This window comes from Ceratotherium simum, chromosome 7, assembly GCF_057802395.1.
Source record: "Ceratotherium simum simum isolate JZ-2026a chromosome 7, ASM5780239v1, whole genome shotgun sequence".
NCBI lineage: Eukaryota > Metazoa > Chordata > Mammalia > Perissodactyla > Rhinocerotidae > Ceratotherium > Ceratotherium simum.
Window position 1 is genome coordinate 83,326,547 of NC_141906.1, and position 1,153,433 is coordinate 84,479,979.

General features: G+C 41.5%; 1 protein-coding gene, 4 long non-coding RNA genes and 1 pseudogene across 8 annotated transcripts; 3 read left to right on the forward strand and 3 right to left on the reverse strand.

The window, feature by feature from the left end:
- Positions 1–69,515: 69,515 nt before the first annotated feature.
- On the reverse strand, positions 69,516–566,773 carry OPCML (opioid binding protein/cell adhesion molecule like). 2 transcript variants are annotated; one of them, XM_004438487.3, is made up of 7 exons: positions 566,100–566,773; positions 295,148–295,380; positions 171,423–171,548; positions 91,117–91,254; positions 90,583–90,703; positions 89,948–90,099; positions 69,516–74,982 (listed from the first exon to the last, which is right to left on the reverse strand). In XM_004438487.3, the coding sequence occupies exons 1-7, from the start codon at positions 566,264–566,266 to the stop codon at positions 74,882–74,884; spliced, it is 1,038 nt and encodes a 345-aa protein (XP_004438544.1). In that variant the 5' UTR covers positions 566,267–566,773; the 3' UTR covers positions 69,516–74,881. The 2 variants fall into 2 exon arrangements, with proteins under 2 accessions (XP_004438544.1, XP_087290067.1); XM_087433941.1 differs by lacking the exon at positions 566,100–566,773 and adding an exon at positions 531,624–531,724.
- Positions 189,738–265,631, forward strand: LOC147916730 (uncharacterized). 2 transcript variants are annotated; one of them, XR_015552765.1, is made up of 5 exons: positions 189,738–189,869; positions 232,195–232,279; positions 243,250–243,321; positions 251,877–252,001; positions 265,108–265,631. It is a non-coding gene; the product is annotated as an uncharacterized LOC147916730 (long non-coding RNA). The 2 variants fall into 2 exon arrangements; XR_015552764.1 differs by lacking the exon at positions 265,108–265,631 and adding an exon at positions 260,929–261,318.
- LOC101387834 (small ribosomal subunit protein eS25 pseudogene) lies at positions 261,341–261,856 on the reverse strand (annotated as a pseudogene).
- Positions 298,032–304,967, forward strand: LOC147916731 (uncharacterized). 2 transcript variants are annotated; one of them, XR_015552813.1, is made up of 3 exons: positions 298,032–298,182; positions 302,464–302,579; positions 304,727–304,967. It is a non-coding gene; the product is annotated as an uncharacterized LOC147916731 (long non-coding RNA). The 2 variants fall into 2 exon arrangements; XR_015552814.1 differs by lacking the exon at positions 298,032–298,182 and adding an exon at positions 298,195–298,452.
- Positions 566,774–839,555: 272,782 nt separating the features above from the next.
- On the forward strand, positions 839,556–844,546 carry LOC147916732 (uncharacterized). Its single transcript, XR_015552815.1, has 4 exons — positions 839,556–839,641; positions 840,893–841,024; positions 841,221–841,316; positions 844,305–844,546. It is a non-coding gene; the product is annotated as an uncharacterized LOC147916732 (long non-coding RNA).
- Positions 844,547–884,565: 40,019 nt separating this feature from the next.
- Positions 884,566–1,138,000, reverse strand: LOC147916733 (uncharacterized). Its single transcript, XR_015552816.1, has 3 exons — positions 1,137,602–1,138,000; positions 887,226–887,280; positions 884,566–885,452 (listed from the first exon to the last, which is right to left on the reverse strand). It is a non-coding gene; the product is annotated as an uncharacterized LOC147916733 (long non-coding RNA).
- Positions 1,138,001–1,153,433: the final 15,433 nt, after the last annotated feature.

Sequence of the window (1,153,433 nt, forward strand, 5' to 3'; positions counted from 1 at the left end):
TCCCCTCATAACCTGGGCTAAGTGTCGAGTCCAGTTAGGGAAAGGCTTTTACGTGTAATTATTTCCAGGAGGCAGCATAGTGCAGCTATCACAAAAAAAAACAAAACAAAAAAAACAAAAACAAAAAACCCTCAAAGCATTGTGGGTTGGTGTTGAATAATCCCAAATCCCATCAAGCAGTGTTTGGGAGACTCTCTTCCCTCCATGCCTGCTCCACAAACCTTGCCTCAAACCACAAATTAAGAGAAAAGGTAGATTTTAATACAAAATAGTATTCAAATAATTCTAACTTGTTCTGATTAATTCTGGAAATTAAATAAGTAGCTGAAGATTCACTGAGAGGCAGAAATGAGGTCAGAGCCAAAACACTCAGGAATCACTGAACTTGTGTCCTCAGGGGTCAATGGCACCTGAGAGTAGGAAATATGCAGAAAGGAGTTGTTCCATTTCCAGCTGCTACTAGCAAAATTGAGAAAACATTGTTGATTTCATATTTGTGCCCTTCTGACCTTCCACCCCCACCGCCAGGTGCCAGATATCCCAACTCCTTCCCAGCAGCATGGTCTGGAACATTGTGGCCAAGCCTCACAGATTTTGGCTGCATTGGTATCATTCCACCCTTATGTCCCAGAATAACTAAAGGCAAGAAGCTTTGGGTCTCCTTAGAATGAAAGTGGGTGGGTTGAGATTTATTAGCTCTCCCATGCCTCAATTTCTTCAGACACTAACCAGAGGATTTGGGCACAGATCATGGTTCACTAGAATACAGTGGGCAAAACATGTAATTTCTGTATTGCTAAACTTGAGCCCAGAACACCTCTGAATAAAATGTACCAAGGCATCCTCAAAGTGACACTTCCTAGACTTTACTGGGACAAGAGGACGTAGTGGCACATTACCCTATTTGAATCAGAGCTTTCTCTTTCACATTTACTAAGCATACTTTAGGTCAGTCCATCATCAACCTTCCAGGAGTAACTGGTGGGTCGCGGCCAACTTTGTAAAGTGGCATTATGAGGAAGGCTTCACTTTACCAATTTGCCAACTCACTTGTCCTTCTTGTCTTGAGCTTCTTTTGAGCTCTGATTATTCAAGAGCATGTCTCTTGTAGAACCAGCTTCGCCATGACTGATGGCTTCAACAGATAGGAGAACTCCCTGTCCTGCCACAAGAGGGGTTTCCTCTTATCTCCTGCTTACTGTACCACATACCTCCAGTCTGCTGAATTTCAGTCTTTAAAGAGAGCATCCAGGTGCCCACGAGAAAGGGCCTTCAACCAGATTTAGAGTTCAATTCAGGAGGACATGGCTTTGATAGGAGCTCATAGGGACAACTCTCAAGCCTGTGTCTTCTCAGGAAACAGGAGCTTGGCAAGAGTGTTCATTAGAGTGAGTAAAGAAAGGTATCCCGAATAGTGCCTGCAGTTATTTTTCTTGGTACAGCTACTGATGGAAGACCATTACTACAGGCTGGCCTGGATTTCAAATGTACTGGACTCCCTGAGACTCAAGTCACTGTCCAACTCTAGGACTCATTCACTACCTTAACTTTAGGATGTTCCTTGAGGGAACAATGATTTAGGTTTGGCAGATTTTATCCCATAATAGACTCTCACGTGTGTAGGGTGGATAGGGGGTATTTTCAAACCCTAACCACTCCAAACATTCCTGTAGACTCCCAATCATCTTTCAATAGAATATCTGCTACTTTCTAGCCATGCAGATGTGCAATGGCTCTCAAGTTCCTGTAGTTAAACCTTTCCCCATCAATCCTTCTATACAGTGGGTTCAGATGTATAACTTGAAGCCTTGTGAGTACTTGCCCAAGGACTGCCTTCTGATGAGTGGGTCCTGCAAAGCTGGAGCTATATTCACAGTCCATGATCCACAAATGTTCGTTTTTGTTGCTGTGGATGGTGATGATGGTGATGATGAATGACAGTTATTGTTCTTCAAGCTGGAGATAAGTTAGCAAATGAATTAACAGTAAAATCTGATTGAGAATTAGCACATTTCATTGGACTGACCCCATCTTTATCTTATACCTCTGAACCGTGAGTTTAGAAGGTAAGACAGTCACACTGATCAGTCACAGGAATGTCCCTTTAATATGTGGATTTGCTTGATAAAAAAATATAAAATCTGGCATCAGCAAACATCCATGATTTTTATTCTCACAGTGGGAAAAATTTGAGGCACTTCTCATTAGAGGAGAAAACTCTATTCAAAAGAAGAGATGTGGCAGTGTAGATGGTCCCTGCTCATGAAGAGCCTACATACCATTGTGCTACTACAGGCCAAATGCGTCTGCAAGTGACAGTTGTTTACGCTTCTTCAGATAGGCAAAAGAATTGAAATTAGTGGTATCTGAGAGAGGAACTAAATAATACCTCTTTCTAGCATTTTTTTTAAGATTTTAAACCAAATTCCAGAAGTAATTTGGTTCAGAACTTGCTCATTGGGATTTGATTGTATAGTAGTGTCTCCTTTGTCATCCCATAACTGCTCAATCAGGCCATTCTAAAGCATCTCTCTGCTTTTAATTCAAACACTTTTTCCATGAGTGTCCAACTCTGTCTTCCTCCAAGGCAATAAATGCAAATTAAATATCCTTATGATTTGTGAGTAACGAGATCTCTGACTCTGTGCATCTTCATTCTCATTTCCCTGTCTCCCACAACTCCATATCTCTCCCATCATATCCAAATCATGTGACTAGAACAATATGGCTTTCTGTAGAAAAGATTCCCTAATTCCTGTGCTCAAGATCACTTCTTGCAGGTTATGTTGGATGCATTTTGGTGCATCATCTTTTATGAAGGAGGCTTGGTTTGGCTTTAGTTTTTTGAGTGTTAATTTTATGCCCATGCAAGCCTCCACATAACTGACATCTGCTTCTGGAGTATTGTGAAAGTATGTGAGTTTATTTCTATACTTTAGGGATCATTAGCATTATTTGAAAATGAATTATTCCTCTGCCAGAATATCTATTTGATTAGAACTTCCTAGAAATATCAGTTGGCTATGGCCATAGCAATTTCACGGTTTCTAGTGAATCTGATTTTGGAATTTCTTAGTATCAATGCAGTATTTTGGATACAGAACTGAATTGCTAATCAGTAGAACTAGGTTCTAGTCCAGATTCTATTACTAGCTAGTTGGGTTCCCTTTATTTATCATTTATACAAGATGTTATGATGGAAGACTGTTAATATTTTTTGATCTTAAAATTCAATAATCAGGTAATTTCAGATTTTATAAGATTTCTGCAAGAAAAATTTAGGAAAGCTACATTTTTGATAAATTATAATTGAAGGTATGATTCTGGGCAAGTTCTACAGCCAATGCATTTGTCTTGGTTTCCAGAATGGCTCATAAGGACAGAAAACACATAATCACAGCTGCCATTTCTGCAGGTTTTTGAAGTGACTCCTTAAGGACAACTTAAGGGATGGATGCTCCAGCACTTGGAAAGGAGTGTTGTCTAATAAAAGACAGTGGCTTTTTCTGGAATGGGAAATGATGTTAGCCCCAAGCTGCTGTTCAGTTTTGCTCTCTGTATGACACAAGTAAAACAAGAGAAAATAAACTGCCACACATCTTAAAGTCTAGGGAAGTATAAGATATTGGAACTAGGCAAAATTCTCAGAAATCTCACTAGGAGTATATGTGTGTATATGTGTGTGCGCGCACACGTGAGTGTGTGTGCACGTATGGTATTTACTGTAATTACTTAATTCTTCAAAACAGATGACACTTGTTATTCCCAATTCATCTTTAAAATAACAGGAGACAGTAATGAAAAGAAGGGTCTCCAGATAAGGTTTTTAATGATCATATCACTTATCATCCTCATAAGCATTCTGCTTGAGGGCCCAGAAATGTTTGTGCATGTCTCATTTGACATGTTTGTGTATTGTTGGTTCCATTCTAAGTTCACCAAGTCCTCCTCACCTTTCTTCCTGCCCCCTAGACTCTGTGCTTCATTTTGAACTCTTCTGTGAAGAGCACGAGGATGTAAGAGGCAGTAGGCAGAGCTCAGACTGAGTTTGGCATTTGAAGGTGTGTGAGCCCTGGTCCCTTCCCCCCACCATTTGTGCCTGGCCACTCTCTTAAGCTTCAGTTTCTTCTTAAGCAGCACTTGCAGAGCTGATGGAAGGATCAGATGGAGCCATCAAGCCACCAGTCCCGCACTCTGTAAACTCTAAACGCCATATAGCACTCATGTGGGTGAGGGGGGTCCTTGTCTTACCTTGGAAAGGTGAAAGAGAAAGAGGAGTAAAAGGAAAATAAATGCTTTATCAAGTCATCAATTCAAGCCAGCACCATGTCATTCTTTTCACTCATGTCCACAATTGTTCTCATTCGTGTTGACCACTTGGAAAGGAAGACAGACAGGAAGTAAGATGTGGAGCAATAGATACTGTTTGTTAAATACAAAATTCTTCTCTTAAAGTGTCCATCTTAGAGTTTAACAAGCAATAAAAATGAAAATAAAATGATAAAATAGAGAAGAAATGCGAAAAGATAAGACATAATCTGTATGTGTGAGGGGGTCTATGGACACATACATCCCATGCGTTCCATAGTGCTGAGAGTAAGTTCCTAGAGAGCAGGGGCAAGGCCTTGCCTCCTTACTCACTGGTCACTGTGAGCACCATTCCTAGGCATGCTCTTGGCAAAATACAATCAGATTTCACATATTAAAAGAAGTATGTGCATTGTATGCCAATTTCTGCTCATTTTTTTGAGGAATGGGTATAGGTAGAGTAGAGAGGATGTGAAACCAGCAGCCAAAGGATGCATTCCAGCCCAAACACAGCTTCAGATTTGCTGTGGGATCTGCACAGGTCATTGCGCCTTCCAGGGCCTCAATTTCCCAATTGGTAAAATTAATGTTGACAAGCTAGTCTCAGAAGGCCTCCCAAGGTGTGAAATCCTCCTTCTGCATTCTTCTATAGTTTACATCTATTTCTCGAAATAAGAAAATTCCACATTTGAAACCAAGGCAAAGCCTTTGGCCTTGTGGAGACATATAAGAGGTATCTCTATTTACACTCAACTAGGAAGGGACCTATTTTTTCTGGCATGTCATAAAGATTGAATAGCCTCCCATTCTCAAACCTTTGGACGTTCGGCTACTCTTTGAGAATCTGAAGAAAAATCCAGACACTCTCTCAAGATAAGAAATCCAACCAAGTACAAATGCACAAAATGCTCTAGATAGTTTCAGATGGTTTGTGGGCTATTTCAAACTCACCAGTGAGCTGCATGTTAAAACATCCTACTGCAAAGTTTCATCCTGGATTTTTGTTATAGGCTGCTTACATTTCTCAAATACACTTGATAAGAATTATGTCCTACATGCTGTGATTTTTAACTAAATAAACAAAAAGCAGAGCACCCTCTGGAATCACCCAGGGAATCTCATATGGATTAGAGCCCATCATTTAGGAATCAAACACATAATGATCCAACTACACAAGCTCTTTGCCCCCAAACTCTTTTTTGCTGACTGATTCTTCTCAATGTATGTTCCTTTACTCTGACAATTGCACCAGTTTGGGTAAAACCAAACCTGTCTGTGATTTTATTTGTAATAACTAGTGATTCTGACTCCTCCTGTCAGCCAAACAGCTCATAGCCCACAATGAGCCAAGGAAATCACCGGTTTTATCCCATGCCTGTTAGGCCTAAGTTGGTCAGGACATTTTACTTAGTAAAGCGTAACTCAGCACACATTCCATGTGTTAGGGTTCCAGAATATTGGGATAACTCATCCTTCTCACCAACATTTTCTTCCTCATATTTAGGGTACAGGATGCCCCCCCTCCAAGGGCGAAACATTTTTTTCATCTACTAAGCATTTGATTGAGCCAACATTAGCACAGCACGTGTATAAGAGGGTCAGGCAAACCATTTGCCCAGCCCTAGTTCTGAACAAGGAAATCAATATTCGACAGTGTAATTCACTAGTCAGAAGTAATTGTCCTCTATCACAGCAGCACAAGGGCAGTAAATTCATTACAGCGTGTTTGCTGCCACTTCTTTCATGTACCTCAACACTGCTGTTTTACAAATACTTCACACACCCTGGCCTCCTGATCATTTTCACATTAATACATGTCTCTTTTCCCAGCCATGGAAAATGGAGGAATCATTCTTCCAAACATTGCATACTAGGAGCATCTATATTAATGACTCATCATTCTTTGTCTTCAAAAATATAAAAGAATAAGCAGTCAGGTAGAGTCTATGACATAGGATGATCTGAGCTCCAGAACAGTGGGAATAAAATTGGAATTTATGAGCAGAAGCATAGGCTGTTTTCATTAATAAACATAGCAGTGTTGAGGCACGTCTTTGAACTATCAATGAGAAAGTCTTTCTGACTAAATAACCCACTAACCTAGCTCACCCGTGTCTTCTGTAGTAGTGTTTTTTCTATACATTTCTCTTTATCTCCTTTCTCTCCCCCATTCCCTTCCTTCAGTGCAGCCTACCTTTGCACTAATAACTGAAGAAACAAGCTATCTAAGAAGAAACAATTTGGAAAAAAAATATTCCGTTCCACAAAGTTGTTCCAATACCCCTTTGTTTACACCAGGCATTCAGAAAGTAACATGATGGCTTTAAGAAAATAAATGTGATCTGGTTGGGCTACATCTGGGCACATGCATTAGTAATAGCTTGAGTTACATATACAGTGCCATGATCAGCCCAGATCATTGTCAAGAGCTTAGTTGACATCTGAGGCAGTTCTGTACTACAAGTTGCATCAATAGATCCTAGCCACTTGGTTAACTTTAGTCAGGAAAGGTGCTTGGACTCAGGCACATTTATTCAGCTTTTTTTTTTTTTTTTTTTTTAAAGATTTTATTTATTCATTTTTTCCCCCCAAAGCCCCAGTAGATAGTTGTATGCCGTAGGTTCACATCCTTCTAGTTACTGTACGCGGGACTCGGCCTCGGGTTGGACGGAGATGTGGTGCCTCGGGGCGCGCCCGGGATCCGAACCCGGGCCGCCAGGATCAGAGCGCGCGCACTTAACCGCTAAGCCACGGAGCCGGCCCTATTCAGCTTTGACCATCTAGTGAATAACCCAGATTAGCCATAATAACAGAATAGTTACCAAAGAACTCCCAGGTTCCATTACTTCAAAAGTTCTTTGAGGAGTGATATCAGCAACATGGCTGATAAGACATCCTTGTCATATCCCTCGCCTCAACAACAACAATTTGGCATCCATCCATGGAAAAAAGTTGCTTTGTAGGAGATGTGGGATCCAACACTTTATGTCAAGGGGCCAGGAGGAGTGTTGACCACCTGTGCATTGGGTAATAGGCATACAGACCTCGATCCCGGCTGTGGATCCTGCAGGGGCCCATGACCCAGCTTCAGCCCCTCAGCCACATTCCAGGAGCCCCTGGAGAATACTGTCTTAAACAATCAACCATGAACTTGAGAGTCTTTGTGTGAGTACAGGTTTCCAGCAAAGAATTTCCAACACAGCATTAGAGTTAAAAATATTTGAGTTTGGATGCCTTGGAGGGGGTAAAAGAAGCAGTCTGACTTTACCTGTATAATCTTTCCCCCAAGCTAGCACAACTCAGTGCCAAGGGAGACCTTCTGAGCCCATGATTTCTTCCAGAGGGGAAAGTAAGAGTATGTGAGTGAGCATTCAGCTTCCCCCAATGTGTGGAACATTGCCAAAGAGGCCCAGTTATCTCCTGCTCCACCCAGAGTACTAAGTTGTGAGCTGCATGACTGGAGAGGCTGGGATAGTGGCAGATAGGACTCTAGGAGAGCATTAAAAAGGACATGGATCCTACTAACTAGTTGCAGGCTCCATAAAGAAGCCTTCCCTTGAGCTGCTGGCGAATCCTCACCCACAGATCCCCCAACTGGCCCACAGCCATCCCCAGCATTCCATGTGCCTCACCCACACATCCACATGTCCTGTGGCCAGTTCTCTGTGTATGCTCCTAACGTTGGCAAGAGTGAACTTTGGTAGATGGCTAGTGAGCATGTGGAGAAATCTGGCCCAAGCTAGGAGAAAGCTCTTTTTAAGGGTCAGGGAGAGACCACAAACTTGAGATTTAGCATCACCCTTGAGAAAGCAACAGGGAGGTGTCAGCACTTGGCCTGATGCATTGCAGAATTGAGAGAAAGCAATCAAGCCTAAGAATACCACCATAGGAAAGAGCAAGAAGCATGGAGCAGGCATATCCACAGATTGTCTGCAAAAGCCTCAGAATCCCTAGCAGAGCTGACAGAAGGTATTTCTTTCCCAAAGTGAGTTATTAAAGAATAGAGGATATGACTGCTACTGTAAATGTGAAGATACAATGCAAAATATCAAGGAAGAAGAAAAATCAAGAAAACATGACACCATCAAAGAATTACAATAATGTTCCAGTAACCTACCCCAAAGACATGGAGATCTGCAATTTACCTGATAAAGAATTCAAAATAGAGGCCGGCCTGGTGGCGCAAGCAGTTAAGTGCGCGTGCTCCGGGTACGGCCCGGGGTTCACCAGTTCGGATCCCGGGCGTGCACCAATGCACTGCTTGGCGAGCCATGCTGTGGTGGCATCCCATATAAAGAGGAGGAAGGTGGGCATGGATGTTAGCACAGGGCCAGTCTTCCTCAGCAAAAAAAGAGGAGGATTGGCAGATGTTAGCACAGGGCTGATCTTCATCACAAAAAAAAAAAAATTCAAAATAGCTATTTTAAGAACGTTTAATGAGCTACAAGAAAGCACAGAAAGACAAGTCAACAAAATCAGGAAAACAATACACAAACAAAATGAGAAGTTTAACAAAAAGCTAGAAATCATAAAAAAGAAGCAAAGAGAAATTCTGGAGCTGAAGAATACAATGAATTAAATAAAAAAAACATGCAGTAGAGACCATAAACATCAGAATGAATCAAACAGAAGGAAGAATCTGTGAATTAGAAGATAGGGTCTTTGAAATTATTCATTTGGGGGGGGGGTGAAGAATTACACCATCAAAAGAAGAAATCTGCAAATTATTGGAGTCCCAGAAGGAGAAGAAAGAGAGAAGGGAACAGAAAGATTATTTAAAGAAATAATGGTGGAGAACTCCCCAAATCTGGTGAGAGATAATGATATCCAAGTTCGTGAAGCTCACAGTTCACCAAAGAAACTCAACTTAAAGAGATTTTCTCCAAAACACATTATAATAAAATTTTCAAAAATCAAAGACAAAGAGAGAATCTTAAAAGCAGCAAGAAATAAAAAGCTTGTAACTTACAAGGGAACTCCAATAAGGCTATAGAGGAATGTCTCAGCAGAACTCTTATAGACTAGGAGAGAGGGGGATGATATATTCAAAGTGCTAAAAGAAAAAAACTGCAACCAGGAATACTCTATCTGGCAAAATTGTCCTTCAGAAATGAAGGAAAGATAAAGACTTTCCAAGACAAACAAAAGCTGAGGGAGCCAATCACCACTAGACCTGTCTTACAAGAAATACTGAAAGGAGTTCACGAAGCTGAAATGAAAAGACAATAATTATTAACATGAAAACATATAAAAATATACAAAACACTAGTAAAAGTAAGTAAATAGTCAAGTTCAGAATACTCTAATACTGTAATATGGTGCTGTGTTAACCACTTAACTCTAGTATAAAGTTAAAGGACAAAAGTATTAAAAAATCACTATAGTAAAATAATATGTTTATGAATATGCAATATAAAAAGAGGTGAATTGTGACAACAAAAATATAAAAGGGAGGAGTAAAAGAGTAGAGTTTTTGTATGTGATCAAAATTAAGTTGTTAGCATAAAATAAACTGTTATAGCTATAAGATATTTTATGTAAGCCTCATGGTAAACACAAAGCAAAAACCTCTAGTAGATACCAAAAGATAAAGAGAAGGGAATAAAAGCATACCACTATGGAAAATCATCAATTTACAAAAGAAGGCAGCAAGAGAAGGAGAAGGAAATAAGGAAAGTGTAAAACAACCAGAAAACAATTAATAAGATGGCATTAGTAACCCCTTACCTATCAATAATTACTCCTAATGTAAAAGGATTATATTCTTAAAATCAAAGGCATAGAGTGACTGAATAGATAAAAAAACAAGATCCAGTTATATGCTGCTTACAAGAGACTCACTTCAGCTTTAAGGACACACATAGGCTCAAAGTGAAGAGATGGGAAAAGATATTCCATGCAAATGGAAACCAAAAAGGAGTAGAAGTAGCCATACATATATCAGACAAAATAGACTTTAAGCCAAAAACTGTAACAAGAGGCAAAGACGGTCATTATATAATAATAAAGGGATCAATTTATCAAGAGAATAAAACAATCTTAAATATATATGCACTCAATATCAGAGCACCCAAATATATTAAGCAAATACTAACAGATCTAAAGGGAGAAATAGAAAACAACTCAATAATAGTAGGGGACTTCAATACCACACTTTCTACAATGGATAGCTTATCCAGGCAGAAAATCAACAATGAAACTTTGGACTTGAAGTATACTTTAGATGAAATGGACCTAACAGACATGTACAGAACATTCCATCGAACACAAAAGAAAATACATTCTTCTCAAGTGCCCATGGAACATTCTCCTGGATAGGTCATAGGGTAGGTCACAAAATAAGTCTTAGCAAATTTAAGAAGATTTAAATCATATCAAGTATCTTTTCTGACCACAATAATATGAAGCTAGAAATCAATTTACAGGAGAAAAGCTAGAAAATCCACAAATATGTGAAAATTAAACAACACACTCCTGAACAACAAATGGGTCAAAGATGAAATCAAAAGAGAAATTAAAAAATATCTTGAAGCAAATGAAAATGGAAACACAGCATACCAAAACTTATGGGACACAACAAAAGCAGACCTAAGAAGGAAGTTTATAATGATAAATTCCTACATTAAGAAAAAAGACAGATCTCAAAACAAAAAAAAACCAATCTAACTTTACACTTCAAGGAACTAGAAAAAGGAGAACAAACTAAGAGCAAAGTTAGCATAAGGAAGGAAATAATAAAGATCAGAGAGGAAATAAATGATATAAAGGCCAAAAAAGCAATTAAAAAAAATCAATGAAACTAAGAGCTGGTTTTTTGAAAAGATAAATATAATTGACAAACCTTCATCTAATCTAACTAAGGAAAACAGAGAGATGACTCAAATAAATAAAATCAAAAATGAAAAAGGAGACATTACAATGGATATTCCAGAAATATAAAACCTCATAAGAGACTACTATGAACAATTAAACATCAATAAAATGGCTAATAAAAGAAATAGATAAAATCCTAGGAACATACAACCTACCAATATTGAATCATGAAGAAATAGAAAATCTGAATAGATGAATGACAAGTAAGGAGATTGAATCAGTAATCAAAAACCTTCCAACAAAGAAGATCGCAAGACCAGATGGTTTCCCTGGTGAATTCTACCAAACAGTTAAAGAAGAATTAATGACAGTCTTTCTCAAACACTTCCAAAAAATTGAAGAGAAAGGAAAACTCCCCAAATCATTTTATGAGGCCAATATTACTCAGATACCAAAGTCAGATAAGGATGCTACAAGAAAGAAAACTATAGTCCAATATTTCTGATAAATATAGATGCAAATATTCTCAATAAAATATTAGCAAATCGAATTCAATAGTACATTAAAAGGATCATACATCACGATCCAGTGGGATTAATCCCTGAGATGCAAGGATGTTTCAACATATACAAATCAATAAATATGACATACCACAAAGTAAAATGAAAGATGAAAATCATATGATCACCTCAATAGAGGCAAAAAAAAAATTGATAAAATAGAGCATCCTTTCATGATAAAAACTCTCAACAAATTGGGTATAGAAGGAATGTACCTCAACATAATAAAAACCATATATGAGAAACCCACATCATAGTCAATGGTCAAAAGTTGAAAGCTTTTCCTCTAAGATCATGAGCAAGACATGGGTGCCCACTCTCACCACTGCTATTCAACATAGTACAATGTAGGCCTATGCAGAGCAATCAGGCAAGAAAATGAAATAAAACACATCCAAATTGGAAAGGAAAAAGTAAAATTGTATTTGTTTGCTTATGATATTATTTTATATAGAGAAAATCCTAAAGCCACCACCAAACAACTGTTAGAACTAATCAACAAATTCAGTAAAATTGCAGGATAAAAAGTCAACACACAGAAATCAGTTGTGTTTCTACACACTAACAACAAAATATCTGAAAAAAGAATAAAGAAAACAATCCCATTCACAATAGCATTAAAAAAAAGACAATAAGATAATTAGGAAAAAGTTTAACCAAGGAGGTGAAAGGTTTGTACACGGAAAACTATAAGACTTTGATGAAAGAAATTAAAGAAGACTAAAATAAATGGGAAGATATTCCGTATTCATGGATCAGAAGAATTAATATTGTTAAAATGTCCATATTACGCAAAGCCATCTATAGAGTCAATGAAATTTGTATCAAAATTCCAGTGACATTTTTTCACAGAAATACAAAAGGCAATCCTAAAATCTGTATGGATGCAGAAAAGACACACTAAAGCCAAAACAATCATGAGAAAGAACAAAGCTGGAGGCTTCACACTTCCTGATTTCAAACTACATTACAAAGCTATAGTAATCAAAGTAGTTTGGTACTGAGATAAAAATAGACACATAGACCATGGAATAGACTTGAGAGTCCAGAAATAAACCCTTGCATATATGGTCAACTAGTATTTGACAAGTGAGCCAATAATACTCGAGGGGGAAAAGATAGTCTCTTCAATAAATGATGCTGGGAAAACTGGATAATCACATGCAAAAGGTTGAAATTGTACCTGTATCTTACAACACTCACAAAAATTAACTCCAAATGAATTAAAGACTTGAATGTAAGACCTGAAGCCATAAAGCAGAAATAAGGTGGGACTACGTCCAAAAATTAAAAACTTGCATAGCAAAAGAAACAATCAAGAAAATTAAAACATAAACTATGAATAGGAGAAAATATTTGCAAACCATATATCTGATAAGGGATTAATATCCAAAATATATAAGGAACTCATACAAGTCAATAGCAAAAAACAAACAATTTGATTAAAAAAAACAGGCAGAAGAACTGAATAGACATTTTTCTGAAGAAGATATACAGATGGCCAACATATACATGAAAATGTGCTCCTTCTCACTAATCATGGAAATGCAAACCAAACCACAATGAGAAATTGCTTCACATCTGTAAGAATGGCTATTATCAAAAATATAAGAGAGAACAAGTGCTGGCAAGAATATGGAGGAAAGGGAATCCTTGTGCACTGTTGGTGAGAATGTAAATTGGTACAAACATTATGGAAAACAGTATGGAGTTTTCTCAAAAAATTAAAACTGGAACTACCATATGATCTAGCAATCCCACTTCTGGGTATACACCCAAAGAAATGAAATCAGTATCTCGAAGAGATACCTGCACTCCTATGTTCATTGCAGCATTATTCACAATAGCCAAGACATGGAAACAACCTAATTATCCACCTGTGGATAAATGGATAAAGAAGATGCGGTATATATATAATGGAATACTATTCAGCCATGAGAGAGAAGGAAATCCTCCCATTTATGACATCACGGATGGACCTTGAGGGCACTCTACTAAGTAAAATAAGTAAGTCAGACAAAGAAAGACAAATAGTGTACAATATCACCTATATGCAGAAAATTGAGATCAAGATGGTGGAGTAGGAATATCCTTAGCTCACCTCCTCTCATGGACACACCAAAACTACAAGTACATATAGAACAACTATCACTGAGAACAACCTGAAGACTAGCAGAACAGATTTTGCACAACTAAGGATATAAAGAAAAAGCCACATTGAGATGGGTAGGAGGGATGAGATGCAGTCTAGTCAGGCCCCCACCCATGGTGTGCTGACCCACAAGCAGGGGGGGATGTCACAACTGCAGAGGTCCTCCTGGATGACCAAGGTCCTAAGCCCCACATAGAGCTCCCAGCCCAGGGGACCTGCACCAGCAAGACAAGCCCCAATAACATCTGGCTTTGAAAACCAATGGGTACATCCAGGAGAGCTGGAGGGCTATAGGAATCCAAGACTTCACTCTCAAAGACTATGTGCACAAACTCCCTCACTCTGAGTCCCAGCACAGAGGAAACAGTCTGAAAAGTGCCTGAGTTATATGAAGGAGATTCATTGACTAATTCTAGGGTGTGTGCTGGAGGGGCAGGGATCTGTTGGAACTTTCTCCAGGGATGGAAGCACTAGTGGGTGCCATTTTTTTTGCTCTCTTTCTACCTAGCTGGCCCAGCCCTGGCAGGAGCCAGTTCTGACACTCTCCATCTACCTTACCAGAACCACTCACTATTCTTCTGCAAACCCGCCCCAGCCAACACCCCTCCAAAGTGGTTCCTGTTCTTCCCCACCCAGAGGGAAGCCTCAGCCAGCACCAGAGCCCCTCCAAAGCAGCTCTTACCCCAGGGAATCAGCCTCAAACAGAAGTGCCCCTGCAGCAAAAGCAGCCCAGGCACAACAGGAGGGCACATGCAGCCTACACAGGAGACACACCTGGAGCATTTGGTTCTGTGACCAGGGGATTGAACTACTAGCCCATAGGACAACTTCCATATATGGCCATCCCTTCAAGACCAGGAGACATAGCTGATCTACCTAATACATAGAAACAAACACAGAGAGGCAAAATGAGGAGACAAAGGAAAATGTTCCAAATGAAAGAACAAGACAAACCTCAGAAAAAGAACTAAACAAAATGGAGATAAGCAACTACCAGATAAAGAGTTCAAAATAATGGTCATAAAGATCCTCAGAAAACTTAGAAGAAGAGTAGATGAAAACACTGAGAACTTCAACAAAGAGATAGAAATTATAAAAGAACCAATCAGAGCTGAAGAATACAATAGGTAAATAAAAGTAGATTAGAGGGAATCAATAGTAGATTAGATGATGAAGAAGAACAGATAAGTGATCTGGAAGACAGAATAGTTGAAATCACTCAATTTGAACAGCAAAAAGAAAAATGAATTTAAAAAACAACAAAGATTCTTAAGGGACCTATAGGACAACATTAAACATACTAATATTCACATTACAGGGGGCTCAGAAGAAGAAAGAAAGAAAGGGACAGAAAACCTATTTGAAGAAATAATGATTGAAAACTTCCCAACCTGGCAAAGGAAATAGACATCTAAGTCCAGGACACACAGAGAGTCCCAAATAAGATGAACCCAAAGACAACCAAACCAAGACACATTACAATTAAAATATCAAAAGTTAAAGATAAAGAGAGAATCTTAAAAGCAGGAAGAGAAAAACTACTAGTTACAGATAAGGGAACTCACATAAGACTATCAGCAGATTTATCAGCAGAAACTTTTCAGGGTAGAAAAGAGTGGCATAATATATTCAAAGTGCTGAAAAGAAAAACTTACAAATAAGAATACTCTACCCAGCAATGTTATCACTCAGAATTGAAGTAGAGAATAAAGAGTTTCGCAGACAAGCAAAAGCTAAAGGAATTCATCATGACTAAACCAGCCTTACAAGTATTGAAGGGACTTCTTTAAATGGAAAAGAAAAGGCCATAACTAGAAATAAGAAAATTATGAAAGAAAAAAATCTTAATGGTAATGGCAAACATATAGTAAATGTAATGGATCAACTGTCAATAGAGCTAGTTTGAAGGTTAAAAGACATAAGTAGCAAAATCTTCTATAGCTACAATAATTAGAAAGGGATACACAAAATAAAAAGATGTAAAATATGATGTAAAAAACAAAATATGGGAAGGAGAGTAAAAACAAATTGCTTTTAGAACACACTTGAATTTAAGCAACGATCAACTTAAAATAGACTTCTATATAAATATGTTTTTATATATGAACCTCATGGTAACCACAAACCAAAAACCTATAATAGATTAAAAAAATAAATAAAGGGAAAGGAATACAAAAACAATACTAAAGTAAGTCATCAAATCACAAGGGAAGAGAGCAAGAGAAGAAGAAAGAAACAGAGAATAACTACAAAAACAACCAGAAAAAAATAACTAAATGGCAATAATTACATGCCTATCAATAATTACTTTAAATGTAAATGGTCTAAATACTCCAATCAAAAGGCATAGGATGGCTAAATGGATAAAAAAACAAGAACCATATGTACGCTGCCTGGAAGAGATTCACTTCAGATCTAAAGACACACAGACTAAAAGTAAAGAGATGGGAAAGGACATCCTATGCAAGTGGAAATAAAAAGAAAGCTGAAGTATCAATACTTATATCAGACAAAATAGATTTTAAAACAAAGATTTTAACAAGAGACAAAATAGGGCATTACATAATAATAAAGGGATCAATTCAACAAGAGGATGTAACACTTGTAAATATCTATGCATCCTACATAGGAGCACCTAAATACATAAAGCAAATATTAACAGACATAAAGGGAGGAATTGACAGTAATACAATAATAGTAGGGGACTTTAACAACACACTTACATCAATGGATAGATCATCCACACAGAAAATCGACAAGGAAACATTGGCCTTAAACAACACATTAGACCAGACAGATTTAACAGATATATAAAGAGTATTCCATCCCCAAACACCAGAATACACGTTCTTTTCAAGTGCACATGGAACATCCTCCAGGATAGATCCTATGTTAGGCCACAAAACAAGTCTCAATAAATTTAAGAAGATTGAAATCATATCAAGCATCTTTTCCAACCATAATGCTATGAAACTAGAAATCAATTATAAGAAGAAAACTGGAAAAAACACAAATATGCGGAGGCTAAATAATATGCTACTAAACAACCAATGGGTCAATGAAAAAGTCAAAGGGGAAATCAAAAAATACCTTGAGATAAATGAAAATGGAAAGACAACATTCCAAAATCTATAGAATGCAGCAATAGCAGTTCTAAGATGGAAGTTTATAGCAATAGAGGCCTACCTCAGGAAACAAAAAAAACGTCTAAAATAAACAATATAACCTTTCACCTAAAAGAAGTAGAAAGAGAAGGACAAACATGGCCTGAAGTTAGTAGAAGAAAGAAAATAATAAAGATCAGAGCACAAATAAATGAAATAGAGACTAAGAAAACAATAGAAAATATCAATGAAACTAAGATATGGTTCTTTGAAAAGATAACAAAATTAGTAAACCTTTAGCCAGACTCATCAAGAAAAAAAGAGAGAAGGCCCAAATAAATAAAATCCGAAATGAAAGAGGAGATGCTACAATTGACAACACAGAAGTAAAAAAGATCATAAGAGATTACTATGAACAATTATATGCCAACAAATTGGACAACCTAGAAGAAATGGATAAATTCCTAGAAACATACAATCTTCCAAGACTGAACTAGGAAGAAACAGAAAATCCAAACAGACCCAATTCCTAGTAATGAAATTGAATCAGTAATCAAAAAACTCCCAAGAAATGAAAGTCCAGGACCACACAGCTTCACAGGTGAATTCTACCAAATATCTAAAGAAGAGTTAATACCTATCCTTCTCAAACTATTCCATAAAAATGAAGAGAAGGGGATGCTTCCAAACTTGTTCTGTTAGGTTTGTATTACCCTGATACCAAACCAGACAAAGACACTACAATAAAAGAAAATTACAGGCCAATATTTCTGATGAACATAGATGCAAAAATCCTCAACAAAATATTAGGAAACCAAATTCAACAATACATTAAAAGGATCATGCACCATGATCAAGTGGGATTTATTCCTGAGATGCAAGGATGGTTCAGTATCTGCAAATCACTGAAGGTGATACACCACATTAACAAAATGAAGAATAAAAATCATATTATCATCTCAATAGATGCAGAAAAAGCATTTGACAAAATTTGACATCCATTTGTGACAAAAACTCTCAACAAATTGGGCATAGATGGACTATACCTCAACATAATATAGGCCATATATGACAAACCCACAGCTAATATCATACTCAATGGTGAGAAGCTGAAAGCATTTCCTCTAAGATAAGGTACAAGACAAGGTGCCCACTCTTGGCACTTTTATTCAACATAGTATTGGAAGTCCTAGCCACAGCAATCAGATAAGAAAATGAAATAAAAGGCATCCAAAATGGAAAGGAATAAGTAAAACTGTCACTGTTTGCAGATGACATGATATTATATATAGAAAACCCTAAAGACTCCACCAAAAAATATTAGAACTAATAAATAAATTCCGTAAAGTTACAGGATACAAAATTAATATACAGAAATATGTTGCATTTCTATACACTAATAACAAATAAACAGCAAGAGAAATTAAGAAAACAATCCCATTTACAATTACATCAAAAAGAATAAAACACCTAGAAATAAATTTAACCAAGGAGGGGAAAGACCTGTACTCTGAAAACTCTAAGACATTAATGAAAGTAATTGAAGATGACACAAATAAATGAAAAGATATACTGTGCTCATAGATTGGAAGAATTAATATTGTTAAAATGTCCATACTATCAAAGCAATCTAAAGATTCAATGCAATCCCCATCAAAATACCAATGACATTTTTTTACAGAAGCAGAACAAATAATCCTAAAATTTATACAGAACCACAAAAGACCCCTAGTAGCCAAAGCAATCTTGGGAAAGAAGAACATAGCTGGAGGTATCATGCTCCCTGCTTTCAAACTATAGTACAAAGCTATAACAATCAAAACTGTATCCAACTGGTACAAAAACAGACACATAGATCAATGGAACAGAACAGAGGGCCCAGAAATAAGCTCATGCCTATATGTTATTTAGTCTATGACAAAGGAAGGAAGAATATACAATGGGGAAAACACATTCTCTTCAACAAATGGTGTTGGGAAAACTGGACAGCTACACGCAAAAGAATGAAACTGGAGCCCTATCTTACACCATATACCAACATAAACTCAAAATGGATTAAAGACTTAAATATAAGACCTGAAACCATAAAACTAGAAGAAAACATAGGGAGGAAGCTCTTTGACATCGATCTTAGCAATATTTTTTGGATCTGTCTCCTCAGTCAATGCAACAAAAGGAAAAAGAGACAAATGGGACTACATCAAGCTAAAAAGCTTTTGCACAGTGAAGGAAACCATCCACAAAACAAAAAGACAACCTACTGAATGGGAGAAGATACTTGCAAATGATATATCTGATAAGGGGTTAATATTCAAAATATATAAAGAACTCATACAGCTCAATATCAAAAAAAACAAAAAATCCAATTAAAAAATGGGCAGAGGATCTCAACAGACATTTTTCCAAAGAACATACACAAATGTCCAATAGACACATGAAAAAATGCTCAATCATCAGGGAAATGCAATTTGAAACCACAATGATATATCACCTCACTCCTGTCAGAATGGCTATTATCAAAAAGACAACAAATAACAGGTGTTGGAGAGCATATGGGACAAAGGAAACATTTGTACATTGTTAGTGGTAATGTAAACTGGTGCAGCCACTATGGAAAACAGTATGAAGATTCCTCAAAAAAGTGAAAATAGAACTACCATACAATCCAGCAATTGCAGTTCTGGGTATTTAGCCAAGAAAGATGAAAACACTAATTCAAAAAGATATATGCACTCCTAAGTTTATTGCAGCATTATTTACAATAGCCAAAATATGGAAGCAACCTAAATGCCCACTGATAGATGAATGGATAAAGAAGATGTGGTCTATATATATATACATATATGCAATGGAATATTAGCCATAAAAAAGAACGAAATTTTGCTATTTGTGACAACATGGATGAACCTAGAGGGTATTATGCTAAGTGAAAAATGTCGGACAGAGAAAGACAAATACCATATGATGTCACTTATGTGTGGAATCTAAAAAACAAAACAAATAAATAAAACAAAACAGAAGCAAACTCATAAAGAACAAACCAGTGGTCACCAGAGGGGAGGGTGTTGGGGGATGGGTGAAATAAGTGAAGAGGATTAAGAGGTACAAACTTTCAATAATGAAATAAATAAGTCACAGGGATGTAATGTACAGCATAGAGAATAGTCAATATTGTAGTAACTTTGTATGGTGACGGATGGTTACTAGACTTGTCGTAGTGATCATTTCATGATGTATATAAATCTCGAATCACTATGCACTATGTTTTACACCTGAAACTAACATAACATTGCATTTCAACTATACTTCAATAAAAAAAGAAAAATATATCACATATGTGGACTATAACAAAGCTGAACTCCTAGAAACAGAGAGTAGAATGGTGGTCTCCAGGGGCTGAGGGTAGGGTAAATAGGATGTCTGTCAAAGGGTACAAACTTCCAGTTATAAATGAATAAGTTCTGGGGATCTAATGTACAGCGTGGTGACTATAGTTAACCATACTGTGTTACATACTAGAAAGTTGCTAAGAGAGTAGATCTTAAATGTTTTCACAACAAAAAAGAAATAATAATAATGTGAAGTGATGGAAGTGGTAACTAACCCTACCGTGGCAATCATTTGGTAATATACAAGTGTATCACATCAGCACATTTTACACCTTAAATTTACACAATATATATGTCAATTGTATCTCAATAAAGCTGAGGAGGTTCTTTAAGGGAAGAAGTGCGTCATATTAGACTCCAGTTTTCCAGTGGCTAGCAGTTTCCGGCATGAGAGGTACTCAACACAGGATCACTCAAGTTCTTGCTTCAACACTAATATCATATAAGGACTTTAAAACTCCCTTCTGGAACATTAGGACTCCAGACAGTTGAAAAAGGAGTCCAATAGATATTTGTTGTTGTTGCTGATATCTAAGTTTACATAAGGACTTTTTTCAGTCCAATTATTTTTTTTGATATGTCTGAATCATATTACATTCTTTCTGGTGCATTTGTTCCTAAAGGTAAACAAGGACCCTTCTAGAAATCAAAGAACTGCCACCAATGAGGAGAAGAGCAGTCGCACTTGGCATTGGATAAGGAACCACATGTATTAATTCATCCCCTATTATTCATGGAGGATCCACTGTATCCCAGATACTGTACTAGGTGCTGGGGATAAAACGGCGAGCAAAACAAAAACCATCCTGCTACTGAGATATTTCCAATCTCGTGGGTGAAAGAGTCAATAATAAAATTATCACACACACACCCCCACATGCACACACACACACATGCATACACACGGACACATACTATAAATGTGTTCTGCACAAGGTGCTATGAACACCTGTAACATGAGGAGCTATCTGGGAGCCCAGGAAGGTTTCCCAATGAGGTGAGGTTTGACTTGAGTTACGAAGGATGAGAAGGAGTTACATGTGTAGGTTAGAGGAGGGAAGAAAGGACACGGTAACCGCAGGTATGAAGGCCCTAGAGTCGGAGGCAAAATCAGCATAACGGAGAAAACCTTCATCTCCCACTTTATTCTTCCCATATACATCATTTTAACTGATTCCTATTTTTTTTCAGGTACAGGGAAACTTCATATATATAATTGAATGCAAACCAGTATAACTGCCATTTATCTTACACATAATAATACATTGGTGAACTTTTTTAAATATAAAGGATCTGTATGTTATAAGACAGACTATTCTCAAACCTGAATGCAGCACATCTGAACCACTGGGGAAGATACCTATTAAACTAGAATTTCTGGAGGAGGGCCACGGAATGTGTGTTCTAAACGAGTTCCCCAGGTGAGCTCTCAAAATGAGGAAATCCGAAACAGAACACAAGGCTCTTCCAACTCTCTTTATCTCCATAAATGGCACCACCAAACTTGGCTCAAACCAAAAACCTAGGATTTATCTTTGACTTCCTCTCCCTCACCCCCCCGTACAATCCATCAGAAAATGCTATCGTTTCCAGTGTGTCCCTCACATGTGTCCGTTCTCTCACTGTGCCCCCCACCCCAGCTCGCATTCTTGCTCCGTCTGCTCTATAGTAGCCCCCTAACAACTCCATAACAACCCCTACCTGGCCTCCCTGTTTCCTACATTCTCCACACAGCTGCTGGAGTGACATTAAAACAAACACACACACACAAATACCTGTCCTACTACAACCCATTGTAGCTTTCGACTCATTTTAATTCAATTAATCCTGACAACTCTCCTTTAGGGTACCTCTCTGGCTAATTTTCAGATCCCTGTGTTCAGACGCAGGGAGTGCTCAAGGTCACTAGAGGTGAATCTGGGATTTTAACCCAGGGAGTCTGACTCTGTAATTTGCAAACTCAGTCTGTGAGCTATACTACTTTTAATAAATATCATTTTTATTCAATTCTAAGATGCATTTTTTTTCACTTAAATATCTTTGGAGTTGCAATCAATGGTATGTCATAGTTTAGTTGTCATCATTTTTTCCTTGTGGAACATAAAATAATGGCATGCCTTACAATTGGTGGCTCTTAGAGTCTGTGAAATACAGCATTTGTTGAATGAATGGATGGTAGCAGGAGGTGAGTGCAGCTGCTCTGGGCATCTCCACTTTAGTCTTTGCATCAGGGGAACAATACACACACAACACATTGAATACTACAGAAAAAAATCAATGAAACCTATATAACTATTCTTATTACTATCAATTATTTATGGCTCCAATTAATTATATTTTAATTTATTTAACAAAAAGAACTTAAGGGTAAGTTACAATAGAGTAATCCACCCTTTGTTTAACATTTCTTGAGGACTACTAAGAATTTAGACACTCAGATATTCAAACTGCTTTTGCAAGATTTTTTTAAGGCATTAAACTCACATCATTTTCCATCATTCTAGGTGGGTTGAACTAGATGGTCCTAATTTTGGTAACCATTATTCTTCTTCTCTGTGAATGACACACTTCTAAACATAGCCCCATGTTTTCTTGTTAGAGGAAAAAAAAAATCCCACTAGGTAGATATAACACTCGCCTTCCTATTTGTTTGAATGTGTGTTGTTCATCACTTTATTTGGATGCTTTGGATGGGACATCTCGGGACTTGCAGCGTTATAATCACTGAGTGAGGAATATCTGCCTATACAATTGTACAGTAGTAATAACATTAAAAACAAAAACTTATCCTCATCTATTGTTGGCAATTTATAAAGCACTTTCATATACTCTGTCTCCTTTAATCTTATCCAGGCTCTCCATAACCACATAAGGAGAGACATGGCCGTTCACATTCTGCGTCGTCTTGATTGTATCTCTCTCTGAATACTCTCTGGGCTCTGAAATGACTACTTTGGATAGGCCCAAAGTCATGAATTATCCAAGTGGACACTGAGTCAAGAGTCTCAGCCAGTTCTAGGAGTGCTCTTCTGAGTGGTAATGAGCATGTAACTGCAGATCAGAGCTTACTACATGTGCTCCGTGGCACCTCACATACCTTTGTATGCTTAGATTCGGTTAGAGAAAATCAGCAGGGCAGGGCCTGGGCATCTGGAACACCTGAGCCTGTAGCATCTAACTGTGAATAGCTTTGTCCATTTCACGCTGTCTATTTCTCCACGCTATACACATGTTCTATGCGTGCTATGACACATAAAATGTGGGAAACACTGCAGACTTCACAGCAGATGAAACCTTCCATCTGGGCCCTGTCAATGCAGACATGCTTCATTGCACAAATTTAGGGGGGTGCCATCAGCTCTAGTCTATGTAAGGAAGGTGCCACGGAACTGTGGATGGAGATCACAGCCTGTACAGCTTTGTGCTGGGGCCCTGCATCTGTCTGCAACATAGATATTAAAACTAACTCACCATCCAAGTCTGGGCATTGCCTCTTTCCCAGAGATTCCATGCCAACCCACGGGTTTTGAATAACTTTGGGGGAATTTCTAGGAATAATCTGATGATCTCTCTCTGGGGAACTAAAACTATAAAGTAAGAATGTACTGTGCAACCCTCACTCTGCCTGCTTCTCGTCCCCTGGTGACTCAAGAGGACTTGCTCAGACCTCCCCCTCTGCTAAGATGAATTTCCTAGGAGAGATTTCCTGGTGGGCCGGACAGTGCTAAGCCCAGGACTAGCATGGCTGGAACACATCCTCTGTGGTTAACCTAGCACTGTTGAGGAAGAGCAGGTGGCTAACACCCATCGATACAATGTGGGTACTAGCCCTTTATGTTAAATGGGATTAGCAACCCAGCCATTAAACAGAGCTGTAATGCCAGAGGCTTTAAGACCCTCCAGGAGCCCACAACCTCTGGGAGTTTTTACCTTCCATTCCATTTAAATCCAAGAGGCTTTCACCCCGCTGGCAGCTCCAGAATTACTGCTGTGGCTTGGGGAGAGGCTGTTATGAAAAGCTGAGGTTGTTGCTAAGCAAAGGCAGTCTCACAGAGGCAACTGACAGAGTAAAAGCAACACCTGGTTAAACTGAAATTGACATGAGAGCTCCTCTCGGCTTTAAGCTGCTTTTGTAAGGGTTAGAGTTCCATCCGCCTAATATTGAAAAGGCAATAAGCATAGAAAATTGCAGTTCCTCCCAACATGCATTTTCCTAGCAGTGCAGGACACAGGGAGAAATAACGGCAAACCATGAGGACAAGCAAAGAGTGTGTGTGTATTGGGGTATGAGAGGGTCCTCAGCATGTCTTCACCGCCCAGGTGCCACATGTCCTTTGTTGGAGAGGGGTGCACTGTGTGGAGCAGGCAGATCCTGCACCTTGATGTCCTCTGCCGTCCTCACCCAGCAAAAGGAATCTGTGAGGAGAAATGCCTTCTTCCTGGTCAAGAGGCCTTCAGACCCCGATTGGTAAGAGGGCAAACCTCCTGATATTTAATGTTTAGGTGGTTTTGAACCAGAGGAACCCCAGGGCAGTTGGTCAGCAAGCATTGTTTTCCTTTGGGGGCCCTTACCATGGACTCAGGACTGTGCCAGGTGGTGGGAGATTCAGGGGGATCTGTTCATGGTCTTATTCTCAAGGCAGCTTCCTCACTATAGCACTGCTACACAAAACAGAGACTCATTTAAAAAGATAGCAGAGTGTGAGGACTTGCCAAATGGTGTTGCCTAGATTCTAAGGATGGCAAGTGTTCCAAGGAGATTGTAGTGGGGGGATAGCTTGAGGAGCCAGCATAAGCCATGAAGTAGGACTTGAGTAGGGGGCAGGAAGACAGGATTTGGACAGCACGAAGATAAGGCCGTCCATCCGGAAACCACATGAGGGAAACTCCAAGGTGGAAGTGAACAGAGCAATTACACATTTCTCTATGGAGAAGAGACAGTAACAGATGGCTGAGGTCCACGTATTACTCAGTGTCTGCCTTTCTCTAGTGCACATCAGCAAAATCGTAGATAAAGGACACATAGACAAATGCACTCAGCTTATTGCTGTAAAGCTTTGACTGCAAACACCCGGGTAGAACCCCTAGCTCTGGAGCTGGGTTGGCTCTCCTGCGGGTCATAGTTCTATTGTCTGTTACTTAAAGATTTGCTACCGTAAGAGAAGTTGCTTCCTATTCTCCTCCTTAGGCTGAATTTGACTCTCTTTTCTCTGCTAAAGTGGTAAGTTCCAATGGTATGAAAAATACAATGAAAACTAATATAAAGAGGAAAATGGAGAGTTATATTCTAAGACCTCGTGCTTTAATGAGAATCTAGTGCCAGGGGAGAAACAAATCCTTTACAGTTGGTATGGCAGGGATGTCAGCAGATCAAGATAGACTCCAGCCCTATAGAAGCTGGCCTGGGAAACCCCTGATCTGCCAGGCCTTAAATACTTAGTATTGAGTATCTTCCTTTTGCCCCTCCAAACCAACCTCTTTCCTTCTCCATCCTACTCTGAACCCAGGAGGGTGGATTTGACTGTCAGCCTCAGCTAAGCCTCCTTGTTGTCTAGCTACAGGCTGGATTTGACTAGTGGGGGCCCACCAGTGGGAGAACAGAAGGGAGAGGAGAGATTGGGCTATTCAATTCCTGCGTTCCTCTCTACTGGCCTGAAGTTGGCAGTGCCTGTGTTCCTCCCTAAAGGCCTCAGCTCCCATCAGTTGACTCTCTCCACAGCTATAGGTCTAACTAAATTCTCATAGCTACTCCATGACTTGACCTTTCAGGTCAAGGGATAGTAGTAGCAGCTTCCCACTGTTACTACACATGAGGAGTCTCACCATCCCTCGATGGTTTTCCTTAACCCCAAACACATCATTGTACCTGAGCCCTCCATTCATCTCTCTGCACTGCACTTTTGGGTACGCCACATGCTTCTTGCAAAACCTCTGAATGATCCATACACAGCTCGATTATGGAGAAGTCCAGGAGGCTCTAGAGGAGGTGTCCAAAAAGGGTAGGGGCATTTGGGGGACTTGCAGCAGGGACTATGTACCACCCAGTACAGAAGCATTTCCATATTTTAGGAGCCAATGTAATCATACAGGTGGGTGATGGCTGGCTGTCAGCCCCGTCCTGAGTGTTAACTGCTCGTCTCAGTTTTCAAATAAAGAAACCAAGACTCAGAGAGGTCAAATGAAGTGGCGTGTTATAATTTTCCTGTCTGCAAGGGTTTTGGGCTTCAGCTTACAAGTCCTTTTAGGATGGTGAATGCCGCATTCTATATATAAAACCATGACATATAAAGGAAACATGTAAGAAATTCTTTCAAAAGGGTCAGAACCCTGGCTGCATTTATGTTCTTTACCTGTGATTTTTTTTTCCACTGACTCAATGAATTTAGTTCTCTGCTCCCTGGGAAGAGCCTATATCATAGCAGAGACCTTGCCTAATTCTTTGTTTTGGTACAATGTCTAACATGTTTTTGGCATTTAATGAATGTCTATTAATATCACCTATCCATGGGGGGGCTCTACGCTCAATGTGATCATTTATCATTCCACATACAGACCTAAAATATAAAATAAGGGACTGACTTTTTTCCATACGAAATCATAGATCAGCTCTTGAGAGGGCTTTCAGAGGTCATGTAGCTCAGCTCCTTGTCTGCGGCCAGGACTGGGCTTGAACTGTGATAATCAGGGCAGTGTCTTCCATGGGCACCTCTGCACAGGTCGCTGGAGGGCCCTTCCCTGGCTCTAACAGCCCGATGACACGAAGATGCTCCTTCTGTCTGATCTAAATCCCTCCTGCCAGACTCTGCCTGCAACAGTGTGCACACAGTGGGGAAAGAAAACCAGTTACAGGCGAGGCAGGAGGAAACAGAAGAAAAATGAAAGCAAACCAAGTGGACAGTTATGGCAAAGGGCTGAGAGGCAGTGGGCTGCTTCCTCCACAGTGAAAACAAAAGCGTCTGCTGTTATAAGACCTTTTGGGGCAGTCATGTATTCACCCACCAAAGGGACGCATGTTGAGCATTGGTGTTTTTCAGGCACTGTATTAGGCACTGAGGATATAGGAAAGGATATGGATATGAATATGGGAATATGGATATAGGAACAGGATTTGGGAGTGAACCTTGACCATGAGGAACATTCCTTTTAAAAAGGATAACAGTTAGAAAGTCCTATGGTTTGTCATTTATTCCTTCCCATATTCAGAGAGGACCTAGTTCTAGTAGCTTGAGATATGAGCAAGACAGTTGCAAGAGGTTTACTTTTCAGCAGGAAACTGGAGTTAATCGATAACTGTTTCTGATAAATATTCAAATACTCTAGAACTGATGACATTGGGCTTTGTTAGAATTAAGTGAGTTAATATGTACATATAGAGAGCACTTTGAACAGTACCTGCCCTAAAATAAGCAATACATTAGGTCACAAAGGAAAGGTACAATGTGAATTGAGAGAAAAGCTAGGCACATAATCTGCTCTTAGGGATCAGAAAACACCTCCTGGAGGAAATGACATTTAAACAGAGATCTAAAGCATGGGTCGGGGTTAATCAGGCAAAGGTGGGATGAGGGCTGGGAGAGAGCCTTCCAGGCAGAGGAATCAACATTGTGCAGATCCCATGGAGAAAAGAGCTTGGGATGGGAAGGGCTGGCTGGGGGCGCAGATAAAGAAGAAGAGAACCATGGGGGAGGAAGCTGGATCGGTCCTCAGGGAGTGGATCGTGCAGAGCCTGCTTGCTGGGCGGGGGGTGGGCTGGCGTCCAGCCCAGACAGTGCCAGTCCCATCAGCCTCCCTGGAGCCCTGCAACCCCTCCTATTACGCATCAGCCTCCTGCGGTGCTGAGGACCACTATTTCAAAGTGGGGTCCAGTCTGGCTGAGGCCTCTCTTCATGTGCTTACTGGGGGATAGGCCCTGGAAGCTGAGGGGAATCTGCCTGGGTCAAGTCACATCTGAAAACAAAGCTATCCCAGTGGAAGGTCCCCAGTCAAATCACCCAGGGTCTTTCCTATTAAAATTTGTTTATTTCCATCACCTGGAGAATGAAGCTCCCAGACAAACAGAGAATTGAAAGAACTTGAAGTTAGGATCCCAGACTGTCACCTCCCAGATGCGAGATGGGAGGGATTCACACTGTGGGGACCAGTGCCCTGGGCTTGGAACAGTGCCTGAAGAGAAAGGAGCAGCTCAAACACCCAGTGTTAATGGGGTCTTTGTGGGGAGAGACCTGAAGCGGCTCAAACACAAGCAGCAGACGGTTTTGGGACGTGGAACCTTCCTTGCACCAGTAACGCCTTCTCAGGTCTGGGTCTGCATTCAGCCACAGAGACTGGTCTTCTCTCGGGCTAAAGCTGCCTCCCCTGTCGTCCCCACTCATGGGGATCTCACAGCCCACAAGGCCTGAGCCCACGTATCAGTGCTGCTAGGACTCCACTTCTTAGGTGACATCTGTTCCCCCCAGAAGGAACAGCACTGTGGGAGGTCAGCGTCCAGTGCCCAAAGGCTCACAAGCCAGAACCCCTGGTCCCCTGTCTGCCCAGATGGCCAACAAGCTCCGAGCAGGAGCACTTTTTTTCCATCACGAAACACAAAAGTTCTTGTTCATCCTTTCCTTAGGACAGACCGCACCACCTAACCTGCCCCGCTTTTCTAAAGGAGGCTGCGCTCAGTGGTTCCAGAGTGACCTCCCTTCTGAGAGGTTCACACAAGCACTCCTCAGGTGTCTAAGGGAGCCACTCAGTGATGCTAAGAAGACTTCTCTGAATTCGCCGATGCTGTGAAGTAGCTGGCACGATCTCAACAAAGAGGAAAAGTGTACACATATATTTCATCTCAGTAGCAGACCTTTTTCAAAAGCTTTTAAGACAATCTGGTTAAGAAGACTAGTTTTAGGAGAGGGCACTAGTTAAAGACTTCTGCTTTCAGCCCTGGTGAAGTACCAGGACTGGATTTATCCTCCTGCCTTAAGCAACTAGAAAACAAACTGAATATAGGAACCCAGATTTTAGTCATTGGATAATACAACCAAGACATCGCAGGACAGCAGTCCCTGAGAGAAGGGAAACCAATGGGTGAGGCCAGCAATTGCCCCAGCTTACTGTTCCAAGAGAGTTTCCAGGCTTTAGTGCAGGGAGCAGGGGCCCAACATTGAGCCTGGCATTCTCCTGAGCTGAGAGAGTTAGTTTAGGGAGGCTGAAGCAGCCAGAATTCACAGGGAGAGAGTTAGAGAGAAGAGAGCTGCACAGAGAAAGAGGGCATCAGGGACGTGTACAGATTTCATGGAGTCCCCCCCTGGAAACTGGCCATGTGGCTGTGTGACCATGTATGTGCATGTGAGACCCGAAGCCCAGGAAAGACCACCGGAATGGATCAGGCCGAGAAAAGGACCACACAGCATGCTGGGGTGGGAGCCATTCCTGGTCCACCAGACAGAGTGAAAAGCCCTCCTTACACAGAGCTACTTTTGCAAAAAAAAACAGCTGTTCAAAACAACAAACTTGTGTTTCCTACTTATGGAACAGTCCCACTTGGGTGTCCTGGTCAGCGTTGGGAATGGAGGCAGTGTCTATAGTCAGTAGTGAACCTGGGCTGAGGCAGGCTTTGCCATAGCTGATGGTGTTTGCCAGGGCGGCCCTCCAGCAAATCAGACAGGAAAGAGAGACTGGAGAAAGTGTACCTATTTCTCAACCACTTAGTCCTGGAAGTCACACATAGCGTGTCTTGCATTATTTGGGAAGAAATTGTCACGGTGGCCCATCTACAACGGAACTTGAAGTCTCTGCTTGGGCAGCCTCTTCATGGTATCAGCAGTCTGGGCTTCTGCTGCAGACAATAAGGAAAATCTGGCAGAGCTTGGTTTTGTTTCAACGACCGATCCTAGAAAGAAAGCTGAGGGGTAGCTGGTGGGAATTCGCATGATCGCCATCTAAAGATCAAATCAGGACTCTAAAAAACTACCCAGAACCCAAAAGTATGTTACCTATCGTGTTGATTGCCTACATGCCGTGGCAAGCTTACCGTCCTTCTCACGCAAACCTAGTTCAAGCTTCGAACCAACTCTGAAGAACTGATATGGACAGCTGACGACTCAGTTCCGTTTTTGCTCTTGAAATCATCATTATTGTTTTATCTGTAACCAGCATTTGAGGAAATAAGTGGCAAATTCTTATTTAGGTAAAGTAGTCAAAATTTAAAAAATGGCCTTTTTTCTTCTGCTCATAGTCATGGACACTGTGTCCCTGCCGTCAGTACTAAAGTGTCCAAGTTCAGGAAAAATGCGTGTTTGACCTCTCATCTGACACTCCCCTCCCTGCTCTATGGTTGCTTCTGTCTGGCAAAGCCTTCTGAGGGACGTCACTGACAAGAATGCCAGATGGCTTCATGATGACACGCAAATCACATTAAGACAGCTTCCTTGATGTAGCCGCCCCTCCAAAACTTTTTCAGTGCTGTGGATCAAAACCATAGAAATATTTAAAAAGAATTCAGTCCCATGTCCATTTTTCCTAACAGTCCTCTAAGAATAATTCTATTCCAGTAGGGCCCAAAGCCTGGTTTCAGCCACAAAGACGTGAGAGAGTCACTGCAGGTAGGTAATTTTTGTGAAAACAGAAAGTGAATACACACTGTTGTCGGCGGTCCTGGTCAGCCTACACTGGCTGTGCAGAGGTAGGGCCTGTAGCTCACCAGGCTTTTATTTGCAGGAAAGAAAAATAGGACCTGAAAAGACCTATGTGTGCCTCGGAAAAGATGGGAGACTAGTCATTGCAGGCCCCTATTTCAGCCCATGGATTCAGTCTGAGTGCCAGGAGGGAAAGCAGTCTCCCCATTTTTGTGTGTGAAACATTGTACTTGCCAAGGAATAGAATGGTGTTGTGGCTTCTCGGGGATATTTTTGTAGCCCTGAGAGGCAACGTTTGAAATGGGACTCAGCATTCTCACAGGGGGAACCAACAGCAGTAGAAACCATGTGGTGCCTCACTAGGTGGCACTGGTGTCGCCAACATCATCAAGGGAGCCATAGTAGAACCTGGGAAGTCATTGCCTTTGTGAGATATACGAGAGAAAGAAAAGAGCAGACACCCTGGAATACTTGGGCAGGGGGCCAAGGGAAGACAGGTCAGGGAGGAGGGGATGAGGACCAGCAGTTACTCAGATATGAGGAGAGGCCAGCTGTGCTCATGTCACAGAATTCATAGGATGGGAGGGTGAAGACTGGGATCATTTGGGTTATATATATATATATTTTGTGTGTGTGTGTGTGTGTGAGGAAGATCAGCCATGTGCTAACATCTGCCAATCCTCCTTTTTCTGCCGAGGAAGACTGGCCCTGGGCTAACATCCGTGCCTCATCTTCCTCCACTTTATATGGGATGCCGCCACAGCACGGCTTGCCAAGCGGTGCATCGGTGCGCGCCCCGGATCCAAACCAGCGAACCCCAGGCCGCCACAGCAGAGTGCGCGCACTTAACCACTTGTGCCACCGGGCCGGCCCCCTCATTTGGGTTATATTCTTGATGCCCTAATACAAGATTTGGGGGATTCTAGCACAGTGTCCATTTGCATCAAGGCTAATCGCTATTTTGAGAATAGAGTCAGAAGCACACTTTCCCCTAACCTGCCAAACTGCCCAGTGGCTCCACGGAGCACAGATTTACCCTCAGCAGCTGGTCCTGGTTATCTATCACATGACAGGACAAGACAAGTTGTTGGAGCTACTTGGATGTTGGAATTGGTGCCCCTGCAGGATGTCCTGTGGTAACTGGATACCTCAAACAGGGAGCAGGGCCTGTGCAATTTTTTATGAACTCTCTAAAGAGGTTAAGTATTTTGAAATTTCTCAAAAGCATCAGGTGAGGAAGAGCCTGGAAGGTGATATGTATGTCAGTGTCTAGGTAGACCCAATTTATAGAGCTACAGGAGACTTTGCTTATCCTAAAAAGGAGGCCTATGGCAGACGTACTAAGACATCAGGCTGTGTCTATACTGCACAGACACTTGTGTAGGCAATGTGGCAGGTGGTGAAGTCCGGAGTAAGGCCCCAAGAGTACCTACAATTGCAGCAGACTTTTATGAACTGCAATGACAGTACCTAGAAAAGAATTTTTAAGCTGTGACTCTACCAAGCCATTTAGATATTACAAGACTGGCAGGTCCCTGAGGCAAAGCAGGATAATAATTTAAAAAGTCTACAAGCCCCTGCACAAAAGGTCGTCTGTGACCTCAAAACTGCTAATGCCTCGGCACCTGTTGCCGAGGGCTTAACTTCTCTTAAATAGCAGCTGGTCATGCGGAGGCCGTAGGAACCTGCAGGTCATTTTCTTTACCACAAAGCAGGAGGCGGAGAAGACACTGTGCAGGTATTGAGGTCAGAGAAGCTGCTCTAGGAGGCCGTGCAGAGGCGGGCACGGGATGGAGACAGGCAAAGGGGTTCAAGGGAACCTGCGCACATTCGACACTTGTTAACCTGAGATGTCACTCTGACAGTTTGCATCTGGAGTTGAACATTCACTGTTAGTAAAGCTAACTCTGGAGGGGAAAGAGGGAGAGCCCGGGACAGAGGTTCTCAGGTAACAGGATTGGTCAGGCGCAGCAGCGACCGAAGGCCCAGCTCCTGCCTCCGGGTAGGAACTGAGGTGGATGCCAGAGCACCCTGAGGTCAGTCCATACCCTGAAGGCTTGGTGAGCGGGGCAGCCAGCCTTGTCCTGCAGGCAGACTTTCTGGGAATAGGCCCGCTGTTTTGCTTTCCTAAGAAATATGAACATGCGCAGGTCAGCTGAGGAAGCCACCCTCTCATCTTTGAGGAGGCAAGTCTGAAGAAGAGCACAGCATTCTAGCAACCAGGGATTCAGCCTCCCAGGGGGCTGTCCTTGCATCTGCTTCTGTAGCAACCAAGTCCAGAGGAGGCGCCACTCAGCTCTCAAGAAGGAATACTTCTAGAAAGCCCTAAGACTCCGAGTGCACATGCTTCTATTTTGAGTAAAGTAGTTGTATTAGTTTCCTGCCACTGCAGTAACAAATCAACACCTACATAGTGACTTAAAACAGTACAAATGTATTATTTTAATAGTTTTGGAGGCCAGAAGTCCACAATCAGTCTCACTGGGCTGAAATCCAGGTGTTGGCAAGGCTGGTTCCTTCTGGAGGGTCTGATGGGAAAATCCGTTTCCTGGCCTTTTCCAGCTTCTTGAGGATGCCTACATGCCTTTGCTTGTGGCCCCTTCCTCCATCTTCAAAGCCAGCAATGTAGCATCCTCTACTCTCTTTGACTCGCTGACTTTGCTTTCATCATCACATCACCTCTGCTTCCTTTGCTCCTTTGCCTTCTCTGACTCTGATCCTCCTGGCTCCCTCTTATAGGAACGCTTGTGATTACATTGGGCCTTCCCCAAGAATCCAGCGTAATCTCCCCATCTCAAGATCTTTAATTTAACCACACCAGCAAAGTCCCTTTGTCAAGTAAGGTAACATATTCACAAGTTCTGGGGATTAGGACATGGAAATCTTCAGGGCCTGGATGGGAGGCATTATACAGCCTATCACAGTAGACTATCTGTGGCAGAATAGAATGTTGCTGACAATACACCTGTGGTGATTCTGAAGCAAATGTCCTCCTGGAAGGATGATGATAAACCAGAAGGGCTTGAGGAAGAAGCCATTACGTTACTTGCAAGTAAAGGAGTTTGAAAACAGTTCCTTGAGAAGTGAGCTTTTTCTTCATGGATGAATGGGACCCTGGAAAGATAATGAAAATATGGACTCATCGGACAGAAGGAAGTGCCGTCGCTGCCTGTGCCAGACATCAGTGTTCAGTGTTTTATTTAGGACGGAGTTGGTAGAGCTCTGCATTGTTTTTATTATGAGGAGGCAAATTAGTATTAGGGAGCTCCTGAAGTCTAAGCATGTGGTGAGGGGCTCTTCCAGGTATGTGGGAGACAGAGGCATTGGTCTAAAACCCAAAACTATGAATGAGAGAACTGGAGCTGGAGATTGGGTCTAGGAAACCACACCCATCTGTCTAGCCATAGTTCTTTTCCAGACTCGCTCTCTTTGATTCAAAAACAGCTGTCAGCCAAGAGGGCTTAGAAAGAGCTTCTCTAGAATTGAGATCAGTGGGCAATGACTGTGGCATTCATGCCAGAAAGAGCAGTGTGGAGAAGAGCCTAGTTTAGGTGGCCTTTTTAGGAAGGCCATAACTCTGCTTTATGCCCAGAGTAACTTACAGTGATTCTCGAGTGGTGGGCAAGGAGAAGCCTTGGCTATAATCCCCTCAAAATAAGACTAGCTGTGGGAGCTTACTCAGCAGGCACCTTAGAGCCGTCAGCTCCTTCAGGCTCTATCACAACTGCTAATAGCCACCTTGCTCAAGGCCATGCCCTGCCTGAAACAGCCCACATGTGACAGTGAAGCAGGGTCTGAACATATGGCCATTTTGGATGAAAGCAGAACACCCTGAAAGGCAGTACTTTCTCCAGAGCTCCCTACCAGCTCAACCCAGGCTTTCTTGGGCCTGAATGATGGTTTGACCTCTCCTGATGCCCAATTCTGCTTCCTCTCCCTTCCTGTAACAGGTGTTGATTTCTAATAAATATCTTGCACCCAAACAGTAGACAGTTTGGTGTTATTTAAATAGAAGTCACCTTGTCTCAGAGAAGCATGAACACACTTTGTAAGACCTGAAATTGTGAGCACAGATAAACCTGAGCAAGACTCGGTGGCAAGAAAGGGCATTATCCTAGGGGAAAATAAATCCAGACATGAAATGCTTGTTCATAAGCAAGCATCCTGGGAATATCTGGTTGTTGCACTGTGTGCCATGTTTGCAAGATCCTTGGCACCAGCCACCTGGCATAGTAGTATGCTTTAAAGGAAAGCAACTGAGCAAGTACTCATGAACTAAGGAAGCAGTAACCTCGGAGAGCAAGCATTCAGCCCCACTGCAGTGATAGCAGGGATTTCACCTGGTGAAGGCCTCTTAGCAGCACAGATCAGAGTTCTTGTTCTAAGCAGTGACAATATCCTGCATCCGGAAGGAATGGCAGAATACCAGTAAGGTACTCCCGTCCTTTTTCTGCCTAGCAGTTGAGAGAACTGTGCCCTTCTCTCACTCCTCTTTTGGATGGAGTGGCTTCCTAGGGTCTTGGGTAACTCAGGAGGCTATGTGCTTTAGAGAATGAGGCACTACTTCCTATTAATGTGGGCATGAGGGTCCTTGGGTAAACGATTGGACATATCAAAGAGATCTGGATATATTTCCAACCAAAGCTGGTAGAACAGGTCATAAAGATATATAGATATTCTAATTGACACGATCACTAGTGCATAATACCAAATTAATGCTAACACTTAGAGCCTCCATTTCCCATGTGTGGAAGAGAATCATTTGATTTTCTTTCAATATAAGAGAGGCTCAAGCAATATTGGTCATGAGTATGCAGAGTCGGGTAGTGGACAGTGTGGACTTAAATTTCTTCTCCAGAAAAGAGGGTAAAACTGAGGAAGACAAACCTTCAGTTTCAGATGAATGACTCCGGAGGCTCCCTTCTCTCTCCTTCTCTTTGTCCTGACAGCAGGTGGATTACAGCAGACCATGAATCACGCCTTTCCATGGGATAACTTCAGGAGCTCAGAGGTTTCGTGCAGTCTGCTACTCTTGCTCATAGTTGTCATTAATCACTCTTACAAGGAAGATTGTCATTAGCCTGCATCACTGTGCACCTAACACAACAATAAGAAAATCATGGCGATAACTTAATATTATCTCTCCAAGGTAGGGGCTCAGGTAGTGTGTTTCCCCATGAAGTAGGGGTTTGGGGATGTTTCAGTTGAGGCTGTGCCTGTGGGAGGGACACAGAAGTTAAGAGTCTCTGCAAGAGAGTCCAGGTCAGTGCATCTCATCAGAGAAGTGAATCAAACCATCTGAAACTGAATCCATCACAACTAGGTAGGTTCCAATTACACATGGCCCACGCAAAGGTGGTGCAGACAGCAGGCTTGCTGCTCTTTCAGCTGGGAACACTGCGAGGCCTGCAGATGACAGTAAGAGAGAGGTATCAGCTCTAGGTCTCTGGGGAGATGGCTGGAGTCCTCACTTCTGTGCTTGAGGCTAGTAGCTCTCAACAGTCTGTACTAATTAGTGGTGTCACAGTCAGTTTTGAGACATGTCATAAGCAATTTGTTGTTGATAATAAAGTAGCAAATTTTGCAAATGATTTCTTTCTTTATAATTAGATTAATGTGTAACACTTCTTTGGTAGTAACCGAGAGATAGCCAAATTGAATTAGTTTGGGCAAGAAGAGGAACTTACTACAAGCTCTACATAACCATAAGAGCAAGGGTGCAGCTGGATGTCAACCTAGAACAGGAGCCCAGTGTCCCCAGGGCATGTTCATTTCACCTTTCAAATCTCCTTTTCTCTGCATGTTGGATTCATTCTCACTGCAAGACAGTCTCCTTCACATGGCGGGAGACACAGCTACAAACGGTTCACAAGCCTCACATGTCACACATTTTCCAGCAGTGCATCCTGAATCTGTGTTCCAAGTTTTAGTTTGAACATTTCTAAGGAATGTTTCCCATTGGTGTATCTTAGGTCATGCAGCCCCTGCCCAAACAATCAGCTGTGGCCAAGGTGTGTCACGTTCCTATTCACGTGACTCCAGCAGAAGTCCACACCTCCCAGAGAAGCCTGTATCACCCAGACTTGATCTCCAAATTGCTTAGATAGCCATTACTCTGGCCCAGTCTTTCACCTCTCTCCAACAACGTTCAGATTATGGTCTGGAACTTACAGTTTGTCAGTAGAAATTCCCTGCATCCTGAACGCCTTCCCTGAAAGGGATTTCCATGTTCTTCTCCTAACTGCCCTCGAAGATAGCCCCTCTCCAGTTCCTCTCTCGAATGGAGGCTATTCTCTCTCTCTCACTGTCCCCCAAAGACCTGTGAGCACGTACTCCTCGCTCTCTGCTGCTTGCTCCAAACCTCTTCTTCCTTACTTAAAATCCCAAAGCCTTTAGTATCAGGCCATTAAACTATATCTATTCCTTGTCCTTCTTTGTTCCCCTCCTCCACTGACCTACTGATCATCTCATTAAAGGTTTGAGCACTTGCTTGATTATCATCCTTTCTACCCCCATCTTCCATATCTGTGAGCACAATTCATCTAATATCCTGCTGTTATATTTGGGTTATATTTGAGTCAATGGGGATGAGAAGGGGTGCAGAGGACAAAAGAGAAAGGAAATGTAGTTAAAAAAAAAAAAGCGAGGCCTCAGCTCGGCCTTAAATTATGTATGATTGTTCTATAGGTGGTGCAGGGAAGGGGATGCCAAGGGAAGGAACAGGTGGACAGCCTCACAGGAACTAGAAACAGCCTCATCCATCTGAAAAACCGGAAGTCATTTTGATTGGCCAAGACACAGGGAAAGTGAAAGGTGCAAAGGAGTGAGAGAAAACAGTGGAGATTTAAACTTTGGAGAGCTATCTATGCTGTACTTAAAGAGTGTCACCTTTTTCCTGTTTTTATGATAAAGGACAGTTGAATAGCTTAGCACCTGTGCGAGTCTTGATCACAGCATTTTGCACATTATACAATAGTTTGCTTCTCCGACTCTCTCCTTTGACTGTGGATTCACGAGAGCAGAGACTGTCTTACTCATCTTTGTGGCTCCTTATCTAACACAGTGCTCACATAGGAGGCACTCCATGTTTACTGAATGGAAGAGTAGACTTTTGTGAGATGTCTGAAGATTTTCTGTTCATAGAATCATTTATAGAGAAAAATATAAGAAAAATGTATTCCAAGTTATAAATAATAGGCTTATAGACAAACTTCAGGAACTCAGCCAATCCACAGCCCTGGGATAAGATTTTGTGACTTTGACATTTTTTAAAATAAGAGCCATGATTAAGCTGCCCTGTGTTGAGGAGTTTTTGAACAGGGGCTTTTACGTGGCTTTATTGGTTTATAGTCTGCAAGGTGCTTTTCAGGTACATTATTTTATTAAATCCTCTCCATCAAGTTTAAGAGAGTGAGAGGTAGGTCTTGTTATCCTTAGGCAGAGATTTTAAGCCACTTGGCCAAGGTCACGCCACGAATAAGTGGTAGAGCCTGAACTTAAACTGCGATCTTTGGTTCCAAGCACAGTAAGCCTTCCACAGCTTTGCTCTGCCTCCGGATTTCAGGAGGACACCTGACATTGGAGAGACTGTGGATAACATGAGAGGTTGTTATGTGGCACGGCTATAAAAAATCCAAGGGAAAAGTCATCTGTGCTAATAAGTGTGTGAACTGCCTACAGAAACTGGCAATACTTTTATCCTTTCACTGCTCGTGCTATTGGTCAGACCCTCGTACTATGTCTGGTCTGAATCTTAGTCTTTCAAGAAATATGTGCAGTAATGTAAAAGGGATCAGTCTATTATATCTGATGTGTGAAAGAATATTATAAGGAAGATTTTGTTCACCATCTCCACAGAGGGCATAGCCTCACAGGAAATTAGCAAGTTGCAGCAATACAAATATAGTCTAGACTGAAGAAAAAACTTACTGATTGTGAGGGCTGTGAGATGCAGGGAATGTGTTTTCAAAGCAGGATATGAAATCTCTATCACTACAGATTTTAAGAATAGGAGAAATTCTGTTCAGAATGTTGAAAGTCCTGGAAGCTGAAAAATACATAAAATTAGCTCCGCTCAGTCTCCTTCAGGGGGGATGTGGCCATGAGAACCTTGGGGCTTACTCTGACCTTTTTGGTTTCATTCATCTGCCCCTCCCACCTATGTCACTGTGTAGTTTGCTTACTACAAGTGAATTTGTTTTGCTCTCTTTATTTTGTAAAACATGTGAAGTATGATCTACATTTACAAAGAAAATCTGCTGTCTGTAAGGCACCACTTGTTGGTGATACCAGAGGTGAAAACAGAAAGAAACAACCATCTGTCTCTTCCTATTTTGGTTCCTCCCCAAACTCATTACCACGTTAGAAACATCACATGACACTTTTAAAAGGGGTATTATTATTTTCACTCTTTATCAATTGCTTTATTCTGCACTCTTCCACAGATCCAAGGTAATTATATTTGTCTTATTGTTTAAAATACATACATATATGTATGCATATATGTATATTTATAGTTCTTTAATGTTTTTCTTCTCACATCATCACACTCTGTTGTTAGGATCTATGTGATAGGTTTGACACAATTTTTCCCCTCTCTCTAGCCATGCCCCCTTGAGATGCATGACTCTGAGGGACCTTCCACTTGGCTTATGGGATGTCAGCAAATGTGACACAAGCAGAGGCTTTAGAAGTGCTTGGCCCTTGGGGTGTTTGGTCTCTTGATGCTCTCTTTGAATATTATGACTATGATGTGAAGAAGCTTAGGCTGGCCTGCTGAAGGATGAGAGGCTACATGCAGAGATAAGCCATCCCACTGGAGGTACCCTTTAGTTCTACCGGCCTGCCAAGTGCCAGACATGGGCTGAGTCCATGCTAGGTTATCCAGACCCTAGTCAACTCCTCCTTTGACCTCAGTCTCATGAAAGTCCAAGAAATTAACCAAGACTAATTTAGCCTACACCAAAATAACCACCAGCTAATCCACAGAATCATGAACTAAATATGTGGTTGTTTTAAACTACTCAGCTTTTGGATGGTTTGTTACACAGCTGTAGTTAACTGATAGGGTCTGTAAACTTAGAAATGGCAGGATTTGTTTCTAATTTCTTCCCTTCTGGATTGATTTTGTTTATTTTAGGAAAAAAACAAAAAACTGAAAATACATACAGAGACTAATGTATCAAACATCCATGGACACAACACCTAGATTTTAGTGTTGTATTTGTTTCAGATCACTTGACTTAGAGACAACTACAAATAAGGTTGACCTCTCCCCAGATCCATTCTCCTTCTTACTTCCCTTTAGCAGTTACTCTCATGAACTTAGTACAGATTGCCCTTGTCCAAGCTTTCGCACTTTTATCTTAAATACATGTTTGTGTATGCATGTTTTCTTTAGATCGGGAATTATTCTTTATTCAGTGAGACTAATATATAGTAAATTATATATAAACTTTCTTCACATATGTAAACCTGAACTTGCTTTTCCATTCCCCATTAATGGACGTTTGGGGCTGCTTTCAACATTAAGAACCACATGTCTACAAAGATTCTAGTATGTATCTGTGCAGATATAAGGGAATTAGCTAGAAACAGTTACTGAATAATTAGTGTGCATGATCTTAGTTTTACTAGAAATTGCCACCTCTCCAAATAATTTAAGATTTAATCAGCAATACATGAGTTTCAACTTCCTCACACGAAACAAATACTTGATTATTTTTTCAGGCAAGGATGGGGTTGGGGATTAAAACAAACATTTTAAAAAGTCAGAAAATTATATAAAGACAACCGTGTAAAAAAAGACAAATATAATAAATATTATACTTTTAATCAGATATGAGAAAGTAGTATCTTTTTATTTGCATTTTATTGATTACTAATAAGATATAGCATTTCTTTATATATTTATTAGTTGTACAGACTTTCTTTTCTGTGCATTTTCTGTATATTTCATTTGCACATTTTTCTATTGTGCTTGTCTTTTCTTATTGCTTTTTAAAAAGTTCTTTTTAAACTTTTTTGGATATTTACCTCTAGTTTTTACAAATGTTGCAAATATTTCTTCCATCTTGGTTTTGTTTTTTACTTATGTTAGCCATACAGAAATTCACATTGTGATGGAAATTAGTGTAACTGATCTTTTTGTTTAATATTTGGACTTCTTTCTTGTTTCACTCTTTGTTTAAAAAATTATTCCCTATGTTGTGTTCATAAAATATTTACCTATATGTACTTTAATAATTTTGTAGTTTTGCATTAAATCCATGTGGAACTGAGTTTTAGTTAGAATAAGGAAGGGATCATACATTATTCCATATGGAAAGATAATTATTCTTAAATGCATTTTTTTACCATTTTCTCTCTATATATTGATTTCAAAAACCATCTCTATTAAATAATAAGACTTAAAATGCTTGGCTCTGGTTCTAGGTTTTCTATTCTGCTCTATTGATTTTTTTTTTATTTTTCTAGCATCAATATAATATTCTTTTAATTACTATAACTTTAAAGTAAGTTTTGATAAGTAGTAATATAAGTCTCCCCTATTTGTTCTTATTTTGTAGAACTGCCTTGGCCATTCCTATTAATTTACTGTTTTATTTTAGACATAATCTTTTAAGCCCCACAAAAAAGTCCTTTGAGATTATGATTAGAATTTTATTGCATATGAAGAATAAATTGGAAGAATTATATATTTATAATATTGAATTTTCATATCAGAACAATGGCTATCTCTCTATTTATTTAGGTCTTCTTGATACTCTTCTTGAGTTTTGTATTTCTTTCCACAATAGTTTCGCACATCTTTTGTTAGAACATTCCAAAGGACCTTTTATAATTTTTGTCATTATTGCAAATAAGATTTTTCTTTTCTGTTACATTTTCTCTTTGATTATATCTGGGAAGTTCTTTAATATACTCAGATTATATCCAGCAATTCTACTGTAGTTTTTATGTTTATAGATTATTTTAGATTTTAAATAAATCAAAAAGAATATCCTCTCCTCCTTTTCAGTTCTAAAACACCTTTTCTTCTTCTTCCTTGTCTTGTTTTTTCAGGGCCTCTGGTAAAATGCCTAATACTCATTCATATCTCAAATATTTATTGAGAACCTACCATATGACAGAACCTATTTAGATGCTTGCAAAACACAGGATACAAAACAGAGAAACATTTCTCCCCTCATGTAGCCCACATTCTAACAGAATACAAAGTGAAAAAATATATATGTAGCATGTTAAACAATTGTTAAGTCCTGTAAGAAAAACATAAAGCAAGATTAGAGGGTTTAGGCTACCGAGGGTGTGGGATGCAGTTTTAAATGGGATTACCAGGGTAAGCCTTAATGAGGTAATATTTGAGGAAAAACTTGAAGGAGGTAAAGGAATTCACCTTGCAAATGTCTGGGTGAAGAGCATTTCAGGTAGAGGGAAATTCTCGCACAAGGGGAATTCTCAAAACACTGGAGAAGGTGAGAAATATGAAGTGATCAAATTCTGGGTTTTCTGTTGGATTCGATGTGATTTTTAAGAGAAAGCAAGCTCTCAAGAAAGATTCTAAGGTTTGTGGCCTAAGCAACCAGAAAGATAAATGTTCTCTCAACTAGGAAGAGAAAGACCGAGGTTAAGCAGGTTGAAGGGGAAAAGATCAAGAGTCTAACTTCAGACATGGGAAGCTTGAGATGTGTATTAGACATCCAAGTAGAGATGGTGACATGGCAATTTGATATTCAATCTGAAGGTCATAAGAGAGCTCTGGCTGGAGGTATAAATTTAAGGACACTGACAAATAGAAAGTATTTAAAGTCAGGAGACTAGATGAAATCATTAAGACTGAGGAGTGAGCCCTGGCGCCCTCCAAAATTAAGAGATTCTAGAGAAGATGATGAACCAGGAAAGGTGAGAGAGAAAGAATAGCCAGTTATAAGGAAAACTGAGACTGTGGCCTCCTGAAAACTAAATGAAGAATGTGGAGCAAAGAGGAGCGAGTAAGCAATGGTGCAGATGGCTCAAGTAAGATGGATCTAAGGATTAGCCATTGACTGGAGTAATGTGGAGGTCATCAGTGACTTGATAAGTTCATTTTTAACAGAATGATGGGACAAAACCCTCTTTGAGAGATTTGAAGAGAGAAATCTGACACAGTGAGTATAGATAACTCTTTTGAGTTTTGTAGTAAAGGAGAACAGAAAACTGAGGCTACTGGCATGAGAGAAACCAAGACACAGAGAAGAATGGAGAAATAGCATGTTTACATGCTGATGGAAAATATCCAACAGCAAAACAAAAAAGTGATATGGGAGACAAAGAAGATAATTGTAGAAGTGATGTCCCTGAATACTTACTCAAGGGAATTCCCTTACAAAAGGGAATGAGATGGAGTATATAGCTGGAGAGATTGGTTTAGATAGATCTAATGAAGTATCTCTAATCAAGTTATGGACAAGTCCTATTTTACTCTGTTAAGAGCTTGTTTTAATCACAACTGATCATTAAATTACATCATATTATTCTCAAAGACCTATATAGATGATCATAGTCTTTTCCTACTTTTATTAATGTGTGGTATGTTACTAGCTTATCTCATGATGAACATCTTTGCATACCGCCTGATCGTGATGAATTTTTATGCAATATTATTTTCAGTATTTTAAGAATATTGCTTCTATGTTTATAAATTACATAAGCTTATAATTTTTATATGGTCGTTGTTCAGTTTTGATCAAGTTGTACAAATGCCTAAAATGAGTTGGGTAGTTTTGCCTCAAAAATTTATTCTCTAAAACAATTTTATAAGACAGGAATTATCGGGGCTGGCTAGGTGACATAATGGTTAAGTTTGCGTGCTCTGCTTCAGTGACCCAGGGGTTCAAATCCCCAGCGTGGACCGATGCACTGCTCAACAAGCCATGCTGTTGTGGCTTCCCACATGCAAAATGGAGGAAGATGGGCACAGATGTTACCTCTGGGCCAGTCTTCCTCACCAAAAAAAAAAAAAAAAAAAAGATAAGAATTATCTTTTTCTTTCTCGAGGATTTGGTGAAATCTGTAAAACTATCTAGAACTGATGCCTTTCTAGGGAGAAGATTTAGACTAATTACTTCATTCCTTCACGATTGTTAGTATATTCATATTTTCTACTTCTTTTGGAGTAAATTTTGTGATTTTATATATATATACATATATTTCATATATTTTTTAATGGTAGGAACAAAGTTGTTCATACTATTGTCTTAAATGTACCTGTAATTATGTCACCTTTTCCCATCATCATTGTCTTGGAAGATGTCTATTTGCATATAATGTTTTAAAAATTCATGATATATATAGATATAGATATATGCAAGAAAACATAAGTCATAAGTGACTTTTCTAATTCCAATAAAACCTATATACTTGAGTTTAATTCTAAAAAGATCTTTGAAGGCTTACTCAGTGGGCATACATTACGAGGTTTATGAGTAAATTCATCTTTCTATAACAAATACTAAATGAGTAAATACAATTTCCCACAACCAACAACTAAAACAAGCATTGTACTAATCATAACCTTGAAGCTAAGAGTTATATTTTATGGGGTAAATATAAATTATTTTGATTATAATCTCTTAGGAAAATTTCCTGTAAATAAATTAGCTAAGCAAACAATTTTATGGCAAAATATAGGTAAAAAAAATAGGTACAATTTTTTAAAAAACTTTATACCACCTGACTAAAAAGCACTTGGATGTACAAACCCTCTACTTGAAATTCTCATTATTTAACCTTTAAAAGAGTAACCTATGATTTGTTCTAATTTTAACCAAGGCTGAATCAATGTATTAGGGGCTTATAATTTTCTATTTCCACTTATCTCTTTTTCTTGAAGTTTTGCTGTAAGTTTTTTATTGTGTTATTATAATACATAGAATTAGCTTTTGGTTTTGTTGAAAATCTCTATAGACTCATTTAGTTTTTTTCTGTATCAATCATTTTTACTTTCATTTTTATTATTTCCTTGATTCACTTTATGGTTTATTTTTCTTGTCTAGATTTGTGATTGAATGTATAACTCATTAATGAGTAACTCAAGTTTCAGATTTTCTTGTTTTTTAATTTGTGCCTTTAAAGCTATAATGCTGCATTTAAAGCTATAAAATTCCCTCCAATTACTACTTTAACTGCAACCTGCAATTTGGATATATAGAGCTTTCTTTGTCATTCACGTCTAGATATTTTATAAGCCTATTGTGATTTCTTCTTTAATTCCTGAGTTACTTAGAAATATGTTTTTCAGTTGCCAAATGTGTGGGGAGAGGTCATTGACACTGTATTTTTGTTGATAATATTGTACTGTGGTCAAGGAACTCAGTCTGTATGATATCTTTTCTTTTGTATTTGTGATAAATGTACAAATACAGATATAAACCTTTATATAATGGTGGCCTGCTGTAACATGATTTCAACTCTAAAAAAAATTAGATCTTTGCTTCTGCCCTCTGCCTAGGTGTTTACTTACCAGAGTCTTTCCTTAGAGTTGTGGAGGGGAAATGAGGGGGAATGCAGGGGGATGGGGGGTGTGCCCCAGGTCTCAGAATTCTCCCTGACCAATCTCTCTCAATCAGACCAATGAAATGGGTGACAACAAACCTGGAGAACCTTGGAATCACTGTTGCTATCCTAAACATCTCTGCTAGGCACATGATCCAGTGTTGTTTCTATGGATATTTCAGGCAGAGCTGACAGCTGTCATCAAGCGGCTCAGAAATGAAGCTGGGACATAGTTGGATTTGGATTGGGCAGCAGGACCCCTGGGCCTCCTAGTAAGTCCTGTCTTTCCAATTCCCTTTCTTCTCTCCTTAGGGCTACTCCACATAGAGTTTTTCCTTGTAGACAATTCAAGAAGTCCCATGTGTTGAGCCAATTCATTTGTTAAGTGATAGGCTGAATCTTTCTCCTGCCTCATTGTAAACTGGAAGCCAGCTTAGAAAAGCATTATTTGCATTGCATTGCATCTCTACTTGTTTCACTTTCCTTTACCTCGCCCTCACAAGACCTGGGTTTGCACCACTTAAGTAGAAAGTCAACATTTTAATGCTTAATTCAAGCTCTGTTGCCTGGGAATCCCAGGCTAAGGCAATTGATATTACAAGTGAAATCTGGAAAGCATATCCTTAAAATTGTTTTTGAGTTAGATTATCTACCTGTCTGGAAGCAATATAGATTTTATTGCTGGTGTTACTGGGATGAAAATAAACTCTGGTATGGAGTAGCATCACAATTGATCTAAGCTGTCACTGGTGGCTAATTGGGATAAAGGTAGTTAGAAGGCAAAGCATTGGAAGAGCAAGTTGCAAGGTCAATCAGTATGGGGACCTTCAACACTACAGGGTTGTGAAGTAGGTGGATGATTGTGGTGCTACTACAGACTTTGAAAAAATTACAGGCCTGAGGACAGCTATCTGCCAACGTAGTACGCCGCAAAACTAGAGGGCCTCTCTGGTAGTTTTAAAGGAGACGCTTATGTTCTGCATCTCACAGTAACCTAAGTCGAAAATCAGACTCCGAATCTGAATATTAGATAACGGAGGTGTAAATAAGTCTAAATATGCAGCCAGAGAAGTCTTCTGCTATCAATGTCAGTGTCCTGAGAGTGAAAGTTGGAATCTAGAGACAGGGGATGGGGTCATTTGTGTGCATGAACTAAAAATATTGAACTCACAAGATTTCCTGAACATTCTTGGCAGGAAAATTCCCAAGAGAAAACCCCTCCCTTCTGTCGTGACGGAAACATGTCCTCCTTTTACTGGGAGACCATGTGACAATCTCACCTAAAGAACGCTTCACAAGATGACTTTACTCTCCACAAGATAATCAGAAGCAAATCCAAGCACAGATTAAGGAGATGGGGAAATGTTCTTTTCTTTAGGAAGATGTAGTCTACATACCAAAAAAATTTCAGGACCTGGCAATATATGTAGCAGGAACTTGGGGAACACACATGGAAGTGGATCTTGGAGGCATTAGAACAAGGTTGGGATGAACTATACAGCTGGATATGGAGAACTCACTAACCTGGGCTACTCTCCCACAATTCAGGAGTCAATATTTTGGCAAGAACTTCTGGACTAATCCTAAAATAATTAGCTGGAATGGCTTCTTGAAACCTGGACTCAAGAATGGTCTTCACTAAAGTAAGTGATGTGTCAGTTTTGAAGAAAGGATAAGAAGACTTGGGGAGATGGAATGTTAGAGTGAATTTATTGTACATGACCTTGGATCCTACCATCTGACTACAATCTCCAGGAGGGTCCAGAAGACACATACATCACTAGGGCAGGAATGAATGCATTGGAGATGGGCATTCTTGAGAAGCTGAGTAATAGCTAACTTCTGAAGGCTATGGTAGATTGTGGGTGTTGCTACCTTTGAAAAGGCCTTTTTCATATCAATATCAATAATGGGATCATGAAATGACAGAAGCCACATGGCAGCACACAACCCTCATAATCAAGGTGAATATGCTGCAGTAGGCAGTAAGGCTGTCTTATGCACAAGAATACATGGTGATAGCTAATAGATTGTGGTGTTTTTAAGGGCAGGACAGAAGACTAGGGTATTACTCAGTTTATATAATCAGGAAAAAAAAATAAAAACATAGAGAGATGGCAAGTAGCATTGATGTTAACTGACACAATAGTAAATCACAACCCCTCACCTACTTGTCAGATCTAAGCTAGTTCACAGAATCAAAACCAATTTATTGAAGAAGAGGGCATGTCCCCGTTAGGAATTGCCCTGATACTCCACTATAAATATTTGCAATAAATATTTCTCTGATCCTGTCCCAAAAAGAATTTAAGAAAAGGCCATACTATGCAGTAGGGAAATAGATATTTTCTATAATTGTTAGCTATTGAGTCTAAACTTATGTCATGAAATGAAAAACACCAATAGGGACCCAATAATTAGAGTGAGGGATTGTGGAAATCTGTTGATAAATAGATTTTAGCCTGAGATTATCTCAATTGTGGTTTCACTGAGTCAGCAGATTCACCCTGTGGTTATTTCCCTGGATCCCAAACTGTGTAATTGGGATAAATATTTTTAGCATCTACCAGAACCTTTGTTTGGTTTCCTGATCCACAGAAATTATGGTAGGTACTGATAAGTGGAAACTTCTGAAATGGCTTCTCCATCATTCTTCCTCTCCCATTGCCAAGAAGAAATACTGTCTTCTTTAAGGAAATGTATATATTCACATTGCAACTAAAGACATAAAAAGAAGCAAGGTGATAATCTCTTTCATATCTCTTTAATTTATCAGTCTGATCTTAAAAAATGGATTGTGGCAGATGGTTGTGCAATACAAAATAACTGAAGATGGTATTCTAAATCACAGCTGTTGTTTTAAATATCATCTTTACTGAGAATTAATACAATTTCTGCCACTTGATATGTGGCTTAGAATTTGGAAAATGCTATTGTCTGTTGTCTTAATTTCTAGTAATTAAAAGGATTAAAAGTAGTTTGCCTTTACATGGCAAGGAAAGCAGTATACCCTAATGCCCTGTTTTAGGACATGTTACGTAGTATGCTCTCCATCACAATGTAGTCAGTTCACAGAGACTTTCGTTGTCTTGACATTCACTGGAACATCAAGGTGCTGAGCAGGGAGTCACATGTAGAACCCCGGAGAAATGCTTCTCATACTAACCGTAGCAGTCAGTTTAAAAAGTTTTTGTTGTGTTCTAATTTCCGATCACGCATAAACCAATACTTTTGTAAAACACAGAGCCAAAAGCTTGGATGTTGTGGAAATGTCAAAATGGTGTATCAAACTGTCTAATCACTCTCACTTTCTGTACTTATTAAGTTTTCTTTTGGACTGGTGAATTTATCTTCTCGACTTATCTTTTGGACTGGTAATAAATAGTTCATAGACCAGCAGCACTTTGAGGATCATAGTGTGAGTAGCACTGCTCTAAATGCCTGAGAGGAGAGAGATATATATTAGTATGTATATAAATATATACCATCTATATGTTTTTATTTATTTATTTGTCTATTTATATATGTATAGGTATGTTTGTATATGTATGTGTATACACACACAAACACACCAACCATAGACTAAGAAAGAACTTTAAAAAATTAAGTTCTTTATGGCATATCAATAAAGATTTTAGTTTTCCTGTGGTCTGGGGTATGCAGTGACATTGTAAAGTACAACTTTCTGTACCTCCTTCAAGTAAACAAGAGGCACAGCACCTGGTTTTTCTCTTCAGATTTTGGAGGTAAAATATACTTCATTTGGGAATACTGCTTCAGAGTATTTATCGAGTCATCCATAGACAGCCATAAAAGGGTTTTCAGTAGGATCAGGCTGCAGTACACGCTGTTTCTCCCCTTGGGCCATGTAACTCAGGTGCTAGAAGACCTGTGGTGGATAAGGACACCATATGCAATTTTTGCCCAACTCCAATAGAAGTCACAAAGAAGACGTCTAAGGTTCTGGTGCAAAGCTGTGACTTCTCTATCAAAGAACTACTTTCCACTTGAAAAATAGTTTCTAGTGAGATACTTGGGGCTTAGTATAGACTGAGCACCTGACCATAGAAAACCAGAAGACTGTCACCTGCAATGACAGAGGAACAAGAGGGCAAGCTCAAACACAGAGGCACATCTCAAGCTCTGCATGAGTTACACCTCCTAACATTCCATTCAGCAAGGAAAGTCACAAACTTAACCTAAAGCCAAGGGGCAGGAAAGTACATTCTGTCTACTCTAAGGTCAAAGATAGTCACACGACCAAGTCAAACATCAACGGAATTGGGATGTATACTCCTCCTATGGAGGTAGATGGGAGAGTGAATATTTTTGAACAATAACATAACCTATCATACCTACTAAATTATAAAGTTGGGCAGGCTGATCAGAAATACATCATAGAATGAAGTAGTACATTTGGGAGCAGCTCAAACAGATCCAGGAAGCATAAATATGTTATACAAACAGATGTTATCATATTTGGTGTCCTACCTCCATTTCCTCAAACCACACGTATAACCTCATTGTGATGTGAGAAGGTTCCTGTGATCAACTGACAGAAGAAGAAAGGAATTCAACCTTATTCCAAGATGTGTCAGTACAAAAGGGTAGCACTATCAGGAAATGACCTACTGCCTCATGATCCTGAAGGCATGACAAACAGTAGTAAAAGGAAATCCTTTTGGGATAAAGATAATCATCCATTTTGTAGAGAGCGAGAGGTGGCCAAAAGAAAAATATAGGCTGATTTTTGAAAAAATGACTTATCTGATTCATCAGAAGCCTGAAAGGAATAAGACTAGAAGAACACAGATAAGGAGATCTGGGGAAGAATTATGTGGGTGGACCTCTGAGAGTGAAACAAAGTGTGGAGATCCTTTCATCTCATATCAATGCCCAGTAGAGAGCATACATTGTAGAGAACCTGTTCAATAACCAGGTGGGAAGAGTGATTTCTCCAGTGGATGTCAGACAGCCTCTTTCCTCATCTACCCTGATCCATGGCCAGCGGGCTTTGGCAGAAGAGATGGAGGCTATGAATGGATCCAACAATCTAAGTTTGCCTTCACCAAGGCCTAGCTAATGCCTCTGACAGCAAAAGAAACGGACATGTGACACTACTTCTTGGAGTACCTACGAGCCATCTGGCAGAGATTGAGTCCGTTGAACTGTTTCCACAGTTAAGGAGCATAGGTTTGCCTTTATTAGAATAAATATAAATATGTACCTGTGCCTCCACCATCACCACCATTCAAAGCTTAGAGAACACCTCATCCAGAGACGTGCTATTATACAACAGTGCTTCACATCAAAGGGCACATTTAACAGCAGAGGAGGTTTGACAACAGTCTCATGATTATAGGGCTCGCTGCTCTTATCTATCCTATCACCCAGAAGTAGCCAGCCTGAAAGAATAGTGGAATAGCTGCCCATTGAAGTCTCAGCTAAGGTACCAGGAGTATGGCTTCTGTCCTCCAGGATTTGGCATGTGTGTTAAGTCAACCACCAATATATGGTCCTGTATCTGCAATAGCTAGAATACATGGGTTCAGGAAATAAGGTTGCAAATGGGAATGGCTCCTCTCACTATCACGCCCAATGGCTCAGTTGCAGACTCTCTGCTTTCTGTCTGCTCAACCTTGAGTCATGCTGAGGTAGAAGTCCTGGTTCACAGGGTATAGAGGACACTGCCAGGGGATATATTAAATGTTCCACTGAACTAGAAGTTGCAGCTGTCACCTTGTTATTTGGGCTTCTCATGTGAGTGCATAAACAGGCAAAAAAGGAGTTAATGTAACTGGTGGGGTTAATAGGTCTTGTTGTCCATGAGGAGCTAGAATTGGTACTACATGATAAGTGTAAATGAACATAGATACTTCCCTGGAGGGTCTCTTAGAACTCCCATACTCGATAATAAGTGTCAATTATTATAGCAAACACAACCCGAAAGGTATAGGGAAACTAATGGCTTAGATACCTGTGGGATCAAAGTCTGGATCACCCTACCTGACATGTAACCCTGACCGGCCTAATTGCTTTCCTACAGTGAGGGAAATCTAGAATTGCTGGCAGAGGAGGGAGACGATGGACACCAATTGCAGGCTTGGGACCAGCTATCAGCTATCGTAATGGGTACTGTTCTTTTATCATTAACCCTCTTTGCCTAAGTGTTTCAGGAGCTCACAACTGGCTATAATCTTAAAGGAGATTTTGTAAGCCATTGGACTTGTGACCCAACTCCCTGCCCTTTGGGGAAATCACGAAGGTGTCATTTTCTCACAACACATAGACGCCTGCATGCACACACAATAGAGGTTCTATACTGTAGGGAGCAAGATGAATATAATGAGTAGGTACACTTCCTGCCTCCTACCAAGCCCTGCTCCTTAGCCACTGCCACACAGCTTTTTTGCTTGGAGTTTATAGCTTCTCATAATGCTTCCAAAATTTGATGAAACACCACACTGCATGATGTAGGATCTCATATTCCAAGTGGCCATCAAAGGAGTCGGGTATGCCACCCAGAAGTACAGGAGACTTTACACTGTTCAGAACACTTCAAGTAATAGAAAGCAGGAGAGGGAATGCTGCTGCGAAAATAAATTCCCCTCTTTCCTCTGTCCCATGGACTATTCCAAGGCATAGTTTTCCACATACACTAGAGAAGACTCATGTGTTAAGCAGTAGTAACTGCTAAGCAACCTGCTTTGTCTCTTCCCTGCGGGGATCACTGTGAAGCAGTAGCTAGTGCGGTAAAGCATCGTGCTGTTTTACTTTTTAAGTGTCTTATAGTTGTACTTCACTTTCACCTCATCTTTGCCATCCTGGGTCTGCGCTATCCAAATGAAGCATCAGCACTTCCTATTTTCTAAGAAATCTTAACTAAGAAATGAGCCTTCCTCTGTACACATGCATCCTAACCTTTCTCCTCTCCTAAACAATAAGTTGCCCCTATTTCTATTTGAAGGCAACCCTCCTCGCACAGGAAAATCCATCTCCTATTTGCCCACTTAGGCCTAAGTCTTTGACTTGTAACGACTTCCATTGTCTCTTGCATTGTCTTTCTCCCCCTGTCCTAGATCATTCCCATCAGACCACAAACATGCCAGTATTTCCCATCTTTAAAAATCTGTCCCTTGTCCTCACCTTTTCCTCCAGCTGTTACTTATTCCTCAGATATCTTTTATAGCAAAACTCCTTTAAGTAACTCTATGGTCTCTACTTCCTCTTCATTTATTATTTCTTTGACATATGCTAGGATTTTGTCCTCACTACTCCACTCACTAAAATTTCACATCAATGTCCTTCCCCTCAAAAAAGAATTTTCCCTCCAAATGTATCAGTCAAGTCTCAATCTTAACCTTTTTACACCTTTTGGTAGCATTTGATCGAGTTGGTCACTGCCTCTTTGCAGCACATTTTTCCTTGGGTTTCCAGGATGCCGCCTCTCCTTCCCCTTCCTACCTCAGTGGCAGCTCTTTCTCCTTCTCCCTTACTTGATTATGCTCTTGTTCCTCATCTTTACTTGTTAGGTTTCAGACCTCTTCTCTTCTCCACCTATAATTTCTTCCTAGGAGATTTTTTCCAGCTCTGGCTTTAAATCCCATCAGTATCCTGATGACTGCCAAATTGGTGTCTCCAGCCCTAGCTTCTCCCCTAAACTCTAGACTCGTATATTCAGCTACTTAACACCTGGATGTCTGAGAGAAACCTCAAGTGTATCATGTGTGCACGTGTACACACACAGACACGCCATTCCTCTTCCGTCCAGTACAGTGCACCACCCTTCTTCCAGTTGTTCAGAAAGGAAACTTAGGCAGCACTCTTGGTTACCCTTTCTCTGTCATACTCTACTATCAACACATCAGCACATTCTCATAGCACTCTCTTAAAAATAAACCCTAGATCCAAATGCTTCTTGTAATCTCCCCTGATGGCACTTATGAGAAACCACCAAAATGTCTAGCAGGATGACTGCAATAGTTTTGCAACAGGACTTCCTTCCTTCTCCCTTATACTCTGCTCTTCGCACAGCAACTGGGAATGTTACTTTTAAAATGTAAATCAGATCATGTTATTCTTAATTCACAAGCTTCCAGTGATTTCCCTACCCACTTAAGGTAAAAAAAGTAAAAAAGTTTTATTAAGCTTACGAAGTCCTACACAGCCAGGCCTCTGGCTACCTCTGTGATTTCATCTGCTGACTCTCTCTCTTCTTACTCACCCAGATCTAGCTTGACTTCTTTGCTATTTCTCCAACACCAAAGCATGTGCTTACCCCAGGACCTTAGCAGCTTGTATTTCAGCTGTCCAGAATGCTCTTTTCTAAGATCTTTATGTCTTGCTCCTTCACAACATTCACATCTCTACTCATTCTATCTCCTTTAGGCTATTTTATACTTCCTCATGGCACTTATCACGGGCAACTTATTACATATTTACTTGAATATTTTCTGTCTTTCCCACTAGAAAATGAAGTCCACAAGGGTTGGGCTAATACTTCATTCATCATTGAATCCCAATAGTTAAAGGAGTACTCGGCTCATAGTTGGTATTCAGTAAGTATCTGTTCAATGAATAGATGACTAAACGAAATGACTTAACAGTTCTGTACCATTAATACACACACATACATTCATATTCAGACTTGTTTATTTATTTAAACCACTTATTCTTTTTTTGTGTGATTATATTGTCTTCTCACTTCAGGAATTTTAGGTTTATCCCAATTGTTGTATTTTTTACTTTAAATATTGTAAGTTTGGATTTCCACATATATTTTAACGTTTTGGATTATGAGGTCAGTTTTCCAGACAATTTCTTCTGTGGGGGTTCTGTGTGTTCTGTGGACTATGGAAGCATCCATAAGAGGTGGTTTCCTAGTTGCCTCTGTCAAATTGTTACTAATTTTGCAGTTCCAGACCAATTTTATTTAATACAAACACTGTGGGTCTTACATCTTAGTGTAGTTCAAACTCGGCCCTCTGCTTTCTTGCAGTTGAATCATTCCCGCCCCCCTAACCCTCACCTCCACCCCCACCGCCGGGGGTCTAGACAGAGTATTTCTTCCTACTTTCTTCAGGCCAGGAAGTGAATTTTTTTCTAAGTTGCCACATTTTCCAGGCTCCTAGATTTATGCAGGAAGCATATTTCAGCTGCCCTACACACACACGGCTGGCAACTGATATCCACCCCACATAGACATCAAGGCCCCAATGGTATATGTCCTGCCCATTTTTCTTCACAGATTCTATGACCTCAGCATCTTCTTTCCACCATATGTTCCATCTTTCCTCTGGAAAGTGGAGTTAGTCCCTTTTTGATTTCCCAGCTTGGCTATGTGTTTGATTTCTCTTAAAAATATTGTATGTTGTGTTTTTACATGTTTAAAGTGGAAAGTAGCTTCCCATAATAGTTTAGTATAGTCTGGACTGGAGATTTCTTACTTGATTTAAAAATACCTTGGACGACATCATAGGCTCAGAGGTTCACAATGATGGTAGTAGTGGTGGTATTGGTGTGGTGTGTCATGTGAGAATGTGGTGAGACTCTAAAGAGGCAATTACTATTGAGAAACATGTCCAACTGTCTGAAAAGAAGTAATAGATGGTGTATTCCTTCCCTGTGGTTGCTATACCAAGTTATCACAAACTCAGCCTTTTAAAACAACACATATTTATTCTCCTACAATTCTGGAGTCCAGAAGTCAGAGATCAGTATCCCAGCTCCTTCCAGAGGCTCTGGGTGAGAATCCGTTCCTTGCCTCTTTCAGCTTCTGGTGGATGTCAGTATTCCTCGGCTTGTAGTTGCATCGCTCCAACCTTCAAGGCCAGAATCTTCAAATTTCTCTCTGCTCTGTCTTCATATCACCTTCTCTGTGTGTCAAATATTCCTCTGCCTCTCTCCTATAACAATATACGTGATGGCATTTAGGGCCCACTGGATAATCCAGGATAATCTCCCCATCTCAAGATCCTTAACTACTTAATCATATCTGTAAAGGCCCTACCCGCTTTTTTTTTTTGGTAATAAAGGTATTCACAGATTGTAGGGATTGGACTGTGGATACCTTTTAGGGGACCATTTTTCAGCCTACTACAGATGGTGATGATAATTACAAACAAGAAAAGTTGTCCCTCTTCTCTCAGCATCCTAAAGGAACAGGTCCAGAGAGAGAAGTAGAAATGATAGAAAGCATGTAAGCCAAGACCAGGAGAACTGATTTATATAGAGGAAGCAGAATTGAAAATGCACACCAGAGAGATGATAGTGTTTAGATTATTCTGTTCCATGAGGAATTCTAGGGAGAAGATTGAGTACAAGGAAGATGATGGAGCTGCCTTTGATACCCCCAATTCTCCATAGCTCAAATGACTTTTAGGCAATCACATTTGCTTTGGAATTAAAATAGTTCAGGATAGTACGGATGGCTAATGGAATGAAACTGTAAACTTGTGTCATGCTCTCCTTCTTCCGTGATTCCAAAAGCATGAAGAGCACATGGATCCTGAGGATTGCGCTCAGGCAGAGATCAATACATTCCTTTCCAGTTCCTTGGGGTCAACCAAAGGTCAACAAAAACCTCTCAAAATAAGTTGAAGCATTTTCTGCAGGAAGAGTATGTATCCTAAATTTTGGGAGAGAGGAGGGGAAGACGGTAGCATACAGGGGTCACATAAAAAGAAGGGTGGAGTTGCACAAAGTTCATAAACTAAAAAGTTCATTCGGGTAAAAAATACATTATTAGAGGTTACTTAAGTCAAGTTCGAGTCTAACTGAGTGTTGTTTTCTCTTCAAAATTAAGCACAAGAGTGCTCCCTGAAGAAAAAGAGGTCAAAGACAGAAATTTTTCCACAAATGCATTAAAGTTTCTTGAGATTTAGTATAAAGCAAGCAAGCTACCTTTTAGATATGAGGATCCAAACAATTGATCTACTTTCTTCCGGTGCTGGGAAAAGTAGTGGAGAATCGGGTGGTCTAGGACTTTAACCCAAATAGTGACGGAAGGCCCCACACTCCCACCTCAACATGGTCTCGGAGCACATTCCGCCCTTACAGAGTCACACAGTTAGCAGAGCTCATCTTTCTAAAATGCAGACAAGCCCTGAAAGAGCAAATGCTGGTCATTTACAGACCCAGCATGAGGATCTTCTCTAAACTAACTCCGGTGCCTTTTCTGTGCTCCAGTTCTCAGGACTGAAGTGAAAACTCTTGATTGGAGTGTGTGTGAGGAGTTTAGAAGAAAACTGGGGGCAAGTTGAAATGTGGGGTACCCCTAAGAAGGGAAAATCCAAGGAGATGCTAGCGCTATGAGCTGTGGTTAGAAGGGAAGGGAAACTAACAAGCATTTCTTTTCAGTGAGGAGCCAAGCATATCACCACAAGTATCTCACTGAAGTGTTCTCAACAGCCCTGAGGGTGGGAGGACTGTCTCCCTTCACTGATAGAAGAGAGCACCTCAACAACACGGCACAGAGGCGGGGCAAGAAGGCCAGCCCTGGTGTCTTTGTCTTACTTCCATTGTCAGGAGCATTCTGGGGGCGGCCAGGGGTGGGGAAAACAACAGAAGAGTGTATGTCCGCATGTTCCTTACCTGCATCTCAATTGCCTCAGATCTGGGGAAAAGAAGTAGGAAAAATTCTCGTTCCTGCTCTTGCTCCCTCTTCAAGGGGAGATAAGCCCCCTAGTGTGTTCTCCTAGCCTCCTGACCTCTGCACTGTCACTTTCCATTTAACTGGCCCTGTTCCAGTCGCCCAGCGCTGGCTTCTTGAGAGCAGGAGCCATGTCTTCTGTAGGGCACTTATCCAGTGCCCGGCACGGGGCTGTCTATAAATAAATGGCGCAGGAACCACATGCTCTCTCCAGTGCAGAGTGAGGGGTAGTTCCCACATGACTTGGATCTGAGGGACAGTTATAAAGTGCCCTCTGTGCTCAGGCACCATGTCAGGCACCCACAAATAATTTGTGTTCCTTAATCTCAAACAAGCCTATGGCACAGCTATGATCATTGTTAATACCACCGATAAGGAAACTGAGGCTCAGAGAGGGAAAAGGACTTGCCTGAGGTTACATGGCAATGGACAGTGTTAGGATTTGAGCACGTCTTGTGGCTTCAAGTTCAGGGGGCTTCCCCCACATCAGACTTACTGACTGCCCCTCCGTGGACACAGCCCTCTCTCAGGACCAACGGGAGAAAAAGTGACCTTTGCGCAAAGGGAACTTAAAATAAAAGAAGATAAAGAGAAAAACCTGGGTATCCTTTAAAAAGCAGCATATTCGTTGTAAAGGGAAAGGGCCAACTGACCAACACGCTGGGGAGACACAGGGATCAGGAGTGATCCCGGGTAAGTGGGGTTAATCAGAGAAGGCCAGGCTTCCTAAAGGAGGTGACATTTGAGCCAGCACAGCCAGCAGGTCTGCAATGCAGAACTGGCTCACCGAACAGCAGGCTCTGCTCACTTGGAAGTGGGTGTAATTAAGTCCTTCCCCAGCAGCTGCAGAGCAGGAGGTTGCTGGGCTGCCGCTGGTGTATTGCTAGTGCCCCCCTGTGCACAAAGGAAGAACTGAGCAGTTTACGGGACACCGGGGGTGGCACTGCAGCCACCTGTGCCCTTTGCCAGCAGCCTGCACTTCAGTACTTCCCCAAACCCAAATTGTGAAATAGCTCCTTCAGTCTGAGTAACAAATAACTAAGCAATTCTTCCAGTCCGCTTCCTGCCCTTCTCACCTCCCCCAGCAGCGAGAGCCTCTGGCCCTGGATACACACTTCCATGGATGTGTGTAGCATGAGCTGGAGAACTCCTCCAGGGGAGAAATAGGGTCTCTACTCTGCTGCCAGGGCTCTGTGCATGGGCAGCCTGGTCCAGGTGAAAGAGCCCCAGGCTGGGAGGCAGAAAGTGTGGGCTTGAGATGTCAGTATTTTGCCTAACTTTGTTTTACTGGGCAATGTTTCGTCTGGATCTCAGTTTCTTCATCTGTAATATAAGTACTGAATCATATTGGAGTTGATGTGGGTGTCAAATGCTCATTGCCCCCTCCCGGGCCCTTTCTGGGCTCTGCAGGACAGTGGCATTGCCAACCTCCTCTCCCCCCACTGCTCCTCTTTCTCTGCTTTCCCTTGGAATCAGTCATAATGAATTTGGATGATGTAATGGGTTAGACAGTTTACTTAGAAGAGAAAATGAAGGAGACGTTTCCTCAGGTTCCTCTGGCTGCAGCCTTTGGATCCCTATAAGAATATTGAGCTCCTATCCAGAAGTGAGTGGCACTTCTGTTCATAGTTTAATTCAGTTGACATATATGTGTTTATTTAGTCACTATTATGTGCCAAGTGAAGTACTGCCCCACCCCCCAGGCAAACTAGTAATCTGGAGAAGCTCCCCACTTGCATCTTAGTGACTATAATATAGAATTATATCTTTGCTATGCTTACATCTCGGTAAAATTACCTATGTATGAGGACAAGAATTGGAGAGAAATAGAGGATAAAAAGTATAAGACAAGAGTTCATTTGATAGGGTGTTGGGAAGGTGGCAATGGACAGCTTTATTGTTACAATCTTGTCTATGCAGACACACACATGGACCATCACAAGTAAAGACAGGAGGAGGATAATGGACACAGGTACCATAACACTGGGGGCCCCACAGAGTCCCTTTCATGATGGCATCTGGAAAGTCTTGGTACAGATAGGGTTTCAATATCAACATTAAAGGAGGAAGATAGTACACCCAGTGAAGCAGGCCATGGAATAATACAATTAATAAGTAGATTCATTCATTCAGTCAGTCATTTATGACTGCAGATATACAGATAACACACAGTCCACGCCCTGGAGGAAAACACTGGTAGAATAAACAGGAAAAAGTCAAGAAATGTTCTTTATCAGTTGGACACAAACCCAAGAGAAGTGTTTTCTTAATTAGCAATTAATGACACCTTTCCATCTTCACTGATCACTGTTTATAAGCAATCTGTCAGTTGTAAGAATATTATTATTATTAAGATTATCGTTTACTCTGTGTCTGTAGGGCTTTCTGGGAGAAGTGGGAGGGAGAAAGAAAGTGAGCACAAGGCAGGGAGGAACGCATTGTAAATGGAGGTCTGGATTGGGATTACAGCAACTGGAAAACAAAGCTCTAAAAGAGAGCGGTGAAAACTTGAAAGAAATCCTTAACGTATGAATTAATCCTGAACTCACCCACAACACCAGCAGCTCCCTCCACCTCCATCACCATGGCCATCTAAGTAAGGATGGTGGGTCTTGCCATCTACCTTCCTTTCTGGCAGCAGCATAAACTGAGTGCTTGCCCCTCTGTGCCCTCGCACTGTGCTGACACCAGGCAGTTTTACCCAGCAGGCCAGACGCACGTGAAATCTCTTGGCAGCCTTTTGTTTCTGATTGTGTTACAGAGGCAAAGCCAACGCTGGGTGAAGGAGCCAGGGTTGGGTAGCTGGTTACCTGGAAAGCTGGGGATTCAGGCAGTCCCTCTCCTTGCCATCTGGTTAATTGCTGGGGCACCCTGGAGAGAGACAGATCCCAACCTTTGTCTGCATTACCAACCCTTGACACCAACGGAAAGTTCACAGAAGGAGCACACCACACTGGACAGACGAGAGTCTATTGACTCTCACCGAGGAGGACGGCCATTTGCTGGCTAGTTATATTCTGCCTCAGGGGCAGGTCTTCAAGAACTGGGCGCTGCTAGATGAGCTCTGGAGGTCCTGGCCTGCTCCATTGTTGGCTTCCTATTGGCTGACAAATGATTTGGTTCATCAAAAAAACAAAAAAGTCCAAACTTCTCCCCATCACCACCATTACCACCAAAATTTTCACTCTTCAAAGAACTCTAGGCTTAAGTTCATATGAATAAAATAATTCCCTTTGCTCTCGCCTCCCCACCCCACTTTATATAACATTAATTACTCCTATGAAAAAAGTATGTCTTAAGAAACACCACGGGGAGCTCATGAATTTTTTTATGTGGGTTTTCAAAACAAGCTGCCATCTTTAATATCCTTTTCTCGAGCTCAACCCAAAAGCAAAGTTTCTGTAACTAAAATGAACGACGAAATTTAGTGCAAAAGAATTTGGCAAAAGTCAGACTTTTTTCTTTAAAGAACGTATTGAGTCTAAAATAAAACAAAAAACCAGCCTCTGCAGGACAAAGTACATCAGACAATGACCTGCATATTTCTATTCATTGTACTTTTTAAAAGATTATATCTCCCCATTAAAATCGAGACGAAGTAAATGGATGTGGGACAGGGATGGGGGCACTGAAGGGTTAAACCCCTTTCTCTTCCTCAAAAGTAAGCTTGGGGATGTGAGAAGAACCCTGGTCAATAGACAGATATATTGACTTGTTATTATTTAAAGTTGTTTAACCAGGTAGAGATAAACGAAAGCTTTCAGCAGCTGAACTATCACACAAATCACAATTAAGGTGGCATATGTGTTTGGAAGACGTAAAATCAATTCCCGCGAAGATAATGTTTTAGTCTCTATTTGAACTTGAAAACAGAAGTAAATTTTCAGCAGCAACAGCTGGGCTTGTTCCATCCAGGAGGCTCTCCATTAACAGTACAAGAAGGGCCTTTATTATCTCTTCTAATGGTTTTCCTCTATGGTTTTGTCTTCATCAAAAAAGCCAAATTGATTGCCGTGGTGCTGTTTACTGATGTGGCGTCGAGGACAGCAGCAGCTGGGCGTTCCCCCACCCCAGTATTTGGACCTCTCTCTCTTCTGTGCTGTTTATAGTTTATGACAACGAGAAGAGAACAATAGGCCCCTGGGGGCCACTGGTTGGACTGGGTGGGGGAGGAAGGGGGGGGTCTGGCCTCTTTCTCAGCTGTACTCCTTAGCTAAGGTAGCCTGCTCCGAGCTTGACTGGGTGGGAAAGCCCGGGTATAGGAAAGGGATGCATTTGGGCATCTAAAGTAATCTCTGTGATTTAATCAGCCTCCAAAGGTTCTCCCAGTGGATGTGACCTCTAAGGACTGTGCCTCACCATTTAACATTTAATTATATGGATTTTTGTGTGTGTATGTTGTCCTCCTAATTCTATCCTATACTCCGGGAGGCAGGGACCACATTTCATGCCACTAGACTCTTTATTGGACTTACTATGGTGCTGGCACACAGTAGATGCTCTTAAAAAGGGGGCCATGTATTTCCTTCATTAAGTAGTAGATAATAACAACAATAAACAAACACATAGGGACAGAGATTGGATTGGTGGTTACCAGAGGGGAAGGGGGGAGGGAGGAGGGTGAAAGGGATAATTCGGTACATGTGTGTGGTGATGGGTTGTAATTAGTATTTTGGTGGTGAACATGATGTAATCTATGCAGAAATAGAAGTACAATGATGTACACCTGAAACTTTTACAATGTTATAAACCAATGTTACTGCAATAAACAAAAAATTAAAAAAAAAAAGGGGGGGGGGCCATGGACACTGGGAATCCACTGGTCCAAAGGCCTAGATCTAACCCACCTCCTCATCGCATTATCCTTTTCAGTCTTGATTCAAGATGGTTCACGGGAAGTGAGGCCAGTTTAATATTCTACTCCTGTTGAGTTCTCCCCGTCCTTTAATTAAGATATGAAGGTGCAGTGTAAGCTGGATGGAAACGAGCGTGGGGCATAGGTTGCCATTTTGGGAGTCACCAGGCTTGCCTGTGAGTAAGAGGAAAAGTACATTGAGGAAGTAGAAGTTTACTTCCTCAGAGCAGGAGGTAGGGTGCAAAGACACTGGTTCTAGAGAACAGAAGCAGATCAGGAGAGGAAAGATGACCAGCAAAGGACTAGCAGCCAGGGAACCTGGACACCAATTCTCATCTGGGTGCTGACTAGTTGTGAGACTTAGGACAAGTCATTGGCCTCTGTGTTATAGACGCTTTGTCTGAAAAATATGAATGGTGAAACTCAAGCTTCTTAAAACATGAACACTTATGAAAATATAAGATTAGTATTACTGTTGAAGAGAAACAAACATGCAAGCAAAAAAACATGATTAAAAGAGACCCTGTTCTATTCAGGCCTGTTTCCTTTCAGACAAAGTAAGTAAGCAAATACCCTGGATTCTCCCTCCCCAATGTCTTTCATATCTACCTGCCTGATCCTCTCCAACCCATGACCACCTCCTACATCAGACACTCACAGTCACAAACAGGGGCTATGCAGAGCTCTCTTCCTCCCCCGTTTCCCGCCCTACTCGTGCTGACTTGGTTGAACTGGGAAGAGCATGCAGTATGGGCTCAGACAGACCTGTTTTGGATTCCCAACCCTGCTGATCTCTAGCAGTGTGATCCACCATTCCTGAGGTTGTTTTGAATCTTATATGAGTTAGTACCTGTGAAACTCCTAGCTCCACGCGTGATTTCAATAAACACATAAATGTTAGCAGCTTTTGGACCTTGCTCTGCTCTGACACACTGCTGTTGTCATGATGCATTGTGCAAAGAATGGGTCTGCTAAATAGATGTTAGTTCAGAGCCGGTCTTCCTCAGCAAAAAGAGGAGGATTAGCACCGATGTTAGCTCAGGGCTGATCTTCCTCACAAAAAAAAAGAAAAAAGAAAGAATGGGTCTGCTAAAATATAATAGTCACCTGTGGACTTCACTGCGCTAGAACAAAAAGCATATTCACAAGACAACATTCTTCACTCCCGTGGTACCTTCCACTTCTTGTCTTACTCTGCTCCTCACAAGTTGCAAGTTTCTTAAGCTAAGAATTAAGAGGAGGGAGAGGGGCAGGTTGAAGAGTGCTGAACCTGCTCATGGAACAGAGATCAGTCCAGGAAAGAGCAGGGCAGGGACAATAGAGAATTCTGTGAGTAACTCGACAAGGAATTGACATCAGAGGGGACTCATTCAAACAAGCAGACTGACTCGGGTAATGGAGTAACCGTCACACAAGGTGGAAAATATGAGACAGAGAAATCACAAACGGGGCTGTCCACACTGCCTGCACTGAGACTGAGACTCTGGGTTCATCAAGAGAAGAACTGGTGCCTTTGTATCTGAGGACCTCCGATGAGTCCCTTTACTATCCTAGCTGACTCAACCACGCGGCTACTATTCCTCTAATAAGCTAATTCCCTGGAGACCTTTACTGACGAAGAGACAGAAAGTGCAGTGATTTGGTCTTGTAACCAGAGCAACCGTCCTTGCAAAGCCACCATGCACGGAACAAGACCAAGAGCAAAAGCAACAGGCTCCATGGGTAGTGCCCAGGGATATCCTGCCTTCATCCTCAGGGACAGCCAACCCAGAAAGCACCTACACACCGTGCGGGGCCTCGGCACATCCTCTATGTGTTTGTAGTTAGTTTGCTTATGTGTACTCCAATGACTGCACAGAGCCATAGGGAAAAGGGGAGGAGGAAGTGGCTATTATTTAACACTTAGGAGCTAGACACTTTGCTAGGCACTCTGCACATTTTATTTCACGTGACCCTAACAACAAATCTGAAAATATAATATTTAAGCAGAGCCATCCCTCACACTATGTGTTCTAGACTATCACGTGTGGTAGGTGTAGGGGTGCTTTGGAAAAGGGAGAAGACAGAGCAAAGGGTGAAGAAAAGAAATTCACTTATTGTTTACCTCTCTGTGCCAAGCATCTATAGGCTGGGAGCTTGCCAGGTACTTTTTCATCACCCTCTTTTGTATGCACCTCACAGCAGTGTCATGGCATAGTTACTGACACCCCTTTGCAGATGAGTAACCTGAGGCTGTAAGAGATTATGCTATAAGCTCACAGGCACACAACTAGTAAATGGCAGAATCAGGACTTCAACTCAGTTCTTGCCTACTTGCAGACCCTGTTGCCTCACCTCAAAGAAGCATACAAACACGGCTCCAACTCACAGAGCTCTGTGCTGACACACTGATAGGGCCACCTGGACAATCACGTTGCCATGAGAAGCAGCCAGACACCATGGCTTCCTGCTGAGACTCAGCCTTCCCTAGTTTTAGGAGGGCCTCTCTGGGATCATTGTGAAAAATTTAAACAGTGCTAGAAGTATATCTATATTCTTGAGTCATTCAAATGGAATGTATTCCTCTTAGAGGTAGCTCTCTGGTGAGGTTTTGAAGCTTAAGAACCTTTCTGAAATTTGTTCACAAGCAAGTGACCGTCAAAGGACTTGCCTCACTGTAAGAAAACAGAAGAATTGTAATAAAACACTTTTAAACATCGCAGTGCCAGCTATTCCCTTATCACCCAGTAAACAATGGTTTGGCCCTTTGCATTAGACACAGGAAGGGCCAAATCCCATCTGGGTGGTGGGACAGCTGTGCCAGTTTCCCCCTTCCCCACTTAAATCTTCTGTTACTTCCTGACTGACTAATCAGAGAACTGCTGTCTACCCTTCCCTAGGAAGAAGCAATAAAAACAGTACCTTTATAAGACAAAATCAAGATACAGAGGAAATGGAGGATGAGAAATGAATTGCAGATGATCCAAGGAGCTCGAGTTCCTATAGAATTAAAGTGGGAGGCAGAGGAAGGAAATCAGGCATCCCTTGTAGATGATGATGGATATAATTAGATGAATCAGGAAATGCTGGGGGTGCTTAAACCTCTCCACCTGGAGGTTCTAAGGATGCTTGAAATGGGATTTTTCAAAAACTGGATGGAACCTCATCATCCTCCTGTTTTCAGAATCATAGAATGGTACCATCTGCCACCCAGCTGGCTAAATTGGAAACCTGAAACATTCCCCATATTTCACATTCTCTATCACTCCATGTGTCCAGTCCTTCTCATTTGATCTACCACCTAAAAATCATCCCAATTTGTCTGCTACTTCTTATTACTTCATCATTTCTCACCTGAATTATTTCAATTACCCCTAACGTGATTCTCCCTTACCAGTTTGACCAATGCCCACTAATCCTCCCTCCCGCCATTGTGATCCTTCTAAATTGCAAATCCAATCTAGCCACTCTTCTGATTAAATGCTTCAATGTCTCCCCCACCTCTTTTAGTGCAAATCCCAACATCTTAGCATTTCTTGTGAAGTTTTTAAGGATCTCACCCTTCCCTATCCCTTCCACCTTGTCTCCTGCCATGCCACCCCTACGCTCACCTCTCTTGGGGTATCTGCACTTGCAGTTTCTTGACCTTGCTGTTCTTCTCATGCCTATATGGGTTCATCAAGGATGAGCCTCTCCCTTACTCACTTGCTCCCTTCTCTCCCTTTTCCTGGCTGATTCCTTCTGCTCCTTCAAGACTCAGCTCACATCTCATCTTCTTGAAGTGTGTCTTGAGCCCTGCTCTCTGCTTAGGTGTCCTCTACTAGGCTCCCCTGGCCCTTGAACAACACTTACCATGCTATGCTGGAATTTTAAATCCTCCCCTGGACTAGGAGTTTCTTAAAGATAGACACTCTGTCTCTTGGGTTCATATCCTCAGTACTTGTCATATATCAGCTATCTAATAAATGTTTATTAGATTGAAAATTAAGTTCTACTCTCTCTATTTCTTCAACATTCCTATGAGTTTCTAACAATCTTCCCACTTTCCAAGCTTGCATCTTTGAATAATCTGACTCAGAGATTTGTCTCTCTTTTGTAAACTTCAATAAAAAATAACATACAAAATATTTTTTTTTTCATTTTTTGAAAGAAGCAAACACTGTTGAGATTATATCTTATAGAAGCTCAGGAAAGTGAGGACATTGAGGGAAGACTGAGCAAAGAATAAGAGAAAAAAACTGACGTTTATTTTGCAACTAAAATGTACCAGGTACTACATTAAACAGCCTCCCCTAGTCACACCTAATAATTCCCACAGCCAGTCTTCTGAGGTATTTATTATTATCACTGCATTAACAGAGATGAGACAGAAGTTTAGAGAGGGTAAGAAATTGGTCCAACGCGACAAAACTTGTAACTTGCGAAGTCAGAATTTAAAAATAATTTTCCCCAAACTACATCACACTATGTCTCTGAGGAGAAAATACTTGTTTGAGGACTTAAACTAAATAAAAGGAAATATGTCGTATAGGACATAGCAAATAATGGAGAAGTAAAAACTGTAAATATTCTAACTCTTGAAGTTAGAGATGCTGTTAAACACTTAAATGCAAATGAGTCAGGTATTTCATCCTAAATTCCAGAGTTTTAGGCAAGTCTTATCCGGAGAAACTCAGTTTAGAGGGAACTATTCAGCAAGTCCACACTTAATCTCTGCCTCTCGCCTTCAGGGTCTGCTATACCCAAGCTTCCACTCACTGTTTTCTCTTTCCCTCATGGGATGAAATACCTCGTCGGAAAGGCTCATGGAACTTTGAGACCCAGCGAAAGGTAATATGCTCAGTAATCCCATGTGGGAGTGAAACTTTATATTCTAACCAGATTTGACATTCTAGATGGTACATCTCCCTCTCCAGGAGATCTTGTGTCAGCTTTGTCGCCAATTGCATAGTGTGGCCCTTGGACATTTGTAGTTTTAACTCTTTTCATGGTTCTCATTCATCCAACAGATATTTATTCACTCCTCAATAAATATTTGAAAACTGAATGTGCCATGGTCCTAGCACCCCATTTATTTTTGTAGTAATATATCTCTTCACCATATCCACTGCCTAGATTAGCTGTCTACATCCCAGCTTTTCATCTCTGGGGGGAAGAAAAGTAAGCTTCCTGATCATCGCCCAATATGTGCTCCCTCTGCAGTTGTTTTCTCATATCTCTATCATAATACTTGAAATTTTATACTGTAATTTTTCTTTTTATACAGCCGCTTTCACATGTTAGCTGTGAGCTCCTTAAGGGGAGTTCCTCACTAAATCTAATGCATGAATAAATGAATAAATTGAAAAAATTTAAGAAAAAAAAGATTTCCTAATGACCAAATGAACATGTTAAAGGAAGGCAGTATCATTTGTAGCTTGAGGATTTTGGTTTTCAAAACTGATCACAGGATGTGGTACCAATTAGTCCCATTCCCTAATTTTCATCAAAATAAATAACTTATTCAACAGAAAATCAAACAGAAAAGAAAGAGCAGTTGCCAGTGAGGTCTCTCCTATCTATTTTTTCAGTCATTTGTTATGCTCATTGCATGACTGCGTTCCCAGCGTTAGAAAGTTAAACATCAACATCTGCTCGTCTGGGTGTTTCCATTCCACTCCCAATTCTCCATCTTCTTCCTATTGTAATACATCCTGATAGGAACAAGTATGCCCTTAATATATTTCCTGAAGCACTTCTCTATGTATATGTTTTTAATAGGGTATATTTTTTTGGGTGAAGATAACAAAAATGCACCCAATTGTTAGGCTGCTATACGTAAGAATAACTAGATAAAGCCTCTCTTGCAGAATGGAGAGATAACAGCAAAGATTTTCATTACTTTAGAGTGGGTTGGTAAATAGGTATGTCTGCCAAAGGCTAGCTTGAGGATGCTTGGTGGACGGATTGACAGGTGAGGAATAGATAGATGGTTTAAATAAATAGATGGGGAATAGGCATATTAGGGAGATACATGAGTGTATAGATGGAATAAGGGTCAAATAAATGGGGGAAATAATATGTGAGTGAATAGGTGAGTGGTTAGCTGATGGAGGAATAAATTGATACATTGATGATTGATGGAGCTGAGTGGCCAGATGAAGTGAAAGACTGATAAATGTCTATGCCAGCGGGAAAGCAGACAGATGGGTAAATGATGTGGTATGAACAGGATCAGGTGTGGATGAGAAGAGACTATGAAAAGGAAGAAGAAAAAAGAGAGGGGAAAAGGGGACACTAAAAGTATTAAGATGGTTAAGGGAACTGGAAATTTATTTCCTCAACAAGTCTTGATTTTACTAGGATTCTGAGGAAACTGGAAACTCGCAATCATTGGTACCTACCATTTCCCTGGTACTTTAATCTACAAGGAACATGATCTAGTCTATCAAGTTATCTGTGTTCCATCCCCTGTGGGGGAGACTAAGTCATGAAAGGTCGAAGATTAGCTCTTGTCTACCTAGGAAGCCAACAAGAAACAAACCTCATAACTCTAGCTCAGGGTCTTGGCCAGAGAAGCTAGCCGTGCTGTCAAATCAGTTGAAGAATCTTAACCCACTTTCTGCTGAATTCCCAAACCATAACCAGCCATTGGCCCAAAGCTTTATGTGGGGAAAGTCATGAAAAATCCAATAGTTGAAAGAGAAATCAAAACTGTCCAGAGAATTTTGAACTAGAATATGAGGGGTGTAAAGTCACAAATGGTACAGATAAGGAAACAAAGACTAGCAAGGTCAAGTGCCCAGTTCAAGATCACGTATCTAGTTAAAGGAAGAACTAGGAAGCATTCATTGATATATAAATGGTTGATGAGAAGCTGAGTTGTGAGAAAGACGTTAATAGCCATTCCTTCAGAAGAGAACATGTGATGAAAGTAGAGGAGTTAGAGTTTTACTGAAAGAGAAAGATGTTTTAGAACAGGCAATCAGAGGAATGGAGCTGCTTCTCCAGGTGTCTTTCTCATGCTATTATTCATATGTATACTACAGCAAAATCTAAGCTGGAGGATAATCAATCCATATACTTTTAAGAATATACGTGCATCATAGTCACCATAGCTTCTCATACTTACTATTGTCAAAGTGGTGCTTAATTCAGTGGAATCAAACCGTGGGAACTGTTAAGGAGTAGAGTGCCCAAACCGAGTAGTATCTGGTCATTATTTTTCTGAAACTTCACTTCTAATTTCATTTTAGCCTAGGTCAATAAATAATTTAGACTTTGATGCTGCAACTGCACTTTACACTATTTGTGAATGGCATAGATATTTGATATACCAGTGTAGTATGGAAAGTGCTTACACTACCTTCTATCCTGTGTGTATGTGTGTGTGCGTGTGTGTGTGAGAGAGAGAGAGAGAGAAATAAATAGGCTACTCGGTTTTCTGATTGCATCTACTCCCCAAAGCCTAAGACACACATATGGGAGAAGCATAGCCTGCTTCACTTTTCTCCATTCATGGATACTTATGAGATGTCCTAATAAACAGCCCCCCAAAAGTTACAAATTTCTTCGAACTTTATTGATACACTGCACAATCACAATCATCTCGTATTCATCCTGAATTAGAAAAGGTTACAACTACAATGTAACATGCATAAAATTCAGGTAGTATATTCACCCTTAATACAATTATCGACAAAAATCAAGTCTTCATTGATTTTTGAAGGAAAAAATAAGAAAGAAAATAAAGGAAAAAGAACTCTAGAAGGCTGACAAAGTTATACTCTTGTATCACGTGATAAATTTTTAAAGCGTTTGAACGTAGATTTAAGGATAATTGTGAGAATGGGCGCACCCATTGTCTGACACAGCTATAACGGCACCATTGATAAGTCGTAATTTTTTTTTAAATCTAGAAGACTCTGAACTTGACAGATACATTTTCGTACACCCACACATTCCTCACAACTGCACTTTACATGTCACAAAAATTTTTGAATGATTAAAAATGCTCCCTTTAACTAACACAAGGGCAGCTATCATTACTCATCATTGCTATTACTGATAGCCTTATAAATCTGCCAATAGCGTAGAATGTGGCCCCGAAAGGAGAGCAGAGGGTTCGCAGTCTTTCTTTCTCCATTCAGTGGCGTGGAACAGCTGGAACAACTGTGTGCCTTTAAAAGGGCACCATTGAAAGAAACAAGAAGGAATCTCTTTCAAAATACTGGAAATTAGGCTTAGCTAACTACTTTCAGGATGAAGACAATTGCCTCTAATTAAGTCCACTCCATATTCCTTTGGAGTCCAAGTATTCTGCACCTGAAGGCTAAATTGCACTGGTTCAGCTCTATCTTTTTGCCACGTCTTTTAATTGCATATCTATTTCTTCCTTCTTTCATTTACTTCTCTTCTCTTAAGTAAGAAATGAGGGAAATGAGACTGGCATTTTTATTTGTTTGCGTTTAGTGATCATTAGGAGTTCTCATCATGTGGTATATCTTTTAGAAAATGTTGCCTTCCTAGTTACACACCTGTGAAGTTCTACTGCAACTGTTCAAAGTTATTTGTCTTAAAATAAAAAGACAGGGAAGCTTTGAATAATAGGAGAGGAGGCAACTGGGTAAACTTTCTAGGAATAGCACTTGTGCAAGATGAAAACAAAAGATTCTCATTGTTTGAGAAAAAGAGAAAAAATAAATTTTGCCAAGAAGAAAAATTTTATGCTTCTTCCCCAAATTCCAAAGAGATTAAACTTTGCTTTTATAAATAAAACTTTGGAGGTTTTTTTAGGGGGCGGGGGGATTGGGAGAGAACTGGTTCCATGTATTACAAAGCCAGTTTTTCTCTGGTGAGGACTCCGGGTCACATTGGGAAAGATGACCCTGCCTCCATATCTCACCTCATCTTCAGCCATTCCTGCCCCCTTGCACTAACGGGGCCGATGACATCCATACACAACTGCAAAGGAGAAGACGTTCCCACTGGCACTGGAAGAACCAACAAAAACTAGAGTATTCAGTTTACAGCCACTCCTGATGCATTGACTGTGATAAACTCTCTTCGGGATCAACTGCCCACTTTGAGGTTCTCTAATCTTTTCATGAGAGAGTTCTTCCAACATAGCTAGAACTTGCTAACTTTCCCATGTTGAGAGCAAGTTGACTGGATTGATGCAGAAACAGATCCCTAAACTCACCCTTGGTTGTGCAGTTTCTTGGGTCCCAGAGCACACTTCCCACCCAGGTTTTGAGAATAACTGCCCAACCTGTGAAATGAATCATCTAGTATGAGGCATGGGTTTCAGGGGAAAGAGGCCCAAGCCTCTTTCTGAACAACACCTTACCTTTTCTTTTGAGCACAATCACAGCAGAACAACTATGCACAATGCTCTCTGCATAAAATATGTGCATGTATTGACCACCACTCCACTCTATGTCTCCCCTCTCCCAGTTAAAACAAGAATGAGAAAAACTAAACACACTTGCTTAGACTTGCAGATGACTGTATCAGGCACTTGACATTAAACTACTGAAAAACAAGCTTGGCCAGAGCCTTAACACAAGCACTTTCATTGGCATTACTTTGGTGGAAGTACATATTAACTTTGTTTTGGGAAGGGGGAGGTACAGAGTAACTACATTTCTGAATTCCTCTTGCCTAATCTCTTGATAAGCCTTATTTGGTTTCCTTCTCATGTGGAAAACCCGTGAAGAGCTATAGGTTGCTGAGAGATTGTTTATTTTTCCCTCCTTTACCCCTACTCCTACCTCACCATTGGCGCCTTGAAAAAAAATCTATCCAGCCGGACTTATCCATGTACTTTCGATATGTAAAGTTGAAAGAGCATGTGTTAAGTGTGGATATTGTCTTTAGTGAGTATTTACTGTTCTATATGGTTCAAAATTTGGGGTAATAGCTACTGTCATATGGAGGCACCCCCACCCAAATACCCCAAACAACACAGCAGCTGGAGTACATCTGTTGTGGACAAGAGTCATGTTCTTCCCCAGTGCCCAGTTTTCTTGGGTCTTATTTACTTGGTTTTCTTTATCCCAGACAGATGAGGATTGACTGTAGGATTTTTTTCCCTCTGAAATGTGGCCGGAATAGGTAACCACTAGAGGTGCTTCCTGGTATCGAGTGGAAGAGAGCAGTGCAGAGTTCTATGTGACTCTGAGACCCAGCCTCGCTGTGTCGGAAAGGTGCTGGTGATCTTCTTGGCCAAAGAAGGATGGGCCTCTTCCTCTAGAACAAGTCTTGGAGTGAAGAACATGTACAGCTTGTCCATTTCAAGCACCGTGTTCTTTAAGACCATCCTCTCCCCATAGCCTCCACATTTATTTTACTCCAAAGGAACAAATTTATTATCAGTAGAACACTCAAATGACACATTTAATTCCCATACAATATCTGACACGAACCCGGCTCCAGGTGCTGAATGTGGCGACAGATCTGAAACATTGATGTCCGACCTTTAATTCTGACTTCACGCCTGCTCACGATTGTCCCTGGAACTTGGAATCGATACACTGCTTTTGGCACATCATTCATGTTCCCAGAATCTGGCTCCTGGCAGCTCACTAGGAAATGCAGATGTCTGTTTACAGCTGGCAAATGTAATATTAATTTCACTCACACCAGCTCTAACTCTTGTGAAACTGCCTAGCTTTTTGTTTGCCAAGACAGCCTATGTTTGTATGTATGTACATTTTATATATCTATGTATATATATCTATGCATATATTTCACCGTGTATGTCACATTCATGTGGCATAAAGGACACAAACAAAGAGGCCACTTATATTGGAGGAAGATCAATTAAACATTAGACAATGGAACTCTATAAAGCTCGTATTGATTACTTTTTAGACTGTGGACCTGAAAGAATTTTCCAACTGAGGCAGGGCAGGTCTGTGAGACAGTCATTGCTGATGTTTCTTTCTCATCCTCTCAGTAGCTCAGTGCCTGCAGCACAGGGAAAGAGGGGCACTACCTGCGTGGTTTTCAATGCTGTCCTTTCAGATCACAGGCACCCTTGATGGCTGAGTCCTTCTTGTCCCAGGAGATGATGCAGAAAGGTCAGGTCAGGTCTTGTTTGTATGCTGGATCTGCTTTGAACATGGAGAGCTGAGGACATTCTTCCCCAAAGCCCCTGGAGAAGCAGCCTGTATCAGAGGAAACTGTGTGTCACTTATACTTTCCCCCTTCTGTTTTCAGTGTTGTCTTAATCAAGTGCTTGGAAATTAAGTCAGTTGCTCAAGTACCCTCAGCTCAGAAGAGCTTCCTGAAACAAATATCAGAGTTGTCAACACACCCGCCATGTAATTGGCTTCCATGAGCTCTGTACTGGATAGTTTTCAAACAGATTACACCAAAACTGGAGCAGAGAGGAGACAACAGCTGAAGTCGTCGCACTCGGACAGGTGGACTACTCTCTTCGCATTGCAGAGAGATGTGTGGTTTTTTTCTTACATTCTTATTTTTAAGAGAAGCCAGCCATGGAGCAAATCCCATAGGTTCCTGACATGCATTTTCCTGAAAGACTGAGAGAAGCATGAAGGTTGGCACCTTGGCTCTTCAAGTGTGAAAGAAACACAGTACTACTCAAGACTTTTGTGGGGCTGACCTGCTTCCCAAGAAGATGTTTGTGGAAATCGTCTCTTCCAGGAATAGTGAGTGACTGATCATTATATTGGTACTTTGGTCCATCTGTTAACAGCGTCTACTTTGGGTGGATAGGAAACCACATTCCAAAGAGTCCATGACATATTGCTTTTCTATGTTGTTGCCCGTGAGATCATTGGCTTTCACATGAGAAGTTGATATGTAATTTTGAAGATGCCAATGTCTGTTGCAGGTAGAGGAGAAATGAATACAGTGGAATAGACATAATATGATTAAAAATTAATATGGTGATGAATTGATGGTGAGTAGTGGGGAAAGAAATAGAAAAAAGTGTTAGATAATTATATTGATAGATTGATAAATAGAGTAAATAGATTGCTAGAGAGGAAGATGAGTGGGTAGATAATTAGATGGAGAGATAAATCAGACAAATGAGTAGATGGATAACCGTATGATTACTTTGATAGATAGCTTGATAAAACCTAAATAATTATCCGTCTATGAATCATTTTTTATGAGTTGGACAGCATTTTTTAAAGAGAAGTACTATCCTCCAAATGCCTCCCCTTTTTTTTGTCACTTGACATAAATTTTTAGTTTTAGGTTGTGTGCATAGCCCCAAACCTCTAATCCCTGTAGCTGGAGGAGAAAGTGAATAGGGCAGAGTAGTTAGAGAAGATGGCAAGATTATATGTGTGTGTATATATATATATATGGACATGGATATACTGAGATAAATTCTCAGAAAGAAAGGATGTGAACCATAATGTAATTAGATAATGATAAATGTGGAGGGAGGGATATGTACATTATAATCAGGAAAATGGTCCATACCTTAAAAGACACAGATAATAGGACACTTGGATATAACTCTTGCTGTGCACTACATTACAAGTCAAGTTGTGTCTTCAGGGTGTTTATCATGAGGCACATTTTTGGCCCAAATGAAGCTTATGGTTTGGAACATGGGGGGAGGGCAGGTTGGTGGTGATAGTGATGGGGAGAGCAGCAGAGGAGAGGGAAGGCCAAGGCAGCAGGAGCAGATTCCATTTGGGACACACCAATGAATGAGAATCCTACACATGGCAGAATTCTGCCCCCACCTCCCCCCAATCCCACTCATTCCAACTGGGGAAAAAAAAAATCAAATAAACAAACCAAAAAACCTAAAAAAAAAAAAAAATCAAATCAAGAAGAAGAACAGAAACCAACAAACAAAAAGAAGCCCAAATTGGTTTGCCCTCCGCAGTGTAGATTAAAGTCTGTGATATGGAGAAGCAGGCGTTGCTCAGAGGACCTATGGTTTCTTATCAAAACTTGATGAAGAAGTGGGCAAAGAGGGCCCCTGATAGCCAGAGACAAGCCAGCGCTCTAGAGGCCGAGTTTACACCATCAATGACTGCTCCAGGCCCTGTGTAGGGGAAAGAGAGACAGACTCATTAGCATGCACCCAAACGGTACCGTACTTATTCCCTGAAGAGCAAATAAACAGACATGCTTCTCTGTGAGCATTCTCCCACCTCCCACCCCTCACCGAGGAACCCTCCAAGTCTGGATAAATGGAAAGTGCCCCTTGGGAGTATTTAGAAACTCAACGAGGCAAATCACTGGGGTGCCTTGACCACTACAGCCTGCTCCCCAAGACTGGGGTTTAAAAAAATTAAAGAGGTAGAGGGAGGCAATGGCAGTCAGGTGGAACTATGGGCTGCAAAGTTAAGGCAGCAGACGCAGCTAAATGGTGCGCCAGGACCAGATGGCTGCTCGAAAAGCAGCACCTCTAATTGTGCTCTATCCTCGGAAATAGCGTCCAGGACAGACAGGGGTGACAGGGGAAAGGATAGGAGGCATGAGGGAGGAGAGAGTCAGAGTGGGAGCAGGTGGAGGGAGAGGAGAGAGCAACAGAAACATTTTGTGAGCAACAGGAGTCTAGGTGTCGATGTGGCTGACTTTTCATCTTGTGTAACTTAGTATTATGGAGGCTCTGCCCAAAGTAGCTGGGGAAGAATGAGTAATTACATTCGGGAGTTTTAAAGACTGTGCTTGGCTTTATCCCAGTAGTCAGTGGTACATCTCCAAAAGCAACAAAGAGGACTCAGTGTTCTCAGTCCAACCTGTCATCTGGGACTCGGCCTGACAGAGCTCTCCCTTTACCTCTTTCTTCTTCCCTCACTCTGGCCCTTCTACCCAGCCCCAGGGAGTCACTCACATTCCACTGTGAAATAAGACCAGAGAATCACAAGTGCTATTCCTTTCCCTTCATCCGCTGTCCTCAAGGAGATAAAGGACTGGAATTGGGATTATTGTCCTAGCCTGTCCCAAGGGCGCAGGGCGATGTATCCGTGTCTGACGCTTAGCTCTTGCTTGGGGAAGCATAGGTCTCTCTCCCTTCAGCAGTGAGCATCCGACTGTTCTGACCCCAGGGACTGTGACAGGATACCTTTCTGCCTCTGATTCACAATGCTCACAATTCTCCTACTTACTACAAGTTCATATTGACTCGATAGCTTGAGAGTCTCGCTCATATTTCTCTGCATTTTTGTTATAAAGGATCCACAAACAAGGACAGGATCCAGTCCCCAGACCAGTGCCGTGATTCCCACAGAGGCTCCATAAATATTTACGGAAAGTAGCCTGACTCTGGGGCTTCCATCAGTCCAGACACGTATCCTAAGGAATCATACTGGCCTATGGAATGTACTGAGTTGGAAAATGCCCAAGTTGAAATTCAAGGTAACTCTTTATATTGTCTTTTGCAAAAGATGAATGATTTAGATTTTTAAATGAGTTTATAAGCAAATGAGCAATGAAGATTTGTAAGATTCATGTTTCTTTGAGGTATCTTTCATTTTATATAGATTATATATATGACATATATTAAACTAGTTATATATATGTATATATGTGTGTATGTGGTGTGTGTGTGTTTTTGTTTAATTCATTATGTTGAATTTAACTTAAGAAACAATTGAAGCTCTAATAAGCTCCACTCTAGACAGACAGTGGTCTTAGCGTAGGAATCACTTTATTCCAAATTCTACCAGTAGACTTAAGCATCTCTGTGGATGTCATACTACCAGCACAAGGTTGGATATAACTAAAACAAAGAGGAGAAGAGAAGTGCATAAGGAAGGCAAAGCATAAAAGGGTGAGGGATAGAAAGACAAGCAGGCAGAAGCATAGAGAGAAATGAGTGTTTCTGATGGTGTGCAGCAGTCGCCATGTTTGGTGCTGAGCAGGCAGAAGTTAACGGCCACAGCCCAGCTTCAGCTGAATGTTCCAAACTGTGGAAACCATGAGGGTGACTTAGTAGACATAGAGGCTGCTCAGCTTGCTTAGGATGATAATGCTAACATATATGTATATTGTGCTCTCCGTGCAGCAAGCCTGATTCTAAATGCTAAACATATACTAACTCACTTAATCTTCACAAAACCCTATGAGCTATGTACCATTGGCATTCACTTTTTATAAATGGGGAAACTGGAGAATAGAGTAGTTAAGTACCTTGCCTCTGATCACACAATTTACACACCTAGAGTGGGATTAGAACTGAGCCACTCTGTCTACAGCGTCTGTGCCCTTGATTATTACAACTCTACCTCCTCTCTGTGGAAAACGATCCTTGGTGCATGTTTTCCAGGGACCACAGCATCATGTGGTGAGAGGAATAATGGCCTGAGAATCTGGAGACCCAATTTCTCTATGTGATTCTGCTGCTCCCTCACAAAGTGACATCCCCTCTCTGGCCTAGGTTCTCCTATCAGCAAAAGGAAAGGAGAGTGGGATTGATGCCCTCTAAGGCTCTTCTCCTGTTAGCATTCTGAATTATTGTATGAACGGAAACTCTACATCTGGTGCTAGAAGGGACAGCCGGTCAGAAGCCAGATGGCCTTTTCTAGTTGGTACAAAACCATCACCACTCTGGCTTTCTGCACCTCAGCATGTCATCTCGTGAGACAAGAAGATGGCACCAAAAATTTTTAGACCCTAAAGTTTCCTTTTTTTGGCCTCATTTTCTATGTAGCTTCAGGGAGTTTTATTCTTTAGCAGGGATGATGAGCTCTGCTTTATAGAATCAGACAATATGGCGATTTACCACCAAAGTACCTTTGGTCAATCATTCAATGAGAAATGGCTGAGCTATTCTAGCCAGAAAGTTAATCTAATCCACTATGATAGAGATTAAAAGTATCATTGCTTTCGTCATACAAATCCTGGACACATTTGAGATTTGGCAGCTGGGCCAAAGGCCAGTACAGGTAGGGGCCTATGGGAGGGCTCTCAGGATATGTTCAGAACAGGAAGAGAGTGGCTCACATCTGTGTACCACTCTCTCGGTTGGAGGAATGTGAGACAAAAGCCATCAGCAATGAATTGATTCTTTACCTGCATCTTTACAGTAACCCTAATTCTACTGGAAGTGAAGAAAAGAGAGCACCTGGGTTGGGTCTTTCCCATAGGGCTTCTGCTAAAGCCACTCATCTGATTAGGTAAATGCTTCTGTGTGCTTTATTATAGAAGAAGAGACGGATTGCTGCTGTTTAGCTAAGTGGTGTGGTCCCAAGATCACTCATGGCTCACTTTTGGTCCCTTAGGCTGGTAGGAGGCTCTTATAAATGTTCTCTCAATGAATCTATTACAGGAGAGAACAAGATACTGGAGGAACCCTTCACTGAGCCGGGCAGTGGTAGCACTAAAGCATGAAGCCACGTCTTCAGATGTCAGGCGAGTGTGGTTTTCCTACAGCCTAGCTTCTTCAGATAACAGCCGTGTGGACTTCTCTAGGTGTTGGGACCTGTGATAATACTAGTTTTAATTTCAATAAACAGGGTCAGAAATTCCAATGATGTTTTCACTCTTCTTTTTCCTTTCCTTTTCTTTTTTTTGGTGGAAATAGGGAGAAATGTAATTCTCATCTCAAACCTAGCATCCAGGATCTGGAAATGTGAGGTAGCTTTTTAATGATGTGTTCTACTACAGAAAACTAGCCTGAAACGCACCTGGATAAAGGACAAGGGTTTGAAGAAAAGATGGGACTGAAAGAAAGACTAAGGAGCCGTGTCCTTGGACACAGAGGTAGAAGGACATCTTTTAGGGACCTGAGGAGCAGTTTTCTCTCCCTCCGTCCCCCTTGGCCTCACTGCTGTGTCTTTGCAGCCCTAACCATCCTTGGAGTAAAGTCACTGACCACCATAAAAGTGTGACTCATCCTGGCGACTCTGCAGCCAGACCAATTCGGGTTTTAATCCTGACTCTGTGTCTTGCCAGTTGTGTGATCTCAGACGAGGTGCTCTTCAGTTTTCTCACTGAAAATAGGTGTAACAATAATGGGAGTTCACAGGGTAAAGGACGAGTGATTAGTATGGGGCCTGGCACAAAGCAGTCGTGTGGTCATGGTGCCTGCTGCTCTGGTGGTTCTGCACCCCCTACCAGCCCCTTCTTAGTTGAGGCTAATATCGGCTTATTTCAATCTTTTCCAAACATGTTGAACCTGAGGAGAGGTTTTGGTGAGTAAGAGAGTGAGGAGGTGAGAGGGGAGAGGTAGGGAGTCTGCTGCCGAGAGAGGCCAGTGGCTATGAGGCCCTAGGAGGGTGTGGGCACTGAGCAGGGCAGTGGGAGAGGTCCAAATCCCAGCTCCATGGCAGGGTCCAAGGACAAAGGATCAGTCTGCAAGGGAAACGGACGCTGCGCTAGCCCTGGGAAGCCAAGGCTGTTCACTCAGCAAGTATTTATGGGTGACCGCCGTGCACAGACTCCATTTTCAGAGAGAAAGATAGTCACAGTCTCTGCCCTCACAGAGCTTATCCTCCAATAGGATCTCAGATAGCCTCCCTCCTTGTCTAAATCAGTAAACAAACAAACAAATATTTCTTAAACCCTCTCATATTCTGAGAAGAAAGCCATTTGGAACAAATAATCCAACATCACTTTCCTCTCAGGAACATCCTGCCTGTTGGACAGTCTGAAGAGGATTGAATCAAGCATCAGAGAGAACTGAATTTGAATTCTGGTTCTGCTGCTTGCTAGCAGGATGACTTTGGGCAAGACAGTCAAGTTCTCTGAAATAGGTTTTTTTTTAATATATAAAATGTGTGTGTGGGGGGGGTAGTTTTATTTACCCTTGCAGGGTTGCTCTGACAATTAAAGATACTGTGTAACATCATTGAGTATAAGGATAAATAAATATTAGGTGAATCAGAACCAGGACAATAATTCCCGATCTCTAAAATAGCATCTTTTGTGGGGATTCTGCTTTAAATAAAGAGACCCTGTGGAATTCTAGGTCTTCAAAGATAATTGTCATACACCAGCTGAAAGCACACATGGCTCTGGCTAGCAAGCAACTGCCCTGGTCACCCCTGAAAAGCCCTGAGGTGGCCGCCAACCATAGATAAAACTTCCTAAGGAAGGCCAGTATCCTGAGGAAGTGTATTTAGAAGCCCAACTCTTTCTCTGGGCAAATGCCACATTTAAGGATTCTTTATTTGTGGTTAACAATGACTCAATTCAATTAGAATGGCTGTTACAAACACCAGGCTTCATCAAATATTTTGGGGTGATAAATTGAAAGTGAGAACATGTCATTATACCCTTTCCCCTTATTCCAGCGCCACCTCTCTCACCCTTTTCAATGCTAAAAATTAATTGCTTCCTTCATGCCTGAAGTTGAGCATTTTTGAAAATAAAAGCTTAAATGATGATCCAAAGCCGGAAAACAAACTGTAAATGACAATGACAACATCTAAATACCTTGGGGACAGATATGCAGACAAAAATAAGTTAGTCTTCAGCATACAGAAAGAAGAGATAGAGAGACAGAGAAATAATCAAGAGAGAAATTCCAGAAATGGTAATGGCATAAAGATCAGTTGGTACATGCACTCTGGGCCAGAGGGAAGATGCTGTGGCCAGACGTGAAGCTCAGCAGGGGTGAGACACTAAATAAAGAAATAGACAAACAAATAAATAAAATGAAATCCACTTTGGAGAGGCTACTTATTTGGTTAAATTAAATATACTAAACATTCGATTTTTAAAAAGCAAATCTGGTTGAGGACTTAGCATAGGATTAATCACCAGGGATGACAATCCTGGAACTAAGAGTTTGCTGCTGCTTTCAAGGGGAGGCTGATCACCCTCTGGAGGAGCAGGTGTTGAAAATTAAAGCACCCAAACTCAGCACAAAGCTCCCAGAAAAATATAGAAGCTTACTGATGAGATCCTGCCTTGTAAGAGATTTTGAAGCTTAAAAACGGAGTGTACATTACAAGCGATGAAGGTATTGAAATGTGTCACCGGTTTTCCTTTCCATGATTGCAGTGAAAATATGGCACAGTTCTTCAGCAACAGTAGACTGTATAGCTGTAATTCTACTAAAATAGCAGGTGGTAGGGTGATCACATTTAAAAAAGGAAAGAAAAGAAACTCCACAGGCAAGTTGAACTTGGTGATAACACAGTGAGATCAATGAAGCATCTGAAGTCTAAGGAGATACAGTTTTGTTCTGAAATTTGGATAGGTTTCATAAGTGTGAATATGAAATATGTGACCTTCCTAATGAGGAACCAAGATGATAATGATGTTCTTGGTGATTAAAAGAGGAGCAAGGAAATCTAATTAGAGGATGTATGCATTCCACTTGTTGGTGAAACATAAACCTATTTTCAGCAGTGTCGGCTGATGAAGGAGCATCATTTCCCTTCAAAGGGAACTTTCCTCCATTGTCTTTAATTACAGTGGAAGATATGGCACTGTGTTGTTTCACAAGGAAAATTAACCAGGCTTTGCAGTGCAAAGAAGACGGGCAGATAAAGCGGCAAGAAAGGGCAGCCATCTTTGTTTTGTTCTCTTCAACACTGACTGTTTTGTGCTTACCAAAAAGAAAGAAGCTTAAGAAATTAATATCAGAAGTTAATTCAAATCTGTCAGCTCATAACCAACCTGAAAGTGACAAAACTTTAGTCTATGCTGAATGATAAGCTCTTGTGTGTGTGCTGACATCAGCACACCCTGAATGCTCAGTGTTACAGTCTAAATGCTTAGTCTAATAGCCAGATGTCAATGATTCAGATGGAGGAGGGTGGGGGTACAAGGGAAGGACAAGGAGCCTCATCAGGAATGAAATGTGAAATGTCTGCATTTTTTTCCTAATATGTTGACATTTTGCAGGTTGGGGAAAATACAAATGATTATGCTGCTGTCATCAACCAAAAGCTATGGTATTTCTCTCTGACTCATTCCCTCCCACCTGGATTTAAATTGTGGATTTGGAAAATAAAAATCATATACATTATCAGCAGGAAATGGACAAATATGTGCAGATTTTGATGTCTCTGCAAGAAGAAATCATTTGGTGAGCGTCTTCCTAAACAGTGAATTGAAATGTTTGATATAGTCTCCCTCACAAGGAAGACCTTAGGGAAAAAAAAAGAAAGAACCAAAATTTCAAATTAGAACTTGGAAATATGGGAGTCTGGAATGCAAGGGAAAGTGTCAGAGAAATAGTGACTTCTTCTGGCTTCTCTGGAGAGAGGAGACTCCAAGTCCTTTTGGGTGTCTGGCCTTTCTTTGGTTAGTGAAGAGTTTCACACTGTTTAGAGGCTATAACTGATGCCCCCATTGACTGGAAGATATATTTATTAATTCAACAGACGTTTACTGGGCAATAACAATTGCAAGATACAGTGCTACATCCTCTAAGTGCAGAAACAAATATAAACAAAACACAAGCCTAAGGGCAAGCCAACATGAGAGCCCAAAAGATAAGTAAGCAATTCTTCAGTGGGGTTCAGAAATACTTTATGGATGGGGTACTGCTAAGTAGAACCTTAAAGGATAAATATGATTTCATCAAGCAGAGAAGAGGGCAAAAGCCTCCATCTGTGACCCCACAACACACTGGAAGAGGTAATATATGCAAGGGTTAGAAAAAAAAAGGTATTAAGGTCAGATAGACCTCTGTGCAAACCCTGGTGTTGCCATGCCTTTCTATGGTGTAATTCTGATCTATGGGAATTCATTCACATCACTTAAATTCTCTGAGCTCCAGGCTCTCCTTCTATGAAGTGGAAGTAATAACAGTACTTATCTCAAAGGGTTTTTAGCTATCTAGAGACGTATCTGGCCATCGCTTATAGCTAGTAGCTTCTTCATTCATCTAGTATGGCGCTTATACTCTATTATTCTATTGTAATTGTCTATTTACTTGTTTGTACAGGTTCAGAACTTTGTTCCTCTTTGTACCTCAATCCTAAGTCTAATTCCTGGCATATAGTAGGTACTAAATAAACATTTATTGAAGAAATCAACTAAAGGATGGGTGGATGAAAAGACGTGAGGCAGTATTGCCAAGGCTTAAATGTGTAACGGGGTCTGGTGTTCTGGGACATGGGGAAGCCTAGCATGGTAGGTGCATAGAAGGCAGTGGGGAAACTAGAGCCTATAAGGGTAGGTTGATCTCAGAGCAAGAATAGCCTTCTAAGCTTTTCTGGTAGGTAGTTTTCAGCAGGGTGTGAACAGATTCACTCTGAGTTTTGGAAGGGCCATTTTGGGCCTGCAGTTGCCAATTGGAGAGGGATTACCAGAGACGAGAAAACCGGTAAGAGAATATCATAACTGTCCAGATAAGGCACGTGCCACAGTGTGAGTGACGAGGGAATGAAGAGCCGGCAGTCCAGGGGGAGGGCTGTGACTTGCTTGCTAGGACTCATTGGCTAACAGGTGTAAGGGCTGAGGGAGAGGAAGAAGTCCAAATGGCTGTCAAGACCTTGTGAGAGTGTGTAGGTGAAAAGAAAAGGTGTACAATTGAGGGGGATAGTTGCCTAGGAGAAAAAGATTGAGTGTGAGATTCCCATGGAACATTCAGGAAGGGAGAGCGGTTTGTACTCAGAATTAAGGAAAGTGCTAGAGATACAGATTTGGGAGTTATCAGATAATTGCTCAGAGACTGTCAATCTTCAATGTGCATAAGATTCCCTTGGAGAGCTTGCTTAAAAAGCACATTCTCAGGAACCTCTCCTGGAGATTTTAATTAAATGGGTCTGGGGCAAGGCCCTGAATCTGCATTTTTAAAACACCCAAAGCAAGTGTAACGCAGGCTAAGATATTGCAGTGTAAGATGCTTGAAGACACGGAAGACCCCTCTCCTCTCACTATAATACCATCCCTAGGCAGATTTATGGGGAAGGTGGTGGAGGAGCTGGGAGCAGACTAAGACAGAAAGGTAAGAAGAAAGTCACCACCCGGTTATATCACAGAAGCCAGAAGTAGGATGTTCGGGAGCCAAAGGGAGATCTGGAACTGAGAGGAGGCTGGGTGTCAGGAGTGATACAGATGGTGGTAGACTGAGATGTGAATGGTGCTGGAGGAAGCAGGGACTGCTAATGCTGGCTCTTCCTTTCAGAGTTTTGGAGGTGAAGAGGTATGGGATGGTGCCTGGAGGGCATACTAAAGAGAATCCTCAGACTCCTTATACCCACTCCTCAGGTCTCACCTGGAGCTACCTGGGGGACAGGTGTGGTTGTTAGGACACCTTAATAAAAGAGAGGAGGGAGCAGGCAGAGGCAGGGGATGTCAGGGTGGGGCAGGGGTATAAAGGCAGGAATTTGAGTGCTTTGCCTACAGGTACCAGGGGGTGCACTGGGGGAGGGAAGTCGGCAAAGGGTGGAGGATGAGAGGAGCTGGGCGATGCTGCCTGCAGTTGAAGAAAATCTGGCTTGAAGAGCCAGCCTGATAAGTATATTTATTCTGGACGAATAGCCATTAGCAAAAGAAAATATAGCTTCTGTCCTCACAGCTTCCAGGGGCTGCTGAGATAGGCTGTTGTCATGGCTGCTCTGAGGGGGCTTAGGCTTTGCCTGAGGAAAAAATCTAGAGCCCAGATGTTGCCTTAACTGGGATATTTTGCCATTTTCATTTGCAGTGACAAGATTCCTATAAGTTGTCCCTCTTCCTGATACTTAACTCTTAATGTAACCAATTTGTGTAGCTACGATTTCACAGATAAAATGTGAGAACTCGGTTTTTCTCTCTGCAGCATCCCCCCTCCTTTCTGGCTTTGTTTGCATTCTCTGTCCCTCTCCCCCGCCAGTTCCAGTAATCCAGACGTTTATATGGCTCATTAAGCACATCACACTCTCTGCAGTGCTGGATGTAATCAAGTTCAGAATCTTCCCTCTTTGCACTCTAAGGACAGGCAGCTGGGACCTCTTGCTCAGGACTCAGTGGAGGCAAAGTGGGTTGGTAGTTGAGAGAAAGCAAGAGGCTCCTGCAAGGGGCAGAGCTGTGGCCGGCAAGTGGAGCGTGGCCTCCCCCCGCTGCACACAGGCCTGGCAAGACGTCACGGTGCCAGGGCTCCAGGCGGGCCTTCAAATGGCCACAGCCACTCAATGAAGCTTACATATACTTAGAGCAAGTTGCTTTTCAACAAAAAATCATTTTTACTGCCACCATTTCCAAGGCTATGGAGACCTATCTCTTATACTATTTTCTCACTGTTTTTCAAATTCAGAACAGAGACTAAGAAAGCTGGACGTTAGCCAGGAGTCCATCTTGTTCTGTCTTCTATTTTACAGACAACCATGGAACAGAGAGTGTCATAGTTTTTCTGTACCAGAATTGGGAGTAGAACCCAGTTTTCCTCGCTCTTAGTACTTGTCTCCTCTCTATGTTCTGCTGCCTTTTCAGCACCTGCAGTTGCCCAGGGTTAAGGAAAGTACACAGCCTAAAATGTTACTTCGAGTTGGCACTCTCCCTGCATGACCTGTCCTGTCTGTGTGGTTTTTGAAGGGGCAGAAACTGATGTGTAAGAAAGAAACATCTCATATCAACGCCAACCATGGATTCATCCTTGAGTATCACCCAGCTACCTATGTTATCTCTCACAGTTTGCCTAATCACTTCCTGTTTCAACCCAGTCACCAACTTGTTGTCTCCATAGCTTTTGTCTTATGTATTATTCTGAAATTGCTTTTATCCCATTTTCCTTTATTCTTTGCACGAAGGTAGGAGATATATGAAAGATATATTTGTGTGAGAGGCCTATTATGAGTGCCTCTTGTGATGGGTTCACAGTGCAGAGTTGAAAGGGTCTCCAAAAAACAAACTCACAGTCTTTGACAGCAAACACCAACGCATGCCTGGGAATGTGGGGTGTGTGTGTGTGCGTGTGTGTATGTGTTTGGGAAGTATGAGTATATGGGTTGTAAATGTAAAAATTGTCCCTTAAAATAATGGGTTCTGATTTAGATAGAAGAGGGGAGATATTGGTGTGGGAAATGGGTCCAAACAGGCTAATTGTTGATATGGAGTTCCATCCAGAAGGTCATCCACCAATATCCATGATGGGTTGCCAAGTATTGTGAGTTGAATTGAAATAGTAGAAAGAGCTCAGACACTGGAACCACAGTGCATAGGCTTAAATCCCAGCTCAAATACTTATAAACCAGTATGAGTTGAGTAATCTGCCTAACCTCTCAATTTCCTCCTCTGTAAAATTGGGACATAGTATTTACTTCCTAGAGTCGTTAAATGAAATAAAACATGTAGAACACTTAGTCTAGTGGCCCTGTGCATAGTAAGTGGTTGGTAATAATTAGCCGTAATTGTGGGGGCACTGAGGACTAGAAAGAACATTCACGGCCACCAGAAAGGGTTGGTCAACTGGCCAATATCACTCTGATCTTTTGTTGAAGCTATCGACACTCAAGCATAGCATAGTATCAGAGAATTAGGCTTTGTGGGGACCATGGAGGACATCTTATCCAAAATTCTTTCATTGATTAAAAAAAAACAAGGCACGCTGAGCTTGACTTTCCCTAAGCCATTCAGACAGTGAGCAGTGGAGCCTGGCCTCAAAGAGGCTCTGAGACTCGAGACCCTAGTCCATTCTGTCACATTTCATTCCTGACAGATGAACTGTCCTGTTCCTGGTATCACCAACACAACCCTCCAATCTCTGCCTATATTCATTCATTCCACAAAGTTGTCCTGACCAGCTACTGTGTGTGGATCCCTGTGCTAGGTTCTAAGGATCAAACCAGACACGCTCCCTACATTCATGGAGCAAACACGCTAAAGGGGAAGAAAGACTTTAATCAAACAAAGTAAATAAATGAAACAAAAGTAAAATTGCAACTAGAAGTGAAGTCTATAGAGATAAAGATCTGTGTGTCAGTGCTGTGTCCTCATCACTTAGAACAGCGCCTGACTCGTCGCAGGTACGGATGCATATTTGTTGAATGAATGCTAACGAATGCACTGTGTAGAGGGCAGCATTCAGAAGCACTGTATGAGAGGGTGTGTAATGGGGGAACTGATCTAATCATAGAGGTCAGGGAAGGCTTTTTTCAGGAAGGGATGCTGAAAGGTGAGTGGACACAACTGGGTAAAGCAAGGCAGAGCGGATTATGGGCGTTGGTGGTGCTGTACTAAAAGGCACAGGAGACTTTGGAGGAAACGAAAGTACAAGTCCAGGTGAGCAATAATTCTGGCAACCATATCAAGGGAAGCACTGAAAGGATGGGCTGTATCACAAAAAGTGTTGGCAAATACCGGTAGTAATCACAGTACTTCACATTTATACAACAGCTTTCAGTTTGTCATACCTCTGTGATGAACATTATCTTATCGCTAATTCACAATGACAGCCGGCAGGCCGGGAAATATTATCCCAATTTCAACTGAGTAAATTGAGGCCTGTGGTCTTTGTGTGTCGTCAAAGTCACACATCTAAACATAGTATTTATGGGTGTCTCTATATACTACGTTATTTAGTCCTCTCACCAGCCTTTTAAGGCAAGTATTAATACCCCAATAGCATACATGAGGAAAGGAAGCCTCGACAAGCTTAAGTAGCTGGCATGTGGCTTACTGAATTGGGAGATGAAACCATGTCTTTCCCAAGGACTGAATCATGCCCCCCCAAGTTCATATGTGGAAGCCCTAACCTCCCAGTGTGTATTTGGAGATGGGGCCTATTAGGAAGTAATTAAGGTTAAATGAAGTCCCTGATTTAATAGGATTCATGTCCTAATAAGAAGACACCCTCTCTCTCTCTCAGTCTCTCTCTCTCTCTCTCCACACATGGTCAGAGAAAAGGCCATATGAGGACAAAGTGGACTTCTACAAGCTGGGAAGAGAGCCTTCATCAAAAATAGGTGATAGATATTCCTGGCTTGATCTTAGACTTCTGGCCTCCAGAACTGTGAGAAAATAAATTTCTGTTGTTTAATCCCCCAGCCTTTGATATTTTGTTATGGCAGCCCTAGCAGAGTAATATCGTCTGAATAGACATTTGCTGTTGTTATCTGCTATGACACGTCTCTTTCCTTAGTTAATGGGAGAGAAGGACAATAACCTAGACCATCTAGTTGTCAGGCCTAGGTTCCTTCTATTGTCCATATCCCCTGCCACTGGCAACCCCACTAACTGAGGGGGTGGGGGCAGGGTCAGTGCAGGGCAGGACTCCAGCCCCACCTTTTCCCCTCATTTTTATCAAGACCGAGGGATGAACATCCAGACATCAAGGTGTGGGCAGAGCTAGTGGCCTGTGATTGTGCTGGATGCAGAGCTGATTCCAGGTCTGGACAATTCGCAAGTCACCACTATCTATGTGACTGAGATCCATCGCAGAAAAATCAGGCTATGAGGCTTCTGCCTCTGGAAGAAGAACGGACCACCAGCTGCTGCTTCATCTAAATGGATGAGCAAGTGTGTGAGTGAGTGTGTGCATATATGTCTCCCTCTGCTTATCCTCTGGGTACACACTCCAGCATCAGATGAAGGGGCCAATTCCGGGTCTCAGCCGCTACTTATTCATGAGCTATGTGCACTTCAGTGTTAGTTAACCTCTTTGGTCCTCTTTTTACTCATCTTTAAAATGGGGTTAATAACTTGCCTTGCACAGTACTAATATGATGCCTAGAAACAAGCTAATATTTGGTAAATGGTAGATATTATTATTATGAATAATGACCCCAAGTACTTCTATTTTAAAAGGAAGTTTTAGAATTAAATCATTAGCCCTTTTTGCCTTGGGTTAAAAGAATAAAACATTCACACTAAGATAACTTCCCCATAGAGACAATTATCTGATAATCCATTTGATCTCTGGCCTGGGTTCCTTTGTGCTGTTGTGTGCAGAAATAGCAGAATACTCATCCCTTTTAAGGCAACCAAGTTGAAGTTTACTGTTTTGGGGAAAAACCCCTTCCCTTGAAACATACAATGATATTTCATATGTGTGCGTGTGAAAGCCATCACATTCTACATGCTTTTTACCTAAACTGTGTAAACCAACCCCCGTGAAGCCTATCCACTAAGGATGACTAAATCAAGGTGGTGGAGCAGGCAAGCCTATCTTTGAAGTAGGCTTACATTCAAAAGCATAGGCATTCAGGCAGGCAGAGGAAGGAAGGAACATGCTGTACCCACCTGCCATTGCTGATGAGGGGCTTATTTCTAAGACACACACAGCACAATGCACACACAATGCAGAGAGAAAACAAAAGACATAGATCACACATTTCAGATGGTTGGTGGACAAAGTTTAGTTAATGTCAATGCTGAAAGCTTGTTCAGTGTCTGAGGTGCACACAGAAAAATGAATACCTTTTCATCCTACTCACCAGATGTTCCCTCTTAACCAAATCTCAGCAATAAACAAATACATACACACAAGAAAAATCACAACAAGCTGGAATTGGCCCGTGGTGTGAAATGTGGCACAAGGAGATGAGCACAGCAGCGTGGGAAGATTGAGTGAGAGAGAGATAAGGGCTTCCAAGGCTGCCAGTCATGGCTCTGGAGACCTCTCCATCCATGTGGGAAGGAAAGACCTTCAGAGAAGGGATTGATGTTCTAGCTGTGGACAGAGCAGTCTTCTTCACAAGGACTCAGACTACTGCTCCATTCATTCCAAGAATGAGGATATGACATGGCAATCAACATGAGAATCATGACGGCAACAGTTGGCTTTATTTAAAACTCTAAATATAACTCCCAGAATCATAGACTTTTACTGTAGAAGGTATCTTAAAATTATATCTAATTTACCCGTCAGATCTTTTGATAGTACTACAATTGAACTGTTCCGTGATTCTATCTTCTTTATGGCACACCATTCAACATGGTTCAGAATTTGGTTTACTCCTTTTGTAAGGTGCAAACCTTGCCTGTTAATACACCAGGAGATATCAATTACCTTATAAAACATTACTGTATCACATGCTAGGAAAATGACAGGGAGAAGCATTTCGTATCTAAGGGTGGTGGGCTGAGCAGTATGGATGGACACAGGCCAAACAGATCATGCTTTCCTCCCTCTTGAGTCTCTCCACCTCCCCTGAGCACACTGCACCCAGGCTTCCTGCACTCACCATACAGTGCGATGCTGGCATTGGTATTCCCAAGCTTGTTTGTGGCCACACAAGTATAATTCCCGTAATCCTTTTCTGAAACATTGAAGAAAGTCAGAGTGGATATGCGGCCTTTGTTCTCAATCCTCATGCCGTCCAGGCCGGTGGCCAGCCTGCAATAAGAGAAAGCACTACTGGTCTGGTTCTACAAATAGAGTGAAACAGCAGACAGGAGACACTAGGGGAACTCAAGTATACCATAGATAATCCTACAAGGAGGCTCTCCTCCTCACAAAGACCCTTCCTCCAACTACCCACTCCCTCTGCCTCGAACCATAAGCACCACAGCCTCTATTAGGAAGAAAACAGAAAGCATGCTCGTGCTCCAAAGGCTAAATTTTCCGGCTTCTAGTCATTGAAGACTGTCATGTCTACAACTAATTTCAGATTATGAAAGAAGGTCAATTCATTTTGCCCACTTCCCAGCTTCCTCCATATTTTTTGTTTCTGGTTCTAAAAAGAGACTGTTATAAAGGAGGCTGTAACCCATTTCGGTTTAGCCATATCTTTCCCCTTTGCTTTATCATTCGCCTTCCATATGGGGCATGATCCATCAGCTGTGCTTCAGACATACACTACTTCCATGTTCAAGTTACCTGGTGTCTTCCTTGAACCACTGGAATTCAGCCATAGGCACTGCAGAGGCTTCACAGCTCAAGATGCCCTTCTGACCAACTGAGACACCAGTGTTCTTGGCTTTTGAGATATAGGGAGGGTCTGTGGAGGAAATAATGCAGAGTGATTCCATGAAACAGAGGAAAGGCACATTCCGTCACCTGCTGTGCAAATGAATTTCTTGTGACAGCCCTCCTTCCTAAGTAAATAATCATTTATTTTAGGAAAAGAATTTCTTGCTTGAAGATATTACATTTACCCTAGCATCTTCTTCAAGCCTTCAAACTAATTCAAAGTTAACAATTGCCCGCGTTAGCTAAAAGCTCTAATAGTCATAGGAAGTCTCCAGGCACAAATGGCAACGGAGGCAGTGTGTGGGCAAAGCAATGGATAAAGTATATTCCTGTTGGAAACAGCTTGGGTCTATCAGAAAATGGCATTGCCATTGCCGGCTTGTTCCCTTAACCCCTATGCCCTCTTTTCCCCTGGAACTCCCTGACAATGGATCAACTCACAGTTTACAGTGATTTTTACTTTCCGCACGTCAGGTGCAGCAACATCATTCAAGGCGCTGCATTCATACTCCCCAGACTGGTCACGTTTGATGTCAGAGATTTCCAGGTATTCATCTTCACTCACAAAGCCCTGGCCTTCTGGGAAGAAAGAAACAGGCAGGAAACAATCAAGAAACTGTGAATCTAGGGACTGAACTGTATTCACATCTAGAGCTTGTAGGAGAAGGAATAGAAAAAAAAAAAAAAAAACGTCAAAATGGGGTTTGAACACCAAGTCAAAGATTATAGGACACCATGTTGGTCAAAAATTATAGCATTTGAAGAAAGAAATTCTCTGCTTGAGTCTTGGATCAATGTGTTTTTGTCCAAGTCACCTTAACTTTTTAGACCATTTGATGAGAAGAGGATATCCTCATCTTTCTTAAATGATTATTATGAGGATTAATTAAGAGAGTACATGTGAAATACCCCAGCACATTACTAAACTTTGATATTTTAAAGAGTATTGTCATGATCAATAATATAATAAAAAATGTAGGAATAACTTTAGGGTATGTTAGTAGGGACATCTTAATTTTTCACTATGAGGAAGTGCCTTTGTATACAGAACACAGACCACTATTTGTAGAATGAATAAGTGACTATTTGACATATTAATACAAATAGATGCAAAACAGTTGATTTGGTTTCACAGTGTCCGGCAGAAGAGAAAGAGGAGAATGAATGAATGAGGAACCACTTTGTGACTGCTGTGTAGTAGGTGCTCAGTAAACATTTGCCAACATAAAATAAATGTGCTAGCCCCAAATGAGGGATCCATGGTTGCTAGAACAGCCACATGGATTTAATGCCCATCTTTGTGGAACATTCTAGAGACTTTATTCTTAGGCACTTGTGAAGCTTGCAAGTCATGATCCAAAATATTCTGGGGCTGCAAAATTTACATTGCTTGCAGCCACCATTACATATTCTTGCAACAATCTGGCCCCTCTGCCTTATCCCTTATCCCACTCCCTGTGGTTCAGTGCAAAGAGAACAGACTCTGTCTTGAAACACAAATGTTCTGAATTCTGTCAAAGCACCAGGTTCCCATGAAAACCCCTACAACACAAAGGCCAAGGGGGAAGAACAGCTATTTGCATTTCTTATACGCCTAACGCTTCTTTTTATCTTGTGCTCCAGGCGTTCGAATGGAATTAGTTTTCAGGATGTAGAAGCATATTCTGATCCAATGGGTACTCAATCAACTAAGTCTGGGTCCACCATGGGTGTGGAGCAGGAAGGTGGGGTGTGTCTCTGGGGGGTAAGTTCACAGGCAGGGGCTAGGGAGGCAGGTGCTCTGGCATCGTGACTTTGCTCCAAGTCTAAGCCTTGGGGAGTTTCCATCCACCCTGCCCATGACCCCAGACCACTTGCTTTTCAGCTCTTTCTGCCTTCTTTGCCTGCATCTCCCCCCCCAGGTCACGCCCACCTAGGCTCTGCTATCAGTGTCTGGATGCTGGTTACCAAGACCATCCCTAGAAGGTGTTGGGGCCCAGGTAAATATTTTTCAAGGGGCTCCTCTCTATATAAACAATTAGAGTTACCCAAAATCAGCACCATTCTGGTAGCCTAATCCATGCAATTCCATGAAAGAAATCTTGCATTGGCCAGTAGGAGCAATCCATGTGCCAGGCTACTCTCCTGGAACTTGGACCTGTTGACAGGATCCCAGGACAAGCCCACAGGTGTGAGTTTTTGGGAAATCTGGTTGAACCCATGTGAGGAGCGGCTGAGGGTAGAGGTTGGAAATGTACCCTGAAGGGGAGAAATAAGGTCTACCATAGGCCTACACACTCCCAGTCTAGGATCTGAGTGTCTCTCCTGAATGGTATTGCTGGCCTAGGCTGGTCTTAGGTACCAGAGGGGAACTTAGAAAATTTTGAGAAAGACACTCGAGAGCATGGCACCTCCTGGGGCCTGGGGTAGGGCTCTCTTTCTGGGATCTCAAGGTGGTGGTGCCAATCACAGCCCTCTACCTCGACAGACATTTAATCATTCAGGCTAATACGTATCCTAATTCTTTAATGATCATTAGAGGAATATAAACATCTTCTCATATTTTTCCTTATTTCTCTTAAACTTAACAGAATCTCAGAGTTGAAGGAGAGTCTGAGATCACTTATTTCAGAAAGTCTAAAGATGATAAAAATTTCCTCACTTATTGAAATGACACTGGTTGACCAATCCAAGTATTTTTAAGGATTAAACAACAATGAAATCAAACATACCTAAATGACTTTCCAGATTCACCGTACCTTTTCTGCAACGAATAAATGTGGCAGGATCAAAAGTCTGGCTTCCCACCACAAAGACTCCATTATTCTTTCAAATGTACTACAGTGTATTTGCCACAAGTAATTAAACTCCCCTGCATTTCACCAAACAAATGAGCTACCTGCAGTGGGCCTGGCAGGAGCCTCAGGCAGGGTCACGGACCCGCTTTCCTTGGAGAGAATGAGATAGACCCATATCACGCTGCAAAGTATACACCTCACAGATGCCTTAAAGCCCCAGAGAAGACAAGTCTGTGAAGGCCAGTCAACGTAGAAGTGTTGGCCGCGCAAAGGGAAGGGATCACTTCAAAGAAGATAGCGGCCAGTGTGCTGGGACCGTGAGTGATTGTCCTCATTTGTGTGAGTAGACCAGATCCCAGGTCCTTCACAGGGGATTACTGGACAACACGGCCACCCTCTGGAATGTGCGAATTTATTTTCACTATCTTTAATGCTGTTTTTATGGGACGGTTATGTGACAGCAGAAAAAGGGGGGAAGGAAGAGAGTATTTCACCTAAAATGAGGATTGTTACGATAATATTACCTCATTAAATAATAACTTTGTCAAATTTGTACTATAAAGTAAGTGCTTCTCAGATTTTAATTTGCATATAAATTCCTCCAGAATTTTAAAAATATACAGATTCTGATTCAGCGGGTCCAGAGTGGGGCCTGGGATTCTGCATTTCTAACAAGCACCCAAGTACTCCCCTGCTGCAGGTCTGGGGCCCACACTCTGAGTAGAGAAGCTGTAAGGCCCCATCGAGTGGCATTCTGGGCTCACTCCTACTCACACACTTACAATGACCTGGTCTGTGAAGTGGCCAGTCAGTCAACAAAGGCTCCTGAGTGCTCCTCATGGTGACATCCTTGTGGAGCCTGCATCTTAAAAGCTCCCTCTCTTGGAGAACAGGGCTCAGTGGGGTACAGTGAGGCTGAGGAGCTGGAGCCTTGAAGCTAGCTTTTCCGTTGGGTCTTTATGATCTTTCTACTGAACATGTATCCTCTCAAAAATTTTCTTGGATAAGAAATGGGAAGACGATGTTGAAACTCCTCATCTCAAGCCCACTGAAGGTGATTAAGATGTTATTTTCTTTACTACTTTGAGTACTGGGTGAAATTTTTAAAGCAGAACAAATCTAAGTTGCTAAATGCCTGGAGACCTAGGAAACTGCAGGGTTTAGTGCTCTCTCTGCCCTCTCCAGCTCTGGTTGCAACGTAAAATTCTGATTCTATGCTGCAGAGAAAGGCGCAGAAGGCAAGAAATATTTTAATCCTCTTTGCTAGCTGCCAGGAAGTCAAACTGCTGACTACGAAGGCAGAGGGAGGGAAACAGGGGCAGGGCGAAACATATGAGGAGGAACAGGAAAGGAAGAAGAAGGAGGAGGAGGAAGGATGTACTGGTATGAGGAAGGAAAGAAAGGCAGAAGAGGTCCAGGCAAGATGGCCTGGGTGCCATTGGAAAGATTCTGAAGACACATTCCAAAGGAATTAATAAAAAAAAGATAGGCTACAGGACTACAATATTTTCTCTGACAAACGTATGAAAACAGCAGCTCCGAGTCTGCCCACAGTTTTGCTTTATGGTGCCACGTCCCGTAAGAAGCCAACAACCCAGAGGCGTTATCCGCCCGCCCTATGCATTCAGACCTCCCAGTATAATATGACTGGAAACAAAAGGGAGTGGATGCTGAGTCATTGGAAGAAATATATTAAAAAACGGGGGTTATTTCTTTCCACGGAGGAGTGCTTTGAAGAAGAAAAGTTCGATTTACTGTGTTAGCGAGATTAAGATCTGCAAGGATACAAATGGGGCCATTTATTGGGGGGTGGGAGGTCCCTGGGCCAGGAGCCCTCACATGCAGGACGCATGCTTGGGGATAGGGTGAGCAAGCCGCATGATTCTGTGGGCATAAGGGGGCTTCTTCTATGGGGAAGGATATTCTGACTTGACACAGTCACAGAATGCAAAGAACAAGCGGCGTCCGCAGGCAGGGCCTCCTCCGTCTGAGAAATGCGGGAGCAGACAGACAAACTGCCTCTGGGGCAGAAAGATCCCCGAAGCAGCGTTCTGTCCCCGACATCCCTTCAGTTGTTACCCTCATAGCCACCATGAGAGAAGTGTGACAAGGGCTGGGTTAGACACTGTGGGGGTGGAGATGATGCTCGACACTAGGTCCTTGATTTGGGGCAGTCTAGAGTCTCAGGAGCCCAGACTGGAGTAGGTTATATTTTTCTGTCCCTAGGTTCAATTTTTCAATTCTTAGTTATTTCTACATCCCTCAAGTAAGGCATGATGGGTCAGAAAGATTTATTAGGTCTGGAAGAGACCTAAGCATTCAGGGATGAAAAGATGAAATAGGAAATCCAGAGTAAAATCTGGAAGCTTCCTGCCCTCCTTCCTCTCCCTTCTTTCTCCTTTTACATCCTGTCCTTTCATGCCAGCTGTATCTCGGCCATTACTCTTAAGTCCAATTTTCCCTTCTTTTTCCTCAGCCAATTCTCTAGAATTATAAAGTTGGAAGTACCGTGAGGGGTCAAAGATTTCAGCCTTCCACTTTTTAGGATTATCAGCCCTGACCGAGTAGCTTCTCCTCTGTGTGAATATCCCCGGGGATGATTTCAGGGGCTAGCCTACTTCTTTGCTGGGAATAAGCCAAAAAGTCGTGCAAAAAGTCATCCTCATATTGAGGCACATCCTGCTTGTCTTCTCCCCTAGAAATGATTAAAAGCTGCCTCGTAGGTGCCCCAGCCCCACTGCCCCTCTTCATATGCCGTGGAGAGCTGCTGCTCTCTCTGGGGAGCTGCTTTGTGAGGTAAATGTCAGCACGTGTCATAGCCTGTGCCAGGAGACCCGTCAGGACCTGCCTCACCGCGGCACACGCCGGGGCAGGCACCACAAAGGAAAGGAGCGGAGGAGGGTGAGAGCAGGGAGGAGGCCATAAGAACCAAGGAGGCATCGACACAGAGAGGAAAAGGCACGGGGAAGAAGTGGCCCGAGGAAGGAGAACTCGGATGAGAAAGAAAGAAAGAGGAGGAAATGAGCAGCCAGAAGGAAGCCACTGGGAGTGGGGAGATTGTGGGCACCCTGGGGTCAATTCAGTTCTGGTAGGGTTTCTGGGAAAGCAAGGAAAGAAGTGTCCCTGCTGCTCAGCAAGAGGAGTTAGTATAGGTGATCCCTAATAATACTGAACTTGGAAAGTTGAAATCAAATGCCCAGATGATCACGTGCAGGCTTCTGACCTCTTAGGCCACAACCAGGCTTTCTGATCAATCTTGGAAAATAGTCTCTTGCCGATTCACCAAAGCTAGGTAGTCATTTAAGCCTTGAATGAAGTTAATGAATTCAAGTCATTCAAGGTAGTCATCAGGGAACCGCGACTTTACTTCTGTAAGGAGTGCACCCTGCTTAGAAAAATGTGTAGGTTGGCTGGCATGTTGTGCATTTGCTGGAAGTCGTGCCCCAGAGGTCTGGAGCCGGATAAGTCCCAGGAAAGGGGCTGTCTGAAGCAGCCCTCTCCCCACTGCTTGTGTGCCCTTGAAGTATGTAGGGCAAGGTCGATACTGTCAGAAGTTCATGTGTGGATGTGTACCCAAATCTTGTCACTCATCCATCTCTCTCTCCAGGATTCTGGCCAATAGAACATAATAACATAAAATGAGTCACAAGCAGATCAAAATATCAGCTTTACTGCTGTCAAGCTGGCCTGCAATCTGGGCTTGGCATCCAAGGCCTTGCCTTTCTACCTATGAATGGAGACATCTGGACTTGTGCAGTAAGAGTCCTTGACTTGAGTACTGAGCCACAGGCCAAAAGCTGACCTGAGAGTAAGGGCTGTATTGGATGGAGAGTCCAGGGTAAGGAGGACCCCCAGACCCAAGCAGAGGTAGATCTGGAAGGTGACAGGAATCAAGAGTGCTGTCCTCACTTCTAGGCGTAAAGAGAGCCCAGTGTATTAGAGTCAATCTAGGTCCAACGGACACCTGAGCAAATAACCTTACCAATCACCTTAGTCACCCATCGTCCATGGGGGAGACAGAGGGAGCAGGGTGGAAGAGGGGACTATTCCTCTGGGGAGTGCAGAGGAAGCTGTCTTCTGGAAACCCACAGTCTGGGAACAGAGTTTCTCCCTTCTTCCTAGAGATCTCCTGGCAGCATTTTCAATCACATATCTCCTGACACAAAGAGCCTCCTTCTTTTAAAAGATAGAAACATTAGAAACATGCTTGAGCTGGAATTGGGGTGAAGTTTCAGCACTTGGGACAGTTTGGCTTGACCTCAGTCTTGTACTGTTTGTGCTGCCTTCCTATGTGGTAGTTACCCCATTGTCTAAATTGCAAGCACACTGAGAAGGAATTACGCTTTGCACTTCATGACCTCTTTATGCATCTAGTACAGGATAAACATAAATGTTTGTTCACTCCATATCTGAAGGCTAGAGGTTTGGAAACTCTGAAGTCCCCCCCAGAACTCTTCCTCTCTACTTATTTAATCTTCTCTCTTTCTGTCAGTCTCCTCTCCATCCTCTCTGTCCTCCCCCACCCCTTGACTCTCCTTGGAACACTGCTGGCAATAAGCAACTCTGGGATCCCCCTCCTTAATTAAACCAGGCAGTGTGGACAGTAGTACATTCCATCCTTGCCTGTTCCCAACTCCCAGATATATCCCTTTGCTGCATTGGAGTTAATGAAAAGTGTGATAAACCCACTGTTTCATTTTCTCTTAATTAATACAAGCAACTGAATTGTGCTAAAGTCATTTTGGTTTGGAGACTGAGCCTCTGGGTCAATGTCTCACTTGCTGACAGTGACAGAAGCTCTTTGTCTTGGGCTCTGACAACCTTTCTCAGACTGTGGCCACCAGGACCTTCCCCAAGGGAGGGGTGGCTTGCTCCTGTCTAGGGCTACCTTGCTGGCTGCCTTCCCTGAGGCTGACAATAAGTTGGCTAATGACAAGATCAATGTGTCACCGTGAAAGTTAAGGGAGCTGCTAGTAGGGGAAAGAGTACATTAATAATGCTCCCGGTAGCTGGGGGCTCAAAGGAATCCCCTGGCAGTGGTCAGTTTCCTAAGTCTTTCCTATTTCTGATGGGACAGCTGAGGACGACACAAGAAAGGCAGGACTTGGTGACTCATCCAGTAGGACTGTCCAGAAAGATCGACTCTAATACACTGGGCTCTCTTTACCACCAGGAGGAAAGCCAAAGATGAGAAGATGTGAAGGGGTTTGTCTGGTAGGTGGGGTTAGAAGAAGGGAATGTCAAGGAACCTCTCTGCAACGAGGTCTAGAAGGAAATGCCTAGAGGTGTTGTCCCAGGTAACACATCAGAAGCACTCAAGGAGCATTTTAAAAATAGCCTCTTGTGCCCATGCTTACAGATAGATTGAATTGGCCTGGGATGGGGCCCGGCATCAGCATCATCTAAGGCCTTCCTGGGGGCTCTAACAGACAACTAGGGATGACAACCCAGGTGAGTACATTGAGGACTCCTGTGGCCTTCACTTGCAAAGTACCAGCTCCTCTTGACTCTCAGGCTTCCTCTGCTGAGAAGGCACTCCGGCCCGGGCAGCACATAAGACTCTGCACATCTCAGAGGGTGTTCAGGCCCTCTGTTGACGTCATTGGCCTCCTCGAGGGTCACACAGTCCTGATGTCAGCAGGTGAGGCCTGGAAAGGGGATCTTGCAGTGGCGTAGGTGATGACAGCCCAGGCTGAGCTGACAGTGTCTATGCCCTTTGTCAGCCCCCAATGGATAGGGATGCCCAGGTCCTCAAGCTCAGAGCACAAAGGCGAGAGTAGCTTCTTTTCAAAGCACAGATAAGACATGTGTTAACCTGGTTTCACTTATGTTCTGTTTTCTGAGATGGGTTCATCATGTGCAGGAAGAATCAGGACAAGAGATTTTTAGAATCCAGATGATACTGATGACTCAGACGGAGTGATCCTGAGTGAGTGACACAGAAAGAGCCAGGGAGCCTGCAAGAATGTGCACATACCCTTTAGATGGAAGTTCAGAGTCCACAGCAGAGAAAGAAGAGAGGTGTCGGACACAGAGGGAGACAGACAGACAGAGAGACAGAGACAGAGAGACGGATAGAATGAGTAAACAGAATGCAGGAAGCTGGGATTTCGTGTACAGGCAGACAAATGGCTAGGAATAGAAGCTTAAATCCATCTGAAGAACAGAGTAGCTTACTTGAGTTAAAAAAGTAGCTAACATTTACGTTCTAAAAAGTGTCTCAATATCAACAGAAATTAACAGTTCACACCAAAAGGGCATCAAGGTTGAAGAAAAAAATCACTACTTTAAAAAAGCAGAGCCTAAACAGCTAAGTTATTGACAAAATCTTAAGGATATTTGAAAAGTTTTTATTTATTACATGTTTTCCTTTTTTATTACTATTATTTGCACCAACAGGGTTATTTCAGTATTAACAACTAAAAAGTGAAACAAATTCTCTGCTTTAGTCTAAATAAATCGACAGCCTTAAAAAACTTTTCAATAATTAAAAAAAAAAAAAAAAAAAACCTGTTCAAGGCATTGAATGAGATGCTGCTTCTTTCATTTATATACGTTTTAAGGAAGTTTGACTTGACTTTGCCTGCGTCAACCTAAGCAGGCACGACCAGTCACCAGGCACGTTTCTCAAAGATAACAACATTTTGGAGGAATGGAAATGTCTTGTGCCACAGTGTGGTCAGTGGGTACCCAACACCAGAATGACCTGAGGGCACTTTGGAAAGTTGACATCTTGAGCCCACTGCAAACCTACAGGGTCATAATCTGTAGGGGCTAGGTGGTGTCCAAAATCTTCAAATTATTTCTAATAATAAAGAACATCAGAGTGGATGCTCTAACCCTTGCTTGCTTTTGGGGGAATTAAAACTTTACTTCCAACACCCACTGCACCTGGCTCATTTTCCATGGGGATTAATGCATTTCTATAGCAACACCAAGGATGCCTTTGTTATTTCTGTAAGTAGGGTGACCATGTAGTTAGGGTTGTCTGGGACAGTCCTAGTTGACACCTGTTTTCCCAAGATAATGATTAACAGTCACCTTCTCCTCTCAAAAGTGTGCTGTCTGGATGGTCATCTATGTGGCCACCATAATTCAGAGCATGGATAGACCTGCTGTCGCGTCCTAGTGCCTGGGCTGCTGCCAGCACCTTATTCTGCCTGTGCTTTTCAAACTTTTAAATCCAACGAGAGACAGTGGCTTGGTCCCCAAGTAGATCGTGGGTTCTCAGACGTAGAACTCTGCTGGACGAGGGTCAAGAATGACTCCACGTGCTCGGTTCTCCCAGAGCTCAAGGCCCATCAGCTCCAGTCTTGTCTGGGAGTACAGACTAGATCAGCTGCTCGGAGCCTATGCCAACTGCAGTGAGGGGATCAGCACTGCAGCTCCCAGGGTGGAAATCCTGCTGAGGCTCAAGGGATTCCGGCCCAAAGTCCTGGCAGGTCACATAGCAGACCTGCGCCTTCTGAAATGGTCTGGACAGCCCAGGACGGTCTGGACGGCAGCAGCCCCAGGGCCTTTCAAAAGAAATGCTCTTTTGAGTTAGAACACAGCCCAGTTTCTGCAGACAACGCCTGATGCAGTCTGACTCTTCTTCCTCCCTCTCTTTCTTTCCTTTTCTTTTATTCTCTCTCTTTTATCCTCTCCCCACGTTAGTTCCCAATAGCATAGCCACATGACAATGATGCTAATTATCAACATGCATTAATATTTTTGAAATACTTGTATTAGCTTCCAGGCAAAATACCCACTAAGCCAAGCGACGCACTTGGCATGCAGGCCACAACCGGAGACATTCTGCACACTTCGGGGAGCGTGAGGACCTGAGCTCTGGAGCATCACAGGGAGATAGCTTTGCTCCTGCACTCAGCTGTAGCCTGAGCACAGAGGAGAGGATTAGGAGCTGTGTGCTCAACGGGCAGTGTCTGCCCTTGGGGACCAAGAGCACCTGATATGATGTTGGGTCCCTCTGCAAACTTTCTTGTCTAGGGCTCTCTGCATCTGCACCTTGTACTATTCTAGGCAAGTCTGTCTCCCTCTTACCATCCTACTTGGACTCTTGTTAAACTGACCTCTCACCAAAGGCATCTATCATCTTGCCCTCCCTGCTTAGCCCAGTCACCACAGAGGTCACCTTCACATGACCTTCCGTGACTGTGTGCCAATAGCAGGAGTAAGTGGAGACAACCACTGAACTGAGATCTGGAGACGGGGATCTAACCCCCGTTTTGCCACTAATCTGCTATGTGATTTTGAGTACATGTTTTTATCACTCTACGCCTCAATTCTTTTTTTTCTATCAAATAAAAAGTTGCACCAGATGACCTCTAAGGTCTTTACGACCTTTCATAACTTAGCAATATGTCTATGACCAAGAATCCTAAATAATTCCTTAAGTTTTGGAATCTGATGACCATGGTGTTGATGGGCAGAGTTCCAGCCCAGGAGCTCAGGGTCGCTGACCTGTAAAGAAACATAGACAGTCCCTGCAGTCAGAGGTGCACGCTGCAGAACTGACCTGGGCCACCCTGGCTGTATCTGGGGTCTCAACAACACAAGCAGGAGAATAGAAACACCCTGCAGTTTCAAGGTGGCGCTCATCTGTCACTGTGCCGTAGCTGCCCAGTGAAGGGGAGGAAAGAAAGGTTTGACAATTATGAAGGACTGTGTGTGTCTGAGGGTAATGTCTTGTATTAATGGGGAAATTAATTCTTCCTTTCCCTTCTAAGACTCCTATTCATGCAGATTTTGACAAGTAGCTGCTCTTTTTTTCCCTCCTCTCGGTGGGTAGATTGGAATAATGTCTTACAGGTATAACTAATCATCCACTTATATGATTTGAGGCCCATTTTCGTGGGTCTGAGGGTGCACCCGAAATGCAGGGAAATGATACTTCTCTCTGCTTTCTGTCCTCCCCTGCCCTCCCTAAAAACATTTCTTCCTAGTTATGTGACTCACCGCTACTCTTTCCCAAGCACAGAACAGAGCCTGCGGGACAAGGAACGGGGCCTCCCAAAGCTCAGTGCTACACCTCAAATTCCCCTTCACCTCCACTGTCAGAACTGATCTATGGCCTCACCAGAACAGGGCCAACAAGAGCTGAGGGGCCAGGCGATGGTGAATTTTACATGTCAACTTGACTGAGCTAAGGGATGCTCAGATAGCTAGTAAATATTATTTCTGGGTATGTCTGTGAGAGTGTCTCCAGAAGAGATTGGCATTTGAATCAGTTAAGTAAAACAGATTGCTCTCGCTAATGTTGGTGGGCATCATCCAGTCCCCTGAGGACCCGAATGGAACAAAAAGGTGGAGGAAGGGAGAATTCACTGTGTCTGCTGGAGCTGGGACGTCCGTCTTCTCCTTTCCTTGGACATCAGAGCTCCTGGTTCATGGGCCTTCAGACTCTGGGACTCACATGAAAGGGCGCCCCCCACTTCCCTCAGTTCTGAGGTCTTTGGTCTTTGTCAGTCTAGGGGAGAAAAGCAAGGAGGAGTGTAAGGATGCCAGGGTTCTCCAGGGCAAGCCTGGCTTGAAGGAGCCTGGACAAAAATGGGAGGTTGGAGGAGCTGTTGTATTCCACGCCATACACGGCAAGTGCCTGGATCCTGGAGCTGGACAGGCAGTGCCTGCGGATTTCTAGGACTACCCATAGAGGGAGCTTCTGAAGAGACTGGGTCAGCGTGAATAGTGTCTGCCACCTTTGTAATGTGGCCCTGTGCTTATTCTACTTATATGCAACTCGAGAGGTTTTTTCAATGATAAAATATCGACCCTGATACTAAGTCATGGCATTAATGTAAGCAACGGTGTGGTATTTATTTTGTTCTGTATATTATACACACATGAACAGAGAGATACACATATGGTATGCATTCATAGAGAAACATTCAACAGAGAAAATAAAATGTAGAGCCATAACAATTCTAACCCCAATTCCAATGTGTAGGTATTCCCCCCGTGCTAAGCGATTCAACACCAGCTGGGTGTCCCACAATTCAACTCAATTCTGACACTATCTACCTGGAGATAGTGTCAGATCCCACAGGTTAAGGGCTCAGTCTTACAAGACTGCCTCCTACCCTCACTTCAGATGCCAATCACAAGTCCAGGTTGTCACCTGTGCTTCTGACTAATTGGCTATAGAACAGAGGTTCTCAAGACCCCTCCTTGAGTATGATTAATTTGCTAGAGTGGCTCACAGAACTCAGGGAAACATTTTACTTACTAGATTACTGGTTTATTATAAAAGGATATAACTCAGGGGGCCGCCCTGTGGCATAGTGGTTAAGTTCACGTGCTCCACTTTCGTGGCCTGGGGTTTGCAGGTTCAGATCCCAGGCATGGACCTATGTACCACTTATCAAGCCATGCTGTGGGAGGCATCCCACGTATAAAGTAGAGGAAAATGGGCATGGATGTTAGCCCAGGGCCAATCTTCTTCAGCAAAAATAGGAGGATTAGCAACAGACATTAGCTCAGGGCTAATCTTCCTCACCAAAAAAAAAAAAAAAAAAAAGGATATAACTCAGGAACAGCCAGGTGGAAGAGACAGGCAAGGTATGGGAAAGGAGCAGAGCTTCCATGCTCTCTGAGCACTCCACTCTCCCTGAATCTCCACCTGTTGACCAACCCAGAAGCTCTCTGAATCCTGTCCTTTTGGGTTTTTATGGAGGGCTCACTACTGAGGCATGATTGATTAAATCATCGGCCATTGGAAATTGAACTCAATCTCCAGACCCTCTCCCCTCCCAGGAGGTAAAGGCAGGGGAGACTGAAAGTTCCAACCCTCTAATCACATGATTGACTCCCCTGGAACCAGCTCCCATCCTTAGGTGCTTCCAAAAGTCACATCATTAACGAAACAGAAGACACATTTCCTCTCATCACAGGAAATTCCAAGGGTTTTAGGAGCTGTGTGCCAGGGACTGCATGAAGATCAAATATGTATTTCTTATTATAAATCATAATACCACAGCCATTCTCTTCAAACTTTCCTCATCATTTAGGAGATAGCACTATGCTAGGTTCACGAGAAATCTCTAACTTGCTGTGTACATTTGAGTAAGTTACTTACTTAACCACCCTGGGCCTCTTGTTTCATCACTGGGAAAAATAAAGGGGCTGGATTAGATTATTTCTAAAAAGCGTTATCTCTAACATTTGATAATCACTAGCTGGTTGATAAAATAATGTGTTCTTTCCAAACACTGATTCAAATTGTGTGTGTGTGTGTATGTGTGTGTGTGTGTGTGTACATGTAAAGAAAAATACAGCAAAATAAGGAATAAATTTCACCTACAATCTCATGAGAAGAGGCAAACATCTAAGAAAGCCCAAAGAGCCTTGAGCTTAGCAAATCAGAAGCAATTCATCTTGAGAAGAAAACAAGTGATATTTACATTATTAAATCACAATTACAAAGCCAATCAGCTGCAGAAGAGAAGGGACCATTTCCATCAATTATTACTGAACTCAACATAATTTTTCAATCACCAGCAGATTGTAAATGGGGGCTACAGCTCATCCAGGAACTCTTCTATCATAGGAGTTATTAATCAGGTATTAACTTTGTCGAATTAGCAAGGACACCGAGGAGATGGTGGGGAAGCAGAATCAGGGAGGACAGGAGGCAGCAGCCAGGTTAATTCCTGAGATGGAGGCACAGAGCACTTGAGAAGAGACCCGTGGTCAGCCACCTATGCAGCTAGTACTCCTGCTATGTTGAAGAAAACGAAGGCTCTTATGTTTTCATTCCAAAGAGTCAAAACATGAACAGGTAAAAATAAGCAAATAATGCATAATTGACTGGCTGTTGAGTTCCTGTTGCAGGAGTCCTGTGATGACCACAGTATGCACTGGGGCCTGACCATGGGGGAACGCTGGGTTTGCGTCTCACCTCTGACTGCTGACCCTGTTGGGCTCTCCACCTACATCCCTAAACATCTGGGTGCTTCAGTCTTGGTGGAAAGTGTAGACGGTCTGTCTCATCAGAACCTCATGTAGATTGGTGGAGAATGAAAAAGCACAAACAAAAGGCTTTTTGGGGGGCTCTTTTGATGTGATAGATTACAATATGGGTATCAGTAAAAAGTTCTATCAACTTAGTGACTTACCAGGTTCTCTGGCCCTCTGTTTTCTATCTTCCTCTATTGCACCACTTTCTAAAATTCCGGCCCTACTGGATTTTTATGCCATACAGAATAGGCTTCAATCCCCCTAAACCACCCTGGGTTCAGTCCTCCTCTTTGTAATATGACAGCCTGGTCTACTGAGAAACTAAAGTGTGCTTTGTTCTCAAGGCTGTAGAAGACTGGAAGGAGTGAGAGGGGTTCTCTCTTCCCATCCCCAAGAGGAGCTGGCTTTGTGAGTTCTCGATTCTGAGCTTCTTACCTCAGGATTGTTAAAGACTTTTGTGTCATGGAGTCTACAGCAGTTGCTAGGCATTCAGAAAATGATCACCAAGCAGGCTTTGTTTTAAACAAACAGGCACACAAAGAGTCTAGGCTCAGGGAGGTGGAGGTGGGCCAACCTGGAAGATGGGGTTTGAGGAGGTACCTCCCACCAGTAGCAGGTTACCTGTTCATTTCCCATGCAAGTGCCCAGTAAGTGACAGCCCTCAGACTGGGTGATAATGAAGCTGCAAGCAGAAGCACAGATCCACTTGCCCTCCCTCCCTCCCTCCCTTTCTTTGTTCCTTTGTTCAAGGAATGAATTGTTCCTACCGCAAGGACTGAGTGATCCCTAGCACTGAGGACTGACAACTAGAGACCCTTTTCTAAGCATTCTGAATACTATAGACAGGAAAGACAGTCTCCCCAAACATGACTTAGGTTGAATTTCTCACTGGCCAGGCTAGTGGGGCCTCAGCAGATTAGCCATAAATATACCAACCATTCTTAAAACTGAATTTTATGGACTGGAAATCACATGTTATTTATATGCCATCCCGCTACCCTTCCTTTCCCTCAAGTAACTCTGATTTATCCTTTGGATCTAAACTTAGATTTACTTTTTCAGGGAAGCCTGCTATACTAGATATTTGTTTTTCAACCTTGTTGCCCTTGTCTGCCCTGCTGTCTTCTCTGACTATCTGACTTATAAAGGTCACACCTACTGTTCCCTTGCCATTGGCTCCTGGTTGGGGTGGCCAATAGGAAGTGCAGCAGGTGATCAGAGGAAGGAAAGTGAGCTCAGATATGTATTTTCCAGTAGGGTCACCTCCCATGCCTGAGTCACTCCACCAAAGAACACGGCTCCTCTTGAGTCAGCCCTCTCCACACAACTCTCCCCTTCATATTCCAGTAACTGCCTGGCTTCACCCTTCTGGCCTAGGGCCTAGGGCTAGTGCTGTTATTAGCCTGGGGGCACTGCACTATCTGTATGTGTTCCCTCTTGTAAATAACTCCCTTATTAAACCTGCCTACAATTATTCAAAGTTGAATGTGCCATCTGTTTCCTGCTGGGGTCCTGACTCCTTGACCCTAAAGTCTTAGAGGTCCCTTCTCTAGGTTCCCATGGAAACTGTATTTATCATTACATTTATCATTTTAGTGCAGTAATTCTTAAACTATACAACTCTTTACCCTGCAGTGGGCATTTGACAGTGTCTGAAAACTCATTTGGTTGTCAAACCTGGGAGTTGGGAAGAGGGCGCTACTGGAATCTAGGGAGTAGAAGTCAGGGATAATGCTAAAGACCCTACATTGCACAGGACAGTCTCCCATGACAAAGAATTATCTGTCCCCAAATGTCAATAGTGCTGAGGTTGAAACCCTGCATCAGAGCGTAAATGCCTAATTGCTTCTATCTCCCACTAGAGGGAAGCTCAGTGAAACAAGGACCCTCCATCTCAGTCATGGTGGCATCCCCAGTGCCTAGTGCAATTCCTCACACATGGTAGGGCCTCACAAATAGCTGCTGAAAAATATAAAAAAAAAAATAAGTTAATTCACTAATGAAACCCAGTCCTAGTTTTCCATCATCTAACTGTGGAGTGCTAGCATAAGACTGATTGAGTCATACCTAATATAAACATAGCAAGAAATAACACAGTAAATGCATGGTGTTTAAAACCCTCCTTAGAATTTAAAGAAAATATTACATGCTATTTGGCTGGAGGAGGGTGGTGCAGAGAGATGCACTTGGGATGTAGAGCAGGCAGGCCTGGGAGCAGGCAGGCCTTGAAGCAGGCTCTGAAACATGCTCGTTCCAAAGGACAGCACTGGAACAGCATGCAAGGCAGGGAAACAGCAGGAAGGAGATGGGGAGGAGGAGAATTCTGGAAAGTATACTATAGGTTATTTTATCACTCGGACTGCTTTTCTGAGGGAAATCACTGATGGCTCTTGGTTAGTGGATTCTGGCTCCAGGGGAAAATTCTGCCCTGTTAAATGACCTCAGGGAAACTAGTCATGAACCAACAGCTATTTTCATGTTTTGCTTTCTCATCATACTTTCTCACTTTCACATGATTAGCAAGAAGAGAGTGTGCTATGTGCAAAGCGCATGATAGGCTGCACACCTGTTTTTTTTTTGGCAGGGGGTGGGAAGGGAAGGGGGTTTAAAACACTGGAACTGGCAAGCAGAAATCACTCAATGAAGATCTATTGAATTGATTCCTCCTAAGCACATTGTTTTGTACTGGACTCATTTGTATGGTCTCTAATTTTAGACTTCAAATGACTAGAGAGTCACCTTTCACTTCTGTTTCTGGCTTTCCAGACTCAGCTTCTTCCAGGCCATAACGTGCTCTGGCGAAATAACGTCTGAGTAAATCAGCGTTTGTGCCCAAGTCCTTGGAGAGGTCACCAACAGGAGAATTCATCTTCAATGTTTGATTGTGGAAGTCTGATTCGGAAGGGTGAGGACCAATGCTCAGTGAGCCAGAGGCATCCTTTTCGAGGTCAGGCTTCAGTGGACTAACATCTAATCAGGAGCCACCAAGCACCTCGTCATCCCGCTGGGCAGCCCCTCCACAGTGGGGATGCTCCACTGCCTCTTCCAGGCAGCGACAATGACAGCCCCTCACAGAGAGTCTGGGGTGAGGACAGAGCACAGATAGGAGGGAGCCAGCACTCAGGGCCTTTGGGGGATGTGGCGGCAAGGCCCACTGCAATGAAATGGGGTTTGTGGTTTTGTGTAACCAACTCTGTGGGGCCTATTGCAGAGAGGAGAGAGGGGCTGCTTTCACAGCCAGTCAAGCTGCAATATGGGAAACAGGATGGACTAACTTGTGGGAAATCCGCACCAGCACATAAATTGCTTCATGACTGCAGGGACATATAATATCTGCACACAGCCAGTATGTACACCACCTGGAAATGATGTGATTTTCAGTCTAAAATGTCAATTTATTTTTTTTTCCAGTAGGGTTTAATAATCATGCACTGACCCCAGACCGAATAAACATGTCAGGGCAGTGCCAATATAACATCTGATTCACCCTCTTCCCCTGAGACATTTGCAATTTTTGAACAAGTGTAACACCATTATAATAGAATGTATCATGTAAACTTGGATATATTACAGGTCGAACCCGTCTCCTAAAACAGCAGCGACATTCTTAAATGGCCTGATCTAAATCTTATGCTCCTAACACCAGCATCGAAAAGGAGCTTCACTGGGTTTGCTCATCTAATTTCTACTTATCGTAAACTCTTAAATTCAGCACAGGACCACAACATTCTGTTACACTGCAAATGATCACACATTTGACCATACACTCATCAGGTGGGTGCCGTGGAAATGCTGGGAAGTGAGCCTGGAGTGTCCAGTGAACTGAGATAACTTACATGCCACAGCTGGGGGTCCACTAACTCAGAGTCACCTCATTCCCAGAGGAATGTCCCCATTAAGGATAGTTTTTTCCCAGCTCTGTGCTTCTCATCTCTGGTGTTGCCCTTAAAATAACTGATATTGCTCTTATGCATAGACCTCTATGAAGGGCTTGTGGGGGGTGCTATGGAAGCAACACGGAACAGCTCCTCTCCCTGCCAGCTGGACAGCATATCCACAGCTGCACCCCTCAGCGTCAGAGCCAGGAACCCTGCACCATGACAAGATATTTCATTCAGGCCCAAAGGGAGCCTTTACCCTGTGGCTGTGCCCCTATCTTTAGATACCCAAACATGGGGAGAAGTGAGGAATCTGCCATAAGACCAAGACTCGATTGTTTCCTACAATCAATAACCACTTCTAGTAGGGCAGAAGCAAACAGGACCTGAAATCCCCTTTGCCAAAGGTTGAATCTTCAAATATGCCCTTAAGCAAGTTTCCCTTGAGATGTCACTCAAAAAAGAGAATTTATGTCCTACTCTGCCAGAGGCATCATTGTTTACATCTGTGGACCTGCCGCAATTATGAATGTCACACCTTTCATTTTCAAAAGGGTCTCAGTGTAGACAATATGTTATATGGTAACACTACTCTGAAATCATCCCAAACTCAAAAGAAGTTCTCCAGTGTGAAACACCTTAAGCCAATCAGATATTGATCGAGACAATCTTTGTACAACTCCTTTGTCAAATGAATTCATTCATTCATCCCCCGTATGAAAGGTCACCTACTATACTCACTATAACTCCTGCCCACATGGAGCTTACATTTTAGTGGGGAAAGAATAGACATCAGATGATATAACAGATCATATATGTTAGTGGTTAGTGGCTCTCAAACCCGTTGTAGCAGTAATCCTCTCTGCCAATGAAATCCTACATTGAAAATTCATCGAGTTATAAAAACTGAGCTGCTCTTTTGAGACTGTGCTGGGGGATGTGTAGGAACCCAGGACTGTAGTCCAGGGCTCCTTCTCATAGCCTTTCATTCTCTCTCTCCTTCCCTTGCTCCCTCCTTCCTTTCTCTACCTCTCACAGAGGCACCGTAGCGGTTCAGAGGAACGCCTTGGCTTTTTATGAATTGCAGTTAGGGATAAACAGGTTCCCATTGTTAAGCAGAACATAGCGCAATAGGGGAAACAATACATAAACAGATATAATATTAAACAGCCACGAAAAAATTAAGTAGTAAGTCAGAACAGAAGATGTCCAAGGCTGTGTGAATTAAACAGCTAAGAATTCTAATAATGGCTAGAAGAATTTTAAGGCAGGACAGGTCACACTAGGCTGGAAATTTTAAAATTTATTTTTAGTCAATTATGTAGGATTTGCAGGTTTTGATTGGAAGAAAATTCTGTATATGTAGTCTAACAGCCTCGAAATGCATCTTGTTCATTTCCATGTGCACTGTTGTCAGTAGCAACAGAAAATAGCTGAAAGGAATTTAGGTCTTCCCAGTTAGCCCGTAGCCACATTATTCATCCCCTTATTTGATAAATGATAAATGACTACCTGTGTTTCATGTAGAGGGTGGTAAGTGTGGAGGCCCAACTTACTTCCGTGAAAAAGCGACATAATTCACCTAAGTCATCAAGTGTGGAGGACAGAACAACAGTGAACATGCAAAGTGCTTTGAACTTGTCAGGGGAAAGTTATGAAATAAATTTGTGGTATTGTTCAACACAGTCCCAGTTAAAATTGTTTAAAGATTTGAGCAGTACTTCTTATAATACTCTTTACAATTCCCCGGTTATATCAACCCGTATTAATCATGATTGTTAGTCCACCGATGCCTGTGTTAGGCAGTAGGAATACAGACATATAAAAGATTCCTAGCTGGAGTCTTAGGGTCATAAAGATGATTACAATGTGGAGTGTGACAAGTGCCTCAAAGGAGGAAACTGAAGGGGGTGAGAGCAGGGAGGAGGCATAGAGCAGCAGGGACGGTCCCCAGGAGGAGCTGAGATGGGAGCGCAGACCCAGAGAATGAATGGGAATTAGCACAGCTGAGATGTTCAGGAGGGGCCTTCCAGGCAGATGGGGTGCCTGTTTAAGGTGCAGAGACAGGAGAGTGTCAGACTGACCTGAAAAGTACAGGAGCAGAGAAGAGGCCGGATGAGAATGGCCTTGAATACCAGCCAAAGGAACGGTCACTTCCGACAGGTAACAAGGACAATAACAAGAGGTGTGAGACACATATTCTGATCTTAAAAAGCTCACACTATAGTTGTTGAATAAGGGTACACACACACACACACACACACACACACAAATGGAACTAAATGTAAAATGATTCATTCCTTCAACATGTATTTATTGAGTGCCTACTATTTTCTAGGGATTGATTAATTACTGACAATACTGCAGTGAATGACATAAAATTCCTGTCTTCTAGTGGAGGGACAGTTAGTAAATAGATAACCAATAAATAACAAATATAACATCAGTCAGTAATAAGGACTGTGAAGAAATGTCAAAATAATAACAACAACTAAAATGGATTGCGTCATTACCATGTGGCAAGCACTTGCCGTGAGTTTTCTTGTTTCACTTTCTGTGGTGAAGGCCATGGTGTGCCCGCCCAGATTCCCTCTTCTGGACTGAAACACTCGTTTCCCTAGCTGTTGGGAGTGCTGTCTGCTGAGCCCTTTCGAGAAGTCGGGGTGATGGGCAGCCCCACCCAATATTATGCCCCTTCCCTGGGCAACGTGCACGCAGTGACCGTTGCTGCAGAAGCTGGGCCCCTGGCCTCCATCAAGGACAACTCCAAAGGCCTTCTCCGCGCTGGAGCGCCCCACAGGTTGGACCCAGACTTCTGTTACAACTGCTGTTCAGTTCAACTTCTCCAAGCCACCAGGCCCGCTTCCTTACGGGGTTGTTTCCAAGAGAACTCCCAACAAAACTCACGCTCAGTCTCAGAGATTGCTTACTAAGAAAAGTAACCAAGACACTTTTGCAGTAATTCAAGAAACTGAAGTTTAGAGCAGCTGCTTGACTAGGGCCACACAGTCAGGAAGCAGTGCCACTCCTAACCCCCACATTTTACTTCCTCCTGAGCAGGATAGACAATTACCGCTATTATTACTCAGACAAGGATGCACAACAGACAATACAGTGTTATCCAGAACTTCCTTTGGAGTGTACTTATCTCACAAGACCACTGATTCCAAAAAACATCCCAAATATCTGAAGACATTCATTCTTTGACTCAGCAAATATCGACCACCTCCTTTGTGCCAGGCACAGTTCTATGTATGAGGGCACGCAAGGAACACAGCAGACACTTAAGAGCTTAGATTCCACAGAAGAGAGCTGGTCAACAAACCAACGGGCCAGTGGTGCAGGGAAAATAAACAAAGCAGGCTGAAGAGGGTGGAGAGCTATGGGAACGGGCTATTCCATCCTGGGTGATCACAGAAAGCCCCTCTAGTAAGGTAACATATAAGCAGAGACCTAAAAGTGAGGAAATGAGATATGAGGATGTGGGGGCAGGGGCAGACAAAAGTATTTGAGTAGAAAAAAGATGAATGACATACAGCCTATGCATCAAAGAGCATGCACAACCCATAAAACAACACCTCAGAAGCCCAGTCAGACCTGACTTACACTCACATCAGACAAAAGTTGCATAAATCTTGTTATATCCCTTTCCTGGGCTAACTGCAGTGTAACACACCCTGATCAGGGGCTAGAAAAGGTGGATTCTAGTATAGACTTGCAATTTAATTATGCTTCCATCTCCCCTGCAGCAGGAGGATGAGGGTATTCCCTACCAGTTTACCTTACATGATTGTTATTAGGCTCTGATGAGCCAATAATACATAAGGAGAAAGACCTAATCTATCACCATAATACAGGAGTTCTCAAACTTTTTGGTCTCAGGACCCACTGATACTTAAAAACTTATTAAGGACCCCAAAGAACTTGCTTTATTATATCATACCTATCTATATTTACCATATAAGAAATTAAACTGAGAAAAAATTTAAAATATTTATTTAATGATTTGTTTTAAAATAAAAATAATAAACCCATTACATTTTAACATAAGTGACATATTTCTACGGAAAATAAATATTTTCCAAAATAAAAATTAGCGAGAAGAGTTTTTACATTTTGGCAAATAACTTCAATGTCTGTCTTAACAGAAGACAGTTAGATTTCCATACCTGTTTTTGCATTCAGTCTGTTGTGATAGGTTGTGGTTAAAGTATGTGAAGAAAAGGCAGCCTTACAGAGAAGTGTAGCTAGAAAACAAAGTATTTTAGTAGCCCTTTCAGATAATTACAGATTATTCAGATTTTGGTATACACCAACACACAAGTGGTAGTTTCTTAAAGTTTAATTTCAATGTGGAATCTGAAACCACATTGATAAGTGAACATTTTATACTCTGCTACTTTAAAATTCACTGTCCTATCTTTCCCTTTGAATGGCTCTTTTATCTATGCATCATTTTGGAACATTCTTGGTTATTTAGAAAACCTTCATTCTCTGCTATATGTAGATCTTCCAAATGTTGACACATTTCATTACACAAAATTAAAAAAATCACATCTGTTAGTATCACACCAATCGCATCAGAAGAGTCTTCCGGCATGGAGAACCTCGCAAGCTCTTGATAGTAAATGCAAGTTTTCCAAAATTCTAGCTTTAGCTTGAAAGTTCAAGTTCCATTTTTGGCAATAAATGCCGTCAGCTGTTTTCCTCCAAGTGACATGCTCACATAATTCATATTCAAGAAAATATCTGCCAGATAACCAAGTCTGAATAACCATAGTGAAGTTGTCAGTGGTTCTTTCAAGTAAAAATGCTCTTCTCTGAAAGAAAAAAGGGCTACTTCAGCTCGCAACTCAAACCATCCACAAGCGCTTTCTCCTTGACAAAGGGTCACGCTTTCTGCTGCACGCGTCCCTCTGCTTCACTTCACAGAGCACTGAAAAGGCGTGTATTCAAGAACTGAAGTGGAAGAACATTAATTTTTGCTGCCTCAAAGAGAACATTCTTAAGTTAAACTGCCTTTTATTTTCCTTTGACCGTGTGGTGGTGAGGACTGCACGGAGGCCAGCAGAGTTGGATGATGCTCAGTCGATTAGTGCTCAGTTTCCAGCATGGACACCCACCGTTGCTTTTGTGCCATGAGGACAAATGTCAACACACCGGAAAAAGCAAATCATGTCTTAGTCATACTGTGAAAGTCGTTTTGACCTCACAGACCCCCTGAAAGGGTCTTGGGGATCAATGAATCACGGCGTCAATGAACCATACTTGGAGAACCATTGCAAAAATAGAAACTTAGATGCACTGAAGTAGACAGGGCAGGGACTGCAGAAGGAAGACATACGTTGACTAAAGATAAATGAAATTTCAGCAGCAAAAATTGATGACGGGTATCCTGACAGCAAGAGAGAATAAGAAAAAACTATGAAAAGTAGACAGATGCACTCAAAAGCATAGCAGCTGGGGGCTATCTTTTACAGGGGCAATAACCATGCACTTCAATAGCTCCGGAGAGTTTCACTGACACTCTTCACTGTTGCATAAGCACTGTTCACAATGATGACCTTGAGTCATTAAAACAAGGTTAAAAACTATTAAATATACTATGTTTAAGAAGTCAAGGAAAGAAAAGTTTCTCTTACAAAAAATCCCTCAGTAACATTTCCATAGCAATCATTGAAATTTTAAAAATTGCTTTGGGGTTTTATTTAGATGTCTACTAGTGTGGACTAGCTCATTTCTAATGATGGATAAACAGTGCATCTCAGTAATTAAATAAAGCCCGTGAAATTAAGTAGGACTACTTCTCCCACTCTATAAACAGGCAGTAGGGCTGAGTGAGATTAATGATGGACGCAAGGACACTGAGTGAACCAAAGGAGAAACAGCATTGAGTCCGACCTAGAGTCCCACACGTGTGCCCTCCCACACCCATCTCCTGAGGCTGCCTTGCGGACTGTCCCTAGCACCTGTGAAATCAAAAACCTCAGCATCCCTGAGAACTTGAGTCCCACCCAGGAGGGCCCAGGGAATCTGGATGTTCAGGGATGTTGAACGTGACATCTGCTCATCAGTCATCCTGAGCTGAGAGCTAGCGGCACTGAAGGGGAGATGATTTATAATATCTAAATAATGCAGTCCGGTTAGCTTCCTGGCCAGAGACTCCTTGTTAGGGGTCTGAGAGAAAGTTCCTCTGCCAGGAGATGCAGGAGAACACAACTTCAAATACATTGCATCCTAACCTCTCTGGAAGGGAAGAAAGAACAGATAACAAACAAGACAATATATCTTAATTCACTGGACCCATCTCTTAGGCAAACATGTAATCCATGGTGAACTGAATTTCCACGGAGAGAGGGTTGCTGGTGACCAGGCCTGGATAATTAGGTTTTGCTGGAAAGCAGTGCTCAAGTTTGCAGCTGGAAATTACCCCTAAAGGTCAGACAGCAGGAAGCACTGAGGTAGCAAAGATGGCAAAATTCGTGGATCTGGGGGAAAGGGAGGCCATGGTTTCAACGAGACCGCAAACACCCTTCTTACCTGCTGCTGCAATGCCTGCTGGGGGAACGAGTACAGGAAGTGATTAAAGACCTTCCCCCATACCAATTATCTGGATTCATCATGTTAAAAAATATCCACTTCTCCACGTTAATGAAGCAAGAACTTTGGGACATTGACTTGGTTATCTGCATAATTGCCTCACCTTTCTCCTCACGATTTCTGTGTTAACGTAATCTGGGAGTTGTGCTCTGAAGACCTCATTACATCCTCAATTTGCATCAGTTCCTTTCCTTCTCTTCCCATTTTGTCCCCTTCACCTCTTCCCCAACACTATCACACACAAGCACTATTTTCTATCACTGGGCACAAAAATAGTATTTTAGGGTCATTGTCACATACTCAAATAAAAACACTTAGTTTTCTAATCTTTAAGCCTAGGGTTGAGGCCCAGGCAGCTCTAACAAACTCTCCAGGGCACTCGGATTCTTGCTAGTTGGTGTGCGGCCCCTGACCAGCAGCGTGGGCATCACGAGGGGGCCTCTGAGATTGCAGAATCTCAAGTCCCACCCTCCGTGTACTGAACAGCCTCTGTCACTTAACAAGACCCTGGTGGTTCTTAGGCCTGTTACACTTTGAGACGTCCTGCCCAGCTGCACTTCAAAGTTTGAGAAATGTTGAGGGTCAGGGGATCTGTATTTAGGCTCTGCTATGCCATACTGGGAAACAGCTCCTGGACCATTCAACCTTGGAGGACATTCACTTTCTCGTCTGCCAAGGGCTACGTACTTAGCTCTAGATACTTAGATACTAGATACTTAGTTCCTAAACTTGGCTGATCAAGCATTTGCAACATTTAAGTAGATTTCTAAAAATGTTGTTCTTGGGCCTCTCTCCTAGGGATTCTAATTCCATAGTTTCTGAAATGCACAGAGGCTTGGGTCCTACTGTTCTGGGCCTACTGGGCATATTTTCCAAATTCAAAGAGACCTAGACTGCATGGATCATGAAAAGCTTTGGGTTGCTCTGAAATAAATGGGCACAACTCAGCACTTGATTGTCCTGAGGGGTAACCTGTATTGTGGACCAGAAGCCACTGTCAGGACAGAATATGGAGAGAATGGTTTCCTATAGGCAAAGGTGTCAGACAAGGGTGCATTTTATCTCCCTATCTGTTTAATCTGTATGCCGAACAAATCATATGAAAAACTGGGCTAGACTCAGATGAAGGAGGAGTGAAAACTGGTGAAAGAAACACCAACTATCTAAGATATGCAGATGACACCATCTTACTGGCAGAAAGCAGCAATGACTTGAAACGACTTCTGAGGAAAGTAAAAGAAGAAAGTGGCAAAGCAGGACTGCATTTTAACATGAAGAAGACAAAAATCATGACTACAGAAGAACTACACAGCTTTAACGTAGACAATAAACATATTGAAATTGTTAAAGATTTTGTTTACCTTGATTCAGTCATCAATTTAAATGGAGACTGCAGCCAAGAAATCAAAAGAAGACTGAGACTTGGAAGGGCAGCAATAAAAGAATTAGGGCAGATAATCAAGTGTAAAGAAGTGTCATTAGAGACCAAGGCCAAGATCATCCACATCCTTGTATTTCCAATTATTATGTACGGGCGCGAAAGCTGACAGTGAACAAGGCTGACCAGGAAAAAAAAAAAATGATTCTCTTGAAATATGGTGTTGGAGGAGACCTCTACAGATACCCTGGACTGCCAGAAAGATAAACAAGTGGGTCCTAGAGCAAATTAAGCCTAAACTGTCCCTGGAGGCAAAAATGATAAAACTGAGGCTGTCCTACTACACACATGAGAAGGCAGGATTCTGTGGAAAAGACAATAATGCTGGGAAAAGTAGAAGGCTGCAGGAAAAGAGGAAAACCATTTATGAGATGGATTGACTCCATAAAGAAAGCCACAGGCATGAGTCTATAGGAGCTGAGTAGGGTTGTTGAGGACGAGACATGTGGACTTCACTCATTCATAGTTACAAGGAGTCAGAGTCAACTTGAGGGCATGTAACAACAAAGGAAGTACCTCCAACAGGGGATCCACGGAGTTTGCCTAGATGGAGATTAATTCCTTCCCTGATCAGAGATCCTGACCCCAATAAGCACCCAGGTCTGGCACCTGGAGTCTTTGTTATTAATATGCAGCAGACACATTTGGCTATTTTGGATCAGATATTGAACCAAATAAACTGAGGCAGCTAATTTTAATTATGCACGCACATATGTGTATTTTTATAGAGGCTTATTATAATGCTGTGGCTTCAAATTTGAAAAAGGAAGGAAAGGGAAAAGGTCATTGAATATCTTTTCCTTTGTGGAGGGGGTGATGGCTCCACAGAACAACAAAAAGGAAAAGATAAGGCTATGCTAGGCTGAGAAGTGTAAAACTAAAGGATAACAAAATTGAGCTGATGCAGTTTAAAGACTACTCATTACCTGGCTTGAGATATGGCACCCATTGTTGCCAGTGGTTGGAGATTATTTCTCAGCCTGCCGCTGGCTGATAACAGACTCGTCCACTGGCCTGAAGGCTCATTGTTCTGCAAGCAGAAATGGTGCCTCCGACAGCAGCAAAGTTGTTGTCAGCCGCAGCCATGTTGCTTTGGCCTTTCCTCTCCCTTCAGTGGGATTACAAAGATAAATCAAGAGTTTATATCACCTGAGAGGTGCTCTGGGGCTTCCCAATCCTCCCCCTCACACTCCCATGACCTAATTTGGATCAGGGTAATTCTGAAAATAAAATGCTGAAGTTTTCTTTTCCTTGAGAACGACGTCACATTCGTCAACTTAAAAAGACTTCCTCACAGCACAAATTGTCTGTACAACCCCTTTTGCCCCTTAATTATATTCCACATTGTTTTATTATTTAAAGGCAACATATGAGTTAAGTGTTTCTAGATATATAAAATGTTGGAGTTGGAAGTGGATTTAGAGATGTAGTTTAACGCTCTCATTTAATAGGCCGGCACACTGAAGCCCAGAACGCCATGGAGAGTATGCTCCTCAGAGACTACTGGGTGGGGAAATGAACTTTCTCCTCCCTCTCCCCAAGGCAGCACTGTGAGAAAGGGGTTTCTGGGTCAGGTGGAAAGGGAGCCAAGTACTACAAGAAGTGTGGAGATCACAGCCTCTCTTAAATCTTATTAATAATATTCTATGCAACTAAATGGGAATCAAGGGTTTGAAATTCAAAGTGCAGACTCTTCTAGGCACTGTTCAACCCGCTTCTAAAGGTAGGAGTGCTGACAGCTTCAGAACAAGTACTTGGCTTCAAGGTGCTTGCCAAGGTTGAGTAAATAAATTCCAGGAGCCGAGTGACATCTTTCTACTTTCTGATCTCCATGCTCCATGTTTTATTTTTCATAGAGTTGTGTATACTTGTGATTCCCACTGACTATGTTGCTCTTTTTAAGTGATTTCTAAAATCTGTTTACAGTAATATCTAACATCGTAACTGTGCGGTCACAGTCACAAAAAATTTATTTAAATCAGTGTTAAAAATCTTTAACATTTTTAAAAAATTGATTCTATCTGACAACCTCCTAAATATCTTAAAGTAGCGTTGATTGAGGTAGTTTCAGGTTGACGTGTCTGCCCAAACATTATTTAATTGCTCTAAATGAGCAATGAAGAGAGCACTTTGGATTATGCAATGCTCCATAAAGACTCTAAGGTGAAACAACTCTCCCTTTTCCTGGGGATTAATTTTAGGGGAAAGTCTCACATTAAATTAGGTCATTTATGGTAAATGCAAATGGATCTTGAGACTATATATAACTGCCAGAACTCTCCTGCACTCCAGAATCATGGGTCTAATTGCATACTGAGTCAGTCACATCCAGACACCCCCCAGGCACCCCAAACTCAAAGTGTCTAGAATTATACTTCTTACCTTACCTCCAATTAACCTGTCTTACATATCTTATTGAAAGTAACCACTACCCAAACCAGTTAGCAAGTCAGAATTCTGGAAATATTCTTAGACTACTGTGTTTGTCTTATTGGCATTTATTCATTAAACAAACTCATATTGAGTACCTGCTCTGTTCTTAGCTCTGTTTTAAGTGATACATCAACCAATCAGAGACATAAGACCCATGTTATTATGGAATGTATAGTCTGGTAGAGGGAGTTAGAAACAAAATAAAGAGAAAATGGCAGGAAAAAAATGTAGGAAAATGAAAATAAAATATATGATGATGAAAATGAAAAAGATGATGTATTAGAGAATAACTGGGTGCTACTTTAGATCAGAAGATCAGCGAAGTTGACCCTGAATACCAAGAAGGGTCTAACCATGTGCAGATACAGGGGAAGAACACTGCAGGCAGAGACAACAGCATATGCAAAAGTCCTGGTATGGGGAATGAGTACGACAGACCAAGACCTGAAAGAAGGCTGATGAGACTAGAGCAAGCAAACGTCATGGCAGGGTCATATGTGTGTGTGTGTGTGTGTGTGTGTGTGGTGGAGTAGTGGTTATGAGATAAGACCAGATAGGTAGTTAAGGGCGCAACTATAGAGGAGATGTTTGAATTTTACGCTAAGTGCTCTCAGGTGACATTTTAGGATTTTGAACAGGTAAGTGACGTGATCTAATTTATGTTTTTAAAAAGATAACTCCGTTGTATTGAGAAAGTATTATTGGGGAAGGGATGGAAAACCGGAAGCATGGAGACCAGGGCAGTGGGTATTTTCATTATCCGGGCAGAAAATGCTAGTGGCGAGGATAAAGTGACAGCATGAAGGATGGAAAGACAGAGATAGATTTAGGACGTATTCTGGAGATGCGGACACCAGGGCTTCCTATTAGATTGGCTATTTAAGATGAAGGAAGGTGAAGAACTAAAGAAGACCCCTGTTTTGCATATGTGCTGTGACTAGATGGACAGTCGTGCCATTCACTGAGACAGAGTAACGAGGAGAGGAGCAGTTTGGGGTCCACGGGTAATCAAGCATTCTGTTTTGGACTTAAATAAATTTAAGATATCTACTAGACATCTATCAGAGGGATGCCCACTAATAAAAGTAGTAGTAATAGTAGTACAGTCATGCATCGCTTAACAACAGGGATATGTTCTGAAAAATGCATCATTAGGCAATTTTGTCATTATGCAAACATCCTAGAGTGTACATACACAAATCTAGATGGTATAGAGAACTACACACCTAGGCTATATGGTACTAAAATTATGGGACCACTGTTGTATATGTGGTCTGTTGTTAACTGAAATGTCATTATGCAGCAACGTGACTGTTATAGAAGCAACTCACACTTTGAGTGCCACCTAAGTGTGACAATATATACTATGATTATCCTAAATGAGAAAATTGAGATTAAGTAATTTGCCCATGGTCACCCAGTTATCAAATGACAGTTTTGACACCCAGATTGTCAGGTTCCCAAGTTCATACTCTTAACCATTATACTAAACTTCTTCTAGAATTTGGGAATCATATCACAATGCTCATGTTTAAAGCCAGGAGACTGATTAAGACTATTCATAAAAAGGTATAAAGAAGAAAATTTGTCCCAGGACCTAGATCTCCGAAACACCAACTCATAACAGCTGAACAGAAAAATGAAGAACCTCAAACAGAACTGGAAAAGAACTTCTGGGAAGTTAGGAAGGAACCCATGAGAATTTGGGAGTACTAAAAGGTCAAGAAAGGAGTGATTCAAAAAGAAAGCAATGGACAACTGTCTCAAGTAAAATGAGAACTAGAAAGTGATCGATGGATTTCGTAATGCATTATTCAATACTGACCTTGATAAATGTTTTTTCGGCAGAGTGGTAAAGTACTTGAGAAAATGAAGGGGGCTGACGCCCAGAAACACAAGTTGTGGGGAGGAGGCTTTGATAGCAGGTGCAGCGCTTTATCTATGTAATGGCAGGGAGGGCAGAGTGTTTGAGTGCAGAGGCCATTTGGATGGTGCGGTCAATCTAGTTGCCTGTTCATGCGCTAATGTCCTGTTATTATTATTTATTATCTGTTGCTGCATAACCCCAAGCTTAGTGGCCTAAAGAACAATAATTTTTTATGGTTGCTCATGGTTTCTGTGCATCTGGAATTTGAGAGTGTCTTGGTTGAGTGTTTCTGGCTCAGGGGTCTTTCAGAAGGTTGTAGTCAAATGTCAGCTGGGGCTGCGGTCATCTGAAGATTTGACTGTGGCTGGAAAATCCACTTCAAAGTGGCTCACTCACATGACTGGAAATTGGTTCCTCTATATGTGGGTCTTTCCGAAGGGCTGCTTAATTGTCCTCACATCAAGAGATCAAGACAGAGCTGCAACGCCTTTTAAAACCCAGCCTTGAAAGGCTTACACCATTCCTGCTGCTATATCCTATTGGTCACACAGCCCAGCCTTATTCAAAGTGGGACAGCCATGAATACTAGGAGTTGAAGATCATTGGGGGCCATCTTGGTAGCCACTTTATCACTTGGTAGCCTTACTAACCAAACCTCAATTTTATTCATAAGAGCCATGTACTCAGCAGAAAATACTCAGCAATCCAGGCTGTCTTGCAGCTGCGGAGGTCATGTCACTGAACAGAATTCTAGGAAAGCTTGAAAGCAGGCTCAGCTGACATATACCTTTTTGGCTTTTGCCTTCACCTTCCCCCTTTTCCCTGTCTGGAACATGGACATAATGCTTGGAGGAGCAGTACCTGTATATCATGAGGGCAAAAGTTATGTGCTAAAGTCAGCTCTGGAACACCTCCCCCTTTCTAGTGAACAAATATTCCACATTCAAGACTCAGCTCAAGTGATACATCTTGCAGAACACCTGCCTGACAAAACCCTCAGCAAACAAATGTGTATTTACTCCTTCCTTCTTTTAGGCCCCTTTGCACTTGGTACAGAAATCTATTGTAACTAGTGTTAATTTTCTTTTACATTTATTCATTTGCCGTTTTACCTTCCTTTATAGACTATAAGATCTTTGAAGGCAGGACAGTTTCTTATTTGTCTTTATATCCCCAGGGCCTCACACATAGCAAGCATTCCAAAGAAATCTGTTCAATATATAAGTAGTTAATATCTGCCCAGTAGATAGGGCAGGGTTAACACAATCCACTCCTGGCGGGCTTACCCATTCCTGTAATAGCCTATGGAGGGCTCATTATGAAGGACAATGCTTTGTAATGAAGTCTTCTTGCATATCTTTGGTAATAATCATCATAGAGGGAGAAAATGAGCATCTCTCTGTAATATTTATATTTCCTAGCAGCAAAGACATTCTCTTCTATAATTCTGCCTTTAAAAGCAGCAAGGAAGCCAAGAATATACAAGTTCTCCATGGCAACTGGGTCACAGTAGCACACAGCCTGGGCCAGATAAATGGAATAAGTGGAGGTGAGCTTCCAGCCACAGAAACACACATGATTGCACTGAAGCTCACACCGAACCACCTCTGCCCACTGTGACCCAGAGCCCAACTCACCAGGGCTCCATGCATCATCACTGCAGGGGCAGTGGAGGCATGGTCCCGTGGCATCTGTCTCACTACCTCAAAGAGCTGCGTGAAGAGCTGCGTCTCAGCAAATCAATAGGCCACCCAGTCAATCAACTGTTTCCAAATACATTTTTAAAAAATGTCTCTTATGTTCTGAACATTAACCCAAGAAGGAGATTTTACCCCAAGCACAAGGGAGTTCTTTCCATGTATCCTTAGGCTCTCAGATCATTTCTCCCAACTGCAAGCTAGAGAGACTTCTCCCTTCACTCAGCTTAGAAAGGGAACCAGATTAAGCATCTGGTGAGGGGGAACAACTGTCTAATGCACAGCAATGAAAATCTCCCATTCAAATCAGTCAACCCCTCCATCAAGGACAAGAGATGCCAAACAGCAGCAGCCAAGTAAATGACCTTTGGCAAAGCCATTCCCAGGAGCAGGGTCCCCAGCAGATGCAAAGTATTCGTGAAAATTCAAGCAAAGGAGGAAAATGAACTAAAGTGCTGGAAAGAGCCCTGGGGCAACTCAGGACACAGAACACCTCTCCAGGGTACTCCCTTATGGAAAAGCCCCAACCTGTGAGGGAGGCAGCCGCACTGACCCACACAGGTTACAGAGCCATCACTATAGGAACTCCAAATGGGTCAATTGATCCAACTCCCTCCCTGTTGGCACCACTGAGGAAGATTTGATTGAGGATTCCTGTGCTTGGCACAAAATGATTGCAATGATAAGGGGACTGCATTTTGAGAGGGATGCATTTCCTGGTGGTAGAGGGGATTCTTACCCTCACTGAAGCCAAGATTCATAACCTAGAACTACATTAGGGATAACTTTGCAAATGGCTCGAAAAGCATGAAAGAGGTGGAGATTAAACCAGCCCCTTTATGTGGAGATGCCAACAGCACTATTTGCAACCCAAGCCCAATTAATTAGCAGGAGCCATCAGTGGACTCACACATGCAGGTGATTCATCCCTGGAACAAGAAGCAGGAAGGATGGGAGAGATGGATGGCTTCAGGTGAGGAAAAAGAGCCTGCTCCTGTTCCAGGGAGAGGATGACCTGCCTACATTTACCAGCGGGCAGACCAAATGTGCGGCAGCAATCATATTCATAGAATCACAATCACAGAGTCAGAAACATTACAGATGGAAAAAGATCAATTGGGTCAGGTGGCCTGCCTTCTGCCTTTGTAGCTTTGCTCCCCAGAGTAAATTCCTTGGCCCAGTTTTTATCCTGTTTATAATTTGCCATGAGAAGGCACCAGAACAGAATGCATTCTGGAACCTGTGGTCAAGGAGAGATCAAATTAAGAGGAACTGGAACTCTTCACAAAGGAGAGGAAAAAGCCCAGGGGGATATAGAAAAGCAGCAAGGTCAAACGCCAACCAGATCTCAGTGTCCCTGAGGCCAGTCCTTGTCAGTCCTTGCTTGCCCCAGATGTGCTCCATAGCAAAGACCTGCACCCTCTGACTTTGCCCAGCCCCTGTTCCTGATCAAGCCTGACTCTGTACTCAAAATCTCAGCCCCTACTAATGGGCAGAACCAGAAAGCCTTCCGCAATCACCACAACATGGCTGGTAAGCTCCAGCCTCCCTTCCTGAGCTCACTGTGGTATACGCAGCTCATATGATGGATCTTCTGTCTCAAACCTCTATTTATAGTCGTGTCCTCGCGAGTGTGGATCTCCACTGCGAACCTCAGCATGCTTTATGGGAACCAGGACACCGGCCTAACTCCTATGAGTCTCTCCTCCCAAGTCCTCAATTGTAGTTACTGCAGGTAAAATGAATAGATGTACCTGGCACAGCACCTTCGTGGCCCACCTGGTTAAGAGGAATGTGCTGTTCTGAGTATGCAGTAGCTGTCTTCCTCGGGTTCCAGCACCAGCCTGTCTCAGCCCACAGTTGCCTGCTGAGTCTCCCCCATCACCATGGTTGGAGGTACTACTCCCTGTTGCCATGCTGTTAGTTTATTTCACCAGCCCTGGACCACTGGAGCTTTCTTATTCACTTCTATAAACCTACTCCTAGGGTCCCTGCCTGAGTCACAGCAAAGCCTATAAGATAAGAGGACAGGACAGATTTTGGAGGAGTCTGCGTGAAAGGTCAGAAGGTCTTAGGGCTGGTCTAAATTCCAGAGCTCTGAGATGTTTGCTTCTCCCGCTTTTCCTATTGCATTTTACTAAGTGGTCACTGGGTTTATAGAAACAAAGATGTTACTTGGAGGGATTTTGAAATTTGTCCCACATATGTAGCTCTAAAGAGCAAATTAGAGAGACTTATTAACCTCCTGTTATGGGCTAAAGTGAGTCCCCACCCTCCCAAATTCATATGTTGATAGTCTAACCCTAGTACCTCAGAATGTGACTGTATTTGAAGATAGGGCCCTTAACGAGGTGATGAAGCTTAAATGAGGCCTGTAGGGAGCCCTAGTCCAATCCGACTAGCGCGCATAAAAGAGGAGATTAGGACACACACAGAGGCCCCTACCAGGAATGCAACAAAACAGAGAAAAGACCAGGGGAAGAGGCAGCAAGAGGATGGCCATCTGCAAGTCAAGGAGTGAGACCTCAAAGGAAACCAACTCTGCCTGCACCTTCATCTTGACTTCCAGCCTCCAGAATGGTGAGAAAGAAATGTCTGTTGTTTAAGCCCCAGCCTGCAGTGTTTAGCCATGGCAGCCTGAGCACCTCCCTTCTAGCACTGAAAACTTGGCGCCACGTGGTACTGCTCCATAGATTGTGTGAGTGTTGAACTCACGTGAAACTGCTCTATATCCCATATAGGTAAGGTATGTGCACTAATTCAAATGCTCATCATCAACAGTCAGATAGATATGCAGATCTCCCCATCTGTATAAATTCATGATAGACACATAGACAAATAGATCTGTGTGGCCCTGGGCAGGTGTCCTAACCTCTCTCAGCTTCCATTTCTCATCTGTAAAATGGGGACAATAAGAATATCTCCTTCAGTGAACGTCAACTTCTACTTGTTGTGAAGATGTGAAGAACCCTTAAAAGTCCCTGAACCTATAAGCACAAGTGATATAAATAATACACACATACTCATGCTTTTACCACATAAGTTATATCTATATGTAAACTTCAAGTCACAGAACTACACTCTTAAACCTTGAAGGGGCCTTAGGAATTACATAGCTTTTCTCTATCTTCTCAGCATTAAGGCTCTTTTAAAAGAGTATTTCCCCCATGGATCTCATTGTTTGAAATGTTTTGTCTACCAAACAAATTGCATCAGTTTTTCTTTTTCTAAAAACATTTCTTTTATTATTATTAAATGCAGGTGTCCTTTCAATCTGAGTGTTCATTATGCTTAATTGATATGATTTCAGTTCAAAACAGGTATTGACATTTTGCAGACATTGAAGAGCTTTTTAAACACTAAAAATAATTCATGGACTCTCATGCCCCCACATGGACCCCTGTGGACCCAGGTTTCCCAGGTTGAAAACCACTGATGAGGTCCAACCCCTTTGTTTTCAAATGAAGATGCTTGAGGGCCATCACACCTCCCTGAGATGGCACTTGAAGCCAAGTCTCCAGAAGCTATCTGGAGCTCTGTGACCCCCAACTTTGCTGGTGACATACCCTCCTCCCCAGGGAGCCTGCACTGATCAGGGCAGACCCACACGATGGCAGGGATCAGAGCCAAAGGGGAGCCATTCCTCTGAGCAGAGCGATGGCAGACGCTTCCTTTCCCCTCAGGCTAAATGAGGCTGTGACACACAGGGGACAAAGACTTCAGGAAGGAGTGAGGAGAATATCAGTCTAGCTGAGCTGGGAGCTGTAGGCTGGTTTTAGGGGAGGCCTTTTGGGGCTAGGCATGCCTTCTGTGTTGGATGCAACCTTGATTCTGGAAAACTAAGAAGGGCCGAGATGTGACTTAGAGACGAGGTCAGAGCTGTTCTGTGTTGTTTTAAGTGCAGGCTTAAGAGAAGGGGCTCTCTTTTAACCTCCAACATAGGAAATGGAGGCAGGGGGTCAAGCCAGAAGCAAAGCCCTTCTGGAATAAGGAGCACACATTTTTCTGGAGTATGTTTGTGTCTTTATGCTCAGGGGCCAGGTGTGGTGGGTGGGATGCAGAAAGACAAGGAGCGTGGACTGGTGTGCACTCAAGCAATCACTCACTTTGGGAAAGAGGATTCTATTGTTTTCTTTTTAATTGTGAACTCTGCTAGGATACATAAGGTAATTCACCGAGAAAATGAGGACTCTCTGAAAACATTTCTAAAATGCAAATACTGCATACAATGAAGTACACATTTATTTCTGATATAATAGAAAATAAAATTACTGAGAAATTGTTTTATTCATTTTTAAATGTACAGAGGATTTTTAAGTTAAAAAATTATAATAATGGTAGGTATTTAAAGCTGAAGAATGTTAGCTCAAAATCCAGCAAATATACAGAGTATACTCACATATATGTTAAAACATTACCTACACTACAATGAAAGACAAAGCATATGAAGTGTTACCCTCTAGTGTGTAAGAACCTTGGCTCTGGACTCAGACAGACCTAAGAGCAAACAACAATTCTGTGTCTAAACTGTGTGTTCTTCCATAAGTTACATGACTTTTCTAATTCTCAACTTTTCAACTTGTAAAATGGGTTATAATACCATTTCTAACTATAACTTAAGAAGTGATCAAATGAAATAATACAAATGAAAGGACAGAGCACAGAGGATCTGATACATAGTAAGTTCGCAATAAGTGTGAAGGATTATGGTGGTAAGGAAGAAGAGGAAGATGAGGAGAAGAAAGAAGAGAGGAGGGAAAGTGGAGAGAGAGAGATGGGGGATATACAAACTCTTCCTTAACCTATGTTCCCCAGAGTCATTTAGATCAAAGATTTTGTTGATCCAAGTAGAGAATCTAAAAGCAACGTTGAGGGAATAAAGTTCTTAAAAAAAGAAAACCAAAATATATAATTATTCATCAACCCTAAATTTATGAGTGGACTATGGTTGTATTGATTCTTCTATTCTCAATTTAATGATTTGTTAAATAATAATCAATGACTGTTGTCTTTATCATCAAAATGATACTGGAAGAGCCTAGTAAAGCTATTGATTCTGCTTGTGTTTACTCCTTAATTTCTAGGGTTAATTGGTGCTCCTCTTAATACCGATCGGCTGCCTTAAAAGTCTGACTAAGGACAGCATACACCAGTGAACACACAAAATGCCATGTTGTGATAAAGAAAATATAGTTTGGGCTAAATATAAGAGTCAGTGATGATCTTAGTTAAAAAATAAAAGGCTACCCCTCAGCTGACCATGTATCAGAAATGCGTTCTTTCACAAGGAGTTACGCAGGAAACAACATATGTGGAATTGGTTCCTAATGTCACTCTTCAGAAGAGTTGTGCAAGCTGATCCAAGAATGAGCATCTGAGGATTAATCATTTTCATTCCAAAAGATTAGAATGAACACTATCCCCTGAATCATGACAAATGGGTTACTTTGCATTTTCTGTACTTTTCATAGGCAAGTATTCATGACAATTCATGACTGAGATGTGCTCACAGATCTCACACAAAGCTGCTGTGGAAGGGAAGGGTTCCGATTGTTTTCCTTTCTTTGTTTTTATCGAGGTTAGTTTACATACAATCAAATGTACAGATCTTAAGTATTTTGTTTGATGAGTTTTGACAATTGTCAACACTCATGTAACTATCATCCCAATCAAGAAATGGAGCATTTCCTTCACACCAGAGAATTCTTTCAAGGCCTTTCCAGTCAATGTCCACTCACCTTGCTGCCTCCACCCCCTGAACCCAAGGCAAACACTGATTTGATTTGCATCACTATGAATTGGTTTTGACTGTTTAAGAACTTTATATTAATGAGATGAAACAATATGTAATCTTTTGTATCTGGCTTCTTTTGCCTAACCTATTCTTTTTCTCAGATTTAGCCATGGTGTTTCTTTTAGCTATTCCAAGTGGGTCATTTTTTTTATTGCTGGCTAGTATTCCACTGATGAATATAGCACAATTTGCATATCCATTGTATCAGTGATGGATATTTACACTATTTCCACCTATGGATATTATAAATAAAATATTCCTGTTTAAGTCTTTAGGTGAACATTTTTACTCATTTCTCTTGAATTAATACCTAGGAGTGGAATTGCTCTGTCATAGTACTGTGTTTAAGCTCCTAAGAAAGTGCCAAACAGTTTTCCAAAGTGTTCATCCTGTTTTAACTCCCAGCAATGACTCTCAATGTATGAAGGTCCCAGTTGCTCTACACCCTCACCAATACCTTGTGTTGTCAGTCTTATTTACTTTAGCCATTGAAATGTGTATCAAGGATTCCAATTGTTTTCATAGTTATAAAAGCATGGTCCTATGAAAATTAATAAACAGAAACCTCATTTAAAATGGAGTCAGGGGGCCAGAAGAAAGAACTCTCACACACGTGCCACTCAACACACACTATAGACCCCAACAGGAAGAAAGGTACCTTGCATCTCTACCAGAAAATGATACTACTTACTACACCAGCAGAAGGAAACAAAGAACTCTTCCTTGCCCAGCAACAGGTCAGCCAGTGAGAGGCTAGCATAACTCAGCCAATGAAAATCAACTATACTTAAAACACCCAGTCTCCTCCAATAGACTCTTCATTTACTTGAGCCCCTCCCAACTTCATAAAAGAACATTTCTCTCCTTTGTTTCTCCGGAATTGCCTGTAGTTCACCATATACCACATGTCCCAAGTTGCAATTCTTTGCTGTTCCAGAATCAACCTATTCTGATGATAATTAACTAGCTGTTTGTTTGTCTTAGGGCAGCAGTCCTAAAATCTTTATACTGCAGAGAAAAAGACTGCTTTCATGTATCATACAATTGCCTGAGTGGCCCCAGCACTGTGAGGATTCGGGAGAGGGCTTCCTGGACAAACCGTTGATCCACAATGGTTCCTCAACATAATAAGAATGTGTTATCAAGGTGTTCATGAAGTGAATGGATAGCAAAGGGGTCTGAGAAATAAAACTTACACTGTTAAAAAAAAAAAAAAGCATTCTGAATTTTAGAACAGATTTTTTTAAACTGCATTTTTATAGTCTTTTAGAAAATGATTCAATGCCCAAATAAGTTTAGAAAATGCTGTGTATTATTTCTTTTCTTCATGCTTACAAGGCACATTAGCCCTTTTAAACCTCAGCAAAATTCTGCAGTACTGAGCATATTTACTTCTATTCAAACCATTGTCTTCCAAATTTGTTTGTCTGGGCATCCTTTATATATATATATATATATATCATCTATCAATATCCTTTCCACAAAACATATGTTGGGAAATGTTGGTATAAAACAGTAATGGCAAGATTGAAGTCAGCTTTCCTGGTTTCAGTCATCTTAGCAATGTCTAACCAAGGGGAGCCTGTGATACAAAGATATTTTGAAGAGATTAAAATTTGGGTGACAACTTGTTTGTTTTTTTTTATTTACCACAAGCCCACTGGACAGAGGCCAAGTCTAATTCAAAGCTTATTGAATTCCATTACATATTATTGATAGTCTGAACATTAATTATTAATGGTAGTTGAATAAATGATAATGGTAATAATGATTATGATAATGCTGTATTTTCAACTTTGCCATAAACCAAAACATCTGAAAGAATTCTTGAGACAGCCTGTAAAACCCAAACACAGCTGGGCTTTCTTGTCTCCAATGGGGATTTTTCACCCCGAAACAAAAAACAGTTGCTACATAGAGAAAAACAGGTTAACTTGGGTCACTGAGAGACTATTTCTCAGCCCATGACGTATCTAGAGACAAATCCAACTGTCAGGATTTTCTACAGTATGCTTGTGGCGGTCAACATCATGGCTGCCTCTTGAGGACTCCCCAAGGTATGGTTCCCTCATTGCCTTCCAGGTCCTCCATTAGGGTGTCCTGCCAGACCTGGGTCCATCATCTGCCACAATCTCCCACTTATCCACAAGGGCATCCCCCTTTCATTAATCCGTCTGTCCCCGTAGTCATTCAACAATCATTGTTGATCGGGTCCTGGGCTAGGAAGGTGCTAGGCAACTGTGAACAATAGGTGTGGCTCCTGTCTCCATAGAGCTTACTATTTGCTGCACAGGCCATCTCATTCTTTCTTTTCTCATGATGCTTCCCTCGATAGATTCCCCCTTCCCTTCCTCTTAGTTTATGTAAGGTCTATTTTCCTTTTAAGACCCAGTTTTGGGTTTATTTCCTCCAGGAAACATTCCTTGATCATGTTACATTGCCAGATAAAGTCATAGAAATGTTTTTGACTTGGAAGAGATCTCAGAAATCTGCCAGTTCAGTGTCCTCACCTTGTAGCAAAAGACATTCAGGATCAGAGCCATTAAGGGGTGGGCCTAGGTACATTACTCATGAATGGCCGTGATCCTTATCTCAATAGACAGTAACAAGCATTACTGTTTTCTAATATGTGTTTTAGCTTAGCTTTCTCAATTAGACAACTATGCTTTGAAACTTCTATTCATGTAGATACGTTTATTTTACTCTGTTGTCTCCTCATTGCTTCCAGGAAAAAATCTAAGCTTATCAGCTTGATGTGTAGGCGTCTTACCAAAATGGCTCAAACCTACCTCTCAAGCCTCCCCTCCTGCTATATGACTCTCTGCATTTGATGGCTCAGCCACCCTGGACCTTTCCAACTATGTGCCTTTGCACGTACTCATGCTTCTCTCACTGCCAGTAAAGCCTAGGGCTTCTATACCCAGAAAATGTCTACCCTTCTTGAGAAGTCTAACTAAAATATTGCATCTTATGTGAAACATTCTCTGATCTCCTGCTACCCTATAGGGAAAAGTAGTCAAAGAACTGAGATGCAGGGATGGCTCAACATTCACAAATCAATCAATGTGATACACCACATGAAGAAAATGAAGAACAAAGAACCTTATGATCATCTCAATAGATGCAGAGAAAGCACTTGACAAGACCCAACATCTATTTATGATAAAAACTCTCAATAAAATGAGAGTAGAAGGAAAGTACCTCAACATAGTAAAGGCCACATATGACAAACCGACAGTTAACATTATACTCAATAGTGAAAAACTGAAAGCTATTCCTCTGAGAGCAGGAACAAGACAAGGATGCCTACTCTCACCACTCTTATTCAACATGGTACTGTAAGTTTTAGCCAGAGCAATTAGGAAAGAAATAGAAATAAAAGGGATCCAAACTGGAAAGAAAGAAGTAAAACTGTCACTATTTGCAGATGACATGATTCTCTATATAGAAAACCCTAAAGAATCCACCAAAAACTATTAGAAATAAACAAGTAATACAGTAAAGTTGCAGAATACAAAATCAACACACGAAAATCAGTTGCATTTCTATACATCACTAACAAACTAGCAGAAAGAGAGATCAAGAATACAATCCCATTTACAATCACAACAAAAAGGATAAAATATCTAGGAAGAAACTTAACCAAGGAGGTGAAAGACCTATACACAAAAAACTATAAAACATTATTGAAAGAAATTGAGGGGAAAAAAGGAAGAGGATTGGCAATAGATGTCAGCTCAGGGCCAGTCTTCCTCAGCAAAAAGAGGAGGATTGGCATGGATTTTAGCTCAGGGCCGATATTCCTCACCAAAAAAAAAAAAAAAAAAAAAAGAAAAGAAAAAGAAACAGGGAAGGAGAAAAACAGTGAGCAGATAGGATTCCAGTTTAGCTACCGTGGTCAGAGAAAGGCCCCCTGAGGAAGTGATACTTGAACAGAGATCTGAATGAGCTGAGGCAGTGCACCAGGTAGGTATCTGAAGGCAGAGAAACCCAGCAAAGAGAATAGCATGCAAAGACTGAGCAAGAAGCATGCTTGACAAACAGCAAGTTGACCATTATGCCTAGAAGACAGCAAATGAGGTGCGAGTATGGAAAGGAACCAAAGGAATGAGATCATGTAGGACTCTATGCCTGGTAAGGAATTTGGATTTTAAGAGATATGAAATTATTGGTGAGTTTTGAGCTGCAGAAAGACATAATCTGACTTATACTTTAAGATACTCAGTCTCCAGAGCTTTAGGTGAACAGACTGAGGGGAACAAGATGGAACTGGAAAATAGGTGAGGAAGCACTGTGGTTGTCAGGGGGAGATGGGTGGGTTGAGACACAGTGGGTAGCATGGATGCATGGGAGAGAGAGTCGAAGTTAAGAACAGATTGGATGTGGGTGGGTGTGGAGTATGAGAGAAAGAGAGTAGTCAAGGATGGGTCTGAGGTTTTTGACATGAGTTACTTGGTGAATGATGGTTACTTACTGAAATGGAGGAAACTATAAGAAGGGGTGGTTTGTGGAACAAAAACAAGACTTTTGGTTCATACAAGACAACCATGAGATACCTATTAGACATGGGAGTAGAGTCAATGGTAGAATATATAAATCCAAATTTCAGCGGAAAGGTCAGGGCTGAAGACGCAAGTGAGGAAGTCATTCGTGTATAAAGCATATTTAAAGCCATAACATCTGGTAATTTCCCCTAAGGAGTGAGTGCAGAGAGAGAGCATGGCTGAGCCCTGAGCCCTGGAGCATTTCAACATCTAAAAGATGGGGAGAGTAGGTAGATCCTGCAAAAGAAACCCAAATGGCAGTCCCGGTGAGGTAGGAGGAAAACCAAGAAAGAATTTTCCTCAGAGCACAGAAAAGAAGTTATTTTAAGTAGGGGTGGCGAAGGGTAAGACACAGTTCCTATTCTCCAGGTGCTCTCAGACTTGGCAAAAGGGTGACAGTCCAGTAGGAGAAACTTTATGGGAGAGATGAATAGAGAGTACTGTGGAATCTCAGTTCTTTTTTTGTTTTCAATTGTTTTATTGAGATTATGTTGGTTTATAACATTGTGTAATTTCAGGTGTACATTATTATATATCAGTTTCTGTATAGACCACATCATCTTCACCACCAATAGTCTAGTTTTTTCTGTCACCGTACATATCTGTCCCTTTATCCCTTGCACTCTCCCCACCCCATTGGCAACCACTAATATGTTCTCCTTATCTGTGTGCTTGTCTATCTTCCACATATGAGTGAAATCATATGGTATTTGTCTTTCTCTGTCTGACTTATTTTGCTTAGCATAATACCCTCAAGGTGCATCCGTGTTGTGGCAAATGGCATGATGTTGTCTTTTTTTATGGCTGCGTAGTATTCCGTTGTATATATATAACACATCTTCTTTATCCATTCATCCACTGATGGGCACGTGGGTTGCCTCCACATCTTAGCTATTGTTAATAATGCTGCAATGAACATAGGGGTGCATAAGGTTTTTAATTATTGATTTCATGTTCTTTGGATAAATACCTAGAGGAATAGCTGAATCATATGGTATTTCTATTTTTAATTTTTTGAGAAATCTCCATACTGTTTTCCATAGAGGCTTCACCAGTTTGCATTCCCACCAGCAGTGTATGAGAGTTACCTTTTCTCCACATCCTCTCTAACACTTATTATTTCTTGTTAATTATAGCCATTCTGATGGATATGAGGTGGTATCTCATTGTGGTTTTGATTTGCATTTCCCTAATAATTAGTGATGTTGAACATCTTTTCGTGTGCCTGTCGGCCATCTGTATATCTTCTTTGGAAAAATGTCTGTTCATATCCTCTGCCCATTTTTTGATCAGGTTGTTCATTTTTTTGTTGTTGAGTTGTATGCGTTCTTTACATATTTTGGAAAATAACCCATTGTTGGATATGTGATTTACATATATTTACTCCCAGTTGGTGGGTTGTCTTTTCATTTTGTTCACCATTTCCTTTGCTGTACAGAAGCTTTTTAGAGTGATGTAGCCCCATTTGTTTATTTTGTTTCCCTTGCTTGAGTAGACATGGTAGTTGAAAAGATACTGCTAAGACTAATGTCAAAGAGTGTACTGGCTATATTTTCTTCTAGGATTTTTATGGTTTCAAGTCTTACGTTCAAGTCTTTAATCCATTTTGAGTTAATTTTTGTGTATGGTGTGAGATAATGGTCTACATTCATTCTTTTGCACGTCTCTGTTTTCCCAACACCATTTATTGAAGAGATTTTCCTTTCTCCATTGTATGTTCTTGGCTCCTTAGTGGAATATTAGCTGTCCATCGACATGTGCTGTTATTTCCGGGCTCTCAATTGTATTCCATTGTTCTGTGTTTCTGTTTTTCTGCCAATACCATGTTGTTTTGATTACTATAGCTTTGTAGTTTATTTTGAAGTCAGGGAGTGTGATACCTCCACCTTTGTTCTTTTTTCTCAGGATTATTTGGCTATTCAGAGTCTTTTCTTGTTCCATATAAATTTTAGGATTCTTTGTTCCATTTCCGTGAAGAATGTCATTGGGATGCTGATTGGGATTGCACTGAATCTGTAGATTGCTTTAGGTAACTCATGTCAAAAACCTCAGACCCATCCTTGACTACTCTCTTTCTCTCATACTCCACACCCACCCACATCCAATCTGTTCTTAACTTCGACTCTCTCTCCCATGCATCCATGCTACCCACTGTGTCTCAACCCACCCATCTCCCCCTGACAACCACAGTGCTTCCTCACCTATTTTCCAGTTCCATCTTGTTCCCCTCAGTCTGTTCACCTAAAGCTCTGGAGACTGAGTATCTTAAAGTATAAGTCAGATTATGTCTTTCTGCAGCTCAAAACTCACCAATAATTTCATATCTCTTAAAATCCAAATTCCTTACCAGGCATAGAGTCCTACATGATCTCATTCCTTTGGTTCCTTTCCATACTCGCACCTCATTTGCTGTCTTCTAGGCATAATGGTCAACTTGCTGTTTGTCAAGCATGCTTCTTGCTCAGTCTTTGCATGCTATTCTCTTTGCTGGGTTTCTCTGCCTTCAGATACCTACCTGGTGCACTGCCTCAGCTCATTCAGATCTCTGTTCAAGTATCACTTCCTCAGGGGGCCTTTCTCTGACCACGGTAGCTAAATTGGAATCCTATCTGCTCACTGTTTTTCTCCTTCCCTGTTTCCTTTCTTTTTTTTTTTTTTGGTGAGGAATATCGGCCCTGAGCTAACATCCATGCCAATCCTCCTCTTTTTGCTGAGGAAGACCGGCTCTGAGCTAACATCTATTGCCAATCCGCCTCCTTTTTTCTCCCCAAAGCCCCAGTAGATAGTTGTATGTCATAGTTGCACATCCTTCTAGTTGCTGTATGTGGGACACGGCCTCAGCATGACGGGGCAAGCAGTGCGTTAGTGTGCGCCCGGGATCCCAACCCGGCTGGACGGCAGCGGAGTGCGCGCGCTTAACCACTAAGCCACAGGGCCACCCCTCCCTGTTTCATTTTTAATCATAGCATCAATCACTGCCTGAAACCATATATTTAATTCATTCATTCACTCATTCATCCATTTATTCAATGAATATGTGCTGAGCCCCTGTTTGAGTGAGGCAATGTTCTAGTGGCTGGGTCTACACCAACAATCAAAACACACAAACGCCCTACTCACAAGGAGTTTACATTCTTACATTAGGTGATGTAGGAGGTGAAGTCAGAGAGGTAACAGTGGCCAGGTCATGTGCCACCCTGAGGCCCATTGTAAAGATTCTGGCCTTTGCTCTGAGTGAAGAGAGGGTCATTGGAGGGCTTTCCACGGAAAGTTGGCATGATCAGACTTCTATTTTATTTATTTATTTATTTATTTATTTATTTATTTATTTATTTATTTGTGAGGAAGACTGGCTCTGAGCTAACATCTATTGCCAATCCTTCTCCTTCTTTTTTTCCCCCCCCAAAGCCCCAGTAGATAGTTGTATGTCATAGGTGCACATCCTTATAGTTGCTGTATGTGGGACGTGGCCTCAGCGTGGCCGGAGAAGTGGTGCATCGGTGCGCGCCCGGGATCCGAACCCCGGCTGCCAGTAGTGGAGCGCGCGCACTTAACTGCTAAGCCACGGGGCCGGCCCTCAGACTTCTATTTTAAAATGTTCATTTTTGTGTGGAGGGACCCAGGAATGGAAACAAGGATGACAGAAGGCCCCTGCATACCTCTAGGAGAGAGACGACAGATGCTTGCACTGAAGTGGTGGGTAAATGTAGTGAGAAGAGTTTATATTCTGGATACGGTTTGAAGGTGGAATCAGCGGGAATTGTTGATGCACTGGGAGTAGAGTGTGAGAGAAAGAGAAATCCAGGAGGACTCCGTTAGTTCTGGTCTGAAAACCCGGAAGAAGGAAGCTGTGTTTTTCTAAGATGGGGACAGTTTGAGAAAGGGCCAGGAAATCAAGTTTGATTCAGGACACGTTAAGCTTGAGAAGCCCAATTTGACTTCTAACTGGAAACATCATGGAGGCAGTTGAATGTATGATTCAGGAGTAGGGCGGGGGGAAGGTTTGGGCATCAAGAGCACATAAATAGTATGTAAAACCATGACACTGGATCTCTGTGTTGTCTTTTGGCCCCACCACGAGGGCAGGAACTGTGTTTTGTGCTGTTCTATCTCTAATTCCCAGAACAGTGCCTGGCACATAGTTGTTGCTCAATAACTATTTTGAATGAATGAATGATACTCGCCGGAGAGGCTAGCATAGTACCTAGCATACAGGTATAGGTGCTCAGTAAGTTCAATAAATACTAGATGGATGACTGACAGATTAAACATGATCCAATAAAGAATCGGATTGCCTGTTCCCAGGACAGATTTGAGAACAAAAAGCTACAAAATGTCACGTTTTCATCTCTATCTTTTTCTTTGAGGCTGCAATGAGTCTGGTGGTGGAATCTCTGCGTGATACTGGGTAGACAAGAAGTTGGACTGTGCTGGTAATTACAGTTTAGCTATAAAACCATGGGAATGATGAAAGATGCCGCGCCTGGCCGTCTGGTAGGATGGCCACCAAGATGGAGCTGGGACCAGGGAAGGGAAAGGCTCTGAAAAGCAGCAGCTCCCTCCTCCCACCCAGACAACTGAGGAGATGTTCTTCCTTATGGTCAGACAAGGCGGAAATGTGCAAACATCTCCCTAAAGGTAATTCAGTTTCTACACTGATTCCCCAGGGTGCAAGATAAATGTTCTAGAAGCATATCAATGTCTTGTCCTCTTACTATTCCCCTCTCTCTAACTTTTAATGCAAACTGCCTTCACCTTCTGCTTTCCTGTCCACGGCCCTTTACAGCTTTGGTATTTTCCTATCCTTTCCCACTCTGTCTTACTGTTTCCTTCTTCCTCTCCTTCCTAGATTCTCATTTCTTTGTTAAAAAAAAAGCCCCCAAAACAGTAAAAGGGGGGAAAAGATGCATACAGCATCCCACTGAGAGAGAACTGAAGAAAAAGAATTGCCAATTTTGAGGAGACTTTCCCTTTTTATTGCAATGTTTTGTGCCTGCCCGCATCAACTCTTTAAAGGAAACACTAACATTAATAATACATAGCTTGCTTTATTCGATTCAATTTTACCCTGATCCGACGGGCTTGCAATGCAAGGCATAGGAGCTTGTTTATCCCATGCTTCACAAATAACAGGATGATTGCTCCTACTCTGTTCCTATATGCTGCTTTTCTCATCTGCTTTGTTTTCCGGGTGCAAAACAATTTCAGCTGGTTGTGAGAGCACTGGCAGCCTCGGCTTGAGCTTCCTGAGAGCCGTGTCCCAGTTACTGCCAGCTGTGCTCCCCGCAGTGGCCCTTGGCAGCCTGCCAGACTTCTGACTTGCCAATCCACTCTACCTTCACTTGCTGTGATCACCTTGGACCCTAGGAAGTAGTGGCGCCTGTTGCCAACTTCCTTTCACGTCCAAGAAGTTGTTCTCACTCATATTTCTATAGATGCAAGAAGGAAAATGTGAGTTGCTGTGTGTTGGGTTTGTCTGCCCATACAGCCAGGAGTCACGCACACTCCCATGAGCTGCTGCTTATAGTAAAACTGTAACAATTATCTCTTTAAAAATGAACACTTTTCTCCTGCTTTCAGAAGTGTTCACGGAGTTGGGGATTTTGCAAAAGCATGAAGTAAACTTTGTTGCTTTATACAGAATAAGTTCAAGTAAAACCGGATCGTGTTTTTCCTTTTCTTTTCTCTTTGACAGCAGGGAAAAAAACAGATTTTTTCCCTCCCTATCCTATGTTCTTTCCTTTCCTGTCTCTTTCTGGATCAATGTCAGTGAAACCCTAATAATTCTCTAAGAAGCTAGTTCCGCATGAGAATGGGAGACAAAGAGCTCAACAACTCTAGTGTCTTCAGTCAGCAGAAGGGAAGAAAAAAACTCCGGCATTTTCATTTTGAGAGATTTCCACACTTTTTCTGACAAGTAATTTAAATCCACTGTCAAGGACATGACCATTCTATGAAAGGGTCCCAACTAAAGAGAAAAAAATCTTTTTTTTAAAAAAAGTACTTGTTGCAGAAAACTCCCTTCCTCTACCTCTAGACAAACACCAGACTAGGAGGTGTCCCATGGGGAAGAGAACACGATACCCTGTAACTTGCCTAGAGCCTGGGATAGTTTCTTTTAGGAGAAACAAGAGGAAGTTCTTAATTGGCTTAGGCTCAATTTCAAATAACCTGTGCTTTGAGAATGAAACTCTACAGAAAACAAATTTCTACTAAAAAGGACTTTATGTCTCAACAAGTGTGGCTACTTTTTTTTTTTTTTTCCAGCTAGAGTGTTTTTCTCAGAATCCTACATCACTGTCACCTCCTTTGAATCTCTCTCCTTTGCAGTTTATCTGGATATTCCATATTCCATTTGCATTTAGGTTATTCCAATCCACTCTATTTCTTCCATTCTATTCTATTCTGTTCCATTTCTCTCAACAAACATTTACTGAGTATGCATCCATTAGGACTCTGTTTCTGATTTTTAGGAGCTTTCAATTAATTAGTAGTGACAAGGGCAATAACATTGATATGAACGACTGTCATAAGGTGATGACAACATCAAATAGAATATTAATGTTTTAAAAGACATGTATAAAACATACTCTGGGGATTAATAGGAGGAAGTTGAAACAGCTGTGGATATGCTATACAAGGACATTAGAATACAAATTTTTGCTCAGAATTCAAACCCATAAAAGTGAAGCTTTAATCCAGGGATGCATCAAATTAGAATACGTTCACCAACTCCCTTTAGGATAGTGCAGAGTGATTTTAGCCACACACACTCACATTTCTCAAGGACACCCTCACACATAATTTTGAAATTATTTGTCCCCTTACACGGGATGAGTACTGTATAGAGTGGTTTGGAATAAGTGTTCTAAGCGATCACTCCAGCCAGGTCACACAGTCTGTGTCTCCTTTCCCTGATTCCTCTCACAGGATTCTAGTGATCCCAGACTTTGTGCCAGGTGCTGTGACAGGCACTAGAGGTAGAGTCATGAAGACATGAAGACAGCCTCTGTCCCTAAGGAATGCATGTCTTTTTAATCAAGACATATCTGAACGCTCCTCCCAGTCCTAAGCAGTGCATATCTCACTCTTCAGAGCCTCAGAGGCGTCGAAGAGGAGCCCAGGATCTCCTCTCTCTAGGGCCTGAAGTAATAGACGTGAACGTGCCTGCAGGGTGAAGGTTTGTTATAATCAGTTGTGGAAGCACTTCAAAGTATGTTGGTGATATGCATCATCTACAAAATGTGTTTTTATTTAGTGTCTCTACTTTTCTTATGTGAAACAAATAAATCTCTATTTTATAAGCAACTGCCTGGTTGTCTGTTCCTTGGAGCCAAACACATCTATGTGTTCATTTATTCATACAGAAAATGTTTATTGAATGTCTACTAGTTGCCTGGTTCTGTTCCAGATGCTAGAGATAGAGCACAGCAAAGAAAGTAGACTTAGTCTCTGCTCAACAACTTATGTCCTAGTGTGGAGTAAACTGACAGTATAAAGAAAATAAATGCTCAGAATGTGTGTGTGCGTGTGTGAGTGTGTGTGTGTGTGTGTGTGCCTGACGGAGAAAATAAAGCATGGTAAGGGGTAGGGAGTGCTGGGGAGTGATGAAGAGGTTTCTCTTTTATGAATGGTGGTCAGAGAAGGTCTCACTGATCCAGAGCTCCTCAGAGACCAGAGAGAAGCATTGGAGTGATCCATGTGTGCTTTTGGAGGAAGAACATTCCGAGCAGAGGAAAGCCCCAGTGCCCATACTCTGAAGTGGAAGCATGGTTGGTATGCTCAGGGAACAGAAAGGAGCCCTTTTTGGCTCTAGTGGAGTGAAGGGAATAATCACAGAAGACGGGGTCAGGGAGGTAACCAGGCCAGGTGACCCAGATGTTTCAGGGTATGTAAGGTCTTTAGCTTTTACTCTGTCATTCCTTGAAACAGCTACTACAGACACAGGAGAAAATTATAATATTATTCTAAAACGGGAGGCCAAATACTCTGTTCTTTTCTTTAGATTTTTTTTACAAATACCTGTGTGTTTGTAGTCAATATACATGAACAGAGCTCCCTGAAAACTTTCAGAATATGTTGACTAGGACCCACCTCTCTAATCAAATGGAAGCTGAAAATATGAACAGAAGTTCACGGCTTTAGGGAACATGAGGTGTTTGTCTAAATACGCTATCTGTTCTTATGGATTTTATTGTAACCCTCAACCCTAAACAAAGTTATAAAAAGATAGAAAAATATTTTATTTCAATAATTCCATTTCAAATTAAAAGAAAAATATGTTTTGATAACATTACTTAAACAATGTCTTAAAGTGACCTCACACTGCTTAGAGGTTCAAGGAGAAATAAACTAGGAGATTTTGAACACAGAGTTAACGGTATAACTGAAATCCTAGACATCAAGGACAAAGGCCACCAATCAGCTTATGTTCTTTCTCTTGAATCTCATAGCCCTAGCATATATCCATAGGTGTCCATATTTTTCATCCCATTTTAAATGGACTCTCACCGTGCACTCACTATATTCAAGGAACCACCAATCATGACACAAATTTTTGCCACACAGCTTCGGATTCACTATCTATTGGATTTAAGACAGAAGAGTTAGATGACTTTTACCCAGGAGTGTGTCTAAGAACAACATCTAAGGACACTGGCACCTGTCCAGATTACTTGGCTGTATTCATAGTCTATGACAGAGGTTTGAATTTTCACTTTTAGTACTTCTGGAGGGAATCTGAAGAGGGTCCTGATGTTTTAAAATGATATGTACCAAGATGCAGTGGATTGCTTTATTAGTAATGGGACACCCTGCAGATTTGAAGAGAAATGAAAATTCACATTTTGAGAAAATTTGGTTGTTACAAATCTTAAAAAAAAGAATGAAAGCCAGCAGAGGTGGGTGTATGGTACACAAATGAATTTGAATTCAAATGTGGGTACAATTCCTATGGAGATATTATTTTGGTTTTTCTGGGGTCTTAAGCAAAAGCCATGCTTTTGGAATTCTGTGTGTGCTTCCCTTGTGAGCAGTAGCACATCTTGAAATTCAGCCAGGGACTTAAGGCAGGGCTGGTCAGGAAAGGAAGGACAAGAACCAGAACTAGAGGACGCCACTATGGGCTACAAGTGGAGATGGGATGCTCCCAGGTGTAAGGGGATGAGGAACGGATCTCTCTGCCAGGCATAATGTGATCCAGGAGCAGAAGCAGCACCCAAGCAAAGAGGGGATGGGCGATCTGCAAAGGCAGAGTTGGGTTGATAGGGAGACTCAACGGTCGCCAGGACCAGGCATGGCTGCCCAAGACTATCACCCTGGCTCCTCAGGAATGCTGAGATAGAGGGCTTGTCAGAGGCCCGGGGGTCTTGCCTCGGTACTATACCATGGTTACCCTTGATAAGACTGGCACAATTTATGATGATCTCCGAGAACAAAAGTCCACCCGTTGTCTATGGAGGGGTGACCCAGCTTAAGCTGGAAACCATTCATCTCACACAGGTGAGATGAGCATAGTGATGGGACACTTCAGGTGAAGCAGAATCATTTCATGTTTCAAAGCTGAAGCTCTGGGTCTGAATCCTGTTCTGCCACCTACTGCCTGGGTGACCTTGGGCACTTGCTTTGCCCCTCTGTACCTCAGCATCCTTAACTGAAGAACGGACATGCTATAGTAACTATGCTGTAGGATTATCATGAGGATGAAGTGGGTTATTATTCCCAAGGACATGTTGGTACACAGGAATAGCTCAATCCGTTTTACGCTAACTGTAGGCAGTTAGCATCAAGGTATGCTCTGTCAAGAGGCAGCAACATTCAAACTCTAAACCAATGTTCAAGGACAGTATTCTAATTCCTGGGAAGTAGAATGGAAAGAATAAGGCAGGGTCTTAGGCTCAGGGGACCAAAAGAAGAAGGTCTATTTATCCTGTCTTGGGCTTAAAGCCATGTTTGTAGAAGCAGTGAAGATGAAGGTAATAACTTGTGGAATGTAGATCTAGAGTTGCTTAATTAATTATCTCACACATCAGTTCAAGATTGAGTCAGGACATTGACGCTAAAATAATGTCTACACAGGGGAAAACCAAGAGGTTGTTTGGGGAGTTTAGGGAACTTAAGTTTCCTCATTAGATAGTGCCTTAAAAGTAGCATCCTGTCTTGGTCTTATCACAGCCCTCTCTCCCTCACCTAAGATTGCTCAACTCCTTAAGAACTGGTATTTACCAATCTTGCCTGGTTGTTTACTAAATATACAATCCTCAGGGCTCTCTCCTGAAAAACCTGATTTGATAGATCTGAGTGGGGCCTGAAATGTGAGAGCCTACGAAGTTCCTATGATCAGGCAAGAGGATAGGCAGCCCCTGCGCTTAGCTATGGGTCCAGAGTTTGCTTCCCACACTGACCTCCAACAGGGCCCAAAGTGTTTTAAGGAGTTGACCAAGTGTTCCGTTTGTCTTGTTGCCTGGTCCCTTTACAAACTGTAAATTCACATGGTTTTCACTGGGCCTGCACTGCAACAGTGTAATTTCTTCCTTACCTTTTCCTCTGGGACCTATCATTTGCCAAATAGTCTTGATTCAGCCAAATCTCTGGGCCCTTCTAGTCCATATCTGTGCAAGAAGCTGGACAGACAGATGGACAGCCTTGCATGCCAAAAGGCACAAACTTTGGCAGAAACTATTACAATGCCACAAGGTTGTGCTAATTCCTAACATAGGCCATGCTCCATATACTGTTATCAATGGCTGATTTTCTCCATAAACATTACAATTTTAGAAACAGGTAACCTGTTTACATGAACAGAGTGGGCAAAGGAAGATACTAGGCAGATGAATTTAACTAATTCCTAGTTAATTATACTAGTATTGCCTTGGCGTTGAAGGAGGGGCAAGGAGAGAGGACTCTCATGTTTGGTTATGTCTTGGAGATATACAGATAATTTCAGAGGAGTCTGTTTCTGAGTCATGTTTCCTCAGAGCTCTAAGGAAGTGAACTCTAAAGAGGAAAAACAAAGAAAATCTAGGAGAGAGGATGTGGAATACGCCTGCACTATTAAATGATATCATAGAAGCTTATGCAGGGGAGAGGACGAATATTCAAATAAGACCAACAGACTTGCCTTCTTATTACAGTAATCTCTCCATGTTAACGTACGGTAGACCCTCTTTGCGGAACTATACAAGTGCTTTCCCAGAGCATTGCTTACCTTTACCTACTGCCCTTGGTTTAGGGGATAAGCCATAGTTTTTCTAACCCCTTAAACTACTTGCTCCTTAATAACAGTCCAACCTTCTGCATTAGCTTCCTAGGCTCCTCTCCAATCACCTTGTTGTCTTTGGTCCTTTCTTTCTCCTTCTATTCTGATCCTTTCTGGTAAATTTTCATTTTTCAGACTCTCCCTTCCTCATCCTGATCTCTTTTAAATCTTGAGGGTATTATGCTAAGTGAAATAAGTCAGACAGAGAAAGACAAATACCATACGATTTCACTCGTACGTGGAAGATAAACAAACACATAAAGAGACTAGATTAGAGATTACCAGAGGCGAATGGGGTGAGGGGAGGGCAAAAGGGATAAAGGGCACATGTGTGTGGTGACGCATAAAAAGTAGACTATAGGTGGTGAGGACCATGCAGTCTATACAGAAGCTGAAATACAATGATGTACACCTGAAATTTTCACAATGTTATAAACCAACTTGACCTCAATAAAATAATTAAAAAGAAAATCAGTAGCCTCACCCAGCCACTACCAATGTGGCTTTTCTTCTGCATGATCTTTCTGTCACAATCCCTTCTGTGTTTGCCAGTGTCTTCCTCTTTCCTGGTCCCTCTCCCTCCTGCCCCGCCCTCCTCTTGCTTCTCGGGCGCCCTTCTTGGTTGCTTTCCTCGGAGCACACGGGGCTGACAGAATGGGGACACTGAATGCACTTACAATAATGTCAGCAGCTCAGGGGAGAAAAATGAAAAGGGAAAAAATATAGAAGGTTTTAATTAGATATCCGTGCTACTGACTCACACTTAATATGCAAATTTTTAGCCCTTCCATTGTTAAGCGAAATGAGAGTTTTATTTAAATGTAAGAATGGCTGGGAGATGAAGAAGGGTAATTAAGTAGCACTGAAACGTAAACCTATGTTTCACAATGCCTGTAATAACATATAGAAGCAAAAGGGTCCTGCTCTAGGCCGGGAGTGGTGAGCCTTGGCTTGATATTACTCTTTCATGATGATGGGGGGGTGGTGGTGATTATGATGATTATGATACATTTTTATGCGTGTGGTAGACTCTGGTCCAAAAGTACTTCACTCCCCTTATCATTTGCTCCTCATAGCAATATTCCAAGGGATGTAGGGCTGATTGACTAGTTCCATTGTAAAGATGAGAACTGCAGGCTCAAAAATTGTGGTGACTTCTTCAAGGTCTCCTAACTGGTAAAAGTAGAGTCATCTGGGGCTCTTTCTCCTATTCGACACAGCCAGAATCGGGATCTCAGCACTAACGAAGCAGGTTTTATTACAGGAGTAACGTGAAGAACCTGGGCTTAAAAAAATATTTTTGTATCTCCATTGGCTGATGACATTTAATTGTAACTTTGGAGGATAAGCCTGGTGGCAGGAAAATTGCTACCTTACCTCAAAGGTTCTCCTTTGTGCCATCATTAGTGCTTTGAACTCATGTAGCACTTGAAAAACTATAATTCACAGCATTTGCTGCAATAGTAATTACCATTGCTTCTACTTCTAGGATGTATTGATCATCCACGTATTGTCAGGCAACGTGTATTTTCCTGTCTCCACTATTGCATATAGCGCTTTAATTATATGAATATAATTCTATTAGCAAATAGAATCTAACAACGCATTAAACAAACAAAATGTGTCTGAAATTAATTCTAATATAAAGCTGTGCCAGTATTATAAGTGTGAATAGTGCTAGAAATCCTAAAAAGAATGAATTAATAAAAATTAAACATTTATTTCTGATCTCTCGATAAGTGAAATATCTCTGAAAATAGAAGCCAGCGTCATACTTAATAGAAAAACCACTAAAGGCAATTATATAAAAGGAGAAATATGGCAAAGAATGCCAGTTATAATTCTTAATATTCAACACGTTTTAGGAAATTCTAGCCAATGCAATGAGACAGGAAAAGAAATAAAAGGAATACATTAAGAAGACAAAAATCATCTTTACTTAAAATTGATTAGATTTTTCTACCTCAATAACCCAAGGATTGTACATATTTTACCTTGTTTGAAAGACTGAAGGATATCTAGATGGGTTAGATATCTTTCAAAATAACCTAGTATATTAAAGATATAAAGGTCTCTTTTATCCATTCTTGTTAAGAGCAGGAAGAGATATCTGGTTCAAAACTGTATCAAAGTTTTAAAACAATTGGAAAAAATTATCAAAGTAGAAGAATCAAATGCATCTTCCCTAGCTTCTTATAAAATAACTTACAAAAATTTATAAAAAAAAATGATACTCATATTTTTAGAAAATTAAGATTGAGGAATAATCTATTTCCTAAAATTAACCAGAAATGACACTACTTATGAGGAAAATGGAGCTGGATTGAGTAAATAGAGACATTGTGAAATCACAACATAACTTATCTTTGTGAAACAAAGTTTGCAAAGGAAGCAAGAAGGGAGTATACACCCCATGACTTTCTCCTTACTCAGATAATAAGACTTCAATCAAGAGAGGACTGAGAAGCCATTAGTAATATAAGAGCTAACTCAAATGAATGGATGCATTAGTTATTTATTGCTCAATAACAGGTTACTTTAAAACTTGATGGCTTAAAACAATAAATATTTATTATCTCACACCATTCTTTAAGTCAAGAATTCAGGAACTGCTTAGCTAGGTGTTTCTGGCTCAGGGTTTTCATTAGGGTTCAGTCAAGATATTATTTGGGGCTACAGTCTTCTGAAGGCTTGAGTGGGGCTGGAGGATTCACTTCCATGGTGGCTCACTCACATGCCTGGCAAGTCAGTACTGGTTGTTGGCAGGAGGATTCAGTTTCTCACCACAAGGACTTTCGATGTCCTCGTGTCATGACAGCTGGTTTCCCTCAGAGTGAGTTGTCCAAAGAAAGGGCAAGAAAGAGGGCAAGGATGCCTTTAAGGACTTAGCCTTGATAGTCACATGCTATGACTTGGCTGTATGCTACAGTCACACAGGCCAACAGGACACAAAATGGTAGAGAACTGCACAAGGACAAGAATATTAGGAGGTGGGACTCATCGGGGGCTTTTGGGAGGCTAGCTATCATAATAGATTACCTAAGGAATCACAATGGACTTGCAATACCAATGCGGCTTCAAACCAGATTAGCAAATACGTATCTCTAAAGACTCATTTATTCAATTTCTTCAATTATGACTATGCATCGGAAATCCCAGAGGACAAGGAAAAAAAACTGCCCTTTCAATAAAGCAGAAGCGTAACAGATGGAAGGCAGCGAGAGACTGAGAAATGAACCAGGAGTTCCACATTGCAACTGATATTTCAGGACTAGAACTAAAAGGAGATTTGAACATTACATAAAGGGCAGAGAGTAGGGGGCAAGGAGGTATCAACTTACACACAGATTGTACCATTTCTGAGAATGTGTATTGAGAAAGTACTGTAGAAAAAAAGAAAAGGAAGACCACTCACAAAAACTCCAGGAAGAGTGTGCTTAAAAAATCACTTTACACAACAATGTGAATGTACTTTAAGTAACTGAACTGTACACTTAAAAATGGATAAACGGTCAGTTTTATGCTATGTATATTTTATCATAATAAAAAATTTCACTTCCAGGACCCTAATAAAAATTTTAGAAAACTATCTGGCAACCTCAAAAGAAGCAGGAAAAGATGATCTCCAAGAAAAGACTTCAGGAGACAAAGCTGAAAAAGAATGACATAAGATCCGAGAAGAAAAGTTAACAAGATGAACTAAAAAGTCCAATTAGGCAGATAAGGAGAGCAAGCAAGGGGTCCTAAAGCAACAATAACATTTTAAATCGACATCGGAAGCAAAACATGTTAGACGCAAAGCTTCCAAAAATCAAAGCAATGACATAAAGTCCAAAGCTGAGAAGCTCTCCCAGGATACACAGGAAAAGACAAATAAAAGAACTGAATGAGAGAGAGAGAGAAAGACGACTGACATAAAGGAACGAGAACAGAGAGCCAACATGTGTATAATTAAGGTTCCTCAGAACAAACTATACAGAACCAAAAATCAGATTTTTACTAGACACACACATTCTTGTGCTGAAGAAAGGCTTGTGAGTACATAAAAATGGGATCACCACACATTAGAAGAAACTGAAGAGACATCTCTACACCTCCAGGAAAGAGTTTTAAACCCAAAGATAAAAAAGGAAAATCTTCATACCTTTAGGCAGTAAATGAATTACTCATAAAATTACCAAAATCACAAAACAAGGCCTCAGAATATTCTGCTTTATCACTAAATGCCAAATACAAGGGACTAGTAACTACAGGAGTTTTGAGGACAAAGATTATGACCTTTAGATTTTATACTCAGGAAAGATGCCAATCACATTTGGTGGCAACAAAAAAATCTCTCTAGATACACAGTCCTTGAGGGATGGTGTCTATGTTGTTTATTATTGTATTTCTAGCATCTAGCACAGCTATTGTTGCAAAACAGGTTTCAATAAATATTTATCACACGAAAGAAGAAATATCCTAAGAATCAGAAAATACAGCACTCACACACCTTATTGGTAAATTCTTGAAATGTATTCCAAACAACTTAGAGATGAAACCAGTGGAAAAGCTAATGAATGGCACCTGTAGGGGATTCATGACAGGCCTAGTGGGGAACTGATTTAAAAGGATGAGGCTAAGGAATTGTTATAAATCTGAAGGTTAAGCTAAATGAAAGTACAAATGTCTCAATATATATAATCTTGGATTACAAGTTCAAAATGTGATTTTGATGAAGTCCAAGAAACACGAGCGTTAAGGTAGGAGTGAGAATGGACGGGAGGCCGCTGCAATTCTTGTCTGAAACAGGAGGGCATGAAAAAGCATTTTACTTGCAAAAAACAGCTTGAATAATTAGATTCACATAGGTTAAAAATACTTCTGAGAAACTTAAGTGTAAGTACTAGTATGAATAAAAACGTGAACTATTCATTTCAAAAAAACCAGAGGATAAAAGCAAAGAAAATGTGTTTCAAATAGCACAAGGTACAAACTTGAAGACAGAACAAAAGCAGAAAACAAAAAGATGACAAGGAACAAACATATCAGTTTTAATAACATCTGCAAGTGGGTTAAACTCCCCATTAAAAAGAAAGAGCTGCTCAGATTGTATTAAAAAAAAAACAAGAAAACAAGATATTCCCGCTCTGTTTACAAAAGATACACGTAAATCAGAATAATACAAGCATGTTTTTTTAAAGGATGGGCAAATGTATTTTTAGTATTAACAAAATCAAAGCAGGAAATACAATATTAATGTCAGATAAAGTTAAGTGCAAGATTAAAAACATCGAATTGTAAAAAAAAAAGGTCATTAATATAGACACAGGGAATAATTCATAGTGAAGATTTAATCATTTTTAAACTTTATGCATGAAATATATAAAGCAAATGCATGAAAACACTATATTAAAATGTGGTATTATCCACTTTTGGTTTCATAAAATTTCAGGAAGCAAATGATTCAATATGGCTATACACAATCTGAATAATAGAATTATCTCTCTGTGTGGATATATATGTAAAATATTTTTCCTATATTGTATATGGTACTTATGAAATATTTTTATATTACATAAAGTGTGTATAACTGGGTGTGCCTGAGTATGTATGTTTGTCTATATATATATGCCCTATTATATATATGTTGTATGTGTGTTTATATAATGCCTACTATTGTGTACTCATACATTAACATAAATATTTATAAACCTGACAGCCATGAAACATTTATCAAAATTGATCATATACAATTCCAAAATTAATTCAAGAGGTAAAAATTCTGAATCAACAACAATAACATGTTAGAAAAGATTGTCAAAGAACTACTCACAAACAAGCCTGGACCTGAATGAGTTTATAGCTGATTTTCATCAAACACTTAAGAAACATAAATTCTTTACTCTATTTAAAATGATTCAGAGTACGAAAAATGAAAAGTCTACCAATTTATTTAGCTATGGTGTTATAAACAATACTTACAGATAAGTTTCTTAAATATGTGCTAAAAAATAGACATTCCTACCTTGGGTATTAATGCAAAAACAGTAAACAAAATACCAACAAATAGAATGTTTCAATACTACAAAATATAATATTATTTATATACATATATATCAAAGGAAAAATACATATAATTATTTTTCTAATGTCAAAAAAGATAATTTGATAAAACCTATCCTTATCTGAACTAAACATTTTTATTGAAATAGAAAGAGGGATATTCTTTAATGTGACAATGGGGGCTCTCTGAAGCCAGCATCATGCCTAATAGAAAGGACTAGAAATATTTCTCTTATAAAAACGATCCCATTAACCATTATTAAATATTGCATTGGAATACCAATAATACCAATTATACTGAAACGCTTTCTGAAAATAAATTCGGAAGAAACATTTCCCAATTCATTGTTACAAGGCAAGAATTACCCTGATACCAAAAGCACAGACCAACAGCCCTCATGAACACAGATGCAAAATTGTTAACAAAATATTGGCAAATTCAATCTAGTAATACAAAAAAAGGATAGTATATCATGACCACATGAGGTTTATCCCAAGAATGCAAAGAAAGTTGGTTTAGTACTAAAAATCATTCAGTATAATTCATCATATGATCATCTCAAAAGATGCCAAACAAAACATTTGACAAAATGCAACATCCATTCACACATAATGAAAAAAAAAAAAACAAGACAAGAAAGCAAACAAATAAAAAATTCTCAGCAATTAGGAATAGACGAAAACTTCCCCAATCGGACATAGGCCATCTGTGAAAAACCTACAGATAACATTATACTTAAGGGGAAAAAATGAAATGGTTTTCTTCTAATCAAGAACAAGACAAGGAAGTCACCTGTCATCACTTATATTTAACATTATATTGGTGGAGAATTTAGCCAGTGCAATAAGGCAAGAAAAAGATATGAGGCATATTGATTGGTAAGAAGAAGTAAAACTATCTTTATTCACAGAAGATATAATCTTTTATGAAAAAATCTTAAGTGATCTCAAAAAAAATTACTAAAACTAATGAATAAATTTAGCAATGTCACAGGATGCAAAGCCAATACACAAAAGTCAATTGTATTTCTGTATATTTTCAATGAAAAATTGAAATTTTAAAAATACTCTTTACAACATTTAAAACATAAAATATTTTGGAACTATACACTGAAAGCTATAAAACATTGTTGAGAAAAATTACACAAGACCAAAATAAATGGAAGAATACATTTTATGCATTGGAAAATCAATACTGCTAAGATGTCAATTGTTCCCAAATTGATATATAATTTCAATATATTTCCAATCAAAATCTCAACCAATTTTTTTTGGTAGGTACTGTCAAATTGATTTTAAAATTATATGAAAATACAGGAGGCATAGATTGGCCGATATCTTGGAAAAGAACAAAGTTGGTAACTTACACTATCTGATTTTAAGACTTATTATAAAGCTACAGTGATCAAAATAGTATGGTATTGGCATAAAGATAGACATATACATTAACAGGAAAAAACAGAAAGTGCAGAAAGAAACCTAATTAATGGTCAATTGATTTTTGACAAAAAACCAAGGTAATTCATTAGGAAAAGAATAGTGTTTTCAACAGCTGGTGTTGTATTAACTGGATAGCCATATAGAAACAAATGAATCTCATTTTTTTGAGACCTGACCTCCCACTATGCACATAAATTAACTCATGTGGATCTTATACCTAAACAAAAAAGCTAAAGTTCTAAAACTTCTAGAAGAAAACAAGAGACAACCTTTGTAACCTTGAGTTATATCCTATTTTTTAGTTAAGACATAAAAAACCAGATCCATAAAATAAAATATTAAAAAATTGAACTTCATCAAAATTAAAAACTTTGGCTCTTTGAGAAACACCATTAGGAAAATGAGAAGGCAATGCACAGGCCGAGAGAAAGTATTCTCAGTACATATATATATGACAAAGGACTCATATCTAGAATATATTAATAACTATTACAACACAATAATTAGAAGACAAAAAAGCCAATTAAGAATAGCCAAAGACTTTAACCAACACATCACAAAAGAAGATGTACAAATGGCCAAAAGGCACATGAAAAGATTCTCAACATCATTAATCATCAGAGAAGTGCAACTTAAAATCAGAATGTGTTTTACCCTATACACCTATTAGAAGAGATAACATTTAAACGACAGAATATCGTATGTTAGCAAACGTGTAATAACTGTAATGCTTATACAGTAGTCATACAAATGTTAAATGTTACAATCACTTTGGAAAATAGTTTGGCAGTTTCTTGTAATGTTAAGTATTACAAACTTATTTTATGACTCACCAATTCCATCCCTTAGTATTTACCAAAGAGAAATGAAAATATATGCCCATGAGAAGATCTATACATACACATTCATAGTAGCTTTACTCATAATAGTCAGAAAGTAGAAAAACACAAATGTCCATCAACTGGCAAATGAGTGAACAGATATTGGTATATTCATATAATGGAATACCACTCAGCAATAAAAAGGAAAGAACTACATACAGCATCATGAATGAAGCTCGAAAGCTGAGTGAAAGAGGCCAGAAAAAGAAGAGTACATATTCTAAGATTCTATGAATTTTATGTATTCTTCTAGAATATAAGTGTGTTGTGTACATGTGTATGAAACTCTAGAAAAAATTGCAGTATATAGTAGCAGAAAACAGACCAGTATTTGTCTCAAGTTGGGGGTGGGGATAAGGTTTGGGTATGAAAATAAGGGAACTTGTTGAAATGATAATAATATGCTAATGTGCTATATTTTAATTAGGGTGGTGGTTACAAAAATGTATAAATTTGCCAAAACTCACCAGTCATGGATGGACCTTGAGGGCATTATGCTAAGTGAAAGAAGTCAGAAAGAGGAAGAAATACTGCATGATCCCATTTATATATAGAATCTAAAAAATCCAAACTCATAGAAAAAGAGATTAGATTTGTAGTTGTCAGAGGCAGCGGGATGGGGGAATTGGGTGAAGGGGGTCAAAAGGCACAAGCTTCCAGTTATAAGATAAACAAGTACTAGGGATGTAATGCACAATACGATGACTAGAGTTAATACTGCTGTATGGTGTATTTGAAAGTTGCTAAGAGAGTAAATCCTAAAAGTTCTCATTACAAGGAAAAAACTTTACTTTTGTAACTACATGAGGTGATGGATGTCAACTAAACTTATTGTGATGATCACTTTGCAATATACATACATATCAAATCATTATGCTGTACACCTTAAACTTATGCAGTACTGTATGCCAACTATATCTCAATAAAACTGGAAGGAAAAAAACTCACCAGACTACACTTAAAATGGGTGCATTTTATTTTATGTAAATATGACCACACAAAAATTGATTTTACAAAAAGCCTATGTTCTTACCTTCAATTCACTGTCTGCTTAGCAGTTCATGATTTGCTTCCAATTCACTACCCAAACCTCATCTCACATCACTTTCAGGCGGACAAAAAAATTGTGCAACAGAGTATAGATGTTTTTATGGTTCTTAGGCTTTATGTTGCCCAAGATACTGAGTGGAGCGGCAGAATAAAGAAGCAGCTAAACTGATTCACCTCAGACAGCTGAGAACCTTACTCCTGAAAGAAGAGACCGGTGACAGCTAGTTTAGGTGAGGAGGGAGAGATCTGGATCACCTCGAGTTTTCATGGGGTGAAACATAGAGAAAAGATTGGTAAAAAGCATCATCCAACTATTTTACTATCTGTTATGTAACACGTATTGGGGCTACTTTGAAAGATTTTGGTAAAGATTTAGCTTACATTAAAATACTTCTGTTTTCTCGGTGAGTATGACCCAACCTGCTTCCTTGTAATGCAATGTCCTAGTTGGACCAGCTACAAGTGGTCCAACAATTTTATTTGGAATACAACAATTTCACATTTTACGCTCTAGCAACACTAAACTGCTTATATATTTCCAATTACACCATGCTATTTCTCATTTCCATGTCTTTCATCCTACTATCCCCATTGCCTGGGATATTCCTCTTCTCCTCCATCTCACTCACATTGTTCCCTTTCCTTTGGCTAACTCACTCACATTGTTCCCTTTCCTTTAGCTAACTCTTAATCAATTTTTAAGATTCATATTAGTAGTAATCTCTTCCAGGACGCCATCCCTGATTGTCTTGTATTTCCCGGTTGGAGGTAAATGATCCTGTGGGAGATGAAGATTTGGCCACCCTGAAATCTATCTCTTTACCTTGGTTGTTTTCTCTAGGGACATTTGACCTCCCCCACTAACTGCCTAAAGAATTTGACATGGTAGCTCCTTCCTGGAACAGAGCTATCATGATGGCTGTAAAGATAACGTAGGGTAAATGTTACAATAGGAAAGGCACCAACAAGCCCCTCTTATCAGAAGTTCTGTCTCTCTGGCCACATTCTCTGGATGACCCTGCGAAGAGTTGCCAGACAATCATTTACATTTATAAGGGAAATCTCCATTTGTAAAGGTATCTCCCTCTCTGTTTGGAGAAGAGAGGGGGATGAGCTCATTTCTAGTGACTTATCAATGTGGAAGGTGAGGCCTTGGGCTGCATAATAACCTTACTCTTGTTTACTGTGCTTTAGTGGTAATCTCCTGTAACTGACTCCCCCCACCCCCAAAATCCTCCTTTGTCATTGGCTGAAAATGATATTTAAGACGAGAATTTCTGCTATTGTGTGGAGAAACGCAGTGTTCCTGCTTTCTCCCATGTATACATGTTATTAAACTTGGTATTATTTTCTCCTGCTAACCTGTCTTGTTGATTATTTGGCCAGCCAGAAGAACCTTAAGGGAAAGGGCAGAGGGAGATTCTCTCTCTTCCCCCGACAATCCTCTCTTGTGAATGCACAATATTCTAAATGTATTACTAACGCACCTACCACATTGTGCTATTTTTATATATTATTATGCCTGTCTCTCACTAAATGTGAGCTCCTTGAGGAGAATGATAATGTTATTTACTTTTCTAACCCCAGTGTCAAGCACAGTACCTGACACGGACCAGGCACTCACTGATTCTTGAATGAGTGCGTGAGTAAGTAATCGAAGAACATTGTTTCCAGCTGTAATCAATGTAACCAGTCGAGGCCTCTGTTTCTTCCTCTGTGAAATGTGTATGCTAGCCTCTATCTTTATTTATTCTTTTTATTTTATTTTTATCTTCTGTTATCTTATTTTATTTTATTTCTCTGTCTGCATTTTGACAGAAGACCTTTGTGAACGCCAAATGAGATTAAGTCAAAGTGGCAAGTCAATAAATTTCAAAGATGATCTTGGTGATAACGATGGTGACAATGATGACAATGTCATTGCAGTGTTTCACTGGATTGACACTTGTAATCAAAGCCTGCGAACAACAGGAAGTCCAGAGAACCCAGCGAGGATGGAAGCCTTGGTGGGTACCAATGATCAGAAACAGCCATGCAGGAAGTCTAGTGAGACAAAGCGTGAAGGATTAATAGGTCTTAAGAGTGGAGGCAGTGAGGTCAGGTGATTTGAGGCAGACTACCAGGAGGCAGGGATACGCAGTCCAGCCAGATGCATCAGCACAGATGCCGTCTCCTATTCTCCTTTTGGATTCTTGCTGGGAAGTGGAGGGCCTGAGCTCTCAGGAGTGTAACTCCAGCTAGAGGTGGCGCCTGAGGCTTCCAGGTACATCGCGCCTTAGGCACAACCAGAGGTGCTAGGAATATCAGGAGATTTTTAAAGGATGACTCAAAGTGTTATGGCCAAACTGCCTTTGTTGCAATTGCTTTCCTGCCCTCTGGGGCAGGAAATCCTGCTGAAAAGATATGTGGAGTGTGATGGGAAGTGTGGTGCTGAGTCTGGAGTAAGAAGGATAAGAGGAGGGTGCTGGGGAAGGGGCAACGAGTGGGCTGGGAGACAGCCTGGCCCAGGAAGTTGAAGTTCCAAACATCTTGCCGTGTGATGGCCCAGAGCTCCCTGCAGCCCCATGACGCTCTGAAGAAAAGGCTCATTTCTTCATTAGCAGTGCTGGCAGCACCCTTACTGCCCATAAGGGACACACGCTTTCACTGCAGGTCCCCAGACGTAGTTACTGCGTCCGGTCCCAATTGTGCCGGGACAAACAAGCACGGGCTCGGTGGAGCGGGAGCAGGCCCTCGAGAGGCCGAGGTGGAAGCGTTCACGACTGCAGCGGGGTGGAGAGCTGGGGGGAGGGAGCAAAGTTTGCGGGGAAAGGAAGAGAATCAGGGAAGCAGAGGATGGTGGCTCGGATTACATCAGTCACTTTACGAAACGTTTCTCTTAGGAAGCAAAATCATCCAGCGTGTCATTAAAAACAAACTCTTTCCAGCACCCCAGGGGGGTTACTTTCACCAAGAAGTGATTCTGGAGCGGGGAAACTGTTGATAGTATAAGAAAAAAATAAGGAGAATGAGGAAAAACATAAAGAAAAGGCAGAAAGGGCTTCAGTGCTTGCCTCCGTTGACTAACAAGGTGCTGCAGGCTCCCAGGAGGGAAACGGAGTGGGGGCCCTCGGGCTGTGCGTCAGGTATTCAGGAGAGATCAAATTCCCTCACCTCCTCACTCAACTCCAGCTCCTCTTTGTGTCTGAGTCAGTTGCAGCCTCCAGCTGTGAAGCCGATTCAAAGTGACAATCAACTATTTTTGCTTAATGAGATCAGTTCCTCTTGATCCTGTTTAGTCCAGTGGAGGTTCCCTCTCAGAGGCTGGAACATTTGTCAGACTGGAGGGCCCCACTCCAATTAAAATCCTCCAGGCAACTGCCTGTTTCCTTCTCCTCTCCCTCCCTCCTCTGAATCTCACATGAATAGAGACACCTAATTAAGCATGGTCACTACTTTTAAACTGAGGAGGAAAGAATTTCCTCACCCTACCACCATTTCTAGAGTCGCACCTCAGCCTCCATCATGTTGGAGCTAAGACCCAGCACAGTGAGAAGCCTAGGATGGCAGGTGCTCTGAGGAAGAAGACAGGAAGAAAAAAGCCTGCAGAGATAGGGAAGCTCAAATTGTGGTGCCACACAGACAAATTGATGAGTGTAAGATGCTAAAATCATGCGCCCAGTTTGTCCAAACTGAACCGCGTGTGTTGAGGCAAGTCGTCGCAACTCTTGGTGTGCATCCCCTTTATAAAGTTAATGAGTTTTCCAGCACAAATCACAGGTTTTCCACAAAGACATGGTTGGTCAGGAATTGATGAACACCTCCCAGATCATAGATCACCATCACCTGGAGACCTAGGCTGGTGGGAGCCTCACTATTGGTTAAAAAGTGATATAAATAAAACTTGAGCAGTAAGACTGCTATTGACAAATTGCCCCAAGGAACTCAAGGGAGGTTTGGAAGCATTTAACTGTTTCTCTCTATTTTTTTTTGTTATTGTTATGTTAAGAGATGCAATCACCAACCACCCTGAACCAATTCAAACCCCAGGACCAAAGCTATGCCTGTGCAGATGGGCAGAAAGTTGCCAAAGAGATGACCTTTGCCTCATTTTTAACGCTAAAATCTCCTCTCCAGGAGGAATTTAGCCCTTATCACCATAACCTGCAGTGTATGAGGAAGCACGTTTTCCAACTGAGCCTGCACAAGTGAATACCCAGCTCTCCCTTTTGAATATCCATTCCCCATCTGAAATAAAAGGCCCCTGCTCTCTCATGCTCGAGGAGAACCAGGACTTGGGAAATGATTCTGTGTGGTCTCCTATGTGCTGTAAGTAAACTCTACTTTTTGTGACAACTGCTTTTGGTGGAGAGTCTGATTTTAACTCACCAGGGAGCAAACCCACTTTGGTTGGGTAACAAGACTACCTGGTACCTAGTACAGCATACAATTTTTAGGGAAGGATGAACTAGGAGAGATGGTGGGGAAGAGGGAAGAAAAGCACGTTAGAAATAAGACTGTAAGCTCCTGCAACATCCTAACACAGATCAAACTTAAGTGCCTTCTCAAATAGCCTTCACTCTATATATCAAAATTCCCTCTACCATCCAGAAAGCGCTTCCTAGATCTGGGGACTAGTATAGGAAGATCCTACTGTCTTCCCTTTTCTTTTCCTCTGGCTTGCTACAGGATCAGTATAGGATTGATAGCTAAGCATGCAGTCATTCGGTAGGTACTTTCCGATGACCTTTGGAATGCAAGGCAGTGTGCTAGGTGCTAGCGAACATCACAAATTGTAAGCACAGTACCTGCTGTCAAATGGCCTAGGTATAGAGAGGGGAGAGAGATCACCTCTGGCCAGGGTGCAGCACACCTTCTCAAGAAAAGTTAGTGAATTAGGGAGTCAATTAATTAAGACAAAGCATGTTTGCTCCCAGAGTAGGGAGAGATCAACAAGAACAGAGGCTGGGTTTATGTCACTCAGTGTTATCTCAATGCCTCCATCGAGGGAGGCAAGGTTATCACACTCTGTGATTGCCTGAATGAATGCTGTGCACTCGGATTTACTAAGGTGGTGATGACCTCCCGGTGTTGATTGCTGCATAACTCAGAGCCAGAGACCATGTGTCTATCTTGGCCTGATTCTAGCTGATTTAGATGTGGAATCCTCTCAGCAACCTACCCAGAGCTTCTTCATACACTCCCAGGGTCCTCTCCAGCCCATGACAGAGACAGTGGCCTTGAAGAGTTAGCCAGGACTCCAGGCACCCACTTCCCTATCTCTTTCATATATGAAAGAGGATTTCTCAGAGGCGGTGCAGCCCCAACCACACTGTGTGGCAATGTTATGTTTACATGACTCTCCCCTAGCCCAGTCTAGGTTTAGTGCAGGGATATGCTCTATTTACCTCGGTTACATAGTGCCTTATACATCACATGGTGAATTTAATCAGATCTACTTTGGCTGTAAGTGATAGAGACCCAATTTAAAATAGCTTCAGCAAGAAAAGGTGATTTATAGGCACTTTGCCCTAGAAATGTAGAGGTTTTTAGAAAGAGATGTAAATGGCTGTGAAAAAGGAATGCAGGTGCATACAGCCGGCCCTGAAGGTCCTTTAATTCTGCTATCAAGGGTGCTCATCCAGGAAGTAAGGAGGAAACAAAATTCTCTGAGGTTCCTGCAACATCTGGCCAGATGAAGGAGCTCAGTGTCTAAATTAAAGTCTATTATCTCCAGAGGTGGCTGCAGGATGTTAGTGTGGAACCAGGCTGCTTATTATTTTCTATTGAAGCCTACGATTTTTGTTCAGCAGCAAGAGTCACTGTGGACCCACTGCTGAGGCCAATTAGATCTACAGTACTTGTAAAGCTGGTCTCAATTTTATCAGTGTCTGACTGATTTCAATAGCATAATTTGATATAGCAATTGCATAGAGAAGGCTTTACAACAGACGCGGGCAGCATTGGATGCCTTTCCAATTCTAATTTTACTTTTGAGTTAGTTGGGCTTTTCACTTGCTATGATACATGTTAATATCCATTCTTATATTATAATCTAAAAAGCATTTGGAATAGATACTATCAAATTCCATTCTCCTTTCCTCCATAAGGAGAGCGTATTATTTCTAACTCTTTTCTGGCTTATAGATGGGGAAATTGAGACAGAGGTTGAGTGATTTGGCAGATTTACATAGAGAATGAGTAAATCAGAAGTGAAATGTTCCTAGTTAAATCCAGACACATGAACATCTCACTTTCAAGCTCTCTTACTTGCAACTGTCTTTGTTCTAGCACTCTTGGAATAAAGACCAAATTCTTTAAATGGCTCTGTGTGATCTGGCCCCTGACTACCTCATCTCAGCCTGTCCTGCTTTCTACACATTCAAGACAGTTCTTTGTTTCTTGATGAGCCACACTCCCTCTCACCTCAGGGCATTTTCACAAGCTCTTCCCCCTCTCCTGGAAGGTTTCCACACAGCCCAGCCCAATACATGCACATATCCCAAGCCCTGTTAACTTCTATTCATCTTCATATGTCAGCTCAAGCATCACTATCTCAGGAAAGACTTACCTTAGACTAGCTCACAGCTCCCTGTTGCCCATCTCACAGCAGTTATCACACTTTGAAATTACATAGTCTTGATGATCTGATGAATGACTATGCCCCTGACTAGACTATAACGTCCACAAGGGCAGGAATCATGTCTTTTTTACATACCCTTGTTGCGATAGGGGCAAGCAAATATTCTTAATGCATCACACGAATGAACAAATGCAGAAGAGTTAAAAATAGAGACAGACAGCCTTATATAGACATCAGGCAGCATTTCCAATTCCTACTGTACATTTGAGTTAGCTGGGCTTTTCACTGGGTATAATACAGGTTAATATCCGTTTTTATTCATATAATCTGAAAAGCCCAGTGAAGAAGCTAGGCATTACTTCAATGCAAGCCCTAATTTCCAGCTGCCCAGTGTCTGAGATACAGTTTCTCACCTCAGTGTGAGGAGTGGGGGTAGTCATATGCATAGTCACATATCAAGAACTACCTCTCAAGACGCCACGACTGTTTGCTCTAAGGTGAGCTAGTCCACCTGGGCCCTTAGAAAGAGAACCCAGGAAATTATCACCTATTTCTTAGTGAGGACTTTCCTCCAGGTAGGAGGAGAGAGGGACACTACCAAGGCATTACGAACACATACTTTCTAGTGTTCCAGGGTTAGGTTCCCTCACTTTGGAGCCAGGGTCAGGGCTATCAGCTACATCGGAGACACAATGATGCTGGCTGCCTGCATGTCTGCCAGGACGGCTCACTCTGCCCTCCCCCTGCTCACACAAAAGAACTTCAGCCTCCCGTGGAAGAGATTCTCAGGAATTTATGACTCAATCAACTCACCCAAAAGGAGCATAAATGGGATTAGTTTTAATATTGTTAAGTTGCAAAAATACAGGCATATGTGCATGCCAAAGCGAAAATGTACAAAAGCAAAGGGGGAAACATATGGGTACCCATATGGTGAAAAGCGTATTGCTAGACCTTCATACACTTCTCATTTACAACAAGAACCCAAAGTTAGTGAACATAAATTTGCTTTGCAAAAATGTGAGAGGAACAGCTTGTTTGCCCATAACTGTTCCACTGAGCAAGATATGTATAACCTTGATTTCTCATCTCAGACACCTCTTTCTCACACTCTGGGGATTAATTAGACTCTAAACACGACTTCAGATTAGAAACAAGGATCCTGGCTGCTTTGGAGAGAGACAAAGAAGTAGTAGCATGACTAGATGATGCAGTACGTCAACTAATAGGCAACTCCTATTAGTGGCTGGAATTTGTACCTGGGATCCTGGGATGGCTTAAAACAGAAATGAGTTTGGTAGGTCTCAGCGGGTTTATTTTAACTGAAGCAGATAAACAACAGGGACCTACAGCAGACAATGGCATGAATGTGGTTTTCACTTGGAGGTTGTGCTTGTCGTAGAACAATACTGAATGGCAGCTGGAACATGCTTAGACATAGGAAGGTAAGTGTGAAGTTAGAGAGGGAAATGTAAGAGCCTGGGTGATGCTCAAAGCTAGTGAGCACCCTTGGGTGCCCCAGATAACAAGCAGAGTTTGATAAAATATATCATTTTATATTGTACCTGTGCCAGCCTCATGCCATGGGGACCATCTTTGTACAGTATAAAGAGCGCTAGACTTGAAACACAGAAAGTAGGTTCCTTTCATAGATCCACCACTTTAGTTAGCTGTGAGTCACTCGCCATTACTTGCCAGTTTCCTTACCTGTGAAAATAGGCAGAACATTCCTTTTCTGACCCATTTTAGAGAGTTGCTGTAAATTCACTTGAAATAATGCATGTGAAAATGTTTTATAAACAATAAATTCCTATATAAGCATGTTAGTGGAAATTACAGGTTCATTTTACTTATCACTCCTGTTGTTTTAACTTTTTATTTAGAAATAATTAATGATTCATAAGAAGCTGCAAAAATAGTAGAGAGAGATCCCATGTATTCATCACCAGCTCTCCCAGTGGTGGCATCTTGTATAACTAAAGAACATTATCAAAACCAGCTTATTGACATAGGCACAATGCAATTAACTACACCATGGAGCTTACTTAGGTTTCACCAGTTTTTGCATGTATTTTTTTTATACCTTTGCATATAATTCTGTGACATTTCATTATTCAAATAGATTCATATAACTACCAAAACAATCAAGATATAGAACTGTCCCATCACTGCAAAGCAACTCCCTCACGCTGCTGCTCTTTCTCCCCTGCCTCAATCTCGGGCAACTGTGGATTTGTTATGTATCTTTTAATTTTGCCATTTTGAGAATGTTATAAAAGTGGAATCATACAGTATGCAACCTTTTGAGACTGACTCTTTTCCTTTGGTACAATGCCCTAATGTCCATCAAAGTTTTTGAGTGTACTTTAAGTTCATTCCTTTTTACTGCTAAATAGCACTTCATGTTGTGGCTGTGCCATAGTTTGTTTAGCCATTCACCCATTGAAAGACATTTAGGTTATTTCTAAGTTTAGCTATTACAAATAAAACTGTTACTTCATTCCAAATTTTTAGGTGGACTAGAGAGATGCTGAATCACTAATGAATGACCCAAGATTGTCAAGGAATAAGAGACAAAGATAGAGGTAGGACTAGGCATAATAAAGGCATAATAATAAATATTAGCACTTTTCTCTCAGGGCTGCTGGGGCATTAAATGAGTTAAAACAGGTAAAGTGTAAAACAGGGCTTGACACACAATGAGCACTCATCATAATACTATCATAACCATTTTCCAAGTTAATTGTAAGCTACAAAGATTCTGAGAGGGAATTTAAATAAAAACGTGGCACAACAGCAATTTAGAAAGAACTGTTGGTCACCTTATATGTGTCCAGCACAATTACATGCCCTCCGTTCATTTTCTCTTTTGAGCCTTAAAATAATTTGATGTTATTGGCGTGAATAGTCCCATTTTGCAGTCTAAGAGAGTGAGGATGAGAGAGATGAAGTGATTTTTCTAAAGTCACTCAGATTGTTAACGGCTCAGACCAGATTTCAATCTTAGGTCTATAAGATTCTGAAGTCCATGTTCTGTCTATGAGCTAATACTACCAGCCAAAGGGAATTGACATCTACACGTAAGTGCAGGTCAGTGCTTCTTTTATTTGGAATTTCCTTTAAGACTTTCTTCTCAAACATTTCTAGCATGAAAAATAAGGGCAGTAGTGAAAACAGTCTTGGATCAGTACACTTGGTGACCTCAACATCCAGCAGAGTGAATAGAAGATGGAAAGAACTGCTCAACCAGGTCAGAACCATGGGTAATGACTTTGCCAGTATTAGCACTCTTAGCTCACATGGAATTCACTCATCTGAGCAAACTCATACATCTAGAGCAAAGCCAAACATTCTCTTCCCCAAAACACCTACCATCAGTGTCATTTATCACATTCATGAAGGCTCATGCCCTATCCTCAGAGAAGGTTCTCTCCCACCAGTAGGTTCTTATTCAGTTCTAATCAGCTTGGCTACATGAATTCTAGCTCACTACAAATTAGAAGCAAATAATCAGAAGAAACGTGGCTGCTGAAAAGGCAGGTACACTGACTTTAGGAAGAATTGACAATTAGTAGTCTAATTGGAGAGAAGGAAGGAAAAATAGAGAACCTATAAAAAACAAACATAAAAATTTAAACAGTATTTTAGAGCCATATTGCTAGTTATCCCAGTCCCCAAATGATGAGATACAGGCAATTAATATGTATGATGTTGATGTTACATTATAAAGATGAGGCTAAATGGCATTCACTGTACTCAAGGAAACAGAGGAGAACATAATACATTTTTAAAAGCTTCCATTAAAAATGACTCAAGTCAGTGCATAAAGGAGTCAGCTTCGGTTACCTGGAAAATTCACTTCTGTGAAATAACTCATTCACTTGCTCCCTGAGGTATTACTGTGTATGAGTAGATAGTAGGAGTGACTCACTCACAGGTGAATAGCTGTCATCTTAAAATCTCCATGGAAAGGAAACAAAAAAGAAGACTTTATTACTTTCCCCAAACATCTGGCCTTTACAAATATGTCACTAGAAATGGGGCCAGGTGTGTAAGCATTATGGTAGATTACTACGGCATCATCAGAGGGAAAGACAACCCTCCTTAGAACACAATAGCCTATACTGTCTCCTCTGCCATGCCCATCTTTGCAACTTTTGTTTCTACATTGTTCACGTTTTTACATTCATGAGCCTCCTAATCAATGCTGGTCCAGCCTCCCTCCTCCTGTCCTTTAGGAAGGGAAAAGAAAATCATTCCTGGAAGCCCCCTTTTTCACAATGTATTCCAAACACATTGGCCACTTGCAAATTCACTTTGCCTGCCTGTTTTGGGACCTGCCCACTCTTATCAGTGGAAAATTCTTTGAGGCAGTGGCTTGTGATTCCATCACTATCCTACTTCCCAAACTGTATGTTACTCAGTACAAATTTCTATATGTGTGAAGGCTGTTAAAAAAGTGCTATATTCTCTAGCAAATCCATATGAATACATGTTTTTTAAAAAACCCATTACCTGCTACTGAAAATAAATTAAATATAACTTTTTATATCTAAAACTAAAGAAAAAATACACGGTCAAATGCTCAGTGGTTTGCATGTCAATCGCAAAGCTCTCGAATGTATGTTTCCATAGGACTTTTCTTTGAGATGTTCACAATACTTAATAATCATGATCCTGTAAAAATCTCCACCGTTCCTCAGAAGTGAGGCAGATGTCCTCTGGGAATGCCTAGTTGCTGAGAATCCTGGCACATTTGTCAACATTGCAAAGGAAATTGAAAGTCAAGAGGTCTCCAACTGCACATCTATTCTGGAGATCAGAAATGCTGGGGAGTCTTTAGATCCACATCTGAAATCTTGATGATTTTTTCAAAACTTTCACCCTACTCTCATACAAAAGGCTTGTTTTTGGTTTGTTTGTTTTTAAGAGAAAATGAGCCAAAAAAAACAAAGTGACTTCAAAGGGGCTCCTAGGAAAGTGGCAATGATGGGAATATTTGTGCCACGGAAATTGGCAAATGCTACCAGGACTCCCCTCTCTCCCCTCCCCTCAGCCCCAATCAGTTTTAAACATTTACCAGTGGACCGTGATGTAAAACCCTTCTCTTTTCAACTAGCTATCATTTCAAGTCTATCATATTCTTGCATTTTGAGCTGTAGTTGAAACTGGCAAACAGTTAGCCATTGATGATTAAGCAGCTAGTAACTATGGGGGATCGGAATTGGTCACCTCAAAATATTTCTCTGCCAGAAAGACATGGCCCCCACCCCCACTAACTAACCAAAGAAGTTAGGGATGCGAGCCCTGCCCTTAGAACAGGCTATTACCATAGACATCTCCGTGTCTGGGTGGGTCCATGCTAAGCCCATTCTTAGTTCTGCTTACCCTTTATAAGAGACATTTACATTTGTAAAGAAAATCTCCATTTGTAAAGGTATCTTCTTCCCTGTACCAGGAAGAAGGGCTGATGGCCTTACCTACAAACTTATCAGAACAGAAGGTGAGGTCCTAAATCTGGATGATAAACTCACCCATTGTTAACTGCACTCTTCAGGCAATAGGCTGTCTGACTCCCACTAGGTTCCTATAGGTAACATCCCCCTGGAGCCGGGGTCACCATGGTGATGGGTGTTTGAGCTATTTTTTTCAGGAACTGAACCCCTTGTCCACTTCAGGCCAGATTGAGACCACCAACCCATCAACTGGGCCCACACAGACATGAATCCAATAAGTGACCTTTTGACAGCAAGAGGTTGAAACTCCACCCTCAGGGCATGCTAATGCTACCATTCTGTGAACATGTGTCCTAGAAGAGGCATGAAGCCTGACTGTGCTTGGGCAGATCATCAATCACCCCATCTTTCCTCACCTCCAATAGTTTCAGACCACCTTGGTCAGACCTACCCCATAAATATCCCTGAGTCCCTGTTTTCAGGGTAGCAGATTTGAGATTCAGTCTCCCTTTTCCACACTTGGCTGCCTAGTGATTAATAAAAGCTCTCTCTCTCTGCAATCTCCTCATCTCCGATGATTGCTTTCTGGGTGGTGGGCAAAAACTGACCTGTGAGGTAACATAGTTTTTTCCCATCATTACGTCTATTTACTTTCTTATATTTCAGAGATTCCTCGTAGTTTCTGATCCACAAAAGCTTACCATTATTATTCTCTATTGTGATAATCAATTTATTGAATCGTGAGTCTTTACCTCTTTTCTATAATTTCTAGAGATTGGTGGCATGTTCTTGGGCAGTCATTTTAAACCACAAGCATTACCACTATTCTTGATCTTTAATAACCTGCTCATTAAAACATTATTTTTTTTCTAAATGAAAGTTTGTTTATTTCTGTTGTATGGATCTCCAAATTTAAAGAATGGATTTCAAATATTGTTTTATCATTTTTGGAACATAGCTGTCCAGTGAGCTAAGTTCTCCAATGTAATCTTATTGGAATTTCAGAGGAATTGTCATTGCAATTTTTTTTCCTCATTCTTGTATGCTGAACTAACAAATAAACTGTTCTAAAAATGCTATTTTGATGTTCAAGTTTTATTGGCTGCTCTTTTAAACCTTCAAAACAACTTCCCAAAGCCTCCTCAACTCCAAGCAAGAAGGAAGAGCCTTCTAAAAATAAATACTGGTAGTCACCCTGCAGATGCAAATTTCAAACTTGCGAACTCTCTAGGTTCCAATGTTTTTCAAACTTGGGAAACAATGCTTTGAGTTTAAATGTTTAAATGTCATTGAGAGAGGGGAAAAAGACAATAGGGGAAATGAAAGACAGCAGAGTGAAGGCCAGCGCTGTGAAAAAACAAAAGCCAACTTGAAAGTAGAGCACAGCCTGGGAGATTTATGGAGAAGGGATAATTTAAATTTAGGATTGTCTGGGCTTTTTTGAGGCGAAATTGCCAACTATCATGTTATATAAAAGATTGGGAATATGGATGAATCTCCCTTATTTTAAGAGGGAAATGTTACCAAGGTACCATTATAAAGAATTGCTTCAACACTCTTTCACGACGTCAAAATGCCTTTCAAAAGATTTCTAGGCTTAGAGAACTATGATTTTAGGATCAAATAAAAGCATTCTGGGATTTCAAGCATTTATAAAGCCATCTAACTTTACCAAATACATAGAAATTGTCTGATTGTTAGACTTTTTTTGTATATAATATAAATCCAAAATTCCCTCTGACTTGAAGCAAAAATTCCCATGGGGCTTCTGTCTTTGGGAACACAAGCTATTGCTGTGTTTATATTAAAGTTGAGCGTTGTGATATCCCTTACGTGTATTTTAATATTCTTGTTAGTATTACATTATAATATTGACATTTGGAGTTTCAATATCTGAGGTCTTTATACAACGAACGTTCAGGAGATTAGCATTTCCTTTCCCTATTACAAGGCAGGGGCTGAACTAAGTACTCTCAATTTACACGGAGGAAATGAGAGAGCGAAAGCTTACATGATGCTCCTAGTAACAAATCCAGTCTCTCCTTCAGTAAGTGCTACTCACATAATTTCAAATTAGGGGGAAATTTTCAGATCATTATTTCCTACATCTCTACATGTATATTTTTCAAATTTTATTGATATTTAATTTACACACAGCAAATGCACCTATTTTTAGTGCACAGTTTGATAATTTTGACTAACTTAAACAGCAACATAACCACCACCCCACTCAAGACATAATACATCCTCATCACCCCCCTAAAATTCCCTTGTGCCCCTTTGTAGTCAAGTCTCCAAAAATCCGTACCCTGGGTAACCATTGACTTGATTTCAGTCACTATAGATTAGTTTTGCCTGTTCTAGAATTTCACATAAATGAAATTGTGGGGGATCCGAATTTGTCATCCCAAAATATGTCTCTGCTTGATTATTTTTAAGAACAAAAGACTCAGAAAGAAAGTTTGACCTTTCCCCTAACTGCCAAAAAATTTTAAAATAGAAGGCCTATCCCAGGAAGGAGCTATCACTGTAGATAACTCTAGATGTGATAGACTGGGAGGAACCTTGCTAGGCCCATTTTTATCAAAGTTCTCTCTAGGGTCACATTGTCTGTCTATAGATGGCCCAGCAAACATTTGTTTACCAAACAATTACTTTTCATTTCCATGTGAATTGCCTTCCTCCCCTCTGAAGTCTCAAACCACTACCCCAACATCCTCCTTTGTCTTTACCTGGAGATAGTATTTAAGGTGGTGGCTTCAAGCATTTTGGAGACTTACTCAGAGTATACATGCTAGACTCAGAGTCAACCATTTTGGAGAGTTTCTCGCGGGGATACATGTTAATAACCTTTGTTTGATTTTCTCTTGTTCTGTCTCATGTCAGTTTAACTCTTAGACCAGCCAGAAGAACCTAGAGGGGAGAGGAATATTCTTCCTCTTCTACAAAATCATACAGAGTGTATTTTTTTGTGTCTTGTTTCTTTTACTCAGCATAATGTTTTTGAGACACATCTATTTTGTTACATGTATCAATGGTTTATTCCTTTTAATTGCTGAGAACTTGTCCGTTTCAATACATCACAATTTATCTATTTACATTTTGATGGTTATTTGGGTTGTTTCTAGTTTGAGGCTATCATAAATGAAGCCTCTAGGAACACTTGTGTACTACGTATATTTGTGAACATATATTTTCATTTATCTTTGGTAAATATCTAGGAGTGGAATTGCTGGGGCATATGCTAAGTGTACGTCTAACTTTCAGTGCCAAGCTTTTCTGCGTAGTGCTTATACCATTTCAGAGTGCTGAAGCTAACGTATAAGAGTTTCAGTTGCTTCGCATCCTCACCAACACTTGATATTGTCAGTCTTTTCAATTTTTGTCATTCTAGTAGTTGTTTAGTAGTATCTCATTACAGTTTATTTTCATTTCTGTGATAAGGATGTTGAGCATATTTTCATGAGCTCATCTTCTATTCATGTATCTTCTTTTGTGAATTGTCTGTTCAAATTTTTTGTTCATTTCAAGGTGGGTTGTTAGAATTATGTTGTAAGAATTCCCCATATAGCCCAGAGGTAAATTCTTTATCAGATATAATTATGGCAAATATTTTCTTCCACTCTGTGGCTTTTTAAAAATTTATTCTTAATGGTGCTTTTAATTTTGATTAAATTAAGAAGCCTCTTATGGGTTGAATTATATCCCCTCCAAAAAAGATACCTTGAAGTCGTAACTCCCAGTGTTTCAGAATGTGATTTATTTGGAAACAGGGTCTTTAGTGAGGTAATCAAGTCAGATGAGGTCATTAGTGTGGGCCCTAATCCAATGAGTTTGGTATCCTTATAAAAATGGAAAATCTGACACAGAAAGATGCACACAGGAAGAAACCCATGTGAAGATGAGGCAGAGATCAGGGTGATGCATCAACAAGCCAAGAAACACTAAGGATGGCCAGCAAACACCCAGAGCTAGGGGAGATGCCTGGAACAGACTCTCCCTCACAGTCTCAGACGGAACCTACCCTGCCTATACCTTTGTTGTGAACATCTAGCCTCCAGAACTGTGAGAAAATACACTTCTGTTGTTTAAGCCATGCGGTTTGTGGTACTTTGTTTCAGCAGCCATAGAAAAATAATAAAAGCCAAATTTACCAATTATTTTTCTGGTATGGTTAGAGCTTTTTGTGTCCTAGCAAATCTTTGTCTATCTCAAGGTTACTGAGATTTATTTCTATGTTTTCCTCTAGATCTATACTCTTTTTACATCACACATAGGCATATTCCACACATTTTCCTGTCCACTAAGTTTCATGTTTGCATGTTCTAATGCCTGAGGGAGTACTTGTTTCTTGTGTAATTTCTAGAATTAATCATAGTTTCTAGTAACAGTGTAAATATATCAAGTGGCTCTGCCCATCTCTTCAAGTTTAACTTGGAGTAAGTTTTAGTTCCAAGGGGATAAGGCAATTGTCCTTTTGGTTCCCTTCTTTTTAAGTTGGAGATGATCATAACTAACGTTTTAATACCAATAATTTAGTGCCCAGCCCAGACATGCCCAGGTACACTTAACCATCTCTATCATTCTTCTACTCAAGAAGGACTCTTGATGTACTGGTCAAACTGATGTGGTTCTGGGTAAACGCCCTGAAGGCACTAAGCAAGGAGATGCTTTTTCTCCTGGATGCACAATAACACCCAAGTTTTCAAAGGACATTCTCATGTTCTAGCACTCTACTTCGAGAAAGGACAAACCACTAATGACCCATGCATCACCACCTTGAGAATTTAGTATCTTTATCGGAAGTTATTCTTATGGCACATCTGTTCTTCATAGTTGGAAAAACAAAGGTCTTCTAAGGTCATAAAAAGGACTGAGAACATACTTCAGTAAATTTTCTCTACCAATTGTTCTTTTGGAATGGAACACTCAGTGACTGATACATGTGGCCTTTGCTTTTACATCACTGTGTTACAATACAGCATTGTTTTCTGATTCCTGAAGTTCTGTTGTGAGTTAGAACCAAGTCTTCAATGTACTGATTCTGAAAACTTCCTACAGGTAATGCCTTACCCTTGACAGACAGGTGTCTCCATGTCACAGTTGGCTCTGGTCTGCCAATAGCAAGACACAGCAGTGTCACGCTGCTTCCCTCATTCACAGTGATATCTGAGGAGATGTTCATGATCTGGGGAGGAACTGTAAAAAAACATAAGAGATAAGAAATATATGAGAATGATTCTTTGCTCTCAAAATGAAGTGTTGGCCTATAAATATTCATATAGCATGTTTTTATGATGAATACTATTCTCAATGATAATTTTCAGATTGCTTGATTTGGTAAGGATGTGGCCAGTAACACAACATTTACAGTGCACACCTGATAGAAGCAGCTCTGTAGTATGTCTTGTAGCAGGAGGCAGATGTGTGTGTGGGGTGGGAAGAAAGCAGAGGAACTGAAGAGACAGGTAATAGTGCTTGTTGATTGAAAGGCAAAACCAAAGGGAAAATCCTTAATGTAGTATTCAAGAGTTCCTCTCTGTCCACACGCACATTCCTTTTAGTGGAATTGCTGGCTTATGCAGATAACCATGAGTGGCCCCATTAAGCCCTTTTTTGCAATAACTCACTCACAAAGCCAACCACACTCAGTTAGTTATCATTTCCTGAGCATTCCAGACCCTTTCAAATTCTTTGACTGTGCATAGTTGTTCCATCCTGGAATTCTTTTCTTTCACATTTCTTTATCTGAAAATTCCTGCTCATTCCTTAAAACATATCCTTTACAACTCAGTGAAATTTCCTTTGACTCACCGAATCAGTTAGTTGCTTTCTCCCCTGGACCCCACCAACAATATATTGTCCCTGCTGCTATTATTACTATAAGATTATAACACATATTTTTAATGACATAGTATCCTAGTGGCTAGGAGCAGGGTTCTGGAGCTCATCTCCTCACCTGCTGAAAGATCTGCTGAAAGGTAAATTGCGTTCACCTCTTCAAGCTTTGGTTTCCTCACCTATGAAGCACAGATGAGAGTAGCGGCTAAACTCCTTGTGTTGTGAGGTTTAAATAAAACAATGGCTTAGCAGAGTGCCTGACATACAGGAAGCCTCAATAAATGTTAGCTACTAAGTGACAACAACGATAAGGATGACAACAGCAACAATAACATCTTTCACAATAAACTGTGTCCTCTCGTGGGCTGGGTCCGTGTCCATTTACCTTTAGCATTGCAAAAGCTGACATGACCCCTGGTCTTGCTGTCTACCTTGCCCCTTTTACAGGCCTGAATCTTAATTCAATTCCAAGCTCGACATTGGAAAATTCCTAGATTCCTTCTCAACTCTCACTTCTCATCACCATTGTCCTGGTTGAGCTTCTCAGAAATTTTCACATGGATAGCTGCAAGAGCCTCCCACCGGGAGCCCCCCACCTGGTTTCTTTCCAATTCTGGATCTCTCCAACCTATCCCCTCCATGTGGCCAGAAAAGACTAATCTTTTCAGGCAATAATGTAATCAAACTATTCCCCTACCTACTCCTTTAACTCACCATGGCCCACCAGGCTTAACACAGATCCTCTTTTGCCTGACCTAAGCCTTCCGCAGTCTAACCCCCAACCCACTGACATCCTCATCTCCGGGGAGAGTCTTCACTAACACAGCACGTTGCAGACAATGGATCCTGGCTCTCCCTGAAACAAGCAGAAGCATAAGCACTTGCATGGCTTTGCTTTTCCTCGTCTTCTCTTCATTTCCTACCTGAAAAGACACAACTCATCTTTCAAGGGACTTCAAAGGTCACCTATCCTCTTGTAGTTATTCCTCACCACTCTCCAAATCCCAAAAAGAGAGTCACCCATCTCTCCTGCTGCATTTTGTCTAAACCTCCCTTGGGGATGGGACTGAGCAGGTTGTATTACAGCTGACTGTTTTATGCCTGTCTTTTCCCTAGAGAGTGAGGTGCTTGGGCACAAGGATGGAATGGCACACATCTCTATTTCCTCAGTGTCTGCACAAGGCTGAAAAGGAAACCTGCTTAATTTGTCTTTGAAAGAAAGATTCAAAGAACAGATTGAACAAATCCAAAGATTAAGGAGAAGCAAAACTTTAAGAGAGGATTTCAGATACCTTTCTTCCTAATTTTCTCTCAGATTCTCAAAATAAAAGGAAGAACAGAGAGAGGAGGCTTCAAGCCTACAGTTATGCTGATTTATTCAAACTGCCAGTTAATTACGAATTATTGATTACTGAACAGGTAGAGTACTAGTAGATTCCAAACCACCCTGAGTCAGGGGCAAAGGAGAATTATGGCTGATGCTTGATTCAGACCTCTATGCAGCCTGGAGTTTTATGCTGCTGAGAAGTTAGAGGTAAGTCTTTTCAAGGAGAAGCCATAAGTAACACGTAGAACATTTGAGTTCTTAAGGGAATGCACATTAGCAAATAAATAAAAATTACCTATCTTATAAATCTGCCATATTTTGGGTTATTTCTGCATTAGGATTTGGCCTGAAATTTCATTGCACATATTTTACCCAAAGACACACTGGGAAAAAATAGTGTACATTCAAACTACACTGTATTCTCTTGAGAAAACTGTACTACCTATTTTTTAGTATTTTCTACCTTGTTAAAAATAGTTCTGGGCTTAGAAATGTCAGTACTTTTCTCACTTTTATAAAGCAACAACTTCAGTGCACATTCCAAAATATTCTCAGAATAATGTCTGCTTTAGCTGGATACGTTAGGCCATCTGAAGTTCTCTTGCTGTAAACCCAAGAGTCTCCCTGGTGTAAGGTAGACACAACGGGGTTGGGATGGGGGTGGGGGCATGTGGGTTAGTGGACATGATTTAGTCCATTGCAGTTATGATGCCCAGAGACAGATCTCTCAACATGGCCCCAATCAGAGCCAGCAGTTCCACACATCTTATGTTTCATTGGATAATTTAAGGAGTCCTGGATTAAGAGATATTTGTGAAATACCATGGATGTTTAGCACAACCTCCTCTTTTCCCAGGCGCTCAGTCAGTGTCACCCATTTGGAGGGGGCTTCTTGGAGGAGAATTGGGAAGGTTAATGCAGACATTCCCACCAAGCCCCAGGCAGAACTGTCTGTCACCCTCTGCAAGTCTGTAGTGTTCTCTGTCATTTTCTCAAAGGAGGAAAGGTAAGTACACTTTCAAGGGTGTGGGTCGCCAGTAAGAAAGGAAGCACGGAGAATGAATTGGGAGAAAGGAAAGTTCTTTCTGTTCTCAATTATGATATCTTTATTATTAATAGGTAATATGTAATAATATGTAAATTGTTTTAAAATTGCTTGTACATGCATCATTTCATGATTTCCTCACAAATTATGAGATAAATAGAACAAATATTCTCACTATTAAAAATGAAGAAACTGAGGCATGGGGAGTGTTAAGTAAATTGGCCAAAATTACATGATTAGTAAATGATAGAATTCTTTCCATTACATTATGCTGTCTCTTTGTTTAACCTCTTATCAACGCTTCAAACACAATATTTATATTTGCATATTCTGTTTCCTCTGCCTTGAATGTCCACCCAGTGCGTCACCCCTCACAGTGCTTACCGCAATGCACAAAACCATCTCATTCCAGTCAGCTTCCCAGATACTGTATGTCACCGGCCCAGGCGTCCACCTTAGTCATCCTCATTTCTCCAGGGCCATGTGCTTGGCAAGGGAGGTACTCAGTACTTTTAATTTAATTTTAAGTCTGAACTGAACTTGGCAATAGAAGCATGACTGTCCCCTTGTCTCCATGATAACCTTTTAAAGAAAGGAGTACTTGGAAACGACTTTAAATGCTTTCACATATTTTGACAGGAGAACTTTGTTCAGTTTGCAGACACTTATCTATGGCAAATGAATCTATATATCCATATCGATATATAGGTAGATAGATATAGATATATATTGCTAGTGTTTATGAGTATACAAACACAAAAAACATATAATAATCTTACCTGAAATGCCAAAATTACTCAAAGAAAATGATAAGACCCACAAGAGTCTAACTAAAGGATTACAGACAGCACAGTATGTTTTAGTCACGTCTGCAGACACCAGGATCCCCCACTGGTAGTGCATTTATCTGGTGTCATTGATGGTGGTGGGTCACAGCAGGGCCTGCACATGACTGTGCAGACTGTCAGTGTACAACTACAAGGACTTCAAACTGTAGTCATTTCAGATAGACTGATAGATAGACAGACAGACAGATAGATAGGTAGATAGATAGATAGATGATAGAAACATAGATATAGGCCTAGATAGAATATTGTGTCTGTCTCTCTGGTATACATACATACATATATACACAGAGAGACAGACAAACAACATTTTATCAGATTGCAATCAAGTATCTTGAGAAAGAGGTAGTTTCCAAAGGTATCTGGGCTACCATAAGGTATTTACACATTCTCTCTTTACCCTCAGCATGGCCAGCTGCTCTTAAACATTCCAGCACATCTTAAACCTGGCCCTTGTTCTCCAATCTCACTGCCATTGGTTTAGTTAAGAAGCTCATCGTCTCTTGCTTGGACATTACAAAAATCTCTTCATTTCTCTACCTGCCACCACTTTATAATTCAAACCCCAGACACCTACCACAGTCACCTCTTAAATACCTTGCTTCTGCCTAACACCCCCAACACTTACCCCTTGCTAAGACTGTAAAGTCCAAACTTCTTAACAGTATTTACAAAACCATTCACAGTCTGGCCATAGCCTAACTCTCAGCCCCTTCTCTGACAAGTAGCCCCACTATCTGGGGCTACATCATTCTCTTATCTCTGTGCCTTTACACACACTATTTCTTCTGCTTGGGAAACACTTTCCCACTTCTGTGCCATATGATCCACTCATCCTTCAACACTCAATTCGGATATGAGCTCCTTTATGTTGCCTTAGTTGCCCTCTCTTCTGTTCCCAAGGCATTCTTGTTTATGTCTTTATCATACCATTTGTCTTTCAACTGAGCTATTCGGTGGAAGGGATCTGCTCTATTCATCCTTGTGTTCCTGTTATATAACAGAAACCTGCCATGTGGTGACATCCTTTCCCACAAAGGTAATATACGAATACATTGGTTTTGAAGTGGGTGTCATAACCTGTTGAGTGTTTTCTTTCCTAGAGATTTGACATTTGCCCTTTCCTCTCCCTGAAATACTCTCCACCTTATTCTCACATATGTTTCCCCCTCTGGGCTTGGTTTTAATGTTACTTCCTCAGAGAAGGCTTTGCTAATGACCTCAGTCCCCGCCACCCCATCTAATTCAGGTTTTCTTGTTACAGGCTCTCTTCAACCTTTAAATTTTTCTCAATGATTCTTATATAATTTTGTGCTTTTACATTCACTTGATGACTATTTGTTTAAAGTCCCTCTGGCCCTAAACTATAGGCTTTAGAAACCACTACGCTCCCAGTCTGTTGAACTATGCTTGGTTTTGAACATAATAGTTGATTAATAAAATTTTGTTGTCTGAATAAATGCCTACTATCCACACTGTGTTACATATTTATTGTGCATTTGTGAGAGAGCAAACCTGAGTTAGAAAAGGCTTTTCTAAAGGTGAAACATTTCTTTGTGAAAAGGTAATTGGGGATTGAAATGTGTGATTCTGGACATATCAGCGCCACTCTACAAAAAGTTGATATGGTATGGTTGAAACAGCATGTGAGAAGGCCATGTACCATAGTGCAGGTTCTGGAGTCCAGTAGACCTGTGTAACATTGGACAATTTTGGCTTAACCCTTGTGAGCCCCTGGTTCTTCATCTGTAAAATGAAGACGACAAAATTGATCTCTCTAGGTAGTTGTCAGAATTAAGTGGAAATGTATATATTACACTAGTACAATGCCCAGAAATAAGTAAGCACTAAATAAATGTTAGTTGTTATTATTCATTTTTATATATTCATTTTTGAAATTATTCATACTATTTAGAAACAATAAATGGCTTAATTTGTGCCTAATTTCTCATTTTCTAAATCTCAGTTCCTTCAACTTTGAAGCAAAGTTTGTGCTTCAAAGGGCACTATTGAGAAAGTGCAAAAGAAAACCCACAGAATGGGAGAAAATTTTAACAAATAATATACCTAGGATACTAAGGGACTAGTATCCAAACTATATAAAAATACATATAACTTAACAATAAAATACAAATAACCTAATGAAAAATCTACAAGGGATTTGAATAGACATTTCTCCAAAGAAGATACACAACTGGCCAGTATGCACGTGAAAAGAGGTTTAGCATCACTATTCATTAGGAAAATGCAAATCAAAACCACAATGAGGCCCCACTTCCCATCCATTAGGATGCCTACAATCAAGAAGACAGGTAGATGGGGCCGGCCCGGTGGTGCAAGCAGTTAAGTGCTCGCGCTCCGCTGCAGCTTCCTGAGGTTTGCCGGTTCGGATCCCGGGTGCGCACCGATGCACTGCTTGGCAAGACATGCTGTGGCGGCGTCCCATATAAAGTGGAGGAAGATGCGCACGGATGTTAGCCCAGGGGCCAGTCTTCCTCAGCAAAAAAAAGAGGAAGATTGGCAGATGTTAGGAAGATTGGCAGATGTTAGCACAAGGATGATCTTCCTCACTCACACACACACACACACAAATGACAGGTAGCAAGAGTTGGTGAGGACATGGAGAGATTAGAGGCCTCATACCTTGCTGGGGGAATGTAAAATGGTGCAGCTGCCTTAGAAGACAGTTTGGCAGTTCCTCAAAAGGTTAAAGACAGAGTTACCATAAGACTCAGCAATTCAACTCCTAGGTATATATCCAAGAAGAATAAAAACTTATACACTAATATTAATAACAGCTTTATTCACAAGAGACAAAAAGTGGCAACAACCCAAATGCCCATCAACAGCTGAATGGATAAACAAGAGGCAGTCTATAATGGAATCTTATTCATCTACAAAAAGGAATGGAGTACAGATGTATGTTCTAATATGGATGAACCTTGAAAACATTATGTTAAGTGGAAGAATCCAGATACAAAAGGCCACATATTGTATGATTTCCATTTACATGAAATGTCCAGAATAGGCAAAGCCATAAAGACAGAAAGTACATCAGTTGCCAAGGGCTGGGGAGAGGGGCAAATAGGGAGTGATTGTTCATTGATGTAGGGTTTTTTTGGGGGTGATGAGATGTTCTAGAGTTGGATAGTAGTGATTGTTGTACAACCTTGTGCATATACTAAAAGCCACTGAATAGTACGCTCTAAATGGATGAATTTTATGGTAAATGAATTATATGCCCATAAAGACGTTACTAAAAAAATCACGGCCTGTCAGCTCTTGAGAGGTAGAACTTGAAGTTCTTGCACTATGAGGAGAGAAGGCAACCCTCTACATGTGGCTTCTCAGAAAATACCGTTTTCATTTATTGGTCATTGATTGCATAATGCTGAACTTTCACCTGCTTGACTCTCCTTCTCTCATTACTTGCCCACTGTTTCCCCTTCCCTTCTCAAGACAACTCTTGCTGCCCTACCCACGTCAGCCTGTTTGACAGTGCTCTACACGCCCCACGCTCACTCATAATTCCACATTTTTACATATGCTATACCCTCCGCCCATGTGCCTTCTCCACTCATCTGCTGGTTCAAGTCCTACTCATACTTGAAAACTGATATTGAGATATACTACCCTCCCATCAGCTCTCCCCCTCTAGAGATGACTATAAGTCTGTTCTCCATGGCTACCAGTGCATAATGATGTAATATATTCATTCTAAGACATTTATTAAGTGCCTGCTATGTCCTAGGATTACCGTGAGGTAAAAGAGTAGACAGGCAAGGTCCCTGTCTCATGTAAATTATGGAGCTTAGTGTCTAGAGGAGAACACTGACCCCGATAAATAATCACAGGAATCATTGTGTGATTACCACTGTGGGTGTGCTATGAAGTAGTGCAAGGCACCACGATCGCCCGTAATAGGATGTGTCCTGGTTAGTGAGTTTGTGTGAGGGGTTTGTTCCTGGCAGAGGGATCAGCATATGCAAAGGCTCTTAGAGATAGGGATCAGGGTGAGCTTGGGTGACTGTGGCTGAAGTGAAAAGAGTAAAATCCTGCAATTGGAGGGTGGACAGGCAGAAGCCAGAACCTGCAGACTATTGGAGGAAATGCTAAGGATTTGGTCTTTTTTTCATAAGAGAAATCGGGGAGGGCATTAAAGATGATGACGATGATGATGATGAGTGTTGGCAGGACAGATTTACATTGCAAATAGGTTACTGCTGTCTGCAGTGTGGAGAATAGACTGGAGTGGAGCAAAACTGGGCATGGGGGGACTGGCTAGGAGGTTGTCCAGCAGTGAAGTGGTGGCAGCTTCCACAAGTGTGGTAGCAGGAGAGATGGGCAGAGAGAGAGAGATGTGAGAGACATTTAGGAAGTAAAACAAACAAAGCTTGAGGATCGACATGATATGGATTAAGTGTCAAAGTACTTCTCATATTGTTCTATTGTTTTCTGTGTCTCTCACCCACTAGGCTGGGGCTGGGAGGTTCTTGTCTTTGTAATCAAGGACTACTCTCTATTCATCTCAGCATCCCTAGGGCTTCTCAATGCCTGGTATCTAGCAGGTGCTCAATCAGTGTGTGAATTTAACTGAATTTAACTGTCAGTGCAAAGAGATTTTCCACAAAATACGTCTGAGAATCCAGTGGGGGCACCCTGAGAGTTGGGACTAGGCCTATTTGCATAAGGTCACATTCTAATGGTTAGGAGGCTGAGCGACATCCATGTTATTCAGTTTTATAGACTCTGAGTGTGAACTTGGACTCCCTACACATCCTGGAGTGATATGGTTTTATATTAAGCTGTATAAGATTAGACCTGCTGTACTCTGATTGATTCTTTCTTCTTGGTTCTATTTTGATGAGAGGAAGTGTTGGGAACGAGAACAAATGATTATGAATTACGGATACACGAATACATGCCAGGGATTGGGTGACATCACAAACAACTCAAGCTTTACTGAGGCTGTTTATAATGGTTGTCTTCACAGAAACTATTTATAGACTTAGACACACATTTCCTATTTTTAATTTGCACAATTCAAACAACTGACAATGATCAGAGAAATTACGTGCAGTCAGAGTCTCTCTCATCTCATTCTGCTCTTTCCAGGGCATGGAGATGCCCTCCCTCCAGGAGGTTCCTTTTGTTCCTTCCTCTCTTGACTTGCTGCCTCCCCCTGAGAGTTCTTCTCACCACACACCCTTAGAATCACAGGGTTTAATTTACATCACACAATTTCCAAGTTAGAAAAGACCTTACGGGTCACCCAGCTCTGCCTCCTCATTTTCGGTTGAGAAAACAGTTCGGTTCTAGTCCCAATTCTGTCAGGTGTTTGTTGTGTGGTGGTAGACAAGTCCTAGAACCTATGTTAACCCAAGCCTCTCCCTCACACCAGGGTCCTATGGTATTTCAGGCACTAGTTTCAGACCTTTCCCCTTCCCTACCCTCCCTCTTTAACCGTGTTGTAGCTGGCTTTGTCTTTTGTTAACGCCATCTGGGCTCCCCTTTGTTCAGTATGACCTTAAACAAGTGACTAACTGCCTCTAACCTCCATTTCCCAAACTGCAAGGCAGGGTAGTGATCGTAGGTAACTCACAGGGGCCTTGTGAGGAATAAAAGTAAATGAATATAAAAGGGTTTTATCATAGTACCTGGCACATGGTAAATGTCAATAGCTCTTTAATTCTACTTCTAGAATTATTATTTTTTTTTTTGCCAGGAACTCTCATTTTTAAGAACTTTGTTAAGTGTCAGGAGTTACCATACAAGGAATTTGCCACACATCATTTATTTCATCCTTCTGAAAACCCTAGGAGGCAGGTTTACTATTTTACTTTTAAGGATGAGGAAATACAGGTAGAAAGAAGTTAGATAAGTTACCTATTGTCACACAGCCAGAAAGAGAAGTGAGATCTGTACACAGTTCTTACTGACTAGGGAACCCAAGTTCTCAGCCACTGCAAAGCCGCAACATGATACAACCCCAGTCAGCCTGGCGCCAAAAGCCCTGTCTCTGCACCCTAGCTCACTGGCCTTTTAATTGGGACACAGTGTGGTATGTAACCGGGAATGCTTGTAGGGTTTGGAGCACAAGTGGCCCTCACTTTGATTATCTGAAAGAGCAGATAATACTAACAACACCTGCCTCACTGTGTAGGTGGTAAAACCAAATGAGATGTCACAGGTAATGTTCCAGCATCTTCTTAATCACCAGCCTCTTCTTATTTTCTGCCTCAAATTATTGGACCTCTCATTTTATTCTCCTGCGACACAGAATATCACGCAAGGAGTAAGTCTGTAAGGGGTGATCCTGACAGTGTTTACCAGGCCCTGCTCTCCAGTCTCTCCCAAGAGTAGCTGATGCCTCCAGTCTTCAGCCTCTGTCCTGCCATATTTACGCCATCCCTGGCTGGGCAGTTGGGAGTAGGATGCCCCGGCTGAGAATTAAGCTTGATGTATCGCAGGATTTCATGACCTCCACCTCCAGCGCTGCATCAATTCCTGGCCTTCCTGATTTTTCTTCACTGCCCAACAGCCTGTCAACAGGCGCTCCCGACATTACCTTTGTGTGTCCATCTCGTCTCCCTATCCCAAACGTTAAATGTCTTATTTTGAAAGGGGGGGTATGGGGAAATGGCTTCTTCCCTGACCCTTCTTCAAAGTTTGTCCTGTAACCCTGCCTAATACCCAGTCTCTGCCCAGGTCTGGAACACCCCTTTGGAAGGCCACATCAGCAGAGGGCTGGTTCACCCAACCTCTCTTAGCCTGCCTGACTTGCTCCATATGACAGCCTGGCACCTGGCGACCTGGGAGCATTGACTGGCTCCTGCCCTGCTCTGCACCATCCACACCCCACCCCAGGGCTTTCTGATGACAAGGGTTGGCTTCATGTCCCTGCTGTGCTCTGCTAACCTGAATAGCAACCTTGGAGCCTGGGTGGTATCTCAACTGAGCTGGCCGTCCCTTTGGACATGGCCTCACCCTCAGACAATCCATCAGGAATTAGTCTTGGCATTCTCCCCAATAATCTCTCTGCCTGCCCACTGAACATCCCCTCTTCTCTTCCCTTTTCTTCCCTTCCCTTGCTTTCTCTCTTTTCTCTTCTCTCCTCTCCTCTCCCCTCCTCTCCTCTCCTCTCCTATTTTCTCTTCTCCTCTTCTCTTCTCTTCTCTTCTCTCCTGTTCTCTTCTCAACCTGCTCTGTGCTGCCAAGAGGAGGTGGTTGCACCTCACCCCTGCATTCAAGATGTAGTCATTGTGTGCCCAGGCCTGAGATAGAACTGAAGAAGGAAATCCTCTGGGATCAGACACAGAAATTCTTCATCGTGAGAGGAAGGTGGGACTTGGAAAACCTTGAAGAAATGAGTACTGGTCCACGATCTTGTCCGTAGCTGAATGTTGCCGTGGGAAGGAAGAGGGTAGGACCCGTAGCCCAAGTCTCACTCTTCCCTTCAATAATTGCATGAAAATGGCAATTCCCTTATTCTCCGTGACCCACCATTTCAGTATTTTGTGACATGGAGATGACAAAACTTTCCAGAAAGGTTCTAGTTATGAATAAATGAGATCATAAAAATAAGTATACATTAAAAACGATGGATTGACATATACCTAAAATTCAGTATTCTCACTAAAGAAAATAAATCTACAATCTGGGTTCTCAGCGATTCCACTGGTTCTAAACTCAATGAGTTTTGATTCTGTTGTTTGTAGAACAGAGATTGGCTGTAGCAGTCACAGTAATGTGATCCATATCACATAGAAGCTACAACATGGAAGCTTTACATAGGCAAGCTTAACCTTATATATCCTCCTTTTTTATTCACTGCTATGCTAGATCCACAAAAGACAAGATCTCTAATGGGAAAGAACATGCTTAGATGTCTAAGTGTGAGGACGTCAGCCATTAGGCCTCAATATAATTCTTTTTTTTTTTTATTGCAGTAACATTGGTTTATAACATTGTATAAATTTCAGGTGTACATCATTGTACTTCTACTTCTGCACAGATTACATCACGTTCACCACCCAAATACTAATTACAATGCATCACCACACACATGTGCCTAATCACCCCTTTCGCCCTCCTCCCTCCCAGCGTCCCCTCTGGTAACCACCAATCCAATCTCTGTCTCTATGTGTTTGTTTGTTGTTGTTTTTATCTTCTACTTATGAGTGAGATCATACAGCATTTGACCTCCTCCCTCTGACTTATTTCGCTTAGCATAATACCTTCAATGTCCATCCATGTTGTCACAAATGGCTGGATTTCATCGTTTCTTATGGCTGAGTAGTATTCCATTGTGTATATACACCATATCTTCTTTATCCATTGGTCCCTTGATGGGCACTTAGGTTGCTTCCAAGTCTTGGCTATTGTGAATAATGCTGTGATGAACACAGGGGTGCATGTATCTTTACGCATTGGTGTTTTCATGTTCTTTCAATAAATACCCAGCAGTGGAATAGCTGGATCGTATGGTAGTTCTATCCTTGATTTTTTGAGGAATCTCCATACTGTTTTCCATAGTGGCTGCACCAGTTTTCACTCCCACCAGCAGTGTATGAGAGTTCCCTTCTCTCCACATCCTCTACAACACTTGTTGTTTCCTGTCCTGTTAATTATAGCCATTCCAACCTGTGTGAGGTGATATTTCATTGTAGTTTTGATTTGCATTTCCCTGATAGTTAATGACGTTGAACATCTTTTCATGTGCCTGTTGGCCATCTGTCTGTCTTCTTTTGAGAAATGTCTGTTCAGACCTTTTGCTCATTTTTTAATTGGGTTGTTAGCTTTTTGGTTGTTGAGATGTATGAGTTATTTATATATTCTGGAGATTAACCCCTTATCAGATATGGTTTGCAAATATCTTCTCCCAGTTGTTAGCTTGTCTGTTTGTTTTTTGATGGTTTCTTTTGCTGTGCAGAAGCTTTTTAGTTTGATGTAGTCCCATTTGTTTATTTTTTCTATTGTTTCTCTTGCCCTGTCAGACACGGTGCTTGAAAATATGTTGCTAAGACCGATGTCGAAGAATGTACTGACTATGTTTTCTTCTAGAAATTTCACGGTTTCAGGTCTTGCATTCAAGTTTTTAATCCATTTTGAGTTAATTTTTGTGTATGGTGTAAGACAACGGTCTACTTTCATTTTCTTGCATGTGGCTATCCAGTTTTCCCAACATCATTTGTTGAAGAGACTTTCCTTTCTCCATTGTAGGTTCTTGGCTCCCTTGTCGAAAATTAGCTGTCCATAGATGTGTGGGTTTATTTCTGGGTTCTCGATTCTGTTCCATTGATCTGTGTGTCTGTTCTTGTGCCAGTACTGTGCTGTTTTGGTTACTATAGCTTTGTTAGTATATATATATTTTTAAGATTTTATTTATTTATTTATTTACTTTTCCCCCAAAGCCCCAGTAGATAGTTGTATGTCATAGCTGCACATCCTTCTAGTTGCTGTATGTGGGACACCACCTCAGCATGGCCAGAGAAGCGGTGCATCGGTGCACGCCCGGAATCCAACCCCGGGCCACCAGCAGCGGAGCGCGCGCACTTAACTGCTAAGCCATGGGACCGGCCCTTTGTTAGTATATTTTAAAATCAGGTAGTGTGATACCTCCAGCTTTGTTCTTTTTTCTCAGGATTCCTTTGGCTATTCATGGTCTTTCATTGTTCCATATAAATTTTAGGACTCTGTTCTATTTCTGTGGAAAATGTTGTTGGAACTTTGATAGGGATTGCATTGAATCTATAGATTGCTTTAGGAAGCATGGACATCTTAACTATGTTAATTCTTCCAGTCCAAGAGCACAGAATATCTTTCCATTTCTTTGTGTCTTTTTCAACTTCTTTCAGCAATGCTTTATAGTTTTCAGATCTTCACCTCTTTGGTCAAGTTGATTCCTAGACATTTTATTCTTTTTGTTGAAATTGTAAATGGGATTGTATTCTTAATTTCTCTTTCTGCTACTTCATTGTTAGTGTATAAAAACGCAACTGACTTTTGTATTTTGAGTTTGTAGCCCGCAACTTTACTGTATTCATTTATTACTTCTAAAAGTTTTTTTGTGGATTCTTTAGGGTTTTCTACATATAAAATCATGTCCTCTGCAAATAGTGACAGTTTCACTTCTTCCTTTCCAATTTGGATCCCTTTTGTTTCTTTTTCTTACCTGATTACTCTGGCTAGGACTTCCAATACTATGTTAAATAGGAGTGGTGAGAGTGGGCATCCTTATCTGGATCCTGTTCTTAGAGAGATATCTTTCAGTTTTTCACCATTGAGGATGATATTAGCTGTGGTTTGTCACATATTGCCTTTATTATGTTGAGGTACTTTCCTTTTATACTCCTTTTATTCAGAGCTTTTATCATAAATGGATGTTGTATCTTGTCAAATGCTTTCTCTGCATGTATTGAGATGAGCATGTGATTTTTATTCTTCATTTTATTAATGTGGTGTATCACGTTGATTGACTTGCAGATATTCAACCATCCCTGCATCCCTGGAATAAATCCCACCTGGTCATGGTGTATAATCTCTTTAGTATATTGTGGTATGCGATTTGCTAGTGTTTTTTTGAGGATTTTTGCATCGATGTTCATCAGTGATATTGGCCTGTAATTTTCTTTTTTTTGTGTTGTCCTTGTCTGGTTTCGGTATCGGGGTAATGTTGGCTTCGTAGAATGAGTTAGGGAGTTTCCTTTCCTCTTCAATTTTTTGGAAGAGTTTGAAAAGGACAGATACTAAGTCTTTTTTGAGTGTTTGGTAGAATTCACCAGGGAAGCCGTCTGGTCCTGGACTTTTATTTTTGGGGAGGTTTTTGATTACTGTTTCAATCTCCTTACTGGTGATTGGTCTATTCGTATTCTCTATTTCTTCTTGATTCAGGTTTGGAAGCTTGTATGATTCCAAGAATTTATCCATTTCTTCCAGATTATCCAATTTGTTGGCATATAGCTTTTCATAGTATTCTCTTATAATCTTTTGTATTTCTGAGGTGTCCATTGTAATTTCTCCTCTTTCATTTCTGATTTTACTTATTTGTGCCTTCTGTCTTTTTTTCTTGGTGAGTCTAGCTACAGGTTTGTCATTTTGTTTATCTTTTCAAAGAACCAGCTCTTGGTATTATTAATTGTTTTCTATTGTTTTCTTAGTCTCTATTTCATTTATTTCTGCTCTGATTTTTATTATTTCCCTTCTTCTACTGATTTTGGGCTTTGTTCTTCTTTTACCACTTCCTTTAAGTGCACTATTAGATTGTTTATTTGATATTTTTCTTGTTTATTGAGTTAGGCCTGCATTGCTATAAATTTCCCTCTTAGAACCACTTTTGCTGTATACCATATATTCTGGCTTGTCGTATTTTCATTTTCATTTGTCTCCAGGTATTTTTTGATTTCTCCTTTGATTTCTTCATTGACCCAATCGTTGTTCAGTAGCATTTTGTTTAATCTCCACATATCTGTGGCTTTTCTGACTTTCTTCCTGTAGTTGATTTCTAGTTTCATAATGTTGTGGTCAGAAAAGATGCTTGGTATTATTTCAATCTTCTTAAATTTATGGAGACTTGTTTGGTCAGAAAAGCTTGGCATTATTTCAGTCTTCTTAAGTTTATGGAGACTTGTTTTGTGGCCTAACACATGATCAGTCCTGGAGAATGTTCCATATGCATTTGAAAAGAATGTGTATTCTTTGGTTTTTGGATGGACTGTTCTGTATATATCTACTAGGTCCATCTGTTCTAGTGTGTCATTTAAGGCCAATGCTTCCTTATTGATCTTCTGTTTGGATGATCTATCCATTGGTAAAAGTGGAGTGTTAACTTGTGTTACTGTCTATTTCTCCTTTTATGTCTGTTAATAAGTGTTTTATATATTTAGGTGCTTTCCTACATTGGGTGCATAGATATTTATGAGCGTTATATCCTCTTGTTGGATTGTTTCCTTGATCATTTTGTAGTGCCTTTCTTTGTCTCTTGTTACAATTTTTGTTTTCAGGTCTATTTTGTCTGATATGAGTATTGCTACCCCAGCTTTCTTCTTATTGCCATTTGTATGGAGTATCTTTTTCCATCCTTTCACTTTCAGTTTGTAAGTGTCTTTAGGTTTGAAGTGTGTCTCTTGTATTCAGCATATATGTGGGTCTTGTTTTTTTATCCAATCAGCCACCCTATGCCTTTTAATTTGGGCATTTAGTTCACTGACGTTTAAAGTAGCTATTGATAATTATGTACTTAGTTTGGGTTCCTTTCTCTTGTTTTTTTGTGTATTTATTATAGGTTGCTGGTTTGTGATTACCATGAGGGTCATATACGGTAACCTATGTATATAGCAATCGATATTAAGTTGATAGTCTCTTTAGTTTGACCTCTATCTGAAAGCTCTACTCTTTAACTCCTTTTCCTCCCACATTTTATGTTTTTGATATACCTAACCTCTTTTTTGTGTGTTTGTATCCATTACCTCTTATCATGGAAATAGATAATTTTTCCTATTTGTGGTCTTCTCTTTCCCCCTTAAAAAAGTCCCTTTAGCATTTCTTATAGAACTGATTTCTTGATGATAAACTCCTTTAATTTTTGCTTGTCTGGGAAACCTTTTATCTCTCCTTCCATTTTGAATGATAACCTTGCTGGATAGAATATTCTTGGCTGTAGGTTTTTTCCTTTTAGCACTTTAAATATATCATGCCTCTCTCTTCTAACCTGTAAGGTTTCTGCTGAGAAGTCAGCTGATAGCCTTATGGGGTTTCCTTTGTATGTAACTTGTTGTCTTTCTCTTGCAGCTTTTAGGATTCTCTCTTTATCTTTAATTCTGGAATTTTAATTATGACGTGTCTTGGTGTGGGCCTCTTTGGGTTTATATTATTTGGTGCTCTCTGTGCTTCCTGCACCCAGATGTCTATTTCCTTACTTAGGATAGGGAATTTTTCAGCTATTATTTCATCAAATAGATTCTCTGCCCCTTTGTCTTGCTCTTCTCCTTCTAGGACACCTATAACATGGATGCTAGTGTTCTTGATGTTGTCCAAGAGGTCCCTTAGACTATCCTCACTCTTTTTAATTCTTTTTTCTTTTATCTGTTCAGATTGGGTGATTTCTTCTAGTCTTTCTTCCAGGTCGCTGATCCGTTCTTCTGTATCCTCTGCTCTGCTTTTAAGTCCCTGTAGTGAATTTTTCACTTCCAGTATTGTATTCTTCATTTCTGATTGTTTCTTTTTTATATCTTCCATTTCTCTGTTGATGTTCTCACTGAGTTTCTTCATTCTTCTCCCAAGATCAGTGAGCATCCTTAACACTCTTTGTTTGAACTCTCTGTCAGGTAAATTGCTCATTTCTGTTTCATTTATTTCCTTTTCTGGGGTTTTGTCCTGTTCCCTTACTTGGAACATAGTCTTTTGCCTCCTCATTTTGCCTCTTTCCCTGCGCTTGTCTCTAAGTATTAGGTAGGTCAGCTATGTCTCCTGATCTTGGAGAGGTGACCTTATGTAAGTGATGCCTTATGAGGCCCGGCAGTGTTCTTCCCTCTTGTCACCAGTTCCAAGTGTTCCAGGAGTGATTCCTATGTGGGCTACATGTGTCCTTCCATTGTGGTGGGGTTGCTCTTCCCGCGGGTGCCCAGGGAGGCTGAGCTGTCCCCCTGCCTGGCTGGTTGTAATGCTCAGCTGCGTGTAGTTGTTGTGGGCCCTTCAGTCTCTTTATTGGGTGTGGGGAGCCCCAACACAGTTCACTGCAACATCTAATAGCACATTCCTGTTGCAGTTTCTCTATTAAGTGAGTAGGCCCCCAGCATGTCTGGTTGTTAGGCTCAGGGGCTTACAATTGCTATAAGCCTCCAGCCTATAAGGCTCTTTTCAGCTTTCTGAGGAATGCTGCTGGGTGGGGCTGGCCTCAGGCACAGGAGCACTCAATTTTTCAGGCTTTGGAAGGTGGGGCCAATCCCTTATGTGGGACTTGGAGAATCACAAGTCTTCCGCAGCTGACAAGCCCCATTGCCCACAGGTCCATACACATAGTCAACACAGTCCTGCCCCATGTGCATATTTCGACTCCTTGAAGTGGACCCAGTCTCTCCAAGAGAGGAGCCCCACTCACTCTGCCAATGCCCCACACTCTCCACCTGCTCCTCATGCACGCCCTGCCCCACAGAGGTGGACCCAGTGGCCAGGCTGTGGAGAATCCAGTCACCAATCTATGCAGGCACTCAAGTTGCATAAGGGCTTGTTGTTGGGTGGGGCCTGTCCCTAGGGTGAGCTGCCTGCCCCCGCTGAGCTGTATTAAATCCGTGCTCTGGTGAGTGGGGAAGACCCTGGGCTAGCAGGCCACAGGGAGAAGTCCAATGGCATCTGCCAGCATCTGTGTCAGCACGCCCACACGAGGTCACAACAATGGCTGCCACCAATGTCTCATTCCCTGGAGAAGTCTCACCTCTCACCAAGATGCACTCAGAGCCTATCAGGTGAGTCTCTTTTCACCAAAGGACTATGCACCTTTCTTTCTGGTGATTTTAGGTTGCTTTCCAAAAGGAGGGAATTTGTGTGTGGGCCCTGTAAGAGCAGGCTTTAATTTCTTTATGTCCCAGCTTTTCTGGGGGTATTCCCCAATATTGTTAGTAGCAAGCAAAGCCAGATATTATGCCACTTGTCTCGGTTTTGCTGGGTCCAAAAAATGCCTATAGAGGGAGTGCTCCCCGGCTCAGGGCCCCCACTCCTCCAGGGAAGGTTGCATAACTTTGGGCTGCTCCAGGGCAGCTGTGCAGTGTTGCGGCTTGTAAAGGTGGCATTTTTTCTCTGCAGAAGGGAATTTCTGCCTCTTCCACCTCTGTTGGGATTGTCGTTTTTTGCAGAGGTTCCTCTTATCCAGTTTTCAGTTCTCTGTCAGGGGTAATTTTTCCAAGAGTAGTTGTAAATTAGCTGTGTCCATGGGAGGAGGTGAGTTCAGAGTTCGCCTATGCCGCCATCTTGACTTCTCTCTCAGTACAACTCTTACGTGAGTCTTTCCTCAAATCTTTGAAACCTCTCTCAATTCCAACAAATCTGGAGCATCTTAAAATAAAGATTGCATCCTCATTTTCTTACATTGGGAATAGGGGCAGGGGTCTGTGACTGAATATCTCTGATAAAAACATGATAACTGAGTCTCATTTCAGCCAAAGACAAGTCTCATATTTTAGCATTTTTATTAAAGCTTTTTAAATTACTGAGTGTCTGGTATATTCAATACCAGCCTAAGTGATTTATATTAGTCTATCCCTAGATACCTCATCTAATAAATAACTTGGCAATCTCCTAACCTATAAATATCCCTTGTCCCAGCAAAAAGCAATTAAAACACGTTAGAAAAAAAATGTGGCTTCCCAGTGCTCCAGACTGCAGTGCCACTGGATGCTTCCAGTGGAATAATTCACGCCATTTACCGAGGGGTTCAGATCTCCTGTACTCACCACTCACCCACCAGGAATTTACGTTCCCATTGCCTTCAAAAACAAAACACACCCGAAACTATCTTTAAATGTTTAACATGACATAATGATGCAAGTATTTTATCATGGAAAATATTATTCCCAGCAACAAGTGTTCTATAACATTTTAGACAGCTTAGGCTGAAAATATTGTGCAAAACCTTCTAGGAAAGCAGTTGTGCCAAAAATGTTTAAAACACATTAAGTATCAAGGCAGCCACCTGAAAGGTTATTAGAGGTTCTAGTGTCACTAGCCCAGGAAATATTTCAGGTTAATAAGGTTCAACCAGCATGCCAGGTAAAAAGCCATTGATATTTATGATAGTGGCTTCAAGTTCAGTACTTTTGGCTGCAAAAGGAAGCCACTTTTCCTGAAAAACCTCTTCCCTGGCCTTCCTTGACACTCCAGGGGTGTGTGAAGGAGGAAAATCTGGGTCTTTACTTTTTACTTGTATAAATTAGTGTGCTCTACCTTGCATCCAATACACCAGCAGCCAGGTAGGAGAGAAAAAGTCACACATTCAGACATTTCTCGTTATACTCAGGGACGTTTATAGGAAAAATTGCCTTGAGTAGAAAAGGATGGCCCCAGTCCAGGTTTTATAGGGATTCTCCAAATTACAATCCCAACGAGCCCATGGCATACTCATCATAAATTTCAGAGTCTTGCAGGCTTTAAATCAACTTAATTTGATGTGTCTTCTGATAATATTTTCAATCATTTTATTAAACATTGTCTATTTTTATGGACCTCATTTCTGAGATAATGGTCACTTAAGTATTGTTGAGGGAGGGGAGCAATTGCCTTCTATAATTTCACAGGAGCCTAATATACACATTTACCAGTCCTCTCGCTCCAGGGCACATCAAGGAGGTATACAGATGTTGGGCAGTAGTCACGTCACTACACTTGAACTTTATAGGGCTGTGAAGTGGGGAGATTTAAAAAGGAAATACTTTACCCTCCCCTCCACATTGTTTCCTTTGTTATGAAGAAGAAAGAGAAATAACTAAGCTTCACTTTCATAGCCTGGTGTCAGAAGATCTGTGGAATATGGTGAGGGGTTTGATGGAGAACATTTATTTTTTTTATTTTTTATGAGCAGATCAGCCCTGTGCTAACATCTGCCAATCCTCCTCTTTTTTTTTTGCTGAGGAAGACTGGCCCTGGGCTAACATCCGTGCCCATCTTCTTCCACTTTATATGGAGGAAGCTGTGCGTCGGTGCGTGCCCGGGATCCGAACCAGCACACCCCGGACCGCCGCAGCAGAGTGCATGCACTTAACCACTTGTTCCACCGGGCCGGCCCCCATGGAGAACATTTATTTTTGCATAGAGAAATGTTCTTCCCTTTCCTAGGAAACAAGAGATATGTTACAATGGTACTTAGCGCTCCCCAGGATTCTGTGAGCTACATAGTATCCTATTTTCAAATTATTTAATGTAATCTTTTGAAATGTTAGCACATTTCCGTGAATCAAACACCAATCAAATTTAAAAAGTCTACACAGAACAGTTTGACTCCCACCTTTACCCCCTGCACCCCTTAAGCTTACCGATTCCTACAATGTATTCATATTTCATTTATCCATCCATGTTTACTAGTGCCCTATTCACAGATATGTGAGTTAATTTCCATATCAATCTTTGCTATTACAATGCACTCAAACTACCTTGTGTGTGGCATGTGTGTGTGTGTAACTCGTGAAAGCGTATGTGTGGGATAGAGCCTCAGAATGGGTATTGGTTTCAAGTGTAAACGCCTCTACAGTTTTGATGATTGTCGGTGGATTTCTTTCCATGGGGGTGTTACCATATTTCATGTCCGCTCACAATCTATGGGACTACCTGTCTCCCCAACAGTCTTGTCAGCAGCATGTACTACTAAACTATAGGAGTTTTGCCAGTACGATAAATGAGAGATGGAGTTTCTGTGTGCTTCTGATTGCATCACTTCACGCGTCTAAGGACTATTTGTGCTGTTTTCAGTGAACTGTCTCTTCATGTCCTTTGCTTAGGCTTGTTGGGCTTCCCAGTGTTCTTTTTGATAAATCATCTTTCTACGTACATCAATTAGAGTTAATTTACTGTTAGAGCTTGGCCTCTGGAGACAGAGGGCCGGGCCTGTTTCCTGGCACTACCATTTCCTGGCACTACAATTTCCTGGCTGTGTGAGTTTATCAACTTATTTGTCCATCAATTTTTTTTCCATCTGTAAAATGGGCATACAATTAGTACCTAAAAGCAGGAGTGTTGTAAGGATTAAATGAGTGGTACCTATAAACAGTGCCAGTTGAGTGCTAAGAAGTACTGATCTCAGATGCTGCTGATTCCAGTTTCCCCAGGTCTCTCTGCTGCCTCAGGGCTTGGGGTGCTGGTCTGTGCCAGCTCCAGGCAAAGAAATGGCTGGGCGGTGCCCGCTGCCGCTGCCACAGGGAGAGGAGAGATTTGACTGGGAACCAGGGGCACTTCATAAGAGTCAGGCTAATAATGAGTCTCGGCAAACAAAGACACCTGTGGACTAGCACATCTTATAAACCTGGGCACCAGACATAAAGGCCACTTTAAATATATGTTACCAGAGAAAACATCAGAGGCTTGCAGGACACAGCAAGCTGAGGAGAGGAGAAAGCACGCCTCACATACTCAGTGGGCCAGTGGGGCAGTGGGGCTCTCACTTTACTTGAGCTGAAATTGATGAAATACTTTCTTTCCTCTTTGGAAAATGCAAGAGAAGAAATACTGAAATTTAACTAGGGCTACACGACAATTAGAGGCAGAAAAGGGCAGGATGGGAGTGGCTAAGTTGATGTGGACACACAGGCATTGATCCTGTCCCTAACCATTCACCTGTCTATCAGACAAGACACAGCGGGTGGGACGAGCCAGGGCGTGAGGGGCCTGTAGCATCTCACAGAAGGGGAAAGGGAGGGGGAGGAACTCTATGCCTTGGCTGCAGGTATGTTAAGGTGGTCGGCAGAGAGGATGGCTATGATCCAAGATTCTTGGAAATGGCAAGCAGGTAATCTGGCAAAGTGAACAGGTGGGTTCCCAATCCAACCGAGAGGATAAAGTCATGCAACTTGTAGAGAAAACATAAATTTCCCTCCAAGAGTAATGATGAGGGCTTCATCAGATTTATTCTCTTAGGAAAAAGGTCAGTTTAATAACACATCACCCACTTTATTGGAAGGTGTTTTTTTTCAATCTCTAAATTAGGTATCTCCCAACTTTTTTGAAATGGAAAAGTTAAAGCCCCTATAAAAGAAAGTTTTCTGACACTACTGTCACTCTTAATGGTGACCCCATGTTTAGCTGCTGAGCATAAGAAGGACCCTCCCTCACCGGAGGTGGTGTCAAGCAATTTGTATTGATGGAAGGCAGAGGAGGAGACCCAAATTAGGTAGATGACTAATTTCCAATGGGTTTCATTTCTCCTAGGGGTGTAAAAATGAGACCTTGGGCCTGGAAGTTGCTATGGTCCTTCTCAAGGCGATAAAACTCATTACAGTTAGAGACGGCACTACCGAAAGTGCCAGAAGCAGAAACAGAGCATTTGGGAGGATTAAGGGCAAAGCAGGTCGGGGATTACAAATAGGCTGCGTGTGTGTGGTAGACTCAGAATGGTTATCCTGTTTTCTCCCTCCAACTCGGACCAAGTCTTACAACCTGCCAGGCTTGCTAGGGGTGGATATAGAGGCTGGGGGAGAGGGCAGAAGGGCACATGAAGTCAGTGGGAAAAAGTTGGAAAAGGGAGAGAGTAGGCTTGAAATGATGCAGGCTGGAAAGGAAAGTGGGTATTTTGAAGAATTGGTCTTAGCTTAGAAACAGGTACAGATTTCCTGCTCTCCCCTAAACACACACACACACACACACACACACACACACACACACACACACCTGCTCCAAAAACAAAGGAGAGTGGAAATAATGGGCACTAGGGTGGCCCTGAGTGGGCATGCTTAGGGCAGAGGTTTCACCCTCCACAAATCTTGCATTCATCTGCTCATTTTCCCCCTCAATTAAGTGGCATTTAAAAGCTAGATAAGGCAACAAATGAGTATTAATAATCATGTATCAAGTAACAATATTTACAGAATAGCAACAGAGTGGAGCAAGGCAAGGAATAGACTCTCCTCTATCCAATTCCCTTAAACTATTAAAAAATCAGGAGATCTCAAGACATCTCTTGGTTTAAGAAGGAGACCTAGCTCCCAAAGAACAAAGTGAACTACTTAAGGATTGAATCATGTAAAATTAGAAGCTAAAACCCGTTAGCAAGATTTTATCCCTTATCTGTTTTCCAGAACACATCTGTACCTATATCAATTTTCTCTATTTCTTTCATTTTATCTGTCCTTCTTCAGCCCTCTGTCTTCATATAATGGCTGGTGTAGTTGGAATGGAAACATATTACTGAATGCATGTAGACCGTATATGGGGGATAGTATCACCACCCGTAGCCCTTGACCTTGATTAATAAATGCCATACACAATAGGTGAGATTATCTAAATACAAACTCACCTTACCTCCTCAGAATAGCTGCCAGGGCAGAAGGAGACCTGAGACTAGACTATTCCATAGCAAAAGCATTTCTGAATCTGGAAGCAGGGAGAATGAGCCTGAGAGAAGGATTCGTCAGTTTCGTCCCCTGCTGCCCAAGGAGTGTCCTGAGAGGTAGACTCCACCTACCTGGTTTCTGTGGCAGAAATAATTTCTGTGATTCAGGTGGAATAACGAGATGCTATAAAACATTTGAACTGGGCACTTATGTTCTCTCTGCCTGATCCTGCCACCTTCTAATTTAGGTTTAGTGTCCCATTTAGAATTTGCATGGGAAGGCAATGGATTAACAGAGAGATTCCATGGGCTAGCCAGTGCAGCTGGTTTGGCTCATTTGCTAATCAATCAAGTGGCATTTGAGTTTCCCCCTAGTGCCTGACTGTGAGCCACCCCACACCCCCAACCCTGGGGAAATGGGTCCTTTCTCAGTGCACCACAAAATAAAGCACCTTCAGAACCAAGGGGCACAGGGGCCTCCCTAAGAAGCTGCTGTTGTGCCCCAGTGTGGCTAATCAGCCAGTCCAGGTGCACTGCAATCAGAAAACAGGGTACAGAGGGAACAAATGTCTGTACTCCCCTTAGTTCAAATTTGATTTTTCAGTGTTTCTCTCAGAGTCTGGGCCTGCTTATCTGTGTGCTCTGAGGAGTGGTGCACCCAAGTCATCTGGAGGGCTTGTGAAGACACACACTGAGGTCTGTCCCCAGTGTCTCATTCAGTAGGTCTTGGATGGGGCCTGAGTATTTCCATTTCTAATAGGTCCCCAGGTGATGTGGATGCTGGTGTTCTGGGCACAGCAGTTTGAGAAACACTGCACTAAAAAAAATGTGGAGACCCACAATGCAACTTATTAAAATTGGTTGGTAAGACACTACATGAGCCCACTCCCCCATTCATAAGAGAGACTTTGCCCTTTTGGGAGGAAATGTACATGTTCCTCCTTTATGGAGCTGATCCCTCTCTTATTCTCCAGTAACCCCCATATTTAACTGTAAGTTAGTACTGAATAGCAACTTCAATCACTTGACAGTTTTTTCAAAAAACAAGAAAGAATTTTTTAAAAAGCACCCTGAATACAATAAATAGCGCTATTGACCAAGCCATGTGTTTAATTCTGAGATATGGAGACAGACTTCAGCATTCTCAAACTTACAGACATAGCTCATGTTCCTTGTGTCTAAAACATATTTATCTACTTTTTCTCCACTTATAGGACTCCTACTCACCCTACAAAGCCTTTTTCAGGTATCACTTCCTCCCTAAAGTCTTCCTGGACCCTCTCTAACCAAAATGAATTAAACACTCTATTCTACTTCTCTACCCTGTGCTTTCTTCTACAGATGCACTTCACGCAATGATTGGACTCATGGTCCTTACCTATTTGACATCCCTGATAAATGAGAAGCATCTGCATGCCTCCCCTAATGGATGGTAACCACTCCAGGGCACTTTTTATAATCCCCAGTACCAAACACAGCATCTTCACTTAACAGAGACAGAATAATTGTTTGTTGATCTGAACTGAATGGTGGACATGGAATCATGCAGACTATAAAGTTGCTGATTTAATAGGCTTGGTTATTTGCCTTTCCCTGGAGACATCCATTTATTCCTAAGTCACTGTGGACAGAAGATTAGAAGTAAGTAGGGTAAAGAGTGTTACAAGCTGATACACTGACGAGTGACACCCCACAGGGAAGAATGCAGCAGATTCACCAGGAAAAAGAGCTCGGAAATGTGGGGCCACGGAAGGGCACACCTGGGTGGCATCTCTGTGAGGCAGAGACATATAATTAACTTCTTTTAAAATATGATGATAAATAAGCAAGATATGGTTAAATTATAATAAGGTATTCTATTTCAAGGCAGAGATGCTTATAACACTTTTAACAAAAATATAAATATAGTCTAAAATTTAAAAGAAGTTTTAATGTTTAGAAAGGAAGGTTCAGTTATCTAGAAGATTCACTCATTTGAAACATCTCATTATCTGATAATGTGGAAAGAATAATGCATTCTTGTACATTTTCCCTGAATTTCCCCATATTCTCTCCTTCCTAAAGTCTCTGCCAATCTGACTTCCCAGAGGAAAGTGCCTGGAGCAGAATTGGATCTACTGTGTTTGGTTTTGAATGCAGAATGAGAACAGGAAAGATATTAATTTGGTAACAACCATCCCCTGCCTGCCTCCATCCTCTCCTCGTATTCTTTGCTTCCTGTCATCTCTGCTCAGGCGCCCGGGGCAACAGACAGCTAGCCTATGGAAAGCAGGCCTGCAGGTGACCTTTGTGGGACGTTCTGCCCTGTTGCAGCTTCCTGGGGCCTGCAGATGTTAGAGCGAAGGAGAACACGCCGAGACCTGAAATGTATGATATTAAACTTGACGATGAAACTGCTTACCTCCCCAGCTCTGACTGACAAACATCAGCCAAATTCTGCTTTCCTTGGTTCTGAGTCCAACTGCTGTTCCTCAGCTGACAAACTGTGTTTAGAAGGTTTATCTGGTTTTACGTTGATTAAAAACTCTAGGCCAGAGCTACAAAATCTTTTGTTGGTTCCTGCTTCACCCCAAAGGCAGCAGACCCTGGCACGAGCCAGTCATTTACTTTTCGAACTGAGTCAAATCAAAGTCTCTCAGGGACAGAACAAGTTTCAGGGTTCAGAGAAACAAATGAACTATTTCCAGCAAGTTTTGCCAAAGGAGTCAGAAGCTAGCTCACTCCTGAGAACCACGGACAACTTTATACAAGAGAAGAGCAGCGAGTGGTCACAAAAGTGCTGACCTGGCTGAGGTTTGCTGAGGATAAGTGGGGTCTCTCAGTACTGCCAGGTCCAGCCCTCATGGGTTTGAGGATCTCAACGGCAGTGCGTTCTCCACTCTACCAGGCCTGACTTCACACTGAGCTTTGCAAGTCACTAGAAGTTCCAAATATCCTGAACCTTAGCTGACGAGTGTGCCTGGTAAAAAGGAGGACACCGAGGTCTCTTTCCATGTGCTCATATTACTAAATCACAGAGTTTCTCTTTGGTTGTAAATGATTTCCACTGAAAAATAAATAAAAATTAAAAAGGGGAGGAGGAATGGAGTAAAGTATTCTTTTTTAGCCTCAAACTCTATGGGTAATATAGCCCTAGAGGTGAGACTTACTGTTTCTATCCATTTGGGAGTTTTCTGTGAACTACTTGGGCTTGTAGCCAAGAACACTCTCTCTAATACAGGCCCTGCAGGGACACACTCTGTTGAGACCCTAAATGTCAACTGATCCATGGAATAATGGTAGGATCATTGAATGACATAGACCAGCATGACCCATTTGGGAGGCTAGGGGATGAACACTGGAAATATAAGGAAAAATTACGTTTGATAAATCAGCTAAACTTCTTTGAGAGAAGAACATAATTTGTCAACTAGGGGGAGTCAGCAAATTTAAATTAATTTAAATTTATCTTGAGAGGTGGTTCAACCTCCAGAAAGGCTAATAAAACTTTCACGATTGACCAGTCCGGAAGTCAGAAGAAGGGAGAAGGAGGATGAAGGTGCATAAACTTCTGAAGATAAGACAGCGGCAAGCACACCCTCCTCATCAACTTTGGTCCTGTTAGTCAGAGCTCAGGGCCCATGTAGGCACTGGTCTGAACACATAACAGTTTCTGTGATCTTCCTCACATCAACCTGTATTTGCTGTGTGCAAGGTTGCATTCAAATTGATGTAAAGTGAGATAAACAAAAGATGATCTCTTTTCAAAGAGAATATAGAGAACTTTAAAGGACTATACAAAAATATTCCTTGTTCTAATAAAAATTATAGTTATTATTAATAAGGGAACCAGAACATATTTCATTCTAAAATGGGCTGAAAATCACTTACAAGAAACACGGGTCTTACCTGATCTTTCTTCTGGAGTTACAGCCCTACACAAGTTCTTCAAAAGCACTTAGGACATTCTGGGCCTTTGCTTTGATTTATGAAACCATGACATATTCAAGCTGAAAAAGACATCAGAAATCTCCTATCTAATCTTCTCATCCAATCCTCTCACCCCACAAATGAGGAACCAGAGTCCAGAGAGAGGACACTTGCCTGTCTTAGTACGTTTAGCTGCTATAACAAAAACCACATACTGAGTGGCTTATAAACAACAAAGATCTATTTCTCACCATTCTGGAAGCTGGAAGTCCTAGAGCAAGGTGCCCGCACATCGGGTGAGGGCCCTCCTCCAGGGTGTAGACTTCTCCCTGTGTCCTCACATGGTGGGAAGGGCACGGGAGCTCTCTGGGCTCTCTGTAATAAGGGCGCTAATCCCATCCATGCCAACTCTGCCTCCATGACCTAGTTGTCTCCAAGGCCTCACCTCCTCATATCATCCCCTTTGAGGGTTAGGATTGCAACAGATGAAATTTGGGGGGACACAAACATAGCACTGCTCAAGGCCACACAAACAGGAGAGTGTGTGGAATCTCATTTTGAGCCAGCTTCTGGCAGCAGAACCAAAATGGCCTAGGAGAAGAAGAAGAGGTGCTGTGCCAATTCTTGCCGGCAAAACGGAATCCAAGTTCACACACACACCCCCCACTGCAATTACCACACGGTACGACACCCCTCTCTTCTCCATCTCTCCCACCCTCAGCTGGCTGGTATGCATTGTGACCCTTGCGGTAGTGTCACTATTACACCTCCATTTCCTCTTCAAAGCTACTCTTGACAGTCACTTCATCTGCACAAAGCACGGCAGGAGGGAAGTGTGATTGGGGCGGGACCCACACGCTCCTAGGTGGATACTCCACTCTACTTTTTCCCTTCAACTACCCTCCACCTGGAATTTTACCCACTGGAAACCCCATAAGCAGTAGAGTTCTGACTCCTCACAAAATATGTGCTTCCTTAGGCCTTAGTATTTCCCTGGCTGAGAATGAATTCGTTATTTCATATGTTAAGTTGATTTTACAGAAAAGGATAATAAAGAAAAAATCCTATTCTTACCCTACTTGACTGGATATCTATGAAAAGAATGGAAAATAAATAATAAAATAAAAAACACCATTTTTAACAGTTTTTATTGTCTTTATAACTGTGGTTATTGAATACAATGCTCAGGGGGAGTGCCAGATTAGATCTGTGGGAGACAGAAACAAATTCAGATTGTGCACACAGAGGCCATTGTTGGCATGTAGGATTCCAAGGCCTTTCCCCCTTAGTCACGGAGAGAGACAGAAGCATCACACCCCTTAGAAACAAGCTGAAGAGGTATCCATATCAACTAAGCTAAGTAAAATCAGGATTCTAGGACTCTTGGTTTCCTTTCTTCCTTCATTAGCTTGGAGAAGGAAAGAGAAAAGACTCACTATTTCCCATGAAGCCTGGTCGCAGGACGTTTTCTCCGGCTGCAGAGCGCCCTGCCCTGAGAAAGGGGATGCTTGACAGCACCCGGGGGCCTCGTACATCTCTTAGTGGACTGAAATGCCTATTTCAGTCCACGTCATTTACTGTGTCAAACATCCAGTTCAAAATTCAACTCTTCAGGGAAACCTCTCTCAGCTAACCTCGCCTGATTCAAGGCGATCCTTAAACTGTGTTTACATTCAACAAACATTCCCTGAGGCCCTCCTGTATCCTAGCACTGTGCCAGGCACTGAGGTAAGGAAAGTAAATAAGGTTCAATTCCTACATTTATTATCTCCACTCTTATCTCTCTTCTGAATTTTTTTTTTTTTTTGGTCTTTCTCTTGGGTGAAACAAATGAAAAAAGGAAAACACACACAGTGTTATTAATCCTACTATGTGCTGGGTGCAAGTAGATGAAGGAGCTTCACACAGGAGAGCCTTCCCTGCCTGTTTCTCTCTTCCCTGATACTTTTTGCCCTTATTTGATCTTTCTCCTCTCTCCCACATATTTAAACTCTATTCATCTTTTCACACCCCGCTTAAATTACCCCCTTCTCCGTGAAACCTTTATGATGATTCTGGCTCATATTTATGTCTCATTTCTCTGATATTTTTCTTTTTTTTAGTGGACATTAAGCCAGTACCATCAACAACAAGAACAACATAAAATGAGATATCTGTGAGGTATGGGTATGTTTATACGAATTATCCTATTCAATTCTCCTATTACCTCTTTTTGGAGGGTATACTTTTCTTTTACATATTAAATGCAAATACAGCTAATGACGAATAAAAAGCTAACCATAAGTGATTGCTCTAAGTCATATAGAAGTGGTGCAGCCAGAAGCTAAAGTCCTGTCTTTTGGTTCCTAATCCAGTTTTCCCGTGAGCTTGGTGGATTGTTGTCTAATTGTTGAGTGCTCTGTCTCTTCAACCAGAACCTTGATTTCTGTAGGGATAATACAGGCGAGAACAATCTTTTAGACTCTTGGTGTTTTCCCACTATGCACCCCCATCTCACATCACAGAGCCCAGCTCATGGTAGCTCAGTAACAAAAACAGAGTAAGAAAGTGGAAATGAGCAACACGAGTAAGTGCTCAATTAATACTTCCAATTGTTTGAGAATCACCAATTCAGTTTCAATCAGTGATTCATATGATGATGGCTTCCATTTAAATTTAGTTTGGGAGATGGGAGAGAGAAAGATGAGAAGCAAAAAGATAAGAGAAAAGAGAAAGAAGGGAGAAAAGGGGATCTCGAAGAAAGAAGTGAGGGGGAAAGAGAAGCAAGTGCGGGAGAGGAAAGAGAGGGAGGCGAAAGAGAAGCGTTATCATCTCCCGCTGCCAAATCCACCTCCTGCCCTAAAGGAAGCAGGTCTGCAGAAAACCAAGACAAGTGCCACAAGGTTGTGGGTAGTAATTGATGTTTTTGTGGGGCAAAAGGGAAAAGGAGGGGTTGAAGATGAAAGAAGTCAGGAGGGAAATGGAAAAGTTTTCAGGGTCACAGGATACATTTATCAGAAGCTTTTAAAGAAATGTTTAAGAGCAGCTAAGCTGTTGCTATGGAAATAGGTAAAGCTAATCCATTATCTGCAACCTGTGGATGCCACCAGCTTGCCGCGGGGGGGCATTCTGCTTTTTATTATTATTTCTTTTTCTTTTCTCTTTTCTATTTTTTCCCTCTCTAAACACATCACTGGAATTATAAGAAACAAATTAATAAAACTGAAGGAAAGAGAATTCGACTCCTTCAAAGATTATATTAACACATGAGGGAAACTTCACCCCAGGTGTCAACTCGTAAAGAGAGAGGAGATTATTTCAGGAAGATAAGAGGAAAAGAAAACAACAATATGTGAACACCTGGAGGGACAAATGCCTCTTCTTCCTGGAGCCACTCTCGTCCTCAGCTGCATCTCTGAAGTTTGCGCTAAAACCCATAGAAGGCAACAGATGCCTCCTGGTTTAAACCCAAACTGCCCCTCAATTGGAGCCATTTATGAGGCTTTGACGCTTCAGGAAAGAACCTGTGGAAGCCATTTTACAAGTATCCCTCACTTCACATAGAGGCTGTGATTTAGCTATAGGCTAAATCTAAAACAAATTTACGTAAAGCTAGTGTCATTTCCCACAAATATACGTCTGAAATATAGGTTTTAATCAACAAATGTTTTATATATGCATATCTGTGGGAAATGCTGAAGATGTTCATAATGCCAATACTACTATTATGATTTTCCCTCCCACATAGTCTTGTCTCTTCATTTCCTAGGTAATAGAAATCTCTACGGTGATCTGGGGACAGTAACTATGACTCCACACAGACAACTTTCAGAACTTGGTTATCTTTTTCCATTTGCCTATAAAGCTACGGTCTCACAGTTATATCAAATTGGCAATAATTATGAAAAATCAAAATTTAATACATCTTCTCACCCATCCCATTATCTAATCATTCATTTGTATCTCTGAAACCTGGAAGTCAACTTAGTGTCTTCTTGACTTTTTAATTCCAACAGCCACTAGGTCACTACATCTGGTAGTATTCATTGTCTAAAATGACTTGCGCTTCTCCACTCCTCTTCATCTCCACTGACACGACCCTAACTGGGGCTCTGACCATTTCTTATCTGAACTACCCCAAATACCTCCTAACTGGTTTGCCTGCCTGCCTCAAGATGCCTCTATTCCATCCTCCACATTGAGAAAGCAGTATTTCGAAAACTCAAATCTGACCTCTTGTCTCTGCTTCTAAAACTCCTTCACAGGCTTCTTGTCTCCTTCATAAACTCCTTAGGATGATGAGATTCTTTCCCCTCCATCCCCTGACTATCTCAACTGACTCATCTGCTGCTCACTCACCATGTGCCCTTGGTTCCAGGTTTGTCTGTAATCCCCATTAGATATGAGCTCTTTAGGTGGGAGTGCAAACTGGTGCAGCCACTATGGAAAACAGTATGGAGATTCCTCAAAAAAGCAAGGATAGAACTACCATATGATCCAGCTATTCCACTGTTGGGTATTTATCCAAAGAACTTGAAAACACCAATTTGCAAAGGTACATGCACCCCTGTGTTCATTGCAGCGTTATTCACAATAGCCAAGACTTGGAAGCAACCTAAGTGCCCATCAAGGGACGAATGGATAAAGAAGATGTGGTATATATACACAGGGGAATACTACTCAGCCATAAGAAACGATGAAATCCAGCCATTTGTGACAACATGGATGGACATTGAGGGTATAATGCAAAGTGAAATAAGTCAGAGGGAGAAGGTCAAATACCGTATGATTTCCTTCATTAAGTAGTAGATAATAACAACAATAAACAAACACATAGGGACAGAGATTGGATTGGTGGTTACCAGAGGGGAAGGGGGGAGGGGGGAGGGTGAAAGGGATAATTCGGTACATGTGTGTGGTGATGGGTTGTAATTAGTATTTTGGTGGTGAACATGATGTAATCTATGCAGAAATAGAAGTACAGTGATGTACACCTGAAATTTTTACAATGTTATAAACCAATAAAAAAAAAAAAAAAAGATATGAGCTCTTTAATGGCAAGAGCTGTATCCTGCTCATCTGGGTCTCTTCAGGGCCTGGGTCAGTGTCTGGAAAAACGAGCGCTCGATAAACACCTGTTGACTGCCAGTCTCGAGGATACATTACCTCACTGAGCTAATGGAAGCACCACACGGCTTGTTCTCCAACTCACCCTGAAAATCACTCAGGTTCAAGGCTTCACTGTAAAATGAATTCATGCCTTTCCTAATCAGTCCTGTGAATTTAAATTCTGAATTATAAGCTCTCTTAGAGAGAGACATAACTGCTAAACACCATGTGTAACTCAGTGGCCAGTGACAGCATGGGCACGCAGGGCCGGGGGCCGCCAAATGAAGGGACTGACATTAAAATTTAAAACAAATTATGATCCATTCTGCAGCAGATTTCGCTTTCCAATTGAAATTACCGGGCTGTGGAGCTACGAGTCTAGTGCCCATACAGCACATCCTCAGCAATTCTTTGACAGAAACGGAGGTACAAAGGGTCACACTTGGATGAGACACAACTGAAAGCCTCCACGGTTGAAGAGAATCCTTGGAGGAGTTTGGAGTAAATCTCCCCCCAGCCACGCATGAACTGAAAGCACCAACCACAGAGTCAGAGAAGAATGCGTTTGGGTGATAATACGGGCTCCTGTTTGAGAACGGATGATTAGCACTCCAAAATGAGGGCCTGGCAACACAGGTCCTTCAAAATTAAAGGACTGAAGCACTAGAAATTGACGTTTTCAAGGCAAGGTCTGTGGTTACTTAGAGCTTCCAGAGAAACGATGGATCAAGAAAACAGAGGCACATAGATCTTCTGTGAAGCACTATTTGGAAACTAGGGCTCTCAGAAAAAAAGAAAGGCTAGTGTGAAAAAAAATCAGGAGTACAACCGAGGGAAGTAATTTTGTTTGAGTTTGAGTGGCTAAAAGAGAGTGGCTGTTGACATTTTTGTGACTACAAGGAAATTCGCAGGCCAAATAAAGTACTGTCCTTCCTAACAGTCCAGAACAACTAAAAGCAAGCTCTGGTTTGAATTGAAGAATGGAATTGAAATTGATGGTAAAAACCAGGACTACATGCCCATACTCTTTATGATTTATGTATAGATACTTCCATGATTCTCCTGTCTGTTTGATGGCCCAGTGTGCTTAGGAACATAATAAGGGAGAAATAATGAGGAGATGTGAGGAGGGAAAACCACAGTCCATGAAGCAGAAACTTTTGATCTGTGAGTCCTGGCAGGAAGTTATCCAAGTAGGAGTGATTTTGTCTAAGAGACCTTTCGATTGGGGTTCTCATTTTATTATAGGGCTAATAATTTGACTCAGGCTGAGAAAATTTAAACAAACTGAGTAACAAACTGGAAACTGGCAAAGCACACATGCCATCCATGATGGCCTCAGACACTGGAAATGTCTTTCCACATACACCGAGCTCAGTAAGTGGGGATGGAGTTCAAGTGACACATTAATAGACAAGATCACCGTGTGAACCACGTTCTATGCCATATTCACTTCACGGCTTTTCACTAGTATACAGAAAGTGCCCGTCTTTCCTCCTCAGTGGCAAACTCCCCTCCTTTTGTTGGGCATGACCAATTTTTTTGATTCACTAAGATAAATGCCTACACACTTTATTACTTGAAGTCATAATACCTCTCTGAGATACATGTTATTACCCCTACCCTAAGATGAGGCTGATGTGGCCAGTCAATAGCAGATTCCAGATTTGAAGTCAGGGAGTTTCACCTCAAAATGTGTGCCTGTTAGCACTGTGTTATGCTATGAGACAACACTATGCCGTAATGCTTACAGTATAAAGAGTCCATGTTAATTTTGCAGCTGTAAGAGAGAATGAGGAGAGTGTGTGTGTGCATGTGTGCTGGGGAGGTGCCATATCATCTCCCACTGCCTTCTGGATGAGTTGTTGGCTCTTTCAAAATTGACCTTCTCATTGGGAGAAACTACTTAATGGGTGATGGGATTTACACTGGAGACATGGAAATGTTTTGGAATTAGATAGAGATAGTGGACGCACAACATTGTGAATGTATTAAATGCCACTGAATTGTTCACTTTAAAATGGTTAATTTTATATTATGTGAATTCCACTTCAACAGATTATTATTTTTTTTAATTCACCTTCTCTGAAGTACTTCCATGACTGGACTCCCTTAACCGAGGAGTCTTACTTTCAGCACCCATTCCTCCGTTCTGAAGGGAATCTGCAGAAGCCATTTTTACAAGTTTATCTTAAAGCACTGAAGTGCTACTTTCAGCTTTTGCATTATGATAAAACGTCACTGATTCAGAGTTTCTGAATAGGTAAGAACATTTTTTGGTGGAGGTGGGGGAGATGTTGCAGGATTTACCTCTAAAATACTGATCGCAACCAAAAATGCTGCCACTTCCAGAGATCAATGCCCCAGGTGGGCAGGTTTAGATGACCATACTGTGTCAACCACGACCATCTAAAGAGGGAGTTCTCAATGTCTAATTTTTGAGGAACATCAACCCACTGATTCCTTTTATGAATGAGGAAACTGAAATCAAGGGATGTGAAGCAGCTTGGCCAAAATCAGGCAGAAAGTTGGTGATGTTCCAGGAATTGAAGCCAGGCCTCCTTATTGAGCTCTTTCTGGGGCTTTCTTGACTTGACCACACTGGCTGTTGTGGCCCTTGGTTGTTAAGCAATAAAATCTCCAAGAGTCGAGATGCCCTCTTGCCCTCTTCCTCAGCTCTCTCACGAGGCAAATCTCCTCTAAGACACAGCCCTCACTGCCTTGGTACTTGTGAGTGTCCAAAGGCTGCCGAGAGCTTCTCGAAGCACAGTGGGAGTCCAGGATTTGCTTTAGTGTCACTTGTGAGAGCGGGCATGTTTTGATGATTCCTCCCAGACTGTCTGTTCTCTGCATACAGAGACTTAATCTCTAGTTTGTTCTGAATCTCTCAGGTTTTTTCTGTGCAAGAAGAGCTCAGTAAACGTTGTTCGCTGACTCACTAGTGGAGGCTGCCATTTCGGGAGCAGAGTATAAACTGATTGCACTGAGGAAGAAATCCCACTGTACCTCCCACGGTTCTCTAATGACTGTGACAGGCACTTAGAGAGTAGACTCCCTAAATGATGTGGTGTGAAAGAATTCATTTGGACACCTCCTAAGAGACATTTTCCCCTCTGTGCATGTATTTATATATTATGTACTCCATAGCGTTAAAAACCAACAAGCCCGGCAGCAATTCTGGTCTCGTGGCTTTGTGTGCTGGGTCGTGCATGCTGGGAAAGCTCAGCAGGTTCACAGTCCTGGTGACTGCACAGAGCCAGTGGGTGCGGCAGACCAAACCATGTAACTCAGAGACAGAGGACTAGGAGTGGCCTCCTGGCTCCTCCACTCCCTGTTAATAGGCTCCTGAGCATGCCACTTAATATTGTAGAACTTCCCTTTTCCCATCTGTGGAAAGGGAATAATGATAGTAAATCTCACCACGTGATCTTGTGGTGAGATTCCAAAAAGAAAAGGTAAGTGAAAGTGCCTTGAGAACTGTAAAATTCTTTTGTTATTACATATCTCCACAATCTGTTGAAACTTGTCCCATTAAATATCAGAAATGGAAAGGGTTGTTTAGGCATCTACCTGCAAAAATTCGCATATCATGAATCATGCATACTCACTCTCGTCCCCAAATGTGACCTTCTCCCAACCGTTAGCTCTCCCATGACTCCCCTAACCTTACAGGGGCTCACAGGAACCAAGATCCCCAGTGCCTGCTCACAGATTCCTGCCTTGGCTGTGTCCCTGCTCATGCTCAATCATGTATCAGGCTTGATATTGACTACTGGATAGTAGAATTCTCTGCTGCCCCCAAAACCACCTCAGCGGCCGTGATTGACATTTCCCAGTTATACAGGAAGCTCTCGTGGCATTGAACTCTCTAGATATGTAGAAAACCAGGGCGCCTTGCCTTTTTATTACTTTGATCACATTGTCTTGACATGTTTAACTACTCTGTTCCTGTATATAGTAAGCCCCCAATATTTACAAAACATGGTGCTAGGCACTGCAATGGATATAACCTATAGGGGAGAAATGCAAAGATATATGTGAATAATTTGGAGCAATAAACTAAAAAGCTTTTCTTTTTCTTTGTTTAATCCTTTAGTGAAAAACTTGGGTCCAAATTCAGACAATACCATTGTTAATGTAGAATTAATAAAACTAGAGCTGCCTAATGTAGGGTTTGATATTTCAATTAGCTGTCTTTGAGAGCACAGCATAGACAGGGAAGGTGTCTGAACACTTATCTGTTATAACCTCTATTCCCTCAGCATAGCTCTTTTCATAGGTGTTTTGTCCTGAATCACCCCAATAGTACATGAAGAGAGGCAGATAGCTAGAAAACGCTACTTGTTAATAGATTAACTCACTGGGTTAAAACGTTCCAGCATTATCACAGAGATCTAAGATACAGTCCCCTTGGAAATGTGTGAACTGTCACAAATGAGTTTATTCAATTTACATCAACTATTTTTCTTGAGGGATCATTTTGTTCCAGGGAGTCTGATAACAGGGGGTAAAACGTTGGTGAAAACGACAACCTACAAAAAGCTTACGTGCTGCTGAGCAGCACATCATGATGCATTATCATTTTCTGCTTATTGCTGTGTGAGGTGTTCTGATAGTTTGGAAACAGGTGCTATGGAAGCACAGTGGAGAAAAACCCAACCAATCTTGGAATGTCAGGGGAAGATCTCCTGGAAATAAAACCATGTCTAAGTCAAATGCAAAAATACATCGTTACTACTGCGGTGAAACTGGGTTAGCAGTGAAGGATATTGGACGAAGACAGCCTCTCAGGTAGAGAGCAGCATATGCAAGACCCAGACGAAAAGAAGAGCATGGTGCATGTGGTGATTCTATCAGGAGTTTTTTTTGGTGCTAGGAACTTCCTGGAGCAAATTTAAGCAAAAAGGAGAACTTTTAAATAGGGATATAGGTTGATACCAGAGATCCTAAAGCCAGAAATAGAGTGGCCTCAGGAATGGAGTGGGATCAGGAACGGGAGTATAGTAGGGACCCAGCAAGTCCTCTGTTTCACCATCTCTTGCCTCTGCTTCTCACTGCATCATTCTCTCTAGTGGTGAAAAAGCTTTTACCACCTCCCAGTACACACGGTGAAACATTAACACTGCCAACAGCCGCTGAACTTCCATCACCAACATTGCAAACAGCTGAAGTATGTTTTAGCTCTGATTTCAAATTCCTTGAGGAAAGAGGTCATTGGCTTAACCCATTTCAGGTGGTACCTATGGTCCACTAATCTATAATAGAGGGATAGAGTCCTATTGAACAAACATGTTTTTCCCATTGTAACCGTTACAGGGTGGGGGATCGAGGAATGATGTGTAGGGGGGATGATTTTGTTACAAAAGTAGAAAACGTTGTAAATTAGAGAGACAGCCAGCTGAGTTTCCACTACAGGGAACTACAAGTTGTTAAATATGGTTATGATTTGTATCATAAAGCTTATTACATTACTAGAGGGGGGGGCCAGATCATAAAAGCATTGAAAATTATGTTTAAAAGAATAGATCTTTACCCTTAGGGCAATGAGAAACCATTCCAGGGTGAGAGAAAGAGAGAGTTAGGTCATGTTTTGTTTTTGTGTATTTTGACCTTGGATTCAGAAGTAGATAAGATCTGATTTGTCTTTTAGAAAGATCACTCATTGTAGTTCAGAGAATCAATTGCAGGCATTAAAAAGCTTTAGTCCACGATGATAGTACTGGTAACTGAGATACTGACATTGGGCCTGGTATGGTGCATAACAATGTGTATTGTTTTATTTCGGTCATGTATGTGCAGTCCACAGGCAGAAGCATGGGCAAATGGTAGCACAATTAGGAAGCGTGGATGAGGGTAACTCAGCAGCTAATGTAACACATAGAAATGAGCCTTGGACAGAATAAAGCAGGGTCACTTCCTTTCCTCCTTCCTTGCTTAATTTCTTCCTCTCTCAATCTCTCTCTTTCATTTTGATTAGTCAGGAGAAAAAAAAAATTTTTCTATTCAGCACTGAAATGTATTGCATAGGTGCAAATGCCAAGAGATATAGATGGATATAAAAGTAACAGCATTAATCGAGTATTTCATTGACGGGAATTTACCCTAAGGAAATAATCAGTGACATGCTCAAAGTTCCTTGTACAAGGTTGTTTATTGTCATGTTATTAATAGAAGGAGAAAAAAGAAACCCTAGAAGCAACCTATATTTCCAATGTTTAAAGACTGGTTAAATGAATTATCTCCATAACACAGAATACTATACAGCTGTACAGGGTTAAATAATATCCTCCCAAAATTCATGTCTATCCCAGGACCTCAGTATATGTCCTTATGTGGAAATAGAGCCTTTTCAGATGTACTTATACTAGATTAGGGTGGGTCCTAATCCGATGACTTGGTGGCCTTATAAAAAAAGGGAAATCTGGACACAGAGACACACTCAGAAGAAAGAAGGCCATGTGAAGACAGAGCAGAGACGGAAGTGATGCAGCTGTAAGCCAAAGGATGCCCAGGATCGCCAGCAACCACCAGAAGCTCCGAAGAGGCAAGAAAAGATTCTTTCCTAGAACCTTCAGACAGAGCATGGCCCTGCCAAAGTCTAGATTTCAGACTTCCAGCCTCCAGAACTGTGAGAGAATAAATGTCTGTTGTTTAAGCCTTGATGCTGTGTCCTTGCATGGCAGAAGGGACAGGGGAGCTCTCTGGGGTCTCCTTTATAAAGGCACTAATTACTTTCCAGAGGCCCCACTTTCTAATACCATCACATGGGGAATTAGCTTTCAACGTATGAGTATTGAGGGGACACAAATATTCAGAATATAGCACAAAGATAAATAGAAAGTTTTAAAAACTACCAGAGGGAAAAATTAGATCACTTGCAAAGAAATGACACTGAGCAGATTTCTTAGCAGCAGCAGTAGACACCATAATACAATGGGCTATTGCAATGGAGGTTCAGGAAAGAATAACAGCCAATTTATAATACCTATCCAGCTTTAATACTATCCAAGAGGAAGGGTAAAATAAAATCATTTTAAACATAAAAGGAATGATAGAGTTTACCACCCAGAGACTTTGGTACTAAAGGATGTATTCAGTGAAAAAACAACAGGAAAAATAATGAATCCAGATGAAAGGAATGGGATTTAAGCAAAGATGAAAAGAGAAACCAGTAAAATATGGGCAAATCTAAATATTGATTATAATCTTAATCATAATTTTCACATTAAAAATACTTGAATCTGAACTCTTAGATAAAGGCTCAGCAAGTTACAGCCCACAGGCCAAATCTGACCTTCTTCTGTTTTCATAAATAAAGTTTTATTGAAACACAGCCACATTCATTCCTTTACCAATTGCCCATGGCTATTTTCATGCTATAAAAACAGAGCTGAGTAGTTGCAATGGAAATCGTATGGCCTTTAAAGCCTAAAATATTTGCTGCTTGGTCCTTTACAGAAAAAGTTGTGGATCCCTGCTCTAAATCACAATGCCATGGCAATATCTGAGCAGATGATGGGAGGTGATGTTTTGAAGAGAGAATGTGTATAGATATAGATATGAAAGTGTACAGAGGTCCTCATCTTTGGAAGGAGGCATGCCATGTTAATTTTCTTTAATGTTATTAAAAACTATAAATTTAACTATGCATGCATACTAAAATCTTAAAAGTAACTATTAAAATAATAGAAATAAAGTACACTTTCTTTTTTTTTTAAATTTTTTGTTTATTGCAGTAACATTGGTTTATGATATTGTATAAATTTCAGGTGTACATCATTGTACTTCTATTTCTGCATAGAATACATCATGTTCACCACCAAAATACTAATTACAACCCATCACCACACACATGTACCCAATTATCCCTTTCACCCTCCTCCCTCCCCCCTTCCCCTCTGGTAACCACCAATCCAATCTCTGTCTCTATGTGTTTGTTTATTGTTGTTATTATCTACTACTTAATGAAGGAAATCATACGGTATTTGACCTTCTCCCTCTGACTTATTTCACTTTGCATTATACCCTCAATGTCCATCCATGTTGTCACAAATGGCTGGATTTCATCGTTTCTTATGGCTGAGTAGTATTCCATTGTGTATATATACCACAGCTTCTTTATCCATTCATCCCTTGATGGGCACTTAGGTTGCTTCCAAGTCTTGGCTATTGTGAATAACGCTGCAATGAACACAGGGGTGCATGTACCTTTACAAATTGGTGTTTTCAAGTTCTTTGGATAAATACCCAACAGTGGAATAGCTGGATCATATGGTAGTTCTATCCTTGCTTTTTTGAGGAATCTCCATACTGTTTTCCATAGTGGCTGCACCAGTTTGCACTCCCACCAGCAGTGTATGAGAGTTCCCTTCTCTCTACATCCTCTCCAACACATGTTGTTTCCTGTCTTGTTAATTATAGCCATTCTGACGGGCGTGAGGTGATATCTCATTGTAGTTTTCATTTGCATTTCCCTGATAGTGATTTTGAACATCTTTTCATGTGTCTGTTGGCCATCTGTATATCTTCTTTGGAGAAATGTCTGTTCAGGTCTTTGGCCCATTTTTTAATTGGGTTGGTAGTTTTTTTGTTGTTGAGATGCATGAGTTCTTTATATATTTTGGAGATTAAGCCCTTATCAGAAGTATGGTTTGCAAATATCTTCTCCCAATTGTTAGGTTGTCTTTTCATTTTGTTGATGGTTTCCTTTGCTGTGCAGAAGCTTTTTAGTTTGATGTAGTCCCATTTGTTTATTTTTTCTATTGTTTCTCTTGCCCGGTCAGACGTGGTGTTTGAAAAGATGTTGCTAAGACCGATGTCGAAGAGCGTACTGCCTATGTTTTCTTCTAGAAGTTTCACAGTTTCAGGTCTTACATTCAAGTCTTTAATACACTTGGAGTTAATTTTTGTGTATGGTGTAAGGTAAGGGTCTACTTTCATTTTTTTGCATATGGCTATCCAGTTTTCCCAACACCATTTGTTGAAGAGACTTTCTTTTCCCCATTGTATGTTCTTGGCTCCTTTGTCAAAGATTAGCTGTTCATAGATGTGTGGGTTTATTTCTGGGCTTTCGATTCTATTCCATTGATCTGTGTGTCTGTTTTTGTGCCAGTATATGCTGTTTTGGTTACTATAGCTTTGTAGTATATTTTGAAATCAGGGAGTGTGATACCTCCAGCTTTGTTCTTTTTTCAGGATTCCTTTAGCTATTCGGGGTCTTTTGTTGTTCCATATAAATTTTAGGATTCTTTGTTCTATTTCTGTGAAAAATTGTTGTTGGAACTTTGATAGGGATTGCATTGAATCTATAGATGGCTTTAGGAAGTATGGACATCTTCACTATGTTAATTCTTCCAATCCAAGAGCATGGAATATCTTTCCATTTCTTTGTGTCTTCTTCAATTTCTTTCAGAAATGTTTTATAGTTTTTGGTGTACAGATCTTTCACCTCTTTGGTTAAGTTTATTCCTAGGTATCTTATTCTTTTTGTTGCGATTGTAAATGGGATGGTATTCTTAATTTCTCTTTCTGCTACTTCGTTGTTAGTGTACAGAAATGCAACTGATTTTTGTATGTTGATTTTGTATCCTGCAACTTTACCATATTCGTTTATTACTTCTAAAAGTTTTCTGGTGGATTCTTTAGGGTTTTCTATATATAAAATCATGTCATCTGCAAATAGTGACAGTTTCACTTCTTCCTTTCCAATTTGGATCCCTTTTATTTCTTTCTCTTGCCTGATTGCTCTGGCTAGGACTTCCAGTACTATGTTAAATAGGAGTGGTGACAGTGGGCATCCTTGTCTGGTTCCTGTTCTTAGAGGGATGGCTTTCAGTTTTTCACCATTGAGGATGATATTAGCTGTGGGTTTCTCATATATGGTCTTTATTATGTGGAGATACTTTCCTTCTATACCCATTTTATTCAGAGTTTTTATCATAAATGGATGCTGGATCTTGTCAAATGCTTTCTCTGCATCTATTGAGATGATCATGTGATTTTTATTCTTCATTTTATTAATGTGGTGTATTACGTTGATTGATTTGCGAATGTTAAACCATCCCTGCATCCCTGGAATAAATCCCACTTGATCATGGTGTATAATCTTTTTAACATATTGTTGTATGCGATTTGCTAGTATTTTGTTGAGGATTTTTGCATCGATGTTCATCAGTGATATTGGCCTGTAATTTTCTTTTTTTGTGTTGTCTTTGTCTGGTTTTGGTATCAGGGTAATGTCAGCTTCGTAGAATGAGTTAGGGAGCTTCCCCCCCTCCTCAATTTTTTGGAAGAGTTTGAGAAGGATAGGTATTAAGTCTTCTTTGAATGTTTGGTAGAATTCACCAGGGAAGCCGTCTGGTCCTGGACTTTTATTTTTGGGGAGGTTTGTGATTACTGTTTCGATCTCCTTACTGGTGATTGGTCTATTCAGATTCTCTACTTCTTCTTGATCCAGTTTTGGAAGGTTGTATGATTCTAAGAATTATCCATTTCTTCCAGATTGTCGAATTGGTTGGCATATAGCTTTTCATAGTATTCTCTTATAATCTTTTATATTTCCGAGGTGTCTGTTGTAACCTCTCCTCTTTCATTTCTGATTTTACTTATTTGTGCCTTCTAGTACACTTTCTTTAAACTTATAAATTCAAAAAAGGAGGATAAGAATTAAATTTTAAAACTTTATAAATTAGAAAGTGAGAAGAAGGAAGCAGGGAAAATAATAGTAAACAGAAAATACATAATAATACGTTTTATGGATGTGCGTGCATTTAAAAGTATTTTAAAATATACTGCAAGGGCTGAGGGGAAGGGATTGGGCATGGAGGGAGAGGTCAAAAGGGCTGTCATTATTTTTTATCGTCATCTTTTTCTATAAAATTTTGATGGCTCTTAGGAAGAGACTAAGCAAAATGTCAACCATTGTCAATTCTAGGTGGATTAAAGCTTTTGTTTTAAGATTATCTTTAATTCTATATACTTTTTAATTTCTCAAAATAAAATAATAAGACTTCAAAAAAGGATATAGAATACTGTGACTGCACTTCAGCTAGATCTGTATGCCCACACACTCACACACATATGCATAGCAGATTGGAAGCGTATATATCAAACTTTAACAGCAATAATTCCACGGCTCTAGAACATAAAACACAGCCACAGCAATGAATATCCTACAAAGAGGGAACAGATATACCGAGATTGGTAAATTATAGGTCATCATATTTCCTTTGAAAAATGGGTGATGATGTCAAGGAGCAGGACCAGCAATGAGACTTTCTCCCTAGCTGGACAACCCACAGGTCCGGTGGTGAGAGTTTATTAAACGACATCTCTGCTATTCAGATTGCAATTAGTTATGTAAGAGGCCATATTGACTGCTTAGTAAACCTGTTCTACAGTCACCCCACGATAGAATTCTATTTCTCTTTAATTCTCTTTTTTCCCTAGAGTTCTGAGTTTGAGGTTGGACCAGTGGGTCCCTATCTTAATACTTAGGAAGGGACATCCTTCAGTGAATGAACCATCTTCATGGTTATATTGTTACTAGTACAGAACAGGTGATCAAACAGGTAATGTTCCCTGAAAGTCCAACAGATTACTCTGTATATAGAAGCACATGTAAAAGATACATTGAAAAGATGAATATGTAATTTAATACTGGTATTTTACCCTGTCTTATACAAGTGGACTTTACCTAGTATCTAAGTCTTGTGCATGCATGAATGCCTCTTAAGTTTGAATTTCTGGGCTTTCAACACTGAGTTAATTGCACTGGGTTCCACATATGAATGCCCAGCCCACTTTGCTTTTACTGTGATGTCTCTCATGTTTGTTTACAAGTGCAATTAGAGAATCTTATTTTCCAAATTGAGTTTGCTGAGTTAAAAGTATAGTCTTCAACCAGTCCTTTGAGTTTGCAAATCATATTCCAAGAGAAAACAGAAAAACAAAAACTAAAAAACTCATTGTAGCAATAGCCAGAAGGAAAACAATAGCAGTAAATTCTACTAGAGGCAGAATAGGATAGTCCATATGCATCACTAAGTAAAAAATTGAAAAATACAAAAAAAAAAAAATAACTTCTGATTCATTCTTAAGTCCTAATGGTAACTGGTCTGCATTTGTGGAGCTTTGTAACAAAAAGCTTTTGTCCAAAACTTGTATTCATTTTGAGGTAGGACAGTTCCAAAGCTTTGGTAAAATATAAGCCTTCTCTGCTGAATGTAACATATTAAACAGTTCACTAGGCTTACAATGGTTCAGAATGTTAAAATAAAATTGTACCAGGAGCTCTGCCTGTCTTTGTGCCAAAGCAATACAGATGATTTTTAAATAAAGAAAACAACAGCGTTCATCTGAGCTTGCTAACACCACCCAATGACACGTGCTGCTGTACGCTGTTCTGACTATCCCAGACACCCATTAGGGAGCATTATCACATGCAACATTACATATTCAGGAACTGACAGCAGCTGATGCATGGCTGGGAAAACCAGATAGTGAAATCACACTTGGGTTTTACCCTGTGGAAATCACTCTGCAGGCGTGATTCCTGCTCCTCCCTGAATTAACAAACCCCTCACCCCCACCCCACCACACTGGAAGGAAAGAAAAAGGGCAAAATTTTAAGTAAGAAAATTATATACTTATTTCTAAAAGGATAGCAACAAACCTAAAATGCACCCTGACTTTATTTCTGCCATTTTTCTAGGGTAGATGGTAAGGATTGAATGGGGGCCTATGTTAAGCAAGCAAATCTGGTAACAAAAAGTACAAATGAGTGTCGTGGGTGCCACGAAAGTTTCCAGGTTGTCTATATGTATCGCCCCCCTTCCAATCACAAAGAGCTTCTGTGTACTTTCTACAGTGTGACAAGGACTTTGGTTTCTCCTAAGAAGAGTGCTTTCCTGATGATGATCAACTACAAACTGACATGCCTCCATGACTTAGGTTGGCTTGTCAACTCAACGGCAGGTTACAGTGTGTGTGTGTGTGTGTGTGTGTGTGGAGAGAGAGAGCTTAGGAATGGTGAGGTTAGTAACGATCATGTGTAAGTCTCAGCGTGGTGCAAGCGGCAATATAACTGGAAGTGTCTAGAAATGCCAGGCAAAACCCTCAACTGAATGCCCTTTGGAGGCCAGAGGCCTTGCTTGCCCAGGGTCTCAGAGAGAGTGCATCCTCTTATCCCCAAAGATTTCCAGGGCCTGAAGAATTCATTTGCACTCATCCCATTAAGAGCTTTTGCTCAATACAGCGGCACACGGGGATGAGCTGCTCTGAGAAAGACTGTGGAGCTCTGATAGACTGGGAGGTGCTGTAGATAGACTTGACTCTCAGCAGTCTAATGGGCCCAGCGAGGCAATAAATTTCACAGCAACTTGACACATTAATATAGAAGTACAGTCTGTTATATCAAAGGGAGATTGTCTTGGTCCTTAAGGGGAAACCAGCAATGCAAAAATGAAAAGTGTGCACTGGTGACTTGTGAAAAATGTAGTTAACACTGAGAGCTGAAGTGCAGAGCTTAACGCCTTCCCTGGTTGGAGTTCTCATCAAGGACAGACCCCGGCCCCTTCTGGAGACCAGATGTCCCATGACATACACATCTCCTGACCTGAGTCCTTAGGAATCACGCCATCTGTGCGCCCAGGGAGAAGGAGAGCCAGCACGGAAGTTCTTATGTGGTCCTGCGGGACCATGCAGGCTCTGTCTTTCTGAAGCTGTGCTTTCTGTCATGTCTTTGTCCCACCATAGCTGCTGGGAGCATATTTCTGTGACTCCGCGGAAAACAATTTAATCATTCAATAATAAGGAGATGGTTTGGTAAATTACAGAGTTTCCACATGATGAAATATGATGAATCTATTGCAATCAGCATTATAAAGTCCAAAGAGAAAGAAATATGAGAAATATTTGTGTTTAACAGTCAATGAAAATGTAGACTATAAGACTATCAGAACAGATATAAAACCATAGATTTATAGTGCTCAGGACTAGAAAGTAATATGTAAGGATGGAACTAGTTATGTTAGAAGAGATTATGTGGGTTTTTTTTTTTTTCATTTTGCAAATTCCCTTTAACCTTGTTGTAACATTATATTCTTAAGGCATATATTTTTAATAAACCATAGACAACAGGCACTAACTCAATTTATCAACACCTTTTGCCTTTCTTGCTTAGTTATTATCTAATACTAATATTTTTAGCACACACACTTAGTTTTCTCCCATAGCTACAGCCAAAGTACAGCCGGAGAGGGAAGGCACTTTATTTCTTACGCCCACGATGCAGGCCCTTTCACCATTACTTTACTTACTTCTGAGTGCCTTAAGAAATAAACCTGTTCCTTGTGTAACATAAAGTTAATTTAGCCAAATCAATATACACTGTTCTGGTAGAAGAGTTAGTTCCAGAGGGGTCCTTTCCATCATTCTGTTTTATTTTGTGTTGTTTTTGTTTCAAATAATGCTCTAAAAGACATTTAACACAGCGTAAGGTTTGATTGAGCCATACCAGCAGGGAGGAGTCCAGGGGACCCGAGACTAGCCCAGGTAGTGCTGCACGTCTTTTGGAAGAGTGCCCAGATTGACAACACACTTGGGGTGATGTATCATTTTGAGTGTCTAAAAGAAAAAGCCTTTGATGTGATACGAAGAGAGGTGACTAAGTATGACTTACCCAAATTTAGGAAAATGTTGTTCCCCATACAAAAAATTATATATTGCTTCCTATGGATCTTTGCACAGGTGAAGCAACCATCACTCATTTACATGGTTGTGGAGTTATTTATTTTACTATTTCTGATGTATGCCCATCTATATTTTAATATTAAAAATAGTCAAACTTCAACAGAACTCAACAAATGAACTGCATTCACCACACCTGTCCCCTTTATCTACACACACAGTTAGTCTAACCGAATGCAAAGGATCTAGTCAGATCATAAAGACCGCAGGCTAACCTCCCTCCTGTGCCTTGGTTTATTTGTGATTATGTATGAAGTTACATCCAACTGGATGACAATCTCCCAGAGGAAGAAAACTGTATCTCACCTACCTTGTTTACATACAGGTAACAAAAATTGTTTTGAAAAGTAAATTATTTTGCTGGCCTCTGATGGCTGGGCAGTGGGGGTGGGGCAGAAAACTGAAGCAGAGAAGAGAGGATCCGCTCCTAATCCTGCCCCCACCTCCAGGTCCCTTAAACCTGAACATGGACTTGACAAATTCCAGAGATTTCTCATGAATTATCCTAACTACAGAGAGAATCGAACTTAATCAGATTTTTCTTTTTGGACAAAAGTTTAGAGGCAACGTCTATTGGGAAAACTGAAAAATGGGGCTGCCTCTGCTTCACTGAGCTGAGACCCAGGGCTGCTCACGGCCCTGGGGATGCTCTGAAGCCCCAGCGTATTTTCTCGTGGGAAAGAGACATACCTCACAACTTGGTGTGGTGATCACTGAAACATTCCAGGTATTCTTATGCCCATGCTGAGGACCACTCTATTGCCCACCCTAGAAACATGGGTAGAGCTGTATACAGCCAACCTACACACTACAGCTGAGTGAAATAAACTGGTCTCGGGTTCAGTAGGAATAAATCACCTATACTCAGTGCCCAGACAGAGCTGTCCCAGCACAAGCAAAGTGAAAAGAAATAGCGTGACAACTATGCAAACGTGTCTGTGCATATGTGTGTGTATGTGAACGTGAGAGAGAGCACGAGAGAGAAAGAGAAATTGCATGCAAAAGCCAATGAATCCTATGTAGAACTGGGAAGGAGAATGATTTTCTCATAATTACTACTATACAACAACCTAAAAAAATGTTCACTCAATAAAATAGAAGCTTATACCAACGTAATGACGTTAAAAGGAAGATTATAGACCTAAGCAAACAAGCTGAAGACCAAACATAAGAAAATGCAGAAAATACATAAGAACTATCAAGGAATAGAATAGGTACCACAGAAAATCAAAGTTCTGGCATAGCAGACAGATTCAGCTAATCCCAGTCATGCAAACAACAGCAACAGCAAAAATACATAAAGTAGTTAGAAAGGCACTGACACATATGGGCAGTGGGCAATGATGATCTGTAGTAAAGCTAATTTGGGGTTCTGGAATATTCAACCAAGCAAGTAAAACAGAAGATGTTTTCAAAGATAAAATACAAGAAAATTTTCACCAAGATAAAGGAAGAACAGAATCTAAAAACTGAAAGATCACAGAGGGTTCCAGGAAATTTTGATATAGAGTAGTCAATACTGAGACATACTTTTCATTTAAGCTAATGAATTTTAAAGATAAAGAAGCAATTATTCAGTCATCTAGACAGCAAAGCAAATCACTGACAACAGGGAAATAATCAGACGGACCTTAGACTTTTTCCATAGCAATATTCAATGCAAAATACAGTGGGAAACGTCCTTAAAATTCTAAAAGAGCTTTATATTTGACCCAAGATTATGGCACTCAGCCTGGTTTTGGGGTTCACCAATAAAGCATCATGCAAGCGTGTTCAAACAGGAAAGAAGTTAGGGAATACAGTACCTATGAATGCTCATGTGGAGGGGAGATCCCTACCCGATAGCAAAATTTAGTGAATTAATTCATAAATCAAAATGAATAACTTGACAATGGAGAAGACATAAGAAAAAACAGACAGGTAAGGTACGGCCATTTAAAACAACTATGGAAAATCGTGGCTACAGAAGAAAATAAGGAATTTATACACCAGAATATGTAAACAAAATGTAATTAACAGATATCCAGTGGTGTTAGGAGGGAAGATGGGAGAAAATGTAAATATGGTAGTGTCCTCATCTTCATTGGAAGGAGTCAATTGATATTACCTAAATACAAAGCATATTAAAAAAAAAAACAAAAACGTAGATACAGTGAAGCCAATTTCTTTTTTTTTTTTTTTTACGCTGAGGAATATTCGCCCTGAGCTAACATCTGTTGCCAGTCTTCCTCTATTTTGTATGTGGGTTGCCACCACAGCCTGGTCATGATTGGTGTAGGTCAGCACCTGGGAACAGAATCCAGGCCACTGAAGCGGATCATGCTGAACTTAACCACTAGGCCACTGGAGCTGGCCCCGAAACCAACTTCTTGATGGTTTTCATAATCGTATCTCCCTAATGGTAAAGGATAAACTAAGAACTAGTATATTTATTTGAAGGTCAACTATTTCCTCATTTGCACTTAAATTTCTTTTTCTTTCTTTTTTGATAAATTCAAATGAGAAGTATATTAATATTTTTATTAAAAATAAAATGGTTTCAATTCTATAAAGTATAATAATCCATTAATCTATGGAGCTAGCTTTTGTTAATGTGTGCAAACTGCTCTCTGTAGACCAGGGATGACTCTACGAAATGTGGTTACAGAACTGGGATCTCTGATAACAGTGAAGATGATCAGATCCCAAAATAGTAATTGATAGATGATAGGATACCCAAATGAGAGAAGCCAGGTAACAGTGATTAATCATCCAAAAAAAATGGAAACAATTATCACAATGAGTGACAAGATTTAAGTGGCAACAGGGGGTCCAGTTTTCCAGGAGCTATGGAGATGTGGACTGAAATATGTTGTTTTTAGAGGCAAGATAGATAGATTTTACTTAATTTGTACAATCTAAAGAAATCAAGCACAGATGATTAGGTGTCTAAGGATAGTTACCATAATGAAAGTTACTATCTTTTGCCCACTTTCTGGAACTTAAACGGTTTTCAGACTCAGAACTCGGTGAAGGAAAGAAATGTGGCTTTCAGTAAGGACCCTGCAACATGCTGGCATGTATATTCAACAGCAGTTCCTTCAGTCCTTCCAGAGGCGACCTAGAGCCATTTGCTCAGACATCCAAGCATTTGGAGAAAAGTAAATTGTTGGACACAGGGTCTGAATTGACAATGATACTCAGGATCCAAATCACCATCGTGTCTGCCTCTTGGAATGGAGATGTGTGGGGACAAATCCCATGCCTCCCACTGAGTGAGTGCACTGAGTCCAAAGACCCACATTATGGCCCTTTGTCCAGTCCCCGAGTGTATAATAGGATGAACAACTGGTAGCCGGTAGAGCCCTCACACTGGTTCTTTTACCTATTAAGAGCTACCATAGTGGAAAAGGCCAAGTAGAAATCTCCGTACCTGTCCTTACCCCAAATCCAACCAAAATAGCATGTAAAAAATGGAACTGCATCCCAGGTGCTAATAAGAGATTCTCAGTTTCAGAGACTTAAAGAATATGTGAGTGTTCCCCGTCATATCCCCATGTACTTCAGAAGACTTTCCCTTACAAAAGCCAGATGGATCACGGCAGATTACAGTGGTCTGCCACAAACTTAACTAGGTAGTGACCCACATCCCAGCTGCTGTGCCAGATGTGGTATCTTTGCTGAAGCAGATTAAAACAGACTGTGGGGCTTGTTTTGTGGCCAGTGATCTAAAGAAGGCATTCTCTTCGTTTCCTATTGGAAAGGAGAATCAAAAACATTTTGTATTCTTGTGGGATGAACAATTGTATACATTTATGATTTGCCCCAGGGCTATAACTCTCCAGCCCTCTGACATACTCTGAAGGGACTTGGACTACTTGGGACTTGGATATTTTGTAGAATACCACATTCATCCAGTATATCAATGACACCATGCTTATTAGATCAGATGAGCAAGGAGTAGCAAGTATATTGGAGGCCCTGGAGCATTCACTCCATGGAGAAGGAATAAGCCCTGCAAAGACTTGGAGGCCTACAATGTCCCTGAAATTTTTAGGGTGTCGGTATTCTGGGACATGTAGGGACATCCACTCAAAAGTAAGGGGCAAATTACTGCATTTCATACCTCCCACCACTAATAAAGAAGCACAAGGCTTGAGAGCCCTCTGCACATTCTGGAAGCAGCATATTCCGCAGCTGGGCATACTGATCTGATTCATTTACTGGGTGACATGGAAGGCTACCAGCTTTGGCTGAAGCCCAGAATACGAAGGTGCTCTGCAGCAAGTCTAGGCCGTAGTGCCAGCATCCCCGATTCATGGGCCATAAGACCAACAGGCCCCACGGTATTGGAACTACCTAACATGAGGAAAGACAAAATGTGGAGCTTATGGCTTGCCTTAAGCCATAAGGTGAATCTATAGGAGAATCACCACAAACACACTTAGAGTTTTAGAAAAGGCCGTGCCATCTCCAACACAAAAGTATACACCATTCTCAAAGCAACTTCAGGAATACTATTTGTCCTAGAAGGGACAGACCATCTGCCCATTGGACATCAACTGACCATGTGGTCAGAGCTGTCCATCATAATCTAGGTTCTGCAGACACACCAAGTTATATGGCTGGGTGGCCCAACAGCAACCCATCATAAAACCAGGCATGGGCAGGGTCACACCAACAATCAGGTGGCTCAGAGTCACAAGTTATCCATCACTGTTGTAATTGTGCCTGTGCGTCAGCTCACACCAATGATGCCGAGGATGTGACCAGCTGTTGGAGGAGGACAAAGGACTTGCTTGGTTCATGGATGAATCTGAATATTCAATCCATTGATAAGGACCTTGCACAACATTGCCTTTAACCAGAGTACCCACTTTACAACAGAGGGAACGTAGCCATGGGCATAGGGCCATCGGAATCCTATCATTCTACCACATCCTCTACTTTCCCAAAGCTCCCCATTAATGGAATTGCAAATGGCTTCTTAAAATTGCAGCTGAGTATCAACTTAGTGACAATACCCTTGTAATACTGTAAGGAGAAAATTTTATGCGGTTTGTTTCTGAAAAGGTAGAATACATGGGTTACAGAAACCAAGGAGTAGAAGTAGAAGTGACCCTGCTTACCATCATCCCCAGTGAGCCACTTGGAGAATCTGTTCCTCCCATTCTTGCAACTTTAGGCGTGCAGAGGTGTAGAGGTCCTGGTTCCCAGAGGTGGAGTGCTTCCACCTGGCAATACAGGAATCTCACCATATTTTAAGCTTGCTTAAATCCCTCCACGTCACTTCAGGCTCTTCATGCCAGGAGATCAGCAAATAAGAAAATAAGTCACCATATTGACAGTGGGAATTGATTCTGATCACCAGGAAGTGATAGGGCTGCTGTTGCACCATGGGGAGATCAAGGAGACTATGCTTGGGGTTCAGTAATCCACTGGGCCATCTCTTGGTGCTCCATGTCTGATTTTAATGGTAAATGGACAGCCACAGCAGCCACAGCCTGAGAAGGTTATAGAAACCAGGGTTCAAGACCCCTTCCTAACAGTCTGGGTCACCCCCCAAGGCCAACTGTCTAGACTGACAGACATGCTGGCTGAGGTGAGGGGAATCTAGAATGGGTGTTGGTAGAGGGAAATCATGAGTATCAATTACAGCCTCATATCACTGCAGCAGTGGATGCTTAAGTCCAATCCTCTAACCCAGGAAACAAGACCACCCAAAAACCTGGAATAGCCGTCCTCACATGGATGACATCACTCTAAGATACAAGCAGATGTGAGCAGCATAAAGGGTTGCCCTGTTGCTCTGCCCAGTCCCCCTGTTTAGGGCTGATGCACCTGTCCCCTAGCTGCTAGGAATACTTACTTGGAGTACCCACTGAGGGCAGCTCAGAGCTGGGTCCCTCACTTGGAATTGCCATCAGATGTGGGACTGCCTAGCTCAAGGCTATGTCCACTCAGGAGGGAGCCCATGGTCAATGGCTAACTAATTCAGGAAAACAGAGGTCTCACCATGGATTGATCGAGGCTTCACTGGCAACCAGAGTGTGGGTCAGCTTCTCTTGCTGCCCAATACTGTCTTTACTGATGTATCTCCCAAAAGTACACCCCAGTAAACTTTCTGCACGCAACTCTGTCTCAGAGTCTGTTTCCAAGCAGCCCAATCTGAGCTAATCGGCCCAGGCTCTTGCATAACTGCAATATAAAGCTGAGACATAAACCTTCGTTATGTGAAGTCACTACAATCTGGCAGCTGTGTATTTGCATAACCTGTCTTGATTTGCCTTTTGTCCACAACGAAGAACATCTGCGGACCTTGACAGTGAATATAACCTCCAACAGTTATTCAAATTTGGTAAAATATAGTCTGAAGGATATGCAGTCCATCCACTGTTCTGCACATTCTAGATTTCAGAACCAACCAGACAAGAATGCATAGAACCCATTGTTTTACACTCCAAACTCCAGACCTTCTCTACACTTTTTATCCCCACTCCAAGACCACTTTAATAAAGGACACAATCGTATTTGCCCTCAGCTTGCATTGAGATGTAATAAAAAATGGCTAACTGAACCTCTCTATTATTTTTGCTTTCAACACATGTTTGTTTACTGTTACTTTTGTGACGCAAACTGGGCTAGACATTGGATAGTTAATCATGGTCCCTGTTCTCACGAAGAATTAAACACACACAAGCAAATGAGTGAGTGAGGAACTGGCGATTCTGATCACTGCTACGATGGAAAAAAACAGGTTGCTATTAAAAGCAACAACAAAAGAATCTAAGAGTTCTCTGACCAGCTGGTCACAGTGGGTTCTCTGAGGAGGTGACACGGAAGCGGAGGTCTGAAGGATGCGTGGGAGCCAGCCAGGCACAAACGGGCTTGTGCTGTTGGGGCCAGTGGGGCATCTTGGAGGACTTCTCTCTGTGATCCAAAGGGAAAGCTCTTAGCCCAGGAGGAGAGAACAGGGCAAAGGGTGAGAAGGACTGAAGCACAATCAGGAAAGAAAAAGGGCAAGATGAGGTGGAGATGAAACCTCTTTTTTTGGAAGAGATTTTTCTTAGGCATTTTTGCCCAGAAATATTATGCCTCTCCCAGTCCAAGGATTGGTAAACTTTTCTGTCAAGAGCTAGAGAGTAAATATTGCCGTCTTTGAGGACCACACACAGTCTCTGTTACATCTTCTTATTTTTTCAAACAACGCTATGAAAAGATAAAATGCTTCTCAGCTCCCAGACGCGGGCTGGATTTGGCCTGCCGGGCTTTGTTTGCTCACCCCTGTCCCTCCTGATGGTATGTTTCTACATAGGAGCAATGCAAATCTTTTATCAAGTCACTTTCCCTCTTTGCTTTGGCAGTCACGAAGCTCACAGCTGAGGTGTGTCTCACTTTACTAGTCATGAAGGGCTTTATAACGTTTATTTTCATGTGTAAACGGTGAATATTATTACTATCCAAACTTTATTTTTCCTTGACACAGATCACTTCATCTTTAAAAAAAGATCTAACTTATTTTATATCTTTCTGTAAGCTACTCCAAATATTTCATGGAATTAAGTGGACATAGATAAATGAATAAATGGATGAATGAATGATGCTAAGGCTAAAACAAAAGTGTCTCTGTGGAGAAAATGTCGGCACAGAACAGTGGGGAAGCAAGGAAGAGGAGCGAGCATCAGGAGCAGACTGCTGAACCTGCTACCGTTTTCATTTTGGTAATAACCACAAGGACCAGAGCATCGTTTCTCAGCACTCACGATTTACCAGGCAATGAGATAGATGCTTTACACTCATTGTCTCATTCAAGCCTCACAACAACCCCATAAGGCAGGTAGAATTCATATTTTACGGATGAAGGAAAACGGCTCAGAAAGCTTCTGCAGCACCGCGGTGGGACCGGGTTTTCCTGACTCGCAAGCGCGACTCCACACGAAGGCGGCAGAGGGCGGCTGCACGCGGCCGCATCCTGGCACACGGGACCCAGCCCCGCAGCGCAGCAGGGGGGCGACGGTGGGCGCGGCCTGGCCGCTGTCCCCGAGAGCGCCATCCTCTCCGCGCTCTGCTGGTGGCGGGTCCTGTTCTCAGAGGCCTCCCGCAGACGCAGGTTTCCTTGAAAATTTATCTGACAGCTTGCTGAGCACTAAACACACTTTTTTAAAAAGATTTTTTTAAAGTTTATAAGGCTAAGGTAATTATCTCGATGCTTTCCGTAATTCTCTGGAAAAACCAATATCTCCCAGAAATCTTTAAAAAACAACCTATTTAAACCAATTTCCCTTGGATCATAGATTGCCTGTATTTCTCCTCCCTTCTCTCTTCTCTCCTATTCAGATTCGCACAAAGCAAGATTGCTGTTCAGTAGGAATCCATCTCCTTCTGCTTGTTATCGCTGAACTGAGGTGACAGCATCTCGTGTCTGTGGCGCCATCATCATGCCCGCAGCAGCTCCAAGGGGCGCACGGGGACGCAGGCAGAGGGGCAGGCAGGGGCGCGTTGGAGAAACGCGGGTCCTGGAGCCAGGCAGGTGCTCGTAATCCCAAAGAGTGGGAGTCCAGACACGAAATCATTTTCTCTCTCTCTCTTTTGAGAAATGTATTTCATATACCAAGTGGTTCTTAAATTAAACACTGAAAAATCGGCTTCATTACTTGTAGAGTAAAAAGGACCTGCACTTTGTGCCCTCGATGTCTGACCTTTCCATCAACTTCCTTCAGCAATATTAAGCACCTGATTCTCCACGTTCTAACGAGGTTTGATGCATGGCATCTTGGTCTGATGATCTAATCACAGGATCCGAGAGCTCACCGCTCGGCATTTTAATCCTCCGCTGTGCTGAGGAATTTCCACACCACCATGAGCAAGTCAGTTCCTCTCTCTGTGTCTCAGTCTCCTCGTCTTTAAAACGGGAACAGTGACGATCATATCTCTATGGGCATCTGTGAGGATTAATTACTTTAAATATATAAGATGCTACATAACTGCTAAGTATTATTTTCTGTATTATCAGAAAAACAAAAGGAAACATTCCCGCATTTCCGAGAAATGTTAGCACGCATAGGTTTCACTAGAGACATTTACGTGTTCGTGAGTGTAGGAAGGCAGGAAGAAGATAGATGGGCAAACAGATTGATACTGTATAGTGTGGGATAAGGCTGTGCAGAATTCTGTGGCATAGCAATCAAATGTGATATACTCAGGTGGGAACAGGCGGCAAGAGGAGATGAACACTTGAAAAAATAAATGCAGAGTCTGTTTCTAGGCAAGTGTCCTTAATAGTAAAAAATGAGAGAGTAGAAATACAGAAAATGTGTGTTATATAAACAGAGTTGTTTCCAAATAGGAAGCTATATGAGGAGCAATATTAGCTAATCAAGGGAAAGTAGGAGCGGAGCCTGGGTCCACGCTTTGTCTAAGTAAGGGATATTTTCCACAGGCGGCAGGAGACAGCGGCTGCTTTCAATAGCCTGCATGCTCTCTGGGCATACAAGCACACGTGTGGAGCCATCGTGAGAGATGGAAAGCTACCCGGGCCAGGGCATTGCTGCACAGTGGGGACCCGGGGTGGGGAGATGGCGGGCAGGGGGCAGTGGGGACAGAACCCAGCCCAGGATGAGCCAGGCGGTCTGGTTGGCATCTGGAGAGAAGATGGAGAAGTGTGGGGATCCCAGTCACCCGTGACAGGAGAGAGAGAAGGAAGCACTGGCCGCCTAAATTGCTGCAATCCTTGTTACTACCCAGGCCCAGGCCATGCAGGGGCTCTGAGCAGCCTGATGTACATAAACTGGAGGCTTCCCTCAGCAGCGAGGGGCTGAATCCTCAGCGGAGTGAGCGTCCTGACAGCGAGAGACCTGCCACGCTGGCTGTACATCTCATTTTCTACCTCATGATCTCCCTGAGGTGCTTTGCTGAAACTTTCTGGACACAGCCTGGATTCTTAGACCAGAGCTCCTTCTCGATCACACAACTACCTACATTCATTTTATGGTTCTCAAAACAAAGGAGTGGTCCAGAAGGTACAAAGACCAAGGGAAAGCCCACCAAAATCACAAACCCTTTTTGACAGACCACTGGGCCAAAGACCTAGTAGTTCTGATGTACCTGGTGTACAGTAGGTACACAAAATATTTGCTCATTTATTTAATCTAATTGTTATTAACTACCTGCTCTGTTGTAGCAATAAATAGAACACAGTCTTTCCCTTCCAGGCAATAACCTGTTTGTGGAGTTCTGGAGAATGGGAGATAGACAAGGAAAACATGAAGAAATATATAAAAATGACAATAATGTTAGATAATAATGGACAATGAAGAAAGTAAAAGAGTCTGAAGGAGCATGGTGTGTCTCTCAAGGTGGGAGAGTCAGGGAAGGTCTCTAGGAAGAGACGGCAGTGGCCAGGGGCCTGTATGAAGGTCAGAGAGAACTGCATTCCAGGCAGACTGAGGAGCAAGTTCAATGGCCCTGCAGAGGGCAAGAGCTGGTTCAAGGACCAGCAAGAACACCAGTGTGGCTGGTGGGAAGCAATTGTGGAGAAGAGCAGAAGATGAAGTGGTGGAGTCCACAGGGGCATATCACTCAGTACCCTGCAGACCAGGGCATGGAGTTTGCATTTTATTTTAAATGCAATGAGACCACATTCAAGGCTTTAATCTGCAAAGTGATGCATCCTGGTTCATAATGAAAGAAGAGATCTGCTGGCGGTGTTGGGAATGGACTGTTGTGGGGCTAGGAAGAGGGGGTTGCAGAGGAAGAGAGGCCAGCCAGGAGACTGTTGGAGAGATCAAGAGAGAGAGACTTGTATGTGTAGATGTGGGAGAGAAGTGGTGAGATTTGAAATAAAGTTTAGACGTATGGCCAACAGGACCAACAATTGATTGGGTGTTGGGGTTTGGGGCTTGTGGAAGAGAATCAGGATGACTCCTAGGATTCGTTGAACAAAGAATGAATTAATTATTTAATGATTAAAATAACTAATTGATTCATTAATGTTGCTTGTCCTGGAACCATGAAAAATCAATTCTAAGAGAAAAAAATCTTTATCAGATTAAAGAAAAAAATATGACTATCATAGTAGTTAACATTTTAAGAGGATTTGCCAGTGCTAAACAGTGTGCCAAGTGTATAAATATATTGTCTCATCCGGTTTTCTCCTAACAGTAACAAAGACATTTGTATGTCACTCCACTTCTCCCAGCTTAGAGAGGTTAACAAACTGCATTAATGCCACACAAACAGTAAGGAGCATAGCAAGGATGGGTGTCCCCAACCTGTGTCCTTCACCATGATTCTATACTCTCGCTCACCCATAAGTCTACAAAACTTCTGAAGATCAAAATGGTGATATGAGTAAATGCATATTTAGCTAAGATTTAATATTTTTTACCTTTGACACAAAAAATTATGTTAAAAGAAACAAAGCATAGGGCATAAGTATTCAAGTAAATTAATGTTAAATAATATTTAGGTAACATTTTTCACTTACTGACTTGTCAAAAAATTTTTTGTAATATCATCCTCTCTTGAAACAGGCATGGGAATATTGCAACTGTCCTATGATATTGGTAATTCCTAAACTCCTTAAAATATATATGCATAAGAGAAAAGGTTGAGAATAAATATAGAAATAGTTATACTAGAGTAATGATATGATTGGGTAATAATATTTGTATATTTAAAAAATATATTGAGATATATGTTTTATAATTTAAAAATTACCATTTATATTAACTAAAACACTTACAAGAATTTTCACATCTATAAATTTCTAATTCAAAAAATTCTTTGTCAAATCATGAGTATCATATTTATTTCAGAAAATCTAATGAATACAAGATGTGGAAAAGATACCACATAGCCAGGACCAGAGATAAAAAAGCATAAGATTCCAAAGGGATGGGCTGGTTTAACTCAAGAGTTTCTGTGGGTCATGGGTGAATATCAAAGTATATTGCCAAGTCCAGAAAAGGTGTGCAAGTTGAGTTGGTTGAGTCTGGAGAAAATAATGCAGGGTGTGATCTTCGTGAGCTAACCTTCATTTTAGATGCACGTCAACATATCCTCCAGGAGGGTATTCTCTTTAGTCAGATGATGGGATCATAAAAAGAACTGCCCTTTCACTATTGTTACCATGTCATCAAAGACACCCAAGACTGGTTCTGCCACCCTGCTGTTGGACAATCTCATTACAACAAATCCCAACACAAGAAAAATAGCTCTAAGAATTTTTGAACCATTCTGCTTGTGCCTTCTGTACATATTTCAATCACAACCCTTAATACATCACTTTTACAATTGTTTGCTTCCTCCTCTAGTGAGTGAAATCCTTGAGAATGAGACCCATATCTTTGACTTCTATCAGCTACTACTGAGCATAGTGTGTGGCTCTTGTAAGGCAGAGCATAAACATTTCTTGAATGAAAGAATCAATCAAGCCATCAATCTAGTCTGATGCACTCATTTTGCAGATAACCTAAGTCCACACTGCTAGCTAATGGCAGAGCCAGGACTACATGTGATGTTTCTTGTCTCTCAGATTTCCCAACCCCTAGTTTATAGAAGCTGCTATATCTATTTCGAGATATGTATTCATAATACAAAATTAAACCAAAATTGAAAAAAATTTCCTTGAAATCATTGCGATAAATTTTGACCTGCATTGGAAAATACCATTTTCACTATATATTATCAGCGTTTTGTTCGGGGATAGCTTCTGTTTGCGGTGTGTGCTGTGGTTTGTAGGAGGGTAGGAAACAGGAGGAGGAGGTGGGGGAGGAAGGAGAAAAGGATATTGAGAACATGATCCAGGAGAGGAGGATTTTAAAAAGTAAATTAAAAAATATAGCACATTGCGCAAGTAATAATATTTCTACAAAAATGATAGTGAAATGGAACGGGGCCCAGCATCGCATAATAAATGTGTCCCTATCCTGCTGCATGAAAATCTGTGGGCAAGTTATTAACAAGCAGATGGTTCTCTCTAGCACCTGTCTGTATCACAACCCTTTTACTTTCTTTTTTTTTTTGCTGAATTGCAGGTTTCCATTAATGAAAACTGAAGATTCTGAGACCTATTTCAGCTCTGGGAGCTGCCTACAGACAAGCAAGTACAGTATTGAAAAGGTAAAGGCATCTGGGGGAGATGGGGCATGAGATTATTACATGGACTCCACAGAACCCTCTGATCCCCACAGAATTAGGACCTGTTCATCCAGAATAAAACTGAAATTTCCTTCCATGACATTTAAAGGTCTTGGAGGAAATCAACACTAGCACTTAGGATATTAAGGCTTTGAGCATCAATAGGATGGAGCAGAGGAATCAGCCACAGCATTTTGGAGCTGGCTTGCTTCTTGGGCTGTGTCTACCCTACATTATGTTGTTTATCCCAGGGAATGTTGGAGATTGGATCAGCTAAGAGCCATGGACAGCATATGCATCATTTGATTTGTCTTTGAATCAAATACTGCTTTTCCTAACAGGTACCCACCCCCTATTGCATTTGGCTACAATTTCAATGAGTAGGTACATTGTTATAATTAAGAGAAGTGGCTTTGGTATCAGTTAAATCTGGATATGGTCCTGACTCAACCACTTGGCCCTGTGACAATGAGCAAGTGATTCAACTTCCCTAAGAATGGATTTTCATATACGTAACATCAGCATAATAATATTATGCCCGAGTTGTTGTGCACATTAAATGAGAAAATGATTATAAAGTACTTATTACAGTGCCTAACACATAGTTAAATAAACAGTAAAGTTTGGGCATTTTTATTACTATTATTTAAATTATTACACATGTACAGAGTATCAATTACCAAAATGCCTAAGAGACCAGATAGTCTTGAATAGACATATGTCTACCTCTGTCTATATCTTTCTTTCTTTGTGTCTCCCCCTTCCTTCTGTTTCTTTTTTAACAAAAACTAGCAGTTTGAGATCTGCTTTACAGGTTTGTTCTTACACAACAGTTATTCTATGAAAGCAAAACATCTGGTAACTTTTGTGTTGGTGCCAGTAAGAAAGCAACCTAGAAAGAGAGGAAATGACAAAGAAGCAGAGTAAGTTTCCATACCCGTCCCCTCCTGCAGTCCTCAAGGGGCAGAGTAACAACTTCTGTGGGTCAAGGATTGTGTATGTTGTGTTTGACCCCCAAAGAGACATGTGAGCCAGGTCGTGGGACAACATATCTAACAGAGGAGGAAGGTTTCTTGCTTCTGTGATTATCAGACACATCACCCAGACTGAAGAGGGCTCCTAGTCTTTTTTTTTTTTTTTTTTTTAAAGATTTTATTTATTCATTTTTTTCCCCCCAAAGCCCCAGTAGACAGTTGTATGTCATAGGTTCACATCCTTCTAGTTGTTTAGGGCTCCTAGTCTTAAGGAAACTATCTCCTTTACTTTTAAGTGCTAAGCACCATATCTGTCTTTCCCAAAGTATGTAGAAATAGCATTTGGTTTAAAGCAAAATGAATCCAAGGGAACTGATTTCCCATTGAAATAGCTGCACCGTAAATGGACTGGGTGGCTTAAGAGGAAGCCAGAGGCTGAACTCCCACCTCCTGGGTAATAGAGCCACAGACGGTACTTTTGCTCACGCAGATGTCTCCAGCATACTCCGTTGAATCGCTTGAACTTCCGACAGCTGTATCACATCCCCTCCACGCTACCCCGCTTCTTCTCTCTGACGCAGAATTGAACTAGAATCTAAATCTAGATAAATAATCTAAATTTAATATTTATTGAGGCACCATCCTTTGGCTAAATATAGAACACAAGAAATGTCTACTCGAAATGTTTGATAATATGTAAAATCAAAGAAAGAGAAAGAACCAATATGCCATTTAGTCTGTGAAGTCTAACCTGTTATCCCTTCTATTCTTCCAGCAACTTGTCCCAGCCAGCCTAGCTTTAACAGCTTGATTTGGACTTATTATTACTATTTCTTTTCATAACATGCCATACGCAAAGATATTTAATAACAGAGGCACATTTTCTCATTGTTGAATATGAATAAAGCTGAAATAAAAGAGGATAACATCAAGGCACTTAGAAGAGACTATACTTAATCCATCTCTAAGAGCTTTCAACATGTGGCTCACATATATATCTTTGCCCTGTGATAATTCAAGGGCTCCTACTGGCTTCTTATACTTGATTCCTTCCTGCTAATAAGCCTCAGAATAGCCCCAAACTTTATCAGAACCAAGACAAAGGAAAGGAAAGATCACATTCCAATCAGGGCTTTGAGCTCCTAAAAGGTTTTGTGGCGAGTATTGATAGTGACTGTTGAAATAAATGATTAATAGCAAGGCCTGCAAAGCATGAGGTTTACATGGAGCACAGTGACAAGAGAGAAGGTGAATGCTGTTAGCAGAGTACGTGAAGCAGAGCCTGACCACAGGCAGTCATATAGAGCGGATGGTGTCACTGCTGCAGAATTGTTGAGTTTGTATATATAGGATACAATATATTTGGATAAAACATATAAGGATAAAGCAAATATAATATAAATATGCTTTACATATATGCAAATGTGTGTGTTCTATTTAACATGTTAAATATGTGCATTTTAATGTTGCAAAGTTTTCTTTTCTTTTCTTTTCTTTTTTTGTTGTGAGGCAGATTAGCCCTGAGCTAACATCTGTTGCCAATCCCCCTCTTTTTGCTCAGGAAGATTAGCCCTGCGCTAACATCCGTGCCCATCTTCCTCTACTTTATATGTGGGACGCCTGCCACAGCACGGCTGGATATGCGATGCATAGGTCCACGACCATGATCAGAACCTGTGAACCCCAGGCCGTGGAAGTGGAGCACGCGAACTTAACCACTACGCCACTGGGCTGGCCCTGCGTAGTTGTCTTTTATTCCATATATTTGGCATGAACTTATTTTTAATGTACTCAAGTCTCTACCTGGAATACCTTCTTGTTCCCTTACCACTTACTCATTTTACTTTTTCTTTCAAGACCAAGCTTAAAGGTCATATCTCCCACGAAGCTTGCTCCAACAAGTCTCACTTCATTCATGGTTTCTTTCATTCTCTCATGCAACAACTGGTTATTAAACAAATACCAGGTATGAAGCATTGTGCTAGGGGCTTGGAGATACGGAAGTGAAGAAGATCCCAGCCCAGTCTCTGCTCGTGTGGAGTGCACAGTCCAGATCTCCTCTTTCCCCACATCACTGTGTGCCAACCTCTGTTATAATACGTATCACTTTTTATCACAATTTTTAGCGTGTGTGTCTATTTCACCAACTAGACAATCAATTTCTTGATTTTGGAAATAGCTTTAAAAAAAATTATCACTGCATTCTAATCCTTGCATGCTACCTGGAACACAGCAGGCTCTCAATAAATTTGTTGAAATAGAATAAAATTTAAAAAAAGAAAGCTGAGGTATGGGAGACATGTAGAAGTTCAATATTTCTGCCCATTAAAATAATTTCCCAGCACACCATATCTATGAACATGAAATTGAATATGCAACTAATAGTCACCATGAAAACAAGTATCAACACATTTTATTTAAGAAAAAAAACTTCTCTCATTTTAGCTCTAAGCAGTGCTTAGCAAATTTCATCAACACGTTGTAATATTAATCAAGAATAAGTTGGTATGTAATGTTTGGTGTGCCAAAAAATACATTTGCACTATAATTTGTTTCTTAGAGAGGCCATGGAGAGAAGTGCAATGAGAATGGTCTGCCTCTGAATTTGATACAAATAACTCCCTGATTGATTGTCTTTTATAAATTGAAATTTGAGTCACTTAATATTCTTTCTCCCATGGTCTGGTCGATATTTGAGTGCATTTTGTAGTTTATGTTTCTTTTTTATACTAAAGCCAGCCTTTTAAAAGATTTTCTTCAGTATAACTTGCCTTATATTTGGGAGGTTGTTCTCTCTCCTTTAGCTCAGAACCAAGATTTAAGGAAGGGAGCTTTTCTATTTCTGTGATGAATTTTATTGCTAGTCAGCAGATAAAAACCCTGAGCCAAGCACAAACCAAAGGTCTCTGACCCAGAAGGAAACCCAAAGTGACAGGCTCACACTTCACTTTTCCAGACAGGCTTTGTAGGGTCCCACTCATTACCAAAATGTCAGCTTGAATGAAGCCACAAAATGCCTGCACCTAGCTGTACATAAAGGAGTCTATAGTCTTGATTTATATGTATTTTTACACAAATGAGATCATACTTTAAATATTGTTTTGCAACTTGTCCTTTTAAAACTTCACACTATTCCTATGTCTTCCTATATAACAGCACGTTGATCTACTTCATCCTTTTTCTCTGCTGCATAATATCCATAGCAATCGTGAGCCATGATATAGTCAAACATTCCCTGTTAGGTGAACATTAAGTTTATTTTCAGAGGTGTTTATGGATAATCTCAATCAATGGTTTTCAAGCTTACGTAACTAAGAATCACTTTTTATCTTCAAATGACATTTTATAGAGCTCTCGAAAATACAGAACACAATAAATAAGAGACTTCCTCTAGTCAGAGTTAAATTCAGGGAAGGAGCATATGTAGGGTCTAGACCCCACTAGCTCAGTTTTGTGGTCTCTCCCTGAACTGCTCTGCCGCACACGCACTACAGCAGCCTCTGAGGTACCGTAAACAAACCCTGGTGCTCCCACAACATTGTTTGGAAAACCTAAATGACCAGGAGGAAAAGTCTAACGATTCTCTGTTCTAAGCAATAAAGGTATCTGACCACTTGGTCCAGAGATCAGTGGAGACACTATGGGAGTGGATGTCTTTAAGCTTCCAATTTACAAACCTGAAGGTGGTGTAAATGACGACCATGACGACCTTCAGGAAATAGTCTTCCCACAGGCATAAGTGTGGAAGGACTGGAGGCCACAGCAAGTCTTCCCAGCCTCTCCACGTGGAGCGTCTGCTCTTACCATTCAAGACAATGGGTGGCTGTAGTTTATTTGGTGTGAGATGAATTGTAAGAAATTTTTTTGTTGCAACAAATTTGTCTTCCAAATTATGTTTTCCTTAGGCTAAAAATAAAGTCCATTTTCAACTCCTATGGACACCAAATGGAAAGAAGAGCCAGCAACCCTGATGTATGATGCATGACAGCAAGAAAATACTGTGGGACTAAAATCTATTTTTAATTCAAAGTGGATAATTCATAAGCTATTAAATCAGAAATTATAAGAGTAGATAAATACTCCAGTTATTGTTTTCTACAACAGAGAAATTCCTCAATATTTAAATGCATATCATACTCCGTAATTCCCAGTGACGTATCATTTTTACACTTAATAGGTACTCAGAAAATATCTGTTGAATCAAACGGTTAACTTTAATGAAATTTGTTTTTCAGTCTTCAGTATGTAATATACACACATATTAAAGGAATATGAGGGAATTAAATAATATCCAGAAAGCTGATCAAAAGAATTGATTGTGAAATGACCATTTGGGGTTAAAAATTAAAACAAAAAACTCTGTAGCATGAACAGCTGTCCATAAACTATGCGCATGTGAGTACAATCGCAAAATCGTTCCTTCTGCTTAGACGTGCCTCCTCCCTTTTCTGGACTGTTCCCTCCTCCTGGACCTCATTCCTGCCTCCTAGAGCTTTCTGTGTGCTCTCATCTGCACCCTGATGTATAGAGCTCCCCACTTTGACATTCCATCTAAGAATTCTTGACAAGGTACATCCCATAGTTTCATGACTGTACATCTCAGATTTTCAAGAATAACCCAATTTTAAAGTAATCAATCTTACTTTTCCTAACAATACACTCATTTGTCAAAACACATCTTGATTAGGAAATATGACCACTGTTTCCGTGCTACAAATTATCTCTCCCTTCTTCACTTCACCTTATATCTCCTCGAAACTACCATTCATTCCAAAAAGATAACTAAAGAATATCTGGTGAAATTAAATCTTACAAAGTGAGGAATAATCTGACCAGTAGTGATAGTTGTATTTTTAGGAAGAGGCTTATTGCAAAGCCGTGAGTCTCTAATTCCAGCAGATATGTATTGGTCCATGAACACTTTCCTAGTATCCATCTAACCACACCTTAATTGACCATGGATGTAAACAACTCACAAATTTTCTGTTTTTTAAGTTTCCTTATATTTTTTTTCCTCCAAATGAGGTGTGTAGGGGGTACACCTGTTTATAGCTACATACAAAAAGAGAAACTACAAAAGACCACAGCCTTTTGGTTGCAAACAACCGTTACATTGTGGTATATTATTGTATCAATATTTTTCTATCTTCATTAATGCTCTTAAGCATAAATATTCCATGCATTCCCTATTCCCTTCAGGCATTGTGAGTCATGTCTGCTCAGAAAGACACTGTTCTCACAGGCTGCCACTCACAGCCGTTGTGAGAGACAGACACTTGAGCATTCATTATGCCAGTGTTTACTGAATTCACAAACAGGAGACAGCTTCACAGAAACACATCTCAGCGGAGCCTCCTGCACAGATGTCAGATTTCTGTAGAAGCCCCCCAGAGGCACACACATGCCACAATGGACTATTTTTAGTCCTGATAATTAATATTGGAGGCAAAAGGGAGGAGGACGAAAATGTAGTTCCAGCAAAAAAGCAATTACCATCTATATCATATATTCTCACCTTCAGGATGTGTTATTTTCAAAGAAATAAAAAGAGAAACCTTCCCCAAACCTAAAGATTTTTATTCTACACCTCCCATGAAGTAGATATTTAATTCTTCCCCTTCAAAATTCTAGAAATAGCTTGGTCTCATAGGTTAATATATGCAGCGTGGTATACCTGTGTGGATTTTACTACTACAAAAAATATGTTTGTTTCTAAGTGCCAGAAAGCAAGAGTTTGCTTCCCTCACACATGCCGGATAATCATCAGCAGCAGTTGCTACAATAGAGACACGGCAATGCCTTCCTGCTCCTTTGTGTGGGGTCCCTAGTGTCTTGCTTTTAAGACATTTTCCCCCTGCCTTACAACTTCATTGAAATTGGTCTTGTCTGTGAAAACTCTGGCAGTGCCTGTGGATTCATCCACATCTGTTAAGTAAGGGCACTTTGGTGCCACCTAACTTAAGTCCAGTCTGTGATGAAATGTAGGACAATCTTAGTGTCCTTCAGAGTGAAGAAATGCAGTGAAAGGGTTGGTAGGAACCTTATCATGGCTAGACAGCAAGACACTTCTGCTAGCTTGTCCTAAACCCACGGTTTAACGCTGAGGTCCTGAAGGGAAGAGAGTTGCATCATGGAGAACCACCGACTATTTTGATTTCTTAATTCAATTCTCTTTTTAATGAACGTTTCTGCTCTATCTGGGATCACAATCTTTTCCTTCTTGGAATGCTGTGCTCTCCTTACTTCTATGAAATTTGTGCAAAGTTTATACTTTTTCTGAAAGCTTCTCCTCTATTCCATCACAGCCTGCTCTTTCTCTGGCTGCCACAGAAATGTTGTTGCACACAGCTCAGTGCTCTTCTTGCTAAATCTATGTGTCCAGCCTAGACTTTGCCAGGATTTACATATGTATATTCACATATCTGCCAGGTATTTGCTACGGATGTATTACAGGAATCTCAAATTCAACACATCTAAAACTGACCTTAATATCTTTCCCTCAAGCCAATCCCTTCTCCTGTGCTTGCATTTCAGTCGCTGGTGCAACAATCCCCTCAGTCACCCAAAATAGACCAGCACATGTCTTCTATGGCCCCTGGCTCTCAGGCTCCACATCAAATCTATCACCAGGCCAAGCACTTTCATCTCCAAAAGAGTTCTGGAATCCATATATCCTTCTTTATCTCCACCATCACTACTCTGGTTCAAACCCTTATGATCACTTGCCTGGACAACTACAGTAGCTTCCTAAAATGTCTCCCTGTTTCCATATTCTCCAGTACATCCTCCATCTGCCAGAGATCTTCCTAAAACACAATGAGAACTCTGTAATTTCCCAACTTAAAATTTCTCACTGGGCTGGCCCCATGGCTTAGCAGTTAAGTGCGTGCGCTCCACTACTGGTGGCCCGGGGTTCGGGTCCTGGGCGCGCACCGACGCACCGCTTGTCCGGCCATGCTGAGGTGGCGTCCCACATACAGCAACTAGCAGGATGTGCAACTACGACATACAACTATCTACTGGGGCTTTGGGGAGAAAAAGGGAAATAAAGGAGGAGGATTGGCAATAGATGTTAGCTCAGAGCTGATCTTCCTCACAAAAAAACAAACAAACAAAAGCTTTTCACTGGATTCCTATCATCTGAAGGATAAAATAAAAACTCCTTAGCATGGTGTACAACCTGGCCTCTGCTCTTCTCAACAATATCATGCATGCCAAAAGACTGTTACCCTGCCTGCTGTGCTGTATTCCAGCACACTGAACTGTTCGCAGGTGCTCTCACATGTGCTGCTTATTATCTCTTTAATCTGATCATGCCTTCTTAATTAAATCAATCACGTCTTACAGCCCAGACTTAGCAACACTTATCCTTTAAGATCCAGCTCCAGATCCATCCCTTAGAGAGTTCATCTAACACCTGTGATGCTTTGTGCTGGCTCCATCACTGAACTTGCCAGTGATATAATCCACTAGAAAGTAACCTCCCCCAGGGCAGGGACTTTATCGTGTTCACCATGGGACACCAGTGCATTTTTGTTAGTGAATGTTTCCAAATATTCGTTTGAAAAGCAAGATCCACAATGTGAAGATGAGCAAGAGCTCAGATTCATGTAGCATGTTTGCTCCTTGCCTCCATCCTCAATAGTTAAGGAAAGTCTCTAAGATTAATAAGGCAAATTGAGGAGCCTTGGTATAGGAACCAAAATATTCCCTTGCTTCTTTGCATTTATTTTCCTAGAAATGTTGGAAGAAACCTGTGCTTTTGCTTTGAGTTTTTCTCTCATTTCCCCCTATATCTGTCTGTCCACCCTTAACCCTGACAGGCCCTTGAGCTTCCCCCAAGATTCAGCCTGGGGTTCTCTGTTCTCATTTCACTCACTTCTCCTGGGTCACTTCCTTCAGCCCCATAGCTGAGCTATCACTTCCTGTGGAAGATTCCAAAATCACCAAAAGATTCCAAAATAACCAACTCCTAACTCCTGTCCTGACTACCATTCTGAACTTTGGGCTAATTTTCTAACTGGAGGCCAGGCTGCTCTCCTGAATGCTCCACTGTCAATTCAAACAAGACATTAAAACAAGATTTATCCTTACCCCTCATACCACCCCTCCTCATGACTTGCCTGTTTTATTTGATGGCACCAACATTCTAAATCACTCAGCCTTGAAAATGCAGAATCAACTTTGTCATCTTCTTCTTCTATGCCTCCCACATTTAATCAGCAACAACAGCCTTTTTAATTAATATGGATGTGGGCAAATTAATGAAGTTTTCAGATATGACAAGTAGTTTGGTTTAATTGATGTGCAAGGTATATTAAAGCATTTATGGAACGTAAGACCAAAATGCTAGCATAGAACCTGGTGCTGTGGAGCCTTAAATTCTAAGCTAAGGAACTGGGAATTCATTTAAAAGGATACTTTGAAAGTGCTGAGAATACTATTATAAGAAATGAGTTTTAGTAAAAATTAATCCAGTCTTAGCGTGTAGAAGGTTGGAATGGTGGTCATGGGGGGTGCTATTTAAAGTTAAAATACAAAGGGTCATAGCTCAGTTATACACCAGCTGTGTGACTTTGTTAGGGTACTGAGCTTCTCTGAGTTAAGTATCCTTTCTAGAAAATAAGCTTAATAAGATCTATCATAGGAACATGTTATGGGTTAGAGGTAATGCACACAAAAGCACATATAGTAGTGCCAACACATTTGAGGAACTAAATAACTTGCTGCCATGGTTTTAGGAATGACTACTACTAAGCAGGGGACTTCCTTGATTTCTTGGCTGCTCTGACCCTCAGCCTTGGCTGCAACTTAGCTCAGTCCCAAAGAATGTTGAGATTGTTCCTGGATACCCTCAGTCTCAATCAGTGCTCCACAGGGACCTGTCTGCTACCTTCCACCTAGACCACAAGCTCCCTGAGAGCACAGCACGGCTTGTTCATCTCTGTATCTACAGAGCATAATCAGCACCTAACACAGAGGAAGATCTTAATGTGTGTTGAGTGAACGAATAAGCCAAAGTCCATAGTTGGCCAGTGACTAGCTTTCTTTCAATTCTAATTAGGTTTACAGCTATTTGAGCAGCAGCGTACTTCTCCAGTTCTGTGAACAATTTTGAGTTACCCTTGGCACCTATACGCAGATATTATCTGGTACTTGGGTCCTTTTTCTTCTTCCAAGTGCTCTCAAGTACACTTTAAAGCTGTTCAAATTGGCAGGAGGAATTTCCTCTTATATCTTCAAGAAAAAAAGAATAAGAATGCTTCAGTCCTATTTACATTAAAAGTTAATGTCTTTATTTATTCATCTACTTTTATGGATCTATTGTGCCTTCCTAAATCCATCTTCAGCTCTTTGGGTTTCTCTCTGGACAGAATTGCACTTGCTCAAGCCGGATATATAGAAAGAAACGGGCAATTAGCAGCCCTATAAACTGCCTGTTAGGGAGACACTCTTCCTGCTCTGATGATGGCAGCTGTCCCAGACCTCCCGGACGGGCTCTGACTTCCCTGACCTCCACCCTGCTCTTTTTAGACCTTCACCGCCTACTTCCCCTGCATTTGTCTGAGCATCTCCTTTCACAGCATAATGACTGCCTGATTTGGCTTTGTAATTTGAGGGAGAAGTCACAGAGTCAGAGGCTTTTCCTGGAAGGGCTGATCCCAGGAGGCCTGCCATCACCACCACCCCTTCCTCTGTCTCCACATAAAGGGAAGCCACCCTAGAAGTATCATCACATGAATCTCCAAGCCTTTCCCCTTTCTCATTTCTGGATCAATTGGCTCCATCCAGGAGCCAATTAAGAGATAGTCCTGAACTTAGGAGTTAGAGAAAAAGAAGACAGAAAAATACATTGAGAACTGGAACGAAAAGAAAATTCTGCAATTGAAGTGAGGATAAATCCCTTGGACTTGGACTGGAATTGATAAGTCAATGAGCAGCGCCCTCTCTTTATTTCATTACTTCTGTTACTTTTAGAGCCGCTTTGGAGAGACAGTTTGCAGAAATTTCTTCCTCGGGGTTTCCATCTAACAGGTGTTATTTCCATAGGTAAGTGTGCTGTAACTTAGAGAAAAAGGGTAACTTTTTCACTTGTGATGCAATTTTGTTTTCAGACGGACCTGAATTTTAATTCCAATCTATCACTAATTAGGTAAGTGACTAAAGTTACCAGCAGAATGCTTGATTCACCACCAATAGATGCCCAACAAATGCTAGTTGTTATTGTTAATATCGTGCTGCTGTTGTTATTATTGTTTTGACAGTTATAACATGACAGAAGTGGAATATCTTACAAGTCAATTCAACCCCTTATCCTCTTTCATTGTTGCCAGGGAGGAGGATGTTCTCTGAGATGGTGGGGTACCTAGCTTGTAAAGGCCTGGCATCATGTGATCTGGAGGATACTTCTAGGGCTAATCTTTCTCTAGTTTGTGAGATTGTTAAAGCACAAAGTATGGAGGTCAGAATATTTCCCAATGAATTTCTCTTCCTGCAGGGTCAACACTGCCTACACAAACAGCACGAAGGATTCAATAAATACTGATTGGGCCAAATTGAATTCGGTCAGGTCCATTGTCTCTGCATCCCAGTATTCTTATGATGCTCATCATAAGGAACCCGTAATAGAAGTTCACAATTATGTACATTAATCACACAAGGAATAGAGACACATCCTTGAACCGCTTGCTTTCTGAAACTGAGGACACATTGTGCAGCAGTGAAGGACATGGATTCTAGAGTCAGACCTGGGTGCCCGCTCTGGCTCTATGATCTCATTAGTTGTGTGATCTTAGGTAACTTCTCTGATCTCTCTAAGTTCCAGTTTCCTTTTATATGAATCAACACTATTGATGGCATAACCAGAAGGATTAAATAAAGACTTATCAGAAGGGTTAAATAAATCAATTGTATATAAAGCATGGACCACAGTGCCTGGCAGGAAGCATATGTTCAAACACATTCTATCTGTTTGACTTGTATAAGCCATTGTGGATCTACACGTACTGTGAATAAGTAGCCAGCTCCTTGCATCTCCAGATCCGCATTCTGCTCAGAGACACAATGCCACATCTCTTTTTTATAATTCTGACCAGTCCAGGGATGAGGGACTGCTATTTGTATTTCCTCCTAATGTTGGAGGCTGTTCAAACCCTGCCACTGCAGCTGGTTGTCTTGATTTTAACTAAGTAAGGCTTTACGGTACTTGCTTCGTAAAGCCCGAGTAATAGAGAGGAGGTCAGTTGGTTGAACCCAGACTCTAGGAGGTTAGTTCCAGCTTTGCTGATAATGCTGGGTGATCTAGCTGGGCATCTTGTTGTTAAGGAGAATTAATAAAAAATGATTATGTCACTCTTTTCAAATATGATTTGCAGCAGAAATAATCAATGATAATAATGTCACACTAGAGCCCCTGGGGAGTCAACTACCCTTTATCAGTGGGTGGACTCCTGGAAACCAGCCCTGGAGTTTCCTGGGCCCTCCTAAGGGCTGCCTGGTGCTCAGGAGGTGTCTAGGCATTCTAAAGGAATGTGCAAGATTACTCCAGGGAGTTCCTTTGATCACTGCGGAATAACCACATCATCCTTGATTTTTCCATTATAGATCTCCATTCTGTCGTGAATGCTCATATGTCTGGAATCTTTTTATTTCTTGTCATTACAGCCTTGGCTCAAGCCCTTTATAGTTCTTTTGTAGAATATTGCAACAGGCTTCCAACTGGTCTCCCTGTCTCCTGTCTCACTGGAACACGACCCTTCTTTCACACCAGTGTGAGAGTGATTTCTTTTTATAAGCCAAGAGCTAACCCTGTGACTTCTCTGATTCAGGTTCCTCGCTGTCTCCTTGCTGCAGGCAGAATAAACTCTAACTTTTACATGAATACCATAGAAGGTAAGGGTGCCAAAGAGAACTAACACTTAGGACTGCCTACTTTGTGCCAGGAATTTAATCCAGTGATGTAACAAAGTAAGTTTTATTATTGGTCTCATGTCCACTTTAAAGAAACTGAAAATCAGAAAGGTTTGGCAACTTGTCAAGGGTCTTAGAGCAACTATTGTCTAACTTCCAAGGCCATCCTCTTTCCACCAGAGCTTCATGAACGATTCATGGCAGGCCCAGTTAACATTTCTAGCCCCATTTCTTCCTCTGTCTACCCTCCTACTCCCTATGGCAGAGCCACACCAAACAATCCACAATTACTCACCAGGATATAAATATTCAGGCCTCTAAGGCTTTGCCCAGACTGTTGTATGCCCAGCATACCTTTACTACCACCTTTATCTCATACTCCTCCTTTATGGCTCAATTCCTACTTTTCCTTTAAAGAGTCAGTCAGAATGCCACGTTATTCAGGAAATCTTCCTTTGTGTCTTGGGCATAGTTAATTGCTCCCTCTTCTGTACTAGTATATAGTAGCAATCACCCTTCCATTCATACTTCTGTGTTAATGCTGCATCATCATTGCATTTGTTTAGATGTAGCCTGCCCTCAGCTATTCAATGCCCTGGAACTGTCTGGTCCTGGCACAGTACAGGGTACATGGAAGGTGCTCAAATTTACTTTGACTGATGAGAATAAACAAAAAATAAATATCAATCCCAGAAATTATTCTTCTCCTTATACTGACGTTTGTCTGTTTCTGTTGTAACCATCACATAAAATAGTTTTTGTCCTTATGAGTTCAGATTAGGTTGAATTAACATTTTTAAAATAAATTTTACAAGGAAAATGCTATATCAGCTCCGCGTGAATCAGGCACCCATGCATGTGCATGAGAATCAGCTACTCAATATCTCAGTTTCAAATAACGCTTCTTGTACTGGCACCCAGCGGAATTATAAACTACCTTAGGTACACCAAAGAACACACCCTCAAGCCCCCTGCTCAACAATATTACACAGTGCTAGCATCAAGGAGGATTTCTTAGCTATTGCTTAAGATCAGTTAGGCAACTCTGCCAAAAGCACTGAAGAAAGAGTAAATCTTCTATACGAAACATATCTGGTTGTAACTCCCTTGCCTTGTAACCTCCTTTAACTAAAATTTTCCCCAAACAAGGTGGTAGATAAAAGGTCTGTCAGTTTGATCCTTCAGCTGCACAATTCCAGGCTTCCACTCTCCACTGATGGCATTATTTATAACAAAGCCCACTGCAAGTAAGGGGTTGAAATTATGGTAAAGTGCAGGTGTGCCTATCACGCTGTCTCAAGGGAGAGCTGACTACCAAAGAGCACTCTGGGAAAAGAAGCTCAGAGAGAGCAGCACTGCAGTGACCACCGTTGAGGACTGCCACCTGGGAATGGAGCAGGGCGAGGAGAGGCCCTGCCATCTGTGTCATTACTTGCAGCCAAAGAAACCACATCATTATCTCTGAAGGAGACACTGGCCAGACATTTCATTTGAAAACTGTCATTTTACAAATGTTTAATTACTTCTCAAATGCAAAATATGACTTCAAATTTGTGATCTGTCCTGTAAGAAGCTATCAACCTCAACCTCTTTGAGTCACTGGAAAGAAAAACACTGTACATAGAAAATTAAAGTGGTTTGATCACTTTGTATTTAAGATGATGTTTCTGTCTTCCCTATGGCTCTGTTCTTTGATCTCATTTATACCTCAGCGGAGATTTCCCAGTTAAAGGCCCACGGCAGGTGAGAGATGGCTTCTCTCTTCCTGCTACTCTCCTGCAAGAGACTCAAGATTTACTTTAGTTCCAGCTGCATAGCTAAGAAATCACCTGAAAATTAGGTTCTGATTTTAATTAGAAGAACTCCATGGTGTTTCTCTGGGCTTGTCTGAAGCCCTAGCTCATCTGTTTTCACATGTTAAGTTTGAGTCTATGATCATTTCTAATAGGGGCAGTTGCAGTTTCTAACAATGTCAGGTGTTCATTTTAATTAGACAAACATAACTGAGTAATTTTGGGCCCTAGATTTAGCCCAAGGGAGGACAGAAAAGTGAGCATGCATGCTCTGAATCTGCTGGTCTCTTCACCTGGAATGTCCCCCCATCTATTTCCCTAACCTAAATCCACTGCGATTCAGCTCAAATCCCTTCTCCACACAGCCTCCCATGATAACCTTAACTGGAAATAATCATGTCCTCCACTGAATCCCTATAGCCCTTTTTCCCAGAATGTTCTCATAACATAGATGGCTAATAACCATATGGTATTGTTGTTGCTTTTTCTTCTCTTGCCAAATAGACTTTAAGTTACTTGAGAATAAGGCTTTTTACCTTATGACAAAACATGCAGTAGGCACTTAAAATCTACATGTTATATTAATGAAAGGAAAAATTCCCTCAAAGTATTTATATTGTAATGGAGGTGTGTGCGGGGGAAGGGGAGGACTACAATTTCAAGTGGAGAATGAACAGTGTTACAAGATAAAAACCAAGTGCTCTACAGATTCAAATGAGAGTAAGACAGCAATTTAATTGGAGGAACCAGTAATGTGTCAAGGCTGGAATGACCGACTGTCTGCATTGAAGGGTTTCCCAGGATGGGAGACTTGGGTGCTAAAACTGGGAAAGTCCTGGGCAAACCTTGATGAGTTGGTCACCCAACTCAAGGTCGAGGCTTATTTACAATAGCGACGGGAGGAGGCATACCACAGGCTGTACAAAGCCAGAGAAGGATATCACAAGACTCCTTTGAGGAAGTACCAAGTAGACTAGTCTCATTGGCATAAATTACATTCAAGGGTGTAGTGGGACATAAGCCTGGAAAGGAAGACAGGGGCTTTGTAGAAAGATGTCCAGGCAAGAACTCAATACATCCATTGATCAGAAATGAGTGACATGGAAAACAGGAGCAGGGACACTGATTAACCATTTGTCGGGATTTGTCTGCAGCCTCTAATTTATTGTCCTCCAAAAGGACACCTCTGAACACCGCCACAGGTGCTGCTGTTTACCTGCTTACTGAGGAGGCCAGCGCCCCAGGTGCGAAGGCGACCCAGTGTCTGGGGGCCGGGATGGGGAAAGGAGATGTACTGCTTACGCAGAGTGAAGAGTCCGCTTTCATGGAAGCAGAAAAACTGCAGCCAGAATTTTTGACCTCAACATTGGATTATTTATTCTATCAGAAAGTTGTATAATTACTTCCTCCAAGTTTCTCTATGGCTATTAAAGGATACGGTGGCCAGCTCTTTAAATGTTAACTGATGGCAAAAGAAGCATTAATTGGATTGATTTATATTCCATCAAGACGGATTTAGGCTGCAGTTCAGGATGAACTTTTGGACATTAAATTATCTAGAAAATAAAATGTGTTGTCCACATCCAAAAATCTTTTTCTTTTGAAAAACCTTGGGGTACCAACTTTCTACATGAATTCTTTGTGCACTCCAGAATGAACTGGCACTTATTAAGTACAAGTTTGTGATATAAATAACCGATTCTAGCCAGATAAATGAACACAGCTTTCAGTCCTGTGCTCCAAGTAATGTGGCGAACTGAGCTAACCTACCTCATTTTATTTTACTCAAGCTTGACATAAGTAGCAGATTCTGAGATCTGATTTATCCTGAGAATTTCCTCAATATGCTGATTCAGTCATGCTGCGTCCATCAGAACTGGGGAGATGTTGGGGGGGAGAGTGTAACAGAGACTGGGAGTTGGGAGTTGCTAACGGGCAAGGGCAGAAGACAAACACTAGATAAGATGAGTGATATTGGGAATGAGTGGTCACAGCAAAGGCAGAGACTTCAGGAGCCAAAGCAAGTACAGCCAGAAACTAACGATCCCTAGGAAAGCTGAGGGCCTGTAGGCCATCCTGATGAGATGAAGCTAAGGAAGCACCGCCTTGCAGCCAGAGCAGACGTGTGTTTGCGTAGGGCCCAGCGCAGTCTTGGTAGATGGTTGGCTTCTTCTATCTGGTCTCCCATTCTTTGCTGTTCCTCGTGTAGGAAATTCTGCCCCTGGAGAGCCATAAATACACCAGAAGTGGCTTCTCATGGGTTTCTAGGCACAACCTCAGCTCATTCTGGACAGCCAAGAAGAAGATAGATAGAGGAAATCCCTAAGCAATGCATTTAGAAGCTTACTCCTGGATGATATCCATTTCCAAAAGGGTCATTTAAAATTAGACTGGGCAGAACTGATGAAAAGAAATTGGAGAAAAATAATCCCCTTTTCTTAGAGGCAAAGGCATGAGGTGAGCTGCTGCTCAGGGATGTTCCACTTTATGCACATCTAGGCCTCCTGAAGAGCCTCTAAGACCCGGCCAAGGGCTATTATCCTGGAGAAAAGCAAAAGACATTGTAATCCTGCTGTTTGAAAAAAAAAAAAAAGCATATTGGGTAAAACTTTGCCAGTTTACATACAAGATACATACCGTTTTACAAAAGGAGGAGCTCACTGTTCAAGAATGTAAATCAGGGCATCTTCATTGAACCTTGGATCAATTCCTGTAAACCCCAAAGACAGCTACATTTTCAGGGTGTTGCAAGAACTGCATAAACTCAAAACATGCATACAAAACAAAACAAAACAGCTAATTGATTTTATGTACCTAAGCATTCACTTTTAAGAGAACTCTCTTGGGAATCTTCTCTGCTGAACTGTTGAAACTGTTCCTAAAATTTCTAAAGAAGTCAAGGAAATAGATATTGGAATCCTGGGTGTTTGTCTTACTTCCTTGTATAACAAATCTTAGTTAGGAGTGTCTGCAAATGCTGAAAGATAAACAAAGATAAAAGCCTTTTCTGGGGCTGGAAAGGGAGTATATAATACCTTGCATTGAATTTAGAGAATAGATATTTTTCACTTCAGAAAAATAGAAATAGTTAATATTACCAAGGCATGTAGAATAGCTGGACAAAGAAAGATTCTAGGAAACCAAAGGATGGTTGTTGATGGAATTTCTGGTGGCGTGTGGTATGTGGGTATGCTTGCATGGAATGTAAGAACGGGAAGTCTCCTGAAACCTCTTCTGGGGGTGCACTGATGTGTTTGCTGTGTTCTTTTCTGTTGCTTATTTTTAGAAGTAAAGCGTGTTACCAAACACAAGTTTTCCATCTAGTATCCCATCACTAGTCAACAAAATCAACACAGTTTAACTTCAAAATAGACCTGATAAAATCGAGGTTGTATTCCATGACTGTGCCCAAGTAGAAAAAAGGCATTCAAGCCCTCCAACATGTGATCCTAAGCAACTTTCCCATTCCTTACCTCCCACTGCCCTCCTCAAAGACCCTCTGTTCAACCAGCTGAACTGATCTGCTGTGCTTCCTACACAAAGATGTGTTTTTCTATCTGCCTAACTTGCTCTCTCTGTTTCTTTCCTCTGAACACCCCTCCTCTCCCTCCGTCCTCCCATCTGATTTTCCCCAACACAAACTCCACTTCCTTGATGAAACTCAGTCATCAAAGTCATACTGTTTTTGGGTTACAAGAATTCTGAGTGACTCCTAGCCATGCTCTTCCTTTAACATCTTTTAAAACTGAAGCCTAAAGAAATTGGACTTGCTCAAGATTACATAGCAGCTGGCAGCAGTGACCTTTTCCTCTCTGGCCCTGCTGCTCCTTTGTGCTGATCTTTTCTTACGTTATATTTGTTTCTGTATTTGTCTTACTATTTTATTCGTAACTCTTGCTTTCTCACCATGAATGATATGCTTCTTTAGGACAAGGTCTACCTGAAATGTTGAATTCTGGAAAAAAATAGAGGAAGGCCTTTACACATATGAATCTATTTAATTGGGATGAATAGAGAAAAAAATCTTGCCTTCAAATTTGATCTATAAAGGTAAAATCTTCAGAATGGCATTGATAATAGGACAGGTATTTTCCAAATAAAATTTGATTAGAGATCTTAAAAGCTAGAGGTTATATCTAAGAGAAATTAGGTATATGGAAACTATTTGTTCATTTTCATAAACTGTAAAGTCCAATGATATATTGAGATTTACATTTTTATCTGTTTTAAATCTGATTACCTGAACAAGCATTTCCTAACTTTCATCACTGCACTGAGAGTTTGACAGTTGTTATTGCCAAGGGGCTGATTAGCTGGAGTGTTCAATTCAAATTAAAATATGAAAAATTTATTGCACATATGAATACTGTACATATACTTTATTTAAAGAAGAGCTAGATTCTATAAAGACTTTTAAAAATGGGGAAAAAAATCTTTGGGCTTCAAGGAGCTTACCTTTTTTTAAAATTGTGTTTATGGTGTAGGATAGAGTAGACGAGATAGGTCACAAAGAACAAATTTAAAAGAATAAGAGGACTACTAGCTTCTGCTCAGGCTCTAGGAAGATGATATTTGTGAGCTCTCAGTGGATTGTTATAGGGAAAAAGATCACCAGTTATAGAGTCCATCAGAACTTGCATGAGTCCTTGCAAGGACTCTGCCATTTTATTAATGGCAGAATCTTGGGAAATTGCTTCATCTTTCTAAGCTTTTGGTTTGCTCATCTTTAAAGTAGGGCTAATAATGGTATTGTCCTCAAAGAATTGATGTGAAGATTAAATGATGTAATACATGCAAAGTACTTACAAAGTTCATTGCAAACACTCAATAACTGTAAGCTATTATTAGTTTTAGGAACAGAGCCTATAGAAAAAATAACCTTAGGCAAAGTCTATGTTCCAGGAGCGAGAAGAAGATGAGCAGCCAAAACAAAAAAGCAAGTAGATTGTTGATGACAAACGCCACAATTGCAAGTGCTATAAAAGTGAAGTGCTGAAGAAGAAGAGTCAATGATGGCACTTAAAGAGGTAGGTGTGTTTATGGCTACCTGGTTCCTTGACACCTGGCTGGGTAGAAATAAAGAGATCACTTAGAACATTTTTTCTAGGACATTGACCAACCCAGAGTAATTCTACCTACACTCAATAAAATGTTTTGTGGTACTTACCATGTCGTTCAACTTTCATCTTTGAAGACATGACTTGCAGCATGTTTTAAAATTGGATATAAAAATATTCTTGTTAAAAGAAGGCCTTGAGCAGCAAAAGGAAACCCACCCAATCATTATACAGTTGACCAGATTTTTATAGATACACACTGGCTGTGTGGATGCACACTGGATGCACAAATTGATAAGAAAATTCATAGCTTGCACTACTGAAATATAGCTCTTGACAAAAAGTTACAGAACATGACTTTTCTTTCTGTTACCAGCCATAGTGATTTCTATTAAATATATTAAATGTAGAAGTGTGAACATAGGAGTTACAAGATCTATATTAATGTACACTAGATCAACCTGGGAAATTGGTATTCCTACAATACAAAAAAAGTGGCTTATAACCTGCCTGCCCATTGTATTCTCTTAGCTTGACAAGGCCTTGTATAGACGGAAGCACTCACGTGGATCAAAGGCCTTTGAACCTGGTAGTATAACTGCATGTTTCTATCTCCCTCACTACATTGTTAGTTACCCAAGGATAGGGCTTTTTAAAATGTCTGTATTCCTAAGCCCTTAGTCCATGCCAGACCAATGGGAGACATTCTGTCAATGTTTGCTGAGTGACTGAGCATCATCTATCCCATATCACACTCTGTCTGCTATTTCGTTTTCTTAAGAAAAACAATCCTAGTTGATATCTAACTCTACATTACTCTGCTTAGTGCCCCTTATAGAAAACTAAGGTAGAAGTTCATGCTTCTTCATGCCACTCTTCACTTTAGGCTCCCATAATATTAGCACCCAAGACCCATGCCCTTCTCCAACATCAGGTCCAATGAAGTGGGTGGGACAGAAGTAGCTGCTCCAATAAAGTGAACTCTCCTAATCTCCAAACCAGATTATAATTCCCCCAAAGCCGTGGACTACCTGAACAAGACTCAGCTGATGGCACACTATGGCAGAGCAGGCTGTCAGTCCAGATTAACCTACGAATCCTGGGAGAGCCTAACTCTAAACATTGGTATCTGACCAATCACTACAAAGCTAGATGCAGGCACGTTACATGCATGCAGTGCCTGTCTGACCTGTGTATTGCTAGCTCCTAATACTGGCCTGGAACCTAAAAGCCACTTAATAAATACCTGTGGAGATATGAGGAAATCAATCAATCAATCACTTATTTAAGAGGGAAAATGGCAGGTGGAAGTTAAATATCATAAACAATGATCCAAGCAAAGGCTAAAACCTAAGATGTCAGTCTAGAAGTAGTAACAGGTTAAAATAATAAAATTCAGCATCAAGAGACCTGGAAGCAAATGTCAGGGATGCAAATCTGCTGAACATGGGCAACTAAGGCTATGGGCTAAATTCCTTTTGAAGTTAAGGCTCAGGGGTAGTAACTATAGCTGCTGAAAGATTCAGTTTTCCAAGTCCTGAACAGCCCTATCAGCCAGGCTGACTTGATATTAACTCAGAGAAAGGCTAGCATATGAGCCCAGATATTTCTCCCACTTAAGATAGAATTAGGCATAAAATATGGAGGTGGACTGTTTTCAATAATGAGGCTTAAGAAGGACTTATCTGCTAAGATTAGAGAAAAGCAGAAATAGGAAGGAAGCAGGCACATCATTAAAGAGACTATTTTGTATATCTTGTAGACTGAGATTTTCACCCAGATAGAGTTGCAAGAAAAAATCAGCTTCAAATCCAGTTGAAAAAAAATCTGATTCTTTCTCCAGGTTTAACAACTACAGAGATAAGACACGTATAAATATATAGCATGGTCCTGACCTAGTCATCTATCTGGGTGCTGAAATGCTTGCCTAGTTAGTGCTGTGTTGATGAAGCCAGGATTACGTAAATGATATTCAAGCAGTCTCGCCAAGAAGGCAGATAGTAATTCAGTTAGATTTTGTACTAAGGTATTAGAATCTTTGAAAATTGGTTCTTTTTTTTCTTTCCTTTTTTCTTTTTAGATTGTAAAATTGGATCTTTTTTCAATTCTTTTCAGGAAAAGAAAAATACTTATGAAGCTTATTAGTGAGCAGACAGCACTTTACCTGATAAATATAAACTATCCTTGAGCCTCCTAATGTCTTCTTTACCATCTCCCAGAGGAACAGAGTGGGGTTCTTACACATTAACATAAATCTTCAGTGCTTTATCACCATGGGTCCTGAGGGGGTTGAATACACTGTCAAGAAAATTATTCAGAGATTTTTGCCTCTCCACTCACAGTTTTGTAACCTTAATTTAGCGCATCCTCACATTCCCTATTTCTTTTCTGAGAAAAGCTGGAATAAATGCAAGTCAGGATGCATTAGATGGAAAGCTTATTTGCTTGGACATACAGTCACTGTCGGGCAATGGATCCACTTCTCTAGGCCGGATTATATTCTAAGAAGAGGCTGCAGCTGCCTTGCCTTCCCAGGCCCGGTGGTGGTGTTGCCAGACTGGCTACGTGAAGTGCAAAGCTACGTGCACTGGACAATCTAGGCCCTTTCTTCTACCTAAAATGCCAGAATAATGTGCAGAATAATGTATGCCTCTTGGTATGTTTAACTTGACTCACCCAGATAATTGCTTTAATTCCACATTTCACTTTACTAACACAGATCCATTCACTGAAAGTTTTCAGAGAGGTTTGTTTAAATCTTAACTCTAAGGAAATAACAATTTTCCAAAGCATCATTCATCCACAGACAATTTAGAATAATTTTATTAAAAAAAATAATAAAAGCACTTACATCGACCCTAAAAATATGAAGATAGCAAACAGGTAACTGGGTGCACAAAATACTCATTTGCATACCCAATCATGGATTTATGGGAGCATATGCCCAATTGTGCATGCAAAGGCAGGTCTCATTTGCACTTTATTGCTTCAAACAATAGACATCTTGTATTCTGGGGGTCTATTTTCAACATGTAGCTTTATAAATTTACCATTTCAGCTTACATTTCCTGTGGTCTGAAAGCTGCTAGTTCAAGTTCAACCTCCTGGGACTTGTTTTTGTTGGGTAGATTCTAAGTGATGACTTATGTTCATAATTTTCTTACAACCTTTGTTGGCTTCCAAGGGCAGTGGGGTAGAGTGAATGGAAGAAATGCTAGGAGTTGTAAGAAAGTGCTGCTTGTCAACAGCAGAGAGTATCTTGTTTGATACAATCAATTTTGATGACAGCACAATCTGAGATCTTCCTTGAAATTGATTTTGTCAAGACAATAGATTAGTATATCTGACAGCTAGAGTTTGGTCAACAAAATTTTTATTTTTTTGTCAAATTTCTCTGCAAGGCAAGACATACATTATGAATTCTTGCTTTTATTCTTTTAAATAAAACCCTATTTTAGAAAGAAAAAATTCATGACAAAGTATATTGGAAGAAAAAAATGAGTCACTGTTCTTTCTAAATCATGTGCTTCAAAGAGAACTTTTCATATGAGCCATCAATCATTCCTGAGCCTTATCAGCATTCGACTAAAGTTTTGTTTTTGTTTTTGTTTTTTATTCCCTCAAGAACAAGGGATGTGAGAAAGTGGATTGGAAATAAATTAAGCATTCTTAGGACTTCACTAATCTATACCAGTTTTCATTTTACGACAGGGTGAGTTTTTTTATATTGAAAAATAAGCAGATCGCATGGTTTAGACAGGAGAATCTGGATTTTCACAGTGTTTACAGATGTTTAGAGGTAGGAGGGCCTGTAAATAATTACTCAATCCCAATTCCACACCCAAAGATTGATCTGAAAGACTGCTCATTACTGCAGTACTTGTGGGTAGCGTTTCTCTCTCACAGTTAAAAATTCTACTGAATCCCCAAACACAATTGCATGGGTCTTAAAACCACTGAGATCTCCGGGAAAATGTTCCTCTTTGAACATGAGCTGCTCTGCAGAGAATCTCATATAAAATTAAGAGAGTATTATATTATTAATTGCATGTAAAGCTGAGTTGGGATTTTGTGTTGCAGTCCTGAGTGTATGGTCCAGTTAATCCTCACTAAAAAGTTGGGTTATAGTGGAAAAAAGTGGTTTAATTTTCTGGAACCTGGTCTGGATATCTTTAGAGATGAGGAAGCAGGACTAAACAATCATCTAGGTCTAGATCTAATACTCTATCAATCTGTCCAATGTATGATCCCTCTCTTGAAGCAAGCAATAGGATTTGGATTTTTTTTTTTTAAGTTTGGATCTGTTTTTGTCTTACTTTATTTTAGAAATGTAATGAGAACTCAAAAACATATTAAGTTATTAGGAGCTTTATATGCAGTCTGTCGTGCAGCAATTTTTCATATTTGCAGATGTTCTTTGTGTAACTTCCACGTGTCATCAGGCTGACGTTGTTGCTCACCTACTCAGTAGCTGTTCCCACCACCAACAACAACCTTCCTTCTGTCTGACAGAGGCCGTGTTCCTCTAAAGAGGCTCAAATACCAGAAGGTCACTCTCTGCACCTTCCTGGCAGTTAGGCAGGGCGTGGGCAGGTCAGCAAATCTTCGTTAGCAGGATCTGAGGGGAAGTTCGAGGGAGACTCTGGAGAAACTTCACCTCCTTAACAAATAGACGCCTGAATGGAAATCTGCCTTTCTTTTTCCTTCTCCTAAGTATTGTTATGTCCACATGTCTGTCTGCAAATGCTACCACCGTCTTTTAACTGAGATGGTTCAAACCTGAGGACCAAACCCACGTACTGAAAAAAGACAGAAAGAGCCTGGGGTCTTGAGGCTACAATTGTAGTCCTGATTCCCACCCATCTTTGACTTCTCACAGGAGACAACACATGTCTTTATTGTTGAGATCCCTTTCAGTTAGTGTTGGGAAGGAAATGCTTCTTTACCATACTGACGTTCTGTTTATCTGAGGGAACTCTTGGCCTTTCGTAGAGCTCCCACACACAACTCTCACCACCAGGGGAGGAGGAATATCTTAGTTTACTGAGTGACCTTGGAAAGATAAAGCTGGAAATACTAGCCGTTTTCTTTCTCTTGGAAGCTGACCTTCCCACAGAGGTCCTGTGCCACCGGCCTGTCGGCCTCAAGTTTCCCGCACTTCCTGTGACTGGGGTTATGGGCATCCAATACTTAGGTTCCATATCGGAATGCCCATTTGCCTGAAGATATAAACCACATTATCTACTTTCAATTTTTATCAGAAATAAAGGTACTATTTTTATCTCTCTGTTTTCTCCTTGCCTATCTTTTAAGTTGTTCCAAACTTGGGCAGGGAAAAGAGTTGTTACGAATAGCCACCCTCAAACACCAACAGTTGGATGTTTTGTTACATGCAGTAGAAAACATTTTGTTATGTTATTTGTATGGATTTTCTGATCAGATTAGGACCACCTTTAAAGCTGAGACAAACATCATTTCCTTTCCTCCAAGCTCAGAGCTCAGCATCCAGTTCGCAGGTAATTCTGGTTGCTGATGAACTGACTTACTTGTCATGAAGGTACTTGGGATAAATTCATCATCCTGGATTTTTTTTCAATATGGTGAGAACATTATTAGTTAAATATTCAGTCGATGTATGAAAAAGGCTGAACAGTCATGTTTCTTTATATTCTCTGGTGGTGAAACTCCTCCCTGCCCATCTGAACAGTTGGAAAGAGTCCAGAGGTGAGCACCGACTCACAGGGAGGTATGCAGGTGGTCATATTTGCATAGTTTGGCTAAGTGACAACTGAGAGGTGGATATGACAGAGTAGATATATGTTTCACACACTAAGAAGAGTGATTACCTAGCTCATTGAAGGTGGAGAAACAGAAAAGGACAGAATGAAATAGATACTTTCAGGCTGAATATCACAGCATCTTTCAGGAAGAGACTTCTCTGAGGCTACATTATTTTGTCCTGGAGATAGAGTGATAAACTGAAAATAATATAGCCATAGAGAGAGAAAGACCTCAGCCTAAGTCCCAGCTCTCTTACTGAAAAGATCTGACCTTACAAAGATTAGTTTATCTTTCTTAATATCAGTGTTCTCATCTTTAATATGGAAATAGTATTACCTGCTCTTCTTATGTCACAGAGTTATGAAAGTCTAATGAGTTAATGAATGCAAAGGAACTTTTTAAATCATAAAGTATTATACAAATGTCAGAAACTGCTTTGATGGCAATTCCACAAATTTATTATCTCATCCTTGCTCCCTGTGCCCCCTTGGCAAAGCTGCTGGAATAAGGATATCAGAGGTTCCCTCAGGGGCCTAACAAGACACTGCCCAAACCTCTACATGGCACAGTCATGCCAGGACTCTCTTCTGTGTTGTTCAGTTGGACTCAGATTCCCTATCCTAGGATGCTTACAGAAGGGACTTATTCAGGGTGGAAATCATTTTAACAGCCCAGCTCAGTTCAGCATGACTGCCAGATGTTCCTTTCCAGTGATGTGCTTTGTCACCAAACTGCACACCTGAATAAAAGTTATGACTCCGTGGCCTTCTATAGGCAGAGCCTTAGTATTTCAAAGATGTCTTGGGTATTAAGAGAAAAAAAAAAGAAGTATTGATTTGACCTGTGCTCTTAACTAATACTCTATGATATATCTCACTATGCTATATTATTTATAGATATTATTTTTTTCACGCTTTTAAGTATATTTCCTCTTATTATTAGTCTGCTGATGTTTTTCTGATACTTTTGCCGTAGGATAAATTTTTTAATAAACAGAGTCAAATATGAATATCTTTTCCTTTTTAGACTAGTTTTTAGGTTTCTTGTCTTGGTTTAAAAAATATGCTTCCCAAAACTAAGGATGTATATGGTCTAGGTACACATATTCATAAATATTCTTTTGAGGTTATTTTATTCTTTTAAAATTTACGTATTTAATCTATTTTTTTAATTCATCTGATTTTTTTTTTTTTTTTTTTTTTTGCTGAGGAAAATTCGTCCTGAGCTAACATCCATTGCCAATCTTATTCTTTTTGCTTGAGGAAGATTCACCCTGAGCTAACATTCATGTCAATCTTGCTGCATTCTACATGTGGGTCACCTCCACAGCATGGGTGCTGCTGAGTGATGTAGGTCCACGCCTGGGAACTGAACCCAGGCCACTGAAGTGGAGTGTGCTCAACTTAACCACCAGATCACGGACTGGCCTCCATATGAATTTTTTTTTTTTTTGCTGAGGAAGCTTGGCTGTGAGCTAACATCCATTGCCAATCTTCTTCTTTTTGCTGAGGAAGACTGGCCCTGAGCCAACATCTGTGCCCATCTTCCTCCACTTTGTATATGGGATGCCTCCACAGAATGGCTTGACGAGCTGTGCATTGATCTGCTCCTGGGATCCGAACCTGCGAACCCCAGGCCGCCAGAGTGGAGCACGCAAACTCAACCACTACGCCACCTGGCCAGCCCCCATTACTGAATTTTTTATTGAGATAAAATTTACATTTCATAGATCTTAAGTGCACAATTCTATGAGTTTCGAAAAATTTATATACTCAGGTAACCACCATCTAAAACAAGTAAGGAATATTCCCTTAGAAAGCTCCCTCATGGCTTTCCTCCATTAGCAGTCACTGTTTTGATTTCTATCACCGTAGATTAGTTTTGGCTATTTGAGCATCATAGATATGGCATCATATAGCATATACCTATTGTGTCTGGCTTCTTTCACTTAACATAATGTTTCTGAAATTTTATGCTGTATATACCAGTAGTTCATCCTTTTTTATTTTTTGCTGAGTAGTATTTCAGTGTATGAATATGTCACACTTTGTTTATCCATTCTCCAATTAATGTATATTTCCAGTTTTTTGTTATAATAAATGAAGCTGTTATAAATATTTTTATACAAGTTTCTTTTTGGACATATGTCTTCCTTTCTCTTGGGTAAATACCAAAGAGTAGAATTGCTGGGTCATGAAGAGATGCACATTGAAGTTTATAAGAACTACAAAATGTTTTAAAAATCATTGTACTTTTTTATACTCCCATCAGCAATGTTTGAGAGTTGCAATTGTTCTACATTCTCACCAACACTTGGTATTGCCAGTCTTTTTACTGTTAGCTATCCTACTAGGTGTCTAGTGGTACATTCTTTCATTGTGAGAACCCAAACACACACACAAGTTTATATACATACATACGCACACATACCCTTTTTACTTTTCATTGTAATCTGCACATTCTCTCATATTACCAAATGTTCTTTACAAGCATAATGGCTATATATAATCTATCATTTCTTTACTAACCAGAAGAATATTTTTTTTCCAGCATAAATAACAATGTGATGAACATCTTTATACAGGCATACCTTGGAGATATTGTGGGTTGGGTTCCACACCATCCCAATAAAGTGAATAACGCAATAAAGTGAATCACAGAAATTTTTTGGTTTCCCAGTGCACACAAAAGTTATGTTTACACTATACTGTAGTCTATTAAGTGTGCAATAGCGTTGTGTCTTAAAAAAATAATGTACATACCTTAATTAAAAAATACTTTATTGCTAAAAATTACTGACCATCAGCTGAGCCTTCAGCAAGTCGTAATCTTTTTGGTGGTGGAGGGTCTTGCCTTGATGGCTGCTGACTGATCACAGTGGTGGTTGCTGAAGGTTGGGGTGGCTGTGGCAACTTCTTAAAATAAGACAAGGGTGAAGTTAGCCACATCGATTGACTCTGCCTTTCATGAAGGATTTCTCTGTAGCATGTGATGCTGTTTGACAGCACTTTATCCATAGTACAACTTCTTTCATAATTAAAGTCAATCCTCTCAAACTCTCACTGATTTATCAACTAAGTTTATGCAGTATTCTAAATCCTTTGTTGTCTTTTCAGCAATCGTCATAGCATCTTCGTCAGGAGTAGATTCCATCTCAAGAAACCACTTTCTTTGCTCATCCATAAGAAGCAACTCCTCATCTGTTAAAGTTTTATCATAAGATTGCAGCAATTCAGTCACATCACCAGGCTCCACCACTAATTCCAGTTCTCTTGCTATTTCCACCAAGTCTGCAGTTACTTCCTCTGTTGCAAGTCTTGAATGCCTCAAAATCATCCATGAGGGTTGGAATCAACTTCTTCCAAACTCCTGTTAATGTTGATACTTTGACCTCATCCCATGAATCACAAATGTTCTTAATGGCATCTAGAATGGTGAATCCTTGCCAGAAAGTTTTCAATTTACTTTGCCCAGATCCATCAGAGGAATCACTATCTATGGCAGCTATAGCCTTATGAAAGGTATTTCTTTTTTTTTTTTTTTTTGATTTAATAAAGTTTTATTTTTCAAAATGTACAGTTGGTGGGACCTGTTCATGCATCTTCACCAGCAGCTGGGGCATCTCCACCCTTGGTGTTTCTGGTGTAAATTACTTGCGCTCTGTGCTTTGAAACCAGTTTAATAAGTCCTTTACTAAGGAGCTCTTGAAGGGCTGCCCTGGCCAGGGAACCGCGAATCTTCAGTCTCTCAGAGACAACAGCTGGGGTTATAAGTTTATAGTTGGGCACTTCCTTACAGAGTTTGTCATATGTGGCTTTGTCAAACAAGACTAGGTTATTGAGTTTGTCGCGAACTTTGCCTTTGGACCGCTTCTTCTTTTTGGCCTTGCCCCCAGATTTGTTCACTGGGTCTTTGTCTTTCTTGGCCGACTTTCCGGCATCTTTCTTCTTCTTGTCGTCCTTGGGCGGCATCACGAAGCTCGGAGAGCAGCGACTACCACTGCAGCCTCGTTAAGATGTCGGACAAAAAGGAAACGCCGCTCACCACCAAGCCCAGAAACCTCCACCCCTGAAATGTATTTGTTAAATAATAAGACTTGAAAGTCATAATTACTCCCTGATCCATGGGCTGCAGAATGGATGTTGTGTTAGCAGGCATGGAAACAACACTAATCTTGTTGTACATCTCTATCAGAGCTTTTGAGTGATCAGGTGCATTGTCAATGAGCAGTAATATTTTGAAAGAGCTCTTTTTCTGAGAAGTAGGTCTCAACAGTGGGCTTAAAATATTCAGTAAACCATGTTGCAAATAGATGTGCTGTCATCCAGGCTTTGTTGTTCCATTTATAGAGCACAGGCAGAGTAGATTTAGCATAATTCTTAAGGGCCCTAGGATTTTTGGAATGGTAAATGAGCATTGGCTTCCACTTAAAGTCATCAGCTGCGTTAGCCTCTAACAAGAGAGTCAGCCTACCTTTTGAAGCTTTGAAGACGGACATTGACTTCTCCTCTCTATTTATGAAAGTCCTAGATGGCATCTTCTTCCAATATAAGGCTGTTTCATCTACATTGAAAATCTGTTGTTTAATGTAGTCACTTACATTAATGATCTTAGCTAGATCTTCTGGATGATTTGCTGCAGCTTCTACATCAGCACTTGCTGCTTCACCTTGCACTTTTATGTTATGGAGATGGCTTCTTGCCTTAAACCTCATGAACCAACCTCTGCTAGCTTCAAACTTCTTCTGCAGCTTCCTCACCTCTCTCAGCATCATAGAATTGAAGAGAGTTAGGGCCTTGCTCTGGATTAGGCTTTGGCTTAAGGCAATGTTGTGGCTGGTTTTATCTTCTATCCAGACCATTAAAACTTTCTCCATATCAGCAATAAGACTATTTTGCTTTCTTATCATTCATGTGTTCATTGGAGTAGCACTTTTAATTTTGTTCAAAAACTTTTACTTTGCATTCACAGCTTGGCTAATTGTTTAGCACAAGAGGCTTAGCTTTTGGCCTCTCTTGGCTTTCGACATGCCTTCCTCAAGCTTAATCATTTCTAGCTGTTGATCTAAAGTGAGAGACGTGATTCTACCTTTCACTTGAACACTTAGAGGCCACTGTAGGGTTATTAATTGTCCTAATTTCCATATTGTTGTGTCTTAGGGAATAAGGAGGCCTGAGGAGAGGGAGAGAGTCGGGCTAGTCAGTGGAGTAGTCAGGACACACACAACATTTATCGATTAAGTTCACCATCTTATACGGGTGCAGCTTGTGGTGCCCCAAAACAATTACAACAGCAACACTGGAGATCGCTGATCAAAGATCACCATAACAAATATAATAATAATGAAATAGTTTGAAATATTATGAGAATTACCAAAATGTGACATAGAGACACAAAGTGAGCAAAGGCTATTGGACAAATGGTGCCAATAGACTTGCTCAATGCAGGGTTGCCACAAACCTTCAATTTATAAAAAAGGAAGTATCTGCAAAGCACAATATAGTGAAGTACAATAAAACAAGGAACACCTGTACATTGACATTTGGTTTTTAGTTATTTCTTTAGCTAAAATTAACATGTGTGTCATCCCTGGCTTAAGGGATAACAATGTTTTAAAGACTGAGTGTATATTGCAAAATGCCTTCTAAAATAATTTACACCCCACCAATAATGCATGACAGTGACCTTTTCACCACAACTTTCCCACTACTGAGTGTTCTATTTTTTAAAATGCCAATATAATAATTGAAAAATGGCATTTTAGTGCATAATATCTTTATAAGTGAATCAGATTATTTTTGTGAACATACTTGTGTTAATAATTTTTATATGCCTTTGAAATATCTATTCTTGTTTTTTAGCTATGTGTCTTTTATTTTCTTTAAATCAATTATTATTACCTATTTATAGAATAATGATATTAGCCCTTTGCTTGACATATTTGCAATCAATAAATTTTCCCAGTTTTCTTAACTCTTTGATTTTGTTTTAAATAGAACAACTTTCCACAAAGCGAGTATGATAAAGTGTCATAAGCTGAAGAAGATGATGAGCTCAATGCTGCACCTTGGGCCAAAAAAGAAAAAGCAAAATAAAGCAAAAAATCATTTTTAGGTGTTTCTGACATTTTAAAAGAGAATTTTATTAGTGTAATAAAAAAGTGTGGTTATGTAGCAGTGTCCTGTTACTAATTTAACCAGGTATCTGGGATTTGTTTTGATCAGGAATGGTAAAATATGGAAATGACTGTCTTGAAGGAAGAAGTTTATTATTACAGATCGCTAGAGACAGAGTGCACAGCAGTGTTGTCTGGTACTTGGCCCTGGGGTGATTAGGGCAGGTGGAGAGTGGTCCTAGGTATGAGAACTCCATACAGGAAGTCTCCAGATAGGAAGTTGTTGTAGGTGTGGTCACTAGACTGGCTGGCTTGCATATGAAAGCCACGCTTGCTTGCTTGCTTGCAAACTGTTTACTGTCTGCAGGAACTGGCTAATCCTGGGAGGGGCAGTCCCTCCAGGGTCAGCAAGGCCCCAGAGGTCAAAGCATCAGAATACAGAAAATAGAGTTAATATGTATGTTAACAGAAACACCCTTCTCAAATTTCTTTATGTTGCAAAATAGAATTTGAAAAATATCCCTTTTCACACAGTTTCCAAATATTACAATCATACTTTTCTTCTAACCTTGTTCAAACAATCTTCCGTTCAGTCATTTTTCCCTTTGGAATATATCCATATTTTTCTCTCCTTCGCCTTCTCTGCTCATCTCTCTTTCACCTTCTCATGACTTACGTCATAATTACTGCAATGTCCTCCCACGAGACCTTGACTCCTGTATTTTCTCCTCTCCCAGCTCTTTGGCATGTCTGGGACAGGCTAATCTTTAAACAATGCAGTTCTCAGGCCACTGATCTGCTTGCAAATCTCTAAATGGCCCTCTATTTTCTTTCATATCAAGTCAAAGTCTCCAACCTAGATTAAAATATTCTTTCTCTGTAATTCTCTTTTTCTTAATTATCATCATCTTTCCAAATACTACCCATTATGGTATTTAAGGCCCGATGCAAGCTCCGTCTCCATTTCAAAGCACTATCTTATTCTTATGAAACTTCTCCTCCCACAGAGTTATAAAAATTAACTCTGATTGGGTTTGCTCTAATATTGTTTATTTGAAATACATCGGCCTTCTCTTCAAATTGGGTGCTCTTTGGGGGAAAGTGTTGCATTTTGCATCTACCATGAGGCTAATACGATACTTCATCACTACTGCAATTTTGCATTCTGTTCTCTCTACAGAAAATGTCATTCCTAGGACTTATCCAGATGGAAATCACCTGTCTATCTTCTGAAACTCAGCTCAGTCAAGACTTCCATGACCACACCAGAGAGCTATACACTCTCTCCTCTATAAAGCCATAATGTTTTCCTTGAACACAACTGTATTTCAGCATTTGATCATAGTCCTCTACTTCCCATGTCTGTCTCCACTACCACAGTGTAAACTACAGAAGGGCAGAGAACACAACTCATACACAGCCACATCTTCATAGCCCGGCAGATCGTGAGTATATGGGAGGTGCTCTATATCCGAAGCATGAATATTTAAGACCAGGAAGCCTGGATAAAACATCTACCCTCAATATCCTTGCTGTAGAGATTGCTGTAGTACTTTGGTTTGAATTATTCTTTTTTTTTTTCCTTAGAAGACACTTTACATTTTACCTACAGATTAAGTGAATCCGATTAATTCACTTGCGAGGTTCGAGTTCTTAGATAATTCATATCACCTCCATAATAATTCTTTCGATAGATATATGGTTTTTCTGGTCATTATATATCATATTTTCTGTTCTTAGTTTTTTAAAGCAATTCAATTACCATTTCTCTCTAGTCTGACACCAAAATACTCTCCTAATTGCAATAGATATATAATGAATCTGCTTATTTTTCTCTCTAGATTTACACTTCACTCTCTATTTATAGCCTTTCGGTGCTGGCAGGTGTGATGTTTCATCATTTGAATACACTGTAAAAAAGGTTGTTTTTAAAAAAGCAATATATATACATTTTTAGAATGTTCCCTTAAAAATGTTCTGTACACTAGAGATGTTTTCAGCAAAAGAATCAATGTGAAAAGTATATAATCCAAAACTCAGGTGGCTTGATTAGTAACTCTTATTTTTTATTTTTTTCTAAATCTTACACCATATAGCAGTGAACCAGTTTATTTGTATCTTAGGGGAGAGTCATTTATTTAGGCCATGTCAAGATGCCCTCAGTGGATTACTATTTCCAAGAGGAAAACCTATTCATATAGATAAGCTGATTTTTCATTTTTTACCAGTCCTTTCCCATATCTTCTGTACACTTTTTCTGCATTCATGATAAGATATGTATATTTTTAAAATCAAAATCTAGCCACGTTAATCGTATTTCTCTCCCAGCTTAAAATCCTTCTGTGGTTTCCAAGTTCCTTATCTTTGCATTTGTTCCCCACAGCATCTGACTTCTGCCCTTCTGTTCAGCTTTGTCTCCCCACACATTCCAGCCACCCGAAGCTCCTCAGTGTCTCTGGAACAGGCTGTGCTCTTCCGCAGGTCCCAGCCTGCAACGCCTCTTCTCTCGTGTCAGATGGGTGCATTCCTAATTGTCCAGAATCTGTTTAGTGTCAACTCTCTGTAAAATGTTTCCAGCTGTCCCTATAAGCAGGTGACCATTTCCTCCTTTAGCCCCATTGCACCCTGTCCATACATCTAGTATATTGCCTAAGATATGTTATCTATTAACACCTCTGTTTGTTTTATTTACAACAAAGATTATAACTCCTTGAAGAAAGGGACTGCATATGGCCTGGTGCCTACCTCATAGGAGGAACTCAATGAACGTTTCCTGAAAAAATAAATGGAGACAGATATTTAAACATATAAATAAAATACAATATATTAAGTGCTACAACAGAAGTGTACTCAATATGCATGGAGAAGATAGCTATAGCTCTAGCAGCTCTGTTAGGGGCATTTCAAAATAGCTAGGGGCTGTGAGGACCCCTAAGGACCGTGAGAGTTAGGAATTGTTTACAGGCACGGCCTTTGCCCTCCTTTACTACTCACACCACAACCACGTGCTGAGAGCTCACTGATGCTAAGCGCTGTGCGAGGGGCTGGGCATATGGAGGTAGAAGACTTTGTGCCTGATTCCAAAATCACACCAGTTCATGGTCTGATTTTGAAAACAGAATGACAAAAAGACAATTACAACACACACAAATTCTACCACAGTGGTGTATGTATGGGATGTGGCAGTACATAGGAAAGTCACCTCATTTAATCCACAAATTTAAGCAAGGCTTTCCTGAAGAGATGACATCTGATCTGACCTTCTGATCATTCTGAAGGGATGAGTAGAGGTGTTTCTGCCAAAGGCACAAGTAACTGCCATGTCTTGGAGATATGAAGATCATGGTGGTGATTTAGAGACAGTAAAATAGCATGGCGGATTTTAGAGTTGGTGGAAGAGGAAACATGTGAGCTGATAGAATCATTAAGCCCCATTCAGATGATGGATGACTTTCAAAATGCACAACTTTTCATAGCACCCTTCTGTGTACAAGCCTGCACTAGTTTTCCTGGGGTGGTCACTGTTCATATAACTTAACATGACACTAAGAGATCACACTATGACAATCTTGTGAGGCACAGACTGAAGGGAGGTGAGGCAGGAGGAAAAAGAACAGGAGGATTCGGAGAATCCAGGGAAGAAGCGATAAGAACTTATATTAAGACGGTTTTGAATAGAATGAAAAGTATTCAGGTAATTAAAAATACTAGAAAAGTGGACTTAAACACATTAGTGATGGAATTTGCAGGAATAGAGAAAGAGAGCTGTCAAAAATGATCCCCTTGTTTCAGGTTTTGTTAGCTGGCTAGGGGGTATGGTTACCAGATAAAATACAAAACACCTAGTTAAATTTGAATTTAAACATTAAGTAGTGTTGGTCAAAGGACACAAGCTTTCGCTTATAAATGAATAAGTTCTGGGGATCTAATGTACAGCATGGTGACTACAGTTAATAATACTGTATCATATACTTGAAAGTTGCCAAGAGGGTCAATCTTGTGTGCTCTCACCACAAAAAAAGAACTAGTAACCATGTAAGGTGATGGATGTGTTCATTAGCAATCATTTTACAATGTATTTGTATGTCAAATCATCACATTGCACACCTTAAATAAATACAATTTTTATTTGTCAGTTATACCTCAATAAAGCTAAAAAAATAAAAAGACAAAAAATAAATGTTGAATGGGACATATTTATACTAAAAAATGGTTTGCTGCTTATCTGAAATTCAGATTTAACTGAGTATCCTGTTGTTTTTGTTTTTGTTTTTGTTTTTCTGGCTAACTCTGGCAACCCTAATAGGGGCCATGTACAATAACAGAGAACAGAACAAGAAAGAGCAGGAGTGGGTAGGGACAATTAAGAGATTCTTTTTGGCCTGTTGAATATGAGGGGACTGAGAGGAAACTCAGGGTTTTGTGTCTAGTAGACAATTGTTTAGGAGTTTAAGAGAAACATCCAGACGGTGGAGCTCTGACTAAAACATCGCATCAGTGAGATCAGTATGGAGGTGTGTAGAGTGCATAGAGGAGGGCCGTGGATGGAATCTCAGTGAGTCCCACCAAGCAAGGTTCTACAGGAACGAGGCATCCTTGAAAGATTATGAGAAGGAGTGGGTGGAGACAGTATAGAGTGAATGATATCATAGAAACAAGAAAAGAGTATTTCTATAAGGAAAGAGTGGCAGAGAGCCTCAGACTGTATTGAGGGACAAAGTGTGAGAAGAGATATCAAGGTCAGCTACTTGGATGTTAATGATAATCATGATATGAGCCATTTCAATAAAGTGGGGATAGAAGCCAATTATACATGCTCTTTCCGCCTCCTCAATTTTCATAAACACTTGAACCTAGTTGCCAAACTCATTTGCCTGTAGAAGTTGCCTTTATATAAATCGTAAGGTTATTATTTCCATCAGAGGATAGTTTTATTAACTGATATATTAAACCCTGAAAATAAACTGTGAATAACAGTTGGAAAAATAAATTGCAAATATTTATTAAGTGCCTGCTATGATCTAGCCAAAGTAGGTGCTACAGATATGCTAAACAATGTCGAAATAATTTCTAGCTTCAGAGTTAGGAGTCTAAAGTGGATGTACCAATATATGTCAAAATGAAAAGAGTAATCTGTCCAACACAACTAATGGTCATCGAATACCAACTTTTTAGTGCACATATAAACTCTGAAATTTGTTTTGTCCCTGGTAATGAAAACTTGTGACAGATCTTTCAGTGAAAGTGAAAGCTAATCTTACATCTTTTTTTTTTCTTTTTAAGCAAAAGAGTAACCATAGAAAAGTGACTTATTTTTACTGTCACCATCTTAACGTATTCTAACCAGTCCCAGCTGTCCAGATTGACCCCGTGTGAGGAAAACCAGACCCAGGCAGACTTGGGGAAGCAGCAGCCTTGGGCTATGCCAGCCCACCCACACATTTTCAGGGTACATCAAATGATGTATGACACTCAGCCCTTCCAGATTTTCTCGTTAAAACAGTGCATATAATAAAACGAAAATAACGATGTTACACCTACTGTGTAACCACCTGTCAGTAAATTTATGAACAATTAGAAAATGAAAGTACTTTCCAGGGAGCAATTTGTAGAAGCAATAAAATGCTCATTTTTTTCAGAGATATAATAGGACAACAACTTTTCTCTTTTTTCTCCCCAAAACAGCTTTTGCAGTAATTAATCAGCTCTGTTTTGTTGTTGTTTTTAATGTTTCAGTTCTTCAAAATGCACTAGACAGGCAAACTGCGGGCGATGAAGGAGCCATTTAAAATTTCCAGGCGAAGTGAAGCTTAGAGCCCAAGCTGTCTCATGTTTCATAGGTAGCCACTTGGGCTTGTGCACGCGGTCTCCAGGGCTTACCACTCAGAAACAGACAGCGTTTTCTCTCACGGCACAAACATTAAGCCCAGGACGGCCCTTCAGAGTGTATGTGCTTTTCCCCTTTGAATTCATTAGCAAACTACCTGAGGTCTCCATCTAACATCCTCCAATAACAAAAGCTGGTGAAAATAACTCCTAAAATTTCTATAGTGCTTTACGTTGGATGAAAAGTCTTTCTTCCACATTAACCCATTTGGAAGGCTGTCCGAGTGAGCATCATCCTCAATTCACAGTTGAGGAAGTTGAGGCTCAAAGAGATAAAATGAGTTGCCTGAGTAACCGTCAGTAAGCAGAAGGCTAGGTATCCAGCCCAACTTTCTGACCTCTTTCTTCATCCCACTGCCTGAAGACCCTTCTCAACACTGATTACATCAGATTAATGCTTTCAACCTTGGTCAACAGAAGATAAGGGCACTAGAGCCTCCAAAACAAAATGTGGTACCTTGGCGAGAGAGAGAACGCTCTTACCAACACCCCACCACTCCAGCCCAGGGCCATGAAACCTCAGAAGCACTTTCCCATCTCCTAGGCCCTGGGATTCTTCTCCGTTGAGGTCCTGTGCTGGAAACGCCAGGGCCGTCCCAGCCAAAGCCTCCAGAGTGGATGGCGCCTGGCCTCCCAACCCACATCAGGCTCCGCTCCCGCTGCCGCGGGTGGAACATCAATTTTCCAGCACAGCCATGGTTTTCCTCAGAGCAATTGGTTAGCTCCTTTCCCTCTGCTATTTCACCCCTTCCTTTTCATCTTTTTTATTTTTATTTTTCATCTCAAGTCCTTCTTTTTTGTGCTTTTTGCTACTTCAGTGGCCTTTTTATAGGTTTCGTGCTTCTCTTTCCTCTTTTCATGTTCTTTTGTACGCGGCCCTCTTTCTTTGCTGTCTTTGTTTGTCCGGCCCCTCTTTCTAGGATGCCTTTCCTCTCTGTTCATTGTGATTCTCCCTGAGATGCTTCCCCTGTCACTCAGGGACTTGAATTTTGATCTTTACTGCTGGGCTAAAGCTTTGTCACCCTTCTGTGTTTTCTTTGTGAGTCAATTTTTTTTCCTCATCATTTTTCTTGGAGGAAAAAGAAAATATCTTTTAGTGGTCTACATGATCCATTTGGTGGCTTGTGTTTTGACCTGAATGTTTGTTCTTCCTTTGTTAATTCATTATTTTAATTGTAATGTCAGGACTCCAGAGGTGGAAGGAGACAATGGAGGGCCCCTTTCCCCGTAATTGAAAACAGTCCTTTCCTTGTAGTGTCTACAAATTCCACGGAGGACAAACTTATTCCATGTCTCCTAAACAATAGGTTTTAATAGACAAATCCCAAAGCTGTGGGTTTTAATATTGTTTCTCCATATGTTTTCATGGCAATTGATATTTGCTTCATAAAATCTCAAGAAAGGAGAGGTTTAGGGTGTGTGTGTCTGTGTGTGTATGTGTGTTATATGTGTGTATCATTGAGGTATACTGTAGCTTAGATACAGTAAAAGATACAGATTTAAATGTACAGATAGGTGAACTTGTATATGAGTATTCACCCATGTAACTACCACCCAGGGCAAGATAAAAAACATTCCTTCATTCCAGAAGATTCCATCATGATCTTTCCTATTTAATACTTCCACAAAAGATTGTCACTATTATGACCCTCTTAAATTTTGTATAAATGGAATACTATAATAGGTACTTTTTGGTGTGTGGCTTCTTCACTCAGCACCATATCCTTGAGATTCTTCTGTGTCGTTGTATGTATTAGTAATTTTATTTTATTGCTGTGTAGTTTTTCATTGTACTTATTCCATTTTCTTGATAGGCATTGAGTAGTTTTGAGTTTTTGGGTATTATAAATAAAGCTACTATGAACATTCTTATTCACGCTTTTAATGTGCACATACACAAATTTCTCTTGGGAAAATGCCTAGAAGTTGAATTTTGGGGAGATGAAATAGATGCATGTTTAGATTTAATTTAGAAATTATCAAGCAGTTTTCTAACACGGTTGAGCTGACTCCCAGCAGCAGTGTTTGAATGTTTCAGTTGATATCTATCTTGAAGACAGTATTGTCAGTCTTTTGAAATTTTCGCCATCCGGCCAACGTGAGAGGAAGTTAGAATTGAGAAGCTAACTACACCAAACACTCCAATCTTTCAAATGCCTTGCGTATCAGACATTTTACACTGTCTTTCAAATTCTCTTGGCCTCATTGACTCCCAAACCTTTGGCTGCTTGCTCAGCCTCCTCTGCCCCCGTGGCTGACCAGCTCCACGCACACCCTTGCAGTTCCACTCCCTGAAGCTAACCAGCAGGGCACCCAAAATCTCTGGATCCTCTGCCACTTCCAACCTCAGGTAAAATGCCATCCCTCAGGGCATGGGATCTGGCTTCCCTCGCGGTTGCTTCAGAGTCCATGCAATGCAATCCAGAAGTCTAGGAGTTCTCTCCTTGTGGAGTAAACTTACACCAAAAGAAGACAGGAAATGAGAGGAGGACGGAGTCAGGTTGGTAAGTTCCCTCTCCATTCTTCCTGACAATGTGTTTCCAGGCACAATCTTTCTCTGGAGCTGGTCTGTGGACTTCCTGCATGGCTGAGCAGAAACACCTGCCGAGTCACCAGCTATGCCTCTTCACTGCTCATTGTCGATCTGGATCCAGTAGTGATAAATTGTCACCTACTATGCTTCCCATCCTTCACTTCCTTACTTCCCTTACTTCACTCCCTTTGCTCTGGGATTTCACCCCAAAAAACAAAACGTCAGCCTTTATTATCTGCAGATCTGTTTTCTAGGGTCTCGGAACTAAGATAGATTGTTTAAAATATTTCTTAAGATATTAAATGCTCTTGATTGATATTATCAATCCATGCAATTTTTAGAGAACTGAAATGTGAGGGCATTAACTGGGATATCAGGACCAAGAGTGAGAAAAAAAGAAAAAATCTTACCTGAGAGTCTGAATGACTAAGTTCCAGTCTTGACTTTCCTACTTTTGATTTTGGTGCATTACTCTGTGGCTCTGAGACTCAGCTTCATTTCCTTTTAAAGCTCTCCAGGATGCAGTAGAAGCGTCAGAGATACTCTAGTAAGGGAACTTTCATATCAAATGTCGTATCATGTGAAATTGCTTGCCTTGTAGTTATCATTCAATATTGTTTTTCTTCCCCTTCCCTTCAAAGAAAGGCATGCTCTAGAATTAAGAAATAGTCTTCTTTTTCAATATTGCCCTGATCATCACACCATTATCACTAAGATTTAAAAAGAAGTGCTATGCTAAAGAGATTTAATGGCAAATGAATAAATAATAAAAACGTAAACTAATTATGCTGTTTGATTCAGTGGGGCATATCTTTCTCTTTGTCTTAGGCCAATTTTACCAATGTTTTCATGCTCCTTTCTTCCAAGCCATCTTCTGTGTAAGCCTGATTTCAACCGTCTCTGCTGCCCACAGCAGTCATCTGTTCATTCAGAATTTCTTAATCAAGTGCATGTTGCATGCTTGGCACCACATCTGGTACAGGAACCAAACACTGAACATAAACAGAACAGTCTCCACCCTTATGGAACTGAAGGTCCAGTGGCAGGAGATATAGTTATTATAAAATTTAAAAAATATATGTAAGAATGCAAGAAGTGCTCTGAAAAAAGATGAGAAATACTATAAAATTCTCTAATAGGCAGGTTTGGCATAGTCAGGAGGTTGAGAGAAGACTCCAAAGGAAGTGACAGTTGAGTTAAGGTCTGAAAGATAGTAGGAGTTGACTAAGTGTGTGGGGAGGGAGAACATTTAGAGAGACAGCAGCCAATGCAGAGACCCTGAGGCAGGAGGGAACAGGAGAAACAGGACCGCTGGGTGAAGAACACTGTGGGTGCCTGGAGTACAGAACCTGGAGTGGGGAGTGCCTTTACATCAGGCTGGAGAGGCAGCTATGGCTCGGAGCTCCCAGGGAGTGTAGGCCATGTGAGGGTCTTTTATAATTTTTCTAGAAGCAACGAGAAGTCACGTAAGCATCTAAACTGTGTGTGTGTGTGTGTGTGTGTGTGTGTGTGTTTGTGTTGATTAGACTCTTTTAGGAGATCATTCTGGCTGCAGGGGTAATTAGGGAGATGGTGAGTTATTGTTTCATGGGTATAGACTTTGGGAAGATGAAAAAGTTCTGGAGATTGATAGTGGTGATAGTTATACAACCTGGTGAAAGTACTTAATTCCACTGAATTTTACACTTTAAAATGGTAAAAATAATGAATTTTATTTTATCAAAATAAAACTAAAAAAATTAGGGTCTGGCTTGGTGTCATAGTGGTTAAGTTTGTGCACTCCATGTCAGCAGCCTGGGGTTCTCAGGTTCTGATCCCAGGCGCGGACCTACACACCACTTGTCAAGCCATGCTGTGGCAGGCGTCCCACATATAAAATAGAGGAAGATGGGCATGGATGTTAGCCCAGAGCCAATCTTCCTCAGCAAAAAGAGGAGGATTGGCAACAGATGTTAGCTCAGGAATAATCTTCCTCACAATATAAATAAATAAATAAACAAACAAATAAATAAATAAATAAAATTAATTAAAAGAGAAGATATGGATAAACAACTTAATAGGTTTTGCAGTAATTCAAGCTAGTGACAATGCTATCTTGTACTATATTCTTGGGTAGGTGAAGATGGAAAGAAGTGGGTTGATTCAAGACATATTTTTGAAGAATGGTGAATGAGATTTGGTATGGCAGAGACAGGCTAGCTATTCACCAAATTTATTCTTTTCTTCTTGGGCACATGGCTGGACCATATTTTCCAGTCTGTCAGGGAGTTCTAGCCAAAGGAATGGGTGATATGTATCACTTCCAAGAAGTCTCGCCTATAACAAACAAACCAACAAATAAACAAATACAAGCTCTTCCTTCCAACAACAACAAAAAAAACCCCACCTCTTTTTGTGTTCAATCTTTACTCTGCTCTTCAGTGGACCTGCTACATGTCTATGACCAGAGTTGACATTGTCAGAGCCTTTTATTCCTGAATCACTGCATAGAACCTAGTACTTTGCCTTCTCTCACCTCCCAGATAATTAGGATAGCTGAACAAGCAACACAATTTTATTGTGTTAAGCCATTAAGATCTTGAGCTGTGAGAAGCTAGAGTTACCTTACTTGGTATCTATTATATACTGACTATGTTCCCTCAAAATTCAAATATTGAAGCCCTAATACCCAGTGTGACTGTATTTGGACATAAGGCCTTTAGGAGGTAAATAAGGTTAAATAAGGTCACAAGCATAGAGTCCTAATATGATGGAACTGGTGTCCTTATAAGAAGAGGAAGGAACACCAGACATCTCTCTCTCTCCACACATGCACACAGTGAAATGGCCACATGAGGACACAGGAAGACGGCCATTTTCTGCAAGCCAAGAAGAGAGCGCTCACCAAAAACCAACCTGAAGAGCACCTTGATCTTAGACTTGCAGGTTCCAGAACTGTGAAAAAATGACCACCTAGCCTGTGGAATTTTGTTATGCAGCCCCAGCAGACTATGACAGCACCATTGGCTAAAGGGACTGAGGACAAAGAGGTATCTAGGAGGAATGTCATGTTTCTCACTCAGAGAACTAGATGCATGGTGGTGCCAATCACTGAGAGAGGGGACACTGGTGTCAGCCAGGTTTGAGTTCAATTCTGGACATGTTGACTTCGAGGTGCCCCTAGGACATCCAAGAGGAGATAGCAATCAGTGTACTTGCAAAGTAAGTAAACACTGACAGGCCATACTAAAATGTATTTTACCTGTTGCTCAGTTTAAACAATTTGCTCCTATTGTTTTATGAGTGTATGTTCTATCTCCTGTCAAGAAAGAAAACTTCCTTGGACTTTTCTCCATTCCTCCCCATAGTTCTTAACATATCATGAATACAACTGACATTCAATAAATAATTTGCTAGGTAAATTGATCTTTGAAGAAGTGATTGTTTAGTATCCAGGGGACTCAGACATACCCAGAGTATCTTAGAATATTTAGGGTAGGACTAGACTAATAGTTTTAGCCAGCCCTGGTCGTATAGTGGTTAAGATTTGGTGCTCTCACCTCCAATGCCTGGGTTCACTTCCTAGTCCGGGAACCACACCACCAGTCTGTTGGTTGTCTTACTGTGGCAGCTGCGTGTTGCTGTGATGCTGAAAGCTATGCCACCAGTATTTAAACTACCAGCAGGGTCACCCATGGTGGGCAGGTTTCAGTGGAGCTTCCAGACTAGACAGACTAGGAAGAAGGACTTGGCCACCCACTTCCAAAAAAATTTGCCATGAAAACCCAGTGAATAGCAGCAGAGCATTCCCGAGAGAGCACCAGACGGTGAGAGGATGGTGCAATGAGACTGGTCAGGGTTCCGACCTGCTCTACACAGGGTCGCTAGGAGTCGGAATCCACTCCACAGCACTAGCAACAAAAAGACTAGTAGTTCAGCCATTCACCTGTCACAAATCATTTCTCAATGTATACTTTTAATTAATAAATAAGAAAACTCCGTAATTTAATTGTGATTACTCTCTTCCTTGTCAATGTCCTGGCTTCCTATTAAAAATATAAAAATAAGGGCAAGCTTTAGAACTAAACTGGGGTTCAATTTAATCTATTCAGCAAACATTATTGAGTGCTATCATTGACACTGTACATTTTAGGTGTTCAGGTTGACACAATCAATCTCTGTCCCCTAAGGGCTTAGGATAACTGGGAGGAGGTGCGGAAATAATCCTACAAAAGACAGACTGATGGTTTACATGGTTTTATCTTCAGCATGTAGCAAAGTGCCTCATGCAGAGATGATGCTCAACAAATCCCCATTGAATATGGTTTCACATAGTAGGTATTAAGTCTTTGGTGAATTGAACAGATGAAACAATGGATGGACTACACTATAAAATCATCTGTGGAAGAATAAAAATGTATTACAAAATATATAATCCCAGGCAGGTAAATCTAGAATCTTAGAGTAGGAATGGACTTCAGAGACCATATACTTCTGCTCCATTTCTTTTTTTTGCTGTAACATCTGTGCGAGTCTTTCTCTATTTTATATGTGGATCTCCGTCACAGTGTGGCTGAGGAGTGGCATAGGTCTGCGCCTGCGATCAGAACCCGTGAACCGGGGCCGCCAAAGTGGGGCCGCCAAAGTGGAGCGCGCCAAACTTAACCATTTTGCTACGGGGCTGGCCCCGCACTCCTTTGTTTTATACAGCAAGAAACAGATCCTGGAAAGTTAATCCATGTGCCTAAGATAGCACAAGTAATGGATACCAGAGTAGTTTTCTAGATCTTTGACTCACCACACCGTGTTCTTATAACCAAGTGATTATTTTTTACAAATAGAGCACTAGATCCTTGCATGTAAAGGATACTGGCAGCATGGCCCTACCTAAGGACCCACATTAATCAGAAGAAACAAAATGGATCAGGGACCCAGTAAAGCTTTCAACACATGATGAAAGAGTAGGCTGGTGATCTGAAAACTTATTTCAGCAAAGAGATGTGTTGAATTTACTAACAGAGAACAGTTGAGGCACTGAGAAAACAGGCTGACTCAGATTACTTAGGCAGCTTGCCAGAGGGCATGCTATCAAGGTGTGAGAGGCAGAGTCCTCACTCTTCACTTAACTGTGGGCAAAGTGACATGAGGGAGATGTGGACACAGGCGAGGCAGGAGCCCAGCTGGATGACTTTGATACTTCGAGTTGTCCCACTGACACCTGGGTCCATCATTCATTACCATAAATGACACTCCTGCACTCTTCCAGGGAATAGCAATGACTGCAGCCCCTCTTACCTAGCTGTGTTCTGTGGAACCTAAAGTTCTTGAATCCAAACAGAATCCTTTCACTAAGAGCAGAACTTTGCATAATCATCAAGTTTGCAGGCCAACTAAATGTAAATGTATGCAAATGCACTGGCAAAGCTGGCCTGACCCTCAGGCCTTTCCAAAGAGACCTTCCTTGCAGCAAATAGGTGTGCAGGGCCTGCTTAGAGGGGGAGAATTAGAAAGGCAGGAGGGTTAAGGGACCAGCAGAAGAGGAAAGGGAACTGGGAACAACTTTAGAAAGCAGTAAAGTGGGGAGAAGAGATACAAGCAGAGACCTCATGGCAGTAGGCAAGAAATGACCGCACAACAAACCCCACTCAGCGAGCATGGAGATGGCTTTGTTCACAGCAGCTGTAGCCTGGGGAACGTTTACTACATGTCGGAGACAGCAAAATCACAGCGCAGCAACAGTTTCTGAGGAAAATGGGAGCATGTTCCGAATTGTATTATATCTAGAAATCATTTTCCCCTGCCTAACATCAGAGAAGTCTATAAAACCCCTCTTGCTGCAGCCACAATGGGCACTTTGTAGCAGATGTCATTGCTGCTAGAAAACTTACAAGAAGCTGTTCACACCGGCAAGTTGCCCTGTCGGTATTGCACAGACTTCTGCAGCAGCAAATGGGGATAGAAAGGACCAGACCAGGACACGCAGAGCAGATGAACTCTTGAGTGTCCTGGAGGCTGAGCACTGAAGATTTACTGAAAACCCATGGCAATTAGCGTGCCATCTCCAGCAAAAGGAAACGAGCAGGGAGGTGTGGGGTGGTAGATATCAGTGGCAGTCTTGGGCTATGCAGGATGCAAGAAAGAATTAGTAGCCCCAGAATCAGCACAAGACTAGAGACAGGCCAGGCTAGAATGGAGATAAACACTGTCTTAACCACTCTTGACCTAAGAATTCACTTACAGCCTATTGAGGAAGGAAGGCCTAGTAGTTACTGCTAGGCTCACCCGATAGCTATACCTGCATAATATAGGATTTGTAGTTTATTTTTCATGCACACACATGCTGAAATCAATTTGTTTCAGTTCCCTTCAACCAAATATTTTCACCCATCTTATCATTAAATACTTATTGATTGCTAATTCCATGCTAGACACATTTATAAGTATTTTTGAGCATCTAATCTATGTTAGGTCCTGTGCTATACATGGGAGGTAAACGTTTTTGTCTGCAGGGAGGTGAAAACTTGTCCCCATCTTCATGGTGCTTATGTTTTGGTGGGGAAATCAGTTGTGCAACTCAGTGGTTACAGCACAGTGTAACAGAGCTATAACCAGAGATGTGAGACTTGGAAGGCCTGAGCTCATGTAAGATTGCCAGCTATTTCTAAAGGGAAGCTCCTGAACTGGTCAGGCACCAGCAGGAAACTATGGGGTTGCTGGGGTTCAGGGCAGGCTGCCCCAAGATGTGCCACTCTGGTATGTGGATTATTTCAAGCTGAAGACAATAAAGGCTCAGAAGACTCTGAAAGAAACTTTGACCCTCCCCACAACTAACTGCCTACAAGGATTTAAGATAGAAGGCCTGTCCCCAGGTCAGGCCATCACCATAGATAACTCTGGGTATCGATAGACTAGGAGGGCCATTGCTAAGCCCATTCTTATCAAAGTTCTGTTTACTAGACATTTATATTTGTAAGGGAAATCTCCATTTGTAAAGATATCTCCCTCTCTGTACCAGGAAGAAGGGGGGATGACCCCATCTCTAGAAACTTATCAATGTGGATAAATCTGCATAATAACCTTACTCTTGTTTACTGTGCTTTTCTGGTAATCTCCCATAACTGACTCCTGCCACCCACAACATCTTCCTTTGTCTTTAGCTGAAGATAGTATTTAAGAGGAGAACCTCCGCCATTTTGTCGAGTTACTCACTTTCCCTGGGTTTCTCCCACGTATATATGTTATAAATCTTTGTTTGATTTTCTCTTGCTATTTGGTCTCATGTCAATTTAATTTTAAGCCCAGCCAGAAAGGACTCAGAGTGGGTAGGGGATAGTCTTCCTCCCCTACATGGTGCACCAAAATGGAAGGAGAGCCGGGTAGTCACCATAATCCTGGGCTTTCTGTGACTGGTCAGCACACTGCATTGCCTAGCAAAGGCCCCTGAAGCTGGAGACTTCTCTTGATATGTACATCTGAGACAGAACAGGGACGAGACTCTGCCCCTCACCCTTAACCTCCCAGCCCAGCTATTTTTGAAGTCAAGGTAAGCAACCTTGGAACAGCAAAACTTCCCCCGAGCAGTTGACTCAACTACCCCATGTGCACAAAGCCTTGAGATGACCACTATACAACCTTCCTGGGGTGGCGGTAGAGAGCAACACCGCCATGTTGGACTGACTGGGCAGGCGCAGGGACCACCCCTCTCCCACCCCCTCACTCCCCTATTCACCCCCCCCCACCTCTCACGCCCCATGTGAAGAAGACACCACCAGGAAGAAAGGTGCAGATGCCTCCAGAAAAGGAGAATCATGAGGCCAGTCCACTCCCTTCACCCCACAAGACTCAGGATGACTCCTTTCCAGGAGCCAGCCAGAGAGCCGCTTCTCCTGTGCTGTCTCCCTTGTGCTCCAGCATAAGCCCCAACAAAACCAGGCTTTGCTTGGGCCTCTTGTCAGTTTCTATTACACATAGAACCTAAGAGCCTAGGGTCATAGCACACCTGTCTCTGGAGCTCTTCATGAGAAGTCAAGCTCTTCATTAACGGATTAGTTCAGTGCAGTCTAGTCCCTTCCACTGAGTGGGCAGATGTGTGCACTCCCCAGGGCTCCACACCTGCCAATTCATTGTCAGCAGGTATAACCTGGACCCAGTCTGAGGGAGAGGAAAGGTGACTACAGGCCCACAGTGATGCTCAAGTGACTTTGTATTGAGATATTATCACCTCCTGATCAACTATGTTCCTTAGGGACCTATTAGCCAAACTAGGGCCAGGGCACTGCAGTAGAAATGAAGACGGAACCAAAGACTTCCAAAACCGGCGAGAACCTGTCGACTCCCAGCTCGCCCAGCTTGAGGGGAGGTACTGGTGGCACTACGTTCTCACCTCAGTCTTCTCTCCCGCCCACAGCTGCCAAACCTTCACTTCTTATGGGGCAGTGAGGCTGCAAGGGGATCTCACTTCAGGGCTGTCCCGTCTGAGGTGCCTCCGCCCCCTGCCTGGCACTTTTTCAAAGTGAGTTTCCTTTGAAAGTTGCCTGAGTGCCTGCTGGTGGCCCCCTGGTCTTTCTCAGAGCTATCCTTGGGCATCTTTTAATGGCCTGACCTTAACTGCATTTTCCTGTATGTGCCGTGGCAGCCAGCATGCAGTTTAATGAAAGACTTTCAAGCTGCTGGGCCCATTGTTCCCTGCCCACCTACATCTTATGTAGTAAAAGATTTTAAACCTTATTTTTAAGGTGATTGATTTGGTGTGTTTTCCACTTTCTTTCCTGCTGTGGGGACATTTTGCCTCTATGTGTGACAAGTTTTTTTAAAGGAACTTTGATTTTCCTGTCCCCTCACTTTCTACCCTGCTGCTGCTGCGGAACCAGGGCCTGGGAAGCTTTACTCCTCAAGTAGCTGTTTTGCGTCCTCTGATTCTATTATTAGTTGTTGGTGCTCTGGATTAGCCATGGCCGGGGCTCAGTGCTTGTCATTGAACACTCACACGGTGGGGTGCTTAAAGTGGGCACTTGGGGATGTGTGTGCTGCAGCCACAGACATTTTTTTCTTTTGAAAATGGAGCATAGACTTTTATTTTATTTTATTTTATTTTATTTTATTTTATTTTATTTTATTTTATTTTATTTTGGATGTGATAGCAGATAAGGGGAATTCATTACAAATGAAGTGATGCCATTCCGTATGTAGGTGTGTAGTAGTGGCCCCTTAAGATGTGGTCTGAGGAAGGTCTCTGAGTTTTGCACTTCTTTGCAGAAGTCACATTTATGCAAGGATGGAAGGTTTGATGACAACTCTGGTTATTTCTCTTTTGCCTCAAAGTTGTCTACTTCATATTAATTCTCTCTCAGTAAGTGCAATTATGTAATTTTTGGAGAAGTAACTCTTGGACATGAGACTATAACATTGCGACAGCAATATAAAAAGTAGTTATGAGGATAATATTTAAAAATAATAAGAATGACATAAAACTTTGAGGAGAGGGGATATCTGTGTTGAGGAGAGGGGATATCCCTCACAGACACACACCCCTTCATATTTATTCAGGAGATGGCATCATTTCTCAATGATCTTCCATCATTATCCACAAAATCAATTATAACTTATAAAAACACATGGGGCCAATGAACAGAGGGTTGATAGTTTTAAGCACTACTGAATCATTCCAGCATAACCTGTCATGCAACCTCAGAGTCATTTTTTGGAGTTAACCAAGCAGCCTAAAACAAGTAATTTTAATATCTTTCTTTGTATAGGACCTAGTACAGAGTGTAGTCCACTTAATGCACAACAGTCTTAGGAAGGAGGTAGGGCAGGCTTTATTTCCTTCAATTTACAGATGAAGACACTGAAACTTAGCCAGATTAAGTAACTCACTTAAATTAACTCTAGTTAAATTTTGCATACCTCCTACCTAGAGGCAGCCCAGTAAGTGGGTTTCTTTTCTGTGTATGTTTGAATTAAGGCTTTGGTTATCATTAATACTGCCTCTTCTGTTGTATTAACCTTGATATTATAGCACTTGGAAAATACAAGCCCAACCATCAGTTGCCAGAGATGTGATCAATGCTCACTGGTGGTGTGTAGGTGGGTGGGGAGAGGGTGGGATCCACAAGCCTTGCCTGAGCTTGCCTTTCCACAGGAGTGACTATATCAAACAGTAGCTTCCTGCCTCTTGTAGACAACATGCTGAAGGAGCTAAAGCAAAGTAGCAGGAGAGCAAGTGGAGAGCGGGCCATCCGTGGAGAGAACCATGGGGTGTCCTGGGCACCAAGGTGCAACGTGCGTTGCACTGGAGAAGACCATGTGGAGAGCCTCAGGAGCCCAGGTAGCTGAGCTCAGCCAGTGGTCTCCCGCTCCATCAAGGGAGGTGTCCTCAGTACCCTGAGCCATTGGCTGGGCTCCCTCTGTCTCCTCTTTCCCTTTCTCTTGACCACTCTCTCCCTTTCTCTGCTTCCTTCATTTTCCACTGCATCCTTCATTTGTATCTCTGTCGGGCCTCTGCAGGCATCTTCTAGTTCTTCTTCCATCTCTTTCCTTTGCCACCTTCTTCTTTTCTAAATCATCCTGGCCCCAGTTCCACTTCCCCTGCACTCTGCTTCCCGGGGCTACTTACACTCCTATCAAGAGAAACAACAGGTGTGGCTCCCCATGCCCCTTTCTTTCAACAAGCTCAATCTGACCTGCTTTAGAAAGCTTTGTACCAGGGAGAGAAGTCATGTGTGTGGGTGTTGTTATAACAAATTAAGTAGAATATCTATATCCTGAACCAAAAATTGACCGTTAACTCTATGCCTGAGGGAGACAAAATTTCTTGTCCTGGAGCAACTTGTGCTTTGGAAATGGAGAACACTCGGATGGTTATTAGATCTCAGGCCACTGCAGGGTTTTTATAAAGCACTCTCGGCTCCATTTTGATTCCTCATTTGGTGTTTTTGGGACACAGAGGACCTCTTCTGCCAACTTATAAATTCATTTAAAATTTGTGCTTTCCCTCTGAAAATTACCAATTACTAAAAGAGCCAATAATACTATAATTAATGATTATCTCTATCATAAGACAGAGCTTATTCTGTTTTGGGACTGACCTCAACTTAGGTGACATTCTGAGTGCAGTATTTCTGCAGCTCTGTTCATCACCGTGTCACACGCAGGGAACTCTCCTCTGCTTTCAACTAACAATAATCCAATAATAAAACGCCAAGTCCCGGGGGACTCGTGGCTCACTTACTTGGGGATGTTAGATCACCCAGGTAGCTGTTATGTTGTTTTTGAGGGGTAAAAAAATCTATCTGAACAGAAATTAGAAGGAATTAAGAAGATAAAAAGAGAAAAACAAGTGAGAAGAAAGAAGAATGGGAAGAGGGGGTAAAATCTCTATTCCAACAACATCTTCTTCTAAAGCTGTTTATGATAAAGAGGATTAGGTGGCTCGTATTCCACTGTATTAAATTAAATCCCGGGTCCTTTTCCTCAGACACATGCAGGCCTGAGAACATCAATCCTATCGTGACAAAATAGCCCTTGGGAAAAGGAATCCTCCTGGCAGAGTGCCATTCGGCTCTTATAAACTGTTAACCGTGGTAATGAACCAATCCAAGAGACATATTAATAATGACATGAAGAGACACATTCATTGTTGATTGTTGAGATGGAGGCACATTTATTGCCAGCTTGCCAGGAGGGAGGGCTTGGCCCAGAAATGGTGCAATTAAAAACAAATTGAATACAGGGACAAAGAATCAATAATCTAACAGAGCAACTTTTAGTTTGCAAAATACAAATATAAATTAATTGACCTGAACACAGTTTCTAACTGGTCATTAATGTCTGCTTGCTGGCCAATCAGAGCACGTCATCCATCCCATTATGTTGATTGCAGCAGGCTGGGTGCGTGCACTTCCAGATCCGCCTGCCAGGGCTGCCCACCCGAGAGTCTTCTTTGGGGGTGATTCCCAACACCACTAAAGGAAAGTGGCTGTATCAGATCCTTCCCTAGAAGTTCTAAATTATGGAATTTTTTAAAGGTTTCACTAAGAACTTCTTTATTCAATAGAAATGTTTTCGGTGCCTACAGTGTACAGTGATCTACCCTAAGCATGGAGAGACAAAGGTAATAAATCCAAGGTGGATGCTGTCTTTTGAGGTGTGGTCTACAATAATCTGTAATTTAGGACATTTTGTTATCATTTTTATGTATTGGTGACATTTAATATAAATTTGTTAAAGAGCCACCTAGATGGTCATTTCCATTCAGATTGTAATCCCTAAACTGTGCCCATATGAAAAATTATAGAGCCAATTCTGGCTCTTGCCTTCAAGAAAATTATAATCCAGGGGAGAAAAAGAGTTATACCCACCAATAGCTGAAATATGAAACGAAAAGTTACAGGTATTGTAAGGAAATGGAGGTAAAGTGGTATTGAAATTCCAAAGAAAGGCTTTGGCTTTGGGGGTTTATCAACTATAAAAGTCTGCTGTTCAATATGATAGCCACTAGTCTGTGTGGCTATTTTTAATTAAATTAATTAAGATTAAATAACACTAAAAATTCAGTTCCTCAGTCATACTAACATCTCAAGTTCTCAATAGCCACATGTGGCTAAGGGCTACCATGTTGGACAGTGGAGATATGGAACATTTCTATCATCACAGAAAGGTCTATGGGGCAGCACTGCTCTCAAAGGTAAAATGTCTACGGGACAGTGCTGTTCTAAAGGGACTGTAGAATTCGGATCTCCAGAGAAAAGAATATTCAGCTCAGATGGATTGTGTGAGAAATGGAAAACAATGTAGGACCCTGGGGGTTGGGGGGTTAGAGGACAAGTTTGGCCAAGTCGTGTGTAGGATATAAGAATGGAATAATAGAAAGTAAGAGTGGAAAAGTAGGTTTGGCCCTGAATTGTTTAGCACTTGGAATCATGATCTAAGATGTTTTGACTTTATTTTACTGTCAATAGGGAGTCATTAAAATTATGAGTAGGGAGAAGTGACATGATCAGATGTGTGCATCAGGAATATTTAGACGACAGTGTTAAAATGAGTTATAAGGAGGCAGAGACTGAGGATTGGGCAGCAATTAGGATGTGACAGTGAAAAGTCACTGGAGAGTAAGATTCTGCACTTTGATGGCAGTAGTTGTGGGAACAGAAAGAAAGAGAATGATTTTATTGGACATGACATCTGCTTTCATGGAGAAGAAAAACAGAAGAGTCAAAGCTGAAGCCAAATTTTTATACAAAGATGGTGTGTCCATGAACAGACATGTGAATTAAAAGAGGAGAAACAGGTTTTGGAGCGAAGAAGAGGAGTTCAGTGTGGGATGTGTGAAAATACCCATGGGATCCCCAAGTTGAAGAGTTCAGGAAAGAATCAGAACCAAGAGACTGGCATTAGGGAAGAAATTAAGGACAGGAAAGGTAGATTTAGGAGTCAATGATGCAGACCTGATAGTAACTCCAAGAAGGAAGTTATAATTACTAAGATAAATGAAATAGAAGGAGAGAAAAAGGTCTGAGGAGAACAGGTGTGACTGCAGAGATGTTAGAGCGGAGCCCTCTAACAGAGATAAGCTGGTAGGGAAAGCACGCGTACTGCGAGAGAACCGGGCATCAGCCTGGCCTGCTTATTTAAAAGGGATGGAATCAGGAAGAAGTTCCACACAGAGGTTAAGTGCAGGCTTCCACTATAGACTGAGCAGAGCTCAGATCACAGCTCTGCACTTATCAGCTGGTGACCTAAGGCAAGTTCCTTAGCCTCTCTGAGTCTCAGTTTCCTCATTCAAAAAATTAGGAAAATGCATCTACCTGCTGGGGTTAACTGGAGAGCAGGATTGGATTGTGTCTACAAAATGACTGCTGTGCTAGGTACTCAGTGCATGCTACCAATGCTTTACAATTATTAAAAAACAAATCCTTGACTGCTTTCCTTGTAACTATTTTACTTCACTTCTATTGCTCTTTGATTTCTCTACCTATAGAGAATTATTAGTGAGAGAATAGACAATGGCTTTTTTTTCTCTTTTTTTGTGAGGAGATCAGCCCTGTGCTAACATCTGCCAATCCTCCTCTTTTTGCTGTGGAAGACCGGCCCTGGGCTAACATCGTGCCCATCTTGCTCCACTTTATATGGGACGCCACCACAGCATGGCTTGCCAAGCAGTGCGTCGGTGCGCGCCCGGTTCCCCAACCGCAGCGGAGCGTGCGCACTTAACTCCTTGCGCCACCAGGCCGGCCCCGTCAATGGCTTTTTAATACCTTTATGAGAAACCAAATGGGACTAAGTACAAAGGATAGTTATTGTCACCAAGACACTGTGTTTGAGGTAAAACTTGCCAACTAGGGGCTCAAAAAACCAGGTTTCAGACTCTCCAAATACGTGTACACATGCTACAGACAGGAAAATATCACTACTCTGAAATATCTGAAAATGTCAGATTACTCTGATGCTAAGCTATGACTAACTAGTCTTGTGAGTAGTGAAGTTTGAAATCTTATACAGGATCCTGACTATATCAGGGTCATGAGGAAATTTAATCTATTGGGAGAATTTATGAACATTTACTAATCTATCCTTCTTCTGAAGTGTGATTGCTTCCCCTGCTCCTGTTGCTGCTCACAGCAACAGGAAAGATCTCTTTGTATTTACTTGAGCTATTGACAGACTAGACTCTTAGGAAATAAGCTGAGATCACCATGCAAATTGAGTGAAACATAACAGGCATTTTATTTTCTCTTCCATCTCTACGTCAGTGATGGTTTTGAGAATAGACTTTATGACTGTTCCGTTTATTTAATTCTATTGCAAATAAGGCAGATGACAGCTCCAGGCCCCGCCACTTCTCTTTCTGGCTACTGTATCTATCACTGAACCAGGTGCCAGGACTGGCAGCACTGTCTTGGATCATGTGGAAGAGGGTCTCTGCTTTTGCCCCAACACAAGCCTGCACACTTTCACAGCCAGGGCTCTCAAGTGGGTTTGTTGTCCTCTTGGCAGACAGGGTCAAACCGTCTTCAGCCCTGACAATGTGTTCATCCTATGTCGAATTTTGCTTTGGTTTCATTCCCCTTGGAAAATTCCAACTCTTCTTATTCCTATTAATTAAAAGATTATGTGTTACAGGAGGAATTGAGCATATATCCTCCCACTTCTAGAGGGAGGCTGAACCTATATATTTAATGTAAGGTGGGGTGGAATTCTGGAGGCCACAAAAGAAAAAGCCATGAAACCTGTGAAAACTGTGTGCATGCCTGTGTGACTGTGTGTGTGTGACTGTGTGTGAGTATGTGTGTGATGATCTTAGCTTCTAAGCAGAGCAGAACAAAGCCCCATATTTCTCCTCACAAAAATGGGAGTAGAGACTTGATAAAAGGAGAAATATTCCTTTTTACAAAATGTGCTTTGGACTGTGTTTTCACTAGCTACACAGGATGTCAGGAAAGGTGTGGTAACCTAGGAGATTTGGTGGAGGTGAACTTCAATTCTATTCCGGCTATGTGACACGCCAAATTCAGATAATAGCTGAGTAACACAGCCTGAGGGAAGGGCTAGGGCTGAGGCATGGAGATTGTGAGTGGGGCCTCATTCTAGCTCTGAGGCAGGAGAACCAGGTCAGGCATGGAGGGAGCCTGCCTGGGGACGCCTTTCTTGTGAAGGAGGACTCTGAAATACCTTCCTTTATTGGGTGCAGAGGGCATTCTGAGAGTAATAACTTCATTCCTGATTCCTTCTAAGCTGTAGTTGCCTTTGTAGTTTACCCGGTCCTTAAATTAAGAATGTTAGTATATGTAACACAGGTTGATGTGGGGTGTGGAGGTTATAAGTGTCAGAGCGAAACAGGAAGGAGGGGTCTTGCTTTTTCAACCTCTGCAACCAAAAAGGAAACCACCGCCAGTGTGGGTAAGCAGTGCACCGAGTCACCACTAAATAGTGGGCTGAGGAAGATGACCTCAAATCCTAAGGGCTCTGAAGAAAATATGGATAAGAAAGAGAATAAGAGCAAACCTTCTGATGGCACTATCTGTGGGTGAAGGTGGAAAAGACGTGGAGTTCAGAGATGTCAGGCTATACGAAACCCTCCAGAGAAATTACATTAACGGCAATAATGTTACTGTCAGTTCAACCCTTCCATTTCAAAACCAAGAAAATGAAGCCCAGAGAAGTTGTTACACCTATTTTGCACTGTGGACCCTTTGGCCTGTGTGCACATACATAGAATTTGCAGCCTAAAGACCTCTTTTCAGAATCTTATTTTCAAATGCAAAATAGATAAATAAATAATAACAATAATAATATCCATAGGATTAAGGTATGCATGTGTGTACCTAAAGAAAATCAATTATATTGAATCGTATTCTGTACCCCAGGATAAGAAGCCAGGAAGGGGGGGCCGGCCCTGTGTCTTGGTGGTTAAGTGCGCGCACTCCGCTACTGGTGGCCCCGGTTCGGATCCTGGGCGCACACCTACGCACCGCTTCTCCGGCCATGCTGAGGCCGCGTCCCACATACAGCAACTAGAAGGATGTGCAACTACGACATACAACTATCTACTGGGGCTTTGGGGGACAAAAAGGAGGAGGATTGGCAATAGATGTTAGCTCAGAGCCGGTCTTCCTCAGCAAAAAGAGGAGGATTAGCACAGATGTTAGCTCAGGGCTGATCTTCCTCACCAAAAAAAACACAAAAAACAAAACCAGAAGCCAGGAAGGGGACAACCCAAAGACACAGGCTTGGGTGTCAGGAACAGAGCTCAGGCTGGGGAGTGAGTTTTTTGATGTCCAGTCTTGTTCTTTTCCACTTTTCCACCCTGCCTCTGGGAAGAGCAAGTGTGATTATAATTTAAAATAGAGGCCGAATAAATTAAATTTACTTCAGGTTGACTGCCTGCTTTTCTTTAGGCCCACAATTACATATGTTAATTTAAATGACTGTAATATTTGGGAGAAGAGGGCAAAATAGCAGGCAAAAAAGGATGGTTACAATGGAAGCGCTGGAAATAGGTAGGAGCTTGGCAAAGTTGTAGGCTGTGGGCAGGTCTGCCTCCCTGGCCCTGCTGGAAACCTCCTTCCCGTGTCCTGCCCTGCAGCTGCCCCTGGCCCTGGCCTCAGCCTTGCCCATGCCACCCCAGCAATTGTCTCCTTAGCACCCACCCTTCTCAGTAGCACCTCAGAACTTTTGTATTTTTCTCACAAATAGTAACATTTACCTGTCCTTTTCTAACTATGAGTTAGCAATCTAGCGTGTGAACAAAATACTGAATCTAGAATAAAAACACCTGATGTTAAGCAGTGCTTTGCCACTTACCAGCTAGTGTAACGTGGCCAAATCACTTCAACTCTCTAAATCTCCATTTCTTTTCTTGGAATGTGGTGACTTTCTATTCTGTAGCCAGGGCTTTTGTGAAGAGTAATGAAAGGAGATAATGCATATAAAGTGTCTGTATTTTGATAGCTTTTCTCTAGAGACAAGTCTAGTGAAGGAAATTTAAAGCATTTAGTTAGGGCTGGCCCTGTGGCTTAGCGGTTAAGTGTGTGCTCTCTGATGCTGGCGGCCTGGGTTTGGATCCCAGGCGCACACCGACGCACCGCTTCTCCGGCCTGCGTGGCCGCGTCCCATATACGGCAACTAGAAGGCTGTGCAACTATGACATACAACTATCTACTGGGGCTTTGGGGGGAAAATAAATAAATAAATCTTTAAAGCATTTAGTTAGCTTCATCATCTTTGGGCAAGATTTTAATCTTTCTAAGCCTCAGTTTCCTTATTTGTAAAATGTGAATTTGATGTAAACTTTGTAGGGTTGGTGTGAGGATCAATGGAGACACGGTTTATACTTAATGTGCCCAATGCAGAGGTCAGCTGGCACTCAGCAGAATCTAGGACCTGACTGGTTGGTAAATCCGACTTCCCTACCTGCTAAACTTTGGGAACCAATCAGTCTCACCTGAACTGACTCCAGGCTCAAAGACCCAAAATGTTTTGCAGACACAGAAATTGCATACGCTTGTTGTGCAGTCTCAGATAGGACAAATTAACATAATTCATCATTTCTAGTCCTTTGCATAAAATTGGGCTTAGCAAGAGGAGTTCATTCCATTAAAGGAAATATCTGGCAGTAAACAGATTTCTGAATTAGCCAAGAGACAAGAGAGCAGATAGAGAATATCAACATCCAAGGAGCAAAGATCCACCAGATCTTCCCACCTATCCATCCCTGACAATGACAATAACTACTTTGACATGAGGATGTCCATATAGTTTCAGAATGCTGAAGAGTTCATGCGAGTTAGAATGACAGTTAGATCCCGGATTCTCAATGGGGCCAGAGTTTTCAGTACCTACATAGGATAAAGAGGTAACATTTAAAATGCCTATTCCTGGAGGAATGAGCTCTTAGTAAATTACTTATCTTCTCTGCCTCTCTCTCGGCCTCTCTACACCATCTATTGTAGCTTTGGCATCCCACTCCCACTGCTAATTTTCTTTCTTGAGCTTTGTCCTCAATTTCTTTTGGTATGATGCAACATCAGTAGCAGGAAAAAGTGGAGAAAAAAGAAAAGATAACTGGAAAATGCCCACGGATCTAGACTAGAGAAATAAATCTAGACATGGTTGTCAGTGGAGGTGGTGGAGCTTGCTGGAAAGACACTGATCTTGGAGTCCTTTGGCCATGGTTCAAGACCCCACTCTGCTACTCACTCACAGGGGACCCTGGTGGTCTCTTAACCTCCGTGAGCTGCAGCTATCTAATTTGCAAAGTAGAGATAATTCTCTACACTGCAGCCACCCAGGGCTTGTTGTGAGGGTCAAATGAGACAAAGATTGTGACCAGCACCATAAAGCACTAAATAAATGCGTGGAATTCATGTTATCACTGTTATAACATATCTATTAGCTTGTCACATTGAAGACCCTCATCCCCCCAGGGAAGTGCTCTCCGTGACTGTCCACTCCAAGTCATCTCGACAGTGTCTGACTCTTTCCCCACCCCATCTGCTTGAAGGGGCTTTATGATCACTGCCTTCATATGCTGTTATTTCATTTGCTGTATCAGTCTGCTCTTCTGTTCATTTTACAAACATTTGCTGAATGCCTAGTATGCCTCAGACAGTGTGCTGTGTGCGGGGGGTGGAAATAAATAAATCATCGTTCCTGCTGTTCTCCAGGAATAGTTAATCTCAGAAAACTTATCTACTCTCATGCTAGTAAACTCATGATGAATCTCAAATCTCTTTCTTCTGGTCTTGAGTTACACCTGTTCCTTAGTTCTATAATATCTGTGTAATGTTTGTGTTTCCTTTACCCTTAAACCTAGGAAGCCTAATACTTTCCTTTCCTAGTGGCACAGAATCCTAACTCCACAATTACTAGTGAGGCCATCAACATTTCCCCAAACTCAAAAATGTTGATGATATCCTTTTAATCCTTCCTCTTTTGAGGCATTAGGATTAATCTTCACAATTTCCCTCAGACAATATCTCTTGGAGGAATCTCCTCCATTTCTACAAGTAGACCTAAAGCCTGCTCTGGTCACATCTTTTGAGTGATGGAAGTAACTTATTGCCCATCCTTGTGCCTCCAGCTTCTCTCCACTACACCCCAACTCATACAGGGCTGTCAGACTGATTTTCCCACCTACCTGATAATCTGATTCCATAGTGACACTTCTCCCTTGCTCTGGATTTCCTTAACACCTAGGTATACAGTCTAGGTCACACTATTACACGCACTCACGTGGTGCCTTGAAATTATTCCCTCAGTGGCCAAGATGTACCTTGGGCATCCATAATAATGTTTTAATGAATGCACCTTCTTCTTTCAAACAGAAGGACTTGGAAATTAATTCCACCAGAAATGTGGCAAAGGCCACCTTATAAAACGGTACAGGACAGGCCCCAAGGTTAGTGACAGAGCGTCTCTAAGTCCCTCACACTGCAGGAGCAGGGAGCAACAAAGCTGGACCCCGTGGGACTGCTCTCCCTTCTGCTAACAGCACTTGGTCGGCAGAGGTGAGGAGAGTCTAACATTCTCAAATGGATACAAGATAAACAAACATCTTCTTTTTTTTAACAGACAAGTTGTAGCTCGGAAATTTTTCAGTTTTTCTCATTGCAAAATCAATACCCATCAGCAGTGTGAAATTAAAGGCAAGATTAGGCCTCAGTTTTATACATGCCTTATTGTATTCCAAAAGCCTTCTACTCAGTCAGATAAATCTTCTTTAAGAGGATTAGGAAACTTTCATTATCTTTATCTAACCTGAGCTAACACTAAGTCTGAAAAATTAATCCATAGCCTGGACAAAAGCCGATAGCTGCTGGGAAGAAGGAGGACTCTTGAGCTTCTTTCTAATTGAGAGGTGAGGTCTCTGCTTCCACCCACTGGAAATTCAACTGGTCTCCAAAGGAAGAACAAGTCACCCCACTGCTAACCAAGATAGAAGGGAACACAGCTCCCTGAGCTCCTTCTTTCAACCTCTTAGTAAATGTCAAGACCAACCTGCTAAGTGCTCCAAGAGACGGTTCTCCCCTTCCACCTCCACCCTCGCTGATCTTTTGCATCGGATTTCCCAGGCCACCTCAGATGCCCAGAGCTACAAGAATGGCTTGGCCTGAAATGTGGAAACTATGAGGAACTGACCTCTGGAATTGAAGACTCCACTGCTCTGCATCTTGTTGGTCCTCAGACTCTTTCTGACCCAAAGTGGTGAGGCCCACAGGGAGACACCGTCGGCTTCCATATCCAGCCCAAGGAATTGTTCCAAGTGCCTTATGAAGAACATTATCCCTGAAGCTCAGCATCACTATCCATTTATGGCCTGAATTGACTGATGTGCTTACACAATCTGTCTTATTTCCTGAAAAGTGATAGCTTTGTTCTGTTTGATTTTGTTTCTCTATAGTCCCTGACAGCTCTTTTTTATTTCAGTGGCGCATTTCCTGAATTTGAAGATAACTTTGCTGTCAAGGCCACAAAGGTGCCATGGAGGCATCATTTCCAATGCAGAGAATTTCAGCTGCTCCAGAACCAAGCCCAGGTGGCAGGCTGGGTAGCAAGAAGTCACAATCCCTTGTCTTCTGCACCCCTAGAAACTTTCAGCAGCCATTCCAGCTCATCTCAGATGACTGATCTCACCTAATGCCTCCACCATTCTCTGAGGAGAAGCATCAGACATGACAGTTGTCTTTATCTCCAGATGGCAGGCCCTCTTGTAGCTCCAAAGCAGTGATCATCACCAAGCCATACCCCTGGGTGGGACATGTATGGAGGATGGAACCAGCAGAGTATACAGACATCTGTTGTATTACAGGCTGATGTGGGCGTCTGAAAGCACATGGGGGTGGGAGAAGGGCTCAGAAGCTGAGCTGAGGCAAGGCTTTCAGCAATATGGCAGCACCAGGGCCTGCTGGGGAACAGAAGCTGCAGCAGACAGATCTCTGGCCCAGCACCTGCCGTTACAAATGGCCCACAGAGCTGGAGACCTGGATGCAGTGCTAGCGAAGAGCTGCTCTAGCCAAAAGAAAAGAATGGCCATCCTGAACTGTACAAGCGATTGAAGCATGAAGAGACACCAACTCCTACTCAAACTCTCCATGAAACCAACTAAAATGCGCAGGACTATATTTTTTTAGAAAGGCAGGAGTGAGGGAATACATATTAGCTATGCAAGGGTGCCATACACATTTTACAAAATGAAAAAGATCCATTGAATCTACTGGAGATGGGATCTGATGAAAGGCAATTATTAAAGACTTAATCCCACACAGGAACTCTTTCCAAGAGCTCAGTGTACGGCCCCAAGATGTCAGTGTAGGAGACTCTGCGAAAGGCCCACCCAAATCTCTCATCTGGTGGAGGAAGGATGTGTCATTGGGGGTTGGGAACTAGTCTGCTTAGCACTTCATTGCTACCATGAGTTAATACCTGACAGAAATTGCTTTACATAGCGATGGGGGTGGGGGGTTAGCTGGGGGCAGTTCAAAATAAGTTCATTTGTATTCTTGCCTTGTTTAAAATGGTTCTCAAATTCTCATAACTGCTATCTGAATGTGTCGTTAATTCTTAATATTTGATATCTGAGATTCTGAACATTTCTTTAGCACTGTTTTTTCCCTACAAAGTGAAATTCAAATGAAAAACTGTTAAATACTATGCCTGGGTTATACTGATTCAGATTTTTTAAGGGAGAATGGGAGAGGATGTTAGGAATTTCCTCCCCAACTTTTTTTAATTATATAGATTTATTTCCAACATAGACCTGGAGATACCATTTTGACTAGTATTCTTCCTAATCTCAGCTCCATTGTGGGGCTAAGAGAGAACACAGAGACTCAGAAGCAGTGCCAAAGAGGACCTGACTGAAGAGCACTCAGAACCCCTTCTGGAACATGCACAACCAGCAACTATCCAAAAACAGTCACAGTCACATGATTTCACATCAATATTATTGACCTTTTATTATGAAATAAGCCTATGAAAGAGAATTAAAAGGCACAGAGGGTAGTACCGTGTCTATTTTTTAATATATCTTCCCCCAACTCCAGAGTGCTAAGTAACTTAAGATAGCTCAACCCGCTCATGCTAAACAACTTATTAATAAGAACAGAAGGAACAGAGATAAAATTCAGAAACTTTGTGAAGGCATTGAGCATTTAATCAAAAACCCAGCAGGTGGGAAGGAATCCAGGACATACACTCAGTCTCTGGATTCTATAGAGAAAAATGGCTTTTTGTGTCTTCATACATGAGTAGAAGCAAAGACTGAGATTATGCATCCCCTCCATCATTGACAGGAACACCAACCCTGATCTTAGCTGTGACTCACCTTGCACTATGAGATGAACCCGGGAAGTTTTAGGGTGGTTGTCCGTCTGCACAGAGCAGGTGTATGGGCCCTCGTCATACACATCCACGTTCTGGATCATGATGCTGTACTGGGTTGGTGTGTTGACCAGGATGATCACACGAGGGTCTATGGACCACTTGTCATTCCCAGCATAGAGGATGGTGCTGCGGTTTAGCCAGGCCACCCGGGTGACTCGGTCATCTATGGTACACCTGGGAGTAAGGGGAAGGGGAGAGGTGAGGGGAGGGAGGAAGTGGAGGGAAGAAAGGAGTGGAGGGAGGGGAGGAGAGGAAAGGAGGAGGGGAACATTGAGGAAGGGAGGAGGGAAGAAGAAAGGGGGCAGGGAAGGAGAAAGACAGTATTGAGACATTATATTATAAACGTGGTTGTTGTATTTCAAGGAGTAATGAAACAACATAACCCAGTGCTAAAAGGAGACAATCAATTACTGATGAAACATCCTATATATAGGGTAACAGTGGTCTGAATCATCCTGAAGAACCGATCATACAAAATCATTTTCATTTGATTTGGAACATATTATGTGAATATCTTTGCTGTATATTTGCTTTCCATCTTATTTTTTCCCCTAGGCTTATAAAAATTAATTTACATTTCTTGAGCACATTTACTACCTGTGGGAGAAGTGGCCCAGGGGTCTAGGAAAGAGAAAGTGGATCAGTATTTCAAATAGGTCACAGATACTCCACAAAGCAAATACTTAACTTGTTGTTAGTAAAAATTAAACATATCTACCTCCCGACTTCCCTAGTGTTGATAATCTCCTTGTACCACTAAACTGCCTAAAGCCTGTAAACTACAATTTATAACATGGATTGCTAAAATTCACCTTAGAAAGTCAATAACTTTTATTATTATTGGGGTGGCATTGGTTTATAACATTATATACATTTCAGTTGTGCATCATTGTATTTCAGCTTCTGTATAGACTGCATTGTGTTCACCACCAAAAGTCTGATTGCCATCCATTACCACACACATGTGCCCCTTTACCCTTTTCAGCCTCCCCCCATGCCCCTTCCCTCTGGTAACCACCAATCTGTTCTCTGTATCTATGTGTTTGTTTGTTTGTTGTTGTTTTATCTTCCACATATGAGTGAAATCATACAGTATTTGTCTTTCTCTGACTTATTTTGCTTAGCACAATATGCTCAAGTTCCGTCCATGTTGTCGCAAATGACACGATTTTGTCCTTTATATGGCTGACTAGTATTCCTATATATATATATAATATATATATATATAATATGTATATATACACACCTCACATCTTCTTTATCCATTCATCCATTGATGAGCACTTAGGTTGCTTCCAAGACTTGGCTATTGTGAATAATGCTGCAATGAATGTGGGAGTGCATATATCTTCTTGAATTAGTGTTTTTGTGTTCTTTGGATAAATACCCAGAAGTGGAATAGCTGGATCATATGGTAGTTTTATTAGTAGCAGTATTTTTTTTGCAGGGAAAGATTGACCCTAAGCTAACAACTGTTGCCAATCTTCCTCCTTTTTCCCCCCCTCAAAGCCCCAGTACATAGTTGTGTATAGTTGTAAATTCTTCTGGTTCTTCTATGTGAGCTGCTGCCATAGATGGCTACTGACAGACAGGTGGTGTGGTTCCGCGCCTGGGAACAGAACCCAGGTCGCGAGAGCTGAGCATGCCAAACTAACAGCTAGGCCATCAGGGCTGGCTCTATTTTTAATTTTTTGAGGAATCTCCATACTATTTTCCATAGTGGATACACCAATTTACATTCCCACCAACAGTGTACCAGTGTTCCCTTTGTTCCTCATCTTCTCCAACATTTATTATTTCCTGTCTTTTTAATAATAGCCATTCTGACAGGCATGAGGTGATACCTCATTGTGGTTTTGATTTGCATTTCCCTGATAATTAGTGATGTTGAATATCTTTTTACATGCCGGTTGGCCATCTGTATATCTGTATATCTTCTTTGGAAAAATGTCTGTTCAAATGCTCTGTCCTTCTTTTAATCAGGCTTTTTGTTGTTGTTGTTGTTGAGTTCTATGAGTTCTTTATATATTCTGGATATTAACCCCTTATCAGATATATGATTTGCAATTATCTTCTCCCAATCAGTAGGTTGTCTTTTCATTTTGTTGGTGTTGGGAAAACTGGACAGCCATATGCAAAAGAATGAAAGTAGACCCTTATCTTACACCATACACAAAAATTAACTCAAAACAGATTAAAGACTTGAATGTAAAACCTGAAATCATGAAATTGTTAAAAGAAAACATAGGCAGTACACTCTTTGACATCGGTCTTAGTACTATCTTTTTGAATACCATGTCTCCTCAGGCATGGGAAACAAAAGGAAAAATAAACAAATGGGACTACATCAAACTAAAAAGCTTCTGCAAAGAAAGCCAACACTTTTTGAGGAAGTCGTGGCTACCTCTTGAGGTTTCAGGGGAGGAAAGGAGAAAATGGTCAGGGGTCAGGCAGAGTTCCTCCTCCCTCTTGCACTCCTCTCCCTAGCCCCCCCCCCACCCCAACCAGAGAGAACAATGTGGCTGATGTCACCTCTGTTATCACCAAGGTAAAGATGATAAAGATGATACCTCTGCCTCTCCCACGTCTCACCGACTCTTCCCAACAACTGGAGGCTGTTGACGCAAAAGGAATTTGCGTTTTGCTGTATATGACCTGCAGGCTATCAGATTTAATAAAGAAATAATTGTACGTGCTGGTCAGGAAGAAAATTTGCATATGTGCCCCAGGAACTTAGAACCTTTCAATGGAAAATTGAGAGAATGGAATCCTTTATAAATGTGGGTTTGCAATGAAGTCCATGGTAAAGGGCCCTGGGTGTGCCCACGCACTACTCAATGTTCTAGTCGGAACCTGAGTTGCAGTATCCGGGCAAATGGGAAAGTGTGATTAACAGCCATGCTGCCTCCGGATGTCCAAGCAGAGAGGGTGAGGCGCGTCTCCTGGGGAGGAGGAACGTGAATCCAGCACTTCCAGGTGAGGAGACAGGCGGAAAACACGGCCATACCTCACCAAATCTGATCGCATTTTGACTGACAGCAGAGATCCTTCTGACAGGGCCCAGGAGCCAGGAGGAACACCAAAGACACTGGCGATGGAAGAGAGAGGGCGCACATTTTGGACATGCTCTTTTCTCTTGAAACAAAGTGACCAGCCTGACATAGTCTGAGTGGTCAAGGGAACAGAATGACACTGGAGCACCAAAATGACAGCTCTGTGAAAGGGGAAAGCCTTCAGTCTGCAAAGGTACTCTCTCCATTTTGTAGGAGGAATAAAAACAGTACTAGCTTTCAATCACAGAGGTCTTTTTATGTACAGGCCCACCTGTCCTTCAGTAGGTGTGTGTGGCCATGAGGCAGGGGTGGGGTGATAATTAGGTGCTTTCAAAGTATGGCAAGAAAAGAGCTTTATAATTTCTAAAATTTAAGTTATAGTTGCAAAGGATGCATTTGTATTCTGGGGAGAATATTCACATTTTAAAATTAAAATGTCGCAATATTCATATATATATATATACACACACACACCTATATATACACACACAGATATATATTTTTTCAATGGAATTTAAATACCATAGTGATTTGATACTCATGATATTCTATTTCCAAAATTCATGAACAAGCTTTTCTTTTTTACTCATAAAATGTCATCATTCCTTTTTTAAACTTAAACTTGTGTTTCCATTATATGTCCTCTACAAGACTTTATCCTGATATAATATTTTATGCTTAAAAATCTTTTATTGATCAGCTGTCATATTTATTTGCAACTATATAGAGAGAGAAAATTTAAATTTAAATTTATTTTATGTTCTGTGACCATAAAGCTCTGAGTAATAATATTTTCTTTTAGAATGAGTTATTACTAGGATAATATTGACAAAACAACATAAATATACTAATATACTGTACATGTTGTTAAGTAATAATTAAACATAAAAAGTAAACTTTTACTGGAAATATAGCTCTTAATGAGATAGATGAGGTTTTTTAAAATTATACGGTGAATAAAGATCATTACTGCCTGAATGAAATAGAGCTCAGGATCAATTCTATTCCTATTTTTCCTTTGAGAGAAACCTAATGCACATAAGCAAAGAGATGGAAATGTAAATCTTGTATAGCAATGTCACTCAATTCTTTGAACCCCTTCCAAGATAGATGCCAAAAATCACATAATAATATAGCTTCAAAAATTATTTTAATGATCTCACAGCTGACAATTCAATTAGTTCCTCCTTCAATTTCTTTTAAAGCAATGAATTGGAAAATACCTGATTTGCAAAAGGCTTTGTAACCTAGTATTAAATTCATTCAATCTCTCTCTCGCTATCTGGACAGTATATTGCTAACATTTTACCAGGCTTTTTCAAATGACTATTCAAGATATGTTACTCTTTCACTTAGAAACATCTTGTTTAACCCAATACACTCAGATAGGTGGGGAAATTGAAATATTGTTTATTTTAACATGTCAAATCACACTGTCCTGTGTAGAAAACATCTCTTTTTATGTCTGCATCCTAATTCCAAGATAGAGATGGCACCAGCTTTGCCATGAATTTATTACTGATGAAATAATGTGCAGTGACCCTCAGTACTTCTCTGCTTTACTTTGGTGGGACTCGCCTTCAAGAGCGACCCTCTGATAATAGCTGGGTGGTGAACGTGACAAAGAAAGTGACAGAAAATTCTCTCCTGGACAATTAGTAAAGTGGGAGCAGTCAGAAAGGAGAGCCAGAATTACAATTCAATCTCAGGCACTTTCTCAGGCAGATTGATTTTAGGAAATTTGAGATCTTGAAAAGTATTACGTTAAAACTATCACTGCCCTTGTATAAGACCCCAAATTGCAGGTTGAGGGTACATACAACCAGTTCAGATTACCGTGGGGTCTGGTAGGAGCTGACTTTGAAGCACATCAATCCAAATCTACCCTCCAGGGCCAGAGCACTCTCTCAGTGCCCTGCCACACAGCCTTCGGACAGGCTCATGTACCCCTCAGGAAGATATACCCCAGACGGATGAACAGGGCCCAATTTACCTGCTCTCAAACCTGGGCCTCATGAGTGGGCATGGAGGGCAAATACAGGAGTAACTGGGTAAATCTATCTCTCCGAGTGGGGCAGAACTGGTTCACTGAGTCTGTGCAGTCCTAGGACATCACGAATGACAAACATGATAGAATGACGATATTGGTTGAGGATAGTTATATTCCTCATAATGTTTCTGTGCTTCAGAAGAAAGTGTAGTTTCAACGTTTCTTGCTATCTTCCATTACCATAGGACTCTTTTACCATCTTCTGAGCAGCAGGAAGAAGAGCTCAGGGAAGGACTTCATATGCTTAAGTGCTCTTCCAAACCTGGCTCCTTCCCTGCTGTTTATGGCTATGTTCTGGACTTTCATTAACAAGAAGCACATAGCGGAGAATTTTTGATGCCAAATAAGGGAGATCCAAGAAGAAAGTCCAGAAACATTAATGACAATTTTCTGATTTCTTGAAAACTCTTTCAGGTGTTTGAAATTCTTATATTCTAAGCTAACCCTACCTACTGGTCCTTGATAACACAGAACTCATTACAACTGTCGGGGGAAGAGGGAGAATCACCCTCTGCCCTTTCCCTTAAGGTTCTTCTGGCTGGCCAAATAATCAACAAGACAGGTTAGCAGGAGAAAATAATACCAAGTTTAATAACATGTATACCTGGGAGAAAGCAGGGACACTGCGTTTCTCCACACAATAGCAGAAATTCTCGTCTTAAATATCATTTTCAGCCAATGACAAAGGAGGATTTTGGGGGTGGGGGGAGTCAGTTACAGGAGATTACCACTAAAGCACAGTAAACAAGAGTAAGGTTTATTATGTAGCTCACCTTCCACATTGAAAAGTCACTAGAAATGAGCTCATCCCCCTCTCTTCTTCAAACAGAGAGGAAGATACCTTTACAAATGGAGATTTCCCTTATAAATGTAAATGATTGTCTGGCAACTCTTCGCAGGGTCATCCAGAGAATGTGGCCAGAGAGACAGAACTTCTGATAAGAGGGGCTTGTTGGTGCCTTTCCTATTGTAACATTTACCCTACGTTATCTTTACAGCCATCATGATAGATCTATTCCAGGAAGGAGCTACCATGTCAAATTCTTTAGGCAGTTAGTGGGGGAGGTCAAATGTCCTCAGAGAAAACAACCAAGGTAAAGAGATAGATTTCAGGGTGGCCAAATCTTGATCTCCCACACAACTCTATCACAAATAATGTCTACAATTATATAGTGCTTATTCTGTGACTACACAGTTTAAGAACTTTCCATATATCAGGTCACTCTATCCTCACAACTACCCTTTGAGGTATGCTGTACTGTGATCCACATTTCACAGATAAGGAAACAGGAAGAGGGGTTTAGGACCCTGAAATCCAGAGCTGGTATCATCAGAGAAGGGAATCTACACTTAGGCAGCCTGGTGCCAGAGGCCCTGGACTTAAGGGCTGTGGTGTTCTCCTCAAAAAGAAAGTGCCTGTGGCTCGAGAATTCAAGTAATAAGGCCAGTAAGCGTTGGCTGGAACTATTCAATCAGCTTCCCTCAAATTTATGGTTCTTATTTAATTTTCTCGTCAGAGATCAAATAGCTTAGGAGACCAGGAAGGATATTTGGAAGTGACTTGTTGCACATCCTTAAGCCGCCTCTAGGTACGTGGGAACAAAGGAGGTAGAAATAAGAATCAGGAAGAGCGAAGAGATTTTGCAGGCGAAGTTATCGTTTCCACCTCCACTGAACGTGGAACGTGTGATTAAGATGCAGGGTCATCTTGTTTATTTGTTTTCATTTTTTTTTTTTTTTTTTTCAGAGGAGGAGGTGCAGTTAGGGGAAACCCATGACTTAAAGCAATGGTTTTCAAACTTTAGTGTGCATCAGAATCACTTAGAGATCTTTTTAAAACAGGTGGCTGAGCCCCACTTCTAAGAGCTTCTGGTTCAGATAGGCTAAGAATTGCATTTCTAACGCATTCCTAGGTGAGGTCAGAGCTGCTGGGCCCCAGTGCTGCTGGTCTGGGGACTCCTTTTTGAGAACCACTGCCTTAAAGAAACCAGACAAGAGACAGATTGGAATTTAATCAAAATGATAAAATCTTCCTAAAAAGTGAAATTGGCCAGCTCTAATTTTTTTTTTGTTTGTGCTCATTACATTTGTTTTTATTTCTGTATTTTGCTTCTGAAAATTCAAAATTAAAAAGTGCCATGCTTCACACAACAGATACTTCATGAGGGTCTAATGTATACCAGAGAATGGTCCAGGAGCCGAGAATCTGGGAAATACGCAGACAAAGGTCATGTCCCTTAAAGTGATGTCCAGTGAGACAAAGAAAGCATGTACGTAGATAAATATACCAGTTTTAGGAAATTATGAGTGGTGATAAATAAAGCAGGGTGAGGAATGGAGAGTGCCATGGGGCCTGGGGACATGTTTGAGACAGAGTGGTTAGGAATGACCCCTTGTGGCCTGTATGCTAGATGTTGAAGTTTTTACAATCTTAACTCTGAACGCAATACGATATATGTCTAAAAATCAAGTCTAACTAAAGTAAATGTCACACCTCCCTTACATGCATAGATAGCTGCAGGAACATTTAGATAATCTGGTAGCTGGAGAACAAGTCTTTTAAACCAGCCTAACAAATGGTGTCTCTCCATATGGATGATATTGTAGATGCTGGTGTTCAAAGAATTGACAATTGGCATTTTGAGACACTGAAGTTAACTAGAAAATGCCTTTATATTTCCACCTTTGTTATTGGGATATAACATATCTACCATATAAAATATGTTGCATGCCTCTCTGCCTTACTGAGTAGACAATGGCAAACAGAGTTTAATCTCTAATACAAGCTCATCCTTCCAAACTCCCACTTTCTCTGTAATGCAATGTTACCATGAAGATCCTGGACTTCCTCACAGAAACGACAACACTGGATTTAATTATTCATGCACTTATGTAGTAGAGCATATATACCACATGGATAATAACCAAGTCAGTCTTCATTTTGTGTCACCAGCACCTCCCGCAGCCCACCAGGCATCTAGTAGGAAGGAGATCAATACATATTTATAACGACTAAAAGATGTAAGTCAACGTTTTTCAAACTGGCATCAAAAGAACCCACATAAGAGTATAGCTAATGATACTCTATTATATACTTGAAAGTTGCTAAGAGAGTAGATCTTAAATGTTTTCACCAGAAAAAAGAAATGCTAGGGCCGGCCCCGTGGCTTAGCGGTTAATTGTGCGCACTCCACTGCTGGCAGCCCGGGTTCGGATCCTGGGCGCGCACCAACGCACCGCTTCTCCGGCCATGCTGAGGCCGCGTCCCACATACAGCAACTAGAAGGATGTGCAGCTATGACATACAACTATGTACTGGGGCTTTGGGGGAAAAAATAAATAAATAAATAATAGTTTAAAAAAAAAAAAGAAATGCTAATTATGGAATGGGATGGAAGTGTTAGCTTATGCTATAGTGGTAATTATTTTGCCATAAATGAATGCATCAAATCAACATGTTGGACTTCTTAAATTTACACAATGTTATATGTCAATGGCATCTCAATAAAGCTGGAAAAAAGAGAACCTACATAAGGTGAAATAGATGTCCTTGGAGATATATGTATGTGTACGTCTCTCTATGAGTTATACACACACACACACACACACACACACACACACACACAGGGTCCATGGGTTCTCTACTTGTATTTTTTAATTTAGTGTTTTCATTTTCATAATACTCTGGGAAAATATAATGTATACATATGCTGGATGTGGTATGACCACAATTAGATTTATTTATTTATTTTCTTTTTTATTGAGGTACATTGGTTATAACATTATATTAATTTCAAGTGTACATCATTTTATTTTTATTTCTGCGTAGATTACATCATGTTCACCACCCAAATACTAATTAAAATCCATCACCACACACATGTGCGCATCACCCCTTTTGCCCTCCTCTCTCCCTCTTCCCCTGTGGTAACCACAAATCCAATCTCTGTATGTGTTTGTTTGTTGTTGTTTTTATCTTCTATTTATGAGTGAGATCATATGGCATTTGACTTTCTCCCTCCAACTTATTTCGCTTAGCATAAAATCCTCAAGTTCCATCCATGTTGTTGCAAATGGCAAGATTTCATCTATTTTTATGGCTGAGTAGTATTCCATTGTGTATATATACCACATCTTCTTCATCCATTCGTCCCTTGATGGGCACTTAGGTTGTTTCCAACTCTTGGCTATTGTGAATAATGCTGCAATGAACACAGGGGTGCATGTATCTTTACACTTTCATATTTTCATGGTCTTTGGATAAATAGCCAGCAGTGGAATAGCTGGATCATATGGTACTTCTATTCTTAATTTTTTGAGGAATCTCCACACTGTTTTCCACACAATTAGATTTAAATGTTCAGATTTGTGTCTATTATTACAATGATATCGAAGAGTACTTCTTTCATTGTTTCAGGCTAATGAGAAAAATACAGAAGTGGACTTACTGTGTCAATGCATTCGTGACAAGGAGAGCTGAATGATGCCAGGGTCCACTATGACAGTGAAGGTTCCCAAAAGTTGGAATGAACCAACGTGGAGGAGAACTTGGTCATCATGCGGCACATACTAAAGTCAAAAGTGATGTTCTCACGGCGGTCAGTACCATATTCACATTGCAACTTGGAAATTAATTTTAATAAAACATCATCTGTTCCATTAAATTAATGTTGTGGATTTTAATTTTAGTGGACATATATGTGTGTGATTTATAATTTTAGTTTTGGAGTCATATAAGGGTATAAGGTTAAGGCATTTACAACTATTTTTATAATTTTATGTATATAAAATTTTAAAAATAATGTTACACCAGGAATCCCTGAGAACCTGTCTCTGCCCACCCCAGCCCCATGCCTTTAAAATGGCCTTCTAGAGAGTCCTCAATCTAAGAAATGCTGATAAAGGTGATGGGGTTGAATGTTAAAGCTCAAAATGCATTTCTCTGAATTTCCTTTTTAAATTTACCCACAATATTAGTTTGTTTTTTGATTTTGTTTTGTCTTTTGCCTATTTTCATGAATTGAGAGTTAATTGAATTTCAGTTAAGAACTTCACACGTATTAAACTATATTAATAATGCCAGTTTGAAAAAAGAGAGGGAGAAGATCTTGCATTAGAGAATTCAAAGACCAAAAATAAATGAATTTTTACAAGAAAAGAGAGGAGGCAAGCCAAAATGAAATATTTTTAGATCATTACTCAAGGTATTCTAAATTGCACAAAGCTGTTCTCCTGGGAAGCTTTAACTACTCAGTTATTTCCTGAGTTACAAATACAGCCAACCCTAGAGCACCAACAAGGACCCTACGTTATGTCAGGGAAAATCTTATGATTCAGATAGTCGAAATTCAGCAAGAGTAATAACTCTGCTAGAGCTAATAGTTGCCGATAAGGTGTTAGTGGAGAATATACATGAGTGCCTCAGCAGAAGAGGAGGAGGGATTCGAGCTGCTTAGAGAGGGTCCGGTATGAAAATACTTCCATAGTGCAAGAGGCTGCCAGATACATGACATCTGCAGATTGTTCCTAATTGGAAGGTGGAGCCACACGAACAGCAGCTGGAGTGCAGACCTACATTAATACATAGTAAGAGAGCATGTGTGTGTGTGTGTGTGTGTGTGTGTGTGTAGATGGGAGAGGGGTGCTATCCAGATAAAATGAGAAAACCTATACAAATGCACGCAGGATGAGGGCCCCAGAGGAAACAGAGTATTTGAGACAAAACCAAGGAAAGTGTAGAGTATCATGATAATGGTGTCACTTGAAGCAGAAAATCAGGTGCAGGATGATGAGGTGCTGTGGTTTCAGCCATGACCGATGATATATGAGTCCATCAGAACAGTGTTCAGTGTGTCCCGAAGCAGGCAAGGAGAACTTCCCATCCCCAAAGCGCAGTGAGGCCTCTGCCTGGATACAGAGAGCAACTTCATACACCTTGCCACCCATGTGAGGTAGCCAGGCGGAAGGCAGTTCAGGACAGAGCACCTGATAGGATGAAGGAAAATGAAGGGAGCAATTCACGTGGAAAGGTGGCTCTGCAAAGAGGAGGATATTGCTCACAACCATGAAAGAGGAGTTAACCCATGTGGCTGTGGGAGGAGGGGGGAACTCCTCTTGTGTTAACAGAAGGCAAAGCACATGGTGGCTAAACATAATTATGAAAAGAAAGGGTAGGCAAAAAGGCAAGAAAAAGCTCTCTGAACAAAAGAATGAACGATTGAGCTGCTTTTTCCAGACTTCAAGTCATTGTAAATTCACAGGGCATGTTGGGAAGACAGCTTTATTAGTTTCCCAAGGAGACAGAGGCAAGGCCAAAATAAAAATAGCAACCCAAACCATCATAAGAGATAGTGCCTGCCTTCAAGATTCTTATGGTCTTAGGCGAATGATAGAATACAAGAGATAAAAGATACCCTATCACTTTCATGGACTTAATAAAAAGTGTAAATTCACCCATTCATTTAACAAATATTTATTAAGCACCTATAAGTGCCAGACACTCTCCTGGCTCCTAGTGATAAGATGTTGAGCAGAAAATCACTGTCTCTACCCTCACGGTACTGTCAGATTTATGGGAGCAATATTCAATCAACAAACCACTGGAATACCTGTATACTGCTACAAACTGGACTGAGGTGACCATTAGGACAGTCATGTATGGGAGATGGCGTGGGAAGCCCTATCAGATACATAGTCTAGAGACAGGGCTTTCTGAAGAAGTGACAATTAATCTAAGGTTGAAAACTGAGACAGAACACCCGGCACATATGTTGGTTACAGAGAGCATTTTAGATAGAGGACAGGGCAGATGTGCAGGCCCTGGGACAAAGGTTGACTCAGGTAAGGAACAGAATGGAAGGCAAAGTGGTCCAAGCATGGCAGATGGGGAAATGGGTAGATTCAAGGCTGGGGAGGTGCATATCTCTACAATGAAAAGTCTGCATTTTCTTCTAGGTGTAACGGGGAATCCCCGGATAGGTTTAAAGTGAGGCATTGCCATGATCTAAATTGTGCTTTTTAGTAGAATATGCTGGGCTTCCTTTGGAGAATGAACTATAGCAGGACAAGAGGCAGAAGGACTAGTGAAGAGATGATGACATCCATGCAGACATAAGAAAACCGTCCTGTAACGAGAGGGTCTGCAGTTTACGAAAGGAGTGGGGGGCCAGAGTGAAGGAAGGGGGTAAGGAGTGAATGCGGAGTGAAGTGTTGACGACAATATTTGTAGTCAACACTTTCAAGAATGTTGGCAGCAAAGGTGGGAAGAGAAATGGAGCCAGAAAGGGCATTGGGCTCTCCAGAGGGTTTTTGTTTGCTTGTTTTAAGATCGGAAACACTTAGGAATTCATTTATTCATTTTAAAATTATTTACTGAATACCTACTGGGTGCTCAGACTTTCCAAACTTTTATACGCCCACAAATTACCTGTGCATCTTGTTAATTAACTAGGTCTGGGTGGGAACCAAAGTTCTGCATTTCTAATGAGCTCTGTAATTATGTTGACGTGCTGGGGACCCCTCTTTGAGTAACCCAATTTTAAACACTATAGATGCAACTGTGAATAAGACAACGACCAGCTTTCTTACATTCCAGTATGTAAGTATAGACTAATGATACTGGTCTTATTGAGTGGGAGCAACTGATGATGCAGGAGAAAGGGGATAACTCGCAGAGAAAAATTACGGTGAGGGTGAAAAAGTAATGGTTCTAAAGCACATGATGGAGAGTGTTTCATCTGCTGTATCACAGGAGAAGAAAAAAATAATAGAAACACAGATAGGTTTGTGAATCTGGCTAAGGGAAAGCAAGGAGGCCATTGAGTGATAGTTTCTATTTTCTCCAAAGTAGAGGGCAAAGTTATCAGTTGAAGGTAAATGGGAGAGTAGGAGAGAGGAGAAGGTGGATGCAAGAGAAAGTGAAATAGCTGTTGCAGAAAATGAGAGTGAAATTACTGGGGAGCTATCCTAGGATTCACAGGCAGTGCTGAGGTCCCATTTGGGCCAAGGATTTATAGTGACAGTACTCTGCCAGCTTTGAGGATATCCTCCAGCACTGCTCAGCTGCTCAGCTGCAGGCAGAGAGAACGTGTTTGGTTGGGCTCATCCAGTGTTAGGGTATGCTGATGAGCAAGAGAGAAGAAGAAGTCAAGGATTAAAAGAATTGAAAAATAATTGAGTAAAAGGAGAAGTGAAGATAGGAGGGGTTGATGGATGGAGAGAACCTAGTGGGTTTGATGCACTGGAAGGCTTAATGAGGTCCCTGAGCAAATGAGCTGGAAGGAAAGAGACTGCACATGACAGAAAGTAGGAATATGTGGTGACTGTGCAATGGTGGCCCTTGTCAAAGAGGGATTAACCCAACTTCCAGGCCAGACGGATCACCTAGGTAGATCTTGACAATATTGAGAATGATGGTGGGAGTCAAGAGTTCTTTATGAGCTTTGCTGACTTATGTAAATTGAGCGTTATGCAGATAGCATATTGTGGTTCTACAGAGAGGACCTCCGCATCAGACAGACAAGGGCTCCGCTACTTAGTAACAGATGCCCTAGGACAAGCATTTTGTTTAACCTCTCAGAACCTCCATTTCTCCAAGTGCGAAGTAGGATGAACATATTTATCTCACAGCCTTATTCAATGTTATTATAAGGTGGAATGAAGTAATGCATGTACAAGAGTCAGAATTGCACCTGGCAAATAGCAAACATTCTTTAAACAGAGCCTGCCGTATTACTATTGTCAGAGGGCTCTGTTGCTTCATTTGGAAAAATATAATTCAATCTCTGTTATCAGAGAGTGTTTGTTAGTTTAACCAAGTAATACTGAATCCATTTGCTTATCATTTTCCAAGGAGTTCTGAAGATTTCTCTTTCTGTATTTTCAACTCTATAAAGAATAGAATTTGATTTAGGGTCGTCTGAGCGCAGTTTCAAGACAGATTATTCTGCTGGCTAACAGATCAGAAATAACATGAGATTTACATTTTTAGCATTACCTCGCAAGTTGATCTGGTGCTTTTCCAGTCTACCTATAGATTCTTTCACTCCTAATAAAATTTCCTTTTTTTTTTTTTAAGATTTTATTTATTTATTTTTTTCCCCCCAAAGCCCCAGCAGATAGTTGCATGTCATAGCTGCACATCCTTCTAGTTGCTGTACGTGGGACGCGGCCCCAGCATGGCCGGAGAAGCGGTGCGTCGGTGCGCGCCCGGGATCCGAACCCCGGCCGCCAGCAGCAGAGCGCACGCACTTAACCGCTAAGCCACGGGGCCGGCCCTAAAATTTCCTTTTTTTTTCTGAAAATTTCTCACTCTTCAGAAGCATTTTGTACTTGACCTACGTAGAGTTCTGCAGTAGGATTTCATTTCCCCTTAAGGTTTATTTTCTCAGCTAAAGCCACTGAGACAACTTTAACTTTGTATTTTTATCAGGCCTCCTTCACAGTATGTCGACACAGTGGTTGATGGGCTGGTTTCTAGATTGATGACCGTTGGTTGGTAAAACGCTGTATTTCTAAAAACACATAATTGAGAGATCAATCAACACAATTGTGCACACCTGAAAGAGAATTCAGTTGGCCCACAGGCTCCAATAGCTTATGCAGTGGTGTCCTTGTCTTGGGCAGCTTTACTGTATAAATAGGACAATCCTCAGTCTAGAAGAATCAGATACCCAGAACATTCCATTCTCAAGCAAATTGAGAGATTACTGAAATCAAATGCAAACTGTGTAAATGCTGAAGGGTATAAAAGCAATGGGGTAAGGGAATAGGATCACAGTTGAATGGATTACTTCAGGTCAGGAGCTTCAGAGTGATACATTCAAATCCTTTAAGAGACATTTACTACACAAATACTGCAGCACACCAAGGAAAAGCAAAAATTATTCTAAGGGCCTCACTCCCAACCTAAGGAGACACGATTAGCCGGTGAAACAGTTTTTCAGAGGCAGTGGGAAGGGTGCATCTTAGAGACAAATATGGATTTTAGCAAAGACTCTCTCCAAAGAAGATGCACTGGGTAAGCAATTGGTGGATGGTCATCTCATACTTGGAATCACCATGTGGCTTTGGAATGCTTCCTTTTTTCCACTTTCTTCCTTTGCAACTTTGTCTTGAAAGGTAGTGGTACAGCATAAGGCAAAGACATTTAAGAAGCAATGAGCCCTTTGGTAAAGAAGAAAAGTGTCTATTAGGATAAGAATGATAAATGTCTCTCCTTTCCCATTATCCAGCCCCGTATTCCTTGCCCCTCTGGTCCTTGCCAATGGTGTGGAATTCCGTGTGGAGTTGTAAAAGGCAATGAGGGCATTTGCCCTCACACCTGCCTACTTGTCACAGACAGCTGTTTCAGAAGCGGCCCTGTGGCTAGCCGGGGATGCCTTGAGAAGTCACCTAGAACAATTCACATGATTTATTTGTCGCCTGGCTCCCACTCTGCTGTTCCTGCCTCCACATCCTGAACAGCTTTAAAACTCAGCCTCCCAATTTGTTCATTATAGTTGGCAAAGAAGTGAGCAAGATGAAATTAAAATGTTTCCCAAGCACACACCATTTTAATTCCATTCAATAGATTATCCTGACATATTTACTCACTGCCTTGTCTGTCTCAGTATCATCCATGGAAAAGTATAAATTAAAATTTTAAATTAAAAGTAGAGAGTCTGGGGCGCTTGATATCTTTTTGAAGAATGGAGCAAGTCAGCCACAGGCTCCCAGCATGAGTATCATGGGAGCAAAGACTCTGGCAGCGCAGAAATTATAGCTCACGGATTTCCCTGCAAATACCTTCCCACGTAGAATGTAAGGGATCATGGAATCCCAAAGACAGGCAGAACCTCAAAGATCATTCTTCTTTCTCCTGGACTGTGCATAAACAAACACTTCCCCTTTCATGTTCTAGCAAAACATTAGAAACTGCTAAAGGACTGATTTATTTATGAAACCAAAAAAATGCTAAAAATTGATTAGCTTTTATCCTATCTACAGGATTTCTGTGTAATATACTGGTTAAGAGAATAAATATTTTAATAAGAGGTGCCTGAGTTCCTGTCACAGGTCTGTAATTTACTAAACTCCTGATCCTTTGTGAGCATCAGTTTTCTCATTAATAAAATGGAAATAATATTGAAAAAATCATAGATAGTGATGAATATTAAAGAAATAATCCTGTTAACATTATTATCACAGTTCTGAGAGCATAGTAAATGTTAATAAGTATTTGCTATTATATTTCTGTAATTACTCAAAACTAAAGATTAATGATACCCCAAACATTACAATAATTTTGACCTTCCTTTAGTGCCCATTTTCCAGTGTACACATACACCAGTTACAAAATTTGGAATATTAGGAAGGGAATCTACCTCTTTTGATCCCAACCCACAGACCACGCTGTGTCACATTAGGAAACAGAGATTGTGTGTGTTCAAGTGATCATGGCTTCGTGGCCGACTAAAAGGCCAATAAGTTTGCTTGATTCATCTTGTGTTGTCCTGAACAGACTAACATCTGAACAAAACCTTATTTGAGTTTTTAAAAATAACACCCTCGTTAAACAGACAGACGGGCAGGGCCAGATGGAGGAGGAGGGATGGGAAGTGATGCTTTCACCAGTGCTTCTCCGTTCTCACAAGCACTTCTCCTGTAGAATGTCAATTCAGCCCGTTTAAAAATATACGTTATATATTTTTAATAAACCAATCATCTTTTCCAGAATAGTGGCTTATTATATACAGATTATGCGAACTATCTTCCCTTAAAAAAATAAAATAGAAGGCAGGCAAACTTTTTCCTTGGGCCATGAGAGGCCCAGAAAGAGATGTTCCCTGGGGGCAATCAAGTCACAGGGTTAACTTTTGCAAATGTTTCCAGTTCAGGCCCAGAGAGTTGCTACTTTTAATTTGTATCACCTAGAGTTCTGGGCTGCAGGGTGCCAGTCTGAGAGGAGGAAGGTATTCTTTGCTCCCTGGACTCACTGGATTGCTCAGAGGAAACACAAAGAACAGGAAGTCTGACCTGAAGGCAGCCTGAATTTGTCCAGCCTTCTCCATTTCACTCATGCGTTGAGTGAAGGGCAGAAACACGTATGCGATAGTATTCCAACATCTGTGCAAAACTTTCAGACTGGCTGAGCTGCGGGAGCTCTCCATGGAGGAGGATCTTTTCACAGAAGCTTATTACTGAGAGGGTTTGAGAAGGTATGCTGTGAAAACCCAACTATTCATCATAATATGGGAAAGCTGAGTTTCCTTATAATGGATTTTAAATAAATAAATGGATAGAGAAAGCAAGAAGAGGGGAGAGAGGGAAGAAATGAAAAGATTAAAAAAAAGAAAAAGAGAAAGAGAGAAAGAAAGAATAAATCTTTAGATTGGTTGAAAAATGTATAATCTACTTCATACTTTTCAGCCAGTGGATGCACCTTCTTAATTGTGTTCTACTCAGGTGAATACTGAAAATAATTATGCACTTCCTGAGTACACCTTGACTACTGATTTCTGTTATTCTTTGACATTCCTTTGTAACACTCATTACCTGGCACCCAACAGATCTTCTGTTGGTGCTCTTAACACTTGACCTCACACTGTCCTTGCTATCAGCCGGTCCTAGGCCTCCCACTTTCCTTTTCCCACACGCACCTCAACTAGCTTAAGTCCTAGTTAGGCCACAAGTCTGGAGAGAAGAGTCTTCTTCCCCTCAAATTAACTGTGGGAAAGCAAGCAGAGTCTGGTTACGCTAAGCCTTAGGGGATTCCAGCAGAGAGGAGAATTACTCCCATCTGAGTTCATTATAATGAATAATAAAGAGATACTTACATCGCTTTTTGGTAAATTATTCATCTTGTACACTGAAGAATCAGGGCAGTAATACCTAAAGGAGACAACTGGTGCATCTGGGTTCCTATAAGTACTCAATGTAAAGCACTTCCAAAGACCCATCTCCTCCTCTCATTAAGGACTGAAGTAGTTGGGGATCTTGGAAAGAAGAGGCTTAAACCAGACACTTCCACGTCCCTCTTTGCTCTGTGTGTGCAGCTTCCCGTAAAGCTGAGGATGTTTATAACATATCTGCCATTATACTGCGGCTCCGAAGTCACTTGAAGCAACCTGAGGAGCTCAGCAGGACCTCCACTTTGCTTTCTGCAGCCATCCTCGGGAGGTAATTAGGACAATGAGAATTGTTTTCAAACCAATAACGCCCCTCTAGGATCTGCCACCCATCACCTTCACCATAACCCTGATCCCTCTGTAACAGGAGACTCAACTGTTCTGAAGGAGACAACATTCTTAGCCTGTTCTTCACTGCTCCCTACTAGGTTTCACTGTCACTGTTATTTTTTCACGCTTAGGATGAAACATACTGAGATGCTTTGAAAACCCTCACCAAGAGTTTACCATCATGCTGGGGGAAATGAACATGGGGAATGAGAGAGTCTGGAGCCTTAGCTTTCACTCTTTCAAGAAACACGAGATTTTGCTCTTGCTAGGCCTTCACTTGTCAAATTTTAGAAAATAAAGTCTTAATTGTCATTTGTCCTGTTGATACTTCTAATCATTCATACTTATTAACAAAAAGATTAATATTATTAATCTTAGGTGTTACGTTTTGCACAAGACACTTGACCCTATTCCCTGCTGAAAGCTGCCATCCTTCCTCACACTGGGGATGGTTGTCTACTCACCCCCTTGGCTTGCCCTTAGAAAATGTGGACAAGACTCAAAACTGAGGATCATGAACAAAACAAAACAAAACAAAACAAAACAAAACATGGGAATGGATGATGATGATGATGATGATGATGACATAGATGATGATGAAATAGTGGAGCATATAGGGAGAAATAGACCAAAGATAAATGGGGGTGGGTGGGACATCAAACATTTAAAAATGTCTATATAACTATTCTCAAATCCCAGGGAAGAAAACAAACAAAAGTACTTTGTTAGCAGCAAGAATCAAGAACCTGAGCAAGAGTCCTAGACACCCCTGATGAATAAGAGACAATATTTAGCTAATTAACTATATCCAGGATTATTAGCTCCATTCATGCTCCAATGGAGACTATGGAAAATAAGAGGAGCCCTGTTTTAAAAGGGGGGGTCCTTAGAGGATCAGGGGAAAACTTCATTCTGCTGTGGCCATTGGATATTGAGAACTATGGTTCAGACAGGAAGGAACACTTGTCACTAACCACTTAGAACTCTACAGGGAGAATTTTCCACTGATATTTTCTCACCTTGTGATGACTTGTCAAAATAGCAATCTTAAATTTTCCCGGAAGCAGAATCGGGGCCAAAAACTGAATAGTAACTGGACAGCATGAGACCAAAGGGTAGTGGCCTCTGCAATTCCGTAAAGCTTCACCCTATCCTTCCCTCCCTCCCTCCCTTCCTCCCTTCCTTCCTTCCTTTCTTCCTTCCTTCCTTTTTTCGTACCTTCCTCCTTCCCTCCCTCCCACAGCCTCCCTCCCTTCCTCTCCCTCTCTCTCCCTCCCTCTCTCTCTCTCTCTCTCCCCCTCTCTCAACCATCAGCAATTAACCCTAAGGCATTCTTTCATCTGTGCTGCCCACTTTCTACCCTCTTCCAATTGACCAGAATTATGAAAATCTATATTGTGAGCATACAGGTGGTATATGGGTGAAGAGACTTCTTCAAAGTGTTCAGATAAAGCAGACAAGCTCTGACAAAGCTAGATAACAGACCAGGCCAGGAGGTTTTCCCTTGAAGGAATCTAATTAAAAACAAAGGCAAAGTACATTACATTCTCCTCGAGGCATCGAGTTCACCTCTGAAGAAGTTTTATTGTTGTAAATCCAAAAGAGAAACCTTAGTGTCAGAGCAAAGAGGGAGAGCAGACGCAGAGATAGCTAGAGAGGGCTGTAATTTTGCTGTGGGTGGAAGGACCATCTAGGGAGTGGAAATTCAAAAGCTTCTGAAACAGGAAGCGTTTGAATTTGCAGGCAGGTAAGCCAGGCCCAACAGATGGCCTGGGAGGAAACCTGGCATCATCGTTCAAGGCTGAACTGTTTTGGCAGGGGGATAGCCCCAGCAAACAATCAGATTTATTTTGTTTTGTATTTTTTAAGTGGAAAATTGGTCGATTTGAGTTGCTGATCTCTTGACAAAAAGGAAATGTCACCCCAGATCCATGTGTACACTCCAAGAGACTCAAGGTGAAGTGTACCTTATCTTATAAAATTAAATTAATTTCAAAGACAACTTTTAGTAATTTTGAGGGGTGATAATGGCTGCTTTTTTCATTAAAGTTTATTAAATTCTTGAGATCATAATACTTCTGAGTAAAATTTTTCACTTTATATAGATGATTCTGGAAGCTTATGAAAAATAGTTTAGTAAACCAAGGAGTTCATTCTAACGTGGAATAGTTGAGGTTTTTGAAAGCCCATCTTACACTGAGTTGCAATCCGCCTCTAACGCCCACCCAGTGGTCCTAGCTCTTCCCCTTGTAACACAAATAGATTCGGTGCTTCTTCGCCATGGCAATGTTTCACAAAGATGAAGAAAATTATATTATTCACTAGAAGGTATGTCATTTTTAGGTTAAGCTTTTCCACTTAGCATATTTAGATAAGCTACTTTTCATAGGTCAGTTTCTATGTGTGGTTAAAAACAACACCCTTCGAGAAGAAAGGCCAGACTTGAAAAGTGAGTCACATTAGGAAGCAACCAGAAGTTAAAGTTAATGGTTTAATTTTTGCCATACCTAAAATTATGACAGCATGTACATGTGCTTCATGCCAAAGCTCTACTGTATGTAGCCAAAACATAAACTTAGCTTCATATATGAAAGATTTCACCCTGAGAATTTATAAAGACCTTGGAGGTACATAAACACACACACAATGTATACTTCTAATTGCACTCCCCACCCCCCAATACAATGTCTAGTTCTGTAGTTAAGTACATTTCAGATAAAAGAAATACTTGAACACTTTTATTCAACATTGCATTGAAGGTGGTAGCCAGGACAGTTATACAAGAAAGTGATATAAAAGGCATCCAGATTGGAGAAGAAGAATTAGAACTATCTCTCTACAGATGATGTAATATTGCATAAAGACAATTCTAAGGATTGCACTAAAAAACTACTAGAATCAATAAAATTCAGCCAGATTTCAGAATATAAGATGAATATAGAAAAAGCAATTGCATTTCTACACACTAGCAATAAAAAAATCTGAAAATGAAATTAAGAAAATAATTCTATTTATAATAGCACCCAAAAGAACAAAATATTTTAAACTAAATTTAACAAAAGAAGTGTAAAACTTACCCTTTAAAAACTAAAATGTTGTTAAAAGAAATTAAAGAATACCTAAATAAACAGAAAAGTATCCAATATTCATGGATTGGGAAGTTTAATATTGTTAAGATGGTAATATTCCCCAAATTGAGCTACAAATTCAATTACATTCCTATCAAAATTCCAGCTGGCTTCTTTGCAGAAATTGAAAAGCAAATCCTGAAATTCATACAGAAATGCAAGGGACCCAAAATAGCCAAACAATCTTGAAAAAAGGAGAAAAATGTTGGAGGACTCACACTTCCGAATTTCAAAACTTACCACCAGGCAGGCCCCGTGGCTTAGCGGTTAAGTGCGCGCGCTCCACTACTGGCGGCCCGGGTTCGGATCCCGGGCGCGCACTGACGCACCGCTTCTCTGGCAATGCTGAGGCCGCATCCCACATACAGCAACTAGAAGGATGTGCAACTATGACATACAACTATCTACTGGGGCTTTGGGGGAAAAAAAAGAAGGAGGATTGGCAATAGATGTTAGCTCAGAGCAGGTCTTCCTCAGCACAAAGAGGAGGATTAGCATGGATGTTAGCTCAGGGCTGATCTTGGTCACACAAAAAAAAACAAAACTTACCACCGTGCTATGGTAATCAAGAGAGTGTAGTATTGGCATAAGGATAAATATATAGGTCAATGGAATAGAACTGAGAATTCAGAAACAAACTCTCACATTTAGAGTCAATTCATTTTTGACAAGAATGCCAAGACAACTGAATGAGGAAAGAATAGTCTTTTCAACAAATGATGCTGGAACAACTGGACAGCCACATGCAACTGAATGAAGCTGGGCTTTTAACTCACACCATATACAAAAATTAACTTAAAATGGATCAAAGACCAAAATGTAAGAATTAAGGTTATAAAACTCTTAGAAGAAAACATATGTGTAAAATTTTGTGACCTTGGATTAGGCAATGGTTTCTTAGACATGACACCAAAAGCATAAAGAAAGAAAAGATAGATAAATAGGACTACATCAAAGTTAAAATCTTTTGTACTTCAAAGAACACAATCAAGAAAGTCAAAAGAAAACCCACAGAATATGAGAAAATATTTGCAAATCATATATCTGATAAGTGACTTGTTTCTAGAATACATAAAGAGGTCTTACAACTCAACAAATAGACAAACCCAATTTAAAAAATGACCTAAAGAGACAGTTCTCCAGAGAAGATATACTAACAGCCAATAGGCATGTGAAATGAAGCTAGACATCATTAGTCATTAGAGAAATGCAAATCAAAATCATAATGAGATATCACTTCATACCCAATAGTGTGGCCATCAATTTAAATAAACAAATCAGTAACAAGTGTTGGCAAAGATGTGGAGAAATTGGAACCCTCATGCATCACTGGTGGGAATGTAAAATGAGGCAGCTGCTTTGGAAAACAGTGTGGCAATTCCTCAGAAGGTTCAACAATGAGTTACCACACGACCCAGCAATTCTAGTAGGTATGTACCCAAGAGAAATGACAACATCTGTCCCCACAAAAAGCTGTACATGAACATTAATGTAGCATTATTCATCATAAAGAAAAAGTAGAAACAACCCAAATGTCCATTAAATCTAATACAATGTAATATTATTCAGTCATAAAAAAGAATGGCTGAATAATAAAAAAGAAGTACTAATACATGCTCTAACATGGATGACGGTGAAAACGTGATAAGTAAAAGAAGCCAGTGTCAAAAGATCACCTATTGTATGACTTCATTTATATGAAATGTCCATATTAGGCAAATCTATAGAGACAGAAAATAGTTTAGAGGTTGCTTAGTGTTGGGAGGGAGTGTTAGGAGGAAATAAGGAGCGGCTGCTACCAGATATGATGTTAATTTTGGGGGGTGATGAAAACGTTCTAAAATTGTTTGAATATACTAAAAAGCATTCAGGGGCACACTTTAAATGGGTGAATTGTATGGTGTGTCAACTATACCTCAATAAAGCTGTCATTTAAAAAGGTGGGTGCATGCTTAAACTATGAAGGAGAGTATTATTGAAAGAGATATCCTGATTGCTTTGTTTATTAAAGGATAATTGACATAAAATAGTATATTAGTTTCAGGTGTACAAATAGTGATTCAACATATATATACATTACAAAATGATCACCACAAGAAGTCTAGTGACCATCTGTCACCGTAAACAGTTAATACAACATTATTGACTATATTCCCTATGATGCACATTGCATCCCCATGACTTATTTATTTTACAGCTGGAAGTTTGTACCTCTTGACCCCATTGACCCATTCTGCCCACCCCACCAAACTCCCTCCCCGCTGGTGACAGTCTATTCTCTGTATCTATGAGTCTTTTTTTTGGTATTGTTTTGTTTGCTTGTTTTAGATTCTATATATATGTGAGATCACACAGTATTTGTCTTTCTCTGTCTGACTTATTTCACTTGGCATAATACTCTCAAGGTCCATCCATTTGTCAAGAATGGCAAGATTTCATTCTTTTTTTATGGCTGAGTAATATTCCATTGAATATATATATATATATATATATATATATATATATATATATATATATATATATATAATCTTCTTTATCCACTCATCTACTGATGGACACTTAGGTTGCTTCCAAGACTTGGCTGTTGTAAATAATGCTGCAATGACATAGGGGTGCGTATATCTTTTCACATTAGTGATTTTATTTTCTCTAGATAAATACCCAGAAATGGAATTGCTGGATTGTATGGTAGTTCTATTTTTATTTTTTTGAGGAACCACTATACTGTTTTCCATAGTGACTGCACCAATTTAACATTCCCACCAACAGTGCACAAGTGTTCTCTTTTCTCCACGTCTTAGCCAACACGTATGTTATTTTTTGTCTTTTTGATAACAGCCATCCTAACAGGTGTGAGGTGATATCTCATTGTGGCTTTGATTTGCATTTCTCTGATGATTGAGATGTTGAGCATCTTTTCATGTGTCTGTTGGCCATCTGTATATCTTCTTTGGAAAAATGTCTATTTAGGACCTCTGCCCATTTTTCAATCAGATTTTTTGTTTTTTTGACATTGAGTTGTATGAGTTCTTTACATATTTTGAATATTAACCCCTTATCAGACACCTGTTTTGCAAATATCTTCTCCTCACTGCTTTTTAAATTTGGTCTTTAGGTGATCAAAACCTATGATTGTGAGTGCACAAGTCTTATTTGCTATTTGTCCTAGGGAACTGTGTGGAAAAGGGGAGGAGGAGGTGGGAGGCGATATGCATCCTTAAAGAAAGATACTTTAGTAGAAACAACAGTAGAGAAAATTTTATCTCAATTTTCAATTCTTCCAATTTTTCCTTTCCTTTGTGGATTCAAAATGCTTCGTGAACCCATGTGCATTTCAGAACGTGCTCGGGTCTACCATCAGCAATTTGATATCACATGTAGCCGCGGTAAATTTGGAGTGCTGTGAACTGCTCTGTTCATCCCTTGAGCTGCATGGCAATGGCCAAGCCACCCCACAGGGCTGGGCTCCAAATGCTCTAATGACCCCAATCCAGGCTAACGCCCACCTTAGTGTGGGTCTCTCATTAACCCACATCCTCCCAGGTACCTGTATATCTTAGTAATGATCTTCTCTGGGCAATTATCAGCATCATCTAGGGTAAAGAAATGATACTAATGGGCAGGATTTCCTTCTAAATAGGAGGAGGAATCAGCCCATTGGAGAGGAGTAAAAGACGACCCCCCATGTAGGCAGCTGCTCCATTTGCCCACATAAAGACAGGCCTGATACACCTCCCTCAGGGCCAAAGAATAAACATTTCAGGTTCGGGAATCTTGAAGAGACGAGGGCGCTGGATCTAACTGCGCTCAAGCGAGATGACGCATGGAGGAGGGAGCTGAAAACAGCAGCGGCCGCGCTACCTCTGCTGTAATTGTAACGATTCTTCATTCTTAAATGCTAATTTTGAAGTTTTCCAAGGAATTATTTGACTTAGTGTCAACAATACAGATAACACTGTTGATAAGCTCTTGATATTCCAGGAGAGAGGCTGGCCAGTGTCTGTTCTGGGGGCCTGTCAGCCAGGCCCCGACTTGAATCTCTCTGGCAGTGTGTGCCTGGCTCCACTAATGATGTTGACAAGCTCCCGCGTGACGTGGAGGATTCACAGTGGAGGTGCCTGCTTCCCCTCACATGCAGCTTGCTTCCTCCCTCTCCATACCCCGTGGCCTCTGCTCTCAGGCGAGCATTGGGTGACCTTACTGACCACAGAGGATGGTTGAAGCTGCTGAGTAATCTCCCAAACTACTGGGATTCTTTCAGCCAGGAATGCCTGGCAGTCTGCGGGTCCTTCCCAAGACTGAAGGACAAGGTACCAGAAGAGAGCGAGGCTAAATGATTGTCCATCATGTTTTGATGCTAAAAGACTTGACCCAAAAGTCTCATTTTCTGCTGGTGCTTCCTACCTAAGCTGACAGAATCACTGACAAGAGACACAAAGGCCACGGGAGCTCATGTTACCCAGAGGAAGAGCCATGAGGAGAACCCCACATCTTGTTTATAGTTTATCACATATCACCTTGTTTTAAAAGATACTTTCCTCTTTTTCTGTTTAGTATTTGTACGGTAAAAAAAGAGGCCAGCCTCTTTCAAACACTTGCTCAAAGGAGCAGATCTGAGTTAAGAGAAAGCCATCAACTCCGGGATACTGATTAAGCATCTGCACGTTGAGAACGTGTGTGCAGAGCCAAGCTCTGGAGTGCAGTCGTGCTCTCAGAGCCAAAGGAGATGCTAAGGAGGGAATTAACCTTCCTCCAGAGAGCGACCAGCAAGAAAAGGGCATTTTCTGGGCCAGGACCCATGTAAAGGGTGTAAAGGATCTAAATCAGCCATAAGTAAAAGTAAAAGTTGATCTCTCCCCAATAAAATCTCCTTCCCTTTATCAACACAGCAGGTGTTAGATACTAATTTCTGTTCCAGAGACCCTAAGGAGAAGTGCACCTCTTTCACACTGTGCCGGAAGGTGCCATTCCCCTGCATGGGGGAGGCCATTTACCTCTTCCACTTTTCATTCATATCATCATCCTCACAGATTCCCCAGTATGCAGACTAGGGAGTAGAGGCAGAATAGTGTCTTCAAGGTCACTTCGAAGAGCTAAGCCTCAAGCTCATTTTTTCTGATTCTAGGTAGGGTGTTATTAATTTAATACACAACTTAGATCTAAGTAGTTCAAGGAGTTTTCATTTATATTACATTAATGCTTTAACAGGGTATGACATGACATAAGAAAAAGAAAAAAAGTTGGTAGGTATGCTATTTTCTTAGGAAAAAAAGTCTATTTGTTTTTTAAAGCTCATGATAGTCCATATCTCCCAAAATATAGCTCTCATACCAGAAAAAGTGAGTCATGTAGAGTCATAAAACCTGGTATCAGGTGCAGGTCCTGCTACTCACCAGAGGTATGACTTTGGGTAAGTTAAATAACTTCTCTGAATCTCAACTTCCTCATCTTTAAAATTGTGATGATGCCATCTTGGAGACTGTTGTGAGAACAAAATGAGGAGTTTGCAAAAGAGGGTAGTAAACCATAACTTACAAATCCAATTTGCTTATTACTATGGCCCGATACTCCTGTCATTCTCACTACATCTTTTGGAAGCAGAATGCATCATCTCTCAGAGTGATATGAAACACATTTGTGCCAATTCATGGCCCAGGCTGGCTAGCTGTCTGTGGGAAAATACAAAGCAGATCTCTGAGGAGCCTTGGGCAAGAGAGTTTGGGCAAGTCTTTCTGTGGAAGTACGGGACTATATTACACCGTATTGAAGATCCCTCTCCGCTTTAATAGTCTATGCTTCTAAGTACTACTTACAGGTACTTTATGATTTTGCCTCCCTGAGTTTTTCCTTTCTGAATGTTTGTCTTTGATTTTATCCTAGTATTAACTCTTTTTAATATTCTGTTATTATATTTCCATCAGTTTTAGTTAAATAGCAAATAATACAATGCTGTTTATCTCTATTATTAAAATCACTTTTATAAATAAATATGTGTTCAGCAGCTGTAGAATGCAGAGCAATGACCTATGAACTGAGATATAAAAATAAGGAACTTACTATACCTGTCTTTAATGAATTTATAAACCAGTAGAGGGGACCACCTATTTAATATTGACGATAATAAAAATCGTTAGCTACTGTCACTATTTAAGTGTTTAGTATGTATATGCAGACACTATGTTCAGATTCTTTATGTGTTCTCTCAACATCTATGAGACAGGCGACCTTATTCCCATTTTACAGATTAGTAAATTGAGTCTCAGAAAGGTCAGATGTGTTGCCCCAGGTCACACAGTTAGTAAGTGGTGAAGCTAGCTTGACTGTAAAACTCATACTTTTATCCCTAATTCATATTACATCTCTTGAGTTTAATATAAAGCAGAATATATTGACACATAAGAATATAAAGCCATTTCCATGGGGGACAAAGATATTAAACATAAATTAAATTTCCTTGCTGGCTTCTATGGACTTTAATTTATATATTTTTCCTACCTTAATTGAAAGAAAAAAGTTGCTAGTCCTGTTATGAAAATAAAGATTACAATTATAACCCAACGGATTCACTAATTTAACACACACTTCTTGGTGCCCTCCACGCTCTGCGCACCTCTGCGCACAGAGAAGCAGCGGTGAAAACGGGCAAACGTCTTTGCTCCCGTGGAGCTTCGCTGTTCGTATGTTTTCTCTCAAAATCCAAAGGACAAACCGACAAACGACGTTGCGGCCACTCATAGGGTGACGAATGTCACCCCAGGTTGATTTCCTTCACTTGAGTTTCTCATTTGTCTTAAAGCGATGGCAAAAAAATACAGGGTGGGTACAAGACTGGTACAACTATAAGATATTTAAGAGTCATGGTCTCCCATGCACTCACTAATAGCTCTTTTGCTAATCCATTTTAACCCAGTAAAAGATACTGAAATTATCTGCATAATAGTTGTGTTTATATAGAGCTGATTTTTAATTTTATATCAGTATCAATGCCCAAACGAGATTAAATTACCTATTATCATTGAAACTTTTAAATGAGTATTTTTGGATTAGACTTGCTCCGAAAAACACCCATAATGAGGTCTCATCTTGTCCCGCCACCCCACAACACGTAGCCTATCGAAACAGTTGAGAACCGGATTTCCCCTTTCAGTTTCTGTGGTCACTGAAATGGCTCTTAAATACTTCTGAATGGTGTCAATCTTACCTGAATTCAGCAACACATATGACATTTCTCCCTTGCGTCTTTGACAGACTTTTAAAATTAGTCAACTTTGAGAGATTTGCTTTGGTTTTCTGAGTTCTTTGAAGATGAATCAGAAAACTTCTTTATCAAATTTCAAGTCTAGGCTTTAGTTCTTTTTAACTTATATTTTCCCTGGTTCTATCATTTTTCATGACAACCCTGGTCATGACATCCTGGTTTGGAGTCACTGCTTCCTGTGGTGCAAGTTTCTCTTAGATAAGCTGCAAGAAACTATAAAGAAGACAAACGTTTCAAAATGAAATGTAGCAACCACCCACTTTGGGAAGAAAACATTGATTACATTTATGAAGGAGTTATAATTGGATTTTACTTCTCCCTTTTTTGATAGTTATTCCAGCTAGGGAGTTAACATACTCCCAACATCCTTTAGTCAGTCAGTTTGAGAAAAGGAAGGAAGATTTATTTGTAATTATCAGAAATAAACACAGTTCCTGCAAAATAAACACAAAGGAACAGAACCTGGCTTGGATCCCACCTCGTTAAAGATGCAAATTAGGAACAGATCACGGGAATGGGAAGTTTCACTAATCTCTCCTCAACAGTGTTCATCACTGCATTAGCCCTGTGTTCAAAGGCACCTGCACTGAGTAACTTAGGGTTTTATAAAAGGGATCCCAAAAGGAACAGCAACTTCCTTTGGGCCTCTATCATTGCCCTGGTTGATTTTTATTTTGAGTCATGGGCACAAGGCATGTTCACTGAATGCCTATTCCCGCCTGCTTTCATTTCATTGTCTACCTAAACTACAGAGCTGTCCATTCCTTGATTCTGGTCCATCTGTGATCTCTCTCCAAACCTTCTGGTCTATTTCCGGTTGATCAGCATCAGGCTGTCCTTCAGGCGTTGGCCCCAGGTTCCCTGAAGCAGATGTGTGCAGATCATCAATTCTGACTCAGACTGTGCAACTTGCCTTTGGGGAACACGACAATTCCAAATACAACAACACTGAAAATGAAGACAGAAATCACAATGCTTTGCATTGGAAAATGGAGTTTTTTAACAATGATCTTGTAGGTTTTCCCAGCCATGACTGGCTGAATCAATGAGGGTCTGATTGGTCCTCACCGAAAGAACTACCGAGGAAGATGAAGAATACCCTAGGGTGTATAGAGACTGACTCCATATTAACTTGCAAATGATGGGATCTGGTGGACTTCATTGAACAAATACTTCTCCACTCCTCAAACCCCTGCTCCAAATGTGAAGTTGTTCCAAAACACTGAACTCTCTATGCAAACAGTTTCAGTTTACGGCCAGTACATGAATTGTCTAGGACAAAAGTGTAGACATCTCTTACTGTTTCAATGCCTCTGCCACTCAAAACACTTCAGTAGGAGCATTTCCTGTTCCTATACTCCAGTGTCCCAAGAAGGTTCTAATCTGTCCATTTATCCTAAATTTCTAAGACTTTTTTAAAGTTTTTATTTGTGTCACTATGTATTCTGTTCTCTCCTATGGATATTTAGGATGCCCTAATCTGGACACATCACCCACAAGTCCATAAATAATGTTTCCTTCCCTCTCAAACTCCATGAGGGAAACACTCCTTCTTGAAAGAGATCAAAGTCAAAAGGCTGTGGGACCAAATATCAGACCTATAAGCAGATTTGCTGACCGCTGTAACTGGAAAACAGATACCCATCCTGATATTGGAGTTATTTTTTTAATACTGCTCAGTTGTCCCTCAAGATATTTCTGGCTAGTTGAAGCCTATATTTCAGTTTCATCAGTCACACAAATACTGTAGGTTTGTTGAGCAGAGACTGTTAACTAATCCTATTTTAAATCGGATCTACTGTAAATGTTGTAGGCACTTGATAAACACTAAGTAATAGGAAGAATAACAATTCCCTAATGACATTATTTTACTGTCTCATATGTATCGGTGGTAGGAATTTTTCCCCCTCACTATGAGACCAAATTTTCCTTGATTTAGCTCTATCCCATTAAGGCCAGTTTTGCTGTACTTAATATTATGTTGATTTGAATGTTCTACTAAAGGCTTGGACTTCTCTTTCTCTATTTAATTCTTATAAACCGCCCTGCCTTAAGCTACACGTATAGATATTTTTTTTCCTCTAGATAGCAGGATGTACCATAGCACTGATTTGCAATTGGAGATTCCTGACAGAAATCCTATGTTCTTCTGCAAAACTTAAAACACAGCCTTTCTTCAACATAAAAAAGTAAGTTTTTAAATTTCTTTCTTTTCTGTTCTTTTCTTTTTAATTTCTCAAATACTCAGGGAACTAAAAGTCGAACTCATATTTAAATCAGCTTCTCCTATCTTAATCTCACCATTTTATATCATATCATAGTGTTTTCCATTTGAAAGCACCTCTCCTGTTTGTCACAAAATCAACTTCTAAATTGAAGTACTAAGTACCAAGTATTTAGAAAGTGATTTGGTTCTTGTAATATCTCTAGTCTCATTCACATCAGCCAGTTTCTTTTGCATGCAACTGCTTCCACACTCTCTGAAAAGCAGAGGGCTAGACTTTTTTAAGTTAAATGTTTGATATAAAACAGATATTCTACTAATTTGCATTGCAAATTCAGCTCTCTGTGATTTACTGTGTAATGTGCTCTAAGAGACTTTACAAATCTAGAGATAACTTGCTGTGCCATTCATACAAAGTCACTTAGCCATTCTGGTTTTCACTTTTCCTATCTGGGAAATGATGATTCTACCACCTATTTCTTCAGCAGAAGGGAAGTTTGTGAAGGTTCCTAAAAAATGTTTAAAAATGTTGCCCTTTTGGGATAAAGAACATACATGATAATAATTATTATTGCTTTTCTGTTGAGGAATCATATGATTTTTTTCATGATTCTTGTAAAAAACCAAACTTAAAAAAAGCCTCCAGTATAGTAAAGGTACAACATAAACTTTTCTACAAAGAAAAAAAGCTGAATGGATGAGCATATGCTCCGTTCCTCATCCTCTTTGGCCGGCAATAAATGAGTAAATGACAGGAGAACAAGACCGCTGGACTGGTGGCTGTAATTTAGCCCTGACTTTGCCCTTGGGCAAAGATATGTGCTGTTGGGAAAGCAAAGAGCTTTCCTGGGCTTCAGTTATCCAATCTGAAATATCAGGGTATTAGATATGATGATCACCAGGACCTTTTGAATCAGAGGCCATAATTTAGAATTTATCTTTCTAACCTCTTTCAAGGAACAATACTATACTTAATGCAGCCTGAAAATAATGAAGGTTTCACTATTTTTGTTGGACTTGGTACTGGATAACCTTACATTAAGTAGAACCAGGCTGCATTTTCAGCAAAAGAACATATTGTCTAATAGATTTGAAATGTAAAAAGAGCTCCTTTTTCTGTATTTGGAAAGAAAGCGTTAGTAAAATGAGTTGACTGTCTTTTAAGCACCTGAGCTGTTCCACGGACTATGCAACACGTAATAAATCCTGAGACTGTTGTTTCAGTCTGTAATGTAGGTCTCCACAATTATTTCTTCAACACATTTGTAGGCCTATTTTCAGATTACACAAAGAAAGCACTAGATAAAGTCGTTTAAATTGTGAAGGGTAATTGGACTGTTACATTGGGATTTTCACTGGATTATGTAGTGAGGTTTCCTCACTTAGAATCAGACCCCTCTTTGTTTTCTCATTGATATGGAATGACGAGTTTATGAAGAGCAAAGATCGTGTGGATGATTGACAGTCCAAATTCAGCAGTTAATAGCAATAGTTTTGTTCTGAGGACTAGGGCAAAGACTCTCTGTATATTGATAAAATTGTAATTCTAGAAGCCAAACCAATCCCATTCTTACCTAGCAGTATTGGAGAGAAAACACATGTACTCTTCCTTATTCGTTGGTTCAAAAGTAGACTCAGAGTCAGGGATGCTCAGAAGAAACTTTCCTTAGTCATATTTTTAACTGAGATGGTTCAATTTCATAAAATGATATATAACAACCAGATTTTGGCGGGCAGTGAGGAGGCGTCATGAGGCTTGAAGAGCAGAACCGCACAGAATTTGAGAACACAGTCTATGGAGTTAGAACACCTGCATTCAAACTCAGCTCATCCATTTACCTGTGAGATTTTGTGCAAGTTACTGAACCGTAAAAGAATTTTTATCTCAATGGAATGGGGCAGATTACATTTGCAAAGCTAACTTTATAGAGAAGTTAAGAGAGAATTAAATTTTCAGAATACCTTCAGTTAACATTTGCAGGGAAAATAGTTATGGGAGTGTTCATATCTAATGTTGAGAGAAAATGACTTGTCCTGTGACATGTGACATATATATAAACAGAAGCAGCATTCTAAGCGTTTCATGGACCTTATATGTAACAACACTGAATCACACTTGCCCAGGGCTCAGAATATTAATCAAAATGTGGGGTTAGATTTCACTTAAGCCAGTGGTTCTCAAACTTCAGTGTGCTCTCAGAATCATTTGGAAGGCCCGTTAAAGCAAGATTGCTGGGTGCCACTTCCAGAGTTTTGGGATCAGTAGGACTGGAGTGGGGCTGGAAGACTGGCATTTCTAATAAGTTCCCAGGTAGTGCTGATGCTGCTGGTATGACAAGCATACTTTGAAGACCAGTGGTTTAGACAATGCACTGAAATCTCTCAGTGCCTGTTAGGGTAACAATATCACTACAGGAGTGTGTCAAAGGAAAGCTATGAGAGACCTCATTGCCCTCATTGCATGGAGTGATTGGCTTACTTCTTCCTCTCCAAATACCAGTGCTTGAGGCAGAGGGTGAGAAATGGAGTGGGTAGTGTACCAAGCCATTCTTTTTTCCTTCTCCTCGTTATACATGCATCTATTCAATCACTCATTCAAGTGTTATATGTGCATGGCATGTTTGTGTGTATATGTGCATGTGTGCCCATGCATGTGTGTATACCAGGCACAGTGCTAGATTCTGGGTTATAGTTTACAGGAAGAGAGACGATGGCCATGGTGTTGGGGTGATGATAGGCTAGCTTCACCTCAAGCCTTACCAGCAGGATTTTGGACTATGATGTAAAACTTAACTGGAAAGCAACTGTTAGTTTAAAGGGCAATGTCCTAAGAAATTATGAGAGCTCCATGTAGAAAAGTGCATTTGTATGGGAAATAAGCATTACAGAACCTTTAAGCGAGATGCATTCTCTCTTCAGAGCACTAATAAGATCAAACATTTACCTAGGGATCCCTGGGTGGCAGACACTGATCTACTCACATTAGTCACTTTAGCCTCACAACAACCCTATGAGGTAAAGTGCTATCAGAATCCCCATTTATATACAAAGAAACTGAGGCATAAGTAATTTTTACTTTACTGTTAAGATCATTTTATATGTTACACAGCATATACTTGGTGAAAAACATTTGAATATATGAAATATGAAACAATGAATGAATGAATGGTGGACCAGCATACATTCAATTGCAAGAAGACACTTTGCTTGCTGATAATACCTCCTGATCTTCCCTTCTCCAGCCAGCACTGTTAGTAAGCCTGCTGGGGGCCCTCTGGGGCAATTTAAGACTAGGTGAAAGTCCTTGTGGAAGATGGTCTGTTAGTTTTCACAGGATTATCCAAGTCCTTTTTGGAAGTGTGTCTACCTCTGCATTATTTCTCCTAGCAACTAAATCCATTACCTTTCCCAGCAGGATGGCCTCTAAAGTGTCACGGAGCTTACACAACACACATTTTTAAAATATAGGATAACAGTTATTGGGCGTCTTCTACACGTCTGGCGCTGGCCCGGCCATCCCAGTGATAGCACCTGGTGCACTCCCACGGGGAGTTTCAAGCACTTTGTGTGTGAGAATAAAAGCCTATACCCATCCAGTGTCATTACCAAGTCTGATGAACATCTGATTATTTTCATGATTTAAATGTTCATCTACTCAGCATGAGAAGGAAATAGAATTTGAAACCAACTCTCCTCTTTCTCCCAGAGATCTATTTTTGTTCCTGTAACCAGCCTAGGGTGCTATTTCACAGAGCGGGCCGAGGAATCTAAGCTCCAGTTGACAGTATTGACGGATTTGAGGGTGTTGATTCAGGGACATGATATGGCAAAACACTCTCCTGGTTGCAACCTAGTGTTCACAGAATCATAAGCTTGCAGAACACGTGCTTCAATCAGCTGGCTATGTAAGAATTCAATCAGCGTTAATCTAACACAATGCAGCACCTGCTCCCTGACTGATTTCTAGTGTTCTTCAATCAAAAGCAGCAGAAAAAAAAGCATCATTTATTGCAAGCAATGTTAGCAGACCTGAAAATTCAAGAACCTGACGTTCAGTAGGAAGATCAGGTTCGCTTTTTGCTCCTTTGTTTCTCACTGGGATGCTACAGAAAGAGTAAGCTCCTGTTTGAAAGGGAAGTGGGAGAAGGTTGGACATGTCCAGCAATGCATTTACTCCAAAGAAAACGAGTGCAGTAATCAGGTGCTGGTAATTAACATTCATTGCCATTCAACTCTTGCATTTATGGGATCAGCTATATTTGGTGGCTTGGCCGGTTTCCCTCTAAACTACAGCATAGAGCACAGAGGACAGATGAGATTAGTAGGCTGTATTAAAAGGGCTTGACCATGTTGCCCCCTATTCAGACTCAGACCGAGAGCCAGCTGGCCATTTTGCCAAAAAATTAATAAATCACCCACCCAAGAGAGGTGTTTTCACTGCTATAGGAAAGAAACCACAGAAACATCATCCCTCCTAAATGTTAAGCTTCCTGAAGGCAGGGACTAGTAAGTCTTGTTCACAACTTCATCCCAGATGATTAGAATAGCTCCTGGCTCAAAATGGTTGCTCCATGAATGTTTGCTGAATGAATAATCAAACAAAGCAGATACCATCAACATGTATGTGCAAAGATGCCTTCTACCACTCAAGTTCATGTCAAAATTAAAAAAAAAAAATGCCCATTGACTTTTGGATTGAAATTGACCATGAATCAACTTTTTCCATTGACTTGAAAGGTCTCCCCAAATGGAAATAATACAATTTTACTAAAGAAGACACTTACTAACAATGGAAACTGTGCTTTGTAATTCAAACCCTTAACTTGATAGTGCAATTCACCGCATTTGACTTGAGATGGAAAATCTGTGACTCTTACAAGTAATGGAGAATTTGGTATTGCCGGAGACTATGTCCTCAGTTCCCAGCTCTTTGCCCAGAAGGATTATTTTACACTAGGTTGAATTCTCCACTAATTCTCTTCAAAACAGCTGGACTATTGGATAAACTCTATCTTAATGCATACTACAAGAGCAAATAGGATAATTAAACTCTGATTTCAGACTAGGCTGACAAGGGGAGTGAGTGGGGAGACTTTGTTGAAAATAGAAGGCAGAGGGAGACAGCATAGTAGCTACCTCATAAAATCCCTCATGAGGACCAAAAAAGTATAACTTATTGTTAATATTCTGCAACTAATTTTGGTAAAATTCTATCTCAATCTATTTAGTTTACTTTGGGGAACGCCTAATCAATTCCACTGAGGCCTTAAATGATTTAAAACAAATTGTAAAAAACAACCACTTGATTTCATCAGAAACACATAGCTAGCTGAATTAGCTCCTAAACTTCTTGTGGGCAAAAGAAATAACATTCTCCAAATGAAGAACATGTATAAAAAGAAAAATTCAGCTGAAAAATGTTGAAACCATACTTCATGGGAAGTGTTATGAAGGATTCTTGCCAAATGAGAAATCTGTAAATTACCTGGGTAAGCAATCAGCTCCAGATTATATTTGCCAATTTGAGAAGATTTCACCAACAATTAAGCAAAATCAAATAACCCATTTGAGGAAGTGGAGTGGTAACAGGTCACCACCTTCTCCTACCTGTTAAGGTTTACTATAATTTGTTTTTATTTTCCTTTAGAAATTGGAATTCCATTCTCTTTTATTGGGCTAGAAATAATCAAGGGCCAGCAGGGAGGGAGCCACACACATCTGAGGAGTGGTCTCTGAGTGACTCGGTTTCAGCATGAAAATAGGAGTCATGTGAATCTGGCTGGAAATTGTTGTGAACCAATAATAAGAATATTAAACTCAAACTGCAAAAGCCAGCATGATTCATTATTCTCCTTTTTCATACCAGATTAGTTCCATAAATTAGAATGCAAACTGAACTCTCTGTAGGAAGGCCGTTACAGGCTCAGGTTTGATTTTGTCCTAGAACTTCTCCCAACTCTTACACATGTCGCCAGGAAACTCGGTGAGGTCATTTAAACTCTTTGGAGTTCAACTTTCTTCTCCTATAGAACGAGATCCCTTCCATGTCTTAAAATCAACATCTTTTTCTATAAATATTTAATGCATGCCTGCTATGTTCCAGATACTGTGCTAAGAAGATATAAAAATAAGCAACACCTGTGTGCTAGATACTGCTAGCAGCTTCCTAATATCCTTTCTCCCTTTCTGCCGTACTAAGAGAATGCCAGCGTTGCTCAAGGTGGCAATGTGCCTAGCCAAAACACTTGTCTTTCTAGACTTTCTTGCAGCCAGAGATGACCAATTTGTCCAATGAGAAGTAGATAGAAGTTGGCCAAGGAATACTGCATTTTTACTGAATTTATCTGAATTTTTACATTCCAGATATGGATGCTGCTCTCCCCTTCCTTATTTTTTCTCCCCTTCCTTTCTTATTTTTGTTCTCATTTAGAGAAAGGTTGAATTTGGAGCAGGCATCTTGAGATCAAGACACAGCAAGAATTAGAATAAAAACCAGAGACTCTAGGTGGCAAAGAGAAAAGAAAGACAATATCTGGGACATTAATGACATAAAAAAGGCTCTACTTAGCTCCACAAAGCATACCTTCAGAATCCTTTGTTGAGAAAAATCAATTCCTATTTGGTTAAGCCACAGTATTTGGATGTTGCTACTTGCAGCCAAATACAACCTCAAGTGATGCAGTGTGTCCATGCCCTGACATGCTCAGGGGATTGCAGACACATACACAAATCAATTAAAACAAAATGTGGTGAACGTTATGAAAGATATAGAGAAACAAGAGAGAGAGAGAGACAGAAAAAGAGATTGTTCTTTGGAAGCACAGCATTTAGCACTTTGCCTTTCCTTTCTGGGTATACAGCCAAGCAAGTCTTCCTGAAATATAATATGCTACATGATCAGTGAAGAATGAATACTGTTAGTCTGGTAAAGAAGAAGGGAGTAAAGATATGGTGTGGTACAAAATAAAAAAGAAAAGAGCATGATCAAAAGCATAGAGGCATGAGTAGTATTATGAAGCCACGGAATTCAAAGTGGGCCATGGATGATGGAGCCGGGAAAGGAAGGAGGTATAGCCAGTTTTGTATCTGTGGGATGCGCATCCACGGATTCAACCAACCACGGGTCGAAAGGCCTGCAATGCTTGTGCCTGCACTGAACATGTGTAGACTTTTTTCTTGTCATTATTCCCTAAACAATACAGTATTACAACGTTTTACATAGCATTTGCATTGCATTTGGTATTATAAGTAATCTATAGATAATTTAAAGTACACAGGAGGATGTGCCTAAGTCATAGGCAAATACTATGCCATTTTACATAAGGGACTTGAGCACTCCAGATTTTAGTATCCACGGGGGTCCTGGCACCAATCCCCCATAGACATCAAGGGACGAAATGACTGTAAGTGGGCTCAAAGTGGTAAGAGCTTATATAACACACTAAGAAGCATGGGCTTTATTTTCAAGGAGATAGTGAGAGGCTGAAGAGTTTTCATGAGGGGGCTGCATAACTTCGTTAGTTGAATCTAGGTTTAGTTGATACACGGGAGAAAGCACTTGGCATATCTGTGTGCAGAGTGTATTTATCTAATGACATGTAGCAAGAGGGGAATCTATTTCTTGGACAAGCTGGGAGAACCTGAACTAGGAGCTTCTGGATCAAGGTGATCTCACTAAGCACACGCATTGATTACTTCTCCCTCCTGACACCTCATTAAATGACAGTAAAGGAAAAATAAAAGGAATAATCACCTAACATCAAAGAGAATAAGAGAGGAATCATCAGCAGACCAGCAATTTCAATAAATTCCTGGAAGTATGGAGAAGATGAACACAGGAGTAGAAGTAGCCACACCTGAGAAGAGTGGTCTAGCAGATATGTGAGCTTGTCACGCAGAATTCTAGAGTGGCTTGGGACTGAAGGCAGAGGCACAGAGGGCAGGAATGAGAAACGGGGCTGGAAGCAGAGGAAGAAACTGTTCACCCACAAAGCAACTGCGCTAATTTGTTCTCCAAGCCTTTCCCTTACATCCCTACACATACAGAACGCAGGCAGCCCACTATTGACCCAGGCAAATAGAACAAATGGTTTCTCTTTAAAAACATTAAACAAGCTGCCAGGGAGTTGGACGTATTCTGGCATTTGGGAATATCTGAGACTAAAGGTCAGTTCCATATCTGTTTTAACAAATGTGCAACCTGTCAGCAAATAAGCTTAATCACACATAGCACCTAAAACTTTGGATTTCATGTGAAAAACCTAATGTGACAAGAGATCTACATTTGCAATAGCAGAGAAAACCCACAATAGTTATACTGCAGTATCAGTTTAGTTCCTCATAAACATGTATGTCCAGTTAAGTATATATGACAATTATAAAATGAAACCAGTAAAATAAAAATTTAGAAAAATGCCAAGAGAAAGAGAGCTGGCCTCAGAAGAAACAGAGAACAGACGGGAAAGGATATTTTTAAGTGCCTCTAATTTGTATTCTCAGAGATTTATGATTTAAGATACTGTACTAATAAAGTGAAAATAAGATACCATGAAAAAGTAATAATCAGGAACAAACAGTAAGCCCATGGGATTGTTATAAAGATGAATGAGTTAATATAAGTGATTTGGTTAGAACAGTTCCCGTCATATAATAAGTATGACAAAACTTACACACACACATGCACACACAGGTGTAGTCAACCCAAGAAATCCAACACTGACCCACAAAAGTTGCAGAATTAGAGAACGGAGGAAGTAGTGAAGAGGAAATCACTGAAGAAATAATAGAAGAAAAATTTTCAAAATTTTCAAATTTTTGGCTGACTACCAGGCAGGATGACTGAAAAATGACTCACACATAGATACATCATGTATGGGAAAGTTCAAAACATTGAGAATAAAGGAACATCCTGAAGGCTTCTAAGGAAAAATAAATATGTTTACCTGCTTGCCTACACAGATCCTCTACAAAGGATCAACCTCCAGGGCTGACAGCAGTTTTCTCATTTTGAATCCTGGATAAAAGAAGCTGAATGTGGCAAAACAATTTTAAAACTAAATTTCTATATGTAATGAAAGGGAAAAAATATCAGATGTATATTCAAGGACTTAGAAAATTTAACTCCCATGTGTATTTTCTGACAAAGTTACTTGAGTATGTACTGAAGCCAAATTAGGGTTACAACAATGAAAGCCTGCCTAGAATTAAATAACAATAAAAACAAAGAAAAAGGATGAGTTGGGATGAAAGCAATGGTGGGATTAAACTAGGAACTAATGGAAAGAAGTCCTAAATTAACAGCAATCTGACAGGCCTAGAGCAAGTAGTCTAAATAAAAACCAGAAGCCAGTGGGCACCCAAAAGATGCCTTTAAGAAGAATAAATGGATTCCAATATTAGAATGGAATATGTAAATACATGGAAGGCATTAAAGATACATCTTATATTGTATATATTGTGTATATATATGCATATATTTATTTACTTAGAAAGAAAAAAGAAAGTAATTTAGAAACTCCAAAATAAACAAACAAATGAGAAAAGGTAAGGTCCAAACATGGAATAAACTGAAATGTGGAATAAATGTAGCAATTGATGAAGAGTAGAAAAAGACAATCCATTTGACCTGGATGGTAAGAACATCTCAAGTCAAAAGGCCTAGAGACTGTCACACTGAAGCCGTTGAGAAGGAAAGTTACTCTACAGAAAATATCATTTACAAAATGATAATATAAATGCTCTTTATTGGCTTTAAATCTTCAGAATCAACTTAGAGAACAGATGAAGTGGCATATGGTTACAAAACAGAAGGTGAACATCAGTGAAGGTTAACTTTCATCCACAGAGGTCAGGAGATGGATGGAGTGATGGGCGCTAAAAGGACTGGTCCGGTGCTCAGAGCTCTATCTTGTAAGTGGTGAGTAAACAGATCTGATGGAAAGTTAATAGTACAGACCCAGAGACTGTTTGTTTTGCCATGTGTACATATTAGTTTGATAAAAATGAAAAAAAAAAGTTGAGCACGTTGTACACATCTGGCTAGAGTCAATCACTTGACCCCTATCTGGACTTCAAGCCTTTCTGTCACCCAGAAGAAAAGTGCATGAAAAACCAGTAGATGATAAGAATAACAGTCCCAGGACTCTCAGCTCTCTCCCCCACTACCGGGCATAGGTGCCCTTTCCCACCTTTCAGAGGGATTTTTTTTCATGCTACTTCTCGCCTTTTCTCTAGTTGTTGAAAATGATGCCTCCTGAAGAAAAGAAAAGATGTTGTACATGAGGAGGCCAGCAGAAGTCAACTTTCTGATTAAGAAGTAAAAGATGTAAATCTACTTAGAAGTGATTATGTAACAGTAAAATTCCATTATGCAAGCCCCCCTGTACCATGCCCTGGGAGCCCCCAATTTAACTGCGTAGCTTTAGCATTACTACTCCCTCTCAGAGGCCTCTGAATGAAGTGCGTAGATTTGGGGGGCCTGACCCTGGTAAACTGGCAGTGTGTCCATGCAACTGAATGAGTTCATATAATTAGGGGTTTATTTGTTTGAGTTGTACATGAATATAGCAAATTACATTATCAGATCATAGTCCTGCTTCTGATTTATTCCTTCTTTGTTCTTCAAGGCTTCGTACATCTAAGCAATTAACCTCTCAAAGAGCTGGAGAACACATAATTATCCTCATTTGTCTAAACGTCGCCAAGATGGCTGCCTTTCAATTAACCTTCTGGGGATGGAAGAAAGTTGGAGTGATATAGTGATCATTTTTAACCTTACTGTGTGCTTTTTAAATGTAATTTAATTGAAATAGCCAGATGATAAAATAGTCAGATACTGTTTCCACAGGTAAAAGGATCAAGGGAGTTTTGAGGGAGAGATGACTGGAAAGTTGACAGAGCTAATGGAACAGATGATGCATTGTATGAGAGAGAACTTAGGCACAGCAATCTAGGAAACTGTACCAATGAGCTTCAGAGACAAGGCCCATGGGAACGCCAGAACCAGACGGCAACAAACACATACGCTCTAGCCTTTCGTTAGGTTCAGATGACTGTGGGAGACCAAGGAATAAATGACATTATTGCTCAAGAGAGAGAGAGTTTAAGGAGGGAGAAAGAAGCTAAATGTTATCGAATATCTAGTATCTGCCAGCATTCTGCTAGGAACTTTAGGTACAGGATCTAATACAAAATATTTTAGTTGTACACGAATATACCAAATAATATCTCCCTAGTCATCCCAAACTGATGAGAACAAAAAATAGAGCACACTGATGAGGACTTCTTGTATAGCTACATTATTACATTATTCAGGGATATAGATGAGAAATGGTTCAAATGGAGATTGTTTCAACCAATCTGCAAAATTATTTAACAAAGTGAGATAAATTGCCGTAATACAGCCGTCTGTTGCATGCCTTATATACATTCCAAGCATGTATGTATCTTTCAATTCTGATATGTACAAACATATTGCATGCTAATTGATGATGATTCAGATTGTATTCAGTTCTGGGCATCACTTACAAAGAGGAATATTAATAAACACTCATATTTCTAGAAACCATGTTATAGAAGGAATCATGAAGGAACTGGAGATGTTGAGCCTGAACTTCAACTTGGGGCAAGTTCTCTTTAAATAGAAGAAGGGCTAGCATGTAAAAGAGAAAGAAGACTTATTTAGAGGAAATAAGTAAAACCAATAGGTAGAATTTCCAGGATGATAAAAATTGCAAATGTATATTTAGCCAAAATTTAACTATTGAGATGTGCCATGATGGAATGTGCCTCATATTTTGAGGCACTATTGTTTATAGTGTGCTCCTGTCACAGTGAATATTTAAAGTGGGCGCTAAATGAGTATTTGCACAAGAAGTACTGGAAAATGGATCTCTATGCTGAATGGGTAGACTGAAGAACTTTTCTAGTCCCTTCTGACTCTTAAGTTATAATTCTCTAACCTCCAATCCCCACAATCTCAAGCCTAATGATTTCACTTAGAGGAATTAAGTATCTTCTGTTTTTCCCAAACACACTATCTTTCTTTCCTTTGTAGTCCAAAATCCCTCAAATATAGGGGGAGTACCGTATTTGCTCAAGAGTATCATGAAAATAGGGGAAAAAAACCTCTTGGAAGTCAATAGCACTTCCATATGTGCAAACTTCTCTATTTAGGATGTAATTTGGCAGGGTAAAACAATCATTTTTATTTCCTTATACCCAGCTATGACCAAAGGGCAAAATTAACTATTAACTAAAGAATTGAAAATCAGACACAGTAGGTAACAGAGCTAAAATGCACCCGGGTCCCTCTTCCTCTCTTGGCGTTATTGGGGTACAAGTGATTTACTCAGACTCTGTCAATAGAACGGGTCAGAGAAGATGAATCCATTTTTTGCTTCTTAGGAAACACTGAAAGTTCATTAATTGGAAGATGGAGTGAAGCTAGAAAATTTTTTCAGTGAATCAGAATAAGGCAGCTGCAGACAGCACTAAAAATTAGACACAAATAGTAATACCTTTTCTGTACACATGCAGTATAGCCACCAATATCACAAGATATAAAAAAGAGTGAAGAAGACTTAACACTTTAAAACAATGATTTCTTTTTTCTGAATGCTCATTTAATATTAAGCATATTTAAATGGAATGGCCATCCATCCCTTGACTCCGGCTTCTTATTTTTAGCCTCATGGGTCATGTAGTTTCACTTTCCTTCAAATAAGAAAGGCAAGTATTTAAGAAACATAAAGGGAACCTCACCAGCTGTCACTTCCCTTCTCGGGAGTTTTCTGACAAGCTGCGCTCTCACCTCCCGCGGTGATGTTCATCAGCAATGCGCAGCGGATAACCCGGCGAGTCCACATGCATTTGTGGAGCTCCTTTCACTTGTCTGCTGGAAAAAAGTCAGCATCCAGCGCGCTTTGTAATAAAAGATGAAGGCTTTCAAGCAGGCATTGTTTTTTTCATGTTCTTAAAAAAATATTTTTTATTTTGAAATAATTTTAGATTTATAGAAGCGTTGTGAAGGTTATATAGAGAGCTCCTAAACCCTTCTCTTCACATCTCATATAACCATGGGACAACAATCAAACGAAGACATCACAGTAGTACAGTATTACCAACTAAACTACAGACCGTATTCAGATTTCCCCAGTTTCCCTGCCAATGTCCAGGACGGCATCTGCCGTCCTGACACATGTAGTCATCCCGTCTTCTAAGTCTCCTCCGATCCTGACAGTCCTTCAGTCTTCCCTTGCCTTTCAGCACTTTGATTTTGGATAGTAGTGGCCAGGTATTTTGTAGGATGTCCCTGAATTTGGGTTTGTCTGATATTTTCTCGTGGTTAGACTGAGTAAGGATACCACAAAGCTGATGTTCCTTCTCACTGCGTTGTACCAGGGGGAACATGAAATCCACATGGCATCACTTGTGACGTCAAATCTGGTCACTTGGTAAGGCGGCATCTGTCGGGTTTCTCCACTGTAAAGTTACAAGTTTTCCCTTTCCACACTCTATTCATTAGAAGACAGTCACCAACTGCAGCTCACACTCAAAGGGAGGGGTATTAAGCTCCACTTCTTGGAGATAGGAATAGCAAAGAATTTGTGACTTGTGAAAACCAACACAATGATTAATACACATTGGGAAAAGACACATTGAGGCTATGCAAATATCCTGCTTCTCCTTTAAGTTTTGCCCACTAATTTGAGCTTTCATCAGGGCATCTTGCCTCAAGCAGGCATTATGTTTAACATGTTTAATTTAATGGGACAGATGAACATGTTTTAAATAAATTACCATATAATATCTCAGTTAAGAAACAAATGCTTAGTGTTTACTAAATATCTGTAATATAACCAGTAATCTGATAAACACTCCCCACTTGTAACCTAGGACACATGAACATACTGTCCTGGTTTTCTAACTCTGGTGCACACTGGGGCCACATATACAGCTTGTTAAAATGTGGAGACCTGGGCCACAAGTATTTGTGCTGAACATGTACTATGTGTAGAACAAATTTAAGTGCACTAGAATGGAAGAGAATGGAAGAGTGAGAAACAGTTGTTTATTAGGAAGAGTCCCATTTCTTTCAATTAAAAAATTAATAAATGACTGAGTATAAAATAGTATAGTACTTATAGTATAGGGTTTATGGTATTTATTTGGATACAAACTCCCTGAAGGTAGGAGTTGTGCCATCATTCAAATAATCAATAAGTAAAATATCTATCCTATGGTCAGCATGGTGGCATAATAAAGGAAATATGAAGATATGTGAGACTTGGCTCTGCCCAAAGTTGCTCATAGTCTGGTTGGAAAGATAACAGTCATTAACTTTTAATAGTTGCAAAAGGGTCAATGTTGGGACTGACTCTAAAAGTAACTGAAGAATCAAGGAAGGAGAGATGAGAGGGCCTAGAGAAATCAGGAGAGGCTTCATGAAGGAAGCACAATTAGAGATAAACTTTAAATGTAGAGTAGAGTGGGGAGGAGAAAGAAGTTGAGGAGGAGGGAAGAGTCTGAGTAAAAGGTTCAAGGCATGACTAACACCAGGGACAGAGAGGTGGGTGGATGACTGAGACCTGATTGGGTGGACATTGAAAACCAGATAATACAATCTGAACTTGATGTGGATAAAACAAGAGAGCATGAAAGGGAGAGCCTAATGACAGGGGTGTTTTAGGAAAACCAATCCATCTTTTATTGCTTTTATCTCTCAATAGACACTCAAATGATTCTCTGCCGATGAGGACACTCAATCAATATTGATGATGAACTGATGCAAAGCCTCAACATAATGTCGGCAAATAGAAAAAATGGCAAGAACCCAAAAGAATGACATTCAAATAGGACAAATACGTGGGAGCACACCTAAAGAACAGATAAAACTGCCCAAAACACACACTGGGGATTGGTTCCTGCATATGAGTATTAGAAAGTGTTCTGGAACTAGACAAATTTATAAATCAATTTAAAATGAATTACCTGGTTTTGATTCTCACCCTAGTCCCTTGAACTAGATGTTATGTTCATTTTACCTTTGAGGACATTTAGGCTCAGAGAATGTTAGTGACTTGTCCAGGAAAACAGAGCTAACAATTGACAGAGCCAGTCTTTTGAGATCACATCCAGTGGGAATCATTAAACCATGTTGTCCCACTGTGTGTGTATGTGTGTATGTGTGTGTGATGCAGATAGGGTATATGTACATGGGTGTACATGTACATATACCATACATATATACCATATGTATGGTATATACATGTTCACCAACAGAGATCTTCTCTTCTTTTCCCTTCTCCTTCCATGTCACTACCTCTCCCTTAAAATAAAATACACATGGGCTGGCCCCGTGGCTTAGCAGTTAAGTACGCGCACTCCACTGCTGGTGGCCCAGGTTCAGATCCTGGGCATGCACCGATGCATCACTTGTCCGGACAGGCTGAGGTGGCGTCCCACATACAGCAACTAGTAGGTTGCGCAACTATGACATACAACTATCTACGGGGGCTTTGGGGAGAAAAAGGGAAAAAAAAAAAAAAGGAGGAGGATTGGGATGGATGTTAGCTCAGAGCTGATCTTACACACACAAAAAATAAAATAAAATAACAAAATACACATACAATTATCATATGCATAAGGAGTAGCTAAAGAAGTGAATATTCAACCAAAATATCAACCACAGTCTGCCTTAAATACATAAGATCCCTCTGGCTTTCACAATTGGCAGAGACTATTTTTTAAAATCTGGAAGAATTTTATTGCTTATAATGTAACTACCCTTCATGTTCCCTCACTTTTAAAGCCCTTGTCTCATAAGGTGGCGGCAGGTAGCTATTCCTGGAGAGGAGGAAAGGGTTGATAATATAGCTATACCTTGAAGAAACATACAGCAGAAAATGAGATTGGATGTTGTTTGCAATTGATTTCGTAGACGTGAATGGGAGGATGAATATAATTAGTGGAATTGCAGGCTACTCAGGACTTCAGTCTAGTTTTCTCAAAACCCATAAAATGTTCCACAGGTGCCCTCCCCTTCCCCCACGTCCCTCCTCCCCAACAAGTAGTCAGGCATGAGCTTGCCTGTCTCCATGAAGAGCATGAAGGTCACCACTTAATAAAGCTCCCCTTTGGTGTAAGAGCTGTCATAGTGAAATTGTCTGTATTTATTTTAATAAAAGAAAAGTTTGGTTGCAATAGTGACTGACACTGGGCACACTCTTTTCTTTCTTTTAAGCTGTATAGTCTAATAAATATGTATCATTTCTAACAGGAAGTACTGGGTCAAACTCCCACCCCAAGAACATGGGATTAAGAAGACGCGGTGCCAGCTGCTATTGCCTGCTCCACCACCGCATGTCAATAAAACTCTGAAGTTCATCACATGTCATTCGCTGACAAGCGTGGCCTTCCAATTCATCTCTGAGCTGCCGCTTCCCGCTCAGCATGAAATCGGGCCCACAAAAAGCAATTTCAGCTCCTGCTTCTTGTAGGTTTCTAGTTTTGATGTGGAGCTCTGGCACTGGGCAGTCTGGCAGTCAGGGAATGAGAGGGGAAATAACATGCAGTTTACAAAAAAAAGGTATAAAGTAAAAGTTTAAACCCTACTAGCCCAAATCAGCTTAAAGCACATCTCTCTTCATTACTCATATAGGAGCTGCTTGTCTCTCTCTAAAAGTGTAGCATTTCAACAAAGTTCATCTCTGCTTCCCAGGGCCAGAGTCTACATGTGCTTTTCACACCCCATCATGTTCTCATTTAAAAAAGCATGTGCTTTTTCCTCCTCCTCTTCTACATTCCTAGCCCCTTTGTTTGATCTCTTCTAGCTGAAAAAGCTTGGGAGTTCCTTTAAGATATTGAGAGAGCCGGTCATTATTTCATTCTGAAAATGTAATGTCACCCAGAACAAGATGCTTTATCATAAAATTATAATGACACTATGCTTCGTAATTCATCATGTACTTTATTTGCTGATTCATTAATGAACCAATCCGAGATTCTGGGATAATGGCCTCTAATTCTACAGGTGCAATACTTTGCAGTAATTGCTCTAAATTACAATTACCTTTTCCAGTTTCCAGGAAGGGTTTGGTAAGGAATCATCCCCTTTATCAACAAGGCGAATATTTTTACACTCCTTTAACCAATATGCAATAAGAAACCCTAAGAACTTTACAAAATAAACATGCTTTATCATTATAAACAGAAATTGCTCTCCTGTAACTACAGTGCAGCATTTCCTTTAAAAAATATTTAAAATTATAAAAATGATCTTACATCATTGTAGAAAACTTAAAACACAAAGGGGAAACAATTGCACCAAATCTCCTACCCTAAAGCAAATCTATGTTCTTTGATGCATTCAGACCTCAGACCTCAAACCCAAGATGGGCTCAGCCAGAAATCTGGAATTGGCCAGAGAACTGGTGTTCCATCCCATTTCTTGTAGCATTCAGGGTCAACAGCTGAGTCCCTAAGTTACCAATATGAACGTCAGGCGGGAGAAGACAGTTGTCCAGGTACCATTTTGTTTATGGGCTCCACTTGTGGAAAGCTGTTTGGGACCAGTGATTAAAACATTCATAACTGTTGACCAAGTAATTCCACAGCCAATAAGATCTCCTATGAAAATGATCCTCTCTCTATCTCCCCTGCAAAGGTCTTACAGAAAAAAATATCATTCAAGTGTTATCACAATGGAAACCACCTAAGGAAACAGTAATAGGGGGACTGGTTAGTTAACTTAGGTTATATCCTCAGGACAGAATATTATATAGACATTTGAAAATGTTTACAAAAAGTATGAATTATATGTGAATAAAGTTATAGCATAAAAGCATAAATACAGTATATTTCAGACTCTGAAAATGCAATAGAGACTGAAAAAATATCCAGCAAAATGTTATCTCCCTCTCTCTAGCTGGTATGGTTAATGCTGACTTCACCTCTTTTTTCCTATGTTTTTTCCTGTTCTTTCTTGAAGACATTAAGATATGTTTAATGAAGACATTTCTAATTTTTTAAAAATCTGAGTAAAATAAAAAGTATTGCAAAGCTGTCCACAATGTCAGACATACTGCAATACCACGAATATCACATTTGCCTGAAAGGTCATCTACCTGTAAATAAGTTCACAAGTAAATAAGGTACTAGCCACACAGCAGTTTGCACACTGAAGACCTGGGAAGATGCTTCAAAACCCCATCTTCTTCCATATTAGCTTCAAGGACAGGAATAAGAAACCTGCAAAAAGCTGGATAGCTATGGCGAGCTCACAATGCAGTGCCATAATGAAAGTATAAAAGCTAAAGTCAAAATATCAGTTGATAAATCTTGACTTTGGGCTCTGAAGCTTGACAGGAAACCTATAGTTGGTGATGTTGGTGCCGGAGTGGAAACAGACTGAGAGCACTGGCTTATGGATGGCGGTTTTAATGTTTTATTTGAGTAATGGGCCTTGCAAATTAGCACCCCTGTGGCCTGAAATACATATCTTTTCAAGGACACACCGGTTTTCAATTCGACAGGTGATACGGAAAAAAATCCCCAAGGGGAGGTTTGATTTCTGTACTTTTCAGACACAGTTATATTTTATTCCTGCTAGGATGATGTGGAAGATAGCAGAGAGCTCTGAGGGTGATCTGAGGGCTTGGAGAGGAAATGGAGCAGAAAACAGCTCACAGTGCAAAGGAAGGGAGGGCTCCTGGGAGAGAGAGTGGGAAAGGCTGCTCCAATTCTAGTGACACCTAATGGGGTCTGCACCATCTCCCTGCTCATGGGGAGGAGGGGCAGGCAGCAGACACATCAGCCCGGTCCTCAAGAGGAACTTCCACTGTCACTGCTCCCCTCTCTTATTCACCCTTCCCTTCCTCTCCTCTTGATCACAAAACAGTAAGACAGAGTCTAGCCCAACATTGGCTTTTCATAGGGCATAGTTCAGTTTACTCACCCACTCACTAATCTATTTAATACATACTTATGTGCCAAGCACCATATTAAATGCTACAGAGGAACAGATGAATAATACACAATTTCTCCCCATGAGCTGTTCACAAATGACAGTATGCCAGAGTGTCGAGAACACAGCCTTTGAAATTGGGGAGGTTTAGATTTCCTTCCTAGCTCTGCCACTGCTAGCTCGGTGAGCTTGAACAATTAACTCCCTATTTTCTCATCTATAAAACTGGAATAATGTAACCTACCTTAGAAATTAGTGGAAGGCATAGAGGTAAATATATGTGAGGTGGATGATGAGACGTAGTTGATGCTCGACAGAAGGCATTTTTTTAATGATAGACCTATCTGACTTCTCAAACAAATGTACACTTCTTAGAAGACAAGTCAATGCCAATTAATTTTTAGATATCTATCTGCTAGGAGATTCAGCACAGATGTAGCTTATAACACCCAATATATCTATAGATGGAAAGAAAGGGGGGTGGTGTGCCAGGTGATAAAGCTGCCCCTAGAACTAGCTGAAGGTCGGCACTGTAGCCCACACTTCCCACGTGCAGGCAGGTAATGATAGAGCAGTAAGACCTTAAACTCACTGCAACCACATCCTTGCCCCCCAGTGTCACTAACCTGCGAATCCCGGAGGCTCACAAGCCCTATCCAGGAAGTAAAGTAGACTGCAGGCTTAAATGACCTGTGCTGCAGTGGGGGAACTCCATGATAGAAGTGTGGGGAAGCAAAAACCGTCTATATCTCTCTACCCACCAATCTATCTATCTATCTACTTGTTTATCTATGATATCTATCTATCTATCTACCTGTCTATCTATCATATATGTATCTACTTATCTATCTACCTATGACTATCTATGTACATATCTATCCATGATATCTATCTACTTATCTATCTGTGAATGATATCTATCATCTATCTACCTATCTATCCATGAATGATATCTATCTATCTATCTATCTATCTATCTATCTATCTATCTATCTACGATATCTATCCATGAACGATATCTATCTCTCTATCTATCTATCTATCTATCATCTAATCTATTTATCTATATATCTATCTATCTATCTATCTGTAATGGCTTTAATAACAACTCTGAACGTCTCTGGAAAAGTGGGCTCTGTGAAGCATTGTAAATGAATAAAAACTTTATCAGGAAATTTTAATTTAAAGCACTTCTCTAGGAAATCCAATTTAATAGAATTTCCCTACAAAACGCGCACTCTTCCTATTTGACATTTAATACCTAGTCTTTACAACACAGAGGTAGATGTGATTTCCACTTTTTTAAAAAAGCCAGTACTCTACAGTTTAATTCCATAAGTTTAAATTAATTTTTCAGGTACATCTAAAATTGAATGATCATTTATTAAGTACAGATATATGCTTGGCATTGGGAATTACAAGGTGAGTCCCCTACATAAACAATACTTAAAATGTCCCCAAGATATGAGACAAGAAGAGATCTCTCTTATAAATATATTTTTCAAACTACCCCAATAGATAATAAATAAATGTCATAAAAAAGCTTCACAGAAAGGATTTACAATGAGTAAACATACCTAAAATTGTTCAACCTTACTCATAAGCAACTAGCTGAAATTAAAACATTGAGATACTTTGGGCATCTATCATGTTACAAGAATAAATAATAATGAACAAATTATAAAAATCTAAAATAAAATAACGAAAACAATAATAATACTGCACAATACTGAGAAGGGCCCTCTGAAATTGACGAACATTCACGGTTGACAGACACATAACTATCAGGACCATTGTAAGTCTTACTGGATGCTTTTGATCCAATGGTCTTACATTATGGAATCTATTACAGGGAAATAATCAGAGATGAGAATAGAGATTTACATTCAAGGATGATATCAGAATACAATTTCTAAATGTGAAAAAAATTAAACAATTTATGACTTAACGACAGGTACTGACTAAAGAAATTATGTCACTGTTATGAAATATTATGCAGCCATTACAAGTTAGGGTTTTAAGAATATGTTATGACACGAGAAATGTTCACAGAATTAAGAGTAAAAAAAACAAGACACAAACTAGTCTACAAATATCATTGAAATGATGCAAAAGAAATAAACCTGTGTAAAACAAGACTGGCAGGATATATATCAAATTTTTCATAGTGGCTTATCTCTGGGTGGTAGAATTATTGGAAATTTTTGTTTTCTTCATACTTTCTATATTTTCCAAATTCTCTAAAATTAACACGTATTATATTATAATGAAAATTTAAAATTATATAAATGCTCCCTCATCTAAAACAAGTTAACAAACTCAGAAAATGAATAGAAATGAAGAGCCCTTAGAAAATGTAACTATTTGAAAAAGATAGCTCCACAAAGTGGATTCTTTCCCCATTAAATGTTTTCTTCTGTGTGAGGGAAATCATGTTTGAATTTTGGAAGTTTGGAATTTTTAAAAGATAATAAAAGCCAAAACCCATGAGCTGTGGTACATGAGGAGAAAGTGGGGTGTTGGCTGAGAATCTCTGATGGGTCGAGTTCACAAAGCACAGGTGCAGGGCCCTGCAATCACCAGCGATGCCTCATCACGCAGCCCTTGTGCTTTCTGAACTGCAAGGAGAAAAGCTCCCTTTTCATACCTTCCACAAGGTGGAGTGATAACAAACCTCATCTTCCAGCCTAACTGGTGAGACAAAGAAATGAGACACAAAGACCATTTCACGTCCACAGACTGCTCAGTTTTTGAGGACTTAGCGACTCCACTCTATTTTGGTGACATTCTCTTTACCTGCTTCCTCTTTGAGGCCTGACTGTGTCTGGGTGCTGGATCTCTCTGATGTCTCAGAATTAGCATCTCCTTTACCTCAAGGAGCAGAGCAGACAAGAAGAGTCTGTTAATTATAATCTCTAGTGCCAAAGGTGGGTTCAGGTTTTATGACATCTGAAGTTTATAAAATTTGGGGGAAGTTCTTTAAGAAAAGAAAATGGGGAAATATGAGTCTTACATTAAGTATGAAATGAGTATTGAGAATGATAAAATAAACCACAATACATTATAACTTTTAAAACATTATAGAATGTATTTATAATTGTATATGCTTCATTGTCGTATATATTCCTAATAGGAGAGAAATTCCATTTTGACTAGGCATTGATGAAAACTGAATCCTCAACCCATAAATTTACACTCATGAAGAGTGGTCAGTTTTTCACAGACTGGCTTGTTTCTCCTTCGCCCGCCCCCTGCGCACCTTCAGCAGGAGGCCCTGCGTGACACATTCACATCTGGATGTGGCCTGCACCTCTGAGTCACGACGCAGGGTGAGCCGCACTGTAGATGGGGCAGGAACAGTCCCTGGGGTCACCCCTTCACAGGACAGTGACAACCTCACTGTGCGTAGAAGTAAGCACATGCTTATTAAACTAAGCTCCGTTTTCCGCAGTCAACTTTCTCTAACCTGATCCTCTCTGACACCATCTGACTCGAAGGGGGAGGAGTGCGAGGGGCTCTACCTGAAGAGCAGGAAGCGAGGCCGTGGAGAACTCTGAGAGTCTTCCCAGCTCTGAGAGCACAGGAGCATGCACTGTGCGGGGGGGCCTCCCTGTAGGCAGAGAACTCCAAATTAGCCCAGCAGAGGGTCAACGACTGGTGGTGACTGGCTTGCTGGTGAGCGTGTTCTCCTGTGAGCTTTGGTGGACACTCCATCAGGCACACTTTCTGGGGAGAGGGAGCAGCATTCTTCTCCCGCCTTTTTGGTAACACAGAGAACTAGGTCATACTCTATGCATAGTGAGTGTATATCCTGCATGGTAAATGTTTTGTTTGCCTGTTTTTGGTCAGTACGGGGCGCGGGGGCAGGTATAAGTAACATCTTCCTCTCCTGAGTTTGGAATTAATTGAGAGATTGACAGCAGGGTCAGAGAAAAATATGTCAACTGTATTCCTGATGTAAGAGGAGGTAGTTCAGCTACGGCTGCAAGGGGCCTTCTCTTACTTTACCACAGATCTGAAATAACATCTGTATTATAAATATAATATGTAGTCACAGGCAGGCCTCTTGTGCTGCAGAAAGCAGACCAGAATGTCAGTATACTGTGGCCAGGTTGTTGGAGAAGTAAGGAAGGAATAGGTAGGGAGGCAAGCAGTGGTGCTCTCTCAGAAATCCTTTTATATTGAAATAAAAAGCCAGAAAAATGGGTGTCTTCTCCTGACAAGAGCTGTGAGGAGATGCTCATCAAAATCCATCAGATGGGACAGAATAGGCAGGGACAGGGTTCTACCAGCTGTTACACAAATGAGCCCTACCTCCCAGTGCAAGCCTTGACCTGGAATGGTCCTTTCTCCCACATGCACTCCTAGGAAGGCTTGGGGTAAGCTCTCACAGATGTCTGATGTGGTAAACTGGTTGAAACTGGTTGGAATTACATGGGCATCCACCAAGGACCAGGCACAGCACAGAGAGAAGACGCCATCAAGGGACAAAACTTATTCTATGCTAAATGTGCCTGCAGAGCAGAGTCCTTGCACTGGAAAGGAAAATATCCCATGATAAATAAACGAATTAGCCCTTTGTGAGTTTAGCCCATGTGAGAGACTATTAACTCTGGGTGTACTGTTAACATCAGGTTTTGGCCCAGCAGGGCTAAAGCTCAGACCCTGAACCAAGATCCATGGTCAAAATAGGTGATCCCGTTCTGTATCCTGGGAGCCAGCCTGTTAGCTAAGCCCTAGCCACACCCTGGTCTCCAAAGAACACTGTGGACTGTCTTCCTGAGAGCTTGAACAAGCTTCTTCTGACCTGCCTCTGTTTTACCATTTTTACTCAGTGCCAGGAAAAGATAAATGATCATCCATGTTAAATTCTGAACTGATTTCTCCAAACGTTCTTTTTAAAATCTCTAGAAAAAGCTACTTGCAGTTAAAAAATGGATTTTCCAAAAAGAGCTGTCAATTCAAAGTTGCTGATGGATCCAGGCATTTAAAAGTCTCCACTAGTTCACTGATTGGCTTTCAAAACTGCATCAGCACCACACATATTTCTCTAATTGGCTCACTAGTTACCCAGGAATTTATTCTGGATGGAATTATGGAGATACATTTCTAAATGTCCATTTTATTGTCAACTCTTCTTATACGGCTAAAGACTGACCTAGGATCCAATTATTGAAATAACCGGCAAGAAAATTAGCTAGAGATACAGCACAGTCAGAGGAGACCTATTTATAAAATTCTTCATAAAATGTCACACAATGATATTATTGCCTTGTGTATGTGGACTATTTTATAACTACAATTCAACATATGTCTGGTATTTTCTCCTAATAGCTTTATGTACCATTTTTTAATATAAGGCAAAATTATAACATAATTCTGGATAAGCCAATTAACATTATATTTAAAGATAATTTAATCACCAATCATTTAAAATTAAATTTAAATTCCAAATCCCTCATGTATAATCCCTATTTCTTCTCTTTGACATTATCTCACACAGATCAACACTTTAGGATCTAAAATATGGTTTCATTGCTCATTCATTCACTCATTCTTCATAGAAGAAATGATGGTTCAGATGCCTTAAGTTCACCAGCAAACAAGGAGAACAAGAGAATCACATGCAGAATTAGTAGAAGAGCACAGGCTTGTAGGGGTGCATTTTGGAAAGTTTCTCTGGTGGTAGAAAGAACAGCCCCACAAGGGACAAGGGGGGAACAGAGAAGGGGAGCCCACATTTGAGATGGCACTGAGGAGTCCTTAGTGAGCCTGTTTCCGTGCAGTTACGGGGTCGAGACTGGACTGCAGTAAATGAAGACTGAGTAGGAAATAAGGCAGTGGAGGAACACAAATAGCCTGGGCTTTTAAGACATTTGGAGGTGAAGGGAAGGAGAGAGAGAGAGGTGACTGAAAAAGGGTACCTGTTTGAAGCTATTTGGAGACTTTTTTTTAAGATGGCAGCCATTTATGTGAGAAGCAAGGGGAATGTATTTTCTCTTTCATCTTTCTAACAAATATCTAAACTCATATCACATCTATTTTATAAAGTTGTTTTTCAGAGGGAGTACATGCTGGTGAAGACTTCCTACATTTTAAAAAAGCATGCTAATCTAAAATGGTTGGTGTTTTTCTTCTTGTATAAAGAAAATCTCAACAGATAAAAACATGAGCATTTCAAGAAACTATTCCAATCACCTAGCATGCTCTTGTGTCTGAAATGTAGGAAGAGCCACAGAAATGAGAGCTGAGCTGGACAGGCCATAAAGGACGAAGAAGGCCGGTTCTGAAAGAGCCCAGACTCAAGGAGAAATACACAGTTCCTAGTGAAGAACTCACTAGTTTATTGTAGCATCCAATTTAATCAATATCCTCACCTTTTATGGCAGCTATCTATCATGCCCCCGCCTATTCATCAGGAGTCATTAGCACAAAGAGGGAGACCTGCAAGTTCCTGTCAGTCCTCGGGGAGGCTGGAGCAAGGGCAAGAAGAGGAGGCAATCCCAAGCGCAGACCTCCAAGGCCTAGCTCTTGCATCCAAAGGCATCACTTTGGTGTCACTAAAATGTCATACCGCTTTATTTGCTACCTCTGTATTCATGAAAATTTCGCAGCATACTCTTGATATCCTACAATTAAATGAAAATGCATCAAGAGAAGCATGAGGGATGGAGGCTGATTGGATCACATCGATCTGCTTCCAGAGATGATGTTACAGAGCTGTCTCCACTAAACTACAGAGAATGGAACATTCCAGATCAAAGAAGAGCCTGAAAATGTACCTTGTCTAAAGAAAACATGATATACAAAGTCTACTGAGCCAACAACAGAACAAAGAGCCAGGTAATTAGAAAATAGTTATTTGCACTTCAAAGGAATTCACCACAGGATGCTTTTATATAAAGAACGACTGTAGCACATTTAAAATATACATTTATTTACCAAAAATACTTATTAATGCCAAACTGCTCAACAATATTTTGAGAACTTTCATCTGGTTTCTTCTTGCAAAACTTCACACTTTAGGTGAAGTGAGCCATTATAGCAGAGTGGTTAAGAACATGGGCTTTTCATCAAACGGATTTGGGGTGGGATCCAGGCTCTGCCACTATGACTATATAACCTAGGGCAAAGAAATCACTGATTCTAAACCCCTCAATAGTAAACCTGCCTCTTACAGTGACTGTAAAAATAGAAGAGCTGAGTATAAAAAACATTAAGCACAGACTGGCATTGTAGTTCACATTAAAAAATTGTAGTGACTTTTTATTATAAGAGGTATGGCAGGATAGTGTTGGGAATATTTACCTATATTTCATTCCTTATTAAATCCAGCCACTTTATCTTCCCTTTCCTCCTCTTTCTTCCTCACCATTCCTTTCCTAAGGCAGCAAAGGCATTCCAAGTTGGCTGCCCTCAGGGTATGGCTGTTAACAGCAGAAATTCAGAGAAATAACATGAGTTAATTCATGGCCTTAGAGCTTCTAAAGTGGACATACTGCATAAAATATGTGTAAGACTACCTGTGGAACTAGGACTGCTCCCCAGCCCTTTCCTCCAGCTGCAGAAGAAATAAAAAATTCTGTTGGGTGGAGAGTGGCAGGTGGGGAAGCTGCTGAGAGGGGAGTAGCTGCTTCCCAGGCTGTGGACTGCACAGTGGAGGGGCCGTGAGGGGTGTTCAGGCAGAGGGCCTGAAACAGTCACACGGAGCTCCCCAAACTGCCCGGTCGTTCTGGCCTGGAAGCAGCAGAGCGAGGCCTGCACAGAAAACCCTTCGGGGCTCTTAGAGACATTGTGGATCAATGACGGAGGACCACATTGGCACAAGGACACTTCAGGGGATAATTCCAGAACAGATGACTCCCAGGAACAGAGGCTTCCTCCCACCACCACCCTCCCCGACACAGGACACTGAGTAAGAGCCTCAAAACTTAAAAGTCCCCTGGAAGAGTGGGGAGAAAGTCCTGACCTGACAGAATTGATCTGAATTGACCATGTTTCTTCCCCCAGGCAAAATGGGACATTGAGTTCAGTTATTAAAAAAATAAAATAATGAAGTTACATTTTCGTAGCCTTAGCCTAAGTTTGTGGCCTGTGAGATTCTTTCCAGTTACAACAGAAATGGTGAATTGATTCCTCGTAGAACTAGGGAGGTGGTTATGTAGCTTAAGTACGTGTGTGGGCTTGCAGGATGGGCTACGCAAATCAGCTGGCACGGACAGACAGGAGCAGCACTACGTAGTAGGAAGCAGCAGCTCAGGCGCCAGAATTCTTCGTGATAGAAAAGGAGCAGGCCGCTTTTGCTGCTTCTATTCCTTCTTTTCCTACAGCTCATTCAACAGACGTCCAGGTCATGGTTCCACATGCCTGGAATGCCTTCCATGCCTCCCCAGTCCCTGCCCAATCCCACCCGCCTCCCTAGCTTTTCAGTATAAAACAATCCTACATTCAAACTCAATTTTCATATCCCATGTATGCAGACCTTCCTGATTCCTTGGAGAATTTGCCCAGTACTCCCCTGTGCTCCTGAACCACCTCGAACATACTGCCCATTTATCAACACATCACTACGCTGATCACTAACATTGATCGGGGACTTCCTTTATGCCAGACACTGTCATGACCGCTACATATACATATCAATCAACTCATTTCCTCACTCTGTTGAGGTAAGTGCTATGAAGAGCTCCTTTTGCAGAGAAGAAAACCAGCCCAGAGAGGTGGAGTCGCCTCCTGAGGCCACACAGCTAGGTCAGTGGATTGCACACCCAGGCAGCTTGAGTCCAGAGCCATCCACTCCCCACCATGCTAGCCAACCTTCCGCCTGCACTTAGAGCTTTGTTCTAACAGAGGTTCCCATCCGCGTTGTCGGTAACTTGTGAGCTCCTTCATGTATCTGTCCATTCACCCAACAAAGAGGTATTGAGTCCTCCTAAGTGCCAGACACTGTTCTCCTGGGGAGGAAAGACCTCTCTTGTCGTCCCTATATGCCACGGGCCTTCAGCATGTGCTGCACAGATGGGAGACAAAGGCCTTAGAGCCCACAACAGTCGTCCTCAGCCTCAAGTGCACACAGGACTCACCTGAGAATCTTTAAAAACTACTGACACTGAGTCGCACATCCAGAAATTATGATTTAATTGGCCTGGGGGTGTCTTGGGCATTGGGGTTTTTTAAAATCTCCCAGGAGTTGAAACCTCTGCTCTTGAACATCTAATCTGGAGACTACTTCATAGCATGCAATATCCTTCTACAGCTAAGTAAACATATTTCCTGAGGAGGATTAGTTTCCTAGTTTTTACAATCTCACTCCTTAACAAGAAAGATAGGCAACGTGTTAGCATCCAGGAGGGCTGAGGCTGGGAGCAGGACCACTGATGGGGAGTGCCGAATCAGCCCTCATAGGCATGCAGCCCGGTTCCCGCCCTCCCTGACCTGTGAGACAGAATGTCTGAGCTGAGGGGGGTGGGGGGAGCTTCCTTCTTCAAGGGCTTCCACCTGGCGCTGAGGAGGAGAAAGACACCTGTTTGCCAGACAGCTCACGTGGGATCTTCAAGAACAGCATCAAAGTTTGATTTACAGGGAAAATGGGCGAAAGACTAAAGCATGTGACCCGCCCTTAACCACCACAGCTCCTTCAGAATGCCCGAGCTATAGCAGCCACCCTGCCAGCCACCCCCCGACACACACACATTTCTGGCTCCCCTAGCCAGGCTCCTCTAGCCTTGGGCAGAAAAGGAGCTATGAATTATTTGAGAATATGCTGCGAGTGTCCTGCCTGGGTGACAGAAGTCTCATAAATCATTCCCTTCCCTGTACTGATCTCTCTTTCAAGCAGAGTAATGTCAACTCACTGGGGACCCCAATGCTCTGGAATCAATGTGAAGCCATGGTTTGGGGGTGCAAAGCTGCAAGAAGAAACAAAAGGCTGAACTAGGAAAATGGGACAGGGACCAGTAAGGACAACAACAACAACGACAATAATAACAATCACTGCTAATTACGCTCCTCACTAACATTTTTCATCACTTGAAAACATGATTTAATTTGTTTTTTGAAGTTCTCTTCCCACTGGAGCATAGCCTCCATGGTGACAGGAGTGTGACTTATTCCTGCTGTAACCCCCGGGCCTAGAATAGTACTAGGCATAGGGTAGGTACTAATAAATATTTGCTGAATTAATTAAATGAAATATTATGTATGTGCCACGCATTTAACCCACATTAGCTCACTTCATCCTCAAAATAACCCTAAAAGGTAGACACTGGTAATGGCATTTAGAGATAAGGAAACAGGCCTGGAAAGTTATGTAAATTCCCCCAAAACACACAGTAACTATGTAAGCAAAGTTAGGATTCCAATTCAATCTTGTCAGCCACCAAGCCTGTGCTCTGTCTACCACCCCAGTGCTGTGCCCCAGTGAAATAAAGAACAAAGGAATAAGAAGGCAGAGGAGATGGAGGAGGAGGACAGGAGGACATGAAATACAAGCAAAAGGAAAGTGAACCAGTTCATCATGAAAGAGCTGCTGATTAGGGAATTGAGGGCGCTGCTCTTCTCTAGCGCCCCTGGAGAAAGGGACGTGAGCAGTCTCAGTGAAACATGAATTAAGATTGGCGAGCTTTCTGCTGACTCCCCTGAACTCCTTGTCACTTCACATTGCACATAATGAATTTTGTATGATATTTTCATACAGCTCAGGTAAAAGCAAACACACCTCGTGCATACCCGGGTACCTCTTTTCAAATTCTTCATGTGTTGACATTTGACAAATCTTAAAATGGCAGCAGTGCACTCTACTACAGTATCTCATTAAGTCCTGGAGCTGTGATAAGCCAAAACCGAGCACTCCCTTTTTACAGATTAAACATACACATACATACACATACTCACCATCCGCTGCCCCGCAAGGTCAGACCAAGGTTATGTGACTTGACCAAGGTTGAGGCTAGGTCAGGAACAGAGTTCCAAAAGACTCTAATTACTATTCCTGTAAATTCTGGATCTCCCTGACCGAAGTATTGTCTCCTTTATTCTTCTGAGTTTTGTTAGCCACAGTTTAATTACACTTTCCCATTGGAGAAAGACTTTGAAGACATTACATCTATCCAATCAAAAGGAATCCAGCTTGAGGAAGGATTCAGTCTGGTTCTTAATGCTTCTAGAAATCAGTCCATGTGGTTTGCATTCAAATGCCTCCTGCAGAACAGTCATGGGGTTTGTCAGAAAGCATGAGACCACCTTTGTTGGTTCATGAGTGTGGGCAGTGGTCAGGAGCCAAGGGAAGAGAGGCGCCAGGCCCTGCTGTACTGCAAAGGAGATGAGAATACTTTTTGTATATTCCCCTGCAGAAGACAAGGAGAACTTCTTTCATCTGATGTCAAATGGATGCTTTCCCAGGACAGTCTATCCTGAGTCATCACCATGAAGACAAACAAAGTGAGTTCTTGGAGAAGAGGGTACAGGTTGTATTTGCCATTGTGACTTCCATGCAGCCTGTGGGGCATATAGCATGTGCCCAGGGCAGCTGACAAATTAAATGAATGTAAATAAACAACACAAATCTGTCCATAGAGTAGATATAATTTAGGCACATGTTCTAATGTCAATTACCTCAATAGCAGTAGAGACAACAACAAAATGAAACCAAAACAAATAATCTCCTCTTAATAAAAAGGCATACATTGGCTAAAATGCTCTAACAGCAAATGAAGTATAGCAACTATGGGAAAATGGCTCTGATCCTCCCTTGATAGATATTATGTCAATTACTTTCTTTTCCATGAAATGTAATTTTAACAGTGTAAAAACATGGTGATGGTACTCAGGAAGATCACTCCCTGGAGAAGCACCTGAGTGATGAATTGTCAAAGAGAATCTGTGAAAGAGAGTTGATCTGGTAAACTGGACCAGGGGAAGGTGGGTGCTTACTGGGATCAAGAGTGGATGTTTTCTCTGCTTTAAAAATAAGCTGGAAATTTGAGTGACCTCAGCCCAAACTGTGAGACAGGTACAAAGGGTGGACAGAAAGTGGCTGAAAATCTGCTTGACCAACAAAGGAGAGCTCCAGGATCTAGACACCAAGACTCCAGTCAGCCACCAGAAAGATGAAAACCTACGGCTGGCTTATAACATCACAGGAAGCCCATATTTGCAGAGAGAGAGAATCAGCTGGTGAATATGAGTCTGGAAAACTCTACATGTCAAGAATGAATTTGGAAGGATAAGCTCAGAAAAGTTGAAACCTAGGGAAGGAGACTTTGGTGGCAGATACAGGTATGGTTTTTCTTTTGTTTTGCTTTGTTTTTGTTTATATCTAGAGCTGTGCTGCCCAGTAGAACTGCCTGTGATGATGAAATGCTCTATAATCTGCCTGTCTGACAGGGTAACCACTATGTGGTTGTTGGGTACCTGAAATATGGATGGTGTGTCTAAGGATTTAAATTTTTAATTTTAATTACCTTAAATTTAAATAGTCATCCATATCTAGTGGCTACTGTATTAGACAGCACAAATCTAGAGGCTCAAGAACTAGCATAATATCCAGGAAATTCAGGACAATTAGAGATGAACATGGATCAAAAACGAATAGACACAAACAATTACTACAAGAGCCTAACACTACTAATAAATTTGGGAGTGATACCCACCCAAGTCAACCTCAGTCTAAAGATCTAGAAAGCTTGGTTCCCTTAGATAAGACTGAGACAAATAAATGAATCACAATGCACTGCTAATTACACCACAAAAGACAAGTCAATGATTGAAAGTTGAGCTCCCTTTATAATGTGAACTCATTCACTAAAATTGTCATGTTTATATGCTTTATCTACTATGTGTTAGGCACAGTGTGAGGCCATTATAAGGTTATGGGTCTTCATGTCATGTTTGAAGTGATCAGGGTGCTGTGATAGTACATAGTAAGGTTTCTAACTCTGATAAAAATGTGACTTGAGTTGATTCTGGAATATAAGTAGGCAGCTAAGGGGGTTGGGGATATTAGGGAGGGCCTTCTAGGAAGAGGAACAATTTAAGCAATGACAAAAAGGCGTAAAACTGTCAAACACCCATAGGAATTAATAGACAAGCAACTAAGTGTATGAGGATTGTTAACTAGGGGTATAAGTGGTGGCATAAGAAAGTGGGTGGAAGGTGAGGACAGAAAAATCACAGGCAGTGATCAGACTGTGCTCCATACATACTAAGAAAATGGCCTTTAATTTGCTGGCAGCATGGGAAGTTATACATGGTTTCATAAGTATTATTTTAAATGGATCACTCTGTGTACAAAGAGGATTAGAGGATCTATATTTGTGGGGGAAATGGAGATGTATGGTGAAGTATGGCAGGGGGTCATGGGAGAATGTTTATAGGCAGATATACTGTTAAGAGAATATTTTTTTAAAGTTCAGACAAGAAACAATAAGGACCTAAATTAAGTCACTGGTAGGGAACTTAGAGAAGAGGTGAGTTATTCAAAAAATATTGAAGCACACAAATCTACTATCTTCAACGACTACGTAGGTATGGGGGACAAACAAAAGGAAGAATCATGGACAAATCCCAGGTTTCTGACCAAAGTGACTGAGTGGGTTGTGGTGTCATTAAGAGGGATAGGAGTTGTAGATGACATAGAAAATAGAGAGAGACCTCGTGAGTTTATTTTGAACATACTGAGTTGGAGATTCCTGTTTGAGACATTTCCCTACACACATCTCAGGACAGAGGTCTAGGCTAAAGATTCAGATATGGGAGTCATCAGCATAAAGCAGTAGTTAAAACCATGATGGCAAATGTGATTTTTGAAGTAGACCAAGGGAGAACAACGAGGAGCTGAAGGTGGAAGCCTGCAGAGCCCCAGTTTGTAAGGGGCAGCCCTAGGGGGATCCCTCGTCTATGTCCATGAAGAAGACGTAGAAGAAATGACCAAAATGGAAAGAAAACCACAAGAAATTGTTGACTTGTAAGAATGAGGAGACAGGGAACAACTGAACTGCATGAAATAAAGCAGAAAAGTCTTGAATGATAAAAGCTAAAATGTGTCCATTGATTTCGGTATTTAGAGGGTAATGATGACCTTTGCAGGGCAGCTTCAGAGGAATTTACATGAGGAACAGGGACCAAATAGCAGAGGGCTTAGGAGGCAAAGAAAGTAGAAGAAGTAAAATTATTGAATGTAGCATGCCTGGAAGGAGAAACACTAAATTATGAAAGGTAGTTTCTCTGGAAGATGAGATGGGACAGTAGGAAGGTTGTGAGTAGAAGGCTTTCATTTATTATAAACTTTTCACTTTTTTCCACATTATTTCAATGATATGTTTTACTTTAAAATTAAAAACACAAAGATAAGCACAAATAAAGATTAACAATCACCACAAAGATAAAATAGTTCTGGGAGAATAGACTTAACACGGATGGATGACCAAGAAAGAAAATAGAGGCCTTAAGTAGAACCTCTTTTAGAGAGAGATTTACTCAGAAGAGGCACATGACGCAGGTAAAGGAAATAACAGAGTGAGAAGGCGAAGAGAGGGACAGATAAAGACACAAAAGATAACTGATGGAGCAATGACCCATAGAAGATGAGCAGGAAGAAGATCAAAAGCACAGTGGAAGGGTTGATCTTGTAGGGAAGATGCACATTATCTTCAGAGATTGGAGGAAGGAAGGTAAATGTAGACAAACTTCTTGGCATGTGTATGTGGTTGAAAGGAATTAGACCATTCCACTTGCTGAGATTGAGGCTCAAGGAGAGAAGTGAAGGTTTGGAAAGGTAATCTGAAGAATGGGAAAGAGATCTGGCTAAGGGTAAGAGAAAGAATTGTCTTGAAGGCCACAAATTTATAGTGGCACAAATCCAGAGTGTTATGAGATATCCTTCAGCTGTGATCAGTAACCTGAACATAGAACAGAGAATTTGACTGTCATATTGAACACTATGGTAAGTGTGGTAAGAGGACAAGGTTACAAAGGAAGGGAGCTATATTCAGAAGCAGTTGAGATGATCAACCATGGGATTGGAGCTGAGCAAGAAAAAGAAATGAGTCCAGGAGAAGCTGATAGATTGTCAACAAAACTTGATATTAAAGATGAAACTGAGGGTGTAGCTGCAAAATCCTTTGTTAAGATCTCAGAAACATCTATGTGGGTGGCTCAGAGAACCATTCAGTGGAACAAGAGAACTTCTAAGAAGCTTAAAGGTGTTGTTCCTCAACAAAAGCCCAATGTAGACAAAGGCCTTTCTAGAAGAGATTTTTGAGTATTGCTTTTGCCTAATAGAATGAACACATTAATATCCACAGGGGACCTATATGTTTTAAAAAAAACTGTATTGACAGGAATCCTACAAGATCAGATTGAAAAGGACAGCAATGGTACAAAATGAGAGATCTTTAGACACCTAAACATCTATACACAAGAAGTAGGCAGAAAAAAATACTCAGCTGCAAACATAAGCTACCTTTAAAGGAAAAGGAAGGATGACTCAGAAGTTAAAACAAAAAGGGGCTGGCCCCGTGGCTTAGCGGTTAAGTGCGCGCGCTCTGCTGCTGGCGGCCCGGGTTTGGATCCTGGGCGCACACGGAAGCACCTCTTGTCCGGCCATGCTGAGGCCGCGTCCCACATACAGCAACTAGAAGGATGTGCAACTATGAGGTACAACTATCTACTGGGGCTTTGCAGAGAAAAAGGGAAAAAAAGGAGGAGGATTGGCAATAGATGTTAGCTCAGGGCCGGTCTCCCTCAGCAAAAAGAGGAGGATTGGCATGGATGTTAGCTCGGGCTGATCTTCCTCACAAATGAATGAATGAATGAATGAATGAATGAATGAATGAATAAGTAAATAAATAAAACAAAGAGCCCAGAAGGCAGAGCCAAAAACCACAGAGAATTATTCCCAGGCCATGAGTACAAATCAAGGAACTGTCAACATGTACTTTGCTGGATTTCAGAATTGCTGTGAACCAGTAACTCCTGCGTATACCCTGTTTTCCCCTGGTTTGAAAAGGGCAATCTATATCAATTATGCTATGCCCATCTCACCATTGTATGTTGAATGTGTGTGAGAGTCTGTGTGCATGTGGTGGAGGGGGCACAGATAACTGTCTCTTTAGTTCATAGGCCTTCAGATTGAGAGAAACTTTACTCAAGGAGTTACACACAAGGAAACACAGCAGAAGAGCATCATCCTCACCTATACCTGCCTGATGTGGATGATGAGATACTGGATTTCAAGCTGCTGCTGTAACAGAGTGACACTGTGCAGTGCTTTGTGAGGGCAGAGTATATTTTATATCTTGGAGAAATGTGACTCATTAAGGGCCAGAGGATGAACTGTATAGTGAATGTCCCCAAGCATCCTCGCCTCCTGGTAATTATGCCCTTATGCAGAACTCTCCCAAACTGAATTATAGTTGGCCTGTGTGTCCAATGAAATGCAACAGAAGTGACAGGACGTGACTCCTGAGGCTACATCGTAAAACATATTGCAATTTCCACCATGATCTCTCTCTTGGATTATGGCCATATTGTGAGGACATATAAATAGCCTTGTGGAGGGGTCCACATGGTAAGACAATCAATTCTTCTGCCAACAGTCAATGCCAACTTGCCACGTACTAGTGAGCAGATCCTCCAACCCCAGGCGAGCCTATGTGACTCCTACTGCAGCCAATATCTTGACTACAACCTTTTGAGAGACTTTGAGCCAGGATCACTCAGCTAAGCCACTCCTGTCTCACAGAAATTGACTGAAATTATCAATGGTCACTGTTATTTTAAGATGCTAATTTTCATAGTAATTATTATATAGCAACAGATAATTTTTATAATTCCCAAATGATGAAATATTCACCTTGTGACTGTGGAATATGAATGACAAAATGAAATGGATTTTGCTCCTTGGAGTTGAAGATAATATCTCAAAGTCAGAGTGTTGAATTGTTCCCATGTGGACAATGACGTCTCTTGGATAGTGATACGATCTGGAACAGAAGAGGACACTCGCCTAGTTTACAAATTCTTCAGTGAGTTTCGGCTGGTGGGTCGCAAGGAGGTCAAGGATTGAAAAAATGAGGCTAGAAAGCAGAAGGAAATGAGGTTCAAAAGATAAAGACTTCTGCTCTCTTTATTTCACAAGGGCAAAAGATTAATTCCTGGGATGCAATTTTGTGCCCCACAATACTTATTCCCTTGAATTTCTGTTGTTTCACAAATATAATAGCAATCATAAAGACGATAAGGATGAAAAGTCACACGATCCCAACTTTTTAACATATTGTGTACTCTTTTAGACCTTATACTGTATATGTCAATATTTGTGAATGTGTGGATGTGAATAGTCACATAGTTACAGCGTAAGTAAAATTTATATTTTCTTTTTTTTACTGATTACTGTGCCACAATTATTTACATAATACTATGTTCTTCATAATTTTTATTTAAAGTAATTCCTTGAAATGAATATAGAATAATGTGCATAGCCATTCTCATATTGCTGACTTTTACTTTTTACCCAATTAAGAATCATGCTGTGCAGAGAGCTTCCTCCTATTTCTGAGTTATTTCTTCATGAAAATTTTTCTTGGGTGAAATTACTGAGTCAAAGGCCCTTGGCCATTTTAAACAGTAACAAAGCAAGTTTAACCTTCCCAGTCTAGACTTAGAATAAACTATGAGATGCTATGGGTATTAACTAAAATGGGAAAGAAGATATAGAGAGTTGGACATTAGAAAATTACTACCTGCTAAACTGCCATCCCACAGATCAAAGGTAGAAACTGTGTGACATTTGTTGGACCAAAGCCATTAGTATCTCTGTGCTCAGAATGCAGTTGGGAGCTTTCTTATATTTCACCTCTATAAATTGTCCCCACTCTTCCACTGTCCCCTTCCATCATCTGATTAGTCAATACTAATCAGACACTTAGCCTACAACCTAGATGATACCTGGATAACTATAGTCACCAAAATCAAGAGCAGAGCATGCACTTAGCATTAGGCAGGCATCATGCTGGAGTGATACGTGTTATGATTCTCCTGTTAGAGAAGAGGACGCAGGCTGAGAAGTGTAGCAGATTGCCTATGTTTGAACAATGAAGAATTAGTGAAGCCAGGATCCGAACCTCAAAACTCATGTCCATTCTTTTATAGCTCATCAAGTCAGTGGGGCTTAATGCCTTAAAATCAAAATTAGTCTGTATTGCTTGTTGATTCCTTGCCAAACTAAAAAGGAAAATCAAAGTTTTATGTCAAGATTCTTTCTAGAGTTAGATTTTTTAAATGTTGGATTAATTTTCCCATCTTTCTAGTGAACATGATTTTAAGTATATGGTAGCACCCCTTACCTCATGCTTAGGACCAGAAAATTCCTAAGTGTCAGACAGTTACAAACCTGTCTGTTAAAGTGCAGATCTTAGTCTTTGGCTTAAGAAGTTTAAACAACCTCTTCCCTTCACACACACAAGCCCATATACCCTCCACTAGTATAATATTCCTATTTTGTTCTTCAAATTTGAGGTGACAAAGAGTGCTTTGAATGGCTATTTCTGTAGAGGATGCTCCAGACTTACGCAGAAGGTCGCAAATTGAAGTGTGACTCACAGAGAGAAACATACAACCTGTCCTCCACCAGCCTCTGATTCCTCGGTTGGTGCTGTGCTCTCCACTATAGCAGTGTGAGAAAGCAGCTCTGTCCGTTTGCTGCAGATTATGAGCTAGTGTGTCATACTGTAGTCATTTATTGCTTCCAGTGTTTTGAAAATACCAGATGTGTCCTTTATTAAAGTGGTCTGTTTTTAAGCCCCTTGATTATTTTGCTGTTGCATCAGCTATTTTACATTAATTAAAAAAAAAAAAAAACTATAGTGGCATGTGGTATATTCAACCACATATTATAAACTCTCAAAAAGATGAAAACACTGAGAAGGATGATTGGTTTTCTAGAATCAACTTCACAAAGAATTGTGATGATCTGGAAAAGAACTTCCCACAGGCACCCATCTACCAGCACAGCCAAGAAAAGTGCTACCTTGGATGCAAAAAATGCCATGGGTGGGACATAATACCAACCCAACAACTGTCCCCTGGAAAGTAAAGCCAGATGATAAAGGTGTTGTGCATTTGTGTATGTTGGGGGCAGGGACAAGGGAAAATGGTTGTATGAAAGATGAGGATAAAAATTTGCATTCATTGTATTATTTTCTGAATTCTTGAATGATGTTATCTCTCAAGTGTACCAGAACCCAAAGCTAGCTTATCGTCATCATCAACAATATCTACTGAGTCTCCACAAGCTGCATGGTACAATCAAAATTGAAGCTCCTCTCCATGCCATCAGCTTTGCTATTGAGTTATGTGTAACCCAGTCACTTGGGCTCTTCCTCACTTCTTCAACTTGTTCCAACAAATACTGATTCAGCTTCTACTATAGGAGTACAATTATGAATCAGACCTATATTTTTATTTGATTTTTATTTGTTACCCCCTAAAAAATACAAAACCAAAAACTTAATCAGTGTTTGGATATAACTTTTCACTGCTACATTTTATTAGTGCTTAGAAGAGTCAGATATTGTGGAAAGAGAAGAGAGAAGCATGTGTCAAAAGATAATTAGTCAGAGAAAGATGCTACTGCATTTTAACTGAAGAAGTAAAAAGAGTAATAACATATCTATTATGTATCTCTTCATGTATTCATGTAGCTAATGTCTGTTACTCCTCTGCCCCTTCCCTAGAGGCTTCATGGGAGGAGGAGGACCAGACAAGCTTGGTTCATGGTTACTAACCCAAAGCCTTGCCCCATGTCTGGCACATCATCAATATATACATTCCATCAGCATGTATTTGTTGAATAAGTGGATTTGGTATTAAATAAAATAATTTGAATATGGGTAGAAAAAGCAGCCCAAGATGCTAAATTTTTCTACCCTGAGACATTCTTCAATGTTTCTTCGAACAATTTCTATACCATCTTCCTAGCAGGAAAGAAAGACCTAGGGAACCCTCTAAGTATAATTTATGATATTTATGTAGCACCTATCACCTTGGTACTGTATCTAGGTCAGTGATTTCCCAAAGTTTGTTTCATAATATCCCAGAGTATCTCTGTGGGGCCTTCATATCTTAAAATAGTCTCAAAATAAAGTTAATTTTCATTCCATTTAATTTTTTAAAATAAATATGGTCCATGAAGGAAAGGCATTACAAAACCAAGAACACAATTCTAAACTACAATATTTCCAGGCAAGTTGCAACCAGAGACCTATGTTCATTCCAAAGTAATTATTGATTCATTTATTTTTTTCAAGAAATATTTATTACATTTACTTTGTGTCAGACATTATGCCAGTATTTGAGATACAATGATGGCGAGCACCTACTACTGCTCTAACAGAGCTTGTTTAAAGGGCAATGTGATGGGGATACAATATGGTATAAAATTCAAAGATTGAAATCCAATATTCATTGGGTGTCAACCTAAGTTATATAGAGTACATTATTGTATCCTGATGTCTATTTCCTCATAATTAACTTTACCTAAGGAAGTCTCTGATACAAGCAACCCAGTGTATCCTGAATCTTATATAACTTACCCTGTCTAATGGATTCACTTCTGTTTCAAAGACTCTGAAATTTAGGTGACTACACCCAGTGAATCTTCAGTTCGATATCTCAAGCTTCTGACACTTTGCATGCTCCATAGTCTGGCATGTAAGAGCCAAACTAAACATCCTCATCAGTAAACCAATTTCCTCACCCAAATACTTGATTTCTTCCAAGCACATGTAGGCGTCAAAAATCCGGAAACATATCTGATGCTTTAGGATATTAGGAAAAACATGATCCTTGGAGTTGTAAAGACACGAGTTCAAATCCCAGCTCTGCTGTTGATGCATCCTGAGCAACGTGACCAGATTTCTCCTCCAGTAAAAGGATAGTAGTTCTAACCTCTTAGAACTGTCAGGAGAATTAAATGAGGACACATGGAAGGCTCGTAAAACAGTGCCAAAGACAATGAAGTTATTCCGTAAGTGTTCTTTCCTCCATTCACATGATAATGTAAGCCATTATTACAACATAATGTCGTGATTTCGACTCTAATCACTAAAAGTATACAAACAATGGTATCATTTTAAATGTATTTTAAGATGATCATCCATTTAAAAAAATCATGCCATTGTAATAATTTAAAAATGACTTGCTTTAATGAATGGTGCAAGATAATGGTGTGACTCTCTGGGGTGTAAATGTCCGGTCACTGACGTTAACAAAGTTCCACTCACAGGTGCAGATCCTAACAGATCATTGCAGAGACATGATGATGCTCTTACTAGTAGTGCAAACGCTGTCATGATTCTCAGTCAATATATTTTATATACACGTACACATATATCTACATGTGTACGTATATATGTATATGTATAAACAGGTAACAACTCTTTCAAAATATTGAAGTAAATAATGCAAGAATATTATATATTAAGACACCTATTTCCATAATTAATTCAAAACAAGTTAGGTCAGAATTGCAGATAAAGTTTGAAGTGACATGTCTCAGTAAGAATTTTCTCTAAATTTGCTCTCTGTTCACTTATCCTTCTGCTTCCTTCTCAACTTCTTATGAACTCCCAAAACAAATGGAGTCATCAATGTGATTGATCAGACTGCAAAACACTGATGGGGCTGTGTTCCTAACAGGCAGGGTTCTAGTACATGAAAATGTCATGCACTTGGATGGGACTTTTTCTCTTCCACTTTATGTTCAGGAATTGGTAAGCTGAGCCAAGACCTTTTTCTTAGGCTCTGTTTCTCCCTGTTTGATGATGCTGGTTATTACTTCCAGTTGCTGAACCATATGGCAAATGCCTAATACTTAAGATTTAGGTTCAAAAGCAGGTAGGAGGCCCCGTTAAGGACATGCACACCCCATCTTAACTCTATCAGATTTCTGCTTGGATTTGTTAGAAATTGGAACAGCCAATAATAACATGATACTTCCCACCCCATCCCCCGCTATCAATCCTTTGGCATCTCCCTTAGAAGCGCTCCATGGGGAGATCATGGGAAGAGCCGCATTAGGCATTTCTGGGTTCACCCCATCTGACCCTGCTTTTCTTATGACATCACTGTGCATCTTATGTGTTGTTCTGACCTTTCAAATAGCAAACCTAGAGCAAAATCAAGCTTCAAACAAGAACCAGATCCTATGAACAGAGCACTTATTATACTAACAATGGAAGAGAATGGTCATCGTTCAGTTTGCAATTTAAGATCATAGCTAAGTCTTTCTGCCTGAAAATATTTTCAGAAACTGCACAAAAATCATTAGGGAAATCACGGAATTTTCTTTCCTTAAAATGTTTTTCAGAAAGAAATTACCCTTCCCATCTCCTTCATTAGGTTGGAAGCACATAAATACTTCTCTTCCTGGAATCAAATGGAAAACTCAAATTTCTACGTTAGAAGACAGGATATAACACAAATTGATCAAGCATGCTGGTCTAACATTTCACTCCACATTCCTCAAAATAGGGGGATGTCTTTCTGAGGTTAAATTATAATTGCTTTCCACCGAGGTATCCCTCCATATTCATATTAAAGGCAGCCTTAAAAATTTCCCATTGTGTCACAGCAGCATTTACACGACATATAGAGACAAAAAAGTTTGCATGTCATTTCTATCTTGCCACAAACTCAGTTCACATTCTAGGAGACAAGAGATGAGACAACTATTCTCTCAAGGAGAAGGTCTTTGCAACACAGCGTACCCTGTATCTAATGTTCTTTTTTATGTGCACCCATTCACTTTATGCTAAGTGATCCTTATAGTTTAACATCTATTCTTGTCTGGGTACCAAAGCCTCATTTGCGTATTCTGTCCATTGTTAATATTCACTACATTTTTAAATATATTATGGCTTTGGCAGAGGTAGTAAAGCATAAGCAAATAATTTAATGACAGAAAATGTGTACCTGTGTTGCATTCTCTCTCTTGATTTGGGGCAAGCCTACTTAACCTCTCTGTGCCAATCCAAAGTGCTCCTGGCCCATCTCTTATGCTTGTCTGTAGAGACAATCCATGAATTATAGCTGGAGTTTTCCAGCAGTCACTAGGGACTGCCCTCATTACTTTTGTTTCGATGCTTTTGCCTCCCTGCTTTGAACTCTTAGAACATCACTCCACTGTCCAGCTCCAGTCTCTTAAACTTGTTCTTCCCAATATCTGGACTCAGCCCTCTCCTGAGAATTCGGTCTGTATCTCCCTTCTAGCCACAACTGATGCCAGCCAGGCCACCATGAGTACTGGTACAATGCGGTTGTATGGAGGGTTCCAGTGCCAAGTGGTTAAGTAGAGTCTCTTTTGCCTGTTACTGAGAAAGCAGAAGTGTTTAGATGGCATATAGTAAGTGCCAATTGTCTGTTGTTCATTGACTAAGAGTTAAGCTGTATCAGGCACTGCTGGGGAGAGCCACACATAAGACTCAACAGAGATATATACAGATGTTTAAGAATCGAAGACAATAAATAACCATGTGCAAATTAATACAGTACAAATTGAGCAAATAAATACTGAGGGAACACAGAAAATATAAAGTGGGACAATACTGCAGAGAACAAGAGTTATAAATACTCACTAGAGGCCACATGGCGAAACTGAGTTTGAACTAAAATTCACGAGCATGCTCACTGAAGTGAACAAGCCCTCATAAATATTCAGTACACGGAGGAGCAGGTGGTTCCCTGAGGAATCAGAGCCCCCAGGATAAATGTTCTCTGCAGACTGGCTGGTGTACACACACACTCTTTCTTTCCACCACTTGTTTTTATGCTCTCACACTTGTACGGCCACACGCACCTTCCGAGGCTGACCAACAACACAGACTTCAGGGCATTTTTCTGCTCTAGTGACTGCCCACTTGCTTATAGGGAGAAGGAAGCAGAGATTTGGAGTCAAACTCTTTTAAGGTAAGGCCTTTGGACTCGTGGTCCAGCATGCCAGACACTTCATTCCAAGTATCCCATAAGAGTTAGCTCATAAGGCCATGCTCCATAAAACCCATCAGCACAAGTCTTTGATGGAGATGAATTATAGTTTACAAATGATTAAAATATTGTTAATGATGATATCAAGGTACTTGAGGCTCTGAAGGGGAACTTTGAAAATGAGATGTTACCAGAACCTCCAGAGTCTTAAGCACATGTCAGTTCATGTTTTTAAAAAGAGCATTAACTTTATCCAGTATCCATATAACCTGTCTCCTCTCCCTTGCTCTGTTTCCCTGGCAACCATTTAAATGTGCTGCAAAAGGCACGGCTGTCTTGAAAGGAAAAGGACAATGGTCTTAAGCTTTCTCTCTGTCTTTCGGATTTTTCTCCATCTTCCCAACCACTTTCCCGGCTCCTGGAGCTTTTGCAGTCTCCAAAGCCAGCTTGCCTTGAACGTGCAACTGTGGGGTAATTAAGGAGGTAGGTGCCAGGTCAGGCGGAAGCCGTGTCTTTGAGATGCCGGTTAGGCATTCGGGGTCAGCTAAGAGGCCCTGTGGCTGGGGAGAACAGTGCTTACAGCAGAACTAGAGCAACTGAAGCTTTCAGTAAGGCTCCCATCCTGCCTTCACACCTCTCAGCTTAGGAAGATACTTGTGTAAAAGGCAGTGATACTGGCTGCCAGCTGCTACTCCAAGGGAGCCGATGAAGAGAGAGATGAAGGACGAGGAAGCTCCAGCCCAGGGACAGCAGCGTGGACTGAGCAAGAGTGGCTGTTTGGAGGGGCTGTGGAGCCCAGCACCCTCATGTGTGCCTGGCCTCCGCAAACCTTCCGAGAAGTTTTTTACTATCAGAAAATGTCCTTGTCTCACCAACCCGGAGTTCCAGGCTCCAGAGAGAGCATACAAGGTGAAAGGCGATGTCTTACAGGACTCCCTGTCATCCTCAGAATTAGGCCCACAGCTAGCAAAGGTCAGAACTTGAGGCTTTCCTTGACCATTCCGGAACTGACTGTAAAGACCACTTCCTACGAAAAGAAGGGTACATGTGGTGCACCGACAGTCAGGAACCATGGCGGAGGTTTACACAGTGACCTCACCCAGTCTCACAGACAGCTCTGTGAGCAGCTGTCACGCTTCTCTGCATTTGCATTTACTCCTCCCACCCACCCTAACCCTCAGAGGGGAAGTGGTTTGCTCCAGGTCCAGCAGCGTCTCAGAGCTGGGTTTCACACCCAGCTCCGTCCAACTTCAGAAAGGTCATGTTGTTTCCCTTAGGCCTCGCTGCCTCTCTGGCATGGCCTATCAGGGGCTGACAGGACAGGGACGGCGGGCAGTTGGGACTAGGTCTTTCACGAGAAACAGATCTAGATAAGCCTTTTGTGACCCATTCATCTTAATGACACTGATCTGAAAAAGGAAATCCTATAGAACCTCCACTTGACTGATATTATTTCAATAAGGTGGCATCACAGAAGTAGGCTTTTAACATTTTTGATTCATGAGTATGTATTAAGAACTTCCCATATGCTTGGCACTCTAAGAAATAAAAAAGAAGCCTGAGATAAAGGCAGGTGGGCTTAAGCCCTGCGGTAAGAACAAGGACCTCGGAGGCCTGCAGAGCTGGGAATGATCGTCTGCTTCTGGTGCTTTCTGGCTGTGTGACCTTGGACAAGTTTCCGAGCCTTAGTTTTCTTATTTATAAAGTGAAAATAACATTAAATCCTTCCTCAAATTACTATGAGCACTAAATGAGATAATGTAAGCACAACATATGTTAGATAATAATGGTAGCTGTTACTATTATTATTAGCTTATATCGTAATTATGGTGATAGTAATTAAATAGGCAAGACATAATATTATGAAGTTCCAAGAGGCTCATTTTTGTGTGTGTGTGTGAGGAAGATCAGCCCTGAGCTAATATCCATGCCAATCCTCCTCTTTTTGCTGAGGAAGACTGGCCCTGGGCTAACATCTGTGCCCATCTTCCTCCACTTTATATGGGACACCGCCACAGCATGGCCTGGGGAGCGGTGCATCTGTGTGCGCCCTGGATCCCAACCCAGGCCGCCAGCAGCGGAGCGTGAGCACTTAACCGCTACGCCACGGGCTGGCCCCACAAGAGGCTCATTTTTAAGAACTATCAGTGAAAGAGAGATAAATGTGAGCTGGTATTCAGGACAAATTCATAAAGGAATTGAATTTGACCTGAGATTTTTAGATTTAGAAAAAAACGCAAGAGATATTTCAGGCAGCTATGGACTCATGAACAAAAGTGTGAAATTGGCAATAAGTAGGTTTAGAAAGGCCAGTTTGGGGGGCCAGCCCCATGGCCGAGTGGTTAAGGTTCCGTGATCCACTTCGGGGGCCCAGGTTCACAGGTTTGGATCCCACGTGGGCCTACTCCACTCATCAGTCATGCCTTGGAGGCATCCCACATACAAAGTAGAGGAAGACTGGCACAGATGTAAGCTCAGGGCTAGACTCCCTCAAGGGAGAAAAAAAAAAAAGAGGAAAATTGCCAGTGGATGTTCGCTCAGGGAGAATCTTCCTCACAGGGAAAAAAAAAAAAAAGAAAAGGCCAGTTAGGTCAACACAGTGTGACGGGTACTTGTGGGGCAGTGCAAGCAGAAAAAGCTGTGCTGGAAAGATGGGCCCGGTTATGGAAGGTCTTAACATTGGCACTTGTTCCCATAGACAAGACTAGTCATTGTAGCTTTTTGTCAAATAGGATCCCAACAGGGAGGAACTTTGTAACTCTAGTTACAAAAACTCTAATCTGAGGAACCACTTCCAGTCACAGTAACCCTTGAGATCAGAGGGAGCCCACTGGGAGATGACGTAACATGTGCAATCAACCCAGAGTATCTCCTCCACTCCTCACCTGCTATGTTTGATGACATCTTTTACTCAGTGACACAGGAGAAAGACCAACAGAACCTCAGAAGACAGAACTCTAGAAGGGAAGGGACATTATAAAGAGATAGAAAGACAACTAGATCAAACTACATAATAAAGAGGTATTAGCTCTGTCAAGAAGAGTTCGTTCTCTGGAGTAGATTTCAGACAGGTCAGTCGAGGGTACAACATGCTGTCTTGATGACTTAGTGATATTTTAATGGGATTAGCAAACAAGTGCTTCAAAGTGTTTGTGTCATCCTACACCAAACCCTAACTTCCTCCAATTGGTTCTATTTTAGCCATCAATTTTATTCTCTTTTTCCTCCAACTGCCTGCCTTTTTGAAAAAAAGAAAGAGGTTGAAAGCAAAAGTGAACCTGAGATTATTCAACGCTGATTCTTCCAAAAATGTTATCATAACAGATTTGTGTTAGGGTGGGTATACTACTTTAGGGAATTGTTGAAACACTAACACAAGATTTTGGAATTACGTTCATTTCAGTTAACCATGTCGATCCTGCTTCCAACTGGCTTTATGGAATCCTATTTGGTTCATTGCGTCTTCCTCTCTTTCTATACCCTCAGTTACTCACAAAAATTTTCAAATGCCTGCTATCTGCAAGGTGCTGTTCTGGGGGCTAAAGATACAGTAACACTACAACAAAGTGCCAGCTTTACGGAGCTCTTCGTCTAATGGCGGATTTAGGTTAAAAAATAAATAAAAACGTTTATAGTTCTATGAAGAAAAATAAAGCAGGGAAACAGAGTAGAGAGTGATGCAAAGGGCCCGAGTTGGGACTGTGCTTGGGTAAAAGTACAGACCCGTGTGGCTGAAAGAGAGTGAACATTGGAGAGAGCAAGAGGAGATGCATCAGAGAGATATGAAAGATAGATTCTGTAGGGCATGGCAGCCCATTGTTAGGACTTGGGCTTTTGCTCTGAGGGAAACCGAAAGCCATTGGAGAGTTTTGAACAAAGGAGAAACATAAGCTGCTCTATGTTTTAACAGCAGTGCTCTCCTGCTCTGTTGAGAGACTACATTCTGAAGGGGATTATAAACAGAAGCAGAGAGACCAGATAGGAGATGACCATAAACTCCAGCAGAAAGACTATGGGGACTTGGACCAGGGTAGTTGGGATGAAGGAGCTAAGAAGTATAAAGATTTTGGAGATATTTTGGAGGTAGAATTGGTAGGACTTGTTGATAGATTAGATATTGGGTGTAAGATATAAAACAGGAGTCAAAGATAGAAGGAGGCTTTTGGGCCTGAGTAATAAGAATGGGACTGCCATTCAAAAAGATAGGGGAGAACTGAAGGAGAAGCAGGTTGACAGGGTGTTTGAGAGGGTGGTGGAAGTCTGACAATCTAGAGACCTAAGACATTAGTTTTTGACAGATTAAGTTTGGAAACCTGTTAGACGTTCAAACAAAGAAATGATGTAGGCAGTTGACTATACAAGTTTTGATTTCAGGACGTAGTTTAGGGCTAAATACATAAATGTAGATATCCTCAGCATACAGGTGGTATTTAAAATCATGAAAATGAATGAAGTCAACTAGGGAGTTAGCAAAGACAGAGAAGTGAAGAGAATCAGAACTGAGCTCTGAGAATGCCAGTGTTTAGGGACTGGGAGATGAGAATTCAGTAAAGAAAAACCAGGGATAAAAAGCAGGGGCTTGTGGTTGATGTCCCAGAGAACAAGTAAAGAAACAATTTTTAAAAATGAGTAGTGTAACCTGTATAACACTAGACCATGGAATTTGGTAAGGTAGAAGTCATCAGAGTCATTATAAGTGCAATTTTGGTAAAATGATAGGTATATGTTATGGGCTGAATGTTTGTATCTCCCCAAAATTCATATGTTGAAATTCTAACCCCCAATGTGGTAGTATTTGGAGATGGGGCCTTTGGCAGGTGATTAGAATTAGATGAGGTCATGAGGGTGGGGCCTTCATGAAGGGATTGGTGCTCTTAGAAGAAGAAACAACAGAGAATATGCTCTCTCTGTGACATGTGAGGACACAGTGAGAAGGTAGCTGTCCACAAGCCAGGAAGAGGGCCCTCACTGGGAACCTAATTGGCCAGCACCTTCATCCGGGACTGTCAGCCTCCAGAACTGTGAGAAAATAAATTCTGTGTTTAAGCCACCCAGTCAGTGGTATTTTGTTATGGCAGCTCAAGCAAACTAATATGGTATAGAAGCCTGATCTGAGTGTGTTTAAGAGAAAATTAGATGAAAGAAATTGGAAATAGTGAATATAGAAAATTATCTTTAGGATTTTTTCTGTAACATGGAGCTGATATTTGGAGTGGTAGCTGGAAGATAGTTATAAGGTCAGGAAAGGTTTTTAAAGATGGAAAATGTTAGCACATGTGTCTGCTGATGGGAATACTCCAATAGAGAAGGAATATTGAAGATGGAGGAAGGAACTACTGCAGAAGACAGGGGACAGGGTCCAGAGCATGGGTGGAGGCTCAGGTTATGATTCAAAAAAACAATCAGCTTGTTGGTCATCCACTCCAAAAGAAAGGAGGGCAAAGTGCTGGCTTGGTGGATTTGGTAACAAGGGTGTGTGCACACTGGTGCGATGGCAATCACACCCTCAGTGAAACAGCAACAAGCCAAGAGTGACGAAGAAAAGGAAAGACCAGACATCTGAGGATCATTTTATTGAATTTCACTTACGCATGCATACCTATTTGTCTAGCAATGGATTTGAATATTCTGTACAAATCCACATACAATGTTTTAATGAAAAAAGGAAAATAAGAGATGTTAACCTGCTGAAACAATAATCCTGACCTATTGACAGATTCCTACCTTGGCAACATAGAATGTTCTTTATAAGGAAAGGTCTTATCTCAGCCTCCCACCAAAGTCATTCCAGACTTGCCTTAGGGGTATTAACACCATAGATTTCATATACTTCTGAATGGATAACTCACATTCGTTTTGTGGGCAACATAACCTACCAAGAGGCTTTAGAGACTCACCAGTCCCTGAGAGGATAGAGCACTTATGTTCTCAAGTACTATCCCTTCACTGGAGGTCACAAGGCAAGAACAAAACCTGAGCTTGTCTACATGTCTAGGTGGGGCCAAAATTCAACCTCTACTTTGCCTTCCTTTACCAAACACAGCTCCTCTACCTCACCTCATCCTGTGTCCTTTTGTTTTATTCTTTATGGCCTCTGGCTCTGTTCTGAGCTCCCCTTCTGTGTGCTTAGGTACCCATTCATGAAGGGTGACACTGCTCCTGAGACGTTCAGTATGCTCCTTCAAGTATCCTAACACAAAACCTCAGATACCCATCTGGAAAAGGGGGCGCAGTGTGGAGGAGAGTCAAAATTCTTGGTTCTGAGGACTTAGAGATGATTGGATATAATAAAATCACAAACCTTGAGGAGAGACCAGTCAAATGTCAAATTCATTGTCTTGTTACTGGTGGACCAGAAGCTGAGGACCTGCTTATAGTAAGAGCCGCCATTTACCAAGCATTTTTTTTTTTTTTGGCCAAGAAAGCATTTCAAATCCATAATATCATTTAATTTTAACTCCAGATTCAATAAATAGGAATTATTAACCCCATTTTCCAAATAAGGAAACTGAAACTTGGAGAGGTGACGTAACTTGGCCCAGGTCAGGCAGCTATTAAGTAGCAGAGCTGAAATTCGACCAAGTTGCGTCTGCAGTTGAAGCCCTCTGCTCTCAATCACAGCATAGTTTCTGAGTCCATGTGCCTTCCATCGAATTGTTGTTTATTCAAGCTATGTGTGTGAGAGAAAAGTGCCAGTAAATACACGAATGGCTCGAGGTGGAGAGTCCACCATTTCTGTTTCTCCGCATCTGTGCTTACAACTATTAATGAGGAGAAACCAGTCTTCACAAAAGCAAAGCCCAGCAACACTATCTCTGCATTTCAGCGGGCAGATTGGGAATTGGGCACACGGTCTAATCAACTCACATTCACACACAGTATTTAAAAGGCACACGACGCTACAGAACAACACTTCTCTAGAGACAGGATATTGGCAGTGAGCAAAAGGCTAAATAGCTGAACCAAAGGGCCCACAGACTCAGAAGCAGCCTCAGTGTGATTAGGCATTATGTGTGCATGGGGGAGGAGTGTTTTTGTGCAGTTTGGGTGAGATTGGTTGTGCTAATTAATTGTGTATTTTGAAGTTTGTTACCACTTCACACCAAGCATCTCCTTAAAATAAAAAAAGAGAGAGAAAGAAGCAAAACAAAAAAACTAATCTAATATTCAACAAACATTCTGCACCCAAACAGTACATCTTTGTCTGAAACCTTAGTTCCAAGAACCACTTACAGGCGTTCATCAACACATTATAATATTAATCAAGACTCATAATACAGAGTGATTTGCATGCCAACAAATATATTTACACTGTAAATTGTTTGTTGAGGGGCCTTAGAGAGAAATGCAATTCACTGCCATAGAACTGGATAGTAAGAAAAATCCCCCACTAAAATCCAGAGAAAATAAAGAATCTGTAGAAATTGATCCTCCAGAGCCTTTTAGTAAAAGATTCATTAGCATTCTATCTAATTCCTTACAAAGAATTTAGCTCCCAACCTACCGAATGCTTTTTAAAAAAATCAGTTTCACTGTCACTTTGGATGGGCTTTTCTCCTCTTATTGGCATATATTAAAGAATTTGTGCCATAATTGCAGCCACAGAGAGAGAGAGAGAGATTTTGTTGTTAGTGCTGTCCAGTCAATTCCGACTCCTAGCGACCCTGTGTACAGCAGAGTGGAACCCTGCCGGTCATTTGTGCCAACTTCTCATCTTCTGGTGCTATATCAGACAATGCTCCGCTGCTATTCATAGAGTTTCCACAGCCAATTTTTTCTGAAGTGGGTGGCTAAGACCTTCTTCCTAGTCTGTCTTAGTCTGGAAGCTCCACTGACAACTATCCACCATGGGTGACCCTGCTGGTATTTGATATACCAGTGGCATAGCTTTCAGCGTCACAGCAACACGCAGCCGCCTCAGTATGACAACTGACAAATGGGTGGTGTGGTTCCCTGACTGGTGGGCCACGGCAGTGAGAGGCCCAAATCTTAACCAGTAGACCACCAGTGCTGGCTAGATAGATAAATAGATACATACATAGATAATTTCCTTCCTGAGAAGTTCCTCAGATTTTTCTTTAGGACTCTCGGTTGTGCTTTATAGAGTCGACTTTCTAACATATATCGAATTTGTCTACTTCTCTCCATTCCCATCACCACCTCTATAATCATAGCTACTAATCATCTCTTTCAGGGACTATTGTAATAGCTGCCTTACTGGCTCCCTGCATCCACTCTTGACTTGTGGCTCCAGTGTAATAATTTATAGCACCCAAATTCCATTTATATAATCTGAGATCAGTTCGCATGATAAACTGCACGGTCACCCTCCCTGCAAGTCTCTACATTGTGTGGCCCACCTGCCCTCCACTCATCACACTCCCCCTGGCTCTCAGACCTTCTGACAGCCCCACCTAGAGGCCATCGGCTCTCCTTGGCTTCCAGTCTATCTCAGGGACCTACTGATAGACTATCCCAGCACCCAATACTTCTATTACAGAGCACTTAGCACAGTGAGCAGTTAAATAATTATTTTTAATTCATTTAATTTAAAATCTATCTCCCTCATTCCCATTCATTTTCATAATGTATTCCTGAATATTATGAGAGATGCAGAACAATATACTAGGAGAGTGCTGTTGAAAATACAATTGTCTTCATTCATTTCCTTATTTGGCCAATATAAATTTAATTTCCAGGGTATACAAAAGCTGTTCAGCTATATATATATATATATATATGCACGTTTAATAAACCTGTCTGGTTTTTAATCTCACCTCTACCTCTTTCTAACTGAATAATAATTTTGGGCAAGTTACTAAATTTTTTTTCCCCTTCTTAATATTCTCATCTGTAAAATGTAGCTAGTAATAGTGACTGTCCCATGAAGATTAAAGAACCAATACATGTAAAATGTTAACAAGGGTATGTGGGAGTTAGAAGTGCCATATAAATAGTAGCTGCTATTGTTATCTTTATTATTATTACTACTCTAGACAAAACACAATGCTAGGCACTGTGAGGAATAAAATTTAGTAAATTATAAACCCTGCCCTCAAGGAGCTTGCACTCTGGTAAGTAACAGAAACTGCGGATACCAATGCTTAGCATATTAGTAAGTCAAGTACTTGGCACACAGCACTGTCTCAGGAAGTCACACCGTTTTAGGTGGTGCGATTAGTAAAAACTCTGATAGAGGAAATGAAACTTGAAGAAGGACTCAAAAAACCTACTGCTTAACTATCAACCTACCAAGGTTCTCTCCACCAAGTCTCAATGCATCACAGACACAACAAAGAAAGACAAGCACTTAGTTCCCAGGTGCCCTTGATTATACATTTACCAATCTGTCCTCCTGGGCTTTGTCCCCACTATGACTACTGGTTTTAATTTTATTTCCTAGCACGAGAGAGAGAGCCATGTTAAGTGGTAAGTGGAAGGAAGACTTAGCTACGGTCAGGACCTGACCTTTGCATATTCATTCAACAAACAGGCATCCATTAGGGTCTGATCCTGTGCTGGATGCTGAGTGCATCAGCTCCTCTGAGGGAAGGCCAGCCAGTTGTTGTGCAGCTGCAGGGCACAGAACAGCTGGAAAGTGATCCCTTTAGCTTCAGCCACCTGAACACGGACAGTAAGTGACCCTTCCTGAAGATACAAAGACCAATAAGGCTTTGCACTTGCCTTTGACGGACTTCATCTATGAGGGAAAAGCAGCCTTGAAACACATACATGCAATGATGCGTAATGAGCACTGGGGAATTCTATGGAGGTAGAGGCTTAGAGGTGATAGAGGCAAGAGAGGAAGAAATGGAGGAGGGACAGGCTTAGAAATGGCTTCAAAATTGATGTGACCCACGAGCTGAGTTTGGAAACATGAGCAGCTGTCAGAGTGGTAAGCAGAAGTGTGACGTTGTGGGCAGAGGGGACACCTTAAGCACAGACACAGGAAAAGACTCGGCTTCCTTAGGAAAATCAAGCAGTTCAAAATAAGAAAGTTCAACTGAAGCTTCAGCCACAGTGTGCTAGGGGTGGGATGGGTGGGAGGGTAGGAGGTATGTTGGAGAAGTGGGAGCAGAGATCAGGCCACTGACAATCTTTTGTACCATACTAAGGTATCTGGAATTTTTCCTAGAGACATATAGAAACTTTTTGTTGCCATTGTTTTAACAAAAAATTCAAATACATATAAAATTAGAGACCAGTAAAAGGTTGAACCACATGAAATTACTGTTTTTAGGTCAAAAATGGTCTAATATAGGCAATTTCATATGGTTCAACCTAAATACAATGAACACTCCTATACTCATCATGTAGGCTTAGCAATTGCTAATATTTTACCATATTTGCTTCGTCATTTTTCCCTGAAATATTTTAATGTAAATTACAGCCATATGGCATTTCTCCCATAAATATTTAGTAAGCATCTCTAAAAACTAGATATGTTTCTACATAAACACAATATAGTTATCATGTCTAATATAAGCAATAAATGTCCACATCACCTAATAATCAGTCCATATTCAAATTTCTCCAGTTGCCTCAAACATAGACTTTATACTTGATTTATTCAGACTTGGATCCTCTCAAGAACCACAGATTGCACTTGGTTATTATATTCCTTAAGTAAAAGGGGTCTTTAAAACAGCAATTTCAGCTAAAGTTTGTTGGGCTACTATGTTTTATTTATAAAATAAGGATTTTGATACATTCTAAATGACAGAATAATTTGTATGATTAATGAATTCATTAATGAAATAAGAATTATACATAAATCTAAATCTACCCATTTTTTCAGTTAGGTAAACTGAGATATGGAATGGTTACTTGATTTGTCCTAGGTCACACAGTTGGCCAGTACTGTGTCAATATTTTATAAATCCTTTGTACAGTTAAAATAAAACCACAACCACCAAAACAAAACAACAATACAGATATAAGGTACTGTCAATTACAGTTATTCATACATCCTTGGAGCAGAGGTACTCCTGACGAGGAATGCACCATTCTTCAACTAGAGTGGGGTGGCCACAGTATAGCTGTGCCACAGTGGGTGGCAGACAGCATACAGAAGGAAGGCTGTCCAGCTGCTAGGCAATTGCAGGGAACACCTTGCCCCAGTCTAACCAACTCTCTGTCTTTGGGATTCTATAAATGGTTGTTAGCAGCCCTGCTTGGGGCATTTAGCTTCAGTCAGATGCTGTGGTCCAAATGCAAATCATGACTTACTCCCCATGACCATAGTAGAGATGGCTGTATGGCTCAAGAATCAATTGCATGAATCAGTTAAATGAATGCAATATCCCAATAGTACTAATTCTATGTGTATATGTGTGTGTGTGGGGGGGTGGATGTGGGTGTACCTTCCCATCTAGTTCTTGAAATAATTTGATACTAGAGATGCTCCCAATATTAAAACTGTCTGAGCAGGATTATTATACTAAGGACAAAAATGGAGAAGAAGTGATTAGAAGGTGAGTAATACCTGGAAACTTGAAAGAGTTAGTGTTTTTCAATGCTGAATTAATCTAGGTTTCTTGGCAGCCAAGACAAAAGAGATACACAGTGAGCATATACATTCTCAGGCTTAAATTTCCCTCCATAATAAATGGTGGAGAGTATCATCACCATCATCATCATCAGCATCGGAGTCCTTACCACCAGATGCAATTAACTTCATGCTAAGAAGAATACCTACGAGATTATCTCATTCACTTTAAACACCTGTGTTTGTTGTGTATCATGCATGTGGCATTGTGCTTGGTAGCATCAGAAATAAACTGATGAATGTTTCTACAGCTCTTGTGAAGATCAAAACCACACCCCTAAAATAGGATAAATGAGATATTAGCAATTGCACAAATAATTTCTATGGTAATTAAAATAACTATAATTTACAGAGTACCCTACTAAGACCCAGAACCTATTCAAGGTCTTCACATATATTACTTCATCTAAGCTACCCAACAACACTGAAAGGAAAATACTATTCTCACCTTATGGAGAAGGACTGGGAGATCCAGAGCAGTTAGGATAATTTCCTGAGGTATCACAGCCACTAACTGATGGAGTTAGGATTATATCTTGAAAAGTGGTGCCCGTTCCACTATGCTCTGTGGCTTCTTCTGATGAAAATACTCTTTCAAATGAGAAATCCAGAGTTAGATGGAGGAGGGGGAACCTCTAGGAGGACAGTACTAGTGCCACATATAATGGCCACATCTGATGCCATGAGTTGTAAATGTCTGATTAACACAGGAAAAAAGAGGGAGGGAAGCAAAGCAGACAGAAACCATGCTGCTCCAATGTCCCGGGTGCTGTGTGGTAGAGCCTTGGAGAATGTCATTGGGTCCTGTTGACACAGCACTTCATGACTGAGTAAACAGGCTGTCATCCCTAGGACCACCACCACCGTAAGCTGGTGTCTCCCTGGCTCTTGCTGAGCCATTCCTTCCCCTCTCTCATCTCTCATCCTACCACAAAGGGAATTTATTTTGCTCACAAACACGGAAATCCAGTGTTAAAGAAATCAACCTGTGAATATCAAGCCAAGAATCTTCAGTCTCAGAGGGCTTACTCTGGCTGGAGCTCCAGATCTCTAGGACTCAAAGGGATGATGACAGTTGCTGTTAAAAGGAAATTAAAATGAGTATTTTGAGATGTTCCTTAAGCTGCTGGATAGCTGATTAGCAGGAGGCATTGATCTCCCAGCACAGAGGTGTTCTAAAGAGCGAGGGAGAAAATCATAAGGAAATGAAAGAAATACCTCTTATCAGCTTCTCTTTGGTAGTAAGCTCTGAATGAGGACTTGTTACTAATATGCTGGCGGCTCAGGGACAGCCAGAAATGACAGTGTAGAGAGCGGTGAAATTCTGCGTTGGAGACTTCATGTCTGGAGGCATTCCCACCTCCACAGGCACATGGTCAGCCTGTGATCCCTTCCTCACTGGGTTACCTCATCCTACCTACTGGAGAAGTAATCTTCCCTAAAGTTGGTGACGTCAGGATTAACTACATGACTTTGCAGACAGAAGACCTGTGTTTAGACGTTTTCTTTGTATGAGTCGTGGGATATGGCTTAATCTACAGGGGTCAGTTTCCCCATCTGTAAAATGGGGGCATTAATATATACTTTATAAGATTATCATGAGAATTAAAACAAGCCATGCATGGAAAGCTCTTATCACAGTATTTAGGAGAAATACTTATTCTCTAATTCCACCCCTGTTTCCATAGAGGACTTCTGTTCCTCTTAGCAGAAGAAAGCAGGATGGGAAAAACACATCTGTCAGCTCTTTCCAACCACTCACTCACTGCTCTCTAATGAAGGAGGAGAGATTTCACTGATTGGTAAGAGCCTGGCATTCCTTGGGCCACATTTAAGGGCAAGTAAGCTCAGACGTGGCCTGGTGTTTCCCTCCTGCTCTAAGTCCATATTCTAGCAAGGCAGCACTTCCCTTGCTCTACCAGGGCTTCTGCACAGCCAGCGCCGCTAGGGCAGGGCCCAGTGCCTGCCTTCTAACCCTGGTCCAGAAGCCCCTTTGCTCTCATTCTCACTCGCTCCCCTCTGCACTTGATGGGGTGTGAAGCAGGACACAAGCCTCCACTCAGAAGGCGGGAGCGAGGGCACCTGATCGTTGCTTTACTGACCCAGCTTCTCCCCAAGGAAGGCCACAGGATCTGATATGATGGAGGTGGCACGAGGCCTAAGGTGCACCTTCTAAGACTGTACCCCTGGGTTTCAGAGATATAAATTTGTGACTCTACTTTGATTCACATCCACAGTCTTGTTTCTGTTCTCAGCTGTCACTGGACTCAAGAGGAGGGCTGATGTGAGTAATAAGTAAAATAGAAAGCAGTCAGTGAGTACAACCTACCATATAATTATAATTATTAATATCTAATAATAATGCTTTTATTATCCAAAACGTTCCTGAAAGGAAGAGTCCGCCCAGGAACTTCTGAATGTTTGTGTGGGACCTCTAAACTTGGGCTATCAGGTAGACCACAGGCACGAGAACCAATAATGGTTATAAATACTTTCTGTCAAGACCCCCTGCTCAGTCCCTCCTCAGAATTTCTGACATGGGCACCCTCTTACCCCGTTTGCTCCTGAGTTTAGTCGTAGGGACAGTCTTTACTTCTTAGCTATTGGAAGAACCAGAACAGTGGAGTTGATCTTTCTAGGCTTAGATAGGAGAAGAGTCCAAATTTACAAAAATCTTTCTCATGAATGAGGAATATGAGCGCAAAAGCAGAACTGTAAAAGAAGAAAAATATTCCAGAGAGAGATTTGAAAAAATATCTTGTATTTCCCTCTTTCTGCTTTCTGGAAACAATGATGCCCTGGGAGCACTGAGCACATCTAGTATTCTGATCTTGGTTTCTAAATACCAGACACCACTCAACAGAAATAGGGTTCCTTGGAGACATGCCTGACTTCAGGAATGGGGAAGGGAAAGCAGAAGATGAGCCTAAAATAACTTGTGCCAGAAAGAAAGGAAGAGTTCAAAGAATGATGAGGACGTATCAAAAGGACACAAGATCCAGCTTGATGGGATGCAAGTTGGCCAAATCTAGGATGATTTGAACATCAAAACAAGTAATAAAATGATTATAATCCATTGACTAAAATAAAATTTCATAGTCCTATACTAATAATTAACAGGCAAACAACTAAAGGAATGGGGAAGGGAAAGCTCTTCCATACAGTAGAATACCAGCTAATAAATGTATTAAAAATGGTGGAATTTTTAAAAAATGTACCACTTTGCAACCATACTTGTTAATAATTGACTTGGTGAGAATTATCAGTAGATGAAAAAACCAGCAGGTAAAATTTAATGAGGGCAAGTTATTTACATAGTCTCAAAATATCTTACCAGAAATTACTTACTAATTTCTTTTTTTTTACTGCAGTAACATTGGTTTATAACATTATGTAAATGTCAGGTGTACATCATTATATTTCAATTTCTGTGTAGACTACATCATGTTCACCACCCAAAGACCAATTACAATCCATCACCACACACATGTGCTTAATCACCCCTTTCATCCTCTTCCCTCCCCTACAGCCCTCTGATAACCACCAATCCAATCTCTGTCTCTATCTGTTTGTTGTTGTTTTTATCTTCTACTTATGAGTGAGATCATATGGTATTTGACTTTCTCCCTCTGACTTGTTTCACTTAGCATAATAGACTCAAGGTCCATCCATGTTGTTACAAGTGGCCAGATTTCATTTTTATGGCTGAGTAATATTCCATTGTGTATATATACTACATCTTCTTTATCCATTCATCCCTTGATGGGCACCTGGGTTGCTTCCAAGTCTTGGCTATTGTGAATAATGCTGCAATGAACACAGGGGTGCATGTATCTTTACACATTCATGTTTTCATGTCCCTTGGATAAACACCCAGCAGTGCAATAGCTGGATTGTATAGTAGTTCTATTCTTAATTTTTTGAGGAATCTCCATACTGTTTGCCATAGTGGCTGCACCAATTTGCACTCCCACCAGCAGTGTATGAGAGCTCTCTTCTCTCCAACACTTGTTGTTTCCCGTCTTGTTAATTATAGCCATTCTGATGGGAGTGAGGTGATATCTCATTGTAGTTTTTATTTGCATTTCTCTGATAGTTAATGATGTTGAACATCTTTTCATGTGCCTGTGGGCCATTGTATGTCTTCTTTGGAGAAATATCTGTTGGATCTTTTGCCCATTTTTTAAATTGGTTTATTAGTTTTTTTGTTGTTGAGATATATGAGCTCCTCACTTATTTTGGATATTAACTCCTTATCAGATATATGGTTTGCAAATATCTTCTCCCAATTGTTAGGTTGTCTTTTCGTTTTGTTGACTGTTTCCTTTGCTGTGCAGAAGATTTTTAGTTTGATATGGTCCCATTTGCTTACTTTTTTTATTGTTTCCATTGCCCAGTCAGACTCGGTACTTGAAAATGTTGCAAAGACCAATGTTGAAGAGCATGCTGCCTATGTTTTCTTCTAGAATTTTCAAGGTTTCAGGTCTTACATTCAAGTCTTTAATCCATTTTGAGTTAATTTTTGTGTATGCTGTAAGACAATGGTCTACTTTAATTTTTTTTGCATGTGGCAGTCCAGTTTCCTCAATATTATTTATTGAAGAGACTTTCCTTTCTTCATTGTATGTTCTTGGTTCCCTTGTTGAAAATTAGCTGTCCACAGATGTGTGGGTTTATTTCTGCGCTCTTGATTCTGTTAGATTGATCTGTGTGTCTGTTTTTGTGCCAGTACCAGGCTGTTTTGGTTACTATAGCCTTGTTGTATATTTTCAAATCAGGGAGTGTGATACCTCCAGCTTTGCTCTTTTTTCTCAGGATTCCTTTGGCTATTCGGGGTCTTTTGTTGTTCCATATAAATTTTAGGATTCTTTGTTCTATTTCTGTGAAAAATGTTTTTGCAGCTTTGATAGGGATTCCATTGAATCTGTAGATTGCTTTAGGAAGTATGGACATTTTAACTGTGTTAATTTTTCCAATCCAAGATCATGGAATATCTTTCCATTTCTTCACGTCTTCTTCAATTTTTTTCAACGTTTTATAGATTTCCGTGTACAGATCTTTCACCTCTTTGGTTTAGTTTATTCCTAGGTATTTTATTCTTTTTGTTGCAATTGTAAATGGGATTGTATTCCTAATTTCTCCTTCTGCTACTTCGTTGTTAGTGTATAGAAACGCAATTTTTTTTTTATGTTAATTTTGTATCCTGCAACTTTGCCGTATTCATATATTATTTCTAAAAGTTTTGTGGTGGATTTTTTAGGGTTTTCTATATATAAAATCTTGTCCTTTGCAAACAGTGACAGTTTCACTTCTTCCTTTCCAATTTGGATCCCTTTTGTTTCTTTTTTTTGCCTGATTGCTCTGGCTAAGACTTCCAATACTATGTTAAATGAGTGATGAAAGTGGGCATCCTTGTCTGGTTCCTGTTCTTAGAGGGATAGCTTTCAGTTTTTCTCCATTGAGAATGATATTAGCTGTGGGTTTGTCATATATGGCCTTTATTATGTTGAGGTACTTTCCTTCTATACATTTTATTCAGAGTTTTTATCATAAATTGATGCTGTATCTTGTCAAATGCTTTCTCTGCATCTATTGAGACGATGATGTGATTTTTATTCTTCATTTTATTAATGTGATGTATCATGTTGATTGATTTGCAGATGTTGAACCATCCCTGAATCCCTGGAATAAATCCCACCTGATCATGGTGTATGATCTTTTTAATGTATTGTTGTATGTGATTTGCTAGTATTTTGTTGAGGATTTTTACATCGATGTTCATCAGTGATATTGGCCTGTAATTTTCTTTTTTTGTGTTTTCCTTGTCTGGTTTTGGTATCAGGGTAATGTTGGCTTTATAGAATGAGTTAAGAAGCTTCCCTTACTCTTCAATTTTTTAGGAGAGTTTGAGAAGGATAGGTATTAATTCTTCTTTGAATGTTTGGTAGAATTCACCAAGGAAGCTGTCTGGTCCTGGACTTGTATTTTTGGGGAGATTTTTGATTACTGTTTCAATCTCCTTACTGGTGATTTGTCCATTCAAATTCTCTATTTCTGCTTGATTCAGTTTTGGAAGATTGTATGATTCTAAGAATTTATCCATTTCTTCTAGATTGTCTAATTCGTTGGCATATAGCTTTTCATAGTATTCTCTTATAATCTTTTGTATTTCTGAGGTGTCCACTGTACTTTCTCCTCTTTCATTTCTGATTTTATTTATTTGAGCCTTCTCTCTTTTTTTCTTGGTGAGTCTAGCTAAAGGTTTGTCAATTTTGTTTATCATTTCAAAGAACTAGCTTTTAGTTTCACTGATTTTTTCTATTTTTTTTAGTCTCTGTTTCACTTATTTCTGCTCTGATATTTATTATTTCTTTCCTTGTACTGATTTTGGGCTTTGTTTGTTCTTCTTTTTCCACTTCTTTTAGGTGCACTCTTAGATTGTTTATTTGAGATTTTTCTTGTTTGTTGAGGTAGGCCTGTATTGCTATAAATTTCCCTCTTAGAACCACTCTTGCTTTATCCCATAAAGTTTGGCATGTCATATTTTCATTTTCATTTGTCTCCAGGTATTTTTTGATTTCTCCTTTGATTTCTTCATTGACCCAATTTTTGGCTACTAGCATTTTGTTTAATCTCCACATATTTGTGGCTTGTCTGATTTCCTCCCTACAGTTGACTTCTAGATTCATACTGTTGTGGTCAGAAAAGATGCTTGGTATTATTTCAACATTCTTAAATTTAGACTTGTTTTGTGGTCTAATATGTGATCAATCCTGGAAAATATTCCATGTTCACTTGAAAAAAATGTGTATTCTGTGGTTTTTGAATGGAATGTTCTGTATATATCTACTAAGTCCATCTGGTCTAATGTGTCATTTAAGGCCAATGTTTCCTTATTGATCTTCTGTGTGGATGATCTATCTATTGGTGTAAGTGGAGTGCTAAAGTCCCCTACTATTATTGTGTTACTGTCTATTTTTCCTTTTATGTCTGTTAATAACTGCTTTATACATTTAGGTGCTTCTACATTGAGTGCATAGATATTTACAAGTGTTACATCCTCTTGTTGGATTATTCCCTTGATCATTATGTAGTATTCTTCTTTCTCTCTTGTTACAGCTTTTGTTTTAAAGTCTATTTTGTCTGATATAAGTATTGCTACCCCAGCTTTCTTTTCTTTTCCATTTGCATGGAGTATCTTTTCCCACCCATTCACTTTCAGTCTGTGAGTGTCTTTAGGCATGAAGTGTGTCTCTTATATGCACCATATATATGGGTCTTTTTTTAAATCCAATCAGCCACCCTATGCCTTTTGATTGGAGTATTTAGTCCATTGACATTTAAAGTAGCTATTGTGAAGTATGTACTTATTGCCATTTTGTTACCTTTTTTCTGGGTGTTTTAGTAGTTCTTCTCTCTTCCTTTCTTCTTCTCTCACTCTCTTCCCTTGTGGTTTGATGGTTTTCTTTAGTATTATGTTTGGGTTCATTTTTCTTAATTTTTTGTGTATTTATTATAAGTTTCTGGTTTGTGATTAACATGAGGATCATATATAATAACCTATGTATATAGAAATCTATATTAAGGTGATGGTATTTTTAGTTTGACCTATTTCTAATGGCTCTACTCTTTTACTCCCCTCCTCCCACATTTTAAGTTTTTGATATCATATCTAACCTCTTTTTTTTATTTGTGTGTATCCACTACCCTCTTATCATGGAAATAGGTAATTTTAGTAATAGAAATTTAGAAACAGGTAATTTTCTTTTTTTTTTTTATAATTTTATTTATTTATTTTTTTCCCCCAAAGCCCCAGTAGATAGTTGTATGTCATAGCTGCACATCCTTCTAGTTGCTGTATATGGGACACGGCCTCAGCATGGCCGGAGAAGTGGTGCGTCGGTGCACGCCCGGGATCTGAACCCAGGCCGCCAGCAGCGGAGCGCGTACACTTAACTGCTAAACCATGGGGCCGGCCCGGTAATTTTCTTTTGACCTTCATATTATGCATTCAACCCCTCCTCCTGCCTCCAGACCACTAACCTAGCCATGACCCAAAATATGATTTCAACTAAATCAAAATGGGAAACATTGAGATCACTACAATTTGAGGATCTGTTAATTAAAATAATATAACTACATAGATCTATAGGGAGTCTTCTCAAGCTTCAACCCGGGAAACAACTAATGTACGTTGCCACATTTGTTAATCATTTGGGGGCTCGGAATGCTTATAATAAATAGATTTACTCTATGTTCAATCTGATGTGGCAACCTAGAAAATGCCAGATAAAAGCTGATGCATTTTGAGATGAAAAAGAGTCATCATTATCTATCCTCTCACTAAATGCTGCCTAAATAGAAGAAGGGAAAAGGAGTCACACCCTCTGCTCTGGATGCCAGCCTGGCCCTCAGCAAGGAGTCCCAGCTTTCTGTGACGGTCCCTGGGTTTTACATCAGTGCCCCATGCAAAGCCCACAGGTAAGTGGGAGCAGCAAGAGGTGGGAGGAAGTCTGGAGGAGAAAGTGGGGCGCTGGTGAAAGGAGCACTTTATTTGATAAAATTATAAAGAGCAGCTTGTACTGTAGAGAAAGAATCTCCAAGTAATAAATGTCAGGTTTATGAACAATGGAGCCTCTCTATTCCTGACTGAAATTGCTCTTTAAGGTCAGCTCCATAAGTGCTCCCTCGGGTGACAAGTCTGTTCTGCCGAGTGGGTTTGTGGCGGCTGCTGTGCTACTGGGAATAGGGAGGGGGGTGCGGGGGTTATTGGGTCTTCCCACTGCGTTATTGGGGTCTGCAATGAAAGAAGTGATAAATATGCTGAGTGGTTTTCATAAAGGAATACATCCAGACGTCTACACAAACCAGAGTTTGTGAGTAGAGTGGCAAGAAGTGGTTATTTTATGCTAGAACCGCACTCTCTCAACAGGAGAAAATACCCTCTCTGGCACAGGGCTGCGGCACCCTCCTGTGGCGCAGACCCACTACTCATCACTGAGATGGAATTCTCATTCAATATCTGCCCTCTACCCCCCTAAGGAGATGTTGCTTTTGGACATTAAATTTAAGTAGTATGACCAAGCAACAGAAGTCTTCCACATATAAAGGGGGAAAAAAGCAGGATGAAAGTACACATACACGTACATCCAAGTTGAACGTGCACACACCAAAACTGACTTTGATAGTTACAGGTTGAAGTGCTGGATGCCCTCTTATTTTGTCCCTATCCCAGGGACAAACGCAACTTTCATCTCATTTCCCCACCACCTACAGAGAAAGAAAATAAGTGGACTATGGGTTATAGAAATTTACAAGATTCCAGTCTATCAAAACCTGCCTATGTGAACACAAGTGTCTCCGGATGTCGTTCTTAAGAAGTTTGCAAAGTGAAAACAGGGAAAAGACTAGAAGAAATGTCTCAACCCTGGGCAGGTGGGCAGGCTGTGACAAAGCAGTCAGTGACAAAAATTAGTGGAAGAAGGAGTTGGGGAAGGGGGACTCAGAGGGTACAGTGACGGATGCAATAGAAAACAGAGATGATGAGCAGTTCTGAGAGTTGATTCGTATTTCCTGGGGTTGCTGCAGCAGGGCCTTGATAGACCACATGGTCTGGCCTTGACTCTTACATCTCTGCATGCCCTCAGAGCAGCAGCCCTTGCTGTGGCTGGCTTCCACTCCTTGTTATTCTTGGCACTAGGAGTTCTGATCACAGGGTGCTTCAATATCATAATCCAAAGAATTAGATTGAAACCATCTGGAAAAGCCACCAACTTTAACCTTGAGGGCTACTTGAAAATAACCTTCACCCACTGAGTCTCATGTTCACACGGAAAAATAGGTTATTTAGAGCATATTTCAAAAAGCATCAGGGTCTTGGGAGCCATCCACCTCAGAAGAGACCGGCATTTAACCACTAAGCTTTGATATCTATAGAACGCATTTTTTTCCCATCTGCTTAGTGCCAATTTTCCAGTTACTTGCACAATGGGGATGCAATAAACAGGGCTGAGAAGGTAACAAAATTCACTGCAGGATGCTAAGGAACAGAGAGCAGAAAGGCCACGCCTGTAATAAATCAATTAGCCGATTATTCAGCAGAAGAAATACAGTGAAATATATCAGTGGTTCTTACCATGGACTCTGAAGGCAGAAAGGGGAATAGGTGAGAAGTGGAAGATGAGCAGTTAATCTCGTTATTATTATTTCTTTTCTATGTCGAGGCTCCCTAGACTCCCCTCTACAATTCCCAATGAACGGTATTGTCTACATATGTGCATACGGCAACTTTCATGCACATAGCACTGTCCGTGTGTCATAGTCCCCAGCAAGTTTGTGAGACTTCATCAATTAACAATAACAGAGAGGAAATGTAATTCTTCAAAAAGCCACAGAGTAAGTCAATGAAAACACACAGAATGTTAACTCAGAGTTCTGTTTTATGGTTCTCTGACTTAATTATGAAGACAGTGATTCTTCACAAGAAGCCATGTCTCCTCAAGGTGACTCTCTTCAGGAAACAGTTCTGTGCTGTTAGGAAAGAAGGGTTACATCTGCCCTCTATTTAATACCACACAAGATGGGAGCGAGGCTGCCTCTTCTTGTAAATGAGGCATAGCTGTGCTCAGTTAGGCAGGATGTTGAAGCAGCTCCCGCGTGAGCCAGGAACTGTTCTCTGGATTTGAGTCACGCAGCCCAAAGCCCAGAATTCCACCTGGGGCATGGCCATTGTAGGGTAAATGCTATTTCCCAAAATACTGATTCTTAGATCAAAAGTGCATACACTATTTGCATTGCTGTGAGATGAAATACTGGAGGAGATAAGATACTGGGATAAACTCGTCTTTTCTGCCATCTGAAATAGCAAGAAGAAGAGCTAATAACTAGCAGCTACTATTTTTGCCAAAACCCTTATCTGGAATAGTAAGAACTTAGCTATTCAAGCTCTGAGTTTCAAAATTGTACCCTACTTATGACCTGCCTGGAAAATGCACGTTAAAAACACTCAACAAAATGGTGCCCGGCACATCGTGGTGACTAATAGATAAATACCAGCAGAGAGAGCAGCTCCTTTGTGAAAATCTAGTAGGACCCTACCTTAGGACACGTGATTGCAAGAGTCCTAGGAGAACCAATGTGCCTTTCAGAAGCCAGGCACAGCCTCTGCTAGCCCATAGGACACCTCTATGTGAATGTAAGAAAGGCACCCGTTCCTGTAGGATGTCACAGCCAGTGCCGGGAGCAGGGCGTGCTGACAGGACCACCCACACGGTGGTGTGTAGGTGGTGGCCCCAGGGTATGGGAGGTGTAGCAGCTCATTGGGCTGACTCCAGGCCTCCCCTAACCTCCTTCCCATCCCCTTACAATCAGATCTCATCCACTTCTATTTGTTTTATATGTCAACATTAAAAGTTATATTTTATTTTCCAGAAAATTACTCCACTGCTTAAACAAAAACATTGAAGGCCACTGGGAGAGATCTGGTTGCTTTACGTTTCAATATGATCCCCTAGGGGTATTTCCCACAGCATTAGCTAATTTGCAAAAGACATCAGCATAACCTGGGTAGTCTCTGGGCTCAAAGCAGGAGTGTGATCAAAGCCCAGCTTATTCCCCTTTAGTCACTTCATGCCTGTCGTGAAAGTCTGACCTGACTTGCATTGGAGAAAGGAAGAGAGACACCTTTCAGGGCTCTGTTATCAGAGACTATGGTTGCCTTGCTCTGATAGGAGATAAGAATTCAGGGCCCAGAACCCAAGCACAGAGAAGCTGAAGGAAGGTGGAACTGATTGGCAGGGAGTGGCAGAGACATCGTGAGCGGCAGAGTGACAGACAGACAGCGACAGAGGCACACTGAGGAGTGACATATGATGACACATCCTCTTTTCTCAGCCTGCAGCTCCCTTCTAGGAAGGAGGCCAACATAAATTCTTCCCCCCCTACAGTGCCCAGACAGACTCGAAAAAAAACAAAAAGGGGATGAATCTCAGCATTGCAGGTGCCCCTCGGCCACTCTGCTAATACCCGCCTTCCACGCAGGGTTTGATTTGAGGAGGGCTTTGCCAGTAGCTGAAACACCAACCACAGGCTCTCCCTCTCCTCCCTACCACATTTCATTTTATTTCTCTCAAGCAGTGCTTCTGATTGCCTCAGTCTGGAGGGCTGGCAGTGCTACATTAACCTGCCGGATCTCAGTGAGCCAAGTGGGCTGCCAACGTGACTATCAAAGGACCTCTTCTGTATTTGCAGGTTCCTGGAGATGCTGACAAAAAGCAGCCTCAGCCTCATGGTGGCATTTTCTTGCCTCACAATTAATCTTCACGTTGGTAAACATGTGGTGTGCTTTGCATCAAAAACTGTTCCTCACTCTGATACTAGAAGTTTCTTCACTTTGGAAAATGGGCACAGTGCACAATTCAGAGGACCCATTTCCATCCTCTCTCATTCTTGCAGGTCATGTTGACAATTCTTTTCTTCTGGATGTAATCTGCCTCCTCTGGCTTTTTCAGTCTCATCACCTCTCTTTCTTCCTCGTCCATGCATGTCCCACAAGGGGTTAAGCAATTCCACTGAGCCTAAACAGACTTGGAAATCACTCTATCAATCACCATGGGAGCTCTGAACAGGGAGATTATTGCACATGCACATTTTAATTGAGCTTTGCAAAGAGAAAGAGAGAAAAGGTTCTGTTCTCAGGACCCACTAGTCTGTAGTCATAGTAGAATAGTAAGGATTTGACTTTCAAAAATTTCTGGTCTGGAATTATGTCCTACAACACAGCCTGTCTGGATAAATCTTGTGTCATGCTGCCAAGTTTACCTATAGAGTGGGTCATTTTGAACAGACTGTACTCTAAATGTTAAGCTTTACTAGGGTCCATTTTGAATGAGACAGCTTCTAGAAGGTTTTCTGACACTTATAAACGCAATGCTGATACGTCCCGAATATGCAGCCTAGTCTATTCTTCTCTGCTGTTCTGATCCCCATGCTGAAATAATTCCCTCCTCTTGTTAACTCTATTAATTTATTCCTAATGCACTAAATGACATTCTAATGGCTTAAAAGCTCTAAATTACCTCCCCTAATACCTTTCATCAACCTACAGGGTGGCTTATTCATCGTACAGGCTCTGACCAGTAAGAATGGACAATGTATCAAATAGATGATGAGGTGGGACATTTGCGCTGGAAATCTAAAAATCTAGCTCCCTCTGCAACTTCTCCTTCACCAGGGATGTCTACACACAAGACCTTGGTGATTCTCCTTCTCTGCTTCCAAAATGGAGTTAAGATTTACCACCTACAACTGCAAGGGGTAGGGAAATTATCAATGGAAATTTGTTGCACAAGGATGGTGAACAAAATTTCAGCTCTCTGAAGATTTATTTCCAGGAATCAGAATTAACTGGCTTCCCCTTTCCTAGACTTCATCTTATGTTCCCTTCCTCAGAGCCTCACCATGTCCTCCACTGTCCAATTTCCCCAGCAGACTGTGAGTCCTTTAGTACAAGGATTATCATTTTCCGTGCCTCAAGAACTGTGCACATCGTCAGGGAGAGACACACAGAGGTGGTTAACAAATTCCTATTGATCAATATATATATCATATGTATACAATACATAGATCTCATTTACCAAGCTGCATTTTTATTTGCTGCTGGTCTGTCATTTATCCCAATTCACCTTGAGGGCAGGGACCATATCCTGTATTTCTTATGTTTCCCCCAAACCAGCCCCACTCACATGGTTTCTGGCACAGGTGAACACCCAGGAATGATTATTGTCAGAATGAATACGAGAGCTGTTCCCTTTATATGTCCAATTGGTATTTTTTTCTTCTAATTCACAGATGATCTTGGAATATTTCTAAATGGTTAATCAGCCAACTTGCTAAGTGAAGATAAATTGTTAACTGGAGCAGCATCTTTCTGGATGCTAAATTACTCAGCTCGGCTTGGAAAGCACATCGATGACTACTGTAGCTGGAGCACAAGAGTTAAAGAGCTGATTTAAGGCTATTAGAGCTACTTGTAGCTGGAGTTTTGCTTGATGACATTGAAGGTTTGCTTGCTTATTGGGTTTGATTATTTGCATTGCGTGATTATAAGGTATATCACTCCCAGAATTGATTTGATGTGTTGTGATTGCAACAGCTTTTTGTTATGTGACCTGACAACTGATTGGTTCAAGTGAACTTCTCTGCAGAATTATCTATTCATCTTCCTTCAATAACCACCAAACACACACGTACAAACTCACTGAGAGGAACAATGACAAACTATGGGTCATGTAACATGGGTCACCCAAGCATCACTGGCACTCTGAGATAGCATTAGCACTCTCCAGAGCAGGTCACCAGTCAAGTGCCACTGCAGAACCTCCTCTGGCATGTGTGGAGCCATCCTGCCACTAAGATTTCTATCACTGTTGCTGCTGCTGCTTCTCAATCATCATTTACTAAAATGTTCCTGATTCTGGGCCTTGTGTCTCCTGCAGAGGCCTAGGGAATACAGTAGAGCTACTTGGCCTTTTTCAAAGAGTGCCACTATATGGTTCCATGATGAGATATAATAGGGGACGCTGTCTGCACCACATGGCAGAAATGTTGATGGCCACATATTTAACCACAGAATGCTGTGTCTTGTAAGTATACGAATTAATTCAGGCCAGGGGAAGAGAAATACAAAGCAAAATCTAAGATAGTGGAGGCTGTCAGGGGACCTCAATGCATTCTGTTTTTTTCAGGAACATCTCTTATAGTGTTATTCAGCATTTTATGGTATAGTTATTAATATCATGCTTAAGCACTTTATGTATACATATACTACCTTATGTAATAAACCCTGGTGGTGTTATCATTCCATTTCACAAACAAAGACTGTGGCTAAAAAAGTAATTTTCCCAAGACCAAATAGCTATTTGCCAGCCCTGGATCCCAGGTCTGTGACAGCAAAGTAACTCTGCTCCTTACTGCACTCTACTGAGTCTCGTAGAATTTAACTCTAGAAAAGCCTCATCATCACCAAAGGAATCTGAGATCCAGACAGGCAAAGTAACTTCTAAAACGATAATTTATAACTTATAGAACAATAATTAGCTGCAAAGTTGGGAAGACTTCTCATGTTACCCTTGACCATGCTCCTTTGCTAAATTGAAGCCTTGATTCCCCATCTAAATTAAAAGCTCCCTAAGGATAGGAACCTACTTTATTTACATTGTTCTACTTTCTTAAGTAACAAGCAGAGCATTATATGCAAAAGTACTGACCAACTAATCACAGATTATTTATGTCCCGAGAAAAGGAGCCCCATTAGTTGACAGCTCAGTCCAGAAGGCGTTCACTCTAGACCCTCAGTTGGTTCTGTTCATGCATCCCATTTACGACAGCCTGCACCAGGCTTGTCTGGCTCAGGTGGTCAACTCCCAGAGAGATCTAGCTGGAAGGCTTCATGGACATTACTTTCTGATGTTCAAAAAGATGATACACTGAACTGTAAGGAGCGTGAACTACAGCCAGTGGGCCACTCAACTGAGAGGGATTGGGGCATGGAGCTCCAGGAGCAAGCAGCCATCCCGGGGCATGTGCCATCCACTGAGTTGAGTTATTAATATATGAACTTTGCCACCGTTCACCCACGCTGCCTGCTGATTTTTATACCATGTTGCATAATTAATCTGTCAACATTCAGTGACAGGGTATAAATATTAATAATATGATCACACAGTTAGCTGTTCCCTTTAAAACAGTGCTAAGGAGATAAATCAGCCACTTAATCTGGCTGGATTCAGGAAAGGGGAGGACACAGTGCCAGAGGACGTGGAGACAGGAAGGAGAGGGAGAGGAAGAGGGTGCACACTAATTGGGAAGAGGGGCTTCCTTCTTTGAATCTGATCTCACACATGTAGTTTCAAATGGGTGTTTAAAGGCATACCACTTTGAAGCTACTTTGGTTCTTTTATTCCCAAATAATGAGATAAACCTTTTCTTTCTTTTTACTCAAGGGACAGAAAGCTCTCATCTTTCCATCTGGCATTCCTTTTCCCTGGATCGGGATGAGCAGCAGTAACCTCCAGGAGAGACCTAAGCCAATCATCCCCTTTGTTTCCTGAAGGAAGAGAGGTTTATGTTCTCCTGGAAGGCTGACCGACAGTAATTCACCAGATTCACAGGACTGCAGCAGCATTGAAATGCAGATGTGATTAGATAAACCAGGGAGAGAATGCATGTTGTGTCATTATAGCTTCACAGAAAGTGTCCTTTTCCATTTGGCTTGCCAAACGCTCCCCGTTTGTATTAATCAAACAGCTCCTAAAAACTTACCATTTCCAAGAACGCTACTGAATTGGACTTTCAGCAGTCTGTGTGCCTGCCTTCCGCTACCTGCACTGCCATAGGAGCTCACTCAACCCTTCTCCACTTTCACTCTACACATCCATTTATTCATCAACAAACATTTCTTGAGATCTCGTTGGTGGTAGGTCCCATACTAAGAGACATAGGAGATTAAATATATATATATATACACACACACACACACATATAAATACACACACACACACATATAAATACACACACACACACACACACACAAAGGAATAAAATACAAATCATGACCTCAAGGACCAAATAGCATTGCTTCTATTAGCACTATTATACAGATAGGAAAATTATTTATACAGCAAGAAAAATTCTGATGCATTTTACATCCTTGGTTTTGTATGGAATTTTACAGTCTCATTCTGGTAATTATATTTTTGTTGTGTCTTTTATTTATTTGTCCATTTTACGATCATTGTAATTCTCCCTCCATGGCACCATCAGCAAATAAGAACGTGGAAATGAAAACTGAAATGAACCCTTGAGGTCATCTAGTTCCACCCAGTCATTTCACAGATTAGAAAATCGAGGCCCAGAGAAATTAAATGAGTTTTCCTGAGTCACAGTCTCAGCTACTGGAAGCAGTAGGATTAGATCTAAGCTTCTCAACTCCCAGACTTAATGCTTTCATTCTCAATGCACCCTTTGATAGAAAATAGAAATAAATGTAATTGAATCTTTTTTCCTCTAATTCTGATATACAACTAGTAATACCCTGAGTTGCATTTAGGTCATATATTTCTTTAAGTTGAAATGTGTCACAATATATGTCCCGTTGAAAGACTCTGAAGGTAGTTTCCCTATAATATTAGTATAGCTATTGGGATGACATGGGCTTTCCCTTACCCTTAGCCTCCAAGTCCACAGGGGAGCTTCTGGGGACCCCTGCACTCCCTGAAACTGTGTTCAAATTGAATGTAGAGCCTTAGGTGCTTTTTTCAGGGGGTGGGAAGCTCTTCAGAGATTGTATCACATTCTCCAAGTTATGGGTAGAATAGAGAGATAAATAGATTACACAAATAAGCAAGAGGAAGAAAGCTATTGGTGGTCTGTATCAAGCCAGGAGAGCTCTCAGGGCCGCTGGATTTGTCTACTCCAGTGAAGGAAGTAAATTATATTAAAAATTTAAAAGTTAATACCTTAGAGACAGGCACCTCCACACCCTAAGGATTCCTGGTATAAGGGGGAACGTTTATCGATCCTGACTGACTCTATTCATAGAAGACTCGCCCTAAACTGTTCGGGGAAAATTGAGAACAAGAGAGTGCTCCAGAGGGATAAGTTTGGGAGGGTCAGGGTGGAGGGGGTCCAGATGGGGACGCGTGTGTGTAACCTGATAATTGCTTCGCGCCATAGCAATTCGCGCCATAAAATGTAACTGTTTAAATGTTTTAAATTAGCCAATCATGTAAGACCGCGCCAACCTTTTCCCGCTTTATGCTTCCGAATCCTATAAAAGAGCTTGCCCTTAAGGTTCGGGTCGACCCCTCTGTCTCCTCAAGTAGAGATACGTGTCGACCCGAGCTCCGCTTAATTAAAACCTCGTGCATTTGCATCAAGCTCGGTCTCCTGTGTCTGTGGGTCCGCGCTTCCCGAGACTGGAGTTGGATTTCCTTTTGGAATCCTACATTTGGGGGCTCGTCCGGGATCTGCGCGGTCACCCCAGACTCAAGACCCCTTGGAGGTAAGCCTGAGTGACTGGGTGTGCGAGTGTGTGCGGCGCCGCCAAGCATTGCTTTGGTCTCGGTATCTGGGCAGCCGCCGCCGGGCCGAGAGGGCCCAGCGGCTGCAGTGGCAGACGTGCTGGGAACTGCAGGCTGCAACCCTGGGACGCCCCAGGGACAAGGGGAGTCAGGAAAGCCTGACTACCCCCTTTCAGGTAGAAAAAGAAGCGGCACTCTTTTTCCCAGGGAGGACACGAAAACCCCTCCCGTCTGAAACCGCCTTCGGTTGGCTTGTACAGACACCAACCGGGCAAAGTTGTTTTTGTCTTGCTGTGTTTTTGATGTTCATTGTTCTGTTTTTGTTCGTTACGTGGACCTCATTTGACGGGATGGGACAGACTATGACGACCCCCCTCTCTTTGACCTTAGACCACTGGACTGAAGTGAGAGCGAGAGCGCACGATTTGTCGGTAGAAATAAAAAAAGGGCGTTGGCAGACTTTGCGCCTCTGAGTGGCCCTCCCTCAATGTGGGTTGGCCCCTGAGGACGTTTAATCTAACTGTTATCCTCGCGGTGAGGGCTATTGTTTTCCAGGAGAAACCGGGGTCCCATCCTGACCAACGACCATATATTACAGTGTGGCAGGATCTGGTGCAGAACCCACTCCGTGGGTTAAGCCATGGGTAAAAGCAGAAAAACTAAGCCCCGAGTCCTGGCGCTGCAGGATGCGGAGACACGGCAAAATCGAAATCAACTCGAACAGCGGAGTCGGAGACCCTTCGGCCCCGGGTCTACCCTGAGATTGAGCCTCCTCCCGAATGGCCCCCTTTCTCGCCTCCCCCTTACCCCTCCCCCGCTCCAGGATCGCAATCAGGACGGAGGGCGACTGGCTCGGGGCCCTCCGCTGGAACCCGAAGCCGCCGCGGAGCCACTCCGGACGGGCCTGATACCAGGGTGGCGCCGCCGCTAAGAGAGTATGGAGCTCCTGCGGGGCCCAACCAGCTGTCACCCCTCCAGTACTGGCCTTTCTCTTCCTCAGACCTGTATAACTGGAAAAATAACCATCCCCCCTTTTCAGAAAACCCCGCCGGATTAACCGCCCTGATAGAGTCCCTAATGTTTTCCCATCAGCCCACTTGGGATGACTGTCAACAGCTCTTACAGGCACTCTTCACCACGGAGGAGAGAGAAAGAATCACACAGGAAGCAAGAAAGAATATCCGAGGCACCAACGGGCAGCCGGCAACGATAGCTGAGGCGGAAGAAGGGTTTCCGCACAACCGACCCAACTGGGACTATAACACGGCTGAAGGTAGGGGGTCGCTGTCCGCTTACCGCCGGGCTCTAGTGGCGGGTCTCCGGGGAGCCGCAAGGCGGCCCACCAATTTGGCTAAGGTAAGAGAGATTCAGCAAGGACCCACTGAACCCCCCTCCGGTTTTCTAGAACGATTGATGGAGGCTTACCGCAGAGGCACGGCCTTTGATCCGTCCTCGGAAGGGCAGAAGGCCTCTGTCATTATGGCCTTTATTGGACAGTCAGCCCCAGATATAAAGAGGAGATTACAAAGGCTAGAGGGGCTGCAAGACTACGACCTGCGGGACGTAATAAAGGAGGCTGAAAAGGTGTATCATAAAAGGGAGAGTGAAGAGGAAAAGCGAGAGAGAGAGAGAAGGGAGGCTGAGGAGAGGGAAGACAGGAGAGACAGGAGACGAGAAAAAAAACTAACTAAAATACTGGCCGCAGTGATAAAAGCGACAGGGCCAGATCACAGACAGTCAGGGAACCTGGGCAACGCCCCACGACCAGGCTCACGCAGACGGCAACCCTTGGACAAGGACCAATGTGCCTATTGTAAGGAGAGAGGACACTGGGCAAGGGAATGCCCCAAGAAAAGGGCCACACCCAAGGTGTTGTCTTTAGGAGAGGACGAAGAATAAGCGGGGACGGGGCTCGGGCCCTCCCCGAGCCTAGGGTAACCCCTAACTGTTGAGGGACCCGTATGAGTTTTCTGATTGATACTGGGGCTGAATATTCAGTACTGAAGCAACCTTTGGGGAAATTAAAAACTAAAAAGACTCTGGTTGTTGGAGCCACTGGGCAGAAACAATACTCATGGACTACTTCCCGGACAGTGGACTTGGGGAAAGGAAGGGTGTCCCATTCCTTCCTAGTGATTCCTGAATGCCCGACCCCGTTGCTAGGTCGAGACCTTTTAACCAAACTGAAAGCTCAAATAGATTTTGCTCAACCTCGGCCTACAGTATCCTGGTCCGCACCTACCACCATGATATTGGCCCTGGAGCTAGAGGAAGAATATCGGCTCCATCAGCAGCCTAAGCCTAGAGCTCGGCTCAATACCGATAAGTGGCTGATCGAATTTCCAACGGCATGGGCTGAAACCGGGGGACTAGGGACGGCTACGAGAATTCCCCCAGTCGTGATAGATCTTAAGGCCGGAGCCCTCCCGATAAGGGTGCGTCAATACCCAATAAGCAAAGAGGCCAGAGAAGGAATCCGCCCCCATATCCAGAGGCTGCTCCAACAAGGAATCCTGGTTCCTTGCCAGTCTCCTGGAACACCCTCCTGCCTGTAAACGCGCCTGGAACTAATGATTATAGGCCGGTCCAGGATTTGAGAGAAGTAAATAAGAGAGTGCAGGATTTACACCCTACCGTGCCAAACCCATATAACCTACTCAGCTCCCTCCCCCCATCACGAAAATGGTACACTGTCTTGGACCTGAAAGATGCATTCTTCTGTCTACGGCTTCACCCAAAAAGCCAATTACTTTTTGCTTTCGAGTGGCGCGACCTGATATGGGGATCGTTGGACAACTGACTTGGACGAGACTACCTCAAGGTTTTAAAAACTCCCTACCCTGTTTGATGAAGCCCTCCACAGGGACTTGACTGATTATAGGGTTAAAACCCTCAAGTGACTCTTTTACAGTATGTAGATGATCTACTGTTGGCGGCGGAAACCCGGGAGACTGTGAAGAAGGGACCAAGCGCCTCCTGGCCGAGTTGGGTGAGTTGGGATACCGGGCGTCGAAAAAGGCACAGTTGTGCCAGGAAAAAGTAGTCTACTTAGGCTACACACTAAAGGACGGCCAAAGGTGGTTAACCGACGCACGGAAAAAGACTGTGACCCAGATTCCGGCCCCAACCTCCGCTCGCCAGGTAAGGGAATTCCTGGGGACAGCCGGCTTCTGCCGATTGTGGATCCCTGGGTTTGCTACCCTGGCTGCTCCACTGTACCCATTGACTAAGGAAAGTGGGAACTTTGTCTGGACTCTAGAGCACCAGAAGGCTTTTGAGACTCTAAACCGGGCATTATTAGAGGCACCCGCGTTGGCCCTACCAGATTTGACCAAGCCCTTCACCTTGTATGTAGATGAAAGAAAGGGAATCGCCCGGGGAGTCCTAACTCAAGCCCTTGGGCCCTGGAAGCGCCCAGTCGCATATCTATCAAAAACTGGATCCGGTAGCCAGTGGATGGCCCTCCTGCTTAAGGGCAATCGCCGCCACTGCCCAGCTGGTAAAAGATGCAGATAAGTTAACTCTGGGCCAACAGATAACCGTAGTAGCCCCCCATGCCTTAGAAAGCATTATCAGACAGCCTCCAGATCGATGGATGACTAACGCCCGGATGACTCACTACCAAAGTCTGCTCCTAACTGAGAGAATTACCTTCGCCCCACCGGCCATCTTAAACTCGGCCACACTACTGCCCGAAGCAGATGATGAAATACCTGTTCACCAATGCGGCGACATCTTGGCATCAGAAACGGGGACCCGACCCGATCTGCCGGATGAGCCATGGGCTGGGGCCCCTAATTGGTACACCGACGGCAGCAGCTTTATGGCAGAAGGTAAGAGGATGGCTGGGGCTGCTGTGGTAGACGGAAAAAGACTCTGTGGGCAAGCAGCTTGCCGGAAGGGACTTCTGCACAAAAGGCTGAGCTTATCGCCCTGACACAGGCGTTAAGGTTAGCTGAAAATAAGACTGTGAATATATACACGGACAGCAGGTATGCCTTTGCTATTGCCCATGTTCATGGGGCTATTTATAAACAAAGAGGGCTGCTTACCTCGGCCGGAAAAGATATCAAAAATAAAAAAGATTCTGGGCCTCCTAGAGGCTATACATTTGCCTAAAAAGGTGGCAATCATCCATTGCCCAGGTCATCAGAAAGGCACCGACCCCATAGCTCAAGGGAACCGCTTAGCAGATTTGGAAGCCAAGCGGGCGGCACTAGGACCTATGGTCCTGACTCTCCAGGGAGCTAAGGTCAACAAAACTGTCTCCGGTGGGGAACTAACTAAAGAAGAGAAAGTCTTTTCCGTTGCAGAAGGGCGAGAATATCTATCACATCTACACCGGCTAACCCACTTGAGCCCTCAGAAACTAATTAAAATTATTGAGGCCTCCCCGTACCAGGTACCAGATTTGAGAAAGGCGGCTGAGGAAATTTATAAGGATTGTAGAGCTTGCGCTCTCACAAATGCTGCAGTTACCAAATACCGCACTGGACATAGACTCCGGGAGACAGGCCCGGAACCTTTGGGAGATAGACTTTACTGAAATCAAACCGGCCCGGTATGGGAATAAATATCTTCTAGTATTTGTAGATACCTTCTCGGGATGGGTAGAGGCTTTCCCCACCCGAAAAGAGACTGCCTCTGTAGTAGCCAAGAAGATATTGGAAGAAATCCTCCCGAGATTCGGGATCCCAAAGGTAATTGGATCTGACCACGGTCCTGCATTCGTTGCCCAGGTAAGTCAGGGACTGGCCAGTCAACTGGGGATCAATTGGAAATTACATTGTGCTTATAGACCCCAGAGCTCAGGCCAGGTAGAAAGGATGAATAGAACAATTAAAGAGACCCTAACTAAATTGTCCATAGAGACCGGCGATAGTGACTGGACAGCCCTCCTGCCCTTTGCCCTGTTCCGCGCCGGAACACCCCACAGGACCCTTAAAACTTACACCCTTTGAAATCCTCTATGGAACCCCTCCCCCTTTGGCACAAATAGGGATACATGACCCTGACATTATACCTTCTATACCTTTGTCAGCCCGCTTGAAAGCACTCGAGGCCGTCAGGCGCGACATCTGGAACCAGCTAAAAGAGGCCTACCAGCCTGGTGATCTGCTCATCCCGCACCAATTCCAGGTTGGGGACTCTGTCCTTGTGAGACGACATCGGACGGGGTCATTAGAGCCACGTTGGAAGGGGCCCTACGTGGTGCTCCTCACTACGCCCACAGCAGTCAAGGTGGACGGTATAACCTCTTGGGTTCACGCCACACACGTAAAGAAGGCACCCCAGAATGCAGCAGATCTCTGGAAGGTGGAAAAGACTGATAACCCTCTTAAGCTGCGTTTGCGTCATGGGAACGGCGAGCAAGTCGTCCAATCCTAATCCCCACGCTCCTCAACTGCTCACGTGGCAAGTCGCCTCCCAGGTAGGAGATATAACCTGGTCAATCCAAAAAACTGCTTCCCCTTGGACATGGTGGCCAGACTTACACCCTGACCTTTGTAAACTGGCTATAGGAACCCCCGACTGGGATTTCATGGGTCGACGAAGGGGGGCAAAACAAGCCGGAGGATGCCACTCCCCCCATCGCAAGGGTAAACTAAAGGCATACCCTTTACGTGTGCCCCGGTCACCACAGACCTCGTTCAATTGACTCCTGGTGCGGGGCAAAGAAGACTTCTACTGTAAAAACTGGGGATGTGAAACCAGTGGGACTACTTATTGGGAACCCTCCTCTTCTTGGGATTTAATCAGGGTTAGAGCAAATTATAGCCACCAGATGAGTCGGGCTCAGAATGCAATACCTGGTGCCACCCCTTAACCATTCAGTTCACAGGAAGGGAAAAACAATTAAAACCTGGATCGGGAATGGTCATTCATGGGGAATAAGATTGTACAAAGAACGATACGATGATGGCCTGACCTTCTCTATTAGATTAAAAATAGAACCCCCGCCAGCAGACCAATAGGGCCAAACGGGATCCTAGCCGATCAGAGGCCCCTCTGTCCCAAAAATCCCCCGCCAGCAGACCGATAGGGTTAAATAGCCCCAAACCCCCCCAGGTAAAATCCATAACCCTAAATGGGGCCGTAGATATGGTCACCAGATCTGCTCTGCGACCACCATCTACGCCACCTCCCGCAGTACCTACTGAGCAAAGATGGCACAGACTGTTTAACTTAGTATGGGGAGCTTACTACGCCTTGAATGATTCCAACCCTGAAATGACTGAATCATGCTGGCTATGCCTAGCGGTCAGCCCCCCTTATTATGAAGGAATTGCCACCATGGGGGTCTATAATAACACCCCAGACCACACGACTTGTCTTTGGGGCAAAGAAGGGCGGCTAACCCTAACGGATGTGTCGGGGACCGGTTCAGGACTATGCTTAGGAAAAATTCCCCCAGGCTACCAAGCTCTATGTAATAAGATTGAAGTCAGCCTTCCGACTACTCCTGGTCATTTTTGGTACCAGGACCCAATAGGTGGTGGGCCTGCACCACGGGCCTAACCCCCTGCATCTCAACTAGCGTATTCAATTCGTCACAAGATTTTTGCGTGCTTGTGCAGTTGGTGCCTAGAATTTATTATCATACTGCCAATAGTTTCGAGGATGAATTTGACCAGAGATCCAGATTATGGAAAAGAGAACCAGTATCCCTCACCCTGGCTGTACTCCTGGGACTGGGAGTTGCCGCGGGCGGAGGGACTGGCACCACGCCCTTAGACATAGGAGAAAGGGGATTAACTGCCTTGAGCAATGCTATAGATGAAGACCTCAGGACTTTAGAACAGTCCATCTCTAAATTAGAAGAGTCCCTCACCTCCCTGTCTGAAGTAGTGCTCCAGAATAGAAGAGGATTAGATCTGCTGTTTTTAAGAGAGGGAGGACTTTGTGCGGCCCTTAAAGAAGACTGCTGTTTCTATGCAGATCACACAGGGGTAGTCCGAGATTCAATGCAAAGATTAAAGAAAAGATTAGACATGAGGCGGCAAAGCAGGGAGGCTCAACAGAGCTGGTTTGAATCCTGGTTCACTAAGTCCCCCTGGATGACGACCTTACTAGCCTCCCTAGCAGGACCCTTGCTGATTCTTTGTCTACTTTTTGGTCTTCGGACCGTGTGTTTTCAATAGAATTACTGCTTTCATAAGAAAAAGAGTCAATGCAGTGCATGCTATGATGCTCCAACGCCATTACCAAGCTCTCCCACACAATGAGCCACTGATAGTAGACACCGAAAACTAAGTTCTAAGATTAGAACTAGGGACAAAAGAAGAAGTGGGGAATGAAGGAAGTAAATTATATTAAAAATTTAAAAGTTAATACCTTAGAGACAGGCACCTCCACACCCTAAGGATTCCTGGTATAAGGGGGAACGTTTATCGATCCTGACTGACTCTATTCATAGAAGACTCGCCCTAAACTGTTCGGGAAAATTGAGAACAAGAGAGTGCTCCAGAGGGATAAGTTTGGGAGGGTCGGGGTGGAGGGGGTCCAGATGGGGACGCGTGTGTGTAACCTGATAATTGCTTCGCGCCATAGCAATTCGCGCCATAAAATGTAACTGTTTAAATGTTTTAAATTAGCCAATCATGTAAGACCGCGCCAACCTTTTCCCGCTTTATGCTTCCGAATCCTATAAAAGAGCTTGCCCCTTAAGGTTCGGGGTCGACCCCTCTGTCTCCTGCGAGAGATACGTGTCGACCCGGAGCTCCGCTTAATTAAAACCTCGTGCATTTGCATCAAGCTCGGTCTCCTGTGTCTGTGGGTCCGCGCCTTCCCGAGACTGGAGTTGGATTTCCTTTTTGGAATCCTACACCAGCTTTCAGCCTGAACGTGTGGTCTCTGATGGCAGCGGAATGCTAATGAGGCCAGACTTCCAGTCTGTGTAACACAAATAAGGAGCAATGGCAGATTCTGCCATCAACTCTCCATCACTTCGTTTTATAGGGTACAGAAATGAAAGGGATACTTGAGATTAAAAGATTTGCTTAATGGTCTGATTAATTCGCTCCAAACAGACCGAAACTGTTCTACGATCTCCTTTTGCTCTTAACATTTTCAGCTTGTTTTCATGCGTGCCGACTTTCCTTTCTTCTGCTTCCTGTTTTTTTTTTCTGGAGTTTAATTTAATATTCAGTAACTGCTGCTCTGATTCTAGTGTAGATCATGTGGTGTGTGAGAAAAATGGTGTGTGTATATGTGTGTGTGTTTCCCAAGAGAAGCGTCCAAATGCTTCTAAAATCCAAACCTGTCATCACAACACTCATCAAAAAGCATTATCAGGCCTTAAACAAACACTGTGGGGTTTGGTAAACAACAGAGGGCATGCGCTTCTCCTGACCTTCTGTACCGTGGACATGAGCCCATTCTCTCGCTGTAATTTGCCCCGTTAATTAGCGGTGAAGATCTCTGCCCCACTGTATGCAACATACTGAGAGGCATTTCCTGGCCCTAAGGAAGGCGGGGGATTTGAAGTAGGATCAGTAGGTGCCAGAAGTAGGAAGACCAAGGACAGAAGCTTTTTGATAGGACATTCAAGGGCTTTCACTCTAGTATATTAATAGTGGGTTATTTTCATCCCTTTCAGATTTTTTTTGCTAAATGCCCCTTTCACTCCCCTTTCCAAGCTTGATATCTGGAAAAATGGCTATGACCAGTGCTTGATGCCATGGGATTTTTCCATGGGAATGACAGGAAAAATATGGATTAAAAATCATTAGTCTTCCCCCACAAATTCATTAGTACCCAGATTCAAATGGACTCAGGATAGGTCTGAGAGGCATCAGATTGTCAGCAGGTAAGGATTTTTACGAAAATCGATAAGCAGTCCAGATCCACGTGTAAGAGGGGGATTGGGAGTGTGAGTAGGTGTATACTCATTCTGGTCTCCACCACATGCTGGCAAGTGTGGGAGGGGCTGGACAATTTCCTTTATTTAATTTGGAATCTCTTAACACTAGCTAATTGCAAATGATGCTCTCTTAGCTAGTAAACATGGAAAGATATATCTAGTCTATGTGCTTTAAATTCCTGACTACAGGGTCTTGTAAACAAAGACTCACTGGGAAAATTTATATACACAAGTTGTAAAAAAATATTATGAGGGATAACAGCTTTACCTATTTTTATATATGTTATATTTTTCCATTTATTTATTTATGCTTGGTCCCTTCTCATAAAGGATTTGAGGCAGCTTATCAGGTACCATATACTAGTTAGGACTATTTTAAAGGTTAACATCAAAATTAGTACCCAAGAACTCCTGGGAAAGTGCCACAGGATCTTTACATCCAGATGGGTCTGGGCAAGCATGGTAGTTATTTCTTCAGAACACAAAATAGGAAGTCTTTACAGAAGAAAAGGCATTTGGGAAACTTTTTTGAACCAGCAGGAAAATAATCTTTAGGTTAAATAAACTTTTAAACCAGATCTCATTACAAATTTAACACACCCCAGAGACCACAGACACACAACTAAAGTGTCCAACAGTTTCTTGGATTAGTGACTTAAGTGACAGAAATAGTCAAGATAGATCACTGCTTCTGCTCTATTTTTTTCAAAGAAGGAAGAGTCAGAATAATTAAGTCATTCAATTCAGAGAGGGCTGCCACATCTTGAGTCTCATCTGCAGCAGCTCTGTACTACTCTGAGTCTCTGCAAGTTTTTGAAATGGAAGTTTTATTTTTCCCTTAGATCAGAACCTTGGGCTGCTGTCTGAGAGAGTCAGCGGTGACAAATCGACTCATTTAATAAAAAGATGTGAATGAACTGAGGGGGAGGCAGTAAATGCGCGGAGACTTAAGAGCTGCAGGTGTGTCCCCTCGCGAAGTCATCCTTCACTGTTGCCAACTGGGTTTCCATGGAGACTGCTCTGCACACTGGCACCCAGGCCATCCCATCAGCCCCTCTCATGGCATCTCCATACTCAGCAATGGAGATGGATTATGCTAATGTGGGCAGACTTTTCTGCTGTTATCACAGGTTCAGTCTTTCCTCTCTTTGCTGCAGGATGGATGTTTCTTAGTAAAGTGAGTGCTCAGCAATGAGAGTAGCCTTGGCCAGAGAAATGCTAATTCTGGAAAGGCATTTAATTATACTAAGATGTGACATCACTTAAACATGAGATCATGGTTCTGGTTTCTCCACTCTTCTCTCTCTCTTTTTTTTTTTTTTTTTTTTTTTGGTTACTGGTGAGATTCAGGAGATATAAAGATCAAATGGCTTGTCAAGTTCTGCCCTCAATTCTCCTCAGAAGAATAGAAGCACTTTCACCTGAAAACTCTTTCCCTTAAAGTTGGGGAAAAATGCTTCTCTCCGTGTCTCACAACAGTAGGCAGGGTAAAGCAAGAGTCAAGGGAATAATTTAATTGCTCAATATATGTGTGTGTACAAATATTTACTACATTATGCACACACTTTGTGTGCATATGCGTGTGTGTGTATCATATCTTAATATATATAGACTATCGGTTGTATTTCCATTACTTTTAGGGAGGCATAACAGCTTAGAGTAGACATCTAAATTCCACTTTTGGGTCTGCTTGTAGCTCACTGTAGGAACTCAGAAAGGTCAATACACCTCTTCGGTCCCAATTTATTCATTTTCAACTTCAGAGTTTCAGAAGAGTTTGTCCCTACAAGCTCTTTTTCATTTCTAGATGTCTCAAAGTCCTTCTCCTCTTGTGTGAGGCAAGTTAGAGCCAAAAGGCAGACTAGAGGATGCAGAGCTTAGTGGAGACAGTGTGAAAACGGCTACTAAACTTGGCCTTGTTTGTCGCCTGACGACCAGAGTCACAACTCCTCCATGTGACACACTTCTTCACTCTTTCAGTGCTTCAAACCTTCCGCCTTAGTGGAGCTAAGTCATATGCAGGAGAGACTAATGCCCCAAAGGCAATAAATTGTAACACAAGAGGCCAAATTTAAATAACACATTATCACAATTCCACAATGGATCATCATATTAAAATAATTAACTCTTGATCTGCCTAGGTGGCTTGCTCCTTGCCACATTTTCTGCCTAAACAAGTTAATCTCTATCAACTAACACCTAGGAGTTCTCCTTCTACCTGAGTTCTCCAAGAACATAATTCAACCATAAAATTATTCTAAACACAAATGTAAATACATTCTAAGCAAAAAATCTAGGTGAAAAAATAAATGTAAAACACTCCCCAAAGGCATTAGTAAAATTATTTCCTAATAATATATCCTTTCAAACAATCTAATTTACCACCCCTGCCCTATTCTAAGAGCATAGAATTGTTAGCTAAATTTATTAAAAATCCAAGTGCAACTAAGTAAAACTTTAAACCCAGTGGAAGACAGACTGCCATGCATTAAAATAAGCTCTGAAATCCATTCAATCCCAAATATATATTCATTTAGCAACTGCTATGGGAATATTTTTAAAAAATCAATGTAACTTTATTACTTTTAAGTGGATATTTTTTATCTTACAGGATTTCTAAGTAGAAGTTTTAGCCACTCTGATTTAACAATCAGATAGCCTTGTGAAGCAAAAATCATTTGCATACTAACAATGAATACGATGGGAGAGATGGGAGACTGAATGTCCTGACCATACATAAAAATAGAACTCTGACCCACAACCTGCAGTAACCAGCCCAGGGATCCAGAGTGCTGGGAGTCAGACTTGTAGAAGGCAAACTGCCAGCTCTACCAACAACCCAGGAAGCCAAATAATAACCCCTGTAACAATCGGCCTCAAATGGCCAGGACTAGATTAATAACTGACAGTTGCCCTAACTTTTGCCCCTGCTTCCAATTTAGGACCAACCAGAGAAAGCCGGATATGCACCCTAACCAACCGCACAGAATGACCCACTTCTAGTCAGCCCATCCCCAGCCTCCCCAGACCAAAGGCCTCCATCTTTCTCCACTGTAAAGCGCTCCCATGTCCCTGCCTGCGCTGAGTCTCCACCAAACACGAGTGACAGTGGCTGACTCCCCTGCTACAGCAAGCTCTGAATAAACAGCCTTGTCTGCTCTCACTTGGTTCATCTTTATTTCCACAATGATCATCTCTTTTAAAAAGTTTCTTTCTTTTTTTTTTTTGTGAGGAAGGTCAGCCCTGAGCTAACATCCATGCCAATTCTCCTCTTTTTTTTCTGAGGAAGACTGGCCTTGGGCTAACATCTGTGCCCATCTTCCTCCACTTTACATGGGACGCCGCCACAGCATGGCCTGACAAGCAGTGCGTCTGTGCACGCCCAGGATCTGAACCCGGGCCACCAGCAGCGGAGTGTGCGCACTTTAACCATTATGCCACAGGGCCGGCCCCAAAAGTTGCTTTTCTTTTAAGTGGGTTACACGCTATCCTTAACGTCATGTATACACAATTTCTTTGCTTAGAAAATAATTTCTTCTTATATTGCGTTAAAAGAAACTGATTTGAGGGGACTGGACTGGTGGCATAGTGGTTGGGTTCGCGCACCTGCTTCGGTGGCCCGGGGTCCCCTGGTTCAGGTCCCGGGTGTGGACCTACGCACCGCTTATCAAGCCATGCTGTGGAGGCATCCCACATATAAAGAGGAAGATGGGCACGGATATTAGCCCAGGGCCAATCTTTCTCACCAAAAACAGGATTGGCAACAGATGTTAGTTCAGGGCTAATCTTCCTCACCAAAAAGGAAGGAAGGAAAGAAAGAAAGAAAGAAGAGAGAGAGAGAGAGAGAGAGAGAGAGAGAGAGGGGGAGAGGGAGAGGGAGAGGGAGAGGGAGAGGGAGAGGGAGAGGGAGAGGGAGAGGGGAGAGAGAGAGAGAGAGAGAGAGAGAGAGAGAGAGAGAGAGAGAAAGAAAGAGAAAGAAAGAAAGAAAGAAAGAAAGAAAAAAAGAAAGAAAGAAAGAAAGAAAGAAAGAAAGAAAGAAAGAAAGAAAGACAGACAGCAACAAAGGACCCATTTTGACTCTCTGTATGCCAAGAACTGCTCAGAGCACTTTACAAGTATTACTTCATTTACTTCTCAGAGCAGCCCAGGACAAGGCCTCCTACTAGCCCCATTTAACTCTTGAGGGGCCTGAGAAGTCAAGCACATTCTCAGCCTCCCCAGCTAGTAAGCTACAGACCCAGGCTTCTAGCTGCAGGCTGTCTCTGCATCCACGCTTTTCACCCCTACAGACGTGGCCCAATTCCGTAAGGCTTGTCCTGGCTTGAAGTAAGAAGAGAAGCCTAGAGAAAGAGAAACTTCGCAGAAATGTTTCCATAAAATAGCAGCAAATCTACCTTTTATTCTCATTTAAAACATACAAATAAATAGTAACGACAAAAACCGGATACAATATTCCCTATTAAATATATAACAAGCAACTGAAATTATCTATACAATGCAAAATATTTTTTAAAGGATAAAAAGAGAGGTCCTGTCACTATTGTGGGTGACCAGCGCTGGGCAGCAGAGCCACACTGCTGCTTTACAAGCACACTCATCCTGGGACTAGCCCCCATCTCCAGGATTTAGGCTTCTCCCCTGGAGTGTGAGGTAGGCAGGTGCATCTTGCGGAAAAGTTCCATCGATGATTCTGATCTGCGCCTCGGGATGGGGACCTCAGGTCTAAATTTTCCAACTGGCCACTTGTCCTTGATCATATAAACAAAGCACAGAGAAGACTGATAGAAATTTTAAAAACCATTTTGTCCAGGGACTTTGGAGTTGTAGGAACACAATTTGAGTTCCAGACTCAAATTTCCACATCTGATAGAACCCTGGTTTGGGGGTGACAACTGCTGCTCACACAGAGGACGGAAGAGGACGTAAACACTGGACACAATATGACACAAAATGAAACCCCTCATCCTCCATCAAGTCACAGTTCGCCCCCTTCTGTCTCCATCTGCTTCCTCAGAGACCAGCAGGGCCTGGAGAATTTTCCCTTTATTGGATTTTTCCTCCAGCTTTGAAAGCTTTCACTATGTGGTTATCGTGGAAGGGCAGAGCAATGAAAATTGTCATTAATGAAAGTAAATACTGTTCATTACCTTCAGCTGTAACTCATCTAAAAGCTAAAATGACTTCATAATTAAAGTGCTAACCAAAATGAGGCTTTAGAGTATAATAATTAATTTAAAATTGCACACAATAGTACAAATCTAAGGTAATAAGTAAAATGAGAAGAAATGGGGTAATGATATTAAAGCCGTAGATATCTTTTGGATAATTCAAATAAAACAAGCAATCTCACTTTCACTTCTAAAGAAAAGGAGTGGCTTTGATTCAGACATCAGCCTTTCCCAGTGCCGTTCCCTTTACCCCTGCTTGCCCACCTGGAAGGTAAAGTCAACAACGGTTACCTCTTGTGCCTCTCAGGAACACTAATATTTTAGAAGGACTTTGAGATCATTATGAGAAAGCTACATCAGGGAGCAGGCAATTACCACAACACAGATTTAGGGGCTAGAATTTGTGGACTTAAGTTGTAACCTGCAGGTGTTTCTTTACCCAGTCACCAGACATACATACAGTAAGTACTCAAGCAGTGTCTGCTGAACTGAATACATTTCACTTCTTACATAGAAACACTGCTTGTTTATCAGTCTTCAAAAGTGGCTCCCCACCACTCAGTTACACAGATAAACATTAAAGCCTTTTAAATCCCGAACTCCTCAGAGTGTGTCTGGTGTTGTCAGGCAGGGGACTGAGTCTCTGGAGGGAGAGGACAGCATGGAGCATGCAGAGTGGAAGTTCATCTAGTCTAGACTGTCTCGTCTCCAGCGTCAGCCAGCATCAGAATTACCTGGAAGGCCTGCTAAATCCAGGTTGCTGGGCCTCACCCCATAGTTTCTGATTCAGGAGGTCTGGGGTGGGGCCTGGGGATCTGCATTGCCAACAAGTTCCCAGGTGATAGGATCAGGGTGTGAGGACCAGTGACTCAGACTAAAACAAACCTCCAATATTCTCTGGAAACTAGGGATATTTACTCCAGCATATATTATACTGTCAACAGATTGCACCCAAATTCAACATAAGCATTAGCCAGAAAAATACCGTTTGACTGGCTGTATGAGTGTGAGCAACTTCTCTAAGCTGGCATTTCTTTATCTGAAACAAAAACATGCACCTAGTTAATGAACGGACATATTACAGAATTTGCTTATTTTGTGAATAATAAACAAAGGATGAGAATCCTTTTGGTTGTAAACAAAAGCACTTTACGAATAATTTCTACAAACAATCCACAGTCTTTACTGAAGGCAAATCACCCAGCCGGATTCCGTTTTAACATGTGTAAAATGGGGAGAATATTCTTGAGTGGTCTAACCAACAGGGTCATCATGAGGATCAGGTCAGCTGATGGTAGAAAGAGTGCTTTGAACTGCAAGCGCTGTGCCGGCTTTCTACAGTCCCTGGTCATACTTCAGTGTGTGCCTCCTTACAGCTGGCCAAAGAAGGTCCCTACCTTCCCCTTGTGCTCAACTCCCAAATGTTCACGTTTGTTAGAACTGAGTCCTGGGCCCTCTTCTCTTCTGATTATATTCTTATCCTAAGTGAATGTATGCAATCCAGTCTCCTTGCTGAAAACCCAAACGTGCTTCTCCAGCCCAGAACTCTTTCTGTGCACCTGACCTGTATATCCAACAAGCTCCTTCACATTTCCACGTAAAGATTTCAAAGGCATCTCTAACTTAATATGTCGCAGACTGAACTTGCTCTTTTCTCTGAAATCTACTCTTCCTCCAGGAAATGGTGCTTCCATCCATCCGGTTAATCTAGACAGAAACTTGGAAATCATCCTCGATACCTCCCTCATCCTCATCCTCACATCTAATCCATTCTCAAGTCTATTAATTCTGTCTGCCAAATATATTTCTAATCTATGCACCTCTCTCTCCTTTCCCATCACTGCCACCCCGATGTAGGAAAACATCCTGTCTCCAGACCAGTGAAAGAACTTCCCCTTAGTGAGTCTCCTCATTTCCCCTCTTCCTCAACACTCCTGCCCTTACAGCCTCACCTCCACACAGCAGAAACTTACATCTCTTTGAAATATCATTGTCATCACCATCATCATCATCATCATCATCATCTAACATTTATATGACACTTTCTACAAGGCAGACACTTTAGAAAGAACATAATATCTATTAACTTACAGAACTACAATCATTGAAGTATTATCATCTTGCTTTTTAGAGAGGAAGAAATGAAAGCACAGAGAGACTGAATAATTTGTCCAAGGTTGCACAGCTTGTAAGTGGCAGAGCTGTGATTCAACTGACAGAATCCATGTTGTATTCTACTTCCTCTCATGTATTCCTGAATATGTCACTCCTTGGATTAAACTCTGTAATGGCTTCCCATTGCCTTTGAATCAAACCTGCTGTCTTCACTAGGAAGTTCAGGGCTTTATACAACCTGGCCTTGGCATTCTTCAGTAGCTTCACCTTCATACCTCTCTCCTCCACGTGCTATGAGCCAGCCATGCTAGCTTTGTTCACCTACGTGCACATGTCAAGTGCTCTTCTGCTTCAGGGTCTTTGAACATGTCATTCCCTTAGCTGGATCTTATTGTTTTGGAGAGGCTTTCTCCGACCCTACAAATCTAATTAGACTTTCCTCTTGTTTTGTTTATTATATCCTGTCTTTTCTTTGATAGCACTCAACGTAATGTCTAAGTATTTATTTGTGCAATGGTTTGTTGCATATCTGGCTTCAGGGGGCCAGGATCAAGACTGCCCCATTCACTGCTGTCTAGGCAACACCCTAGACAGAAATTAGTATACAAACAGTAGCAGCAGTGGCAATCGAAATATTGTTAAGATCTCCTTATGTTTACTGTCATATTACAGTTTTCAGAACTCATCATTTCCTGGATTGGCATGAGGTGTTGTAAAGCTCTAATCTATTAGGAGGGATTGTGTTTCTCACAGGACCCTGTGTCATCCGCAGAGCTGGTGACAATGACATTTTACAGACAAGAAGAATGGGGCTACGTTGACTTGTCCAAGATCACACAACTGCATCTGGAAAAGACGAGCGCTGCACTCTCTGGGCGACCCGCTGAGCCGGACATCTGACCTCAGATACTGCCCGGGGGCCATGTTTACTGAGATGCCCTCTCCTGGGGGGCCTGAGCTCCCAAAGGCAGGCGATGGGTGTACTTCATGCTCCATGCCTGTGCACAGCACAACGACTAGCACATAATGGCACCGATTTTCACTATATAAAGGAATCAATGAGCAAATGAGGCAGGAATAGAAGCCAGACCCTTTGATCCTGAGTCCGAATATCCCTCCACAAGAGGACACAGCCCCTCTCTGAACCATCTTTCTTGGTTACAAAAGCTGGAGAGTGGGAAGCCTCTTCATTCTCCTTGGTTTTCTTTTTTTTGTTTTTTTTTTGTAATAGTGCTTTGTGATTTTTGCTTATTCCTCCTTTACAATATAAAATGAAGGGTATTGTTTTTTGGAATAAGGGGCAATTATTGCTATTATTGCAATTATGGCTGTTTTCCGCGTTAAAACTACTTAGTACCCTACATTGGTCTTCACTGCCAAAAAAAAAGGAGAGGGGAGGAATTAAAACAGACTTTGATCTACTTATTGTAAACACTTCATTATTCTGAGAACTTTAACCACCTCTTTCAAAGCCAACTCAATTCTGAGAAAAAATGATGAATTTAAAGTTTGAAGTAAGTAAGGCTTTTGGTAATCCCCCCCACTCTCCTCAGAGGAGAAAGATGGCTGACTCCCTGCCCCCCAGCTGTCCATTTCCATGGAAAAAGGTTTGGGCATTTGTACAAGTTTTACTTTCTGCTCTTACATTCCATAGCTTCCTTTGAAATGCCGCCTTTGCTGGGCGTAGGAAGTTTAAGGAAAAGCAGGCCAGGATGGAGGGTGGAAGGGTGTGGGGGAGAGGGTTCCAGCCCCTCCAGGCGGCCCCCAGACCTCGGACCTGGCAAGTGAAGTGGAAAGCCTTCCAGGAGCTCGTGTGTCACATTAAACTGAGTGAAAGGGTGGCTCCAGCAACCCCCTGCCTGTCAATTGTGTTTGTCTCCAGTCCATGGAATTTTCATTCTTCATTACTCGCTGGCATGGACAGCACAGTCGCACCAGCCTCTGTCTAATCCCCACCTGATAATGTATTTCTGATAAGCATGACAGAGCCCAGTGCTCCTCACAGGATTCACATTTCCAGCCAGATAAAGTGCCATTTACACGACGCAGGCTCTGTGAATTTAGATCGTAGAGATAAGGGCGGGCAGGACCCAGAGCTGAGCTGCATGAGGGACACTGATTGCAGTCTGGGGGCACCTGCGGCTCCATCACTCCCCACCCAAACAGAGGGGCCACGGATGGCTCAGAGTGTTGGCACGATGAGGACCAAAGGGAATCAGCTGCCTGTTGGGCCAGCCTACTTTGCCCAGTGCCTTTTGGTGCCCTTTGGTGCCCCAATAAGTAGAGCAGCCACACAGGCACAAAGACGACAGCAGTCTTCAGTTAGAGGGAAAGGGATGCCACCGGGCCTTTCCAAGGCCAGGATGCATCCAAAGGAAGCGCAGGTCCTTTACCCCCAATTCATAGTCTTGTATATGCATACGTTTTATTGCCCACGAAAATACTTACAAGACTTCCTCATCAAATATTAAAAGATGTCCCAGGGAAGCAACCTCTTGAGGACTCTGATTCTGTCCCTGTGTCCTCAAAGCCAAAGGGAATGTATCTGATGCCTGTGAATTGTTCAACGTCATGTGTGAAAGAGGTAGGACTGGCTCCAACCAAGGGGATCAAAGCAATTCTGACTAGTTGAGGGTGTTTATTGCTCTTTGGGGCTGATGCCACTTCCACGTTTCTACCTTAGATGAAGCCTGAAAAGTGACTACCTCAGACAGCATGTGCAGTTCTCAGCCCGACAAAGAAACCCATGCTCGCGATGCCAACATCATCTCCTTAGTATTTCTCCACTCTGTCCCCATCTCTCAATCCTACTACCGCCCCCAGTCAGGCCTTCGTCATCTCCTGATGAGTTCTCATTAACAACTTCCCATGGAAATCGCCTGGCCTCAGATCTTGCCTATCAAACTCTGCCTCCTGCAACCCCTACAGCATCCAGGTGACAGGGACCTGGCTGCCTTTCTAGCAGCTTCCAGCCCTGCAGGAGCTCCCTACGCCCATAGGCGAAGTCACCTACTGGACCAAGCCCTCTAAAGCCCGTCAGGTGGAACCAGGTCCCTCTCTAGCCTCATCTTCTAACTGGCTAATTACAAATTTTTATTTATTTATTTAGCCTAAATAATGCAACTTCTCTTGAAATACCCTTACTTCCACTGAGCTATTTCCAACCACATGCTGTTGTTTGTGCCATCTCAAATATCTGCAGTCCCAATTCCCTCATGTCTCCAGGCAAACTCCTTCTTAACCTGGAAGCTACAGCTGAATTAGTGTTCTCCCTCTATATTCCCATAATATGCTGAGCATGTTTCTACATGGCACTTACCACACTTATTCTAATGTTCTCTTTAAGAATTGGTTTCTGATACTGGAACTGAATTCTGTGTACTCCTAACACCTGCAGGGCCCAGGACAAGAGTTCAAATGGAGGCCGACATGCCAGGTCTAATTATTTTAAAGTTATAAATCAAGGCATCGAATGTTAATTAAAATATATTCTATGTTCCAACCTTGATAAATATTCCTTCATAATGGCCTGCAAGCCCAGGTCCAGATTTAGAATCCCTGGATTCCTCAGGGAATTTTGCTGGAATGTGGTGGTACAAAGAGAACTGCCCTAGTTCCTGGCCCTCTCCTAATCCCCCCTTCCCCTGGATCCACCTCGTTCTGAGAAGAACCTGTGTATACCTGTGGGGACACCCCAGGCCACACCTCCAAGTTCTGCCCACAACCCTTGCAGACATCCACCGTTTGAGCCTAGAAGTGCACACATGGGTGGTGCCATATATCTAGGAAGGGTGGCCTTGGGGAAGCAGCTGGGAACAGTTTTGGTGGGGAATTTGTGATGTTAGTACCCAGAGCGCTTCATAAAGGGAGACCGCATGATCCAGGTGCCACGTCCTTTGGATCTATATATTCCTCCCTTCAAGGGAAGAGGCACAACCAGAGGGGGCAGAGTGTGCGACACTCTCATAAATCCTAGCCCACTGGTAGCATCCAAGAGGCGCTCAATAACTGCTGGATGAATAAACAAATGCAAGAGTGAATAAATCATGATTTACAAGCACATATGAAGTTGCACCTTGCTAGATACCAACAGGTGATGCAAAGACTAACTGTACCATTTAAGGACAATGAAAATGAGGCTCTGAGTTTGGAAAAGAATGCGTATCTCAACATTATCACAAACTTTACCTGTTCCACTTAGTCATAGAGGTAAATATTTTACTTACTTAGTGAGTTCATTTTTGCATTAAGATGATACAGAATGATATAATGGAAAAAGCATGGACTCCAAAGCTGGGTTTAATCTTTATAGGTCTTAGTTTCCCTATCTATTTGGTGGGAAGATTAAAACTATTATATATTGAAAATATAAGTAGAACATAGCACTGGGCCTGGTACCCCAGTGTTTTTTGAGCTTTCATAAACTGAAGCATGAAAAAAGCGATGGGAGACGTATGGTTCAGCAACATGGCAAACTCAGGTAACACAGACTCGCATCCTTCTTCTTCAAACACATAGAAATGTCAGACACAATATAAGATACAATATAATACAGTGTGACAAAACTAATTAAATTTAGACCTGATTTCAAAGGAGAAAATAATGTCCGAGTGCCAGGAAAACAAAACAAGAGGGAATTCAAACCGGAGCACTCCCGCAAGCTGATAAACTGTGGAAGGTTCTTCAACCTAGATACAGACTCTAGGGCTGGAAGAGAAGGTTTAAATACCCACACAGAAACAGATTCTGCTAAGCGTTCTACACAATTGGAAACTGGAACTCAGAGCCCTGCATAAAGATAGTACTCTCAAAGGCCTGTCAGTGTTACAGCAGAGAAGAAAAAAAGGAATCAAACACTCTACCTATCAACCCAGAGCGGCAGAGAATCTGTCTGGACTGCCCTGGACTCTGAGCAAAAGTAACTGAGAAATCAGATCCTTAAAAACTTCTTACGTCACATGCAGATGTAGTGTCTGAAATCACACAGTGCTGAAATCTCACATAAACTACGGTCTAGAACTGTGAAATGTCTGAGGCTTCCACAAAACAAACACAAACTATGCCCTCCAGGAACAGCTACAACCCAGGGTGCATGATTGGGATTCCCATAGGAAACAGAGAAACAAGGAAATCCACAACACCCATTGAAATAAGCATGCATTACTGAGGAGACAAACCACCCCCCACGGGTCAGTGGAAGAAGCAGAAGGGATGACTGGCACACCAAGACCAGAGGGGAAAGACAACACAGTTATTATGTCTACAGTAATTAAAAGAACAAAAGAAGAAGTAGAAAGAATGGGAGCCTATTTTAAAAAGAATATAGACAGTTCATTAAAAAAAAAAGCTTAGTGTTTACTCAATGTAGCACTGTGGTAAGCATTTTATATGTGTTATCTCATCTAATCTTTTTAATATTTATAAGAATTCTTTGAGGTAGATACTATTATTATTCCATTTTTAGAGATGAGGAATCTGGGACACAAAGAGATTAAATATTGCTCAAGATCAGACAGCTGTTAAGCAATGAACTCAGAATTTGATCCTGGGCTCTCTTGCTTCAGAGAGTGTTCATTTAATCACAGCTGGCAACAACGGAATTTCAGGAAATGAAAATGATTGTCAATAAAATGAAAGCTCAATGGCTAAACAGAAAATTAGATACAGTTGAAGAAAATAATAAGAAAAGGGAAAATACATTTGAGGAATTCATACAGACTACATCACGGAGAGATAAAGATATAAAAAATATAAATAAAGAGTGGGGGATATGAAAGAATAAAATGAAAAGATCCAACATATTACCAATAGCAATTTCAGAAGTAGTGCGTGAGACTTTAGACTCATGAAGGGTACTTATTCATAGGCAGAAAAAACAAAAAGAAATCTAAACATGGATATGTCATAATGAAACTATATTTCTCCAAAGACACAGTTTACCTTAAAAGTAACAAGAGACCAAAATATATATATATTGCCTTAAAAAGAACAAAATTTGACTAACAGCAGATTTTTTATCAGCAAAAACAGAAGGCAGAAAAGCATCAAATAATACAGCCAAATTATTAGGATAATTTAAAAACAAAGAAAAATGTCAGCCTAGAATTTACACTCAAATAAGCTGTATACATGAGAGAAGCTTGAATAATGTCCCTGTTACCCAGGCAAAGGATGAATTTGTGAAATTGAGAAGTTTATTCAAAAATTCATGTGGAATTGCAAGAGACTAGACTATATTGAAAAAGAAGAACACAGGAGGAGGACTCGCCCCTCTTGATTTCAAAATTTACTACAAAGTAACAATAATAAAGAGAGTATAGTACTGGCACAAGGATAGATATATAGACAAATGAATAGAATACAGAGTATAGAAATAAACCTGTACATCTGTGGTCAACTGATCCTTGACAAGGGTGCCAAGACAATCACATGGAGAAAGAACAGTGTTTTCAATGAATTGTACTGGGAAAACTGGATAGCTACATATAAAAAAATGAAGGTGGAACCCTACTTCATTCCATATACAAAAATTACCTCAAAATGGATCACAGACCTAAACGTAAAAGCTAAAACAATAAAACTCTTAGAAGAAAACATAAGGGTAAATTTTCACGACTTTGAAGTTGGAAAAGAATTTTTAGACATGACACCAAAAGTATGAGCAACAAAAGAAAAACAATAGCTAAATTGAACATCATCAATTTTAAAATTTTTTTGTGCTTCAAAGGACATCAGCAAGAAAGTGAAAAAGAAAACCCACAGAATGTGAGAAAATATTTACAAATCATATATCTGATAATAGGCTTATATCTGAAATACATAAAAAACACAACTCAATAATAAAAACGACAACCCAATTAAAAAATGGGCACAGGATTTAGTCTGGCAGTTCCTTAAAAATTTAAATATACAGTTACCATATGACCCAGAAATTCCACTCCTAAGTATAAATTCAAAAAAAAAAAAAAAAAGAAAACATATGTCCACACAAAAACTTGTGCACAAACGTTCATAGCAGCATTATTCATAGTAGCCAAAAAGTGGAAACAACCCAAATGTCCATCAACTGATGAACAGAGAAACAAAATTTTAAGTTCATACAATGGAATATTATTTAGCTATAAAACGGAATAAAGTACTGATATATACTCCAAGAAGCCAGTCACAAAGGACTACATACCATATGATATAGACTACGTAACATAAAATCATATTATATGATTTTTGTTTCTATAGATTTCTCCGTTCTGGATTTGCATATGAATGGTATGTTTCAATGGTATGATGCAATTCATATTCAAATCCAGAAAAGGAAAATCTATAGAAACAGAATAAAGATTAGTGGTTATTTAGGGCTTGGGGTCGTGGTGGTGGTGGTGCTGGGATCAAGGGGAAAAGGGTACCGGTTCTCTTTTCTTTTCTTTTTTTTTCCTGAGGAAGATTACCCCTGAGCTAACATCTGTTGCCAATCTTCCTCTTCTTTTTTTTTTTTTGCTTAAGGAAGATTAGCCCTGAGATAACATCTGTGCCAATCTTCCTCTACTTTATATGTGGGTCACTGCCACAGTGTGGCTGATGGGTGGTGTAGGTCCACACCTGGGATTCGAACCCAGGCTGCCCAAGTGGAATGCATCAAACTTAACCACTACACCATGGGGCTGTCCCCAATAGGGTTTCTTTTATAGCTAATATAAATTTTCTAAAATTGACTGTGGTGATGGTTGCACAGTACTATGGGCAAGCTAAAAAAAAATATTGAATTGTACATTTTAAAGGGATGAATTGTATGCTATGTGAATTATATCTCAATAAAGCTGTTAAAAACAAAAAAAAAATGAATTTGCTAGTTTCCAACCATTATTAAAGGTTATATTTCAAAAAAAAAAAAGGAAATTGAACGCAGAATGAAAAATAGGATGTAGGAAGCAATGGTCAAATAAGAAACTTGTAAACACACTGATATCTATAAATAGGGATTGACTATAAAATAAAGAATGATAATTAAAATAATCAGTGGTCCTATGATTGCTTAGAGAAAGAATAGCGACATCAATTAACTTTAAAATTTCAAAGATTCACATTCACTATTACATAATATAATTAATAATAAAACTATATATTTAAATGATAAATATACAGATCTTCCTTGACTTAGGATGGGGTCACGTCTCAGTAAACCCACTGTAGGTTGAAAATATCGTAAGTTGAAAATGCATTTGATACACCTAACCCACTGAACATCATAGCTTAACTTAGCCTACCTTAAACATGCTCAAAACACTTAGCCTACAGTTGGGCAAAATTATCTAACACAAAGCCTATTTTGTAAAAAAGTGTTGAATATCTCACGTAATTTATTGAATACTATACTGGCAGTGAAAAACAGAATGGTTGTCTGGGTACAGAATGTAAGTGTATCGGTTGTTCACCCTTGTAAACAACGAGGGTGAGCCAGCTTGTTCACCCTGACTGGGAGCTGTGGCTACTGCCGCTGCCCAGATCACGCGAGAGTACAGTACTGCACATCGCTAGCCCAGGAAAAGATCAACATACAAAGTTCGAAGTACAGTTTCTAGTGAATGGTGTCGCTTTTGCACCATCGTCAAGTCAAATAATCGTTAAGTCGAACAATCATATGTTGGGGGATATATTTACCTTGTGGCCTAAAATGTCATAGTTGTTAAAAATGGGTTAGATATGCTTGAAGAGAATATGCATTCTCTAAATTTAGGGGAAAGGACCTTAAATATGTTCATTAGAAAAAAAATTTACACACACATACAAGCACCCACACATTCAGCAATATGCTATTTACAAGAGATGAATATGAATTGGGGATCTTAAAGTTTAAAAAAAAAAAGTATGGAAAGAGTCAAATAGTCTTAAAGGGTAATCTGGTACAGCCATGTTAATATACATAAAATAACTATAATAGCTAAAACAACTAACATTTTTGAGTGTTGACTATGTGTCACACATCATACTAAGCCCAGTAACTAATTCATTAACTCAAGGCAACATTAGGAGGTACATCCTAACAGAATTGCAGGGTGAAATTGAAAAAGTTCAAAATTGCAGTGTAAGTTTTTAGTACATCTCCCCCAGAAACCACTACATCAGGCATAAAAAATATAATAACATATATGACTAAATAAACATATCTAAAACGCTGTACCCCAATTTAGCAACTGCATACTTTCTCCAAGCACATCTGATATGTTTAAAAAGACTGAGCACATTCTAGGAGATAAGCTTAATCTGAAAAAAACTAACATAGAATCATTATCATAAAGACCATATAGTGCAAACAAAATGAAATAAAATTGCTAACCAATAATTAAATATTGGCGAGAAAAGTCAACTACAAGCTCATGTTTGAATATTACAAAACTTATCTCTAAATAATCCATGGATCAAAGTAGTTATAATAAAAATTATAAAATATATAGACCCAAACGACAATAGAAATGGAATATATAAAACTATTTGAGCACTATATAAAAGGAAATATATAGTCTAAATGTATACATTAGAAAAGATGAAAGAAAATTAATGATCTAAATGTTCAAGAAATTAGAAAAGAACAACATAGTAAACCTAAAGAAAGTAGAGGAAAGGAAATAAAGGTAAAAACATTATATATTTATGTTATTTGGATTATAAATATACAATAAATATATTATAAATTTATTTATATTTATAGAATATAATGTTATTTATTTATATAAGTATTATATAGTTATTATTTATATAATAAACAAGGAATAAAATAGAGGATTAATAAAAACTATTTCTTTGAAGAGAATAATTAAAAGGATACATCTTTTATAAGATTGATCAAGACTAAAGATAAAGTGAAGCTAAGCAAATTAGTAATGAAAGATTGTCTATAGTAGAAATTCAATTTTGATTTTTCAGATCATAAGAAAATACCACAATAGACTTAACACCTATGATGCAAAAGATATAGGAAATAAGAAGATTTTATTTAAATATTAAATAATCAGTATTGACTCAAGGAAAAATTTTAAAAACCCTGATTAGCCTTATCAGCAGTAAAACATTGACTCAAAAGACAAATTCTTTTCACAATAAAGCACCAGAGGGTTTGACTTGTGGGTTTTAGGAACTCTTCAAACATCAATCACTTCTAGGTAAGGCAAGCTCTTACAGATGACGAAAAAAGGCACACAAAGTACACGTAGGTAGTTGTAGCCAGCCTTCAAGAGGGCCCAGTGTTCCTCACTTCCTGATGCTTAGGCCCTTCCCACACTGAATCACGGCTGATACCAGTCAAAAAATGTGTAAGTATCACTACAAGATTTCCAGGGTAGGTCATAAAACACACTGCAGTTTCTGCCTTGGATTATTCTTCTGGGGGAAGCCAAAAGCTGTGTCTTGAGAACGCTCGAGCAACCCTAGAGAAGCCCATGTGGAGAGGTACTGAAGCTTCTTGCCGACATACAGCACCAACTTGCCAGCGTGGGAGCAGACCCTCCAGCCCCATTCAAGCCTTCAGATGACTGCAGCCCCAGCCAACATCTTGATTGCAAACCATGAGAGGCCTCAGGTCAGAACTGTCCAGCCAAGTCCCTTCCCAATTTCTGACTTATAGAAACTTTGAGAGATTAAAAAAAATGTTTACTGTCCTTTTAAGCCACTTGATTTTGTGTGTTTTGTTACTCAGCAATGGACAACCAATTCATTACTACATACTTGATACACAAACTCATAAAGGACAATACATGGTATTTGTATAGGTATACATATAGGTATACGTATAGGCCAATCTTACAAACAAAAGTGAAAGAATACTAAGTGGAGTATCACTACATCACATCCAGCAGTACAAGAAAAATATGCTTGCTATCACTTCTATTATTCAACATTTTACTTAAGAATAAAGTCTGTACAATAAAACCACAAAAATAAATGGAGGTATAAAAAAATCTAAAATAAAATTGTCATTATTTATAGACATACAGATAATGACATAAAAAGAATCTCAGAGAACATGTGTGATGGTTAATTTTATGTGTCAACTTGGCTAGGCCACAATACAGATATTTGGTCAGACAATATTCTAGAAAGTGAAAGTTTCTATGAAGGGAACATTTGGAAGGGATTAACATTTAAATCAGTAGATTTTGAATGGTACAAAAACTAAAAGGTGTTTTGGAATAATTCTACACAAGATAAGGAGAATCTTTATGTTAAAAAATCTTTGTTGAATGAGTATAAAAAGAAAACTTATACCATGTTCATCGATTGGAAGACTTAATAATTCTAGGATATTATTTCTCCAAAAATTAGTTTATAATATCATGGATTCTGGTACACTAGGAAATTCAATAAGCAGATTCTAAAATTCATATGGAAAACCAATGGACCAAAACTGGTCCAGACAAATTTAAAGAAGAAGAAAGAAGGAAGACTTGTCATGCCAGAATGAAGAATTACCTTAACACTAAAATTGTAAAAACAGTAAGATATGGATGATATAATAGAAAAATTGAGCAGTGGAATAAACCTATACATATATAAAAATTAATATTGGACCGATGTGGCTTTAAAAATCAATGTGGGAGAGGCAGATTATTCAAAAAGTGGTAATAGGCAAATTTATTTCCATGTTACAAAAATAAATTAGATCCTTAGCTTAAACTATTCACAAAACATTCATTTCCTGACGAACTGAAGAGTTCCAAGAAGTCCAAGAGGAAAATATAGAGAAATATATAGCAGAAGGTAAGTCAAAAGACAAGCCATAAACTGGGAGACAATATTAACATATAGAACACATATAAAAATCTTCCAAATCAGTAAGACATAGTGAAACAACACAACTGGAAGAAAAATTGGATAAAAGATATGAACAGGCAATAAGTAGAATAAGCTGGGATGAACACTAAATATTAGAGCAGATGTTCAGTCTCTCAAGGTAGCAAAGGAATATAAATTAAATTAAGGATGAGTCTACACTCTTAAGATCGGAGAAAAAAAATAAAAGGAGGAAGGAAGGAACGAACGAAGGTAGGAACAAAGGAAGGAAGGTAAGAAGAAAGAAACGAAGGGAAAAGAAACGCCTGACAGCACCAGTTGTCATAAAAGGTACGGAGGAAGAGGAAATCTTACATGCTCCTATTGAAGGAGTAAATTGGTTAAAAGAAAAAAGCCATTACAGAGAGGAATTTGGCATTAGCTAGTAAAACTGAAAATACTCATACCATCCAACACTTCCACTTCTTGGTATACGCCCTAGAGAATCCATCAGGCAAATGCAGTGATATCCTGCATATACGTATCATATATACAATATTTGTGCAAAGATGTAAATTGCTGCGTTCTTTGTAAGAGCAAAAAACCAGAAGCATCCTAAATGTTCATCATTAGGGGAAAGGAAAAATAAGTTATGTATCTTTATACATTGTACTTTATACGACTTAAAAAAAAATAAACCAAATTTACCTGTGTCAATGTGGCTAACTCATGAAAATTACAATGAATAGGAAAAAAAGAAAAAGTTACAACAGATATGTATAGTGTGATGCCAACCACATACTACATATTATTTATGGCCACATAAGTATATAGAAAAAGAATAAAAACATGGATGAGAACGACACATACCAAATTCAAGCGAGTGGTAACCTTCGGAATAGGATGGGGGAATAGAGTATGGAAAGGGCTTCATTGTTACCTATTCATTTCATTTTATATACCAATGTATATATCAAAAAAATATATTTTGGCTATATTATATTATTTATGTAAAGATCTGAGGTAGAAAATGCAAAAAGTGTTAACATTTCAAATATCTGGTTGATGAGTACATGAGTGTTAGCTGCCATTTATTTCATATATTTGAATAGTCCACCTCTTTCAAATATTCCAGAATTTTTTAAATTTAGTAATGATGAATTTTAGATATTTGTATTAGAGAATTTCCAAATGAATGGAACTTCTGTTTTTTGTTGTTGTTGTCTATTATAATGATCAATTTTACTGTGATATAATTCACCCATTGAAAGTGTACAATTCACTGCTTTTAGTATATTCACAGTTATACAATCATCATATCAATAAATTTCATAATATTCTCATCTTCCCCAAAAGAAGTCCCATGCCATTGAGCAGTCACTTCCCATTTGCCCCCAATCCTCCTCTTACTCCCTACCCTAGTAAACCATTTATCTACTTTCTAGATATTTCAAACAAATGAAATCAAACAATATGTTGGGTTTTTTGTGACTAGTTTCTTTCACTTAGCATATATTTTCAAGGTTCTTCCATACTGTAGCATGTATCAGTACTTCATTTCTTTTTATGGCTAAATAATGTTTAATTATACGGATATATCAAATTTTATTTATCCATTCATCATTTGATGGGCATTAAGGTTGTTTCCATTTTTTTGGCTGTTATGAATAATGCTGCTTGGAACATCAGTGTTCAAGTTTTTGTGTAGATACGTGTTTTCATTTCTCTTCAATATATACCTAAAAATGGAATTGGTAGATTATATGGTTTAACTTTTTGAGGAACTGCTAGATTGTTTTCCAAAGAGACTGAACCACTTTACATTACCACCAGCAATATATGGGGATTCCAGTTTCTCCACATCCTCACCAACACTTGTTATTTTCTGTCTTTTTGATTATAATCCTCCTAACGTGTGTGCAGTGACATCTCATTGTGGTTTTGATTTGTATTTTCCTGACGGTTAACTCGAGGAACTTTTCACGTGCTTACTGGCCATTTGTATATCTTCTTTGAAGAAATATCTATTTAAATTGTTTGCTCATTTTTTGAGCTCATTTTGCTCATTGGTTATTTGTCTGATTATCCCTGAGGAGTAAGAGTTCTTTATATATTCTAGATAAAAGTTCATTACCCGTACATGATTTGCAAATATTTTCTCTCATTCCATTGGCTTTCTTTTTACTTTCTTGGTGGTGCCCTTTGAAGCACAAAAGTTTACAAACTTGATAAAATCCAATTTAATTTTTACTTTTGTCACTTGTGCTTTTGGTGTCATACATAGGAAGGTTTTACCAATCTATGATATTGTGACACCATAAGAGATATACATTTTTGTCTTGATATATGGCTCCTCTTGGCACACAACTCCTAAAACCCTTGTAATTTCCAAAGTGATAAGAGCTATAGGAGCATCTTTGTTATAATTTAGTTTTTGTTCCCAGCTCCTGAAATAGCTCCAGAGTGATAACGGTGAAAAGAGTGTCTTTTGCTATTCATACCAAACCCCTTTCAACCACACTTAAGTTTATGCCAATGAGGTGATTTTTGGATAGCCCCTAAATAACCACAGGATGGGAGGCTGGTTACCAGGGGGACCAACTCTGTCATTAGAGGGCTGGAATTTTCAGCCTGCACCCCTCACCTCCAGGGAGAAGAGAGGAGCTGGGGGTTGAATTAATCAATGGGCAATGATTTAATCAATCATGACTACTTAAGGAAGCCTCCATAGAAATCCCCAGAATACAGGGTTCAGAGAGCTTCTGGGTTGGTAAACAAGAACACATCCATGTGCTGGGAGGGTGGCGTATCCCAAAACTCTGTGGGTACAGAAAGAAGCTCCTGTACTCTAGACCCTTCTGGACCTCACCCTTTGTATCTCTTCATCTGCTATTCATTTGTATCCTTTAATATATCCTTTGTAATAAACCATTTATCTAGTAAGTAAACTGTTTTCCTGAGTTCTGTGAGCAGTTCTAGCAAATGTTCGGGCCTGCAGAGGGGATCGTGGAATCTTTGATTTGTAGCCAAGTTGGAGAGAAGTTGTGGTTAACCCAGGGACCCACCACTTGCAATTGGCTCTAAAGTGGGGTACACCCTTATGTGACCTAGCCCTTAACCTGTGGTGTCTGCACTAATTCCAGGCAATTAGTGTCATAATTGAGTTAAATTGTAGGACACCCCGCTGGCATCAGAAAATTGTTTGGTGTGGGTAAAACCCACACATCTGATATCAGAAGTGTTCTGGGAAGTGTTAGATGTGAATAGTGATAAGTAGAGAGAGAAACAGTTTTCCTTTCACTACCCAATGTCATGAAGATTTACTTTTATATTTTCTTCTGGGGGTTTTATAGTTTTAGCTACTTCACACAGGTCTATGATCCATTTTGAGTTAATTTTTGTGTATGGTGTGAGAAAGGGTTCCAATTTCATTATTTGCAAGGGTTCCAATTTCATTATTTGCATGTGCATATCCAGCTATCCCAGCCCCATTTGTTGTAGAGATTATTCTTTCCCCCATTGAATTGTCTTGGCAACCTTGTCAAGAATCAATTGACTGCAAATGCGAGGATTCATTTCTGGACTCTCAATTCTATTCCATTGATCTATTGTCTATCTTTAAACCAGTATTACATTTTCTTGATTACTGCAGATTTGCAGTAAGTTTTGAAATTGGGAAGTGTGATTCCTCCAGCTTTGTTACTTTTAAAGATTATTTTGGCTATTCTGGGACTCTCATATTTCCATGTAAACTTTATCATCAGCTTATCCAATCCAGAAAAGAAGTCTGCTGGGATTTTGATAAGAACTGTGTTGAATCTGTTGTTTAATTTGGGAAATATTGGCTTCTGAGCAGTACTAAGTCTTTCAACACAGGAACATTGGAAACACTGAATATCTTTCCTTGTATTTAGGTCTTCTTTAATTTCTTTCAACAATGTTTTGCAGTTATCAGAGTATAAGTTTTACACTTCTTTTGTTAACCTTTTTCTTAAGTATTTAATTCTTTTTGATGTTATATGGAATAGTTTTCTTAATTTTTTGAATTGTTAATTGATAATGTATAGAAATACAATTGATTTTTTGTATATTGATTTATCCTACAATCTTGCTTAATTCTTATAGTAGTTGTAGTCGAATTTTTGTGGATTTCTTAGAATTTTCTATATACAAGATCACATTATTTGCAAATAGAGATCATTTCATTTATATCTTTCTAATTTGAATGACTTATTTGTTTTTCTTGACTAATTTTCCTAGCTAGAACCCACAGTACAATGTTGAGTAAAAGTGGTGAGAGTGGACATCTTTGCCTTGTTTTTGATTTACAGGAAAAGCCTTCAGCCTTTCACCATTAAGTAAGATGTAAGCTGTGGGTTTTTCATAGATGCCCTTTATCAAATCCAGGAAGTGCCCTTCTATTCTAGTTTACTGAGTGTTTTTATTAAAAAGTGGTGTTGGATTTCAGTGAGATGATCATGTGGTTTTTGCCCATTCTTCTGTTAATACGACGGTTACATTAATGGATTTTCAGATGTTAAACACACTTGACATTATTAGACATGTTGTATCATTTTTATATACCACTGCATTTGGTTTGCTTATATTTTGTTGAGGATTTTTGAATTTATATTCTAAGAGATATTCTTCTGTAGTTTTCTTTCATATAATGTCTTTTTCTGTTTTTGGTATCAGAGTAATAATAGCATCACAAAATGAATTGGAAAGCATTCCCTGATCTTCCCCTTTTTGGAAAAGTTTGTGAAGAAGTGATGTTTTTTCTTCTTTAAATGTTTGGTGGAAATCCACCACTGAAGCCATATGGGCCTGGGCTTTTCTCTGTGGATAGTTTTTTGATTACTATTTCCATTTATTTACTTGTTATTTAGATTTTCAATTTCTTCTTCAGTCAATTTTAGCACTGTGTGTCTTTATAAGAATTTTCTTATTTAATCTATTTAATTTGTAGGCATATACTTGTTCATCATATTCTCTTATAATCCTTTTTGTTTCTGTAAGGTCAGTAGTAACGTATCCTCTTTCATTTCTAATTTTAGTAATTTGGGTCTTCTCTCTTTTTCTCTTCATCAGTTTAGCTAAAGGTTTGTCAATTTTGTTGATCTTTTTAAAGAGCTAACTAGTAGCTCTGCTTTAGAAAGATTTTTGACACAGACTTCCATTTGATCTTTTTTATACTAGAACTGAGAAAAGTCCCAAAGACTGATGCTTGTAAAAATTATTCAGTCTTCCAGAATAGGAATATCAGTTCTCTTTCACTTTCACTAGACACCAGAATGGGATATAAGCAATTCCTAGTATAATCAAAGAAGAGGAACACTAATTATGTTGTGTTTCTTTCCATAATTCTAAAAAACTTTCTAACCCAAATAAATACATTGCACTGAATATGAGCATTAAGAAAGCTCTGAGATTACAATTTGAAATTGCTTTTTAGAGGGAAGGAACTTAGACAAACAATAACTTTCTCTTATCTTGAGCTTCTCTCTCCTGTGTTTAAAGTAGATGCTGATGTCTCTCACATTTAAGTCTCAGCTTATCCTCTGAGCTCTAGACTCATTAATTCAAGGAATATTTATTGCATGCTATTATGTGCCACACACTATTCCACGTGTTTGTTATACAAGACAGGTGACGTCCCTGCCCTGAAAGCAATTACATTTTGTACTGAATCAAATTTCCAACTTTGGAAACTCCTCTTTTATGTTTCTAAGGCATTTCAAAACCAACACTTCCCAAATGCTACTCCTGATTTTTCTTTCCAAACCTAACCCCTTCCCACGGCCACCCCTGTTGCCCTGAACCCAGACTTCACCATCTCAATAAATAGCACCGCCAATCACCAAATTCAAGCCAAAATCCTAGAAGCCATTCTTGGTTACTCCCTTTTCCTCATGACCATTAAACAATCTTTTCACTTCCTAATCAAATTTATATCTGGAATAAGTCCACTTCTCTGCACCTTCACTAGTCCAAATCATGACCATCTCTAATCTCTTAACTCTTTTCCCTCCTTCCTCTCTTGCCCACAGTCCATTCTCTACCCAGAATCCAGACTGATCTTTAGTTAACGTAAATATCATGTCACTCCTTACCTCTCTTAAAGCCTTTTCATGTCTTCCTATTGTAAGTCAAATTAAATCTAAAGTCTTTGCTATAGACTTAGTTACTTGGTCCTTTTTGCCTTCCCAGCTTCATCATGAGACACCCCCTTACTTACTCAATATGATCTATGCTCACTAGCCTTCTAGTACGCAGCAAACATTTGTTCAAGGAAGGAATGAAGAACTGACCCTCTGGGATTTCTTAGAAATGATTTCTAAAACCTTCTTTGTGCTCTAACTATAACATCTTAATTATCTCCCTATTAGAGAGATTTTCTGAATTATATATCTTGGACATAACAAAAACCAACAGCAGAAAATAAATATGAATTTAGAATATACCCCCGAATTGGATTATTCTCAACATCAGAAGCAGTGGTTTCAATGAAGGGACTACTTTCCTATCCTGAATACTAGAACAGTGTATCAAGTCAAAGGCATTTCAGAGATTAAACTTTCTTCTGGTTCCAGAAATATATTAGAGCAAAAATCCCTCAATTCCCTCTAGAAATAAAGTATGATTCCCACAGGTGGATGGGGAAAGGAAGAGAGTGGTCTTTGAAACAATTTATTGTGCCATCTCCCACACGATTTGATAGCTAAATGCTTCTTCCTAGCACTTAGATTTGACTTAGAATTAAAAGTGGAAAAATAAGAACCACGACTTCTTTCTTTAAATGATCATAACTGCTTGATAGAAGGTCTTTAACAAGCTCCCACTCTAACAAGCTGCTGTTGTTTTCATGCCTTGGAATGGCTTAATCCTGTATATGATAACATCCTCAAACAGCGAGTGCGTTAAGCTGTGACAGCTTTCCACTGACCTAAGCAATTGCATTAGGAAAACGCCATTAGCGGTTCCCTCTCTTCATCTGTTCTCCCCTTCTCCTCCCTACCAGTAAACACTATGCTCAATGCTACTATTAAATTACCCTTAGAAATATGCTCCTCAAAAAAAAAAAAATCAATGCACATTGTTTTAACACTTGTCACAGATAGATCAAATGACCAATCTAACATATATTATTCCACCCAAAGGTTTACATTTTAAACTACCTTCTTTTGGTGGCAAATTTATGAGCTCACATGCAGACTAAGATAAAGAAAAGCAATGGGTGACAGTGTGGAAGAGAATAAGAATGAATCTCAGTATTATTCCAAGCACTTTTTCTGTGTTTATGTAGTACTTAATGGTGAACACAGAACAACCTGGTGGGATGGGGTAAAAATGGCGGCACGTGGTAGCAGGGAACCAAAGCCCTAGAGCTCAAACTTGCTGCATCTCAATTTATAGCACTCGTCCCTTTACCATGACTTTCAATGTGTTTCTTATTTTTATCACTTCCTCTTGTTTAATCATGACCCACTTTGCAAAAGGCAGCAGGGTATAGTTACTAGGGTGCAGGAGCTAAAACCAGTGAGTGAATTGATACTTTGTAAATGTATGAATTTAGGCAGGTTACTTAACCTCTCTGTGCTTCAATTTCTTGACTTAGAAATAGGGACAATAACAGTACCTAATTTAGAGAGTTGTGGTAATGATTAAATGAGTTTAATAAGTAAGTCATTCAAAATAATGTCTGGCATATAGTAAGTCATGTTAACTATTAACTATTATTATTTAGTATGTTTAGTAAGATGAAAAATTATAATTCCTTATCAGGATACTTGATACTGATTACATAACTAATTTTCACTTCCAGCCACAGTGGAATACCTGTATTGGACAAGCACTATGGCCATAAACAGCTATAAAACATATGACACAGCTGTTTTCAGACAATGAACAACAGGCAGCACAGGACTGCAATGGCTGAAAGAAGGTGAGTCCCACAATTGCCCAGGTTCCAATCTCAGGACAATTTCCCACCACATTGCAGAAAGTTGGCATCACAGTGGAGCACACTGTGCTTCTGCCGAGCTAAGGTGGCACAGATGACAGTTCAGGGCAGCTGGGCATGCTGGGGACTGGAGGTGGGAAACTACAGAGAAGGAAACTGTGCAAAAAAGAAGTCTCAGAAGTCTCCCTGGGAGTTCCTACAAATCCGTGGCTGAGGAGTCCCCCAGGCAAGACAGCCAGAGGTTTGCCAGATGGCAGCTGCTATGGAATTAAGAACAGAACATAGGTACCACAGCCACCACTGGGGAAAAAGCAATGACCAGAGATTTTGGAATTTGGACCCTGCCATAATGATTAACTCTGTGCCTTAACACACTGGGCTCCAGCTGAGACACCAGAAGGGTGGCCCTGAGGAGTGAGAACCACATAAACAGCATGACCTCCTCTTCGCCCTCTCGGCAAAGCCTAAAATGAAGCCCTAACAAGATCCAAAGTGGATACAACATTTGGAGGCTGAGTCTCGGCCACTTAGGTCAATGTGATCAGCCAGTGATTGAACTGCCACTAAAACAAGAATCAACAGTCTTCTGAGTGAGGTAACAGAATCTAGATACTCTACAACGTATTACCCATAATTCTAATATTCCATCAAAAATCCACAGTCATAAAATGAATGTGAAAAATGTGATCTCTACTTAAGAATAAAAGCAGCCAATAGAAATTGAATCCAAGATACACAGATGTTGGACTTAGCAGATATTCTTAAAGTAGCCATCATAAATACATTCAAAGAATTAAACAAAAATATGTCCACAGAATTATAGGAAAATATGGCCTAAATGAGTAAGCAGATAGGGAATCTCAACATAAAAATGAAAACTATTTAAAAACCGGAAATTCAGAACCGAAAAATAAATCACTGAAATGAAAAATTCATGGAAGGGACTCAGCAGATTCAAGATGGCATGAAAAAAGTCAGTGAATTGAAAGTCAGATAAATAGAAGTTATCCAGTCTTAAGAACAGAAAGAAAACAGATTTAAGGAAACTAAATAGAGGCTCTGGGACACACAGAACACTATCAAATGGGCTATTTTATGTGTAATTGGTGTCCCCCAAAAATAAGAGATAGATCATGGGTAGACAAATATTGGAAGATATAATGGCAGAGAACTTCTCCAATTTTATTCTAAAAACCCCACTACACTATAGATCCAAGAAGCCCACAAGCATCAAGCAGGATAAATATAAAAAGAGCCATACCTAGGCACGTCACGGTCAGACTGCTGAAAAGCAAAGAAAAGGAGCTCACTGAATTCAGGTGGGAACAATACCAACACTTGGACCTCTCATCAGCACCACTGCACACGGGAGACATGGAACAATCTCTCTCCACTGTTCAAAGGAAAAGGAAAAGTCAACCCAGCATTCCATAGCCAGTGAAAAGTTTATAAGCAAGCGTGAAATAAAGACCTTTTCTATAAGGGAAAGCTCAGGAAATTTGATGCCAGCAGACTTAGCCTGCCAGGAAATGTTAAAAGATATTTTTCAATTCAAAAGAAAATAATACAGATGGAAACACAGATCAATAGGTGGGAATGAAGAGCGCCAGCAACGGTAAATAAGCAAATGTAAATGACTCTATTTACTTACTTCTTGTAATTTACTTAAAAAACAGCAGACTGTTTAAAGCAAAACAATAACAATATAAGGTGGCATTCAAAACACCTGTAGAAGTAAAAGATCTGACAGTTATCACACAGGTAACAGGAGGGGTAACTGAAGTGGACAATGGGAAGTGAGAGACAGCAGGTGTCAGGTGTGAAGGGTAAAAGTGAAGGATGCATTTTGTTAGTCACAGAGAAACCACTAAAAATAATACTAATAACAAGAGTTATAGCTAAAAAGTCAATAGAAGAAATAAATTGAAACTCTAAAAATACTGAAATGACATAACAGAAGGCTAGGAAGGAAAAAATAGAAAAGAACAAACAAAAAGTGCAAATAAAAAAATAGCAATATGGTAGACTTAAATTGAACCAAAATAATAGTTACAGAAAATATAAATAAATTTAAAATCCCAATTAAAATGCAGAGATTATCAGAATGAATGGAAAAGCAAACCCAACTATAAGCTATCTATAAAAGATGCATTTTAAATACAAAGATATAAGGCCAGCCCAGTGGCATAGCGGTTAAGTTCGCGTGCTCCGCTTCGGCAGCCTGGGGTTCACAGGTTTGGATCCCGGGCAACAGACCTACACACCACTTATCAAGCCATGCTGTGGCGGCATCCCATATAAAGTAGAGGAAGATGGGCACAGATGTTAGTCCAGGGCCAATCTTCCTCAGCAAAAAGAGGAGGATTGGCGACAGATGTTAGCTCAGGGCTACTCTTCCTCAAAAAAAAAAAAAAAAGATATAGGGGATTTGAAAGTAAAAAGATGAAGATCTACCATGCAAACAGTAAGCATGAGTAAGGTGATATGGCTAAATTAATATCAGACAAATAGATATCAGGAAAACATGTACTAGAAGAGATAATGAGAACTATTACATACTAAAAAGAGCAATTTACCTGGAGGGCACACTGATTGTAAATATGTATTCATCCAATAATATAGTATCAAGATTCATGAAAAAAACTGACAAAATTGAAGGGAGAAATAGAGAAATCCACAACTAACGTTGCATATTTGCATTCCACTTAATAACTGCTAGAAAAAAGCAGGCAAACAATGCAGAAGGAAATGGAACAGCTAAGCAATGTTATCAAGCAACTTGATCTAACTGACATTTACAAATACTACACCCAACAGTGACAGAATACACACTCTTTTCAAGTATATATGGAATGTTCACCAAGATAGACCATATCCTTGGCCATAAAATAAGTCTAAATAAGTTTCAAAGCCTGAATTGGAAATTAAATTTAAAAAGAAACATTTCTAAATAACCGTGGGTCAAAGAAGAAATCACAGGGAAACTGAAAAATATTTCCAACTGAATAGTAATTAAATACTACACATCAAAATTTGAGAATGCAGCTAAAACAATGCTCACAAGAAAATTTACAGCTTTGAAATGCCTATATTAGAAAACAAGACTTAAAATCAATAACCTACGTTCCCCCCTTAAGAAGGTAGAAAAAGAACAATCTTAAACCTAAGTACATAGACACAAAGAAATAATAAATGTAAGAGCAAAAATCACTGAACCAGAAAACAAACAATAGAAAAAGTGATTAACCCAAAATGTGGTTATTTGAAAAGATTAATGAAATTCACAAAAATTCCTAACAAGAATTATCATGGAGAAAAGAGAGAAAAATAAGTCACCAACATCAGTAATGAAATTGGGGATTTCACTAGAGATCCCACAAATATGAAAAGGATAATAGAGAAATAGCATTAACAGCTTTATGCTCATGAATTTGACAACTTACATGAGATAAACAAATTCCTTGAAAAAACACATTTTTTAGAAAATCTGAAAGCTCCGTATCAATTAAAAGGAAAAAATTCATAAATTTTAAAACACTAACTTCCCACAAAGAAAACTCCAAGCTTAGTTTCCCTGGTAAATTCTATCGTTAATTCAAGGAAGAGTTAATACCAGTCTTACACAAACTTTTCCAGAAAACAAAGAGGGAACTCTTTCCAACTCATTTGTGCACCCAGCAAAACTCTTGATTATTAAACCTGACAAAGACATTATAATGAAAAAAAATTACATATTACTTGGATAGAAGTGGATTGTTCATTCATTCATTCATTTGAGATATTTTAAATGATTTTTATGCCAGCAATGTAATAGATTGACCCATATGAAACTGCTGTGTCATAGAGCTATAGGTTTAAAAAAACGTCAAATATCAGCAATTTCATCCGATCAAATTTTATATTAGGCACTAGGAATACAGTAATGAACCAAATATAGCTCTTCACCTAAGGAGGTTCACAATTTAGAGAAGGCAGAAAGACATCTATACAGATGGTGACAAGACAACGTGATAAGTGCTGTGACTATGACAGGATGAGGCACTGTCATGGCGCTATGAGAGCTGGATGAGAAATCGCCACCTGCTCTGTCTTGATGTGAAATACGAGTTCCACACGCAAACTAAGAGGAAAGAAATTCCTGGCTGTGGGAACAGAGGCACAAATGCTTGGAGTTACAAGAAAGCATAGCAGGTCAAGGAAATTTGATAAGATTGATACATCTAAAAATTTAAAAGTACAATGGAGATGACCAAGGAGGGTGACGGGATCACAGCACGCGTGGTGAAGGCTGGAGGCTGGATCCTGAAGATCACCACATTTTTTTCCAAAAAACTCTGATGATAATTTTGTGATCATATTTTCCAGATTTGGGTATAACCCAAGCAGTGAAAACTGTTTTCACCAGTTGTGAAAACCAAACAGGCCTGTGAGTAGGCATGATTGTCTTCTTTCCTTACCTTATTTTCTCCTTCAACATACTTGTTGCTGACTAATTATTGAAACATTTGAAGCAATTTGGGATTGCACAGAATTTCTCTTGGCAAAGTACATGGAAACACAGAGCTGAAAGGAACTCTCCTAACACACAGTAATACAGCATTGATTATCCTAGTAATGTGCTTTCCAGCCGCTTTGAGAAGGTGTCTTAGTGATAACCAGGGCCTCTGGCCAAACTACCATACTGAGCTGCCCAAAGAGCATACTTTCAGTTACAAATATAATTCAGATGTCAATATCTTGTTATTCTAAAAGTCCAAGGAGAAAGGTTTTGCTTTGTCCCTGTCCCTACCACCTCCACCCCCGAAAACTGGTGGCCCCTGGAAGTCCACACTAAAAGAAGCTGCCTAGAGAGCTTCAAAAGGAAGTGCTACTCACTCTCGGGATTTAAAGGGAAAAATAGAAGGAGCAGCCAAAAATTAATGCTAAAATAACTTTAGTCAATAACGCTAACCATCTTCCTTACTAAACCATTCACTGAAGCTAAGAAGCAGCAAGAATGACTAATTAAAGACTCATTTCCCTTGGCCACTGTGGTTGTGGTGTTAATAGGCAATAAAATAGCCAAATGGGGTAGGAAGAGGGAGGGAAGCAGCGAGCACAAATGTGAGGGGACTAAATAACCCAACCGTTAGTCCCCCACTATAACCCCACAATGGAAGGCTGACTTAAGAACCTCATATGGGCAAAGCAGCCACGTGCAATAATTAACACTTATGGTGTACTCACTATGTGCCAGGCACTGTGCTTAGTGCTTTACCAGGATTATTTCATTTAAGTTCATGTGGGCTTATGGAGCTTACTTTATATGTTCCTTACTATAGACTAAATCTTAACAACATTTTTAATGTTATGTTTTTAAATGTCCCCTAGGGTTAATGAGAGACTGCAGTATCCAATAAGCATAACACACTGATAGCCCATTTATTTAAAATGTCATCTTAAAGAATAAAAAACTTTGATTAAAAAAATGCCATCTGTGAGTAACTTTGTATGTTTATAGTTAGATTCTATGAGAACTGGTCTCTGAGTGGCACACGGTCATCCTCCTAGAGCGCACACTGACTCTGAATGAGGCTGGCCAAGAAGCCAGGTCTTAAAGGACTGAGGATTTTCACCTGTGGTAACAGGTACACAGGCTCCTCTCTCTCCATTTCCTCACATGGGCTTCCAAGGGCCATTTCTTTTTCTAGGCTGCCAACCCTGAGCGAAGTGAAATCAAGAAATCATTAAAGTCTAATGGCAGGTCAGACCTCAAGTAAAGTTCTGCCCTGGGAATCCTTTTTGTTGGGTATTCAGAATTCCTACTCCCAGGCACAACTTGCCTGGATGGACACAGGTATGGAAAGAAAGGAAGGGCTCTAGTGAGGGAGATTTCCAAGCACCAGCATGTCTAGACTCAGATCCGAGAAAAATACCAAATAGCAATGTTGAATGTGGAATTTGGTGGCTGTAACTTCAGAATGTCTACTCTTGGCACCTTCAAATGCATGGCATCTGGTGGTGGAGAGTGGAAAAGGGTCACCTGTCACGTATCCTAAGGGCTAACTCTTTAGGGAGCCAATTCTCCATCTCAAGTCAGGCCAGGGCCAGCTCCTTAACTGCAATTGGATGGATTTCTTTCCAGTTCATAAAGATCTTCAGCAGGGAGGGAACTAATACAGCATACCTGGGAATTCATTCCAGCATTTAACAGTCTTCTGAGTCTCAGCTGATTGGTTCACTGTCAGTGTGAGGGGATTCTACATGCAACATCTGGCACAGTTTTAGGTACCCTCAGGAGTTGTGCACTACCTACCTACCAACGCTTTGCACAAGGTTTAGTATCTTACAAAGACCCCCCAAATATCAATTAGCCAATAAAACTGCTCCCAGCTGCAATCTAAACTCATTTCCTCTCTAGTTTGGGAAATAAAGAATATGGTCATTATTCTCTCTATTAAAATCCTGCCCAGACATAAAGATTATTATTAAATTTTTCTTTCTTCTCTTTTCAACACCAAAGAACAACTTCAGTTCTTTTCACCCTTCATAGACTTGCTATTCATAGAATTGCAGGTTCAGAGGGACTTAACAATATAACCCAATCAATAATTATTTCCTTGGCTGATCTAGACTTCCTCAGATTTTCTCCCATACTGTGCCACTCTGTCGACATGCAGTTTTCTAGAAAAGCCTGATTAGGCCCCAGGAGAGTGTGAGCTGATTGTTTTGGTTTAAAGTTCTGCCCTGGACATGTCAACACCTCTTTCTTTCAGTTATGGTTTTATGTTTTTTCTTATATATCTATATTTATAGCTTAGTTAGATATCAGAATGAGGAGAGAAACAAATCCTTTGCCAGCTAATTAGAGCCTCACATGTTAATGAACTCCCACCACTAGACTGCCTTAGAGTGCAGGCATCCCTACAGGGAATTAATAAGAGCTTTAATCACTCAGAGACTGGAAAGGTCAGTGCCCACTAAGGGTTCAAATGCAGAGATGGCAGCACAATCATACCCCATTTTAAAAGCCTAATAACAACAACCCATGGGTTTTAAGAGTATAACACTCCATCAACAGGCAGATGGATTAAAGCACCAACTGGCATAGGACTAAAGGAACGTAATCCCAGAACAATTAGTTGTTTGTGCTCATATTATATATGCAGTGGTTTTGCCATCTCTTCTACCTCTTAGTTCATCTCTCCAACTTAGACGCAGTGGTCTGCAGTGTAAAGCACCTGTACTGGAATGGAACCCCCACATCTGAGCCTAAATCGCTCATTGCTGGCTGTGCAGCAGCTGCACAAGCGGCCATTTTAACCCGACCTTAGGGATGCGGAATCTTAAAGAGTGAAAAGGATTGGGGAGAAGCATATTTGAATTTAGGTCATTCCCCTGAGCAGCCAAGGCTGAAGACCACTGATCTACTCCATCCTCCAGCAGCCGAGCAGGACAGTCCTTACACTGGTTGTTGCAAACGGCACGTTAGTTTCCTCAGTTTTACTCCCTGCATCTAAGGGGTGAACCTGAACAGCAGGAGGCAATAAAAGGTAGGAATAAGGAGTGATATATTTGCTGCACTAAACGGTCCTGACCCACACGACAGCAGGAAGAAAATCCAACCCAAGAAATAGCGTTTCTCAGCAAATTAACATTACAGAAACTAGGGAAGGAGGAAGTTTTAAAATCAAATTCTGCAAAGAGGATACAAACTGAAAGCTAAGGAAAGACTGTTAGAGATAGCAATTAGAGGTTATTGGAAATGTTTTACAGTATACTTTCAATAGCTTGATGAAGTAGAAAACCAGATGGTCTTCTCCCTTTTCTCTGCCTATTAAAGTGAATCCAAGATTTAGAACTCAACTAGTATTCCACTTCTAGCTAAATTTAATTGCTTACTCCCCAGAACCACAATGATCTTAACTATCTTATCACTAATTCATTTCCTACTCTGTTATTACAAAGATTGTGTTATTAGTTATCTTCTTATGCATATCTTCCTTACTAATTTAAATTTTCCTTGGGGGCAGTAGTCTATTTTCACTAGTACTTTTCCATATTTCCCTAGCACTTAATATAGTGATTTGCACATAGTTTATGTTCAAAAAATATTTGTAGAAAGCAAAATACATTAGATCTTCACGGAAGTCCTATAATTAGAGGTTTGCCCATCTATGATTTAGTAAATGAGACCTCCCTAAAAATACTAAGCTGTTCTATGTAAGACATAAACTCTCAAGTTAATTTAAAATCAATCTTTTATGAAAACCAATAAAATATTCCTTTTTTGACTTACATTGGTTCTTTTTTTTAATAATTTCATTGCTTTTAAATTTAGTTTCTGTGAATTTGGTATAAGTTTCTTTTTAGATAACTTTACATTTTAATGATGTCTTAAGGAAATCATGGTTCTGACTTTATATAGCTCAAAGATTATGTTCAACTGTATATTTCTTTGCAATTATTTTTTAAATGCCTATGACCTACCTAGAAACAATACCTGAATTACAGTTAGGCAGCATTTCTCAAATCCATTTTTGAGGTAGTAATTAGAACCCTGAAAATATTTTCCCATAGAAAGAGCATTAACAGACTTGATTGACTTACCAGGAAAACCTACAAAAGCTCCTTTAATTCTACAGAACTGTCGGTAAAATTATAGACACTAACCACCTGCCATAATTGTTTTATTGCCTAACGTACACTAAAAATCCAACCATCACCATCAGAAGCCCACATCATCAGTACCACAGCCTACAGTAGGAGCTCTCTCTTCTCTTCTGTACCCTTGTCTTAAATCTCACTCTTATCTGAACCTTAACTGGGGGGAACCTCTTTAAAGGTTCACCACTAATGGTCCTCAGTATCAAGTCCAAGCACCTTGGTATGGGAACTCTTTACAATCTGTTTCCTTCTCCAGCTTCATCTCTCACTATTGACCTTTCAAACTCTTTCTCCAGCAACACAGAACTACCTGAATTCACTAACTCCCCCACATTCTCTCTCACCTCTGCTGCTTCCCCTGTTTTATTGCTCTCCCCATCCTACCTTCCCTTGGCTATTCCTATTTGCCCTCAGTCTCAGCTTAAACATAGTCTCATTCTGGAAGCTAGCATTCCTGTCCTTCTCTGACATGGGTACTTATGTACACCAATAACACCCTTTCAAAGAACATGTCCACTGTATTGACATTTATCTCTTTGGCAGTTTCTTCCACAAGTAGACTTTAAATCTACTAAAAAAAGGCAAGTCTGTCTTTATCACACTCAAACCCATGTCCAGAACAGTTCTAAGCGCAAAGTACATGTTTGACAAATAATTAATAAATGTTGGATTTATTAATTGGACTGTCACTTGGAATGTCACTTGGAATGACAGCAGTCACTTCCAAATTCACAGTTTCCTTCCTTCATTCATTCATTCAAAATATTTTTGAATGTCTACTATGTACCAAGCGACACTAGGCACTGGAGTGATATGTACTAGGTACTGGAGTGATATATACTAGGTACTAGAGTGACAGGTACTAGGCACTGGAGTGATGTGCACTAGGCCTTGGAGTGATATGTACTAGGCCCTGGAATGATGTGTATTAGGCACTGGAGTGATGTGTACTAGGCACTGGAGTAATAGGTACTAGGTACAGGAGTGATATGTACTAGGCCCTGGAGTGATGTGTACTAGGTGCTGGAGTGATGTGTACTAGGTACTGGAGTGATATGTACTAGGCACTGGAGTGATAGGTACTAGGTACTAGAGTGATGTGCACTGGGCACTGAACTGATGTGTACTAGGCACTGGAGTGACAGATACTAGGCCCTGGAATGATGTGTACTAGGCAGTGGAGTGATATGTACTAGGTACTAGAGTGTTAGGTACTAGATGCTAGAGTGATAGGTGCTAGCATTGGAGTGATAAGTACTAGGCACTGGAGTACTGAGTACTAGGCACTGGAGTGATATATACTAGGTACTGGAGTGTTAGGTACCAGCTACTAGAGTGATAGGTGCTAGCACTGGAGAGTGATAAGGTACTAGGCACTGGAGAGTGATAATTTGGATTCACTGTGTACCCTAATGGAGTTTATTGCAATGGGAATTTGCTATGGGGCACTATGGGAAAATTATGATTTTGGACTTTGGAGTCCAGTAAAATAGAGGATCCTTATGGAAACAGCTCCACAAGAGGCAAGGATTCTCACTGGTGTGATAAGGTAGGACCTAAAGACACTGCCTCCGATAGCACACGGTTACTCATAAATGTTCTGATCTAAGTAGAATATAACACTTATAGAAGTGAAAAGGTTATACTTAATCATTGTGAAGCCTTTATTGTGAACTTAAAAAGCATCTTTCCCGAAAGTGCTCAGTTTCATTTCTTACCTGATTTTAGTGACCCTCATAAAACCCTCTGCTATAAGTTGAAGCTTTTGGCCCAAGCTGTCATTATTCCCCACCTGGACTAGAGTAATAGTTTCCTAACTTACCTTTTTGCTTCCAGGTTCACCAAATTAAATTCATTCCTCATTCTTTCATGAGTTATTTTCCTAAGACATCTATCAGATTATGTCTTTCCTTTTTGATGACCCACCAGGATTTTCAAGTCTTTCTACGAGAATACAGGCTCATCATCTTGACCTATTGGTCCACCCATTGATCCTATTTGCAGGATCTCGTATTATAATTCAGATAGCAGGGACTTCTTATGAAGTATGTGAGGATGTGAGGATACTCTACAAACATGTAATGCATCAGAAAAAAGAATAGTTGCGAGATAAATGTTGAAATATTTCAACGACTGCCTTCATTCTTAGGACCAAGTTCAAAGTCCTTAGCAATGGAATTTAAGGTCTTTTTGAATCTGACTCCTCACTCCCATCTTAGATTCTTTTCCCTCCAATATTTCTTGTCTTTTCACACCTCTATAAGATTTCTGTGGGCTGAGAAGTGAAGGGGATGGTTAAGAAGAGTGAATAAAGAGTATTCTTTCAAGTAGGTTAGTTGTGAGGAGAATGAAGGAGAGGATGGTGGCTAAAGGAGGACGTGGGGTTGAGAAAATTTTTTAAATACTTATTCTTTGAATTTTTTTTAAAAATCATATTTATATGTTGTGACATGGAAAGCCAGTTGAGGGTGAATATCTAGAGGAGGAAAAGAATACTTGAGGGAATAAAATCCTGGAGGAGAAAGAAATAGATGCAGATAGAGGGATATGTCTTACATGCTAATCTGAGATGTACAGAAGAGAGACAAGACAGTACTAGACGCAAATAAAAGGAGAGGAAGAACCAGCTTGAGGCACTTCACACCTGATGGCTCATTTCCTCCAGGAGAAGGAAAAAAGGAGGTCACCTGGAAAATGCTGAGGATAGCAAGGGAGGGTAGAATCTGGAGGAAAATGAAAAGGTGTGGCATAGCTGTTCTATCAAATGGGAGAGGGATTGGACTAAGGACCCACAGGGTTTCTAAGCATCATGAGAAATCACGTGGGATAGCACTGACTCCAATTTACATGGTATTGTGATTTAACATGAGCATAGACAAGCCATCTCTCCTAGGTCGGCTCTGCTCTAGAACAGGGCTTGGCAAACAAACTATTTATGTAAAAGGCCATATAGTAAATCTTTAGGCTTTGAGTGCCATATGGGCTCTGTTGCAAATACTCAATTCTGCCATTTTGAAAGCATCCATAGACAATATGTAAATGAGCATGTACCAATCAAACTTCATTTACAGACCCTGGAATTTGAATTGCATATGATTGTCATATATTATGAAATACTATTCTTCTTTTGATTTGTTTTCAATCATTTAAAAAATGTACAAACTATTCTTAGTTTGTGGGTGATATAAAAACAGGGAGTAGCCTGGGTTCGGCCCATGGGCCATAGTTTGCTGACCTTTCTCTGGAATATCACAAATGCTTTTCCTATTTGCTCATGTACTTCTACCTTCACATCTATTTAGTGACTGTGCATTCTATTTATTTCTCATTCAGTTCTCATGGCTGAGCTTTCAAACAAAAGATATATTCATTTACCTCCAACTGCAGATAAGACTTCTTGTTTATAGCAAAAAGAAATACCTGATACCTGGATGTTCAGGGAGTAAGGCTACTACTCATAGGAGATGAAGAGAACTGAGAATCACAAAGCAAGTTCAAGAGGCTTGAGTAAGTTGTTGGTCTACTGTGGGATTGCATTATAACATTTCCATGACCCAGATATAACACAGATATGCAGCCTGCATTTTTCTTCATCCTAGGCTATACATAATAAACTCCAGTCTCCATAGCTATATCCCTCTTTTTCAAAATCTGGGACAAGGGGGAGAGAGGTGTAGCAAGTCAACAAATAAACAAGGAGAGCTTCAGCTCTTTATTAATATCATAAAAATCACAGGTGAGTAGGGAGCTGGCATCAAGAGACTCTGGGATTGGAAAGAAACATTTCCCCCTCATAAAAGCATTTCTGTGCTCCTGTCCTCTCCCAGTAAAGGGAATAAGACCCTTTAGTTGACTTGCAGACTCACTGAAGAAACGAGTAAGCAACAACAACGGATGCTGGCTCAGGTGGTATTAGCTGTGGGTAGCACCTGTAAAGATGATGGATGTTGCCGAATGGTAATTTTCTTTGTGTGGTGGCTGTGATTGATCTGTGGCTTGATGTGATGGTTGAGGCTTTCATATTCAATCTTAAACAAAAAAGATCACGTGATCATATAATGGGCTTTTCAGATGACTGGGGTGGGGTGGGGGCTGGAATATTGCTTTTCTTTTTAAGATGACTCACTATGAAAGGAGAATATTTATTTAAAACTCAAAATCACTGAGCCAGTGGAGGCTAATATCACAATTTTATTAACGTAGAGTTTCAAAGAAACTTGCTTCGCATCTCTATTGACCCTATAATCATAGGTAGGAAACTGAAGGACTCGGGGCCACAGGTGGTGTTTTCATCTCTCTCTCTCTTTTTTTCTTTGTGAGGAAGGTTAGCCCGGAGCTAACATCTGTTGCCAATCCTCTTTTTGTTGAGGAAGATCAGCCCTTGGGCTAACATCCATGCCCTCCTCCTAACATCCATCTTCCTGTATTTTATATGTGGGATGCCTGCCACAGCATAGCTTGATGAGCAGTGCTGTAGGTCCACGCCTGGGATCTGAACTCGTGAACCCAACCACTACGCCACCAGGCCACTCTCCTCCTCTTTTTTTTCTTTATCTTTGGAAAAGAAATCGGGATTGTGAAGCAGAAAGCTACCTAGGTAGATAATACTAAAGGAAAATAAGGTATGCTTTTCTGGAAAGATACCTGTGCTATCACAGAGGTGATCCCATGACAAGGGCAGAGAACATCTCATAACTCCCTGATATAGAATAATGAATCTGGCAGTAAACAACTCAGCTTTACCAGGAGGGCTTTGAATTTAAATTTCAGGGGCAAAAAAGGGGAAAATAAGATAAAACTATATTTTTTGAAGATAATAAGTGAAATCTAACCAAAAAAAGTGCAATGGAGGAAGTGCCTAGTAATTATCAGTAGAAAATACTTATGGCTACAAAAGCCTATATATCAATGCAAGAAGTATTTATAACATGAATAATAAACTTTAAACTTTAGTTTAAAGAGATAAACTAAAATTATTCAAATATCACATGATGAAATAGTGACAACAATATGGCAGTACAAGTGTAGAACTCATTCTAAAGCAATATCTGATAGAAGTAGAGGTAGAAAAGGCATTTGTATTAAGAGAGCATAAACCTCGACAGAATGCCACAGACCTGAGAAAAGGCGTTTCACGATTGTTAGAGCCCCGCTGACAATGACGGGCCATGCTGAGAACTAGAAGAGGGTTCAGGGCCCGACTATTAACTGATAAACAACCATAGAAATTCTGAACCTGGAAAAGGAGAACTCCAAAATGAATCTAAAGAATTGCGTTGTCTGCAAAACTTTCTTTTACTTCCCCATCCTCACCCACAGCTAGATTTATCGTGCTCTCCTGCATTGCCCTGTTCCATCTTATACGTCCAAGTAATAGTTTTTAACACTCTTTTTTGTGACCACTTGTTAAACAGCCATCTCTCTAGCTGGACTGAGTTACATGTCTTAGTATTATTTTATTCCCTTAACCCTATTGTCAAGGACATTTGTAAGAAGTATTTAATAAATGTTTGTTAGATAAATGGACAAAGGAAAACAAGGAATCAAAATCAGAGCTAGAGTTAGAAATGAGAAAGCATTGATTTGTGAATCAAAATTGTGGAGAACATAAAGCATGGGTGAAATCCAACAATAAATAAATTTTGTCTCCTTCCTTTGTTGCTAGAGCGGCACACAGGACATGGACGTGTGGAGAGGGGAATAGGTAAGATAGGTTGTGAATTTATACATGAAATGGATGCATACAGAGAAAAGAAGTTGAAAATAGTAAGTCATTGATCAGGTAACCTGGGGATTCTAATTGGGGTAGATTTGGTGTGTGACCTGAACATTGCATTTTTTTGTGTGTGCTTTATACACGTGGTTTTGATAGCAGTCATACATAGTTAAGAATCATTGAATTAGATGAATAAAATATACATAGAAAATTTTGTTTCCAGGTATAACAGTAGTTAGACTAATATTCTTCCTAATACAATTCTAAAAGCTATATAAATTACATCAATAACATTTTTAAAGGTAACCAGAGACCTGCAGACGTAAAGGCTAGATAAATTCAGTTTCAGAGAGGGAAGAACCATTCAGGCCATCATCAGCTTCTCTGTCCCCTCCACCCCCCACCTGCAACTTGGGCTGGAGACTGGGCTTGGTTCAGGCAGAAGAACTCTATGTGGAAAAAGAGAAGCAACAAAGCCTTTATCAGTACCATGAGGCTAGATGACAAACTGAAAATTTGAGGCAGCTCAAATGCATGGATATTTTCCACTATGAGATATTTTCTAAGTCCTAGGACTGCACAAGCAGCTGGGGAGCTAGGTCAAAATCTTCTCTAAGACCAGATGAAATGACATGCAATCTTGTGGTGCTTATGAAGAAAAGATTCCCCCAGATGGTCCTTGATTCATTTTATGGATTTTAATTTTCTGTTGAAATTCTCCATCTTTTCATCTATTATGTCTGTCTTTTCCTCTATTTCTTAAACATGTTGTGATGTTTTAATTTTATGGTCAACTTGGTTAGGCCACAGTGCCCAGATATTTGGTCAAAGATCATTCTGAATGTTTCTGTGATGATGCTTTTTGGATAAGAGTAACATTAAAACTGATGTACTCTGAGTAAAGCAGATTGCCCTCATTCATGTAGGTGGACCTCATCCAATCAGTTGAAGGTCTGAATAGAACAAAAGACTGGCCTCCCCCAAGCAAGAGGAAATTCTGCAGTAGATGGCCTTTGGACTTGAATTGCTACATTGGCTCTTTCCTAGTTGTCCAGTTTGCTGGCCAACCTGGCAGAGTTTAGACAAGTCAGCCTCCATAATCATGTGAGCCAATTTCTTAAAAGAAATCTCCCTTTTTCTCTCTCTCAATATATATATATCTCATGTTGTTTCTGTTTCTCTGGAGAATCCTGACTAATACACATCTTAATCATAGTTATTTTAAAGTCCTTGTCTGCTCAACCCAATATAGGGATCATATGTGGGTCTACTTCTATTATCTTCTTTGCTCCTGATTATCAGTCATATTTCTTTGCCTTTTAATATATCTAGTAAAATTTTTAATGCTAGATATTTTGTGCATAACAGAGGGAATAGGAAACTTCTCTGGAGGGAAATAACATCTGAAGCCTCCATGGTTCCTTTATAATCAATGTCTGATATTCAATACAAAATTACTAGAGGCAAGAATATATGACATAATCAATATAGAAAAAAAGACACAGAAGCAGACCTACAGGTGATACTTATATTGGAGTTAGCAAAGACTTTAAATAACTATAATTAATATAGTAATGAAAATAGAGGAAAAAAGAGGATGAAATAGAGGAAAAAAGAGGATGAACTAGATGAAAGAATTGAGAATTTTAACAGTGTATTTGAATTTATTAGAAAAGAATCACATGGAAATTCTAGAACTGAAAAATACAATATATGAAATCATTAATCCAATTGATGAATTTAATAGTGATTGGACACAGAATTTGCAACCTGGAAGATAAGGCAATAGAAAATAACCAAATTGAAGAGCTGATAAGAAAGAATAGTATTATGTTACACATATGCTACTATTCGGGCAAAAAAGGAGAAAGATGTACTTTTTCCTATGACTAAAATATCCCTGAACTACACACCAGACCAAAAACTAGAAATATAGCTTATCGCCAGGAGTTGGGTTGCTAAAAGACAGAGATGGGAGGGAGCCTTTTCACGATTTTCATTATGTTCTTTTTGAATTTTTATCTACTGCCTATTAAAGTAAAATAAAACAATAAAGTCAAACAAAACAAAACAAAAAGTTGTGATGTGCTGTGTTAGAGGAAGAAAATGGCCCTTAAGGGAATGAATGAGGGCGGGGCAACGAAAATGCTAGGGAGAAGATGAAAGGAGAAGTGATGGCTTTGTGGACGGTGACTCAAGTCAGCTGCATTGGCACAGGATGTGTATGCTATTTTGCTAAACAAATGGCAAACCGGCACTGGTTCATTCATTTCTCCATTAGTTCAACAACTGGTTACTAGGCCTGTAATGTGCCAGGCGCTACACGAAGCACTAAGAAAATAAGGATGAAAAAGACAGGCAGGTCTCTGACCTCAAGGGGGAAACAGGCATTAAAAAAGGAATTATAAGCATGATGTGTGTTAAAAGAAAGAGAGAGAGAGAGGAAGAGTTACTGTGGCCTAATAAGAACAGTAAAGACATTTACTTGAAGATTCACTAAAAGAGGTCCATGTGATTTTTTTCAGATAAACCTTGAAAGTTTTTATCCTTTAGAAGAAAAAGTAATGAGAAAGTTATATTTGGACAAAACGAAGGTATTGAGTGATTTAGAGAATGGTAGCTGTGAGGGAACGGGAACTTTGTCACTCTACTTCTGCATGACATTCCCCAGACCATGGGGCAGTGATAGGTACAAAATCAATAAAGGTGGAATAATTTAATCAATAAGGAAGACTTAAATATGCTTTTGCAAAAAAAATTCTAAAATTTTCATTACAAGTGTACATTCAGCTATTTACGTGTTGAGTTGCCTTTTTGAACATGGGAAATGTGATTTGATGTACCTATAAGGATATTTCTTGTTTATGATAGTAAAAAAAAATTACTCAGGAGTTAATTAAATGAAATATAGTATAGCCATATGGTGAAATACTATGTAACAACTGCAAATTATGTGGTAGAAGAATATTTACATGACACAACAATATACATCTATTACAAAGTAAAAAAGCAGTTACAAAGAGTTGTATAGCATTCTACCACACGATATATGTATGTTTGTTCTCAGAACACCAGCGTTTAGCTGTAGGATGAGTGAGTTTTACTTTTCTTCTTTTAATTATCTATACTTTCCTCAAGAAATATGAGACATCATCAATAAGTTATTTGACGCACATTTCTTTTCCAAATAGCCAAGCAAACAACTTACATAGCAAGGCCTGTGTGTATCGGCGGGCTCCCACGCTGTTCATAACGGTCTAGAGGACGAACATGACTGAACTCCCTTTAATGACGTATGTTAACCCAACATCTGCAGAATCTAGAGATTGCTCTGAATGTTTACATTCCTCCTCTTTCCTTGCTTTCCCTGTCTGCATCCCCACTCTGGAAATGCCACGGGGTCTTACACACAGCATGCACACAGTAAAATTTGAATGAATGCATGAATGAATGAATGAATGAATAGATGAATCGAACAAAGGAAGAAATAAAGAAACTGAAGCGTAGGGTATGAATTGTTTTCCTGCCATCTTGAGTTCTTAGAGGCCAGTAATAGGCAGGACTATCAACCTCTAGTTAGTAAGGACCCTACTTTCACAGGCAAGTCCTGATAACCTTATTACCGTTAGTTCTTACCACCTACCTTGTCATCATTCTGCGAACCACAAAAGTAGGAAAAGAAGCAAAGCATTTCTTATCCCACAGATAGAGATTTGGGGTCAAGCCTAATTAGGTCACCCAGTGCCTTACAAATACCTAGATAGACATGCAAGCTCCCACTTCCATGAAACAAAAGACAACAAAGAAAAATAGATAGATAGATATAGTCTGCTGTTGAAAATATCTTGTCCACCGCTACACCCTCCTTTGCCCTACACTAATTCACTGAGAAGATGTGCGCCATTGGAAAAAAGGGAGTGTAACGGGACATGGGGCAGGAGGGCAGGGTTTCCAGAAACTCTGCTGAATTCACTATAGACACCTAAACAGTTCAAGTTATATCTCGGGCAGTTTCGTGACAGGAGTAGATGCCAGCAATAGGACAATTCAAGCTTTCTCAAAATTTTAAAGTAAGAGATCATTTTTAGCCCATCCTTCCCTTACCAAGACATTCACAATCTGTAGCTGATACTTTCTTTCCCCTCACCGCCTCCCCCCACCTTATCCTTCTGAGGTGCCCTATTACAGACATCTAGCATGTATGTTCAGCCAGTCATTTAGGCTTCCGGACCAAACAGCATTAAATGCTGAAGAAAAAGCCTACACTTGTCAAATCAATCTAACTGCACATCACTTAAATTCATTATAAACAATGAGTCCCTGGATGCTGGGACCACCCAGCTGCCCTGGCTAGAAGTGGGGTCAGAGCTGCTGGCTTGGACTGCTCTTTTTTTTTTGTGAGGAAGATCAGCCCTGAGCTAACATCCATGCTAATCTTCTTCTTTTTGCTGAGGAGAACTGGCTCTGAGCTAACATCTATTGCCAATCCTCCTCCTTTTTTTTCCCCCAAAGCCCCAGTAGATAGTTGTATGTCACAGCTGCACATCTTTCTAGTTGCTGTATGTGGGACGTGGCCTCAGCATGGCTGGAGAAGCGGTGCGTCGGTGCGCGCCTGGATCCGAACCCAGGCCGCTAGCAGCGGAGCGCGCGCACTTAACTGCTAAGCCACGGGGCCGGCCCATGGCTTGGACTGCTCTTTTGCCCAAGGACTGACGTGCAAATATATCAGGGTCACAAGTAAGTGCTACAGATGCATTTTTCAGTCCAAGCCTCATGTTCAAATGATTTCCAGTGTATCTGGATTGTTAGCATAACACAGGCAAGATGGGCTCAGCTTCTGCTAGCTGAGACAGCGTGTGGCTGGCGATGTCCCTGGAGTCGTTTCTCTCTCATCCCAAGTGAGGAGATCCAGACGTCCTTAGGCACCAGGCAAGGCAGAGTGGAGGCCCCTTGGGACCAGCCACAGCTCTCCTTGGGTGTCAGTTCTATGCCTGCATTCCCCAGCTGCCTCTGGAAGGAGGAGCGGGAGAGCAGAGCCACCCATTCTGGAAGACCATCAGCTCCCATGTGTCAGACAGAGCAAGAACGTTGGACAGCTACAGGCAAGAGGAAGAGCCCGTTTAATGCGCTCTGATTCCCTCCTGTAAAGACAGGGAAATTATCTGCTTGCCTCGAATATCTTCATTAAAAATGCATTTAAGCTGCGAAGCTCTATGAAGGAGAGACCTGTAATACATGAAAGATTAGCCCCAGATTGCTGATTGGGCTATTTTACATCATTATGGTAATTAAGCAAGCAAGGCTGTTGTGCTGACTTCAATACTTTCCTCCATTTGCCTTTGTCTCCAATTCAAGGTAATTTTTTCCCTCTTTCCATCTTTCAGCCTTCTTCCTTTCCTCTCCTCCCACCCCTCCCCACCGAGCATCTCCTCAGAGCCTTGGCTGGTCCTGTCTCATGCATATGCATCTGACTTCAGTCTGATTCAACCTCCCATGGCTTCTCTGCCAACTTCCTTCTGACTGTGCAGAGAAAAGGGAAGAAATTAATGGTAATTACAAGGTGTGAATGGATATTACAGCTCTCTACCTGATTGCCAGTGAAACCAAATAAAAATGGAACATAATCAGCCCATTATTAGAACGCAGAGTAAACAAATGGCAACTTGTCTCTTATCCACCTTTCCTTGCTTACTTTCTATCCTCAAGCCAGCGAGCCTGGCTCAGGGCGTGATTGGAGACCCCGTGACAGTATTCTGTGTAACTCCCTGGAGTCCACTAGGGCTAACACTGAACAGATGGCACTCAGAGCCACCTTCTCTGAAGCGGGAGATTGGGAGAGCGTGCTCAGAGCTGCACAGCAGCTGAGGACCCCTCTGCCCTCCATAATCTCAGGGATCACCCACCCCTGCCCCTGCCACCACCAGCCAAGGTCATTGGTACTCCTAAATTTCCCTGATGGACGAAGTGGTTCCATATTTCTTCCTACCATTTGTAAATACCATGGCCAACTTCTAGTTCTCAGGGATGCCAGGCAGATCTGAGACATTCCCCTAAGGAATCAGGAGTCTCTGAGGCAGTGAATGCATTACAAGGAGGAATATAAGAGAAAGGCTTTTCATCTGCGACAGAGTGTGTGTGTGTGTGTGTGTGTGCTGTCCCTCACAAAAGCAGCTCCAGTGGCCCAGTCGGCCTCCTCCCCTCTCCTGGTGACCCCAAGTCCCAGATCACTGATGGCAGAGAGAAACAGACAAACACCAAAACCAAATCCTTCTCTTTCCCTAACGTTTCTTGTGGTTCACTCCTGAGACTTTTAAAAGTACCATATCTGCGTGTTCCCACCCTTCACAGGCCTTGCCCAGGAACAGCCCAGCTGTGCTCTCAGGAGGCAGCTCAGTGTGGAGGTGCAAGTTCAGAGCCTTTGTCACTATGCAGACTGGTCTCTACCCTGCCTGCCTGAGTTTCCAGCTGTGGGACCTTCTGTAGCTCAGTTCACTTCTCCAAGTCTCAATTACCTCATTTGTAAATGAAGACTATAATAGTATCGATCTCAGGAAGTTGTAAGGATTAAATGAAATAATACGTGCCAAGTTCACTTAATGAATATTCATTATTATTATGCCACAATGTATGTAAATTGTCAGTTTTTAATCTCGGAATATATTTCTTCATATATTATATGCCTTGCCAATTACCTCAAGAGAATACAGGGTATCTTAATTTTAGGATTCTGCTGGGCGCCCACCTCTGCCTGGCCATCCTGCTGCGCTTCTCCAGTATGTTTGTTCCTTTGCTTACCCTGTCTCCACACCATTTCTTCTCAGTTCCTCAAACCTTCACACCTCCACACACCCTGCCATCCCTCCCCTCCCAGTAGAACCTTGCTGCATAAGCTCTTGAGAACACAGAAGCACTCACTTGGGAACCAATCTTTTCTTCCCATCAGCACATTTAGGAAACTATGAGCACTTGTCCTGGAACTCTCTTCCCTCTCCTTGTTAAAAGAAATGATGTGTCTCAGCCACTGTCAGTGGCCATCACATTCCCCTATTCCCTAGATGCCAGCCCTCTTGGCTGCCTGCTCGAGGACTTCATGACTGTGGTCATTGCCTCTCTTCTGCATCATCAATGTCTGCTTCTCTCTGGATCATTCCTTCCAGCATCCAAACATTATCCAGGATATCTCACCTTATAAAGAAACCAACAAAACACACAGAAGCTTTCCCTTTAACTCACAGCTCTCTCTGTTACCACCTCCTTTTTTTGTTCTGTGACACATCAAAATATCACAAAAGAATTTTATAGGCTCTTTGTCTCCACTTACTCTCAATCCATTTTCTCTTGAACACACCCCATCAGGCTTTCGTCTCTACCATTCCTCTGAAATTGCTCAAGGTCACCAGCTACCTCCCTGTTGTTGCAACTGCTTGTTCCGTGATGGGCTAGCAGCATTCCACACAGAGACCACTCTCTTCTTCTTGAAAAACACCCTGTGCTTCCTGTGACGCGTACCCTCTTCTACCTCACTGACTGCTCCTACTCTGTGTCCTTTGCTGATTCTCCCCTTCTGTTGGACAACTAATTGTTGGAGTGTCTTAGAATTAAGTTCCAAAGCTCTTCTCTACCTCCATTCTTCCCTCATTGATCTCATCAGTATTCTTAGCAAAAATTCTGTATGCTGGAGACTCCCCAATTTACATCTCAGCCCTGAATGCTTACCTCTTATTGGACCTCCCCTATGTCTAATAGCAATTACCAATTTTACCTAAAATCTAGCTTCCTGCGCCATCACCAAACCCCCTCCAAAAATAACTAGTCCTCTTTCTCTGGCTTTCATTCTCTCCCTGAATGCAACTACCACTCACATAGCTGTTCCAGGTAAAAACCCAATCTTCTTTTGGGTTTGAGAAATCAATCTTGATTTCTCTTTCTTTTTTTCACAACCAGTGCATCAGCTGCCTCTGTCCATTCCAGCTCCAACGTGTATCTGGAATCTGCCCACTTCTCTCCTCCTCTCTGCTGCCCTCGCAGGCCAAGTCAATCTCAGATCTCACCTGGACTCTGGAATGGTATAATCGGTCACACTGCTTCCACTCACGTCCATACATACATCCCCCACCCAGCATTGACCTTTCTAAGCAGAAAATCAGAGTATTTCCCTTCAAAACCTCTTTCAATGGCTTTAAACTTCAGTTAGGAATAAAACACAAAACCGAACACCCTCTACGTTTGCCTGCATTCCTCTTGTTCCACTTACATGCTACTCACTGTGCCCTCCTCACACTGGCCTTCAGTGATTCTGCCTGCCTAAAGCCAGTGCACCTTCTCTCCTCTGTGTCTGGAAGGCTCTTCCTGCAGATCTTTGCTTAGGAAAATGCTTCTGCTTTCAGGTCTCAGATCAGAGAGGGCTCCTCTGATATATAACCCACAGGAGCAACTCGTCCTACCTCCATCAGTCTCTACCATATTGCTGTGTTTCCCATTCTTCACTGCTTTTATCATTATTTGATATTATCTTTTAAATTATTTATACACTTGGTTACTATCTATCTCCCCTTATTACACCATGAGCCCCATGACAATAGTCACCTGCCTGTTCTGTCCATCTCCATAGCCCTCCAAATTTTAAAAGTACCTGGTGTGTAGTCTAACTTAAAACATATTGATTCATTAAAGGAATGAATGGAATTACTTAGAATCTAAATTTATGACTACATATGGCCCTCTGGACACCCAGCAATCTAAGGATGTCCATAGCCCGAACCTCAACTATGTCCGCCCTGAGTATTTTAAAACCACCTCCTTCATCTCGTCCTCCATCAAAGCTCCCACTCATGACCAGGACAGACCTGGCTTTAAATTCCACCTCCTCCATTTGACAGGTGTCATTGGACAAGTTTTTAAACCATCTATGCCTCTGTTTTCTCAACAGTAAAATGAGATAATACCCACTTTCAAAAATTATCGTGAAGGTTAATGAGATAAAGTGTATAAAGTGGCCAGGCCTGGCACAAATTAGGCTCTTGATACATGGCAGCTCCCTTCTTCTTTCTTCAGTGTGGATGATTTCTGCTTGCCATTTGGAAAGGGGGATGGAAAAAACAACTCTAATTAAACAAATTGACACCAGTGCGTGAATGACTCTTAGCCCTTTAGCCATCCCAGAGGAGGCTTATTAACCTAAATGCATTATTAATTGGTAGAATTTCTGATTGCTTAACAGAGTGAAGGGGAAAGTTCAGGCAGAGAAGGGAATATACCTTGGGCCAGGTTGGTCAGCCAAAGCAAAGGAATGCGCCTGGGGGCCAATGGGGTCACCTCCCAGTGAACTGCTCTTGCTCTTCTTGATTGGGTTATTTTTTTCCCTCTTTGTCCACGTCAGAACCCACGACCTGCTGAAGCACTCGGGGTGTTTTTGTTTGTTTGTTTTTGATTTGGGGTTCTTTTATCATCCTCTCTCAGAAGAGCAGTCTCCACAAACATCCAGGCCCAATGGAACGTACAGCCTATCTCTGGGAATCGCGCGTGTGGGTACAGTTTACAGGCAGGTAATTAGATGCACAGGCGCGCTTCCATGTGTGCTAATACATACTTAAATATGCTTGCTTGTCTGTCACACAGTCAGCCAACCACCTGAAATTTCAGTACAAGACAAGCTCTTGTTAGCCTGGAACCTATGAAAAATGCATTTGAAAGAGTAAGTTTTTGATGACAATGGTCATTAACAACTTTATTTTCAAACACATTTCACAGTGCATTTCAAGCCAGGAAGCATTTCTTATCTTCTGAACTTTCAGTCTACCAGGCTGAGAAGAATGGTGACAGTTTCCTTTGAACACAGGTAGTGAAAGAACCCCCAGTGAAGGGCAACAGCAAAGAGGAATGCAGAATGGTGAGAACGCAAAAGACATCTGTGTTTGCCTTTGCAGACACGTCCAACAGCCCCCTGATCTGTCCTTTTCCCTTTCTCTTTGTCCCAAGACTACTCTATAGAACAGAAAAGCCTAATTTATACAGCATGGCCAGAGCACTTCCAAAAATCACCTCCATTGTTTTCATTATCAATTGTCCACTTATCTGACAAAAAGATATTTATCGCGACTTACTTCTGACTGCATGTATTCCCACAGAACTTCTCTTATTCAGTCCTGATTTTTCTGAGTCTTGGTAATAGATAAGAAGGTACATAGCCATAGGAAAGGTGGTATTTGTTGTTATTCTTTCTCTAATAAGAAGTAGGGTTGGACAAGTTTCGCTTGTATGAAAACACACAAAGACAACTTGTCTGAATACTTGTAGTGACTATAAATAGCCTTTACCAGGAATCACACTCTTGAAGCCAGAGCTTCTGGAAAGAGATGTAGACAGAAAGACAGAGGAACTAAGAAAAGAAAAAAGACAGAGGAATAGGCCAGTAAGTCTCTAAATATCGACCAATTCAGCATCAGTTTCTTCTTAACATTTTATTACTTAATTTAAGATAAAAAGTTTTCTGGTGCCACTTGTTTTTTTAAGGACAGAAAATTACTTTTTAAAGTTCCATGACCTAACAAGAGAATGAGAAGACACAGACTGGGATAAAACATTTGCAAAAGACATATATGATAAAGGATTGCTTTCCAAAATATAGAAAGAACTCTTAAAACTCAAAAATAAGAAGTTAACAATCCAATTAAAAAATGGGGTAAAGATCAGACAGCTCACCAAATATGATATAGAGATGGCAAGTAAGAATATGAAAAGATGTTCAACATCATTCCTCATTAGGGAATTGCAAATTAAGACAAGATACCACTACACACCTATTAGAATGGCTAAAATCCAGAACACTGACAACACCAAATGCTGACAAGGACACGGAGCAACAGGAACTCTTATTTGTTGCTAGTGGGAATGCAAAATGGTACAGTCACTTTGGAAGACGGTTTGGCAATCTCTTACAAAACTAAGCTTACTCTCACCATACAATCCGGTAATCATGCTCCTTGGGATTTACACAAATGAGTTGAAAAATTATGTCTACACAAAGATCTTCCCATAAATGTTTATAGCAGCTTTATTTATAATTGCCAAAACTTGGAAGCAATCAAATGTTCTTCAATAGGTGAACGGATAAACTGACATATGGATAAAATGGAATATCATTCAGCACTAGAAAAAAAAGAGCTATCATGCCTCATCTGAAAAGGCTACATGCTCTACAGTTTCAACTATAAGACATTCTGGAAAAGGCAAAACTATGGAGACAGTAAAAAGATCAGCAGTCACCAGGGGCTAGGGGGCGGGAGGGATGGCTAGGTGGAGCACAGAGGAGTTTTAGGACAAGGAAACTATTCTGCACAATACTGTAATGGTGGATACATGTTATTATACATTTGTTAAAACCCATGGAGTATACAGCATATGGAGTGAACCCTAATGTAAACTATGGACTTTGGTTGATAATGATGTGTCAGTGCTGGTTCATAGAGGATAATGAATGTACTACACTAATGTGTGATGTTAAAGGTAGAGAAGGCTGCATGTGGGGAGGGCGGGGATATGTGGGAACTCTCTGTACTGTCCACTTAATTTCTGTGAACCTAAAACTGCTCTAAAATTAAAATCTATTATTTAACAAAAAAAAGAGTTGCATGAACAAGAAAACAAAATTATCCTATTGTTTACCAATAGAAAGAAAAAGTAAAATTTTTCTATTGTTTACCATTTCTGCCCTCACGTCATGTGCGAATGGTAAACTTTTGGATGTAACATCTTGGTTGTAAAAATTCTGTCTTGCTCCAAAGAACGACAGTGCTCACTTTGAAGTTATCTAGAATATCTGGCTATTTGTTATTTATAAATAACAGAGTGCTCAATGAATTTCCTAACAAATGACTAAGTAGACAGGCAGTACTGGGCAGGGAACCAGATTTCAGCAGCTGACCATGTGCTGGACATCAGGCCAGACAACAGACAGAGCAAGTGGCCTTGTCGTCTCCATGAAGCAGTGCTGTGAAGAGCACCCTGCTTTGAAAGAGAGGGAAACAGACGTACAGGGGGTTTAAAATAACATTTAAATGCTGCTCTTTATGTTGTTATATGGAATTTAAATGCTGTTGTTTCCCAACAGCATAGTGAGGAATTGGAATAATCGACATTAAAAATCCATATTACTCTAACTTCAAAACTCATCTACTTTCATCAGAAGGTTTTAGCTAAGATATTATTTATTCCAGTATTAGAAGAATCAGGTAAAGCTATACATGTTCCTGCTAGCCTAGGTATAATTTGGCATTTCTGGAGGGGCCAAATTAGCCCCAAATGGTGATTATACTGAGCCAACTCAAATGGAAATTTGATTTAAAAATAATAGCAGCTAGAATACACTGGGTGCTTTTCATGTGCTAAGTGCCTCATACGGATTGACTCATTTAATCCTCCCTGCAGCCCTCAGAGATAGAGATAATTATTACCTCTATTTGACAGGTGAGGAAACTGAAGCCAAGAGAGAATAAATTACCAAAGGTTATTTATCTAGTAAGGGTTATAAATATAAGTAAAGTCCAATGACATGGTAGACAGCTAGAAAATGATAGCTGTTATGAATACGTGAATGAGTAAATATTACTGAACGAGTCAGTAAATGAATGATGGAAAAGCAGGATAGGCCCAGAAAAAGCACAAGATGGGAAACTTGAATACAAAATAGGTACTCTGTGCAGACAGTATTTGAGAAAGGCCTCTGGTCTCCCTTAGCGACTCGTCTCCTAAGAAGAAGCAAAAAGATCAGAAATCTAAAGGCATAGGACCTTGCCTCCAAACCTGCTGGGTGTGCTGGCCAACATTAACAGCCTTACAACCAGCTCGGGGGACGTCCTTCACGTCTGCTGGTAAAAACCTCCCTGTTCTAGGACTAGAGCTCACCAACTATATTTTTTTCATGTCTTTCTCCTAAATGGTCTCAATCTCTGCATTTTGGGTCCTTGTCTATTTACACCTGTTAATATTAACAGTATGTTAATAATATACCTTTAATATTAACTGTAATATTAACTGTGTATTGATAATCCAGATTTCAGTCCAGGCAATATAGATACAGAAATAAAACATCCTCCATTAACGTTGACAATAGCTCAAGGACTCTGGAGATGTCAGAGTGTGTGTAACCTCTGGTTTGCAAAAGCAGAATGGAACTTGTATTGAATCACTTTCTTCCCCAATCTGTATTATTTTCCTATGTATACGTTGCATTCATACTGGTTCATGCACTGCTCCTCCTCTCTATTCATCATTTAGCCTGCGTAATCTTTTTCATCAATTGCCCATAAAGTTACTGCACATCTGGTGTCCCTTCCAATTACTGTTGGGATCAAACCTGAACCATGAGAACTTCTCTGAGCTTTTAGACTTCCCCAAATGGTAATCATGTGATTTGTAATTTCATCTCATCATATTTATAAAGCTGTGTTAGACTATGTCTTCTAGTTAAATGGAATCACCCCTACCTTGACATGTAAGATTGGGACTAGAAGAGTGTGTGAAATACCACACAGGTGCCTTAATTTGATTAACCAGCTCACAGCTTCAGCCTTTCCCTGCACTTGCACATTCTATCCTGGAGTGTTGGTTCACTAAGATCCCTCCTGCAATTCTCACTTTATTGTCAGCCCCTTTATTTGTGCTCTTCCCTCAAAGAATATCAGAATCCAAAATCATAATGCCCAGTTACAGACAACACCAGGAGGTGCTGGCTCATGGATGGAACCCAGAGAAATTTCCAAGAAGATTCATTTGTTGAGCATAACCCACAATGAGCAGAGGGAGAGGGTTATTTTTCTCTAATGAATTCTGCCTTTCTACCTTTTCCCTTAATTTGTACACGTCTTTCCTTTCTAAGAACAAGAAACATACATGGGTGTTATCTTCTAAGTGAAAAATGGAAATATGTTTTAATTTAAAAATACAAGGGAGTGAATCTCTTTACACCCAGCAATCTTGATATTCAGCAGTATTGGTGAAAGAAAGTGCAGAGGAAGCATAACTAAATTCAATAGTTTTGATGCAATAGGATATATTTAGACTACGTCTGTGTGAGGCAAGGTCTCTTTAAGTTCAGAATCAAATTTTTCCCACCTGCATTTTTTTTTTCTTATAACTGAGCTACAGTCATGGACTCAGATAATGAAGGCTTAATTTTGCTCACTGACTCGTATATCCCAGTATCATAAACCTGTCTCACTACATGTACATGAAAGCAATTGGGCAAATCACAGCAATTACACTTGGCATTTACAAAAAAAAAGATCCACACAAAACACAAGAGGAAATTTCAAAAGCATAAGGTTAATATACTTCACTATCACCCAATGAACAGAGGTCCAAACTCCAAACAACAAATTGGTGTTTAAATGCTCATTTAGCAGACAATGGAAGGCAGTGATTCAACACCCTTGGAAGAAACCAGAGAGAAATGATTTTCAGTCAAAGGGGAATAATCTACATTCATAAGCCCACAGGTGAGGAGGCACTCTCCACCACAGCTCCATCACGGGCAGATGAGAACTGCTATTTTCAGCCACATTAATGCAGCTGTGTCAGTTTGTAGGTGAATCAGTCCTGCTTCATCAGATCCATCAACAGCCAGAATCGCAACTGCCATTTTCCCTCTACTTAGACATATTTTCTTAATTGCCATCTTTAAATAGATGCTGTTCCTCCTGCCTTTCTAAACCCGTCCATCATAACTGGTAATAGGGCCAGAAATGACCACTGTAGTCATTTTCTCTTGACCCTCTCTCCTGACTCCTCCTCCTCACCATTCAACATCCCCCACACAACTGCTCCCTCTCTACTTTCCTCCCTTCAAGTTTTAAACACTTCAAAGTTAGGCTGTCAAATTTGTGTAGGCACTGAAAGCCCTGTACAAACCTTGTGGCAATGGAGACCTTTATTGCCATTTGAGTTTTCTTTTTTGGCCTGTATTACAAAATATGGTCATTAAATAGCAATTGTTTTGTCTTTCCAAGTGCACCTCCTGTGTGCCCCCTTCATCTTCCTTTCTCACTTCTGCCATCCCTTGGTCTCCAGTTCCCTCCTACTCTCCATTCATGGAGAAGGAGGCATGCCTCCAGTCCTTCCCCCCACACTTACCTCTCCTGTGGGGCCTTTACAGCATGACAATGCCTTCTCAAAGAAGGACCACAGATCTGGCAGTCCTGTTGAACCACAGCCTTCTTCTGCCAGGCTTTAAGTAGCTAAAGAATCCCTAGTCACATGCCTTAACTCTACAACCCTCAGCCTTATCAAAAGACAATTAAGCGTCTAATTGCATGTTCATTCTCAATCTCTTTTTTCGCTGTGACGAAAAAAAAAATGATCATGCTACTTAAAGTTCCAGAATGAACAGTCCAAAATAAAGGAAGGGAAGATCAAACCAACATTCTTTAAAGCTGGAAGCCCAAACTTCAAGAGAACTGGAAGAGACTCAGCCCACGTTCAAGTTCAATGTATGAGATTTCTCACCGACTTTTTATCTAAACCAAAGGATAGATACCCTCTATTTATGGGCAATTATTCTGCCCATATAGACCTTGGACAGGCTTCAGACAATATTTATTAGCCTCTTGAAATGGTATGCAACTTACACTCACCTACACACACACACAAAACCACATATATATATATATATACATACATACATATATATACACATACATACATATATATACACACACATAATACATATATATATATACACACACATTAATCAGCATTAATTAGATTCTCAAAGGAGGCAAGGCTTTTTTTAAAAAAAACAAACAAAAATCTGAGAATCAGTGATTCATACCTATTCCTCTCATGTATGGTTTTAACAATTGCAGTGAATAGGACTTTTCAAATATTTAAAGGCAAGCCTATAAGTGTATTTAGGATGAGCTATAGTTTGGAGGAAAAGACTCTAATCAGAAAAAGAAATGAAGTATGTAAAGGAAAAATGCCTACTTATCCTGGCACAGTCAACAATTTAGAACAAAAAAGAGTTGGTAACTCTTGACCTATTAGTGCCCAGCTTCCAGATAATTTTTTGAGTAAAGCTTATGAAATTCAATGAATTGTTATTTTAAATTTTTAGGTCATTAATTACCAGCTCATAGCTCCCTTTTCTGAGAAGTTATCTGATATTGGATTATTTTCCACTCATTAAGGAATAGGCCTTCTTCACAAATGGGTGAGGGAAGAGAAAAGCATATTGAAAGTCATAGGAGATCCAAATGCCTTTAGGGTCTTTGGGATTCAACACTGACCTTTTCCTTCCTGAGAAGACATTCATGGGAAAAAACCCCAAGTCCAACTTGAAACCCTAAATCCATCTTGAACTCTAAGTGAACTCTAAGTCTCCAATTTGAAAGCTAACCATAACCTTTTGTATTAGCTTCCTGATGCTGCTATAACCAAGTACCATAAACTACGGGGCTTAAAAGAACAGAAATTGATCGTCTCACAGTTCTGGAGACTAGAAGCCTGAAATCGAGGTTTTGGCAGGGCCCTGCTCCCTCTGAAGCATCCTGGGAAGGGTCCTTCCTTGCCTCTTCCAGCTTCTGTTAGCCCAACCATTCTTTAGCTTGTGACAGCAAACCTCTCATTTCTTCCTCCATCTTCTGCCTGTGTCTGTGTCTTCACATGGTGTTCCCTTTCTGTGTGTCTGTGTGCAAAATATTTCTCTTCTTATAAGGTCATCAACTATTTTGGATTAGGACACACTTGATTACATCTTAACTTGATTACATCTACAAAGACCCTGTTTCCAAATTAGGTCACATTCACAGGTAACAGTGATTAGGACTTCAACATATTTTTGAGGGGACATGATTCAACTCATAACACCATATTAGCTTGAAACTGTACCACTGCAATCACATTAACATTAAAAAGACAAATTTGGAGTAGAAAATGTGCTGCAGTGACGTTTATAATACAAGAAGAGGTCAATTAGCCATTTCAGGCAGAGTCCCCTGGTAGGCAGCCCTTGGAAAGAGGGTAACCAAGAGCCAGGGCCTCCACTATGTAGGATCATAAAATCAATTTCATCAGCTTAACCAAAGGTGAGCAGGCTGTGAAGGATTGATTCATGCCCACCTAACTGACAGAAGACTGATTTATAAACCAGCAGGACAACATATTCATTACCAGTGAGGAATCTCCCGGGCATGAAAAATGGAGAGTTCATGTGCACTGGCCATGCCCTTCTCCTGGGCAAATCCACTCAGGAAAACAAATTGCAGATGAGCAGATTACTAGTTAAGTGTGGGTTAGAACAAAAGGAAGTAGAAATATTCTTAAAGAATACAGTTGAGTTATAGAGTAAAATGTTGCCATTCTCTGTTTCAGCAATGTTATAATTAACTAACTAAGGAATCGAGTACCATGTACACAAGAAGTACTTAATAATGCCTACTGAATAGTTAATGGACGGAGACCAGTGATCTGAAACCAGAGTCTGTTTCTCTCTTGGTCACAGGTTCCTATTCTGAGTTTGCTTTTTCTAGATTGCAAGCAGCACTTTCTATTTGCATTTGTTTACATTATAGCCGGATATTTATATATCTCTGTCCCTGAGAGATGATAACCTCTATCTTGCTATGAGAGACTCTTGAGTTTTACTCATCTGTCAATTCCCAAGCCCTAGAAGAGACCCAGACACACAGAAACCATCCTTGGTCATCTTGCCTTTGATGGCCACCTACAAGTCAAATGCAATATGTTAATGTTTAAGGGAATCATTGTTCCCCTTACACCTCTTCCTTCTCTGTGCTCACTCTCTTTAATGGGGACACCACTTATAGACTAAAATACCCATCCTAAAAAAATCCAAAACATTATCCTTTTCTTCTTTGCCTATCAAAAACCAGGTGGGTTTTGACATGCACTGTCTACATGCAAATGTCCATCCTTCTGTCCGATATTCTCTACCCTCTTTGTTTGGGAAGTGGAAGGTTGAAGGAACCCATTCTCTACAGTTGTGGCCTAACATGCCCACAGATGAGTCTACATGCTAGCCCCTGAACCAGGGTGCGTGGTAAGGGGTGTATTTCAAAATGCAAAATTAAGCAGTGAGAACACTAATGGCCTACATTTTTAAATAAGGAACTTAGGCAGACATATCTAAAAGCCTTAATACCTATATCCATGGTGTCTAATCCACAGATAAATATTTGGCTGGCCTCTCCCAAATAATGAAAAATACACAAAAGAAAATACTCTATAGAATCTCATCAGTGTTAGAAGAACTAATACTCTGCCTGCTCAGCATTATCTATTAGGCTAGATTGAGTGTTTTGCCAAGAATTATACGCACAGTATGAGCAGGCTTTAGTAGCACTGTGGCTTCTGTTCCCTTAGGATTCTCTGAGAAATAACATATCTGTATCAAGACTCTGAAGTTCAAGATGTGTATGATGTGTACATATGATATTTTAATGGCAGTAATTAAGATATTATAACTTTTAGGGGAACCTCTGGTGTTATTTCATCTGTTTGAGGATAAATTTAGCCTCATTGGATTATGACAGCTCAAATCAAGAGTTTTACGAATATTATACTAGCATGAGTCTTCTTTTCATCTTTTGCCCACCAATACATTATCTGCTAATATTTGTTCTATATTAATACAGACCTCAAAGGACAGATAGATTCAACTACTGAGAGCTGGAAGCAGAAAAGTGCATGACATGACTGAATAAGACTTGAAATTTATTCAAGCCCTAGCAGGAAAATCAATGAGTAAAGAAAATCTAGACCATAGTAAAGAATAGAGTGCTGCACGTGCATGTGTATTGGGAGGTAGGGAACATTGAAACAGTAGAAGGCAGAAGTGGATTCAAGGTAATTTTAGAATTCATTTCATGACAACTGTGGACCAGTTATATACATACTACCACAAAAAGAGCCACAAGGAAATAAACTGAATAGTTATGGAAGGAGAATTTGTAAGATGGAGAAGAGAAGTGGAAGTTTTTAAAACAGGAATCATAAAATCTTAAGAATAGAAGAGTCTTTCAGTGGCCTTCTATTTCCTTCATTAATATATTTATCCATTATTATATGTAACAACCTAGTCGTTCATCTAGAACCTAAGTGGTGGGCTATGCTAAAAACTCTGGGTATAAGGGGGAAAAATCATAGCACCTGTCTGCAAGGGACTTGTGCGACAGGAGATCGAGAAAGATACTTGAACAAATGAGAGAAAGAAAAAGATTAGGTTACAAATACTAATATAAATGTGTCAAGGGGACAGGGGTGTATATCACAAAGGGACAGTGGTCAGTTCTCCATAGGGAGAGGGAACAAGAAAGACCTCACATGGGAGTCGATACCTGAGCTAAGGTTTGAGGACAAATAGGTATCCACTGGGCAGACTGGACGGAAAGTGCATTCCAGGGAGAGTCCATTCCAGTAGACGAAGGTCTGGGTTTGAAGCATCCGAGGTTATTAGTGTCTTCACGCCAACACACGTCTTCTGCTCTCCCCTACCACTCTGGTCTTCCGGGAAGGTTCAATCTCCTCCACCTGGCATTTGAAGCTGGAGCAATTCAAGTTCAGTGCGAGGCTACTGTCACATCACCCTATTTTATTCTCTGTTTAAGATTTACGTTGTTCCTTGATATGTCTCTGGTTTATTTCTCATTTCTTTATTGACCTGATTGCACGTTGTCCACCTTGCCCTACAACTTGTATAGTTGATGAGAGGAGGAATCTTGTCTATCATGTTCACTCCTGTATTTTCACGCCTAGAATATTTTGGCTAAATGGGAGGTCTGTAGAAATACTTACTGAATGATTTAACAAATATTTATTCAAAGCCTACTATGTGCCCAGCACTGGGGATACAGTCCCTGGTCTTAGGGTATTAACATTCAAGAAAAGCAAGGCAGTTAATAAGCAAACAAAATGCATAATTATTTTAAATAGTAATAAATTCTATAAAGAAAATAAAACTAATAGAGTAGAGTAAAGGGGACAGGGGGTAGTGGGGACTACTAAATTACATAGGGTAGTTAAGGAAAAGCTCTAATAGAATATATGTTGTGTGGACATTTGTCCTGAATAAATGGCCAGATGCTGCTTATAGGTAATTTATAGTATTAGAGAAGAACCACCTGTCTAATGGCAATGCTGGAGGCAGAGCTAACAGTTGTGATGATGGATTAATAACTCTATTATATAACACTCTTGAAAGTATTATTAGCATAATTTTATTTCTGTTTGGATATAATACAATCACGATCTGCCATATTAAATTTATTTTCAGACAGCAGACTTTTTAAAATTTATTTTTGTATTATGCAAGTACTACATTAATGCCTTTCCACTGCAAAAGATTCAGATATCATAGAAACACACAGAGCAAGAGAGAGGGAATTCAGAGATTAGAATCGTGAATTGCGTGACCTCCCTGTGGCGGGCCCCAGGAAGCTGCATGCCTGTGAAGAGCATCTGAAGAGGTGACCCGGCAGCAGGATTGAGCCATCATCTTTTCAGCATCCTCTAATAAGGGGAAAGAAGTATAGTCAAGTATATGCTTCTTAATTTGTGGCAGGAAGGGGATCCCTAAGAATTTATTCAAAGACATTACCAACCACATACCAACAGAGGAAAATGCTGAGAGATTTTTCTGCAATACACTGTTCCGTGAGCAGGAAAACTGGTCTCCAGAGGAAACAAGGGGCCTGAGCCGCTTAGCCTCCCAAACACCATATCTCCCTCAAGAGAAAAGTCACGGAGACATCCACTTGTATTACCCCATGGGGAAAGCATTTTCATCAACTTCATAGCCTTGGAAAACCTGTTTGTCTTGTCAGAAAAAAGAGATCTTACCACGTTATGATCAGAATCTTGGCATGGCCTTGGGAAATCCAGTGGGGCACAGGTCTGAGCCCCGCTCACTGTCCGCTTGACAGTTTATCTCAGCAGAAGATCATAGGAGAGGAATGCAACTCATAGAAACACTGAGGCTGGACCCTGCAAGCTCTCAATGCCGAACACCAGGACCCCTTGACACACTCCTGATCCCTCCATGAGATGCCTCACTTGACCCTCCCATATGCTATGCACTTGGCTGCAGTGGCTGCTTTTCCTAATTTTCCAGCATGCTTGAATTGGAGTTGATAGAGCTCTATATTAAGTTTGTGCAGGCTGCTAATTAAATGCTTCTTGCCACCCATCCTGTATTAATTCCACGTGAAATTAGAGCAAGGCTGTAGAGGACTGCTCATGTAGTCTCCAGGCTGACCCACCACACTGCTTTTGTTGACACTGATTATTTAATCTGAAATCCTCCCCCCTCCTCCCTCTCATCCTCTGAATAAAATATGGATCAGATGCTGCAAAATTGCTATTCTTAGCAGTAACAGATGCAAATATGGTTGCTTTTTCAATTATTCGGCAACCGATCCAATGGTTCCAAGACAGAAGCTAATTAAAATCTAATTGAAATAAAATCATTTCCAATTCTGTTTCCTCTTGTCGACTGCCTGAGTAGAGGGTTCCTTGCTTTGTGGACAGAGCCTCTTCTGTCCTATTATTTCCTTCTGTTTTGCAAACAGCCATTTGCGATCTATCACAGAGCATCTTGCCTACTGGGGGAGGCACAGACAGGCATGAGGAAGCCCCTGAGAAAAGTCAAGGGAGGATGTTTACAGGGAAAATGGTCAGCAAAAGGAAGGAATGCTGACTAGAAAAGAAAGGGAAGTGAGAATAACGTCAGAGCAGTAACCAGGTAATTTAGAAGGAGGGTGGAAAGAGGGGCAGTCACAGAGTCTGGTGTAGAACCTACGAGCTGGCGGCCTTGGGACAGCATTCAGCTTGCACGTGTCCTTCCTCAGCCTCTCCGGGGTCTTCTTCAGATACGTGGAGTAGTGATCGACATTCAAGTCAGGACATTTTACTTAAACATTCAGATGTCTGGCCTCCCTTCAAATATTAGAAAAATCCAGCAACCCTGTGTCCCCATTCCCATGTGGTAACAGCAGACTGGGGCTGAGAAGCAGTCCCTCTCCTGTTGATGTAGAAGGTGCAAGTCCCCAAGTTTTCCACTTCCCACTGGGCCCCGTGAGCTCATTCTCATTACTGTTGGCCCCACAGGAATTTGAATTTAAAATTGTGCTAGTGAGTTGAAAGCCTTTCAGAGTCCAAAGAGAGAGATTTGAATTTGGCCTCTTCTACTGACGACTGGAGCATTTGAGACAAGTCTTTTGATGTCCCTAAATCTCATTTCTCTCATCTATAAGAAAGGGTGGGATAAAATCATCGTCATGGCATTGCTCAAAATACTAATCTGTCTTTTAATGCTCAGGAAATTGTAAAATATTATTCACGTGTTTTAGAATGTTATCTTTTTTCTAATAAACTATGAGAGTTCTTTTTAAGGATGACTGTAAAAATATAAAGAACATAGTAGGGGCTGGAGAAGGCTGATTAGAGAAATGCTCATGAGGTAAAAGAACATAACACAGCAGCAGACAGGAAGGGGGGATGGATGGAGACACAGCTTGAAAGAAGTGCGCAGGGCCCCATGGAGCCAGGCTTCGGGAACCTCCAGAGTGAGTCTGTGGACCAGATGGGTGTGCCCACGGATGGCCCCTCAATGCTGTGTGGTCTCAGGCACGTTCTCCAACCTCTCCTACCTCAGACTCATCTTTAAAGAAGAGGAAATAATAGCTAGTCCACACGACTGTTTGAAAATAAACGGAGGGAGAAAATTCCTATAAATTACCTGGCACAAGTAAGGGCTTCATAAACATTAGCCATTAAATTAGCCATTAACGAACGCTGTGTGCAATTATCCAAGACTTCACACCATGTTAGGGGAAGAGCAATTTTCTTTTGGCAAACCAAAATGCCACATTCTTGTCCCTTTCTAAATATAATGCAGAAGTTTGGAATTCACTTACCTGGCACCTACTGACCCTGGCCCTCCCCCACTGGCACCACTACTTATTCCCTTCACCAAAGAGAATGGGAAGGCTGGTCTCATTAGGAACCATGAGCGTAAACGAAAGTGTGAACTCAAAGGGTCTGACAAGGAGGGGCTGGCTAGACAGACCACTACTAATGTGGCCCAAGAGAGGGAGCTGCCTGCCCAGAATGGTTTCGAATGAGGATAGAAGTTTCTTTGTAACTGTCACCTGAAAATGTTCAAAAATTTCCCCCAGCTGGGAGAGGGGATTGAGTACATTAGGAAAGTCTATCCCCAAAAATACAATATACCTTAAGATGAGAGGAGCAATCTGCATTAACAATTTGTAAGAACTCCTTTTTATATAATGGTCTCAACAAAGGACAAATTATTGTCTTAGTTAGACCCAGCTCAACCTATCTGCATCCTATAGAAAGAAAATGCCATTTAAAATTGCATCATAAGGGGATAGTTTAAGGAGACAGCCTCTCGCTGATACAGGGAACATTCAAGAGCCATGGAAATGGGGTGGAACCATAAGAATTAAGGCATCTAGTAACTTCCCCTTTCCTATTCATGAAGTCTGCTTTGTTCCCTCAGCCAGGGCCCCTCAGCGGTAGTGTGTTTTTCTGGAACCCTATCCACTCTTTTCCCCTTCATTGTCCTTCTCCAGCATCTAGTGAGGGCATCCAGAGCACCTGTAAGGAGCCCACTGCTGAGTCTCCCTCTCAGGCCAGCAATGTTTTCCTCCAGTGAATTATTCCCCATTATTAATCCCTGCAAGAGGTCGCTGAGGATCACTCTGATGAAATGATATTTGTATTAGCAGGACTCAGGGAAGCTGTCACTGCATCACTCAGCGGCTCCGACCGCAGCTCCCCCTCTTTCCAGCAATATCCATAGTAGCTTAAGGGCGAAAAAAACTTGGTTTGAGGACCGAAGAACTAAAGCAATTTGCCTCTGTGCTATTATTAACTGTAGGGTTTAGGAAGGCAGTAGCCCTCTCAGCCCTAAGGGGGAAACCCTGCTGATCCCAGAATTTAAGAAAGACTTCTAATGGAGTATTGGATAGCTCAGCAATTTAATGTTTGCTTGTCAGAGTTCTTCCAGCTCTAGGCACTGTCTCCAACTCCTGGCCTTATAAATAGAAAACATTCCTCCCACCAAACCCCTCCACGGGTTCATGCCACTTTTGGTCACAGGCATTCACGTGGACGCATTGCCAAAACTTCCTGCAAAAATGCTGACATGCTTAAAACCCAGCCCTGTCTTAGGCACTATCTCCTTCAACCCTCTCATCTGATACATGAGACTTATATTCACCCTAAGATATCAGGTGATGCTAAGACATTGAGGGTTAGAACAGTCACATGATCTGCTTACATTCATCGGCCTGAGGGGCTGGCTCCCGGTTATATGGATTTTCCAACTACTCACACTTGGGTGGTTGTCAGCTTTTAAAAATTTGTTAATCAGTTAATCTAAGACATTTCACTTATTTGTAGAACTAAGTTGCCAGGGACCAATTCCATTCTTTTATATTTCTAATGCTTTAAACTGTTCTGTTTTTGTTTTTAATCATCAAACTCACCTGGGAATCTTTTTTCCAAAATAAATAAGTTCTACCATCAAGATTCTGATGCGACAAAACTATTACAGGGTATTTTTATGAAGCTGATACACATCCCAGAAGGAGGACCTCTGTTTAAGACATAGTACTGACGCTATTTTAAATGCACGTGTGTGTGTGCGTGCATGTAGAACACAGGTATTCTTGGCATTCAGAACAGAGCCTGGCACAAAACAAGTACTCAATTGATATTTGTTAAAGAATGAATAACGACTTCAGAAAAATACTTCAGTCTATAGAATGTTGAGCACAGTTATTTAGGTCATAGTGGAATGTCTATATGTGTTAGAAAAATCTGTCATATATGTGAAGGACAGAAGCATTGCTATAGATAATGCTGTGTCTGACCACACCTGCTTAGGCTTGCTGAATTTGGGTGATAGTTTTAGAACAACATATATTTGGAGGATTAAAGGAGAGCTGCTCAAATATCTGAAGACTAAACCATTGTATGGAAATCTAAATGTATGATTTAACTAGTTGGCAGAGGTCTCCCAGGTATACACGTGGCATATTGGGAAGAACAGTCACTAACCGATTCATTTCATACATATTTCTTCAGCCTATGGCAGTAACTCTGGTAGCCAAATACAGCAGGAATCCAGCCTTCAAGAGCTTATCATCTACTGGTGGAAAAAACAAGTAAGCAGACAAATGCTAACATAGCATCATAATTGATGAAAGCTATCACAGAAATAGGCATAGGGGCGATGGGAAATTTTCCCTGGTGAAGTTGTACCTGGGCTGGGTTTCACAAAAGAAGTGACCCAAGAAAAGGAAGAAAGGATCATTCTAAACAAATGAATCAGTATTTGTGATAACACAGATTCAGGAAAGGGAACATGGCCCGTTTGAGAGTTGACCTGAGAGGAAACAATGAGAAATGGCTTTGGAAAGGCCACCATGTGAGGGGCTAGAATTTTATTATATAAATAATGGAAAAGGGTGTGGCATAATGATATTTAAGTTTTAGGAGGATTCCTAACAAATATATTATAGGTCAGAAAGATGAAAGAGCAATTTGGGAATTTTTGTAATTAATCCAGATGAGAAGAGATGCCAACCTCGAGTCTCGAGTCTAGACCAGGTGTTGACAAACGTTTTCGGAAAAGGGGCAGATGGTAAAAATTTTAGGCTTTGCAGGATTCTGTCTCTAGTGCAACTATTCAACTCTGCTGTTGTAGCTGGAAAGCACCCACGGGTAATAGGTAAAAAAAAAAAAAAATTAAGCAAGGCTTTGTTCCTATAAAACTATACTTACAAAAACATGTGGTAAGCAAGACTGTGGGCCACAGTTTGCCAGCTGTGGTCTAGACCAAGGGAATCACCCCTTCTGGGTCACTATATGCTAAATTACTCACACATGGGCCTAGAGAGTTGCTTAGCTGCTATCCACACTAAGAGATGTAAGGAAGGTACGGGAACTAAAAAGGAAATGTTAAAAGAAAAATTTCACTATGGTTTTGGAAAAAAATCAAAAAGACTCGTATAGGCAACAAACATGTACTCACTTCCACACACCTCTCCAATTCCTCCGTCAGTGGCATAGGACCAGGGCATGTGGGGGAGCTCTACAAAGATCATTGCTGAGAATCCACAAAGTAGGTCACCGTAACTTGACCCAAAAATCATTACTTGGAATGATTCCTGGTGGTTTTTTTTTAGTCATCAGTACTTTGCATTCATGCTAAATTCATTGGTAATTTTTTTTTCTCCTAATAAAGTTAGCACTTGAGTTTCTGCAAATAGAATAGCCCTTTACTGCCACTTAACCATGTGCTTGGGTCACCTCAGTCATTTTTAACTGACAAAGGCACACTCCTTTTAACAGCTTAAGAAAAAGCATATTTAGAAAAGAAAATATGGAACAAAGCATCACATTTCAAACTCCAATACCCTTTACAAAGGTGTGGCATGCTGTGTAGTCAGTGGCACCACACTGACTGCTCTCCCACCAGTGGACTTTGGGGGAGATTTGCTCTCACGTCCCCAAATGCTCTCTGGGCCCCCAAAGTAGGTGCATAATACTGATGTTTCCTAGAGGGGCTCTACATTTTCTCATTAGGTCCTGTTTCCTAGATTTCTGTCTATTCACACCCGGAAGAACCTTCTTGAAACCTCTTCTTATATTCTATTGCATATGGATTCCTCTGTATGTCATTGGTAACACACTGAAAGCCCCCTCCTCCTACCTCTCCCCGTCTTCCCCTCTTCCCTCTTTCTTCCTCTTCCTCTCTGCCTTACTATTTCTTCTAGATCTAGTATTGAATTTCATACACCCTATTCCTTGCTCAGCCTTCCAGGTGATGAAGAGCTCTTACACATGACTGGCAGGGATACAACATGGGAGGCCAGACAAAGCCAAGCTGCCTGGCTCAGTGTGGGCACTGAACTTTGACCTCTTCTTTGTCATGCTTTGGAATGCTGCAAGCAACAGCTCCATGACCATCGCTCCTAGGGCACCACAGGAATTACAAGTTAATTAAAGAAAATAGCAGACCACATTGCCATTAAGCATCACAACACTTAAGGGCAAATTCATTTATAGTCTCCTTTAGAGCTACTGCTGATCAGGTTGTTCTTTCCAAGGTTTTAGTGAACTTACTGGAAATAGAAATCTTGGTCTAAGAGTCCAAGATTTATAGTCAAGGGTTTCATCGTCTCAATGGACTGAGATGTGGCCACACAAAACTTAACCAGCTGCAAAAGATAAACCCCCAAACTTGAGACTGTTCTCCTAAGACCTTCTCACCGCAGCCTGGAAACACTAATATTAAAATGGTTTCTGAGGTCTACTAGTCAACTGACTTGGCAGTAAGGAAATAAACTCAAAAGTGTTTGGAAAAAATTCTTTTAGCTGGCTAGTATGAAGTACTTTTTACTTCCTCTCATAAATACTTGCTTGTTCACAGACATTAGAAGGAAAAAATAATCTTTAAAAAATCTCTCAAATAGTCATGAAATAGAGCAAGTCTAAGAGGTAAGTTTCTAACTCTGCCACCACGCCATTCACATTGGACAAAAACACAGTAAATTACAGAATCTCAGGAGTACACGAGCCACAGCACTGACCTAGCTCAGGTGCCTCACATCTTCTCCTAACCTGCTGAATGGTCCTCCAGCCACTGGCAATAACTGCCTGTGGAGAAGTTACCATGTGCCAGGCCCTGGTGAAATGCCGGGTGACACAGCAGGACTCTCCACAGTCCTTCCCCTCTATTTTGAAACTTCTAGTGACAGGGAACATCCCACACACACCATTGTTACTTGGGATAGCTCTGCATGTATGAAGTTTTTCCTCAAGCTACTCACGTGGTGTCCACTCGTTGATCCTAATTCTATCCCTTGAGATCCACAGGCATACTTTTCTAATTGTAATATAAGGCCCAAGAAAACAGTCTCATTTTCCTTCACAACAAATCCCTGGGCGGAAAAAGGTATAATATATAAATGTGTTCCCCCAATGCCAGAAAAGCACAAGATGATACCCTTCTTAATGGGTCACAGGTAATACGTCTTGAAGAGTTGGGCCATTTATCATCCTAAACTGTCTCTCGGAACCTGAGAGCAAACCCCGCGTGAGGTTGTGGATCCATGACGACGAAGCTGTCCTGGTGCGTTGTCACAGTCAAGCACAGGATAAAAAGAACAAAAACTAGTGGAGAAGACACCTTCAGAGGAAGAAATCTCAAACTCCTCATTATTCTTTTAAACATTTTGCTTCTATTTTACTAGTCAAATGTATACCCATTACATTAGAATACAAGGTATATTCTTCCTGTCAAAATATATCGACAATGTTCTTGGAATAAGACTCCAAAATTGTGCTAATCTGTACATTATTGTTAGGATTAAAAATAGCAAAAATGATTCATCTCACATTTCTTAACTTGGACCTAGTAGAATGTACAATAGAATAAATAACATCTTCATATTATAATAAATATTAGTGTTAGTGATTTCTAACACTTGTTTTCTTCTATATGCATCAATTGTTCTGGGTAAGTCTCTCTCCTAATTCTTAGAGGGAGACGGCAAAGTAGGGAATTCATAATTTGGTCTTCATAACTCTTTTTGACTCTTTTTCAGGAATCTTAGATACCAACAAATATGCTGTTTTTTGGTCATGTACTGGAGCCTGAAATTAAACTTTTGAAGTATAGTCTTTGGAGGATTCTCTGTTTCTTTTCTTTTTCCCTTTTAGTATTGATTTTTCTCCTTTCATTTGTTGATGCTACTTCTTTTCTTGTTGCTAGGGATTTGTTAGAGCCACATCTGTACATGATTTCTTATTTATGTTTGTTTTGTACATAAGCACCAGATGCTTCAACTTCCAGCTCCCCAATCAGTCAAGAAGAGTTCTGTAGCAGTCAGGGCTATCCCTCAGACAGAGTGAGGAAATCTGCCCGCCTCCCCAACTCCCAAGGCAGGTTCATCAGAGAAACAGGATGCCCTGTCAGGATGCCCTGCGGTGGTGCTCACCAAGCACTTACTGTATTGAGAAGGAAAAGGGCATAAACATACAGCACTAAGTCATGAATACTAGGATCAGTGGGAATCAGGAAGATTAACTAAATTTTATAAGTTGGCAGTAGGAAATTGAAAAAAAGTTTGTAAACAGTCCCATGTGAGATCATGTCTTCCAAGAGAAGGCACTGACTCCAGGTATTCCACAAGTGCTTATACTTATTTCTGTAACAAATTATACTGCTATTTTACAGGCATGATGCCACCTGTAAGAAATATCCCTCCTGTCGTAAACATGGTTTATGCAGTTCCACAAAGATGATGGATGATGGTTTCCATTGCGGCATATTATATCTTCACACACCTTTCCACTCACCTTGGAAAATAGCAAAGTCATCTCTTAAGACATTCCAAGCAAGCTCATCACCTGAGGTTCTCTGCTTTGTGTGTGTGCGCGGAATGCTCGGCATTTCTCTCCAGTCTGGAGATCACTGTGGGCGTTTGTGCTCTGACAGCAGCATCTCCAAGGAGATGATGTGAGAACTGCAAGCATTTCCCCAACCTTCCTGTGATTTTTGTGAAGACCAGAAGAGGAGGACATTGTGACTGGACCAGATTTGGATGCGGCATTGAGTTTTGTGAGTATGATACACTAATGACCCGACACAAGACCTTTTTCTGATTCAAGGTAATAAGATATAGTAAATAAAATATTGGGATTGACTTACAAAAGCCAAATTCTTGTCCTCACCCTGCCTCTTATCAGCTATGTGATCAGCAAATCACTTAACTTCTCTGTTTTCCCTTTCTTATATAGTGATAATAATGGCTCTTCTTCCTTTTTTACAGAGTAATTGTGAAAACCAAATTAGATCATGCCAACAATAAACTTTATACAGGTAATGTCCTCTACCAACGTAAGGCAGAATTGCTGCTTGGCAAGGTTGGTGAAGGTAAAGATTAGCTCCACGTCCATCCTTGTCTGGTCCTCACAGACAATCACAGCACTGGGCAACCAACACTGCTCAGTGGGATCACAAGGAAGACAAACAGGACCAGAACGTCTTGGGCCAAAAGAACCAAAGTTCTTGTCTACTAAAATACAGTTTGCATAGTACTCAATAGTTTGCAATGCTCTTTTACTTGCATTGTCTTGTCTTGTCAATCTCAAGGCATAAATACTATTTCCTCCATTTTATAGACAAGGAAATTGATGTTGAGGGAAGTTAAGTAACTTGCTCAATCACACTACTGATTATTAGAAGAACTTAGGGGGCCGGCCCCGTGGCTTAGGGGTTAAGTGTGCGCACTCTGCTACTGGCGGCCCAGGTTCGGATCCCGGGCGCGCACCGACGCACGGCTTCTCCGCCCATGCTGAGGCCACGTGTCACATACAGCAACTAGAGGGATGTGCAGCTATGACATACAACTATCTACTGGGGCTTTGGGGAAAAAAAGGAGGAGGATTGCCAATATATGTTAGCCCAGGGCCAGTCTTCCTCAGCAAAAAGAGGAGGATTGGCATGGATGTTAGCTCAGGGCTGATCTTCCTCACAAAAAAAAAAAAAAAGAACTTAGGAATTCAAGGGTAAGATTTAAGTTGCTCTGGCACTACCATATAAAGATGCCAACTGTCTGTTCGAGTCACCTGTTTGTTCCACATACATTTATTGAGCACTCACTGTATGCCTCGGTGCTCTTCCAGGCACTGAAGATACACCAGTGACTAAAACAGGCAAAGCTTTCGCCTTCATGAAGTTAATCTTCTAAGGGATGATGGTGATCACAAACAAATAAACACATAACTGCAATGTGTCTAACACTGGTAAGTACTAAGGAGAAATATCAAGAAGGGTGGGGGAACGGCAAGGGCCAGGATGGGTGATGACGCTATTATTCCACACATGAGGGGAGTCCTATGTGAGGAGATGACCTGTGTACAGAAACCTGAACGAGGTCACGGATTGAGCCATGCAAATATCTGAGGGAAGGGCGTTCTCTGCAGAGGGACCAGCAAGCAGAAAGTAAATGCACAGCCCTTAAGTGGGACCAAGAAGGCCTGTTCCAGGATCACCGAGGTGGACAGTGTGGCCGCAGTGGGTCAGCTGACCGAACAAGGGTATTGTAGGTGCAAATGAGGCTACACACAGGAGGGAAACAGATTATGTAGGTCTTTGTTGGCCCAAAATTTTGTTCTGAATGAGTGTGAAACTGCTTCATGGATCTCTGGAGTTATTCGCTGTTCTCACTTGAGCAGGTGAGATGTCAGTTCTATTCTATCTTAACGATTTCTCTAACCTGTGTATATTAATAGTTTCCCTAAACACTTTCATCTTTAATCTTAAAGTGAGGATGGGGAGGACAAATTTTTCTGTCCCCACTAGAAAGTTCAAACTGGATTGTGTGCATTTCATCTAAAATCTTGTATTTAGCCCTCCCTCTTAGTGAAATAATCCTCTTAAGAGGCATCCTCATTAATGAAGAAAGGCTAAAGTGACTACAGGAAAACTCCCCTCTCCGGCAGGATCTGCTTCTCATGGAAGGAAAATAAGCCCTTCTTACCCACAATGGTTATGGATGACTGCTCTTACCTCATCCCAGCACACCAATCAGGTGCCACTTAACATGTTCCCCAGCCATCTTGAGAAGTTAGATCAATCCCCCTTTGCCCATTAAAAGGCTCATAAACAGTCGCAGCATTGAATTAGTGCTGGTAGCTTTCTCCAACTTGGAACATGTTAAAATGCACAGTTGGGTAAGAAGAATCAATTAGGGCCAGACAGGGTGTAGGAAGTTAAACAATTTGTCTATCTTATGATTCCCACTGTGGAGAGGGTGTGTGCCTATGTATGTTTACATTTCAGTTCAGATTTAAAATCACTCACGTGCACAGTTTGTATAATTCAATCCATGACTGGGGCGGAAACTACCCAGAGTCAGAAGTTATTGTTAGAGGAGTCAGAAAAGGCTTGTATTTGTAACTTTGTAATTTGTAATTAAGCATAGTGTAGCTTTCCTGTCTGCTAAACCTCTGTCAACTGTGTTTAAATTTATATGGGAGAAAGGCAATTATTCAGCAAAGGGACTCTGCATCCAGATAATCAAAATCCAGGTGAAAACACCAGACCTGGCTAGTTGCCTCTGCCCTCATATTCATCAGACAATTGATAATTCTCTAGCATTTTTTTTCTGCCTTTAACATCCTTTCTAACTATAGGCAAAAAATATGTTAAAAGAGATAACATAGAGTAGAGGTTATTAACCTAGGGTCCACGGCCCCCCGAGGGTCTGTGAATAGAGTTCAGGGAGGTCTATCAATTTCAATGGAGAGGAAACGTACATCTTTTTTCCTGCCCTCTAATTGCAATGTAGCACAGCCTTTATTTATGAATATAGGGAATTTATCGCAGTAGTGTCAGCAGTGCCTGTGGCTCTATAACTGAGAGAAATCACAGTTATTTTCATATCATATTATACATGTTGCCAATGTCTTGAAATATCCTTTTTCACTCCACACTTCAAATTTATGTTGGACTCACTGCTAGGTTTATTTAATGCATTAATCATGAAGCACATGCTCCATCACACTTTTAAATATTTTGATAGCTGCACTCTAATACAATTGGTTTCCTTTGTAATTCTATGTATATGTCAAAGGGGTCTAGAGCTTAAAAAAATGATGAAGAACCCCAGGTCTCAGAGGACATGGGGCTGCCATTCATAAGAGGCTCTGTTGGGTGTCCAGTATGGTAGGCTCCACCCTAATAGACTTCCCTGCCTTCCCCTCGCAGTGCCTAAACGTCTACCAACAAGCGAGTTCACTTTGCGTATGATATTTCTTCCATGCACATAATTAACAGCACACAGGAAATTAATTCATAGCATAAAAAGAAAAGAAGAATATAATTGACAATCAAGTAGTTACTACTCATAGCACTCTGCAAAGTATTTTACCTAAAATCTCATTTAATCTTAAGAAACTTAGGAGTGGGTACTATCATTTTCTCCATTTGATGGATAAGGAGACTGCGATTCAGAAAGGTTAAGTATGTGGCCCAAGAACACCCAACTAGATCCTTTCTGAGCTAACGCCAACTGGAAGCTGGAGTTATTTTTATGTGATCCTCTTTCACACAAGACAACATGATGGGAAGGAGAATGGGAAAAAGCTAGATCAGAAGTTTTCCAAGTGTGGTCTGCAGACCCTGGGAGGTCCTTGAGACTTTTTCAGAGGGTCTGTGAGGTCAAACCTGTTCCCGGAATAATTCTATGACACGATTTGCATTTTTTTATTGTGTTAGCATTTGCACCAAGGGTGCAAAAGCAGTGGTGGGTAAAACTTCTGTGCTTTAGCATGAATTAAAGCAGTGGCACCAAGCTGTCTTGGTGCTTCACCACCACATTGCATGCTTCTCCACCAGGCCTGCATGGTAAAAGAAAAAAAAAGAAAAGGAAGAAGAAAACATCCATTCCTCTCAAGAATGAACTTGATGAAGCGTGAAAGTTAATAATTTTAATATATCTTGACCCTTGACTGTACATATTTTTAATATTCTATATGACAACGCAGGAGGCATACATACAGCACTTCTGCACACCAAAGAGTGATGATGTCTAGAAGTAGGGGTTGGCAAGCTATGGCCTGGGGCCATTCTGGCTTGATCTCATGTGGCCCACAAAGCCTAAAAGATTTACTCTCTGGCCCTTATGAAAAACAATTGCCAGCAGGAGAAGGGTGATTGTGTGATAGCTTGAATTGTGAGCTGCTGAACTAACTGCAGTTTTCAAGACATACTATTTTTCCTTGAATGAACTGGAGACAGACAGACTATGGTTATTCAGCCTTGGTATCTTATAGACATTTTCTCAAAAATGAATGAAGTGTCACTTCATGGAAAACAATTGGTAGTATTTATCACCAGTAATACAATTTGAGCTTTCATGGGGAAAATAAGGATTTGGGAAAACTTGAATTTGTCACCATGACCTAACATCTTCCAAATATTTAAAGACTTTTCAGATGAGATTGGCAGTGTTAAAATGAAAGCTATATTTTCTATTGTGTAATGAAATATGTCAATACTGGCAAGATCTGCATCACTCTTTGAATCAATGTTTTCCAAAGGAGCACTGTGCAATTTTAGAAAATTGGGCATGGTAAAATATGCAAGGTAGACCAGGGTGGATACTGAGATAAAATTTACATTTCACAAAATTCACCCTTTTAAAGTGTACAATCCGATGCATTTAAGTATATATGCAGAGTGCTGCAATTATCACCAGAACCTAAATTTAGAACATCTCTATCACCCAAAATGAAACCCTTTCCCATTTACAGGGACTCCTCATTCCTAGCAGCCACTAATCTACTTTCTGTATCTACTGAGTTGTCTTCTCTGGATATCTCGTAGAATTAGAATTATAAAGTATGGGTTCTTTTGTGGCTGGTTTCTTTCACTTATTATAATCTTTTCAGGGTTCATGTCACAGCATATATCAGTACTCCATTCCTTTTTATTGTCAAATAGAACTCCATTATATGAATATACCACATTTTGTTTATCCATTCACTAGTTGGTGGACACTTGGGTTGTTTCCACTTTGGGGCTATTGTGAACAATGCTGCTATGAACATTTGCATAGTAGTTTTTGTGTGGACATATGCTTTCATTACTCCTGGCTGAATACACAGTAGTAGAATTGCTGGGTCATATGGTAACTCCATGTTTAAAATTTTGAGAAACAGCCAAAGTGACTGCACCATTTTACACTCCTCCCAGTGATAAATGAGGGTTCTAATTTCTCCATATTTTCTCCAACACTTGTTATTGTCCAAATTATTACAGCTGTACTAGTGGGTGTGAAGTAGAGTCTCATGATGATTTTGATTTATATTTCCTAATGACTAACAATGCTGAGCACTTTTCACATGCTTAGTTATCATTCATATATCGTCTATGGAGAAAAGTCTATTCAAATTCTTTGCCTACTTTTCTTTTTTTTTTTTGGTGAGGAAGATCATCCCTGAGCTAACATCCGTTGCCAATCCTCCTCTTTTTGCTGAAGAAGATTGACTCTGGGCTACCATCCGTGCCCACCTTCCTCTACTTTATATGGGACGCTGCCACAGCATGGCTTGACAAGCAGTGTGTGGGTCCAAGTCCGGGATCTGAATCTGTGAACCCCGGGCCGCAGAAGCGGAGCGTGCCAAGTTAACCACTATGCCACCAGGCCAACTCCCTTTGCCTACTTTTTAAAACCATTTATTTTGAAGTGCTTACAGATTCACAGGAAGTTGCAAAGATAGTATAGAAAAGACTAGTGGACTTGAATGTAACAGAGTAAGACAATTTAGGTGATATGGTTTCAGATTTCACATTACAACTACTCTTGCAGAAATTACCAGTTGTTGAGTGTTGGTAAAGTATCAAAGAAGAAAATCCACAGTTATCTTAAGAGTCTATTAAAAAACTCCTTCCTTTCCAAATACAATCTGTGTAAAGCCAGATTGTCTTTATATACTTCAAACAAAACTATATATTGCAACAGACTGAATGTAGAAGCAGATATGAGAATGTAGCTGTTTGCTAAGAGATGTTCAAAAACGTAGTGTCACTATTTTCATTAATTTATTGGAGAAAAATATAGATAATTTTCAAAAACGTGTTACGTTAACATGTAATGGGTTCTTACTGTTAATTTTAAATGAATGAATAGCCATTCATTTTTTCTCAGTTTCCTAACATGGAAGTATTTATAGATATAACCCACATGAACAAAAGCTCTTTGGGATCCTCGGTCACCTTAAACAAGTAAAGAGGTCTTGAGCCAAAAAGTGTGAGACTTGCTGATCTAAGTGCCTGGAAAGACAAGGTCTCGGGGCACAGGACCCTGAGGAGACAAGGACAGCGCCAGCCCCTTAGAGGAGAGACTGGGCTCTGCAAAGAAGACAGCATGGGAGGACTCACAGGCTTCCTTACGCACACATATATAATGTATGCAAACAGCGTGCACTGAGACGAACCAAGAAGGATGGGAACACGTGGCCTCGAGTTCCGTGTACTAAACGCAGTGCTGTACTCACCATGAAAACTCACATCCACGACTTACCCCACATAACACTCAGGCTCTGGGCTCCTTGCCAAAATGCACACTGGGGCCCTTCTCTGGCTATTCTGATGTCCCATCCCAGCTCAGTCAGGGTCCCCAGGGTCCCTTCTTCTCTCTTACAGCAGCCCTGGCCACTATGCCTTCTTCCTTTTCCCTTAAAACACCTGCACAGCCCCTCCCATATGGCTGCAGGTGCATGCAGCCTCCTCAGCCACCTCTTCCGGGTTCTGCCTAAAAGGAAGCACAGGTGCCCCTGAAAATGATGGTTTGTACTAAACACTGACGAGAAATAGGGAAGGGCAGTACAAGGGACCCACAATGAAAGGTTGTGAGCCTCTCCACAGAGCTGTTGAGGCCCCGCCCAATCCAGAAGGATGTCCCGTAAGGTCTTCCTCCACGACAGGAAGGGTATTGGCCCTGGCATCAGAAATCTAACTCCAAGTCCTGGCTCTGCCAGCTTCGTTTAGTCTTTCAGAGCCTCATTTTTCTCGGCGTTATGAATTCTTCTCATATTAATTGAAGAAATACCTATACAAGTGTTTTTAAATACCAAACTCTATCAATGTAAGTTATTGTTATTAAATCTAAAAGCACTTTCTCATACCTAACTCAATGGGTCATTGTGAGTATTTCATAAACTAACACAAATGTATTTGACTATGGGGTAACACAGTGTAGAAATGCAACAGATTCTAAGTAGCATTGATAATATACATATGTGGAAATCAAAGAGAGCATTGTATATCCTCTTCATTCTCTGAGCTAAGGATACTTGCCTTTGATTAATTTAAATATTGAATATGTTCCTTTTTTTCCTCTAATGGGTTGGATTTCTCTCTGAAATATGGATATTACCTTTCTTCATTTCATTTCACAATTTGCTTAGAACCACAACAGGAAAAAAAACATTAAATAAAGCAGCTGAAATTCTTGTGATTTAAAATAATCGTGATGATGATGATAAATAAAATCTCGTATCACTTTTGGGGAAGGGCAGGCTGAAGGGAGTAGAGGATGGGAGAAACCCCCAAATGCAGCCACAAAACGACAAGCACCCCTCGTATGCTACGCTGAGTTTCTCTACATGCCCCCGGAGCAAGCAATAAGGACTAAAGGGAACAGATTTTCAGAGATGTGACTTCTCAAGGGAAAAATTTAGGTCACCATGCCTTAAATGTGGGTGACTGTCTTGGAAGAAAACATTCAACTTATTTCAATTGTCTGGACTGTGCAGAGGAAGAGAATCAATTTCTAAGTTAACTGGGTCCCAAGCCACATCCAGCTGTGTAGATTAGATTTTATATCCTGAAATGCATTCTTCAGTAATGAGGAAACTTGCTCAGACTTCGGAAATGAGAGCAATCTTCTCTGTCCAAGAAAGCTCCCGGAGCAGCATCTGTGTCCTGCGGAAGACCAGGCAGCAGCCAGGACAAACAGGAGCTGGACAATTGCAGACAGCACCCTACTTTGCAGACAGAGCTTTCTTGAACGCCCAAATGAACTTTTAATGTTTAAGGGTCAGAAGAAGGCTTACTTTTTGTAGGAGGTGATTACGAGAGAAAACCACAAAAATATTATCATATTCCTAACTACACTTTACATTTCAGAAACAATTTTCAACATTATATTTCCAGTATTTCATATGTTCTTAATTTTGTAAAGGTTTGTAGTTTCTGGCATGCCTGTTCATTTCCCCCATTCTCTGAGCTATACTATGAGCTCAGCTGTACATGCATATGTCGCAGCTTCCTGACACGAATACTAGCCCTTTCATGTTCTGTTCCATTCATTAAATAAAATAAGGAAAAAATGCAGTAAAGCATTCAAATAATTGTACCAACAAACACTGCTGTACAAAGACGGAAGGACTGCTGAAACTAGACCGCTGGCCGCCAGACAATACTTCATAAGATCCCTTGAAAGGTTAATTCATCAGTTACGTTCATTCAGGAAAGTCTGAATTTGGCAGACGCAGGGCAGTTTAGGTGAGTCAGGACATAATTATGTAAATAAATATTTTTAAAAAGCTAAATGTATGAAAGTTGAAGGTGCTTTGCCAGGATTGTCTATGGATGTCATTCTACTGCAGAGAACTTAATAATTTGCAGATAGCCTCAAGATTCCTCACTTTTCTGAACCTGATGCAGAATGGAGGCGTGTAGGTCCAGTTTTCATCTCAAAACTTGAGTTATACTAAATGCCCATGGATTCATGTCCCACTAGCTTTATTCAGTAACTGATTTTTAAATGCAACTCCATTTGACATGACTTTTTTAAAAGAGTGTTCTTGAGTCATTTCATAGAGGCAAAATATGATAACCTTATTAAATTACCTGCCCTTGTAGACTGGGTAATGGAACAGCCTGTCCCCCGAAGGCCTGTATTGAGACAAGATGCATGGTAAAGGCAAGTACAATCTATTGTGTCCGGCCTCAAGGTGAGTCTGACAAGAGGAAAACTTTCCCTTTCAAAGCCCCTAGAGGAAAACAGACTCTTAACTTAGACGGATTGAGGCAGTAGGAAAGCCAAAGTTTAGGGGTATTTTTACCCCTAAACTTTAACCCCAGAGTTAAATTTAACAAAAAAGCAGTTTGAACTCGGGAACATTGAAAGACCTGTGATTCACATAACTGAACTTAACAGTTAACCATCACTGTCTCATACAAAAGATTTCATAACCATGACCTCAACCAACTTTGAAAGTTGACACATAATTATAACATAATAAGAAGGCATTCAGTAAGTATTTTCTTCCTTCTCTGAGGTAGTAAGTCAATTTTCTTTTTTAACATGAACAAAAGATCCAAGTCCAAAGGGAGCTGGAGAAAGTGTCCCTAATATTTTGCACAAGAGGGTGATTTGCCAGGAACGGTGGGTGACATTTCATCTACTGTATCTCATTCAATCCTGACAACACGCCCCTGAGGTAGATATTCTTACTCGTCCTTTTACAAATAGAGAAACAAAACTCACAATGTTAAATAACTTGTATGAGTTATTGAAGTTGAACTGCAGTGTTTATAAACAGTAGGCCCCAGGATGTTTGACAACAAAGCCCTCACTTGAGAAAACTGGGTACAACATGAAAACAACTCTCTTCAGGGCCATGCGCTTGCTTCAATCTGGGCTTCTTCATTTACAAGCTGAGGGGCACCAGGAGACTTCTGAATTTCAGTTTCCTTAACTGAAAAATAGGGGAATAACTCCTATGTGTTAAGGTTGTACTGAGTGTTCAAGATAACTGTGTATTCCTGTTACATCTACATATGTTTATAAACACAAATACAAACACTCTCACACGCACGTTTGTACACATATGTATCACAGACTGGCACAGAGTAGGAAATCCACTAATTAAAGCTATTTTATTAGTTTTACTCTCTCCTAAGCTTTGAAAATGAGTTTACTTCTACTGGATGGTAGCACATGTTTAGCCTTTATTTTTTGTCTTTTAAATAATTTTTTGAAGTTAAATTGTATTAATCTGAATAAACTCTTAACTTGGGTTAGTAATCATTTCCATTTAATATGTTTACCAATTTTGCAATTTAGAATGAAAAGCAAAGGCAGCCAAGAAACTAGAACAATCCAATTTCTAAATAGCTTGCAAGGGGGCATTGTGATTTCAGAAAAGAATACCGTGCGTCTCAGAGATAACTTTTCCTATGTACCAATTATTAGATTTAATAATTAGTATTTTTGAAAGCACTCAACTATTTTTAGCTCTTATCCATTTAAGCTGTTTGTCTGTATTTGCATCACAGATGGAAACAGGTTTAGATAATCTCGGCTCATCATCTGTTTCCAGTTTGGCTTTGTTTCGAAATATCCCAAGGTATCTAGGTTTCCTACCAATGAAAGCATTGTAGCAAATTCCTCATAGATTCACACAGTGCAGGGCTGGAGAGCATCTTCAAGCCCATAAAATCCAACTCCTTTATTTACACATAAAGAAACTGAGAGCAAGGGGGAGACAATGGCTTCCTACAGGTCAAATTGCTAGTTGGGATAAATTCAGGACTAAACAAGTGCCAGGTTCAGGGCTCTTTTCATTGCTGTGGCCAAGTGTCCTAGCGAGGGGAGAGATGCTAAAGAAGACAGGGGGCTGGGAAACTATTCTGGACATGGTGACACTGTAACTTCAAAGCATGTTAATAAGATTTTAACGGGGCCCATCTCCTGGACTATGCTAACCTTCTCTTGCCTCATCCCTGGGAGCTGCAGAAAAAAAATCCCCTGGCAGCTAAACTCTTCCTGAAAGCTTTTCTCTTTGGATTAAAATATTTCAAATCCTTAGACACAAGTGTGACCTAAAGTTTTCAGGCTATTCTTTCATGAAAGAAGATTATAAATCATAAAGCTAACCCTTTATGCAAAACCTTATCTTGCATGGTTACACTAAGATATTTCTTTGAGGTTAAGAACACATTTTCTCTATAGAAAGCATTCCTCTTACTACTTTTCAGATGAAGCCCAGTGTACAACGCGTGCACTTCCTTTGGGGACAGGATCAGTATCTGCCTCACAGGATGTCACTACAGGCCAGACCCTTCCCACATGTAGTTTGGCTGCAAGGGGCATTATTCGACCTTCACTGTGTTTGCAGCAGGGAATCCTGAAGCCACTGAGCTCACTCTGGCCTCCAGTCTGGCTATTTGTGGTGACTAGAAATATAGTTGCCTAACTTATTATACATGGGAGCTTTTGACAGAGGAACAAACACACACGTTCAGTGAAAAATAGAGATGGGTGGTGAGGATATGGCACAGCGTGTGCGTTCACATCTTTCCTGATGAAGTGGTTTTGAGTCCCTACAGAGAGAAGGGTGAGGTTTACGAGAAACTGTATAATGTTGCCACACAGGCTGTACGCTCTTGGGCCCAGGTGATAAAGCAGGATAGAGGGCACTTCTGTCTCATCTTTTCAGATTCTGCCCTCACAGCACAGCATGAGGTTCAGTACTCGAGTGTCCCAGTCAACCACCAGCAAAAAATGGCCGTGGCCACAGGAGCAAAATGGTAAACGAGGAAACAGGCAGCTGCAGAGCTAATGAGATGGGCCAACGGCACAGGCCCAGGTCTGCCCCGCAGCACGTGCGACTGCCCTGGACGGCTCCGGGGGATTTGATGACTGTATGTGGGCTCCTGGAGAACATGGGCTCATCGCGTCCAGAGGCTGCAAGGCCTGGGGATGTTTGGATTCATGTCCAAACACAGAAAACAGTAAGTGGAATTGGGGACAACCATTCTGACGACCTTAAACAACAAAAACAACATCAATTAATTAGTATGTTTGAGCTGTTTCCACAGTGTAAGCACCACATGTCTTTTGATTATACTCTTTTTATTGAGTAGATCCTGCTCTAGTGAATTTTTTTCTATCCTTGTGCAAAGTGAACTCTGACCCCTCCACTCCTCCCAGTTTTTCTTCATCCATCTCAATCTTCCCATATCCCCTTCATGTCTCCATTTCCTCGAAGTTTGCCTCCATGTCCTCCTACTGGTCCTCATCCACTTGAGTCCACTTCCCTACTCCTTCCCTCTGGATATCTCCTTGTCTCTTTCTCTCTTCCATCTTCCCTTTCTTTAGTCACTTCTACGCCCCCAGACTCTTTTTTTCAGTGTTCAGAGGACACAGCTTTTATAGCTCCTAGACTTAAGCCTACTGACCATCGGGGACATTTCTGATGTCTGGATTGTATTCACTGACAAAGGGAAGAAAGGCCTCGGTCCTGGCAGGTGTTCAATAACATTTTTGAATTGGTTTGTTGACTGAAAGTTAATTTCACATATTTTGAGCTGGGGAACTTTCTAAGTCAAAGCAGTCCAAGATGGCAGGGACATCAAGAGATGGTGAGTTCTCCGCTATCCAGACATTGGCAGGTTGATGGCTCAGGTAGAAACACAGCAAATAACATCCAAGAGTCAGAAACTGCCTTGCAGCAACTATGGGGTCGCAGAAACAGCACTAGATTTGGAGTCAGAAGATGTGTTTAAGGCTCAAACCTATCACCAGCTCACTGTGTAACTTCAGTCAAATCATTTAACATCCCTGAGCCTCAGTTTCCCCGTCTATGAAACAAAGGTCAGAATACTTATGTTTCCACTTCACAGGGTGTGAGTGATGCTTTGGATTATGCAAATAAAAGAACTTTAACTGCAAAGTACTGTGAAAAGTCTCTGTGAAAATTGGTAGTCTATAAATTGTAGGGTCTGATAGAAATTGCAAAGAGGAATTCAATAAATTTGAATGAAATTGTGACCATGATGCGGGATAGGGAAATGCACTTCAGATTAAAAGGAAAGAAAGATGCATAAAATCTTGAGTCACAGGATAAGGATGGACCACAGGTTTCACATTTCAATTCAAAATGGTTCTCTAGTCAAAAAAATTTATTGTTCTATATAAAGCTCTTTGAGATTCTTTCCTAGAATGGTTTTAAAAACAATAACAACATGGTTGGAAAAGCCTTCAGAACTTATTACTTTAGTAGACAATTATTGAACATCTACTGTGTGCCAGGCACTATGCTAAGAGCCAGAAACACCAAGATGGATGAAGCTAGGCCCAGTTTCAAGAAGTCACATGCTGGTGGGGAAATGGGCAGCATGCCCCGGCTGCTATGGAAAGGTGAGGGGGGAGCAGAAGAAGAGCGTTGGCCTAGCCAGTCACTGCCTCTTTCTCACACTAGTCATCATTTTAGGTTTGGATTTACTGATACAAATAGAGTTACTATTTTTTTTTTTAATTAATACTATTTTTAATTCTAAAAGTGAGATTTTTCTTTTTCGGCAAGTCCAAGGAGAAGGTAGAATTCTAAAGATGGTATTCCTATAAAAATTACCTCTGGAGTATTTCTAACATCTTCCAAAGCCCAGCCTCAAAATTTAGTTTTAGAAAGAAAGAAAAAATATATATATATATTTATGTATATCTTACAAACTGAATTTAATAAGTAAATAACATTTGTGTATATCAAATATGGTTTCTTCTGTGAGATGTTCATCATTCTTCCATAGGATTTTTCAATTCCAAAGGTACATTTTTGAACTGTATAAAGAAGAAAGTGTATTGTTCTATTTTTGCTTAGGAGGCATTTTTGCAAACACTGTAAAAAGTCCGTGAAAAATGTTTACTACAATTGAACAAATAGGAGAAACTGAATCATACGCTCAACTCAGCAGAGGAAATATAGCTCCCCGTCAGGTATCATCCCTCCTTGGCCTCAGCATTAGCATTTAAACAGGGTAACACTTTCATGGTGTTTCTGAAGCTGCCTGAGCCCAGCTCATTGTTTAAAAAAGCACAGTGACTCAACACTGTTAATGCACGTAACACGAGTAGAGACACTAACGTAGCCCTCTGTAGATGCAGACCTAGCAGCAAATAGACTGGAGGAGTCGCCAAGACCAACGCCCAACGGAGAGTAATTACGTCAGAACGTGGCCAGCAGTAATGACGATGCAGCTAGAAACCTATATGTGAGTGATTACAGCACTGTAGCCAATTTCAGCTGTTTTATTATTATTAGAAAAAACTCATAGATAATATAGAAGGAAATGGCAGGTCATCTGGCCCCTGAGAGTACTTTATCCAGTGGAGTAGTAAATGTTTCTAGCACTTCCTGAGAGAGGCAATTCCACCATCTAATAATGGTTATTGCCAGGAATCTGTTTATTCCCGGTGGTCAGCTGACATTTTTCATATTTCACTTCATCCTGTTACTCTTAGAAATTTTTCCTCCTTGGAGCACTCTTAGATTCAGCGCTAGCCACCCTTCTCTCTGCCCTGCAGGAAGAAGAGTAGCCTAAAAATGATAGCACATAAAACACAAGAATCAACCTTAAGGAGATCCTAAATGACAGCGAGCATTTCGGCATGCCTTCACATACAATCGCTTTTAGTTCTTATGACATTATGTGGTAAAAGCACAAAAGGGTATAAATTACTTTATTCAAGAAGAAACTGAGGCAGAAAAAGGTGAAGTCCTTTGTCCAAGTAAAGTCATTGTGAAGCCAGGGAGTCTGCAAAACCAAGGGGATGCTATAAAATTCCTCACTAAACCGTCAAATGCTAATTCTGCCGGGATTAAGCTGGGGAGGCATCTCTACTATTATTCAAGTAGTGCTTTCTAAGCACTACAGGTATCTCTTCTTGTGCCAAGACAAGATTCCCAATTGGTCACCTAGAGGTCTTATTACTTTTCTTGCCAATTTCTGACTTTTTCACCTCAAATTGTACCAAGGGAAGAGAGCCTGTATGCTAGACAAAGGACAGCTGTGGCTTGTGAAATGTCTCCTCTGTTTGTGTTTTGGATGCTCTACACATTTTTCACTGTGGATTTTCCTTTGTGATTAAGTTTATTTTTGACTAACAATGTTAATAAAGAATATTTGCATAGAATTTTAGAATATACAGAGGACTTTTAAGTGTTCTCTTACAAGTTGTCACTTCCACACTGTGAGGCAGAGGGAGTTGATTTCATTATCCTCAATTCAAAGAGGAGTAAAACAAGGTTTGTGAACCTTACACAACTTTCTTCAGATCACACAGCTCTGAGCCCAAACCTATGCGTTTTCCTTCAAATGCCTTGCTCTTACTGCCACGTTATGCTACTGCTCATTTGTACTCACGGATAAGTTCTAAAGGTGTGAGTTAGCCGCCAGAAGCTAGGGGCTGAGAGAAACAAGCGGAAGCTTAGATCTTTTCTTAACACAATGCCTCACACATCCCATTTACTTCCACTTGCTTAGGTGCTGTGAGGTTTAAAAGCTCTGTTGTAATTGGTGACAATTTTGTTACAGTTAGAGGGAAATCTCAAAAAGATAGAGGAGAGCAAAGCGATCTCTCGAAGTCTTTCCAGCCCCAGAATTCGATAATAATCTGAATTGCCTTGCACATAGTGTTATGTTGCAACTGGTTTTATTCTGCATCTGACATCTTGATGGTTATGGAAATGGACCATTGTTGGGAAGAGTGGCACTGGAAGAGAACTCCATTCATTAAAATGACAACACGCTTCCTCTGTCATGGACTCAGACTCTCCCGCACTAAGAAGCAATAGCCAAAAAGTGCTGAGAACAAAGGCGATCCGACTGGCGACTCTCGGTCAGCTGGCATGGGAGCCTCACCAAGATAAATAGAAGTTACTTTCACTGAAGGCAAAATAAAACGGTTGTTTTGTTTTGAGGCTGTGGAAGATGATATAAAGTTAAACTCTCTGCCAGCAGAGCTTCAGGAAAAGTAGACTGTCAGACAAATTTAATTGATTTCTTTAAGAAGTAGCTGAAAATAGAGCACGCCCGTGAATCCACTGCGATTTTCTTATGTTTCAGACTGGGCTTTCAGGAAGGAGGATGGGAAGACCCGCAGAGCTGAGGAGGTGTTTGTTTCTGGGGCAGGCACGTAAGTCTGGTTGGGGCGGCTGGCTCAGGAAGTCAGAACTACCCTCTGCCCCTACCTCTCTATTTCTCTGATGCCTCTACCCACCCACCTGCTAAGTGTAATGGTACTTGTAACACCTCACCTGTGTGTAAGGATGCTTGATTTAATAGTGCTAGCAAGGCATTTGGAGTTCCCTGAATGAAAGCAGTGGAAAAGTACAAAATAGTGTTATTATCTAGGTTAAGGAGCAGGCTGTTGGCAGGCAAAGTGAAGAGGGTCATAGAAAATGGCACCCAATCTGCATGCCAAGAAGTGACAAAGGAGTTCTCCTGGGGCTCCATCTCAGGCCAACCCCATTTATTAATGATAGGCACAGGAATACTTTGATATTCTCTTGTGAAAGGTACTCTGAGAGAGCAAGGTGCTGTGCTAGCATTAACCTGTTAAGCCTCGCTACTTCTGTGGGAAATGGGGAAGTGGGAAGTGTTATTTTTTCAGCTTCACAAATGGAGAAACTGAGGCACCACCAGCTGCCTTTTTCCAATGTCTCACAATCGGGCAAAGAGGCCAAGGATAAAAATAGTGGAGGGAAGCGTATTTTTAGTCAATGAGATCATGCTTGTTTTCTAAATTTTTTCACTACTGCTGTGATTTTAAATAATAAGAACTCATTATGTATGCTTAGGGTCGTGAAATGCATCAAATCCAGTGAAAAGATAAGCATATGAATAATCAGATGATTTGGATCTGACGAACAGTGTCAGTCGTGGAGACACCATGCGGTTTTAGGTAAGTTACTTAACTTTTCTATATATCAGTGTACATGCCCTTTAAATGACTGGAAGGAACTTCATTTCCTCCCTTCACTGTGTCTCAAATGGGAATAAGAGAGCAGTCAGAGGGAAGTGTGAAGCCCAGTCTGAGATTCTGTTCTTGCCTGTAGGAAAGAAAACTGTCTTGTCAAGTTTCCGTGAGGGAAGACGCTCTAACGGGCCATCATTTCTCACAGGCTCAAGGACCATGGGATCAAAAACGGAGCGATGAGAAAGAAGAAGCTGTGGCTGGGCACACGGTGGCCAGTGAGATCAGGCTAGGTGACGCCGCTGGTGAGAAGAGGTTTCTGTTACTGGGATGGATTTAGGCCACAGTGTAATTAAGAATTATCATTTGATTTTGTGAGCAAGGTATTCGTGTGTGCACATAGGTGTGTGCATCTGTGTGCACACATGTGAACTTGATCTCAAACACTCTCAGAGTGGGTGCAGCTTGTCCTCCCATTGCACCCAAGGGCAGCTGTGGGAGGTGTGCTGGGGGATCATGTGACTTAACGCGGCCTTTGTTGGGAAGGGCACCCTCATCTGTGAGAGCAGAGGCGAGTTCTCCTGATGAGTGGTGCAGTGCTTCACTCCATGAACACATGAAGAAAACGCTCCTCCGAGGAAGAGAAAGTTGGAGCACTGAACAGGAGATGAGCCTGAAAACTAGAGCATAAGGGTACATGCCCCCTCCTACCCAACCCCAGGGAGTTTAAACTTTTTTTCCTACAAATTCTGGAATTGTAACATATGACATCATGTTGTTGTCTTCCTCTTTTCTTTTTTCATGGGAGCATCCCCAGATTCTCAGCTAAGTCTGTCCTGTCTATCCAGCCTTGTGTTGGGCATACTGTGGAAAATCAGAGCATGTAAGGCTGGGGAGGCAGCAATCCTTGGTAAGGCTTCTATCAGACTAGTTTCCGCCTTCCAGGGCACATCCCACTGTCTGTGAAGGAAGACCAGGGCTGTCAGTGGAGGAAACACTGAAAGCAAACCCAAGTAAGGGCCTCAAGAGTAATGATTCTCCTTACTTTGTGGATACCTCTCACGAATGTATGTGTGTCTTTGTTTTGTTTTGTTGTTTATTGTTAAACCAACCTGCTTCTCCCAGGGGGATTATCAACTCACTTTGCCAAACCTGGTTCTGGCTGACTTTCCAAATTCAGTCTCATCCATACTAAAATTTCTTCTCCTCTTTCCAGAACTTCCTACTCCCTTCAACACTTTATTTTTTTTCCTCATTTTTTTTTTACTTTCTACTATATTATGTGGTTTTAAGTCATTTATCTGTTTCCTTCAAGGGCAGGGATCTCACTGGTTTCTTTGCTCTTTATTTCTGAGCTCCTATACCAATGCCCATATATAGTTTATGCTCAAAAATTATTTGTTGAGAGGCTCAACAAAAGGAAAAATTCTTTTCATCTTTAAAGATATCCAAATGAATGTAACCTGTACTGTAAAAGCATTTTAAGAGTGGAGTTATTTTTTCTAAATATTCTGCTATGCCATTATATCAGCCTCCTGAATGTGACTGTTTTCTGGGAGACTAGATGCACTGGGCAGGTTCAGATCTGGCACGTTGGTAAACTAATCACAGGCCTAAAAGGCTGCCAAGTACATAATCATCTTTTGAGTCCCGCCCCACCCGATGAGCTGAGCAGAGGATGGCAGGGCACGAAGTCACCTCACTCTACAGGTGAGGAGCACGAGACTGAGCAGGTCCCTCTGGCCCAGAGCTGGTAACTGGCAGAGAAGAGCTTTGCACTCTAACCACTCAATCCCATAAGAAAGCCAGGAGGAGGCACCATGCTCATTCCCAGTTTATAGGCAGGAATCTGATACCCAGACTGTTAGGAAACTTGTCGCTAGTCAGATGCAAAAGATATGAGATCCCCAGTTTATCTAAACTGCTATTCTCAGGAGCTAAATTTATATCTGTAAGATGATAATGAGTGAATAAAAGAATGTGTGAGAAGGGCTCTGCATTCCTGATTTTGTTACCATCACATGTTACTCAATTTCTCTTCTTGCCACGCCACCTCGCTCCCTGGCTATGTGCTCAGTGTCATTAGTTACACCATGGATGAGACCTCTCCCTTCCAAGAGATGTCTGGGAAGTCCTGTGGCCGGCAATGCAGAGGCAATTAACACACACACGAGGAAATGCAAGCTCTGCTGGTCATCCTCGGAACCAAGCCCCGCAGCGTGGAGGGATCCACTTTATAACCCTCTGCCTCATTGTCTTGTGAAAGTTGAGACTACTCTTCAGGCTGGGGTTCTTCTTCTCTTGTCAGAAAGGGGACTGACTTTTCCTTCCAGGAGTGGTCAAAAGTGCAATTAACAGATGCCCGTGATCATTTCCCAAGCTGGGCTGAATTAAGATTTCATAAAAATTCCATTTTAACCACTTTATGATGCTACTTATTAGCTTCTGTTTCTTCTCCCTTTGATCAATGTTTCTGTACATTCAGATTAAAATTCAGCATCCCAGTAGATTTAAATAATATTGTGATGATGAGTCTGGAACCGAGTTAGGGGATCTGCTTTCCTTCAAGGAAACCATTCTAGTTTCTTTCTGAGGCCAAGAGCCCCTGTGGGTGTAGACATGCTCCCAGGGCACCTGCTCCTTACTGCAGTTCCCCTGGGAGGGAGCCATGGGTCACAAGGCTACGCCAACGTCTTGGGGTGAAATCATGGGACAAAGGCGTCTTTATCACCCAGTGGACAGTAGAGAGGTGTGGCTCTGGGAAAAGAAAGGGGATGTGGTAGCAAGACGAAGGCCAAGGGAAGGAGAAATCACAGAAGAGGAATGGAGGGCAATACAGATACAGGAAGGAGGAGAGGACGTTGCCCAGGAGGCTGGGCGAACACCTGCAGGAAAAAGGAGGAGCAAGAGGTCACATGTTTTTTAAAAAGCTAGTGAAAAGTAAAAAAGAAACGTGAAAAAAAATGAAAAGTGACTGAAGCAAGTAAAAACTTTCTTAAGCAAAAGGAAAGGTGATGAGATTAAAATGTAACCAAAGCACTGGTAACTGAGTTTTGTATATGCGTTTAAAAAAAAAAATACTGCTCAGATTACAACAAATTCACCTCTCTTCCTGGCCCCTGTGGTGTTTTAAAAATCAGTAGCTGAAGAAATAAGCAATTACACTGTCACTCTCTGGCTCAGCCTCGCTTTCACACCAGCCCAGGGGCAGGTTCCCTCTTACTCTGCATTAAAAGAGGGATATGTCCTTTCAGGGGACAGGGCCCCTCCTGAGTCCCTATCTATATTTAATGCCTACAATCAATTATATCCTCCTTTTCTCCCCATGACATTTTGTCAATCATAATCAGGGTGGTATTTTTGCTATTATTATTATTATTATTATCATTATTATTTTCAGTGATAAACTATGAGAGCCTGTCCAGGCTGACAGAAATTCTATCCGTACCCTGGATATCAGGATGTCAGGAGGGCATTGCTGATCGCTTTGAAGAAAGCTGCAGCACTGTTGAGAGAAAATAATTATTGAAATGATCTAAAGAAATAAGTAGGAAACAAATTTTCTTTTCGTTTTTTTTTTTCTAATTTTCCTAAAGGACACCCTATCTTCTTTGGAAAGACATACTTCAACCACAAGCTGTTTGGGAAAACTCCCAAGGTGACTGTTGGATTGTTCTTAGTAAATATCCTCCCCCTACTCTTCCCTCTGGGTCTTAGGAGGAAACCAAGTTGTTACCACTGATCAGAATAGACAGGTGGAACCACTGATGGATGGGCCTTGGTTAAGCAACACGGATCTGGAGGAAACCTTGGGAATGAAGCCCTGAAGTGGATTAGTGGACAAAAACTGCTTCGACAATCTGTGCTCAGGTGCGGTACCTGGTGCTCCGCAGGCCTGGAGAGCAGGGGTGGGCGAGAACCCGAGAGTGCCTCCTGAACAGCCAGTCCAGGTGGAAACAAGGGTTAAGAAATATGGAGTCAACTCTTAGCACAACTAAAAATGCCTTTTTTAGTCGACATAGAACCGACTTCGCCCCCTCACCAAGTACCAGAAAAGATTTAAGATAAATACCAGCCCAAGTAAATATTTAAAGTACAGTCTCTGATCCTAATGGAATGTTAGGATTGTCTGATGTATAATCTACATAATCTTTTAAACATGTCAAGTATTATAATTTGAATATTTCCAAAGAAAAGGGGATATGCACTTTGAAATCCATAAAACTTTCCATTTTTGCAAAAATGTATAATTATTTGCTTTATGTAAAATAATAGAAAACACAATGTATCCATGCTACATACTGTTGAACCCATCTCTTCTCTGTGCTAGATTGAAAAGTGAAATAGTCTTGCATTTAAACCCTCTCTCTATCACCTTGGTCAAGTTACTTCTGAGTCTTAGTTTTCTCTTCTACATAATGGGAATAATAATCTCAAACTTGCATTTTGTTATATAAATCAATGATTTATGCAACATTATAGGTGCTAAAAAAATGGTAGCTTCCATAGATTCATCCATTCATCCATCCATCCATGGATTCATCCACTCATCCATCCATCCATGGATTCATCCACTCATCTATTAAATTGACTGAAAGCCTCCTCCGTGGTAGACACTGTTCTGCGTGGTAGGGATTCACCATTTATCAAGACAGTTTGGGATCCTCTGATTGCTTTGCTGGAGGGGTTGAGTTAGGGGTTTTCAAGCACCAAAAGGCATATCAACATATGTACTACGTTACTGCAGTCCAAGTGTCAATAAATAATTGTTGGAATTTGCACTTATGTACACAGATGGGATCCATTTTAACAAATAAAAGAAAACTTGAGAAATGATGGAGAGTTGGAAGTGCTTCCTGCAAGATTCTGTTAAATCAACAAAAGAAAACAACAACAACACGGTTCTCCCAGGTCCTGACGGGCATTGTTCTCCGGGTGCTTACTACTGTCCAAGTCCAAACAAAGTCCAATGCTAGGAAGGAAATCATTCACACTGGTTTCACAGTAAGTTGGGAATCGATAGTTCTTGACAATCACTTCTTCCTGCTAAAGCGTGAGCTGAGCAGGTCCTCATGGAGAGGGGGCTCAGGGCTCACAGACGGAGGGGCATTTTGAGGGCAGACATAACGTCTTTCAAAGCACAACCTCTGAAGTATCTCAGCAACTCCTGGACAAACGCTTTGAGACGTGAGTTCAGGGCCATCCAGTTCTGTCTCTTTAACACTGCCAGTCAGGGCTACATGAGAAACATCATTACTCAGAATTTCACCTTGCAAATAAATAGCTCTGAACTGCAGCCAGAAGCAATGAAATCTCTCAAAGACATTATCTGGAAATAGTCGGTGGACGGCACCTCAAGACCCATTAATCATCCTCATGCTTACAGTACTTCTTAATGGCTTTTATGGTTGATCCTTTGAACGCCAACAAAGAGTGTGATTTTTCCTGGCTTATTCCATTAAACAGAAATCAATATCTAATATAAATGTGCCGACGGTAGGATATTTGGAAAGGCTAGGGATGAGCGAGTGTCCCAGTTTTATCTTGCCCTGCCCAGAGCAGAGGTGGAGACAGAAGATGAAAAGGAAGGGTAAATGGTGCTTTCTAAGGAATCCACAGACAACGGCCTCAGGAAAGGCGTGTGTGCACCACCAATCGGGATCTTTGGGGGTAAAGGATGTGATTTTGCTTTTCAAGACAGGTGAAGTAGGGAGGGGACTGCAGCCACAGACTGTTAAAGTAAGCCAAACAAAAAGACGCTGAATTCTCCAGGGGGTGATTTCCACTCAGGAAACGTGACTCAAACAGTTCTCCTCGTGGAAGGAAAGAAGCAGGGGCCTGGCCTCCGAGTCCTCTGACAATCACGTGCAGCAGAAAGCTGGTTAAACTCCCTAATCACTTCACAGTGTGCCAAGACGCAACAGTAGCCTTTTGAAAGTGATCTATGTCCCACAAAGTGAGAAGCAGCAGCCACCGTCTGCAGAGATGGATGCGCAAAATGTGAGATTTGTCTTTTCAACCTGCAGAGATGGTTTGAACCATTCACTTCTGAAATCCACGGTCAGCATTTTTCAGCACGGCAGTCATTGATGGGAACTAAGCTGGCTGGTTAAAAATAAAAGAACAAAAAACTTTTATAACAGAGAGCCTTCACTGAAAAGGTAGTTTTCTTAAATGGTGATGTAATTTTCACCTGAATAAGCATAAAAGAAAATATGAGGCCTTCACATAATGAAGAATTCAAGCAGAGTATCAAATAATGAACTTAGCAGAGAGGAGCACCTAGCACCAGGCCCAGTGGAGTCTGGTCCCCTGGTGGCCACCAATTAATTATGTGAACCTCAGAAGTTCATCTGACGTCTTGGTTCTTAATTCCTTGTTTGTAGAAAGGGGCAGCGATACTTGTCCCACTTACTTCATGCACTTGTTCTAAGAGTCTTAATAGATAATATGTAAAAGATGAAAAGCAAGGACCTTCAGCTCTCAAAGCCCCCGAAGGATCTTTAGTCCTTTGGGAAGTCAGCTGGATGGAGATGTGGCCTGCTTTCTTCACTACACTGAGGGCAAATCTCGAGAGCATCTTCACTAATACCCCACCCTCCAGACTTCAGTCCTTGCCCAGTCTCAAATCTGGGGTCATGCAAAGCAACTTTTCCTCAAAGAATGAGATCTATGAGGCCGGCCCGGTGGCATAGTGGTTAAGTTCATGTGCTCCACTTCAGCGGCCCAGGGTTGGCCGGTTCAGATCCTGGATGTGGACCTATGCACCGCTCATCAAGCCACGCTGAGGTGGCATCCCATAAAGAAAATCTAGAAGGACCTATAACTAAGATATACAACTCTGTACCAGGGCTTTGGGGAGAAAAAGGAAAAAAAAGGAAGATTGGCAACAGATGTTAGCTAGGGCCAATCTTCCTCAAAGATGCTGCTCACAGACTGGCATCCAAAAAAAAAAAAAAAAAAGTGAGGATCTAAACACTAGTGACTAAATGTGAATTATTATCAAGTGTAGACATATGGTCATAGGAACATCCACTAGAAGCTTCTATTTCTAATTGTTCTCATTTTATTTTATTCTTTTTTTTCTCTGACAAATATAAATAATGACACTAACTTATGTACCATTTCAGTAGAATATTTTTTTATTGGCAGGTAGTAGTTCTCTGATGACAGCTGGCATAGGAAATGTTGGCCATAACCTTCAGATCTGGAATGTTCAAGCATTCTCTACAGGTATTATGAGTACAGAATGGAGCATCATTAAAATTCAAGGATCTGAGCATTAAGTGCTTCACATTCCATTTTCCATACTCTTGTTAAAAAGTAAACTCATCAAAAGATCAGAGGTGAATGAGTGGCCCATGCATTAGGCTGAAATCATTGCTTAATATAGGTGACAGAAGGTATTAGAATAACATTTTTTAACACACCCCACTTCACATGGCTCAGTGGTAGGAATTTTATATAAATGAAATTAGAATAAGTGAGTTATTTTCCTTATTGGAGCCAAAAGACTAAAAGAAAGCAAAATGGAAATTGCTGACTCTATTTTTATTACTGTTCTACAGATATTTACAGAGCTTCCCATGTATGTCAAATATTGTACTAGGCACCTAGATAAGAAAGATACATGAAATACTGGTGGTAGAAGTGTCAAAGTGCACAGTCAATGCCACAAAGCCCTAGATGAACCTAAAGACAAGGAAGCATAGTGTGAGTGAACCAAAGGCCACGCTGACTTTCTCTATCTCACAGCTTCTCAGAAATCAACAAATTAAAGGCAGGCAAAGTTATAAAAGCTTCTGTATGTTCAAAAACAAAATGAGGTGTTATTAGAAAGGAAGATTTAAAATAGAAGTCAGACTTTGCAAGTTATTAGTAGCAGTCCATGAACCAAATTACATTTTGCAAGAATTAAAATGGGAAAGATGCTGGGGAAGTGAGCTTCTGCCTTCAGAGTGACATTTTTGTGATAAAAATATGATGGGTGAGAATAACAAACTCCAGTGTGAAGTTACACTGAACATCTATTAAAACTAGTACTGAGGAACTGTAAAGTACTCACAGGTAACAGCCATCCTCACAAAGAGCGTAAAGAATCAACTAGAAGACCAGCTCAGGGTTAATAAATCAATTGTTCTTCTCTTTGTACTTATAATAATAGTAGAATGTATTCTAAGAGCATTTTTATGCATGGATCATTTTGAGAAAACAAACAAAGCCACACATTGTTCCATCAAAGCTTTATGGTAACTCTGGCATTGGGGGTATTCTGATCCCATTTCTTAGATAAAGTAAGATTTCAGAGATAGGCCAATTACATGTTTTCTCCTCTTCAGAATTAATATGTATCCCTAACCTGCAGAGTTATAATCCAGCTCATTCCCAGGTAAACATTAAATACCTTCTAATTTCCTTACTCCCTTCACTTTCAAATCCTGTCGCTCATCATCTCATTATATCCATTCATTTTTTTATTGTTTCTCAGCTTCTATCGTTGAGCTCCTCAGGCTTTCTCTAATCAATTTGTAAAGTCACTCAGAACATGAAATTAAATAATTAAAACCAGTGCACGCACATACACAGAGACAGACAACACATAGACTCTCTTCTGAGTATGTAACACCTATTGTTAAAACCCTTACGAACCTGTGTGCCTGTGCCTATATCTCTCGTCTGACGGCAAACCCAGTGAACTTTATCTTTTGATTAACTTTGTATCTTATATTTCCCCATTATAATATCACAAAGATATTCAATGTTCAAAAAAGGCCTTAGTTGATTATAACCATAATTGAGACACACAGGGATTAATTTGAATTAAGCAGCAACTATACAGATACTCAAAATAGAACTTGGCACACCGCCTTGCCATTTCTGACTCTCAGCCCTAGGTAAGGCCATGGAATATATAACATCGTTAGCACATTTTACAAAAAGTCAATTAAAATGTATGAAATAAAGTGAACACCCAGAAGGAAATGTGATTCAGGAAATGAACTGGTTAGCATTTACAGTAATTACTAGAGATTACTACCAAATTACTAGCCAAATTACTGGTAGAATGGTTATATTATTCTACTCCTTATAATAACATTCCATACCAATTTCAAGTAATTGTACATAATTTCCTTGATAGAGTCCAGATAGTAATTTGAAACTGATACCCATTCAGGGTCTCCATATTTCCTCCCCCACCTCTAAAATGGAGTTTGATACTGCTCTAACCTGCAGACAACACTCCCCGCCCCCACTATCCATTCCCAGCCTGTTGCCACTTTTGGCCAGAGTAATATCAGAGTGGAATACAAGGTTAAGAATAGTCTTCTTACAAGTTCAACTTCACTACCCTGTGGCCATTCACATCACATGATTTGAAAGGGGCTCAGAGAAGCTGTCCTCACCACTCTGGGATCATGGCTGCCTGAAATGCCACCATTTAAACTTCGTTTAGGATGAAGCATTGGGAAGTAATTTACTTGATCCACTTACAGAGACATTTGGGAAAAGAGGAGATCCCTAGCTCTAGAGAAAATTTTCTAAAATGGGAGAAAAATGGGTAAGGGAATGAAGATCTGTATAACAAATATGGTTTCTGGAAGCAGATGCTGAATTGAAATCTAGGGTTCAAAATATTTACGGGAATCCACACCTGGGAAAGGAAGAAGAAGAATCGGGGAGAGAAGGAAGTCAACCAGCGATGCAGGCCTAGCATAGTTCGGCCAACCCGCCAGGAGTTCTGAAGCAATAATACCCATCATGGTCATCTCACCATGGGCCAAAATGGCCTGAGGTTTATACTCCCACCTGGTTTGGTCATTGGATATGAGCTGTCCTGGGAAGACGGACATGAAGCCACAAAGGAGCAGCTTCACGGTAGCTAAGAGGACCCGATGGAGGTGACAACTGGAGGCTGTCTGCAGGCCACGGTCTCTGCAGCTGGGCAGGAATCTGGGCAAGGGCTCACCTCTGTGTATACCACAGTCAGGTTGGGGGCATTCCCAGTAAACTTCTATTCTGCAGTTTTCATTAAGCCCAGACCTTGTACTAAAGAGTTGGGCAAGATCCCAGCTTTAAAAAAACAAAAAACGAAACGCTGTCTTCAGAAAACATGACATGGCACCACCAGCTCTATCATAAAGGATATACCAGTGATTGCAAAAATGTTGTCGTTTCAAATCAGCCTAAACCGGATTTCCAAATTAGCAGCCCCAACTGTGACTGTGCAGTTGCTTGCATTTGTAGTGCTGAAAAGTTGTGTTCACAGATAAGAGAGAACCATCTAACATAAGGCTACCACATTTCCCCCTTCTCCAAATCTGGGAAATGTGGCTGATTTGCATATTTAGCATATATTTGCATTCTGTGTTCAATAGCCCCTAACTCTAATTATGTAAAATAAGATAAATTAGTACATTTCTCTGTCATTGCATTCTAGCCCTGTGGTAGGGGCAAAGGTGACTTAACCCAACTTTTTCCTCCTCCTTCTGGCTTATTCCCTTCTGGGCCAGAAGTCATTTGATGTTCAGGCTGGAGACATTTCAAGGAAAACCCCCAACTGTGGAGGGAGGAAGAAAAAGGAATGATCAATAATATCCAGAAATGGGGTTGTGCATTTCCTAATCTAGTAAGTAAATTTTAAATGCTAACTTGATAAAATAGTAAATAAAAAATGAAACGTAAATATTTTTATACGTAAATATGAGGCAAATCACTTTTAAACAAAACAAAAAGTAGTGCAAAACCAAATCCAGTGCATCATGCTTTTAGTAACATACAAAGCCCTGTCAGGACAGAAAAAAATCGGTCTGCAGACCAGAAGCAGGCCTAGATAGACGGCAAGAGAACCTGAGAACACGGCGGCAGGTGGCCAGGTGAAGGCTGCCTGCTTTCCAGTCTTTCATTTTCGTCCCATGAGCTCTTATTTTGAGTGGTCTTCATGACCTTCTGGATAGATACTTGATAGTTCTAGATCATTCTGGAATCTTGACATTCATTAACATGCCCTTGACCACCATACTTCACTAACTCCTCCCACCCCACCCCATTCCCTCATCTCACATATATTTATGGAGCACTTTCTATGTGCTAGGGAGCCCACTGGGATTGAGGATATGAAGATGAACAAGAAATATAGGCCCAGATTGCTTAGGAAGCCACACAGAAACCCAATAGAGAAAGTGATTACAATATAATAAGTGCCATCAGCAAGGCGTGTGAAAATGTAACGAAGGCACACAAAACCGAATGCCTAGATCTGCTTGAGGAGTGCCAAAGGAGGTGTGAACAGGCCACTAGAGGCTTCCAAGAGGAGAGAACATTTCATCCCGCTCAAACTACAAAAGTAAGGGATTCCATAGCTCCATAAATGGGGGAAGACTTTCCAGGCAATGGCAATTATGCATATAAAAGCATTTTCATCCATGAGTTTAAGTGTGGATCCAAAAATATTGTCATGTGTTTATGAAAATAAAGGGAAAGGAGCTTCAGCTGTCATGGTTAGGAAAGAGTTCACAGAGGCGGTGAGACCTTCCTGTTAAAGCCAGAATGGTCAGATTTGAGGATGAGGCCCGGCGGATGGAAGAACCTGCCCCGTGGACCGTGTATGTCTCACGCAAGAAGTGAGTGCACTGCTTTAAGTGAAGCCACAGGAAGGCAGCAGTAAAACAGTAAATAGAAGTAAAAAAGGCAGAGACCAAAATGCCTAAGAAAAGTATTTTATACATAATGGAGGCTGTTTAAGGTTTTTTGTTTTGTTTTGCTTTTTTAAATAAAGGAGAGGAAATGATCACATGAAATAACTTGTAGGTCAGGCACCATGCTTGGTGCACGTTTGGTCATTCTCTGTGGAAAGCACATACAGGTGAGTAAGGAAGACACCTGAAGGGAGCACAGGCTTCATTAGCCCTGAAAACTGGAAGGCTGTGCTAGAAGGCTATTAGGGAGCAGTTACAGTATTCCAGGCGTGAGGGATGAAGCTCTCCGCTAGGACGATTCCAATGGGACACAAATAAAGGACAGGCGTAAATGGCAGTTTGAAGAGGGGTTTATCATACATATTTGATTCAGGTTGGGGTGATATAGAAGAACATTGCTAAAGTTTTAAGTCTGGGTAACTTGGAGTATGACAAGAACAAGGAACTCAGGAAGATGGGGAAGGTGATGGGAAGGGACCTAATGTGCTTTGTGCCAACTTGTATTTCTAGTATTTACCTATCAACTTTACATTCTTTAGCTCATTTAATCCACATAAAACCCCTAAAAGATAAAAATCATTCTTCCAGGTGAAGAAATGGCAAATCAGAGAGGTTGTGCAAATTCCCTAAGTAAATTGGAAAGCCAAAACTAAATGCTAGATCTACTGTACTCCAAATTCTATCTCAGCTGTTTTCAATATGCCTCGCATTTCTGAAGGGAAACATGATGTGTTTAGACTTAGACTTGGTGAGTTTGAGATGACAGAAGAACATCTAAGAGGAAATATCTAGTGAGCAGTTAGACATAATAGGATCACAGACTTATAGGGCTGGAAAGAATCTTAAAAATTATATAATCATAGACCCAAAGTTCCAAAAAGAGATTAAAGCCGAGGCTATCCATTTGAGAAAATTAACACACTAGGACATAAATGAAGTCACCATATAGAGAAAATATGTATTAGAAGCCTAATGACTGTCCTTTGTGTGTGCCCACCTTTCTGGGATGGGGAAAGGGACGAGGCTCACTAATAAGATAGGGCAGAAGCTTCTTGAAAAGGGGAGGAGATAGGTACCTCTCATGTCAGGGCAGGAAGACTGTTGAGAAACAGGTAATCAAAAATGTTGAATGGCTTTGAGAAGTCAAAGATAATGAGGTAATTGTCTATGGCTGTTAGTAGTGCACTGGCTGCCTTAGAGAGAACTTGTCAAAGAAGCAAGGAAAATAATATAAGGAGACAAATACCAGGGGTGAAAAAGATTGCCTGGGGCTTCTTTACTTGACTAGATCTTGGAAAAGAAAATGCAGTTTGTGGGAGACAGGTAAAGTGGGAATTCTGTGAAGATATATCTTGGATTGCCACGGTTTAAAGAGAGGATATCTCAAGTTACAAAATCGCGTAAGATTTTGGTTTGTTGAGATGAAAACTGTTGACAGCTACATCCAAATTCAGAGCAATCCTCATATTTTTATGAAAGATTTCAACATTGGCTATAACTAGAGGTCTACAATATTTGCCTCACACACACAAAAGATTTCAGGTACATTACAAAATTATTTCTACTAAAATATATAGGTGGATATACCCAAAGGCGCTATTTCACAGAACTAAGAAATGGTTGCTCAGACCAGTTAAAAAAACTCTTGTTTTTTTTTCAATAGGAGACTGTTTCCAAAGGGAAAAGGCTTAGTTACATAAATCTGTACCCAACTAACCACTGGCGAGAGGGTGCAGAAGTCCGAGCCTAGTCTGAGCTGTGCAGCTCTAGCTAGGACTTTCGTCATGGGCAGTAGACAGAGCTACCAGGGTTAAGTGCTACCCCTTTCTCCTCCACCTCCCCCTTCCACCATAAAAATCAACTTACCAACAAGCCACAAGTGTAGCCCACCACCCAATGCTATGGATCTCCATGTAAGCCATAGTACAAGATCACTTCCTAAATGGACTGTGACATTATCTGCAGGGCACTATCATGGATGCCACTTGAAAAAGATGTCTAAAATGTGGGGAACTGGTACGGTCTGCATTTCAGTGGCTGCAAAACACAGTGTGGATACCTACTAGAAAAGAGCCGGCATGTCCAATAATCTAAAAGCACATCTTGCTAATTATCATTCTCTTTGGGTGACTGAGTTAATTTCTGCCTGTGGTTAAACATGCTGTTTATACGGCTTTGGTTGGGGGTCAGGAGGTACAGAAAGAAAACACAATTAATTCCCTAATAATATCAGCTGCTTCACGTGAAATCACATTTTATATTATTTTGTGTATGACATCTAGGACTGAGCTATACAGAAAACGAAGAAGATATTGGGGGTCAAAGGGCTTTCTCCAATATTAAAAAAAATAAATTGTTTCTATTTACTGTCTTTGTGCTGAAGTTGAAAATACACAATTTCAGCCGGCATCTGCAATAAAGAAAATTTTTTCTCTTTGGAGGTAGTATACAGAATTTTCACGGCCTTAAAATTTTAGGAAGCATTAATTTCAGAATAGTATAAACTCAGGGTAGAAAATCAAATATTAGAGAAGGGAGTAACATGAAAAGTAATTTATCTTAGCACTTAACACTCCCCCTACCCTGACCCCTTATCCCCACCATCCAGAATTAACAACTTAAGAGTTTCTTATGTATCCTTCCAGAATTTTTTTGTGCGTATATAAGCCTCACACAGAAACACATACACACACACGTGAATATAGAATCTTCTTTTCCTTCCATATACAAACAATGTCATAGTACACATACTGCTTTGCAACTAGCTTTTTTCACCTTGCAATATGTCTTGGACATTTTTTCATAATAGGTATAAATCTATCACATTCCTGTAAGGGCTACAGAGTATTCCATTGTATGGATTACCATAATTTACATAACTAGTCAGTCCCATATTGATGGGGCTTTAAAAAATTATTTTTATTATTTATAAACATCTATTTTTTTAATATAATTGTTTATTACTGTCCAATTATCTATTGCTACATTACAAGCCGCCTAAAATTTAGTGGACTTAAACCACAGCCATGCTACCATGGGCTCTGTGGGTCAGGACTCTGGACAGGGCAGGGATGGCTTGTCTCTGCTCCAGGACGTCGAAGGAGCCTCAAAGGACTGTGGGTGGCTAAAACAACTGGGCCTGCAGTACCCAGGAAGGCTTCTTCGTTCACTGGTCTGACACCTTGGCAGAGATGGCTGGAAGGACTGGCTCCATTGGGGAGTCTCGCGATCATGGTCCCTGGGTCGACAAACTTCTTCCAGGGTGGGTGTGGGTAGCTCCTCTGGAAGACTGCCCAGAACTAGCCGGGTGGAAGCTGACGGCCTTTTCTGATCTAGCCTCCAAGTCATGCGGCATCACTTCTGCCATGTTCTGTTGGTCATGAGCAAGTCCCCCCTCCTTTCACTGGGGGAGCAGCAGTGAGGTCAGCTTGTAGAGGAACATGAAATAGGGGTGTTGTTGCAGCATTTCTGGAAATACAGTCTGCCGCGACTGCATGTGCCTTGGCCTCTATTCCTTGCAAAACCCTTCCTGCCATCACAAATAAACTCTCTTGAGAATGTTTCCTGATTTCCCATGTATGCATTCCCGAATGCTGTCATGCCCTGCTTAGAGAACAGACAGTGCAATATACTGGAAAGAGCACTACCCCATGGTGAGTAGACATGGATTCATGTCACTGAACCTTGCAGAGCCCCAGTTTCACCATTAAAAGAAAGAGATTGAACTAAATTAGGTCCAATTATAAAATTCTGTCATTCTAAGACCCTATCTATCCATTTCATCTTCCAATCCCGGATTCTGAGAAGGAGAAACGAAGGATAGAATGGTTAGAAGGCAGCTCCACTTTCCCAGTCTTGGTTGCATTCACCCCAAAGGGGAGGCCTCACCAAGCATAACGAACTGCAATGTACACCACGCAACCTGAACACGACTCCAACCCCGCCACCTAGCCACTGCGTAAGATGAAAAGTGTTACCATGTTTCTAAACTTGTAAATGAGGATGACGATGCCCATGCTGGGACTCTCTGAAAGAGAAAATGGGGGTACTAAAATGTCATTGTAGGAAGGTCTCACTCATCCCCTCCTTTTCAGGGCAAGGGATTGAAATGCGAGAGAAATGGTGGGGCTGGTGTGGTAAGAAATGCTTTCTACCTAAGAAAGAGTGTCACAGACCTAAGGGACTGCTGTTTTAAAGGCCGCTGACCACACTGCAGCACTTCCACCATATTTTCTACTACGCCTTAGTCTGGCTCTCTTTCTGTCACTGAGAGAAGCTACCAGATCTGCATTGTAAAGGCCGCACCTGCAATGCGGAGGAAGCTGGACCAGACCAGAGGCCTTCAGGCCAGATGGGAAATACTCTAGGCTTCTCCTTATTTTCCTGGACCACTAAAAAATTTATTATTTTGCTCAGACTAAGTGGAATGGATAATATTCTCCAGAGATCAGAGGGTATGCACCGTCTCTGACGTATGGCAAATAGAAGGAAGCACAGCCATGCCTTCAACTTGCTCAGTGAAGGATGGACAGTAAGAAGGAACGAGAAGGAGTCTGTGAATGCCTTTCTCTTCCTTTATTTCCATTTCTCCCCCCATCCGCTGTCCTTGCAAAGCAGGAGAAGGGAAAGGAAATGTCATTTCTCTGGAGATGCGACAAAAGGTTACTTGCTTCTGAAAAAGGCTCTGTCTTAAATAAATGAAAGTTGTCTGTACTGTTCGTTTGTTTGTTTGGTGCTCCTTTTTTTTCTGGCTCCTTCTCAGTCACCCCATAAATCACCGAGAATCACCTTACCATTCCCTGCATTTGTAGGAGTTTCTTGCTGCTGCACAAAGGGATAAGAATGGGCCAAGGCAAACATCTCTAATGTCTTCTTTCAAAACCAAAATGTATTTTAATAATTTAAAGCTGCAGCTCTTTCAGTCACTTGATAAATTATTCAAAAATTTTACAACAAAAAAAGGAAGAAAAAATCTGTTCCCTTTACAAGTTCTGGAACATTAAATCATGTCAGAATAGATGAAAAGGACAAATCAGTTCTAACTCTCAGAAATCATACATTTTACTTCTTTATCTGAGAGCAGTGCCATAGTTTACAGGGCACTTGGCAGCTGGAAGTAGTTTTTCAGGCACAAAGGGAGGATGACCGTGCAAGAATGAAAGAAGGTGGCTTTCAGAGTGTCTATAGAGAAGATCCACCTGTTTGCCTCAGGACTCCAACTTTAAATACCATTTCAAAGAAACCTCCAAGGATAGACAAATGAACAAAGCTGATTTGCTCAAGACAACTCACATTAAGTTCTGGGCAAAAGAGGAAGTTGCAATGATGCTGGCTCCTGATGCTCTTGAGTTCGAACACTCCCCTACATCCTCCTTCCAAGCATGGTCGAGAACTAGGAGGTTGCATACTATTCAAATGACCATCAGGCATAACCTTTAGATGCTTAGCAAGCAAATGCTTCTGACAGCATGGAATGGAGAATCTTCATTTAGAAGAGACTTTTAAATCTGTATCCAGGATGATAACAATGCACCACCAACATAGTCACCTTCCTGCTGAGGACCCTGGAATCTTCACAAGCACCTGCCATCTCATTAGAAAAACGTGGTCATTGAATGGTTAAAGTGATTGATAGCAAAGTGCAGAGCAGAACTTACAATAGGTTTTCCTTCCAGATGTTTCTCTCCTAAAGCCAGCACCCAGGATGTTATTGGCATTAACATATTTGTCATCGAAACTTTTGTCCTCCAACTCCATGGTTTCTTTTTGCTCTGCTGGAGTTTAGAGGGATTACAGTCTTGTAGGAGAATTGATTAGGACGCCATACTTCAATTAAAAGAAGGAAGAGGTTCATCTGAATAAACTCTGCCCATATTGGCCTAATGAAATGCTGATAGGAGATGTCAAGAAGTGTTTGCTTCTTGAATGAATGAATGAATGAATAGAAGTTGCAGACATAAGTCAAAGTCTAACCTCATATGTGCAAAATGGGAGTAGGCATCATTAGCTATGTGCCATTTTAGTAGACAGAAATGGGCTATTAATTTTTTTTTTAATTTCAGAGTGGCAAAACCTGAAATTTCATATTTTAGGGAAGGGGCTCTGGATGAACCTTCCATCCTCATTAACAGGGCAACTTCTTATCTTTGAGGGGCTTTTATAATGTTTTTCTACCTTCTACCATCTTTCCCCTTATAATATAAGTTTTTAAAATGCCCCAATGTCTATTTTAAGGAAATCCTGATGTCAGGGGTATTCTTGGAGGTATCTGAGTTTTAATCAAAATATCTTCCACTTCAAAGAAGTCCTATACCACTAGAACCATCTCTACTGACAACACCTTTCTTCATCCTTCAGATCTCATGCTCAGCTTCTGGGGGAGTCAAGTTACACAAGAGCCAACCTTTTAGAAATCCACGGCTCTTTAATTCTAATTCAGCAAGATAGATGCAAACCTGCACATCAGTATTTGGAGATCAGAGATGTGAGGAAGCAGAAGGGGAAAACAGTTGAGTTTCTAGAGTACGCTATTTATTTATCTATACATGCAACTTTTAACCCTAAAGAATTTAAGTAGGTTAGCAAAAATGCATACAAAAGAGCAAAATAAAGTAAACTAAAAATAAGAAAGAAAAGGGACCCTAAGATAAGACATAGGAAAAACAGTCAGAATTTGGCAATCTCAACGTGACACTAACATCCCTTACCTTCTCTAAGGTATGTCAGCACAATCTTACCTTGTTTTTGTCACACTTGGTAGGATTATGAAATTTATAAGCAACATTCAACGTTATTTGCCTTAAAGAAAAATCAGCATCCATAATTTAGAACATTTAAATAAATCAAGTAAGGTCGTTCTGGGTGTCTATTGGTTACTTTTTTGGAAGTCTATGTTAGAAAAATTATTTTAGTTTCCCAAAAGTATCTAGTTCTCTCGGTTCAGTTGTCAACTTCATTGACAACTGCCTTTTCATCTGAGGAGCACAGCCACTGTGGATACTCCTCTTCACTTCAGATCTGAGCTCACATAGCATCTCAGGGAGATATTCTCCGATCCCGTAGCTACAGTAACTGCTCTCACTTTCATCTCCACAGCTCTTTCTCCACTACCTTATATTATTTTCCTTAAACACTTACCTTTATTAAAATTGAGTTTGCTTATGGGTAATTGGTCTCCTCCTACCTATTCCTCACTAGCGTATAAGCTCTATTAGAGCAGAGACTTTGTCTCTGTTGTTTACTCTTACGTCTCCAGTTGTCGAGAATGTGGCTGGAATACAGTAGGTGCTCAATGAAAGTTTCCTGGCTTAATGAACAAATGAATGAATGAATATTTGGGGTAAAATCTTGTCTCCACTAATTTGGTTCAAATACTGTCTTTAACACTTTTATTAGCTGGATGAGTAAGTCAGCTGCATGAAAGACATTCCCTGAACATCCAGACCTCTTAACTCCAACTTTCACCTGCAAAGATCTCTTCGTCCCTCCCATGCCCTCCCACTCTCACCCCTGCTGCCGTGAAGGAAGCATCCTCCTCCTATTTCTCCTTTTACCCGTGTTCTGGTCCCACCCTTCCTTCTTCTCAAGGACCTGCTCTATCATCCTGTCAGCTTCATTTCCTCTGGGTTCTTTCCCAGCAACATTTAAGAATACTTATGTCAAAGCAAAGCTAAAATATTAAAACATGAATGTGCAAGGCTTTCTCTTCCAACCTTTCTAAGAGGTAAGAGCTTTTGCCCCTAGAATATCACCTAGAAAGGGTCTATCATTCTGTTGAGTGGTAACAGGCTAAAAGTAGTTGGGGGGATGGTAAGGCCAGAAATACTAAATTTACAGTGGAAAAGGCAGAGATCCCCTTGTAGAAGGATAGAATAGACCCTAAAGGTGTTCTGAGGAGAGTGGAGAATCAAGAACTTATTTTGTTTGGCTTAAAAAGAGAATTTAGGGTGGTTGAGAAGGAGAGGAAAGCTGTTTGGGGTGGGAAACAAAGAGATGTTGGGCATGTAAGATATTGAGAGAAATACGAGAAACAAAGAATTTTAAGATACCTTGATGTGTGCTATAAGGAGAGAGACCCTTTCTGGTTTTCAAAAGTAAAGATTCATCTGCTTTCCAATAATATTTGTTAATGTTATTGCAGGACTGCTATTTATTTGAAGGGAACATAACACTGAAGCAAGGCATAAGCTGTAAGTAAGAAAGCCCCGCTTTACCTGGTTTACACTCAGATGTCAACTGAAATTCGTGAAAACAAAACAAAACAAAAAAACCCTTCCAATAGCTGACGTCATGTATCTCTCTCCTATTCTCAACTTCAGTAAAGGGTTGTCCTCCTTCGCTGTGTATAACTCCTCAATTACCACTCCTCAATTACCACTCACATTTCACCCTTTTGCCATCAACTTCCACCCCCACCAATCCACTCTTCTTAAGATCCCCAATCATCTCGGCTAACTCCAGTGAATGTCTTTGGACCCTTATTTTTTTACTGTACTGAATCATTTGGTCATTCCTTTGACAGGATCTATGAAAACCGCAGGTCTAAGCTTTCTAGCATGGCTCATATGTCATCCTATCCTAGGAAACACAGACCTTTGAACCACTAGGAGTGCAGTTACTCCCCAAATGCAGCGTTCTTCTCTGCTGCCACAGGGCACTCAGCCAGCCCAGTACCTCTGTTCTTGTTGGGTCCCCTGGGACCATCAAGCTCTGTGTGTGGCCTCCTTGTTGGTTCTCCATCTCATCTTGAGGTGAGAGAAAAGTATTTTCACAACACTTCCCCTGGGAGGGGTGCAACTCACAGACCATCATGAGCTCTCCGTGAAAGAAGCCACAACACATCTCTCTAATTTCCAACTCTCTCTTTGCCAACCCCTATTCTTCAAAGGCTAGAGGTGAGCAATTATCAAGCATGTAAAACCAATTGTACAATGGTTTAGTCAACTCTTTTGCAAGTACTGTCACTGGTCCAGCACCTTGCTTTGCAACATGGATGTAGCTGGCACCAATTGCTTTGGAGCCTCAGTCAAAACTGAACGAGAATTCCATGTTAAACCAGTTTCCAAAGATGATGTGCCCTGTCTCTTGCCTCCTGGCTCCATATACTCAAGGTGGAGCTAGAGGCTCTCTTTACGTACTCCCATTTATCAAAGTACTATAGAACTGTTTCTGTGTCGAAGCTCTCTCCATTAAATTGTAAGTGTCTAGAAGGTAAAGTCTTTGTCTTTATATCACACACACACGCACACACACACACAACAACAATAACAACAAATTACTCCACTACTCATATTCTTTCAGTCATAGTTCTGTTCTTTTCTCCTCTGAATGGCCAAGTGTCTCATAAGAATGGTCTGTGCTTACTGTCTCCATTTCTTTACCTCCCACTCAGTCCTCAACCTACTCTAATCGAAGTTCTGGTCTCATCCTTGACTGAAATACTTTTCATTAATGTCATCAATTATCTTGTTACTAAATCTGTTAGGTCTTTGTACTTAACTTATTAGTAAGCATTTGGTTCTCTGAACAATTCTCTCCTTCTTGAAACAGACTTCTTGGCTTCTCATATTTAAAAAGAGTCTTATTTCTCTGTTAACTTTCTGCTGGTCCTTGTCTTTCTTTCATCCAAGCTCAAGCCTCTAAACACTAAAGCTCTTCAAGGCTCTGTCCAAGGAGCTCTCCTCTTCTGAATGTCTTCTTTCTCCTCTAAGGAGCTAATCCATGACCATATCTGACACCACTTAACAGCCCACAACTCTCTTCTGAGCAGCAGACCACGGGTCCTGCATTCTTTTTAGCAACAATTCAAAATATCCATTTCTAAAGCAAGCTCACATTGGGCTCATGATGTACTTCCCAACAGGCTCTTATTTCTGTGATTTCTATTTCAGTGAATGGCCCATTAGCCATTCCATTAGGCAAGTTGAAAAACTGGATGTCATCCTTGATATCTCTCTTTTCTTTCTCTCTGATATCCAGTCTACCAGCAAGTCTTCGTGATTTTATCTCCAAAGTGCTCAATCTGTGCACTTTTCTCGATCTCCATCAATCCCTCTAGTCTGTGCCACCATCATCTCCCAACTGAACTATTGCACTGCATCCCAAAGGTGTCCCCAAGTGCACTCAGGCCCCATATATTCATTCTTCACACAGTAGCCAGAATGATCTTTACGCAAACAAAAAATGGTTCATGTCATCATTCTCCCCCTACCTTACCCCTGCTCATATCTTCTATTGGCTTAACAAAAATGAAGCTCCAAACATGCCTTACCAGACCTGTCACAGTCTGCACATTCTCGGCTTCAGCTATATTGGTCTGCTTTATGCCCTCCTGCTCTAGGGCCTTTGCCCGTTCTATTCCTTCTGTCTGAAACCCTCCCTAACCAAATTAACTCCAACTCATTCAGCTCTGTGTTGAGGGAAGCTTGTCTCGGCATTCCTAACTAGGCCAAATCCTCCTCTCAAATCCCTCTCCCACAGCACCTGGCACCTCGCCATTAACTCCCCTGCATCACTGCAATGTGATCACTTGAAGTCTGTCTCAGGATCTGCTCCTTATTGCATTCCCCATGGGCAACAGAGCACTTGACATGCAAGGGAAGCTAAATAAACAACAGTTAAATAGTTAAACCTCAGCAAAATAAATGACCAATAGACAACAGAGTGTCTTATTAAACTAAATCAATGACTGAGTGAAATCATTTTGCTTCGCTGAGCCTCAGTTTCCTAAAGTAAGCAATGGGAAAATGTCACAGAGCTGTTTTAAGGATTAAATAAAATAATATACTCAAATAGCCCAACCTAGTGCTTGTCACGTAACAGACTCTCAGTAAAGATTAGCTTTCCTTATTTCTCTGCAAAATATACATACATAATGACATGGAACCAGGTGGTGAAGTAGAACTAGCCACGGTTTGAAATAAGGGCAGCAAATTTGGGGTGCAGATTCCCCACTGCTACACATGTCTCAGTAGACACTCCATCTCTCCAGGAAAGTCTTTCTCAGTGATGGGTGCTGTGTGTCTTCAGCTTTTACCTTGCCTATTTCTCTATGATAGCAGAAGAGTCATCAGGAGCAGAGAAAGAGAAAAGATAAAGAGACTTGAAAAAGAAATGACAGTTTTCAGGATGGCAAGTACATTATTCAAAGCATCTTGATTTACACACGACAGATGTGTTCCCAAAAAATAACGTAAACTGAATCATACTCTGAATTCACAAGGGAATCTTGGTATTTAAAGGAATCTGCTTTTGAATCCTTTTGGAAAAAGCATCACTGGCATGATGACTAACCTCTCCCCCTTGTGTATGTATCCTGGGCATTGTGTAATCCCTTTTCACTCCAGGCTGGGGCAAATTTATGTATGGTTTATGTAAATGAAGATACTTTTAAATGTTAATTTCTGATGGAAAGCCATCAACGGGGAGGCCCCTCAGAGGAAGCATTCAATAAATCAAAGCTGCAGGCCCAAGCATCTATGGATTATAGCTTGTTGGAGCTTCCCTGACCTTCCCATAGAGACGTGAGAGTCAAACACCCTTCATTGCAAACTGAGACTGAAGGAGCTGAGCAGACTTGCTCATAAGTCACACAAGAAGTGGTTATCCTAGTGAGGATCAGGCTCAAGAAGTTAGGGTTCTGGAATGAGTTGGTTAACAGCTCTATTAGCTTGAAGAAAATAAAAATATAGGATTTCTTCATGAGGGCTTGTGTCAGTAAGAAGCTCAGTGAGACATGCTCAGAAGAGTGTCTGGCATGTGGTGGGTGTTCATGGGAGCTATTTCTGTGACTCAGCTACTCAGCTCCAGTGGTCCAGTTTACCCAGAACCTGGACCAGAGGACCAGGCAAAGGCTCTCACCTGGGGCAGGGGTAAGAAATGAGGAATTTGGAAAGAGATAATAGATGTTTTACTGGGCTACAAAGAGCAGACTAGCATCATCAGAGGCTGCCCACATGTGACCAGAGAACAGGAGATGTTTAGATACATTTACGCTACAAACTAGACCAGGCTGAGCTCTGTAACTATACTGAGTAGCTACCATTTCCCTGTTCTTATTTATCTCATACCTTGAGATGCCTGACATTGCAGTCAAATGATATGTGGCTTCTTTTTTTTATTTATTTATTTTAATTTTTTGTTTATTGCAGTAACATTGGTTTATAACATTGTATAAATTTCAGGTGTACATCATTATACTTCTATTTCTGCATAGATTACATCATGTTCACCACTCAAATACTAATTACAACACACCACCACACACGTGCTGAATTATCCCTTTGATATGTGGCTTCTAAAGGGCAGTGTCAGTGGTGGAAAGAACAGGCTAGGAAACAGATCCCGGGTCACAGACGTCACCTGCCATCAACATCAGAGTGCCCTTGGCAAGCCCATAGCCTCTGCAAGCCACTGTTCTCTCCAACTGGATGAGCTCCAATACAACAGAGTGCAAATGGATGAGATTTAATGCATCTTCAAGCTCTAAGACTTTTAGGAATTTCTGGCATCAGACACAGTACTTGGCACAACGGATATTCTTTCAAAATGAGTTATGATTTCTCACTATTGAGAAAAATAAGAGGGGAGGTGAAGGATAAACCTGGTCTTTGAGGTCAGCCAATCACCTCTCCCAGCAGAGATTAAAATAATGGAAACATACAACAGTAAAGCAGGAAACATCTTAGGAAATATGTTTCCCTGACCTCTGCACTCACTGCTCTTCTCCCTCCTCCTTCCATCACTGAAGGGGAAAAAAGGTGTGTGTGTGTGTGTGTGTGTGTGTGTAGTTTTCACTGGTAGTGGTTGATGGAAGTGGTGTTAAATTGCAGCTCAAAGATTTGTCTTTGATAGATGGTACACTCTATCTGAAATCAGAAATTGGCTATATGGCTTCAGGAAACATATTATCTTATTATGTTTTAATGTCAATCTATAATCCTAGGTGACTGGGTCAAGGGCCAGTAAAGCCTGGTGAGTCTCGGAAGTTTGCCTTGGGCTGGCAAACACAGATTGGTTCTCCTTTACAGTGAGGGAGGAGAGAGGAGAAGAGATGGGCTTGCACACAGCTGGAAAAGGTCTTGGACACCCCATTTAGAGCTCAGTAGTTATCTATCCATTCAGGAAACACTTTGTACCCATTTGGCCATTAATTCAGCAAGAAAACCAAACAGAGGAGGACGCATTTATATCTGATGACACGACAAATGCTGTGAACTGTCCAGTACTCCTCCATGGGCAGCTTCCTTAATCCAACAAATTGTACAATAATAATAAAAATCCTAAATCACAACTGCAGCAGCTAAATTATTTCTCCATCCCAACTGATTCTTTAGAAAGAATGTCATCTTGACAGATCTCTTTTGATCAAGGTGCCTAATTGAATAGAGTTCTCATTGCTCTTGAATTTGTGACCTCAGACCGCTGTGAAATAAATGCAATTTGGAGAATTATTTCTAAACAACAACTGCTACTCCTCTGGGAACTTACCATTGCTTTTAGTTTTTGAAATCGTTGGTAAACCACCTACTGACTAAGCTATTAAAACTAGGTGTTTTGTTTGGATTCCAGGCTAATGGTTCTATAAATTTAAAAGCAAGAAATACCACAAAAGCCTGCACCAGGCCGTGCACTTAGGAGCAGGAGACAGCCACAAGACTCTGCCAGGAGCAGCTGGCCCAACTCCTCTGATCCTGACCCAGTTAGCAGGCTGCCCTCCAGGGCAGCCTGAGTGGTGGTGATTAGAGCTGCATGTGGGAAACCTGTCTAATGAAACCCTTTCAGAGGGGGCAAATTTGTGTGGATTGGGGTTTTTCTCTGCACCTAAAACAGACTGAGTTTGCCAAACTGTTCAAAAATAAGACAAAATTTTTGGAGGCCCAGCAGAGTTCCAGGTGCACTCAGAAACACCATGAACGTGCTTTATAAAGTGAGTTCCCTTTCCCTTCAGAACTCAGCTCCTTCTTGGGTGTACATTTATTGAGCCACGGCGCACAGTTCTCTGTAAGCCCTAGATGGATCATCTCCCACAGTTTTAACAGCACTACTCTGAAGTGGGTGGCAATGCCACACCCATTTTATAATCCCTGAGGCTCAGAGACTTTATATAACTTGCCCAGTGTCTCTAAGAGATCAGAGGTCAGAGCTGAGATCGGAAAGCACTTCTGATTTGAGCCCAAAGTTTAACCACCATGCTATGAAAATAATTTCCAAAAATGGAAGGCTGAGGAGCAATGGGACCTAATGACCTTCATGACGCAAAATTAGAAGACTGATTTCACTTTAGGAAGACTTCAATAGAGGCAAGAAAGCCTTGAGGTTTAAAAAAAACAGTGAGCCTTTGGCTCAAACTGACTTTTTATAAATCCTAGCTCTAGCACTTTCTTGCAATATAAGCTTGGATAAGCTATTAAATGTTTCTAAGTCTTATTTTTCACATCTGTATAATGGGAATAATACCATGGTCATTTTGATAATGAAATAAACTAATGTATATAAAAGTAGAAAGTCATTGCCTGGTACACAGCCAACTCTCAATAAATGGGAACTATAATTTGATCAATGACACATGTCTTAGCATTCATAGTCTTCAACAATTTCTCAAATGCACATATATTCTAAACTACAAAGAATGTTTCAGAACGTGAGCATGAAGCTTCTGTGTTTTGGAAGTGTTTCTTGAAATGCAGCCTAAAACGTGACTTTTATATACCACTGTTCTCTTCTTCTTTTTTTCTCTCTGCTGCCTTTCTACATTCTCTTTCCCTCTGCCCCTACCAGAACAGGGGAGCCTTTCATCAATGTATAAGTCCATGGCTAAAATATGAGTCATGGTAGGAACGAAAAGGAATATTCTGTCTGTGTAGTCGGCAAGAGCCCGTGGGGCAGATTCTCATTAGAATGCTTTACAATAATATCAATCAGTATTAAAAATGTATGTTCTACTCAATTTTTAAAGTATCTTAAATAAATCTTTAAAAAAAGCTATTTTGTTTTATCTTCAGGGCTCTGTGAACAGTCAGCCCTAAGGGGCCCTTGTTCCCCCAAGTATAGCCCCAAAGTGGTTTCTACAAAGGCCTGCCTCCACACATGGCTTTCTGGGGGGGTCTCTGGGTGATGTCAATTCTTTGTTTGGTGGCAGCCCAATAAGAGGGGAAAGGACTGTTTGCTCCATCAGGCTCATTTACCATTTGTAATGGCTGCACAGGAACCAGCAAGTCAATCCACACCCTTCATGTACAAGCACTGTTCTCCTACTGCACAGAAAAGGCCAGTGAGTCTACAGGAAAGGAAAGAAAAGCACTGCCCCCGTTACAGGGCTGGGAAAACTCAGGGGAGGCTAAAAATGGAACTAGATATTTTCAGAAAGGAGCATGTTGCCTTTTTTATAAATATCTCTTTTGGCTGGCAAACCTTGCCTTCCTCTGCGTCCCCACTAGAATCTCCTTGGCTGAAACCTAAATGCCTACAGGGGCCAGAGTGAGACTGGCTAAGTGTAATGCAACAGAGAATAGTGGGGATTGAAGCCAAATGGAGAATGAAGGATGTTAAAAGATATTCAAAATAACAATGTAACAACAATAACAGTTCTACATGTGACAACTGAAATCTGTCTGCTTCCTAGAACTGATGACTATGCCCTATTCTAACCATTAAAGTCCATCCAAAATAGGACAACAGTCTCCTATTAACCAGATTTTCCTGCTTCTCACACCCAGCTAATACATCTTACCAAATACCATCCACTTTTACTTCAAAAAGTGTTATCTAGTCACGGCACTGGCTCCCAGCAGAGGCACACAGTTCCTTTTGCAGTAAAAGCTGTTTCCCATTCTCCGGTCATTCCACGGCTTTTCCTTCCTGTGTGCATTTCCTTCCTGGATTGCTTTTCCATCACTTTGTTCTTTGTCTACTTCAAGAAATTCAACTTCTCATAAATGTGACTCCATCTCTAGTCAAGTCAGTAGTTTATACGCCTAACCTACCCATTAACCTGTGACATCCTTGCATGCAGAGGCCTTGTCTAATTTGCCTTAGTTTCCCCATACCTAGCACATCTGCTGACCCATCGAAGGCCCACATCTAGCTAAAGGATTGTGAACGAGTCAATGAATCAGTGAAAAAAAGTTTGAATAAACGAGTTTCAAAAAATATAGTGCTCTAGCAGCTATTTTATAGGGCACTTTATGTTTGTCTCTTGAAATCTTTTGCAGTCAGAGGTCTGATACCAGGATTAGCTATTTCCAGAAAGAAGCTGATGGTTATCCTGATCAACAGTGGTGTGCACCTCTAGGAGACAAAAAGAACAAGCATGGGAGTAAAACCAAGAGGACTTTCAGAAAGACGATGAAGTCCTGCCCACCAAGTGTAGCCTGCCTAGTGACCAGGAGATTGACAAAAGAGCCATGATGTTATTAAAACAAAAATGAAAGAGGACGTCCGCCTCATGGCGGAGTGAGCTTTCCCGTAAACTCTTCCCCCGATAAGATACAACAAAAGGAACAGTCACAGACCAACAACGGAATCCTAGACAGCGAAAAGCAAGATCGGAAAGATCCACACTGCCGCACATCTGAGAAGAATGCGCTGAGGCCCCGGAGGAAGTGGGGAAGGGTAAGGAGAACTCCTCTCCCTCCCCATCAGATCAGCCATCCTGGTCCGCGCAGCTCCCAGAGAGGGGGGAGGGGCAGCCCTCTGCGGGGAAACTGTAGCTCTTTGGGCTTTCTCAGCCAGTGGGAAACTCCCACACAGAGGACTCAGAACTGCTACAGGGTACCATCAACATCTGAGCACCCCAGAGAGCAGATAACGAGGGGCAAATGAGAAGCCCCCCACGCCAGGGACCCAGCGGGCAAAAGAGAGAGCCCCCCCGCCCCCGCAAGCCGGACCCTGCAGCTCAGCCGAGCAGACCAGACCAAGTGACCTGCGGATCGCAGTGAACAGCCAGGGCGGAGCGCAAGGGGCTCAGATCACACAACCCTTTACCCCCACAGAGTGGCGGCGGGTGGGAATTGCAACCAGCTATTTCCAGGATAAGGAAAAACAAAGCCAATACAGGAACCACAATGCAAAGGTACATGAAATCACCAGACCAGAAGGAAAATGACAAGCACCCAGAAACCAACCCTGAAGACACAGAAATCCATAACATAAATGACAGAGATTTCAAAATAGCTATCATAAAAAAACTCAACGAAATATGAGACAACACAAACAATTCAATGAGATTAGGAGTTTCTTCACAATCATAATTTTCTTCTTGAAATGATTTCTTCTTGAAATCATAAAGAAAAACCAATCAGTGCTGATGGAGATGAAGAACACAATGGAGGAGATAAAGGAGAATCTGGAATCTTTAAAGAACAGAGCTGACAATATGGAGGAAAGAATTAGCATTATAGAGGATAGGAATACAGATATGCTCCAGATGGAAGAGGAGAGAGAACTAAGACTAAAAAGAAATGAAGAAAGTCTCCGAGAAATATTTGACTTTATTAGGAAACGTAACATAAGAATTATAGGTATTCCCGAGAGAGAAGAGAGGGAAAGAGGAAGAGAGAGCTTATTCAAGGAAATAATAGCTGAGAACTTCCCAAATCTGGGAAAGGAGCAGGAAATACCAGTAAGCGAAGCCAACAGATCACCTAAATACGTCAACAGGCAAAGGCCCACTCCATGGCATATAGTGGTAAGGCTGGCCAAAGTCAATGACAAAGAAACAATATTAAGCGCAGCTAGACAAAAACAAAAAATAACGTACAAAGGAACTCCCATCAGGCTCTCAGCAGATTTCTAAACATAAACTTTACAGGCTAGGAGAGACTGGAATGATATATTCAAAATACTGAAATACAAAAACTTTCAGCCAAGAATACTCTATCCAGCAAAAATATCCTTCAAATATGATGGAGAAATAGTAACTTTCCCAGATAAAGAAAACCTAAGGGAGTTCATGGCCATGAGACCCCTACTACAAGAAATACTCAAGAAGGCTCTCAGGCCTGAAAAAAAGAAGAGAAAGGGAATACAAAGCTTGGAGCAAGGAGAAAAATAGGAGACAAATTCAGAAAAATAGTAGATCTTTACCAGAATAGGTTAGCAACCACTTAAATACCAAAATCAAAGATCAAAGGAAGGAATTCACCAAAAATAAATTTAACCTCATCTCTGTAAACACACCCACAACACAAGATAGAATAAGGTATAACAAGAATGACTTAGAAGGGGAAGAGGAAAGTGATTGAATTGACTTAGTATAAGGAAATAGGAGGCCATCAGATAATGGACTATCTCATACACAAGATTTTTTACACACACCTCAAGGTAACCACTAAACAAATAATCAAAACAAAATCACATATGATAAACAAAGAGAAAACTAGAAGAGTCAAAAGACAGAACAACCAAACTGAATTGGCAGTCCGAAACAAATGGGAAAAGAAACAAAGGAAATGCAAAAGAACCAGAAAATAAGTGACAAAACAGCAACATTAAGCCCTTATATATCAATAATTACCCTAAATGTAAATGGATTGAACTCTCCAATCAAAAGATACAAAGTGGCAGGATGGATTAAAAAGCAAGACCCAACAATATGCTGCCTCTAGGAAACACATCTCAGCTCTAAAGACAAGCACAGTCTCAGAGTGAAAGGATGGAAGACAATACTCCAAGCTAATGGCAAACAAAAGAAAGCAGGTGTTGCCATACTCATATCAGACAAAGTAGACTTCAAGAGAAAACAGGTTAAGAGAAACAAAGAAGGGAAATATATAATGATAAAAAGGACACTCCACCAAGAAGACATATCACTTATAAATATATATGCACCCAACATAGGAGCACCAATGTACATAAAGCAACTATTAACAAACCTAAAAGGAGACATTAACAACAACACAATAATAGTAGGGGATCTTAATACCCCACTTACATCAATGGATAGATCATCCAGACAAAAAGTCAATAAATAAATAGTAGACTTAAATGAAAAACCGGACAAGATGGACCTAGTAGACATATACAGAGCACTCCATCCAAAAACAGCTGACTACACATTCTTCTCAAGCGCACATGGAACATTCTCAAGAATAGACCATATGTTGGGAAACAAAGCAAGCCTCAGTAAATTTAAGAAGATTGAAATCATAACAAGCATCTTTTCAGACCATAATGCTATGAAACTGGAAATCAACCACGAAAAGAAAACTGAGAAAGTGACAAAAATATGGAGATTAAACAACATGCTACTGAACAACCAATGGATCATTGATGAAATTAAAGGAGAGATCAAAAACTATCTGGAAACAAATGAAAATGAAAATATGCCATACCAAATCATATGGGATGCAGCAAAAGCGGTCCTGAGAGGGAAACTCATAGCGATACAAGCCCACCTTAACAAACAAGAAAAAGCCCAAATAAGCAACCTTAAATTACACCTAACAGAGCTAGAAAAAGAAGAGAAAAAAATATAGGCAACACACTATTTGATGTTGGCCATAAAGGAATCTTTTCCAATGACATGCCTACCCAGATTAGGGAAACTAAAGAAAAAATAAACAAGTGGGACTTTATCAGATTAAAGAGCTTCTGCAAGACAAACGAAACCAGAATCAAGACGAACAGACAACCCACCAACTGGGAGAGAATATTTGCAAAACATACATCTGAGGGGCTGGCCCCATGGCTTAGCGGTTAAGTGTGCGTGCTCTGCTGCTGGCAGCCCGGGTTCAGATCCCAGGCATGGACCGATGCACCACTTCTCCGGCCATGCTGAGGCCGCAGCCCACATACAGCAACTAGAAGGATGTGCAGCTATGACATACAACTATCTACTGGGGCTTTGGGGGGAAAAATAAATAAATAAATAAAATTATTTAAAAAAAAAAAACATACATCTGACAAGGGGTTGATCTCCATAATATATAAAGAACTCACACAACTGAACAACAACAACAAAAAACCCGATCAAAAAATAGGCAGAGGAAATGAACAGACACTTCTCCAAAGAAGATATACAGATGGCCAATAGGCACATGAAAAGATGTTCAACATCACTAATAATCAGGGAAATGCAAATCAAAACAACACTAAGATATCACCTCACGCCCACTAGAATGGCTATAATCACCAAGACAAAAAACAACAAATGTTGGAGAGGATGTGGAGAAACAGGAACCCTCATACACAGCTGCTGGGAGTGCAAACTGGTGCAGCCTCTATGGAAAACGGTATGGAGATTCCTCAAAGAATTAAAAATAGAGATGCCCTATGATCCAGCCATTCCACTACTGGGAATCTATCCAATGAACCTGAAATCAACAATCCAAAGAGGCTTATGCACCCCAATGCTCATTGCAGCATTATTCACTATAGCCAAGAAGTGGAAGCAACCGAAGTGTCCCTCGACTGACAATTGGATCAAGAAAATGTGGTATATATATACAATGGAATACTACTCACCCATAAAAAAAGACAAAATCATCCCATTTGCAACAACATGGATGGGCCTGGAGGGTATTATGTTAAGTGAAGTAAGTCAGAAACAAACCCTGTATGATCTCACTCATATGTGGAATATAAACCAACACATGGACAGAGAAAACTGTATTGTGGTTACCAGGGGCAATGGGGGTGGGAGGTGGGCACAAGGGGTGAAGGGACACATATATATGGTGATGGACAAACAAAAATGTACAACCCAAAATTTCATAATGTTAAAAACTATTAAAACATCAATAAAAAAATAATGAAAGAAATTAACCCTCTCCCAACAAACATATGGTCACACATGTACACACAAAGCCTGATGCCAGGAGCCCCACATTCAGGACCCCCTGCCACTAATTAGCTGTTTAACCTTGGACAAGTCATTTAATCTCTCTGGGTCCTTGTATATACATTATTTTTAAATTTAAAAAATTTAGTGTATATGAACTCTAAGTTTTGTTCTTTCACTAAAAGTCTATGCTGCTAAGCTCTCTCAAGGCTTTCCAGTCAGCCTTGCAGACTCTTCAGTAAGAGCTCCCACGCTGGTTCAGCTTACGCAGACTAAGGAGTCCAGAACGATAGAGCGCGGTCACCCTCCCTTGTTTGACACAGTCCCATCTATTCTCACCAGCCAGTTTGTTTTCTTTACTGTAGACACAAGGACAAGATGCTGCTTGGTTTGAAAGACTTAACTAATTGATTTCTATGTACAATAAAATTGCATCTAATTTTGCACATTCATATTAATGGGAGTCTCTTAAACCAGACTCTACTTGGACTCGCTAGACATCTCATTTTGGGGATCAAAATGAGTTAAGAATACTCAGCCTCAGAATGTAAAGGCCTTGATACCTGAACTCACCAAGGGAGTGAGCTTGAGGAATCCAATCCACACAAGCTCCCTGCCACATGAGTCACAGGTGTCCCCAGCCCCGTCAACCCCAGTTAGAACACCATTCTGGCATCACTGCTCAATCACTCTTCTTCAGAAGGGCAGACACCTCAGAGACAGAAATGTCACTGCCAGCCACAGACGGCCGAGTTGCAGGCAAGAAGCACCTTCAGATGCAACCTTGTGGAGTCTCTCTGCCACACAGTGTGAACAGTCACAGGCAGATAGGTCTAGGTGGAGGGGTGGCTTTTCCACATCTCACACACCTACTCTTTTAAGAAATAGCCAGTCTAATGGTTTGTTAATGATTCCAGATGCAACCCTAGACCTCAAGTGTTGAGTGTCATAGAAATTTCATGTAGGTCAAAACACTTTTATGTGTTCTTTAGGTCCAAAAATAGAAGCAAAGTTCAGGTTTAGTTAAAAATCTAGAATGAGGCATTTCCTATGAAAAGAAATGCATTAGGCCAGGAAAGCTGTATTCTGTGTGCCAAAGGTTGCAGGGAGATGACCACACACCTACAACCCAATGGGACATTAAATAACAAGATCACCAACCCTTCCACTGTTGCCATCTGTGGTTTGTCCCACAGAACTTACAAGAAGTGCCTCCCTTCTGAGCACTACATCATATTTCAATCCCTTGTGGAAGAGTGATGGGGTGGTCGCATGAGGGGAAATGCTTCACAGGGCATTTCTTTCAACTGTCAGCCTGTCACATTAGTGTCGACTGTTGTCACTAAGAGCAGGAAAGCTTTGGGGCCCAAGAAATGCCAAGAAAATGGCAGCCAGTGGGCCGGGCAATCGCCAGCCTTCTCTTGTTAATATATGCAGTGTATGCACCATTTCTGACAATATTGCTTCTGCCTCACTTGCCATTTAGTGTTAAGAGGCTCCTAGAGTCTACTGCATTTAAAGAGTAATGACTGTTTTCAGGGTAAATGCTCTGTTAAATAACCCTGGATTATTGTGTCGTGTTATTACATTTATAAAATGGCATTTCAAAAAATAATAATTGTTTTAGAGTTAATTGATGTTTTTAACTATCACTGTGTGGAGAATTTTTATTCAGCAGACAGAGAGTAAGCATGGGAGAAAGAGATTTCCATCGAGAGAGTTGGTACTGAAAATAGAAATCACTCCTGCATGTGAAATCCTGGTGGAGAAGGCCCTCCTCCTCAGAGCACTGCTTTCAATAAGCTCTTTTCACTGCAATTAAAGCCACCACAGGACAAAGGTAAGAATCAGCTGCGTCCCCAAACGCAGTCTGCGGGCGCTGGGCCTAGCAGTGGTACGGGGGCAATGGGGGCCTCGGCACAGACTCCCTGGCCATTTGCGCCCACGTGGGCAGGCCTGGCCCCTGAGCAGCCTGAAGCAATGGCAGGGACCTGGAGCTTGGCAGAGCAGCGGCTTTTCAGATGTGAAGTTAATTACATGGTCGAGAGTCTCAGAATTTCATACAGCTAGAGGCAGAGTTGAATGCAAGGATGTTACAGGATAAACTAGGAAATTCCAAAATCTCCACGGTGGGAGAGTGCAAACAGTGGGTAGCCCCGAGCACCCTCTTGGTGTGGTGGCATGGTGTCACTTTCCTCATATTCATCAAAATTCTTCCGTCACTACTCCTCAAGCATGGCTACTGGGGACTAATCCCTACTATGTGAGTGAGAGATTATCTCCTCATCACATGATCGCCTCTTACCAATATTTCTATGAAGTAGGAATCGGGTATTATTATTATGATAGTTTAAAATATAAATATACGCACACACAGAGAAGATAAAGCTCATTTTCACTACGATGGAGCTTAATGGAGAACCAAAATCTTTATATTTTCAGTTCATTACTGTTTCCACTACATATTCTCTACACAACATCCTCATACACCTTCAGGACTACTATTGTAGCTGCATGCCAGGAGCCAGATAATGGTAGTAACTGGACAAAAATCCAGGCTAACTTGGAGAAAAATGGAAGGATGATAAAATGTAAAGGTAGAAAGCATGATGGAAATCATCTAGTACAAACCCAAAATTTTAAAAATGAGGAGACTGAAACCAAGAATATTAAGCAACTATCCAAGATTATTCATCTAGATATTAGAGCTGAAACACATCCATATCTCTGACTCCAGAAATCCTACATTTCCCCCTAATACTCTTCTACCAGTTCATACAGAAGTCTGCATGGAAACAATATCATCACTTCCTCCCTTCCTCTCAACCACCACCATTGATAATGAGCAGGTTCAACCCTGGTGAAAAACTACAAGATAATTTTGACTACCTCAACAGCTAGAAATTGATCATTCGAGCAACAAATATGTGCCCCAGTCTCCTGGATGCCAAATAACCAGGAGATAAGGCACCAATTCTGTGAGACCAGAATGATGCTGCAAATGGTCATTCCATGATTCAGGAAGAGACACAATAGAAGAAAGCTGGAATTTATGACCTCCTAATCAAAGCATAATTGGCAAAATGTCCTGACTTTTCATGCATTCAAGACATCCTGAGGAGAGTTTTCCTGATATTTTGGTAACTCTCCTAAGAGTAAGCATTGATATGATATGGAAAAGAAAGTCAAACCCAGAGAGCAGTGGGCACCACCTGACAGCAAAGACACCACCTCAAGTGACTGTCTAGCCACACAATGTACCAAGAGTCTAGGTGTCATATGCATGATGGTGGGATCCTTCACCTCTGTCTTCACACTCCACGGCCTCTTTAACCACAAGGCCATTCAAAGGGTAGAAATATGGCTTGAGGGAGGCGGCGTCAAGATGGCGGCGTAGGCAGACTCTGAACTCACCTCCTCCCGTGGACACAGCCAATTTACAACTACTCGTGGAAAAATTACCCCTGAGACAGAACTGAAAACTGGATGAGAGGAACTCCTGCAACAACGGACAATCCTAACTGGGGTGGAAGAGGCAGAGACTCCCTTCCGGAGAGGAAAAACGCCGCCTTCACAAGCCGCCAGCTTCACGGCCGCCCGGGAGCAGCTCACAGGTACGCAGCCTCCCTGGAGGCGCGGGGCCCTGAGCCGGGGAGCACCCCCGCTGTGGGCATTTTGTGGACCCAGCACAATCGACACCAGTGGCATAATATCTGACCTTGCCTGCTACTAAAGCATTGGGGAGCACCCCCAGAAAACCCGGTTCACAAAGAAACTAAAACTGGCTCTTAAAGGGCCCGCGCACAAACTCACCCGTTCCAGAAAGCATCCTAAAATCACCAGAAAGAAAGGTGCACACTGCTTTGGTGACAAGAGACTCACCTAATAGGCCCTGAGTGCATCTCGGTGAGGGGTGAGACCTCTCCAGGGACTGGGACATTGGCGGCGGCCATTGTTGTGGCCTGGTGTGAGCGTGCTGACACAGACGCCATTGGAGTTTTCCCTGAGACCTGCTAGCCCAGGGTCTGCTCCACCCGCTAGAGCACCGATTTAATCCAGCTCAGCCAAGGCAGGCAGCCCACCCTAGGGACTGGCCCCACCTAACAACAAGCCCTCAGGCAACGTGTGGGCCTGCATAGATTGGTGACTGGATTTTCTGCAGCCTGGCAACTGAGCTGACTTGAGCGGGGCAGGGTGTGCACAAGGAGCGGGTGGAGAGTGTGGGGTGGTGGCGGAGTGTGTGGGGCTCCCGCCGTGGAGAGACTGGGTCCGCTTGGGGAGGTCGGGGCGCTCACACGGGGCAGGACTGTGTTGACTGTGTGTGTGGACCTGTGGGCGGCAGGGCTTGTCAGCTGCAGAAGACTTGTGCTTCTCAAAGACCCACATAGGAGGTTTGCCCCACCTTCCAAAGCCTGAAACAATTGGGTGCTCCTGTGCCTGAGGCCAGCCCCACCCAGCTGCAATCCTCAGAGAGCTGACAAGAGACCTAATAGGCTAGAGGTTTACAGCAATTGTAAGGCCCTGAGCCTAACAACCTGCCACACTGGGGGCCTACTCACTTAAAAGAAATACTGCAACACAAATGTGGTATTAGAACTTACAGCCAACTGTGCTGGGGCTTCCCACACCTGATAAAGAGACTGAAGGGCCCACAACAACTACAAGCAGCTGAGCATTACAACAGCTGGCCAGGAGCATAACTCAGCCTCCCTGGGTGCCTATAGGGAGAGCTAACAGGCCACAATAGAAGGACACACGTAGCCCACATAGGGGCCACCCCTGGAACATTGAGAACTGAGGGAAGCACACTGGAAGCCTCCTAAGGCATCACTTACATAAGGTCACCTATCCAAGAGCAGGAGACGTAGCTGACCTACCTAACACGTAGACACAAGCACAGGGAAAGAGGCAAAATGAGGAGGCAAAAGAATACATTCCAAGTAAGGGAACAGGACAAAACCCCAGAAAAGGAACTAAGTGAAACAGAAATGAGCAACCTACCTGACAGAGAGTTCAAAGTAAGAGTGTTAAGGATGCTCACTGATCTGGGGAGAAGAATAGATGAACTCAGTGAGAATGTCAACAAAGAAATGGAAGATATAAAAAAGAACCAATCAGAAATGAAGAATACAATACTGGAAATGAAAAACTCATTAGAGGGACTCAAAAGCAGAGTAGAGGATACAGAAGAACGGATCAGTGAGCTGGAAGAAAGACTAGAAGAAATTACCCAAGGTGAACAGGTAAAAGAGAAAAGAATTAAAAAGAGTGAGGACAGTCTAAGGGACCTCTGGGACAACATCAAGCGCACTAACATCCGTGTTATAGGTGTCCCGGAAGGAGAAGAGCGAGACAAGGGGGCAGAAAATCTATTTCAAGAAATAATAGATGAAAACTTCCCTAACCTAAGGAAGGAAACAGACATCCAGGTACAGGAGGCACAGAGAGCCCCAAACAAGATAAACCCAAAGAGGCCCACACCAAGACACATCATAATCAAAATGTCCAGAATTAAAGATAAAGAGAGAATCCTAAAAGCCGCAAGAGAATGTCAAGTTACATACAAAGGAAACCCCATAAGGCTATCAGCTGACTTCTCAGCAGAAACCTTACAGGCTAGAAGAGAATGGCACGATATATTTAAAGTGCTAAAAGGAAAAACCTTACAGACAAGAATACTCTACCCGGCAAGGTTATCGTTCAAAATGGAAGGAGAGATCAAAATTTTCCCAGATAAGCAAAAATTAAAGGAGTTTGTCACCAAGAAACCAGTGTTACAAGAAATGTTAAAGGGACTGATTTAAGGGGAAAAGAGAAGACCACAAATAGGAAAAATTATCTATTTCCACGATTAGAACGTAATGGATACAAATGCACAAAAAGAGGTTAGATATGATATCAAAAACATAAAAGGAGGGAGGAGGGTAGTTAAAGAGTACAGCTTTCAGACAGAGGTCAAACTAAAGTGACCATCAATTCTGTATAGAAGAAGTAAGGAACAGAGAAGGACTACTTAAACACTGAGGAAACAAAAATAAAAAGTTAAAAATGGCAGTAAGTACATACTTATCAATAGCTACTTTAAACGTCAATGGACTAAATGCCCCAATTAAAAGGCATAGGGTGGCTGACTGGATAAAAACAAGACCCATATATATGCTGCATACAAGAGACACACTTCAGACCTCAAGACCCTCACAAACTGAAAGTGAAGGGATGGAAAAGATACTCCACGCAAATGGAAATGAAAAGAAAGCTGGGGTAGCAGTACTCATATCAGACAAAATAGACTTTAAAACAAAAACTGTAAAAAGAGACAAAGAAGGGCATTACATAATGATCCAGGGAACAATCCAACAAGAGGATATAACACTTGTAAATATCTACGCACCCAATGTAGGTGCACCTAAATATATAAAGCAATTATTAACAGACATAAAAACAGAAATAGACAGTAACACAATAATAATAGGGGACTTTAACACTCCACTTACACCAACAGATAGATCATCCAAACAGAAGATCAATAAGGAAACATTGGCCTTAAACGACACCTTAGAACAGATGGACCTAGTAGATATATACAGAGCATTCCATCCAAAAACCGAAGAATACACATTCCTTTTCAAATGCACATGGAACATTCTCCAAGATTGATCACATATTAGGCCACAAAACAAGTCTCCATAAATTTAAGAAGACTGAAATAATACCAAGCATCTTTTCTGACCACAACGGTATGAAACTAGAAATCAACTATAGGAAGAAAATCAGAAAAGCCACAAATACATGGAGATTAAACAAAATGCTACTGAACAACGACTGGGTTAACGAAGAAATCAAAGAAGAAATCAAAAAATACCTGGAGACAAATGAAAATGAAAATACGACATGCCAGAATTTATGGGATACAGCAAAAGCGGTTCTAAGAGGGAAGTTTATAGCGATACAGGCCTATCTCAACAAACAAGAAAAATCTCAAATAAACAATCTAAAAATGCACCTAAAGGAACTGGAAAAAGAAGAACAAACAAAGCCCAAAATCAGTAGAAGAAGGGAAATAATAAAAATCAGAGCAGAAATAAATGAAATAGAGACCAAAAACAATAGAAAAATTAATAAAACCAAGAGCTGGTTCTTTGAAAAGATCAACAAAATAGACAAACCTTTAGCTAGACTCACCAAGAAAAAAAGAGAGAAGGCACAAATAAGTAAAATCAGAAATGAAAGAGGAGAGGTTACAACAGACACCTCAGAAATACAAAAGATTATAAGAGAATACTATGAAAAACTATATGCCAACCAATTCGACAATCTGGAAGAAATGGATAAATTCTTAGAATCATACAACCTTCCAAAACTGGATCAAGAAGAAGTGGAGAATTTGAATAGACCAATCACCAGTAAGGAGATCGAAACAGTAATCAAAAACCTCCCCAAAAATAAAAGTCCAGGACCAGACGGCTTCCCTGGTGAATTCTACCAAACATTCAAAGAAGACTTAATACCTATCCTTCTCAAACTCTTCCAAAAATTGAGGAGGGGGGGAAGCTCCCTAACTCATTCTACGAAGCTGACATTACCCTGATACCAAAACCAGGCAAGGACAACACAAAAAAGAAAATTACAGGCCAATATCACTGATGAACATCGATGCGAAAATCCTCAACAAAATACTAGCAAATCGCATACAACAATACGTTAAAAAGATTATACACCATGATCAAGTGGGATTTATTCCAGGGATGCAGGGATGGTTTAACATTCGCAAATCAATCAACGTAATACACCACATTAATAAAATGAAGAACAAAAATCACATGATCATCTCAATAGATGCAGAGAAAGCATTTGACAAGATACAGCATCCATTTATGATAAAAACTCTGAATAAAATGGGTATAGAAGGAAAGTACCTCAACATAATAAAGACCATATATGAGAAACCCACAGCTAATATCATCCTCAATGGTGAAAAACTGAAAGCTATCCCTCTAAGAACAGGAACCAGACAAGGATGCCCACTGTCACCACTCCTATTTAACATAGTATTGGAAGTCCTAGCCAGAGCAATCAGGCAAGAGAAAGAAATAAAAGGGATCCAAATTGGAAAGGAAGAAGTGAAACTGTCACTATTTGCAGATGACATGATTTTATATATAGAAAACCCTAAAGAATCCACCAGAAAACATTTAGAAGTAATAAACGAATATGGTAAAGTTGCAGGATACAAAATCAACATACAAAAATCAGTTGCATTTCTGTACACTAACAATGAAGTAGCAGAAAGAGAAATTAAGAATACCATCCCATTTACAATTGCAACAAAAAGAATAAAATACCTAGGAATAAATTTAACCAAAGAGGTGAAAGATCTGTACACCGAAAACTATAAAACATTTCTGAAAGAAATTGAAGAAGACACAAAGAAATGGAAAGATATTCCGTGCTCTTGGATTGGAAGAATTAACATAGTTAAGATGTCCATACTTCCTAAAGCCATCTATAGATTCAATGCAATCCCTATCAAAGTTCCAACAACATTTTTCACAGAAATAGAACAAAGAATCCTAAAATTCATATGGAACAACAAAAGACCCCGAATAGCTAAAGGAATCCTGAGAAAAAAGAACAAAGCTGGAGGTATCACACTCCCTGATATCAAAATATACTACAAAGCTATAGTAACCAAAACAGCATGGTACTGGCACAAAAACAGACACACAGATCAATGGAATAGAATCGAAAGCCCAGAAATAAACCCACACATCTATGGACAGCTAATCTTTGACAAAGGAGCCAAGAACATACAATGGGGAAAAGAAAGTCTCTTCAACAAATGGTGTTGGGAAAACTGGATAGCCATATGCAAAAAATGAAAGTAGATCCTTACCTTACACCATACACAAAAATTAACTCCAAATGGATTAAAGACTTGAATGTAAGACCTGAAACTGTGAAAGTTCTAGAAGAAAACATAGGCAGTACGCTCTTCGACATCGGTCTTAGCAACATCTTTTCAAACACCACATCTGACCGGGCAAGAGAAACAATAGAAAAAATAAACAAATGAGACTACATCAAACTAAAAAGCTTCTGCACAGCAAAGGAAACCATCAACAAAACGAAAAGACAACCTAACAATTGGGAGAAGATATTTGCAAACCATACATCTGATAAGGGCTTAATCTCCAAAATATATAAAGAACTCATGCATCTCAACAACAAAAAAACTACCAACCCAATTAAAAAATGGGCAAAAGACCTGAACAGACATTTCTCCAAAGAAGATATACAGATGGCCAACAGACACATGAAAAAATGTTCAAAATCACTAACTATCAGGGAAATGCAAATCAAAACTACAATGAGATATCACCTCACGCCCGTCAGAATGGCTATAATTAACAAGACAGGAAACAACATGTGTTGGAGAGGATGTGGAGAGAAGGGAACTCTCATACACTGCTGGTGGGAGTGCAAACTGGTGCAGCCACTATGGAAAACAGTATGGAGATTCCTCAAAAATCAACGATAGAACTACCATATGATCCAGCTATTCCACTGTTGGGTATTTATCCAAAGAACTTGAAAACACCAATTTGCAAAGGTACATGCACCCCTGTGTTCATTGCAGCCTTATTCACAATAGCCAAGACTTGGAAGCAACCTAAGTGCCCATCAAGGGACGAATGGATAAAGAAGCTGTGGTATATATACACAATGGAATACTACTCAGCCATAAGAAACGATGAAATCCAGCCATTTGTGACAACATGGATGGACATTGAGGGTATAATGCAAAGTGAAATAAGTCAGAGGGAGAAGGCCAAATACCGTATGATTTCCTTCATTAAGTAGTAGATAATAACAACAATAAACAAACACATAGGGACAGAGATTGGATTGGTGGTTACCAGAGGGGAAGGGGGGAGGGAGGAGGGTGAAAGGGATAATTCGGTACATGTGTGGTGATGGGTTGTAATTAGTATTTTGGTGGTGAACATGATGTAGTCCATGCAGAAATAGAAGTACAATGATGTACACCTGAAATTTTTGCAATGTTATAAACCAATGTTACTGCAATAAAAAAAAAAAAAAAAAAAAAAAAAAAAAGAAATATGGCTTGAAGACTGTTTGCAGAAAGTCTTCCCCTTTCTCCACTTAGTGTCTAGAGATGATAAAGTTACCTTTCTCTCTGTTTAGTTAAATATAAAGCATTTTCAATATTTCCATACTTGTTGACAAGGTAAACAATCTTCCCCTCTCACCACACAAGATCTTAGATTCAGAATGTACAAAGCTGGAGGCACCTGGTGAGTTACCCTTTGTTCATCCTCAGGACTGAGTAAATAGAGGAGGTAGAGCTTAATTAGCTTGAAAAATTGGAACCAATAGAGACACGCCAGTTAGATACTGTGTATTAGGCGTTGAGGACCACTGGAACACTTGGAATCTTCCCTACTCCACATAAAGTCATGTAATAACATGGAATCTTTTTCACATATAAAAGAAATAGAGGCCCCTAAAACTCCAATAAAAAAAAGAAAGACAAACAAGTAAGACTGCAGGGGTCTCATCTGTCATATAAAAATTCTGACCTTATCTTTCATAAAGCTAGAAACTACAAGGGTAAAATATCATAAGGAAAATATTGATATAATATAGTAAGCTATGAACTCAACAGGTGAGCAAGATAGTTCTGAATAATAATAAAACCGTTATACCTGGACCAATATACATAAATCACCAGGATATGATGCGCTCCTTTCCACCTCATGGTTATGAGATCAGGAAAGCACAAATAGTAAGGAACCTCATCATCAATACCATCATTAATTTCATTATTGTAAAAACACATATTTTCATGAAGCACTGACACAAAACAAGTTAAATCTTGGAAACCAGTAATCGATAGACTCATAAAAAAATGAAAAAACCCACTAAAATTGATTTTAAAATATCATCTCAAAGACAATGGGTTGGCTGTATTAGTATTTTCAGGTACAGCCAAGAAAAAAATTTACTTTATTCTATCGTTATTTAAATATAATGTATGAATCATCCAAAATCCAGTGAAGCCAATATTTCTTCATCATATAATCTTGTCCAGGATGCTTATCTGTCTACACAACTTCCTTCCCTTCTTCTTTCCCTCTTGCCTTCCCTCCCTCCCTCCATCCCTCTTTATTCATTTTAATAACTTCCATTGTGTGTATTATTCCTAAAGCTGAAATATGGGAAACAATTTCAGCTAACAGTAAGGGAGGTGGAGCGAAGAACAATCAAGAGAAGACGAGGTTCTATGGAAATGTATTGCAGATACTCAGGTAGTTAAGTATCTGAACCAGTGTCAGACCAGCTGCTGGCCAACAGAGGAACTGGATTCTCTCTTCACCATTAGATCCAATCTGATACCCAGGCCTGGTAAGTCAACCCCTAGAATAGCTCTCAAAACAATGGTGTTCTACTTATGCACACCAACAAATATCCCAACATTAGGCCTTTATCTCTTGTATCGACTATTTGGAATAACATCCTAACTGGGGATGTTTCTTTTCTTTTGTTTTTGACTCTCATCTCAGCCCACATCACTCCATCATCCATATACTGCTGCCAGAATGACCTGTTAAAACATCATGACTCTGCTTAAAGTCTTTCAGTGACTCACCATAGGATAAAACCCATGCCACATGTTCCTAGGGCCTTCCGGAAACAAATGAACCAATTAGCAGACAACTTTTTCACCATACACCAAATATGTGTCAGGGACTTTGAGGCTTTCTTATTTGTAATCTTAACTGATCCTTAGAATAATCCTTTAGAAGAGGCATTGATACAGTTAGAGTTGCCTAAAGATACAATTTGGAAACTGTTATATGGAACTTGGAAGATACTTTACCCATTACTGTAATCTCCTTTTTTTTCCTATCCTTTCTTTCATTATTTAAAAATAAAACATAAACAAGTTACAAATTGTTATAGCTACATTGATTGAAACTGATACATGGAAACATTATGAGATTTTATGCATTTGCGTTAGCAAAAGTAACTTAAAATCAATGATTTGGAGAGAAATTATTCAGGAAATCTTAATGACTTATTATAGTAAAAACACAAGAGCACATCCATTAATGGAGGACAATTACTGGAAAGTAACTTTATTATTCAGGAAATCAATTAACTAGTATTTAATTACTCAAAATTATGATCCGTTAGTAAACATCGGTACACTTTGTTTACAAATATCACTTCTGATTATGGTTCATCAGGAAACAAAATGCTTAACATTATGTCACTGAAAGTAATTTGATTCACTTTACATTCCCCTTTTCTGTCTTTCTCTGTGAATTACTATTGTGAAGAACCAGAGATCATCAGAGTTGAAAGATGGGCTGAGGTTATCTAATTCCCCTTCCTCATTTACAAGGAAGACTTTCAGGCTCAGTGTGGTGAAGTGGGCTGTCTAAGGCTGCACAGCTGTTTAAAGGTGGCCCTGGGACAAGAATCCCAAAGCTCCTGGCTACTAGGGCAGTCCCTTCTCCGACCATGGTTCCCTCTTGAAATAACCCACGATGCAGAGAGAAGACCAAAGGGCATGCACCCTCTTTCGTTTTCTTTTTTGGAGATAGGGAAAATCCATGTCTGCTTTAGAAAGTCATGGGACCCAAACCATTCACAAAGCTACAAAGAGAGGCTGAGTCACTTAGCACACTTGGCTAACTTCCCCACCCCCAACCTCTTCATTTCACTAGGCATCCTTTTGACTCATTTTCCAGTATTTTCTGCGTTGCTATTGGCATAACATCCTATCAGTGCAGTTAATTACATTCTCTTGGAGTGTGAAGGACACCTTGATTGTCTCAAAGAGCCAGAGGCCATATAATCCATCTCACTGCTCTCACAGAGCAAGTTCCCAATCATCTCTGTGGCAAGGAGGTGAGAGGGAGGACCCTTGGCAATTGCTGCCCACTGGGTTCTGCTCCAGATCCACACCGGGGCTCTTGAATGCCTCCACAGTGCTCGGTCTCCTCCCAGTTACAAGTAAACATCCTTTCATCCATTTTGAACTTGGATGGCTAAGTGTGCACATCTGATTGCACATCCTCGTTATTTTTGAAACTCTTCTAAAAAAAAAATAATGTGGTTTTTCATCTAACTATGTAACGTGGTTAATTCATTGTGACTGTAGTTTCCTGTTGCAGTACAATGTTCATGTAATTGTTTAAATTTACCAAATGCTCTCCAATTTCTTGCTTCTGTGTGTGGAAGAATAAACTGAAATTAAATTTAGTTACTACTAGAGCCTCAATAACTTTATCCCTTTGTCCTTAATCTTTGAATTTGAGAGCAGGCTGAGAAACCAAAGGGTCCCCACAGAGGGGCGAGCTGCTGTTCCGGAAGGCAGGCTCCCTACTGGATCTCCATCACACAGAGGCTGCCTGCCAGGTTTTACCTCACTCAGGCTGCTTGCTAGACCAGGACATCCAACTGCATGCGGTTTGGCTGATTCCTGTGCAAACCCAGAGCAGCTACTGAGTTGTGAACAAAGCGGGCAGAGGGGACAGAGATCCTCTTGGAAGTGAGAAAGCAGGTCCCTGAGATGCTGGCTAAGCATGTGGGCGATAGAAGACTATATACGTCATTACACGTCACGGGGTCTGTGTGACTCTCAGAGAAGCTTTGCTATGGTCTTAGTTTGAGAAACAGTTATGCTTCTCTCCAGCAAAGATTTATCTTTATGAGACAGACACTGTGAATGACACAACTGGTCACATTGCCCTCTGGGCTTTGACGACCACGTGGTCCTTGCATCAGCTTTGTTCTTATCTTCTCTTTATATTACTACCCATTTTCCTTTCTTTCTAAAAACATTTTTGAAATGGCATCAATTCGATATATCTAAGAGGTTCATATAATACAGAAAAATACAGAACACACAGACCCCACTTTTACCTTATCACCTCATCCTCATTCACCTCCTCAGAGGTCCTGTATCTACCCATTTTCAAACAATACTGATGTGAATATGTACATACATGTGTCTATTTTGTAAACACCACATGTATTGTTACACAATCTGCTTTTTTACCTCCCAGTAAGTGCACCGTTCTGATGTCCATACGTGCCGCAAGACCTCATTCTCTGTAACAGCTGCAAGGCACATCAGAGGAAGGCTGGCAAGGCTTCAGGCTTCTCTGTCATTTGGTTTGCGTCCATGTTTTTGTGCAGCCCCATTCTGCATGGGGCTGAAGCACCGGGAGTACCTCTGGAAGATTGTTTCAAATCCCCTCTCTGGAAGCTGGGGGTGAAAGTTAATGGGTATTTAAATTTCTAACTTTTATAGAAATAATCAGCAATAGCCTTCTCCAAAAGATTCACAAATTTACATTCTCACCAGTAGTATTGAAGAATTACCTTTTCCTGAGTCCTCACTGACACAAATTAGTATTTTTTATTAGTTTTGGGGAAGTAATGTGTATTTTGTGTTTTTAATTTGTATTTCCCTAATTACTCATGAGGTTCAGAATCTTTTCTCATATTTATGCACTATTTTATTTCAATGAATTGCTGATTCACACCATTATCTATTTTCTATCTGGTTATTTATCTTTTTTGTTGGTGATTTGTAGCTGTTCTTATATAATCCAGATATTAATGTTATAAATATTCCTAATCTTTTCTCCCAGTCTACCACTTGTCTTTTAATGGCTTATGTTATCTTTTTCCGTTTAGATCTTTTGTATTTGATGAGGCCAATCTATCAATATATCAATCTTTCCCTTCATTGCTTTTGGGTTTCTCATCTCAATTACAAAATGTTTCTTTACTCCCAAGATTATGAGTATGTGCATATGTAAAATTCTTTATCTTCCTGATGCTGTCAGAATTTTTATATTTATATTAATACTCAACTCTCTGATCCATCTGCCATTTATTCTTTATTGTAGTATGAGATATAGTCTTACTACCTTTTAACTTATGATGACATGACTTTTTTGTATCCTTATAAGACTCCTTATACTCCTTTGAAAAATGACATTATAAATAGGTAATTAAAAATCACCTTTATGTCATCGCTACCAAGAAAGACAGCCTTTTATGAGGGGTCTGTGCTGACACTCCTCTCCACGACTTTGGATTCCCACAGCCACGCCAATGTGAAGCGTGAGAACCAGAGTCACGAGGCTGCTCTTCTACTGTCCCCACCCTCGCATTCCGCACAGACGTGGGCATCACTGAATTCCGGCGCATAGCAGTCAAGACAGAGAAAGTAAATAAAATTCACAGTTCTTCAACCTGAACACACAATATAAATATCCAAGACACTAAACTCAAAAAGAAAGCAGAAAGAAAAGATGCACCATGAGGATATGAAAATGTGCACAAAGTAAATAGTATACTCAAGCCTTCGGGAGCCGAAGGAAAGGAACGGAATGAAGACGTATTAATTGGGAGAAGAGAAGGGGAAATATGCTATGTGAGGGCTACAGTAAGGAGAATGTCCTGGAAGACTGTCCAAGACTGTGTAGGGGGATCTGAGTGGAGAAAGTAGATGAGAAAAGTGAGGCTCCCCTCCACCTGCCCTGCCCTTCGTGTAGGGGCTTCAGGAGCTCAGTGCAGGGGGCAGGGTAAGGTGCTAGCAAGGCAGATGAGAGACTGGACCCTTCCAATAAGTGGGAAACTAAACTGCAGCTAAGGGGCAGTATATTCTTCCCATTCCTATTTTATTGTAAAATGTGATGTGAGCGGCACATCTGGCGCCGAGGTTGTTTTGCTGATCCTGGACTCTGTAGATGAGCACCCTCACTCAGTACACAGAAAATGTACCCCCCCAGTAATCAAGTCCAAGCTACCATAACTAATCCATCATCTGTGGCTAGCAAGGCTGGCTCATGAGTGTCGATGTGCAGCTAATTAGACAAATATCGTATGCCAAAGTCCAATTGATTATTAAGACACCATAACGAGGATTTAACACCACGGCATGTATTGGAAACGCTGTATTATACCTTGAACATGCCTGCTCACCCTCGGAAACTGTGTGGAGTCATCAACTGACAATTAGCATTCAACAGCAGTTATGGCCTGTTTTTATCACTGCTGATCTAATAAGACAGTTACTGTTCTCTCTGTTAATTAGTATCTATTGATTACACCTTAGGGTTGGGCATCAGGCGTACACACTCTCTGTTAATTACAGGGAAGTTAGGATGTTCCTCTGTCTAGCTGACTTGCTCCTTCCTATCTATGCTGAAAAGGAGAGTCTTTCTGACCCCGAAGGAGAATATGGACCAAGAGAGCATTGGCCTAACAACAGATGGAGAGTGGAGTAAGAACCTACTTCCTGGGAATTTGGGAAAGGAGAAAACCACCAAACAGTGCTCTGAGGTACCTGGTTTCCTCTAAAGAAATTCTAAGGCTAGAAGCTGTGGATTTTTGGGCTGCCATGGTGCCTGGGACTAGGTTAGCCATGATCCTCCCTGGAGTCTGAATGAAGAGCTTTCTACGGTGCCCTGGCATCAGGCTGATTTCCTTCCCGTGCAGTAGAACAACGGCTGCACTCGTCGGTCTCTGCCACTCTGGGCAAGGTCTCTGTGGTGGTGGTGGCGGTGGTTCATGTAACTCAAGGGCCTGCTCAGATCCCTGCAGACTCCCGTACATTTACCCCGGAAAGAAATAGATGAGACTTTAGATCCACTGGTTCTTTCTGTATAAAACAAGCTTGTCATCTGTCCTCCTCCAGGATTTGGAGAGAAGCTCCTCTGCTTCCGTCTCCCTCCCTGTGTGGAGCGGGCGTGTCTGTTGTTGCTGCTTCTGTACGATTTCCTACTTTATGAGGGTTCTTCTAGGTCACTGGTCTTGAAAATAATCTCACGACAAGGTAATTAAAATGTAATTTTTAAATTTGCTAATTTAATTAAATGAATAAAATCTTCTTTTGTCTTTCTTATAATGCTATTTTTAACATTCACTTCACTTTTTTTTTTTGTGAGGAAGGTCAGCCATGAGCTAACATCCACGCTAATCCTCCTCTTTTTGCTGAGGAAGACCGGCTCTGAGCTAACATCTATTGCCAATCCTCCTCCTTTTTTTCCCCCCAAAGCCCCAGTAGATAGTTGTACGTCACAGTTGCACATCCTGCTAGTTGCTGTATGTGGGCCGCTGCCTCAGTATGGCCGGAGAAGTGGTGCGTCAGTGTACACCCGGGATCCGAACCCGGGCCGCCAGTAGCGGAGCGCACGCACTTAACCGCTAAGCTATGGGGCCGGCCCCTCACTTCACTTTTTAAACTGTGTTGCATCACATTTTTTTTTTAGTATTCTGTTTATTGAGGTGTAACATTCAAAAAGTAAAGTGCGTAAAGGCCACTGACTTGAGTACAGCTCAATGACTGTTTAGCATATATACTATGCAACAACACCCAGATCAAAATATAAAGCATTCCCACCATGCTACAAGTTTTCCTCATGCATTTTTAGGCATTAACCCTCAAAACTCTCCCTACCTCCCCCTGAAGTAACTGTGCTGACGTCTACCATCATCGATTTGTTTTGCTGTCCTTGAGCTTCATAAAATTGGAATCATACAGTGTGTACACTTTGGTGTCTGAGAAACATTCATTTATAAAAGCAAAAATAAGTGTATCAAAGTCAGGGGTCTTTGATTTATTTTTTTAAGTCAGTTAAGCCCACTTTACAATATCTCCAATAATCCAATCCTGTTTTCTGACGTTTAGCTGAAGTTTTTGTTCTTTCTTAAATTCCTAAGAACTTAGACAAATATTATGACTCCACAATCTCCACCAATCTTACAAGTAGATTCATATGAGAACATTTAAACCACACAGACTAAAGACCTATCTATTGCACATCCTACTTCTCTAGACTTGCCAACACAAAGTGCTAGAGGTGAAAAAAAAACGTCATCTTTGTCACCGTATCCACCTTATGAAATAGGAATGTTGGGAGCAGGAAATATGACAATAACATTTTGAATTGACTGGTGTCTTATCTTTGAACATTGTTGTCAACTAAGTGCAGAGAAAAAAAAACAAACTGGAAGAGGCCTAGGAGCTAACTGTGGATTTTGGTAAGATGTACAATAGACAGAACTTGGTATACATGAAAAGTGGCAAGATTCAATACATTAGATGGCATAGAAAAGACCATCAAACCCAGAAATAGGCAGTGTTTGGACATGTAAGCAGACAAGCAGTAATTCTGGCCTTATGTCTTGAGCCTGGATTTAAGCAAGGCTTGGGTCCTTGACAAGAGACTAGCAAGAGAAAAGAAGGGCCTCATCTTTGGAGGGATTAATTTCCTAGGTAGGCTACCAGGACAGAGACCAACAAGGAAAAGGGCATATTCTAAGACAGTGGTTCTCAAAGTGTAGTCCTTGGACAAGCAGCATCAGCATCCCCAGGAAACTTGTAAGAAATGAAATTCTCAGGCTCTCCCCAGACCTACTGAATCAGAAGCTCAGGGTTGAGGCCCAGAAATCTGTTTTAACAAACCCTCAGAATGATCTTGATACTGGCTAAAGTTTGGGAACCAATGGTCTTAGAAGTGAGAACCGGGGTGTTATGCAGAGGCTGCCTCTCAGGAGTTAGGGAGCAATGTTAGAGCTGGGCTAGCATTACAGGAATCAGTGCTGAGTCCCAGGGCAACAGGCTGCAGCAACGTAAGTCTCTGCAGTGTAATGGTTGGTCCTAAGAGTGAAGACAGTGCTCAGACAGAAGCAACGGAACCACGTAGAGCCTGACAATACATATGCCTTTCCCGAGGGTATGAGGACTTACTATAACATATTGAACTGCTTACTTCTATCTTTCCCCACTTCAAAATTATGAGCTTTTGAAAGGCGGAGCCCAAGCTTGTTCATCTCCACCTACAGTGACTAACAAAATGTTTGAACTGACACGGGAGCTCAAAAAATATTTGTAGTCGAGAGAGGGAAAAAAAAGAGAGAGAGAAAAGTTTTAAACAAGAGAACACGTAGATGTTATATTGTGCTAAAAAAAAAAGTTTGTGGAATGAATGAGAGAGGGAGTGAGTAAATGAAAGAATGGATAAATAAAGGAGAAATTAAAAGCAGAGCATGTATGAAATCCACGTATATGAAATGTCCAGAACTGGCAAATCCATCGAGACAAAAAGGAGACTAGTGGTTTCCAGCGGCTAGGCAGAAGAGGGAACGGGGAGTGACTGCAAACAGGTACGAGGTTTCCTTTTTGGGAGATGAAAATGTTCTGGATTTAGATCGTGGTAATGGTTGCATAACCTTGTGAATATACTAAAAACTACTGAATTGTACACTTCTAAAGGGTGAATTTTATGGTATGTGAATTATATCTCAATAAAAATGATTACATTTTTTAAAAAAGCTGAATGTGTGAATATCAAGCAAGGCATTTTGGAAGAAATATTTCATAAGCCAAAAGCTGTTCTGGGAAGATACCAGGAGTCTCATACAATGAAACTTAAGACAAAACTGCAAATACAAAATGCAACAGAGCAATCTGATTGCAGCCTGCCCACCCCCCACCCCCTCGCCATGCAGCTTTCACTGCACCAATACATATGGTAGCCCGGCTCCAAGCAGGTTTGCAGCAAGCTGCACCAGAGGCATTATTGTTTCTGAATCAGTGTTTCCAGAACTGGTTCTTCCACTAGCAGCATAGGGAAGAAGCAGACACCAAAGACAGCATCAGGAGAAACAGGTTCTAGGACCCACCTCCTCACTCAGGCTGCTTATCTGTAAACTGGAGAAAATAATAACTGTCAAGCCACTCCCCCAGGAGTTTTGTGAAGATTAAGGGCAGTAACTCCTGGGGAAAAATGCCTTGTTAATTCTAAAAAATAAGAAATCAAAGCTGTTGTTTGCAAGAGATGGAGAAAAGGAGCATGAGAAAGCGTGCCTTCACTCAGAAAGGTGCTGTGCCCGTGCTCGCTACCTTGACCACAGGGCTGCTGGAGGAGGAGGAAGGTCTCTCTGGGCCCACGTCCACTCCCTCCAAAGTGGAGGGTGCAAATGGGGGCCCGAGTGCAGGCAGGCAGCCGGGGCCCATGGCCAGAGAGCTACGGCCAGCTTTCTGGGCCTTTCTGGGCTCCTTTTCCAAGCCTCCTTCTTATTACCACCTATTTCTTTTTATGCTACTGCCAAAATACCACCATTAATCTTTCGTGCTCCCTGAAGGCAAAACATGGGTAATTGGATTTATCTGGTTTTAGAATTTGTTAGGTTCCATTACAAAATAAATAAATAATGGACCTCAAAAGAGAGGGGTGCCTTCCCAGCCCTGAGCTGTCACGTCCCCGGCCCGCGGCTGCGGGAGCCCAGCGTAGCCCGTCCTCATTAATCTCGGCTATCTCCTCCCAGCACCTTTTCCCTCCTGTCCTCCAGCTGGTCTCTTGGTTCACCTCGGCTTGATTTAAGAAGTTTTACCACTCCGACCATTCGGCTCCAGAAGCTTCCCCCTGTGTATTATTTTCCCTGAGGTCTTCTCACTCCAACTCGGTTGTCTCTCTCCATCACTTTCCTCTTTCCCCATCTCCTCCTGCCGTGGCTGTTTTCTTTCCTGATTGCAGTGTGTGGGGCTGGGTGAAGCTTCTTTTCATCAGCCTTGGATCTCCCTGTTTCTCCTCCTCCTGTTCCTTTGGCTTTTGTTTCTTAAACGTGTACTGCTTCAGACGGCATGGGTGACCGTCACAACGAACTATCCTCAGGGTTTCCCATTTATCAGAGCTGGACTACCACAGCAAGCAAATGAGACACAAGTCCTTTGGTTTCTCCCTTCCCCCACATGTATTAAATTCTGTAGAAAGGACCTATGGGGACCCGCCCAGGCCACAGCCACCATGCTCTGAGGATTCTGACCACCTCCACCTCCACCATCCCTCCAGCCACATCAGGAAGCCATGTTTATGCCAGGGGGCCTGTGTACGTCACTATTTGCCAACCCATCAGCAACTGCCCACCAGTACCTTGCTGATGGAGCCTGCCTCCCACTATAAGGGCTGAAAATGCCAGAAACCCACTTTCCAAGCCCATTCTTCCAGCTAGGGCCTGAAATACATAATGTGATCCTAGCCAGTGACATCAAAGGAAAATCTGCTGGGAGGGACCTTTTGGAAAATATTTTCAAAAGAGACACTCACAAGCCCTTAATGACTACTTTTAGACTTTGTTGTATGAGAATGTGATGTCTGGAGCTGCTGAAGCCATATTGTAATCATAAAAGGCAATGATTTTAGCACTTTAGTTCATGGAAACCAACCCTGAAACTACCTCCCTCTAGCATCTTCATTAAGTGAGAATATAAATATTACCCTTATTTACATCACTTTTAGCGTTATGTTTTATTACTTGGAGCTAAAAGAATCCTGATACATGATTTTTTCCCTCAACCATGGCTGGACTGGACTAGAGGTGGCCACTCAACCTAAACTGGGATGGTCAGATTTTATCTCCTGGAAATTTGGAAATGGGAAAGAGAGATACTAGCCAACCTGTGGAGACTAGCTGGAACTGAGAACCCATGAGCTCAGAAGATAGAGGATGGCCATCTTATATTGTGTGGAAATGGAGAAAGCTAACAGGTAAAGGGACAAAGAAAGCAGATGTGTAGGAAAAGTATGAATAAGAGATCATGAGACCACATGGAAGGAGGCAGACGACAGAGTGGCTGCTTAGTTTCCTCCTTTCAAAAGCCAAAGTTCTCCACTCCTCTCTGCTTCCATAGTCCTTATAACATAGCCCACTTCTTTGTTTAAATAGTTTGAATGGGTTTTTGTAAGATTTAACAAAAAGACCAAGGCAAAAAAATTATGTTATACTCAGAACTACAGATACAGAGATGAATGAGATATTTTCCCTGGCTTCTGGGAACTCGAGTCCTGTTAATGGGAGACACATGTAAATATTATTGGAGAACTTGACAGGTTATGTTACAGTTAACAGTATAGAAGTGACGGGAGAGTGAAGGAGGGTCAGTTTATTACCTCAGCATGCTCTGCAGGAAACACCAAGAAGGTCAGATGCAATATTTCCAAAGAATGGTATACAGAACTAGTTTTGGTTGCATGAGAATCAGATTCTTGGGTATATGTATGTCTCAGCATTCCTATTTCTGCATGTCTGCAGCTGGGCATAGGAATCTGTATTCTAAACAAATCTTCCTGGGTCACTATGATGCCCATCCAGGCTTGGAAAGCTTGGAAACCGTTGAGATAAAGGATACAAAGGAAAATCAGGAAAGATTAACAGAGGGAGTGACATTTGAGAGGGTCCTGAAAGATGAGTAAGACCTGCCCTGTGTACAAAGAGGTTGGAAAAGAACTTTTCCGGAAAAGAAAGAGCAAATTGCAATCACTACAGAAATACAAGTTGCTTATGCTCATTATTATTGCCAACTTTATTGTGATCACAAATATATAAATGTCTGATTGCACCTACTTACCCAATTGGGAAGGTGAAGAGGACAGAGAGATAGATGCAATCTATCTGCCTCTTGTCAAGCAGACATTATTAACAGGCATTGTTTGCAGAGCATCTGAGAGGTACTTGAGACAACTAAATTGAAATCTTATGCCTGCCCTCAATAAACCAACATCCAATTGAAGAATAAAAGAAGAGTGTGTGTTTGTGTGTGTGTGTGAGAGAGAGAGAGAGAGAGAAAGAGAGAGACACAGAGACAGAGAGAGAGACAGAGAGAGAGAGAGAAATCAACAATGAACAAATAATTGATTAGCAAAGAGCAGCTACACCTGTAAATACTGGCGATGGAGTGAGATGCAGGACGATCAGAACCAGCTTGAGTCAAACAAATCTTCCCATGAGTCCCAGTCCATGACTCTGCCCTCTGATGACCTTCTTTTAACATTTCTTGTAAGGAAGGTCAACTGAAGACAAATATTCTCAATTTGTCTTTGTCTGAGAAAGTCTTTATCTAGGCTGGTGATTCTTATCTTTCAATACTTTAAATACTTCATTCCACTCTCTTTTTACTTGCGTGGTTTCTGAAGAGAAGTCTGATATAATTCCTATCCTTGTTTCTCTATAAGTAATGTTTTTCCTCCCTCTGGCTTCTTTCAATAATTCTTTATTTGCCTTTGAATTTTCTCAGTTTGAATCCTATACGCCTAGGTGCAGATTTTGGATTCCTGGATTTGTGGTTTGGTGCCTGACATTAATCTTGAGAAATTCTCAGTCGTTATTGTTTCAAATATTTCTTCTATTCCTTTTTCTCCTTCTTTTCCTTCTGGTATTCTCATCACATGTATATTGCACCTTTTGTAATTGTCCTACAGTTAATGACTATTCTCTTCTACCTTTTTCTAGTCCTTTTTCACCTGGCTTTCTCAGTTAGAGAAGTTTCTACTGACATATCTTCAAGCTTACTGATACCTTCCTTAGCCATGTCCAGTCTACTAATGAACCGATCAAAGGCATTCTTCATTTCTGCAACAATTTTTTATAGCATTTCTCTTCTATTCTCTCTTAGAACTTCCATTTCTCTGCTTACATTACCCATCTATTCTTCATGTTGTCCATTTTTCCCATTAGAGCCCTTAGTATATTAATCATAGTTATTTTAAATTTCTGGTCTGAGTATTCCAATATCCCTGCCATATCTGAGTCTGGTTCTGATGCTTGCTCTTTCTCTTCAGGCTGTGTTTTCTGCCTTTTGGCTAGAGGGGGCCATATTTGGGTATTCTCTTTCCCCTACATGGAAGGCTGGGGGCTGGAGTCAGGTATTCCCCTCCTCCCAGTAATTCAGGCTCAAGTAAAACCCAATGCAGTTAGGCTCTGGTAAAATAGTTTCCTTTGAGAGCAGGCTTTTGTAGAGGAGAACAGAATCCTCTAGGTGTATCTCAAAATAGTTACCATCGTTCTGCAAGTTCTCCCATTTTCACCCTGAGAACCTGCTGGAGCTCCTGGAGGGAAAACTCACAAAAGTGCGAGGGTCCTGCCAAAGACATGCTGCTTGGAGTTAGTTCTCAGGTTAGTCCATACTCCATCTCCAGCAGTCAGTCAATCAATTGCCCTGTAAGTGTTCCCAGAAGAAGGTGACTACAGTGGTGGTTTCTGCTCAGAATAAACTGTGATTCTCTGTATTTTCCTGTCGCCAGTTTTCAGGGTGGTGGTTTATCCTGTGGCCTCAATTCTCTGGTGGATCTAAGAAGAGTTGTTGATTTCAGTTTGTTCAGCTTTTTTCTTGCTGTGAGGATGGGACTGACGATTTCCAAGCTCCTTATGTGTCGGACCAGAAACTGGAAGTCTCAGTCCATGACTCTCTTGTTCCTTACCACTTATTCTCTTGCATACTCTGCTCCAGCCTCTCCTTACTGTTCTTGGAACACATCAAGCACATGCTGGTGATGGACCCTCTGCCCTCACTGCTTCCTGTCCTGGAACTCTTCCCCCAGACATCTGCCTGGCTACTCTTGCACTTTGATCAGTTTTCTGCTTAAATGTAACAGCATCAAACAAGTAGGTCCTGACCACAGTAGTGAGAATAGACCCAACTGTTATCTCCATTCATTTAGTTTATTTTAATATTCTTTACAGCATACATCACTGTATCACATTATATTCGATTTTAATATGTTTATCACATTTAATACTTGTGTTTCTGCCTTAGAATGTAAACTCTATGATGTCAGAGGCTTGGTCTCTTTTCTTCACCATATAACCCCAGCTCCTATATCACTGCCTGGAAAATAGTTCATGGCATATAGTGTTCAATGGAAATTTGTTGAGTGAATGAATGAATAAACACATCAATCACCCACAGTCTATGAGAAGACATATGAATGGCCAATGTGAAAAACACATGAAGAGAAACTGAATGTCATTAATCCTCATGAAAAATGCAAATTAAAATTTTACAATGGTACACTATGTCCTATACCCACTAAAACGGCTAAAATTAAAAATTAAAAAGATCTACAATGCCAAATGTTGGGACTGTGGAACAGCTGGAGCTCTCATACATTACTGATGGGAATGTAAATTGGTATAATAACTTTGAGAAATAGCCTAGCTGTTTCCTTAAAAGTTAAACCTACACTTATCATATGACTCAATAATTCTATTTCTAGAAATTTCCTAAGAAAAATGAAAATACACTTCCTCATAAAGACTTATACTCAACTATTCATTGTACCTTTAATCATAAGAGCCAAAAACTAGAAACAGTCTTAATGTCCATCAACAAGTAAATGGGAAAAAAATTGTGGTATAAACATACAATAGAATACTACTGAGCAATCAAAAGGAAATGAACTACAAGCAATAACATGCATAAATATCAAATATTATGCAGAAGGAAAGAAGTCGGATATAAAAGAGTACTGTATGATATAGTATCATTCTATTTATATAAAATTCTAGAACAAAATAAACTAATCCATGGTTTCAGAAAGGAGACTGATGTTCGCCTAGGGCTGGAGGATTGATGGAAGGAAATAATAAAGATAAGAGCAGAGATCAATGAAATAAAGAAGAGAAAAACAACAGAGAGAATCAAGAAAACCAAGAGTTAGTTCTATGAAAAGATTAACAAAATTAACAAAACTTTAGCTAGATTGACTGAGAAAAAAAGAAAGAAGACTCAAATAACTAAAATCAAAAATGAAAGAAGGGACATTAAAACCAATTTTACAGAAATTAAAAGCATTATAAGAGAGAGTACTCTGAACAATTGTATGTCAACAAATTGGATAAACTAGAGGAAATGGACAAATTCCTAGAAACACAGAATCTACAAAACTAAATCATGAAGAAATAGAAAATCTGAACAGATATATAACTAATAAGGAGATTTAATCAATAATCAAAAATCTCCAAACAAAGAAAAGCCCAAGACCTGAAGTCTTCACTGGTGAATTCTACTGAGCATTTAAAGAAGAATTAACAACCGTCCTCCTCAAACTATTCCAAAAAATTGAAGACGAGGGAACAATTCAAAGCTTATTCTATGAGGCCAGAATTATTCTAATAGCAAAGCCAGGCAAAGACACTACCGGACAAAAACAATTACAGACCAATATCCCCTATGACCATTGATGCAAAAATCCTCAACAATATACCAGCAAACTGAATTCAACAGGATGTTAACAGATTACATACCATGACCAAGTGGAATTTATTCCTGGAATGCAAGGAGGGTTCAACATATGAAAGTCAATCACTATAATACACCATATTAGCAGAATGAAGGAAAAAAGATCATCTAAGCAACACAGAAAAAGCATTTGACAAAATTCAACACCCTTTCATGATAAAAACACTCAAAAAACCAGGAATAGAATGAAACTACAACCACATAATAAAGACCATATATAAAATACCTATAGCTAACGTCATACTTGATGATGAAAGACTCAATCTTTTCCTTAGTATCAGGAACAAGGCAAAGATGCCTGCTTTCATCACTTCTGTTCAGCATAGTACTGGAAGTTCTAGCGAGAGCAATTAGGCAAGAAAATGATCTAAAAGGCATTCAAATTGGGAAGGAAGTAGTAAAAGTGTCTCTGTTTGCAGATGACATAATCTTACATGCAGAAAATCCTAAAGATTCCACAAAAAAATTGCTAGAACTAATAAATTAATTCAGCAAAATTACAGGATACAAAATCAACACGTAAAAATCAGTTGTGTTTCTATGCACTAATAGTGAACAATCCAAAAAGGAAGTTGAGAAAACAATTCCATTTATAACAACATTAAGAAAACAATAAAACATTTAAGAATAAACTTAAGGAAGGAGGTAAAAGATTTTACACTGAAAACTACAAAATGTTGCTAAAAGAAATTAAAGACAACAAAAATTAATGGAAAGACATCCATGTTTAAAGATTGTAAGACTTAATATTGTTAAGATATCAATACTATTTAAAGTGAGCTATAGATTCAATGCAATCTCTATCAACACTACAGTGATTTTTTTTTTGAGAAATAGAAAAATTCATCCTAAAATTCATATGGAATCTCGAGGGATTCTGCATAGCTAAAGCAATCTGAAAAAGAACAATGTCGAAGGTCTCACATGTCCTGATTTCAAAACCTACTACAAAGCTACAGTATTCAAAATAGTGTCGTACTGGCATCAAGACAGACACATAGACCAATGGAATAGAATAGAGAGCCCAGAAATAACCCTTGCGTATATGTCCAAAAGATTTTCAACATAGATGTAAAGATCATTCAATGGGGAAAGGATAGCCTTTTCAACAAATGGTGCTGGGAAAACATAAAAAAGAAATGAAGTTGGACCCTTACTTTATACCATATACAAAAATTAATGCAAAATGGATTAAAGACCTAAACACAAGAGCTAAAACTATAAAATGCTTAAGAGAAAACATAGGGGAAAAGCTTTATGACACTGGATTTGGCAGTGATTTCTTGGATATGACACCAAAAGCATAAGCAACGAAAACAAAAAAACATAAAACGAACCACCTCAAAATTAAAAATTTGTGCATCAAAAGAAACTATCAATAGAGTGAAAAGGCAATCCACAGATGAGAGAAAACACGTGCAAATGATATATTTAATAAAGGATTAATAGCCAGAATATATAAAGAATTCCTACAACTCAACAACAAAAAAACTAACAACCTGATTAAAAAATGGGCAATCACCTTGAGTAGACATTTCACCAAAGAAGATATATAAATGGCCAATAAGCACATCACTATCACTAACCCTTAGGAAAACGCAATTGAAAACCACAATGTGTGGGGCCGGCCTGGTGGCATAGTGGTTATGTTCGCGCGCTCTGCTTCAGGGGCCCAGGGTTTGCAGGTTCGGATCCTAGGCGCGGCCCTACGCACTGCTTACCAAGCCATGCTGTGGCAGGCGTCCCACATATAAAGTAGAGGAAGATGGGCACAGATGTTAGCCCAGGGCCAATCTTCCTCAGCAAAAAGAGGAGGATTGGCAACAGATGTTAGCTCAGGGCTGATCTTCCTCACAAAAAGAAAAAAAAAATTCTGGAGATGGATGGTGGTGATTGTTGCACATAATGTGAATATATTTAATGCCACAGAACTGTATACTTAAAAATGGTTAAAATGGTAAATTTCATGTTATGTATATTCTATCACATTAAAAAAGAGGGCATGGAGGAAATTTTTGAGGGTGATAAGAATATTCTATACTTTGTGGAGTGGTGATTACATGGGTGAATATGAAAGTCCAAGTTTGTCAAAGAGAACATTTAATATGATGCATTTTATTTTAAGCAAATTTTCTTCCCCCTCTTCCGTTCTTCTCCCTCTCTCTCCTTTCCTCCCTCACTTCCTGATCTATGGCCCTTTATTCCGCTAACATATTCACTAGATACGAATATTTACAGAGGAGAGTCTAGGATTAATTCAACTTTATAATTTCCACACTGCCTGGGCCAGTGCTTGGCATACACTGGGTAGTCAATAAAAGCTGCTTGTTTAAATTGTGAATTCAATAACTTATATTTGTTAAAAATGTAATGCTACTGCTTACTGTGAGCTTGTACATGTCAGATTTTAATCAAAGCTCTTACAAACTTGATGCCATGTATTCCTCCCCAACAACCCAGTATACATATAGTACATAGTATTTAGTCCCTATTTTTTTTAATCAGGAAATTGAGGCATAGAGAAATTTAGTCAATTGTCCAACCAGTTACAGCCAATAAGTACCAGAACCGGGATTTGAAGTGAGCATTTTGACTGCAAAGTCTTAACCTCTTGGTAGGGGTGATAGTTTATCTTGTATTTCACTAAGCACCCATTGACTAGTCAATTGTAAAATGGAGCATACAATGAAGAATGTCCCATCAACTGTTCCCACAGCACAGTTATAGCAGGATACTATATGCTGCTGAGACACATTCAGGGACATCCTAGTGAGAGCTTGTCACAGAGGCAGCTGCATTTCAGACAGCCAAGGAAATGGGTCCATAAATCCCTTCATCCTGAGATGCCCTCTGCAATGTGAAAAGATTACTCACATTGGCTTTTCCATCCCCTAAAGTTTGCAGATATATGCCCAGAATTTGCCATCCTGTATTTTGTAACCTTGATAAAGAGGGAGGAGACAGGCATAACTTCCTTGCAACTGCTCAGCATCTCCTTCCAGTGGCTTTAAGAATATTGTGAAATTTGCAAATATTGAAATTATAATAAGCAGGAGAAGACAGGACAAGTTAAATATCAACTATCTAGGGAGAGATCACTACCTCAACTAGGATTCAAATACCAGAATCTCTGATTATAATTTCAGTGACTTCCCAATTCCTTCAAAATGGGTGAGAATATCTTCATTAGAAAAAGCACACATGGGGGCCAGCCCCATGGCTTAGCGGTTAAGTGCGCGTGCTCCGCTACTGGCGGCCAGCGTTCGGATCCCGGGCGCGCACCGACGCACCGCTTCTCCGGCCATGCTGAGGCCGCGTCCCACATACAGCAACTAGAAGGATGTGCAGCTATGACATACAACTATCCGCTGGGGCTTTGGGGGAAAAAAATAAATAAAATTAAAAAAAAAAAAGAAAAAGCACACATGCGTGTGTGTATTTGTGTATATGTGTGTGTGGGGGTGTGTGTGTGAAAGACAGAGAGAGAGAGAGATAAAGATAAAGGATAGGCTTTATCTTTTCAACAGACTTGGAGCAACTACTCCATGTTAGGTATCGTAGTGGGCGCTGGGGACACAAGAGGAAGAAAGGATATTAATGTATTTAACAAAAGGCACGGAGGCAATGAAAACAACAATGGGAAAAAAAATATTTTTAAAGCTGGTATAGAAAGCACAGGACACTACAAAGTATAATACTATTATTCCCTCCTCTTACACAGGGGGACTGATAGTCAAGTATCTCAACGTGAGCATGGCCACCCCAATAAAATACCTGACCAATTCAATTCCCTGTGTCACAGATGCCGCCTCCTCCTTTTATCCAGCACGGAGAGTTCCAAACAGTGAGCAAGAGACTGTATGTTGTGATGGCATCATTCATAATCAATCTCAGTCAAGGTGGACAAATATCTGATATGACAATCCACATATCTGAGAATGACTGAGAATAAACAATTTAACTGCAGAGGAGCAAGTGTGACTTGGCCTAGGCCTCACACGCTGCCTACATGTGAAGTGGTCTCCAAAATGGACATTCGGTGGGCAGGCAAACAGTAAGCATTGGAAAGTCCATAAACCACCAGGCTGGGAGGAATGAGGTCAAGAGCGGACATGGTCTCTTGGAGGAGAGGTTCTGGCAGGACAAGGAAGGACTCCCGATTCCCGATCATCAGGGCCTGGGGGAAGTCCAACACAGAGAGCGAGACATGGGCTAGGACTCAGTGACAGGAGGATTGACAGTTGTGGGCAGGTGGGAAGCAAGGTTCAGAAAGAGCCGGATCCTAGAGCAACGAGAACCTGAGCCCTAAATGCTTTTTGCCTTGACTTAGGATGAGCACTGGACACCTGTGTGTGTGGTCCTGTGACCTGGACAATCGGGATGGAGACAGCCACACACCAGAAACTCAGCAGGTGGGAGATGGTAGTTCTTGTCTACTACTTTGTTTCCTTTCTCTACCTTTGACTATTCGGTAATTCCACTTTAGGCTATTTTTTTCTCATAGGTACGCACCTTCCTCTCCTCTTTAGCTCCTTCTTCTTCCTTCAACTCTTAGCTGACACCTTGGGAAAAATCTCTCTCCTACTCTCTTCTTTCCATTTTTCCATTCCTTTATCTATCTTCCTTTCTTCATCAATATTTATGAAAATATTCCGAATCATCAGAGAAGTGGCAAATGTATACTTGAATCAAATAAAATGAAAGCTATGCATCTTAAAATTAAATTTGTCACAATAGAAACAATAATACAAACTCCAAAACTTTTGAAATTATTCAGAAACATCTTTGAGAAAATGTTTCCATATTATCTTCCTCTAATTAGGCCCACTTTTCCTTAGCATTGGCATTCACGATAAATAGAAAATTATTGTATTCATTTTTTTTCTCTTTTGTGTAATTACTTCTACAACAACATTGTTTTCTATTATTCTTCATTGCTAGTATATAGCATTTTGGGTAATTATGAGTTAAATTATTTTCTGTGTCCTAGCCAGAATACTTAACAACCACTTAAAACATTCTTTGTTCCTATTATGCAATGGAAACTTGGTTAATCGAGATACCATAAATTTTCAGACCCATTGAAAATGTTTAATATTCAAAACTAATTTTTAAAAATTTTATTGATCAGCACTTTTATGGGAAGCCAGGTCAAGTCCTTGAGCATCTCTTTGATTTAAGCAAAATGTACCGTCTCCTGGAAAGAGGAGGCCAGAGGGGTCACGCGGTTGCCTCTAGGGTGTGAATCATCAGCAAGGGGAGGAGAAGGAGTGCTTCTCTGTTCTCACAGCACTAATGGTTTGAATTAAAATATGAGTATAAGGATGGGGAAAGGGCATTATGCAATGACATATATTTCAGGATTGAAAAAAATTGCTTCTGTTCATTCTCTACTTCTATCCAGATCCCTCCTTTCCTCACAGCTCTCATGGAAATACTCCTGCATCAGTGGGTTCCTGTCAACAAATTACCTGCTTACTTTGTCTCGGTCTGCAGGGTCCCTGGAGATACTGTGTGTGCTGTGGGAGGTCATGTAACAGGAGACTACAACATTTAGGACAAGTTCAAAGCTAAGAGCACCAGTGACCATCTTGACAGTGTGCTGGACCCTTCCGGCGGCTGTCACCGTGTGCACTGTGCACAGCATGCGTTATTTCCAGCCCCAGAAGACAGAGCAACACTGACTCAGTGCAGGTGCCGGGAGTGAAGCACCAGGAAACAAAGGAGACTGCTAAAGGTGGACAGCACACAGCTACAGGCCTCAACTGAAAGGCAGATTTCCTGACCTTTGGTCAAACAGAGGTCCAGGGAACAGAAAGAGTGCTTCTGTTTGTTCCGCCTGCAGCACGTGGAGACTTTCTCTGTTCTCTACACCTGGGAGTGGGGTACTAGAAAATTGAGACAAAGAAAAAAAGTCTTCCAGGAACAAGGCCAGACCCCATCACATAACAACCATGTGACCAAAGGCAAGTGATTAACTCTCCTCAACCTCAGCCTCCCAGGCCACTCATTAGGGGTCATGACATTCTGAGAATTCCATGAAACAGTAAGTAATTGGCCTGGCATCCGACACATAGTAAATCATAGATAATAGAGCTTGTTTGTTTTAAAAGCCCCGCCTTGCAAATTTTATTACGGGTGTAGTGTGATCCTGTAGTGAGTGTGACAAGCTCAAATACTCCCTTCTCTAACCTTCTCTACCAAGGAAACGACGCAGACTGAGGCAGGGTAAGTGCTGAGCTGCAGAGATGTCACAACTTCAATCTTCACGTCTTAAAAAAAAACACACCAGGTACTAGAAGCTCCAGGGAGGTGTCATTTACTTGGAGGTGGGAAGAGACTGAGAATGCAACCTCTGCCCCAATACTCCACCCCCCCCATGTCACCTTTCTCTCCAACTCAACTAAACCCAACATCAGCAAAAGCATCTTCCTGCAGGGAAAATAATAAACAAACAGACCTGAAACAATCTGGTGCTGTCTTGTCTGGATTAAAAAAAATATATCAAGAAAGGTTAACACTTGTTCCTAAGTTAATAGGCAACGCAAATTTCTGCCAGCCCTAAAGATGTCTTGAACCATATTCCCTTTTATCTCCTGACCGCAAAGACTACTTCCCCCTCCCGTTAATAAGTCATTTTAAAAGTCTTCCCTTGGGAAGGTCAAATAAGACCTGTTTGGCTCCTCCTCTCCACTGCATCCCACTGCTGAACCCCATCAGATCTGCAACTCAGGCCTACCAGCGCCGCTCTTCTCCCCTGCTCCCTCAGAGCCAGCCACACAGTGGGCATGGTAAAAGCAGGAAGGAGAATGAGAATGACAGAACGAAACTGAACCCAAGGGTCAAATTTACTTAAAGGTCAAAAACATGAACAAAAGAGCTAATGAGTTTTCCAAAGCAATTCTGAAAGCCATGGAGTACATATCTTGAATGCTTTAAAACTTCCTTTCCCAGCCCCTGCTTTGATGTGTGGCATGGGGCATCTGTGTTGGGGAGGCAGATGCGTTCCTGCCAATTAGTCACGTTAGACAGTGTCTGAGTCTAGCCAGCCCTGCCCCTCCAGCCTGCCGGATCCTGCAGTCAGGCCCTAATCCTGGCACACCCACTTCCCAGGTGAATCGCTGGGCAGCCTGTCTGCTCCCTCCTGCCTCCTTGCTCTGGTTTCTCCTTGTATCTACAGCAACGCATAGCTCCACGGAGACAGACTCACTTCCACATATATGACTCTACCGCTGCTAAAATTCCTCTCAACTCTGCCGCCCCGCGCAGTGTCTTACCTGTAGGGGTAGTGAAGCCTTTTGCATACTTCTAGATCAGAATGTAACCATTGGTGGATTCAACTGTCCCCCTGGCAAGTGATTTAAGCAGAATCCAAAAGTCCTTCAGGCCTCCAAGATCTCTCACCAACTGCTGTGCCTGAGTGTCCCAGCATCACAGGTTGAGGAGAAGGAAGCCCTTTCCATACAAGCTCTTCATTGCTGTAGAGGTGTTACTACATTATGAGAGGAGGAGTCCCATTAAAATGGATTAAAGCATTCAACCAATACTTATTTTTTTAATCCTTTGTATCCACCACAATATCTGTACTCAGTACAGAAGACATGGCTCCTAACCTCCAGGAGCACCCAGTCTAACCATAACCACATAAACGACAGGTCCACAGTGTGTATCTGTTAGAACAGAGGTATGTAGCTAGTGTTTCTGGAACTCAGATGAGGGTAATTCTTGACCACAAGCAGAACGCAGGATGCCAAGTGGAACCGGCAAGAGACTAGTGCATTTTAAAGGTGTATACGTGTGTGGGAATGGAGGGGGAGAAGGTAGAGCAGATGAAACTGGAAGAGACTGAGAGTACTAGAGGTTGTTATCGAGGAGTTCCATTCAGCACCAGTAGCAACTTGCACGTATATGTTGCTTTACAGTTAACAGAATAACGCCATACACCTCATCTCACCTGACGTCACAGGCTGGGCAGATACTGTTCCCATGTGTACACAATTGGAAGTACTCAAAATCATGTAACTTGTGAGTGGTAAAATAAGAATCAGACCCAGGTATTCAGGCCCCTGAGCCCAGTGCTCTTTCTGGAGCACAAGACAGCCCATCAGTGGTAAGATACATGCACTCATGGGGAGACACTTAAGTGGGGGGAGGGCCACTGCACAGCAGCCACATGCTCTGGGGCAGGAGAGGGCTGTAGAGTGGTGGTTCTCAACTCTGGCTCCACATTAGAAATATTGGAAGAGATTTTTTAAATGCCCACACCTATGTCCAACTCCAGAGACTGTGATTTCATTGGTCTGGAAGACTGGCAGTGGACTTTTTACAAAGCATCCCAGGGAACTCCAGTGTGCAGCCCGGGTTAGCATCACCACTTGAGGGGTCCCTCATGGACCTCTGCTTGCTTCAGCATCTTTTTATGTCTTCATCTTCCCAGACTAAGAGCAAAGCCTTTGCACTTATCCAAGTCCTTACTCAGCTTAGGCAACGTAAACACTGAAAAGCAAAAGTCATACACTTGTTTTGAATAACCTAGTGGCTACTCTGAATTTTCCAATTTACACAAAAATAAAAGCTGCTGATGGTGAGTGCAAAACACCCAGGCAAACACCCAGACAAACAACAGAACGTTGTCCTTGGAAACTTGACTGCCCTAGTTGCTTCGCAAAATCCTGCTGCTCAGATTATTCTCAGCAGGAGTTAACCCTCAAATACTTGGTTCTGAGCGGATTAGCTCAGAACTACAAATGAAAATGCAGGGACATTTTAGAAAAGAATTATTAAGTATAATCCCAGATCAGCAAGCCTGGATCAGCAAAACTGATTATCCTGCCATGTAAAAAAATTTAAAAAAAAAACACCCAGTATGTTGGTGGGAGTGGAACAGTTACAGCAACAATTCCCATCCCCTCATAATGTTCATGTTCACAGGTGATGTGGTTCCACTGAGGAAATGAAGCCAATTTAGGGGAGATTGAGGCCCATGAAGAAAGCACATCAGCCATCACCCATGCAACCGAAATGGCTTAAAGACACCAGCTGAGCACACGGAACATCCTGGGCTCCTTTCCTGACGTGGGCACTGATTCAGACACAGGACTTCTAGATTCTTGTCATATTTAATCTAATGGAAAGGCACAGAACATTTTTAACCCAACAGCAGATAATTGTAATGAAACGATTCTGGCCAAGAGGGCCCATTTGTAACAATGAATTCAAATCAGATTCATAGAAACTATAATTCAGCCATAGTGAAAACCACCTTCATTTTCCATATCATCTCTCTTCCAAGTAGGCAAAATAACTCAGTATTCAAATAATTATTTTTACTTTTCAAGTAGCCCTGTGAAGTAGCTGTGAGGAAGATAATATTGCCTCATTTATACAAAATGAATTTCATCCACGTTCGGAACTTCATTGTGGTCTTTGGCACTTCACTTCCTGACGCCCCTCAATGCAATCAAAGACCTCGCACTACAAAACTGCCGTCTCGGGGAGGGAAACCGTCCTTCTCTAATCTGTGCAATTTCTCATGGGAAAAGTCAAAGGAGGACCCAGCTTTCTCCATGTCTTTGCTTTTCCTACTAAGTCTCTGGCCTCCTCTGTGACTTCACTCAAGATTTAGAAACAGGCTAAGGGTACTCCGATCCAGGGCAGCCACATTTGAAAAGACTTTGCGCGGCTGACCGGCGTGGGAGTCATTCAATACTTTCAATACATTCTGAACATTTGCTGCATGCAGAACACTAAATTCCCAAACACGGAAATCCCAGCAGAACACCTTTAAGGAGAATAAAGAGTGACCATACTTCAGAATTACAATTTTTAAAAGCAAAAACAATACAAAATAAAATATGACACGTTTGTCTGGGGCTCGAGGCTACAGACTTCCAGAGACTAGAAGCACGGCCCCTCCCTCTGAGGAGGCACACGGTTGTCAGCCCACGAACCAAAGGAGCACAGAAAACAAAAGGAGAGAGATCGGGACCCCCGAAATCTGCAGGAGATATTTATGTTGTTTTCAGAAACATTGTGATAGCAGAGAAATCAGAACCTTAAAAAATCAGGGAATAATAAGAATTAAGTGATGAAGACAAAAAAAGAGGAGAATGAATAATAGGCAAAAGCATATAAAACGGAGGCATATGATAAAAATGAAGGGAGAAAGTAATAAAAGAGAAGAACACAAAGGTAAAAGAAAGAGGATATAAAAAGATTAAAATGTGGACAATGTGCTGAATTTCAGGGCAAATTATACAGAAAAGGAGAGGCAAAATCAACGTAAGACGTGCTTACTTTTTAAAAAATACAGCATGCACTCAGGTAACAGTTATACTTGAACATATAAGGTTGGTTTTTCTTCTCCACAAAGCACAAAAAGCAACTATTCAGCTTTTCCTTTTTTAATTCCCATTCCCATTACCAAGCCCAGCTGCTAAACATTAGAATTGAAGATCATGAAAACAGGCCAACAGCTAATAAAAAAAGGTAGATCGAAGCTGGCCCTCTGCTGGTGGAATAGTCTTAGTGCATCCAGGAAAGCAGAAAGCTGGCGTTTTTAAGTTTCTGGTTTAACTTTCAGGGGCAAGAGGAGGACAGAGGCTTTTGGAAAGTTCAACACTGAGCCTTATTCAATGCTGGGCCCCGTTGCCCCGCGCAGCAGATTAGAAGATAAAGAGAGGTGTGTGGCAGCGTCAATATCCTTCCCACCTATAACATTTACCAACATCTCCTTGTTTAAGGTGCACTGTAGACTCCGTGCTGCTCAAATCTTTGAGCCAACTGGTCTGCTGCAAATGTGCATCCCACAAGTTATTTCTCAGGGAGTGGATCCTGAAACTTCCTGAGGCAATGGAGCAGGCATATTTCACTCTAGACTGGGACCGGCTGAGGGGTGCCCACATGGCCAGGAAGATTTTCCCTCCCGCTGTCAGGGAGGGAGGTCTGTCTCCATCCTCCTGTTTTCTCTCTCCTCCTGGGGCCCCTGAGTACCAGCAGACAGGATTGTGGGACCTGTTCTCAAGCTCAAAAGAAGATTCAGCTAAGAGTCTCTCAGAGTGGCAACAATCCAGCCTCAGTCCTTGGGCTCACGAAAGACTAGCTGGTGTCCCATGAAGCCTGTCTTTCCTTCCCCAGGGAGAGGTTTGTCTAGATATGAGAGTTCAACCGGGGAGCCAAGAGAACAGGAAGGAAACACCACCCTCATCTGTTCCTTGGAGAAGCCAGGTTTTTTGGCTGCAGAATCTGGGGCAGAATGTTTTATTTTCACCATAACCATCAAAGTCATAGACAGGGCAAATGCATTCACCCTGTGTACACGGTGAGCCAGAGTTAAGCTGGGATGTCCCTGAATCTGTCTCCGAGGACCAGAACTGCCTCATTAAAGGGATAAAAGATGATATCTGCTGAGCTGGTGGAAAGCGGTGGCTGCATTTTTATTAAAGTCTCTGCTGCAGCAGGCCCAGTCCCCAAAGGTTCATATTCCAAGAATCTCCACCCTTCTGCCTGGAGCACGTAAGCAATCCTCTGTAACTCATTAAGGTAAAACAGAAAGCTCTCCTATTGCGCTTCTCCCACAGAGTGATGTCCTTGCACAAAAGCTACATGCTTCCTTTCCTTGGCCCAAGACTGCACAGATAAAACTGCCCTCGCCATTTATTACAGGGGTGCCAGGAGCACCACACAGGGTTCACACGGATGGCTGCATCTTGAGCAGACTCATAAAGGGCCATGGCCAGCACTGGCATTTCCAGAGCCTGAATTTTAGTTATTTCTCTGATGGGGGTGAGCCAGCCCATCCGGAGGTTATCCTGCCTTATAACATACCTTCCGGCCTGTGAGAGAGCCACCAAGGCACCCAGTGACCTTAGGCTGACCCCCCAGTATTTCAGTTCCAGGGCTCCCATGGTCTCATTTTGGTGCCAAGGCAAAGTGAATCCAGCCATGTCACGGCCTCACAGATTCTTGGAGTCCAAGCATGGACCTCAGTGATCACTTGTAAGATCCTGGGCCAGAGAAGCCAGAGCAAATGACAAACCTGTCCAGGAGAATGGGTGTTAGCTGCCACAGTACGCAAGTGGGCACCTCTGGGCCTGCAAAAGGCCCTCTCACAGGCTTCAATCCCCCCACGCAAGCCTTCTGTTCTCTCTCCGTTGCTTGCCCCTACCCATATAATCAAATCCTCACATCCAAGGGGCTCAGGCCCCCGCTGAAGTACAGCTCCCTACCTGAGGGTGGCGCTCTCCCCCTGCCGGACCGTCACGTTGTCCATAGCTTTGGGGAAGGTGGCATCTCCGCTGCGCACGGGCACTCCTGTGGGTACAAGGAACAGCAGCCTGAGAGACACGACCACGAGGCACTTCCAGGGCAGGCACAGGTACCCACAGACCCCCATCCTCGACAGCCACAACTTCCCAGGACTCCGGCAGCGGCAAGGTCCTTGTCCCCCGCCCCACACACCAGCGGGTCTCAGGAGGTGGTGTGGGGAGAGAGGAAAGGGACGGAGCAAGGCAGAAGCAGAGAAGGGGAAGGAGAAGAGACGAGTCCAGGCTCTCCGGAGTCTACTGATTCTTCACAAATCCTGCCTCAGCTTTCCCGCCTGGCAGAACCAGATGCCCCCTCCTGCATCCAAAAAGAGCTTTCTTGACGCTCCCCTGGGGAGGAGGGAGGCAGCCGGGAAGGGAGAGGAAGGAAGAAGGTGCAGGGATGAAGGTCACAGATTGCGCTTTCTCTGCCTCTCTCTTCAAGACGCTACTTTAAGATTCAGTTGGGCACATTCTGCAGAGCTTTGGCATCAAAAGTTTATAACCCAAAGAAGCAAGGCAAGTGTCTCTGACATAAAGCTGCTGCAAGGAGAGGAGAAAGTGTTTTATGAGAGCACACATATGTATAGATATATTTATAAAGCAGCCCAAGTCTCAAATCTGGAACCCAAAGGCGGTAAAAAGTTCCACCGCGGGGACCCGCAGCCGGCTCAGCCTGAGGATCCTCCGGTGCCGTGGATGTCCTCAACCGCAGCCCGGGCGGCGACTGGCGGCCAGCCTGGCCCGCGCTCGCCAGCCCGCGGAGCACCGCCCGGCGCAGGCTCTGGGCGCGCAGGGAGCTGGGCGGGCGGCGCCCCCTCCTCCTCCGGGGACGCGGCTCGGGACGCGCGGACGCGCGGCCGCCACGCTCAGCGGCCGCCCCCGGCCTCCGCGCCGCCGTCCTCCCGGGAGCAGCCCCGCCGCGCGCGGGCCCAGACCGCCGGGGTTGTCATGGCAGCAGCTCCATCGCTGACCGCCACTTTCTCCGGTGCCGGCGCCAGCGCCGAGCGAGCGGGCGGGCGGGCGGAGTGCGCGCTCACCCCGGCGGGCGGGCGCCCACCTTAACCCCCGCCGCGCCCACACGGGCTGGGGAGCCCAGTGGGGGTGAGGCCCGCCCCTCACCCGGCTCTACTCTCCTCCTGACACCCGGAGCCAGCCGAGAGAATGCTGCGCGCCTCTCGGTGGCTTCCCCTGCATAGGGGCGGAGGGGAGGAGGGTGGGGTGTGGGAGGGGAAGGAGGAGGGAAGGGAGAGGGAGTTTTGGGGAAAGGAGCAAATAGAAAACTGACGCTCGCCCCTTCCCTCCCTGGATGCCAAAGCAGAAGTTGCCGAACCCAACCCTGGAGAACTGAACTGCATTTCCCACGCCGGGTTGCTGAGCCGGTGTGCACGTCGACCACTCTGCCTTCCCTTCTCCACCTGGCCAAGCTACAGTCCTGTGGCAGAGCTCTCCTGGGCCTTTGCAAAGAGACTGAGCATGCTCTCTGCTCTGATGACCCACCTCGGAAATCCTCATGGCCCTTGACTTGCTCTCTCTCTCTCTCAACCCGGCAAATCTGAATTTCTTCTTACCGCACAACATTCAAGATAGTCTCCATTCTACTCCATGCGTATTACTCAAGTATCTTGTAAAAAAGCAAGAGCTGGTAGATCCTAAAAAGAGAGATCCTACAAAGTGTTGGAACTGATTTTCATAAAATCCACTCACCGATGGCTTTGTGGTCACAACGTGAAGGGGCACCATAGTGGGACTGGAGAGGACTTGGTGACAGGGCATTCTCAGGGGCCAGCCCATCAGTCTGTTTGGGGCTCGGATTCATGTCTTTCGGTTCTTAACTTCTGAGCTCAGGCTCTCCTTGGGCCTGGCAGGAGGCTCGTCTTTGCTCCCCAATCCCAGGGCAGAAGCCACCCCTGTTGCTGGGCTCTCACCCTTGTTTCATAACTTAATCGTTGCTGTGTGCATTTGCTTTTCTGTATTCTTTCTCAAATCCTTCTATTAAATTAGACTGAACAATTTACAATGAAGTTTAACTCAAAAATAAGCTTTAAACTCTAGTCATTTATTACTTTAGTTGCTGAAGGATACAAAGGCATGCCACCTGCTCTCAGTTCCGAAGGGCTGAGCACAAATAAATACTGCCCCATGCCCCCTTGGAGAATGGTAGCCCACATACATTTTTAGGTCTGAAGTTTTTAATTAGAGGAGCATACCTCAGGATGAAAGAATACTTGTCACTAGTCATGCCATATGTGTTTTATATGTTTGAATATAGTGAAAACATCTACCAGTTCCTTTCCGGAAAGCAGATATTAATAAAGGCAGGAGTGGTGCACAGCGCTCACCTGTGAGCTCCTGGGCTACAAGGCTGAGAGGAGGAGAGACGTCGAGAGGAGAGGCTGAGGGCTCAGAGAGCAGCCAAACTAGTACTTCTTTTGGGATCATCTCTCAGATTTAATGGCACACATCTTTCCTTGAGATTTGAGTGTACCTGGGTTCTCTGTAGGCACGTGGTACCTAATCCTCTAGACTTGGAGATGCTCTTGCCCATTACCTCCAGACTGGAAAGTCTTCTTAATGCTTTAACTTGTGTAAAGCTGAGAATGTGCAACTGTGCTTATGATTTTCTTCGGTTACATAGTTTGTATCTTGAACACCGGGTGGGTGTGAGCAGTGGAGTTGGGTCAAGCTGCCATACAAGTCACACAGGTCCTGCCATTTGGTTGTGGGGCACTCAGGTGACATTCCCTACTCGTGTACCTGTTGGTCCTAGTGCTTCTCAGGAGATGCAAATGGGTGCAGGAAATGCTAAATCAGCTCATGAAGGACTGCTTGAGATGGGAAGAGTTATAAAGAAAGAAGGAAAGAGCATGAAATTCCAAGTGGGAGAAGAGCTGAGGCGAGAAAAGAAGAAAGGCAGAGAGAGGTTGAAGTGACGCATTATGTATTCTTAATAATAGGTAATAAAGCCTGCTCTTGAGGAAGGAATAAAGCAAATATCCATTTTTTGCAGGACTGGCTCCCCACAATGATAGGTATCTGGCGTCCTAGAGAACAGGGCCCTCATCTTTCTCTTCTGTAAGCTGGCTTCCTAGTTCAACATTTGTGGGTGAATAAATACGCTGAACTCAAGTGCTAGTGAGTCAGAGAAAGAACTGCAGAGGTCTGATCTTTGTGTTAATCTACTCCAGTCTACAGTTTTATGGGGGAGATTTCATTCATCTGTAAGGCCTTGTTGGGGACCAGTATATCCATTTATAGAATAGAAGGCCAAACCAAATTGAAATGGAAAAGAGAAAAATGGGTGAGGTTCATAATAAAAAAGGACTAAAGTAGTTTATATCAGGAGTTTTCTATGAAATGCTCGGCTGAGTACCATGATAGAGAGACCCCCAGTTAAAGCCCTTTTGGATATGATGACATGTATGAAGACAAATTGTACGAGGACTAAAGAGAGCACTAACCAAGAGCATTGGTTCTGGAGTTGGAGTCTCTTCAGATACTGACTCCTCGACTTTTCAGCTGTGTGACTGATACCTGATAATACCTATCTCACCTATCAGATAGGGTTTGGGGGTGTCTTGAAATGTCCCCAAGATTTTACGTTCTAGTAAGATGACAGACATGGAGACAACTGCCTTGAATGAAGAGTTTATTACTTAGTGTTCCCAAGAGGAGGAGGCACACCATGCCATGCAGGGCCGTGTAGGGAAGCAGCAGGGTGAGTCAGGAAGCAGGAGTGAGGGGAAAGCACAGCCCAGAGCCTTATTGTGGTTTCCACGAGAAGGAGTGGGTGAGGCAGGGTAGGCAAACTTGAGCAAGCTTAGGATTGGATTGTTGGAATAATTGTGGCAGGCTCTGGGCTATAGGGGTGGTCTCTGGTTGTCCACTACCTGGCCCTGGGATGACTTAGGGCAGGGGTAATATTGGCTTGATGTGTGACAGTTGGATAAAGGAGACGGTTAGGGATGTGGTCTCTTACTTGGTTGGTTTGTATATGAAAGGCATGCTGAAGGCAAGTTGTTTGCTATCTCTAGAAATTACCTAGCCCTGGGCGGGCAGTCTCTCCAGGATTAGCAAGTCTCCAAGATGTCAAAGCATCATAAAATACAGAAAATTTAAAAAACGTGATTAATACAGGGTGACAGTTGATGAGATAATACATGCAACACATTGCCAAAGGACTTTGCACATTGGAAGCATTTAGTAATCATAAATTATGATTATATAGCGTAACTCCCACTTTCCTGAGATAACAACTTGTGAGGTGAAAAGATATGAGTGAAAGGATGTAAATGCCCTGTGTACAAACTAAAGCTTCGATTCAGACCTATAAACATCTTGATATTCAGGGTGATTTTTAATAGAAAATGCAGAGTTTGTTCCGGGGCAGTGCAATAACTTCGGAAAACTTAAAACAAGGAGGTGACATGATCTGATAAATTTTGAAAATATCACTTTGGCTGTCTTGTAGAGAATGGATTCCAAGGGTACAGAGTGGAAGCAGGGAGAGTATCAAAGCAGAACAGGGAAGAAATGATGGCGGTGGCAATGGTGATGGAGACACAGGAAAGGGAAGGGGCATATTTTCAAAATATGGTGTTTAGGACTTCCTGAGAGTTTGAACCTTGGGATTGAGAAAAAGAAAGGAGTTGAGGATGACTCCTAAATTTTGAGTGGTACCATTTCCTGTGATGGGAATGAGTCCAGAAGGAATAGGTTTAGAGAGGCAGGGTTTGAAAGAGAGAATAAAAAGCTCCATCGACAGCCAAATGGAGACATCAGGTTGGCAGAGGAAGAAAGGAGTCTGCAGCTTACGGTAGAGGACTCAGACAACATGAGTATCTCATCGAAAACCTGCTTTCAAACTTATTTAAAAAGATGGCCAAATTCTTGCTGCTCTGGGGGGGGTGGTGGCATGTTATTCACGAAACCCTCGTCCCAGATCCAGAGGCCCCTCTGCCTTTGTTTGTAGATTAGAAATAGATTCCTTCATCTGAAACTTTAGAACCTAAGCTATTCCACTGCTTTCAATTTGTCTCTTAATATATTTCTTCTGCTCGGTCACATCTCAGCTCTCAAGAATAGATTCAAACATGGTTTGGGGATGAGGCCATGAAGTTATCAGTATGTTTTTAAGAAAATGCTGCTCACTTACCCTCAACGTGAGTCAGGCGACAGGTTTAAGTCTGGTGTCTGCTGTAACTTATCAGCTGTGATCTAGGTCAACTGAAAGCCCGTGTTTTCAATTGTAGTAAGAGTCACTGTGAATCCCACCTCTAAAACTGACTTCTGTGTGACGACACAATTCCCTTAACTTTGCTAATCCACAGTTTCACCGTTTGTAGATAGAGGCAAAGATAGTAATGAATGTGTACAGTATTTGTGACTGTTAAATGAAATACTGCATGTAAAAATAATCAGCATCCTGCCTGGCATGCAGTAAGCACTCAATAAATGTTTGCCCTTCTTGCCTATAGAAAGAAGCCCAATTCCCCCCACATCACAGGTTTCTTCTCTGAAGGGGCTCTGTGGGCAGATAAGCTGCCCATAGCAGGGTGGGCAAATCCCCAAGTTGTCCAAAGGTTTTGTGTGTATGTGATGCCAGAAACACGACAGGCCTTTCTCTGATTTTAAAGACCCAATTTTAGAATTAGATGTGGCCTAAGGATCAAAAGTGGTTATTAATCAGGTTTCATATTACCAGGGAGGGGCTGCCAGATGAGGATGGCTATTGGGAATTCCAGATCCAACAAAAATATCTGAATTTATCTAATGAAATGTGTATCCAGTTGTAAAAGCAATTTCAAACTGTGTGTTATTCATAAAGATGGAAAACTTACAGCTTGTGTTTATCTGAGAGAACACTGTAGCCAGCTGCTCTGCGTGTGCAGTAGGAGGAAACATGAAGTAAGAAGCCTGTGTACGATGCATGTTACGTTACAGGAAGCCACCGCAGGGGGTAAGGGCCCAGTGGGCGGAACGGCTGAGGAGGCAATGTGCCTTCCCCTGAAGAAGTCGGCTCTCTCAGGGCCCTCAGGGCGTGGAGGTGGAGTAAGCCAGAAAGGTTTGCGAGTAACAGAGAGGTAAGAATTGACTGGGCCTTTTGTTTTTAGGCTCAAGGAAGTTCCAAGAAATGGAAAGCCATGCCAAACACAATCCTTTGGATGAGACACAAGTGCTGTTCTCTATGAAACCCAAAGCCATCCCGATATAATAGTTGCCCACGCGATCAGTGTTAGAGAGGAATGAGGGACTTCATTTCTCACTGTCTTTTTGCACTCTTGCAAACTGAGACCAATATGTCAAATGGTTTTCCTAGTCAGCTGCCGACTTGAGGCCAGAATGCAGGTCAGCTGAATCTTAATCTGTTCCTCTTTCCATCATAGGCCACACTATGTCCTTCCTAACAGGACTCCTCTGCTTGGGCTAGTGAAAAGAATTGATATTGGGCGTGAATTAAAAGTCATGCTTCAAATCTCAGCTCTGCCACTTATAAGCTCTGTGATCTTGGGCACGTTAGTTATCCTCGCTGAGTTTGTATCTTTTCACGTGTAAACAGGGTTAATAAGAGCTTCCTACCAGGGTTGCTGTGAGAATGAAGACGGATGATACATGTGACAGCTCCTAGGACAGTGCCTGGCACAATCGCAGCTGTCAGTGACAGTGAGCATTCAACTCCTCTTCTCTTTTCTGTGCCCAAATACTGAAATTGACCAAACCAAACCAAAGCAAACAAAACAACAGAAATAACCCAAGGGACCCACAAAAACAACAACAAACCCTAAAATAAGCAAGCCAACAGAGAAACATAAGGCACACAAGATTTGCATTGTAAAAAGATATAGATGAGGTATTCCTCACTGAGAGAGGGTGGTCTTCTGATAGAGGGGGAACCCAGCTGCTAGATGTCAGCCCTCATCCTGCTCTTGTCCTTCCAAGTGCTCATGTGCACATGCATGTGTAACTGTCTCCCTCCACTAGAACTGCAAGATCCCTGAGAGCAGAGCATTTGTTTTCCTCATCCCTGGTTCCTCTACTATAGACTAGAGCCTGGCACAGAGTAAATACCAGCAAATATTTGCTGCATGAAGGAACTGATGTCCACTCTCCATATTCTGTGGAAAGCCAGGGAAACTGACAGCAGAGGATCCAACCCCATCCCCACCAGGGACTCTCCTAGTAACACTCTCATTCCCTCCCTGGCCCCCAGACTCCTCAATGGTGGGACATCACAAGGCATCAACTGCATTAAAGCATCTTCTTCTAGAAAGGCTGAAGACTCCTATAAAGGGACCAATTTCCACAAGCCGTACAATAAAATCAGCCTCATTACTTTATAGTCACACCTCATGTGGTTCTATAAATCAAATAACAAAAAACATTATATTGAGTCCTACAAGCCATAAAATGTGTTTTTTAAATGCTCAGCAGGAGTTACTACAGTCTTACTCCTCCTAAGTCTCACCGTTGCTTCCAGTTGAAAGACCATGACAGGTAGAAACTGGATCCTTCCACCCAGGGAACCAGGGCATGGAGGAGAGAATGCCCACCAGAGGTCAACTTGCTTGGCTCTAAATCTAGACCTGCCACCTAGGAGCTGGAGACCTTGGTCAATGGAGCCAACTTCTCTGAGCCCAAGTTTCCTCATTGGTTGGTTGGCAACACTGTACTTTTTCTCTCTTTGAAGAATCAAACAAGTCGTATGTGAGACACCTAGAAGAGGGCTTGGCACAGAGCAAGTGCTCAGTAAGCAGATGCTCTGATGCAGCTTCCACTGGGCTCTCTCCCCTTCCACCTGGAATGAATCTGACCTCTCTCAGTCTTAGAGACGAACTAGAACTTGGGTTTTATATCATATATTGCAATCTTATCTCGCTTGCCAAACTTTTTTTTAATATTGTTCATTTATTTTGTTGATTAGTTCGTGTAATCACTCTTTTTTGTGGGGAGAGTGGGGACCAAGATTCATTGAATATCTAGGCGCTTTGCTGGGCCTGGGGAGACTAAGAACATGATATATTACCTGCCCTCAAGGATTTTATATTCCAGTAGGGCAAATAAATCAGCTATTGAAGTACAATATGATAAGATTTAAAATAAAAATATGCAAGGATACCATGGCAACTCAGAGTTAGACCAATCTAAACTTGATTAGGATTCTTGGAAAGCTGCTCAGAGGAGGTGACTCCCAAATTCACTTTTAAAATCGGTATTTAGAATTTAGGCTGCCACTTGGTTTCTGATATTGGTGACTGAGTGGATGATATTACTAATCACAGAGAAATAGTAAGAAAGATTGATGCTGAGTGGAAGGTGATAAATGATACATGTTGAACATAAGGTGCTCATGCAACGTCCAAGTGATGCTAATTGGGATTTGGATATTTAGGTTTCTAGCCTGAAAAAGAGACAATGTTTACAGTTATAGATTTTGGATTTATCTTTGTATAAGTGGGAGCTGAAGCCCTGGATACTAATGAAGTCACTCAGCAAGGGCAGGAGAGGGAAAAGGAGTAAAGCGTTAAATGTGAATTCTGGGCAACACAGACACTTAAGGGGCGAGTGGAGAATTCATGAAAGGTTCTGCAGAGTGGCCAGAAAAATGGAAGGAAATCAGGGGTCAATAGCCTCATAGAAATTAGGGATGAGACTATTAAGAAAAGAGTGATTAACAGTGTCAAATACTAGAGAATTCAGGTAAGTGAAGGATGGACAATCATGCTTTCAGTCTGGCACTGTGGAGGACACTGGTCACTGGCAGAAGCAGTTTCACTGCTGCGGCAGCAGCAGAAGTCTGGTGGTGGTGAGCTGAGGGATGATGGAATCCGAGCAGTGGAGAAAGCAAATGTGGCTGGGTTTTCAAGCTCGGCCATGACAGAAAGAGAAAGGAGAAAGTGCAGGCTCTACCTGGACAGAGACGTGGTCTGTGGGAGGCTAGCGTTGTTTTATTTTATTTCATCTGTAGCGTGGGAGACTTGAATATTGATACGTGGTGTCTGAAGATAAAGAGTTCCTTGGAGGTGTTGTAGACCTGCCTGTGCTAATCACTGTGTTCTGTACACGGCTAATGATTAATAAATATGTGCAGGATGAACTGTTTCAGGTCAGAATTTCCATCTCTGGACCCACTCAGGGACAGACCAACGAACCAACATTTAAAAAATAATAACACTGATCATCATCATCGCCCTACTCTGTGCAGACACGAGGGTACACACACAGATAGGATCTAACGTAATCCTTTTAACATCTCTGTGAGGAAGGTGTTGTTATTGTTGGATTAAGAAACCAATGCACAGAGAAGAAAAATTATTCCTAGTTATTTCTAGGAACTCAAAGTAGAAAATGCTAAATCTTTTCTCTCCCCCTCACGGGTCACTGCTGTATCACCAGGACCCATAACAGTTCCTGGCATATAGCAGATTTTCAGTAAATATTTATTCCATTAATAATAAAAAATAGTTAAATATCTCCATTCCATTCCCTCCAACGTCACAGATATAGCTATTCAAGGTTCACGTACCAAATATTAGATGATCAAAGACATTTGTCCTCGTTTGAACATTGGACAAGATTTTATTGGTAGCAATTTAGGTTGAGGTGAAAAACAAAAATTAGAGTAGTTCAGTTTGTATCACTCCAAAATCCTGTGCCCATATACTACTGATGTTGGACCACACTATTATTTATATTGTAAGAAGTTCATCATGGTGGGAAAGCAGGTGGCTGTACCACATGACTAACAAGCAATGTAGATAGGCTTCGGATACTGGTATTCTAATTAATAAAACATAACCATATTAATCAGAAACGTAGCTTGTGATTTACATAATCATTATGATATATGGTAACTTGGCATAAAGAGTAAACCTCTCATAAACTATCATTACAATACAGAGTCCTGACTTTATTCATTTATTTGGTGTTCTCAAGCTCTTCAATGTACGATTGCATTCCGGTCACATTTTAAAATGCATTTTTATTGTGGGTTTTGGCCAAAAAAGTTTGAGGCGCATTGGACTGGGCAGTCTCTAAAATTCTGCAGCCTGTAAGCATCACCACAACCACCACACTGATATCTGGGATTTGTCTCCGAGCAGCCTCTTTTCATCACCACTAATGCCCCCCTCCCATCTCTTAACACCAAAATTTTGCTCTAAACATAATCCTGAAAGTTCTCTCTCATCTCCTCTCAGTTGCTCTAGCTCCCAGTCACCTCACTGGGTGGATTCAGTATTACAAGACTGAGACAGGAAAAAAAGAAAACGCTCTGGTTCATGAGGCTCTAAATTGCCTGTGGTGGCAAGAAATACAATCCAGAGAACTGGGAAGGGAGAAAACAGAATGAGCTCTTGACCCTCCCTCCTCCAGGCATCAGGGAGTCTTGGGAAAGAGGAAAGGAAAGGAAATGGTGAAGAGAAAGTAGAAGAAAAGGAAAGAACGGAGCATCACAGCATTACAGGGAAGAGAAGGAGGATGCGTCCAGGCATCCTGTCCTAGCGTTCTCCAGAAAAACGGAACCAGGAGGATCATATATATGTGTGTGTATATATATATATGTTTTATCCCTTTCTTTCTATATATATATCTATGTATCTATACATAGACATATACAGAAATAGAGGATAGACACATAAACAGGATATATAGAAAGGATATATAATCCAATATTTACCTATCTAGTTATCTATCTATCTATATAGAGGTTTATTTTAACGAATTGGCTCATGTGATTGTGGAGTTCAGAGTTTGTGGGGTAGGCTGGCAGGCTGGATACCCAGAGAAAAGTTAATGCTGAGTTCAAATCTGAAAGCTGTCTCCTGACAGAATTGCCTCTTCCTCAGGGAGGCCAGTCTTTTTCAGTTAAGGCCTTCAGCTGATTGGATGAGGCCTAGCCACATTTTGGAAGTTAACCTGCTTTAATTTAAGTGTTAATCTCATCTAAAAAATACCTTCACAAGAACATCTAGAATAATGTTTGACCAAATACCTGGGCACTGTGGCCTAGCCAAGTTGACAGATAAAATTAATGATCACACATCTCAATTTCCCTTTGCAGCGACCCTACTAAAAGAGTAAAACACGCACTCCTTCGGGAACATCATAGAAAAGGAAAGGGAGGAAAAATTACCTCTACTACCTTCGCAAATAGTTTTACCATGGGCAAGCTAATGCCTAACTTTGATTTCTCAAACGACAAAGCCCAATTAGAGTTTACAGAACTCAAATTACAAAACACTTGGAAGGAGTTAGTGCATTGGTGTGAATGGATTTTATCGAAAGTGCAATTTGTTGTCCCCTTTCATATATGGGGAAGAGGATCTAAAGCAGGGGCCACAAAAACAAGGGATTTGGTGCCACATAAAATGAGAAAGAAAACAGAGTGCAGAGAGGCCGCCAGTGACTTTGTAGGAGTCATAAATGCACACATGGCTTCAATTGATCTGGCTCAACTTTGGATAAACTCAGAATCTGCATACAGTAAGACTACACACAGGCACAGATTTAGAAGTGCTACCTTGAATCTGGGGAAGTAGAAAGGAAATTGAGAGGAGAAGATACTTCAGGACAAACCCTTGTATCAGAGGAAAACAATGAGCCAGGCCTGTCTCATCTCACATGCAGTGATCTCAATTGTTCTTTCAAAATGAAGTTGAATGATTGCCTGTCTTATGCTCCAGAAGGGAACATCATCCAACAGACATCCTATTAGATGGCAAAAGTCCAACCATCAATTAAGGAATGGAAATGGGGAAACACGTCGGTCTTGGCCCTAACACTGAGCTTGAACACTTGCTTGGAGCTCTTCACCTTTATCAGAAAGATTGAGTGACTAGGTAGAGAACACCAGAGAGGGAACTGAGAATCTGCTGCCTCTCCTGCTGCTATTAGTACTAACACTTACTAAATGCATGCAGCACACCAGATTCTAAGATGAATGACTTCTATGCATAATCTTCTTTAGCTAGCCCAAGAATCCTAATTTTGCAGGTAGAAAACTGAGGCTAAGAGAGGGTGACTTGTACAAGATCAGACTGTCAGGAGGCAAGATCTCCCTTAATGTCCCCATCTTTCCTCCTTACCGTGGGCACATCAGAAGCTTGGTGCTTTTAGAGAGAGTTCCCATATCAATAAACCTGGAATCCTGCGTGAAAAGTACAACTATTGTGGTGGAGGTGGGAGGCTGGGACGAGGCCAGGAGCAGGGGCTGTGGATGGCAGAAGCTGAGAGGGAAATGAAAGCCGAGGGCGAGGCGGGATCCCTGCAAAAGCACAGGCTGCCGCAGCTGAGGGTAAAGCAAGACTGTGCAATAAAGCTGCATCTTCCGCTCTATTTTCCACCATCTCCCTCCCCCCTCCATCTGTCTGTCTCTTCTCTTTTCTCTCTCCCTCTGTCTCTGCTCCCCTTGCAAATCTTCATCTGCTGATTTCCATCTAACACGTTTATGAATTAATTCCAACACTTTTCTCTCTCTGTCAAGATATCCTGCTTTTTAACCTCCCCCACCCTTTGGCAATTGTGTGCATTTTATTCCACAGTTTTTCCCACAACTCTCAGACATACTTGTTTGCTCTGACATCTTTGTGTATGCAGTCAACCCTTGTCACTGAGGGTCTGCAGAGAAGAGAGACTGGATCTGTGGCTGGGCAATCCTGTAGCTGTGCAGTGGGGCTGAGTGAGACTGAGGCTGAGGACACAGGGGCTCAGGGGAAGAGAAGCAAAGGAATGCCACGAACATCCTGTCCTGCCTGCTGCCAGCGGCAAAGCTCCCCAGGTTCTGAAATAGGGCATAGGCGACTTGATCTGCAAGTGGCAAGGGTCTGTCAGAAATGAATCTGGATCATCTCATCTTAATTAACACAAACTAATGGTGCTGGGCAGGGAGTTCTAAAGACAGTTTTCTTGGAAATGTATAAATGAGACAGACACACAAACAGCACACCAAGCTAAACCCCAGTGTCTTTTCAGCTCTGAAATACCTATGCTTCTAGGCATCTTGAAACAGTTGAAGAACAGATTCTGAGATTTTCACATCTTAAATCAATCAAGAATAAGTACATTTTAAGGATGAGCAAAACAAAGAAGTGGGTAGTTCTAAAGAGCAAAAGAAAGAAACCAGTAGCATTTAGAGCACTGGACCCGGTAGTTTTCACATACGTGTTTGGTAGATAGACTGATTGATTGGGGGAGTGATGGATGCATTTAAGGTGGAAGAACCAAGAGAATGCTATTTGCAAACTTGGCAAGAGAAAAACAGCCAGCACCAAGCACACTGAAATGAGGTGTGAGTAACTCCAGCACGTAAATATGTCCGAAGAATGGTAGACACAGACAGGCACAGAAAGCTGGTGTGAAGGGGCTGAGCGGGCCCGAGTCTCAAGCTTTGGAGAAGTCAGTTCAGCTGTACTGCTTCTGTTTCCTCACCCGTACAATGAGTCCTTGAACTAGATCATTTGCAAATCCCCTCCCAGGTGACTAGCCTATAGATCCATGACCATCACTGGACCACTGGCCTTTCCAAAAAGATGTTCACCTTTGCATCTCTCCCTGCTGTAGCCCATGCTGCTTCTCTTGTCTGAATTGCTCTTCTCTGCAGATCGAATTCCAAAACTCATCTTTAAGACCCAGCTCAAATGTTACCTTCCCTGGGCAGTTTCCCAGTTTCCTAGGCGTAAGTAATTCCTTCCTCCTCTGCACCTCCTCAGAGTTTTATCCTTCCTTACTATAATTTTATTATGATACATTTGACCTAGTTGAGTACAGGACATTCTTCTCTGCTAGTTTATTGAGAATCAGTTCTGTCTCTAGTCTCAGCACCAAGCACAATGCTTAGCAAAGAGTAGGTGCTCAATAAAGTTTTGCTAAGTGAATGAGTGTGACTTGTCTGCAGGAGGTCCATTTTCATAGTGGCATCTGTTTTTCACTGGATGCTTATAGCACTGCACAATAGAGGGCTGAGGAGGCTTCTTGGTGAATCGTCCAGGAAGAAACTAACCCAATTATCACACCCCGTCTGGGCTGGGATCTCCCTGCCTGTACATCCTCCCTGTCATGGCGAAGACAGCATTCCACAGACAAAGGAGAGTGTGCCTGGGAACTCATGTTTCTTTGCAATTAGCAAACTCCCGCATGGTAAACAGACCAGTTTTGCTCATACATCAGCAGTTTGCCTAATCAGTGATTTCCACTCAGAGCTTGGGGAAAAGATTTTAAGTCTAGACGACAGTGTGTGATAATGGAAAATTGTGGTCCAAAGGAAAATCCCGGCTGTTATTCTTATATTTATCATCAAGGGAATACCAAATTGAGGACATGGTCATTTATTTCCTTATATGTAGATACTCATTCAATGTGCAAATCCATCTTAAAAGCTACTTCTTGTGTTGACCCTAGCTTTGGCTGCTGCACTTGTGCTGTTCTGACTTTAAAGACAGCCCCCCTTCCAGAGAAGGCCCTGCCAAAGACGAGAGAACCAGTATTTGGATACATTCACTAGCAGGCACTTAGTTGTGTTTGGTTTTTCAGTCCTTGCTTTACTTCGTGCAATATTTACTTTAAATCAAGAGCTCTCCACCAATTTAGCTTTTTTCACTTCAGCACCCCCGACCTCAGGAGCATCACATCTCCACCAATCTGCCTTCCCCATGTGGGTAAGAAACAAAGACAAAGACTGTCTCATCTGCTAGAGAGAAGAGCAGCCCTGCTTGACAGAGCGCCCAGGGATCTACAAATGTGGACCTACAGCTGTGATGCTTGAGACCACACCTGCGCCCCAAGACCTGGGAAATTGGCATGACATTATCTGGTCCACATTTAGGACCACAAAGACACGACATGGCAGCTTCAGGTTACTGGGGAAATCATTGTGTCATAGAATACTGGATTAGGGAGGGACCTTAAACAGCATCTTTGCTAACTGGAAGTCATTGGTCAAAGCTCCTATGTGCGATGCTGACTTGAGGTCATCAGGTTTTGTCTGGGCATTTCCATGGACACGGAGATCCCTGCACCGCAGATGATCTTACAATATTGACAGGCAGCTCTTGCTGTTAGAATGTTGTTGCTATTTCCTATTTACTCCACTTTTCTAACCTATCACAAGAGAAACATGAGGCAGGAGAAGTTGCTAAAGTCTAGATTGTCAGTAAATATTGGTTCTTCCTTCTATCATCATTACAATATTATGACTAATTGTCGTCGTGGTTGTTGTTGCTATTTTATCATTACTTATTGTCATTTTACATTGGAACATTTTCTCTGTCCTATCTACACATTGGAGTCAGGCACCTGAGATCTCAGGGCCACCTGCTGCATCTTGACCCCCTCTGGTATTACCCGTCTGAAATTGAGTTTAGTTATTTCCCCGCTGGATCTTGGTTCGGGTCAGTGAATGTACACTGCAGGGTCAAGCCTGTGCCCACTCTGGGCACAGTTGTGTGGGGGAGGGGTTTCATGAGACAGCATATGGAATGTCTAGGACCTTTGTTCATAGTGTCATTGTTCCTTTTCAGTCTCTAACCTTCTCCTTCCTACTACCCATTCTCCTCCTTCTTCCTTCCCCATCACTGTTTCAAAGCTCAGCCTAACTCCCATTCTTTCACCATCTTACAGTCCTCACTGAGGACCTCTAAGGGACTCCCGCAGGTAATATGGACAACACAGTTTAACATGTAACGTTGTGTGACGTTACTATCTCCCAAGGAGATTCTGTTGCCCCTTTATGAAGACCAGAGAGGAAGGTATTCTTATGCCTGTTTTAAAAACGAGAAAACTGAGGCTCAGCCAGGTCGTGCAACCTGCTCAGAGCCACACGACCAGGAAGTGGGGGATTCAAATTCAGGTCAATTTACTTCCAATTCCTGCTTTCTTTATATTGCAACATGCTATATTGTGCATTCTTGTTTCTCAAGAATGTTATTCTTATCTGTCTGTTAGATAGTTTGTTTTTTCAGAATATTAACCATTTCTTATACTTTTCCGTATCTCTCACTGCGCACTGCATGGGTGACAGTGCAGGAAATAAACATAGATGACCAGAGTTCAACTCTGGACCCTACCACTTGTAAGCTGTGTGCCCTAGGGTGAGTTACTTATGGTCGTGAGCCTCGTTTTCCTCACCTGGGAAAAAGAAGCCTAGCAGTCCTGTCTTATAGGGTTGCGATTAGGATTAAGTTCATTAATCCTTGTTAAGCACTTAATACATTTTAATTCCCGTGATTGTGGTGGACATAGAAATGAGCTACTTGTGTTCTTCAAGGAAACACTTATTGGCCCAGCTGCTGGCAGTGCTATCAGAAGACAGCCTTCAGGGATTCCCTCATCTGCAAGAAGTCCCTCCCCAAGTCCACATCCTTCCCAGGGTGGCGCATCTCCAAAGACTGATCGAGGCAGAGAATAAAGTCAGGTCATTTCCACCCAATGAGAGACAATCCTGATGGGATTGTGTCCCACCTTGACCTCGGCCCACCCTGCTCCTGCCCCCTTTTTCACAGTTGTTCATCCTAAGGGAATTCCCTAATAAACATCTTGTGCACTAAACACCACTTCGGAGAACCCAGAGTAGGACCCATAATCATTATCTCCATCACGATCATTATCAGCTTTTCCAAGCCTCTGTTTACTTACATGTAAATTTACCTCTCAGGGTTGTTGTGAGAATTAAATAACACCCCAGTAGACTTTCAGTCTAACAAGCTGGCACGGTGTGGGCACCTAGCAGAGTTCTCTGCATATTTGACACTCCATTGACCTGTAAGTACCCAAGGCCAGAGACAGCAGAGCGCAGCGATAATGCCTGTGAGTGAAGAAACGACGATGTCCAGGCTTTCTCCACGCCAGGAGGGAGGAGTTGTTATCTCAGGAATCACTCCTCTTAAACGCACATCCACAGCAGCCCTTTGTTCTCCCTGCACAAGAGTGGCTCATAGTTATTTGTAAAGGTCCTGAAAATATTTCATATACATGGCTTTTGTATTTTTACTATATATTATTATTTTTCTCATGGATGAAATTTTTGTTTTTTCAACTATTATTATTATATCCTCATACCAAGAGGAATGTTTTAAACACTTGCCTAAAATCTTTTGTGAAAAGAGGAAGCACAGAAATAAATGAATGAAAATGAATCATTTAGCTATCATAGGTCCTCAGTCTGGGTTACAGATGTCACGTGTGTCTATCCGATTCAGCACTGCCAGGACCCTCTAACTCCCTGTGCTCAAAGGAAAAGCAATCACCACAACTGAAAAATCCATTTCCCGGTGTGCATACCTACCCAGGTTCACCCCGCTTCACCTGACAGCTTTCCACAGTTTGTCTCAACCATCCCTTCTCCCCTGGGCAGAAATATAGAATCTGTAAAATCTGCTCACCTTCACTGTGAAAGGGAAAGGCAAGAAACTCTGCCAGAACCAGCACCAAACCTGAACTGCCCCAGAGCTCTACCTGATGCAAACAACTCCCAAACCTGCTGCAGAGGACTGAGCAGGCTGGGCTAAAACCCAGTCAGCTTCAACCACATTAGCTCAGTCACCATACAATGGGCCCGTGTCAGAAACTGGGGGAACTGAGGGAAAGGAGACAGTCTCCCAGACAGATGGACCTGTAGTGAACAAGCTGAGAGAAGAAGAGGGGTCAGCATGACTCATCCATTCTTTCAATGTTCAAGGCTAATGATGCTGCTGTCACACAAGAGAGTAGATACAGTAACAGCAGGAGCTGGTTTTAAAAGAATTTAGTGGGTTTTTTTAATGGCATATTGAATTTGAACTGCCATCAACAGGAGAGTTAGGACTGAGAGGTAGTCTGGAGATATCTAGGTTTAGAATTGGTTGTTAATAAATGACACAATTGGCTAATAAGGAAACATAGGGAGAGAGAAGGCAGAAGAGGAAACCTCGGAGAGCAGCAGCATCCAGGAGACAAGGAAAGAAGATGAACCAGTGAAGAAGATGAGAAAGTAGCCTCAGAAGTTTAGCCCGAGAACCAAGGAACTCAGCGAAACTAAGAGGAAGAGAAAGTAAAAACCACGTGGGCAATTCTGCCCTATGATGCAGAATCAAATCTGGAGGACAAACATTAGCACTATCTTTGGCAATTAGCAGGCCAATTTTTTTACCTTGGAAAGAGAAGATAACAGTGCTGGAGCGAGAGGCCAGACTGAAATGGGTTAAAAAGTCCATTAGAGATGGAATATAGAAGAACATATAGACTATTCTTTTAAGAGGTTTATAATAAATGGAAAGAAAGAAATAGAAGAGCAACCTGAAGGCGAAGGAGTACTGAGAGAAGTTTGTTATTGTCATCCCTGCTGTGTGTTTGGCTCTTAATTTGCTTTGGAGCTTGAGTGAATTTGTAGACAAAAGATTTTGTAGAAGGAATAAGCAGCAGAGAAGTTATTAAAAAAAAGAGGAAATAATAATGCTATGACACAGTGGGACAGGGAGAAACATATGTGCAATCTCTGTGATCCACTTGGTGCTTCCTGCCCAGCTGTGATAATGAACAGACAGTGCCGCAGCCCTCGCCTGAACAAAGCTCTCAGGGGTGAGTGTCGGGGTCACACCACCAGGTAAGCCATGGAGAACAGCAAAGGGACTGGCTGAAGGTGAGGGTATCTAGAATGCAGAGTAGAGGAGTATCAGTTGTGATCCCAAGACCAGTTGCAGAGGTGGGGGCTGTAATTCATCCTATTAACATTCATCTTCTAAGATTCCTCCAGGAAGAAAGTCCCACTGGAATCCTAGAGATGCTGTTTTCTCAACACACGTGAAGAAATGGATCTGAGTGACATAAGGGTGAGCTGCGATGGATAAGGCTATGTGCTGTGCAAATTCCCTTTTAAAGATATATTTAGTAGTGTTGTGCTGCTATGGGGAGTGTTAGCAACCCCTTCAGGGATTATCTCAGCTGCCGAAAACTGCCTTGCCCACAGTGGTGCCCTTCCTAGGGAGACCCTCAACCAATGACGGATTGAGGCAGAGTTTAAAGGCCAACCTACTTTGGCCCAACATGGGACAATTCTGCCAGGCCATTTTGGCTCCAGAACTCCTAGTAAGGTCAGCTGAAGCTGCGGGTTCTACAGTTTCTTCTTCCCAATACCATTTCCTTTCCTTTCTTCCCTTCTAAAGGGTGCTCCCTAATAGCCATTCAAGAAACTCAACTTTGATATTAAGGGAGATATTAAATAGATTGATGGAAATTTAAATAATTCACATTTGGTGGCTTCCATTTTCTTGAAGTTATTAGAATCAAGATTATTTCTGAAGAATATGAGAAAGGGTATGGGGCTTGAGAAGGGAAATACATGTCTGGAGGCACCACCATGGGGAATATGAATGGGAGATACCCACGTGACAGGGGTGAAGGCTTGTGCTTCATATTTGTTTGTGTTTTCATCTAGATGGATTTGTTAATTATGTTAAAAGATCAATAGAGGGGCCGGCCCAGTGGCATAGTGGTTAAAAGTTCACGTGCTCCACTTTGGCAGCCCGGGGTCCGATCCTGGGCGCAGACCTACGCACTGCTTATCAAACCATGCTGTGGCAGGCATCCCATGTATAAAGTAGAGCAAGATGGGCATGGATGTTAGCCCAGGGCCAACCTTCCTCAGCAAAAAGAGGAGGATTGGCAACAGACGTTAGCTCAGGGGTAATCTTCCTCACCAAATAAAAAGAGAGAGAGAGAGAGAGATCAATAGAAGAAGAAATCTCTAAACGGCAACCATGGAGTTGACCAGGTCTTTACCAGTTTTATGAAGTGCTCACACCAAAAAGCTTTATGTTCTAAAGACACAATCCAAATCCAAGGTAAAATAAATCATGTGTTAATTATTTTATGTCATCACCTTTTGTGGCACCTTGTAGCAGAAACTGTTAGTGCCCCACCCGTATACCTTGGACCCTAGCATTTCAGAGCAACTTCAACGATTCCCTACTTCTGGTTTCAGCATCTCTATGCCTGAGGGCCCTTGTAGAACCACAGAAAGCATTTCTCACAATGTATGTAGCAGGTCAAAAGTGCCAAGGGCAGCCCTCAATCAATAATTGGCAGGAATGACTATATAAATAAGCCACCTTCTAACCTTTGTTGGGAATAATGCACAAGCACAGATACCACACCCTCTCCCAGAGTTCTTCTGAGGGATTAATCTTCAGTTACACACACTGGTATCTGGCTTAATAGCACACTCTTTATTGGATGACTTGCCTTCTTTTATTGCGTCCTCACTTCCCTGAGGGGCTGTTCCCTTCCTGAGACACTCTTGGTACTCCCAGTTTCGTATCACTATCACATTCCTCTCTCTCTCTGTCTCTTTGTCTCCCTCTCTCTCCCTCTCTTCCTCTTTCCCTCTCTCTCTCTTCCTCTACACACACACACATACCTTTATTGAGATGTAATTCACATACCATACAATTCAATGGTTATTAGTATATTCAAAAAGTTGTGCAACTATCACCACAATAAATTTTAGAATATTTTTATTGCCCCAAAAAGAAAGACCATACCGCTTAGCTGTCATATCTAAGAAGGCATTGCCTAAACTAAGGTCGCAAAGATTTACTCCTCTATTTATTTCTAAGAGTTTCCTAGTTTTAGCTCTTATATTTAGGTCCTTGGTCCATTTTGAGATTATTTTTGTGTATGGTATGAGGTAAGGGGACGAATTTCATTCTGTTGCATGTAGATATCCAGTTTTCCCAGCACCATTTTTTGTAGAGAATATGTTTTGCACCTTTATCAAAATCAGGTGAGTGTAAACGTGAGGGTTTATTTCTGAAGGCTTTATTCTATTCCATTGATCTATATGTCTATCCTTATGCCAGTATCACATTGTCTTTATTACTGTAGCTTTGTAGTAAGTTTTGAAATTGGGAAGTGATTCAATCTCTTCTCTATGTAGATTTTCTATTTCCTCTTGAGTCAATGTCAGTAATTTGTGTCTTACTAGGAAATTTGTGTCAAATAGAAAATTTGTCTGTTTCATCTAAGTTATCTAATATATTGGCATACAATAGTTAATAATATTCTATTACAATTCTTCCTATTTCTGTGAGATCATTAGTTTTGTCCCTTCTTTTATTTGTGATTTTAGTAATTTGAATCTTTATTTTTTCTCATTCCGTCTACTTAACATTTTGTTAATTGTGTTGATGTTTTCAAAGAACCAACTTTTAGCTTCACTAATTTTCTCTATAATTATTTATTTCACTCACTTTGACTGTAATCTTTATTATTTCTTTTGTCTGCTTGCTTGAGGTTTTGTTTACTATTCTTTTCCACTGTCTTAAAGTGGAAGGTTAGATTATTGATTTGACATTTTTCCTCTTTTTAAATATAGATTTTTACACCTATAAATTTATCTCTAAGCAATGTGTTTGTTGCATCCCATATGTTTTTCTGCATTGTGTCCTTATTTTCATTTATCTCAAAGTATTTTCTAATTTCCCTTCTGATTTCTTCTTTGATTCCGTTGGTTATTTAAGGATGCATACATTTCCATGTATTTGTGAATTTCCCTAATTTATTTATGTCATTAATTTCTATTTTTATTTCATTATGGTTAGATACCACACTTGGTATAATTTCAATCCTTTAAAATTTATGAAGACTTGTTTTATAGGCTAGCATATGATGTATTCTGGAGAATGTTCTGTGTATACTTGAGAATAATCTGTATTCTGCTGTGGTTGAGTGGAGTGTTCCACAGATGTGTGTTGTTCACATCTTCTCTTTGTTAATCTTTTGCCTAGTTTTCTATCTATTATTGAGAGTGGATTATTGAAGTCCCCAATAATTACTGCTGAGTTGCTTATTTCTCCATTCAATTATGTCAGTTTTTTCTTCATGTATTTTGTTGCTCTGTTGTTAGGTGCATAAATGTTTATAATTTTTCACATCTTCCTGATAGATTGACCCTTTTGTCATTATAAAATGTCCCTCAATCTGCAGTAAATTTTTATGTTTTAAAGTCTTTTTTGTGGTATAGCCACTCCAGCTTTTTTATTCCTGTTTTCATGGTATATCTTTTCCATCTTTTTACTTTCAATCCATTTATATCTAACTTGTGTCTCCCATAGATAACACGTAGTTGGATCTCATTGTTTTATACAATCTAACAATCTCTGCCTTTTGATTGGATTGTTTAATCTATTCACATTTAATGTTATTATTGATATAATTAGATTTACATTTTGTTTTCTATATATCTCTTGTGTTTTTTGTTCTTCTATTCATCCCTTACCACTTTCTTTTGCATTAAGTGAACATTTTCTAGTGTAACATTTTAATTCCTTTAATGATTTTCACTCCAGTTTTTGAAGATATTTTATTAGTGGTTGCTCTAGGGCTTACCATATACACGTTAATTTATCAGAATCTACTTCAGATTTATGCTAACTTAATTCCAGTGAGATATATAAACATTACTCCTCTATAGCTCTATTCCCTCTTCCCACTTTTTGTGCTATTATTCTTACACATATTACATCTGCATAGCTTACAACCCAACAATACATTGTCATAAATTATTATTTTAATTAATTTTATGACTTTATAGGAGCAGAGAGAAGAAAGGAGAGCAGGTATATATTTATAGAGTTTGTTGTATTAACCATTTTACTTACTATTTATGGTTCTCTTTATTTGTTCTTGTGGATTTGAGTTACTGTCTAGTGTCATTTCCTTACTCCAATACAGCTTTGCTCCCATCCATCTCTCATGCTATCACTGTCAAAAATATTACATTTCTGTATGTTATGGACACAACAATCTAATTGCATAAATATTGTTTTATACAATTGCTTTTTAAAGCAGTTAATAAAGAAGGAATAGGCATTTGTACTATTTTTTATAATTATATAATTACATTTATCAGTGATGCTTGTTTTTTTTTGTGTGGATGCTGCCTGGAGTCATCCTTTAGTATTTCTTGTAAGGCAATTTGAAAGCAATGAATTATCTCAGTTTTGTTTATCTAGGAAAGTCTTTTTTTCACTTTTATTTTTGAATGTTAGTTTTGCTGGATATAAGATTTTTGGTTGACTTTTTTCCAAAGCATTTTGAATATGTCATCCTACTGCCTTCCGGCCTTCATTGTTTTTAATGAAAAGTCATATGTTAATCTTATTGAGATTTCCTTGTGTATGATGAGTCATTTTTCTCTTGCTGCTTTCAAGATTTTCTCTTTGTCTTTCAACGTTTTTACTATGATGTGTTTGGTTATGGGTCTCTTTTTATTAATTCCTGTTGGAGTTTATTGAGCTTATTGGATATATAGATTAATGTTTTTCATCAAGTATTTGAAGTTTTCAGCCACTATGTCTTCTAACATATATTTTTTTCTGCTTCTTTCTCTCTCTCCTCTCCTTTTGGGACTCTCACTTCATGGATGTTGGTGTGCTTAACGGTATCTCATATTTCTTTAAGGTTCTGTTCATTTTTCTTTATTTTCTTTTTGTTTTTCAGATTGCATAATTTCTATTAATCTATATTCAAGTTCAATAATTCTCTTTTTTTGATAGTTGAAGTCTGCTGTTGAGCTCTTTTAGTGAATTTTTCATTTCAGTTATTATAGTTTTCAATTATGGAATTACCATTTGGCTCTTCTTTGTTTTGTTACAATTTTTATATCTTTATTTATATTTTCTATTTGATAAGACATTGCCATAATACTTTTCTTTCCTTCTTTTACCATGGTTTCCTTTAGTTTTTTGAACATATTTATAATGGCTGCTTTCAAGTTTATATTAAATATAACATCTGGGCCCTCTCACAGTTTCTGTTGCCTGCATTTTTTTCTTGTATGGGTCACAATTTACTGATTTTTTTCATGTCTCAATTTTTTGTTGAAAACTAGACATTTCAGATAATATATTGTAGCAACTCTAGCTATTGATTTCCCCTATCCCCTCCCTGGGACTTATTTTGTTTGCTTGTTTATTTGTTTAGTGACTTGGCCATTTCCCTTTTTATGGTTTCCAGATCTTTGTGCTCCTTCAACTTCCATCTTAAGGGGCCAGGCACATTAAGTCACCTTCTTTACACACATCTATCTCATGGTTTCAAAACACATTTTTTCCCTTTCAAATTTATCTTATCTTTGAATAACCTCAAGACATATTTATGTAGGCACATACAAAATATTTTATTCATATTTGGAGATGTTTTGCCTGAAAAATAAGCACTCGTTTGGGGAGGTGTGTTTTAATATAGAGAATCATACAGATAAAAATACAAAGGGGAGAAAGATTTTTTAAAAACTAGTTCTTGCTTCAATTTAAAAGGAGATTAAGTTGCTATCATGGTCCTGAAAAGTCCAGAAGTATATACAGTTGATTCTGGACAATATCAAGCTAATATCTCTTTTGGAATGATAATATCCCCAGTACCTACAAAATATATTTCAAATTATTTATCATGGTATTCATAGCTCTTTTATAATAAGAACCCTACTTTTTTTCCTAGCTTTTAAATGTTTTATTTTTACTGAATCATTTTCCCATGAGTATCCTATAAACTCTCATTCCAGTCGAACATCATATATTGTCCCTTATATATGTTTTTTCCTATATTGCTTCTCCTACTCAGAATAATCTTACTCTTCCTTTCTATCAGAGCCAATTCTGTTCTTCCTCCAAGATTTAGCTAAAATCTTAGCTCCACTGAACTTTCACCAGCACTTCATACTGAAATGATCTTTCACTTCACTTATCTATTACAGCATTTACTCTATGTACCTTCTCTTTGGCTGTTAGAAATTCACTACTTTGTGTCCTCTGTTCTACTAAGTCTTTACCAATTAAAATGTGAACTACTGTTTTCCTGGTGTGTTCTAGCTCCTCGAGTAGACTATTACCTCCTTGGGTACAGTGACACAGTCTATTTTACTTTCTATTCTTCACAGCAGAGTGCTATAGGGCTTTTAACCCTGTACACATAGTGGCCAGCTATAATAAAGAAGTCTTTTCTTCTAGATGTTGAGAAAAAAGGCAAGCTGAAAAATTCTATCCTTTACATCCCTCCTGGTAATTGCTCCGACAAGACCAATGAATGTCTTAATTCCCTTGAGGACACAAATAAGATATTAGACTGCTCATTATAATAACTTGGACATAGTAGGCGATTGGTAAATATTGAGTAAAACTCCCCAATGGCCTACCATAGTTTGCTGCACCATTTTTCCCCCTATTTTGTTCCTTTTTGCTAACTAATGCTCAGGTTCCTAATATGCTAAAACAAACAATCACAGACCTTCTTGACTTTATCAGTGTCATGAGCAAGCCTTCAAGCCCCCTGCAAACACTGCCTTTCTTCACATGATTCCAACGAGACCCATATGTTCATCCCATCCCATTCACTATTCTTCTGTAGTGTTGTATGTTGCATTGTAGTTTTTCTTGACTTCATGAATCTAACTCTGAGCAGTGACTTGGAATGGTCCCTTTGTCAAACTTTCAATGGCTAAGACCTTTCTCCCCTTATGTGACTGTACGGAAGTGACAAAATGGTAACTGAAGTGTGAAGACATGTAGTTATCAAAACTCCAGGGAGGCCCTGTCCACTGCAGTCCTGGGGCTGAGGACAGACTGCTTTGTCATTACACTCTCACTTTTCCCACTCTCGTCTTTGCTCACTATCCCTCCTCCTCTAACATGCACCAATATTGAATTTATCATCTATTCCCAAATCTGGATTTGTTGGATCCTAAAACCACCAAATCTTGCCAGCCCCAACCCAGACCCTACACCTCGTGTGTAACTTACTGTACTTTAATTACTTGTACAAGAGCCATCGTGCTGCTGCCACTGCTGCCACTGTCATTATTCCTCTTGGCAAACATTCTCATAAAGGCACTGGCTTTTTCTGGGGCAACATTAACATGAGTCCAAGGGCCCAAGTACTTGCTGTCTCAGGTACCTAGAGACAGGGAAAGGGACATTCGTGTTTGTACTGGTCACCGAGGCAGGCATGGTGTGGTTTCCTGGTCAAGGCAGCTTCCCAAAGGTAGTAGTTTTCTGACAGAAGAGCCTTCCTGATTTTGGTAGCTTTGATTGGAAGAGGTGGCAGATTCTTGCTTCTAAAACAGAATCTGTTGGTGGCCCCAGTTCTGTGGTGTTGCTTTCTGAAAGTTCAACCTGTTTTGTCAACCCACTCAATCAATGGGCAAGCCATTTAATGCCTCACAGTAAATACCTCTCTGCTAAAATTAGTTGGAATGCATTCTGCTTTCTGCAACTGGCACCTGACTGACACAAGGGCCAACCATCTACCAGGGGTTGTCTGAAAGCAACTGGCAATACACAGTTCCCAGGGTGCTATTCGTTGCTGAGTGAATATGCTCCACAACATGTCAGGATAGAAACCTCCATTATTCATTTTCTAGTGCTGCATTTCCTTGTGTGCATTTTTATTAAAGCCATCGTTTGTCATGTTAAGCAGCTGTTGCAACATAAAGAGAAACTGTCAAATAATATGGCATTTGGAAATGGTGACATTTTCCTTTTAATGTCTTTTTCCTCCATTTCCTTCTACCCTCTTTCAAACTATTGCTGCAGTGCAAATGGGCAAGTACTGTCAGCCTAACAAGTGGCTCTGTTTGCTGCTGAACAAAAACAGAACTGGGAATGGCCCTTCCTTGTTCTCAACGAGTTCTGCAATCTTCATGGGAAACTGTAGCCCTCTGCTCTCTGTGCTTGAGGCACTGAGTACTCCTATCAAGGACCAGAGGTTGATTACCTTTGGTACATAATTTTTTGATGGAAAAGAGCACCATTCCCTCCCTAGAGCTGCCTGCCACGTGGAACAACAGACCAGGAAGCATGCGTGTACCCAGGTCTAAGAAGCGCCTCACACGTCTCACGCCTGGCACTCAACCTCCAGCATCTCTCTGCCTCTAGCAGTGCCAGCAAATATGATAGTTTTGTGTTTGTTGCCTGTTTGTTTTTAATCAACTTGTCTGCTAGTGCCAGAGCCTGCTTGGCAACAGTTTTCTACTCATGGATGAGGTCTCTTCATCCCCACTTTGGGCTCAGTCCTGGCCTAGATTTTAAGACAAATGTTGTCCTCATTCTAATGGATTTTATGGAGAGCATGATGCCAGCTTGGCTCTGAGCAAGCAGGCCTTATCAGAAAATATAATCACCAACCTCCCCCCAAATCACTAATTCAAAACTCCCAAACTTATAAAACAATCCCCTGTCCTTGCAGGCGCTTGTCCAATTATTCCCACTTCAGTGGATCTTTCACTACTTTGGGACTTCCTGACCATCGACTCCTCTGTTTTCTCTCAATTCCTAAGACCTCTATTTTCTTCACATCCCTCCTAAACCAGCTTGGATTTCACAGTACACTATTCCAACTGGTCAAACACCTTAAACTCCCTTGTTCGTTAAACACCTTAAACTCCCTTGTTCGTTAAACACCTTAAACTCCCTTGTTCGTTACTTTTTTTATTACAACTTTTTCACCAAGTTCCAACCCCGGATGAACCCAGCTTTCTGCTTTCTCTGAGCCTGCAGCTGAGAAGTCAGGCACAGTTAAGGACCCAACAGGAAGAATGATTCCTTTACAAGGTCATGCTCACCAAAGTCAACTGGCATCTTAACCCTGTCCTATAAATTTTCTACTATCCATTGGTCAACTCATATTGCTACTTTCAATGGCTTTTTCACCTTCTCCATTTATCTCAATCCTTTGAATTCCCACTCATCTCCCTTTGCTGTCAGCAGATGATGACCCACTTTAGGGAAAAAGAGAAACCACGAAATGGAACACCCTAACCTTCTCTTACTAAGCACACAAACCTATCTACTTCTGAATTCTCCTTCCCTCTGGTTACTATGGGGATGCAGTCTCTCCTCATATATTGACCAGTGACTCTACCCATGATTTTGGTTTCATCCCTCTTGATTCCTCAGGACAATTAATCTAATGACACTGTCTAGATGTAATGTATATTCAGCCTCACCATCTCAAGTTTATCCTTCCCATTGGCTTTTAAATATATGAAAAATTAAACTAAAGTAAAAAAATTTACTTGGACCTTCATCCTCTTCCAGCTACTTCTCTATTACTCTTTTTCTCATTTCAAACAAGTATCTTAAAGGGTTTTCCAAACATACTTTTTACCATTTCTCATCTCCCAATCACAATTCTACACATACCAATAGAGCCTTTAATTCACCACTCCAACAAAGCAGTGCTTCCTGTGGTCACCAGTGACCTCAATAATACTATGTCCACTTGACATTCTTGTATCTTCATTACCTTGACCTCTCTGTGTCTTTCAACACTTTTTCATCCTACATACACTAGTTTCCCTTAATTTCCTTCTACCTCTAGGTCTATTTCTTTGTTTTATCATAAGCTCATCTCCTGCCACCTGGGTTTTGAATGTTGGAACTCTTCAAGGCTCTGTCCAAGGCTCTTTTATCTATTTACTCTGTATTTTCTCTGGAGCCTATGGCTTCAATGATTACTTATATGATGATAACTCACTAAGTTGTCTCTTAAACCTAGGGTACTCTACATATATTTACAACTGCCATTTTAACATTGCTGCTAGGACTCATTCATTCACTCCTCACAGTTGCTAAGCACCTACCATGAGCCAGCTACCACTCTAGGTATTGGTAATACAGAAGTGAACAAATACACAATGTCATTGCCTCATCAAAATTAATGTGGCATGCAGTGGAATGATAAACAATAAATAAATAAAAGGTAAAAATAAAATACAACAATAGAAAGTGATAAGTTCTATGAAGAAAAATAAAGCAGGGTAAGAGAATAACAGGTGATAGAAGTTCTATTTTAAATGGCATTATTATGGAAGTCCTCTCTGATGAAGTGACATTTGATCAAAACTCAAAGTGAAGGACTGAACCATGTTTAGTTTTGAAGGAAAATAATTTGAGGCAGAGAAAATAGCAAATAAAAAGACGATCAAGTGGGAGCATATAAGGTGAGTATGTAGGCACATAAACTCATCATAAAAAATATAACTTTTAAGATTCTCTTGTTTTACCAAATTCCTCCAGCCTGGTTTTCAAGCAAGAAACCACACTTTCCATATCCCTTCCATTACTAAGTCCTGTAAAATGTATTTCCCTGAAAATTCTACTTTCTTCTACCTAGTTAGACATTTCCTGTTATCAGCAGCTGGCTCTCTTCCTCTCACTCTGCTTCCCCTACCAGGACCTACCCCAAGACTGTAGGCATATCTTCTAAGTAGTGGCCTCTCCTGGCTTCCTCCATCAGATTGTACTTAACCCATACATAATTAGCTATCTCCTGAAACATAAGACCAAAGTTGCATTCAAATATTTAGTGATATCTGCTTCCGAATCTTGCTATTTGCCTAATACAAGATGTTACTTTTCTGGACATGAGAGAGTGAGTCGTTGGAGGTATATGCTATTGTGAAAATCAGAATGAAGGTAGAGGTGCCAGTGTAGTTGGTCATTTGTTCTGTTCTTACAAGGAGTGGACAGCTGCTGGACTTGGTTATAAGCCTGGGTAGAATGAAGGTAGGAGAGAGCCCAATTTCAAAACATAAGATTTGATGGTGTCTTAGCTCCTGTTCTCCTAATGAAGTGGCATTTGTGAAGGAAGCTATTTCTTCCACCAAGCATATCTCCTATAATAAGTAGACAGTCATTTATCAAACCTTAACAGTTGATGTGACTAGTACAATGCCACCTCTGATTTGTGTTTATTTCCTTTGTGGATGCCAAGGGTGAGGTTAGCACATATAGTAACAAACAGCTCCAAATTCCCCTCAGGTGTTCAAGTTGATTTGCAGAAAAATGGGATGATGATTTTATAATAGATAATAGAGTTTCTGATTTAAAGCAGCTGCTAGAAATTAGTAAGGACTCCATTGAAAGCTTCCCAGTCACTTATAATAACAGGATAATAAATCATTCCCAGCACTTTCTGGCACTTATGATTCTATTAGAAACATAAGACCTGGTTCAGCTACTCTTCTCAGTTTATTTTTCATTTATTTGTTAAATTACGTTTTAAAGTTAAAAAAAAAAAAGGATTACTCTCAGTTTGCTGCCAAATATATGAATAAGTGACAGTATCTCCATGGAATTCCTTATTTCAAAAGGGAGTGGGGAGAGAAGAGGCAGAATATTTAGATGAAGCCATCTAAACTTCTTGATATTTCTGTCATTTTGGGAGCAGTGAATACATTGCAGACAGCACTGGATATTGACTCTGAAGACCCTTGTCCCATATTCTTGCTTCTCTACTCCCTGCCTGAGTGACACTGGACCAGTCTCTCAGTATCTAAGGACTTTAATCCTCTAATTTATAGAAGTGGGATTATCATCTCTCCTCATTATCTATTTGCAAGGTAGTTGGTATGTCTAATAAAATAATAAATGTGAAAGTGTTTTGTAAATTGTCATGCTCAATGGATGCTAGTTATTTCTGTTTATGAAGGGCTTTGTATTTCTGCTTGTTGGAAACACTTATTCAAAATAGGAAGCACTGATTGCTAAGCTATTTACAGCTGCCTTGTTCCCCCTGTCCTAAGCTCCTAAGGAAGATCTCTCTCTTTCTCTGCTGGATCTCTGAGCCAAATTCTTCACTGTGTTAATAACAAGCAAATAATACCCCAGAATACCCAGAATCTGGAACTGGGCCAGCTTCCTTCTAGATTTAGCTCATAGACAGCTATCTATTCACACTGCATTTCCCAAATCACAAGAAACCATGTAACACACTCACTATGCATGAAGTCACACATTCAGGCTCATGTGGACATACTTTTTCATATTCTTATAAATACACTTTGGCAGAAGCTATGTCATCTAGTCCTTGAATTGTAAATATAAAGACGAGATATTTAGGAGCAGAGGGAGCTGCTGTACCCACTAACAACTAGCAGACAGAATTATATAGGGCATGTATATGAGTCTTTGGTGACCCACCCGATCTATGAACTTGTTAAAATAGGAATCAGATTCAATATATTTAATTCAATTCAAAAAAGTACTTATTAAAATGCCTCTCCGCTGCTTAGTGCTATGGTGAATAGAAAGAAATATGGTACAGTTTCTTGCCCTAAAGGACCTTATAATCTCATTGGAGAGATAAGATATGCACTCAATCACTGGAGGACATCATGAGATGATACATGGTTGACTAAGAGCTGAAATGGGCCAGAGTACACGTGGAAGTCCTGGCAGAAGACGTAGGAGCTGAGCTGAGCTGAAAATGCTCTGTGGACTTGGAGAGACTCAGAGTAAAGTGAAGGAATGGAGAAGTGCCATTGTCAGACTGGTGGAGGCAGAAATGAACCCTGGATGCAGGAGGGATAACTAGGACTCCTGTCTGAACTTGGTAGATGGGACATCACCTTCAGAGAAGAGATGGTACAAAGAAATACCAGTAGTTGATGAAAAGTGAGTGGTCAGGTACAAGATAAAGGTAGAGAAATTGGGCCAATCTTGGGAAGGCTTTAAAAGAACTTGACATTTAACGTCTAATAAGCAAGAAACCACAAAGGTTTTTAAGAAAGCAGTGGTGTGATCAGATTTTTGTTAAAACAGTTACCCTGATGTCACCGTGGAGAGAATAGATGGGTAGCAGGGAGACCAAGCAGGAGGCCTTTGCCATTAAAATGACAAGAGCTTAAACTAAACTGGCTGTAAAGCAGGGACAGCACTGTTGCAAAATAGGTGCTCTTCATATCGTGGTTGTGTTCCAGACAAGTTCCCTTTAAATAGGTTACAGTGTGAGTGGTGCCCCTGGAGGTTTACAGCTTGTGACTCTGGAGAAGGTTTTAATAAAAGATATTTCTGGGATCAAATTGGCAAGGCTTTGTAACTAAGGAGATATTTGGGGTGAGGGAGAGGGTGTTAGGCCTTAAACTTCTGTTCTTCTGTATTTACATCCTCTCTTGGAGAACTCATTTATTCCTATGGCTGTAAGTATCATTACTATGCTAATGACTCAAATTATATGTATTTGGCTCAAATTTGATATATCTCTGAATTCCAGAATTGAATGCTCCTCTGCTTACCTACCCTCTCCATTTGGATTCCAAGTAGACATCTCAAATTTGATGTGTCCAAACCCAAACTCCTTATTTTCTCCCATTTCAAATTGCCATCTCCCACATGTTTCACATCTTAGTAAATGTCAACTTGATCTTTTCAGTTGTTCAAGATCAAAACTTTGGAGTCATCCTTGACTCCTATCATCCTCTTACATCTTACACCCAATGTATGAGCAAATACGACCAGATCTACCTTCAAAATACAATCAGAATCCCATTCTGACCCTTCTGACCACCTCCACTGATATCACCCTGCTCTAAAACATCTTTGTCTCTCAGCTAGATCATTATGACAGCCTCTGGATTGTCTCCCTGTTTCTGCACTGTCTGTTGTGCAATGGATTCTCAGAACAACAGTAGGAATAGTCTGTTTAAGACAAGTCAGATCACATCACTCCTCTGCCCCAAACCCTCCACTGACCCATCTCACTCCTAGTGCAGAGGCTTGCATGATCTGGCTCCTCAGCCCCTCTGACCTCTCCTCCTATCCCACAATTCCGGTTTGGCCACCCTTCCTTATTCCTCAGCCAGGCCAGGCACACTCCTACCTCAAGGCATTTGAGGTTACAGTTCCATCTTCATGAGAAGCTCTTCCTCCAAACACCCGCAAGACCAGCTCTGTCATGAGGTTTCCACTCCAATTTCAGCTCCCCAATGTCATTTCTCTGACTGTGAGTCCCCCCTTCCCACATTCTGTCATCCTAAGCCTTATTTTTAGAGTGCATATTGCTATCTAGCAGGCTGTATTTTCCTTTATGTATTTATGAATTAATGCATTTATTGGCACTTTCACTAGAACAAAAGCTTGTTTAATGTCACTAGCACTAAAGAAAAATGTGGGACTTGGATATATAGACTTATAGACATCAGAATGTAAGCAACATTGAGGCCATGGGAGTGGATGTCTTTAAGCAAGAGGGAGGGAGAAACCAATATTTGAAGGAAGAAAGTAAGGGAAGCTAATGGAAAAGGAGGCAGGAGGATTATGACAGTGGGAGGAAAATTGGTTATGCAGGATCAAACAGTGCAAAGTTTTGAAACACAAGATTTAGCCACCTTGTCAAATGTCATTAAGAGCCTAAGTAAGATAAAAGCTAACCACTGCACCTTGAGTCTGGATTTGGGGAAGATGTTGGTGACTTCAAGGAAATGCATTTCAGCTGAGCAGAGAAGGCAGCAGCCACGGTAGAGAGCCTTGAAAGAAGAATTAGAGATAAAGAAATCTGAATGGCAAATGTAGCCCTTCTCTTTCACAAACTTTGTGATGGGACAAAGGAAGAGAAGATGGATGCTGAGTGGAGACTAAGTCTGTGAGCAGACAGGGTATTTCTTGAAATCTCAGCAACCTCTAACTATGATCCGGAAGTTGGAAAAGAAAACTAGAAAGAGACCTTACATAGATAATCAACAATCGACATACAATGTCAACAAGAATCTCCCTGTACTCTCTAATTACCAGTTTATATTAAATGCCTGCACGAGGAACTAAACAGAAGTTTGGCATTTTATGTTATGATTAAAAATACTATATTAATAATAGTTGGACATCTTTAATCCATTCAACTAGAAATTACTTGTTTCCCTTAGAACAAAAATATTTCTAGGTATGGGAACAAAGCAAGGTGTTTTTATTTGTTCTAAGTATTTCTTATTTTCTTTAAAAAACACAGGCTCTGTGGATTTATTACTGATAAGTATCTTATAATGAAGTGTTAGCAAGGAATGCACTTGAAGTGTCTTCAGCAATTTAATTTTTAAGTGCATAATATAGTCAGAAAATTGACTCTAAAAACAAGCATGTACGTTTCCATCTCTATTCTCTCTTAGTGGTTTCTGGGCCATCTCTGTTCAGTTCACAGGCAAGAAATAATCTGGTAAATGATACATCCTCGAACTCTGTCTGGAGCTGGGAAAGCAGGCCCAAAGCTTTCCCTTCAATTTAATATGTCCGTATGGGCAAGAAAGGAAAGTGTGTTGTGAATTTTGAGGTATATGGTAACTTTATTTATTTCACAAGCATATATTAGGCATTTATTTTATGCCCTGAACAGTGCTAGGCACAACGGAGGGTACACAGGGAATTGAAAAGGTGTTAGCGTTTAAAGTGCGTTCAGTCCCATGGCAGCCATAGAATAGACACAAGGTAGTGGAAGGGTGAGGACATGGTTCATTGTATCTAATGGTGTGATGCTGTGGTGTGGCCAGCCCACATTGTGGTTACGGCAAAGCCAAAGCCGACAGAGATGGGCCCTGCCTGGCCAAGTCCTGTCTGGATTAGCAGATGAAGGGGGAAGGCTGCAGAGGAAAAGAGACGTGTATGTGTTCACTATATCTGAGGACAAAACTGAAAGTGGCCTGTCACAACTGTAGAGGAGACTTGTGGGGAGCAGGAGGGATAAGGTGGGCTGGTGGGGGACGGCCCTGATTGCCTAAGGGAGGAATGTGGATTTGATACAATGAGCACAAACAGGGCCCACTGCACATTTATAAATAGTTAAATCGACTATTGGCTGAAGAAGTGTTTCAGGAAAATTAATCTGATAGTTACACGTAAGGATAATGAGAGAAGAGATATTTTTAAAAGGGAAAAGAAAAGACAGCAATTATTGTAGTCCTGGCTTATGAGGTGAACTTGGACTTGGCTAATTCTAGATTTAAAGGTAAAAATAAGTGACACCACCAAATAAGAACTGACAGAAAACCATGAGAGCTAAGTCAGGGTTCAATGATAATTCTAAGTTTCCAAACCACGGTAAAAAAGAAACAAATGGAAACTCATTTTTAGTTAGCACATATCAAGTGCTAGGTACAGTGTTAGGTATTTCATGTTTTTATCATATTTTATCTTCAGAACAGCCTTGTAAGGAGAAAAAAATCAAGGTTTAGAGGTTTAGCTGTTTGGGCAAGATCACATATCCAGGCACTGGTGGAGGTGAGGTCCGAATATAAACCTTTCACCCCCAAGCCCGGGGCTCCTTCCCCTGTGTGGTGCTCCTGCTGGGCTCAGCGAAGCTCTAATTTGTGCTTTTCAGTTTCCCTACCTCTGTTCCTCTCCCTCTGCTTGGCACCTTCCCCATCCTCAGGGCAAATGCCATGCTGTTGCTCTCCGTGCAAGCCCTGGCTTCCTCTGCCTCCACTGACTGCTGCCCCCACCTCCTCTTTCTCTTCTCCCTTCCTTGTCTCTGCTAGAATCCTTTAAAGACTCTTCCAAACATCATCGACCCTGGGAAGCTTTTCCATTTCTGCCAAATGTGTGGGCCACCGTCTTTTGAACCACCGCTATCTTTCTCCACCTCCTTACTCTACTTATGTTGCAGTTACTTGTCTCATTCACAACATGACACTGCAGCTTCTTGAGAATAAAGGAAATTTCTCATCCGTCCAGTGACCTCCATAAATCCTTTCTAGTAGGAATTTGTTGGACAAGGAAAGAGAAGGTAAAAAAAGAGAGAAGAAGAGGCATAAGGCTTAAAGAAAAACAAAATATGCTGTGGCTACACAAGTTTAAGGAAGAGTGGAGTACGGTGGAAAATTACCCGGAACTTGGAAGCAAGAGAGCTGGGTTCTTTGAACAAGTCACCTCACCGATCTAGACTCAGTTCCTCCTCCACAATATGAGGGGTTTGCATACCTGGCAATCCCTAAAACCTTGTCCAGGTTTAATATTCTGTTTCTGGTATTTACAGGCAGAAAGTAGAAGTGCAGGCCTCGGATATGAAACTCAAATATTTTCACTTTTTAAAGCATCAGCTTGACTCTGATGGTCAACTTGAAGAAATCAGTTTGCCCTAAGCCCAGCGTCCACACAGCTCGGCTGACCCCCCAGGGTGGGATGCGTGCCAGTTCCCTTGGGCCCCTGGGACCTTGTAAATCACAGAGTTGATGCTCCTGTTCCCAGCGTGGGTAATGTGCTGTGGCTTATTTGCATATCAATTACACGCACTAGGAAGGCTGCTGATTGGAGCACACTTCGCCAAAATAGGATGATTTTTTTGAATGAAGCTGCCTTTCTTGTTGAACAGCTGCTGGTGGTATGCTCAGTCTTCAACCACCACAGGCAGAATGGCACCTACTCCCCTCCAGCTTGGAAAGTTGCTTTTCCAAGAGAGTCATCCGGGCATCTTTGCATGTCAAAAGCTCAGTTCAGCCATCACCAGGTGACCTTTCCCAAGCGGGGCAGCAAAGCCTCTCACAGCACCACAGTCCTGGAGGAAAAGCAGCGCCAGAGCCAGTGCTCAAGAGCAATGCCGGGGAGGGGCCTGCTGGTGCCGGGCCAGGCCTAGTGCCAGCTCAACCAAGTTTTCATTTTAACAGAAGTCACTGAGTTACTTAAGAAATAAATTGTACGTTCTTACCACACCCATCATTGCGCCAGACGCCAGCGACCCCAGGAGAAAGAGGGACAGTCCTGGCTGGCCCGTGAAGTCTGGTGAGCGCTGCGTCGGAGCTCTGCGATGCCGGCTGTCCTTGCTCCCCCTGCTGCTTGCGCCGCGATTGTTTGCTGCCCCCCGGCCTATTCCCGTGAACGCCCCTGGAGAGCAGAGCTCCTGTCTCGTCTTTCTATCACCTTATCCCCAAACAATAGCTGAACAGCTCAAGCGCTTTGAGAGCGAGGCTTGTGTCTTCTATTTCTTCTTCCTGGTCTCCCATATCACCCAGCAAAGTTCTTTATATCAAGTGTTCCACAAAGCACTATATATATGTATATATAGTTTTTAAAACAAAAATAACAGCGTGTCTTGCCCACACAGGGCTTTGTGTATTCCTGAGGCTAAGCCAGTTCTGTTGATTGCCCGTTATTGATTGGTAAACTTGAAGGAAAACAAAGAGATTCAAGAGGGCACTAAGAAATTACCTACTTAATAAGTACTATTGTGCGCCAGCCACTTTCCCAGGTTCCAATCCATCGAACTTAGAATTGTCTGGATTCCTCAGAAGTTCCTGGAAGGCCATGACCTTACATCGCTACTGAAGCCTCACCCAGGGCTAAGTTTCACAGAGGCCTGAAATCAGGACAGCACCATTCTTCCCAAGGGGCCCAGGTCCATCCTCCTGGTGATCCACGTCAAGGTGGGAGAACTGAGTGCCTACTGCATACACCCAGATTCTGGTGTGATATGCCAGCAACTCCACCTGCGGCTTTGGTCTGCTGAGACATAGAACAACTCCAAATGATAGCTACATTTTATTGAGCACTTATGATTTTTCAGAAACAGAGCTCTTAGAGTTGTTACAACTATTCTGTTATTATTCATTCAAGATGCATTTCATAAATATTTATTAAGTACTTATGATGTAATCTCAATAAATACATAGTAGTCCTCAGTGTGAGAACCTTGGGGAACAAAGATTTGGCACACTGAATAAGAAATACTAATAAGTGGGCCGGCCCCGTGGCTTAGCGGTTAAGGGTGCGCGCTCCGCTGCTGGCGACCTGGGTTCGGATCCCGGGTGCACACCGAGGCACCGCTTCTCTGGCCATGCTGAGGCCATGTCCCACATAAAGCAATTAGAAGGATGTGCAGCTATGACATACAACTATCTACTGGGGCTTTGGGGGAAAAATAAATAAATAAAATTATAAAAAAAAAAAGAAAGTGAGACTTTAAGTTGAACTCATCCAAAATAGATTTCCATGAGGTTTAAAAAAAAAAAGAAATACTAATAAGTAATAGTATTACAAAGCATCATGAGATTTATAATCTTATTTAATCCTTACAATACTTAGCAATAGGCATTGTTAACTATTATTTTCCTCTTTCATAGATAGATCAGGAAAATATGGCTTTAAAATGTTAAGTTACTTGTCCAAGGTAAAGGGACAACTGGTAGAGCCAGAAGAGGCTCTGGTTGTCTAAGCACATTGCCCCATGCTCTATATCACTATGTGTACTGCCTTCCAACCCACACTAGGGGCCTTCTTAGGTTCCAGCTAAAGGCCACTGATTGCTGATTTGACCCCAAACAGTGAACATCAGCCAGCTTCAGAGATCACCTATTGCCTCTGCCTACATTGGTTTGAAAACTTTATATTTACTGTAAGAGTTTTGTTAGTGTAATTAATGGCATCAAATATCTAACCTCTGTCATCTTGTGTCATTGTTGAATTTGAAAACCCTTCAGTTATCTATACTTTCTCACATTCTCAACCCCAGTAGTGTTCTGCACACCCTGCCACCCACTTCCTCCACTCCTCTTACCATTGTTCCTTTGTAGTGTGTGTGGTATATCTGTTATAAAGAAACTCTCCCACAGGCTCAACCTAATTACCAAGTCTCTCTCCACCGTTCTGTCCCTTGCTCTTTCAATTAGACAACCGCTCCTTCCATCACATCAGGAGAAAGTGTTTATTTTCCTCTTTGCTACCCACCATAAATTCATCATCTTCCATTTACTCCTCAACACACATAATCTGATTTTCCTTCCCACCATTCCACTAAAACTTCCCTAGTTTGCTGTGTAACAGATGACCACAAATTTAGCAACTTGAAACCACACACATTTGTTTTCTCACAGTTCCTATGAATCAGGAGTCCTGTTACACGTTAGTCGGGTCCTGGCTGAAATCAAGGTATGTGTTGGCTGGGGCTGTGGTCTCATCTGGGGCTTAGAGTCTTCTTCCCAGCTTATTAGTTGGGGTAGAATTCAGTTCCCTGAGGTCGTGGGACTGAAGTTCCTGTTTTCTTGCTGGCTGTCAGCAAGGCACCACTCTCAGCTAACTGGAGGTCACTCTCAGGTTCTCGCCACATGGAAGTTGGAGAATGCTCCATAGGCAGTTCACTGCATGGCTGTTTGCTTCTTTGAGGCCAGCAGGAGAAATCTTTCCCATCTTGAATCTTCCTTTTCAAAGGGCTCACTTGAATAGGTCAGGCCCATCTAGGATAACCCCCGCTTTGATTAACTCAAAATCAACTGATTAAGATTATATGCAAAATCCCTTCCCTTTTCCACTTAGCGTAACCTAATCCTGGGCAGGAAATCCTATCATATTCACAAGTCCCACCCACACTCAGGAGGAGGGATTTTTTATAGTATATGTACAGGAGGACCTCTTAGAATTCTGACTGCCACACTGCCATATTTCCAAATGCTTCTACTAATAGGCCTGTTCTTCCCTCTTCCTCACAATGAATCCGTCTGATCTGCTAATCTGACCATACTCTCTCTTGTTTTTTCAATTATCTCCCCGGCTTCTCTCTTTTATCTCTTCACAAGTTTTGCTTTTTTGTGCTCTATCCTGAACTACTTATTTTTTCCAAAAGGATCCTTCTATATCATGCTCCAGACTGTTCAGAAATATGTTTACCACTGCCTGGAATGTCTTTCCCATGCTCTCCTCTTCCTCTCTTCAACTCTCACTCATCCTTCAGAAGTCACATCAAGCATTGACTCTGTCTGGAAACTCTTTTTTGTCTCCACTTCCCCACCACCTGGTGAGATGCTTGGCCTCTGTTTTCCCATGCGTCCCTTGCAAATTCTAATCTAGTACTTACTTCATCGTAGAATAATCACTGATTTACTCATCTATCACTGTTATGTGATTCCTCGAGATCAGAGGAAATATTTTATTTGAAATTTAAAAACATACCCACCACCTCAGGAGTTACTCAGTAAATAACTCTCTATATGAATGAAAGTGTAATAATAATTTTACAGATGAAGATACTGAGGATAATTAGGTTAAGTAAGCCACTGAATATCCCACATTCAGTAAGAGTCAAAAAAGGAGAAAAGAAGCTCATTTCCAGCAGACTTTGGGACCATTCAGAACTGGACATTTGAGATCATGGATTTAGGGATGTAGCATAACTATTACCAAACTCAATCCCCAAATTGGAATAAATACCTAGCATTTTGCCTGGATTATAATAGGTGGCCTACTTCATAAAAGTTTTTGAATGAAGTCAAGGTTTTTTCAAACAAATAAATAATTTGAATTGGAAAATCATATAGGGAATTAAGATTGCAAGGATTCTGAATCTGCGTAGCTTTAGAAAGGTTTTCTTATACTAAATGGAAATTGAATCTTGGTTTAAGATTTGGAATACCAAAACAAGAACGGGTAATAGAGAGTTAATGATGATCAGGGAAAAAGAAAAGTCTAATAAACTAAAATAAGAAGGTCTCTATAGATTTCATGACCCCTGGAGGCAAGTTAAGCAAATCTACTGAAGAGGTAGAAAGAATTCCAATAATGAGTCTTGTAAAATTCGAACCTCTTAACCTCCATCTAATGAATAATCCTACAGGTTACCCAAACCATCATCCTAAAAGTAATGAACCAAAAATGAGTATTAGAAAGAATGCAGGATTTCAAGACAGGTTTCCAAATCTTCCCTCTTTGAGTGACTATGTGATTCATCCACATTTTCATTCATTCACTCTCTCACTCATTCACTTCTTCTTTTGACAACACTTTATGCCAACTAATGTGAAGGCAGTGGGGAACATCACGGTGAACAAGAACTGAGCCCTGTCCTCTAGGAATTTGCTGTCTTGTGTAGAAGACTAGTTACTACATAAGAAATGATAGCACACTGAGAGGGCTATGAGAAGAAAATTAAAGAGATCTTTAAAAACACGTTTTTCTGGGGAAGATGGGCAAAGGAAGGTATTTGGGAAAGAACAACTTCCACACTGATACCTTGAGGAGCCAGGTGAGGTAGCATGAGGGAAGATAACTTTCAAGGTAGACGTGAAAACATAAACAAAGACCTAGAGGTTCCTGCATGCATCTGGAATAGCAAGGAGATCCTTAATAGAAGGTGAAAGTGCGGCTGGCCCGAGATAGGGATGCAGAGACATACAGGGCTGGTTCGGGAAAGAGCCTTGTGTGCCAGAGAGTTTGGGTCAGTCTGAAAGCAAGGTTGAACTATCAAAATGTTTGTAGCTGGGGTGGTGGGTAACAATCATATTTGGGATTTCAAACGATTGCTCTAGCCACAGTTTGGAGAATGAATTTTAGGGGGCAGGAGTAGAGACCAGGATAGTGGCTAGAGCTAAGGCAGTGGTCATGGAATGGGTACAGAGAAAAATGAATGATCTGAAGACATATGGACACATTATTAAATTAGGAATGGGAAAATACTAACAATTTACCTTATAAGTAAACTTCAGTAAGATTATGGATTTGAAACTGCCATATGAACAATAATGTGATGCCAGTTATTACTGTCAACAAGGTGGAAAATGTGGAATTTTCTTTCAAGCAGCCCAAATAACAAAGCAAAGATAGTTCACCTATACCTTTAAAAAATTTCTCTCTCTCTTTTTTTAGGAAAATTTTGATAACAGAAAAGGAACAAGATTCTCCAGGATGGATGAGGGTGGTCGGGGTTCCAGCAAGCAACCACGCTCATAGTCTACTTGCAGGTCAGGTCTATGCTCTCCATCTCTTCTGTTTTAACCTTAGGGTAAATGGCAGTTTTATTAATATTAATACACTTGCATAAAGTGCTAATTTACTCCATCATTTTCCTAATTAGCTCTATTGAATTGTGAGACTCATCTGCATGAATAATAAATTCCTATATGCCTTTTCCAATGTCTGTCTCATCTCTGCCAAGGGAAGTACAGAAAGCAAGAAATACCCATCTGTAACTCTTTGATCATTTTGGAGAAAGACAGTTTGTTTTCTGAGAAGATGGTAAAGGCATCAAGAATGTCCATTAATTAAATCTAGACAGAAATTGGAAGGACTGTTCTGTCTTCTTTGAGAAGAACAAAATAAAATGAAGATTGTGCTTTAGGTTTTACCAGCTCTGTCATTTCCTCTTGGAATGTACTAACGAATATAGCCTTCTTTTTAGTCCTGACACAACTTCATGCCACGTGCTAGTGTCACAGGATTGAAGATTAAAGGTGATGAGGTAAGGTCAAGAATAGAGGGCTTATTTGATCAAACAGTAAAAGAAATTCATGTTTGCTTTATTCTCTGGACTAATTATCTCAATTGGATTGAAAAATGGAGCTATTCATAAAACTGACAAAAACTAATGTCAAGAATATTTAAGAATTCCTAAACAATAAGTCAATGAGAAGAGCACTGCAAACCAGCAGAAAAATGGGCGAAATGAACAAACAGGCATAGCAGAGAGGAGGAAACAGACATGAAGAGATGTTCTACAGATTCTTAATTAAGACTACGATTACATAGTATTTTACATTGAATCAACCGGCAAAAATTAAAATGCCTCTAAGTATTGGAGGAACTGTGATTCCTCAGGCTCTTTAGACATTGCTGGGGAGAGTATAAACTGGTGTTCTGGTAAGCAGTTTGGCAACACTTTCTATATTTAAACATTCCCAAACTCTGTGACCCAGAAATTTCACTCCTCAGTTTGTTTATAGCAGCCTTATTCATAATAGGAAAAAATCATGGATTTAACCTAAATACTCACATCATAAAAGTGGATAAATGAACTGAGTTATATCCACAAATTGGAATAATATACTGCAGTCAAAGCAAATGAGCTACAACCAAACACAAAACTATGGATGATCTTAGGAACGCAAGAAGAGAAAAAAGTCCCCCAAAGTACATATATCAAAATGCATGCTCTTTTTATGAAGATGAAAAACAATAAAACAAAAAATTAATTTTAATGACTCATATATATGTGATGAAATTGTATAAAAAAGAAGGCTTGAAATGGACACAGAATTCTGAATGATGGTCGCTTTGGGGTAGAAGGGAGGCAGCAGGAGGAATTGGTGGAGGGTTGAGTTGTAGGATGATGTCTTAGCCTTTGTGTTTTTTGGAGGTGTTGTGGATCTGCGTTTGCATATTATATTATTTTTAAAAGTAAAAGGAAGTCACTCATAGAATACTGATGAGAGTGTATCCTGGACCAATGGTTATAAATAATCTGATTCTGTGCACCTGAGGTTCATTTAGAAAAGGAAAATCTTCAATTATCAAACATCTTTTACCCTTTTATGGTTGGTTTTTAAAGGAAAAATTCCTTCCACTCTGTCATTAATTATGGTAGCTCCCTAACAAAAGCACTTATTTTGTTACCCTTGGATGATTTTCCTGATTTACCAAGGTCGTAGCAAGAAAAGACAGGCAGAAGAAGCAACAGTGTGAAAGGAGACATAGGGATCAGTATGGCTGAGGTCAACTGAATCTTGAGATGTGGGCAACAGGGCATGGCACCTTGAGTGGGAACACAGGAGCCCTTGAAGAGGAAAACTTCGGTCAGACGGGTCTCCTTACCAGCTACAGGGTCACAGCGATGACTGAAACCGGGTTGGGTGATTCCAGACAGACAGAATCTCAGGTACAGCTTGCTGGGGTGGATGGTTAAAGTAGGTGCAGGGTGCCTGCATTTATCTTTAAGTCCTAATTCACTGCAAAGAAAGGCTCTTCCGGCATTAGTCTCAGGCATCTCCTCTCCCAGTATTTCTGTCGCTGCATCTCAGCATAGAATACAGGGAATGATCACCTGTACTAACGACACCAACACTTTACATTTGTGTAGCACCCTCTTGTACACCGTCCAATTGATCCTCACAGCAAACTCAGGAGGAAGGATAGGCGTTCTGTTTTCTCATTGTCACAGGAAAGAGCTGAGGTCTGGAGAGGCTTTACATTGGCCATCTAGAAAGGAAAATTCTGCTCGCCAGTCTGCCACGTCCTTTCCAAGATGCCATCAGAAAGGAAGGGGCTGGGCGGAACCAGGGAGCTCAGATTAACATTTATTGAATACACGTCAGTGCGCTGCAATCTTGATCTCATTTAATATTTACAATTTACTCCTAGGAGGTAGGCACTGTCATTATCTCCCTTGTAAGGATAAGAAAATGGAAAATTCAGAGAACTCAAGTTATTAGCTGTGTGACCTAGAACAAGCAGCATCAGCATTCTAAAGCTCTATTTCCTTATCTATAAAATAGAGATCATAATAGTAAGGAACCTCATGGAGTTATTAGGAGGATTAATGAGATGAGGTAGCTAATGTGTTTACCTTAAAAAAATAAATTGCACAAAGCTTATAAATGGTGTAAGTTTCATCGAACCCACGGGCATATGATCCCAAGTGCTGCCCTTTCTACTGAAGTCACATTGCCCTAAAGGGCAATTGAAACAGAAACAGATAATGCAGACAAGTTAGATTCGACCAGCTAAGCAAAGCACAACAGCAACCCAAGTCTGAGACCTCCTGCCCAATGAGCGGCCATAAGAAAAAAAGCCCACAATTAATTCTCACCAGACTCCCTTCTGCACACCTGCCAGAGCGCCACATAAGGCATCTCTCCACTATTTTGCTATTATTAGAACCACAGACTAGAAAATCTTTTGACTGGCAAGAGACCAGGACATCAATTTTCATCCTGCATCTGCTTTAAAGAGTAGGAGTGAAGTTAGATTATCAGTGACATTTTCTCAGTGGAAAGATTGCCTGGATCATATTTGTATTCATTTTCATAAATGCAATATACAAGCCACTAATAGAACAAAATCTACTAATTAAATTTCATTCAATAATGCATTTTTCACCTTAGCTTAGAGGTGTCCTTGTACATTTCTGCCAGTATAGTGCTAATAATGTCTTATTTAGCTTATAAATGGGGCTTATCATTAAATTTGAAATATTAACAAGCATCAGCGAGCCCAAAGTGACAGCATAGTAAATAATGTGAAAGGCTTCTACGCTGTAGACCTATTTTTCCTTAATTTAATTTAATTTATTTATTAAAAATTAAACACGGATTTGGAAGGATGCTAGCTCGGCTGCCATGGCAGCCCGATCCTTCAATAGATGCCTAAGATAGGAGATAAGAAACAGCAGCAAACCTGAGGCTCCCGTCTCTGAAGGAAAGGCTCATTTTACACTCTCTTCAGGTCTTGGAGAGGACAAATTGTTTATTGTCCACCCCAAGTTTGATTTTTGATGCCTGTTTTCATTGAAGTTTACCTTAAGAGTTAAGACCTTTGTGTTAAGTGAAATATTTGGAAAAGACATGAATTCTGTATGCATATTTGGAAAAGAATTATAGTATTTATATTGTCGGTACCATGTGTATAGGGTTTCAGGATTTACACCATGTGTGTGGGAGTCTGGGGAGGACCTGGTATGTATTAGTCAAGGGAAAACACATTTTGAACTAACATTGACATTTGATCTCATAAAACTCTCAAAGGAGAGGTAGGGCCCATATTATCATGACTATCCCATTGTATTGACAAGGAAGCTAAGGCTCAGGGAGGCTATGCCGTCTTCCCATGTCCACGAAACAGGGAGAAGTAGAGCTGTGAGAAAACTCAGATGAACTCGCAGAGGCTTGCCTTGAAGTCTCTTTCAAACCTGTTATTCCATGAGCTTAGGCATCTGCTTCTGTTCCCCTTTCTCTAGCCATCTACACATCTTTCAGAGAAGACAAGAGAACATCCATTAGGATTGAAACAATATCTTTGTCTGCATTTGTATTTACTGACCAAATGTCATTAATTTACTTACTTATTCATTTATTTATTCCCAACAAATATTTATCAAACATATGCCAAGCAGTGTTTTAAGCCTCAGGGGTACAGTTCATGACAAAGATAAACACTCCTGTCTTTATGGGGTTTGTGTTCTAGTGGCGGGATGCAGGCAATAAGCAGAATAAATGAGTAGATCATACGGCATATTAGGAAGTGCTCCTTGAGGGGAATGATCAATGGGCAAAGGGAATGGGGAGCGCTGGACGAAGTGTGGTGGTTGTGAAGAAAGGGGAACATGAACCTAAAATTGGATAACTTTCCCTCTTGGGATCTATCAGAGGATCAGTGTCCAGCCCTCCCCCTCTCCAGTACACGCCTCCCAACAACACATGGCTGCCTAAAGCTCATACTTTCCTGTGACCAGACAGAAGGACACTGGAATTTCTATTTGTTCTCTAATTGGCTAGAGCAACATTGACATCCAGTGGTGAATTAGATTAATCACATGTGCCCACATTCCTGGTTTTTCAACTCCACATATGGGAGAGATGGCAGAATATGAGTACCAGCTAATAGCCTGTCACCACAGTTCAGCAGGGGTTCCTCTGACCCATACCCTCACCAGCTCCTGCTTCCCATTCCCCTCCTCACACGGTTAGTACACTGGGTTGACTTTGTTTCAATAGCATGCACGTTACCATATATATGTGTATGCATGTATCTATGGACCTGATGTTTGGATATATGTACATGTGTTTACTAGGTATCTATGTGAATCTAGGTATACACGCATTTCCTATGTTACCTACACATATGAATCAGATGGTGTGCTCTTCTTCCTCACCTGGTACCCTTTCTGTTCTCAGGATCATGTTATCAGGAATGTGGAGAGACAACGATGCTGCAGCCTAATGTTGTCCTTTTCCATCTGGCTGATGTTATACTGTCTGTTTCTAATGAAGCAGAATGAGCATGGCTGCCCTGGGCTTACTTCCTTCTCAGTGGGCTAGCCGCATCTTAGGTATCAGCAGGGGCCTGCTGCCTTCCATGAGGACACCAGTCAGAAAGGCGCCCTTTCATCCTCATCATGCGTTCCTGGGAGCCCCATACTTAGAAAGGGAAGAACACACCACATGGAGCCTGCCCTCTAGGAGACTGAGTCTAGAAATCCAGAACAGCAGTGGAAGACGACTCGGGAGTCAGACCTGACGCCCATCTTTATCTTTAAATTCAGCACCTATCAAGATTACATGCCACTACTTATTAATTCATAAATTTTATGTTTTCAGGTAATTTTTATTCAATATTGACAACCCACAGACAATTTTCCCACTGGAATCTGAGGCTGACGTCACCCCACAAAGCTGCATTTAGAAATCCTTTTTACCTCTGGGTATGGGAAAAGGGAAGATAAAAAGAGGCCATCTAACGACTTTAACACACTCCACAATTAAATATTGATTGGAACTTCTCCCTGAGAATTTTTCCCTCCATCTCTTTGCCTCCACAGGGAGATGTCTAGATGTGATTCCTAAGCTGTCCCCATCCAGTGATTACGTTCATTAGGACACCAGCCTTGTGGTTAAAGCACTTCCCTCACTGCTGCACGTTTAATTAGACAACTCTTACCCAGAAATTATTTATAGCCAGGCTCCAGAGCTATTGTTAGTCCGAATGTAAATAAGATTCAGGGCGGGAGTCCCAGCGCGCTCCTGCCAGGAGCTGGCGCCCGGCGCGCGCTCGGGACCACGTCCAGGGCTTTACGGCCAGAACTCAGGCTATTAAAAAGCCCAGGTGCGATTTTCTAATTAAACTTTTGATACAGAACCACACAAAAGACTAAATCTACCAGGTCAGCGTGAGGACAAGGAGGAAGAGCGAAGAACAGAGGAGGGAAGGGCCCTGGGAAACGAGAGTGGCAGCCAGAGCACCGCCCAGGAGAAGGGGCGAGCAGGCGGTGGAGGGGGCGGGGCGGGATGTGGGGAGAGGGTGCAGGGTGGTCCCAAATTTGGTAAAAGGCCAAGGCAGGGATTTTCACTTGTCAACAGCATTTGCAAACCCTAATGGCCCAAAAGAATATAGGCGGACCTGACTTCCACCTCTGTACTTGGTGCTGGAATTATACCAGCTGAACAGAACATAGTCCCCGTGCTCATGATACTCACATTGCTGTAAGTGATAGACATGTAATAAAACTAATGCAAAGATTATATGAAAGAATTATAATAACATCAACAACCACAATGTGTCAAGCACTTAATAGATACAGGCGCTTTTTATGCCTTGTTTTCGTTTAGTATGCACAACCACCCTGGGAGTCCAATGCTATTAATATAAATACCCATTTTTCAGCTGAGAAAACTGAGACTTTAAAAGGACAAATAGCTCATAAACCACACAGCTAGTAAATAGCTGACTATGAAACCCAAGCCCCTAAGTAACCATCACTTTGCTGTGTACTAGTGTACTGTGATAAGTGCATTGTAACCAAACGTGTACGCTGCAACTAGGTACATAAAGGAGAGAGAGTTTAGTGTTCTGGAGGGAAGTGGTGGTCAGGGAGAGCTTTGCCAAGGGCACTGAGGATGAGCTGGGTATCTGAAGAAGGAATAGAAGTTTGCAAGGCAGACAGGAGGCAGAGGGAAGCTATTACCATAGAATTGCATGGCAACATAAATGAGCTGTGATTGTCGTCATTTATAAAGAGAGAGCTTGGATCCTGGGTCTAAGGCGCTTACTAAACAGCAGTAGTAGTAGTAGTAGTAGTAGTAGTAGTAGTAGTAGTAGTAGTAGTAGTAGTAACAAAAGAGAAGGTGGAAAGTTGGGATTAGAATCCAAAATGCTCAAGATGGTAAAAGCTCTTGGTTTTTTCTTTCTTTTTTTTTTTTTCAGGTGTTGGCTGTGTTCATATGATTAAGGAAGTGGGGAGGGGAGTAGAGGGGAGGAGACTTCCTGGAATAGAATTAGATTCCTTTAACAAACACCCCAAAACTGCCTTCACTACTACATATTCACTTTGGACGAGAATTCTACAGAGAATACAACATAGACCTTAGCGTATTTTTAATCAATGTCAGTCCTCATCATAAATTATTAAGCATGTTGTAAACCTGGAAAAATAAAGGCACAGAGAAAATACCTTGCTTGAGACCTCGTTACTCCAATTGCTCATCCAATGGTTTGGTCCCAGCACACAGGATATGAAGGCAAATACACCAGGGGGAAAGTGGGTAAAGATTACAACTTGGCTCGCAACTTTCTGTGTATTTTTCTTTCCTTTAACCACAAAGTCTGTCTAGGTAGTACTTTTCGTCCACCTAGTACAGCTGGCATCATGGGGAGTCATCCTTCTGTTACTACCTCTCAGGCCAGTCAAAACTATCACACTTCCAGTAGGGAAGCCGGGGACGTCTATTATTTTAAACATATAATTGATTCCAATTCATCACTTATCGCTCAGTGACAGATTTTTATATAGTTTATTATCTCTGTAGCAGCATGGGGCCCTGTGGGGCCGGCTCCTATTGTTCTGCATTTCCTGGTGCGGCCTCGGCCTGGCTGCTCCGTTATCTGTCTGATTAGGTCAGGGAGTCTGGCATCTCAGGGTCCCCAGGTAACTGTCAGCATTGCACATCCTCCGATTGCAGGATTAAAGGAGACTTTTACCCCTCGTCTCCTTGACCTGTCTGTCACAGTGAGTCCTCTTGTTTGCTGATTAATTTGGGACTGTGGGTCCCCAGGACCTGGGAGATAGCTATCATTCCTGTCCCCTCCCCCTCACACACATCCACACATGAGTGCTCCCAAGGCCCTGGGAAGGGAACAGAGACACAAGATTAGACAGGGCAGCCTTCTGATACCAGTGCTTTCTGGTCTTTCTGTGGCTTGGCCATCAGCCCAAGCCACCAAATATCCCATCAGGTTTTCCTTCCCGTGTAAACCTTTTTGTTCTGTTTTGGTGAATCAAATGCATCTCCCTCTAAAAAGAACACCAGTGAGCTGCTGTCCTGCCATCATTTCTCCTGGGAATGCTGATCTTTTCATCTGCCTCTGCTTTGCAGAGCCTGGACTTGACTGGGGACTCAATGCTGTGTTTATGCACATGGCATCCAGACCGCACCACTCCAGACTCTCTGGCTCCTCAGACAGTGGGAGCTGAGCAGGACACTGGATGGCAGTGGAAGTGGGTGAGGGGACCCTCATCACCATTCCACCATAAGATCTCAAAAGAAGACTCCTGGCTGGGGCTGGCCTACAGGAGCCACATCGGGCTTCATCTTATTTTGTTTGCTTCAAAGAGCCTGTGTGTTTCCCACAAATTTCAATTCATTCCTCACGAAGTTCCCTGTTTCTCCCAGACTTGAAGTCTTGACCCATACCCACCACAACTTGGAGCTGATGTCTCTGGTTTCACAAAAACCAGCTCTGCTCTCCATGGTCCCTTTGAAACCTAGCTGGTTTTAGCCCACACCAGATGTCCCTGTCCTATTCAGACTGGGACCAAGAACTTGCCTGACCCCTAGAAAGCCCGTCTCTCCTGCATCCCTGTCAGAGTCCACACAGTAGGGCTTGGGCATACGTCCACTCTCTGATCTGAATGTCCTGTGGCCACTTGTCCATCCTTCAAGACCCAGATAAAATATCTATCCTCCTTGGTGATCCTCTCTGAGTTCCCCAAGAAGCATGCCATATCTGAGCTATGTCAGGTTCCTTTCCTTACGGAACATATCACGTTATCAGGGACAATCTGTTTATGAGTCTTCAGAAGTGGAATGTGAATTTGGTAGTGCTGGCCGAATTGAGCTGAGTGATTTGAGGGCACTCACCCAATGGTTTTTAGACACAAGTTGGTCAATTTCTGTGTCTTATCAATGGGAGGGAGCCTACGTTTACTCATTAGTGTGGCTGCTGTGGACCTGTTCACAGCCCCGCAATGAGAAGCTTTTCTGTCTACTCCAAAGGCACTTTAGTATCTATAGGGCCTCTCAGTCTTTGTCATTTTCCATAGGTGTTAAAGCAAAAGGGCAAAACAACAGTCCCCCAAATAATTCCATTATGGTTAGGAGTGGATAAAGCGTTTTCTGGAGAGAGTGCCAAACCTCAAATGGGCATACAAGTTTTATACGCACAAAAGACCTCTGAATTCATCCTGCCAAACCCTCACCGTCTGTACATGAGGGAACTAAAGGTCAGACAATAGGAAACTTGTCCCAAGTCGACTAGTTGCCAGGTGGTAGCAAAGGAAGTCTGTGTTTCTTTAAAATGCAGTGGGACAGTTCCCTGCTCCTGACAGCCCTGTCTTGTGTGGCAGTGGCTCTTCTCAGCTCATCGTGGGGATAAACTTTGTCTCTGGAGAAGCAATTTATGCCTCTACACCTACTATCATTTCTCTTCCAGATCTCACCCTCCCAAGGTGGGGAGTCCCGCTCTTATCTCGGGCCCCCTCCTTAACAATGACTCTGCTGTTGTCTACAGCAAGTGTAAAGCACACACAGGCTGAGTTTAGGGACAGTTAATTTCCAATTCTTTCCAGATGGGTTGGAATAATATCCCCAGGTGGTAAATACATTATTAAGAAGGCAGTTTGGTGTGAAATTGGCTATTAAAATATAGATAAAGTTTAATATATTGAGCTCCTTGTCAGAAAAATCACTTTAGAGGGAGCTTATTATTTGTTTGATATTAAAAGAGTCACAGCTCTGCTCCAAGTGACAAATGGAGGGGGGAAATGCCACCAGTAATGAACAAAAGCTTTTTAACATTTAAATTTAGGTTTTTCCCGTAGCTCTGCATGCTGCCATGAGCATGTCCATGTGGTGCAGCCAGAGGCGGGCATCAGAGATGTCAGGAACTCAGGAGCCAAGGAGGCTGCCAACCCAGCTTTGAACAGCTTGAGTCCCCAAAAGAAAGAGCGACCAGAGAGCAAAAATAGAGTTTTAGAATGGTTCCCTTGGCAGCATGGTGGAAAGGAGATGGGGCTCTATCTCAGGACGGGAAGTCTAAGCCCCTCCCTCCTTCTTCCAAAGTATCCCAACCTCCTAAACAGGACCGCTCAAATGCAACATGTTTCAGAAAGCCTGCCTGGACTCAGCCCACTAGGCTTGGGACCCCGTCTTCTATTTATAGATGCTTCACTAAGCCAGATGAATAAAAACTAAAGTTGACAAAAGAGAAAGGTGTGTGAGAACTTCAGAATACAAACCTGGAGCTATATATTTGCTATAAAATACCCTTGACCAAGCCATGTACTTAATAGATAGTAACCCATGTTGAACAATGTCAACTCTCAAGGTCTCTACTGGGGCCGTCCATATCTATAACTGCAGCCGGCTGTATCATTCCTTGTTCTAGCAAAATCCTCCAGGAAATATGCAAAACTCTAGAATGGAGGAGCAGAAGTCATAAAGGACACATAAAAAACACAATCCTATTTCATTCAAAGAATAAGCCAATGGCCTGCAGTTGAAAAAACACGTTCTTGGGGAAAGAAGGTGGAATGGTTAGACAGGGGTCTTTAAAAAGAAAAAAGTAACTAATAGCTGTGCTCAACAGAATGGAAGTTCTTATTTCCATATTTAGCACACCCGTGCCTGCACGCATGCACGTACACACACACAGACATTGATGCTCCTGAGATGGCATGTATCCCTCCTTCCTGAGAGTGGACCTCATGACAAGAGAAGCAGTCCTTAGTTTTTAGGCTGAATTGATAAAAGGGAGTCTCAGCAGAAGGTATTTTTCACTTTGACTCTATTGTTGTGTGAATTAAACTTTACTCTTTCCCTAACACCAGGGTCACTTGTTGTCACGGAACAGTAAATAGCAGCATTCCACGCCAAACGTCCCTGCCAGCCCAAACCCAGCCGATAGCTAACGGCGTTACTGCTGCTTTCTTGGATGGTGGAAGATGATCACATCACAGTGTGGTCAATGAAGATCAGTGGTCAGGGCTATCTTGAGTATCAGCTTTCCTGGTGCACTTCAATCAAACATTGCCCAAAGCTGAGACCACTGGGGTACTGGGATCAGAGCCTAGAGGTCCATAGGTCGCCTCAGCCTCGAAGCACCTGAATATTGACCCCAGTCTCAGCTGAACTCCAGGAGGACCCCTGTGCTGCTGTGGCACAAGAAGGATGTGCTCAAAGAGACCCTTACAATCTGTCAAGGGTGTTTCTAGCGCTCTTGCTTCAATATGGTGTAATTATTGCAATAAGAGTCTTTTTAGTTATAAGTAATAAATTTCATCTTTTAAATGACAAGTGGCTGGGTTGTAACTTCACTTTTGGCAAAAAGAAAGAGAAAACTTGAACACAAATGGTTTGAAAGGGGTGAAATAAACAAGTCAGATGTTAAGACTGGGATTGAAGTCTTGAGATCTGGACAGGAGTTTCAAAAAAAACACCCTATAATTTTGAAAGGAGAATTCCTGAGACCAAGAATGGGTCCAAGGGTGTCCCCTTTACTTATTCTACTGAATACTCATTCAGCCTGATGGAGTATGACTATTATACCAGTTTGACAGATGAGGAAGATGTCATAGAGGTTAAATAATGGAACAAAGTTACAGAGCTACGAAGAGGCAGGGCCAGAATTCAACCCCAGGTCTGTGTGAATGTAAAGTGCCTGCTGAGTTGTCACTGAATTGGGCAGACAAGAAGCCTGTTCAGTTCTTCGTTCAGGTATTCATAAAGGTCCATGTTTGAATCTTGGCTCACTGCTTATATCCATATTACCCTAAGTCTCTTGACACTTTCTAATGGGGGAGGTGTTTGCTTTCTTCACCTATAAAATGAGGATGCTGAGGCCAGCTCTGTGCGCCCATGAGGGTGCTGTGAGGACGAGATAAGGTGGTTGATATCCAAGTTCTCACTAAACTCTAAAGTGTTATTCAAATATGAGACATAAATGTGTGTGTGTGTGTGTGTGTCTGTACGGAGAGAGATTGAGAGAGAGAAAGAGATGAAGGAGGAGGAGGAGAGGGAGGCAGGGAGGGAGGGAGGGAGTGATATTGGTCGACTGTAGGTTATTCTAGAAATTAACCAATCTGATAAGACCTTATGCTCAAACTTTGCATGGTGCTGGACAGTTTCAAGACTTCTTGCAAACATTTGGTTTCATCTGAACTAAAACAACCCCATGGGTTGTAGGTATTGTGTTCCTTATGTCAGTGGGAGAAAATGAGACCTAAAAGTTTCAGCGCCTTTTTTGATATACCATAAAATATCGAGAGCAATTTCTTCATTCATCTGTGAATGCTAGCATATACCAAAGATTTCAGAAGAAAAATAGAAAATAAAGAAGATTTTATCCTTTAAATCATTTTTTCCTTTAAATTGGGAAAATGTCACAATTGGTGTTTGCATTAGTTTCCCATAGCTGTTACAAACTACCACACACTTGGTGGCTTAAAACAACAGAAATGTATTGCCTCACGGTTCTGGAGGCCACAAGTCTGAAATCGGCGTCAGTGGGCCAGTATCAAGTGAGTCCATGTTTCCTCCTGGGGGTCTAGGGAAGAATCCTCTGCTTGCCTCTTGGAGCTTCTGCTGGCTGCTGACGTTCCCTGACTTGTGGCACATCACTCTAATCTTCGAGGCCAGCATTTTCAAACCTCTCTCTGCTCTATCTTCTCATTACCTTCTGTGTGTTGTAAAATATCTCTCTGCCTCCCTCTTATAAGGAAGCAAATGATTATGTACAGGGCCCACCCACAAAATTCAGGACAATCTCCCCATCTCAAGGTCCTCAACCTAATCATATTTGTGAAAACCTTTTTTGCCATATAAACTAACATTCACACGTTCCTGAGATTAGGATGTAACTATCTTTTGGGGGGCCATTTTTCAGCCTACCACAGTATTCTACTGTTTTGTAGGAGCATACTTAGAAAACAGTGCATACTATTGTTTCTTGTAATGAATGAAGATCCCTAACTCTTGAATATCTAACTTTCTGGTGGCTACAGAATAGATTGAAGTCTGAGTAGGGTATGACGGAGAGTATCCTTTGCACTGCTTACAGAACAAAATTTCAAGAGATGGATAAATGAACAAAGTAGATCTTTGCATACATCTTGCGCTCCCACCCCCCACCTCTGACAGGTGTCAGAATCCCCCTACACCCTCAGGGGGCCTTCTGGATACACAGATTGGTGGTACCTGTCACCCTGCCCCACAGGAAGTAGATCACTCCAAGTCTCTTCACCTTCCAATGAAGCTGGCACACATCTCTCACCCCACTGATGTTGGGCAGAAAAGCCGGTGGAAAAGAGGAGGCGAAGAGGCAAAAGAGCAGGGACATTGGCAGCTGTGCTCTAGTTTGGAAGGAAGTTGGGCACCCACGCCTTCCCATAAGGAGCAGGCATCCCTGCTCTCACCCTTTCTCTGCTGTCTAATCTGATGCCTCCTCCATCTGCCTCACCTGAAAGTCATTTCCCATAGTCAACACCTCTTGGGACATAACTGTCTCCTTGGAGACTACAGGGAGGAAAGAAAGTGTGATTTTACTGTAGCTTAGACTTATTATTTTTTATTTTTATTTTTTGGCTCCTTTGGATTCCCGTGGTGTTGATGTTTTATTAATGGCTTTGTATTCTCCTTGGAGGCTGTTGGAATCCTCTCTATCATCTGCAAGTGGCAGCTGAGCACCGGCAAGGTAGAGAGAGAGGAGTGCTGTGGGGTGTTTGGTGGAGGTGAGGCAGGGGCCAGTCTGAAAATGCCCTCTGCAGGCCACTGAGGCCTGACCTTGTCATGCTGCCTTCACCTTGCAGTTCTTCTGATACCTTCCTGTGAAAGCCAATACAGGCATAGCTCACTTTAGAGGAAGGGCTCTGCTCTGCTCTACCCATCAGCAGGTGAGAGGACCCATGCTCCTGCTTTGCTTCGGGCTCCCCATGATGTTAGTTGACATTGGCCTTCTACAGATTCAGTCTACAGCAGAACCTTGGGTGGACAGGGACTCAGAACCTAAGCCATATCTCCTTCCTTCCATTGCACTCCTCCTGGCTCTACCCCTCCCTTGTATCTGAGGGAAGCTGGATGGAATACCATCCCCCAGACAGAAATCAAAGGGTTGTGATGTTACTGTCTCCTTTATTCCCTCATTAACGTCTGTGGACTCTCTCTTCAATGCCTGTCCTTTCATGTCACCTCAACGGCACTGAGCTAGTCTAACGCTCCCATTGTTTCCCACCTGGACATGCACATGCCTCTCCACCATCCCTTCATCTCTCCTTCCTCCTTTCTAATCCACTCCCTATAGCAGTCAGAGACATCTTTTACCTATGCTATTCCCTTGCTTAAAATCTTTAATGGCTTCCCATTAAGTTTAGAATGAAATCCAAACTTAGAATAAGTCCCTGCATGCTCTGGTGCTCGCCTACCTCCCAACCAATGTCTCTGGGTCCTGCTTTCCACTGTATCTCTATTGCCAGCCACAGTTCCTGGGGAAGAGGAGATTCTAAAAGATTAACTGTGGGAAGAATGAATGAAGTAATAAATGGCTAGAGTCTTTCCCCCAGATTGCTTGGAAATAACATGACATCAAATGTGACGTGGATACATCCAGCAAATGAGGTTTCTGCCTAAATTAATGCTTTTTCACCCCAACTCCCATGGTCTCCATTTCCACCCTCCTACCTTCATAGCACGTGGGTGTTTGTCTCTTTCCTTAGGAACACGCGACAGTGCAGCTGGTGTCCTCTGCATTTCCAGAAGCAAGACATACTTTTAAAAAGATTTTACATATACGTGTTTTGTGTGTGTGTGTTTGTGAGTGACCCTTTTCTCAGGGACCACAGATGTATTCTAAACCTTCACACCATCCCTTTCTGGTGGCTCAGTGATCCAAGAAGCAACTGTTAGGCATGGGTAGATACTTATCAATATATTAAGTATATCTGATCCAGATTTTTCCTATGGACCTCTTCTATGAATCTCATCTTTTTTTAACCTTTTTAATTGTTTTTCAAATCTCATTATTTCATAAACTTCTTCATTTCAAGAGATGGGCATTCCCTTGGCCTGGGGGACAGAGACAGCTGATTGTTGCTCAGTATTGTGGGGAATCAGAATTGGCCACCTCAAAATGTGTCTCTTTACCTTGATTATTTTCGAGAACAAAGACTCTGTAAGAAACTTGGACCTCCCCCCCACTAACTGCCTAAAAGAAATTTAAGATAGAAGGCCTGTCCCCAGGACAATTCATCACCATAGATAACTCTGGGGATGGATAAACTGGGAGGGTCCTTGCTAAGCCCATTCTTATCAAAGTTCTGTTTACCAAGCATTTGCTTTTCCATTTCCATGTGAATTGCCTTCCTCCCATTTGAAGTCCCAAACCACTACCCCCAATACCCTCCTTTGTCTTTAGCTGAAGATGCTATTTAAGATTAGATCCTCTGCCATTTTGGTGAGTTACCCAGTTTCCTGTGTTTCTCCCACGTATATAAGTTATAAAGCTTTGTTTGATTTTCTCCTGTTATTCTGTCTCATGTTATTTTAATTCATAGCCCAGCCAGAAGGACCCAGAGTGGGTGGAGTATATGTCCTCCTCCCCTACAGTATCCATATTTATCTTTGCCCTTAATCATAGTATCCTGGAATTTCTAGGCATCCATTGGATTGACAGTGGCCCTATGACTAAATTCTGCCTAATGGGATATGTGTAGCTTTCAGGATGAGATCTTAAAGTGAGGGCACCCCTTTTTCCTTGTACTTCTTCATTCCCTCTGTCTGGAATGTGGACTTCATGGACTTGGTAAGATTAGCCATTTGGGAGCCTAAAGTGACCCAGGGAATGAAGAGTGCACAGCAAAACAATGAGGCCTGGTTCTCTGACTCTGGGTCACCCTAAGGCTTGAAATTTATTTTAAATGAGCCAGAAAATTCTATCTTACTTAATCACCATAACTTTTGTCACAGATTAACCTGATTTGAATTAATCAGGTAATTCTGATATTTTGTATAAGTTTTGGCACAGGGAAGTGTTGAAAGTTGCTGGTGACTGCCATGCCTCGCTGGCCAGAACTATGTGAAATTAACACCATGTAGAAGGTGGCCAATGTGCTTCCCCTGTCTTTTGTCTGCCATTTCTATTTTTTCTATTAGAATTGTTCTTACACCTTTTTGCACTATGAGGTGTCAACACCTATTCATTGCCTGACAACCCCAGACCTATGCATGCTCCTAGGTCCTTCCTTCTACCTGGGTATGGACAGTGCCCTGGGGGTGGCCAGGCACAAAGTGGAGGCCAAGACAACTATGTCAGGATGCAGCAAAACATCCCTGGACAGAAGTGGAGGACACGAGGCCTGTGCATATACCTATCGAGGGGCCAGCAGAGATGTGGGGTGCCGGCAGCCTGAGCGGAAGACCTGCCTCATAATTGTCTGCAAAATACCTGAGCTATTGATCCTTCACTCTCAAAGCAATCCTATTCACCTAATTTAAAATAGGAGGAAGGAAAAGGCAGAAGAAGAAAAGTCCTTCTCTTTTCGGACTTTCAGGTGAGATGTCAAACCTTTCAAGAGCAGACAGATACCGAAATCATTTTTTTCCCCTAACTTTTCAGGTGTCTCTGTAGGTGCAGTCCCAGAGGCTGTGGCCTTGAGGGTTTTGCCCATATGGCACATACAACTTATTTCAGAGTTTGGGTTTGCCTGTCCCGCCCGCTTCCTTTCTTTCTTTCTTGTAGCAGTTCCCTGTTATCATATTCAAAAGTTCCTGAGCTCCTCTGGCTGCCATGAGTGCAGCTCCATCTCTCAATGACCTCAGCAGAACTCTGGATTGATTTAACCTCCTTTATCTGCATGATTAGCTCAGCCACAGAGCAGATACTTGGTGCTTATCAGCCCATTAAAGAGTCAAAGAATGCTGTTACCAGTTTTTTATCTCTAAAATGCACACAAAGCCCTGCTGATTATTCTATTAATTTGTTAATGAACCTGTCTGGTAGACAGATTCTCTGTTCCTTTGGAAGGCAGGATGGGGAATTGAGCATTTAAAGGGGTTTGAGCCCTTACAGGTGAAGCTTAAAACTTTGGAAGTGCATGTGGCAGCTTAGATACACGTGCTTGTTTTCATTTTGTGTTTTTATTCTCTTTTAATCTTTTACTGAAGTAGCAGGCATGCCGAGAGAGAAAGAAATTAGGCTGGAAAAAAATTTGGTGTCTGATAGAAACAGCCACTGCAGATTGGAGCAAAGATGCTGGGCATAGACATTTTGAATAGTTTACCATGTGTCAGGTCTTCCTGGGGCCGAATCTTCTCTCAGCTTTTTTCACTTGGCACGTGGATGGCAATTCTATCCAAGAACAAAGGACTCTGGGGAAAACGGTTTATATATCTTTTGCATATATTGTCCTGTACTTGGGAGCTATTGCTTTTTTATCTTCCTAGATATGCAGAGAATTCTGTGAGAGCAGACACATGTCTATATATATCAAGTACCCAGGCTGCTGTATCAATAGAGTTATCATGTCCATGAGACCCTGTAGTATGGCTACATGCTCTTGATACCAGCTCAACACAAGGTTGACATGAGGGAAACCATATTGTAGAAAAGAAACCCTATTGTAACTTTGTATGACTTCTGATTAACCAACCCAGACATGCTTTGTGTATTTTATGGCCCCTCCCAGCTCCTGTAAGTTGATAACTTTGTTCTCTTGAGATCCTTAGGAATGTGATGATCCCTGGGCTGAAAGTCTATGCTGATAGCCATCATCAATGACAACTGAAAGATCAGAGTATAGGGATTGCTCTGGTCTCTGATGCATACCCAGTAAAACAAAAGACTATCAGGAACTAAGAACAGATGGATGCCCCCAGCCTGAGCCTAGATATCTGCCTCCACCTGGAGATCAAAAGGATGCCTCCATCCTGAGACTAGATATCTGCCTTCACCTGGAGATCAGAAGGATGCCTCCACCCTGAGGCCAGATGCCTCCCCACCTGGAGACCAGCCCCCTATATAACTGGCCTATAGTCTTTGTTCTGTAAGATGGTTCCTTTGGACATTAGTCGGCCATCTGCCCCCTTGCTAGCAAGCTGAAATAAACTGCCCTTTCTCTGCCACCATCTTGCCTCTTGACGATTGGCTTTTGTCTTGCTGTGAGCAGATCATGCCATTTGTGTGGTAACACTCTCTGGTTCTCCAAGGAGTTCATCAACTACTAAAGCTCTTCGGTTTTCCAAGGCTCTTGAGCAGGAAGATGACTTAAAAATAGCGTCAGTGGCCAAGGAATCCCTAGGCCATCCCATTGGTTACAGAATTAAGGTCAGATCACGGATTAGCCATTGGTGACTTAAGAGAGTAGGTGTGTTATAAAGAGTTGACAATTGATCACTACACATCCTTGCTGATTGGTAAACAATGAAAACAGAAATAGGAAATAGGTGGCAAAAAAAAGATTCTCATCAAAATCATAGCAAAATTTCAGAAGAGATCCAAGATTGTGCTCAGGATATTCTTTTCCTGATGTTTTCTTTTCTGGCCTAGTGGATTTTATGATGTGATACCCAGAGCCCCCTTCAGGACAGAAACACTTATTTCCCTAGATACCAGAAGTATTGTCTGTGGAAGACTCCCACCAGCTGACCTCTCTCTGGAAACTGCCCTCACAGGAAGGGAGCTGCCTCATCTGAGGTCACCTCCCTTCAGGAAGGTAGCCCACTTCCAGGGCCAGGGTTGTGTGGGAATACAAAGATCTGTCATCTTCCCTCATTTGGGGGCAACTCTAAAGGGCCGTCTTAGCTCCAGAGTCTCCTATGGGAAAGACTGAAGCATCTGGCACAGCTGCAGCAAAATTCATCCTTCCCTTTGGTCAATCCACATTCCCTCCCTTGTTACGGATATGGTTCCCAAAAGAACTTCGAATAAAATTTCTGCACAAAATTCTCCAGCTGAGAGTCTATTTCCATGGAACCCATCCTAAGATATCTGGTAATAGGAATTATTTGTTCATAAACATGCCTGATTAAGAAGGCACAGCAAGAAGACCAGGTAAATTTTCCATTGCTAAGGACATTAGTATGGATTATGTACTGACATGGAATGATCACTATTCGGACATCTATATCAAAAGTTTTGATTACTTAAACCAGTGTCAGCATGTATGGAAGTTTCCAGGGGGATCAAAAGCATTCTTTGCTGCTATCCTATTTAACACAGAACAATGAGTTAGATTAGCATTTATTTACTCTTTATCCTTTCAAGAAAAATGCACATTGTGTCTATCATATATAGATACAGCTGCTGATCTCACAAAACTTCAAATTTTGTAAGTAAACAGACATAAAAGACTTGCTTGTCAAAAATGTAATGATGCACATTTGGAAGAGCTGGCTAATGTGGCAAACAATAGACTAGAATAAAAAAGATGCTCACAGTCCGTCCAAATATAACAAGGAGCACATTAAGGAGCTAGGAGCACATTAAGGAAGTCCGGTACTTTAGTTCCTAAAATCAACCACACTGATACGAGATTGGTGAGCCTGGCTTAACAGTCAAAGTGCAAAAAGCCCAGGTGATTGAATTCAGCCAATCGTATCCAGACCAAGGGCTGTATCCGACCTCTCTGTTCTGCCAGGCGGGCTGTTTGAAGCGCTGTGTTCAGTGCCAGATGCTGGCAGTAGAGGGCATTCAGAGAAGGAATGCCCAGAATGGTCAAAGGTCTGGAAATTCAGTTATCTGCAGACTAGTTCTCACTAGTCCTCTTTCATATCCTGCAGTTCAAACCAAGAGCTTCACACAGCCGTGTTCGCGTTCCAGGGCCTTTGTGTATTTAGTCCGGACTGTCCTTTCCACACTTTCTGCCTGGGATAGTCCTTTTCACTCTTCAAGAAACGAGTTGAAAATTACCTCCCCAGTGGAATCCACTCCTCCGCACCCGGGGAGTCGACAGTCTGCTTCTCCACGCTTCCACAGTCTAGCACAGCATTCCTCCACTTGCCTCTCCCTCTGGTTACGGTAATCTACACCACGGCTGCCAGTGCAGTTCCAGCACCTAGCCGAGTGTCTGGTATATGCCAAGTGTTCATCGCTATTTGATAAATAAATGAGATGTGTGAATAAATAGATGAACAAATGAAAGAACAAATTCTCAACGCAAGAGGGAGCAGCTTAGAAGTAGGCAGACTTGTAAGAGGTGGAAAAGTCTCCAAATATTTAAAGAGTTATTAAAGTATCTTTGTAATACAATAAAGAAATATGGACTGGATCCTAATTTAATGAAGTGAATCTATAATTAATTTAATAACTATGACCAAAAGTTTCTGATTAATGAAATCTTGGCAATTGGGAGGGAGGCCTCCGGTGATGACTCTGTCTCCAGCTTTATCCTATTCAATATTTTTATCAATGTCTTGAATAAAGATACAAAAAGCATACTTGTCAAAATTTATGGATGACACGAAGCCAGGTGGAATAGTAAATAACTTGGAAGACAAAAACAGGATCCAAATACATCTCAAGAGGCTAGAATTATGAGCTGAGTTTACCAAGTTGACATTAAAGAAAAGGAAATGGAAAGCCATACCATCAGATCCCAAAACAACTGTAAAATAGAAGACGAGAAACATGTTGCTAAGCTGCAGCATTTGTAAAAGTCCACAGGGAGTTTAGTTGAGTGTAAGTCCATGATGAGTTCACATCATGAATCGACTCAAAAAAAGTTAATGCAAACTTAGGAAACATGATTTGTGGTGCAATGTCTGAAGAATTTTAGAAGGATATAGGTAAACTGCTGCAGGTTGTGTTCAGAGCGGAGCAACAAAACATGGCGAGAGTTCTCGAAACCATGTTGTTTAACGAAATAATCTGGCAGGGTAAATATGGAGACAAGAACATTTAGGAGAGATCCTATTGCTCAATTAACAAGGGCAGAACCATTTGCATCTAGCAAATAGGATTGGACTCTTTCTGTCAATTTTAGGTGGTGGAATGATGTTTAATGGCAGCAGGTATAGGGACACTTGATTTCAACTTAACAAAAGGAGGATGAATTCTTAAAGTCACAGCTGTGCGATCACAGTATGGGCCATCATGAGAGAAGTGAGTCTACTGTTACTAGTGACTACAGGTATTGAGACTGCAACTTGAATAAGACCCAGTGGGGACCCTCTGGTGTAGATTCGTGTATTTCATGGATAATTGGAGTCCATGGTCTTTTGAGTCTCTGAGATTCTGTGATTCTACCTGAAGGAGACGTGCTATAAAACTCCAGAAGTCATGACTAGGATTAATTTAAGGGAAAACCTTCTAAAAATTAAAATGGCTTAAAAATTGAATCAACAGTGATTTCTCTTTTCCTCCACAGATATTGTTAGATTCGTGGCCCTTGTATTTGGTAGGAAGCTGGAATAGATGCTCTTTCAAGTCTCTTCAACATCCAGGATTCTGAAGTAAAATGGAAAGACTTTGGGTAAGCAGAAGATGTTGATTTATTGTCCAAGTTCTGACAGAATATGGCAAGTCATTTAGTCACTCTTAGCCCTATGTCCTCATCTGCAAAATGGGGCTAGTACTGCTTCTTCTGCAGGTCTCAGAACGTTGTTGAAAAGTCGTCAAATAACATGCACTGAAAGCTTCTAGAAAGGTTGATTAAGTATGATACAGGATTAATGTGTTCTCGGCATTGTTGTTAGTACTCTCATTATTTGAATCTTCTTGCTCCTTCATTCACCTACATCCTTTGCATCAGTCACTCTGCTCTAAGGAGCTGTAATTTATTCCTGCCAGGTAGGGAAAGCCCCAGCCTCATTCTTTGTATCGGTCTAGAGCGGGGCTGACAAGGTTTTCCGTGAAGGGCTAGACAGTGAATATTTAGGCTCTGTGAGTGATATGATCTCTGTTACAACTACTCAACTCTGCTGTTGTAGCATAAAAGCAGCCATAAACGATATGTAAACAAATGCACGAGACTATGCTCCAATACAGCTTTACTTACAAAACAGGTGGCTGGTAAGATTTGGACGACAGGCTATAGTTTGCTGACTCCTGGTGTAGACAAATGGTTCTCTACTGGGGGCAATTTTGCCCCACAGGAGACATTGGGCAATGTCTGGAGACATTTTTGGTTATCACAACTGGGAGTGGTGGTGTCATTTTCCTGGCATCTAGGGGGTAGGGATTAGGGCGATGCGTTAAACATCCCACAATACACAGGACAGCCCTCCACAACAAAGAATTATCCAGATCAAAATGTCAATAGTCTCAAAACACTGGTCAGACAAAATAAATAATCTTTTGTGCTTATCTGAGGTTCTCGGCATCAAACTCAACCCCCTGCTTGACTTCTGGAGCCCAAACTACTACAGAACCCTGAAAGATTTGGGTTGGAAGCACTTGGAAAACAAAGGAGAAATGTGAATCTTTGGGTCAATTCAAATCAGCTGTAAAACAATTCAAACTCAACATTCTTCAAAGAAGTGTTTTCTTTCTTTAATGATGCTGTATGTTGCACATCACAGAACCTCAACTCATGGGTTTAAATTAGACTAAAAACAGAGGTAGAGTAGAGAGATCCTCTAATGCTAAAAGAAATAGGTTTGCAGTTGGGCTTTCCCGAAGCATCCTGGATATTTGGACCAGGACTACTAGGTGGCTCACTTCCTGTTGACTTGATGTATATCTGCATCTGAATCCAGCTGGCATCTCCCACAGGAATTAGCACCAGTGTTGTCAAATCCACCCCCTCATTCTACAGACAAGGAAACAAGCACAGAGAGGTTAGGTAACTGCCTCTTGGTCACATAGCTAGTTAGTGGTAGAACTGATTCTAGAACCATTTTTTCCTGCAAAGCCCATTTTGCTTCCTGACACCATGTAGGCCCTGCTGTACAAAGAAAAAGGCAGTGAATTATTGCAAGATAAAACCTCTCTTGGATTTAAAAAATACAAGAACTTTCCTTTTGTTCATGACCTAACTCATTTTTTGGTTAGTGTACAATATCTAAAAAATAAAATGTTTAAAATCATGCAATGAATTAGGAAAAACTAGTTTAAACGATGTACACATCCAATATATACCAGCCCCACAGAGGGCCGAATTTCATTAAAATGAAACTCAGTACAGCATATCATATTTAAGTATTCTAAAAAAGGTTTATTTAAACATTTTCTTTGAAGATGAAGTATTTGGGGATGATAAAGATAATTACTCATTGTAAGCATAATGGGCCATTTGACAGAAGGAAGTAAATGTAAGGATAATTTCTAATGAAAATTAAAAGTTAAAAACCTCTCTTCTACCACCCTGCTTTGTAACATATTTTTAAAGAGAGATGGTCAAAAATGCCCCTTGTCCTACCTCCTCATGAATCTACTCAACAGTGTCCAGTCAGGGCTCGTCAGTAGTGCTGAGGACGGTGGGTGAGGGAGAGCCCTGTGTCCTGCTAGAAACACAGGTAGTATTTACACCCGCAGCAGGTGAGAACTCAGTCCAGGACAAGTGTCAGGAGAACACAGTGCTATATTCAATTCCAATTCTTGTCTATCAGGCTGTAAGATTTTCTGTTGCTGCTGCTTCTCCATCTCGAGATGGTTATTCCATCACAGGCTCCTTTCCCAAAGAAAGGGGCAGCTTTAAAGGCCTCACAGTTTATTCAAATTACCACCATCCATCTACCAGCAGGATCCAGAGGGCTGCTGTCCACATCTGTATTTCTATGCAGGAAAAGACCCACTGCTTTTCTTCAGTGATGCACAGAAGGTACTGATACTTTGAGATATGTGCTCTGCTCTATTCTCTTAGGCCACTGGGCTCAGCCAGATGAGGCTTCCTTTTGCACACACATGCGAGGTCCAGTGGGAGGAGTAGGAGGAAGAAGTATATGATTTTAATCTGAATTGAACAAAAATATTTCCTATGCTAGCCATTTTGAACATTGATCACGGCCAGTTTATAGGTTTCTAGCCTGCCCTCCCTTCTCCAATCTACATACACTGCCCTAGTTCTGGTGCCATAGTTTCTATTAAGAGAACTCTTGCATAAATCTCCCAAATTCCCAGGGCTAGAAGAATAGAGGTGTGGGTCAATTCATCTCAGTGTATACACTCAGTGGAATAATATACAGCAATCAAATGGATGAAGTATAGCTACAGGCAACCTATAAGATGAAATTTAGCAATGCAATTTTGAATACGAAAGATTACAAACCGCGTTGCCCTCTTGTAAATTAAAAAGAAAATACCTAAACAATATACAGTTAAGAAAATGTGCATAGATATGACAAAACCAGATAAATAGGTAGGTTGGAAGATAGATTGTTTGACAGAGTGATGGATTAATTGATCAACAGATAGAAGATAGGAGGTTAGGGGAGGTACAAACTGGTAGACAGAAGTTGTAAATGTTTTGCCTTCTGTGTTGGGTGGAGTGTTCAAAAGTTTGCATTATATTAGGAAGGAAGGAAAAAAGGAAGGAGGGAGAGAGGGACAAAGGAAGGAAGAATGAGAAAAAAAGCCATACACAAAACAATTGTGAGAGTATGGTATGAACCTATAATTATAATTAATCCAATTCTTTGTGCCTGAGTTTCAAGTAGAAGTGAAAATCTGACTAGTCACTCTTATGCTTACCGACTTCTAAAGCTCCCCATCACATATGCAAGATATTGCCTACTCTCTTTGGCGTGATCTGAAACATCCTTCTACTGATGGCTACCTAACTTTCAATATCATCTGTGGTCATTGTCCCCATATTACAAGCTCCAGCTGCAACTGACTCTGATCTTTCCCACTCCTGACAAGTACTTTCAGATCACTCGTCCTTTTGTCCTGCTGTTTCCTCTGCCTATGTCCTCCCCCACTTTTCTACCTAACAAACTCCTATGCATCCTCCAAGACCCAGCCCACATGTCACCTTCTCTGTGGGAACTTTGCTGTCCTCCCTTCACTCATAGCACACCAAGCAAGAAAGATCTTGTTCTCGATTTCCACAGTTCTCTGTGTTCATCTCTTTACTAAGTGCTTAGTATATCATATTTTAACTGGTTTTGTATGATTGGTCTCTCTTGTATTATGAGATCCTGAAGGACAAGGCTGTATTTTCTTCATTTGGTATTCCCTGAGTGTAGTAGTTTTCTATTGCTATGTAACAAATTACCAAAAATTTAGTGGCTAAACTGTTTACCTCACAGTTGTGTGGATCCAGGTGGGCTTAGCTAGGTTCTTTGCTCAGGGTCTCACAAGGTTGAAATCAAGGTGTTGATCTGGCTCTTATCTGGAGATGCTGGAAGAATCTGCTTCCAAGCTCTTTTAGGCTATTGGCTGAATTCTGTTCCTTGTGGTTGTGGAACTGAAGTCCCTGATTCCTTGCTGGCTCCCAACTCCAAAGGATCACCTGCATTCCTGGGCACACGACACCCTCCATCTTCGAAGTCAAGAAAGGCCTGTCACTTCCCCCTGGTGCTTCAAATCTCCCTGACTTCTCCTTCTCTCACCAGCTGGAGAAAGATTTCTGCTTTTAAGGGTTCATGGGATAACACTGGGCCCATATGGAAAATCCAGGATACTCTTTCTGTCTTAAGGCCAACCTTGCCATATATCATAACATAATCGCTGGAATGATAGAATCTCATCATATTCACAGGTCCCTGGAATTAGGATGAAACATCTTTAGGAGGCCATTTTAGAGACTTTCCCTGCCACTTTCAGTATCTACCACAGTGAATAAAAGGAAAAGAGAGAAGAGAGAAAAAGGAATTCTTTAAAGCTTATTTCAGCACATCCCACTTGCCCTACACATGTACACACAAACATCCTCACATACAATCACAAACATTGTGACATGTTGGGAAGCACAGTCCACTCTGTTCCTTTATAACTGGGCCTATGTTCTTGGTGCAAAGACATGCTGGAGAAAGGTCCTCAGAAAAGACAGAGAGTAAGGATACATTGTTAACTTTCACTAACCTTTGTCCAAGTGAGACCTGGGAACCACTTACAAAAGAACCACCCAAGGTCCTTGTTAAAATGCAGAGGTCTGGGCCCCATTTCAGAGCTAATAAATCAGAATCTCTGAGGGTGGCGCCTTGTACTGTGCATTTTTAATAAGCTCCCTAGGTGATTCTTAGCTAATGTAACATTTGAGAGCCACCACTCTGGATCCCTCTCTTCTCCAGATGACACTTTTTATCTTTAATGCTTATTTATGAAAGCAGTCAATGTTCAGTTGGGCAGTTGATGCCCAACCTTTCTTTATACCTGAATTCCAGCACAGCGCTGACTCCACCACAGGCTCACTGCTCACTGGCACTGGGAGAGGTTACGTATACACGCTCCTGGGGTGATCAGTAGATAACTGACCGCAGTCGTTTTGAACGACAGTCTTCGGTTTCCCAGAAACCAAAGAAAAGGAGAGACGGGCAGCGGACCCCCGACAGCTGTCACTGTGACCGAGGGCAGCGCCTGCTCAGGAGCCAGCTGTCTGCTGAAGAGCCGACATCTCTCTTGGTTGTGAATACAGTATTCCTGCCACAACTGTCCCTTGGTGAAAGTGAATCACTCTCTTATTTAAGCTTCTAGCAGCTAGGATTGTTATTTTTGCTTTTGAAAAGATCCTTGAAGGAATAGAAAACCCACTGATCTGGATGGGAAGGAAGAGCTCCACTATTAAGAGAAACTTCTGGGATCAAAAGTGGATGCAGGAAATAAGAGAAAAAAATGTGAACATATATATTCTTTCTCTTTTCTTTTCTTCCTCTTTTCTTTCTTTGTTTTCATTCCTTTCTTTCTGTCTCTCTTTCTCTCTTTTTTCTTTTCTTTTTTGGAAGTGTGTCCAGCCAGGACAAGCAAAGCAGAACCAGAAAAACTATCCCCAACCTCCAAAATCTACGTCAATTCAGATATGCCCTTTTGCAGGTCAGAAAAGTCTGACCCTCTTTTGAAGCCAGATGACCAGGGAGACAGGAGGGAAGAGACATGAATTGTGCGTGGAGCTGTGTTTAGAGGCCAGGCAGTCCCTGTGCCGCTGCTGATTTCACAGCAGCCCTCGAGAAACCGTACAGCAAAGAGCCCCAGCTGTGCTAGTGTTGGACACAGCTTCCGCCTGATCCCAGGGGGCACAAGTGTCGGAGACACAGTGCATCTCCTGTGGCCCTGTATGCCCCAGGGCACACTTTGTGTTGTCCCCCAGCAACATGCCTCAAAGGCGAGTGCAGCCGGGGTGGCTTCAGCAGTCAGCCCTCGCATGAGGACTCACAAACCAAGCCGTGTACGGCTCCCACAGCCACACAGATGGCACGAGAGGCTGGCTACTCCTGCCTCCAGTTTGTTGAGTGAGTTTGAGCAGAGTCCCTAATCCCTGTGCTCACCTGCACTTCTTACAGTTGCTGGGCTTTGTTCTCAAAGGTGATGTTCCTGTGAGTGATTATGATCTCCACAGGGTGGTGAGAGGAGAAAGGCCAGAGCAGGACTGTCACGCTTTTGTTTCCTGGACGCATGACATCCAGCCTGTGGGTTATCCCTTTGGTTGCCTTTTGAAAGGCTCGGCTAAGAAGATCCCAAGTAATGGGCTCCCATCTGCAGGCACTATGACCCAAAACTGCAGACCAGACTGGAACAGCACCACCGCATGTTAGACTTTCTCGCGTCCTTGAGGATTTGAAAAGAAACTCTAGTTATCTGAATGACCTTTGGGTGGGAATGGGGATGGATAGTTGAGGTTTGGCCCAGCCCCAAGGTGACCTCTGAACCAGCCCCTCTGAGTAGAGATAAGCCTGGTCAGACGGCTCCTTCCCCTGGCTCTCCATACGGACACTACTTGATATTTGAATCTAAAGGTTAATTAAGTGCAGCTGCCAGGCAGAAAGGCCACAATCAATTATCATGTCTTCTTGTCCATTTTAGCCTATTCTTAATTATGTTCACTGGGTTTGGGGAAGCAAGTCTTTCGGCAAAGTTTTAGAAAAGGGAGCTATTTTGTTTTGAACAGACAGATCTGTCCTCCTAGATCACAGCATTCATCTTCATCAACCCATAGTGTTTCATGGCCGTCTGTCCCAGGAAAGGGACATTTGACAGGCTCTGGACAGAAGGTACCGAAGAATGTCCCTGGGCAGCCCTCTGGGCACAGAGTGAAGGGGACATCCTCAAGCACTTCCCTAAAGGGATTCTCCTGATGGCAGGGACACTCCTGTTCCAACCACCAGTGGTTCGGCGTATTGTCCGTCATTGCCCTCCCTGGATGTACTGCAAGGGTCCAGACCCAGGCGCTGGCTCAGTGCCCACTCACCACTTGTGTCAGCTCTCTCACACACACGCACGATCCCCCATGCGCACATGTGCACGTGCTAAACTCTCTGTCATAACTGACTATTTAAAATTCCACTGCTGCTAATCGAAGCAGCACGGGCTGTGTTCTCATTAAGGAGATCAATTTCTGTTGAATATTCACCTCCAGGGGCAGATGTGGTCGGAATGAGCTGATGGTTTCTGTCTGGATTGCCAGAACTAATGAGTGGCTGCTGCCATTGCAACGCAGTCACTCGCCTGTAATCAGTCAAAATAACAGGCAGCAGCTCCTTGCAGGGATGCTGGTATTGTACATAAATACACATAGAAGACAGTTTCAGAAATGGCCTGCCCATCTCAATGACCCAGGCCTGAGGTGTGGCCTCCCTGGGTTGAAAATGGATTGCCAGGCCACCTCGGTTTTGAGTCTCAGCTGCCCTTCTCAGTCCCTTCCTTCTCCATCTGTCTTCCCATCCCTTCGCTCACAAACACTCTGCATGACTGTCAGGAAAGTCCACTAAAAACCCTTTGACTGCCTCTGACCCAACTGATTCCTCTTCTTCAGTGTCTAGTTCAAGAGGATTGCCCCATGGGAAGTCTCCTAAGAAGGAGCCTGAGGGCACACTGAGGGAGTGGGGTGTCAGTGGCCCCGGGGGAGAGCTTAGGTAGTGGTTTCCCTGCCCTGAGCTGTCTGCCCTGCAGAGCAAGTAGCTGGAATTCTTTCTCCTTCTTTCCTTTTCTGGAAACTCAGGGTTAGAGGAATGGGTGAAGGGTGGTATTCAAGACAGATAAAAATAAACCAGCCTCGGAAGTCCTTGGCTAGCACCTGGGAGCAATAAAAGGTAATTTTTCTGAGCTAAGGAGATAAGGCTGGACAACTTCAGGGTCAAAAAAGTGACTTAATGGTATGGAGAAGCAAGGCTTTCCTTTTAAGATTTGGGTCCGAGCACACCAATTTCAACAAATCCCACTGAGAAATTTTGTTCTTTTTTTCTCTACATCTTTTGGAAATTTTTGCATTAGTGACCTGAGCAAGGAATGGATTTTAATCTTTTTTCCCCAATCACCTCAGCCCCTTGGCATACAAGGCACCTTGTATAGATTATTCTAACCAACAGCACAGGACATTTAGCCTAAGATACAAATACATCCTTGCTCATTCGTTCATGTATTTATTCATTCCTATGTCTATTGCAGAGCTCACTCACTCACTCCTTACTTCATTCCTCTAGTCATTCAGCAAACATTTATCAAGCATTTGTCATGGACCAGACGTTAGGTATTGAGAATACATGGTCCTCATGGGGCTTACAGTCTAGTAAGAGGATACATCCACGTAAATGAATGAACACATGGAATGTAGGTCATTGACTTCTGATGCTGAAATATTTTTTTTCCCGAATTTTTAGGCTAGAATATTTTCTTAGAAATAATTATAACTCCAGAGAGGAAAGAGATTCTTTTTATTAACAACCTCGAAAAGCAAATGTAGACTCTGAAAAAGAGCCCTCAGTATACACCTCTATTCAAGAAAGTCTGGGGCCAGCCCGGTGGCGCAAGTGGTTAAGTGCGCATGCTCCGCTGCAGCGGCCCAGGGTTTGCCGATTCGGATGCCAGGCATGCACCGACGCATCGCTTGTCAAGCCATGCTGTGGCAGTGTCCCTATAAAGTAGAGGAAAATGGGCATGGATGTTAGCCCAGGGCCAGTCTTCCTCAGCAAAAATAAATAAATAAATAAAGGAGGATTGGCAGATGTTAGCTCAGGGCCGATCTTCCTCACACACAAAAAAAGGTCTGTTGAATAGTCTTGTATTTGTGTTAGATATCCTGGTTCGTGAGCTGAGGACTCAGTTGTTGTGTGTGGTCAGCTGAGCTGTGGATAAGATTTATGCAACAGCAATTAGGTTTCTGCATCCTGGCTGGAGAGAGGAGAATCGAGTGAGTAGGGAGTATATAGCTTTCTCCCTTTGCCACGTGCAAGAGGGAGAGACTCCTGCTCACTTAAAGGTATGAGCCACATGTCACTGGAGAAAAAGTGGCGATAAGTGGATGTCATTTCTAATCTTGCTTCTCATGGACAAGGCTGAGGACAGTAAGGAAATGGAAAATGGCAGCTGGTGCCACTCAGCATTCCAGCTCACCCATCCTTTGATCCTTATCAGCCATTAGGAGAGGTAATTCAGCCAGTGTCTTGCTCACACAGCCGCTACTGAGCTGGTGGAAAATAATCTGCACCCACTGCAGACAGCAAAATAGCACACTTCGAATCATTGGCATCAGGGGACATTTAAGTGTCCACTTGCCCATGACACGACGGTGTGCTGGGCACTGTGCTAAAGAACAAAGCCGACCGGACACTTACGCTTTAAGAGTCTGCTTTCTAAGCACATGCTGTGATCTGAATACGCATGGATAGGTCAAACCACAGTGAAGTAAGACCATGAAACTGAGCCATCAATGAGAGGAAGGTGTTGCCATCCTGTACAGGATTCAGTCAGTGGATTGCGTGGGGTGGGAAGAATCTGGGTTGCTAATGAGCAGTAGGACCTGAGAGACTCATCATGTGATAAACTGATATGGGTTAGAAGGGGCTGGCAGTTTCCTTGCTGATCAAGTTGGCAAGTTTTCCTGGAGAAGGTGGATTTTAGGGCATATCAAATGATGAGAAAAATGACTTCATACAGTAAACACTTGAAAGAAGTCACCTATCAACCCTGATGGCATACTCTTGTGAAGGGAAACTTAATGGATGAACTTACTATTTTCTCCTACTCATGCCTTTCCTCTGTTTTCTTAATTTGCTTTTTAATCAACAAACGTATTTTTAATATTTATAATGTGCTATCCATCAAGATAGAGAAAAAGATCTAGATAAAAATTAATCACAAGGAGTTCAAAGATGGATCTCCAATTTTTGGACAAGGTTTTGACTATCTGTGGAATAATAACAGTAATACGAGCTAACTGCCCTTGAGTGCTGACTGTGTGGCAGGTACTATGATAAGCACTGCACGCAGACTTTCATCCAGTCTTCACACAGCCCTAAGAGATAAGTTCTATTGTCACTCTCTTTTTACAGATGAGGAAACTGAGGCACAGATGTCAAGCCACTTGCCCAAGTTTACACAATCAGTAAGTGACGTGACCTAATCTAACCTACATCTCCTCTTTGAGGTATACCCACGAAGCCCAGACAGTTATTCTTCCATATCTTCCTTTTTGCAACTAAGAGAGACAGAAACAAGAGCTTTGAGGAAGAAATGCTTACGAGCTTGGGATCATATAGATGCAACAGCAACATATAGAGTGCTATTACTGCTCAACTTGCCCGTGATGAAGGGCAGGCATACATTTGCACACACATTACCTCCCATCAGAATTGTCTAGTTAATTTTGCCCTTCCTTTTTTTTCTTTTTGGAAGGCGGGAAATTAAACGTTGTTAGGTGGATTATCCCTTTGAGATAACCTGCCCCACTGCCACCCTGATCTGGTGCAGTGGCTGGGGACTCAGTGCCACCAGCAGGTGCAGAGCCCTTCACCACACTGCAGCTGTTAGGTCAAAGGGCTTAGCCCCACTCCAATCTAGGCACCAGCAAACCTCTTCTTAAAACAGCTTTGGCCGGCTGTTGGCTTCCTCCTGGTGGAAGGTTCAACCTGACTGTGTAGCTGGACAACTGCTGTCTTTTGCCGCCGGGCTAGGTGATGGATTTCTCCATACAGTGTTATTACGTCTGCAAAGCACTTCACGATGCTCGGGGGTGAAAGGAGTTATAAATGAAAGATATTATTATTAATAAGAATGTAGATGAACAGAGGGAAAATGTACTCACCCTCACTATCCATCACCTTACCACACTCCACCTGAAGACTAGGGTCTGCTGAAGCCTCAAGGAAAGCCTATTTGCAGAAATCAATAACTGGTTTTAAAAAATAGATCTGGGCTCCACTGGAGCTGACTATTCAGGGGCTTCTCATAATTCTATGCAACAGTCAATATTAGCTATCACTGCCTCAAATAAAGATTGAATTCAAATTTAGTTAAGACTAAATTTGTATGCTAATTTACCAACTGATTATTAAATGTATTTACTGAGGGTTTTGAAAAATAGGCTGTGAGGAGAAAAGAAAAAGAAAACGAAAAGCCTGCCTGAGTCTATTTGATGTGAGTTGTGAGGCTCACAGTGATGGACTCGCATTAGCTTGGTTCTCCTGGTTTTATAAAATTAGCATTTGGGGAAGCGGAGTTCCATCCTGTGGGTGGCAGGAAGCTTTTCCATTCTACGCATCATAAAGTGAAGGAAGAATACCAGTCACCCCGTCAGTCAGTGCACAGCACTGCTCGAGCACCCGCTTTGTGCAGGGGCCCAGAACTAAGTGTGCAGAAGGTGGAGTTGAGTATCACTAGGTATTACAAAGGGAGTAGTAGACATCTCCATCCTTGGGACTGTTGTGGTCCACGGGGAAACTAAGACAAAGACCAATTCACATGAATACATGTTACAGAAACCTGTATATACAAGCTGGGGACAGCTGACACTATTTCATAGGGAACAGAAGTGGGAAGGATGGGAAAATCTACCAGAGACCTCAGCCATGTTGGTGGCGAGAAGGAGAAAGCAAGAGAGGCTGCTGGAGCACGTGTGTTGAGAAGTTTTGATAGAAGTTAGGTGCGTGCTTTGGGACAGAAATGTGTTCTTCACAGGTGAAACAGGATACATATCCAGGAACCTTAAATCGCTAGTACCTGAGACTTCTGGAGAGACGCAAGGATGGAGGAATTGCAGGTAAAGCACACACATGGAGAAGAGGAACAGACACCCACGGGGCAGAGTAGATTGGATTTCATGGTCAATAAGATGTACAGTTTAAGGAACACTATTTGCCTGCTATAATATACCCTTTGCACGTAATTCACGTACAGTAAAGAACTACGTATGAATTTTTGTTCTGTGAATATTTAATTGCAACTGCAAAACACATTAAGCAAGTCTCACACTTTCCCCGGACAGTTCTGATAGTGGTGAAGACATTTCATCAGTAAAAGATTTGGGGGAGGGGCCGGCCCTGTGGCTTAGCGGTTAAGTGCGTGCTCTCTGATGCTGGCGGCCCGGGTTCGGATCCCGGGCGCACACCGACGCACCGCTTCTCCGGCCACGCTGAGGCCGCGTCCCACATACGGCAACTAGAAGGCTGTGCAACTATGACATACAACTATCTACTGGGGCTTTGGGGAGAAAATAAATAAATAAATCTTTAAAAAAAGATTTGGGGGAAAGTTCTTATACTATGCATTTTTGCCAGCCCTCATACATTTGAACCTGGGTTAATAAGGTCATTTTGTCAAAGATCTAAAGTGCAAAATCACTCTTCCAGGACTCAGTTCTATCACTGCTGTGGGCGACCTGGTGAGAAAAGGACCTGCTTTCTTGTACCGTCTATGCCAGTGATTCTCCAAACTAGAGTGCGCAAAGATCACCTCGAGAACAGATGTGATGTATGAAGTTCCTGAATCTATGCTCTGTTCAGGTCCTATGAATCTGTGTTTTAACACACAACCCTGATGATTCTGAAGTAGGAAATCCTCAAACTATACCTTAAGACACACATGTAGGCTGATGTGCTGAAGTCTCTATGCAGAATATGCGTGATGAGCTTACAGCTCATTTCCCTCCATAGAGAAGAGCATGGGATTGATTGGGGAGTAATCAGAACGTTAGATTCACCACAACACCCAGCAGTAAGCATAAATACATACATATGGAGTGCCTCATTCTAGAGTCCACAGAAATGTAAATTATTTTTCTTTGTGCAAATATATGCAGTCTCTTCTCACTTGTGAATTGCACCTCCAAGTATCGGGACTTTCTGTTTTTAATGCCGGCATTTCTGTGGGTGATTACGGCTGTGATTAAGTCCTTGATTATACAGTTTGGTATCTATTGGCTTGAAACCATTGCCGGGCAAAAGTACTCCCAAAATTTGTGGCTCAGCTGGAGCTGGAGAACTGTATTTAAGAAACTCACTTTATAAGCCTTAATTATTTGGTAATTCAGTCCATAGGGTCTCTCGGGAACACTGGATTCTTCAGTTGAAAGCAAGCCTGGAAATTGGAAAAGAATGGGTTGTTTGGGTATTATTGTGCTATTTTAATTTTATTTTTTAATATATTGTTGTTTCCCTCATCACAACTTGAATAGTTTGGGCAAACATGTTAAACTTTTCTATTGCACGTAGTAACTCACGGGAACCACCACCTCTCTGAATAACTTTTTGTTTTAATAGCCTGTATAATGGTGAAAAATTGTAATATAAACTTTTTGAGCTGGGTTCTAGAAGTGGATTGTAGAACCCTTCCCCACACTCACATACATACATGTAAGAAAGAATCAAAATGGATTTGGAGTTTTGGCTTGTCTAAGGGGTGAAACATTGTACCAATTTCTTGGAGAAGGACCCATGTTAACGCCCTGTTTGTGGTCGTCTGACTGACGAGAGACCAGGTGTCCTGTCTCTTCTTGGGAAAGCATGCTTGTGTCCCCTTCTCCTCCTCATCTCCGACCATTTCTCAATTTCACCCTGAACATTCAGGAGGCAGTAATTTTTGTCCTGCCTGCTTTGTCTCTTACGTTTTTCCACCTGGAAATCTCTCCTTTCCAAATAACCTCAATCTGACCTGGGTCAAACTGAGATTCCTCTCAGCTAAAGTCTCACATTTCCACGGCACTTTCTCTGATAACCTGCCTCTCACTGCTTCGTCTGTTCCCTGGATTCCTATGTGTTTAGCAGTAATTAATTTTAAATAGTTCAATCAGTTCTAACTTTTCAGGACTGCATACTATGCCAGTATATGATATATTTGTGCTTTGTATTTAAAAAATTTTATTAGATTTTTAGTACACTGATTTTTTTGCTATTCTTACTTGATATGTAGTTTGGACAAATGTATTAGGGTGTCCTGATATATGTAGTAATTCATGAGACACATCATTAACCTTGATACATTTTTATTTTAATTTTTATTTCTGTACTATTAACCTTGAAAATTTTCCCCTAGTGAGAAACTGTAATGTAAGAGATGAGCCAGGTTATGGAGAGCAAATGGGAACTTGAGATTGAGCGCTGTATAGCTGAAATGCTTGGGTAGCTTCAAATCCCAGCTACACTGCTTACCTGCTGTGTGACCTTGGGAAAGTGACATAGCCTCTCTGTGCTTCAGTTTCATGGTGACCCACTTTTCATAGTTTGTCTGGGACTTCTGCAGTTTTAACACTGAAAGTCTCATGTTCCTGACACCCTCGGTCCCAGGCAAACTGAGACGGTTGGTTACCCTACCAGTTTCCTCCCCTATAGTTAACACAGGAGATAGTAGTAGTGATATGTATCATGTGGGGTTGTTATGAAATAATTCACGATAAGTGCTGAGTAAAACTTGTCTCTTATTATATGACTCAGGTTCAGTGCAGGTGAAAAGAAGGTACTTATCACAGACTTGCTGGTCAAAGCCAAATGAAGAACTAGACAGCTGTCCTAACCCACAGGACAGACACACTGGTGTCTTCAGTGCAGACGTACCTCCCTACAACAGAGAAGTGGCTCCACGCAGCCAGGACAGCATCGCCCCAGCACCCCTGGACAGTCTGTGGTGTCTGGGGCCATGCCTCCAGTGAATGGTTAGCTGGGGCCAGGGCTGGGAGAGGCTGGCAGCCTGACGCCCCCTTGAGGTGGTCTAGGGGAAGACCGCTCGCTCCCAGGAGCAATCATGCTGACTGACCTCTGTAGAGCCTGCGTGGCTACAGAGCACTGTCCACCTGACATCCCACTCCTCACATCAATTCTGCGTGGGAGACAGGGGAGATGTCAATCATCCTAATTAACCGGAAAGAGGAAACTGAGGCTCTGAAGGGTTAAATGACTTGTGCAATGTCACACAGCAAGAAATGACAGGATGAGATCAAGAACTACAGATTCTGGGTTCTGTTCTATGTAAGTGGTGTCTGTCTCTGTGTGTTTGTGTGGTGTATGGTACAGCGTGTGTGGTGTATGGGATGTGTGTATGTGTGTGGTGTGTGTGGTGTGTGTGTGGTGTTTGTGTGTGGTATGTGTGATGTATGGGTGAGTGTGTGGTGTTTGTGTGTATTATATGTGATGTATGGGGTGTGTGTGTGGGGGTGTGGTATGTGGTGTGTGTGTATGTGTGGTCCGTGTGTAGTGTATGGTGTATGTGCATGTGTGATGTGTGTGTGGTGTATGGTGTGTGTAGTGTGTGTGCTGTGTATGTGTGGTATATGGTGTGTGGGATGTGTGAGGGGAGTTATGTGTGGTGTATGTGGTGTGGGTGTGTGGTATGTGGCATGTGTGGTGTGTGTATGTGTGGTATATAGTGTGTGAGGTGTGTAGGGGGTGGTATATGGTGTGTGTGTGTATGGTGTGTGTAGTGTGTGGTGTATGTGCATGTGTGATGTGTGTGTGGTGTATGGTGTGTATGTATGTGATGTATGGTATGTGTGTGTATATGTGGTGTATGGTATGTGTGTGTGTGTGCAGTACGTGTGGTATATGGTGTGTGAGGTGTGGGGAGTTATGTGTGGTGTTTGTGGTGTATGGTGTGTGTGTGTGTGTGTGTGTGGTGTGTATGTGTGGTGTGTGGGGGTGGGGGTGGAGGGAGTTATGTGTGGTGTTTATGGTGTGGGTGTGGGTGTGTGTGTGTGGTGTGTATGTGTGGTTTGTGGTGTGTGGGGTGTGGGGAAGTTATGTGTGATGTTTATGGTGTGGGTGTGGGTGTGTGTGGTGTGTATGTGTGGTTTGTGGTGTGTGGGGTGTGGGGGAGTTATGTGTGGTGTTTGTGGTGTATGGTGTGTGGTGTGTGGGGTGTGGGGGGGAGTTATGTGTGGTGTTTGTGGTGTGGGTGTGGGTGTGTGGTATATGGCATATGTGGTGTGTGTGTGTGTTTCATCTCCATGCCAATTAAGGCCTTTCCTATGTGAAGGAAGGCTGATGGGAGATTGACAAAGGCTGAGTTAGAACTCAACAAAGTGTCAATATGCTTCTACAAATCCTACCTGTAGTGACTGAATTTAAAAAAAAGAGAAAGAAAAAGATACTTTCTAGCTGCTTGAGGATTTAGCCCCTCCTTCAGGTACAAAACAGAGGTTGGAAAAATTTATCTTTGAGCTGTAAAATCTCCCACATCTTTCCTCAACCAGTGAATTTTTGCTACTTGTGTCTCTTCACATTTAGGCATCATTCGTTGTTATATGAATATATATATGTTATGTGTTATTCTGGAGAATCTAGTTTCTTAGAAGTGTTGCACTTCAAGTGTCCTTTAGAAGAAAAATTTCTTAGACCCAAGGAATAATTTCCTAATGTAGGAATTTCGGGTGCTGTGACAGGCTGGGAAAGATATATTTGGAAAGGATGCATTTCCATTCCACCCTCCTCAAGGTAACTGCCAACAGCTGGTTCTTGTCTTATCTGCTCACATGAAACTTCCCGAGATAACTCTCCTGTCCAAATTCCATCATTTCATTCAGTCTAAGTGCACACATCACTTCTTGCAAGGCACAAAAGTTTACAACCTGTTTGTAACACGCACACAAGTATGAGTTATTTGGTTGGGGTGTGTGTGTATGTGTGTGCGTGTGTGGTGTGTGTACGTGTGTGCAAGGAGCGAGGGATTCTTGAGTGGATGCCTTGAATCCTAGCTCCCCATACAGTTGCTAGAGCTCATTTAATACCTATAGCAATCTAAGTAGGCAATACTGTTATCTTCATGTTGCAGAGGAAGGAGACGAAGCACAGAGAGGGGAAATAACTTGGTCAAGTTCCCCATAATCTTAAGAGGATCCACTGGGATCTGGTCTCAGCCAACTAGCTCCAGAGACCAGTTCCTGATTACTGCTACACCATCCCCTTAACACACGGAGTAGGTTTGGGGAGTGATGCTTCAAAAGTCCTCCCAGGGTGGATGAACTCCCTGGTTATAACAATGAAACAATACCGGGTCATGCCCTCGTCAAGGTCTCAACACTAAAGAGCTCTTAGGCATGACCAACTGTGTGCTATACAGGCAAAGTAAAATCCTTGAAACACTAGCTTAGAGCCGTTATATTCAAAGGTCTACAAAGTGTGTAAAAATGTGTGCTACACACCTCATCTTGCCATCCCCTCCTAACTCCCAGATACAGTAATAGTGGATTGGAAATGGGGTGGAACTTAAGCCCCAAAGGGCTGTGTCACGTTCTGGCTCTGCCTTTCCCAGCCCTCCTTACCTGCACCAAATATCCAAGGTCCCTGAGCATTGTTTCCTAACTTCTAACATAAGGACACTCTGCCCTGTGTACTTAGAATCATCACGAGGCTCCGAGAAAAGAACCCACACTGAGACCACAACGGTAAAGTGCAAGGTATTATTAATATTCACAACAGTCATAAAATGCAACCCACTGCTTCATAAATTTTTACCTAAAATTGATATGCTGGCTAAAATATTCATTAAACATTTAATTTACAAGATTGTTCTTTTTAGATTAAAAAGTGTTATTTGGAGATGATTTCGATGGTCTGGGCCTCTTAAAAAGCTATCCAGGAAAATTTGAACTGCTGCCTCTTTTTTCCTTAATGAATTTCTCTCCACTAAGCTGAGGTATCCAAAATCATTCCATTAACCTTTGCGCTGTGCTCAAAATTTGGACTTTTCTTTTTTCCAAAGAAGGCATTATAGCAACTACACACTAAAAAGTTTCACTAACTTCTACTAGGGAAGTCCTTGGCCTGCTTCCTCCCTCTCCCCTCCCCTCCAACTATAACACAGCTTGAGTAGGATATAAATTCCGAAAGGCTACCTCACAGCCTAGCTCCATAAGGCAGAGACTTTGTCTAAAGCATGGCTATATAGTCAGTAATTAGCACAGTGTCTGGCATTTAATAGGTGCTCAAAAGATACCTCATGAAGGAATGGACAGATGGATAGATAGGTAGACGGATGGATGGATGGACGGAGGGATGGATGGTTGGGTGGATGGTGGGTGGGTGGATGGATGGATGGATGGATGGTTAGGTGAATGGTGGATGGGTGGATGGATGGATGGGTGGATGGTGGATGGATGGACGGATGGATGGGTGGATGGATGGATGGGTGGATGGTGGATGGGTGGTTGGATGGATGGACAGGAGGATGAGAAGCTGCTAGAGAGCAAGTATGGTAATGGAAGGGGTAGCCATAGCTTTTGCTTCAGCGACGGATGCTGAGGAGTACATGGAGGTTCTGTAATCATTGGTACTTATATAGGGCAGTATGGCAGCAAAAAATATTCTCAAAATATTTTCTCCTACTTGTTGCCTCCTTGAATCACAGCCCAGTCAGAAACATTAGAACCATGCTTTCAGATTAGCATTTTAAGTCCTCTTAAAAAGAATTAAAATATAGGTATCTATTTAGAACCAGAGGAATTAACATTTATTGAGTGCCTACTCCATGCCAAACTCAGTACTTTGTTTTTTATGTATGTTATCTCATTTAATATTCAACCTTATGAGGGAGAAATTATGATCACAATTTATCTCGAGCTAAAAGGGATTACATCTGCTGTCCAAGATTGCACAGTGGAAGACGGCTGGAGCGGTGTCTAGCAGTTTCATTGCCCAGCATCTCTTCTTTCATTCTGCTTTGAAAACAGAGACTTCCTCTCATCCTGCCCTGCTCATTGGGTTCCAGTGAGGCTTGTCATCATCTAGACAGACCGAACCTTATTAGCATGTGACCTAGACCTAGTTAGTAATATTCCCAGTCTCTCTGGCCCAAATGCCTGCCCCAAAGTTAAGCATATGACCCAAGTCTGACGCATCAGACAACTCCCCTACCTTTCCCTTTACATAATGCCTCAGCCTGGCAGCTCCACCTGCACAGAACAGCAACAGTGAGGTCCACATCAGTGTGCTGTCCAGAGACACACTGACACATCGTTGGCGGACTCAGTCATCGTGCAGAGCATGTAGCTGAGCACAGCTCAGCACACACATTCCCCTTGCAAATCAACAGGGATCGGGAAAGAACTGAAGTGTCACATACTCCCGTGGGCCTTGGTTGTAAAAGCTTGGGGACATCATTTGGTGACTGAATCCTCAAGTCTGTGTGAGAACTGGGGCAGTCAATGCAGGCCTCACAGCAATAAATGGCCAGAGCATCTTTTTCTTCCAGCAATAACCCCCACACGTGGACAAGGCGGTGTAGAACTCCACTGTGTTTTTAAACCAAGAACCTAAGGAAAGACATGAATTAAAAGCGGCTCCCCCTGGACTCGCAGAGCAGCTGGTATCTAACAGATATCACCTGGTGCAGGCTCCTCAGGGGCCAGCGCACTGCTCTGACCAGCATTTGGTACAAGTCAGAGGATCAAATGCAGACATTTCCTCTACTTGCCGACAGCTGAAATCTCCCAAACATCCGCCTAGTACGCCTCTGCTTCTCCGACGTCACCGATTCCCTCCTGAAGAGAATTTTATCTCAGAACTGCAGTGAGGTACTGCACATAAATACATATAATTACTCTACATTAATATAATTAGCCTGTCTCTCTCCTGATCCAGAAATGGCTGTCCATTTTTAGCTGCTAATGGTTGGAATTATTTATGTCCATTTGTTCAAGGACTAGAAATGTATTCATGAGAAAAGAGAGTGCAGAGATATTAGCACAGAAACGGCTGTTTCATCTTCTCCCTCCCATTTCTCCAGTCTGGGTTCCATCCCCAGCCTTCCTGGGACGTGAGCCTGATAGGTTTGGGAAGATTGGATTCACACAGGCACTCTGTCCATGATTCTCTTCGATGAATTACCAGCAAGTGGACAAGAAAAAATGCTTTGGTTGTTCCGAACCTGACAACTCCACCCCCACAGCAGCACCCAGCGCGCCCATCCTCTGTACAAGGGCAGGGCCACATTCTAGAAGAAATGTGTGCTCACTTAGGGCTACGCATTCATTATGTCTTCTCTACCGGTCTAGCTCCTTTGGCTACTTTGAAATCTCGGATATTCCAAAAATTACTCATATCGTTTATGTCCATACACTCTGAAGTAAAAAACAAAGGTAGATATAAGAAGATAATCCTATATAAACATCTTCTTATTTACAACTTGCAGGGGTTAAAGGTGTTCTTGCAGCGTTACTAATCTTTCTATGACAGCCACCATGTTGAACCTGCTGTGCCCTGGGCTGTATTACTTTTCACATATACCATTTCATTTCATTATCACAAATCAGTGAGGTGAGAATAAGTACGCCCATTTTGTAAATGGGAACACCGAGTCTAAGAAAAGTTAAGAAACATATTCAGCTAGTGGTTATGGATATAGTAGCAGACAAACCTGGATCTGAGTCCTACCTCTGCAACGTACTAGCTGTGTGGTTGTGGGCACCAACCGCACAGCAATACTGAAGTAGATGTGGTATTTCCACTGTAAGGTCAGGAAACTGCGGTTCAGAGAATCATTAAATTATCTAACTTGCATAGAGTGAACTCACTAATACATGCAAGACTCAGGATGGTCAAATTTGTTTGTTTGCAAAAACAGTAGGCTTAACTGTTGTGTTTTATTGCCTCCCTGACGCAAAACAAAACAAAACTTAATTGTGATTGAAATAAGTATAGCAATTAATTTAGGCATAGATGCCATCCAATGAGTGTGAAAGAGCATACTTGCCGCTGTATGACTGCAGCAGTGCTATCTGAGGAAGGGGGTGGAGACAATGCTGTTCCAGGAGGTGAGCCTGCTCTGGTCAGTCCCAAGGGCTAGCATGTCTCTATCATTCACCCCAGGTCCGGGGTTCTCTTTGGATGAATAGATCTCAAGCAGCTACCCCAAGACCAGTGGCATTATTCTAACTAGAAGAGAAGTGTGTGTGTAAGAGACTGAGAGCAAGAGCAAGAGAGAAAGAAGCAGAGAGAGAGAAGTACATATATGACACTGAAAAGCCAGTTACTAGCTCTATGACCTTAGACCAGCACCTGTCACATATCCAGTGCTTAATGAATGTAAGGTGTTATTCATATGGAGTGTAGCTTTTGAAGAGCATAGGATCTGGAGTAAGATTGTCTGGGTTTGAATACCAGATTTACCTCCTTCTGATTCTATGACCTTGAGCAAATTGCTTAACCTTACTGTGCCTCAATTTTCTCCAACGAAGAATGCTGCTGTAATCGGGAGTTGTGAGGGTTAAATGAGATGTAAAGAGCATTTAGAACTATGGCTGAGATATAGCAAGTGCTTAATAAAGTTAGTTGTTTTTTTGTTTTTATTGTTACTAAGGCGTGAGAACTCAGCTTATAAGAGGTATAGACCAAATGTTAACTGGGAGACTCTCTCCGTTCTGGACCTCGGATCTTCTTTTTTCTTGCACCTGTCACTTGCACACTGACAGTGCTACTTCCCACGGGCACCAGCAAAGGCAGGTTCTCAGCCCTGGCACCATGACAGAGGAACCTTTGCAATGATTATCATCCTCTCCATTCTCTCTTGCATCCCTCCCCCCACCCATCCATTTGATGTGACCTTCACCACGAGATGCCTAACACCCTAGACAGGGAGCAGGCATGTACTGGGAGTGCTGCTTTCAGAAGCATTGTGCCCCTTCTGATGTATATGGAAGGAGGGCAGGACTGACCTGTGCTCCTGCTTAAAGATTATCTTCATCCTGGCTGCAGCCAGCCCATAGGAAAGGAGCACACGGGGCAACCTGGCTCCCTGTCTCTTGTGTTCCCGGATGTGGCAGCAAAGCTTCCTCTTCCTAGAGAAACTTTCTACTCCATCAGTCACAAAAATCATAGTACAGGTGCTTGTTCATGGATCTCTCCAGCAAACCCCATATTCAGGCTCAATCCTTGGATCAAGACTACAGAAAAAAATGAAGTGTGACCTTCAGGCACAGCAGCACTTCCCAGCTCAGGCTGACAAGAGGAAAATGGATACCAGGGCCTCCTCATACAAAAAAGGCCGGTGGTAAGGAGTCAGGAAGTGGTCCGGAACAGGTCCAGACTCCATTTAGCTAGTCCCATGCTATTGCTCCTTCGCAGACTTAGCGCCATGTCCACTCTCTCAGCCCATGCGTGCTGTGTCTCTTCTGTGCCCTACCATTATGGACTGTGCTGCATCCACTCAAAATTCATATGTTGAAGTCCCAATCCCTATCTCCGAATGTGATTGTATTTGGAGACAAGGTCTTTAAAGAGATGATTATATTAAAATTAATCTGTTAGGGTGGGTCCTAACCAAATCTGACTGATGTCTTCATAAGAAGAGGTCATTAGGACACGTGGACAGACACCAGGGATGCACAGACAAATAAAGGTCCTGTGAGGACACAGCAAGAAGATGGCCATCTGCAAGCCAAGGAGAGAGGCCTCAGGAGAAACCAAAGTTCCCGTCGCCTTAGTCTTGGACTTCTAGCCTCCAGAGGTGTGAGACAATAAATTTCTGTTGTTTAAGCCACCAGGTATGTGGCATTTGGTTACGGCCGCCTGAACACACTAATTCATCTACCATAAAGAACAGATTTTCTCAAGGCAGTTGCGACCTTAATAAACTAAAAATTTCAAATCTATTCACAAGGCGAGAGCAGGAAAAAGGACAGGCGCATCACCAGGGCAGGTGGAGGACAATGAATTAGAGCTGCTTTGCAGTGTTCCTGCCTAAACACAGCAAAATACATTTGAGAACTTCCAAGTTCTTATTCTCTCCCAGAATGATGTGCAAGTGTATGTGTTCACTTGAGAAATATAGACATGGAGTAAATTCTTGTTACATGCCAGGCACTGCTTAGAGGCCAAGATTGCAAAGATCAATAAAATGTTCTCCATGGTCTAGTGAGAGAAATGTTAAATTTTATTGTTCACGTTTGTTTACGTGCCCACATGCTGTAATTAGATGATCTGACATTTCTTTTACATTGTTATCTTCTCCTTAACTCACATGCACTCATCAAACATTACAACGAGTATATTTCAGCATGTCTAATGCATGCCAAACACAGGAATGTGCTTCAGAGTTCTGTGCGTGGTTTTGTCTCATTGGATATTTAATTTAAGCAATTGAGCTTAGAAAAGATATAGAATTCATCCTAATGTCTCCTATAGATTCTACCAAGCCGAGAAAAGTAGTTAACATCCAGGGAAACAAAATCAGGATTCAAAAAGATCTTGATCTCTGGGAAAAATGGTCCAAGATTAATTTAGTGAAATTGATTCAGGATAACGTCGTGTATTTAGATAAAGAACCAGCAGCTTAAGTCTATGCAGAGAGGGGGGCCTAGTTTGTCAGCCTGAGAATAAACCCAGATCTTTCAGTCATCCTGCACCTGCTCTGCTTTCCCTCTCCGTCCACTCGCTGCACTTTCTCTCTCCCATCTCTGTGCTTGCTTCCTCCACGTGCACATGCTCTGATCATGATCTTTGCGGACAAAGCTTTGGTTCTCCTGTCCCACTCTGAGGTTTCTCCTCAGCCACACTGCCTTAGATGACAAAGGGCTTTATACCTGAGCCCTCTGCATGGCCCCAGTGGAAGGTTTCATACCCTAGAAGAGGGCATTGAGGACAGTGAAGGCTGAAAATCGTAAAGAATGGCTAAATAAATGGGAAATGAACAAAAGTAAAAATACAAGACTTATTTGGGTCAACAGAGCTAACTTCAAAATAACTCAGAACACCACCATGAGAATGAAGACTCTGTTCCGGGAAGCAACCCCAACAGGTAAGATTTATAGGAAAGCAAAGAGGAGATTCAATTTAAGCAAAAAAAAAAAAAAAAAACTGTTCAAAATTGGATTTCTCTATTTTGCCAGGTACTAAGCTCTCTGTTGTTGGAAGTGTTGAAGTTGTGGCTGCAGGACCATCTGCAGGGTCTTGCAAAGGGAATTCTTGCATTGGGTGGGAGGTAGGTCTGAATGACCTCTCATGTTGCTTCTAAATTTTAGATTCTCTTCTAACCTGGTTGGACTCTATTTTATCTGGAGCTAGGCTGGAGTGGAAAGTGCAAGCTCCTATATATGGCTCATTTTGCCACCTTTTTAGAGAGCTAGAGAAGTTTATACTTAGCTCAAATGTCAATTTTAGGCACCCACAGCTGCTGGCTAAGAAATCCAGATCCTGCTGAAGAAAAAGGGAACTCGGCTGTCTTTGACTCATCACCCTCCCGTGTTGCCAAGGTCTCACTGTCACCTTGCAATTAGCGCTGACCTTCAAAGAAAAGCAAGCCCGCGCTATGCCCTCTGCTATGCTGCCTAGAGTTCTCAGTGGAGAGAAAAAGGGCCAAGACTTTGAAGTGGTTGGAATTTGTGTAAATTAAGATAACCTTGAATCTTAGCAGGTGAGACTATCATGCTCTTGCCCATTCTAGCTGCTCGGAGGCAAATCCTCGAGCATAGGTCCCCCTAGACTGTGGGGTGCTGGTCCCCTTCAGCACCAGATGAATGCAGTCTACAAGGATGAGGATGCAAAGTCTTTCTCCATATTGCATTTCATGTTCCCCAGAAGGGTTTTACAGACCCTTTAACTATTGGCCCATGTCTGTGCAGAAGGGCGGTAGCCGCCTCTCCCTCTCACCTCTGATGGTTGCGAAGGAGCAGAGAGAGAGGGAAGAGTTCTGGGTGGAGAGACAGGAGACTGAGCACTAGCTGTGTTTCTTCACATGCCCAGCCCTGTGCCCTGGGACAGACCTTGGGTCGGAATCAGTTTCCCTGCCATAGCACCCCCAGAGGTTGGTTACAGCCTAGGCAGCACCCCTGTCTCCCGGCCCTCCCTCGCCCCTCCGTTCCCTGTCCAGTAGAACATCTTTGGGCTTTAGCTTCTTTAGTTATAAAATGTGAGAAAATTAATGACTTCCCTGCTTTGAGGTTGTTATTTAGCCAACATGGGTTATTATCAGTAACCATGGTTATCAACATATACAATTTTACCTTTTTAAAATATTTTTTCTAGATAATGGCAACTAAAACTGAGCTATTCTATATTGCCAGGCACTAGGCCAAAGGTATCGCATGATGTCTAACTCAACTTTCTCAAAAAGCTCTGTGTGGGAGGTATTATTATCACCCCTCATTATGGATGAAGCTAGTGCCGCCCAGAGAGGTGAAGCACGATTCTCAAGGTCACACAGCTAGCAAGTGACAGCTGGGAGAGGATCCCACCACCCTCTGCTGTCTGAAGAAGTCAGTGCAGGCCAGGTTTTATGAAAAAACAAAAACTGGTTGTAATAGTCAGTGTTGGCCCCCTTCTTATGATTCTGACTCACTGTTGCCTGTAAGTTGCCAAAAAAACCGCTGCTGTTTTTGGTTGAAACAGCTCCTCCCCCAAGTGTCTGTGATCTTGGCAAGGGTGCCAGACTGAGATCTACAAAGCTATCCTGCCGTTTCATGCTGCTTCTCATCTGTGACAGTTTTGGGAATCAGCAGGACCCACACCTGTCCTTTTCCTTTCAAAGCACTTATCAGGAAAGTGGCAAATGGCCGGTGCCCTCTTTTCCTGATGGCTGGGGCTTGTTTTCTCATCCATGTGTTTAGAAATTTCAGAACTCCAAGGCCTTTTCAGTGCCTTCAGAGCGAATTCCATAGGCAGAGGATTAGAGGGGAGGTGGGTGGGAAGGAGAAGAGAGGAGACTTTCTTCTGACCGCATCCTCACGTTAGCATCCTCGTTCCTGAGCAGGTGAGTACAGAGGTAAAGCGACATCTGCCCTGGCCCGTAGGTGCACTGGCAGGTGCCAGCCTCCTGCCCTTGGGACCACTGCCTTCAAGGCAACTTCCGCAGGTCTTGGGAGGGGCATATGGAGTCGGGGAGTAGTCTTTATGTTCACTGAACTTTCCCTCAGACGCTCCTCCTCATGCCTTCCAAAGCCCGCCAGCACTTATCAGAGGCATTCAGGTCAGGTGGATTCTGAACATGAAGGAGAGACATTTAAGCTCACTGTCCTCTCACCCAGAGTCATCTGAAAGGTGGGACCAAACCGCCTGGGCAGGACAGGGCGTGACCACGAGGAGGTGGGTGCACGGCCGAGCGCAGAGCATCCGGGCTGGGCTCTCCAGGGAGCGCCTCACGTGCCGGAGCCGGGGATGGTTCGCCCTTGAAGCCCAGTGCATAAGTCACCTCATCCTTCCTGGCAATCTGGATGGATGAATCTGAATTACCAGTCAGAGTGCGGATGGCACAGACAGAAAGGAGGCCTCGTGATTCACGTCACGTCACGTGAGGGGTGGGAAGAGCAGGGCAGGGAAGAGCTGCCCTTTCCTCACCGCCTCAACTGGCCAGATGAAACGCCTCCGAATTATTGGTGTCCTCAAGTCAACACCTTAATCCTGACTGGTGGATAAAAACGTGTTGGGTTTCACTGCTTTTCTTAACCGTGCTATTTGACCCCCCCGAGTAAGAATATTCTCCTCTCTGAGGAGGCCTCACATCACCTCCTTCTCACACCACACCCCCCTGATCTGGTCTGGTTCTTCCTAAACTCATTGCTGGTATTCATCCAGCCTGTCCCATGATCTGCAGCCTAAAACACTGCTCTCTTCTTCAAATACCCTCAAGGTTTTGCTATTGCCTATTCTTTTAAGACCAAACTCTTCTGTCTATCAGTTGAGACCCTCTTCCCTCTGGTCCCATCTGTCCTTCCAAATTGATTTTCTACTACTTCCCTGTAGGAACCCTCTATTTTGACGTCTATGTGTGGGTGGGGAGGAGGAATGGGGTGTCTAGAAAAGACTTTCCAGAGGAGTTGGCTTTGGAGTGAATATGGAGAGACGAGTGGCATCCACCTGCATATAAGTGGTGGCACGGCGTGCAGGCCTGCTCCCATGAGGAGCAGGGACCCGCTGCAGGAAAGGAGGCCCCTGGTTGCTTGAGGGGCAGAAAGTCATCCAGAGCATCACTTCTCCTCCTGATTATCTCTCCCTATAGGGACTCTAGGAACTCAGTAGGTGCTCTCATATTAACACGTGAATAAATACCACCAGGGTCGGGGAAAGAGAGGGGTGAAGTAAAGGGAGGCTTATCAAAGGCTCTGGGGAGTGATCTGCGCAACTAAAACACAACGCCTGTAGATTTCAAAACACACAGAGCAGACGTACAACCAGACAGAATATCTTCTTACCAGGTAGAGACCAGCAGGGAGGGAATCAGAAATTTTTGTGGGGGCTTAGAAGGCTGAGAAATACTGCAATTTAGCTGGAAAAAAGCTAGATCAAAGGATCAACTACTGAGATGGTTAGAGTTCAGGGCCCAGCCCTTACTTAAACCCCAAGCAGTTTTTAGCTGGTGACCAGGAGAAAGTTACTTGGACTTTGTACACTTCAGTTGCTTATTCGTGTGTGTGTGTGTTGTGTTTTAAATCTGCGTGATGAGAAATAACAATAACACCCACTTCTTTGGGCAGTTGTGAGGATAAAATTAGATCACACATATAAAGCCCTTGACATACGTTTCTGGCACGAGGTTGAGTGTTCAATATATCAATAATCCTTGGGTGACGGCCTCATGTTATTACTATTGACTGAAGCAATGATCAGATAGCAGTGAAGCCTTATGGTTGGATCTGTCTCTTGATGTGTTCACTTCTCTTTCCTCTGCGACTGCTGCCACCTCCAAGGACTCCACCCACTTCGCCTACACTCTGTGGTCTCTTTCTGCTCCTGTCAATCGCCTTTAAACCATTCTGTCAAGAAGGAGGGGAGGGACAATTGATAGGAAGGGAGAAGGATGTGGTGTCTCGTGTCTTCAAGTATCTAGCCTGCCCTCTTCCAGCAAATGAGGCACATGCACCCTCTGCTCTCAACTCGAGGGTGACATTTTAGCGTTATTCAAAGGAAACATACTGCACTCCTCAGATTGCTCGATCGACACACTCTTCTACCAGCACAGAGGGACGGCATGTCCTGGGAGTATAGCTATATGAATTAAGAATGGAAGGAGATGGAAGTGTATATTAAAAAGACAAAACATCCTTGAATTCCAGGCATTTATAATGCTATTCTATATAATCAGGCTGATATGGGTTTGGTAAAAAGGTTCTCTTTGGTCCCCTTCAACCACAAAGGGCAGCTCTGGGTGCTCAGAGCCCTCCAAGAAGGAGCAAGTGCTTGTATTCCACGGAAGGAACTGGGACTTGCCTCCAAATCTGGGACCTTGCTCCTTGAATCAATATCCAGTCCCATTGGCTAATGACCTTTCCATCCTTTCATGGAATGCCTCACTCAGCACGTTGTACAGAAGTGAGGGGCAGTGGGGGCCCACTTATTCCCTCGCTGGACACTGACTAATCACCACCATTAGGTCCACATTCACATGTGACAAGGGAAGGTAGAGAGGCCCCAGCTCCTGTTTAATGAAGGCAGGCTCCTGGGGCATGGCTTGGCTGTGAAGCTCAAAGAATACCAAGGGCCACACCAACTCAGCCATCCATCTCACCCCTTCCCTGCTCCCCTTCCAAGCAAAGTAACCTTTTCCAGGATTAATTAGAAAGGGCCCTGGGAGCCTAATGGATAGGAATGGCCTCATGTGTACAAAGGAGAGAAAAAGTAAATAAATATGCTGCCCTCGTGTGCCCAGCACTGAACGATCCACAAACCCTTGGACAGATGTGTTCTCAGTCTTTTCAACAATTCTGCTAAGTAGGTGTATCATGTTCGTTACTTTACAGGTGGGGCAGTGGAGCTCCCAAGAGGGAGCAAAGTCACACAATTAGTGAATCCAAGTGCTGGTGTGCCACCCCAGAAACCTGCTGTTATGTCCACCACACAACTGCTCAAATTCTCTAGATGGAGGGGCCCTCTTCCCAAATGGTGCCCCCACACTGGCTTCACGAAGCTCAAACAAGACCATCAGTGAGCTGTCTCTTTAGTGTAACTGTTCCCTGTTCCTTTTGCATTTTGCCCAGGCTGGCTCTGCTGTTCAATTCTTCATGGGAACCGAATGATGAGACCTTGGCCCCTTTCCAAACGGATCAGAGGGCACCTTTAACTGCGAGGTGAACACCGAAACCCTTAGCTACTTGCTGAAGCAGAAAGCCTCAGTGTAGCCAAATCATATTTCTGTCACAGGATGAATTTAATTTTGAAGACATTCCAGCTGTCCCCTCTATTTTTGGTGTCAACCTGTTACCGTAATTTAATTATCAAGGGAGAAAATCAGGGATGAGATTCAGAGAGAAAAGAAAGTGCCTCCCAAGTGTGGTTCCACACAGAAAAGGCTTTCTGCAAACGCGCGCGGACAGCCTGCCTGTGCTCTGTGGGGACGTGGCCTCATTTCCTAGGCCACCTCTCCTGACCTGCCCGTCACAAACCAGCTCAGGCCCCTGCACAGCCAAGACGGCTCAGACAAACCCCAAACGGCTTCCCTTTCATCTTCCACGTCATCGACTCTCCTGTGAGGTGAGAACCTTCATTGCCAGGAGGCTGCGAGAGGTGGAGAGACCCCTGCTGGGATTGAGGGGCCAGGTGCTGCTTTCTCTTCCGGCTGTGAGAAAAATCCTATTTTGACTTGAAACCTGCCTAAATTTCCCCTGGAACTGATCGTGAGAGCACACATATGAACCCCCACCAACCATCCTTAAGGAGTCACTCTTCTCATTACCTCCTTCTTTGAGGAAGCAGGGCTGGCCAAGGGCCTCCGTCTCACCAGGACTCTCTGCCCCTCAGCTCCTGAATTAACCAGCCTTCCCTTTCTGCCTTCTTCATGAGCCCCCTGCCGTTCCCCAAAGTGTTAGGTGGCAGCTGTGCACACCCAGGAAAATAGATTTCCGGCTTCGCCGTGATATTGCTTTAGGAAGATCTGTGCTCCAGTCCACAGCGTTGGTGTGTGTGGATTTGACAACACACATTCTGACAAACAGAATCAGTCTTTGCCCATGCAGAGCCTTTTTTTTTCATGCATTCTTGTCCATCCACTTATGCTCCCAGTTGTGAGTGGTTGTGTGGTTGTTTGTATTATGCATTATGAAAGGGATAGAGAAGAAAAGGGGTGGAAAAACAATGGGAGAAATCCAGACAAATTGTTCATGGCAGATAGATCTCAAATAATTGCAGCCCAGTAACACTTCCAATGAAATGGTGTATATCTAAGAGTGAATTCATCTGTTGATGTCTTCATTCATGAATTCAATTACTAAATAAACACTTACTGGTCACCTTCCAGATGCCAGGCACTGTGCTGGGTGGGGCTCAACAAGGACTGTTCTCATCAAGCTTGCACTCCCGTGGGAAATGCAGACGTATGACCAGACATTGCAGTAGGGGGTTACAAGCTGTGATGGAGAAGTCCAAGACTTCTGCTATCACATTGAGAGGAAAGCCTTCCACCAGAAAGCAGGTCTAAGCTGAGCCAGAAAGATCAGTAGAAGCAGACCAGGTGAAGGGCGTGTGTGTGTGTGTGTGCACACGAGTGTGTACAAGTGGGTGTGGAGGTGGATGTGTGGGTACACACCTGTAAGCATCCTCGTGTTTGAAGTGGGAGCTGAAGAGAATGGGTAAGAATTATGTGTGGAAGCAAAAAACATGTGCAGAAAGACAATAGGACACGAGATAAGCAATGGACAGATCATGCAATGCTTTATGAGCTATGACAGAGTTTGTAAAAAACTATTTACTTCTAACAAATACTTGAGGAATCACTGGGGAAGGAGTGATAAGCAAGGAATGACATGCTTTGATGTGTGGTTTTTAAAACATTGCACTAGCTGCAGAGTGTAGCATTGATTAGAGGGAGGTTAGCTGGGAGGCAGGGAGAACTTTTGGAGATTGATAATGTCAGTCTGGAAATAAACGATGGTGTCTTGAACTAGGGTAGGGGCAGTGGAGGGAGAGAAGAAGGAGAAATATATATAATGGCAGAATCAATAGGATTTTTGACTAATGGGATGTGGGAGTTCAGGGAGAAGGAATAGCCATGGATGACTCCCAGGTCTCCATATGAGCAACTGGATGCTATTTTCTAAGAAAGGGATCAAAGGAGGAACAGATAAAGAAAAAAATAAATCAGGACTAATGATATTGAGCTCAAAATACGCACAGAGCAGCTGGAGCATATGTCCTTTGGGCAGCTGGATACATGGGCGTGGACCTCCAGAGATGCAGGCTGGGGGAAAGGTGTGCCAGTAAATCTTCAGCGCCTGACTCTGAAAGAAGCACAAAAGCTCTGGTTCTCAGTGCCGGCCCACTTCTGTGGTGCATACTCTCCCACCATGGCCAATTTCAAGCCACCAACGTGATGTCGTTGAGCTCAGCATCAGGAGAGGATGGCACGGTTGGGTCTCATGGACCCACCCCAGCACACCACTGACCGAAGGTCAAGTTTTGGGACTCTTTAGCACTGGGAGCAAACTGAAGATGTGGGAGTAGATAAGATCACCGGGCAGTGAGTTTAGAATGGGACGGAGGGGAAACAGACAAGCTCAGTTCAGAGGACTGAGTCACACGGGTAATCAGAAGCTCATCGGAGGAGCCCACAGAGGGGACTGAGACTGAGCAGCTAGAGGTTCATAACAAGTCGTATTTATTGAGCATTTACTCTCTGCCAAGCATCTTATATCCACACTCAATTCTAGGAGATAGGTACTATTGTCATCCTTATTTTATAGGTGGAAAACTGGGGCACAGAGAGATTTAGTAACTTGCACAAAATCACACAGCTAGCAATTGGCAGAGCCACGCTTTGAACCCTGGTAGGCTGAACTGGAGCCTGCGCTCCTCAAGTCCATTTTATACCAGGGGAGTATGGAATGAAACTTCAAAGTTCAAAGGAATGGAATAGTCACAAAATCACAAAGCAGTCGTGAAAGAAGGGCCTTAGAAATAACTCTCTCACTTCAAAATGTGGCAATTGAAGACCAGCCCCGAATCTCAGAAGATGATCTGAAAAGAAATCTCTCCACTTTCAGTGCTTCCAGGCCTGTTGTTGTAAACAAAAGAATAATCAAAATTTTAAGAATCCACATAAATTGTCTTCAAGGAAGAAGTTGGCTACTGCTCAAGGGCTGGTTCAAACTTCCAGTCCAGGAAGCTGGGGAGATCTGGCACCTGCCCCTCGCACATGCCCTCTCATTCGTCCAGCAGACTGGGCTGCTTCAAGAAACGATGTCATCAGTTGTGTGCTCCTTTAGCCTGTGCCTGCGGACAGGCTGGTTTCTGATTCATTTCTCTTCGCGTCCCACGTGTGCACTTCGTCTCCTATACTCAGTGGTTGGCTCTTCCCACGTCAGAGAAGCAGATTCACAGGGCCTTCCATGCTTCTGTGGTCTTGCATTCCAGTAGGCACCAGTGTTTGTTGAATGAACAAACGACCCACCTAGCTCAGAGGGACAGGCACAGGTGGCTTCATCTTATTCCTTCCTAAAATACGGTGGCTGTTGGACTGGATCCCTGAGACGGAGGGGCAGCTGCCCAGTGAAGCAGCAAGGTCACTGTGGAGGTAGAAGCGAGGAATTCAGTCTCTCTAAAATCGATGGTGGGTGATAAGGAATCAGGGTGCCACTGCTCGGCCACGGCCCCACAAAGACCCCCTCCTAGAGATCGACCCTTGGGGGTTGTTCTCTGTCAGTTCTTCCCTCTCCCAATCAGCAGCCTCACCCATAATCAGGCACCACACTCTTGGAACAAGGTACACCCAGTGATGTCTGTGTCCTCTAGAATGCTAGAGACATTTACTCTGGGCTTTTCTAAATTAGCTGAGAGATGTGCACAAGACTGCCTACTGATAGACAGCTTCATAATGGTGAGACAGCCTGCCAAGGGGAAGGATTCTTTGCAAAGTAACTTGCAAATTAGGGCTCAGCAGTGGCTCAATAGTCACCTGCTTCAGATGACCCCTGTGGCCAAGCAGGAGGTGAGCCAAATTCCTGACAGGCAGTGAGAGTTACTCCTCTAACGTGCAGCGCGAGGCATCAAGATGCTCTCCTGAAAGGGGGTTTACGTAAAGGAAGCCAGCCCCATCTCTGCTCTCCTGCAGGACACGATACTGAGAGCCAAGGTTTTTGTACTTGTCACACAGCGGAGACACCAGCCTGAGGGCTCGCCTGAGGACGACTGTGCAGATCAGTACACCCTCTGGTTCTCGACTTGCTGTGTGCTCGCAAGTGACTTACTTAGATTCTCTGGGAAAACTGAGAGGAGATCATCATTCCTACTTCATGCCAAGTCAATACGCCTGAAAATTTTCCGTAAGTGTAAATGTTTGAGTTCCTTGGTAGGAGACAGTGTACATGTAGACACAAGTAAGAAGCAGTAGTTCTGAAAATGACGTAGTCTGAAAATGACTGATCATTAAATTTCAAGGTAGCTAGTCGACTAAAGAACATCATATTCTAATACCCTTTCCACCCCAGACTCGAATGGCTGCCTTCCTGCCTCTTACGCCCTGCTCTTGCATGAATGAGTCATGGCCTCCCTCCTCCTGTCCTCTGCTAATAGATTTCAACGCCGGGAACTGTTTCTCTAACATCAGAAAGCATCCCACTGGTCAGACGAAGAGAGCTGAGGGAACACAACAAAACTCCAGGGGTCTACTGGCTAATACCTCGCCCACATTCTTCTCTCTCGTATCCATTGGCATTTAGGGCTCTGTGCAGTGCAGGCTGTGGGGTGCCTGCACGGTGGTCCATTCTTCCTTTTTCTCTGCATTCCTTCCTCTGCCTGCCTACGGCCCACAGCATTTTAATGTCGTGAGAGAAGACTTACAGAATTAAAAAAAATTCTATTTAACAGCAGTCTCCTCTTGGAGATGTAAATATTCATAAACATATCAACTCTTCCAGACCCATCACAAATGGAACTGCCAATGACACCCCTGCTGCCTTAGGCATTGTTCTAATAAGTTAGGAGTAGGCAAGTGGAAGGGAATATTTTTAACTTCAGAATTTTTTTTTCAAAAGCCATTTTGAAGTGCCCCGCTGGGAATGGAGCTGGAAAGAAGCTGTTTTCTAGAAACTGAGAATGCTTCAGAGTTGTAGGTCAGATCTGCAATGGTGATTGAGACAAGGTGATCATATGTTACATTTCCATCACACAGGCCTCACGGAGGATGCTCAGGAAAACAAAACCTGATCACAGCTTCACTTGCCCCGTGTGAAGATGGGTGTCCACCTTCTCAGCAAAAGGGGCTGCTTCAGCCTGAACAAAACGTGCCTCTTTCAGGGGAACCCTGAGGATTGACAGGACAAGACAGAGCCTTGAGTGTTCTTCTGAGTTTATTCTCACAATCCCTGGGGGGTCTTTCTACAGAGATGCTGCTATTAACACCATGGCTTCTCAACTGGTGTAGCCACAATTGCATTATCCGGGCGTAAGTCCTTGATAAATATGTTTCCTTGATTTGGTTGTTATTTATTATTCAATAACTGTCCTATTAAACTTAGATTAATGGGTTGTTTGGGAGACATCCCTGAATGCTTCCTCCACTTGTTTCTGTCAAGGGAATTCTGCCAGATCCTTAACAACACCCAGTTTGTGGATGACACTGCTGCCCGGGTGCCTCACTCAGGGTCTCCTGCAGCTGCCAGCAGACGGTCGGTGACTGCTGCCCGTGCTCACAGGCCATCCATCACTGGGCTGAATTTCACTGCCCCTCACTCTGCTCCTTCCTTTGTGCACCCACTCCTCAGGGAGCACCTCGAAAGATTACAGCTCAGAAGCAGACAGGGTGGGAAAACAAGAAGGGATTAGAGAGAAAATAGATTCTTGAGAAGACAGATAACAGAGTTGTTGGGGCTGTGTTAATTAAAAAGCAGCAATTTGTCTGAATTCTGAATGTGAAGAATCCCCTGGGAGATATTAGCCAGGCTTCCTCTGAGGATCAGACATGCTCAGTTTCCACGTTGTGACACGCTACAGCCAGGGGCTGTGGGGGGGAGGGGTTTCCTGCCCATTTGTCCTTGTTCAGAAACCCGAACACTCTTGGTGGACCAAGGCCACAGAGTCACTGCCTCCCCACACCCCACACCCCGCACAGGGCTTGAGGTTCCAGGCTTCTGAAAGAGGTTAAGACTCACCTCCTCCCTAAATGTAATGTCCTGGTAATTCAATGCGGGAAATCAATTACTATACTAATGCTAATACTAATTCCAGGCCAGGCACTGTTCTAGGTGCTTTAGATAGTTAACTCATTCTAATCCTCACAACCACGCTACAAGGCAAATACTCTTACGGTTCCCATTTTATCAGAGGAGAAACGGAGACACCGACAAGCGTACTAACTGCATCAACTAATAAATGGTGAAATTAAGTTCCAAAAGCAAGCACGGTGATGGCAGAGCAGCTCTTATGAACCACTAGATCTACTGGCCATCACAAGTACTATCTACCGCTTGTGAGAGGTTTCTAAAATCCCAGAAAGAAAGCAGCCGACACTTGCCACTTAGAGCCGGAAACTGCACTCTGAACAGAAGGTGCCCACTGGAGGAAGAGCAGGGCTCCGCTTAGTGCAGGGTAATTAAGCTCGTGACTTTGTGTTGTTTTCAGAAGAAACGAAAGTCCCCCTTTGTGATGGCATTTACTCATTCCGAAAAAAAAATTTTCTTATGGGTCATGTTTCCTACCAACAAGATAGCCCAGAACAAAGAACTACGCAGTACGAGGAGCTACAGCTGATACTGAGAGAGGCTTTGTTGTTATGCCCCGGAGGGACACTGTCTTTCAAGATTCAGGTGGGCAACTCCGTCTTCTCCTGGATCACCCTAGGCCCTGGCTCTTTGAAGATGTTTAGAACATGTTTCCTAGGATGCCCCACGTGTATTTTGTGCAGTTTGACCATGAAGTGGCAAGTAAACTGTACTGTTAATAGACCCAAGTATGTTTAAAAGTCTAGATGAACTTACTTCACAAAAACTCAATAACAGATGAGTGTTCCCCCTTGATTCAAGATTCATAGCTTCATTAAACATTAATCTTTATACAAAATATTTATTGAAAGCCTACTATGTGACAGAATTTCTCTGATCGTGACAGATATACCCAGTGTGTCCACGAACAATGCAGATAAAAATTGCTGCCCTCTTGGGGCTGACAACCTAGTGGCTTTCCTTTGAATAGGGAGCTTCCTGTGAGGATAACATTGGATTCTGTGTGATTTCCAAATTTCCAAGACCATCAGTTACATAGAGTAGAACTTATCCATAGGCGAGGATAGCCCTTAGCCATAATTTGGACACAACTGCCTCACATCATCTCCTATTGCTTTGAAGACTCGGCAGTAACTGAAAGAACTGCTGGGGAGACGGTACTGAGACACTGAGCAAGCCGTGTCTCGTCCTGGGCAGTCTCAGGATGAGGCGCGAGCCCCAGACTTGGAGTCAGAAGATCTGGACTGGTCTGGCTGACCACACACTGACTGCGGGACCTTCAGCAAGCCACTTACATTCCTTGGCCCCCGCGTCCTTGCCTGTAAAACGAGAGAGAATAACGGCCACAGCAGCTATTTGAAAGGGTTGTATAAAGCTCAGTGGAAAACAAAATGAGACGGAAGTGGATTGCGGATGTACTTAGAATCCGTGAGCTGGCAGGTGAAAGTGAGGTGTTGATATCAACAATGCTGTGTAAACTGAGATAAATGTAGCAGTCTTAGAGCCCGATTTGCTTCCTCACAACATGAGGGCAAAGTCCTCCAAGGAGCTGATTTCCCCCGGGCCTTGGCTCTCTGCCTGCGTTGGCTTTTTGGTGCGTCAGGGTGGACACGCTGAGCTCCAGCCCCCAGAGCTCTCATCTTGCCTATGTGCAGTTCACTGGGCCTCAAGGGAGAGTCTCAGGAGAACGGGAGGATGGTGGAGGCAGCGGCCGTTTTGCAGCCACAGACATCACCCAGTTGCTCCGTCTCGTATTAATCTAGGTGCTGCCGTGGAGGAATTGTGCAGAAATGATTGAAACCCCTCATCAGCGACTTTGAGTTAATGAAAAGCCTGACTTAACCAGTTTGAAGGCTTTAGAAGAAGGCCTAGGCCTTCCCTGAGGGAGACTCCACTCCTGGACCAGGATTGCTCTCCCCTCCTCCTAGACCTTCCTTCCTGATTGCCGCCAACAAGCTTTAGCTCACACAACTGGGGTTCTAGCCTACACATGATTTCCTCTCCTGGCTGCTACCCTAAGAACTTTGGCCTTGCTTAGCCAGCGCCCACCATCGGGTAAGCCATTCCTGGCAAAAATCCATTTCTGTACACCTCTATCTCCTCCTGGTCCTGCTGCTCTGGTTGAACCCTGACGAGACCCCATCCTAGCCTGCTCGTCCAGTGGTTTGCTTGTAATGGTGACATTACTGCCATCATGAGTGTTCTCCTACTTAAAGAAAAGTTGGCATCAGTGAACTTGGGTGGCCCAAGCCTCTAGCACATCATGTGCTGGAGGAATGGGCTGAGCAACTAAGCCCATCTTCATGGAAGAGGTAACAGAGCGGAGCACGGTGAAGCCCAGGGATGACTTGCTTAGAAATCTTTACCACTCAGGACCATTGCTTGATTTCCAGGGTGTAGTGCTCCGTTTTGACCTTCTTAGGGTTTTCAGCATGAAAGTAGGTGGTCTACCAGCCTTTTTTTCCACTTGCCTGTGCAGTTTGTCCTGAACAATCAAGACAGATGTCCAGCTCAGGTAAGTTTGTGCAACAATCCCAGCAAGAGAAACACTAAATCAATCTATTGGGTAAATATTAACGCTCTCATTAAGAGGCTTAATTATTCACATCAGCCTCTGGTTTTTTTCCATGACATTAATTCCATTTCTGACTTGAAAGCAATTGCTCTTCTCAAACTTGCCAGACACCCAACAGGTGCTCTCAGTTCCTAGAATATTAAAACATTTTGCACACAGCCAGAAGCGATCAGTCTCAGAACCAGGCTTTCCTCCTCCCCACGTACGCACACACGTGCACACACACACATACACACACACTCCACAGCTTATTTCCTCTGAATATTTGGACCAGTGCTCGTAATTTCTTCCATGCATACTCAGACTTACCTTCTCATCTTTTTTCCCATTCAAAATAATAATAATAAAAGCAAACCACATATATCGATTTCTATGTGCCAAGCATTGTTTTAAATGCTTTAACTACATCCCCTGATGTCTAGCCTCTAGGAGACAGCACTATTTTATCATCCATATTTCACAATAAGGGATCTGAGACGTAGATGACTAGCGTTTGGCCTACAGTCACTAACTAAAGAAGGGGAGTTAGGGTCCAAACCCAGGCAGTCCAGCTCTGGAGCCTGCCCTCTTTACCTTGATGGTAAATTGCCACTTCTTATCCAGGATACTTACGGTGCCATGCTTCTCTTCCATATACCTCCCTATAACGTTTTGGGGGGGGGGGTTGATGGGAAAGATTCACCCTGAGCTAAAATCTGTTGCCAATCTTCCTCGTTTTTTTTCCCTCCCCAAAGCCCTAGTACATAGTTGCATATAGTTGTAAGTTCTTCTATGTGAGCTGCTGCCACAACATGGCTACTGACAGACAGGTGGTGTGGTTTGGTGCCCAGGAACTGAACCCTGGCCAGTGAAGCAGAGCGCGCCAAAGTTTAACCACTAGGACCTCAGGGCTGGCTCATAAGGTTTTGCTATATGAAAAAAAAAGTTTCCAAATGATTGTTCAGAAAGAAGGCACTAAGTGCATGTAGGACAAGACTGACATTCTTGATGTTTTATTATCAGCCTCCCCCACAATATTTACACAAAGTCAAATTTCTTTTTATACAATTAAAGGCCCTTCAGCATCCTCAGGTTGATGCTCCACACAATGCAAAATTTCCCGTCATCTACAGGATGGTGCAGTGCTCACCTCTCTGCCCACGGGAGAGTTTTCCATGGATAGTCTGCCACAGGCACTCCAGTAAATAAAGAAGTAAATACACCAAACAGCTTTTTGTCCTCTCCCTGTCTGTCCCCAGAGCTCTGCCTCACATACAGAGTCAGCGGGGAGGAAGTAAACCTCGAGGAGTTAGACAAAGAAAAGCTTCATTCGAATTTGTGGGGATTTCATGTCTGGCTAAATCTTCAGGATCTTACCCTCAGGGATGTCCTTGAGAGAGCTGGGGTTTTGCACCAAGGCCGTTTCCCCTTTGAATGAAATAACATCAAAAACACTGTTCTGAAGAGCAGGACGTTAACTGAATACACTATTTCTAAATAAACTGAGAGTTTCAGAGAGTAGGAGAACTTCAGGTAGGAAAACTAGTGATGAGTTTCAAATACATGAAGAGCTCTCCACCTAAGATTAAAGAAATCAGGTGAAACAGAACAGCGTTATAGAAGAATCACTTGACGTCATTCATTCATTCAAAAAAAATGTTTTAAACCTGAGCCTATGGCGTGCCATTTGCTGTGCTAGGAACTATATTTGATGAACAGGACTAGAAAGGCCTCTGTCCTCATAGAACTTATATTCCTGTAGAATCTAGGGAGCATGCCCTGACGCTGTCTGTAAGAGAGCAAACGTCTGAAGGCATTCCCGGTTTAGTAGACGTCTGCTGTCTCTTCGGGTCCAGTGTCCTTTTTTGTTAATAGCACCCGGATATTTCCCCTGTGGAGCACCCTCTGCATCCACATCAGTCCTTGTGGCTCTGGAAGCAGGTGTGCGGCCTAGCCTAGTCCAAGAGATCCTCACGCGCCCCTGAGAGAGCGATTGTTTCAGAGATGAGCGGATGACACCAGTCATGCAATAAGAGCCACCCCTGCCTGCGACCTAGACCCCCGGATTTTCCAAACTGTTGGAAGCCCTGAGCTGCTAGAGACCACATGGGGAAATGTGCTCGAGAATAAAGGCAGCAGAGAGGAAGGCAGAGCCCAGGGGTACAGAAATAGAGCAACTCGTCCTAATTACCTTGTTTGAGCCCCTGAATCCTATCACACTTGAAGTCAGAGCTACTTCTGGATTTTTGAGATATATGAATTAAATGCCGCATTTTTTTTCTTAAGCCAATTTGAGTTGGAATTCTATACCTTGCAACCAAAACAGGTCTTGACTAAGTATAGTTAAGAATTTCACTCATTTTCAACCTGTCTTTTAAAGGGAACACATCAATCTGCTGTGTTTAAGAGACTGATTTAGAGCCAGACACACCGAGATTGGGCTCCTGGTTGCACCACTTACCGGATTTAGGACCCTGGTTCCTCTGTTCTCACACCTTTAAACTGATGACAATATTGGAGCCTTCTTTATAGGTTTGCAGAGAGATCCAATCAGATCATGTGTGGACAATGCTTGGCACAGTGCCTGGCACGTGGGAAGCGCTCAATAATGGTGGTCATCATGCTTATGACGATCATGGTTATTACCATAATCGCCATCAGGAACATTAAAATCCTTCCTTTGGCTCCATACCCTCCCTTCCAATGACTGCCTCATTCCCTGCTCCCCTTCACAGTAAAACTCTTCTTAAAAAAGCCTGTATGCCCTCTGTATTGCACTTTTCACTTTCTATCCCCTGATTTCCATCCCCTCCAATCAGGCTTTGTTCTCATTATGCTGTTGAAATTGCTATTGTCAAGGTCGCCTGTGAACTCCATCTTGCCGAAGACAATGATTACAAGTTCTCTCATTGGCTCAGCCCTTCGGGGGCATTTATCACAGTGGACATTCCTTCTCTGGAAGCGTTCTCCGCCCTCAGCTTCAGGGAATCCCTACCCCGGCTTTTCTTCTACCTTTCTCTCCACCCTCACTCTCAGTCTTTGCTGACTCCTCCTCTTTCTTCTGATCCTCTCTGTCTACACTCACTCCCGAGTCTTCTCATTTAGTACATAGCTAGGAAAAGTATTTATCCATTAATGTCTTCGAAATGCATGCGTCTAGTCCCACACTCCCCGCTGAGGTCGATTCCTCCATCTAACCATCCATATGACAGTGTCACTCAGCTGTCTAACAGGCTCTTAAATAAACAGAATATGAACAAAACTGACCTGTTAATTTCACCATCCTTCTCTACCCCCAAATCTGCTCCTCTGCGTGGGGTCTCCATCTTGGTGAATGGCATGACTATTCCCACTCTCTCGTGCCAAAACCCTAAATGGCATCTTAGGTTCCTCTCTCCTTCGTCACCACATCCAATCCATCAGCTGGCACAGGCCCTGACTTTAAATTTATTCTGAATCTGATTCTGTCTCCTCCTCTACCCTTTCCACGTGAGTCCAAGCACAGGGCCACTGCCGCAGCCCTACAGACCCCTTGCCTCACATTTGATAGACCATACCACGCCTCTGCCATCTCAAAACTGCCAGTGGTTTTCCGTATGCCCGTGATGGAATCCAAACTTCTTAAAAATGCCCCACGAGGCCCCGTGTTTGTGGCATTTGTGTGCTGCTCTGACCACTGCTCGCACACTTCTGCTCCCTGTCTGCGCTTCCTCGCTGTGTTCCAGTCCCACGACACGCTCCAGGTGTCCTCACACACACTCCACTGGTCCTGCTCCCAGCCTTCATTGTTGCTATTTCTTCTGCCTGGAATACTCTTTTCCCAGGTCTTCTCATAGCTGGCTTCTCATCGTTTAGTTCTTTGCTCAAATTTCTCCTCCCCAGAGAGGACTTGTATGACTATGCCACCCAAAGAAGTCTCCTTCCCATCCTCATTCACTCTCTCTCCTACATTCTGCCTTATTTTCTTCAGATGACATATTTATTTATTTTCACCTATTTGTTGGCTGCCTGCCTTGGTTGGATGCACCATCATGTGAGCATAGACAAAAGGCTTACAGGTATTTAAAAGCAACAGGCAAGGACTGTTCTGATCTATCAGTCTGCAGTGGGGGAACATCTAAGTCTTCTCTGTACTCAGAATAGCTTGGAGAGTCCAACTGTCTCCTTTCAGTCCACTCTAGAAACCTGGAGTGGAGAAACATACTTCCAAGTGGTGACTTACCCCCTGGGTAAGCTGCCTTTATTGTAAAAGAAATCATAATTTTTAAAAACTTGGGATTCAAACTACTCAATAAGCCCATCTATCATGGATAAGAGAAAAAAATAAGTTGAGAAGTGAGAGGAGCAGAGAATAAGTTATAAATAATTTTCATGCTATATTTGGCATCTACTAAAAAGTCATCTGTGGTCATTCCCGAGCAAATGATATAAAATTGATTGTAATTTCATAAACTACCCCATGTCCTAATAGGAAAAAGGCAGGCATAGTGAACATGAATACAGAATGATTAGCTGCATAAATATCTAAATCAATACTGTTTAGAGTCTCTGGGGAATTGGAAATCAATAGGGTAAGCCAGATCAATGCTAAATCTCTCCCCAGGTTCAGTAAATCTCCAAGAGTAGAGAGAGTGTTTCTTTCTGTGAAAATGGAAACAAGCCAGGACACATTAAAGAATGAATCTACAATGAAATTAACTAGTAGTTTCAGGAATTCCCCCCAGATATTAAATGTCTGGGGGAAATGTCTGTTCTTACAGTTTGGGCAACATTTCTTTAAACTCAGTTTAAATAAACTTTATCATAGATCTAAGATGTTATTATCTGATTAATTCAACCTGATTCTGATCACGCCTAATCTCTGTTAAGCCCTCTAGCTTGTGCAGTATTCACATAATTTTATATTAATTTTTAATTGTTATATATGGCTTAGTAAGTGTGAAATCTCATTCTGGGACATTGTTTTCTTCATAAAACAGATTGACGACTCCTCTAGGGAGAGACATTGGTTCTCTCACTCTTTTATCCTGTCTTTAATTTTACTTGACCAGGGTTCTGTATCCTGTACATAGGTGGCCACAATCTCATGGCAAGTATTTGGCTCCAGAGCCTAAGGGAATACCACTTATATAAACTCCATCACCAGGAGGAACAATGTAGAACATAGGTTGTTATGGAGTTTGATTCAGAATTGCACAAGTCCAAAGGCTAGATTTGATGCAAACTCACATAATCACATGTGCTGGCTAATCTGCTTCTGGTTATACTGTTTCTCCACCTCTGTTCTCCACCCTCTCTGCCCTGTTCTCTGCCCTTGGAGACTCATCTCTATAGGCGCCATCAGCCAGGCTCCCTTACCCTCAGCTCTGGTTGGGTTTGGCCAATGGAATGCCCCAGCAGGAGACGGGATGTGAGAGGAGGGAGAAGATGAGGACCTATAGCCCAGCTCCTGCTGGATAGTCCCTCTTTCAAAGCTACAGGCCACACCAGTACTTCACCATCACATGTTTGCTCCTGACCCCTGCCCATAGCTCTGTGATAGTCCCTTCATTACACATTCTCCCATTAAATCCATTGAGTTTTCTACAGGGCCCTCTCAAGTCTTCACGTGCACAGTAAGGGTACATTCACTAAGCAAAAATGTGTTGAACTCCTACAATGTACATGACAATGTTCTAAATGTTTGTAATATACACAACTACTACAGCAACCTACCTTCTCTAACACTATATGCCTATTTCCTTTATAGCACATCACAGCATACTTTATTTTTACTGGTTTATTATCGGTCTTCCTCACTAGACTGGGAATATGTTGAGTGTTGGAACCATGTCTGTTTTACTCAATATATACCCAACACCTGGCCAGTACCTGACTTGAAGCTCATTTACATTTGGGAATGATCTCAAAGAATTTAAGCTAAGTGGTAAAGCTAGGTAGGTAAGTAACTATAATATGTGTAAATGTAGCGTATTGAAGTTATCAAAACATAGAGGAGGAGGGTCTTGATTCTGCCTTGGTCAGGTAGAATGAGGACATAAGAAAAGAGATCTTAGGTAGGTAGTAACATATGGTATGAGATTTAAAGGACGAATAGAAGCTTCTCAGAAAGAAAGGGGTAAAGGTAGAGCATTCCAGATAGAAGGAACAGCTTGAGCAAGGAGCACCAAAGATGCAGAAAGTCATGAGGTGTTGGTGAGCATCCTGACATATTTGATATACTGAAACATGAGGATTCCTAGGAAGAGTAGATAGGAAAGACATGTTCCATCGAGAATGGAGAACCCTAGGAAATAAGCTACCGAATCTCTCCCTGCCTCAATTTCTATCTTACAGTCCAATTCCTAGGGACCTTCTATTTCAGCAGAAAGAAGTTAGTCCCCCTCCCACCTGGCAGCATCTTGAAGGGATGGTCTGACTCAGAGGTCACTGGCATTATCTTGTCTCAGCACCTCAACACTCTCGCAGCCTGGGTTTGCGCTTCTCTTCTGCACTTCTCAGCATCTCCCAACAGGGGGCAGCAGAACGCTCATGTCTACTTTTTGCCTAAGTTTAAGTCGACTGCTGAGAGTCTACATATAACCTAAATATTTTAAAGGTAAAAATAAAAATAAAACAACAAGATGTCTTTACATTTAATATACAGAAGTAGAGGCCAGCCCTGTAGCTTAGCGGTTAAGTGCGCGCGCTCCACTACTGGCAGCCCGGGTTTGGATCCCAGGCACGCACCGACGCACCGCTTCTCTGGCCTTGCTGAGGCCGCGTCCCACATACAGCAACTAGAAGGATGTTCAACTATGACATACAACTATCTACTGGGGCTTTGGGGAACAAAAAAGGAGGAGGATTGGCAATAGATGTTAGCTCAGAGCTGGTCTTCCTCAGCAAAAAGAGGAGGATTAGCACAGACGTTAGCTCAGGACTGATCTTCCTCACCAAAAAAAGAAAAAAGAAAAGAAAAAAAAACTGTTTAAAAAAAAAATACAGAAGTAACAATGCACTTCAGGAAGTGTAGGAAACCTGGGTGTTTAAAGATACCAACAAGGTGGGTTCCAAACTGGGTGCAGCCCTGCTGCCCTAGGTTATTCCACTAGGGCCATGGCTAAACCGGGGTGAAGGCGCCAGGGAAACTTTGCTGTAGGCTTCAGGCCCATGGTCATTTTGCAAGGACCGGTACTGTTTGTGATTGAAACTAATCAAGTTTTCCTCCAGAACTACTTTGTGGATTTCCAGACCAAGGAGTGACTCAATGGTAGGAACTATTGGTTCTATGTTGTATCGTTCAGAGATCAATGCAGTAATATCATAGATCAATATTATAGACCTTCCTGGAATTTGTATTGTCATCCTGACACCTCTTATCTTACAGCTAAAAGACACCTAAAAAGTTTCTGGTACCAGAGCCTTGGTACTCAGAGGATCAGCTGATTCTTTAACTTAATGGTTCTCAAAGTATGATCCATAGATAACTGAGGGTCCCCAAGACTTTCCAGGGTGTCTGTAAGGTCAGAACTATTTTCATAGTAGTATAAAGACATTATTTACATTTTCATTGTGCGGATATTTGCACTGATGATGCAAAAGCAATAGTGGTAAAACTGCCAGAGCCTTAGCACAAACCAAAGCATCGGCGGCAAATTGTGCTAGTTGCCATTGTGTTCTTCACCACTGCATGCTCACAGTAAACCCCAAAGCCAGTTGCACTCGAGAATGTCCTTCATTAAACCCGTACTTCATTCAAAAGTAAAAAAAAAAAATAATTTTATTAAATCTCAACTCTTGAGAACAAGTGTTTTTAATCTTCCGTGTGATGAAATGGGAAGTTCACGCAAAGCACTCTGATGCACACGGAAGCGCTGCGGCCGTCTCCAGGAGACGTACTTGTGTGTTCGTTGCAAGCTGAACCAGCTGCTGTTTTCAAGGAGCGTGATACTGACTTGAAAGAATGACAGACAATCTACAGTTATTTAGACTCGGGTACTTGACAGACATTTTCTCAAAAGTGAATGAAGTAAGCCACTCTCTTCATGGAAAACAACTGCCAGTATCTGTTGTCAATGCTCGAATTTGAGCTTTCAGATGAAAATTAGAATTTTGGAAAACTTTTATCAGCCACCATTGTCTTTACAGCTTCTAATATTCAGACTTTTCTGATGAGATGTCTGGTGATATTCATGGTCAAGAGACATGATTTTGAGTCCTAAATTTGCATCAACTGTCTATAAAACCTCTGTTAAGCCATTCTTCTCTCTGGGTCTCACATTCTAAATTTCAAAAAAATTGAATTAGGATAAAGGATTTTTGAGGTCACTTCCATTTCTTACATTTATATCCTCTCCTCTCCTTCTCTCCTGTCTTTTTTTCTTCTCTCCTACTCAGGTGTCGTAGCTCCTAAGAAAGAAGAAAGGATTCCCACTACTGGGGTAAAGAAAGAGACCATAAACCTGTCATAAGGGAGTCATCTCTCCCTCATTATCACTGGGCACCACACCATCAGAGTCTGAAGACGAAAGGTTCTGACATACCACAGTAGCCACATGCAGAACAGCAGTTCTCCTCCATTCTTGAAGTGTCACTTAGCCCCTGTGGGCAGGCTCGTGCTCAGAACTGCCTGCTCCATGCTCAGGGCAAAGTGCCCCCTAAGGAGGGAGGGAGACGCTAGGTGAGAGCCAGGAGTGGAGGGGAGGCAGCAGTCACCAGGCCCCAGCTTTGCCAGTTCCACTGTGCCAAGGCCCCTGCAGCCATCATAGGGTGCAGCTTGAGGGGCACTGCCAGGTGAGAAAAACAGGCATCCTGCTGGGGAGGGGGCCTCCCCATTCAAGAAACCAAGTTCACACATGAAGGATGCTGATAAGACCTCACAATATTTTAAAAGCACACCTTTTACAAGGTCCCACGTGGAGGCCAGGAAATCTGCACACAGCAGTTGGTCAGTAAAAGCTTGTTGACTGGGGGGCTGCCTGCTTGCAGAGATGATGGCATGCCAAACTCTGCCTGTATCCAAGTCTGCATTAGCCCGTGGGGCCCACTGCCTCCAGGGGCCACAGCAGCTGCTTTTACCAAGCGGGACCTCCCCTGTTGGTCAGTTTTGCCACCACCCATCTTGTGCCGTGGTTGAATTCCCTAATGGTGTATATGAGAGGGGCACAGACTGAGGAAAGAGAGGACGAAGATACTCTTGCTTGGGGCTGGTTTCTTTGGCTGATTTTCTGCAAGGAGATCGTGCTCTCTGTGTTAATTTCCTCTCTGTTTAAAATTGTCTGATTAAGTCTCCAAAAAGCTAGGGAACTGTTGACAGTGTCCGGTGGGTTCTACCTCCTCTTCTTCCTCCCTTTACAGTCTGTAAGACCGGAAGCCACAGAAGAGCGAATCACACCGTGGAGTGTTTTGCTTCCTTATGTCTAGATATGGGGGAGGAAGAGAGTGGGGGGGAGTGAGCTGGGGCAGGGGGCGGAGCATCCTAGAGACAGAAGGGAAACATGCTTGTGGGGCTAAATTGCATTCAGTGTAACGAACTATCATCTTGAAGTGAGTGTTCCAATTGAGTTTTGATGTAAACACTAATATTTCTCCCCTCTGCTAATCTCTTCTCAGGAGACCTCATGTATATTTCACTGTGTGTCCTCCCTACTATGCCACTCATACATCAAAGGATCTGAGGCCAAGAAACTCGAGTTTGAAAACATTATTCTTGTAAAGATTTATCCTCTTCTCCTGACCGCCCTCCTTAGCCGGAAAGGAGAGGTTCTCCATAAATTATTTTTAATGTGCTATGCAAAAGGGATCTTCTCATCTCTTCTCCCAAAAACTTCTCCCACAGTATAATTAGATAGGGCCCTGCACTTCATTTCTTTTCTTTTTCCATCCATGCACATTTAGGCATGTTCATAAATGGCACAAGAAAGTAAAATCAAGAGGGGAGGTGAGGATTAACACATTTGAGACTTTAATGAAACCTGTGAGGAAGCCCAAAACAAGGAGGGCATGAGGTCTTCCTTGGCTGCAAGAAGGGCCACTAACAACAGTTTTAGGATAAACTTCTTAGAAATAGGTGTAAAGACACCTCTTAGAGGGCTCCTTGAGTCAGGCTACGCTCAGTGTCATTTCCAGGGTATGTGTTGTCAAGCCCCAGGTCCCCTCCAGGACGCCCTCCGTCAGAGCGGGCCGGGCGAAGCCTCTCACCGCAGGCCCTCCCTCCGCCTGCACTGACTTCCCACCGCTCACCCAACTCCTGACGTGCTTCTTCCAGATTGGCCGGCGCCGAGTGAGAGGAGGGTCATGATTACCTGCTGAGCCTTCATTACGTTAAATCTCACAGCTCCTTACTGAACAGGTGTCGGTGAAGTCAGCATCAACTGTCTTCTAGCGCCTTCTCTCTTAGACTCTGAATGGCACCACCACCAATATTGCAAACAGGCCTGAGAAGTTTTCCCAGAAAATTTTAATTTGCAAATGATAGGATTTAACAAAACAAGGGCTCAGGGTCTTCCTTCCTTGTAATAGCTTAGTTTCCAGTCTAGGATTTCCAGGTCAAGGACTTGTGTGAAGCTCTTGACCCAGAGTGTCATGCCCTGCCCGCTTCCCTACTCAGCAGCCTGCCTTGCCCACAGCTGAGGCCACGTGATCCCCACTCATACATTAGGCATGTCGCTAAGACCAGAGCTGACCAAGCAGCATCTGAGAGGCAACACCACATCACCCTTATTGCTAGTTCAGCTTTGATCTCCCGCCCCAGTTCTGGTTTGGGGCTGTCTCAGCAGCCGGGCTGTTGACCCCAATTGCGGTAACTGTGCCTGAGGTGGGCCGCATTCCACCTCAGTCTCTCTGTGAAGGGTCTGTTCCCATCACCACCGCGTGCAGCCAGCCTGCAGCTAGAGTACTGGCGGGCTCCCCCAGTGTGGCTGCTCTTAGATGCCCCCACGGGACCCCCATCTGTAGAGACCATCACTCCACCTTTGTATCTGCCTGGTGCCCATCACTGCACTGGACCTGTCTGGGTTTTTAGGGATCATGTTGTCTTCCTGTTTTATTCTAGTCACTCACTCAGCTCATGCTGAAAAATCTGTCCCTCCAGAGACCAGCCATGCTAGTGGGCAGGTCCAGTCCTTCCTGTTCCTTCCAGTCTATAACAGGCAGCCACAATATCGAGGGCTCTGAGGCAGGATGGTCGGCGTGTGTCGTACAAAGGGAGAGAGAAGGAGTCAAGTGGCTGGTCTTCTCCAGCCCGGGCGACCCTTCAGGGGCCCTTTGCCACCTCTCGTGTCTCCTTTGTTAAACCCAACAGATGAGACAGCTTCCCATGGTGTGGAAAAGGAGGCAAGGTTCACGGCACTCCTATGAAGGGGGTGGGGGGGGCCGTGTCCCACCAGCTCTGCGAGATTCTCAGTGATGTTCACGCACTTCAGACTGTGAAGCATGTCTGCATCAGCACTCATTTTAATAGGATTTGAATGATGACTTTGGGTCCTATTTATATGCTGTAAGGTTTTCATCAGCCTCATTCTCAAAAAAGGTCATTTACAGAGCAGTTTGTGATCATTAATATAAGACAGATCTTCAAAGCAGTTTCTGAATTGAGAAAAATTTGCTGGATGTTTTTGTCAAACTGGCTAACCGTGAGCAGATTTGATCACTTGAATGTGTCAGTTGTAGACAGGGCTGGGAAGATGCTGCTTCAAAGCCTTTAAAAGAAAAAAAAATCTGTTTCCTAAAGCCTTTTGTATTTGGGCCTATTGTAGGGAGGGGGCCTGAAGCAAAAGAAGGAAGTGGCCCTGATTCAAAGAAGGGGGAAAGTACAGGGAAGAGTCAGACAGGGCATTGGAGGGGGGCAATAATGCCCTGGGGTGGAGAGTCAGACAGGGCATTGGAGGGGGCAGTAAGTCCTGGGGTGGAGAGTCAGACAGGGCATTGGAGGGGGGCAATAATGCCCTGGGGTGGAGAGTCAGACAGAGCATTGGAGGGGGCAATAGGCCCTGGGGTGGAGAGTCAGACAGGGCATTGGAGGGGACAATAATGCCCTGGGGTGGAGAGTCAGACAGGGCATTGGAGGGGGGCAATAATGCCCTGGGGTGGAGAGTCAGACAGGGCATTGGAGGGGGGCAATAATGCCCTGGGGTGGAGAGTCAGACAGGGCATTGGAGGGGGGCAATAATGCCCTGGGGTGGAGAGTCAGACAGGGCATTGGAGGGGGGCAATAATGCTCTGGGGTGGAGAGTCAGACAGGGCATTGGAGGGGGCAGTAGGCCCCAGGGTGGACAGTCAGACAGGGCGATGGAGGGGATCCGTGTAAAGCCCCAGCGAGCCAGCCAGGACAGGGAAAGCAAGTGACTCCTGAAATGTGAAGGCCAGAGAGCTGAAGAAATGATGCCTGTCAGCGCCGGTTCTTAGCTCATTCATGGAGGTTTGTCTCCACCTGGTGGCCACTAGCTAGCACTGCACACCAGCACAGCCCTGCTTCCTGGCTCAGGCCCAACTGCAGAGGCCTTCCTCCATAGGACAAGAAGTCCAGAACCGTTAGCCAAGCAGAGGGTGGGCGCGCATCTGAAGGGCAGAAGTCCCCTTTCTCTGGCACCTGTATAACAGTTGCGGATGTTGCCTGTGGCAGCTGAGCAGTGTGGAGAGCCAAATGGGGAGAAGGCGCTGCAAGCTGGATTCGACCAGAGCCTGTGTCTCCTGGAAGTCCCCTTGTGGCCATCAGAGGCCATCTGTCTCTAGTGACCCCACCCCCGAATTCCAGATTAGCCATGCAGTCTTTCTCCTGAGGTGGGAATGCACCAAAGCTGGCCCTTTGTTAAGAACAGATGAGTGGAACTTGGAGCTTGTATCTGGAACACGTTTAGGAAGAGCCTTACATATTATAGATCCCCTGAGGGCAGGGCAGGAATCTTATTCGCCTCTGTAACCGCATTGTCTGATGTCGTGTAGCCAGTCAATGAACATAAGGAAGGCTTTGTTCATTTACTCGATAAACATTTATTGGAAGCTTACTATGGGCTACAGATACAACATTGAACAAAACAGACACAATCTCTGCCATGGAGCCTTATTCTGTCACCAAGGTAGACAACCACCAAGATCCATACCTAAAATTCGTAATATACTCCAGAGTAGTGAGAACAAGGAGAAGAGTAAAACAAGGGCGGGCGGGGGAACTGCCAGGGCCCGGAAGCGGGTGAGGTTGAGGACCGACATCCCCGTGATGGACGTACCTCCTGGCGCCGCCTGGACGGGAACAGGATGTAGATTCCAATCAGGTCTGTGAAAAACAAGGAGCTGGGAGGGAGCGGGTGTGAGGTCCCTGGGGAGCAGGGTTGTTGTCGTGAAAGAAAGTGGGTCCCTGTGTTGAGCCCGGCCCAGGCAGCTTGACTAGAGCCACGGAATGCAGGACCAGCAGGAAGCCACCCTTCTAGACTGTGTGTGCAGTGCCTACAAAGGTAGTAGGTCAGAGGAAAAGCAGCATCGAGGGGGCGCTGTTGAGTGGCCAAGACTTAGAGGACGTGCCCACAGCTGCCTGTGTCCCCAGGGGCACGGACCTGCCATCCAGCCAGACCTCCTTCCCACGATGGGCCATCTCCAGGACACTGCCCACAGCTCAGAGGTGCCCGGAGTGTGTGGAAACGCTGAAAACAAGCAATGCTTGTACGGTATTCCTCCTGTGTAGATAAGGTGTTGTTTTTTTCCCAGTACGGTGGCCCAATCTGACCCTAAAGGGCTGTGGATGCACCTCCCCACAGAGCCCTGTGCTCCATGGCAGCTGGCACTTGTCTGCAGTCTCCCCAGGCAGGTAGCCGGGATCTCAAAGGCAATCTGCCAGCCTCCCTGGATGTCCCCTCAGTGTGGCCTGGGTGCTTGAGTGGATCCACAAGGAGGGGACGAACAACGACAGTGTTTGAGCTCAGACACTGCCTTGGTCATCTCGGGGAAGCGCAGAATCACAGGCAGGCCGAGCCCTGCTGCCTGCGTGAGCTCATGGTTGTGCTGCTTTGCCCAGAGCACCCTCCTCTCTCCCCTCCACCCATCTGAACGCTGAACTCCTCACCTCTCAGGTCTGGAGGAAGCCTTGCTGACCCTCCCCTTAACCATAGCGTTCAGAGGCTACATCCCACACTTACAGCTTGGCACTCCATCTTGTCTTGTTCACTGTCTTTCCTGTGGCCACATCCTCTCTCCCCAAGCAGAGTTTATGTTGTCCTTACCTCCTGACAGGAGAAAATCATCCTCTCTGGGCATGAGGACCAGAGAGACACAGCACCTCCCCTTTCCTCCGAGTGCTAGAAAAAGAGCTGCCTTTCCAGGACCATACGCCAGTAGCTCCCTGTCTACAACACTGCTTACCAAGGAGGGCACCACGTCCAGGGTAAATAAGAAAGCGAGTAGGACCCCTGGCTTATCTCATCTCCATTCATGCTGATGGCCATTCCACTCAGAGGGGAAAGCAATCCTATAACAGGTGAACAAACTGAGACTTGAAACCACAGCCACTCCCCCAAACAGTAGAAATGCTCTTGGAACACTCAAAATAAGGGGCCAACAGTGCTGAAAAGAGCCTTTAAAAAATGCCAGTCCTGGCTCTACCCCGTCCTCTTACAGAAGGAGTGACCCAGGCCCAGAGAAGGTATGAGATGGACCAAGGTTCCTTGTTAGTTCAAAGAAGCAGACTCAGGGGGCCTGATTGAGCCTTGCCATCTCTCCATTACTCGGGCTAAGCCCAGTTCTGGATTGTGACCACGGTACCCAGCAACAAGGAAGGCACTGTGAATCCTTGTGCAGGTCATGGGAGTACCTGGGGGCTCCGTTTGTCCTTCAAAAGAGGCTGCCACCTCCAGCTCTGTGCATCTCCCACGTCCTTGTAAACTCGTATTGAGATCATATGAGTCAAAGTTATCTGAAAAGTAAAACCACTAAACAAATAAAATAGGCAAACTACTAATAAGCTATACATTTGGTTCTCAGGAATCACCCAGTTCTTACTCTTTACCTTGTTGCTCACCTATGGTATAAAGTGCTTTAGACATTGCAGAACGCTGCCACATATACACAGTAACATGTTCTCACAACAGTCTTTTGAAGTATGTAGAATTGGTGCCATTTACCAGATTAGGAAATTGAGACTGGAAGAGGTTAAGTCGCTGTCATCTGTTCAGAGATCTTCAGCCAGGAAAGGGTGCAGCTTAAACTTGAATAGGGTCTTCTGAATCCACATTCCAGGCTCTGCCTACTGCAAATCAGTGTTCCCTCATTAGCCACAAATTCTAATCTGTTTTGGGGGACTCCCCGGGGGTTTGGAATGAGGAACTCTTGAATCTGGAGCTCTCAAGCTTGACTCTGACTGAACCCTGGAAAGAACTCAGGGCTGGCAGAATTTCAATTCCCTTTTCAAGTGGAACAAACCTGTAGACTGAAGGGAACCTTAGAGAGGTACTGGTCTGACATGATTATTTCACCAGGGAGTGACCTAAGACCCAGAGAGGCAAAGGGATTTGAATCAATTGTATAAAACACTTTCCTCTGCCCCAGTGCACCTTGGCAAAATGGCCAGGTGGGTGAGAGGCATCTCTCGCAGCCTCCCATTGCCTCTTTCACTGTTCCTTCCTGTTACCTTCCCCCTGGGTCGACGTGGTCCTCTCTGAGCCCCATGTGGCTCCCGCCCAGCCCGCCCGTTCCCACAGCGTGGTGCTGTCCACCTGTCTGCCCACTCTGCTCGCCTTTGGGAAAACTCTCCTGACACGCTCGCACAAAATTCCATCAACTCCGTCCCGTGTGCAGAGGGAGGTGCGAAGGATGCTTATCTTTAGAGTGGGGTTACGGATAATTGTTATTCTCTTCTCTATGTTGTTAAGTATTTTCAAGTTTCTTTTTTAGTTTTGATAAAGAAAATGTATTTCCTTTCTAAACATAAAATAATATACCTCTTATAAGCCTTTTTTCAGCACATTGTCACAACCAAAATTGATCTGATGAACTTATTTGTATTAAAGTATCAAAGACTGATGCTGACAGACTGTGTGGATTCCAGACTCAGCTTCATAACCTGGTGTAGCGCCTTAAGCCAAAGCACTGAGACTCTAAAGTGGCATCAAGACCTTCTGGTTTATTGGGAGCAGACTTAGAATTGGGGCAGTGTGGACATGGATATGTGGAGCTGAGGAGGCCTTAAACTCTGCTTGGACTATTTGTCCCTAAATTGCTACAAAACGATATTTTTCCTTAATTATCTGAACCAAAAAATCCTTATCATTTGGATTTTCATTTATGTATGGGAGATTCATAGCAGCAGCAGTCTTGTTCTACGTCTAAACGGTAAAGAAAAAGCCGGCTTTCAGCCCACTTCTTCATCAAAATTCAACTCTGTTCTCTCGGTGCTATTTAGGTTCTGATATCTGATAAATAGGTGCTAGTGAATCACTGGCACAGACCGTTGATATGTTGCCCCACATCACGTGAGCGTGCACACGAGTTCACAGAGGGCCTGTCAGGTGACGTGATTATGGTAACGAGGACAATCTTAGGTGCCTGACACACAGTGCTGGAGACACTTTTCAGCAGGGGAACTTTTTGGCATTCTCTGAATGTGTGTATACGTGAGTCAACACATCTGGTTGAAGTCTTCCTGTGTTCTGTTAGCCCAGATTCTTTAGTCTCATGCTGGTGTCAGAAAGAACAATTGAGGGTCAAGCTGCCCGAGAAGAAGCCTACAGGTAACTAGGAGGTAGACAGCATCAGTCAAGAGTCTTGATGCAAGTGACTAGCTTAAGCTTAGTTCATAGTAAAAGATGGACAGAGATGATCAGAATCAGCAGATAGTTACTTACATTATCAGTATAAGATAATTTGGAGCTAGAGGGATCAAAGAACTTTTGAGATCTTCAAATCCAACACTTTAACTATAATGAAACAAAAACTCAAATTTACTGAGATATTAGCTAGGAAACAGTGGTGCAGTGAAAAGAACATGAGCCTTGGAGCCTGGTAGGCATGTATTTGGATTTTATTTATTTTGTGTAAGTAAAGTGGATAACCTTAGTCACGTTATTTAAACCCGCAAAGCCTCAGTCTTCCCATTTCCAAAATAGGCATAATAATACCTAAATTAAAAGTTACTGTAAAGGAAAATGGAAGTAAAGTGTTTAACATTATGCCTGACACATAGTAGGCACTTTATTTTTTAAAAAGTGAGAGAATCAGAACTAGAAGATTACTTATGGTTTAGTGCTATTTCCTCGCCCAGTGGTGGAAGGTTCATATCCGAATTACTTGGAGGACCTTTCTCAAGCACACATCCATCCCCTCCTATTCATGACAGGGTTGGGGTGGAACTCGCAGGACCATAGCTGGGGTGGGTGCTCGGCAAGTGGTGGTTTGTGTGTGTTTGAACCCAAGTGCAATCACCAACAGACATTTGTGCAAGACTATCAGACTAAAGACTATCAGAAGAAAGGTGTGCCTGGATCTACACAAGTGTGAGTGAGTGTGCACGAGGGGAAAGGGGGCGTGACGCTGTGTGAGCCCCACTATGTAGGTAGGCGTGTGTGAGAGCGTGTGCACCTGAGTGCTTGTGCTTGTGTGCGTGCATGTGCATGAGTGAGCTTCCAAGGGGACAAATGGTGTCGTCTCCACCACACTCACTTTCCTGGGCAGGAGCAAGTCTCTGCAGCTCTGGTGGTATTGCAAACACAAAAGCAGAGGTGATAAAGACCATTAACTCTTAAAAACGCCCTATCATAATTACCATGATAGAACTGCTCTCTCATTGCAGAGCAATTTGATAACAAGCTCAGAGGAGGGGGAGACATGTGAGCAATTCTGGCACCATCCGAGCTGATGCTGGGGCTCTAGCAGGGAGAAGAAGAAAATTCTACCATCTCCTGATGAACAAGTGCCAATCCCCAGCTCTCTGCTAAATTCCACTTCTAACAAGTAGTGGAGGCTGTTCAGTTGGTGTCCTTCGCACATATTAGCAATAAATAAAGCTTCAATAAATATGCAAAGCAAAAACTAATTTAAATTGACATTTGTGTCGGGTGGGGTGAGAGAGTCCGTTATACCATAAAGTGATTTAGGATATATTACCTACGGCATCTGCATTACAAATTTACCTCTCATTACAGCTATGTTAACGGGGAAAAGGCAGCTTCTCAACAACGTTCAAGGCAGAGCTTATTAGTATAAATTTGCATAATAATTAGCTCTGCAACAAGCAAAGGCTGTGGTGTCTTTCAAACAGGCAACTTTCAATGTCAATTTTCTGTGCTTTGCTGCTTGTCCCTGTTCTGTCTAAAGCTCCTGGAACCCCTTGGGCCTGCTCCTGCTAGTTACTAAATTCTCTCCTACTGGTCCATTTAGGCTCAAGATGTCACACTCTCTAGTCAGCTCCCTTTGGGAGAAAGTGGATGCAGGTCTCCACCTGGGACGTGGGTGACCAGGAGCCTAGCCCAAAGTTCTCCCGGATGTGGGCAAAGGGACGTGGTTACACATACTTACTCTTCACGCTCAGATATTAAAACACTGTAGGGAGAAAGAGCAGTGTGGCTAGTTCTTAAAGAGGATACAACCCAAAGTAACATTCAGTTGATTTTTGGAATGCATAAATCTATGTTGTTTATTAGCAGTTCCTTTATAATTATGTTATGTCTAAGCTAATGCTATAATTATCTCAATTGCCTGCGCTCACACTGGCTGGGCAGTCAGGGCAGGAAGCTGAAACTACCGGGATGAAATCGTGGCAGGGCTAACACTAAGGGCGAGTGGGCTGAGGGCTGACTGATATGGGGTCCCTGGACTCTGTCAGGACTACAAGGTGGCCAGGTGAGGTCATCCCCTGAGCTCCCATATGTGTCTGCAAACTTAGTGGTAGCCACCAGTGTCCTGAGATCCACCACACATCCTTACCCAGCAAACCGGGCTCCTTCCCACCCATCGAGAGGAATATGGATATTCACCTGCAACGGGAGCTGAGAGAGAGAAAAGTGGGCCTCTCTGCAGTGCACATTCTCAAAGGGCTAAATGAGAGGGAATGTTTTTAAATATACCCCAGATATATTTCGCCTGCAAAAACAAAATATTCTATATTGGTGCGTGTGAAGCACTGTGTAAGACAGGCAGCACGTTCACAGCCCCTCAGATCCCAACAAAGATGATGGCTTTGCTCCATCCAAGCTCAATGAGATGGATGAGGACAATCATGGGAGGCAGAAAAAAAAATTTATATATATATATATATATATATATTAGGTTCTTACAAGCTCAGAAAAGGGTTTTGCAAATATTGTGTGTGTATGGGGGTGTGTATTTTGTAAAACATATAGCCATGATTCCTTCTCACAAGTGGAGTGAGGATAAAAAGTGATACATTGAGAGTGCACTATATCTGAGACCCCTTTGTAAAATCCACACATTGTCCCTAAGAGATAAGCAGCACTAGTTGCATATGTAGACATGTAAAATGAGACTTGAAGATCTTTCTGATTCCGAAACACAAATTCTTTCCAAGCAATAGCAGGGTCCTAAAGGAAAACCACTGCCCCGCAGTCAGACACGTGCCGGTGTGCTGAGGCCACCTGGCGTGTGAGGCGGGCAAGTCACTCCCCAATACCCAAATTCTCAAATGTGAAATGCAGGTGACAATGAGACATTAGAGCTGGAACACGGGCTTTATTGACAAGTCCATTAGTTGTTCATTTTTTAAGTGATGGGGAGAGTGCTAGACTCTTTTATAGTTTTTCTAAATGTTCGGACTCTTCTCCAGAAAAATGCACCAATCAACATTCATTCAAAATTTTGAAGACTTAGCATTCACGAGCCTCCTATAAAACCTTCTATTCCTAAGATTCTGCAAATCCAGGAGTAAATCTTCCTGATATAGCCCAATCCTCTCATTTTATAAATAGGAAACAGGCTCAGAAAGGATAAAATACTTGTCCCAAGTCACAGAGTTAGTAAGTCGTAAGTCAGCATTGTGTATCCAGGACAGCCTGCGTCACCGGTCACTCCACTTCCTAGAGAACATTGTGCTCTGATTCTCGATGCTCAGAATGAAATAGGAGAAATGAAGTTACACAGTGGGAAAACAACAACTGCGGATGGTGGTGGGGGTGAGTGCTGATGGGTGTGAGTTTCTCAAATGGTGACAAAAATGTTCTAGAATTAACTAATGGTCATGGGTGCACAATCTTGTAAATATGCCACAAACCACTGAATTGAACACTTCAAAATGGTAAATTTCAGGGTATGTGAATTATATCTCAATTTAGAAAAACCTACTATGGCTGTCATTCAAAATGCTATTAAAGAACTTTGTATTTAGGGGAAAAAATGGGAAACTAAACATTTAAAATAATTCAAAGACAATGGCAGTATAATCCTCCTGTGAGTTTTAGGGAGGGGTAAAAGCCGTTAGAAAAAGAAAATAGGAAAAGTGGCTATGGTTAACCACACCATAAGGAGCTGATCATGAGTTATACCTGTGAAACATCACCCAGAGGAAAACGCCTTCTCACACTCACCCAACTCCCTTCTAGGGACTGCTGGGCGATCAAATGAGGAAGAAATCCATCAAGGAAAGAAACTGCATTCTGGAACTGCTATATTATTACCAATTAGAAAAGTATAATTCACTGTATTTTAGAGAAGAGTTGGTGCTGAGAGAGTGAGTTAGCTCTGAGCTCAATCCCAGTCTGAGGAGGGGTGGAGCAGTGTGTGCAGGATCCTCTGATGAGTCTCCAGAGCAGGCCTGGGATGCACCACTGACACATCCTCCCTCAAAAAACATGTGGGTTCTGAGCACCCAAGAGTGAGTTACAGAGATCTGGAAAAGACTTGGATGGCGGCTTGTGAAATAGGCTTCACTGAGGCAGCCTGTCTCAGCCAGAAGAGCAGAGCCTGAGACAATGGTTTGTATAAAGATAGGTTATTTGTGGCAGTGATCCCAGGTGACAGGTGTGGGAGACTGGGAAGGTGAAACACAGAAGGAGGAAAAGCCAGTACAAAACAGAGAGCTGAGTTAGCCTCCACATCTAAGCTGAGGGACAGGTGAGGTTTAATCCTACAGAGTCCTTCTAAGGAGCCCTGTAGAGGCACCTCAGCATTACCTGCCTGAGGGGTGGAGAAGGAGAACACAGCCTCCGCCTCCACTGCCACATTTGTCATGGGTTGCACTGTGGCTTGTTAACTTTCACACTCAGGTTAATGTCTGAGTGCCTAGAAGCTTCCTGCAGGCACCAGCCACGCCCTGGGCAGAAGAGCAAAGTGCAGCTGAGGTGAGGTGCTCTCTGTTTCCATCTGTGAGAAGCATTGGCTGGAATAAAAAGTGGACAGGAAGGATGTGAGCTGGGGCAGAGCAGGTGTTGGATACGGTGCATTTCCGTAGACCTCTGGGAGAGAGGCAATACCAAGTGACCTCCAGCAAGATTACAACAACGGAAACCCAGGATCTTGTGGGAGAGGTATGAGATGAGGGTAGTTCTCAGCACCATTCAAAATGTTTGCCAGTGGAACTGACGTCAGTACTTCTCCTGTCACCTACACAATCCATCATAGCTTCTAGACTGCCTGCTTCCTGAGAGCTAGGATTATGTCAACTCCATCTACCTGGGTTCTCAGCACGCATCTCAGTGCTGGCCGTGTAGCAGGTTCTCAATAAACAGCTTGTGAGTTGAAGTCCCAACACTGCAGGGAAAGTGAAATACCTTCTAGTCTTGAGATCCTAATCCTCAACAATGCCTTTGCCAACCAATTACAAACAATAACAATAAAAAACTACCATTTATTGACCCAAGCACACTTTGTATGTACTTTGTATGCATTATCTTGTTGAAAAGTCACAAAATGCCTTAAAAGAAAAGCAATAAATTACTATACCTGTTTTGTGAACAAGGAAACATGCTTAGTATAGTGGCCCAAGGTCACACAGGTGGTACATAGCACAGTCAGAATTCAAAACCAGTTTGACTAATTCCAAAATGTATGTTCTTAAATATTAATCTATCCTCCATCCCACGTCGTCTATTCTCTACATGAGTGACTCCAGCAATGGGAATCTCATTCATTGTTTGTCAAGAGAGCTTGCTCAATCTTTAGAGAGCCGTTGGGGCCTTACAGAATAAGTCAATCCACATTTTTCTCTTAATATGCAAATCTACTCAAAACATCTATATCTTTCAAGAACTCGTTTCAAATGATAATCTTTCATTTTTCTAACACCACCAAGTGGAAGAACTATGTTGCTTCCTCAGAAGTTATGTGAGGGATGTATGCATCATGTCTGTGCTAGACAAGAAAGCCTCTGAAGTCCTTTCCAATTCAGAGACTTTTTCTTCTAATGCTAGTATAATTGTGCCCCTCTCTTTGCTTTGGCTACTAGGAGGCTCAGAGTTCTAGAAACTCTACTGAACCATATTTCTGGTCTTAGATTGTTATAATACATCATTGTGTGTTCCAGCCCCCTTTTAGGTGGAGAAGAAAAGCTGACTCCCTTAGCCTGAGGGGGAGCATACATGGATTTTCACCACCAGACTCTAGAGAATCTTTAGTACAGCTCCCAGGAAGAAGAAGGCTGAGACCTGGGGAGGGTAAACAATATCCAACAGCTGGTCAGGACTCTTGACCCCAGGACTCCTGATGTCCTGATGAAGCTGGCAAGATTAGATTGGTTCACAGATGGTGAATGGTAGCCATTCTTGCTGTTCCTATCCTGATTTGTTTATTTACTCTTGCAAAAGTGTGAGTAACAGTAAATCTGGCCCTATGCATGATCATTCAGCATCATCCAATTCCTTTGCAGAACAAGCTTCTAAGCACTTTAAACACTGGTATAGGCAGAAAGAGAGCTACTGGAGCTATATCTTCTAGCCCCACTTCAGAAACTGTCAATAGTGAGGCAAAGAGGTAAATGATCACATGCAGAACCCGCCCCATCCCTGTGCACCCACCATCACACTTTCTCTCAGGCATCCTCAGCTCATATGGAAACAGTGCCTACAGCAAATACTTCAGGACAGGGAAGTAGAGAGCAGAGAGGAAGAAAATGGTGAGCGGATCAGACGCCAACCTCTCGAGTGCCCCCAGCCCTCCCTGTCACCCTCAGCTGCATTTGTCAGACAGAAAAGTAGAAAGTGGCAGGCATTCCTCTCTCTCTCTCTCCTTCTCCAAGCAGCTGCAAGGATGCAAAATGTTGACACTGACAGATATCAGAGGTGACTGTAGGATCAATATTTCTATGACATTGTCAGGATTGGTTTGGCAACCTGCTATATGCTCACCACCCTTTTATTACTAGGTCATACAGAAGCCAAGTTTCTCCAAAGACTCAGCCAGAGAAGAGGTTCATCGGGTCTTGGAGCCTTCTCCTTAATAAAGACACAGACATGCGCAAGGTCCCATAACAGGCGCGTCGCTTTAATGTTTCTACGTGTCTCTAAAGAATGGATGGCGTTTCTAAAAGGCGCTAGGGGATTGAGAGAAAGGTGTGGGACAGTGTTGAATTGTGTCAGGGTGCAAACGCTGCGTGGAAGGCCTTGGTTTGCTGCTCTCTGCTGCAGGCTGTTATGCTCTGAAGTCGGACACCACTGTTTGCACACACAGACTGCTTTATGGGCAATGCTGCCTTTCACACCTGGGGCCCATGAAAAAGACTTGGCAGAGAATAAAAATAACCCGTCTCCTCTGGGGACTCATACCACTTAATCAGGAGGAGGAGATTCTTGAGAGCAAGCCCAGCGCACCTGGATACTCTTATTTCCCCCTGGGTCTGAGGCATCTTTACCTTGGGGAGAACAGAGAGCGAGAGACCAAGGCCTTAGAGAGCTGGGTCCTCTTTTGGGATTTGTAAATCTGTGTGGGAACCGGAAAGAGCTGACAGCAATCAAATCTGCCTCCAAAATCCCAATCATCCTGTAGTTTATTTTTCCATTTCTTCAGTTACTTGTATTATAAACCTGATACATGTTCATTGAAATATCTTGAAAAATATAAAAAATCTAATGTAAAATCCGTAGTCTCTGTCTCTCCCATCTACACTGACATTACTATTCTTTAGAATTTTAGAAATATACTGTGTACTCTTCCATAATTTATTCTTTGCATTTATAAATGTATATAAAATCTGTGCACACTTCTTGTTTTGCTTTTGTAAAGACAGGGTAAATGAATACGTAGCATTTTATACTATATTTACTTAACAATATTTTGTGGTCATCCTTTCAAGTCAGCACGTGTATATCTTTGGTGAACAAAATGGCTACTTCTGTCTAATTATACACCTCCTTTTCCAAATAATTTCCCTTGTCTTATTTCAAAAATGTTTCTGTCTTAATGACTCAGGTTTTTAGAAGAGGGTCATTTCTGGGACAAAATATTGTACCTCTCCCCCTCTCTGTGCTTCATAGACGTCCAAAGCTGTCACTTCGCGGCTCACCCTTGTGAAACTGTGTGAACACAAGACATCATCATCACCATCACTGTCATTGTCATAGTGAAAATACTGAGGCTCAGAGAAACTAAGTGACTCGCAAAGCCAGTCCTCAGGTTGGTGAGAAAGCTGGATGAAAAATGTGTCTCCTGACTCCCCACTCTTCATGTTTTACATTCTGACACAGAAATTTCACCCAGTTCTCTTCCTTCAAGCAGACAAAGTCCCAAATGAAGTAGATTTCAATTCTTATGCCAGTTCTCATTGATTATTAGTGGCACAGTATTCAAAGATCATGTGGGAAAATACTTAGTGATCAAACAATTGAGGTGGTCACTGGAACCGGAGGTGGCACACGTGACGAATTTTGCTCTTGCCTATTAAACTACCAACAACAGCGGTCTGATGCCTTTTCCTTGAGGGAATCCTGTAAAAGATAAAATCCCTGGTTTCTGGGCAGCCAGAGCCCATCTCTGTCCTAGTCCCGGGTTCCCTAGTGTGACCCTGAGGGACTCGGGCAAGGACAGCCTCCAGGCCTCTCCTACTGCTCCTCAAGCCTTTGACGGACTCTCCCCTGTCTGGATATCAGGAATGGGATATTTGGAGAAGATCCTGTGCCCTGTCCCTCCTGAGGAAATGGTACTGGGATTGTCCTCGCAACTTGGGGAGATGAGCACACGGAATCAGGTTCAGACCTTACGGATCTGCCCTCAGTTGCCCTGTGGCCTGGAGTGATACCTCGCGTAAGTGAGGGGAAGCAGAAAGCAGTCTGAAATCAAGAGTAAAATAAGCAAGGTCCCTCCCTAATGTCACTGGCAAAGCTGGATTCTGTATGATTTAAAAACTGAAATGTGGAAAGTGAAACCATATAATCAATAGAGGGAAATGTTGGAGTATGTCTTTACAAACTAGGGTTGGGGAAGAATTTTCTGAATTTCTATAAATAATTTCAAAAGCAAAAAGCACAAGGAAAAATGATGACTAACTGAGTATGTCAGAATTAAGGACTTCTTTCAATGAAGGAAAAAAGGAAATGTTTTAAAAACAGTTGACTTGTTGGGAGAAGATATGTGCAATGTATAGAAAACCAAAGAATTAATACTTTGTTTCTACAAAGAAATTCTTCAAATCATTAAGAAAAGAAAGGAATCATAATGGAATTTAGGCGAAAGACATGAACAGATGACTGAACGTTGAGACTCACATGGCTCTCAGGAAGCTGGGGAGGAGATCCTTGGCTCACTGGAGACCAGACAAGTACAGACTGAAGTGACGGGAAAGGGAACAAAATCACTTTACAGGTAATTGACCCGCAAAGATTGGAAAGCTGGATAATAGCAAGTGTTGTAGGGGATACAGGAAACATGAAAAGCCTTGCAGAAGCAGTTATTCTGGAGAGGAATATGGTAGCACTTAGATTAAGTAAATTATATTCCCATGACCCAGCACTGTCACTTCTGAGTATATATCAGCCTCCAACGATTTCTGCAGCCTCAGGGGACATCTGTGGGGGTGTCCGCTGTGGGGCTGTTGTAGTGAGGGGGAGCTGGAGACATCAACTGGGTGGTCAAGAGGCAGCAGGTTGTGGTTGCACAGAGCCCAGTGCAGAGATTAGAAGCAACAAACTCAGTGCACACAGGGCAACACGCATGATCTTAGCGACAGGGGGCTGGGTGGCAAACAGGAACAATAAGACATTAAACAGCGCCACTTACAGAAGAGGACAACAGCTGCTCACACATTGTACACCAGACAGACAAACAGAGCAGTGTACCAGACACGCTGTCTGTGCACAGTGACTGGAGTGGGCGACAGGCTCAGAGGGAACAAGTGGAGGGCGAGGAAACAGGAGCCAGCAATGGTAACCCACCATACAGGAGGCGTGGGATTCACTCACGAGCCTGTGCCTCAGTGAAAAAGAAATAAAATAAAAGGCCACAGGATTTGGAAGTTTAGAGGCCTGAGTTCTACCCCTGCTCCTCCTCTCCTTCTGTGCAGTGAAGGAAGTAGGCAACCCTTGAAATCACCTCCAGTCTAACATTCCATGACTGGTGACGTGCAGTAATTCTGTCACAGAACTGTATTGGCTCTGGTGAAACACAAGAGGGCGCTCCCTGCCCATAGATTTTAATAATCCTGCTGCCACTCCAAACTCAGCACATAAAACCAGAAATCTCTCATTGGAGGATGACCCCCACCAAACCACCCACATCCTTTATTCTATGCTATTCTTTCACTGCTTGAGAAATATAGAGCACACACTTATTACAGGGTTATGAATGACAGATTTCAGAGAAGTGCTGAGCCAGAAAAAGCCTCTTTGCTGGGTAGATTGGTCTCCTTGAGCTCCCCAAACAAGCCATGCTTGTCCCCGTCTTGTTCATCCTAGCTCACCCCACTCAGTGTTCCTTCTGCCCATCCATAGTTCCCATCTTGCCTCACCCACTCTTCTGCAGACACGTCTGCCTGAGTTTCTCTCCGGCCTCAGCCTCTGAATGGAGACATTTGCTGTGGCGCGAGCACTGGATATGTCACTGCAGATACTTTTGATACACATTTTGTTAGCATAGATCAAGGGAGACATATTTCAGCTCAATAAAAGGAAAAAATGACCACATGACCCATTAGAGCTCATAGAGTTACAAAATAATTTCCCTTTTCCTGGAAGTGTTCAAGTCTGGACGATGACAATGCAGGAATGCTGTAGAGAGGGACCACATTTTTGACGGGCAGCTGGGGTAGATGGTATGTAATATTATTTCTAACCATAATTTTGTTTTTCATTTTAGTGGGTTCAACTTGTGATCTCCAATCTGATTTCTTTTAAAATAAATTTAAATTCCCTTTATGAATAGAGAGAAAGTAAAAGATCTACCTGAAGTACTCTACACTTGTCCTCAGGTGAAGATAAAGTGACTTGGAAACTCTGCAAAGGGCACAGTCGGGGTGGCCAGGCATGACAAGAACGGCAGGAGGTCCTAGAGAGGCAAGCCTGCGTTCGCATCCCATCCCTCACACCAGGTCATCGTGTGACCTCAGCAACTCGGTAACCACCCTCCCTTTGGAAAGAACCACGAGATCTCCAAGGTCCCATCCACCTCCCACATCCTGAACCCCGGTCTGCTGCAGGGTCTGACTTTGCTCCTTGAAGATGCTATAGACACGCTGGGATGCCTCTCCAAGAGGACAGGAAGGGAGGCTCTACTCTCCCTCTTAATGAAGCAGCTCATTGGGAACTCTTTTTGAACTTCAACCATGTTAGCAAAACAGTTTTATGGAATTAATTCGACACGAGGGCGAGCATCTTACCAGAGGAGTCAGAACCCACAGTTGCCAGTGAGTGTAAGCAGAGGAATGACATGAGAGGAAAACTGGTCATGGGCTATGAATGGGGTCCCCACTCACCTGCCCACCCACACCAAGAGCCACTGACCAGTCTGTAGACAGAGCTACAGCATCCCAGCCAAACACGCAGACAGTCAGACGTGTGGGGCTGACCTCGGATCAACAAAAAGGGGACCACCAGGTGGTACCTCTCATACTCTAAGGTGCACACTAACTGCCCGCCTGGTGGGCTTGTCAAAATGTGGGCTTGGCATCCAGAGGTCTGGGATGGGGCCTGAGACTCTTCCTTTTTAGGAAGCTTCTAAGTAATGTGACTGCAGCTGGTGTGTGGACCAGGAGGGAAGATGAAGTAGAATGCCAGCAATTCCATTTGTGCGGTGGACCCAGGAAGTCATTCCATTTTCTTGTGGAAATGGTTTTTCCTAAAACAGATTCTCCTATCCTCTCAGAAATGTTTTAGGTGTACTACTACCTGAGACGAGGGGCTTGGCTGGGATACCCACAAGCCTGAGATTCCGTATGCATATATTTCGTTAAAGAAGTTTCTCCCTGCCTTCAAACCAGCAAAGTACCTGAACCTACTGTTCAGGTCTTTTCACTTAGGCTATTGAGGAGCCATTGAGTGCCTTGAAGATGGAGAGAGCATTAGCATAAAAGCTGGTGTTGTTAAGAAGGACGTCGAGGTATTCATTGCTTCTGTCCTTTGAACACGGCACAGGTGTCTGTTCATTCATGACTTACTCATTGAGGGCTTCTGTTGCATGCCAAGCTCTGATCTACAAGCATAAGGAGGACTTGTTTAGCATGGAACAAGACTTAGTCATGGACCTCACAGTGCAGTGGAGAAGAGAGTGCATCCTGGAGAAAGGGGCATATAGTGTGAAGCCTCACCTAGCTTTTGATGGGAATTATTTGCAACAGTATATTAAAAAATATAAAGCAGAATATTCTTCACTGAAATAGAACAAAGAACACTAAGATTCATATGGGGCAACAAAAGACCCCAAATAGCTAAAGCAATCCTGAGAAAAAAGAACAAAGCTAGAGGCATCACAATCCCTGACTTCAAAATATACTACAAAGCTATAGTAATCAAAACATCATGGTACTGGTACAAAAACAGACACACAGATCAATGGAACAGAATTGAAAGCCCAGAAATAAAACCACACATCTATGGACAGCTAATCTTCAACAAAGGAGCTAAGAACATACAATGGAGAAAGGAAAGTCTCTTCAATAAATGAAGCTGGGAAAACTGGACAGTCACATGCAAAAGAATGAAAGTAGACCAGTTTCTTTCACCATACACAAAAATTAACTCAAAATGGATCAAAGACCTGAAAGTGAGACCTGAAACTACAAAACTCCTGGAAGAAAATATAGGCAGTACACTATTTGACATCAGTCATCAAGGGATCTTTTCTACTTCCATGTCTACTCAGACAAGGGAAACAAAAGAAAAAATAAACAAGTGGGACTTCATCAGATTAAAGAGCTTCTATAAGGCAAGCAAAATCAGGATCAAAATGAAAAGAAAACCCACCAGCTGGGACAAAATATTTGCATATCTGACAAGAGGTTAATCTCCATAATATATAAAGAACTCACACAACTGAACAACAAAAAAACAACCTGATCAAAAAATGGGCAGAGGATATCAACAGACATTTTTCCAAGGAAGATATACAGATGGCCAATAGGCACAAGAAAAGATGTTCAACATCACTAATCATCAGGGAAATGCAAATCAAAGCAACACTAAGATGTAACCTTATACCTGTTAGAATGGCTACAATCACCAAGACAAAAATCAACATATGTTGGAGAGGTTGTGGAGAAACAGGAACCCTAACTCACTGCTGGTGGGAATGAAAACTGGTGCAGCCTCTATGGAAAACAGTTTGGAGATTCCTCAAAAAATTGAAAATAGAAATACCTTATGATCCAGCTATCCCACTACTGGGTATCTATTCAGCGAACCTGAAATCAACAACCCAAAGAGACATGCACCCCTATGTTCATTGCAGGCAATGAACATTCGCTATAGCCAAGAAGTGGAAACAACCCAAATGTCCCTCGACTGATGTTTGGATAAAGAAGATGTGGTACATATATACAATGGAATACTACTCAGCCATAAAAAGAGACAAAATCATCCCATTTGCAACAACATGGATGGACCTGGAGGGTATATTATGTTAAGTGAAATAAGCCAGAGAGAGAAAGACATACATCACATGATTTCACTCATAAGAAGATAAACTAACACGTGGACAGAGAGAACTGTTTGGTGGTTACCAGGGGCAAGGGGGTTGGGGGGTGGGCACAAGAGGGTAAGGGGCGTGGGTATACGGTGACTGACAAACAATCATGTACAATTAAAAATTTCACAATGTTATAAACTATGACATCAATTAAAAAAAAGTTAAAATCACCAATCAAAAAAATATATATATATAAATCAGAAGTTTTAGAATTGGAAGGGACCGCTGAATATTTGCCCTTCTCAAATTCGTATGTTGAAGCCCTAAATCCCCAATGTGATGATATTTGGAGATGTGGCCTCTGGGAAGTGATTAGGGTTAGATGAGGTCATGAGGCTGAGGTCCTCCTGATGGGAGTAGTGTCCTTAGAAGCAGAGACGAGAGAGCTTGCGCTCTCTCCCTGTCATGGGGACACAGTGAGAGGGCGGTTGTCTGTAAGCCGGGAAGAGAGCTCTCACTAGAGCCTGACTGCTGCCACCTTCATCTCAGAACTTAGCCTCCAGAACCGTGAGAAATAAATGTCTGTTGTTTAAGCCACCAGTGCTATAGCAGCCCAAACAGACTGAGAGACCTGAGGTCCAGATAGTCACCGTAGCTATCCTTTGTAGGACCCTCCCACAGCATCCTCCCATCTGTGTTCAGGAATTCAGATCGACAGGCCCGTCTGGCATCACTGTGGTGGAGGAGGAACCATACGGGGGAGGGAAGACAATGCCAAAAATCATCCTTTTTATTTCTAGAATTTAGAATTCAGTGCTTCTGTCTGGAAAGACTAAGTCTCCCCAGTGAACTTTTCTTCCTCCGAAACTCCCGGGCGTTCTATGAAGAGTTAACCCTCCTTTTCCTCCTGGGATGCCCTCACACTGGGTAGACACCTAACAGACATCTCTTTGGAGGCTGCATCCCAGTCACTCATTTAAGAGAATGACTCCCCACTAGATCGAAAATTCTGCAACTCAGGATCCGTCCAATTTTCTTTGTATCCTTAGTACCTAAGCGAGTGTGCACTGTGAGGTGCAGGCGCAACAATGTTGCTGAATTCATCAGTGAGGGAGGGGGTGAATGAAGTGTTTTCACACATAGCAGCGTATTTGATGTCTACAGCCCATCTTTGACCTATACATGTAGGGTTGGGTAGATTTACCTCCCTTCTCGAGGTGACAGATGGTAGCTTCTATCAGAATCGCCCGGGTAGACTGTGAAAAGACCAATAGATAAACAATGCATCCCTGCTATGGGGTCCTGCTATGGGACCTCTCTAAGCGCCTCTCTTAGCCCCAGGGGGAGGCCGAGGAGTGTGGAGAGCACAGATCCTTGAAGTATATTTCAATGGTGCTTATCATCCAGTCAAGACTCTCATTTCTAAGAAGAGAAACTGAAGCCAAAGAAAGAATGTGGACCCAGCGGTTCACAGGTGTGGGAAGTCCTAGACAGTGTCCTCTCACACCTCCATGTCTGAGTCCCTCAGACGTGTACTACACACACGTCCTACCACCTAACTGAGCCCAACCCTCACCAGCCTCAGACACACCCTTCTGTGCCTTTGCAGAGGTCTTTCTCTCTGGCTGGAATGTTCTATTCTATTAAGCAAAAGTCTGTCCATCTTTCAATTCAGGCTGGAGTGCCACATCCTCTGGCATCTGTCAGGATCCCCAAGGAGAAGTTCCGGCCCCTTGCTGCAGAGCACGCACGTAGACTTCTATTTCACGCCTAGTGTACTGTGCCCAATTACTTAACAGAGCTCATTCCTCTGCTGAGAGCTTCTTGAAATCAAGGGGTTATGTCTGGTTGCTCCTGGAGGGCACCGTGCTTCCTGCACAGGCCGAGTGAATGGAGGAGCCGGCCCTCGGCTTAGCGTTTCAGCTCCCACAACAGCCTCTAGAGGGAGGCCTGCATCTAAACTCTGCCGGGAGTAGCGTGTGCCTACGGGTCTAGACACAGAAAGCAAGTTCTCCCAGAACAGGCAGGCTGCGCACCGGGGAGTCCTAGGGCAGCTGGCGAGCTAGTTCTTTGCTCTGCAGGGTCTGAGAGAAGAACCACGTGCCCTCAGAAGGGGGCTGTGATGCAGACTGCCTGGACAGCCTCCCCTCTTCCTTGGCTCTAGCTCATTCCTTCAGAAGGAATGCATTGCAAGACGCACACCCCTTGGAGCCCTGCCAGGCCCTTCCCCTGGTCTGGAGGACCCTCCCCTCCCACTCTAGGTGGTCAGTGCAATGGAAGAGAGTGCATTCCCTCAGCCACAGCATCGATTACTGCATCTCCAGCCGGGCATGTGGGAGCAGGAAGGGTGCCTTGTGCTTGCAAGACCTCCTGGGTGACAGATCCTCCAACCAGCCCACCATGCGGGCACTGAAACCCCTGCATGGGCTCTGTCTGGGGTGGGGGCCCACCTCAGCCCCACTGGCCCGGGGCCTGTCTGTTCCACCCCATACATCCACTGTCCACCCCCACTCTTGGCGCCTCACCTCTGTACCTTGTTCTGGCCCACTGATCCAGAAAGTTTTGAACCCACCTTGAGCTGTGTGCTCATTATAGACCAGGCATCCATTTTCAAGACAGGGGCTCTGGCCTAACGCAGAACAGGACCGTGGCTGAGGGATTTGCCAACAGCATGATCTGGACAGACACCAGAGAGGCAATCAAGCAGATGCCCAAGGGCCGAACACAGCCAGGGGAGGCAGGCTTCGCGGCCACGGCCAGGGGATCTGTGCCAGTGTGCCCCCTGGAGCTCAGCTGGCCAGGGCTGTGGCCTAACGGACACATGGAAATCCACAGAGACTTCTTTTTTTTTTTTTTTTTTTTTTTTTAAAGATTTTATTTATTTATTTTTTCCCCCCAAATCCCCAGTACATAGTTGTATGTCATAGCTGTACATTCTTCTAGTTGCTGTATGTGGGACACGGCCTCAGCGTGGCCGGAGAAGCAGTGTGTCAGTGCGCGCCCGGGATCCGAACCCGGGGACGCCAGCAGCAGAGCGCACGCACTTAACCACTAAGCCACGGGGCCGGCCCCACAGAGACTTCTCACAGTCCTGGGAAAATTTAATCCTAGCACTTCTTTACAACAGGGCATGAGATAAGAGAAATAATAGAAAAACCCTGTGATGAGTTTTATGCATCTTTTCCCCATTAGAAGTACTTTGAGCCTGAGGTGAGTCTTATGTGAGGGGAAAAGTTGTACATGAATGCTGGTGCTCCCATCAGCCCTCCTCGCCTGCTACACACACACATACACTCACTCATACACACACCCACACATGCACACTAGTATACACTCACACTCACACACACATACACCAATGAGATGGTATACACAGTCATTAAAACACAACTTTCTTTGTAGCTTTTCCTCTACCTCCATTGATACGGAAAATATTAAGATGCTTAGAACTTCCCATGAAGTGAACATGTATGGCTATTTAGTCAGCCCTGAATCTTTCCCTTTGGGGAACGCCACTCCCCTTGATTCTGAAGGGACAGTCATTCACGTGTTCCTACTCACCTAACCACACTGCCCTGGAAGGGCCTGGTCCCGAGGCTGGGAGAATGGCTGGTGCTCTCTTCTCTGGCTGATAGCTGTTAGGGTGATGGGAAGCGAAGCCTGCTCTGCCCTGTGGAGAAAGCTTTCCTGGGGGGACCAGCACCACCACCTCCCGTCCCTGCAGTGAGGAGAGCAGATCCAAGGGATGGAGGCAGGCAGAGTCCTGATGACGTCACTAGGCCCCACGGGTCCAGTGGTGCCTGGAGCCACGAATTGCACCCCTGGATTTTTTTAGCCACTGAGCCCATGAATTCACATGTTAAAAAGCTGGATTGAGTTGAATTGCATTTTTGCCACTTGCAATCAAAAAAGACCCGGCAATGCATTATTAATGGAACAAATATTTCATGTTTGAGGTATTCTCAGAGATATTAGCATTCTTGTTATTGGGGAGATAACATCATGTACCCAACTGATGGGAAGACCAGGCACAATGCCAGAGGCTGGAGTCCCACATGGGCTGTGAGAGTCCAGAAGAGCTTGTTTGGGTGCAGGAAGGAGCCCCTCCCATGTGAGAGTGTTGAAGGAGGGGCTGATGTGTTTGGTAGACTTCCTAATCTTAAATGACTCCTCCTTTCTTTGAATTCTTATTGTGTAAAGAATTCATGTGGCAATTACTCTTATACAGTCTTGTGACATCTTTTCTATTGTTGTCTGGAATTGTTATTTTAATCTTTTTTTACTAATTAACTTTTTGCATGCTCCAGACTTGTCTCCCAACTAAACGCAAATTCTTTGAGAGCAGAGACCTGTCTTGACTATTTTTAACTGGCAAGCAAAGACCAGATTCTACATAGCATCTAACCACAGAAGAGACTTGGAAAGTAGGTTTTACTATTCTTGTTCTATAGACAAGGAAAGTGACTGATGGAGGGTAATAGCTTGTCTAAGACCAACAGCTAGTAAGTGGCAGAACCAGGGTTCACGCCTGGATGGCTCTACTCTGTCCGGCTACACCCACAGACCCTGGCACACTGCCTTGCACGTGCTAGGCACTTGATGAACACCATTTGAGCCTCATCTTTCTTAACCATCAATATTTTAAGATCTATGATTAACATTTGATAAAGGTCAATTTTCACATTCAAGTTTTAGTTTTCCATAAATTGGTCTTAAGCTTTAGCTGAGAGAGTCAGCTTAGACACAGAGAACTTCATACCTGGGAGGCAATATTGACCCAGGCATCTCTTGAGGCTGTCTAAGTTTGCAATCTTGAAGCACTCCATCCTTTAAAATGAAATTGAAGAAGAGTAGGCTCAGCTTGAATCGTATGTGGGGTGTGGTACATCACCAAGGAGGGACACGAGGGAGCCCAAGGTGCTTGGGGGGTGGGGCTTGGCCCAGAAGCAGGAGACCTGGGTTCTGATCCCAGCTTCCACAGCCTTCCATACAGTGAGTGCGAGATTGCCTCTGATATCAGTGGTTTTATAATAAGTGTGACTCCCATATTTTCTATTTAAAATAGTGCCATTTTTTTATTAGAACTCAAACAGTAATTTGGGCATTAGTGGGCACCTACCATGCAATATACATTTGTTATTAGAATCATGATATAAAAATACTGACATCAAAAGCCTCAATTCCTCTACTCAAAGTCCACCTTTGCTTCATTACCTACAGAATAAAGATTAAACCATTTATCATGACATTTAAGGACTCCAATATCTTGTTCCTACCTACTTTTCCAAGTTTATCTCCTTTACTTCCCTTCACGTAAAAGCCAGTTAAATGGACTCCTGTTATTTGATATTCATGTTCATCCCTCCTTCTAAATTTCACTTCTCTCATGTTTTTGTCTATCAAAACATTCATCTCTTCGTTACTTCATGGAACCAACTGTATTTCGTGAGTAACTTCTATGTGCCAGACGTTGTGTCGCACAGTAGGGCTATTAATCTGCCTGCATGAAGCTTCCCCTCACTAGTTCCCATGTAAAATACCTTCCTTCTCTCTCTCCCCCACCCACATTCCCGGCTGCTCTGTGTTCTAATCAGCCGCATGCATGCCACTCCCCACATGACTCTATGCTGCTGCAGATCAGGGGTGGCATTTTCGTTACCATCGTGATCCCTTCAGCATCCAGCACAAAGAGCAGACACCGTTGAATTGATTTGAAAGAGCTTTCAGTACATTTGGCAAGACAAACCATGTCTAGCAATTAACTAATAAGGCACTGCTGTAGCCTATTTAATACCATTGACATACTCATATAATAAAGTACCAAAGTGTATGTTATTGATGAGTAGAAGAAAGAGAAATATGTAATGGAGTGTTACCTGAAGTAAAGAATGACCTATATCAAAAAAATGGAAAGATCTATGTACACCTCAAAGAATTGTTGGAATCTGGGAAAAGACCTAAATAGGCATCCCAGATTGGCAAGGAAGGCAGAAGAAAATAGAGACTTTCTGGATCCTATTGTAAACCTAATCTGAGAGTGAATTATAAAAATAGAAGGCAATCTAGGAGATCAAATATACATTAAATTTGCAGTAGTCAAGGCATCCTTGGAAGCTAGTTGCATTGTTAACTAACCTGTCAGTTCATCTATTATCTAACTCAGCTCTTTCCTGCTGCTGTTGAAATCTCTCTTCTCTTTATTCAGCCCTCAGAGAAAAGAGAGGACAGTTAATGATCCCCCTGTACATTTCAGAATGGTGTAAAACAGTGCTAGAGGAAGGCTTATAATAATATATTTCAAATATGTAGATCCAAAGGTGATACTTCAAGTGCAGCTTTAAGATTTTTCAGATACCTTATTCCATCAGTCTTGCTCTGATGGTTTCTATGAACACATTTTCATTTTCTAAATCTGGAATTAGTAGAATCTACTTGAAAAGAGATAGTACAGTCAAGCAATGTGCTCAGTTCGAGGTGTAATTATTTTTCCCCCATTCTAAAAGCCTAATATAAAATGTGATGTGATTTTTCTTTAACTTCTTTGCAAGGGACATCAACTTTTTTATGACTTCTATTTTTTTTTTCTCTGAGCTTCCTACAACTTGGAGAACATTATAAATAGGAAAAGAAATGCAGATAAGTTCAATTTCCAGTTTGCAATAGAAAGTCAATTTATTGTCTGATATATAGCCTCCTCTTTACTCCGTCTTCTTCCTGCAGCCAAAACTTTTACCAGAGGACCTGTGCTTTCCTTTTCATTTGGGAGAAGGAGGATTCTGCGCTCTTCTCGTGTTCCACCTTCCCCACCCCACCCACCCCATAACTGGGCTGTGACGTTCTTCTTTTGTGTCGTCTTACTGTGGAAGTGCCACCCTAATATATCCTGATGGACTAAAGCTTCACTGTTTGTGAGCTCCCTCCCAAGTCAAAACTCTTCTGGATGCTACATTAACCCTCAAACTCAAGTACACACTTGAACCTTCCTCAGTGAGGCTGCACTTTGAGTCAGACATCAAAATGTTAGCACTGAGGGGAGCAGTCGACAGCATCTAGTTTAGCTCAAAGCTGTAATTTAACACGGGATGAACTTGCAACCCAGAGGTTGGGTGGCTGGATGAAGGTCGCGCTGCTGGTTAGCACAGAGCTCAGACTAGCACTTAGTTGCTGCTTCTATTTCTGTTTTGACATTTTTATCCCGTTTACCAACATTTTCCAAGCTGCGCAATTTTGAGGAAAACGTTAATAGGTATTTTAAATGAAAAGAAAAAAAGTGTTCTGGGCCAAATAAACTTATAAAACACCAGTTTAACCAGGTGTTTTATAAATTTATTTAATAGGTTTATTTACTGCTGGGCTTCACAGAGAGTTTAAAATGTTCCCTTTTTTGCAACTCCCCGAGAGAGATATGTTATATACAATTTGGTGAACGTATTTGACTGCAGACCTTTATAAAATTGTTTTCTACATGTATCTATTACTACATCTCAGAACCTAGTGTACCAGAGAACAGCGTTTGGGGAATGCTGCCTCCACTAGAATGCTGCCGTGGTTGGCCGGGGTTTGATGGCGAAGACTGAGGTCACAGGCTCTACCGTAGGTAACGTACCCATCTTGCATATGCAGATTACACTCTACGAGCCTGAGTTCTCATCTGTAAAATGAGAACCCACCTATCTTACTAGATTGTTAGGAGATGGTATAGGTAGGTAAAATGCATGAACTATAATTAGTAAATTGGAATTGTGACAGTATGCAAATGTATCTACTATACAGCATAATACAATAAATACATGAGAAAATGTGTGTGAAGAGAAGATATGGGTGATAAATAAAACACAACTACATAGAAAGTGGGTACAAACATATATGTTTTAAAGTCATATATGAATCTGAACAGTGGATGGCAAATTTGATTTTGTGCTATCAACCTAAGAAAAGAGAAAAGCACTCTTACCTACTTATAGGCAAGTAGTTGGTTAAGTAAAAGTGAGCCCATTTCTCATGAGAAACACAGCTTTGCTCAGTTCTGAAGCCTATCAGAAAACTCCATGGTTTTTCATCAGCTCTTAAGCGCACAGACTCTGAAGTCACATAGACCTGGGCTGGAGATCCCCCTTTACCTCTCACTTGGTTACTTTAGCTAATCTCACCCTTTCTATAAGCCATAATCTCCTCCTCATACAGTAGGCAAGATATATGTGCCCACGAATGGGATGCTGTGCCCAGGAAGTGGGAGAATGCATGCCACGTGACAACAGTGAGCTCACAGTGACGAGAATTACCGCAGACACATTCCTCAATAATACCCTTCAGTAGAAACCAACAACTGTTATCATCTGTTCATTTTGCCCTTGGCTGACAATGAATTGAATAATAATATCAAAGAGAATTACAATAAAAATAATTTGATAACAAGCTAAAACATGCAGTTGTCTTAGTTTAAGTCAAGCAATGGATTAATTACATAACCTGGATAAATAAATAAATAAATAAAACCTCTTCCTGCAACTGGACTTTTAATGAAAGTAGAATGACAGAAAAGGACAAGACACATTTCCAGCAAACACCTGGAATGCAGGTAGTCTATGTTACCAACCCAGAATGAGCCAGATACTTTGACCGTCATTTGAGTGAAGGATACGATTTTGGCAACTCTTAAAAAACGGAGATAATAGGTGATCAGTTATTCATGTTCTAATATATAAAGCAGAGCTACTGTAACTTTATACGAGAAAAATTTCAAAGCGAATGATATCAATCATCCACCACAGCAATGAAAATATCTCAAAAAGTTCCCTCAGGAAGGCTAATATTAAGTAACGTGGCTTCTGGGTGAACCCACTGATTTATACTGATTGCCAAATGTATCACAATGTAATGGAATGATTTGAACCACTATATAGACTTGTTGGATCTAAGCCAATTAAATTTTGAAGGACAAGTGCCAAAGAAAATGAACATCTGATCTTGAGCCATTCTTTCTGATAACTGTAAGCGAACAGGACCAATGGCCTGTTGAGATGATTGCTAACATGTGACAAGTATAGATACACAGATAGCATCTGGAAATATGTCAAACAGGCAGATGTTATATGCCAAAAGAGGAATCTGAGTACATTCTGAGCAATGAATATATTGTAACAACAGTAGTATCACCTCCCAAGGTAATTTCCTTGAAGGGAACTTTACTTACCTAGATAGATAAAGTATATTATTTTTGTAAGTAAAATGATAAATATTTATCCTATGCTCCTTATTAATTATAAACTTCTTTATGGCTAAGCATTAATTGTCTTAATTAATGAATTCTCTCACTTGTTTGGAGGTATTGACAGAGTGCTACCAGGCGACAGTAACATTCTCTGTGCTAAAGGCAAAGCAAAAGTCTTCTGACAAGTTTCTTGCTCTGTAAGGGCATGGAATCTAGTCGTTGTGGGAGTCACACAGCTGACTTCATTAATAAGTAAGGGAAAATATTATTAAATGCCTGATAAATGAAGTAGACAATAACTACTTATCGAAGTTCAAAAAAATGGAATACAATTGGAACTGAAGCTATCGGAGGAGGCTTCATGAGAAGGAATGACTTCCACCAGTCCCTAAGAAACACCCAGTGGGTTATGATTGCATAGGGACACTGGGGTAGGTAATTGAAGCAGAAGGAATATTGTAATAAAAAGTTTTGATTAAGACCCAAAATCTGACATCACTTTCCATGATTTAATAAACAGATATTTACTGAGCACAAGCCATGTGCCAGGCACTGTTCTAGGTGTTAGGGAAAAAATGATGAGCAAAAGTAGACAAAATCCTACGCTTATGGAGCTCACATTCCAGTGGGAGATACAATAATTATCAAAAAATCACTCATGTGAATTGGCAAGAACTCCCTCCTTGACCAAACTTTAGTAAGTCTCCTCTGAGCTCTCTTCTCCACAAGACCTTGTCCGTGGCCCCTGTCCTGGGCCTGCCGAGTCTAGTTTAGCAAAGATCCTGCTACGCCAGTTTGTTGAGGATTCCCCCACCTTGACATCTAACTAAGCTCCTCTTCCTCTACCCTGATTCCTAACCAAGTTCCTCTTAGCAATTTTCCATCTACTACCTTACTTGCCCACTGGTTACAAATTCCCACTTGGCTCCATCGTGTTCAGAGTTCAGTTCAGTCTCTCTCATCTATTCTAATAGTCTTGACCCCTAATGCAATCATCTAGAATAAAGTCTTCCTTGCTGTTTGTAACAAGCATCTGACCTAACTTTTCTCTTTAACAAAATCTGAAATTATAACTGTGATAATCTTGTAAAGGAGAAGTATCATAAGATAAGGAGAAACAAGGAGGAGTGTCCACAGGAAATAATTTTTCAGGAACGAATTGCACTTAACTTGATGGGAAATAGTGGAAAGAACCCTGCAGTCAGATGAAGAGTGTACGTACATGTCTTGTGGCAAGTCTGAAGAACTAATAGAAGTGTTGTCTGCAGCAGGGAAGCAAGGAGAAGTGGTGGGTGGGTTGAAGTCATGCTACACAAACACCTCAAACTCAACATCTCCAAACACGAGCTCAACATTTCTCTCTTAAATCTTGTTCTTCTTTCCTTTCCTATTCTAGGCATCCCATGCCTGAGGCACATTTCCCTTCCTTCTTCTTCCTAAAGTCTCAGAGGCCAACCAGCCTTATTACTCCTGCCTCATTACCATCTCTGGAATCACTTTTCATAGTTCAGAGTCTCATTATATTTCACCAGAGTTATTAATATTTTCTTAGGTTGTTCTGCCTGCTCCCCTCCAACTTATTCTCTACACTTTCAAAATGATCTTTCTAAAAAGTAATTGTATCATTCTCTGATTATATCATTCTCCTAATTGAAATCCTTGAATAGATCCCACCATCCACAATCCATTGTCCATCCCCATCACCTCTCATAAAAGGCATTTCAAGGTGCGCACCCTCCTGTGCTTTTCAGGCTAAGATCCGTCCATGTTTATAGGACCTAAGGGACATTAGAAATAACCTTAGTAAACTGTCCAGGAGTTTCCAAAGACAGCGTGCGTTCCCAGGTTTCTGTACATTTGTAAATGATGCTCTTTTTGCCTGGACTACCTTCACTCTCAATACCTCCTTCCTGCTCAGTTGTGTTGTGTGCTCGCATGCACACACTCGTATACACACCATTATCTTTCAGCATTCAGCTCAAGTCCCACGTGAGTCAGGACCCTCCCCATCTTCCGCATTCCGCACATAGTTAGGAGCTCCTTCGTCTATACTTTCACATTTCACTTTTTTCTAACATAACTCTCAACACATGACTTTAAGTAATTTGAGGACAGGAATTTAATTTTGCTATCTTTGTATGCTCCGATTCTGAAAGAATTATGGTGGATAATTGTTGGCAGGCCGCATCTGACAACAATCCTTTTCTTTCTGAGATAAACTTCCAATGCACAGTCGTACGATCTTTATGTCCATGTGTACACTGTATGACTCTGTTACCTGGCCATGGTACAGGAGTGGGCATCTAATACAAGGTGGACAAAATGGAAACCTTCCCTGAAACTTTTGGACTGAGAACCACAGAAATTGTGGGTCAATTACAAAATAAAACTTAAAGGCTGTCAAGTGTCTTGTTCTTTCCATGTGGAAGAGGTTAGCCTATAATACAATATTTTTAAAAAATCCAACATACAGGAAGGAGCAAAGAAAAGAGACAGTGAGAGAGCGAGAGAGTGAATAAGAGCAAGCAAGAGAGACAGAGGGAGAGAGGAGCTCTGGGAACAGCACCTAATACCAGTTATCTCTGAGGCCTGGCTATACGCTTTCCCACCCCATAGTTTGGTTATAAGAGATAACCAGTGTCCTTCTAATAAATCGCACTATTTTCCTAAGCTAGTTTGAGTTGGATTCTGTAACTTGGAACCAAAATATTTGATAAATGCATGAATAGTAATGATTATAATTTAATAATCACCAGTTATGTGTCCAGCACAACCTTAGGTAATTTATGGTTAGGATCTTGCTTAATCCTCACAATGATCTATGAGATTGTTACTATTCTCAGGAAATGATGGGGCCTGAATTCAAGTCCAATTCTATCTATCTCAAAGCCAGCAGTAAGCTAGTAGTACATTAAATATAGCTTCAAAATATACAGATTTACTGGAGTAGAGGGCTTATTTCCAGGGAAAGTGGCAGACTGATGTTATGTAGGGTCTTTTATGCCAAAGTGAGGAATCTGCACTTAACATTCTTTTTTTTTTTTTTACGATATTTTCCTTTTTCTTTGTGAGGAAGATCAGCCCTGAGCTAACATCCATGCTAATCCTCCTCTTTTTGCTGAGGAAGACTGGCCCTGGGCTAACATCCATGCTCATCTTCCTCCACTTTATATGGGACGCCACCACAGCACGGCTTGATAAGCAGTGCGTCAGTGCGCACCCGGGATCTGAACCAGATCCGCCAGCAGCGGAGCATGCGCACTTAACTGCTATGCCACGGGGCTGGCCCCTGCACTTAACTTTCTTAACAGCAGCCATTAGAGTTCGTGAGTATGGTGGTAAAAGAAAGACTTATAAAGCAAATGCCATTTCTGTATCAACTTTAATCAATTCAATTCACTTAAAGAGAATAGACAAATCTTAATTTTTCTCTTACGGGAAATATAATATTAAGTCAAAGTCAAGAATATGAATGGAGGAATAAGTTCGGTGGCTGCATTGGGCAGGTGGTCTTCATTTCTGCTAGTTGTGATCTGAGTGCTAAGAATCAGGAGCCCTGGTGTGTCTAAATATTAGCCTTATTTTAATAACATTATTCTACTTCTCTAGATCTGGGATAAACTGTTTCTGAACAAATATAGGTGCAGCTATAATTACCTACCTGTACTGGGTGATGTGAAAATAGCTGTTAATTACTTTGCCTTTGAGGCTTTCATATCAAAGTTTCTTTAAATGGAGAAGTGGTACTTGTTTCCATCAAGAAGGCTAGTTACAGGAAAACATTTAACACAAAGCACCCAGGCAATAATGAATGCATTTGGCTAAAGTCAGTTTCCTTACAAGTTAAATTTACCAGACAAGGTTTAGGATGCTAGAACTCCAGAATAAAAATCCACAAAACAAGGGGCAAATGTTCAGATACTATTTTCAAGTCTACAACCCATGATAATTCCATCCACTCAAAGCCAGAGGCAACCTTTACAATCCCTTTGCAAATCATTCCCATTTGTCAGCTCTTGCAATGCCTCCATCTCAATGACCTACAGCAGGTGACACATGGCATTTTTGATGCTTCTACAAATGCAAGTTTCTCAGAAGCATTTTTTGAGTCGTTTATCTTGTTAGTAGATGATGTTCTGCTACTCTTATCTTGATGCAAGTGTCCAGATGAATGCTCAAATCACCAGAACCAAGGACGACTCCTTGTTTACTCAAATAGTAGGAAAGAGCAAGACGGTACTAAATGACAACTTATTAGGGAATCAATGTCTGGAATGAACTATATGCTTACACATTCAAACACCTGCCTTAAAGTTCTCTTGAGATGCTGGAAATGAGTTAGCAACAGCAGGGTCCTGAAGCATGTATCTAGCAGATGTTTGAGCCTGGGAAGGAGATTTCATGAAAACATGAATGTAAAAAGAGTACTTGGATGTAACATTACATTTTTACCGTGGTGATGCTGGGCATTCAAATACCGACAGGTTTGTGCAAATATTTCTTCATCTGGTTACTGGTATTTAGTGGAAAAACTCAATTATGTATGCAGCAAAACCAAAGTATCCTACCATATAACGCATTACATTCCCAAGGGGAAATCAACAGTGTTGTTAGATACTGGAGATCTACACGCTATGGTTGTGTCAAGGTTCAACACTGGCACCTGTTCATCTAGCTGTTCTGTTGGTGCCAGACAGTATCTTACTGCGTCAATATGTAATGAGTTGTATGCATTTCTTCATCTAATGAGTAAGATGTTTTCTAGCCACATATTCCCATAAAACAGTCCTCTTGGCCTGATTTGCTGAGGCTAGGATAATTTTAATGTCAATCCTTCTTGCAACTGCACATCTGTTTCTGGCCAGGGGAAACAGGGCAGAAGAAAGACCGTGGGACCTAAGAAGGCAAAGAGAAAGAGTGAGCTCATTTCAGAATTGGATTATGGGTGGAATTAGGGGAATTCGTGATATTTATATCATTAGTGTTTTGCAAATACCTAATAATTAGTAGGCATTTTTTAGGGAGAGAGTAAATAGGTGAACAGTTGTGTGGGGAAAAGAAGGGCTTAATAGCTTCAAGGGAGAATTCAGAATGCTTATCTCTTTCTGGATCTGACCTTACTTTGCATCTCCTAAGGTAGAGATAAGTTCAAAGTTTACTTCCCAGCTCCAAGTGAGGAGAAAAATATCTGGCATGTGAATGAAAAAGATTTAATTTGTAACTGCTGATACAGTGGCCTTTAATTACAATAAAAAAGGCTAAACAACTCCACCAAAGCTAAGAGAATTGTTCAGAGCATGAGACTCTTAAACATGCACTATGTAGAGAAATACATGTTCTACTACTAAGCCCACTATGATTTTGACTGTCCATGGCTCTGTATCTCTACAGATGGAAACCCTGAAATCTCTCTAAATGAGAGGGGTTTATGACCCAGGCTATGGAGCAGGAATGGAGCCACAGGCACCATATCTGGTTCTCAACAGAGCCAGCATCCCTTCTCTGGGGAGTAGAAGAGAAAAGGATCAGTGGCTGCTGGGAAAAGTATTCCCGTGAAGGTGTCTTAGTTACGGTCTTGAACTTCTCATTCTTGGATACAAAAATAAGGACACAATGTGAATCATTGCTATGTCTAAAATTAGTAATAAAACCACGACACTACTTTATTCTAGTAGTGATCTGGGGATTCCTATTTTGAAACAGGCATTTTGACGTGTATTTGTTTAGGCTTATATTAGATAATTGTGAAAATATTCCACTGTGATCAAACTTTACGTATCTATTGTTTTTACACAGAAGACTTAAGAAAACTTAAAGCATCTTTTTTTTTATATAAGGAAAAACTGAGTCACCAAAATCCACATTGTGTTTTGAGGTTGAGTCATGAGAAAAATTTAAGATGTGTTTCCATCTAAAAATTGCCCTTTCTATACCAGGAAACCTAAAGACTAATTGCCTTAACAATGCTTTGCATTCAACTTCCAGATTTGCAGCCGACTTTGTGAGAGTGGGAATCAGAGGAGGAAAGCCAGGCAGGGAGGTGTGGATTAGAATAAAACAAAATGTGACAGGGAAAAATCACAAGGTGAAATGCCTTTTGTTCATACAATGGAACATAATTTTGTAGTAGACATTTTTTAAGCTTGTATTGTATCACACGGTGTTCCTTTGCAAGATTTCATGTGTTGTTGTGTTAAGATGAATTTCATTTTGTCCCAATCAATGATTCTCCCCACTCGTTATTACCTACAGCCCTTCCTAACAGCCAGAGTTCTGGCTACACTCCAATACCAGGCTGGCGTTAAAGTAAGTAAAGTTGCTGGTGTCTGTCCAAATGTTCAATTGAGGTAGCTAGAAAATGTCACCTACACCCAGATAATTTTTAGATTCCTTTTTTGCTTTCTCTCTCTTCCCATGCTCTGAAATTACCTCCAGCTTATTTGTCTGGCTAGAGGTTAATGGAACACTAATGATGTTAATGAGCCTTTCGCAGTGCAAGTTTTTCCAAGAAAGAGATATAATAGCTGTTTTCCTTCCCTTTTAATCTTTTTTATCATTCAAGAATTACAGGCTGAGACAATTAGCAACTTGTGCAGTTCTGTCTTCCTGCTCAGTCACAGCCCAGTGGGGCAAAAAGCAGGAGCCCATTAGACAGTTTCACATGTCCACAGGTGAGATCTTGTGGATAGATGCAACACATTGCTTCTTGCCAGAAGGCATAATGCTATTCAGAGAGAAAGGAGGGAAATTAGCAATCTGTTAATGAAGCTTTTCCAAGGCAGGCAGGCAGCAGGAGCTGTCCAAGGTACTGAAGAGTCATCAGAAATTCCTCCTCTTTCCCTTCATTAGACTGAGGGCCCGGCCTGCCTGAGAGCCACAAACCTCAAGGGGCTCATACTCTAATGCACCAAAGCATCCAAATGTTTAGTTACTTAGAGTAAACTTACCCTAACCTCATAGGATCCTGGAAAAAGAAGGAAATTTTTTTTTTTTTTAATTTTTATTTATTTATTTATTTTTCCCCCAAAGCCCCAGTAGATAGTTGTATGTCATAGCTGCACATCCTTCTAGTTGCTGTATGTGGGACGTGGCCTCAGCATAGCCGGAGAAGTGGTGCGTCGGTGCACGCCCGGGATCCGAACCCGGGCCGCCAGCAGCGGAGCGCGCGCACTTAACCGCTAAGCCATGGGGCCGGCCCAAGAAGGAAATTTTTATAAAATAAGTTTTTTAGCAGTACTTTCCATTTTCTAGGGTGTTTGTCCATTTGGTGGTGGTTTGGCACTCTGTCTCTCTAAGCTTTGGAAAGTATACATCCTAGATGCATATGGTAATTAAAACATGCTCTCATAGTGCTGCTAAGATGGAAAAACATCACAATTAAAACATGCCCAAGATTTGAACTAATCTCGATTCTGATTCAGCTGGTGTTAGGTTTTATTTCCAGTGAAAAGGGCCTATGAATGCCTGCAGCAAATGCTTCAAGAAGAAATTCAGAGCACTCAAGGGAGAGGGTTGAAGAATGTGACATTTCACTTTTCTTCAGATTGTTGATTTCTTTTGTATCTAAAAGTGGATTTTAATCAAATGGATCATGGTCCACAACCAAGCTATAGAGAAAAATATTAAAGGCCCAAATCAAAAGCAAGAACTGTGGGCATAATTTTCCTATAAAGGTCACTCTCAGTCAGAATTCAATCATTAATGCCAGCTAACCCAAGATGAAATCTAAAGCAAAATATTAATAGGCCCAAACAATTTTGAACAAATTATATGCTATAGATGTATAATAGGTTGCTAGGCACATTAAGAATTTTCTATATATCCTTAACCTTTACGGTTTAGACATATGCCTGGAAAAACAACCAAAAGTTTATTGTTCACTTACTATGTGCGTTCAATCAACTTTATGCTTGGTGAGGTGGTAACTAAAAATGAAATATAAGACTCAGTATTAAAGTATGGGGAAAAATGCATATCTGAAATAACTAAGAAGGCAATTAATTATGTAACTGTGGTGCTGACTAGAAGCACAAATTGAAAGGCAGAGAAAGTTTTATTCAGACTAAGTGTAGTTGTTGAGGGCTTCACTGAAGAGGTCATAAAGTGTAAAGAAGATTTATATAATTGAATGGCACAAAGAAGAGATTTCCAGGTTCAGGAAATAAAAAAAGATGTAGATATATATAAGCATTCATGATACATGCACATCAGGGACATTGTTTACTATGAATGGGCAGATGTATTGAAATGAGCAGAAACCAAAGGTAAGGAGATCTCCTAAAAGATAGCTGCCAAAGGATGGATTAAAAAGCAAGACCCAACAATATGCTGCCTTCAGGAAACACATCTTAGCACTAAAGACAAGCACAGGCTCAGAGTGAAAGGATGGAAGACAATACTCCAAGCTAATGGCAAACAAAAGAAAGCAGGTGTTTCCATACTCACATCAGACAAAGTAGACTTCAAGATAAAACAGGTTAAGAAAGACAAAGAAGGGAAATATATAATGATAAAAGGGACACTCCATCAAGAAGACATATCACTTATAAATATATATGCACCCAACATAGGAGCACCAATGTACATAAAACAACTATTAACAAACCTAAAAGGAGAAATCAACAACAACACAATAATAGTAGGGGATCTTAACACCCCACTTACAGCAATGGATAGATCATCCAGACAAAAAGTTAATAAAGAAATATTAGACTTAAATGAAAAACTGGATGAGATGGACCTAGTAGACATATACAGAGCACTCCACCCAAAAACAGCTGACTACACGTTCTTCTCAAGCGCGCATGGAACATTCTCTAGGATAGACCATATGTTGGGAAACAAAGCAAGCCTCAATAAATTTAAGAAGATTGAAATCATAACAAGCATCTTTTCAGACCATAAGGCTATGAAACTGGAAATGAACCAGGAAAAAAAAACTGGGAAAGTGACAAAAATGTGGAGATTAAATAACATGCTACTGAACAACCAATGGATCATTGATGAAATTAAAGGAGAAATCAAAAACTATCTGGAAACAAACGAAAATGATAACATGCCATATCAAACCATATGGGATGCAGCAAAAGCGGTCCTGAGAGGGAAACTCATAGCGATACAAGCCCACCTTAACAAACAAGAAAAAGCCCTAATAGGCAACCTTAAATTACACCTAACAGAACTAGAAAAAGAAGAACAAACAAAGCCCAAAGCCAGCAGAAGGAGAGAAATAATAAAAATCAGAGCAGAAATAAATGATATTGAGACCAAAAAAACAGTAGAAAGGATTAATGAAACAAAGAGTTGGTTCTTCGAGAAGATAAACAAAATAGACAAACCCTTAGCCAGGCTTACTAAGAAAAAGAGAAAAGGCTCAAGTAAATAAAATTAGAAATGAAAGAGGAGAAATTACAACGGATACCATGGAAATACAGAGGATTATAAGAGAATACTATGAGAAATTATATGCCAACAAATTGGACAATCTAGAAGAAATGGATAAATTCTTAGACTTATACAACCTCCCAAAATTGAACCAAGAAGAAATGGAGAATCTGAATAGACCAATAACAAGTAAAGAGATTGAAATAGTAATCAAAAACCTCCCAAAAAATAAAAGTCCAGGACCAGATGGCTTCTCCAGTGAATTTTACCAAACATTCAAAGAAGATTTAATACCCATACTCCTCAAACTATTCCAAAAAATAGAGGAAGATGGAACACTTCCTGAATCATTCTATGAGGCCAACATCACCCTGATACCAAAACCAGACAAAGACAATACAAAGAAAGAAAATTACAGGCCAATATCGCTGATGAACATTGATGCAAAAATCCTCAACAAAATATTGGCAAACCGAATACAACAATATATTAAAAAGATCATACACCATGATCAAGTGGGATTTATACCAGAGATGCAGGGATGGTTCAACATCCGCAAATCAATCAACGTGATACATCACATCAACAAAACAAAGGATAAAAACCACATGATTGTCTCAATAGACGCAGAGAAGGCATTTGACAAGATACAACATCCATTTATGATAAAAACTCTCAATAAAATGGGAATAGAAGGAAAGTACCTCAACATAATAAAGGCCATATATGACAAACCCACAGCTAACATCATACTCAACGGGGAAAGACTGAAAGCCATTCCTCTGAGAACAGGAACAAGGTAGGGCTGCCCACTCTCACCACTCCTGTTCAACATAGTACTGGAGGTTTTGGCCAGAGCAATTAGGCAAGAAAAAGGAATAAAAGGAATCCAAATAGGTAACGAAGAAGTGAAACTCTCACTATTTGCAGATGACATGATTGTATATATAGAAAACCCTAAAGAATGTTGGAAAACTGTTAGAAACAATCAACAACTACAACAAAGTTGCAGGGTACAAAATCAATCTACAAAAATCAGTTGCATTTCTATATGCTAATAATGAACTAACAGAAAGAGAGCTCAAAAAGATAATACCATTTACAATTGCATCAAAAAGAATAAAATACCTAGGAATAAATCTTACCAAGGAGGTGAAGGACCTATACAATGAGAACTACAAGACATTATTGAGGGAAATCCACGATGACATAAAGAAATGGAAAGATATCACATGCACGTGGATTGGAAGAATAAACATAGTTAAAATGTCTATATTACCTAAAGCAATCTACAGATTCAATGCAATCCCAATCAGAATCCCAATGACATTCTTCACAGAAATAGAAAAAAGAATACTAAAATTTATATGGGGCAACAAAAGACCCCGAATAGCTAAAGAAATCCTAAAGAAAAAGAACAAAGCAGGAGGCATCACAATTCCTGACTTCAAAACATACTACAAAGCAATAGTAATCAAGACAGCATGGTACTGGTACAAAAACAGACACACAGATCAATGGAACAGAATTGAAAGCCCAGAAATAAAACCACACATATACGGACAGCTAATTTTCGACAAAGGTGCTAAGAACATGCAATGGAGAAAGGAAAGTCTCTTCAATAAATGGTGTTGGGAAAACTGGACAGCCACATGCAAAAGAATGAAAGTGGACCATGTGCTATCGCCATTCACAAAAATTAACTCAAAATGGATCAAAGACCTGAAGGTGAGACCTGAAACTATAAAACTCATAGAAGAAAATATAGGCAACACACTATTTGACATTGGTTTTAAAGGAATCTTTTCGGATGACCTGCCTACCCAGACTAGGGAAACTAAAGAAAAAATAAACAAGTGGGACTTTATCAGATTAAAGAGCTTTTATAAGACAAATGAAACCAGAATCAAGATGAACAAACAACCAACCAGCTGGGAGAGAATATTTGCAAAACATACATCTGACAAGGGGTTGATCTCCATAATATATAAAGAACTCACACAATTGAACAACAAAAAAACAAACAACCCGATCAACAAATGGGCACAGGAAATGAACAGACACTTCTTCAAGGAAGATATACAGATGGCCAATAGGCACATGAAAAGATGCTCAACATCACTAATCATCAGGGAAATGCAAATCAAAACAACACTAAGATACCACCTCACGCCTGTTAGAATGGCTACAATCACCAAGACAAAAAACAACAAATGTTGGAGAGGATGTGGAGAAACAGGAACCCTCATACACAGCTGGTGGGAATGCAAATTGGTGCAGCCTCTATGGAAAACGGTATGGAGATTCCTCAAAGAATTAAAAATAGAGATGCCCTATGATCCAGCCATCCCACTACTGGGAATCTATCCAACGCACCTGAAATCAACAATCCAAAGAGGCTTATGCACCCCTATGTTCATTGCAGCATTATTCACCATAGCCAAGAAGTGGAAGCAACCTAAGTGTCCCTCGACTGACGATTGGATTAAGAAAATGTGGTATATATATACAATGGAATACTACTCAGCCATAAAAAAAGACAAAATCGTCCCATTTGCAACAACATGGATGGGCCTGGAGCGTATTATGTTAAGTGAAATAAGCCAGAAAGAGAAAGACAAACACTGTATGATCTCACTCATATGTGGAATATAAACCAGCACATGGACAGAGAAAACTGGACTGTGGTTACCAGGGCAGTGGGGGTGGGGGGTGGGCACAAGGGGTGAAGGGAGTCATATATGTGGTGATGGACAAACAAAAATGTACAACCCAAAATTTCACAATGTTAGAAACCATTAAAACATCAATTAAAAAAAAAAAAAAGATAGCTGCCAAAATTCAGAAATAGGTTTAAAACGGGTGGAAAGAATATAAATGTTAAGACATACTCTCAATGAAAATATTAAGACTTGACGACAGATTTGATTTAGTAGAAGAAAAAGAAGAAAGACTCAAAGAGGATTTGAAGTTTTTAGCCAGAGCAACTGGAATTATTTGGTAATAAATAGAAAAGGAATAGTTCTGTAGGAAAATCAACAGGTTCAATGACACTATTTTCAAATAACATAATATTTTACCTAGATCCACCTTGCATCTGGCCAAACTGGACTATTTTAATGTTTTAAATTCCTCATTTTCCCATTCTAGCAGTTGTTTCAATCGCTAAATAGCACATATATACTCTTACACCAATTTAACAATAATTTTACCAATTTACCTCAGACAAAAACTCATTGGAGAAATAGATGCTTTGTGCACTGTGTGTTGAGTAACATTACCAATGTACACTCATACTGTCCATTTGGGACTACAGGTTTCTAAAAGGCAAGCATCGCACCCAGTTAGCAAACTCTGTCACAGCTTGTAGAGTGCCAGAGAGATACATAACACAGACTTTCTGCAAGGAAAGATGATGGCAACTAGAAATAGTCTCGAAGAATTTGTCAAATGTCTTAGATGGTAAAATCAGAGCTAAAGCTTTTATTCACATCACATCCTTGTTTTCTAAAGAAATAACGAACCCCCCAGCAGTGTAAAGAACTACATAATTGTGTATATGGGGCTGCAGTGCTTATAGCAATGTGCTAGATCCAGATGGCAAATGGGATGATGGTAAAGCCAGGATGAGGAAGCAACTAATGATACTTCAAATAGCAAACTGCAAAGCAAATGTAAGCACAAATGACATATCCAGGACCAGACAATGGAGCACATGTCAAAGTCAGCTGCTTAGGATGGGGGAGGAGGAGACAAAAATAAAAAGTAAATATACACTACATAAACGTAAATACAAATGCATGATACCACTTCAGAAGCACTCAATGCCTTTCAGATCAGTCATGTTGCCCACTCTTGCCTCCAGGCCACCTTTGGCCTAACCTCACTCAACACAAAAGAGACCATTGACCGCTCACTGCACTAGAGGAAGAGATGGGCTCTTTATCAATTGCCCTGAAGAGAAAACTCTCCCAAGAACAGTTGCCTGTAACTCAGTATGTAGTAAAATCCTTGGTAATATATTCCAGTCATAGGCATCCCCATGTGGAAATTGGGGGAAACAAGACCAAGGGTCTCTAGGTGAGTCATGCCTTGATCAAGACTGAGAACTCTCTCCAACCTCAGGCCAGCCATCTTTTCTCCACTGGAGAGGAGGATTGCAAAGGACACCTATCCCATGGTAGAATTGTGGCCACTTTTGGAATGTCAGTGGTACGCAAATGTCTGTATTTAGATAGAAATGCCAAGGTACAAACAAGTAAATTATTAACCAGAACTTACAAGGATTAGACTTCTGCTTACATTTTTATTAGAGGGTATCTATCTGCATTTTAAGCTGTTGTTCTCTGATAAGAGGGAAGGAGAGAGCCCTTCAAAATTGCCTGGACAAAGGCTGAGATAATGCTTTTCAAACAGACAAAATGCCCTCACTGATTTATAGAGCCATTGCTGTCCTTGTCAGTGCTTCTGGAACTCCTGATATAGGCTGTAAGAAGACACTTCTCATCACAAATGAACATTTCTGGCCCTAACCTATTAATCCAGACAACCTGTCAGCCTACGGGAGCCAGGTTTTCTGTTGACATGGACAAGACAGCAATACAATAGCGGGAACTTCTTTTCTTCATTGTTATTGTTCACTTTTCCCTCCTCACAGCTACAGATGCTTTGTCTAAACGGCTCCTCAGTGACTCAGTTTCCATTTTCAAGCTATCATTTCTTTCACTGACTGCTTCTTAATGACTGACTGCCATGAAATGCTTTCAGGAGAAGATGCCATTATAGTAGAATGATGCTCGCTTGACATTGAAGATTGGAATCTACACAAATGTTCTGTAACAACTCATTTTAATGTTTCCCTACTTGTCTTAATTTATTTTTTATTTCTGATTCTCAATGTACTCGAGACAGAGGGAGGTTTGCTTCAGCTCAGGGAGACATGCCACAAATCTAGCTGAGACCACAGATGGTGTGGCTTGGGTTGACTACCTCTTTTGCAGGCTTGGAGTGGCTATTGGTATGCAGCACACAACTCCACATGCTCATCAAGATTGTTAAAGGAAAGGTTCAGGATGCACAAAACCACAGCAGCCAAATTATTCTTGTTTACGGCAGGAGAGGGTTCACTTTAGATCAAGACACAAGTATATTAACAAAGAAATAAGGCTTGAAAAAGACTTTCTTTTTTGTTTCTTTTAATTTCAGAGAAAAGGCTGGCATACATTTGCTGATCAGCATCAAGGTGTATTTTCAGGTTAGGCCAAGAGGCGAGTTTTCTGTGAATTAATATGCAACTCTATTTCCAGTCTTAGACCTTAGAAGGTTATTATTCTTCTAGGTGGCCACATATTATTAAGCTGTAGGATTAAAGGTACACAGACATTTGGCTGCACATTTACTTGGTGAGCTATTGTCAGATTTTGGTCTAAGAATACATAATAAAAATTCAATCTTTCCTACTAAAATTGCAGTCAACAACCTGTCATACCTCAAGGATGAAAGACCTCTGTAGTCTCCTATCCTAAGTCTGGGTTTGAATTTTCTGCCCTAGAGCTTTCCACTTGGGTAAAATCGAAACAGTGGTGTTTAGTAAAGAAGTCATTTTACACGTATGACTGGCTCTTCCATACTGAACCTATGCAGAGTATCTGCTGGCCCTTCCTCGGGTCACCATTTACTCTCTTCTACAGACTAAATACAAAGGTATCACCTTTACTAGGTTTTAAGTCCATTTGAGACAAAGATCTTATTTAATTAATCTTCATATCTCCCTTGTTATCAAAGACAGCACTTTGCAAGCTATGTGTGATTGAAAATATGTGTTAAATACGCAATGAAACACATCCTACTAACCACACCAGGGGAAAAGCTTTTACTGAGTATTTCCTGCATGCATATCTCTGTCTGCAGGAGGCCTTGTGGTTCTATTGCTTTAGGCCCTTTGCAAGCCTCCAGAACTCATGAAGACTCACATCCAGGCTGACTGCGTCACAACAGGCCTGTGACTTGCCTGCTCTTTCCTCCGACTTCTGTCTAGGTTGATTGGTTTCTCTAGCTCACAACTTTTCCTTCTGTGTTCTCCAGTCAACTCCTTATCACCTACCCTCTTAGCTCCAAATGAATGCTTTCTGTTAGTACATCGAGTAAACTGACCTCCTCGGCACTGCCCCAGGACTTATCCATGAATTTGCCCCATCAGGAAGCACTGTTGAGTGCTGGAAGATCAGAAAATCTCAGACAGGGAGATGAGTCATTGCATTTGAGAGTGGGAAGGTAAGTTAGAGTTTATCTCATCCAATCTTTCTATTTTATAACTGAAGAAAGTGAGACAGGAGCAGAAAGCAAATGGAATGCATGGTACTTAACCTCAGGAAGCTTCTGGCCCAGTGGTTCTCAACCAAGGGCACTTTTGCCCGCCATGGAACATTTGGCAATGTCTGGAGACAGTTTTGATTTGGTGTGACTTGAGCTGGGGGGTGGCACTGGCATTTGGTGAATAAAGGCCTGAGAGGCCAAACATCTTAATATATAGGACAGCCTGTACCTGCAAAGATTACTCAGTCCAAAAAGTCAATAGTACTAAAGCTGAAAAACCTGTTCTAATCCATTGAGACAACATAAAGCCAATAGACAAGGATGGAGTGAATAAGGCCTATTTTGCATTTTGGGTTCTGCAGTTTGGGTTCACAGAGCAGAAACCTTAGAATAATGGCTGTCCTATATAGTGGAGATTATATGACTATGCTTAAATATTAATGAACAAATGTGATACCAAAGAAACCTTATGTTCATCAAGTACAGAAAAGACATGGCCTCCTGTGTCTTGCCTCTGCCTGGTGTTCCCACGGCGTGAGCTTCGTGCATTGTTATGTCACTCAGGCTCTGAGTATGTAGCAGAGGTGATGCCCTTGTGAGTGATCCTACATTTATTTGGAGACCATAAACTGGGTTGCCACATTAGTGAAGGAAGTACAGTATTTTGAGAAGGGCCTTGACCTAAAAGTCAATGGGTCTGAGTCTTAACTACAGTTCAGCTGCAGGGTTTTTTACATGATCTGGAGCAATCTATTTCTTCTCCATTCTGGGTTTCAGATTCTTCTTCATCTATTAAATGTGATGGTGACCTTGGACTTCAAATGTAGTAGCTCCAGCTCTGATACATTATACGATTCTTTTTCCTTCCCTGACATCTCTCTTCTAGCTCTAAGAGGCAGGTAGAAACAAGCCACGTGATGGTGTTTCCCTTTATGAACTAGGTAAGACTAAGTAAGAAGGACAGAGGTAGTGGGGAACACAGAAACTAAGTGGGGGATATCTAGTGCATTGGTTAAGATCATGGACACTTGAATGTTTGGGGATAGAAGCTTGACTCTTACCACTTACTAACTCCATGCTATTGGGCACTTATTTAATCTTTCTAGCCCACAGTTTCCTCATCTTTGAGATGAGAATCATAATAATAATACCTACCCACATGGTTGTTGGCAGGAAAAATTGAGATAATATGCAAAATGTGTTTAGGAGAGCCCCAAAGTAGGGAGCTAAGTAAATGGGACCAGCTGATGTGATTTGGTTTCTGGGTCAAAGGTTAGGAATATTATTTTTCTCCTCTAAGGCAGACTGATCTCTGCAGAAAATAGAATGCTGAACAGTGTTTTGGGTAATATACTTAATTCCACGTGAGTGAGAAAAAAACACACAAATATGCTATAAGCCCAGTGGAATACTCTTGTGCCATTTACAAAATAATAATAAAAAACAAATCATTTACCATTGGCACTGTAGTTCATTTCTCTGTTTTAATTTCACAGTCCCTTCACTGGGATTTAGATGAAAACTCAAGCGTCCCTGAGCAAATATTGCTCCCTTGCTTTTGCCTCTGGCTGGGGAGAGAAGCTTTCCAAGACCATACTCCCTGTGTCCCCACCCTCCCAGAGGCCACTTGGCTTGTTTCCCCAATGTTAGCGCAAGGCTTTCTTGGATCAGCTCTCTCGTTAGTCCTATTGGTTTCAACAGCTCCACGACACAGCCAACGCACTATTTAACACCCTGGAGAGAAGTGTTTCACTCCATGTTTCGTCATCTCTGCCCATCTGGAGCTCCCTTTAAACTCGGGGAGCACCACCCACCTAGGAAAACAATGAACTTAGGTGACTTTTCTTTCCTATGCAGACAGGGCTCCCATAAAACACAGTTGGTACCAGGAAGGGGTTTTGTTTTTGGTTTCTGCAGGGAAGAGCTGACTTCACAGGGCTGATCCTTCATAGATAATATTGATTCTATCATTTCCTAGGGAATTACACTGATATTTGATTAGATGTCCACCTGTGATTGACACCTGTTAATAACCTGCAAGATGGGTAGGAGATGCTTATATTGTCAGCCAGAGTTATCTATGACTATTTTTCATCAGCTTTGTCAGTCAAGGGCAGCAGCGAAGGATGTTATTTTTTTTTTCTTAAGATGTTGTTATAGATCTACAGACACTGGACTGGGGAAATCATCCTGTACATCCACCTTCATGCTGATTCTTAGGAAATATATTGCCAAGCTCGCATGTCATATTCAAATAATACATTTATGCACTTTTATTACCCTAGTTTTGATGTGATGATAGGCAGCTTAGTGACAAAGCTATTTATTCCTTATATTAACCCTGAAAGTATGTTTTCATCCAGGTCTTTTTTTAATTAGATTTTGTACTTTCTAAAAATTCTCAATAAGACTCACACCTTTTGAAGTTCAAATTCATTGACTCTTGGTCAAAAAAAGAAAAAAAATTGCTAAAAATAACAAAGTATCTTATATCACTTGGAAAATCCAGTTGAATGTAAATAGATAAAAACGAATGTTGATCTTAAAAATCAGTTACTGTGATTCTGAGTATATAACAGATAAGTAATGAGTTCAAAATGAGTAAGATTTAGAAAAAAAAAAATAAATACAACGGGATCAGTCTTGTTTTTTTCCAAATCAGAAAATATTCAAACAATTTTCTGGACATGGGGAAAAAGAGCTGCATTTTAGATATTTCATTTTCTCTGAGGAAAAAGTGAGATTGGGTTTTTTTAGAATAAAAGATGTCAGGGTCCCAAGAGCAGATCTGAGATGCGGAGTATTTGCCTCATGTTTTCCGGATAAGTCGATGTTCCCAGGTTTAGCGAGTCCTAGCTGAAGAAGAGAAAAGGTGCATCTTTCTCTCATGCTGTGGTTCAGAAACATGTCCTGCCGGCTTCTAGGAAGCACATTGTCCTGTCACCAGCACTGCAGGAGAAATGCGAGTGTCTAGGAGAGCCAAGGGAGAGCCAGTGAGAGGACACTAAGGCACTCTTTAATTACTGAAGGCTCAAGGAAGAGAGAACCATCATCCTCCTGCCCTTGGGGGATATCACAGTGTCTGCCTCAGCAGCAGCCTCTGAGGAAAGATGCTGTGACATATGTCTTCCCTTGCTCCATGCCAGACCGGGCTAGATCCTGGTATTTACAATTCCCACCTGCAATTTATCTGCAATTACAGAATAGATATGCCTCTTTCATCTTCTATGTCCCCTGACTAAATTGAAAATACACCAAATGCATTTTTAAATGCCTCATTTAAAGCCCAATGACACTGCTGAGTCCACTCCTGGTCACCACGCAGCAAGGAAAGCTTTTTCACTCTGCCCACAGCTAAACTGGATGGGTATAAAAGTTTTTTCACCTTTTCCCTCTGCCTTATTTTGCCATTTTGCCATGTTTTTTTTTTTTTCTTGGAATTAAGTGGAATGGAGATTTTTCAGAAAATGCAATTCATTAAAAGAATCTTTTAAATCAATCAATCAATCTTTGTCTTATTTGCCTTGAGCATAATTTTAGACCTGAGGTTTTTGAAATTTGATCAGGAGACGAAGGAACCAGGAAGGAGAGAAAAATAATAGACCTACTTTTGTTTTCCTGATGGTTTCATGCATGTATATCATTATTTAATTCTTTCAAAACCACTAAGGGATAGGTACACCAGATTTTATCATACCCAAGAAACTGAAGCTCAAAGGTCATACAGAGCTTTTTTCTACTCAAATTTCATTGCTCTCTTCACAGTAGTATTGAAACATTGCTCAAGAAGAAAGCAAGAAATGTGAACCATGGCTCAAGCCAAGCACTGGCAGGAGTTAACTGAGTGCCTGTTCTGTTAAAGGATAGGACAATTTTAATAATGACAAAGAGCTGAAGAGTAAACCAATCCTAGAGAAATTTTAGGATTTTTCTTAGTTGACCCACCACAGATAAGAGAGTATTTATGATTCTTTCCCCAGAGTGTGGATAAGGCTGCTCATTTTTATTATCCAGATCAGTGTTCTGACTTCTGAGCTTCAGGCATGTATTGAATTCTTTCTTCATTAGCATAAAACTAAATCTCCTACTGAAAGACTGGTTTTTATAAAAACCAGTGCAAACATTTTAGACCAAGTTGTGATCATTGTGGGAATTTGGACCCACGCTTGGAAAGAGGCCACGATATGCACTATTGTCTATAGATGCTTCATTCTGCTTTCATCAGAAATGGGGCATAACTAAAAGATAAAAAGAATAATAATTCCTGATATTTGTTGAAGAATTTCCACATACTTTATCATTTTGCTGTTCCCTATAAACTTGTACAACAGACTTACATCGATTATGCTCACAGTGACATTGCCAGCATGGACCACTCCCCTAACTGCTCGTTCGACTTGCATGTCTGATAGGTGCCCACACTGGACTCCCGGCCTCCTCTAGCATGCTCCTCCCATCGTCTTCCCAACCTCGGTAAATGGCATTACCACTTTCTAGTGGCTCTGGCCAAAATCTTGGGGTCATTCTGATGTCTTTCTTTTTTTCACATCCCAGTTCTTTTCCATAGCAAATCCTGCCAGGTCTACCTTCAAGATATATCTAGAATCTTATCATTACTCATTACCTCCATTGCTACCATCCTGGACCAAACCACAGTCTCCCAACGGCCTTCTTCCATTGTCTCCAAGTCTATTCTTAACTCATGGCCAGAGTGATCTTTTAAAGGTGTAAGTTAGATCATGTTCGAAATTTACACTAGTAAATTTTATTTCATTCTCAGTAATATATGGTCTGCTTGCTCCCCCCACCCACCCACCCCCTACATAATGTCTGTCTTTTTGCAAGATATAAAATCAACAAGGGCAGAGAATTTCATTTCTTTTTTTCACCACTTCAAGGCAAAGAACAGTCCTTGGCCTCAAGTGGTGCTAAATAAATACTTGTTGGATGAATGAATAAGTAGGAAGTGTTAAGAGCCTGAAAGTCCAAGTTGGGAGTTTTAGAGAGAGCAGTAGTTAGGAGTAAAGAATGAAAGAGATGGTGAGAAAGAATATTTAAGATGTTTTGCTGTACATTAAAAAGATACTCCCTCCTCTTTCATGTTTTCTTAGAACTGAATAAAACTTGAAATTGTTTTCAGTTCTATTTTTTTCTGTCAGTAGACTGTGCTTTTGACTTGACACTCCTCATAGGCTGGATCATGTAGGGCCCCAGTTAAATTCTCGTTACAAGTTATTTGTACATCATTGAGTGGAAGGTCAAAGAACATATCCAAAGCCGAGACTGACATTTGCCTGTATACCAGTCACCTGCTTGTTTGCAGCCATTCAGCCTACATTCCAGCTCTGAGGCCACCCAGCAAGGTTACATGCTGTCCTGACTCTATTCACAAGGGGACTTACTATCTTGGTCTACCATCATGAAACCCATGAAACCTCATTGCCTGTCAGGTTACAGGACTGGGCAGGCAGGTGCACCCCTGCCTGGCCTGCAGCAGTGCCTACTGGGAGTTTTCTCTAAGCCTTTCACAGATCCACTGCTTGTGCCCATCCAGCCTCTGGAGTAGGAGTTGTGAAACAAACGAGGGTGCCTGAGAACCTCGTCTCCCTTGGAGTAGACTTTCAATGCCTAGAATTTCTACTCTGCAGCCATCCTGAGAAGAGAACAGATCTGAGGTCTAAAGCAATAAAAAGCAGGCAGTTATGTAAATGTCCATATGCATCTCAGAGATGTAAGAAACTGGTTCCTCTGCATTACTTTCAGAAATACTCCATTTCCCTTTAAATATCAGTGATGAAACCAGTCCTCTAAGGTGGTTGAAGACTAACGGACTCCAAATTTAGCTTAATTGTCATAGTATTTCAGGTCAGTTTGGAACTGTGTAAAATTTTTTTGTTAAGTGTATTTTTATATCATTTTGAATTTAGAGGAAAAAATTACAAAATTGCTCATATGTTTACCCAGATTCACCAATTGTTAACATTTTGCCTAATTTTCTTTACTATTTGTGCTCATGTGCTTATTTTCTTATATTTTTATTAATAATTGAAAATAACTTTGAGCTATCATGCCCATTTACCCCTAAAATACTTTAGGGGTATTTAGTGTTTATTTCATTAAAATAAGGATGCTCTTTACATAACTATAGTATAATTTTCAAAATTAGGAAATTTTAGCATTAATGTATTACTGCTATCTAATTCATAATTTATGCACAAATTTAATCAGTTTTCTCAATAATATCCCTTGTAGCTTTCTATCCTCCTGGTTCAGGACCCAATCTAAAACATTCACTACTTTAGTTGTCAAGTATCTTTAGTCTCCTGTAATCTGGAACCATTCCTCAAGCTTTCTTTCTTTTGAACCTTAATGTTTTTGTAGACATAGGCCAGTTAATTTGTAGAATCTTCCCTAATTGAGGTATGCTGGCTGTTTTCTCATTTTAGATTCAGGGTACGTATTTTGGCAGGAATAGGTAGAAGCGATCCTGTACTCCTCTCAGCGCATCTCATTATGAAGATATGTGAGATGGATTTGATGCATTCCTGGTAATGGTAACATCTTGATTACTTCGTTAAGGTGACATCTGGCAAGTTTCTACTACGCCGAGTGACTATTCCTTTTCCTTTGTAACTTGTAAGTAATTTGTGGGTAGATATTTTACAATTGTGTGCATATCATGTTCCTCATCAAGCATTCATCCACTGGTTTGGTACTCACCGATGATTATTGCCTGTGCTAGTTATCACTATGGTGGTTGCAAAATAGTGATGTTCCAATTCCTTCTTTTATTCTACGTTACTAGGTGGAATTATACTGTGAGAGAGATTTTTCCCTTCTATTCATTTATTCATTATGCCATCATCTATTTAATTCCATATAGACTCATTGATTTTATTTTATTCAGTGGATTATAATTTATTATTTCTGTTATAATCTGTTAAATACCATTTTTTATTTTGATGCTCAAATTGTCCCCGATTTGCCCAGTGGGAGCCCTTTCAAGCTGGCTCCTGTGTCATTTTAAGTGTTCCAATTGTTTTTTGAGCACTTTATTTTGTGACTCATGAAAATGTTCTAGACTCATTTTGTAAACCCTTTACCTCAGCCGTGGATCCACCCACGTCAGCAGGGAGTTTGGGCTGCTTTTGAGTGGCTCGTATAGCTCTTTTGCACCTCATTTTTCTCATTAGCTTGAAAGTTTAAGAGTTCTGGTTACTTGTAAGGAACGCCTGGGATGAGCCAGAGCTTTTGCTGACCTTTCCCACAACCATGGGAATGGGACTCCCACAGACCTTCGAGAGGAGAACAGTGTCAGGCTGTCAGGGGACCAAAGAGAACTGAACCCCGTCACAGATGACAGTCTTCTTTGCTCTCTCCCTTTCTTCCTTTCTTCCTTCCTTCTTTCCATCCTTTCTCTTTCTTTCCTTCTTCCTTTCTTCCTTTTTCTTCCTTCCTTCCTTCTTTCCTCCCTCCCTCCCTCCCTCCCTTCCTTCCTTCCTTTCTTTTCTGTCTCTCTGTCTCTTTCTCTCTCTCTCTCTTCCTCCCTCCCTTCCTCCCTTCCTTCCTTCTTTCTCCCTCCTTCCTTCCTTCTTTCTTTTCTCACCATATGCCTATTTCTAGCACAGATTGTATTTTGATGTTATGCGCATATGAAAAGTAGTTTAACCAGATAATTGTTCAGGTGAGAGTCTGCTTTTAAACCTCGTATGTAGGCATATACTAGATAATTTACCTTGTCATTGGGCTCAGAGTGACCAGTCTTATAATCACTTTCAAAGTAAAAAGTGACTATTAGCAACTGCTGAAAATAAAAATGGAAGTAATGTACAAGTGCAATGGAATAGTGTAGTCACCGGGGAAATTGCTTAGATCAGAAGCAGACAATGCTCTAACTCTTCAATAATTGTAATAATGGATTGTAAAAGCATCACTGGCAAGTTTTCCAGGACTTTCTCAAGTCAAGTCAAATAATGTGTAAAAAGATGTTTCCAGAAGGGAATTGGTGCTGTCCAAGTTACCCTGTCCTTGGAGAGCTGGAGGAGGATGGAATATCACATAGCCGCTTTTGTTTCTACCTGAGCCTATGAAGGCATGGTGTTTCTCCAGCAGGTGGAAACACTCCTCAGAAAGAAATCTGTTGCAGTCTGAGTCCCAGCTCCCTCATTAGCTAACTGTGACTCAGGTGAAAATTCTGAACTACTATGACTACCTGTGAATATGTCTCTCAAAGTGGTGGTATGGCATTTGTCTCCATATTTAAGATGCCTTGTTCTCTCTGGAGACTATATCTGACAGGTACGAGATATCATCTATATCCTGGGCTTTGTTCACATCATCAAAGCTGTAGGGTAGCCCTTCTGAAAAAATGTCTATCCTTCCAGAGTTCAGAGCCCAGGGCTGAAGTAATGGCATTTAATTTGCTTAACAGTGAGAGAAATAAACTAGAGTCTTTATCAGCATCAGGGGTGGCTTTTCTTTCATGGCGTTTACCCAATGCCCATGATTGGGCATTGGGAACTGGAAAGGAGATTAAAGAGCCTTCCCCTTATAGCTTTTGGTCTTTTGGTCAAAGAGGCAGTGGAGAGAGATGAGCTCAGCAGCAAGAATCATAAAGAGATGAGAAGCAGCAGGGACGTAAGGTGGAGAAGTGGCCTCCCAGAGGCCGCCTTCACGGCCATCTGTCTTCACAAGACTCTCTTCTCACATGAAATGCGATTTTACCATATCAAAAAGACAATTTTCCATCCCCAATCCACTCACAGTTTCTGAGCACAAGACTCCTACTCATCCCTACACACAGCTCTGCGGCTGGGGAAGTGAGGTGGCGGGAGCAGGAAGCTGGCTGACGGCTAAGTCCTCCTGGCCTCACCTCTTCTCTCCACAAAGTGCTTGCTGGCAACCAGGAATAGAGCAAAGCGCCCTCCTGCACAGACCCAGGCATGGACACGGTCCAGTTAAGACCCTCCACGGAGCAAATGGCTGGTCTTGTTTTAAATTCAAGTATTAAAATAGAGAAATTTGGCACCATCAGCAGTGTCAGCCCTGAAGGCCAAAGGAGGACTGGAATTCAAAGTGAAGCTCTAACCAATCTCTTGCCTTAGATAATCTCTTTTGTAGAGGCCAACTGAGCATACAAACATCACATAACACCACGGCTTGCCAAGTTTTTACAAGCATCAACTTAGGCGACTTCTATAACCATCATGCCCCAGGCTCTGGATATGGCTCATCACTCCAGCCGAGCCTGAGACAAACACACCGGGCAGGAGACCACCAGGGAAGAGGCCTGGGTGGCTCAGGCACAGCCCCTCCACAGAGGTCCATGTTCCTTACTCAGCTACCAGGGTCCCAAGTTTCTATTTCAGATATCCGCAAAGATATATTTGGAATTATCCCAGAAGAGCCCTTTGTCCCTGATTTGTAGGAAACTATGTTAGAAACGCCTGACTGGCCAGTAGGACCAGGGATGCAATCATCCCTTCACTTATATGCTCCTTCAGCTAATCTTCACCAAGCACTTCTTGGTACCAAGCCCAGCATGAGGCCCAGGGGTCACCCAGGTCAGTAATATACTTGAATGTATGTGAGAAAGTCACATAAACCTGGAAATAGACATAGTTCAAAACAGCATAGGGCATATTAAAGGTATAGGCAGTCTTGTGGAAAGGATAAAATTCACACCAAGGAGGGGAGGAGAGGAGAGGGGAGGAGAGCTTCACAAAGGAAGTGGCTGAGCTGAATGATGAGTGAGGAGAAGTTTCCAGTTAGAGAAAGAAGGGCAGAGATACAGCTCTTACAGGGTTTAGAGTCAGGCTAGGGAAGCCTGAGTTCCATCTTCACATCACACAAGGTGCATAGGAGTGGAGAGGCCAGTGGGGAACAGTGAGCTGGGGCAAGCAGGCAGGGCTGATGGGTGCTGCCCTGGCGGATGCAGACTCTTCTGAGAGCGTGGGGAACCAGTGGAGGTTTGCAAACAGAGGAGTCAAAAATCAGGTGGAATCCTAGGAAATGAAAGCTCTTGGCCCAGCTCGTTCTGTTTGTTCACAGCCTTGGCCCTGACCTAGATGTCTGGAACTCAGAGACAGCATACCTCTCAGCCTTGCTCTACTGCTGCTGATGAAAGCTCTTGAGCTCTGGCCTCGGGGCTCAAGTCCCAGGCCTGTCTATGATGATCCTCTAAACCTTCTAATCACCCCAAGGCATAGCTGTTTAGCATCTGGAGTATATACATATGAAATACACATAAAATTACTGAACAAAGTATTTTGCATCTAAGCATGTGTAGGCATTATTTCCATTTCAAGCACTAGTTCACTTAATAAACAAATATTTATTAAGCACTTACTATGGACCAAACACTATTCTAGGCACTGGAGATACCACGAAATCCATGCCCTCATGGAGTTTAAAGTCTAGTTGGAGAAAACCAAGAGCTAAGCCTTAGTGAGCACTTATCACGTGACACAGGCACAGTTCTAAGCATTTTACGTGAATCAACAAATTTGATCCTCACAACTCTAGAAGGCAGGTATTATTTCCTCTATGCTAGATAAACTGAAGTGCAGACAGGCTAGGGAGCTACCCAAGGCCACCCACCTAATACATTTTAAGCATGAAGAAATTCTGTCTCTCAAAAGGATGAAATTGAAGTTCAGAGAGGTTAACTAATTGTGCGAACATCCCTTAGCATGTCTGATCTGTCTCCAAAGCTGGTGCTTTGGCCTCTCTGCTCTAGTCACATAGACCCTAGAAGTTTTCCCAGTGGGAGAGACGGTCCATTACCAGGACTGGAGCTTCCAACAAGGAAGATGCTAAGCACCATCAATATTCTAACTGCCCAAAATTCCACTTATTTGCTGTAATTATCGAAACACCCCATTGTATTCACTTATATATGGGATTTACGGACCAAACCGTAGCATTTCAATTAGTCTGTAACTACACAGAGCCATTTCCTCTGGCTGGCAGAAACTTTCTAGAAAGGCTGTCCACTTTGTCAAGATGTCAAGACCCGCGGTATTTACTCATCCACCCTGTTAGTGAGTGCCTGGCAGGGATAATAGTCATTAGGTTGCCATGAAATACCTGAGATGAGAGGGCGGTGGTGGGGGCCCTGTGCCAGGGGGCAGCAAGTAGCAGTTAAAGACTGTTGTATTTGTTTATTACCACTCACACAATCCCATTTTTACCCCCAGGATGGTAAAATATGGGGAAACAGTTTACATGTATTAAATTGCATTCCCTTAAATCTACTAATTGACATGACCACACTAGTTTGATTCTTGTCTACCTACTTCAAGCTCTTGAAATCTGCCAGTATATTTTCCAGATGAACACCATTTCATTTCTTGACAATCCTTAAGGCCTTCTAAAATTTTTGAGATTAAAAAAACATCTTATATGAGTATAGATATTTAATAGAAAGGGTCTCAGAAAAATGCCCCGAGGAACTTCTAATGCTAACATTTCCATTCCCAGGAAAGAGATCATGTATAATTACATTTTGTTTTGACCCTTAGAAATTATATAATACTCATACCATTTCCTTATCATTATTTTAAAGCTGTATTTCTTGAAGTAGGGACTGTTCAAATGCTTGTTTGAATATCTATGTTGTCAAGGCTCCCCATATCCTCATATTTATCGATAAAACATTTGCAAATCAATTTAGGAATAGGATAGCTTTTATTCCTAATAATAATAGAGATAATTCTAGCAGATTATAGGGAGTTATTCTTGCTCATTGCAATGTGTTTTTGAAAAGAGTATGTATGGTGCAAGCATAAATGGAACTGGAGAATCCTGAATTCTAGTTCCAGCTCTGCTACTAACTAGTTGCCTGACCTAGAGGTGAGGCGGGTAGAGGGGTGGCAATCCTCTTGGGAATTCACTTTTCTTGTCCATGGTAGGAGTGGTAGGATGACACCGTCTCTATGTAAAATGGGTTTTGCAATGTCGTCCTGCTGGTTAGTAAAAGATGTGGTGCTAGAGAACAGGTGTCCTGACTTCTGAGTCAGTTGTCTGGCTCCAAAATGTTAGCATTGAGTCCCTCCTGCACTTCTGGGCAGAAGGCCTCTGACTTTTTATTGACTAAGTAGGTTATTTCATTCCTGGGTATTTAGCATAATTGGACGGTGGTTCTGCGTAGAGTGGAGGTGGGGAGCGTAGAGAGTACATCAGAATCACCTGGGGATCTTTTTGTCCTCCTCCCACCTTTCCTCTCCTCTCCAGCATGACTCAGCCTTGATGTACCTAGCTAGTCACCTACTGATTTTCAGATGATACTAGCATGAATTTCTCAATCACACCTCAAAGAAGCCCAACTAGGACATCCAACATACGTGCTTCCACGGTAAGTTGGAATCTAGTGTCTTTCTTAATAATGACTTGGCAAAAAGCTCATTGACACTGCTGTGGCGTTTTATCCAATGAGAGCAAGTAATTCTTCAATTCTCCAGCTGCTTTCTTCCCTATAAGGTATTTAAATTGTTTTTTCATTTGGAAATCACTAGCAAAGTGCGTCTAAAATACTGTGAAGAAGATGTCCTACAATTTTCTTAGAGGCTTCTTAAAGTAGAAATTATTTCTCCATGACTTCTTCCCAACAAGTGACCTGGAAAAAATATTTTAATCCATAGAATCAATTCCCTCTTAGACCAGTGTATACACCATGACAACCCCAAGGACACTGATTTGAAGAACCGTCTCCTATGACGTCATTCAGTAAGAAATTCCCTCAATACCAGACGCTCTATTGATTATATGGTTTTGGATCAGCCAGCTCATTTGGGTGACAGATGATTCTTGCCCTTGCATTACCCTTGTATTTTGCAGGCTTTAAAAGGTTTTGGGAAGATCATGAATATTAAACAGACAGGGACCCTGAAATTCTCATGCTAGAGACCACATCCTTGTTTATCAAGGTCTGTTTGTGCTTTACTCAGACACGTATTTGCTGGGCAGTCTTTTTATTGTTTGCCCTCATGGAAATGACAATACATACATCCAAAAAAACAAAAAAAACCTTTGCTTTTAAGATTAAATAAGGGATGCACCAGAGCCAAGGGCAGCACGCCTCCGAGAATAACAAGCTCTTCTGGATGGGTTCCCTGCCTCCCTCCTCTGAGGCTGCTCTATCAAGGGCCATCTGAGCAGCTCGGCATGCTTGGAGGAGCAACACAGGGGTCCAGATGGATGGTTTCTTGGCAAGTTGTTTAAAAACTCATGCACCCAACCCCGGAGTCACCATATGCTAATAGGTCACCTCAACCCCAGTAGCATCATTCCTGGTTCTCTCTTTGCGTTTTTCATTTGGCACCCTGGTGCTTTTGAGGGTTGTGGGGTTTTAATTAATGCATTATTATAATTATTTTAAGTACTAATATCACTGACATCAACCTTGCTATCTCATATGAGGTTTCAGAAAATAAAACTGAAAGGAGGAAGTGGAGTATGCTGAGTGGTGTCTGTGCCAGATGAAAGCCAGGCGAGCTCCTGAGGCAGGCTCACACTGTTCAGGTCAAGCTTCTCAATTTCTTCACTGTTCCTCAGCAGTATGCCAGCAATGGCTACCACGCCCTCAAGGCACAGAAAGTGGTCTTATCTCTGCTCTGCACGTGGGTAACCCAAAGTCTTACAGGACTCAGAGGGAAAGAAATGTAAGAGAAAAGTGCAAATGAGAGAGAGAATTAGTCGGTTTCTCCCCAATACTTTAGTCATGCCCTCAAGAAATAAAAAAGACATTTTAAGAAAGTACCTTTATTCTCTGATTTTCTTAAAGTCCAGCATTTCCTGAAGGTAGAAGGTTAAGCAGTATGACATTTACAGTTCTCTCTCAGCCCCAGCATTCCTCCTCGCTGGGCTTTTTGCAAAGCACTCAGCACGTCCAAGGGACAGCCTAACACGGAAGCCTGGAGTCCCGGACATCTCCTCTGCCCAAGGGGCCCTGGGCCCCTCCCTATGGCTTATCTGCTGCATTGCAGTTTCAGTGGACCCTTCCCAGACTGGCAGGTTGATGTCCCCTCCAGCTGGTGACTTGCTGTGAGTGGCACAGGCTGCACAAGAGCCCCTCCACAGAGTGGGAAATCTCATTAAAGCCTGACATTTGCTGAGCATCCCCAGAGGTCAAAGGTTCCAGTTCCAATCACAGAGCCCACTGCAGGGCCCAGCAGGCAGTGTGGTGGCATTGAGACTGATCTGTCATCTTCAGTGTCATGTGGGCCCCACCACCTCCTGCAGCCCTGAAGGGCTTAGGTGCCTCTGCAGAACCCTTCCCATTTGGGAGCCTGAAATACTCTCCTCTCCTCTGTCCTTCCCAGTGCCTTCCTCCCCAACATCTCCATGTACCACAGTAACTTTGCCTGCAGTCTGTTCAAAACCAGCATGGAGACCTGAATAATCCTCCCACTCAATTTCTTTTGACCTACCTTCTGCCCAAGACAAGAGAGACCTGAGGAAGCAAGGTCTTCCCTGTGGATACCCAAAAAGAACCATTTCATACCTGTGCACACCTGGATGAACAGGGCAGTGGGCTCCGACTAAACCTCCTGTGGGTCTGGAATTGATACAAATCAGAACAAAAGGCCCAATGGACTGAGTTCTCTGTTGTCTAAGCAACCTCTTGGAATTAGAAGGTACACCAATTGGTGATGCACAAATAGGTTATATGCTTGGTTACCAGAAGCACAATAGTGGAGTAGCTCCTGTCTTAATGTTCAGGATGTGTATAGAGCGTATCCAACCCCAGGGAGTCAAGGGCTCACTCCTGCACATTTTTTCAAATCCATGATATATATCTATTTTCCCTAAGTGAAATAATCCCTTCCCCTGGGTTAATCTGTGGTTAATGATCAAAGCCATTCCCGGTATCTTCATTTGAGTTTTACTTACCTGAATCATTTGTAACTCAGTCTCTTTCTCTTTTTCTCTTTCTCCCCACCCCACTAATACTACATAAATACTGGCACCTTTGTGTCAGCTATGTATTCATGTTTTACATAAGAATCCCTAATTTTTACCAAATTCTGCAAGATATTTATATTATCATTCTATTGCCACTCCCTTAATGTTTTTATGTGACCTATATATAGAAAAGTACAGAGGGGAACAGACAAATACGTACCCACCATATATAATTCATAAGGGTTACATTTTCCCACTTTTACTTCATAATTTTTTTTTTTTTGGTGAGGAAGACTGGCCCTGAGCTAACATCTGTTGCCAATCCTCCTCTTTTTTCTGAGGAAGACTGGCCCTGGGCTAACATCTGTGCCCATCTTCCTCCATGTTTTTGTATGTGGGACGCCACTGCAGCATGACTTGATGAGTGGTGCATTGGTCTGTGCCCAGGATTTGAACCTGTGAACCCTGGGCTACTGAAGTGGAGCACGCGAACTTAACTTCTATGCCCCCGGGCTGGCCCCCAGAATTTTTTAAGAATGAAAATCTTACAGGTAGAATTGAAGTCTCCTTCGATTCCAGCCCCCACTCCTATAGAGGCAGCCACCATCCTGAAGTTGGTATGTTTTTATAATTTTTTTAGGAGAACAATGAGGCTGTGAGATGCTGAGTAACTTGCCCAAGGCTACCCAGTTAAATGGAGGAACTGGGAACCTAATCTAGACATAAGAGATAGGAAAAGCTTCCAATCTGAGCCCTCAGGTACAGGTGGGTTGGCCAAGAGAAGAAAGGGGATGGCAGTGTGCTTTGTTCCATGCTAGAAGACAATGTGATTGATTTTTAAGACATGCTCTTTCTGCAGTGTTAATAACCACCAGTCCATATTAGCACAGCAGGACTAATTTCCCTTGAATTTTTCCAGAAACCCCTTAAACTCTCCTTTTGTTCCTTGACTCCTGATATTTTCCTCTACACTAGGTTTTCTCATTCATTTATCTCCAGCATCTCACAGTGACTGCTGGATGTAGAGGCATAGTAAAAACTGACAGAACAAAGGAGTTAATGAAGAATGCCAGTTAGCATACTCCCTATACCTGAGGGATGCACTAGACAACCCTATAGAGGTGGAATCCAGATTTATTGCTGCTCTTAGAGTAGTCCTACCTCTGGCCTTGCAGAATCAGCCTGAAGGATCTGGCAGATAGCTTTCTCAGTCTCTCCATCCCTTTCAGATGTAAAAAGCAGAAGAGAGGATAAGGGAGGGAAATAACCCCCAGAGAATGGTTCTTTTTGTTCCTTTTAAAGTCAATTTTGCTCTCTAAGCTCTCTGATGCACAAAATGAGCTCCTCCCTTCTGTGGAGGGGATGGCTCAGACTTTCAAATGGTGTAATCCATGGCAGTGGAAAAATCCACTGGAGAGATCTCAGAAGAGTAAGTCAGAGGAAAAGCCTCTCTACAGCTCTAGCTCCAAAGCAGGCTTCCCCTGGGTGGGGGCTCTTTGCTGACTCTGAACTCCAAGGTGGGAAAGATGCAAATTCCCAGGTCTATCAGCATAGCTCCTATGAGAATCTGCATCTTTGGAACCAGCTTTTCATTGATACAAAAAAGAGAGAGCTATCAGGAGGGCCAAGAGAGTGGAAACAACAAAATGGAGCAGCTCAACCCATCCTTCCCTTGAGGGCCCTGGAAAGTCTTCTCTGTATCAAAGGACTTCTGCTTCTGGCCACAATGGACTAACAGTGACCAGTTTTGCCCTCCAACTGACAAAACCAAAAACCAGAACATATGAAACAATGATTTCTAAAGCCCTGAACATCAGGCAATGAGAGACAGTGGTCCATGAGAGATAGAAAACAAAGAAAGTATTTCTTGTAGCTGCTGTAGTGTATTGCCTTGAAAGAGTTCACAGTCTACAGAAACAGATGGAGCCTTGAGGGCTCTCTGAGTTGAAGAGACAGGGTCTGGGGACACAAGCAGCTAGAGTTTGCAGAGCAGAGTACTAGAGAGGAGAGAGGTAGCTACACAGAAGAAAGTTCAGAGATCTGGAATGAGTCTTTCTCAAGTTCTCAGCTGAGAACTGATCAGATCATACATGTAAGGTACCCAAGGCTAAGGAAAGAATCACACTAAAGAGATTAGCAGTGACAACACAGGGCCAGGAAAAGTGCCTGTTCATCCCTGCCAGACTGAGAAACCACATGACTGCCAGGATGCTGGGGAGAGTACACAGGAAAAGCGTTAGCAGTAGGGAGTAATTAGCTCTAGAGCAAGCATGATCAGTTCAGTCTAAAATATTTTAAAAGCAAAACTCAAAATGATCAAATTCAAAAGCACCGCAGAGCAAAGTTTAAGAATATTTATTGAAAAACAAAAATATCCAGTACACAACAAGGTAAAATTCACGTCTAGTATTTAATAAAAAATTACCAGTCATGTAAAGAAGCAAGAAATATGACCCATATCGAGGATAAAAATCAATCAATTGAAAACAACCTAGAACTGACACAGATATTAGAATTAGCAACCAGGAGTATTAAAACAGTTATTGTAACTGTATTCTATATGTTCCAACAGTTAAGCAGAGACATCGGAAAAAATAAAAAAGAACCAATTCAAACTTATAGAGATTAAAAAACTACAATGTGTTAGATGAAAAACACTGGATGGAAATAATGGCCGGATAGAAATTGAAGAAGAAAAAAATTAGAAACTTGAAGAGAGAGCAATAGAAATTATTGAAAATGAAACATACAGAAAAAAAGAATAAAAGAAAATGTGTAGGGCATTGGTGAGCTATGGGACAACTTCAAGTCACCAAATATACATGTAAATGGAGCCTCTGAAGGAGAGGAAGGAAGAGACATAAAAATACTTTTAGAAATATTGGCAACAACTTTTTCCATTTATATTAGCACCAAAAAAATGAAATAATTAGATATAAATCTAACAAAATATGTACAAGACATACATGAGGAAAACTACAAAATGCTGATGAGAGAAATCAAGGAAGACCTAAATAAATAGAGAGATATTCCATGTTCATGGATAAGAAGACAATATTATTAAGATGTCAGTTCTTCCCAAATTGATCTATAGATTCAACACAATCTTAGTGAAAATCTTAGAGAGTTATTTTGTGGTTATTGATAAACTTATTCTAACACTTTTATGGAAATACAAAAGATTCCAAATAGCCAACATAACATTGAAGAAGAAGAACAAAGTTGGAGGACTGACACTACCCAATTTCAAGACTTACTATAAAGCTACAATATTTAAGACAGTGTGGTATTGTTAAAGGAATAGACAGATAGACCAATGGAACATCATAGAGAGCTCAGAAATATACCCACACAAACACAATCAACTGATCTTTGACAAAAGAGCAAAGGAAATTTAATGGAGAAAGGATAGTCTTTTCAATAATTAGTGTTAGAAAAACTGGACATCCACATGCAAAAAATGAATCTAGATTCAGACCTTACATCTTTCACAAAAATTAACTCAAAATGTACCATAAATCTAAATGTAAAATGCAAAACTATAAAACTTCTAGAAGATAACATAGGAGAAAATTATGAAAAGATGTTCAACATCATATATCATTAGGGAATTGCAGATGAAAACAACTATGATATACTACTATACAACTATCAGAATAGCTAAAATCCAAAATACTGACAATATCAAATGTTGGCAAGAATGTGAAGCAATAGAAGCTCTCATTCATTGATGGTGGGAATGCAAAATGGTACAGGGATTTAGGACAGTTTGAAGTTTCTTACAAAATTAAACACAGGCTTACCATTCTACCCAGCAATTACACTCCTAGGTATTTACCCAAATGAATTGAAAACTTTTGTTCACACAAAAACCTGCCCAAGAATGTTTATAGCATGTACTGTAAGACCTAAAACTTCAAGTGCTGTCTTGACATCTTTGAACCTCACAGGGCCCCAAAAGTCTAATCCTGAATTCCTCAACTTTCACCAGATATACTCTCCCACCCACACCCAGTGAGAAAGGCTCCTCACCTGGCTAGTTCCCTTATCAGATAAACCAGCTGAACTCCACCTGGTCCTCAACCTAATGGGTTTTACCCACCTGCAAGCCTGCAAAATTATTCAAGCAAGCCAATCACATTCTCCATGGGATCCAAGCATCACCCCACTTTCCTGTTACCACAACGCCTGCCTCCCACAGCTTCTGATGATTCACTCTGCTCCCAAGTGCCGCCTCCATGTGTCCTACATGGTGTGTGGTGTCCTCCTCCCCCAGGCTGTGAATACATATAACTGATAAACTGCTGCCAATCTCAGCTGGCCAGTGTCAGGTGTATGTTCAGCTATTTCATACTATTTAGGGTGGGACATCTCTCCTTCACCAGTGAGGTAAACAGGAGGAGATCAGAACGTAGCAGATTTATTCATAATTGCCAAAAATTTGAAGCAAGCAAGATGTCCTTCAATAGGCGAAAGGATAAACAAACTGTGGTACATCCATACAGTGGAATATTCTTTGGCATTAAGAACAAATGAGCTATCAAGCCAGGAGAAGACAGGGAGGAACCTTAAATGCATGTTGTGAAGTGAAAGATTCCAAATATATGATGTTATAAAAGGGTAAAACTTTAAAGACTGTAAAAACATCAGTGGATGTCAGGGGTCAGGGGCAAGAGAGGACGAGAGGGATGAACAGGTAAAGCACAGAGAATTTTTAGGCAAGTGAAACTATTCTTCTGTATGATACTATAACGGTAGATATATGACATTGTACATTTGTCAAAATCCATACAACTATACAACACAAAGAGGGAACCCCAAGGTAAACTATAAATCTTAGTTAATAACAATGTATCAGTATTGATTCATCAATTATAACAAATGTGCCATACTAATTCAAGATGTTAATAATAGGGGAAACTGTCCAGAGAGTGGGAGAAAATGTGAATGTTCTTTACTTTCTGCACGATTTTTCTGTAAAGTTAAAACTGCTCTAAAAACTAAAATCTAATGACCAAAAAATTGAAGGCAAAATAAAGACATTTTTAGCCATACAAAAATGGAAATAGTTCATCACAAACAAAATTCTTACGACAAAAAATGTTAAATAAGTTCTTCAGGCAAAAGAAAAATGATACCAGAAGGAAGTATGGATCTTCACAAAGGAATGAAGAATGCTAGAAGTGGTAACTACATGATAAATATATGAGTTTTCTTCTTAGTATTTAAATCTCTTTAAAAGATAACTAACTGTTTAAACAATAATAATAACATTCTAGTATGGAATTTGTAACATATATACATACATAAAATGTATGGCCACAGCAGCATAAAATTTGGGAGGGAAGAAATGGAAGTATCCTTTTTTAATGTTCTTATACTTCACATGAAGGTAGATATGTTAGAGATGTATGTTATAAACCCTAATGCAATTACTAAAATGATACAGAAAGAGTTACAGCTAATAAGCCAACAGGGGAGACAAAAGTAGAGTCATAAAAAGGATTCAACTGACCCAAAAGTGGGCATAAAAAGAGGGAAAGGAGAACAAAGAACTGATGGGACAAAAGAAAAACAAGTAGCAAGATGACAGACTTAAACTTAATATCAAAAATCACATTAAGTGCAAGTGGTCTAAATAACTCAAATAAAAGGCAGATATCATCAGACGATGGGAATAAGAAATATTCAATTATATACTGGCTAAAGTTTAAAAGAAGTAACTTTTTACAACTTTAAACAACAAGTTTAAAAGTAAAAGAAGTAGAAAAAAATAAACCATGCTAACACTAATCCAAAGAAAGCTTGAATGGCTATATTTCTATCAGACCAAGTATATTTCAGAATGAAGAATATTATCAAGGATAAAGAAGGTCTTTTAAGACTGATAAAAGGAACAACTCACAAAAGGAGAAAAATGTTGTATGCCTATACATTTTACAATGTAGTTTCAACACACATAAAGCAAAAACTGATAGAACTCTAAGGAGAAATAGACAAATACGCAATTATACTCAAATGCCTCAATAATTGTCTGTCAATAATTGATAGGAACATGAGACATAAAATCAGTAAGGATATAGAAAATGTATACAATACTATCAACTGTCTTGATCTAATTGACTTTCAGTAAACGTACCATTCAGCAGCAGAACACACATTCTTTTCGTGTGCACATGGAACACTTACCAAGATAGATCATATTCTGGGCCATAAAACATATCTCAATAAATTTAACAGGATACAAGTCTCAGAAAATATGTTCTCTAATGAGAATGGAATTAAATTAGAAATCACTGACAAAAAGATTTCTGGAAAATCCTCAACTATTTGTAAACTTAATACATAGCTCCAAGAAGAAATAAAAGGAAAGTTAGAAATTATTTTAAAATAATGAAAATAAAAACACAATATACCAAAACTTGTGGGATGCCACTAAAGCAGAACTTAGGGGGAAATTTATAGCATTATAAGCCTGTATTAGAAAACAAGAAAGATCTCAAACCAGTGACCCCAGCTTCTACCTCAAGAAACTGAAAAAGGAAAAGGAAACTAAAGACGAAGTAGGTAGAAGATAGGGTATAACAAATATTAGAGCATAAATCAATGGAATGGAAAATAAAAAGAATAGAGATAATCAATAAAAACAAAAGCTTTCAGAAGATCAATAAAATTGAAAACCTCTAGCCAGATTGACCAGGAAAAAACAAGAGAGAGAGATGACACAAATTATAAGGGACATCACTACAGCTTCTGCAGATAGTGAAAGGATAATAAGGAAATATTACTAATAACTTTATGCCAAATAAATTTGACCATTTGAAAAGAAAAAAAATCCTTGAAAGACACAAACTACCACAGATCACTCATGAAGAAACAGATAACTTGAAAACTACTATATCTATTAAGAAATTGAAATTGTAGCTAAAAACCTTTCTATGAAGAAAATTCTAGTCCCAGATTACTGCAGGGTGAATTCTATCAAATACTTAACAAAAAAATCATACCAATTGTACACAAAATCTTTCAGAAATTTGAAAAGGAGAGATTATTTCCCAACTCAATTCAGGAGTCAAGCCTAACACTAAACTAATCAAAGATACCAGTTCTCCTCAAATTGATCTACAGATTCCATGCAATCTCAATGAAAATTCTGGCAGATTTTCTTAATAGAAATTCACAAACTGATTTTAAAATTCATATACAAATTCAAGACCTGGCATAGCCAAAGAAATTTGAAAAAACAAGAGCCAAGTTTGAATACTAACACTATCTCACTCCAAGACCATAATAAAGCTACAGCAATCAAGACAATGTGGTCTTGCTGTAAAAATAGAGAACTGTTTTGGAACAGTTAGAGTATACAATGGAACAGTATACAATGGAACAGAATAGAGACTCTAGAAGCAAACCCACACATACATGAACAACTGGTTTTTGACAAATGTGTTAAGGCAATTCAGAGGAGAAAGAATGTTTGTTTAAACAAATGGTACTGGAAAAATTGCATATCCATATGCAAAATAATGGACTTCAATCCATGTGTCATACCACATATAAAAATTAAAATTAATCATAGACCTAAATATAAAACTTGAAATTGTAAAACTTTTAGAAGGATCCATAAAAGAACAAATTGATAAATTGGACTTCATTAAAATTAAAAACTGTTCTTTGAAAGACTTTAGAGAATGAAAAGACAACTAAATACTGAGAAAAAAATTTGCAAATCATATAGTTAGTACAGGACTTATATCCAGAATATATAAAAACTCCCAAAAGTCAATTGTAAGAAAACAAACAACCCAATTTAAAAACTGGCAAAAGATTTGAAAAACACTTCACCAAAGATGTGCTGATGGCAAATGAGCACATAAATAGATGTGTAACATCATTAGTCATTAGGGAAAATGCAAATTAAAACCACTATACACGTATTCAAATGGCTAAATTAAAAAGAGTGACTGCACCGGGTTTCTGCAGAGGTGGAGGAACTGGAACTCTCCTGCACTGCTGGTGGGAATGTAAAACGATACAACCACTTTGGAAAATAGTTTGGTGGTTTCTTAAAAACTTACACACCTACCAAATGATGCAGCCATTCCTCTCCTCAGCATTTACCCAAGATAAATGAAGGCAGATATCCATAAAGACCTGTACACAATGCTCATCTCAACTTTATTTATAATAACTCCAAACTAAAAACAACCCAAAGGTTGACCAACAAGTGGTACATCCCTGCAATGGAATACTATTTGGCAATAAAAAGAGATACACATTGCTACACACATTTGGCTCTCAAAATAACGATGAGCAAAAGAAGCCAGACGAAAAAAAAAAGAGTACATACTCCATGATTCCATTTATAAAAAAATATTGAAAATGTAATCTACTGACATAGTGGATCTGTTGTTCTGTGGGGTTGAGAAGGGAATTTCAGGGGGAAATGACAAAGCTTGGGATGATAGACGCATTCTGTGGTCATTGTCTTGATGGTGATGTTTTGTAGATGTATTTGCTGTAACTTATCAAATTGCATCCTGCAAATATGTGAAGTTTCTTGTATGTCAATTATACTTCAAGACTATAAAAACAAAAAAACAAACAAAACAAAAAACAAACAGAGAAGCAACTCCCTGGGTTTTGCACTAGATTACGTATGGGGGCTGGCATGGGGTTGAGGGGAGGACAAAGCTGGCCTAAGACTAGCCACAAAGGTATTCAGTGGTCAAAATTATGGAAAGGGGCAGAGGGCCGGAGGCTGTAGGGCTCATTTGGAGTCCTGGCACTTTTCAGGAAGCTCTATGAGGGCTTTAAACAAAAGTCAGGGAAATCAGAAAGTTTATTTCGGGTTATTTGGTGGCTAACAACTCAGAAATTTAAATTGTGCCCATAAATTTGGTCCAATACTGCCAGGAAATTCTCTGATTTGTTAGAACTTAGAAAGCATGGCCCCCAAGTATTGCGGAATGCTAATCAGGGCTGAAGTGCAATTGGATGCACCGGCTCCTCAGATCTGACGTCACTCTCAGGTGGCCCCAGGGCCTGGGTGGTGTGGGGCTGGAGCCCGGTTTGGAAGCAGGGTCCTGATTGTGCAATCAAGAGATAATTGGTTTCTAACTCTGGGCCCATTTATTCCACCCATCCCCAGCCAGGAAAAGCTGCCTGGGCCCCTTTGTTTTTAGCCTCCAAATTTTCTTTCTGTCAGCTGCTACACATTTGTGCCTCCTTCTTCTGTCCCCTTGAATCTTCTCTCTTCCACTTCACACAGTCCTTCACTTACCTTAGGGCTGCTCACCCTGTCTCCCACCCCACCTTCTGCCTTGCCATGGGCAGCACGTTCTCACAATGCCCCTTTCAGCAAGGGCTACTGGCCACCCTCGGAACCAGTCTCCCCTTTATGCTGCCCCCTGGGAAATGCAGAGGCTCCCCTTCTGCTTCCCTTGAGGGGCAGCTACAGAACATCTCCTGCTCCAAACTATTTCTTTAGAAATCTATCATCCCATTGTCTCTTACACCAGACTGTCAGCTTCCTGGGGGCCTGCTTTATAGCAGTCCCTCTCTGATCCACAAGATCCTAAATCACTGAAAATGCACTAGGCTTTCTGCAGGATCCCAAGTAAAGCAGAACTCACTCAGAAAAAAAAAAAAAAAAACAGGGGAAAAAAGATCTGAATTGCAATGACTTTACACATCAATAAGACATATGTATGAAACTGTTCAAGTTGTTAATGATTCACCATGAAACGTCCAATACCAGCCAGGACAAAGCCCCTTACTAACCATTGATGAATACACACACACAGAACATGAGATAGCTCCCGAAGTCCTTTCAGCTGCCTTTGATAGTACAGGCTCCTGTATCATCCTTGCCATATAATGAAAACCTCAGCCTGAATCGTATCAATGCAAATCACAGGAGCTGCCTGCAAGCTTGTGTATTATAATTCATCTGTTGGGCCAATAAAAAGATATCCCGTTATCAGCCTTGTCGACTTAACTATAAATAAGGCTCCCCCATGCCTTTCATCCCCCTCCTGCAGCATCCCCACTCCCCTCTCCCACTCACACAGCATCACCTCAAAGCCTGCTTAACTCCCCCACTTGCAGACTTAACCAGGGAAAGGTGTGCAGTTTGGTTTAAGTGTCTACAAAATGAAATCCACATAAAACAATATAAGGAGGCTCCTCAGTGGGGAGCTGCGGTCTTCAGAGAGGCCTAGCTGGGGAGTCTTGGGAAGATGGGTGGGGTACATTTGCCTCCTGTGCTCTTGTTTCTCAGGGCAGTGGGGACAGGAGGAAAAGGAGGGCCGGATGGGTCACTCCCGGGGGCTCGCTCTCAGCTGTCTCTTCCAGCTCTGGCCCCTCAGCCCATCAGCTCCTCTCTGGACACTTCCTCCATTATGTGCTCCAGCCCTGGTCCTCTGCCTTCATTGCTCCCCTGGGAACTCTTGTGTGAACCTTGCCAAGGCCAAGGGAAAGGAGACAGCAACCTACTGCCAGCACCAGCTGGTGTTCTTGTCCCTAAACCCCAAGTCACTGAGCTGGAAGGAAGCAGAGAGACCCCAGGGCTAGAAGGGGGCAGAGAGCACTAATACAGTTCTTGGGCTCAGAGCTTTTGACCTTAATTATAGTCACTTTCCTTTACCTGTATTTTCTGAAGTATTTTTCTGTTTCCAGACCTGCCTTCTCTTCACGTCTTGCATATTGTTCTACCGCACATTGTACCCAAATTTACTGATTCTCTTTCTTTATTGAATAACAGCCTCATATTCATTTTAGGATCAAGCGAAGTGCACAGAATTGTACCATTACTGAAAGGAAACTTTTGGAAGGAATGGTCCAAAGTGGACTGTTCTTACTGATGAGCCTAATTTGCTGTGGCTGATGTTCCTCTCCGGTCAATGAACAGCACACGGAACTCATGTCTGAGAGTTGTTCATACGCCTGTATCATTCTTCTGACCTTCACAACAATATTCATAATAGTAAATAATAGCTGAAGTGTTATTGATCCCTGTTTGTTGCTGAGGAATTTAAGATGGGCACAATGGCCTTATGATTAAGGAACGGTTAGCGGGTTAGCAGCTGAGGTTGACCAGAAGCAAACCCCTTGACTCCTATTCCTGCACTGTTTCCCTTCCATAGTGTTAGCTTGCTCTTTGAGCAGGAGACAGTCATGGTGATTACTCTCCCTTGCCCTCCATGGCGTTGCCCTTTTCTTAACAGTTGGTACAGACTAGGCTCAGTTTTCAGATGGAAGGAGGACTTCTGCTCTTGTGTGAAATGCTGTGCTAACCCTATCCGTACCCAGTCAGATTTTCTATGTGGTCGGCCACCTGCATTATCCTACGTAATCCCTGCAACAATTCAGGGCAGAGAAGAAGATTCCCGAAATACGGATGCAAAACTCGAGGCTCTGCAGAGTTAAGGCCCCACTAGAATGCACAGCAGCACCTATGCCCCCGACTCCTAAAGCAGTGTTGTTCTTCTACTCTGCTGCGTCTCTCCACCCCTGTTGCCTCTGCACATAGCAACACCACAAGTAGCCTTCTTTGTTTTATTTAGGAAAAGACATGAAGAATAAGTTATCTTCGAATCGCAAGAGAAACAGAGGTAAGCAGAATGTAATTACTCAAGTTGGAAAGTTGCCATATACAACAGCTGCAGAATTCCACGGTGGGACAAAAAAGCAATATTGACCAAGAAATATCATATTACCCTTCACAGACTCATTCTGATAGTTTGTTCCTCACCCATTTTTATTCAAAAGACCTAAGAATCTATCTGCTTAGTATGAGAAACTCGTTACTGGCATCTGCAGATGCTCAGGGAGGTAGTGTCTGAGACTGAGAGTAGGAGACAGGTAAGGAAAATTAATAATGCATACACTAAAACCCATTTAGATTTCTGTCTGTGTAGAAGGGCTCTTGTAGGCAAGATGGGACGGTAAGAGTTTGGGATGACATGCATGGAGAGAAACAAGGTAATGGCAGGAAGGGAATAAAGCATTTGACTGTGGGGTTCAAGCCTCTACTGCCAACCCCAAACCCACCCTCAAATAAGGCGGAATGAGCTCTCAGTGCTGAGCAAACCCACCATTCTTCCCTCACTGCCTTAAGAGGAGGAGTTGGTGAGCACTGTGAGGCAGACTGGGATAAAGGCCCCTCGAAGCAGGCATCCAGATCAATACTGGAGCCTCTGCAGCACACCAGGAGTGTATAGCAGCTGGGAATCTTCCAACACTAAACATAGAGCTGTTCCTTGTGACTAGGGAGGCTTTTAAGAGGCAGAGGTGGAAGGAAAGGCATTCCAGGCAGAGGGTCACGCAGGCTGGGAAGAGTTGAGCTACGAGGGAGGAGGGAGAGGGAAGGAGGGAGAATAGAGGAAGCAGAGGGTGGGGAGGGGGACACGCCACATGGGAACAGAAACTGGAAATTTAGGGTGTGGCTGGATTTCGAGGGACTCGGAGTATGTGCGCTTCATTTGTTAGTTAGCAAAGCCAGCTCAGTTTCTGTGTGTGTGTGTGTGTGTGTGTGTGTGTGCATTTGGTGTGGAGGTGGATATGTTTTTGGGGATATTATTTTTTAGCAAAAGAGAATGGTCATCAGAAATCTGACTTTAAAAAGGTAAATTATTTTGGGAAAACAATTATGACTGATGCCCTCAAAAGAATTTGCATATTTCCAGGACCAAAAAGGCCGAAAGTACTATTAACGTGAAGGATGATTTTGTCGTCACTGGTTTAGGGCCCATTTAACAACAGGAAGCATTAGGTACTTGTGAAAATGTTCCAAAAAAAAAAAAAAAAGGAGAGAGAAGTAGTTTTACGGAGCATTTGGCTGAGTTTCTCTTCGAAAACTTCTCTAATTCTTGGCTTTTCCTAATGAGGTCAAGTTTCATCAACTATTCTGCCTGGAAAAAGCATTCACTCTTTTGGGAAGGTATGGAATGTGGGAGATCAAGATTTGGCCATCCTAAAATATATCTCTTTACCTTGGTTGTTTTCTCTGAGGACATTTGACCTCTCCCACTAACTGCCTAAAGAATTTGACATGGTGGCTCCTTCCTGGAACAGATCTATCATGATGGCTGTAAAGATAATGTAAGATAAATGTTACAATAGGAAAGGCACCAACAAGCCCATCTTATCGGAAGTTCTGTCTCTCTGGCCACATTCTCTGGATGGCCCTGCAAGGAGTTGCCAGACAAACATTTACATTTATAAGGGAAATCTCCATTTGTAAAGGTATCTCCCTCTCTGTTTTGGGAAGAGGGGGGGATGGCCTCATTTCTAGAGGCTTATCAATGTGGAAGGTGAGGCCTTAAATCTGCATAATAACCTTACTCTTGTTTACTGTGCTTTAGTGGTAATCTCCTGTAACTGACACCCCCACCCCCAACATCCTCCTTTGTCGTTGGCTGAACATGGTATTTAAGACGAGAATTTCTGCTATTGTGTTGAGAAACGCAGTGTCCCTGCTTTCTCCCATGCATACATGTTATTAAACTTGGTATTATTTTCTCCTGCTAACCTGTCTTGTTAATTATTTGGCCAGCCATAAGAACCTTAAGGGAAAGGGCAGAGGGGGAGATTCTCCCTCTTCCCCCACAGGAACCTTCTTTGGGATGCGTAAATTGTCTTCCTTTATTTGTTTATTCACTTTTTTAATTCTACTTAAAATTGAAGTTTACTTTATTCTGGAATTTTACTTAAGCACAAAGCAGAATAATATAGTGAAATAAAACTTTCACTCCTAATTACGTTGATATTTCTTGCTTTTTTTGTTTGTGTTAAATAAGGAGGGCTGACTGATGAATAAAAAGGATGTCAGGGAGTTCTAGATGTCTCTCGCCCGTTAGATGCTTCACAAGAGGCAATATAATGCTGGCCACATTGCTCCTAGTGTCTGTGGGATTCGCAGCACTGAGTGCAGTGTATCGTGCTATCATGTCGTGCTGCTCTTGCAAACCCGCTCTGAATGTCAAGGGTGCATGAAGCAGGCCCGTGTCCTGCTCTGCAGTGTGGCCCACTGCAACTTAACATTCTATCTCCTGCCTGGGAAAAGGAACTTACATGTTATGGTCGTTTTACATTCCTCCCCTTTCCATTTAGGGTGAAGTTTCACACTTTAGCAGCAAATTGCACCTCTAGCAACATCAGGGGCTTTTGAGCATGCCAGAAAAATCCACCTTCAGTTGAAGTGGGAACAGTCTAGAGAGGTTTGCAAACAGCAAATTACATGCACCAAGAAACTCAAACACAGGTTCTTTTTAAGAGTCCTTTGTAGGAAAGTAGGGGTGCCTCTGTTCAATCGAAGCAGCCATACGAGGGAGGACAGTCTTTGGAAGCCTATTGTCCACAGGACCCACCTCCCCGCACAATAGGTAGATCTCCTCTACGGTGGCCAGAAAGCCAGGATTTCATTCTGATTTAAAGAGAGCTTCCTAACCTCTAAAAATTAAGTTTCTTCCTCTGATAAGTAGGACAATGTGCTCAGTTCTCTGCTTGTGACTCCATGGTACACAACTCACCTTTCATAACCATTCTTCCTCCTCGTCCTGCATTACCAAATCCTATGTATACCAAAAGGAAAGACCCTCCTCCCACAGATGGGAGGAACACTTCTTGCCCCACCTCTGGTGGACGCTATAGGGTGTAATGGCTCCAAAGCCTCGTCTCAGAGTGAATCCCTCAGGTCTCCTCCCAGACAGCATTCCTGGAGATGCCTATGTGATGAACTTGCCTTTCCTGAACTCTCTAGCATCACCAGGGATACTTGAATGGTAGGCAAGTCCCTTTCCATTCATAAACCTACAAGGAGCATCACACTGACATGTGAGTCTCTTCTCAGGCTAAAGGAAGAAACCTCGAACACCAAGTACATGAAGTGTTCCCAACTTGTAACAGGATGCGTTTCGTAGGTATTGTTCATTGATTGTATGGAGCTCAGTATGCGTTTTTCTGGATATAATGCTATAAATGATTGTCAGGGTTTTCCACTGGCTCACAAAAATAATTTTAACCCTAAATGTTACTGAAATACTCTCATTACACTAATAATTAAGAAAAATGTGAAAACAATTGAACTAAATAAATCAGCCCCCCCTTCTATGAGAGTTCATGGAGTATAGCAACTGCATCATATTCATCCTTGCACAGCTCAACAACAATCATCGCTGCTGGTACTTATGTGGGGCTTACCGTGTGCCAGATACTGTTCTAAGTGTTTAAATATGTTAATTACTATAATTCTCACGTCAGCTTTATGAGGTAGGCTCTGTTATCATCCCCACTGTAGAGCTGAAGAAACTGAGACCCAGAGAGATTGCCCAGAGTTAAACAGTTAGTAAGTAGTGGAGCTGGAATTTGAACCCAGTCTATGTGCCTCCAGGTCACATGCTCTTCCGGAGAAAGCACTCAAGAGTTATTTACTGATTGTACAGATGTAAAGAAATAGCTTTGTATTCATTTGGGTTCTGATGCTTGGAAGTAGGGATGATTAGTTAGAAGAAGTGACCAGATTAGACTGAAATTCTTTCATGGGACTTCTCCTGTGTTAGGGGCTGTGGGACCCAGGAATACCACTGCTGTTGTGTCTGATGTTCCATAGGAATGGAGAGCTGGAGCTTTCCTGGAGCAGGGGCATCACGCAGGCTCTTCTCACTTGGATCAGCCACGATTAGTCTTTTACATTTTCCCCTCACAAATGAAAATATGAGAGTGAGTGTGATTTTCCTGAGGTGACTGGGGAGTCTAGCAAGAAGAAGGAAAAAATAAAAAAAAAGAATTTAAAGCAAGAGTGTGTGAACTTGGAAGAGATTAGCTCATGAAGTGAAACCACCATGACTGGAGCACTTGAAGGGAAAGGAAAACAGGAAGAACAGGCATGGGCCTTGTCTCTGTTCCAGGTTGGGCTTTCCTCTGAGATCTCACCCATCCATGGAACATTTCTCACCCATTAGATGCTGCCTTTACTCTTGCTGCCAGACCCAACCTCACAATATGCACACGTTCTTTTCTCTTTCTCTTGCTCTCCCTTCCCTTTGGCCCAGAGCCCCTGTGCACAGAACTGACTTCAACAAGCATGCAAGTGTTACTGCACAAAATGGCCTTCATTTGGGTTGCCTGGGACCTCCCTTGACAAGGGCTGCCCTAGTTTTTTTCCACTCTTCTGAAGCCCTAATCCTCTCCCTCTCTTCCTCATTACCTACAGACGATTGTACTTCATAACTGTCATCTCGACACAGATGACTCCCATATCTTTTAGCAATCCCACATTTCCACTGCCTGGGCCCTGTACCTGGGTATTCCGAGCCACGGACTGAAATCTGCTTCGTCTCCTGGAAGAGGAGCAATGATTGTACTGAAACACTGACATAGCTACTATCCTCATCCACTCCCATCTGAAACTCAATATATCTGAAGCTTAAATTACCTTCTTCTTTCCTTTCAAAATTTTTTCGTCCTAATTTCTTTAACAATACTTTTTTCCCCTAGAATCATCCAGGATGAAAATTGTGGATAAATATTTCATCTTTGCTTTAGTCTCTAAATCAAATCTATCAACAAATCTGATCCACTCTTCCTTCACAATCTTTGCCTCATTCATCTTTCCTTGAATTCCCACTACCACCACCCAACTTTCAAGCTCTCCTTATTGCTATGCAAAGTTTCCAATATCTAAGGGCATGGGCTGGCTGGGCTAGAGCCCAAACTGTGACTTTTATTAGATCAATTAAATAAAAACAGTAATAGTACATACCACATAAAGTTGTTGATACGATTAAGTAAACAGGCACACGTTGAGTAAATTCTCAAAAAGTAGTAGTTATTACTAATATTATTTACTTTTCTCTAGTCCCACTTCTATTCCAATCCATCATGTCCTCTACCAAAAGCATAATTTCTTAACATACTGTTCTGACAACACAACTTCACTAATCTAAAACCACAAAAAGTTCCCAAATGCTTAATAAATAAAATAAAAACTTGGTAGGCTGGCCCTCAGCATGTCTAGCTCTCTTTACCCGGTTCTGGTCAGAATGACTGATTGGCTGCTCCTCGACCTATGTCCATGCCATCCTTGCTGTTTGAAAGTCTACACGTCTTCAGATCTGAGCCGAAACCCCACTTGAAACATTGCACTGACAGCCCCAGTTGTAACTTCTTTAACTTCCTCTCACCCTGTTTTACATTTTTGTTAGTATTGCTGACTCAATACTAACTACATACTGTCTTTTGTTTGTTATTATTATTATTTTTTTTGTGAGGAAGATCAGCCCTGAGCTAACATCCATGCCAATCCTCCTCTTTTTGCTGAGGAAGACTGGCCCTGGGCTAACATCTGTGCCCATCTTCCTCCACTTTATATGGGACGCTGCCACAGCATGGCCTCACAAGCGGCACCTGGGTGCGTGCCTGCCATCCGAACTGGGCCACCAGCAGTGGAGCATGCACACTTAACCGCTATGCCACGGGCGGGCCCCCTATTATTATTATTTTTTTTTTAATGAAGTATTTCGCTTTTTTTATTTATTTATTTTTTTGTGAGGAAGATCAGCCCTGAGCTAACATCCACACCAATCCTCCTCTTTTTGCTGAGGAACACTGGCCCTGAGCTAACATCTATTGCCAATCTTCCTCCTTTTTTTCCCTTTTTCTCCCCAAAGCCCCAGCAGATAGCTGTATGTCACAGTTGCACATCCTGCTAGTTGCTGTATGTGACGGGACGCCGCCTCAGCATGGCCGAAGAAGCGGTGCGTGGGTGTGTGCCTGGGATCCGAGCCTGGGCTGCCAGTAGCGAGCGTGCGCACTTAACTGCTAAGCCACGGGGCGGCCCCTTCTGTTTATTATTTTTATGCCTAGACTATAATGCTGTAGAGGTCTGAGATCTGATCTTACATCTGTAGCCCTGGTGGGTGGCACACAGTAGGTTCTCAATGATTTTTGTTAAATAAAAGTGGATGAAATGCCTATCTCTATTGAAACACTAAGGGGCTGATATGTAAGACAACGATGTGAAGGGGACATGAACGAGAGAAAGCAGGAGCATGTATGGGTGGGTGAGCATGGCAAAGAGAGAGATGCTGATAACAGGCATTCTGATAGTGTCAGGACAAGGTCCAAGCCCTTTTTCTCCACGGCAGTAGGTGTGACACAGTCTGGGCAGAGACTGCCAAAGGCCTTTTCACATTCCTGGACGCTGGACCCTTCAATGTGAATATAATTGTGCAGCCCAGGCACAGGCCATGCTGCTGTTGTTGTCCATGGTCAGAGACCACGCACCTCATGAACAGTCAGCCCCAGTGTGTACTGACTATCTGCTCAATGTGGGTGGCCTTAGTCAGTGAGTCTGATTATAGAGCACAGCTGATCTCGGATGGATGCTATGAGGAGGAAGTACCCTGACATATCCATTTGCTTGATAGAATGATGGATGACATTTGAATAATAACCTACAGCGACTGGGCCAGGGCCTGGCAAGATGGTCACCAGACCCATTTCTCCTTCGGGGGCTCACACAAGCTTCCTTGCATTTAGATAGAACACTATAATTAGTTTTCCTGAATGCAATGTGAGTGACAATAGTGTGGCAATTCCAGGCCAAGGCTGTGCTCTCTCTCTTCCATTCTCTGTGTTTGGAATGGCCAGCATGACATTGAAGCATACTGTTTGAAGGTGGCAGAGACACACGAGGAAGTCTGAGTCCCAGAATTACTGCATGGAACAGTGACTCCTTGCTGACCCACAAGTATTGTAACAAGTGAAAAGGAAGGACAACTATTTTTGTATTAAGCACTAAGATCTGTTGGTTTTTACTACAACACTTAGAATTATTTAAACTCACTAATACACTGTTTACAGCACTTCCTCATATCTTATCTCAGTTAAAACCCAGAGCAAACCAGGAACAAAGGAGGGATAAATCTGACTATACCATTTTTTTTTGAGGGTAGGAATGTTTCCTTGGCCTGTCCTAAGTCCCTCAATTAGGACTTTTGGAGAAATTGTCTACTTATCTTTCTACTTGATCACACTCTCTCCCATATGTATAGAAAATATTGTTTAATACCATTGTTATTATTTTCTTCCAGGGACCCACACAATCCATCTCTGTGGTATCGACTGCAATCCAAGTTTATAAACCACATCACTCTTTTTAAGAGGCAGGAAGAGGGAGGAGAGAAGGAAGGCAGACGGCTCTTGAGACTCTGCTGCATGAAGATGGAGGAGAGCTCCCAACGGCCCTTGAGCACATGCTGTTTGTCTGGTTCTTGTTTTATATCTGAAAGTGAAGAGATGCACTTAGTCAGGGTCTGCTTGCCTCCTTGTATCCTGTCCTCCTCTCTTCTGATGAGAGGACTTTGAGGGGAATTTCAAGAAGGCAGTGTAAGGAGGGGTAATTTCCCTTTCCTTGCACGATGGATACTTCAGTCCCTGGAAGAAAAAGGAAGAAATAGCAGCCCATGTCTGCTTCACCGTGCTCTCTTCTTTGGCCTGGTTGCCAGGGATTAATAAGGCTCTAGCCCCTACCCCTGACCATCCCTCTCTCTACTACCTCCATGTGACAAATCATGAGAAGAGCCTGGCTCATACCCAAAAGGCAAAACATGCCAATCAAGCAGCATGGTGTTCTTCTCTCCTGGAGGGTTATGTTTTTACCTTTCTCAGCAATTATGAGTTTTATTCCTTCAGGTGGCTGGTATGTCAGCTTCAAATACCTCTACAACCAGAAGTGATGGCAAGTAGAAACAGATTTGATATGAGTGGACCTACTAAGAGTATCCTACCTGTGAGCTCTGGGGAAGCTCTCAGCTGTTCTTTCCAACACACCGGCAGCACTCTACACAGAGGCTGGTACACAGTCAAAGCTTAATAAATGTTCATCGAGTGGAAAAGTGAATAGATGATTTTGACTATGATCTTACTTCCTATAAGTGTATATTTATCTGTTGATATCCAATCTTATTTCACATGGATTGAGACAAATGATCAAGTGTCTATATTCTAACAACTGCAGCTGATTTTTACATGTTGTTTGTTAATAGGTAGATAAGAGATGCTTCTATCATTTTATCTAGTGAAAAAAATAGGAGCTATGGGTGCAAATTCAAGCAATAAATCAAAAACAATACTCAGACATCTGGGTGAAAGACAAAGAGAAGTTAGCAAAACAGAGTAGTGAATTAATTTAAGTTTCTGAGAAGCAGGAAATAGCTACCTCCTGGGTATCTAGGCAAGACAAATCCTGGGCTCTTAGCAACCATAGGGGACCAGATTGGAACTGAGTCTTCAGGTGGCCTGTGGGAACTGGCAGGAAACGGAGGTGAGACCAGAGGAGAATTCATTTCAACAAATACGTTTTGGGCTCCTAAAGTATGCTTGCCTGATTCTTTGGGGGGAACAAAAAGTGATCAGAACTTTGTTCACCAATATCTGTGAAAGAAATGGGAGAGGTAGAGACATCTACTACTAATCAATCTAAGGCTGACTATGATTAATGATGAGTGGTACCCTAGAATTACAGAGTTCTATGGGAAGGTAAGGGAAAGACATATTTTGTCAAGGTGGGGGTGGTAGTGTATATGATAGGACACTTAAGAGAGATGGAATTTATTAAGATTTAAGTTAGATATGGTGTTGACTGGTAATTATGGAAGAAGACGACAGGAAAAGAGATTATAGCAAGAAAGAATGACAATGGTAAATCAGAGAAAGGTAATTATTAATTTGGTCAGCAGGAGAATTAGGTAGGAGAGTGGAGAAAAAGTTTTGCTGGCAAGAAGACTGGAAAGTCTGGTACGGTCACATTGTTGAGAGTTTTAAACATAAGGCTTAAGCATTTACGCTTTCTTCTGAATGCAATAAGGAGCCATTGAAAGCTTGTGAGCATAGAAAGGGCTGGACAAAAACCATATTTTAGGAAAGCAACTCTGAAGGCAATGCACAAGATATATTGTATAAGGAAGGACCTGGAAGCAGGAAGACTAATTTGAAAGTGGAGGCATGGCCATAAGGCTCTGAGCTAGTGCAGTGCTGTTAGCAGTGGATCCGGAGGGGTCTAGGCTGAAAGGAAGAACCAGACGGGCAGACTATGATTGCTGATTGAATGTGGGGATGAAAGAGAGGAATAAGTAGATGAAAATTCTAGGAGTTAGAACCAGAGTGACAAAGAAGAGGAGGATGCCATTAAGAAAGTTGGGGAGCAGGGAGAGTAAGTTCACACTAGATGGGCTCAATTTTTTTTTTTTTGTAGAGTAAGGGCAGAAGTCCTGAGCTGAAAAAGGGGGAACAGAGATGGATTTGGGAGTTTTAAGAAGTGGCAAATATTTGAAGGCGCCACTGTGAATTTAGTAAGGGATTAATTAGAGAAGGAAAAATAATAAAGAGTTTTCCTCTATTCTAAAGACCTGACTATGTTTGAATACTATTAATTGATAGTGATCTACACTTGTTGATGGGCCTTTCCTCCAATGGTTGGCTGGCACCCTATCAGGAGAAGGCTGCATGTCTTCACAGGAGAATGCTGATTGCTGGTGATATGCCCTCTCTCCTCTACATTGGTATACATCATGGCTCATCTCTGGTAGCCTGACCAACTGGACTGGGGATAGTCTCATTGGGTGCAGCCTCCCCTGATTTAACAGCTGCCCATACAACTTCTTGCAATTTATGAAGTGCTAGGTTTAGGATACAAATGATTGCAAAGAATGAAAGGAGTCAATACTGAGTTCCACACCTGAGTTTTCTGACCATTACAAATGTCAGCATGTTGCTTCTCCTAGACCCCAAGAACTTAGAGTCCTCTGCACTGGAGTTCAAATACATGTTGCAAAAAGAATAAAACCACATAACATTAGTAAATCCTGCCAAGTTATTAAGGATGTTCATATACAATTCTAATAATGGCAGCTCTATGAGACTGTTTTATTATTCCCATTTAAAAATGCCAGCGTGGATCCATGATTGAAGCAGTGGACTAAATTTCTGAGAGCTGAGAGTTTTACTACAGGCTGACCATTCACTGGCTGTGTACTGCCAGATACATCACTCAGCTTTTCTGGGACTCTGGCTGCATGATGGAGAAATGGGGCTAATGATGCCTAATAATGGCCTGCTTGATAAGGCCATGGGGATGATGAATGAGCTGACCTCTAGATAAGATGCTCTGAGTTCTGGGAAGGAGAAGCCATGATCAATGAGAGTGCAGAGATTTTCACCACTATAGCTCTATCTCCCAGCCTTGTCTGTCTCCTGCAGAAACAGAGTACTTGCTGTCCAGGCCTAGGAATACGACAGGGCTAACCTGTGTTCAGTATAGACAAGGGGTGAAAAAATCACATTCAAAATTAAATTTCTGAAAAGCGCTGTCCAATTTGTCAGCCATTCCCCTCCTGACCTCTGCTGAGTGCGGAGAAGCGGCAGTGCCTCCCCCAGCAGGCTTCTCCTCTGTAGGCACTGGATGAAGGGAGCATACTTAAGTAAACGTCTCCAAGGCAGCCCATCAAATATTAAAAAACAGAACTCCCTCAGTCAGCATTAGGGCACGGGGACCCAATCCCTGAGTGTCAGGGGCTCCCAGCTCCTCTCCCACATGCACTTCAAGTAGCTTGTCAGAGGGATGTTTTTGTTTCTGAGGTTATAACCCTTATGCCTGACTTGCTGTGCCATTTTCCATGTGCAGGTTCTGGCTTCAGCACCTCTGACAATGCACAGAGGGAAAAGAAAGCCTGCTTACCATTCAGAAGGGAGAGAGGCAGGTGGCAGAATATCAGGGCGGCAGCAGGTCACAGGAGATGTGAGGAGTTATCAGATTTTGATAGGCTGGAGGACAAGGTTGAGATGGGCTAAATCTAGGACGCAAATACTAGCAGAGTCAGCGTCTGAGAGAAGGGAGGTACATTTTGAGCAGACAGGTAGATGAGAAATGCCCACCTGCTTCAAAATATGAAGAACCTACCACCTGAGCAGGATAAAGGCCAATTCCGATTGAAAACAGCATTTACTGGGCCGGCCCCGTGGCTTAGCAGTTAAGTGCACTCGCTCTGCTACTGGAGGCCCGGGTTCGGATCCCGGGCATGCACCAAAGCACCACTCCTCCGGCCATGTTGAGGCCGCGTCCCACATACAGCAACTAGAAGGATGTGCAACTATGACATACAACTATCTACTGGGGCTTTGGGGGGGGGGAATAAAAGGAGGAGGATTGGCAATAGATGTTAGCTCAGAGCTGGTCTTCCTCAGAAAAAAGAGGAGGATTAGCATGGATGTTAGCTCAGGGCTGATCTTCCTCACAAAAAAAAAAAAAAAGAAAAAAGAAAACAGCATTTACTTGGACATTAGCAAGTGTGAGTTTGTGAAATAGGGATGATAATGCTTAGCTGGGATGGATTTGTGGGGATTAAATAAGGTAATACATATAAAGGGTCAGGTGGTTTGGCGGACACCTTCCAGGGGTCAATGAAGGTTAATGCTCCTGATGTCAGCTCCCCAGTCTCTCTTCTTTTATTTATTTATTGTTAAATCAGTGCCTACCAAGTGCCAGGCACCGAGCAGGCAGGTCCTGGCTGTACAAAACTGCGTGAGATTAAGTCCCTGTCGTTGAGGAATTCGCAGTCTAACATGCTGTGATTTACCAGTTGTGCATACTCAGCAAGTCCATAACCTCCATTCCCTCATCTGCAAAAATGGAATGATGATCACATCTAACTCAAAAGCACCCAGCTCACTGCCTGTCCTGCGGAAGTCACTCAGCAAACGCTTTCTTCCTACCTGTCTCCTGCTCCCCTCCCTAGTTACCTACTGGGGGAAGTGGGGCAGGGAAGATTGCACTCTGTGGGCACCAGGGAGTTTTGCCACAGTCCATCTCAAAAGTAACTGCCTTTTAGAAGCAAAGTAAGTGGATTCTGTAAAATGTTAAACGCTTTAGAGAAAGGAGTCTCCTTTTCCTCTTCTGTTCAGGAGGTTCAGTGGGAGCTTCACTTCCCTCTCCTGTTCAGCCAGCTAAAGGGCCTTCTCCACTCAGCCCTGGGGCTGGGAAGTGCAGCTTGCCGCTGCCTCTGCAGGCTCTGTCTGACGGATTACCTCGGCGACAGCGACCTTATCAGATAACGTGTACAGAGAGTGCTCAGGGAGGATAGGGAGCTGGGCGCGAAGGCGGTGGACGCCACTCCTCACTGCAGTTGGTCAACTGACCGGTTACTTCACTCCAACCTCCCCGAACAGAAGGGAGAATCACCACAGGCTGCTGGTTTCTGTAGCCCTGGGGCACTGGTATGGAAACTCTGCCCACCTCGCAGGGGTTTTGGCCTTGGGTCTACAGGAGAGAGCAGCGGTGAGACGAAGACCCAAATAGCACAGGAGGAGACCACAGCCATTCTCATTCTCTCCCCATGACCCCCCAGAGGTGGAAATGTGAAGCCGTTCTGGTGTCCCAACCCTACAAATGGCAGAGACAAGGCCTAGAGTTTCAGTAGTCTGTCCAAGGTCAGACAGGCAGTAAGCAATGGCTTTGTCAATGACACAAGCCAGATTCTGACCCCAAGTGTGGAAGCAGCCCGGCACCCAGAACCACCCCAAGACACAGTGGGAAAGGAGAGGAGGGAAGGCTCAGAGGGGTGACAGGCAGAAAGCACCCACAGAGGTTCAGGAGTTAGGATCCTGATTAACCCAGCAGCCTGGTGCCCTCAGTCCTGGGAAGGAGAGGGCACAACGCAGAGGCAGGAAGGGGAGAAGAAAAAATCCCTCACCCACTGCCAGCCCAGCTGTTCTTCTCCTCCCCTTAACACAATTCACCTGCTCTCTGAACTGGGAAAAGCAATATACTCAGACAGCCACCTCAATTCTATTTAGCAGTTTAAAAGTCTAAATTGATGGCTCTCCTCTTCTCCTATGAAAGTCTGTTAGTTAGGTTTTGTGGTTTGTTCATCCTAACTTTGTTATGCACCATGATACTTGCCAATGGGGCAACGTAAATTAAGAATTGGTAACGATAGTATTTGAGCAGGTTCTACAGGAGACTCAGATGAACTCTAATTTGTGGATATGAGAAAATCTTCCAGTTTGACACTGCAAAATAAAACCACGTATTTTCCCCAGCAAATTCCATTTTCTACTCTTCCCAGCCTACTTCTTTGAGCCAAAGCAAGGAGAGGCCCCTGGCAACTCCTATCGTTCCCACTTCAAGTACAGAAATGTTAATTTACTTGCAAAAAGACATAAAATTTAAGTCTCCTCTCTTTCATCCCCTCTATTGTTCATTGTGCTACTGATAAACCAATTGTCCCCTCCAGATTCCCTCAATCCCCACCCCCACATTTGCTGCTGTCATTGAAGGAATGAATACCAGTTTTGGGTTTAATAATCAGCTGTGGACACCTTGTCCATTTAGTTATTAGAGCATCCTGCAGGTGTGGGTGGTGCTATTTGCTCAGTGGAGCCCTTCCCCAGCCTGCTTTACGTGTCTCTGTACAGATGACCTTTGAGGCTGCCGTGAGCACATCCCATCGGCTCGGTAATCCTTTGGTCTCAACTGCAGATATCCAATTTGGATTCCAAGACTGACTGTTCAGAGGAGGCTTGTCTGAGGAGATCAAAGTAGAACCATCTTGGTGGCAGTGAGGGTGGTTATGTCTGGGGAAAGAAGCCATAGAAGATGAGTAGCTGTAATGCTTAAAGAGACCAAAGCACTTCTACTCAGCACTGGGGAAGGGAACCATCTAGAACTTGTTTCCTAAGAGAACTCCATCCCTACCTACAGAGGGGCACCAGCCTGTGGAGCTAAGCCAACGCCTCCAGGAGGCAAGGGTTCCTGGATTAACACGGCACACCCTGTTCCTCCCTGCTCTCTGGACCAGGCTTAGTGTGGAGCAGTCTCCTTGCGTTACCTCATTTAAACCTTCAACAGCGCCCTTGGGAAACAAGTCTTAGGTATTTTTAGCTCCCTCACCCCCCACTTTCCAAATGAAGAAACAGCATCACAGATATATCAAATTACACATTAGAGGCACAGAGGCACTAAGAACAACAGCTGAAGTGAACTAGACCCTTACTCTCTTCCAGGCACTGTGCTAACAGTCTCTGTGGATGATCTCACTTGATCCTCCAATGCCCAAGGGGTGCTATCATTGTCTTCAGTTAAAGAGGAGGAACCCCAGGCTCAGAGAGGTCATGTAACCTGCACAAGTCAACACAGCTACTAAATGGTGCAGGTGGGGTTTAAACGCAGGACTCCAGAGCCTGTGCTGTTAATTGCTATATCAGTAAATATCAAGGTTGCAGCAATTTGAACCCGTGTATGTAGTCTTCAAACTTCATGCTCTCCAAGCTCTATCACTCAGCATGCTTTGTACTGCTTTATAGTGTTCTCTTTAAAAAGTGAACCCATAGGACATTTTGGCCCCTGGCTCTCCAGTCTCAGCAGCTCTCTGAATGTAGGATCCAGTCTCCTTTGAGACACTATATGATCCCACCCTATCCCAGCACCCATTTTGCAAGCTCTGTGAAGATGCCATGCATCTTATAAAGCCTTCTTCCTCTCCTTTCTCTCCCAGTTCTTCCACGGCTGCAGGAACCTCTAATGGACCCTGTGGTCCTAGTCACAAAAATGAAAATGTCACTTCCATCTGAAATCCTGAAGAAGCAATCAGGCCATGCTGAATGGCTGCAGACCTGGGCGATTCGGTGGAAGTTCTGGGCTGGAGGGGCAGCCTAGAAAGGCTGAGAGCTGCATCAGGAAGCCACATGGTCCCCTGCCACGGGAACCATTCTCTGGAGACAGTGGCTTCTAAAACTATTTCAAAGACATTAATAATTCATCAACCCCAGAGGGGAAAGAAAAATTTTAAAAAGAGGAAAACAAAGATCTAATGGGCCTCAGAGAATCCCACACGATTGGCAAAGGTTGTTTTCATATTCAGCTGCTGGAGTACAGGAAGATGCGGAGGAGGGATGGAGGAAGGAGAAAATGTACTTGCTTAAAAAAAAGCGCACCTTTTAAAGTGAAAGCAGCCTATACCAATAAGACCTTAGGTTTGTACAGCAATTTAGAATTTATAAAAAGCTTTCATACACAAATTTTGATCCTTAAAAAAGATGGAGTGAGAATAGTGGTTATAATTAACCTAATTTTTCAGATGAGGAAAAGGCTTCAGGAGCTCAAGGGTTTGCTGACGACTGAAACCCTGGTCTTCTGCACCCGGTCCAGTGGGGCTTCTTCATGCGTGCAGACGCCCCTCGTGGCTCCAGTATTTGTCCCGTCACCGGAGATGTTAGGACTTCTAGAGAGAAAAGCTAGAAACTAAGGTGGGAACCCTGGTCTAGAGTTCTTGGAATTTCAGCACAAACCTTAGCTGAGATTCCCAGGGGTAAAAAAGACCTCAGAGCCACAGAAAGCATCCACTTTTCCATCCAGCCCCTCCGGAGGGGGACTTCTTGTCTGCTTTCGCCAGGCCCCTAGGGAAGAGATGCTTCTAGCTCTCGACTTGCCAGAGGGCTTTAGTGATTCCTGTATGAAGCAAAATGTCATCCTTGATCACCATTAAGAGAAACAGAGACAAAGATTTAAAGTATAATTGGCTAGCTAGTTGACTTCTTTTTTCAAGAGCTGTTTCTACATTGGTGTTCAGGATTCTAAGGCTATCTGACTTTTCGAACTTCCTTCAGAATCCAATGCCATGCCACAAAATTGAGGAACTACTTAAAAGGAGGGTCAGACACTGCTTTTAATTTCCTTCCTTACCTTCTCCTCTCTCACTATGGTCCCCTTACCTATCAGTGCCCCAAAGGAAGAGGAAAAGGATGTTTGCTTTTCCTTTGTGACTCTTACTGGTAGTGAGAGAGATTCTATCATTATCTGAAGCTTTGTGGTATTATTGCATGTAAATGCCCACTTCATTGTTTCAGAGCGTGGAGGTTCTTTTAGAGGTTGCTTCATCAAAATATATCACCCATTAGAGGCTTCTGCATCAATATACACCAGGAAGAGCATTTAATTGCAGCATCCTTTACCATCTCCAGAAATTCCCATACTCCCCAACCCTCTCCACTCTTGCCTTGGACACGTGGTAACCCCTTCCTTCCCCATCCCCCCACAGAGTGGTCTATTTTGACTCCTTTCCTGTTACAGAGATGTTTCTTCAGTAATTTGGGAGTGTTAATGTGCTAATGCAAGTAAATTGTAATTAATTTCTCTCTAATTGATGCGTGGGACTACCTAGGCCCCTCATTTTCCTCCCTTCATTCCTTTATAAATATATGATTTGACAGGTTAATTTGAAAGCAAAAGTTAGATTCTTTACAGCCATCTAAGCAGAAGGCTTGGAATGCAATTTGCTGTCTAGTTGTGTGAAGCATAATAAAAGGGTTGAAGTCAGGTTATCCTTTTTTTATCATCATTTTGCTAATTTAATCTTTTTCCCCTTCATAAGGTAATAAAATATTCATTTCACAGCCTGAAAACCTTGGCAGCGATTGGCGAGGGAGCAGTATCCTGAGTGCCGTGGCATCCACAGGGTGACCTTTTCCCAGGTGGGGCCCCGCGGCCGACCGTGGAAGAGGCACCACAAAGGTTGTGTGGGCAGCACCGGGGAGTTCCACTTTGGCATCTGAGTCAGTACTGAGTCAAGCCTCCCACATCCTGCTGCAGCCCAGAGAAAAGCAATAGAAATTCCTGGAGCTTCTGGGGCTGTGGGAGAGTGCAAGCCAGCCACACAGCCAGGTAGCTGGAGCCATTTTCTGAAGTAGGGAGGTGAAAAGCCATTTCTGCCAGCTCCAGCAGGGAGGGCTTATGGCTGGAGGAAGCCAGAGCTGGGGTCACAAAGAAGACTTCTCCACAGGGGACCTAATCCTCCAGAGGGAGAGAAGGGAACCCAGCTGCCTAAATGGCAGGCTCAGGTGTTACCCAGCTCTTTGCAATTACCCTGAAGCAAGGGCTGGGGACACTGAGGACATTCAGCCTTCCCCTCAGTGAGCCAGTGTCTCCCAGTGCTTGGAGTCCATTCTAAACCTCTTGTGGCATCACTTCCTGGTGGTTTGCTGAAAAACTCTCTGCACCCAGGGCTGGTCCCTTGAGAGGTCTCTTCCTCCCCAGAAAGCTGGCCCTTCTGCCACTGGTCCATCTATTTGAAGGATCCAAGACTACCTGACTTAGTTCTTCTTCCCAAAGAGTTGGTTTAACAGCAGAAGCACAGATATATGATGGAAACATCTCTAGCTTTCACCCCAGATACCTTTCTCCTTAGCCCTCCATTTTCTCCTCTCTTCATCGTTCAAGTTAGAAGCAGGAACAAAAAAGGAAGAATACTGGTTCCTCCCTGCAGAGTACAGTAAGATGACTGCCCCAAGGGTGTCCAATATCAGGTTCCATTTAGATACTGAAGTGAGTCCTTTTAGTTAGATGCACACACAGGTAAGCCCAAGAGACATGTTTTCACCACCTAACACTTTTTCCTGCTCTTCCAAGAGAACAAGGAAGTGCCTACTCTTTGGTTGGAGGACCCTAGGGAGAGGGAGCAAGTCTTAGGAGGCAGGGGGTTGATTAGGGCTCAGTAGTCATCATAGTTGCCCTGCAGAGATAATGCCTAGAAGCATCTCATCCCGAGAGCTCCAACCTGAGGACCAATGCTCAAACCCACTTCAGGGTCCCCTTCTGTCAGCTTCCTTAGGGCAGCTGCTGAGCAGCCTGAGACCAGAAAGGACATGGAAGCCATTGTCACCATCTTCACAAATATTTTCATTCCCCATACTGTTCATTTTTATTTTTTTAAGGAAGATAGTGCCATGAGCACGTCGATCTGGCAAAAAAGTATGGCAAAATAAGTGGTCTGATAAATGCTTTCTAAGCATTAATTTTTATCTCTAAATTTTATAAAAGTGTGTGTTTTAGTGATTTTTAGCACTTCTCCACTTTCTCAGGTCACTGGGAACTTTTATTTTTATAAAAGATCATGCAATATGACTATTCTTCCACACAGAATTTAGTTTCATTTTTTTCTGTCCAAATATTTGGGAAACTTCATTCATTGGGGAAAAGGTGTCTTTAATTTACTGTTATTTTTAATTATCAGCATTAAAATGTCTTAAAAGGTGGCCTAAAAATTAAAAAGAAAAAACTTATAGGGGAAACAACTCCAGCACATCAGGGGAAAAATGCTATTGAAAATGTAATGAGTGGATGGAAGGGACCTTAAAAATTGAGAATGAATCCAAACTGAGAGGTGAGTGGTGGAAAGAAAAGAAGGAAGGAGCATGTAAGTGGGAAGTTTGAGAAAGGAAGAAAGTGAGAAGGATAGTAAAATGCTAAACTTTGCAAAAGAAAGAATCTAGGTTTCTGGAGATGGAAGACATAGGCACGACAACGCTTTGGATTGCAATCTTCTTATTTCAGAGAACTTGACACCAGTGCTGTCTGTCGTGTCTTCCCAGAAGAGTGATGCAAGATGGGACCAGGTCCTATGCTGTTTATCCTATTATTTCTTTAGTATAGGTTGCTAAGGATTTCCACAGAAAAGGCACGTTGTGAATGTGCACTTGAGGGGAAATTTGCCTTTTATACTACTGGGAAGTCCTCTTAATGTCTCGAGTAGAGCTTTGGAGGAGAATGGAGGCATCCTTGCTGTTGGAGCAAAGACCAAGAGGCTGTGAGAAGTAGGACTCTGATTGTCTCCACCTGTGCTTTTGTTTGTTTCGTTGTCTCTACTGTGTCACCCTTTCTCTTTCCCCCACAGAGACACTTCCCAAGAGTGGGCCACATTCAGTGTGGTATTTTCTTACCTCCCTTCACCCTTCATTCCATCCCACTGTCATCTGGTTTCCATTCCGACCACAATACTGACCTCCAAGGAGCTCCAGTTTTTAAAGTTTAAAAGATAAATTTCTACGACCTGTCTTCTTCTTAATGATAATTTTGAACACTGTACCCTTGAAACACTTCCCTAGTTTGGTTCCCATGAAATCATCTCCTAAAATTTCTCCCAATTTCTTGGCCACATCTTTCCCGGACTTCTACACTTTCTTTCCTGTGAGCGTCCCCCATGCTCCTTCCTTACCTTCAACTTTTCTCACTTTATACCTCACTGTTCATTATCCACTCAACACCCTTGGCATCAACTATGCTGATAAGTCTACTATATATAGTCTATACATCTATATGTCTATATCCACGTCTATATCCAGGCCAAAATTCTTTTCTGAACTGAAATTTAATCAACTGCCTACTCGACATCTCAATAGATCCAAATTTAAACCGACTTCTTCCCTCAGTGCCTGCTTCCAGCTTTTTCTTCCTACTCCAGTCTCCATTTTGAACATGACTCTTCATCTACCCAGTTTCTTGAACCAGAATCCTGGGAACCATCTCTGCTGCCATCTCCCTCTCATTGTCCATATCCAAGCTATTAACAGATCCTGACCTTTCTACTTAGTGGGTATCTGTCAAACTTCCCTCTTCTCTAATCCCATGGTCTTGTCCTCATTGTTTCTTATTTAAACTACCAGAATGTCTATTGACTAGACACTCTGCCACCAGTATTAATTTCTCGCCCGTCCATTTTCTTGGCTGTCAAAGCATCTTTACAAAATGGAAATCTGATCATATCACTCCCTTGCTTAAATTTTTTCAGTATCGCTTTGTTTTTGAGGATAAAATTTCCAATTCCTTAGCATGGTAGACAGAGTTTCCATTTTTATAAGATCTCCACCTAATGCCCATTCTCATCTCTTTGCTCTCCCCGCCTCTTACGTGATTTTAGCAGCACTCTGAAGGCACACATTCCTATGGGAACCCCTTCTCTACTATTCCTCAGCCTGCACAAGTCAGCTCTCCCATCACTGTCTGCAGAAGGGACAGCCCCTTCGGTGCTCCGTCTCCATATTCCTGTAATTCAGAGAACCTACCTCTATGACAGCACTTCCCATATGCATTTCAGGCATCTCTGTTTGCTCATCTGATTATCCCACTAGGCTCAGAGCTTCTTGGGAGTAAGAACCACATTTCTGTATCATCTCTTAGTAGAGTGTCTGTCACATAATAGGAGCTAATAAAAAGTTTTGTTGAATTGTTTATAAAATAAAAACAATATATAATAATTCACCACAAGGCTACGTACAAAGAATTATGAGTCAAATTCAATGTTTATTTTAAAAGATGTCTTCCAAATAATGTCCCTTGGATAAATGGCTATTTTAACCTCCAAGGCAGAAAAATCTATTTTCTAATTAAAAAACACAGACACAAAACAAAACAAAACCAAAATTAGAGTGAATTCTGTTTTGTTGTTGTTATAAATATTTCATTCAAAAAATCTGACTCAAGAGGCCAGACTAAGAAAGCTGGGAAACCCCATGTTTCTCAGCCCCTTTCTGGAGCTCTCACACTCAGCCTGTTCCCTTTCACCTGTGGGGGAGGAAGGCTATCCTCTACCCACTCTGGGTCCTCTCTGGCTTGGCTACAAATTAGATTGACATGAAACTGAATAGCAGGAGAAAATCAAACAAAATTTAATAACATGTATACATGGGAGAAACCAGAGAAACTGAGCTTCTCGACAAATGACGGAGGTTTTTCACCTTAAATAGCATATTCAGGTAGACAAAGGAGGATGTTGGGGGTTGGGGGGGAGACAGCTATGGTAGATTACCAGAAATCACAGTAAACAAGAGTATGCAGATTTAAGAGTTTCTAGAGATAAGGTCATCCCCCCTTCTTCCCGGTGCAGAGAGGGAGATGCCTTTACAAATGGAGATTTCCCTTATAAATGTAAATGTTTGGTAAACAGAACTTTGATAAAGAATGGGCTTAGCAAGAACCTTTCCAGTCTAGCCATACCCAGAGTTAAATTGTTTAGGCAGTTAGTGGGGGAGGTCAAATGTCCATCAGAGAAAATAATCAAGGTAAAGAGACATATTCTGAGGTGGCCAGTTTTGATCTCCCACACACCCTTAAATCTCTCAGTCTGTGAAAACGTTTAGAAAAATGCATCCTCACAGCCGCAGAGGTATCAGACACTGGGCTCCCGCTACATTTGCACATTTGCATTCTGCTTATCAGGTCACCCAATGGCAAAATCTTCAGAGGGAGCCTGCAATTTCTCCCTCATACTGAAGCTAATGAGCGAAATAGCTCTTGCTGAAGGACAAGAAAAAGTCGGAGCGTGCACAGTGTACCACAGACACCACGGGCAGGCTGTCATAATTATGAAAAACCATCACAAGACCTTGCAAATTACAAGCTGAGAGAAAACTTTTGCCCTATCGAGTTTGTCAGGAAGCATTTCGCAGTTCATCAGGACCAGGCAGCTGCAGCAGGAGCTCGTCCAGAATGCTGACGGGCCGGCCACCTCCCACGGGTTCCCAGAGGGGACACAACATCAGCTGTCAATTTCCAAGCAAAGAGAGATTGTTTTATATCCACTTTGGGCTCTCTTTTCATTTCCAGGCCTGCCTCACAGAGTTCACTTTTATTACCAGGTTAATCACCAGCAGGCTTACTTGGGCAGTAATAAGCGATACCCCAACCTTCCCACTTTTTCTTCATCCTCCCTTCCTGACTCCTCTCTCTCTCCTCCTGTCTCCCTTTTCAGTTAGCAGGCTTCCTTTGGCTGCTGCTAGACGCATCTTCTCAACCAGCTCACTCAGGGAATGAAGGAAGCTCATTTCAGAGCCAGTAATCAACTCCCCCTTTGGATCAAACTGCAAACTAAAATTGTACCAATCTGTCTAAACAACCCAAGGAAAATGGAACCTAAATTGTCCAATTTTGGTGAGTCCACCTAGCTTGCTAATTTAATTTACTTTCCAAAAACCTGAGACCTGGCACTGCCTCCTTTTCTGCGTTGATCCAAGAAAATGAGAAAAGAAAAAGCACATCTCCAAAAACAAATCATTCTGCCAGCCCCACAGGGCACTGGTGATACAAGAGGTTATGTCTCCAGGATCTTTATTTAGGTCTCCAGCCAGGGCCAGCAGGAAGTGCAGAGCCAGGGGAAATTGAAAAATAATAGGGGAAAGGGGAAACACACCTTTCAGGTTTGCCTTAAATGTGCACTTGGAACTTGGCTCTGGGGGAAGACACAGGTAGAGACAAGCATTTTCAAGCAGAGGTAGGATGCCTGGCCCTACGTGGGGATTTACCAATGGAGTTGGATTATTGGACTCTGGTGTCCTGCACACTTAGTTCAGAAAGGTGGCCAAACTTCTCCATTCCTGAAATGAAGGCCCTCCCTGATACCCAAAGATGATTTGTGTTTCAGAACGAAATATAATTGAAAGGATTAGATGAGAAACTAAAAACAAAAAACTCATCAGCAAATGATAATTGTAAGGAAGGTGTCAAGAATACAAATACTGTATTCCTAAGTGTCTCAGATTCATTTCCAAAAAATAAGATCCAAGAGGTGTGAAAGCCCCTAATTAGAAAGGGAGGAGAGTCCTAAAGAACCGGGCACAGGCAGGCTGTGCCTGTTCACTCCTGTCAAGAAGGTGGGTCTTTCACAGGACCTGTGAGAACTGGGAATGCTGTCAACACACCATTTCCTGCCATCGATTTGCACCAGGCAAAGTGATGACACCCACGATTGCACACTCAGTTGTCATTTCCATTAATCACAGACTTGTTAAGAAGAATATTTGCATTATTCCCCAATTCCTAAAATGATTCAGGAAGGTTTTTTTTTGCCTTTTCTTCCCTCTCTTCTGCAAAACACTCCTAAGCTAACCGAAAGCAAATTAAGGTATCTGCCTGATCCTGAGTGAGACTGATGCCACAAGGGATATTTTTAAAAAATCTTCACATCTAGGCACTTGAAAACAAAACCAGCACATTCTCTGTGTTCTGGCAAGCACTTCCGAATGCGATGCTTTATTCCCACGAGCACTCTGCAGTGTGTACTGGCTCATGTGGAAAGGGGAAGGGTCAGAGGTCTCTGGGATACGATGTGTATATCAGTCAGGACAGACTAAGTTACACTGTGATAACAAATGACCCCGAATCTTAGAGGATGTTACAAGCAACTCTGCTTTCCTGCTCATCAGTACACATCTTCCACTCCACAGTGCACTCGCTTTGGACTGTCTGTCAAAGCAGCCTCTCAATGGTCTACTGTAGTCTCACAGTAGAGGGAAAAGAAAGGCACAGTGAATTAACATTTCCGCTTGGAATTGACACCATCATTTCTGCCCATATTTCATTGGCCAAAACAAGTCATGTGGCCACTCCTGAGTTCAACAGGGAAGCAATAATTCATTCTTCCACAGAGAAGGAGGGCAAATATTTGTAAACACTGTTGCAATCTCCTACAATAGAGCTCAGTGCTCTGTCACCTTTGGCATATGGAGTGGCCCCACCATTGTGGAATCTCTCACAAAAGCACTGTCCTCCAGCCCAGTCACAAAACAAGCTCATGACTTGTTGCCACCCTGACCCATCCCAGCATTTCAGTCCTCAGTGTTCCCCGGCACCCTGAGGTATCATCAGTAGGCTTTCAGTCTTCTGTGAAACATTTGTCACCTGGCCTCCTTCTTGGTACCCTGTGGTTTCAGTCTTATCTTAGGAACAGAGAATCAAATACAGAGAGGACACAAACGGGAGAAAGAACTGGCTGTCAAAAGCCCATTTTGGCTGAGTGAAGGCTCGAGGAAGGTGGACACTGATTTACTGACATTTTATCTTTTTTGTGTGTGTTTTTTGGTGAGGAAGATTGGTCCTGAGCTAACATCTGTTGCCAATCCTTCTCTTTTTGCTTGTGGAAGATTGTCACTGAGCTAACATCTGTGCCCATCTTCCTCCACTTTGTATATGGGACGCCACTGCAGCATGGCTTGATGAGTAGTACGTAGGTCTGCACCCGGGATCCAAAGCTGCAAACCCCAGGCCACCGAAGCAGAGAGCGCAAACTTAACCACTACTCCACCAGGCCGGCCCCTGACATTTTACCTTTAAATAAACCCAACAGAGGGATTATGTGCTCTATTATGTTTTATTTACTTCAGGAATTCAAAATTATACTCACCAAAGAACTTTTAGGAAACTTTAACATGAAATGTGTAGCCACAAATTATACCTTGTCCCCAGATCTCTCAATTTATGACAAACAGAACTGAGCCTACCCAGCGAGTTCCACTGAAAGGAGCTAAGTGAATTTGTCCATGGTGAGCAACCATTCCCATAGCCTTGGAGGTCTTGGGCAGGATGAGAAGAAATAGAATATGGTCATGTGCCACATAACGATGATTTGGTTAACCTCGGGCCGCATACACAATGGTGGTCCCATAAGATCGGTACCATATGGCCTAGGTGTGTAGTAGGCTATACCATTTAGGTTTGTGTAAGTACACGCTACTGTGTTCATACAACGACGAAATTGCCTAATAATGCATTTCTCAGGACTTATCCCTGTCAAGTGACACATGACTGTATACTAATAATTGAGCACTCACTGTATGCCAGGCATTAATATTTGGCCCCCAATTCCTTCCCCAAGAATAGACAGATCCCAGCCCATTAGAAAGATTCTGCCATAAACTAGCGTACTGGCCACATCAGCCCTGAATCTCTCTTGGAGCTAAGTATGCCTTGTCTCATTACGTCCATCCTATTCTGATCCTGGTTTTGAAACTAGGCTTCATGCTGCCTTGGCCCACTAACTTGATGGGCAGTTTTACCTTATACTTTGCCTCCTGACCTTCTTCCCTGATTCCCAACCCTCCAGTTTCCTGTTCTGGCAGTGTCTCCTTGGACCAATAGCCCGGTAAAGGACCCCTCCCTGATTTGGCCCAGTATCCTCCAAGCCTGAGTAGCCTCGACTGGACTTATCCCCATCCTGGCAGGATGTGCTGAGACCATGAGAAGTAGACATTACATACATTCATTCCAGGAAGAGGTCTGGAGAAGTCTTGTGAAGCACTGGAAGGAGACAAAGCCGAGGAGCATAAGGAGCACTGCAGTGCCACACAGCTCACCTCACTGAGCAAGCAGGCTGCCACGTTCTCCACAGCACGGGGCCTGCCCTGGAAACAGCCCGGGCCCAGGTACATCGAGCCTAACAGAAATTAGGCACAGGCCCAATGAGGAGCAGACAGTGGGCTGAATGGAAATATCATAGCCCCTGCCTTATATTTCTCTTCTTTTTTTAACTAAAGGGACTCCACAGGCAAGCCAGGGCACACCTTTTAACTGTGTTTTCTCAAGGTTTCTGTGGCCTCGGGAGAGAGAGAAAGTTGGAGGCAGAAATCCTGGGCAATTGCAGAGATAAGATAAAATGCAAAGGACAAAAAATAAAGGGCAAGTTTTAAAACAAAAGTTCAAGAATTCAGTAGAAGAGTTGTCAAATGGCCTGCATGTCATTGGAATTTGGAGGAGGAAGAGAGCTGTTCGAATTGAAATGATGACAGAAAAGATGTGCAATGAAGGGGGAATTAAGTCCTAGAAGATGAGAATCCTCGTAGGTGGGGACGAGTGAAGAAGGCAGAGTGACGAGTGACGTGACTGTGACCGTGACGGTGGAGGTGTGAAATGACTGTGACTGATGGTCAGCAGAGAGAGTCTGTTTGCACAGATAAAGTGAGAATTTAGGCTGGTAAGTCAGCTTAGGGAAAATGTCTAGAGCATCCTCAAAAGCTCTCTCCACCAGCTAATACTGAGAGCTCACCATATACCAGGAACAGCTTTTCGCGTAAGTTATATCCAACTAAGAAGTTTGATATGTATGCTGTATTGCGATTTGATTCTTATTAACTTAATCAATATAACATGCTTATTATATGTAATGTATTATATGTATATGCATTTATGGTATATACGATAAATATATATCTTGGCTTGAAGGCACAGATCTTATACTTCTTCGTACCGCCTATCCTTGACAGACACGACTCTGTATCGTGGGATTTCAAAACATACATAGCAAACACCAAATATATAAATAATAGTTTGACACAAGAGGAAATAAAGCTGAAAAACAGCACAACCAAAGCTGGGAAAACATTTTCCAAACCCAGCGCAGTGCCTGGCGCTCCAGTGACGCTTTTCCTAGCCAGATAAGGGCAAACAGCAAACGGACAAGTAGGGCTATTTTTAGCCCCAGGAGAGGAAATGTCTTTGTTTTCGCATATAATCGTGCTACATACATCTCTTGTCCACAGGTTGATCTCTTCCTAAAATGTTGAAGGGCAGAACTAGAAGTTCCTGACGGAGCCCTTAAGGAGCGTCCAGATTTTACTAGCCTCTTTTCATTTTTCTTCCGCTTTTACCTTCAGTCACTTCCCTCTCGACCATATCTGGATCTTGGCAGGGGAGGGGGGAGGGAAAGGGCCTGCAAACCACCTCAGCTGAAAGACAGAGAGACAAAAAGCGTGAGAGAGAACTCTCTCTACAGAGTGGAGCCTGAGAGGCTCCAGGCGACCTCCGAGAGAGAAGCCGCGCGGCGCCGGAGGCGGGGGAGGAAGCCTCGCAGGCTGGTGCACGGCCGCGGACCCTGCCCTCGGCTTCCTCGAGTGGTTTTCTGCGCGGTTTTGTTGATAGGAAGATAAAACGGAACACTGCTGAATTACAGCAGCCCTGGTTCATGTTTGCTTCAAGAAAGAAAAAGGCCTGTGTCTCAATCCCTCTTGCCTTGGCTGAGGGACCAGCAAGCCTCCCTCGTTAGTCAGTGCCCGCGATCCAGCGGAGAGGCTGCGTCCCCGGGGACCGCCGCTGCTGGTGTGTTAGGAACTCACCCACTACCGGCTATATCAAAACAGACCTGATGGTGAACAGCTGTGGTTTTCATCCCGGTAGTGTCCACATGCGGGGAACGTTGTAGTTACAGCCAAAACGAGGAAGGGAGAGGGTGGGTGCGGTGGTCAGGCCAGCCGAAGACATGTCCCTGAGGCTGGCGTTACCTTTCTTGTTCTGCCCTGGACTCAATTTGCTTAATGCATGTCTTTGTTTCCTTACTGAAAATCAAGAATTAATGTTTCACTGCTGTGTATCCTGAAAACCAAGACGCATTTCACAGTAGCGGAAGCATTTTCGATTCAGAAAAAGAATCTGGAGTTTGAGTCCTGACCCCGTTAGTGACTAGCCTTGTGACCTCGACTTGACCACCTGAAGCCTCTGTTCACAGTTCTATAAAACGGCATGTTGATGATAAAGGCTCTCCTGAATCATAAGGTCGTTATGAAGATAAGATAACATAGCTACATAGGTGAAAACTTTTTGAAAATTGCTCTCCAAATGGAAGATGATAGCGGTGCAGTAATACTAATTATATTTACGTGTATGCTGGTTTTTAGCATGTTTCTTGTGTTTCCATTTCTTTTATGTGTCTTGCTACTCTCGTTATTTTAGATGATAAGCAGCCTGGCCAAAAGCCATGCTTTCTTCAATTTGGGATCTCATTTTACAACACAGTGCAAACATTAGAAGGTTCTCAGTACGTGTTCCTGGAAGACTAGTTTATAAAATGTTCTGGGACCATTGAGTTACGGTCAAGGTTAAGTTTGTACTGTGGTGACTATAGGATAACAATTAGATGGATAGAAAATGTAATAAACCTGAAAGTTATTGGTTGTGGGGCACGTGCTATTGAAACATGATATAGTGCTCAGGAGTGAATACTTTTCTCTCTTCAGTCCTATGAAGAAATCAAAATGCTCATCCTTATCAGGGCGGAAAGGGCATGTCCACAAAAGTTTACAATGTGGATGTGATTCTGGAATAATTGTTTGAAGGTTACAGACAGTTGCAACACCTCTTGAATGAATTTCTTCTGTCCATCCAATATGTGGTATGCACTGCCTCCTCTCCATCTCTTTGGCTGTTTGGAAAGCACCCTCTAGTGGCTCCCTTTTCTCCAAACATTTTGGCATGGGTGTTGAAGGAAAGACTCCATTTAATTTCAAAGTGCTCTCCCACCCACTTTTTATCTTTAGTAGTCCACAGAGGTGCCCCTGTCTCCTTTAACTCTGCTCTAACTATATGAGACAGAGAAATAATAGCTCCCGTTCAAATGAGTAGGCACCATTATCCCCTCCCAAATTTCATTTTGCTTTTGCAATCACAGCAACCCCAGCCACTTTCATTAAAAACCTCTTGTACGGCTTTTGACTTAGTGTCTGTGTGATATGGATAAACTCTCTCGTGTTAATCAACCGAATAAGGTTGCCCCTCTCCTTCTACAAATAAGGGATCGATGTCTTATCCCCAACATTTGTACTGAAGACACAGCAGTCATTCTGCCCGTGTCGTGAAGGGCAGGGCTCTGAAGCCACCCAACTGTATGAGCTAACTGCCCCTTTATTAAGTGACTACAGACCAAGTTGCTACTAAATAGAAGTTGTCCAAATCAGAGCAGCTACAGTGTGGTGACACCAGGTCCCTTTGCCTGGGACACATCTGTTGTAGAGAGAGAGGCAGTGGCACAGAGTGACAAGGGGTTCTCAGGTTAGACAGGTGGCTTTGGACAAGTAAGTAACCCCAAGCCTGGTTTCCCATGCCTCACACCCCTTCCCCTGTGTGAAATGGAAACCATCATGCTTATCTTGCAGGATTATTGTAAGGATTAACTTAGTGTCTAGACCTGAGGCCTGTAACAAATATTTCTCAAATGCATGAATAAATATTGAATGGATTATTTGGTAAAGTTCTGGGCATGTTGCAGGTGTTTTAAAAAGCCAGCTGGAACTCATGCAAGGAAAGTGTCCACAGTCAGTGGCACGGGAAAGAACATCATAGTCAGAAATGTAGGTCCCAGTGCCACCAGCTGAGACCTCAGGAAACAGCATCCTGCATCTTAAAGTGACTTAAAGTGACTTTGCACTACTGTAGGGTCAGGGACTTAAGGCACGGAGCCCAGTGGCTGGAGTGCACTCAGGGCTCTGTAAACGTTACCTCGTGTTCAGTTTATCCCTCAAGAATTCCAGGGGTACAAGAAAGACCCTCTCTTAAATTTTTTTTTTATTTTTTATTTATTTATTTTCCCCCCAAAGCCCCAGTAGATAGTTGTATGTCATAGCTGCACATCCTTCTAGTTGCTGTATGTGGGACGCGGCCTCAACATGGCCGGAGAAGAGGTGCGTCGGTGCGCGCCTGGGATCCGAACCCGGGCCACCAGCAGCGGAGCACGCGCATCTAACTGCTAAGCCATGGGGCTGGCCCAAGAAAGACCCTCTCTTAGACTCACAGCTGGTAGAAGGAGCAGAATTATTTTTATACCCTCCCTGTACTGACAGGAGAGTGTATTTCACCAGGTTTAGGGTCCCTCGCCTTACGTAAAACATTGATTCAGAATCCCAAACCAAACTTGCATCCGTTTGCTCCAGATGAAACTGTTGCTAAGCAGAGAAAAGAGTCTTTCAAATGCTTATTGGAATGGCTTGCAAAGCTCCTTGGGTGCCTAATGTTCTTAAACAGCATTTTAATGATTTAAGGGTAAATGAACTGGAAACCCATGGATTTAATTTCCCTTGAAATACATATACATTTAAAATTAAGGGGGAACATACTTAGGGCAAAACATATTTGTGATTTGGTCACAGCCAGAACACTCACAGAGTGAACTGAGCTGCAGTCCAGCAGGCCTACTGCAGCCACGTGGTCTCGGCTCTCCGCAGAGCCTGCGGAGGCTTCAGACGAGGGAAGTCCCTTCTCCAGTCACTGGAGGACAGCAGCTTTCGTATCGCAAGGCTGTGGCACTGAGGTTACACAAAACGGTCCTGTGGAGTATTCTGCTTTCCTGAACCACAAGGACCCAATTGTACTGGGCTCAGGAGAGGCCCCCACCCTTCTCCCAGAAGCCCCCACCTCCTGTGCAGTGCAAGAGCCTGGTAGAGAAGCTGCCTGCATGAGGAGTGCTGTTTCACAAATTCAGGCAAACAAAGCCTCCGGTGCTCCCTTGGGTTTGGGGAAGTGCTCACCCCCCCTTTGCCTCTGAACCTAGAGCTTCAGATGTCCCACAGTTTCAAGTGTTTTCTAATTTCTCATTTTTAAAGAGTCTGTTGGAATAAATTTCCTCCAAGTTCCCATTTAGTTAGCGCAATGGTCTTTCCCTGAGGGTGGAGGTCGTGTCCTCAGGTTTGTTTCTTGTGTTTTGTGCTGGTTTTACCACACAGCACCAAGTAAAAGAGACGGCAGCTGCACGTTTTGGGAGGGCCCCCCTCCTGCTTCTGTGCTCTAATACTTGTCTGTACTTCGAGGCTCACCTGAGGAGTAGTCTCCAGGATGCTTCTTTGACAGATGTAGACCACACTGGTCCCTGGACCCTGAAACCCAGCGCTAGAGTCTTCTGATCCACTGTACCCCAGCTGCATGCTGTCTAGACAAAAGTGGTTGGAAGACTTAATGGAACCCATCTAAAAAGTGGGTAGATGCCTTTATGATCAAGACAAGGCATCTTACTGAATGCCCACTCTGCGTCAGCTACTATTCCACAAGCTTTAGAGTCGTTCACTCATCACTCACTCCCTTGGTTCAGTAATTGTCAGACTCTGCGTAAGTCACTTTAAGATGATAGTCGCTCTCTTCTTCCAACCAGCAGTAACTGAACATCTCTTCTATTTCAGATAGTGCTATGGGGAAAAATATAACATACTTAAGGAACGATCACTGCCGATAAGATCATCACAGTTCAGTGGAGTAGGCAGTGTTTTAAGGAAATTAATGATAATAACTAACATTTATGTAGTAATTCTTAGGTACCAGGAGCTGTCATATGTTCCCTACATGTATTAACTCATTTAATCTACACAAGAACTATATGAGGTAGGTAATAGTAATATTCCATTTTATATGTGATGGAGCTGGGACATAGAGATTAAATGGCCTACCCAAGGTCATACAGCTAATGGTGGTTAACCTGGGTCAAACCCAGGAAGCGTTTGTACTCTTACCTCTTAACACTACTCCATGTGTGACATAGTTAATGTTATAATATTGGCATATGCAGTGGGAGAACAGAGGAAGGGGCAATTACTTCTGCTGGGAGTAGAGATGGGGGTGGCAGGAGATTCACCGAGAAAAACCATATTTGAGTTGTGTGCATATGTGTGCAGTATATACTGGCTGGATGAGCAGACTGGCTCCAAGCCATGCCCTGCTCTTCATCAGACTTCTGTCTCCCTTGATAAGGGAGAGTGTGCAGGAGACTGACCTGACAAACTTGAGAAGCAAGCTAATTTGGATACTAAGCCCAGGATAATTCAGATGTGAAACAGATTAAACTCATTTGCAATTACCAAACCTGTCCTCTTTGGGGGAAGCATTCAAACCTCTTAGCAATTCTGTTCAATGAGTATTGGCATTGTTTTGGATCACTGCCTTTGCATCGTTTGCATGTTATCTAGAAAAAAAATGTGTGATTAATGGCAAATAGGCTTGCGTTTTTCTCTCCGGTGTTTTCTTGGCCCCTTCCTCTCATTGTCGGTCCAGGGTTCTCATCAGAATAGTAAAATATCAGCACATAGAAGCAAGAGGTAAAAGAGTTCAGCAGCCACACATGATTTAGAAGAGTGGGTGCTGAAAAAGCATAAAAGTACACAGTGTCTTCTTTAAAAATGATGGGATTTAGAGTTGGGTGGTGGGGGCTGGAAGCCTCCTCTGGCACCAAGCAGACGTGTCACTTGGGCATGTGTCCTCACCCATCGGGTCTTCATTTATTTGATGTTTCCCTCATCTCTCATCATGGATTAATAATTCTTAAATGGTAGAGTTGTTGAGACCCCTAAAATAAATAAATGAAGCCACTGGACCCATGTTAGATATTATCAGTAAATATAATCCTATTTTCTTGCCTAACTCAGTTGAATTCCAAGCAGATTTAACAGCTGATGACCTTCTAATTTGGGCCAAAAGATCTGACCACAGTGGACCTTGTTGAAGGCCCATTCCAGAGGCTAACAATGTCTTTGGGAATTTCTTGCAACAACTTTCTTTCTCTATCTTTTTCCTCAGGCTACAGCCATACCCAAGCTCTCCCATTCCAAAACAATGCTAGTTCAATGTTAGTGTTTCCCTAGATTTCACCTTGAGTGTCCTGTCTCCTTCTGCAGAACCTCCAGGATGATGGCATCCGTGCTTGGGTTATCAATGATCACCCACATGCTGGAGACTTCCAAACTTGCTTCAGCACAGACCTTTCTGCCACAGTTAACTCAAATGCAACATGTCTACCATTTAAGTTCTCACACTCTGACTTCTTTTCCAGTTTTCTCTCTCGGTTTCTACACCATCTAGCCAGTCATCTCAACCATAAACTTGCATGTTTTTTTGACCCGTCCCTTTTCTTCACACACCATCTATCTATTCATTCACTCATTCATTCATTTTACTCTTGCTCCTTCTCCCAAGGAAATTGCAGAACACAGTTTCCCTCTTAGGGTATTAGGTTCCCTTATCTTTCTGTATTTTTAAAAGAATATATGAAAACTAGAAGGCATGTCAAGGAATTCTCACAGAAAAAAGTGAGAAGTGGTTCAGCTGTGCTGCCTGTCCCAGTAAGAAAAATAGGAAGCAACTTCCCTGGACTATGGATGGGAGCCAGAACATTCTATGTCACTTCTAGTGTCCTTGGGGTCAGCCAAGTGAAATGCCTCCCTGGCTTGTACAATAGCAGCATTGGCATCAGGGAGAAATGCCAGGAACGTTCTTTCCTCCAAGAATGAGAATGTTTTGCTATTGGAGAAAAAGCTGTTAGCAAAATGGCCTCCAAAAGGTCAGATGTGGGACACTGGAATGGGAGGGAGTCAGAGAGAGAAAAGGGAAGTGGGGAAGATGCTTCTGGCAGTATGGTCCTGTTTTTCTAACTAGATGGTCAGAAAGAGCTGGACATGAAGGTTTCCATGTGGTCCAATGCTCAAGAAAATGGTGTTTGGGGGTAAACAGTGCTCAACAATGAGTGAAAAAAGAACGATGTCCTGAGAACAGGGAAAGCTGAAAGTCTAAGGAACAAAACTGATCTCAGGCTGACAGAGGACTGCAAGTCATAACATAAGGAAACATGCAATATGGTACAATGTAGGAAATTCAGGGAGAATGCCTTGATAGCAAGCTTTGGTTTGCTCTATCTTGCCCAGAGCACATGAGCACATCTTTCCAGAGACCTTCAGAAACTAGATTCCAAGAGTAAAAATCAATGCTGCAAATGAGAGTTGGCTCATGCAGGCCTGCATGTTCTAATCACGTACACCGTGCTCATTATTATGTTCTAGGAATTGTGGTAAGTCTTCATCCATAGTAATCCACTTACTTACCACCAGAACCCCATGAGAAAGTGACATTTACTATCCTATCTTTGCAGATAAGGAAAAACTGAGGCACAGAGAGGTCAAGCAGCGTTCCCAAGTCACTCAGCTGGAAAGTGATGAAGGCTGGATTTCAACCAAACCAGGCTGGGTCCAGAGGCTAGTTTCTTAACCATTTTGTCAGTTAGTTTACAAAAACTACATAAGAAAGGAGAGTAAATGCTCCTTTCCTGAGTTTCAAAATCAAACAAAAATATATAAGCTGTGCAGATGAGAGAAACAAAACTGAGTGACTGTTTGCTACTAATTTCTGCCAATTTTCAGTCAAAAAATCTAACTCTGAAGAGTCAATTGTTTCTTACTTGGGATACAAGTTTTACTGCTGTAATTTTGCCTTTCATTATTCTTATAATCATTTATTAGTAAGGTCATCGAGCACACATATTTATTGGATTTGCAAAGGACTGGGAATATAGAAGCAAAAACAAAACAATTCTGCCACGAGCATCTCAGTGTTCAATTGGTTCACAAATACACAGGCCAAGTATGTCAACAGGTGTTGACAGGTGGATCAGAAAGTGTACTGTGGCCCAGAGGAGGGAGCAAGGAACTCTCCCTGAGGGAGCCTGGGAAGGTTTCTTGGAGAGGTGCAGTTAAGATTCATTTTAAAGAAAAGGTTTGAGACTCATCTTGTTAGAATGGTGAAATATGTTTTTGAAGAAAAATATGTCTTATCATGATTTTATATTTGGAAAGGAAAACAAACACTATTTTTATATTAGCATCAAACATTAAAACTAAATAAAATCATTTTTGCTCGTGGGCTATGAAGAAAATCAAGGAACATTGTGTGAGTTTCTGCTTGTAAAGAGGGAAAGAGTTACAAAAGGTTGAGAAACGCTTTTCTTCTTTAGATGAGGACTTCCGACTAAGGCGGCACAATGAGCACACAGCGACCCCCTTCTCTATTCTAAAGGCCCAGTGCTAACTAACACTACACATATTCTTTTATTTTCGGAATAAACGATAGCCACTCTTGGAAACAAGCCAGATAACTTGTGGATCAGAAAAGAAACACAAATACGCCAGTTAGTTGGGGGTAAGGTCTCTCAATTTAACAAATGAAAATACAGGATGTACAATTAAACTTGAGTTTCAGATTAAATGCATGGAATGTACTTAACACTAAAAAAAAAATGATATGTTGTTTACCTGAAATTCAAATTTAACCAAGTGTTGGGTATTTTACCTTGCAGCTCTAGAGGAGGTGGAAACCGCAGCCTGATGAAGCTCTGAGACTGCAAACAGGCAAGGGCAACTTGGGGACACAGCCCTTTATATCAGAAAGAGCTAGATCCTGGTGAAAACTTGGAGGCTGAGGCCAGGCAGCTTGCCCCCAAAAGAGCATCAATGAGTGGCCTCCTCATCAGCAGTGACTGGTTGAAAAGGGGAACTCGGGATGCAGACTCCCCTTGGTGGGATCCCTGTGCAGTCACTGGGCAGCTGAGTGACCTTGGACAATTAGCTTAACATCTCTCTGCTCAGTGTCTTCATCAGTGCCAGGAAATATCACCTCATTAGGATTGTTGCAAGGGATAAGTGGGAAACATAAAACATTTAGGACTTTTAACCATTATCCAAGAATTCTAAACAAGGCTAAACTAAGAATTATAAACACAGCTAAACTATTATTTACAGGAAAAGATAAAATAGCAATAATTTAACAAGCAAAGATACAGCGACTGGTTAACTGATCAAGTAATTAATTGGACAAATATTTATTAAGAACCTACCATGTTTAATCACTGGGGATACGGTGCTCAGTCAGGCTGATGAAGCCCCTGCTCCCTTGGAGCCTACATTTCAGTGTAAAAAGGCAGATAATTCACAAATAAATAAGCAAAAAAGATCTTTTCAGAGAGCAACACATTCTACAAAGAAAATGAAATTGGTTGATGTGAAAGATGGTGCTCAGAGGGAGGGTACTGATTTAGGTTGGTTCATCAGGACTCAATGGGATGGTGCATTTCAGTGGAGCCTCAAATGACAATCAGGTTCCAGGCTGTAGAGGTCTGTGTGCAGAGTATTCCAGGCAGAGGGCAGAGCAAGTACAAAAGCCCTGGGATGGGAGCACATGTGACATGAGGAAGAGAAGGAGGCCAAGGTGACTGGAACCTAGTGAGGAATGGAAGAGCAGTGAGAGACGGGACTGTCTTGTCATTCGAAGTATGATTGCCAGCTATTAGGTCAGAGATTTTTAAGTCAGAGAGTGACATGATATGATTTCATTCTTAATAGGTCATTCTAGCTGCTGAGTGCAGAATGGATGGTGGCAAGCAAGAGCGAAACAAAGATAACAGTGAAGAGGCTACTTCAATAGTCCAGGTCATACTGGGAATTGGGTTTGGATTGTAGCAGTGGAGATGGAGAGAAGTGGACCGATTCTGGATTCAGGAGAAGAATCAAGAGGACTTGCCAATGGATTGGATGTGGAAGAGAGGAGTATTTAAAAAAAAAGGAGAGATTAAAATTAACTGTAAGACATTGGCTTTATGCAATATGGTGATGCCACTTGCAGAGATGGGAGAAGACTATGAGGAGAGCAGATTGGTGTTGGGATCAGAGAGCAAGTATTCTGTTTTGAATATGTTAAGTTTGAGATGCCTACTAGACAGATATCCAACTCAGGTATCAAGTGTCAAGTAGACACACACACACACACACACACACACACACATTATCTTCACTGTGTTTTGGGTCTCATCAAACTATGGATAATATTTAAAGCTATAGGATTAGATGAGCTCACTTATGGAGAGAGCATAGACAGATAGGAGTAGAGAACATCGAGTATACGTGGTGAAGGGAAAAGAGTCAAAGTTGACTCCCATGTTTTTGGCTTGAGCAAGTGGTCAGTTGGTGGTTTCAATAACCAAAAGAGGATAGAGGAGAAGCAGATTTCGAAGAAAAGTGATTCATTCAGGCTTATAAACAGTGAGTTCAAGTTGCCTATAATCAATGCAAGTAGAGCTGTCCAGTGGGGAGTTTAAAATATAGCTCAGAAGATAACATACATATCTTTTGTGCTACTAGACTAAACGATCAGTTTGAAAAGCAGAGAAGACCAGTGTCAAATCTCCAGGCAGAGGGCATGACCCATATAATTGCAGTGAGATGGGGAATAAAATCTAGGATGAAATCCTACTCTTGAAGTGACCAGACACTTGTTGGGAGTCCGGTATAAAGTAAAGACAAAGAATCTAAGGAATAAAACAGCAAACAGGCAGTTGGCTTAGGTCAGTTGTAGGTAATACGGTTAGGGGAATAGGACAGGAAGTAACACAAAAATTTCGACCAGTAAGAAGAATGCACAATCCAGAAAGGATATAAAATCTAGGAGGGAGCTCAAGTATTAGGGAAGTTGTCGATACAGAGATTCAGTTGCCAAAAGTACCCAATTCAGTGCTGAACCCAGTTTGTACTCAAAACTGGAGGGCAAGGTGAGAAACAGTCATCTGGAATGAGAATTTTGTTTGTTAATTGAAAGTAGATGTTAAATTAAAGCCAGTTAGACAGCAAATAGGACTGAAAATAGAGTTCCTGGAGTCCCTCTTGTCTTTCCTTCTGTAAGATAGAATTTCACGTAGACTATGGGGATGGACTGAACTATGGGCACACCAAATTAGCCCTGACATTGGAGACCTAACCAGCAGGAGAGCTGGAAGTCACCCACTGACATAGGCTAAATGGATGATGAGATTTTTGAGGAACAAAGTTGGCCATCTAGCTTATTGTTTTACGTAAGAATCAGTCATCCAAACTCATTTTCTACGTGTCTACAGTTACCTACTCTGTTGCTACAAGAGGAACTCAGGAAGGTATTTCCTGTTTGCCTTCTGGGACCATTATCTCTGTCTTCCATTATTTCACCAGATTTGCTTATTGATGCTCTTCTAGCCCACTTTTCCAGAAGGCTTTTATCTTGCCCTTCCTAAGGCCTATTATTTACCTCAATCTTCTCCACAGTCTAAAATGTCCCTCAATGACCCCTGAAGGGCAATAGTGTGCTACATCAATCCCCTCTCCACTGGAGTTCTCACATAACCCATGATGCCAGAATAACCTGTCACTTTAAGTATTTTTAGTTTTTCAAATCTCATATTTCATTTTTGCAGAGGATGCCAAGTGGATGAGGAAAATGCTGTAGCAGAGAGGGAAAATCAATATCCCACAGGAAGCCAAAAGCTCTAACTGTTTACTTTTGTGCCTGATGCCAGGTTGTGTAGGGAAAATTTTGCAAAGTAAGGCTGCTTATCTTTTCCAAAAGGTTTGGTGAAGATTTCTTCTAAAGATGTGGCCTCCCAGGAGAAGAGGTCAAAACTTTTAAGGTGCTTTTTTGTGTGTGTGTGAGGAAGATCAGCCCTGAGCTAACATCTGATGCCAATCTTCCTCTTTTTTCTGAGGAAGACTGGCCCTGAGCTAACATCTGTGCCCATCTTCCTCTATTTTATGTGGGACCCAGCCACAGCATGGCTCAACAAGCAGTGCGTTGGTGCGCGCCCGGGATCCAAACTGGCGAACCCCGGGCCACTGCAGCGAATCGCGTGCACTTAACCGCTTGTGCCACCAGGCTGGCCCCTAAAGTGCTTTTCAACACTGAAATTCTTGAAAGATGTCAAAGAAATTAGCAAAGGATGAGGGATTTGAAGAATCTTTGCTCTTTTCCCAGGATATAAGAACCACATCAGGGGAGAGAAAAGGTGAAAAGGTGTAATACTGAGGAGAAGGCTGGGGGCTAGAATCTAGTTACTACAAGTGTAGTTGGCTTATTTTATCATTCTTGGAAAAATTCACGGAAATAGATTTAATGTTGGTCTGCTCCTTCTGTAAAATGTGAATCATGGTACTTATTTGAATGCATGGCATAAGCCCCTGTATGGAAATAGCATGTATGTACAGATGCTTTGAACTCAATCTCTCCTTTACTTTAAAATATCCTTTAAATTATTTTTGGATCTCCTCTCTATTGGAATGACTTTGAAGATAGATTCATTCATTCAGTAGTGCAGTACCAAGCACCTACTCTTCAATCTGTGAAAGGCCCTGGGAATAAAGTGTGCTGAATATGACAGTTACTGAATCATAGAGATCACGGATCAGTCCGAAAAATAAATTTACTATATAATATAATAAGTGCTATAATAGGAATAGTACAAGTCACCATGGGATGTGTAGAAGGAGCCCATAAGAGAGGTATGGAGGGCAAAGAAAGCTTCTTGGAAAAAGTGACTTCTACTTGAGGCCTGAAGGATGCATAGGAGATACATAGTTGAAATGAGGGAAGACAGAGTGTTTCAGGCAGAGGGAACCATGTGGGTAAAAGCTCCAAGGGAGGGACAGCATGGCAGGGTAGAGAAAGCAAAAGAGCTCAGTATGGCTGGAACCCGGATGCATGGGACAGGGTGGTGGAAGATTGTATCAAACTTCTCACTTATGCATCTATGTAGATGGTGGTGGCTATGCATTGATCTAGGGCAAGCAGCAAGAGGAGTAGATTTGAGTGAGAAGACAATCAGTCCAAGTTTTTCATATTCTGATTTTGAAGTTTCTGTAGGATATCCAGTCGGTGATATCCAATAAACAAGATGTGATTCTAAAACACAGGAGAAATATTTGTACTAGAAATAAATGAACCAATAAAATATTAACAGACGTTTGTCCAATACCTGCTAGATGCCAGGTATTGGGCTAAATATATTAAATACATTATTTCGTTTCATTGTAATAACACCTTTATGAGGTAGATACTATTTAGAAATGAAAAAAGTGAGTTTTAGAGATGGTGACTCTTTTGCCTGAGATATAGATTTGGAAATTATAATCATAACACTTCAAGGCTAATCAAAAAAGAGTTCCGTGCTTTGATAATAAAACATCACTTAAATAATTCTGAACCAAAGTTATTATTACCGAACTTGATCTTTCCCCTTACTATTAAGGCTTATTTCCAGGCAACATTAGCCATTTCCAACAACCAAATCTTTGCTTAAAACAAACAAGCAAGAAAACACCTACACTTAATACATATCAAAGAATGTTTTGTATGAATTCCAAAGATGTTAACTTCTTCATATTTGCTTTAAAAAATTAGAAATACTCTAAATAACTTTGAATTCACTTATCAGAATTATCATCAGCAATTATACGTCTATAATGATATTGTTATTTATTTGATAATATGTTTTATGTCTGTTTCCTCCTATAGACCATAAAATCCTTGGAGACTGGGACTCATAGACAGAATACAGACAAAAGTTCAGGAATCAGTATATGGCACAGAGTAAGAACTCAAAGGAAAAAAAAAAAAGAATGAGCAAATGAATGAATGAACATCCACTGGGTCACAGGTAGATTTCTAGAATGAGCAGCAAAGTGTCCCCAACAATCGTTTTCCTATAAAGAAATGTTGCAATGGTAAATAGTTTCCCCAAAGGAGGAGGGCACCAGCATTCAAACCACATCATCTTACAAATCATCCTTCAGGTGCCTCTCATTACAAAAATTAGGAGTAACTTAAGGAGGCTAACAGAGGGATGGGCAACTGCCTGCCAGTAATAACATGAAACATCAGCACTGACTTAGCTTTAATCCTGTCTAGGTTTAAGAATCTCTAAGAATGTGTAAGTAAAAGAAAAAAAAGGATTTTTTTTCCCTTTGTCATCATCTCAGCTTCCATAGCAATATAACAGAGCCTAAAGATGCAGACATTGAGTTTATGAGGCAAACAATGAAGTTGATAGATGGGCCTGCACTCTGAGGGGTGGAATGTAGATTGGACCAGGGATGGCCAGTATTGGAGCAGCTCTCTCCCTTCCATCCATCCTACAAGGATCCCTAGTCAGCCAATGCACTGAGACTCTGACATAAATCAGGGACAACAGCGGATGAGCATGAAGAAATGGCCTGGCAGCCGCTGCGCTGCAGCCATAAATCAGGAACTAATTCAATCCTGTGAGATGCCTCGTTTGATTAATTTATGTCAGCGTTTTCTGTGTTGTCAGGCTCAGTCCTTTGTGTCTTCTCTTCCTCTCATTCTTTACGTTCTGACACAAAGTGCCCCTCCCCACCACCATGAAAAGAAGAAAGAAATGGAGCACTAGAGTAGTTTCTAGAAGGCTGAGAATGATTAGCACCATTTCCTCCCAAAGTTAGAGAGATGAAGAAAGAGGACAGGCCCTCATGGTGAACCCCGGCTCCAGTTCAGATGAAATAACCACCTTCTAGTTTCCCCGAAGCACCATTTCTTGAACTTCATAGTGAAAGGAGGCAACCAAACCCTCACCCCCAACTGTAGAAGACAGTATGGTTTTCTTAGCAGTCTTAGAAAAATATATCCATGTTTAATTCTCATGGTGCAAAAGGGATTATGAACATTACCGTTTATAATAGTGGAGAACTAGAAACAACCCAGATACACAACAAATAGTAAAAGTAATTTTGCTATATCTGTATAGTAAATATATGTATTTACTTGTATGGAAAGTAATTGATTTGTATGGAAAAAGTGCTCATGGAATGTGGTTTAGTGGAAAAAAGAGTTAAGTGAATGTATAGTGTGTTTCTTCTGTTTTCTGGAAAAAAATATGTATGTCTATATTTTTATCTCTTTATTTAACTATTATTTTAGTCTATTAAACTCTATGTTCTAATTATTTGTGATGATTTCTATTTCTTATGCACTAGAAAAGAGTGCTTTAAGAATAGTCTTAAAAATACTGGAAAGTAGAATTCCAAAATCCTGGAAGCAGAATGTAGATCTGCTTGTCACAAGCTCGCGAGCACTATAAAAAATTTACTTGGTGTTATAGGATCAGCCTGAGCAGATGTAGAAAGGAGTCTACGTTGTATTTGAGAGGACCATGATATATGTGGGGAGACAGAAGAAGACCACAGCTGCATTCAAATGGAAGAGGCAATGATCAGAAAGGATGTGGCTGAGAGGAAGGACTTCTTATCTGCTAAGAGTCTAGTGGAGTCATGAGCAATAACAGTGCATTCTATTTCAGGGCTGATGGTGATAAAGTTCTCTCAAAGCCCTGTGAGTCATCTCTTCTATTGCTTATTTGTTCTTGTTATTAAAAATGTTTATACCTTACTTACTCTGCTATAGGCCTACAAGTATAACAGAAGAAAAAGAAAACCAGAACAGCTGGGTTTTCCATTATGGACTACAACCCATGACAGGTAACATCTATCAAGAACACAGTTTCTCTGTTCACACATTTAATTAGGAAAGTTGAAATTGAAAGGAAAGGACAGGAAAGGATGAGGGGCCTAAAAGAAAATTCTGTAATTTACTGACGGTGGGTTTTTTTTTTTTTAAGGTAGTCTGCATTTTAAGCGTCTCTAGACGATCAGCATTGGGTATGACCAACCCACTCAGGACAGGCATGCACAATGTAAATGGATACACTCAGAACCTAAATTCTTCCTTTGTAGATGAGACCTGTGAACTACGTGAAAGATAAGTGAGAATGTGCAATGAATGAGACCTGTATATTGGGAGCCTGGTCCTTAGGTTATAAAAAAATGTTCCTTTAACCTAGAAGAGTTAACTCCCGGCTGAAGATTCTGGGAGGGCAGTATTTCTCAGACCTGGCTGTCCATCAGCAACACCTATGAAGTTTTTTAAAATTTAGATCTGCTAGGCCACTATGAATCAGAATTGCTGTGGGTGGGATCTCTGAGTCCACATTTTAAAATGGGTTCCCACACGATTCAGTGTTGGTAAACAGCCAGTTTTGGTAAACACTGAGTGTGGTGTATTTATTTCTATTCCAAAAAGAAAACACGAGCTCTTGGGTGTAAGTTGTAGAGAGCCAGGTTTTAGATTGGTATAAGCAAGTATTCTTAATATATCCTGTACAGAATCAAAGCTGTGCAAACTGGAATAGACTGCTTATGAGGTAAAGACACCATCATGAAAAACGGGGCAAGGCAGTCGTCCTCAGCTATTTCGTATTCATGGCACTCTTCCAACACAAAATCTTCAAAATGGCATGAAGTCAGCAACAATTACCACGCAATTTCTGCTGTGATCTATAAATAAGTTGAGACCGTCCGCAAGAGCCTCTGCAGTTGCCCCGCAACTCCCTGGGTCAACTTTCAGCACCACCCTGCAGTGTGAGCAGAGCTGTCTGCCCCCAGACCCTGCTCTGCATGGTCCTCGCATCTTCCTGAGTACAGTTCCTTAGACAGGACTCAGGTTCTCCTTCTCCCAAGCTGTCATCCTCTCAACAGCAGGTCACGTGACACCTTCCAGTGTCAGGCATCACCATAACCCTGCATGTGCTAAGGTTTTGTAAAAATAAAGTTTACTCCTTCGTTAATGTTTAGGAGCATACCTGCGAAGGGCTCAAGGAATACGGATGTGTCTGTGCACCTGTCGAGAGCCACCGATCCAAGCAGGGGCTGGATGCATGCCTAATGGAGATCTAATAAGGAGTGGAGAATGAGGCTGCATGGCTTCGAAGCCCTTTTTAAATCTATAATTTGAAGGAAAGAAGTGAAGATGACTGTAAATTCCACCAGAAGCCTGAGGAAATCAGTAATCTTGAATCACTAATGCTAATTTATGATTTTGGACAAGTTGTTTGAACTTTATTAAGCTTAGCTAATCCACTGAAATGAATGAGCAAATAAATAAACAAATCAAAATCCTGTTACCACTTGGACATGAAAGATTGCACCAGAGCCAAGCTTTCTCAGGGAGAGAAACTCCAGAATCTAATTACCGAGTAGCAAAAGAAAATGTGGACACAACTCTAGCTCTTTCCCCACCCCTGCCCAGACCTTCCCATGACTCAATTCTCATGGAGAACACGACTTCTCAGAACTATCCACTGAAATCTCAATAATGGTGGGTGCTCACTAACATCCACAGATTCTTCCAGCTGCTCCAGCAAATGTGGAATCTCATTATGGAACCGGCGCCACACATTCACAGAAATGGCTCCAAAATTTGATATCAAAGCAGCGAACTAAACCTTCAGAATCACTTAGTGCAGACTTTCATTTACTCTGTGAGGAAGAAAGAGGGGAAGGGAGCCTGATGTGTGGGGCCATCTGGCCTTGTTCAAGATGCCTCTGTTCTTCTGAGCCACACCGAATAAATGAGGGCTGGCGGGAGGCAATTTCGAAGTTTAAGGCCGAATTAAGATAGTTGTATTGATACGCATGTTTTAGGACCTATTTTAATCAAGCGGTATTATTTTCAAATTGGTCAAAAGACAATAAACGACCAAATTCATTAGTACATTCAAGTCAGGAGCTCTTATCATTATAAATCCTAATACTAATATACTAAGGCCATAAAATGTCCCTGGGCCTCACTGGCCTCAGATACAAACTGGGAGTCACAGCCTGGGTTGTGTAGGCAGTTGTGAGAAACTGCCTCTGGAAGCATAGCCTTTCTGCCCCTTGTTCAGGCAGAGGTCGTAGGGTACAAACCTTGTGTGTTGTGTGCTATTCCTCAGATGTGGAGATGGCTACGTGGCTCGGTGTCTGCAGGCTGCGTCCTCTGAGTGACATGGGTCACAATGACCTTCCCAAATGGCCTGACCCAGCCTCTGGGATTTTCTGCAACCCAGAAGGCTATTCTTTTAATATACTTATATTAGATATTTGCTAGGTGCAAAGTACATAGTAGAATCATTTTTCTATCTCCCAGAGACTATACACTAGTTGGGGGAGATAAGACATACTTGCTTGAAAGCAAGGAAAAGGATTGAAAGAAACAGTACTGTGGAATGGAGACAACTACCATGCAGCATAACTTCCTAAACATAGAGCAGTGTGTGCTCCGAACAAAAGTCTGAGTGTACAAATGAACAGAGTAGACGTTCAGAGGCCGAGAGTTTCAGAGAGAGATCAAGTAAGAAGTATATTCAACCAAGGTAGATTTTTCCATAGAGAGTTTAATTAATAATTTGGGGGAGTTTAATAAGCATAATTGACATAATTATTGCTCAAATTCTGAGGCAAGGAGATTAATTTGAGCACACAGGGCTTACACAAACATATGTATAGCAAACAGATGTTTCAAAGAAAAATTACTTCTATTTTGGATTTTTAAATTATTCTCCCTCGCTGTCTCTGAAGAGGGGAAAAATTCTGACTTAATTCCTCTTAAGTGGCAAAAGGTCTTTTCCTAAATGGCTGTCCAGTCTCTTTCTGTGTCTTTTCTTCTAGGCGACACCCATTTCGTTTCCTGTCCTGTTAGTGTTTAGGCTTAAGCTCCCTCTGTCCCTAACATAAACAGAAACTCGGAAAGAAATGTCTAATATTTGTCCCTGTGGCATTGGCTTGGTAATGTGTTTGGGAAATACATAGGCACCTGAAAGATACAAATATGAAGTTAAGATAAATAAATAAATAAGATAATTAACTAATAAAGGAGAAGAAGGCAGAGCAACCCTCCATAAGGGCATCCCGGGAAGGGAAATCACAGCACTTATAATAATAATGAGAACAGACACTTCAGGGCTTGGGTGGCATTTCAGGGGGTTGGCATGTGCCACAGAGTTGAGCCCTGTGGGGTGGGACAAAGCCTCTTCTCCATACAGATACCCAAGGACACCACAGATACCCAAGGACTCTCTTACCGTCTCACCATTGCCTTTAGAGAGATGGAGTCAGATGAACCAGGGAGCTGGTGCCCAGGTGGGTCCTCACAAGATTCATTCAGACCTGCCTGGTCCCTGGGCTACCCATTAGTGAGTGAGTAAAATGCCTCTTGGCCGCTGGTGGAAGTGAGAAACAGTTTCTGTCATGTGGAGGTGAGCATGTAACCTCAGAAGCTGGTTACAAATGCACAGTAATCAATGAACTGCTCTTGCTTCCTCCCAGAATCTCCTCCCCACCTTTCACTGCCCCGCATCCCCGCTCAGTGTCAATCCAATAAAGATCAGGACAAATGTGGGCTTCATGTAAGCTGTCTGCAAGAGGGGCAAGGTCACTGCAAGGACGTGAGAACCACATCCCCTCTGCTGTCTCTTCAGGGTAGGCTCTTTTCAACCCAAGGAAAGGGAAACTAGAGGGACCCTGAAATGAGGAGACGGGATCTCCTGAGAAAGGTGGATCTCAGTCTAGAAGAGAGGACACCGGATCAGGAGAAGAGGCTGTGAGCATGAGGCACTTCCTGCCTTAGTTTCCCACTTACGATGCAGACATGACCTTGCTCACCCTCATTACTACAGGAAAGCCGTGAAGACTCCATTACGGTGGTGCATCATACATAATCTGGGAAGGCATGTGTGCTGTGTCCATGAGCTATGATTGTGGAGACAGGGGAAATAGGGTTTAAACCTTTCTTTCTCAGAAGTAGTTATGTTCACACAACCTGTACATGAATATTTATAGCAGTTTTTATTCCTAATAGCCAAAACCAGGAAACAATCCAGATGTCCTTCTATAGATGAACGGTTAAACAAACTGTGATACACTCATACCATGGAATACTACTCAGCAATAGAAAGGAATGAATTATTGACACATAACAACCTGATGAATCTCAAAGAAATTATGCTGTGAAAAAAAGTCAACCCCGAAATGTTACATTTGAACTGTTGATTTCATTTATGTAACATTCTCATATGACAAAATTATAGAAATGGAGAACACATTAGTAGTTGCCAGGGCTTAGGGATGGAGGGCGGGAGTGGGAGAGAGCTGGGTGTGGTTAGGAAAGGCAACTTGAGGGGTCCTTGTGGTGTTGGACTGTTCAGTATCTTGACTGTGGTGGTGGATACAGGAACCTATATGTGTAATAAAACTGCATAGAACTAAATACACACACTCAACTGTGTACAGGTGAAGCTGGGGAGGTCTGAATCAATCAGGGGACTGTACATTTGTCAGTGTCTTGGTTGTGATGGTGGACTACAGCTTTATAAGATGAGACCAGTGGAGGAAACTGAATAAAGGGTACACGGGATCTTTCTGTATTATTTCTTACAACTGCAAGTGAATCTATAATGAACTAAAATAAAAAAAGTTTAATAAAAAAAATGATATGAGAGAAAAAACAACCTTTCCCCATCAATGATACCATTGCTCTGGAGATGCAATGTCCATTTGTGCCCTAAATCATGAGTTTCAAACTGAACTCTAGGGTAATCCTTCCTTGCCAGAAATAGCTCTGTTCTGGATTGGCCGCCAGCTACTGATGCTGCATGTGGATCTCCCTCCAAGCTGGTCAGCATGCCTTGGGTCTTCAGTCGGGAGAACAGATATGACTGGCAAAAAGCTGTCATCAGACAAATTACTAATCCATGTGCTCAAGTGTATGGTGAGGATTTACATAAATTAGACATATTGCACAGTCTCTTTACTGGCCACTGTCTCAAAACCCCATCTTCAAAAGGCAACAGCCTGGTGCTGATCCCTCAGCAAAGTAATTGGAGGGCAGCCCTGATGCCACATCTCTGCTTCATCGCTGGCACTACACTCTCTTTTACAGCATCCTCTGCATGGCACGACATCTCTTCCTGTCTAGCTTCAATAGGGCCTGGCATGAAGAAACAGGATCCCAGGGGAGAACCTCCTAAATACACGCTCCTTGAAAAGTGCTGTTATTGCTCTTCTGTTTCTTCCCTTTAGGTGTTTAACATCTTGAGATTTTCAAGACAAAATGTGATGCCACCCCTAATGCTAAATAATTTTACTGCTCTCAGCTGGTGGCACATCTTCAGTATTTCACAGAGGAAAATCCATGTAACGGGAATAAAAGAAGGCTTCCTCTGCAAGATGTCAATCTTCTGAGAAACAGCTAATCTTCTGTAGCTGAAATCCATGCTAAAGCAGGACCAAAAGATTAGCAATTCCCTTGATTTCTTATTATCTTGGTGCTAGAAAAACACAACCTTTTTGAAATGTAAAGAAAAGATGCAGCAATGCAATTTGTATGGTTATCTAAGCTGAACAGATCTCTTATTCTTCCTTATTAATACCAACTAAAGGCTAGCACAGTCGCCAGCTGACTGCCAGTCATGCCCTCTAAGGATGACATAGCAGGGAAGAAAGGAAGAGACAATCCCCTTGCTAAAGAAGGCTGCCGGCTCAGTGCTCAACGTAGAAGAGTGCTGCTTCATCCCATCTCTGCAGGGGTATCATAAACCTCCAGCAAGAGGTACAAGGTGCTAGGAATCTCCCAGGACCACCAAGAGTGTCAATGCCACCTGTCAGAAAGTGAGGAAGCCAGACCCAAGGTGCCAAAGCATAGTTCACCTTTAAGAAAAGAAAAGCAAAATGAAAAACCGCATTCTTGATTAAGTGGGTATAAAAATATGTGGTTGACAAGGATTCACGTTACAAGAGTGTCAAGGAACTTGGTGGAAATGAAGGAAAAGAATACGCATATGGTGGATCTTGAGAATGGACAAAGACACTCTTTCTTCCTAGACAAGCATAAGGGAGCCTATCCCCAAATCAACTGGCAGTTTGAGCCCATAAATAACCAAAGTGATAACCCAAGTGTGTCAAGGAAATTGAAAAGGTGCTAATTTTGTTAACAACACCACATGAGGTGGGCTGGTAAAGAGGCCATATAGTGCCATTTTTAGCTCAAAATAAAATCTCATTAGGGCTGGCCCCGTGGCTTAGCGGTTAAGTGCGTGCTCTCCGCTGCCGGCGGCCCGGGTTCGGATCCCGGGTGCGCACCGAGGCACCACTCCTCCAGCCATGCTGAGGCCGTGTCCCACATACAGCAACTAGAAGGATGTGCAGCTATGACAGACAACTATGTACTGGGGCTTTGGGGGAAAAATAAATAAATAAAATCTTAAAAAAAAAAAAAAATCTCATTATTATAACTTTCTGTGGGTCTCTGATTATAAGTATCTATCAATAAGAAAATCTCATGAATCCAATCTCATGGGAATTCTAGGTAGATATGAAACTCTAAGAAATAAAATATGTTTTGAGCTAAATCATCTTGCACTCTGCCAAAAGTAAACAGGACTGTAGTTTCTGCTGGAAAAACAGAGAGAGGAAAAATTCTTAATAATCTCAAACTGCACCCTAAATCCAACCTCATTCTGCAAAGTTGCATCTCACTGTCTAGGAAAACTTTTACCCTACACAAGGAGTCCCTAAACCTGCGGAAGTTCCTTAAGTAAAAACATTCTGAGCTGAGAAATAAGACTTTGCTAGGATTTCTGATTTCCAATCTCACTATTAAAATATTTCCTCCTAACTTCTGGGAGATTGTCCCCATTAAAAAAATACCTTCACAACCTCACTTTTCCACTCATTTATTAAAGGTCTACTATACAGGCAAAATCCTACCTAAATTTTTGAGACCATATTATATATGAGACTATGGTCATATTATTTTAAGAGATATTAGACAAACATTCAAAATACATAAACAGAAGTAAAAGGCAGTGTATGAGTTAGGGCCAAATGAACTGTTCAGTTCATGAACCTGAGAGAAACTCATACCCTGAAGAGAAAATAAACTCTTAAAGAACTCCAAAGAGCTTCAGAGTACTTCCTGCACATCCACACGCCAAACAAACGCCTTGGTTTTTAATTATGCTTGAGCTTATTCTCATCCACATTGACATATGAGTAACTGGTTCTTACCAGAGGCCCACCTATTTATGCAGCATAAACCCATTGCCATGTCTGATGAAATTTGGTCTAGTTGTCTAGCTCAGCAGAGATGATCTGAGATTGAACAAATAGGGGGAGGAAGTAGGACCTCAGCCATTGACCCTAATCCTGGAGCAGAAGAAAGAGGGTTACAAAGACAGATGCTTCAGGCAAGAGTGACCAGAGTCTACAGGCTGAGATTCACTCGTTAATCTTTTTGCTCATGAATTCAACCTTCATCGAGTGCCCTTCACTTTGTAATGAGACACCACTAGATGTTTGGGAAGATAAAATGATGAATGTGATGCGAAATGGGAAAAAGTGGGAACAAAGGAAAAGAAAATGTGATGTGCAAGTTCAGAGGAGGAGCTGATTTCCTATGGAGATCAGCTGAGGCTTCCAAATGAGGTGGCCTTTGGGCCCTAAGCCTCGGAGGATGAGGAGTTTGTGAATGAGATACAGCCTGGAAGAGATGAGAAAGGGAGTAGCTGAAGGAGAGAGGGGGCTTTCTATGAGGAGGGAGGAAGGCAAGCAAGAGCATGATGGTCTGAGTAGTAGGTTGGCCATGGTAGCAACGTCTGTTCCTTAGACAAAAGTGTGCTCTGCTGGCCCTTCATTATGCACACATAAAAGTCACCATTGCTAGATCTATAAAACCCAGGTCCATTAAATTAACTATCTAGTTAAAGTAATTAAGACAGGGAACTCCACTTCAAATCAATAGGAGAGTAGATCTTTGTTACCAAGTAGGCAGCTATTCACAGAAGACGTTGATTGCAGGGTTATTAAATCTCAACAAATATGTTTTCAACCATATATTATTTAACATAGAGCAATGACATTTTCCAGGATAAATGGAATCCTTTTCGTAGGCAGGTAAATTACTGCCTACTGACAAATAGAAAATTGTTTCCCACAGGACATTCCTATCTCATCCTATATGTTTCCTTCCTAAATGTGCTTCCCTTCATTTCTCTTGGGAGGTGAGTGATGAGCATACCTTGCTTAAGGAAATTTTGTTTGATGACCAGCTTGGTTTTTTTCCCCCAATCTTGACTCTATCATATTTTACTGCAGAAAATTTCTGGAAACTTCTACAAAACGAATACTACAAAGCTTTCAAATCTCATACTCAAAAAAGTCTTGGTAAAAGAGAAGCCAAATGTAAGAAATGCAGCATATTAATGATAAACTCCACACCTTACAAAGAGTAAATGTCAATCTATCAATCACTAGATTAACCCTACAATACCTTAAAAAGGCAAGAACAAACACCCATAATCAGAGTTCATTCTCCAATTACATTAAGATAATCATTGTCTGGATCCATCTATGTTTGTATAAGATTATTTGATTTCCCACACTAAAAGGTCTTTTATTACCAACCATCAACACCATAATAGCAGTCCTAAATGTGAAGAAAAGCCACTTACATTAATACAGCTCTCTGACTTTATTTCATTGTGTCAGCAGGGTCTCTCTGAGAGCTGCTGCAGGCTTCAGCCAATCACAGGGAAGGCAGACAGCAGTCTACAATGAGTCCCAACAGGAAGGACAAAATAGTCACACCGTGGGGACGTGGGGGGAGGGAAAAATTAGAGAACAATTGTGCATAGAGAGTAATCCATAAGGTTAAACCTACTAAGAAAACTCAGTGAGAAAGTGGGAGGCAGAGGATGGACAGGAGGAATGAAAAGCACGAAAAATAGTGTATTTTGGTTCTCTGGTGCCAGGACTATTTTATTTTAGGATAAAAAACAGTGGTTCATAGTTGATAAGGTTCCTTTCTGTGGTGGAACTCGGATAGGTATACCTTCCCTTCTCATACTCCCATTTTCCCAGCATGACACAGAAAGTCTTTACTCCCATTCCACAGATGGCTTGTGACTTCTCTACAGTACATGAAGTATGCGGATAGAATAATGAGTTTTTTAATTAAATCCCCAGAAGACACACGTGAGTACTGTTTTTCAAAGTAGCCACTTTGAGAACATGTATACTTATTTCAGCAATGGCGTGACCACAGTCCTGGGCATTTTAGCATATCTTTGAGCATTGCCAGTTTATGTTTAAAACCAGAAATCTAGCCACAAGCCTTGGTAGTTATTTCGATTCTGATCCAAACAGATATTATCCAGCTTGATCCTTTTGCTCATTCATCAGACTTGAATTTCTATAGCATTTAATTCTTCTCAAAAACAATCCCACTCTAAGGGAAATCAGATTTGTCACCTCTGAGGAGAGGCAAAAGAATGGGCTGTGGGCTGTGTATGTAGCTCCAGAAGAGATATAACAGGGAGGAATGGACACGATAGTGAGGAAGTGCCCGGCCCCCGAGTGTAGGTTTTTATGGCACATAACTCTTAGTTTGTATCAGTTTCGCATGCATATTTATTTGTAAATATTGCTTCTGTGAGCTAACAGTGAAAAGCTATTTAAGTTCAGGCCCACTGCTTGCCTCAACTAGCCTCCGAAGTGGATGCTCACACCAGATGGGAAAATTAGGACACGGGAGAGGCAAGAGAGAGTGGAGAAAGGGAGGAAGAGGAAATAGGGAAAATGGAGATTGGGAAAGCGAGAGGGATAAAGGAGAAGGGCCTTGTGTTTCATGTGTCTCCTTGCATTCTTATCTCACCCCTGGGTCTTTGGCACCTCTGCTCTCGGCCATTCAGCAAATACTTATTAAGTGTCTACAATGTCCAGGTGTTCTAGATGCCTGTGTTACATCCGTGAACAAAACAGGCAAAGATCATTGTCCTCATATATTCTATTCTAGAAGGTACAGGCAAGCAATAACCAGTAACATAATAAATGGGCCAATTATACAGGCTTTTAGATGGTGTTAAACGTTATAGAAAAATTTTCAAATAGAGGAAAGTAAGGGGAGTGTGCCTAGTGGAGAGGCTACAATTTTAAATATGGTTGTCAGGGTAGGCATCCTTGAGAAGGTGACAATTAAACAAAGATTTGAAGGAGGTGAGGGAGGTACCCATGCGAATATCTAGGGGAAAAAATATTCTAGAATAGTCATAGCAAATGCCCCCGAGGCCAGAGTATGCCTGGGATATCCATAGAATAGCAAGGTAGTCAGTATGGCTGGAACAGTGAAGAAGTGGGGAACAGGGAAAGAAATCAAGGAAGATTTGTGGTGGTGGTGGTGGTGGTGGTGTGTGTGTATGTGATGGGGAGGTGTGTATGGGGAGGTGTGAGTGTGTGTGGTAGTGGGGAGGTGTGTGTGTATTGGGTTGTGTGTGTGGTGGGGTACATATATGTGGTGGTGGAAAGGTGTGTATGTGGTGGTTGTGGGGGTGCGTGTGGTGGAGTGTGTGTATGGTGGAGTGTTTGTGTGGTGGGGTGTGTGTGGTGATGTGTGTGTATGGTGGGGGGAGGTGTGGGTGTAGTGGGAGAGGGGAATTTTAGATGATGTAGAGCCCCTTGGGATCTGGGCATTCACTCTGAGTGAATGAGCAGCCATTGCAGCTTTCTGAGCAGACGAATGACATGATCTGATTTACGTTGTAAAGGGTGCTGTGTTGAGAATACATTGTAGGGAACAAGGGTAGAAGCGGGGAGGTGAGTCAGGGAGCAGTTGAAGCAATTTGTGCCAGTGTGGTCATAGTAGAGGCGGGGAGTGGTAGTCAGATACTGGACCATGACCTGAAAGCCACCCGTACTCAAGGCACACACTGGTGCTCATGTTCTCATCTATAATGCATTTCCCTCATCTTTTCACCTGGTTGTAGATCTCCTCAAGATTGCCTCTACTTGGATATCAGTTTCATAAATTCCAGAAATTCCATAAGAAATTCCTGTCTGCACCAGAGACAAACTTCAGAGTCAGCTCTGCAGTGATTGTGTGGTGGTGGGGAGGTGTGTGTGTGTTGGGGTGTGTGTGTGGCTTCAGCCCTGATGATTTCTGTTGAGATTTCTAGCTGTTAGACGCTGGACCAGCTAGCTGTCTGCCTCAAACTCAAATACCCACCCAGTCTCTTATTTTTGCCTGGTCCTACTGTTTCTCTACTCCAATTCCGCCCCAAACCCCACTCCCCTCTGCTTTACCAAGAGAGGGCTGTGGGCAGATGCCAAGAGCAGCAAATAGAGTTAAGAGCAGTTGGGACTATAAGCTTTCTCAAAAAGTGGGTCATCAGCAGCTGTACAATGTGGTCTACTACAGCTACTGCATTTAGAAAATGTGAAAGTTCATCTCCGTCTCCAGTGTTAGGTATGATATCATGCATATATGGTGCACAACTTATCGTATGTTTTATTTCACATGATCTTTATAACATCCTTGTGAAGTGAGTCACATAGATGGAACTGTCATAGGTTTTTATATATCCCCAACTTATAAAGGGGAGAATGGAGATAAGAAGGATGAAATAAACTGTTCCAGACCACACAACTCACAAGTGATGGGGTCAAGACACAGTTGCGAGTCATCTTACTCCTGGTGCACAATGCTTTAGAACACTAAGTCAGCTCTGGACAACAACAGAAGACAGGTTTTGAAAACTTCTGTCCCAGCTGAAGGTCCAAGGTTCAAGGTCCAATATCTCACCTAGCTTCTAACCTCTAAATCTTACTATGCTTTTGTTTTCAAGAGGAAATGATACCAGTTAACAAAGAGAAGGCGTATTTCTGGTCAGGATTAACTAAATGGGAAAGAATGAAATTTTCTCCCTAGAAACTGTCATCACAAAGGTCATTAGGAATTTATTGGGTTCTAGTGTGGGTGCTATCATTCACTAAAATGATTATATGAGCCTTCTCCCACCTCCAGGAACAAACATTTGGACCATGTCTCTCCACTTTTGTCCTTACCATTGACTCTCTGTGAAAGTCATTGTGCAGGATAAAATAATTTTATTATTTGCTCTGAGAAACAGTGGGAAAATGGCTCAAGTCTTCCTTTCCCTTACCAAGTCTGTGGCTATCCTTATTGCCACAAGTTTAATCCAAAAAAGAAGTAAAATAAAGAGACAAATCTTTGTTTCTTCTTCCATAGAAAATAGAAGATTGAATTAAAAAATAGTTTGAGATTTGTCCTAGGCGAAAGATAAGAGGAAAATGTCATGGATGCAGGGTTTAGAAAAAAATGTTTATGGGGCTAGCCAGGTGGCATAATAGTTAAGTCTGCACACTCTGCTTTGGCAGCCCAGGGTTTGTGGGTTTGTATCCCAGGTGCGGACCTACATACTGCTCATCAAGCCATGCTGTGGCGGCATCCCACATACAAAATAGAGGAGGATAGGCACAGATGTTGGCTCAGGGCCAGTCTTCCTCAAGCAAAAAGAGGAGGACTGGCAACAGGTGTTAGCTCAGGGCCAATCTTCCTCACACACACAAAAAAAGTTTATTGTTTTAAAATGTGTTTATATGAAAACATCTTTAAAATATAAAAGACTGAGCATCCAGAGTCTGGGAAAGAAATTTGATAATTGGGAAATAATGAGACTCTTCCCTTTTACTTTCTATTTTTAACTGTAGGTACTTTAGCTTCCCCAAAATTAGAAGGAATGTCTCTAAATTATCGCCATTAGGGAGGTTCTGCTGCATTTAGATGTGACGTAGTTAGTGTACCTACCCTGAAAACATTACCTTTCCACCTCTCACTCCTTATCCAGGACTGATTTCTGTGCTTTGACACTAGTAGGAATCCGTTTTAGCAATGGACTTGCATGTAGAAATACCCATGTGATAGATCCACTTTATTTCTAATGGTATCCCAGCACAAACTGAGTATATCCAAAACAGAACTCTCAGCCCTTGTCCTCCACCATTCCTCACCCTTCAAATGAACAGGGTTTTTCAAGCTCTTCTCCAGCTGGTTACATGGTGCCATCCACCCAGTTGCCCAAGTCAAGCGTTCATCCTTTTTTCCTTCTTTTCCCTCACCCCTGACTTCCCATCCATCACCATGCCCAATTTGTTCTTCTTTCAATACATTTTAAATCTGCCTCCTCCACTGCAGCTTGTCTGTCACCACCATTGTCCTAGCTACCATCCCTTCTGGCCTCGACTAACGCAATAGCCTCCTGACTGGTCTCTCTGATTCTAGTTTCATCTGCCAAATTCATCTTCCACAAAATAGCTAGAGTGACCATTCTTAAGTGTACATCAGTGTAAGTTACTCTCCTGGAATAAAAGTCAATCTGCCTACCATGGTTTCCAAGGCTTTCCATAGTCTAACTACTGCCTACATCGCCAGTTTCCTCTACACCTCTCTGACTTGGTGACTAGGCTTTTGCCACATGTCTTATTTCTGTTCCTTGAAGTCCTCTTCCACCTCAGGGGTTGTGAACTTGATTTCCTCCTGCCTCTAGTGTCCCTCAAAGCTTTGGATGCCTCGCTTGTTCTCTTTCTTCAGTGTTGACTCAGATATCACCTCCCCAGAGAAGCCTTCCCCTACCAACCTATCATAAAGTAGAGTTTTACCTGCACCTCAGCACCACTCTACAACATGACCCTATTCTTTCCCTTTGGTGTAACCATCAGACTCTGCAAACAGTTTGTGTATTCGTTTGCTTGCTTATGTTCTAGTGTTCACTCCATGAGGGCAGGGACTTTGTCTATCATTTTTACTTCTGTATTCCCAGTTCTTGGCACTGTGACCAATACATAGTAAGTGTTCAATATGTATTGCTAAATAGATGAATGGATCAAGACCTGGGTAAAGAAATGGAAAATGCTATTGTTTCCCATAGACACATAAAATTTCTGAATATTAGGTGTGTAATAGACCTTAAAAATTAGATTAAACAAAATGCTACTGAACAATGATTGGGTCAATGAAGAAATCAAAGGATAAATCAAAAAATATCTGAAGACAAATGAAAATACAACATGCCAGAATTTATGGGATACAGCAAAAGCAGTTCTAAGAGGGAAGTTTATAGCAATACAGGCCTACCTCAATAAACAAAAAAATCTCAAGTAAATAATCTAACAGTGCACCTAAAGGAATTGGAAAAAAGAAGAACAAACAAACCCCAAAATCAGTAGAAGGAGGAAAATAATAAAAATCAGAGTGGAAATAAATGAAATAGAGACTAAACACAATAGAGAAAAAAATCAATGAAACCAAGAGCTGGTTCTTGGAAAAGATAAACAAAATTGACAAACCTTTAGCTAGACTCACCAAGAAAAAAGGAGAGAAGTCCAAAATAAATAAAATCAGAAATGAAAGAGGAGAAATTACAATGGACACCTCAGAAATAAAAAAGATTATAAGAGAATACTACTAAAAGGTATATGCCAACAAATTGGATATTCTAGAAAAAATGGATAAATTCTTAGAATCATACAACCTTCCAAAACTGAATCAAGAAGAAATGGAGAATTTGAATAGACCAATCACTAGTAAGGAGATCAAAACAGTAATCAAAAATCTCCCAAAAAATAAAAGTCCGGGACCAGATGGCTTCCCTGGTGAATTCTACCAAACATTCAAAGAAGACTTAATACCTACCCTTCTCAAACTCTTCTAAAAAATTGAAGAGGAGGAGAAGCTTCCTAACTCATTCTACAAAGCCAACAACCCTGATAGCAAAACCAGAGAAGGACAACACAAAAAAAGAAAATTACAGGCCAATATCACTGATGAACATCAATGCAAAAACCCTCAACAAAATACTAGCAAATCAAATCCAACAATACGTTAAAAAGATCATAGACCATGATCAAGTAGGATTGTTGTAGGGATGTAGGGATGGTTCAACATCTGTAAATCAATCTATGTAATACATCATATTAACAAAACGAAGAATAAAAATCACATGATCATCTCAATAGATGCAGAGAAAGAATTTGACAAGATACAGCATCCATTTATGATAAAAACTCTGAATAAAATGGGTATAGAAGGAAAGTTCCTCAACATAATAAAGGCCATATATGACAAACCCACAGCTAATATCATTCTCAATGGTGAAAAACTGAAAGCTAACCCTCTAAGAACAGGAACCAACAAGGATCCCCACTTTCATCACTTCTATTTAACATGGTATTGGAAGTCCTAGCCAGACCAATCAGGTAAGAGAAAGAAATAAAGGGGATCCAAATTGGAAAGGAAGACGTGAAACTGTCACTGTTTGCAGATGACATGATTTTATATGTACAAAACCCTAAAGAATCCACAAAAAATCTTTTAGAAATAATAAATGAATACGGTAAAGTTGCAGGATACAAAATCAACATACAAAAATCAGTTGCGTTTCTATACACTAACAACGAAGTAGAAGAAAGAGAAATTAAGAATACAGTCCCATTTACAATTGCAACAAAAAGAATAAAATACCTAGGAATAAACTTAACCGAAGAGGTGAAATATCTATACACTGAAAACTATAAAACATTGTTGAAAAAAATTGAAGATACAAAGAAATGGAAAGATATTCTGTGCTCTCGAATTGGAAGAATTAACATAGTTAAAATGTCCATACTTCCTAAAGCAATCTATAGGTTCAGTGCAATCCCTATCAAAGTTCCAAGAAAATTTTCACAGAAATAGAACAAACAATCCTAAAATTTATATGGACAACAACAGACTCCGAATAGCCAAAGGAATCCTGAGAAAAAAGAACAAAGCTGGAGGTATCACACTCCCTGATTTCAAAATATACTACAAAGCTAGAGTAACAAAAACAGCATGGTACTGGCACAAAAACAGACACACAGATAAATAGAACAGAATCGAGAGCCCAGAAATAAATCTACACATCCACGGACAGCTAATTTTCGACAAGGGAGCCAAGAACATACAATGGAGAAAGGAAAGTCTCTTCAATAAGTGGTGTTGGGAAAACTGGACAGCCACATGCAAAAAAATGAAAGTAGACCATTATCTTACACCATATACAAAAATTAACTTCAAATGGATTAAGGACGTGAATATAAGACCTGAAACCATGAAACTTCTGGAAGAAAACATAGGCAGTACACTCTTCAACATTGGTCTTAGCAACATATTTTTAAGTACCATGTCTGACCAGGCAGGGGAAACAGTAGAAAAAATAAAAAAACGGAACTACATCAAACTGAAAACCTTCTGCACAGCAAAGGAAACCATGAACAAAATGAAAAGACAACCTAACAATTGGGAGAAGATATTTGCAAACCATATATCTGATAAGGAGTTAATCTCCAAAATATATAAAGAACTCATACATCTTAACAACAAAAAAACTAACAACCCAATTAAAATATGGGCAAAAGACCTAAATAGACATTTCTCCAAAGAAGATATACAGATGGCCAACAGGCACATGAAAAGATGTTCAACATCATTCACTATCAGGGAAATGCAAATCAAAACTGCAATGAGATATCACCTCACGCCGGTCAGAATGGCTATAATTAACAAGACAGGAAACAACAATTGTTGGAGAGGATGTGGAGAGAAGGGAACTCTCATACACTGCTGGTGGGATTGCAAACTGGTGCAGCCACTATGGAAAATAGTATAGAGATTCCTCAAAAAATTCAGAATAGAACTACCATAGGATCCAGCTATTCCACTGCTGGGTGCTTATCCAAAGAACATGAAAACACGCATGAGTAAAGATACATGCACCCCTTTGTTCATTGCAGCGTTATTCACAATAGCCAAGACTTGGAAGCAACCTAAGTGCCATCAAGGGAAGAACAGATTAAGAAGATGTGGTATATATACACAATGGAATACTACTCAGCCATAAGAAACGATGAAATCCAGCCATTTGTGACAACATGGATGGACATTGGGGATATTATGCTAAGGGAAATAAGTCAGAGGGAGAAGGTCAAATACTGTATGATCTCACTCATAGGTAGAAGATAAAAACAACAAACAAACACATAGAGACAGAGATTGGATTGGTGGTTACCAGAGAGGAAGGACGGAGGGAGGAGGGCAAAAGGGATGATTAGGCACATGGGTGTGGTGATGGATTGTAATTAGTATTTGGGTGGTGAACATGATGTAATCTACACAGAAATCGAAATATAATGATGTACACCTGAAATTTATATAATGTTATAAACCAATGTTACTGCAATAAAAATAAATTATCTGGCCTAAATTCTTGTTTTTTAATACATGAGAAAACCGAAGATCAAGGAAGAAAGCTCTAGATTATACATGTACTGGCAACCTATGGCACCTAATGTTCCTGCCAATATTCATCTCTTATATTTTAACATTTACCTGGATTCAGTTAGGAAGTATTGTGCACATGATACTAGCTAAATCTTACTTGATAAATAAATACAGTATCCATTGTTATAAATACCGGAATATTGAAAAGTCATGTGCTCCCTTTCTCTTCTTGCTTATAAACAAGAGTCCTTCAGAATGTCCCAGCATATCAGGTGTCTGGTCTATCTTGAGGCTGTGCTGCATTTCATAATTCCATGTCTCATCCCCTTCCCCTCCCACTATAGCCTTTTGCCATTTTATTATATAACATACTATCAATTTTTTAATATCAATTAGAGGATATTCACCAGGTAGGGCTACAATCAATTTATGGTTGATTCCCAAATGAACCAGTTGCCTATGTAATTGGGAAAAAGCCATAGTCACTGCACATCTACCCCTGGGGTCTGCTTGCAGCCAGGGCAATTGAACATTCTTCCAACTGAACAGAGAAAACAAGGAGTGGTTGCTGTCTTATATTGAACAGACTCCGAACAGACGCTTCATCTTTCCCCAGCAGAACCTGGTTATGTTTTCACCCAATTCTGAATTTTCTTTCACGAGCTTCGTCATTTCCACCTAGTTCCCATTGGTCACAGACAGGCAAGATCAATAGAGATGTAATGTTACAGATGGCAGCAAACGCAAAAGTTCCTGATGATTTCCAATCCTGAAAGCCAAAGACCAAACGTGCTGTGAGCAGCTGGGAATTTGCTCTAAGCTGTCATCAGTCCCCAACATCTAAAATTTCCCCATGGAGACAAGACATGAAAAAGCTGTAGAAAAGCTTCGTTCCGTCTTGCAAGGCAGCATGTCCAAACATAATTGCTGCCATATCTAGAGCCATTCTAAGGGATTAAAGGAAGAGGAAGGAAGAAGGGAATCAATGTGCACCACAAAGGCTTTGGTGATATCTTGAAATGAATTGCCCATGAATCCTTGAATTGCCCATGAATTCCTGTTGCTTTCTTCTTTAATTTTTTTGTAACAACTTTGAAATATAATTGATATAACATATTCATCCATCTAAAGTGTACGATTCAATAGATTTTAGTATATTACAGAGTTGTGCAACCATCACCACAATCAATTTTAGATCCCAAAAAAGAAATCTTTTACCCTTTAGCAGTCATCCCCCAATCTCCCCAAATCCCCTCCCCCCAGCCCTAGGTAATCACTAATCTACTTTCTTTCTCTGCATATATGCCTATTCTGGACATTTCATATAAATGAAATAATACAATATGTGATCTTTTAAAACTAGTTTTTTTCATTTAGCATAATGTTTTCAAGGTTCACCCACGTGGTAGAATGTATCAGTACTTCATTTCTTTTTATTGCTGAATAGTATTCCATTGTATGGATATACCACATTTTATTTATCTGTTCATTCATTTATCCATGTATCCATTTATTAAGTGTACATTTGGATAGTTTCCACTTTTTAGCAATTATGAATAATACTGCTTTAAACATTGATGTATAAGTTTTTGTGTGGACATATGTTTTCATTTCTCTTGGGTATATGCATAGGAGTGGAATTGCTGCGTCAGATGGTGACTATATTTAAACTTTTGAGGAACTGCCCACTTTTTCTGAAAGCAGTTGCACCTTTTTACATTCCTATTATATGAAGGTTCCAATTTTTCTACGTCCTCTCCAACATTTATCATGTGAAGTGATATCTCGTTATATTTTGGTTTGTATTTCTCTAATGATTAGTGATGTTGGGCATGTTTTCATGAGCTTATTAACCATTTGTATATCTTCTTTGGAGAAATGTCTTGAATAGACATAGAATGATTCTTTGGTCATTTTAAAATTGAGTTATTTGTCTTTTTATTAGTGAGTCGTAAGATTTATTTTCCTGTTGCTTTCTTGCTAACGATTTTAGATGGCAACTTAGAAAGTTAAATGTATATTTCACAACATTAGAAGTCACTAGAACAAAAAGAATTCTAATTTCTACCAAAACATGAAAGTATCTCTACGCAACTCTTCTAATCTCTTACGATCTCACAGATTCCCACTCACATGCCCATACGTGTATAGCATGTTGAAACCTGTGTACAGTCATTGATCATATTAGTAAATGGGCAGGCTTTGGGTGAACAGTCCACTTGTCTCTAATCCAAATTCTAGAAAACCTTAGAGCTACTCAGAACCACCTGGATTGTCCACTGTTTAGTCCTGAGGCAAATTTGAAGTCATATTCCTTTGAGATAGGTATAGTAAAAAAGAACAGTGAAACATTACTACTCATAGTAATGCTCATTTAAAAGTTGGTTGAAGGAATACAATGCACATAAGGCTTTTGTGAGGCATTAGGTTTTAAGTGCTTAGTTCTGTTCATTTAGAAAAGCAGATGAAGGGACAGAATTATTTTCTTCTTGGTCAGAGGGTTGTTGATATTCTGAAGCCAGAATCATTTATACTAATGTCTTGATAGTCCTGAATTTTTTCCAAATTTGGACACGGAGAGAAGCTCATTTGCAGATTAATAGCCCTATCTACAAATGGGTCCATTTCCCAGTGGAGGTCATAATATATACATGAGATGGTTTTTATCCAGTTCTGGGAAGATAAACAGATCTAAGCTGTATGCGATTATCAGACCAACTGCTTACTCATAGATCTAGAAGGATATTTAAAAGTCATTCATTCAGCAATTCCATTGCCTTTGCCATTAGTGTTTACTCTCTGAAGATTAACTACATTCCTTACATTTCCTTTATTTCTACTCCTGGTTGCTTGCTCTTTGGTCCCTACTTAGTCATATTCAGTTATAAGTAACAGAAAAGACGGGGCTTCAATTTCTCCAACATATTAGCTGTTTAATTGTGGGCAAGTCACTTAACCTCTCTGAGTCTCAGTTTCATTTTCCGTAGATTTGAGATGCTTTTTCCCTCCGTTCCAGGATTATTGTGAATATCAACTGAGATGATAAAGGAGAGCACCTTGCAAAATGGTAAACTCAAAACAAATGTTAGTTGTAATTGTTATAATTGTGTGATAACCTCAAATTAACCCATTAGTTGATCCTGCTTTCCTTTTTAACTTTACAGCTCTTGTCAACATGACAGTTGGAAAGAGTTTAAAACAAATGATTAAATAAAAGTTGGAGATAAATGGCTAGTTTTTTGTCCTTGTGTTTCTTTTCTGCTAACACAGAATGTAGGAGAGTTTGAGAGAAAATGACTCTGTGGGTATATAGATATTGCTTAAACCTGACCCAAAGGAATGGAGGAGAATGCTTTTGTTGATTGTGGTCCTTGAGGTGATGGCAACATAAAGAGGCCACTACAGAATTCCTCTAGGGTGCACATGATAGAACCTATCTCTTTCCAACTCACAGCTGGTGAAACCAGAAGAATTCTGGTCTTGTATTTTCCAGGCTATAATCCCTCCTATCCTCAACCATTAGAAATGGCATAAAAGAAGGCAGCTCCTAGATGTTCTGGCTTCTTTTTAGCTGGCTAAGAGGAGAAAGCCAAGAGGTAAATGAAAGCTTCTCCCCTGAAGAAGTGAGCTGGGCTTTGTTTAAGTCACTAATGGAGAGAAAAATCTCAGAAGGTATCAAGCCAAAGCTGATCCAATTAAATCAAGGACAACTTTCAAAAGGCAGGAGGTAATTCCCAACTTGGAAACAAGCCAGAAATGAGAGATTGCCCCCTTTATTCCACTCGAAATGCCACAGGAGTTGAATGACCACAAAGACAATACTTTCCAGGAAATGAAACCACTAATGGGCATTATTTTAGTAATTCAAGTACTTTCTTTCATGATAAGCACCTGCTCCTTTTGGAAACAGATTTAATGATGATGTTTATCTACTTATATTTTTACACTGCTGAGCCCACTGACAGTACTCAATAAACAATAAATAATGATAATAATAATCCTGATCCAAAAGTCTTCAGGAGAAAAAAATAAAACCCAAAGATTTATTGTTGGCATATCCTGTAAAAATCGATCTGGCTCTTTAAATAGAAGAAGTGCCTTGAGGGAAGATAATCCATTTATTTATGATTCAAAGAAAATGTAATTTTAAGAATTACAACAATAACAGCAATAATCAATGTCCTATATGGCCCATAAAAATAAAAAAGAAAGAAAGAAAGGAAAAGAAAACAACACCCAGAGTAATACACGTTATTACTTTAGGAATAGAGGAAATTTCATGAGTACTTTTAAATTTCTGGATTCAGAAACAAGATCTGTCCTAGATATAAATGTCGACATGTGTTTGCCACTTAAGGAGATAGTTTGCCCAGCTCAGGTGAGGAGGGAAGCTAATATGCCTCTATCCACCTTCTCTCAGTCCTTCCACACCTAACATTCTCAACCAGTTGAAGCTCACATCCATTGTTTCAGTTACCGATAATGACCACCCTACTTTATTGCAGGCCACATCCTCTCAGAATGATGTGGTTATAGTGAGTTAAATAACCTCATAACTACCTCCCACATCCAGACTCTTCTACATCCAATTCATCTTCATTTTGCCTCCACAAGGAAGTTCATAAAACACAAAAGTTTCCCTTCTCAAGATCCTTCACTGATTGCATATTGCCTATGGAATGACATTTAAAATCTGTACTGATGACCTGTTCCCACCTTTGCTTTCCAGTTTCATATCCCACTACATTTTCTCTTCGGAATCTTGTTCCACTGACACACTCATAATGACCCTCACACTCCATGCACTTACCTGTGTCTGTGGCTTTGCTCAGGTTGATTCCCATATGGAATTCACTTCACTACCTGCTGAGATTCTTTTTTAAGGTGCAGCTCAAATGTTAACTACTTCATGTAGACTTTCATGGTTCCTCTATTTAGGGTTGATTCTTGATTCCCTTGTACTCCAGGAGAATCATAATTGTAGCATTTTTATAACATTTATTTCATTCTTCCTTGTAAAAAATTAAATGTATACACAATTCTCCCCTGGTAGGTTGCAAGATTCCAGAATACATGAGTTTTGCATGTAGTAGGTGCTTAATATATACTTATTGAATTCTACTGCTACAGTGGGGAATACACACATGGGGAAAAATGCTAATATCCTGAAATTTTATGATCTAAGCCTTTTAGTGAAACCCTGGCCATGTCCTGATTTAGCTTCATCCTGACATTGATAGCCGTTTCTCTAATGTGTAAAAGTCTCCTCACGTATTGTGCAGTAGGTGTATAGTAGGCATTCAATAAATTCTCACTGAAAATCCACTGCTAAAGTAGGGCGAGCACCCATGGGGAAAGATGTTGGTGTCCTTTCTGTAAAATCCCAGCTTGTTCTTGCTATACCTCATTCTCAGACAAACATTTCTTTAATATGTTAAAGTTCTTTTGGATTTTATTTCCAGCACTCATTATGGCACCAATCATGTGCCAGTGACAAAAATCAATGATTATGTTCTGTCGTCAATGACACAGTTAATAGAACATCTCCATGGTATCTATGTAGGATTAAACTAGTATGAATAGAAGTGTGGGACTAAAAGTTATCATGAAAATAGTCTTTATCTTCAAAAGGATCATATTTACTAACATGTAGTAAAATTGCCTGCTTATGTGTCTTTATCTTCCCACTAGATTATAAACTCTATGAGGGCAAGAGCCATATCTGTCTTCTTCATAGTCATATTCTTCAGCACCAAGCAGAGCCTTGATACGTAGTATGCACTCAATAAGTATTTGTTACATGAATGGAGTATATTGTTATACTAAATCACTAATGGCCCAAGGGGTAGCATAATTGTAGACCAGAATATTTCTACCTTTTCTCTCCCTCTAAGTTGAAGCAATCCGCAAGACTTCCTTGAGCTTAAGTGATCAGACAATACAAATTGAAGGCAGTGATTTGGGACTTTAAATGTCTTTCCAAGAAAGTTTAGTTTTCAAATATTCATGGGCTGCTGAGATCAGTGTACACCTGTGTCTTAGCAAATTGAAGAAAGAAGTAAATAGGATCAAGGAAACTAAATGTATGAGGAACAAGGGGGCTTAACTAATTCTTCGTAATGACTTTGGGGTTTACTGCAAGAAGCCAGGTATGGAATTTCTCGAACTCTCTAAATCGATTCTGCCCCTGAGCCTTGCAAGGTGTTATTAGTGGATTTCTTAACCACCATGGTGATTTTAACATAAGCTTAATGCATCCATTCAAGCAGCTTCTCACTCTGCCTCCTTATCTTTTCTCCATGGAGACTCCAATGACTGAATTTCTACCCTCCACCTAACAATCCTTTCAGAGGTTCTTTGGAGATGCTTATGCATATTAATCTTTGCAAAGACGGCGAGGCAAAATCTAAGCTCCTTGGTGAAGGCTATTTTCTGTGTTTCCAACCAGGCAGACTGCTTCTTGATACCAGAGGGGATAGCTTGGTAACCTAACCACCAACTCTGAAATGTCTCCATTGCCTGGAACCAGACTTTCAAGTAAAAATGCTTTGCCCCTTAATAGCACTGCTCACTGAAAGATTTATTGACAATCATATTTTATTCCTTTCCTTTTATGCAAAGGCCAGAATAGAGTAATAGAAGAAAAGGGCAATGTTATTGAGGAACAATTGGGACTCTACCAGGGCCAGAACAAATGGAAGAAAAACTAGTTTGAGAGCCAAGAAGCATGGTCAGTCGCCTAGTGCACTGGGGTGGGGCACTCGTAATTGAGAAACATCTGAAATACTAAGTGCAATTTATTTACATGTCTGAGGCATAAGGACCTGTTCCTGTAACTAAAGTGACCCCAAAGTCTTACTGGAAGCAGGCATGGTTCTGTGTACAATCTGACATTAGTCAAAAAGAGGGCATGTCGCCCTCTCTCATAAAGACAGGGTGCAGGAAGCACACAGCTAAGGAAGCTAGTCAACTGGCAATGACTTGCCTCGAGTGTGTCATCTTGATCCAAATCAGCATGCTACTAGAAATGTGCTGTCTTAAATGAAATTGAGTTAAGCTTTTCCCTTGTTGGAAGATGGAATCCATCATCTACGTGATGTTTCATACTCATTACAAACAATATATAGCATTTGAGCAGAAAGATTTTCCTCCACTAGAGTGCCTCTTACCCATATTAGCATCCTAAGTGATACCATCTGGGTAAAATGGATCCATGGAATCTTGCTCTATGAAATCTGAAGGGGTTTGAGAGATGTAAGTAAAGTATAACTTTACTTCTAGAGTGATATATTGTCCTTTATCTAGGAGAGGATCAGCTCTTTGGTAAAAGATCATTAAACCTTAATATGTTCACTCATTAAAGGCAGAAACCATGTCATATCAAAGTTCTGCCCCAAATTCAGCACATGGCACCTGCGTAATAAATGCGACAATAGGAGAGCTACTGTAATACTAAGCCTGCTAGTGTGGACTCATTTCCACACCTCGCTGCTTATTATCTAAGGCCTGGAAATGCCGAGATAATAAGCCATTCACTGCCATTAGGTGGGAATGACTAATCGTAGGAGTGAGCTAGTCTTTAGGTTGGTCATGGAACTCTTCTCTCTGGAAGTCTGACAAACAGTGTTTATGGCAATGAATTCTGAGTCAATAGCCACACTGCTGCAGTGGGTATTGATCTAGCAGGAGCCTGAGATCCAGTGAGTCTGCGCCATCAGCTCTTTCACAAGTGCCTGTGTGTGGTCGGCTTTACTGATCCCTTGCTTAAATGGGGCAGGCATGATCTGAGTGGGATGACTCCCAAATCAGCTTTTAGTCAAGGAGTAGGTAAGTAAGGGAGAAAATAGGTATCTTTTCTGGGAAGTTCGGGCCTTGGCATAGCCTGAAAAGAAGAAGAGTGCCAGGTACTAAAATTATTTCATCCAGGAGGCTTCACCGCGCAACTGCCAGGCCTACATCAAGAACGTAATCATCAGCCCAGACAGATGGCCTATTTTTAAGCTACTCCTTCTTCTACATAGCCAAACTTTTTATACGAATAGAAAAATGAATGAAATTGGCAGTTTTCAACTTTCCTGGAACAAACACTCACTCAAGTGTCCTTCCAGAATGAGTTCAAAAGATTCCTGTCTCATTTAATGGTTTGCGTGTTGACGGATATGATGAAATTGTTTAAAACCCTACTCCATTTTGATTGTTATGAGTTCTTGTACGATAACTTAAAACTCAATGGGAAGGTGTGTTTTAATAGCAATATGTGTGCAAAATCCTCAAGAGTTTTATAGTATTCTCAGAGCCCTGAGTTTAAAAAGTGAAATGACTATTTAAAATGTAAATTTGATCATAGATTTCATTTAGTTTACATAGCAGGTATATTAAACAAGTAAAGATTGAAAACAAAAGAAATAAGACTCCCACTCTACTCTACTCTGGTCAGACTATATCTGGGGACAATGCATAACGGAAGCCTATGCAAACCAAAAATATTGGACAGAGAACAACCAGACTGAGAAGGGCCTCACCATGAGGCTCTAGATGGATATGAAGAAGGGCAATGTCAAGAGAGACAGCATTGTTCCCTTTGAATAAGTGAAAGGTTGTTGTGTAGAAGTGGAATCACATTTATCCTGTATGGCCCCCAGGGTAGAACTAGTATTAGTGGGTGGACTTTACTGGGAGACATGAAATTGCAGTGGAAGGAGGCCTATTCCAAAAGCCATAGCTAGGTAGATCAGCATGAGTTGTAAATAGCAGAGATGTCCTCACGGATGTTCAAATAGAGGCCATTTGAGTACTTGATGGGAAATCTGTAGAAGACATGCATATAGGAATGGGGACATACCAAAAGATGAGCTAGAAGTTTTATTCTAATAATGATAGTGTATGAATTTCTGAATCCATCTTTTTGTATCTTATAAAATAGTTTATAGGGGAGGATACATAACTCAAGGGACTTAAATAAAGAATTTACTCCCCCATACACAAAGTACAAACAACATGATGGATAAGAGAACAGCAGAATCTGTTTCTCAGAGAAAAAAAATAACGCATATAAAGAAGGAGAAGAGGAAAAATCCTAAACTGGCTAATTGAAAAGAACAGGAGGCTTTTGTTACACAGAGTTTTGGGCACATCTAAGTCTTCAAGGGCAGAAGAAATTCAGGAAAAGAATGAGGATAGCCTGACCTTTTGCAGGAGGTGAGGGAGAGGGTGAGCAAGAGAGAATTGTAAGCAGAGTTCTTTAGGGGATCTGAGAATAGTGTCTTGCTTAAAATTAGCTCTCAGGGAAAACAAAAAGAAAAATATTATATTCCTATTTGTTGCCTTTGCAAATTATCTTTGCTTCCATTACTGTTTTACAAGATATATATATATATATATATATATATTTCCTTCAGTTTTAAGAGAATTATTTTTTTAAAAAACAAGGTTCAGAGTTCATTGCTCTAACACAACAGACCCATGACTCTCCAGTTGCCTAGTGATGGAAATCCGATAACATAGAGGCGAGGGAAAGAGCTAGCTCAATGGACAAGCTAAACAAATTAACTCTCTACCTCCCATGACAACTGAAAGAAGTAGAAATGCTGCAGCTATTTGGATGTTGATTTCCAGAAATCTTGACTCTACCTACACATTTCATCCTTATCAAGTATTTCACAGTGTGGAATGTCCAAGCTGCTCTTAATTGTAGATTTGAATCACTAGTCCTTTAGCAACACTTCGATTTCACCTAAAGGCCCAATTCTTTTTTTTTTTTTTTTTTTTTTTTAAAGATTTTATTTATTTATTTTTTCCCCCCAAAGGCCCAGTAGATAGCTGTGTGTCATAGCTGCACATCCTTCTAGTTGCTGTATGTGGGACGTGGCCTCAGCATGGCCGGAGAAGCAGCGCGTCGGTGCGAGCCCGGGATCCGAACCCGGGTCGCCAGCAGTGGAGCGCGCTCACTTAACCACCAAGCCACGGGGCCGTAGGCCCAATTCTTAATTAACATTCACTACCAAGAAATGATATTGTAGTTTGTTATCTCTTGTTCTTTTCTGAGAAGAAAGTAAAAACATTCTCTAAGTCTAGTAGAGTCTCCAAGAAGGTAAGGTCCCTATATTTCTTGTTTATCATTAAAGTCCCACACTTAGTAAAAATCTAATACCCTGTAGGTGCTCAGAACATAATTCTGAAATTAAAGAATAAAGTGAACCCATCTCTGCACTGAGCCCAGAGAGTTCTTTGGAAAGATAAGTCTTTTATACTCTGGACCTAGCCTACATTTGTGGCCTCCTTCACGCCATATCTCATCACACACTCGGCCCTCCATCCATGCTGAGTTGCTCTTGATTGCTCAGACAAGCTCCATTTTTCTCCCCAGCCTGTACACATGTTCCCATCTGTGAAGAAAGCCCTATATGCCTGCTGAACTCCTACTTACTCTTCAAGAACCAGCTCAAGAATCATTTCTCTGGGAAATTTTCCGTGAGTGCTGCAAGAACAGCTTCTCCCTCCTTTGTAATCCCATACGCTCCTATGAATGTCACATGTACAGTGGTTTGCACACTGGTTTGCAATTATTTACAGGTGCCTGTCTCCTTCAAGAAGAGGTCTATGGGGGCCAGCCCCGTGGCTTGGCGGTTAAGTGCATTTGCTCCCCTACTGGCGGCCCGGGTTTGGATCCCGGGCGTGCACCGACGCACTGCTTCTCTGGCCGTGCTGAGGTGGCATCCCACATACAGCAACTAGAAGGATGTGCAATTATGACATATGACATATAACCCCATATCTACTGGGTCTTTGGGCAGAAAAAAAAGGAGGAGGATTGGCAATAGATGTTAGCTCAGGGCCGGTCTTCCTCAGCAAAAAGAGGAGGATTGGCATGGATGTTAGCTCAGGGCTGAGCTTCCACACACACAAAAAAGAAGAAGAGGGCTCTGGCTTATTTGGAGGGACAAGGGGAACAATTTTACAGACACTCACTATACAACCTTTTTGTTATCTCTTGTTTTTAAATTATAAATGCTTTTCTCATTACATAAAAAGACTGGAAAAATACCACAGTACGTAAAGCAAAAGCTCTACGCTCACTAATCATATTCTTTTTTTTTTTTTTTTTTTGTGAGGAAGACCAGACCTGAGCTAACACCCATGCCAATCCTCTTCTTTTTACTGAGGAAGACCGGCCCTGAGCTAACATCTATTGCCAATCCTCCTCCTTTTTTTCCCTTTTCCTCCCCAAGGCCCCAGTAGATAGTTGTATGTCATAGTTGCACATCCTTCTAGTTGCTGTATGTGGGACGTGGCCTCAGCATGGCCGGACAAGCAGTGCGTCGGTGCACGCCGGGGATCCAAACCCGGTCCACCAGTAGTGGAGCGTGGGCGCTTAACCATTACGCTACTGGGCCGGCCCCTATTCACGTTCTTTTAGGAGTGGCCACTTCTACAAATTGTTATGTTCTTTCAGAAGATTTTTTTTGACATACAATCACTCAAAAATCTCTGGGTGCATATCTAATCTATAGATACTGATTTAGATATGGACATGGGCATAGACATACAGATACAAATATAGATACATTGTGATATTTTAAAAACAAGATCTTTATATATATATACATATCTCTACCAAATTGAATTTACTTTTTCCACTTAACAATATGGCCTGGATATCTCCCATGTCAGTATATATATACATAGAAAACAACACATGCTCTTTTACAGTTGAATGACTCCACAGTATGAAAGTATATTTTAGGCAATTTGATCTTCTTTGTATTCCTAGAACTTAGCAGAATGTTTGAAACCTAATAAATCACCAGGTCCTACCTACAACTCAAGGTGGTCAAACATTTGGATGGATATTTTCTCTCCAAGTACTCTAAGTTTTTCCTGAGATAAATCAGGTAACCATATCTCATTCTAGTTTATCACAGGTAAGTGAGTAAGTAGCATGTGAGCAGGATGTTGATAATCCAGAAGATACGTTATTCAGAAGTGCCATTCTAAACCAAGAGCAGAGTGCAAGAAAGGCAAAAGGAGAGGGACTAAATGAAGAAAACCAGGAAAAGATGGGATTTTCTGGGTTTCCAGAAAGCTGAAGTTGCAGAGTAGCAGGAGATGAGTAACTTGGAAGACTTCATTTCTGTGCTATGTGTGAAGCTCAGAAAAGCCCAACACTCTCTAAAGCCGTTATACCAGGGAACAAAGATGGATGAAAGTCTCTGCCCTCCTTCTCATTGCCTCTCCAAACTTATCTCCCAATATTGACCTATTACTTTCTTGGGTTGGTATTTTATATCATTCGTTCATTGAAAAAACATTTGTGGAATGTTTATTAATTACTGTGCTACTAGTGTTGTTCTATTTGTTGAGGATACAGCTGTTGTCAAAACAAAGACCCTACCTTAATGGAATAGGCAGACCATACATATATTATAAAATTATAATTCACTGTCAGTTACTGGTAACCGCTATGAAAAAATAAAGGAATATGTACAAATAGAGAAAGGTTTGGGAATAATTTAGATAGAATAATCAAGGGAGGGTTCTCTAAGGAGGTGATGTTTGCCCAGAGATCTGAATGTGGTACAAGGTCAGCCATGCTAGTATCTGGCAGAGGCCATTTTTCCTTCATTTGGTAGATGGAGTGAAAAGTCAGCTGGGACTTTCCTGCCCCTACCCAGTCAGTGGAGCCCCTTCTCCATTCTCCCCTCTCTGTCACCAATTAGCTACATAAGCTTGGACAATTATTTCTGCTCCCTGTGTCTTGCTTTTATCATCTGTACTATAAGGAATTGAACTAGTGGCTTCTGTGGCCTTTCCACCACCAATAATAATCTATGGTGTCATGTTTCTACAAAATAAGAGTGCTGTCAGAGGGACCTCACTATCTTTACGGTATATCCCTTCCTAACATGAAAGGAACCACGTTGACCACTCAGCAGCAGCAGAAGGTCTAAGTCATCCCTTGTCTTGCTGAAGTGCCTGAGACAGGGAGCAATTTTCCAGCAGCCTCATCCTCTTGTTTTTGATGATATCAAGGCAATGCTCCTTACAGAGAAACTTCAAGGAACAACCTGGTTAGTCCTCTGAGTTAGGGCTCTACAATCCATGTGGGAAGCTCAGATGCTCTGGCACCTCCAAAGAGATCTTGTCAGGACCCATTATTACTGCACACTGCTTCATTTGCCAGAAAACCTTAGACACTGGGGGCAAGTGTGTATAAGGGAGTGGGTGGTGGACAAAAGATACAGGCTTTGGAACTTTGTCCTGGACTTCTATGCAAGTTTCTCCTCTTAATAGCAGTACGATCTTGAATAATAATTAAAAATAGCTACCACTACTTAGTACTTCTTATGCGCCAGTGCTGAGCGCATGACCTGAATTTATTTATGTTCAGCACAGGAATATCATGAGGTTCTACAATTACGTGAGGTACTATTATGTCACCATTTTACAAATGCAGAAACTGAGGCTCAGAGAAAGATGATAGGTAACTTATTCAAGACCACAAAGCTGGGTAGTAACTAGTGGTGGAGTTAGAATTCAAACTCAGATCTAACTCTAAATCCTATGCTTTCAGTTATACATCTTCTAAGCAAGTTACTCAAGCTCTTTGGACTTCAGTTTTCCCATCTGTAAAACAGGATAATAATATCTTGCAATACTGTGAGGAACAAATGCACAGAGCACTAGCAGGTTCTCAACGGATCTTAAACTTGTTCTAATAGGAAGGGGAATTAGCAGTGAGCTCCCTTCGCTGCTCTTTCCTCCCTCAACCACTGCCTTGGAGTGAATACTTGACCAAGAGTGAGTATCCTTGCCTTCCGAGGGAAGGGCATGAGGGACCTAGAAGGCAAGGTGGGAAGAAGGACGTTGGTACTCAGTTCAGACACTTTCTACACAGGACTTTTTTTATCTCAAAATACAGCCAGTAGGTTGTTGTGATTTATTTATACAAAGATGTGGAATTAGGAGACGAATTATCAGGAAGCATAAATAATCTGCACTCTCTGGCTAGTCATGTCTGTGAATTATTATAAAATTCTGAATTTGTGGAGGCCAAGTTAATGAGGCATTAACTGTATCTGTCTATCAGATTATGCTAAGTGTTTTTAAATAACATAATTTCTATTCATTGCATGATAGTTTAAAAAGACGTGGTGGAAAAAGAACTTCTTTCCTCTTAACAGAGAACTGGCATCATCAATTAGAAGGTATTTAAACTATACAAAAATATATATTCTGAAAATAAAAAGACAAGACAGCATTAAGGCAAGGTCATTATCTGAATGCCAAATTAAAAGAAAAACAATAAACCGGTCATTTGACTTACCATGAAAATTGTTTGTAAACACAAATTTGAGATTTCTATTTTGATATTCACATGAGTGGGTAGTTTCTCCCTGAACTCTTAAGCCTACTCCCATTTTCTCCATTCTCTGTTACTCTAAATATGAAAAAGGACTGGATTACATGGTGCATAGCAAATCTTTATAGAGAAGGATACTATATGTGGGCACCAAGGAAGATGTGAAGACTGTCAATGGGCTGACCATTTATCATTCCCCCCAGCCTGACCCAGACTGTACAGTATGGCCTTGACCAAACATCTGTGAAAACACACACACAAACATACAACAGAACTGAATGAAGAGTAAGTTTCATGCATATATGTATTTTTTTTTCTTTTTTTTTGGTGGGGATGATGTTGGGTGTCTTGGGAATATAATGATATAATTAGCTTCCTGATTTTTCAGGATTACAGACACTTCCTAAAGAACAAAAGCAATCTTAGTTTTCTAAAGGGCAGGAAAATGAAAAGCTAGGGGCCAGAGAGAATGCTGACTCTCTGTAGCTGTTGTTTCTCAGAAGTGTGAAAATCAGAGTTCATCAGTTGATATTGTCTTTAAATTAGTTTAGGATAAAGTAATATCACTGTTTGTATTATCCCATGTGAGTAAGAATCTCAATAAGATGCCGTTTAGTTTAAGTTATATTTTGTGTTTATAAACTCAGAAAGAGTGATGCACAGTGAGAAAGAGCAGGTGTTTTGGATTCTGACAGACCTGAATGCAAATCCTGCCTCATAACGTCATAATGGTGTGAAGGGAGATTTAAGTGAGGGTTCTAGTACAAATCCTGCCTCCAAATACTTACTAGCTTTATAATCTTGGACAAGTTATGTACATCTGCTTTAGTTCATTTTCCTTTCTGTGAGATGAAGATTCTAGCACTGTTGTGAGAAATACAAGAGCTAATGCACATAAGGGATTTTGAACGGAGTCTAGTGCCTACAGTAAGAATTTAATAAATGTTAACTCTTACTTTGTAGAACAGGGGTGATGATGATGCTAGCTACACTTCATAAGGTTGTTTGAAGGCTTAAAGAGACAGCGCACAAAAAATGCTTCACATAGTGCCTTACACAACAAAAATGCTCAGTGGATGGGGAGCCATTACTACTAAAAATCAGAGTAATTGAAGACAGTGAATAAAACCTTGCCAGACTTAATGTCAGTTCATTCTACCCTTTCTTAGAGACATTGATACACTCAGTTCTTACATCTATTACCAAATAGCTATGGAACTTTTAGGAAATTGGATAACTTCTGGGGTCCTCAGTTTCCTGATCAATAAAATATAAAAACTAGATGGTCAAAGGCCCTTTCAGTTGCAAAACTGCTGGATTCTATGATGCTTCAGTTAGAGTACTCAGGGTGTCCTGAGAGAGGAAGGGAACAAACAGAATTCACTGTTCTCTATCAATCCTGGAATGTGCTGTGCTCCTGGAAACATGTGCAGCTCTAAGCCATTAAGTAAGAAGGGCCAGTGGGTTTGGAAGGCCATTTATAGGCTGGCCCAACAAGCAGGTGGCCAGTGTCACCCTAGAGGTCGCTGGGCTGACCAGACTGCATTCTCTGTCCCTACACCACAGGTGTGTTGACTGGCTGTTATCCCCAGGGCCAAAAGGGAAAGAAGAGATGCAGGAACTCAGAAGATTCCTCTGGTCAACAAACTTGTGAATGAACAGAGCACACATTTTTGCCCTCCCTGCTCCCGCTTATGTACACACAGCTGCGCTGACCTATCCACAGAGTCTAGGACTGGAAGGTTAAGGGGGCGCGAGAATGCCAAGTGAAGCCTCAGATCAACAGTCCAAGTGTCTCCCCTGCAGTGCATTCACCTGATCTTCCAGAGGAAAGCCAAGAAAATTTAAGTTGAAATGGATGGCTTTCATACTGAAGAAATTAACAGGCTTTAAGTCAGAATATTAGCAATTGAGTGTCAGAGTTTTTAGACGCTTCTCCTGATAATAATAACACAGTTTAAAGTCTTTGGATTGTATAATCTTGACTTGAACTTGAGATCTGCCTGTAGCTCTGTGACCATGGACAATTCACTGTCTATCATTAGAACTCAGTTTTCCCATCTGCAAAATGGCAGGGTTTGGAGTAGGGTCAGTAGAACTAGATGATTTCTGAGATTCTTTCAAATTCCGATTCTAGGCTTATATTCTTTCAAAGAAAACTATTTCTGAGATAGCCATTGACTGTTAGAGGCAAAGTAACCACAGGTCTGTGGTGTAGTAGGGACACTTTCAGAAGGCAGTCTCAACAGAGGAAGAAGGAAGACTGTCAAATGCAATTTTCAGGCTCAGGCTTCTGGATGCGTTGCTGTCACTACAATCATCTTTTAATATGAGAAAACTAGACATCCCTTACGATGTCCTTACCTCTTGTCACTCTCCTCCTCACACTCTACTGCAGCCATACTGAACCCTGTTATATGCTCTGTTCTAGCTAGCCATCGGACCTTCACTCATGCCGTTCTTTGGCTTTGGAAAATATTTCCTTCCCTTCTTTACTTGTCTACTTAGCACCTCTTAGCCATATAATTAACACCTCAAACTACATTTAAACACCCTGGGCAAGATGAAGCATCCCCCCCCACTCTGAGCTCCTGTGGCTTCTTGTACTTTCTCTACATGTGGAGCACCTACCACTCTACATTTTAGTGGCTCAATGAGTCGTTGCTCTCCCCAACTTGATTGTAAACTCTATTGGGGAAGAGATTCTGTCTATCTTGCTCCTCATTGTATCCCAAGTGCTAAGCACATTGCTTGGCACATAGGAGGTACTCAACAAGCACTCACTGTTCTGTGTTGTATTGTATTGTATTGTATTGAGTTGTATCGCATTATGTAGTGTTGTGTTGCATTGTGTCATGTCGTGTTGTGTTGCTTTGCATTGTGTTGTATTATCTAGTATAAATACATGAGTGGGCGAATTAGTGTAGGGAAGAAGTCTGTATTGTACGTGTTTTGCTACAGTCTGAATCATTGTGGAGGGGCAACTGGGCCATGGTGGACAAAGCAGTAGGTAAGAACTTTGGATCTCTCTGGAGTCAGCTCAGGGCACAGGTTGTGGCACAGTGTAACTCATTAAACCTCTCTTAATCACTCCATTTTTACATGAGTAGATTGGGATGATAAAGTCAAACGAAGTATATCAGTAGGGCATCATAAATATACTATCACTGCTGGCTATTCATATATCTAAGCTAATGAACATGAAGTAAGAAAATGTGGTCTCTGACACATATGTCACCTTCTAGTTACCCTTTCTCCACTGTTAAGTCTCATGCACCTTCTTGTATTCCTTTAATGCAGGAATTTGCTAGTGCTGGCTATCCCAGAAGAATGCCCATGTGAATAAAGTATGCTATAAGACTGAAACAACATTTTATCAAAAGCAACGGACCAAAGGAATATATCAAGGGCTGAAGCAGGTTATAGTTCAGGGTACGGGGCTTCACAATCCCTATACATCACGTCACTTCGTGGCTACCTGTGCTAACTGCTCCCAAGGCAGCCCTGCTTTAACATCCCCTATTGATGTCTAAGAACCAAACCCACTCACTCTTGGAAAAAGACATACTTATGTGGGAACAATAACAATAAAAAAATTTTATCTGAAAAGCTATGTCCTCTCCACATGAATAACTCATATTATCGATTTCATTTATCACGAATGCCTTTCTTGAACCCCCTCTTTCTTCCCCCAAACTCAGTCAGGTCCTCATTATACACACTTAAAGCATTCTGCCCTTTTCTATCATATCACTTAATTATAACTGTAATTAAATAATTATTAGTATAATTATTTGTTTAATGTCTATTTTCCTTGACAGATTAAACACTTTATGAGGGTAGGGACCATGTGAGCCATGTTTACCCCTAGAATCCCAGCATCTGGTGTGATCCCGGAAAGGAAGAAATGCCCAATAATTATTTGTTGAGTGGATGATTATGAAAATCTCAGCACTGAGAAGTTTAAGAATGAAAAACTCACATCACACATAAGAAAAGCCACAGTTGTCAGCTGTCTTAATGTCACATTTTAGGATTGAAAATAGAAATGCATATGTGTTTACTCTGAGATAGAGTTTGACAAATAGCACACCCATCAAAATAAATGTATAGGGGCGCATACTACCAATTTGAATTTGAAAGACATCATATCATTTCTCAAAGGAAATGTTCTAGTAGAATATATAACACTTCATATTCTAGATATTTGGCGTCTGATGTGTCTGTCTTCCCCATCAGGTCAGGAGTTCCTGTAGAGGAATAGCGCTTGCCCAGCTTTGCAACCACCCTGTGCCTGTCACAGTACATGGCAGAGAGCAGACTTCTATGAAGCTTTTGTTGAATGAATGAATGAATGAATGAACCAAAGATATCTAAAGAAGTAACTAAAGAAATGAGCCCAGACTATAAGGCAGAAGTCAGTTATGTATTAAAGCCTTCACTGTAAGTATGGGAAAACAAAATATGTCTGTTTATAACTGAGTTTCACCTCTATTTATTATTAATAAATAACTTCCATAATAAACATGACTTTTCTCAGAAACCTACTAGATTTTCAAGAGGTAGCAACTGCTATGATGAATTGGGAAGAAAAAATAGTAGCTATCTCAGGAGCAGGTGCCTTTCAATTTAGTTTAAGTATGCCTGTACACACACACACACACACACACACACACACACTTGTGTGTGCTGCAGTGACAATCCATAAGGTCTTTCTCTCTTCATATGTGCCTGACAGATAAAGCCAAAGATGAGACTGAGACTTGCCTCATTTGGCCAGGCTGTCACTCACCATTTTGTTCATTATGGGGAAATGAAGTCCATTTCCAAGCAACCGGGGGACACAGAGTAATTGGGCTTTCCAAAGTCTTTTCACTTAATTTGCTCAAGTTGTATTTATTTTTTAGAGAATTAGGTGTTAGCAGCTGATGGACAGAATGTCATAAAAATGAAGGCAAATGGACAGGATAATAAAGAAAATGATGTGGCTCTCTCACTCTCCTCCCACCCTTTTCTCCCGCCAGCCCCTCCTTACTCTCTTCCTCTTTTCAGGTTTGCCCCAATGCAGGATTCTGCAGCTCTACTATTGCTGACACAACAGAGTTCCGTGGATGAGATTCTCTCTGCTGGCCTGTGTTAGCTCTGAGGAACTTCGCTCTGGGCTTTTGTTAAGAAAGTCCGTATGTGTGTGTGCCTTGACGGAGGCTCTTCTCTTTGTGGCTGACAACGCCGTGGGAACTGAGCGCCATGGGCCGTTCACCTCTGCTGCCTTCCTCATTCTCAGTTCCGCCAAAGTAGGAGCAACCAAGGACGTGGTTTTAGAGAGTTAGGGGTTACTACACACATTACTATCTCTTTTTCTTTTGGGGAAAATGTCGAGGTGGAATGAAGCTGTTTTCTAGTGAAAATTAACCTAGACTCTAACTCAGAAAGACTAGGATTCAAGTTCCACTTCCACCTCCTAGTAGATGTATGATCTTGAGAAGTTTACTTAACTTCTCTGAACTTGCTTTACTGAATATACCACTTTTGTGAGACTACTGAGCATTAATGAAGTGCCTGGTATTGGGAACAGGCACACAGTAGGAATGTTTACCCCTGTTGGTGCCCTCTGGCAGCGTGTGCCTATCCCAAACTTCTAATCATTGCCGTAATTTCCCTATTCCCATTAGAGTAGAGGATCTAGCGAAAAACAAAAATAAATGAAAATGTACAAGAAAATCTCTCTGTGAATGACAACTACCTACTAATAGAGATGAAATGAAGTATCGTTCCAAATGGAGGCTTGTCCACTGCAACCTCTCAGCTTTCTAATCATCATCTGGTTGATGAGCCTCTTAGAAGGAGTCAGATATTTCTGTAAGTTCTGAAAATTCAGTGAAGATTCCTTCAGGTTCTGCCTTCTGATGATGGTTTTCTAGAGCCTGGGGAATGGGGTGGTTGTCATTTATTATTTTGAGGGCTTCTAAGTGAGACCACAGCACGTGCTGTCCAAAAATGTCCACTCTCCAAGCACAGTGTTCTGTTGATTTCCTTAGTGATTGAACTTTTGAAAGTCCTGAGCCCTCTCCGTCACACACCTGGAGCAATGGGACTTCAAAGCTTTGCACCTGTGATGAATGTGCTTCCCATATTGCAATGAGACATTGTCAATAAACAGCCTTGAACCCCTGGGGATAAATTTTTTTAGATGCAATCTGTATATAAGCCAGAAGTGATGTGAGTGTATGTTGTTTATTGGGGGCTGTTAAAACCTTCAATCCTTTCAAGGATTCTGTGACCACGCTCTGTTTTGGCATTGAGAGAGTGGGAAGCAGTTTTCCAGGAGGAAGCTCAAGGATTCACAGACCCATCCCTATAGCTGCAATCGTGAATCTTGCACCAGGAGGCATCCCCAGGACAGGGAACCACCAGCTTTGCTGCAAAACAGAGTATGTAAATTAAATAATCATCATCATCATCATCATCATCATCATCATCATCACATCATCATTACATCATCATCATCACATCATCACCATCACCACATCATCATCATCATCATCATCATCACCACATCATCACAGCTTTTCACACATTTCTTCTAAATCTCACAAAACTCTGTGAAGTAGACAAAGCTAAGGCTTAAAGAGTATAAGCATTTGACCCAAAGTCACCTAGTTAGGGAGTGAAAGAATGTAGAGTGGAAGTCGAGACTGTATGATTCTAAGACTTGTGATCACAAATACTATACAGTAGGCCATGTGCTCAAGCAGAGCCATGAACTCTGGGCCCTCAGATGACAAGCAGACTGATGACATAAGACTGACCATGCCCACTGACACCTTTGCAATATACATCACTATAAGCAGAGCCTTTTAAAGGGGCAGAGTGTACCATAAGCGAGACAGGGAGTCAGGATCTTCACCTGCTTGAACCCAAGCATGAAAACACCCACAACATCACCAATCACAACAAAACAACAACCAACCACCCAATCAACCAAACCAGGAAGGGCAACAATGAAATAAATCTGCCTTGCTCTCTCCCCACCCCCAAATCAGATAGCTGTGTAAAGTTCTTCCAAGAGTCTGTAAGGTGGGTATAATGCGCCTCCTTTCTCCCCATTACCTCTCAGATCACACCTCCTACCACTCTCCCTCATCACTCCCGCATTCCATTCATATCAACTGCTTTGCTGCATCAAGAACTTTGAACCCTATTTCCTCTTTCTCGAAAGCTTTTTCCCCATGCTTCACCAACCCCTCACTTTCTTCAAGTCTTGGCTCAATTGTCTCCTTTCCCAGGAAGCCTACCCTGAACACTCTATTGAAATTGCAACCCACCCTCCCCACCCCACTGCACTCTTGATCCCTCTTACTTTGTTCTACTTGCTCAGTTTCCCCAAAGCCCTTGTCATCTTCTAATGATTGCTGTCATTTGCTTCCTTATTGTGAGTGTTGTTATTGTCTACCTCCTGCTAGTGCAGAAGCTCCATCACTATGTGGCTCTGTGTCTATGTTATCCATGTGCCTAGAATAGTGTCTGAGTGAATGATGGGACTACAGAATCTTCTTTATTTTTTTTGTTTAGCAAATCCATTTCTTTATTTATTTAAATTTATTTTTTTATTGCAGTAACGTTGGTTTTAACATTGTATAAATTTCAGGCATACAGGTTTAACCTATTCTTGAAACACTCAGGGCTCTAAATAATGAAATAAAAAATCCAGCTGCAAGTTGGGATGAGTCTGAAGTTGTGGCTAAGAGAGCATTTGAATGTTTTAATAAATAGAGATAGGTGACTAAAAGGAGCTTGGGAAAATTAGGTTCTGAGAATCTATAGTCTAGAGATCATCCAGGTCTTGGTTTGATTATGTGCGTCTTCTAAAGCATACCTTTCAAAAGAAAAGCAAGCTTAATGTTCACAGTTAATTTGCAAAGGATGGGTTGCAAACAAAACATCTAAGAAAATAACAAAAGTCCTACTTAGAAAAAAAATTTAGTTTTTACTTAAGAGAAAATCTAAAATTGAAAAACAATCCCTATAATAACAAAATTAGTAGTAATAAGAACAATGCAGTACTTTCTATGTAATTCTAGGATCATGATTACAGCCTAGCCTTATCCTCTAACAAAGGCGGCCGAGTCTGATAATTCCTCTCCTCTGTGTACTTTGACTCCCTGGTTCTATATCTCTGTCCTTCCTGGCTCTGGTTCTTCTAATCAGATTTCTTAAGCTTGAAGAGCTTCCATTTGTCCTCCAAAATCTTATGCACAGGTCACCTACTCTATAAAATTTTCCTTAGAGCATCAAGTCTGATTCCTTTTTTAGTTCCTTGTACCGATTTTTACTCTGGTATGTTCAAAGATGTATTATGTGGTAATGTGACACGGTAGATTGCAAAAGTGGCCACAAATTCCTCACATCGCTGTGTGCAAGCAACTTGATAATGTGACTTTGCCACTCCCAACAATAGGTAGAGTCTATTTCTTCATTCCCTGAAGCTGGGCTTGGCCACTTGACTTGTTTGGCCAATAAGACTTTAGCAAATGTGCCACTAGACATTTCTCCCGCAGCACTTGCTCATTGGGGCTTGTTTTCTTACTGCCCTTGCAACACCTATGACAAACATCACGGGACTGAAGCCCTGCTAGCCTATAAGATGAGGAAACATGTAGGGCCAAGTCTCCCCATTACCCCAGCTGACTTAAAGCTGATGGCCAGACATGAGTGACACCATCCAGCCCAGCTGAGCCACCAGCTGATCCCAGAGACCAGTTGGGCTAACCCAGACTAGAAACACCACTCAGCCTATCCACAGAATCCTTGAGAAATAATAAATGTTTGCTGTTTAAAACCACTAAGCTTTGGGGGTAATTTGTTATTCATCAAAGGCTGAATGATACACAAGATGTATGTTACTACCAGAATATAAGGAGTTGATGAGCACCTCAAATACAGAACATGGGTATTTTTCATCTTTGAATCCCCAGGGGTTACTGTGATCTTAGCACACAACAGGCCAATGTCTGTTGAACTTAATTGGGTTTAATCAAAGGTATTCTACCAGACAAATAGACTAGACCAATGTTTTTTAGCAATTATGGGGTGGTTATCATGCATAATGATTTTAGATGGAAACAAACAAAAACATTGATTTCGCAACTATTTTTAAAGGGGTAACTTGCACATTAAACCCATCATTTCATAGAAATTATGGTTTAGGACTAGGCTTAAATTGATACTGACATGGTAATTGACAGAAGCCATGTGAGCCAAAAGTGTGAGCTTTGGGGATGTTCTAGTAGGTTTCTGACCATTTGGGACTGAACCTAGCCCTATAACTATTAGGAGATAGAATGATCTCATGACACAGCATCCTTAGTGTGGATTTCTATACTCTAAAATCCCATGTGCATATCTGTATCACTCTTTTCAACCTCACATCAAACTGTTACTCCGATGGTACCTCAAAAACTCCAAAAAATCACATCAATGATATTGGCCTAGACACCTTAAATTTTAGTGGTATATTTCAATGGAACACTGGAAATTGAAAGAGGAGGAAGTCATTCTATAGTCTAACACCTCCCCCCGCTGCCACAGTGACCTAGGGCAAAGTCATGGGCATTTCTGTGCCCCAATTTTTTCACCTCTGGAGCTTGGTTCCCTTTTCTTTTGAACCCGCAGTATCTTGAAGAGTTAAGAAGAAAGAAAAGGCACCATGTTCTAAAAAATATGGCAATAGAGAGTACGTGATATTTGTAATGGACTTTTTTTGTGCCAAGTGTTGATCATAATGTTTAAATGCTAAAGAAAACCATATTAAAATCAAGCAAAAGTACTGCCTTATTACAGAAATAATGATATTAGTAATGATGAATAATTGAAAAGATGCTTTTTCATGTGTGATTTCATTGCATAATGAACAAAAGGTGGAAAGACAGCTCTACAGGTTACAATTCCAGTGGAAAAGTTGGTATTTTAGAGTAACATTACTTCAAATGTGACTATCCTCAGAAGGAAGCACAGACATTCTTTATAAATTAATTTAGCAAAATGAGGATCTTTGCTAATAATTTTGGGGTAAAATATAAGGTATAATATTCCAATTTTAATAATAAAAATTAAAGACAATACCCCAAAGAATCAGATGAACCAGTATATCAAATTGTAAAGGTTTTTCTAATCCACATTTTCAGATTCACAGGCTAAACTTGTGCTGATTTTATATACATATATATGTGGGTCTGTGTGTGTGTGTATATATATATGAGAACATATATATATTCTCATCATTTATGATAGAAAACATTTTAAAAGCTTAGACTAAATTCATACACTTTATGTGGTGTGTGTATAAGCACATGTACTTATTTTAATGTGGGTATAATTATTACCGAATTGTAGCTTTTAATGGGAAGATCGTTAGGGACGGTTAAATCTGACTACATTTAGCTTTCATTGAGACTCTGAAATTATTTTTTCAAAATGTTCGAGTTTTGAAAAAAAGCAAACTGTGTTTGTCTCAAATAGTCTTTCCTTAATTTTTCAGACTGATATTTTAAGGCAAATTTAATCCATATAGTTCAAACTCATTTACACTTAAATTATCCAACTAGAGCTTTTAACAGCTATTCAATATCCCAGACACCTTTTGAGCTTTTAAAGTGAGCTCCTAAAAGCCTTTTCCATCTCTTCCACCCTCCTCTCATCAGCTTAAGAGGTTGCATTTTGCTCAGAGTAAACAAATTGAATACTGAAACTTTTGGTTATTTTTCCTCTCAGTTTATGACCTGTGAATGTAAAGTGGCTTTCAGATGTGACATAACTAATTTTCCCATCCCTATAAACCAATACAGGGTGTGTGTCACATTACACTAACTTATGAACAGCTATGTAGCCAGCAAATGAGGCAATCTCTAGACTCCTCATTGGGCATCCATAACATATAAATAGATAATTACAGGATCTCAAACTTCTATGACATTTTTCATCTGCAAATTGCCAAGGTTTCCTTTAGAATGGCATAAGCACACATCTTCAAACTTGCCGTAGACACAAAAATACCTAGTTATAGCTCTAAATATTTCTGCCTTTTCACAGATGGGAGAAGCTTAAGAAGCTATAAACCAGGGAACCAAAGGTCCTTCTTCCTTCCAGGCGTGTGGTCTCTGCAGCACAGAGGAGTTCAAGAAAAGGTCATATTTTGAGTGTGTGTGTGTGTGTGTGTGTGTGTGACAGAGAGGTCAAGTGAGAGAGGAGAGCCTGAGGATTTAAGAATTGCACCAACACCCATCTCCTGGAATTGTGAGTTGACTAAGAGCTGGAGTTGGGATCTTATGAGCTCAAGTTATCCTTTTTAGCAAGACAAGCCTCCACACTGCTGCTTGTGTTATCACCTGTTCTTATTCATTCACTGTCCCCACAGGCAGCAGAGGCTGTCTTCATGGATGTTTCAAATGCACTTCATATGTCATTTTCTTAAATTCCCTTCACTACTCTTAGTTCTAATCTCGATACTCAGTGCATTCCATGTTCTATTCCCAGGGCCCACTGCAACATGCGTTCATATCTTCAGATTGGTGAGGAGAAATATAGATCAGAAATGGCCTGTGCGAACACTTAGTGAGGCAAGGGAAAGAATTCATCTGGAAGGAAGCTGGAAGACAACAGACATGGGGGACAGGGGCTGAAGTGCATGAGGACGTCCACTTTGATCAACGAAGGGAGCCGAGCCCAGGCAAGCTGGCCTGCAGGGAGGTAGTGCAAAGGGGGGCAAAGGGCTGCCTGTCACCTCCAGCATGCCTGCCCGCCCCTCCTGTGCCAGGAGAGCAGGCAAGAGCTTCTCGCTGTTCTGGATCATTGCATTTTCCTAATAAGACTTTGCACAAGCCGCTAAATGAAGCTGGCTGCCTGGTTGAGTTCAATCCCAGCCCCATTTCAGTTTACCCATTTCCTCAGAATGTAATCTCCCCTCCTCACTATTGGATTCCTTCAGGGCCTTGTAACTGATGAATAGAGGCCACCAGGAGGGAGGTGGGGTGGGAGGTAGGTGTGCAGGTAATACAGAAATCACAGCACACCACATTCTGGAGGCACTATCTAAAAAAGCCACGGAATATGTGGATTTCCTCTTGCAAGGGGACCTCAGAAAATACGTAGTGCAACCCCCATGTGATGTTTGAATTCCCGCATATGGTCGCCTTGCCTCTGCTGAAGCATCTTCTGTGACAGGAACGCACTCCCTCCAGAGGCAAGTCTCTTAGGAAGTTCTCCTTTGTATGGAGTTGACATTTACATCCCTGAAACTGGTTTTACAAGCTGTCATCTGCATTCTTGTGTTTTATAAACCCCAACAGGGAATTCCTCCAATACTCCAATAAGTCATCCAGTTATAAAATAGAAATGAGTCATTCTTGCAATAGAAGCAACTTGATAAAAAAAAAAAAAGAAATCCCTTACGAGCCCTTTGGATAGTACATAATGGATGAATTTGTTTGGAACACCTCAAACAGAAATGCCACCAGCTCTGCCCTGGTTTGCACTACCGCTCAAAGAGAATGAGAGATTCATTCTTCAACTAGCTGCAGTCGCAGAAATTGTAGCAACATAAATAGCTATATCTACCATTTATTGCCCACTCTGTGTGTTTTATATTCGTTACCTTATTCCTCATAACATCAGTATGAAATTTATATGTATCATTATTCCTACTTTCAGAAACGGAAATTAAGGCTCAATTAAATAATCCACCCAAGAAAAGACATTTCTTAAGTAATGTAGAACTGAGACTCAAACTTAGAACTATCTGAATGAAAGACTATGCCTTTTTGATTATTATGTAATAATTTGTATATATGTTCATTTATATGTACAAATATGTATATATATTTTTTACAGTGAAACCTTTTTATTGTGATATTTATATGTATATATATAAGTAAATAAATATGCTCATATGTATATGTGTATATAGGTAATTAATATACAATGAACATATGTAGTCTGTGTATAAATATGCAATATACTAATAAATGATTGTATAAATACGTATATAGCCATAAGTAAATACCGTGGGTTCACGTCTTAGAAGTAGAGCTAATCATGGCCTATGGGTTGGTTTGATTTGATCTGCAGATTGTGCTGAAGACTAAGTTTTTCATCAAAGTCAACTGACTACACACATCCCCTCTCTTTGTAGGAGCTTGGTCATTTTCTTTCAGAAAACAGGGACAGTCCCTCACCTTCAGGTGTGTAGCCCACTTCCACCACACCCACCTGTCCCTCTGGTTTCTAATCAACCTTAACAATCTCTCTTGGCTGGACTTTTCTAGCATCCTGGTCTGCTGCTCCAAGCCCTTTGCTGCCTCCCTGAATTCTCTCATAAACAAATCATCCGTTATTGAACCCTCATTCTTTAAATTACTTATCATTCTTGCCTCTTCCCAAAGGTAGAATTGGAGGGCTTATTATCTTGTTCCCAGCCAGTGGACTCTTGGGGCTTCCTGAAAATGAGTGTACCAGAAGTTCACTGCCTGCCCTTATGCTTTAAAATACTTCTAATTTAAGCACAGTGGGGGCACCCAGGGGGGCTCAAGAAGAGAACCCTTTTCATAGGATTGGGCACCCAAGAAGGTGACCAGAGGAATGAGTTGGCTGGTGGTCACCTCCCTCAGCCCAACTACAGAGCTGATGGCAGCAGGAAGAACATCAGCCTGGGTGGTGGGAGCTCGGGCCAGCTGGCCGCTGCCGTCAGGATGTGAGGGTCAGTGCCTTTTACATTTTCTTGTTCACTGAAGCCCTCTCCCAGCCCGTCTTAGAGGAGACGAGCGAGACTGGGGACAAATCACCCTTCACTTGCTGGGCTTTCTGGCAGAGGTTTAAGAGCTTTTCTTCATGGGGCAGATTTCACTCAAGACTGGGTTCCTGCAAAGGAGGTCTTGCTGACACTGCTGCAGGCTAGGGTGGGAATACCATGTGTATTTTGTTGCGTTTTATTTTATTTTTCATTGAGAATAAATCATAAAAAATTACGGGCTTAGTATAATCCAAATTGGAATCAAGTTAAGAAGAAGCAGCTAAAAAGCAACCAGGAGTACTTCTGATGTTGACTTGTGTCTGCAGCTCCTGAGACCAGACAACTTAGTGTGGGAGGGCAAATTACAGTCTATGCTAAAACACAGAGTTTGTCGATAGAAAGGGAATGAGGACAGTAAACATTAAGTGATCACCTTTTTGAAGCCAAGAAACACTTCTTTAGTTTACTAAAGGGGAAACGCTGTATATGTCTTGTTGCACAGAAAAGTTGTATTTGAGTTTTCCAAAAAGAAACTGAGGCTAGGAAGAGAACCTGAATTATTCAAAGACAAAGACAGTGCACTGATGTCCTCCTGTGCGTGTAAACCTGGATTGATTAATACTGGCTGCTTCCAGGCTCCCGAGGAAAGAGTAGAATGATTAACTAGTAATGTCTGCAGCTGGTAAGGCAGGGAGAAGTGGTGGCACACGTGCAATGGCCTGCTCTACTCCAGGGATTGCCTGCAAGTTGGGTGCTGTCAGAATGATTATGTTTTACTCTCAGGTTGCTAAACTCTGTTCACGAGCGTGAGAGAGTAAGAACCCCGCAAAGAGATCTCAGAGGACCTTGAGGTTGGTGCTCATCTGAGTTCATAAGTTCCACATGTCCCTTAGTGAAGGTACTAGAACGAGCTGGTCCGCATCATCCCACCATAAAGCACAGTGCCCCGGCAAAGGACCTGACGCCATATGCCTGTATCCCTTTGTTATTCATGTGGTGGTAGTTGAATTTGTGATTGGTTTTATTTCCCTGCCCTAGTGTATTGCCTTAAAGTAAGATTTAAGCCTGCTCTATATTCTGTATTTTGCCCCAAACTTTATTTTTTTTGACCAGATGCCTTGACTGTTACCATAGATAGGCTCTGGAGAGGTAAATGCTGTTATATCTATCTTATATGCAAGTATCAGAGAGGAAGAAATGCAGCCTCTCTCAATTCGCCTCTGTACCTAGCAGCATAGTAGCCCCTGCATGTTCCATGAGGCATGGCTGACAGCAAAGGTGGCAGTCCTGTGGTTCTTGGAGGCATCTACATTTCAGCAACAACTTCACTATGGTAGGAAACAGCGAGTCCACCAGAACTTTCAGCAATGATGACAATGTTCTATAACTGTCCTATCCTGTGTTGGTAGCCACCAGTTACCTGTGGCTATTAAACCCCTGAAATATGGCTACAGAAACTGAGAAGCCGAACCTTCAGTTTTACTTAATTAAAACGATTTAAATAGCCACACGTGGCAAGTGGCTACCATGTGGCAGTGTTTTTCAAAGTTTAGCATGGATAAGAATCACCTGCAAGGCTTGTTAAATCATAAACCCCTAGGGCCCACAGCCAGAAATTCTGATTCAGTAGGTCTGGGTGTGATGTGAAAATCTGCATTTCTAACTAGGCCCCTGCTGTGTGTCCAAGGGTCTCACTTTGAGTAGCCCTGATGGAGAAGGCTGGGACTACTTAACACAGTGGTTATCAACCAGGAACAACTTTGCCTCCTGCGGGTTACTTGGTAATGTCTCAAGACATTTGAGGGCCAGGAGGTGCTACTGGCATCTACTGTGTAGAGATCAGGGATGCTGCTAAATATCCTATGCATGGGACAGCCCCCCACAGCAAAGAATTACATAGCTCAAAATGTCGGTAGTGCCAACGTTGAGAAATCCTGCTAAATGCTCCTGCCAATTAGATTCTGGCTACAAAAGTGGTTGCGGCATTCAGTGTTCCCTGTATCCTTGACAGGCTGTGTCATTATTCCTTGACCAAATGTTATGATATCCATCCATTCCTGCAACCCTGAGACTGTTCCAACCGGAGAAGTTGAATGCTGGCAGTGGAGTTTGGATATGAGTTTTCCGCCCGGCTCCCACAGTGGCAGACAGGGCAGGTGTGCACCAGGCCACCAGGTCCCAGTGGGAGCACTTGCTAGACAGATGAGCAGCATGCCAGGCAAGAGGGGAAAGGGCTTCTTCATCTAGTCTCCGGGAGGAGCGGGACACCGGGTGTCTAATCTTCGCTCGGGCCTCACACGCAAGGTAGTCATCAGGAGCTGTGGTGGAGGCGTTAACCTGAGAGTGCAATAGGAAATAAAACAGGGGATGGGGGCACAGAAACGCCCGAGTTCCTGCTCTTCTGAAGAACAGCTTCCGCAGCCTTGCCGGGCCAGCCCCCCAGTTGCCTTCGCTTTCCTAGGGCTTCGAAGCCATGAGACAGGAACCTCAGAGAGGCAGGAAAGGGGCCCAGAGTCCTGAGGAGTGGGAGGTCAGAGCAGGTGAGGCCCCCCTTAGACAGCCCTTTGCCCTGGAGGCATGAAGCAAGCATGAGACGCAAGTCAGTGTGGGCCTGCTTGACGGTAGCAGAAGCTGGATGTTTCCCTGGCCTGAGCTTGTTCTTATTTTAGGTCGTGACACCACTCACATGTTCCGCTTCCACCACTGTGAAATCTTCTCCCCAAAGCCTCAGACTGCAGAGTCCCACTCACAGATCTCCTTCTCCATTTTCAAGCCCCAAACTCCAAGGGACCTCCAGGAGCCTCTGAATGCACACAAGGCCCCTGCTCCCACTGGGTTTGTCTACAAAACTGTTTCTGCCGGGTTTCTCTGCTCCACAGCGCGAGGTCCCCGGCCTCACTGGTGAGTCACAGAAGTGGGAGTGGACGGAACTCACCCCACCGTTATGTTGCCCCTTCCATCTTTTTGTGGGAAACGAGAATCGGAAATCATTCAGCAGCTATCGTCATGGCCTGAACCCGCCTTCCTTTTTTAGATCCTTAAACTACTTTGTCATGCTCAGAAGCCCTTCTCAAACACAGCTGCTGTCCCGCTCACACTTGTCTCTTTACAGGACACAGCGAGGGTTTGACTATTTACTGCTTTTGAGCCTTTGATTGGCAATACTCCACTCACTGCCGCTCAGCAGCTCAGGAAGGAGAGGGTCACCGCAGGGGATGGCACAGGGGTGGGGCGAGGTGACCACCTCCCGTGAGGACATGAAGCCCTGTCTGCAGAACCACCGAGTCGGAGCGGGTTGGTTCCTATAAGGAAAGCTGGGTCCCCTGAGCATCCTGGCTTCATGCTTGCTGATCCTTACTGCAGCACTCTAAATCCCCGCTCCTTGACACGCCAGCAGTGTGGTCTCAGCAGAGTGGCTCGGTCTAAGACTCCGTCTCCTTCTCTGGAACACAGAGCCACGCCAGCTCCCTGAGTCCTTGAAGGTGTGAATTAGGTAACACTTACTCAGGTGCAGCAGGGTACTTCGTCCAGAGTGGGCACTGGGGAAACTCTGATCTCTTAGTGTGGTGTCCCCACCGCTGGGTCACAGCTCCCAGTTCAGAGACCTGCCACGTGTGCAAAGTACAAGGCTGCACCCCTCTGAGTGGAGCCAGGCACCCACATCTGGGGAGGGTGCCGGTCTGCCTCGGGTCATCCTGAAGTGTGAGGGAATTCAGCTGAACATGCATGACTGCACAGAGAATGCTGTATTATCACAGAACACTGTTTCTACACTCTGGCTAATGAGTTTTGACCCGCATGAATTTGGTGTCATAATTACATAACTCAGATTTCCTGTTAGCCAATCAAACCGATGCTGTGATCTTAGCCATTTCACAATTCTCAATTACCAGAGCAGACACCAAGGACGGGAAAAATAACTCATGTTCTCTTCTGAATATGTCTTCTGTGAGCAAAACTGGCCTTCTGGGCTTGCAAACCTGAAGGAAGCTTTCTCTTCCCATTCGTCAGCACCAGCTCTGCTTACTTCCTCCCAACCGACCGCTCCCTGAGGTCAGGGCGACATAGGCACGACTTCAGAGCCCCCAGACGTGTGGCTTACAGTCATTCCAGGCCCAACAGGATCAGGAGCTCAAGGTGGTTCCTGGGTTGTGGGTGGGCATCGCTGAGATGACCAGACATGGGAGATGACACCTGTGCAAATTTAGAGGCCCGTGAACCACTGCATTGCCACATCAGGTGAGCGGCTAAGAGCTGAAACAGCAAGGAGTCAGGTACAAAAGAGAAAACAAGCAAGGGGTTTTTAGAGGTGTGGGTGGCAGCTGGAGCACAGGCTGGGGGCTTGCCACATGGAAGTCAAGAGGTGCTGGAGGAGCCGGGTTCTGGGTCTGTGCCAATGGCCGAGTGTGGCACATACTATTTCCGAGACTGCGTGTTGTTGGTGGGTTCTGCTTGGGCAGGGGATGCTGGGTCCATCTAGGGACAGACACACACCTCTAGGAAGACCGTCTGAGCCGCAGATGTCGGGCTGTGTTGGTTTCTAGCATGAAGGCTGTAAACACGGCAGGCTGTGGTGAGCAGCTGAGGAGGGGCCGTGGACTTGAACACAACCCACGCAGCTCTGTCTGGCCTCTAGCATTATAAATTATGTAGCTGTCTTCATCTATTATTTAGTATAGTTTATTTTGGATATTTGCATCAGCAGTTTATATACAAAATAAACCAGAAGCCAAAAGAAGGAGGAGAAAATTAAAATGGACACGCATGGAAGTGTGGGGGTGAGGAAGGGAGTGATGGAGTTAGGAATGGAGTGCCTACCACCAATCAAACACGGGCTGTGCGGTGACAGGAAGAGACAAGGGGCGGGCTGGAAAGCACTTGGAGTCATAAGAGCACCTGGTCAGCCCTCCTCAGGGCCCAGCCTCACGGACTGTGGGCACTGGGGCCCCCCCGGCGAATGCTGAATCTTCCACCTCCCTAGGAACTACAAGCATGGCAGCAAAGGGTAGCATCCTGCCAAGAGGTGGGCAGCCCTGCCCTAAGCAGTTTCGGCAAGAGCGATGGAGCCTCCCAGGGTGGGGAGAGAAATCGTCTCAGCATCTATCCCCGTGGAGCACCAGCCCAGGCCCTGATTCTGGAAGGAAGTTCTTCTCAACTCTCCGATGCCCACTCAGCAATCTCAGCAGCTTGACCACTGGCCTTGCTCACCACCCGGGCAGTGGTTTCAGTTGTGGAAATGGCTTCCAGCATGAGCCCGCTTCGTGCAGGAAAGTCTTTATAACTAGTTCTGGCGCACCAGTGAGGAGGAGCTGGAAGGAATAGGACCGGGGATAGGAAAGATAGGACAAAACATTCTTTCTGGGTGCCAACCAGTCGCAGCGTCTGGTAGAAAGGATTAAACAGGCACAGTGTTTTTTGTTCTGTTTTTCTTATTTGCTGCTGTTTTCTGTTCAAAGCTTCTGATCCCTTTCCTCCATTCGTATCTTGTAGCAGAGAAAATACCGGATGGGAGGATGATGCAGAGCCAGGAAAACTACGGAGACGGGGTCACAGGGAAGAAACGGCACCAGGGAGCACTTAGAGAAAGAAATGATGGTTATTTTTCCACAGAATCAATAAAAGGTTTTGTTTTGTGTTTCTGAAACCTGCAGAAGACAGTTGGAGACAGTTATAAAGTACAAGCTTTTCTGTAGCAGAAAGAAAGATGTTCCCAGTGTTTAAAAAAAATGCATCCCCACTGTAACTTACTGATGGGTCCAGGAACTAGCCTAAAACTGAAGCTCTGTGATGCTAACTCTTGCCATTTCAATTGTGACAGCTGTCCCTCCACCACATCTGACACACCAGCTCCTGTCATTAGCATCCAAGTATTAAGCCAGGGGAACTCAATCTGGGAACACCATCAACGGAGCCGGTAAGCCTCAATTGAGTTAATGTGTACCACTTGTAGGCCCTGGTTTTGGCCTGAGCATATTTGGGTAGAGAACACGGTTGGTGGTGGGGGGAACTGGGGAGGAAGGGGAGGGTGAAGAGCTTACGTGCAAGAACTGCGCAGCCGAGATAACATTGAAAATGGAAAGGAGAGGGTCCAATGCTTTGTAATCCTCCAGCAGCTGCTCACTCTGGGTAGAGATCGGGAAGCAGCATTTCGCCATTAGTCCCTGAGCCAAGAGTGGCCGGAGGTGGTTTCTCATCTCCCTAAGCCACCTCCAAGGGGGCCACTCAGCTGTGTCCTAGGGAAGCTGAACAAGAGAAAAAGAACAAGATGGCTTGTAGGTTCCACCCATGTGTGTGGCTCCTGGGACGCCCTGCAGATGGGCCTGGTTGGAGACAATGACATCTTGGACCAGCTCGCTGTAGCTCGGTGTCCAGAAGGGGCAGCTGGTGGGCTTGTTCAGCCTGTCACTGCACAGCTCTTAACAAGTTATCCACATCCCAGAGATGCAGATTATCCCTCAGCTCAGAGCACCCAGCCTCCCTTCAAGTGACCAAGCCTGCCAACAAGCTGCCCAGAGCCCTGCGAAACAGAGCCCCACGCGCTGATCCACTGGTCACTGCCACGGGCAAGCCCCTGCTGGCCACCTCCCTCCCCCAGGCCCACTTGAGGAAGAATGAGCTTTTTTTTTTGCTGTAAAATTACAAATAAAACTAAACTGACTTTGAGCATATTAATGGTACCAGATGGTTTCAGAAAATGTAAATAGAGCAATAAAAATACAAATGGGTCCCTCCCAGGAATTAACTTCTGATTTACACAGTCCAAAGAGAATTGGATCCAGTATTGCATTTCTAACATATTAGGTGCTGATCCTTATTCAGTCATCTAGGCTCAGCCTTGCTGGCTCCCCCACCTCTCTTCCCTGACCCTCCATCCCAGGCTGAGAGATACTTCTAAGTTTCACGGCACTGAAGTGTTGAAGTAAACGTTTTCAGTCATCTCTCTGGAATGTGTCAACAGGCTGCCTAATTAGGCTGACCACAAAGTACTTGGGGGACATAAATGTTTCATAAATGGACATTATTCTTGTTATAATCAGGACACAGTAATAATAACTCTGCTTGCTGGGGCATTTTCACAGCAGTAAATATTGTCTCATTTATTTGGCAATCATGCACTTTGCTATTTATGGACAAGAAATATTTTTTGATGCCAAGGTCACGTCACTGTATAAAGCCAATGGAGTAGAGATACTCTGGTTTCTAGATTCACCCTGAGTTCAGGAAGAAGAACTGCAAAACTGTATTAATAGAAAACCACAGAAGCACGGATTCCAGCCCATAGGCTCGTGGACTCCTCCCAGATCCACATACTGGCTGCTCCATTTACTGGCTAGGCAACTGCAGGCAAGTTACCTGACATCTGCCTTGGTTTCCTCATCTTTAGGATGAAGATATTCATAATATACCCCTCAGTGGGATTATTGTATGAATTAACCGAGTTAACACGAGTAAAGCACTCACAACAGTGTGTAGCAACATAGTAAGCGTTCTGTAGTGTAGCAGCTGCTGCTGTGGCTCCGGTCACCACAGTGGAGCTGGGCGCCCTCGAGACATTGTCTAGCTTGGCCTCCACATTATACAAAGCAAAACTGAGGCCCACAGAGGACAGGCACACATCCATGGTCACCCGAGCGGTTTTGATAGAGGCTTTGTATTACCCCTGTGAGGTCAGCATAAGAAAAAGAGCCTTAAGTTACAGCAAAATCGATTGCGAATGCTTCAAAGGTGGAGTTTCATATCTTAATTAGGCATAGGGATGGATTAATGGAAAGCAAGATGGCAACAGCATTAATAATAATAATTAACATTTAAGTGTTTATGATAGATACTAAATATTCTTCAAAGAGCTTTTTATGCAAAAAGTCATTTAATCCACAAGCAGCCCTGTGAAGTATGCATTATTAGGATTGACACTTAACAGATGAGGAAATTTTTCAGAGAGGTTAAGTTACTTGCACCAGGTTGCACAGCAATTAAGTGGCAAAGCTGGGATTTGAAACTTTCTGGGTTGGCTGCAGAGCCCTCTATGAGTAAGAAAATTAAGCTGAAGAACAGATAGGTTGGATGTACCCCAAAATTCTCTACCAACCCTATGGTTCCTTCAGCTAATACTTCCCAAATCTCCACCACATGCTCCCACTAGCCCACCCCCACTCCCACGCCTGCCAGGCTCTGGGAGGGTATGGCAGTGAACCTGGCAGCCATGGCTTTTGCTGTGGTCTATGGTTCTCAAACACTGCAATTTGTGTATGTGGTGGGGGTGATTTGCTCCATTCCAGCCAGGACAAAGCTCTCTTCTTTTTATACACTCAGATGGTGATAGTTGAGATGAAAAAAGCCAGCTATGATGAAGTCTCTTGCCAATCTCTTTCTTGTATTCCTGAGGGAGTTCCATCTCTACTTGGTGACTATCTTTCCTTAACTAACTAGATATTTTACAAATGGGGTCATTGATGTGCTGCAATGGTACCCCCTCCAGTGCACTTCCAACTCTCTGTGGCAGTGATGTATCTAGGTCAATCATATGTGGTATTTTAACATCTAAATTAAATGGCAAGCAAGTCTGGAATCCATTACCTTCTCCATTGCTACTAAAATCAAGCTAATGGGACCAAGTCAATTTTTCTCTTATGGATGGAGCTTGAGAGAGCATACAAGCCACTAAAGATCTAGGTAACTCTCTGCTCTGGGGGAAAGGGAAGGAGAAGGGGTTGGGTAAACAGTCAACACAACCATAGGAGCCCAAATCAGGCAATTAACAATAGCAGGGCCCACGTCCATCAGACACCCCGAGAGAGAGGGACCGCGTGTCGACATTCTTAATGCCACACATTCTTGTCATGACTCAATCTCACTGGGACACATGGTGACTCCAAAATATCTTTCATTTTATCAATTCCAGCTAAATTATTACAACTGAGGAAGAGAAATTTACCTTGGCTGATCTGCATGTGTCATCTCAAGCCTGTCTCAGGGAGACTGGAATGTGAGTGAAGAATGCATCCTCACAAGCTCTCCCCTCCCCTGAACCCGCACACCCCATGTCACTGCCTCTGCCACGTCGTCACAGATGTCTCTGAAGGGTCCCTGTGAACTCCGGGGGCAGCCCCTGTGTCATCCTGACGGGCTCCCCGAGTCAGCCAGGTGCACCTGCACCGTCTCCTACAGGGCCTCTCTGGAGACACACTCCACAACCTCGTGACATTTTAGAACATAAATCATCTGTCAGCTGTACACCCAAATATCTCTACTCTCGTGATTTTGTCAGATCATCACCACTAACAGGATGTTGAGATTCATAAATGCATCTATTTCCAGTAATAGTCCTATGTACTGCCATCTCCCAGTTTGAAAAGAGAGGTTTTTGCTGCGGACGTGATTCCCACATGTCTCAAGAGGGCACCTGGCTTACTTGAATGGGGGAGGTAATTTCCTCCTGGGAGAGGATGCTGAGATCTTTAATGCCGAAAGTTTAAATATATCAGTGGCTGTGAAGCTCAGCCAGCAAGCTAAGAATTGTCCAGAAAATCACAGGATTTTAAAGCTAGGTGAGAAAAAACGGCAGTTCTCCATGCCCCCCGCCCTTAGGCTGGGTTCCCCGTGGCTTGTCTGGAAATTCTGAGGCCCACCAGCATGAAGGGCATCGGCAGAGCAAAGCCAGACAGTCGCCGGGAGGCCGCAGGCCTCTCCCAGACAGCTTTCTTCCCAGCACCAGGAGCAGTGGGTACAGATTGGTTGGGATCAGGCAAAGAAGAACTGGACTTCATCTCTCCATCTAAGACTCCCTGGGATGCAGGAGCTGGGCCTTGTGGCCACATGCAAAGTTCAGGCTCCCAGCCCAGAGAGCTCCACGCCCAGTGTCCACTTCCTGCCCAGAGGGCAACGATCAGGGCCAGGACCCCGGGGCTCTGCCTGGAGAGCTGGGGTTGGGGCTATTCAGCTTCTTAGCTGAGCCTCTCATTTTTGTTAGGAGACGTTTGCCCTTGGGAGGGGAGGTACCCCATCTATTAACTATAGTGATGGCTCTGAGTAAGTGCTGAGGAGAGACTGGTAGTCACTATTAGGCTGTGAGAACAGCAAATTAGGCGGACACTACCCCAATCGCTGACTTCCGGTTCCACATCGCTGTGCGACAGCGCAATAAGTGCCATTCATTTGTCCAGCACTGCAATTTGCTTTATGATGAAACACTTTATGATCCACTGCCTAGTTGTTCCTCCCGGGAACACTGGGAGGTGAGCCGGCAGAGATATCACCCCCAGTTTACAGGCTGAAACAGCCCCCTGGGGGAGACCTGGAGGCGGAGGTTTGCAAAGGTTGAACTTGGTAAGGTCACACAGCACTTAACAAAATTGGACTAAATCCCCAGTTTTCTGCTTCTTAACAAAATTGGACTAAATCCCCAGTGTTCTGCTTCCTAATTCCAGTTTTCTTTCCACTATACCTCATGGAAATAGAATCTCAGACACAATTTTCAAATTTATTCCTAGAGTCCACACCACACCCAGAACCGGCCAGCTCTGAGCTGCCACTGGTGCTCAGCGGGCCTGCGAGGTGCGCACGGAGGCCCAGGGGCACAGTGCCCTGCGGGACCTCCCTTTCTTTGGCCTCTGTCTTGCTCCCTTACCCTGCCCAGGTGGCCTCTCCTGCCACTCTTGCTGCCAGGCAGCACGGGGCTTCCCCCGAATTTATGGAGGGAGATTGGATCCTGCAGTGCCCCTCAGCGTGAGCCCAGGAGGCTTCCCATGAAAAATGATTGCACCACACACATGGAGGCTGTTTAAACCTGTCACTTTAAAATATCCCTTCTCTTCTGCCTTAGGCTGGGCCAGGAGAGCAGGCCCGGAAGAGGAAATCAGTTTAAAGTGTCAGCCCTTGACTTCTGAAGCCAGACCTTGGCACTGGTGGCAGACTTCTCATGTGCTGAGGTCTCAATTTAAAACCAAAGTGTCCCAATGGCACCCCATAATTCTCAGTAAGTTTTTGCACCTTGTCCCCACATTTTTTCTCACAAGAAAAAATCCAGAAAGCTAGGAAGAGGCTTCATCCGGGGGCCGAGCTGGAGCAGGCCAGCACAGGAGCATGACCACGGCACTGAAGGGACAGCAAAGGATACCCCAGAGGAGGCAACTGGGCCCGTCTAATCGCTTTTCTTTTGTTAACAGTTGCTGTAACCAGGTTGCCTGGGGAAGGACAGGATGCTCAGCACTCAGTGAAAATGTGCTTCATTATTGCAGGACAGTTCTGGACATAAAGCCTAGAAGATGTTGAATACAGGTTTTCAGCACTCCTCAAGGCTCTAGCTTGTTCTCACCTCTTCCATGAAGCCTTCCCAAACCAGCCTATCTAGAGCTCTCAATCCTTTTAACAAATCCCCAAAGCCCTTCATTGAGTGCAGTTACTGTATATTGTTTTGTCAGTTTTATGGTGTGTATGTGCAAATATAAAATTTCCTCACCTAATAAGCCCTGCTGTACACACGTCTTCTCACTTCAGTGTCTAAGGCAGTGCCTTGACTGTATTAGATATTTCATAAAAAAGCCCCGCTAAGATTTTTATCCAGAAGGGGAAAAAAAATGATCCATTTTTAAGATCAGAAAAATAGTGTCTTCAGAGGCACCTGACAGGCAATTCCACTCACCACGTTTCTAGGGCCTGGCAGGGTGCCAAGCACACAGTCAGCTGCTTAGGCAAAATACGGAAATACTACTTTCCAAATTCAGTGGAAAAGGAAATACTCGTCTTGCTGTAACAGTGGCGTGGAGGTGACGGGAGTTGAGTGGTCGACGTCTGAATGCTAAGGGCCATCCCCACCTGAGATCTCGAGGATGGTAAAGGCCTTCACACTCCTACTCCTGCGATCAGGCAAGATGCCAGTGAGCCAGCAGCTGCTGTGCCTTATGCCTTTCCCTTCCTCTCCCTCTCTCCACTCCCTGTAGACTCAGAGGGAGGGATGCTGACCTAAGGAACAAAAACACAGGCTTTGAACCAGAACTGGAGCAAGAGGCTTTCCCGAGGGGCCTTTTCTCTAGGCACCCACCATATTCAAATCTGCTGAGTTTATGAGATTATTACTTGTAACAATCACTTGTCCAGCACTTTACATTCCTAGAATGTTTGGCAATCATAACTCAGTTAATTACTTCCACACGATCAAGGGCATCATAAAAATAGATGGTATGCACACAGTCGCCCAGTCTTAGCCTGGCTGCTCATCTCAGCGCACTGGGGCACTGTGGAGCCCATTGCACAGAAAAGTGAGCCCATTTCACTGAGCTGTCCAGTTCTTCCAAGTGGCGTGTCCCATGTTGCAGGGCACTGCTCCAGGGCTCTGATCATCCGGCATTGTTATCATCACTGTTTCTGAGATGCTGACAACCTGAGTTAATGACAAAGAGAGGAAAGGGAGAAGGCCAGTGCTCCTAGGAGCCTGTGATTCGCATCCACCACCTGCCACGGCTCACATGGAGGCGGGTGTGCAGGGCACTTTCCACATATTTGCAAACAGATTTAATAATAAGAGACTGTCTGCCTCCATGTGTCACACTCCCTGCCAGCTGCACAAGCAAATATCAGGGAAGGAGACATAATGCAGACCAATGCAAGGTCACTGGCTCTTCTCTTCACTGTTCTAACACATGTACGATTTTCCTTCCAATGGAGATTTCACAGAAGTAGAACCAACCACCTAAAGAGTAGCTAGAGATGACACATTAGAGAATAAAAATTAAGCTCCAAGGAGATGGGGACAGCAAGTTCTTCTCCTCTTTCACCCCTTGGTGAGTACAAACACGAGGTGCAGTCAAGTGAACAGAGGATTGGCCCCTGGACCTCAAAACCTGGGATCAGATCCCACATTGCCATTGACCGACTGCACAAATCAAAGCCTCTTGACCTTTCTGAACTTCAGCTAAATAAGCAGGTGTGGAAGTTGGCAGCACAGAATACTCTGCACTCAGGCCATGACGTTTGCAGACTCCTAGGTGAAAAGGTGTGGTATCTTGCCATACAAACGTTAAATTGTAATTTAGAGAAGTGCTCTCCTTCTGGGATCCCAAGTTAGGAACTGCGCATCATCTCTCATTTCTCTTTTCACACCTCTCATAGCACCTAGGTCAGTGTCAAGCCCGGCAGATACCTACTAGTTAAATATGCTGATTACCACGAGCACTGATGGAGACCTCAGGCTCTGAAGTCAGACTTGCAGCCTGTCTGCTTACCAGCCCCGTGAGCTTGGGCAAGATGCATAACTGACTGGGACCATAGTTTCCTTCAGACGGTAATACTGTACCTACTTTATGTGTAGATTAAATGAAATGACACATGTAAACAACAATGCAAGGAGTAAGCCCTCAATGAATATTAGCCGTTATTATCAATAAAGGAAGAGGAGGAGGAGAAAAGTGAGGAGAGAGTGTAATCAATAGATCAAATGGGACGTACAAGGCGAGAGGCTCCAGATCCTCTGTGGAGGAGACCAGTCAGCGCCATCATGAAGAATGAGGTGGAGGCGGGGAAGCGGGGGGAGGAGAAGCTCACGTGGGCTCCTGGATTTACTCAGTCTGAACTTTTAGTTACCTGAACATCGCCTTCTGCTTCCATAGCAACAGATGTGACCCAGGAGGTCCAGAAACTTGGCTGCTCCCCAGCTGCAGCTGTTCCCCAACGTCTTCTAGCAAGAGTGAATTAGCAGTGTTGGTCAGCCCCATGCTTGGCTTTCAAGGACAAAAGATAAAACTACTCTTTCAAGAGAAGCACATGGTGTGGTAGAGAAAGGCCAGGATTTAAACCGGGTTTGGTTTTGAATTCCTGATGTCCTAACCAGGTCCTAGGACAGGTGACAGAATCTCTGAGTTTCTGTTCTTTCATCAGAGGAGTAGCTATCCCACAGGTTTATTGTGAGACATAAATGAAATCAAAGAACATGGAATCGATTTGCAAAATGTGATGCATTGTGAAGTCATGTTAATTATTAGGAGTTGTAGTGAAGTAAAGAGAACATTAGACTGTAAAAGAAGAGATTCCAGGTGTAGTCCCCCATGAGAAATTAGAAAAACTCCCTCTTCACTGTATCCCATTATGTAACACAACACACACACACCACACGCACACACTCACAGGGTCTAGTGCTGAGAAGGAGACATTGTGACATTGCTTTGTAGGTTTATTTAATTACTTATTAGATAGTTTTGGAATCACAATTTTAAATGTTTCCAACAGGAGAGAAAAGGTGGGGGTAGAGGAGGGGAAAGAGACCCTCGCCAAACAAGTCTGACTGCCACCGAGTGAATAAAATTACCTTCTAATCAAATGCATCATTAAAAGTACAGACATTAGAGCCCAGTGCTGACAGCTTTATGAGCAAGGCATTTGCAGTTAATTGGGATATATTGCCTTTGTAGTTGGGATTGCATATGAGGTGCTGTTCACTCCAGCTAAATGACACCTGCTTCCACTGTCGCAGCACCTGGGCCCTTGGTTGTTCCTTGGGTTCCCCCTAGCCTGGTCTTGCAGGTAGCCATGAACAACAACACCTTGGTCCCTGTAGCAGCTGAGCAACTTTTGTGGACATATATTCAGAGAAATTGTGGACCAAAAGAGGTGCTGAGCTTCCTTCCGGACTGGGGAGAAGGATCCGGGAAAGGGGAAAATGCAACTGCCTTTCCAGCTGTTGCACCATCCTTCGTAGGTAGGGTATGAAGGGGATCAGAATATGCCACCCGAAAATGTGCTGCGTTAGCATATTGATTATTTTGAGCTGAAGGCACGAGAAACAGCAGGTGCAGGAAGGGCTCTCTGCCCTTCCCCTTTCTACCCAAAAGCAGGACATGAAATTTCCCCTGAGAAATGCACCCCCTGCACTGGGAAGAGAAGAACATGCTTACCACCAGAGACTGGGAGTCAGTGCCAAAATGGACCTGTACAAACAGACCTACTAAAATAACCCTGATCTTCCATTAGTTTTCCCCACGTATTTCCCAGTCACTGTCCCACAGTTTACTATCTCTGCCCCAAACCTCTTTGTTTTGTCCTGTCTGCACAATGTATGGCTCTTTGTTAAAATGGTATATAAGCCCCTGAGTCTAACTGCTTCTTTGGGGTTTTCAGTTCTTTTTATGAAGCCCCCAGTGTCACACAAAAATACTATAAATAATAATACAAAACTAAAATTTGTATGCTTTTCTCCTGTTAATCTGCCTCGCGTCAGCTTGATTCATAGGCCTTCATTACAGAACTTAAGAGGGTAAAGGTGAAGTCTTTCCTCCCCTACAGGTGAAAGCCGGAATACCTGGGGGTAGTCGCTTGCCCAGACCATTGGCCTGCTCACTTTAGACAAACTTCAGAGCAACCTGGGCAGCTGGTCCCCCTGCCCCCTGGTTCTGGCTGCATGTTGGATAATTTAAATGACTGTGAGCTGAACTACCATCAGCATTAACCTGGAGAGGAGTGAAGTTCCCAAACAGATGCTTCCTGACTACTGAATGGGAATAATGTTGTGACAGAAGATTCGAGAATTGTTGGCTTTCTGTCCACCTTCACGGAAGCTGATGTTGCTCCTCAAATGCAACTCTTCTGTGAAAGAGTCCAATTCCTCAGTTTCCTCAAAAATATCCCAGTTTCCATTTTTTTATGACTAGCAAAAATCTTTGGGAATTGCTTTAAAAACCCTTTGGAGGATTACTTAGCAGCTTCTTCTGTCTGTACGCAGAACTACATCCAGCCAGCGAAAACCTGCCCTTTTTCATTCTAACCACCATTTTAACTGAATGACTCATAGAATCATAAGAAATGCAGACAGTAAAGCAGGTCATCTAGTGTGAAGCCCAGAAAGCTAAGGGACATACCCAAGGTCACACAGATGACTCTTACTGGAAGGGGCAGGGCTGGGAATAGGCGTCCTGACTCTCCGGGCCAGCGTCTGTCTGCTGCGCTCTGCGAGGATGAAACAGCTCTTCCTTGGCTTCAGGGTACAGTCAGAGCAGCTGACCATCTCCCCTCTTAAAGTCTTTCTGCACATTTGAAGATAGTTATAAATCACCCTCTGCCTCTCTCCTCCAAGTTAAATCATGTTAGTTCTTTAGCCTTTCTTTGGAGGTTTTATTCTCCAAACTCCCTAATCACCTTGGAATCTCTCCAAGCCATTCTGACATATCCGATCTGAGGAGGGAGTCCACAAATCTTGAAAGCAGAAAGAAGGACGCGATCATTTGCTGGAAACACTTAGGAGCAACAATCAAAGCACCAAGTCATCCCTGGCCGAGCTCATTTCCATGGTGCCGATGGTCTGTTGCCATTTCAGAGGGAGGAAGGCGGAGTGTTCCACCCTATCGCGGTATTAACTGCTGCTGCAGACATCTGTAGAGGTTGCTGGGTAATTGAATGACCGACAGCAGTTATCAGGAGCTGTGCAGATAAGGGTAATCAAATTTCATGCTTCGGGGGCTCCGCAGCTTTAGCTGGCCACCTCAGGGGTCACAAAGAATTCCTTTCCCCACCCAACCACACTATCTTTCCCTACAAATAGTTCTGCACAATTGGTCAGTTGCATTTTGTGCCTTTGTGTTTCCCTCTGAAGAGTCCCCCAAAGGAAATTCCTGCAGGCGAGGAACCCTCAGTAACAGACCAACTTGGGCCAGTTGGTCTCACGAAAGTTAATTCCTATTTTTCCACCCACCTCTTCTAAGAGGCAGTTGATTATTTATGTAACCCCAGCACCAGACATTTACATGAGGGGAGAGAGATGAGAACAAAGGCAGAAAAATAAAATGCGAAAAAGGAAAAAGAGGAGAAAGGAGGGGAAGGAAAAAGCAACCGGGAAGGAATCACACATATTTAGCTCAAACACGACGCAGAACCAGGAATGCTTGTGTCAGCACCAGCACCCAAGCCGCTGTGCAAGATGTGGAAACGCCAGAACACAGTGCACACGGCTGCTTGCAAGCACTGGGAGAGACAATGTTGTTACGAAACGGAACCCCGGCTTAACGCCCCCACAACATCTCTCCTTCTGGTCCTAAACAAATAAAGACACCTCTTAGGGATCCGAGAGGAACTTCCTCCCTCATTGGTAACTGGATCTTCTGGCCATGATCATTTTCTGTGTATTGATTCAGAGAGCCAGGACAAATGGCTGGTGAGTCAGGAGTCGGATCTATGTTCAGTTATCAGCTCAGACTGGAGGTAGCTGATAGTCCATCTCCTCGTTTATAAAATGGGAGGGTCCGATAAGATTGCACTAAGACACCTTCTATATTAGAATATCTAGGATTGCAAGTAAGAAGTCCTCTTCTGGAATTGAGAAGCTTTAAGAAATGCTATATAATATGTCTGGAGGAAAGCTACTTGCCGAAAAGATGTCTCTAGAAGTGATCATTTTAAAATAGGACAGCTTATATTTCCACTGTTGCTCCTTATTTTAAAATGGCTTAAGGTGAAGGAATTGTTGGTGTAAATAACATTGGAAACATGAAGCCTCAGGATGAGAGAGCCCACAGCACCCAGGATATTTGTACCTTGGCGGTAGTGGATTCGCCCCCACACCCCTGGCAGCTCTACCTCATATTGCCAGCTCCCTTCTCTGTTACTTAGCAAATATTCAGTGAGCATTTATTGAGAAGCTAGTATGCTCCAGCTGCTGTGCTATGAACAATTAAGTGCAATGAGACGTTACAAGTGCCAGGATTAAAGCTAACACTGAATCTGTGGATTGAGGTGGAAGAACAGCGTTCTAAATAGAGGGAATGGGGTGAACAAAGGCATGGACATGCAAGACATTCTGACATGTTTAGAGGACTGCATCATTGGAGGGGGAAGGCCAGGCTAAAGGCAGGCAAGAGTTATGGAGGGGCGAGTATTTCTTGTTAAGAAATAGACAATGGAAAGTATATGAAGGGGCCAAGGCCCTTGCAGAAATAACCTTCAGATTCCAGACCCCCTTCATCTCCCTCTCTTCAAACCAGATGACCCTACAAGGAGTCCTTGCCTGGGCCACACAGAGCTGTGAGCATATATCCATTTGAAAAACACAGATCATACATGGGTTGAGGCTGAGAAAGCACATTTATCATTCCCTACTGCTAAAATCCAACCAGATGCAGAGTCAGAATTAGGATGTTACTGGTTGAAATTATAATATCTTGGATATATTCACTTAAATAAATTATTAAGACTAATTTCACCTATTTACTATTTTTAAATGTGGCTCTGGAAAATTTGGAATCACACGTGTGGCTCCCATTATACTTCTCTTGGACAGCACTGGTCTAGCTGGTGTTCCAATATCCCTTGCACCCATCGGGAAAGTGCAAGCTCATGTCTTCTTTCTCTGGTCCGTCAGAGGTCAGAGCGGCCCTCCCTACAGACTAAAGACGGCTACTTCGAGAAGGAGTTCCCTCTGCCTCCATGTCATGGAGCAGTGTTTCTGTGGAAGCAGAGACTCTCATCAGAGGCTACCCCTCCCAGTCCTGGAAGGGGAAAAAAACAGTATTCTGTGTTCATTAGTTAATACTTGCCAAGTGCTTTGAAGATGAAATATGCTACATCAAGACTAATAATAACTCGCTGTACTTCTGTGGGTCTTTCATCTGGAGATTTCAAAGTCCCCCTCACAGGCAGACACGATTGTTCTATTATTTTAACATTAATTGTGCTTTGTTGGGGTGCTGGCTCATTATCTTCCTTGCGCTCAGGACTGAGAGAAGCTGGGTAGGGGGAGAAGCAGGTGGCCTGTGGTCAAGGAACAGCAGCAGCCAGGGGACGGGGAGAGCTACTCTCCTGGCCCCTAGCCCAGGTCTCAGGTAAAGTTAGCCCAGAGGGCTGCATTCACATATGTACAGGGAAGGGGCATCCTGCAAGAGGGATCCTGAAAATTCGCACTAAACAATACCCTTCTTGGGACTCTCATCACTTTCCCTGTGAGGTTTTCATAGAGCTGAGCATATACTAAGCACTCAGTCAGTGTTCACTGTTGATTGAGCGGTTTGATGGAGGAGGTATCTGTCATTAATTGTCAGCCTTAGTGGCAGATGCAACAGCCTGAGACAGGATCGGTCCCAGCACTTAAATGTGGTGTTCAGTCCAATCCAGACCAGCCTTCGCTTGGACCCCTACCATTTTCTGCAGTCTACAGCAGGTTGACATGAGGCAAGTGACATCTGACGCTGTGCTTAATCAAGCAGAGGAAGAAAGCCTGTGAAAATAGAAAGGGGCATACGAGGCACTGCACTCCCTGCAACTTGGCCTCAGCCCCAGCCTCAGGTGCAAAGTACTTCAGGCCCTGGGAAATGGCACAGCCAAGGCTGACTCAGTGCAGCCTCTCCAGCAGGTGCCCCACACCCTGCCTGCAAAGTGTGAAAGACCAAAAAGTAGGGTTGGCCACCAGGCGCAAAGCCACAATGTGACATCCCCTCTGAGGAGAAATTCCTTTATGCTAATTAAAGCCACCAGGAAGTCAGACAGTGTGAGATGACACAGCTGGATTCCCCACTGCTCAGGAAGAACTGCTGGAGATGCCTAATCTCTCGCCAAGTGAGAAAGAGTGAGGAGGGAGACAGAGAGAGCTCAGGAACACAAAAGCACCAGGAGTGACAAGTCCTCCACCACCGGGCGGGGGTTGGGGGTGTGCATGCAAGCTTTTATAAAAAGGAATAAAATGTGTCATTTCATACTGGATACATTGAACATTACTAATTACGAAATTACTTAATTATGGAGAGGAAAACAAAGTGAAGGTATTTTGCCCTTGAGGGAAAAAAAATCTTTGATTTGCTAAATCAAGGAAATGATTAGATTCTAACATTAAATAATTGGAAATGGCTCCAACAAAAGCATGAGAATGTTCTCACTGCGAGGGCCTTCCAAGGAGCCCTGCGGTTCCGCCAAGCCTCTGCTTTACATTCCTCCCTCCTGTGATTGAGTCATGTCTCGAATGGGCTGAACAGCCTTGCCATTTCACTTAGAAGGGCAAAAAACCAGACTTCCTTGTAGGCACCTCTCTCTCAGGCTAAGGATATCTATCCATAATGTTTTATTCATCATCCCTCAACCATTTTTAATTCCTGCCCACCAAGTGTGGGCTTTCCCTGAGGCTCAATCAATTGCTTTCTTCTTCTCACCCACAATTCTTCTGCTAGTGGATTACAAATCCTTATCCGTCAGTTCTCTAAACGAACCACCAGTGTTAGAGTCTCTCTATTCCCCACCTGGCTTTCATTCTGCAGCTTAGAAGTACCCCCATCATAGACCAAAACCAGCAGCCAGCCAGCAGCCAGCCCACCATGCCTGGAATTGGAGATATAAAACTTTAGCACTCTGAAGTTCTTTTTAAAAATGAAGTAAGGAAAGCTCTTTTGCATGTCTTTATCTAAACACCAATCTTGCTCCAAAACTTCACCTTTATATTGATAATTCCTCTTTCTCTAGCTAAGCCCTAATTTTCAGGCCTATATTTTCAATTGCTTCCAGCATATGTTTATAGATCACCTCAAAGTCAACCTACCCAACATCGCTCTCATCACCATGCCCTTCTCCTCACCCAACGAGCGTCACTTCCCACACTATTACACTGAATTTCAAAGAATTTAAAGGTATTCTAAATCTTTAATTTCTCCAGGTTGAAATTTAAGGCTATTCTTACTTAACTCTTACTATTCTTCCACATCCAATCAGTCCCTAAGCTCTGTCAATTCTTCCTTTAAAGCATAATACCCTATATTTATTTAGCATTTACCAAATATTTCCCATACATTTATCTTATTTTTACTCATAGAAAAATGATGAAGGAGACAGGTAAAATGCACTTTCTCCTTTTTTTCAACAGATAGGGAAATGGAGGCTCATGGTTGGGTGCACTTTTGACATCATTTCCTCTGGGAAACCTTGACACCGTTTCCCCAGGAAGCCTTCCCTGAACCACAAAGACGAGCTGTGTGCCTCCGTTAACTCCTATGACATTCAGTACTTTCTCCACCACTAATACCGGACTGTTAGATATAGGAGATCAGTGACGGTTTTACTGTCACACTTCCACATTGCCCAACAGTGTTCCTGGAAGATAGAAAGCATATATTAAATTATTCCCCAATCAGTGAATACATGCATGAATAAAATAATATTCCTGAGGTCACACAGCTAGTAAATGGTAGAGCTAGAGATAGGAACTAGACTCTTATTTCTACCATGTTCCTAACTAGTCTCCTTGACAGATGCTTCTAGTGTACTGTCAGATTCATTATTATAGAGCATGTTTTACCATCATATATCATAGCACAATAAAAAAATCTTCACTTGCTCCCAATTACACAATGGATAAAGTCTAAACTTTCAACACACCAAACTAGCTCTTACTCACTTTTTAGCCCTATTAGGGAATCTTGAAGTTGACAAAGGTCGTAGATAATGTAGTAGAACTTCCTTCCCCAGGTAAGCATCTCTTCTGTGGCACACTTTTCCCAAAATCCCCAGGGAAGAGCACCGGCGCCCGGCACCGGCCTTCGGGAGCATACCATCGTCTCCTACTGGACGCCGTGGGCCGTCCTCCGCCCTGTGGAACTCCTACTGCCACCAACTGTGTGCTTCCTCACGGGCACGTCTCAGTCTGCTCCCTCCTTCTCTACTCCCCAAATCCTGCCTATCCTACAAGGTCTAGCTGAAGGCCCATCTTTGGAAGGTCCTTCCCTGCTACCCAGAGCACATCCTCCACCAGCATCCTCTCCTGCAATCTTGTAAGGTTTATTTATCACCACTTTCAGACACAGAGTCATATATTTTTAGTTAGCCCTAATAAATGTTTATAACTTATATGGCAGCTAAGCGGTAAAAAAATTTAGATCCAGTCTCTTTCTCCCACACCCAGAAAGTAAATCACCAAATATGTATGAAGCACCCATGTAAAAATCCTGTGTGCTGAGTACTTTCATGTACATTTTGTAAATATGTTGTTTCACCAAGGTTTAGAGAATGATATCGTTACCTTACCAGATAGGAAAACTGAGCTTCTGAGAGACAAAGCGATATTCTAAAGATCAAAGATTTGACTTCAATGACACAGCTGTGATTCTAATCCAGGTGTCCTGATTCACACTAGAGTATTTGTATTATTTTGCTGAAGCTGCCATAATAAAATATTACTGGCTGAGTGGCTTCAACAAGAGAGATTTATTTTCTCACAATTCTGGAGCCCAGAAGTCCAAAATTAAGGTGTGGGCAGGTTTGGTTTCTCCTGAGGCCTCTGTCCTCGGCTTGCAGAACACCTTCTTGCTGTGTCCTGCCTCTTGGTGTTGCCTCTGTGTGTGCACATCTTTGGGGTTTATTGCGTCCAAATTTCCTCCCCTTATAAGGACATCAGTTAGATTGGATCGAGCCCATCCTAAGGGCCTCGTTTTTAACTTAATTGCCTCTTTAAAGGCCCTGTCTCTGATGCAGTCACATCCAACATGATTGTGGCAGGACACGATTCAGCCCATAACAGGTTCTTACTGCACTTTGTACATGTCTGCTCTGTACATCCAGCAGAGACCAGCTGAGCGTAGTGGCGAGGCTGGCCTACTAATTTTGGAGAGAGGATATTGCACATTTCGGTAATTGTTTTATGTTTTCTCGTTATTTTTTCTTTTTGATTATTTGTTTTTATTTATTTTTTATTTATTACTTATTTTCTTACCCAATCTTAAACAAACCTTTGAACTCTTCCCAAGTTCTAGACTTAAGTGAAATAAGAATATATTTTTTTAAAAAGTAAAAAACAAGACAAACAAAATCAGGCAGTACAACCAAGACGAATTTCACCCCTGCCTTCACTTTCTTTTCCTTTGGCTTTCTTTTCCCTGGGTTCTCTGTGCTATGGGGATGGGGAGTGCATCATGTGTTTACTGCAGGCAATTGCTTGGAGCAAGGAGATTCTTGTGAAGAAACTCCAGAATCTAGCGAAACTTGCAGGAATCCAGAGCTCAGGGCAAACAAATTCTGGAGAGTCACTGTTTCCTAACACTAGTTACAAGGCTGAGAGAGGTCTAGTACAGCACCAAAAACCCAGAGGATGCTCAACAAAGATGTTAAATGAGGTGAACTGAGTAGGGATCTGCTGGGGGGATGGAGAGAGCCTATCTTGGGAAGGTGGGGGCTCGGCTTCCAGGAGAGCTGCACCGAGCAGAGCCAGGCTGAGTCGCCACTTTCACCTGCAGTTATTTTTGTTGCAATAACCAGCCACCAAATAACTTGATCCAAGGAGCAAGAGGTGAGAACCATTTATCCTTTTCAGTGCAATGGAGCAAGGTGCAGTGGCTTATTGCAAATGTGTTCACAGCAAAGTGAGAAGGCCTATAGAGGGACCAGGCATCTGCTCTGATAATGTTGAGAGACAGAGAAAGGTAGCACCAGGCCTCTGGATGGACAGAGAAGCTAGACACACCCACATGCTTCAAAGTTCCCACGTCCGTCCCTGCTTTGCTCTCTTTAGGGCATTGAAAGTCCTTGCAAGGGACCTGGGATGGGTAACACAGCAAGTCATTTGCTTAGTTTGGATTCTCCCAGAAGCAGACACTGAGATGAGGACACAAGGACAAGTCATTCATTTGAGATGTAAAGGAAACACCTGTGGGGGAGCAGGGCCTTGAGACCAGGAAAGGAAGGCAACCATTGCCAGCCAATGGACTTCATCCCATTTGGGGACCTCGCGGGGCCAGTGTAAAGCACACAGCTCAGTTATCCCCCTGGAGGCAGGGCATAGCCACAGTGCTGCGTACACACCAACTCTTGCAGTCAACAGGGGAGGGCTGCTCTGGGAGGCAGGTGGGAGCATGTCAGTTCCGGGCCCCTCCAACTTGTCCCCAGGGGACACAGTGGGCTCCAGTGGTAAGAGGGTGGCTTCTACCTTTAGACGGACACCCAGGTGCTGGCAGTGGAATTCAGAGGACACGGTGGGGTGCACACAGCATCTGCGAGCCCATTATAAGGCAGAGGGTAAAGACAGGCTTTGGAATCAGACTGCGTGGCTTGGAATTCCAGCTTTGCCATTTAGTAGGGGGTTGCCCTTAGTCAAGTTATTTAAACTTTTATATCTCAATTTCTTCATTTGAAAAAACAGAAATGACAATGCATGACATGCCTGAAAGGGCTAAGGTAGAACTGAAGGGGATAATTCATGCAATGCTCTGAGCATTTGCCAAGTGCTCAATAAATGTTAGTTATTAGTATTGTTAATCACTGACATCTATCAAGACTAGTGAGTTAACCTAGTAAGGTAGCAAAGAACGTGTTCCTGAATGCATGGAGCCTAGAACACATTAAGTTCTGGAGTAAATATAGTCTCTGAAGGTCTGAGGGACAAAAGTGCTGCCTGGAGACCAGGCAGCCTCTCAGGTGACAGGCAGTGAGGGTCCAGGGCCTGGGAATGCTGTGCTCCTACAGTAATTTGTGAGGATATGGAGAACTTTCCCAAATGCTTATCTTCTTCATGATTTTACTTGGTTGATCCTAAAGTGAGGCTAGCACTATGGAAAAGTTGACTTACTGAAAATTTGTAGTCAGATATTAAGGACACATCCCTCCTCTAGTTCTTTGGAGTATGTTGCTATACAGAACAACGTGTGGCTTTAACCTCAGCCAGTTCTCAACTGTCTGCAGTGCTGGGAAAGATCAAAGGTTGGGACTTGAGGCTCAGCAAATTGTCTTAGACCAGTATTAAAATGGGTCTCTATTCCCTAGGCACACGCCAACCGGCAGTTGGAGAAGGCAGGTCAAAGCCTTCCTAACAGTAAGGGAAACCATCTGGGAATTACAGTTTTGCCATTGATGTAGAATAAAATCACATGAGCACCCAATGCATGAAAGAATAAGAGAATAAGAGTCCTGGAGTGCCCGAGTTAAGACCTTTCTGAGGCTAGTGTGTTGGAATTTCTAGCACACCCTTCCCATAGCTCAACAGTGGTGAAGTATATATTTATATTTTTACCCCAAACAGCAGTAGTTTTTTCCCAAATTAAGAAGTTTGATGGGAAAATGGCCCAATTATTTCATACTAGGGGCACTAACATGAAGAGTTCAAAATTCATTTAATGTAGATTTATTAAACTCATTATATTATGGATACTGTGTATATCAGGCATTGGAGATATGTAGTCTCTGCCTTTGATTGTTTATAGTCTAGCAGAAGGATAGAGAAGTCACATAGTTAGAGAACAAGGTGATAATCACTAAAGTAGAAGTAGAGGCACAAAGGAAGGCACTTAATACATGGTAGTATGGAAAAGTCTTTCCTGAAGTGATGTTGCACGCACTAGATTATGAAGCAAGAGAAATTTTGCAGGAAGAAAGTTGGACAGGGGGCAGTAGTGGGCACACTTTAGGCTAATGGCACAATCTGTGCAAAACAGGAAAGCATGAGAATGCATGAGGGCCTTTAAGTGGCCCAGGGCAGGGTGAAGACAGAGGGCAGAGTCAGGCAGGGGTAAATTTATGCTGTACTCGAATGCCATGAAGTGTTTTGTATTTCTTACAGAAAGTACTCAGAAACTTTTCAATATATGTTTTTCAATGTTTCAAAGAAAGGAATTATGCAATTATAATTTTGTTAAAGAAAAAACACTTGATGGTATTATAGAAAATAGATTGATGGTGGCAAGTGTGGCAACAAGGAGACAAGTTAGGAAACTATTTTCCAAGCAAGAAATGATAATGATAGTACCACTGGGGATGATCGGAAGAGGACAAATTAAAAATCTCTTCAGTCGGAGAATTGCCAGGGTGTAGTAGTAGTAGCAGTGATATGGAGGACGAGGATAGGTAGTAACTTAAAGTGACTGCCAGGCCTCTTGGGCTGTGGCATTGCACATCACGCCAATAGCCACGATCTGGAGTATAAGACTAGAATGAAAATAGAGGGAGATGATGACATCAGCTTTTGTGGAGATGAATCTAAGGTATCTATGGAAATTCAAATGAAAACAGCTAGTAGAAAGTTGAACATAAGTCTAAAGCTTAGGAAAGAGCATTTGAAACCTTAGTCATGGAATATGTTGTATAAGCATACTATGTAGAATGAGAAGAGAGAGATGAAAACGATATCCTGAAAAACACCACATGTAAAGGGTGAGCTAGTGAAGGAAATTGAAAAGGAGAGCCCAGAAAAGCAAGGGAAACACCAGCAGGAAAAATGGTGCTGCATTTTCCATGAAAGCATTTATTCATTCAATTAAATATTAATTATACATTTAGTATGTGTGGTAGGCACTAGAGTTAAAACGCTTAGCAAAAAGACACCTTTTCTCCCTCTATCGAGTATACAGTACTATTGAGGAGATGAATACCAAACAATTATATAAATGTTCAATTTTTTTTCAAATAATATTATGACGGAGACGTTGGAGTTTTGAAGAGAAAAGAGAAGGAATAGTTGATAACCTCAATGCCAGAGGGATGTAAAGTCAGATAAGTGCTAGATTGGACATTGGAAGACCACTTCTTCTTTTAGTGAAAGGAATAAGTGTAAAGAGGGGCATAAAGAAGTCAAACTGCTGTGGCGGGAGGAGGATCTGGGAGGTGAGGAAGCAAAAATAATGAGTATAGATTACTCTTTCATTCAGTGGAGTTCTGAAGGAAGGGAAAGGGATAGCCCAGTAGCAAGTAATGTACAGTTGAGGGAGGAGATTTTTGCAAAGATAGGAGAAACTTGAGTATATTCTTTTTTTAAAGAAAATAACTAAAAGATGATTTTGAAAATCATCCCAATAATGGGTTCATTAATGGAGTGAGGTTCACATGAAGTAGGGCTTACCTGTAAGCAGAATGAGGGACATCTCTTTGGCTGAGGTGGAAGGAAAGGAGGCAGGGTGGATAAGAATGCAGATAAATTTGTAAGTAAGTGGGACGTAGGTACAAAATTTGAGAGAATTCGTTCCTGGTTATTTTATCTGTGAACTTGGGGCAAGGCCATCTGTTGAGAAGGAAAAGATATATGTAGGAAAAATGAAGGGAGTGGTAAAGAGTTGAAGTAGTCAATGTAGAGAAATACCAAGAAATGCAAAGGGCATAGTTTAGCCTAAAGTCATAACTTTATAAAGTTACCAGTTTACATAGTTAAATAATTTCCCCGCAACAGTGCTTAGAGTCAGGGATGTAAAGAAGATATGATGATGTGGGAGCTCAGCAATGAGGTTTTTCAAGGTATTCGTGTCAAAGAGACAAGGTGGTGGGTAAGTTGAGTGCGTTCTAAGGTGGATGAAGGACTTAAGTGAGGCCAAGAGGAAATCAACAGACTTCAACAGAAAAGAGTAACCAGAGGACTGGGAATTTAGAAATGATAGAAGACCAAGGGCCATACAAAGAAGGAATGATGGTATCACAGAGTGGAGTTTAAGGTTACAGAAGTTTCAAGTAATTTCAAATTCCAAGGTGTCGGCAGGAAAGTGTACTACTAAAGTAGAGTGAAGTTGAAGGTCTTTGGAATTCAGAAGAAGTTTTTAAAGTGTAATATGTGTCGTCTATGTAAATGCAAGAGTGTCTTGGATAATGGCAGGATCTCATTACCTAACACTGTAGGGTTGTCTGGGCACAAAAAGAAAATTATTCCTTCTAGTTCCTTTTGTGGAACCACTTGGAGCCTATGCAACCAAAACCAAAACAGGAATAGCTACTGGGCCACCCTATGCGACGTTTGAATGGACAGACATCTTTGACGCACTCCCGGCTCTGGAAGGAATATTTTACAACAGGGTTGAGGCAAAGGCAAAGGAGGGAAAGCTGACAATGTTACCACCCATTTCTGATCTCTTTGACAGTTCATATATTTTAAACTTCACCTACCAGAGCTGTCAATTCAATCTTGACTCCCTCTGAAGATGTGATTGGAACCAGACAGCTCCACTGTAATTCTATCATCATTAAGCAGTTCTATAGCATGTTAGAATGCGAAAGCACTTTATGACCGTGCTTGTTAATTCTTCCACATAACAATGCCAGAAGGCAGTCCAACAGTCTAAGCAAGACTTGTCAGAAGCGTGACGGAGAAAAAATGGACTATGTGGAGATGCTAGATCAGGACTTAGCCAAGAAGCAACATAATTCAGGCTACCAACCTTGAGCTTGCGAATGCCATTTGACAACCCCCAGGGACCCAACTTCCCTAGTCACAGGCAATGAAGCAACAAATCAAGTCACCAAACTCAGCTTAAAGGCTATCCACATAGAGCACAATGTTTTTCTGTACATAATAGGTGCTCAAAATGTTTGTAATAAACACATCCACATAACCCCAAGCCCCTCTCAGGCGATATGGCTATACTTGTTTTTAAAAAACTTCTTTAAGCTTTACATTTATACTTTGTGCCCTCTTCTGTGTTTCTGCTATAATTCAATAAAAAGTTTATTTTAAAAAAGAAGAAGTTTACAGAAGAGTGAAGCTTTCGATGTTTTGGACAATAACCTATAATTCTATACTAGCCAAACTATCAATTCAGGATTTGAGTGAAATAAATAAATTTTCAGTCAGTGGAAATAGGAGAGAAGAAAGGAAAGGAAATGAAGGAAGGAAGGGAGAGAGGAAGGAAGGAGGATAGGAAGGAAGGAAAAAGGGAAGAAAGGAAAGGAGGAAAAGAACGAGAAAATCAAACAGAAAGTCTTTTGGAAGATGAAATTTTTAAACTGCTCATTGTGACAGTAAATGAAGAGAGCAAAAAACACATCATCATAATCTTAGCTCTATTAGAGTGAAAGAATACAGTGTTTACTAAGGACAAAATCAGGAGAGATTTCTTTAATTAGAACTTTTTCAAGCTCATAAAAAGGGCATCTGAAAGGAAAGAAAACATTTTTTAAAGAGCAAAGAAAGAACTGTAGTTGACAGCTCTTCTTTAATTTAATTACTATGACTGTCATTAGCAACGGACCTCTAGGATTCAAAACGATTCCAGTCCTGAAATTACTCCCTTTCCACTTCTCATCTCTGCTGCACCTGCCAACACAATACTGCACTGAGCACAAGGAGGGCCGGCTTCCCGCAACCAACCTGCTAGAGCTGAGGGGCGCTGGCATGCCTTTGGCGAAAAGATGTTCATAGCGAACAAGGGAAGCCTTTGTCCTTCCGGTAAAGGACCTGTGGGCACTCCAGTGACCCTGTCAGGTTTATATGGGGAATTCCATATTTAAATATTTATTGCTAAAGGATTATTGGAAAAGAAAATTCCTCACCAAAGGCACAACCCTTCACGGGTGCTCGATAAAACATGTTTCCAGAGAGTGGGCTACAACAGAAGACTCTTAAGAGAGATTGTTTAAGACACTCTGAACTTGAACATAAACCACTTTTCAGGACAGAAAAAGAGGGTCGTAAGGCAGAATTGGGAATAAAGCGGAAACCTTAGCATCCCAACAGACAAGTATCTATAGATACAGAAATAGAGTCAATTTGCACTCTCAACATTAGATGCCATGAAATTTTAGTCGCCAGGTCTTTCCTGGCACTTATTAGAAGTATGTGGAGGGCCGGCCCCGTGGCTTAGCGGTTAAGTGCGCGCGCTCCGCTGCTGGTGGCCCGGGTTTGGATCCTGGGCGCGCACTGACGCACCGCTTCTCCGGCCATGCTGAGGCCGCGTCCCACATACAGCAACTACAAGGATGTGCAACTATGACATACAACTATCTACTGAGGCTTTGGGGGGAAAAAATAAAAATAAATAAAATCTTTAAAAAAAAAAAGTATGTGGAGAAGGATGGCCTTTCTGAATATGCTCAAAAACACCAGGACAATCCTGATGAGATGAAAAGAACCACGTTCCCTTTCTATGAGACAGGATGTGACAGACAAAGGTAAAGAGCTCCCAGCTTTGATCTTTTTCCTTCACCCTCTACCCTTTAAGTGCCCACAAGAACTGGACCTAGTTCTACATTTTTGGAAACGTTGGCAGAGTTTTCTTAGAAGGTTTGTGTAAAGGAGGCAATGTGCATGTTGGAAGCACAATTTCTCAGAAAAGTTAATATCAAAGAGTTTACTGAAATCATATCTCAGAGAGTCTGAACGCACTAGGCATTAGGAGGCGCTGCATTCTTGGTCCTTAGAGCCATCCTTAACATGCAGGCTGATGCCTGTCTGTCTTCCTAGAACAGCGACATGCTTCTTGGTTGCCCAGAGAGGGTGGGCAAGAAGGGTGTGCAAAGGCTGATGCTATTAAAAGACTAAGTTATTTCAGACCGTGCAAAATGCTCAGGTAGATGCAGTTCCCATCCTTCATCTGAGAGAGATTTTACTGAGAAGTACTGGTCTGATTTCACAGTTGTGCAGGCAAGCTTCCCACCAGAATCTGTAGAGAGTGGGCCTTAATGAAAACTGCAGCCTCAGGCAGGGAGATTTCTAGAGGGATACCAAGAAAGCCTACCCATTAAAATCTTTGCAGTAGTAAGAATTTCATTTTTAAAAATAAATTATATTAGGTACTAGCAAGGTTAATCTATTAAGACGTCAGAATTAATTCCTAATGGAAATATCTAAAGTACATACACACATACATACATACATATTTTCTATTAAAATAAGAGAGACAAGTTAGACCAGAAATATAAACAGTAGGCATGGCACAGTCTCCAGCAAATTTCTCGTAATATTTAATATTAACGTTCCATTCAGTTTCGGTATCATCTAATTATGGGGTTGGTGAGGCTTCAGGGAAACCATGCAATGGAGTTCACGATCACATTTCCCTTTCCTTATAAAGTGTATATTTGGTTTATTTTCAAATTTGCTGTGGCTTGGCGTTCTTGTAAATTAAGCTGTCACCCATCAGTGATCAGGTCACCTGATCAGGTGCCGCAATGCTTAGCTGGAGATGGGCAAACCTCTGGAGGTCCCGTTTCTGATTAACTCTCTTAGTTCAGATGGTTCTCAGCATCCCCCCAAATGTTTTCAATCCTGGCTATCTTCGTCTAGGAATCTCATTAATATTAGCTATTGGGCTTTGCTCCATGAAACCTTCAGTCTGGCTTCTGCCCATTCCCCTGAGCTCCTGGTTTAAGCATGCCTGTATCTCAGCCTTTTCTTCTTTCCTTTAAGCCTTCCTTCCTTCCTTCCCTCTTTCTGTTTCCTGGGTGGAAGGGATATGATCAATTTCTTAACGAAGTACAGCAAAAGAACACAGACTATATTAACCCTAGATTTTAGGAGAGTCTTTCTATTCTCTTATACTTAGGATGCATTAGAATCAGAACCAGAATTAATAAAAATAGAAATGATAGCAGGATTGATGATGAAAATAAAGATAACTAATCTTTTGGGATGCCTATTGTATGTTTGATAGAGTGTAAGTCACTTTTTAAATCCTCACAACAAGCAAAACTTATAATCTAATTTCCACAGCTGGCCTAAAAGTGTTTATTATTTCATTTTAAATAAATAAGAAAATAAACAAGCAAGTAAAACAAAACAAGAGGCAAACAAGCTAAGTTAGTCCAAGGAGGTACTTATTTAAGGTGACAACATATTTCCTTCCTTCCTACCTTCCTGCCTTCCTTCAAGTTGTATTGAGGAATAACTACACTCAATGTGCTATGGGCAAAATTTACAGAGATGACTGTGACGTTAGTTCTACCTTCAAAGTCATGCAGTCGGTCTAGGGACAGCAAAACCTCAGCTCATTCAGATACAACGCAAACGCTAGGATTAGGGTATTGAAAATTACCAAGGAGAATCAAAGAAGAGGGAATTAATTTTCACTAGGATATTATGAAAGTTTCAGAGAAGAGATAACATTTGAATTGAGTTTTAAATAATGACCAGGATTGAGCCTCCCAGAGAAAAGGGAAAGGACATTTCAGGCAGCAGGAAGGGCAAATGCAGCCCCATTAAGAAATTATGACGGTGGGGCCGGGCCAGTGGCATAGTGGTTAAGTTCGCACACTCTGCTTTGGTGGCCTGCGGTTTGCAGGTTTGGATCCCGGGCAAGGACCTACACACTGCTCATCAAGCCTTGTTGTGGCGGCATCCCACATACAAAATAGAGGAAGATTGGCACAGATGTTAGCTCAGGGACAATCTTCTTCAAGCAAAAAGAGGAAGATTGGCAACAGCTGTTAGCAAAAGAAATCATGACAGGTGGAGAGCAGGGCATGAGTTTACTCCATTTCACACCTCGACCTACACACATCACACTAGGGTATTTCTAGTTGTTTCTGCAAGGGTCAATGAGGGTAAGATTGCATAGGTAAGTTGGAGTCAGTAAAAAAGGTATTTGATTGTCACACCAAGGAATTTGAATTTTATCCTCCAAGCACTAGAAATTCTTCCAAGGGGAATGGCAAAAGATGTGTTCTCTAGAAAGACAGCTTTGGCAGCAGATAGAGACTGGAATGGAGAATTGGCTAGGTGCTGATGCTATTATGATAGCCCAGGCTAAAGAAGATGAGGATGAGACCTAGAGAACCTGAACAGAGATGATGTGGAGGAGGAGACAGCTATAGCACATGTCTCCTCAGACTGTATTTGATGACTAAGTTGTGTTGGGGTGAGAGGGAGAGGAGTCAAAGGTGAATTGACAGCTTCAAGCTTGGGCATTTTGGTGTCCAGGGACGGCTGGAGGGAGCATACTAGAGATGGGCTTAACCAGAGAGGAGCCAGAATCGGTTATCTTTCCACTGCTTCATAAGGCCCCAGAGGATCTTCATAAGAAATATTAAATTGAGTATATGTTTGACAAGCCCATTAAATACAGCATTGAGTTCAAATAAAAAGAAAGAATCCTGCAAACAGACAAAATAATAGGCAGGAAAGCCAAATTAAGAATCTACCTTGATTCAGAGGCATGTTGAATTTTTTTTAAATCCACAGTAGTAGTAAGATATAATAAAGATTTAAGCTTTGAATATAACCTAATACCCATCTAATTAAGATAATAAAATACAAGGCGCTGCTGTGCCATCAGTATGCTAATGTAACTCAATTCCTCCACCTTCTCTTCTCATGTTCCGATCCAGAAGCTTACCCAGTGGCAGCACAGGCTGGTGAGTAGACCAGAATGAAAGTGTAAAACACACAACTGGGGCATAAAATGCTTGAGTAGTAACGTCTTCAATCCCTACAGTGTGGGAGGGGGCTAAAGGTGCTATACGGGGAGAGTCAGTGTATGGCGCAAATGGGGGATTCGTTTTAGGTTCTGAGTCTTGTGAGGAAGAAGAAGCTCCTTCCAACCAAGGTTTTATTTCAGTCTATTTGGTTTCCCTTTTCCCCATTTTTGACCTGAGACTGAAAAAAACAGAAGCTTTTAAAAAAGAAGATAAACATATTATATTTAACTACATAAAAATCTGAAACTTTTGTAACAAAGCCAAAAGATAAGAGATTTGTTAAAAAAAAAAAAAAAGAAATTTGCAATGAAGAGGGCACACATTAAAAGAGAATAAACTCTTGCAAATTAAAGAGGTGATTAATACACAAATAAAAATGTGCAGAGGATTATTCACAGAACAAATACAAATGGCAAACTGACATGAAACCGTGTTCATATTCGGCAGTGGTGAGGAAGGGCAAATTACCCAGCTGCTGCCCCACACTTGGCAGAGGGGAGACGTTTTCAAGGCTAGGATTACCTCTGGCTGGCAAGAGAAAGGATACTTTCAATGTGGACTTTATAAAACCGGGATGACTACACATTTTTTGTCTACATCTTCCTTTTCTTATTCAACAGTACCCCATGGAAATCTCTCCAAATTATGTGGCCTAGTTTGAATTTACTCTTTTAAAAGACTGCATAAATTCCATGGTATAAGTATAACATAATTTATTCCACCATTTACCTTCTAGTGGACATTCATTATTTTTTGCTACCAAAGCTGTAAAAGTTAATCATAAATATATACTTTAAATTATATTGCTTTTATCTCTATGGGATAGCTTTTAAGGTCTTCCAAGGTTTAGGATTACGGGAGCACTCCTGGTACTCAGTATAGGTGTTTTTAGTTTTAACAGGAGTTGCTGATGACAGCCGTGAGGCGCCATGGTGAAGGGCACAACTCCAGAGCTCCGTTGCCTGGGCTGTATCCTGGCTTTGCCACCAACCTTGGGCAAGTTATTTAAACCCTCTCTGCTTCAGTTTCCTTATCTGTCCCATTGGAATATTACACCTTCCTCACAAGATTTTTTACACTGAATAAATGGGTCAATATATGTAACTAATGCACTTGTATTAATGCATATGTAATTATATGTACATAATATGTATGTGGTATAGTGGTGTCTCATTCCAGTAAATGTACCATAAGCTCTGTGATTATTATTCTTTAGAGAAAAGATGCTGGAGACTATCATAAGAACTCATTTTATAATCTTCATTGTAGATCCTCTGGCAGTGCGTGGGATGATTTTAGGTGGTATGTGGATGAGATTATTTTAATGTTATTCATTTATTAAAATTTTTAGAGCAAGAGATACTATTTTATTCCACTTATTTGTAGTAATAAAAATTCCTTTAAAAATAAATATAAAAACATGAATAGCTTTAAATTAGAAATAATAGGTATACTGATATAGGTTATACACAAATATGGCAAAAAAATGTGAAGTTTGGGAATGACTAACTTTGGGAATGACTGGTATTCTGTATTGTTACCATGTATTGCTTCAATTCTTCTCCATATATTTGTTGTGAAATATTTCTCTGAGTAAATTCTACTAACCAGTATCTGTACCAAGTGGGTTCTACCCCATGGCAGACCGGTGACCGAGCTCTCTGAAAATGAAGAAAGCTCTGATTCGTACTGTTTGCAGATTTCTGTGAGGTAAATACTCCCAGCAGGGCCAATTTGTAGTTACCAAGGATTTAAGATGGCCTGGAAAGTTCCTGAATATTTAACAATCAGCTTCTCGAATACTCGTGTGAGCCAGCTCCAGAACACCACTGTCTTACCTAACTGTTAAAGTCAAGACTTGAGTAACTGAAGTGGACAAAACCAGGTGTGAAAACAGCATTCAGAATTCTGTCTCCGTCGGTTGTATTTCTATCTCAATGATCTATAAATTCAAAAATGTGCAAGAAAACGTTAGTCCTGAATAGGAGTCCAAGTGTTTAGGAACAAGTGAGGTTCTTAAATTAACAGACAACACTCTGAGGAAAGGTAGCCTGATGGAATGATTCTCATTTTCCTGTGCTTTGAAATAAAGCCATAATTCTGTGGAAGCCTGGCTCTCTTATACCACGAAAGGCGTGCATTACAGTCAGTTGTTTTGTACCTGTAACATGCACAGGTGTGTGTGTTCCACTCGTAGATGCCCACTCCTTTGCTCCTGTGGTCCCCAGGGCTAATTAGGTCCCTTACACCCTGAGCCACAATACTCTGTCCATGTGGCTGGGAGATCCTTCAACTCCTTAACGTCTTCCCTTTTCTAGTCCCAGCGTCTTGAAGATGCACCCACTCAACAACTGTGGAGTGGGTGAATAAATGAACCACTCTAGAATTAGCAGGATTTAAGATATTCTCGTTTGACTTCCTAATATGACAGATGAGAAACCTGAGTTTTGTTGCGGTTAGTAATTTTTCCAGAGGTCACACTCCATTAGACAGCAGCAGAACTGAGATTAGGACCCAGGGGTCTAATTCTCAGTGTCCTTTCTTGCATTTGTTACAACATATGGCTCATTTCTCCCACTCTGTTACCCAAAGAAGTCTAAATTGATCCCATTCTTGCATCAGTAACAATCTTGTTATGCCTTAGGCCATCCGTTTATTCACCATCCAATAAACATTGACCGAGCACCTATTCGATGCCAGGTGCTCTATTGTTTCCTTTGCCTCTCCTTCTTTCCCTCCCTCCCTCACTTTTTCCTTCTTTTCTTTCTTTAGGGAGATCAATCTAGCTTAACACCTTTGGGATAACTTCTGAAAAATACAAAATCAGGACTATTAAACACACTGATTACTGGAAAAGCTCTTTGGCCTTTAGATTTGCTCTGGGATTGTATCTAGGGGTTGAGTTAAGAAACTAGAGTAGTCAGCTGCTGAGAATTTCAGGTCTTCAGCATTGGCCTACAGTCCCTCATGTTTGTAGCATGACAGCCACAAACAGTAATGTATTCTGGAGCCTCTCCCGGGGTCCTCATACCTTAGCTTGCACAGGCTGGGTCACTGACACCAGGGTAAAGAGGAGGAGAGCCTGGCACTGCCTGCTGGCCCCTGTGCCTACCATTTGAACAACACCCAACTTTGGAAGGCCACACACGTCACAGTCAGTATAGAGTGACAAAGATCCTTTTATTTCTGTGAATGGGGCATGGAGGGAATGAACAAAGAAATTATCTGAGTAGGGAAGACTGGCTCTAGAAGGCGAGATTTATAGATCGACATCTTTTTCAATGCTTTGAGAATTAGCAGGCTCCTGTGAGCCAGGGTAGGAATTTAGGTTCAGGCCTGCGGGCATGTGAGTTACAGGTAAAACTCCCTTTTCATCACAGTAGGGAGTGACAATTAATTCATTGTCACTTTGAAAGAGAAGGCTCACCAGATGTTCAAATGATTCAGGTTCTGCAGGAGGTTTCCCTGAGGAGGTGACAGGAGCCCAGGGAACCTGGAACTTCGGGTTCAGTTCTTTCACTGCACCATCAGAGGTGAGGGTAGCCAGTCCCCATCCTGGGGATTTGCTGAGCAGGGTCACTGGGGACTTCTGGCAAGATTTGGGCAAAGTCTTTCTGAGGCACATGCCACCCTCTCAGCCTTGCCCCTCCCCACTCACATACATAGTTCTGGTGATCCAGTGCCCTCCCTGCTGCTCCCAGCAATGCCAGGAACCCCAACAGCCCAAGGGCCCCCGATGCTGCAGGACCTTGTGGCCCCGCCCTGCCACCTGCGCTCCTCAGGGGCTTCTGAGAACTCTTACTAGGCATCCACTGTGCATCTCAGGAAAAAACTGCAGGGGAAACAGAAGGGCCTGGCAGGCTTCGGATCTGAAATCTGGATAATCCATTTGAAACCTCAAGGCCTGGGCAGAAGTAATATAAAAATTAAATTAAAACAGAAGCACAAAATCTGTCTTCCTGGCTCTGAGACAACTCACCTTAGACTTCGAATGTTAGAGTGGATAAAACCACAATTAGAAATCATTCAATCTTTCCTATTCCCCTCTGTTTTATAAACAGGGCAATGGAGGCCCAGTGGTGAGAAATGACTTGTTCATGGTCCCAGAGATAGGAGAAGGAAGTGCCTGGTTACGTTTTTGTTTTTCAAACAAACATTTTTATATGCTATGCCGGGGGTTCTAAGTACTTTTCAAGTATTAACCCTTTTAATTCTCAGTCCTGATTTATGGACTATATAATTAATATCATCATTATCTTCTCCAGCTTCCAGAAGTGGAGACTGAGCACACAGTTTTAGGAATTTGCTCAAGTTCACACAGTTTATAACTGGCGGAGCTGGGAACCTCAGTAGTGAGGTTATCAAGTCAATATTTTCACCACTTCCAGACTGCCTCCTAGAATGCTCTATTTCTTCCTGTAATACTCTGCCATCCAAAGTAAGGCTGGTGCTTGAAATCTGAGGTGCAGGAACACAGCGTAATGAAAACCCCATGTATTTCCATCTAAACACAAATGTGTCGATCTATTGGTAGAAAGAAGCTAATTCCCCTCAATCTTTGAAGAAAAGTGAGAGGAAAAAAGTAAAAAGGAAATGGTAGTTTAAAAAAAATGAAAATCACATTTAAAAATAGGATGTTAATTATTAAACAAAATTTATCTTGCCTGAGAGAAAACCAAAATATAAGGGCAGTTAGGGATAAGATGAGATGAAGCAGCCAAATTAACTCTTTAAGCCCTAGAACTTTCTCCATATTTATTCATTCAATGAATACTAACTAATTAATCATTAATCTATTAATTATTGAATTTGTTTTCTAATCCCTTTATTATTATTTATTAAGTACCTTCTCAGATCTAGGAATACAGTAGTGAATATAACTAAGTCCTCCCCTTCAGAGAGCTTATATTTTAATAAACAAGATGACAGGCAATAAACAAAGAAAGAAAGAAATCAGAATATGTAATATACTGGACAATGATAAAGCAAGGAAAGTGATGGGGCAGTGGAGGGTATGATTTCATCTAGGCTCTAGGTGCATCAGCAAAGACCCCAAGCAAATACAGTAGTGAGCCTGTGGCTTTCTGCGGCAGAGTTCAGGAGAGGGTGGCGCATTTGCAAAGGCCCAGAAAGGGAAGTACATTTGAGGCCGGTGGGGCTGGTGCCACATGCGTGACGGTGAAAGGAGTAAGAAGCAAAGTCAGAAAACTCATGGGGAGACAGATCAAGTGGGGTTCTGGAGGCAGGTTTAAGGATTTGGGCTTTTCCTCTGAATGAGGTGGGGAACCGAGGGAGTGTGGGATGAATGAGATGGCCTGGTTCACAAGCGGAAGAGCCCCCTCTGGCTGCTGTGTTGACACCAGACTAGAGTGGGGGATGGGCTGAGACTGGGGACAAGGTGGGCAATTGTGGTACCCAGGCAGAGGAGACATGGACCAGACTGGTAACAGTATAGGCAATGAGAAGGGATCATATTCTGGAAAGGTTTTGAAGGCAGAGTCACTTGAATTTGCTGCTGGATTAGGGGGAGGAGGTCTTACAGAGTGAGTGAGGAGTCAAGGATGACTGAAATTTTGTCCTGAGCCCACGGCTCTAGCCCAGATTTCAGTTACCATGACCACATCTGGATTGGGAATACTCTGCTCCCCCATGCTCACCTGATCTACAAGTGGAAAAATTTACTTTATTCCTCAATGCTTCAGCACATAATCTTTTCCAAAACTGACTAAGAAGGAAAGAAGAGACACAAAAAAGATGAAGCACAGAGGTCAGAGAACTTCCTGCAGCACTAATTTCTCATTCTTACACAACTGGAGCCCAACCACAGGAGATCCAGCTGCCCAGATCCACCCGGCTGATAAAGTCAGTTCTGCTGTCCATCTAACTTGCTTTGGGTGCCAAAGCAAGAGCTCCAACAAGTAAGTTGAGAGAGCTTCAGATTAGAGCTATTGCTAAATATGCAGAAAGCTTTAGGGTGTGGGTCCCAGGCCCGGGGTTGGATAAAATCCAAATCTGACCACTCCTTGGCCCTCTGAATGAGAAAGAAACGTCCTTTCTTGTTCCTAAAGTGTCCTCTCTGGACCTCTGGATGACTGACTCCTCCTATAGCTCTCCCCTGCTTTAGAGTCTGGGAGGTCTGACCCTGCCCTATCTCTTCAGTCTTGTTTTCTTGTTGGAAACATTTTAGCAGGTGGATATTAAACCGAACAACGGTCTCTTCATCTATGCTCTGGCTACCATGTCAGCAAAGAGTCATGAAGGCTGCAGCATGGGCCACATCAGTCTCTACCTGTTTGGAAGGTTCTAGGCACTAGTCCTGCCTCCCTGATGATGACCTCTGGGATGGGTGGGGTCTCAGTGTTTTTATTCACTGTCATATCCTCAATGTCTAGGGGAACAACATATAATAGATGCACAATACATTTGTTAGAAGGAAAGGATGATGTAGGTAGGGAGGGATGAAAACAGGGAGGGAGGGAGAGAAGGAGAGAATAAATTCTTCTGGGTCTCTTCTATTTCAATTGTCCTTCATCCTCAGCAGCTCACATGGAGTAGTTTCTTCTGGCTGAGGAGTCACTCTATGGAATGCAGTGGGTAGAAGTGAAGGCCATGCAGGGCACACCCCAGTCATCAGACTAACTCACTCCTCTTGGCCTCTGCCTTGCCTCTAGAGTCCTGATGTTTCTGATCTCATCCTGGCCCCATTTTTCCTATTCTGCCTAGGTCTCCAGCATTCACTAGCTACTTGACATGGGGAAAAGTTACTTAACTACTCTTTGCCTCAATTTTCTGTAAAATCTCGTTAGTGATAGGATCTTCCCTTTAAAAACATGTCCTCTGGGTTAAATGAGATAATACATTTAAAATGCTTAGAAATATTCTTGGGCATAGGATGGATTCAGTAAGTTCTAGCAATCATTCTCGAATAGTTTGCAGAGCATGAAGTCTTTTCTAGTATAGGGAAAAAGAGGAAGGGAGAAGATGGAGATATCAGGGCCTAACATTTACCATCTCACAGGCTCCTTTGACTCTCATCACGGCATGGAAAAGCAGATATTAGATCCATTCTACAGAGGAGAGAACTGAGGCTCTGTGAGTTAAGTCATTGTGCCTAAAATCACACAGCTGGTAAGTGAGTGGACAAGGATTTATACCTGGAAGCCCTTACACTGCAGGTGCTGCCTCATTCATCAACTCTTTGACTATTTTTAACAATCTTCTGGGGATTCCTATCCCTTTCTTACCTGCATGCTTCCTCGATGTCCTTCTAGCTGAGGATTATATCAGGATATCCTGACTGTAGAGTAGCAGAGGGTCATTCCAGCCAGGGGACGCTGACTATGAAGTCTGTGAGAAGAACATTGGAGGCTTATAGGACAATTTGCCTCAAATGAGAGAGTCTAGAGGCAGAAAGTGGCTTGTAGATTTCCTATGCCAATTGAGCATCCTTAGAACAATGATATCTAGGAGAAACGCCTTGAGAGAGAACTGGGGAGGATACCCTGAGACTTCTAGGAATAAAAGAGAGGATGCCCAATTTAAAGCTACCCCCAAACGAAGAATCCAATTAGATATGTGTCATGTAGTAGAAAATTCATGGAATCTGAAATGAAGGGGACATTGCTGGATCTTAGCTCAGAAACTTACGACATAGGTCACCCCACACAAATTACTTCATTTCTTTGAGCCTCATCTTCTTCTTTAAAATGTAGATGATAGGAGGTAATATCACCTCATTTACAGAGGCTTTTGTAGGGATTAAATTAAACAACTTACATAAAGTACTGACACTCCAGAAGTTGCTTCTGCACTGGATCATCACTTTTTTTGTGAGGGGGTGCGGCAGGTGCTACTTAATCACCTGTGAGGTTCCCATTGCTAATGGACAACTAGCTAAGGACAGGGCTTGGTGACAAAATATGGGCATTTCCATCTTCCTGAGGTACAAGAGAAAGATCTACCCAGGAAGAGAAATCAGAAACAAGAAATACATAAAAGCACAAATTTCCCTTTATTTCTCACACAGATACAGAAAGCTGACATATATTTTAGACTTGGTGCTTTCCAAGCTGCATTTGGAGTCATTTTGTAAAAGTTGTACAAGATTCAGTTGAAGAGGACAGGGCAGTAATTCCATTATACAGGCTGCCCTCAAGACTCCCAATATCATGTTTAAAACAGACGGAGAAGAGATACTGTTTTATCTTGTTTTCCTTCCTAGACCCTGGAAAACAACAACAATAAAAAATTCCACTGAAAATTAATATTTTGATATTGAAAATAGAAGGAAAATCCACCATCTGCATTGTTGAGAATGGAAGATGGAGGAAATGGTAAGTAGAGAAATGAAAGTAATGAGCATAAAGGTAAAGATCGTGGCAAATTAATACCTGAAAGAAAAGAATCCCCAAGTTAAGCACTGATGCTAAAGAAACGTGACTGCTTCCAAGTGACAGAAACACCATTCTGCAAATTATTACATGCGGGGCAGGGTACTACCCTTTCAAGAACAAAAGCATGTTCTCATCTCCTAGACTTTATAAGCTGACAAACACAATCAAAGCCATTCTTAGTGAATTCTCAAGAGGGAAGTATCTAGAAGGGTTTGCTCTGTCTTATAAGTGAGGCTAGCCTGAGAACTTCCATCTATCCCCGTGCACCCAATACAGACACATGGAATCCTGGAATGGAGGATGTTCTCCTGTTCCTTGTCTGAGCTTACCAAGAAGTCCCACGTGGTCACTGCATACCCAACCCCTGGGCACTGGGGGGGTGAACTAACACCTAGAGTTAACCATAAACTAAAGCACATATGGCAAACGTATGAGGGCACTTAGAAACTAGTGTGAGCCTCAGATTCCTCAACTTTAAAGTCAAGATGATAACAAAGCCTTCTTTACGTAATTCACAGGGTTATTTTTGCAAACCAACAGAAAAAAATGCATGCAATGGCTCTTTATAAAAATGTACACGGCTATACAACTATCATCAATATATCATAATTATAAATAGTGCATAAAACATTAAGTAAACTAAATGCTTCAAGGGGGTAGGATCCTAATATTTGCTGCATGTAACAGACCCTTTGACTTAATTGTATGGTAAGATTCTTCTATCACCTTCGTATTTTAGTGCTCTTATCTTCATTTGACATAGGAGTGAAGTAAAGCTCAGAGATTCTAAACTGCCCAGGGTCCTATAGAGAATCATCAAGAGATCTGAGGTTTGAGCCCACGTCTATTCTTTGTGTCCCAGCCACAGTAAACCATGCACACTGTGGGAGTGGAGAGTGAGAGTTGAATGATATGACTCAAGAGGACTTTCTGGAAGAGATGAAGAACACAGTGAAATTCTGTGACTAGCCAGTAGAGAGGAGTGGAGAGAGAGGGGATGGGCCTTAAGTGCAGGAAAAGATGCTTTTTTCTTTTCAGCCCGATTCCTTAAGCATCTGATCTCTCTTTCATTTGCATTGGCATTTCCCATCCTTCACCACTGAGTGAAATGTGTCTTGAAAGTCAGATAGACATTTTCTATCTCTGATGCTGCCACTTTCTGTTTTCTGTCTTTCTAGAAAATGCAACATCAGGAGAAAGGTCTGAATATTTATTATTAATTTCTCTTCTGAAAACAGGTAGAGGAAAAAACTCACCATTAATTGTTTCTGACAAGTATTGAAGGATGTAATAACCCAGAGAGCAAGAAAAAGCAGGATTTGATTACTCTGAAACAAGACACGGAAGCCAGGCTGGAGAGTAGGGAAGTTGATTCTGTTCTTACACAAGACTTCAAACGTGGGGCTGTGTTCCCCTCACGGTGGGATTGGATCAGCGTCCCTCCCACAGTCTGTGGGTGAAGCTCTGTGTGAAGGAATCAGGCTGAATATCAGAGATGCTGCCAGTGCTCCTCCTGGGTGTCAGATGATTCGTAAGAGACTCTGAGAAAACAGACACTAGGATAAATTGCTGCTGCAGTCCCACAAAAACAGAAGGGGGAAAATGTGCCGGAAGCAATCAGGGCTTTTGAGAAGCAATGAGACTCTGTGGCATATATCTTAGCCAATCGTCTCACTTGGCTTTGCAGGCATCAGATAATTAATCCCAACAACTTCACTGTGAGTAAAGTATTAATAGACCTCCATTTACAAAATGGGTAGAGAGTGGAGCAAAATGAGGCAACCTGGCCAAGGATCAAAATAGCGATTTGACAGCAGCATTAGAAAAAAAAAAGCCAAGAAAATAGACATCAAATCCCAAATTGGAGTAACCAATGCCAAGCCTTTAAAACCAAACAAACCAACAAAACAAACATACAAATGAATATATGAGTCTTTACTCTATGCAAGCCCCACATACTTGGGGGGGTCCCTAGTTGGCTCCTGGTGCTCCCCTCCTTTAACTCCTCCCTGACCCCATGCACACATGGATCCGTCTGGACTGAGCTTTCAATTATTTGAACACCCCATTCTCTTCCTCATTTCCACTCCTTCAAGCATACTGTTCCTTCCACCGTGATCCCTCACCAACCTCCATAACCCTCAACTTCTCATGACTGCCCTCGGCCTATCCTTTTTGGCTTCTCTTAGGTGTTCCCTCAAGAATCTCCCCCTGACCTCTAAACCTGGATTATATGTGCTCCCACAGTATATTGTTCTTTCCCATCACCATCTTTGTCACACATCTTGTTGTCCTTGCCCACTGGCGTCTCACACTAAAACGTGCAAGCAGGAACATGTGTCTGTTTGGCTCAACAGTTCATCCTCAGGATTTAGAACAATACCCGGCACATGTCAGGGTCTCAGTAAATATGTATTGAATGACTAACTGGAGACACACTCCTCACCTTAAGGAAGGTTTCAGTTTAGTGGGTAAGACACCTACACTCAGTCTAAGGGAATCAGAAAGTGCTGAGTGTAAAGTAAGACTAGAACTAGCAAACTTGAAAGTTCCAAACCAGAACATTATGGTTAACGCCATGGCGTGTGCTGTTGCTTTAGATTAGAGTCCCATTCCGATAGATTCTTTCACGCTGGAGAGCTACCCCAGGTTTCAGGGCAGACAAGATGTCTAAATGGAGAGCCCCCTTTTAAATTCCAATTCAGAGACTTACTTGTCAATCTTTGGACAGATAAAGACTTTCAAGATGCATCTACTATGTTGTTTGTCTTAAAGGCAGAACTACGATTCTGCACTTTGGGCAGATAAATAATTGTTAGTTTCCCTAGAGAGGCTGTTTAGTATAACAGAAAGGACTTTGTAGTCAGTGGAATGTGATGTGCTGGAAAGAGCATAAGTTTTAGAATTAAAATGACCTTGGCTCCTATCCCAGCTTTACAATTTACTAGCAGTGTGATCTGAACCAAGTCCTCTGAGCCCTACTCTTAGCACTGCTATAGAGGTGAACAGATTAATATTATATTACAGACTTGAGCCTCAATAATTTTCATCAATGGTATATAAAAACAGATTCCATATCCTGTCTCGACCACTTTCTTGCTGTGTGCTCCTGAGTGAGTTTTCTAAACACTCTAAGCCTCAGTTTTCTTACCTATAAAATGGAGACAATAAAATCTTCTTTGCATACATAATGTAAAGATTAAACGAGATATGTAATAAAGTTCTTAATTTATCTGTATTATAACAGACACTCAACAAATAGAAATCTTTATCATTTATTTTTATACTGATTATAACAAGATTTTGTCAAATATTTTTTGCCCTGATTCATGGTAGAATGTGACTGTTTTCTGCTTTTTAATTTTTATCTCCCTTTCTAGTCCATCCAATTGATATATTTCCTTTTGTATGATCTGCAGCTTCTCCACCCATTGATGTGATAATGAATCCCCTAGCATTTCCCTTGATTATGTCCCCTCCTGTCTCTCTTTTCTAGCCCAGCCAAGGATTTCCAGCAATCTCTCTAGGCCAGAGTTGTGAGCCCTGGATTTTCAAACCATATTTAAGGGAACTGCTTATATCCCACTGACTTTGCAGTCTTGAAATTAATTTAGAAATACAATCACTAAACAGTTGAATAAAACACTCCTCTTCCCACTCAACTGATAGAATAGTGTCACAATTTAGAAGCTCTTATAAACTGAAAGGGTCATTTCTCTAAACATTCAGATTTTGTTCCTAACTATAAGAGATTATTAGGTTGCTAGTATAAAATTGGTCTATTCAGCTTTTTGAGCTTTCTTTAAGGAGCAGACAGCTGATTTCCTTTATAGATCCAAGTATATTAAAGTTCACAATTAATTTAGATAAACCATATGAGCTGATAGTAAAATGTACAACAATTAAATAACAAATGTGAGGAGTCACAGTCATCAGAAATATCAGAATACACCTTTATTATAATGATGTAAAATCACTATGTTTTCATATGATTTAATTACAGATTGACAGGAAAAAGTGCAAAACCATGGATTAACAATTTTTAGGTAACCTATATATTAAAAACTGTGTTTCCAAAACTATAATTAGTATTGAGCAGGTTTAATTCACCATCTTTATAAAAGAGAATTTGTAGATTCCGAATATAATAACTAAGTATGAATAGAGATAGAAGAGCTTTGAGTATGATATGGGTAGATAATTTCTCCTACAACATGGAATGAAATGAAACTGTTAAGTAATGCATGCATTTCTCTAAAGGTAGGTTTTGCTCATGCTGTGTAGACCTCATAGGAGAAAATGTTGGTCCCAGTGGCTTGCATTCAATGCAAAATGCAGAACCAACTAGTACTGTATTTTGGCACAATCTAGAGGGCACCATTTACACTGTAGTCTGTGTAAACGGCACCTCTCAGTCTGTGCTCCAGGACAGCTGGTGGCCTTGGAGCCAACACTGCCGTGCCCCTTCATAGAGACAGTGAGGTCTATACGCTCAGATGCAAGCCTGACGCCCAATAAAGACCGATGGGCTCTTAGTTTGGAAACCCTCTTTATGTCTAAGAGTGATGGTCCACTTATCTGGGAAGAAAGACATCTCTGCCCTATACACACTCCATGCACATGACATTTTCAGTGACACCACAAAACAGGGGAGTTTGTCAAATCTTGAACTGGAAATTCCCTGGAGGTGGAAAAAGGACAACTGGGACACGGATTTTGCAGAGAGCTGTTGTATGCGGCTCTCAACAGGGAGGAGGGGCTCTCCTCAGAGACTCTCAGGGCAATCTCAGGAAGACAGGACACCTGGTCTGAGGATTCCGTGGCCTTCTTGCTCTCTGATATGCTGGCGTTCCATTTCCCAACAGCCATTCCAGATTTTCATGTTGCTATGGACTGGTGGACTGGGTTCTCTTTACTACCCTTTTTTTTTTTTTTTAATGATGGTTAAAAAAGAAAAGAATGAAGAACACTGTGAATTTCATTTAAACCCACCTGCTACCCATTTTAGGCAATGGCAAAAACTGGCATTAACAGGCTAAACAAAGGAGCACACAAGGGCTGAATTCCACGTTAGAGTGGACAATATTGTTAATATGCACTAAGAGCAGCAAACCATCTCTCCAACGAGGGAGGCATTGTTGATAAGATTATCTTTCTGTAAGAGCAAGAAGAATATCCTGTCATTTACCACAGAAGAGAGCATTGTACAAGGGTCTGGGCCAGCCTTAGTGCCCCTGCAGGAAAGTGCTTCATGATAATGAAAGAAATGAATAAAGGAAAATACCTCCAAGAGGTGTGATTTTATACATTTTATTTTCGTAGCCAGATAACTATAAGGTATAATGTAAAAATACAGGAAAGCTCAAATAAAAGATGATAGTTGAGAGTTCCTGAATGCAGACATTGAATCTAATTCTCACATCTTAGTCCATGGTCCCTTCAATTTAGAGGTGCTAAGAATTACAGGAAAGACACTAACAGACTACTTGTTACTCTGTTAATTTTTGTGTTTAATTTCAGGTTTTATTTTGGAGGGTTTTTTTGTTGGATTGATTGACTGATTGAAAGAAAATAGAGAGCAAGCCTATTCTCTTAGACCCATTTGGCATACTGTGAATGTATAATATTCTCAATGCTTTCTCCATGTGGTCTCACACCACGAGTATTAGCTAGAAGGGAAATTATGCCACCAGAGAACTTAAAAATATTACACGGTTGGGGAAAGGAAGAGAACCTCTTTGCTCATCTGGAAAAGGAGAGGGCTAGACAAATGAACTCTCAGGTCTCCTCCAGGTCTGAAATTCTTTATTTCTCTGATTCCTGGAGACCTATTGCAGGCAACATTTTAGGAGAGAAATACTAAGTATCAATGACATATTTTTGGCTTCCATTTAAAATAGATATTCAGATATCTGTTTATTCTTTCAGACGTGTGCATTCCCATAAAGATTTCTTGTTTAAGTCAATATGGAGTTTCACTGGCTGAGAAATTGAAAACACTATAAACAGCTGGTTCAGTGGTTTATATTTAAACAATGCAGGGGCCCAGAGAGTCTCAGATGGCCGGGAAAAGGAAAGAGAAAATGTCCCTCCAATTAAATGGGTCGTGTTTATCCTAATCTTCTTGCCACAGGTGTGACCCATTCCAAGTCTGGAGTCACAGGTGTGAGGTGGTGTAAGGACAACCCGAGTCCACCTGACACAGAGTCATTGCGCTACCAGCTTTACAAAGAAAGCATAGGAGGCCCAGAGGGATTACCAGAAAATTTAGCCTGAGGAAGTGGTTGACTACGGATCAGGTTTGCTGTGTCCCAGTAAAGATCTGTGTATGATTCTGAACTGCATCTTGAAGTAGATGCGCCAATGCGGCATTTGCCCTGAGGCTGATGAGGAAAGGCACACAGATCTAACGCGGTAGGAAAAGAATAGACTTGGCATCCAGGAATGCCTGAATTCACTACTTTCTTGATGTAAGACTCTAAATGAGTTAGATATGCTTCCTGTGCCTAAATTTTCTAACCTATAAGATAAGGGGATGATAATACCTACCTCAAAGTATTTTTACAGATTAAAGAGGATAACGTATACATATAACGTATCTTACTATCCCAGAGCCTAGCACAGAGTAATCACCTAATAAGTAGCACAAAGTAAGCCATTTTTAAGATTTTAAGGAATAACACACACACATGCGCGCACACACACACACACACACACACACACACAGCAGTCTCTCCAGTTCTCACAACCCAGTTCTTTCCCTGACATTGATAGATGTTGCCTGAATCCAAACGAAAAACATGAAGGTAGATGGTCCCTAAACATATTAGGGACCAAAAATTGTAGTAGATTAAATGGCAGGAAGAGAGGATATCATCATAGCCATCGATAATAATCATGAAACCAATTAGCTTGCACTGAAGCAGCTCGTACTATCGATGTGGCACTATGCCAAATACTTTACATGCATTGTTTTACTGAACACACACAACACTATGAAAGAGCTAGCATTGTTGCTCCCATTTTACAGAGGAAGATCCTGAAGTTTAGAAACTGTAACTGCTGAAACTCATGTTCTTACCCCTATGCAATGTTATCACTCTACGGTAAAGCTCCAGAAATTAGTACAAGTATAAAATTGCGACCAGAATTGTAACTTATACCTGAGTTAATTATGCACAGATATGCTGTACTGAATCCAGAATGACTTTCTCATTCATTCATTTGTGCACTGATTTTTCTACAAAATTAAGTGAGCACTCGTTACGCACCAGGCAGTATGCTAAATGCAAAGGTTATAAAGATGAAAACATACAGTCCCTGTTCCTAAGTTGCTCAGGCAAACCAAGAGAGGCAAACAAGTAAAATAATGCAACAGGTTTGGGTTGGACACCCACCCACGTCCCCATCTGTGCTCACCACTATAGGTGTTCATCTGGATACAAGTTTTCTGACCCCAGGGACCATTCCTTGGGGGAAGGGAGTGCTTCATATCTAGTCATCATCTGCATTACAACAGAACCCCATCCTTGGACTAGCCTCTTATTAGAGGCTCCTGTCTCTTAGCTCTTCTACTGCTTGCTGGGATATTTAGGATTAGTGATAAATGGCAAGTTGAAGTGGTCTATATTTAAGCAGTTGTAGGGTATTTGAACAGAAAAAAAAGACTGAAAGATAAATGCAATTTGCTAGTAGAACAGCAAGAAAAAAATCTAACAGCCCAGAACATCATGCAAATTGCAGTTATTTATTATCAGGCAGTGTTGTATAGGATTACTGGCTAAATAAAATATGTGCAACCAGAAACACAAAGCATTATATTTATGGGGCATACATCAGGATGTGGATTTTCCGCGTACAGAACATTACTTCTAAACAGTATTCCTTGTCATGGAATTGTATTCGTGTTTCTGATCCAGCCTGTCCTCTGTGGTCACGTGAAAGGCATGACCATTCTCTCTCAGCCCAGCAATGCGATTCTCCAGCGCAGTGTGTGAGGCAAGAGAAAGGGAGGAGAGGGGCTAGAGTGGCTTGGGGGGTGGCAGGGGAGCTCTGGCTGAACATGCACAATCACATGCTGAGGCACATTTTTTTTTAATTTTACCAGTCTCACAAAGATACACCAGTTTGTTCCCTTCCACAGCTTCAATGTATTTCTTGTTAAAGAACATCACTTCGTGAAAGCCTTTGACAAGATATCCAAGCACAAAAGAATGAGCAGGACATGGTGAAGCCAAGTTTCTATAAAGTGGTGAGTCAGCAGGGGGTGGAAGAAATGTTATCACTTCTACCCCTTGTTGGAAAATTAAGGGCTTTCCTTTAAATCAAAATTTCCCTTGGGTCTTAATAAGATGACAGTCTAGAACACTCGGCATGCTGCTGAGATAGTGACTTCTTGCTGGGTTTAGATCATTAAAGAGCTCTGCATTTACTCTCAGAAGGCTGCCAAGGGTTTCAAGGAGGGCTGGGCAGAGGAGGAGACAGCAGCAAACCACCAGAAGTGGGTGTCACCATGCAAGGAAATTAAAAGCTTGTTGATATGCATGACCATTCTATGTATTTTACTCTAGCTGGAGTCAAAGAGCAGACACAAATCAGCACCTTCTCTCAGGCACCTAAAAAAACAAGAAGAATGGGTGGGAGTTAAACGGGAAGAAAGCGCCCTGTGAGCAAACTGGAAAGAGTAACAGGTTTCTGAGCTCTGGGAGGACGTGGGAAGTGCCGTATATGTGTGAGCAAGCGTGCCACCCAGAGCGAGCACAAGAGGCTGGAGCCTGACGATCAGCTCCCCAACCAAACCCCCCTCTCGAGTCCTGCAGCATCCTGAGGAGCTGAGAGCTGCCCCCACGTCCCTCAACACGTTTCCTCCGTCTCATTACGCCTCTTCATGAAAGGTCAAGATTGTAATAAGGTGAGGACCTTATGTTCTTTCTCTTGCAGAATTGGAGTTCGGGAGACAGAAGGTTTATTTTGCAGAAACTTGTTTTTTAAAATTAATCAGTAAAAATTCTTCTTGGGCTTTAAATTATCCCTCAAGGGAGCCACAGAGCCAGAAGCCAAAGAAAAATGGTCTTCTTCCTTCTGCAGGGAGAATGAGCCCTGTTTCCTGCAAAAGAACCGCTTACCTATCTGGAGACCTTCTCAGCCTCAGGAACACTTGATTGTTTTAGGAGGAAATGGTCCCATTGCAAGCTGATTTCCCCCAATATAAATGGAGTCTTTCAATAAGGAAAAATCTCACAAGTGTGAGAAATTGTAAGACCTGAGTAAGAGCTACAATATGTGCAAGTTCAGTGAGTACTACTTCAAAATCCATGTGTTAGCTCTTTCAAAAGCACACACTGAAATTTTTAATATAATTTTAACTATTATACAATGTGATATACAAATATTTAAAAATATATTTACACACACACACTCATATCTACATTCAGTGCTAAGGAGAGCACACACTTCTCTGTTCACTACCTGTCATGCCCGCACCAAAGTCCTAACTGGTGGTGGTTTTAAGAATCATATATTCATATGTTCATAACTGAGCACTTTTTATGGGTTGAATTGTGTCCTCCAAAAAGATATGTTGAAGTCCTAAGCCCAGTACCTCAGAATGCGACCTTCTTTGGCTAGAGGGTCATGGCAGATATAATAGTTAAGACATATTGGAGCACAGTGGGTTTTTAATCCAATATGCCCGGTGCCCTTACAAGAAGAGGAAAAGAGACACAGACACAGAGTCACATGAGGGAAGAAGGCCATGTGACAATGGAGGCAGAAACTGAAGCACTGCTCCCACAAGCCAAGGAACACCTAGAATTTTCGATAAAACTCCAGAAACTAGGAAGAGGTAAGAAAAGAACCCCCGCATAGGTTTCAGAGGCAGCATGGCCCCGCCAATACCTCCAGAACTGTGAGACAGTAAAAGTGGGTGGTTTTAGGCCCCCGGTTTGTGGCACTTTATTATGGTGGCCCGAAGACACTAATCCAGTATTGAAAGAATAGGTTTGGGGAGGGTGCCTGATTAACACGATGAGCCCCCAGCTTCCAGAGGCTTAGAGTCCTGCTGACAGTGACCCCACAAGGCCACTCCATACTGAGTCAGAAAGCTTTTAAAGAAAATTAATTAGTTCAGTTTAACCCCAACGTTCAGTTTTCTCTTGGAATTTTCACAAAGAACCAGAGAGATAAAGAGAAAACAATTCAGCTGAAAGCTTGAGACTGTCTCCTTCTCAGAAACTCTGGGTGTCATTTATTTTAATTTGCCTTGGGACACTTAGATTTTGTCTTTCAAACTTCCTGCCCTTAGGGTCAGAGAGGCAGCTATGATTTTAGACGCCCTCAAGAACATTTCTAGGTTGGGCCACAATTAGCAATTAATTAAGTTGACTTACTGACGACGTACTCTTCAGCTTTCTGTGAGTTGCTTGGCAGAATCCACACTCTCTCCTGGCAAAATGAAGTGGATAAGTATTGGCTGGATAAGGCTGGATAAATACCGGCAAAATTGTATCCATTGTCAGTAGCTGCCCTGGATTTTGCCAAGTGAGACATTCTTTTTTTCTCAAAAAGTAAGTATTTCTTGCATTACCTAGATCATTTTGAACAGAAATTCCCAGACTTTTGAGTTTTATAGACCAGTAAAATTTAAAAGAAAATAACCCCAGAAATTAGGTAGCAAATCTTTTCTTTTGCCAGATAAGTGTCTATTATCTCTCATCATTAATCCTTAAAAATAAAAGGAGTATTTTTATTTCACAAAGACAGAGGGAATATAGTCTCAGTTCGAAGGATAGTTTTTGACATGATAAGATGTTGGTGACCTTCCACTGACTTTGATCTCCTTATATGTCATTCCTTCACAGGCTCAGGGCTTCATCATGGACCAGCATCAGTTCATGGATCAGCATTTAGAAACCACTGACCTTATGAGTGTTAGCACTATCCATCTTCCTTTGCCTCCACAAACACGGATATGAGCTCCAGCCCCCACCAGGAGAATGACAATTTGAAATTAACATACCACAGTTGGAAATAGTCCTCCTCTCTGCTGGACACTAAGGGGTTGGGAGCTGAAGATCTGTTTATTTACCAAATATTCCTTGCACCAAGCAAAGTGCCCAGCAAATAGGTGTTTACTAGACATTTGTTGATGAAAGAAAGAAGGCAACTGTATGAATAATTGTTGACTCTGCTGTCATCTCCTTCCTTGACATCCATGTCATTAAACTACCCAAACTACTATCCTTTTTATCCCTAGGGCATATTTTTTCATTCCTGACATGTTTAGGTTGTCCACATCCCCACTAAAGGATGATCATATAGAAAACAAAAAAAGAAGAGGGAGATTAGAGAATGAATAGCGGCAAAGTCTCGAAGGTAAGATTAATTCCAAGATTCACTATAAGGAATGACACTCTAAAAATCAGAAACAGTTTCTGGAAAAATACAAATCATGGAATCAAAAATATATCTCTCTCTTACAAGCAAATGTTTTATGAATGACAATTATTACATTAGAAAACTCATCCAGAAATGTCAATATAATTAGAAGCATACTTATTAATAAAATATAAGTGGCTCCTTATACATCCCAAAGTGCAACACTGAAAAACAAATTCTGACCTTGGCAAGTCTAACATGTCATACAAATAAAATAAAAAGAAGAGTGAAATAAGACAAGAATTAATGAATAGAAATGTTCACTGTGTTTCCAGCATCAGCTGAGCTCTCACTGCTTGCGTTCCTTTACTGTTCTCGGGAACTTCATACTGCATTCCCCTCCTGGTGGTTGCAAACCTCACCCTTCATCTATCCTTCCCTCTCAGAGATGACCCCACTTCTTACTACCAAGAATGAATTCATTTGAGGAGAACTCTCTTCATTTCTGCTCCCCTTTGCCCCTCCTCCATTCCTCCCTTGCTCCTGGCCCATCCTTCCAGATCCTTCAGGATCTTGGTTCTTTCCCACTTGTAGATCTTCAATCTCTTTCATTTCTTTACTTCTACCTGTGAATATGCTCGAGTCTAAGTTTTTCTTTACAAAGAAAGAAGAAACAAATGAAAAACTCCAGAGGCTCTCTTTTTCCTTCATTGTTTACCTGTCTTCTTAAAGAGTATTAATGCCTTTATCCTCATATCCATCTACTCCCTAGTCCCTAGCACACTGGCATGTGAAAATATTCTAAAGCCATGATGACTTCCTAATTATCAAATTTAGAGACCTTTTCTTACTCTTCATTTTTCTCAATCTCTACAGTGTCTGACACAATCAATCATCCCTTTCTCCTTGAAATGCTCTTCTCCATGATACCAAGACCATTATAACACCTAGTTTATTTTTTTTAGTTTCTCTTACAGGTCACTCTCTTATCCATCTCCTCCCTCATCTAGTAATTTTAGCTATTACCCAAGATCTTTGAATGACCCCATTCATTTCAATGGCTTCACTTGTTTCCTTGGGTGCAGAAGACTTCCAACTCTCTCAAGTTTCAGACATATTTCCAATTGTTTATATATCTCTATCTATCTGTCTGTCTATCTATCTCTATCTTTCTATAAATGTCCTATAGGCGTTTTAAATTCGTCTACTCCTTTACTTTAACCACAAATTCTGTTTCCTGACATCCTTAATTTTGTTCATTGTAATATGCTCCAGAACCCTTTCTCCCTCCCTAGACCAAGCCACACAGACTCAAATACTTATTCACCCTCAGCTCCTCTCTATCCTTGACCAACATTTCACCTTCAAATGCTTGTCAGGTCCAGTCATCTCCTTTAATCCACTACCAACTGCCTAACCAGGCTGGAAAGGATGCAATCAATTTGTTTCCCTGTTCAAAAGTCCTTGTTTTCTTAATAGTTTGTTTTTTCTATAAAAAATATAGTGTGCTAATCGATCAACATGAGTTGATAGTCATACAATTTATAGCGACTAAAATGTCATTTTTTCTGATATAAAAAGAGAAAATAAATCTTTTATATAGTCATTAATTTTTGTATTGGTTTAGACATTTGGGTCATTTCTAGATGAAGTTATATTACTATGCAAAAAAGATACTGCAACATAAATGTTGCTGTCTAGCCATATGAGCTTGGAAAATTACCTGTGTCATATTGCCCCCAATTCTCTCTCCTTCAAGTTGTGTGGGGCCAGCAGCTCTGGGGGAAGGGAGAGTGCACCGATTAGGGAGCAAATTGTATGATTTCTTGCTATATGTATTCCTTCTAGATCCAGCATATATGCATCTGAACACCTAATATTGCCAAGACCTTCAATATAATTACCTTATTTGGTCCTGCCAAGAACCCTGTAGCATGGGTATTATTGTCCTCATTTTACAGGTGGGGAAAATGAGATTAAGAGAGATGAAGTAACTAATTGTTTAAGTTTACTTAGCTAGTTCATGGTGGAGGTGGGATTTAAGCAGGTATCCTGACTCCAGGTTTAAGGTCATTTCTGGAACGCCACAGCAGCCATTTTAAACTCTGTGGTTCTATGAGTGTGATTCTATGGGCCCTGGAACCCTGAGAATAAGCCTAGAACATCTTGGCCTTAATATCCATTGTCCCACGGTGGTGTAGATCCTGCCTCCACTACGACTAGCTCTTTTAAGCCTGCTTAAATATCAGACTTCCGTCTCTTGGCATGGAAAGCACCAAAATTCCATGACTGAAGAGACTGAAACTCTGGGTATCAAGTTCTGCCTTCAGCTCTCTATGAAAACCAACACAAAGACAGTGGGAAATGAAGAAAATGTGCAATGACTAGCTTTTTGTTGTTGTTATTTTTTTATTTAGCTTTTCCTTAAAGAAAAAATAAAAGTGTTTAATGAATCCATTCCTTTAGAGATACACAAGGGTGAAAAGCAATATCGATACAATACTAATATTCTGCATATCGGGGACTGGTAGCTAGTTGATTCACCTTTCTCACTGTCAGCTTGAACTCACACTCCCCTCTCCTTATGTTCCCACGAGAGGACTGAGAGAGGAGACTGCAGTGTCTCCTCTGATGTGTGAGTTTCCTTCTGAGGTTATTAGGAAGCCCAGTTTTAGCTGTAGATCTAAGCTATATTCTCTAATTCAACACTAATAGCAATAAACCTAATCTTTTTGTTTCTTAAAAAATCTGTCAATCCTCTACTTGATTGACTCCAAATTTAGTGGTGAGGAATAAAGGCGTATGTTAACTCTACCGTCCTGAATTCAACACTCAGAAATTCCCTGAAGTCTATCTTCATTTTACAGATGAGAAAACTGAGGCATACAGCCTTTAAGTAGCTTTCTCACTTTCACTCGCCTAGTCAACAGCAGATCAGTAATTAAACCCCAAGTCTGTTCTACTCCAAAGCCTATGCATTCACCCACTGAATTAGAGTGCTGGTGCATGACCCTGGGTGATTTCACGCATTCAAGGTCTTGTTCTCCCGACTGTACCACTGGTAGCCCAGGGTTGATGGGGGAACTGAAGCTACAATCTTAGCACTTCCCAACCTGGGCCTCCAGTCATTTGATGATAAATAAGTCAATAACAGTCTCCTTCCTTAAATCTATTCACACAGAGAATTTTACATGTCAGGAATTTCTCCATGCCTAAAGTTGGCATCATGTTATGGCTAAATAATACCCAATGTTCTGACCCACTAGGAAAAGGTCACTTCTTTTTCAGGTCTAAATTCTTGCTCCAAAATGCCTGGTGCCGCTCTCTGCAAGCACAGTAATGTGGCTAGAGCTCAGTGCTTATGAGTTCTCCGGAGCAACCATGGGCAGCTTAGCATAAACGGCCCTACAATCCGGCATTAATTTCCTGTCTTCCAGTCTGAGGGCTCCTGATAAGCAGTTGTCTGGCTAAAGAGCCGGAGGATAATCGGGCTCTGGTCCTACAAACTCGCTACTTGTTCCTCCTTGCCAGAGCTCTTCCCTGAAGCTGCCGTTGCCCAGAGCGAAGGCTGACTCCTGGGGCAGTGTTCAGTCAGAGGCCTCTCGCTCACTACACTTGTCCCCATTCCCAGCTCTGGCTTCAGCTGCTTTCTGCGGGTGCCTCTGCCAGTCTGGCCATATATCACTTCAATCTCATTCACTACTGAAAAATGTCTTTCCACAGCAGGCAGAGAAATGAAATTTGTCCCCATTTCAATTATTTCCTTTTCTCAAGCAAAGAAATGAAAAACAACTCTGCTGATGAAGAATAAAAAAGAAACCCAGATTTTTTAAAATCTAATTTTCTTTCAAAACTTAGTAGAGAAGCTGAAGGTATTTGTGTAAATACTGGTGCACAATGAGTTAGTTGTTTATTTTGGAGGAAATAATCATGTGAGCATTATTTGTGCCCCTCTCCTCCAGCCACTCTCCCTATCCCTCAGTCCAGATAAAAATAACGATTCCCCTGAGCAAAAGCAGGTCTAATAGGAAGAGACCAGAAGAAGTGGGCTCTGATAGGGTAGAAATACTTATTGAACCTTAGCAGATGAATTCTGTATAAGCATCGGAGGTAAAGAAAGACACATCTTTGCTCTAGAGGGCTTTATGTTCATCAGACAAAAGAGTTACACCCTCCTACATTTACATATGAAACCACTCTATATGTTTCATGTGTCTTTCCATTTACTTAAGCCTTGCAAATAAATTCCCTCTTTTTACCAGCCTGATCTTTTCCCTCCCTAGAAAGAGCATGTCAGAACTTTGTATAATGTTAGAAATACCCATGGCAGTGATTTAAGAATACAAACATTATCTGATATTGCAGCAGAAAAAAAATGTTGAGCAGGAACTGATCTGAATATTCTTCACCAGTAGGAAGGGAGAAAGTGATTTGAAGGAACTAACGGATATTCTGTCACCTTAGCTAAAATACCAATTACCAGTTGGCTTTGGAAGAGTATTTCATTAGGGAAGTCAACTTGACTCCCCTCTCCCACTAGATTCAAGACAAAATTAGATCCCCTAACATTTATGTGTATCTCTAGAACAACACTTAACAGTTGCTCTGTTGACCAGCTGTTGTTTGAGGTTCCATGTTTGAATAACTACATTCTCCGTATCTTGCATTTAGCAGGTGACTAATACTTATTTCAACATGGGGAGAGGGGTGCGATAAGGATGTCAGGGCACATGGGAGACTGGTTTGTTGGCATAAGTTGTTACCCTAGTTGCATGAAAATAACGGGGCCTGTTAGATCTTTTGTGATCCATTATATTTTCCAGGGATATGGGTGCAGAGAGTGGTAAATATTTCTTTGTGATTGGGAATCAACTAGTAACGAGAATGGCAACTGGTGAGAAGGGAGACATTCTTACCAAAAGCAAGGAAGGAACAGTGGTCAGGTGCTGCCCCACGGAAACTTCATTCACTACCCTAAACATCTTGGGCATTGTTCTGATCCAGCAGGGAAGATTAGCCCAGCCTGGCAGCTAAAGAATTTCTGCAGAGGCACTAGAGCAATTGTCTGAACACGAAAATGTCCACTGTGGGCTGATCTATCCTGCAGACTCTATCCCTTACTGACTCTAGACGTACCTTGCAGAAAGCTGGGAATGGAGGAAGTGCTGCATGGAGAGAAAAACCGTGGATGCATTTCATGTGGTCGTCATCCACAGCCAGCATTCCAGCTGTTCTTGGGACCAGATAACTTTGTCTTTTAGCATAGGTCAAAGGAGAGTGCTGAGTCCCAGACCTCAAGGTAACTCTCCCAGATAAATTCTAAAATAGAAGTTGGGAGAATAAGCCCACTGTATATGAGGCTCATTTTGCTGCGGGCAGTGGCTTGGGATAGTGCTATGAATCCTGCCCCATGCCTTAGGATGTCCATTTTCTGATCTAGCTCAGCTCTGAATACCTGTGTGACTTTGAAAATATTGCCAGCTTTGTAGAGCTTCTTTTATTCATCTCTAAAGTGAGGAGTTGGGCCCAATACTCTTACAGACCCCTTCAACCTCTAATGTCCAAAAGTTGAATCTGAAAAAGCCTTCTCACTCCTTCAACTCCTGCCATCAGTAATCAGCAAAACTCTTTTGCCAAAAGGGAGAATCACTGGAAATATTAACAGAAGGGGTCAATATATTGAGCTGTGTGGCCTTTTCCTGTTCCAAGAATATTTCATGTCTTTATGTTCTAACACTGAGAAAAACCTGGTCTGTGCCAATCTACATCAGGTGACGGGGGGAAGTGGAGTGGGAGGAGGAACCCAAACATACCCTGTGATCCAGGTCTTTCAAATGGCAAACTCATTACGCCCCGGCGTCCTGACCAGCTTAGTGATGGCGTGTCTTGTCAGAGGCCCTTCAGGCTGTCTCAAGCTCACACACACAGCTATGTGTCACAAGGATCACAGCAGGTCTTGGCAACAGACACTGAAAATGTCAGAAAGCAAAAGGGGTGTTTGGGAGATGTCGTTGAGGGCTGGGGGGAGCAGTTACAGTGCTTGCAATATAAACAAAAAACAACAAACTAGAAAAATGGCCAATGTGATTAGCAACAAGGAGACAGTGAGAGGGAGGAAAAGAGGTTGAACAAGAGAGGCAGAGCTAAGACAAGGAGGAAGAGAGTCAGGCCTCCTTTCATTCAAGGGCCACTGGTACACTGGAAATCTGGCTTCATTCATTTAACTATTATTTTATTTACTATTTACTCTGTGCTAGAAATTGTGCTAGGCACAGAAGATATAAATTTGATTTAGGAAAGGTGACATACGGCTTTAGAATAGAACACACCTGGATTCAAATCGTGGCTTTAGTCGTGATTTGGGGAAATGACAAAAATCTTAGAGCTGCAGTTTCATCATATCTAAAATAAGGATAATATTATGGTCCAGTAAAACAGTTTAAAGATTTAAATGAGATATTATGAGCAAAATGCCTGCCACATAGCAGGCACTCACCAAACGAAAGCTGATAGAGAAGGTTCCTGGTCTAGGAGAGCTTGGAGTCCATGGAGAGTGAGGGGAGAACAATAGTTACTTACAGTTCAGTGTGCTAGTAAATACACAAGCAAATAAATTAGAACATCAATAGTGGGGTAATTAATTCTCCGAAGAGGAATGAGAAACTTCATGAGGAAGTGAAATAAGAAGAGAGTTCCAGATGAGGATCCAGGAAACAGAGGAGTATGATTGACATTAGAGAAACAAGTCAACTAAGATGTGTTTGTCCAATTGAGATGTTCATGGCTGAGCAGAGGGCATGTGGGGAAGAGGGACAAGCAGTGAAATAGACATAGGCCAAGGCATGAAGGATTATGCATGCCAATTTAGCTGGGCATTCTGTTCCCTGACATGGGTAATGAGGAGCCACCGAAGTCTTTTTCAACGTTAGAGTGACTTTAGAAATATCACTCAGCAGGTAGTTTGGAGGATAAATTTGAATAAGGGCTTGGCGGGTGGAAGGGCTTGGGAGACTCATACACGCAGGATCCTTGTCACGCAGGTATGTTTTAGTTGCTATGATCTATTATAATTCTTCATTTGGAATAGTGTCAGAATTAAGCAAGGGGCAACGACAGTGAGAATGGAGAGGAAGGGTCACAGTAGAGAAACAGTTTCAGCTGCTAACGGGAGCCAGCTAGAGAGGAGAAAGTACTGTTTCCACTTAAATCTGATCCATTTACGACATCGCTTTTCAGTAACATAGCTTTATTTGCCTGGTTATTTTAAAAAGATTTATAAATGTCCCTATAGTGGCTAATGATTATATTTTACTGTAGGCTCTGTGCAGAGAAATTTTAGAAGATTCACAAAAAGTAACGTGTCTCCATGAGGACTAAAGGGTGAGGGCAATGTTCTATTCCTCCAACTCACTGCCTGGAAGAGGACGTTGGGGGATGAGGATGGAAGAAGACAAGATACAAACAGAAACAATGGGAATAGCAATACCTGACTCCTTATCTCATACTATAGACCAGAGCGATCCAATAGAAATATCGTAAGAGCCACATATATAATTATTTTGCCACAAATGTCATTTTAAATGTTCTAGTAGCCACGTTATAGAAAGTGAAAAAGATACACTAAAATTATTTTAACATATTTTATTTAACTCAATATGTTAAAAATATTGTCATTTCAACATGTGTACCAGCCGCATTTCAAGGGTTCAAGAGCTGCTAGTGGCCACAGTACCAGACAGAACAACTGTAGACATTGACCAGTTTCTGTCATCAGAATGTTGAGCAAAAAAAAATACCAACAAATAAATGGACAAAATTGGATGTGAAATTTTCTAGGGAAGAGGTGTGCAGAGTATGCTACAGAAACACAGGGGAGGCACTCTGGGCAGTTTGGTGGATCCAGGAAAGGATTTCCAGAGAAGGAGATCCCTGAGGTGGACCTTTGCAGGACAGCTGGAGGTGGCCACAGGGAAAGGAGGAGAAGGCAGAGGATCAGCATGAAACACAAGTAGTAAATAGCCATGCAGAGAACTCTCTAGGTATGTATGGGGGACGGCCAGAGAGAAGACTGGGGAAGAAAGAAACCATCAGTCAGCTCCTGAAGGGCCTCTTGTGTCTGGCTCCCGGATTTGGACTGCATCCTGCATAAAAGGCCACAGGGGTGGGGGAGGATCCCACTGGCTTCTGGCCTCCATCATTAAGTTACTGTCTCCTTAAGGACAGGCTTGCAGTCCGTCTGTCCTGGCTGACTTTCAGAGAAAGGAAGCTATATGATCTTTCCCAGTTTAGTTCCCATTCTTGGATAAATTCTAGGCATTTATTGGGCATCAGTGATAGGAGTGCCGCTCCCTGTAGTAGTGAAAGGGTTAATGATGTGAACCTCCATGAGGGATTCTTCTCTCTTTAAACTTCATCTTCCAGAGGCTAAAGTTGGCAGAAAAAGAAGATCTCTGAAAGGACATTGGGCAGGCTTTTAGCCCAGATCCTTGTTCTCTCTCTGGACTCTTGCTTCCTAGATATTGGAGAGGTTATACTCTCTGGAAATATTCCTGCTGGGAACTATCTTGCCACAAGACATACTGGGGTCATGAGGCCTCAACCAGCTTCCAAGCATTGGGCAAATTCTACAGGCTATCAGACTTAAAGTTCCACAGTATTCATTCTACCAAAGTGGTTATTTCTCTCAAGTCCTGAAAAAAAAAAAAGAGGGAGAGTCCAGACAGCTGTCAGCCTGGGAGAGATAGGAAATAAAGACTGTTTGCGGTTGGAACTAGGCTACAGCCTATGCAAAAGGATCCCCCTACCTGTGTGGTTCTCAACCCTGGCAGCACGTTAAAATCATCTGAGAACTTTTAAAACGTACTGGTGCACAGGCTACACCCCAGATCAACCAAATCAGAATCCCATGGGAATTTTTTGTTTGTTTATTTTTGACTTTTCAAATCTCCCAGGTGATTCTCATGAACAGCCAGGGTGAGACCTCTGCTCTAGACCATCAGGCTAGCTCACAAGAGACTGACTGCACTGGGGTTTAGGCCAAAGACTCATGGAAATTAGAAGTGTATCTTTGCCTGACCTTGGCCCTTTAGGCTATTTCTCTTGAGAATTTTGAATGGGATGATAAAAGGTAAGACAAAAATAGCCTTTGGATGACCTGAACTTAGAAGACTCAGCTAAATAACAACCCACAACTCGGCCTAACAGTGCTGGGCCCATCATGGCTCACTCTGCTTTTGTTGAACTCTTAAAAAGAACAGACATGTAGAAAATGTATTGCAGGCACTGGGAACGGGCTAGGACACCATAGCAGTAATTTAGATACGAAATAATGAGGAGCAGAATTATCCTAGATGGTGTGGTTTGCTTTTGTTGAAATGAAGGTATGACCAATAGTGGATTAGGTCGATACTAGGTGTGTGTTTGTTTTGGATGATGGACACTGATTTAGGAAACTTTCATGAGGGATTAGACAAGTACTTATGGTTCTAAGCTTGTTCTCCTTTATATTTTGATGGCAATTTAATTTGATATTAAATGGTGATATTTATTTACATATTTTTACCATCCGTTCAATTTTAGAGAGTAGGGTCAGTAGTGCTCTTCTTTATTCACAGTTTAAGAAAGCGAGCCTGAGATAGCTATGCTGAACTGACCTGGTTGAGGTCACACCGTTAGTTAACATATAAGCCTGGACAAGAGATTACATTCTTGTTTCCTCTTCCTTGGTCATTCCAAAATTCTAGGGTCCACAGAAGCCTGCTGATAACACTCTCCCCTGCTGAGTCTTCACAGGCTCTGGGTGGTTACCACCCACTCGCTGTCTCTGCTGTTCTGACCAGGCCACCAGTCACTCTGGAGTTGTGTGAGGCACTTGGGAAGAAGACGTGACCACCAGAAAACCAGAGAGAGCCTCTTTCCCAGTACTCCAGCTTCCACAGCCTTCCCTTCCTAATCCACTAAGACAATCTGCTGTCAGTGTCTCCACTCGTTCCACAGTGACAAAGGCTGCTCCTAGAACGGGGCCCGACACACAAGGAGCACTCAAGAAACCTGTTGACTACAGCTCTCACAGTTCTACCTTCACGGCTACACTGCTTTTACCCCCCATTTAGGTGTATCTGGGCACCTCTGGAGACCTGGAGGGTCAGGTATCTCATGAGATACAGTGAGCTCAAAGGGAGCAAGTGCATGCGGGATTACAGAGGTGACCCCAACAGACAACAGTCCCTATGACTCAGATCACCTGCTGGCCTGTACCTAAGCCCTGGGGTGATTTTGATTGCAAGAAATGAGCAAATAAAAACTAAAAGAGCTAGTTCACACTGCCCTTATAGACCATCAGAAAGAAAGAGTCTAGCATCTTATTAGTTACAGGGATTACTGGATGCTGTGTGAAGGAAGGTAATGTAAGTGCAAAACAGGAAGCAAACGCAGCTCCCTGAGTGCAGATAGGGCTGCCCTCTGTGTCAGGCTTCCCTAGCTTTGTCAGAGGCAGCTGCAGACTCCAGCACAGACACCCCTGGGTGGGCACCTGTGGCTGGTTCGGGATTGCGGGTGCCAGGAGATGTGACCACAGCCAACAGAAGGAGGCAAGCAGGAAACAACAGACAACCCCAAGAAGTCAAGAAGCCTACTCCACGGATTCATATGCAACATGCCTTGAGCTCCCAGAACTATCTGGAAGGGCTTTTAGAAGAGCTTCCATTCTCACTGAGTGGGTGGATGCAGAGCTTGAGAAAGAATTGTTTGGACTATTAGTGTGACTACTTTAAGCCCTGGTGCTGGTGAGACCAGAGGAGTGGAGTTTCAAAAATAAATAGCAGTTTATGTTGTTATCTCTCCCAGGGATACTTGAATTTTAAGAAGTCTCAGATCCTCAAACCACAGGTATATATCAGACATCAGCCTGAAATGTTCAGGTATTTGGAGCAGTGGGGATTTCTGGGTAAGGGCGTTTCCCCAAGTTTTAAAAGTCACATCTCATAAACAGTTGCCTACTTAGCTTGCATATGGCACCAACATTACTCGTGCCACAAATAGTTCAATGTGTGAGGCTGTGTGGTCAGACAAAAACCCAGGTTCAAATTCTGGCTCTGCCACTTACTAGCTGAACCACTGTGAGGCAAGTTTTCGGGTTCTGTTATTGTTGTCCTTTTGTCTTTTTATTCATTCTGTAAACCTCTCTGCAGCTACTTCCTCATCTGTGAAATTGTGATAATACATAATCATTAAGTGAGGTAGATGGTGCATGTAGCGCTATTGGCATGGTTGCTGTCCTAGTGCAGATACTCGCTAACGTCAGGCTGAGCCGAATTCAGTCCAGATCCCAGAGCCTCCTCTGCACTAGCATGCGATCGTCAATTGCCTCTGTGATCTTCACCCCCACCTGGTTCCCCTGGCTGTCAGGGTGCTGCCCAGGCATTCCTAAGGGGCACAAACCCTGTCTTTCCCCGGGAACAGCTAGCACCTGCAGTCCTCCTGGAGACAGCACCTGAAAGGAATTGCAGGTTCCGCCTGCTGCGTGAGTGGGCTGCGCTCTCCATCATCTCTTACCACCTCTCCCCTGAGGTGCCAGCAGGTCCAATTCACCGTCTTTCCATTGTCTCCCAGCTCTCTCTTGATTTTCTGGCAAAGGCTGCGATCACAGAGGCTTAACCCACTTTGGGAGGGTTTTCCACAGCTCTTCTGAGCCGCAGCTTCCCAGCAGCCTCAACATCGGAGCAGAGATTGAGTAACGTTCATGAAACACGCGATCTCAACACTCCACTCGCCACTGCTCCTCTAAAATGTTCACAGGAAAGTTCAGATGGTTCTTTTGAAGGCACGCACACATACACACCCCCCACCCCAAAAAAACCTCCCGCCCCACGGCCTGTGGCCAGCTTTGTGTGAGCAGCCAGCTCACTCTGGATGTGCAATTTTGCAGTCCGTGAAGGCACAGTGGTAGATTACCCAAGAGAATGGCCTTACAGTTTTATAAACTATTTATTAGGCCCGTCCTGGAGAGCTACATCAATATGGCCGTTGGCGAAGCAAAGCAGAAGCTATAAAAATATCATCTATCCCAAACAAGCCTCATAATCAAACAAAGCCCCGTGCTGGTTGGGACAGGCTTGTGTTCTGACACATAAGGGCCCTTTCCATCTTTAAAACAGACCATTAAAACACCAGAACACTTTGGCTCACAGAAGTCTAAATCAAAAGGGAGGGGAAAAAAAAAGAGAGCTCTTTTCTCCAAGACTAATAATGCCGTTTCTAGCTCCCAGAAAAGCTCATCGCCATACAGATGCAATATTGCTTTTTTCATTGCGGCTTCTCAGTTTCTTTCTAACACCCAGGAAATCTCCGAGGGGTGCAAATTGCCCCTTCTCTCCTTCCAGGAATCCCTGTCTTTTCACTCCACATATGACACAGTGACTACACTGTGATCCCTTCAATATGATTTTGTTGTTTTTCCAATAAAAAGGTACAGTTTGATACACATACCAGAAGGGACATCATAATCATAATCACAACCTAAATTAGAACGATGGCAGCCCCGTGCCGTGCTCCCATTCCCCAGGGCAGAGGAGAAGAGGCAGCAGCTCAATACATCGGTGCTTACTATGATTAACATTTCCAGCCAGTGCCCCTCCAACTGGCTCCAAAAGGTGTCTGAATAAACTGCATTCCAAATACCCTGAATTTCTACCTTACTACATCTGCTGAAGTGAGATAATATGTGGACTTGAGGAAAAGTGACATTCAGTGAATGAGTTGCAGAGGGTTATATAAGGAAGCTGAATTGCACTCCCTACCACCTGGCATACTGCTTGTGGCTTCTCATCATGATTCTAGAAATCAATCTGCAACTAAAATTTGCACATGGGGATGTTCTTCTCTGACTGCAGGCTAGGGGAGGAGAGGTATGATGTGATACTGAGAGGGCAGAAGGAAAAAGAAAGAGAAGCTATGCGGGGACTGGTCCACTCAGAGGTGTGTTCCAATGACTATTTGCTCTATAAAGAAATCTGAGAACACGGACATGCACAGCTTAATAAGCCACCGCCATCCTGTTAATCATGCATCTCAATACGAGAGAAGTCTTCTGTGCAGTCCCAGTGGTGTTTAGATCTGGGGAGAGTTTGTGAATATGCAAGGAAGGACTGAGCAGGCCTCGCAAAAGCAAACATCCACAAAGGACTAGCACGGTACCCCAGGCTCTTTCTCCTTTGACCCCCTATTTTCAACCTCCATTTCTTTCCCATCATCCTGGAGACACACACCCTCCATGATCTAGATGGGTACGGAGGGGCAGGAGAAGAAGGAAGCATCTGTGGTCATATTTTTGTTTATTTACCAAGCACATTTGTTTTTGAGAATTTAAAGCCAAAAAGTTGATTGTCTCAGAACTCTGTGAACCCTCAGGAAAACTGAATAGATTTCAAGCTGATGGGAACTCATCCTGAGGAAATGTCTGATAGGTCATTCTTACAGATCTGGGGGCCCTTCATGCAATTGGCTGTAAAAGTCGGCTACTGAACAAGAAATAACTAAATGTTTAGGATCTGTCCTTCACATCACACGTGCCATGGAGAATCAAAGAAAGAACTAACAAAAAGCAAGGTGATCTGAGTTCTCAATTGTACTAGTGGCCACCTTTATCATCTTAGTCAAGTCAACTAAATCTACTGGTTCCAATTTACCCCAAAGAAAAAACTTCAAGGATAAGATATATTTCATGATGCTTGTGATCTTGAGCACTTTAAGAGAAAACTATATGGTCAATCCAGTAGCACACAGGTGCCCATCAGTTTGATCACGTCCGTGGGGAGTCTCAGCTGAGGAGTCTGCTCTCTTTGAGAGCTTCTTCCTTATACCCTAAGAAAAAAAATCTCAAAAAGAAAAAAAAAATCCAGATGGTTTCTGATGAAGAAAAATATCAGAACAGGTCTTTCACTTTCAAACTTCTCTCAGTAGCACAGCTGGATCTTCTATGTGACATGAGTTAGGGAAATCTCAGCAAGAGCTGCTAACAGTGAAAATGATATGATTTTCTGGAAAGTGGTGGAAAGAAGCACTAACTCCCCTGAAAAAGTCATCACTGTGGGTCCATGTGGTACCATAGCTTTAGACCACCGAGAGCGATTTTCATCAGTAACAACAGCATGAAGCAGAGTTCCTCAGAGGCAAATGGGCATGCATAGAAACAACTCGAACACGTCTGCTGGGAGGCAATCACACCCTCAGACCAGAGCAGATCAACAGACTATTCTGATGCTTGCGACTAGGAGCTGAAATGACAATGCCACACCAAGGAGGCACCCTACCATGCCCGGGTGATGCCTGCCTTTTCCTCCCCTTCAGCTTGAGCCACCTCTTTCCCCTCTGGTCCCTACTCATTTTAGGAGGCGGCCCCAAATTGGTGAATGAGACACCCTGGTGCGCATCCACATTTGGAAAGAGCCACCAAATAGCTAAGATAATATGCTGTGGCCATATCATATTCCCATTGACTTGAACCAGATATGAGATCTGCAGGGTGCCACTCCACTAAGGAAGGTGAATTAATATGGACAAAACGTGTTTCAAGGGCCAAGGTACTGCAAACAGAAAGTTTCAGATCCAACTTCTTCCACTGGAGGGACTCCTTTGACAATGTCACTTAATAAATAGCCAAAGAATAAAGAATATCTAATTAATGCATAGATTTAAAGATCTCATTCATTGAACACATATTTCTTAAGAATCTATACTTTTTCAGGGAAATACTAAAAATTTCTTTCAAAGCAGTGGTAAAACCAGGCATTCCAGGGAAGTCACAGAAAATTAAGGTAGGCATGTTTCCAAAATCAAAGGAAGACTATACCACCTGAAGCTCCAGACTTGGCACAGATCTGAACTTAATAAATAGGAACATGGATAGTTAGAATCTGAAAATATGGTAGATGATGACTTCTTTTAAAATCTATACTCGAGTATTTAAGGCAACTAAAAACAAGCAAAAAGGATTACTGGGTATCTCTAAAGGAAAACAATGCATTGTTTAGAGCGCACCTTACTGGGTTGTCTCATTCTAGTCATTCACTGCCTTTGAGCTATTTTACAACTCTGCAAATTATAGATCATTGATAGCAATGCAAAAGAATTCTGTCTATAGACTTGCAAATAAACTCTGTCTGGTGCAGGCTCAGTCGCCTTCTCCATTATCATCTAGCCCATGTGTGACCTTCACTACCACCTGAATTAGAAGACCCCCTTCAGGTGCTGTAGGGTGAAATTCATGAATCTGATGGTCCTCTTGACAATTCCATTCAAGATTCTGATCCTCGAGTTGACAGAATAGTCCTGCAGTAAATTTTATGGGACAATGACTCAACATACCAAAAGTCTCAGACACAAGGAATGTTTATAATTTTAGTCCTCAGAATTGCATCATTCATTGCCTTTCTGTTCTTTTATTTTCCTAATGTTTTACACAATTTCTTTAACTTCTGTTCAAGCATGCTGAACTCCATCATCTGGGAATAAGGTATTGATTGACTTTTCTCAGTCCCAGTCACGTACCCAACTGATATACAAACAAAATATACTTAAGCCTGTCTTCTTCTTTTAGAACAAAGGCAAAAATTATCTAAGTCCTTAGTAGAAATGAAATTATTACAATTCACTTAGATATTTTATGAAGTTCATTTTTAGTAAATAGATTAACAGAATTCCTGAGAACTCTACAATGAGTTGACGTGCAGAGGTAAAATGACTGTCTTTTGGCATTCGGTTGCCAGTAATTTCTTTCAATTGTATCATTGACACTGATCCAACACTCACATTCTTTTTACCATGAACAGATGCAAACCCATTAACAGTGAACAGCCGTACCTCCATGTGCCTGCAGTGCTGCAGGCCAAGAGATGAAATGGAACCGCTTGGGCAGGATGCATAGTAATGGGCCACAGACTTCCTTCCAAAGGGACTGAGAATTGGGTATGCCTCTGAGCTCCCTCTTGAAGCAGCTCAAAACAATAATCAAATATCACTTACCTAGGGAAAGACAAAGAGAGAAGGGATAGAGAAAAGAAGAGTTAGAGTTTACCGCACCACATTACGTTCCATAGAAATGATCTATTTTGAACGAAAGGATGTTTAATCCAATTCAAGTTCTCCACAAGCTCAAGTAAAATTCAAGTTTGAATATACCCAGGCAAAGGGCAGTGGGGAGAATGGCATATTGATGCAAAAGCCATGCAGCTCACTGTTTTCTTTTCTGATCTGGCTTTCTTATACAGGTGTATTTAGCGACCAGAACATGGGTCCTGTAACAGGGGACTGGCTGGGGACTCTGTTATGTGCCAAAAAAGGGGGAAAATGCATACAACCCAGCTGCCTTAATGATTATGGAGGTTCTGTAGCTATGTGGTTCAGATGCTGGGAAGATTGAACTAATAAAAAAGAAATGAGAGAATTGTCATCACAGATTACATGGTATTTATTCCAAAATCTGTTCATTATAGAAATTTGCAAGACAAATGGGTTTATAGCAAGAAATGGCAGCATTTTCCTCCTGGTTAGTGCATAACGAGGCACCCAATTTGTCTGGAGCACGGTCTCTCTTTTTTTCAAATATGCCTGGCTCTAAATCCTAGTAAAATTTCTGAAAATATTTATTAGGAGGTTAGCAAAAACAAGTGGAATTTGTAGAATTCTATATAGTTTACAGAGGACTTTCATAGACACTGTCTCTTTTCAGTCTCATGGACACATTTTATTGTAGTTAAGACAGCTATTATTATGATCTCCTCTTCTCCTCCTCCCCCTCCTACCTCCCCTCTTCCTCCTCCTCCTCCTCCCCCTCCCCTTTCCTTCTCCCCTTCCCCTCTTTTCTTTCTCCCCCTCCTCTTCCTCATCCTCCTCCCCGTGCTCCTTCCTCCCTCCACCCTCCTTCTCCCCCTCTTCATCCTCTCTCCACCTCCTCCTCCACCCTCCTCCTGCCTTCTCTTCCCCCACCTCCTCCTCCCCTTCTTCTTCTTCCTCTTGTTTTAAAATAAGTAATGTGGGGCTCAGTTTAATTGATCAGCTTGCCCAACATCACACTCATGGAGAATGACAGTTCCAGGACTTGAATTCGGTTCTCCTGGTCTCCCATTGTTTGCTCTTGATCAAATCTCAGACATAATATAAAGATAGCTAAGAAGAAATATGGAGAAGGTGAGCAAGAGAAGTCAGAAGGGAGGAAATGAGCAAACTTGGGAGGAAGGAGATAGTAAAAGCAATAAGGAAGTAAGAAAGGCAGAAAAAGACAAAGCTAACCAAATATTCTGTGGAAATTTCACTTCTAAATAAATTTTTACAGGTAAAGAACATAAAAAAGTACCTGACACATAGGAAACTCCATAAAAGTTGCTTTTCATTCTTTTATGTTTATTGATTCAAAGGAAATGACTAGAACAGAGGACATCATCCCTACAATGGCCACTGTTGATCCATCTGTCTTTTGTTTGTTTGTTTAATTAATTAATGTATTTTTTTGTGTATTGCAGTAACATTGGTTTATAACGTTGTATAAATTTCAGGTGTACAGCATTATACTTCTATTTCTGCATGGATTACATATCTAAATAATATTGGTAAAGAGGTAACCGCGTCAGAGAAATGTCATTTTACAGAATAGAATATCTCTAAAAGGAATATTTTCTGGTCATGTTCTAATCCCTCAGCATTGATGAACGGTTAATTCTTGGCCTGCTCACCACCAACAAAGTGCTCGGCGTTTTATTTTATCCTAGCACTTCTAATGACATATTGGCTTTCTTCCCAGGTAATTCCAAGAGTCTGAAGCCTACTCGACATCTGCATTGCATGTCTGACTACTTGTGTGATAACAAATGCAGCCATAATAAATGATATAAAACAAGCTATGCATCAGAGGTTCAGAAAGTCCATGAAATACTAGGAGGAGGAAGCTGTCAACTTTCATGCATACCTACAAGTTCCTCAGTGCCATAGCTATCATTTAACTAGAGGCGGGAGTTCTTAGACCACATCAGCAGAAAAAAAATAAAAGGAGGCTTTGGGATGGTATCATAGGATCATCACGTTTGTAGATTTTTTGGGAAGGTAATTATAGCCTGATTCAATTTATGACCCACAATGCACCTAATCCCCTCATAAATGCTTCTTATTCACCATCCAGCACTTTCTTACGCTGCTGGCCAAATAAATGGTGGCTGTTTCTACCTGGGTGATGGCAAGGCTGTTAATTGTAACACTCCATGAAACTTAATTATGCAAAGCAGAGAGGCAAGTCTGGAGCTATTAATCAGAGGTTTGATTCAGAAGTAATTTGTTGTTGGACCCAAGGAGCTGTTCTTCTACTTCCTTCCACTGTGCTGCACCAATAGTTAATCCCCTGCTTTAATGGAAAGCTGCTGAGGTTGGATCTAGGAGCTTGATGGTGGCAAAGCAGCTTATGAACATCACCTTGCTTATTAACGGGCAGATACCTAATTTCTTCTACTTAAATCACGTTTAATTACAGCAAACAGAAACCAATATCATTTGTGGGCCATCAAGAACAAGTAGTTATCACTTATTTGCCAACTGCCTGAAGGCAGAACAGGAGAAAATAGGTAGATTATGAAAGTGGGTTAATATGAAGTAGGAAGTAAGATAAAACATACTTGAAGTTGACCGAGGAAAATAATCTGTATCACTTCTGAATATCTTTAGAAAGAACATACTATGTATAGCTTCTAGTAAGGATGATTTCAGTATTTACTCCTAAATAGATTAAGGGGTGAAATTATTAAGCCGACCTAGATGGTGCCTGAGGAGTTCCAAACTCATTTTTGATAGGAGAGAAGAGATCACTACCTGATAAAAAACAAATACCACCACCACCACTGTTACAATTATTGAAGACCTTCAACTGAATCTCAGTGTCCTTGGTACAGATCTATATATCCATTCACTCAAAAAGTATTCCTTGAGCACCTCCTATAAATTATTCCCTGTGCTAATCAAGCACTGGAGAGACGAAGACACACTTGTCATGGCCCTTTATTTCAAAGAGCTCACAGTCTCATACAAAAGATTTGCTAAGCAAAGTAGTAAGAGCAGTAACACAGAGCTATAGAAATCATCCTGGCAGGAGAAGAAAAGTGAGACAAGAAAGGATGCAGAAGCAAAATGAAAACTCTCAAAGAGAAAAGAAAAGATGAATCGTGGCAATTTAAAGAGGATGCACTGACGGAGAGACTGAAGAGAAGGAATTTTAGAATAAATAAAGTAGGAGAAGGTGGAGAGCCTGGCGTAAGGAAAGACCAACATTCTGATGGCAGCCTAACTTTCAGACTTATCTCCACTGCTCCTAATATAAACTCTGTTTTTAAGGAGAGTGGTCTTCCTTAACGTCTCCCAAACTCTTCTGCTCATCCCCTCCCTCAAATCTTCGCTCAGGCTATATCAGTCTGGACTGTATTCTCCCACATCTTTCCAAATTCTGTCTATTCTTTAGGGAAGCCTGCCCTGAGTTCAAGTGATTTCTGTCTCTTCTACAGCACAGCACTGTCCATACCACTCATGTGGCACTGAGTCAGGCATACTTCCTGATAGGGTTTCTAATTCCTTAAGTACCTTTATGCTTAGTGATACCATAAATACTTTAAGGGCAGGGATGGTACAGTAGGCAGAAAAATGGCTTCTAAAGATAGCAGGTCCTAATCCCTGGAATTTGTAAATATCACTTTATATAAGGAAAAAGGGTCTTTGCAGATGTGATTAAGAATTTTGAGATGGAGCAATCATCTTGGATTATCCTGGTGGGCCATAACTGCCCTCGTAAGGGTCCTTAAGAGAGGGAGGCAGAGGGAGATTTCACGAAGATGGAAGAGGAGGGAGCTGTGTGGCCACAGAGGCAGAGATTGGAGCAATGCAATCACAAGACCAGAAGCTGGAAGAGGCAAGAAACAGCCCCCTGCCCATAGTCCCCGGAGAGCACAGCCCTGCCAACACATAGATCTCAGCCCAGTAATACTGGTCTCGGACTTCTCACCTCTAGAACTGTAAGAGAATAAATTTCTGTTCTTTCAAGCCACTGGGTTTATGGTTACAGCAGCCATAAGAAACTAATACAGATGTATAGGGTGACTGTACATCCAGAATTTCCCTAGACAGTCCCAGTTTATGCCTGTCATCCTGGCATAATTATAATAGCTCCCCTCTCACCCTCAAAACACTTCTAGTTTGGTGATAAATTGTGTAGTCACCTTAGAGATGGATGGTATTTTAGTCTTTGTTGCATCATCCACAGTACAATTAACACAATGCTTTGCCTATAGTAGGCAAGCAACATATAGTTCTTGAAGTAAAAAAGAAAAATTCTCTGTCACTTTGGAAATAATTTGTTCACAAGCTTTTCTACAAATTTTGGAAATAGGGAACTACTTTGGTTGGCTGAAGTAGAGAATATGCTCAGAGATATTTGTGGTTTAAAGATGAGGTTTTCAATTTGGCCTCACCCCAAAAATATTGATCTGAAGTTTGTCCTGAAATCAATAAAGATCTTAATCCCAGAGTAGATTTTCAAAATTGATAACACTGGAAGCTTTTGGTAGATATGAGGGGCGCATTCCATATGCTTAGATAAATGTGGTTTTAAGTCTTTCTTAGGTTTATTTCAGAGGAAATATCTGCATAAATTTATTTGATGAGGTTGGAAGAGGGAAGTCGGAAGGCCCATCTAAAATGATCCCTTGACACACAGTTTAAATAGGGTACATCGAGTCTTTTAGAGTAAATATCTGCTGTTTGTGTATATTTATGTGTGAGGGGTGGGGGAAATAAATCAATCAGGAAGCAACTTAATCTGAGCACTGAGTACATATGAAATAGCATGAAAAGGCATTTAAAGAAAATAAAAAGTTAATGGGGCCAGCAAGGTGGCATACTGGTTAAGTTTGCAGACTCTGCTTCTGTGACCCGGGTTCGCAAGTTCAGATCCCAGGAGCGGACATACACCGTTCGTCAAGCCATGCTGTGGTGGTGTCCCACATATAAAATGTGGTGTCCCACATATAAAATAGAGGAAGATGGGCACAGATGTTAGCTCAGGGCCACCCTTCCTCAAGCAAAAAGAGGAGATTGGCAACAGGTGTTAGCTCAGGGTCAATCTTCCTCACCAAAAAAGAAAAAGAAAAAGAAAAAAAAGTTAATATAATTTCAGTCAGTAATATCCTTAGGATCCATTGCCAGTGGTTAGATGAATAAAGTAAGAAATATGCATGAGTGTAAATCACTATATACTAGACACTGAAAAAAAGTAAACAGTAGAAGATCTATTCAACATATGCAATTTTGTTGGGGACATGGAAAACTTGGAAAGACATGGGAGACTTTAACCAATCAAATGACAATGCAAGGTTTTATTGTATTAAATTATATGATATTGACTTTAAGTGCCAGCAATATTAAGAGAAGGGACAGTGCATTGTGAGCTAAAAAAGTTATTAAAAGCTTTATAAAGAGATGTGATTTGAACTGGAGTTTGAATGTTGTATAGAATTCATGTCTGTATTAAAAGGGGCAGGATGGGAGAAGGGGCAAGGCTAATCCAGGTGAACAGTTTATGACAGGAATAGTCACTTGTCACATGAAACGAATATCACATGTCACCTTTGTCTTACTCAATATTACCTGCTAAATTTGGTTTAAAATATGTATTATAATATTTCTGAAATCCCATGGAACTTAGAACTCTTTGCTTTCTATTCCTTGGGCTAATATGAAAATGTCAACCTATCCTCGGAATCTAAATTCTTGTGAATTGAGCTGATTAGATGAGCTTCTCACAAGTTAAATGGATGTGATGTTACACATTGGGATGGAGCAATAGAAATTCATTTAAATAAATTTAATTAGGAAAGATCACCCAAAGCTCTTCCTTTCTCTAATAATACTGAGCTAAAGCAGCTTAGGAATGATTAGATAATGTGCCAAGGTACTAGAATTTTCAGCTCTTCCATTGAACACGCCTCATGAAAGAGGTGTGTTTGGATATTGATTACTGTTCAAGATACCTGAATATTGCACGACCTGGTCTGATTTTGATTACGAAGTATTCACAAATAAATAAATATTTAGAAGTAAGCAAAACATTTTTTTGAAGAAAATGCAACACAAAAGTAAATACACTGATGTCTGTTTTTGGATAATGAAGTTAGAGCCAAAGAGGGAAAATGTGAGGCCCTCCGGTACACAGGAAAGATAATTAAGAAACAGAATGGAAGTTGGCATAAGGGGAAAGCAGCACTTGGAAAGTATTTAAGCATGTAGAACCAATTTTGTTACCAGGAGGCAATCATACATATGGCATGAGAAGAGAAAAACTCTAACAAAAATGTGTCTTATCACACGGTCTCCACCTTCAACTACCTACTGCATAGCAGAATGCAAATGATAAGCTGGAAGTTTTCATGGTTTCTGATTGCTGAGTGTGCTATTCCTTGCAGTTGGCCTGTTGGCTCTTTAATGTTTCACTAATAATAGAGCTAGAAAGTCTAGCAAGAAAACAGGAACACCCGATCCTATTGATAATTTGTATCACAATGGATATTTGAATCCTGTATGGTGTTGATTGAGACTTAGAAACTATGCTACCATTTGTGTTCTAAGATTGACTTTGACCTGTTATTGATGGCATATTGTCAATAAACTGATATCAGTCATTTATAATTTAGCATAAATTATTGGTCAGAGAGCAGCTTGAAATGTGGGAAAGAGGAGAACTCCAGAAAGTATGCAGAAATAAAAAAAGGAAGAGGGCACTGTTGAGTAGAAAAAAAGTTGCAGTATAGATTCACCAAAGAAAAGAATGCTTGCAGCAGCTTTCTTCGTGCTGTCCATGTAATCGAAGTGAACGACGAGAGACTGAAAACTATTGCTATCATCCTGTGTTCTTGGTTGTAGATTTAAACTTTAATAACTACCGGAACAACTTAGTGTGAAGATGACTCTTTCTCAGTTAGGTTTATGTGTAAAATTTTTAACTGATAGAGTTGATAAATTTGAGTACTGTTGATTGTATTTTGCGAAACTCTTTGAAAATTAGAGATGTTCACACAGGGAAGCACAGTGTGCTAGATGGCTAATCCACAAGTGAGATATGATTCTGCAGCCCACAGGTATAACACATATTGACTCTTAAATGTGAAATAAAGCTCTTATTCACTATAATCTAACCCCTTCATCACTAAGACAATAAGAAGAGGGGAGCAAAGTACTTGAATAATAACAAATGATATTATGGAACTCAGTTTCCTGGCCCCCTTTTTTGGAAGAATACCAAAGAACTGACAGACCACAAAATTAATGGCATAAACTCAGCAAATAGCAGACACTATACTAAGCACGTTACAGATGGCCGTGAACTGAGATCTGGAATGACTTCCATTTTACAGATGTAGAAACAATGCCCAGAGAGAGAATGTAACTCTAGCTTCACAACTTGCATTTGGATTCCAGAAGCATTTGCTTAGCCATTAAATGCCAAGGCTTTCTTGAAAGTAAAAGTGTGAAAACACGGGATTCTCCAAGTATGTGGGCTGGGATGAGGAAAGTTGTCTAAAATTCCTGAACCTAACAGTAGAATTAATGACAGGCCACACATGTTGTCATGGAAAGTGCACAACTGATATAGCGAAGCATGTACCCGCACCACCACCTAACTCATTCCTCACCAAAAAGACCTTTGCAGAGCTTTTCCTAACAAAAATGAATCTTAAATTATGTCATGAAAATTAATAGAAAAATGGGATCTGTTTACAGAGATTTGCTTTGTAACCAAATTTCTGGACTCTGTCTTCTGTGTAAGGAGACCCACCTACATCAAGATAAAGCCTATAAATTGCCAAACAGACACTGCCTCAAGGCTCTGTAGCTCACGTGGAGTAAGCAACCCCTCCACCCTGTAGCTTTTTATGCAGAGAGCAGTAAGCAGAGTCTGATTCCTAACTCTGTTCTGCCTTATCACAATTGTTCTTTCTTTCTTCTGTTTCCATCAAAAAAGAAAAATCCTCCTTCTCTTAATACATATCTCACAGAGATGTTGTGAGGATTGAAAAAGATTAGAGACATGAAGCAAAAAGCACAGGGACTGTCTTAGAGAGACTCAATGCATACTTATTATTATATGGTTCTCCAGACCTCAGGCTCCCCCCACATCCCCCTCCAAGGACGACCACAACAACACGAGGATGCCAACTTTGGAAAACGATGACTGGCTCGAAAATATTTTCATTACATGTGGAAATAGGCAAAGCACTGGGGGAGGTTGAAGAGCCTTCCCTTCAGCTAAGAAAGCAGAGAACTCAAATAAAAATGTCATGAGGTATAAGAGGTCTAACTGTGAGAACCATTTAAGTGTCTTGCACACAGATATGCAGTTACTTTTAATTAAATCAATAGTTTTAAGTGATTGTCTGTTACAGCCATGCTTATCATTTCCCTTAATCTCTCCTCTAAGGCCAGATTTCACTACTCTCTACACTCAGATCCCCTGCTGTGTAGATTTACCACATGGTCTCCCTCCACCCCACATACGCATACAGGTGTTTGCCTCTCCCATCCCCTGAATAATTAATACCCATGCATGTTTCAAGAGTGTCCTGGGAACTCCTTCTACAGGCGCTCTCCTCAGAGCGCAGTCTTTTTCTGTTGATCATAAGCAGTTCATCTTAGAATACATGAGCAGGAGCCAAGATCAATGGCAACCTGATTTACAGCAGCTCTTACCAACAGCTTGTGGAAATTAGAAATAAATATGGGGTCAAATGACTCACCAGTAATTTGACATTGGTAAATCTGGCTTATTTAGAAGTCTTAAATAACAAGGACCTTCACATCTTCATTTCAACTGAAAGAGCATCAGTGCCTTGCCTGAAGCGCCTTTTAGAGCTGAGAAGGTGCTTTAAAGTATATCACCATTAGAAATATTTTTCTAGTCTCTTAAATATTGCAACATAACTGAACCGGCAGCACAACAGTGTAACCATTCATGGCCTTAACTGGCATACAGGAGTAGGGCAATCCATAGGGGGACTGCTCTTGGTCCTGAAATCATGTTTGCGTATCTTTTTGCAAGTAGTATTACAAGTCAATAAAACAAGTGTCTGTATATCTGAGTACACTAGGAAAGCTGTAAATGTCACAACAAAATAACTCAGAAGTTTCATGGATCTAAATGAAATCGAAGCAATGCAAAATATCAAAAACAAGGACAATTTCATATCTAAACATACTTATTTTACAAAAATGACGACGATGCTTAAGTTTAAATGATGATTTGATTCAGTCAGTCCAAAGTTGACTTTGACTTCAATTTACAAATAGAAATTTCTTGTCATAGAAATGCTATAAAATATGAATTTTGAATATACAGAACAGCTTACCAGAGGCAGTAGTATACACATTTGAGCTGTAGTCCCCATTTTCTGCAAAAGTTATGCGATAGTTTTTACTAACATACAGCAGCAAAAATGCAAATATTACATAATTGTAGAAAAATCTAATATAATAAAATGTATAACAGGCCTTACGGCAATGATCTAGTCCACCTTAGCTCCTAGCAGTCTAGTTAAATGACAAAAGGGATGAAAGGAAAGGACATTCTACAGTTTGATGCTGGTTCATGATTTGCCTGACATCAGAGTTATTTCCCATGGCTAGCATAAATTTTTCATGCCACAATTTGAATCTCTTTCTTCTGGTTTTATCCTTAATAGAGACACATACAACTGGCCACATAATAGGCTGTCTTATAACTGAAAATTGTCGAGTCAATTTCAGTGCAGTATTTGTGTGGTTAGTGGATAACCTTGCTTTATCCATACAGTAGAGAAGTTGTAATATCTCTAAGAACACTCCATAACTTGGTAACGATGCAGACTTGAAGCCAGAAGCAGTTGGTCAAGGTCACCTAGTGGCCACAGCTCTGCTCTCCTCGATCTCACTCCACCATCCTTTACCTCCTCCCTCTCTGAATTTCATAGGCACAGCATCTCACCGCATTCATACATCCATTTTGAAAGTAAAAACAAATGAGTGTCAGAGGCAGTAAAGTAGGATGAGCAGTGGTAGGTAAGCCGAGGGAAAGTGAGTAACACCTTAAAAGCAAAGAGAGGGAAGTGGTATAAGAGGTCATCAAATTCAGTTTCTAGGTTTTTAGACAGGAAGAATCTGAGATTCAAGGAGATGAAATGGCATGATCAAGATTACACAGCTGGTCAAGGATACAGCCAAGACTAGAATGAAACTTCCAATTTTGATTTCTCTATCCTTTCCGCTACATTGTGTTGCAAAGTCTCTTTCCACACAGTGGATATGTACATAATACACGTATAAAATAGGAGCCAGGGAAAACACTGAAACAGTTTGTTTCTTAGGTAATCCACTTGCCCTTTCCTGAGCATTTCTTTCCGCTGCCCACATGCCTATGGTGAATACTTTGCTACCCTCCCTGACTCAGGTCAAATGTCACCCTCTCTGACCCTCCATCTGACCCCCGTGGAGGGAAGCATGATGTAAGGGCAGTAGCACCAACTTGGGTTTGAGGTGTGGTTCGCAAGCGGCAATCTGGGATTCAAGGCTGGTCTGTTTTGATTCCAGTACCTGCAGCACGAACTGTGCCACGTTCAGAGTGACGAGGAGGGCTGACAGAGATAGCCTTCACAAAGTGCTGGGCCCACAGGAGACTCACCCCTCTCATTTCTCTCTTCTCTCATTTCTAAGTTCCCTTTTTCTATTTTACCTACCAGGAAAATTATCATGGACTTATTGTTTTCAGAGTATTTTTATTAATCAAAAGACTTTATACATTTCTTTTTTTTTCAGTCAATGAACATATATGGAGTTGTGAATCAGTTCAGTGCCAGAAGCTAGAGAATTAATAACCAACTGATGAGATAAGAGCCATGTTGCGAAGGGCTTTATACGTAACACCAAAAACTTGAGGCTTTATTTTATGGGCTAAAGGAAGATATTGGAGAATTTTAAGCAGCAGAGTAATATAATCTGATTTTTATTTTAGGTGAATCTGACTGCCATGTGAAAAATGGATCAGAGGTACAAAAATACCACTACAAATTCCAGGTTCAGTGGTCTAGCCACAGGGAAACAGGACGGCTTAATTCAGGCAGTAGGCTACTGTAAGAATAAAAACAAAAGAACTGTACCCAAACATTGTACTCTTGTTGGTATTTTTTTCCTCATAGGGGCATGGATTAGCAATTCTGAAACAATTTTATTTGCATACTAGGGTTAAACAAATAAGCAAATATATTTTAGGTAATGAGAGCTAGGTTTCTCACTGTTGGAGAAAGAGTTTTGAAATAAGAAAAGATGGAGACTAGAATAAACTTGTGGTGCTGATTAGAGTTAGATGTATCGATATGGACTCCTGGGATTTTAAAATATAAATAGAGCTAGATAGAGAGAGAGATGAGAGAGGGAGCAAGGTGTGCCGATGCACGAGTTAGTGCACATTGTGATATTTCCTGGCGCCATCCACTGACAGGTACTAGACGCAATCACCCCACAGCAGCAACGAGCGCACCAAGCACTGAGACCTTAGCTTCTAAGTACCATGCTCCAATAAAATAACCAGGGCTCTTTAGAGAACCGGTAGGTTCCACGGAGAAGGGCGAACATATGAGTCTGTAGCCCTTTCTGGCACCATAAAGTAAGAAAGTGCTTAAAAGAGAAAGAGGGATGTGTCCTTATTGAAAAGTTACAGCAGCCAACTTTAAAGAGCTCCCAATGACATGAGTTGGAACAACCTGAGAAAGAAAATAAATAACAAAGTTTAAAATAAATAACCATGAGTCCATATTGATATAAATAAATAAATGAATACAAACATAAATGGAGGAAGAAACCATTCTTCCTTGCAGAATAATTCCAATTAAAAAACATAAAAAAAAAGTGAAAGAAACAGAAAATCACCATTATAAGCCTACAGTAATAATTGCTTCCACAAGAACCACCAGTCAGTGTAAAGATTAATGGGCAAAAATTTAAGCAGAAACAGGATATGTTTATCCCCCCAAATATTTACACAGGGAAAAACGTAACTTTACAATGGAGATTCTATCACCAGGGATAACGTCACCAGCGAGTGACACCTATCAATATCATGTACCTGCTGATATCATGAACTGTGAGCAGCACATACCTTCTGTGGTATCTTTCCCACAGAATTCATAATCTTATACTAATCATGAGAAAACATCAGTATAACTAAATTTTGAGATAATGTACTAAATAATAAACAGTGCTCTTTGAAAGTGTCAAGGTTATAAAAGACAAGGAAAGACTGAGAAACTCTCACAGATTGGAGGAGACTAAGAAGATATGACAGCTAAACACAACATAGGATCCTGGATTGGATCCTGGAACAGAAAAATGACGTTAGTGGAAAATTGGTGAAATCTGAATATGTTCTGTGTATCAGTTAATAGGATTGTACCAGGGTTAATTTCTTAATTTTGATAATTACTCTAAAATTATGCAGGATGTTGACAGAAGGGGAAACTGGGCGAAGGGTATTTGGGACCCTCTATACTATTTCTGTAAATTTTCTGTAAGGCTAAATTCATTTCAAAAAGAAGAGTTAAGCAAAAGTGTAGACAGTGGAACTGGAAATGGGTAGAAGAAGGGGACAGAATCTACAAGACGAGTGATCAATGAGATGTAGAGGCTCGGGGAGAGGGCAGACTCACGATGAGTGGCATTCCCCAGTGTGGGGTGATCAGGTGGGAGTGTGGGCTTGGGAGGGCAACGAGGACTTCATTTTGGGACACACTGAGTTTGAGGTGCTTCTGGAACATCCAGATGGAAACACAATTTAGGCATTTTGATGTATGTGCCTAGAGTCTAGGAGAGAGAGGTAAATTGGGAATATATGTTGTGAAGTAGTCAGCTTCTAGAAGTTTGTTAGAGGCACAAGAGTGGACGGAATCATAGATAGATAACATGAGTGGTAAAGAGAAAGGAGTCTGGAGGACGAGACTCTAATTTAACTATTATTCACAGTAACCTTATTTTACAGATTTTTGTGGAACAGGGGACATGGCTCATTGATTTCTGTGTTCTCACCACTTGGCATTGTGCCTGGCAAATACTGTGTGCCCACAAACGTGTACTGAGCATATGTTTGCATGAATGAGTGGAGGAAGCAATGAGTCCATCTCCTTGGATACCAGGATTACATAGATGTTTAAATCTCTCTAAGCATATTTCATGCTATGAGTTCATCATCCCTGTATCTCAGGTTTTTTTAAAAGGTTTTTTTAGTTTAAAAATCTAAATAATCGATAGAATCGGTACCTCAAAGCAAATTACACTTTATGGTACAATATTAGGTGATATCTGATCTATTTATTCCCCTCACCACTTCTAAGAGAACAGTAAAACAATCAAGAAACAGTCTTAGAATTTAAAAACAAAAATGTAGGAATGCTTTGCTTGAGTCCCATACTCTGCCGGTGGGCCTCGTCTAGAACATAGAGGAGCTCACTTCATTCCTGCTGTCCTTGCCAAGCGTCCAAGAGTCATCTTTCCCTGAGAAGACTGTTTCCAGCCAGGATTCAGGTGGAAGGAGTCAGTCCATGTCAAACGAGAATCCTCAGCCTGAACTCCAGGCTCGACTAGAAAACAGAACACCTCATCTCATCCTCAAGTCCTCTCAGTACGGAGTTCCTGCCACATGCTTCCCAGGACCTTCGACATAGTTCTCTTTGTGCCATGTGCATATCCTGCTAACAGAGTTTGTTTTGTTCTGGGAAACAGTAAAATATAATGATATTTAAAAAGGCAAGCGGCTGCTGAAATCCCCATAACATTGCACTATTTGGGAAAATAGAATTTACCTGAATATTTCAGGCTTACCAATTGCCGACCAGATGGCAGGCAGTAATATAAAAGGTATTACAAAGCTCCAGCTCCTTCTGAGTGTCATTTGGTAGGATATTGTGCTCAGAATCCTGTTCTGTCACTGTTGAGTTAGATATTCCCTCCCTCCTTTCAGTTATATTTTCTCATGTTAACACTCCAAGGAAAAAAATCATTTTAAAAGATTGCTGTGGATTATCAATTTATAATCTTTGCACTTACTGGCATTTTCCTTGAAGCTCTCCCAGAGGTAGACACTGGGAAGGAAGGGTGGTTAACTGGGAATGGGAAAGACCAAAATCGGAAGAAAGAATGCAGGACATAGTTTGGTTCTTCTTGTTACATAGTACGCTACTTTTCCTTCAATTTGTTGGAAGCACTGAGAATTTGGCCCAGACTTTCTAGAGCTTTTAAGCTAGAACACTGCATCATTAGTGGTGGAGTCTTAGGGATTCTAAAAGCAAAAGGCCCAGCTGGTGTTCAAATGGAAGTTCACAGACAGTGGGATGGGATGTTTGGGCCAAACTCAGTCTTAGGAGATGAAATAAGCTCAAAGTAGTAAGACAGGACATAGGGCTCAAAAGAAAGTATGATTCAGAGAAGTCCAGAAGGAGAAATTTCAAGAGTTTAGGAGGCTAAGTTGAGATGTCGAATGTGGCTTGGCAACAGATAGGAGGGTCCACACCATGGGACAGAAGTCCAATCTCTGGGAGCAAGGCAAAGCAAAGGCCACATTTTGGAGTAACTGGGGCATAAGAGAAATTATTAAAGCAGGCATTCAGGCATAGAAACAAGGCACTGGCAGATATGAGGAAAGTATTACAGCCAGACAGTTGTGACAGAAATATCACAGTGCTTCCCCACCAAGAGCTAGGGAGAAGGTAGAGCAGGAAGGGCACAGAAGTGGACTTGATGCTAAAACACATCATTCACTGCATGGGATTCATGAACTCCCCACCACCGAATGTGCCAATGTGCAAGACCTGACCTGGCAAAGTGCCCCCTGTCCAGGGTGATGAGGAAAGAAAATCCAAGACTCCATGTGCGTGTGCGTGTATAGTATTGTATTATATTATGTTATACTATAGTATATTGCATATTATATATAAAATCAGATTATAGGAGGAGATATCTTAAAGAAGAAAGCTAACTGGAGACTCATATGCTAAATGCCTTTCCTCTGTAAAGTAGAGATTGAGAATGCATTTACATCCAAATTCTTTCCAAAATATTTTACAGCAAATGTATCCAGGTAATATATGTTTGTAGTTAATGAGGCACATCTAATTAACCAAGACAAGACAATACCTCCCCCACAGCATACCAACCACCACCACCAATGACATCAACAACAACAACAAAACCCCTCTTATTCTACTTTTGTAACTTTTCTGTAAGCCTAAATTTATTTTGTTGAAAGACTCTTGTTTTGCACGGATTCTCTGATCTCCCCTCTCTCCCTCATCTCACCCGATCTGTGTGTACTCAGCAACTCTATCTGAGCAGAGAGAATGAAATAACAGAGGATGAGCTGGAGCCCTGAATAGGCTGTTTAAATTAGTTCCAAGGCCTGGGTAATTGTCTGACTCTTCCCTTTGCTCAGCCTGTGTAAACACAGATTTAAATGATTGATCAAAGATAGAATAGTCACATAGTGATCAAAAGAAAATTAGAGGAAGCTCAAAGAAATCATATTATCTCTGGTTTGGAGGAAAATAAAGCATTTCAATCCCCAGCCCAGGCTTTCCTCTCCGGTCTACCGTCTACAAGGGGGTCACTCCTTGCTTAGGGAGAGAATAAAGAGAATTCAAACAAACAAAAAACCTTCAAGCTTGATTGACATCCTAAAACTCTGAGCTCACTTTATTGTTCTACAACATGACAAAAAGTCAGAGAAACAGAGATTGGATTGGTGGTTACCAGAGGGGAAGGGGGAGGGAGGAGGGCTAAAGGGATGGTCAGGCACATGTGTGTGGTGATGGATTGTAATCAGTATTTGGGTGGTGAACATTATGTAATCTATGTGGAAATAGAAGTATAATGATGTACACCTGAAATTTATACAATGTTATAAACCAATGTGACCTCAATTAAAAAAAAGAGAGAGAGTTCCTGCCAAAACAAGACCATTAAAAAAAAAAAAGTCAGAGACAAAGGCATGTAACTGTTTTGAGCCTCAGTTTTCTCATCAACAAAGTCAGAAAAACACCATCTCCCAGGTTTATGTTGACAGTAAAAGGGAAACACGTGTATTAAAATTCCTCTATAATGCCACAATAAGTGTCTCAATGACAAGTTTGATGATTACATAAATGAATGAATGAACAAATGAATGATTAGATACATAGCTATAGTCACTGAGCAATTTCTGGTCATGGACAGCATAAGCCTGTACTACCATTTATCTTTATAGGATTTCTCACCATGTAACATTACAAGATATATTTCTTTCTTTATATACTATCTGCCGCCCCCCACTAAAATTTAACTATCTCATGGCAGTAAATTTGTCTTATTCACTGCAATAGCCCCAGTCACCAAAACAAAGCTTAGCATTTAGTAGACATTCAGTAAATATGTGTTGAATAAATGAATGAATTAATGAATGTAGCAAGTCAAGTTTTGAATCCAGATCTGCCTGACTCTAAAGCCTGTGCCCTTAAGCACTAAGCTATACTAACTCTTCATGAATGAATAAACTCTAAAAATTGTGGAGGCAGATTTCACTCGACACCATCTTGGGTCTTCCTTATACAGTTTTGCTAAGCGGAATAATGTCCCCCAAACGTGTCCACATCCTAACTCCCAGAACCTGTGAACGTGTTACTTTACATGGCAAAAGGGATTTTGTAGATGTGATTAAGTTCAAGACCTAAATATGGGAAGTTTAGCCTGGATTATCTAGTAGGCCCAATTTATTCACATGGATTCTGAAAAGCAGAGAACCTTTCCAGGCTATGGTCAGAGACAGAGATGTGAGACTGAGGCAGAGTCAGAGAGATGCTGTGATGTCGGCTTTGAAGATGGAGGAAAGGGACCATGAGCCCAGGAATGCAGGCAGCCTCTAGAAGCTGGAAAAGACAAGGAAATGGATTCTCTCCTGGAACCCTAGAAAGAAATGCAGCCCTGCCAACACCCCGATTTTAGCCAAGTGAGACTCAAGTCAGATTTCTGACCTACAGAACTGTAAGATAACAAAAGTGTTGTTTTAATGCATGAAGTTTGTGGTCATGCATTACAGCAGTGGTAGAAAACTAACATCAGCTTGAGGAAGTCCCTCCCTTACTTGCTACCACAATATGATTTTAACCATCATAACAAACTTTCATTCACAGTTTTCAAAAAATTAATTGGATTCAATAAACTACCTTCTAAACAGACCCCCAAACTTAGGGCCAAAATTAGACAATTCAAAACCTGGGGCCGACTGTAAAAGATTGGTTTTTGTTTTCTTCCCCTCTACATGTGCTTATTAGAAAACCTTGAAACCTCGATAGATTTTCTTTCTTCCAGAAACGTGGGCTGGCATACCATTCATTAAGCAGTGGGTAGCACTATACATTTGGAGCCAAAACCTTCCTCTGCTACTGCTTTCTGTGTTGCCTTCCATAGTAAGTCAAAAAAAAAAAAAAAATGCTCACGCTGCCACCATTTCATACGGTATCTGCATCTTCCTGAGCACATGAATCATTAACAGCCTTCCTCGTTAAGGGGCCTTGAAGGTGTGTGATTTATCTAGCTGCCCACGGCTCGTCTGTCTCCACCACAGAGCCATCCCGCCTGGCAGCAGTGACGCTAATGTTCTGGGAGTCCTCAGATCTGAGTAACGGACTTTGCAGCAGAAAATTAACATGCCTCCGTTCATCACTGCAGACGGCAGAGTGGGCTGTAATTTTAGCTTCTATCCCCCAAATACTGTCTGCTGTCATGCTGTAATCTTGGCAATCAATGGAACAGATGAGCATATCGTTTTATCTGACATATTTGCTAAACATGATAGGACCTTGAAAACCACACCTCAGCATGCGCATGTGTGTGTCTGTGTGTGTGTGTGTTGGTGTATGCATGTCTGTGAGTGCGTGTGTGTGTGTTTGAAGAGAGACCATGTGTGCTGGGTAGTCTGTAGAATTAAAAATTGAACCAAATAAAAGCTAGCTGAACGAGGTAAAATGGGGAACCTTGCAAGTTCGTTAAAAATAAATTAGATGTTTGTCTCCTAAATCTTTTTCTAGCATTATTTCTCTTAGTATTTTTTTAACCTTTAAAAATGAAGGCTTCAAACGGGTCCAGAAAAGCCACACGTCTACCTTTCTTCTTTTAAAATTTGAAATGTAATGCATGCACACTTTCTACAGTGGAATCTAATGGCAATAAAAGTCAATTGGCCCCATCAGCATTGGACATATTACTCTTGTGATAGTATATTCACTTGAGCGCTGCTAAACTCATTTGCCTATAAAATAGACTCAACCACTGAATGGACGCTTCATTTTCAGAGTGGACACACTGGCATATGTGTTGAATTGATACTTGGGTGAACTCCTACCAACATTGAACTAGAAACCTTTTTTCTTTCCAAAGTCACCCCAAGGTGAAATCTAGAGCAGAGACTTTAATACCGTTTCACATCTCTCCTTACCTACCTCTATATCATAAGTAGCCACAGAATCAATATTTTCATCATCAATAAACTAATTCAACAAATATTTGTTGAGCGTCTATGATGTGGTAGATACTGTCTTAGGTTTTGGGGATATAGCAAGAACAAAATATTCAAAATTTCTTGCTTTGGTATGAGCCCTCATCTAATAGGGGATACTGATGAACAAAGTAATATAGTGTTCCAGATAGCAGTAAATTTTAAATGGGAAAAATTAAGTGTGTGGGGGCGGTGGTGATAGGAAATACAGGGAGAGAGTGACAATGTGACTCTGAGCAAGAGCATTCAAGCAGAGGAACACGGGCAGGTGTAAGGCCGGGCGTGTCCTGTGTGCTCAGATAGGAGCGAGGAGACCCCGGAGGATGGAGCAGAGGGAAAGGGGAGAGGTGAGAGGTGCAGTCAGCGGGGCAAGCCCGGCATTCCTAAATGTAGAGTCAAGCCCTCGAGCACGAGCAATACCCACGTTCACAGAAAGAACACAGGCTCAGGCCTCTTTATTTTGATCAGAGATAAAAGCATAGGAATTAGAACCTGTATTTTATGATTTTTTTTTTAATTGATGTTTTAATGGTTTCTAACATTGTGAAATTTTGCGTTGTACATTTTTGTTTGTCCATCACCACATACATGACTCCCTTCACCCCTTGTGCCCACCCCCACTGCCCTGGTAACCACAGTCCAGTTTTCTCTGTCCATGTGTTGGTTTATATTCCACATATGAGTGAGATCATACAGTGTTTGTCTTTCTCTTTCTGGCTTATTTCACTTAACATAATACGTTCCAGGCCCATCCATGTTGTTGCAAATGGGACGATTTTGTCTTTTTTTATGGCTGAGTAGTATTCCATTGTATATATATACCACATTTTCTTAATCCAGTCGTCAGTTGAGGGACACTTAGGTTGCTTCCACTTCTTGGCTATGGTGAATAATGCTGCAATGAACATAGGGGTGCATAAGCCTCTTTGGATTGTTGATTTCAGGTGCGTTGGATAGATTCCCAGTAGTGGGATGGCTGGATCATAGGGCATCTCTATTTTTAATTCTTTGAGGAATCTCCATACCGTTTTCCATAGAGGCTGCCCCAATTTGCATTCCCACCAGCTGTGTATGAGGGTTCCTGTTTCTCCACATCCTCTCCAACATTTGTTGTTTTTTGTCTTGGTGATTGTAGCCATTCTAACAGGCGTGAGGTGGTATCTTAGTGTTGTTTTGATTTGCATTTCCCTGATGATTAGTGATGTTGAGCATCTTTTCATGTGCCTATTGGCCATCTGTATATCTTCCTTGGAGAAGTGTCTGTTCATTTCCTCTGCCCATTTTTTGATTGGGTTGTTTGTTTTTTTGTTGTTCAATTGTGTGAGTTCTTTATATATTATGGAGATCAACCTCTTGTCAGATGTATGTTTTGCAAATATTCTCTCCCAGCTGGTTGGTTGTTTGTTCATCTTGATTCTGGTTTCATTTGTCTTATAAAAGCTCTTTAATCTGATAAAGTCCCACTTGTTTATTTTTTCTTTAGTTTCCCTAGTCTGGGTAGGCACGTCATCCGAAAAGATTCCTTTAAAACCAATGTCAAATAGTGTGTTGCCTATATTTTCTTCTATGAGTTTTATAGTTTCAGGTCTCACCTTCAGGTCTTTGATCCATTTTGAGTTAATTTTTGTGAATGGCGATAGCACATGGTCCACTTTCATTCTTTTGCATGTGGCTGTCCAGTTTTCCCAACACCATTTATTGAAGAGACTTTCCTTTCTCCATTGCATGTTCTTAGCACCTTTGTCGAAAATTAGCTGTCCATATATGTGTGGTTTTATTTCTGGGCTTTCAATTCTGTTCCATTGATCTGTGTGTCTGTTTTTGTACCAGTACCATGCTGTCTTGATTACTATTGCTTTGTAGTATGTTTTGAAGTCAGGAATTGTGATGCCTCCTGCTTTGTTCTTTTTCTTTAGGATTTCTTTAGCTATTCGGGGTCTTTTGTTGCCCCATATAAATTTTAGTATTCTTTTTTCTATTTCTGTGAAGAATGTCATTGGGATTCTGATTGGGATTGCATTGAATCTGTAGATTGCTTTAGGTAATATAGACATTTTAACTATGTTTATTCTTCCAATCCACGTGCATGTGATATCTTTCCATTTCTTTATGTCATCGTGGATTTCCCTCAATAATGTCTTGTAGTTCTCATTGTATAGGTCCTTCACCTCCTTGGTAAGATTTATTCCTAGGTATTTTATTCTTTTGATGCAATTGTAAATGGTATTATCTTTTGAGCTCTCTTTCTGTTAGTTCATTATTAGCATATAGAAATGCAACTGATTTTTGTAGATTGATTTTGTACCCTGCAACTTTGCTGTAGTTGTTGATTGTTTCTAATAGTTTTCCAACAGATTCTTTAGGGTTTTCTATATATACAATCATGTCATCTGCAAATAGTGAGAGTTTCACTTCTTCGTTACCTATTTGGATTCCTTTTATTCCTTTTTCTTGCCTAATTGCTCTGGCCAAAACCTCCAGTACTATGTTGAACAGGAGTGGTGAGAGTGGGCAGCCCTGCCTCGTTCCTGTTCTCAGAGGAATGGCTTTCAGTCTTTCCCCGTTGAGTATGATGTTAGCTGTGGGTTTGTCATATATGGCCTTTATTATGTTGAGGTACTTTCCTTCTATTCCCATTTTATTGAGAGTTTTTATCATAAATGGATGTTGTATCTTGTCAAATGCCTTCTCTGCATCTATTGAGACGATCATGTGGTTTTTATTCTTTGTTTTGTTGATGTGATGTATCACATTGATTGATTTGCGGATGTTGAACCATCCCCACTTGATCATGGTGTATGATCTTTTTAATGTATTGTTGTATTCGGTTTGCCAATATTTTGTTGAGGATTTTTGCATCAATTTCATCAGCAATATTGGCCTGTAATTTTCTTTCTTTGTATTGTCTTTGTCTGGTTTTGGTATCAGGGTGATGTTGGCCTCATAGAATGATTTAGGAAGTGTTCCATCTTCCTCTATTTTTTGGAATAGTTTGAGGAGTATGGGTATTAAATCTTCTTTGAATGTTTGGTAAAATTCACTGGAGAAGCCATCTGGTCCTGGACTTTTATTTTTTGGGAGGTTTTTGATTACTATTTCAATCTCTTTACTTGTTATTGGTCTATTCAGATTCTCCATTTCTTCTTGGTTCAATTTTGGGAGGTTGTATAAGTCTAAGAATTTATCCATTTCTTCTAGATTGTCCAATTTGTTGGCATATAATTTCTCATAGTATTCTCTTATAATCCCCTGTATTTCCATGGTATCCGTTGTAATTTCTCCTCTTTCATTTCTAATTTTATTTACTTGAGCCTTTTCTCTTTTTTTCTTGGTAAGCCTGGCTAAGGGTTTGTCAATTTTGTTTACCTTCTCGAAGAACCAACTCTTTGTTTCATTAATCCTTTCTACTGTTTTTTTGGTCTCAATATCATTTATTTCTGCTCTGATTTTTATTATTTCTCTCCTTCTGCTGGCTTTGGGCTTTGTTTGTTCTTCTTTTTCTAGTTCTGTTAGGTGTAATTTAAGGTTGCCTATTAGGGCTTTTTCTTGTTTGTTAAGGTGGGCTTGTATCGCTATGAGTTTCCCTCTCAGGACCCTCTTTTCACAGAAAGAACACAGGCTCAGGCCTCTTTATTTTGATCAGAGATAAGAGCATAGGAATTAGAACCTGCATTTTATGATTTTTAACTCTTGGTCTCAAACATCTAGCTTTTTGTTTTTGCTTGTATTCGTATGCGTAGGTATAAAATACAGTATAAACGCACCACCTGTGCTACAGACGTGGGGACATTCAGTACTAGCATAGCATGATGCGTTCAAGAAATGGCGACTTCATCACCAAGCCCCCCAGGAGCGTTTTTTCAATGTTCAACGGCTGTTTTTCCCAAACTCAGTTCAATTATTATATTTAATTGAATCTAAAATGTCATTGTTTATAAATACACCATTAGTTTACAATCCTCTAAGAAAGAAAAAGAATACTTCCAATTAACCCGCAACATACTACCAAAGACACATCACAATTTTAGAGATGTTTTAAAATTTGAGAACTTGTATATCATAGAATGAATGAAATTTAGTACATTCACCTCTCTCCTGACCTACAAAATGAATAAATTTTGACTTATTTTGATGAGCTATTTTTGTAAACCTTGTTTGTTAACCTTGACTCAAAGCAAAATATTGCATTTATATTTCCTTTTCTTTGGAGGTACTTGCTGAGAGACAGAAAGCTTTTTTTTATTCCAGGGCGTTGTTCATTCTTAGTAGTCTTTATTAGTATTAGCAGAAGTAGTAATTGTATAGAAATGGCAGTGGAGCTAGAAATGAGTATCAAAGTGATAGTATCTGTCACGTGTTTATGGAGTATTTACTGAGTGTACGCTGCTGTGTCTCTGCCTATTTGCCTCTGCCTGACCACACTCCACGTATAAATTTAAAACTGGATGAGCGAGGTCAGCAACAATCAGCAGGTAAGTGGTTGTACCTGCACAGTCTTCTTTCTTTTATATCCGTATTAGTAGCTTCTAGCAGAATATCCAAATTCCATTTCTTAAGCTTCTCTTGCGTGTGCTATGCATACGTGTGTTAGTGCTAGTGTGTTAGCCTAAAATTATAAGCTAATGGTGACATCAGACTATTCTATATAACTTTTTATTACAATAACAATTGCTAATATTTGTTGCATGCCTATTACCAGGCCTGCTTCTAAGCACTGCATGTGCATTTAAGTCTCAGACCTCCCCTATGAGGTAGATTCTATTATTATTATTACTCCCATTTACAGATGAGGAAACTGAAGCACAGACAGGTTGGGTTATTTGTCAATGGACAAGATGTTAGAGACAGAGCCTACGTGTCATGGTGGTGAGCAGTTCCACACTTGCTATCAGATGCTCCACACTAGCTGTTTTATGAGAGTCAGATTGTCACTCCAGAACACACACACATCCTGTCCGCGGGGCCACCCTGTCTCATCTGATGCAGTCATGAATACAACCGCCTTTGTTACGCCAGCTCCGTTCTGTAGGCACAAAGGATCATAAGACTAGACAGAGCTGTCTATCCTCCTATGACGTATATATTCAAAGTGGCTTTGCTCACTGCCTCAGCGATTTCATTGGTCTAAGATGCTAAACTTCTTTACTTAAAATCTGATCACTGTAACCTAAAACAGTAATCAGAGTCTGTCCTTTTTGGTGCTTTCTCCTTAAAATTCATGGCACATCATGTTGACAAGTCAAGACATTCCAGCAGCCCAGTCTAGTGGCGCACCCAGGTGAGATGCATGTGAATGGAAAATCAGAGGGTCATTTTCCACCTCACATGGCACACAGTTCACAGGCCACCCAGCTGTCCCTTACCCCTCCCTTACAACAGAAAGAGGCTTCTTTTGAGCTCCTGACAGGGTGAAAATTCTTTGCTCAGAACCACTTGGAATTTGCTGCACTTAGAGGCAATCCTGCCGTCATCTCCCAAAGGGGATTACCCATGAATTAAAACATCACCAGTAACCAGCTTCACTCCAATGCTAATTTTCTGGATCCTCTAATCACCTAGGTAAAAAGACAAGGATTCTTGTTTTGTCTTCACTCTCTACTCTTCTCTGCCACATTTTCCATTGGTCTAAGTCCGAGCCTGCCTGAGTGTTCATACCATCATTCAGGGAGTTAAATAAAGGTACACAGCAAGAAACACAGAGATGCCAGTGTCACAAGGGTCACCAACCTAGGAGAGCTCAGCTGGTGCAGTGGAGAGTTCCTGGGAATAGCCCTGGAGGAAGGACTGGAACAAAAAGAACTTGTGACTCCTCTGTGCTGACAAGTCTTCCACAAAATTTATTTAATTGAGTAGTTCAGAGAAAACTGAATTTTCTGAAATTTCTAAGGCTTTTGCACTAAGTCAGTGCAGAACCACATTCTTTTACATTCATAGGTTTCCAGGAAATACCTTGGAGAAACTGCTTTTGAATCGGCTTTGTCCTTGACACTGAATAAAGGCCAGTAGTGGGGCAGCTTCTGTCCCTGTCACAGAGCACACTGGAGAGATGTATTCCTCACTACCCCATTTTCACATTTCATCTGATTATTTTATATGTGTTTAATGTTATGCAAATTTTACTTCCCCCTCATATGTACCAAAACTCATTGAATGGCACACAATTTTTATAACTTGACCAATTATGTAGTTAATTTAATGGATAGAGACAATCTACTTGAAAAGAGAATTTGAACTATTTCCTTCATTCTCTGCCTCTCCTCCTCCTCCCTCTTCTCCTCCTTGTCCTTTATTTTGATAATAGCTATCTTTCTTGATCCCATGGATCTGGAGTCAGATTGACAGAACCGGGTTAGAGTCCTGGTTTATCCACTCATTCAGTGCGAGATTTTTGAGACATTCTCTAATTGTTTATTCCTTACACATAAAATGGGAACAGTAACCCCACTAACTCAGAGTTTCTTGCTGTAATTAAATGAGATAATTTGCATGAAGCAAGTATCAGAGGGCCTAGCACATAATAAATATCTGATAAATGTTAGTTCATGCTATCATCTTCCTCCTTCATAAATTAAAAAGTTATATATTTTCACCAACTACAGAATGGTAACATCTTATAAATATTTTTTGTTTCTTTATGAAGTATTTATTTAATAATTTAAAATAAAAACTCAAAAATTATGCTCTTCTCTGGAAAACTATCAATTAACTTTGCCAATGTGTAAATAAATGGCATTGGTCACCTCACTATTTAGAATTGGATGCTGTCTCTGGCCCTGTGCCCAGTCTCTTCTTTCTCCAAATGTTTCTGCTGGATGCAAAGTCTGCAAAGGACTGGGCTGACTCAGGCCTGGGGAGGAGGAAACATTTTGTAAAAAAAACCTAATTCATTCATTTTCTGCATATTCCGCAGTTACTCTCGGGTTCCTGGCATGAAGGTGTGGTGCCACTGGACGTGGGGCGACTCCCCAGGCTCCCGCGGCCGTCAGAAGCTCAGGGGTGCTGCGTTTACTGAGGGAAGGCAGCGTCAAAGCTTTCACTGCCACTCAGATTTTAAGCAGCTCTACGAAGAGTATCGATTTTGGTGAAATTGATTTTATTCATAATTGGTTTAGATGGTGTATTCAAAAGATAGATTGTATCAGACTGTCAGCACATATGAGGCTGGGAGAGCAGATCTCCTCTTTTGTGTGTGTGTGGTCCTAAAATTTCCTCTATTTATAGTTTGGTGGGATTTCATAGTATGAACCACTCTGGATGGGAGGATTATACTGCACTTTGGTTATGTGAAAAGCATAAAATCAGGCTTCTCAATCCTGCTTCTGATTTCCTATGCCGCAAAAACCCATTTGTCTTATGACCTGATATTAATGCAGGTTAGTTATCAACTCTAATTTAGTTAAAATATATAATAATAGACATATGAACCAAGTGCCAACCAGTGATTAGAAACTCAAGTTTGATCCCATGGATTCAGGTTGGTGGCTATTGTGGAAAATACCTGCATGACTATTTCAAACAGGCAAGTGAGTAGGCGTGAGGTTTGTGATCACTGCCTTTGAGTGCAAACTTCAAGCAGGATGACATTAGGAACCACACAGCGCTAAAAACTATAGCACCAACGGAAGTCTTCTGCTGAAAAATACTCACGATTATACATGTGATTTTATATTAACATATAAAGTCAACTTCCAATTATTTATTCAAATGAACGGCAGCTGCTAGTTTAAAAAATAGGAGATAAAGTGAAAATATTTCAAAATTATTTAAAGATGGCTGATGGCTATAGGATGTACATATGGTCTTTCTCACTCAGTATATTTGTAAACTTATTTATACTCTGTTCGGCCCAATATTAATATCAGTTTTTATTCTCTAAACAGCCACTGACTCATGGTAATTGAGCAGAGATTAATTAAAGGCAGGTGTTTGGAGAACTCGGAGATTAAAACCATACCTTGGTTGGATTATATGGAGACACATGCACATCCCATCCACAAACACGAAATACCTACATATGTTAATTGTGATGTTTTTCAGCAGTATTTTTCTTAAGCAGATATATGCCAAAAATCATTTGGGTATCTTTTTCAAACACAAATGCTTAGGTCCCACCATCCAAATAATCTGATTCAATAAGACTGGGGTGGGTCTCACGCATTCATATTTAAAAAAGAAAATGAAACCTGTTTAACAGTTAATTCTGATATGCACTTGTTAAGCTACCGCATTAAAGATCAGATTTTTTTAAATGTTAGCTGTTTAGTCACTTGAGAAGAGTCCTCAGTCTTTCCTAAGATTTATTGGGTATGTCAATGGATACCACCATTGACTCAATTGCTAAACCCGACAATATAGGAATAATCTTTGATTACCCACTTTCCTCATCCGACTCAGCATCCAGTGAGCCTGGCTCTACCTCCAAAACACTTCTCAGATATATCCATCTTTTCTCTACTTCACAGCCACCAACTTTGTCCAAGCTGCCATCTCCCCACCTATCCACTGCTTTATTCCTGGAGATGAGCACAGTGCCAAACACATAATACCTGCTCAATAAATATTTGGTGAAAGAATAAACAAACAATTGAGCAACTATGAATGACATATTTTTCAACAACTACTTGCACAAGACCTAGTATATACAAAATTAAGTTAATATTAATAGACATTGACTTAGAAGGTTGATAATATATCTAATTATAGGGCATATGGCTTGGATTGGACTAGATAGCAGGGAAGAGAAATATTCCAACAGCACATAGGACACCCTGAGTACCCAGAGACATGGATACCCATGATCTAAGCCTGCCCCGTCTCCTGTTTCCCTCCTACTCACAACAGACCAGCTGGGGAAATGCATGTGTCCATTTGGACAGTCCACACAGGGCTATCTGGTGGCAAAATATCAATTATCACCTCCTCATCTGAGAAGCAGAAGATTGGATTTCTGGAGGGTCTCCATGGCCCACTTGCGTTCTGTGTAATTCGAAAGCTTATGAAAAACACCTTCTCTCCTCGCAAAGGACAAAGGTGATGAAATAACTGCTTGAAATGAAACAACTCTGAGTGTAAATGGAAAGATAAAATGGTCTGATTTGAAACAGCAGACGCTGCATAAACAGGCATCTCAAATTTAGATGTACCCAAAAGGCACCCCAAGAGAAGCAGCTGTTGTAACCACTAAGCAAGGAACACGCTCCAGGGTTGAGGACAACCCTTTCGGGTAATGCTACTGGTGCTGGTCAGGCAGCACCACAGCCCAGGACATGAGCTGACAGAGCTAACCTCTTCTCTGAACGGACTGAGGCACCAACCAGGCCACGAGGAACGAGAGATGATTCCATTCCAGATACTCCCAGATTATTGTAGATGGATACCTCCCCTATCCAACTCCCAAGCTTGTGGGCGTGAGAGACATAAAGAGATTATGGGAGAAATTAAAGGAAGAAACAAAACAAAGAGAATTGAGTGCCCACTGAGGGTGGTCCTGGAATGGTAGATGGTGCTCCAACCTTCCAGCTTCCCCCAAACTTCACTTATGTTCCCCACCCCAACACAGAGACAAATATAAAGCAAACTGGCTCGAGTCTCTCCAATTCAGTTAAAATATCTGTTGTTTGTTGTCGAGGATTCTAAGTCACTCAGGAGGGAGCTTGTTTGTTCTCTCAAGTTCTCCATTACCCTGTGGGGCCTTGGGAGAGAGCTCTGAACTGAGAAAAAGCCCTGGCAGTAATTAAGCACAACAGGCCTCCCAGCACCTTTCTGGTTCCTTCATTTTGGCAGCCTGCTCTAGCTGAGCAGAAGGGGGAAGATTTGATTTTAATCACACAGATTTCATATTTTATTTTGCTCATTAAAATTCCTGATAAGGATTTACTTCAGCATTTTGTGGCTCTCCCTGAATATTTGAAGAGGGTCATTTATTTTTTTTCCCTTTTTACTGCAAATGTTGTCTGATCGCTGCCTGTTCCCCGATCTGAAGAGATTGCCTCCACATTGCTCAAATCCAAGGTGTGAGCCATTTCTGGGAGAATAAAAAAAAAAATTTAGGGATAGCATGCTCTCATTACTCTTAACTTCAGCCATGCTGCCTCTGCTCAGCCAAAGTGAAAAAATCAATTATCTAAGAATGCAAGGCTGGAATCAAGATGAAGAAAAAGTTTGCTGTCTAAACTTATCTAGAACTTCTAAGAAAATGAGGAATTCTGAGTCTGTATGGAACACTATCGCTTGGGAAGGGAAGGAAATCATTTTTAGAAGGAACTGCTCAGAAGCCTTCACAATCTGACCGCACCCCAGCCAGCCTGCCTTTCTGTAGGCTGTCTGAGCCACTCAGGGCACAGGGCCACCGCTGCAGGCCTTGTTCCCCTGCGTTTGCAGTGTGCAATCATTACCAACTAGGCCCAAATCAGAACAAAGCTGGCATTGCTTTATTCTCCATCAGGGTATTAAATGCTAACCCTTTCTTGCCCACAAAGAGTCAAAGTTTAGCTTAGGTATATATTTGTATATGTTTATATATTTATAAATGTATACATAGTTACATACGTGTTTCTGTATATTTTCAATAAATATTGAATTATATATATAGTATTATAGATACACATGGAATAGTATATAATATTATAGATATAATTGTCTCTCTGTATATTCTACATATAGTATTACATCCTAGAATTTTTTTTCTGCATCTATGATTAAGATTTGAAGATACTATATTCTACATTCCAAATACTGGACACTTTGCCTGTGTCCTCTGCATGAAGACTGTCCTCCAGGAGAGCTGGGGACAGTCCCAGAGTGCAGGAGAATCTTGGCTCCAGCGGTAGAGGGCTGGGGGCACTGAGCCCGAGTCTCCAGACTCACTTCCTAGTGGAGACTCTAGTATTAAAAGCCCATAACTTTCCACTTACATACTGTGTTCTGATAGGAAATATTAGAAGTTCTGATTTGGCAAAAATATATACCAAGGCATCCTTTTTTGCCCTCTTTGTTCACCCATCCAAACATTAGATTGCTCGATTGCATTATTTTGGGGGAATCATTTCCAACTCCATATATCTTTCAATAAGCCAATTCTGCTTAAACACTTACAAATATAATTACTCCCATTGTTGTTAGCTTGTTAACTTGAACTAGCAAGTGGAGACAATTTACCTTTTGTCCTTTTACTCTGACAAACCTCCATTCCCACTGAAGTAATTTTAACACCTATCAAAATGCAGAAAAGAACCAAAGAATAGTGGGATCATATAGATATGATATAAAAGTAGGGTATGTATCTCCTACTTTTAGTATATTAGAATTTATATGTATTTATATATAAATTTTTAATTCCATTAGTGGGTAACAAATGGTAATGAGGTTTTTAAGATGTCCCCGGATCCCACGATTGGGACATCGGATCAAGTTTCTCTAGAGGAGACGGATGACTCCTCATCAAGACACGCAGCATCTTTTGCGTGTTCCGAGTGCTCAGATGGAAGACAAATAGGCATTGCAGAGTGAGAAAGGCTGTCCTTGCTCGAGCCCCACAGAGCTCCTCTGGGAAGAAGATGGGCCCCTCCTGTCAGCATGCACGCGTCTGCTTTGTCCTCTGCAGCCAGCGTTTTCTGTTCTTAAGTCTTTTGTGTGCTAAGGCTGTTGCTTGAAGAACAAAATCTTGTCCGTCACAATAGAAAGCAAGGCCCTGCTCTTCTTTCAGCCCATGCACTCCCACTTCCTGCAAGCTCTTTGCTTAGCAGCAAATTTCCCTTCATTAAAATTAAGCCTCCTTTCTTGCTCATCTTTTCCTGTTTTCCTCAGCAAAACTCAGTGCGATCCTGAACCTGTTTTTCTCTCTGCTTTATTTTCTTGTCACTTTATAGCTAAATCTTCTTTCCCTCCCAAGACAATTAGGATACTTTATTCCACCCTATTTTGCCTCCTGTGTGTGAGAAACAGAGGAAGAGAAGATTGTGTGTGTGTGTTGGCAGGAGGGAGGATAGAGAGTGTTTTACTTTCCTAAGTCCCCAGTATGTACTAGAAGGGTCCATTTGGTATATTTTGGCATGAGGTTTTTGCCCAGACTCTGGGATTAGTGGTTATGCTCCAATTTAGCTAACTGCAGGGATAAAATGGCCTTATATTTCCACCTGGAATGGTGATGGCTCAAAGTAATTCTCCAGAGTCAGACTCCTAGACAGAGAGGTAAGAGAAAAAAATTGTGGGGTTAGCACTGGATTCCCTACGACAGGGGCTCTCAGGATCTGTCAGTCTGCCCTACACACAGCTATCCTCCCGTCTGGTTAGCTCATTTTCTCTTCTAACTCTCTCAACCAGCGCATCCGCCTAACCTCTCCTTTAAGGCCAAGTGGACATGGGGAATTCTATGGACCTGAATTTCCTAGTTTCAGACTCTCTGAGCAGTACCGAAGCTAACTCCCCTTGATAGGCCGACAGAGAACAGCCATTCAGCACTGGCCAGTAGAAGAGGGCTGCAGTGGAGAGTCCAAGACCCAAGGCATAGATCCACTTTGAGGCCAAAGCCGTGTCTACCTGAGACTGCGAAGGATGCGCACTGGGGTCCTGGTCAAACCGGCATGGGGCTCACAGTGCAGTACTCTCCTTTCAGGCAGCTTTAACCCCGAGTGCTGGGAAGACACCTTGAGGTACTGGGGACATGGCTCCCGAGAACACTGTCTGTGTCTATAAGGGCGTGCTGGCTACTCCAGCCGCTCTTCAGTTCCCACTGAACCTGTCTTAACTCCCGTCCTACTAAAAACCTGGACCCTTGTTAAATTATGGTTAAAAACTCAAAACTAGCTGGGCTTTGGGCAAGTTACTTAACTTCTAAGCCTAATCTGTAGAAAAAGGATAATGATATTACAAACCTCATGTGCATGTGTGTGTGTGTTATAAAGATTAATTGATATACTCAGAGTAAAATGTGTAGCATAATTCCTGGCATACAATAATGCATTACTAAAAAAAATCAGCTTTTATTACTATTATCACTAGACCGGCACCAAACACTTAAAATGTACTGGGCAGTTTACCAACTATTGAGGATATAAAGGCAAATAAGAAATGGATCACGTCCTTGACTAGCTCACAATCTAGAAAATATTTCATTTTCATAATTGAGAGGTAGACTTTTTTTATTCCCCATCTTTTTTAAATGAGGCAACTGAAGTTCAAAGAAGTTAATAAAATTGTTTAAAAGTTACACAGCTAATAATGGAAAAGCTGGGATTTGAACCCAAGTCCAAGTTATTACAAAGGATTTCCCTCTATGTGCTGTCCATAGCAATTAGCATAGATCAAGTGAGGACCCAGGAATAAAAACAAAAGAGAAGGGGATTGGGTTACTCATGAGCCTTATGCTGCCTTATTCTGACAGAAGTTTCAAGAAAGAGCAAAGCAGATGAGAGGAGCAGACTCAGCAAGAACGGGCACTGTGGGGTCAGAACCCCTGACATCTCGTTCACCTCACTGTACCTAAGGAAGCTGGTGAATTTCACAAGGAAATCTTGGCCGTGGGCTCTGGCTTGCTCAGGGTCCCCCACATCTCAGAGCCTTAGCAGTCGGGCTGACGGGGATAACTGGCATGGAGCACGCCACTGCAGGCATGCCCGTGGTAGACCAGGACCCCGCACCACTCCCATCCCCGGTCTCTGCACCCAGCACGAAAGCTGCCGTTCTATGGACACTCCATGGGATGATCAGAGCCACCCAAGGCCGTAGCTACAGCCTTCACCTCGTGTCTGCTTCTGACTGCAGTTTGTTCTTTTGTTCCTTCTCATTCTCTCTGATTTTCAAGCACTAGCTTATTTCTTTAAAAAAAAAACAGAAACAAAACAAAAGAAACCCTCATTTTAAAAAAGTGCTACAAGAGTTTCTATAGTTTTTTAAATTTTGTTTTTTCCTTAGTTATTTCTTCTTGTTAATCTTACACATTTCTTTGTTTTTAACTTTTTATGTTATGGGTTTAGCCTTTTGTCTTAGTCTTTTACTCTTGTACTTCATTGGCTTCTAAAGCCTTTTATCTTGTAACTTTAAATCTCATATATTATTGTATAAGCCTTAACCTTTTATCTCTATTGTGACTTGAGCTCTGTTATTTTAAAATTCTGCTTTATTTCTATTTGCAATTTTAGCAACTGTAAATAATTAATCTCTACCTATCGTTCTACTTTTTCATTATTATTTTAACAAGTACATACAGCATCTTTCCTTTGTTTCTTTGTTTCCTGAAATTTTCCTATGTTTGATTTGTATTTATAATAACCAACAAAAAGCATGGTCATAGTGCTAACTTTTTCATTTAAAAAAATTTCATCAGGCTCTTTTCAGATGTCAGGGTCCAGAACAAAGAGACTGAGCCCTGCTCTCATGGAGCCTACCGGGCAGTAAGAGCAGAGAGCCAGCTACACAATCAACGGAACTGTTCTCACCGCTCCCTTTCAGGACCAGGTTTCAAGTCCACCCCAAACCAGCTGAAGAATGGTTTTCACAAACCCTTTGGAGGCCCACAAGTTAATCCTTACCAAAGGTCTAAGTCTCTGTAGAGGGCATTTTTTTTAAATTGGGATATAGTTGACATACCTCATTGTGTAAGCTTAAGGTGTACAACATATTGATTTGATACATTTATATTGCAATATTATTGCCACTGTAGTATTAGCTAACACCTCTATGGCATCACATAATTTACTGGAACATGTGACTTCAGACCACCCGTGGACTAAGTAAATTGATAAGTATGAAGTAATTTAATCTATAAAGTACTGAACACATGCAATATCTTGTTGTTAAATCTTGGTAATCACTAACAACTAAGATAGATGTAAGCTTACAAATGTCAATTATGAAGGCCTCTTCTTCTGCTTTCATCTGCTGATGCTTTCCTCTAACAATGAGAGAGGCCAAGAGGAGCTGCACACAGAATGAGACCCCAGACGAGTTTGCTGAGGAAGGAGGTAAGCATCCTAGATTGTACATTAGAGACAGTGATATAGAATGGCTCCAGAAGTCCGGAACAGATCCTCTGCTCTGCCTCTTCCCAAGTGTCTATCAGAATATTCAACACCATCTGGGTCCTCAGCAGGGTTAGGCCAGGAATACGGCATAATACAATCAATTTTCAATCCTGGTTATTTATAAGAGTTACCTGGAGAGCTTTAGAAAAAGAAAAACAAAAACAACCTATGCCTAAGCCCAGCCTCCAGAGAAATCAATTGAATGGGTGTGGAATGGGGCCCAAGCATCAATATTTTTAAAAAGATTTTCAATTGACTCTATTAGGCATCAAGGGTGAAGAATCACTAGAATATAGGATCTCCCTTTGAACAGGTAAAAAGATTTCAGTTCATAGCATGGGGACAAAAATAATGATATTAGCATTAACAATAATAATACTAATAAAACCAATTACAACAACAAGAACCACTACCATCATTCAGCTCTTATGTCAGGAACCATGCTAAACAGTTTATCCTCTAATTTACAGGTAAGGAATCTGAGGCTCAAACAAATCAGACAACATGTGCACGTTAGGTTAGTTCAGAAGTGACAGAGCTGGGGCTCAGGCTCAAGTCCAAAGTGCTCTAAATCTAACCTCTCACCCATGGCTCAAGTAGCTTTCCCCCCATCCAAGGGGTATGGAGGTCAGAGACCAGGGGTAGTCTGCAGTCACATGTTCCTGTAAATCAAAAGTGCCCCCTATGCAGAGACTCAGCACTTTGAAAAGGATTAACCCGTGGCCTCCAAGTCTCTGTGGGAGAGGGTTTGTGAAGGCCACTCTTCCGCCAGTTTAGGGTGGCCTCTGGGTGGAACCTGAGAGGGAGCAGCAGGAACAAGTTCTACTGATTTTGTGTCCTCTGCTAATACCTCCTGGAAGGCTGCGTGAGAGTGGGTTGTAGTCTGTCGGTGGTTGTACTCTAACATCTGCAGCACATTAAATGAATTCATTTCTCAATCTAAACTCCTTCTTTGTTGTGGGAGGCTGTCCTGTGCTTGTGTTCAGCAGCAGATCTGACCTCTACCCTGTAGATGCCAGTAACAACTCCTGAGTCCAGTTGTGACAATCAAACATGTCTCTAGACATTGTGAAATGTTCCCTGGGGGCAAAATCACCCCCACTGAGAAACAGTGATTTAATCTTTGTAGCCATCTTTTATGAAGGGCAAAACAGCCATTATCACTCTTCATTTTATAGAAAAGGAAGCTCGTGCCAAGAGGCAGTGATCTGCCCAAAGTCACACACAGTGATAAGACTGGACTAGGTACCTAGATTTTCTGACCCCAAAGCCAGTGTTCATTTCTGAACTTGATGTCAGCACTTCATTCCTGACACGTAGCCAGAACATTGCCCTCAGAGCAAGAATAGGCAGACTTTTCTTGTAACGTTCTCCTGGGCTGCCTTACCTGCTGGAAGCTTCCCAGTGAAATGGGATCCTCTGCCTGAGAGGCTGCTGCTGCTGTTGACAGATGCTGTGGGCCATGGTGTTACACAGATTAAAGGAAGCTGAGGGTCCGCAGCCTTCCTAAAGTCTAGGTCTCAATGAAGGCCTCTGGACTAGAGGACAAGTTGACTTTTTGTGTGTGTGTGAGGAAAATTAGCCCTGAGCTAACATCCATTGCCAATCCTCCTCTTTTTGCTGAGGAAGATTGGCCCTGGGCTAACATCTGTGTCCCCTATTTGTATGTGGGACGCTGCCTCAGCATGGCTTGACAAGTGGTGCATAGCTCCACACCTGGGATCTGAACCTGCAAACCCCAGGCTACAGAAGCCAGTGCACAAACTCAACCAGTATGCTACCAGGCCCGCCCTGGGACTAGACGACAAGTTGACTTTTAATCAAAAAAGCACTTACTTCAACCACTGAAAAGCACCCTCTAAATCTTTAGCATCATCCTCATTCTCTTTTCTGAATCTCTTTAAGACAGAGAACGTTGGACAATTACCCAGACCAGGATGCGGTGAAACTGACCCAGCTGTATGGGTTGTTTCGCACGAACAGTGGAGGTTCATGCTAATGGCAAGAGTAGCACCCAAGATTCAATCTAATGGCCTGCTGATGTCCAAGCAGGAAGTTGACAGCTGGAGTTGCTCAGTAAAGGTGCAGGGTGTCCTATTAAGTGAAGAGAACAACGATGGAGATCCTGAAAGAAGGGAGTCTCCATCTAGGGGCTCTGTTTGAAAGGAGCAGGACCCACTCAGAGAGAGAGTTCAGTTCCTGGAGGGGGACCAGTAAGAGCAAGCAGGATGCCCATCGCAGGATGAACCCAGGCGACCAGTTCAGGGAGTGGCATTAATATTGTTATGGAAACGGACGTCAGAACAGGGGGTAGGACTCTTATCAGGACCAAGGTACCAATCAAAGTTAGATAAAAAGCAAAGGCTGCCTGATGTAGAGCCCACGGAGCGTAGGGTCAGAGTTAATTAGACCTCTTATCTCAGAGCAGAGCTGACCATGGGAACAAGGGAGAGAGGGAAGGAGACCCTCAGGTATGAGATGCAGAGGCCAGGAGCCAAGAGAACTTTCGGAAAACACTTCAGCCTCTTTAGGTCTCACAGGATTTTTAATTCTTCCTAATGAAAAAAAAAACAAACCTCAAGAAGTAGGATCTAGTGGCTAAGAGCTTAGGACATATGATCAGGCAAATCTAGGTTAAAGTTTGTATACCAAATAGCTGTATTCCCTGGAAGGTACCTAATGTCGCTAAGATGTGGCATCATTGCTTTTAAGATGGGAGTTCATATAAAATCTCTTTCATAGGGTTGGAAAATTTAAATGAGATAGTAGAAATAGAAAAGTCCCACTGCTTGAAACATAGTAAAAAATTCAGTAAATAGTAGCTTAAAAGAAAATATTTTGTTTCTCATCCTCAACTTAGTATTTCACTTAGAGGGAGAAGAAGGAGATGGAAGGAAAGGTGGGTTGCTGTTGCTGTCAGAGGTTCTAATTTTAGTGACTGTCCTTGCTCGTGGCATCTCTCCTTCCTCACTTCCTCACACCTCTATATGTTATTAAAAGGCATGAAGACTTTTCCCTCTTTCTGTGACATCCAAAGATTTCCTATACCCAGAGGCATTTAACATACTCCGGATGCTCAAGGCCAAGCTTCAAGTTAGCATAGCTACATCTGGATTGGATCTGGAGACAAATTGCTACTTCATTATAGAATCCGTGAGAAGCATCCAATTTTTAAGGTTGTTAAACTTGCAAGGGCAAGAGAGAACCAAATGAATGTATAATGAAGAATTACCTAACATGGGGCACAGCATCTTAGAGGGAAAAAAGAAACACATGCACGCGCGTGCACGTGCACACACACACACGCACACACTTCTCATGCCCTGGAAAGATATTTTATGATAGTAGAAATAGTGGGGGTCAGACTATTGCTTTGTAGATATGATAAGCAAGACATGAAATGTCAATAACTCCTTTACTTTTCCTAAGGCAAGGGTGCCAAGGAGTCAGCCACCATGTAGAGAGCTTTTCTGTACACCTGTCACCTGCGCAGGCCTCTCTGCAAGTCTTAGAGGTACAAAGACTCGCTTCTTTTCTGAATGCTAGCCCCTACTGGCCCACTCAGCCACCATGCTGCTACTGATAAACATCTACTCAAAAGATGACTGGTCTTACAAGGCACCAGAAACAATAGCCCAGTTGCCTGGGGAACCATGGATTCACGCAGGAGGCTGGCAGAGTCCGCCTCCAGGGCCAAGGCAACAACAGGGATGGAGAGCTCAGCTGTCCTGAGCTTGTGACACACATTGTGGATTCCTGAGCTGTTTGGGGACATCAGCAATCACTTTAGTGCCTTTATCTGCTGAGGGAAGAAGCCTTACACACTCTACAGTCAACTGACTTCTGAATGAGGGACTCCAGCTCTCATTTCTGTCAATTCTCACTCCTTACCTCACCAGGCCGCTTTTACAGCAGTTCTTCACCCAAAATTCCATGTAAAAGTGGCCTCCAAGTAGAACTCAAAGGAAGGACACCTGGGCTAGGTTTCAACCCAGGACAAAATCTGGTACACAGAAACCCCTAAAACTTGCTTTAGAATTTTTTAAACACCGAGCTTAAATAAAAAGAGGAGGATGTTAAATCAATGTAAGATGATAAAAATATCAAGGCTTTCTTCTCAAATTGCAGAGTCCCACACACTTGTCCCCACTACCGATTTCCAACCACTCAGATGCCTGAAGCATTTTCTGTCTCCCACTTGGAGAGCTTTTAGCTCCTTTGCCAGGCCCTGCTACCTGCTGAAGCCACAGCAGCCCGCCTGTGCTCTGCAACAGAACAAGGATCCTGTGGATCACCAAACCTGTAACTCATCAGAGACGGGGGAAGAGGGCTTTGTTGCTCTCTCCCTTTCCACCAGCTTAGCTACTGTTTCCACAGAATCAGAAGATGACCGCCAGTGGACAGGGAGCTTTTCTTCCACTGAATGCAGTTGTTTAGGTGACAGCCTGTGAGTGCTGCAGTGTTGCAGGTCTTTAGACACTTAATTCACCTCAGAGGTGATACTGAAAACAGCACAGAGGGCACTTACCTGCCACCAGCTCTCTTGCTAAAAACACCACTGTTCCAGTCACCCTGGGCCCTGGTGACTAACCAAGCTGGGTGATGCCATGTCCACTGGGGCAGGGGCCAGTGCCATGATTGTCTGGGGTATTGTGCTGTAGAAGAGAGGGAATCGAGGTTGAGGGGGTGTTGGCCAGTGCTTGGACTCTCCTGCTATTCCAGCTCCTGAACTCTGGTTCAACTTTCTTTCACAAAGAGGCCCAACAGTGAGCTCTCCCTTCTGCCAGCCCCTCGGGCCAGCCAGTGTGCTGCAGGACAGTTCTGTGCAGGGCTGGGGTGAAAAGCATCTGAAGCGACATTTACCACTTTGTTTAGGGCTGAAGCTGCTAAGATCGGTCCGAATAACGATGAGAAGCTCAAAAAGGTGCCTCATTCTGGCCTCACCCTCAACCATCCCTATAATCTTTGGGTTGATAGAAATAACTCTGGAAAGAAGTATTCCTGCTGGAAAAGGCTTTTTCCGCGCCCCGGGAACCGGTCTGGCAGTAGCGTGCGGACTATGTGTCTCCTCCGCCGTTTCCCCACCTGTCTCCCTCGACTTCCTCCAAGTGAGTCTGAAAGCCGGGAATAGATGTTCAAGGAGGCGACTTTTCTCAAGGGGGAGGTTGCCAATCCCTTTCTCAAATCAACCCGAGATTCTCCACCTCCTCCCTGCTCTTGTAGCTCCTGCCCAGGTGCAAGGCCTGAGCATGCCTGGCCTGCAACGCTTCTCTCACCTCTCCACGGATGAGATCCACCTTGCACACCACCACTTTCCCACATCAGACTGTTCTTTCTATACCACGACCTTCCTCATCTACTCCTCTATTGAGTTACAATTCTACTCGACTCTCTGTGATGCCCTCCCATCCTCACTATAGGTAAAATGTGATTTGATTATTAATGTAAATGACTTTTACTATGTACTATATGCTAGAGACTTTCTCATGCATATATTACAAAATTACATATATTAATTTTTTTAATTCCCACAACAACTTTCTAAATTAGATATCATTACCTTCTTCATTTTAAAAAGAAAAAGAAAAACCTGATTCTCAGAGAGGTTACAGAATTTGCCAAAGTCATACAGCTAGTAAGTATTAGAGTCAGGATCTGAAACCAGGTGGCTGATGCCCATAGCCCATGTTCTTGACCACTAAGCTCTCTGCTTGGCACGGCAGCCGGCCCACTGGCTCTCTCCAACTGCCCAATCTTTTCACCATAGCTCCCCCTGTGCCAAGAGAGCCCCCATTCCATTCAGATCATCCTCTTCATCATCCTGTAAAATCAATCATGCTCAGATTCACTCCTCCTATCTGGCCTGCTCTATCTACCCTTTATTTGAATCTTACCCATTTCTCAGACACTAGCTCAAGTCCAGCCTGTTCTGCAAGGTTCTCTAGAGGATCCAAGCCTGCCCTCATCTTCTTGGGCCCTACGGCGCATAATCACAGTCACTGTGTGCTGGCCCCTGTTGTTTATGTCTATGCCCTGCCTTGTTATGAAAGACTATGAGCCCCGTGATAGAAAGGAAACTGTGTTATATTATTTTGTATCTGTCATGGAATCTTGCCAATATGAGGTACCTAACAAAAGCTCAGTTGAATTAGATCAGCATAGTATGGAGCTCCTGAGAACATTCTAACCCCTAAGTCTCACAAAAACTCCATAAGAGAAAATGAACAGGCTGGCACAATCTCCTGTGCCTTTAATGACACACAGCTGAGTCAAACCACACGCACCTCTGCTCCCTAGACTCTTTGGTGCTCTGTTTGCATAAAAAAAAAAATGTGTTTTTTTTTTTTATAACTCTGAAGAATACCCAGATGTGCCTATAAATGCTGCCTTTGTTTATGGGGCAGTGAGAACTCTGAATTGCAAAAGGACATCATTGCCTCGTATCTGCTGGCACTAGTCTCTGGGTATATGAGGAATAGAAACTGAGAACTAACTTCCAGGCCCCAAAAGTGTCATGTTATTCTTCAGATAATCCAGATGCACACAGTGGGTTGCTGGCCAATTCCAGCTATTAAAAATGTGCTTCTCAGTTCCCTTACCACCTACCCATCCGAGAGTAGACCAAGAATGGATGGCTAAGAGGTAGATGCTAGAGTCGGCTCCACCTTGGTCCATCGACAGTCTGTAAATCCTGAACATTTCCACCCACTCCCTCTTTTTTTTCTTTAACAGCTGATCCTGTATAACCTCTCTAGCCCAGTGTGTGTCTTTGTGTATGTGTGTGTGTGTGTGAAAGAGAGGCTTAAATGTATATACATAAGAAAATATATAAATTCTAAACACCTGTTTCTGTGATAAAGGAAGTCATGAATTTAGGACCTTTGTAACTGCTATTCCCTCTGTCTAGAACAGTGTCCTCTCAGAAGGCCACACAGCTGCTCCCCTACTTCCCACATGTCTCTGCAGAATGCAGTATTAGAGGGAAATTGCCCTAATGCTTCCTATAAAACGGCACTCCCATCACTTTCTATCCCCTCACTCTGTTCTCCTGATGGCATTGATACTGCTGGCACTATGTATGTATTTATTTACTTATTTCTCTGCCTTCATACACACTCCTGGAGTGTAAGCTCCATAAGAGCAAGAATTCTGTTGATTTAATTCACTTCTGGATTTCCAGGACCTAGAACTCTGCTTTCCTGGCACCTCATGGGTGCCTAATAAATAGTCAATCACAAATTGTTAAACAAACACACGAGTGAATTCTAATAAACAAACTTAAAAGGTCCTGACCCTAATTTTAATTTAATACTAATAGAATCTGGGGCCTCAAACAATGACTTCACCTCAGTGGGTCTCAACCTTCTTATCTGTAAAATGAGATACCTAGACAAGATAAGCAAATTATTGCTATCCGATTCTAAGTCTACCTGCATCCCTTTGATGTGAGCAAGTGACGCAGAAGGTCCTACCCTACAAATGACTTTCATGTGACCTTGGGCGATGCCATTTCCCCTCTACCCATGGAGGCAGGGTGAAAACACAACACTCGGTGGAGCATCCCATAGGAAGGCTTGCCGGCAGGCCTGCTTGTAGACAGTCCCAGAATGTGTCCTTTGGCTTTGCAGGAGAAAGAGGACTTAGCCTCCCTTAAAATACCTTTGCAAAGTTAGTCCTATGATTTGGAACCAGGAATTAATACCATCACGCCTGAAGACGCAGAGGTCTTCATTAGGTCCCACAGAGGAGAACTCATAGCAAGTTGCCTGAACTGTGTTTGAGAGTGAAAACGTGTTTCCAGGGTAGGCGGAAAGACAGCTGTGAGGCTTCCACGTGATACCTCTTGGCTTGGGGCTTCCTAAGGCATCAGAACTAATCACGGCAGTTCTGCAGTTCTCCTTTTAACTATCCCTAGAGGCCTTCTACTTCTCAGACACCCCCAGAGGGAAGAGGAGAACTAATGCAACTAGAAATAGCTGTGCTTTTGACATGAAGCACACCAGCAAACAGGGCTAAGATAGATCACACAGTCAAGCGTCGCCATCACTCCACACGCACTTGAAATGCTGCGCCCCGCACTCATGGTTATGCAAGGCAACGACTTGATAGAGTGCTGCTGTCGCTGTACTAGAAATGGAAAGCTATCTACTCCTACCTGTACATACAGCAGAGAAAATCACTTTCAACTCATTGAGAGGCTTCAACAGCAGAAAGATTGATCAAACCAATGAGGGGCAAATCTCCCTGCCGCCTACTGATGCCAGACACATAAACAAGACTGGCTGCAAGCTATCCCCAGGAGGAGCAGGTGCTGAGGCTGGGGAAGATGTGGGACTTGGAGAGCTGTGAAGAGGGAGGGAGAAGCAGTAGTGGTTTAGAGGCAGAGAACAGCTTGAGGCCCTGCCCTGTATTTGCAAAGACAGAGGGCTCAGGTTGAGCCTCCTGCAGTGGAGCTAGTCCTGGCTCAGGACTACGCTGGCTTACGAGAAGGAAATTTGGTGTCGAGAGGGAGAGAGAAGCTGGAGCTCAAAGTGGAGGAGCTTGGAGAGGGCTCTAGTGGTACCTTAGGCCTTTGAGAGCTTTCACTGAGAATTATTAGTTTTGGGGACTCATGAGGAGGAAGTGATGAACTTCTGAAACCCAGCATTACAAGGGAATAACAAATCCCAAGTCCTCTCCAATGAGGGCTGGAAAATGTCCTAAGAGAGGAGGAGTGGCATGCTCACCGTGTAGTCACCTGTCCCCAATGACTCTGTGGCTCAAGGGTCCTTTGTGTTGTCCCCTTACCTCCTCGCAGGGCCCAGGTCATCTCCACACCCCCTGGAACTATAGGGCCAGCACTTGTGCCATCTACCATGTCACACCCAGGCTCCCTAATTAGACAAAAAATTAAATTTTGTTAATTAAAGTAATGGAAATCAATTACCTTTATCAGGCCTCACGGCCTGTTGGAACAGAGCCAAGCCTTCCATTGCAGCGTCCTTCTGCCTGAGGTCAGGGAGAGAGCTGCCAGGCTGGGTTTGCTGAGGGGGTTTCCTGTTCCGGGAGCAGAGGGATTTTTCTACCCTAGAGCTACAGCAGGTTCTAAACTGTTAACAACCAAGATATTTACTTCAAAATGATGAGTAGTAAGATGAAATTTCACTAACATTTAAAGATTCAATTAATTTCTTTTCAGCTCTCTACCTAACATTGTAATGGATTTAACAAAAATCATGAATGCTTGAAATCAAACTCAATAACTTTCCAAATGGAATAAAGAAGGGCTGATGCAGGGTGGTTGGTGGGATTTTTCCCTTCTCTTCTCCTGTACTACATTTCCTCAGAACAGCTTGAAAATTCATCACTTTTATAAATATCTGTACGATTTAAACAGTCATTCTTTCACTTAAAAAAACAAAAGTGCTGCAAATGCAAAGGCTAAAGTCTCCTCAGCAAAGTCCCTGTAGTTTTCTCAGTTTATTCTGAACTAATTGCAAAGCGGCATGTGATGAAATCCCTAATAGCCTTCACGATAAAAGATTAAACTCTGTAAGGAAACGCATTTAAAAGGTGAGCTGCCGACTCTGAAATTCCACCCACTTTAGCAATGTATGATGAATGCCCTCTCTATTGGTCAGGATCTGTGGAGTAATCAGCACGCTCTCTCCCAAACTCTTGGCTTAGTCACACTCACACAACGGCAGCTCAGGCTCAGGGCTGGAGGAAGAGACAGGATCTGGCAGTCCAGGTTATATTTCTCCTGCTGAATCACTATTAAAAAAAAGGAATCCACTGACATGTCTCTGGCTTAGCACCCAGAGCTAATTTCTCTTTCTTCGAGAAGGGGTACATTACATAGTGTTATAGTCCTGGCTCATCTCTCTTTCTGAACCTGATCTTGGCCACCTAATGTCCAGAATAACCTTTCTCTGTGCACTTCAAACATTTCACTCCCCTACCCTTTCCTAACACAATAGGACAAATCCCAGTTCATTCTGGTAGTCAAGACCTACCTGGGCCGGCACCGTGTCTTAGCGGTTAAGTGCGCGTGCTCCGCTACTGGCGTCCCGGGTTCGGATCCCGGGCGCGCACCGACGCACCTCTTCTCCGGCCATGCTGAGGCCAAGTCCCACATACAGCAACTAGAAGGATATGCAACTATGACATACAACTATCTACTGGGGCTTTGGGGGAAAAAAGGAGGAGGATTGGCAATAGATGTTAGCTCAGAGCCGGTCTTCCTTAGCGAAAAGAGGAGGATTAGCATGGATGTTAGCTCAGGGCTGATCTTCCTCACAAAAAAAAAAAAAAAAAGACCTACCTGCCCTCCTGTCTCACCATATCACTACGTTTCCCACTACGCTTTAGAAAACGTGCTGCTCAAATAGAGCAAACCCACTCTTTTTCTTGCATGTGTAGCATGCTGGCCGTCACCTTGGACCGAAACAACTCAAGAATCCTGACCTCTCTACTTCTCTCTTTTTGAAAATCCCCTTCTACCTCCGACTGTACTGGAAGGTGGACCTCTGCTTACCAGAATTCACTATAAATTAGAGAGTTTTTAATCATTTACTTTAGTGAAAGTCTGAAAGATCTAGCTAAGAGATAAACCACACAACAAGGCTACCTCCTTCGGGACTCACATAAAAGTCTCCAGTCACAAACCTCAGCACCTGGAGACTTGCACTGTGTGCTCTTTGATTGGCTCTCTGGGAACTGTGAAACCTCTCGCCAGCTCTCAAAGAGATGTTGATAACAAAGGCGTGGACTTGCCCAGGGAGGTCCCACATGGAGATTTCCTCAAACAGATCAATTCTTACAACATTATGTTCTTCCTGGCCATCACAATCTGCATGACTTCCATTACTTCTCTTTAAAATTAACCTAGACAATCACATTTATCTCAAAAAACATACACAAGCCAACCCTATGTCAACCACACAGCCTTAGAGTAACATTCTCATTCCCGGAAACAGCAGTCAAGGAGCGCTGCCATCACATCCCTCATGTCTATTTTGAAGAATTGGGGATTTCTTGATATATAAAATCTCAGGGTAGGAAGAGAACTTAAAGGAAAGTATTTCCCAGTGTTCAAAGGGTGTAAACAGGAATTATTTCAAAAACAGGTAGTTATGATAAACAAATGTATTGGGAAAAACATAGATTAAGCTAATTTATTGTTTTTAATATGAATCATGTGTCTCCACGAGTAAATATAGTATGTTTATTTCCCAAACAGATTTATCTTGTCACCCACTCTCTGTAGTGAATAACCTTATAGTAGTAATGTTCCATGAAACACACAGCTCTGGAATCACCAAGCCCAATCCTCCGTTAAATGCTTGATTCCCTTCCACAACACCACTTCTGGGTTAATAATTAGTTTCCCGTTGCTTATCCCCACTGCTAGAGAATTTACTGCTTGTGTCATTTCCCTACCACAATGTTCTTTGTTGCATTGAACCAAAATGTGCCTCTTTGTAACTTCCTTCTTGTACTTTCATATTTGTCTGCTAGGGCCATATGGAGCAAACCTAATCAATCTTCAAATACATGGAGAAAGCTCTCATGCTTCTTCTAATCATATTCTCCAGGCTAAATTCCAGCCAAGCCTTCGATGATTACTCTGATGGCATTTCACATTCTGGCATCAGCCTGATACCTTCTGCTTAATTCTCTTCAATTATCAATATACCTCATAAAGTATGGTGGCTGCAGTGGACACAAACTCTCTAGATCTGGTCAAACCAATATAAACTAAAGCAAGACTATTATCTGAACACTGATATAGCAATAAGAAGCCAGGAGATTTTACTAGAATAATCTAGACTTTTATCTACGTTAAAGTAGTTCTTGACTCAAAGTTGAGTTTATTTAGGCTCATCTAGATAGATAAAATTTGGTTATTTCCATGAGAATGATAACCTAAGTGTTGAGACCTTGGATAACCTGATATATAGACCCTGATAGAGAACTGGGCTGTGATTTAGATCCCCCTGGCCGTAATGAACTTTAGTTGTCAACGTTACCATTGTCGTGGGCAAGAAGTCAGAGTCTCTAATGGGAGTTGACTGTTCTGGCTCAGGTTGATTCCTCCTCCACCCCTCAGCAGGTACAGCATTCCTGAATGTCAAGCAGGATGCTCAAGAGTCAGCCAAAATCCCACTGAAAATAAGCCTCAGCATGTGAGTGGCAATTCTTGTTACTTTGTTGGGTAATTCTTGCTTCCAAAAGCAGAAGAGAGAACAGAGGCCAATATTTAGAGATGTGAATGGTACTAGAGAACTGCAGGAGAATAGAAATGCAAATGCAATTTTTCAAGTGTACCCTACAGAAAATATGAAGTCATATAGGAGGAAATGCAGCCACCAGGAAGTCTAGTCTCTGCAAGACTCTATCAGCTTTTAAAATGGACAGCATGGATTACATAGCTACTTTAGCCATATCCAGTTTCAAGTAGGCTTAAAAAAAAAATCACAACAAAATAGTGGCAGTGGAAAAAACATGGAATTGTGCAGCGGAAAACATGGTTTCAGGCTGTGTTTTGCCACTTACTAGCTATATGAGCTCTGGTAATTCACTTAACCTCTCCAAACACTCATTTATAAAATCAAAGTTCTGAACTAGATGCTAGCTGTCGTCTTTTTGGTCCAAATCTTCTATCATTTATTATAAGTACTACAGAAGACCCGACTTTCCTGACTTCTAGTAGCCCTCCAAAAGGAATAGCTTCACATTATTTTAAAAGGATTGTGGTGTGCATAATGTTTGATGGTAAAGGAGAGGATAAACTTAAAGCCTTGCATTAGGTTTAGCACAAAGTTATGTTTTTGTTTATTTACTTTTTGTTGTTGTTTTTGCCGGAGAACTAATTGCTTATACCATTCCGTTTGTTTGTTTTTCAGAACTTATTTGTTGATGCGCACCTTAGCTTCAATTTTAAGCCACTTGGAAAGCACCCATGGCCAGAGAGTGGCATGTTGCTGCTACAGCTCTCCATGGCTGCTCCCGTTATTCCTTCTCCCCGGAGGGCAGCTTCATGCAACTGCAATAATTCTTTTGGAAGCTGCACCAACTTTACTCTGACATGCAAGAATTACAGAGATAGCTTTTTGGAGGTCATTAAAACACATGGCATTTCCTCAGACACAACTTGGAAGATCATAGGACCAACAAGACCCCAAATTGAGATTATGGTCATTGGAAATCAAAAGTAGGCTTAGATTAATCTAAGCAGCAAAACAATATGAAGACATTCAAATGCTCTCATGAAAATTTTGTCCTCCATTCAAGATGTGACTCACTATCTGCTGAGGCAGCACATAGGTTGACCTCTGAAATTAAGGCTAAAGGTGGGAAACAGGGGCTTCTAGCAGATGAAAATTCTACGCACATTTGGATATAGCAACTAGCTATTAATCTCATTTCCAAATAAGCAGAGATATTATGTTGACCTGGAAAGGAAAGCTCCTGCTGGTCAAATTTCTCTTTGCCTTATGGAGCTGAAGTTGTATTCATTCAGTTCAACATTAAATCTACTTGGGGGAGAAATCCAGGGTAAAAAAAGAAAGAGTGATCTTCAAATCTTTGGAATTATTATAACCCCAGTATGTGTGGGTGTCCATAAAGGACAACAGTGAGCTGAGAGAAAAGGCAGAAAGAGAAGAACCCTGAAAAAATTCTGTAGAGGATGAGGCAATCTATATTAAAACCCAAATACATAGTGCTTGATAATACACAAATAAATGTTACCCCGTCACATTTGACCCAACAGCCAGTTGTACATGTGCTCTATTGCTCAGTTGACAAAAGTTGTTCTTTTTCTGGAAGGGAGAAATGGCTCAGGGCAGGATGAGCCTTAGATTTTGTCTTCTTTGATTATTCATTTTGACTAAAATCTGTGTTACTGAACTGTGTGCACTCAATGACCATTCACTAAATGTTCCATGATTGTGATGAATAAGATCTACTGCAAATGAGAGCCACTGGTTTACCAGAACCCAGATGCCAATTGACTCTCCTCTAGCATATCTCAGCTGTGAGCTGCTTGCGGGCAAGGACTATACCTAATTCTTCTTTGAATCCCCCATAGCACCTAGCATGATGCCTTGCATAGAGCAGGTGCTAAGTAACTGATAGGAGACAGCTTTCATAAATGGAGATGTTTGGTATATAATCCAAGAAGTAACCATAGGGAAATATGTAGAAGGGTTTATTCAGGAGGGGCTCAGTCTACTGGCAAGGTGTCTACTTCCCCCAGCCCCCTCACTCCGCCACTAAGAGAAGCCACTCACAAATAGATGATCATGTAGTTTTTCTGAGAAACCTTAGAACTTCATCATCAAGTTCTAAGATTTCATGGATTAATGCAACATTAATAGGAAAAACAATTGATAGAAAAATGTTTTGTTAAAATCTGATCTATGTGTGCTTCCAGATAAAGAAATCATGGATTCATTTCAGTTAGTATGAAAGCTCTGATACAAGGGAATGATAAGTCAAACCATGTGGAGGGGAAGGACACCATGTGGGACAGATTCAATCAATATTTAAACCATAATTAGTAAGCACCTACCATGAGCTGGATGCAAAGATGAGGAAGACATGGCCTTTGTCGCCCAAGAATTCACAGTCTAATTGGAGAGAATCAGCACCAAGAGCTGAGACATAGGGGAGGAGAAAGATTCAACATGTGGACCTTGAAGGCAAAGGGCTCAGACTTGAATCCCAAGCTATGTGCCTTAGTAACTCAGACACTTTGGCAAGTGGCCTGGCTTCTCTAAGTATCTCTTTCTAACACTTAAAATAGCATTAATTGCATCCACTTCATACTTGATGTATATTGAGCCTTTAGGCAGTGCATGTATGTGGTAACCACTCAATAAATCTAAGCTCTTACTTTTATGAGAAGATAAGAAGATAGCAGAAGGGCTAGATGGAGAGCGTTCCCTTAGCCAAACTGGCTAAATATTTTACAGTCCCTTCTTGAGTATGAATTGGAAATTAACACGATTATATCTATAAATTGTGCTGTCAATTTATTAACTGTTTATGTAGCTGTCTGCAGTATTCGGGAAAATTTTAACTTTCTAAGTGCTAGTTCTTTATATAGCATTGTATTAATTCTCAACTCTTATTTTAGTTCTGAAGGAAGAACTCCATCAGATATTGCAAAGGGAAGTTACCTGAACCAGGTGGCTCAGTTTCAAAAACTATAAATGGACAGCAACTAGAAGGATGTGCAGCTATGACATACAACTATCTACTGGGGCTTTGGGGAAGAAAGAAAAAAAGGAGGAGGATTGGCAATAGATGTTAGCTCAGAGCCGGTCTTCCTCAGCAAAAAGAGGAGGAATAGCACAGATGTTAGCTCAGGGCTGATCTCCCTCACAAAAAAAAAAAAAAAACTATAAATGGTATTCAGAAGTGTAGGCAAAAAAACTCATCACAGAATGGACTCTGAGCTAGGTCTACCCTGTGTGAGAATACCCCATATTACAAGTAGACAGTGATGCCAGCCAGAGATACCTGGGCAACCAAAAACACAGTGCCTTCTTCCCTTTTAATTTTATGCAGTCAATGGCCACATTCCCCTCGGAGGATTTTCATTCTGAAGGTGAGGTGTGAGACAGGAAGAACACAGCTTTGCTTTCAGATCCCAAATGGAAACAGTGGAACATGCTAAGCAGTCAGGAAAAAAAAATATTTTGGCTTATGCACAGAGCACACTTTCTCTAGAAGCTATCAGAGAGAAAGAACAATTTTTCTGCATGAAATCCATCTTCCCTATATTCTGGCCTCCTTTAAAGAAACAACTTTCCATTGAAGGGTGAGCTAGAAAACATGGGCTGACTGGTCTGCCCAGTGCTAGAGCAGATGTGAAGCAGTTAATACCATTGTAGGAGTGCAGCAGAGCCCACAGAATCTTCCTATCCTTTTAATTCCATGATGATCTGGATAGAAAAGCCAACGCTGCTGTTTTGATGGCTTAATTTCTTTCCCTCAGTCACTGCAGCAGTGATGCTTCTAAAAGGGACAGCCCCCTCTTCTATGGAAACTACTGCATTGGAATTCTACTAAATGGCACTAAATGTCTTCAAAACCAAAGAGAGAATGTAATTTAAGTGCCTCTTGGATCTTCCCACAGTTTCTCTGTACCCACACGCTAGAACACTGCCTGGTGACAGGTCTATAGTTTAGAGTAACACACAGTGAGGAAAAAATGATGGATTTTCAACCATGTATTTCAGGAAATTAACAACTTTAATAGCACACTTCTAATGGAGAATCATCCAAATTTCCCTCCTCCCTTTAGGTTGAAAACATCAGTAGGATGTGAGAAAGCAAGGTTTGTAAAGAAATTAGCATTTACCTTCTTTCCAGAAATGGAGAATCACAATGTGAAGGTAGAACAAATAATAGCATGGGAGTATTACGTCACCAGAATGAGAGCTGAGTCAAGAAATTTTGGATAGGGATGGGGAGAAAACCACACTGTCTTCCCCAAACTGTTTTTGTATGAAATATTGCATATTCCATATACAGTGTGCAGCCTAGAGTACCATTATTCTAACTTAAGAAGAACCAAGCAAATGAATGTAGATTAAAAGAATTACCAAAAAGCATTTACTTAATAAAAGTTTAGTGAGTGTCTACTATGTATCAGGCATACCTACTTGATAGCAGGCACTTCCCTCTGGGAGGTTACATATTAGTGAAAGAGATCAGCATGCAAACAAATACACACAGCACAATCTGGAAATTGCACAGGAGCTCACATAGAGGTATCAATCATAAAAAGTTGGAGAGTAGACCAACGAAGAAAGAGGAAAGATCTATAAAAGCACATGAGTAAGGAGTGGCATATTAATGTACTTAATATGTCTCTATCTTCACAAAATTAAAATGGATAAAAATCTCTCAGGTCAATAGACGGAGTAACTTGCTGATAGCAAAAGTTGTTTAAAAATGGACTGAGTTACAAAGAGGAACCACAAAATCGGCTTTCCCCCATTTGCCGCGGTTATTTTAGGAACAGCAAATGGCTTTTCAAAATTTTGTCAATATCTAGCTTTTGTGGTATGGGACTAAGTGTAATTAGGAGTGGATTGAGGAGAGTGTTGTCTTTTTCTCCATCTTTCCCCTTTCTCACCTCCCATTCCCTTCTCAACCCACTACAATTGAGCTTTCAGATCCATCCACTCCAACAAAACAGTTGTTATCAAGGTCATCAACTACGCCATCTTACCAAATTGCCAAAAGTCATTTCACTCTTCCCATTGTATTTCTCTCTTCTCAGCAGCATTTAAAAGAAATACTTTCCTCTTGAAGCTTCTGGGACACCACACTATCCTGTTTGTTCATTTACTTATCTACAAGGTAGTTTCTCCTTCTTGGTCACCTTTGCTTCTCCTTCTCTTCCTGACCTCTAAAAGTAGTACCCCAGGGTTCCATCTTCAGTCCTCAACTCTTCTCACTCTCTCCTAGGATGGCCTCATGCAATACCATGGTTTTAAATGCCATCTGTATCCTGGTTACTCCCAAACTTATATCCTCAATCCAGTCCATTTTCCAGAGCACAAAATGCACACATCCAAAAACCCACTTGATTCCAACAGGCTTCTCAAACTTAAACACACACACAGACACAGACACACACACACACACACACAAAATGGAATTCCATGCCATGCCACACCCCTGTTACACATGCACTTCCTTCCTTGAGATGCTTCCATATTAGCAAACGGCACCACTGTCTACCAATTTCTTGAGCCTAAAACTAGGAATCATCTTTAATTTCTCTCTTTCCCCCTTATCCATTGTTCAGTCCTTTTTGTTCTACCTCTAATGAATACCCAACTCTTTATTTTCTTCTATTTCCATTGCTACCACGCTAGCTTGCACAACTATCTCTCACCTGGATTCTTGAAATAGCCTTCTAAATCATCTCCCTCTCTCTCTCCTGAAATCCATTCTCCATCTATCAGTCACGGTAATTTTAACATTCAAGTTGGATCACTTCACTCCAATGGTTGAAAGCTTCAATGCCTTACTACGGAATTTAGAATAAATTTCAAATTTCTTACTATGCCTGTAAGGTCTTCCTTAGATGATCTGGTTCATGTCAATTTGAAGACCCCATCTCCTGAAACTGTCCCATTGTGACTGTGTTTCCACCTCACTGGTTTTCTTTCTGTTCCTCCAAAACAGGCAATGCTCATTGCTATTCCTGCCTTTTGTACTTGCTCTCTTGTCTACCAAGAATGCTCTTCTCCTAGATCATGAAGCAGTTGTCTTCCTCTTTTAGTAGTCTTAATTGAGCCTTCTCTGACTGCCTCTGCTGAAGTACCTCAAACCCATCACCAATAACTTTTTCTACCACTGCCTACTTCATAGAAGAAATCTATTTACATATTTTGCATGTTTATTCTATCTTTTACATCAATAGAAATGGGGAATTTCTCTGAGGATGAGGACTTTTTCTACTTCATTGTTATATCCTTGTACTTAATATACCCATGGAATAGTAGATGATCAAAAATTTTTGAATGAATAAATTAATGAACAAATGAGTGAATGGATGAATGAGGTTTCCCTAGACATAAGAGTAGTGAGAGGTGGAGGACTCAGAAAAGTCAGTTTCCTTTTCTATCCCACAAAAGTAACATTTCCAAGGGCTTAAACAGGTATCTGTGAAGCAGTGGACTTGGAATCAGTGGATCTAGATTCACATCAAACTGTTTCATTTGGGGAAAGTATGGGCTTCAGTTTCCTCACCTATTAAATGAGAATAATAATCCTACAGTTACCATGAAGATCAATTAAGTAATCATTGCTACAGTCACTAAGTTACAATAGGTGCTCAATAATTTTTGTCTCATTTATGGGCTGTAGGTCTAAATATCTATTCCCATGTTAAAACATTTTGAAAGATGGAGGCTTCATCCTCTTCCCTAGAATCTGCCTCAGAATCTTATTTATCCAAAAGATTCTGCCTTTTTATTGTAAACCCCCATTTTGGCCTGTTTTCATCAGGGATGGAAGGGAGCATCTGGCTTGATTGCATATTTTAAGTGCTTAGTCTCCATGCTGATGGGGGTTGCAAAAACAGAGGATGGGGAAGAAATCAGTCTGTGAAAATCCTCCAGTCCCTTCTCTCCAAGGTAATCAGTGAGCTCACTGTCATCTGCTCGCCACCATCGTCTGACTGGTGAGATCCTCACTTGGCAAGCAGGAGCCTGCTCTCTGCTTCCAGCCACTCTCCCACTAAGCCAGATTCTTTCTAGATTGACTTTATCCCAGGGCATCACAGAGATAAAAACTTTTGGATGATGTAGATAAAACATAATTAGAGGCTTCATGCCTGCTATTCTCTCATCTTTCCAGGAAGGCCTAGGAAAGGCTCAAGCTATAAGAAGTTTACCCTTCTGGTGGGCATGGTAACTTGGATGACATCCTCCATTCTCTCCCCCACCCCCAAAAGAGGAAAAAGAAAAAAATTATATTTTTTATCACATTCCTGTCCATTTTCTATAGGCTGTGGAAGTAGATTGTCTCCTTTTTTGCCCACAGAGTGTAAGCAAAGCCTCTCTCTACTGCAGCTCAAAATCCGTTTTCAAAGTCTGTGTCTGCTATGTCTTTCTAGTGTTCCAGATTTATGTCTGCAGGACTCATAGGCCATTTTTCCAAAATTTAAGCAGCTATATATGTCTTCTTTGTGCTGCTGCCATTCACTAACTGAATGATGATGTTGTTGATGATGGTGATGGTGATGGTGATGATGGTGTGGTGGTGAAGGTGGTGGGGGAGCTGACAGTGGTGATGGTGGTGGTGGTAGTAATTATGAGGTGGTAGTGGTGGTGACAGCAGCGATGATGATAAAGAGAAAAAGAAACGAAGAACTAACACATACAGAATGCTTACTAGAAAACGTTATTCTTACAACAACACTGTGAGGGAAGCATTATTATCCCAATTTTACAGACATAATAGAGAGACACAGGGATGTTCTACAACTTGCTTGGCTAGCAAGCAGAACTGGATTCTAGTTCTACTGGATTCCAATCTGTACAGTCTAATTCTAGAATATCAAATCTTGACTAACAGACTATTTTAACTTTGGTCAACTTTTAAAAGTACCTCTATTTTGCCATTTGTCAACTGGGAGTAGTAATAATTGTCATCTCCTATTTGAAATATCTTTCTCTGTACTGGATATTTTGAGAGCTATGGAAGAAAGATGCAGATTAAGTAATGAAATATTATTAGAGTTCCACATACTCTTCTAAATCCAGGATCAGTGGTTGCAGAGTGACACAACATGCGTATTTATGGAAGGAAAGGTACTCAATTCAAGAAGTTGGCTTTCAAATGTTTTAGCAATAAAAACGACATGACATACATGCAGAATGTGGGATTGTAGAATGATAACTTCTCCTCAAATAAGTTGTTAAAACAGTAGATAAACTTCTAGGCATTCTTGAAAAGAACAAAAAACAATCCCAAGTGAGTTATGGAAGGACAAGGATGGGGTAGAGCTGAGAGAATATGACTAGCTACTAAATTGCACAAATATTTTACCAGTCCCTTGATTCCACGTACCTATAAGGAAAAGGTCATAGGATTTACCCTGCCTAACAAAAGTAATAAGTGCTTAACATAAGGTTAAGGGCTTCGAGTTAACTGACTGAGAGGAGTTCTACAAACCCAAAGTCAATGCCAACGACTTTTCAAATTAGGTCTAATAGCAGCTGCCCACATGGAATAGATTTGGAAGCCTCAGTCCATTTTCTAATTGACCGAACAAAATGAGGCCTCTGTTGCAGCTCATCCTTCTAGCATTTCCTGTTTCTCTGCTCCACAGTAACTGTTAATGGAGTTATAACCAATTTTAACAACATGTACGGAGCCATAATTCCCAATTTTAACAACAGGTACTGAGCCATAATTCAAGTCTATCTGTCAGAATGCAAAGAGCACTGGGTTAGGAGTCAGGAAATCCAGGATTCTAAATTTAAGTCATCCATGAACTAAATTTGTGACCATGAACTAGAGTTTCAGAAATACAGAGTTGGAAAGAAACTTCTAGGCCATTTAAAACAAAGCCAGCACTTAGATGAAGGGCTGAGATTCTGGGGAAGTATTTAGCCTAAGGGCTCATTGCCAAGTGAGGGGCACATCTCGGGCTGGAACATGCCCTTCCTGCTGCCCCACGTGATTTCAATAGTTACTCTTAACGCTAGGAGTCTAAGAAATATTTGAAGTGGTTTAATCGGCCTCCTAAAAACAAGATGGCAGCTGATAAAATGAGGTTAAGTGGCTACCTCTTCTGTCATTCGAAAAAGATTTCGGTCAAATTCAGTATAGGTCCCTAAAAGTTACAGAAATACGCAGTTGTGGTGAGTGAGGTCCACAATTTATGAAATCCCTGGTTGTGCAGATAGGACCTATGTTCCTAATGGCCACGCTAATCAGCTTTCTTTTTCTCTCAGTATTAGAAGGGCCAGAGGGATTTAAATAGAGTGGACATTCAGTATAACCTAGTTACTTTGCCAGCAAGTAAGAAAATCCCTGAAAGCTTCCAAAAGCTGGTGCAGGGAGGGGTTCAGTTTTAGAACTGGGCAAAAATCAAGCATTTAGTAATGACAGAAACGATTGGGAGCAACCTAGAATTTCTCCTCTCACCAGTATCTTAGAAATGATTTATAGAAGGATTCTTCAGGGAGCTGTCTCTGTCTCTATCACTACAATGAAGTTTCTTAATTGGACACCTTTCAAATGCTGGGATTGGGACATGGAACTCAACATCCGAGTATAGATGAAGGATGTTTTGTATTCTGTGGTTATATTCCATGGTTTATACTCTAAGCTACCAAGTTACTGAATCTTAATAAAAAGTTGTGTTGCAACAGGGTTCTATCGCACATTTAAAGAAAAGAAATCGGGGTGGCCTGGTGGCGCAAGCGGTTAAGTGCCCACGCTCTGCTGCGGCGGCCCGGGGTTCGGAGGTTTGGATCCCGGGCACGCACTGACGCACTGCTTGTTGAGCCATGCTGTGGTGGCGTCCCATATAAAGTAGAGGAAGATGGGCACGGATGTTAGTCCAGGGCCAGTCTTCCTCAGCAAAAAGAGGATTGGCATCAGATGTTAGCTCAGGGCTGATCTTCCTCACAAAAAAAAAAAGAAAGAAAAGAAATGAACTAAAATGACTCCACACTATCCCCTGTCCACACCCAGATATAGCCTCTCTATTCCTCTGGTCATGGAGGAAGTAGACCTCAGTGGGTTTTCAGGTGACTTGTCACCATGTGGACAGAGGGTCCCATCAGCTTGCACTCTCCCTCTATTGCTTTTTCCTTGTTTAACTCGAGCCAATTAAGCTCTGCACTATCATTAATTGTCAAACTAGCACTTTTAGACTTGAGAAAACCCATCTGGCAATCACCTTTAAACTAGCCTTCAGCCCTTTCAAATAGCTTTAATTAAAGTCATGGCTGGCATGGAATCTGTCCAGGTTTTGTTTGTGGTTACAAATTCACTGTGTCATAGGTGTGGCAGGAACAGGACATATATTAATTCTGGAACCTCAAGGTCTCATCCAGGTCAGGTGCAGATTTTGTTTTTTAATAAGTGCCCATGCAAACAGTCCAATGGCCAGGCTTGGCAGACAGTTAGTTCATCTCAAAGGGCCTCCTTATAGAAGGAATCAACAAACTTCCTTGTAATCTTGGGAGCTGGTTCTATCAAAACTAGACCGCTAGTTAACCCCACTCAAGACAGAGGGTATCCTATAGCCATAGAGATATATTGAGAAATTCAGGTTATATACTTGAATTCTCATTTGACAATTTTCTCTAGAAAAGGGATATAAACTCATGGCCACTCCTTGCAATGCTCCTAGAACCAGCTCAGACTTGGAAACCCTAAATAATACCTACATCATATACTATACACTACTCCAGGCAAGGTCATTTCCAGGAAAACAATCATCTCAGATAGGTCCCTTAGGAGAGAGAGTAACCTAATAAGAAAAATGTTCTGACATGTGCTTTGATCTGGATTCAAAACTGGTTCTCCTTGTTAGCAGCTAACTCCAGTAAAGTTACTTAACATCTCTCAGACTTCTTTGACCATCTGTAGAATGTAGATAATAACTCTCATCTCCATAAGGTTGTGGTGATAATTAACAGAAATAACATATGGAAAGTCCACGGTGGAAGCCTGACATAATAAGTGGATGATAAACCATAGCTTGTTTAAGAAATGTGTGTGGTAGTTGGAGGAGCCTTCCTTATTATGTCAGCTCATGGCAGCTGCTCACCAGTGGTCTTAAAGACGCCACTGGATCTGCTGCCCAGTCCTCATAGTACCATCTCCTAATTTCTTTTCAAATATAATCTTCTCAAATCTTATTTTTTATTCTCTGACAAGAAGAAGACTGAGAAGACCTTATGAGGGCCCATAGCTCTTCTCCAAATCAAAATGTGTCCACCGCTTAGATCATCTTGTGTGTTAATTCTGAGAAAGAATTTTCCTCCTTCTTTTGGAAGGATGAACATTCTGCATTAATAAACATTAATTTCACACCTTGTTGTCTCCTTCGTGATCTTCTTCCATCAAATCTAGTGACCCTTGGGGATCCTTTTTTCCCTTGCTCCTTTCCTGCCAGATTACAAACACACTCAAATCCCTGCAAGATAACAATCAAAATCAAAACTAAACTGGAACCTCCCCTCAACCTGCCTCATCCTCACTTTCCACTCTTCACTGCCAACCTCTTGGAAAAGAAACCTGCACCTCTTCTTCTTCCTCATGACTAGGCCACTGCACATTGTAGACACTTACATGCTAGGGCCTTTTCCCTCTTCCCCCAGCCTTTCCCTGGATCTTCTCATCTCAGATAACAGCACTATCATCTTTATTGTTAGCCCAAATGGAAATGGATTTTACTTTTCCTCCTTCACTTCCCAATTGATAAATTGAATGGTTGAATGATGAACGAATTAATGAAAATGCTTATCATGAAGGAGGGAAGGAAGGAAGGAAGGAAGGGAAGGAGGGAGAGAGGAAGGGAAGGAGAGAGGAGAAAGAAAAGAAGAAGAAAGGCAACTCGTGATGCTTAATTCCAGTTAGCAATGTCTGTCTAGCCCATGTGTCTTCATTCTCACTGTTCATTACATTTGTTTTACCCACACATTGTATAGGGGAATATTTAGGGACACAAACATTGGAAGCAGACTCACCTATGTTCCATATCAGGTCTAGCTCTTATCTAGCTTGGCCAAGAAACTGAACATCTCTGCACTGCCACTCCCACTTCCGCCTCTGTAGGATGGGGATCATAATGGTCCTCCTCTAAGGGCTTCTGTGAAGGCCAAATGATTGGCCACTGTGTCTGTGACAATAGGAAGTACTCAGACTCGATGGCCTTAAAATCATGCCCCTCTGACTGAAGGACCACTGCTCCTATGCCTTCCCTTTTCTGTCCTGGTTGGTATAACTCCATTCACACGGCTGCCTTGGGTCCCTGGCCTCAGAGGATATTTTCACAGCCTCTGCTTATTGTAGGACCTGGAGCCTGCAGTCTCAGACCACTTGAGCTCCCCTAGACAGATGGTCTTACCTCAGTCTGAAAATGCCAGACAGGGTACAATGCCCCCAGGTGATGCTTATTCAAAAGAGAAGCCCTTTCACGGTGAAGCCCAATGACGGAGGTGGCTTTGGCAACACCAGGCTTGCTGACTCACTGGAACCAATGGTGATGTGGCCCAGCTTCCATACAAAGCAGCAGAAGAAAGCAGGCTGGTGGGTGTCCCAGAGCCAGAGTCACCATGCTGGCACTCACTCCAGGCAGGACCCTAAGTGAGTCACTGAGGACTTGGTGATAGAGGGACGAAGGAGCCAAGAACAAGTCCCCTGCCCTGTCACTGTTTGTGACTAGAAGAGAAAGAACTTATAGGCAAGAGGCTTAAGACTTTATGAGTCAATATACTCATGGGTATAATCTTCCGGAAAAAAAATGCACATGTGCTGTGAATGGGAAGGGGTGTCAGACAGGATTAGACGGAGCAGGTCCAGCATGCTGTTCGGTGCTCTGGATCAAAGTGCACATTCCATTTCCTTAGGGTGACATTATTCACAGGCACGTCTGGCTTCCTCACCCGACTAAATGCCTAGAGAGCCATCACCATGTCTTATTAACCTTTGCAGTCCCACAGCACTTCGCACAGAGGTCTGACATAGTCGCTGCTCAACAGAAGGCTAATAGGTACATTTTATTCATCCTACAAACCTCTCACAGTTGTTGAAATGAATTCAACACAAGAATGGCACGTTCAACATGGGAGATGGCAAAGCAGTAGGAGGCTTGGCCCTGACTCTCTAGGGAAACACTTAGTTCTGTAAAATAACCCAAAAGCCTCCACAAAGCAGTAGCACTTCTAAGGGGAAGGGTGCTGTCACCACCACGTTCATCTGAGTGGTGTACAAAGGCACTTCCACGTCCAATCGAAACAGGATGGGGGTATGACTGTAGTGGTTCCAGGCATCAAACAAGGTGCAATCAGGGGAGCCGAGTCTTAAACTCGGATTATCTACTCACCACTAAGGGTGTTTGCCTCCCACTGTTGCACAACTATCTCCTTGGCAGGTAGAGCTGATCTAACAGGCTCTCTGAAAGAAGGCAGCTACTTGGAATTTTGAAAAAGATGCTAATTCATGGAGAGAAAAGGCATGTGGTTTGGGGAATGAATACAAAATGTGCTGAGCTCAGTAAGCCAATTAGCTGCTTTGAAATGAGACTGTGCTAAAAACAGCCACAAGGCTGGAAAAACAATAGCCCCCGACTCCCTCCCCACTAGAAACGCCTCTTCTCCTTCCGTGCTGTGTTTCCTCCCTTCCCACCTCCCCTCGGAGGCTGCCTGCCCTCAGACAGGACAGGAATCCCCTACAGACATGCCAGAGGAGGTTCAGATTCGCATGCTTGGATCTTCAGAGGACATGAACCATTCCCTTGATGTCCCACCAACAGGATCATTCACTCGGAAAAACAGAGCCTTGTTAAGCTGCCACAAACACAACAGAAGATTCCGTCTCTCTCTGATGGAGATAAATGTAACAGGAGATGTGAGGCCGAAGAACAGGGGCTGGCTAAAGGGAATGAGGTGAGGAATATCCTGGGTGGATATGATATTAGTCATGCATGTTAACCCTGCATTAGGCTGGGAATCCAGAAATGAGAAATAAAGTAGGCCAAGAAGGAAGGATAACAAGAGCACAGTTCCAAACTCCCACAGAATCCAACAGCATTAAAACTGAGGACCCAGGGTGAAACAGCCAACACTTCATCCCACCTCCTATTCCTCCACTTCTCTTTCACCCTACCTGGGGTTGTCCACATGGCAAATTTTTCCTAAACAGGAGAGAGTGAGACAATGCCACAGCAACGGCTCTGTGCCCTAAAGTAGCTCAGAAGAAGATGGAGAAAAAAAGCAAGCATGCTCTTTTGTATTCATATGGGATTATATTATCCTACAGCAGTTTAGTTACCTAGATAAGATTCTGAGGACACTGCAATAAGCCAGCTGGGCATCCCAAAGGTGGGCAAACCCCACCCCATGGAAGGACCACTCAGGGGAGAAACTGGGCTAGTGAAGTGGCATGGGGGGAAAGCTGCATGCTATGCATTTCTCCATGGCTGAAAGAGGACAGAGTGGACTGTCACGTCAAGGAGCATGGAGTTCCATTTTGCTTCTCATTCATGGGGCAAGACAGCTCTTCTTAGACATACTTTAAGAGGCTTCCTGGGCTGAACAGAATATGATAATGGAGAAGAGACACCCCTAAAAGAGCACCCCTAAAAGAGTTTGAGCAGAATGATGGCATATTGGTGAGTTCTCTCATTAAATGGTTCCAGACGTGCCCAGGCTTACCTGGTTTAGAATAAATTCTCCTTATATGAGAAGATAGCCAGCCCCCCCCCCCAAAAAAACCCCATGGATTATTGGCTCATCCTCTCTCTATCTCTTTAATACTACTTGAAAGCAATGCCTTTGGCTATTATTGTAATAGAGATGCCCATTAGAGCTATTTCCTTCCTAAGAGATGCTATTGTGATAGGGAGATGCAGAGGCACAACCTTCCTCACTCAGGTACATTCTCTCACTTGCTCGGAAAAGCAGCACTTGAAGCAGATGAGCGGTGAAGGGAGAGGTGGCAGGGTGGAAGGCAAGAAGGAGAAAGGAATCATCCTTACTGTCCTGAGTAACAACCTCCTAAATTCCCGTCAGCCTAACCTCTAGCCAGCGAGCTCCTGGAAGCTGTGTTCTGAGCCAAACAGAAGGCTCTCTGCTTTCCCCTAAGGAAGAGTTGACATCCAGGCTCACTGTCTCTCTTGGTTCAGCATGGCACCCAAGAACCTTCATAGGCTGGCCTCAAACATACGTTTCTAATCTCACCCTCCCCTCTCCCCGTTCCTCAGCCACACCAAGGTCTTGCTGAGTGCCATGACTCTAACACTTGATGCTGTATCCTATCTCCATCTTTGTGCACAAACTCTCTGCTCAGAGAGCCTCCCCTTCCCACTCTTCTGTTTTTCTGATTAGTGAATGCTTGTCATCCTTTAATTTCCAGCTCAAATATCCCCTTTCCTGCGATGTTGTTATTGATATCCCTCAGTTATTCAGTACAGTATCCCTCAGTATCCATGGGGGGTTGGTTCCAGGACCTGGCCCCCAAAATCCAGAGACATTCAAATCCCTTATATAAAACAGTGTAGTATTTGTGTATAACCTATGCACATCCTCTTGTGTACTTTAAATCATTTCTAGATTACTTATAATACCTAATATAATGAAAACACTATGTAAATAGTGATTATACTGTATTGTCTAGGGAATAATGACAAGAAAAAAATCTGTACATGGTTAGTACAGACACAACCATCGCAAGCCTTTCAATCTGCTGTTGGTTCCTCAGACGTGGAATCCATGTATATGAGGGTGTGGGAGACCGAAACTTGGCCACTCCAAAATATATCTCTTTACCTTGATTATTTTCTCTGATGGACATTTGACCTCCCCCACTGCCTATAGGAATTTAACTCTGGATATGGACAGACTGGCATGGTCCTGGCTAAGCCCATTATTTATTTTTTTTTTTTTGTGAGGAAGATCGGCCCTAAGCTAACACCTGTCAATCCTCCTCTTTTTTGCTGAGGAAGACTGGCCCTGGGCTAACTTATGTGCCCATCTTCCTCCACTTTATATGGGACGCCGCCACAGCATGGCCTGACAAGCAGTGCATTGGTGCGCACCCGGGATCCGAACCAGTGAACCCGGGGCCAATGCAGCAGAGCACACGCACTTAACCACTTGCACCACCGGGCCAGCCCCAAGCCCATTCTTATCAAAATTCTGTTTGAGAACTTTGGATTTGTTTGGAACTTAAATCTACACACCCTTGATTGCTGTGCTTTCTGTTAATCCCCCATAGCTGTCTCCTCCCCCACCCCCAACATCCTTCTTTGTCCTTAACTGAAGATAGTATTTGAGATGAGAATCTCTGCCACTTTGTTGAGAAACTCAGTTTCCCTGGTTTCTCCCATGTATACATGTTATTAAACTTGGTACTATTTTCTCCTGCTGACCTGTCTTTTAATTAATTGGCCAGCTGTAAGGACCTTAAGGGAAAGGGCGGAGGGGGATTCTCCTTCTTCCCCAAGAAGGGCCAGCTGGGTTACTTCTATTTGTAAATAACAGTACTTTGTAAATGCAAATAATATGGCTATCACGTTGTATTTCAGTCATTTAAAGATGTTTCACATACACACATACACACAATCTATATTACCAGCTATCATATAATGAACATTTACTAAATTCTGACCAGTGAAGTAGATATTAACATTTCCATATCCCAAATAAAGAAGCTAAGGCTAAGCTATGCTAATACACATAACTAACTAGGAGTGGAGTTGGGAATCCAGCTCTGGCCCCTTTGACTCCAAAGCAATGCTCTTCATTAGTATATGTCCTATCGTCTCCCCCCTAATAGACTGGGAGCCCCTAAAAGGCAGAAATTAATAGCTCAGTTAGTGGAAAGCAAGCAGACTCTGGACTTAGATGTGGTTGCAAATGTGGCTCCAACAGTGATTAGTTGTGTGATCTGGGGGAATTTACTTAACCTCAAACTAAGCCTCAGTTTTCCCATCTATAAAATGGTGGGGGGAAAATCTACTTATTTCACAATATTATTTTAAGCATTAAATATAATTCTGTATGTTAAATATAGCAAAATAAATAGGCACTCACAAGAATGTGAATTCCAACCCCTGTTTTTATCTTTGTTCCCCCAATCCTTAGAATAATATCTAGCACTGAGTGAGAACTCTGAATTTTTGCAGAATCAATACATTTTTTAAAAGTGGATTAGGCCTCCTGAAAGGAGAAAATGGCTGACAGAGAGCTGAGGTGGGAGTGGGGAGGGAGAGGAGCCTTGTGGGTCTTAAATACAATAAATAGAATTGAGACTAAGTCATTGTGACTCCGACTCTGAAGCTACATCTTTTCCAAATACTTGATTTTGGTAGATACTCCCAGCATTTGAATCTTTCTTCCACGTCTTCATCGTCATGCTCCTTACTCTCTCTCTCAGTGACCAGCCCTGGAGGGGCACCTTCCTCCAAGGACTGCCTAGGTAGTTTGCATCAATTCTCACCCAATTTTGGAGGGCATGAGGAACAGAGAATGCAATTTCTCATCTTTGTAGCTAGACAGAGAGACAAGCTGCAGGCACTGCTGAGACTCATGCTGAGTCAAGAAGCAGGTCCTCCTCCCTCTCCCTCTCTCCCCCTCTCTCCCCGCTCTCTCTCTCTGTCTCCTTCTCTCTCTCCCTCCCTCTCGCTCTCTCCCCTCTCTCCCTCTCCTTCTCTCTCTCTCTCTCCTTCTCTCTCTCTCTCTCCCCCTCTCTCTCTGTCTCCTTCTCTCTCTTTCTCCTTCTCTCTCTCTATCTCTCCCTCTCTCTCTCTTTTGCTCTCTCATACACACACTCACACACACTCTCAGCCCTTGGGAGCCACACTGTGCATCCGCAGGACATGTCCAGATGCAAAGTTGGCAGGACCTACCCAGGCTTCAGCAGCCTCTTGGAGAATCTCACAGAGTTGTACCAATATCTGTTAGGAGTGCTTTGGACTGGAAGTAACAGCCTCAAGTACAATGGGTAAAATGAATAGAGACGTCTTCTTCTCACAGAACACAGAGTCTGGGGGCAGAAAGTTGTGAGTGTTGAGACACTCAGAGGGGCCATCTAGGGTCCAGGCTCCACCTTCCAGCTTTGTGGGCTTCTGTGTCCCTGCTTACCACCACACGCTGATAAGATGGCTGCTGGCATTCAAGGCAGGAAGGGAAAAGGGTAACGCCAGCGGTAACTGAGCTTTTTTTGGTTATGGAAAAGCTGTCTTGGAAACCAACTTCCACTTACATCCCGTTGGTCAGAACTAGGTGACCTGGCCATAAACAGCTACAGAGGAGGACAGGAAATCAGGGAACATGATCAATCCTTGGGCCAGGGCACCTCTTGCCCCCAAGAAGGAGTCCAATGAACGAGGAAGGGGGAATAGACACTATAGGCCACCAACAGAGCTTTCCACACTCCATATTTTCTCTTCCTTTCATTCCACTTTCACATAGGCTAGCGGCCAGAGAAATATGTTACCACCTTCCCCACCTTTCACTTCTCAACAAATGCTTCAGAAATTACTGGCAGGAAGAAAAAAAGTGTAAATCAGGCCACAAACACAAATCCTGCTGAGAGAGTCTGGAGACGCTGCGAGCCCAGCCCTGTCACTGTTTATTGAAGGCATGGGAGGTGAGCAGGTCGTGAGCATGAGGCTGCATGACTAAGTGCCATCAGCTGCGAGTGTCAGCAATTCTTTTCAGGAGATCAGAAACAAGAAGGGCAGCACGGCCTGAGCTGAAGCTGAACTTTTCACCCCTTCCCTATGGGGAGAACACAGCTCAATGTGTGTGAAGAACATGATAGAAATTGTCTAGACAGAGGCTGAAATTATGCTAAGCCAGGGCTTAAAGTAGGGAAGGAAACCAGCAGTTCTCTTTCTCCTCCCTGCATCTCCACAACTATACCTGCATGTTAGGGAGAAGGAGCCAATGTATCAGGGTTGAAGGATGCAGAAATGGGTTGAGTGACCCTGCATCTAGGGTCTGATGCAGAAATGTCTCTAGAATAGGAATCACATCTCCCAGCTCAAGTGTGGAATAAAATTAACCTCTTCTAAGAAAGACTCAGATCCTTACTTCTTACCATTAGCAACAACACATTTTGCTCTCATATTTGTGATGTTTATTTTCCAGAGCAATTTAATATTGAGATTGCTTAGTCCTCTCACCATTCACATTTAAGAGCTACCCATTTAAGTGTAAAGCTATGATCCCACCCAAGAGTCCACCCACCATACTGCAATGCCTAATACCCAGGGTGCACCAATTAAAGGCACAGAAGAGCAGCGTAGAGGACCCCCAAGGTGATGAGCTGAATGTCTTCGTTCACTCATCCCATTCCATCATCTTTCCATCATCCACATCATGAAACGCATTTTCTAATACAGGAGTAAAGCTCTTCGTGTAGCTAAAGATACAGCATGTTTGTTACTCTTTTCTCTGACTCTACTCCCGTTCCCCATCCCTAGACACACACACACACACACACACTCTCTCTCACACACACACACACTACTATCAGCTTATCAAAGGAAGCTCAGGATGGAGATTGTTCTTTAAGATCCAGGAATTCACTGACTCTACTTTGTAAATGAAAAGAAAAAACAATCCCCTCTGACAGCACCCACTTTTGTCTCTTTGACGATGGCATCTCTTTCAGCAGCTGACATTTAAAAAAAAAGACAATTAAAATTTGACATCTTTGTTCATTCAGTTTACCTTTGCCAAAAGCCAAGGAAACACAATCAGTGCTTTTTGAGTAAATCAGTACTTTTGGGGGAAGGTGGCACAGTTAAGAGTGGTTCAAATTTAGCATCTAATAATAGCTCAATTAAGACACAGATCCCATCTGTTTCTACTTGAGAAGTTTTGCAGAATCCGAAAAGTTATTTTCTTTTCCTTTTCTTTTAACTCATATACACTGTCTCTTCCTCTGCCACCCTCACAAACTCCCACAGAGAACTTGCCATTCCCCTTTTGGGGGCTGGCCTCTGCTCCTGATTTAGCACCCTATTAGCCACTTCTTTGGCAGAGAGCAGCCCAGCATCTGATCACAAATGTGGGGATATTTGGGTGCAAACTGGACCTATTTCTTGACTCAGCATGAGTCTCAGCAGTGCCTGCAGCTTGTCTCTCTGTCTAGCTACAAAGATGAGAAATTACATTTTCTATCCCTCATGCCCTCCAAAAATTGGGTGAGAATTGGTGCAAACTACCTAGGCAGTCCTTGGAGGAAGGTGCCCCTCCAGGGCTGGGCACTGAATTTCTGTGATGTTACTACAGGTAGGGAATCCATGTTAAAAATCCTCACACTCTCACTCCCTTTGGTCCTTATTAGTCCAATGTGAAAGTAGGAGAGGGAGAAGGAGAGAGAGAGAATTTGTGTGCTTGGTGTGTGAGTGTGTTGGGGGATGGCAGCAGGAGGACAGGATCAACCATTAAGGTCAAAGGGAATCTAGCATTACAACAGAGTAAAAAGATCTGTTGCTCAGCCACTTTGGTCTAAGGTAAGAGGCCCCTGTCTCCCCAAGCCTGCGGTAGAATAGAAAGAGAAAAGATCCTTGGAGTCTCCCAATTTTTCAAACACTTGAGGCAGACCATGAAGAGCAGTGTGTTTATTCTCCGTATGACAGTACCGCGGAGCTTCGTGCTGGACTTCTCTTCTTTACCCACCTGTTCCAATAAATATCCCACTTCTATCAGAACAAATGACTTTCTTCCCAACTTTCTGAGTGACCCTGCATCCAGATGCTAGGTTCTTGCCTTGGCGGTTGCACCTACTCTGTCTTGGTGTCTTGGGATCAGGAGGGGTTCTGCTAACAGATCTTACCTTACGGACTCCTGACTGTTGTGCTCTGGCTTTGGAGGTGAAAAGCAAGTAAGGTCTAATAGTCAGAGACCTGAGAAGTGAACCCATTCATTGTCTCTCAATCTACACCAAGAGCTTCTAACTATTTACTGCCATCTCTATCTTTGGGTTTTAGGGCCATATTCAGGTTACTGACAACCTCTGATTAATAAAAAATAAGCACTAATAAAAGTGGGCATTGGGGCCAGCTCAGTGGTGCAAGTGGTTAAGTGTGCACGCTCTGCTGCAGCAGCCCAGGGTTTGCAAGTTCGGATCCCGGGTGCGTACAAACTCACCGCTTGTTAAGCCATCCTGTGGCAGCATCCCATATAAAGTAGAGGAAGATGGGCACGGATGTTAGCCCAGGGCCAGTCTTCCTTGGCAAAAAAGGGGAGGATGGGCATTAGATATTAGCTCAGGGCTAGTCCTTCTCACGTAAAAAAAAAAAAAAAAAAAGTGGGCATTTACTTAAAAAGCCAACCAAAACAATGGGCAAACTGAGACTACCCAATCAATCACCAGCCCCCAAGGTTATCTCTGAAGAGTATTTAAATAAGCACAACAGAGAAGAGGGAAGTAAGATGGAGTCAGATAATGTCTATAATCTTTAAAAATCCAGAACCCTTTGGATTTTCATTAAGAAAACTCAATGTGCAGATATAGAAACAGCAACGAGGTGTCCACTTAGGCTAGGACCTACGCGTTTAGAATGGTGCTGTTACTCTCCGGCCTAGTATTGAGCTCGGCAGAGGAAAGGACTGGATTCAAAGACTCAAGATTCTGTCAAAGTACAGGGAGTCATGAGCTGTAATGAAACAATACATCATTCCACAACTCCATGCCATGCACTCCAAATTCCATGAGCTTGACTATACAGTTAAATGAATTTAAAACTTCTGGAAAAATTCCTTTTAGATTTTCAAAAGGAGGGTGATGGTAAAAATCAAAGGCATTTTTGCTCATGGGCAGAATGCCAGGAAATCCCATCTAGAAACGTTCAGACCAATCAGATCTGGTGCAACCAAGGCTCAAGTGATTGAAAAGTCTAAATCAACTCCAAGGGTATTAGTTTGCCCTCTTCTTTCAAAGAAAAGGGAAAAGTGTGGGTCCTCGCTTGGCTTACAACAAAAGTAATATTTGTTATGCAATAACTTAAATGGATTATCATGTTAACATAGAAACTTCTCATCCTATAGAAAAAACACTTAGGAGTGAATACAAATGAGAAATGTATTACTAAACACTTAGTGTTAAGCCAATAATTTCACTCTTAGTAGGCAATATTATAATAAACATCATCCTCAGACTTGCCAATGTGGAGACGCTCCCCAAAAAGGAATTTCCAAAAGAAGGAAGAGGCCAAGCCATTAGCTTTATTGAGACATGCTATACAAGAGGAAAGCTTTTCAGCAGGATAAGAGTAGTAGCAGTAAATAATTGAATCAAAGCACAAGGCCAGTTGGCATATCTGCACTTTTCTAACCACACACCATATTTCATCATGACATAAGATATTGTCACAAAGTACAGGGAGTCATGAGCTGTAATGAAACAATACATCATTCCACAACTCCATGCCATGCACTCCAAATTCCATGAGCTTGAAAAGAATCCCTGGTTCTCTACCATTCAAAACATAGACACACACACACACACACACATACACACACACACTCTACTATCAACTTCTTCAGCTTTCTACTATAGTAAAAAGAACAATAAGGACAGGTAAAGAACACATGCACCAACACTTCACTGACCACGTGGTATTAGATAAGGAGCACTAAATTCAGTCAGAAGACTGAAGTTAAGCACTGGTCCCATTATTCACTAGGATGTGATTTCAGGCACATCATGGTTGTAGAGTAAATTAAAGAACATTGGCTTTAGAACCCAAGCCTAGAGTTTAAATCTTATATCAACCAGTCTACCATCTGTGTCTTTGTTCAAGTTCTTCAGTCTAATTAGCTCAATTTCTTCATCTGAAAAATGGGTAGGAAGGAAGAAAATCATATCTTTACCTCTTTCCCCCTGAGGTTGTTGTGAGGACTAAATGAGAAAATGTATATGAAAGCTCTTGGTAAATCTTTCAAGAGCTATGCTAATATGTGTTGTTAGTTTATTTAATTTCTATGGACCTGACTCTTCTCCTTTATCAAATGGGGATTACAATAAAATCCCTCTCCTGCCTCCTCATAGAGTTTTCAGAGGACTAAGCAAATTAATATATATGGATGTGACTGGGAAAATATAAAGCACTTCATAAATGACTGTCACTATGTTAGGTTAACCTTGAAATTTCCAATATCATCCTACCAGGATGAGCTGGGTCATCTCATTGTTAACTGTCCTTCATTCCTCATTTCAGTGGCCTTGTACCAAAGAGCCCGCCTGAAGTACTAGCACCAGCAAATATTGCCATTCTCTAGTATTCCATCCTTCTTCCAATTTAAATAATTGTTTGCATATACCTGCATAAGTCATATATCAGTTATTACTTTACTCAGGCATTTGAGTTGAAAATAATCAAACTATTAATACTCATTCCTGGTTCTCTTTTTCTTCTTGTACAGTACACCAAAAAATAAAATGCTCTTCTCTTTTGGAAAAGTATATAGTTCAAAACAAAAAGTAAAAAACAGAAAACAATACACTGCGGTTATGGTTCATTTTCCATTCCACAAGCTCCCACACTCCAAAAACTGCCTCTACAACCTATGGCCATTTGATTAGTTGAACCAATCTAAGTTTTCTTTCCAATTTCCAATATTCTAATAGCCTTATTAGTCTTTTGGGGAGCAGTTATAAAAATATTTTTGCTTATTATGGAAACAAATTCAATAATACCTAAAAGTATATCCAAACATCTTATCAAAATTAAGATAAAATAAAATAAAACAAAAGCTATTAATGTTTTGGTGAATATGTATGTAAAAGTCTAAAATCCACCTTTTCTCTAATGTTGTGGTCATATTTCTGTGTCAAATACAAATCCATAATCATTTTCAAAAGGCTTCATATGCATGTATCCTTTATATGCATGTATCATAATATATTTAATCACTTAACTTCAATTACTTCTGATTTTTTACTAACATAAAAATGCTGCATAAGTAACTTAAAAAAGTAAAGGTGTGCCCACTGCCTGATGCAGCCATTCCAACCTGAGGTATTTACCCAAGAGACATGAAAGCACGTGTCTATAAAAAGACTTGGACACAGATGTTCACAACAACCTCATTTGTAATATCCAAAACTGTAAGCAACCCAACGTCCATCAACAGGTGAATGGATAAATGAATTGCGGTACACCCATAAAATGGAACAAAAAGGAACGGACACAATAACATGAATGAATCTCAAAGTAATTATGCTCAGCCAAAAAAGCTAGACAAAAAAGAATACACACTGTATGATTCCATTTATATAAAACTCTAGAAGATGCAATCTAGTCTACAGTACTAGAAGGTGGATTAGTAGCTGCCTGGGGGTGAGGGAGTAGGGAGTGCGGGAAGAGAAGAGTGCCAAGGGGCATGAGGAAGCAGTTGGAGGAATGGCTATGTTCACTATATTAATTGTGGTGATTGTGTACATATATCAAAACTTATCCAACTGTACAGTTTAAATATGTGTAGTCTATGTGTCTCAATTACCTCTCAATAAAGCCATTAAAATGGGCGGAAATGCCGTGTGGAAACTTCTGTGCATGTATCTCTGTGAATTGATAGAATTCATTCCTTAGAATCTCCTTGCCTTGGGCACTGACTATTAATGTAACTTCTGAATGGATCTCAGTGCTACCCATCTGACCTTCCTACAGACTGCTCCTTTTGCTGGATTGATCTTCCTCAAGCTCAGCTCTGATCAAAACTTTTCAATCGCTCCTCATTTCTCATGTAGTAAATTCTCCATAAAAACTGCCTATCTTGGGGCTGGCCCGGTGGCACAGTGGTTAAGTGCCCGCGCTCCACTGCAGCGACCCAGGGTTCCCAGGTTTGGATCCCAGGCGCACACTGATGCACCGCTTGTCAAGCCATGCTGTGGCAGCATCCCATATAAACTAGAGGAAGATGGGCACGGATGTTAGCCCAGGGCCAGTCTTCCTCCGCAAAAAGAGGAGAATCGGCAACAGATGTTAGCTCAGGGCTAGTCTTCTTCACACACACACAAAAAAACTGCTTATCTTGGCATCCAAGATCCACCATTATTTGGTTCCTATCCCCGTTTCTAAGCTCTTTCTCTCACTGCCCACTTTCATGGAGCCCATGTACCATATGCGAACTGGGTTATCAGCTGGGAATGGCACTGAAGCAAGTCACTTCACGTGTAAGACTCAATTTCCTCTCCTCTAAAATGGGATAAAAATTATAATCTAACTAAAATGTTGCTACCAAAAACATTTTTAAAGAAGAATTTTAAACTGTCAGTTAACACCATATTACTCTGTCTAGACATTCATGCTCTCTCATTGCTGAACGTTTGCACATGCTGTTCCCTTCACCATCTTCACGTATCCCAATTTTGCCCAACCTTGATGACCCTTTCCTCTATAGACTCTTCCTCTGAATTCTCATGATCTGTTAGACGTATTTGTCTTATGACACAACAGTTAGCCTGCATGCTTGTCACATACATACGTAAGTTTTTATGCTTGCTTCTCCTTCCATCTGCTTCAGTGAGCCGCTCAAAGACAGGACTGCCTGACTCATCTTTGCTTTCTCCATCATGCCTTACAATGTGCCAGAAAAACTTGTTTACAGATGAAGGGAAAGAAGGTGCCCTGTCCTCTGGCATGGGTCATTATGACTTAGGTCTCATTTCTCAGCTTCCAAGAAGAAAATAACTCTGGGACTATTTTTAGAGATGACCTGAGAACTAAACTTAAAAACCTGATATGCAAAGAGTAGTGTCCAGGGTCTGGGACTATGCTGACGTGACCGCCTTGTGTGGCCTGGATAACCGGAATGACCCTGGGGTCTCCTGTAAGCTCCACCCCATCTTATCTGAGCTGTTGCTATGGCCTTTGCTTCTATTAAATTCGCAGCCGTTTTTTGATAGTCTCTTGCCTAGTTTTCTGCCTCTGAAGCTGTCAGCTCTCTAAGGACAGACACCACATCTCTGTGTTCCCGCAGCAACCAGCACGGTGCTGGGCACACAGTGGTCATTAAATAAAGTGCCTCAGGAATCTCAAAAGTATTGGTTCTTCATTTTTCTTCATTTCCAGGCCTTTTGTAATAAAAAGATGCAAATATATTTGGTAATTAAAAAGTTATAAATGCATTAACTAGAAAGAAAGAAAGCAACACAGAACATATTCTATAATAATAATTGAGAACATGACCATATATTTATGATAGCAACAAATGCTCAGTGATAGAGGATCGGTTAAATAAATTATGATACAGTCATATGCTGCAGTACTGTACAGACATTAAAAATGGTATATGTATGATTTGTAGAAGGAAAGATGCCTACATCCATAAAAAATTACCAAAAAGATTATAAAACCATTTACAGTGAATGATATAAATATCTATATCTTTATATAGTTTATAAATACAGAAAAATGACTAGAAGAATATTTACCAACAATTGAATAGTGATCACTGCTTGGAGTTGAGATTCTATTATGAGCTATTTTTAGTCTTTTTGTTTATCTGTACTTTCTAGATTTTCTCCATTAAATACGAACTATTTGATAACAAGAGTAATTAGGAATAGACATATATGTAAATCAGTAAGTCCAGATATAAGATATCCAGTGGCATAAATAAACTAATGCAATGAACCTAACTAATGCCAAGTAAAAATATACCAAATAATAACAATCTGTTTATATTTAAAACTTTGAACACTCTGCATTGAAGGAGCATGAAAGATATTTTGTCAAACCTCTCACCCCCTACGGGAATCCCCTCTACAATGGCCCTCTGGGTGTTTTGTAGGGCAACAGCAAGAGAAGGAGGAAGGAAGCGGGTAAAAGGAGGAAAAAGAAAGGAGAGAAATGATGCAAGGAAGGGAGGAGGAGACAGCATGGCTGCTGTCTGTCTCCACATCCAGCACTATGTTGGTGGGAAACTAAAGCAAGTCAGTAAATGCAGAACTCGCTGTTCAGGAATGAAGACTTGGGACATCACACCTGGTGGGAAGCCCTCCCAGGCCATGTGCTGCCTGAGGGCAAAGAGTGCATGACTTGGGCAGTGAACGCTCAGCTGAAGTGTGAAGCAGCTATTCTCATCGCAGGGCATTCACATACACGCAGAAGGGCGTGTGGATGCAGAGTGGCCACAGGAGTCAACTGTGCTGGACATTGGCTCTTGGCTCCTGGCTCCAAATTTATCCTTCCAGACTTTGCCCTGCAGTTCTGAGACTACAATGCTGAGAACTACATTTTCCAGATGTTTTGTCAGTCAGCTATCTCTTAAGCCCTGCCAATAGCAGATACCAGATTCAAAGTGAAAGGTGAGGTGTGGGGAGGATGATTCCCGCCTCTTTTTTCCTGGTCCTGTCCGGGTGGACCCAGAGGTGGGTCCCAGTGGCTGCAGCTGGCTCCGACATCTAGCTCCTTTTTGGAGATCCCAGAACTAGTCTCATTGTGTTCCCTCAGGGATGCCTGGTTTTCAGAAATCTGAGCACTCATTCCATGGGGTCTCTCCTCTGAGCTCCTATGTCCTAAGGATTCCATTCCTTCCCTTTTGTCCTCCATCTCCATGAGTGCTAGCTACTTTCTACAGTTAGCTCTGGGGCACTCAGTGGTTTCCTTTGGTTCTTTCAGTCCCCCAACACCTGCGTAACTAATTCCCTTTATTAAATTTTCTCTGTTTGAAATGCCTAGTGTGGTTCCTAGTTCCCAAGTGGACACAGATTAACACGAGGGAGAGAGGGGAAGATGACTGTGGAGCACGTGCTTCCTCTGTGTCAGCAACTACGCTAAGTGCTACAAGCACATTACTTCGTTTTAATGACAGGCGGTTCATTTGGGACCTTCAGACTGAATCAGTTCTTTGCTCAACAGTACCAGTTGTTAAAAAGTTTAATACACCACATTGAGCTGAAATCTGTCTCCCTACAACCCTAGGCATTACTCTTTATTCTGACACCAGAAGCCACCTAGTTTATCCAATTTTTCTTCTTATGCTTCAGATGTTTGGAAGAAGCTATGTCTCCCCAAAGTCTTTTCTTTTCCAAATTTAATATCTCCAGTCCTTCCAATCATTTTTCTTCAGATGAGATTTTTATCTTTTCCTTCCCTCTCCTAGGCCATATCCCTCGAATCAAAGTTTTGTGTCACTGTAACTCTCCAATCATGCCCAAAAGAGAACAAAATACTCCATATTTTGTATGGCCTTTAAGGAGGAGAGTAAAATTACTATCTCTTTTACCCGAATATTACATTTTTATTAAATTTAATATTTTTACTTATTTAGTGGTGGTGGGCTGGGCAAATTCTACTTTTTTCTCATATTGTGCTGCCAATACTCTTGTAATTTTCTGCTCTCCACATGCAATGAAGTCAGATCCCATACTCCTGCAAATTTTAAAATAATTTTAAATATTCATCTTTATCTCTATTTACTTTCATTTTGTAATTGTTTTGATCAGTTATTCTTAGCAGTTGAAATCTTTTTAACCCTGATTTCCTTTTCTTTTATTTATTTATTTATTTATTTACTTATTTATTTATTTATTTTTTTTTCCCCCAAAGCCCCAGTAGATAGCTGTATGTCATAGTTGCACATCCTTCTAGTTGCTGTATGTGGGACGCGGCCTCAGCATGGCCGGAGAAGCGGTGCGTCGGTGCGCGCCCGGGATCCGAACCCGAGCCGCCAGCAGCGGAGCGCGCGCACTTAACCACCAAGCCACGGGGCCGGCCCATGATTTCCTTTTCTAACATGTTGACTATACAGATTTTTGCTGTATGCACATTTGATAATCATGCCTTTTATTTCACTATTTAAGTCTTTGAAAGAGGCAAAGCCAAAAACAGAGGCCTGTATCAAAACCTATGGATAATGATTTTCCAAACTAGCCACCCAAAACAGGTTGCTGTATGTATACTGAAGGGACCCATGTGCCTTCTAACTAGTGAGCACGCTAATGATGTCGTCTAAGGTTGCCTCCCTTCACCTGGGCTGTCACCTCTTTCGTGTCTGTGCCCTCCTCTTCTACACCCCTGCACGTCCTATCCTGTACTTCTGTCTCTATTTCCATCCTCTGGATCAGACTCCTTCGAGAGCTCCCTCTGTGGCCACACTCATTTCTTTAGGAGCCTCACTTATTTTTCTCTTCATAAGGAAATTTTGTGATTCTGAATTCAGAGTGTCCCAGTCTTTTTTTTCTATCATCATGGCTAACTTTTCTGTCAACTTTCAAATATATATTTTTGGGACGTCTCAAGTATGTGTCTATCTAGTGTCTCCTTCCTTCACCTTATAAGGTGTGTTCCCAGGTTCTCACCCCTCTCCCTTTAATTTCTTGCCCTTCTTGGACAGGTTATGTGCCATTTCTCTAAAGGCAGACAGTTCAGCATTCCTCACACTATAAAATGTCCAATAGCGTTGCATAGAAGCTCTGTTCTATAGTCAGATACCTTTGGTAGACCCTGCACATCAGAGCCATAGTTGGTGATTCACAATGTACATTAACATATTAAAGGCTCTAAAATGTCCTGTAGCAAAGAAACCAGCTTCACTTTAACCCAACTCTCCCCAACTTAATCAACCATAGAACTCTTTCTGGAATATGTATTAACAGTTTTGAGACTAGGCTTGTCTTATAACTTTCAGAACATGGCTAAAAAAGAGTTTAGGTAATACCGGTTTAAAGGACAATATTGTCTCTGTATTTGAGTTTGTTCAACATTTACTAATTATGTGCTAGATTCTGAAAAACAAACATGAGTACAAGACAGTCCTTGCCCTGATGTTGCTTAAAATCTGGTGGCAGAGGACAGAAACACAAATGACTGGCCAGAAGGGAAGTAGATCAGGTGAAATGCAATGGGATCATCAAAGAGGATGCGATGAATTCAGATGAAGTGTATTAGGGAGGGTTTAAAGAGGTAACATTTCGTTTAGATTCAAAAGAATAAAGAAAATTTCAAAGGGCATTGGGGAGAGGGGCGTCATTTATATAATTACAGTTTTGGAAAGGATATTAAGACAAAAAATTCCTTAAATAATTCACATATATCATATTTTTAAATTTTTCTAATTAATCTTCATTAAACATGCCCTTTTGTCTAATTTCCTCAAAAAGTATGGTACTCTGAATGTAATATCATACTCCATATATGATATGCCTAACATGGAATAAATGATGACTCTTGCCATCCTTCTGGCAGATTATTTCAATATTGCCCAAAATTCTGTTTTCTTTTTTGATAGCTGTATACCATATTATCTCAAATTATGCTTACTGTGAGTAGGAATTTTGTTAATTGGTGCCTTAGCTAAAGCACACCTCTCCTATTCTGTATCTTTTTAAATATTGTTTTTTTAACCCAAAAATGGGACTTTATCCCTGTTAAATTCAATGTTGTTACATTCAGTGCCCAGTCTGTCAGTTTTGTTTTTGATTTTGATTTTGTTATCCAACATATTTAGTCTCGCCCCCAGCTTCTAGTCCATCTTGATCTTGCAGGTATGCTTTCTCTATCGTTACATATACCTTCACATTAGTCATCGGTGAAATCATTTCCCAGGACAGGGCTTAGGACAGAAACCTGAGGCCCTGCAGTCTCACTCAAGACTAGGGCATGAGCTCTGGGGGGGAGTTACCTCCTCCGGAAAGGCCATCAGCCCTGTGCACAAAGGGAGGAGGAGAAAGGGGAGAAGGGCAGGCAATGGAGTTAAACATCAGCTAAATCCAGAGGTTGCAGGGTCCTGAGTGATGTTAAGGAGCCTAGTAGAGGAGAAGCACTGGCAGACTCAGAATGGAGAGCTGTCTTGAGTAGGATAGTTTAGAAATACACCAGCAGAGGCAATATGGGCACATTGATTGGATAAGGATTGGAGAAGGAGGTACGGGGGGAAGACTTTGTAACAGCATAAAACAGAGGGTGGGAGCCTGACCTTAGTAAGTGGCAGAGGAAACAGGCAGACACCGAGGAGATAGAAACAGCAGAGGAAATTTGCGTCAGCGGTATGAGAAGTGAGAGGGGCAAGCTCAAACTGAAGCTGCTGTTTCTGTATCAGTGAGCAAAGCAACGCGTGCTGGTAACTGATACAGAGTAGAAAGAAAAATTCAGCTCGGTGCAGAGGGAACGAGGGCTTTTATAAACCGTAGACACGCGGGTGTTGGGCAGCATATCCGTGGTGGAGACCTGTTGCTCAGGAGAAAGATTGTGCCTGGACGTATGATTTGGGGCATCATCTCTGATAACTGTTGTCATAAAAAGGGACACTTACCCTGGGGAAAGCACAGAGCACAAAGAAAAGAAGAAGAAGAAAGAACCTCAAGGAATTTCTGAATTCGAGGTAGAAGACAGGAGGAGGAACCAGAGGAAGAGATACTACAGAACTCTCAGGCGAGCAAAGGCAGGGTGGGAAGTGAGCAGAATCCCACCTGCCAAGTGAGGTAAGCTTTCCAAGGAGTGGCTAACTCAGGATTTGTCTGTGCAAGTTCATTTCAGTGTTTGGACACAAACACTTATGTGGATGTGTTCATAGTGAGGCCTTTTATCACTCATCCATGCAGGTTTTAGAGTCCTTGAAAAAGACACTCGTGTCTGGAAAGTGTCATGCCCACAACCTATAGCTTCCTGCACCTCCCTGAGGTGAACTCAGAGCTGCAGCCCACCTTTCCAGGGTGGCTGCCGCTCCTCCTTGGAGGGACTATACCCTGCAGACAACGTGCCAGGCTGTGATGGGCCATCTCATCAATATGACTTTTCTCCACTTGCCTCCAGCTGCCAATTGATTTTGGGAGGCGGAGGGATGGAAGATGGTGTTATTGCTTTTCACTCAGCTTACTGTTTTGGCCCTTTACACATAATCTGCCCTCTGACCCAATATTAGCATAATTCTCATTAATCAAACTCTGGCCTCCAATTAATGGCCAGCTGTGTGGATGCCATACATTTAATAGCTTCTGAATCAGTCAGGCAAAAGGTTAGGCAAATGATTTTGGCAGAAGGGGTGGGGAACATCCTAATTCTGAGAGAGCCTGGAGGCATCTACCCATGCAGTAAGAATGTTTGATCTGATTGGTGAGTGATTGGAGAAGGCCAGGGCCAAGCATTGGCCAATGCTCCTCCTTTCTCTCCACCTCTCCCAACCCCTCCCCAACCCCAGATGAACTGGAGACAACACTCTCTTCCATCCTTCTGGCCTGAGGTTACACACCCCCACATCACTGCCCAGGCAGCCAGCCAAAGAAGAAAGCCCTGATTTATTGCTCTTGGCAGTGTCTAGGCTGGGCATTTCTATAAACCCAGAGCTGTGGCAACCAATAAAACATACACTCAGATTCGCCCCTCAATAAATGTCTTTCAACCTTTAATCCTGTTTGTTGCAGTCTTTAAGGGAGCATTGATTCAGCGGGCAATGAGGGCTTTTCCTTCCATCTATCTCACACCGATCAATGTTCTGTCACTCCACTCCATCCAGCCCGACAAAGGAGAGGCCTCTGAGGGGAAAGGAAGGCATCGCTCCAGATTTATTTCACTGCTTATGAAAGGAGTTTTTAAAACTGCCACCAGAAACCTGCTCCTAGATAGTTTTTCTGATCTTCAGCTCTTCTAGGTGACCTCCTCGACTTTGGAGCAAGGAGCCCAGGTCACAGAGTAATACCATGGACACTAAGAAGCCCTTTACCTCATCCAAAATGGAGCTGAATTTCTTCTCTTTGCTATCTTTCCCTCTTTTCTCCTACTTTTCCCATCTTAGTTAATAACACCAACATCTGTCCAGTCACCCAAGCGTGAAACCTGAGCTATTGCCATTCCTCTCTTTCCTTCCTTCATACCTCAGCAGCTAACAAGTCTTCTCATTGCTGCTCTTGAATCCACACGTCACCTCCCTCCTCTTGTCATCTTGGTTCAGACTCTAGATACCTCCTACCCAGAACACTGCACGAACTTATTAATTGACCTACATTATTCCAGTTCCTTCCCATCAAACACCTTGCTGGAATGGCTGTGTAGACACTCTTTCTAAAACACAAATCTGATCACATCATTCCCCTGATTATAAAAGGTTGGGTAATCTGCCCAAGGTCCTACAGCTGACAAGTGTCTGGCCATCTGTAATCCACTGCTCTCCCACCTGAGACACTAACTCTCCTCCTAACATAAGCTGTTTGAGGGAAGGGACCCGCCTCCCACCACTTGTTTCCCATAATCAAACACAATGCACAACATGTTGATGAATGTTCAGTAAATATTTGCCCACTGAACATACCACAAGCCCCATCCTGAGATCATGTGGAGTGTGAATGATGTCCATCTTCAGAGATGTTTCTGGGGCATTTCTTTGGGAGCCAACATCAGAAAACTAAATAACGATTGAGGTTCTTAGGTGATCTGTAAACCTTAATAAGGCCGGATCAGCTGTCCATCACTGAGCCGTAAATAAGCTCACAGGTGCAATCTGTGGCCTGAGGCTCTGCTGTGTTCCTAGTCGCACAGCTCAGACAGCAGTGAGCAGAGACTAAGTCCATACCTGCACTGCTAGCTCTGAGCAAACAAGGTCTACACTCCCAGACCTGGGAGGGAAGAAGGGAAGGGTCTACGGACAGCACCAGGGCAAACTGACTGCTCTCTCAGGCACAGAAGGGACGTGTGGGCAGTGCCGCAGGAGCCTATCATACCCATCCCCGCTCACCTGCTGACCTGTTCTGAAGTCACTTTCCCACCCACCTGGCCTCTCCTCAGTGTCTTCAGTGGTGAAGACAACCAAATATGCTTGTTGCCTGCCAGTGGAAATAACAGATTCCCCAGCTGGGGGATCAAATTAGCAACCATGTACCCAACTTCAGGGGAAACTTTTGACAGAATTTTTACAACAGCTGCATAGATTAATGCACCCACCAAAGACAGTTCTGCTGATGGAGCCAACTACTCAGCATTGATGTCCCCACTTCCTGCCCTCCACTCCCACCTGGCACCCATCTCCTTCCTCTCCCCTCCAAGCTGGGCCAGAGGAAAACAGGAACTGTCAAGAGTTAGTTTCGACTGTGGTCTTAAGTTTAGAGTGTTAACATCTCACTCAACAGTTGGCAAGCAAGACACTGATAAAAAGAAGGGGCCAACCCAACCAGATGAGAAATAAAAGACAATTAACTCCATGGTGCTGGTTCCCTTCTCTTATCTGGCATTGAAAATCAAATTGAGACACAAGTGAATTCGTTTTCATTAGCTTCCCTTTCTATCAATCCTAGCTCTTGTTACCCCAGTAGGAAAACCCCTGCCCCTTGTGCCACATTCTAACTGCCTCCCCAAAGTGTCACAGCTGGGAGGCTGTGAGCATCATTGGAGACCCAGTCTGGAGCTCAGATATGTGTTTTTAGGGGACAACTCCTCATTCCACCCACCCTTGCCAAAACCCTCTCCAAACTCCCTCTGTAGTGGAGATGTGACATCTCCCAGGACAGCTGGGGCTGAGCCAGTCTGTGAAGCTTGCCATCCCAGCCTGCCCAGGCTGGACAATAGGTACATGGCAGGACAGAAGCTATAGCCACAGAAAGATCTGAAGCCCCAAGCTCTGACAAGAAGAGGATGAGATGGAGTGAAGCACTGTAGCCTCCAAGACCATCCTGTGCAACCCTCTTCTTGTTGCCTGTGGGCAGGGATTAGCGATTGGTAATGACAGAACAAGGAGGGAGTGAGTGTGTGTAAAACAGAGACTGGATTGTGAAAGGCAATGTGATGCTGCTCTCTTCCGCTTGGATCCCTTGTATGGGGGAAGCCAGCTGCCCTACGGAGAAGGCCCATGTGACGAGGAACTGAAGCTTTCGTCCGGCGGCCCCTGAGTGAGTCTGGACTTGAATCCTCAGGCCTGGCCAGGCCTTAGGTGACTGCAGCCCCTGCTGGCATGGGAATCACTAGGTCTCTTGAGAGACTCTGATCCAGAAACGCCCAGAGAAGCCTCTCTCAGATTCCTGACCCACAGAAACTGTGAGATAAAAGTGTTTGCTGCTTTACTCCACTAAGTTTTGAGGTAATTTGCTGTGCAGTAATAAATAACTAATGCACTTGGCTCCGTGTGCTTTGCCTTAAGAGAAGGCAGAACGTAGGTTTCCCTCCCTTGATCACCTGGACAGCCACAGTCCAAACTGAGAAAGAAACTCCAAGTCCTATTTTCCAGTCTGGTGCTGTGCCTCAAAATTAGGAGAGAGGGGGAAAGGGGACACCATGTTCCAGGCACCACGTTGGGGGCTTTCATTAGCTCGGGTGGTTTTAATCCTCCCAACAACCTCCACTTGACTAATGATGAAGCCGAGCTTTGGGAGAAGGTAACTGGTTTGGCCCGTGTCACGAACGTGCACAGAGGTCACCTGAGTCCCATCCCTGAGCTCAGACCAGAAACACCAGGCATAAAGTTGGCTAAGAAAACTCAACCTCTTTCTTGTAAAATTTTATAAGTTCTGTCTTCTGTAAAATACCCAGGTTTCTAGAATGGATAGAGAACATAGTGGAGTAGCAGCAACTTGGATCCAGAAATTGGTTACAAAGCAGAAGTCCAGATGTTTTCTTTTTTCTCTCTCTAAGCAGCAGATCAGGCAACAGCTTGCAACACTCTGTGCGGCCCCGCTGAAGAAATTCTAAACATTACTTCACAGATCTAACTCACAACTCATCTTAAGCCATCACAAGAGATCTCCCATTTGAGCGAGCGGGAGCAGGGAAGTGTGTGTTAATGAGCTGAAGTGTGAGAATGGGTATGAATAAGCAGAAGTGTGACTACAGCGTGTGAGGCAAATGAAATAATTACCCAGCTTACCATTGTTACGACGCAATAAATTTAATGTAATTCCTAAAGGCCAACCAGTTTTTTCTTTCTTTTTTTTTTAACTCCTTTCTACATTTTCAGAATTATACTTTAATTAGCATAACATTTAAATTAGAGAATGGAATCTTAATTAGCGGAAGAAATAGACTTTTGTTGGAGTGGTAACTAAAACAAATAAATCCACTTCCTCTTTCAAGTGCCGTTTGCTTTTGGAGCATTTAATAGCCTAGAGTACCATAAACAATTTGAGGGAAAGATAACTAATTAAATTAGAAGACAGACTGGCCAGCTCCCAGCTCAAGGAACTATTTTTTTCTCTTTCTCAAAGGACTCCCTTCCTGCTCCTCTTATCCTGGTGGGTCTCTGCAATCCCCAGACAAGTGCATGGGTCCCTCGAGACTTTGAGTGTTTCCCAGGATTACAATTTCTTGATAATTGGCAGGATAAAAATATTGCTTCAAGGCCCCCTGCTTCTGTTTTTTTCTCTGAGATGTCCTTTTTTTAGTTCACTGGGTCAAGGAAAGAGCCAAGCAAATTGATTTAAACAATGACGGGTTAATAGGCACCACGCCTTGCCCTTTGCTCTCTCTTGGCCCCCTGGCCCTTTGCTGAATGAGCACTCTTCACTCCACACCGGGGACATTGGCAGAGAGGAGCTGGGTCAGTACTGGCGAGCACAGCATCATGCAGTAACAAGAGCAGAACAAGGTGGACACTCAGGAGTGTCCCTCAGAGCTGACAGGAATTTTGGAGGCCACAGATGGTCCTGCCTGCCCATCACATCTGAGACATAGAAACCGAGATTCAGGAAGATGAAGAGACTTACCCTAGCTTGGCCAGGGACGCAGCTTCCCCGAATTCAGATATATTGGCCTCAATCTGTGCTCTTTGCCCCATATTCTATACAAATGTTCTTCAAACACATGGCCAGGATTTCTGAGATGATTCCTAAGAAGGGACTAATCTCGGCTTAATTTTGAGGCAGGATCCAGGCTCAGGGCCCAATGTGGCCCTGATTAGCAGTGGCCTACTTCACCACTCTGTACTCGCCCACTACTCAGGACCCAGCAAATAATTGGTAAAAGGCCCAGCCCTGATATAAGGGCAAGATGCCACTTGAGTGTGATTGATGGGAACAGCATTCAGCCCCTTCACAAGGAGACCTTCAGGATGAGAGGGGAATGTCAGGTAACCCGTGTCGTGGTCCTGCCTCCTTACTGCAGGCCTGGGCCTCCTGTCTTCACTTCTCTAATAAGAGGACCAAACGAGACAGCCTCCTCATACTCTGAAGGTAGAACTTCACACCTCACCACCAGGGTTCTCCCAGGAGAAGTTACCTGAGAAACCCCCCAGATGCATGAACTTGGAAAGTTAGTCAACCCCTCTGAGCCACCTGCTTAGTTTATTAATACCTTCATTCAGTGTTTGTGTTTATTCAATAAATATTTATTCAGTGCTTGCTATATTCCAAGCATTTCTCTAGATAGAAATGCAGTGTGAACAAGACAGACAAAATCGCTGTCTGCAGGCTTGCAATTCTAAAAAAGAAGTCAGACTCTAAGACAAATACATGACATGATATTATTATTATTATTTTTTTAAATTTTATTTATTTATTTTTTCCCCAAAGCCCCAGTAGATAGTTGTATGTCACAGTTGCACATCCTTCTAGCTGCTGTATGTGGGACGCAGCCTCAGCATGGCCGGAGAAGCGCTGCGTCGGTGCGCGCCCGGGATCCGAACCCGGGCCGCCAGCAGCGGAGCGCGTTCACTTAACCGCTAAGCCACGGGGCCGGCCCAATGACATGATATTATATAGTGAAAAGTGCTGTGAATAAAACTCAAGATGGGGGGAGTTAATGCAGAAAGTGTAGTGAGGGCGACCTGCCTCACGGGGTAACTTGAACAAGACTCAAATCTCATAAGGAGGTAAGATACATGATGTGCAGTAGAACCTTTCCCAGGGAAAAGGAGACCAAGTGCAGAGACCCTGAAGCAGGAAGTAGTTCTGCGCCTTTGAGGAGAGCAGGAAAGCCGTGGTTAGAGCAGGTGAATGGGGTTGGGAGATACGAAGGGACAAGTACGCTCGGGGCCTTGGAGTCTGGCCATGGTTCTTTTTCCGAGTCTTAAGGGAAGCTCTGCCGCAGATGCAGTCGCCGTAGATGACTGTCGTAAGGCTCAGACAGTATGTCAACCTGCCTCACCCTATGACTGGCACATAGCAAATGCCCAATAAAACTGTTATTAGAACTATAATAATTAGATTTATAACTAAACATTATATTGTAACAGTGGCTAACAAGAGATCAGTTTGTTTAGCATACAGAGACACTCGTGTATAGCTACCACATATTTTGAATTTCTCCCACTTGTTTCCTTTTGCCAGTTTAACTCACATAAATAAATCCGGAAACTGTAAAAGTCTGAAAACTATTAGGAAAGAGTTGGTCCTCCACTCTCGTTCTTGGCCTTTGGGATGTGTGAGGGGAGGGAGGAGAGAGGGTAAATAATGCAATGGAGATCTACAGAGTTTTGGACGGTTTACATTGTAGCAACAGTACTGGGGCCATTAGGAGAGGAGGAAAAGCAAGTGTCTCTTTCAAGACAACTGGTAACAGAACCAAATGTTACATTTCAACTTAGTCCCAAAATTACAAGGGCTGGTCAGCCAGGAATACTGACCACACTACATCTGCAGGAATGAAAAGATGGGTTTCTTCTAGAGAGAGATCTGTAATCAGGGATTCAAAATTCTCTGCTCTGCCTTGTTCCCTCAGTGAATTCCATTGCCTGTGAACATGTGTCTTTCTTACCATCTAATTAAGAATGCCTCCTTAATTAAGTGATCATATAATGATAGATTTTATCCCAGATTAGGAGGCCAAATATAACAATAAGTGTGAATGACTTTAGACACCTGAAAAGAGAGTTATTAAAAATTAAATTTTACTGAGAATTTATTATGAGCCAGGATAGTCATAAGTGTTTTAGATGTATTTGCTGTCATTAGGCCCGCATATTCAGCACGTGCAGTAGGTTCGTGTGTCATCTCATGGTACAGACGAGGAAACAGGCCGGCGGAAGTCTAAGATCACTCAGCTCATAATAAGTGGCAGGGCAAGAATTGAGCTCTGGAACTCGGACCTCAACACCTGGCTCTCAACCACTTTGCAATATTGCTGTCGATCCCCAATAACAGTGAAGGGTCCTTGTTGCCATTGAGTACTGGAATGATAGCTGATGGAGCAGGTCTCTTAGAGAGTGACCTCATAAAGGTGCTCATGTCAAAATTCCTACCCCTGATGATAAAATGTTACATCCCATCTAAAGTATTCATTCTTGAAATGCAAATATGTAAGGAAGAGAGAACAGCAGCTCAACGTCACACTGAGGGATAGATGACTAGGAAACCTTCCGGAGGCTGACAGCTTTGCAGTGAGACAGGAGACAGAGAGTGCACAGATCCTGAGGGGCCCCAGTCTGGCTTCCAGGCAAATCTCAACCACTTGCTGGTTGAACCACCTTGGGCCAGTTAATGCATCCTCTTTCAGCTCTGGTTTCCTTACCAATAGCATGTAGCTAAAACCTATCTTGAAAGACTATCAGAATAAAAATGAAATGATTTATGTATTTAATGTAGTACCTAAATAAAACAGATGCTCAAAAATGGTCATTATTGTTATCATTATGTGTTGTATCTTACTATTATTGAAGATCGGTTTTGCTTGAGGCTTGGCCCTCATAGTGGAAAAAATGACCAAAAGACCCAGATAATCCTCTCATTCCAGGTGCTGCTCAGAGGACACTATTTAAGATATCTTCAATGCAGGACCTGTGTGTCTGTTGTCTCAGGACCTTCCAGGGTGCTTGGCACCTGGTAAATATGTAATAACTAGCATTACTGATGACCGTGAATGAGGAGGTCTTCCTCCAAGGGAAACTAAGCCATGTCTACGTATTTCAGCTAATGGCCCAATGAGAGACTGGGAGACAGTTGAAGTCATCACTTGAACACTTTTCCTTTTTTCAATCTGGCATAAAAACATACCTTGCCAAGACTCTCTCTCAAGGACGGGCACAAGAATACCTCAATCACTATGTGAACCTAAGTAATTTAATTCACTGCTTAAGCGGAACTGAAGAATTTCTAATACTTCTTCCAGATTTAGGATTCCACAACTTTAGGATTTATGACCAGAAAAGCTGTACATTTATCCAACAATAAGAGGCAGCTGCAAGTCTGAAGGAAAATAGGTATTAGAATCTGGGACAAAGAGTACTGAAATGAAAAAGAGTTTGGGGTTCAGCCAAGAGAGGTAACAGGAGTTTCAGGGAAACTCTTAGCCCACATTTGATCAATAGAAGAAGAATTCGTGGAAGGGGTAGGAACTTAGGGAGGTCTTGCTAGAGTGGGGAGACTTAGCATGCAGTGAAAATTATATGGAGAGTCATCCCAAAAGTTCAGTGCAGTTTGAAAAATGTTTGAGACCAAAATGAGAAGACTGAACAAAAGAAGCATAACTTCTATTTCCTCCCCCCCAATACTCCCTGTGAATAAGCCAATGCAAGAAAAAGCTTCTCCAACTGCAGGCCCCCTCAATTCCACTCTGGTCAGGCAACTGCAGAGAGCCATAAAACTTTAATGGCTCCCAGTGGGTCGATTCAGCAAGAAGGAAAGTGCTATAAATCTCACCCAATGCTTATGTGCAGCTTAAAAACAAACGGCTCCAATCACACTTAGTAGAGCCAGCCAATTTCCCCAGCATGCGGATGTAGCAAAAGAAGATTTACCCAACTACAGGACTCCTGGAAAGAGAAGTTTGGGGAAGAGAGAGGGGGAAAGAAAGGCCAGCTGAGGAATGAATGTCAATGATTTCGCGATGGATGGTTTAATGCGAAGACATGGCATGCACGTGGTTGTCTTGCTAAGCAGCAGTGGACAGGTAGCCTGGATGAATCCTCCCCACAGCGAGACGTGCTCATGGAGACACATTTCTGGCTGCAAAGTGACCTACTGGCTCTCTGGCATTGCTTCTCGAAGCCCACGTGAAAACCTACCTGTCCGTTCGGGGACTCTTGTTATTGTGGTTGGTCTCCCAGCAGCTGTGAGCATCTTACTAACCAGTGTGGGCACATGATATATAAACATGGATCCTTGTCAGTAAGCATTCTCCTCCACGAGTCCCATCCTTGTCAATAGGTGTCCTCCTCCACAAGCCCCAGACAAATCAGAATTGGAAGCATAGGGAAGCAAAAAGCCTTTCTGCAGCAGAACTTGTGCTGTCTCACCACCATCCCTGCTCCAGCTCCACCTATCCTTTCCCTGCTGAACCCTCAGCCCTTATCTACTCAGAGTGTTTTGCAGGACCACACAGCAATCCTCCTATCAAAAAGCACAATGCATTTCAGTGATTCACTTTGTTGGAAGAAAGTGTGTTAACAAAGGTGAGAAATAAGTCTTGAGTCTACAGAATGCATTGCGATGCACTGTCAGAAATGGAGTTACCAATTATGATTAACAATATTAATAATTACAATAACAGCAAGGACTTATTGAGGCTTACCGTGTGTCAGACCCAATGCTCAAGTTCTCTTAAGTACATTATATTGTTCAACACTCAAAACAATCCGAGAGTTAGACTCTTTTCTCTCTTTAACAGATTATGAAGCTGAGAATCAAAGAAGTTTCATAATTTGCCCAAAGTTATCCAGATAGAGAAAGGAGGTGATAGAAAGCAAGTTGAGGTAATCTGACTCTAAAGCCCATTCTTATCATTAGATTGTATAAAGAAAAAAATCAGAGGCTAATTTTTTTAGTTACAAATTAAAATTTTAAAAGCTAATGCGTACTGACTGTTTACCATATTGCAGACACCATGGTAAGCACTTTACATGAATTAATGCATTTAATCTTTACAAAAAAATCTAAGAAGTAGATACAGCTGTTACCCTCGTTTTACAGATGAGGAAACCGAGGATGGAATAGATAAAGGTATTGATATGAGATCATAAAGTGAGTTAAGGGTCAGTACCAGGAGTGAACTTGTATCTCTCTCTGATTCTAAAACCTTCAACTTAACCTGCCATATTCTGTAACATATCAAAAATCGTGAACAGTCATACAAACATAAATTTTAGCACTAGAATAACTGCTCTAACTCTCATTGATGTCAAGCCCCAAAGAGAGACCAGGAAAGATAAGTAAGAGCTCAGAATCCACAGGAGGGAGGCTGGAGGCTGTTGGGATCCACTCAGCACCTGAGTCACCCCACCCTTCACCTGTGGGGCTTCAGGAGGACTTGGGTGCAGCCTGACACTTCTACCGAAGGCTTGTGTTCTCGCTCTGCAGCTCATTTCAGGGCTTGCAACTTACCTCCAAGGAGGCTGCTCTTTGAACTGGAGAGGCAGAGAAATGCCAACTCTAAGGTTGAAGGGGAGAAACACAAGAGCAAGCAAGATATATCATGGTCACTCTTCCCTAGGTTTCTCTCAGAAGTGCATGAATTGCAAGAAATGTGCCCATGACCTGAGGTACAGTTGATCCTCAATATTCACAGATTCTTTATTTACGAATTTGCCTAGTTGCAAAAATTTGTTTGTAACCCATAAATCAATACTCCTGGCACTTTCACAGACATTTACAGACATGGGCAGAGCAGTGAAAAATCTGAGTGACTGGTGTGCATGTTCCCAGCTTGAGGTGGAACACTGTGACATTTTGTCTTCTTGTTTCAGCTCTCGTACTTTAAATATGTCCCTTTCAAAGTCTATTCAGTGTTGCGTTTTTTGCATTTTTGTGCTTTTCCTTGGTGGTTTCCCTGTTTAAAGTGTCCTCCAAGTGCTGGAGGTGCCGTCTAATGTTCCTAAGTGCAGGAAAGCTGTGATATGCCTTACAGAGAAAATACGTGTGTTAGATAAGCTGTGTTTAGGCAGGAGTTACAGTGCTCTTGGCTGTGAGTTCAATGTTAATAAATGAACAATATATATTAAATAAGGTGTCTTTAAGCAGAAATACACATAAAACAAGCTTGTGTATTGATTGGTTGACAAAAATGTGACCAGGGGCTTACAAAAACCTAACTCTTTATTTCCCTGAGGAGCAATGATTCAGTATTCACTAATTCAGTGTCTGAGATGATTTAATAGAAGATAACTACCACAAATAACGAGCATAAACTGGACTATCTCCCTCCACCCCAGAGTGGCTATTGTTTACTCGCTTTGGTAGCTGTATGGCCCTAAGCAATCCACTTAAGCCTCCTTTTTCCCATTTACAGAATGACGATAACCATAGTATCTGCCTCATCAAGTTGTTGTAACTGTTCAAGGAGATAAAGTGTAGCGTGAGACTTGGCACATAGTAGGTAAGAAGCTCAATGGATCTCAGCTGCTGTCATTGTTGTTGACACCAGTATCTCTCATTGAGGGGGAAGGCAGTCTCAAGAAAGCCATCACCACCCTCTTTCATCCTCTTCAGGCTATGTATACTTCTGCACGTGACATTGGGCTAATTCCAGAGCAACCCGAGCTCTGGAGGATTATCCCCTGCTGATGAATACAGAAGATGCAGTGATTACAGCTTTGTCAGGTGCTCTCCCCTGACATCCGCACAGCAGTCTTGAAGAATCTTTTATCACTTACATGAGAAGAACCTCCACCTCTTCCACTTCACCCCTATCAAGTGACCCAGTGCTGAGGAAATAGAAAGTCATTTCTCCACCGCGCCCCTACCTCTTCCCATACAGCTTAGCATGCCTCCCCACTACGTTTTATCCTTATGACAACTTTCACCAGCTCATCATCTGCAACGTATCCTGTCGCCTTCCCTCTACCCCTCCGCTAAGCCCTCTCAATCCACTTCCATTCCTGGACCCTCATCACTCCTCACGGATGGCATCATTAGGCTTCTAGCCACCCGGGCTCACAGACTCAGAGTATCTGGCTGCAGCTCGTGCTTGTGCATTACTCCACATATTATCAGGTGCCAAATTGTGTTGTCAACAATATCTGCCGCATCTGCATCATTCATTCTTATCTTTTCTCATTCCCATTAACAAATCCTGATCAGGGGGTATTATTTGTCCTCTATATTACTATCATAAACTTTTATCTGGGCTTTCAATTGTTGGTATTTCTCTATGCTCAATGCTCAACCCAATTTTTCTGATGCACAAGTCTAGTCATATCACTCCTGCTCAAAAACCTCCAATGGTTCTCCTTTGATCACAACATTAAGTACAAACTTGTCAAGGGATGCAGTGTTATCTTCCTGACGTAACTTTCATTTCTCTTACTCTGCTCCTCTACAGATAACTACTAGACAAAGGCACTTCCACCATCCTTCAACAGACTCAGCACTTGCTCTTCTTTGCATTTTTGTTTGCTAGATCTAGATTGTCCTTCTGCCCAATGTCACCTCCTCTATAAAGTCTTTCCTGATATCCTAAAAAAATGATCTCTTTTTCTCCTGGGTCACTATTGAACTGTGTTACTACTTCTACTGAGGAGTTTATATTCTGCCATAGTATAGAAATTTATGGGGATTGTTTTAATGCCTATTTGGACTACCAGATCTTGAGAACAAGAACTGAATTTAATTCATTATCCTCACCCTTCAATATTGTGCATGTTGTAGGGCTTCATGTCCGTGTGTTTAAAGAAGTAGTTACGAAGGATTTTCTTGGTAATAGAAAAGTTTCTATAATTAGTGATTATTTTCAGACAGCTGATGAATGTTCCTGGGTCACTTACAAGTGAGTGTGAATGGAGAGGATATGGAAGTATAGGTGGTCCTCCCCAACTGGGCTGATATCTTTCAAGTGCAAGGTCCACTTCTCTTCCTTCCTCTATGCTCCCCTTCATGGAGGCATCAATATTCAAAAAATGTTTCATTTACTATAATTTTTATTCTCGAGTACCAGTAAGATGCCACCCTATCACCCAATCACTCAAGAAGAATTGATTTCACTTTGTTATATGCTACCTTTCAGATAGAGATATGAACAGAAAGATATACAGATAAACATATTAAAAAAATTGTCATCACTGTTAAACTTGTGCCTTACCTACTGAGTGGACTCCAGGTGGCCCTGCCAAGTAAAGCAAGTCTTCTAAGGGTAAGTCAAAACAGAGATCATCGGCTGGAAGTAGAAGGAGGGGTGCTTCAGGTACCCAAGTTGAGCAGATAACACTTGGGTAATAGATTTGGCTCTGAGTTTGCATAAGCTAAGGCAAATGGAAAGGACATTGTCTTATGTTGTTTGTCCTCTAAAAACAGAAGGCATACAAATTCATCAGTCAGGACAGCATTTTCCTTGGAACAAAGCTTAAGCAGAAATTTACTGTGAGCGATATTGTGGCGCTGCAATCAACAGGATTTATAAAAAGGCCTCTGAGTGACACAGTGGAAAAATTCCTTCAACCCCATTTTCTAAAAGAGATACAGAAATGCTGTTCAACTGCCAGGTCTCATATTGATCCTACATAAACGTAGAGGGCATTACATTAAATCATGGTGTGGGGAAGGCATTTCTTCAAGGAAGATGATGCCATTTACCCATCATTAGTATGACATGTTTTCTGAAATGTTTTTCTAGTGGCCATGATGGATTTGAGCTTATCCAACCCTATACTCTTCTGTTGCCAAGGGCAAGCTCCTGCAGAAACCTGTTTGTGATGAGAGACCCCCCTCTTCTGCCATCAAAACAAAGAGAGCCTCACCCCCTGACCTGGGGAACTGGGCTTAGGAAACATGAAGCCCTAATAAAATTACATTCATCGGCACAAAACTCAGACCTCCCTCATGACAAGCAAGATTTATTCCACTGACATTTCCAAGCTTTGTCTCTGATCTTTAGCTTTGATGGAGTCTCTCAGGTGTCCCGGTACTGCTCAGTGTGGCCCTTTCAGAAAGCAGCTCTCTTGTCAGGTCCGTGTTAACCATTTCTTGTCTGGCTTAGGACGGGGTGATCTCTCAAAGAATCACTTGATTGTACACTCCTCACAGGCAGTGACTATATCTGTCTTCTTGACACTCTGTGTCTATTGCAATGTCTGGCCCATAGTAAGGACTCAGTTAATATTTTTATTTAATATATGAGATGCTTCTTCTCTCTTCCTCCAGGAGAAAAGATAAGGACCACTTACTAACGTGGCACCTTAAGACACACATATTCCTTCTCTCTAAGGGCAAGGACAAGACCACACATATCTTTGAAATAAACAATCTAAAGAGATGCAAACAGAAAAGATGTAATATTCAAAAATAAGTTTTAAACAACCCAAATATCTTTGTTATTACATTCTAAGACCCTAAAGTGTATAAACCTTTTCTCAGACCCTCACCTAATATTTCTCAATCCAGGCCCCCTCCACCCACTTTCAACCATATGAAATGCAAACGCCAACCAATTCTTTCTCATTTCCCTACTGTGGTCCCACCTCTTGCCAAACCTAAGTTTCTGTTAGCTCTATTTCCTCCATGTGAGTTGGGAATCAATTCTGAAAATTCTCAATGATTGTAGACCTTAAGTCCATTCTGCAAGACTTCTTTACGTTAAAGGACTTATTGCAACCAAAGAACAACCCTTCTCAAGTGAAAAAACGCCAGATTCATTATATGCGTCACCCTGGGGACAGGGATACACTTGGAACAGCAGTTGTGTTGGTGTACTATTTCTTAAGCTGGGAATCTTGTTATTTATTACACAATTCTTTACTTCTTTTTGATATTTGAAATAATTTCAGATATCCTTTTTTATCCCTTCCCCTAGTGGAAAGAAGTTTAGGAAAGAAACTATAATATAAAGGAGAAAAAGACAGAAGAGAACTTGCCCTGTTCTTTAAACTTGTGAATTTTTTCAGCCTGCCATCTGCATTGGTGCCATGTGGTGGTATTTGGGATTAAGAGTAATTTGGGCCTGGGATTGAGCCCAGCTCTGCTCCTTATTAGTTCTATAATCTTGGGCAGTTTGATTAACCACTTTAAGCTTCAATGAGCCCAACAGTTAAATGGCAAAAAAATAGCTAACATGTTTAGCAAAGTAATGGGTATATAATCAGCTCTTAACAGTGCCATTGTCATCTTCACCATCACCATCCTCACTATCTTTTCCTGCTCCTCTCACGGTGCGTTTGCACATCAACCTCGTTGGCATTACACAACCATGTTATGAATTCTCAGGGCAATGGGAGTCCAGTGAAGAACACAAATGCACACACCATCCCTCCAATCTCCTTCTCTAGATGAGTAAAGGATGCAGGCAGCTGCATACAAATGGCCATTAGCCATATTCTCTCTACAAATTTAGTTTCACAAGAGAATAGCATTCCCAAAATAACCCAAGCAGAGTGTTCCCAGACAGAGACCAATGCCACTGGATTTCTACTGCCTTAAGCAGCATGTAATTTCTAGATTCATCTTCTCTTTAATCCAATTTCCTAAACTTAGTCAGATTAGGAAAGTATATATATTGCTGAATGAATAAAAGGCTTAGGCATTTTATACTCATATTTGCACAGGTCCGCTCCATATTGCATTTGGCAAGCTACAAAGAACTTCCTGGGAATTTAGGATGAAAAAAATGGTTTGGATAAAGTTAGAGGGCAACCCGTCACCTATAATAACGTCAAAATTCTGCACTTTACAGAGTTCTTTCTCCCAGTAATTTCTAGATCTATTCATTAGGCATCATGGGCTCTTTTCCATTCCTGCTTCAGAGCTCATGTGACCCATAAGTTCCAAATGCCCAGCAGCGGGAAATGACATCTTCTAACTTAGATTCCAGTGAAGAAGTGACTACTACAAATTTGTGGAGTCCAGGTTGGACATGACTTCAAATGTACAGGTAGTTCACCTCTTTCCTTTGGCAGTAAACTGTGTCCACACGATTCTGACCATGGGCGCAGCTCCACTCATCTGAATCATTTCAAGGAGACAGTTTACTCAGTTGGGTAAACCAGTTACAAGTGAAGCAACCCTTTTAAGCTCATCTTTGCCCCTTCTGCTTAACTATTGTGCAAAAAGAGTCATAACAATATTTTGTATTCTTACAGTGTGTTATGCTCTTCTAAGGACCTTTACAGAAATTATTTCATTTTACTATAAAAACAATTCTTTGTAGTTCTGGAGATGGCTGGTGGTGATGGCTGCGCAACAGTGTGAAAGTACTTAACGCTACTGAAATGTACATGAAAAATTGTTAAAATGGTAAATTTTGTTATGTATATTTCACCACAATAAAAAAAAATTTTGTTAAAAATAAAACAGCCCTTTGAGGTAAGTGGGCAACATTGTAAAGGAAAGTGACATGCTCAAGGCAAGCAGTTGGGCCTGGAGTGGTCTTCAGTTCTCAGTTCAGTGCTCTTCCCACCAAGCGGTGCAGCCTCTGGACCTGCTGCAGCCCAGCTCACAATGCTTGGTTTTAGCTGCACCAGAACTCAGGTTGGCCCCTAAGGTAATTTCCTGAGAAGGCTGCCTGACAAGGACGCCAAGTCTTATGCTCTGAAAATGCCATACATTCAGAGGAAAACAATCAGTGGCCTTGTGGGATGCTGTGACTCTTTTCTTTTCACACCCAGCTGCTTTCCTATTTATAAACATTCAGAATCCAGAGAAAAGGTTACTTCATCAGTCTATTCACTCTGATAAGTAATAGTCCAACTATCCACCCTAATATTTTCCCAAGTTCATGTTGGAAAAGTAAATAAAGCTAAAGAAATAAATACAAAGAGGCCTAGAAGTCAGAACCCAACTTATTTTAAATATTAGATAACTCGATCACACTCTGTTTTCTGTAGGTAAACCAGACATGGTACGAGAATAAAATGAAATAATTGATGTGAAAGTATATAGAGTTCCAAGGAAGTAAGATAAAAATCAAATACCCAGTTGTTCGGACCACTAGAAAGAGAAAGAGAATGAATAACTCAAAAGGGCAAAAAATCCATATGCATTTTCTGTAAAAAGAACTAAGCTTTGTACAATATTTTACAATTTGCAAAACACTCTCACACACATTATCTCATTTGACTTTTCCAAAACCCGGTGAAAATACACTATTATTGTTATTATGAATATTATTGTCATTGTTCTTCTCAGTTTATAACGGAAGAAGCTGAAGCATGGGGAGTCTGCATTTTGTCCCAGGGTCACGGAGCCACTCAGTGGCAGAGATGGTCCCACACCAGGTCTGCTTTTTTTAAAGACTGTGTTGATATTGTTGTTGTGTAACTCTCTTTATGCAAGTTGGGTTTTGATGGTGTTGGTTTTACTATTGTAAGTGAACACAAGTGAGGCCATCTTGTTACACCAAATGGCCCCAGCCTCTCTGTGACTACTCGCTGCTCTGCACTTTAGAAATTTCACATGCTGTCCTGATTGATGGCCTCCGCTTACATATGTACTCCCCAATAGCTTGATAAATTAAAAACTTTGTTCTACGAGTTTCTCTCCAGGAACAGGCTGACCATAGATGGGAAACACACCTACAAGGTATCCATCACAGATGACGGAAGAACGGAACAACGTGATGCCTGGAGCCCATCATGCCTGGAGACGACCATCCCTGGACCCCCTCCTTACTGCCTATATTCCCTATATCACTGCCTCAAGACTCTATAATCCTTGAAGATGGTTTTTTTGAAACATTAATCTGCCATCTTCCCGATTATGCCAGCTAATCAAATTAAAACTTCCTTTCTTGATCTCTAACTTGTCGTGATTAATTGGCTCAGATCACAGCGAGTGGAGTGAGCCCATTGCTCAGTAACACTATGACTGAGGTCTAGGGGATTCACTCCAAACAACCATAGACTACAAAACAAAGAGAATCAAGAGTAGCTGGAAAGATGCCAGTTTCCCTTAGGCTGACTCTCCCACTCATAATCTCCTTACAACCTTGACTCCCTGCTAAAAATAGCTGTTCTCTTTCAGACTCATCCTCTTTTAAGCCTTCATTGAGTGGGAAATGGTTGAGTGTGGAAATTTTCAAAGGCAACCTCTGAGAAATCCACGGAGGGTGGAGACAATACTCACAGCAGCGAGTTCTCAGTGCCTCAGCCCAGCAAATTCCATAACAGAGTTAGTGCCGATTGTCAATCTCTAAATCAATTAGGCCACAAGCAAATCAAAGGCTTAGACTACAAGAATACTGAAAAAGATTCCTGAAACAGTGTAAGAAAGGATTTTAACCTCCTGAGAGCTGAAATGTATAGAAGGAAGGCAGCTACACTCTGTGGATGATCAGTCTCCCCTCATAGCACATATGGTTTCTCATCTCGGATCACCGTTTCTTTGCAAAGACAAGAGATATTTTCCCATTTGCCATAAAAATTAGGCATTGCCTGGAGTTATGTCAGCACCAGATCTCCTGGGTCTAACAAGACGTCAAGACCCAAAGAGAGTATAGCCAGAACCTGAGATAAGCCAGGAGATGCTGGCCCCACACAGCTTAGGCCCCTGTTCTGTCTTTGGATCTTAACTAAAAACTGCTGAGAAGGCTGGCCTGGTGGTTTCTGCCCTACAGGCATCTGCAGAAACTCTAAACCACAAAAGCCCCTCTCAGCTGCTGGACCCCTGAGGCAAAATGGGATAGGTTTTGTAATGATCAATCAGCCACAAGTGATGGCTTGCCTCTCTCTCCTCTGCCCAAGCTGGAGTGTAGCTTGAATCCAGGAAAATCATAAGCTAGGGGCTGAGCTGCAAGTCTTCTTATCCATATTCTTCTTCAGGACTCTGACAATTCTTCACTTGCCTTCTTTACTGCAATACTCTATCGTCTATGAGGATAAGAGGTGCCTAAGTTTTGTGTGGTGGATGAAGAGCTCTGGAGTCACACTGCCTAGGTACAAAACTGGGTCTCTATCATTTGTTGTGCGACCTTGGGCAAATGTCTAAATCTCACTAAGCATGTTTTATCATCTATGAAATGGACTTACTTAACTCAGTTATTGAAAGGATCAAATAAGATGGTGTACTTAGTATGCTGCTTGGCACTTAATAAAGACTTCGTAAAATGTTCATCATTGTTGTTCTCATTTTTTCTTATTCTCCATTGTATCCTATTTCTAGCACAGTGCCAGGTATACATTAGGTCATTTGATAAGTGTTTATGAATGAAATACCATTCAAGACCAACATAATCCTATACTATACCTTGATTCATTTGTTTGTTTTAAATTTTTTCTACTTGTAGTTATAAATTATCATTTAAGGAGCTCCTAGAATCATGGAAAAGGATCAGAATCTGTAGTAGGCACAATGGATGCAATGAACCAATGACAGGTCCCCATAGATTACCATCTTGTGGCAACCTCCTTTCTTTTTATTATTATATTTTAAAAGTAATTATATATGTAATATCATCACATTAGTTACAAGCTGAATTGGACAAATATGCACCCTTAATTTAATTTCAAATAGGTGATACATAGAACGAGACTGGTAAACTCCACTTTCACTAAAACTATTCTATGATTCTGGACGGACATTAATGATCTCATGGCTGATTCCATCCACTTCAACAACGTTCAGATATTCATTCTTCTTCCTCCCAAGCATTCTACTAGTGCTGTGTTGGATGAATACACAGAAGATAAAGCTTACTCGGTCTATAAATTACCACAAACTGGGTGGCTTAAAACAAAAGACACTTATTCTCTCACAGGCTAGAAGTCTGAAAATTCAGTTGTTGGCAGGGTTGGTTCCCTGTAAAGCCTCTGAAGGAGAATCTGTGTCCTGCCTCTCTCCTAGTATCTGGTGGTTACTGGCAATCCTTGGCATTCTTTGGCTTGTAGATACATCATTCCAGTCTCTGCCTCTGTCTTCACATGGTGTTCTACTTGTGTTTCTGTGTCTTTACACCTTCCCTCTGTGTGTGCCTCTGTGTTCAAATTTCCGTCTTCTTATAAGGACATCAGCCACTGGATTATGGTCCATCCTAATCCAGTATGGCCTCACCTTAACTTGATTACTTCTGCAAAGACTCTATTTCCAAATAAGGTCACATTCACAGGTACTGGGAGTTAGGACTTGAAAATATCTTTTTGGAGGACGGAATTGAACCCACAACAAGTACCCTTCAGGACTATAATAATAAGAAAATCTAACATTATATAACACTCACTATGTGACAACATTGCTCCAGTTCATGTGTTACTCATGTGATCCTCATTATAATTCTATGAAGTAAGTAATGTTGTCATCTTTCTCATTCTACGGACAGGGAAGACTAGAGAGATGAAGCAACTTGCCCAGGCGGTACAACCTGGCTCTAATGTTCAGCCTCTTAACCACTATTCTACACTGCCTCTTACAGCCTGTGGATGAGATGAGGCTGATTCAGTATCAATGATAAGAGAAGCATAAACCAGTGTGATGGGAGACCAGAGGAAGTTGATACTGCTCTGGTTGGGGGCATTTGAATTAGGCTTTTACTTTATTCAACTCAAAGGTAAACAAATCTTGCCAAATACTGGAGGCAGTGCTAATTTTGGAGATACAAAATATACAAAACAAAACCCAAAAAACAAAGGCACAGGCCTTGCTCTGACAAAGCTTAGTCTAGAGCAGAATAATAAGATATAAACAAATAATAGCAACACAACATGTTAAGATGAATCGTAAACATATGGAGAAATTATGGAAATCTTCACAGGAAAATGGAACTTGACATTTTAGAGTTCCTATATTCCACCCCCCATCAGATTACAAATACCCTGAGATGATCTTCCACTTCTCTTGCATTTGTCCCAAACAGGCTTTTACAGTGTTTCCTGCACAAAGACACTCGGGAAAGTGCTTATTAAGGATGCTTGCTCAACCAAGGATATAAAAAGATGATAAAGTTGAACTGCATTGTCCCCCAAAGACTTGGCTCCCCAAGTTGGTCCATACCCCCAGGCAAGATTAGTGACACCTACTGGTGCTAAGCACAGGAACACGGTGTCCCTCTCCTGAGTTTCAGATACGCAACTGAGTTCTCCAGGCAGGCCCATTTCCTCTGAAGAGTGTGGGCTGCGTGTCAGGGCACATGAAAGGCCAGGCTGACTGTCTGGAAACCACAGGCTTGGGTTTGAAGCTCCCTCAATCTGCCCAGACTTCTTTCTCCTGCTTTGCTTTTCTCTGCTAACTGGGTCCTAAGCGGATTTGGAAGTTTTTATGATCTACCTGTTTTCTTCCTGTCCCCATGTGCATTGGGTCTTCCTTCTCAACAACATGGGAGATGAGACAAATCCAGTCAACATAAGGAAAAAGATACTCTCAGCTACCAGACTTGGGACTTCCTTGTCTTCACGCAGATCTGCTAAACTCTATTGCTCAGCCTCTCTCCTCAATTGTGTCTACTATGCATGGTCTGGCTCTAGTGCTTGTGGAAGCAAAGCAATGCTGCTGCCCAGGGGTTGCCTTGGGCTACTAGCAGGGACAGCAGCGTCTGTTTTGTACCCATATCCAAAACATTTTTGAGCATTTCCTGGATCAGATTATGTCCATCCCTACAAAGGGGAAAAGATCCAGTTTCCTGCCTCTGAACCTAATGCTCTTCTTCTTACAAGCCCTCTATTCCTAGTCCCAACCTACCACTTAGCTAAAGAGTTTCACACTGAAAAGGAAACCTTGCAGAAAGTACAGCCCAGGTAACGCAGCCCAGGCAAGATAGAACTTGACTTCTACTAATCAAAAGAAGTCATGTTTCCCCCTCCTCAACTCTCTCTTCAGCTCATTTCTATTGCTCCCTTTGTTTGAGTCTTGCCTTGCTTCCTATTTATATAATAGGCCTACTGAGTATGGATAGTCTAATTGTGTGCTATTTGCACTGCCTGGCACATTATAGTCCTCAATAAACACATATTATTATGATTATTGTTATGATAAATCATAACAATAATCTCAATTCAGTGCACATTTCTCTAAATTTCAGGAAGCTTGGAGAGCCAGGAACATATACACAGTCCCCTGTATACCCCTAAGAGCTTTGGGTAAGAATCTAAATTTAAGGGGTGCATATCTGAGCTGCACCTCCAAACCTGCAGAGACTTGAAGGTTTGTCTTCTATCCTCAGAGGGAGTGGAATGTGAGACCATTCTTTTTCCATGCAGAAAGAGTGAATAAGAGCTAGGTAGAGACTAGGAAAGATCAGGAAAGAGAAATAGCAGTAAACCATATTTTGTTCAGAGACAGCAAAGACCACAGCTAGGGCTGACCCAATGGCAAAAAACCTGCTCAAGCAATGATAAGAAAAATCATTTATGGGGCACATTAATGTAAGTTGTGGGAGCTGAGATCTCCCTGGGTTGCCCATTGGATAAATGCTGTCAGGATATGCTGTGAACTATTCCAATGAGATGTAATAATTGAATTTGTTTTCATTTAATTTAGAGGGCCTTTAATTAAAAGCAGGCTTGTGTGTGCAGAGAGATAAAGCTGGGCACATGGAAACTGGGGGTAATTTGAGTGCTGAATGCAATAATTAATTGTAAATTCAGAGGTCGGGAGACCGCCCTATCTTTGTAAAATCAGCAGAATGATGAGCTGGCCATCCAACTGGAATAGACTCAGGAGTGGCGGAAACATACACTTAAGTGATTTTTTGAAACCTTAATCGCAATTACAGAGTAGTGTGGAGGTTAATTTGCAAAGTTCATTAATCTGAGAAATAAATACATCATGATCACCTGATGGAAGACAACCTGGAAAAGTCTGGTTTTCCAGCCACAATTTCCCACACTTTCCACTCAATTATGAAATGGTATGGAATCCACATTGTGGTTAGTCTTGCCGACCTTCATTCGTCTTTAGACTGCTAAGCAATCTATTTCTCCCCTTTAAGTCTGAAGCTAAACCCATCCACCTGACCGCTTCAAGACGATACAAACCTGTCTTAGTATGATGAGTCTAAAATTGAGAATAAGTCACAGGATAAATTCTAGGATATAAGGTTTCTATTAGCATTCAAGAAATCAACATCTAGAATTAGTATCAGAAGACAGAATTTGAATTAATGCTTAATATTAATCTAAGGAATTAGGATTAGAGAGTTAACCGGAATAATCAGTCTTCAGATATAGTTGTATTTCATGATATAAAGCAATAAAGTAAAGATTTTATGCTTACATGTGAATTTGCTGCCCTGAAAAATGACATTCTATTAGATGCACATTTTGTGCTTAAGAGAGTTATATTATGGAAATGTATCCCAGCAGGCAACGGTAGGGTTGATAGAAGGATGCTTCTTTCCAAATCTCAATGCGGGGTGCAGTGTTGGGATCCCCATTCACTTCATTTTACCATCATGCCCAAGAATTTGCAGTTGGTGAGTTCCCCATTGCAAAAGATGGGTTGCCATCTAATACGAATGTGAACAGGTGTCTGTGCCCAGACATATTCTGGAAATTTACAGCTTTCAGCTTTTTTTTCTCTGGGTTATAATTTCTCCCTAGAAAAAGGAAATGTTACAGGTTGAAGGCTTTCCTCAGAGAGGGGGAAAGTGGACTAGATCAGAGGGTGTTGAACAGAATTGCCTGGAACACTTTTTAAAAACTATGTGAGCTTTCCCCTTTCCCCAGACTTTCTGAATTACGATCTCAAGGGACTGAGGCCCCTCATAATTCTAAATTACCCTCAGTTAGAAACCACTGGACTAGATAAACTCCAAGACCTCTCCCACATATAAGGTCACATTATTCTGGGCTCTGTTGCTAGGAGCCCTGCACTCACTGTGTGCCACGCAATTTGCTATGGTAGAATATGATCACAGAGTCTAAGGATTGGAAACATTACTTCGATCATCTCTCTGATGATTGAATAACCTCTATTATTTGTCTCCCAACCATTGTTCATCCTTTGTTGATGCCTTGATTTTTCATGAAATTTAACTGCCAAGCCTCCTGGGTGTCCCTGGAATATGTGGAAGAGAGAAACAGCCACACACATGTCCCTGAGCAAAGATCAGGCAGATTTGAGATGGACAAATGTAGGTTGTCAAGGGAAAAAATGTGTAGCTCTCTAGAGCAGGGGTCTCTTCCCAGAAGAACCAATCAAGACATCATGATACACACTTCCCGGATGAGGAAACTGAAGCACAGAGAAATATGGCAGCTTGTCAGAACTCAATTCTAGGCAGAGTGAGTCCAGAGCCTGAGCTCTTAACTCGCATCACAGAAGCACCACCCCCAGTTCTCACTCCAGGGCTAGTTTGTGGCTAAGCAATGATTTTATAAAACTTGATAGATGAAATAATGATGTGATTAGAGAGGAGAATTCATAAAAATCTTTGGGGTGAGGTGGTAAGAGGCTGGAATTGTCAGTAAAAATATTTACTCCATAGATGGAAACTAAAATCACCTGGTTTCCCAGTGGGAATAAAGAATTCAAACAACACCAACACAATTTTCTTTAACAGTAGCTCTAAGCATCATGGTAACTACTACCATTGAGCTCTTATGATGTGCCAGATACTAGGTGTCTTATATATCTCTTACCCTTAGACTTTTCTACCAATCGTAAAAGATGTTGCTGTCTCTAATTTACAGCTGATAAAACTGAGACTTGGACAGTTGCTCAAGCTCCCACAGAGAGTAATAGGTCTGAATGTCTCCTCAGCCTATTCAAAACAAGGAAATTAATTTCTGGAGTTAACTTCTTAATCAAACCATAATCAAGCAATAGTCGAATGCCTAGTAGGCAGCACCAGGCACCATGCTGAGCACTGCAGAACGCAGAGGGAAAAATTCATGAAGTGTCTGCCCTTGTGGATCCTACAGTCAGGCAGAGAGAAACAAACAGAAAACTCAGTATCCTATGATTAAATCCCACCAAAAGAAGTCCTGAGGGCTATGAGAACACACAAGTAGGACATATATTTACCTGCAGAATTGGGCCAGATCATAGGCAAAGGAAAGATGCTCTGGAAAGCGGAGAAGGAGAAAAGAATATATCAGGTTAAGGGAGCATACGCAAGGCCTCAAGCACCAAAAGGAGAGCAATATATCTCAGAAACCTGAAACAGTCTAGTATGAATTGAGTATACCCTATAGCATGTAGAACAGTGATGAAAGATGAGACCGGGACATTTATTAAACTACTAGTGATATTTCCAGTTGTGTCACCAGTGCCTCATAGTGGGCTCTCAATGCCTTACTGGGTGAATGCATGAAAGAGTGGATGTTGGGCTACATCAGGAGTCCAATCTTTTTTTTTGGTTGCCAGGCTCAGTGAACGTCCAAAATTCTTCTAAGAGTTCTAATGCTCCAATCTCCTTAGAGTCCTGGTAAACTTATTTTTGGGGCGAGCATAGCTTTTGTTATGATGTACGTCTGTGGCTGGTGGGAGATAGGAAGAGTAGATGCCTTTGCACCGGGCCCCGTTTCTAGGAGTCATGCACTCATGTGTCTTTTTCTCTGGGTTATAATTGCTCCCTTGAGAAAGATTGCATAGCATGCTTTGGTTTCGCTTTCTCTCTGGGTCTATTTCAGGAACTGGTTTAGAAGTTGCAGGGTTTTTGTTGTCATTTTTTTTTCCTTGAGTGAAAGCACACGTTAAGAAAAAAAAATGTCATCCCCACCGGCTCTTTTGATGTTGCTGGGAGACAAAGCAAGCAATAGAAAGTCTCCAAATGGGCTTAAAGAAGAAATATATTTTTAATAAACCCTTAAAGCAGAAAGCATCACTTGGCAATGTTTTATACATTCTGATCCTCCTTGTCTCGCAAGAGAAGAATTGTCCGGGGCCTGTTAACAAGTAAAATTTAGAAAAGTTGCATTTAACTCTTAGAAACTATGTCACCATCCATCCCTATGACCTATATTGAAAGAGAGGCACCAAGACCAGGCATGGTCCTCAGAAGTTATCCCAGTACTTTTCATTCTTTCCTCAAGCATCCCGGCATTCTGATCTTCCTTGGTTTAAGACAAGCCGCATCCAGAAACAATTGTGGTTGGATGTTTTACAACACTGGTTTGGGATTTATTCTCTTTATATTTTTTCTTACCTGTATTCCTATTCCAAGAAGGCAATCAAGCTTTTGCCTCCACACCTAAGGGGCAGGTTTGTGTATTGGGCCAAAAGATCCAAGAACAACCTCTTTCCTTCCTTTTTGAAGCCCTAAACTCATGAAACATCAAGGAGAGAGAGAGGGGCTGCACTGGAAAAGAGAGAAATGGAAACAGAAAAGGAAGTGGGGGCTCTCCCTAAGCCTCCGAGAGGAGAGACATCTGAATTTCCCAAGTAGTTAGACCTATAGCTGGGAGGAGTCCCCTCAGAGGACCCTGCGGAATTAGATGGATATCAGAGACGCAGTGGATGGAGGTCAGGTAGGCCAAGGGAGTGCTGGAGCCTAGAGGAAGACTTTAGTTTCCAAGCTTAGCATGGAGGCAACAGAGTCATTGGACTTCAAAGACCATAGAGGACACGCATAATGGTTGTCTCAGTGGCATCGAGTGGGAAGTACACAGTGGAGAGGTATGTGGCTCTGCATAAGCCCTCAAAGACCTTTGGACAACTGGGGAATGGAGGAGGTGTAGGGCAGGGGAGGGATTGCGATAGACTGTGACTGAATTTCCTGTTAACTCAAGAGGATAAATTTTCAAACTTGGATTTTAAATTTTTATTTAAACACACGTGACATTTATTCCATATCTGAGTTTTTGGAGCAACATTCATACCCACTGCTTAGCCCTGACCACTCTTTTTAAGGAATAGTTGTTAGAAAGGGGTTCGATGAAAGAATCACAATAATTCTTCTCTGAGCTTTCCTTTGAAGGCATCCTCAGTCATGACAACACAGTCCTAGAACGCATACTCCTAAGACAAGGGGTCCAGGCCAAAAGACGAAGGCAGTGGCCAAACGTGATGGAAAAGGAACGCTTGGGACAGAATAAAGCTCACCAGGCCCAGCTCGCTCTCACTTTAGGGGAAAAACTCCCTTACTTTGGTCTCACACTGTTCCTTTATTCTGGGCCCTGTCATCTCTCAGGCTTAGAAGTGCTCCTGACGGCTTTTTCAACAACTTAGAGTGCTCACAGACATTATTGCGTGCTATTCTCACAACAAACCTGACTGGTAGGGTGGGCAAATACTATTATCCTAACGTATCAATGAGGAAATGCTAAGCTCAGCCAGTGGAGCCCAAGATAGGGCTCAAAATCTCCCAGTCCTCGGATTTTTCTATGCTGCTTGTGGTGAAAAATAGTAGAGGATACACCTCCATCTTTAGTGTAAGTGTCTCATACTGTCTGTAAGTGCACATCATCAATGCTTATGTAAGACAAAAGTTACGGAAGGGGATGAGGCTTCTCCTCACATGATGACAATCAGAAAACGCTCATCACCTCTGACCTTGAATTTCATCAAAGCAGCTACTTATTGATCAAGCTCTCCTGATCTGTCCTTTTACCACTGAATCATTCAGGGCCCAGGAGGAAACACATGGCACGCTCAAATGGGCTAACTGGAGGTAAATGTAATGAAGTCACTATCTACAAAAGCAAGGGCAGGTGGTAAGGAAACCCCATGTGTAATAACTGCAGTTCCCTAGAAAGAGTAACTCCAAAGCACTCTGCCCACCCCTAGACCTGAAACAGGAACAGTTACTGGAACAGTGACCTAGAAAGAAAGAATTATTGTAAAGGCCCATCTAAGAGGAGCTGTGATCCCCCATTTAGCCCAGAGGGAAGAATCAAGAGAATCAATACCCAGACCTTACTCTCACCCTCCGAGCGCCCGCCACTGCTCTTCATTGGTCAAACCAATTGGAAACCAGAGGGTCAAAGAGCATGTTGATATGGCCCATGCAGGTCAGCTATTCTGGCCATAGAGCACTTTAGAGATGGATGTGGAAGGAATCTAGCAACACCTTTGTCTTCATCTTTGATGTCATGATATTGATTTGTTATATTGCGGGACTCTATTGATTTGAGGTTTTATTTGAAAGTTATTTCCTAAAAATAAGAAGTTGTCTCGTTACTACCAGCTCAGCTTATAAGACAAGGAGAGAAAACAGTACATTTATGGCCCTATCTGCCCTTCATACCCCCAACAGAGTTTCCCAGTATAGTTTGCTGTTTGTGTTTTGTGGTTGCTTCAGCCTTGATTTTGGAAAGGAAAGGAGGTAAATGAGACTGTGGTCAACTAGCAGGGAGAGTGTGCCTGGAAGAGGGATGGAGAATCTGAGCAGCCTCTCTATTGAGTGACTGCTACATACAAGACACAACATTCTAAAACTAATAGATTTGACTTGATTTAAGGAGTGCCAAAAGGTTATTTTTGATCTAAACTATCTCCCCTTTCGACTAAAATCCTTTCCTTTATCTTGGAAAATCTGCAAGACTTCTTTTAGAAGACTTGTGATATGACTTAGAAGCATCACCACTCAGGCTAGTGAACACAGCCAAGCCGTTGACCTTCATCAGAGGCAGGGGCCTGAGAGAAAAGCACGTGGGATGGGCAAGTTTGGATGAGGGTGGGTCTGGGGAGGGCAGTGACTACCGGGGAAACTAAGAGAACGTGGAGTGTTGTACAGAATTGATAAGATGTTGTAGGGGGGTCTGAAGAACTCCAGAAAGCCTGAGACCTATCCACAGGGGCAGGGGTTGTAAAAAGTAAGGACAGAAGAATATTAAAGCCAAAATTCACTTCCTCCTAGTCTGACCTAAAGCCAGTCTCCAGTGAAAAGGAAACTAAACGTCTTTCCTCACTTCATCATGGCGTGTCTTCAGCTGACAGGAACCTATAAGGGTTTCTCCTGCACCGCTTCCACTGCTTTGTCCTCCTTCAACTCCAAGCCTGGGGACTTAGCCAGGATGAGAGCCAACTTTCTGCTACTAGAACAGTGCTTAATTAAACATTTTAATTAAAACCTACGAGAATGATTGCACCTGTCAGGGTGTGACAGAAAAGCTAATAAAGTTCCTTTCATCCCGTCCAACAGGTGGCCCAAGGACAGGCTGCTGGAGAGAAGTGGAGAGCCCCAGGAACTGTGGGACTGAGTACAGGAGCCCGGCTGCTGTCTCGGGAGATGCTTCCTCCCAAGCCAAAGATGAACGAGCAAGGGAAGTGCTCCCTCTCCTTCTCCTACTCCTCAAGGCTGCTTAAATATATGTGTTTGCTTAGAAGCATGGTGGCTTCAAGATAGCAGAAATACAATAGTTCATTCATGTGTTTTTCTTTCAATAGTTTCTTACCTACAGCCTACTCTATGCAAAGCACTCTGCTCCTTGCTGTGGGCATGGGCACTGGAAGGAGCAAGCCAGAATATCCTCATTCTGAATCAAGGTGAGAGATTCCATAAAAGCCTCCATGGTTTACAATGGGACCTCTTATGCTAAAATATCAATTTTTAAAAAAATTCTTGGAAAGCATGACTATCCTAGGGATTTATCAAAATCGTTTTGGTGGCTTTTTTGAATTTTGCTCCAGGGTCTCAGAAACTTTGAAATGCCATCTGTGGTTGGCAAAATGGGAGGAGAGGGGGCAGAATGCACAGGGCAAAAATCCCCAAATCACTACTATCACCTTGTATTCAGTCATTCTCCCATCGACACACCAATCCGAGACCTAGTGGGCTTTCATTAGTTATAGACATGTGTGGGGGGTCCTCAAGTGTGGTAGTGACAGAAATAAACTGAAACCACTGCCCTAAAGTAAAGTTTGCTTTACACAAAAACTCCAACACGTTATCCAGCCCTGTGCATTTAGGAATGCATCTAACCCCATAGACTTTCAGATGAAGCCAATTCTCCAGGCTTTGACAACACCCCCATGAAACCCAGTTAACAGCTTGGATTCACAAATCCCTAGTTCCCTGCTCTTCCCTGCCTCATCAGCATAGTGATTTGAACAGACTGTGTCATTTAAAAGCACTTCCCTTTCTTCCTTTCCACCCCAGGATTCTCTGCACCTTCTACTCCTTGCTGGCAGTGACATCCTGACCTTGGAGATTTTGTGCATTCTAGAAATGCAGACATAGATACAGGTCTAAGCAGTGACATTAGTTGTTGGGAGTTAGCAGAAGGCAAAAAGAAAACTTTGTGCCCAACAGAGGGGATTTGCTTGATCAAATCCCCTCTCAACAAGTCGATTCAACAAGACAATAAGAATTTAAATGTTCTAAGTATAAAGGAAGATGAGAACTTGTGAGTTATTTAGAGCAGTGCTTATTGGGTATTAGTTATTGGGTACTTAAAATGGACAATGATGCTTTACCAACAATATCTGATTTAGTCTTCCCTGCAAGTCTAAAAGGAAGGCGTCATTATTTCCATTTTACAGATGAAGAAACTGAAATGTAAAGAGGTTGTATAATTTGCCCAAGATCATAGACCTAGCAAGTCACTAGGGCCTGGATTCTAAAATTCATGACCTTGCCACTAGGAAATTGAAAGAGAGACCACCAGTTAAACATTTACTAAATGCTATGCCTTGTGTAAGTTGTGTTGTATATGTTATTTAACTTAAGAAAATGTAAACAAGAACAGGATTCCAGAGGAGGGAATAAGTAATTCTTCTTTAGAACGGTAGGTAAAGCTTTACATTGGAGTTCCTCCTTGAGAGACAAATACAATTTCCCCTGATGGAGTAGAGTGGGAAGAGCACACCAAGCAGAGAACTGCCGAACCCGGAGCACTGCCCGCGAAATACGCTGTTGGTGGTGTGGAAGGACTGGCTGGATCATGGAGTGAGGTGGAAAATGGCAGGAGATGAACAAAAAAGATTGAGGAAATACTCTCAACTGCCTGCCATAGCAGGGTATTTGGGTTTTCTCCTAATAATTATAGTGATCTGTACCTAGTTTTTAAGCAGGCCAAGGACAAGGTCAACACTGTTCTAGAATGACATGGGAGATTTATGAAGGAGGGCTAGTCTAGTAATAATCTAGACTAGAGTTGATCAGGTTCTGAATTCACTAGGAAGGACAAAAATTCAAGAGCTATTTCAGAAGTAATATACATAGGAATTGGTGATTGATTGGTGGTTCCCAGAGCTGAGTTCTAGTTTGTGCAGTTGGGTGGATGAAAGAATAACAGTCATCCCTGGAAAAGAGTAGACGAGTTTGGTTCTGAATATGTTGAGTTTGTGAATTCTATAACGTCCAGCATAAACTGGAAGTTAGGCTTGAGTCTCAGGAGTAAAATCACAGAAAGCAATGTGTTGGAGGCGACTCACACCAACTTGTGAGAGCCAGTTGTTCAATTTTCAGAAATTTTATGAGCCAGCTATTAAAGCCAGCCAGTATTCAAAATTAAATTACATAAACTTTTGACTAAATAAATTATATTTTAAAAAGCAATGAATACACAAGTCATCATTTCCTAAGTATTTTATGACATTTTTCTCTCTATTATCTATTCTCTTAAAATTATTTATGTCTATTTTTTCCATACAGTGAAAACATTATATAATGCCATGTCACTGTACATCTCTTCTCAAGCCGGTGTTCAGCAACATCAAGTTGGTAGCTTGAAATTGTTCATGATACGGAAAAAAAAAAAAATTGTTCATGATGAGAGTATTTCCACCATGGAACACTGCAGATTAAGGCTTGATTAATTGTTTTGTTGATTGTCTAGACTTAAGAAAGTGATGAAAAAATATTAATAATAAAGATTAAACTTAAAAGTCTACATGTCTGCCACCATTACGTTGTGAACAGCACAAAAACTGAGAAACTATTTGAGTATTCAAAAACTATTATCCAATTCAGCAAAGAAGTTTCTCAAGTCATTGACAAACAAAAGAAGTTCTGAGGAGGCTGCCCGGTGGCGGCGTAGCTCTTAAGTTTGCGCATTCTGCTTCTGAGGCCCAGGGTTTGCCGATGGTTTGGATCCTGGGTGCGGACCTATACACCGCTCATCAAGCCATGCTGAGGCAGTGTCCCACAGAGAAGAACCAGAAGGATGTACAACTAGGATATACAACTATGGACTGGGGCTTTGGGGAGAAAAAAGGAGAAAAAAGAGGAAGATTGGCAGCAGATGTTAGCACAGGGCCAATCTTCCTCCAAAAAAAAAAAAGTTCTGACACTTCTTTGCTGTTTTACTTTCAACTTTTTCAATGTAAATGAAAATATCAACCAAAACATTCATGTTGCAACTACCCTTTTTCATCACAAATTGGCTATGGATATAGGAGTTTGGCAAAAATCAATACAAGTATTCCATGAGAATTAGTTGTCTATACTGAATTTACAATAAAGAGTATTATATAGTCATTATTTGTAAATAGTGTGCTACACATCCTTTATGTCAGTAAATTTTATAATAATCATGTGTGTGCTGAAACACACTCATGATTTTTTTTTCAGAGATCCACTTGTTAAACAGAGCACAACACTGGTCATAGATCCAAGGATACTTCTGGAAGTCCTTGGTATAAAGTCCTTGGAATTAATTCAAGCCATGGATAAAATCCTCATTAGATATCCTTTGCTGTTCCTTTCTTTCTTTAGGTCTCCGGGACAGTAGTTGGTTCTTTTTAATTAGCTCTTTGTTCATTACAATAATATGCATTATATCAGTTTTATCTCAGTTTGTTTTCATTTTTCTTTTTTCCTCTTGTATGTTTCTACTCCTTTAGAGCTTTTCATATTTTCTTTCTGGCATCATTGGTGTCAACAACTTCTCTTAATTTAGATCCACCTGCAAACGTCATTAACATGCCTATTTACTCCCTCATTATCACACCAAGATAATGTTGGTATGTCCTGGAAGCCACAACAAGTTTTGTTTACATGAGTGTCCCATGAACGTTCAAGCAAAACAGTAAAAGGGATCACAGTGGCTGATAATTGGTCTTGAAAATGAGATCGCCGAACCAGGAGGGTGCATGGGTGGGAAAAGAGCTACACGAGCCAAGGATCCAACTAAAGTAGGAGAGAATTGTGATGTCTAGATTGTGTCTTGAGATCTTGCCTGATTATCTGAGGGTGAGCATACCTTTGGGTCAATATAGCAGTGTTATACAAATGTTCTCCAACCCAACTCTATGAATTTTCTGCTGACCCAGATAAAGGATGAACTGTTGGGAAAACATATAGTAATAGCCCTTAGTTCCAAGGAGAATAGCAACGTGCTCCAAGAAGCAAGGTCAGTGTCACTGGACAAGGTCAGCCCACACCGCTGACCTCACGTGCAGAAACATCATTTGCAGGATGTGGCCAGCCCAAGGGAGTCAATGTAAAGCTATATAGAAAAGGACCATGAGCATTGAGGTGGAGAACAAGATGCCTCCCGGGGACCCCAGGAAGGAGAAGCAGAAACTTGATTGTGTCTGTTCAAGAACAAGTGTTCTTGTTGGGGTTCAGAGATATAACTGAAATTATCATTTTTACAGTTATCTACACATTTTGATTGTTTTTTCATCTTAGACTTTGCACAAACTGTTGCAAACTATAGAGTTAGGATTGTTGATTCAGCTACTTTATGTTAGATAGAAAGACAATTTGAGAACTGGGAGTTTTATCCTCAATAACCATTGAATGTAAGGGCCCAGTCATTCACTCTTATTTTGTTTCTCTTAGACTTAAATGAACCCTTTATTTCGTGAAACTTGCTTGCCTTCTTGTGTGGTAAAATGTAAGTAAGATAAACATACTAGCAAGCAGACTGCAGCAACAACAGTCCTTAATCTGGGTATCAATTGATTTTGAGTCTTCCAGCTGAGCCCCCAGGCACCGTGGAGCAGACATAAGCCGTCCTCACTGTAACCTGCCTGAATTCCTCACCCACAGAAACTGTGAGAAATAATAATTATTATTGGCTTAAGCCTCAAATTTGGGGAGTAGTTTGTTATGCAGCAACAGATAACTAGTATAGCTCTTGCTAACTGAAAATATACTAACTGAAAATGATTGGAGTAGAACTAGGCAAAAGGACTAAATTTCCACGATTGACTAAGAACGTATGACATTTATTTCTAATAATGTAATAAGTACACATGAACCCAGAACCCAAAACAAAAGATAGGACCTTTACAATGATCTATATGTAACCACGTGAGAGTCCCCATCCTCTTACTTCCTATTATCCAAGGAAACCACAGCCTGAATTCCATTTAATCCTATCATTGCTTTTCTTTTTATATGTGATTATGGGACATATCATGCTATATTTTATAATTTAGAATTTACTTTTTTCACTTGATATTATATTGCTAAAATTCATGCATGTTCTCCACTACATTTGTTTTTACTGTTGTATAATATTCCATTGTGTGAATAAACCCTAGTTTGTTTAGCCATTCTCCTGATGATGGGCATTTGCATTGTCTACAGGCTTTGCCATTGTAAACGGTGCTATTCCGAACACTGTGAAACATTTTCTTTACTGTGCGTGTGCTTGAGTTTCGCGTAGGTATAGACCTAGGGAAGAGAATCACTAGGTCAACTTAACAATGTTTTTTTAGAAATGTTTTCTATTTCTTAAAAAAAAAAGAAAACTTCTACCCTAGGTCCAAAACATATTCACCCATATTTACTATAAATGGTTTCAAAGTTGTATTTTTTTTTATATTTCAGTGCTTGATCCCTCTGAGGCTGATTTTTATCACGTGAGGTGGGGCTCTAATTTTAGACTTTTCCTTCTCAATGTCCAGTATTTTAATTTTAAGTTTTTGACCTGATTTGACGTGACATCTCTGCCTTCTACCAAAAGTCTGTATATATACGGGTTTATTCCTGGACTTTCTATTCAATTCCATTGGTCAGTCCAACTACCAGTATGCCAGTACTACCCTGTTGTCAGTATCAAGCCTTCCTCATCAACCCTGCCATCGGGTAGGGCGAGTGTCTCATCACAGTCGGTCTCTGTCAGCAATATTCTTTATTCCAACATTCAGATGTTTAGAAAAATCTTATAAGACCCATTAAATCCCCTGCTGACATTTTAATCTAATTGTATTGAATCTCTAAGTGAGTTTGAGAAGAATTGATATCTATATGGGATTGCCTTTTTATCATTGGACATGGTGTATTTTTCCAATTATTTAGGTCTTCTTCAATATTTCTAAATAAAGGGTATAATTTTTTTCACAGAGCTCTTGCTCATCTTTTGATAGATTTATTTGTATGTACTTGGCATTCTCTGGTACTATGTTTTGTAAATGGTATCTTCTTTTTAATTATGTTTTTTAGTTTATAGCCACTGATGCACAAAAGGACAACTGACTTTTTATATATATTTTTTTATATCCAGCTACTTTTCTAACCACCCTCCCACATTTATAATATTTTGTCTACTGATTATTTTGTTTTTTTATGTAAATGTTTATATCATCTACAAGTAATGACACTTTCATTTCCTCTTTTCTAATTTCTATGCCTCTAATTTCTTTATTCTTTTCTTATTGTACTGGCTAAGATGGTGAATATAATTTTGAATATAAATGTTAATAGTCAGCTTCTTGATCTCATCTGAATTTTAAACCAAATACTTCAAACATTTTCCATTTAGTATGATGTTTGTTCTGGGGGAATTTTTTTGTTTGTATGATTGTTTTGCATTTTAGATGCTTTTTGTGATGGTTAGTCCTATGTGTCAAGTAGGCTGGGCCAAAGGGTGCCCAGACATTTGGTCAAATATTATTCTGGATGTTACTGTGAGGGCGTTTTAGATGAGATTAACAGTTAAATCAGTGGACTTGGAGTAAAGCAGATTGTCCTTATATGTGAATGGGCCTCATTCAATCAGCTGAAAGCCTGAATAGAACAAGAAGATCAGCATGATCTGAGCAAGAGAGAATTCTCCAGCAGACTCTCTTCAGACTCGTCTGCAACACAAGCTCTTTCTGCTTGTCCAGCCTGCCAGCACATACTGAAGATTTTAAACTGTTCAATCTCCATAATCTCATGAGCCAATTCCTTACAATAAATCCTTTTCTATGTACACACATTTCATAGGTACTATTTCTCTAGAGAATTCTTACTAATACACTCTTCATCAGGTTTTAGAAGTTCTCAAAGACTTCTAATTTCCTAACAGCTTTTTTTTTTTTTGGTGAGGAAGATTGGCCCTGAGCTAACGTCAGTTGCCATTCTTCTTTTCTTTTGCTGAGGAAGATTGGCCCTAAGCCAACATCTGTGCCTGTCGTCCTCCACTTTGTATGTGGGATGCTGCCACAGCATGGCTCGATGGGCAACGTGCATGTCCATGCCTGAGATCCAAACCCACGAACCAGGGCCACCAGAGCAGAGTGCACTAACCCGACCACTATCCCTACCAGGCCGCCCCCAACAGTGTTTTTTCTTAATTAACAATAAGGATTGGATTGTGTTAAACACTATTTATGTATCTAATGATATGTTCATATTGCTTTTTGCCTTTTTGTTAATGTGAATTACATTATGGATTTTCTAATAATAAACAATTCTTGAATTCCTAGGATAAACTCAATTTGTTCATGAGATAGTATGATTTTTTTTTTTAAGTACTGTAGGACTCAATTTGCTAATATTTGTTTAGGAATTTTGCTTCTATATTCAAGAGTAAATGAATCCATAGTTTTCCTTTCTTTCCTTTTTTGTCTAGTTTTAGTAACAGAGTAATGCTCACCTCTTCAAATTAGCTGGAGACTATTTTGTATTTCTGGGAAAACTTATGTAAAATTTGGATAATTTCTTTTATAAGTTCTTGGTAGAACTTGTCTACAAAATGATATAGACATACTATTTTCTTTCCTGAAAGATTCTTAGCCTCTTCCTCAATTTATTTACTAGTTATAAGACTGTTAATTGATCTCTTTTGAATGAATTTTTGTAAGGTATATTTCTCTAGGCATTTGTACATTTTGTCTATGTTTTCAAAAAGTCCAGCATATTGCTGTTGATAAATTTTCTCATCTTTTAAATATCAATTTTATTTATAGTTGTACCCTCGTCATTCACAATAGTATATGTTTGTATCTCTTTTCTTTATCTCTTGATTATTTTTGCCAGAAGTCTATCTATTTTTAAGAATAATTTTTGACCCCATTGATCTCAATTATAACACATTTTTCTACTCCATTTATTTCTACCCTTATATTTATTATCTGTTTCTTCTTTCTTCAGGTTTATTTTATCACTCTTTCCTAATTTCTAAATTAGAAAATTTGCTCATTATTTTTGAAGGTTTCCTCCTTTTTCTTATAAATATTTAAGAATATAAATTTTTTGAAGCACTACTTTTGCTAATAGAATAAGTTTCAATATGAGCATTTTTATGATTCAGTTCTACAAACTGTTTTAAAATTTTTATGATAATGTCTTTCAAATTCATGATATATTTATCAGTATGATTTTAATTTCTGCATGTGAAGGGATTTTTATATTTTATATTTTTGTTATTAACTTCTAAATTAACGATGCTGTAGTGAAAAATCATGGTCTGTATGATACCAGTCATTGAGATTTGTTGCAGCTTTTTTATGGCCAAATATACATGATCATTTTTTATTTCATGTGTACTTGAGAAAAATTTGCCTTCTCTATTTATTGGGTGTAGAACTCTATATGAGAGTTACTCATCTGAGTAAACTGAATCATTTATCATATATAATGTTTGTTTCCATCTCTAGTATTGACTTTTTTGTCTTAAAGTCAATTTCATCTGATATTAATATAGGTATACTAGCTTTATTTGGTTAACATTTGCCTAATATTGTCTCTTTTCCATATTTTTACCTTTAATTTTTCCTGTCTTAATGCTTTGCATCTCTTGCAAAGAGTCTATATCTGTATTTTTTAATCCAATTGATCAATGTTTGACTTCAAATATGTAATTAGTCCATTTATGTTTACTGTAATTCTTGATTTTGTTTCTACCATCTTAATTCATGTTTATTATTATTTTACTTTCTCCATGTTTCTTTTTTTATCCTTACTTCTTTTAATTTTGAGACTGGTAAGACTAGAACTGATAGGACTAGAAATTTAGTTTCCCTTTTCATCGACTTCCATCATGTTGACATTATCTATATCAGTGCAGTCTAAATAAAATATAATTTAAGTCACAAATGCAAGGCACATGTGAAATTTTAAATTTTCTAGTGGACACATAAAAGAAAGTAAAAAGAAACAGATGAAATTAATTTCAATTACATATTTTTAGTTAGCCCAAAATATTCAAATATCATTCCAACATGCAATTATATAAAAACATTAATGAGATATTTTGCATTATTTTTTTACCGTAAGTTTTTGAAATCTGGTGTGTAGTTTATACTGGCAGCAATTTTAATTCAGAATGGCTACATTTCAAATAGCTAGTAGCTATTGTGTTAGTACAGATCTAGACTTTTAATTTCTTTTCTATTTTATATTTGCTATTTTAAAATACAACAAAAAGAACTTAACAAGGTATTCAATCACCTTTATTTCATATAGTTCTTGTCACAACTCCTAGATCTGTCTTGCCTTTTATTTGAATAGTTTATAAAATCTATTTTAATCCAATTAATTGTAAGATTCTGACAAAGTTTCGGAGATTTTATAATTGTAAGAATATTTTTATCATACCCTCATATCTGAATGAAAATGTGGCTGCATATGAGCTTCTGGGTTTTGAATGCTTGTCTTCTTTCATCCAGTGTTGCTGTGAAACAATCTGTTGTTGATTCGATTCTTATTCTTTTTTCGCTAAGCTTTTAGAATTTTCTCTGACTTTAATGTTCTTAAATTTCATTATGTTTCTAGGAGTGGGCCTTTCCTTCTCTCTCCTCTTTGACATTCCTTGAACTTTTCCATCTATAATCTTCTTTTTTAACTTCAAGAAATTTATTATTTCAAATATTTTCTCATCTCCATTAAAAAGACTCTCTGAGATCTCTATTTTCTAGATATTACTATGGCTATCTCTATCTATCCTTCATATTTCTTATCTTTCCTTTTATATATTCCATTGTCTTTCCTTTTTCCGTATTGAAGATTTACCCAATAAGGCCTTCCAAAGACTTAATTGGTTCCACAGCTGTGTTCATTCTGCTATTTATCCATCTACTGTTTCTTTTTAAAATTTGACTATTAAATTTTCATAATATTCTTTTTGGTTCTTTTTATTTTTTTTGTTCTTGATTTAAATTGCTAATCTCTTATCTTTTTTGTTTGTTGATTTATCAAAGTAATTTTAATTTTTTAGTTCACCTGTTCTAGTATTTTTGCCTCTGATGGAATCTATAATCTGGTATTTTATATTTCTTTTGAAATACTCATGCTTCTCAAATATCTCATAAACTCATTGTCCTCTGGGGGTTTGACTACAGCACCAGGCAAACTCACTCTGGAAGGCCACACTCTAGCCTTTAGCATCAATGGCTCTGGGGGCAAGAGGAGGTGGAGACTAGGAACCAGGAAAATAGTCACTCAGCATAGTACAAGCCAACTCTTGAGTCCAGACCTCACCTTTTGGGCCCAGGAAGAAACAGCATTAAGGGTAGATACTGCTTAGATTTAATTCATAGTCTTGGGGATGGGAATGGGGGTTATTATAGCTCCTACAAGTAAAAGTTTTTGGTTCTTCACTGATTTTACACCTGATGACCCCTGTACCAGGGATCTGAGTTGCGGCAAGTGTGTTGCGGGAATCACCAGCAGGCACAAAGATATGAGGTAAGAGGAGTAAGAGCAGAATTCCATAATTGTTTTTCCATTTAACCTTCCAAAGCCATACTAGGTTGTGCTTTCTCTCAGACCATAGACATTATGCACATAAACACAAGTTCAAACCTGTGCCCCATTTATCTATCATTACTTGGGGACTGATCTTGGGAGAGGAAGCCTGCAGCTATGTTATTTCAGCATCTTGTTAGGAACCACTAATTTCCTTTTCATAATTATTATGTTACCAGCAACCTCAAATATATACAAACACTCCCCAAACCTTCTCATATTTCCACCCTCTATAATATTTTGAGAATAACAAGTTATAATGAAATGTTTATAATTTTTGTATTACAAAATAAAACAAACTCATTTTGAATCAGAAAGTATTCTCAAGCCCAAGTAGTTCTATTCCTGATTCTACACTTAAGAAATTTGAGCCCTAAAAAGTGAAAATCATGTGAATAGCTGGTGATAGACCTGGGACTAGAACAAAATGCTCTGCCCGCTTGTCATATAACGAGAGAATGTGTACAAAATGTCTTCCTTTTTACTTCCTTCTCCACTGCTCCCTCCAAAGACATTCTATTCTGTCTTCTATTTCCTTTAGATTTCAAGTTACACCCTTGAATGTGAACTCCAGAATTGAGAAACAGGTTTATGTTTGCCTTTCATTATGTTATAAACATTCATCTTCTCTTAACATTTATATTTCCATTCTGAAACATTTTATCTTTTTCTTCAGGACCGAATCATCCCCTTGATCATTTTAATTGCCTCATTCTGGAGTTTTTCTACCCTATTATTTCTCTTCTTCATTTCAGCAATTGGAATTTTAGGTAGAAAAAATGCAGTTCTGATGGACTTCCAGCTAACATTTGGCATCTGTTGGCCATTTGGGCTGCAGCTACATATAAATGATAGTGGATAGTAGCTCCTAGATTCTTTCCCTACATGGCAGCTGACCCAGAAAATTCAGCTTACATTGCATCTGTAGGCAAATCATTTACAATCTCCGGACCCTATTACCCTCCTGGCAACAAGGGGTCATGGAAGTTCCCAGTGTGGAGAAAAGAATTACTAATGAGAAGACCTCAAGGAATTTCAAATCCTTGGGAAAAACATATCTCATAAGGATAATAGGAGATAAGGAAACAAAGAGGAATAAGCACTTTTGCTGAGTGGTCTGTGGAATTTTCTGTTTTATTTGTAGCTGAAGGGCACTGAGTGATAGTCAGTGTTTCTGATGCCGAGTCATAGTCTATATTATAATATGCTAATACATATTAACACAAGTAACAATACTTCATTCAGAAACAGTCTGAACCTCCAACCAACTCTCCCTTTCCAGAGTGCCCTTCACTTTGACTTTCCTGCCTCTACGGCACCATTTGCTGTGTGAACAAAGAAGACAAGCTCCTTTTCTCTTTGGAAGGCATCTAGACCACTCCTTCAATCGTTTTATTATTACTATTATTTAAAGAATAGTATTTATTTTCTGATAAGAAAACAAATATTTAAAGTAAATATTTGTAGAAAATACAGAAAAGTACAAAGAAGAAAATGAAATTAATCTGTCATCTCATAACCTTAAGATAAACACGTGTAAAAGGCTGGTATATTTCCATTCAGTCATACGACTACAGTGTCAGGCAAAGCTCACTCTGGAAGGCCACACTGTAGCCTTCAGGCTCAATGGCTCTGGGGGCAAGAGGAGGTGGAGGCTAGGAACCAGGAAAATAGTCAGTTACTCAGCATTGCACAAGCCAGTATAATTTTACATAGTTTTATATCCTGGTTTCACCTAGTTTGGAGAGAATTTTCCCACATCATTAACTATTACTGAAAAGCATGATTTGTCCAAGTTATAGACAATGTCCCACCCTGTGGCTAAATGATAATTCATTTTCTGTTTGCTCACTTAAGATCACTTTGTTTACTTGATGTGTTCTGTTCTGAAAGTGCTATGATAAACATCTTTGTTCACGTCCTTTGTCCATGTCTTTGATAATTCTGAAGGTGTGATTCCTAAGAGTAAAGTTATTAGACCAAAGATCATTTTAACGTCTTTGATACATATTGACTAATGAATGATAATCTTCATTAAAATAAACAAATAACAAACACATAGACACAGAGAACAGATTGGTGATTACCAGAGGGGAAGGGGGTGGGGGGAAGACGAAAGGGATAAAGGGGCACATGTGTACCGTGATGGATGGAAACCAGACTTTTGGTGGTGAACATGATGTAGTCTATACAGAAGTCAAAATATAATGATGTACATTGGAAATTTATATAATGTTATAAACCAATGTTACTTCAATAAAAGAAAAATGATAAGCTTCATTAAACTTTACCAAACAATGCATGCATCTGCTACAAAGGTAGCGATATGCCACAAATACCAAAATCAAATAGAAACAATCCATACCATAATATCACCCACAAACTAAAACTGCCTACAGCCATACAGCTTACAGTGGACAAAACATGACTTTACTATTTGATACTCTACATTGACATAACTTTGCTATTACTGAAAATGCTTGACTCAGAAGATGAAGTTGCAAATAACTTGATCATTTAAGGAACATCTTGAAAATTCATTGATCTCAATAATAGACCACTCTACTTGTCTTCATCAGGGTAAATAGCTCCCTTCTAAGAAAAATAGATTGCCTAGCTGGCATCATCAAATTGTTTACTCTTTGCGACTTGCTTCAAAATCCTCATCTTTGAGTCCACCAATTCTATTATAATATAATCCTAATATAAACTATATCACAACCTTAGCTCAGTCCCAATCTGGGCCCCTCATAAAAACACATACCTTAAACCAGATATGCCCCTCAAATCACATAAATATCCCACCTTTGTCCTTTCTTTTTAGAGACACTACTAAAAAGGTAGTAGTCTTTCCTACTACAGTGAGCAGTAAAACTGGCTTTGCTTGACAAGTTATTTTGGTGGTCTCTGGGGAGTTGGTGGTCCAATCCCTTGGTGGTCCAATTTCCTGTAGTAGTAAAAGATGATATCACTTGTTGAGTGCCTCTAAGATGCAGGCACATGTGCCAGAACTTTATCTTCATTATATCATGTCATCCTCACAGCAGCCATGTGAACTAAGCACTATTGCTCAAATTGCCAAATATTACATATTTAGAAAGTGGCTTCATGAACTCTACTTTATCATATAATAGTTTCCACTACAACTCCTATACTTATGAGACTTTCCTACTTGATCACTGGAGGTCTATTCCTTCATTTCCAGTGACCCCCCCTGCACATTATTACCTGGAGTATGGGCTCTATCAGTACCTCAAAACAGTATGTCCCAAAGTGAGTCATTTATTCTCTTTCTTTTTTCTCTATGCTTTTTATTATGAAAAACTTCCTGTACATACAGAGAAGTAGAGAGAATAGTAAAATAAACAGTAATATACACATCTCTTTGATTTTACCATTTTAAACATATTTTCATCTTTAATTTATCTATTTTTCCACAACATTGCATTTTACTGCTTTTCTATGCATTTTTTTATAAAATAAAATAAAATTCTTTTCCTATATAACTATAATTATTTTCCTTTCAAAAACTGTCTTCCTCTGGAAACATGCCAGATATTTCCATTAATTTGTGCTAGAAAGTTCAGCATTGATTTGAACTCCTCCCACACTTTTGTTCTTCCCACTCAACCCTGAGGTCACATTCTTACACACATGCAAACTTATTTATTTTTCATATTATAGATTCTGCCTCCCTGATATATCTCTGTCCTAATACGTCCTGCTCCATTCCCACCACCAGACACCTAGGACATTTTTGGCTGCTGCAATAGTCTTCTCCTTGAGCTCTCTGTTACACTCTGACCTGATGAAAGTTCTTAAAACACAGTGCCTGCTAAACACACCACAGCTCTGTGGACACATTCCAGTACTAGAATTTTTTTTTTACTGGAGTAGCAGCTCCCGATATTGTCTCTATCAACAGTCCACATAAATGCCTATTAAGATACTGGGGGAGAAGGAAGAAAAAGAAACCATAACAACTCGCTAAAAGCAGACAGATAGATATTTTATTTATTGCTGGAATCTGAGAGCACCTTCCACACACTGTAAGGGCAAAGAAGTACACGTGATAAAATAGTGAAGGTACAATGTGATGGATGAGAGAGGAAATGGGAAGCCACACTCCTTGGTCTACTGCTCCAGGATCCCAGGTCCACACCAACCTGAGAACCATGCGAGGCAGCCAAAGTGTTCCTACCACAGACGTGCTCAGAAAATGCTCTTATCAGAAGAGAACAAACAGTAAGGTAAGCAGGACTGCCAATGGCGACCTTCTCTCTTAGCCTGGGGACACTCCCTGGTCTATCCCTTCACACACTGTAGGAAGGGGAAGGGCCCCAGAATCAGTAAATGCTGGAGACTAATCTTCACACTTCCCAAAAAACATAAGTAGATAGCAGGGTTAGAAATACTAATATCAGTGAAAGTAGAATTCAGTGTGTGAGGGAACATCATATAGCCGAAACGGTACAGCGAAAATAAGTAAATTTCAAAGTAAATAGGTAATCTTATAAATGTTTATGCAAAAAATAAAAGAATCAATAAATGAAGTAAAATAAACAGACAAACTGATCACAGTGTGAGGCAAAATTAGCAGAAGTACTATTGCAGGAGACTGCAACACCTTAAAACATAAGATAGACTTTCCCAAGACAAAACAGATATAGTGAAAATGATCATATAATTTAAATTTGAGCTAATAAAATTTTCTTCACTCCAACTAGAGAAGCATCTTATTTTCAAGTACTTGTGGACCATTACAAAACTTAATCCACTGGATCACAAAAAAGAATCAATAAATTCTCAGTAGCAGTAATTACATAGATCACATTCTCTGACCACACTACAGTAAGAAGAGAAAATAAGAATAATAATTTAAACAAATGAATGAAAACTTACTCAGTAGGAGTTTTAAAATCATTCTCTTAGTGAATAAAGGATCAAAAGCAAACTGAACCAGAAGCTAATTATTTGGGGACAAAAAAGAACTGAAGTCAGAACTTACCAAAATGGTGGCGTAAGATCTTACAGATCTTAAAAAAGCCTTACTTTTAGAAAGAAAAATTTAACATTAATTAGGCAAGCCTCTTGAAAAACTAAAAAGAAAAAATAGAGAAAATAAAAATAAGCAGAACTAGAAATCATAATGAGCCACAACAACAGATTTAGAAAAAAATTTTTTGCTATAAGAAAATGCTATGTAGAGTTCCACAGCTATAATTTTAAAATTCAGTTGAAATAGGCTATTTACTGGAAAAGCACAAAGCTATCAAGATTCCCTTTAATAGCAGTAGAACATTGGAATATACCAATAACAATGAAAAGAATCAATAAGTTATCAAAAGGGTTTTGGGGCTTTGAGATCAAGTAGTTTTTAACAATGAATTCTGTCAGGTTTCTTAGAAGTAGATGCTCTCCATAAAAATATGTACGTGTGTGTATATATATACACACACACGTGTGTACACACATACACACCCTGCATTCTATCCTAAGTATGGAAGAAGATAAATTGCTTCCCAATTTATTTCACAAAAATACCATGGCACTGATTCCAACAAATGACAAGAGATAGCACTAAAATGAAAACTATAGACCAGAGATATTTATGAATATAAATGAAAAATCTCCATTTAAACACTAATGAATTAAATTCAATAGCATATTAAAAAACCACTCACCACAACTATTTATGTGGTCTAATATTGAGAAATTCGTTAATCAAATAATAGGTAAAATTAGCACAATTGATGTAAACAAAAAACACAAGACTAACTTGTCAACTCTTCCTTATTTTTTCAAAAGAACTTTTAGTAAAACAGAAATATAAAGATCCTTAACATGATAAAAGATACCATCTTAAACCAATAGCCACCACCAGACTTAAGAGCAAATAGAGAGGAGAAGAAAACAGCCCAGTTATTACCGCCATTATTCAACACCCTTGTGGAAGTCCAGCCAGGCATCATAGCATGAGACAAAATGTGAGGAAGAGAGGAGACAGAATTATCATTATGTCTACGTAGAAAACCCAAGAGGATGAATTGAAAATTTACTGCAACTAATAAGATAGTTGACCAATGTTGTTAAATACAAATTTGAAAAAAAATCTATCTCGAAATAATCTTTTGAAAACATATAATAGAAAAAAGTAGCAACAATAGAAACATAGTGGAACAAAAAAAACAGACTAAAACAAATAGCAATAACTTAAATAAGAAACATATAAGAACTATAAAAAACATAGAATTACAAAACTTTGATGACAGAAAGAAAATAGAGCTTAATAATTGGAAAAACACACTGAATTCCTGGAAAGAAAGAGTGAATAATGTAAAGATATTAATTTTTTCCAAATAAATCTCCATGTATTATGAAATTCCAATAAAAAACTCAACTTTATTTTTCTTCTTTTAGAACATGACAAAGTACTTTTAAAGTTAAGCTGGCATAAAAGCTAAGAATAAGCAGGAGAATTTTGCAAAAAAATAAGACTAAAGAAGACTTGCATCACCAGACATGAAATATATTTTATAAAATTATAATGATTAAGTCAGATGCTACTGGTTCAATAATTGACAAAAAAAAATCAGTGAAAGAGATGAAATTTGCTTAGAATTAGACTCTAATATATATAACAATATATTAGATGATAAGGATAACATAGTGGATACAGAAGGGGGATGGCAGTGTGGACCAAGATGGAAATTTTAAACAGGATGGTGAGAAAGTGCTCACAGAGAAGGTAAATTGAGCAAAGATTTGAAGAAGATAAAGGAGCTGTGAGGAGTGACCCACCCATACACCTTGGGGGAGAATGTTCCAGGAGGGAACAGCAATTGCAAAGCCTCTAAGGTAGGAGCAAGCCTGACGTGTCCAAGGAAGAGCCAGGAGACTGAGTCATCCCTCTTGCTGGAGTAAGCAAGGCAGAGAGAAGTAGTAGGAAATGGGGCCAGAGAGGTACTGGGAATCACAGAGAGCATTTTAACTCCTTATAAGATTTTAACTTCTACTGCAGGTGAGGTGGCAAGCGATTAGAAGGTTCAGGGCAGAGGCATGGCATGATCTGATTTTCATTTTTAAATGGTCACTCTAGTTGCTTTGTTAAAAACAGACTGTAAAGATGGATGGCAATTAGACTTTGGGTGGTGGACACAACGTAGTCTTCTCAGAAATCAAAATATAATGATGTACACCTGAAATCTATATCAAGTTATAAACCAATGTTACTCAACAAGAACAAAAATAGACTGGAAGGAAACAAGGGTGAAAACAGGACCATCAGCTGAAGGCTATTGCAATAACCCAGCTAGATATGATGAGCAACACTGCCATGGAGATGGGAAGGGCGATTCTGGAGAAGGTGGAGTCCGCAGGATTTACTGAAGGAGTGAATGTAGGTATGAGGGAAAGAGAGAGGTCAGGGGTGACTCCAAAATCCCTGGCCTGAACACTGGCAGGGTGTAGCTTCCACTGACTGAGTTGGGATGACCTCACAGAGAGCAGTTTTGGGAGACAAGTTCAGGAATTTACATCCAGGTAGAAATGCTGAGAAAGTTGTATCTACACTAAAGCACAGGGGAGAGAACCTGGCTACAGATGTAAGTTTGGGAGTCAGAATATACAGATTTCATTGAAAGCCATGAGTCTGGATGAAGTCACACTTGATGTGAGCATAGAGAGAGAAGTCCATGGACTGCGATCTAGGGCTTGTCCACATTGAGAATCAGGATCACGAGGAGAACAAGCAGAAGAGACAGTGATGGAGTTGCCAACGTGGTAGGAGGTTGTGGCGACGGATGTGTTACCAGAAGAAGAGACAGTGATCAGCTGTGCAAAAGCTGCTGGTAGATCAAATTGTGTGAGGACCGAAAATCCGCCAATGGATTTAATGTCGTGCATCTCATTGGTGAGTCTGATAAGAGGTACTTGGGTGGAAAGGTGGGATGTAAAGGCTGACTGCAAAGGACATAAGGAAAAAGAGAAGAGAAAAATGAAGTCTCTCAGTAGGGAAACTATGAGTTTTGCTTTAAAGGGAACAGAGAAAGAGAGAAGAAGCTGGAGCTACCGGCAGGGTCAAACATTTGGAAAATAGATCTTCACATTAGTACATATCACAAAGAACATTCCAGATGACTTACAGGATTAAATGTAAAGTAATAAAATATTAATGCACTTATAAGGCAATATAGATGAATAACTCTCCAACCCTGGGGTGAGAATGGATAATCTAAGCACAATAAAAAGAAAGAAGAGAGGTCGGCCCGGGGGCGTAGCAGTTAAGAGTGGTCGTTCTGCTTCCCTGGGCCGGGGTTGACAGGTTCGGATCCGGCGCGCACCGACGCACCGCTAGTCAAGCCATGCTGTGGCGGCGTCGCATATAAAGTAGAGGAAGATGGGTACTCGTGTTAGCCCAGGGTCAATCTTCCTCAGTGAAAGGAGGGGGATTGGCAGCAGATGTTAGCCAAGGGCTAATCTTTCTCACACAAAAAAATGGAAGAAGATACGCATACATACACACAATTTGTTTTATTGCAAAAATTCCAGAAAAACCATAAATTGAATAAAAAATCAAACTATTTGAGGAATACATGATACAAATATATCATACAAAGCTGCTGTTCTTACTATATATTAGGAAGACACATAGATCAATGCCTTTAGAGAAAAATGCTAAAACACCAAGATAAAATTCAGCAAAGATCACAGACAAGAAGAAATGCAACTGACTTATACTACATGTAAAAAGCATTCAAAAGCATTTTTGATCAAGAAATTACAATCACAGAAAAATGTGGATAAATTTTTTAACCTTCTTAAAATATTATCAAATGTTGTTAAACCCTAAAATAAGTTCTTACACTCAATATCGGCAAGGTTCTACTGAGAGTATAGTCACAATGTTCAAGACAAAATCTTACCAGAAAGCAGATTGGCTCTATTAATGCCTTTAGTAAGTTCATGAAATTTAAACATTAGTTTCACTTCAAAAAATAATCACCTGAAACCTATACAATGTTGTAAACCAATGTTACTTCAATAAAAAAAAAATTATCTTAGGGGCCAGCCCTGCATCATAGCGGTTAAGTGCAGGCGCTCCGCTGCTGGCGGCCCAGGTTCGGATCCCGGGCACACACCAAGGCACCACTTGTCAGGCCATGCTATGGCGGCGTCCCACATAAAGTGGAGGAAGATGGGCACGGATGTTAGCTCAGGGCCAGTCTTCCTCAGCAAAAAGAGGAGGATTGGCATGGATGTTAGCTCAGGGCTGATCTTCCTCACCAAAAAAAAAGTTATCTTAGCAATGAATCTCAGACAAATATGTAGGCAAAAAAAAGATTTACTGTTATTTATAATGCTTAAAATTAACAAAAACTAAGTGTCTATATATAAGGAACTGTTTAATCTAGCATTGTATATGCAAATGATGACATATTATACAGATATTAAAACTAGAATTGTTTAGCATGTAGTCAAAAGTTTAATGTAACATAGAACAGGGGTTAAGAATACAGAATCTGCAGCCAGACTGCCTACTTTCAAATCCTGACTCTGTTTACTGCGTATCCTTGTGGAAGTTATTTAACCTCTTTAGGCCACTGTTTCTTCATCTGCAAAATGGGAAAAATAACTACCTCATGGATTTGTTATTAAAATTAAGAACAGCATCTAGAACATGTGAATCATTTATTTAAAAATCAAACTTTGTTAAATAGTGAATAAAATATTCATATTGCATTAATTGAAAAATGTAGGATGCAAAACTCTGTGCATTATATGAATTTCAATTTGAAAATAATTAACATATATACACAGAAAAACTTGGAAGAAAATATTCCAAAATATTTGTGGTTCTTTCTGAGTAAGAGAATTCATTGCTACTCTTAAGAATTCAGCTGTCAGTCTGACTGTCTTTACTTTTAAGATCTTTTTGTTTTTGGTGTTCTGCAGTTTGGGTACAATGTGTCTAGATAATGTATTTTGTTTTATTTATCCTGCTTGCAATTTGTTGTGCTTCTTAAAACTACGGATTTTGTCTTCTAAATTCTGAGAAATTCACTTGCAATATCTTTTCCCTTTCCTACTTCTGGAACTCCAATTAGACATATATTAGACGCATCCTTGAAGTCTCTTTAACTTGTCTTTAAAATTTTCCATATTTTTGTTTCTTCATTTTATATCCATTATTTGCAAACTATAGGTCACAGAGTGCTGGGGAACCAGAGTGAACTCACAGGGACACTGTGGAATTTTAAATTTTTGAAGGAAACAGCAATGTCTGTTGGATACCATGCAAAATACTACAAATACGTAAGTTGTTTGGGCCTAACTGCTTAAAAAACAGAACGTTAGGTATTTCCTTTGATCTAGGGATGCTGTAAGAAAATTATTAAGACATTAAGGGTGCCATAAACTGATGTAGATTGGGACACTATTCTACATTCTTGGTGTTTTCTTAAGATATATCTTCTAGGTCACTAATTCTTTCCATAGCTGAAACTAATCTACTTTTTATTCATCTTTTGAAATTTTACTTTCAATTACTATGTTTTTCATTTTTAGAAATTCTATTTGATTATTTGAAAAATATCACTGGTAAATTTTTATGTTCCTTTGTTCCTTAAGTTCTGATAGTCACTTTTATTTCTTTTAGCATAATGACACATTGTACTTTATATTGTGCATTTGAAAAATTGCACCTTCTGCAGTTTTGCAGTTCTGTTTTACTCTTTATTATGAGTGCTGACTTCTGTTCATAGGGTTTGTTTCCTCATGTATATGGTGAGCTACACTTCCTAAAAATTTGTGGAAATGCCGGTGATGACTGGACTTAAAGTACATTCCTTCAATGAGGATTTGCATTTGCTTATTTGGAGTCTCACCACCCTGGGTTCAATTTAAAATTTCACCTTACTATTTATGAAAGTAAGAAAAGAATTGTGAATTACATTTAACTCATGTGTAGGCAGTCTTGTGGTTAAGGATTATCAGAGAGGCCTCTCTTTCCCCTTCTATCCAGAGGTATCTTCAATACAGGCAAGCATTCCCACCCTCTCCGTCTGTAAGGCAGATGTTTCCCCTTTCAGGGGCTTGCCTTAGCGGTCATGGTTCTAAAACAGAATCTGTAATCCCACTTCCTACTTTGCCCAGGTCCCAGGCTTTATCTACTGTCCACACGTCGTCCTTCAAATTCAAGCTCTAGGTAATGAGGAATCAGAAAATGTCCTAGAGCAAAATTGACTTCACTAGAGCTTAGCTTGTTGAAATAATATTTTTTCATTGTTTTGTGCTCCTTTAACTTTCCCTTGCTTTCTTGCCAAATCACTATGCATTTAAAAATATTTGTTTTAATATATTTTTTCAGTATTTTAAAATATTCTATACTGGGAGTATTTCTGTATATGCCTAGTCTGGTATTGCTAACAAAGGGAAGCATTTCATATATTTTCTACATTGATGATAGATTATCTTTGTAATTAGGTGGGAATATACTATTCATTTCACCCATGTAAGAGGCTCCCTACATGCTCACCTACATGTCTTTGCTCATTCTGTTCCTTCTCTTTAAAATTTCTTTGTCCTTGACACATTTCTAAGTTTTAATTGTACTCAAAACCCAGGAAAAATGCTGCCTCCTCTCTGAAGCCTCCCTCGATCTCTCCTGCAGCTTCTGAACTTAGAGTTTTATCAGTACCTTTCCTTGGGGGATTTATCTTTTTCTGCCCTGTATTGCTTATCTAAATATAGTAGACATTGCTCATTTGTGGTTATAGAAGTTAGGGCTTTGACCTTTTGCAAAGACTTCAAAGTTACATCATTGATATGTTTTAATTTTGCCGAAGCCCAAATCTGAGTCCAGTACTCCAAGGCTAGTGTTAGAAGTGACTCCAGTAGCTCGTGAGAGCAGCTGGGAAGGCCCTGGGCATCCATCTCAAGTTAATCTATGCTTATCTCAATATACATGCTAATAAGGTGGTAAAACTTTGGTTCTCTCAAGGTGAAAAAAACCTTCAAAATAAGAAAATTGGTTTCTACTGCTGGTAATGACATGATGAGAAAGTGAGGCGCTCCCATCAGGTGAGGGCTGTGACCAGGGAGTAGACCTTTTAAAATAAATTTAAGAGTGAAGATTCAGATTTTGCAGTTGCTCTAATGAATGATTCTTCCTTACGTTTTTGGGTTTTTTTGTGTTTTTTTTTGTGAGGAAGATCAGCCCTGAGCTAACATCCGTGTTAATCCTCCTCTTTTTGCTGAGGAAGACCGGCTCTGAGCTAACATCTATTGCCAATCCTCCTCCTTTTTTTCCCCAAAGCCCCAGTAGATAGTTGTATGTTATAGCTGCACATCCTTCTAGTTGCTGTATGTGGGATGCGGCCTCAGCATGGCTGGACAAGCGGTGCCTTGGTTCGCACCCAGGATCCAAACCCGGGCCACCAGTAGCAGAGCGCATGCACTTAACCGCTAAGCCACGGGGCTGGCCCCCTTACGTTTTATAAGGAAACTGAGAAAAGTAATTCATGAAACTATTTCAGCAAGTGCTCTGGATAGAGCAAAAACTGCTCAAGTGAGAGATAGCATAATATACATTTTATATTAATGGCAAAATTCATCTTAATGGCTTTATAAATTACCAGAGCCCTTTATTTATAGAATCACTAAGGGTCCAAAGGGGATCACTTAAATTTTTCACTTATATTTTATTGCATTTTATGTAGGAAATTATGTGCTATAGTAAGATTTATGAATATGGGGATTCTTGAAGGTCTCGGGGTGTATCTCTTGAGAATGTCAAGACTTTCATAAATGTTTATTATGTCCTAGAAGTCATTTCACTCCTCTCCCTCACTTCACCCTATAGTGCTTTTCCCAAAGTAACCACACGTCAGTATTTGCTGAAAGAAGGAAGAAAGTGAAACAAAGAAGGAAAAAATGAAGTTGTTCTCAAATTTATGCTGCTTTTCCACATTTTGCATTTCTCCTGAGGTGAATTTATTTAAGTAATGTCAGAGTTAATCAGTGAAATATACAGAGTTTTTCTTCAGTTTCCATTTGTGGAATTGTAACAAATAAATAACATTCTGATTCATTATTAACAGACTTTCTAGAGATCAAAAAAGTGGATTCCAATTTCTAATGAATAATTCTTCTGGCAATTATTTGCAGTTTAAATAAAAGGAAAGGCATTTTATGTGGACGATACAAACAGGGGATAATTAAAATAAAGTAACTGATTTCCATAAATAATGAAGATGGTAAATTATCTCTGACTTCATTTGCAAAGCTCAATTTCTAATTCATCCCCTGTGAAGCGGGTTAACCACTTCCATTCTAGTCGCCACCTCTCCATGGGGGAGGAGAGCCATTATGCAGATTGCATAGTTTTGTTCCCACAAGGTATAAGAGGGAGCTAATTTCAGCTGCTCACATTTGAAAACAAAGTACTGAGCCTGTATAGTTCTTTTAAAAAATTCTAATTAAGAGCTATAAATAACGTTTTCCAAAATACACATGCATGCTCTCACACACACACACTCACCTGTGCAACCACATATGAACATACACAATTTGCAGTCACAAAATATCTAATTGACAACTGAGTAGTAGATGAATTTTAGAGATAGCAATAAATTATTCATTTCTTAAAATTAAAAAAAAAGCTAACATATCTATCACAACAAGAAAAATAACAAAAGAGTCCATAGCTTATATTGTCATTTTCAAAAGAAAAAATAAAGAAAAGAAATAAGGAAAACCCAAGAGCAGTTAGTGACATTAAATGAATGCTAAAAGATGGTAAGTTTTGGAACCTGCATTTAGTTTATTTCTGACTTGGCACAAAGGAAGCTGGAATATAGTGAGGCAGTGAGCGAGGAATTGTGTGGTCATCTTTTGTCCTGCTATCTCCAAGGCCCTTCTTTTGATAGAATTCTCCTCCTCTGAAAGAAGTTTAGACATGCATTATAGTTAAAGGCAAAATCCCCATACTGAGTGAGTTAAAAGCTTCCCTCTGTTCACCTTTCCCTTGGAAATAAGTTTTCTCAGGACCTGGAGGACTCTGGACTATCAATCTCACAGTGTGATCTCAAAATCCATCATCTCGTATTACAAGTTCCCACACTCTGTGTGTGAGTGCCAGGACATAAGTCTAGTAGCAAGGAATATTTGTAAAAATGAAAAGCATACAACTAGAGAAATATGGGCTTATGGCCCAGTTCCACCTTTTACTAGCTGTGTGACCTTCAACGAGTTACTAAAATGGTCAGAGTTTCTTTAGGTGTAAAGTGAGGGTAATAATAGAACCTAACTCATAAGTTCTTCTGAGCAGCAAGTGTAATATTTTATGTGAAAACCCTTGCATGATTGAATAATCCTGAATTCTTTCCTTTATTATCACTCAGCGGTGTGTTGAGATGCTTTTCTATATTGGGTCATCTATACATACTGCTGGTTTCCTTTCTTTTCATCTAAGTCATAACTTAGGAGCATAACTCAGCCTCCCTGGGCGCCTATAGGGAGAGCTAATAGGCCACAATAGAAGGACACACGTAGCCCACATAGGGGCCACCCCTGGAACATTGAGAACTGAGGGAAGCACACTGGAAGCCTCCTAAGGCATCACTTACATAAGGTCACCTATCCAAGAGCAGGAGACGTAGCTGACCTACCTAATACGTAGACACAAGCACAGGGAAAGAGGCAAAATGAGGAGGCAAAAGAATACATTCCAAGTAAGGGAACAGGACAAAACCCCAGAAAAGGAACTAAGTGAAACAGAAATGAGCAACCTACCCGACAGAGAGTTCAAACTAAGAGTGTTAAGGATGCTCACTGATCTGGGGAGAAGAATAGATGAACTCAGTGAGAATGTCAACAAAGAAATGGAAGATATAAAAAAGAACCAATCAGAAATGAAGAATACAATACTGGAAATGAAAAAGTCATTAGAGGGACTCAAAAGCAGAGTAGAGGATACAGAAGAACGGATCTGTGAGCTGGAAGAAAGACTAGAAGAAATTACCCAAGGTGAACAGGTAAAAGAGAAAAGAATTAAAAAGAGTGAGGACAGTCTAAGGGACCTCTGGGACAACATCAAGCGCACTAACATCCGTGTTATAGGTGTCCCGGAAGGAGAAGAGCGAGACAAGGGAGCAGAGAATCTATTTCAAGAAATAATAGATGAAAACTTCCCTAACCTAAGGAAGGAAACAGACATCCAGGTACAGGAGGCACAGAGAGCCCCAAACAAGATAAACCCAAAGAGGCCCACACCAAGACACATCATAATCAAAATGTCCAGAATTAAAGATAAAGAGAGAATCCTAAAAGCCGCAAGAGAATGTCAAGTTACATACAAAGGAAACCCCATAAGGCTATCAGCTGACTTCTCAGCAGAAACCTTACAGGCTAGAAGAGAATGGCACGATATATTTAAAGTGCTAAAAGGAAAAAACTTACAGCCAAGAATACTCTACCCAGCAAGGTTATCGTTCAAAATGGAAGGAGAGATCAAAATTTTCCCAGATAAGCAAAAATTAAAGGAGTTTGTCACCAAGAAACCAGTGCTACAAGAAATGTTAAAGGGACTGATTTAAGGGGAAAAGAGAAGACCACAAATAGGAAAAATTATCTATTTCCACGATTAGAACGTAATGGATACAAATGCACAAAAAAGAGGTTAGATATGATATAAAAAAACGTAAAAGGAGGGAGGAGGGTAGTTAAACAGTACAGCTTTCAGACAGAGGTCAAACTAAAGTGACCATCAATTCTGTATAGAAGAAGTAAGGAACAGAGAAGGACTACTAAAACACTGAGGGGAAAAAAAAAAATAAAGTTAAAAAATGGCAGTAAGTAAATACTTATCAATAGCTACTTTAAACGTCAATGGACTAAATGCTCCAATTAAAAGGCATAGGGTGGCTGACTGGATAAAAAAACAAGACCCATATATATGCTGCATACAAGAGACACACTTCCGACCTAAAGACACTCACAAACTGAAAGTGAAGGGATGGAAAAAGATACTCCACGCAAATGGCAATGAAAAGAAAGCTGGGGTAGCAGTACTCATATCAGACAAAATGGACTTTAAAACAAAAACTGTAAAAAGAGACAAAGAAGGGCATTACATAATGATCAAGGGAACAATCCTACAAGAGGATATAACACTTGTAAATATCTACGCACCCAATGTAGGTGCACCTAAATATATAAAGCAATTATTAACAGACATAAAAACAGAAATAGACAGTAACACAATAATAGTAGGGGACTTTAACACTCCACTTACACCAACGGATAGATCATCCAAACAGAAGATCAATAAGGAAACATTGGCCTTAAACGACACACTAGAACAGACGGACCTAGTAGATACACACAGAGCATTCCATCCAAAAACCGAAGAATACACGTTCTTTTCAAACGCACATGGAACATTCTCCAGGATTGATCACATATTAGGCCACAAAACAAGTCTCCATAAATTTAAGAAGATTGAAATAATACCAAGCATCTTTTCTGACCACAACGGTATGAAACTAGAAATCAACTATAGGAAGAAAATCAGAAAAGCCACAAATACATGGAGATTAAACAAAATGCTACTGAACAACGACTGGGTTAACGAAGAAATCAAAGAAGAAATCAAAAAATACCTGGAGACAAATGAAAATGAAAATACGACATGCCAGAATTTATGGGATACAGCAAAAGCGGTTCTAAGAGGGAAGTTTATAGCAATACAGGCCTATCTCAACAAACAAGAAAAATCTCAAATAAACAATCTAACAATGCACCTAAAGGAACTGGAAAAGAAGAACAAACAAAGCCCAAAATCAGTAGAAGAAAGGAAATGATAAAAATCAGAGTAGAAATAAATGAAATGGAAACCAAAAAACAATAGAAAAAATAAATAAAAACAAAAACTGGTTCTTTGAAAAGATCAAAAAAATATACAAACCTTTAGCTAGACTCACCAAGAAAAAAGAGAGAAGGCACAAATAAGTAAAATCAGAAATGAAAGAGGAGAGGTTACAACAGACACCTCAGAAATACAAAAGATTATAAGAGAATACTATGAAAAACTATATGCCAACCAATTCGACAATCTGGAAGAAATGGATAAATTCTTAGAATCATACAACCTTCCAAAACTGGATCAAGAAGAAGTAGAGAATTTGAATAGACCAATCACCAGTAAGGAGATCGAAACAGTAATCAAAAACCTCCCCAAAAATAAAAGTCCAGGACCAGACGGCTTCCCTGGTGAATTCTACCAAACATTCAAAGAAGACTTAATACCTATCCTTCTCAAACTCTTCCAAAAAATTGAGGAGGGGGGGAAGCTCCCTAACTCATTCTACGAAGCTGACATTACCCTGATACCAAAACCAGACAAGGACAACACAAAAAAAGAAAATTACAGGCCAATATCACTGATGAACATCGATGCGAAAATCCTCAACAAAATACTAGCAAATCGCCTACAACAATACGTTAAAAAGATTATACACCATGATCAAGTGGGATTTATTCCAGGTATGCAGGGATGGTTTAACATTCGCAAATCAATCAACGTAATACACCACATTAATAAAATGAAGAACAAAAATCACATGATCATCTCAATAGATGCAGAGAAAGCATTTGACAAGATCCAGCATCCATTTATGATAAAAACTCTGAATAAAATGGGTATAGAAGGAAAGTACCTCAACATAATAAAGACCATATATGAGAAACCCACAGATAATATTATCCTCAATGGTGAAAAACTGAAAGCTATCCCTCTAAGAACAGGAACCAGACAAGGATGCCCACTGTCACCACTCCTATTTAACATAGTATTGGAAGTCCTAGCCAGAGCAATCAGGCAAGAGAAAGAAATAAAAGGGATCCAAATTGGAAAGGAAGAAGTGAAACTGTCACTATTTGCAGATGACATGATTTTATATATAGAAAACCCTAAAGAATCCACCAGAAAACTTATAGAAGTAATAAACGAATATGGTAAAGTTGCAGGATACAAAATCAACATACAAAAATCAGTTGCATTTCTGTACACTAACAACGAAGTAGCAGAAAGAGAAATTAAGAATACCATCCCATTTACAATTGCAACAAAAAGAATTAAATACCTAGGAATAAACTTAACCAAAGAGGTGAAAGATCTGTACACCGAAAACTATACAACATTTCTGAAAGAAATTGAAGAAGACACAAAGAAATGGAAAGATATTCCGTGCTCTTGGATTGGAAGAATTAACATAGTTGAGATGTCCATACTTCCTAAAGCCATCTATAGATTCAATGCAATCCCTATCAAAGTTCCAACAATATTTTTCACAGAAATAGAACAAAGAATTCTAAAATTTATATGGAACAACAAAAGACCCCGACTAGCTAAAGGAATCCTGAGAAAAAAGAACAAAGCTGGAGGTATCACACTCCCTGACTTCAAAATATACTACAAAGCTATAGTAACCAAAACAGCATGGTACTGGCACAAAAACAGACACACAGATCAGTGGAATAGAATCGAAAGCCCAGAAATAAACCCACACATCTATGGACAGCTAATCTTTGACAAAGGAGCCAAGAACATACAATGGGGAAAAGAAAGTCTCTTCAACAAATGGTGTTGGGAAAACTGGATAGCCATATGCAAAAAAAATGAAAGTAGATCCTTACCTTACACCATACACAAAAATTAACTCCAAATGGATTAAAGACTTGAATGTAAGACCTGAAACTGTGAAAGTTCTAGAAGAAAACATAGGCAGTACGCTCTTCGACATCGGTCTTAGCAACATCTTTTCAAACACCACATCTGACCGGGCAAGAGAAACAATAGAAAAAATAAACAAATGGGACTACATCAAACTAAAAAGCTTCTGCACAGCAAAGGAAACCATCAACAAAACGAAAAGACAACCTAACAATTGGGAGAAGATATTTGCAAACCATACATCTGATAAGGGCTTAATCTCCAAAATATATAAAGAACTCATGCATCTCAACAACAAAAAAACTACCAACCCAATTAAAAAATGGGCAAAAGACCTGAACAGACATTTCTCCAAAGAAGATATACAGATGGCCAACAGACACATGAAAAGATGTTCAAAATCTTTAACTATCAGGGAAATGCAAATCAAAACTACAATGAGATATCACCTCACGCCCGTCAGAATGGCTATAATTAACAAGACAGGAAACAACATGTGTTGGAGAGGATGTGGAGAGAAGGGAACTCTCATACACTGCTGGTGGGAGTGCAAACTGGTGCAGCCACTATGGAAAACAGTATGGAGATTCCTCAAAAAATCAACGATAGAACTACCATATGATCCAGCTATTCCACTGTTGGGTATTTATCCAAAGAACTTGAAAACACCAATTTGCAAAGGTACATGCACCCCTGTGTTCATTGCAGCCTTATTCACTATAGCCAAGACTTGGAAGCAACCTAAGTGCCCATCAAGGGACGAATGGATAAAGAAGCTGTGGTATATATACACAATGGAATACTACTCAGCCATAAGAAACGACGAAATCCAGCCATTTGTGACATCATGGATGGACATTGAGGGTATAATGCAAAGTGAAATAAGTCAGAGGGAGAAGGTCAAATACTGTATGATTTCCTTCATTAAGTAGTAGATAGTGACAACAATGGACGGATACATAGGGACAGAGATTGGATTGGTGGTTGCCAGAGGGGAGGGGGGAGGGAGGAGGGTGAAAGGGATAATACGGTGCATGTGTGTGGTGATGGGTTGTAATTAGTATTTTGGTGGTGAACATGATGTGGTCCATGCAGAAATAGAAGTATAATGATGTACACCTGAAATTTTTACAATGTTATAAACCAATGTTACTGCAATAAACAAAAAATTAAAAAAAAAAAAAAAAGAAGAGGTGAAAAAAAAATAAATAAAAATAAAAATAAAAAAAAAAAAAAAAGATTGTTCAAGTTTTTAGCTATCTAATCTAATCACTTAGATAATCTAATCACTTATCTAATTTATATGATATTATATTTCTTTGACAGTAAATCAACATTTATTTACTGTTAGCTGATAATGTTGCTTAATGACCAGGGCCCAGATCATAGTGTTAGTATCAACCAAGCCTAATACTGTTGTTAGATAGATATGCAGAATGATGGAATCTGTATTATCTGCTCCAGACAGGAGCCATGATCAACAATGCCTGCAGGGGCTGTAATGAGATGAAAAGCAGAAGCCACTTCCTCCACTCACTCTCTGGACATCCCCTTCTTTGTACTTCTTAGGGAATCAAGAAGTATTGGGGTCCACAGTGTAAATGACTCAATATCATGTGCACTTGGGAAATTGTGGGCCCATCCATAGAGAAATCCCACGGGAGACAGTGCCTGGTATACATTTTCTCTGGACACCTGTCACACCTCAGCCAAGTGGGTTCTCCCTTCCCCTTTCTTCAAATATCCAAGACAGCTAGAAGAGATCACTTAACATTTGGTAAATATACCATGCACTCCAATACCTCTGCAACATTGCTCAACTATTTCCTCTCTCCTGGAATGCCTTCACACTCCCCACTTCTGACACCCACCCACATTCTCTGACTGCAAACTTCTACTTATCCTTGAAAAAAACTCCAAAGTCACCTAAGTCATTATTGTCTATAAAATAGTTCCCCACATCTTCCCAAATAGAAGATTTAGTCACTCCATTACCTTTTTACCCAGGACTCTTTTTACATTATGAAGCATTTTTCAAAGTATACACCAAGTTGGCCTGACTATACAGGGAAAGGATCTAAATCTTATACATTTTGATAGCCCTATACTCCTACCCAGGAAGGTGTCAGTCTTGTAATAATAACTCAGTGAATATCAATGAATGAATAAATGAAAGCCCTTTATCTTGAAACAGTTAGAAAACCTAAGCCCTGCTCCTTAGAGGAAGACTATCAAACAGCTAAAATTAAGACTTGATCAAGAAAATAAGCCTGAGCCACATGGGTTTACTCTTTAACCCATCCCATATGCTATGGGATGACAAGAAAGACATGACGAGAAAATAAGAGAGAGCTCACAAGAGCACAGAAAAGCAAGAGTTGTACTAGTGGACCAGACATTTGATGATTCTCTAAACAATAGAAGTCAGATAAAATCAGAGTTATGAAAAAAGTGAAACCAAGTAAAACAAGAGTCCAAAATACATGACTTTTAAAGAGGCGGCTTGTGGAATGAACAATCCAATGAGTTCTGAGTGCATTACTTATAGAAAAAATGTGCAGCAGGTGAATGAAGGTATGTGCTTGGAGTCACTAAGGCCATCGGTGCCTCCACCACTGCCCTACACCTCCACTTGATCAATCAGTAGGGCTGCCTGGTATTTGTACAATTGTTACAAACTGAAAGGCAGTTTGTGTGGGCACTGAGCTAAAGAGACACTAAGAAATTAAGACATAGGGTATAGCTTCTCCCAGGATAGGAGATATTTATACCCAAAGTCAAACTCCACCTGGCACATCACCCCCAACAGCACAACATGAGTCTTACCCACAGTCACATGAACCAGAACATAGTCAAGAAAACATAGCACCAGCCAAAGGAGGAGAAGAAACTTCAAATAAAAAAAGAAACACACAAAATCAGGACTCATGTAGCATTTGAGGGAAACCAACACAATTGTTTTTTAAAAAAATAAGTACTTAATAGAACAAAGAAGACTTTGAATTATATTAATGTCCTTACAGTTACTTTAGAAAATATTAAATCTTTAAACAGAAACAACTAGATCTTGGGATAAAAAATATGATCTTCCAAGTAAAATAAGTACTAAAATAATACCATAATGGATGTGACTGAATAACTTAGGGAGCTAGAAAGTCAAGCTAAGAGTTTCTCCTAGAAAACATCATAAAAAAAGAAATAGAAAGCATAAGAGGAAATTTAAGAGACAAGGAGAAGAGTTACAGAAAAGAGGAATGAACAGAAAGATAAAAAATAATTAAAGAAATTGACTTAGAGCTGAATAAATACATAGTTCTTCAGATTGAAAGGCTCTACCTTGTGCCAAAAGAATGAGTTTTAAAAGGTCCACGTATTTAAACATCATGGCGAAATGTCAGAACATTATACATAAAGAAAAATCCTAAAAAGTTGCCAAAAGAAAATGATGAATTACTTACAAAGATACGGGGGTTAAATTTACATCTTATTTCTCAACAGCAACGCTAGATGTTAGAAAAAAATGAACCGATGTTGTTATTTTGAACCCAGACTTCATACCCTGTCAAACTTGCATTCAAGTGTGAGGACAAAACAAAGACTTTTGGACCTGCAAAGACTTGGGAATTTTGCCATCCACAAATATGTCTGAAAAAAAGTTATGAAAGGATAATCCAATAAAATAAATAATAAAACCAAGAAAAAGGATACAAGAAAGAATAATGATCAAAGATAACACTAAAATTTACAGTTAAGTTTAAATAACTGTTGATGCTTGATGTTTTAAAAATGTATAAAATAACCATCTGGAACTATAATCCCAGATGTTCTCAACAGTGGAGTCTGCCAGAGAGGGTAGCCAGACGTGTAAGAATACTAAATTTTTTATTCTTATATAAGAAGAAGATATAAATACTACAGCTGTTGACAGAACTTAAAATTTTTTAAAATATAAGTGTAACCACTAGAAGAATAGAAATAGATACATAAATTCCACATTACTAGGGAAGAAATTTAATGGAACAAAATATATAAAAAATCAGTTCAGCAAAGGGTAGGATAGAAAGAAGCAAGAAAAATCATAGTAAAATCAAAGTATATCAGTAATCACAAAAAATGTCCATTTTAAATTCTCTCTAAAAAAAATATAGGGCCAGCCCGGTGGCTTAGCAGTTAAGTGCACACGCTCTGCTACCGACGGCCCAAGTTCGGATCCCGGGTGCGCACCGACGCACCGCTTCTCAGGCCATGCTGAGGCCGTGTCCCACATACAGCAACTAGAAGGATGTGTAAGTATGACATACAACCATCTACTGGGGCTTTGGGGAAGAAAAAAAGGAAGAGGATTGGCAATAGATGTTAGCTCAGAGCCAGTCTTCCTCAGCAAAAAGAGGAGGATTAGCACGGATGTTAGCTCAGTGCTGACCTCCCTCACAAAAAAAAAAAAAAATTTAGCTACATGTAGACTAAAAGATCCCCACTGAAATTAAAGACAGAGTGGATTTTTTTTAAAAAGACGTCAAAATATATACTAGGCAAGTGGTAATAATAAAATTATGATAAATGGTATAGTATAGCAAAATTAATATGAGAAAACAAAATAATTAAGATAGAAAGCATTAAATAAGATAAAGTGGATATCTGGAATTAATAAAACATGCAATTCAGTAAGAAGATCCAAGAGTCATAAACCTGTATGCATCTATCTACAAGACTGAATATATACAAATGCGTGTGAATGTGTGTGTAGAGCAAAATCTGATGAAAATATAAAAAGAAAGTGAAAAATCCACAAACATAGAAGGAGCTTTAACCATACCCCTTCAACAATTGACGGATCAAGTAAAAAATGAGACAGAGGATGGAGAGAGGAAAGGAGTGAAAGAGATATTGATGGCGAGAGGGAGGGAAAAAGAATATATTCTAGGAAAAGACAACTTATTCAACTCAAGAAGAACTGAAAAAACAATAAACAAATAATAGAAAAATTCTGATGACTTTCTGAGAAGTTTCCAAGTTTTTTTTCTAAAATAATAACAAACATAAAATAAAACAAAAAACCACATCATACCATACCCAGATGAGTGTATAAGAAAAATTACAACTATTTCAGAGAATAGGAAATTCCTCTGAGGCCAGCCTTACTCTGATACCAAAACCAAGCAAAAACTACAAAGAAGAAGTCAAAGGAGAAAGTTTATTTTTTTAAGACTCCTAAATAAAATATGAACAAATCAAATCCAGCTATGAATTAATAGAATACTATATCATGACAAGCCGATTTTAACTCAGGAATACCAAAATGGTTTAACATCATGAAAGCTATTAAATATAATTAGGTATGATAATAGATTAAAAGAGAAACCTCATAAGATCATCTTAATAAAGGCTGAAAAGCATTTGATAAAATCTAACAGCTACGCCTGAGTAAACAAACAAACTTTTTGGAAAGCTGGAAATAAATGGAAACGTCTTCAGTGTTATAAAGGCTTTTTACAGGATCCTACAGCAATTGTATATAAGATGACTCACTAACAGCATTCCTATTAGAGTTAGATAAAAGAAAGAAAAATTCTTCTCAACATTATACTGCAGTCCTAGTCAATGAAAATGTCAATATAAATATGTAAATGGTATAAAGAGCATAAATATATCTACAAAACTGTCATAATTTTCTACAGTATGATCCTCCACCTCTAAAAGGATCCATGGACTCTACAAACTATTAGAATAAGAAAGTCCCATAAGGTGACAGATACATCACCACATACAAAAATCAGTAATTATCTTATATGTTAGCATATATTATAAACTAAAAAACATAATGAAAAATAAATCCTAATGATATACACATATATATACACCCACACCCACACCTGCACACACAACATAAAATGCATTTGGGAAAAAATTGCCTAAGGAGAGCATGAAAGTTTTGAAAAAAAAGAAATTAGAAGTCAATTGCTCTATCAATTTATGATCTGTCATATCAAAAAAAAGTATCATAATAAAAACAATTGGAGTATTGATACCAAAAAAATGGAACAAAATTTGAGAATTGAGAAACAGATCCATGGATGTATAGACATTTATTTTACGATAAGGTATAAAGGCGTGATTTCAAGTAAGTACACAAAAGATTCTCTATCTCACACTATATGCACACAATAAATTTCAGAATTTCAAAAGAATGAAAGAGCTAAATATTGAAAGAAAGAGAGAGAAAGAAAGAAAAAGAGAAAGAGAAAAAAGGAAAAAGAGAAAGTTTTGTGATTTTTTTTTTCCCCAAAAATCTTGGTTGGAGAGGTATTCCTGAGTAGACATTAACAGCATAAGTCACAGTAGAAAAGGCAGATAGATGAGATGAAAGAAAAATTTTAAACTTCTATAACTTGATAAAACAATATATGCAACATTATAGAACATATTAATAGCTCTGAAAAATATTTTCAACATATAATCAGACAAAAGTTTAACATTTAATATCATACATATGTTTGTTTGTATATATAAAAGTATTTCCAAATTTTTAAGAAAAAGTTAAAGAGCCCACCAGAACACAAATTATGTCAAAAAGCATTTATAATAAGACTATCAAATGGTCATTAAATATATAAAAATGTACACAGTCCTATCAAAATTATAATATAATATGATCATATAATAATATGATGATAATCAAAATAATAACGATAAATAGACCTAAAATTTGTTGAGTGCTTGCTACTGGCCAACCACTCTTTTAGGGTTTGACGTACGCTAATTATCAAGGTATTATATCAGGTTTTGGTAGGCATTTTCCCCACTGAGAAGAAAGGAAAGGGAAGCGTGGAGAACTCAAACAACTGGCCTACAGCACATATTTAGTTGTGGGGTAGGTTGGATTGGAACTAAATCAGTCTGGCTCCCAAATTAGTTCAATACTCTTCCATTTATTTTTCACTCATCAAATATGTATAATTCTTTTAAAAGGATTGATAGTATTCAGTGTTAGTAAGGATGAAGGAAAACTTTTATTCTCAAACATTCTTGGTGGAGGTATAAATTGATAAAGTCTTTTGAAGGGCTATATAGCAGACTCTGTAAAAGCATTTTAAAGCATACCATTGGACCCAAGAATTCCTCTTCCAGGAAACTACCATTAAGAAATAGTTGAGGCATGTCATCATCATCATGGCAGAGAGAGTTGCTTGCTCCCTTTGTCTCTCTCCTCTAAGTTACAGCCAGTAGGACATCCATAGACCACCAAAGGATTCTCTGCACAGCACTTCGGGATGCCTGAAAGATCCACACATCTATACATATGAAGGTGGGTGGACTGGACCTCGTGAAGGCAGGAACCAGGGGAGGAGCAGCAGCAGCTCTCAAGACCCGAGTCTCCAGGAACTGCAGCTGTGTCTGCAACCAGAGGCTCCAGGAACTGCAAGAATGACTGAATGGAGGCCCCAGGAACCTAGGCAGCACGTGGTCCTGTAGGCTTTCGGAATCACCATGGCACCCACGACTGGAGGCTCCAGGAACCACAGTGGTGCCTGTGACACAGCCCACTCCCCCTCAACTGGTAGCAGTGCCTCTGACCCCGGTCTTCCCAGCAATGGGAGCTGCATCCAAGACCATGATATCCCTGGCAGTAGCAGTGGTGTCCATGACCTAAGTTTCCAGGAACTGCAGTGGCACTCACAGTTCAGCCCCTCCCCCTTCCCCAGCAGTGGTGGTGGCACACATGACTTGAGACTCCAGGAACAGCTGCAGTGCCTGAGACCAGAGACTCCAGAAACCACAGCGGTGTCCATGACCCATGTACCCCTCTACCTGTGGTGGTGGCTGTGTGCCCATGACCCTGGCCCACCTGGCAGTGGTGGTGACACCTGTGAAACCAGCACCCTTGGCAGCTGCAGTGCCAGCACCCCCAGAAAATCCAGAAGAAGCAGCACAGGCAGTGCACATGCAGCAATGCCTGAGGCCATGGAGAGCACAGTAACAGTGACAGTAGTGACCATAACTCTGGTCTCCCCCAGCTGCAGTGGTGCCTGCAACTCCGGTCCCCCCACCCATGGCAGCAGGGCCTGAAAATCCAACAATCTCAGATGTGGCAGAAAAGACTGTGACTCTGGCTGCCCCCCACCCTCCCCTTCCCCCCACTGTAGCAGGGGAACCCATGATCCAGGCAACTTCAGAAGCAGCAGAGGTGCTCGCCAGCCTGATGACGCCAGTAGTGATGCCTGCCCTGCAACCACACCAGAAGCAGCAAGCACCAGTAACCTCAGAGGCACAAGCAGCACAATAAGGGCACTGATGACACCTCTGATAGAGGCAGCGGAGGGTGGAAAATGTTGGCTCTCAAATACAATCAGAAGCAGCTCATAATCAAAGTAAACAAAGCCTTACCCAAACAAGGGAGGTGTTTGCTACTACAAATGCACCAGCAGAGGATCAACTCATCAAGCACCATGACAACATGGTATCACAAAAAGAAAATGACAATTCTCCAGAAACCAAACTGGAAGTCATGGAAGATTGTAATCTACCTTACAGAGAATTCAAAATAGCTGTCATGAAGAAACTCAGTGAGCTACAAGAAGACTCAGAAAGAGTTCAATGAGCTCAGGAATAAAATTAATGAACAGGAGTACTTCACCAAAGAGATTGAAACTCTAAAAAAGACTCAAACAGAAATTCTGAAGCTGAAGAACTCAATCAATGAGATAAAAATAAATAACATAGAAGCATTGGAAATAGAGCAGACCATATAAGACCATATAAGAGAATTAGTGCTTGAAGATAGAAATCTATAAATGATTCAGGTGGAAGAAAGGAGAGACCAAAAATTTTTTTAAATGGAGAAATTCTACGAGAAATTTCTGACTCAATAAGGAAAAGCAACATAAGGATAGCGGGTATGCCAGAAGGAGAAGAGAGGGAGAAAGGAGCAAAAAAGCTTATTTAAAGAAATAATAGCTAAGAACTTCCCAAACCTGGGGAAGGAACTGGATATACAAGTACATGAAGCTAATAGAACTCATAATTATCTCAATGCAAAAAGACTTTCTCCAAGGCACCTTATATTAAACAGTTCAAAAGTCAATGACAAGGAAAGAATATTAGAGGTGGCCAGAGAGAAAAAAAACAAACCTACAACTGCATGCCAATTAGGCTGTCAGCAGATTTCTCAACAGAAACTACAGGCCAGGAGAAAGTGGAATGACATATTCAAAATATTGAAAGATAAAAACTGACAGCCAAGAATACTCCATCCAGCAAAGTTATCTTTCAAATATGAGGGAGAAATAAAGGCTTTGCCAGACAAACAAAAGCTGAGGGAGATCATTGCTACTTGATCTGTCTTACAAGAAACTTTGAAAAGAGCTCTCCTACCTGATACAAAAAGGCAAAAGTATACAAAGCTTTAAGCAAGGTGATAAATAGACAGAGAGAATCAGAAAGTTGCAACTCTGTATCAAAATAAGTGAGTAAACATTTAATTACAACATAAAGTTTAAAGGGATAGGAAGCATTAAAAATAACTATAACTGCTTCAGAGGGCCAGCCCGGTGGCACAAGTGGTTAAGTGCGCGTGCTCCGCTGCGGCAGCCCGGGGTTCGCCAGTTCAGATCCCGGGCGCACAACGACTTGTCAGGCCATGCTGTGGCGGCGTCCCATATAAAGTGGAGGAAGATGGGCATGGATGTTAGCCCAGGGCCAGTCTTCCTCAGCAAAAAGAGGAGGATTGGCAGATGTTAGCTCAGGGCTGATCTTCCTCAAACACACACACAAAAAATTATAACCACTTCAATTTGGTAACAAACTCAATACAAGGAGGGATAAGACAATAAAAAACTCAATACAAAAAAGGATAATTTGTGACAACAGAAACATAGAAAGGAAGAAGAAAGGGATAGAATCTTCACAGACAAATGAAGATAAGATGCTGTAAGGGATAGAATCTTCACAGGCAAATGAAGATAAGACGCTGTCAGTAGAAAAAGGACTATTTCATCTATGAGATCTTTTATATAAACCCCATGGTAACCACAAAACAAAAATTCAGAGCAGAGTCATAAAACATAAAAAAGAGAAAACTGAGAAAAACATCACAGAAAACCACCAAACTGAAATGGCAGACAGAAATACAAAGGAAAATATGGAAATATAGAGCAATTAGAATATAAAATGGATGCATTAAGTTCTCATATATCAATAATCACCCTAAATGTAAATGGATTGAATTCACCAATCAAAAGACACAGAGTGGCTGGATGGATTAAAAATCAACACCCAACAATATGCTGACTCTAGGAGAAACATCTCAGCTCTAAATACAAACATAGGCTCAAAATGAAGTGCTGAAAGATGATACTCCAGGGCCGGCCCCGTGGCTTAGCGGTTAAGTGCACGCACTCCGCTCCTGGCAGCCTGGGTTCGGATCCCGGGCGCACACCAATGCACCACCTCTCCGGCCATGCTGAGGCCGCGTCCCACATACAGCAACTATAAGGATGTGCAACTATGACATACAACTATCTACTGGGGCTTTCGGGAAAAAAAAATGGAGGAGGATTGGCAATAGATGTTAGCTCAAAGCCGGTCTTCCTCAGCAAAAAGAGGAGGATTAGCATGGATGTTAGCTCAGGCTGATCTTCCTCACAAAAAAAAAAAAAAAGATGATACTCCAATCAAATGGCAACAAAATAAAGCAAGTATAGTCATACTTACATCAGACAAAATAGACTTCAAGATAAAAAAGGTAACAAGAGGGCCGGCCCCGTGGCTTAGCAGTTAAGTGCGCTCACTCTGCTACTGGTGGCCCGGGTTCGGATCCCGGGTGCGCAATGACACACCGCTTCTCCAGCCATGCTGAGGCCATGTCCCACATACAGCAACTAGAAGGATGTGCGACTATGACATACAACTATCTACTGGGGCTTTGGGAAAAAAAGGAGGAGGATTGGCAATAGATGTTAGCTCAGAGCTGGTCTTCCTCAGCAAAAAGAGGAGGATTAGCATGGATGTTAGCTCAGGGCTGATCTTCCTCACAAAAAAAAAAAAATAGGTAACAAGAGACAAAGACGGCTATTCTATAATGATAAGGGGAACAATCCATCAAGAAGACATAATATTTATTAATATATATGCACCTAACATAGAAGCACCAAAGTATATAAAGTAATTATAAACAGACCTAAAGGGAGAAATTGACAGCAACACAATAATAATAAGGGACTTTAATACTCCACTTACTTCAATGGATAGATCATACAGACAGAAAGCCGACAAGGAAACATCAGGCTTAAATGAAACATGAGACCAGATGGACTTAATAGATATATGTAGAGAGAGAACATTTCATCCAAAAGTAGCAGAATACATACTCTTCACAAGTGCATATGGAACATTCTCAAAGATAGATGATATGTTGGGAAACAAAACAAGTCTCAATAAATTTAAGAAGACTGAGTTCATATCAAGCATCTTTTCTGACCACAATGGTATGAAACTAGAAATCACCTACAAGAAGACAGCTGGAAAAGTCACAAATACGTGGAGACCAAACAACTTGCTACTGAACAACTATTGGATCAATGGAGAAATCAAAAAATACCTGGAGAAAAGTGAAAATGAAAACACAATATTTCAAAATCTATGGGATGCAGGAAAAGGAGTACCAAGAAGGAAGTATACAGCAATAAAGGACTACCTGCAGAGACAAGAAAAATCTCAAATAAACACGCTAACAGTACACCTAAAAGAACTAGAAAAAGAAGAACATATGAAGCCAAGTCATTAGAAGGAAGGAAATAATAAAAATCAGAGCAGAAATAAATGAAATAGAGACTAAAAAGACAATAGAAAAGATCAAAGAACTAAGACCTGGTTCCTTGAAAAGATAAACAAACCTTTAGCTAGACTCACTATGAAAAAAAGGAGAAGGCTCAAGTAAATAAAATCAGAAACGAAAGAAGAGAAATTACAACAGATATGGCAGGAATACAAAAGATTATAAGAGAATACTATGAAAAGCCATACACCTACAAATTGAACAACCTAGAAGAAAAGGATAAATCCTTAGAGTCATACAACCTTCCAAAGCTGAATCAAGAAGAAGTAGAGAATCTGAATAGATCAATTACTAGTAAAGAGATTGAAAGATTAACCAAAAACATCCCAAAAAACAAAAGTCCAGAACCAGACGGCTTCTCTCATAAATTCTATAAAACATTCAAAGATTTAAAATCTATCCTTCTCAAACTCTTCCAAAACTTGAAGAGGAAGTGACACTTCCTAACTCATTTCCAAGGCCAACATTACCCTTATATCAAAACCAGACAAGGACAACACAAAAAAGAAAAAGTACAGGCCAATATCACTGATGAACACAGATGCAAAAATCTTCAAAAAATTACTAGCAAATTGAATACAACAATACATTAAAAAGATCATACACCATGATCGAGTGGGATTTATTCCAGGGACGCAGGGATGGTTCGACATCCACGAGTCAATCAATGTGATACACCACATTAGCAAAATGAAGAATAAAAATCACACGATCATCTCAAGAGGTGCAGAAAAAGCATTTGACAAGATTCAGCATGCATTTATGATAAAAACTCTCAATAAAATGGGTATAGAAGGAAAGAACCTCAACGTAAAGGCCATATGTGACAAACCTACAGCTAACATCATACTCAGCAGTGGAAACACTGAAAGCTATCCATCTAAAAGAAGAACAAAACAAAGATGCCTACTCTTTCTGCTCTTATTCTACATAGTATTGGAAGTCCTAGCCAGAGCAATTAGGTAAGAAAAAGAAATAAAAGTTATCCAAACTGGAAACGAAGAAGTAAAACTGTCAGTATTTGCTGATGACGTGATTTCATATACAGAAAACCCTAAATAATCCACAAAAAAAACTATTAGAAATAATTAATGAATATGGCAAAGTTGTAGGATACAAAATCAACATAGAAAAATCATTTATGTTTCTATACAATAACAACAGACTAGTAGAAAGAGAAATCAAGAATACAATCTCACTTACAATTGCAAGAAAAAGAATAAAATACCTTGGAATAAATTTAACCAAGGAAGTGAAAGACCTGGACACTGAAAACTATAAGACATTGTTGAAAGAAATCAAAGAAGCCACAAAGAAATGGAAAGATATTCCATGCTGATGGATTGAAAGAATTAACATAGTTAAAATGTCCATAATACTTAAAGCAATCTACAGATTCTGTGCAATCCCTATCAGAATCCCAATGATATTTTTCATGAAAATAGAGCAAACAATCCTAAAATTTATATGGAACAGCAAAAGACCCCGAATAGCCAGGAAATCTTAAAGGAGAAAAACAAAACTGAAGGTATTACCCTTCCTGATTTCAAACTATACTGCAAAGCTATAGTAATCAAAACAGCATGGTACTGGCACAAAAACAGATACACAGATCAATGTGACAGAATTGAGAGCCCAGAAATAAACCCATACATCTACAGACAGCTAATTTTCCACAAAGGAGCCAAGAACATACAATGGAGAAAGGAAAGTCTCTTCTATAAATGTGGACAGCCACATACAAAAGAATGAAAGGAGACCATTATCTTACACCAAACACAAAAGTTAACTCAAAATGGATTAAATACTTAAATGTCAGACCCGAAACCACAAAACTCCTAAAAGAAAACATAGGCAGTACACTCTTTGACATTGGTCTTAGTGATATCTTTTTGAATATGTCTCCTCAGGCAAAGGAAACAAAAGAAAAAATTAAAAAATGAGACTATATCAAGGTAAAAAGTTTCTGCACAGCAAAAGAAACCATCAACAAAATGAAAGACAACCTACCAACTGGGAGAAGATATTTGCAAATCATATATCTGATAAAGGGTTAATAGCCAAAATATACAAAGAGCTCATATCACTCAACAACAAAAAAACCAAATAACTCAAAAAATGGACAGAGGATCTGAACAGATGTTTTTCCAAAGAAGACATACAGATGGCCGACAGGCACATGAAAAGGTCCTCAACACTACTAATTATTAGGAAAATGAAAATCAAAACCACAATGAGGGGCTGGCCCCATGGCGTAGTGGTTAAGTTCACGCACTCCACTTCAGCAGCCGAGGTTCGTGTGTTTGGATCCTCGGCACAGACTGACGCACTGCTTGTCAAGTCATACTGTGGTGGCGTCCCATGTAAAGTAGAGGAGGATAGGCACAGATGTTAGCACAGGGCCGATCTTCCTCAGCAAAAAGAGGAGGATTGGCAATGAATGTTAGCTCAGGGCTAATCTTCCCCACACATACACACACACATAAAAACCACAATGAGATATCACCTCACACCTATCAGAATAGCTACTATTAAAATGACAAGAAATAACAAGTGTTGGAGAGAGTGTAGAGAAAACAAAACTCTCATACAGTGCTGGTGGGAATGCAAATTGGTGAAGCCCCTATGGAAATCAGTATGGAGATTACTCAAAAAATTAAAAATAGAACTACCATGTGATCCAGCTATTCCACTTCTGGGTATTTATCCAAAGAACAGGAAAATACTAATTCAAAAAGATATATGCACCCCTATATTCATTGTAGCATTATTCACGATAGTCAAGATCAGGAATATATGTCACTATGTCAGTAATATATGTCATGTATTGTCATATACGACACATGTCAGTAAATAGGCTTCTGGTGAAACAATTTGGGGCATATCTACATATAATCAAATAGCATTTAGCCTTTAGTAAGGTTTACATGAACTGATACGGAATAACTGCAAAACTTATTAACCTACTGTTCACTGAAAAAAGCAAATTACATAAACAAATCTATATATATATAGATTTGTGTGTGTGTGTGCAAGGAAGATTAGCCCTGAGCTAACATCCATTGCCAATCCTCCTCTTTTTGCCAAGGAAGATTGGCCCTGGGCTAAAATCCGTGCTCATCTCCCTCTACTTTATATGGGACGCCTGCTGGAGCCTGGCTGGATAAGCGGTGCATAGGTCTGCACCCAGGACCTGAACCTGCGAACCCCAGGCCGCCAAAGCGGAGCACACGAACTTAACCGCTATGCCACGGGGCTGGCCCCCAAACCTATTTATATTTTTAAAAAGAAAGAAAGAAAAGGGAGGGAGGGAGAGAGGGAGGGAGTGTGTGTGATTGCTTAGGAAAGGGACAAGAAAGATACATACCAAGCTGTTTTTACTATTACCAGTGGCTCCTGCTGAGAGAGGAACAGAAGTGTGTTGGGTTGGAGGACAGGGAGAGGAAAAAGATTAACATTATACTTAATATCAATAGCTATTGAATCTTTTACAATGAGAAGATGCTCATGTAATGAGAACAACAATAATACAGACAAAAGTAATGAAAGTGATGAAATTGAATCCACAGAAAACATAGACAATAAGATAAAAACGTTGGGCAGCACAGGATTGCCGTAGTTGCACGCACCACCCCAATTCAGGGTCACGGCAGGGATATACAACATCTGGAACATAAATGTGACAAATCACTCTAGGGGACCAGGGTTAACTTTTTTTTAAAAAAAAGAGCCTAAATCAATCTTTTATACAAACTTCACGTCTTCCTGTTTTAGAAAAGAGTTGGGTTCTATGCTGAGTGTTTTTTATATCATACCAAATCATTTTGCTAAGATTTGTTGGCAATTAAGCCTGGACTTTTCAGATTCCCTCTCATTTTACCAACATGAAGCTGCACCCTTAACACAAGATTGATCCCGAATAAATTCCACAGACAGATGCAGAGGTAGCTGTCGCAGAAATGAGTTCCTATTCTCTTTTCCTAGTTAAAACATGCACAGCATTGCTCATTACAGTTAATCAGACACACAACACCTCATCCCGGGTGGAAATAATAGGCCCCATTGTACATCAGTAACCAGGTTACATTGCCCTTTCATTGCTGCAGTTAACACCCATTATTTCCTCCAGGCACCAATATTCCGAGTCAGGATCATTTAGCTCTGAAGTGGGTAAGCATAGCGTGTGCAGCTCTTCTTTTGTCAGAAGCAGGAGTTCAAGGTTGCTGAACCTCTGTCCCAGTTGATGAGCTGCCTGTAAGCGAGTCGGCATGGATATCCACCCTGTATTTAGAAAGGAAGTCTTGGATGTCTTATGAACATGTTGTTACCATGCAGCATGATTGACACTCAAAACAACAGCGGAATTACAGCACCTCGATACCAGCTTTCCTCTCTGTTTGCAGGGGGAACCTCCGGGAACAAGGGAGACATCAAGCCTCTTCTAAATGCTTCCACATGCTTCAAGTAGAGGCAGCACGGAGGAGCAGAGCAAGCAGGCCACAGCCTTCCTCTCACTATCTCCAAGCACGTACAAGCAGGAAGAGGAATCGGGAGTAAAGAGTGCAGTATTTAATATGTTTTTAGAGAGAGAAAGCAATATACTAGTCAATTGATGACATAGAAAAAAAATTAGTTTCCTGCTCTCAACAAGTTTAAAGCTATCAGAGCATAATTTTTAAAAGTTAAATATGCCTCTAAGCAAATATTAAGTGAGCACATGTCAAAGATTTATTTAACTCATTAATGAGAGAACCAAAAGAATGGTAAGCTAGTTCAAAGAAGATTTAGAGAATGAGTTAGTTATATATAGGCTCTGAAAAGACACTAGTATAGGATTCCTAAATTAGATACAAAACTAGTTAAAGTCCTACAGGGCAATAAAACTGTCACTTCTAGGATTATCTCTTCTTGCTTTGGACAAGAATAAGTTGCATGGATATCAGTTTTATAAAAGTTAACAAAAGTTACAAAGTGTTAAAATATCCTAATCAATAGTAAGTAGTAAGTCAAACAAAGAATCATACCCCTAGAGAACCAGATAAACCATGGGTAGCCTAATAGACAATGCGCAACCATGACATTGAAAACACCCAGTCATCCTTTTGCCTATTTCTAACCTTGGGATTATTTTTTTCCTTACACAGTTGTATCCATGGTTGTATTTGGATGGTGAATAGAGATTACCATGCCCGTCTATTGAATTACAAAATGCTACACCCTAATGTTTGTATCCTCCCAAAATTTATATGTTGAAGCCCTAATTCACAATGTGATGGTATTTGGAGGTGTGGCCTTTGGGAAATAATTAGGTTTAGATGAGGTTGTGAGGGTGAAGGCCCCATGATGGGGTTAGGCTCTTAGGAGAAGTGGCAGGAGAAAGATCTCTCTTCCTCTCTCTTTCTTATTCTCAGGGCCATGTAAAGGTATAGCAAGAAGATGGCCGTCTTCTGTTTCTGCAAAACAGAAAGAGGGCCTCATCAGACACTGAATCTGCTGGCACCTTGATCTTGACTTCCCAGCCTCTAGCACTGTGAGAAATAAATGTTCGTTGTTTAAGCCTCCCAGTCTATGATATTTATTATAGCAGCCCAAGTAGACTAAAACACAGAGTAAGAAGAGATTCCAAGAGATCATGATGTTCAATTCCCTCTCCCTACATGTGTGTAGATCAAATGACAAGAAGTCAGTATTGTGTAAGGGTTAAGGGCAAGAGCTTAGAATTCAGAAGACCTGGGTGAAGTCTGTACTCTGATGCTTTTTAGCTGAATATAATCCAAGACCCAATTTTCTTATCTGTAAATGGAACTAATAATAGCTCTTCCCGCAGAACTGGAGAGAGGACAGTAAGATAATCTAAGTAAAGTGCTTACTAGTCTGCCTAGCACTTACTAAATGGTTAAAAAAATGTTGTAGTTTTTGCTATACATTGCAACAAAATTCTATCATCATTCATCGTCTGAAGAATGTGGTCAAATTTAGTTTAAGTTAGATTCAACTTGGGAAAAGGAGGGAAACTGGCAAAACAATAATTTTGCAAAGTGTGATTTCCCTCCTGGCTAAAAAGGTTGTCCTAGAACTGGCCTTCTATGCATTCCAGAGTAGATTTTAAGCAAAAGTTGGCTCAAGGATTGTGGCCTTACTGTTCTTTCTCTGAAGGGAAAAGGAAAAGTGAGAAATGAAGGAGGAGTTAAATGCATAGTTGGTGCTAGATATAAAGTTGACTAGGAGGACATAAAGATGTGGCTGACTAACAAAAGTTAAGGTGGACCTCCCAAGACTGTTTAAAAAGTCAGATATGACTTACCTTAGTAATATGTCTGTGATTTTATGATCTAAAGGGGGCCAAAAACATCTGTTCAACCTATTTCATAGGATGGTATAAAGATAAAAGACATAGAGAAAAGCTATAAAAGCATGTTCTGCTCATTCAGCTAATAGGATTCTTACCTTTTTCACTCTGCTTACTGGGTCAGTGGGAGGCCAGGAAACCCGGGCATTCCACTCTGAGCTACACGGTGGTGACAAGACTTAAACATCTCTTTGACAAGAACAAGAATCCCCAATCTCCCTTCAGCCTTTTTATAATCAGTTTTCTAGTTGAGATAGCAATGGATACAGTCTACAGACTTGTTAGTCTGCAACTATATTTTCTGTTGGACAAAGGTTAGATATTTGCAGATTTTTAAAAAAATTCCCTTGTATATATTTTTAAACAATTATATTGAAGTATAACTTACATACTATAAATCAGCCCACTTTGAGTGGTTTAATTTAATTATTTCTAGTAAATTTATAGAGTTGTGCAACTATCACCACAATCCAACACCCAAAAAGATCTCCCATTCCCAATTGTTGTTACTCCTCATTTTTACCCCAGCTGCAGGCAACCTAGTCAACTTTTTCTCTATATATTTCATAAAATGGAATTATACAGCATTTTGTCATTTGTGTCTGATGTCTTTTATATAACACAATTTTTTCAAAGTTCATTCAAATTTAAGCATATTACAGTAGTTTGTTCCTTTTTATTGTTGAATAGTACGTTGTATGGAAAAGCACATTTTCTTTATCCATTCACCAGTTGATAGACATTTACATTGTCTCCAAATGTCTAGTATGAATAATGCTGCTATGAACTTTTGTGTACAATTCTTTTTATGGACATATATTTTCATTTCTTTTGGGTAGATACCTAGGAGTAGAATTGCTGGGTCATATAGTAAGTTAATACTGAAGTTTTTCTTACACTGCTAACTGTTTTTCAATGCATCCATACCATTTTACATTCCCATCAGCAACATATGAGAGTTCCAGTCTCTCCACATCCTTGCTAGCTCTTGTTATTATCTGTCTTTTTTGATTGAAATGGTATCTCACTGTGGTTTTAATTCGCATTTTTCTAATGAGTAATAATGTTAAGCATCTTTGCATGTACTTTGCCATTCAAATACTCTCTTTGGAGAAATGTCTATTTAGATCATGTGCCTATTTTTAAACAGTTTTATTTATTTATTTTTTTGTGAGGAAGATCAGCCCTGAGCTAACATCCATGCTAATCCTCTTCTTTTTTCTGAGGAAGACCGGCTCTGAGCTAACATCTATTGCCAATCCTCCTCCTTTTTTTTTTTCCCCAAAGCCCCAGTAGATAGTTGTATGTCATAGTTGCACATCCTTGTAGTTGCTGTATGTGGGACTCAGCCTCAGCATGGCCAGAGAAGCGGTGTGTCAGTGCACGCCCAGGATCTGAACCCAGGTCGCCAGTAGCGGCACGCGTGCACTTAACCGCTAATCCACGGGGCTGGCCCCTCATGTGCCTATTTTTAAATTGGGTTGTTCACCTTCTTATTATTGAGTTGTAAGTGTTCTTTATGTATTCTGTGTAAAGTCTTTTATTAGACATATGATTCATAGATACTGTCTCCCTAACTGTGGCTTGTCTTTTCATTTTCTTAATGGTATCCTTAGAAGCTTAAAAGTTTTAAATTTTGAAAAAATCTAATTTATTATTATTTTTTCTTTTATGAATCATGTTTTTGGTGTCATATCTCAGAACTCTTGCCTAACTCAAGATCATAAAGATTTTCTTCTATGTTTTATTCTTGTTTTATAGTTTCAGCTCTTACATTTGGGTCTACAATCCATTTTTAACTAGTATTTGTGTATAGTGTGAGGCAGAGGTCAAAATTAATCTTTTTGCATGTGGAGATCCAACAGTCCCAACACCATTTGTTGAAAATATTATCCTTCACTCATTAAATTACCTTGGCACCTTTATCAAAAATCAACAGACCATACTACAAGAATTTTTTTTCTGGACTCTGTATTCTAGTCCATGAGCTATATGTAAAGTTGCACAAGAACTACCCTTTCTTGATTATTATAGAAACTTGCAGTGTTTTTAATCCCATATCTTGGATATCATCACATAGAGATCCAGAAATATAAAAAGGAATATTTGTAACCTCCACTTTCTATATGCAAGTCACAACATCAAGATGATGACTATGAATATTACGGTTTATTTATACTGCCAAATTTGTGATATATTAACACATAAACTATAGTACTACTGACAATTGTATTAATAACAAAACCACCCAAGAGCCTACAAATTTGATTAAGTTACTGGATTAAAACTACAAGTGCAGGAAATTAACAAGTATTAGCTTATTATTATGTATAACCCATGTTTTGTGGTCCTATGCACGTGAAGCAATCAAGGTATGACAGACATTTTTGGTTGCCTCTCCGTGAACGATGTTTTCTGCCCTCTTTTGCTAACAGAACTTCATTTTATTCAGGTGCTGAGAAGCAATGTACTCGTAGAAAAGGAACCTCTCTGCAGCCCTAGTAAATGAACCACTATTGGTCCAGGCCAGAGGTCAGCAAACCTTTTCTGCACGAGGCCAGATAGTAAATACTTTAGGCTTTGCTGGCTATAGGGTCTCTGTAACAACCATTTAACTCTATCATTATAGCAGAAAAGCATCCATAGGCAATATATAAATAAGTGAGTGATGCTATGTTTTAATAAAACTTGATTTGTGTCAATAGGTAACAGGCAGGATTTGCCCTGTGGGCCTTAGTTTGCCAACCTCTGGTGTATTAGTTTTCTAGGGCTGTCATAAACTAGGTGGCTTAAAACAAAAATTTATTTCCTTACAGCTTTGGAGGCCAGAAGTTTGAAACCAAGGTGTTGACAGGGCCATGTTCTTTCCAAAGGCTCTAGAGAAGAATTGTTCTCTGCCTCTTCCAGGTCTGGTTCCTTGGCATTCCTGGCTGGTAGCTACATCCCTCCAATCTCTACCTCTACCTTCACACGGCCTCCTCTCTGTGACTCTCAGTGTACTTTCCTCTTCTTGATATGAGGACACATTGAATTTAAGACTAACTATAAATCAAGAATGATTTCATATCAATATCCTTAACTAATTACATCTGTAAAGATCTTATTTCTAAAGAAGGTTGCATTCTGAGATTCCAGGTGGACATGAATTGGAGGGGGACACTATTCAACCCACTATACCTAGTCTAGACCATTGATGATAATCCTGTTCTTCCTTCCCATTAATTCTCTAGCAGAGAGCACATGACTCACTTCTGGCCAGTGAGACTAAAAAGGCTGTCTATTGGGTGATCTTGGAAAAACACGTTTCTATTTGATTAAAAAAAAGGTACAGGCACATCTCTTATACTTTTCCTATCTCTGTATGTTGTCATATGAAGATAAGATGCTAAGAGTTGAGGCAATCATCTGTGACCATAAGGGGAAATCCAGGAGAAGTGCAAGGGAGCTAATACAAAGTTTTCATATCATGGAGATGCTGAATTAACCAAATTTGAGGTTTCCTAACACTGAACTTCTTGTTATGAGAGGTAAGATTCCTATTGGTTAAGCCATTGAATTCAGATTTACTATTCTTGCAGTCAAATATCCTAATTATTCCACAAAGTATTCTCAGAAGATAACAACTAGAGGCGACAGTTGCTCAGGAAGCCGTTGATTTGTCCTCCAGCAATAGAAGATGCACCAGTACATATCCATTTTCTTTTCAAATTTTGGCACTGACTTACTGAGCAAAAAGGCTATAACCAACCTTTAAAATTTAATTCTGGGATATAATATAGAGACTGGGCAGAAAGGGCCTTGGAACGCTGTGTGTGAATGGCAACAATTCTCTGAGAAAAATGGGACTATCTAGAGAGAAAAGAAAGCAAATAAAATGGGAATTATAAAAAAAGAGATTGCTTCCCTCTCTCTGACAACTTTGAAGATTAGCCTGGGTAGGCATCAATTCCTGTGTATCCTGTAACTTCCCCAGGTGAAAAGAAAGAGAGATCACAGCTATAAGCAGGGGTGGAGAGAGCAAAGGCAGAGAAGAGAGGTGGTGGTTAGATTGGAGCTAAAATAGTTGTCCTGGATAACTCAAGGTGATAGAGTGAGGTTCCAGGGATGCTGACAAAGAAGCACACAGATCAAAGGTCTGGTATGCCAGCCCAGGTAACAAAATAAAGCACTAAATATATAGGATATATTCTTAAAAGTATGTTATATAATATGTGGCCTCTATACTTAATGTACACCTAGAGTGTAAACATTAAATATACCATATATATGTGTATGCAATCTATACAATAAAAAATGTATATTATATAAAATTTTCTACCATTTTTATACTAGGAGTGTTCCTTTTATATGTAATGGGGGGAACGAGGACTATAGAACTCAAAAATACTTCATAAAATTTACTGCTGACAGTAACTCATTAAAAAAAACTACTCCTTTTTGGTAACGGAAGAATAGCTTCTAATGAAGTAACCTTTACACAGATAATAGCTGTCAAATCTGGACACAGACGCACACATACACACACACACACACACACACGTGGCGCGGGCAAACAATTGAATTAAGGGGGAAAAACAACACACTACCTGAAGACAATGGCAAACAAACAAAAGCAGGAAAAAGTTGAGGGCAATCTACACTTAAAAGAAGGGAATGGAATGACACTGCGTAACTTCCAATATTTTGCCTGAAGGCAGTTCCAGTTGGCACCAAATGGAATTACTAAAACTCAAAAGAATACCTGCAATCATATTGTCTTGCAAAACTAGAAGACACAGTTTGAAATGACCACAGCAGCTACAAATTGTGGGAACAAATCCCATAAAAGAGATATCCACAGAGAGGAAGTCCAGAATTCTTCACAAAAAATTTGTTTAAATCTCTGGCTGAGGGCCGGCCCCGTGGCTTAGCGGTTAAGTGCGTGCGCTCCGCTGCCGGCGGCCCGGGTTCGGATCCCGGGTGCGCACCGAGGCACCACTCCTCCAGCCATGCTGAGGCCGCGTCCCACATACAGCAACTAGAAGGATGTGCAGCTATGACAGACAACTATGTACTGGGGCTTTGGGGGAAAAATAAATAAATAAAATCTTTAAAAAAAAAAAAAAAATCTCTGGCTGATCTCTAAACTCCTCATGTGCAGAGCAGACTAAACACTAGCTAAAGACTAAAAGTAGGCTAAAAGGACCGAACAATGATTTTTACTGCTGCCCACCGCAGGGGAGACAGTGTTTGAATCTTGCCATGTGTACTTCCTGCTGAAACAAAAAATCAATACATTAAGAGGAGCACAATAGAATCGAGAGTGTTGCACCAGTCATAACGTCCAGAATATGGTAAAGATTACTAGACTGCAAAGAAGCAGGAAAATGAGACTTATAACTAAGAAAAGGCAATCAATGAAGACCAAATCTATGACAACTCAGATGATGGAATTAGTAGACAAGGATTTGAAAAGCAGCTATTGTAACTATGCTCAAGAATAGAAAGGAAAATGCATCAACAAATAGAAAATCTCAACAGAGAAGTAAAACATGATAAAAAAAAAAGTACAAATAATGGTATCATTTTAATAACTGACTTTATGTCTTTGAAAATAATTCCACATCTATTTTCCTCATAATAAAAAAAATCATGCAAAGCTGGTTATCATGTATTATCTTGGAGCTTAAGCAGCTTAAATAGTCTGGTAAAGAAGAAAGAGTATTGCATATTGAGTCAAGAAAACCAGATATTAACTGCAAAAATCTCTATTTGACATTGAGTGAGACATTTAACCTCAATGGACCTTATTGTGTTCTTCTATCAAATGTGAGGTTGGATCTAAATACTCTCCAAGCTTTTGCTAAAGATCTAAGTGTGATTTGCTAACAGTCTCAAAACTAGTTAAGACCAAATAAAGGTCTTCTACTTATCACAAACACCTAAACTAAAAGAAACCAGGAAATCTTAACCAAATATATGTTATCTTCAGTATTTTCTCTATGGATTAATGCAATATATTTCCAGCTTCAGATCCCAGTTTACCCCACAAAGACCTCATAATGTGATTCATGAAAAGGGCTTAGAAGAGCATTGGACTGGACACTCTATTTGAGAGTAAACATAAGTATTCTCTCCCAATCTAGATTTACCGGGATTGCATTTGGAAATCAAAACAATTCATATTTCATTAAGTTCTAGCAATGCTTGGAGCATCAAAAATTTGTTTAAAAGTTTCTCCTATGAAGCCCATCAAAAACAAAGTGGGTGGCAACTGAATTGAAAATTTAATCAGGATGAGTTTCTGTTTTGAGTATGTGCATTTTAAAAAACCATTTATTGAATGTACTATAAGCCTAGAAAAGAGGTTTTAAAACTTTTGATCAGCTACTGGAATGTTAAACTCTGACAGGAGAAAAAAAAAGTATTTATAATTTATTGCTTTGCTTTTCCCTTTTTAGACAATAATTATTTATTTAATTTCCCTAGAAGTTTGTTTTTTCTCCTCTGACACAAAAGGGACAAATACATAGATTGCTTAAAAATGGATGCGTATTTTAAATTTTCACTGTTTTTCATTTCACTGTGCTAAGCTGACAGCCCTGGCTACCGTCAGGGCGTCTGTGGGCTGGTGTTGGGTGCATCAGCTCTCCAAACACAGCTCAGCCACAATTCTCACTTTGGGCTGGGGCACCACTCACCAGTCCTGTATCCTCAGAACGTTCTTTGATGAATGTATCCTCACGTGGCGTAAGCCTTGCCACAGAGAAGTGGCCTATATGTCCACAAGTAACACAGAAATGTATCATACAGATGGAGATGAAAGAAAACCAAAATAAATATGACTGTCTTGGGACAGAGCCTACTTGTTAATTCAGACACATGTGTTTGTCTAAAGCAATGATATTAATGAGATATTTGGATGTAAAGGAAAGGAGATCCATCCACACAGGAATCTGGTGGGAGAGAAAGAGAATTGATGTCCACTGTGGTTTCACAGAATCACATAATCTTAGACTTGGAAGGAACTTTAGAGGCCATCTAATCCAACTGCATTCCCAAAGCAGGAATCCTAAGAGTTGGCAATTCTCCTTAGGATTTTAGGAGTTTATACTGGAAGAGCCAAATTAAGCCTCACTAGTTACCAGGGTAATCAAAGGTGCAGAGCTTTGGAAATTAAGTTTTATTCCATTTCTATCTTAATTGCCTATGGGTTCTAAAAATTCATCTTGAACATGTTCATTGATACCATGTCTCAGATATGAATTACTAAAAATGTAGAGTTAATCCATTAGGCCCATCAGTGGCAGGATATTGTGTTCCTAGCCCTGCGCTGTTGTTTGTGAGAGATTTTAAAAGGCATGGATGGTTTCCACCCTAAAGGGATCCATAATCTTAGGTTAGCAACAAAACAAATATAGTCAAACACAGGCACGTCATTCAGTTTTCTCCCAGTCAAAAGTGCTTAGAATATTGGAAAATGGAATCAGTATTTATCGAGAATTGACTGTATGCTGGAAAAGGTTAAAGAGTTTTGGAACTATTTAGCTGGGTGAATAGAAGCCTAGGGTAGAAGTCAATTATTTTCTAATATATTAAAATTGTCTTAAATAAGATTCTGATCAATTATTATTAATTTAATTTGAGAGGATAGAAAAAAAGAAAAAAGTATAAAGGGAAAGAAAGCAAAACACTAGTATTCTGACTATAAATGTGATGGAAGAGATTATTTACTTTTTTATTTTTTGGGGGCGGGAAGATGGGCCCTGAGCTAACCTCTGTTACCAATCTTCCTCTTTTTCTTTTTATTCCCCAAATCCCCAGTACATAGTTGTATATCCTAGCTGTCATTCTAGTTCTTCTATGTGGGACGCCACCTCAGCATGGCTTGATGAGCGATGAGCACGTCCACACCCAGGATCCAAACTGGCGAACCCTGAGCCCCTGAAGTGGAATGAGCAAACCCAACCACTACACCATGAGGCTGGCCCTGAGATTATTTATTTTAGAGAAGCTATATCGCGATCTCTTTGGAGAACATTAAGAATAGGTCAAACATTCATTTATCTTGACTGGACTGAGAAAAACACATCTCAATGGCAAAGATGTCACTTGTCAATTATCAATGTCTTTGATGACAAAAAAGAGAGACAGAATGGTCCAGAATTGGATAAAAAAGAATGAATGGCCCTTAAGGGTTTAAATTTTTTTTTTTTTTTTTTTTGTGAGGACTACCAGCCCTGAGCTAACATCCGATGCCAATCCTCCTCTTTTTGCTGAGGAAGATTGGCCCTGCACTAACATCTGTGCCCATCTTCCTCTACTTTATTTGGGACGCCGCCTCAGCATGGCTTGACAAGTGGTGTGTCAGTGCACACCTGGGATCTGAACCTGCACACCCCAGGCCGCCGAAGCAGAGCGCACGCACTTAACCGCTGTGCCACCAGGCTGGCCCAGGTTTCAATTTTTCTCATCACTTATTTAGAGAGAGGGAGAAAACAAGTATGAGATCTACCTTTTTTTTTTCACCAAGATTATTTATTTTCATCTTTGGAAGTTTGCATTACTAACTATGTTCTCACGTGACTTCACAGACACAGTCCTAAAGCCAATGCTCATTAATAAAAACCCCAAGCTTGTCTTGCCTCCTTCACTAAGCTGAAAAACCCTCTTTTCTCACAAAGATATAAAGAAAATTTACTACTGATTTTTAAAAGTTTGGAATAATATATTCTTGTCAATGCAGATCTTAAAATGCGGTGTCTCATATAGCTACCAGCCCACCCTGAATATGGTATTAGTCTTCTTAGAACAGGAAATATCAAAAGAGGGTAGTGTGAACTCTTTTATTCTTTATCTAAAACCAGCTTTCTCCTGAAAGGCTATCTAGTTTCCAGAAGCCCCAACCTCAATCTTGTGCTTCCACCATATTCCACTTCTGGGTCATATACTAGATGCAATTTGGGGGTTTCCTTCACGTCTGGTAAAGGTTCTCATTTACGAAAATCAAACTCCAGTTAGGTTTTTGGCAGGCATGTACATGGTACAATTTAACGGTGTCACAAAACCCATTTCCTCTCTGTACAGTTGTTTAAAATAATTCTCCAGTTTGCTCTCAGTGCTGTTTCCCCTTCTAACTATTCCAGGAAAACAGTAGTAAACGTGCACATAATTGGAAAAAATAATACCAAAATAATGAATAATAATGCTTTGCAAAAGTGCCTTACAGGAGTGCTGATGGACTACAAAGCTTTGTGCCCTCATTCCCCCACTTAAAATTAAAAAAAAAAAAAACTATAGACTAACTAAAATAACTTTATACATTCTCTAGAAACTAGTCAAGATCTCTAGCAATCAAGTAAATGCCCAATCAAGAAAAAGCCACAATCAAATGGTGGGAAATTTTACGGTATTTTTACCTGCCTTTGTATCACCCCTTCCCTAGTGTGGTACAGTTGGGAAGAAGTAGCCCAATTCCTGGTTTCCTTACTGGGTCTGGAAGAAGCAGAGTAGAACATAATTACAATGTTCTACCCTGTGTGTTGGCTGTCCAAGAGACTGATTTTTACCCTGCCTGACTTGCTCAGATAAAAACTGGTGACATAGTTTGGATCTCAGGCTGGTGGAAGCCATGGAAGGCAATGGCAGGTGCTGCAGTAGGTAAAAAATAACAGGGGCCTAGAGACCTGCAGACACCTGGGGGCAAGAGATTAAAGGCAGAGAAACATGATAAAATATCTAAGGCCTCAGAAGAAACTGGAGTGAGACTATTTGAGAAATTAAGATACTTAGATCTTGGTGTTTTTTTTGGTTTTTTTGTCTTTTTTTAAATTTTATTTATTTATTTATTTATTTATTCCCCCAAAGCCCCAGAAGATAGTTGTATGTCATAGCTGCACATCCTCCTAGTTGCTGTATGTGGGACGCAGCCTCAGCATGGCCAGAGAAGTGGTGTGTTGGTGCGCACCCGGGATCCAAACCCAGGCCACCAGCAGTGGAGTGCACGCACTTAACCGCTAAGCCATGGCGCCGGCCCGAGAAATTAAGATACTTAAAAGTCACCATTTATTTCGGGGAAATAAAAAAAAAAACTCACACAGGTCCCAAAAAGACGTTAGAACACCTTAAGCTTTCACCCTAGGCTGATCCCAATGCTCAGAGGCCCACAAATTAGCGACAGTTTCCCATGCCAGTTTGCAAAGATTAAGAAGGTAGCTGTGTTATCAAATGTCTAATTTTCAATAAAAGATTACAAAGCATATAAAGACACAGGAAACATGGCCTAATTGAAGAAACAAAATGGTCTCCAAAAACTATCCCTGAAGAAACACAAGCATTGAACTTACTAGACAAAGACTTTAAAACAACTGTTATGCACACACTTTTTTTTTTTTTTTTTAATTTTTTGTTTATTGCAGTAACATTGGTTTATAACATTGTAAAAATTTCAGGTGTACATCATTGTACTTCTATTTCTGCATAGATTACATCATGTTCACCACCAAAATACTAATTACAACCCATCACCACACACATGTACCCAATTATCCCTTTCACCCTCCTCCCTCCCCCCTTCCCCTCTGGTAACCACCAGTCCAATCTCTGTCCCTATGTGTTTGTTTATTGTTGTTATTATCTACTACTTAATGAAGGAAATCATACAGTATTTGACCTTCTCCCTCTGACTGATTTCACTTTGCATCATGCCCTCAATGTCCATCCATGTTGTCACAAATGGCTGCACACTTAAAGAGCTGAAGGAAAATATGGACAAAGCCTAAAGGAAACCAGGAAAATAATATATGAGTAAAATGAGAATATCAACAAATAAAAATTATACCCCCACAAAACCCCATGAAAATTCTGGGGCTTAAAAATAAAATAACCAAATTGAAAAATGCACTAGAAAGGTTCAACTTCAGACTTGAATAGGTGGAAGAAAGAATCGATGAACTTAAAGACAGGTCATTTGAAATTATGGAGTCTAAAAAAAAAAAAGGAAAAGAGAATGGAGAAAAGTGAACAGAATTTAAAAGACTTATGAGACACCATTAAGTGGACCAATACATGTATTACAGGAGTTCCAAAAAGAAAAGAGAGAGAGAAAGGAACAAAGAGATTAGTTGAAGAAATAATGGCTGCAAAATTCCCAAATTTGAGGAAATACATGGATATACAAATACAAAAAGGAATCTAAGTAGGATAGACCCAAAGAGACCCACACCAAGACACATTATAATCAAACTGTCAAAAGACAATGACATAAAGAGAATCTTGTAAAAAGCAAGAGAAAGGTGACTTATGATGTACAAGTGATCCGCAATAGACTATAGTGGATTTCCCAACGGAAACCTCACAGGCCGGAGGAAATGGGATGATATATTTAAAGAACTGAAAGCAAAAATATACAAAACTGAGAATTCTATACCCAGAAGAACTGCTTCAAAAATGAGAGAGAAATTGAGACATTAACAGGCAAACAATAGCAGAGGGATTTCATTACCACTACACTTGCCCCAGAAGAAATACTAAAGGGAGTTCTTCAAGTTGAAATGAAAGGACACAAGACAGTAACTGAAAACAATATGAAAATATAAAGTTCTCCAGTAAATACATGGACAATATTTGAAAAATAGTGTCTTTTTAATTTTGGTTTATAATTCTACCTTTAATTATTATTTAAGATAAAAGGTAAAAGCATAAAAAAAGTTATAAATCTATTTTAATGTATACACAATATATAAAGATGTAATTTATGACAAAGTGGGCGGGGGGAAGAACTATAAGAGTAGAGTTTTTGTATGTGATTGAAATTGTCAATTTAACAATAGTCATAACTCTAGGATGTTATATGCAATCCCCTTGGTAACCACAAAGAGAAAATATATAGAATATATACGAAAGGAAATGAGAAAGCGATCAAAATGTGTCACTATAAAAAAAGATCCAACCAAACACAATGGAAAACAGTAATAAAGGAAATAAGAGAAAAAAAAACCTTTAAAACATACAGAAAACAAATAACAAAATGGCAAAAGTAAGTGTTTCCCTATAAGTAATTATTTTAAATGTAAACAAATTAAACTGCTCAATCAAAAGACACAGATTGGCAGAATGCATTAAAAAAAATAGTATCCAACTATATGCTGTCTACAAAAGACTCACTTAAGATGTAACAACAATAAGGAACTAGAGAACTTACAAGAGAGAATTATAAGAGAACACTATGAACAATTATATGCCAACATATTGGATAACCTAGATGAAAGGGACAAATTCCTAGATATACACAACCTATTAAAACTGAATCATAAAAAAATAAAAAATCTGAATAGACCTATAACAAGTAAGGAGATTGAATCAGTAATCAAAAAGCTCCCAACAAAGAAAAGCCCAGGACCAGATGGCTTCACTGGAATTTTCCCAAACACTTAAAGAAGGATTAACACCAATCCTCCTAAAACTCTTCCAAAAAGTAGAAGAGGAGGGAATGCTTCCTAACTCATTCTATGTGGCCAGTATTACCCTGATAACAAAGCCAGAGAAAGATACCACAAGAAAAGAAAACTATAGACCAATATCCCTTACCAATATTGATGCAAAAATCATCAATAAAATACTAGCAAACAGAATTCAATAGCATATTAACCATGTTGTTACACTATGACATAGTAGGATTTATTCCTGGAATACAAGAGTGGGTCAATATATGAAAACCAATCAACGTAACATACCACAATTAATAGAATGAAGGGGGGGGGACACATGCTCATCTCAATTGATGAATAAAAATCATTTGACAAAATTTAACAGCTTTTCATGATAAAAATACTCAACAAGCTAGAAGGAAACTGCCTCAACATAAGGAAGGCCATTTATGAGAAACCCAGTGCTAAAGTCGTACTCCACAGTGAAAGACTGAAAACTTTTCCTTTAAGATCAAGAACAAGAAAAGGATGCCCACTTTCACCACTTCTATTCAGCATAGTACTAAACGTAAGAGTCAGAGCAAATTGGGAAAGAAAAAGAAATAAAAGACATTCAAATTCTAAAAGAAGTAAAATTATCTTTGTTCACAGACGACATGATCTTATACGTAGAAAACCCTAAAGATTTCACACACACACACACACACACACACACACACACAAACAGTATTAGAACTAATAAATGAAGTCAGTAAAGTTATAGGATACAAAATCAACATGCAAAAATTAGTTGCATTTCTATACTTTAGCAATGAATAATCTGAAAAGAAAAGTAAGAAAACAATTCCATTTACAACAGTATAAAACAGAAAAAAAATACTTAGGAATAAATTTAACCAAGGAGGTAAAAGATTTGTACACTGGAAACTACAAAATGTTGCTGAAAGAAATTAAAGACACAAGTAAATGGAAAAATATCTCATGTTCACGGATTGGAAGATTTATATTGTTAAAATGTCAACACTACATTGAGCAATCTACAGATTTGATACAATCTTTATCAAAATCTCAATGATTTGTTTTGTAGAAATAGAGAAATCCATCCTAAAATTCAAATGGAAACTCAAGGGATCCTGAATAACCAACACAACCTTGAAAAAGAAGAACAAAGGTGGAGGTCTTACACTTCTTAATATCAAAACTTACTACAAAGTTACAGTAATCAAAACTGTGTGAGACTTGCATAAAGACAGACATATAGACCAATGTAATAGAATAGAGAGCCCAGAAATCAACCTTCACACATACTGTGAATGATTTTTGACAAGGGTACCAAGATCATTCAATGGGGAAAAGACAATCTTTTCAATAAACGGTTTGAGAAAAGTGGATATTCGCATGCAAAAAAATGAAATTGAATGCTTACATTACACCATACACAAAAATTAACTCAACATGGATCAGAGATCTAAATGTAAGAGCTAAAACTATAAAATTCTTGGAAGAAAACAGGAAAATCTTCATGATATTGGATTTGGCAATTTTTTCTTGGATATGACACAAAAAGTATAGGCAACAAAAGAAATAATAGATAAATTGAGCTTCATCATCAAAATTAGAAACTTTCAACAGAGTGAAAACGTAACCTACAGAATGGGAGAAAATATTTGCAAATCATATGTCTGATAATGGGCTAAGATATAGAATATACCGAGAACCCCTACAACTCAACAACCAAAAAAACAGACAACCCAATTTAAAAAACGGTCAAATGACTTGGATAGATATTTCTCCAAAGAGCTGCAAGTGGCCAACGCACACATGAATAGATGTTCAACATCACTAATCATTAGGGAAATGCGTTTATACCCATGTTCATAGCAGCATTATTCACAATAGCCAGAATGTAGAAGCAATCCAAGTGTCCATAGATGGATGAATGGATTAACAACATGTGGTATATTGGAATAATATAATAATGGAATATTAGTCATCCTTAAAAAGGAAGGAAATTTTGCCACATGCTACAACATGGATGAACCTTGAGGACATCATGCTAAGTGAAATAAGCCAGTCACAAAAAGACAAATGCTATATGGTTCCACTTATATGGAATATCTAAAGTAGCCATATTCATGAGACAGAAAGTAAAATGGTGATTGCCAGGGACAAGGGAAAGGAGAAATGGGAAATTATTGTTTAATGGGTACAGAGTTTCAGTTTGGGAACATAGTAAAAGTGCTGGAGATGGATAGTGGTGATGATTGCACAACAATGTGAATGTATTTAATGCCACTGAAATATACACTTAAAATGGTTAAAATGGTAAAGTTTATGTTATGTATATTTTACCACAGTAAGAATAGTTACAAATTTTTAAAGCATTATTTTAAAGTTTTTTGATACATATTACACTTCCAAAAGGTTTTACTATTTATACTTCTACCAACAGTGTAAGAACTCCACCTCACAACACTGAATATTATTATTAAAATATCAATTAGTTAAATAAATTTTAAAGTAAAGCTTTACAGATGTTATCTCTATAGAGGGCACAAGTGTCAGTGCTGAATTCTAGCTCTCTCAATAAACATGTTAAATCAATTAGTGTATATTGAATACCCTACTATGTGCCCAACAAAGTACTTAGAATTTGGCAGATGAGGGAGATGGGAAAAGAAGTATTATAGACCTTGGATCTCTATCCTCCAAAAAAAGTAAGAAAAATTAAATGATCAGCTATATAGTTTGGACTATAAAAATTATACAAATTACATGAAAGGATGTAGGATACCCAAACGTCCAAAGGAGGCTTCCAAAAGGTAGGGTGGTGGTAGGAAGTTGAACTGGGCCATGTCTTCCTCAACATCTCTACATTCTACATGTCTTTATGTTCTATTAATTCTTTTTCCCCCTGAAATCATATCTATCCTGTGGTTCCATTCCTGGTTTCAACATCATGGTGCAGATTCCCAGGAGGTGTTGTAGCCTCCTGACTAGATTGTCTGCTAAAATGAACTCCTAACTCCAACCCTTCATGCCCTCAAACTGCAGGTTCATTTAGCAGAGTCATCAACTTTGTCATGTCCCTCACCTTCCTAAACACCTAAAACTGTTCTCTACTATTCCTAGAATAAAGTAAAATCCAACATTCAAACTATTCAAAGGCATCCACCAAGAGCTTCAACCTTCCCATTTTCTACTTATTATCTTAAAGTAGTCCATATCCATTTCTATATCCCTTCACCCACGCATTTATTTATTCTTTCTTTTAACAAATATTCAGTGAATGTCAGGCAATGTTCTAATCTGTGGAATACACTGGTAAGCAAGATAGAGCTTACAGTCTAACAAGAAAAAATAGACAAAATAATCAATTCTAAGAAAATATGACAGCTGTGGAAGCAGAAACATGGGTGCTATGGGACCACGTGGCAGGGGACCCTAATTTGATGTGGGGGGATTTGGAGAAGGCTTCCCTTTAAAAGTGATATTTAAGCTGAAGCCTGAAGCATGGGAGAAGAGTTAGAATCTTTTCAAATGGCGGAGAAATGAGTCAAGGTGTTTATGGCAAGAAAGACAGAATGTGGGAAGAAAGGCCCAAGAGCAGGAAGTCTGTGTGAAACAGAGAGAAGGTCAGTGTGGCTGGGGGTGATATAAGCAGAGAACAGATTTTACCACGAAGACTGGGGACAGGGAGATCTGTTAGGATGTTTTCAGAAATCTAAGTGAAAGATGAAAGTGGCATAAACTAAGATGGTGAGATGGCAATGGAGATGAGTACTCTGAGAGACACGTGTAGGAGGACTTGACATTCGGTTGAATGAGAGCACTGAGGCAAGGATAAGGCAAGCCTTGATTCTCAGACTCCTGGCCTCAGCCCTACTGGCTCTTCACAGGCACTGCAGGTGTCAAGGCTGCTGCTCTGACAGTGAAGTGTGGATGGTGGCAAGACAGAGCAAAGGCTAGAATGAACAGGATATATTTATTAGTTTCATATTGCTGCTGTAACAAATTACCACAAATGTGGTGGCTTAAATAACACAAATTTTTTCCTTTACAATTCAAGAGGACAGGTGACTAAAATCAAGGTCAGCAGAATTTAATTCCTTCTAGAGGCTGCAGGAAAGAATCTGTTTCCTTGCCTTTTCTAGTTTCTACAGGCTGCGTGCATTCCTAAGCTCACGGCCCCTTCCTCCGATCACTCCAACCTCTTGCTTCTGTCCTCACATCTCCTACTACTGACTTTGATGCTCCTGCCTCCCTCTCATAAGGATGCTTATAATTACATTGTGCCTACCAAGTAATCCAGGATAATGTCCCCATCTCATGATTCTTAACTTAATCACATTTGTAAAGTTCCTTTTGCCATGTAAGGTAATTTATTCACAGGTTCCAGGAATTCGGATTTAGACATCTTTGGGACACCATTATTCTGTCTCCACTATATGTGTGGAAGATTTTTAGTTCATTTGTCCAAGAAATACTTTCTGAGCAACTGAGCATCAACTCTATGTTGGGCACTGTTCCAGGAGCTAGGGTTACAACAGTAAGCTTCCTGACTTTGTGGAGCTCACATTGTCCTAAGTCAATAAGCATATATATTTTATAATATTGTTAAGTTTCATGATGGAATATCTGAGAGGGAGTAAACTTGGTGGTTTAGAGTCTGGGCTCTGAAGTCAGTTGGAAATTCAAATCCTGGTTCTTCCATTTCTTGGTTGACGTTGAGCAGATTATGTAGCCTCGTAGAACTTCAGTTTCCTCAACTGTAAAATGGAAATAATATCATCTACCTCACAGAAATACTGAGAAGATTAAGGAGATAATCTATGAAAAATATGGAGACGAACTCAGCACGTGGCAGGTATCATATTGTCATATTCACTCTCTTTGTCTTACTTTTTTGTTATGAATGTGCACATCTATTTCCTGAGTTCAAGTATAAATGTTTCCAGAAATTAAAAATATGTCTTAGTCAATTGTTCATCTACAGTGCCTTGCAAAATAAAATGTTTGTTGGATTTGATTTCAAACTTGGGGTATCTGAATCATAACTGTACATATTATTCAGTTCAATCAATCACTGCATCTCAGAGAGAAAAGTCAGGCAACCCTGCCTCTCCCTCTTCATCTATCAACAATGGCATCACTACAGGGGACCAAGAAGTATGTAACATAAACTTTTTGACATGTAAAGTATTCTGCTTTGTGTGTTGGAAGGAAGGAGCAGGGGACAAAAGTTATAACAGAGAAATCTGCTAGAAGACAAGACAAATACTTAAAAGCTTAAACGACAATGTAATCTGAGACTAAAATAAAAGAGAAGTCACAAGACCATTCAGGACAAGTAATTGGTATAGAAATTGGTACAGGCTAAGCAACTGGTACAGGCTAAATTTACATTCAGGGAAGGTGAGGTCATTGTGATTATGTTGACCTCTGCTGGAAGAAGTAGACCCTGAACCAGGACCTTAGAAAATGGGTAGGGTTTGTGAACAGGAGGTCAGTGGAGGCACAAAATAAGGAGAGAAGGTAGCCAATGTTGTTGAAGCAAAAGGCCATTCTTGGGAAGAATGGGAAATAAAGCCGACAAGATAGTTTGGGATTAAACTATGAGAACATTCAATAACAGGTCAAGGAATTTTAAGTCATCCTTGTAGTATGAATACTAGCCACATTTTTTTTTACTTTGGAATATGTACAAAAACATATTTTTTCATATATAATGATAAACTTAGATGAATTTCCATTGTAATGCACTAATACTTCAGATTCACTAACTTTGGCGACAAAAAGGCAGGGACGAGGAGGAACGGAGAAGATGGGATATCACAGCTGATGTCTAACAGCTCAGACAGACGACATCAAGCCTCCCAAGGGAACATTTCAGCCCAGATAGCCTACAGAAAATGGAAACCCACTGCTTCAGACACTTCTGGCATATTCTCTATTAGTGTTTTTTTTTTTTAAATAGGTATCTATATTTAGTTTGGTGCTCAAAAAAAAGAAAAAGTCATCTACTGCTATTTTCCCCTATCCCCCAAAAATTTATTTCAGGAAGCTGTTTTTTCACATCTGTTGTGCAGCAGAACATCTGTGAACCTGGAATTAACCCAGTGCTGTGCCTGATGAGGTTTGAGAGCACTGGGGATACTAAAAGGTACACCTCCAAGAAAGGGGCTTCCCCCCACCACATTGCCAGGCCCAAAGTTGGGCATCATGCACACAGGATCCCTGCCCTTAGAGAACTTATATTTTTATCCTTGCTCCTCCTTTTCAAGTGCAAAATATGATGGAATTCATGATATGGATGGAATTTTTCATGGATTTGCCAGGCACCCTTCAGGATGTTTACACCTGGTTTCACAAATCACTTCCCCATCCCTATCTGTATTCTCAGATCTCTGAGCATGTCACAAAAGTCTCAAAAAATGTTCTCAAGCAAGTTGAATGTAATTACATATATGTGTATATTTATAGTCATTCATTAAGCCAGCCTTGGTGGTCTAGCGGTTAAGATTCGGTGCTCTCATCGCCATGGCCTGGCTTCATTTCCTGGTCAGGGAACCACACCTCCCATATGTCAGTTGTCATACTATGGTGGCTGCTTTTTGCTGTGATGCTGAAAGCTCTGCCATCGGTATTCCAAACACCAGCAGGGTCACCCATGGTGGACAGATTTCAGTGGAGCACACACACAACAAGCCAACAGAATAAGAGACTAACAAGAAGGACCTGGCCACCCACTTCTGAAAAAATTGGCCATGAAAACCCTGTGAATAGCAGGGGAGCATTGTCTGATACAGCGGCCGAAGTTGAGAGCGTGGAGCAAAACGACCAGGCAGGGTTCTGCTCGGCTGTCCACAAGGTTACTAGGAGTTGGAATCAATGAGACGGCACTAACAAAAACAAGAAGTTATTCATTTTTTTGGTAGTTATATGTTGAACACCTACAATGGCTCAGAGCACTGGATTAATATTACTTTTAAAAAGGGGAAGAAAATCCTCAAAAAATCAAAGAAAAAGACCAGAGAGAAAACTAAGAATTATTGAGTACCTCCACTTTCCCCCCATGACAGGTGCTTCAGACGTCTTATTTGAGCAATATTTACTACACACCTGTGGGTCAAGTGGTCATTCTCATTTCACCAAACTAAGGAAAAGGCAAGTACTCTGCCTAGTGCCCTGTGTCCTAAATGGCAGGGCTGGTGCATAAGCCAAGCTCTCTGACTTCTCAGCCTTTTCCTGCTACACTATTAATCCATGGTGCCTACTTCATTGGCTAGTTGTTCAGTGCTTCCCCTCACTCTCCAAGCCAGAAAAAGACAATAGCAAATTCAGTGTAATAAATCAGTCTAATGTCTGAACCTTGGGAAACAGTGTGGTAGAGGCGAAAGAGTGGAGGCTTTGTTTATGTGATAATAGATTACTTGTTTCTATAATAATAGTTCTGAAGTCTCCTCCCCTCAGCCACTTACCACCTCTGTGAACTTGGCAATTTGACCCAGCAGTGCCGCAATTCTTTTACCTCTACAGCAGGAATGGCAAACAATATCTCATGTAAGACGCCTGGCACCTGGCACACAGTAGATGCTCTTAATAAATGACACCTTAGGGTGACAAGAGCTGGCTGCAAATTTTAGTGTAGTAGTTTGAAATGAAGTAAAAGTTTTAAAAGAAATGACAAAACTCAAGGGGTTTTCCCTTGCCTTCCATAGCTGGCAATGTTTAAGACTTCATGTGATCCTTGCTCCCACTCTCTCCCCCGGGAGAGTCCCATGGGAGAGTCAAAGCACAGCACTGTGCTGTGGGAGATCCCATCTATAGGCTAAATCTACCTGTTTCCAAGACCTCTGCCTCCATGATTCCTTTCCTACAGGAGAAAATAGGATCTTGCTTACAGAAAGTGGAGGGTGAGTACTGTGAGGAAGACTGTTCAAGGCAGCAATGGCAATTCTCCCATCGTTTCCAGTACACTCAGACCTTCCCAGGGCACATGCCACTAGAGATCTGCTGCCCAAGCCTTCAAGGATTTAATCTGTGGCAGCACTGGCTGCAGGGCCCCAGGTCCACTCAGAGCTGGACAAGTGCCTCTGGTGGGCTCCCAGAACCAGACTTACAAGTGACAGTGGAGCTCTGGGGAAAAATGTCCAAAGCAAATGGGATTAGAATACAAAATCTTGTCTTGCCTAGAGCCCTTCCAGGCAGCATGGCCCCCAGAGATAATGGGTTCCACTGAGATATCCAGGAGAAGAAGGCTTCTTGACAAGTGTTCATGTGAACACTTCACAAATGCTCTGCTCATTTTTCCCCCAACCCCTTTCTCTACCTTTTGAAATCCTCTGCAGCCCCACATTTTGGGTGGAGGTGAGGGTGTAGGTAATCAGTACAATGTGTTCAGGAGCTGCTGTCCAGGTAAGGGCAGAGGATGCTATGGGAAAACAGTAATTATTGATAACTAGAAACGCACATCATGAGCATTCTGTGGGACAAGAGGCGGGGTGGGCACCCGGGAGCGGAAGGCCCAGTCTGACCCCAGATCCAGAGGTGTTGACCTACCCTGGCCAGACCAGCAGGTCGGCTGGTTGCACTTCCTCTCTCAGTAAAGACTCTAATCAACTCATGCATGCCAAGGTATGAATTACGAAATAAGTGCTATTTCTCTCAGAAATATTTGTATCCTAATACCTCCTCTGCATTGTTCACACACCACCAGAAATAACTAATGCAAATGTCTCTTAACTCACTTCTTTTCTCTCCTGCTTCACCCTACTCCAGCCTCAGCCCACTTCAATTCGTTCTAGGTACTGCCATCTCTTCACTTTTCCTTAACAATCACTTCAAACCTTTTCTCTCCTCACAACAAACCCTTCAGGAGTTCTTCATTGCTTTCAGGAAGAATCGGCAATTCTGAATTTGACCTTCACACTTCTCAGTCTGAACCTAATTGCCTTTTGAAGCTTGTCAATATCATAACCCCTAAGACAAAGGGTCCCCTATACCTCAACTGCCCCCCTTGCTGTTACATGATAAAATCCCAGGCCTTCAGGGATCTTGCTTTGCACATGTGTTCCATCTACTCTTCCCTCCTTTCTTCTTCTTTCATAAAATCCTATTCAATCTTAAGGGATCTTTCAAATCCAATACCTCAGTGAAACTTTTTCTGAACCATTTCAGTCCACAATAATGTCTCCTACCCTCTAAACGATTAAAATACTATCTGTGGCAGACAGTATTGTCTTATACTAGCCATCTTTTTGTGTACATTAGTCTTCCTAAATTACACTGTAATAAAGTGTTTCATGCTGAGACTGGATTTACTCTAGCAGTCCTGCAATCCCAGAGCAGCAACAACAAGCCTTCATCAGAGTGTGTTGACTCTGTGCATATGGACTGAGACCCATGAAATTCCAAGAAACTGGAGGGGTTTTTTGTTTGTTTTTGTGAGGAAGACCAGCCCTGAGCTAACATCTGCCAATCCTCCTCTTTTTGCTGAGGAAGATTGGCCCTGGGCTAACATCCATGCCCATCTTCCTCTACTTTATATGGGACGCCGCCACAGCATGGCTTGACAAGCAGTGCATCAGTGCGCACCTGGGATCCGAACCCGGAGCCGCCGCAGTGGAGCACGCACAATTAACTGCTACGCCACCCAGCCGGCACCTGGAGGACTTTTTTTTTAATCTCAGAAGCCAAGTTAGGATTACCCATTTGAGAGAAAACAACATGTTTTTCTCACAAAAGAAACACTCTTCACAGCTTTTGATCATCACTCCCTTGAGAATAAGCTCCAAGACTGAACTAATGAGTCTATTAGAATTAGACTAACGTGAAATTATTTACTTAATCTGGGGACAATCTCACAGTGGAGAAATTTCCCAGAGAGGAGCTGACCAGACTGTGGAAAAGCAACATAGCTTCCTCAATCCCTGTGGTTGATGCTCGCACACACAGCTGGCCCCAGACAGTCTGGCAGATGTCACTTGGAATGAGGGCAGGTGAGTAAGTCGACAAAGTGTGATATCCCTCCTTTCCCTTGTCTCTGCAGGCCCAACCAGCAGCAGAATTTCTGGAGATCTAACAGAGTGCCATGATTTTGTTAGTCATCTTTAAGTGCATGATCCTGAGCACATCTGACCAAGAGAGCTGATCTCTGTTCTGCACTTTGTGTTTTGGCAGACTCTACCCATTGGCTGACTTTTGGAGGAAAGAATGGAAAGAACAAATGACTGTTGAGGAAAACAAGCATGGAAAAGATACTCTTTATGCCTGACCCAGGACAAGGGCACATTTGCATTCCCAGAGATGCTTGAGAAGGTTTTCTTGGCTGGAAGATCATTCAAGGTCAATGCAAGCAAATCTGGTCTCTGACACAGACTCTGACAAGGCAGAGAGTTGGTAAGTTCTGAGCTGTCCATCAAATCAACAAACTAACTGTATCCCTACTATGGACAAGGCCCTCTAATAGATGCTGAATCACTGTAGGAGTTACAAAGCAGGAGAAGACATGGCCCCTGTTCTTAAGGACACCACAGTCTATCTGGGCAGCTCTGACTCAAACACATTAAAGACAGCTAGCAATATGAAGAACGTTCAGAAAACAAATAAACAATCTATAGCTCAGCATTGGGAGAGATCACTGGAGGTTGGAGTGACTAAAGAAGTCTTCCCAAAAGACGTATAGCATTGAAGTCAGAATTTGAAAGAAAGATTTCAAAGAAACAAAAGAATGGAAGGGAGAAACAAGCAAAGGGATATGTAAAAAAGAGTGAAGAAGCTCATTATATTGAGATGGAATGATTTTGAAAAATGCTGTTAGGTAAAAGCCCAAGATACAGAATTGGGTGTAGTATATGATACCATTTGTGTGTGTGTGAGAGAGAAAGAGAGACAGAGATGGAGAGAGTATTTGCTTGTATGTGTATAGGAGATTTTTGGAAGCATACTAAAGAACTGATGACATTGACTGCCTTGGGAAAGGGGAACTGGTTGTCTGGGCATAGGGATGGAAGAAGGACGTTTCACAGATATTTCACGTCTCTTCTCTGCCTTTTGAATTTTGAAACGTGATTTAAAAAAGAGAGAGAAAATGGAATGAAATGAGTGAAAGAGTATCATAGCGTATTTTATATACTACTGGAGCTGAAACAGAAAGTTTATGCCAGAAAGATCTCGAGAAGAGAGAGTAGTAAAATGGAAAGAGGTCATGGGTGCCTTGAAGGTGGGCTAAGATCAAACAGGTTATTTTAAGAATATGGACATAGATGCAGGTGATTTTGAGAGCAGAAAGCTCTAGCAGCAGACCAAGCATATGGCTTGAGGGTCTGGATTGAGGACGGAAGTGAGAATGGAAGTTAAGTTTGATTTGTTTTTGCTACTGGCAAGAAGACAAGTGAACCCTTTTAACACACTTGCTTTCAAAGATGAGGGTCTTTTAGTCGCTTTTCTTTTCTGCACACAACACTTAACACTAATCCTCAAATCCTCTGCAAATGCCAGAAGCCAAGCCAAGTCTTTGCTTGGTGAAACTTTGAATGGCACAATGTGGCCTTTTCAATAGAAACCCAATTTCCCTCCATTATCTACTCATGATTACAAAGAAATAGGAGGGAATGGGCCATGTCTTTTGGAGGAAGCAACGCTACTTACACGGCCCACGTCAGGCACAAGGCACTATTTAGGGAAGAACATTTTAGAGAGTCATTGCCGCTTGGGCAAAGGTAGACAACAGGTTTTCTCTCCACCATGAACCATATCACTCTTCCTGCCATAACGATGTGACCCAGGTTGGCCAAACCCCAACCTTAGGTCTAGAGCCTTGCCATGCTTCTCTGCCTAGCACTGTTTTTGGAGGGTGGGGAGTACTCTCAGGGCAAGAATATCTTGCTGAGTATTAATGATGAGACTGCCAGCAGAGCCCCAAATAGACCCAGTATCCATCCAGAAAGAGCCTGGGGCAATTATATTTTGTCTTCCTACTGGAAGGAATCCTTTTATTTTTCTCATCTGTGAGGATAGATCCTCCAGTGTTTCTGGCAAATGAAAGTCCAAGATTGGCTGAAATATCTGTGAGCAGACCCTGCAGTGATTGACAGTATCCTCCCCTGGGTGTGGAGATATTGACCTGATCCTACTACTTGGGCCAGAAGCACTGCCTGCCACCACCCTTCCTGCCCATCCTTAGCCCCCACCCCACCTTGCCACACACAAATGGCCCAAAAATTAACCAAGGGCCAAAGAACCATAAAGGCGGTGCTTTCTCTGTGCCAGAGACTGTCTCTCCCTCTGGTCCATTCCGGGAGCTCAAAGAGGCTGGGTTGTCCTCAGGGAAGATGAGTCTTATCTAGACCACCTCTAGATCTTGACTTTGGCCTTCTTTTAATAGACAACCTTCACCCCAGGAAGAAGAGGGGGTCCAGGAAGGTTGATAGCAGAGAACAACAATACAGAAACCTAACCCAGTCTCAAATTTTAAATCAATCCATATATGGAGACCTGAGGATCAGGAGCTGTCCTCCATGGAAAACAAAGCCCATTGTGTGTGTTTGATAAAAGGATGCTAGCTTTCTTCAGCAGCATCAAAGTCCCTGAGAAAATGTTGATCCATTCTTATTGTAAAACTGTGATGCTAACTAGAGGCTTGCTGACTTGAGAGTTATCCATGGTTTTAAATAATTTGAACCCCTTTAAAAGTTGGATTGCTGATTCATGTACTTAGGGGGTGACAAGGAAAAGGAGTTGGTTGGTAAACAAGGTTACTTCATATTTTGTCACTGCAAAAAGATACAGAGAACAAAGGAAAACAAAATCAGAGGAGAGTCTAAGAGGAAAGAGAGTTGCTTGGGGGTATATATGCATAATCTTCCCACTGTTCCATACAAGGCTCAGAACTAAGTCTCATAAAACTGGTTTGGGCCCAGGAGTATTTCTCTTCTCTTCTTTTTTTTTTTTCCCCCTCAATTTTTTATTTTGAAAAATCTCAAACCTACAAAATAATTTAAAGAATGTTATAATGGAGATTCATTTATGTTTCACTCACATTCACCAATTATTAACATTTTGCCACATGTGCCTGCTTTCTCCACCCCCCTCCTCCCTCTGTCCCCCACCAAACCATTTGAAAGTACACTGCAGACACTGTGGTTAAAATTTACCCCGAATACTACAGTGTCTCCTAACAGCACCCTGATAAGTCTCAAGAAAGTTTACTTGATACAAGAACGTTTTCTAATCTATGGCTCATATTTAATTTTTCAGTTCTCCCAATAATGTCTTATATAGCTTTTCCCTTCGTTTGATCCAAAATCCAATCAAAGATCATGCATTGTATTTAGTTTATATATCTCCAAAAACTCTATTAATCAAGGACCGTCCACTGCCTTTTCTTTTTAATCTTTCATAATATTGGCATTTTAAAGAGTTCAGGCCAGTTATTTTGTAGATTGTCCCACAATTTAAATTTATATGATTTTTTTCTCGTGATTAGATTTAGGTTAAACATTTTTAACCAAGAATACTACATAGTTGATATTGTGACCTCTTATTACATCAAATCAGGGGATATAAAATGTCAGTTTGTCCTGTTACTGATGATGCCAATAAGTTCAGTTGGTAAAGAGATGCCTTCCGGATTTCACCTTTGTTTTTAAGCATATTATTATAATCCATCACTATTATTATTCTTTTTGATGTTGAAATTTTACCACATTTTGGCCATTGTGACTCTCTTCAAGTTGCCTCCTCTGTACTTTTAACACATTCCCATCAGTTTTTGAGCAGTTCCTTGCTTTCTCGTACAAGATATTCCAGGATCACCTTGAACATTCCATGCCCCAGTCCTGGAATGAACCTACTGTTACTCCATGGGGCCGTGGCTCTTTTCAGTGGCCACTATTTAGTCTTACAAGTACTCAAGACAAACAAATAAAAATGTATACATATATATGCCACTAGTTAATCTAATGCCACTTTTAACCTAATCAAAGAAGATATTTTTGAGGCCATCACATTTTGGGGAGTTGGACTTCATACAGGGGATCCTTCAGGTGTTTGCTTCCATGGCATGTTTTGCTTAGTGTAGCATCTCTGAGGGATGTGTAACAAGGGGCCCAGGTTTATTTCTGAACAGGTCACTTCAGAGAAGGGACTGATGCTTTAATTGGCCACACTGGGTCACTGGCCCATCTCTGGAGCTAGGCTTGTAGCCAATGCATTCACACTACACAGGCTGAGCTGGTGGGAAGACTTGCTTCCTAAGAACAATCTGGAAACTGAAAACCGGAAGAGGAGGGAAGAGACACTTTGCAAATTTACAAAGCAGATGTCCACTATTCTTAGCACAATATTTTAGAAAGTACCTTTTTAATAGGAATATGATCTTTGTAATTGGAAAGGATTAAAATAGTTGATAACAGGCTGAGCTAGAAATGATTAAGGCAAAGCTACTACTAACTAGCTATGACTTCTTTGGTACATACACCCCACCCCGTCCTTTTTTGCATTCTGTTTCCTGTGTTCTACTTGCTCTTATTTATTTTATCTATTTCTGTTTGATAAGTAAATTAGTTTATGTCTTGTCATTATAAATAAACAGTTATATTCTTTATGTAAACATTAATTTAATATTCCTTGGGAGCTCTTAGTTTGCCAGTCCCTGCCTAAACTAGAGTGCATGGTATGTGGTTCAAGCCAAGGATATCACAGCCTGCTAGAAATGAGCAGCGTCCAGATAAGAAAATACAGACTTAGCACAGATTGTAAAATCACAGGCTGTTATTCATTTCTCTAATTTTATCAGATCTCCACCTACTTCTAAAGTGAGCAACTAAACATGCCATTCATTTATGAATTCAGAAAGTTTTTATTAATCAACAGCTGTTTATCTGCAACTGTTCTAGGTAAGCATGGCCATCCTCAAAGAGATTATATTCTAATATAAAAGAAGAAATAAGAAATAGACAAGTATGCTGGACTGTAGTAAGTCTAAAGACAGGTAAATTGGTGTAGCCACTATGGAAAACAGCATGGAGGTTCCTCAAAAAATTAAAAGAGCTACCATATGATCCAGCAATTCCACTTCTGGATATTTAGCCAAAGGGAACAAAAACATTAGCTCGAAAAGATGTATGCACCCCCATGTTCACTGCAGCATTATTTACAATAGCCAAGAGATGAAAATAACCTAAGTGTCCATTGATGGATGAATGGATAAAGAAATTGTGGTATATATATGGACTGGAATACTGTTCAGCCACAAAAAAGAGTGAAACCTTGCCATTTGCAACACAATGGATGGAGCTTGAGGGCATTATGCTAAGTGAAATAAGTCAGACAGAGAAAGACCAATATCATATGATATCCTTTATATGCAGAATTAAAAAAAAAAAAAAAAAAAACCAAGCTCAGAGATACAGAGAATAGATTGGTGGTTGCCAGAGGCAGGGAGTAGGGGTGAAAGAAATGAGTGAACTGTTTTTAAAATTTTTTTTTTAGTTTAAATAGATTGAATAAAAGTTTTGTTTTTTTATTAAAGGAGTTTCACAGATATGTTAGCTTCTAGGCTATCTCCAGACTGTATGTCATTAAACACTAAGGTCAGAAATTAAAGGGAATTAGAGTGACTTTTCCAGCCAAGTAAAGATGAAACACAACTTCTTCCCATTAAGAAATAATTGATACATGTTCTGTGACTTAACTTTTTGTGTCCAAGTAAAAATCAGAGCATGCGAAGTTCCTTCTAATTTTTCCTCTCTTGTAAAAATATAACGAGTCAAAATATTTTACACACATCTATGCCAAATTTCTCTTTTTGGCATTTATGTGTTATCATTTTTAAAGGTTTGGGTCATATAAATTGAATTTATGTAACAACATTTTTATAATAAGCATTTCATAGAGATTCATTGAAAAGAACTCATTTCTGAAAGATGAATATGGTATTAAATATATTTCTGAATCTTAGAACCAAATATTAACGTCAACCTGAATTCAAAAGAAAACCAAATTCAGAAAGTTGTGATTATTTCAATTAAGCTAAAGTTGACTTGTACATAACATGAAAATAATGTTAAAATATGAAGGAAAAGTTAAACATTCTTATAAAAATCAAATCTATGTTAATAATTACAAAGTAGTCTTATCTATTCATTAGGACAGACCATGGAGTATTTTGACTTGAAAACACTGTTAGGAGCTACTTTAAGTTTGTATGAAAATAATTGAACTGTCTTTTTCTTGATTTTTCACTAAGTTAAACTGGAATTCCTCCACTTGGCTTTCTAGTGAGGTTTCAGAGTACAAGAATTTCTCTTTTTTCTTTTATTTCTTTAAAATAAAATCACCATTAAAAAAAGTTTAAAGACAGGTCAAATTATAGGGTGCTTTGGAAGCAGAGAAAAGGCATCTCAAACCCAGACTGGGGCTCAGGGCACGGGGCAAGGTAGTAATTATTCCTGGAGAGGCAGAGTCTTGAAGGGAAGAGCTGGAAGAAGCACAGAAGGACAGCTTAAAGAGAGGGAGAAGCCTGTGCAACACAGGGGGGGATCTACAAGGAGTCCAATTATAGTGGTTGTGGGTGGATGGGTGGAGAGACTGGGGATACATGAGGCTGTGAAGGTGGGCAGCGGCCAGATCACAAATACCGCGCTCTGGAATTTAGATTTTTTCCTGAAGGCAGACAGGAGTCCTTGAAGGATGACAATCAGAGGACAGATACACTCAGCTTTGCATTGTAGGCAGGCCACTCCCCCATGGTTATGGGCACATGGGTTAGGACTGCGTTGACCTGAACAAGGCAAGGATGATGAGGAGCTGAACGAGGATATTGGAAGTAGGGAAGGAGAGAAGTGGAGAAGCTCCAGGAATATTTGAGAGATTGAATTAATAGTATTTGATGACAGAAGAAGTGGGGATGAGGAGGGAGAGGAAATGATCTTTATGTTTAGTTTTTCATCTTAATCTCACATCACCACTATTGAGAACTCCAGAATTGAAAGATTTTTCTACCTGTACAGCCTAAATACACCATGAGTAGTCACAGATCCACACAACCATAAATTCCTTTCAGGACATCAAACTCAAAAAGCCAATAGGTTGTAAACACCCTGGGACCCAGTTCACTCTGGCTGCCCTCTGAGACTTGGCCTGAACCACGTATTTCAGATTCATTCTCTGCAAGAAAGGACAGATGGCAGGGGAGCGGGGCGAGAGAGAATAGAGGAGAGGAAGGTAAGGGATCTCACACGTGCTGGGGCACTGGCCTTGAGTGTGCACAGCAAGTGCCTGCTTCCTTCAGAGACGATGTCAAAGAGAAAGGATGCTGAGGAATTGTGGAAGGACTTGCAGGCAGAGGGCAGGGAATGCTCCTGCCAAGGCACCCCAGCCTGCCAGGTTGCACAGGTATCTACCGAGGTTGCCGACAGTTTCTGAGGATGCCTGGGACATGCCACCTTCACTCCCCAGCCCTGAAACTAGCTGTGCTCTCACTGCCCTGACGCTGCGACACAAATATGTTGGCAGACACTGCAGGTACTTAACAATGTTGTTGCTACACAACTGGATGTTTCAGAACAGTTTTTTGTTTTTCTGTGTGTGTGCTTTTTTTTTTTCCCTTTTTGCCTCTTTGTACCACATCCACCAGAATGCAAATATTTCAAGCCAAACAGGATGCAAAAGCATTTGCAGCACACAGCTGCTCCTTGGATCTCGCAGACCACAGGAGAAAAGATTAATTATTTCTCTTGCTCTTTTTTCACCTTTTTCCTCCTACTATCCTCCATCTTCTCTTTTCATCCATTTCTTCCCTCTTGCATTAAATGGTACAGGCAGAGAGACAAAACCACAGCGGCCAGCCCATGCTCAGGGACTTGCAGAGCAAGAAGCAGCAGACAGAAATGGTCCTGTCTCATTGCAGTAGCATGGAGGAGAAGATAGGATTCGAGTTTTTGCACATTAATAGCACTTTCCCAGTGACAGCATTGCAGAAGAGATCTCTTCCCTTCATAGACCCACCAGCTCTCACTCTTTTTCTTAGGTTCAGAAAATAACAGAGACATCAGCAGGAGACTTGACTGCTGAAATCCTGTCTTAACCTTTGAAAATATAATTTATTCAACCCAGTGTATTACAGAAAGCCCAGCATGGATGGAGGATTAGGTGGCCAAGACAGCTTCAGTAAAAGGAACAGGATAAATGGAGTGTCTCCCCTGAGAGCATTCCTACAGGATGAAAATGCTTTCAGCCAAGATACTGAAATTTTTTTTAAAAAAGCCCTTGCTGGGTGGAGGAAAGGATGAGCGAGGCGTGATGGCAGCAGAGCCCTCCCAGAGGCAATGGATGGTGAGTAGCAAGCTGTGTGCATCTGGTGGCTCCCTGGGAGTGGAAAGAGGATGAAAGACAAAAAGGCTCCAAACCTTCTAAGGGCCACCAGCAAAACTACAGCCAGACAGAGGTCTCCCTGTGTTCACACAGCTGTCACCACCCAACTGATCTGGCAAAGTAAACAGCAACTCAAGACACAAGGAGGAAAATGGCATCTGGGCCAAACATTTATTGAGGAAATTTTCAACATACAGGGTCATCTTCCAAGGCATTTATGGCTACTGCTTGGTGGACTATAAATAGATGAACAGTTCAACATCTAATTGTTTTCCCAAAGCCAGTTTAAATTGCTAAAGATTGACTCACTGGTCAAATGGTTTGATGGGGTAATAGAGAAAGAAGTCAGCAGACAGAAAGCAGAAATACCAAGACAAATTACAAGTAGGCTTTTCCCCCCTCTGATTGCTGTGGGGTGGTTAGTTTTTCCTGATCAAAATGGACTTCACAGGAGAAATTTAGCAGCAATGAAAATGTAATCAATCTCACAGTTCAGATTTCAAATATTTCCCTGGTGCAGCAATAATTGGTAGTGAATTTGCCCTTTTTTTCAGTAGGAAAGAAGTCATCGGATTCATTCATTTATTCATTAACAGGAACATGTTGGTCATTTATTGCATGTTAGACTGTATGGAGATGGTGGGGAATACAGCCGTGAACAAAGCAAGCCCAGGTCTTCCTTCATGAAACACATACTCTAGCAGGAGGGCAGACTTTGCACTGGTATGATTAATACCATGCGTGTCATGGAGAAGGGCGAGCAGTGAGAAGTACCTGGAAGTGTAGTTGGTTCTGGTCCTCCTACAATCGCTACAACTCAGCTGACCCTCCTAGGTATCACTTGCTATTCTGAAATATAAGTATAAAACCACCTAGCACCTAAGTATTAACACAGAAGCCATTGATTGAGTTCCTTCCATTTTCTAGCACTAGACCAGGCACTAATGAAAGTGAGACAAATAAGATACAATTGACAGAAAGCTCTGAATTCTACAAAACAGGGCTGTCAGGAAATACACAGTGTTATCATGCATAAATCTCCTGCTGGTTTGCAAATGAAAAGTCAGTTATAAGCACAGCATTGCCACTGTGCCAGTCAAAGGATGTTTACATGTGACAGTTTTCTCCTGTTGTATTATATTGTTCTTCCCCACTTTCCTCTCTTTTCCCTCTTCTGTCTTCAGCACATGAAGGGTGGCCATTGCTCTTTGCCTTCTGGTTGGCATGGCACTAGCTCGTATAAGACATGAAATAACAACTGTCTTTGGTCCTCTTTAACCTATTCTCTGAACTTGTCTCTGAGGAATGGGCGCTAGCAATCTCATGAAGAATAGAGTCTTTTCACTTTCAAGATGTTGAATACCCTGCCTTCTGATCCCAGCCAGTACCCCACAGGAATATAACAGCAGACACCTGTGATCCTCAACCCAGCCAGAGATGGAAGTGGGTGAAAAATACATATGACAGCCATTTAGAACTTCAAAAAACCTTTGAATCCCATTCATTTTCAAAAATTTTACTAGGATTTTTGGTGGAAGTTTGATGGGGATTTTTTTTTCCAGTTGAGGCGGGGTGTGGACAGGAGCTTTTTGACACTGTCCACGGTAAGACAAATGTGAAGGCATCTAAGTTGGGAGCTAAGATTTCCCTGGTATAAAGCAGGAATCAGCTGTGCAGCCACTGTGGGGCGCGTTTCTTAGTTTGGGGAAGACCATTCAAGAAAGAAGAAAGACTAGAGACTTTCCTCAGTCCCCTGGGGAGAAAATGTATGACTTTCTGAAAGAATAAATCACCAAAAGTATCTGCAACTCACCCTCACTTCTCTGGGGGGACTGAAAGAAAAGAAAGTGGGAACCTGAAATCCTTATGGAGGGGTAACCAAAGAGGAATTTTTATCTGCTGCTGTTATGAACCCAATTAGACTTATTTTGAGGAAAGGGTATATGTATATTAGATTTTAATTAAGTAGTGTTAATTATAATCTATGAGATGTGCTTACTGCTTATCAGATAATTATGAGAAAGCCAATTTGGCTGCTGGCTTGTGACTAATTAAGTGGAATTAGTAATGATAATTATAGATTTAATTTTGGTTCTCTTTTATTGGGAAAGGGGTAAATCTGCTTAGGATAGGGTAGATCAGGGTAAAAGAGCAGAATCCAGAGTCCCCCCAGAGAGCACTCTGGGCTCTGAGGAAAAGCAGGAGGACGGAGGAAACAACTGCCTAAGGCGGCCTCCTCCCTGCCTCTCCCCACATTCACCATCTGGTTTGACTGACTCTTCTTTCCTCCTCTTCCTCCAGAGTCCCATCTCTTCTTCCTCCACAGAAAAGTTTCAGGGCCTATGTTAGCGAGGAAGACGTTTGAGTGGGAGACCACAGTGATCTCACCAAGGTCTTCCCACCTCAATTTGGGAGAACATGGTGTGTCTGTGTTCTCAGTGCTCAGAGCCTGCCGTTGGTCTGTGATGCCACGTGGGGAAGGAACAGCCCATAGCAGCCTCAATATCCCAACCCCAAATGGACTGCCTGTAATGCTTAAGGGGATCTTTGCATATTGCAAATTGGTTGATTTCTTTCAAGCCACCTTTCTTCCAGAAGTTATATAAGACAATGACAGACCTATAATTGGAGTACAGGATCTACTTCCTTCAAAGGCCTTGAGACTAACCTAAACTATAGACAAACTAAAAAAATAATTTCCTCCCCATGTTTCCATTTGATACACTATTTTGACATTTCAATTACGTTTCCTCATTTAACATTTGCTTCTGCCTGGTCTCCGATATTAAATTTTGAATTCCTTCAGAGCTGACGTTGTATCCATTTTTCGTTTTTTCATTCTGATCCCTGATATCTAATAAACGCTCCTGGGGCTATGGCACCCATGGGGGTAGAGTTAAGTGAAAAAAGTCCCGCCCTCCTAAACTGACCCCAGGCCACCACTTTGTGGCACTGTTGTTTTGAGCAAATCACTTAATCTAAGCCTCAGGGCTGTTCTGTTGCTTTTTTTTCCCCCCAATCTGTAAAATGGAGATAATAACAGTGCTCACCTTAAAGGATGCATGAGGATTAAATAAAATAACTTATTTAGAATTTACCACAGCTCTTGGCCCATAGTAAGCACTCATTAATCAGTGCCTGAGGTGGCCAATGACCACCTGCATCTGGACCCCTTGGGGGTGAATGGGACACGTGCACATGCCTGAACTCCACCCGGCCCCACTGAGTCTACATTTGGACCACGGCCCAGGTGTTGCATTGTCGACAGGCATTCTTGCGCACAGTGACCATTCAGGGCCACTGCAAAAAATGTCAGTTCCCTTTGGAGCACCAGTGTTGGTCAACTCACTACACCAAACATAAGGAACATTCTTGGGTGGGCTCACCCGCTACCTCAGCCTGAGCCATGATCAGGGCAGGTAAAGGGAGTTAAGCCAGGTAAATTAACAACCTGGAAATCCCTATTGTCTATGTGTTATCATTATTATCAGAAACGCAGCCCCAGCCTAGAGCCCCAGCTGCACAAACTTTGGTGTATGCAGAGGTGTCCCTGCTCAACAGGCCCTGAAGTGCTTCACAGGGAGTTCGGAATTAAGAAAGCAGCACTCTAAATATATCCTACTTGTGACTCAAATAACGTGTCACAGGATCGACCGTGCCACTGCTCAAGCCGCTGAGTGTGCTACTCACCCATTTGGGCCCCAACCAATTCACACATTCCCTGAGTTACATGTTGGGAACCAGGACTAGCACCACAGTGGCCCACACATGGCCATAAATGATTGCACCCCATGGCTGATTTGTATTCTTTACACTTTACCACCACCATGCTTCATCCCTGCTCAAAGCCATCACCAGCCCTCTCATCTGCAGAACTCCAAATGTTGCCTTCCAGGCACCATTCAAGGCACCAGCTCAGGTTGCCTGTCACTTCAAGATCAAGAAAAGGGGGAAAGTTTCAAAAGGGGGTCTTCCTGACTTATGTGATTTCTGTATGCTCACTCTGTGAACCCCGACCAAAGACACAGCATTCCAGGGTCCCCACTAAACTTTTAGCTCCCAAAGTGGTTTCATTTTTAAGGCAGGTATCCAAGTACATCCTCCTTCCCTTCCCTCATCCTGATCACTTGACCTCTGTCTTGGTCACTTATTTCTATAGCTAGACAAAGCTTGTTTAGTGATTCCTCTGAGCCAGGCTGTAATCTCTTGGTCATCTCTTGACTTGGGTTAGCTCTCTTCAGCCTCTCACATCCTGTGTGGTCCATACTACTATCACTATCTTTATTTTACAGATGAGGAGACTGAGCTCCATGTGGTTACCTAACTTGTCCTTGTTCACACCCCCAGGAGGGGCAGAACCAGGCTTTGCACCCTGGCAGCAGCATCCAGAATCCTCCCTCTAAGCCACTGTACTCCACTGCCTTCTGCCTTCCACTTATTCTGAGCTCTGAGGTCACTAGTACTTGGTCCCATCCTTACTTGACTGGTGGTGTGGCTAAATGCCTTTGGTGACCTGCAGCCTTCTGACTGGCTAGTCTTGCCTGCCCTCTATGTGTCACCAGGTTGGGTACTGCTCCCCCACTGAGATTTGCAGTTATGCCCTCAGGTGGCATCTCTCAGTCTCTTTTTCTGACTGTAAAATTCTAATCATTCTCCCCAAGGTCTGGATTAAACCCCACATCACCCAGGAAGCTATTGCTGACCACTTTTCCTCAAAACACGATCTCCTCCCTCTGAAATCATTTTTGTACTCACTTGCTATCCTGTATTTACTACGTATCTATTCCAGTGTCATCAATATCTGACTTCCTAAATTGATTGCAAACTACTTACAGAGGATCATGCTATATTTGTCTCTTTAAGCTCAATGGCATCTACTATAGGGCTCTGCCTATAGCTGGTACAATATGAATGAGAATATTGAGTAATTTTGATCTAAATGAACTGCTTAGTCTGAGGGTATGAACAGAAAGTCTTACTGTTTTGTCTTATTGGCATTATCAAGTGTGCAAGTGTTTATCCTCAAACTGAGGGGGGTCCTGGGCACACACGGGAGTCTATCCAAGACTATGTCTACATAGTGACAAGGAGAATTGAGATTATTACTAATATAATATAGCCCACTGATGCTAAACAACCTTATTGAGATTAAGTGTATATGGATGTGAAAGTGTAGCACAAATTTGAGGCCAGAATTTCATCATGAAGCTAATTCAATTCAAGATACATTTATTGGACAGCATCTATATGCAAAAATGCACAAGGCTGCCTCTGTCCCAAAAGAGCTTACACGAATCAAATACAACTTTAGAGCTTAATGAGTCCTTAGAGAACAGGAATCTAGTCATAGCATTTTGCAATAGAGAACAGTGAAGCCCAGAGAACGGAAGTTACTGACCGACGGCCACACAGCTCTCTAGGGGCAGATCCAGCATTAGAACCCATGTCTGTCTCATTGTACCCTTCTTCCCAGAATTACAAAAATAATGTAACAGTGGCTACAATTTCAGCTAGGGAAAAGGAAAAGCATTCAAGCAATCCATGAGAATTATTTGGTAGCAAAAGTCCACAAAATCATGTCCCCCATGAAAATTAAGCTAGGATGACAATGAGTGCTGTATTGGAGGTGTGTCTAAGTTAAGCCTTGAGAAGAAGTTGAAATTTTGACAGGCTGAGATAGGAAACAGAAAAAAAGAAGGAATGCTAAATGAAATAATATACAGGATGGTGTTCCTAAACTTTCAACAAAAAAAAACAAACGTAAGGTATTAAATATCCCAAGGGGAGGGAAGAGCACAAGGAAGGAAGGCTGGGTGTTGAGGGCCTTCTACTCTGAAGTTGGTAAGTAAAATAGACCAACTAGAACTAGGATTTCTAGAAGGAGACGAGGGAAGAGGCTGAGGTCAGAACATAACAGGCTTGGAGTGTCATGCAAAGCAGTCTGTTCTGTCCAAAAGGAACTCTACACAGTATAGTCTGTGCAGTAGTCTCTATAATAGAGCCTTTGGAGCTCAGAGGTATCACGATCAGAGTAAAGCAGATAACAATCATTAAAATGTACAGGTTGGCAGTGGAGACAGTGGAGTCAGAATAAATGCAGTAACTGAAAAACCACAGGACACCACAAAGCTGAATTGTCAGTTCCTCGCAACTGATCGAATCTATATGAATAGTGGAGAGAGGCGAGAAGTCACAGATACTTGGGATGATGACAATGCCAACAATGGTGTCAGTGACATGGAAGGAGACCATTTGAGAGGAAATGTGATGTTGAATCCAGACGTCCTGGGTTTGAGGTCGTAGATGACGTGTAGTGAAGGATGTCCAGCAAGGTGTTCCTTGTCAAAATATCAAGCTCGCTTGGGCTTCTGACTCCCTCTCCTAAAATCAACCGTGGGGAAACTATAGAGCACAGAGGACAGCATGGGTTTTACAAAGTTACAATAACAAAACTACCAAAAACATCCATAAGAAACCCCTAGAGAGTCTGGACCCTGCCTTGAACTTGAGTGGCTCATTCATGGGGGTTGGGAGGGGAGGCATTGGCCCCAGCCTGGCATCTAGGATGACATGGAGATGGAGGGAGAGGGTTAGTTGGAAGAAGGTTTTCAGGTTCTCTTCCTTTACAACCTGGGGGTATAAAACAATTGCTTAAACCAAAGTCCAAAATGTTACACAAAATTTATGAATTTGATCACATCAAAATTAAGAATTTGCTTCAACAGAGGACATAATAGATAAAATTGACAAAGAATGATAGATCAGGAAAAGATATTTGAAGTGTCTGAAACTGACAAAAGACTAGTATTTAGAATATACGAGAAATGCATACAAGGAAAAGACCATAGCCACAACAGAAAATATGGGCAAAGAATTTGAATAAGGAATTTAAAGAAGTAGAAACATAAAGGCTACAAGAATATGAAGAGATACCTAAATTAATTGGTAATTGAAAATTTTCAAAATAAAACAGAAATGAGATATCAATTTATACCTGTTCCACTGGCAAGATTTAGAAAGTTGGATAAAGCCAAGTATTATTGAAGGAAGTGGAGACAGGGACACCGCCCTGCACTGCGCGTGGGAGTAGAGACTGAACCTGCCACTGTGCAAGACAGTCAGATTAAGTGATGTACACCCTGCAGCCATCCATCCCACTCATCTATAAACCAACAGAATTCTCACACAGAGATGTTCTATAGGGGAACATGTGTAAAGATACTCATCTCAGAACTTATATTGGAGGCAATCTAGTCCACCCCTGGAATAGTATACAAGTAAAATTAGATAGACATGTCTCGGCTGAGAGTTAAGAGTAGTTACAAGTTAGATAAACACATAGAAATATTATTGGGTTTTAAAACAGTGCTGAAAAGAAAAAAAATAAGAAACAGTATAAAATATGTAACAATACTGTTATGTTAAGTATAAAAATAGATACATAAGAGCCTAAAAGGATACAAATTAAAGGCATTTGAATGGTTCTTAGTGGGGGGATGGCCGTGAGGAATGAGGATAACTACATAAATAGAACAAAAAAGGGGCCTTAATGCATGGTCCAATCACGATAACGTCTCATGAATGAGAGACTCAATCTTCTACACCTAAGGTTCTAAATTAAAAGAAAAAAAAATCCAGCCAGCAGTTGAAAATACAAGTTGGCAACTCAGAGAACTGAGATAGAGAGGAGGGATTGGCAAATGCACACCTAGAAATGATAGCCCAGTTCTTGGTTAGGCAGTGGACACACTGTCAAAGAAGGGAGCCAAGAAAAGAAAGCAAGGGAGACTGAGGACACAGAAGAGGCAGTGAAAACCACCTTCAGAGGTTATGAAAGGAAAAAACAATCAAAAATTGTCTTCACCCATTTAATAAGGCTACAACCACCTTGATACAAAAGCCAGCTAGAGAAAACAAACAAAATAATTTTGGATCAATTTTACTGAATAATACGATGGAAAACAGTAATAAAATCAAATCCAGCAGCATATTAAAAAGTTGCACCAAATCCAAGCAGAGTTCATGCCAGGCATACCAGATTTCAACCATAGAAGATCTATCAACAAGTCATTACATTAAAATACAGAGGGAAAAATCGTGTGATAATATTGTTAGATGCCAAAGGAGCTTTTGTTAAAAGTAACAACAATTCATAATGAAAAAAAAAATGAAAACTTTAGGCAAAATAGGAAAAAAGGAAACTTCCTAAAGTTCATAAAGTTTTATAGAAAAACTAGCAGCAAAGCTCATACTACATTTTGAAACACAGAAGTCAAGTCCATAAAATTAGGAACAAGAAAAGACTATCCATCCAGAGATTTTAAATAAACACTGGGGGGAGAGGAGAAAAGATAAATTTATTATTATCTAAAAACAATATAGTTGTCTTCGTAAAAAGGCAAACAACTCATTTAAAAATTATAAAACTTGCTAAGAGTTCAATTAAGTGAGAGGATATAAAAGAAATATACAAAAATCAATAGATGTCCTCTATACCAGCAATAAGTAGTTATAAAGTACAGTTACAAGGAAAATCCATTCAAAATAACATCAAAAATTATAACATACCTGGAAATTAATTTAATAAGAAATGCACAAGAACTATATGATAAAACTATTAAAAATTATATAAACTATATAATTATATAAAACTATTTTTAAAACTATCAAAAAGAAGACTTAAAAAAAGAAAGCCCTGAATTATAGGGAAGTTGCCCATGATGAACTGTTACTGCTCAGATCAAAGCCTCCTCCTGCACTAATGATTCAATTCCACCTCTTCGCATCTTATTGGAGACTTGGCTTGTTCAATGGTTCTCCTCTCCTCTGCATCATCAGGTTTCTCTCTGTACAGAATCAGTCATCATATCCTAAAAACACACTGTAGTATCATCCATATTATTAAGAGCAAAATAAAATGACTTTCATTACCACACCAAACCTTACAGCAAAACATCTCCAAAGAGTTGCCTATAGTTAGTACAGTTGATTCCCATTATTCACGGATTCTATATATGCAAACCTGCCTATTTGCTAAAATTTATTTGTAACCCCAAAATCAGCACTTTTTTACACTCATTCATAGGCATGTGTAGAGCAGCAAAAAATTTAAGTCGCCTGACATGCATATTCCCAGCTGAGGTTGAGCAAGATGATGCCCTGTCCTCTTGCTTCAGGTCTCATACTCTAAACGTGTCTTTCTCTTGATCTATTTAGTGCCACATTTTCTCCATTTTTGTGCTTTTCGTTGGTGATCTTGCTGTTTAAAATAACCCCCAAGCGTAGTGCTGAGGTACTTTCTAGTGTCCTTAAGAGCAAGAAAGCTGTGAAGTGCCTTACGGAGAAAGTATGTTTGTTAGATAAACTTCATACAGGCATGAGTTATATTGTTGTTGCCCATGAGTTCAATGTTAATGAATCAACCATTTATATTAAACAAGGTGTCTTTAAACAGAAATACACATCCATTTATGTACTGATTAGTTGATGAAAACATAATAACCAGAGGCTCACGGGAACATAACCCTGTATTTCCCCTAGGAGCAATGGTTCCATAATCATTAATGTAGTGTTCGTGATGATTTGGCAGAAGATAACTACTGCAAATAATCAAAATCGACTGTATTTCAATTTCCTTATGTCTCATACTTTCTTCAACTCCAGTCAAGCTTCTGAACTCATCATTTCATTGTAATTCCTCTAATTAAGGTCACCAATTACAAGTTCCAAGGGTGTGCAGCATCTGTTTTGTGCACTCATCAAACTTGGCTATCAGCAACATTCTGTACAATAACTACATCTTGAAACATTTCTTTCCTTGTCTTGCTCAGAACCGCACTGGCACGTTTTTCTTCCTATCTCAATCATTGCTCCTTCATAGCCTCTTTTACTGAGCCTTCCTTTCCTCAACCTCTATGTGAGAGTTCCTTAGAGCTCTCTTATCAGCCTCCTCCCTGGGAATCTCATCCAAACCAATGGCTTTAATGGACAACAATATGCTGATGATTCTCACGTATCTCTCATGAGTGGAACTCTCCCCAGAACCCAGGACTCATAACTCCAACTTCCTTTGTGACATCTCTGCTTGGATGGTATTGTAGAGTAAAAGCAGAGTCCATGAAGAACTCTAGATGGACCCACGTACTCTACTCCTCTCCGATCTTCCCATTCAATTAGTTTCTCAAACCTGAAGCCTTTAGAGCCAATCCTTATTCTTCCCTTTCTCACTCCACACAGCCAATGCATGAGAAAACTATCCGGCCCTCCAAAATGCATGTGAAATCCATTAGCACCTCTCAGTTCCGCTGTTACTGCCATAATCCAGAGCCCCATCGTCTTTCATCCTGATTACAGCAACAATTCTCTAAAGAGTTTCCCATCGCCTCTCTTTCTCTCCCAAGCACATGTAATTTATTCTTGTCATAGAAACTAGAATGGGTAGGTAAATTGTAAATCAAATCGTTCCCCTTCACTCAAAACCCTCCAAAGGCTTTGTATTGTATTTAGAATAATATCCAAACCTTTTACCATGGTCTATAAAACCTTACATGATCTAATCTTTGTCTATGTCTCTGATCACTGAGAAAATACCTCATCTTGTGCCACGTTCACTGATCTTTTTTTGATCTCTTGAAACTGACAAGGTTCTTCCCAACTCAGGCCTTTGACTGGTTGTTGGCTCTGTCTGCAATGCTCTTCTCTCAGATTTTTCCTTAGTTGACTCCTTATGTTCAGGCCTCAGTTAAAATGTCACTCCCTCATAGAGGATTCCCTGAATATACAATCCAAAATAGACTCGTTCTTAGTCATGTTCTATTTTATAAACCTGCTGTTTTTCTCTTCACAGTATTTACACCATCTGAAATAGTCTTCAACTTTTCTTTCATTCACCTGCTCATCATGAGTCTTCCCTACCTCGTCCTCCAGAATGTAAATTTCGTAAGAGCAGGAACTTTGGCAATCATGTCTATCTCTGAGCCAAAGATAGTTCCTGGCACATAATAGAGTCTAAATAAATATTTATTGAATTAATATGTGGTCTTATTGGGAAGTCTTAACATTGTAGAGGTGCTAAATGTGTGTGTGTGTATGTGTGTGTTAATTTAAAGCAATCCCATCAAAATCCCAGTGAGATTGGTGCTTGATTAATCAATAAGAAGTTAGTTTGGGACAATATTTATTAAACTAACCAAGTCATGGTTCTTGTAAGTAGTATGGTTCAATCATAGAGATAGACAAATAGATCAATGGTGTCAAAGTGAAAGTCTAGAAACAAATTTATGTATATATGGGAACTTAGCAGATGGCAGAAGTGGTTTTCATATTAGTGGAGATTTAGGTACCTCATACCACATTCATTGGTAGCTTGAAATCAGCCATGGTTGGGGTTTTCATACCCTGGAAGCAGCAAACGCTACAAACTACAGCTTTTTTATTTTTATTTGTTTAATTTATTTGCTGAGAAAGATTAGCCCTGAGCTAACATCTATGCCCATCTTCCTCTATTTTGTATATGGGGTGCCACCACAGCATGGCTTGATGAGTGGTGAATAGCTCCACACCCGGGATCCAAACCTGTGAACCCCAGGCTGCTGAAGCAGAGAGCGCGAACTCAACCACTGCACCACCGGGTTCACCTCCAAGGGCTTTTTTAAAAACGTTTTTATTTATTTGTTTTTTTACTTCTTTATTTTTTTGGTGAGAAAGACTGTCCCTGAGCTCACATCTGTGCCAATATTCCTCTATTTTGTATGTCAGATGCCTCCACAGCATGGCTTGATGAGCAGTGTGTAGGTCTGCACCTGGGATACAAACCCAGGAACGACTACACCACCATGCAGGCCCCAAAAAGACTTTATGTCTTTAGAAAAGTTTTAGGTTCATAGCAAAACTGAGAGGAAGATACAGAAATTTCCCAAATACAGTCATCCTTTGGTATTTGGGGGGGATTGGTTTCAGAACCCCCAAGGATACCAAAATCTGCAGATGCTCAAGTCCACTAGTGAGCCTTCCATAACTGCAGCTTCCACACCTGCAGATTCACCCAGCCGTGGACAGTACACGACCCCCGGCTGGCAGAATGTACGGATGTAGAACCCACAGATACGGAGGGCAGACAGTACTCCCTACTCTCACACATGCATGGTCTCTCCCATTATCAACATCCCTCATCAAAATGTTACATTTGTTACAATGGAACCTACCCCAACATGTCATAATCACCCAAAGTCCATAGTGTACTTTAGGGGTCACTACCAGTGTTGTACATTCTATGGGTTTGGACAAATGTATAATGACAAGTTTCCATCATGATAGTATCATATAGAGTATTTACACTGCCCTAAAAATCCTCTGTACTCTGCCTATTCATCCCTCTAACCCAAACACTGGCAACCACTGATCTTTTTACTGTCTCTACAGTTTTTCCTTTTCTAGAACGTCATATAGTTGGAATCATACAGTATGTAGCCTTTTCAGATTGGCTTCTTTCACTTAGTAATATGCATTTACTTTCCCTCCATGTTTTTCCATGTCTCCATAGCTCATTTCTTTTTAGCGCTGAATAATATTCCATCGTCTGGATGTACTGCGGTTTGTTTATCCACTGACCTACTGAAGGACATCTTGGTTGCTTCCAAGTTTTGGAAATTATGAATAAGGGCTTGTTTTCTCTCCTTCAGAAAGCTGGCTGTTACTAGCACACCACTGTGCCAAGGACTCATACAAGACGAAAGTTCTGAGAGTCAGAGTGGAAAGGAAGAGAGATGAGGTTGCAGATCTCAGCAGGCACCCACCGTTCTGGGACTTCCATCCAGACCCATGTATGAATGGTTAGAAAACTCCAAAAGACCTACTTTTTAATAGTTCAGTATTTTATCATGTTGTGAGCCTTTTGTGTTTATACCCTGATATACTTGAATATTTTATATCCCTAAAATTTCATCTTGTGCATCTCATATTGTATAAGAAATAAACTTAGAAAAGAATCGGTGAAATGGGATTGGGGGGTAGGATGGCAGGTAAGATTAGGGAAGTAAAGTGAGACTCAAGAGAACAGTCACTGGAGCCAATAGAAGAAAAAATTCCAAGAAAAGATGGTGGTCCTTCTAGCTGTGCTGTCTGTTCTCGACACAGAAGCCGGGATCATCCTGTTAACCTCTCTGCGAAAAAGACTCCAGTGGCCTTGCATCTCAATTGTTTTCCATCTGAACCAAAATAAAAACCAACATCTGTGGAGTCCTTCTTGCTCGATTGCTTCCTTCTGGTCATCGAAGCTCCTTCAAATATTTCAGACAGGATTCTACATGCATGCTTCCTACATCTCTTCATGGCTTCCTGTCTCAACTCCTTTAAATCTTTGTTAAAATACTATCTTCATTCACCCTCTGCCCTGTCAACTTTATTTTTTTCCCTAGCTTTTACCCCCTTATAGCATACCCTGTGATTTATTTATTTTTTATTGTCTATCTCTTCTCACTAGAATGTAAGCTCTGTGAAGGCAAGAATGTCTATCTGCCTTGCATTTGCTGAATCCCCAGTGCCTAGAACAGTGCCCGACACAGAGCAAGTAGGTGTTCAGTAAATGTTTATTGACTGACTGACTAAATGGATGGATGGAGAGTCTTGCAGAGAAATTCTGCAAGAAAGTTGAGCAAAGGCCATTGAGTATGGTGAGGGGTGGGCAGTGACGGATGGATTTGAGGTTGGTGACTACAGGGCTAGAGAGTAAGGAAGCAGAGAAGGTGCAGAAGCAGTCTAGATGCTAGGCTGGCTCATGGGTTACTTACCACCTGTGTGAAGTTTGCTGGTGTCTGCCCCATCCTAGTCGCTTTACCACCTTACCCTCAGCATCACTCAGCTGTGAAAAGTGCCTCTTTCCACTCATTTTTGTAAGGCATCACTACACACTAGGTGAGGAGAGAAAAACATCTCATTTGATCAATTTCACTGTAATGGGCCTCTTGGGAAGAGTACAGGCTGGGAAAATATCTGCTATCTGGTCATAGGTTAGGTCCTGCCCATAAACAAAATTTCTCCTGTCATGTCTATATATCCTTGTCCCAGGAATCCCTTCTCTCTGTTTTCATTAAGGATATTGGGGAAGATTCGGAGAGAGAGAAAACAGATGAGAAGTATCCGTAAGCTATGTGAGGAATCCCAGAAAGACAGAATGTGACCAAGGCAGGTTGCGGCAGCACAGTGAGCTCTGAAATATTCTTATGGATCCCCTTCCACAAACCAGAACCTCTGTCTGGCCACAGTGCCATAGAGATGGGGTTGCTTCCAACACATAAAGAAACGGATGATGTATTTCAGAAAAGGGGGAAGCATTGAGCATTTGCAATTCAGTTAGAAGAACAGATATGCCAGAGAGAAAATGGGACCAGAAAAGGAAAGGATCAGGAACTCGAATCAGGGACAACCCTGAAAGGGCAGGACTAGTGTGCTTCTGGCTCAAAACACCTTTCCACTCTGGGACAGCACAGTGAGCTTGACATGTTGATCAAAACTCGCAGCTGCCGGGAGCAGGCAGGACAGGTGAGGTAAGCGCATTTGAAACAGTGCACTGGAATCATACACAGGATTTAGCCCTCAGAAAGACTACTTGGGAAAACTACGTCACTTCTGGATACACTGGCTTTTACATCAGGTGAATCTCACAAGTTCTCTGTCCTGCTCTAAACAAAAACCTAGCCTGGCCAGTTTTGTGGAGTCCACAGACGTGAAGGGACGAGGGGAGTGGTGGGGACCACAGAGAGCTGCAGCAGAGCTGGGAATCAGCCTCGGGCTGAGCTGCAGGCACAGCTGGCGGCCACCTCCCCGCTGTGCTGGTCTGTGGTCCTCTGGGAGAGGGTCTGTTGCACAAATGCCTGCTTTGTATGGGTGCATTCTGCCTTTTTTTTTTCCTTCTAGGACTTAGTCCCCTAGGAGACAAACTCTCATTCCAAATCAGCTTTTCACCCTTTTTCTACCCTTGATAACAGCTAGCATATAAAATCAAAGATTTGAGGCTAAAATCATCGGTAAAAAGCTGCTCAGAAGATTTTTTTTAATGGCAAAATAAGACATGGCCATATGAATAGAGAGATAAGTTCTTAGAGACTAAAACACATCTCAGGATTGCAGAAGAATTAAGATGGAGACAATGACGCCAAACTATCAGAAGGGAAAATAAAAAGTAATCCTGATGTTACTATCAGAGAGAGAGAAGATCGAAGCAGGCAATTACTATCGAAAAAGTCTAAATTCAGTGCCCACTAAAAATTTGGAGTAAATATTAAGGGGAAATGTATAAGCACTTAGTGGCTAATGGAAACTTGAGGGAAAATGTCCTCGTGGTGAGGTCCATTAGACAGCAGAATAGTCTATTAGACTCATAACAGACTCCTTGGGGATATGGCAGTGTCACCCATATGGGAGTCATTTAAAACAGGACAGGAAAAGCACACTTGAGACTACACCACAGGAAGCAGTGGGCACCACCACAGGGCTCAATGAACATTGCGCTCCCTTTGGGAAGGGCCACCTATCCCGGTGGTCCAGCATCTGAGGGTCAGGCTGAGGTCTCCCCTAGATACTCTCAGAAGTGCCACCTGGGACAAGTTATGACAAGTGCAACCTTGAGCAGCTCACAGCTCTGCCGGTCAGAGAGCCCCCTTTCACTTGTCAGGAGCCTGCGATCTGTACTCTCCTGAGAGGCGACAGTGAGAGGACAGGAGGGAGCCCGGCCTGAGCCTCACGGGCCCTGGGCAGGCACATGGAGAGGAGCTCCCTGACACCCTCTGGGTAGATCCCACTCAGGTCTCTTGCCTCCATTATTACACAAGTGACATACAGTTGTGGAAATAATTAGAAAGTGAGGATAAATAAAATCAAATAGCAAAATAAAATCGCTCTGAATTTCATCATTCAGTCATTTTGGTGTACTTCCCTCACTTGTATGCACATGCATAATACTTTCTTTTTACAAAAATGAGTTTAACTACACATAGTGTTTTAGAATCTATGAACATATTCAAATCAAAAAAACACTTGTATAACATAGTTTCTTAATGACCATTATTCCATTGCATAGCTTTAGTATATTTAACTAATTCTCTATTGTTATACATCTCTTTGTCCTCATTTTTTTTTTTAAGTAAATATCTCTTGGGTGGACATCTTTGCAGGCATCCTTAAGTAGTCCATAAGATAAAATCAAGAAAATAGAATTGCTGTGTGAAAGAGCATACATAATACTTTTTTTTTTTACAATTTTTTTACGTGTGTGTGTGAGGAAGATCAGCCCTGAGCTAACATCCATGCCAATCCACCTCTTTTTTGCTGAGGAAGACCAGCCCTAAGCTAACATCTATTGCCATTCCTCCTCCTTTTCCCCCTTTTTCTCCCCAAAGCCCCAGTAGATAGTTGTATGTCATAGTTGCACATCCTTCTAGTTGCTGTATGTGGGACGCCGCCTCAGCATGGCCAGACAAGTGGTACGTCGGTGCGCGCCCGGGATCCGAACCTGGGCCGCCAGTAGTGGAGCACGCGCACTTAACCGCTAAGCCACTGGGCCAGCCCCTATACATAATATTTTTAAGGGTTTGATTCTTGTTGCCAAAATGCTTTTCAGAAAGGTGACAGCTCCCACTAGCAGAAGGAGAGTGTCCTTCCTTGTTGTTACTGCTGTTCTTCCCAGCAGGGAGTGTCCTAACGCTTTCAGTGTTGAGTGTGTATGCAGAACGCATGGCTACCTTAGTCTAGTTAGCACTGAGAAGGAAAGGGAGAGGAAGGCCCCCTTAAATAGGCAGCCTGAGCTATTTCCCCAAAGAGAAGGAACTGAACAAGAGCCTGCAAACGGTCTTAGAAGGAAGAGACTATCTGCTTGAAACAGCCAGGACCTTTAGCTCAAATCCATTAATCCTCTTTATTAAACCTGGGTCACCTCTAAGTCTTGAGAAATTAACCAGCATCTCCCCACTGCAAGTACATCGAGAGACAGCGCACTACACACTGCCTGTAATTTTCATGGACCAGGGCTCTGGGTTCAGAGGGCTTTCCCATCTCCGTCTTCTGCTTTTGTCAGTTTAAAAGAGAACATCAGCTGCACTGGTATAAATTTCGGGCCAGGCTGTGCAGGGGCCAGGGCCGGTGAGCATCTCTGCACCGTGGGAGAGGTGAGGAGAGAATGCAGGGCCAGCAGCAGGCAGGCAGGCCTCGGCCACTCCGCGGCTCTCCCTCATTCCAAACACGTGAGTGGGCACAGGAGCTCAGGAGGGTCCAGTTCAGAGTCAAGGGTGGACTTGGGTCTCTCCTCAGAGCAGCTCCCCAGCTACCGTGCATTCTCTGTCTGACTCCATCTCAAAGCCTGGGAGGAAGACCTGAAATTCTCCCTCTGCATGTGAAGACGTGAAGTAGAGACAATGCTGGAGCCAAATGCAGAAGGGCCAGAGACAGAGACAGAAAAGCAGACAGAGACTGAGGCAGAGAAAAGCAGGCAGATAGACCGAGAAGAATCAAAGGAAGAGTGAAAATCAGAACCGGAGCAACGCCAAGAACAAAAGCACAAGAATGCACAGGTCCTCTTCTCAGCAGCCTTCCTCGCGTGATCTGAGCCTCTGGGGACCCAAGACGACTTCACTTTCAGAATACAGTAAGTCCTTTTCCTCACTCATCTACACAAACCTGACTAAAGCTTAACAGTTATTCAAAGACCAGGTACAGCGAATTTCAGATGCCAGACAGACGTAGGATTATGGATGCAAGTCCAATCAGAATCAGAGTCCAATAGAGTCATGCATCTAGTTTTATGTTCCACTTGATATGAAGGAGGTGAAAAGTAACTAGCGAGGACCCAAAGAAGAAATGCAAAAAGGACGTTAAGTGTTAGAAATTAAACCTGTAAGAAAAAGGCAGGACAGAGGAGTAACCTTGTGGTAATTTTAGAGACAGAATAGCTGCTGTGGGTGGAGCTGTCGATGGAATGAAGTATTCGAGTTTCACAGGGACTCTGTGTGGTGCGTAGTAGTGTTATTGCCATCTTACAGGTGAGGAGACTGAGGCCTGGGGAGGTTTGCTTACTTGTCCATGTCCACAAATCCCAAGCCAGGAAGTGAGAGGACCAGCGTCTGATCTCAGACCCCTAACCGCCCTGTTCACCACTGCAGTCACTGAAGGAAGAGCAACCCAGCTCCCTCTAGATGCCAACGTTTTTGCTGAACCGGAACCAAACTAGCCTTTAAGGAAGGTGGCGAGGGAGGGCAAAGGTCTCCAGAAGCACCACCACCATTCGGAGGGGCAGAGCGGGCAGGGAGCAGGAATCAGGGCAGCCTCAAAGCTGTTTCCTTCTGGGAAATCTCTATCAGCATTAAGAACAGGAAAGAAAAATAATTTCTACTTTTTTCATATTTTCTTATGCTATCTAAATATTCTACCATCACCAAGTGATACATTTTTAATCAGAAGAAACATATATGAGTGTATATGTTAACGGTCCTCTTCCTCCCCTTCGTGTGTGGAGCTGGAGCAGGAACACCTTTGGCCATGGCGCAAGTTCATTGTTTTGACCTTTCCACAGCCCCAAAGGAAGCACATGCTTTGAGATTCTGAGATGCTGAGATTCTTTGTGAATCACACCCAAAGTTCACCCTTATCCTAGAGGCAGACCCACTGATGCATTTGGGTGAGAATAATATCTTACACAGCAGAAGGGCCACACACCTGCTGTCTGGAAGTAGAGGAGTGTTTTCCAATAATTGACAAATCTTTTAGGAGATCAAAAATAAATTATTAACACCACCAACAGAAAATAATAATAATTTTTAAAAATCTAAAGATTAATTCAATTATTAACACCAAAGGAGAAATAACAAAACCCACTGTTTCCTCTCATCTCCGTACCAGTAGACAGCATCTGTGAGCATGAATTGGGACCAGACCTGCTTTCCCCTTACCCAGGCCAGTGGGACTGTGTCTGCCACCCTGGCATGAGTTGTGGATGGATTGCTTAGCTGCTGTCACCAGGAGACTCTTGGCTTCTGTCAGCTTCTCTCCCAGCCATTATGCTATTAAAACAGGGGGTGTTTTGCATATTTAATAGTTCCAATGTCATTTCACTGACATAATGCTTTTTCCTGGCATGTATTTCCTGGGTTTCCAGTGTCACTCCTTGGGCTAAGGGGAGGACCAGGCAGGGAGTCTGATTCCCTTCCACCACCTCCTCTGTGGGGCTCCCATCACGGGAGGGGAACAAAGCAAGGTGCCCACCGGCCAGCTCCGAAGGCAGGCTCCTCCTCAGACACTGCTAGCCACCTGGAGGAGAGAAATTATACTGCTCAAGTCCTCCTCCTGCTTCTAGCCAATTTCTACTCCCTTTAATTCAATTCAGCTCTTCCTGACCTCAGAAGGCTGGAGTTCCAGAGTTACTTTCAACAGATAGCACCAATTACTGAGGTGTGAAAATAGAAAGCTTCTAATTTTGAGAATAAACTCGGAGACAAGGACTTAACTGAACTGAGAAAGAAGGCTGGAGAGAAGAGAGGAGGATCTGAGCAGGAAGGGGAGACAAGTCCCAGGCAATTAAGAGGCCTGTGAAGGATGAGCGCACAGCAAGGGGCTCCCACACAGGACCCAGGTAGGGGCCTGGGGCCACAAGAGTGCATGGGTGCATGAGCAGAGGCACTTGGAGCCAAGACAGTCTTAGCAGACAAGGACGAAAACAGAAACCTGTAAGAATGCCAGTGCCAAGGCCCACTAGACACTAAACTGGACTGGAAGTGCCAGGAGGCCCAGTTCTCCCCACCGTGCACTTGCAGTGAGGTCCGTGCCCACAGTAAGGTATCTGGTCAAAGAACAGAACAACAAGGAAAAGTGCCAGATTCACCAATCTGGCTGGCTGTGGTCCATGCGACCTATGTGCTCACGTGGCGGGGGCCTTTCACCTTCTTATAGATCTTCTAGGAGAGCTCCTCCTGGTGCAACGCGGCATGTGAAGTCCAAACACACACAGGGACCCAGTAACACTTACAACATTAACTACAGCACTGGTTTATGCTTCTGTGGTCAAAACTAACTCATGACATGACCCTTTTATATTGGTATACTATCCCCTACAAAACTTAAGAGAAGTAGGTGCCCAACAAATATAATGTTTTAAATAAGATATTCCGACTTCCTTAAAGCCAGCCTTGTTATTACAAGAAGAAGAAATTCCCATGGGATTGATTTGGAATATAAATCAAATGAGACCACACTTTCCCCTATCCCCATTGGCTTGGCAAGAAACTACTTGGGGAGAATTACTCTCTGCTTTCCCTCCCTAATTACTGCAACAGGAGCTTACTTCACAGCAGGAGTAGAGCTTCAAACCACCTGAGCCAGGTAGAGACTGAGATACTTCCAGAAGCATGTGAATAATCTTCAATTTGGTAACAGAAATTCCTCTGCCAGGCACTCAAGGCCTCCAAGAAGAAGCTCCCCTTCCTCGCTAGCCCAGATTCTTCACATCTGCCCCTCACACCCCTCCATTCCAACCTGATATTCTTTCTGATCACTAACACACCACGCTCATTCCTGCCTTACCTTTCTGCACAGCCTGCCCCACTCTTCTCAGTCATTTCCACAGCCACAGGCTCAAGAACTAACTGCCATCCCTTCTCTTCACCAATCCAGCCATTCCTCCTCATCCAACTACTCCTTAGATGATTCACCCCTTGTAAACTCCTCCCATGCTCAAAGAGTACATCTGATCATGGAAGACAACTACTTTTTGGCAGAAGTGTGGCATAAAAAAAAAGTGTGAAGACACTTTGCCCTCTCAAGACTCAAGACCTAAGTTTGAACCCTACCTCAACAGATGACTTCAGATTTTCTTTAATTTTCTCTCAGTCTATTTCCTAATCTGTAAAGTGAAGGAAATTATGCCATAGAGTGAAGGTTTAGAGTTCACTCCCTTCTCTTGCTCCTGCCCTGCAAAAGGTTCAGACAGACATAGGGTGGGTAGCCAGCTGCCTAGGCCAGAGAAGTGCTCCCTGCAGTTTCTCTCCAAACTCAAGTACAAGCTCCCTGGGTGGCGAGAAGGGCCGCTCCTTTGTCCCCACCTGGAACGGTGCTGAGGGCATGCCTGAGCTCACCCACCTTAGGTTGGATTGAGGGGTGCTCTGTGCATGATTTGGAGAAGTGTCTCCATAGGTGTGGCATTAATCCATGGACACACCCTCAAAACATACCAGCAAATAGGAAAAAAGAAACACAAATGCCTCTTCTCCCTTCCAAGGTTCAATCCAAGTAGCATCATCTTCAGGGAGGAAATGAATCTAAGAACGTTTTAGCCAGATCATCTGACATTTAGTCCAGATACTCAAGTACTTCAGTGCTAGACCAATTGTCCCCAAGCCTGCCAAAAATCTCCATTATTCCCCTTTGTGGTTGCCTGTGTTTTATGTCTAGTGAAATGCATGGACAGAATTCCTGGTTTATATGCTGAAGCAACACTTGAGCCCACCACCTGTTAGAGGAGAAATACTTCTAGACTAAGGGTGACCAGCCATCCCTGTGTGCCTGGGACTGAGGGTCCCTAGGGTGCAGGGCTTTCAGTTTTAAAACAAGGACAATTCTCGGCAAACTGGGACGAGTTGGCTAATCTAGCCTAGACTTGATTTCTGAAAAGGCTCCCATCCTTACTAATGTGGATGGTGCAGGAATGACACAATTTGCAAGGACACATACTGATTTGAGGGCTAGGAACAGCAGAGAGGCTCCATGTTCTAAACTCTCTGATGATTTTCTCATCTCATTTTTATAGATAGGGAAAATGAGTTTCAGAGAAATGCGTTTGCCTAGGAGTCATCTTTAAGTGGCAGAGTTGAGTTTGAAACTCAGATCTATGGGATTCCTAAACCTGTGTTTCGAGCTCTGTGAAGACCATCACTATCCCTCAGCCCCAGGAACAAACATAATACAACGCAAGAGCCTGCGTTCGAGAAGTTTCAAAAACAAGCGGTGTCAGTGGATTTAAATGCAACGGGTCAACAACTCCTCCCCGCCCTCCACATTGTGGCCACGGCTCCTCCAAACCCAGCCGTAAATCCTTCCAGTCTGGGAACACTCTGATCCATTTCCCTCCTTTGCTTAGTGGCTTTCGACATTAATTGCTCTACAGAGTGTGTGCAACCGGCAACACCTTATTAAAAGTGAAATATATTATACTGTCCACTGATTGCTGCTTTATAGAGATAAAGTATCCTTACTACATGGGAAAGCTGGCAAAGAAATTGACAGGGTAGCTTCCCAATGGAAGCCTGCAGGAGGCCATTCCTGGGACACAGGCTCTATCTGGGTTGTGCTGGGAGTTCCCGGACTTGACCTGAAAATGTGCCACCCTACGACTCTCTCTCCTTCACTGTTCTGATGTCCAGCTCAAGATTAGCTCCCAAGAAACAAGCCTTGGTGCTGAAGAGAAGACAAATGTGGCTGCTTTCAGAGCTGAGAAAGCAGCACTCGCTCCATCTGCAGAGATAATCCATCTCCTTCCTTCAAAGGGCAAGGCAGGGTGGAGAGGAGACTGGCAATAAAGAAGTGCTGGGCAGGGAAGGCCAGAGCAGGAAGAGAGGCAAGACTAGAGTGAGCCAGCTCCAAATCCGGACCTAACACTACCTGGGCGCTTCAGACAATACAGGGTTCCTGAGGAAAACTCCTCAACTCTACATGTAAAACAAAATGAAGATCAGCAATCTCTGTGGAGACTTGCTATATATACTTACACCCTCAGAGAACTGACCTACCACCTAAGCCCAGCAAAGCCAACTCTTTGGGGCTCTGCTATACAGGATAGGTACTTTAACAACTTCCATGCTGAAAGAAACTAGATGAAACTCTTCAATCCAAACACCTCTAAACACTTCCACTAAACACCCCCAAATCCAAGATTGCCTAAGAGTTCACATGGTTTACAAACTAAGAATTGCTTTTATATTTTTAAAGGATTGTAAAAGAGAAGAAGAAGAATATGAGACAGAGACCTTATGAGGCTTGCAAAGCCTGAAATATTTACTTCACAAAAAATATTTGCCAACCCTGTCTTAGGGAAAGAATTGGAAAGCTGAGAAAGATGACTGCAGGCAGCCTCAAAAGAAAACACTTGGATGGATGGAAGGACAAGGATCGATACAAAAACGCCACCAGGAAAATAACACCCTGCTTCTATCGTAACAAACTTAGCTCAAGTGCTGAGATCTGATTAATTGTGTTAACTGCACTCACTGGAAAGAGTCCGTCTGTTGGAGCCCTCGCCTTTTGTCTTGGCAATGTTTTACTGCTGATCTCCATCCATGCCAGCATTGAGAAGCAGCCAAATGGGACAGGGTGGCCCCAGGAGCTAGCAGATAACAAGGGAGATGGAATGATGGTGAGAGGAATCTATTGTCCCTGCCATGTTTTGTGTTTCCGTGATACCAAATTGCTTGATCGCTTTGACATTTCCGAGACCAAATTGAAATGCGCCACCATGGAGACAAAATGTCATTAGCCTCATTATAAGTGATTGTGTTAAAATAAATACAAAAATAAAGTGGAAATTAGTCCAAACCATTAAAATACAGAAGCAAAAATGGCCAACAGAGACCTTACATGTGACAGACTAAGAAAGGTTGAGACACTCCCTAAGGAGACAGGAAAGATGAATATAACAGGCACAGCGACTGAGCAACAGGCTTCCGGTGGCCATGGTAGAGCTTTGGCACTAAGGCTATTGCAGGTTCTTCCACTGCCCAGTGTTGCATGACCTTAGAGAGGGCACCTGGCCTCACAAACCCCTGAATTTCTTCTCTAGGAAAATAGGAAAGTAACATCAACTTCTTGATGTATCTGTTAAGACTTCCACTTCTAGGTAGGAAGGAATAAAGAAGTGATCTTTCGAGAAGGATACTGTCTTGAAGATGATCCACTGGAGAGAAGGGGGCAGGAAGCCTCTTTGGGCAGAGAGACAACTGCACCTGCCCAGGGACAGGGATATTCTTACATGGTCAGCTCCTTGTTTTCTCGAGAGGGTGAGCCATGGCCACAAAGCAGATCTTCTACAGGCGGAGAGCCCAGGTGTGGGCTCCAGAGACAAGGCTTCTGATGACGACTCAGTCTGATTTAAGCTCAGTGCTTACCCCAAGGACCTCCTACTGTCCACATGAGCTCATTCTCCTCCATCCTCCCAATTTGTTTATTCTCCGCCACTTCACCCTGCCTGCCCTTTGACCCTTAACTCTTCACTGTTTCTCTCACCCACACCCATTTTCCATTGGCACTTGGACTTGATCCCAGAAATCTGGTCCCAGTCACATATTATCCATCTACTGAGTTTCTTGCTCCCACCAATGGACATTTGCCCCTAATGCCCTAGTCTTAGGGACACTGACCATAACAAGCAATGACGTGAACCGATGCCCCTAAAAGGAAAGTACAAAATCCTTTCCTTGCCTTCTTAGAAAAAGGACATTAACTCTAACTACCACCATTCCCCCCTTCCCTTTTCTCCCCCACCCTACCATGCTCTGTCCCACTAAACCTGAATGGTCCATGGGACTGCTACCTATTGATTGGAAGTTGGCACCATTTCCTTCCCCTTGAGATTAAAGACTGTTGTTTTTACCAAACACAAAATAAGCCTTTCCAACTCAGCTGGAAACACAATGATAGAATAATAATATCTTATGTCACCATGAAATTTCTTCCCATTTTCTAAATTATCTCTCCATCAATAGCACCCTGGACCCACATTAAAATGTTGTGGTATGACAAAGGCAGATATTATCCTTCTTTTCTGATATCCAAAATAACTGAGTCCTCAGTAAAGAAAATGTCTTACCCAATTTCCCACAGTCCATAGCAAAGAGAGACTAAAAGCCACGTGTCTTAACTCTAAAACAAATTCTTGAATTACTTTTTTTGAGTTTTAAAAAGTAGAACAAAGAATTCCACTAGAGCTGTGAGAGGGTTGATTCTCAAATGCCTGCAAATAGCTTGGCACATAAGAAGGGCCTCCAAAACGCTCAGTAGTAATGAGCAAGGGGGCTCAGAGGGCTTTACTGACATGAGCTTGCTAATACCCAAAGCTTCCAGCACAATCTGTGGCAAGAGATGGTCTTTCTCTCTTTGCCTCTCTGTTCCTCCACCTGCTCTGTCTTCATGACCCCTCAGGAATGCGTGGATGGGTTAGCAATATACTTTTTTTATTCCAGATGAGCTTAAGATAAGGATCCTGGGAGAACTGTGTGGGAAGACAGGAATGGGGAGGGAATATTGGCCAGCAAAAGACACAATGAGCTAGTGCTAGCCATCTCTGATAAAATCAGAGACAACTTCAAAAGGCAACTGACGGCATTGCCCTAACCACATAAGCAGAAAAACTTTATCCTGGAATCCCAAAATAGAATAGTTACTGTTTGATCAGCGTGTGCAACCCATGTGCTTTGTGCTGGAGTTGGGGGCAAGAGAATGTACTTTGTGCATTCCTCCAAAGATGACATCTGTGCAGGGCTCAGAAGTGGCTGCCTTCCCCTGGACTGGGTCACATGTCTCCATTCAAATCTATAGTTTCCATAGTGTCCCCATTCACCCACTTCCTTCCCTCCAAACACAGCAGGCATCTGACTTCTCTGATTTTTTTTTTTTTTTTTGTCCTTGCACTATGGATCTTTTCCCATTTCCCTTTTTTAATCTGTGAGTGTTGATTTTATAATTGTGCCTATTTTCCCCTTTGCTCCATAGAATGGGAATCAGGACAGAGAAGACCTTTTTCTACTGCCATACTATCTCATTCTTAGGGCCTCATTGATTCTTTGCTACAATGTAGACTGAACAACACCATGGACTAAGATAAGGCTTAGTAAAAATGACCTCATGAAAGGCCTGACACCCAGCTGAGAAGACACGTCGGTGGTGAAAAATGCCAATGTCTTACTCCCATGGAGCAGGAGGATGGTGACAACACACTAAAATGGGTCAAACACCAGGCTTCAAGGCAGTGGGCTGGCTGTAATCAATCCCCATTTTCTAAGTGCTCATTAGAATTACAAAACATCAGAGCTGGCAGTCACCTTACAGGATCATCTAGTGCAATCTTCTTTTGTAGAGAAGGAATTTGAAGCTGAGAAAAGTCCAGTGATCTACCCGAGGCCACACAGCCAGGCACCGCCTCAAAAGAACAGAGAGCTCAGGGGTCCTGATTCCTACCACTTCTTCCACGGTGCCGTGTGTCCTCACTCTTGGGGAACAGGAGGAGAGGATTCCTGTCCTCAAGTAGTTCACCCTCTGATTATAGAGACAAGATCATCGAGAGAGTAAATCACTAAATCCCAAAATAGTCAGGGCTGATAATGCATGCTTTAGGACAGTTTTTCCCAACACTAGATATTAGGACACCAGGGGAACTTTTAAAAAATACTAATATCTTATGTCCGACACTGGGTAGGCATCTGGGTTGTTTTAAAGCTCCTCCAGGTGGTTCCAGCATGCGCCCAAGGTTGGGAACCATTGCTCCGGGAGGTCAGAGTGAAAGAGGTTCTTATTGGGTAAAGCGGTCAGGAAAGGCTGTTTGAAAGAGACTGTATTTGATCTTGATCTTGGTTGAAATCACAGAGGTGAGCTAGGCCTGGCCTGGAGCCCAAGACTCTTCATTTCTATGCTGCTGGTCCAGGAAGCACACTTTGACAACAAAAGCCATTCAACATTGGCGTCTTCTTTCTCTGAGCCTTTGAGTCCACAGTCTGCACGATGACCCAGGGTGCTTTCTGCCTCCAGTTTCCCATAAGGAGTGGCTGAGGCAGTTTTAGAAAGGGCCCCACGCCCTTGGACAGAGATGCCTGCAAGCTCAGCAGACCCGACCCCAGCTGACCTCCCCGCACACTGCAAGTTCACCCTCAGGAATCAACTGGGGGCCTGGGGCTGCTGTAAGTGATATCCTGTCTGGCCTAGTAAGGGTTTGACCCCAGCCTCCTGATCACATGGAGGAGTGGGAAGAAGGGAAGCAATTGTGGAGAGATCTGTGGTGTCTTTGCACCACAGATCTCATCTGCCTGTGTCAGCAGCCTCATCTCTCCGTGCCGGATGCAACTGGGCTCATACCCAACAGCAAGGAAAGAGCTGAGGGCTACCAATGGCTTGCTGGGCTTCCTACCTATTGCTTGCCGTCACCCCACTGCCACCCAATCAGGAGGACAAGACAGACTTACCCAAGGCTCCTCTCTGCAATTTGGCAGTGGTGACAATGCTGTTTAGTGTTTACACTGAGATTGTCTTGAAATCCTCTAATGCTTTCTCTAACTACTCTCAATTAACCTTCTCCCATTGATCTAAGTCAGCAGCTCCAATCATATTTCTTAGGCAGAAACATGAAGTCACAGAGAGATTAAGGAGGTGCCCAAGGGTATATGGGAAGTCAGCAACACCATGGATTCTCTCCTCTCCAGCTAACCTGCTTAGGTAAAATGTTTCTACTAGGTAGAGTCACCCATCAAGATACTTACTCAATAAGTAACTACTGAACGCCTTTTCTGTATGAGGCGCCACCTCTCGGGTGCCTCCTCTTAAAGGCTATTGAAGTCTACTTCATGCCCACATTCACTTTCCAAATCAGACACATCAGCCAAACTACAGGAGAAGTCCTTAAATGCAAAATCTGCTAAAGGTTTACTTATAATTTGACATCTCTAAAATTGCAGGTACGCATCTGTGCAGTCATTCAACTTGCTCTAGGCTGGTCACTGAGCAGGAAGTGCACATCTAGAGGCAAATTTGAGTAGCCAAAGACCAACACCCTGGAAGACCCCTTGTTTGTGTTTATGGTTCAAAGTCTTGCCATTCCAGACTGAGAAGAAAGGCTTTCAGGTTTTCACTACATTATTTTTCTAGTATAATCTGTAGTAAACCCTCAATGAGAGAAAAGATGGTGGAGAGGGAAGTGCCCTGAACTGGGAATAATTAGACCTCATTTCTGTACCCAATTATCCCACAAGTTGCTGTGTGAACCTGGTTAGATCAGTTCATTTTGAGACATGAGTCTCCCATTTGTAGATCAAGCTGATTGGCTTAAATGATTTTAAGGTCCCTTATGATGCTAATCATTTATGGGCATAGACTCAGCCTTCCCCAGTCTTGGGCTTCCCTTCATGCTCTAGCATTAAGTACTTTAGAGAGCATTACGGATGGGGCCTGTGCTTTAATGATGCCATCTGTGTTCCCTTAGTTGTATACTATAGTGATTTGGGATGACATGTGATGAAGAAGTTTGTGCCTAATAAGGCCTGCATGTCACTCACTATTGGTTATTGCCTTGACCCATGTACCAGCCCACCTACCTGTTACTATAGATGAACTCTTCATGCTTCTACCTAATTATCTCCTTGACCTCTTTTAAAGTTGAAGCTCCTCGGAGCTTAGTGTCTGGACTTCTCTTTTCTTCTGTATTCTTTCCCCTTATGATCTCACTTAGCCTTGTGGCTTTAAATATCTATATACCAACAACTCCAATTGTGGATCTCTGGCCCAGATACCTCCCCTCCACATACACATACATGTATTCTAAACTCATTACGTATCCATCTGCCTATACCCTACATGTCTGATAGACATATCAAGTTCAACATGTCCAAAATAAACTCCTGGCCCCTCCTCCCCAAAACTCTGTTCCACCCATAGATTTCCATTGTAGCTGATGTCAACTTTATCCTTCCAATTGTTCAGGTCAAAAAATTTGGAGTCCTCCTTGAATCCACTCTCTGTCACCCCATATTCAGTCTACCAGCCTGGTACCTCTGCCTTCAACATATAGCCATGAACTACTTCTATGTTTCCTCTGCTATCACCCTGGTCCAAGCCACCGTCATTTTTGGCTTGGATTATGACAATAGCCTCCTAACTGGTCTCCCTGCTTCTACTCTTCAGGAGCTAGAATGATCCTTGTAAACAAAGTAAGGTCATGTTATTCCATGTTATTCTGCTTAAAAATCTGAAAAAGCTCCTCGTCTAACTCAGAGTAAAAACCAAACCCCTTACAGAGGATATAAAGCTCATTTAACTGGGACCCCATTACCTCTCTGACCGCACCTCCTACTCCTACTTCACATTTGCTTACTCCACTTGAGTCACACTTGCCTCTTTGCTGTTCCTTGAATAAACTAGGTGGATTCCACTCACACCACAGAGTTTTTAGCCAGTCCTGCTGCTGCCTGGGACACTTTCCCTCAGATATCCTCATGGCAAACTTCCTCACCTCCCTCAAGTCTCTGCTCAGTTGTGCCCTTCTCAATGAGGCCTACCCAGACTGCCCTGCTAAAATCACGACTCTCTTCCCCAAGACTTCCAGTCAGGCTCCATTCTCTGCTGTACTTTTTCTTTTCTCCGTATTACTTCCAATCGTCTAACATACTATAAAATATACCTGTGTGCTATGTTTATTGTCCATTATCTGATTTTCCCACTAGTATATGAGCTTCCTTAGGGCAGGAATCTTTGTTTTATTTGCCGATTGATCCCAAAGTCGCAGAACAGTGCTCGATCAAGGCCAGGTCCTCACTACATATTTGTTGAATGAATGAAATTAAAGAGCAATAGCCACGTGAACCCATTTTCAAGAACTCAGTAAGATATTAAATGTGCCCTTATTCTGAAATTTGCACACACTCTACAGTTAAAACAAACTCTTCAAGGCATATAGGAGCATTTAACATTATTTGCCTTGTTTTCTGGAACTCATAAACCTAGACGTTGCAAGTCCATCTTGAAGGAAAAAAATAGAAGAATCAGAGGAGAAATGCACTGTGCCTCTCTGATAATGTGTGAAGCTCAAAACATAAAAAAACAAGCTTCTAATACCTTTGACTCCATTCATAATATGGACATTTAGAAACTCATGGGGTTGCAAAAAGTTCAGGTTTCACCAGCACCATCAGTCATTTTCTGACACTTAAATCACACAAACCAAATCTATAACGTGGTAAGAGCACTGCTGCCTGGATTACAAAGGCCTGCCACATTCTCAACACTGCAATTTGGAGGATGTCTTAGATTATTCCCCCACCTCTCTCTCACCACTTCACCCTCATCTCCTACTTCCCAGCCAATCCCCAGACAATGCAATCCTTGGTTGGCTTCTCCATGAGGTGATCTTCCACCCCTTAAAACCCACTCACTGTCCCCTCCTCTGAGAATCCTCCCTGATGAAACCTAGAGAGGTAACTTCTTCCTTCACTATGCTTTCATAAGACTGGCTCTGCAAAAATTTGCAGAGATACACGTGGTGACGTATTGTGTGTTTACAGGACTGTTCTTCGCTCTCAAGGACAGTGACCTTGGCTTAGCCGTCTCACTATTCTGAGCCACTAGTGCCTAGCAGAGAGTAAGTGCTCAACTGATGCCTGTTGCACGAATGACCTTGTAGAATTAATCACTGTATGAAAGTTTCACAGTGAAGGAGCTTTTACCTAAACCAAATCTGGCATTTATAATGGTTCATGAAAAGATCCTAATCAGTGAGCTAGATCACAGAAATTAACAGTTTAGCTTCTAAAATTATGTTGTCAACAACACAGCAACAGAGAAATCAGGCCAGCAGAGTCAGCCGAATATAGAAAGAAAGGTATGATTCAGAATCTCTAAAGGTCAGTCTTTACACACCAAGCCCCTTTAGGGCTGTGAAGGATTCCGCGACAGACAGGGAATTGGAGCGCAGAACATTGGAGTGCCTGTTCTGCAAGATGAAGAGATGTCTCAAGACTGGTCAAGACCATAAGAAAGACATCCCAGAACTGTGGAAATGGATCACATCATTAGGCATCTGCAAGGCCTTAGAGCTCCCACATTGTCAGTGTTTGCAATACTGCAACACTGTAGTGCTGCAGGGGTCATAAGAGGCTTGCATGCAAATGAGAAACTGATACAGAGGAGGTCAATTAATTGTCAGATATGCTTTCTGCAATACTTACTTACAAGGAATGCATTTTGGCTGCTCCCTGGGTTTGGAGCCCTAAGACACTGACTTCTTTAATATGGGCTTGATGCTTTGGCCCACTGGCTATTCCCCAAAGGGGATGAAGAGAGAGAGATCAGTCAGACATTTCTCCTTTGGTTTTGCCAGCTCCACTCCAGCTCAGCTGCGTCTGCTCCCTTCCTCCTCACCTGGAGCTCTTAACATTCACTGTTACTAAAATTAATGTGGGTACATACAGAATACTCTGTATTTACTCTGAATGCCCTGCCAAAGATTCCTTCTTTTCATTAAGTAACTCAAAAACTTTAGTCAAGAGTCCTTTTTAATGTTTAGGACCATTCTCACTTCTTGATTGTAAGAGACCCCTTTCTTTTCAAATTGGCTCAGTACATTTAATTGATATCAAAATTCTACTGCCATAATTGTAGGTAGATCCACACTATTATTTATAACCCACTAATTTTTAGAGATTGCATTTTAGTTTAGTTATAGATATTTATCTATAGGAATCTTATCTGGGCTGTCACTCTCACTTCTGACTACCCTCAAGCTAATAGACTAAAATCTAAGTCTGCCTTACAGAAAAGTTGCTGGAACAGTTTGGCTAATAACAGTTGCATGCTCAGTGAAAGAGTCAGTCCAGCTAAATTAATAATGTAGTTATGGCTTAAGACTTTTCAGATCTGTTCCAGAGAACAACCTTAGTATTATACCTAACAGTATTATTATCAAATATGTTTCTCTTGTTAGCCATTCCTATAAAGTACGCATCAGAGAGCATCTGGCAAAGATCAACAAATTGATGACCTGATTTACAGGTTCTGGATAAACCAATATTTTAGTGAAACAAATAAACTCAGAACTAGAAGCTTCTCACAGACTCAAAACCAGAACAGATCAGAAGAGTAGGCCTATGAAATAAGAAGAGAAGGCCATCTTTCATTAGCTGGGAGAAAGACAACTGACAGAAGTTAGAGGAGTTGCTAGGATACCATACTGATCATTTAAAACCATAGAACAGTGATTCTCAACCAGGAGCAATTTTGTCCCCCAAGAGACATTTGTCTACGTCTAGAGACATTTTTGGTTGTCACAATTCAAGGGGTGCTACTGGTATCTGATGGATAGAGGTCAGGGATGCTGCTAAAGAGCCTACAGTGTACTGGGCAGCCCCCACAACAAAGAAGTACCCTGTTTAAAGTGTCAATAGTGTCGACATTAAGAAAGTCATGCCATAAGGACATTAGGAAAATCAAGTTCAAGAAGCTAACACAAAACCATAACAGTTAAAAACTGAAGCATTACTGAAGGGTAGAAGCAGCTTTACAAACTACATAGTGAATATGCTCCAGATAACAAACCAGAAAAATGATAAATAAATGTAAGATGTGGGTTAGATTTCCAACAGGATGTAGATCATGTCAAGAGTATGATCAGTCCAGAAAAGTCAGAAACCTGGGTGAGAAATTTTGAGGCACATGTTAAAAAAATATCTCATTTACTCAAGGGTCACAGTAGGGCCTCTAAGGGCCAGGGCTCCTGGATTCTGCCAGGAGAATCCAAAACTGCAGTTCCTACTGGTATTGAAAATTGCACAGATCTCATAATGCTGCCCACAAGTCCTAGCTCAACTTTGCAGAGAGGGATGGCATAACATAAAACTAGAAAGTATTGAAATGTGGAGTAAAACATTGGCTTGCATGCCTACTGTTAGCCCAGCAACACCATGTTAGCTGGGGTCCTCTAAGAACCAGACATCAAGACAGGACTAAATATGTAAGACATTTATTAGGGGAAACATCTGTGAGAGAAAATGGGGAAGGAACCGCAGCAGGCCAACAGACCCGGCAGACTGCAGTGCCAGTCTTATCCCCAGTGAGGGTGAGAGGGAAGCAGGCAGGAAGGTTGGGCGGAAGCAGAGAACATAGCGTAGTTCTAACGAAGGTTTGGCAAGGCCCCTAGGGAGCCTCAAGTCAAAGCGGCCCATCAGAGGAGACTGTGTCTCCCAAGAACAGACCTGAACTAGCACCTCTCCCTCACTTAGTCATTGGCTGACAGCAGCCTGTGACAAATACAGCCTCAAAGCCAGCACAGCACTAGACTTCAGAAAGCAGAGGCTAGGGTGCTTGGTCAGTTACACTTCCCGCAGCAAAGCTCTGAGAGACACACTCTCCTAGCTGCCACCAATGCTGGGACAAGACTTCAGTCACTTCAGAAACTATAAAAACTATGCTCAGGAAAATGTATCTATTTCCAATTTTTCCTTTTTTTACTCATTTCTGTGTATCTCCATTAGTATGGTTTAATAATATCTCTTTTGAAAAATTCTAACCCTACCTCAGCTGGATTTTTCCTCAGGGGAAAGGGTACTTTCCAAGCTAAATCAGCAAAGCTAAGACCTCAGTGTCTCTACACTGGGAGAAGAGCTGGGACAGAGGGAGAAGAGTGAGAACTCTGAAGATGGAGAATCGTGAGCAGTTGGGATGGATGGTCCCTGTCCTTAGCTTGTTCTTCTTCCAAAGACTGTTGCATTTACTTCCCCTCAATGGTCTTTTTTAATAAACAAGAGAATATTCTTGATGCTGATCTGTATTCACTGGCATGTTACTCATTTTTACAACAAAGATAGCATTGTTGAAGGACATTACAGCTGCTCCAAGATGGGGTCTGCCATGGCAACTGTATTGTACAATATCCACAGTGATTTGCGGCCAATGACACTTCCTCATGCTGAGTCCCAGAGAGAAGCAGCCAGAGATGAGCCATTAGAAGCATTCGGCCAAGGATGATTTGACATTTCTGTCTTGATTCTAGTCCCAAGGATGTGGCATGACTGAATGCAGTGGTCTCCAAAGTGATGCCTGCCCCCAGGGATGCTCTGAGTGTTACAATGATGTGAAGGCAAAGAACATTAGAATTCCTATGCTTATTTATTTTTATCTTCTCCTTTTTGTCATCATATATGCATAGACATATATTCTACATAAATAAATGCATTGTGTGTACATGCTTTAAAACAAAAAAGTTCGGAGACCATTGGTAGTACAGTGGGTCTTACTTCTTTTTTTTTGTAATAGTGAAAAGTGACAATATAAAACAAGTGAAGGTGGAACTATTCTGGTGGAGAAAGGGCAGTTGGGGTCAGAGATAGGGGGATAGACTCCCACCTACTTAACTGCAACAGAACCTATAGGGTTCTGGACAACACAAATAGAACAACATGGGCAGCAAGATTGGAGCTGTGGGAAGTGATCTGAGAGGTAGAAGAAAACTCATTAGAGTTGGGCAAACTCCTGAGCAAAGCCATCAGCGTGAGGGTCCAAACAGTGATGGGACAGCTAGAAGACAGAACTGAACAGGAGGAAGAATCACAGGCAAGAGTAAGGTATTTCTGAAGAAGGGAGGTTGGGGATCAGAAGATTTTCCTAGCCAAACTGAGTATGTGAATAACTACAGCAGCTTTTTCAAAGGGGCACCTGTGGCCATGAATGTGTACAGGGAGGGAACAATCGAGATGTCTGCCTGGCTGAGCATCATCTACCAAACTAACAAGGAAGACTAAAGAATTCTTAAATCCTCTCCCATTTCTGACCTCCAGCAATTGGAAGACCATAAGTCCAGGAAACAATGCTTTTCTCCAGCACTCCGAAGTGGAGCCCTGTGACGTTTCTGCTTCTGATGTTACAGACAGACAACCTTGTAAAGAAAAAAGATTACTTTTTTCAGGGAGTAGGGGATCAACTCCCACCCATTTAACTGCAAGCAAAGCTGTAGGGCTTTAGACAAAACCAAAAAGTTGAACCAAGAGGAGGAGTGGTTAACTTACCAGCAAAAATGATTGACCAAGAGGAGGGGTAGAGAGTGATGTGTGCCAGTGGGTGGTTGATAAGCAGGGGCAGGTTGGAAGGCAGACGGTTGTTAGACACACCAAGATGCCCTTACTCCTTGGAGTTTTGATGTTTCTGAGTTGAGTGGCTTGCCCGCTGGTGCCTTGGACAGGGGTCTGCCCACAGAGGTTCTTCCCCAGTGAGTGATAGTCACTGAAAGCCTCTATCCACCACCTCAGCACTAAAAAGGTACTCCACTCTGATGCAGGAACATCCCCAGGGCTTAGACTTCGTTCTTCCTGTTGCATTATCAGCTCTTCTCACTGGGTGGCTGCTCATCCTCTGCCTCTGTCTCTGACCCTGCACCCTCTTGCCTGGTAGCCTGGTGCTTTACCTTTATCCTTCCTTGTCTTTAGCTTTCAGTCATTCCCAGTTCCACTTTCTTCCTTTCCTTCCAGCTATAACATTTGCCCTCTGGCTTCACACTGACCCTGTCATCCACCGCCAATTGTTCAGTGCAATACAAAGGAGGGAAGTTCAAGGAATTTTGAGAGAGTATTCAAGATATTTCTTACGTATCCATTTCTTCGAGCAAAATAAAGTGCCAAGTGAAAGATCTGCTGATGGCTAACCAAGCCCTACAGCCAACATCTGGAGTCATAACACAAGGACAGGTTAAACTAAAGAGCTTTCTCTTTACTGAAAAGTCTATCACAGTCACTCTCCTCCCAGATGTCACCATCAACAAGCAGCGGGAAAAAACAGTCATGAAGAACTGAAAATAAAGAGTAATAGAGAATGTAGGATGCATTTATGAGGGAAAAGAAGCTATAAGGTATCTTTGATTTCTCCCCTATCCTCCTGAACTCTCTTCCATTACTTCTGCTCTTCAACCACAGTATAAAATCTGATTTTGCTACCAAAAAAAGTTCCTGATCTCCCAAAAACATAGACTTCAATGGTGCTTCTGGAAGACTAACCTGGTGGAAATGTCAACAGTTTCCTTGTACCTCTAATATATAAACTGATGTGCGTGTCAGACAAACCTGACTTTCATGCTCTGCCTGGCTGATTGGCTTCCAAATAGGCATCCACTATTTCTATGGAACTTGACCACATCAACACAGCTTCTGATGCATATGCATGAAACTCGGGCTGAGAATTGAGATCTTAACAGTTCAAAACCAAAGCTAAATAGTGTAACCCTATGTCTCTGAGTGTCTGCCCATCCAAAGCTAAGCCCAGAGATCTTTATGAATATCAAAATCTGATGAAAAACAAATGTTCTAGTTCCAAATGGGAGCTAGAGCATGCCCCACGCTACCCCAGATGAGACAAAGACTCAGTATGTGGTTAAGGTACAAGCAAGCTCTGCTCTACTCCAGAGACCCAACTTGCGATTAAGGCCTATAGGCTTTAGCTACTCAGAAGACAGCTCGGTGACACAGACAGAAAGACTCTTACCTAGTGCAGTGTGCTTGGTATGTTATTGGTCTCAAGAGCCCTTTTCAGAACTGTGGGCCAGCTCACCATCTCCACTTAGGCTGGGTCTTTTTTTGCGGCTACCAAGAAGTTGAACATGTTGGATTAGGGCAGGGTACAAGATAGATGCATGACTCTGGAAATTACCCTCTTTCTACCACCCAAGCACACCACTGAATCAATGGATCTCATTCTGGATTCAGCCCAGCATAGGCTGCATGGGTTTGTGGGGACCTGTGATACTGTATAGTTTCCCCTTGAGCCTGGGCAAAGAGAAATCTAATTTCTAGAGACTCAATAATCAGCCCATATGGGGAGGAATTAGTCCCCTCTCCAGTATGTGTTTAGGAGAGCCAAAGAAGGCTCCACTTTCCACAAGAGTATTCCCTCCATCTACACACTGCTCCCTGAAATTCTACTTTCAGTAGTGACAGCAAGCTTAGGAGGCAGGCATCATCAGCCCAGGCCTGTCACTCACAGAGCTGCAGAGCACTTTTTGCCTGACTTTAGGCTCCATAGTGGAGCTCTTCTCGACCCCATCTGGATTTCTTTCATCCCAACCCAAAAAGCAGAGCCCACGTTCTTGGCAGAGCCAGAGTAGCTCAGCTGGGGAAACATAAACCACTTACCAGCACTCTCCATGGAAAAAAGATAAGCCAACCATGCATTGCTTCAAGCCTAGGCAAGTGAATGCAGGAGTTCCCAGAAATGGGCCTCCCACTCCAAAACAAATGTCACAAACACTTTGGAATGTGCTCCACCGCTAATTATAACAAAAACCTATGACAGTCAGAATAAGAGAGAAAATCGGAAGTAAGGAGGTTGACACAGGAAAAGAGAGAAATACTCAGACAGAAGTGGCCAACCCAAGTGGTGCACACTTGGGTTGCACCCTGACAACCAGGAGCTGTAGAGCACTTCAGAAGAGGGCACATCTATCGTACATCTCTTATGACCTTACTGCCACCCTGGGAAGTAGCTAAAGCTGTTCTGCTTTCCTGCTTTGCAAAGAGGATTAAGAGTCCGGGAGAGGTTGAACCGCTTGCCCAAGGCCATTCAGTCCGAAAGGGCAGAGGCAAAACCAGAGGCCATGTCTTTGGCTTACTAAGTCAGTGCTTCCACGCTTTCCCACAGGTGATGGCAAAAGGACTAATTGTCTACTGTAAAAATAAATAATTTAAGTGAAAGAAGGAAAGAAACAGTCGTCTGAGTCATAATAAAGAAGTGGTCCAATCTTTCTGGACATTGTGGTGGCCAAACTGGTGACAGTTGTAAGGCAGTGCCCTTTTACTCCCAAGACTTTACCCCAAACAAAAGGAACGTAGGGCCCATTGGGAAAAACGTAGAATCCTGATAGTGGTTTTCACCAAGTCGTGCCATCTGGGCCTCACCCAAAGAGGCATCCACCCCAATGCCAAGTAAGACTGGGCACTCTCTTCTCTATGGGATAAAGCCAAGGGAGTCCCAAGGAAACTCCAGCTTCTCTTGGAGCCTGTAGACCGATGGGCTATTTCCATCTGCCACATTCCCTCTTCCAACATTCTTCTCTCTTTGAGGAGTATGGGAAATCCCTTGGCACTAGGCTGTTCAGAAGAACCAGGATGGTTTGTTCAGAGAAGCCAAAGGCTTCCTTATGCTTGGCTTCCTAGAAAGAGAAATACCCCTAGGTGCTTGGCCCCACCACTGTCATGTTTCGGCAATCTTACCTTTTTTATCCATTATTGCATTCACCCTTGATTATATCTGGCATGTCTTTGCATCTGATTCTTGTTTTCCATTCTTCATTTAGCTACAGCTCTTTTGAACCTATCGTTTTGATTGTGCCCATGCCTATGTTAATTGTGAAGACAATGTGATGATGTGGGTGTGGGGAAGTAAAAAGCCCTGGCTCTTTTGGCTCTTCCACTCACTAGCATACAGGATAGTGATGATGTACATGGATGTGCTTGGTACACTGTAAGTCCCCATTTAAACGTGAATCATTAATATAGAAACTAAGGCATTTTCAGCGTGGATTTTCTTTTTAGCTTAGTGCAGAGCCAAGCCCAAACAGATAAGTTAAAAATAGTAAAATAGTGAGGATAAAGGCAGGTGTCTTTCACAGCGTGTAGACCAAACAAGTCAGGTCAACAAATATCTGGAGTTTGATATTGGACCACACTGAGTATATCCTTCCGCATATCAAGAAATGATTGATTTTGAGACATCTCCCAGTTCAATTACAAAGGTCTTTCATAGTATGAGAAAGCCTCTGAAAAGGACAAGGCTTCTCTTTTGTTTCTTGACCCTTCATCTTAATCCTTGGGTAAAAGATACTGTGGAGTTGCCCTGTGCCATGATGTTCTTTGTGTACTAAGATGAGAGAGCTTCAAGAAAACAAAGTAGTGGCCAAGGTTACAAGTCCATTTTCCAATAGGGTCCCAGACTGGGAGGCAAAGTTCAGCTCAGCCCTTTACCATCATGCTGAAATGACACTAGGCAGGCTATGAACACAGGTTACTGAAAACTCTATGTTCAAAAGTTAGTTCAGTCACTGACTTTGTGACCTTGGATAAGATACTTAGACTCCCTTTGCCTCTTTGTCCTCATCTGTAGAAGAAAAGGAATGGATTAGACAATCTCCAAGGTCCCTTTCAGTTCCAGGTACCTTTACTTTTCTAAATAAATTGATGTAATTTATACAGACTATTGATCTTGGTGCGGGGGGAGGTAGGCCTGCACGCTTTCTATCATCACAATAATATTTGTGAAATGGTTGCATCTTGGTGCACACAAATCACTATACAGTCCAATCAAAACTCTAAAATGCCTGGTTTCTTCCAGGAGGAAACAGTCATGGGCAGGATCTAGCAGATAAGACAACGAGAACTCTTTGCAATCCTTTTGATGGATTGGGAAGTTGAACGATGCAATTTTAAGCTCCTACATTAGACACTGAGATGATATCAAGGAGCTGAAATTATTAGACTTCCAGGAATGCTGAAATTTCCAAAAATGACCTATTCCTTGTTCCAGGGAAGGATTACACCTAAACCAAAAGAGATGGCTTGCAAGCAGGAATTTGAGGACTGATACTCTTCTCAACACTCCCAAAAGGGCTATCAATGCTAATTGAGGGTTTACTTTTAGATTCAGATTCTTTGGACATATATGGCGTATCTATGACATTCCTGTAAAGGCTCTCAAGTCATCTATGTCTCCAATCCAACCATCACCAGCTGTTTCTCATTCGAACTACTGCAGTGGCCTCTCAATTGCCCTACTCCTTCCATGTTTGCTCACCTCCAATCCATCCTACAAACTGCAACAAGAACAAGACTCAAAAATATAACTCATGATCCTCCTCTCCACCACATAAATGACATCAATGGTATTCCATCACTTCTAGAATAAAGACCAAAATGATTAACATGATCTTCACAGGCTCTTTGCATCTTCTGACCCGTTCCCAGCCCTCTGCCTCATCTTGCACTACACTCCCTTCCTCTACACTCCAGCCATATAGGAGAATGTCCTCTGATCCTTTCTGCTACTTGGCCTCTGCATGTTCCATTCACTCTGCCTCTTCCCCTTTCCTTCCCCCTTGGGTTCCGACAATTTTCACTCTTCATCCTTCAGATCTCAGCTCAATTGTCACTTTCACAAGAGAGGCTTCTGTAGCCTCCCTGGCAAGATAAAGCCCTTCTTATAGGCAATCATAGCAGCACACATTTCCCCTTTCATAGCCTTATCTCAGTTGTGATTTCACAACCATATAGGTATTTATTTGACACATGTCCGTCCCTCCCACTTGACTGTAAACTTCATGAGAGCAGGGTCCATAAAAATTTTTGCTCAGACGTTGCATTCCTAGTGCCTAGCACAGTGCTTGTCACATAATAATCACTCAATAAATAACATATCAAATAAGTGAACATGCTCAGTACTTAGAGCACTCAGAGATGAATAAGGCAAGATCCCTGCTGTGCAGAATCCCAAAGCCATGAAACAGCAATTCCGAAATAGGCCACACTGTGAAAAGTGACTAGGTACTAGAGATGAGAAAGCCCATTTTCTGTTTCTTTTGAATTTCTGAGCCCCTTTTTACCTTTTCCATATGAACATCAACCCATTTAGGTATCAATTGCTCAAGCATCACTTACTCCTATGCTGTTAGCATTTTCCTCTTCCTAACCCAACTTTTCACTTCTTGTGAACAACACGATTCCTCCTTGTATTGGTACAGTGTGTACTTGTTGGCACCATGAGCATGACTCTAAATTTCAAATAATTGGGGTCACTTCAACAGACACCCTGATTAAACCTTCTGAGTAATTTTGGTTTATATTAAGCCAATAGCCCACATCAGGGCCCACATCTGTGTTTACGGAATGACTCTCACTCTCAGGCATGTCTGTCGCAACATGAGATGTGAGATCTGAAAACACGCAGCTCCAGCTCTGAGCTGCTGCATGTGTGTTTGGTTGGTAGCTCAGAGCTAGTGTTTATTGACAAGCATGAACACTGGAATGAGCAATCATTATAAGTATTCTTTGCACATTTCCATCTTCCATTAGCAAACCACATTTCCAAGCCTCCCTGTCCTCACTCTGCAGATGAGGAAGCTGACGGGCAGGCTGAGACCCAGGGTCCCAGATGCCTCTGCGGATTCAATGGGGTGGAACAGGATGATAGAATAGATAAACTGACACTTAGTATTTGTGTGACCTTGGCTGGTTACACATTCATTTGTCCATTTATTCATCCACTCACTCATTCATTGAACAAATACTTCTTGTGCACTCGTTCTACATCTGTCACTGTGCTAGGCACTGAGGATGCACTGGAGAACAAAATGGATGTGTTCCCTACCTTTATGGGCCACGGTCTAGGGAGGAAAGAGAGACATAAAACAAAAAATTACTTTAAAATAGACGGACTCATAGTGTTAGGAAAGAGAAACCTGGTATCATGGACTTGTGTAATTAGGAGGGAGACCTAACCTACTTTAGAACATCAAGAATGTGCTCCTGGGAAAGCAAAATTTAAGCTGAGCCCTGAAGGATGGAAAGGATGTTTAGCCAGAAACGACATAGGAGGATCAGAATTTTCCAAGCTCAGGTAACCTCGTAGGTGAAGCCTTTGAGGAACTGAGAGAGTCCAGAGTGACTACAGTCAGGAGCTGGGAGAAGAGAGAGGAGAGAGATGAGGTTAAATGGGATTAGGGCCAGGTCATAGCCTATGGACCGGGTTGAGTGCTTCGGACTCTATTATAAAGGTAACCAGGAGTCTGCATAGGGTTTCAAGAAAGAAAAGATAAAATCGGGGGGCTAACCTGGTAGTGTAGTGGTTAAGTCTGTGCACTCCACTTCGGTGGCCCAGGGTTCATGGGTTCAGATCCTGGGCTGGACCTACACACCACTTATCAAGCCATACTGTGGCAGCGTCCCATGTAAAGTAGAGGAAGATGGGCACAGATGTTAGCCGACAGCCAATCTTCCTCAGCAAAAAGAGGAGGACTTGGCAATGGATGTTAGCTCAGGGCTAATCTTCCTCAAAAAAAAAAAAAAGAAGAAGATAAAATTGGAATTGGGCAACATCTACCCTGCCTATCTCACAATCTCTTGGTAAATTATAAAGCACGAGACCATCATCATTCTTGGTATAACCACTAAATAAACTCCCAAGAGTGGCAAAAGGGCATTTGTAGATTTTCTAGGAATAAAGGTTCAAGAATGACCACTCAGGCCATTTCAGAGACTCTGTCCATTGAAATGCCAAATATGCTGGTTTTCTCCATGTTGGATTTCAGTGTGCCATCTGACTGTCACTTATCATTTCCCATGAACATGCAAGCAGCCATACCAATCAATGGCCTGTGTCCTAATGCATCGATTCATCTTGGCCTTTCCAGGGGTCTCGCAGCACAGCGTCTCTGCTCATTAAAGGGAATATGCCTGCATCATAATAATAATGCTTTGCACTTACCCAGCACATTGCCCAGGGGTGTCTCAAAGCATTTTGCAAACATTTAATTAAGTTAATCTAGTGACTGCAGGGGAGCCTCCAGCCTCTCAGCACCAAGGGGTCTTGGTTGGAGGGAGGTGATGGAAAACAAGTGTAAGACTTGCCTCCAGAGCCGGCTCTGGGGCACCGGGGCAAGTAGGACGATGTGCACAGGGTCTCTGCATGGCTGGGGGAAGCACTCACATGCATGGCCATGGCTGTGTGTGGTATAGGCAGCAGGCAGGCCTGCTGCCATAGATGCCCACAGAGAGAGCACCAAGGCTTGGAGGCTATAGCAGGGAGTTCTGGAAGGGCAGAGTCAAGAGGAAGTGACTTTCTTTCCTTAAGAAGTTGTGGATATTATTTTGAGGGTGGCTAAACTCTGACTTGGAAGCATGTGTATGTGTATATGTGTGTGTGTGTTGACATGAGTGGGGAAGGTGAAGAAAGGAGAGAATGCATATTCGCACACTTACAGGAAGGTAATAATAAGCACATTTGTCTTCAGTTTTATCTCTGGTTGTAGGATTTATTTCTGCTCCATTCTCAGAATTCTTCAATCCTGCCCATTCTCAGAGTTACCTTCAATCCTGCCCTAAGCCCTACAAATACCACCATCTTGGGGTATAGAGTTGAGTGGTGTAGAAATCCAGCAAATGGAATTATATCCATGTATATGCAGACTGTGTATAACAGACTATGTTACTGCCTCCCCACCCTTCAGGCAAAGGCAGAGGCGACCAAAGCCTCACACGTTAACAAGCAAAGTCTAGGTCTTAGTCTCCCACCAGCAGGATAAGAAGGCTAGAGGGACAAAAGTCTGCAAGGCCTGGGGCTTGGTGTCTTTGGTAGGATCAGAAGAAGTGGAAGAGTAGAGCAGAGCCACCTCAAAGTGATGCCAGCTTGTCCCCTTCCTCCAAGTGCCTGCCCAGCCTCCCGTGTCTAGAAGGTGTCACTCAGCATCCAGAGGTGCTAATATCCACCACTGCTGACAGCCTGGCTTGTCAGCAGCCACGGGCCATCTGTGGGCTGACACTTGAGTTCACTGACAGCAATGGCTAGGCTTTGCTTTGATAGCCCCAGTCCCAGGCAGCGGCAGGCGTCTGGCAGCCGTCCATGGGCTCCTGTCCAATGAGCCAGGGACAGGAAAGCCATAGCCCACAGGCCAAAGGTGACAGGGCTCCTAGAGTACCAATTGTCCAAGGCTGATGCATAAGTCCATGTACATAGCACCCCACCAAAAATATTGCAAAGCAACGTTTTGGGAGACCAAAGGGGCCAGGTCTGACCTAGTTTTTCACGCAGAGAAACCAAGCCTCAGGAAACTCAAAGTCAGCATGCGTAACTTATCAAGAGTTTGAAAGAAGGAAAATGCTGAATAATTTCCTGTTTTACTGGATCTATGTTTCTTGAGTCAGGAGAATATCGTACTTATTTTGTTTAATCAGAACGTATATAAACTCTCGTTGAGTAGGTAAACAGGGGGATTGTATTCGGCTAGTTTTCATCACTGTGACAAAGATCTATATGAGTTGGCATGGTCCTACCCCGTCTTCCTCCTCCTCCAACAAGAAGGAATGCCCTCTCCCATCCTATGGGAGAGACTTCTCTTTTTGCTCTATTGCTAGGAGATCAGGATGAGATTTTTATGATAAAAACTCAGAAATGTTCACCTAAATGTTATCATCTAACCCACATTTTTGGCCTCTCTGTCCATCGCTGAAATCCATTCTACAGCCTGGTAGACTGACTCAGAGAATACCTCGAGCCAACCAAACGAACCGCAAAGAGCTCCGAATCAGTCTCCGTTCTCTGTTTACAGCACTCTCGGAGGCTGAGGTGGAGGTCCATCTCAGGGTAAGCGCACTCTGCCGCATGAAGCTCTGACACAGGTTTGAGGCAGTGACCGTGAGGTGTAGTCCCAGTGGCTAACGAGAGAGGCCCAGGCCCAGAGCTGCTAAATAACAAACCCAGGCAAGTGCCAGCTGTTTAAGGAGTCTCCTGTCATTTTCCAGCCTACAGAATGTGGAAGAGGGTGCTAAGAATGAGAGAAAGCACAGAGGCAGACAGGACTGAAGCAACACATGGGAACCTCAAGCCATTCAGGATCTCTGATTAATCTCAGGTTGAGCAACGCTGCCCAGCTCCAGGCTACTGAAAAAGCAGTCTTTACGGGGCAGCTGACACCTGTCTCCTTCTCAGAGCCTGCTGTTGCCACTGGGCCAACGCTGAGTGCTGACAGGATGTGGTCTGACCTTATTAACATGTCTATCAATCGGCCACAGGCTAGCTGGCGGGAGGGAGGGGCACAAATCTACGACTGGCAAAGAGATGATGAGTTCTTGATCATAACCAGACTCTCAGTCCTGGTTCATGTCTCTTTTGTAGTGAGTCTGGGGCTAGGATTTTCACAATGGCGAATAATTCTCCTACTTGATACCTCAGGCAAAGCAGGCAATCTTAGCAGGTTCCTCAGCATTGTGCTGGTGAGGGAGTAAGGGGTGGAGGAAAAAATTCACGGAAACTTGGCTGAGGAGCCCTCCCCCAGGGTCTCACTCCAAAGCCAAGCATCCCAGCCCGAAGAGCCCAAGGTCTGGGCCCTTCCCTGAAAGAAGCTGTAGGAAGGTGTGTGCGGAGGAAGGAAGAATGCTACACCTCACGGAATTGTCTATCCAAGTCCAAGGCTTTCTGACCCTAATAGGGCAAAGCCTGATCAAGAAATGGGAGACGTGGCTGTGGCCGTAAATCCAAGCTCACAGATGTGTGCCTGGACATAACTCAGTCCAGTCCAGGCAGATGAGGATGCTTCATGGCTAACTTCCCTGCTCAGAGTCACAGGACAGAAGAAGACACAAGCAGGATGGGCTAAGCAGAAGGGGACAAGCAGGAGGTAATGATCTAAGATTGAGAAAAGAAGCTCTTTAGGTTGGAGATCCCATCCTCCCATCAGGAGGATGGCGTAGGGCTGCTCGGTGCTTTGGGAACTGAGCCTAGGCCACTAAAGATAGTAACGCCCCCTCATCTCCTCCCCCACACCACCACCAGCCTGCCATTTCTCAGAGCTAAAGGAAAAAAGGCAGGCAGAAGATGGGTTTCAACTCGAATGCTGCAGGGCAGACATGATTTGAAAGTACGGGCAAAGTGGGCTTAGAGTGCATCAGAAGGACCTGCGATGCTTGTGAAAAATACATATTTTTGAGATGGGGGTAGGGATTTTGCATTTTAATCTGCCCCCCAACCCCCTGTGATTCTGATGCAAATGTCCTAGCAGCCTTCTCTTCCTGCTTCTCTGGGCTTGCTTAGCCGATCTCCTCATCTTCCCACAAAGCCCCCAGACCCAAGGTCAAAAACTCTCCGCACAGACCCAGCTCTGTTCCTGCCTTGGTGCTCAGGGTCTCCGGAACATCTTAAGCCCCGGCATGACAATTAAATCCTCAACCGAGGCCCTCTCCCCATCTAGGGTGTGGGCTCATTACAGTTTCCACTTGTTACTGTCTTTCCCATCCCAGAGATTCTGCCTAGAAAAGCAATTTACGACCATCGGTCTCGCCCTGGAAGGCACCAGGTGACAACATTAGCCTTAGAATTATTCTGGTTTGGAACTGTGTTTTACCAAGAAATAGAAAGCTGCGGAATGAAATGGCATCGAGGCCTAACCAGGTCAGGACTTCATTACTACATTAGCCTCTGTCTTTAGACGCAGGAAAAGTAAATGGCTAATGAGCTGGCGTTAACTCTGATGGGAGAAAAAGCATCATTTGAAACCAAGAAAAAAAGTCTAAAAACCTAATAAAGGAAGTAAAAGTGAAGAAGGGGAAGTCGCAAGTAAGCCACGGCGGCTAATCAGAACTTTGGGTACAGCCAGGTTCCGTTTCCCACAGGAGCCTTCATGAGCTAGGCTTTCCTTCTCCACATATGCCTCCCAAAACCAACTTTTCCTCCCACCCACTGGAGATCCCTCAGGCCAGTTCCTGGCATGATCAGCATAAAGAGCAACCCTCAGAGCAAGAGTGACACTCAGCTCACAGGGGTGCCCTTCCATCCCTGTCACCCACCAGGCTGCATTCTGGTGAGGGCCGGAGAAGCTCGGAGGCTGAGGTCATTCCCTGCAACACAGCTGACTTTCCATGTGGATGCTTCTCCTGCAAACAAAGTCAGCAGTGGAGTGCAGCTGTGTTTTCGGGAGCCCTGGGGCCTCTAGAGGGAGGGAGCACCCGATTCCTGACTTCCTTCAGGGTGCACTGCAATGCAGCTTCCGCTGACGGGGGCTCACCGCCCTCCCCTTTTGAAATGGGATGTTCTGATTCCCGCCGTGAGGAGAGCAAGCACGCAGCCAGGATGCTTTGGGGTGGGCGTCCTAATCTCGGCTGTTCTGCCCACCTGTGTTCCAGCACAGTGGTAGTGGGGAGATTGGGTGCTGGGCGGCCCAGGAGCTGTCCCTCAGTCGAGGGACGTGCACACACAGGAAGTTTGTCTCCTCACACCATGGACCCAAAGCGCCCACCTGGCTCCCTCTATCAGGCTGAAGCAGGGACTGAGGGTCCCCTGTGGCCCTGCCTCCCCGCTGAGCCCTGTCAGGCTGAAACCCCCTCCCAGGCCTGAATCTGGAAGAACAGCACCCCCACTCTGAACTTCTCAGCCTAAAACAGATAGCTGGGAACATGGTCATGCAGAGCACATCTCTGCTACAAAATGCATAATTTTTAAAAGCATTACAAAACATTATACGATAAATTTCTTCCTTTTTTTTTTAGCGAGTCCTCTCTTCTTCTTTCTCCCCAATAAACTTTAACTTTTCTGATTTCACTTGGTTGGCTTAGAAAGACTTAGAGCTTTATGTTCTTAAAAACAAAAACAAAAACCAAGTGATTCTGATTATAAAAATGTAAAATTGTGTTTTACCTGTATCAGGATATGTAAGGTTTAAGAATCTTAGTATTTATGCCTGTGTATATGTATATGGGATTTTAGGTCTAAGCTACTGTTTAACCAAATGCCGATATCTCAATTTGGAAAAAAAGAAAATTCTTAGTAGGTTGGGATTTAGTATGGAAACCCCACAGACCCTTTAATGCTGCCTAAAACCTTGGCAAGCACAACCCAGTCCCTTCAGCATTGTTTGAAGGATGCCTGCAGGCATTCGGCTGTCTGCTTGCGAATGACAGGCGTTTCAATTATCAATTCTATTAAAATGTGTTGGGTTTTGCAACACTTCCATTCTGCTTATTCTGGTAGGATTGCAGCATCTTACCTGTGTTGCTGCAGATTTGTTTCCCCAGACAAGCAACTGCCTCGACGGGTAGGATCACACCTAAATCACTAGACATGAGGGGAAGGTGCTGAAGAGAATCAGGTGTGTCCAGATGCCCAGCCTGCCCGGGTCTGAACCTTCCCAGTCCTGTCAAGGGAAATTCACGTTTCCAATGTGAGGAGTAGGAGGGAGAAACTGAGAGCATTCTGAATTTCAAAGGCTTAATCTGCCCATTTGGTGGAAGGATAAAGAAAGGATGAGAGGTGGTAGAAGGACTGTGTTAAGACAAGAAATGCAGGAGCAAAGGAGAAGAAACTGTGAGAGGAAGGAGCTCCAGAGAGAGTAGGGGAGAGAGGGTTCTGAAGGAAGGGAGCGAGAGAGGAGAGAGGGGAAGGAGACAGGAGAGAGAGAAAAGAGGCAGGAAGAGAGACAGAGAAAAACAGAGACAGAGGGAGATGCAGGGATAGGGACTGATTCAGAAAGAGAGAGCACGACTGAGAGAGAAATACGGATGCCCCAGCTATCCTGTAGGTCCCAGCGTAAGCGGCGAGCAAGATATGTGACTGGGAGTTGAAACTCCTCTTCCCCTACCCCTGGGACCACAACTGGTTAATGCCGGTCAGTTCCCTTCACAGAAACAGCAGTGCCTCGCGGCACGGTGCAGACCTCGAATCCAGCTCACCCATCGCATTGCCGGGAACAGAGCGAAGCCCGTGCCGCAAGCATCTGCGTGCGTGCGAGTGAGCGGATGTGTGAGCGTGCACACAGCAAGCCTACCTCTTTCCCTCACATGCATCTCACACTCCCTCTCTTTCGCCTGGGCTCTCCTCCTTCCCTCTTCCTCCTCTGCTCTAACATCTCAAAATCGCCCCGGGAATAGAGAAACCCCTTCTGCGGTACCTGGGATGAAGAGCAGGGCGGTTGTCGCGGAAAAGACGATCCAGCAGGCGGGGTGGTACATCTTGAGGCTGCGGTGTCTCAGCTGCTGGGCTTGCTACCGCTTCTGCTGCTGCTGCTGCTGCTGCTGCCTTCTTCTGTGCTGAATTCTGAGCAGGTTTAAATCCGATGTTTGCAAAGGGAGGGAGAGAGCAGAAGAGAGAGGGAGCGAGAGAGAGCGCGCGAGAGATGGGAGCAGGCAGGCAGCGTCTCTGATTTTTTTCTTGCACATACACACAACCGGTAAGAATCACCAGCACCAATCTGTACCGTGCTCAGAGCAGACCTCCTCCAAGGCAGGCATTGGCTCCACTCTCCTGAGCGACACCTGGAGACCTTCCTATTTGGGAGGCTTGACTCCAAGGGGAGTTGACGCTTGTCCCTTACTCACCCCCCACCGGGAGCATAGCAGCGTGCTTTGGGATCTGGTGAGTATGCTAGTGTGTGGCTTCCGTGGGTGCACAGGAGCGGGCTTGGTGGGCAGTGGGGAGGGGGCTGGAACTGTGGTATAGAGCAGGCCTCAGGGTACAAAAGGAAAAGAAATGTGACTGAAGCCCAGGCCAATTCCTTATCCTTGTTCCTTCTTCTTGGTCTCCAGGCAGGCGGGCAGCAGGAGCATAACCCACAGGGAACACTCAGACGCTTAAGTGTGCACCTGCTGCCCTATTCTACCCTTAAGAGCACTTGGATGCAATTCAGTTTTCCCAGCAGGAAGATGGGTGCAAAAAAGTTAGGATTTTTTCACTAAGGGTGCAAAGACAACTGGTCAGTTCCCCACAATTAGAACATTCTGAAATTCTACCAAGACAAGATGCTATAAGAAGCCCAAACAATTGCTGTGATTACAGTGTGGGAAATCAAAATTGGCCACCCTGAAGTATGTGTCTTTACCTTGATTATTTTCTCTGACAGACATTTGACCTCCCCCACTAACTGCCTAAAGGAATTTAACTCTGGGTATGGACAGACTGGCAGGGTCCTCACTAAGCCCATTCTTGTCAAAGTTCTGTTTACCAAATATTTACATTTGTAAAGCTCTCTCTCTCTCTGCACTGGGAAGTGGGAGGGGATGGCCTTGTCTCTGTAGAAACTCTTATCAGTACGGAAGGAGAGGACTTAAATCTACATACTCTTGATTACTGTGGTTTCTGTCTCTCCGGCCACATTCTCTATACGTGGCCCTACAGAGCATTGTCTGACAAACATTTACATTTCCCTCTCCATGTAAATTGTCTTCTTCCCCTCTGAAATCCAAAACCACCAGCCCACCCCAACATCCTCCTTTGTCTTTAGCTGAAGATAGTATTCAAGACGAGAATCGAGAATCTCTGCCATTGTGTTGAGAAACTCAGTTTCCCTGGTTTCTCCCATGTATACATGTTATTAAACTTGGTATTATTTTCTCCTGCTAACCTGTCTTGTTAATTATTTGGCCAGCCAGAAGAACCTTAAGGGAAAGGGCAGAAGGGGAATCCCCCTCTTCCCCGACAACAGCGAAGGCAGGGACATATTCAGGTTTGATCTTGAGGAGGCGGAAACACACTGAAGTCATCGAATTCAGGATGAGAAGGCCACAGAAGGATTCCTGTGGCTTTCTGCCTTCCCTCTTTCTGCTTTTCCTTTTCACAGTCCAGTCTGTCCCTTCTTCTGAAATAACACTTTATATGGACAGTATTTCTGGGTGTGACAGACCTCAGAATTTTCCCTGCCTGACACCTGTTCTAAAAAGGCCTGCAGCCCCAAAGCATGCTTATGAGTGGTGCGATGTGCTTGCTGAGTAAACCCCACCTCCAAAGTACCCTCTGCACTTGGGGGATCTGTGGTAAGAACAGCACTGCTTCTATAGAAGAGACTGGACAGATATATTCAAAAACTATTTCTGTCCCAGGGTGCCCTCCACAGACCCCACAGTGGCGTGGATGTCTTCTCAGCTCAGTATGTGCATAGCTCAGGACTGTGAGCCACTCTCCCAGTGCAAGAGCATTCTTCCCTCCTCCTTCGCTGCAATTGCTCATGTTTTTACAAGTACCTACAACGGGACAGATATTCACATGTATTATTTTAGTTAATCCTCATCATAGTCCTGCCACATCGGCATTATTACCCCTGGAATTTAACGCGCTGAAACGGAAGTTCAGAGAGTTTCAGCAACTTGCTAAAGGCCACACAGCTAATGAGAGTCAGGATTCAGACCCAAGTCTGTCCTACAGCAAAATCCACACAGCTTCAGTTATGCAGCTGTGCCTACAACCGATGGCCAACAGGTTATTTTGGTCTAACAGAGATCTTTCTACAAAATTAAGCCTATATGCTTTTAAAGGAGTAAAGCAATTAATTCCTTCCTTACAAACAAGTCCAAAAGCTTTACAAGTCAAGTAGAAAACATCTGATGATATTCTCATCACATGACATCTGTGAAGTACCTATTTAATGTAAAGTCCTTTTTTAAAGGCTGGGAATAAGAAGCATACAATTCGTTCTTGTCTGAAAAGGGCCTACAATATATTTGAAGATACCAGGCAAAAATTAAAATATTTTTGACATATGCATACTAAGTATTAAAGTAAAATTCTAAAGAGTCAATAGTTGCAAACATGCCATTCACAAGTAAATTGATCTGTGAATCCTTTGAACAATGCTAGACTCCTAGAGAAGTTCATAAGAATCATCACTGGTAGCCAAGTCTGCTGGAGAACAGAACTGGCTTGAAATGGTTGGGAGGGATCAAAGAGGCCATAGAAATTAGATGGATGTTCCGAGGAGGGGAAACAGAACAGACACAGACAGAAATCCTTTAGGGAAAATTGGGGGAGGACTTGGGGGAGTAGATGGAGGACAGAGGGAAAAAGGCCTTAAATTCTAGACCAATGATATTTAGAAATTCACTATGGCCACTGGAAAAAAATTTAATTTCTTTTTGAGCAGGATAGTGCTACGAATAAGGGGGAGTTAATTTATGGAAATTGATCCTGGTAAAGTGCACAGGATGGATTGAGGCAGGGGTACTTGTTAGTAGGCCTTGCCCAGATTTGATCGATTCTGCAACGAGGCGGTGGCAGTGGGAGAGGAAAAGCAGGAGCTGGGTATGAAGCAAAGAATTATCAGGGCTTGATAACTGATGGCATCATGCAAATAACAGACATCATTTCTTCACCCTCTGTGGACCAAGGTTTTTAAAGATAGCCTCACATTTAATCCCTAGCCTTGTCTTCTAAGAAGGTGTAATTAAACCTTTTTGAGAGATGAGGAAACTGAAATTCAGAGAGGTTAGGTAATTTATCCAAGGTCACACAGCTAGTTAGTGACACAGCCAAAATTCAAAGCCAGGTCTTTCTGTTTCAGAAGTGAATGCCTCCCTAAAAAGAAATGATAATATTGAGCACTATCGTTTTATTGAATATCCATGTACCAGGTCCTCTGTTATTGGCCTGGGATATCCATCTGTTACATCATTTTATCCTGGGATATCCTCCGTTATATCCCTGTTTATCTGCTCAACGAGCTAGTGAAGTGGGCATTATTATCCACATATACTCAAAGAGTTTAAATGACATCCCCAAAGTTGCCAAGTTACTCAGGCACCGAGCCAGGTGTGAGGCCAGGGCTGTAGCCACAAGGGGGAAAGAAGGAGAAGGGCTTGCAGCCTCTTGCACCAATGTGTTTCTGAGCACCCCACAGGCACTCCCTGAGCACCGACTGTACGCTGTGTCATGACAGCTCCGGGGGCACAGAGACACGCAGGGCACAGCCACTAAGCCCACCCTCAGGAAAGAAGGGCACATGCTGCCCTCAGGGCGGTAGTGGGTGGACAGGAGTCAACCTTTCTCAGCCTTCACTGGAGCAGAAACTATGCTGGGAACCTCTCCCTTCTCCTCCTCACTGCAGCCTTCTGTTCTCCCCACCCCATGGATGAAGACACAGACCAAACCGGGTTGTAAGATGCCCAAGTCCCTTCTCCAGGGCTATTAAGTGCAGCTAGATCTGTGTGTGTCTTACTCCCAAGTTTATGTTCTTTCTGTTTCCTGTCAGTCATATTGTTGTTTTAAAAACATCCCATTTATTCAACCAACCAATTTCCTGGTACACACACACTCACATGCATGCTGCATGCACACACAGCCTGCATCTTTAATTAAATTCGCATTTAACAAACATCAATGTACATAAAACAAATTTTAGTTTTTAAAATCTGTATGTCAAATAAAATTTTTTTTAAGGAAACACATAAATATGTATTTTTACTGATCGATTCTTCTAGCTCTATTATATGATTAAAATATATGTCTCTTTTACTTAAAAAAAGAAGCAGAAGAAGAAATGTATAAATGCATTTTTGATCAATAGATGGCACCAACTCTGAAAAGAGATATTATGGTCTACTGGGTCTATTTAAATACCTTAAAAAAATACGAATACAAATAAAAATGCTTCAATGCATATTTACTAGGGGGACTGTTCTCTGAGGTAAATAATATGCAATTTTATACCTTCTACGAATCTTTTTTTCTTCTTCTAAAGCAAACAAAATCATCAAAACTGTATTTAAATAGCAATAAGGTAGGGGAACAAACCAACCGAAACCAGACAATTGTGCGATGAGGCTGATTGTCACACTTTTACTTCTGTCTACGCTTTTTTCCCGGCACCAGGGAAAGTTGTCAGGCAAACCTCTTCAAATGAAGTGACCAGCTTCTGTGAGCTGGATGGGAAACGTGGAATGCTGGGTCAGGGCCGGGCCCTTCACCGGAGATGGAAACCCGAGGCCTGACCCACCTCTTTCCCTACACCCTGTGTGACCTCAATTAAGGAACAAGGATCCTATTGATTCACATTTTTAAAATTTTGATACAAAGGACCACATTAACGAAAAGATTGCCTTTTGGTGCTTCATTCACTCATTCATTCGTTCATGGAATAAATGTTCATTATGTACCTACTATGGGCCAGGTAAATACCTACTACGTGTAATGTACAGGAGATGTAATGTAAAGCAAGATGGAAGACTGTTCTCACTCACCTAAAATTCACAGACTAGTACGGGAGACAAACATTAAACTGTTAATTATATCATTGATTACATTTGTGATAAACGATTGTAGAAAAAATGTAGTTTGACAGGAAAGCACAAAACAAAGATAATGCGCCTAATGGAGGAGGGGAGACGGAGAGGGTGGGAAGGGAGCTGGCGGGAGGAGAGAAGCTGAGGTTTTGCCGCAGAAAGCACACCCGGGGCAGAAGCCCCAAGGCAGAGGGCTTGACGTGCATCGACACTAAAGGCTCTTGTGTGCGATTCACATTCACCAACCTGGTACTGAAATCGGCTTGGGAAATAGCATGAAGATGACCGATCAGTGCACTTGGAGCCTGACAAAGGGACAAGGAAGGATAGAATGTTAGATATTGTAATATTGGGTTTTCTTCCTGTAAAAAAATAAAAAGAGACAGATGATAAAATACTGAAATACTAAATGACTCTGTCATTTTAACTCTAAATATTCCCAAATGAAGTGGAGCCTCCCAGGCTGTAAGAGATTCCCTGAGAGCAAGTTAAAGCTCTAGAAGGCTCAAAGTTGCCATTTAGTTCAGAGGAGCCAGAATTTACTAAGTGACCAGCTTAGACTAGAAGAGTCAACCTTCTTCTGAAGCCCCAGGGGTTTGCTTACAATGGGTGTCTTACTTCTGGTCTCAGGCCTTGATCTAGTTCTGATGCTTCCCCAAACTTTTAATACGTTCACAAAATATCCTTGTCACGCTTATGATAGTTTTAACAATAAATACCATTTTTGAGACACCCATTATGTGTCAGTTTCCCCGCTACTTTTCACACCAATCCCTCCCACGAAGTAGACCAGTGACATACATTCTACAGACATGACAGGCAGGACTTCCCCAAGACCCCATGGAGAACTGACAGAGCTGAGGTTCACACTCAGAGCTGTCTGACTCCACAGACTGAACTCATTCCATCCGACCTGAAGGATCCTTGGCGCACTTACATGAAGCCATTATAAAGATTTACTACATGGCTGCCAGTGTCACACATTTTTTTCTCATTTAAAAAACTTTAATCAAAGTAATATATTACGTGATTTGTCAAGTTACTGAAGGCTTATGATTGAAAACAGCATTCCAAATCCCACTCCTCAGAAGCAACCACTTCCATCCATCTCTTTTAGCTGTTTCTCCCAGTATTTGCTTCCTTATTTCTTTCAATAATGGTTTTTTCTGCTGTCTCTTTATTTAACAATTTTTGAAATTATCTATTGACTTCCTACTATGGAACATAAGGATTTAGCCCTGTTTACCACCAATCCCCACACCTCTTGTCCTCCCGTCAAGGCAATATAAATGTCAGAATTAAATTACCTCAATATTTCAGATAGATATTGTTATGATTATTTAACTATTGTCTTTCTTGTGCAAATTTTGCTTTTCTCAGATATAATATTTGCCTTTTAGTTTCATTTGCTTAATTTTCTAATGAACCTATCATTAAATCTTCTCTAACTCCCTGTAGAATTCTAAAATTCCTCTCAATATAGTTAAATAAGTGTAGTTATCTATCAGTGTCGTGTTTTAAAGGCAATCCCTCTGGAGCCTGCCACGCCCCTGGTCCTCAGCTGTCACCTGGGACCCCTTCTTTACTAAAAGCATACAATGCCTGCATCTCTCTCTTGTTTTCTGGATCTAGGACTTCTTCTCTTTTGGTGTTCTTCCTTGTTTTAATGCAACATATCTTTTAATAGTTTGCTGAGAAGCATACACAGGTGGTCATCTGGGAGGACCATGAATATTTGAAAATGGCTTTATTCTAATCTCACTCAACTATTTATAGCTAGTTCAGCTGCAAATAGAATTCTAGCTTAAAAATTAATATTCTCTCCAAATTTTAAAGCCATTTCTCCATTTTCTTCTAAGTTTAAGCATTATTGTTGAAAAGTTCAATTTATGTCCATTTGTATTTTCTTGTATGTGAAATGGCTTTATTGTCTCTCAGTAAACATTTAGAGTATTCTCTTTATCCATGGCTTCCCAGAATTTCACAAAGATGCTTCTTCATGCGGATCTTTTGTTTTCATTGCATCAGGTACTCAACATATTCTTTCAAGATAGAAAATTCATGTTCTTCAACTCTGGGAATTTTTTATTGTATTATGTCTTTGAAATTTTTCTCTCTATGTATTATTCATTCTTTGTGGAATTCCTATTAAAAGGATGTTAGTCTGTTGGATTAGTTTCCTAATTATTTTATATTTTCTCCTCTCTTTTTCATCAAGATGTTCTTGATTTTAATTTCCAATTCTACTCCTGATTTTTTAAAAGAATTCTACTACAAATTATTAACTTCAAATTGGTTTCCTTTTGGTCTGATTTTTTTTTATAGTGCCCTGTCCATGTTCCATGATTACAACGTCTTCTCATATCTCAGAGGATGTTAATCAACGCTTCTGGAGAGTCCTTCTGCTGCCAGCACAGTCCCCATTTCCTCAGAACACTTTTATTCTGCTCATTTGTTTTCATTTTTGTCTTCTATGTAGGAAAGCTTCCTCAACTGTCCAGTGATCTTTGGTCTTCCTTTCATATTAAGAGTAAAGCAATAAAAGACTGACTGGAACGTCTGTGTTTATCAATGGAGTTTATCTACTAGTGGACCCCTTAAAGACTGTCAGGCAAGGGACCGGCCTTCGGACCATTTCTCCCAAATGTCAGTAATTGTAGGTCTTTTTGTCTTGAGCCACTCAAGTTTCTCGAGAGGTAGAGGCTTCGGTCTCCCACTGGTGGGTAAAATCCCGGCTTCCAGCGTTCTGACGAAGGCTCAGTGGGTTTCGCCATTCATGACGGAGACCCTCCATTTCTCTGCTTTAAATAGGCTGCCTCAACTCTCTCCTGTGGCTGAGGTTGAAGCCTCGCTTCTTCAATTCCTTCAAAAAAATAAATTTCCCATTCATGCTAAAGTGGGAGAAGCAAAGAATTAGAGGGGTGGGGGTGTCTAATACAGACTTTCAGCCAATCCTTTGTTTTCAGCCCCTCCCCACTTCTGCCTTCCAAGATGCCCTCTACCTGTCATTCCTGGGCCGTCCTGGGTGCAGTGGTGTAAATCTGCATAGTACTATCTAGCGTATCACTCTGCAGACCCTTGCATCTCAGCTTTCTTTATTAAATCAGTTGCCACTTGTTTTTTCCTTTTCCAAGAAAAATTCCATCTCTTATTCACTGTTATTTCATCTTCCAATTTTTTTTGTCCTTGGGGTTTATACCTTTTTAACCCTTTGCTATCATTTTTGTGGGACTTGAGAGAACACTGAAGGCCTAAATGGAGGTCAGCCCTCAATGATTAACTGAACACTAGTTCATGCGGTTGGTGCCATAAAGCAGAAAAAAGACAAACATAATTCCCAAAACACTTGGAGTATCAGGCTATGTTTCCAATATAAAGCGCGAGTCCTACACAAGCTGGAGAAAGTGAAACAGGAGCTACTGCTGCTGATGTGCATGCTGAAGCCCGGCACATGCGCAATTTCATTTGTCTGCTTCACCTCCGTGTGAAGTAACGGAGAGGAGGAATTAATTAGCCCCACTTCCCAGGTAGGTAAATAAAGAGGAATTGAGACTAAACATGTCCCCAAAGACCAACAAGTCAAGGAAGAAGCCAGGGCTAGAACTCTCATATCCTAACACTTAAGCCTTTCCTCTCAGTCAACTCCAATCACGAATGCACATTTCAGTTATCATTATTGTTCCTTTTGTCGTTACTACTCACATAAGCATCACTCTAGTTCACATACAGCTCAGAAGCTGGCTAGATTTGCTCAAAACAATATATTACCCAGTCTCACATCATCATAAAGTTTTCTACTTAGATATGCCGGATCAAATTGTAGCTAAGGATTGAAGAAAATGGCATCCGATTTTCACCTATGTATGCAATTTTTTTTCTAGAACAGCTTTCAAGCAAGAGCTGAAATATTCCAGCTAGTGGGGAAGAAAGTCACTACCCCTCCTCCAAGGTGAAGTGCAAGAAGGTGAAGGGATGCCTACACCATGTGCACATGAACAGGCATGGCCAATGGCCGTCTCCAGGTTCCTGCCCAGAGTGCGGGAGATCTGCTCTCCCCTCCTCTCTCCGCGCCCTCTCTCCCTCCCATTTCCTGTCCTCCTTTCCTCCCTGTGTGGAGGGGCTGCTCCCTGTACTCTTCTCTGGATGAAAAGGCTACTCTTCTCTCCTTGACATCTTGTTAGGCTGTGAATACACATCTATTGATTTGCATTTGGTGGAGGGGAGGGGGTTGAAAAAAAAAAGAAAAACTCAGTCACACATTCCCTGACTTCATGGCTACCAAGGGGACATGTTTAAGCAATGGCAGAGAATTTTAACTGTGTCTCTTTCTGCTTCCCAACCCCTCCAGCCTCTCCGTCACACCAGCTGCTGCTTTGGCTCCACCCAGCCCAGGCCCACTTGCTCCGCTCCGAGGCATCCAGCACAGAGAGAACATCTCCGTCTTTGTCCCTCCTCCACATATGTGCTCAGACATTGATGACACGGATCCTTTGTGTGAGGCTCAAGACCCAAAGAAGTTTTCTTGCAGGATAGGAGCTTAGGAGGTCAAGGAGGCCTTGTTAGCAAAGGCTGACCCCAGAGACTATGTGACAATGACTTCAGGGGTTGGGCCTGCTGCTCTTACCAATTTTAAAATAAAGCTTAAGTAATGAAAAAGCATACAACTAGGATCATACACCTAGGTAACAATCTAGGTTCTGACATTTTCTAGCCATAAGGCACTTAATCCACATTCAATTCTTCTCAGAGACCAACACTCAGTGCACAGGGAATCCCCACGTTCTTTAAAGGATTATACTCAGAATCCATTCCAAAGCTGCCCAGAGATGCAGGACAGGCTCAGTTTGTCTCTGGCATCAGTGGGGGCTGGAAGCTCATCCTCTATGTGGTAAATTGGCCAAGGAACCCAAGAGATATTAGTTCAACTTAATACGTGTCTTTCTATGTGGAAAATTGTCAGCATCTAACCAAGGGCCATGTTAGCTTACTTTTAAGTAACATTTACTGAGCATTTTACTGAGTACCCATTGTGCACAACAAGAAGCTGGGTCCAAATAGAAGACTGAGCCGCTGTAGACAGTGTTACCACCCAACATGGGGCCTTCTGCTGGCCACAAGACATGCCAATAGTCAAGAGGCAAGGTGGTAGGAGAAAAAGGACTTTTTTATTACAACTTGCTAGCAAGAGGGAAGATGGCCGACTCATGTCCAAAAGAACCATCTTAAGGGGGCATGAAATCTTACAGCAGTTATATAGGCCATTGGGTTATTGGAGAAGGGGTTAGGAATATTCACCTTCTGGTGTTACAGACTGGGAGTGCCACACCGGATCTTTCAGTTTTCACTGGTGATGGCTATCAGCATAGATTCTTTGTTCGGGGGTCATTACATTCCTAAGGAACTCAAAAAAGCAGTTATCATCTTATCGCAGCTGGGAGGTACATGCACAAGCAGGGGTCATAAAATCTACAGAGCAGTCAGATCTCCTGGAGGGTGCAGATCCAGCTGGGTTAGTTTGTCAGAGGTCATTCAAAGTTACAATAGGGCTTCTTTTCTACACTGTGGCTTCCCTTATGTCAACCTTGTCTTGAGCCGGTATCAACAGCACCATGGCCCTGATGTCCTGCTCTATCTTTCCTAGGAAAGGGAGGGAGCAATCAAGGAACAAACAGGAAAACCCTTGGAAAACTCTAACCCATCATAAAAATGCCCTAAATTATTGTTGTTGTAGCTGATACCAAATTTTTTAGGCCCAGCCAGATCTGTGTGTTTTACTAAGAATGCACTTACTATTAGCCAAAGATATGGGGGTCATTTAAATGAAATCAGCAGGCACAGTATTTTAAATAATCCCTGCCTTGGTTCAGTTCACATGGACATCTTTTAAAATGGAAACGCTGGACGGAGTAGTAGTGACAGGGATAAAACAACTCAAGCTCCATCCATCTGGACTGGAAATTGTGGATAACTCAAGATTGAAATGAATTTGATTTCCCTCCTCAGCAGTGGGTTGACTTACTTTACAGTAGAACTGTAGCATTTATATGAAGATGCCCTCCTGCAGAACTAGATTCTTCAAGCTTCACTAGGTACCTGTGTTTGACACACTTGCTTCTGCTTTCAATATTTCCTTGAAGGACGTAAGAGCCTCTGAGGCCTCCAAAGTTAAGTTAAAGACCCACAGGTTAGGATACTATCCTAAAGGTGCCCCTCTCACAAGGCCACACGATTGAGCTGCAGTCCTCGTGAGGGGAAGGTGTGAATAAAGCTCTATTGCTTTTTCTTGCTGAGGGGCGTGCTGGGCACTCCCTGGAGTGAACAATTCCCCCCCAAGTCTCTGTCATGCCTGGAACACAGAAGCTGCTATAAAAGGAGAGATCAGAGTCTGGGGAGGAGGCCACGTGGACTTTGTTTGGGTAGAGCTCAGATCAGGTGTCCAGCCGACTAGCTCTCCTTTTGTTATCTTTAACATAAATTACGTTAAGTCTCATTACTTCCACCACCAACAAAGGTTTTGAATTTGCCAGGAAAATTAGGCCTGTGGCCCTAGCAACCCTGGAGCAAGGAGGATGATTAAGTCAACAAATTTCAATTTCCTGGGCCCCCTTTCCAGAAGAATCTTTTATTGCTTGATATTAATATTTCCAGAGCCTCCTTAAATGCATGTATTCTTATCAGAAATGTGTGGCTGCAGAAAATAACTTCATTAATATTGTGGCAAAATACCAAAACAGGGGGTCAGGGAGTCAGTTGTTGCAGCTAAATCCATGCACACAAAATAGCCTCTGCACAGTGTCCCCATGTCCCCAAGAAGCTACCCTGAGACTCCTTAGGGTCATTTAGGAACTAACCAACTGTTATTACCACTATCACTTTAGGAACCACCTGCCATCACAACTTGGCCTTAGAAGGTTCCAAAGCCCTCAGAAGAGAGTTCCCAACCACCAACATAACAGTGTTTTAAGGTAGAACTCAGCTAGCAGAGCCTTTGCCAGGAACCACCAGTGCCAGGGTTTGGAGCTAAGGCATACAGAGTTGGACATGGCAGGCAGCAAAGGGTCCAGCCGTGCCAAGGGACCCACTTGCCCCTGAGTCTTCTGGCCACGACTTTTTGGCCCGCACCTCAGAGCATCAGGGCCTTGTGATACTGGCACTCTGATCTCTGGCAGCAAAGAGGAAACATTTCTTCCAATGACACTTTCCTTAAAGGTTTTTCATTCAAGATTTCTCTAACTGCCTCCCATGGAAGAAGGACTAGGACACAAATCCACAGCTTCCAATGTCTTTCTTTTGGAATAGTGTGTGGCAAGGGTTGCAAACTGGCAGCCTAGGGGCTGGATCTGACCCCCAGACACGTTTTCTATGTGGATCTTTTCAATGGAATCTTTTCAATGGAATATGTTGCCGGTATTTAAACATCTGTTCATCCAGATTTTCAGTTACTCTTGAAGAATAAGAAGACCTGGTCACGCTGCTTCTTCATTCTCTCCAAATAAAAACCAGCTGAAGCTCTAGCTGCCGTTTTGGAAAGGGAAGCATCCTCCATTCTGCTGCAGGTCCCATCGGGCCCATGACATTCATCCCCATGACCTTCCTGGGCCCACAGGCCTTGGCTCCCCTGCTCCTGTGGGGTAGATTCTCTCTCTCCCTCTCGCTCTCTCTCTCTCTCTGTCTCTCCCCTTCTATAATTATTATAAGCTAGAAAATAAAGAATATCTTTATCCTAACCCAAGAAAACACCACCAGAAGCTTAGAAATGATCAAACATTCCCCCCCAAGTAAGATAAATAGCAAAGAGCTCATTTTGCAAGGGCTCAACATTACCCATCTGGATATCTCAGTGTGCTGATCATGAAGCTTTCATTACATTTCTATAATATGTTGCAGATAATACTGTCCTCCCAAGAGGGATGTTCGTGTTCCAGGAAACTTGGAAAATGAGACGGGGGAGGTGACAAGTCATGTGTGACCTTCATAGGCACATGCAGATAGAGGGACTGGAGGAAAATGAAAAGAACAGCTTCCATTACTCATTCAGTGAGGGTCAACTTGGCTTTATTTAGCCAGGGGAGGGAAGAAGACCCCAGGAAGGGTCTGCTTAGTTAGTGACAGTGAGATCATTTTCCAGGACACAGATGCAAACATGGAAGAGTAAAATTCTTAAATGGTATATTCAAGCAGGAGAAAAACCTGTTTAAAATACAGCCACAACCAAAAAAAAAACCTTAGCTTATTTTCCATGATGCTTCATCTTGTTTAAGTAGAAATTTTGTCACAGGGACTCTCAAATTTGAATGATGGTACAAAGAAGACTTCCTGTTGCCCCCAAGGACAGAAAGAAATGAGAGAGGGAGGGCGGGGGAGAGTAGTGAAGCAGTTGGTTCCACAGAATGAAAGCCCGCAAGGCTGGGTATCGATTTTGGCTTTGGGAGAACAAGGCGATTAGAAGGAAGCAGTCGTGCTGGAAGACCACTCCTCTCCTTCCCCTAGAGGCCAGGGAGCACCTGCTCAAGGAATTAATCTGAGTCAAGAGTCCTTGAGAGTCTCCACGTAGTGTGGATGTGGAAATACCATCTGGCGATGACGTGCGGGTCTCTGGTGTCCGATTGTCCGAGGGTGGAAAGGCACCACAAGCAGCTTCCTCGCCTTGGGCAGGCTCCTACCTTTGCGTCACTTTTCTGGGAAAAAAGCGTCGTGTCACAGCCATGATGTCACCACCTGGAACACCAGAAAATAGGAAGCCTGTTTTGGGTGCCAATATCACCACTTTTGCTTCTTGAGTGTCTGGGCCTAGGGCCTTCTCAACACCCCAGCCTCAGTCTTCAGGAGGTATTCAGTGAAACTGTATGGAATGAATGCATGAATGCCTGTGTCAATGAAAGAACATGCTAGGCTTCGTACAAAATCGTGTTTACAGCATAGGCTGCAAACCGTACTCAGAGAGGCAAAATGCAGATAGCAAAGAGACTGTGGGATCAGATAGGCCTGGTTGGAATCCAGCTGTGTGACCTTAGACAAATGCCTTCCCGTCTCTGAGTGTCTGTTTCCTTACCTGATGACTCCATCTGGCAGGATGGCCGTGAGGAGTGGGTGAGAGAAAGTCTGTAAAGCACTTAGCTCAGTGCTTAAGAGCTCAATCGAGGGCAGCTGTTGTCATTGCTGGTCCTGCCACAACCTGGTTTATTGATTTCTAGCAAGTCTCAGGCTCAGGCTGACCCTGCAGATGCCCAGGTGGAAATTTCCTGGCTCACATTCTGGGTGGAAACCACTCCTCCACACCCCACAGTGACCTTGAGCAGATTGCTTCCCAGGATTTCACTTCTGGAACTCTTCATCAAACTGTTTCTCCGAGCTGTCATGCTGATGAGCAGTTTCTCCTCCAGAGCCCGGGATTGAATAAAACCACAAGGTGAGCACTTTTCCAGCTCTCTTGGCTGAGCTTTAGATTCTTCACTCCTTTGTGTCTGGAGTTGTCTTTTTCAGCCTTATTCCTACCTGCCTCCCTGAGTCCCCATGCTCTTATCATGTTCCCCGTGGCACGCCCTAGGGCACTTTGTGCTTGGCTATGTTGTCTGGTTTTCCTCATTGTCTTGTTCCAGTCATTAAAAAATCAGAAATATAGAAACTTACATTTAACACAATCACAAATAACTTCTGTTTCAGTCAGGTGAAATTACACTTAAAATATATATGTAATAGAGGGCTAGGCCATCTCATGAATAACTAAGGGTTTGATTGCTGAATCGATGTTGCAGAAGCAGCTAATCCTCATGTAAACAGCCAAACAGACCTGGATCTGGGATCTGGCTCTAACGTTTAGTATCTCCAGGCAGGATGCAGAGCCTCTCCCATCCTCAGTGTCCTCATCTGTAAAATGGAGATAAGCAAAGTAAATATCTCCCCATATGGTCGTGAGAAATGAATGATAAATGTGTTCAGCACGGAGCACAGTACCTGGCGTATAGAAAGTACCCAATTGATGATAGCATTACCGTCATTATAAGTGAATCCAATCAGTATTTATTGAGGAACTATCTTGTGCTGGACCCTCTACTATGCACTTGAGATACAATGGAAAGCAATACCAGACAGGGCCTCCAGCCTCCTGAGTTTAAAACCTAAAGGAAGACAAAGACTTATGTTAAATAATCACACACATAGGTGTCAAGTATAATTGTGATGATTGCTTTGAAATGGAGGTACATTGTATTAAGAAAGGAGATACGGGAGGCATGACCTTAGATAGGCCAAGGAAGCCTTCCCTGGGGAGGAGATATTGCATCTGAGATCTGAAGGATGAGAAGTTAATTAGATCAGGGCAGAGAGAGGTGTCACAGCAGAGGAAACGGCACCTGTGGGAAATGACCATGCACATTTACGGTGCCGAAAGAAGGCCCAGGTGGCCAGAGCATAGAGAATGTGTGGGACAGTGGGGCAGATGAGGCTGGAGGAGGAGAGGGAGACCGGCAAGCTCTACAGAGCAATTTTATCTTCATCCCAAGAGTAATGGGAAGCTATAGAAGATTTCTAGGTTGGGGGAAGGGGATGTGTGTGATCACTCTGCATGCAGCATGCAGAATGGGTTGGAAGGGCAAATATGGATGTGGCCTGTTAGAAGTACACTGCAGTAGTCTAGTCAGGAATGAGAGAAGCTCTGTCTAAGGGGCTAGACAACAGTGATGGATGTGGATGCCCCCGGACGGCCTGTAGAGATTTTTAGGAGATACAATCCACAGG

Bases quoted from the DNA above. Each gene is read 5' to 3' on its own strand.
- OPCML (XM_004438487.3), bottom strand. From the start codon at position 566,266: ATGGGGGTCTGTGGGTACCTGTGCCTGCCCTGGAAGTGCCTCGTGGTC. The intron at 171,549-295,147 runs GTGAGTCACAGC...GTTTTTTTACAG, and splicing joins GGTTCATCTCATAGTGCAAG to TTCCTCCCCAGATCATGAAC. The intron at 91,255-171,422 runs GTAAGGCATTAC...CTTTCTTCCCAG, and splicing joins GAGACACCTGTCTGTCAAGG to AAGGCCAGGGCTTTGTGAGT.